At 40.8% G+C, this 969,829-nt stretch overlaps 375 non-coding genes across 375 annotated transcripts; all 375 read right to left on the bottom strand.

Moving 5' to 3' along the window:
• Positions 1 to 10,322: 10,322 nt before the first annotated feature.
• On the bottom strand, positions 10,323 to 10,404 carry TRNAS-CGA (transfer RNA serine (anticodon CGA)). The gene has a single exon. It is a non-coding gene; the product is annotated as a tRNA-Ser (tRNA).
• Positions 10,405 to 14,349: 3,945 nt separating this feature from the next.
• On the bottom strand, positions 14,350 to 14,431 carry TRNAS-CGA (transfer RNA serine (anticodon CGA)). Its single transcript has one exon. It is a non-coding gene; the product is annotated as a tRNA-Ser (tRNA).
• A 2,588-nt stretch (positions 14,432 to 17,019) lies between these two features.
• Positions 17,020 to 17,091, bottom strand: TRNAH-GUG (transfer RNA histidin (anticodon GUG)). Its single transcript has one exon. It is a non-coding gene; the product is annotated as a tRNA-His (tRNA).
• Positions 17,092 to 18,372: 1,281 nt separating this feature from the next.
• On the bottom strand, positions 18,373 to 18,454 carry TRNAS-CGA (transfer RNA serine (anticodon CGA)). Its single transcript has one exon. It is a non-coding gene; the product is annotated as a tRNA-Ser (tRNA).
• Positions 18,455 to 34,965: 16,511 nt separating this feature from the next.
• Positions 34,966 to 35,047, bottom strand: TRNAS-CGA (transfer RNA serine (anticodon CGA)). The gene has a single exon. It is a non-coding gene; the product is annotated as a tRNA-Ser (tRNA).
• Positions 35,048 to 38,987: 3,940 nt separating this feature from the next.
• Positions 38,988 to 39,069, bottom strand: TRNAS-CGA (transfer RNA serine (anticodon CGA)). The gene has a single exon. It is a non-coding gene; the product is annotated as a tRNA-Ser (tRNA).
• A 2,588-nt stretch (positions 39,070 to 41,657) lies between these two features.
• Positions 41,658 to 41,729, bottom strand: TRNAH-GUG (transfer RNA histidin (anticodon GUG)). Its single transcript has one exon. It is a non-coding gene; the product is annotated as a tRNA-His (tRNA).
• A 1,281-nt stretch (positions 41,730 to 43,010) lies between these two features.
• Positions 43,011 to 43,092, bottom strand: TRNAS-CGA (transfer RNA serine (anticodon CGA)). Its single transcript has one exon. It is a non-coding gene; the product is annotated as a tRNA-Ser (tRNA).
• Positions 43,093 to 46,990: 3,898 nt separating this feature from the next.
• TRNAS-CGA (transfer RNA serine (anticodon CGA)) lies at positions 46,991 to 47,072 on the bottom strand. The gene has a single exon. It is a non-coding gene; the product is annotated as a tRNA-Ser (tRNA).
• Positions 47,073 to 51,014: 3,942 nt separating this feature from the next.
• Positions 51,015 to 51,096, bottom strand: TRNAS-CGA (transfer RNA serine (anticodon CGA)). Its single transcript has one exon. It is a non-coding gene; the product is annotated as a tRNA-Ser (tRNA).
• Positions 51,097 to 55,039: 3,943 nt separating this feature from the next.
• On the bottom strand, positions 55,040 to 55,121 carry TRNAS-AGA (transfer RNA serine (anticodon AGA)). The gene has a single exon. It is a non-coding gene; the product is annotated as a tRNA-Ser (tRNA).
• A 2,587-nt stretch (positions 55,122 to 57,708) lies between these two features.
• Positions 57,709 to 57,780, bottom strand: TRNAH-GUG (transfer RNA histidin (anticodon GUG)). The gene has a single exon. It is a non-coding gene; the product is annotated as a tRNA-His (tRNA).
• Positions 57,781 to 59,061: 1,281 nt separating this feature from the next.
• TRNAS-AGA (transfer RNA serine (anticodon AGA)) lies at positions 59,062 to 59,143 on the bottom strand. Its single transcript has one exon. It is a non-coding gene; the product is annotated as a tRNA-Ser (tRNA).
• A 2,577-nt stretch (positions 59,144 to 61,720) lies between these two features.
• TRNAH-GUG (transfer RNA histidin (anticodon GUG)) lies at positions 61,721 to 61,792 on the bottom strand. The gene has a single exon. It is a non-coding gene; the product is annotated as a tRNA-His (tRNA).
• Positions 61,793 to 63,073: 1,281 nt separating this feature from the next.
• On the bottom strand, positions 63,074 to 63,155 carry TRNAS-AGA (transfer RNA serine (anticodon AGA)). Its single transcript has one exon. It is a non-coding gene; the product is annotated as a tRNA-Ser (tRNA).
• Positions 63,156 to 65,732: 2,577 nt separating this feature from the next.
• Positions 65,733 to 65,804, bottom strand: TRNAH-GUG (transfer RNA histidin (anticodon GUG)). The gene has a single exon. It is a non-coding gene; the product is annotated as a tRNA-His (tRNA).
• Positions 65,805 to 67,085: 1,281 nt separating this feature from the next.
• On the bottom strand, positions 67,086 to 67,167 carry TRNAS-AGA (transfer RNA serine (anticodon AGA)). The gene has a single exon. It is a non-coding gene; the product is annotated as a tRNA-Ser (tRNA).
• A 2,577-nt stretch (positions 67,168 to 69,744) lies between these two features.
• TRNAH-GUG (transfer RNA histidin (anticodon GUG)) lies at positions 69,745 to 69,816 on the bottom strand. Its single transcript has one exon. It is a non-coding gene; the product is annotated as a tRNA-His (tRNA).
• A 1,281-nt stretch (positions 69,817 to 71,097) lies between these two features.
• TRNAS-AGA (transfer RNA serine (anticodon AGA)) lies at positions 71,098 to 71,179 on the bottom strand. Its single transcript has one exon. It is a non-coding gene; the product is annotated as a tRNA-Ser (tRNA).
• Positions 71,180 to 73,756: 2,577 nt separating this feature from the next.
• Positions 73,757 to 73,828, bottom strand: TRNAH-GUG (transfer RNA histidin (anticodon GUG)). The gene has a single exon. It is a non-coding gene; the product is annotated as a tRNA-His (tRNA).
• A 1,281-nt stretch (positions 73,829 to 75,109) lies between these two features.
• TRNAS-AGA (transfer RNA serine (anticodon AGA)) lies at positions 75,110 to 75,191 on the bottom strand. The gene has a single exon. It is a non-coding gene; the product is annotated as a tRNA-Ser (tRNA).
• A 2,577-nt stretch (positions 75,192 to 77,768) lies between these two features.
• Positions 77,769 to 77,840, bottom strand: TRNAH-GUG (transfer RNA histidin (anticodon GUG)). The gene has a single exon. It is a non-coding gene; the product is annotated as a tRNA-His (tRNA).
• Positions 77,841 to 79,121: 1,281 nt separating this feature from the next.
• On the bottom strand, positions 79,122 to 79,203 carry TRNAS-AGA (transfer RNA serine (anticodon AGA)). Its single transcript has one exon. It is a non-coding gene; the product is annotated as a tRNA-Ser (tRNA).
• Positions 79,204 to 81,780: 2,577 nt separating this feature from the next.
• TRNAH-GUG (transfer RNA histidin (anticodon GUG)) lies at positions 81,781 to 81,852 on the bottom strand. Its single transcript has one exon. It is a non-coding gene; the product is annotated as a tRNA-His (tRNA).
• A 1,281-nt stretch (positions 81,853 to 83,133) lies between these two features.
• On the bottom strand, positions 83,134 to 83,215 carry TRNAS-AGA (transfer RNA serine (anticodon AGA)). The gene has a single exon. It is a non-coding gene; the product is annotated as a tRNA-Ser (tRNA).
• A 2,577-nt stretch (positions 83,216 to 85,792) lies between these two features.
• On the bottom strand, positions 85,793 to 85,864 carry TRNAH-GUG (transfer RNA histidin (anticodon GUG)). Its single transcript has one exon. It is a non-coding gene; the product is annotated as a tRNA-His (tRNA).
• Positions 85,865 to 87,145: 1,281 nt separating this feature from the next.
• TRNAS-AGA (transfer RNA serine (anticodon AGA)) lies at positions 87,146 to 87,227 on the bottom strand. The gene has a single exon. It is a non-coding gene; the product is annotated as a tRNA-Ser (tRNA).
• Positions 87,228 to 89,804: 2,577 nt separating this feature from the next.
• Positions 89,805 to 89,876, bottom strand: TRNAH-GUG (transfer RNA histidin (anticodon GUG)). The gene has a single exon. It is a non-coding gene; the product is annotated as a tRNA-His (tRNA).
• Positions 89,877 to 91,157: 1,281 nt separating this feature from the next.
• On the bottom strand, positions 91,158 to 91,239 carry TRNAS-AGA (transfer RNA serine (anticodon AGA)). The gene has a single exon. It is a non-coding gene; the product is annotated as a tRNA-Ser (tRNA).
• A 2,577-nt stretch (positions 91,240 to 93,816) lies between these two features.
• Positions 93,817 to 93,888, bottom strand: TRNAH-GUG (transfer RNA histidin (anticodon GUG)). The gene has a single exon. It is a non-coding gene; the product is annotated as a tRNA-His (tRNA).
• A 1,281-nt stretch (positions 93,889 to 95,169) lies between these two features.
• Positions 95,170 to 95,251, bottom strand: TRNAS-AGA (transfer RNA serine (anticodon AGA)). The gene has a single exon. It is a non-coding gene; the product is annotated as a tRNA-Ser (tRNA).
• Positions 95,252 to 97,828: 2,577 nt separating this feature from the next.
• On the bottom strand, positions 97,829 to 97,900 carry TRNAH-GUG (transfer RNA histidin (anticodon GUG)). The gene has a single exon. It is a non-coding gene; the product is annotated as a tRNA-His (tRNA).
• A 1,281-nt stretch (positions 97,901 to 99,181) lies between these two features.
• On the bottom strand, positions 99,182 to 99,263 carry TRNAS-AGA (transfer RNA serine (anticodon AGA)). Its single transcript has one exon. It is a non-coding gene; the product is annotated as a tRNA-Ser (tRNA).
• Positions 99,264 to 101,840: 2,577 nt separating this feature from the next.
• On the bottom strand, positions 101,841 to 101,912 carry TRNAH-GUG (transfer RNA histidin (anticodon GUG)). Its single transcript has one exon. It is a non-coding gene; the product is annotated as a tRNA-His (tRNA).
• A 1,280-nt stretch (positions 101,913 to 103,192) lies between these two features.
• TRNAS-AGA (transfer RNA serine (anticodon AGA)) lies at positions 103,193 to 103,274 on the bottom strand. Its single transcript has one exon. It is a non-coding gene; the product is annotated as a tRNA-Ser (tRNA).
• Positions 103,275 to 107,204: 3,930 nt separating this feature from the next.
• On the bottom strand, positions 107,205 to 107,286 carry TRNAS-AGA (transfer RNA serine (anticodon AGA)). The gene has a single exon. It is a non-coding gene; the product is annotated as a tRNA-Ser (tRNA).
• A 3,930-nt stretch (positions 107,287 to 111,216) lies between these two features.
• Positions 111,217 to 111,298, bottom strand: TRNAS-AGA (transfer RNA serine (anticodon AGA)). Its single transcript has one exon. It is a non-coding gene; the product is annotated as a tRNA-Ser (tRNA).
• A 2,577-nt stretch (positions 111,299 to 113,875) lies between these two features.
• Positions 113,876 to 113,947, bottom strand: TRNAH-GUG (transfer RNA histidin (anticodon GUG)). Its single transcript has one exon. It is a non-coding gene; the product is annotated as a tRNA-His (tRNA).
• Positions 113,948 to 115,228: 1,281 nt separating this feature from the next.
• On the bottom strand, positions 115,229 to 115,310 carry TRNAS-AGA (transfer RNA serine (anticodon AGA)). The gene has a single exon. It is a non-coding gene; the product is annotated as a tRNA-Ser (tRNA).
• A 2,577-nt stretch (positions 115,311 to 117,887) lies between these two features.
• TRNAH-GUG (transfer RNA histidin (anticodon GUG)) lies at positions 117,888 to 117,959 on the bottom strand. The gene has a single exon. It is a non-coding gene; the product is annotated as a tRNA-His (tRNA).
• Positions 117,960 to 119,240: 1,281 nt separating this feature from the next.
• Positions 119,241 to 119,322, bottom strand: TRNAS-AGA (transfer RNA serine (anticodon AGA)). Its single transcript has one exon. It is a non-coding gene; the product is annotated as a tRNA-Ser (tRNA).
• A 3,932-nt stretch (positions 119,323 to 123,254) lies between these two features.
• TRNAS-AGA (transfer RNA serine (anticodon AGA)) lies at positions 123,255 to 123,336 on the bottom strand. The gene has a single exon. It is a non-coding gene; the product is annotated as a tRNA-Ser (tRNA).
• A 3,939-nt stretch (positions 123,337 to 127,275) lies between these two features.
• Positions 127,276 to 127,357, bottom strand: TRNAS-AGA (transfer RNA serine (anticodon AGA)). The gene has a single exon. It is a non-coding gene; the product is annotated as a tRNA-Ser (tRNA).
• Positions 127,358 to 131,286: 3,929 nt separating this feature from the next.
• TRNAS-AGA (transfer RNA serine (anticodon AGA)) lies at positions 131,287 to 131,368 on the bottom strand. The gene has a single exon. It is a non-coding gene; the product is annotated as a tRNA-Ser (tRNA).
• A 3,932-nt stretch (positions 131,369 to 135,300) lies between these two features.
• Positions 135,301 to 135,382, bottom strand: TRNAS-AGA (transfer RNA serine (anticodon AGA)). The gene has a single exon. It is a non-coding gene; the product is annotated as a tRNA-Ser (tRNA).
• Positions 135,383 to 139,314: 3,932 nt separating this feature from the next.
• Positions 139,315 to 139,396, bottom strand: TRNAS-AGA (transfer RNA serine (anticodon AGA)). The gene has a single exon. It is a non-coding gene; the product is annotated as a tRNA-Ser (tRNA).
• Positions 139,397 to 145,088: 5,692 nt separating this feature from the next.
• Positions 145,089 to 145,170, bottom strand: TRNAS-AGA (transfer RNA serine (anticodon AGA)). The gene has a single exon. It is a non-coding gene; the product is annotated as a tRNA-Ser (tRNA).
• Positions 145,171 to 147,748: 2,578 nt separating this feature from the next.
• TRNAH-GUG (transfer RNA histidin (anticodon GUG)) lies at positions 147,749 to 147,820 on the bottom strand. The gene has a single exon. It is a non-coding gene; the product is annotated as a tRNA-His (tRNA).
• A 1,281-nt stretch (positions 147,821 to 149,101) lies between these two features.
• On the bottom strand, positions 149,102 to 149,183 carry TRNAS-AGA (transfer RNA serine (anticodon AGA)). The gene has a single exon. It is a non-coding gene; the product is annotated as a tRNA-Ser (tRNA).
• A 2,579-nt stretch (positions 149,184 to 151,762) lies between these two features.
• On the bottom strand, positions 151,763 to 151,834 carry TRNAH-GUG (transfer RNA histidin (anticodon GUG)). The gene has a single exon. It is a non-coding gene; the product is annotated as a tRNA-His (tRNA).
• A 1,279-nt stretch (positions 151,835 to 153,113) lies between these two features.
• TRNAS-AGA (transfer RNA serine (anticodon AGA)) lies at positions 153,114 to 153,195 on the bottom strand. Its single transcript has one exon. It is a non-coding gene; the product is annotated as a tRNA-Ser (tRNA).
• Positions 153,196 to 157,127: 3,932 nt separating this feature from the next.
• TRNAS-AGA (transfer RNA serine (anticodon AGA)) lies at positions 157,128 to 157,209 on the bottom strand. Its single transcript has one exon. It is a non-coding gene; the product is annotated as a tRNA-Ser (tRNA).
• A 2,577-nt stretch (positions 157,210 to 159,786) lies between these two features.
• Positions 159,787 to 159,858, bottom strand: TRNAH-GUG (transfer RNA histidin (anticodon GUG)). Its single transcript has one exon. It is a non-coding gene; the product is annotated as a tRNA-His (tRNA).
• A 1,281-nt stretch (positions 159,859 to 161,139) lies between these two features.
• TRNAS-AGA (transfer RNA serine (anticodon AGA)) lies at positions 161,140 to 161,221 on the bottom strand. Its single transcript has one exon. It is a non-coding gene; the product is annotated as a tRNA-Ser (tRNA).
• A 2,579-nt stretch (positions 161,222 to 163,800) lies between these two features.
• Positions 163,801 to 163,872, bottom strand: TRNAH-GUG (transfer RNA histidin (anticodon GUG)). The gene has a single exon. It is a non-coding gene; the product is annotated as a tRNA-His (tRNA).
• Positions 163,873 to 165,151: 1,279 nt separating this feature from the next.
• Positions 165,152 to 165,233, bottom strand: TRNAS-AGA (transfer RNA serine (anticodon AGA)). The gene has a single exon. It is a non-coding gene; the product is annotated as a tRNA-Ser (tRNA).
• Positions 165,234 to 169,179: 3,946 nt separating this feature from the next.
• On the bottom strand, positions 169,180 to 169,260 carry TRNAS-AGA (transfer RNA serine (anticodon AGA)). The gene has a single exon. It is a non-coding gene; the product is annotated as a tRNA-Ser (tRNA).
• Positions 169,261 to 171,847: 2,587 nt separating this feature from the next.
• TRNAH-GUG (transfer RNA histidin (anticodon GUG)) lies at positions 171,848 to 171,919 on the bottom strand. The gene has a single exon. It is a non-coding gene; the product is annotated as a tRNA-His (tRNA).
• Positions 171,920 to 173,200: 1,281 nt separating this feature from the next.
• Positions 173,201 to 173,282, bottom strand: TRNAS-AGA (transfer RNA serine (anticodon AGA)). The gene has a single exon. It is a non-coding gene; the product is annotated as a tRNA-Ser (tRNA).
• A 3,940-nt stretch (positions 173,283 to 177,222) lies between these two features.
• TRNAS-CGA (transfer RNA serine (anticodon CGA)) lies at positions 177,223 to 177,304 on the bottom strand. Its single transcript has one exon. It is a non-coding gene; the product is annotated as a tRNA-Ser (tRNA).
• A 2,587-nt stretch (positions 177,305 to 179,891) lies between these two features.
• On the bottom strand, positions 179,892 to 179,963 carry TRNAH-GUG (transfer RNA histidin (anticodon GUG)). Its single transcript has one exon. It is a non-coding gene; the product is annotated as a tRNA-His (tRNA).
• A 1,281-nt stretch (positions 179,964 to 181,244) lies between these two features.
• TRNAS-AGA (transfer RNA serine (anticodon AGA)) lies at positions 181,245 to 181,326 on the bottom strand. Its single transcript has one exon. It is a non-coding gene; the product is annotated as a tRNA-Ser (tRNA).
• Positions 181,327 to 185,266: 3,940 nt separating this feature from the next.
• Positions 185,267 to 185,348, bottom strand: TRNAS-AGA (transfer RNA serine (anticodon AGA)). Its single transcript has one exon. It is a non-coding gene; the product is annotated as a tRNA-Ser (tRNA).
• Positions 185,349 to 187,935: 2,587 nt separating this feature from the next.
• On the bottom strand, positions 187,936 to 188,007 carry TRNAH-GUG (transfer RNA histidin (anticodon GUG)). Its single transcript has one exon. It is a non-coding gene; the product is annotated as a tRNA-His (tRNA).
• A 1,281-nt stretch (positions 188,008 to 189,288) lies between these two features.
• Positions 189,289 to 189,370, bottom strand: TRNAS-AGA (transfer RNA serine (anticodon AGA)). The gene has a single exon. It is a non-coding gene; the product is annotated as a tRNA-Ser (tRNA).
• A 2,587-nt stretch (positions 189,371 to 191,957) lies between these two features.
• On the bottom strand, positions 191,958 to 192,029 carry TRNAH-GUG (transfer RNA histidin (anticodon GUG)). The gene has a single exon. It is a non-coding gene; the product is annotated as a tRNA-His (tRNA).
• Positions 192,030 to 193,310: 1,281 nt separating this feature from the next.
• Positions 193,311 to 193,392, bottom strand: TRNAS-AGA (transfer RNA serine (anticodon AGA)). Its single transcript has one exon. It is a non-coding gene; the product is annotated as a tRNA-Ser (tRNA).
• Positions 193,393 to 195,980: 2,588 nt separating this feature from the next.
• On the bottom strand, positions 195,981 to 196,052 carry TRNAH-GUG (transfer RNA histidin (anticodon GUG)). Its single transcript has one exon. It is a non-coding gene; the product is annotated as a tRNA-His (tRNA).
• A 1,281-nt stretch (positions 196,053 to 197,333) lies between these two features.
• On the bottom strand, positions 197,334 to 197,415 carry TRNAS-AGA (transfer RNA serine (anticodon AGA)). Its single transcript has one exon. It is a non-coding gene; the product is annotated as a tRNA-Ser (tRNA).
• Positions 197,416 to 201,356: 3,941 nt separating this feature from the next.
• On the bottom strand, positions 201,357 to 201,438 carry TRNAS-AGA (transfer RNA serine (anticodon AGA)). The gene has a single exon. It is a non-coding gene; the product is annotated as a tRNA-Ser (tRNA).
• Positions 201,439 to 204,025: 2,587 nt separating this feature from the next.
• TRNAH-GUG (transfer RNA histidin (anticodon GUG)) lies at positions 204,026 to 204,097 on the bottom strand. Its single transcript has one exon. It is a non-coding gene; the product is annotated as a tRNA-His (tRNA).
• A 1,281-nt stretch (positions 204,098 to 205,378) lies between these two features.
• TRNAS-AGA (transfer RNA serine (anticodon AGA)) lies at positions 205,379 to 205,460 on the bottom strand. The gene has a single exon. It is a non-coding gene; the product is annotated as a tRNA-Ser (tRNA).
• Positions 205,461 to 208,047: 2,587 nt separating this feature from the next.
• On the bottom strand, positions 208,048 to 208,119 carry TRNAH-GUG (transfer RNA histidin (anticodon GUG)). The gene has a single exon. It is a non-coding gene; the product is annotated as a tRNA-His (tRNA).
• A 1,281-nt stretch (positions 208,120 to 209,400) lies between these two features.
• TRNAS-AGA (transfer RNA serine (anticodon AGA)) lies at positions 209,401 to 209,482 on the bottom strand. The gene has a single exon. It is a non-coding gene; the product is annotated as a tRNA-Ser (tRNA).
• Positions 209,483 to 212,070: 2,588 nt separating this feature from the next.
• Positions 212,071 to 212,142, bottom strand: TRNAH-GUG (transfer RNA histidin (anticodon GUG)). Its single transcript has one exon. It is a non-coding gene; the product is annotated as a tRNA-His (tRNA).
• A 1,281-nt stretch (positions 212,143 to 213,423) lies between these two features.
• Positions 213,424 to 213,505, bottom strand: TRNAS-AGA (transfer RNA serine (anticodon AGA)). Its single transcript has one exon. It is a non-coding gene; the product is annotated as a tRNA-Ser (tRNA).
• A 2,588-nt stretch (positions 213,506 to 216,093) lies between these two features.
• On the bottom strand, positions 216,094 to 216,165 carry TRNAH-GUG (transfer RNA histidin (anticodon GUG)). Its single transcript has one exon. It is a non-coding gene; the product is annotated as a tRNA-His (tRNA).
• Positions 216,166 to 217,446: 1,281 nt separating this feature from the next.
• On the bottom strand, positions 217,447 to 217,528 carry TRNAS-AGA (transfer RNA serine (anticodon AGA)). Its single transcript has one exon. It is a non-coding gene; the product is annotated as a tRNA-Ser (tRNA).
• A 2,588-nt stretch (positions 217,529 to 220,116) lies between these two features.
• TRNAH-GUG (transfer RNA histidin (anticodon GUG)) lies at positions 220,117 to 220,188 on the bottom strand. Its single transcript has one exon. It is a non-coding gene; the product is annotated as a tRNA-His (tRNA).
• A 1,281-nt stretch (positions 220,189 to 221,469) lies between these two features.
• TRNAS-AGA (transfer RNA serine (anticodon AGA)) lies at positions 221,470 to 221,551 on the bottom strand. Its single transcript has one exon. It is a non-coding gene; the product is annotated as a tRNA-Ser (tRNA).
• Positions 221,552 to 224,139: 2,588 nt separating this feature from the next.
• TRNAH-GUG (transfer RNA histidin (anticodon GUG)) lies at positions 224,140 to 224,211 on the bottom strand. The gene has a single exon. It is a non-coding gene; the product is annotated as a tRNA-His (tRNA).
• Positions 224,212 to 225,492: 1,281 nt separating this feature from the next.
• Positions 225,493 to 225,574, bottom strand: TRNAS-AGA (transfer RNA serine (anticodon AGA)). The gene has a single exon. It is a non-coding gene; the product is annotated as a tRNA-Ser (tRNA).
• Positions 225,575 to 228,162: 2,588 nt separating this feature from the next.
• TRNAH-GUG (transfer RNA histidin (anticodon GUG)) lies at positions 228,163 to 228,234 on the bottom strand. The gene has a single exon. It is a non-coding gene; the product is annotated as a tRNA-His (tRNA).
• A 1,281-nt stretch (positions 228,235 to 229,515) lies between these two features.
• On the bottom strand, positions 229,516 to 229,597 carry TRNAS-AGA (transfer RNA serine (anticodon AGA)). The gene has a single exon. It is a non-coding gene; the product is annotated as a tRNA-Ser (tRNA).
• A 2,587-nt stretch (positions 229,598 to 232,184) lies between these two features.
• TRNAH-GUG (transfer RNA histidin (anticodon GUG)) lies at positions 232,185 to 232,256 on the bottom strand. The gene has a single exon. It is a non-coding gene; the product is annotated as a tRNA-His (tRNA).
• Positions 232,257 to 233,537: 1,281 nt separating this feature from the next.
• Positions 233,538 to 233,619, bottom strand: TRNAS-AGA (transfer RNA serine (anticodon AGA)). Its single transcript has one exon. It is a non-coding gene; the product is annotated as a tRNA-Ser (tRNA).
• A 3,939-nt stretch (positions 233,620 to 237,558) lies between these two features.
• Positions 237,559 to 237,640, bottom strand: TRNAS-AGA (transfer RNA serine (anticodon AGA)). The gene has a single exon. It is a non-coding gene; the product is annotated as a tRNA-Ser (tRNA).
• A 2,586-nt stretch (positions 237,641 to 240,226) lies between these two features.
• TRNAH-GUG (transfer RNA histidin (anticodon GUG)) lies at positions 240,227 to 240,298 on the bottom strand. Its single transcript has one exon. It is a non-coding gene; the product is annotated as a tRNA-His (tRNA).
• Positions 240,299 to 241,579: 1,281 nt separating this feature from the next.
• Positions 241,580 to 241,661, bottom strand: TRNAS-AGA (transfer RNA serine (anticodon AGA)). The gene has a single exon. It is a non-coding gene; the product is annotated as a tRNA-Ser (tRNA).
• A 2,588-nt stretch (positions 241,662 to 244,249) lies between these two features.
• On the bottom strand, positions 244,250 to 244,321 carry TRNAH-GUG (transfer RNA histidin (anticodon GUG)). Its single transcript has one exon. It is a non-coding gene; the product is annotated as a tRNA-His (tRNA).
• Positions 244,322 to 245,602: 1,281 nt separating this feature from the next.
• On the bottom strand, positions 245,603 to 245,684 carry TRNAS-AGA (transfer RNA serine (anticodon AGA)). The gene has a single exon. It is a non-coding gene; the product is annotated as a tRNA-Ser (tRNA).
• Positions 245,685 to 248,162: 2,478 nt separating this feature from the next.
• TRNAH-GUG (transfer RNA histidin (anticodon GUG)) lies at positions 248,163 to 248,234 on the bottom strand. The gene has a single exon. It is a non-coding gene; the product is annotated as a tRNA-His (tRNA).
• Positions 248,235 to 249,515: 1,281 nt separating this feature from the next.
• Positions 249,516 to 249,597, bottom strand: TRNAS-AGA (transfer RNA serine (anticodon AGA)). Its single transcript has one exon. It is a non-coding gene; the product is annotated as a tRNA-Ser (tRNA).
• A 3,941-nt stretch (positions 249,598 to 253,538) lies between these two features.
• Positions 253,539 to 253,620, bottom strand: TRNAS-AGA (transfer RNA serine (anticodon AGA)). The gene has a single exon. It is a non-coding gene; the product is annotated as a tRNA-Ser (tRNA).
• A 2,588-nt stretch (positions 253,621 to 256,208) lies between these two features.
• Positions 256,209 to 256,280, bottom strand: TRNAH-GUG (transfer RNA histidin (anticodon GUG)). The gene has a single exon. It is a non-coding gene; the product is annotated as a tRNA-His (tRNA).
• A 1,281-nt stretch (positions 256,281 to 257,561) lies between these two features.
• Positions 257,562 to 257,643, bottom strand: TRNAS-AGA (transfer RNA serine (anticodon AGA)). The gene has a single exon. It is a non-coding gene; the product is annotated as a tRNA-Ser (tRNA).
• A 3,941-nt stretch (positions 257,644 to 261,584) lies between these two features.
• Positions 261,585 to 261,666, bottom strand: TRNAS-AGA (transfer RNA serine (anticodon AGA)). The gene has a single exon. It is a non-coding gene; the product is annotated as a tRNA-Ser (tRNA).
• Positions 261,667 to 265,605: 3,939 nt separating this feature from the next.
• TRNAS-AGA (transfer RNA serine (anticodon AGA)) lies at positions 265,606 to 265,687 on the bottom strand. Its single transcript has one exon. It is a non-coding gene; the product is annotated as a tRNA-Ser (tRNA).
• Positions 265,688 to 268,273: 2,586 nt separating this feature from the next.
• On the bottom strand, positions 268,274 to 268,345 carry TRNAH-GUG (transfer RNA histidin (anticodon GUG)). The gene has a single exon. It is a non-coding gene; the product is annotated as a tRNA-His (tRNA).
• Positions 268,346 to 269,626: 1,281 nt separating this feature from the next.
• TRNAS-AGA (transfer RNA serine (anticodon AGA)) lies at positions 269,627 to 269,708 on the bottom strand. Its single transcript has one exon. It is a non-coding gene; the product is annotated as a tRNA-Ser (tRNA).
• Positions 269,709 to 272,295: 2,587 nt separating this feature from the next.
• On the bottom strand, positions 272,296 to 272,367 carry TRNAH-GUG (transfer RNA histidin (anticodon GUG)). Its single transcript has one exon. It is a non-coding gene; the product is annotated as a tRNA-His (tRNA).
• Positions 272,368 to 273,648: 1,281 nt separating this feature from the next.
• On the bottom strand, positions 273,649 to 273,730 carry TRNAS-AGA (transfer RNA serine (anticodon AGA)). Its single transcript has one exon. It is a non-coding gene; the product is annotated as a tRNA-Ser (tRNA).
• A 2,588-nt stretch (positions 273,731 to 276,318) lies between these two features.
• On the bottom strand, positions 276,319 to 276,390 carry TRNAH-GUG (transfer RNA histidin (anticodon GUG)). Its single transcript has one exon. It is a non-coding gene; the product is annotated as a tRNA-His (tRNA).
• Positions 276,391 to 277,671: 1,281 nt separating this feature from the next.
• On the bottom strand, positions 277,672 to 277,753 carry TRNAS-AGA (transfer RNA serine (anticodon AGA)). Its single transcript has one exon. It is a non-coding gene; the product is annotated as a tRNA-Ser (tRNA).
• Positions 277,754 to 280,341: 2,588 nt separating this feature from the next.
• TRNAH-GUG (transfer RNA histidin (anticodon GUG)) lies at positions 280,342 to 280,413 on the bottom strand. Its single transcript has one exon. It is a non-coding gene; the product is annotated as a tRNA-His (tRNA).
• A 1,281-nt stretch (positions 280,414 to 281,694) lies between these two features.
• Positions 281,695 to 281,776, bottom strand: TRNAS-AGA (transfer RNA serine (anticodon AGA)). Its single transcript has one exon. It is a non-coding gene; the product is annotated as a tRNA-Ser (tRNA).
• Positions 281,777 to 284,363: 2,587 nt separating this feature from the next.
• On the bottom strand, positions 284,364 to 284,435 carry TRNAH-GUG (transfer RNA histidin (anticodon GUG)). The gene has a single exon. It is a non-coding gene; the product is annotated as a tRNA-His (tRNA).
• Positions 284,436 to 285,716: 1,281 nt separating this feature from the next.
• TRNAS-AGA (transfer RNA serine (anticodon AGA)) lies at positions 285,717 to 285,798 on the bottom strand. The gene has a single exon. It is a non-coding gene; the product is annotated as a tRNA-Ser (tRNA).
• Positions 285,799 to 288,385: 2,587 nt separating this feature from the next.
• On the bottom strand, positions 288,386 to 288,457 carry TRNAH-GUG (transfer RNA histidin (anticodon GUG)). Its single transcript has one exon. It is a non-coding gene; the product is annotated as a tRNA-His (tRNA).
• Positions 288,458 to 289,738: 1,281 nt separating this feature from the next.
• On the bottom strand, positions 289,739 to 289,820 carry TRNAS-AGA (transfer RNA serine (anticodon AGA)). The gene has a single exon. It is a non-coding gene; the product is annotated as a tRNA-Ser (tRNA).
• A 2,588-nt stretch (positions 289,821 to 292,408) lies between these two features.
• On the bottom strand, positions 292,409 to 292,480 carry TRNAH-GUG (transfer RNA histidin (anticodon GUG)). Its single transcript has one exon. It is a non-coding gene; the product is annotated as a tRNA-His (tRNA).
• Positions 292,481 to 293,761: 1,281 nt separating this feature from the next.
• TRNAS-AGA (transfer RNA serine (anticodon AGA)) lies at positions 293,762 to 293,843 on the bottom strand. Its single transcript has one exon. It is a non-coding gene; the product is annotated as a tRNA-Ser (tRNA).
• Positions 293,844 to 296,430: 2,587 nt separating this feature from the next.
• Positions 296,431 to 296,502, bottom strand: TRNAH-GUG (transfer RNA histidin (anticodon GUG)). Its single transcript has one exon. It is a non-coding gene; the product is annotated as a tRNA-His (tRNA).
• Positions 296,503 to 297,783: 1,281 nt separating this feature from the next.
• Positions 297,784 to 297,865, bottom strand: TRNAS-AGA (transfer RNA serine (anticodon AGA)). Its single transcript has one exon. It is a non-coding gene; the product is annotated as a tRNA-Ser (tRNA).
• Positions 297,866 to 300,453: 2,588 nt separating this feature from the next.
• Positions 300,454 to 300,525, bottom strand: TRNAH-GUG (transfer RNA histidin (anticodon GUG)). Its single transcript has one exon. It is a non-coding gene; the product is annotated as a tRNA-His (tRNA).
• A 1,281-nt stretch (positions 300,526 to 301,806) lies between these two features.
• TRNAS-AGA (transfer RNA serine (anticodon AGA)) lies at positions 301,807 to 301,888 on the bottom strand. Its single transcript has one exon. It is a non-coding gene; the product is annotated as a tRNA-Ser (tRNA).
• A 2,587-nt stretch (positions 301,889 to 304,475) lies between these two features.
• On the bottom strand, positions 304,476 to 304,547 carry TRNAH-GUG (transfer RNA histidin (anticodon GUG)). The gene has a single exon. It is a non-coding gene; the product is annotated as a tRNA-His (tRNA).
• A 1,281-nt stretch (positions 304,548 to 305,828) lies between these two features.
• Positions 305,829 to 305,910, bottom strand: TRNAS-AGA (transfer RNA serine (anticodon AGA)). The gene has a single exon. It is a non-coding gene; the product is annotated as a tRNA-Ser (tRNA).
• A 2,588-nt stretch (positions 305,911 to 308,498) lies between these two features.
• On the bottom strand, positions 308,499 to 308,570 carry TRNAH-GUG (transfer RNA histidin (anticodon GUG)). The gene has a single exon. It is a non-coding gene; the product is annotated as a tRNA-His (tRNA).
• A 1,284-nt stretch (positions 308,571 to 309,854) lies between these two features.
• Positions 309,855 to 309,936, bottom strand: TRNAS-AGA (transfer RNA serine (anticodon AGA)). Its single transcript has one exon. It is a non-coding gene; the product is annotated as a tRNA-Ser (tRNA).
• Positions 309,937 to 312,522: 2,586 nt separating this feature from the next.
• Positions 312,523 to 312,594, bottom strand: TRNAH-GUG (transfer RNA histidin (anticodon GUG)). Its single transcript has one exon. It is a non-coding gene; the product is annotated as a tRNA-His (tRNA).
• Positions 312,595 to 313,875: 1,281 nt separating this feature from the next.
• Positions 313,876 to 313,957, bottom strand: TRNAS-AGA (transfer RNA serine (anticodon AGA)). The gene has a single exon. It is a non-coding gene; the product is annotated as a tRNA-Ser (tRNA).
• Positions 313,958 to 316,545: 2,588 nt separating this feature from the next.
• Positions 316,546 to 316,617, bottom strand: TRNAH-GUG (transfer RNA histidin (anticodon GUG)). The gene has a single exon. It is a non-coding gene; the product is annotated as a tRNA-His (tRNA).
• A 1,281-nt stretch (positions 316,618 to 317,898) lies between these two features.
• On the bottom strand, positions 317,899 to 317,980 carry TRNAS-AGA (transfer RNA serine (anticodon AGA)). The gene has a single exon. It is a non-coding gene; the product is annotated as a tRNA-Ser (tRNA).
• Positions 317,981 to 320,567: 2,587 nt separating this feature from the next.
• Positions 320,568 to 320,639, bottom strand: TRNAH-GUG (transfer RNA histidin (anticodon GUG)). The gene has a single exon. It is a non-coding gene; the product is annotated as a tRNA-His (tRNA).
• A 1,281-nt stretch (positions 320,640 to 321,920) lies between these two features.
• TRNAS-AGA (transfer RNA serine (anticodon AGA)) lies at positions 321,921 to 322,002 on the bottom strand. The gene has a single exon. It is a non-coding gene; the product is annotated as a tRNA-Ser (tRNA).
• A 2,588-nt stretch (positions 322,003 to 324,590) lies between these two features.
• On the bottom strand, positions 324,591 to 324,662 carry TRNAH-GUG (transfer RNA histidin (anticodon GUG)). Its single transcript has one exon. It is a non-coding gene; the product is annotated as a tRNA-His (tRNA).
• A 1,281-nt stretch (positions 324,663 to 325,943) lies between these two features.
• On the bottom strand, positions 325,944 to 326,025 carry TRNAS-AGA (transfer RNA serine (anticodon AGA)). Its single transcript has one exon. It is a non-coding gene; the product is annotated as a tRNA-Ser (tRNA).
• A 2,587-nt stretch (positions 326,026 to 328,612) lies between these two features.
• TRNAH-GUG (transfer RNA histidin (anticodon GUG)) lies at positions 328,613 to 328,684 on the bottom strand. Its single transcript has one exon. It is a non-coding gene; the product is annotated as a tRNA-His (tRNA).
• A 1,281-nt stretch (positions 328,685 to 329,965) lies between these two features.
• TRNAS-AGA (transfer RNA serine (anticodon AGA)) lies at positions 329,966 to 330,047 on the bottom strand. The gene has a single exon. It is a non-coding gene; the product is annotated as a tRNA-Ser (tRNA).
• A 2,588-nt stretch (positions 330,048 to 332,635) lies between these two features.
• On the bottom strand, positions 332,636 to 332,707 carry TRNAH-GUG (transfer RNA histidin (anticodon GUG)). The gene has a single exon. It is a non-coding gene; the product is annotated as a tRNA-His (tRNA).
• Positions 332,708 to 333,991: 1,284 nt separating this feature from the next.
• On the bottom strand, positions 333,992 to 334,073 carry TRNAS-AGA (transfer RNA serine (anticodon AGA)). The gene has a single exon. It is a non-coding gene; the product is annotated as a tRNA-Ser (tRNA).
• Positions 334,074 to 336,659: 2,586 nt separating this feature from the next.
• Positions 336,660 to 336,731, bottom strand: TRNAH-GUG (transfer RNA histidin (anticodon GUG)). The gene has a single exon. It is a non-coding gene; the product is annotated as a tRNA-His (tRNA).
• A 1,281-nt stretch (positions 336,732 to 338,012) lies between these two features.
• On the bottom strand, positions 338,013 to 338,094 carry TRNAS-AGA (transfer RNA serine (anticodon AGA)). The gene has a single exon. It is a non-coding gene; the product is annotated as a tRNA-Ser (tRNA).
• A 2,588-nt stretch (positions 338,095 to 340,682) lies between these two features.
• Positions 340,683 to 340,754, bottom strand: TRNAH-GUG (transfer RNA histidin (anticodon GUG)). Its single transcript has one exon. It is a non-coding gene; the product is annotated as a tRNA-His (tRNA).
• A 1,281-nt stretch (positions 340,755 to 342,035) lies between these two features.
• On the bottom strand, positions 342,036 to 342,117 carry TRNAS-AGA (transfer RNA serine (anticodon AGA)). The gene has a single exon. It is a non-coding gene; the product is annotated as a tRNA-Ser (tRNA).
• A 2,587-nt stretch (positions 342,118 to 344,704) lies between these two features.
• On the bottom strand, positions 344,705 to 344,776 carry TRNAH-GUG (transfer RNA histidin (anticodon GUG)). The gene has a single exon. It is a non-coding gene; the product is annotated as a tRNA-His (tRNA).
• Positions 344,777 to 346,057: 1,281 nt separating this feature from the next.
• On the bottom strand, positions 346,058 to 346,139 carry TRNAS-AGA (transfer RNA serine (anticodon AGA)). The gene has a single exon. It is a non-coding gene; the product is annotated as a tRNA-Ser (tRNA).
• Positions 346,140 to 348,727: 2,588 nt separating this feature from the next.
• Positions 348,728 to 348,799, bottom strand: TRNAH-GUG (transfer RNA histidin (anticodon GUG)). The gene has a single exon. It is a non-coding gene; the product is annotated as a tRNA-His (tRNA).
• Positions 348,800 to 350,080: 1,281 nt separating this feature from the next.
• TRNAS-AGA (transfer RNA serine (anticodon AGA)) lies at positions 350,081 to 350,162 on the bottom strand. The gene has a single exon. It is a non-coding gene; the product is annotated as a tRNA-Ser (tRNA).
• A 2,587-nt stretch (positions 350,163 to 352,749) lies between these two features.
• Positions 352,750 to 352,821, bottom strand: TRNAH-GUG (transfer RNA histidin (anticodon GUG)). The gene has a single exon. It is a non-coding gene; the product is annotated as a tRNA-His (tRNA).
• Positions 352,822 to 354,102: 1,281 nt separating this feature from the next.
• On the bottom strand, positions 354,103 to 354,184 carry TRNAS-AGA (transfer RNA serine (anticodon AGA)). The gene has a single exon. It is a non-coding gene; the product is annotated as a tRNA-Ser (tRNA).
• Positions 354,185 to 356,772: 2,588 nt separating this feature from the next.
• TRNAH-GUG (transfer RNA histidin (anticodon GUG)) lies at positions 356,773 to 356,844 on the bottom strand. The gene has a single exon. It is a non-coding gene; the product is annotated as a tRNA-His (tRNA).
• A 1,284-nt stretch (positions 356,845 to 358,128) lies between these two features.
• On the bottom strand, positions 358,129 to 358,210 carry TRNAS-AGA (transfer RNA serine (anticodon AGA)). Its single transcript has one exon. It is a non-coding gene; the product is annotated as a tRNA-Ser (tRNA).
• A 2,586-nt stretch (positions 358,211 to 360,796) lies between these two features.
• On the bottom strand, positions 360,797 to 360,868 carry TRNAH-GUG (transfer RNA histidin (anticodon GUG)). Its single transcript has one exon. It is a non-coding gene; the product is annotated as a tRNA-His (tRNA).
• A 1,281-nt stretch (positions 360,869 to 362,149) lies between these two features.
• TRNAS-AGA (transfer RNA serine (anticodon AGA)) lies at positions 362,150 to 362,231 on the bottom strand. Its single transcript has one exon. It is a non-coding gene; the product is annotated as a tRNA-Ser (tRNA).
• Positions 362,232 to 364,820: 2,589 nt separating this feature from the next.
• TRNAH-GUG (transfer RNA histidin (anticodon GUG)) lies at positions 364,821 to 364,892 on the bottom strand. The gene has a single exon. It is a non-coding gene; the product is annotated as a tRNA-His (tRNA).
• A 1,281-nt stretch (positions 364,893 to 366,173) lies between these two features.
• Positions 366,174 to 366,255, bottom strand: TRNAS-AGA (transfer RNA serine (anticodon AGA)). The gene has a single exon. It is a non-coding gene; the product is annotated as a tRNA-Ser (tRNA).
• A 2,587-nt stretch (positions 366,256 to 368,842) lies between these two features.
• TRNAH-GUG (transfer RNA histidin (anticodon GUG)) lies at positions 368,843 to 368,914 on the bottom strand. Its single transcript has one exon. It is a non-coding gene; the product is annotated as a tRNA-His (tRNA).
• A 1,281-nt stretch (positions 368,915 to 370,195) lies between these two features.
• Positions 370,196 to 370,277, bottom strand: TRNAS-AGA (transfer RNA serine (anticodon AGA)). The gene has a single exon. It is a non-coding gene; the product is annotated as a tRNA-Ser (tRNA).
• Positions 370,278 to 372,865: 2,588 nt separating this feature from the next.
• Positions 372,866 to 372,937, bottom strand: TRNAH-GUG (transfer RNA histidin (anticodon GUG)). Its single transcript has one exon. It is a non-coding gene; the product is annotated as a tRNA-His (tRNA).
• A 1,284-nt stretch (positions 372,938 to 374,221) lies between these two features.
• Positions 374,222 to 374,303, bottom strand: TRNAS-AGA (transfer RNA serine (anticodon AGA)). Its single transcript has one exon. It is a non-coding gene; the product is annotated as a tRNA-Ser (tRNA).
• Positions 374,304 to 376,889: 2,586 nt separating this feature from the next.
• Positions 376,890 to 376,961, bottom strand: TRNAH-GUG (transfer RNA histidin (anticodon GUG)). The gene has a single exon. It is a non-coding gene; the product is annotated as a tRNA-His (tRNA).
• Positions 376,962 to 378,242: 1,281 nt separating this feature from the next.
• TRNAS-AGA (transfer RNA serine (anticodon AGA)) lies at positions 378,243 to 378,324 on the bottom strand. Its single transcript has one exon. It is a non-coding gene; the product is annotated as a tRNA-Ser (tRNA).
• A 2,589-nt stretch (positions 378,325 to 380,913) lies between these two features.
• On the bottom strand, positions 380,914 to 380,985 carry TRNAH-GUG (transfer RNA histidin (anticodon GUG)). Its single transcript has one exon. It is a non-coding gene; the product is annotated as a tRNA-His (tRNA).
• A 1,281-nt stretch (positions 380,986 to 382,266) lies between these two features.
• TRNAS-AGA (transfer RNA serine (anticodon AGA)) lies at positions 382,267 to 382,348 on the bottom strand. The gene has a single exon. It is a non-coding gene; the product is annotated as a tRNA-Ser (tRNA).
• Positions 382,349 to 384,935: 2,587 nt separating this feature from the next.
• Positions 384,936 to 385,007, bottom strand: TRNAH-GUG (transfer RNA histidin (anticodon GUG)). Its single transcript has one exon. It is a non-coding gene; the product is annotated as a tRNA-His (tRNA).
• Positions 385,008 to 386,288: 1,281 nt separating this feature from the next.
• TRNAS-AGA (transfer RNA serine (anticodon AGA)) lies at positions 386,289 to 386,370 on the bottom strand. Its single transcript has one exon. It is a non-coding gene; the product is annotated as a tRNA-Ser (tRNA).
• Positions 386,371 to 388,958: 2,588 nt separating this feature from the next.
• Positions 388,959 to 389,030, bottom strand: TRNAH-GUG (transfer RNA histidin (anticodon GUG)). The gene has a single exon. It is a non-coding gene; the product is annotated as a tRNA-His (tRNA).
• A 1,281-nt stretch (positions 389,031 to 390,311) lies between these two features.
• Positions 390,312 to 390,393, bottom strand: TRNAS-AGA (transfer RNA serine (anticodon AGA)). The gene has a single exon. It is a non-coding gene; the product is annotated as a tRNA-Ser (tRNA).
• A 2,587-nt stretch (positions 390,394 to 392,980) lies between these two features.
• On the bottom strand, positions 392,981 to 393,052 carry TRNAH-GUG (transfer RNA histidin (anticodon GUG)). The gene has a single exon. It is a non-coding gene; the product is annotated as a tRNA-His (tRNA).
• Positions 393,053 to 394,333: 1,281 nt separating this feature from the next.
• TRNAS-AGA (transfer RNA serine (anticodon AGA)) lies at positions 394,334 to 394,415 on the bottom strand. The gene has a single exon. It is a non-coding gene; the product is annotated as a tRNA-Ser (tRNA).
• Positions 394,416 to 398,138: 3,723 nt separating this feature from the next.
• TRNAH-GUG (transfer RNA histidin (anticodon GUG)) lies at positions 398,139 to 398,210 on the bottom strand. Its single transcript has one exon. It is a non-coding gene; the product is annotated as a tRNA-His (tRNA).
• Positions 398,211 to 399,491: 1,281 nt separating this feature from the next.
• Positions 399,492 to 399,573, bottom strand: TRNAS-AGA (transfer RNA serine (anticodon AGA)). Its single transcript has one exon. It is a non-coding gene; the product is annotated as a tRNA-Ser (tRNA).
• Positions 399,574 to 402,160: 2,587 nt separating this feature from the next.
• TRNAH-GUG (transfer RNA histidin (anticodon GUG)) lies at positions 402,161 to 402,232 on the bottom strand. The gene has a single exon. It is a non-coding gene; the product is annotated as a tRNA-His (tRNA).
• Positions 402,233 to 403,513: 1,281 nt separating this feature from the next.
• TRNAS-AGA (transfer RNA serine (anticodon AGA)) lies at positions 403,514 to 403,595 on the bottom strand. The gene has a single exon. It is a non-coding gene; the product is annotated as a tRNA-Ser (tRNA).
• Positions 403,596 to 406,182: 2,587 nt separating this feature from the next.
• Positions 406,183 to 406,254, bottom strand: TRNAH-GUG (transfer RNA histidin (anticodon GUG)). The gene has a single exon. It is a non-coding gene; the product is annotated as a tRNA-His (tRNA).
• A 1,281-nt stretch (positions 406,255 to 407,535) lies between these two features.
• Positions 407,536 to 407,617, bottom strand: TRNAS-AGA (transfer RNA serine (anticodon AGA)). The gene has a single exon. It is a non-coding gene; the product is annotated as a tRNA-Ser (tRNA).
• Positions 407,618 to 410,198: 2,581 nt separating this feature from the next.
• On the bottom strand, positions 410,199 to 410,270 carry TRNAH-GUG (transfer RNA histidin (anticodon GUG)). Its single transcript has one exon. It is a non-coding gene; the product is annotated as a tRNA-His (tRNA).
• A 1,280-nt stretch (positions 410,271 to 411,550) lies between these two features.
• TRNAS-AGA (transfer RNA serine (anticodon AGA)) lies at positions 411,551 to 411,632 on the bottom strand. The gene has a single exon. It is a non-coding gene; the product is annotated as a tRNA-Ser (tRNA).
• Positions 411,633 to 415,572: 3,940 nt separating this feature from the next.
• On the bottom strand, positions 415,573 to 415,654 carry TRNAS-AGA (transfer RNA serine (anticodon AGA)). Its single transcript has one exon. It is a non-coding gene; the product is annotated as a tRNA-Ser (tRNA).
• Positions 415,655 to 419,377: 3,723 nt separating this feature from the next.
• TRNAH-GUG (transfer RNA histidin (anticodon GUG)) lies at positions 419,378 to 419,449 on the bottom strand. The gene has a single exon. It is a non-coding gene; the product is annotated as a tRNA-His (tRNA).
• A 1,281-nt stretch (positions 419,450 to 420,730) lies between these two features.
• Positions 420,731 to 420,812, bottom strand: TRNAS-AGA (transfer RNA serine (anticodon AGA)). The gene has a single exon. It is a non-coding gene; the product is annotated as a tRNA-Ser (tRNA).
• Positions 420,813 to 424,752: 3,940 nt separating this feature from the next.
• TRNAS-AGA (transfer RNA serine (anticodon AGA)) lies at positions 424,753 to 424,834 on the bottom strand. The gene has a single exon. It is a non-coding gene; the product is annotated as a tRNA-Ser (tRNA).
• Positions 424,835 to 428,774: 3,940 nt separating this feature from the next.
• On the bottom strand, positions 428,775 to 428,856 carry TRNAS-AGA (transfer RNA serine (anticodon AGA)). The gene has a single exon. It is a non-coding gene; the product is annotated as a tRNA-Ser (tRNA).
• Positions 428,857 to 431,443: 2,587 nt separating this feature from the next.
• TRNAH-GUG (transfer RNA histidin (anticodon GUG)) lies at positions 431,444 to 431,515 on the bottom strand. Its single transcript has one exon. It is a non-coding gene; the product is annotated as a tRNA-His (tRNA).
• A 1,281-nt stretch (positions 431,516 to 432,796) lies between these two features.
• Positions 432,797 to 432,878, bottom strand: TRNAS-AGA (transfer RNA serine (anticodon AGA)). The gene has a single exon. It is a non-coding gene; the product is annotated as a tRNA-Ser (tRNA).
• A 2,587-nt stretch (positions 432,879 to 435,465) lies between these two features.
• On the bottom strand, positions 435,466 to 435,537 carry TRNAH-GUG (transfer RNA histidin (anticodon GUG)). Its single transcript has one exon. It is a non-coding gene; the product is annotated as a tRNA-His (tRNA).
• A 1,281-nt stretch (positions 435,538 to 436,818) lies between these two features.
• Positions 436,819 to 436,900, bottom strand: TRNAS-AGA (transfer RNA serine (anticodon AGA)). Its single transcript has one exon. It is a non-coding gene; the product is annotated as a tRNA-Ser (tRNA).
• Positions 436,901 to 439,481: 2,581 nt separating this feature from the next.
• TRNAH-GUG (transfer RNA histidin (anticodon GUG)) lies at positions 439,482 to 439,553 on the bottom strand. Its single transcript has one exon. It is a non-coding gene; the product is annotated as a tRNA-His (tRNA).
• Positions 439,554 to 440,834: 1,281 nt separating this feature from the next.
• On the bottom strand, positions 440,835 to 440,916 carry TRNAS-AGA (transfer RNA serine (anticodon AGA)). The gene has a single exon. It is a non-coding gene; the product is annotated as a tRNA-Ser (tRNA).
• A 2,587-nt stretch (positions 440,917 to 443,503) lies between these two features.
• TRNAH-GUG (transfer RNA histidin (anticodon GUG)) lies at positions 443,504 to 443,575 on the bottom strand. Its single transcript has one exon. It is a non-coding gene; the product is annotated as a tRNA-His (tRNA).
• Positions 443,576 to 444,856: 1,281 nt separating this feature from the next.
• Positions 444,857 to 444,938, bottom strand: TRNAS-AGA (transfer RNA serine (anticodon AGA)). The gene has a single exon. It is a non-coding gene; the product is annotated as a tRNA-Ser (tRNA).
• A 2,587-nt stretch (positions 444,939 to 447,525) lies between these two features.
• TRNAH-GUG (transfer RNA histidin (anticodon GUG)) lies at positions 447,526 to 447,597 on the bottom strand. The gene has a single exon. It is a non-coding gene; the product is annotated as a tRNA-His (tRNA).
• Positions 447,598 to 448,878: 1,281 nt separating this feature from the next.
• Positions 448,879 to 448,960, bottom strand: TRNAS-AGA (transfer RNA serine (anticodon AGA)). Its single transcript has one exon. It is a non-coding gene; the product is annotated as a tRNA-Ser (tRNA).
• Positions 448,961 to 451,548: 2,588 nt separating this feature from the next.
• On the bottom strand, positions 451,549 to 451,620 carry TRNAH-GUG (transfer RNA histidin (anticodon GUG)). The gene has a single exon. It is a non-coding gene; the product is annotated as a tRNA-His (tRNA).
• Positions 451,621 to 452,901: 1,281 nt separating this feature from the next.
• TRNAS-AGA (transfer RNA serine (anticodon AGA)) lies at positions 452,902 to 452,983 on the bottom strand. Its single transcript has one exon. It is a non-coding gene; the product is annotated as a tRNA-Ser (tRNA).
• Positions 452,984 to 455,571: 2,588 nt separating this feature from the next.
• On the bottom strand, positions 455,572 to 455,643 carry TRNAH-GUG (transfer RNA histidin (anticodon GUG)). Its single transcript has one exon. It is a non-coding gene; the product is annotated as a tRNA-His (tRNA).
• A 1,281-nt stretch (positions 455,644 to 456,924) lies between these two features.
• On the bottom strand, positions 456,925 to 457,006 carry TRNAS-AGA (transfer RNA serine (anticodon AGA)). Its single transcript has one exon. It is a non-coding gene; the product is annotated as a tRNA-Ser (tRNA).
• A 3,940-nt stretch (positions 457,007 to 460,946) lies between these two features.
• On the bottom strand, positions 460,947 to 461,028 carry TRNAS-AGA (transfer RNA serine (anticodon AGA)). Its single transcript has one exon. It is a non-coding gene; the product is annotated as a tRNA-Ser (tRNA).
• Positions 461,029 to 463,616: 2,588 nt separating this feature from the next.
• Positions 463,617 to 463,688, bottom strand: TRNAH-GUG (transfer RNA histidin (anticodon GUG)). Its single transcript has one exon. It is a non-coding gene; the product is annotated as a tRNA-His (tRNA).
• A 1,281-nt stretch (positions 463,689 to 464,969) lies between these two features.
• On the bottom strand, positions 464,970 to 465,051 carry TRNAS-AGA (transfer RNA serine (anticodon AGA)). The gene has a single exon. It is a non-coding gene; the product is annotated as a tRNA-Ser (tRNA).
• Positions 465,052 to 467,638: 2,587 nt separating this feature from the next.
• On the bottom strand, positions 467,639 to 467,710 carry TRNAH-GUG (transfer RNA histidin (anticodon GUG)). Its single transcript has one exon. It is a non-coding gene; the product is annotated as a tRNA-His (tRNA).
• A 1,281-nt stretch (positions 467,711 to 468,991) lies between these two features.
• Positions 468,992 to 469,073, bottom strand: TRNAS-AGA (transfer RNA serine (anticodon AGA)). The gene has a single exon. It is a non-coding gene; the product is annotated as a tRNA-Ser (tRNA).
• Positions 469,074 to 473,013: 3,940 nt separating this feature from the next.
• Positions 473,014 to 473,095, bottom strand: TRNAS-AGA (transfer RNA serine (anticodon AGA)). The gene has a single exon. It is a non-coding gene; the product is annotated as a tRNA-Ser (tRNA).
• A 2,588-nt stretch (positions 473,096 to 475,683) lies between these two features.
• Positions 475,684 to 475,755, bottom strand: TRNAH-GUG (transfer RNA histidin (anticodon GUG)). The gene has a single exon. It is a non-coding gene; the product is annotated as a tRNA-His (tRNA).
• A 1,281-nt stretch (positions 475,756 to 477,036) lies between these two features.
• TRNAS-AGA (transfer RNA serine (anticodon AGA)) lies at positions 477,037 to 477,118 on the bottom strand. Its single transcript has one exon. It is a non-coding gene; the product is annotated as a tRNA-Ser (tRNA).
• A 3,940-nt stretch (positions 477,119 to 481,058) lies between these two features.
• TRNAS-AGA (transfer RNA serine (anticodon AGA)) lies at positions 481,059 to 481,140 on the bottom strand. Its single transcript has one exon. It is a non-coding gene; the product is annotated as a tRNA-Ser (tRNA).
• Positions 481,141 to 483,728: 2,588 nt separating this feature from the next.
• Positions 483,729 to 483,800, bottom strand: TRNAH-GUG (transfer RNA histidin (anticodon GUG)). The gene has a single exon. It is a non-coding gene; the product is annotated as a tRNA-His (tRNA).
• Positions 483,801 to 485,081: 1,281 nt separating this feature from the next.
• TRNAS-AGA (transfer RNA serine (anticodon AGA)) lies at positions 485,082 to 485,163 on the bottom strand. Its single transcript has one exon. It is a non-coding gene; the product is annotated as a tRNA-Ser (tRNA).
• Positions 485,164 to 489,103: 3,940 nt separating this feature from the next.
• Positions 489,104 to 489,185, bottom strand: TRNAS-AGA (transfer RNA serine (anticodon AGA)). Its single transcript has one exon. It is a non-coding gene; the product is annotated as a tRNA-Ser (tRNA).
• A 3,940-nt stretch (positions 489,186 to 493,125) lies between these two features.
• Positions 493,126 to 493,207, bottom strand: TRNAS-AGA (transfer RNA serine (anticodon AGA)). The gene has a single exon. It is a non-coding gene; the product is annotated as a tRNA-Ser (tRNA).
• Positions 493,208 to 497,146: 3,939 nt separating this feature from the next.
• TRNAS-AGA (transfer RNA serine (anticodon AGA)) lies at positions 497,147 to 497,228 on the bottom strand. The gene has a single exon. It is a non-coding gene; the product is annotated as a tRNA-Ser (tRNA).
• A 2,587-nt stretch (positions 497,229 to 499,815) lies between these two features.
• TRNAH-GUG (transfer RNA histidin (anticodon GUG)) lies at positions 499,816 to 499,887 on the bottom strand. Its single transcript has one exon. It is a non-coding gene; the product is annotated as a tRNA-His (tRNA).
• A 1,281-nt stretch (positions 499,888 to 501,168) lies between these two features.
• On the bottom strand, positions 501,169 to 501,250 carry TRNAS-AGA (transfer RNA serine (anticodon AGA)). Its single transcript has one exon. It is a non-coding gene; the product is annotated as a tRNA-Ser (tRNA).
• Positions 501,251 to 503,838: 2,588 nt separating this feature from the next.
• TRNAH-GUG (transfer RNA histidin (anticodon GUG)) lies at positions 503,839 to 503,910 on the bottom strand. The gene has a single exon. It is a non-coding gene; the product is annotated as a tRNA-His (tRNA).
• Positions 503,911 to 505,191: 1,281 nt separating this feature from the next.
• On the bottom strand, positions 505,192 to 505,273 carry TRNAS-AGA (transfer RNA serine (anticodon AGA)). The gene has a single exon. It is a non-coding gene; the product is annotated as a tRNA-Ser (tRNA).
• Positions 505,274 to 507,858: 2,585 nt separating this feature from the next.
• Positions 507,859 to 507,930, bottom strand: TRNAH-GUG (transfer RNA histidin (anticodon GUG)). The gene has a single exon. It is a non-coding gene; the product is annotated as a tRNA-His (tRNA).
• A 1,281-nt stretch (positions 507,931 to 509,211) lies between these two features.
• TRNAS-AGA (transfer RNA serine (anticodon AGA)) lies at positions 509,212 to 509,293 on the bottom strand. Its single transcript has one exon. It is a non-coding gene; the product is annotated as a tRNA-Ser (tRNA).
• A 3,940-nt stretch (positions 509,294 to 513,233) lies between these two features.
• Positions 513,234 to 513,315, bottom strand: TRNAS-AGA (transfer RNA serine (anticodon AGA)). Its single transcript has one exon. It is a non-coding gene; the product is annotated as a tRNA-Ser (tRNA).
• Positions 513,316 to 517,249: 3,934 nt separating this feature from the next.
• On the bottom strand, positions 517,250 to 517,331 carry TRNAS-AGA (transfer RNA serine (anticodon AGA)). Its single transcript has one exon. It is a non-coding gene; the product is annotated as a tRNA-Ser (tRNA).
• A 2,588-nt stretch (positions 517,332 to 519,919) lies between these two features.
• TRNAH-GUG (transfer RNA histidin (anticodon GUG)) lies at positions 519,920 to 519,991 on the bottom strand. Its single transcript has one exon. It is a non-coding gene; the product is annotated as a tRNA-His (tRNA).
• A 1,280-nt stretch (positions 519,992 to 521,271) lies between these two features.
• On the bottom strand, positions 521,272 to 521,353 carry TRNAS-AGA (transfer RNA serine (anticodon AGA)). The gene has a single exon. It is a non-coding gene; the product is annotated as a tRNA-Ser (tRNA).
• Positions 521,354 to 525,294: 3,941 nt separating this feature from the next.
• TRNAS-AGA (transfer RNA serine (anticodon AGA)) lies at positions 525,295 to 525,376 on the bottom strand. Its single transcript has one exon. It is a non-coding gene; the product is annotated as a tRNA-Ser (tRNA).
• Positions 525,377 to 529,317: 3,941 nt separating this feature from the next.
• On the bottom strand, positions 529,318 to 529,399 carry TRNAS-AGA (transfer RNA serine (anticodon AGA)). The gene has a single exon. It is a non-coding gene; the product is annotated as a tRNA-Ser (tRNA).
• A 2,593-nt stretch (positions 529,400 to 531,992) lies between these two features.
• Positions 531,993 to 532,064, bottom strand: TRNAH-GUG (transfer RNA histidin (anticodon GUG)). Its single transcript has one exon. It is a non-coding gene; the product is annotated as a tRNA-His (tRNA).
• Positions 532,065 to 533,344: 1,280 nt separating this feature from the next.
• TRNAS-AGA (transfer RNA serine (anticodon AGA)) lies at positions 533,345 to 533,426 on the bottom strand. Its single transcript has one exon. It is a non-coding gene; the product is annotated as a tRNA-Ser (tRNA).
• A 3,942-nt stretch (positions 533,427 to 537,368) lies between these two features.
• TRNAS-AGA (transfer RNA serine (anticodon AGA)) lies at positions 537,369 to 537,450 on the bottom strand. Its single transcript has one exon. It is a non-coding gene; the product is annotated as a tRNA-Ser (tRNA).
• A 2,593-nt stretch (positions 537,451 to 540,043) lies between these two features.
• On the bottom strand, positions 540,044 to 540,115 carry TRNAH-GUG (transfer RNA histidin (anticodon GUG)). The gene has a single exon. It is a non-coding gene; the product is annotated as a tRNA-His (tRNA).
• Positions 540,116 to 541,395: 1,280 nt separating this feature from the next.
• TRNAS-AGA (transfer RNA serine (anticodon AGA)) lies at positions 541,396 to 541,477 on the bottom strand. Its single transcript has one exon. It is a non-coding gene; the product is annotated as a tRNA-Ser (tRNA).
• A 3,942-nt stretch (positions 541,478 to 545,419) lies between these two features.
• On the bottom strand, positions 545,420 to 545,501 carry TRNAS-AGA (transfer RNA serine (anticodon AGA)). The gene has a single exon. It is a non-coding gene; the product is annotated as a tRNA-Ser (tRNA).
• A 2,588-nt stretch (positions 545,502 to 548,089) lies between these two features.
• On the bottom strand, positions 548,090 to 548,161 carry TRNAH-GUG (transfer RNA histidin (anticodon GUG)). The gene has a single exon. It is a non-coding gene; the product is annotated as a tRNA-His (tRNA).
• Positions 548,162 to 549,442: 1,281 nt separating this feature from the next.
• TRNAS-AGA (transfer RNA serine (anticodon AGA)) lies at positions 549,443 to 549,524 on the bottom strand. Its single transcript has one exon. It is a non-coding gene; the product is annotated as a tRNA-Ser (tRNA).
• A 2,588-nt stretch (positions 549,525 to 552,112) lies between these two features.
• On the bottom strand, positions 552,113 to 552,184 carry TRNAH-GUG (transfer RNA histidin (anticodon GUG)). The gene has a single exon. It is a non-coding gene; the product is annotated as a tRNA-His (tRNA).
• A 1,281-nt stretch (positions 552,185 to 553,465) lies between these two features.
• On the bottom strand, positions 553,466 to 553,547 carry TRNAS-AGA (transfer RNA serine (anticodon AGA)). Its single transcript has one exon. It is a non-coding gene; the product is annotated as a tRNA-Ser (tRNA).
• A 2,588-nt stretch (positions 553,548 to 556,135) lies between these two features.
• Positions 556,136 to 556,207, bottom strand: TRNAH-GUG (transfer RNA histidin (anticodon GUG)). The gene has a single exon. It is a non-coding gene; the product is annotated as a tRNA-His (tRNA).
• A 1,281-nt stretch (positions 556,208 to 557,488) lies between these two features.
• Positions 557,489 to 557,570, bottom strand: TRNAS-AGA (transfer RNA serine (anticodon AGA)). Its single transcript has one exon. It is a non-coding gene; the product is annotated as a tRNA-Ser (tRNA).
• A 2,587-nt stretch (positions 557,571 to 560,157) lies between these two features.
• On the bottom strand, positions 560,158 to 560,229 carry TRNAH-GUG (transfer RNA histidin (anticodon GUG)). Its single transcript has one exon. It is a non-coding gene; the product is annotated as a tRNA-His (tRNA).
• Positions 560,230 to 561,510: 1,281 nt separating this feature from the next.
• TRNAS-AGA (transfer RNA serine (anticodon AGA)) lies at positions 561,511 to 561,592 on the bottom strand. The gene has a single exon. It is a non-coding gene; the product is annotated as a tRNA-Ser (tRNA).
• Positions 561,593 to 564,178: 2,586 nt separating this feature from the next.
• TRNAH-GUG (transfer RNA histidin (anticodon GUG)) lies at positions 564,179 to 564,250 on the bottom strand. The gene has a single exon. It is a non-coding gene; the product is annotated as a tRNA-His (tRNA).
• Positions 564,251 to 565,531: 1,281 nt separating this feature from the next.
• TRNAS-AGA (transfer RNA serine (anticodon AGA)) lies at positions 565,532 to 565,613 on the bottom strand. The gene has a single exon. It is a non-coding gene; the product is annotated as a tRNA-Ser (tRNA).
• A 3,940-nt stretch (positions 565,614 to 569,553) lies between these two features.
• TRNAS-AGA (transfer RNA serine (anticodon AGA)) lies at positions 569,554 to 569,635 on the bottom strand. The gene has a single exon. It is a non-coding gene; the product is annotated as a tRNA-Ser (tRNA).
• Positions 569,636 to 572,223: 2,588 nt separating this feature from the next.
• TRNAH-GUG (transfer RNA histidin (anticodon GUG)) lies at positions 572,224 to 572,295 on the bottom strand. The gene has a single exon. It is a non-coding gene; the product is annotated as a tRNA-His (tRNA).
• A 1,281-nt stretch (positions 572,296 to 573,576) lies between these two features.
• Positions 573,577 to 573,658, bottom strand: TRNAS-AGA (transfer RNA serine (anticodon AGA)). The gene has a single exon. It is a non-coding gene; the product is annotated as a tRNA-Ser (tRNA).
• A 2,587-nt stretch (positions 573,659 to 576,245) lies between these two features.
• Positions 576,246 to 576,317, bottom strand: TRNAH-GUG (transfer RNA histidin (anticodon GUG)). The gene has a single exon. It is a non-coding gene; the product is annotated as a tRNA-His (tRNA).
• A 1,281-nt stretch (positions 576,318 to 577,598) lies between these two features.
• TRNAS-AGA (transfer RNA serine (anticodon AGA)) lies at positions 577,599 to 577,680 on the bottom strand. Its single transcript has one exon. It is a non-coding gene; the product is annotated as a tRNA-Ser (tRNA).
• A 3,939-nt stretch (positions 577,681 to 581,619) lies between these two features.
• Positions 581,620 to 581,701, bottom strand: TRNAS-AGA (transfer RNA serine (anticodon AGA)). Its single transcript has one exon. It is a non-coding gene; the product is annotated as a tRNA-Ser (tRNA).
• Positions 581,702 to 585,640: 3,939 nt separating this feature from the next.
• Positions 585,641 to 585,722, bottom strand: TRNAS-AGA (transfer RNA serine (anticodon AGA)). The gene has a single exon. It is a non-coding gene; the product is annotated as a tRNA-Ser (tRNA).
• Positions 585,723 to 589,662: 3,940 nt separating this feature from the next.
• Positions 589,663 to 589,744, bottom strand: TRNAS-AGA (transfer RNA serine (anticodon AGA)). Its single transcript has one exon. It is a non-coding gene; the product is annotated as a tRNA-Ser (tRNA).
• Positions 589,745 to 593,684: 3,940 nt separating this feature from the next.
• Positions 593,685 to 593,766, bottom strand: TRNAS-AGA (transfer RNA serine (anticodon AGA)). The gene has a single exon. It is a non-coding gene; the product is annotated as a tRNA-Ser (tRNA).
• A 2,587-nt stretch (positions 593,767 to 596,353) lies between these two features.
• TRNAH-GUG (transfer RNA histidin (anticodon GUG)) lies at positions 596,354 to 596,425 on the bottom strand. Its single transcript has one exon. It is a non-coding gene; the product is annotated as a tRNA-His (tRNA).
• Positions 596,426 to 597,706: 1,281 nt separating this feature from the next.
• Positions 597,707 to 597,788, bottom strand: TRNAS-AGA (transfer RNA serine (anticodon AGA)). The gene has a single exon. It is a non-coding gene; the product is annotated as a tRNA-Ser (tRNA).
• Positions 597,789 to 600,376: 2,588 nt separating this feature from the next.
• On the bottom strand, positions 600,377 to 600,448 carry TRNAH-GUG (transfer RNA histidin (anticodon GUG)). Its single transcript has one exon. It is a non-coding gene; the product is annotated as a tRNA-His (tRNA).
• Positions 600,449 to 601,729: 1,281 nt separating this feature from the next.
• On the bottom strand, positions 601,730 to 601,811 carry TRNAS-AGA (transfer RNA serine (anticodon AGA)). Its single transcript has one exon. It is a non-coding gene; the product is annotated as a tRNA-Ser (tRNA).
• Positions 601,812 to 605,752: 3,941 nt separating this feature from the next.
• TRNAS-AGA (transfer RNA serine (anticodon AGA)) lies at positions 605,753 to 605,834 on the bottom strand. Its single transcript has one exon. It is a non-coding gene; the product is annotated as a tRNA-Ser (tRNA).
• Positions 605,835 to 608,422: 2,588 nt separating this feature from the next.
• Positions 608,423 to 608,494, bottom strand: TRNAH-GUG (transfer RNA histidin (anticodon GUG)). The gene has a single exon. It is a non-coding gene; the product is annotated as a tRNA-His (tRNA).
• A 1,281-nt stretch (positions 608,495 to 609,775) lies between these two features.
• Positions 609,776 to 609,857, bottom strand: TRNAS-AGA (transfer RNA serine (anticodon AGA)). Its single transcript has one exon. It is a non-coding gene; the product is annotated as a tRNA-Ser (tRNA).
• A 2,588-nt stretch (positions 609,858 to 612,445) lies between these two features.
• Positions 612,446 to 612,517, bottom strand: TRNAH-GUG (transfer RNA histidin (anticodon GUG)). Its single transcript has one exon. It is a non-coding gene; the product is annotated as a tRNA-His (tRNA).
• A 1,281-nt stretch (positions 612,518 to 613,798) lies between these two features.
• On the bottom strand, positions 613,799 to 613,880 carry TRNAS-AGA (transfer RNA serine (anticodon AGA)). Its single transcript has one exon. It is a non-coding gene; the product is annotated as a tRNA-Ser (tRNA).
• A 2,587-nt stretch (positions 613,881 to 616,467) lies between these two features.
• TRNAH-GUG (transfer RNA histidin (anticodon GUG)) lies at positions 616,468 to 616,539 on the bottom strand. Its single transcript has one exon. It is a non-coding gene; the product is annotated as a tRNA-His (tRNA).
• A 1,281-nt stretch (positions 616,540 to 617,820) lies between these two features.
• On the bottom strand, positions 617,821 to 617,902 carry TRNAS-AGA (transfer RNA serine (anticodon AGA)). Its single transcript has one exon. It is a non-coding gene; the product is annotated as a tRNA-Ser (tRNA).
• A 2,587-nt stretch (positions 617,903 to 620,489) lies between these two features.
• On the bottom strand, positions 620,490 to 620,561 carry TRNAH-GUG (transfer RNA histidin (anticodon GUG)). Its single transcript has one exon. It is a non-coding gene; the product is annotated as a tRNA-His (tRNA).
• A 1,281-nt stretch (positions 620,562 to 621,842) lies between these two features.
• Positions 621,843 to 621,924, bottom strand: TRNAS-AGA (transfer RNA serine (anticodon AGA)). Its single transcript has one exon. It is a non-coding gene; the product is annotated as a tRNA-Ser (tRNA).
• A 3,938-nt stretch (positions 621,925 to 625,862) lies between these two features.
• On the bottom strand, positions 625,863 to 625,944 carry TRNAS-AGA (transfer RNA serine (anticodon AGA)). Its single transcript has one exon. It is a non-coding gene; the product is annotated as a tRNA-Ser (tRNA).
• A 2,587-nt stretch (positions 625,945 to 628,531) lies between these two features.
• On the bottom strand, positions 628,532 to 628,603 carry TRNAH-GUG (transfer RNA histidin (anticodon GUG)). The gene has a single exon. It is a non-coding gene; the product is annotated as a tRNA-His (tRNA).
• A 1,281-nt stretch (positions 628,604 to 629,884) lies between these two features.
• On the bottom strand, positions 629,885 to 629,966 carry TRNAS-AGA (transfer RNA serine (anticodon AGA)). The gene has a single exon. It is a non-coding gene; the product is annotated as a tRNA-Ser (tRNA).
• Positions 629,967 to 632,553: 2,587 nt separating this feature from the next.
• TRNAH-GUG (transfer RNA histidin (anticodon GUG)) lies at positions 632,554 to 632,625 on the bottom strand. The gene has a single exon. It is a non-coding gene; the product is annotated as a tRNA-His (tRNA).
• A 1,281-nt stretch (positions 632,626 to 633,906) lies between these two features.
• Positions 633,907 to 633,988, bottom strand: TRNAS-AGA (transfer RNA serine (anticodon AGA)). Its single transcript has one exon. It is a non-coding gene; the product is annotated as a tRNA-Ser (tRNA).
• A 2,587-nt stretch (positions 633,989 to 636,575) lies between these two features.
• Positions 636,576 to 636,647, bottom strand: TRNAH-GUG (transfer RNA histidin (anticodon GUG)). The gene has a single exon. It is a non-coding gene; the product is annotated as a tRNA-His (tRNA).
• Positions 636,648 to 637,928: 1,281 nt separating this feature from the next.
• Positions 637,929 to 638,010, bottom strand: TRNAS-AGA (transfer RNA serine (anticodon AGA)). Its single transcript has one exon. It is a non-coding gene; the product is annotated as a tRNA-Ser (tRNA).
• Positions 638,011 to 640,597: 2,587 nt separating this feature from the next.
• On the bottom strand, positions 640,598 to 640,669 carry TRNAH-GUG (transfer RNA histidin (anticodon GUG)). The gene has a single exon. It is a non-coding gene; the product is annotated as a tRNA-His (tRNA).
• A 1,281-nt stretch (positions 640,670 to 641,950) lies between these two features.
• On the bottom strand, positions 641,951 to 642,032 carry TRNAS-AGA (transfer RNA serine (anticodon AGA)). Its single transcript has one exon. It is a non-coding gene; the product is annotated as a tRNA-Ser (tRNA).
• Positions 642,033 to 645,973: 3,941 nt separating this feature from the next.
• On the bottom strand, positions 645,974 to 646,055 carry TRNAS-AGA (transfer RNA serine (anticodon AGA)). Its single transcript has one exon. It is a non-coding gene; the product is annotated as a tRNA-Ser (tRNA).
• Positions 646,056 to 648,642: 2,587 nt separating this feature from the next.
• Positions 648,643 to 648,714, bottom strand: TRNAH-GUG (transfer RNA histidin (anticodon GUG)). Its single transcript has one exon. It is a non-coding gene; the product is annotated as a tRNA-His (tRNA).
• A 1,281-nt stretch (positions 648,715 to 649,995) lies between these two features.
• On the bottom strand, positions 649,996 to 650,077 carry TRNAS-AGA (transfer RNA serine (anticodon AGA)). The gene has a single exon. It is a non-coding gene; the product is annotated as a tRNA-Ser (tRNA).
• A 3,941-nt stretch (positions 650,078 to 654,018) lies between these two features.
• On the bottom strand, positions 654,019 to 654,100 carry TRNAS-AGA (transfer RNA serine (anticodon AGA)). Its single transcript has one exon. It is a non-coding gene; the product is annotated as a tRNA-Ser (tRNA).
• A 3,940-nt stretch (positions 654,101 to 658,040) lies between these two features.
• On the bottom strand, positions 658,041 to 658,122 carry TRNAS-AGA (transfer RNA serine (anticodon AGA)). Its single transcript has one exon. It is a non-coding gene; the product is annotated as a tRNA-Ser (tRNA).
• Positions 658,123 to 660,709: 2,587 nt separating this feature from the next.
• TRNAH-GUG (transfer RNA histidin (anticodon GUG)) lies at positions 660,710 to 660,781 on the bottom strand. The gene has a single exon. It is a non-coding gene; the product is annotated as a tRNA-His (tRNA).
• A 1,281-nt stretch (positions 660,782 to 662,062) lies between these two features.
• Positions 662,063 to 662,144, bottom strand: TRNAS-AGA (transfer RNA serine (anticodon AGA)). Its single transcript has one exon. It is a non-coding gene; the product is annotated as a tRNA-Ser (tRNA).
• A 2,586-nt stretch (positions 662,145 to 664,730) lies between these two features.
• On the bottom strand, positions 664,731 to 664,802 carry TRNAH-GUG (transfer RNA histidin (anticodon GUG)). The gene has a single exon. It is a non-coding gene; the product is annotated as a tRNA-His (tRNA).
• Positions 664,803 to 666,083: 1,281 nt separating this feature from the next.
• TRNAS-AGA (transfer RNA serine (anticodon AGA)) lies at positions 666,084 to 666,165 on the bottom strand. Its single transcript has one exon. It is a non-coding gene; the product is annotated as a tRNA-Ser (tRNA).
• Positions 666,166 to 668,750: 2,585 nt separating this feature from the next.
• TRNAH-GUG (transfer RNA histidin (anticodon GUG)) lies at positions 668,751 to 668,822 on the bottom strand. The gene has a single exon. It is a non-coding gene; the product is annotated as a tRNA-His (tRNA).
• Positions 668,823 to 670,102: 1,280 nt separating this feature from the next.
• TRNAS-AGA (transfer RNA serine (anticodon AGA)) lies at positions 670,103 to 670,184 on the bottom strand. The gene has a single exon. It is a non-coding gene; the product is annotated as a tRNA-Ser (tRNA).
• A 2,588-nt stretch (positions 670,185 to 672,772) lies between these two features.
• Positions 672,773 to 672,844, bottom strand: TRNAH-GUG (transfer RNA histidin (anticodon GUG)). Its single transcript has one exon. It is a non-coding gene; the product is annotated as a tRNA-His (tRNA).
• A 1,281-nt stretch (positions 672,845 to 674,125) lies between these two features.
• On the bottom strand, positions 674,126 to 674,207 carry TRNAS-AGA (transfer RNA serine (anticodon AGA)). Its single transcript has one exon. It is a non-coding gene; the product is annotated as a tRNA-Ser (tRNA).
• A 2,588-nt stretch (positions 674,208 to 676,795) lies between these two features.
• On the bottom strand, positions 676,796 to 676,867 carry TRNAH-GUG (transfer RNA histidin (anticodon GUG)). Its single transcript has one exon. It is a non-coding gene; the product is annotated as a tRNA-His (tRNA).
• Positions 676,868 to 678,148: 1,281 nt separating this feature from the next.
• On the bottom strand, positions 678,149 to 678,231 carry TRNAS-AGA (transfer RNA serine (anticodon AGA)). Its single transcript has one exon. It is a non-coding gene; the product is annotated as a tRNA-Ser (tRNA).
• Positions 678,232 to 687,556: 9,325 nt separating this feature from the next.
• Positions 687,557 to 687,628, bottom strand: TRNAH-GUG (transfer RNA histidin (anticodon GUG)). The gene has a single exon. It is a non-coding gene; the product is annotated as a tRNA-His (tRNA).
• Positions 687,629 to 688,909: 1,281 nt separating this feature from the next.
• Positions 688,910 to 688,991, bottom strand: TRNAS-AGA (transfer RNA serine (anticodon AGA)). The gene has a single exon. It is a non-coding gene; the product is annotated as a tRNA-Ser (tRNA).
• A 2,587-nt stretch (positions 688,992 to 691,578) lies between these two features.
• TRNAH-GUG (transfer RNA histidin (anticodon GUG)) lies at positions 691,579 to 691,650 on the bottom strand. Its single transcript has one exon. It is a non-coding gene; the product is annotated as a tRNA-His (tRNA).
• A 1,281-nt stretch (positions 691,651 to 692,931) lies between these two features.
• TRNAS-AGA (transfer RNA serine (anticodon AGA)) lies at positions 692,932 to 693,014 on the bottom strand. Its single transcript has one exon. It is a non-coding gene; the product is annotated as a tRNA-Ser (tRNA).
• A 9,326-nt stretch (positions 693,015 to 702,340) lies between these two features.
• Positions 702,341 to 702,412, bottom strand: TRNAH-GUG (transfer RNA histidin (anticodon GUG)). The gene has a single exon. It is a non-coding gene; the product is annotated as a tRNA-His (tRNA).
• A 1,281-nt stretch (positions 702,413 to 703,693) lies between these two features.
• Positions 703,694 to 703,775, bottom strand: TRNAS-AGA (transfer RNA serine (anticodon AGA)). The gene has a single exon. It is a non-coding gene; the product is annotated as a tRNA-Ser (tRNA).
• A 2,587-nt stretch (positions 703,776 to 706,362) lies between these two features.
• TRNAH-GUG (transfer RNA histidin (anticodon GUG)) lies at positions 706,363 to 706,434 on the bottom strand. Its single transcript has one exon. It is a non-coding gene; the product is annotated as a tRNA-His (tRNA).
• Positions 706,435 to 707,715: 1,281 nt separating this feature from the next.
• On the bottom strand, positions 707,716 to 707,797 carry TRNAS-AGA (transfer RNA serine (anticodon AGA)). Its single transcript has one exon. It is a non-coding gene; the product is annotated as a tRNA-Ser (tRNA).
• A 2,587-nt stretch (positions 707,798 to 710,384) lies between these two features.
• TRNAH-GUG (transfer RNA histidin (anticodon GUG)) lies at positions 710,385 to 710,456 on the bottom strand. Its single transcript has one exon. It is a non-coding gene; the product is annotated as a tRNA-His (tRNA).
• Positions 710,457 to 711,737: 1,281 nt separating this feature from the next.
• TRNAS-AGA (transfer RNA serine (anticodon AGA)) lies at positions 711,738 to 711,819 on the bottom strand. Its single transcript has one exon. It is a non-coding gene; the product is annotated as a tRNA-Ser (tRNA).
• A 2,587-nt stretch (positions 711,820 to 714,406) lies between these two features.
• On the bottom strand, positions 714,407 to 714,478 carry TRNAH-GUG (transfer RNA histidin (anticodon GUG)). Its single transcript has one exon. It is a non-coding gene; the product is annotated as a tRNA-His (tRNA).
• Positions 714,479 to 715,759: 1,281 nt separating this feature from the next.
• TRNAS-AGA (transfer RNA serine (anticodon AGA)) lies at positions 715,760 to 715,841 on the bottom strand. The gene has a single exon. It is a non-coding gene; the product is annotated as a tRNA-Ser (tRNA).
• Positions 715,842 to 719,775: 3,934 nt separating this feature from the next.
• On the bottom strand, positions 719,776 to 719,857 carry TRNAS-AGA (transfer RNA serine (anticodon AGA)). The gene has a single exon. It is a non-coding gene; the product is annotated as a tRNA-Ser (tRNA).
• A 3,934-nt stretch (positions 719,858 to 723,791) lies between these two features.
• On the bottom strand, positions 723,792 to 723,873 carry TRNAS-AGA (transfer RNA serine (anticodon AGA)). The gene has a single exon. It is a non-coding gene; the product is annotated as a tRNA-Ser (tRNA).
• Positions 723,874 to 727,807: 3,934 nt separating this feature from the next.
• TRNAS-AGA (transfer RNA serine (anticodon AGA)) lies at positions 727,808 to 727,889 on the bottom strand. Its single transcript has one exon. It is a non-coding gene; the product is annotated as a tRNA-Ser (tRNA).
• Positions 727,890 to 730,476: 2,587 nt separating this feature from the next.
• On the bottom strand, positions 730,477 to 730,548 carry TRNAH-GUG (transfer RNA histidin (anticodon GUG)). Its single transcript has one exon. It is a non-coding gene; the product is annotated as a tRNA-His (tRNA).
• Positions 730,549 to 731,828: 1,280 nt separating this feature from the next.
• Positions 731,829 to 731,910, bottom strand: TRNAS-AGA (transfer RNA serine (anticodon AGA)). Its single transcript has one exon. It is a non-coding gene; the product is annotated as a tRNA-Ser (tRNA).
• Positions 731,911 to 734,497: 2,587 nt separating this feature from the next.
• Positions 734,498 to 734,569, bottom strand: TRNAH-GUG (transfer RNA histidin (anticodon GUG)). The gene has a single exon. It is a non-coding gene; the product is annotated as a tRNA-His (tRNA).
• A 1,281-nt stretch (positions 734,570 to 735,850) lies between these two features.
• TRNAS-AGA (transfer RNA serine (anticodon AGA)) lies at positions 735,851 to 735,932 on the bottom strand. The gene has a single exon. It is a non-coding gene; the product is annotated as a tRNA-Ser (tRNA).
• Positions 735,933 to 738,520: 2,588 nt separating this feature from the next.
• Positions 738,521 to 738,592, bottom strand: TRNAH-GUG (transfer RNA histidin (anticodon GUG)). Its single transcript has one exon. It is a non-coding gene; the product is annotated as a tRNA-His (tRNA).
• A 1,281-nt stretch (positions 738,593 to 739,873) lies between these two features.
• On the bottom strand, positions 739,874 to 739,955 carry TRNAS-AGA (transfer RNA serine (anticodon AGA)). Its single transcript has one exon. It is a non-coding gene; the product is annotated as a tRNA-Ser (tRNA).
• Positions 739,956 to 742,543: 2,588 nt separating this feature from the next.
• TRNAH-GUG (transfer RNA histidin (anticodon GUG)) lies at positions 742,544 to 742,615 on the bottom strand. The gene has a single exon. It is a non-coding gene; the product is annotated as a tRNA-His (tRNA).
• A 1,281-nt stretch (positions 742,616 to 743,896) lies between these two features.
• On the bottom strand, positions 743,897 to 743,978 carry TRNAS-AGA (transfer RNA serine (anticodon AGA)). Its single transcript has one exon. It is a non-coding gene; the product is annotated as a tRNA-Ser (tRNA).
• Positions 743,979 to 746,566: 2,588 nt separating this feature from the next.
• Positions 746,567 to 746,638, bottom strand: TRNAH-GUG (transfer RNA histidin (anticodon GUG)). Its single transcript has one exon. It is a non-coding gene; the product is annotated as a tRNA-His (tRNA).
• Positions 746,639 to 747,919: 1,281 nt separating this feature from the next.
• TRNAS-AGA (transfer RNA serine (anticodon AGA)) lies at positions 747,920 to 748,001 on the bottom strand. Its single transcript has one exon. It is a non-coding gene; the product is annotated as a tRNA-Ser (tRNA).
• A 2,588-nt stretch (positions 748,002 to 750,589) lies between these two features.
• On the bottom strand, positions 750,590 to 750,661 carry TRNAH-GUG (transfer RNA histidin (anticodon GUG)). Its single transcript has one exon. It is a non-coding gene; the product is annotated as a tRNA-His (tRNA).
• A 1,271-nt stretch (positions 750,662 to 751,932) lies between these two features.
• On the bottom strand, positions 751,933 to 752,014 carry TRNAS-AGA (transfer RNA serine (anticodon AGA)). The gene has a single exon. It is a non-coding gene; the product is annotated as a tRNA-Ser (tRNA).
• A 3,937-nt stretch (positions 752,015 to 755,951) lies between these two features.
• On the bottom strand, positions 755,952 to 756,033 carry TRNAS-AGA (transfer RNA serine (anticodon AGA)). Its single transcript has one exon. It is a non-coding gene; the product is annotated as a tRNA-Ser (tRNA).
• Positions 756,034 to 759,974: 3,941 nt separating this feature from the next.
• TRNAS-AGA (transfer RNA serine (anticodon AGA)) lies at positions 759,975 to 760,056 on the bottom strand. The gene has a single exon. It is a non-coding gene; the product is annotated as a tRNA-Ser (tRNA).
• Positions 760,057 to 763,997: 3,941 nt separating this feature from the next.
• Positions 763,998 to 764,079, bottom strand: TRNAS-AGA (transfer RNA serine (anticodon AGA)). Its single transcript has one exon. It is a non-coding gene; the product is annotated as a tRNA-Ser (tRNA).
• Positions 764,080 to 768,020: 3,941 nt separating this feature from the next.
• On the bottom strand, positions 768,021 to 768,102 carry TRNAS-AGA (transfer RNA serine (anticodon AGA)). Its single transcript has one exon. It is a non-coding gene; the product is annotated as a tRNA-Ser (tRNA).
• Positions 768,103 to 783,349: 15,247 nt separating this feature from the next.
• TRNAS-AGA (transfer RNA serine (anticodon AGA)) lies at positions 783,350 to 783,431 on the bottom strand. The gene has a single exon. It is a non-coding gene; the product is annotated as a tRNA-Ser (tRNA).
• A 2,588-nt stretch (positions 783,432 to 786,019) lies between these two features.
• TRNAH-GUG (transfer RNA histidin (anticodon GUG)) lies at positions 786,020 to 786,091 on the bottom strand. The gene has a single exon. It is a non-coding gene; the product is annotated as a tRNA-His (tRNA).
• A 1,281-nt stretch (positions 786,092 to 787,372) lies between these two features.
• On the bottom strand, positions 787,373 to 787,454 carry TRNAS-AGA (transfer RNA serine (anticodon AGA)). The gene has a single exon. It is a non-coding gene; the product is annotated as a tRNA-Ser (tRNA).
• A 3,941-nt stretch (positions 787,455 to 791,395) lies between these two features.
• On the bottom strand, positions 791,396 to 791,477 carry TRNAS-AGA (transfer RNA serine (anticodon AGA)). Its single transcript has one exon. It is a non-coding gene; the product is annotated as a tRNA-Ser (tRNA).
• A 2,588-nt stretch (positions 791,478 to 794,065) lies between these two features.
• TRNAH-GUG (transfer RNA histidin (anticodon GUG)) lies at positions 794,066 to 794,137 on the bottom strand. The gene has a single exon. It is a non-coding gene; the product is annotated as a tRNA-His (tRNA).
• A 1,281-nt stretch (positions 794,138 to 795,418) lies between these two features.
• Positions 795,419 to 795,500, bottom strand: TRNAS-AGA (transfer RNA serine (anticodon AGA)). Its single transcript has one exon. It is a non-coding gene; the product is annotated as a tRNA-Ser (tRNA).
• Positions 795,501 to 798,088: 2,588 nt separating this feature from the next.
• TRNAH-GUG (transfer RNA histidin (anticodon GUG)) lies at positions 798,089 to 798,160 on the bottom strand. The gene has a single exon. It is a non-coding gene; the product is annotated as a tRNA-His (tRNA).
• Positions 798,161 to 799,441: 1,281 nt separating this feature from the next.
• On the bottom strand, positions 799,442 to 799,523 carry TRNAS-AGA (transfer RNA serine (anticodon AGA)). Its single transcript has one exon. It is a non-coding gene; the product is annotated as a tRNA-Ser (tRNA).
• A 2,588-nt stretch (positions 799,524 to 802,111) lies between these two features.
• Positions 802,112 to 802,183, bottom strand: TRNAH-GUG (transfer RNA histidin (anticodon GUG)). The gene has a single exon. It is a non-coding gene; the product is annotated as a tRNA-His (tRNA).
• A 1,281-nt stretch (positions 802,184 to 803,464) lies between these two features.
• Positions 803,465 to 803,546, bottom strand: TRNAS-AGA (transfer RNA serine (anticodon AGA)). The gene has a single exon. It is a non-coding gene; the product is annotated as a tRNA-Ser (tRNA).
• A 3,941-nt stretch (positions 803,547 to 807,487) lies between these two features.
• On the bottom strand, positions 807,488 to 807,569 carry TRNAS-AGA (transfer RNA serine (anticodon AGA)). Its single transcript has one exon. It is a non-coding gene; the product is annotated as a tRNA-Ser (tRNA).
• A 2,588-nt stretch (positions 807,570 to 810,157) lies between these two features.
• Positions 810,158 to 810,229, bottom strand: TRNAH-GUG (transfer RNA histidin (anticodon GUG)). The gene has a single exon. It is a non-coding gene; the product is annotated as a tRNA-His (tRNA).
• Positions 810,230 to 811,510: 1,281 nt separating this feature from the next.
• TRNAS-AGA (transfer RNA serine (anticodon AGA)) lies at positions 811,511 to 811,592 on the bottom strand. The gene has a single exon. It is a non-coding gene; the product is annotated as a tRNA-Ser (tRNA).
• Positions 811,593 to 814,180: 2,588 nt separating this feature from the next.
• Positions 814,181 to 814,252, bottom strand: TRNAH-GUG (transfer RNA histidin (anticodon GUG)). The gene has a single exon. It is a non-coding gene; the product is annotated as a tRNA-His (tRNA).
• Positions 814,253 to 815,533: 1,281 nt separating this feature from the next.
• TRNAS-AGA (transfer RNA serine (anticodon AGA)) lies at positions 815,534 to 815,615 on the bottom strand. Its single transcript has one exon. It is a non-coding gene; the product is annotated as a tRNA-Ser (tRNA).
• Positions 815,616 to 818,203: 2,588 nt separating this feature from the next.
• Positions 818,204 to 818,275, bottom strand: TRNAH-GUG (transfer RNA histidin (anticodon GUG)). Its single transcript has one exon. It is a non-coding gene; the product is annotated as a tRNA-His (tRNA).
• A 1,281-nt stretch (positions 818,276 to 819,556) lies between these two features.
• TRNAS-AGA (transfer RNA serine (anticodon AGA)) lies at positions 819,557 to 819,638 on the bottom strand. The gene has a single exon. It is a non-coding gene; the product is annotated as a tRNA-Ser (tRNA).
• A 3,929-nt stretch (positions 819,639 to 823,567) lies between these two features.
• TRNAS-AGA (transfer RNA serine (anticodon AGA)) lies at positions 823,568 to 823,649 on the bottom strand. Its single transcript has one exon. It is a non-coding gene; the product is annotated as a tRNA-Ser (tRNA).
• Positions 823,650 to 827,590: 3,941 nt separating this feature from the next.
• On the bottom strand, positions 827,591 to 827,672 carry TRNAS-AGA (transfer RNA serine (anticodon AGA)). The gene has a single exon. It is a non-coding gene; the product is annotated as a tRNA-Ser (tRNA).
• Positions 827,673 to 830,260: 2,588 nt separating this feature from the next.
• TRNAH-GUG (transfer RNA histidin (anticodon GUG)) lies at positions 830,261 to 830,332 on the bottom strand. Its single transcript has one exon. It is a non-coding gene; the product is annotated as a tRNA-His (tRNA).
• A 1,281-nt stretch (positions 830,333 to 831,613) lies between these two features.
• Positions 831,614 to 831,695, bottom strand: TRNAS-AGA (transfer RNA serine (anticodon AGA)). Its single transcript has one exon. It is a non-coding gene; the product is annotated as a tRNA-Ser (tRNA).
• Positions 831,696 to 835,636: 3,941 nt separating this feature from the next.
• On the bottom strand, positions 835,637 to 835,718 carry TRNAS-AGA (transfer RNA serine (anticodon AGA)). The gene has a single exon. It is a non-coding gene; the product is annotated as a tRNA-Ser (tRNA).
• Positions 835,719 to 838,306: 2,588 nt separating this feature from the next.
• Positions 838,307 to 838,378, bottom strand: TRNAH-GUG (transfer RNA histidin (anticodon GUG)). Its single transcript has one exon. It is a non-coding gene; the product is annotated as a tRNA-His (tRNA).
• Positions 838,379 to 839,659: 1,281 nt separating this feature from the next.
• On the bottom strand, positions 839,660 to 839,741 carry TRNAS-AGA (transfer RNA serine (anticodon AGA)). The gene has a single exon. It is a non-coding gene; the product is annotated as a tRNA-Ser (tRNA).
• A 3,929-nt stretch (positions 839,742 to 843,670) lies between these two features.
• TRNAS-AGA (transfer RNA serine (anticodon AGA)) lies at positions 843,671 to 843,752 on the bottom strand. The gene has a single exon. It is a non-coding gene; the product is annotated as a tRNA-Ser (tRNA).
• Positions 843,753 to 847,693: 3,941 nt separating this feature from the next.
• Positions 847,694 to 847,775, bottom strand: TRNAS-AGA (transfer RNA serine (anticodon AGA)). The gene has a single exon. It is a non-coding gene; the product is annotated as a tRNA-Ser (tRNA).
• A 2,588-nt stretch (positions 847,776 to 850,363) lies between these two features.
• TRNAH-GUG (transfer RNA histidin (anticodon GUG)) lies at positions 850,364 to 850,435 on the bottom strand. The gene has a single exon. It is a non-coding gene; the product is annotated as a tRNA-His (tRNA).
• Positions 850,436 to 851,716: 1,281 nt separating this feature from the next.
• Positions 851,717 to 851,798, bottom strand: TRNAS-AGA (transfer RNA serine (anticodon AGA)). The gene has a single exon. It is a non-coding gene; the product is annotated as a tRNA-Ser (tRNA).
• A 3,941-nt stretch (positions 851,799 to 855,739) lies between these two features.
• Positions 855,740 to 855,821, bottom strand: TRNAS-AGA (transfer RNA serine (anticodon AGA)). The gene has a single exon. It is a non-coding gene; the product is annotated as a tRNA-Ser (tRNA).
• A 3,929-nt stretch (positions 855,822 to 859,750) lies between these two features.
• TRNAS-AGA (transfer RNA serine (anticodon AGA)) lies at positions 859,751 to 859,832 on the bottom strand. The gene has a single exon. It is a non-coding gene; the product is annotated as a tRNA-Ser (tRNA).
• A 2,588-nt stretch (positions 859,833 to 862,420) lies between these two features.
• Positions 862,421 to 862,492, bottom strand: TRNAH-GUG (transfer RNA histidin (anticodon GUG)). The gene has a single exon. It is a non-coding gene; the product is annotated as a tRNA-His (tRNA).
• Positions 862,493 to 863,773: 1,281 nt separating this feature from the next.
• Positions 863,774 to 863,855, bottom strand: TRNAS-AGA (transfer RNA serine (anticodon AGA)). Its single transcript has one exon. It is a non-coding gene; the product is annotated as a tRNA-Ser (tRNA).
• Positions 863,856 to 866,443: 2,588 nt separating this feature from the next.
• TRNAH-GUG (transfer RNA histidin (anticodon GUG)) lies at positions 866,444 to 866,515 on the bottom strand. Its single transcript has one exon. It is a non-coding gene; the product is annotated as a tRNA-His (tRNA).
• A 1,281-nt stretch (positions 866,516 to 867,796) lies between these two features.
• Positions 867,797 to 867,878, bottom strand: TRNAS-AGA (transfer RNA serine (anticodon AGA)). The gene has a single exon. It is a non-coding gene; the product is annotated as a tRNA-Ser (tRNA).
• A 2,588-nt stretch (positions 867,879 to 870,466) lies between these two features.
• On the bottom strand, positions 870,467 to 870,538 carry TRNAH-GUG (transfer RNA histidin (anticodon GUG)). Its single transcript has one exon. It is a non-coding gene; the product is annotated as a tRNA-His (tRNA).
• A 1,280-nt stretch (positions 870,539 to 871,818) lies between these two features.
• TRNAS-AGA (transfer RNA serine (anticodon AGA)) lies at positions 871,819 to 871,900 on the bottom strand. Its single transcript has one exon. It is a non-coding gene; the product is annotated as a tRNA-Ser (tRNA).
• A 2,588-nt stretch (positions 871,901 to 874,488) lies between these two features.
• Positions 874,489 to 874,560, bottom strand: TRNAH-GUG (transfer RNA histidin (anticodon GUG)). The gene has a single exon. It is a non-coding gene; the product is annotated as a tRNA-His (tRNA).
• Positions 874,561 to 875,841: 1,281 nt separating this feature from the next.
• Positions 875,842 to 875,923, bottom strand: TRNAS-AGA (transfer RNA serine (anticodon AGA)). Its single transcript has one exon. It is a non-coding gene; the product is annotated as a tRNA-Ser (tRNA).
• A 2,588-nt stretch (positions 875,924 to 878,511) lies between these two features.
• Positions 878,512 to 878,583, bottom strand: TRNAH-GUG (transfer RNA histidin (anticodon GUG)). The gene has a single exon. It is a non-coding gene; the product is annotated as a tRNA-His (tRNA).
• A 1,281-nt stretch (positions 878,584 to 879,864) lies between these two features.
• TRNAS-AGA (transfer RNA serine (anticodon AGA)) lies at positions 879,865 to 879,946 on the bottom strand. The gene has a single exon. It is a non-coding gene; the product is annotated as a tRNA-Ser (tRNA).
• A 2,588-nt stretch (positions 879,947 to 882,534) lies between these two features.
• On the bottom strand, positions 882,535 to 882,606 carry TRNAH-GUG (transfer RNA histidin (anticodon GUG)). Its single transcript has one exon. It is a non-coding gene; the product is annotated as a tRNA-His (tRNA).
• A 1,280-nt stretch (positions 882,607 to 883,886) lies between these two features.
• On the bottom strand, positions 883,887 to 883,968 carry TRNAS-AGA (transfer RNA serine (anticodon AGA)). Its single transcript has one exon. It is a non-coding gene; the product is annotated as a tRNA-Ser (tRNA).
• A 3,941-nt stretch (positions 883,969 to 887,909) lies between these two features.
• Positions 887,910 to 887,991, bottom strand: TRNAS-AGA (transfer RNA serine (anticodon AGA)). Its single transcript has one exon. It is a non-coding gene; the product is annotated as a tRNA-Ser (tRNA).
• A 3,941-nt stretch (positions 887,992 to 891,932) lies between these two features.
• Positions 891,933 to 892,014, bottom strand: TRNAS-AGA (transfer RNA serine (anticodon AGA)). Its single transcript has one exon. It is a non-coding gene; the product is annotated as a tRNA-Ser (tRNA).
• Positions 892,015 to 895,955: 3,941 nt separating this feature from the next.
• TRNAS-AGA (transfer RNA serine (anticodon AGA)) lies at positions 895,956 to 896,037 on the bottom strand. The gene has a single exon. It is a non-coding gene; the product is annotated as a tRNA-Ser (tRNA).
• Positions 896,038 to 898,625: 2,588 nt separating this feature from the next.
• TRNAH-GUG (transfer RNA histidin (anticodon GUG)) lies at positions 898,626 to 898,697 on the bottom strand. Its single transcript has one exon. It is a non-coding gene; the product is annotated as a tRNA-His (tRNA).
• Positions 898,698 to 899,978: 1,281 nt separating this feature from the next.
• TRNAS-AGA (transfer RNA serine (anticodon AGA)) lies at positions 899,979 to 900,060 on the bottom strand. The gene has a single exon. It is a non-coding gene; the product is annotated as a tRNA-Ser (tRNA).
• Positions 900,061 to 904,001: 3,941 nt separating this feature from the next.
• TRNAS-AGA (transfer RNA serine (anticodon AGA)) lies at positions 904,002 to 904,083 on the bottom strand. Its single transcript has one exon. It is a non-coding gene; the product is annotated as a tRNA-Ser (tRNA).
• A 3,941-nt stretch (positions 904,084 to 908,024) lies between these two features.
• TRNAS-AGA (transfer RNA serine (anticodon AGA)) lies at positions 908,025 to 908,106 on the bottom strand. The gene has a single exon. It is a non-coding gene; the product is annotated as a tRNA-Ser (tRNA).
• A 3,942-nt stretch (positions 908,107 to 912,048) lies between these two features.
• On the bottom strand, positions 912,049 to 912,130 carry TRNAS-AGA (transfer RNA serine (anticodon AGA)). The gene has a single exon. It is a non-coding gene; the product is annotated as a tRNA-Ser (tRNA).
• Positions 912,131 to 914,718: 2,588 nt separating this feature from the next.
• Positions 914,719 to 914,790, bottom strand: TRNAH-GUG (transfer RNA histidin (anticodon GUG)). The gene has a single exon. It is a non-coding gene; the product is annotated as a tRNA-His (tRNA).
• Positions 914,791 to 916,071: 1,281 nt separating this feature from the next.
• On the bottom strand, positions 916,072 to 916,153 carry TRNAS-AGA (transfer RNA serine (anticodon AGA)). Its single transcript has one exon. It is a non-coding gene; the product is annotated as a tRNA-Ser (tRNA).
• A 3,940-nt stretch (positions 916,154 to 920,093) lies between these two features.
• Positions 920,094 to 920,175, bottom strand: TRNAS-AGA (transfer RNA serine (anticodon AGA)). The gene has a single exon. It is a non-coding gene; the product is annotated as a tRNA-Ser (tRNA).
• Positions 920,176 to 924,103: 3,928 nt separating this feature from the next.
• On the bottom strand, positions 924,104 to 924,185 carry TRNAS-AGA (transfer RNA serine (anticodon AGA)). The gene has a single exon. It is a non-coding gene; the product is annotated as a tRNA-Ser (tRNA).
• A 2,588-nt stretch (positions 924,186 to 926,773) lies between these two features.
• TRNAH-GUG (transfer RNA histidin (anticodon GUG)) lies at positions 926,774 to 926,845 on the bottom strand. Its single transcript has one exon. It is a non-coding gene; the product is annotated as a tRNA-His (tRNA).
• A 1,281-nt stretch (positions 926,846 to 928,126) lies between these two features.
• On the bottom strand, positions 928,127 to 928,208 carry TRNAS-AGA (transfer RNA serine (anticodon AGA)). Its single transcript has one exon. It is a non-coding gene; the product is annotated as a tRNA-Ser (tRNA).
• Positions 928,209 to 930,796: 2,588 nt separating this feature from the next.
• Positions 930,797 to 930,868, bottom strand: TRNAH-GUG (transfer RNA histidin (anticodon GUG)). Its single transcript has one exon. It is a non-coding gene; the product is annotated as a tRNA-His (tRNA).
• A 1,280-nt stretch (positions 930,869 to 932,148) lies between these two features.
• TRNAS-AGA (transfer RNA serine (anticodon AGA)) lies at positions 932,149 to 932,230 on the bottom strand. The gene has a single exon. It is a non-coding gene; the product is annotated as a tRNA-Ser (tRNA).
• Positions 932,231 to 940,805: 8,575 nt separating this feature from the next.
• Positions 940,806 to 940,877, bottom strand: TRNAH-GUG (transfer RNA histidin (anticodon GUG)). Its single transcript has one exon. It is a non-coding gene; the product is annotated as a tRNA-His (tRNA).
• Positions 940,878 to 942,157: 1,280 nt separating this feature from the next.
• Positions 942,158 to 942,239, bottom strand: TRNAS-AGA (transfer RNA serine (anticodon AGA)). The gene has a single exon. It is a non-coding gene; the product is annotated as a tRNA-Ser (tRNA).
• A 3,935-nt stretch (positions 942,240 to 946,174) lies between these two features.
• On the bottom strand, positions 946,175 to 946,256 carry TRNAS-AGA (transfer RNA serine (anticodon AGA)). Its single transcript has one exon. It is a non-coding gene; the product is annotated as a tRNA-Ser (tRNA).
• Positions 946,257 to 950,197: 3,941 nt separating this feature from the next.
• On the bottom strand, positions 950,198 to 950,279 carry TRNAS-AGA (transfer RNA serine (anticodon AGA)). The gene has a single exon. It is a non-coding gene; the product is annotated as a tRNA-Ser (tRNA).
• A 3,941-nt stretch (positions 950,280 to 954,220) lies between these two features.
• TRNAS-AGA (transfer RNA serine (anticodon AGA)) lies at positions 954,221 to 954,302 on the bottom strand. Its single transcript has one exon. It is a non-coding gene; the product is annotated as a tRNA-Ser (tRNA).
• A 2,588-nt stretch (positions 954,303 to 956,890) lies between these two features.
• On the bottom strand, positions 956,891 to 956,962 carry TRNAH-GUG (transfer RNA histidin (anticodon GUG)). The gene has a single exon. It is a non-coding gene; the product is annotated as a tRNA-His (tRNA).
• Positions 956,963 to 958,243: 1,281 nt separating this feature from the next.
• Positions 958,244 to 958,325, bottom strand: TRNAS-AGA (transfer RNA serine (anticodon AGA)). The gene has a single exon. It is a non-coding gene; the product is annotated as a tRNA-Ser (tRNA).
• A 2,585-nt stretch (positions 958,326 to 960,910) lies between these two features.
• Positions 960,911 to 960,982, bottom strand: TRNAH-GUG (transfer RNA histidin (anticodon GUG)). Its single transcript has one exon. It is a non-coding gene; the product is annotated as a tRNA-His (tRNA).
• A 1,281-nt stretch (positions 960,983 to 962,263) lies between these two features.
• On the bottom strand, positions 962,264 to 962,345 carry TRNAS-AGA (transfer RNA serine (anticodon AGA)). Its single transcript has one exon. It is a non-coding gene; the product is annotated as a tRNA-Ser (tRNA).
• Between the last annotated feature and the right edge of the window lie 7,484 nt (positions 962,346 to 969,829).

Genomic DNA, 969,829 nt, shown 5'->3' with positions numbered 1-969,829 from the left:
CTAACTCCTTAGGCAGCTGTATCGCCTCAAGCAATTTTCCAATCAGTTCAGCATTCTTTATCGGAGTTCCACCCGATGTCAAGAAACCTCTTTGTAGCCACAGTTGGCCAAAGTCATGCACCACTCCAAATCCATACTGACTATCAGTCAATATTGTTGTTCTCAAATCCTTCCCAATCTCACAAGCTTTTGTCAATGCCACTAATTCAGCAACTTGCGCAGATTTCACTCCTTTCAATGGTGATGCTTCCATGACCTCTGAAACTTTGCACACTGCATATGCTGCACATAGCACACCATTATCATTTCTCAGGCATGATCCATCCACAAACAACACATGATCATTCTCAGGTAAGGGAATATCCCTGATATCTGGTCTCGGTTTCGTACAGTACTCAAGCACATCTAAGCAATCATGATCATCTTCCATCTTTATACCCACATTCTCAATATCCGGCAAGAGTGTCGCTGGATTCACATTCATACATCTCTCAAGAGTCACATTTGATGCTCCCAGAATCACTTTTTCATACTTAGTCAACCGACTATGTGACATATGCTGAGTTCTGCTTCTTGTCAAAAGAATTGCCACATTGTGAGGTACGAATACCCTTACAGGATACCCCATTATGATTCCCTCACTCTGTTCCAGGCTTCTGCATGTTGCAGCCACAGATTTTAGACAACCTGGTAAACCCACAGCTACAGGGTCGAGTGTCAATGAGAAGTACGCAATAGGCCTTCTCAATTGCCCATGTTTCTGGATTAACACTGAAAGTGCACATCCATTTCTCTCACTGCAGTACAGTTCAAACTCTTTTTCATAATCTGGCATACCCAGAGCTGGAGCTTCACACATTTTACTTTTTAGCTCTTCAAATGCTGCCAATTGTTCTGCATCCAGATCCAATGGATCTGTCATTTCACTTTTTGTCAATTTAATCAATGGCTTTGCTATCAGGGAAAAATTAATTATCCACTGACGACAATATCCCACCATACCCAGGAACATTCTCACTTCTCTCTGGGTTTTTGGAGCTTTCATTTCTCTGATTATTTTGATCCTGTCAGTAGTCACTTTTCTCAGACCTTTCTCAATATTATGTCCAAGATAATGCACCTCTTTCTTGCAAAATTGCAATTTGGCTGGAGATACCTTTAACCCTCCATCCGCCAGATGATTCAGTAAAGCTATGGTATCCACTTCACAAGCCTCACGTGTCTTTGATGACACAAGTAGGTCATCAATATATTGTACTAGTACTGAGCTTTCAGGCATGACTAGACTTTCCAACGATCTCTTCAATAACTGATTGAATATCGAAGGACTCTCCGTATATCCCTGTGGGATACGACACCATGCTAAAATACGCTGGCCAAACCTAAATGCAAAAATCGGCTGGCTGTCATGATGCAATGGAATTGAAAAGAATGCATGACACAAATCAATCACTGTATACCACTCAGCATCATGTGGAATTTGATACAGAATCACTGATGGATTTGGCACAATGGGACAACATGCCACCACAATCTGATTAACTTTTCTCAGGTCTTGCACGATCCTGAACTTACCATTGGGCTTTTTCAGTCCCATTATCGGTGAATTACACGGACTACTCAGTAGTTCTCTTAAAACTCCTTGCTGAATCATTTTCTCAATTATAGGAGTTATCCCTTCAATTATTTCTGGTGTCATTTTGTACTGAGGAATGTTAGGATATGTAATTCCCTCTTTCACTGCAATTTTCACTGGATCTACATTATTCATCAATCCCACATCCTCTCCTGTAAAATCCCAAACTGCTCTTTTCACTGTGTCTCTCAGCACTTGAGGCAAATCCTCCGGATTGAACACTGGAAATGCACCAATTAACTCACTTTCTCTATTTTCTAGAGTCATTCGGTAGAAAACATCATCATCTGGTGTCTCAAAAGCTATTCCATCTGGTGTACAGAAAATTGTACAGTTCATTTTACACAGCAAGTCCCTACCTAACAGGTTCACTGGACTCGTGTCACAGACAATGAATCTGTGCATGTCTGAAAATTTCCCTATCTGTACTCTTACTGGTTCAGTAAGACGTGTTCTGATTTGTGTATTGGCTACACCAACTACTTGGATTGCTTCATCCGAGAGAGGAAGATTTCTAACATCTGCTGACCTGACAGTTGATCTTGTCGCACCTGTGTCTACCAAAAAAGTAACACTCTCCTCATTTATTTTCCCATCCACAAATGGTCCTGCCTGGTCTATTTCTAGAGTTGCACCAAGTATGCACTCTTCTTCCTCTCCTCGGCACCGTCAATAATCACCCTCAGACTCACTCCCTTCACTCTTTAACAAGTACTGTTGTACCTTGTTAGTACGTCTTGGTTTATTTACCTGCTCATCATTGAAGAATCCCGAGTCCTGACTGTACTTTTGTACCCCTCTATTCTGCGGTAATGGCGGTTTTGGCTCTTGACTCTGCTGCTGTCTCACAACTTTCTGCTGTTGTTGCTGCTGGTTATTCCCTTCATTCTGCACCTGTTGATTTAAGGATTTACCCTCATTTAATGGTGGATTAGGACATTCAGATCTCCAATGTCCCAGTTGGCCACAGTTGTGACACGGGAACTTCTTTTTGGCTTCCTCAAGACTTCCCCTTCCTTTTCCTGCAAATCTCGGTCTATTCCCTGTATTATTTCCTGTATTATTTGCCTGTTCCACCAACTGTGCTTCCTGTCTTTCTGCAACTTTCACTTGTGCCCACATTGCTTTCTCTTTCAGCTTTCTTTGTTTTGCTTCAATTTCATCACTGAAATATTTTGCATGTCTCAGAATCTCATCTACTTTCTTACTCTGCCAGTCCACTGTGTGTTCACGAATTCTCTCACCAATTTCAGGTCTAAGACCATATACAAATCGGTATACAAAATGACTCAAATCCTTGTCACCCAGGTGTTCATCTCCACTGAATTGTTTAAAAGCCAGTATCAGCCTTTCGTAAAAAGCATGAACTGATTATTTTGCTTCCTGTTGTGTTCGATCTATTTTAACCCAGTCTGTCTCTTTTGGAGGAACTTTACTCTTCAGGTATACCATCACCTGATCGTACTTCCTCATCACTTCTGGATCTGGTGCCCCTGTTCTTGGATCTCTTGGATATTCCTCAGTAGGCCAACTCACAACTATTTTACACTCAGTCCATAAGTCTGCTGGAACAATTATATCAAACAGACTATTCAGGTCAACCCACAGCACTTTTGACAATTTCACAAACCTGTCTACCTGCCTATACCACTCGACGGGCTTTTCTCTCAATCGAGGGAAATCATTCGTAAATGATAAAATATCCTGTCTGGTCCATGGAACATGTACATATCCTCCTCCAGGTATTTCTCTCATGGGAAACTGCTCCACTGGTTTCTCTTTTTCTCTCACTGGAAATGCTGAGTAAGTTGTTCTATCTTCAGATTCCTCTCTCTTCTTATACCACCTATCCTTCCACTTTTCTACATCACCCCATCTTCGCAATAATGCCACCATTTCTTTAATCTGTCCTGTTCTACCAGAAGTATTCAAATTTTCTATATCTTTCTCTGTGAAATCCATCCTATACGTTTTCTGCAAAGCCTTTACTCTATCAATGTCAACTCCTTGCTCATTTGCTATCGCTCTCAGTCTATCATGTGTATTTCTTGCTCTCCATGTTATGCTCTTGCACATAAACATTAATTCACCATCATGATGACTTTTCAGGATTTCTGTTGGAACTGTTCCTGTCACAAGCTCTTCTAATTCTATACGTAATTTAACCACATCAATAACTTGTGAATCTTTATCTTTTTTCTGAAGAACCTTCATCCAATCATTTAAATCGTCAACTGTTATTTCTGCAGTTTTTCTCACTGGAACCACTTTTTTCTGCGGTTCTAAAATTGGCATCCCTGAACAACTAGGTTCACTAACATCCAATAATTCACTACATGTGTCATGTCTGGTTTGTCTCAAGTCACTACATGTGTCATGTCTGGTTTGTTTCAGATCACTTCTCCCTGTTCTTTTATCTGAATCTCCTGAAGGACCAGCTGAATTTGTCAAATCATTTGCAATATATGGAACTACCAGTCCATTCTCACCTGTCCTCTGTTTATCAAACACAGGAATTACCGGACCTATAGTTACAGGTACCGTAACAGCTTCCAGATTCATCGTTAACTCTCTAATTTTCTCAGTCAGTTCTGTTGTCGTCTTTGCTAATTGTCTGGCATTTTCCTCACTACCTCTATTCTCTCTCTCTCTGAAAGAACTACTACCCCTTGATTCAGGTGTCATTTTTTCTTTCTCAACAGTATCTCTTATCGGAGAAACAACTGGTGTACTCTCATCCGGTTCTGATCTATATGGAGGTGGTCTTTTGTAAATCATGTCATTCAAGACCTCATCTTCATACTCTCCATATCTTCTCCTATCTGACTCAGAAACCCTTTCTTCTGAAGGAGCAGAAGCTTCAACTGTTCTCATTGGATATAATCCCTCTGACATACTAACATCTCGCCATCTTTTCATTCGATCATGATGTGTCTCACGATCATGTCTCCTCCCAAACATGTACCTGTAATACCCTCCAGATCTTTGCTTTTCTCGGTCATGAACTTCCTCTTCCCATTCCACTAAAGCCTCGAACTGTGTAGGTCTCGGCTTCGGGTCTAAGCATAACATCTTTTCCCGTAAATTTCTCAACACGGCCAAATTAAATGAACCATGTTCTGGAAATGCTAGAACACCATCTTCTTTAGTATACCTGACCCAATTCTGTAACCATATACAGGTATGTAATCCATATTTCGCAGCCATGAAGGATGCAGGTGTTTTCGCTGGAGGTAGCAACTCACCCTCTCTTGTTTTAACCTCTTTATCCTTACTAAACCACTTCTTAACCTTTCCAAAGAATGTCTTTTTCTTTTTCTCTTCTTGGTAATACATTTTAGCAAGCGCTTATCAAACTCTCTATTCTTCCGTATTATAGATATACAATACGAATTTTCATCCAATAGCAGCGCGACTCACACTAACGCACCAATCCTAGCGCGAACCCTATTCTGAGTCACTATCCAATCAGTGCGCGAACTTTCTGACGTCAGCAGCCGCTGCAGTCTCTGTCTCCTGTCTCTGTCACTCGTCTACCCCTCCTTTACAAAAACTCTCAGTAGACTTCGTGTGTCAAAATCTCTACAAAATCTATTAGTTACAACATAAAAACATCTCCATTGTCTGCTTCGCTAACCACAGAATAGTAAAAGAGAGTCTATTTCTTAAGAGTCAACAAACTTACATACATCTCATAACTGTTTCCTCTAGGACGTATCCAAAAGAGTCTTACAATCAATAAATGTATATGCATTCACGCACATTCATACGAGAAAAAATATAGTACATACACACAGAATCCTGCTTCTCGAGAACAGCACAATCTGTCTCTGTACAGAATTATAACTCACAACAACTAAGCAGCTTACCTCTGCTCAGTTCCGCAAACAAGCTCAGAGAATACCTATTACTCCTCCCGCAATAAGCTTTAACGGCAATCCTTACGGATCCCTGGGACTTAAGACCAGAGTTTCACAGATAACCTTCACTACGATACACACTCCTTATATACCAGAAATATTTTCTAATAGTAACATACAATAATGTCACTGATTCCGAACCCAGACAATGTGAACGCGCAACTTCAATTGTCACACGTAATTCCTTACAATCCCGTCTTTCCCGAGAGCAGCATATACACCTTCCTCTGCCCTACTACGGAACTGCTTCCAGCTTCCAAATTCCAGAAGCACTACATATAACTCAACATTACGACTCCAACATATAGTATTAGTACATATACCAACAACATCAAAATAAGTCAATAATCAATAAGCTAATTTACAAGCAATCTTATCTTATCAGATCAAGACAACCATCTATAACCATCCTCTGCTACCAGAGAAATTGATACAGATCAGGGTATCAAAAATATGCCCACTACCACGGATAGAGTAATCTTACAGTTACACGCACATACATTCTTCATACACTAGGGCCCATTTCACTAACATACGCTCAAATACTCTACCAGCAATAAACCTGTGGGAAGAAAACTCCTAAACCACCCTGCATCTATATCTAAGCGATAGGACCTGATTATAGTGGTTGTCCTTAAACATACTATAAACAATCTATAAAACAATAATCAAAAATATACTCAATAATTGACAAGGAAAGAAATATTCAACACCATGTTTAAAAGTTATATTGCTTTATCTAAAATTAGTCAAAATAAATCAGAATAAATCATTTCTCATAGTTACCTATTCTAACTAAGTGTCAGAACGGGTCAGGACCAGTCTCTTGGCAAAGTCTCTCAGGACAGTCCTCAGCATCAGTCCTCAGCAACGCAAGTTCACGCAGCGAAGGTAAAATGGCAAGTGGAAAAAAAGTGGGGAAAGAGTGGGGAGAGCCCTCCCTAAGCTAACAGTTTTTATAATGAAAAATACAATGGAAACTCACATAAAATTGACAAGTAAAACTGTATCACTGAGCAGAACGAGAAGGAAGAGATGTAACATTGCAACATCTGAAAATCTCCGCTCAGGAAAAGTCACAGAACGTAACCACGGAACAGGAACCAAGAAACAGAAACTATTAAAGTATCTAACTCATTCCGCTTCCCTCGGCAGCCGAGCTACAGCTCATTGTTTGTTTCAGAAGCTCCTTTGTTCACCAAGGACAAATCATTTCTTTTGGAGATCCTCCAAACTGCTGATATCCTCATGGAAATTTTCATTCAAGGACTACGGTCAGTTGTCTTCAACCGATTTCCAGCAGGGGTCTCCCTTGCCACATCACAGATTTCGCCACGGCTCAGCCAGGCTTCAAAATATTCTCAGCCATTTCATAAAGGCCTCCATAGGCCACAATAGACCATCTTTAATTAAAGAGACAAAATAAAGGTTACTACAGCATAATGATTAAACAGTGTTAACCCCACTAATACCCTTATGTGTATGCATTTATCTAGCTTTGCGACATAAAAAGCATTAATTCAGACAGCGTTTTGTGCTCAAAATAAATAGCACACAGCAACATTTAAACATGAAAACTTGCACGTTATTGTAAATACAGAAACAGCAAACATAAGCTAACCCTCGTATAACTTTCTCTCGTGTTAGGACAAACAGGTTAATTAGTAAAACACACTTGCACAAGACAAATAATTAATTGTTAATTATTAATAAATTAATAAAACCCATAGACAAGCCAGAGCTTCAAAAGCCCCAGAATTTTCTAAAAGAAAACTCTGCTCCAGCAAGCTCAATGGGAATTTTAAGTTATATGCAATTAATTACTTTCAGGATTACTTTTCTAAATCCAGGACTGGATCCTAGATTCAGTCCTGGGACAGTTCTTGGAAACAAGTGAGTAAATTCGTTTTAGTTACTGTTGTGATTTTTAAGCAATATTTTGCTATTTTAAAAGTTGACACTTCGAAACTTTTGCTGATCAAATTACCAATGTTATCCTATGGAAGGAAATTCACTTAGCAGGTAAGTGGGGTTATGGTTACTTTTTCTAGGTCAGTGTTGGATCCTAGATCCAGCACTACTGTACCACCTGTAAGCAGTTGAGAAACTGCGTTTAAGTTATACAGGCGATTTTTAAGGAATATTTACATGTTTGCAAAATCGACACTTAGAAGAAATTTCACAGAAAAACAGTCAATGGTTTCCTATGGAAGAAAATTCAAGTTACGGGTAAAGTACGTTCTTGTTACTTTTGTAATCCAGTGCTGGGCTCCTGGGCTCAGTACTGGGACATCTATCTAAAACAGGTAAACAATTACGTTTTCACAGTTGGTACGATTTTTAAAGAATATTTGTAAGTTTCAAAAATCGACACTTAGAAAATTTTCAGCAAAAAGCAGGCAATGATATCCCATGTAAGGAAATTCGAGTTACTGGTAAGTACGGTTAAAATTACTTTTCAGGGTCAGTACTGAGCTCCAAGATGCAGCACTGAGGTCTCTCCTGATAACAGGTGAGTAAATCAGAATTCGTTGTTCGGCTGATTTTAGATAAATATTTTAAAGTTCCAAAACTCCACACCACTTAGAAGAATTTCCAAGTGAAACAACGAAATTTTAGCCTATGGAAGAAAAGTGAGTTATCGGCTTTTAGGTAAGTACTCGACTGGCAGAGTTATGGTTCTGGGCATAGACTCAGGGGTCTCCCAGGGGAGTCCCAGCCTACTTGCCAAGCCTTAAACTCCCCTTTTATTACATATAATTTACACCTAAGGCAGGCCCTAGGTAGTCCTAGGTACATGATGCTATGTAAGTAAAAAATAAGATATGTACTTTGGTGGTTCGCGTGTCCTGTAAGTACCAAACAGTCTATTTCATTTTTCACTACTGTGAGGTCTACCCCTCTCATAGGTTAGCTCTGTGTATTCCCCTATACTTTTTATTTGGTAATTCCATATCGGAGAGGAGTAGCTTTATTTATTTATTGAAAATCCTACTTACTGGTGAGGTTGGATTTAACTTTACTATTTTAGAAATGCCACTTTTAGAGAGTGAACATTTCTCTGCACTTACTGCTCTATTTGCCTGAAACCTGGCCCCAATACACGTCTGGATTGGGCTGGGTGACAGCAAAATTTGTGCCTTCCCTCTAGAGAGCCACAACACAGGTCACTCAACTGCACCTGGGGGGTGAGCTCCGCTCCCCCTCCACCCCCAATAGGTTCAAGAACGATAATTTATGTAAGTAAATACATTATAGCTACAGCTTATAATCATGCGAGTTTAAATCATTTGTTGTTAGCTGGTTTAAATATTTGAAAGGATCTGTTTTTAATAGACATTTTACAAAAACCACTGGCACATTTGCTAATTCTGTAAAATTAACACCCAACTGCCGTGACATTGCCAACCACAATGCTGTGACTCGGATTCAAACCGAGGTTGCTGCGGCCACAACGCAGAGTACTAACCACTATACGATCACGGCGAGCTACTTGGGCTCAACGACATACAGTGACATGGAGAATTTATAATTCGGAACACTCAGGGCTATTCCTGTGATAGGCTGGATGTATTCATTGCTTCCTCATTCCTCATTCAGAGGCTGCGTCTCCTCAGTGGTTGATAGGCTGAAACCGTTTCCTGGCCGCCTGCTTGTGAAATGCCAGGAGTCAAAGTTCACACATTACACTTGCGGACCTGTGATGGGACACCAATGCAGAGAAACCCACCTGGCACAGACCTTCTATTCTGTCTATTAGACCTGCATCTTCCCTGCACCTTTCAAGCCATTTGTATGTGAAGCGAGAAAGAGTTAGAGAGTGATCCATCTACACTTTTATAGGGAGGATGTCGCCGTGAGCTCCTCCCAGCTAATCACACGAACAGCAGAAAAGCAAGATAAATACACAGTTGAGGGGTGGGCTGCATGGTTATGTTTTTGAGTAAATATTGAAACTGACCTCAGTGGCTCATTAGCAGAGCTGCGGCTAATGACTGGTGCCAAATCATGATGAAGCAAGCACCATGGCTCGTAGGGTACCCACAACACGCTTTTCTTAGCTCACTGAATTAAAGTATAAACTTCCGCCGTGTGTGAGTGGAAAAGGCTTGTTAATATGGTTCCTTTTCCAATTCAAGTCTGACAACAAGAGGCAGGAACCACGTGGCTTCGGAAGCTCAGGAAAGTAGCCACCAACCACAGAGAAAGAGAGAACTGGCAGTATGAGAGGTGGAGAAAACAGAAGCGGGAGCAAGGAGCTCAATGAGATTGATGGCGTTTAAATAGAGCGCGTAAAGGAACAGTTACACAGCTAAGAAATGGGAAAGACAGACTAGGGAAAAAAACACAGAAAGAGCCTGTAGATGAAATTCTCTTCCTGGGACAGCAGGTTAAGAGAAATTACACATGGGGAGGTTAAGCATGTAACACGGGGGAGAATAAAAAAGAAAATGCTGTTTTATGAAGTGTGTTTGCCAATCCAGACAGCACTTTTGTTCTATTTCTCTCTTTGCGTCTTTTATTGGTAAAGTAACTTTCAAGTGCATGCGCAGGTATGAATGAGAGAGCAACGGTATAATAATTTGAAGCGTTTACACCAGTGCTAAAGTAGGAATGAGGTGTAGCAAAGACATGAAAGAGGTAGCGATAACAAATATGTGGAGAGGCAATAGTGACACAAAAATAAGCCACCTATTTATAAAACTGAAATGGAAGAAATACTAAAGGTTAACTTCTGAAATTGTAGCCGATAATAAAAAGATTCACGTTGTTGGCAGGATTCGAACCTGCGCGGGGATACCCCAATGGATTTCGAGTCCATCGCCTTAACCACTCGGGCACAACAACTTGCTGTAAGCTGCCTACAAATATTTTGTTTGAAAGTTTTGAAGTTTTCCCACATCAAAGTACTGATATTCTGCAATGCGCTTTTTAAAAACAATGTTTTTTTCATCATGCACGTTCTGTCCTAAAAACAAAAATTGCATGAGTATATCTCTGGATCTCTAAAAGGATACGCTTGCATTCAAACTCCCTTGTGGCACTCAAGTTTTTTGGACCCTGTTGCACTCTGTTTTTGCGCTGCTTTTAGTCTACGACCCATATTACAGAAGTCAACCATCCCTGAGTATTTGGGACTCCTTTGTAAGTGCCTTATCTTTAATCCTTGAAAAGCTCTATAATAAAGGGGTCTGTCAAAGATTGCTTGAATGGAAGATAAAAGAAGGCCCACTTGTCTCACCAAATGCAGTAGAGAAACCTGATGTTTTACTCATGTTATCCTTAGTTCAGTTTTTGGTAGACCTGGCATCCTTAAGGTGGCCTACCAGCAACCTTTTTGCTTTTCACCTCACGTTTTGCTGTATCTTTATGTTGGCCTTAGGACTCTAATCACTTTATCACTACTGTGAGAAAGTGGCTCTGTATATACTGTTCCCAACCAAATAGGTACAGTGTGCACAGAGTCCCCAGTCCCCAGAGGTTTGGCAGAGGCTAAAGTTAGATATAACCTTACTCTCTAAAGTGGTAGCTTGCCGAGCAGTAAGGCAGTATCAGAGTACAGTGTAAAACATTTGTTGTACACACTCAGTCAGCAAATGGTCTCACACACTCAAGAACTGAACTCTAGGCCATTGGTTTGCATACAAAAGATATTGTTGTTTTATTTTAGAACCAACAATAGGTATCAAAATATACTTTCTCAGAATGAGATGCTTTAGTTAAATACTTTGGAATAGGCAATTGACTTTTGCAGGTCATAGTTACAGTTTATTGCAATAGGCAACACAATTTGAATCACAATAATACATTGAGCTCAATGGGAATTTTAAGTTATATGCAATTAATTACTTTCAGGATTACTTTTCTAAATCCAGGACTGGATCCTAGATTCAGTCCTGGGACAGTTCTTGGAAACAAGTGAGTAAATTCGTTTTAGTTACTGTTGTGATTTTTAAGCAATATTTTGCTATTTTAAAAGTTGACACTTTGAAACTTTTGCTGATCAAATTACCAATGTTATCCTACGGAAGGAAATTCACTTAGCAGGTAAGTGGGGTTATGGTTACTTTTTCTAGGTCAGTGTTGGATCCTAGATCCAGCACTACTGTACCACCTGTAAGCAGTTGAGAAACTGCGTTTAAGTTATACAGGTTATTTTTAAGGAATATTTACATGTTTGCAAAATCGACACTTAGAAGAAATTTCACAGAAAAACAGTCAATGGTTTCCTATGGAAGAAAATTCAAGTTACGGGTTAAGTACGTTCTCGTTACTTTTGTAATCCAGTGCTGGGCTCCTAGGCTCAGTACTGGGACATCTATCTAAAACAGGTAAACAATTACGTTTTCACAGTTGGTACGATTTTTAAAGAATATTTGTAAGTTCCAAAAATCGACACTTAGAAAATTTTCAGCAAAAAGCAGGCAATGATATCCCATGTAAGGAAATTCGAGTTACTGGTAAGTACGGTTAAAATTACTTTTCAGGGTCAGTACTGAGCTCCAAGATGCAGCACTGAGGTCTCTCCTGATAACAGGTGAGTAAATCAGAATTCGTTGTTCGGCTGATTTTAGATGAATATTTTAAAGTTCCAAAACTCCACACCACTTAGAAGAATTTCCAAGTGAAACAACGAAATTTTAGCCTATGGAAGAAAAGTGAGTTATCGGCTTTTAGGTAAGTACTCGACTGGCAGAGTTATGGTTCTGGGCATAGACTCAGGGGTCTCCCAGGGGAGTCCCAGCCTACTTGCCAAGCCTTAAACTCCCCTTTTGTTACATATAATTTACACCTAAGGTAGGCCCTAGGTAGTCCTAGGTGCATGATGCTATGTAAGTAAAAAATAAGATATGTACTTTGGTGGTTCGCGTGTCCTGTAAGTACCAAACAGTCTATTTCATTTTTCACTACTGTGAGGTCTACCCCTCTCATAGGTTAGCTCTGTGTATTCCCCTATACTTTTTATTTGGTAATTCCATATCGGAGAGGAGTAGCTTTATTTATTTATTGAAAATCCTACTTACTGGTGAGGTTGGATTTAACTTTACTATTTTAGAAATGCCACTTTTAGAGAGTGAACATTTCTCTGCACTTACTGCTCTATTTGCCTGAAACCTGGCCCCAATACACGTCTGGATTGGGCTGGGTGACAGCAAAATTTGTGCCTTCCCTCTAGAGAGCCACAACACAGGTCACTCAACTGCACCTGGGGGGTGAGCTCCGCTCCCCCTCCACCCCCAATAGGTTCAAGAACGATAATTTATGTAAGTAAATACATTATAGCTACAGCTTATAATCATGCGAGTTTAAATCATTTGTTGTTAGATGGTTTAAATATTTGAAAGGATCTGTTTTTAATAGACATTTTACAAAAACCACTGGTACATTTGCTAATTCTGTAAAATTAACACCCAACTGCCGTGACATTGCCAACCACAATGCCGTGACACGGATTCGAACCGAGGTTGCTGCGGCCACAACGCAGAGTACTAACCACTATACGATCACGGCGAGCTACTTGGGCTCAACAACATACAGTGACATGGAGAATTTATAATTCGGAACACTCAGGGCTGTTCCTGTGATAGGCTGGATGTATTCATTGCTTCCTCATTCCTCATTCAGAGGCTGCGTCTCCTCAGTGGTAGATAGGCTGAAACCGTTTCCTGGCCGCCTGCTTGTGAAATGCCAGGAGTCAAAGATCACACATTACACTTACGGACCTGTGATGGGACACCAATGCAGAGAAACCCACCTGGCACAGACCTTCTATTCTGTCTATTAGACCTGCATCTTCCCTGCACCTTTCAAGCCATTTGTATGTGAAGCAAGAAAGAGTTAGAGAGTGATCCATCTACACTTTTATAGGGAGGATGTCGCCGTGAGCTCCTCCCAGCTAATCACACGAACAGCAGAAAAGCAAGATAAATACACAGTTGAGGGGTGGGCTGCATGGTTATATTTTTGAGTAAATATTGAAACTGACCTCAGTGGCTCATTAGCAGAGCTGCGGCTAATGACTGGTGCCAAATCATGATGAAGCAAGCACCATGGCTCGTAGGGGACCCACAACACGCTTTTCTTAGCTCACTGAATTAAAGTATAAACTTCCGCCGTGTGTGAGTGGTAAAGGCTTGTTAATATGGTTCCTTTTCCAATTCAAGTCTGACAACAAGAGGCAGGAACCACGTGGCTTCGGAAGCTCAGGAAAGTAGCCACCAACCACAGAGAAAGAGAGAACTGGCAGTATGAGAGGTGGAGAAAACAGAAGCGGGAGCAAGGAGCTCAAATGAGATTGATGGCGTTTAAATAGAGCGCGTAAAGGAACAGTTACACAGCTAAGAAATGGGAAAGACAGACTAGGGAAAAAAACACAGAAAGGGCCTGTAGATGAAATTCTCTTCCTGGGACAGCAGGTTAAGAGAAATTACACATGGGGAGGTTAAGCATGTGACACGGGGGAGAATAAAAAAGAAAATGCAGTTTTATGAAGTGTGTTTGCCAATCCAGCCAGCACTTTTGTTCTATTTCTCTCTTTGCGTCTTTTATTGGTAAAGTAACTTTCAAGTGCATGGGCAGGTATGAATGAGAGAGCAACGGTATAATAATTTGAAGCGTTTACACCAGTGCTAAAGTAGGAATGAGGTGTAGCAAAGACATGAAAGAGGTAGCGATAACAAATATGTGGAGAGGCAATAGTGACACAAAAATAAGCCACCTAGTTATAAAACTGAAATGGAAGAAATACTAAAGGTTAACTTCTGAAATTGTAGCCGATAATAAAAAGATCCTCGTTGTTGGCAGGATTCGAACCTGCGCGGGGATACCGCAATGGATTTCGAGTCCATCGCCTTAACCACTCGGCCACAACAACTTGCTGTAAGCTGCCTACAAATATTTTGTTTGAAAGTTTTGATGTTTTCCCACATCAAAGTACTGATATTCTGCAATGCGCTTTTTAAAAACAATGTTTTTTTCATCATGCACGTTCTGTCCTAAAAACAAAAATTGCATGAGTATATGTCTGGATCTTTAAAAGGATACGCTTGCATTCAAACTCCCTTGTGGCACTCAAGTTTTTTGGACCCTGTTGCACTCTGTTTTTGCGCTGCTTTTAGTCTACGACCCATATTACAGAAGTCAACCATCTCTGAGTATTTGGGACTCCTTTGTAAGTGCCTTATCTTTAATCCTTGAAAAGCTCTATAATAAAGGGGTCTGTCAAAGATTGCTTGAATGGAAGATAAAAGAAGGCCCACTTGTCTCACCAAATGCAGTAGAGAAACCTGATGTTTTACTCATGTTATCCTTAGTTCAGTTTTTGGTAGACCTGGCATCCTTAAGGTGGCCTACCAGCAACCTTTTTGCTTTTCACCTCAAGTTTTGCTGTATCTTTATGTTGGCCTTAGGACTCTAATCACTTTATCACTACTGTGAGAAAGTGGCACTGTATATACTGTTCCCAAATAGGTACAGTGTGCACAGAGTCCCCAGTCCCCAGAGGTTTGGCAGAGGCTAAAGTTAGATATAACCTTACTCTCTAAAGTGGTAGCTTGCCGAGCAGTAAGGCAGTATCAGAGTACAGTGTAAAACATTTGTTGTACACACTCAGTCAGCAAATGGTCTCACACACTCAAGAACTGAACTCTAGGCCATTGGTTTGCATACAAAATATATTGTTGTTTTATTTTAGAACCAACAATAGGTATCAAAATATACTTTCTCAGAATGAGATGCTTTAGTTAAATACTTTGCAATAGGCAATTGACTTTTGCAGGTCATAGTTACAGTTTATTGCAATAGGCAACACAATTTGAATCACAATAATACATTGAGCTCAATGGGAATTTTAAGTTATATGCAATTAATTACTTTCAGGATTACTTTTCTAAATCCAGGACTGGATCCTAGATTCAGTCCTGGGACAGTTCTTGGAAACAAGTGAGTAAATTCGTTTTAGTTACTGTTGTGATTTTTAAGCAATATTTTGCTATTTTAAAAGTTGACACTTCGAAACTTTTGCTGATCAAATTACCAATGTTATCCTATGGAAGGAAATTCACTTAGCAGGTAAGTGGGGTTATGGTTCCTTTTTCTAGGTCAGTGTTGGATCCTAGATCCAGCACTACTGTACCACCTGTAAGCAGGTGAGAAACTGCGTTTAAGTTATACAGGCGATTTTTAAGGAATATTTACATGTTTGCAAAATCGACACTTAGAAGAAATTTCACAGAAAAACAGTCAATGGTTTCCTATGGAAGAAAATTCAAGTTACGGGTAAAGTACATTCTCGTTACTTTTGTAATCCAGTGCTGGGCTCCTAGGCTCAGTACTGGGACATCTATCTAAAACAGGTAAACAATTACGTTTTCACAGTTGGTACGATTTTTAAAGAATATTTGTAAGTTTCAAAAATCGACACTTAGAAAATTTTCAGCAAAAAGCAGGCAATGATATCCCATGGAAGGAAATTCGAGTTGCTGGTAAGTACGGTTAAAATTACTTTTCAGGGTCAGTACTGAGCTCCAAGATGCAGCACTGAGGTCTCTCCTGATAACAGTTGAGTAAATCAGAATTCGTTGTTCGGCTGATTTTAGATGAATATTTTAAAGTTCCAAAACTCCACACCACTTAGAAGAATTTCCAAGTGAAACCACTCAATGTTAGCCTATGGAAGAAAAGTGAGTTATCGGCTTTTAGGTAAGTACTCGACTGGCAGAGTTATGGTTCTGGGCATAGACTCAGGGGTCTCCCAGGGGAGTCCCAGCCTACTTGCCAAGCCTTAAACTCCCCTTTTATTACATATAATTTACACCTAAGGTAGGCCCTAGGTAGTCCTAGGTGCATGATGCTATGTAAGTAAAAAATAAGATATGTACTTTGGTGGTTCGCGTGTCCTGTAAGTACCAAACAGTCTATTTCATTTTTCACTACTGTGAGGTCTACCCCTCTCATAGGTTAGCTCTGTGTATTCCCCTATACTTTTTATTTGTTAATTCCATATCGGAGAGGAGTAGCTTTATTTATTTATTGAAAATCCTACTTACTGGTGAGGTTGGATTTAACTTTACTATTTTAGAAATGCCACTTTTAGAGAGTGAACATTTCTCTGCACTTACTGCTCTATTTGCCTGAAACCTGGCCCCAATACACGTCTGGATTGGGCTGGGTGACAGCAAAATTTGTGCCTTCCCTCTAGAGAGCCACAACACAGGTCACTCAACTGCACCTGGGGGGTGAGCTCCGCTCCCCCTCCACCCCCAATAGGTTCAAGAACGATAATTTATGTAAGTAAATACATTATAGCTACAGCTTATAATCATGCGAGTTTAAATCATTTGTTGTTAGATGGTTTAAATATTTGAAAGGATCTGTTTTTAATAGACATTTTACAAAAACCACTGGCACATTTGCTAATTCTGTAAAATTAACACCCAACTGCCGTGACATTGCCAACCACAATGCCGTGACTCGGATTCGAACCGAGGTTGCTGCGGCCACAACGCAGAGTACTAACCACTATACGATCACGGCGAGCTACTTGGGCTCAACGACATACAGTGACATGGAGAATTTATAATTCGGAACACTCAGGGCTGTTCCTGTGATAGGCTGGATGTATTCATTGCTTCCTCATTCCTCATTCAGAGGCTGCGTCTCCTCAGTGGTTGATAGGCTGAAACCGTTTCCTGGCCGCCTGCTTGTGAAATGCCAGGAGTCAAAGTTCACATATTACACTTGCGGACCTGTGATGGGACACCAATGCAGAGAAACCCACCTGGCACAGACCTTCTATTCTGTCTATTAGACCTGCATCTTCCCTGCACCTTTCAAGCCTTTTGTATGTGAAGCAAGAAAGAGTTAGAGAGTGATCCATCTACACTTTTATAGGGAGGATGTCGCCGTGAGCTCCTCCCAGCTAATCACACGAACAGCAGAAAAGCAAGATAAATACACAGTTGAGGGGTGGGCTGCATGGTTATATTTTTGAGTAAATATTGAAACTGACCTCAGTGGCTCATTAGCAGAGCTGCGGCTAATGACTGGTGCCAAATCATGATGAAGCAAGCACCATGGCTCGTAGGGGACCCACAACACGCTTTTCTTAGCTCACTGAATTAAAGTATAAACTTCTGCCGTGTGTGAGTGGTAAAGGCTTGTTAATATGGTTCCTTTTCCAATTCAAGTCTGACAACAAGAGGCAGGAACCACGTGGCTTCGGAAGCTCAGGAAAGTAGCCACCAACCACAGAGAAAGAGAGAACTGGCAGTATGAGAGGTGGAGAAAACAGAAGCGGGAGCAAGGAGCCCAAATGAGATTGATGGCGTTTAAATAGAGCGCGTAAAGGAACAGTTACCCAGCTAAGAAATGGGAAAGACAGACTAGGGAAAAAAACACAGAAAGGGCCTGTAGATGAAATTCTCTTCCTGGGACAGCAGGTTAAGAGAAATTACACATGGGGAGGTTAAGCATGTGACACGGGGGAGAATAAAAAAGAAAATGCAGTTTTATGAAGTGTGTTTGCCAATCCAGCCAGCACTTTTGTTCTATTTCTCTCTTTGCGTCTTTTATTGGTAAAGTAACTTTCAAGTGCATGCGCAGGTATGAATGAGAGAGCAACGGTATAATAATTTGAAGCGTTTACACCAGTGCTAAAGTAGGAATGAGGTGTAGCAAAGACATGAAAGAGGTAGCGATAACAAATATGTGGAGAGGCAATAGTGACACAAAAATAAGCCACCTAGTTATAAAACTGAAATGGAAGAAATACTAAAGGTTAACTTATGAAATTGTAGCCGATAATAAAAAGATCCTCGTTGTTGGCAGGATTCGAACCTCCGCGGGAATACCCCAATGGATTTCGAGTCCATTGCCTTAACCACTCGGCCACAACAACTTGCTGTAAGCTGCCTACAAATATTTTGTTTGAAAGTTTTGATGTTTTCCCACATCAAAGTACTGATATTCTGCAATGCGCTTTTTAAAAACAATGTTTTTTTCATCATGCACGTTCTGTCCTAAAAACAAAAATTGCATGAGTATATCTCTGGATCTGTAAAAGGATACGCTTGCATTCAAACTCTCTTGTGGCACTCAAGTTTTTTGGACCCTGTTGCACTCTGTTTTTGCGCTGCTTTTAGTCTACGACCCATATTACAGAAGTCAACCATCTCTGAGTATTTGGGACTCCTTTGTAAGTGCCTTATCTTTAATCCTTGAAAAGCTCTATAATAAAGGGGTCTGTCAAAGATTGCTTGAATGGAAGATAAAAGAAGGCCCACTTGTCTCACCAAATGCAGTAGAGAAACCTGATGTTTTACTCATGTTATCCTTAGTTCAGTTTTTGTTAGACCTGGCATCCTTAAGGTGGCCTACCAGCAACCTTTTTGCTTTTCACCTCAAGTTTTGCTGTATCTTTATGTTGGCCTTAGGACTCTAATCACTTTATCACTACTGTGAGAAAGTGGCTCTGTATATACTGTTCCCAAATAGGTACAGTGTGCAGTAAAGTTAGATATAACCTTACTCTCTAAAGTGGTAGCTTGCCGAGCAGTAAGGCAGTATCAGAGTACAGTGTAAAACATTTGTTGTACACACTCAGTCAGCAAATGGTCTCACACACTCAAGAACTGAACTCTAGGCCATTGGTTTGCATACAAAAGATATTGTTGTTTTATTTTAGAACCAACAATAGGTATCAAAATATACTTTCTCAGAATGAGATGCTTTAGTTAAATACTTTGCAATAGGCAATTGACTTTTGCAGGTCATAGTTACAGTTTATTGCAATAGGCAACACAATTTGAATCACAATAATACATTGAGCTTGATACAGATCAGGGTATCAAAAATATGCCCACTACCACGGATAGAGTAATCTTACAGTTACACGCACATACATTCTTCATACACTAGGGCCCATTTCACTAACATACGCTCAAATACTCTACCAGCAATAAACCTGTGGGAAGAAAACTCCTAAACCACCCTGCATCTATATCTAAGCGATAGGACCTGATTATAGTGGTTGTCCTTAAACATACTATAAACAATCTATAAAACAATAATCAAAAATATACTCAATAATTGACAAGGAAAGAAATATTCAACACCATGTTTAAAAGTTATATTGCTTTATCTAAAATTAGTCAAAATAAATCAGAATAAATCATTTCTCATAGTTACCTATTCTAACTAAGTGTCAGAACGGGTCAGGACCAGTCTCTTGGCAAAGTCTCTCAGGACAGTCCTCAGCATCAGTCCTCAGCAACGCAAGTTCACGCAGCGAAGGTAAAATGGCAAGTGGAAAAAAAGTGGGGAAAGAGTGGGGAGAGCCCTCCCTAAGCTAACAGTTTTTATAATGAAAAATACAATGGAAACTCACATAAAATTGACAAGTAAAACTGTATCACTGAGCAGAACGAGAAGGAAGAGATGTAACATTGCAACATCTGAAAATCTCCGCTCAGGAAAAGTCACAGAACGTAACCACGGAACAGGAACCAAGAAACAGAAACTATTAAAGTATCTAACTCATTCCGCTTCCCTCGGCAGCCGAGCTACAGCTCATTGTTTGTTTCAGAAGCTCCTTTGTCCACCAAGGACAAATCATTTCTTTTGGAGATCCTCCAAACTGCTGATATCCTCATGGAAATTTTCATTCAAGGACTACGGTCAGTTGTCTTCAACCGATTTCCAGCAGGGGTCTCCCTTGCCACATCACAGATTGCGCCACGGCTCAGCCAGGCTTCAAAATATTCTCAGCCATTTCATAAAGGCCTCCATAGGCCACAATAGACCATCTTTAATTAAAGAGACAAAATAAAGGTTACTACAGCATAATGATTAAACAGTGTTAACTCCACTAATACCCTTATGTGTATGCATTTATCTAGCTTTGCGACATAAAAAGCATTAATTCAGACAGCGTTTTGTGCTCAAAATAAATAGCACACAGCAACATTTAAACATGAAAACTTGCACGTTATTGTAAATACAGAAACAGCAAACATAAGCTAACCCTCGTATAACTTTCTCTCGTGTTAGGACAAACAGGTTCATTAGTAAAACACACTTGCACAAGACAAATAATTAATTGTTAATTATTAATAAATTAATAAAACGCATAGACAAGCCAGAGCTTCAAAAGCCCCAGAATTTTCTAAAAGAAAACTCTGCTCCAGCAATCCCCCCTTTGGTGATTTTATCACCAAATAAACCCAAAAAAAAATTAGTGAAAATTTAGTCCCATTTTAGGAGAAATCAGAAATGTCTTTTCCCCTTACACAAAATTACACACCAGTCACTCTTTCATCATCTCTCTTTGTTTCTAAATAAACACTCTCCCTCAATTCTTCTAATTCAATCTCTTCTGGTTCTCTTTTCGAATTTTTCGAATTCTTGTTTTTCTTTTCATTTTTCAATTTCTCTTTCCCTCTCCTGTTTTTACAACACACACACACTAACCTTAATATCAGTAAAGCAACAATTATACAAGACAACGGAAACAATATTCTACCTATAATAGTACTACCTATTTTTGTAATAAAATCCTTAACAGCTATCATCTTATTAGCTAATTTAGTCCATAAACTCCCAGTTTCAAGTGGTACTAATTCTTCATGCAAATCAGTAATATTTTTGATATAGACCTTCAGGTCTTTACTTTCATCAGGAATGTAAGTGCAACAATGTTGAACTTTCAAAATTCCACAAACTCCACCCTCCTTGGCCAAAAGAATAAGACCAAGTTTCTCTCTTAAAACGTGTTAATAAGTTAATATCTTCTACATCTTTTATTTTATCTGTATGAAAAATTTTAGGAAAAACCAAACCCACATAACACGTGCCATACCAATGGTCAGGCAACTTGTAATAAGCCTTGTTCCCACACACATAGTACACTCCTGGAAAAATTGTATCTTCTCCACCTTTGAAACCCCAACCAGTCGCAACGAAGTATGTATCATGGCACTCACTAGTCCCCACAAAATATGTATCATATTGGGATTTCCTTCTGGTAATGCATAGTTTACCCTTCTGCGGTGCATCTAGAGCCAAAGTTGGACTAGCCCCATTTTTCAACTCTTTTCCCATCTCAATGTCCCAAATTGTCTCACCCACTTCATATTTCCCTGCTTTCTCATGCATGTTCACTCTCCTTTCCTCTACCATATCCAGGAAAGCTTTCTCCTCTTCTTTCAGACTGCAAGTTAAATTATTCTTAAAAATGTAATCTAATGTTAGTCCTTTTTCTTCAATAAAAATCTCACCAAAAGTGTTAGCTTCTTTAGCTGGATTCAGCTCTTTATTCATTGGCAAGTGCCCAAAAATACTATCTCTGTTAGACATCTTATAATCTATTTTCCCTAACAAATAAAAAACACTACTTAAAATACTACAAGAAATACCATATGTAGCTGGTAAATGGTGATAAGTAACACCCTCTGAAACGGATGCAGGTAACTGCATGCAGACATAGCAATCCCTCACTTCCATTGTCTTCACATATTCATATAACAGTTTAGAAAAAACATTACTAGAAAAATTATTAATTGACCTATCTTTGTGTATGTAACTACTACTTCTAATTGGAACTACTTTTTGTGAATTCTTCTCTATATTAGTCATATTTTCTGTGTCCATTCCAAACTCAATCTTAAAAGTAACTAATAAAACTAAAACACCCCATAGAAGCATTAATAATCCAGTACAACAGCAGCACATCTTGCACCACCTTTTAAAGAAGGCACATCTATTTTGATTATTCTCTATGTTAGCCATTCTGCTTTAACCTCTACTACTCCACTACTGAAATTAGAACTTTTCAAATCTTCAACGTTTGTTCCAAACTCTTCAGCTCTTCAAATGATTTTTCTGTTCACTCAGTCCAAGTGAATCTTTCTTTTACTCAGTTTGGATACTCATCATTTTTCACTCCAATTTCTTCAACATCAAATTGTATCAGATCTCCAACACTCAAATCCTCAGTATCTGACTCTTCTCTAATGTCAGTCAAGAGTACTTTCAGGATTTCACCAGTATCTTCCTCAACCACTTTTCTCAAGACCACTTCCGGATTATCTTGAGTCACTGTTTCTTCTTTTCCTTCTTCAGACAGTGTCACATAAGACCATTCCGGTGATCTGTACTTTTGGTTGGGTCTTTTAACTCTTTTTATTTCTACTGGTTCTTTTGATCTCTTTGATTCTTCTTCTTCAGCTCTCGAAGTTTGACTTCATACTTCATTCACTTGTTCAGCTTTTGATGAATTTGCTCTTATTATTCTGTATTTCACCCTTTTAACTTGGTTGTTAGGCCAACGTTCTCCTTTCACAACCTTTTTCGGTTTCACTTTTTCAACACTCCTTTCTCCAATCGAAGTTCTCTTTTTCAGAACTCGACCCTCTGTTTGTTCATTTTCATCATCCGATTCTGTTTCAATTGCCTCTTGCTTTCGTTTCTTAGCAGTTTTCTTTTCTTCCACAGATTCTTTCACCACTATTTGAGACTTCCCTACTTCTGTCCCTCCTCGGGTCTCCGACACGCAATCTTCTTGCTGTCTACTTGTCCCTTCACCTAGCTCCTCATCAATGTTCCCTACACCTCCTCGCGGGTGTTCCGCAATCTGTCCCTCTCTATCTTTTTCTGACCCTGTTTCTTCAAGAATAATCTCAAGTGGTTCTTCAATCTCCTCCTCTTCTGATTCAGGAGTAGTCTCTGTGTGTTTTCTCTTTTCTTTTCTTTTTCCTCCACTGCTACTCGAAACTTCAGGCTCTTTAACAGAATCTGATTTTTCCTCTGATACTCGCAGTGAATCTCTTGAAGCTCTCTCTGCTTCTTTTCTCACTGATTCCGTATCTTCAGGATCTTCACCATCACTGGAATCTGACTCTTCATAATACTCTTCACCAGTTCCCTCTCTCGGGCTTGGAATTCTCAGAGTATGACTTGCATGTACCCAGTGTCTCACTCCAGCACACTTTACTGCAGTCGTTGTAGTCAGAATAACTTGTCTCGGCCTTCCCCACCTTGGAATCAAGCAATTTCTTCTTCTGTGCACCTTAATCCTCACCCAGTCACCTGGACTTAGATCATGAGCTTGCTTCTTCTCAAGTGTGGTAGCTTCTTCTCCAACCTGGTGAAACACAGAATGAACTGCGTCAGCCAGGCCTTTACAATAATCCAAAATCATGTCATCAGTTATTGTCACCAATTTATTCACAGGCACGAATGCATGGCGCATTGCATGTCCCATAATTATTTCATGCGGACTCAAACCTGTAGTTCTATCTGGAGTAGATCTCATAGTCATTAAGACTAGAGGCAAAACGTCTGGCCATTTCATGCCAGTGGCTAAACACATCTTTCCGATTCTGTTTTTGATTGTGCCATTGATCTGCTCAACCACACCAGAAGCCTCTGGTCGGTATGCACAATGTAGCTTCTGCTGTATTTTTAATGCTTCACAAATCAAACCAATGAGTTCATTTTGGAAGTGTCTACCTCTGTCAGACTCAACTGTAACTGGAAACCCGAACCTAGGAATCAATTCTCTCAACAGTAATTTTGCCACTGTCAATCCATCATTTCTTCTAGTCGGGTAAGCTTCCACCCACCTTGAAAACAAACAGACTACCACTAGAACATACCTCAGTCTGTTCACTTGGGGCATTTCAATGAAATCAATTTGCATTCTTGTGAAAGGACCTCCTTCTCTGCCAATTGTCCCTAGACTCACCACTGTCTTTTTCCCAGTGTTAAATTGCTGACAAATCAAACACCTTTGACAGATGCTCTCTGCAATTGTCCTAAACTTTGCATTGTACCAGGTTTGTTTAACCCATCCTGCCTTAACCCAATCTTGTTTCTCTTCTTCTCCTGCCTCATCTTGTAACTGTTTCACTTCATCCCACGTTTCTAGGACATTAGTAAACATCACAGAAAGAAAAGACATTTCCTTCTCTCTTTCCCTGTTAATCGACTGATTCGTCTTGGCGCAATACTGCGCCACATCGTTGGCATATCGATTTCCAACCGTGATAAAATCCTCCCCTGAACCATGTGCTTCACATTTTACAACTGCTAACTCCTTAGGCAGCTGTATCGCCTCAAGCAATTTTCCAATCAGTTCAGCATTCTTTATCGGAGTTCCACCCGATGTCAAGAAACCTCTTTGTAGCCACAGTTGGCCAAAGTCATGCACCACTCCAAATCCATACTGACTATCAGTCAATATTGTTGTTCTCAAATCCTTCCCAATCTCACAAGCTTTTGTCAATGCCACTAATTCAGCAACTTGCGCAGATTTCACTCCTTTCAATGGTGATGCTTCCATGACCTCTGAAACTTTGCACACTGCATATGCTGCACATAGCACACCATTATCATTTCTCAGGCATGATCCATCCACAAACAACACATGATCATTCTCAGGTAAGGGAATATCCCTGATATCTGGTCTCGGTTTCGTACAGTACTCAAGCACATCTAAGCAATCATGATCATCTTCCATCTTTATACCCACATTCTCAATATCCGGCAAGAGTGTCGCTGGATTCACATTCATACATCTCTCAAGAGTCACATTTGATGCTCCCAGAATCACTTTTTCATACTTAGTCAACCGACTATGTGACATATGCTGAGTTCTGCTTCTTGTCAAAAGAATTGCCACATTGTGAGGTACGAATACCCTTACAGGATACCCCATTATGATTCCCTCACTCTGTTCCAGGCTTCTGCATGTTGCAGCCACAGATTTTAGACAACCTGGTAAACCCACAGCTACAGGGTCGAGTGTCGATGAGAAGTACGCAATAGGCCTTCTCAATTGCCCATGTTTCTGGATTAACACTGAAAGTGCACATCCATTTCTCTCACTGCAGTACAGTTCAAACTCTTTTTCATAATCTGGCATACCCAGAGCTGGAGCTTCACACATTTTACTTTTTAGCTCTTCAAATGCTGCCAATTGTTCTGCATCCAGATCCAATGGATCTGTCATTTCACTTTTTGTCAATTTAATCAATGGCTTTGCTATCAGGGAAAAATTAATTATCCACTGACGACAATATCCCACCATACCCAGGAACATTCTCACTTCTCTCTGGGTTTTTGGAGCTTTCATTTCTCTGATTATTTTGATCCTGTCAGTAGTCACTTTTCTCAGACCTTTCTCAATATTATGTCCAAGATAATGCACCTCTTTCTTGCAAAATTGCAATTTGGCTGGAGATACCTTTAACCCTCCATCCGCCAGATGATTCAGTAAAGCTATGGTATCCACTTCACAAGCCTCACGTGTCTTTGATGACACAAGTAGGTCATCAATATATTGTACTAGTACTGAGCTTTCAGGCATGACTAGACTTTCCAACGATCTCTTCAATAACTGATTGAATATCGAAGGACTCTCCGTATATCCCTGTGGGATACGACACCATGCTAAAATACGCTGGCCAAACCTAAATGCAAAAATCGGCTGGCTGTCATGATGCAATGGAATTGAAAAGAATGCATGACACAAATCAATCACTGTATACCACTCAGCATCATGTGGAATTTGATACAGAATCACTGATGGATTTGGCACAATGGGACAACATGCCACCACAATCTGATTAACTTTTCTCAGGTCTTGCACGATCCTGAACTTACCATTGGGCTTTTTCAGTCCCATTATCGGTGAATTACACGGACTACTCAGTAGTTCTCTTAAAACTCCTTGCTGAATCATTTTCTCAATTATAGGAGTTATCCCTTCAATTATTTCTGGTGTCATTTTGTACTGAGGAATGTTAGGATATGTAATTCCCTCTTTCACTGCAATTTTCACTGGATCTACATTATTCATCAATCCCACATCCTCTCCTCTAAAATCCCAAACTGCTCTTTTCACTGTGTCTCTCAGCACTTGAGGCAAATCCTCCGGATTGAACACTGGAAATGCACCAATTAACTCACTTTCTCTATTTTCTAGAGTCATTCGGTAGAAAACATCATCATCTGGTGTCTCAAAAGCTATTCCATCTGGTGTACAGAAAATTGTACAGTTCATTTTACACAGCAAGTCCCTACCTAACAGGTTCACTGGACTCGTGTCACAGACAATGAATCTGTGCATGTCTGAAAATTTCCCTATCTGTACTCTTACTGGTTCAGTAAGACGTGTTCTGATTTGTGTATTGGCTACACCAACTACTTGGATTGCTTCATCCGAGAGAGGAAGATTTCTAACATCTGCTGACCTGACAGTTGATCTTGTCGCACCTGTGTCTACCAAAAAAGTAACACTCTCCTCATTTATTTTCCCATCCACAAATGGTCCTGCCTGGTCTATTTCTAGAGTTGCACCAAGTATGCACTCTTCTTCCTCTCCTCGGCACCGTCAATAATCACCCTCAGACTCACTCCCTTCACTCTTTAACAAGTACTGTTGTACCTTGTTAGTACGTCTTGGTTTATTTACCTGCTCATCATTGAAGAATCCCGAGTCCTGACTGTACTTTTGTACCCCTCTATTCTGCGGTAATGGCGGTTTTGGCTCTTGACTCTGCTGCTGTCTCACAACTTTCTGCTGTTGTTGCTGCTGGTTATTCCCTTCATTCTGCACCTGTTGATTTAAGGATTTACCCTCATTTAATGGTGGATTAGGACATTCAGATCTCCAATGTTCCAGTTGGCCACAGTTGTGACACGGGAACTTCTTTTTGGCTTCCTCAAGACTTCCCCTTCCTTTTCCTGCAAATCTCGGTCTATTCCCTGTATTATTTCCTGTATTATTTGCCTGTTCCACCAACTGTGCTTCCTGTCTTTCTGCAACTTTCACTTGTGCCCACATTGCTTTCTCTTTCAGCTTTCTTTGTTTTGCTTCAATTTCATCACTGAAATATTTTGCATGTCTCAGAATCTCATCTACTTTCTTACTCTGCCAGTCCACTGTGTGTTCACGAATTCTCTCACCAATTTCAGGTCTAAGACCATATACAAATCGGTATACAAAATGACTCAAATCCTTGTCACCCAGGTGTTCATCTCCACTGAATTGTTTAAAAGCCAGTATCAGCCTTTCGTAAAAAGCATGAACTGATTATTTTGCTTCCTGTTGTGTTCGATCTATTTTAACCCAGTCTGTCTCTTTTGGAGGAACTTTACTCTTCAGGTATACCATCACCTGATCGTACTTCCTCATCACTTCTGGATCTGGTGCCCCTGTTCTTGGATCTCTTGGATATTCCTCAGTAGGCCAACTCACAACTATTTTACACTCAGTCCATAAGTCTGCTGGAACAATTATATCAAACAGACTATTCAGGTCAACCCACAGCACTTTTGACAATTTCACAAACCTGTCTACCTGCCTATACCACTCGACGGGCTTTTCTCTCAATCGAGGGAAATCATTCGTAAATGATAAAATATCCTGTCTGGTCCATGGAACATGTACATATCCTCCTCCAGGTATTTCTCTCATGGGAAACTGCTCCACTGGTTTCTCTTTTTCTCTCACTGGAAATGCTGAGTAAGTTGTTCTATCTTCAGATTCCTCTCTCTTCTTATACCACCTATCCTTCCACTTTTCTACATCACCCCATCTTCGCAATAATGCCACCATTTCTTTAATCTGTCCTGTTCTACCAGAAGTATTCAAATTTTCTATATCTTTCTCTGTGAAATCCATCCTATACGTTTTCTGCAAAGCCTTTACTCTATCAATGTCAACTCCTTGCTCATTTGCTATCGCTCTCAGTCTATCATGTGTATTTCTTGCTCTCCATGTTATGCTCTTGCACATAAACATTAATTCACCATCATGATGACTTTTCAGGATTTCTGTTGGAACTGTTCCTGTCACAAGCTCTTCTAATTCTATACGTAATTTAACCACATCAATAACTTGTGAATCTTTATCTTTTTTCTGAAGAACCTTCATCCAATCATTTAAATCGTCAACTGTTATTTCTGCAGTTTTTCTCACTGGAACCACTTTTTTCTGCGGTTCTAAAATTGGCATCCCTGAACAACTAGGTTCACTAACATCCAATAATTCACTACATGTGTCATGTCTGGTTTGTCTCAAGTCACTACATGTGTCATGTCTGGTTTGTTTCAGATCACTTCTCCCTGTTCTTTTATCTGAATCTCCTGAAGGACCAGCTGAATTTGTCAAATCATTTGCAATATATGGAACTACCAGTCCATTCTCACCTGTCCTCTGTTTATCAAACACAGGAATTACCGGACCTATAGTTACAGGTACCGTAACAGCTTCCAGATTCATCGTTAACTCTCTAATTTTCTCAGTCAGTTCTGTTGTCGTCTTTGCTAATTGTCTGGCATTTTCCTCACTACCTCTATTCTCTCTCTCTCTGAAAGAACTACTACCCCTTGATTCAGGTGTCATTTTTTCTTTCTCAACAGTATCTCTTATCGGAGAAACAACTGGTGTACTCTCATCCGGTTCTGATCTATATGGAGGTGGTCTTTTGTAAATCATGTCATTCAAGACCTCATCTTCATACTCTCCATATCTTCTCCTATCTGACTCAGAAACCCTTTCTTCTGAAGGAGCAGAAGCTTCAACTGTTCTCATTGGATATAATCCCTCTGACATACTAACATCTCGCCATCTTTTCATTCGATCATGATGTGTCTCACGATCATGTCTCCTCCCAAACATGTACCTGTAATACCCTCCAGATCTTTGCTTTTCTCGGTCATGAACTTCCTCTTCCCATTCCACTAAAGCCTCGAACTGTGTAGGTCTCGGCTTCGGGTCTAAGCATAACATCTTTTCCCGTAAATTTCTCAACACGGCCAAATTAAATGAACCATGTTCTGGAAATGCTAGAACACCATCTTCTTTAGTATACCTGACCCAATTCTGTAACCATATACAGGTATGTAATCCATATTTCGCAGCCATGAAGGATGCAGGTGTTTTCGCTGGAGGTAGCAACTCACCCTCTCTTGTTTTAACCTCTTTATCCTTACTAAACCACTTCTTAACCTTTCCAAAGAATGTCTTTTTCTTTTTCTCTTCTTGGTAATACATTTTAGCAAGCGCTTATCAAACTCTCTATTCTTCCGTATTATAGATATACAATACGAATTTTCATCCAATAGCAGCGCGACTCACACTAACGCACCAATCCTAGCGCGAACCCTATTCTGAGTCACTATCCAATCAGTGCGCGAACTTTCTGACGTCAGCAGCCGCTGCAGTCTCTGTCTCCTGTCTCTGTCACTCGTCTACCCCTCCTTTACAAAAACTCTCAGTAGACTTCGTGTGTCAAAATCTCTACAAAATCTATTAGTTACAACATAAAAACATCTCCATTGTCTGCTTCGCTAACCACAGAATAGTAAAAGAGAGTCTATTTCTTAAGAGTCAACAAACTTACATACATCTCATAACTGTTTCCTCTAGGACGTATCCAAAAGAGTCTTACAATCAATAAATGTATATGCATTCACGCACATTCATACGAGAAAAAATATAGTACATACACACAGAATCCTGCTTCTCGAGAACAGCACAATCTGTCTCTGTACAGAATTATAACTCACAACAACTAAGCAGCTTACCTCTGCTCAGTTCCGCAAACAAGCTCAGAGAATACCTATTACTCCTCCCGCAATAAGCTTTAACGGCAATCCTTACGGATCCCTGGGACTTAAGACCAGAGTTTCACAGATAACCTTCACTACGATACACACTCCTTATATACCAGAAATATTTTCTAATAGTAACATACAATAATGTCACTGATTCCGAACCCAGACAATGTGAACGCGCAACTTCAATTGTCACACGTAATTCCTTACAATCCCGTCTTTCCCGAGAGCAGCATATACACCTTCCTCTGCCCTACTACGGAACTGCTTCCAGCTTCCAAATTCCAGAAGCACTACATATAACTCAACATTACGACTCCAACATATAGTATTAGTACATATACCAACAACATCAAAATAAGTCAATAATCAATAAGCTAATTTACAAGCAATCTTATCTTATCAGATCAAGACAACCATCTATAACCATCCTCTGCTACCAGAGAAATTGATACAGATCAGGGTATCAAAAATATGCCCACTACCACGGATAGAGTAATCTTACAGTTACACGCACATACATTCTTCATACACTAGGGCCCATTTCACTAACATACGCTCAAATACTCTACCAGCAATAAACCTGTGGGAAGAAAACTCCTAAACCACCCTGCATCTATATCTAAGCGATAGGACCTGATTATAGTGGTTGTCCTTAAACATACTATAAACAATCTATAAAACAATAATCAAAAATATACTCAATAATTGACAAGGAAAGAAATATTCAACACCATGTTTAAAAGTTATATTGCTTTATCTAAAATTAGTCAAAATAAATCAGAATAAATCATTTCTCATAGTTACCTATTCTAACTAAGTGTCAGAACGGGTCAGGACCAGTCTCTTGGCAAAGTCTCTCAGGACAGTCCTCAGCATCAGTCCTCAGCAACGCAAGTTCACGCAGCGAAGGTAAAAGGGCAAGTGGAAAAAAAGTGGGGAAAGAGTGGGGAGAGCCCTCCCTAAGCTAACAGTTTTTATAATGAAAAATACAATGGAAACTCACATAAAATTGACAAGTAAAACTGTATCACTGAGCAGAACGAGAAGGAAGAGATGTAACATTGCAACATCTGAAAATCTCCGCTCAGGAAAAGTCACAGAACGTAACCACGGAACAGGAACCAAGAAACAGAAACTATTAAAGTATCTAACTCATTCCGCTTCCCTCGGCAGCCGAGCTACAGCTCATTGTTTGTTTCAGAAGCTCCTTTGTTCACCAAGGACAAATCATTTCTTTTGGAGATCCTCCAAACTGCTGATATCCTCATGGAAATTTTCATTCAAGGACTACGGTCAGTTGTCTTCAACCGATTTCCAGCAGGGGTCTCCCTTGCCACATCACAGATTTCGCCACGGCTCAGCCAGGCTTCAAAATATTCTCAGCCATTTCATAAAGGCCTCCATAGGCCACAATAGACCATCTTTAATTAAAGAGACAAAATAAAGGTTACTACAGCATAATGATTAAACAGTGTTAACCCCACTAATACCCTTATGTGTATGCATTTATCTAGCTTTGCGACATAAAAAGCATTAATTCAGACAGCGTTTTGTGCTCAAAATAAATAGCACACAGCAACATTTAAACATGAAAACTTGCACGTTATTGTAAATACAGAAACAGCAAACATAAGCTAACCCTCGTATAACTTTCTCTCGTGTTAGGACAAACAGGTTAATTAGTAAAACACACTTGCACAAGACAAATAATTAATTGTTAATTATTTATAAATTAATAAAACCCATAGACAAGCCAGAGCTTCAAAAGCCCCAGAATTTTCTAAAAGAAAACTCTGCTCCAGCAAGCTCAATGGGAATTTTAAGTTATATGCAATTAATTACTTTCAGGATTACTTTTCTAAATCCAGGACTGGATCCTAGATTCAGTCCTGGGACAGTTCTTGGAAACAAGTGAGTAAATTCGTTTTAGTTACTGTTGTGATTTTTAAGCAATATTTTGCTATTTTAAAAGTTGACACTTCGAAACTTTTGCTGATCAAATTACCAATGTTATCCTATGGAAGGAAATTCACTTAGCAGGTAAGTGGGGTTATGGTTACTTTTTCTAGGTCAGTGTTGAATCCTAGATCCAGCACTACTGTACCACCTGTAAGCAGTTGAGAAACTGCGTTTAAGTTATACAGGCGATTTTTAAGGAATATTTACATGTTTGCAAAATCGACACTTAGAAGAAATTTCACAGAAAAACAGTCAATGGTTTCCTATGGAAGAAAATTCAAGTTACGGGTAAAGTACGTTCTTGTTACTTTTGTAATCCAGTGCTGGGCTCCTGGGCTCAGTACTGGGACATCTATCTAAAACAGGTAAACAATTACGTTTTCACAGTTGGTACGATTTTTAAAGAATATTTGTAAGTTTCAAAAATCGACACTTAGAAAATTTTCAGCAAAAAGCAGGCAATGATATCCCATGTAAGGAAATTCGAGTTACTGGTAAGTACGGTTAAAATTACTTTTCAGGGTCAGTACTGAGCTCCAAGATGCAGCACTGAGGTCTCTCCTGATAACAGGTGAGTAAATCAGAATTCGTTGTTCGGCTGATTTTAGATAAATATTTTAAAGTTCCAAAACTCCACACCACTTAGAAGAATTTCCAAGTGAAACAACGAAATTTTAGCCTATGGAAGAAAAGTGAGTTATCGGCTTTTAGGTAAGTACTCGACTGGCAGAGTTATGGTTCTGGGCATAGACTCAGGGGTCTCCCAGGGGAGTCCCAGCCTACTTGCCAAGCCTTAAACTCCCCTTTTATTACATATAATTTACACCTAAGGTAGGCCCTAGGTAGTCCTAGGTACATGATGCTATGTAAGTAAAAAATAAGATATGTACTTTGGTGGTTCGCGTGTCCTGTAAGTACCAAACAGTCTATTTCATTTTTCACTACTGTGAGGTCTACCCCTCTCATAGGTTAGCTCTGTGTATTCCCCTATACTTTTTATTTGGTAATTCCATATCGGAGAGGAGTAGCTTTATTTATTTATTGAAAATCCTACTTACTGGTGAGGTTGGATTTAACTTTACTATTTTAGAAATGCCACTTTTAGAGAGTGAACATTTCTCTGCACTTACTGCTCTATTTGCCTGAAACCTGGCCCCAATACACGTCTGGATTGGGCTGGGTGACAGCAAAATTTGTGCCTTCCCTCTAGAGAGCCACAACACAGGTCACTCAACTGCACCTGGGGGGTGAGCTCCGCTCCCCCTCCACCCCCAATAGGTTCAAGAACGATAATTTATGTAAGTAAATACATTATAGCTACAGCTTATAATCATGCGAGTTTAAATCATTTGTTGTTAGCTGGTTTAAATATTTGAAAGGATCTGTTTTTAATAGACATTTTACAAAAACCACTGGCACATTTGCTAATTCTGTAAAATTAACACCCAACTGCCGTGACATTGCCAACCACAATGCTGTGACTCGGATTCAAACCGAGGTTGCTGCGGCCACAACGCAGAGTACTAACCACTATACGATCACGGCGAGCTACTTGGGCTCAACGACATACAGTGACATGGAGAATTTATAATTCGGAACACTCAGGGCTATTCCTGTGATAGGCTGGATGTATTCATTGCTTCCTCATTCCTCATTCAGAGGCTGCGTCTCCTCAGTGGTTGATAGGCTGAAACCGTTTCCTGGCCGCCTGCTTGTGAAATGCCAGGAGTCAAAGTTCACACATTACACTTGCGGACCTGTGATGGGACACCAATGCAGAGAAACCCACCTGGCACAGACCTTCTATTCTGTCTATTAGACCTGCATCTTCCCTGCACCTTTCAAGCCATTTGTATGTGAAGCGAGAAAGAGTTAGAGAGTGATCCATCTACACTTTTATAGGGAGGATGTCGCCGTGAGCTCCTCCCAGCTAATCACACGAACAGCAGAAAAGCAAGATAAATACACAGTTGAGGGGTGGGCTGCATGGTTATGTTTTTGAGTAAATATTGAAACTGACCTCAGTGGCTCATTAGCAGAGCTGCGGCTAATGACTGGTGCCAAATCATGATGAAGCAAGCACCATGGCTCGTAGGGGACCCACAACACGCTTTTCTTAGCTCACTGAATTAAAGTATAAACTTCCGCCGTGTGTGAGTGGAAAAGGCTTGTTAATATGGTTCCTTTTCCAATTCAAGTCTGACAACAAGAGGCAGGAACCACGTGGCTTCGGAAGCTCAGGAAAGTAGCCACCAACCACAGAGAAAGAGAGAACTGGCAGTATGAGAGGTGGAGAAAACAGAAGCGGGAGCAAGGAGCTCAAATGAGATTGATGGCGTTTAAATAGAGCGCGTAAAGGAACAGTTACACAGCTAAGAAATGGGAAAGACAGACTAGGGAAAAAAACACAGAAAGAGCCTGTAGATGAAATTCTCTTCCTGGGACAGCAGGTTAAGAGAAATTACACATGGGGAGGTTAAGCATGTAACACGGGGGAGAATAAAAAAGAAAATGCAGTTTTATGAAGTGTGTTTGCCAATCCAGACAGCACTTTTGTTCTATTTCTCTCTTTGCGTCTTTTATTGGTAAAGTAACTTTCAAGTGCATGCGCAGGTATGAATGAGAGAGCAACGGTATAATAATTTGAAGCGTTTACACCAGTGCTAAAGTAGGAATGAGGTGTAGCAAAGACATGAAAGAGGTAGCGATAACAAATATGTGGAGAGGCAATAGTGACACAAAAATAAGCCACCTATTTATAAAACTGAAATGGAAGAAATACTAAAGGTTAACTTCTGAAATTGTAGCCGATAATAAAAAGATTCACGTTGTTGGCAGGATTCGAACCTGCGCGGGGATACCCCAATGGATTTCGAGTCCATCGCCTTAACCACTCGGCCACAACAACTTGCTGTAAGCTGCCTACAAATATTTTGTTTGAAAGTTTTGAAGTTTTCCCACATCAAAGTACTGATATTCTGCAATGCGCTTTTTAAAAACAATGTTTTTTTCATCATGCACGTTCTGTCCTAAAAACAAAAATTGCATGAGTATATCTCTGGATCTTTAAAAGGATACGCTTGCATTCAAACTCCCTTGTGGCACTCAAGTTTTTTGGACCCTGTTGCACTCTGTTTTTGCGCTGCTTTTAGTCTACGACCCATATTACAGAAGTCAACCATCTCTGAGTATTTGGGACTCCTTTGTAAGTGCCTTATCTTTAATCCTTGAAAAGCTCTATAATAAAGGGGTCTGTCAAAGATTGCTTGAATGGAAGATAAAAGAAGGCCCACTTGTCTCACCAAATGCAGTAGAGAAACCTGATGTTTTACTCATGTTATCCTTAGTTCAGTTTTTGGTAGACCTGGCATCCTTAAGGTGGCCTACCAGCAACCTTTTTGCTTTTCACCTCACGTTTTGCTGTATCTTTATGTTGGCCTTAGGACTCTAATCACTTTATCACTACTGTGAGAAAGTGGCTCTGTATATACTGTTCCCAAATAGGTACAGTGTGCACAGAGTCCCCAGTCCCCAGAGGTTTGGCAGAGGCTAAAGTTATATATAACCTTACTCTCTAAAGTGGTAGCTTGCCGAGCAGTAAGGCAGTATCAGAGTACAGTGTAAAACATTTGTTGTACACACTCAGTCAGCAAATGGTCTCACACACTCAAGAACTGAACTCTAGGCCATTGGTTTGCATACAAAAGATATTGTTGTTTTATTTTAGAACCAACAACAGGTATCAAAATATACTTTCTCAGAATGAGATGCTTTAGTTAAATACTTTGCAATAGGCAATTGACTTTTGCAGGTCATAGTTACAGTTTATTGCAATAGGCAACACAATTTGAATCACAATAATACATTGAGCTCAATGGGAATTTTAAGTTATATGCAATTAATTACTTTCAGGATTACTTTTCTAAATCCAGGACTGGATCCTAGATTCAGTCCTGGGACAGTTCTTGGAAACAAGTGAGTACATTCGTTTTAGTTACTGTTGTGATTTTTAAGCAATATTTTGCTATTTTAAAAGTTGACACTTCGAAACTTTTGCTGATCAAATTACCAATGTTATCCTATGGAAGGAAATTCACTTAGCAGGTAAGTGGGGTTATGGTTACTTTTTCTAGGTCAGTGTTGGATCCTAGATCCAGCACTACTGTACCACCTGTAAGCAGTTGCGAAACTACGTTTAAGTTATACAGGCGATTTTTAAGGAATATTTACATGTTTGCAAAATCGACACTTAGAAGAAATTTCACAGAAAAACAGTCAATGGTTTCCTATGGAAGAAAATTCAAGTTACGGGTAAAGTACGTTCTCGTTACTTTTGTAATCCAGTGCTGGGCTCCTAGGCTCAGTACTGGGACATCTATCTAAAACAGGTAAACAATTACGTTTTCACAGTTGGTACGATTTTTAAAGAATATTTGTAAGTTTCAAAAATCGACACTTAGAAAATTTTCAGCAAAAAGCAGGCAATGATATCCCATGGAAGGAAATTCGAGTTACTGGTAAGTACGGTTAAAATTACTTTTCAGGGTCAGTACTGAGCTCCAAGATGCAGCACTGAGGTCTCTCCTGATAACAGGTGAGTAAATCAGAATTCGTTGTTCGGCTGATTTTAGATGAATATTTTAAAGTTCCAAAACTCCACACCACTTAGAAGAATTTCCAAGTGAAACAACGAAATTTTAGCCTATGGAAGAAAAGTGAGTTATCAGCTTTTAGGTAAGTACTCGACTGGCAGAGTTATGGTTCTGGGCATAGACTCAGGGGTCTCCCAGGGGAGTCCCAGCCTACTTGCCAAGCCTTAAACTCCCCTTTTGTTACATATAATTTACACCTAAGGTAGGCCCTAGGTAGTCCTAGGTGCATGATGCTATGTAAGTAAAAAATAAGATATGTACTTTGGTGGTTCGCGTGTCCTGTAAGTACCAAACAGTCTATTTCATTTTTCACTACTGTGAGGTCTACCCCTCTCATAGGTTAGCTCTGTGTATTCCCCTATACTTTTTATTTGGTAATTCCATATCGGAGAGGAGTAGCTTTATTTATTTATTGAAAATCCTACTTACTGGTGAGGTTGGATTTAACTTTACTATTTTAGAAATGACACTTTTAGAGAGTGAACATTTCTCTGCACTTACTGCTCTATTTGCCTGAAACCTGGCCCCAATACACGTCTGGATTGGGCTGGGTGACAGCAAAATTTGTGCCTTCCCTCTAGAGAGCCACAACACAGGTCACTCAACTGCACCTGGGGGGTGAGCTCCGCTCCCCCTCCACCCCCAATAGGTTCAAGAACGATAATTTATGTAAGTAAATACATTATAGCTACAGCTTATAATCATGCGAGTTTAAATCATTTGTTGTTAGATGGTTTAAATATTTGAAAGGATCTGTTTTTAATAGACATTTTACAAAAACCACTGGTACATTTGCTAATTCTGTAAAATTAACACCCAACTGCCGTGACATTGCCAACCACAATGCCGTGACACGGATTCGAACCGAGGTTGCTGCGGCCACAACGCAGAGTACTAACCACTATACGATCACAACTAGCTACTTGGGCTCAACGACATACAGTGACATGGAGAATTTATAATTCGGAACACTCAGGGCTGTTCCTGTGATAGGCTGGATGTATTCATTGCTTCCTCATTCCTCATTCAGAGGCTGCGTCTCCTCAGTGGTAGATAGGCTGAAACCGTTTCCTGGCCGCCTGCTTGTGAAATGCCAGGAGTCAAAGATCACACATTACACTTACGGACCTGTGATGGGACACCAATGCAGAGAAACCCACCTGGCACAGACCTTCTATTCTGTCTATTAGACCTGCATCTTCCCTGCACCTTTCAAGCCATTTGTATGTGAAGCAAGAAAGAGTTAGACAGTGATCCATCTACACTTTTATAGGGAGGATGTCGCCGTGAGCTCCTCCCAGCTAATCACACGAACAGCAGAAAAGCAAGATAAATACACAGTTGAGGGGTGGGCTGCATGGTTATATTTTTGAGTAAATATTGAAACTGACCTCAGTGGCTCATTAGCAGAGCTGCGGCTAATGACTGGTGCCAAATCATGATGAAGCAAGCACCATGGCTCGTAGGGGACCCACAACACGCGTTTCTTAGCTCACTGAATTAAAGTATAAACTTCCGCCGTGTGTGAGTGGTAAAGGCTTGTTAATATGGTTCCTTTTCCAATTCAAGTCTGACAACAAGAGGCAGGAACCACGTGGCTTCGGAAGCTCAGGAAAGTAGCCACCAACCACAGAGAAAGAGAGAACTGGCAGTATGAGAGGTGGAGAAAACAGAAGCGGGAGCAAGGAGCTCAAATGAGATTCATGGCGTTTAAATAGAGCGCGTAAAGGAACAGTTACACAGCTAAGAAATGGGAAAGACAGACTAGGGAAAAAACACAGAAAGGGCCTGTAGATGAAATTCTCTTCCTGGGACAGCAGGTTAAGAGAAATTACACATGGGGAGGTTAAGCATGTGACACGGGGGAGAATAAAAAAGAAAATGCAGTTTTATGAAGTGTGTTTGCCAATCCAGCCAGCACTTTTGTTCTATTTCTCTCTTTGCGTCTTTTATTGGTAAAGTAACTTTCAAGTGCATGGGCAGGTATGAATGAGAGAGCAACGGTATAATAATTTGAAGCGTTTACACCAGTGCTAAAGTAGGAATGAGGTGTAGCAAAGACATGAAAGAGGTAGCGATAACAAATATGTGGAGAGGCAATAGTGACACAAAAATAAGCCACCTAGTTATAAAACTGAAATGGAAGAAATACTAAAGGTTAACTTCTGAAATTGTAGCCGATAATAAAAAGATCCTCGTTGTTGGCAGGATTCGAACCTGCGCAGGGATACCCCAATGGATTTCGAGTCCATCGCCTTAACCACTCGGCCACAACAACTTGCTGTAAGCTGCCTACAAATATTTTGTTTGAAAGTTTTGATGTTTTCCCACATCAAAGTACTGATATTCTGCAATGCGCTTTTTAAAAACAATGTTTTTTTCATCATGCACGTTCTGTCCTAAAAACAAAAATTGCATGAGTACATCTCTGGATATGTAAAAGGATACGCTTGCATTCAAACTCCCTTGTGGCACTCAAGTTTTTTGGACCCTGTTGCACTCTGTTTTTGCGCTGCTTTTAGTCTACGACCCATATTACAGAAGTCAACCATCTCTGAGTATTTGGGACTCCTTTGTAAGTGCCTTATCTTTAATCCTTGAAAAGCTCTATAATAAAGGGGTCTGTCAAAGATTGCTTGAATGGAAGATAAAAGAAGGCCCACTTGTCTCACCAAATGCAGTAGAGAAACCTGATGTTTTACTCATGTTATCCTTAGTTCAGTTTTTGGTAGACCTGGCATCCTTAAGGTGGCCTACCAGCAACCTTTTTGCTTTTCACCTCACGTTTTGCTGTATCTTTATGTTGGCCTTAGGACTCTAATCACTTTATCACTACTGTGAGAAAGTGGCTCTGTATATACTGTTCCCAAATAGGTACAGTGTGCACAGAGTCCCCAGTCCCCAGAGGTTTGGCAGAGGCTAAAGTTATATATAACCTTACTCTCTAAAGTGGTAGCTTGCCGAGCAGTAAGGCAGTATCAGAGTACAGTGTAAAACATTTGTTGTACACACTCAGTCAGCAAATGGTCTCACACACTCAAGAACTGAACTCTAGGCCATTGGTTTGCATACAAAAGATATTGTTGTTTTATTTTAGAACCAACAACAGGTATCAAAATATACTTTCTCAGAATGAGATGCTTTAGTTAAATACTTTGCAATAGGCAATTGACTTTTGTAGGTCATAGTTACAGTTTATTGCAATAGGCAACACAATTTGAATCACAATAATACATTGAGCTCAATGGGAATTTTAAGTTATATGCAATTAATTACTTTCAGGATTACTTTTCTAAATCCAGGACTGGATCCTAGATTCAGTCCTGGGACAGTTCTTGGAAACAAGTGAGTACATTCGTTTTAGTTACTGTTGTGATTTTTAAGCAATATTTTGCTATTTTAAAAGTTGACACTTCGAAACTTTTGCTGATCAAATTACCAATGTTATCCTATCGAAGGAAATTCACTTAGCAGGTAAGTGGGGTTATGGTTACTTTTTCTAGGTCAGTGTTGGATCCTAGATCCAGCACTACTGTACCACCTGTAAGCAGTTGCGAAACTATGTTTAAGTTATACAGGCGATTTTTAAGGAATATTTACATGTTTGCAAAATCGACACTTAGAAGAAATTTCACAGAAAAACAGTCAATGGTTTCCTATGGAAGAAAATTCAAGTTACGGGTAAAGTACGTTCTCGTTACTTTTGTAATCCAGTGCTGGGCTCCTAGGCTCAGTACTGGGACATCTATCTAAAACAGGTAAACAATTACGTTTTCACAGTTGGTACGATTTTTAAAGAATATTTGTAAGTTTCAAAAATCGACACTTAGAAAATTTTCAGCAAAAAGCAGGCAATGATATCCCATGGAAGGAAATTCGAGTTACTGGTAAGTACGGTTAAAATTACTTTTCAGGGTCAGTACTGAGCTCCAAGATGCAGCACTGAGGTCTCTCCTGATAACAGGTGAGTAAATCAGAATTCGTTGTTCGGCTGATTTTAGATGAATATTTTAAAGTTCCAAAACTCCACACCACTTAGAAGAATTTCCAAGTGAAACAACGAAATTTTAGCCTATGGAAGAAAAGTGAGTTATCGGCTTTTAGGTAAGTACTCGACTGGCAGAGTTATGGTTCTGGGCATAGACTCAGGGGTCTCCCAGGGGAGTCCCAGCCTACTTGCCAAGCCTTAAACTCCCCTTTTATTACATATAATTTACACCTAAGGTAGGCCCTAGGTAGTCCTAGGTGCATGATGCTATGTAAGTAAAAAATAAGATATGTACTTTGGTGGTTCGCGTGTCCTGTAAGTACCAAACAGTCTATTTCATTTTTCACTACTGTGAGGTCTAACCCTCTCATAGGTTAGCTCTGTGTATTCCCCTATACTTTTTATTTGGTAATTCCATATCGGAGAGGAGTAGCTTTATTTATTTATTGAAAATCCTACTTACTGGTGAGGTTGGATTTAACTTTACTATTTTAGAAATGCCACTTTTAGAGAGTGAACATTTCTCTGCACTTACTGCTCTATTTGCCTGAAACCTGGCCCCAATACACGTCTGGATTGGGCTGGGTGACAGCAAAATTTGTGCCTTCCCTCTAGAGAGCCACAACACAGGTCACTCAACTGCACCTGGGGGGTGAGCTCCGCTCCCCCTCCACCCCCAATAGGTTCAAGAACGATAATTTATGTAAGTAAATACATTATAGCTACAGCTTATAATCATGCGAGTTTAAATCATTTGTTGTTAGATGGTTTAAATATTTGAAAGGATCTGTTTTTAATAGACATTTTACAAAAACCACTGGTACATTTGCTAATTCTGTAAACTTAACACCCAACTGCCGTGACATTGCCAACCACAATGCCGTGACTCGGATTCGAACCGAGGTTGCTGCGGCCACAACGCAGAGTACTAACCACTATACGATCACGGCGAGCTACTTGGGCTCAATGACATACAGTGACACGGAGAATTTATAATTCGGAACACTCAGGGCTGTTCCTGTGATAGGCTGGATGTATTCATTGCTTCCTCATTCCTCATTCAGAGGCTGCGTCTCCTCAGTGGTAGATAGGCTGAAACAGTTTCCTGGCCGCCTGCTTGTGAAATGCCAGGAGTCAAAGATCACACATTACACTTACGGACCTGTGATGGGACACCAATGCAGAGAAACCCACCTGGCACAGACCTTCTATTCTGTCTATTAGACCTGCATCTTCCCTGCACCTTTCAAGCCATTTGTATGTGAAGCAAGAAAGAGTTAGAGAGTGATCCATCTACACTTTTATAGGGAGGATGTTGCAGTGAGCTCCTCCCAGCTAATCACACGAACAGCAGAAAAGCAAGATAAATACACAGTTGAGGGGTGGGCTGCATGGTTATATTTTTGAGTAAATATTGAAACTGACCTCAGTGGCTCATTAGCAGAGCTGCGGCTAATGACTGGTGCCAAATCATGATGAAGCAAGCACCATGGCTCGTAGGGGACCCACAACACGCTTTTCTTAGCTCACTGAATTAAAGTATAAACTTCCGCCGTGTGTGAGTGGTAAAGGCTTGTTAATATGGTTCCTTTTCCAATTCAAGTCTGACAACAAGAGGCAGGAACCACGTGGCTTCGGAAGCTCAGGAAAGTAGCCACCAACCACAGAGAAAGAGAGAACTGGCAGTATGAGAGGTGGAGAAAACAGAAGCGGGAGCAAGGAGCTCAAATGAGATTGATGGCGTTTAAATAGAGCGCGTAAAGGAACAGTTACACAGCTAAGAAATGGGAAAGACAGACTAGGGAAAAAAACACAGAAAGAGCCTGTAGATGAAATTCTCTTCCTGGGACAGCAGGTTAAGAGAAATTACACATGGGGAGGTTAAGCATGTAATACGGGGGAGAATAAAAAAGAAAATGCAGTTTTATGAAGTGTGTTTGCCAATCCAGCCAGCACTTTTGTTCTATTTCTCTCTTTGCGTCTTTTATTGGTAAAGTAACTTTCAAGTGCATGCGCAGGTATGAATGAGAGAGCAACGGTATAATAATTTGAAGCGTTTACACCAGTGCTAAAGTAGGAATGAGGTGTAGCAAAGACATGAAAGAGGTAGCGATAACAAATATGTGGAGAGGCAATAGTGACACAAAAATAAGCCACCTATTTATAAAACTGAAATGGAAGAAATACTAAAGGTTAACTTCTGAAATTGTAGCCGATAATAAAAAGATTCTCGTTGTTGGCAGGATTCGAACCTGCGCGGGGATACCCCAATGGATTTCGAGTCCATCGCCTTAACCACTCGGCCACAACAACTTGCTGTAAGCTGCCTACAAATATTTTGTTTGAAAGTTTTGAAGTTTTCCCACATCAAAGTACTGATATTCTGCAATGCGCTTTTTAAAAACAATGTTTTTTTCATCATGCACGTTCTGTCCTAAAAACAAAAATTGCATGAGTATATCTCTGGATCTGTAAAAGGATACGCTTGCATTCAAACTCCCTTGTGGCACTCAAGTTTTTTGGACCCTGTTGCACTCTGTTTTTGCGCTGCTTTTAGTCTACGACCCATATTACAGAAGTCAACCATCTCTGAGTATTTGGGACTCCTTTGTAAGTGCCTTATCTTTAATCCTTGAAAAGCTCTATAATAAAGGGGTCTGTCAAAGATTGCTTGAATGGAAGATAAAAGAAGGCCCACTTGTCTCACCAAATGCAATAGAGAAACCTGATGTTTTACTCATGTTATCCTTAGTTCAGTTTTTGGTAGACCTGGCATCCTTAAGGTGGCCTACCAGCAACCTTTTTGCTTTTCACCTCACGTTTTGCTGTATCTTTATGTTGGCCTTAGGACTCTAATCACTTTATCACTACTGTGAGAAAGTGGCTCTGTATATACTGTTCCCAAATAGGTACAGTGTGCACAGAGTCCCCAGTCCCCAGAGGTTTGGCAGAGGCTAAAGTTAGATATAACCTTACTCTCTAAAGTGGTAGCTTGCCGAGCAGTAAGGCAGTATCAGAGTACAGTGTAAAACATTTGTTGTACACACTCAGTCAGCAAATGGTCTCACACACTCAAGAACTGAACTCTAGGCCATTGGTTTGCATACAAAAGATATTGTTGTTTTATTTTAGAACCAACAATAGGTATCAAAATATACTTTCTCAGAATGAGATGCTTTAGTTAAATACTTTGCAATAGGCAACACAATTTGAATCACAATAATACATTGAGCTCAATGGGAATTTTAAGTTATATGCAATTAATTACTTTCAGGATTACTTTTCTAAACCCAGGACTGGATCCTAGATTCAGTCCTGAGACAGTTCTTGGAAACAAGTGAGTAAATTCGTTTTAGTTACTGTTGTGATTTTTAAGCAATATTTTGCTATTTTACAAGTTGACACTTAGAAACTTTTGCTGATCAAATTACCAATGTTATCCTATGGAAGGAAATTCACTTAGCAGGTAAGTGGGGTTATGGTTCCTTTTTCTAGGTCAGTTTTGGATCCTAGATCCAGCACTACTGTACCACCTGTAAGCAGTTGAGAAACTGCGTTTAAGTTATACAGGCGATTTTTAAGGAATATTTACATGTTTGCAAAATCGACACTTAGAAGAAATTTCACAGAAAAACAGTCAATGGTTTCCTATGGAAGAAAATTCAAGTTACGGGTAAAGTACGTTCTCGTTACTTTTGTAATCCAGTGCTGGGCTCCTAGGCTCAGTACTGGGACATCTATCTAAAACAGGTAAACAATTACGTTTTCACAGTTGGTACGATTTTTAAAGAATATTTGTAAGTTTCAAAAATCGACACTTAGAAAATTTTCAGCAAAAAGCAGGCAATGATATCCCATAGAAGGAAATTCGAGTTACTGGTAAGTACGGTTAAAATTACTTTTCAGGGTCAGTACTGAGCTCCAAGATGCAGCACTGAGGTCTCTCCTGATAACAGGTGAGTAAATCAGAATTCGTTGTTCGGCTGATTTTAGATGAATATTTTAAAGTTCCAAAACTCCACACCACTTAGAAGAATTTCCAAGTGAAACAACGAAATTTTAGCCTATGGAAGAAAAGTGAGTTATCGGCTTTTAGGTAAGTACTCGACTGGCAGAGTTATGGTTCTGGGCATAGACTCAGGGGTCTCCCAGGGGAGTCCCAGCCTACTTGCCAAGCCTTAAACTCCCCTTTTATTACATATAATTTACACCTAAGGTAGGCCCTAGGTAGTCCTAGGTGCATGATGCTATGTAAGTAAAAAATAAGATATGTACTTTGGTGGTTCGCGTGTCCTGTAAGTACCAAACAGTCTATTTCATTTTTCACTACTGTGAGGTCTACCCCTCTCATAGGTTAGCTCTGTGTATTCCCCTATACTTTTTATTTGGTAATTCCATATCGGAGAGGAGTAGCTTTATTTATTTATTGAAAATCCTACTTACTGGTGAGGTTGGATTTAACTTTACTATTTTAGAAATGCCACTTTTAGAGAGTGAACATTTCTCTGCACTTACTGCTCTATTTGCCTGAAACCTGGCCCCAATACACGTCTGGATTGGGCTGGGTGACAGCAAAATTTGTGCCTTCCCTCTAGAGAGCCACAACACAGGTCACTCAACTGCACCTGGGGGGTGAGCTCCGCTCCCCCTCCACCCCCAATAGGTTCAAGAACGATAATTTATGTAAGTAAATACATTATAGCTACAGCTTATAATCATGCGAGTTTAAATCATTTGTTGTTAGATGGTTTAAATATTTGAAAGGATCTGTTTTTAATAGACATTTTACAAAAACCACTGGTACATTTGCTAATTCTGTAAAATTAACACCCAACTGCCGTGACATTGCCAACCACAATGCCGTGACACGGATTCGAACCGAGGTTGCTGCGGCCACAACGCAGAGTACTAACCACTATACGATCACAACGAGCTACTTGGGCTCAACGACATACAGTGACATGGAGAATTTATAATTCGGAACACTCAGGGCTGTTCCTGTGATAGGCTGGATGTATTCATTGCTTCCTCATTCCTCATTCAGAGGCTGCGTCTCCTCAGTGGTAGATAGGCTGAAACCGTTTCCTGGCCGCCTGCTTGTGAAATGCCAGGAGTCAAAGATCACACATTACACTTACGGACCTGTGATGGGACACCAATGCAGAGAAACCCACCTGGCACAGACCTTCTATTCTGTCTATTAGACCTGCATCTTCCCTGCACCTTTCAAGCCATTTGTATGTGAAGCAAGAAAGAGTTAGAGAGTGATCCATCTACACTTTTATAGGGAGGATGTCGCCGTGAGCTCCTCCCAGCTAATCACACGAACAGCAGAAAAGCAAGATAAATACACAGTTGAGGGGTGGGCTGCATGGTTATATTTTTGAGTAAATATTGAAACTGACCTCAGTGGCTCATTAGCAGAGCTGCGGCTAATGACTGGTGCCAAATCATGATGAAGCAAGCACCATGGCTCGTAGGGGACCCACAACACGCGTTTCTTAGCTCACTGAATTAAAGTATAAACTTCCGCCGTGTGTGAGTGGTAAAGGCTTGTTAATATGGTTCCTTTTCCAATTCAAGTCTGACAACAAGAGGCAGGAACCACGTGGCTTCGGAAGCTCAGGAAAGTAGCCACCAACCACAGAGAAAGAGAGAACTGGCAGTATGAGAGGTGGAGAAAACAGAAGCGGGAGCAAGGAGCTCAAATGAGATTCATGGCGTTTAAATAGAGCGCGTAAAGGAACAGTTACACAGCTAAGAAATGGGAAAGACAGACTAGGGAAAAAAACACAGAAAGGGCCTGTAGATGAAATTCTCTTCCTGGGACAGCAGGTTAAGAGAAATTACACATGGGGAGGTTAAGCATGTGACACGGGGGAGAATAAAAAAGAAAATGCAGTTTTATGAAGTGTGTTTGCCAATCCAGCCAGCACTTTTGTTCTATTTCTCTCTTTGCGTCTTTTATTGGTAAAGTAACTTTCAAGTGCATGGGCAGGTATGAATGAGAGAGCAACGGTATAATAATTTGAAGCGTTTACACCAGTGCTAAAGTAGGAATGAGGTGTAGCAAAGACATGAAAGAGGTAGCGATAACAAATATGTGGAGAGGCAATAGTGACACAAAAATAAGCCACCTAGTTATAAAACTGAAATGGAAGAAATACTAAAGGTTAACTTCTGAAATTGTAGCCGATAATAAAAAGATCCTCGTTGTTGGCAGGATTCGAACCTGCGCAGGGATACCCCAATGGATTTCGAGTCCATCGCCTTAACCACTCGGCCACAACAACTTGCTGTAAGCTGCCTACAAATATTTTGTTTGAAAGTTTTGATGTTTTCCCACATCAAAGTACTGATATTCTGCAATGCGCTTTTTAAAAACAATGTTTTTTTCATCATGCACGTTCTGTCCTAAAAACAAAAATTGCATGAGTATATCTCTGGATCTTTAAAAGGATACGCTTGCATTCAAACTCCCTTGTGGCACTCAAGTTTTTTGGACCCTGTTGCACTCTGTTTTTGCGCTGCTTTTAGTCTACGACCCATATTACAGAAGTCAACCATCTCTGAGTATTTGGGACTCCTTTGTAAGTGCCTTATCTTTAATCCTTGAAAAGCTCTATAATAAAGGGGTCTGTCAAAGATTGCTTGAATGGAAGATAAAAGAAGGCCCACTTGTCTCACCAAATGCAGTAGAGAAACCTGATGTTTTACTCATGTTATCCTTAGTTCAGTTTTTGGTAGACCTGGCATCCTTAAGGTGGCCTACCAGCAACCTTTTTGCTTTTCACCTCACGTTTTGCTGTATCTTTATGTTGGCCTTAGGACTCTAATCACTTTATCACTACTGTGAGAAAGTGGCTCTGTATATACTGTTCCCAAATAGGTACAGTGTGCACAGAGTCCCCAGTCCCCAGAGGTTTGGCAGAGGCTAAAGTTATATATAACCTTACTCTCTAAAGTGGTAGCTTGCCGAGCAGTAAGGCAGTATCAGAGTACAGTGTAAAACATTTGTTGTACACACTCAGTCAGCAAATGGTCTCACACACTCAAGAACTGAACTCTAGGCCATTGGTTTGCATACAAAAGATATTGTTGTTTTATTTTAGAACCAACAACAGGTATCAAAATATACTTTCTCAGAATGAGATGCTTTAGTTAAATACTTTGCAATAGGCAATTGACTTTTGCAGGTCATAGTTACAGTTTATTGCAATAGGCAACACAATTTGAATCACAATAATACATTGAGCTCAATGGGAATTTTAAGTTATATGCAATTAATTACTTTCAGGATTACTTTTCTAAATCCAGGACTGGATCCTAGATTCAGTCCTGGGACAGTTCTTGGAAACAAGTGAGTACATTCGTTTTAGTTACTGTTGTGATTTTTAAGCAATATTTTGCTATTTTAAAAGTTGACACTTCGAAACTTTTGCTGATCAAATTACCAATGTTATCCTATGGAAGGAAATTCACTTAGCAGGTAAGTGGGGTTATGGTTACTTTTTCTAGGTCAGTGTTGGATCCTAGATCCAGCACTACTGTACCACCTGTAAGCAGTTGCGAAACTACGTTTAAGTTATACAGGCGATTTTTAAGGAATATTTACATGTTTGCAAAATCGACACTTAGAAGAAATTTCACAGAAAAACAGTCAATGGTTTCCTATGGAAGAAAATTCAAGTTACGGGTAAAGTACGTTCTCGTTACTTTTGTAATCCAGTGCTGGGCTCCTAGGCTCAGTACTGGGACATCTATCTAAAACAGGTAAACAATTACGTTTTCACAGTTGGTACGATTTTTAAAGAATATTTGTAAGTTTCAAAAATCGACACTTAGAAAATTTTCAGCAAAAAGCAGGCAATGATATCCCATGGAAGGAAATTCGAGTTACTGGTAAGTACGGTTAAAATTACTTTTCAGGGTCAGTACTGAGCTCCAAGATGCAGCACTGAGGTCTCTCCTGATAACAGGTGAGTAAATCAGAATTCGTTGTTCGGCTGATTTTAGATGAATATTTTAAAGTTCCAAAACTCCACACCACTTAGAAGAATTTCCAAGTGAAACAACGAAATTTTAGCCTATGGAAGAAAAGTGAGTTATCGGCTTTTAGGTAAGTACTCGACTGGCAGAGTTATGGTTCTGGGCATAGACTCAGGGGTCTCCCAGGGGAGTCCCAGCCTACTTGCCAAGCCTTAAACTCCCCTTTTGTTACATATAATTTACACCTAAGGTAGGCCCTAGGTAGTCCTAGGTGCATGATGCTATGTAAGTAAAAAATAAGATATGTACTTTGGTGGTTCGCGTGTCCTGTAAGTACCAAACAGTCTATTTCATTTTTCACTACTGTGAGGTCTACCCCTCTCATAGGTTAGCTCTGTGTATTCCCCTATACTTTTTATTTGGTAATTCCATATCGGAGAGGAGTAGCTTTATTTATTTATTGAAAATCCTACTTACTGGTGAGGTTGGATTTAACTTTACTATTTTAGAAATGCCACTTTTAGAGAGTGAACATTTCTCTGCACTTACTGCTCTATTTGCCTGAAACCTGGCCCCAATACACGTCTGGATTGGGCTGGGTGACAGCAAAATTTGTGCCTTCCCTCTAGAGAGCCACAACACAGGTCACTCAACTGCACCTGGGGGGTGAGCTCCGCTCCCCCTCCACCCCCAATAGGTTCAAGAACGATAATTTATGTAAGTAAATACATTATAGCTACAGCTTATAATCATGCGAGTTTAAATCATTTGTTGTTAGATGGTTTAAATATTTGAAAGGATCTGTTTTTAATAGACATTTTACAAAAACCACTGGTACATTTGCTAATTCTGTAAAATTAACACCCAACTGCCGTGACATTGCCAACCACAATGCCGTGACACGGATTCGAACCGAGGTTGCTGCGGCCACAACGCAGAGTACTAACCACTATACGATCACAACGAGCTACTTGGGCTCAACGACATACAGTGACATGGAGAATTTATAATTCGGAACACTCAGGGCTGTTCCTGTGATAGGCTGGATGTATTCATTGCTTCCTCATTCCTCATTCAGAGGCTGCGTCTCCTCAGTGGTAGATAGGCTGAAACCGTTTCCTGGCCGCCTGCTTGTGAAATGCCAGGAGTCAAAGATCACACATTACACTTACGGACCTGTGATGGGACACCAATGCAGAGAAACCCACCTGGCACAGACCTTCTATTCTGTCTATTAGACCTGCATCTTCCCTGCACCTTTCAAGCCATTTGTATGTGAAGCAAGAAAGAGTTAGAGAGTGATCCATCTACACTTTTATAGGGAGGATGTCGCCGTGAGCTCCTCCCAGCTAATCACACGAACAGCAGAAAAGCAAGATAAATACACAGTTGAGGGGTGGGCTGCATGGTTATATTTTTGAGTAAATATTGAAACTGACCTCAGTGGCTCATTAGCAGAGCTGCGGCTAATGACTGGTGCCAAATCATGATGAAGCAAGCACCATGGCTCGTAGGGGACCCACAACACGCGTTTCTTAGCTCACTGAATTAAAGTATAAACTTCCGCCGTGTGTGAGTGGTAAAGGCTTGTTAATATGGTTCCTTTTCCAATTCAAGTCTGACAACAAGAGGCAGGAACCACGTGGCTTCGGAAGCTCAGGAAAGTAGCCACCAACCACAGAGAAAGAGAGAACTGGCAGTATGAGAGGTGGAGAAAACAGAAGCGGGAGCAAGGAGCTCAAATGAGATTGATGGCGTTTAAATAGAGCGCGTAAAGGAACAGTTACACAGCTAAGAAATGGGAAAGACAGACTAGGGAAAAAAACACAGAAAGAGCCTGTAGATGAAATTCTCTTCCTGGGACAGCAGGTTAAGAGAAATTACACATGGGGAGGTTAAGCATGTAACACGGGGGAGAATAAAAAAGAAAATGCAGTTTTATGAAGTGTGTTTGCCAATCCAGCCAGCACTTTTGTTCTATTTCTCTCTTTGCGTCTTTTATTGGTAAAGTAACTTTCAAGTGCATGCGCAGGTATGAATGAGAGAGCAACGGTATAATAATTTGAAGCGTTTACACCAGTGCTAAAGTAGGAATGAGGTGTAGCAAAGACATGAAAGAGGTAGCGATAACAAATATGTGGAGAGGCAATAGTGACACAAAAATAAGCCACCTATTTATAAAACTGAAATTGGAAGAAATACTAAAGGTTAACTTCTGAAATTGTAGCCGATAATAAAAAGATTCTCGTTGTTGGCAGGATTCGAACCTGCGCGGGGATACCCCAATGGATTTCGAGTCCATCGCCTTAACCACTCGGCCCCAACAACTTGCTGTAAGCTGCCTACAAATATTTTGTTTGAAAGTTTTGAAGTTTTCCCACATCAAAGTACTGATATTCTGCAATGCGCTTTTTAAAAACAATGTTTTTTTCATCATGCACGTTCTGTCCTAAAAACAAAAATTGCATGAGTATATCTCTGGATCTGTAAAAGGATACGCTTGCATTCAAACTCCCTTGTGGCACTCAAGTTTTTTGGACCCTGTTGCACTCTGTTTTTGCGCTGCTTTTAGTCTACGACCCATATTACAGAAGTCAACCATCTCTGAGTATTTGGGACTCCTTTGTAAGTGCCTTATCTTTAATCCTTGAAAAGCTCTATAATAAAGGGGTCTGTCAAAGATTGCTTGAATGGAAGATAAAAGAAGGCCCACTTGTCTCACCAAATGCAATAGAGAAACCTGATGTTTTACTCATGTTATCCTTAGTTCAGTTTTTGGTAGACCTGGCATCCTTAAGGTGGCCTACCAGCAACCTTTTTGCTTTTCACCTCACGTTTTGCTGTATCTTTATGTTGGCCTTAGGACTCTAATCACTTTATCACTACTGTGAGAAAGTGGCTCTGTATATACTGTTCCCAAATAGGTACAGTGTGCACAGAGTCCCCAGTCCCCAGAGGTTTGGCAGAGGCTAAAGTTAGATATAACCTTACTCTCTAAAGTGGTAGCTTGCCGAGCAGTAAGGCAGTATCAGAGTACAGTGTAAAACATTTGTTGTACACACTCAGTCAGCAAATGGTCTCACACACTCAAGAACTGAACTCTAGGCCATTGGTTTGCATACAAAAGATATTGTTGTTTTATTTTAGAACCAACAATAGGTATCAAAATATACTTTCTCAGAATGAGATGCTTTAGTTAAATACTTTGCAATAGGCAATTGACTTTTGCAGGTCATAGTTACAGTTTATTGCAATAGGCAACACAATTTGAATCACAATAATACATTGAGCTCAATGGGAATTTTAAGTTATATGCAATTAATTACTTTCAGGATTACTTTTCTAAACCCAGGACTGGATCCTAGATTCAGTCCTGGGACAGTTCTTGGAAACAAGTGAGTAAATTCGTTTTAGTTACTGTTGTGATTTTTAAGCAATATTTTGCTATTTTACAAGTTGACACTTAGAAACTTTTGCTGATCAAATTACCAATGTTATCCTATGGAAGGAAATTCACTTAGCAGGTAAGTGGGGTTATGGTTCCTTTTTCTAGGTCAGTTTTGGATCCTAGATCCAGCACTACTGTACCACCTGTAAGCAGTTGAGAAACTGCGTTTAAGTTATACAGGCGATTTTTAAGGAATATTTACATGTTTGCAAAATCGACACTTAGAAGAAATTTCACAGAAAAACAGTCAATGGTTTCCTATGGAAGAAAATTCAAGTTACGGGTAAAGTACGTTCTCGTTACTTTTGTAATCCAGTGCTGGGCTCCTAGGCTCAGTACTGGGACATCTATCTAAAACAGGTAAACAATTACGTTTTCACAGTTGGTACGATTTTTAAAGAATATTTGTAAGTTTCATAAATCGACACTTAGAACATTTTCAGCAAAAAGCAGGCAATGATATCCCATGGAAGGAAATTCGAGTTACTGGTAAGTACGGTTAAAATTACTTTTCAGGGTCAGTACTGAGCTCCAAGATGCAGCATTGAGGTCTCTCCTGATAACAGGTGAGTAAATCAGAATTCGTTGTTCGGCTGATTTTAGATGAATATTTTAAAGTTCCAAAACTCCACACCACTTAGAAGAATTTCCAAGTGAAACAACGAAATTTTAGCCTATGGAAGAAAAGTGAGTTATCGGCTTTTAGGTAAGTACTCGACTGGCAGAGTTATGGTTCTGGGCATAGACTCAGGGGTCTCCCAGGGGAGTCCCAGCCTACTTGCCAAGCCTTAAACTCCCCTTTTATTACATATAATTTACACCTAAGGTAGGCCCTAGGTAGTCCTAGGTGCATGATGCTATGTAAGTAAAAAATAAGATATGTACTTTGGTGGTTCGCGTGTCCTGTAAGTACCAAACAGTCTATTTCATTTTTCACTACTGTGAGGTCTACCCCTCTCATAGGTTAGCTCTGTGTATTCCCCTATACTTTTTATTTGGTAATTCCATATCGGAGAGGAGTAGCTTTATTTATTTATTGAAAATCCTACTTACTGGTGAGGTTGGATTTAACTTTACTATTTTAGAAATGCCACTTTTAGAGAGTGAACATTTCTCTGCACTTACTGCTCTATTTGCCTGAAACCTGGCCCCAATACACGTCTGGATTGGGCTGGGTGACAGCAGAATTTGTGCCTTCCCTCTAGAGAGCCACAACACAGGTCACTCAACTGCACCTGGGGGGTGAGCTCCGCTCCCCCTCCACCCCCAATAGGTTCAAGAACGATAATTTATGTAAGTAAATACATTATAGCTACATCTTATAATCATGCGAGTTTAAATCATTTGTTGTTAGATGGTTTAAATATTTGAAAGGATCTGTTTTTAATAGACATTTTACAAAAACCACTGGTACATTTGCTAATTCTGTAAAATTAACACCCAACTGCCGTGACACTGCCAACCACAATGCCGTGACTCGGATTCAAACCGAGGTTGCTGCGGCCACAACGCAGAGTACTAACCACTATACGATCACGGCGAGCTACTTGGGCTCAACGACATACAGTGACATGGAGAATTTATAATTCGGAACACTCAGGGCTGTTCCTGTGATAGGCTGGATGTATTCATTGCTTCCTCATTCCTCATTCAGAGGCTGCGTCTCCTCAGTGGTTGATAGGCTGAAACCGTTTCCTGGCCGCCTGCTTGTGAAATGCCAGGAGTCAAAGATCACACATTACACTTGCGGACCTGTGATGGGACACCAATGCAGAGAAACCCACCTGGCACAGACCTTCTATTCTGTCTATTAGACCTGCATCTTCCCTGCACCTTTCAAGCCATTTGTATGTGAAGCAAGAAAGAGTTAGAGAGTGATCCATCTACACTTTTATAGGGAGGATGTCGCCGTGAGCTCCTCCCAGCTAATCACACGAACAGCAGAAAAGCATGATAAATACACAGTTGAGGGGTGGGCTGCATGGTTATGTTTTTGAGTAAATATTGAAACTGACCTCAGTGGCTCATTAGCAGAGCTGCGGCTAATGACTGGTGCCAAATCATGATGAAGCAAGCACCATGGCTCGTAGGGGACCCACAACACGCTTTTCTTAGCTCACTGAATTAAAGTATAAACTTCCGCCGTGTGTGAGTGGTAAAGGCTTGTTAATATGGTTCCTTTTCCAATTCAAGTCTGACAACAAGAGGCAGGAACCACGTGGCTTCGGAAGCTCAGGAAAGTAGCCACCAACCACAGAGAAAGAGAGAACTGGCAGTATGAGAGGTGGAGAAAACAGAAGCGGGAGCAAGGAGCTCAAATGAGATTCATGGCGTTTAAATAGAGCGCGTAAAGGAACAGTTACACAGCTAAGAAATGGGAAAGACAGACTAGGCAAAAAAAACACAGAAAGAGCCTGAAGATGAAATTCTCTTCCTGGGACAGCAGGTTAAGAGAAATTACACATGGGGAGGTTAAGCATGTAACACGGGGGAGAATAAAAAAGAAAATGCAGTTTTATGAAGTGTGTTTGCCAATCCAGCCAGCACTTTTGTTCTATTTCTCTCTTTGCGTCTTTTATTGGTAAAGTAACTTTCAAGTGCATGCGCAGGTATGAATGAGAGAGCAACGGTATAATAATTTGAAGCGTTTACACCAGTGCTAAAGTAGGAATGAGGTGTAGCAAAGACATGAAAGAGGTAGCGATAACAAATATGTGGAGAGGCAATAGTGACACAAAAATAAGCCACCTATTTATAAAACTGAAATGGAAGAAATACTAAAGGTTAACTTCTGAAATTGTAGCCGATAATAAAAAAGATTCTCGTTGTTGGCAGGATTCGAACCTGCGCGGGGATACCCCAATGGATTTCTAGTCCATCGCCTTAACCACTCGGCCACAACAACTTGCTGTAAACTGCCTACAAAAATTTTGTTTGAAAGTTTTGAAGTTTTCCCACATCAAAGTACTGATATTCTGCAATGCGCTTTTTAAAAACAATGTTTTTTTCATCATGCACGTTCTGTCCTAAAAACAAAAATTGCATGAGTATATCTCTGGATCTTTAAAAGGATACGCTTGCATTCAAACTCTCTTGTGGCACTCAAGTTTTTTGGACCCTGTTGCACTCTGTTTTTGCGCTGCTTTTAGTCTACGACCCATATTACAGAAGTCAACCATCTCTGAGTATTTGGGACTCCTTTGTAAGTGCCTTATCTTTAATCCTTGAAAAGCTCTATAATAAAGGGGTCTGTCAAAGATTGCTTGAATGGAAGATAAAAGAAGGCCCACTTGTCTCACCAAATGCAGTAGAGAAACCTGATGTTTTACTCATGTTATCCTTAGTTCAGTTTTTGTTAGACCTGGCATCCTTAAGGTGGCCTACCAGCAACCTTTTTGCTTTTCACCTCACGTTTTGCTGTATCTTTATGTTGGCCTTAGGACTCTAATCACTTTATCACTACTGTGAGAAAGTGGCTCTGTATATACTGTTCCCAAATAGGTACAGTGTGCACAGAGTCCCCAGTCCCCAGAGGTTTGGCAGAGGCTAAAGTTAGATATAACCTTACTCTCTAAAGTGGTAGCTTGCCGAGCAGTAAGGCAGTATCAGAGTACAGTGTAAAACATTTGTTGTACACACTCAGTCAGCAAATGGTCTCACACACTCAAGAACTGAACTCTAGGCCATTGGTTTGCATACAACAGATATTGTTGTTTTATTTTAGAACCAACAATAGGTATCAAAATATACTTTCTTAGAATGAGATGCTTTAGTTAAATACTTTGCAATAGGCAATTGACTTTTGCAGGTCATAGTTACAGTTTATTGCAATAGGCAACACAATTTGAATCACAATAATACATTGAGCTCAATGGGAATTTTAAGTTATATGCAATTAATTACTTTCAGGATTACTTTTCTAAATCCAGGACTGGATCCTAGATTCAGTCCTGGGACAGTTCTTGGAAACAAGTGAGTAAATTCGTTTTAGTTACTGTTGTGATTTTTAAGCAATATTTTGCTATTTTAAAAGTTGACACTTCGAAACTTTTGCTGATCAAATTACCAATGTTATCCTATGGAAGGAAATTCACTTAGCAGGTAAGTGGGGTTATGGTTACTTTTTCTAGGTCAGTGTTGGATCCTAGATCCAGCACTACTGTACCACCTGTAAGCAGTTGAGAAACTGCGTTTAAGTTATACAGGCGATTTTTAAGGAATATTTACATGTTTGCAAAATCGACACTTAGAAGAAATTTCACAGAAAAACAGTCAATGGTTTCCTATGGAAGAAAATTCAAGTTACGGGTAAAGTACGTTCTCGTTACTTTTGTAATCCAATGCTGGGCTCCTAGGCTCAGTACTGGGACATCTATCTAAAACAGGTAAACAATTACGTTTTCACAGTTGGTACGATTTTTACAGAATATTTGTAAGTTTCAAAAATCGACACATAGAAAATTTTCAGCAAAAAGCAGGCAATGATATCCCATGGAAGGAAATTCGAGTTACTGGTAAGTATGGTTAAAATTACTTTTCAGGGTCAGTACTGAGCTCCAAGATTCAGCACTGAGGTCTCTCCTGATAACAGGTGAGTAAATCAGAATTCGTTGTTCGGCTGATTTTAGATGAATATTTTAAAGTTCCAAAACTCCACACCACTTAGAAGAATTTCCAAGTGAAACCACTCAATGTTAGCCTATGGAAGAAAAGTGAGTTATCGGCTTTTAGGTAAGTACTCGACTGGCAGAGTTATGGTTCTGGGCATAGACTCAGGGGTCTCCCAGGGGAGTCCCAGCCTACTTGCCAAGCCTTAAACTCCCCTTTTATTACATATAATTTACACCTAAGGTAGGCCCTAGGTAGTCCTAGGTGCATGATGCTATGTAAGTAAAAAATAAGATATGTACTTTGGTGGTTCGCGTGTCCTGTAAGTACCAAACAGTCTATTTCATTTTTCACTACTGTGAGGTCTACCCCTCTCATAGGTTAGCTCTGTGTATTCCCCTATACTTTTTATTTGGTAATTCCATATCGGAGAGGAGTAGCTTTATTTATTTATTGAAAATCCTACTTACTGGTGAGGTTGGATTTAACTTTACTATTTTAGAAATGCCACTTTTAGAGAGTGAACATTTCTCTGCACTTACTGCTCTATTTGCCTGAAACCTGGCCCAATACACGTCTGGATTGGGCTGGGTGACAGCAAAATTTGTGCCTTCCCTCTAGAGAGCCACAACACAGGTCACTCAACTGCACCTGGGGGGTGAGCTCTGCTCCCCCTCCACCCCCAATAGGTTCAAGAACGATAATTTATGTAAGTAAATACATTATAGCTACAGCTTATAATCATGCGAGTTTAAATCATTTGTTGTTAGATGGTTTAAATATTTGAAAGGATCTGTTTTTAATAGACATTTTACAAAAACCACTGGTACATTTGCTAATTCTGTAAAATTAACACCCAACTGCCGTGACATTGCCAACCACAATGCCGTGACTCGGATTCGAACCGAGGTTGCTGCAGCCACAACGCAGAGTACTAACCACTATACGATCACGGCGAGCTACTTGGGCTCAACGACATACAGTGACATGGAGAATTTATAATTCGGAACACTCAGGGCTGTTCCTGTGATAGGCTGGATGTATTCATTGCTTCCTCATTCCTCATTCAGAGGCTGCGTCTCCTCAGTGGTTGATAGGCTGAAACCGTTTCCTGGCCGCCTGCTTGTGAAATGCCAGGAGTCAAAGATCACACATTACACTTGCGGACCTGTGATGGGACACCAATGCAGAGAAACCCACCTGGCACAGACCTTCTATTCTGTCTATTAGACCTGCATCTTCCCTGCACCTTTCAAGCCATTTGTATGTGAAGCAAGAAAGAGTTAGAGAGTGATCCATCTACACTTTTATAGGGAGGATGTCGCCGTGAGCTCCTCCCAGCTAATCACACGAACAGCAGAAAAGCAAGATAAATACACAGTTGAGGGGTGGGCTGCATGGTTATGTTTTTGAGTAAATATTGAAACTGACCTCAGTGGCTCATTAGCAGAGCTGCGGCTAATGACTGGTGCCAAATCATGATGAAGCAAGCACCATGGCTCGTAGGGGACCCACAACACGCTTTTCTTAGCTCACTGAATTAAAGTATAAACTTCCGCCGTGTGTGAGTGGTAAAGGCTTGTTAATATGGTTCCTTTTCCAATTCAAGTCTGACAACAAGAGGCAGGAACCACGTGGCTTCGGAAGCTCAGGAAAGTAGCCACCAACCACAGAGAAAGAGAGAACTGGCAGTATGAGAGGTGGAGAAAACAGAAGCGGGAGCAAGGAGCTCAAATGAGATTGATGGCGTTTAAATAGAGTGCGTAAAGGAACAGTTACACAGCTAAGAAATGGGAAAGACAGACTAGGGAAAAAAACACAGAAAGAGCCTGTAGATGAAATTCTCTTCCTGAGACAGCAGGTTAAGAGAAATTACACATGGGGAGGTTAAGCATGTAACACGGGGGAGAATAAAAAAGAAAATGCAGTTTTATGAAGTGTGTTTGCCAATCCAGCCAGCACTTTTGTTCTATTTCTCTCTTTGCGTCTTTTATTGGTAAAGTAACTTTCAAGTGCATGCGCAGGTATGAATGAGAGAGCAACGGTATGATAATTTGAAGCGTTTACACCAGTGCTAAAGTAGGAATGAGGTGTAGCAAATACATGAAAGAGGTAGCGATAACAAATATGTGGAGAGGCAATAGTGACACAAAAATAAGCCACCTATTTATAAAACTGAAATGGAAGAAATACTAAAGGTTAACTTCTGAAATTGTAGCCGATAATAAAATGATTCTCGTTGTTGGCAGGATTCGAACCTGCGCGGGGATACCCCAATGGATTTCTAGTCCATCGCCTTAACCACTCGGCCACAACAACTTGCTGTTAGGTGCCTACAAATATTTTGTTTGAAAGTTTTGAAGTTTTCCCACATCAAAGTACTGATATTCTGCAATGCGCTTTTTAAAAACAATGTTTTTTTCATCATGCACGTTCTGTCCTAAAAACAAAAATTGCATGAGTATATCTCTGGATCTGTAAAAGGATACGCTTGCATTCAAACTCTCTTGTGGCACTCAAGTTTTTTGGACCTCTGTTTTTGCGCTGCTTTTAGTCTACGACCCATATTACAGAAGTCAACCATCTCTGAGTATTTGGGACTCCTTTGTAAGTGCCTTATCTTTAATCCTTGAAAAGCTCTATAATAAAGGGGTCTGTCAAAGATTGCTTGAATGGAAGATAAAAGAAGGCCCACTTGTCTCACCAAATGCAGTAGAGAAACCTGATGTTTTACTCATGTTATCCTTAGTTCAGTTTTTGTTAGACCTGGCATCCTTAAGGTGGCCTACCAGCAACCTTTTTGCTTTTCACCTCACGTTTTGCTGTATCTTTATGTTGGCCTTAGGACTCTAATCACTTTATCACTACTGTGAGAAAGTGGCTCTGTATATACTGTTCCCAAATAGGTACAGTGTGCACAGAGTCCCCAGTCCCCAGAGGTTTGGCAGAGGCTAAAGTTAGATATAACCTTACTCTCTAAAGTGGTAGCTTGCCGAGCAGTAAGGCAGTATCAGAGTACAGTGTAAAACATTTGTTGTACACACTCAGTCAGCAAATGGTCTCACACACTCAAGAACTGAACTCTAGGCCATTGGTTTGCATACAAAAGATATTGTTGTTTTATTTTAGAACCAACAATAGGTATCAAAATATACTTTCTCAGAATGAGATGCTTTAGTTAAATACTTTGCAATAGGCAATTGACTTTTGCAGGTCATAGTTACAGTTTATTGCAATAGGCAACACAATTTGAATCACAATAATACATTGAGCTCAATGGGAATTTGAAGTTATATGCAATTAATTACTTTCAGGATTACTTTTCTAAATCCAGGACTGGATCCTAGATTCAGTCCTGGGACAGTTCTTGGAAACAAGTGAGTAAATTCGTTTTAGTTACTGTTGTGATTTTTAAGCAATATTTTGCTATTTTAAAAGTTGACACTTAGAAACTTTTGCTGATCAAATTACCAATGTTATCCTATGGAAGGAAATTCACTTAGCAGGTAAGTGGGGTTATGGTTACTTTTTCTAGGTCAGTGTTGGATCCTAGATCCAGCACTACTGTACCACCTGTAAGCAGTTGAGAAACTGCGTTTAAGTTATACAGGCGATTTTTAAGGAATATTTACATGTTTGCAAAATCGACACAGAAGAAATTTCACAGAAAAACAGTCAATGGTTTCCTATGGAAGAAAATTCAAGTTACGGGTAAAGTACGTTCTCGTTACTTTTGTAATCCAGTGATGGGCTCCTAGGCTCAGTACTGGGACATCTATCTAAAACAGGTAAACAATTACGTTTTCACAGTTGGTACGATTTTTAAAGAATATTTGTAAGTTTCAAAAATCGACACTTAGAAAATGTTCAGCAAAAAGCAGGCAATGATATCCCATGGAAGGAAATTCGAGTTACTGGTAAGTACGGTTAAAATTACTTTTCAGGGTCAGTACTGAGCTCCAAGATGCAGCACTGAGGTCTCTCCTGATAACAGGTGAGTAAATCAGAATTCGTTGTTCGGCTGATTTTAGATTAATATTTTAAAGTTCCAAAACTCCACACCACTTAGAAGAATTTCCAAGTGAAACAACTCAATGTTAGCCTATGGAAGAAAAGTGAGTTATCGGCTTTTAGGTAAGTACTCGACTGTCAGAGTTATGGTTCTGGGCATAGACTCAGGGGTCTCCCAGGGGAGTCCCAGCCTACTTGCCAAGCCTTAAACTCCCCTTTTATTACATATAATTTACACCTAAGGTAGGCCCTAGGTAGTCCTAGGTGCATGATGCTATGTAAGTAAAAAATAAGATATGTACTTTGGTAGTTCGCGTGTCCTGTAAGTACCAAACAGTCTATTTCATTTTTCACTACTGTGAGGTCTACCCCTCTCATAGGTTAGCTCTGTGTATTCCCCTATACTTTTTATTTGGTAATTCCATATCGGAGAGGAGTAGCTTTATTTATTTATTGAAAATCCTACTTACTGGTGAGGTTGGATTTAACTTTACTATTTTAGAAATGCCACTTTTAGAGAGTGAACATTTCTCTGCACTTACTGCTCTATTTGCCTGAAACCTGGCCCCAATACACGTCTGGATTGGGCTGGGTGACAGCAAAATGTGTGCCTTCCCTCTAGAGAGCCACAACACAGGTCACTCAACTGCACCTGGGGGGTGAGCTCCGCTCCCCCTCCACCCCCAATAGGTTCAAGAACGATAATTTATGTAAGTAAATACATTATAGCTACAGCTTATAATCATGCGAGTTTAAATCATTTGTTGTTAGATGGTTTAAATATTTGAAAGGATCTGTTTTTAATAGACATTTTACAAAAACCACTGGTACATTTGCTAATTCTGTAAAATTAACACCCAACTGCCGTGACATTGCCAACCACAATGCCGTGACTCGGATTCGAACCGAGGTTGCTGCAGCCACAACGCAGAGTACTAACCACTATACGATCACGGCGAGCTACTTGGGCTCAACGACATACACTGACATGGAGAATTTATAATTCGGAACACTCAGGGCTGTTCCTGTGATAGGCTGGATGTATTCATTGCTTCCTCATTCCTCATTCAGAGGCTGCGTCTCCTCAGTGGTTGATAGGCTGAAACCGTTTCCTGGCCGCCTGCTTGTGAAATGCCAGGAGTCAAAGATCACACATTACACTTGCGGACCTGTGATGGGACACCAATGCAGAGAAACCCACCTGGCACAGACCTTCTATTCTGTCTATTAGACCTGCATCTTCCCTGCACCTTTCAAGCCATTTGTATGTGAAGCAAGAAAGAGTTAGAGAGTGATCCATCTACACTTTTATAGGGAGGATGTCGCCGTGAGCTCCTCCCAGCTAATCACACGAACAGCAGAAAAGCAAGATAAATACACAGTTGAGGGGTGGGCTGCATGGTTATGTTTTTGAGTAAATATTGAAACTGACCTCAGTGGCTCATTAGCAGAGCTGCGGCTAATGACTGGTGCCAAATCATGATGAAGCAAGCACCATGGCTCGTAGGGGACCCACAACACGCTTTTCTTAGCTCACTGAATTAAAGTATAAACTTCCGCCGTGTGTGAGTGGTAAAGGCTTGTTAATATGGTTCCTTTTCCAATTCAAGTCTGACAACAAGAGGCAGGAACCACGTGGCTTCGGAAGCTCAGGAAAGTAGCCACCAACCACAGAGAAAGAGAGAACTGGCAGTATGAGAGGTGGAGAAAACAGAAGCGGGAGCAAGGAGCTCAAATGAGATTGATGGCGTTTAAATAGAGTGCGTAAAGGAACAGTTACACAGCTAAGAAATGGGAAAGACAGACTAGGGAAAAAAACACAGAAAGAGCCTGTAGATGAAATTCTCTTCCTGAGACAGCAGGTTAAGAGAAATTACACATGGGGAGGTTAAGCATGTAACACGGGGGAGAATAAAAAAGAAAATGCAGTTTTATGAAGTGTGTTTGCCAATCCAGCCAGCACTTTTGTTCTATTTCTCTCTTTGCGTCTTTTATTGGTAAAGTAACTTTCAAGTGCATGCGCAGGTATGAATGAGAGAGCAACGGTATGATAATTTGAAGCGTTTACACCAGTGCTAAAGTAGGAATGAGGTGTAGCAAATACATGAAAGAGGTAGCGATAACAAATATGTGGAGAGGCAATAGTGACACAAAAATAAGCCACCTATTTATAAAACTGAAATGGAAGAAATACTAAAGGTTAACTTCTGAAATTGTAGCCGATAATAAAAAGATTCTCGTTGTTGGCAGGATTCGAACCTGCGCGGGGATACCCCAATGGATTTCTAGTCCATCGCCTTAACCACTCGGCCACAACAACTTGCTGTTAGGTGCCTACAAATATTTTGTTTGAAAGTTTTGAAGTTTTCCCACATCAAAGTACTGATATTCTGCAATGCGCTTTTTAAAAACAATGTTTTTTTCATCATGCACGTTCTGTCCTAAAAACAAAAATTGCATGAGTATATCTCTGGATCTGTAAAAGGATACGCTTGCATTCAAACTCTCTTGTGGCACTCAAGTTTTTTGGACCTCTGTTTTTGCGCTGCTTTTAGTCTACGACCCATATTACAGAAGTCAACCATCTCTGAGTATTTGGGACTCCTTTGTAAGTGCCTTATCTTTAATCCTTGAAAAGCTCTATAATAAAGGGGTCTGTCAAAGATTGCTTGAATGGAAGATAAAAGAAGGCCCACTTGTCTCACCAAATGCAGTAGAGAAACCTGATGTTTTACTCATGTTATCCTTAGTTCAGTTTTTGTTAGACCTGGCATCCTTAAGGTGGCCTACCAGCAACCTTTTTGCTTTTCACCTCACGTTTTGCTGTATCTTTATGTTGGCCTTAGGACTCTAATCACTTTATCACTACTGTGAGAAAGTGGCTCTGTATATACTGTTCCCAAATAGGTACAGTGTGCACAGAGTCCCCAGTCCCCAGAGGTTTGGCAGAGGCTAAAGTTAGATATAACCTTACTCTCTAAAGTGGTAGCTTGCCGAGCAGTAAGGCAGTATCAGAGTACAGTGTAAAACATTTGTTGTACACACTCAGTCAGCAAATGGTCTCACACACTCAAGAACTGAACTCTAGGCCATTGGTTTGCATACAAAAGATATTGTTGTTTTATTTTAGAACCAACAATAGGTATCAAAATATACTTTCTCAGAATGAGATGCTTTAGTTAAATACTTTGCAATAGGCAATTGACTTTTGCAGGTCATAGTTACAGTTTATTGCAATAGGCAACACAATTTGAATCACAATAATACATTGAGCTCAATGGGAATTTGAAGTTATATGCAATTAATTACTTTCAGGATTACTTTTCTAAATCCAGGACTGGATCCTAGATTCAGTCCTGGGACAGTTCTTGGAAACAAGTGAGTAAATTCGTTTTAGTTACTGTTGTGATTTTTAAGCAATATTTTGCTATTTTAAAAGTTGACACTTAGAAACTTTTGCTGATCAAATTACCAATGTTATCCTATGGAAGGAAATTCACTTAGCAGGTAAGTGGGGTTATGGTTACTTTTTCTAGGTCAGTGTTGGATCCTAGATCCAGCACTACTGTACCACCTGTAAGCAGTTGAGAAACTGCGTTTAAGTTATACAGGCGATTTGTAAGGAATATTTACATGTTTGCAAAATCGACACAGAAGAAATTTCACAGAAAAACAGTCAATGGTTTCCTATGGAAGAAAATTCAAGTTACGGGTAAAGTACGTTCTCGTTACTTTTGTAATCCAGTGATGGGCTCCTAGGCTCAGTACTGGGACATCTATCTAAAACAGGTAAACAATTACGTTTTCACAGTTGGTACGATTTTTAAAGAATATTTGTAAGTTTCAAAAATCGACACTTAGAAAATGTTCAGCAAAAAGCAGGCAATGATATCCCATGGAAGGAAATTCGAGTTACTGGTAAGTACGGTTAAAATTACTTTTCAGGGTCAGTACTGAGCTCCAAGATGCAGCACTGAGGTCTCTCCTGATAACAGGTGAGTAAATCAGAATTCGTTGTTCGGCTGATTTTAGATGAATATTTTAAAGTTCCAAAACTCCACACCACTTAGAAGAATTTCCAAGTGAAACAACTCAATGTTAGCCTATGGAAGAAAAGTGAGTTATCGGCTTTTAGGTAAGCACTCGACTGGCAGAGTTATGGTTCTGGGCATAGACTCAGGGGTCTCCCAGGGGAGTCCCAGCCTACTTGCCAAGCCTTAAACTCCCCTTTTATTACATATAATTTACACCTAAGGTAGGCCCTAGGTAGTCCCAGGTGCATGATGCTATGTAAGTAAAAAATAAGATATGTACTTTGGTGGTTCGCGTGTCCTGTAAGTACCAAACAGTCTATTTCATTTTTCACTACTGTGAGGTCTACCCCTCTCATAGGTTAGCTCTGTGTATTCCCCTATACTTTTTATTTGGTAATTCCATATCGGAGAGGAGTAGCTTTATTTATTTATTGAAAATCCTACTTACTGGTGAGGTTGGATTTAACTTTACTATTTTAGAAATGCCACTTTTAGAGAGTGAACATTTCTCTGCACTTACTGCTCTATTTGCCTGAAACCTGGCCCCAATACACGTCTGGATTGGGCTGGGTGACAGCAAAATTTGTGCCTTCCCTCTAGAGAGCCACAACACAGGTCACTCAACTGCACCTGGGGGGTGAGCTCCGCTCCCCCTCCACCCCCAATAGGTTCAAGAACGATAATTTATGTAAGTAAATACATTATAGCTACAGCTTATAATCATGCGAGTTTAAATCATTTGTTGTTAGATGGTTTAAATATTTGAAAGGATCTGTTTTTAATAGACATTTTACAAAAACCACTGGTACATTTGCTAATTCTGTAAAATTAACACCCAACTGCCGTGACATTGCCAACCACAATGCCGTGACTCGGATTCGAACCGAGGTTGCTGCGGCCACAACGCAGAGTACTAACCACTATACGATCACGGCGAGCTACTTGGGCTCAACGACATACACTGACATGGAGAATTTATAATTCGGAACACTCAGGGCTGTTCCTGTGATAGGCTGGATGTATTCATTGCTTCCTCATTCCTCATTCAGAGGCTGCGTCTCCTCAGTGGTTGATAGGCTGAAACCGTTTCCTGGCCGCCTGCTTGTGAAATGCCAGGAGTCAAAGATCACACATTACACTTGCGGACCTGTGATGGGACACCAATGCAGAGAAACCCACCTGGCACAGACCTTCTATTCTGTCTATTAGACCTGCATCTTCCCTGCACCTTTCAAGCCATTTGTATGTGAAGCAAGAAAGAGTTAGAGAGTGATCCATCTACACTTTTATAGGGAGGATGTCGCCGTGAGCTCCTCCCAGCTAATCACACGAACAGCAGAAAAGCAAGATAAATACACAGTTGAGGGGTGGGCTGCATGGTTATGTTTTTGAGTAAATATTGAAATTGACCTCAGTGGCTCATTAGCAGAGCTGCGGCTAATGACTGGTGCCAAATCATGATGAAGCAAGCACCATGGCTCGTAGGGGACCCACAACACGCTTTTCTTAGCTCACTGAATTAAAGTATAAACTTCCGCCGTGTGTGAGTGGTAAAGGCTTGTTAATATGGTTCCTTTTCCAATTCAAGTCTGACAACAAGAGGCAGGAACCACGTGGCTTCGGAAGCTCAGGAAAGTAGCCACCAACCACAGAGAAAGAGAGAACTGGCAGTATGAGAGGTGGAGAAAACAGAAGCGGGAGCAAGGAGCTCAAATGAGATTGATGGCGTTTAAATAGAGCGCGTAAAGGAACAGTTACACAGCTAAGAAATGGGAAAGACAGACTAGGGAAAAAAACACAGAAAGAGCCTGTAGATGAAATTCTCTTCCTGGGACAGCAGGTTAAGAGAAATTACACATGGGGAGGTTAAGCATGTAACACGGGGGAGAATAAAAAAGAAAATGCAGTTTTATGAAGTGTGTTTGCCAATCCAGCCAGCACTTTTGTTCTATTTCTCTCTTTGCGTCTTTTATTGGTAAAGTAACTTTCAAGTGCATGCGCAGGTATGAATGAGAGAGCAACGGTATGATAATTTGAAGCGTTTACACCAGTGCTAAAGTAGGAATGAGGTGTAGCAAAGACATGAAAGAGGTAGCGATAACAAATATGTGGAGAGGCAATAGTGACACAAAAATAAGCCACCTATTTATAAAACTGAAATAGAAGAAATACTAAAGGTTAACTTCTGAAATTGTAGCCGATAATAAAAAGATTCTCGTTGTTGGCAGGATTCGAACCTGCGCAGGGATACCCCAATGGATTTCTAGTCCATCGCCTTAACCACTCGGCCACAACAACTTGCTGTTAGGTGCCTACAAATATTTTGTTTGAAAGTTTTGAAGTTTTCCCACATCAAAGTACTGATATTCTGCAATGCGCTTTTTAAAAACAATGTTTTTTTCATCATGCACGTTCTGTCCTAAAAACAAAAATTGCATGAGTATATCTCTGGATCTGTAAAAGGATACGCTTGCATTCAAACTCTCTTGTGGCACTCAAGTTTTTTGGACCTCTGTTTTTGCGCTGCTTTTAGTCTACGACCCATATTACAGAAGTCAACCATCTCTGAGTATTTGGGACTCCTTTGTAAGTGCCTTATCTTTAATCCTTGAAAAGCTCTATAATAAAGGGGTCTGTCAAAGATTGCTTGAATGGAAGATAAAAGAAGGCCCACTTGTCTCACCAAATGCAGTAGAGAAACCTGATGTTTTACTCATGTTATCCTTAGTTCAGTTTTTGTTAGACCTGGCATCCTTAAGGTGGCATACCAGCAACCTTTTTGCTTTTCACCTCACGTTTTGCTGTATCTTTATGTTGGCCTTAGGACTCTAATCACTTTATCACTACTGTGAGAAAGTGGCTCTGTATATACTGTTCCCAAATAGGTACAGTGTGCACAGAGTCCCCAGTCCCCAGAGGTTTGGCAGAGGCTAAAGTTAGATATAACCTTACTCTCTAAAGTGGTAGCTTGCCGAGCAGTAAGGCAGTATCAGAGTACAGTGTAAAACATTTGTTGTACACACTCAGTCAGCAAATGGTCTCACACACTCAAGAACTGAACTCTAGGCCATTGGTTTGCATACAAAAGATATTGTTGTTTTATTTTAGAACCAACAATAGGTATCAAAATATACTTTCTCAGAATGAGATGCTTTAGTTAAATACTTTGCAATAGGCAATTGACTTTTGCAGGTCATAGTTACAGTTTATTGCAATAGGCAACACAATTTGAATCACAATAATACATTGAGCTCAATGGGAATTTTAAGTTATATGCAATTAATTACTTTCAGGATTACTTTTCTAAATCCAGGACTGGATCCTAGATTCAGTCCTGGGACAGTTCTTGGAAACAAGTGAGTAAATTCGTTTTAGTTACTGTTGTGATTTTTAAGCAATATTTTGCTATTTTAAAAGTTGACACTTCGAAACTTTTGCTGATCAAATTACCAATGTTATCCTATGGAAGGAAATTCACTTAGCAGGTAAGTGGGGTTATGGTTACTTTTTCTAGGTCAGTGTTGGATCCTAGATCCAGCACTACTGTACCACCTGTAAGCAGTTGAGAAACTGCGTTTAAGTTATACAGGCGATTTTTAAGGAATATTTACATGTTTGCAAAATCGACACAGAAGAAATTTCACAGAAAAACAGTCAATGGTTTCCTATGGAAGAAAATTCAAGTTACGGGTAAAGTACGTTCTCGTTACTTTTGTAATCCAGTGCTGGGCTCCTAGGCTCAGTACTGGGACATCTATCTAAAACAGGTAAACAATTACGTTTTCACAGTTGGTACGATTTTTAAAGAATATTTGTAAGTTTCAAAAATCGACACTTAGAAAATTTTCAGCAAAAAGCAGGCAATGATATCCCATGGAAGGAAATTCGAGTTACTGGTAAGTACGGTTAAAATTACTTTTCAGGGTCAGTACTGAGCTCCAAGATGCAGCACTGAGGTCTCTCCTGATAACAGGTGAGTAAATCAGAATTCGTTGTTCGGCTGATTTTAGATTAATATTTTAAAGTTCCAAAACTCCACACCACTTAGAAGAATTTCCAAGTGAAACAACTCAATGTTAGCCTATGGAAGAAAAGTGAGTTATCGGCTTTTAGGTAAGTACTCGACTGGCAGAGTTATGGTTCTGGGCATAGACTCAGGGGTCTCCCAGGGGAGTCCCAGCCTACTTGCCAAGCCTTAAACTCCCCTTTTATTACATATAATTTACACCTAAGGTAGGCCCTAGGTAGTCCTAGGTGCATGATGCTATGTAAGTAAAAAATAAGATATGTACTTTGGTGGTTCGCGTGTCCTGTAAGTACCAAACAGTCTATTTCATTTTTCACTACTGTGACGTCTACCCCTCTCATAGGTTAGCTCTGTGTATTCCCCTATACTTTTTATTTGGTAATTCCATATCGGAGAGGAGTAGCTTTATTTATTTATTGAAAATCCTACTTACTGGTGAGGTTGGATTTAACTTTACTATTTTAGAAATGCCACTTTTAGAGAGTGAACATTTCTCTGCACTTACTGCTCTATTTGCCTGAAACCTGGCCCCAATACACGTCTGGATTGGGCTGGGTGACAGCAAAATTTGTGCCTTCCCTCTAGAGAGCCACAACACAGGTCACTCAACTGCACCTGGGGGGTGAGCTCCGCTCCCCCTCCACCCCCAATAGGTTCAAGAACGATAATTTATGTAAGTAAATACATTATAGCTACAGCTTATAATCATGCGAGTTTAAATCATTTGTTGTTAGATGGTTTAAATATTTGAAAGGATCTGTTTTTAATAGACATTTTACAAAAACCACTGGTACATTTGCTAATTCTGTAAAATTAACACCCAACTGCCGTGACATTGCCAACCACAATGCCGTGACTCGGATTCGAACCGAGGTTGCTGCGGCCACAACGCAGAGTACTAACCACTATACGATCACGGCGAGCTACTTGGGCTCAACGACATACACTGACATGGAGAATTTATAATTCGGAACACTCAGGGCTGTTCCTGTGATAGGCTGGATGTATTCATTGCTTCCTCATTCCTCATTCAGAGGCTGCGTCTCCTCAGTGGTTGATAGGCTGAAACCGTTTCCTGGCCGCCTGCTTGTGAAATGCCAGGAGTCAAAGATCACACATTACACTTGCGGACCTGTGATGGGACACCAATGCAGAGAAACCCACCTGGCACAGACCTTCTATTCTGTCTATTAGACCTGCATCTTCCCTGCACCTTTCAAGCCATTTGTATGTGAAGCAAGAAAGAGTTAGAGAGTGATCCATCTACACTTTTATAGGGAGGATGTCGCCGTGAGCTCCTCCCAGCTAATCACACGAACAGCAGAAAAGCAAGATAAATACACAGTTGAGGGGTGGGCTGCATGGTTATGTTTTTGAGTAAATATTGAAACTGACCTCAGTGGCTCATTAGCAGAGCTGCGGCTAATGACTGGTGCCAAATCATGATGAAGCAAGCACCATGGCTCGTAGGGGACCCACAACACGCTTTTCTTAGCTCACTGAATTAAAGTATAAACTTCCGCCGTGTGTGAGTGGTAAAGGCTTGTTAATATGGTTCCTTTTCCAATTCAAGTCTGACAACAAGAGGCAGGAACCACGTGGCTTCGGAAGCTCAGGAAAGTAGCCACCAACCACAGAGAAAGAGAGAACTGGCAGTATGAGAGGTGGAGAAAACAGAAGCGGGAGCAAGGAGCTCAAATGAGATTGATGGCGTTTAAATAGAGCGCGTAAAGGAACAGTTACACAGCTAAGAAATGGGAAAGACAGACTAGGGAAAAAAACACAGAAAGAGCCTGTAGATGAAATTCTCTTCCTGAGACAGCAGGTTAAGAGAAATTACACATGGGGAGGTTAAGCATGTAACACGGGGGAGAATAAAAAAGAAAATGCAGTTTTATGAAGTGTGTTTGCCAATCCAGCCAGCACTTTTGTTCTATTTCTCTCTTTGCGTCTTTTATTGGTAAAGTAACTTTCAAGTGCATGCGCAGGTATGAATGAGAGAGCAACGGTATGATAATTTGAAGCGTTTACACCAGTGCTAAAGTAGGAATGAGGTGTAGCAAAGACATGAAAGAGGTAGCGATAACAAATATGTGGAGAGGCAATAGTGACACAAAAATAAGCCACCTATTTATAAAACTGAAATGGAAGAAATACTAAAGGTTAACTTCTGAAATTGTAGCCGATAATACATAGATTCTCGTTGTTGGCAGGATTCGAACCTGCGCGGGGATACCCCAATGGATTTCTAGTCCATCGCCTTAACCACTCGGCCACAACAACTTGCTGTTAGGTGCCTACAAATATTTTGTTTGAAAGTTTTGAAGTTTTCCCACATCAAAGTACTGATATTCTGCAATGCGCTTTTTAAAAACAATGTTTTTTTCATCATGCACGTTCTGTCCTAAAAACAAAAATTGCATGAGTATATCTCTGGATCTGTAAAAGGATACGCTTGCATTCAAACTCTCTTGTGGCACTCAAGTTTTTTGGACCTCTGTTTTTGCGCTGCTTTTAGTCTACGACCCATATTACAGAAGTCAACCATCTCTGAGTATTTGGGACTCCTTTGTAAGTGCCTTATCTTTAATCCTTGAAAAGCTCTATAATAAAGGGGTCTGTCAAAGATTGCTTGAATGGAAGATAAAAGAAGGCCCACTTGTCTCACCAAATGCAGTAGAGAAACCTGATGTTTTACTCATGTTATCCTTAGTTCAGTTTTTGTTAGACCTGGCATCCTTAAGGTGGCCTACCAGCAACCTTTTTGCTTTTCACCTCACGTGTTGCTGTATCTTTATGTTGGCCTTAGGACTCTAATCACTTTATCACTACTGTGAGAAAGTGGCTCTGTATATACTGTTCCCAAATAGGTACAGTGTGCACAGAGTCCCCAGTCCCCAGAGGTTTGGCAGAGGCTAAAGTTAGATATAACCTTACTCTCTAAAGTGGTAGCTTGCCGAGCAGTAAGGCAGTATCAGAGTACAGTGTAAAACATTTGTTGTACACACTCAGTCAGCAAATGGTCTCACACACTCAAGAACTGAACTCTAGGCCATTGGTTTGCATACAAAAGATATTGTTGTTTTATTTTAGAACCAACAATAGGTATCAAAATATACTTTCTCAGAATGAGATGCTTTAGTTAAATACTTTGCAATAGGCAATTGACTTTTGCAGGTCATAGTTACAGTTTATTGCAATAGGCAACACAATTTGAATCACAATAATACATTGAGCTCAATGGGAATTTGAAGTTATATGCAATTAATTACTTTCAGGATTACTTTTCTAAATCCAGGACTGGATCCTAGATTCAGTCCTGGGACAGTTCTTGGAAACAAGTGAGTAAATTCGTTTTAGTTACTGTTGTGATTTTTAAGCAATATTTTGCTATTTTAAAAGTTGACACTTAGAAACTTTTGCTGATCAAATTACCAATGTTATCCTATGGAAGGAAATTCACTTAGCAGGTAAGTGGGGTTATGGTTACTTTTTCTAGGTCAGTGTTGGATCCTAGATCCAGCACTACTGTACCACCTGTAAGCAGTTGAGAAACTGCGTTTAAGTTATACAGGCGATTTTTAAGGAATATTTACATGTTTGCAAAATCGACACAGAAGAAATTTCACAGAAAAACAGTCAATGGTTTCCTATGGAAGAAAATTCAAGTTACGGGTAAAGTACGTTCTCGTTACTTTTGTAATCCAGTGCTGGGCTCCTAGGCTCAGTACTGGGACATCTATCTAAAACAGGTAAACAATTACGTTTTCACAGTTGGTACGATTTTTAAAGAATATTTGTAAGTTTCAAAAATCGACACTTAGAAAATTTTCAGCAAAAAGCAGGCAATGATATCCCATGGAAGGAAATTCGAGTTACTGGTAAGTACGGTTAAAATTACTTTTCAGGGTCAGTACTGAGCTCCAAGATGCAGCACTGAGGTCTCTCCTGATAACAGGTGAGTAAATCAGAATTCGTTGTTCGGCTGATTTTAGATGAATATTTTAAAGTTCCAAAACTCCACACCACTTAGAAGAATTTCCAAGTGAAACAACTCAATGTTAGCCTATGGAAGAAAAGTGAGTTATCGGCTTTTAGGTAAGCACTCGACTGGCAGAGTTATGGTTCTGGGCATAGACTCAGGGGTCTCCCAGGAGAGTCCCAGCCTACTTGCCAAGCCTTAAACTCCCCTTTTATTACATATAATTTACACCTAAGGTAGGCCCTAGGTAGTCCTAGGTGCATGATGCTATGTAAGTAAAAAATAAGATATGTACTTTGGTGGTTCGCGTGTCCTGTAAGTACCAAACAGTCTATTTCATTTTTCACTACTGTGAGGTCTACCCCTCTCATAGGTTAGCTCTGTGTATTCCCCTATACTTTTTATTTGGTAATTCCATATCGGAGAGGAGTAGCTTTATTTATTTATTGAAAATCCTACTTACTGGTGAGGTTGGATTTAACTTTACTATTTTAGAAATGCCACTTTTAGAGAGTGAACATTTCTCTGCACTTACTGCTCTATTTGCCTGAAACCTGGCCCCAATACACGTCTGGATTGGGCTGGGTGACAGCAAAATTTGTGCCTTCCCTCTAGAGAGCCACAACACAGGTCACTCAACTGCACCTGGGGGGTGAGCTCCGCTCCCCCTCCACCCCCAATAGGTTCAAGAACGATAATTTATGTAAGTAAATACATTATAGCTACAGCTTATAATCATGCGAGTTTAAATCATTTGTTGTTAGATGGTTTAAATATTTGAAAGGATCTGTTTTTAATAGACATTTTACAAAAACCACTGGTACATTTGCTAATTCTGTAAAATTAACACCCAACTGCCGTGACATTGCCAACCACAATGCCGTGACTCGGATTCGAACCGAGGTTGCTGCGGCCACAACGCAGAGTACTAACCACTATACGATCACGGCGAGCTACTTGGGCTCAACGACATACACTGACATGGAGAATTTATAATTCGGAACACTCAGGGCTGTTCCTGTGATAGGCTGGATGTATTCATTGCTTCCTCATTCCTCATTCAGAGGCTGCGTCTCCTCAGTGGTTGATAGGCTGAAACCGTTTCCTGGCCGCCTGCTTGTGAAATGCCAGGAGTCAAAGATCACACATTACACTTGCGGACCTGTGATGGGACACCAATGCAGAGAAACCCACCTGGCACAGACCTTCTATTCTGTCTATTAGACCTGCATCTTCCCTGCACCTTTCAAGCCATTTGTATGTGAAGCAAGAAAGAGTTAGAGAGTGATCCATCTACACTTTTATAGGGAGGATGTCGCCGTGAGCTCCTCCCAGCTAATCACACGAACAGCAGAAAAGCAAGATAAATACACAGTTGAGGGGTGGGCTGCATGGTTATGTTTTTGAGTAAATATTGAAACTGACCTCAGTGGCTCATTAGCAGAGCTGCGGCTAATGACTGGTGCCAAATCATGATGAAGCAAGCACCATGGCTCGTAGGGGACCCACAACACGCTTTTCTTAGCTCACTGAATTAAAGTATAAACTTCCGCCGTGTGTGAGTGGTAAAGGCTTGTTAATATGGTTCCTTTTCCAATTCAAGTCTGACAACAAGAGGCAGGAACCACGTGGCTTCGGAAGCTCAGGAAAGTAGCCACCAACCACAGAGAAAGAGAGAACTGGCAGTATGAGAGGTGGAGAAAACAGAAGCGGGAGCAAGGAGCTCAAATGAGATTGATGGCGTTTAAATAGAGCGCGTAAAGGAACAGTTACACAGCTAAGAAATGGGAAAGACAGACTAGGGAAAAAAACACAGAAAGAGCCTGTAGATGAAATTCTCTTCCTGGGACAGCAGGTTAAGAGAAATTACACATGGGGAGGTTAAGCATGTAACACGGGGGAGAATAAAAAAGAAAATGCAGTTTTATGAAGTGTGTTTGCCAATCCAGCCAGCACTTTTGTTCTATTTCTCTCTTTGCGTCTTTTATTGGTAAAGTAACTTTCAAGTGCATGCGCAGGTATGAATGAGAGAGCAACGGTATGATAATTTGAAGCGTTTACACCAGTGCTAAAGTAGGAATGAGGTGTAGCAAAGACATGAAAGAGGTAGCGATAACAAATATGTGGAGAGGCAATAGTGACACAAAAATAAGCCACCTATTTATAAAACTGAAATGGAAGAAATACTAAAGGTTAACTTCTGAAATTGTAGCCGATAATAAAAAGATTCTCGTTGTTGGCAGGATTCGAACCTGCGCGGGGATACCCCAATGGATTTCTAGTCCATCGCCTTAACCACTCGGCCACAACAACTTGCTGTTAGGTGCCTACAAATATTTTGTTTGAAAGTTTTGAAGTTTTCCCACATCAAAGTACTGATATTCTGCAATGCGCTTTTTAAAAACAATGTTTTTTTCATCATGCACGTTCTGTCCTAAAAACAAAAATTGCATGAGTATATCTCTGGATCTGTAAAAGGATACGCTTGCATTCAAACTCTCTTGTGGCACTCAAGTTTTTTGGACCTCTGTTTTTGCGCTGCTTTTAGTCTACGACCCATATTACAGAAGTCAACCATCTCTGAGTATTTGGGACTCCTTTGTAAGTGCCTTATCTTTAATCCTTGAAAAGCTCTATAATAAAGGGGTCTGTCAAAGATTGCTTGAATGGAAGATAAAAGAAGGCCCACTTGTCTCACCAAATGCAGTAGAGAAACCTGATGTTTTACTCATGTTATCCTTAGTTCAGTTTTTGTTAGACCTGGCATCCTTAAGGTGGCATACCAGCAACCTTTTTGCTTTTCACCTCACGTTTTGCTGTATCTTTATGTTGGCCTTAGGACTCTAATCACTTTATCACTACTGTGAGAAAGTGGCTCTGTATATACTGTTCCCAAATAGGTACAGTGTGCACAGAGTCCCCAGTCCCCAGAGGTTTGGCAGAGGCTAAAGTTAGATATAACCTTACTCTCTAAAGTGGTAGCTTGCCGAGCAGTAAGGCAGTATCAGAGTACAGTGTAAAACATTTGTTGTACACACTCAGTCAGCAAATGGTCTCACACACTCAAGAACTGAACTCTAGGCCATTGGTTTGCATACAAAAGATATTGTTGTTTTATTTTAGAACCAACAATAGGTATCAAAATATACTTTCTCAGAATGAGATGCTTTAGTTAAATACTTTGCAATAGGCAATTGACTTTTGCAGGTCATAGTTACAGTTTATTGCAATAGGCAACACAATTTGAATCACAATAATACATTGAGCTCAATGGGAATTTTAAGTTATATGCAATTAATTACTTTCAGGATTACTTTTCTAAATCCAGGACTGGATCCTAGATTCAGTCCTGGGACAGTTCTTGGAAACAAGTGAGTAAATTCGTTTTAGTTACTGTTGTGATTTTTAAGCAATATTTTGCTATTTTAAAAGTTGACACTTCGAAACTTTTGCTGATCAAATTACCAATGTTATCCTATGGAAGGAAATTCACTTAGCAGGTAAGTGGGGTTATGGTTACTTTTTCTAGGTCAGTGTTGGATCCTAGATCCAGCACTACTGTACCACCTGTAAGCAGTTGAGAAACTGCGTTTAAGTTATACAGGCGATTTTTAAGGAATATTTACATGTTTGCAAAATCGACACAGAAGAAATTTCACAGAAAAACAGTCAATGGTTTCCTATGGAAGAAAATTCAAGTTACGGGTAAAGTACGTTCTCGTTACTTTTGTAATCCAGTGCTGGGCTCCTAGGCTCAGTACTGGGACATCTATCTAAAACAGGTAAACAATTACGTTTTCACAGTTGGTACGATTTTTAAAGAATATTTGTAAGTTTCAAAAATCGACACTTAGAAAATTTTCAGCAAAAAGCAGGCAATGATATCCCATGGAAGGAAATTCGAGTTACTGGTAAGTACGGTTAAAATTACTTTTCAGGGTCAGTACTGAGCTCCAAGATGCAGCACTGAGGTCTCTCCTGATAACAGGTGAGTAAATCAGAATTCGTTGTTCGGCTGATTTTAGATTAATATTTTAAAGTTCCAAAACTCCACACCACTTAGAAGAATTTCCAAGTGAAACAACTCAATGTTAGCCTATGGAAGAAAAGTGAGTTATCGGCTTTTAGGTAAGTACTCGACTGGCAGAGTTATGGTTCTGGGCATAGACTCAGGGGTCTCCCAGGGAAGTCCCAGCCTACTTGCCAAGCCTTAAACTCCCCTTTTATTACATATAATTTACACCTAAGGTAGGCCCTAGGTAGTCCTAGGTGCATGATGCTATGTAAGTAAAAAATAAGATATGTACTTTGGTGGTTCGCGTGTCCTGTAAGTACCAAACAGTCTATTTCATTTTTCACTACTGTGACGTCTACCCCTCTCATAGGTTAGCTCTGTGTATTCCCCTATACTTTTTATTTGGTAATTCCATATCGGAGAGGAGTAGCTTTATTTATTTATTGAAAATCCTACTTACTGGTGAGGTTGGATTTAACTTTACTATTTTAGAAATGCCACTTTTAGAGAGTGAACATTTCTCTGCACTTACTGCTCTATTTGCCTGAAACCTGGCCCCAATACACGTCTGGATTGGGCTGGGTGACAGCAAAATTTGTGCCTTCCCTCTAGAGAGCCACAACACAGGTCACTCAACTGCACCTGGGGGGTGAGCTCCGCTCCCCCTCCACCCCCAATAGGTTCAAGAACGATAATTTATGTAAGTAAATACATTATAGCTACAGCTTATAATCATGCGAGTTTAAATCATTTGTTGTTAGATGGTTTAAATATTTGAAAGGATCTGTTTTTAATAGACATTTTACAAAAACCACTGGTACATTTGCTAATTCTGTAAAATTAACACCCAACTGCCGTGACATTGCCAACCACAATGCCGTGACTCGGATTCGAACCGAGGTTGCTGCGGCCACAACGCAGAGTACTAACCACTATACGATCACGGCGAGCTACTTGGGCTCAACGACATACACTGACATGGAGAATTTATAATTCGGAACACTCAGGGCTGTTCCTGTGATAGGCTGGATGTATTCATTGCTTCCTCATTCCTCATTCAGAGGCTGCGTCTCCTCAGTGGTTGATAGGCTGAAACCGTTTCCTGGCCGCCTGCTTGTGAAATGCCAGGAGTCAAAGATCACACATTACACTTGCGGACCTGTGATGGGACACCAATGCAGAGAAACCCACCTGGCACAGACCTTCTATTCTGTCTATTAGACCTGCATCTTCCCTGCACCTTTCAAGCCATTTGTATGTGAAGCAAGAAAGAGTTAGAGAGTGATCCATCTACACTTTTATAGGGAGGATGTCGCCGTGAGCTCCTCCCAGCTAATCACACGAACAGCAGAAAAGCAAGATAAATACACAGTTGAGGGGTGGGCTGCATGGTTATGTTTTTGAGTAAATATTGAAACTGACCTCAGTGGCTCATTAGCAGAGCTGCGGCTAATGACTGGTGCCAAATCATGATGAAGCAAGCACCATGGCTCGTAGGGGACCCACAACACGCTTTTCTTAGCTCACTGAATTAAAGTATAAACTTCCGCCGTGTGTGAGTGGTAAAGGCTTGTTAATATGGTTCCTTTTCCAATTCAAGTCTGACAACAAGAGGCAGGAACCACGTGGCTTCGGAAGCTCAGGAAAGTAGCCACCAACCACAGAGAAAGAGAGAACTGGCAGTATGAGAGGTGGAGAAAACAGAAGCGGGAGCAAGGAGCTCAAATGAGATTGATGGCGTTTAAATAGAGCGCGTAAAGGAACAGTTACACAGCTAAGAAATGGGAAAGACAGACTAGGGAAAAAAACACAGAAAGAGCCTGTAGATGAAATTCTCTTCCTGAGACAGCAGGTTAAGAGAAATTACACATGGGGAGGTTAAGCATGTAACACGGGGGAGAATAAAAAAGAAAATGCAGTTTTATGAAGTGTGTTTGCCAATCCAGCCAGCACTTTTGTTCTATTTCTCTCTTTGCGTCTTTTATTGGTAAAGTAACTTTCAAGTGCATGCGCAGGTATGAATGAGAGAGCAACGGTATGATAATTTGAAGCGTTTACACCAGTGCTAAAGTAGGAATGAGGTGTAGCAAAGACATGAAAGAGGTAGCGATAACAAATATGTGGAGAGGCAATAGTGACACAAAAATAAGCCACCTATTTATAAAACTGAAATGGAAGAAATACTAAAGGTTAACTTCTGAAATTGTAGCCGATAATAAAAAGATTCTCGTTGTTGGCAGGATTCGAACCTGCGCGGGGATACCCCAATGGATTTCTAGTCCATCGCCTTAACCACTCGGCCACAACAACTTGCTGTTAGGTGCCTACAAATATTTTGTTTGAAAGTTTTGAAGTTTTCCCACATCAAAGTACTGATATTCTGCAATGCGCTTTTTAAAAACAATGTTTTTTTCATCATGCACGTTCTGTCCTAAAAACAAAAATTGCATGAGTATATCTCTGGATCTGTAAAAGGATACGCTTGCATTCAAACTCTCTTGTGGCACTCAAGTTTTTTGGACCTCTGTTTTTGCGCTGCTTTTAGTCTACGACCCATATTACAGAAGTCAACCATCTCTGAGTATTTGGGACTCCTTTGTAAGTGCCTTATCTTTAATCCTTGAAAAGCTCTATAATAAAGGGGTCTGTCAAAGATTGCTTGAATGGAAGATAAAAGAAGGCCCACTTGTCTCACCAAATGCAGTAGAGAAACCTGATGTTTTACTCATGTTATCCTTAGTTCAGTTTTTGTTAGACCTGGCATCCTTAAGGTGGCCTACCAGCAACCTTTTTGCTTTTCACCTCACGTGTTGCTGTATCTTTATGTTGGCCTTAGGACTCTAATCACTTTATCACTACTGTGAGAAAGTGGCTCTGTATATACTGTTCCCAAATAGGTACAGTGTGCACAGAGTCCCCAGTCCCCAGAGGTTTGGCAGAGGCTAAAGTTAGATATAACCTTACTCTCTAAAGTGGTAGCTTGCCGAGCAGTAAGGCAGTATCAGAGTACAGTGTAAAACATTTGTTGTACACACTCAGTCAGCAAATGGTCTCACACACTCAAGAACTGAACTCTAGGCCATTGGTTTGCATACAAAAGATATTGTTGTTTTATTTTAGAACCAACAATAGGTATCAAAATATACTTTCTCAGAATGAGATGCTTTAGTTAAATACTTTGCAATAGGCAATTGACTTTTGCAGGTCATAGTTACAGTTTATTGCAATAGGCAACACAATTTGAATCACAATAATACATTGAGCTCAATGGGAATTTGAAGTTATATGCAATTAATTACTTTCAGGATTACTTTTCTAAATCCAGGACTGGATCCTAGATTCAGTCCTGGGACAGTTCTTGGAAACAAGTGAGTAAATTCGTTTTAGTTACTGTTGTGATTTTTAAGCAATATTTTGCTATTTTAAAAGTTGACACTTAGAAACTTTTGCTGATCAAATTACCAATGTTATCCTATGGAAGGAAATTCACTTAGCAGGTAAGTGGGGTTATGGTTACTTTTTCTAGGTCAGTGTTGGATCCTAGATCCAGCACTACTGTACCACCTGTAAGCAGTTGAGAAACTGCGTTTAAGTTATACAGGCGATTTTTAAGGAATATTTACATGTTTGCAAAATCGACACAGAAGAAATTTCACAGAAAAACAGTCAATGGTTTCCTATGGAAGAAAATTCAAGTTACGGGTAAAGTACGTTCTCGTTACTTTTGTAATCCAGTGATGGGCTCCTAGGCTCAGTACTGGGACATCTATCTAAAACAGGTAAACAATTACGTTTTCACAGTTGGTACGATTTTTAAAGAATATTTGTAAGTTTCAAAAATCGACACTTAGAAAATGTTCAGCAAAAAGCAGGCAATGATATCCCATGGAAGGAAATTCGAGTTACTGGTAAGTACGGTTAAAATTACTTTTCAGGGTCAGTACTGAGCTCCAAGATGCAGCACTGAGGTCTCTCCTGATAACAGGTGAGTAAATCAGAATTCGTTGTTCGGCTGATTTTAGATTAATATTTTAAAGTTCCAAAACTCCACACCACTTAGAAGAATTTCCAAGTGAAACAACTCAATGTTAGCCTATGGAAGAAAAGTGAGTTATCGGCTTTTAGGTAAGTACTCGACTGTCAGAGTTATGGTTCTGGGCATAGACTCAGGGGTCTCCCAGGGGAGTCCCAGCCTACTTGCCAAGCCTTAAACTCCCCTTTTATTACATATAATTTACACCTAAGGTAGGCCCTAGGTAGTCCTAGGTGCATGATGCTATGTAAGTAAAAAATAAGATATGTACTTTGGTAGTTCGCGTGTCCTGTAAGTACCAAACAGTCTATTTCATTTTTCACTACTGTGAGGTCTACCCCTCTCATAGGTTAGCTCTGTGTATTCCCCTATACTTTTTATTTGGTAATTCCATATCGGAGAGGAGTAGCTTTATTTATTTATTGAAAATCCTACTTACTGGTGAGGTTGGATTTAACTTTACTATTTTAGAAATGCCACTTTTAGAGAGTGAACATTTCTCTGCACTTACTGCTCTATTTGCCTGAAACCTGGCCCCAATACACGTCTGGATTGGGCTGGGTGACAGCAAAATGTGTGCCTTCCCTCTAGAGAGCCACAACACAGGTCACTCAACTGCACCTGGGGGGTGAGCTCCGCTCCCCCTCCACCCCCAATAGGTTCAAGAACGATAATTTATGTAAGTAAATACATTATAGCTACAGCTTATAATCATGCGAGTTTAAATCATTTGTTGTTAGATGGTTTAAATATTTGAAAGGATCTGTTTTTAATAGACATTTTACAAAAACCACTGGTACATTTGCTAATTCTGTAAAATTAACACCCAACTGCCGTGACATTGCCAACCACAATGCCGTGACTCGGATTCGAACCGAGGTTGCTGCAGCCACAACGCAGAGTACTAACCACTATACGATCACGGCGAGCTACTTGGGCTCAACGACATACACTGACATGGAGAATTTATAATTCGGAACACTCAGGGCTGTTCCTGTGATAGGCTGGATGTATTCATTGCTTCCTCATTCCTCATTCAGAGGCTGCGTCTCCTCAGTGGTTGATAGGCTGAAACCGTTTCCTGGCCGCCTGCTTGTGAAATGCCAGGAGTCAAAGATCACACATTACACTTGCGGACCTGTGATGGGACACCAATGCAGAGAAACCCACCTGGCACAGACCTTCTATTCTGTCTATTAGACCTGCATCTTCCCTGCACCTTTCAAGCCATTTGTATGTGAAGCAAGAAAGAGTTAGAGAGTGATCCATCTACACTTTTATAGGGAGGATGTCGCCGTGAGCTCCTCCCAGCTAATCACACGAACAGCAGAAAAGCAAGATAAATACACAGTTGAGGGGTGGGCTGCATGGTTATGTTTTTGAGTAAATATTGAAACTGACCTCAGTGGCTCATTAGCAGAGCTGCGGCTAATGACTGGTGCCAAATCATGATGAAGCAAGCACCATGGCTCGTAGGGGACCCACAACACGCTTTTCTTAGCTCACTGAATTAAAGTATAAACTTCCGCCGTGTGTGAGTGGTAAAGGCTTGTTAATATGGTTCCTTTTCCAATTCAAGTCTGACAACAAGAGGCAGGAACCACGTGGCTTCGGAAGCTCAGGAAAGTAGCCACCAACCACAGAGAAAGAGAGAACTGGCAGTATGAGAGGTGGAGAAAACAGAAGCGGGAGCAAGGAGCTCAAATGAGATTGATGGCGTTTAAATAGAGTGCGTAAAGGAACAGTTACACAGCTAAGAAATGGGAAAGACAGACTAGGGAAAAAAACACAGAAAGAGCCTGTAGATGAAATTCTCTTCCTGAGACAGCAGGTTAAGAGAAATTACACATGGGGAGGTTAAGCATGTAACACGGGGGAGAATAAAAAAGAAAATGCAGTTTTATGAAGTGTGTTTGCCAATCCAGCCAGCACTTTTGTTCTATTTCTCTCTTTGCGTCTTTTATTGGTAAAGTAACTTTCAAGTGCATGCGCAGGTATGAATGAGAGAGCAACGGTATGATAATTTGAAGCGTTTACACCAGTGCTAAAGTAGGAATGAGGTGTAGCAAATACATGAAAGAGGTAGCGATAACAAATATGTGGAGAGGCAATAGTGACACAAAAATAAGCCACCTATTTATAAAACTGAAATGGAAGAAATACTAAAGGTTAACTTCTGAAATTGTAGCCGATAATAAAAAGATTCTCGTTGTTGGCAGGATTCGAACCTGCGCGGGGATACCCCAATGGATTTCTAGTCCATCGCCTTAACCACTCGGCCACAACAACTTGCTGTTAGGTGCCTACAAATATTTTGTTTGAAAGTTTTGAAGTTTTCCCACATCAAAGTACTGATATTCTGCAATGCGCTTTTTAAAAACAATGTTTTTTTCATCATGCACGTTCTGTCCTAAAAACAAAAATTGCATGAGTATATCTCTGGATCTGTAAAAGGATACGCTTGCATTCAAACTCTCTTGTGGCACTCAAGTTTTTTGGACCTCTGTTTTTGCGCTGCTTTTAGTCTACGACCCATATTACAGAAGTCAACCATCTCTGAGTATTTGGGACTCCTTTGTAAGTGCCTTATCTTTAATCCTTGAAAAGCTCTATAATAAAGGGGTCTGTCAAAGATTGCTTGAATGGAAGATAAAAGAAGGCCCACTTGTCTCACCAAATGCAGTAGAGAAACCTGATGTTTTACTCATGTTATCCTTAGTTCAGTTTTTGTTAGACCTGGCATCCTTAAGGTGGCCTACCAGCAACCTTTTTGCTTTTCACCTCACGTTTTGCTGTATCTTTATGTTGGCCTTAGGACTCTAATCACTTTATCACTACTGTGAGAAAGTGGCTCTGTATATACTGTTCCCAAATAGGTACAGTGTGCACAGAGTCCCCAGTCCCCAGAGGTTTGGCAGAGGCTAAAGTTAGATATAACCTTACTCTCTAAAGTGGTAGCTTGCCGAGCAGTAAGGCAGTATCAGAGTACAGTGTAAAACATTTGTTGTACACACTCAGTCAGCAAATGGTCTCACACACTCAAGAACTGAACTCTAGGCCATTGGTTTGCATACAAAAGATATTGTTGTTTTATTTTAGAACCAACAATAGGTATCAAAATATACTTTCTCAGAATGAGATGCTTTAGTTAAATACTTTGCAATAGGCAATTGACTTTTGCAGGTCATAGTTACAGTTTATTGCAATAGGCAACACAATTTGAATCACAATAATACATTGAGCTCAATGGGAATTTGAAGTTATATGCAATTAATTACTTTCAGGATTACTTTTCTAAATCCAGGACTGGATCCTAGATTCAGTCCTGGGACAGTTCTTGGAAACAAGTGAGTAAATTCGTTTTAGTTACTGTTGTGATTTTTAAGCAATATTTTGCTATTTTAAAAGTTGACACTTAGAAACTTTTGCTGATCAAATTACCAATGTTATCCTATGGAAGGAAATTCACTTAGCAGGTAAGTGGGGTTATGGTTACTTTTTCTAGGTCAGTGTTGGATCCTAGATCCAGCACTACTGTACCACCTGTAAGCAGTTGAGAAACTGCGTTTAAGTTATACAGGCGATTTGTAAGGAATATTTACATGTTTGCAAAATCGACACAGAAGAAATTTCACAGAAAAACAGTCAATGGTTTCCTATGGAAGAAAATTCAAGTTACGGGTAAAGTACGTTCTCGTTACTTTTGTAATCCAGTGATGGGCTCCTAGGCTCAGTACTGGGACATCTATCTAAAACAGGTAAACAATTACGTTTTCACAGTTGGTACGATTTTTAAAGAATATTTGTAAGTTTCAAAAATCGACACTTAGAAAATGTTCAGCAAAAAGCAGGCAATGATATCCCATGGAAGGAAATTCGAGTTACTGGTAAGTACGGTTAAAATTACTTTTCAGGGTCAGTACTGAGCTCCAAGATGCAGCACTGAGGTCTCTCCTGATAACAGGTGAGTAAATCAGAATTCGTTGTTCGGCTGATTTTAGATGAATATTTTAAAGTTCCAAAACTCCACACCACTTAGAAGAATTTCCAAGTGAAACAACTCAATGTTAGCCTATGGAAGAAAAGTGAGTTATCGGCTTTTAGGTAAGCACTCGACTGGCAGAGTTATGGTTCTGGGCATAGACTCAGGGGTCTCCCAGGGGAGTCCCAGCCTACTTGCCAAGCCTTAAACTCCCCTTTTATTACATATAATTTACACCTAAGGTAGGCCCTAGGTAGTCCCAGGTGCATGATGCTATGTAAGTAAAAAATAAGATATGTACTTTGGTGGTTCGCGTGTCCTGTAAGTACCAAACAGTCTATTTCATTTTTCACTACTGTGAGGTCTACCCCTCTCATAGGTTAGCTCTGTGTATTCCCCTATACTTTTTATTTGGTAATTCCATATCGGAGAGGAGTAGCTTTATTTATTTATTGAAAATCCTACTTACTGGTGAGGTTGGATTTAACTTTACTATTTTAGAAATGCCACTTTTAGAGAGTGAACATTTCTCTGCACTTACTGCTCTATTTGCCTGAAACCTGGCCCCAATACACGTCTGGATTGGGCTGGGTGACAGCAAAATTTGTGCCTTCCCTCTAGAGAGCCACAACACAGGTCACTCAACTGCACCTGGGGGGTGAGCTCCGCTCCCCCTCCACCCCCAATAGGTTCAAGAACGATAATTTATGTAAGTAAATACATTATAGCTACAGCTTATAATCATGCGAGTTTAAATCATTTGTTGTTAGATGGTTTAAATATTTGAAAGGATCTGTTTTTAATAGACATTTTACAAAAACCACTGGTACATTTGCTAATTCTGTAAAATTAACACCCAACTGCCGTGACATTGCCAACCACAATGCCGTGACTCGGATTCGAACCGAGGTTGCTGCGGCCACAACGCAGAGTACTAACCACTATACGATCACGGCGAGCTACTTGGGCTCAACGACATACACTGACATGGAGAATTTATAATTCGGAACACTCAGGGCTGTTCCTGTGATAGGCTGGATGTATTCATTGCTTCCTCATTCCTCATTCAGAGGCTGCGTCTCCTCAGTGGTTGATAGGCTGAAACCGTTTCCTGGCCGCCTGCTTGTGAAATGCCAGGAGTCAAAGATCACACATTACACTTGCGGACCTGTGATGGGACACCAATGCAGAGAAACCCACCTGGCACAGACCTTCTATTCTGTCTATTAGACCTGCATCTTCCCTGCACCTTTCAAGCCATTTGTATGTGAAGCAAGAAAGAGTTAGAGAGTGATCCATCTACACTTTTATAGGGAGGATGTCGCCGTGAGCTCCTCCCAGCTAATCACACGAACAGCAGAAAAGCAAGATAAATACACAGTTGAGGGGTGGGCTGCATGGTTATGTTTTTGAGTAAATATTGAAACTGACCTCAGTGGCTCATTAGCAGAGCTGCGGCTAATGACTGGTGCCAAATCATGATGAAGCAAGCACCATGGCTCGTAGGGGACCCACAACACGCTTTTCTTAGCTCACTGAATTAAAGTATAAACTTCCGCCGTGTGTGAGTGGTAAAGGCTTGTTAATATGGTTCCTTTTCCAATTCAAGTCTGACAACAAGAGGCAGGAACCACGTGGCTTCGGAAGCTCAGGAAAGTAGCCACCAACCACAGAGAAAGAGAGAACTGGCAGTATGAGAGGTGGAGAAAACAGAAGCGGGAGCAAGGAGCTCAAATGAGATTGATGGCGTTTAAATAGAGCGCGTAAAGGAACAGTTACACAGCTAAGAAATGGGAAAGACAGACTAGGGAAAAAAACACAGAAAGAGCCTGTAGATTAAATTCTCTTCCTGGGACAGCAGGTTAAGAGAAATTACACATGGGGAGGTTAAGCATGTAACACGGGGGAGAATAAAAAAGAAAATGCAGTTTTATGAAGTGTGTTTGCCAATCCAGCCAGCACTTTTGTTCTATTTCTCTCTTTGCGTCTTTTATTGGTAAAGTAACTTTCAAGTGCATGCGCAGGTATGAATGAGAGAGCAACGGTATGATAATTTGAAGCGTTTACACCAGTGCTAAAGTAGGAATGAGGTGTAGCAAAGACATGAAAGAGGTAGCGATAACAAATATGTGGAGAGGCAATAGTGACACAAAAATAAGCCACCTATTTATAAAACTGAAATAGAAGAAATACTAAAGGTTAACTTCTGAAATTGTAGCCGATAATAAAAAGATTCTCGTTGTTGGCAGGATTCGAACCTGCGCAGGGATACCCCAATGGATTTCTAGTCCATCGCCTTAACCACTCGGCCACAACAACTTGCTGTTAGGTGCCTACAAATATTTTGTTTGAAAGTTTTGAAGTTTTCCCACATCAAAGTACTGATATTCTGCAATGCGCTTTTTAAAAACAATGTTTTTTTCATCATGCACGTTCTGTCCTAAAAACAAAAATTGCATGAGTATATCTCTGGATCTGTAAAAGGATACGCTTGCATTCAAACTCTCTTGTGGCACTCAAGTTTTTTGGACCTCTGTTTTTGCGCTGCTTTTAGTCTACGACCCATATTACAGAAGTCAACCATCTCTGAGTATTTGGGACTCCTTTGTAAGTGCCTTATCTTTAATCCTTGAAAAGCTCTATAATAAAGGGGTCTGTCAAAGATTGCTTGAATGGAAGATAAAAGAAGGCCCACTTGTCTCACCAAATGCAGTAGAGAAACCTGATGTTTTACTCATGTTATCCTTAGTTCAGTTTTTGTTAGACCTGGCATCCTTAAGGTGGCATACCAGCAACCTTTTTGCTTTTCACCTCACGTTTTGCTGTATCTTTATGTTGGCCTTAGGACTCTAATCACTTTATCACTACTGTGAGAAAGTGGCTCTGTATATACTGTTCCCAAATAGGTACAGTGTGCACAGAGTCCCCAGTCCCCAGAGGTTTGGCAGAGGCTAAAGTTAGATATAACCTTACTCTCTAAAGTGGTAGCTTGCCGAGCAGTAAGGCAGTATCAGAGTACAGTGTAAAACATTTGTTGTACACACTCAGTCAGCAAATGGTCTCACACACTCAAGAACTGAACTCTAGGCCATTGGTTTGCATACAAAAGATATTGTTGTTTTATTTTAGAACCAACAATAGGTATCAAAATATACTTTCTCAGAATGAGATGCTTTAGTTAAATACTTTGCAATAGGCAATTGACTTTTGCAGGTCATAGTTACAGTTTATTGCAATAGGCAACACAATTTGAATCACAATAATACATTGAGCTCAATGGGAATTTTAAGTTATATGCAATTAATTACTTTCAGGATTACTTTTCTAAATCCAGGACTGGATCCTAGATTCAGTCCTGGGACAGTTCTTGGAAACAAGTGAGTAAATTCGTTTTAGTTACTGTTGTGATTTTTAAGCAATATTTTGCTATTTTAAAAGTTGACACTTCGAAACTTTTGCTGATCAAATTACCAATGTTATCCTATGGAAGGAAATTCACTTAGCAGGTAAGTGGGGTTATGGTTACTTTTTCTAGGTCAGTGTTGGATCCTAGATCCAGCACTACTGTACCACCTGTAAGCAGTTGAGAAACTGCGTTTAAGTTATACAGGCGATTTTTAAGGAATATTTACATGTTTGCAAAATCGACACAGAAGAAATTTCACAGAAAAACAGTCAATGGTTTCCTATGGAAGAAAATTCAAGTTACGGGTAAAGTACGTTCTCGTTACTTTTGTAATCCAGTGCTGGGCTCCTAGGCTCAGTACTGGGACATCTATCTAAAACAGGTAAACAATTACGTTTTCACAGTTGGTACGATTTTTAAAGAATATTTGTAAGTTTCAAAAATCGACACTTAGAAAATTTTCAGCAAAAAGCAGGCAATGATATCCCATGGAAGGAAATTCGAGTTACTGGTAAGTACGGTTAAAATTACTTTTCAGGGTCAGTACTGAGCTCCAAGATGCAGCACTGAGGTCTCTCCTGATAACAGGTGAGTAAATCAGAATTCGTTGTTCGGCTGATTTTAGATTAATATTTTAAAGTTCCAAAACTCCACACCACTTAGAAGAATTTCCAAGTGAAACAACTCAATGTTAGCCTATGGAAGAAAAGTGAGTTATCGGCTTTTAGGTAAGTACTCGACTGGCAGAGTTATGGTTCTGGGCATAGACTCAGGGGTCTCCCAGGGGAGTCCCAGCCTACTTGCCAAGCCTTAAACTCCCCTTTTATTACATATAATTTACACCTAAGGTAGGCCCTAGGTAGTCCTAGGTGCATGATGCTATGTAAGTAAAAAATAAGATATGTACTTTGGTGGTTCGCGTGTCCTGTAAGTACCAAACAGTCTATTTCATTTTTCACTACTGTGACGTCTACCCCTCTCATAGGTTAGCTCTGTGTATTCCCCTATACTTTTTATTTGGTAATTCCATATCGGAGAGGAGTAGCTTTATTTATTTATTGAAAATCCTACTTACTGGTGAGGTTGGATTTAACTTTACTATTTTAGAAATGCCACTTTTAGAGAGTGAACATTTCTCTGCACTTACTGCTCTATTTGCCTGAAACCTGGCCCCAATACACGTCTGGATTGGGCTGGGTGACAGCAAAATTTGTGCCTTCCCTCTAGAGAGCCACAACACAGGTCACTCAACTGCACCTGGGGGGTGAGCTCCGCTCCCCCTCCACCCCCAATAGGTTCAAGAACGATAATTTATGTAAGTAAATACATTATAGCTACAGCTTATAATCATGCGAGTTTAAATCATTTGTTGTTAGATGGTTTAAATATTTGAAAGGATCTGTTTTTAATAGACATTTTACAAAAACCACTGGTACATTTGCTAATTCTGTAAAATTAACACCCAACTGCCGTGACATTGCCAACCACAATGCCGTGACTCGGATTCGAACCGAGGTTGCTGCGGCCACAACGCAGAGTACTAACCACTATACGATCACGGCGAGCTACTTGGGCTCAACGACATACACTGACATGGAGAATTTATAATTCGGAACACTCAGGGCTGTTCCTGTGATAGGCTGGATGTATTCATTGCTTCCTCATTCCTCATTCAGAGGCTGCGTCTCCTCAGTGGTTGATAGGCTGAAACCGTTTCCTGGCCGCCTGCTTGTGAAATGCCAGGAGTCAAAGATCACACATTACACTTGCGGACCTGTGATGGGACACCAATGCAGAGAAACCCACCTGGCACAGACCTTCTATTCTGTCTATTAGACCTGCATCTTCCCTGCACCTTTCAAGCCATTTGTATGTGAAGCAAGAAAGAGTTAGAGAGTGATCCATCTACACTTTTATAGGGAGGATGTCGCCGTGAGCTCCTCCCAGCTAATCACACGAACAGCAGAAAAGCAAGATAAATACACAGTTGAGGGGTGGGCTGCATGGTTATGTTTTTGAGTAAATATTGAAACTGACCTCAGTGGCTCATTAGCAGAGCTGCGGCTAATGACTGGTGCCAAATCATGATGAAGCAAGCACCATGGCTCGTAGGGGACCCACAACACGCTTTTCTTAGCTCACTGAATTAAAGTATAAACTTCCGCCGTGTGTGAGTGGTAAAGGCTTGTTAATATGGTTCCTTTTCCAATTCAAGTCTGACAACAAGAGGCAGGAACCACGTGGCTTCGGAAGCTCAGGAAAGTAGCCACCAACCACAGAGAAAGAGAGAACTGGCAGTATGAGAGGTGGAGAAAACAGAAGCGGGAGCAAGGAGCTCAAATGAGATTGATGGCGTTTAAATAGAGCGCGTAAAGGAACAGTTACACAGCTAAGAAATGGGAAAGACAGACTAGGGAAAAAAACACAGAAAGAGCCTGTAGATGAAATTCTCTTCCTGAGACAGCAGGTTAAGAGAAATTACACATGGGGAGGTTAAGCATGTAACACGGGGGAGAATAAAAAAGAAAATGCAGTTTTATGAAGTGTGTTTGCCAATCCAGCCAGCACTTTTGTTCTATTTCTCTCTTTGCGTCTTTTATTGGTAAAGTAACTTTCAAGTGCATGCGCAGGTATGAATGAGAGAGCAACGGTATGATAATTTGAAGCGTTTACACCAGTGCTAAAGTAGGAATGAGGTGTAGCAAAGACATGAAAGAGGTAGCGATAACAAATATGTGGAGAGGCAATAGTGACACAAAAATAAGCCACCTATTTATAAAACTGAAATGGAAGAAATACTAAAGGTTAACTTCTGAAATTGTAGCCGATAATAAAAAGATTCTCGTTGTTGGCAGGATTCGAACCTGCGCGGGGATACCCCAATGGATTTCTAGTCCATCGCCTTAACCACTCGGCCACAACAACTTGCTGTTAGGTGCCTACAAATATTTTGTTTGAAAGTTTTGAAGTTTTCCCACATCAAAGTACTGATATTCTGCAATGCGCTTTTTAAAAACAATGTTTTTTTCATCATGCACGTTCTGTCCTAAAAACAAAAATTGCATGAGTATATCTCTGGATCTGTAAAAGGATACGCTTGCATTCAAACTCTCTTGTGGCACTCAAGTTTTTTGGACCTCTGTTTTTGCGCTGCTTTTAGTCTACGACCCATATTACAGAAGTCAACCATCTCTGAGTATTTGGGACTCCTTTGTAAGTGCCTTATCTTTAATCCTTGAAAAGCTCTATAATAAAGGGGTCTGTCAAAGATTGCTTGAATGGAAGATAAAAGAAGGCCCACTTGTCTCACCAAATGCAGTAGAGAAACCTGATGTTTTACTCATGTTATCCTTAGTTCAGTTTTTGTTAGACCTGGCATCCTTAAGGTGGCCTACCAGCAACCTTTTTGCTTTTCACCTCACGTGTTGCTGTATCTTTATGTTGGCCTTAGGACTCTAATCACTTTATCACTACTGTGAGAAAGTGGCTCTGTATATACTGTTCCCAAATAGGTACAGTGTGCACAGAGTCCCCAGTCCCCAGAGGTTTGGCAGAGGCTAAAGTTAGATATAACCTTACTCTCTAAAGTGGTAGCTTGCCGAGCAGTAAGGCAGTATCAGAGTACAGTGTAAAACATTTGTTGTACACACTCAGTCAGCAAATGGTCTCACACACTCAAGAACTGAACTCTAGGCCATTGGTTTGCATACAAAAGATATTGTTGTTTTATTTTAGAACCAACAATAGGTATCAAAATATACTTTCTCAGAATGAGATGCTTTAGTTAAATACTTTGCAATAGGCAATTGACTTTTGCAGGTCATAGTTACAGTTTATTGCAATAGGCAACACAATTTGAATCACAATAATACATTGAGCTCAATGGGAATTTGAAGTTATATGCAATTAATTACTTTCAGGATTACTTTTCTAAATCCAGGACTGGATCCTAGATTCAGTCCTGGGACAGTTCTTGGAAACAAGTGAGTAAATTCGTTTTAGTTACTGTTGTGATTTTTAAGCAATATTTTGCTATTTTAAAAGTTGACACTTAGAAACTTTTGCTGATCAAATTACCAATGTTATCCTATGGAAGGAAATTCACTTAGCAGGTAAGTGGGGTTATGGTTACTTTTTCTAGGTCAGTGTTGGATCCTAGATCCAGCACTACTGTACCACCTATAAGCAGTTGAGAAACTGCGTTTAAGTTATACAGGCGATTTTTAAGGAATATTTACATGTTTGCAAAATCGACACAGAAGAAATTTCACAGAAAAACAGTCAATGGTTTCCTATGGAAGAAAATTCAAGTTACGGGTAAAGTACGTTCTCGTTACTTTTGTAATCCAGTGCTGGGCTCCTAGGCTCAGTACTGGGACATCTATCTAAAACAGGTAAACAATTACGTTTTCACAGTTGGTACGATTTTTAAAGAATATTTGTAAGTTTCAAAAATCGACACTTAGAAAATTTTCAGCAAAAAGCAGGCAATGATATCCCATGGAAGGAAATTCGAGTTACTGGTAAGTACGGTTAAAATTACTTTTCAGGGTCAGTACTGAGCTCCAAGATGCAGCACTGAGGTCTCTCCTGATAACAGGTGAGTAAATCAGAATTCGTTGTTCGGCTGATTTTAGATGAATATTTTAAAGTTCCAAAACTCCACACCACTTAGAAGAATTTCCAAGTGAAACAACTCAATGTTAGCCTATGGAAGAAAAGTGAGTTATCGGCTTTTAGGTAAGCACTCGACTGGCAGAGTTATGGTTCTGGGCATAGACTCAGGGGTCTCCCAGGAGAGTCCCAGCCTACTTGCCAAGCCTTAAACTCCCCTTTTATTACATATAATTTACACCTAAGGTAGGCCCTAGGTAGTCCCAGGTGCATGATGCTATGTAAGTAAAAAATAAGATATGTACTTTGGTGGTTCGCGTGTCCTGTAAGTACCAAACAGTCTATTTCATTTTTCACTACTGTGAGGTCTACCCCTCTCATAGGTTAGCTCTGTGTATTCCCCTATACTTTTTATTTGGTAATTCCATATCGGAGAGGAGTAGCTTTATTTATTTATTGAAAATCCTACTTACTGGTGAGGTTGGATTTAACTTTACTATTTTAGAAATGCCACTTTTAGAGAGTGAACATTTCTCTGCACTTACTGCTCTATTTGCCTGAAACCTGGCCCCAATACACGTCTGGATTGGGCTGGGTGACAGCAAAATTTGTGCCTTCCCTCTAGAGAGCCACAACACAGGTCACTCAACTGCACCTGGGGGGTGAGCTCCGCTCCCCCTCCACCCCCAATAGGTTCAAGAACGATAATTTATGTAAGTAAATACATTATAGCTACAGCTTATAATCATGCGAGTTTAAATCATTTGTTGTTAGATGGTTTAAATATTTGAAAGGATCTGTTTTTAATAGACATTTTACAAAAACCACTGGTACATTTGCTAATTCTGTAAAATTAACACCCAACTGCCGTGACATTGCCAACCACAATGCCGTGACTCGGATTCGAACCGAGGTTGCTGCGGCCACAACGCAGAGTACTAACCACTATACGATCACGGCGAGCTACTTGGGCTCAACGACATACACTGACATGGAGAATTTATAATTCGGAACACTCAGGGCTGTTCCTGTGATAGGCTGGATGTATTCATTGCTTCCTCATTCCTCATTCAGAGGCTGCGTCTCCTCAGTGGTTGATAGGCTGAAACCGTTTCCTGGCCGCCTGCTTGTGAAATGCCAGGAGTCAAAGATCACACATTACACTTGCGGACCTGTGATGGGACACCAATGCAGAGAAACCCACCTGGCACAGACCTTCTATTCTGTCTATTAGACCTGCATCTTCCCTGCACCTTTCAAGCCATTTGTATGTGAAGCAAGAAAGAGTTAGAGAGTGATCCATCTACACTTTTATAGGGAGGATGTCGCCGTGAGCTCCTCCCAGCTAATCACACGAACAGCAGAAAAGCAAGATAAATACACAGTTGAGGGGTGGGCTGCATGGTTATGTTTTTGAGTAAATATTGAAACTGACCTCAGTGGCTCATTAGCAGAGCTGCGGCTAATGACTGGTGCCAAATCATGATGAAGCAAGCACCATGGCTCGTAGGGGACCCACAACACGCTTTTCTTAGCTCACTGAATTAAAGTATAAACTTCCGCCGTGTGTGAGTGGTAAAGGCTTGTTAATATGGTTCCTTTTCCAATTCAAGTCTGACAACAAGAGGCAGGAACCACGTGGCTTCGGAAGCTCAGGAAAGTAGCCACCAACCACAGAGAAAGAGAGAACTGGCAGTATGAGAGGTGGAGAAAACAGAAGCGGGAGCAAGGAGCTCAAATGAGATTGATGGCGTTTAAATAGAGCGCGTAAAGGAACAGTTACACAGCTAAGAAATGGGAAAGACAGACTAGGGAAAAAAACACAGAAAGAGCCTGTAGATGAAATTCTCTTCCTGGGACAGCAGGTTAAGAGAAATTACACATGGGGAGGTTAAGCATGTAACACGGGGGAGAATAAAAAAGAAAATGCAGTTTTATGAAGTGTGTTTGCCAATCCAGCCAGCACTTTTGTTCTATTTCTCTCTTTGCGTCTTTTATTGGTAAAGTAACTTTCAAGTGCATGCGCAGGTATGAATGAGAGAGCAACGGTATGATAATTTGAAGCGTTTACACCAGTGCTAAAGTAGGAATGAGGTGTAGCAAAGACATGAAAGAGGTAGCGATAACAAATATGTGGAGAGGCAATAGTGACACAAAAATAAGCCACCTATTTATAAAACTGAAATAGAAGAAATACTAAAGGTTAACTTCTGAAATTGTAGCCGATAATAAAAAGATTCTCGTTGTTGGCAGGATTCGAACCTGCGCAGGGATACCCCAATGGATTTCTAGTCCATCGCCTTAACCACTCGGCCACAACAACTTGCTGTTAGGTGCCTACAAATATTTTGTTTGAAAGTTTTGAAGTTTTCCCACATCAAAGTACTGATATTCTGCAATGCGCTTTTTAAAAACAATGTTTTTTTCATCATGCACGTTCTGTCCTAAAAACAAAAATTGCATGAGTATATCTCTGGATCTGTAAAAGGATACGCTTGCATTCAAACTCTCTTGTGGCACTCAAGTTTTTTGGACCTCTGTTTTTGCGCTGCTTTTAGTCTACGACCCATATTACAGAAGTCAACCATCTCTGAGTATTTGGGACTCCTTTGTAAGTGCCTTATCTTTAATCCTTGAAAAGCTCTATAATAAAGGGGTCTGTCAAAGATTGCTTGAATGGAAGATAAAAGAAGGCCCACTTGTCTCACCAAATGCAGTAGAGAAACCTGATGTTTTACTCATGTTATCCTTAGTTCAGTTTTTGTTAGACCTGGCATCCTTAAGGTGGCATACCAGCAACCTTTTTGCTTTTCACCTCACGTTTTGCTGTATCTTTATGTTGGCCTTAGGACTCTAATCACTTTATCACTACTGTGAGAAAGTGGCTCTGTATATACTGTTCCCAAATAGGTACAGTGTGCACAGAGTCCCCAGTCCCCAGAGGTTTGGCAGAGGCTAAAGTTAGATATAACCTTACTCTCTAAAGTGGTAGCTTGCCGAGCAGTAAGGCAGTATCAGAGTACAGTGTAAAACATTTGTTGTACACACTCAGTCAGCAAATGGTCTCACACACTCAAGAACTGAACTCTAGGCCATTGGTTTGCATACAAAAGATATTGTTGTTTTATTTTAGAACCAACAATAGGTATCAAAATATACTTTCTCAGAATGAGATGCTTTAGTTAAATACTTTGCAATAGGCAATTGACTTTTGCAGGTCATAGTTACAGTTTATTGCAATAGGCAACACAATTTGAATCACAATAATACATTGAGCTCAATGGGAATTTTAAGTTATATGCAATTAATTACTTTCAGGATTACTTTTCTAAATCCAGGACTGGATCCTAGATTCAGTCCTGGGACAGTTCTTGGAAACAAGTGAGTAAATTCGTTTTAGTTACTGTTGTGATTTTTAAGCAATATTTTGCTATTTTAAAAGTTGACACTTCGAAACTTTTGCTGATCAAATTACCAATGTTATCCTATGGAAGGAAATTCACTTAGCAGGTAAGTGGGGTTATGGTTACTTTTTCTAGGTCAGTGTTGGATCCTAGATCCAGCACTACTGTACCACCTGTAAGCAGTTGAGAAACTGCGTTTAAGTTATACAGGCGATTTTTAAGGAATATTTACATGTTTGCAAAATCGACACAGAAGAAATTTCACAGAAAAACAGTCAATGGTTTCCTATGGAAGAAAATTCAAGTTACGGGTAAAGTACGTTCTCGTTACTTTTGTAATCCAGTGCTGGGCTCCTAGGCTCAGTACTGGGACATCTATCTAAAACAGGTAAACAATTACGTTTTCACAGTTGGTACGATTTTTAAAGAATATTTGTAAGTTTCAAAAATCGACACTTAGAAAATTTTCAGCAAAAAGCAGGCAATGATATCCCATGGAAGGAAATTCGAGTTACTGGTAAGTACGGTTAAAATTACTTTTCAGGGTCAGTACTGAGCTCCAAGATGCAGCACTGAGGTCTCTCCTGATAACAGGTGAGTAAATCAGAATTCGTTGTTCGGCTGATTTTAGATTAATATTTTAAAGTTCCAAAACTCCACACCACTTAGAAGAATTTCCAAGTGAAACAACTCAATGTTAGCCTATGGAAGAAAAGTGAGTTATCGGCTTTTAGGTAAGTACTCGACTGGCAGAGTTATGGTTCTGGGCATAGACTCAGGGGTCTCCCAGGGAAGTCCCAGCCTACTTGCCAAGCCTTAAACTCCCCTTTTATTACATATAATTTACACCTAAGGTAGGCCCTAGGTAGTCCTAGGTGCATGATGCTATGTAAGTAAAAAATAAGATATGTACTTTGGTGGTTCGCGTGTCCTGTAAGTACCAAACAGTCTATTTCATTTTTCACTACTGTGACGTCTACCCCTCTCATAGGTTAGCTCTGTGTATTCCCCTATACTTTTTATTTGGTAATTCCATATCGGAGAGGAGTAGCTTTATTTATTTATTGAAAATCCTACTTACTGGTGAGGTTGGATTTAACTTTACTATTTTAGAAATGCCACTTTTAGAGAGTGAACATTTCTCTGCACTTACTGCTCTATTTGCCTGAAACCTGGCCCCAATACACGTCTGGATTGGGCTGGGTGACAGCAAAATTTGTGCCTTCCCTCTAGAGAGCCACAACACAGGTCACTCAACTGCACCTGGGGGGTGAGCTCCGCTCCCCCTCCACCCCCAATAGGTTCAAGAACGATAATTTATGTAAGTAAATACATTATAGCTACAGCTTATAATCATGCGAGTTTAAATCATTTGTTGTTAGATGGTTTAAATATTTGAAAGGATCTGTTTTTAATAGACATTTTACAAAAACCACTGGTACATTTGCTAATTCTGTAAAATTAACACCCAACTGCCGTGACATTGCCAACCACAATGCCGTGACTCGGATTCGAACCGAGGTTGCTGCGGCCACAACGCAGAGTACTAACCACTATACGATCACGGCGAGCTACTTGGGCTCAACGACATACACTGACATGGAGAATTTATAATTCGGAACACTCAGGGCTGTTCCTGTGATAGGCTGGATGTATTCATTGCTTCCTCATTCCTCATTCAGAGGCTGCGTCTCCTCAGTGGTTGATAGGCTGAAACCGTTTCCTGGCCGCCTGCTTGTGAAATGCCAGGAGTCAAAGATCACACATTACACTTGCGGACCTGTGATGGGACACCAATGCAGAGAAACCCACCTGGCACAGACCTTCTATTCTGTCTATTAGACCTGCATCTTCCCTGCACCTTTCAAGCCATTTGTATGTGAAGCAAGAAAGAGTTAGAGAGTGATCCATCTACACTTTTATAGGGAGGATGTCGCCGTGAGCTCCTCCCAGCTAATCACACGAACAGCAGAAAAGCAAGATAAATACACAGTTGAGGGGTGGGCTGCATGGTTATGTTTTTGAGTAAATATTGAAACTGACCTCAGTGGCTCATTAGCAGAGCTGCGGCTAATGACTGGTGCCAAATCATGATGAAGCAAGCACCATGGCTCGTAGGGGACCCACAACACGCTTTTCTTAGCTCACTGAATTAAAGTATAAACTTCCGCCGTGTGTGAGTGGTAAAGGCTTGTTAATATGGTTCCTTTTCCAATTCAAGTCTGACAACAAGAGGCAGGAACCACGTGGCTTCGGAAGCTCAGGAAAGTAGCCACCAACCACAGAGAAAGAGAGAACTGGCAGTATGAGAGGTGGAGAAAACAGAAGCGGGAGCAAGGAGCTCAAATGAGATTGATGGCGTTTAAATAGAGCGCGTAAAGGAACAGTTACACAGCTAAGAAATGGGAAAGACAGACTAGGGAAAAAAACACAGAAAGAGCCTGTAGATGAAATTCTCTTCCTGAGACAGCAGGTTAAGAGAAATTACACATGGGGAGGTTAAGCATGTAACACGGGGGAGAATAAAAAAGAAAATGCAGTTTTATGAAGTGTGTTTGCCAATCCAGCCAGCACTTTTGTTCTATTTCTCTCTTTGCGTCTTTTATTGGTAAAGTAACTTTCAAGTGCATGCGCAGGTATGAATGAGAGAGCAACGGTATGATAATTTGAAGCGTTTACACCAGTGCTAAAGTAGGAATGAGGTGTAGCAAAGACATGAAAGAGGTAGCGATAACAAATATGTGGAGAGGCAATAGTGACACAAAAATAAGCCACCTATTTATAAAACTGAAATGGAAGAAATACTAAAGGTTAACTTCTGAAATTGTAGCCGATAATAAAAAGATTCTCGTTGTTGGCAGGATTCGAACCTGCGCGGGGATACCCCAATGGATTTCTAGTCCATCGCCTTAACCACTCGGCCACAACAACTTGCTGTTAGGTGCCTACAAATATTTTGTTTGAAAGTTTTGAAGTTTTCCCACATCAAAGTACTGATATTCTGCAATGCGCTTTTTAAAAACAATGTTTTTTTCATCATGCACGTTCTGTCCTAAAAACAAAAATTGCATGAGTATATCTCTGGATCTGTAAAAGGATACGCTTGCATTCAAACTCTCTTGTGGCACTCAAGTTTTTTGGACCTCTGTTTTTGCGCTGCTTTTAGTCTACGACCCATATTACAGAAGTCAACCATCTCTGAGTATTTGGGACTCCTTTGTAAGTGCCTTATCTTTAATCCTTGAAAAGCTCTATAATAAAGGGGTCTGTCAAAGATTGCTTGAATGGAAGATAAAAGAAGGCCCACTTGTCTCACCAAATGCAGTAGAGAAACCTGATGTTTTACTCATGTTATCCTTAGTTCAGTTTTTGTTAGACCTGGCATCCTTAAGGTGGCCTACCAGCAACCTTTTTGCTTTTCACCTCACGTGTTGCTGTATCTTTATGTTGGCCTTAGGACTCTAATCACTTTATCACTACTGTGAGAAAGTGGCTCTGTATATACTGTTCCCAAATAGGTACAGTGTGCACAGAGTCCCCAGTCCCCAGAGGTTTGGCAGAGGCTAAAGTTAGATATAACCTTACTCTCTAAAGTGGTAGCTTGCCGAGCAGTAAGGCAGTATCAGAGTACAGTGTAAAACATTTGTTGTACACACTCAGTCAGCAAATGGTCTCACACACTCAAGAACTGAACTCTAGGCCATTGGTTTGCATACAAAAGATATTGTTGTTTTATTTTAGAACCAACAATAGGTATCAAAATATACTTTCTCAGAATGAGATGCTTTAGTTAAATACTTTGCAATAGGCAATTGACTTTTGCAGGTCATAGTTACAGTTTATTGCAATAGGCAACACAATTTGAATCACAATAATACATTGAGCTCAATGGGAATTTGAAGTTATATGCAATTAATTACTTTCAGGATTACTTTTCTAAATCCAGGACTGGATCCTAGATTCAGTCCTGGGACAGTTCTTGGAAACAAGTGAGTAAATTCGTTTTAGTTACTGTTGTGATTTTTAAGCAATATTTTGCTATTTTAAAAGTTGACACTTAGAAACTTTTGCTGATCAAATTACCAATGTTATCCTATGGAAGGAAATTCACTTAGCAGGTAAGTGGGGTTATGGTTACTTTTTCTAGGTCAGTGTTGGATCCTAGATCCAGCACTACTGTACCACCTATAAGCAGTTGAGAAACTGCGTTTAAGTTATACAGGCGATTTTTAAGGAATATTTACATGTTTGCAAAATCGACACAGAAGAAATTTCACAGAAAAACAGTCAATGGTTTCCTATGGAAGAAAATTCAAGTTACGGGTAAAGTACGTTCTCGTTACTTTTGTAATCCAGTGCTGGGCTCCTAGGCTCAGTACTGGGACATCTATCTAAAACAGGTAAACAATTACGTTTTCACAGTTGGTACGATTTTTAAAGAATATTTGTAAGTTTCAAAAATCGACACTTAGAAAATTTTCAGCAAAAAGCAGGCAATGATATCCCATGGAAGGAAATTCGAGTTACTGGTAAGTACGGTTAAAATTACTTTTCAGGGTCAGTACTGAGCTCCAAGATGCAGCACTGAGGTCTCTCCTGATAACAGGTGAGTAAATCAGAATTCGTTGTTCGGCTGATTTTAGATTAATATTTTAAAGTTCCAAAACTCCACACCACTTAGAAGAATTTCCAAGTGAAACAACTCAATGTTAGCCTATGGAAGAAAAGTGAGTTATCGGCTTTTAGGTAAGTACTCGACTGGCAGAGTTATGGTTCTGGGCATAGACTCAGGGGTCTCCCAGGGGAGTCCCAGCCTACTTGCCAAGCCTTAAACTCCCCTTTTATTCCATATAATTTACACCTAAGGTAGGCCCTAGGTAGTCCTAGGTGCATGATGCTATGTAAGTAAAAAATAAGATATGTACTTTGGTGGTTCGCGTGTCCTGTAAGTACAAAACAGTCTATTTCATTTTTCACTACTGTGAGGTCTACCCCTCTCATAGGTTAGCTCTGTGTATTCCCCTATACTTTTTATTTGGTAATTCCATATCGGAGAGGAGTAGCTTTATTTATTTATTGAAAATCCTACTTACTGGTGAGGTTGGATTTAACTTTACTATTTTAGAAATGCCACTTTTAGAGAGTGAACATTTCTCTGCACTTACTGCTCTATTTGCCTGAAACCTGGCCCCAATACACGTCTGGATTGGGCTGGGTGACAGCAAAATGTGTGCCTTCCCTCTAGAGAGCCACAACACAGGTCACTCAACTGCACCTGGGGGGTGAGCTCCGCTCCCCCTCCACCCCCAATAGGTTCAAGAACGATAATTTATGTAAGTAAATACATTATAGCTACAGCTTATAATCATGCGAGTTTAAATCATTTGTTGTTAGATGGTTTAAATATTTGAAAGGATCTGTTTTTAATAGACATTTTACAAAAACCACTGGTACATTTGCTAATTCTGTAAAATTAACACCCAACTGCCGTGACATTGCCAACCACAATGCCGTGACTCGGATTCGAACCGAGGTTGCTGCAGCCACAACGCAGAGTACTAACCACTATACGATCACGGCGAGCTACTTGGGCTCAACAACATACACTGACATGGAGAATTTATAATTCGGAACACTCAGGGCTGTTCCTGTGATAGGCTGGATGTATTCATTGCTTCCTCATTCCTCATTCAGAGGCTGCGTCTCCTCAGTGGTTGATAGGCTGAAACCGTTTCCTGGCCGCCTGCTTGTGAAATGCCAGGAGTCAAAGATCACACATTACACTTGCGGACCTGTGATGGGACACCAATGCAGAGAAACCCACCTGGCACAGACCTTCTATTCTGTCTATTAGACCTGCATCTTCCCTGCACCTTTCAAGCCATTTGTATGTGAAGCAAGAAAGAGTTAGAGAGTGATCCATCTACACTTTTATAGGGAGGATGTCGCCGTGAGCTCCTCCCAGCTAATCACACGAACAGCAGAAAAGCAAGATAAATACACAGTTGAGGGGTGGGCTGCATGGTTATGTTTTTGAGTAAATATTGAAACTGACCTCAGTGGCTCATTAGCAGAGCTGCGGCTAATGACTGGTGCCAAATCATGATGAAGCAAGCACCATGGCTCGTAGGGGACCCACAACACGCTTTTCTTAGCTCACTGAATTAAAGTATAAACTTCCGCCGTGTGTGAGTGTAAAGGCTTGTTAATATGGTTCCTTTTCCAATTCAAGTCTGACAACAAGAGGCAGGAACCACGTGGCTTTGGAAGCTCAGGAAAGTAGCCACCAACCACAGAGAAAGAGAGAACTGGCAGTATGAGAGGTGGAGAAAACAGAAGCGGGAGCAAGGAGCTCAAATGAGATTGATGGCGTTTAAATAGAGCGCGTAAAGGAACAGTTACACAGCTAAGAAATGGGAAAGACAGACTAGGGAAAAAAACACAGAAAGAGCCTGTAGATGAAATTCTCTTCCTGAGACAGCAGGTTAAGAGAAATTACACATGGGGAGGTTAAGCATGTAACACGGGGGAGAATAAAAAAGAAAATGCAGTTTTATGAAGTGTGTTTGCCAATCCAGCCAGCACTTTTGTTCTATTTCTCTCTTTGCGTCTTTTATTGGTAAAGTAACTTTCAAGTGCATGCGCAGGTATGAATGAGAGAGCAACGGTATGATAATTTGAAGCGTTTACACCAGTGCTAAAGTAGGAATGAGGTGTAGCAAATACATAAAAGAGGTAGCGATAACAAATATGTGGAGAGGCAATAGTGACACAAAAATAAGCCACCTATTTATAAAACTGAAATGGAAGAAATACTAAAGGTTAACTTCTGAAATTGTAGCCGATAATAAAAAGATTCTCGTTGTTGGCAGGATTCGAACCTGCGCGGGGATACCCCAATGGATTTCTAGTCCATCGCCTTAACCACTCGGCCACAACAACTTGCTGTTAGGTGCCTACAAATATTTTGTTTGAAAGTTTTGAAGTTTTCCCACATCAAAGTACTGATATTCTGCAATGCGCTTTTTAAAAACAATGTTTTTTTCATCATGCACGTTCTGTCCTAAAAACAAAAATTGCATGAGTATATCTCTGGATCTGTAAAAGGATACGCTTGCATTCAAACTCTCTTGTGGCACTCAAGTTTTTTGGACCTCTGTTTTTGCGCTGCTTTTAGTCTACGACCCATATTACAGAAGTCAACCATCTCTGAGTATTTGGGACTCCTTTGTAAGTGCCTTATCTTTAATCCTTGAAAAGCTCTATAATAAAGGGGTCTGTCAAAGATTGCTTGAATGGAAGATAAAAGAAGGCCCACTTGTCTCACCAAATGCAGTAGAGAAACCTGATGTTTTACTCATGTTATCCTTAGTTCAGTTTTTGTTAGACCTGGCATCCTTAAGGTGGCCTACCAGCAACCTTTTTGCTTTTCACCTCACGTTTTGCTGTATCTTTATGTTGGCCTTAGGACTCTAATCACTTTATCACTACTGTGAGAAAGTGGCTCTGTATATACTGTTCCCAAATAGGTACAGTGTGCACAGAGTCCCCAGTCCCCAGAGGTTTGGCAGAGGCTAAAGTTAGATATAACCTTACTCTCTAAAGTGGTAGCTTGCCGAGCAGTAAGGCAGTATCAGAGTACAGTGTAAAACATTTGTTGTACACACTCAGTCAGCAAATGGTCTCACACACTCAAGAACTGAACTCTAGGCCATTGGTTTGCATACAAAAGATATTGTTGTTTTATTTTAGAACCAACAATAGGTATCAAAATATACTTTCTCAGAATGAGATGCTTTAGTTAAATACTTTGCAATAGGCAATTGACTTTTGCAGGTCATAGTTACAGTTTATTGCAATAGGCAACACAATTTGAATCACAATAATACATTGAGCTCAATGGGAATTTGAAGTTATATGCAATTAATTACTTTCAGGATTACTTTTCTAAATCCAGGACTGGATCCTAGATTCAGTCCTGGGACAGTTCTTGGAAACAAGTGAGTAAATTCGTTTTAGTTACTGTTGTGATTTTTAAGCAATATTTTGCTATTTTAAAAGTTGACACTTAGAAACTTTTGCTGATCAAATTACCAATGTTATCCTATGGAAGGAAATTCACTTAGCAGGTAAGTGGGGTTATGGTTACTTTTTCTAGGTCAGTGTTGGATCCTAGATCCAGCACTACTGTACCACCTATAAGCAGTTGAGAAACTGCGTTTAAGTTATACAGGCGATTTTTAAGGAATATTTACATGTTTGCAAAATCGACACAGAAGAAATTTCACAGAAAAACAGTCAATGGTTTCCTATGGAAGAAAATTCAAGTTACGGGTAAAGTACGTTCTCGTTACTTTTGTAATCCAGTGCTGGGCTCCTAGGCTCAGTACTGGGACATCTATCTAAAACAGGTAAACAATTACGTTTTCACAGTTGGTACGATTTTTAAAGAATATTTGTAAGTTTCAAAAATCGACACTTAAAAAATTTTCAGCAAAAAGCAGGCAATGATATCCCATGGAAGGAAATTCGAGTTACTGGTAAGTACGGTTAAAATTACTTTTCAGGGTCAGTACTGAGCTCCAAGATGCAGCACTGAGGTCTCTCCTGATAACAGGTGAGTAAATCAGAATTCGTTGTTCGGCTGATTTTAGATGAATATTTTAAAGTTCCAAAACTCCACACCACTTAGAAGAATTTCCAAGTGAAACAACTCAATGTTAGCCTATGGAAGAAAAGTGAGTTATCGGCTTTTAGGTAAGTACTCGACTGGCAGAGTTATGGTTCTGGGCATAGACTCAGGGGTCTCCCAGGGGAGTCCCAGCCTACTTGCCAAGCCTTAAACTCCCCTTTTATTACATATAATTTACACCTAAGGTAGGCCCTAGGTAGTCCCAGGTGCATGATGCTATGTAAGTAAAAAATAAGATATGTACTTTGGTGGTTCGCGTGTCCTGTAAGTACCAAACAGTCTATTTCATTTTTCACTACTGTGAGGTCTACCCCTCTCATAGGTTAGCTCTGTGTATTCCCCTATACTTTTTATTTGGTAATTCCATATCGGAGAGGAGTAGCTTTATTTATTTATTGAAAATCCTACTTACTGGTGAGGTTGGATTTAACTTTACTATTTTAGAAATGCCACTTTTAGAGAGTGAACATTTCTCTGCACTTACTGCTCTATTTGCCTGAAACCTGGCCCCAATACACGTCTGGATTGGGCTGGGTGACAGCAAAATTTGTGCCTTCCCTCTAGAGAGCCACAACACAGGTCACTCAACTGCACCTGGGGGGTGAGCTCCGCTCCCCCTCCACCCCCAATAGGTTCAAGAACGATAATTTATGTAAGTAAATACATTATAGCTACAGCTTATAATCATGCAAGTTTAAATCATTTGTTGTTAGATGGTTTAAATATTTGAAAGGATCTGTTTTTAATAGACATTTTACAAAAACCACTGGTACATTTGCTAATTCTGTAAAATTAACACCCAACTGCCGTGACATTGCCAACCACAATGCCGTGACTCGGATTCGAACCGAGGTTGCTGCGGCCACAACGCAGAGTACTAACCACTATACGATCACGGAGAGCTACTTGGGCTCAAAGACATACACTGACATGGAGAATTTATAATTCGGAACACTCAGGGCTGTTCCTGTGATAGGCTGGATGTATTCATTGCTTCCTCATTCCTCATTCAGAGGCTGCGTCTCCTCAGTGGTTGATAGGCTGAAACCGTTTCCTGGCCGCCTGCTTGTGAAATGCCAGGAGTCAAAGATCACACATTACACTTGCGGACCTGTGATGGGACACCAATGCAGAGAAACCCACCTGGCACAGACCTTCTATTCTGTCTATTAGACCTGCATCTTCCCTGCACCTTTCAAGCCATTTGTATGTGAAGCAAGAAAGAGTTAGAGAGTGATCCATCTACACTTTTATAGGGAGGATGTCGCCGTGAGCTCCTCCCAGCTAATCACACGAACAGCAGAAAAGCAAGATAAATACACAGTTGAGGGGTGGGCTGCATGGTTATGTTTTTGAGTAAATATTGAAACTGACCTCAGTGGCTCATTAGCAGAGCTGCGGCTAATGACTGGTGCCAAATCATGATGAAGCAAGCACCATGGCTCGTAGGGGACCCACAACACGCTTTTCTTAGCTCACTGAATTAAAGTATAAACTTCCGCCGTGTGTGGGTGGTAAAGGCTTGTTAATATGGTTCCTTTTCCAATTCAAGTCTGACAACAAGAGACAGGAACCACGTGGCTTCGGAAGCTCAGGAAAGTAGCCACCAACCACAGAGAAAGAGAGAACTGGCAGTATGAGAGGTGGAGAAAACAGAAGCGGGAGCAAGGAGCTCAAATGAGATTGATGGCGTTTAAATAGAGCGCGTAAAGGAACAGTTACACAGCTAAGAAATGGGAAAGACAGACTAGGGAAAAAAACACAGAAAGAGCCTGTAGATGAAATTCTCTTCCTGAGACAGCAGGTTAAGAGAAATTACACATGGGGAGGTTAAGCATGTAACACGGGGGAGAATAAAAAAGAAAATGCAGTTTTATGAAGTGTGTTTGCCAATCCAGCCAGCACTTTTGTTCTATTTCTCTCTTTGCGTCTTTTATTGGTAAAGTAACTTTCAAGTGCATGCGCAGGTATGAATGAGAGAGCAACGGTATGATAATTTGAAGCATTTACACCAGTGCTAAAGTAGGAATGAGGTGTAGCAAAGACATGAAAGAGGTAGCGATAACAAATATGTGGAGAGGCAATAGTGACACAAAAATAAGCCACCTATTTATAAAACTGAAATGGAAGAAATACTAAAGGTTAACTTCTGAAATTGTAGCCGATAATAAAAAGATTGTCGTTGTTGGCAGGATTCGAACCTGCGCGGGGATACCCCAATGGATTTCTAGTCCATCGCCTTAACCACTCGGCCACAACAACTTGCTGTTAGGTGCCTACAAATATTTTGTTTGAAAGTTTTGAAGTTTTCCCACATCAAAGTACTGATATTCTGCAATGCGCTTTTTAAAAACAATGTTTTTTTCATCATGCACGTTCTGTCCTAAAAACAAAAATTGCATGAGTATATCTCTGGATCTGTAAAAGGATACGCTTGCATTCAAACTCTCTTGAGGCACTCAAGTTTTTTGGACCTCTGTTTTTGCGCTGCTTTTAGTCTACGACCCATATTACAGAAGTCAACCATCTCTGAGTATTTGGGACTCCTTTGTAAGTGCCTTATCTTTAATCCTTGAAAAGCTCTATAATAAAGGGGTCTGTCAAAGATTGCTTGAATGGAAGATAAAAGAAGGCCCACTTGTCTCACCAAATGCAGTAGAGAAACCTGATGTTTTACTCATGTTATCCTTAGTTCAGTTTTTGTTAGACCTGGCATCCTTAAGGTGGCCTACCAGCAACCTTTTTGCTTTTCACCTCACGTTTTGCTGTATCTTTATGTTGGCCTTAGGACTCTAATCACTTTATCACTACTGTGAGAAAGTGGCTCTATATATACTGTTCCCAAATAGGTACAGTGTGCACAGAGTCCCCAGTCCCCAGAGGTTTGGCAGAGGCTAAAGTTAGATATAACCTTACTCTCTAAAGTGGTAGCTTGCCGAGCAGTAAGGCAGTATCAGAGTACAGTGTAAAACATTTGTTGTACACACTCAGTCAGCAAATGGTCTCACACACTCAAGAACTGAAATCTAGGCCATTGGTTTGCATACAAAAGAAATTGTTGTTTTATTTTAGAACCAACAATAGGTATCAAAATATACTTTCTCAGAATGAGATGCTTTAGTTAAATACTTTGCAATAGGCAATTGACTTTTGCAGGTCATAGTTACAGTTTATTGCAATAGGCAACACAATTTGAATCACAATAATACATTGAGCTCAATGGGAATTTGAAGTTATATGCAATTAATTACTTTCAGGATTACTTTTCTAAATCCAGGACTGGATCCTAGATTCAGTCCTGGGACAGTTCTTGGAAACAAATGAGTACATTTGTTTTAGTTACTGTTGTGCTTTTTAAGCAATATTTTGCTATTTTAAAAGTTGACACTTAGAAACTTTTGCTGATCAAATCACCAATGTTATCCTATGGAAGGAAATTCACTTAGCAGGTAAGTGGGGTTATGGTTACTTTTTCTAGGTCAGTGTTGGATCCTAGATCCAGCACTACTGTACCACCTGTAAGCAGTTGAGAAACTGCGTTTAAGTTATACAGGCGATTTTTAAGGAATATTTACATGTTTGCAAAATCGACACAGAAGAAATTTCACAGAAAAACAGTCAATGGTTTCCTATGGAAGAAAATTCATGTTACGGGTAAAGTACGTTCTCGTTACTTTTGTAATCCAGTGCTGGGCTCCTAGGCTCAGTACTGGGACATCTATCTAAAACAGGTAAACAATTACGTTTTCACAGTTGGTACGATTTTTAAAGAATATTTGTAAGTTTCAAAAATCGACACTTAGAAAATTTTCAGCAAAAAGCAGGCAATGATATCCCATGGAAGGAAATTCGAGTTACTGGTAAGTATGGTTAAAATTTCTTTTCAGGGTCAGTACTGAGCTCCAGGATGCAGCACTGAGGTCTCTCCTGATAACAGGTGAGTAAATCAGAATTCGTTGTTCGGCTGATTTTAGATGAATATTTTAAAGTTCCAAAACTCCACACCACTTAGAAGAATTTCCAAGTGAAACAACTCAATGTTAGCCTATGGAAGAAAAGTGAGTTATCGGCTTTTAGGTAAGTACTCGACTGGCAGAGTTATGGTTCTGGGCATAGACTCAGGGGTCTCCCAGGGGAGTCCCAGCCTACTTGCCAAGCCTTAAACTCCCCTTTTATTACATATAATTTACACCTAAGGTAGGCCCTAGGTAGTCCTAGGTGCATGATGCTATGTAAGTAAAAAATAAGATATGTACTTTGGTGGTTCGCGTGTCCTGTAAGTACCAAACAGTCTATTTCATTTTTCACTACTGTGAGGTCTACCCCTCTCATAGGTTAGCTCTGTGTATTCCCCTATACTTTTTATTTGGTAATTCCATATCGGAGAGGAGTAGCTTTATTTATTTATTGAAAATCCTACTTACTGGTGAGGTTGGATTTAACTTTACTATTTTAGAAATGCCACTTTTAGAGAGTGAACATTTCTCTGCACTTACTGCTCTATTTGCCTGAAACCTGGCCCCAATACACGTCTGGATTGGGCTGGGTGACAGCAAAATTTGTGCCTTCCCTCTAGAGAGCCACAACACAGGTCACTCAACTGCACCTGGGGGGTGAGCTCCGCTCCCCCTCCACCCCCAATAGGTTCAAGAACGATAATTTATGTAAGTAAATACATTATAGCTACAGCTTATAATCATGCGAGTTTAAATCATTTGTTGTTAGATGGTTTAAATATTTGAAAGGATCTGTTTTTAATAGACATTTTACAAAAACCACTGGTACATTTGCTAATTCTGTAAAATTAACACCCAACTGCCGTGACATTGCCTACCACAATGCCGTGACTCGGATTCGAACCGAGGTTGCTGCGGCCACAACGCAGAGTCCTAACCACTATACGATCACAGCGAGCTACTTGGGCTCAACGACATACACTGACATGGAGAATTTATAATTCGGAACACTCAGGGCTGTTCCTGTGATAGGCTGGATGTATTCATTGCTTCCTCATTCCTCATTCAGAGGCTGCGTCTCCTCAGTGGTTGATAGGCTGAAACCGTTTCCTGGCCGCCTGCTTGTGAAATGCCAGGAGTCAAAGATCACACATTACACTTGCGGACCTGTGATGGGACACCAATGCAGTGAAACCCACCTGGCACAGACCTTCTATTCTGTCTATTAGACCTGCATCTTCCCTGCACCTTTCAAGCCATTTGTATGTGAAGCAAGAAAGAGTTAGAGAGTGATCCATCTACACTTTTATAGGGAGGATGTCGCCGTGAGCTCCTCCCAGCTAATCACACGAACAGCAGAAAAGCAAGATAAATACACAGTTGAGGGGTGGGCTGCATGGTTATGTTTTTGAGTAAATATTGAAACTGACCTCAGTGGCTCATTAGCAGAGCTGCGGCTAATGACTGGTGCCAAATCATGATGAAGCAAGCACCATGGCTCGTAGGGGACCCACAACACGCTTTTCTTAGCTCACTGAATTAAAGTATAAACTTCCGCCGTGTGTGAGTGGTAAAGGCTTGTTAATATGGTTCCTTTTCCAATTCAAGTCTGACAACAAGAGGCAGGAACCACGTGGCTTCGGAAGCTCAGGAAAGTAGCCACCAACCACAGAGAAAGAGAGAACTGGCAGTATGAGAGGTGGAGAAAACAGAAGCGGGAGCAAGGAGCTCAAATGAGATTGATGGCGTTTAAATAGAGCGCGTAAAGGAACAGTTACACAGCTAAGAAATGGGAAAGACAGACTAGGGAAAAAAACACAGAAAGAGCCTGTAGATGAAATTCTCTTCCTGAGACAGCAGGTTAAGAGAAATTACACATGGGGAGGTTAAGCATGTAACACGGGGGAGAATAAAAAAGAAAATGCAGTTTTATGAAGTGTGTTTGCCAATCCAGCCAGCACTTTTGTTCTATTTCTCTCTTTGCGTCTTTTATTGGTAAAGTAACTTTCAAGTGCATGCGCAGGTATGAATGAGAGAGCAACGGTATGATAATTTGAAGCGTTTACACCAGTGCTAAAGTAGGAATGAGGTGTAGCAAAGACATGAAAGAGGTAGCGATAACAAATATGTGGAGAGGCAATAGTGACACAAAAATAAGCCACCTATTTATAAAACTGAAATGGAAGAAATACTAAAGGTTAACTTCTGAAATTGTAGCCGATAATAAAAAGATTCTCGTTGTTGGCAGGATTCGAACCTGCGCGGGGATACCCCAATGGATTTCTAGTCCATCGCCTTAACCACTCGGCCACAACAACTTGCTGTTAGGTGCCTACAAATATTTTGTTTGAAAGTTTTGAAGTTTTCCCACATCAAAGTACTGATATTCTGCAATGCGCTTTTTAAAAACAATGTTTTTTTCATCATGCACGTTCTGTCCTAAAAACAAAAATTGCATGAGTATATCTCTGGATCTGTAAAAGGATACGCTTGCATTCAAACTCTCTTGTGGCACTCAAGTTTTTTGGACCTCTGTTTTTGCGCTGCTTTTAGTCTACGACCCATATTACAGAAGTCAACCATCTCTGAGTATTTGGGACTCCTTTGTAAGTGCCTTATCTTTAATCCTTGAAAAGCTCTATAATAAAGGGGTCTGTCAAAGATTGCTTGAATGGAAGATAAAAGAAGGCCCACTTGTCTCACCAAATGCAGTAGAGAAACCTGATGTTTTACTCATGTTATCCTTAGTTCAGTTTTTGTTAGACCTGGCATCCTTAAGGTGGCCTACCAGCAACCTTTTTGCTTTTCACCTCACGTTTTGCTGTATCTTTATGTTGGCCTTAGGACTCTAATCACTTTATCACTACTGTGAGAAAGTGGCTCTGTATATACTGTTCCCAAATAGGTACAGTGTGCACAGAGTCCCCAGTCCCCAGAGGTTTGGCAGACGCTAAAGTTAGATATAACCTTACTCTCTAAAGTGGTAGCTTGCCGAGCAGTAAGGCAGTATCAGAGTACAGTGTAAAACATTTATTGTACACACTCAGTCAGCAAATGGTCTCACACACTAAAGAACTGAACTCTAGGCCATTGGTTTGCATACAAAAGATATTGTTGTTTTATTTTAGAACCAACAATAGGTATCAAAATATACTTTCTCAGAATGAGATGCTTTAGTTAAATACTTTGCAATAGGCAATTGACTTTTGCAGGTCATAGTTACAGTTTATTGCAATAGGCAACACAATTTGAATCACAATAATACATTGAGCTCAATGGGAATTTGAAGTTATATGCAATTAATTACTTTCAGGATTACTTTTCTAAATCCAGGACTGGATCCTAGATTTAGTCCTGGGACAGTTCTTGGAAACAAGTGAGTAAATTCGTTTTAGATACTGTTGTGATTTTTAAGCAATATTTTGCTATTTTAAAAGTTGACACTTAGAAACTTTTGCTGATCAAATTACCAATGTTATCCTATGGAAGGAAATTCACTTAGCAGGTAAGTGGGGTTATGGTTACTTTTTCTAGGTCAGTGTTGGATCCTAGATCCAGCACTACTGTACCACCTGTAAGCAGTTGAGAAACTGCGTTTAAGTTATACAGGCGATTTTTACGGAATATTTACATGTTTGCAAAATCGACACAGAAGAAATTTCACAGAAAAACAGTCAATGGTTTCCTATGGAAGAAAATTCAAGTTACGGGTAAAGTACGTTCTCGTTACTTTTGTAATCCAGTGCTGGGCTCCTAGGCTCAGTACTGGGACATCTATCTAAAACAGGTAAACAATTACGTTTTCACAGTTGGTACGATTTTTAAAGAATATTTGTAAGTTTCAAAAATCGACACTTAGAAAATTTTCAGCAAAAAGCAGGCAATGATATCCCATGGAAGGAAATTCGAGTTACTGGTAAGTACGGTTAAAATTACTTTTCAGGGTCAGTACTGAGCTCCAGGATGCAGCACTGAGGTCTCTCCTGATAACAGGTGAGTAAATCAGAATTCGTTGTTCGGCTGATTTTAGATGAATATTTTAAAGTTCCAAAACTCCACACCACTTAGAAGAATTTCCAAGTGAAACAACTCAATGTTAGCCTATGGAAGAAAAGTGAGTTATCGGCTTTTAGGTAAGTACTCGACTGGCAGAGTTATGGTTCTGGGCATAGACTCAGGGGTCTCCCAGGGGAGTCCCAGCCTACTTGCCAAGCCTTAAACTCCCCTTTTATTACATATAATTTACACCTAAGGTAGGCCCTAGGTAGTCCTAGGTGCATGATGCTATGTAAGTAAAAAATAAGATATGTACTTTGGTGGTTCGCGTGTCCTGTAAGTACCAAACAGTCTATTTCATTTTTCACTACTGTGAGGTCTACCCCTCTCATAGGTTAGCTCTGTGTATTCCCCTATACTTTTTATTTGGTAATTCCATATCGGAGAGGAGTAGCTTTATTTATTTATTGAAAATCCTACTTACTGGTGAGGTTGGATTTAACTTTACTATTTTAGAAATGCCACTTTTAGAGAGTGAACATTTCTCTGCACTTACTGCTCTATTTGCCTGAAACCTGGCCCCAATACACGTCTGGATTGGGCTGGGTGACAGCAAAATTTGTGCCTTCCCTCTAGAGAGCCACAACACAGGTCACTCAACTGCACCTGGGGGGTGAGCTCCGCTCCCCCTCCACCCCCAATAGGTTCAAGAACGATAATTTATGTAAGTAAATACATTATAGCTACAGCTTATAATCATGCGAGTTTAAATCATTTGTTGTTAGATGGTTTAAATATTTGAAAGGATCTGTTTTTAATAGACATTTTACAAAAACCACTGGTACATTTGCTAATTCTGTAAAATTAACACCCAACTGCTGTGACATTGCCAACCACAATGCCGTGACTCGGATTCGAACCGAGGTTGCTGCGGCCACAACGCAGAGTCCTAACCACTATACGATCACGGCGAGCTACTTGGGCTCAACGACATACACTGACATGGAGAATTTATAATTCGGAACACTCAGGGCTGTTCCTGTGATAGGCTGGATGTATTCATTGCTTCCTCATTCCTCATTCAGAGGCTGCGTCTCCTCAGTGGTTGATAGGCTGAAACCGTTTCCTGGCCGCCTGCTTGTGAAATGCCAGGAGTCAAAGATCACACATTACACTTGCGGACCTGTGATGGGACACCAATGCAGTGAAACCCACCTGGCACAGGCCTTCTATTCTGTCTATTAGACCTGCATCTTCCCTGCACCTTTCAAGCCATTTGTATGTGAAGCAAGAAAGAGTTAGAGAGTGATCCATCTACACTTTTATAGGGAGGATGTCGCCGTGAGCTCCTCCCAGCTAATCACACGAACAGCAGAAAAGCAAGATAAATACACAGTTGAGGGGTGGGCTGCATGGTTATGTTTTTGAGTAAATATTGAAACTGACCTCAGTGGCTCATTAGCAGAGCTGCGGCTAATGACTGGTGCCAAATCATGATGAAGCAAGCACCATGGCTCGTAGGGGACCCACAACACGCTTTTCTTAGCTCACTGAATTAAAGTATAAACTTCCGCCGTGTGTGAGTGGTAAAGGCTTGTTAATATGGTTCCTTTTCCAATTCAAGTCTGACAACAAGAGGCAGGAACCACGTGGCTTCGGAAGCTCAGGAAAGTAGCCACCAACCACAGAGAAAGAGAGAACTGGCAGTATGAGAGGTGGAGAAAACAGAAGCGGGAGCAAGGAGCTCAAATGAGATTGATGGCGTTTAAATAGAGCGCGTAAAGGAACAGTTACACAGCTAAGAAATGGGAAAGACAGACTAGGGAAAAAAACACAGAAAGAGCCTGTAGATGAAATTCTCTTCCTGAGACAGCAGGTTAAGAGAAATTACACATGGGGAGGTTAAGCATGTAACACGGGGGAGAATAAAAAAGAAAATGCAGTTTTATGAAGTGTGTTTGCCAATCCAGCCAGCACTTTTGTTCTATTTCTCTCTTTGCGTCTTTTATTGGTAAAGTAACTTTCAAGTGCATGCGCAGGTATGAATGAGAGAGCAACGGTATAATAATTTGAAGCGTTTACACCAGTGCTAAAGTAGGAATGAGGTGTAGCAAAGACATGAAAGAGGTAGCGATAACAAATATGTGGAGAGGCAATAGTGACACAAAAATAAGCCACCTATTTATAAAACTGAAATGGAAGAAATACTAAAGGTTAACTTCTGAAATTGTAGCCGATAATAAAAAGATACTCGTTGTTGGCAGGATTCGAACCTGCGCGGGGGTACCCAAATGGATTTCTAGTCCATCGCCTTAACCACTCGGCCACAACAACTTGCTGTTAGGTGCCTACAAATATTTTGTTTGAAAGTTTTGAAGTTTTCCCACATCAAAGTACTGATATTCTGCAATGCGCTTTTTAAAAACAAAGTTTTTTTCATCATGCACGTTCTGTCCTAAAAACAAAAATTGCATGAGTATATCTCTGGATCTGTAAAAGGATACGCTTGCATTCAAACTCTCTTGTGGCACTCAAGTTTTTTGGACCTCTGTTTTTGCGCTGCTTTTAGTCTACGACCCATATTACAGAAGTCAACCATCTCTGAGTATTTGGGACTCCTTTGTAAGTGCCTTATCTTTAATCCTTGAAAAGCTCTATAATAAAGGGGTCTGTCAAAGATTGCTTGAATGGAAGATAAAAGAAGGCCCACTTGTCTCACCAAATGCAGTAGAGAAACCTGATGTTTTACTCATGTTATCCTTAGTTCAGTTTTTGTTAGACCTGGCATCCTTAAGGTGGCCTACCAGCAACCTTTTTGCTTTTCACCTCACGTTTTGCTGTATCTTTATGTTGGCCTTAGGACTCTAATCACTTTATCACTACTGTGAGAAAGTGGCTCTGTATATACTGTTCCCAAATAGGTACAGTGTGCACAGAGTCCCCAGTCCCCAGAGGTTTGGCAGAGGCTAAAGTTAGATATAACCTTACTCTCTAAAGTGGTAGCTTGCCGAGCAGTAAGGCAGTATCAGAGTACAGTGTAAAACATTTGTTGTACACACTCAGTCAGCAAATGGTCTCACACACTCAAGAACTGAACTCTAGGCCATTGGTTTGCATACAAAAGATATTGTTGTTTTATTTTAGAACCAACAATAGGTATCAAAATATACTTTCTCAGAATGAGATGCTTGAGTTAAATACTTTGCAATAGGCAATTGACTTTTGCAGGTCATAGTTACAGTTTATTGCAATAGGCAACACAATTTGAATCACAATAATACATTGAGCTCAATGGGAATTTGAAGTTATATGCAATTAATTACTTTCAGGATTACTTTTCTAAATCCAGGACTGGATCCTAGATTTAGTCCTGGGACAGTTCTTGGAAACAAGTGAGTAAATTCGTTTTAGTTACTGTTGTGATTTTTAAGCAATATTTTGCTATTTTAAAAGTTGACACTTAGAAACTTTTGCTGATCAAATTACCAATGTTATCCTATGGAAGGAAATTCACTTAGCAGGTAAGTGGGGTTATGGTTACTTTTTCTAGGTCAGTGTTGGATCCTAGATCCAGCACTACTGTACCACCTGTAAGCAGTTGAGAAACTGCGTTTAAGTTATACAGGCGATTTTTAAGGAATATTTACATGTTTGCAAAATCGACACAGAAGAAATTTCACAGAAAAACAGTCAATGGTTTCCTATGGAAGAAAATTCAAGTTACGGGTAAAGTACGTTCTCGTTACTTTTGTAATCCAGTGCTGGGCTCCTAGGCTCAGTACTGGGACATCTATCTAAAACAGGTAAACAATTACGTTTTCACAGTTGGTACGATTTTTAAAGAATATTTGTAAATTTCAAAAATCGACACTTAGAAAATTTTCAGCAAAAAGCAGGCAATGATATCCCATGGAAGGAAATTCGAGTTACTGGTAAGTACGGTTAAAATTACTTTTCAGGGTCAGTACTGAGCTCCAAGATGCAGCACTGAGGTCTCTCCTGATAACAGGTGAGTAAATCAGAATTCGTTGTTCGGCTGATTTTAGATGAATATTTTAAAGTTCCAAAACTCCACACCACTTAGAAGAATTTCCAAGTGAAACAACTCAATGTTAGCCTATGGAAGAAAAGTGAGTTATCGGCTTTTAGGTAAGTACTCGACTGGCAGAGTTATGGTTCTGGGCATAGACTCAGGGGTCTCCCAGGGGAGTCCCAGCCTACTTGCCAAGCCTTAAACTCCCCTTTTATTACATATAATTTACACCTAAGGTAGGCCCTAGGTAGTCCTAGGTGCATGATGCTATGTAAGTAAAAAATAAGATATGTAATTTGGTGGTTCGCGTGTCCTGTAAGTACCAAACAGTCTATTTCATTTTTCACTACTGTGAGGTCTACCCCTCTCATAGGTTAGCTCTGTGTATTCCCCTATACTTTTTATTTGGTAATTCCATATCGGAGAGGAGTAGCTTTATTTATTTATTGAAAATCCTACTTACTGGTGAGGTTGGATTTAACTTTACTATTTTAGAAATGCCACTTTTAGAGAGTGAACATTTCTCTGCACTTACTGCTCTATTTGCCTGAAACCTGGCCCCAATACACGTCTGTATTGAGCTGGGTGACAGCAAAATTTGTGCCTTCCCTCTAGAGAGCCACAACACAGGTCACTCAACTGCACCTGGGGGGTGAGCTCCGCTCCCCCTCCACCCCCAATAGGTTCAAGAACGATAATTTATGTAAGTAAATACATTATAGCTACAGCTTATAATCATGCGAGTTTAAATCATTTGTTGTTAGATGGTTTAAATATTTGAAAGGATCTGTTTTTAATAGACATTTTACAAAAACCACTGGTACATTTGCTAATTCTGTAAAATTAACACCCAACTGCCGTGACATTGCCAACCACAATGCCGTGACTCGGATTCGAACCGAGGTTGCTGCGGCCACAACGCAGAGTCCTAACCACTATACGATCACGGCGAGCTACTTGGGCTCAACGACATACACTGACATGGAGAATTTATAATTCGGAACACTCAGGGCTGTTCCTGTGATAGGCTGGATGTATTCATTGCTTCCTCATTCCTCATTCAGAGGCTGCGTCTCCTCAGTGGTTGATAGGCTGAAACCGTTTCCTGGCCGCCTGCTTGTGAAATGCCAGGAGTCAAAGATCACACATTACACTTGCGGACCTGTGATGGGACACCAATGCAGAGAAACCCACCTGGCACAGACCTTCTATTCTGTCTATTAGACCTGCATCTTCCCTGCACCTTTCAAGCCATTTGTATGTGAAGCAAGAAAGAGTTAGAGAGTGATCCATCTACACTTTTATAGGGAGGATGTCGCCGTGAGCTCCTCCCAGCTAATCACACGAACAGCAGAAAAGCAAGATAAATACACAGTTGAGGGGTGGGCTGCATGGTTATGTTTTTGAGTAAATATTGAAACTGACCTCAGTGGCTCATTAGCAGAGCTGCGGCTAATGACTGGTGCCAAATCATGATGAAGCAAGCACCATGGCTCGTAGGGGACCCACAACACGCTTTTCTTAGCTCACTGAATTAAAGTATAAACTTCCGCCGTGTGTGAGTGGAAAAGGCTTGTTAATATGGTTCCTTTTCCAATTCAAGTCTGACAACAAGAGGCAGGAACCACGTGGCTTCGGAAGCGTAGGAAAGTAGCCACCAACCACAGAGAAAGAGAGAACTGGCAGTATGAGAGGTGGAGAAAACAGAAGCGGGAGCAAGGAGCTCAAATGAGATTGATGGCGTTTAAATAGAGCGCGTAAAGGAACAGTTACACAGCTAAGAAATGGGAAAGACAGACTAGGGAAAAAAACACAGAAAGAGCCTGTAGATGAAATTCTCTTCCTGAGACAGCAGGTTAAGAGAAATTACACATGGGGAGGTTAAGCATGTAACACGGGGGAGAATAAAAAAGAAAATGTAGTTTTATGAAGTGTGTTTGCCAATCCAGCCAGCACTTTTGTTCTATTTCTCTCTTTGCGTCTTTTATTGGTAAAGTAACTTTCAAGTGCATGCGCAGGTATGAATGAGAGAGCAACGGTATAATAATTTGAAGCGTTTACACCAGTGCTAAAGTAGGAATGAGGTGTAGCAAAGACATGAAAGAGGTAGCGATAACAAATATGTGGAGAGGCAATAGTGACACAAAAATAAGCCACCTATTTAAAAAACTGAAATGGAAGAAATACTAAAGGTTAACTTCTGAAATTGTAGCCGATAATAAAAAGATTCTCGTTGTTGGCAGGATTCGAACCTGCGCGGGGATACCCCAATGGATTTCTAGTCCATCGCCTTAACCACTCGGCCACAACAACTTGCTGTTAGCTGCCTACAAATATTTTGTTTGAAAGTTTTGAAGTTTTCCCACATCAAAGTACTGATATTCTGCAATGCGCTTTTTAAAAACAATGTTTTTTTCATCATGCACGTTCTGTCCTAAAAACAAAAATTGCATGAGCATATCTCTGGATCTGTAAAAGGATACGCTTGCATTCAAACTCTCTTGTGGCACTCAAGTTTTTTGGACCTCTGTTTTTGCGCTGCTTTTAGTCTACGACCCATATTACAGAAGTCAACCATCTCTGAGTATTTGGGACTCCTTTGTAAGTGCCTTATCTTTAATCCTTGAAAAGCTCTATAATAAAGGGGTCTGTCAAAGATTGCTTGAATGGAAGATAAAAGAAGGCCCACTTGTCTCACCAAATGCAGTAGAGAAACCGGATGTTTTACTCATGTTATCCTTAGTTCAGTTTTTGTTAGACCTGGCATCCTTAAGGTGGCCTACCAGCAACCTTTTTGCTTTTCACCTCACGTTTTGCTGTATCTTTATGTTGGCCTTAGGACTCTAATCACTTTATCACTACTGTGAGAAAGTGGCTCTGTATATACTGTTCCCAAATAGGTACAGTGTGCACAGAGTCCCCAGTCCCCAGAGGTTTGGCAGAGGCTAAAGTTAGATATAACCTTACTCTCTAAAGTGGTAGCTTGCCGAGCAGTAAGGCAGTATCAGAGTACAGTGTAAAACATTTGTTGTACACACTCAGTCAGCAAATGGTCTCACACACTCAAGAACTGAACTCTAGGCCATTGGTTTGCATACAAAAGATATTGTTGTTTTATTTTAGAACCAACAATAGGTATCAAAATATACTTTCTCAGAATGAGATGCTTTAGTTAAATACTTTGCAATAGGCAATTGACTTTTGCAGGTCATAATTACAGTTTATTGCAATAGGCAACACAATTTGAATCACAATAATACATTGAGCTCAATGGGAATTTGAAGTTATATGCAATTAATTACTTTCAGGATTACTTTTCTAAATCCAGGACTGGATCCTAGATTCAGTCCTGGGACAGTTCTTGGAAACAAGTGAGTAAATTCGTTTTAGTTACTGTTGTGATTTTTAAGCAATATTTTGCTATTTTAAAAGTTGACACTTAGAAACTTTTGCTGATCAAATTACCAATGTTATCCTATGGAAGGAAAATCACTTAGCAGGTAAGTGGGGTTATGGTTACTTTTTCTAGGTCAGTGTTGGATCCTAGATCCAGCACTACTGTACCACCTGTAAGCAGTTGAGAAACTGCGTTTAAGTTATACATGCGATTTTTAAGGAATATTTACATGTTTGCAAAATCGACACTTAGAAGAAATTTCACAGAAAAACAGTCAATGGTTTCCTATGGAAGAAAATTCAAGTTACGGGTAAAGTACGTTCTCGTTACTTTTGTAATCCAGTGCTGGGCTCCTAGGCTCAGTACTGGGACATCTATCTAAAACAGGTAAACAATTACGTTTTCACAGTTGGTACGATTTTTAAAGAATATTTGTAAGTTTCAAAAATCGACACTTAGAAAATTTTCAGCAAAAAGCAGGCAATGATATCCCATGGAAGGAAATTCGAGTTACTGGTAAGTACGGTTAAAATTACTTTTCAGGGTCAGTACTGAGCTCCAAGATGCAGCACTGAGGTCTCTCCTGATAACAGGTGAGTAAATCAGAATTCGTTGTTCGGCTGATTTTAGATGAATATTTTAAAGTTCCAAAACTCCACACCACTTAGAAGAATTTCCAAGTGAAACAACTCAATGTTAGCCTATGGAAGAAAAGTGAGTTATCGGCTTTTAGGTAAGTACTCGACTGGCAGAGTTATGGTTCTGGGCATAGACTCAGGGGTCTCCCAGGGGAGTCCCAGCCTACTTGCCAAGCCTTAAACTCCCCTTTTATTACATATAATTTACACCTAAGGTAGGCCCTAGGTAGTCCTAGGTGCATGATGCTATGTAAGTAAAAAATAAGATATGTACTTTGGTGGTTCGCGTGTCCTGTAAGTACCAAACAGTCTATTTCATTTTTCACTACTGTGAGGTCTACCCCTCTCATAGGTTAGCTCTGTGTATTCCCCTATACTTTTTATTTGGTAATTCCATATCGGAGAGGAGTAGCTTTATTTATTTATTGAAAATCCTACTTACTGGTGAGGTTGGATTTAACTTTACTATTTTAGAAATGCCACTTTTAGAGAGTGAACATTTCTCTGCACTTACTGCTCTATTTGCCTGAAACCTAGCCCCAATACACGTCTGGATTGGGCTGGGTGACAGCAAAATTTGTGCCTTCCCTCTAGAGAGCCACAACACAGGTCACTCAACTGCACCTGGGGGGTGAGCTCCGCTCCCCCTCCACCCCCAATAGGTTCAAGAACGATAATTTATGTAAGTAAATACATTATAGCTACAGCTTATAATCATGCGAGTTTAAATCATTTGTTGTTAGATGGTTTAAATAATTGAAAGGATCTGTTTTTAATAGACATTTTACAAAAACCACTGGTACATTTGCTAATTCTGTAAAATTAACACCCAACTGCCGTGACATTGCCAACTACAATGCCGTGACTCGGCTTCGAACCGAGGTTGCTGCGGCCACAACGCAGAGTACTAACCACTATACGATCACGGCGAGCTACATGGGCTCAACAACATACAGTGACATGGAGAATTTATAATTCGGAACACTCAGGGCTGTTCCTGTGATAGGCTGGATGTATTCATTGCTTCCTCATTCCTCATTCAGAGGCTGCGTCTCCTCAGTGGTTGATAGGCTGAAACCGTTTCCTGGCCGCCTGCTTGTGAAATGCCAGGAGTCAAAGATCACACATTACACTTGCGGACCTGTGATGGGACACCAATGCAGAGAAACCCACCTGGCACAGACCTTCTATTCTGTCTATTAGACCTGCATCTTCCCTGCACCTTTCAAGCCATTTGTATGTGAAGCAAGAAAGAGTTAGAGAGTGATCCATCTACACTTTTATAGGGAGGATGTCGCCGTGAGCTCCTCCCAGCTAATCACACGAACAGCAGAAAAGCAAGATAAATACACAGTTGAGGGGTGGGCTGCATGGTTATGTTTTTGAGTAAATATTGAAACTGACCTCAGTGGCTCATTAGCAGAGCTGCGGCTAATGACTGGTGCCAAATCATGATGAAGCAAGCACCATGGCTCGTAGGGGACCCACAACACGCTTTTCTTAGCTCACTGAATTAAAGTATAAACTTCCGCCGTGTGTGAGTGGTAAAGGCTTGTTAATATGGTTCCTTTTCCAATTCAAGTCTGACAACAAGAGGCAGGAACCACGTGGCTTCGGAAGCTCAGGAAAGTAGCCACCAACCACAGAGAAAGAGAGAACTGGCAGTATGAGAGGTGGAGAAAACAGAAGCGGGAGCAAGGAGCTCAAATGAGATTGATGGCGTTTAAATAGAGCGCGTAAAGGAACAGTTACACAGCTAAGAAATGGGAAAGACAGACTAGGGAAAAAAACACAGAAAGAGCCTGTAGATGAAATTCTCTTCCTGAGACAGCAGGTTAAGAGAAATTACACATGGGGAGGTTAAGCATGTAACACGGGGGAGAATAAAAAAGAAAATGCAGTTTTATGAAGTGTGTTTGCCAATCCAGCCAGCACTTTTGTTCTATTTCTCTCTTTGCTTCTTTTATTGGTAAAGTAACTTTCAAGTGCATGCGCAGGTATGAATGAGAGAGCAACGGTATGATAATTTGAAGCGTTTACACCAGTGCTAAAGTAGGAATGAGGTGTAGCAAAGACATGAAAGAGGTAGCGATAACAAATATGTGGAGAGGCAATAGTGACACAAAAATAAGCCACCTATTTATAAAACTGAAATGGAAGAAATACTAAAGGTTAACTTCTGAAATTGTAGCCTATAATAAAAAGATTCTCGTTGTTGGCAGGATTCGAACCTGCGCGGGGATACCCCAATGGATTTCTAGTCCATCGCCTTAACCACTCGGCCACAACAACTTGCTGTTAGCTGCCTACAAATATTTTGTTTGAAAGTTTTGAAGTTTTCCCACATCAAAGTACTGATATTCTGCAATGCGCTTTTTAAAAACAATGTTTTTTTCATCATGCACGTTCTGTCCTAAAAACAAAAATTGCATGAGTATATCTCTGGATCTGTAAAAGGATACGCTTGCATTCAAACTCTCTTGTGGCACTCAAGTTTTTTGGACCCTGTTGCACTCTGTTTTTGCGCTGCTTTTAGTCTACGACCCATATTACAGAAGTCAACCATCTCTGAGTATTTGGGACTCCTTTGTAAGTGCCTTATCTTTAATCCTTGAAAAGCTCTATAATAAAGGGGTCTGTCAAAGATTGCTTGAATGGAAGATAAAAGAAGGCCCACTTGTCTCACCAAATGCAGTAGAGAAACCTGATGTTTTACTCATGTTATCCTTAGTTCAGTTTTTGTTAGACCTGGCATCCTTAAGGTGGCCTACCAGCAACCTTTTTGCTTTTCACCTCACGTTTTGCTGTATCTTTATGTTGGCCTTAGGACTCTAATCACTTTATCACTACTGTGAGAAAGTGGCTCTGTATATACTGTTCCCAAATAGGTACAGTGTGCACAGAGTCCCCAGTCCCCAGAGGTTTGGCAGAGGCTAAAGTTAGATATAACCTTACTCTCTAAAGTGGTAGCTTGCCGAGCAGTAAGGCAGTATCAGAGTACAGTGTAAAACATTTGTTGTACACACTCAGTCAGCAAATGGTCTCACACACTCAAGAACTGAACTCTAGGCCATTGGTTTGCATACAAAAGATATTGTTGTTTTATTTTAGAACCAACAATAAGTATCAAAATATACTTTCTCAGAATGAGATGCTTTAGTTAAATACTTTGCAATAGGCAATTGACTTTTGCAGGTCATAGTTACAGTTTATTGCAATAGGCAACACAATTTGAATCACAATAATACATTGAGCTCAATGGGAATTTGAAGTTATATGCAATTAATTACTTTCAGGATTACTTTTCTAAATCCAGGACTGGATCCTAGATTCAGTCCTGGGACAGTTCTTGGAAACAAGTGAGTAAATTCGTTTTAGTTACTGTTGTGATTTTTAAGCAATATTTTGCTATTTTAAAAGTTGACACTTAGAAACTTTTGCTGATCAAATTACCAATGTTATCCTATGGAAGGAAATTCACTTAGCAGGTAAGTGGGGTTATGGTTACTTTTTCTAGGTCAGTGTTGGATCCTAGATCCAGCACTACTGTACCACCTGTAAGCAGTTGAGAAACTGCGTTTAAGTTATACAGGCGATTTTTAAGGAATATTTACATGTTTGCAAAATCGACACAGAAGAAATTTCACAGAAAAACAGTCAATGGTTTCCTATGGAAGAAAATTCAAGTTACGGGTAAAGTACGTTCTCGTTACTTTTGTAATCCAGTGCTGGGCTCCTAGGCTCAGTACTGGGACATCTATCTAAAACAGGTAAACAATTACGTTTTCACAGTTGGTACGATTTTTAAAGAATATTTGTAAGTTTCAAAAATCGACACTTAGAAAATTTTCAGCAAAAAGCAGGCAATGATATCCCATGGAAGGAAATTCGAGTTACTGGTAAGTACGGTTAAAATTACTTTTCAGGGTCAGTACTGAGCTCCAAGATGCAGCACTGAGGTCTCTCCTGATAACAGGTGAGTAAATCAGAATTCGTTGTTCGGCTGATTTTAGATGAATATTTTAAAGTTCCAAAACTCCACACCACTTAGAAGAATTTCCAAGTGAAACAACTCAATGTTAGCCTATGGAAGAAAAGTGAGTTATCGGCTTTTAGGTAAGTACTCGACTGGCAGAGTTATGGTTCTGGGCATAGACTCAGGGGTCTCCCAGGGGAGTCCCAGCCTACTTGCCAAGCCTTAAACTCCCCTTTTATTACATATAATTTACACCTAAGGTAGGCCCTAGGTAGTCCTAGGTGCATGATGCTATGTAAGTAAAAAATAAGATATGTACTTTGGTGGTTCGCGTGTCCTGTAAGTACCAAACAGTCTATTTCATTTTTCACTACTGTGAGGTCTACCCCTCTCATAGGTTAGCTCTGTGTATTCCCCTATACTTTTTATTTGGTAATTCCATATCGGAGAGGAGTAGCTTTATTTATTTATTGAAAATCCTACTTACTGGTGAGGTTGGATTTAACTTTACTATTTTAGAAATGCCACTTTTAGAGAGTGAACATTTCTCTGCACTTACTGCTCTATTTGCCTGAAACCTGGCCCCAATACACGTCTGGATTGGGCTGGGTGACAGCAAAATTTGTGCCTTCCCTCTAGAGAGCCACAACACAGGTCACTCAACTGCACCTGGGGGGTGAGCTCCGCTCCCCCTCCACCCCCAATAGGTTCAAGAACGATAATTTATGTAAGTAAATACATTATAGCTACAGCTTATAATCATGCGAGTTTAAATCATTTGTTGTTAGATGGTTTAAATATTTGAAAGGATCTGTTTTTAATAGACATTTTACAAAAACCACTGGTACATTTGCTAATTCTGTAAAATTAACACCCAACTGCTGTGACATTGCCAACCACAATGCCGTGACTCGGCTTCGAACCGAGGTTGCTGCGGCCACAACGCAGAGTACTAACCACTATACGATCACGGCGAGCTACTTGGGCTCAACGACATACAGTGACATGGAGAATTTATAATTCGGAACACTCAGGGCTGTTCCTGTGATAGGCTGGATGTATTCATTGCTTCCTCATTCCTCATTCAGAGGCTGCGTCTCCTCAGTGGTTGATAGGCTGAAACCGTTTCCTGGCCGCCTGCTTGTGAAATGCCAGGAGTCAAAGATCACACATTACACTTGCGGACCTGTGATGGGACACCAATGCAGAGAAACCCACCTGGCACAGACCTTCTATTCTGTCTATTAGACCTGCATCTTCCCTGCACCTTTCAAGCCATTTGTATGTGAAGCAAGAAAGAGTTAGAGAGTGATCCATCTACACTTTTATAGGGAGGATGTCGCCGTGAGCTCCTCCCAGCTAATCACACGAACAGCAGAAAAGCAAGATAAATACACAGTTGAGGGGTGGGCTGCATGGTTATGTTTTTGAGTAAATATTGAAACTGACCTCAGTGGCTCATTAGCAGAGCTGCGGCTAATGACTGGTGCCAAATCATGATGAAGCAAGCACCATGGCTCGTAGGGGACCCACAACACGCTTTTCTTAGCTCACTGAATTAAAGTATAAACTTCCGCCGTGTGTGAGTGGTAAAGGCTTGTTAATATGGTTCCTTTTCCAATTCAAGTCTGACAACAAGAGGCAGGAACCACGTGGCTTCGGAAGCTCAGGAAAGTAGCCACCAACCACAGAGAAAGAGAGAACTGGCAGTATGAGAGGTGGAGAAAACAGAAGCGGGAGCAAGGAGCTCAAATGAGATTGATGGCGTTTAAATAGAGCGCATAAAGGAACAGTTACACAGCTAAGAAATGGGAAAGACAGACTAGGGAAAAAAACACAGAAAGAGCCTGTAGATTAAATTCTCTTCCTGAGACAGCAGGTTAAGAGAAATTACACATGGGGAGGTTAAGCATGTAACACGGGGGAGAATAAAAAAGAAAATGCAGTTTTATGAAGTGTGTTTGCCAATCCAGCCAGCACTTTTGTTCTATTTCTCTCTTTGCGTCTTTTATTGGTAAAGTAACTTTCAAGTGCATGCGCAGGTATGAATGAGAGAGCAACGGTATGATAATTTGAAGCGTTTACACCAGTGCTAAAGTAGGAATGAGGTGTAGCAAAGACATGAAAGAGGTAGCGATAACAAATATGTGGAGAGGCAATAGTGACACAAAAATAAGCCACCTATTTATAAAACTGAAATGGAAGAAATACTAAAGGTTAACTTCTGAAATTGTAGCCGATAATAAAAAGATTCTCGTTGTTGGCAGGATTCGAACCTGCGCGGGGATACCCCAATGGATTTCTAGTCCATCGCCTTAACCACTCGGCCACAACAACTTGCTGTTAGCGGCCTACAAATATTTTGTTTGAAAGTTTTGAAGTTTTCCCACATCAAAGTACTGATATTCTGCAATGCGCTTTTTAAAAACAATGTTTTTTTCATCATGCACGTTCTGTCCTAAAAACAAAAATTGCATGAGTATATCTCTGGATCTGTAAAAGGATACGCTTGCATTCAAACTCTCTTGTGGCACTCAAGTTTTTTGGACCTCTGTTTTTGCGCTGCTTTTAGTCTACGACCCATATTACAGAAGTCAACCATCTCTGAGTATTTGGGACTCCTTTGTAAGTGCCTTATCTTTAATCCTTGAAAAGCTCTATAATAAAGGGGTCTGTCAAAGATTGCTTGAATGGAAGATAAAAGAAGGCCCACTTGTCTCACCAAATGCAGTAGAGAAACCTGATGTTTTACTCATGTTATCCTTAGTTCAGTTTTTGTTAGACCTGGCATCCTTAAGGTGGCCTACCAGCAACCTTTTTGCTTTCACCTCACGTTTTGCTGTATCTTTATGTTGGCCTTAGGACTCTAATTACTTTATCACTACTGTGAGAAAGTGGCTCTGTATATACTGTTCCCAAATAGGTACAGTGTGCACAGAGTCCCCAGTCCCCAGAGGTTTGGCAGAGGCTAAAGTTAGATATAACCTTACTCTCTAAAGTGGTAGCTTGCCGAGCAGTAAGGCAGTATCAGAGTACAGTGTAAAACATTTGTTGTACACACTCAGTCAGCAAATGGTCTCACACACTCAAGAACTGAACTCTAGGCCATTGGTTTGCATACAAAAGATATTGTTGTTTTATTTTAGAACCAACAATAGGTATCAAAATATACTTTCTCAGAATGAGATGCTTTAGTTAAATACTTTGCAATAGGCAATTGACTTTTGCAGGTCATAGTTACAGTTTATTGCAATAGGCAACACAATTTGAATCACAATAATACATTGAGCTCAATGGGAATTTGAAGTTATATGCAATTAATTACTTTCAGGATTACTTTTCTAAATCCAGGACTGGATCCTAGATTCAGTCCTGGGACAGTTCTTGGAAACAAGTGAGTAAATTCGTTTTAGTTACTGTTGTGATTTTTAAGCAATATTTTGCTATTTTAAAAGTTGACACTTAGAAACTTTTGCTGATCAAATTACCAATGTTATCCTATGGAAGGAAATTCACTTAGCAGGTAAGTGGGGTTATGGTTACTTTTTCTAGGTCAGTGTTGGATCCTAGATCCAGCACTACTGTACCACCTGTAAGCAGTTGAGAAACTGCGTTTAAGTTATACAGGCGATTTTTAAGGAATATTTACATGTTTGCAAAATCGACACAGAAGAAATTTCACAGAAAAACAGTCAATGGTTTCCTATGGAAGAAAATTCAAGTTACGGGTAAAGTACGTTCTCGTTACTTTTGTAATCCAGTGCTGGGCTCCTAGGCTCAGTACTGGGACATCTATCTAAAACAGGTAAACAATTACGTTTTCACAGTTGGTACGATTTTTAAAGAATATTTGTAAGTTTCAAAAATCGACACTTAGAAAATTTTCAGCAAAAAGCAGGCAATGATATCCCATGGAAGGAAATTCGAGTTACTGGTAAGTACGGTTAAAATTACTTTTCAGGGTCAGTACTGAGCTCCAAGATGCAGCACTGAGGTCTCTCCTGATAACAGGTGAGTAAATCAGAATTCGTTGTTCGGCTGATTTTAGATGAATATTTTAAAGTTCCAAAACTCCACACCACTTGGAAGAATTTCCAAGTGAAACAACTCAATGTTAGCCTATGGAAGAAAAGTGAGTTATCGGCTTTTAGGTAAGTACTCGACTGGCAGAGTTATGGTTCTGGGCATAGACTCAGGGGTCTCCCAGGGGAGTCCCAGCCTACTTGCCAAGCCTTAAACTCCCCTTTTATTACATATAATTTACACCTAAGGTAGGCCCTAGGTAGTCCTAGGTGCATGATGCTATGTAAGTAAAAAATAAGATATGTACTTTGGTGGTTCGCGTGTCCTGTAAGTACTAAACAGTCTATTTCATTTTTCACTACTGTGAGGTCTACCCCTCTCATAGGTTAGCTCTGTGTATTCCCCTATACTTTTTATTTGGTAATTCCATATCGGAGAGGAGTAGCTTTATTTATTTATTGAAAATCCTACTTACTGGTGAGGTTGGATTTAACTTTACTATTTTAGAAATGCCACTTTTAGAGAGTGAACATTTCTCTGCACTTACTGCTCTATTTGCCTGAAACCTGGCCCCAATACACGTCTGGATTGGGCTGGGTGACAGCAAAATTTGTGCCTTCCCTCTAGAGAGCCACAACACAGGTCACTCAACTGCACCTGGGGGGTGAGCTCCGCTCCCCCTCCACCCCCAATAGGTTCAAGAACGATAATTTATGTAAGTAAATACATTATAGCTACAGCTTATAATCATGCGAGTTTAAATCATTTGTTGTTAGATGGTTTAAATATTTGAAAGGATCTGTTTTTAATAGACATTTTACAAAAACCACTGGTACATTTGCTAATTCTGTAAAATTAACACCCAACTGCCGTGACATTGCCAACCACAATGCCGTGACTCGGATTCGAACCGAGGTTGCTGCGGCCACAACGCAGAGTACTAACCACTATACGATCGCGGCGAGCTACTTGGGCTCAACAACATACACTGACATGGAGAATTTATAATTCGGAACACTCAGGGCTGTTCCTGTGATAGGCTGGATGTATTCATTGCTTCCTCATTCCTCATTCAGAGGCTGCGTCTCCTCAGTGGTTGATAGGCTGAAACCGTTTCCTGGCCGCCTGCTTGTGAAATGCCAGGAGTCAAAGATCACACATTACACTTGCGGACCTGTGATGGGACACCAATGCAGAGAAACCCACCTGGCACAGACCTTCTATTCTGTCTATTAGACCTGCATCTTCCCTGCACCTTTCAAGCCATTTGTATGTGAAGCAAGAAAGAGTTAGAGAGTGATCCATCTACACTTTTATAGGGAGGATGTCGCCGTGAGCTCCTCCCAGCTAATCACACGAACAGCAGAAAAGCAAGATAAATACACAGTTGAGGGGTGGGCTGCATGGTTATGTTTTTGAGTAAATATTGAAACTGACCTCAGTGGCTCATTAGCAGAGCTGCGGCTAATGACTGGTGCCAAATCATGATGAAGCAAGCTCCATGGCTCGTAGGGGACCCACAACACGCTTTTCTTAGCTCACTGAATTAAAGTATAAACTTCCGCTGTGTGTGAGTGGTAAAGGCTTGTTAATATGGTTCCTTTTCCAATTCAAGTCTGACAACAAGAGGCAGGAACCACGTGGCTTCGGAAGCTCAGGAAAGTAGCCACCAACCACAGAGAAAGAGAGAACTGGCAGTATGAGAGGTGGAGAAAACAGAAGCGGGAGCAAGGATCTCAAATGAGATTGATGGCGTTTAAATAGAGCGCGTAAAGGAACAGTTACACAGCTAAGAAATGGGAAAGACAGACTAGGGAAAAAAACACAGAAAGAGCCTGTAGATGAAATTCTCTTCCTGAGACAGCAGGTTAAGAGAAATTACACATGGGGAGGTTAAGCATGTAACACGGGGGAGAATAAAAAAGAAAATGCAGTTTTATGAAGTGTGTTTGCCAATCCAGCCAGCACTTTTGTTCTATTTCTCTCTTTGCGTCTTTTATTGGTAAAGTAACTTTCAAGTGCATGCGCAGGTATGAATGAGAGAGCAACGGTATAATAATTTGAAGCGTTTACACCAGTGCTAAAGTAGGAATGAGGTGTAGCAAAGACATGAAAGAGGTAGCGATAACAAATATGTGGAGAGGCAATAGTGACACAAAAATAAGCCACCTATTTATAAAACTGAAATGGAAGAAATACTAAAGGTTAACTTCTGAAATTGTAGCCGATAATAAAAAGATTCTCGTTGTTGGCAGGATTCGAACCTGCGCGGGGATACCCCAATGGATTTCTAGTCCATCGCCTTAACCACTCGGCCACAACAACTTGCTGTTAGCTGCCTACAAATATTTCTTTTGAAAGTTTTGAAGTTTTCCCACATCAAAGTACTGATATTCTGCAATGCGCTTTTTAAAAACAATGTTTTTTTCATCATGCACGTTCTGTCCTAAAAACAAAAATTGCATGAGTATATCTCTGGATCTGTAAAAGAATACGCTTGCATTCAAACTCTCTTGTGGCACTCAAGTTTTTTGGACCTCTGTTTTTGCGCTGCTTTTAGTCTACGACCCATATTACAGAAGTCAACCATCTCTGAGTATTTGGGACTCCTTTGTAAGTGCCTTATCTTTAATCCTTGAAAAGCTCTATAATAAAGGGGTCTGTCAAAGATTGCTTGAATGGAAGATAAAAGAAGGCCCACTTGTCTCACCAAATGCAGTAGAGAAACCTGATGTTTTACTCATGTTATCCTTAGTTCAGTTTTTGTTAGACCTGGCATCCTTAAGGTGGCCTACCAGCAACCTTTTTGCTTTTCACCTCACGTTTTGCTGTATCTTTATGTTGGCCTTAGGACTCTAATCACGTTATCACTACTGTGAGACAGTGGCTCTGTATATACTGTTCCCAAATAGGTACAGTGTGCACAGAGTCCCCAGTCCCCAGAGGTTTGGCAGAGGCTAAAGTTAGATATAACCTTACTCTCTAAAGTGGTAGCTTGCCGAGCAGTAAGGCAGTATCAGAGTGCAGTGTAAAACATTTGGTGTACACACTCAGTCAGCAAATGGTCTCACACACTCAAGAACTGAACTCTAGGCCATTGGTTTGCATACAAAAGATATTGTTGTTTTATTTTAGAACCAACAATAGGTATCAAAATATACTTTCTCAGAATGAGATGCTTTAGTTAAATACTTTGCAATAGGCAATTGACTTTTGCAGGTAATAGTTACAGTTTATTGCAATAGGCAACACAATTTGAATCACAATAATACATTGAGCTCAATGGGAATTTTAAGTTATATGCAATTAATTACTTTCAGGATTACTTTTCTAAATCCAGGACTGGATCCTAGATTCAGTCCTGGGACAGTTCTTGGAAACAAGTGAGTAAATTCGTTTTAGTTACTGTTGTGATTTTTAAGCAATATTTTGCTATTTTACAAGTTGACACTTAGAAACTTTTGCTGATCAAATTACCAATGTTATCCTATGGAAGGAAATTCACTTAGCAGGTAAGTGGGGTTATGGTTACTTTTTCTAGGTCAGTGTTGGATCCTAGATCCAGCACTACTGTACCACCTGTAAGCAGTTGAGAAACTGCGTTTAAGTTATACAGGCGATTTTTAAGGAATATTTACATGTTTGCAAAATCGACACTTAGAAGAAATTTCACAGAAAAACAGTCAATGGTTTCCCATGGAAGAAAATTCAAGTTACGGGTAAAGTACGTTCTCGTTACTTTTGTAATCCAGTGCTGGGCTCCTAGGCTCAGTACTGGGACATCTATCTAAAACAGGTAAACAATTACGTTTTCACAGTTGGTACGATTTTTAAAGAATATTTGTAAGTTTCAAAAATCGACACTTAGAAAATTTTCAGCAAAAAGCAGGCAATGATATCCCATGGAAGGAAATTCGAGTTAATGGTAAGTGGGGTTAAAATTACTTTTCAGGGTCAGTACTGAGCTCCAAGATGCAGCACTGAGGTCTCTCCTGATAACAGGTGAGTAAATCAGAATTCGTTGTTCGGCTGATTTTAGATGAATATTTTAAAGTTCCAAAACTCCACACCACTTAGAAGAATTTCCAAGTGAAACAACTCAATGTTAGCCTATGGAAGAAAAGTGAGTTATCGGCTTTTAGGTAAGTACTCGACTGGCAGAGTTATGGTTCTGGGCATAGACTCAGGGGTCTCCCAGGGGAGTCCCAGCCTACTTGCCAAGCCTTAAACTCCCCTTTTATTACATATAATTTACACCTAAGGTAGGCCCTAGGTAGTCCTTGGTGCATGATGCTATGTAAGTAAAAAATAAGATATGTACTTTGGTGGTTCGCGTGTCCTGTAAGTACCAAACAGTCTATTTCATTTTTCACTACTGTGAGGTCTACCCCTCTCATAGGTTAGCTCTGTGTATTCCCCTATACTTTTTATTTGGTAATTCCATATCGGAGAGGAGTAGCTTTATTTATTTATTGAAAATCCTACTTACTGGTGAGGTTGGATTTAACTTTACTATTTTAGAAATGCCACTTTTAGAGAGTGAACATTTCTCTGCACTTACTGCTCTATTTGCCTGAAACCTGGCCCCAATACACGTCTGGATTGGGCTGGGTGACAGCAAAATTTGTGCCTTCCCTCTAGAGAGCCACAACACAGGTCACTCAACTGCACCTGGGGGGTGAGCTCCGCTCCCCCTCCACCCCCAATAGGTTCAAGAACGATAATTTATGTAAGTAAATACATTATAGCTACAGCTTATAATCATGCGAGTTTAAATCATTTGTTGTTAGATGGTTTAAATATTTGAAAGGATCTGTTTTTAATAGACATTTTACAAAAACCACTGGTACATTTGCTAATTCTGTAAAATTAACACCCAACTGCCGTGACATTGCCAACCACAATGCCGTGACTCGGCTTCGAACCGAGGTTGCTGCGGCCACAACGCAGAGTACTAACCACTATACGATCACGGCGAGCTACTTGGGCTCAACGACATACAGTGACATGGAGAATTTATAATTCGGAACACTCAGGGCTGTTCCTGTGATAGGCTGGATGTATTCATTGCTTCCTCATTCCTCATTCAGAGGCTGCGTCTCCTCAGTGGTTGATAGGCTGAAACCGTTTCCTGGCCGCCTGCTTGTGAAATGCCAGGAGTCAAAGATCACACATTACACTTGCGGACCTGTGATGGGACATCAATGCAGAGAAACCCACCTGGCACAGACCTTCTATTCTGTCTATTAGACCTGCATCTTCCCTGCACCTTTCAAGCCATTTGTATGTGAAGCAAGAAAGAGTTAGAGAGTGATCCATCTACACTTTTATAGGGAGGATGTCGCCGTGAGCTCCTCCCAGCTAATCACACGAACAGCAGAAAAGCAAGATAAATACACAGTTGAGGGGTGGGCTGCATGGTTATGTTTTTGAGTAAATATTGAAACTGACCTCAGTGGCTCATTAGCAGAGCTGCGGCTAATGACTGGTGCCAAATCATGATGAAGCAAGCACCATGGCTCGTAGGGGACCCACAACACGCTTTTCTTAGCTCACTGAATTAAAGTATAAACTTCCGCCGTGTGTGAGTGGTAAAGGCTTGTTAATATGGTTCCTTTTCCAATTCAAGTCTGACAACAAGAGGCAGGAACCACGTGGCTTCGGAAGCTCAGGAAAGTAGCCACCAACCACAGAGAAAGAGAGAACTGGCAGTATGAGAGGTGGAGAAAACAGAAGCGGGAGCAAGGAGCTCAAATGAGATTGATGGCGTTTAAATAGAGCGCGTAAAGGAACAGTTACACAGCTAAGAAATGGGAAAGACAGACTAGGGAAAAAAACACAGAAAGAGCCTGTAGATGAAATTCTCTTCCTGAGACAGCAGGTTAAGAGAAATTACACATGGGGAGGTTAAGCATGTAACACGGGGGAGAATAAAAAAGAAAATGCAGTTTTATGAAGTGTGTTTGCCAATCCAGCCAGCACTTTTGTTCTATTTCTCTCTTTGCGTCTTTTATTGGTAAAGTAACTTTCAAGTGCATGCGCAGGTATGAATGAGAGAGCAACGGTATAATAATTTGAAGCGTTTACACCAGTGCTAAAGTAGGAATGAGGTGTAGCAAAGACATGAAAGAGGTAGCGATAACAAATATGTGGAGAGGCAATAGTGACACAAAAATAAGCCACCTATTTATAAAACTGAAATGGAAGAAATACTAAAGGTTAACTTCTGAAATTGTAGCCGATAATAAAAAGATTCTCGTTGTTGGCAGGATTCGAACCTGCGCGGGGATACCCCAATGGATTTCTAGTCCATCGCCTTAACCACTCGGCCACAACAACTTGCTGTTAGCTGCCTACAAATATTTCTTTTGAAAGTTTTGAAGTTTTCCCACATCAAAGTACTGATATTCTGCAATGCGCTTTTTAAAAACAATGTTTTTTTCATCATGCACGTTCTGTCCTAAAAACAAAAATTGCATGAGTATATCTCTGGATCTGTAAAAGGATACGCTTGCATTCAAACTCTCTTGTGGCACTCAAGTTTTTTGGACCTCTGTTTTTGCGCTGCTTTTAGTCTACGACCCATATTACAGAAGTCAACCATCTCTGAGTATTTGGGACTCCTTTGTAAGTGCCTTATCTTTAATCCTTGAAAAGCTCTATAATAAAGGGGTCTGTCAAAGATTGCTTGAATGGAAGATAAAAGAAGGCCCACTTGTCTCACCAAATGCAGTAGAGAAACCTGATGTTTTACTCATGTTATCCTTAGTTCAGTTTTTGTTAGACCTGGCATCCTTAAGGTGGCCTACCAGCAACCTTTTTGCTTTTCACCTCACGTTTTGCTGTATCTTTATGTTGGCCTTAGGACTCTAATCACGTTATCACTACTGTGAGACAGTGGCTCTGTATATACTGTTCCCAAATAGGTACAGTGTGCACAGAGTCCCCAGTCCCCAGAGGTTTGGCAGAGGCTAAAGTTAGATATAACCTTACTCTCTAAAGTGGTAGCTTGCCGAGCAGTAAGGCAGTATCAGAGTGCAGTGTAAAACATTTGTTGTACACACTCAGTCAGCAAATGGTCTCACACACTCAAGAACTGAACTCTAGGCCATTGGTTTGCATACAAAAGATATTGTTGTTTTATTTTAGAACCAACAATAGGTATCAAAATATACTTTCTCAGAATGAGATGCTTTAGTTAAATACTTTGCAATAGGCAATTGACTTTTGCAGGTAATAGTTACAGTTTATTGCAATAGGCAACACAATTTGAATCACAATAATACATTGAGCTCAATGGGAATTTTAAGTTATATGCAATTAATTACTTTCAGGATTACTTTTCTAAATCCAGGACTGGATCCTAGATTCAGTCCTGGGACAGTTCTTGGAAACAAGTGAGTAAATTTGTTTTAGTTACTGTTGTGATTTTTAAGCAATATTTTGCTATTTTAAAAGTTGACACTTAGAAACTTTTGCTGATCAAATTACCAATGTTATCCTATGGAAGGAAATTCACTTAGCAGGTAAGTGGGGTTATGGTTACTTTTTCTAGGTCAGTGTTGGATCCTAGATCCAGCACTACTGTACCACCTGTAAGCAGTTGAGAAACTGCGTTTAAGTTATACAGGCGATTTTTAAGGAATATTTACATGTTTGCAAAATCGACACTTAGAAGAAATTTCACAGAAAAACAGTCAATGGTTTCCCATGGAAGAAAATTCAAGTTACGGGTAAAGTACGTTCTCGTTACTTTTGTAATCCAGTGCTGGGCTCCTAGGCTCAGTACTGGGACATCTATCTAAAACAGGTAAACAATTACGTTTTCACAGTTGGTACGATTTTTAAAGAATATTTGTAAGTTTCAAAAATCGACACTTAGAAAATTTTCAGCAAAAAGCAGGCAATGATATCCCATGGAAGGAAATTCGAGTTAATGGTAAGTGGGGTTAAAATTACTTTTCAGGGTCAGTACTGAGCTCCAAGATGCAGCACTGAGGTCTCTCCTGATAACAGGTGAGTAAATCAGAATTCGTTGTTCGGCTGATTTTAGATGAATATTTTAAAGTTCCAAAACTCCACACCACTTAGAAGAATTTCCAAGTGAAACAACTCAATGTTAGCCTATGGAAGAAAAGTGAGTTATCGGCTTTTAGGTAAGTACTCGACTGGCAGAGTTATGGTTCTGGGCATAGACTCAGGGGTCTCCCAGGGGAGTCCCAGCCTACTTGCCAAGCCTTAAACTCCCCTTTTATTACATATAATTTACACCTAAGGTAGGCCCTAGGTAGTCCTAGGTGCATGATGCTATGTAAGTAAAAAATAAGATATGTACTTTGGTGGTTCGCGTGTCCTGTAAGTACCAAACAGTCTATTTCATTTTTCACTACTGTGAGGTCTACCCCTCTCATAGGTTAGCTCTGTGTATTCCCCTATACTTTTTATTTGGTAATTCCATATCGGAGAGGAGTAGCTTTATTTATTTATTGAAAATCCTACTTACTGGTGAGGTTGGATTTAACTTTACTATTTTAGAAATGCCACTTTTAGAGAGTGAACATTTCTCTGCACTTACTGCTCTATTTGCCTGAAACCTGGCCCCAATACACGTCTGGATTGGGCTGGGTGACAGCAAAATTTGTGCCTTCCCTCTAGAGAGCCACAACACAGGTCACTCAACTGCACCTGGGGGGTGAGCTCCGCTCCCCCTCCACCCCCAATAGGTTCAAGAACGATAATTTATGTAAGTAAATACATTATAGCTACAGCTTATAATCATGCGAGTTTAAATCATTTGTTGTTAGATGGTTTAAATATTTGAAAGGATCTGTTTTTAATAGACATTTTACAAAAACCACTGGTACATTTGCTAATTCTGTAAAATTAACACCCAACTGCCGTGACATTGCCAACCACAATGCCGTGACTCGGCTTCGAACCGAGGTTGCTGCGGCCACAACGCAGAGTACTAACCACTATACGATCACGGCGAGCTACTTGGGCTCAACGACATACAGTGACATGGAGAATTTATAATTCGGAACACTCAGGGCTGTTCCTGTGATAGGCTGGATGTATTCATTGCTTCCTCATTCCTCATTCAGAGGCTGCGTCTCCTCAGTGGTTGATAGGCTGAAACCGTTTCCTGGCCGCCTGCTTGTGAAATGCCAGGAGTCAAAGATCACACATTACACTTGCGGACCTGTGATGGGACACCAATGCAGAGAAACCCACCTGGCACAGACCTTCTATTCTGTCTATTAGACCTGCATCTTCCCTGCACCTTTCAAGCCATTTGTATGTGAAGCAAGAAAGAGTTAGAGAGTGATCCATCTACACTTTTATAGGGAGGATGTCGCCGTGAGCTCCTCCCAGCTAATCACACGAACAGCAGAAAAGCAAGATAAATACACAGTTGAGGGGTGGGCTGCATGGTTATGTTTTTGAGTAAATATTGAAACTGACCTCAGTGGCTCATTAGCAGAGCTGCGGCTAATGACTGGTGCCAAATCATGATGAAGCAAGCACCATGGCTCGTAGGGGACCCACAACACGCTTTTCTTAGCTCACTGAATTAAAGTATAAACTTCCGCCGTGTGTGAGTGGTAAAGGCTTGTTAATATGGTTCCTTTTCCAATTCAAGTCTGACAACAAGAGGCAGGAACCACGTGGCTTCGGAAGCTCAGGAAAGTAGCCACCAACCACAGAGAAAGAGAGAACTGGCAGTATGAGAGGTGGAGAAAACAGAAGCGGGAGCAAGGAGCTCAAATGAGATTGATGGCGTTTAAATAGAGCGCGTAAAGGAACAGTTACACAGCTAAGAAATGGGAAAGACAGACTAGGGAAAAAAACACAGAAAGAGCCTGTAGATGAAATTCTCTTCCTGAGACAGCAGGTTAAGAGAAATTACACATGGGGAGGTTAAGCATGTAACACGGGGGAGAATAAAAAAGAAAATGCAGTTTTATGAAGTGTGTTTGCCAATCCAGCCAGCACTTTTGTTCTATTTCTCTCTTTGCGTCTTTTATTGGTGAAGTAACTTTCAAGTGCATGCGCAGGTATGAATGAGAGAGCAACGGTATAATAATTTGAAGCGTTTACACCAGTGCTAAAGTAGGAATGAGGTGTAGCAAAGACATGAAAGAGGTAGCGATAACAAATATGTGGAGAGGCAATAGTGACACAAAAATAAGCCACCTATTTATAAAACTGAAATGGAAGAAATACTAAAGGTTAACTTCTGAAATTGTAGCCGATAATAAAAAGATTCTCGTTGTTGGCAGGATTCGAACCTGCGCGGGGATACCCCAATGGATTTCTAGTCCATCGCCTTAACCACTCGGCCACAACAACTTGCTGTTAGCTGCCTACAAATATTTCTTTTGAAAGTTTTGAAGTTTTCCCACATCAAAGTACTGATATTCTGCAATGCGCTTTTTAAAAACAATGTTTTTTTCATCATGCACGTTCTGTCCTAAAAACAAAAATTGCATGAGTATATCTCTGGATCTGTAAAAGAATACGCTTGCATTCAAACTCTCTTGTGGCACTCAAGTTTTTTGGACCTCTGTTTTTGCGCTGCTTTTAGTCTACGACCCATATTACAGAAGTCAACCATCTCTGAGTATTTGGGACTCCTTTGTAAGTGCCTTATCTTTAATCCTTGAAAAGCTCTATAATAAAGGGGTCTGTCAAAGATTGCTTGAATGGAAGATAAAAGAAGGCCCACTTGTCTCACCAAATGCAGTAGAGAAACCTGATGTTTTACTCATGTTATCCTTAGTTCAGTTTTTGTTAGACCTGGCATCCTTAAGGTGGCCTACCAGCAACCTTTTTGCTTTTCACCTCACGTTTTGCTGTATCTTTATGTTGGCCTTAGGACTCTAATCACGTTATCACTACTGTGAGACAGTGGCTCTGTATATACTGTTCCCAAATAGGTACAGTGTGCACAGAGTCCCCAGTCCCCAGAGGTTTGGCAGAGGCTAAAGTTAGATATAACCTTACTCTCTAAAGTGGTAGCTTGCCGAGCAGTAAGGCAGTATCAGAGTGCAGTGTAAAACATTTGTTGTACACACTCAGTCAGCAAATGGTCTCACACACTCAAGAACTGAACTCTAGGCCATTGGTTTGCATACAAAAGATATTGTTGTTTTATTTTAGAACCAACAATAGGTATCAAAATATACTTTCTCAGAATGAGATGCTTTAGTTAAATACTTTGCAATAGGCAATTGACTTTTGCAGGTAATAGTTACAGTTTATTGCAATAGGCAACACAATTTGAATCACAATAATACATTGAGCTCAATGGGAATTTTAAGTTATATGCAATTAATTACTTTCAGGATTACTTTTCTAAATCCAGGACTGGATCCTAGATTCAGTCCTGGGACAGTTCTTGGAAACAAGTGAGTAAATTTGTTTTAGTTACTGTTGTGATTTTTAAGCAATATTTTGCTATTTTAAAAGTTGACACTTAGAAACTTTTGCTGATCAAATTACCAATGTTATCCTATGGAAGGAAATTCACTTAGCAGGTAAGTGGGGTTATGGTTACTTTTTCTAGGTCAGTGTTGGATCCTAGATCCAGCACTACTGTACCACCTGTAAGCAGTTGAGAAACTGCGTTTAAGTTATACAGGCGATTTTTAAGGAATATTTACATGTTTGCAAAATCGACACTTAGAAGAAATTTCACAGAAAAACAGTCAATGGTTTCCCATGGAAGAAAATTCAAGTTACGGGTAAAGTACGTTCTCGTTACTTTTGTAATCCAGTGCTGGGCTCCTAGGCTCAGTACTGGGACATCTATCTAAAACAGGTAAACAATTACGTTTTCACAGTTGGTACGATTTTTAAAGAATATTTGTAAGTTTCAAAAATCGACACTTAGAAAATTTTCAGCAAAAAGCAGGCAATGATATCCCATGGAAGGAAATTCGAGTTAATGGTAAGTGGGGTTAAAATTACTTTTCAGGGTCAGTACTGAGCTCCAAGATGCAGCACTGAGGTCTCTCCTGATAACAGGTGAGTAAATCAGAATTCGTTGTTCGGCTGATTTTAGATGAATATTTTAAAGTTCCAAAACTCCACACCACTTAGAAGAATTTCCAAGTGAAACAACTCAATGTTAGCCTATGGAAGAAAAGTGAGTTATCGGCTTTTAGGTAAGTACTCGACTGGCAGAGTTATGGTTCTGGGCATAGACTCAGGGGTCTCCCAGGGGAGTCCCAGCCTACTTGCCAAGCCTTAAACTCCCCTTTTATTACATATAATTTACACCTAAGGTAGGCCCTAGGTAGTCCTAGGTGCATGATGCTATGTAAGTAAAAAATAAGATATGTACTTTGGTGGTTCGCGTGTCCTGTAAGTACCAAACAGTCTATTTCATTTTTCACTACTGTGAGGTCTACCCCTCTCATAGGTTAGCTCTGTGTATTCCCCTATACTTTTTATTTGGTAATTCCATATCGGAGAGGAGTAGCTTTATTTATTTATTGAAAATCCTACTTACTGGTGAGGTTGGATTTAACTTTACTATTTTAGAAATGCCACTTTTAGAGAGTGAACATTTCTCTGCACTTACTGCTCTATTTGCCTGAAACCTGGCCCCAATACACGTCTGGATTGGGCTGGGTGACAGCAAAATTTGTGCCTTCCCTCTAGAGAGCCACAACACAGGTCACTCAACTGCACCTGGGGGGTGAGCTCCGCTCCCCCTCCACCCCCAATAGGTTCAAGAACGATAATTTATGTAAGTAAATACATTATAGCTACAGCTTATAATCATGCGAGTTTAAATCATTTGTTGTTAGATGGTTTAAATATTTGAAAGGATCTGTTTTTAATAGACATTTTACAACAACCACTGGTACATTTGCTAATTCTGTAAAATTAACACCCAACTGCCGTGACATTGCCAACCACAATGCCGTGACTCGGCTTCGAACCGAGGTTGCTGCGGCCACAACGCAGAGAACTAACCACTATACGATCACGGCGAGCTACTTGGGCTCAACGACATACAGTGACATGGAGAATTTATAATTCGGAACACTCAGGGCTGTTCCTGTGATAGGCTGGATGTATTTATTTTATTTTATTTGAGGTATTTGTAGAGCGCAGCATTCATCCCAAGGGATATCAAGGCGCTTAATGAGAAAGGGCTGCTGAGGTTTGGACCGGGGGTTTATTATTTGGGGAAGAGATGAGTTTTGAGTTTTTGCCTGAATACAAGGAGGTTCGTGGTGTGTCTCAGATCCGCCGGTAGTTCATTCCAGCGTTTGGCCGCCAAATGCGAGAAGGCTCGTCCTCCTGTTCTTGTTTTGTAGATACGCCTGGGTTTTGCTAGGGCTGAATTAGTGGATCTTAAGTTTCGGTTTGGAATGTAAAATTCAATTTTCCCTTGCAGGATAGTAGGGCCTGTTTTATGGAGGGTTTTGTGCGCATGACAGAGTAGTTTGAATGTGGCGCGCTGGCGCATCGGCAGCCAGTGGAGTTGTTTTAAGCATGCCGATGCTGAGTCCCTTTTGCCTTTGTTACATACCAGCTTGGCAGCCTGGTTTTGCAGGACCTGGAGGCGAGAGAACAACTGCTCGTTCATTCCTTCGAATAGAGCATTGCCGTAATCCAGGCGGCTAACTAGGAGGGCCTGTGTGATTGTGCGACGACAGTCCAGTGGGATCCATTTGAAGATCTTGGCGAGGAGTTTCAGGATTGCAAATCCCTTACCCCAAAGTGTGCGTACGTGGTCCTTCATGGATAGTGCGTCATCCATCATGACACCCAGATTCCTGGCGTGTTGTTTCGGGGCGGGGGCTGTCCCTAGAGCCGGTGGCCACCAAGAATCATTCCATGATAGTTTAGCTCCTCCGAACAGTAGAATTTCGGATTTTCCGGCGTTGAGCTTAAGACAGTGATTACGCATCCAGTCGGCCATTTCGGAGAGGCAACTGTGGAGTTTATTTTTAGTTGTTTCTAATTTCTCCGATCTTTCATCCAAGGTCACCATCAGCTGCGTGTCGTCGGCATATGAGCAAATGCCGATGCCCCACTTTCTCCCGATGTCGGCCAGAGATGATACATAGGCATTGAAGAGAGTGGGGCTTAGGGAAGCCCCTTGTGGGACTCCGCAACTGATGGGGCGGGGTTCAGAATGGAATTGGCCCATGTGCACTGCCTGGGTGCGGTTGCACAGGAAGGATTCGATCCATTGCAACGCTGTGCCTTGTATACCTTTGCACCGGAGGATTTTCAGTAGGCATTTGTGTGAAACAGTGTCGAACGCTGCCGACAGGTCTAACAGTATCAGAGCCACCGAACCCCCTTGGTCAGTGATGCATCTGACGCTGTCCGACACTGCCAGCAGCGTGGCCTCGGTGCTATTGTTGGATCTGAAGCCGGTTTGGGTAGGGTCCAGAAGCAAGTTGTCCTCAAGATATTTGGATAACTGTGAGTTAACCATCTTCTCCAATGCTTTGGAGAGGTAGGGGAGTTGTGAAATTGGCCTATAGTTCTCTGGGTTGAGAATATCGGCTCCAGCTTTTTTCAGGAGGGGGGTTACAGATGCGTGTTTCCAGCAGTCTGGAAAAGACGCAGAGGTGAGGGATTGATTAAAAAGTTTGGTGATGATTGGGCATAAGGTTGGTGCAATTTCCGAGAATACAAAGTGTGGACAGGGGTCTGTGGGGGAGCCAGATTTTATTGCTCTAAGGACTGTTAGTACTTCCTTTTCAGAGAGCGGTTGGAAGTTGGATAAGCGAGGGGAGTTACCCAGGTCTGTGCGATCATTATCATTGTCGGATGTAGGTGGTCTTGCGTCAGAATTATCATGAGGAGGGACGGTTTGGTCATTGCTTCCTCATTCCTCATTCAGAGGCTGCGTCTCCTCAGTGGTTGATAGGCTGAAACCGTTTCCTGGCCGCCTGCTTGTGAAATGCCAGGAGTCAAAGATCACACATTACACTTGCGGACCTGTGATGGGACACCAATGCAGAGAAACCCACCTGGCACAGACCTTCTATTCTGTCTATTAGACCTGCATCTTCCCTGCACCTTTCAAGCCATTTGTATGTGAAGCAAGAAAGAGTTAGAGAGTGATCCATCTACACTTTTATAGGGAGGATGTCGCCGTGAGCTCCTCCCAGCTAATCACACGAACAGCAGAAAAGCAAGATAAATACACAGTTGAGGGGTGGGCTGCATGGTTATGTTTTTGAGTAAATATTGAAACTGACCTCAGTGGCTCATTAGCAGAGCTGCGGCTAATGACTGGTGCCAAATCATGATGAAGCAAGCACCATGGCTCGTAGGGGACCCACAACACGCTTTTCTTAGCTCACTGAATTAAAGTATAAACTTCCGCCGTGTGTGAGTGGTAAAGGCTTGTTAATATGGTTCCTTTTCCAATTCAAGTCTGACAACAAGAGGCAGGAACCACGTGGCTTCGGAAGCTCAGGAAAGTAGCCACCAACCACAGAGAAAGAGAGAACTGGCAGTATGAGAGGTGGAGAAAACAGAAGCGGGAGCAAGGAGCTCAAATGAGATTGATGGCGTTTAAATAGAGCGCGTAAAGGAACAGTTACACAGCTAAGAAATGGGAAAGACAGACTAGGGAAAAAAACACAGAAAGAGCCTGTAGATGAAATTCTCTTCCTGAGACAGCAGGTTAAGAGAAATTACACATGGGGAGGTTAAGCATGTAACACGGGGGAGAATAAAAAAGAAAATGCAGTTTTATGAAGTGTGTTTGCCAATCCAGCCAGCACTTTTGTTCTATTTCTCTCTTTGCGTCTTTTATTGGTAAAGTAACTTTCAAGTGCATGCGCAGGTATGAATGAGAGAGCAACGGTATGATAATTTGAAGCGTTTACACCAGTGCTAAAGTAGGAATGAGGTGTAGCAAAGACATGAAAGAGGTAGCGATAACAAATATGTGGAGAGGCAATAGTGACACAAAAATAAGCCACCTATTTATAAAACTGAAATGGAAGAAATACTAAAGGTTAACTTCTGAAATTGTAGCCGATAATAAAAAGATTCTCGTTGTTGGCAGGATTCGAACCTGCGCGGGGATACCCCAATGGATTTCTAGTCCATCGCCTTAACCACTCGGCCACAACAACTTGCTGTTAGCTGCCTACAAATATTTTGTTTGAAAGTTTTGAAGTTTTCCCACATCAAAGTACTGATATTCTGCAATGCGCTTTTTAAAAACAATGTTTTTTTCATCATGCACGTTCTGTCCTAAAAACAAAAATTGCATGAGTATATCTCTGGATCTGTAAAAGGATACGCTTGCATTCAAACTCTCTTGTGGCACTCAAGTTTTTTGGACCTCTGTTTTTGCGCTGCTTTTAGTCTACGACCCATATTACAGAAGTCAACCATCTCTGAGTATTTGGGACTCCTTTGTAAGTGCCTTATCTTTAATCCTTGAAAAGCTCTATAATAAAGGGGTCTGTCAAAGATTGCTTGAATGGAAGATAAAAGAAGGCCCACTTGTCTCACCAAATGCAGTAGAGAAACCTGATGTTTTACTCATGTTATCCTTAGTTCAGTTTTTGTTAGACCTGGCATCCTTAAGGTGGCCTACCAGCAACCTTTTTGCTTTTCACCTCACGTTTTGCTGTATCTTTATGTTGGCCTTAGGACTCTAATCACTTTATCACTACTGTGAGAAAGTGGCTCTGTATATACTGTTCCCAAATAGGTACAGTGTGCACAGAGTCCCCAGTCCCCAGAGGTTTGGCAGAGGCTAAAGTTAGATATAACCTTACTCTCTAAAGTGGTAGCTTGCCGAGCAGTAAGGCAGTATCAGAGTACAGTGTAAAACATTTGTTGTACACACTCAGTCAGCAAATGGTCTCACACACTCAAGAACTGAACTCTAGGCCATTGGTTTGCATACAAAAGATATTGTTGTTTTATTTTAGAACCAACAATAGGTATCAAAATATACTTTCTCAGAATGAGATGCTTTAGTTAAATACTTTGCAATAGGCAATTGACTTTTGCAGGTCATAGTTACAGTTTATTGCAATAGGCAACACAATTTGAATCACAATAATACATTGAGCTCAATGGGAATTTGAAGTTATATGCAATTAATTACTTTCAGGATTACTTTTCTAAATCCAGGACTGGATCCTAGATTCAGTCCTGGGACAGTTCTTGGAAACAAGTGAGTAAATTCGTTTTAGTTACTGTTGTGATTTTTAAGCAATATTTTGCTATTTTAAAAGTTGACACTTAGAAACTTTTGCTGATCAAATTACCAATGTTATCCTATGGAAGGAAATTCACTTAGCAGGTAAGTGGGGTTATGGTTACTTTTTCTAGGTCAGTGTTGGATCCTAGATCCAGCACTACTGTACCACCTGTAAGCAGTTGAGAAACTGCGTTTAAGTTATACAGGCGATTTTTAAGGAATATTTACATGTTTGCAAAATCGACACAGAAGAAATTTCACAGAAAAACAGTCAATGGTTTCCTATGGAAGAAAATTCAAGTTACGGGTAAAGTACGTTCTCGTTACTTTTGTAATCCAGTGCTGGGCTCCTAGGCTCAGTACTGGGACATCTATCTAAAACAGGTAAACAATTACGTTTTCACAGTTGGTACGATTTTTAAAGAATATTTGTAAGTTTCAAAAATCGACACTTAGAAAATTTTCAGCAAAAAGCAGGCAATGATATCCCATGGAAGGAAATTCGAGTTACTGGTAAGTACGGTTAAAATTACTTTTCAGGGTCAGTACTGAGCTCCAAGATGCAGCACTGAGGTCTCTCCTGATAACAGGTGAGTAAATCAGAATTCGTTGTTCGGCTGATTTTAGATGAATATTTTAAAGTTCCAAAACTCCACACCACTTAGAAGAATTTCCAAGTGAAACAACTCAATGTTAGCCTATGGAAGAAAAGTGAGTTATCGGCTTTTAGGTAAGTACTCGACTGGCAGAGTTATGGTTCTGGGCATAGACTCAGGGGTCTCCCAGGGGAGTCCCAGCCTACTTGCCAAGCCTTAAACTCCCCTTTTATTACATATAATTTACACCTAAGGTAGGCCCTAGGTAGTCCTAGGTGCATGATGCTATGTAAGTAAAAAATAAGATATGTACTTTGGTGGTTCGCGTGTCCTGTAAGTACCAAACAGTCTATTTCATTTTTCACTACTGTGAGGTCTACCCCTCTCATAGGTTAGCTCTGTGTATTCCCCTATACTTTTTATTTGGTAATTCCATATCGGAGAGGAGTAGCTTTATTTATTTATTGAAAATCCTACTTACTGGTGAGGTTGGATTTAACTTTACTATTTTAGAAATGCCACTTTTAGAGAGTGAACATTTCTCTGCACTTACTGCTCTATTTGCCTGAAACCTGGCCCCAATACACGTCTGGATTGGGCTGGGTGACAGCAAAATTTGTGCCTTCCCTCTAGAGAGCCACAACACAGGTCACTCAACTGCACCTGGGGGGTGAGCTCCGCTCCCCCTCCACCCCCAATAGGTTCAAGAACGATAATTTATGTAAGTAAATACATTATAGCTACAGCTTATAATCATGCGAGTTTAAATCATTTGTTGTTAGATGGTTTAAATATTTGAAAGGATCTGTTTTTAATAGACATTTTACAAAAACCACTCTATACATTTGCTAATTCTGTAAAATTAACACCCAACTGCCGTGACATTGCCAACCACAATGCCGTGACTCGGATTCGAACCGAGGTTGCTGCGGCCACAACGCAGAGTACTAACCACTATACGATCACGGCGAGCTACTTGGGCTCAACAACATACACTGACATGGAGAATTTATAATTTGGAACACTCAGGGCTGTTCCTGTGATAGGCTGGATGTATTCATTGCTTCCTCATTCCTCATTCAGAGGCTGCGTCTCCTCAGTGGTTGATAGGCTGAAACCGTTTCCTGGCCGCCTGCTTGTGAAATGCCAGGAGTCAAAGATCACACATTACACTTGCGGACCTGTGATGGGACACCAATGCAGAGAAACCCACCTGGCACAGACCTTCTATTCTGTCTATTAGACCTGCATCTTCCCTGCACCTTTCAAGCCATTTGTATGTGAAGCAAGAAAGAGTTAGAGAGTGACCCATCTACACTTTTATAGGGAGGATGTCGCCGTGAGCTCCTCCCAGCTAATCACACGAACAGCAGAAAAGCAAGATAAATACACAGTTGAGGGGTGGGCTGCATGGTTATGTTTTTGAGTAAATATTGAAACTGACCTCAGTGGCTCATTAGCAGAGCTGCGGCTAATGACTGGTGCCAAATCATGATGAAGCAAGCTCCATGGCTCGTAGGGGACCCACAACACGCTTTTCTTAGCTCACTGAATTAAAGTATAAACTTCCGCCGTGTGTGAGTGGTAAAGGCTTGTTAATATGGTTCCTTTTCCAATTCAAGTCTGACAACAAGAGGCAGGAACCACGTGGCTTCGGAAGCTCAGGAAAGTAGCCACCAACCACAGAGAAAGAGAGAACTGGCAGTATGAGAGGTGAAGAAAACAGAAGCGGGAGCAAGGATCTCAAATGAGATTGATGGCGTTTAAATAGAGCGCGTAAAGGAACAGGTACACAGCTAAGAAATGGGAAAGACAGACTAGGGAAAAAAACACAGAAAGAGCCTGTAGATGAAATTCTCTTCCTGAGACAGCAGGTTAAGAGAAATTACACATGGGGAGGTTAAGCATGTAACACGGGGGAGAATAAAAAAGAAAATGCAGTTTTATGAAGTGTGTTTGCCAATCCAGCCAGCACTTTTGTTCTATTTCTCTCTTTGCGTCTTTTATTGGTAAAGTAACTTTCAAGTGCATGCGCAGGTATGAATGAGAGAGCAACGGTATAATAATTTGAAGCGTTTACACCAGTGCTAAAGTAGGAATGAGGTGTAGCAAAGACATGAAAGAGGTAGCGATAACAAATATGTGGAGAGGCAATAGTGACACAAAAATAAGCCACCTATTTATAAAACTGAAATGGAAGAAATACTAAAGGTTAACTTCTGAAATTGTAGCCGATAATAAAAAGATTCTCGTTGTTGGCAGGATTCGAAACTGCGCGGGGATACCCCAATGGATTTCTAGTCCATCGCCTTAACCACTCGGCCACAACAACTTGCTGTTAGCTGCCTACAAATATTTCTTTTGAAAGTTTTGAAGTTTTCCCACATCAAAGTACTGATATTCTGCAATGCGCTTTTTAAAAACAATGTTTTTTTCATCATGCACGTTCTGTCCTAAAAACAAAAATTGCATGAGTATATCTCTGGATCTGTAAAAGGATACGCTTGCATTCAAACTCTCTTGTGGCACTCAAGTTTTTTGGACCTCTGTTTTTGCGCTGCTTTTAGTCTACGACCCATATTACAGAAGTCAACCATCTCTGAGTATTTGGAACTCCTTTGTAAGTGCCTTATCTTTAATCCTTGAAAAGCTCTATAATAAAGGGGTCTGTCAAAGATTGCTTGAATGGAAGATAAAAGAAGGCCCACTTGTCTCACCAAATGCAGTAGAGAAACCTGATGTTTTACTCATGTTATCCTTAGTTCAGTTTTTGTTAGACCTGGCATCCTTAAGGTGGCCTACCAGCAACCTTTTTGCTTTTCACCTCACGTTTTGCTGTATCTTTATGTTGGCCTTAGGACTCTAATCACGTTATCACTACTGTGAGACAGTGGCTCTGTATATACTGTTCCCAAATAGGTACAGTGTGCACAGAGTCCCCAGTCCCCAGAGGTTTGGCAGAGGCTAAAGTTAGATATAACCTTACTCTCTAAAGTGGTAGCTTGCCGAGCAGTAAGGCAGTATCAGAGTGCAGTGTAAAACATTTGTTGTACACACTCAGTCAGCAAATGGTCTCACACACTCAAGAACTGAACTCTAGGCCATTGGTTTGCATACAAAAGATATTGTTGTTTTATTTTAGAACCAACAATAGGTATCAAAATATACTTTCTCAGAATGAGATGCTTTAGTTAAATACTTTGCAATAGGCAATTGACTTTTGCAGGTAATAGTTACAGTTTATTGCAATAGGCAACACAATTTGAATCACAATAATACATTGAGCTCAATGGGAATTTTAAGTTATATGCAATTAATTACTTTCAGGATTACTTTTCTAAATCCAGGACTGGATCCTAGATTCAGTCCTGGGACAGTTCTTGGAAACAAGTGAGTAAATTTGTTTTAGTTACTGTTGTGATTTTTAAGCAATATTTTGCTATTTTAAAAGTTGACACTTAGAAACTTTTGCTGATCAAATTACCAATGTTATCCTATGGAAGGAAATTCACTTAGCAGGTAAGTGGGGTTATGGTTACTTTTTCTAGGTCAGTGTTGGATCCTAGATCCAGCACTACTGTACCACCTGTAAGCAGTTGAGAAACTGCGTTTAAGTTATACAGGCGATTTTTAAGGAATATTTACATGTTTGCAAAATCGACACTTAGAAGAAATTTCACAGAAAAACAGTCAATGGTTTCCCATGGAAGAAAATTCAAGTTACGGGTAAAGTACGTTCTCGTTACTTTTGTAATCCAGTGCTGGGCTCCTAGGCTCAGTACTGGGACATCTATCTAAAACAGGTAAACAATTACGTTTTCACAGTTGGTACGATTTTTAAAGAATATTTGTAAGTTTCAAAAATCGACACTTAGAAAATTTTCAGCAAAAAGCAGGCAATGATATCCCATGGAAGGAAATTCGAGTTAATGGTAAGTGGGGTTAAAATTACTTTTCAGGGTCAGTACTGAGCTCCAAGATGCAGCACTGAGGTCTCTCCTGATAACAGGTGAGTAAATCAGAATTCGTTGTTCGGCTGATTTTAGATGAATATTTTAAAGTTCCAAAACTCCACACCACTTAGAAGAATTTCCAAGTGAAACAACTCAATGTTAGCCTATGGAAGAAAAGTGAGTTATCGGCTTTTAGGTAAGTACTCGACTGGCAGAGTTATGGTTCTGGGCATAGACTCAGGGGTCTCCCAGGGGAGTCCCAGCCTACTTGCCAAGCCTTAAACTCCCCTTTTATTACATATAATTTACACCTAAGGTAGGCCCTAGGTAGTCCTAGGTGCATGATGCTATGTAAGTAAAAAATAAGATATGTACTTTGGTGGTTCGCGTGTCCTGTAAGTACCAAACAGTCTATTTCATTTTTCACTACTGTGAGGTCTACCCCTCTCATAGGTTAGCTCTGTGTATTCCCCTATACTTTTTATTTGGTAATTCCATATCGGAGAGGAGTAGCTTTATTTATTTATTGAAAATCCTACTTACTGGTGAGGTTGGATTTAACTTTACTATTTTAGAAATGCCACTTTTAGAGAGTGAACATTTCTCTGCACTTACTGCTCTATTTGCCTGAAACCTGGCCCCAATACACGTCTGGATTGGGCTGGGTGACAGCAAAATTTGTGCCTTCCCTCTAGAGAGCCACAACACAGGTCACTCAACTGCACCTGGGGGGTGAGCTCCGCTCCCCCTCCACCCCCAATAGGTTCAAGAACGATAATTTATGTAAGTAAATACATTATAGCTACAGCTTATAATCATGCGAGTTTAAATCATTTGTTGTTAGATGGTTTAAATATTTAAAAGGATCTGTTTTTAATAGACATTTTACAAAAACCACTGGTACATTTGCTAATTCTGTAAAATTAACACCCAACTGCCGTGACATTGCCAACCACAATGCCGTGACTCGGATTCGAACCGAGGTTGCTGCGGCCACAACGCAGAGTACTAACCACTATACGATCACGGCGAGCTACTTGGGCTCAACGACATACAGTGACATGGAGAATTTATAATTCGGAACACTCAGGGCTGTTCCTGTGATAGGCTGGATGTATTCATTGCTTCCTCATTCCTCATTCAGAGGCTGCGTCTCCTCAGTGGTTGATAGGCTGAAACCGTTTCCTGGCCACCTGCTTGTGAAATGCCAGGAGTCAAAGATCACACATTACACTTGCGGACCTGTGATGGGACACCAATGCAGAGAAACCCACCTGGCACAGACCTTCTATTCTGTCTATTAGACCTGCATCTTCCCTGCACCTTTCAAGCCATTTGTATGTGAAGCAAGAAAGAGTTAGAGAGTGATCCATCTACACTTTTATAGGGAGGATGTCGCCGTGAGCTCCTCCCAGCTAATCACACGAACAGCAGAAAAGCAAGATAATACACGGTTGAGGGGAGGGCTGCATGGGTATGTTTTTGAGTAAATATTGAAACTGACCTCAGTGGCTCATTAGCAGAGCTGCGGCTAATGACTGGTGCCAAATCATGATGAAGCAAGCACCATGGCTCGTAGGGGACCCACAACACGCTTTTCTTAGCTCACTGAATTAAAGTATAAACTTCCGCCGTGTGTGAGTGGTAAAGGCTTGTTAATATGGTTCCTTTTCCAATTCAAGTCTGACAACAAGAGGCAGGAACCACGTGGCTTCGGAAGCTCAGGAAAGTAGCCACCAATCACAGAGAGAGAGAGAACTGGCAGTATGAGAGGTGGAGAAAACAGAAGCAGGAGCAAGGAGCTCAAATGAGATTGATGGCGTTTAAATAGAGCGCGTAAAGGAACAGTTACACAGCTAAGAAATGGGAAAGACAGACTAGGGAAAAAAACACAGAAAGAGCCTGTAGATGAATTCTCTTCCTGAGACAGCAGGTTAAGAGAAATTACACATGGGGAGGTTAAGCATGTAACACGGGGGAGAATAAAAAAGAAAATGCAGTTTTATGAAGTGTGTTTGCCAATCCAGCCAGCACTTTTGTTCTATTTCTCTCTTTGCGTCTTTTATTGGTAAAGTAACTTTCAAGTGCATGCGCAGGTATGAATGAGAGAGCAACGGTATAATAATTTGAAGCGTTTACACCAGTGCTAAAGTAGGAATGAGGTGTAGCAAAGACATGAAAGAGGTAGCGATAACAAATATGTGGAGAGGCAATAGTGACACAAAAATAAGCCACCTATTTATAAAACTGAAATGGAAGAAATACTAAAGGTTAACTTCTGAAATTGTAGCCGATAATAAAAAGATTCTCGTTGTTGGCAGGATTCGAACCTGCGCGGGGATACCCCAATGGATTTCTAGTCCATCGCCTTAACCACTCGGCCACAACAACTTGCTGTTAGCTGCCTACAAATATTTCTTTTGAAAGTTTTGAAGTTTTCCCACATCAAAGTACTGATATTCTGCAATGCGCTTTTTAAAAACAATGTTTTTTTCATCATGCACGTTCTGTCCTAAAAACAAAAATTGCATGAGTATATCTCTGGATCTGTAAAAGAATACGCTTGCATTCAAACTCTCTTGTGGCACTCAAGTTTTTTGGACCTCTGTTTTTGCGCTGCTTTTAGTCTACGACCCATATTACAGAAGTCAACCATCTCTGAGTATTTGGGACTCCTTTGTAAGTGCCTTATCTTTAATCCTTGAAAAGCTCTATAATAAAGGGGTCTGTCAAAGATTGCTTGAATGGAAGATAAAAGAAGGCCCACTTGTCTCACCAAATGCAGTAGAGAAACCTGATGTTTTACTCATGTTATCCTTAGTTCAGTTTTTGTTAGACCTGGCATCCTTAAGGTGGCCTACCAGCAACCTTTTTGCTTTTCACCTCACGTTTTGCTGTATCTTTATGTTGGCCTTAGGACTCTAATCACGTTATCACTACTGTGAGACAGTGGCTCTGTATATACTGTTCCCAAATAGGTACAGTGTGCACAGAGTCCCCAGTCCCCAGAGGTTTGGCAGAGGCTAAAGTTAGATATAACCTTACTCTCTAAAGTGGTAGCTTGCCGAGCAGTAAGGCAGTATCAGAGTGCAGTGTAAAACATTTGTTGTACACACTCAGTCAGCAAATGGTCTCACACACTCAAGAACTGAACTCTAGGCCATTGGTTTGCATACAAAAGATATTGTTGTTTTATTTTAGAACCAACAATAGGTATCAAAATATACTTTCTCAGAATGAGATGCTTTAGTTAAATACTTTGCAATAGGCAATTGACTTTTGCAGGTAATAGTTACAGTTTATTGCAATAGGCAACACAATTTGAATCACAATAATACATTGAGCTCAACGGGAATTTGAAGTTATATGCAATTAATTACTTTCAGGATTACTTTTCTAAATCCAGGACTGGATCCTAGATTCAGTCCTGGGACAGTTCTTGGAAACAAGTGAGTAAATTTGTTTTAGTTACTGTTGTGATTTTTAAGCAATATTTAGCTATTTTAAAAGTTGACACTTAGAAACTTTTGCTGATCAAATTACCAATGTTATCCTATGGAAGGAAATTCACTTAGCAGGTAAGTGGGGTTATGGTTACTTTTTCTAGGTCAGTGTTGGATCCTAGATCCAGCACTACTGTACCACCTGTAAGCAGTTGAGAAACTGCGTTTAAGTTATACAGGCGATTTTTAAGGAATATTTACATGTTTGCAAAATCGACACTTAGAAGAAATTTCACAGAAAAACAGTCAATGGTTTCCCATGGAAGAAAATTCAAGTTACGGGTAAAGTACGTTCTCGTTACTTTTGTAATCCAGTGCTGGGCTCCTAGGCTCAGTACTGGGACATCTATCTAAAACAGGTAAACAATTACGTTTTCACAGTTGGTACGATTTTTAAAGAATATTTGTAAGTTTCAAAAATCGACACTTAGAAAATTTTCAGCAAAAAGCAGGCAATGATATCCCATGGAAGGAAATTCGAGTTAATGGTAAGTGGGGTTAAAATTACTTTTCAGGGTCAGTACTGAGCTCCAAGATGCAGCACTGAGGTCTCTCCTGATAACAGGTGAGTAAATCAGAATTCGTTGTTCGGCTGATTTTAGATGAATATTTTAAAGTTCCAAAACTCCACACCACTTAGAAGAATTTCCAAGTGAAACAACTCAATGTTAGCCTATGGAAGAAAAGTGAGTTATCGGCTTTTAGGTAAGTACTCGACTGGCAGAGTTATGGTTCTGGGCATAGACTCAGGGGTCTCCCAGGGGAGTCCCAGCCTACTTGCCAAGCCTTAAACTCCCCTTTTATTACATATAATTTACACCTAAGGTAGGCCCTAGGTAGTCCTAGGTGCATGATGCTATGTAAGTAAAAAATAAGATATGTACTTTGGTGGTTCGCGTGTCCTGTAAGTACCAAACAGTCTATTTCATTTTTCACTACTGTGAGGTCTACCCCTCTCATAGGTTAGCTCTGTGTATTCCCCTATACTTTTTATTTGGTAATTCCATATCGGAGAGGAGTAGCTTTATTTATTTATTGAAAATCCTACTTACTGGTGAGGTTGGATTTAACTTTACTATTTTAGAAATGCCACTTTTAGAGAGTGAACATTTCTCTGCACTTACTGCTCTATTTGCCTGAAACCTGGCCCCAATACACGTCTGGATTGGGCTGGGTGACAGCAAAATTTGTGCCTTCCCTCTAGAGAGCCACAACACAGGTCACTCAACTGCACCTGGGGGGTGAGCTCCGCTCCCCCTCCACCCCCAATAGGTTCAAGAACGATAATTTATGTAAGTAAATACATTATAGCTACAGCTTATAATCATGCGAGTTTAAATCATTTGTTGTTAGATGGTTTAAATATTTGAAAGGATCTGTTTTTAATAGACATTTTACAAAAACCACTGGTACATTTGCTAATTCTGTAAAATTAACACCCAACTGCCGTGACATTGCCAACCACAATGCCGTGGCTCGGCTTCGAACCGAGGTTGCTGCAGCCACAACGCAGAGTACTAACTACTATACGATCACGGCGAGCTACTTGGGCTCAACGACATACAGTGACATGGAGAATTTATAATTCGGAACACTCAGGGCTGTTCCTGTGATAGACTGGATGTATTCATTGCTTCCTCATTCCTCATTCAGAGGCTGCGTCTCCTCAGTGGTTGATAGGCTGAAACCGTTTCCTGGCCGCCTGCTTGTGAAATGCCAGGAGTCAAAGATCACACATTACACTTGCGGACCTGTGATGGGACACCAATGCAGAGAAACCCACCTGGCACAGACCTTCTATTCTGTCTATTAGACCTGCATCTTCCCTGCACCTTTCAAGCCATTTGTATGTGAAGCAAGAAAGAGTTAGAGAGTGATCCATCTACACTTTTATAGGGAGGATGTCGCCGTGAGCTCCTCCCAGCTAATCACACGAACAGCAGAAAAGCAAGATAAATACACAGTTGAGGGGTGGGCTGCATGGTTATGTTTTTGAGTAAATATTGAAACTGACCTCAGTGGCTCATTAGCAGAGCTGCGGCTAATGACTGGTGCCAAATCATGATGAAGCAAGCACCATGGCTCGTAGGGGACCCACAACACGCTTTTCTTAGCTCACTGAATTAAAGTATAAACTTCCGCCGTGTGTGAGTGGTAAAGGCTTGTTAATATGGTTCCTTTTCCAATTCAAGTCTGACAACAAGAGGCAGGAACCACGTGGCTTCGGAAGCTCAGGAAAGTAGCCACCAACCACAGAGAAAGAGAGAACTGGCAGTATGAGAGGTGGAGAAAACAGAAGCGGGAGCAAGGAGCTCAAATGAGATTGATGGCGTTTAAATAGAGCGCGTAAAGGAACAGTTACACAGCTAAGAAATGGGAAAGACAGACTAGGGAAAAAAACACAGAAAGAGCCTGTAGATGAAATTCTCTTCCTGAGACAGCAGGTTAAGAGAAATTACACATGGGGAGGTTAAGCATGTAACACGGGGGAGAATAAAAAAGAAAATGCAGTTTTATGAAGTGTGTTTGCCAATCCAGCCAGCACTTTTGTTCTATTTCTCTCTTTGCGTCTTTTATTGGTAAAGTAACTTTCAAGTGCATGCGCAGGTATGAATGAGAGAGCAACGGTATGATAATTTGAAGCGTTTACACCAGTGCTAAAGTAGGAATGAGGTGTAGCAAAGACATGAAAGAGGTAGCGATAACAAATATGTGGAGAGGCAATAGTGACACAAAAATAAGCCACCTATTTATAAAACTGAAATGGAAGAAATACTAAAGGTTAACTTCTGAAATTGTAGCCGATAATAAAAAGATTCTCGTTGTTGGCAGGATTCGAACCTGCGCGGGGATACCCCAATGGATTTCTAGTCCATCGCCTTAACCACTCGGCCACAACAACTTGCTGTTAGCTGCCTACAAATATTTTGTTTGAAAGTTTTGAAGTTTTCCCACATCAAAGTACTGATATTCTGCAATGCGCTTTTTAAAAACAATGTTTTTTTCATCATGCACGTTCTGTCCTAAAAACAAAAATTGCATGAGTATATCTCTGGATCTGTAAAAGGATACGCTTGCATTCAAACTCTCTTGTGGCACTCAAGTTTTTTGGACCTCTGTTTTTGCGCTGCTTTTAGTCTACGACCCATATTACAGAAGTCAACCATCTCTGAGTATTTGGGACTCCTTTGTAAGTGCCTTATCTTTAATCCTTGAAAAGCTCTATAATAAAGGGGTCTGTCAAAGATTGCTTGAATGGAAGATAAAAGAAGGCCCACTTGTCTCACCAAATGCAGTAGAGAAACCTGATGTTTCACTCATGTTATCCTTAGTTCAGTTTTTGTTAGACCTGGCATCCTTAATGTGGCCTACCAGCAACCTTTTTGCTTTTCACCTCACGTTTTGCTGTATCTTTATGTTGGCCTTAGGACTCTAATCACTTTATCACTACTGTGAGAAAGTGGCTCTGTATATACTGTTCCCAAATAGGTACAGTGTGCACAGAGTCCCCAGTCCCCAGAGGTTTGGCAGAGGCTAAAGTTAGATATAACCTTACTCTCTAAAGTGGTAGCTTGCCGAGCAGTAAGGCAGTATCAGAGTACAGTGTAAAACATTTGTTGTACACACTCAGTCAGCAAATGGTCTCACACACTCAAGAACTGAACTCTAGGCCATTGGTTTGCATACAAAAGATATTGTTGTTTTATTTTAGAACCAACAATAGGTATCAAAATATACTTTCTCAGAATGAGATGCTTTAGTTAAATACTTTGCAATAGGCAATTGACTTTTGCAGGTCATAGTTACAGTTTATTGCAATAGGCAACACAATTTGAATCACAATAATACATTGAGCTCAATGGGAATTTGAAGTTATATGCAATTAATTACTTTCAGGATTACTTTTCTAAATCCAGGACTGGATCCTAGATTCAGTCCTGGGACAGTTCTTGGAAACAAGTGAGTAAATTCGTTTTAGTTACTGTTGTGATTTTTAAGCAATATTTTGCTATTTTAAAAGTTGACACTTAGAAACTTTTGCTGATCAAATTACCAATGTTATCCTATGGAAGGAAATTCACTTAGCAGGTAAGTGGGGTTATGGTTACTTTTTCTAGGTCAGTGTTGGATCCTAGATCCAGCACTACTGTACCACCTGTAAGCAGTTGAGAAACTGCGTTTAAGTTATACAGGCGATTTTTAAGGAATATTTACATGTTTGCAAAATCGACACAGAAGAAATTTCACAGAAAAACAGTCAATGGTTTCCTATGGAAGAAAATTCAAGTTACGGGTAAAGTACGTTCTCGTTACTTTTGTAATCCAGTGCTGGGCTCCTAGGCTCAGTACTGGGACATCTATCTAAAACAGGTAAACAATTACGTTTTCACAGTTGGTACGATTTTTAAAGAATATTTGTAAGTTTCAAAAATCGACACTTAGAAAATTTTCAGCAAAAAGCAGGCAATGATATCCCATGGAAGGAAATTCGAGTTACTGGTAAGTACGGTTAAAATTACTTTTCAGGGTCAGTACTGAGCTCCAAGATGCAGCACTGAGGTCTCTCCTGATAACAGGTGAGTAAATCAGAATTCGTTGTTCGGCTGATTTTAGATGAATATTTTAAAGTTCCAAAACTCCACACCACTTAGAAGAATTTCCAAGTGAAACAACTCAATGTTAGCCTATGGAAGAAAAGTGAGTTATCGGCTTTTAGGTAAGTACTCGACTGGCAGAGTTATGGTTCTGGGCATAGACTCAGGGGTCTCCCAGGGGAGTCCCAGCCTACTTGCCAAGCCTTAAACTCCCCTTTTATTACATATAATTTACACCTAAGGTAGGCCCTAGGTAGTCCTAGGTGCATGATGCTATGTAAGTAAAAAATAAGATATGTACTTTGGTGGTTCGCGTGTCCTGTAAGTACCAAACAGTCTATTTCATTTTTCACTACTGTGAGGTCTACCCCTCTCATAGGTTAGCTCTGTGTATTCCCCTATACTTTTTATTTGGTAATTCCATATCGGAGAGGAGTAGCTTTATTTATTTATTGAAAATCCTACTTACTGGTGAGGTTGGATTTAACTTTACTATTTTAGAAATGCCACTTTTAGAGAGTGAACATTTCTCTGCACTTACTGCTCTATTTGCCTGAAACCTGGCCCCAATACACGTCTGGATTGGGCTGGGTGACAGCAAAATTTGTGCCTTCCCTCTAGAGAGCCACAACACAGGTCACTCAACTGCACCTGGGGGGTGAGCTCCGCTCCCCCTCCACCCCCAATAGGTTCAAGAACGATAATTTATGTAAGTAAATACATTATAGCTACAGCTTATAATCATGCGAGTTTAAATCATTTGTTGTTAGATGGTTTAAATATTTGAAAGGATCTGTTTTTAATAGACATTTTACAAAAACCACTGGTACATTTGCTAATTCTGTAAAATTAACACCCAACTGCCGTGACATTGCCAACCACAATGCCGTGACTCGGATTCGAACCGAGGTTGCTGCGGCCACAACGCAGAGTACTAACCACTATACGATCACGGCGAGCTACTTGGGCTCAACAACATACACTGACATGGAGAATTTATAATTTGGAACACTCAGGGCTGTTCCTGTGATAGGCTGGATGTATTCATTGCTTCCTCATTCCTCATTCAGAGGCTGCGTCTCCTCAGTGGTTGATAGGCTGAAACCGTTTCCTGGCCGCCTGCTTGTGAAATGCCAGGAGTCAAAGATCACACATTACACTTGCGGACCTGTGATGGGACACCAATGCAGAGAAACCCACCTGGCACAGACCTTCTATTCTGTCTATTAGACCTGCATCTTCCCTGCACCTTTCAAGCCATTTGTATGTGAAGCAAGAAAGAGTTAGAGAGTGATCCATCTACACTTTTATAGGGAGGATGTCGCCGTGAGCTCCTCCCAGCTAATCACACGAACAGCAGAAAAGCAAGATAAATACACAGTTGAGGGGTGGGCTGCATGGTTATGTTTTTGAGTAAATATTGAAACTGACCTCAGTGGCTCATTAGCAGAGCTGCGGCTAATGACTGGTGCCAAATCATGATGAAGCAAGCTCCATGGCTCGTAGGGGACCCACAACACGCTTTTCTTAGCTCACTGAATTAAAGTATAAACTTCCGCCGTGTGTGAGTGGTAAAGGCTTGTTAATATGGTTCCTTTTCCAATTCAAGTCTGACAACAAGAGGCAGGAACCACGTGGCTTCGGAAGCTCAGGAAAGTAGCCACCAACCACAGAGAAAGAGAGAACTGGCAGTATGAGAGGTGGAGAAAACAGAAGCGGGAGCAAGGATCTCAAATGAGATTGATGGCGTTTAAATAGAGCGCGTAAAGGAACAGGTACACAGCTAAGAAATGGGAAAGACAGACTAGGGAAAAAAACACAGAAAGAGCCTGTAGATGAAATTCTCTTCCTGAGACAGCAGGTTAAGAGAAATTACACATGGGGAGGTTAAGCATGTAACACGGGGGAGAATAAAAAAGAAAATGCAGTTTTATGAAGTGTGTTTGCCAATCCAGCCAGCACTTTTGTTCTATTTCTCTCTTTGCGTCTTTTATTGGTAAAGTAACTTTCAAGTGCATGCGCAGGTATGAATGAGAGAGCAACGGTATAATAATTTGAAGCGTTTACACCAGTGCTAAAGTAGGAATGAGGTGTAGCAAAGACATGAAAGAGGTAGCGATAACAAATATGTGGAGAGGCAATAGTGACACAAAAATAAGCCACCTATTTATAAAACTGAAATGGAAGAAATACTAAAGGTTAACTTCTGAAATTGTAGCCGATAATAAAAAGATTCTCGTTGTTGGCAGGATTCGAAACTGCGCGGGGATACCCCAATGGATTTCTAGTCCATCGCCTTAACCACTCGGCCACAACAACTTGCTGTTAGCTGCCTACAAATATTTCTTTTGAAAGTTTTGAAGTTTTCCCACATCAAAGTACTGATATTCTGCAATGCGCTTTTTAAAAACAATGTTTTTTTCATCATGCACGTTCTGTCCTAAAAACAAAAATTGCATGAGTATATCTCTGGATCTGTAAAAGGATACGCTTGCATTCAAACTCTCTTGTGGCACTCAAGTTTTTTGGACCTCTGTTTTTGCGCTGCTTTTAGTCTACGACCCATATTACAGAAGTCAACCATCTCTGAGTATTTGGGACTCCTTTGTAAGTGCCTTATCTTTAATCCTTGAAAAGCTCTATAATAAAGGGGTCTGTCAAAGATTGCTTGAATGGAAGATAAAAGAAGGCCCACTTGTCTCACCAAATGCAGTAGAGAAACCTGATGTTTTACTCATGTTATCCTTAGTTCAGTTTTTGTTAGACCTGGCATCCTTAAGGTGGCCTACCAGCAACCTTTTTGCTTTTCACCTCACGTTTTGCTGTATCTTTATGTTGGCCTTAGGACTCTAATCACGTTATCACTACTGTGAGACAGTGGCTCTGTATATACTGTTCCCAAATAGGTACAGTGTGCACAGAGTCCCCAGTCCCCAGAGGTTTGGCAGAGGCTAAAGTTAGATATAACCTTACTCTCTAAAGTGGTAGCTTGCCGAGCAGTAAGGCAGTATCAGAGTGCAGTGTAAAACATTTGTTGTACACACTCAGTCAGCAAATGGTCTCACACACTCAAGAACTGAACTCTAGGCCATTGGTTTGCATACAAAAGATATTGTTGTTTTATTTTAGAACCAACAATAGGTATCAAAATATACTTTCTCAGAATGAGATGCTTTAGTTAAATACTTTGCAATAGGCAATTGACTTTTGCAGGTAATAGTTACAGTTTATTGCAATAGGCAACACAATTTGAATCACAATAATACATTGAGCTCAATGGGAATTTTAAGTTATATGCAATTAATTACTTTCAGGATTACTTTTCTAAATCCAGGACTGGATCCTAGATTCAGTCCTGGGACAGTTCTTGGAAACAAGTGAGTAAATTTGTTTTAGTTACTGTTGTGATTTTTAAGCAATATTTTGCTATTTTAAAAGTTGACACTTAGAAACTTTTGCTGATCAAATTACCAATGTTATCCTATGGAAGGAAATTCACTTAGCAGGTAAGTGGGGTTATGGTTACTTTTTCTAGGTCAGTGTTGGATCCTAGATCCAGCACTACTGTACCACCTGTAAGCAGTTGAGAAACTGCGTTTAAGTTATACAGGCGATTTTTAAGGAATATTTACATGTTTGCAAAATCGACACTTAGAAGAAATTTCACAGAAAAACAGTCAATGGTTTCCCATGGAAGAAAATTCAAGTTACGGGTAAAGTACGTTCTCGTTACTTTTGTAATCCAGTGCTGGGCTCCTAGGCTCAGTACTGGGACATCTATCTAAAACAGGTAAACAATTACGTTTTCACAGTTGGTACGATTTTTAAAGAATATTTGTAAGTTTCAAAAATCGACACTTAGAAAATTTTCAGCAAAAAGCAGGCAATGATATCCCATGGAAGGAAATTCGAGTTAATGGTAAGTGGGGTTAAAATTACTTTTCAGGGTCAGTACTGAGCTCCAAGATGCAGCACTGAGGTCTCTCCTGATAACAGGTGAGTAAATCAGAATTCGTTGTTCGGCTGATTTTAGATGAATATTTTAAAGTTCCAAAACTCCACACCACTTAGAAGAATTTCCAAGTGAAACAACTCAATGTTAGCCTATGGAAGAAAAGTGAGTTATCGGCTTTTAGGTAAGTACTCGACTGGCAGAGTTATGGTTCTGGGCATAGACTCAGGGGTCTCCCAGGGGAGTCCCAGCCTACTTGCCAAGCCTTAAACTCCCCTTTTATTACATATAATTTACACCTAAGGTAGGCCCTAGGTAGTCCTAGGTGCATGATGCTATGTAAGTAAAAAATAAGATATGTACTTTGGTGGTTCGCGTGTCCTGTAAGTACCAAACAGTCTATTTCATTTTTCACTACTGTGAGGTCTACCCCTCTCATAGGTTAGCTCTGTGTATTCCCCTATACTTTTTATTTGGTAATTCCATATCGGAGAGGAGTAGCTTTATTTATTTATTGAAAATCCTACTTACTGGTGAGGTTGGATTTAACTTTACTATTTTAGAAATGCCACTTTTAGAGAGTGAACATTTCTCTGCACTTACTGCTCTATTTGCCTGAAACCTGGCCCCAATACACGTCTGGATTGGGCTGGGTGACAGCAAAATTTGTGCCTTCCCTCTAGAGAGCCACAACACAGGTCACTCAACTGCACCTGGGGGGTGAGCTCCGCTCCCCCTCCACCCCCAATAGGTTCAAGAACGATAATTTATGTAAGTAAATACATTATAGCTACAGCTTATAATCATGCGAGTTTAAATCATTTGTTGTTAGATGGTTTAAATATTTAAAAGGATCTGTTTTTAATAGACATTTTACAAAAACCACTGGTACATTTGCTAATTCTGTAAAATTAACACCCAACTGCCGTGACATTGCCAACCACAATGCCGTGACTCGGATTCGAACCGAGGTTGCTGCGGCCACAACGCAGAGTACTAACCACTATACGATCACGGCGAGCTACTTGGGCTCAATGACATACAGTGACATGGAGAATTTATAATTCGGAACACTCAGGGCTGTTCCTGTGATAGGCTGGATGTATTCATTGCTTCCTCATTCCTCATTCAGAGGCTGCGTCTCCTCAGTGGTTGATAGGCTGAAACCGTTTCCTGGCCACCTGCTTGTGAAATGCCAGGAGTCAAAGATCACACATTACACTTGCGGACCTGTGATGGGACACCAATGCAGAGAAACCCACCTGGCACAGACCTTCTATTCTGTCTATTAGACCTGCATCTTCCCTGCACCTTTCAAGCCATTTGTATGTGAAGCAAGAAAGAGTTAGAGAGTGATCCATCTACACTTTTATAGGGAGGATGTCGCCGTGAGCTCCTCCCAGCTAATCACACGAACAGCAGAAAAGCAAGATAATACACGGTTGAGGGGAGGGCTGCATGGGTATGTTTTTGAGTAAATATTGAAACTGACCTCAGTGGCTCATTAGCAGAGCTGCGGCTAATGACTGGTGCCAAATCATGATGAAGCAAGCACCATGGCTCGTAGGGGACCCACAACACGCTTTTCTTAGCTCACTGAATTAAAGTATAAACTTCCGCCGTGTGTGAGTGGTAAAGGCTTGTTAATATGGTTCCTTTTCCAATTCAAGTCTGACAACAAGAGGCAGGAACCACGTGGCTTCGGAAGCTCAGGAAAGTAGCCACCAATCACAGAGAGAGAGAGAACTGGCAGTATGAGAGGTGGAGAAAACAGAAGCAGGAGCAAGGAGCTCAAATGAGATTGATGGCGTTTAAATAGAGCGCGTAAAGGAACAGTTACACAGCTAAGAAATGGGAAAGACAGACTAGGGAAAAAAACACAGAAAGAGCCTGTAGATGAATTCTCTTCCTGGGACAGCAGGTTAAGAGAAATTACACATGGGGAGGTTAAGCATGTAACACGGGGGAGAATAAAAAAGAAAATGCAGTTTTATGAAGTGTGTTTGCCAATCCAGCCAGCACTTTTGTTCTATTTCTCTCTTTGCGTCTTTTATTGGTAAAGTAACTTTCAAGTGCATGCGCAGGTATGAATGAGAGAGCAACGGTATAATAATTTGAAGCGTTTACACCAGTGCTAAAGTAGGAATGAGGTGTAGCAAAGACATGAAAGAGGTAGCGATAACAAATATGTGGAGAGGCAATAGTGACACAAAAATAAGCCACCTATTTATAAAACTGAAATGGAAGAAATACTAAAGGTTAACTTCTGAAATTGTAGCCGATAATAAAAAGATTCTCGTTGTTGGCAGGATTCGAACCTGCGCGGGGATACCCCAATGGATTTCTAGTCCATCGCCTTAACCACTCGGCCACAACAACTTGCTGTTAGCTGCCTACAAATATTTTGTTTGAAAGTTTTGAAGTTTTCCCACATCAAAGTACTGATATTCTGCAATGCGCTTTTTAAAAACAATGTTTTTTTCATCATGCACGTTCTGTCCTAAAAACAAAAATTGCATGAGTATATCTCTGGATCTGTAAAAGGATACGCTTGCATTCAAACTCTCTTGTGGCACTCAAGTTTTTTGGACCCTGTTGCACTCTGTTTTTGCGCTGCTTTTAGTCTACGACCCATATTACAGAAGTCAACCATCTCTGAGTATTTGGGACTCCTTTGTAAGTGCCTTATCTTTAATCCTTGAAAAGCTCTATAATAAAGGGGTCTGTCAAAGATTGCTTGAATGGAAGATAAAAGAAGGCCCACTTGTCTCACCAAATGCAGTAGAGAAACCTGATGTTTTACTCATGTTATCCTTAGTTCAGTTTTTGTTAGACCTGGCATCCTTAAGGTGGCCTACCAGCAACCTTTTTGCTTTTCACCTCACGTTTTGCTGTATCTTTATGTTGGCCTTAGGACTCTAATCACGTTATCACTACTGTGAGAAAGTGGCTCTGTATATACTGTTCCCAAATAGGTACAGTGTGCACAGAGTCCCCAGTCCCCAGAGGTTTGGCAGAGGCTAAAGTTAGATATAACCTTACTCTCTAAAGTGGTAGCTTGCCGAGCAGTAAGGCAGTATCAGAGTGCAGTGTAAAACATTTGTTGTACACACTCAGTCAGCAAATGGTCTCACACACTCAAGAACTGAACTCTAGGCCATTGGTTTGCATACAAAAGATATTGTTGTTTTATTTTAGAGCCAACAATAGGTATCAAAATATACTTTCTCAGAATGAGATGCTTTAGTTAAATACTTTGCAATAGGCAATTGACTTTTGCAGGTAAGAGTTACAGTTTATTGCAATAGGCAACACAATTTGAATCACAATAATACATTGAGCTCAATAGGAATTTTAAGTTATATGCAATTAATTACTTTCAGGATTACTTTTCTAAATCCAGGACTGGATCCTAGATTCAGTCCTGGGACAGTTCTTGGAAACAAGTGAGTAAATTTGTTTTAGTTACTGTTGTGATTTTTAAGCAATATTTTGCTATTCTAAAAGTTGACACTTAGAAACTTTTGCTGATCAAATTACCAATGTTATCCTATGGAAGGAAATTCACTTAGCAGGTAAGTGGGGTTATGGTTACTTTTTCTAGGTCAGTGTTGGATCCTAGATCCAGCACTACTGTACCACCTGTAAGCAGTTGAGAAACTGCGTTTAAGTTAAGTTATACAGGCGATTTTTAAGGAATATTTACATGTTTGCAAAATCGACACTTAGAAGAAATTTCACAGAAAAACAGTCAATGGTTTCCTATGGAAGAAAATTCAAGTTACGGGTAAAGTACGTTCTCGTTACTTTTGTAATCCAGTGCTGGGCTCCTAGGCTCAGTACTGGGACATCTATCTAAAACAGGTAAACAATTACGTTTTCACAGTTGGTACGATTTTTAAAGAATATTTGTAAGTTTCAAAAATCGACACTTAGAAAATTTTCAGCAAAAAGCAGGCAATGATATCCCATGGAAGGAAATTCGAGTTACTGGTAAGTACGGTTAAAATTACTTTTCAGGGTCAGTACCGAGCTCCAAGATGCAGCACTGAGGTCTCTCCTGATAACAGGTGAGTAAATCAGAATTCGTTGTTCGGCTGATTTTAGATGAATATTTTAAAGTTCCAAAACTCCACACCACTTAGAAGAATTTCCAAGTGAAACCACTGAATGTTAGCCTATGGAAGAAAAGTGAGTTATCGGCTTTTAGGTAAGTACTCGACTGGCAGAGTTATGGTTCTGGGCTTAGACTCAGGGGTCTCCCAGGTGAGTCCCAGCCTCCTTGCCAAGCCTTAAACTCCCCTTTTATTACATATAATTTATACCTAAGGTAGGCCCTAGGTAGTCCTAGGTGCATGATGCTATGTAAGTAAAAAATAAGATATGTACTTTGGTGGTTCGCGTGTCCTGTAAGTACCAAACAGTCTATTTCATTTTTCACTACTGTGAGGTCTACCCCTCTCATAGGTTAGCTCTGTGTATTCCCCTATACTTTTTATTTGGTAATTCCATATCGGAGAGGAGTAGCTTTATTTATTTATTGAAAATCCTACTTACTGGTGAGGTTGAATTTAACTTTACTATTTTAGAAATGCCACTTTTAGAGAGTGAACATTTCTCTGCACTTACTGCTCTATTTGCCTGAAACCTGGCCCCAATACACGTCTGGATTGGGCTGGGTGACAGCAAAATGTGTGCCTTCCCTCTAGAGAGCCACAACACAGGTCACTCAACTGCACCTGGGGGGTGAGCTCCGCTCCCCCTCCACCCCCAATAGGTTCAAGACCGATAATTTATGTAAGTAAATACATTATAGCTACAGCTTATAATCATGCGAGTTTAAATCATTTGTTGTTAGATGGTTTAAATATTTGAAAGGATCTGTTTTTAATAGACATTTTACAAAAACCACTGGTACATTTGCTAATTCTGTAAAATTAACACCCAACTGCCGTGACATTGCTAACCACAGTGCCGTGACTCGGATTCGAACCGAGGTTGCTACGGCCACAACGCAGAGTACTAACCACAATACGATCACGGCGAGCTACTTGGGCTCAACGACATACAGTGACATGGAGAATTTATAATTCGGAACACTCAGGGCTGTTCCTGTGATAGGCTGGATGTATTCATTGCTTCCTCATTCCTCATTCAAAGGCTGCGTCTCCTCAGTGGTTGATAGTCTGAAACCGTTTCCTAGCCGCCTGCTTGTGAAATGCCAGGAGTCAAAGATCACACATTACACTTGCGGACCTGTGATGGAACAACAATGCAGAGAAACCCACCTGGCACAGACCTTCTATTCTGTCTATTAGACCTGCATCTTCCCTGCACCTTTCAAGCCATTTGTATGTGAAGCAAGAAAGAGTTAGAGAGTGATCCATCTACACTTTTATAGGGAGGATGTCGCCGTGAGCTCCTCCCAGCTAAGAACACGAACAGCAGAAAAGCAAGATAAATACACAGTTGAGGGGTGGGCTGCATGGTTATGTTTTTGAGTAAATATTGAAACTGACCTCAGTGGCTCATTAGCAGAGCTGCGGCTAATGACTGGTGCCAAATCATGATGAAGCAAGCACCATGGCTCGTAGGGGACCCACAACACGCTTTTCTTAGCTCACTGAATTAAAGTATAAACTTCCGCCGTGTGTGAGTGGTAAAGGCTTGTTAATATGGTTCCTTTTCCAATTCAAGTCTGACAACAAGAGGCAGGAACCACGTGGCTTCGGAAGCTCAGGAAAGTAGCCACCAACCACAGAGAAAGAGAGAACTGGCAGTATGAGAGGTAGAGAAAACAGAAGCGGGAGCAAGGAGCTCAAATGAGATTGATGGCGTTTAAATAGAGCGCGTAAAGGAACAGTTACACAGCTAAGAAATGGGAAAGACAGACTAGGGAAAAAAACACAGAAAGAGCCTTTAGATTAAATTCTCTTCCTGGGACAGCAGGTTAAGAGAAATTACACATGGGGAGGTTAAGCATGTAACAAGGGGGAGAATAAAAAAGAAAATGCAGTTTTATGAAGTGTGTTTGCCAATCCAGCCAGCACTTTTGTTCTATTTCTCTCTTTGCGTCTTTTATTGGTAAAGTAACTTTCAAGTGTATGCGCAGGTATGAATGAGAGAGCAACGGTATAATAATTTGAAGCGTTTACACCAGTGCTAAAGTAGGAATGAGGTGTAGCAAAGACATGAAAGAGGTAGCGATAACAAATATGTGGAGAGGCAATAGTGACACAAAAATAAGCTACCTATTTATAAAACTGAAATGGAAGAAATACTAAAGGTTAACTTCTGAAATTGTAGCCGATAATAAAAAGATTCTCGTTGTTGGCAGGATTCGAACCTGCGCGGGGATACCCAATGGATTTCTAGTCCATCGCCTTAACCACTCGGCCACAACAACTTGCTGTAAGCTGCCTACAAATATTTTGTTTGAAAGTTTTGAAGTTTTCCCACATCAAAGTACTGATATTCTGCAATGCGCTTTTTAAAAACAATGTTTTTTTCATCATGCACGTTCTGTCCTAAAAACAAAAATTGGATGAGTATATCTCTGGATCTGTAAAAGGATACGCTTGCATTCAAACTCTCTTGTGGCACTCAATTTTTTGGACCCTGTTGCACTCTGTTTTTGCGCTGCTTTTAGTCTACGACCCATATTACAGAAGTCAACCATCTCTGAGTATTTGGGACTCCTTTGTAAGTGCCTTATCTTTAATCCTTGAAAAGCTCTATAATAAAGGGGTCTGTCAAAGATTGCTTGAATGGAAGATAAAAGAAGGCCCACTTGTCTCACCAAATGCAGTAGAGAAACCTGATGTTTTACTCATGTTATCCTTAGTTCAGTTTTTGTTAGACCTGGCATCCTTAAGGTGGCCTACCAGCAACCTTTTTGCTTTTCACCTCACGTTTTGCTGTATCTTTATGTTGGCCTTAGGACTCTAATCAATTTATCACTACTGTGAGAAAGTGGCTCTGTATATACTGTTCCCAAATAGGTACAGTGTGCACAGAGTCCCCAGTCCCCAGAGGTTTGGCAGAGGCTAAAGTTAGATATAACCTTACTCTCTAAAGTGGTAGCTTGCCGAGCAGTAAGGCAGTATCAGAGTACAGTGTAAAACATTTGTTGTACACACTCAGTCAGCAAATGGTCTCACACACTCAAGAACTGAACTCTAGGCCATTGGATTGCATACAAAAGATATTGTTGTTTTATTTTAGAACCAACAATAGGTATCAAAATATACTTTCTCAGAATGAGATGCTTTAGTTAAATACTTTGCAATAGGCAATTGACTTTTGCAGGTCATAGTTACAGTTTATTGCAATAGGCAACACAATTTGAATCACAATAATACATTGAGCTCAATGGGAATTTTAAGTTATATGCAATTAATTACTTTCAGGATTACTTTTCTAAATCCAGGACTGGATCCTAGATTCAGTCCTGGGACAGTTCTTGGAAACAAGTGAGTAAATTCGTTTTAGTTACTGTTGTGATTTTTAAGCAATATTTTGCTATTTTAAAAGTTGACACTTAGAAACTTTTGCTGATCAAATTACCAATGTTATCCTATGGAAGGAAATTCACTTAGCAGGTAAGTGGGGTTATGGTTACTTTTTCTAGGTCAGTGTTGGATCCTAGATCCAGCACTACTGTACCACCTGTAAGCAGTTGAGAAACTGTGTTTAAGTTATACAGGCGATTTTTAAGGAATATTTACATGTTTGCAAAATCGACACTTAGAAGAAATTTCACAGAAAAACAGTCAATGGTTTCCTATGGAAGAAAATTCAAGTTACGGGTAAAGTACGTTCTCGTTACTTTTGTAATCCAGTGCTGGGCTCCTAGGCTCAGTACTGGGACATCTATCTAAAACAGGTAAACAATTACGTTTTCACAGTTGGTACGATTTTTAAAGAATATTTGTAAGTTACAAAAATCGACACTTAGAAAATTTTCAGCAAAAAGCAGGCAATGATATCCCATGGAAGGAAATTCGAGTTACTGGTAAGTACGGTTAAAATTACTTTTCAGGGTCAGTACCGAGCTCCAAGATGCAGCACTGAGGTCTCTCCTGATAACAGGTGAGTAAATCAGAATTCGTTGTTCGGCTGATTTTAGATGAATATTTTAAAGTTCCAAAACTCCACACCACTTAGAAGAATTTCCAAGTGAAACCACTGAATGTTAGCCTATGGAAGAAAAGTGAGTTATCGGCTTTTAGGTAAGTACTCGACTGGCAGAGTTATGGTTCTGGGCTTAGACTCAGGGGTCTCCCAGGCGAGTCCCAGCCTACTTGCCAAGCCTTAAACTCCCCTTTTATTACATATAATTTATTCCTAAGGTAGGCCCTAGGTAGTCCTAGGTGCATGATGCTATGTTAGTAAAAAATAAGATATGTACTTTGGTGGTTCGCGTGTCCTGTAAGTACCAAACAGTCTATTTCATTTTTCACTACTGTGAGGTCTACCCCTCTCATAGGTTAGCTCTGTGTATTCCCCTATACTTTTTATTTGGTAATTCCATATCGGAGAGGAGTAGCTTTATTTATTTATTGAAAATCCTACTTACTGGTGAGGTTGAATTTAACTTTACTATTTTAGAAATGCCACTTTTAGAGAGTGAACATTTCTCTGCACTTACTGCTCTATTTGCCTGAAACCTGGCCCCAATACACGTCTGGATTGGGCTGGGTGACAGCAAAATGTGTGCCTTCTCTCTAGAGAGCCACAACACAGGTCACGCAACTGCACCTGGGGGGTGAGCTCCGGTCCCCCTCCACCCCCAATAGGTTCAAGACCGATAATTTATGTAAGTAAATACATTATAGCTACAGCTTATAATCATGCGAGTTTAAATCATTTGTTGTTAGATGGTTTAAATATTTGAAAGGATCTGTTTTTAATAGACATTTTACTAAAACCACTGGTACATTTGCTAATTCTGTAAAATTAACACCCAACTGCCGTGACATTGCCAACCACAATGCCGTGACTCGGATTCGAACCGAGGTTGCTGCAGCCACAACGCAGAGTACTAACCACTATACGATCACGGCGAGCTACTTGGGCTCAACGACATACAGTGACATGGAGAATTTATAATTCGGAACACTCAGGGCTGTTCCTGTGATAGGCTGGATGTATTCATTGCTTCCTCATTCCTCATTCAGAGGCTGCGTCTCCTCAGTGGTTGATAGGCTGAAACCGTTTCCTGGCCGCCTGCTTGTGAAATGCCAGGAGTCAAAGATCACACATTACACTTGCGGACCTGTGATGGAACAACAATGCAGAGAAACCCACCTGGCACAGACCTTCTATTCTGTCTATTAGACCTGCATCTTCCCTGCACCTTTCAAGCCATTTGTATGTGAAGCAAGAAAGAGTTAGAGAGTGATCCATCTACACTTTTATAGGGAGGATGTCGCCGTGAGCTCCTCCCAGCTAATCACACGAACAGCAGAAAAGCAAGATAAATACACAGTTGAGGGGTGGGCTGCATGGTTATGTTTTTGAGTAAATATTGAAACTGACCTCAGTGGCTCATTAGCAGAGCTGCGGCTAATGACTGGTGCCAAATCATGATGAAGCAAGCACCATGGCTCGTAGGGGACCCACAACACGCTTTTCTTAGCTCACTGAATTAAAGTATAAACTTCCGCCGTGTGTGAGTGGTAAAGGCTTGTTAATATGGTTCCTTTTCCAATTCAAGTCTGACAACAAGAGGCAGGAACCACGTGGCTTCGGAAGCTCAGGAAAGTAGCCACCAACCACAGAGAAAGAGAGAACTGGCAGTATGAGAGGTGGAGAAAACAGAAGCGGGAGCAAGGAGCTCAAATGAGATTGATGGCATTTAAATAGAGCTCGTAAAGGAACAGTTACACAGCTAAGAAATGGGAAAGACAGACTAGAGAAAAAAACACAGAAAGAGCCTTTAGATGAAATTCTCTTCCTGGGACAGCAGGTTAAGAGAAATTACACATGGGGAGGTTAAGCATGTAACAAGGGGGAGAATAAAAAAGAAAATGCAGTTTTATGAAGTGTGTTTGCCAATCCAGCCAGCACTTTTGTTCTATTTCTCTCTTTGCGTCTTTTATTGGTAAAGTAACTTTCAAGTGTATGCGCAGGTATGAATGAGAGAGCAACGGTATAATAATTTGAAGCGTTTACACCAGTGCTAAAGTAGGAATGAGGTGTAGCAAAGACATGAAAGAGGTAGCGATAACAAATATGTGGAGAGGCAATAGTGACACAAAAATAAGCCACCTATTTATAAAACTGAAATGGAAGAAATACTAAAGGTTAACTTCTGAAATTGTAGCCGATAATAAAAAGATTCTCGTTGTTGGCAGGATTCGAACCTGCGCAGGGATACCCCAATGGATTTCTAGTCCATCGCCTTAACCACTCGGCCACAACAACTTGCTGTAAGCTGCCTACAAATATTTTGTTTGAAAGTTTTGAAGTTTTCCCACATCAAAGTACTGATATTCTGCAATGCGCTTTTTAAAAACAATGTTTTTTTCATCATGCACGTTCTGTCCTAAAAACAAAAATTGGATGAGTATATCTCTGGATCTGTAAAAGGATACGCTTGCATTCAAACTCTCTTGTGGCACTCAATTTTTTGGACCCTGTTGCACTCTGTTTTTGCGCTGCTTTTAGTCTACGACCCATATTACAGAAGTCAACCATCTCTGAGTATTTGGGACTCCTTTGTAAGTGCCTTATCTTTAATCCTTGAAAAGCTCTATAATAAAGGGGTCTGTCAAAGATTGCTTGAATGGAAGATAAAAGAAGGCCCACTTGTCTCACCAAATGCAGTAGAGAAACCTGATGTTTTACTCATGTTATCCTTAGTTCAGTTTTTGTTAGACCTGGCATCCTTAAGGTGGCCTACCAGCAACCTTTTTGCTTTTCACCTCACGTTTTGCTGTATCTTTATGTTGGCCTTAGGACTCTAATCACTTTATCACTACTGTGAGAAAGTGGCTCTGTATATACTGTTCCCAAATAGGTACAGTGTGCACAGAGTCCCCAGTCCCCAGAGGTTTGGCAGAGGCTAAAGTTAGATATAACCTTACTCTCTAAAGTGGTAGCTTGCCGAGCAGTAAGGCAGTATCAGAGTACAGTGTAAAACATTTGTTGTACACACTCAGTCAGCAAATGGTCTCACACACTCAAGAACTGAACTCTAGGCCATTGGATTGCATACAAAAGATATTGTTGTTTTATTTTAGAACCAACAATAGGTATCAAAATATACTTTCTCAGAATGAGATGCTTTAGTTAAATACTTTGCAATAGGCAATTGACTTTTGCAGGTCATAGTTACAGTTTATTGCAATAGGCAACACAATTTGAATCACAATAATACATTGAGCTCAATGGGAATTTTAAGTTATATGCAATTAATTACTTTCAGGATTACTTTTCTAAATCCAGGACTGGATCCTAGATTCAGTCCTGGGACAGTTCTTGGAAACAAGTGAGTAAATTCGTTTTAGTTACTGTTGTGATTTTTAAGCAATATTTTGCTATTTTAAAAGTTGACACTTAGAAACTTTTGCTGATCAAATTACCAATGTTATCCTATGGAAGGAAATTCACTTAGCAGGTAAGTGGGGTTATGGTTACTTTTTCTAGGTCAGTGTTGGATCCTAGATCCAGCACTACTGTACCACCTGTAAGCAGTTGAGAAACTGTGTTTAAGTTATACAGGCGATTTTTAAGGAATATTTACATGTTTGCAAAATCGACACTTAGAAGAAATTTCACAGAAAAACAGTCAATGGTTTCCTATGGAAGAAAATTCAAGTTACGGGTAAAGTACGTTCTCGTTACTTTTGTAATCCAGTGCTGGGCTCCTAGGCTCAGTACTGGGACATCTATCTAAAACAGGTAAACAATTACGTTTTCACAGTTGGTACGATTTTTAAAGAATATTTGTAAGTTTCAAAAATCGACACTTAGAAAATTTTCAGCAAAAAGCAGGCAATGATATCCCATGGAAGGAAATTCGAGTTACTGGTAAGTACGGTTAAAATTACTTTTCAGGGTCAGTACCGAGCTCCAAGATGCAGCACTGAGGTCTCTCCTGATAACAGGTGAGTAAATCAGAATTCGTTGTTCGGCTGATTTGAGATGAATATTTTAAAGTTCCAAAACTCCACACCACTTAGAAGAATTTCCAAGTGAAACAACTCAATGTTAGCCTATGGAAGAAAAGTGAGTTATCGGCTTTTAGGTAAGTACTCGACTGGCAGAGTTATGGTTCTGGGCTTAGACTCAGGGGTCTCCCAGGTGAGTCCCAGCCTACTTGCCAAGCCTTAAACTCCCCTTTTATTACATATAATTTATACCTAAGGTAGGCCCTAGGTAGTCCTCGGTGCATGATGCTATGTAAGTAAAAAATAAGATATGTACTTTGGTGGTTCGCGTGTCCTGTAAGTACCAAACAGTCTATTTCATTTTTCACTACTGTGAGGTCTACCCCTCTCATAGGTTAGCTCTGTGTATTCCCCTATACTTTTTATTTGGTAATTCCATATCGGAGAGGAGTAGCTTTATTTATTTATTGAAAATCCTACTTACTGGTGAGGTTGAATTTAACTTTACTATTTTAGAAATGCCACTTTTAGAGAGTGAACATTTCTCTGCACTTACTGCTCTATTTGCCTGAAACCTGGCCCCAATACGCGTCTGGATTGGGCTGGGTGACAGCAAAATGTGTGCCTTCCCTCTAGAGAGCCACAACACAGGTCACTCAACTGCACCTGGGGGGTGAGCTCCGCTCCCCCTCCACCCCCAATAGGTTCAAGACCGATAATTTATGTAAGTAAATACATTATAGCTACAGTTTATAATCATGCGAGTTTAAATCATTTGTTGTTAGATGGTTTAAATATTTGAAAGGATCTGTTTTTAATAGACATTTTACAAAAACCACTGGTACATTTGCTAATTCTGTAAAATTAACACCCAACTGCCGTGACATTGCCAACCACAATGCCGTGACTCGGATTGGAACCGAGGTTGCTGCGGCCACAACGCAGAGTACTAACCACTATACGATCACTGCGAGCTACTTGGGCTCAACGACATACAGTGACATGGAGAATTTATAATTCGGAACACTCAGGGCTGTTCCTGTGATAGGCTGGATGTATTCATTGCTTCCTCATTCCTCATTCAGAGGCTGCGTCTCCTCAGTGGTTGATAGGCTGAAACCGTTTCCTGGCCGCCTGCTTGTGAAATGCCAGGAGTCAAAGATCACACATTACACTTGCGGACCTGTGATGGAACAACAATGCAGAGAAACCCACCTGGCACAGACCTTCTATTCTGTCTATTAGACCTGCATCTTCCCTGCACCTTTCAAGCCATTTGTATGTGAAGCAAGAAAGAGTTAGAGAGTGATCCATCTACACTTTTATAGGGAGGATGTCGCCGTGAGCTCCTCCCAGCTAATCACACGAACAGCAGAAAAGCAAGATAAATACACAGTTGAGGGGAGGGCTGCATGGTTATGTTTTTGAGTAAATATTGAAACTGACCTCAGTGGCTCATTAGCAGAGCTGCGGCTAATGCCTGGTGCCAAATCATGATGAAGCAAGCACCATGGCTCGTAGGGGACCCACAACACGCTTTTCTTAGCTCACTGAATTAAAGTATAAACTTCCGCCGTGTGTGAATGGTAAAGGCTTGTTAATATGGTTCCTTTTCCAATTCAAGTCTGACAACAAGAGGCAGGAACCACGTGGCTTCGGAAGCTCAGGAAAGTAGCCACCAACCACAGAGAAAGAGAGAACTGGCAGTATGAGAGGTGGAGAAAACAGAAGCGGGAGCAAGGAGCTCAAATGAGATTGATGGCGTTTAAATAGAGCGCGTAAAGGAACAGTTACACAGCTAAGAAATGGGAAAGACAGACTAGGGAAAAAAACACAGAAAGAGCCTTTAGATGAACTTCTCTTCCTGGGACAGCAGGTTAAGAGAAATTACACATGGGGAGGTTAAGCATGTAACAAGGGGGAGAATAAAAAAGAAAATGCAGTTTTATGAAGTGTGTTTGCCAATCCAGCCAGCACTTTTGTTCTATTTCACTCTTTGCGTCTTTTATTGGTAAAGTAACTTTCAAGTGTATGCTTAGGTATGAATGAGAGAGCAACGGTATAATAATTTGAAGCGTTTACACCAGTGCTAAAGTAGGAATGAGGTGTAGCAAAGACATGAAAGAGGTAGCGATAACAAATATGTGGAGAGGCAATAGTGACACAAAAATAAGCCACCTATTTATAAAACTGAAATGGAAGAAATACTAAAGGTTAACTTCTGAAATTGTAGCCGATAATAAAAAGATTCTCGTTGTTGGCAGGATTCGAACCTGCGCGGGGATACCCCAATGGATTTCGAGTCCATCGCCTTAACCACTCGGCCACAACAACTTGCTGTAAGCTGCCTACAAATATTTTGTTTGAAAGTTTTGAAGTTTTCCCACATCAAAGTACTGATATTCTGCAATGCGCTTTTTAAAAACAATGTTTTTTTCATCATGCACGTTCTGTCCTAAAAACAAAAATTGGATGAGTATATCTCTGGATCTGTAAAAGGATACGCTTGCATTCAAACTCTCTTGTGGCACTCAATTTTTTGGACCCTGTTGCACTCTGTTTTTGCGCTGCTTTTAGTCTACGACCGATATTACAGAAGTCAACCATCTCTGAGTATTTGGGACTCCTTTGTAAGTGCCTTATCTTTAATCCTTGAAAAGCTCTATAATAAAGGGGTCTGTCAAAGATTGCTTGAATGGAAGATAAAAGAAGGCCCACTTGTCTCACCAAATGCAGTAGAGAAACCTGATGTTTTACTCATGTTATCCTTAGTTCAGTTTTTGTTAGACCTGGCATCCTTAAGGTGGCCTACCAGCAACCTTTTTGCTTTTCACCTCACGTTTTGCTGTATCTTTATGTTGGCCTTAGGACTCTAATCACTTTATCACTACTGTGAGAAAGTGGCTCTGTATATACTGTTCCCAAATAGGTACAGTGTGCACAGAGTCCCCAGTCCCCAGAGGTTTGGCAGAGGCTAAAGTTAGATATAACCTTACTCTCTAAAGTGGTAGCTTGCCGAGCAGTAAGGCAGTATCAGAGTACAGTGTAAAACATTTGTTGTACACACTCAGTCAGCAAATGGTCTCACACACTCAAGAACTGAACTCTAGGCCATTGGTTTGCATACAAAAGATATTGTTGTTTTATTTTAGAACCAACAATAGGTATCAAAATATACTTTCTCAGAATGAGATGCTTTAGTTAAATACTTTGCAATAGGCAATTGACTTTTGCAGGTCATAGTTACAGTTTATTGCAATAGGCAACACAATTTGAATCACAATAATACATTGAGATCAATGGGAATTGTAAGTTATATGCAATTAATTACTTTCAGGATTACTTTTCTAAATCCAGGACTGGATCCTAGTTTCAGTCCTGGGACAATTCTTGGAAACAAGTGAGTAAATTCGTTTTAGTTACTGTTGTGATTTTTAAGCAATATTTTGCTATTTTAAAAGTTGACACTTAGAAACTTTTGCTGATCAAATTACCAATGTTATCCTATGGAAGGAAATTCACTTAGCAGGTAAGTGGGGTTATGGTTACTTTTTCTAGGTCAGTGTTGGATCCTAGATCCAGCACTACTGTACCACCTGTAAGCAGTTGAGAAACTGTGTTTAAGTTATACAGGCGATTTTTAAGGAATATTTACATGTTTGCAAAATCGACACTTAGAAGAAATTTCACAGAAAAACAGTCAATGGTTTCCTATGGAAGAAAATTCAAGTTACGGGTAAAGTACGTTCTCGTTACTTTTGTAATCCAGTGCTGGGCTCCTAGGCTCAGTACTGGGACATCTATCTAAAACAGGTAAACAATTACGTTTTCACAGTTGGTACGATTTTTAAAGAATATTTGTAAGTTTCAAAAATCGACACTTAGAAAATTTTCAGCAAAAAGCAGGCAATGATATCCCATGGAAGGAAATTCGAGTTACTGGTAAGTACGGTTAAAATTACTTTTCAGGGTCAGTACCGAGCTCCAAGATGCAGCACTGAGGTCTCTCCTGATAACAGGTGAGTAAATCAGAATTCGTTGTTCGGCTGATTTTAGATGAATATTTTAAAGTTCCAAAACTCCACACCACTTAGAAGAATTTCCAAGTGAAACCACTGAATGTTAGCCTATGGAAGAAAAGTGAGTTATCGGCTTTTAGGTAAGTACTCGACTGGCAGAGTTATGGTTCTGGGCTTAGACTCAGGGGTCTCCCAGGCGAGTCCCAGCCTACTTGCCAAGCCTTAAACTCCCCTTTTATTACATATAATTTATTCCTAAGGTAGGCCCTAGGTAGTCCTAGGTGCATGATGCTATGTAAGTAAAAAATAAGATATGTACTTTGGTGGTTCGCGTGTCCTGTAAGTACCAAACAGTCTATTTCATTTTTCACTACTGTGAGGTCTACCCCTCTCATAGGTTAGCTCTGTGTATTCCCCTATACTTTTTATTTGGTAATTCCATATCGGAGAGGAGTAGCTTTATTTATTTATTGAAAATCCTACTTACTGGTGAGGTTGAATTTAACTTTACTATTTTAGAAATGCCACTTTTAGAGAGTGAACATTTCTCTGCACTTACTGCTCTATTTGCCTGAAACCTGGCCCCAATACACGTCTGGATTGGGCTGGGTGACAGCAAAATGTGTGCCTTCTCTCTAGAGAGCCACAACACAGGTCACGCAACTGCACCTGGGGGGTGAGCTCCGGTCCCTCTCCACCCCCAATAGGTTCAAGACCGATAATTTATGTAAGTAAATACATTATAGCTACAGCTTATAATCATGCGAGTTTAAATCATTTGTTGTTAGATGGTTTAAATATTTGAAAGGATCTGTTTTTAATAGACATTTTACTAAAACCACTGGTACATTTGCTAATTCTGTAAAATTAACACCCAACTGCCGTGACATTGCCAACCACAATGCCGTGACTCGGATTCGAACCGAGGTTGCTGCAGCCACAACGCAGAGTACTAACCACTATACGATCACGGCGAGCTACTTGGGCTCAACGACATACAGTGACATGGAGAATTTATAATTCGGAACACTCAGGGCTGTTCCTGTGATAGGCTGGATGTATTCATTGCTTCCTCATTCCTCATTCAGAGGCTGCGTCTCCTCAGTGGTTGATAGGCTGAAACCGTTTCCTGGCCGCCTGCTTGTGAAATGCCAGGAGTCAAAGATCACACATTACACTTGCGGACCTGTGATGGAACAACAATGCAGAGAAACCCACCTGGCACAGACCTTCTATTCTGTCTATTAGACCTGCATCTTCCCTGCACCTTTCAAGCCATTTGTATGTGAAGCAAGAAAGAGTTAGAGAGTGATCCATCTACACTTTTATAGGGAGGATGTCGCCGTGAGCTCCTCCCAGCTAATCACACGAACAGCAGAAAAGCAAGATAAATACACAGTTGAGGGGTGGGCTGCATGGTTATGTTTTTGAGTAAATATTGAAACTGACCTCAGTGGCTCATTAGCAGAGCTGCGGCTAATGACTGGTGCCAAATCATGATGAAGCAAGCACCATGGCTCGTAGGGGACCCACAACACGCTTTTCTTAGCTCACTGAATTAAAGTATAAACTTCCGCCGTGTGTGAGTGGTAAAGGCTTGTTAATATGGTTCCTTTTCCAATTCAAGTCTGACAACAAGAGGCAGGAACCACGTGGCTTCGGAAGCTCAGGAAAGTAGCCACCAACCACAGAGAAAGAGAGAACTGGCAGTATGAGAGGTGGAGAAAACAGAAGCGGGAGCAAGGAGCTCAAATGAGATTGATGGCATTTAAATAGAGCTCGTAAAGGAACAGTTACACAGCTAAGAAATGGGAAAGACAGACTAGAGAAAAAAACACAGAAAGAGCCTTTAGATGAAATTCTCTTCCTGGGACAGCAGGTTAAGAGAAATTACACATGGGGAGGTTAAGCATGTAACAAGGGGGAGAATAAAAAAGAAAATGCAGTTTTATGAAGTGTGTTTGCCAATCCAGCCAGCACTTTTGTTCTATTTCTCTCTTTGCGTCTTTTATTGGTAAAGTAACTTTCAAGTGTATGCGCAGGTATGAATGAGAGAGCAACGGTATAATAATTTGAAGCGTTTACACCAGTGCTAAAGTAGGAATGAGGTGTAGCAAAGACATGAAAGAGGTAGCGATAACAAATATGTGGAGAGGCAATAGTGACACAAAAATAAGCCACCTATTTATAAAACTGAAATGGAAGAAATACTAAAGGTTAACTTCTGAAATTGTAGCCGATAATAAAAAGATTCTCGTTGTTGGCAGGATTCGAACCTGCGCGGGGATACCCCAATGGATTTCTAGTCCATCGCCTTAACCACTCGGCCACAACAACTTGCTGTAAACTGCCTACAAATATTTTGTTTGAAAGTTTTAAAGTTTTCCCACATCAAAGTACTGATATTCTGCAATGCGCTTTTTAAAAACAATGTTTTTTTCATCATGCACGTTCTGTCCTAAAAACAAAAATTGGATGAGTATATCTCTGGATCTGTAAAAGGATACGCTTGCATTCAAACTCTCTTGTGGCACTCAATTTTTTGGACCCTGTTGCACTCTGTTTTTGCGCTGCTTTTAGTCTACGACCCATATTACAGAAGTCAACCATCTCTGAGTATTTGGGACTCCTTTGTAAGTGCCTTATCTTTAATCCTTGAAAAGCTCTATAATAAAGGGGTCTGTCAAAGATTGCTTGAATGGAAGATAAAAGAAGGCCCACTTGTCTCACCAAATGCAGTAGAGAAACCTGATGTTTTACTCATGTTATCCTTAGTTCAGTTTTTGTTAGACCTGGCATCCTTAAGGTGGCTTACCAGCAACCTTTTTGCTTTTCACCTCACGTTTTGCTGTATCTTTATGTTGGCCTTAGGACTCTAATCACGTTATCACTACTGTGAGAAAGTGGCTCTGTATATACTGTTCCCAAATAGGTACAGTGTGCACAGAGTCCCCAGTCCCCAGAGGTTTGGCAGAGGCTAAAGTTAGATATAACCTTACTCTCTAAAGTGGTAGCTTGCCGAGCAGTAAGGCAGTATCAGAGTGCAGTGTAAAACATTTGTTGTACACACTCAGTCAGCAAATGGTCTCACACACTCAAGAACTGAACTCTAGGCCATTGGTTTGCATACAAAAGATATTGTTGTTTTATTTTAGAACCAACAATAGGTATCAAAATATACTTTCTCAGAATGAGATGCTTTAGTTAAATACTTTGCAATAGGCAATTGACTTTTGCAGGTAATAGTTACAGTTTATTGCAATAGGCAACACAATTTGAATCACAATAATACATTGAGCTCAATGGGAATTTTAAGTTATATGCAATTAATTACTTTCAGGATTACTTTTCTAAATCCAGGACTGGATCCTAGATTCAGTCCTGGGACAGTTCTTGGAAACAAGTGAGTAAATTCGTTTTAGTTACTGTTGTGATTTTTAAGCAATATTTTGCTATTTTAAAAGTTGACACTTAGAAACTTTTGCTGATCAAATTACCAATGTTATCCTATGGAAGGAAATTCACTTAGCAGGTAAGTGGGGTTATGGTTACTTTTTCTAGGTCAGTGTTGGATCCTAGATCCAGCACTACTGTACCACCTGTAAGCAGTTGAGAAACTGCGTTTAAGTTATACAGGCGATTTTTAAGGAATATTTACATGTTTGCAAAATCGACACTTAGAAGAAATTTCACAGAAAAACAGTCAATGGTTTCCTATGGAAGAAAATTCAAGTTACGGGTAAAGTACGTTCTCGTTACTTTTGTAATCCAGTGCTGGGCTCCTAGGCTCAGTACTGGGACATCTATCTAAAACAGGTAAACAATTACGTTTTCACAGTTGGTACGATTTTTAAAGAATATTTGTAAGTTTCAAAAATCGACACTTAGAAAATTTTCAGCAAAAAGCAGGCAATGATATCCCATGGAAGGAAATTCGAGTTACTGGTAAGTACGGTTAAAATTACTTTTCAGGGTCAGTACCGAGCTCCAAGATGCAGCACTGAGGTCTCTCCTGATAACAGGTGAGTAAATCAGAATTCGTTGTTCGGCTGATTTTAGATGAATATTTTAAAGTTCCAAAACTCCACACCACTTAGAAGAATTTCCAAGTGAAACCACTGAATGTTAGCCTATGGAAGAAAAGTGAGTTATCGGCTTTTAGGTAAGTACTCGACTGGCAGAGTTATGGTTCTGGGCTTAGACTCAGGGGTCTCCCAGGCGAGTCCCAGCCTACTTGCCAAGCCTTAAACTCCCCTTTTATTACATATAATTTATTCCTAAGGTAGGCCCTAGGTAGTCCTAGGTGCATGATGCTATGTAAGTAAAAAATAAGATATGTACTTTGGTGGTTCGCGTGTCCTGTAAGTACCAAACAGTCTATTTCATTTTTCACTACTGTGAGGTCTACCCCTCTCATAGGTTAGCTCTGTGTATTCCCCTATACTTTTTATTTGGTAATTCCATATCGGAGAGGAGTAGCTTTATTTATTTATTGAAAATCCTACTTACTGGTGAGGTTGAATTTAACTTTACTATTTTAGAAATGCCACTTTTAGAGAGTGAACATTTCTCTGCACTTACTGCTCTATTTGCCTGAAACCTGGCCCCAATACACGTCTGGATTGGGCTGGGTGACAGCAAAATGTGTGCCTTCCCTCTAGAGAGCCACAACACAGGTCACGCAACTGCACCTGGGGGGTGAGCTCCGGTCCCCCTCCACCCCCAATAGGTTCAAGACCGATAATTTATGTAAGTAAATACATTATAGCTACAGCTTATAATCATGCGAGTTTAAATCATTTGTTGTTAGATGGTTTAAATATTTGAAAGGATCTGTTTTTAATAGACATTTTACTAAAACCACTGGTACATCTGCTAATTCTGTAAAATTAACACCCAACTGCCGTGACATTGCCAACCACAATGCCATGACTCGGATTCAAACCGAGGTTGCTGCAGCCACAACGCAGAGTACTAACCACTATACGATCACGGCGAGCTACTTGGGCTCAACGACATACAGTGACATGGAGAATTTATAATTCGGAACACTCAGGGCTGTTCCTGTGATAGGCTGGATGTATTCATTGCTTCCTCATTCCTCATTCAGAGGCTGCGTCTCCTCAGTGGTTGATAGGCTGAAACCGTTTCCTGGCCGCCTGCTTGTGAAATGCCAGGAGTCAAAGATCACACATTACACTTGCGGACCTGTGATGGAACAACAATGCAGAGAAACCCACCTGGCACAGACCTTCTATTCTGTCTATTAGACCTGCATCTTCCCTGCACCTTTCAAGCCATTTGTATGTGAAGCAAGAAAGAGTTAGAGAGTGATCCATCTACACTTTTATAGGGAGGATGTCGCCGTGAGCTCCTCCCAGATAATCACACGAACAGCAGAAAAGCAAGATAAATACACAGTTGAGGGGTGGGCTGCATGGTTATGTTTTTGAGTAAATATTGAAACTGACCTCAGTGGCTCATTAGCAGAGCTGCGGCTAATGACTGGTGCCAAATCATGATGAAGCAAGCACCATGGCTCGTAGGGGACCCACAACACGCTTTTCTTAGCTCACTGAATTAAAGTATAAACTTCCGCCGTGTGTGAGTGGTAAAGGCTTGTTAATATGGTTCCTTTTCCAATTCAAGTCTGACAACAAGAGGCAGGAACCACGTGGCTTCGGAAGCTCAGGAAAGTAGCCACCAACCACAGAGAAAGAGAGAACTGGCAGTATGAGAGGTGGAGAAAACAGAAGCGGGAGCAAGGAGCTCAAATGAGATTGATGGCATTTAAATAGAGCGCGTAAAGGAACAGTTACACAGCTAAGAAATGGGAAAGACAGACTAGGGAAAAAAACACAGAAAGAGCCTTTAGATGAAATTCTCTTCCTGGGACAGCAGGTTAAGAGAAATTACACATGGGGAGGTTAAGCATGTAACAAGGGGGAGAATAAAAAAGAAAATGCAGTTTTATGAAGTGTGTTTGCCAATCCAGCCAGCACTTTTGTTCTATTTCTCTCTTTGCGTCTTTTATTGGTAAAGTAACTTTCAAGTGTATGCGCAGGTATGAATGAGAGAGCAACGGTATAATAATTTGAAGCGTTTACACCAGTGCTAAAGTAGGAATGAGGTGTAGCAAAGACATGAAAGAGGTAGCGATAACAAATATGTGGAGAGGAAATAGTGACACAAAAATAAGCCACCTATTTATAAAACTGAAATGGAAGAAATACTAAAGGTTAACTTCTGAAATTGTAGCCGATAATAAAAAGATTCTCGTTGTTGGCAGGATTCGGACCTGCGCTGGGATACCCCAATGGATTTCTAGTCCATCGCCTTAACCACTCGGCCACAACAACTTGCTGTAAGCAGCCTACAAATATTTTGTTTGAAAGTTTTGAAGTTTTCCCACATCAAAGTACTGATATTCTGCAATGCGCTTTTTAAAAACAATGTTTTTTTCATCATGCACGTTCTGTCCTAAAAACAAAAATTGGATGAGTATATCTCTGGATCTGTAAAAGGATACGCTTGCATTCAAACTCTCTTGTGGCACTCAATTTTTTGGACCCTGTTGCACTCTGTTTTTGCGCTGCTTTTAGTCTACGACCCATATTACAGAAGTCAACCATCTCTGAGTATTTGGGACTCCTTTGTAAGTGCCTTATCTTTAATCCTTGAAAAGCTCTATAATAAAGGGGTCTGTCAAAGATTGCTTGAATGGAAGAGAAAAGAAGGCCCACTTGTCTCACCAAATGCAGTAGAGAAACCTGATGTTTTACTCATGTTATCCTTAGTTCAGTTTTTGTTAGACCTGGCATCCTTAAGGTGGCTTACCAGCAACCTTTTTGCTTTTCACCTCACGTTTTGCTGTATCTTTATGTTGGCCTTAGGACTCTAATCACGTTATCACTACTGTGAGAAAGTGGCTCTGTATATACTGTTCCCAAATAGGTACAGTGTGCACAGAGTCCCCAGTCCCCAGAGGTTTGGCAGAGGCTAAAGTTAGATATAACCTTACTCTCTAAAGTGGTAGCTTGCCGAGCAGTAAGGCAGTATCAGAGTGCAGTGTAAAACATTTGTTGTACACACTCAGTCAGCAAATGGTCTCACACACTCAAGAACTGAACTCTAGGCCATTGGTTTGCATACAAAAGATATTGTTGTTTTATTTTAGAACCAACAATAGGTATCAAAATATACTTTCTCAGAATGAGATGCTTTAGTTAAATACTTTGCAATAGGCAATTGACTTTTGCAGGTAATAGTTACAGTTTATTGCAATAGGCAACACAATTTGAATCACAATAATACATTGAGCTCAATGGGAATTTTAAGTTATATGCAATTAATTACTTTCAGGATTACTTTTCTAAATCCAGGACTGGATCCTAGATTCAGTCCTGGGACAGTTCTTGGAAACAAGTGAGTAAATTCGTTTTAGTTACTGTTGTGATTTTTAAGCAATATTTTGCTATTTTAAAAGTTGACACTTAGAAACTTTTGCTGATCAAATTACCAATGTTATCCTATGGAAGGAAATTCACTTAGCAGGTAAGTGGGGTTATGGTTACTTTTTCTAGGTCAGTGTTGGATCCTAGATCCAGCACTACTGTACCACCTGTAAGCAGTTGAGAAACTGCGTTTAAGTTATACAGGCGATTTTTAAGGAATATTTACATGTTTGCAAAATCGACACTTAGAAGAAATTTCACAGAAAAACAGTCAATGGTTTCCTATGGAAGAAAATTCAAGTTACGGGTAAAGTACGTTCTCGTTACTTTTGTAATCCAGTGCTGGGCTCCTAGGCTCAGTACTGGGACATCTATCTAAAACAGGTAAACAATTACGTTTTCACAGTTGGTACGATTTTTAAAGAATATTTGTAAGTTTCAAAAATCGACACTTAGAAAATTTTCAGCAAAAAGCAGGCAATGATATCCCATGGAAGGAAATTCGAGTTACTGGTAAGTACGGTTAAAATTACTTTTCAGGGTCAGTACCGAGCTCCAAGATGCAGCACTGAGGTCTCTCCTGATAACAGGTGAGTAAATCAGAATTCGTTGTTCGGCTGATTTTAGATGAATATTTTAAAGTTCCAAATCTCCACACCACTTAGAAGAATTTCCAAGTGAAACCACTGAATGTTAGCCTATGGAAGAAAAGTGAGTTATCGGCTTTTAGGTAAGTACTCGACTGGCAGAGTTATGGTTCTGGGCTTAGACTCAGGGGTCTCCCAGGCGAGTCCCAGCCTACTTGCCAAGCCTTAAACTCCCCTTTTATTACATATAATTTATTCCTAAGGTAGGCCCTAGGTAGTCCTAGGTGCATGATGCTATGTAAGTAAAAAATAAGATATGTACTTTGGTGGTTCGCGTGTCCTGTAAGTACCAAACAGTCTATTTCATTTTTCACTACTGTGAGGTCTACCCCTCTCATAGGTTAGCTCTGTGTATTCCCCTATACTTTTTATTTGGTAATTCCATATCGGAGAGGAGTAGCTTTATTTATTTATTGAAAATCCTACTTACTGGTGAGGTTGAATTTAACTTTACTATTTTAGAAATGCCACTTTTAGAGAGTGAACATTTCTCTGCACTTACTGCTCTATTTGCCTGAAACCTGGCCCCAATACACGTCTGGATTGGGCTGGGTGACAGCAAAATGTGTGCCTTCCCTCTAGAGAGCCACAACACAGGTCACGCAACTGCACCTGGGGGGTGAGCTCCGGTCCCCCTCCACCCCCAATAGGTTCAAGACCGATAATTTATGTAAGTAAATACATTATAGCTACAGCTTATAATCATGCGAGTTTAAATCATTTGTTGTTAGATGGTTTAAATATTTGAAAGGATCTGTTTTTAATAGACATTTTACTAAAACCACTGGTACATTTGCTAATTCTGTAAAATTAACACCCAACTGCCGTGACATTGCCAACCACAATGCCGTGACTCGGATTCGAACCGAGGTTGCTGCAGCCACAACGCAGAGTACTAACCACTATACGATCACGGCGAGCTACTTGGGCTCAACGACATACAGTGACATGGAGAATTTATAATTCGGAACACTCAGGGCTGTTCCTGTGATAGGCTGGATGTATTCATTGCTTCCTCATTCCTCATTCAGAGGCTGCGTCTCCTCAGTGGTTGATAGGCTGAAACCGTTTCCTGGCCGCCTGCTTGTGAAATGCCAGGAGTCAAAGATCACACATTACACTTGCGGACCTGTGATGGAACAACAATGCAGAGAAACCCACCTGGCACAGACCTTCTATTCTGTCTATTAGACCTGCATCTTCCCTGCACCTTTCAAGCCATTTGTATGTGAAGCAAGAAAGAGTTAGAGAGTGATCCATCTACACTTTTATAGGGAGGATGTAGCCGTGAGCTCCTCCCAGCTAATCACACGAGCAGCAGAAAAGCAAGATAAATACACAGTTGAGGGGTGGGCTGCATGGTTATGTTTTTGAGTAAATATTGAAACTGACCTCAGTGGCTCATTAGCAGAGCTGCGGCTAATGACTGGTGCCAAATCATGATGAAGCAAGCACCATGGCTCGTAGGGGACCCACAACACGCTTTTCTTAGCTCACTGAATTAAAGTATAAACTTCCGCCGTGTGTGAGTGGTAAAGGCTTGTTAATATGGTTCCTTTTCCAATTCAAGTCTGACAACAAGAGGCAGGAACCACGTGGCTTCGGAAGCTCAGGAAAGTAGCCACCAACCACAGAGAAAGAGAGAACTGGCAGTATGAGAGGTGGAGAAAACAGAAGCGGGAGCAAGGAGCTCAAATGAGATTGATGGCATTTAAATAGAGCGCGTAAAGGAACAGTTACACAGCTAAGAAATGGGAAAGACAGACTAGGGAAAAAAACACAGAAAGAGCCTTTAGATGAAATTCTCTTCCTGGGACAGCAGGTTAAGAGAAATTACACATGGGGAGGTTAAGCATGTAACAAGGGGGAGAATAAAAAAGAAAATGCAGTTTTATGAAGTGTGTTTGCCAATCCAGCCAGCACTTTTGTTCTATTTCTCTCTTTGCGTCTTTTATTGGTAAAGTAACTTTCAAGTGTATGCGCAGGTATGAATGAGAGAGCAACGGTATAATAATTTGAAGCGTTTACACCAGTGCTAAAGTAGGAATGAGGTGTAGCAAAGACATGAAAGAGGTAGCGATAACAAATATGTGGAGAGGCAATAGTGACACAAAAATAAGCCACCTATTTATAAAACTGAAATGGAAGAAATACTAAAGGTTAACTTCTGAAATTGTAGCCGATAATAAAAAGATTCTCGTTGTTGGCAGGATTCGAACCTGCGCTGGGATACCCCAATGGATTTCTAGTCCATCGCCTTAACCACTCGGCCACAACAACTTGCTGTAAGCAGCCTACAAATATTTTGTTTGAAAGTTTTGAAGTTTTCCCACATCAAAGTACTGATATTCTGCAATGCGCTTTTTAAAAACAATGTTTTTTTCATCATGCACGTTCTGTCCTAAAAACAAAAATTGGATGAGTATATCTCTGGATCTGTAAAAGGATACGCTTGCATTCAAACTCTCTTGTGGCACTCAATTTTTTGGACCCTGTTGCACTCTGTTTTTGCGCTGCTTTTAGTCTACGACCCATATTACAGAAGTCAACCATCTCTGAGTATTTGGGACTCCTTTGTAAGTGCCTTATCTTTAATCCTTGAAAAGCTCTATAATAAAGGGGTCTGTCAAAGATTGCTTGAATGGAAGATAAAAGAAGGCCCACTTGTCTCACCAAATGCAGTAGAGAAACCTGATGTTTTACTCATGTTATCCTTAGTTCAGTTTTTGTTAGACCTGGCATCCTTAAGGTGGCCTACCAGCAACCTTTTTGCTTTTCACCTCACGTTTTGCTGTATCTTTATGTTGGCCTTAGGACTCTAATCACTTTATCACTACTGTGAGAAAGTGGCTCTGTATATACTGTTCCCAAATAGGTACAGTGTGCACAGAGTCCCCAGTCCCCAGAGGTTTGGCAGAGGCTAAAGTTAGATATAACCTTACTCTCTAAAGTGGTAGCTTGCCGAGCAGTAAGGCAGTATCAGAGTGCAGTGTAAAACATTTGTTGTACACACTCAGTCAGCAAATGGTCTCACACACTCAAGAACTGAACTCTAGGCCATTGGTTTGCATACAAAAGATATTGTTGTTTTATTTTAGAACCAACAATAGATATCAAAATATACTTTCTCAGAATGAGATGCTTTAGTTAAATACTTTGCAATAGGCAATTGGCTTTTGCAGGTCATAGTTACAGTTTATTGCAATAGGCAACACAATTTGAATAACAATAATACATTGAGCTCAATGGGAATTTTAAGTTATATGCAATTAATTACTTTCAGGATTACTTTTCTAAATCCAGGTCTGGATCCTAGATTCAGTCCTGGGACAGTTCTTGGAAACAAGTGAGTAAATTCGTTTTAGTTACTGTTGTGATTTTTAAGCAATATTTTGCTATTTTAAAAGTTGACACTTAGAAACTTTTGCTGATCAAATTACCAATGTTATCCTATGGAAGGAAATTCACTTAGCAGGTAAGTGGGGTTATGGTTACTTTTTCTAGGTCAGTGTTGGATCCTAGATCCAGCACTACTGTACCACCTGTAAGCAGTTGAGAAACTGTGTTTAAGTTATACAGGCGATTTTTAAGGAATATTTACATGTTTGCAAAATCGACACTTAGAAGAAATTTCACAGAAAAACAGTCAATGGTTTCCTATGGAAGAAAATTCAAGTTACGGGTAAAGTACGTTCTCGTTACTTTTGTAATCCAGTGCTGGGCTCCTAGGCTCAGTACTGGGACATCTATCTAAAACAGGTAAACAATTACGTTTTCACATTTGGTACGATTTTTAAAGAATATTTGTAAGTTTCAAAAATCGACACTTAGAAAATTTTCAGCAAAAAGCAGGCAATGATATCCCATGGAAGGAAATTCGAGTTACTGGTAAGTACGATTAAAATTACTTTTCAGGGTCAGTACCGAGCTCCAAGATGCAGCACTGAGGTCTCTCCTGATAACAGGTGAGTAAATCAGAATTCGTTGTTCGGCTGATTTTAGATGAATATTTTAAAGTTCCAAAACTCCACACCACTTAGAAGAATTTCCAAGTGAAACCACTGAATGTTAGCCTATGGAAGAAAAGTGAGTTATCGGCTTTTAGGTAAGTACTCGACTGGCAGAGTTATGGTTCTGGGCTTAGACTCAGGGGTCTCCCAGGTGAGTCCCAGCCTACTTGCCAAGCCTTAAACTCCCCTTTTATTACATATAATTTATACCTAAGGTAGGCCCTAGGTAGTCCTAGGTGCATGATGCTATGTAAGTAAAAAATAAGATATGTACTTTGGTGGTTCGCGTGTCCTGTAAGTACCAAACAGTCTATTTCATTTTTCACTACTGTGAGGTCTACCCCTCTCATAGGTTAGCTCTGTGTATTCCCCTATACTTTTTATTTGGTAATTCCATATCGGAGAGGAGTAGCTTTATTTATTTATTGAAAATCCTACTTACTGGTGAGGTTGAATTTAACTTTACTATTTTAGAAATGCCACTTTTAGAGAGTGAACATTTCTCTGCACTTACTGCTCTATTTGCCTGAAACCTGGCCCCAATACACGTCTGGATTGGGCTGGGTGACAGCAAAATGTGTGCCTTCCCTCTAGAGAGCCACAACACAGGTCACTCAACTGCACCTGGGGGGTGAGCTCCGCTCCCCCTCCACCCCCAATAGGTTCAAGAACGATAATTTATGTAAGTAAATACATTATAGCTACAGCTTATAATCATGCGAGTTTAAATCATTTGTTGTTAGATGGTTTAAATATTTGAAAGGATCTGTTTTTAATAGACATTTTACAAAAACCACTGGTACATTTGCTAATTCTGTAAAATTAACACCCAACTGCCGTGACATTGCCAACCACAATGCCGTGACTCGGATTCGAACCGAGGTTGCTGCGGCCACAACGCAGAGTACTAACCACTATACGATCACGGCGAGCTACTTGGGATCAACGACATACAGTGACATGGAGAATTTATAATTCGGAACACTCAGGGCTGTTCCTGTGATAGGCTGGATGTATTCATTGCTTCCTCATTCTTCATTCAGAGGCTGCGTCTCCTCAGTGGTTGATAGGCTGAAACCGTTTCCTGGCCGCCTGCTTGTGAAATGCCAGGAGTCAAAGATCACACATTACACTTGCGGACCTGTGATGGAACAACAATGCAGAGAAACCCACCTGGCACAGACCTTCTATTCTGTCTATTAGACCTGCATCTTCCCTGCACCTTTCAAGCCATTTGTATGTGAAGCAAGAAAGAGTTAGAGAGTGATCCATCTATTCTTTTATAGGGAGGATGTCGCCGTGAGCTCCTCCCAGCTAATCACACGAACAGCAGAAAAGCAAGATAAATACACAGTTGAGGGGTGGGCTGCATGGTTATGTTTTTGAGTAAATATTGAAACTGACCTCAGTGGCTCATTAGCAGAGCTGCGGCTAATGACTGGTGCCAAATCATGATGAAGCAAGCACCATGGCTCGTAGGGGACCCACAACACGCTTTTCTTAGTTCACTGAATTAAAGTATAAACTTCCGCCGTGTGTGAATGGTAAAGGCTTGTTAATATGGTTCCTTTTCCAATTCAAGTCTGACAACAAGAGGCAGGAACCACGTGGCTTCGGAAGCTCAGGAAAGTAGCCACCAACCACAGAGAAAGAGAGAACTGGCAGTATGAGAGGTGGAGAAAACAGAAGCGGGAGCAAGGAGCTCAAATGAGATTGATGGCGTTTAAATAGAGCGCGTAAAGGAACAGTTACACAGCTAAGAAATGGGAAAGACAGACTAGGGAAAAAAACACAGAAAGAGCCTTTAGATGAAATTCTCTTCCTGGGACAGCAGGTTAAGAGAAATTACACATGGGGAGGTTAAGCATGTAACAAGGGGGAGAATAAAAAAGAAAATGCAGTTTTATGAAGTGTGTTTGCCAATCCAGCCAGCACTTTTGTTCTATTTCTCTCTTTGCGTCTTTTATTGGTAAAGTAACTTTCAAGTGTATGCGCAGGTATGAATGAGAGAGCAACGGTATAATAATTTGAAGCGTTTACACCAGTGCTAAAGTAGGAATGAGGTGTAGCAAAGACATGAAAGAGGTAGCGATAACAAATATGTGGAGAGGCAATAGTGACACAAAAATAAGCCACCTATTTATAAAACTGAAATGGAAGAAATACTAAAGGTTAACTTCTGAAATTGTAGCCGATAATAAAAAGATTCTCGTTCTTGGCAGGATTCGAACCTGCGCGGGGATACCCCAATGGATTTCTAGTCCATCACCTTAACCACTCGGCCACAACAACTTGCTGTAAACTGCCTACAAATATTTTGTTTGAAAGTTTTGAAGTTTTCCCACATCAAAGTACTGATATTCTGCAATGCGCTTTTTAAAAACAATGTTTTTTTCATCATGCACGTTCTGTCCTAAAAACAAAAATTGGATGAGTATATCTCTGGATCTGTAAAAGGATACGCTTACATTCAAACTCTCTTGTGGCACTCAAGTTTTTTGGACCCTGTTGCACTCTGTTTTTGCGCTGCTTTTAGTCTACGACCCATATTACAGAAGTCAACCATCTCTGAGTATTTGGGACTCCTTTGTAAGTGCCTTATCTTTAATCCTTGAAAAGCTCTATAATAAAGGGGTCTGTCAAAGATTGCTTGAATGGAAGATAAAAGAAGGCCCACTTGTCTCACCAAATGCAGTAGAGAAACCTGATGTTTTACTCATGTTATCCTTAGTTCAGTTTTTGTTAGACCTGGCATCCTTAAGGTGGCTTACCAGCAACCTTTTTGCTTTTCACCTCACGTTTTGCTGTATCTTTATGTTGGCCTTAGGACTCTAATCACGTTATCACTACTGTGAGAAAGTGGCTCTGTATATACTGTTCCCAAATAGGTACAGTGTGCACAGAGTCCCCAGTCCCCAGAGGTTTGGCAGAGGCTAAAGTTAGATATAACCTTACTCTCTAAAGTGGTAGCTTGCCGAGCAGTAAGGCAGTATCAGAGTGCAGTGTAAAACATTTGTTGTACACACTCAGTCAGCAAATGGTCTCACACACTCAAGAACTGAACTCTAGGCCATTGGTTTGCATACAAAAGATATTGTTGTTTTATTTTAGAACCAACAATAGGTATCAAAATATACTTTCTCAGAATGAGATGCTTTAGTTAAATACTTTGCAATAGGCAATTGACTTTTGCAGGTAATAGTTACAGTTTATTGCAATAGGCAACACAATTTGAATCACAATAATACATTGAGCTCAATGGGAATTTTAAGTTATATGCAATTAATTACTTTCAGGATTACTTTTCTAAATCCAGGACTGGATCCTAGATTCAGTCCTGGGACAGTTCTTGGAAACAAGTGAGTAAATTTGTTTTAGTTACTGTTGTGATTTTTAAGCAATATTTTGCTATTTTAAAAGTTGACACTTAGAAACTTTTGCTGATCAAATTACCAATGTTATCCTATGGAAGGAAATTCACTTAGCAGGTAAGTGGGGTTATGGTTACTTTTTCTAGGTCAGTGTTGGATCCTAGATCCAGCACTACTGTACCACCTGTAAGCAGTTGAGAAACTGCGTTTAAGTTATACAGGCGATTTTTAAGGAATATTTACATGTTTGCAAAATCGACACTTAGAAGAAATTTCACAGAAAAACAGTCAATGGTTTCCTATGGAAGAAAATTCAAGTTACGGGTAAAGTACGTTCTCGTTACTTTTGTAATCCAGTGCTGGGCTCCTAGGCTCAGTACTGGGACATCTATCTAAAACAGGTAAACAATTACGTTTTCACAGTTGGTACGATTTTTAAAGAATATTTGTAAGTTTCAAAAATCGACACTTAGAAAATTTTCAGCAAAAAGCAGGCAATGATATCCCATGGAAGGAAATTCGAGTTACTGGTAAGTACGGTTAAAATTACTTTTCAGGGTCAGTACCGAGCTCCAAGATGCAGCACTGAGGTCTCTCCTGATAACAGGTGAGTAAATCAGAATTCGTTGTTCGGCTGATTTTAGATGAATATTTTAAAGTTCCAAAACTCCACACCACTTAGAAGAATTTCCAAGTGAAACCACTGAATGTTAGCCTATGGAAGAAAAGTGAGTTATCGGCTTTTAGGTAAGTACTCGACTGGCAGAGTTATGGTTCTGGGCTTAGACTCAGGGGTCTCCCAGGTGAGTCCCAGCCTACTTGCCAAGCCTTAAACTCCCCTTTTATTACATATAATTTATACCTAAGGTAGGCCCTAGGTAGTCCTAGGTGCATGATGCTATGTAAGTAAAAAATAAGATATGTACTTTGGTGGTTCGCGTGTCCTGTAAGTACCAAACAGTCTATTTCATTTTTCACTACTGTGAGGTCTACCCCTCTCATAGGTTAGCTCTGTGTATTCCCCTATACTTTTTATTTGGTAATTCCATATCGGAGAGGAGTAGCTTTATTTATTTATTGAAAATCCTACTTACTGGTGAGGTTGGATTTAACTTTACTATTTTAGAAATGCCACTTTTAGAGAGTGAACATTTCTCTGCACTTACTGCTCTATTTGCCTGAAACCTGGCCCCAATACACGTCTGGATTGGGCTGGGTGACAGCAAAATGTGTGCCTTCCCTCTAGAGAGCCACAACACAGGTCACTCAACTGCACCTGGGGGGTGAGCTCCGCTCCCCCTCCACCCCCAATAGGTTCAAGACCGATAATTTATGTAAGTAAATACATTATAGCTACAGCTTATAATCATGCGAGTTTAAATCATTTGTTGTTAGATGGTTTAAATATTTGAAAGGATCTGTTTTTAATAGACATTTTACAAAAACCACTGGTACATTTGCTAATTCTGTAAAATTAACACCCAACTGCCGTGACATTGCCAACCACAATGCCGTGACTCGGATTCGAACCGAGGTTGCTGCGGCCACAACGCAGAGTACTAACCACTATACGATCACGGCGAGCTACTTGGGCTCAACGACATACAGTGACATGGAGAATTTATAATTCGGAACACTCAGGGCTGTTCCTGTGATAGGCTGGATGTATTCATTGCTTCCTCATTCCTCATTCAGAGGCTGCGTCTCCTCAGTGGTTGATAGGCTGAAACCGTTTCCTGGCCGCCTGCTTGTGAAATGCCAGGAGTCAAAGATCACACATTACACTTGCGGACCTGTGATGGAACAACAATGCAGAGAAACCCACCTGGCACAGACCTTCTATTCTGTCTATTAGACCTGCATCTTCCCTGCACCTTTCAAGCCATTTGTATGTGAAGCAAGAAAGAGTTAGAGAGTGATCCATCTATTCTTTTATAGGGAGGATGTCGCCGTGAGCTCCTCCCAGCTAATCACACGAACAGCAGAAAAGCAAGATAAATACACAGTTGAGGGGTGGGCTGCATGGTTATGTTTTTGAGTAAATATTGAAACTGACCTCAGTGGCTCATTAGCAGAGCTGCGGCTAATGACTGGTGCCAAATCATGATGAAGCAAGCACCATGGCTCGTAGGGGACCCACAACACGCTTTTCTTAGTTCACTGAATTAAAGTATAAACTTCCGCCGTGTGTGAATGGTAAAGGCTTGTTAATATGGTTCCTTTTCCAATTCAAGTCTGACAACAAGAGGCAGGAACCACGTGGCTTCGGAAGCTCAGGAAAGTAGCCACCAACCACAGAGAAAGAGAGAACTGGCAGTATGAGAGGTGGAGAAAACAGAAGCGGGAGCAAGGAGCTCAAATGAGATTGATGGCGTTTAAATAGAGCGCGTAAAGGAACAGTTACACAGCTAAGAAATGGGAAAGACAGACTAGGGAAAAAAACACAGAAAGAGCCTTTAGATGAAATTCTCTTCCTGGGACAGCAGGTTAAGAGAAATTACACATGGGGAGGTTAAGCATGTAACAAGGGGGAGAATAAAAAAGAAAATGCAGTTTTATGAAGTGTGTTTGCCAATCCAGCCAGCACTTTTGTTCTATTTCTCTCTTTGCGTCTTTTATTGGTAAAGTAACTTTCAAGTGTATGCGCAGGTATGAATGAGAGAGCAACGGTATAATAATTTGAAGCGTTTACACCAGTGCTAAAGTAGGAATGAGGTGTAGCAAAGACATGAAAGAGGTAGCGATAACAAATATGTGGAGAGGCAATAGTGACACAAAAATAAGCCACCTATTTATAAAACTGAAATGGAAGAAATACTAAAGGTTAACTTCTGAAATTGTAGCCGATAATAAAAAGATTCTCGTTGTTGGCAGGATTCGAACCTGCGCGGGGATACCCCAATGGATTTCTAGTCCATCGCCTTAACCACTCGGCCACAACAACTTGCTGTAAACTGCCTACAAATATTTTGTTTGAAAGTTTTGAAGTTTTCCCACATCAAAGTACTGATATTCTGCAATGCGCTTTTTAAAAACAATGTTTTTTTCATCATGCACGTTCTGTCCTAAAAACAAAAATTGGATAAGTATATCTCTGGATCTGTAAAAGGATACGCTTGCATTCAAACTCTCTTGTGGCACTCAAGTTTTTTGGACCCTGTTGCACTCTGTTTTTGCGCTGCTTTTAGTCTATGACCCATATTACAGAAGTCAACCATCTCTGAGTATTTGGGACTCCTTTGTAAGTGCCTTATCTTTAATCCTTGAAAAGCTCTATAATAAAGGGGTCTGTCAAAGATTGCTTGAATGGAAGATAAAAGAAGGCCCACTTGTCTCACCAAATGCAGTAGAGAAACCTGATGTTTTACTCATGTTATCCTTAGTTCAGTTTTTGTTAGACCTGGCATCCTTAAGGTGGCTTACCAGCAACCTTTTTGCTTTTCACCTCACGTTTTGCTGTATCTTTATGTTGGCCTTAGGACTCTAATGACGTTATCACTACTGTGAGAAAGTGGCTCTGTATATACTGTTCCCAAATAGGTACAGTGTGCACAGAGTCCCCAGTCCCCAGAGGTTTGGCAGAGGCTAAAGTTAGATATAACCTTACTCTCTAAAGTGGTAGCTTGCCGAGCAGTAAGGCAGTATCAGAGTGCAGTGTAAAACATTTGTTGTACACACTCAGTCAGCAAATGGTCTCACACACTCAAGAACTGAACTCTAGGCCATTGGTTTGCATACAAAAGATATTGTTGTTTTATTTTAGAACCAACAATAGGTATCAAAATATACTTTCTCAGAATGAGATGCTTTAGTTAAATACTTTGCAATAGGCAATTGACTTTTGCAGGTAATAGTTACAGTTTATTGCAATAGGCAACACAATTTGAATCACAATAATACATTGAGCTCAATGGGAATTTTAAGTTATATGCAATTAATTACTTTCAGGATTACTTTTCTAAATCCAGGACTGGATCCTAGATTCAGTCCTGGGACAGTTCTTGGAAACAAGTGAGTAAATTTGTTTTAGTTACTGTTGTGATTTTTAAGCAATATTTTGCTATTTTAAAAGTTGACACTTAGAAACTTTTGCTGATCAAATTACCAATGTTATCCTATGGAAGGAAATTCACTTAGCAGGTAAGTGGGGTTATGGTTACTTTTTCTAGGTCAGTGTTGGATCCTAGATCCAGCACTACTGTACCACCTGTAAGCAGTTGAGAAACTGCGTTTAAGTTATACAGGCGATTTTTAAGGAATATTTACATGTTTGCAAAATCGACACTTAGAAGAAATTTCACAGAAAAACAGTCAATGGTTTCCTATGGAAGAAAATTCAAGTTACGGGTAAAGTACGTTCTCGTTACTTTTGTAATCCAGTGCTGGGCTCCTAGGCTCAGTACTGGGACATCTATCTAAAACAGGTAAACAATTACGTTTTCACAGTTGGTACGATTTTTAAAGAATATTTGTAAGTTTCAAAAATCGACACTTAGAAAATTTTCAGCAAAAAGCAGGCAATGATATCCCATGGAAGGAAATTCGAGTTACTGGTAAGTACGGTTAAAATTACTTTTCAGGGTCAGTACCGAGCTCCAAGATGCAGCACTGAGGTCTCTCCTGATAACAGGTGAGTAAATCAGAATTCGTTGTTCGGCTGATTTTAGATGAATATTTTAAAGTTCCAAAACTCCACACCACTTAGAAGAATTTCCAAGTGAAACCACTGAATGTTAGCCTATGGAAGAAAAGTGAGTTATCGGCTTTTAGGTAAGTACTCGACTGGCAGAGTTATGGTTCTGGGCTTAGACTCAGGGGTCTCCCAGGCGAGTCCCAGCCTACTTGCCAAGCCTTAAACTCCCCTTTTATTACATATAATTTATTCCTAAGGTAGGCCCTAGGTAGTCCTAGGTGCATGATGCTATGTAAGTAAAAAATAAGATATGTACTTTGGTGGTTCGCGTGTCCTGTAAGTACCAAACAGTCTATTTCATTTTTCACTACTGTGAGGTCTACCCCTCTCATAGGTTAGCTCTGTGTATTCCCCTATACTTTTTATTTGGTAATTCCATATCGGAGAGGAGTAGCTTTATTTATTTATTGAAAATCCTACTTACTGGTGAGGTTGAATTTAACTTTACTATTTTAGAAATGCCACTTTTAGAGAGTGAACATTTCTCTGCACTTACTGCTCTATTTGCCTGAAACCTGGCCCCAATACACGTCTGGATTGGGCTGGGTGACAGCAAAATGTGTGCCTTCCCTCTAGAGAGCCACAACACAGGTCACGCAACTGCACCTGGGGGGTGAGCTCCGGTCCCCCTCCACCCCCAATAGGTTCAAGACCGATAATTTATGTAAGTAAATACATTATAGCTACAGCTTATAATCATGCGAGTTTAAATCATTTGTTGTTAGATGGTTTAAATATTTGAAAGGATCTGTTTTTAATAGACATTTTACTAAAACCACTGGTACATCTGCTAATTCTGTAAAATTAACACCCAACTGCCGTGACATTGCCAACCACAATGCCATGACTCGGATTCGAACCGAGGTTGCTGCAGCCACAACGCAGAGTACTAACCACTATACGATCACGGCGAGCTACTTGGGCTCAACGACATACAGTGACATGGAGAATTTATAATTCGGAACACTCAGGGCTGTTCCTGTGATAGGCTGGATGTATTCATTGCTTCCTCATTCCTCATTCAGAGGCTGCGTCTCCTCAGTGGTTGATAGGCTGAAACCGTTTCCTGGCCGCCTGCTTGTGAAATGCCAGGAGTCAAAGATCACACATTACACTTGCGGACCTGTGATGGAACAACAATGCAGAGAAACCCACCTGGCACAGACCTTCTATTCTGTCTATTAGACCTGCATCTTCCCTGCACCTTTCAAGCCATTTGTATGTGAAGCAAGAAAGAGTTAGAGAGTGATCCATCTACACTTTTATAGGGAGGATGTCGCCGTGAGCTCCTCCCAGATAATCACACGAACAGCAGAAAAGCAAGATAAATACACAGTTGAGGGGTGGGCTGCATGGTTATGTTTTTGAGTAAATATTGAAACTGACCTCAGTGGCTCATTAGCAGAGCTGCGGCTAATGACTGGTGCCAAATCATGATGAAGCAAGCACCATGGCTCGTAGGGGACCCACAACACGCTTTTCTTAGCTCACTGAATTAAAGTATAAACTTCCGCCGTGTGTGAGTGGTAAAGGCTTGTTAATATGGTTCCTTTTCCAATTCAAGTCTGACAACAAGAGGCAGGAACCACGTGGCTTCGGAAGCTCAGGAAAGTAGCCACCAACCACAGAGAAAGAGAGAACTGGCAGTATGAGAGGTGGAGAAAACAGAAGCGGGAGCAAGGAGCTCAAATGAGATTGATGGCATTTAAATAGAGCGCGTAAAGGAACAGTTACACAGCTAAGAAATGGGAAAGACAGACTAGGGAAAAAAACACAGAAAGAGCCTTTAGATGAAATTCTCTTCCTGGGACAGCAGGTTAAGAGAAATTACACATGGGGAGGTTAAGCATGTAACAAGGGGGAGAATAAAAAAGAAAATGCAGTTTTATGAAGTGTGTTTGCCAATCCAGCCAGCACTTTTGTTCTATTTCTCTCTTTGCGTCTTTTATTGGTAAAGTAACTTTCAAGTGTATGCGCAGGTATGAATGAGAGAGCAACGGTATAATAATTTGAAGCGTTTACACCAGTGCTAAAGTAGGAATGAGGTGTAGCAAAGACATGAAAGAGGTAGCGATAACAAATATGTGGAGAGGAAATAGTGACACAAAAATAAGCCACCTATTTATAAAACTGAAATGGAAGAAATACTAAAGGTTAACTTCTGAAATTGTAGCCGATAATAAAAAGATTCTCGTTGTTGGCAGGATTCGGACCTGCGCTGGGATACCCCAATGGATTTCTAGTCCATCGCCTTAACCACTCGGCCACAACAACTTGCTGTAAGCAGCCTACAAATATTTTGTTTGAAAGTTTTGAAGTTTTCCCACATCAAAGTACTGATATTCTGCAATGCGCTTTTTAAAAACAATGTTTTTTTCATCATGCACGTTCTGTCCTAAAAACAAAAATTGGATGAGTATATCTCTGGATCTGTAAAAGGATACGCTTGCATTCAAACTCTCTTGTGGCACTCAATTTTTTGGACCCTGTTGCACTCTGTTTTTGCGCTGCTTTTAGTCTACGACCCATATTACAGAAGTCAACCATCTCTGAGTATTTGGGACTCCTTTGTAAGTGCCTTATCTTTAATCCTTGAAAAGCTCTATAATAAAGGGGTCTGTCAAAGATTGCTTGAATGGAAGAGAAAAGAAGGCCCACTTGTCTCACCAAATGCAGTAGAGAAACCTGATGTTTTACTCATGTTATCCTTAGTTCAGTTTTTGTTAGACCTGGCATCCTTAAGGTGGCTTACCAGCAACCTTTTTGCTTTTCACCTCACGTTTTGCTGTATCTTTATGTTGGCCTTAGGACTCTAATCACGTTATCACTACTGTGAGAAAGTGGCTCTGTATATACTGTTCCCAAATAGGTACAGTGTGCACAGAGTCCCCAGTCCCCAGAGGTTTGGCAGAGGCTAAAGTTAGATATAACCTTACTCTCTAAAGTGGTAGCTTGCCGAGCAGTAAGGCAGTATCAGAGTACAGTGTAAAACATTTGTTGTACACACTCAGTCAGCAAATGGTCTCACACACTCAAGAACTGAACTCTAGGCCATTGGTTTGCATACAAAAGATATTGTTGTTTTATTTTAGAACCAACAATAGGTATCAAAATATACTTTCTCAGAATGAGATGCTTTAGTTAAATACTTTGCAATAGGCAATTGACTTTTGCAGGTCATAGTTACAGTTTATTGCAATAGGCAACACAATTTGAATAACAATAATACATTGAGCTCAATGGGAATTTTAAGTTATATGCAATTAATTACTTTCAGGATTACTTTTCTAAATCCAGGTCTGGATCCTAGATTCAGTCCTGGGACAGTTCTTGGAAACAAGTGAGTAAATTCGTTTTAGTTACTGTTGTGATTTTTAAGCAATATTTTGCTATTTTAAAAGTTGACACTTAGAAACTTTTGCTGATCAAATTACCAATGTTATCCTATGGAAGGAAATTCACTTAGCAGGTAAGTGGGGTTATGGTTACTTTTTCTAGGTCAGTGTTGGATCCTAGATCCAGCACTACTGTACCACCTGTAAGCAGTTGAGAAACTGTGTTTAAGTTATACAGGCGATTTTTAAGGAATATTTACATGTTTGCAAAATCGACACTTAGAAGAAATTTCACAGAAAAACAGTCAATGGTTTCCTATGGAAGAAAATTCAAGTTACGGGTAAAGTACGTTCTCGTTACTTTTGTAATCCAGTGCTGGGCTCCTAGGCTCAGTACTGGGACATCTATCTAAAACAGGTAAACAATTACGTTTTCACAGTTGGTACGATTTTTAAAGAATATTTGTAAGTTTCAAAAATCGACACTTAGAAAATTTTCAGCAAAAAGCAGGCAATGATATCCCATGGAAGGAAATTCGAGTTACTGGTAAGTACGGTTAAAATTACTTTTCAGGGTCAGTACCGAGCTCCAAGATGCAGCACTGAGGTCTCTCCTGATAACAGGTGAGTAAATCAGAATTCGTTGTTCGGCTGATTTTAGATGAATATTTTAAAGTTCCAAATCTCCACACCACTTAGAAGAATTTCCAAGTGAAACCACTGAATGTTAGCCTATGGAAGAAAAGTGAGTTATCGGCTTTTAGGTAAGTACTCGACTGGCAGAGTTATGGTTCTGGGCTTAGACTCAGGGGTCTCCCAGGCGAGTCCCAGCCTACTTGCCAAGCCTTAAACTCCCCTTTTATTACATATAATTTATTCCTAAGGTAGGCCCTAGGTAGTCCTAGGTGCATGATGCTATGTAAGTAAAAAATAAGATATGTACTTTGGTGGTTCGCGTGTCCTGTAAGTACCAAACAGTCTATTTCATTTTTCACTACTGTGAGGTCTACCCCTCTCATAGGTTAGCTCTGTGTATTCCCCTATACTTTTTATTTGGTAATTCCATATCGGAGAGGAGTAGCTTTATTTATTTATTGAAAATCCTACTTACTGGTGAGGTTGAATTTAACTTTACTATTTTAGAAATGCCACTTTTAGAGAGTGAACATTTCTCTGCACTTACTGCTCTATTTGCCTGAAACCTGGCCCCAATACACGTCTGGATTGGGCTGGGTGACAGCAAAATGTGTGCCTTCCCTCTAGAGAGCCACAACACAGGTCACGCAACTGCACCTGGGGGGTGAGCTCCGGTCCCCCTCCACCCCCAATAGGTTCAAGACCGATAATTTATGTAAGTAAATACATTATAGCTACAGCTTATAATCATGCGAGTTTAAATCATTTGTTGTTAGATGGTTTAAATATTTGAAAGGATCTGTTTTTAATAGACATTTTACTAAAACCACTGGTACATTTGCTAATTCTGTAAAATTAACACCCAACTGCCGTGACATTGCCAACCACAATGCCGTGACTCGGATTCGAACCGAGGTTGCTGCAGCCACAACGCAGAGTACTAACCACTATACGATCACGGCGAGCTACTTGGGCTCAACGACATACAGTGACATGGAGAATTTATAATTCGGAACACTCAGGGCTGTTCCTGTGATAGGCTGGATGTATTCATTGCTTCCTCATTCCTCATTCAGAGGCTGCGTCTCCTCAGTGGTTGATAGGCTGAAACCGTTTCCTGGCCGCCTGCTTGTGAAATGCCAGGAGTCAAAGATCACACATTACACTTGCGGACCTGTGATGGAACAACAATGCAGAGAAACCCACCTGGCACAGACCTTCTATTCTGTCTATTAGACCTGCATCTTCCCTGCACCTTTCAAGCCATTTGTATGTGAAGCAAGAAAGAGTTAGAGAGTGATCCATCTACACTTTTATAGGGAGGATGTAGCCGTGAGCTCCTCCCAGCTAATCACACGAGCAGCAGAAAAGCAAGATAAATACACAGTTGAGGGGTGGGCTGCATGGTTATGTTTTTGAGTAAATATTGAAACTGACCTCAGTGGCTCATTAGCAGAGCTGCGGCTAATGACTGGTGCCAAATCATGATGAAGCAAGCACCATGGCTCGTAGGGGACCCACAACACGCTTTTCTTAGCTCACTGAATTAAAGTATAAACTTCCGCCGTGTGTGAGTGGTAAAGGCTTGTTAATATGGTTCCTTTTCCAATTCAAGTCTGACAACAAGAGGCAGGAACCACGTGGCTTCGGAAGCTCAGGAAAGTAGCCACCAACCACAGAGAAAGAGAGAACTGGCAGTATGAGAGGTGGAGAAAACAGAAGCGGGAGCAAGGAGCTCAAATGAGATTGATGGCATTTAAATAGAGCGCGTAAAGGAACAGTTACACAGCTAAGAAATGGGAAAGACAGACTAGGGAAAAAAACACAGAAAGAGCCTTTAGATGAAATTCTCTTCCTGGGACAGCAGGTTAAGAGAAATTACACATGGGGAGGTTAAGCATGTAACAAGGGGGAGAATAAAAAAGAAAATGCAGTTTTATGAAGTGTGTTTGCCAATCCAGCCAGCACTTTTGTTCTATTTCTCTCTTTGCGTCTTTTATTGGTAAAGTAACTTTCAAGTGTATGCGCAGGTATGAATGAGAGAGCAACGGTATAATAATTTGAAGCGTTTACACCAGTGCTAAAGTAGGAATGAGGTGTAGCAAAGACATGAAAGAGGTAGCGATAACAAATATGTGGAGAGGCAATAGTGACACAAAAATAAGCCACCTATTTATAAAACTGAAATGGAAGAAATACTAAAGGTTAACTTCTGAAATTGTAGCCGATAATAAAAAGATTCTCGTTGTTGGCAGGATTCGAACCTGCGCTGGGATACCCCAATGGATTTCTAGTCCATCGCCTTAACCACTCGGCCACAACAACTTGCTGTAAGCAGCCTACAAATATTTTGTTTGAAAGTTTTGAAGTTTTCCCACATCAAAGTACTGATATTCTGCAATGCGCTTTTTAAAAACAATGTTTTTTTCATCATGCACGTTCTGTCCTAAAAACAAAAATTGGATGAGTATATCTCTGGATCTGTAAAAGGATACGCTTGCATTCAAACTCTCTTGTGGCACTCAATTTTTTGGACCCTGTTGCACTCTGTTTTTGCGCTGCTTTTAGTCTACGACCCATATTACAGAAGTCAACCATCTCTGAGTATTTGGGACTCCTTTGTAAGTGCCTTATCTTTAATCCTTGAAAAGCTCTATAATAAAGGGGTCTGTCAAAGATTGCTTGAATGGAAGATAAAAGAAGGCCCACTTGTCTCACCAAATGCAGTAGAGAAACCTGATGTTTTACTCATGTTATCCTTAGTTCAGTTTTTGTTAGACCTGGCATCCTTAAGGTGGCCTACCAGCAACCTTTTTGCTTTTCACCTCACGTTTTGCTGTATCTTTATGTTGGCCTTAGGACTCTAATCACTTTATCACTACTGTGAGAAAGTGGCTCTGTATATACTGTTCCCAAATAGGTACAGTGTGCACAGAGTCCCCAGTCCCCAGAGGTTTGGCAGAGGCTAAAGTTAGATATAACCTTACTCTCTAAAGTGGTAGCTTGCCGAGCAGTAAGGCAGTATCAGAGTGCAGTGTAAAACATTTGTTGTACACACTCAGTCAGCAAATGGTCTCACACACTCAAGAACTGAACTCTAGGCCATTGGTTTGCATACAAAAGATATTGTTGTTTTATTTTAGAACCAACAATAGATATCAAAATATACTTTCTCAGAATGAGATGCTTTAGTTAAATACTTTGCAATAGGCAATTGGCTTTTGCAGGTCATAGTTACAGTTTATTGCAATAGGCAACACAATTTGAATAACAATAATACATTGAGCTCAATGGGAATTTTAAGTTATATGCAATTAATTACTTTCAGGATTACTTTTCTAAATCCAGGTCTGGATCCTAGATTCAGTCCTGGGACAGTTCTTGGAAACAAGTGAGTAAATTCGTTTTAGTTACTGTTGTGATTTTTAAGCAATATTTTGCTATTTTAAAAGTTGACACTTAGAAACTTTTGCTGATCAAATTACCAATGTTATCCTATGGAAGGAAATTCACTTAGCAGGTAAGTGGGGTTATGGTTACTTTTTCTAGGTCAGTGTTGGATCCTAGATCCAGCACTACTGTACCACCTGTAAGCAGTTGAGAAACTGTGTTTAAGTTATACAGGCGATTTTTAAGGAATATTTACATGTTTGCAAAATCGACACTTAGAAGAAATTTCACAGAAAAACAGTCAATGGTTTCCTATGGAAGAAAATTCAAGTTACGGGTAAAGTACGTTCTCGTTACTTTTGTAATCCAGTGCTGGGCTCCTAGGCTCAGTACTGGGACATCTATCTAAAACAGGTAAACAATTACGTTTTCACATTTGGTACGATTTTTAAAGAATATTTGTAAGTTTCAAAAATCGACACTTAGAAAATTTTCAGCAAAAAGCAGGCAATGATATCCCATGGAAGGAAATTCGAGTTACTGGTAAGTACGATTAAAATTACTTTTCAGGGTCAGTACCGAGCTCCAAGATGCAGCACTGAGGTCTCTCCTGATAACAGGTGAGTAAATCAGAATTCGTTGTTCGGCTGATTTTAGATGAATATTTTAAAGTTCCAAAACTCCACACCACTTAGAAGAATTTCCAAGTGAAACCACTGAATGTTAGCCTATGGAAGAAAAGTGAGTTATCGGCTTTTAGGTAAGTACTCGACTGGCAGAGTTATGGTTCTGGGCTTAGACTCAGGGGTCTCCCAGGTGAGTCCCAGCCTACTTGCCAAGCCTTAAACTCCCCTTTTATTACATATAATTTATACCTAAGGTAGGCCCTAGGTAGTCCTAGGTGCATGATGCTATGTAAGTAAAAAATAAGATATGTACTTTGGTGGTTCGCGTGTCCTGTAAGTACCAAACAGTCTATTTCATTTTTCACTACTGTGAGGTCTACCCCTCTCATAGGTTAGCTCTGTGTATTCCCCTATACTTTTTATTTGGTAATTCCATATCGGAGAGGAGTAGCTTTATTTATTTATTGAAAATCCTACTTACTGGTGAGGTTGAATTTAACTTTACTATTTTAGAAATGCCACTTTTAGAGAGTGAACATTTCTCTGCACTTACTGCTCTATTTGCCTGAAACCTGGCCCCAATACACGTCTGGATTGGGCTGGGTGACAGCAAAATGTGTGCCTTCCCTCTAGAGAGCCACAACACAGGTCACTCAACTGCACCTGGGGGGTGAGCTCCGCTCCCCCTCCACCCCCAATAGGTTCAAGAACGATAATTTATGTAAGTAAATACATTATAGCTACAGCTTATAATCATGCGAGTTTAAATCATTTGTTGTTAGATGGTTTAAATATTTGAAAGGATCTGTTTTTAATAGACATTTTACAAAAACCACTGGTACATTTGCTAATTCTGTAAAATTAACACCCAACTGCCGTGACATTGCCAACCACAATGCCGTGACTCGGATTCGAACCGAGGTTGCTGCGGCCACAACGCAGAGTACTAACCACTATACGATCACGGCGAGCTACTTGGGCTCAACGACATACAGTGACATGGAGAATTTATAATTCGGAACACTCAGGGCTGTTCCTGTGATAGGCTGGATGTATTCATTGCTTCCTCATTCTTCATTCAGAGGCTGCGTCTCCTCAGTGGTTGATAGGCTGAAACCGTTTCCTGGCCGCCTGCTTGTGAAATGCCAGGAGTCAAAGATCACACATTACACTTGCGGACCTGTGATGGAACAACAATGCAGAGAAACCCACCTGGCACAGACCTTCTATTCTGTCTATTAGACCTGCATCTTCCCTGCACCTTTCAAGCCATTTGTATGTGAAGCAAGAAAGAGTTAGAGAGTGATCCATCTATTCTTTTATAGGGAGGATGTCGCCGTGAGCTCCTCCCAGCTAATCACACGAACAGCAGAAAAGCAAGATAAATACACAGTTGAGGGGTGGGCTGCATGGTTATGTTTTTGAGTAAATATTGAAACTGACCTCAGTGGCTCATTAGCAGAGCTGCGGCTAATGACTGGTGCCAAATCATGATGAAGCAAGCACCATGGCTCGTAGGGGACCCACAACACGCTTTTCTTAGTTCACTGAATTAAAGTATAAACTTCCGCCGTGTGTGAATGGTAAAGGCTTGTTAATATGGTTCCTTTTCCAATTCAAGTCTGACAACAAGAGGCAGGAACCACGTGGCTTCGGAAGCTCAGGAAAGTAGCCACCAACCACAGAGAAAGAGAGAACTGGCAGTATGAGAGGTGGAGAAAACAGAAGCGGGAGCAAGGAGCTCAAATGAGATTGATGGCGTTTAAATAGAGCGCGTAAAGGAACAGTTACACAGCTAAGAAATGGGAAAGACAGACTAGGGAAAAAAACACAGAAAGAGCCTTTAGATGAAATTCTCTTCCTGGGACAGCAGGTTAAGAGAAATTACACATGGGGAGGTTAAGCATGTAACAAGGGGGAGAATAAAAAAGAAAATGCAGTTTTATGAAGTGTGTTTGCCAATCCAGCCAGCACTTTTGTTCTATTTCTCTCTTTGCGTCTTTTATTGGTAAAGTAACTTTCAAGTGTATGCGCAGGTATGAATGAGAGAGCAACGGTATAATAATTTGAAGCGTTTACACCAGTGCTAAAGTAGGAATGAGGTGTAGCAAAGACATGAAAGAGGTAGCGATAACAAATATGTGGAGAGGCAATAGTGACACAAAAATAAGCCACCTATTTATAAAACTGAAATGGAAGAAATACTAAAGGTTAACTTCTGAAATTGTAGCCGATAATAAAAAGATTCTCGTTCTTGGCAGGATTCGAACCTGCGCGGGGATACCCCAATGGATTTCTAGTCCATCACCTTAACCACTCGGCCACAACAACTTGCTGTAAACTGCCTACAAATATTTTGTTTGAAAGTTTTGAAGTTTTCCCACATCAAAGTACTGATATTCTGCAATGCGCTTTTTAAAAACAATGTTTTTTTCATCATGCACGTTCTGTCCTAAAAACAAAAATTGGATGAGTATATCTCTGGATCTGTAAAAGGATACGCTTACATTCAAACTCTCTTGTGGCACTCAAGTTTTTTGGACCCTGTTGCACTCTGTTTTTGCGCTGCTTTTAGTCTACGACCCATATTACAGAAGTCAACCATCTCTGAGTATTTGGGACTCCTTTGTAAGTGCCTTATCTTTAATCCTTGAAAAGCTCTATAATAAAGGGGTCTGTCAAAGATTGCTTGAATGGAAGATAAAAGAAGGCCCACTTGTCTCACCAAATGCAGTAGAGAAACCTGATGTTTTACTCATGTTATCCTTAGTTCAGTTTTTGTTAGACCTGGCATCCTTAAGGTGGCTTACCAGCAACCTTTTTGCTTTTCACCTCACGTTTTGCTGTATCTTTATGTTGGCCTTAGGACTCTAATCACGTTATCACTACTGTGAGAAAGTGGCTCTGTATATACTGTTCCCAAATAGGTACAGTGTGCACAGAGTCCCCAGTCCCCAGAGGTTTGGCAGAGGCTAAAGTTAGATATAACCTTACTCTCTAAAGTGGTAGCTTGCCGAGCAGTAAGGCAGTATCAGAGTGCAGTGTAAAACATTTGTTGTACACACTCAGTCAGCAAATGGTCTCACACACTCAAGAACTGAACTCTAGGCCATTGGTTTGCATACAAAAGATATTGTTGTTTTATTTTAGAACCAACAATAGGTATCAAAATATACTTTCTCAGAATGAGATGCTTTAGTTAAATACTTTGCAATAGGCAATTGACTTTTGCAGGTAATAGTTACAGTTTATTGCAATAGGCAACACAATTTGAATCACAATAATACATTGAGCTCAATGGGAATTTTAAGTTATATGCAATTAATTACTTTCAGGATTACTTTTCTAAATCCAGGACTGGATCCTAGATTCAGTCCTGGGACAGTTCTTGGAAACAAGTGAGTAAATTTGTTTTAGTTACTGTTGTGATTTTTAAGCAATATTTTGCTATTTTAAAAGTTGACACTTAGAAACTTTTGCTGATCAAATTACCAATGTTATCCTATGGAAGGAAATTCACTTAGCAGGTAAGTGGGGTTATGGTTACTTTTTCTAGGTCAGTGTTGGATCCTAGATCCAGCACTACTGTACCACCTGTAAGCAGTTGAGAAACTGCGTTTAAGTTATACAGGCGATTTTTAAGGAATATTTACATGTTTGCAAAATCGACACTTAGAAGAAATTTCACAGAAAAACAGTCAATGGTTTCCTATGGAAGAAAATTCAAGTTACGGGTAAAGTACGTTCTCGTTACTTTTGTAATCCAGTGCTGGGCTCCTAGGCTCAGTACTGGGACATCTATCTAAAACAGGTAAACAATTACGTTTTCACAGTTGGTACGATTTTTAAAGAATATTTGTAAGTTTCAAAAATCGACACTTAGAAAATTTTCAGCAAAAAGCAGGCAATGATATCCCATGGAAGGAAATTCGAGTTACTGGTAAGTACGGTTAAAATTACTTTTCAGGGTCAGTACCGAGCTCCAAGATGCAGCACTGAGGTCTCTCCTGATAACAGGTGAGTAAATCAGAATTCGTTGTTCGGCTGATTTTAGATGAATATTTTAAAGTTCCAAAACTCCACACCACTTAGAAGAATTTCCAAGTGAAACCACTGAATGTTAGCCTATGGAAGAAAAGTGAGTTATCGGCTTTTAGGTAAGTACTCGACTGGCAGAGTTATGGTTCTGGGCTTAGACTCAGGGGTCTCCCAGGTGAGTCCCAGCCTACTTGCCAAGCCTTAAACTCCCCTTTTATTACATATAATTTATACCTAAGGTAGGCCCTAGGTAGTCCTAGGTGCATGATGCTATGTAAGTAAAAAATAAGATATGTACTTTGGTGGTTCGCGTGTCCTGTAAGTACCAAACAGTCTATTTCATTTTTCACTACTGTGAGGTCTACCCCTCTCATAGGTTAGCTCTGTGTATTCCCCTATACTTTTTATTTGGTAATTCCATATCGGAGAGGAGTAGCTTTATTTATTTATTGAAAATCCTACTTACTGGTGAGGTTGGATTTAACTTTACTATTTTAGAAATGCCACTTTTAGAGAGTGAACATTTCTCTGCACTTACTGCTCTATTTGCCTGAAACCTGGCCCCAATACACGTCTGGATTGGGCTGGGTGACAGCAAAATGTGTGCCTTCCCTCTAGAGAGCCACAACACAGGTCACTCAACTGCACCTGGGGGGTGAGCTCCGCTCCCCCTCCACCCCCAATAGGTTCAAGACCGATAATTTATGTAAGTAAATACATTATAGCTACAGCTTATAATCATGCGAGTTTAAATCATTTGTTGTTAGATGGTTTAAATATTTGAAAGGATCTGTTTTTAATAGACATTTTACAAAAACCACTGGTACATTTGCTAATTCTGTAAAATTAACACCCAACTGCCGTGACATTGCCAACCACAATGCCGTGACTCGGATTCGAACCGAGGTTGCTGCGGCCACAACGCAGAGTACTAACCACTATACGATCACGGCGAGCTACTTGGGCTCAACGACATACAGTGACATGGAGAATTTATAATTCGGAACACTCAGGGCTGTTCCTGTGATAGGCTGGATGTATTCATTGCTTCCTCATTCCTCATTCAGAGGCTGCGTCTCCTCAGTGGTTGATAGGCTGAAACCGTTTCCTGGCCGCCTGCTTGTGAAATGCCAGGAGTCAAAGATCACACATTACACTTGCGGACCTGTGATGGAACAACAATGCAGAGAAACCCACCTGGCACAGACCTTCTATTCTGTCTATTAGACCTGCATCTTCCCTGCACCTTTCAAGCCATTTGTATGTGAAGCAAGAAAGAGTTAGAGAGTGATCCATCTATTCTTTTATAGGGAGGATGTCGCCGTGAGCTCCTCCCAGCTAATCACACGAACAGCAGAAAAGCAAGATAAATACACAGTTGAGGGGTGGGCTGCATGGTTATGTTTTTGAGTAAATATTGAAACTGACCTCAGTGGCTCATTAGCAGAGCTGCGGCTAATGACTGGTGCCAAATCATGATGAAGCAAGCACCATGGCTCGTAGGGGACCCACAACACGCTTTTCTTAGTTCACTGAATTAAAGTATAAACTTCCGCCGTGTGTGAATGGTAAAGGCTTGTTAATATGGTTCCTTTTCCAATTCAAGTCTGACAACAAGAGGCAGGAACCACGTGGCTTCGGAAGCTCAGGAAAGTAGCCACCAACCACAGAGAAAGAGAGAACTGGCAGTATGAGAGGTGGAGAAAACAGAAGCGGGAGCAAGGAGCTCAAATGAGATTGATGGCGTTTAAATAGAGCGCGTAAAGGAACAGTTACACAGCTAAGAAATGGGAAAGACAGACTAGGGAAAAAAACACAGAAAGAGCCTTTAGATGAAATTCTCTTCCTGGGACAGCAGGTTAAGAGAAATTACACATGGGGAGGTTAAGCATGTAACAAGGGGGAGAATAAAAAAGAAAATGCAGTTTTATGAAGTGTGTTTGCCAATCCAGCCAGCACTTTTGTTCTATTTCTCTCTTTGCGTCTTTTATTGGTAAAGTAACTTTCAAGTGTATGCGCAGGTATGAATGAGAGAGCAACGGTATAATAATTTGAAGCGTTTACACCAGTGCTAAAGTAGGAATGAGGTGTAGCAAAGACATGAAAGAGGTAGCGATAACAAATATGTGGAGAGGCAATAGTGACACAAAAATAAGCCACCTATTTATAAAACTGAAATGGAAGAAATACTAAAGGTTAACTTCTGAAATTGTAGCCGATAATAAAAAGATTCTCGTTGTTGGCAGGATTCGAACCTGCGCGGGGATACCCCAATGGATTTCTAGTCCATCGCCTTAACCACTCGGCCACAACAACTTGCTGTAAACTGCCTACAAATATTTTGTTTGAAAGTTTTGAAGTTTTCCCACATCAAAGTACTGATATTCTGCAATGCGCTTTTTAAAAACAATGTTTTTTTCATCATGCACGTTCTGTCCTAAAAACAAAAATTGGATAAGTATATCTCTGGATCTGTAAAAGGATACGCTTGCATTCAAACTCTCTTGTGGCACTCAAGTTTTTTGGACCCTGTTGCACTCTGTTTTTGCGCTGCTTTTAGTCTATGACCCATATTACAGAAGTCAACCATCTCTGAGTATTTGGGACTCCTTTGTAAGTGCCTTATCTTTAATCCTTGAAAAGCTCTATAATAAAGGGGTCTGTCAAAGATTGCTTGAATGGAAGATAAAAGAAGGCCCACTTGTCTCACCAAATGCAGTAGAGAAACCTGATGTTTTACTCATGTTATCCTTAGTTCAGTTTTTGTTAGACCTGGCATCCTTAAGGTGGCTTACCAGCAACCTTTTTGCTTTTCACCTCACGTTTTGCTGTATCTTTATGTTGGCCTTAGGACTCTAATGACGTTATCACTACTGTGAGAAAGTGGCTCTGTATATACTGTTCCCAAATAGGTACAGTGTGCACAGAGTCCCCAGTCCCCAGAGGTTTGGCAGAGGCTAAAGTTAGATATAACCTTACTCTCTAAAGTGGTAGCTTGCCGAGCAGTAAGGCAGTATCAGAGTGCAGTGTAAAACATTTGTTGTACACACTCAGTCAGCAAATGGTCTCACACACTCAAGAACTGAACTCTAGGCCATTGGTTTGCATACAAAAGATATTGTTGTTTTATTTTAGAACCAACAATAGGTATCAAAATATACTTTCTCAGAATGAGATGCTTTAGTTAAATACTTTGCAATAGGCAATTGACTTTTGCAGGTAATAGTTACAGTTTATTGCAATAGGCAACACAATTTGAATCACAATAATACATTGAGCTCAATGGGAATTTTAAGTTATATGCAATTAATTACTTTCAGGATTACTTTTCTAAATCCAGGACTGGATCCTAGATTCAGTCCTGGGACAGTTCTTGGAAACAAGTGAGTAAATTTGTTTTAGTTACTGTTGTGATTTTTAAGCAATATTTTGCTATTTTAAAAGTTGACACTTAGAAACTTTTGCTGATCAAATTACCAATGTTATCCTATGGAAGGAAATTCACTTAGCAGGTAAGTGGGGTTATGGTTACTTTTTCTAGGTCAGTGTTGGATCCTAGATCCAGCACTACTGTACCACCTGTAAGCAGTTGAGAAACTGCGTTTAAGTTATACAGGCGATTTTTAAGGAATATTTACATGTTTGCAAAATCGACACTTAGAAGAAATTTCACAGAAAAACAGTCAATGGTTTCCTATGGAAGAAAATTCAAGTTACGGGTAAAGTACGTTCTCGTTACTTTTGTAATCCAGTGCTGGGCTCCTAGGCTCAGTACTGGGACATCTATCTAAAACAGGTAAACAATTACGTTTTCACAGTTGGTACGATTTTTAAAGAATATTTGTAAGTTTCAAAAATCGACACTTAGAAAATTTTCAGCAAAAAGCAGGCAATGATATCCCATGGAAGGAAATTCGAGTTACTGGTAAGTACGGTTAAAATTACTTTTCAGGGTCAGTACCGAGCTCCAAGATGCAGCACTGAGGTCTCTCCTGATAACAGGTGAGTAAATCAGAATTCGTTGTTCGGCTGATTTTAGATGAATATTTTAAAGTTCCAAAACTCCACACCACTTAGAAGAATTTCCAAGTGAAACCACTGAATGTTAGCCTATGGAAGAAAAGTGAGTTATCGGCTTTTAGGTAAGTACTCGACTGGCAGAGTTATGGTTCTGGGCTTAGACTCAGGGGTCTCCCAGGTGAGTCCCAGCCTACTTGCCAAGCCTTAAACTCCCCTTTTATTACATAGAATTTATACCTAAGGTAGGCCCTAGGTAGTCCTAGGTGCATGATGCTATGTAAGTAAAAAATAAGATATGTACTTTGGTGGTTCGCGTGTCCTGTAAGTACCAAACAGTCTATTTCATTTTTCACTACTGTGAGGTCTACCCCTCTCATAGGTTAGCTCTGTGTATTCCCCTATACTTTTTATTTGGTAATTCCATATCGGAGAGGAGTAGCTTTATTTATTTATTGAAAATCCTACTTACTGGTGAGGTTGGATTTAACTTTACTATTTTAGAAATGCCACTTTTAGAGAGTGAACATTTCTCTGCACTTACTGCTCTATTTGCCTGAAACCTGGCCCCAATACACGTCTGGATTGGGCTGGGTGACAGCAAAATGTGTGCCTTCCCTCTAGAGAGCCACAACACAGGTCACTCAACTGCACCTGGGGGGTGAGCTCCGCTCCCCCTCCACCCCCAATAGGTTCAAGACCGATAATTTATGTAAGTAAATACATTATAGCTACAGCTTATAATCATGCGAGTTTAAATCATTTGTTGTTAGATGGTTTAAATATTTGAAAGGATCTGTTTTTAATAGACATTTTACAAAAACCACTGGTACATTTGCTAATTCTGTAAAATTAACACCCAACTGCCGTGACATTGCCAACCACAATGCCGTGACTCGGATTCGAACCGAGGTTGCTGCGGCCACAACGCAGAGTACTAACCACTATACGATCACGGCGAGCTACTTGGGCTCAACGACATACAGTGACATGGAGAATTTATAATTCGGAACACTCAGGGCTGTTCCTGTGATAGGCTGGATGTATTCATTGCTTCCTCATTCCTCATTCAGAGGCTGCGTCTCCTCAGTGGTTGATAGGCTGAAACCGTTTCCTGGCCGCCTGCTTGTGAAATGCCAGGAGTCAAAGATCACACATTACACTTGCGGACCTGTGATGGAACAACAATGCAGAGAAACCCACCTGGCACAGACCTTCTATTCTGTCTATTAGACCTGCATCTTCCCTGCACCTTTCAAGCCATTTGTATGTGAAGCAAGAAATAGTTAGAGAGTGATCCATCTATTCTTTTATAGGGAGGATGTCGCCGTGAGCTCCTCCCAGCTAATCACACGAACAGCAGAAAAGCAAGATAAATACACAGTTGAGGGGTGGGCTGCATGGTTATGTTTTTGAGTAAATATTGAAACTGACCTCAGTGGCTCATTAGCAGAGCTGCGGCTAATGACTGGTGCCAAATCATGATGAAGCAAGCACCATGGCTCGTAGGGGACCCACAACACGCTTTTCTTAGTTCACTGAATTAAAGTATAAACTTCCGCCGTGTGTGAATGGTAAAGGCTTGTTAATATGGTTCCTTTTCCAATTCAAGTCTGACAACAAGAGGCAGGAACCACGTGGCTTCGGAAGCTCAGGAAAGTAGCCACCAACCACAGAGAAAGAGAGAACTGGCAGTATGAGAGGTGGAGAAAACAGAAGCGGGAGCAAGGAGCTCAAATGAGATTGATGGCGTTTAAATAGAGCGCGTAAAGGAACAGTTACACAGCTAAGAAATGGGAAAGACAGACTAGGGAAAAAAACACAGAAAGAGCCTTTAGATGAAATTCTCTTCCTGGGACAGCAGGTTAAGAGAAATTACACATGGGGAGGTTAAGCATGTAACAAGGGGGAGAATAAAAAAGAAAATGCAGTTTTATGAAGTGTGTTTGCCAATCCAGCCAGCACTTTTGTTCTATTTCTCTCTTTGCGTCTTTTATTGGTAAAGTAACTTTCAAGTGTATGCGCAGGTATGAATGAGAGAGCAACGGTATAATAATTTGAAGCGTTTACACCAGTGCTAAAGTAGGAATGAGGTGTAGCAAAGACATGAAAGAGGTAGCGATAACAAATATGTGGAGAGGCAATAGTGACACAAAAATAAGCCACCTATTTATAAAACTGAAATGGAAGAAATACTAAAGGTTAACTTCTGAAATTGTAGCCGATAATAAAAAGATTCTCGTTGTTGGCAGGATTCGAACCTGCGCGGGGATACCCCAATGGATTTCTAGTCCATCGCCTTAACCACTCGGCCACAACAACTTGCTGTAAACTGCCTACAAATATTTTGTTTGAAAGTTTTGAAGTTTTCCCACATCAAAGTACTGATATTCTGCAATGCGCTTTTTAAAAACAATGTTTTTTTCATCATGCACGTTCTGTCCTAAAAACAAAAATTGGATAAGTATATCTCTGGATCTGTAAAAGGATACGCTTGCATTCAAACTCTCTTGTGGCACTCAAGTTTTTTGGACCCTGTTGCACTCTGTTTTTGCGCTGCTTTTAGTCTATGACCCATATTACAGAAGTCAACCATCTCTGAGTATTTGGGACTCCTTTGTAAGTGCCTTATCTTTAATCCTTGAAAAGCTCTATAATAAAGGGGTCTGTCAAAGATTGCTTGAATGGAAGATAAAAGAAGGCCCACTTGTCTCACCAAATGCAGTAGAGAAACCTGATGTTTTACTCATGTTATCCTTAGTTCAGTTTTTGTTAGACCTGGCATCCTTAAGGTGGCTTACCAGCAACCTTTTTGCTTTTCACCTCACGTTTTGCTGTATCTTTATGTTGGCCTTAGGACTCTAATCACGTTATCACTACTGTGAGAAAGTGGCTCTGTATATACTGTTCCCAAATAGGTACAGTGTGCACAGAGTCCCCAGTCCCCAGAGGTTTGGCAGAGGCTAAAGTTAGATATAACCTTACTCTCTAAAGTGGTAGCTTGCCGAGCAGTAAGGCAGTATCAGAGTGCAGTGTAAAACATTTGTTGTACACACTCAGTCAGCAAATGGTCTCACACACTCAAGAACTGAACTCTAGGCCATTGGTTTGCATACAAAAGATATTGTTGTTTTATTTTAGAACCAACAATAGGTATCAAAATATACTTTCTCAGAATGAGATGCTTTAGTTAAATACTTTGCAATAGGCAATTGACTTTTGCAGGTAATAGTTACAGTTTATTGCAATAGGCAACACAATTTGAATCACAATAATACATTGAGCTCAATGGGAATTTTAAGTTATATGCAATTAATTACTTTCAGGATTACTTTTCTAAATCCAGGACTGGATCCTAGATTCAGTCCTGGGACAGTTCTTGGAAACAAGTGAGTAAATTTGTTTTAGTTACTGTTGTGATTTTTAAGCAATATTTTGCTATTTTAAAAGTTGACACTTAGAAACTTTTGCTGATCAAATTACCAATGTTATCCTATGGAAGGAAATTCACTTAGCAGGTAAGTGGGGTTATGGTTACTTTTTCTAGGTCAGTGTTGGATCCTAGATCCAGCACTACTGTACCACCTGTAAGCAGTTGAGAAACTGCGTTTAAGTTATACAGGCGATTTTTAAGGAATATTTACATGTTTGCAAAATCGACACTTAGAAGAAATTTCACAGAAAAACAGTCAATGGTTTCCTATGGAAGAAAATTCAAGTTACGGGTAAAATACGTTCTCGTTACTTTTGTAATCCAGTGCTGGGCTCCTAGGCTCAGTACTGGGACATCTATCTAAAACAGGTAAACAATTACGTTTTCACAGTTGGTACGATTTTTAAAGAATATTTGTAAGTTTCAAAAATCGACACTTAGAAAATTTTCAGCAAAAAGCAGGCAATGATATCCCATGGAAGGAAATTCGAGTTACTGGTAAGTACGGTTAAAATTACTTTTCAGGGTCAGTACCGAGCTCCAAGATGCAGCACTGAGGTCTCTCCTGATAACAGGTGAGTAAATCAGAATTCGTTGTTCGGCTGATTTTAGATGAATATTTTAAAGTTCCAAAACTCCACACCACTTAGAAGAATTTCCAAGTGAAACCACTGAATGTTAGCCTATGGAAGAAAAGTGAGTTATCGGCTTTTAGGTAAGTACTCGACTGGCAGAGTTATGGTTCTGGGCTTAGACTCAGGGGTCTCCCAGGTGAGTCCCAGCCTACTTGCCAAGCCTTAAACTCCCCTTTTATTACATAGAATTTATACCTAAGGTAGGCCCTAGGTAGTCCTAGGTGCATGATGCTATGTAAGTAAAAAATAAGATATGTACTTTGGTGGTTCGCGTGTCCTGTAAGTACCAAACAGTCTATTTCATTTTTCACTACTGTGAGGTCTACCCCTCTCATAGGTTAGCTCTGTGTATTCCCCTATACTTTTTATTTGGTAATTCCATATCGGAGAGGAGTAGCTTTATTTATTTATTGAAAATCCTACTTACTGGTGAGGTTGGATTTAACTTTACTATTTTAGAAATGCCACTTTTAGAGAGTGAACATTTCTCTGCACTTACTGCTCTATTTGCCTGAAACCTGGCCCCAATACACGTCTGGATTGGGCTGGGTGACAGCAAAATGTGTGCCTTCCCTCTAGAGAGCCACAACACAGGTCACTCAACTGCACCTGGGGGGTGAGCTCCGCTCCCCCTCCACCCCCAATAGGTTCAAGACCGATAATTTATGTAAGTAAATACATTATAGCTACAGCTTATAATCATGCGAGTTTAAATCATTTGTTGTTAGATGGTTTAAATATTTGAAAGGATCTGTTTTTAATAGACATTTTACAAAAACCACTGGTACATTTGCTAATTCTGTAAAATTAACACCCAACTGCCGTGACATTGCCAACCACAATGCCGAGACTCGGATTCGAACCGAGGTTGCTGCGGCCACAACGCAGAGTACTAACCACTATACGATCACGGCGAGCTACTTGGGCTCAACGACATACAGTGACATGGAGAATTTATAATTCGGAACACTCAGGGCTGTTCCTGTGATAGGCTGGATGTATTCATTGCTTCCTCATTCCTCATTCAGAGGCTGCGTCTCCTCAGTGGTTGATAGGCTGAAACCGTTTCCTGGCCGCCTGCTTGTGAAATGCCAGGAGTCAAAGATCACACATTACACTTGCGGACCTGTGATGGAACAACAATGCAGAGAAACCCACCTGGCACAGACCTTCTATTCTGTCTATTAGACCTGCATCTTCCCTGCACCTTTCAAGCCATTTGTATGTGAAGCAAGAAAGAGTTAGAGAGTGATCCATCTATTCTTTTATAGGGAGGATGTCGCCGTGAGCTCCTCCCAGCTAATCACACGAACAGCAGAAAAGCAAGATAAATACACAGTTGAGGGGTGGGCTGCATGGTTATGTTTTTGAGTAAATATTGAAACTGACCTCAGTGGCTCATTAGCAGAGCTGCGGCTAATGACTGGTGCCAAATCATGATGAAGCAAGCACCATGGCTCGTAGGGGACCCACAACACGCTTTTCTTAGCTCACTGAATTAAAGTATAAACTTCCGCCGTGTGTGAATGGTAAAGGCTTGTTAATATGGTTCCTTTTCCAATTCAAGTCTGACAACAAGAGGCAGGAACCACGTGGCTTCGGAAGCTCAGGAAAGTAGCCACCAACCACAGAGAAAGAGAGAACTGGCAGTATGAGAGGTGGAGAAAACAGAAGCGGGAGCAAGGAGCTCAAATGAGATTGATGGCGTTTAAATAGAGCGCGTAAAGGAACAGTTACACAGCTAAGAAATGGGAAAGACAGACTAGGGAAAAAAACACAGAAAGAGCCTTTAGATGAAATTCTCTTCCTGGGACAGCAGGTTAAGAGAAATTACACATGGGGAGGTTAAGCATGTAACAAGGGGGAGAATAAAAAAGAAAATGCAGTTTTATGAAGTGTGTTTGCCAATCCAGCCAGCACTTTTGTTCTATTTCTCTCTTTGCGTCTTTTATTGGTAAAGTAACTTCCAAGTGTATGCGCAGGTATGAATGAGAGAGCAACGGTATAATAATTTGAAGCGTTTACACCCGTGCTAAAGTAGGAATGAGGTGTAGCAAAGACATGAAAGAGGTAGCGATAACAAATTTGTGGAGAGGCAATAGTGACACAAAAATAAGCCACCTATTTATAAAACTGAAATGGAAGAAATACTAAAGGTTAACTTCTGAAATTGTAGCCGATAATAAAAAGATTCTCGTTGTTGGCAGGATTCGAACCTGCGCGGGGATACCCCAATGGATTTCTAGTCCATCGCCTTAACCACTCGGCCACAACAACTTGCTGTAAACTGCCTACAAATATTTTGTTTGAAAGTTTTGAAGTTTTCCCACATCAAAGTACTGATATTCTGCAATGCGCTTTTTAAAAACAATGTTTTTTTCATCATGCACGTTCTGTCCTAAAAACAAAAATTGGATGAGTATATCTCTGGATCTGTAAAAGGATACGCTTGCATTCAAACTCTCTTGTGGCACTCAAGTTTTTTGGACCCTGTTGCACTCTGTTTTTGCGCTGCTTTTAGTCTACGACCCATATTACAGAAGTCAACCATCTCTGAGTATTTGGGACTCCTTTGTAAGTGCCTTATCTTTAATCCTTGAAAAGCTCTATAATAAAGGGGTCTGTCAAAGATTGCTTGAATGGAAGATAAAAGAAGGCCCACTTGTCTCACCAAATGCAGTAGAGAAACCTGATGTTTTACTCATGTTATCCTTAGTTCAGTTTTTGTTAGACCTGGCATCCTTAAGGTGGCTTACCAGCAACCTTTTTGCTTTTCACCTCACGTTTTGCTGTATCTTTATGTTGGCCTTAGGACTCTAATCACGTTATCACTACTGTGAGAAAGTGGCTCTGTATATACTGTTCCCAAATAGGTACAGTGTGCACAGAGTCCCCAGTCCCCAGAGGTTTGGCAGAGGCTAAAGTTAGATATAACCTTACTCTCTAAAGTGGTAGCTTGCCGAGCAGTAAGGCAGTATCAGAGTGCAGTGTAAAACATTTGTTGTACACACTCAGTCAGCAAATGGTCTCACACACTCAAGAACTGAACTCTAGGCCATTGGTTTGCATACAAAAGATATTGTTGTTTTATTTTAGAACCAACAATAGGTATCAAAATATACTTTCTCAGAATGAGATGCTTTAGTTAAATACTTTGCAATAGGCAATTGACTTTTGCAGGTAATAGTTACAGTTTATTGCAATAGGCAACACAATTTGAATCACAATAATACATTGAGCTCAATGGGAATTTTAAGTTATATGCAATTAATTACTTTCAGGATTACTTTTCTAAATCCAGGACTGGATCCTAGATTCAGTCCTGGGACAGTTCTTGGAAACAAGTGAGTAAATTTGTTTTAGTTACTGTTGTGATTTTTAAGCAATATTTTGCTATTTTAAAAGTTGACACTTAGAAACTTTTGCTGATCAAATTACCAATGTTATCCTATGGAAGGAAATTCACTTAGCAGGTAAGTGGGGTTATGGTTACTTTTTCTAGGTCAGTGTTGGATCCTAGATCCAGCACTACTGTACCACCTGTAAGCAGTTGAGAAACTGCGTTTAAGTTATACAGGCGATTTTTAAGGAATATTTACATGTTTGCAAAATCGACACTTAGAAGAAATTTCACAGAAAAACAGTCAATGGTTTCCTATGGAAGAAAATTCAAGTTACGGGTAAAGTACGTTCTCGTTACTTTTGTAATCCAGTGCTGGGCTCCTAGGCTCAGTACTGGGACATCTATCTAAAACAGGTAAACAATTACGTTTTCACAGTTGGTACGATTTTTAAAGAATATTTGTAAGTTTCAAAAATCGACACTTAGAAAATTTTCAGCAAAAAGCAGGCAAAGATATCCCATGGAAGGAAATTCGAGTTACTGGTAAGTACGGTTAAAATTACTTTTCAGGGTCAGTACCGAGCTCCAAGATGCAGCACTGAGGTCTCTCCTGATAACAGGTGAGTAAATCAGAATTCGTTGTTCGGCTGATTTTAGATGAATATTTTAAAGTTCCAAAACTCCACACCACTTAGAAGAATTTCCAAGTGAAACCACTGAATGTTAGCCTATGGAAGAAAAGTGAGTTATCGGCTTTTAGGTAAGTACTCGACTGGCAGAGTTATAGTTCTGGGCTTAGACTCAGGGGTCTCCCAGGTGAGTCCCAGCCTACTTGCCAAGCCTTAAACTCCCCTTTTATTACATAGAATTTATACCTAAGGTAGGCCCTAGGTAGTCCTAGGTGCATGATGCTATGTAAGTAAAAAATAAGATATGTACTTTGGTGGTTCGCGTGTCCTGTAAGTACCAAACAGTCTATTTCATTTTTCACTACTGTGAGGTCTACCCCTCTCATAGGTTAGCTCTGTGTATTCCCCTATACTTTTTATTTGGTAATTCCATATCGGAGAGGAGTAGCTTTATTTATTTATTGAAAATCCTACTTACTGGTGAGGTTGGATTTAACTTTACTATTTCAGAAATGCCACTTTTAGAGAGTGAACATTTCTCTGCACTTACTGCTCTATTTGCCTGAAACCTGGCCCCAATACACGTCTGGATTGGGCTGGGTGACAGCAAAATGTGTGCCTTCCCTCTAGAGAGCCACAACACAGGTCACTCAACTGCACCTGGGGGGTGAGCTCCGCTCCCCCTCCACCCCCAATAGGTTCAAGACCGATAATTTATGTAAGTAAATACATTATAGCTACAGCTTATAATCATGCGAGTTTAAATCATTTGTTGTTAGATGGTTTAAATATTTGAAAGGATCTGTTTTTAATAGACATTTTACAAAAACCACTGGTACATTTGCTAATTCTGTAAAATTAACACCCAACTGCCGTGACATTGCCAACCACAATGCCGTGACTCGGATTCGAACCGAGGTTGCTGCGGCCACAACGCAGAGTACTTACCACTATACGATCACAGCGAGCTACTTGGGCTCAACGACATACAGTGACATGGAGAATTTATAATTCGGAACACTCAGGGCTGTTCCTGTGATAGGCTGGATGTATTCATTGCTTCCTCATTCCTCATTCAGAGGCTGTGTCTCCTCAGTGGTTGATAGGCTGAAACCGTTTCCTGGCCGCCTGCTTGTGAAATGCCAGGAGTCAAAGATCACACATTACACTTGCGGACCTGTGATGGAACAACAATGCAGAGAAACCCACCTGGCACAGACCTTCTATTCTGTCTATTAGACCTGCATCTTCCCTGCACCTTTCAAGCCATTTGTATGTGAAGCAAGAAAGAGTTAGAGAGTGATCCATCTATTCTTTTATAGGGAGGATGTCGCCGTGAGCTCCTCCCAGCTAATCACACGAACAGCAGAAAAGCAAGATAAATACACAGTTGAGGGGTGGGCTGCATGGTTATGTTTTTGAGTAAATATTGAAACTGACCTCAGTGGCTCATTAGCAGAGCTGCGGCTAATGACTGGTGCCAAATCATGATGAAGCAAGCACCATGGCTCGTAGGGGACCCACAACACGCTTTTCTTAGCTCACTGAATTAAAGTATAAACTTCCGCCGTGTGTGAATGGTAAAGGCTTGTTAATATGGTTCCTTTTCCAATTCAAGTCTGACAACAAGAGGCAGGAACCACGTGGCTTCGGAAGCTCAGGAAAGTAGCCACCAACCACAGAGAAAGAGAGAACTGGCAGTATGAGAGGTGGAGAAAACAGAAGCGGGAGCAAGGAGCTCAAATGAGATTGATGGCATTTAAATAGAGCGCGTAAAGGAACAGTTACACAGCTAAGAAATGGGAAAGACAGACTAGGGAAAAAAACACAGAAAGAGCCTTTAGATGAAATTCTCTTCCTGGGACAGCAGGTTAAGAGAAATTACACATGGGGAGGTTAAGCATGTAACAAGGGGGAGAATAAAAAAGAAAATGCAGTTTTATGAAGTGTGTTTGCCAATCCAGCCAGCACTTTTGTTCTATTTCTCTCTTTGCGTCTTTTATTGGTAAAGTAACTTTCAAGTGTATGCGCAGGTATGAATGAGAGAGCAACGGTATAATAATTTGAAGCGTTTACACCCGTGCTAAAGTAGGAATGAGGTGTAGCAAAGACATGAAAGAGGTAGCGATAACAAATATGTGGAGAGGCAATAGTGACACAAAAATAAGCCACCTATTTATAAAACTGAAATGGAAGAAATACTAAAGGTTAACTTCTGAAATTGTAGCCGATAATAAAAAGATTCTCGTTGTTGACAGGATTCGAACCTGCGCAGGGATACCCCAATGGATTTCTAGTCCATCGCCTTAACCACTCAGCCACAACAACTTGCTGTAAACTGCCTACACTTATTTTGTTTGAAAGTTTTGAAGTTTTCCCACATCAAAGTACTGATATTCTGCAATGCGCTTTTTAAAAACAATGTTTTTTTCATCATGCACGTTCTGTCCTAAAAACAAAAATTGGATGAGTATATCTCTGGATCTGTAAAAGGATACGCTTGCATTCAAACTCTCTTGTGGCACTCAAGTTTTTTGGACCCTGTTGCACTCTGTTTTTGCGCTGCTTTTAGTCTACGACCCATATTACAGAAGTCAACCATCTCTGAGTATTTGGGACTCCTTTGTAAGTGCCTTATCTTTAATCCTTGAAAAGCTCTATAATAAAGGGGTCTGTCAAAGATTGCTTGAATGGAAGATAAAAGAAGGCCCACTTGTCTCACCAAATGCAGTAGAGAAACCTGATGTTTTACTCATGTTATCCTTAGTTCAGTTTTTGTTAGACCTGGCATCCTTAAGGTGGCTTACCAGCAACCTTTTTGCTTTTCACCTCACGTTTTGCTGTATCTTTATGTTGGCCTTAGGACTCTAATCACGTTATCACTACTGTGAGAAAGTGGCTCTGTATATACTGTTCCCAAATAGGTACAGTGTGCACAGAGTCCCCAGTCCCCAGAGGTTTGGCAGAGGCTAAAGTTAGATATAACCTTACTCTCTAAAGTGGTAGCTTGCCGAGCAGTAAGGCAGTATCAGAGTGCAGTGTAAAACATTTGTTGTACACACTCAGTCAGCAAATGGTCTCACACACTCAAGAACTGAACTCTAGGCCATTGGTTTGCATACAAAAGATATTGTTGTTTTATTTTAGAACCAACAATAGGTATCAAAATATACTTTCTCAGAATGAGATGCTTTAGTTAAATACTTTGCAATAGGCAATTGACTTTTGCAGGTAATAGTTACAGTTTATTGCAATAGGCAACACAATTTGAATCACAATAATACATTGAGCTCAATGGGAATTTTAAGTTATATGCAATTAATTACTTTCAGGATTACTTTTCTAAATCCAGGACTGGATCCTAGATTCAGTCCTGGGACAGTTCTTGGAAACAAGTGAGTAAATTTGTTTTAGTTACTGTTGTGATTTTTAAGCAATATTTTGCTATTTTAAAAGTTGACACTTAGAAACTTTTGCTGATCAAATTACCAATGTTATCCTATGGAAGGAAATTCACTTAGCAGGTAAGTGGGGTTATGGTTACTTTTTCTAGGTCAGTGTTGGATCCTAGATCCAGCACTACTGTACCACCTGTAAGCAGTTGAGAAACTGTGTTTAAGTTATACAGGCGATTTTTAAGGAATATTTACATGTTTGCAAAATCGACACTTAGAAGAAATTTCACAGAAAAACAGTCAATGGTTTCCTATGGAAGAAAATTCAAGTTACGGGTAAAGTACGTTCTCGTTACTTTTGTAATCCAGTGCTGGGCTCCTAGGCTCAGTACTGGGACATCTATCTAAAACAGGTAAACAATTACGTTTTCACAGTTGGTACGATTTTTAAAGAATATTTGTAAGTTTCAAAAATCGACACTTAGAAAATTTTCAGCAAAAAGCAGGCAATGATATCCCATGGAAGGAAATTCGAGTTACTGGTAAGTACGGTTAAAATTACTTTTCAGGGTCAGTACCGAGCTCCAAGATGCAGCACTGAGGTCTCTCCTGATAACAGGTGAGTAAATCAGAATTCGTTGTTCGGCTGATTTGAGATGAATATTTTAAAGTTCCAAAACTCCACACCACTTAGAAGAATTTCCAAGTGAAATCACTGAATGTTAGCCTATGGAAGAAAAGTGAGTTATCGGCTTTTAGGTAAGTACTCGACTGGCAGAGTTATGGTTCTGGGCTTAGACTCAGGGGTCTCCCAGGTGAGTCCCAGCCTACTTGCCAAGCCTTAAACTCCCCTTTTATTACATATAATTTATACCTAAGGTAGGCCCTAGGTAGTCCTCGGTGCATGATGCTATGTAAGTAAAAAATAAGATATGTACTTTGGTGGTTCGCGTGTCCTGTAAGTACCAAACAGTCTATTTCATTTTTCACTACTGTGAGGTCTACCCCTCTCATAGGTTAGCTCTGTGTATTCCCCTATACTTTTTATTTGGTAATTCCATATCGGAGCGGAGTAGCTTTATTTATTTATTGAAAATCCTACTTACTGGTGAGGTTGAATTTATTTTTACTATTTTAGAAATGCCACTTTTAGAGAGTGAACATTTCTCTGCACTTACTGCTCTATTTGCCTGAAACCTGGCCCCAATACGCGTCTGGATTGGGCTGGGTGACAGCAAAATGTGTGCCTTCCCTCTAGAGAGCCACAACACAGGTCACTCAACTGCACCTGGGGGGTGAGCTCCGCTCCCCCTCCACCCCCAATAGGTTCAAGACCGATAATTTATGTAAGTAAATACATTATAGCTACAGTTTATAATCATGCGAGTTTAAATCATTTGTTGTTAGATGGTTTAAATATTTGAAAGGATCTGTTTTTAATAGACATTTTACAAAAACCACTGGTACATTTGCTAATTCTGTAAAATTAACACCCAACTGCCGTGACATTGCCAACCACAATGCCGTGACTCGGATTCGAACCGAGGTTGCTGCGGCCACAACGCAGAGTACTAACCACTATACGATCACGGCGAGCTACTTGGGCTCAACGAGATACAGTGACATGGAGAATTTATAATTCGGAACACTCAGGGCTGTTCCTGTGATAGGCTGGATGTATTCATTGCTTCCTCATTCCTCATTCAGAGGCTGCGTCTCCTCAGTGGTTGATAGGCTGAAACCGTTTCCTGGCCGCCTGCTTGTGAAATGCCAGGAGTCAAAGATCACACATTACACTTGCGGACCTGTGATGGAACAACAATGCAGAGAAACCCACCTGGCACAGACCTTCTATTCTGTCTATTAGACCTGCATCTTCCCTGCACCTTTCAAGCCATTTGTATGTGAAGCAAGAAAGAGTTAGAGAGTGATCCATCTACACTTTTATAGGGAGGATGTCGCCGTGAGCTCCTCCCAGCTAATCACACGAACAGCAGAAAAGCAAGATAAATACACAGTTGAGGGGTGGGCTGCATGGTTATGTTTTTGAGTAAATATTGAAACTGACCTCAGTGGCTCATTAGCAGAGCTGCGGCTAATGCCTGGTGCCAAATCATGATGAAGCAAGCACCATGGCTCGTAGGGGACCCACAACACGCTTTTCTTAGCTCACTGAATTAAAGTATAAACTTCCGCCGTGTGTGAATGGTAAAGGCTTGTTAATATGGTTCCTTTTCCAATTCAAGTCTGACAACAAGAGGCAGGAACCACGTGGCTTCGGAAGCTCAGGAAAGTAGCCACCAACCACAGAGAAAGAGAGAACTGGCAGTATGAGAGGTGGAGAAAACAGAAGCGGGAGCAAGGAGCTCAAATGAGATTGATGGCGTTTAAATAGAGCGCGTAAAGGAACAGTTACACAGCTAAGAAATGGGAAAGACAGACTAGGGAAAAAAACACAGAAAGAGCCTTTAGATGAAATTCTCTTCCTGGGACAGCAGGTTAAGAGAAATTACACATGGGGAGGTTAAGCATGTAACAAGGGGGAGAATAAAAAAGAAAATGCAGTTTTATGAAGTGTGTTTGCCAATCCAGCCAGCACTTTTGTTCTATTTCTCTCTTTGCGTCTTTTATTGGTAAAGTAACTTTCAAGTGTATGCTTAGGTATGAATGAGAGAGCAACGGTATAATAATTTGAAGCGTTTACACCAGTGATAAAGTAGGAATGAGGTGTAGCAAAGACATGAAAGAGGTAGCGATAACAAATATGTGGAGAGGCAATAGTGACACAAAAATAAGCCACCTATTTATAAAACTGAAATGGAAGAAATACTAAAGGTTAACTTCTGAAATTGTAGCCGATAATAAAAAGATTCTCGTTGTTGGCAGGATTCGAACCTGCGCGGGGATACCCCAATGGATTTCTAGTCCATCGCCTTAACCACTCGGCCACAACAACTTGCTGTAAGCTGCCTACAAATATTTTGTTTGAAAGTTTTGAAGTTTTCCCACATCAAAGTACTGATATTCTGCAATGCGCTTTTTAAAAACAATGTTTTTTTCATCATGCACGTTCTGTCCTAAAAACAAAAATTGGATGAGTATATCTCTGGATCTGTAAAAGGATACGCTTGCATTCAAACTCTCTTGTGGCACTCAATTTTTTGGACCCTGTTGCACTCTGTTTTTGCGCTGCTTTTAGTCTACGACCGATATTACAGAAGTCAACCATCTCTGAGTATTTGGGACTCCTTTGTAAGTGCCTTATCTTTAATCCTTGAAAAGCTCTATAATAAAGGGGTCTGTCAAAGATTGCTTGAATGGAAGATAAAAGAAGGCCCACTTGTCTCACCAAATGCAGTAGAGAAACCTGATGTTTTACTCATGTTATCCTTAGTTCAGTTTTTGTTAGACCTGGCATCCTTAAGGTGGCCTACCAGCAACCTTTTTGCTTTTCACCTCACGTTTTGCTGTATCTTTATGTTGGCCTTAGGACTCTAATCACTTTATCACTACTGTGAGAAAGTGGCTCTGTATATACTGTTCCCAAATAGGTACAGTGTGCACAGAGTCCCCAGTCCCCAGAGGTTTGGCAGAGGCTAAAGTTAGATATAACCTTACTCTCTAAAGTGGTAGCTTGCCGAGCAGTAAGGCAGTATCAGAGTACAGTGTAAAACATTTGTTGTACACACTCAGTCAGCAAATGGTCTCACACACTCAAGAACTGAACTCTAGGCCATTGGTTTGCATACAAAAGATATTGTTGTTTTATTTTAGAACCAACAATAGGTATCAAAATATACTTTCTCAGAATGAGATGCTTTAGTTAAATACTTTGCAATAGGCAATTGACTTTTGCAGGTCATAGTTACAGTTTATTGCAATAGGCAACACAATTTGAATCACAATAATACATTGAGATCAATGGGAATTTTAAGTTATATGCAATTAATTACTTTCAGGATTACTTTTCTAAATCCAGGACTGGATCCTAGTTTCAGTCCTGGGACAGTTCTTGGAAACAAGTGAGTAAATTCGTTTTAGTTACTGTTGTGATTTTTAAGCAATATTTTGCTATTTTAAAAGTTGACACGTAGAAACTTTTGCTGATCAAATTACCAATGTTATCCTATGGAAGGAAATTCACTTAGCAGGTAAGTGGGGTTATGGTTACTTTTTCTAGGTCAGTGTTGGATCCTAGATCCAGCACTACTGTACCACCTGTAAGCAGTTGAGAAACTGTGTTTAAGTTATACAGGCGATTTTTAAGGAATATTTACATGTTTGCAAAATCGACACTTAGAAGAAATTTCACAGAAAAACAGTCAATGGTTTCCTATGGAAGAAAATTCAAGTTACGGGTAAAGTACGTTCTCGTTACTTTTGTAATCCAGTGCTGGGCTCCTAGGCTCAGTACTGGGACATCTATCTAAAACAGGTAAACAATTACGTTTTCACAGTTGGTACGATTTTTAAAGAATATTTGTAAGTTTCAAAAATCGACACTTAGAAAATTTTCAGCAAAAAGCAGGCAATGATATCCCATGGAAGGAAATTCGAGTTACTGGTAAGTACGGTTAAAATTACTTTTCAGGGTCAGTACCGAGCTCCAAGATGCAGCACTGAGGTCTCTCCTGATAACAGGTGAGTAAATCAGAATTTGTTGTTCGGCTGATTTTAGATGAATATTTTAAAGTTCCAAAACTCCACACCACTTAGAAGAATTTCCAAGTGAAACCACTGAATGTTAGCCTATGGAAGAAAAGTGAGTTATCGGCTTTTAGGTAAGTACTCGACTGGCAGAGTTATGGTTCTGGGCTTAGACTCAGGGGTCTCCCAGGCGAGTCCCAGCCTACTTGCCAAGCCTTAAACTCCCCTTTTATTACATATAATTTATTCCTAAGGTAGGCCCTAGGTAGTCCTAGGTGCATGATGCTATGTAAGTAAAAAATAAGATATGTACTTTGGTGGTTCGCGTGTCCTGTAAGTACCAAACAGTCTATTTCATTTTTCACTACTGTGAGGTCTACCCCTCTCATAGGTTAGCTCTGTGTATTCCCCTATACTTTTTATTTGGTAATTCCATATCGGAGAGGAGTAGCTTTATTTATTTATTGAAAATCCTACTTACTGGTGAGGTTGAATTTAACTTTACTATTTTAGAAATGCCACTTTTAGAGAGTGAACATTTCTCTGCACTTACTGCTCTATTTGCCTGAAACCTGGCCCCAATACACGTCTGGATTGGGCTGGGTGACAGCAAAATGTGTGCCTTCCCTCTAGAGAGCCACAACACCGGTCACGCAACTGCACCTGGGGTGTGAGCTCCGGTCCCCCTCCACCCCCAATAGGTTCAAGACCGATAATTTATGTAAGTAAATACATTATAGCTACAGCTTATAATCATGCGAGTTTAAATCATTTGTTGTTAGATGGTTTAAATATTTGAAAGGATCTGTTTTTAATAGACATTTTACTAAAACCACTGGTACATTTGCTAATTCTGTAAAATTAACACCCAACTGCCGTGACATTGCCCACCACAATGCCGTGACTCGGATTCGAACCGAGGTTGCTGCAGCCACAACGCAGAGTACTAACCACTATACGATCACGGCGAGCTACTTGGGCTCAACAACATACAGTGACATGGAGAATTTATAATTCGGAACACTCAGGGCTGTTCCTGTGATAGGCTGGATGTATTCATTGCTTCCTCATTCCTCATTCAGAGGCTGCGTCTCCTCAGTGGTTGATAGGCTGAAACCGTTTCCTGGCCGCCTGCTTGTGAAATGCCAGGAGTCAAAGATCACACATTACACTTGCGGACCTGTGATGGAACAACAATGCAGAGAAACCCACCTGGCACAGACCTTCTATTCTGTCTATTAGACCTGCATCTTCCCTGCACCTTTCAAGCCATTTGTATGTGAAGCAAGAAAGAGTTAGAGAGTGATCCATCTACACTTTTATAGGGAGGATGTCGCCGTGAGCTCCTCCCAGCTAATCACACGAACAGCAGAAAAGCAAGATAAATACACAGTTGAGGGGTGGGCTGCATGGTTATGTTTTTGAGTAAATATTGAAACTGACCTCAGTGGCTCATTAGCAGAGCTGCGGCTAATGACTGGTGCCAAATCATGATGAAGCAAGCACCATGGCTCGTAGGGGACCCACAACACGCTTTTCTTAGCTCACTGAATTAAAGTATAAACTTCCGCCGTGTGTGAGTGGTAAAGGCTTGTTAATATGGTTCCTTTTCCAATTCAAGTCTGACAACAAGAGGCAGGAACCACGTGGCTTCGGAAGCTCAGGAAAGTAGCCACCAACCACAGAGAAAGAGAGAACTGGCAGTATGAGAGGTGGAGAAAACAGAAGCGGGAGCAAGGAGCTCAAATGAGATTGATGGCATTTAAATAGAGCGCGTAAAGGAACAGTTACACAGCTAAGAAATGGAAAAGACAGACTAGGGAAAAAAACACAGAAAGGGCCTTTAGATGAAATTCTCTTCCTGGGACAGCAGGTTAAGAGAAATTACACATGGGGAGGTTAAGCATGTAACATGGGGGAGAATAAAAAAGAAAATGCAGTTTTATGAAGTGTGTTTGCCAATCCAGCCAGCACTTTTGTTCTATTTCTCTCTTTGCGTCTTTTATTGGTAAAGTAACTTTCAAGTGTATGCGCAGGTATGAATGAGAGAGCAACGGTATAATAATTTGAAGCGTTTACACCAGTGCTAAAGTAGGAATGAGGTGTAGCAAAGACATGAAAGAGGTAGCGATAACAAATATGTGGAGAGGCAATAGTGACACAAAAATAAGCCACCTATTTATAAAACTGAAATGGAAGAAATACTAAAGGTTAACTTCTGAAATTGTAGCCGATAATAAAAAGATTCTCGTTGTTGGCAGGATTCGAACCTGCGCGGGGATACCCCAATGGATTTCTAGTCCATCGCCTTAACCACTCGGCCACAACAACTTGCTGTAAGCAGCCTACAAATATTTTGTTTGAAAGTTTTGAAGTTTTCCCACATCAAAGTACTGATATTCTGCAATGCGCTTTTTAAAAACAATGTTTTTTTCATCATGCACGTTCTGTCCTAAAAACAAAAATTGGATGAGTATATCTCTGGATCTGTAAAAGGATACACTTGCATTCAAACTCTCTTGTGGCACTCAATTTTTTGGACCCTGTTGCACTCTGTTTTTGCGCTGCTTTTAGTCTACGACCCATATTACAGAAGTCAACCATCTCTGAGTATTTGGGACTCCTTGTAAGTGCCTTATCTTTAATCCTTGAAAAGCTCTATAATAAAGGGGTCTGTCAAAGATTGCTTGAATGGAAGATAAAAGAAGGCCCACTTGTCTCACCAAATGCAGTAGAGAAACCTGATGTTTTACTCATGTTATCCTTAGTTCAGTTTTTGTTAGACCTGGCATCCTTAAGGTGGCCTACCAGCAACCTTTTTGCTTTTCACCTCACGTTTTGCTGTATCTTTATGTTGGCCTTAGGACTCTAATCACTTTATCACTACTGTGAGAAAGTGGCTCTGTATATACTGTTCCCAAATAGGTACAGTGTGCACAGAGTCCCCAGTCCCCAGAGGTTTGGCAGAGGCTAAAGTTAGATATAACCTTACTCTCTAAAGTGGTAGCTTGCCGAGCAGTAAGGCAGTATCAGAGTACAGTGTAAAACATTTGTTGTACACACTCAGTCAGCAAATGGTCTCACACACTCAAGAACTGAACTCTAGGCCATTGGTTTGCATACAAAAGATATTGTTGTTTTATTTTAGAACCAACAATAGGTATCAAAATATACTTTCTCAGAATGAGATGCTTTAGTTAAATACTTTGCAATAGGCAATTGACTTTTGCAGGTCATAGTTACAGTTTATTGCAATAGGCAACACAATTTGAATCACAATAATACATTGAGATCAATGGGAATTTTAAGTTATATGCAATTAATTACTTTCAGGATTACTTTTCTAAATCCAGGACTGGATCCTAGTTTCAGTCCTGGGACAGTTCTTGGAAACAAGTGAGTAAATTCGTTTTAGTTACTGTTGTGATTTTTAAGCAATATTTTGCTATTTTAAAAGTTGACACGTAGAAACTTTTGCTGATCAAATTACCAATGTTATCCTATGGAAGGAAATTCACTTAGCAGGTAAGTGGGGTTATGGTTACTTTTTCTAGGTCAGTGTTGGATCCTAGATCCAGCACTACTGTACCACCTGTAAGCAGTTGAGAAACTGTGTTTAAGTTATACAGGCGATTTTTAAGGAATATTTACATGTTTGCAAAATCGACACTTAGAAGAAATTTCACAGAAAAACAGTCAATGGTTTCCTATGGAAGAAAATTCAAGTTACGGGTAAAGTACGTTCTCGTTACTTTTGTAATCCAGTGCTGGGCTCCTAGGCTCAGTACTGGGACATCTATCTAAAACAGGTAAACAATTACGTTTTCACAGTTGGTACGATTTTTAAAGAATATTTGTAAGTTTCAAAAATCGACACTTAGAAAATTTTCAGCAAAAAGCAGGCAATGATATCCCATGGAAGGAAATTCGAGTTACTGGTAAGTACGGTTAAAATTACTTTTCAGGGTCAGTACCGAGCTCCAAGATGCAGCACTGAGGTCTCTCCTGATAACAGGTGAGTAAATCAGAATTCGTTGTTCGGCTGATTTTAGATGAATATTTTAAAGTTCCAAAACTCCACACCACTTAGAAGAATTTCCAAGTGAAACCACTGAATGTTAGCCTATGGAAGAAAAGTGAGTTATCGGCTTTTAGGTAAGTACTCGACTGGCAGAGTTATGGTTCTGGGCTTAGACTCAGGGGTCTCCCAGGCGAGTCCCAGCCTACTTGCCAAGCCTTAAACTCCCCTTTTATTACATATAATTTATTCCTAAGGTAGGCCCTAGGTAGTCCTAGGTGCATGATGCTATGTAAGTAAAAAATAAGATATGTACTTTGGTGGTTCGCGTGTCCTGTAAGTACCAAACAGTCTATTTCATTTTTCACTACTGTGAGGTCTACCCCTCTCATAGGTTAGCTCTGTGTATTCCCCTATACTTTTTATTTGGTAATTCCATATCGGAGAGGAGTAGCTTTATTTATTTATTGAAAATCCTACTTACTGGTGAGGTTGAATTTAACTTTACTATTTTAGAAATGCCACTTTTAGAGAGTGAACATTTCTCTGCACTTACTGCTCTATTTGCCTGAAACCTGGCCCCAATACACGTCTGGATTGGGCTGGGTGACAGCAAAATGTGTGCCTTCCCTCTAGAGAGCCACAACACAGGTCACGCAACTGCACCTGGGGTGTGAGCTCCGGTCCCCCTCCACCCCCAATAGGTTCAAGACCGATAATTTATGTAAGTAAATACATTATAGCTACAGCTTATAATCATGCGAGTTTAAATCATTTGTTGTTAGATGGTTTAAATATTTGAAAGGATCTGTTTTTAATAGACATTTTACTAAAACCACTGGTACATTTGCTAATTCTGTAAAATTAACACCCAACTGCCGTGACATTGCCAACCACAATGCCGTGACTCGGATTCGAACCGAGGTTGCTGCAGCCACAACACAGAGTACTAACCACTATACGATCACGGCGAGCTACTTGGGCTCAACAACATACAGTGACATGGAGAATTTATAATTCGGAACACTCAGGGCTGTTCCTGTGATAGGCTGGATGTATTCATTGCTTCCTCATTCCTCATTCAGAGGCTGCGTCTCCTTAGTGGTTGATAGGCTGAAACCGTTTCCTGGCCGCCTGCTTGTGAAATGCCAGGAGTCAAAGATCACACATTACACTTGCGGACCTGTGATGGAACAACAATGCAGAGAAACGCACCTGGCACAGACCTTCTATTCTGTCTATTAGACCTGCATCTTCCCTGCACCTTTCAAGCCATTTGTATGTGAAGCAAGAAAGAGTTAGAGAGTGATCCATCTACACTTTTATAGGGAGGATGTCGCCGTGAGCTCCTCCCAGCTAATCACACGAACAGCAGAAAAGCAAGATAAATACACAGTTGAGGGGTGGGCTGCATGGTTATGTTTTTGAGTAAATATTGAAACTGACCTCAGTGGCTCATTAGCAGAGCTGCGGCTAATGACTGGTGCCAAATCATGATGAAGCAAGCACCATGGCTCGTAGGGGACCCACAACACGCTTTTCTTAGCTCACTGAATTAAAGTATAAACTTCCGCCGTGTGTGAGTGGTAAAGGCTTGTTAATATGGTTCCTTTTCCAATTCAAGTCTGACAACAAGAGGCAGGAACCACGTGGCTTCGGAAGCTCAGGAAAGTAGCCACCAACCACAGAGAAAGAGAGAACTGGCAGTATGAGAGGTGGAGAAAACAGAAGCGGGAGCAAGGAGCTCAAATGAGATTGATGGCATTTAAATAGAGCGCGTAAAGGAACAGTTACACAGCTAAGAAATGGGAAAGACAGACTAGGGAAAAAAACACAGAAAGGGCCTTTAGATGAAATTCTCTTCCTGGGACAGCAGGTTAAGAGAAATTACACATGGGGAGGTTAAGCATGTAACAAGGGGGAGAATAAAAAAGAAAATGCAGTTTTATGAAGTGTGTTTGCCAATCCAGCCAGCACTTTTGTTCTATTTCTCTCTTTGCGTCTTTTATTGGTAAAGTAACTTTCAAGTGTATGCGCAGGTATGAATGAGAGAGCAACGGTATAATAATTTGAAGCGTTTACACCAGTGCTAAAGTAGGAATGAGGTGTAGCAAAGACATGAAAGAGGTAGCGATAACAAATATGTGGAGAGGCAATAGTGACACAAAAATAAGCCACCTATTTATAAAACTGAAATGGAAGAAATACTAAAGGTTAACTTCTGAAATTGTAGCCGATAATAAAAAGATTCTCGTTGTTGGTAGGATTCGAACCTGCGCGGGGATACCCCAATGGATTTCTAGTCCATCGCCTTAACCACTCGGCCACAACAACTTGCTGTAAGCAGCCTACAAATATTTTGTTTGAAAGTTTTGAAGTTTTCCCACATCAAAGTACTGATATTCTGCAATGCGCTTTTTAAAAACAATGTTTTTTTCATCATGCACGTTCTGTCCTAAAAACAAAAATTGGATGAGTATATCTCTGGATCTGTAAAAGGATACGCTTGCATTCAAACTCTCTTGTGGCACTCAATTTTTTGGACCCTGTTGCACTCTGTTTTTGCGCTGCTTTTAGTCTACGACCCATATTACAGAAGTCAACCATCTCTGAGTATTTGGGACTCCTTTGTAAGTGCCTTATCTTTAATCCTTGAAAAGCTCTATAATAAAGGGGTCTGTCAAAGATTGCTTGAATGGAAGATAAAAGAAGGCCCACTTGTCTCACCAAATGCAGTAGAGAAACCTGATGTTTTACTCATGTTATCCTTAGTTCAGTTTTTGTTAGACCTGGCATCCTTAAGGTGGCCTACCAGCAACCTTTTTGCTTTTCACCTCACGTTTTGCTGTATCTTTATGTTGGCCTTAGGACTCTAATCACTTTATCACTACTGTGAGAAAGTGGCTCTGTATATACTGTTCCCAAATAGGTACAGTGTGCACAGAGTCCCCAGTCCCCAGAGGTTTGGCAGAGGCTAAAGTTAGATATAACCTTACTCTCTAAAGTGGTAGCTTGCCGAGCAGTAAGGCAGTATCAGAGTACAGTGTAAAACATTTGTTGTACACACTCAGTCAGCAAATGGTCTCACACACTCAAGAACTGAACTCTAGGCCATTGGTTTGCATACAAAAGATATTGTTGTTTTATTTTAGAACCAACAATAGGTATCAAAATCTACTTTCTCAGAATGAGATGCTTTAGTTAAATACTTTGCAATAGGCAATTGACTTTTGCAGGTCATAGTTACAGTTTATTGCAATAGGCAACACAATTTGAATAACAATAATACATTGAGCTCAATGGGAATTTTAAGTTATATGCAATTAATTACTTTCAGGATTACTTTTCTAAATCCAGGTCTGGATCCTAGATTCAGTCCTGGGACAGTTCTTGGAAACAAGTGAGTAAATTCGTTTTAGTTACTGTTGTGATTTTTAAGCAATATTTTGCTATTTTAAAAGTTGACACTTAGAAACTTTTGCTGATCAAATTACCAATGTTATCCTATGGAAGGAAATTCACTTAGCAGGTAAGTGGGGTTATGGTTACTTTTTCTAGGTCAGTGTTGGATCCTAGATCCAGCACTACTGTACCACCTGTAAGCAGTTGAGAAACTGTGTTTAAGTTATACAGGCGATTTTTAAGGAATATTTACATGTTTGCAAAATCGACACTTAGAAGAAATTTCACAGAAAAACAGTCAATGGTTTCCTATGGAAGAAAATTCAAGTTACGGGTAAAGTACGTTCTCGTTACTTTTGTAATCCAGTGCTGGGCTCCTAGGCTCAGTACTGGGACATCTATCTAAAACAGGTAAACAATTACGTTTTCACATTTGGTACGATTTTTAAAGAATATTTGTAAGTTTCAAAAATCGACACTTAGAAAATTTTCAGCAAAAAGCAGGCAATGATATCCCATGGAAGGAAATTCGAGTTACTGGTAAGTACGGTTAAAATTACTTTTCAGGGTCAGTACCGAGCTCCAAGATGCAGCACTGAGGTCTCTCCTGATAACAGGTGAGTAAATCAGAATTCGTTGTTCGGCTGATTTTAGATGAATATTTTAAAGTTCCAAAACTCCACACCACTTAGAAGAATTTCCAAGTGAAACCACTGAATGTTAGCCTATGGAAGAAAAGTGAGTTATCGGCTTTTAGGTAAGTACTCGACTGGCAGAGTTATGGTTCTGGGCTTAGACTCAGGGGTCTCCCAGGTGAGTCCCAGCCTACTTGCCAAGCCTTAAACTCCCCTTTTATTACATAGAATTTATACCTAAGGTAGGCCCTAGGTAGTCCTAGGTGCATGATGCTATGTAAGTAAAAAATAAGATATGTACTTTGGTGGTTCGCGTGTCCTGTAAGTACCAAACAGTCTATTTCATTTTTCACTACTGTGAGGTCTACCCCTCTCATAGGTTAGCTCTGTGTATTCCCCTATACTTTTTATTTGGTAATTCCATATCGGAGAGGAGTAGCTTTATTTATTTATTGAAAATCCTACTTACTGGTGAGGTTGGATTTAACTTTACTATTTTAGAAATGCCACTTTTAGAGAGTGAACATTTCTCTGCACTTACTGCTCTATTTGCCTGAAACCTGGCCCCAATACACGTCTGGATTGGGCTGGGTGACAGCAAAATGTGTGCCTTCCCTCTAGAGAGCCACAACACAGGTCACTCAACTGCACCTGGGGGTGAGCTCCGCTCCCCCTCCACCCCCAATAGGTTCAAGACCGATAATTTATGTAAGTAAATACATTATAGCTACAGCTTATAATCATGCGAGTTTAAATCATTTGTTGTTAGATGGTTTAAATATTTGAAAGGATCTGTTTTTAATAGACATTTTACAAAAACCACTGGTACATTTGCTAATTCTGTAAAATTAACACCCAACTGCCGTGACATTGCCAACCACAATGCCGTGACTCGGATTCGAACCGAGGTTGCTGCGGCCACAACGCAGAGTACTAACCACTATACGATCACGGCGAGCTACTTGGGCTCAACGACATACAGTGACATGGAGAATTTATAATTCGGAACACTCAGGGCTGTTCCTGTGATAGGCTGGATGTATTCATTGCTTCCTCATTCCTCATTCAGAGGCTGCGTCTCCTCAGTGGTTGATAGGCTGAAACCGTTTCCTGGCCGCCTGCTTGTGAAATGCCAGGAGTCAAAGATCACACATTACACTTGCGGACCTGTGATGGAACAACAATGCAGAGAAACCCACCTGGCACAGACCTTCTATTCTGTCTATTAGACCTGCATCTTCCCTGCACCTTTCAAGCCATTTGTATGTGAAGCAAGAAAGAGTTAGAGAGTGATCCATCTATTCTTTTATAGGGAGGATGTCGCCGTGAGCTCCTCCCAGCTAATCACACGAACAGCAGAAAAGCAAGATAAATACACAGTTGAGGGGTGGGCTGCATGGTTATGTTTTTGAGTAAATATTGAAACTGACCTCAGTGGCTCATTAGCAGAGCTGCGGCTAATGACTGGTGCCAAATCATGATGAAGCAAGCACCATGGCTCGTAGGGGACCCACAACACGCTTTTCTTAGTTCACTGAATTAAAGTATAAACTTCCGCCGTGTGTGAATGGTAAAGGCTTGTTAATATGGTTCCTTTTCCAATTCAAGTCTGACAACAAGAGGCAGGAACCACGTGGCTTCGGAAGCTCAGGAAAGTAGCCACCAACCACAGAGAAAGAGAGAACTGGCAGTATGAGAGGTGGAGAAAACAGAAGCGGGAGCAAGGAGCTCAAATGAGATTGATGGCGTTTAAATAGAGCGCGTAAAGGAACAGTTACACAGCTAAGAAATGGGAAAGACAGACTAGGGAAAAAAACACAGAAAGAGCCTTTAGATGAAATTCTCTTCCTGGGACAGCAGGTTAAGAGAAATTACACATGGGGAGGTTAAGCATGTAACAAGGGGGAGAATAAAAAAGAAAATGCAGTTTTATGAAGTGTGTTTGCCAATCCAGCCAGCACTTTTGTTCTATTTCTCTCTTTGCGTCTTTTATTGGTAAAGTAACTTTCAAGTGTATGCGCAGGTATGAATGAGAGAGCAACGGTATAATAATTTGAAGCGTTTACACCAGTGCTAAAGTAGGAATGAGGTGTAGCAAAGACATGAAAGAGGTAGCGATAACAAATATGTGGAGAGGCAATAGTGACACAAAAATAAGCCACCTATTTATAAAACTGAAATGGAAGAAATACTAAAGGTTAACTTCTGAAATTGTAGCCGATAATAAAAAGATTCTCGTTGTTGGCAGGATTCGAACCTGCGCAGGGATACCCCAATGGATTTCTAGTCCATCGCCTTAACCACTCGGCCACAACAACTTGCTGTAAACTGCCTACAAATATTTTGTTTGAAAGTTTTGAAGTTTTCCCACATCAAAGTACTGATATTCTGCAATGCGCTTTTTAAAAACAATGTTTTTTTCATCATGCACGTTCTGTCCTAAAAACAAAAATTGGATGAGTATATCTCTGGATCTGTAAAAGGATACGCTTGCATTCAAACTCTCTTGTGGCACTCAAGTTTTTTGGACCCTGTTGCACTCTGTTTTTGCGCTGCTTTTAGTCTACGACCCATATTACAGAAGTCAACCATCTCTGAGTATTTGGGACTCCTTTGTAAGTGCCTTATCTTTAATCCTTGAAAAGCTCTATAATAAAGGGGTCTGTCAAAGATTGCTTGAATGGAAGATAAAAGAAGGCCCACTTGTCTCACCAAATGCAGTAGAGAAACCTGATGTTTTACTCATGTTATCCTTAGTTCAGTTTTTGTTAGACCTGGCATCCTTAAGGTGGCTTACCAGCAACCTTTTTGCTTTTCACCTCACGTTTTGCTGTATCTTTATGTTGGCCTTAGGACTCTAATCACGTTATCACTACTGTGAGAAAGTGGCTCTGTATATACTGTTCCCAAATAGGTACAGTGTGCACAGAGTCCCCAGTCCCCAGAGGTTTGGCAGAGGCTAAAGTTAGATATAACCTTACTCTCTAAAGTGGTAGCTTGCCGAGCAGTAAGGCAGTATCAGAGTGCAGTGTAAAACATTTGTTGTACACACTCAGTCAGCAAATGGTCTCACACACTCAAGAACTGAACTCTAGGCCATTGGTTTGCATACAAAAGATATTGTTGTTTTATTTTAGAACCAACAATAGGTATCAAAATATACTTTCTCAGAATGAGATGCTTTAGTTAAATACTTTGCAATAGGCAATTGACTTTTGCAGGTAATAGTTACAGTTTATTGCAATAGGCAACACAATTTGAATCACAATAATACATTGAGCTCAATGGGAATTTTAAGTTATATGCAATTAATTACTTTCAGGATTACTTTTCTAAATCCAGGACTGGATCCTAGATTCAGTCCTGGGACAGTTCTTGGAAACAAGTGAGTAAATTTGTTTTAGTTACTGTTGTGATTTTTAAGCAATATTTTGCTATTTTAAAAGTTGACACTTAGAAACTTTTGCTGATCAAATTACCAATGTTATCCTATGGAAGGAAATTCACTTAGCAGGTAAGTGGGGTTATGGTTACTTTTTCTAGGTCAGTGTTGGATCCTAGATCCAGCACTACTGTACCACCTGTAAGCAGTTGAGAAACTGCGTTTAAGTTATACAGGCGATTTTTAAGGAATATTTACATGTTTGCAAAATCGACACTTAGAAGAAATTTCACAGAAAAACAGTCAATGGTTTCCTATGGAAGAAAATTCAAGTTACGGGTAAAGTACGTTCTCGTTACTTTTGTAATCCAGTGCTGGGCTCCTAGGCTCAGTACTGGGACATCTATCTAAAACAGGTAAACAATTACGTTTTCACAGTTGGTACGATTTTTAAAGAATATTTGTAAGTTTCAAAAATCGACACTTAGAAAATTTTCAGCAAAAAGCAGGCAATGATATCCCATGGAAGGAAATTCGAGTTACTGGTAAGTACGGTTAAAATTACTTTTCAGGGTCAGTACCGAGCTCCAAGATGCAGCACTGAGGTCTCTCCTGATAACAGGTGAGTAAATCAGAATTCATTGTTCGGCTGATTTTAGATGAATATTTTAAAGTTCCAAAACTACACACCACTTAGAAGAATTTCCAAGTGAAACCACTGAATGTTAGCCTATGGAAGAAAAGTGAGTTATCGGCTTTTAGGTAAGTACTCGACTGGCAGAGTTATGGTTCTGGGCTTAGACTCAGGGGTCTCCCAGGTGAGTCCCAGCCTACTTGCCAAGCCTTAAACTCCCCTTTTATTACATATAATTTATACCTAAGGTAGGCCCTAGGTAGTCCTAGGTGCATGATGCTATGTAAGTAAAAAATAAGATATGTACTTTGGTGGTTCGCGTGTCCTGTAAGTACCAAACAGTCTATTTCATTTTTCACTACTGTGAGGTCTACCCCTCTCATAGGTTAGCTCTGTGTATTCCCCTATACTTTTTATTTGGTAATTCCATATCGGAGAGGAGTAGCTTTATTTATTTATTGAAAATCCTACTTACTGGTGAGGTTGAATTTAACTTTACTATTTTAGAAATGCCACTTTTAGAGAGTGAACATTTCTCTGCACTTACTGCTCTATTTGCCTGAAACCTGGCCCCAATACACGTCTGGATTGGGCTGGGTGACAGCAAAATGTGTGCCTTCCCTCTAGAGAGCCACAACACAGGTCACTCAACTGCACCTGGGGGGTGAGCTCCGCTCCCCCTCCACCCCCAATAGGTTCAAGAACGATAATTTATGTAAGTAAATACATTATAGCTACAGCTTATAATCATGCGAGTTTAAATCATTTGTTGTTAGATGGTTTAAATATTTGAAAGGATCTGTTTTTAATAGACATTTTACAAAAACCACTGGTACATTTGCTAATTCTGTAAAATTAACACCCAACTGCCGTGACATTGCCAACCACAATGCCGTGACTCGGATTCGAACCGAGGTTGCTGCGGCCACAACGCAGAGTACTAACCACTATACGATCACGGCGAGCTACTTGGGCTCAACGACATACAGTGACATGGAGAATTTATAATTCGGAACACTCAGGGCTGTTCCTGTGATAGGCTGGATGTATTCATTGCTTCCTCATTCCTCATTCAGAGGCTGCGTCTCCTCAGTGGTTGATAGGCTGAAACCGTTTCCTGGCCGCCTGCTTGTGAAATGCCAGGAGTCAAAGATCACACATTACACTTGCGGACCTGTGATGGAACAACAATGCAGAGAAACCCACCTGGCACAGACCTTCTATTCTGTCTATTAGACCTGCATCTTCCCTGCACCTTTCAAGCCATTTGTATGTGAAGCAAGAAATAGTTAGAGAGTGATCCATCTATTCTTTTATAGGGAGGATGTCGCCGTGAGCTCCTCCCAGCTAATCACACGAACAGCAGAAAAGCAAGATAAATACACAGTTGAGGGGTGGGCTGCATGGTTATGTTTTTGAGTAAATATTGAAACTGACCTCAGTGGCTCATTAGCAGAGCTGCGGCTAATGACTGGTGCCAAATCATGATGAAGCAAGCACCATGGCTCGTAGGGGACCCACAACACGCTTTTCTTAGTTCACTGAATTAAAGTATAAACTTCCGCCGTGTGTGAATGGTAAAGGCTTGTTAATATGGTTCCTTTTCCAATTCAAGTCTGACAACAAGAGGCAGGAACCACGTGGCTTCGGAAGCTCAGGAAAGTAGCCACCAACCACAGAGAAAGAGAGAACTGGCAGTATGAGAGGTGGAGAAAACAGAAGCGGGAGCAAGGAGCTCAAATGAGATTGATGGCGTTTAAATAGAGCGCGTAAAGGAACAGTTACACAGCTAAGAAATGGGAAAGACAGACTAGGGAAAAAAACACAGAAAGAGCCTTTAGATGAAATTCTCTTCCTGGGACAGCAGGTTAAGAGAAATTACACATGGGGAGGTTAAGCATGTAACAAGGGGGAGAATAAAAAAGAAAATGCAGTTTTATGAAGTGTGTTTGCCAATCCAGCCAGCACTTTTGTTCTATTTCTCTCTTTGCGTCTTTTATTGGTAAAGTAACTTTCAAGTGTATGCGCAGGTATGAATGAGAGAGCAACGGTATAATAATTTGAAGCGTTTACACCAGTGCTAAAGTAGGAATGAGGTGTAGCAAAGACATGAAAGAGGTAGCGATAACAAATATGTGGAGAGGCAATAGTGACACAAAAATAAGCCACCTATTTATAAAACTGAAATGGAAGAAATACTAAAGGTTAACTTCTGAAATTGTAGCCGATAATAAAAAGATTCTCGTTGTTGGCAGGATTCGAACCTGCGCGGGGATACCCCAATGGATTTCTAGTCCATCGCCTTAACCACTCGGCCACAACAACTTGCTGTAAACTGCCTACAAATATTTTGTTTGAAAGTTTTGAAGTTTTCCCACATCAAAGTACTGATATTCTGCAATGCGCTTTTTAAAAACAATGTTTTTTTCATCATGCACGTTCTGTCCTAAAAACAAAAATTGGATAAGTATATCTCTGGATCTGTAAAAGGATACGCTTGCATTCAAACTCTCTTGTGGCACTCAAGTTTTTTGGACCCTGTTGCACTCTGTTTTTGCGCTGCTTTTAGTCTATGACCCATATTACAGAAGTCAACCATCTCTGAGTATTTGGGACTCCTTTGTAAGTGCCTTATCTTTAATCCTTGAAAAGCTCTATAATAAAGGGGTCTGTCAAAGATTGCTTGAATGGAAGATAAAAGAAGGCCCACTTGTCTCACCAAATGCAGTAGAGAAACCTGATGTTTTACTCATGTTATCCTTAGTTCAGTTTTTGTTAGACCTGGCATCCTTAAGGTGGCTTACCAGCAACCTTTTTGCTTTTCACCTCACGTTTTGCTGTATCTTTATGTTGGCCTTAGGACTCTAATCACGTTATCACTACTGTGAGAAAGTGGCTCTGTATATACTGTTCCCAAATAGGTACAGTGTGCACAGAGTCCCCAGTCCCCAGAGGTTTGGCAGAGGCTAAAGTTAGATATAACCTTACTCTCTAAAGTGGTAGCTTGCCGAGCAGTAAGGCAGTATCAGAGTGCAGTGTAAAACATTTGTTGTACACACTCAGTCAGCAAATGGTCTCACACACTCAAGAACTGAACTCTAGGCCATTGGTTTGCATACAAAAGATATTGTTGTTTTATTTTAGAACCAACAATAGGTATCAAAATATACTTTCTCAGAATGAGATGCTTTAGTTAAATACTTTGCAATAGGCAATTGACTTTTGCAGGTAATAGTTACAGTTTATTGCAATAGGCAACACAATTTGAATCACAATAATACATTGAGCTCAATGGGAATTTTAAGTTATATGCAATTAATTACTTTCAGGATTACTTTTCTAAATCCAGGACTGGATCCTAGATTCAGTCCTGGGACAGTTCTTGGAAACAAGTGAGTAAATTTGTTTTAGTTACTGTTGTGATTTTTAAGCAATATTTTGCTATTTTAAAAGTTGACACTTAGAAACTTTTGCTGATCAAATTACCAATGTTATCCTATGGAAGGAAATTCACTTAGCAGGTAAGTGGGGTTATGGTTACTTTTTCTAGGTCAGTGTTGGATCCTAGATCCAGCACTACTGTACCACCTGTAAGCAGTTGAGAAACTGCGTTTAAGTTATACAGGCGATTTTTAAGGAATATTTACATGTTTGCAAAATCGACACTTAGAAGAAATTTCACAGAAAAACAGTCAATGGTTTCCTATGGAAGAAAATTCAAGTTACGGGTAAAGTACGTTCTCGTTACTTTTGTAATCCAGTGCTGGGCTCCTAGGCTCAGTACTGGGACATCTATCTAAAACAGGTAAACAATTACGTTTTCACAGTTGGTACGATTTTTAAAGAATATTTGTAAGTTTCAAAAATCGACACTTAGAAAATTTTCAGCAAAAAGCAGGCAATGATATCCCATGGAAGGAAATTCGAGTTACTGGTAAGTACGGTTAAAATTACTTTTCAGGGTCAGTACCGAGCTCCAAGATGCAGCACTGAGGTCTCTCCTGATAACAGGTGAGTAAATCAGAATTCGTTGTTCGGCTGATTTTAGATGAATATTTTAAAGTTCCAAAACTCCACACCACTTAGAAGAATTTCCAAGTGAAACCACTGAATGTTAGCCTATGGAAGAAAAGTGAGTTATCGGCTTTTAGGTAAGTACTCGACTGGCAGAGTTATGGTTCTGGGCTTAGACTCAGGGGTCTCCCAGGTGAGTCCCAGCCTACTTGCCAAGCCTTAAACTCCCCTTTTATTACATAGAATTTATACCTAAGGTAGGCCCTAGGTAGTCCTAGGTGCATGATGCTATGTAAGTAAAAAATAAGATATGTACTTTGGTGGTTCGCGTGTCCTGTAAGTACCAAACAGTCTTTATTGAAAATCCTACTTACTGGTGAGTTTGGATTTAACTTTACTATTTTAGAAATGCCACTTTTAGAGAGTGAACATTTCTCTGCACTTACTGCTCTATTTGCCTGAAACCTGGCCCCAATACACGTCTGGATTGGGCTGGGTGACAGCAAAATGTGTGCCTTCCCTCTAGAGAGCCACAACACAGGTCACTCAACTGCACCTGGGGGGTGAGCTCCGCTCCCCCTCCACCCCCAATAGGTTCAAGACCGATAATTTATGTAAGTAAATACATTATAGCTACAGCTTATAATCATGCGAGTTTAAATCATTTGTTGTTAGATGGTTTAAATATTTGAAAGGATCTGTTTTTAATAGACATTTTACAAAAACCACTGGTACATTTGCTAATTCTGTAAAATTAACACCCAACTGCCGTGACATTGCCAACCACAATGCCGTGACTCGGATTCGAACCGAGGTTGCTGCGGCCACAACGCAGAGTACTAACCACTATACGATCACGGCGAGCTACTTGGGCTCAACGACATACAGTGACATGGAGAATTTATAATTCGGAACACTCAGGGCTGTTCCTGTGATAGGCTGGATGTATTCATTGCTTCCTCATTCCTCATTCAGAGGCTGCGTCTCCTCAGTGGTTGATAGGCTGAAACCGTTTCCTGGCCGCCTGCTTGTGAAATGCCAGGAGTCAAAGATCACACATTACACTTGCGGACCTGTGATGGAACAACAATGCAGAGAAACCCACCTGGCACAGACCTTCTATTCTGTCTATTAGACCTGCATCTTCCCTGCACCTTTCAAGCCATTTGTATGTGAAGCAAGAAATAGTTAGAGAGTGATCCATCTATTCTTTTATAGGGAGGATGTCGCCGTGAGCTCCTCCCAGCTAATCACACGAACAGCAGAAAAGCAAGATAAATACACAGTTGAGGGGTGGGCTGCATGGTTATGTTTTTGAGTAAATATTGAAACTGACCTCAGTGGCTCATTAGCAGAGCTGCGGCTAATGACTGGTGCCAAATCATGATGAAGCAAGCACCATGGCTCGTAGGGGACCCACAACACGCTTTTCTTAGTTCACTGAATTAAAGTATAAACTTCCGCCGTGTGTGAATGGTAAAGGCTTGTTAATATGGTTCCTTTTCCAATTCAAGTCTGACAACAAGAGGCAGGAACCACGTGGCTTCGGAAGCTCAGGAAAGTAGCCACCAACCACAGAGAAAGAGAGAACTGGCAGTATGAGAGGTGGAGAAAACAGAAGCGGGAGCAAGGAGCTCAAATGAGATTGATGGCGTTTAAATAGAGCGCGTAAAGGAACAGTTACACAGCTAAGAAATGGGAAAGACAGACTAGGGAAAAAAACACAGAAAGAGCCTTTAGATGAAATTCTCTTCCTGGGACAGCAGGTTAAGAGAAATTACACATGGGGAGGTTAAGCATGTAACAAGGGGGAGAATAAAAAAGAAAATGCAGTTTTATGAAGTGTGTTTGCCAATCCAGCCAGCACTTTTGTTCTATTTCTCTCTTTGCGTCTTTTATTGGTAAAGTAACTTTCAAGTGTATGCGCAGGTATGAATGAGAGAGCAACGGTATAATAATTTGAAGCGTTTACACCAGTGCTAAAGTAGGAATGAGGTGTAGCAAAGACATGAAAGAGGTAGCGATAACAAATATGTGGAGAGGCAATAGTGACACAAAAATAAGCCACCTATTTATAAAACTGAAATGGAAGAAATACTAAAGGTTAACTTCTGAAATTGTAGCCGATAATAAAAAGATTCTCGTTGTTGGCAGGATTCGAACCTGCGCGGGGATACCCCAATGGATTTCTAGTCCATCGCCTTAACCACTCGGCCACAACAACTTGCTGTAAACTGCCTACAAATATTTTGTTTGAAAGTTTTGAAGTTTTCCCACATCAAAGTACTGATATTCTGCAATGCGCTTTTTAAAAACAATGTTTTTTTCATCATGCACGTTCTGTCCTAAAAACAAAAATTGGATAAGTATATCTCTGGATCTGTAAAAGGATACGCTTGCATTCAAACTCTCTTGTGGCACTCAAGTTTTTTGGACCCTGTTGCACTCTGTTTTTGCGCTGCTTTTAGTCTATGACCCATATTACAGAAGTCAACCATCTCTGAGTATTTGGGACTCCTTTGTAAGTGCCTTATCTTTAATCCTTGAAAAGCTCTATAATAAAGGGGTCTGTCAAAGATTGCTTGAATGGAAGATAAAAGAAGGCCCACTTGTCTCACCAAATGCAGTAGAGAAACCTGATGTTTTACTCATGTTATCCTTAGTTCAGTTTTTGTTAGACCTGGCATCCTTAAGGTGGCTTACCAGCAACCTTTTTGCTTTTCACCTCACGTTTTGCTGTATCTTTATGTTGGCCTTAGGACTCTAATCACGTTATCACTACTGTGAGAAAGTGGCTCTGTATATACTGTTCCCAAATAGGTACAGTGTGCACAGAGTCCCCAGTCCCCAGAGGTTTGGCAGAGGCTAAAGTTAGATATAACCTTACTCTCTAAAGTGGTAGCTTGCCGAGCAGTAAGGCAGTATCAGAGTGCAGTGTAAAACATTTGTTGTACACACTCAGTCAGCAAATGGTCTCACACACTCAAGAACTGAACTCTAGGCCATTGGTTTGCATACAAAAGATATTGTTGTTTTATTTTAGAACCAACAATAGGTATCAAAATATACTTTCTCAGAATGAGATGCTTTAGTTAAATACTTTGCAATAGGCAATTGACTTTTGCAGGTAATAGTTACAGTTTATTGCAATAGGCAACACAATTTGAATCACAATAATACATTGAGCTCAATGGGAATTTTAAGTTATATGCAATTAATTACTTTCAGGATTACTTTTCTAAATCCAGGACTGGATCCTAGATTCAGTCCTGGGACAGTTCTTGGAAACAAGTGAGTAAATTTGTTTTAGTTACTGTTGTGATTTTTAAGCAATATTTTGCTATTTTAAAAGTTGACACTTAGAAACTTTTGCTGATCAAATTACCAATGTTATCCTATGGAAGGAAATTCACTTAGCAGGTAAGTGGGGTTATGGTTACTTTTTCTAGGTCAGTGTTGGATCCTAGATCCAGCACTACTGTACCACCTGTAAGCAGTTGAGAAACTGCGTTTAAGTTATACAGGCGATTTTTAAGGAATATTTACATGTTTGCAAAATCGACACTTAGAAGAAATTTCACAGAAAAACAGTCAATGGTTTCCTATGGAAGAAAATTCAAGTTACGGGTAAAGTACGTTCTCGTTACTTTTGTAATCCAGTGCTGGGCTCCTAGGCTCAGTACTGGGACATCTATCTAAAACAGGTAAACAATTACGTTTTCACAGTTGGTACGATTTTTAAAGAATATTTGTAAGTTTCAAAAATCGACACTTAGAAAATTTTCAGCAAAAAGCAGGCAATGATATCCCATGGAAGGAAATTCGAGTTACTGGTAAGTACGGTTAAAATTACTTTTCAGGGTCAGTACCGAGCTCCAAGATGCAGCACTGAGGTCTCTCCTGATAACAGGTGAGTAAATCAGAATTCGTTGTTCGGCTGATTTTAGATGAATATTTTAAAGTTCCAAAACTCCACACCACTTAGAAGAATTTCCAAGTGAAACCACTGAATGTTAGCCTATGGAAGAAAAGTGAGTTATCGGCTTTTAGGTAAGTACTCGACTGGCAGAGTTATGGTTCTGGGCTTAGACTCAGGGGTCTCCCAGGTGAGTCCCAGCCTACTTGCCAAGCCTTAAACTCCCCTTTTATTACATAGAATTTATACCTAAGGTAGGCCCTAGGTAGTCCTAGGTGCATGATGCTATGTATGTAAAAAATAAGATATGTACTTTGGTGGTTCGCGTGTCCTGTAAGTACCAAACAGTCTATTTCATTTTTCACTACTGTGAGGTCTACCCCTCTCATAGGTTAGCTCTGTGTATTCCCCTATACTTTTTATTTGGTAATTCCATATCGGAGAGGAGTAGCTTTATTTATTTATTGAAAATCCTACTTACTGGTGAGGTTGGATTTAACTTTACTATTTTAGAAATGCCACTTTTAGAGAGTGAACATTTCTCTGCACTTACTGCTCTATTTGCCTGAAACCTGGCCCCAATACACGTCTGGATTGGGCTGGGTGACAGCAAAATGTGTGCCTTCCCTCTAGAGAGCCACAACACAGGTCACTCAACTGCACCTGGGGGGTGAGCTCCGCTCCCCCTCCACCCCCAATAGGTTCAAGACCGATAATTTATGTAAGTAAATACATTATAGCTACAGCTTATAATCATGCGAGTTTAAATCATTTGTTGTTAGATGGTTTAAATATTTGAAAGGATCTGTTTTTAATAGACATTTTACAAAAACCACTGGTACATTTGCTAATTCTGTAAAATTAACACCCAACTGCCGTGACATTGCCAACCACAATGCCGAGACTCGGATTCGAACCGAGGTTGCTGCGGCCACAATGCAGAGTACTAACCACTATACGATCACGGCGAGCTACTTGGGCTCAACGACATACAGTGACATGGAGAATTTATAATTCGGAACACTCAGGGCTGTTCCTGTGATAGGCTGGATGTATTCATTGCTTCCTCATTCCTCATTCAGAGGCTGCGTCTCCTCAGTGGTTGATAGGCTGAAACCGTTTCCTGGCCGCCTGCTTGTGAAATGCCAGGAGTCAAAGATCACACATTACACTTGCGGACCTGTGATGGAACAACAATGCAGAGAAACCCACCTGGCACAGACCTTCTATTCTGTCTATTAGACCTGCATCTTCCCTGCACCTTTCAAGCCATTTGTATGTGAAGCAAGAAAGAGTTAGAGAGTGATCCATCTATTCTTTTATAGGGAGGATGTCGCCGTGAGCTCCTCCCAGCTAATCACACGAACAGCAGAAAAGCAAGATAAATACACAGTTGAGGGGTGGGCTGCATGGTTATGTTTTTGAGTAAATATTGAAACTGACCTCAGTGGCTCATTAGCAGAGCTGCGGCTAATGACTGGTGCCAAATCATGATGAAGCAAGCACCATGGCTCGTAGGGGACCCACAACACGCTTTTCTTAGCTCACTGAATTAAAGTATAAACTTCCGCCGTGTGTGAATGGTAAAGGCTTGTTAATATGGTTCCTTTTCCAATTCAAGTCTGACAACAAGAGGCAGGAACCACGTGGCTTCGGAAGCTCAGGAAAGTAGCCACCAACCACAGAGAAAGAGAGAACTGGCAGTATGAGAGGTGGAGAAAACAGAAGCGGGAGCAAGGAGCTCAAATGAGATTGATGGCGTTTAAATAGAGCGCGTAAAGGAACAGTTACACAGCTAAGAAATGGGAAAGACAGACTAGGGAAAAAAACACAGAAAGAGCCTTTAGATGAAATTCTCTTCCTGGGACAGCAGGTTAAGAGAAATTACACATGGGGAGGTTAAGCATGTAACAAGGGGGAGAATAAAAAAGAAAATGCAGTTTTATGAAGTGTGTTTGCCAATCCAGCCAGCACTTTTGTTCTATTTCTCTCTTTGCGTCTTTTATTGGTAAAGTAACTTCCAAGTGTATGCGCAGGTATGAATGAGAGAGCAACGGTATAATAATTTGAAGCGTTTACACCCGTGCTAAAGTAGGAATGAGGTGTAGCAAAGACATGAAAGAGGTAGCGATAACAAATTTGTGGAGAGGCAATAGTGACACAAAAATAAGCCACCTATTTATAAAACTGAAATGGAAGAAATACTAAAGGTTAACTTCTGAAATTGTAGCCGATAATAAAAAGATTCTCGTTGTTGGCAGGATTCGAACCTGCGCGGGGATACCCCAATGGATTTCTAGTCCATCGCCTTAACCACTCGGCCACAACAACTTGCTGTAAACTGCCTACAAATATTTTGTTTGAAAGTTTTGAAGTTTTCCCACATCAAAGTACTGATATTCTGCAATGCGCTTTTTAAAAACAATGTTTTTTTCATCATGCACGTTCTGTCCTAAAAACAAAAATTGGATGAGTATATCTCTGGATCTGTAAAAGGATACGCTTGCATTCAAACTCTCTTGTGGCACTCAAGTTTTTTGGACCCTGTTGCACTCTGTTTTTGCGCTGCTTTTAGTCTACGACCCATATTACAGAAGTCAACCATCTCTGAGTATTTGGGACTCCTTTGTAAGTGCCTTATCTTTAATCCTTGAAAAGCTCTATAATAAAGGGGTCTGTCAAAGATTGCTTGAATGGAAGATAAAAGAAGGCCCACTTGTCTCACCAAATGCAGTAGAGAAACCTGATGTTTTACTCATGTTATCCTTAGTTCAGTTTTTGTTAGACCTGGCATCCTTAAGGTGGCTTACCAGCAACCTTTTTGCTTTTCACCTCACGTTTTGCTGTATCTTTATGTTGGCCTTAGGACTCTAATCACGTTATCACTACTGTGAGAAAGTGGCTCTGTATATACTGTTCCCAAATAGGTACAGTGTGCACAGAGTCCCCAGTCCCCAGAGGTTTGGCAGAGGCTAAAGTTAGATATAACCTTACTCTCTAAAGTGGTAGCTTGCCGAGCAGTAAGGCAGTATCAGAGTGCAGTGTAAAACATTTGTTGTACACACTCAGTCAGCAAATGGTCTCACACACTCAAGAACTGAACTCTAGGCCATTGGTTTGCATACAAAAGATATTGTTGTTTTATTTTAGAACCAACAATAGGTATCAAAATATACTTTCTCAGAATGAGATGCTTTAGTTAAATACTTTGCAATAGGCAATTGACTTTTGCAGGTAATAGTTACAGTTTATTGCAATAGGCAACACAATTTGAATCACAATAATACATTGAGCTCAATGGGAATTTTAAGTTATATGCAATTAATTACTTTCAGGATTACTTTTCTAAATCCAGGACTGGATCCTAGATTCAGTCCTGGGACAGTTCTTGGAAACAAGTGAGTAAATTTGTTTTAGTTACTGTTGTGATTTTTAAGCAATATTTTGCTATTTTAAAAGTTGACACTTAGAAACTTTTGCTGATCAAATTACCAATGTTATCCTATGGAAGGAAATTCACTTAGCAGGTAAGTGGGGTTATGGTTACTTTTTCTAGGTCAGTGTTGGATCCTAGATCCAGCACTACTGTACCACCTGTAAGCAGTTGAGAAACTGCGTTTAAGTTATACAGGCGATTTTTAAGGAATATTTACATGTTTGCAAAATCGACACTTAGAAGAAATTTCACAGAAAAACAGTCAATGGTTTCCTATGGAAGAAAATTCAAGTTACGGGTAAAGTACGTTCTCGTTACTTTTGTAATCCAGTGCTGGGCTCCTAGGCTCAGTACTGGGACATCTATCTAAAACAGGTAAACAATTACGTTTTCACAGTTGGTACGATTTTTAAAGAATATTTGTAAGTTTCAAAAATCGACACTTAGAAAATTTTCAGCAAAAAGCAGGCAAAGATATCCCATGGAAGGAAATTCGAGTTACTGGTAAGTACGGTTAAAATTACTTTTCAGGGTCAGTACCGAGCTCCAAGATGCAGCACTGAGGTCTCTCCTGATAACAGGTGAGTAAATCAGAATTCGTTGTTCGGCTGATTTTAGATGAATATTTTAAAGTTCCAAAACTCCACACCACTTAGAAGAATTTCCAAGTGAAACCACTGAATGTTAGCCTATGGAAGAAAAGTGAGTTATCGGCTTTTAGGTAAGTACTCGACTGGCAGAGTTATGGTTCTGGGCTTAGACTCAGGGGTCTCCCAGGTGAGTCCCAGCCTACTTGCCAAGCCTTAAACTCCCCTTTTATTACATAGAATTTATACCTAAGGTAGGCCCTAGGTAGTCCTAGGTGCATGATGCTATGTAAGTAAAAAATAAGATATGTACTTTGGTGGTTCGCGTGTCCTGTAAGTACCAAACAGTCTATTTCATTTTTCACTACTGTGAGGTCTACCCCTCTCATAGGTTAGCTCTGTGTATTCCCCTATACTTTTTATTTGGTAATTCCATATCGGAGAGGAGTAGCTTTATTTATTTATTGAAAATCCTACTTACTGGTGAGGTTGGATTTAACTTTACTATTTCAGAAATGCCACTTTTAGAGAGTGAACATTTCTCTGCACTTACTGCTCTATTTGCCTGAAACCTGGCCCCAATACACGTCTGGATTGGGCTGGGTGACAGCAAAATGTGTGCCTTCCCTCTAGAGAGCCACAACACAGGTCACTCAACTGCACCTGGGGGGTGAGCTCCGCTCCCCCTCCACCCCCAATAGGTTCAAGACCGATAATTTATGTAAGTAAATACATTATAGCTACAGCTTATAATCATGCGAGTTTAAATCATTTGTTGTTAGATGGTTTAAATATTTGAAAGGATCTGTTTTTAATAGACATTTTACAAAAACCACTGGTACATTTGCTAATTCTGTAAAATTAACACCCAACTGCCGTGACATTGCCAACCACAATGCCGTGACTCGGATTCGAACCGAGGTTGCTGCGGCCACAACGCAGAGTACTAACCACTATACGATCACAGCGAGCTACTTGGGCTCAACGACATACAGTGACATGGAGAATTTATAATTCGGAACACTCAGGGCTGTTCCTGTGATAGGCTGGATGTATTCATTGCTTCCTCATTCCTCATTCAGAGGCTGCGTCTCCTCAGTGGTTGATAGGCTGAAACCGTTTCCTGGCCGCCTGCTTGTGAAATGCCAGGAGTCAAAGATCACACATTACACTTGCGGACCTGTGATGGAACAACAATGCAGAGAAACCCACCTGGCACAGACCTTCTATTCTGTCTATTAGACCTGCATCTTCCCTGCACCTTTCAAGCCATTTGTATGTGAAGCAAGAAAGAGTTAGAGAGTGATCCATCTATTCTTTTATAGGGAGGATGTCGCCGTGAGCTCCTCCCAGCTAATCACACGAACAGCAGAAAAGCAAGATAAATACACAGTTGAGGGGTGGGCTGCATGGTTATGTTTTTGAGTAAATATTGAAACTGACCTCAGTGGCTCATTAGCAGAGCTGCGGCTAATGACTGGTGCCAAATCATGATGAAGCAAGCACCATGGCTCGTAGGGGACCCACAACACGCTTTTATTAGCTCACTGAATTAAAGTATAAACTTCCGCCGTGTGTGAATGGTAAAGGCTTGTTAATATGGTTCCTTTTCCAATTCAAGTCTGACAACAAGAGGCAGGAACCACGTGGCTTCGGAAGCTCAGGAAAGTAGCCACCAACCACAGAGAAAGAGAGAACTGGCAGTATGAGAGGTGGAGAAAACAGAAGCGGGAGCAAGGAGCTCAAATGAGATTGATGGCATTTAAATAGAGCGCGTAAAGGAACAGTTACACAGCTAAGAAATGGGAAAGACAGACTAGGGAAAAAAACACAGAAAGAGCCTTTAGATGAAATTCTCTTCCTGGGACAGCAGGTTAAGAGAAATTACACATGGGGAGGTTAAGCATGTAACAAGGGGGAGAATAAAAAAGAAAATGCAGTTTTATGAAGTGTGTTTGCCAATCCAGCCAGCACTTTTGTTCTATTTCTCTCTTTGCGTCTTTTATTGGTAAAGTAACTTTCAAGTGTATGCGCAGGTATGAATGAGAGAGCAACGGTATAATAATTTGAAGCGTTTACACCCGTGCTAAAGTAGGAATGAGGTGTAGCAAAGACATGAAAGAGGTAGCGATAACAAATATGTGGAGAGGCAATAGTGACACAAAAATAAGCCACCTATTTATAAAACTGAAATGGAAGAAATACTAAAGGTTAACTTCTGAAATTGTAGCCGATAATAAAAAGATTCTCGTTGTTGGCAGGATTCGAACCTGCGCAGGGATACCCCAATGGATTTCTAGTCCATCGCCTTAACCACTCAGCCACAACAACTTGCTGTAAACTGCCTACACTTATTTTGTTTGAAAGTTTTGAAGTTTTCCCACATCAAAGTACTGATATTCTGCAATGCGCTTTTTAAAAACAATGTTTTTTTCATCATGCACGTTCTGTCCTAAAAACAAAAATTGGATGAGTATATCTCTGGATCTGTAAAAGGATACGCTTGCATTCAAACTCTCTTGTGGCACTCAAGTTTTTTGGACCCTGTTGCACTCTGTTTTTGCGCTGCTTTTAGTCTACGACCCATATTACAGAAGTCAACCATCTCTGAGTATTTGGGACTCCTTTGTAAGTGCCTTATCTTTAATCCTTGAAAAGCTCTATAATAAAGGGGTCTGTCAAAGATTGCTTGAATGGAAGATAAAAGAAGGCCCACTTGTCTCACCAAATGCAGTAGAGAAACCTGATGTTTTACTCATGTTATCCTTAGTTCAGTTTTTGTTAGACCTGGCATCCTTAAGGTGGCTTACCAGCAACCTTTTTGCTTTTCACCTCACGTTTTGCTGTATCTTTATGTTGGCCTTAGGACTCTAATCACGTTATCACTACTGTGAGAAAGTGGCTCTGTATATACTGTTCCCAAATAGGTACAGTGTGCACAGAGTCCCCAGTCCCCAGAGGTTTGGCAGAGGCTAAAGTTAGATATAACCTTACTCTCTAAAGTGGTAGCTTGCCGAGCAGTAAGGCAGTATCAGAGTGCAGTGTAAAACATTTGTTGTACACACTCAGTCAGCAAATGGTCTCACACACTCAAGAACTGAACTCTAGGCCATTGGTTTGCATACAAAAGATATTGTTGTTTTATTTTAGAACCAACAATAGGTATCAAAATATACTTTCTCAGAATGAGATGCTTTAGTTAAATACTTTGCAATAGGCAATTGACTTTTGCAGGTCATAGTTACAGTTTATTGCAATAGGCAACACAATTTGAATCACAATAATACATTGAGATCAATGGGAATTTTAAGTTATATGCAATTAATTACTTTCAGGATTACTTTTCTAAATCCAGGACTGGATCCTAGTTTCAGTCCTGGGACAGTTCTTGGAAACAAGTGAGTAAATTCGTTTTAGTTACTGTTGTGATTTTTAAGCAATATTTTGCTATTTTAAAAGTTGACACGTAGAAACTTTTGCTGATCAAATTACCAATGTTATCCTATGGAAGGAAATTCACTTAGCAGGTAAGTGGGGTTATGGTTACTTTTTCTAGGTCAGTGTTGGATCCTAGATCCAGCACTACTGTACCACCTGTAAGCAGTTGAGAAACTGTGTTTAAGTTATACAGGCGATTTTTAAGGAATATTTACATGTTTGCAAAATCGACACTTAGAAGAAATTTCACAGAAAAACAGTCAATGGTTTCCTATGGAAGAAAATTCAAGTTACGGGTAAAGTACGTTCTCGTTACTTTTGTAATCCAGTGCTGGGCTCCTAGGCTCAGTACTGGGACATCTATCTAAAACAGGTAAACAATTACGTTTTCACAGTTGGTACGATTTTTAAAGAATATTTGTAAGTTTCAAAAATCGACACTTAGAAAATTTTCAGCAAAAAGCAGGCAATGATATCCCATGGAAGGAAATTCGAGTTACTGGTAAGTACGGTTAAAATTACTTTTCAGGGTCAGTACCGAGCTCCAAGATGCAGCACTGAGGTCTCTCCTGATAACAGGTGAGTAAATCAGAATTTGTTGTTCGGCTGATTTTAGATGAATATTTTAAAGTTCCAAAACTCCACACCACTTAGAAGAATTTCCAAGTGAAACCACTGAATGTTAGCCTATGGAAGAAAAGTGAGTTATCGGCTTTTAGGTAAGTACTCGACTGGCAGAGTTATGGTTCTGGGCTTAGACTCAGGGGTCTCCCAGGCGAGTCCCAGCCTACTTGCCAAGCCTTAAACTCCCCTTTTATTACATATAATTTATTCCTAAGGTAGGCCCTAGGTAGTCCTAGGTGCATGATGCTATGTAAGTAAAAAATAAGATATGTACTTTGGTGGTTCGCGTGTCCTGTAAGTACCAAACAGTCTATTTCATTTTTCACTACTGTGAGGTCTACCCCTCTCATAGGTTAGCTCTGTGTATTCCCCTATACTTTTTATTTGGTAATTCCATATCGGAGAGGAGTAGCTTTATTTATTTATTGAAAATCCTACTTACTGGTGAGGTTGAATTTAACTTTACTATTTTAGAAATGCCACTTTTAGAGAGTGAACATTTCTCTGCACTTACTGCTCTATTTGCCTGAAACCTGGCCCCAATACACGTCTGGATTGGGCTGGGTGACAGCAAAATGTGTGCCTTCCCTCTAGAGAGCCACAACACCGGTCACGCAACTGCACCTGGGGTGTGAGCTCCGGTCCCCCTCCACCCCCAATAGGTTCAAGACCGATAATTTATGTAAGTAAATACATTATAGCTACAGCTTATAATCATGCGAGTTTAAATCATTTGTTGTTAGATGGTTTAAATATTTGAAAGGATCTGTTTTTAATAGACATTTTACTAAAACCACTGGTACATTTGCTAATTCTGTAAAATTAACACCCAACTGCCGTGACATTGCCCACCACAATGCCGTGACTCGGATTCGAACCGAGGTTGCTGCAGCCACAACGCAGAGTACTAACCACTATACAATCACGGCGAGCTACTTGGGCTCAACAACATACAGTGACATGGAGAATTTATAATTCGGAACACTCAGGGCTGTTCCTGTGATAGGCTGGATGTATTCATTGCTTCCTCATTCCTCATTCAGAGGCTGCGTCTCCTCAGTGGTTGATAGGCTGAAACCGTTTCCTGGCCGCCTGCTTGTGAAATGCCAGGAGTCAAAGATCACACATTACACTTGCGGACCTGTGATGGAACAACAATGCAGAGAAACCCACCTGGCACAGACCTTCTATTCTGTCTATTAGACCTGCATCTTCCCTGCACCTTTCAAGCCATTTGTATGTGAAGCAAGAAAGAGTTAGAGAGTGATCCATCTACACTTTTATAGGGAGGATGTCGCCGTGAGCTCCTCCCAGCTAATCACACGAACAGCAGAAAAGCAAGATAAATACACAGTTGAGGGGTGGGCTGCATGGTTATGTTTTTGAGTAAATATTGAAACTGACCTCAGTGGCTCATTAGCAGAGCTGCGGCTAATGACTGGTGCCAAATCATGATGAAGCAAGCACCATGGCTCGTAGGGGACCCACAACACGCTTTTCTTAGCTCACTGAATTAAAGTATAAACTTCCGCCGTGTGTGAGTGGTAAAGGCTTGTTAATATGGTTCCTTTTCCAATTCAAGTCTGACAACAAGAGGCAGGAACCACGTGGCTTCGGAAGCTCAGGAAAGTAGCCACCAACCACAGAGAAAGAGAGAACTGGCAGTATGAGAGGTGGAGAAAACAGAAGCGGGAGCAAGGAGCTCAAATGAGATTGATGGCATTTAAATAGAGCGCGTAAAGGAACAGTTACACAGCTAAGAAATGGGAAAGACAGACTAGGGAAAAAAACACAGAAAGGGCCTTTAGATGAAATTCTCTTCCTGGGACAGCAGGTTAAGAGAAATTACACATGGGGAGGTTAAGCATGTAACAAGGGGGAGAATAAAAAAGAAAATGCAGTTTTATGAAGTGTGTTTGCCAATCCAGCCAGCACTTTTGTTCTATTTCTCTCTTTGCGTCTTTTATTGGTAAAGTAACTTTCAAGTGTATGCGCAGGTATGAATGAGAGAGCAACGGTATAATAATTTGAAGCGTTTACACCAGTGCTAAAGTAGGAATGAGGTGTAGCAAAGACATGAAAGAGGTAGCGATAACAAATATGTGGAGAGGCAATAGTGACACAAAAATAAGCCACCTATTTATAAAACTGAAATGGAAGAAATACTAAAGGTTAACTTCTGAAATTGTAGCCGATAATAAAAAGATTCTCGTTGTTGGCAGGATTCGAACCTGCGCGGGGATACCCCAATGGATTTCTAGTCCATCGCCTTAACCACTCGGCCACAACAACTTGCTGTAAGCAGCCTACAAATATTTTGTTTGAAAGTTTTGAAGTTTTCCCACATCAAAGTACTGATATTCTGCAATGCGCTTTTTAAAAACAATGTTTTTTTCATCATGCACGTTCTGTCCTAAAAACAAAAATTGGATGAGTATATCTCTGGATCTGTAAAAGGATACGCTTGCATTCAAACTCTCTTGTGGCACTCAATTTTTTGGACCCTGTTGCACTCTGTTTTTGCGCTGCTTTTAGTCTACGACCCATATTACAGAAGTCAACCATCTCTGAGTATTTGGGACTCCTTGTAAGTGCCTTATCTTTAATCCTTGAAAAGCTCTATAATAAAGGGGTCTGTCAAAGATTGCTTGAATGGAAGATAAAAGAAGGCCCACTTGTCTCACCAAATGCAGTAGAGAAACCTGATGTTTTACTCATGTTATCCTTAGTTCAGTTTTTGTTAGACCTGGCATCCTTAAGGTGGCCTACCAGCAACCTTTTTGCTTTTCACCTCACGTTTTTCTGTATCTTTATGTTGGCCTTAGGACTCTAATCACTTTATCACTACTGTGAGAAAGTGGCTCTGTATATACTGTTCCCAAATAGGTACAGTGTGCACAGAGTCCCCAGTCCCCAGAGGTTTGGCAGAGGCTAAAGTTAGATATAACCTTACTCTCTAAAGTGGTAGCTTGCCGAGCAGTAAGGCAGTATCAGAGTACAGTGTAAAACATTTGTTGTACACACTCAGTCAGCAAATGGTCTCACACACTCAAGAACTGAACTCTAGGCCATTGGTTTGCATACAAAAGATATTGTTGTTTTATTTTAGAACCAACAATAGGTATCAAAATATACTTTCTCAGAATGAGATGCTTTAGTTAAATACTTTGCAATAGGCAATTGACTTTTGCAGGTCATAGTTACAGTTTATTGCAATAGGCAACACAATTTGAATCACAATAATACATTGAGATCAATGGGAATTTTAAGTTATATGCAATTAATTACTTTCAGGATTACTTTTCTAAATCCAGGACTGGATCCTAGTTTCAGTCCTGGGACAGTTCTTGGAAACAAGTGAGTAAATTCGTTTTAGTTACTGTTGTGATTTTTAAGCAATATTTTGCTATTTTAAAAGTTGACACGTAGAAACTTTTGCTGATCAAATTACCAATGTTATCCTATGGAAGGAAATTCACTTAGCAGGTAAGTGGGGTTATGGTTACTTTTTCTAGGTCAGTGTTGGATCCTAGATCCAGCACTACTGTACCACCTGTAAGCAGTTGAGAAACTGTGTTTAAGTTATACAGGCGATTTTTAAGGAATATTTACATGTTTGCAAAATCGACACTTAGAAGAAATTTCACAGAAAAACAGTCAATGGTTTCCTATGGAAGAAAATTCAAGTTACGGGTAAAGTACGTTCTCGTTACTTTTGTAATCCAGTGCTGGGCTCCTAGGCTCAGTACTGGGACATCTATCTAAAACAGGTAAACAATTACGTTTTCACAGTTGGTACGATTTTTAAAGAATATTTGTAAGTTTCAAAAATCGACACTTAGAAAATTTTCAGCAAAAAGCAGGCAATGATATCCCATGGAAGGAAATTCGAGTTACTGGTAAGTACGGTTAAAATTACTTTTCAGGGTCAGTACCGAGCTCCAAGATGCAGCACTGAGGTCTCTCCTGATAACAGGTGAGTAAATCAGAATTCGTTGTTCGGCTGATTTTAGATGAATATTTTAAAGTTCCAAAACTCCACACCACTTAGAAGAATTTCCAAGTGAAACCACTGAATGTTAGCCTATGGAAGAAAAGTGAGTTATCGGCTTTTAGGTAAGTACTCGACTGGCAGAGTTATGGTTCTGGGCTTAGACTCAGGGGTCTCCCAGGCGAGTCCCAGCCTACTTGCCAAGCCTTAAACTCCCCTTTTATTACATATAATGTATTCCTAAGGTAGGCCCTAGGTAGTCCTAGGTGCATGATGCTATGTAAGTAAAAAATAAGATATGTACTTTGGTGGTTCGCGTGTCCTGTAAGTACCAAACAGTCTATTTCATTTTTCACTACTGTGAGGTCTACCCCTCTCATAGGTTAGCTCTGTGTATTCCCCTATACTTTTTATTTGGTAATTCCATATCGGAGAGGAGTAGCTTTATTTATTTATTGAAAATCCTACTTACTGGTGAGGTTGAATTTAACTTTACTATTTTAGAAATGCCACTTTTAGAGAGTGAACATTTCTCTGCACTTACTGCTCTATTTGCCTGAAACCTGGCCCCAATACACGTCTGGATTGGGCTGGGTGACAGCAAAATGTGTGCCTTCCCTCTAGAGAGCCACAACACAGGTCACGCAACTGCACCTGGGGTGTGAGCTCCGGTCCCCCTCCACCCCCAATAGGTTCAAGACCGATAATTTATGTAAGTAAATACATTATAGCTACAGCTTATAATCATGCGAGTTTAAATCATTTGTTGTTAGATGGTTTAAATATTTGAAAGGATCTGTTTTTAATAGACATTTTACTAAAACCACTGGTACATTTGCTAATTCTGTAAAATTAACACCCAACTGCCGTGACATTGCCAACCACAATGCCGTGACTCGGATTCGAACCGAGGTTGCTGCAGCCACAACACAGAGTACTAACCACTATACGATCACGGCGAGCTACTTGGGCTCAACAACATACAGTGACATGGAGAATTTATAATTCGGAACACTCAGGGCTGTTCCTGTGATAGGCTGGATGTATTCATTGCTTCCTCATTCCTCATTCAGAGGCTGCGTCTCCTCAGTGGTTGATAGGCTGAAACCGTTTCCTGGCCGCCTGCTTGTGAAATGCCAGGAGTCAAAGATCACACATTACACTTGCGGACCTGTGATGGAACAACAATGCAGAGAAACGCACCTGGCACAGACCTTCTATTCTGTCTATTAGACCTGCATCTTCCCTGCACCTTTCAAGCCATTTGTATGTGAAGCAAGAAAGAGTTAGAGAGTGATCCATCTACACTTTTATAGGGAGGATGTCGCCGTGAGCTCCTCCCAGCTAATCACACGAACAGCAGAAAAGCAAGATAAATACACAGTTGAGGGGTGGGCTGCATGGTTATGTTTTTGAGTAAATATTGAAACTGACCTCAGTGGCTCATTAGCAGAGCTGCGGCTAATGACTGGTGCCAAATCATGATGAAGCAAGCACCATGGCTCGTAGGGGACCCACAACACGCTTTTCTTAGCTCACTGAATTAAAGTATAAACTTCCGCCGTGTGTGAGTGGTAAAGGCTTGTTAATATGGTTCCTTTTCCAATTCAAGTCTGACAACAAGAGGCAGGAACCACGTGGCTTCGGAAGCTCAGGAAAGTAGCCACCAACCACAGAGAAAGAGAGAACTGGCAGTATGAGAGGTGGAGAAAACAGAAGCGGGAGCAAGGAGCTCAAATGAGATTGATGGCATTTAAATAGAGCGCGTAAAGGAACAGTTACACAGCTAAGAAATGGGAAAGACAGACTAGGGAAAAAAACACAGAAAGGGCCTTTAGATGAAATTCTCTTCCTGGGACAGCAGGTTAAGAGAAATTACACATGGGGAGGTTAAGCATGTAACAAGGGGGAGAATAAAAAAGAAAATGCAGTTTTATGAAGTGTGTTTGCCAATCCAGCCAGCACTTTTGTTCTATTTCTCTCTTTGCGTCTTTTATTGGTAAAGTAACTTTCAAGTGTATGCGCAGGTATAAATGAGAGAGCAACGGTATAATAATTTGAAGCGTTTACACCAGTGCTAAAGTAGGAATGAGGTGTAGCAAAGACATGAAAGAGGTAGCGATAACAAATATGTGGAGAGGCAATAGTGACACAAAAATAAGCCACCTATTTATAAAACTGAAATGGAAGAAATACTAAAGGTTAACTTCTGAAATTGTAGCCGATAATAAAAAGATTCTCGTTGTTGGCAGGATTCGAACCTGCGCGGGGATACCCCAATGGATTTCTAGTCCATCGCCTTAACCACTCGGCCACAACAACTTGCTGTAAGCAGCCTACAAATATTTTGTTTGAAAGTTTTGAAGTTTTCCCACATCAAAGTACTGATATTCTGCAATGCGCTTTTTAAAAACAATGTTTTTTTCATCATGCACGTTCTGTCCTAAAAACAAAAATTGGATGAGTATATCTCTGGATCTGTAAAAGGATACGCTTGCATTCAAACTCTCTTGTGGCACTCAATTTTTTGGACCCTGTTGCACTCTGTTTTTGCGCTGCTTTTAGTCTACAACCCATATTACAGAAGTCAACCATCTCTGAGTATTTGGGACTCCTTGTAAGTGCCTTATCTTTAATCCTTGAAAAGCTCTATAATAAAGGGGTCTGTCAAAGATTGCTTGAATGGAAGATAAAAGAAGGCCCACTTGTCTCACCAAATGCAGTAGAGAAACCTGATGTTTTACTCATGTTATCCTTAGTTCAGTTTTTGTTAGACCTGGCATCCTTAAGGTGGCCTACCAGCAACCTTTTTGCTTTTCCCCTCACGTTTTGCTGTATCTTTATGTTGGCCTTAGGACTCTAATCACTTTATCACTACTGTGAGAAAGTGGCTCTGTATATACTGTTCCCAAATAGGTACAGTGTGCACAGAGTCCCCAGTCCCCAGAGGTTTGGCAGAGGCTAAAGTTAGATATAACCTTACTCTCTAAAGTGGTAGCTTGCCGAGCAGTAAGGCAGTATCAGAGTACAGTGTAAAACATTTGTTGTACACACTCAGTCAGCAAATGGTCTCACACACTCAAGAACTGAACTCTAGGCCATTGGTTTGCATACAAAAGATATTGTTGTTTTATTTTAGAACCAACAATAGGTATCAAAATATACTTTCTCAGAATGAGATGCTTTAGTTAAATACTTTGCAATAGGCAATTGACTTTTGCAGGTCATAGTTACAGTTTATTGCAATAGGCAACACAATTTGAATAACAATAATACATTGAGCTCAATGGGAATTTTAAGTGATATGCAATTAATTACTTTCAGGATTACTTTTCTAAATCCAGGTCTGGATCCTAGATTCAGTCCTGGGACAGTTCTTGGAAACAAGTGAGTAAATTCGTTTTAGTTACTGTTGTGATTTTTAAGCAATATTTTGCTATTTTAAAAGTTGACACTTAGAAACTTTTGCTGATCAAATTACCAATGTTATCCTATGGAAGGAAATTCACTTAGCAGGTAAGTGGGGTTATGGTTACTTTTTCTAGGTCAGTGTTGGATCCTAGATCCAGCACTACTGTACCACCTGTAAGCAGTTGAGAAACTGTGTTTAAGTTATACAGGCGATTTTTAAGGAATATTTACATGTTTGCAAAATCGACACTTAGAAGAAATTTCACAGAAAAACAGTCAATGGTTTCCTATGGAAGAAAATTCAAGTTACGGGTAAAGTACGTTCTCGTTACTTTTGTAATCCAGTGCTGGGCTCCTAGGCTCAGTACTGGGACATCTATCTAAAACAGTTAAACAATTACGTTTTCACAGTTGGTACGATTTTTAAAGAATATTTGTAAGTTTCAAAAATCGACACTTAGAAAATTTTCAGCAAAAAGCAGGCAATGATATCCCATGGAAGGAAATTCGAGTTACTGGTAAGTACGGTTAAAATTACTTTTCAGGGTCAGTACCGAGCTCCAAGATGCAGCACTGAGGTCTCTCCTGATAACAGGTGAGTAAATCAGAATTCGTTGTTCGGCTGATTTTAGATGAATATTTTAAAGTTCCAAAACTCCACACCACTTAGAAGAATTTCCAAGTGAAACCACTGAATGTTAGCCTATGGAAGAAAAGTGAGTTATCGGCTTTTAGGTAAGTACTCGACTGGCAGAGTTATGGTTCTGGGCTTAGACTCAGGGGTCTCCCAGGTGAGTCCCAGCCTACTTGCCAAGCCTTAAACTCCCCTTTTATTACATATAATTTATACCTAAGGTAGGCCCTAGGTAGTCCTAGGTGCATGATGCTATGTAAGTAAAAAATAAGATATGTACTTTGGTGGTTCGCGTGTCCTGTAAGTACCAAACAGTCTATTTCATTTTTCACTACTGTGAGGTCTACCCCTCTCATAGGTTAGCTCTGTGTATTCCCCTATACTTTTTATTTGGTAATTCCATATCGGAGAGGAGTAGCTTTATTTATTTATTGAAAATCCTACTTACTGGTGAGGTTGAATTTAACTTTACTATTTTAGAAATGCCACTTTTAGAGAGTGAACATTTCTCTGCACTTACTGCTCTATTTGCCTGAAACCTGGCCCCAATACACGTCTGGATTGGGCTGGGTGACAGCAAAATGTGTGCCTTCCCTCTAGAGAGCCACAACACAGGTCACTCAACTGCACCTGGGGGGTGAGCTCCGCTCCCCCTCCACCCCCAATAGGTTCAAGAACGATAATTTATGTAAGTAAATACATTATAGCTACAGCTTATAATCATGCGAGTTTAAATCATTTGTTGTTAGATGGTTTAAATATTTGAAAGGATCTGTTTTTAATAGACATTTTACTAAAACCACTGGTACATTTGCTAATTCTGTAAAATTAACACCCAACTGCCGTGACATTGCCAACCACAATGCCGTGACTCGGATTCGAACCGAGGTTGCTGCAGCCACAACGCAGAGTACTAACCACTATACGATCACGGCGAGCTACTTGGGCTCAACGACATACAGTGACATGGAGAATTTATAATTCGGAACACTCAGGGCTGTTCCTGTGATAGGCTGGATGTATTCATTGCTTCCTCATTCCTCATTCAGAGGCTGCGTCTCCTCAGTGGTTGATAGGCTGAAACCGTTTCCTGGCTGCCTGCTTGTGAAATGCCAGGAGTCAAAGATCATACATTACACTTGCGGACCTGTGATGGAACAACAATGCAGAGAAACCCACCTGGCACAGACCTTCTATTCTGTCTATTAGACCTGCATCTTCCCTGCACCTTTCAAGCCATTTGTATGTGAAGCAAGAAAGAGTTAGAGAGTGATCCATCTACACTTTTATAGGGAGGATGTCGCCGTGAGCTCCTCCCAGCTAATCACACGAACAGCAGAAAAGCAAGATAAATACACAGTTGAGGGGTGGGCTGCATGGTTATGTTTTTGAGTAAATACTGAAACTGACCTCAGTGGCTCATTAGCAGAGCTGCGGCTAATGACTGGTGCCAAATCATGATGAAGCAAGCACCATGGCTCGTAGGGGACCCACAACACGCTTTTCTTAGCTCACTGAATTAAAGTATAAACTTCCGCCGTGTGTGAGTGGTAAAGGCTTGTTAATATGGTTCCTTTTCCAATTCAAGTCTGACAACAAGAGGCAGGAACCACGTGGCTTCGGAAGCTCAGGAAAGTAGCCACCAACCACAGAGAAAGAGAGAACTGGCAGTATGAGAGGTGGAGAAAACAGAAGCGGGAGCAAGGAGCTCAAATGAGATTGATGGCATTTAAATAGAGCGCGTAAAGGAACTGTTACACAGCTAAGAAATGGGAAAGACAGACTAGGGAAAAAAACACAGAAAGAGCCTTTAGATGAAATTCTCTTCCTGGGACAGCAGGTTAAGAGAAATTACACATGGGGAGGTTAAGCATGTAACAAGGGGGAGAATAAAAAAGAAAATGCAGTTTTATGAAGTGTGTTTGCCAATCCAGCCAGCACTTTTGTTCTATTTCTCTCTTTGCGTCTTTTATTGGTAAAGTAACTTTCAAGTGTATGCGCAGGTATGAATGAGAGAGCAACGGTATAATAATTTGAAGCGTTTACACCAGTGCTAAAGTAGGAATGAGGTGTAGCAAAGACATGAAAGAGGTAGCGATAACAAATATGTGGAGAGGCAATAGTGACACAAAAATAAGCCACCTATTTATAAAACTGAAATGGAAGAAATACTAAAGGTTAACTTCTGAAATTGTAGCCGATAATAAAAAGATTCTCGTTGTTGGTAGGATTCGAACCTGCGCGGGGATACCCCAATGGATTTCTAGTCCATCGCCTTAACCACTCGGCCACAACAACTTGCTGTAAGCAGCCTACAAATATTTTGTTTGAAAGTTTTGAAGTTTTCCCACATCAAAGTACTGATATTCTGCAATGCGCTTTTTAAAAACAATGTTTTTTTCATCATGCACGTTCTGTCCTAAAAACAAAAATTGGATGAGTATATCTCTGGATCTGTAAAAGGATACGCTTGCATTCAAACTCTCTTGTGGCACTCAATTTTTTGGACCCTGTTGCACTCTGTTTTTGCGCTGCTTTTAGTCTACGACCCATATTACAGAAGTCAACCATCTCTGAGTATTTGGGACTCCTTTGTAAGTGCCTTATCTTTAATCCTTGAAAAGCTCTATAATAAAGGGGTCTGTCAAAGATTGCTTGAATGGAAGATAAAAGAAGGCCCACTTGTCTCACCAAATGCAGTAGAGAAACCTGATGTTTTACTCATGTTATCCTTAGTTCAGTTTTTGTTAGACCTGGCATCCTTAAGGTGGCCTACCAGCAACCTTTTTGCTTTTCACCTCACGTTTTGCTGTATCTTTATGTTGGCCTTAGGACTCTAATCACTTTATCACTACTGTGAGAAAGTGGCTCTGTATATACTGTTCCCAAATAGGTACAGTGTGCACAGAGTCCCCAGTCCCCAGAGGTTTGGCAGAGGCTAAAGTTAGATATAACCTTACTCTCTAAAGTGGTAGCTTGCCGAGCAGTAAGGCAGTATCAGAGTACAGTGTAAAACATTTGTTGTACACACTCAGTCAGCAAATGGTCTCACACACTCAAGAACTGAACTCTAGGCCATTGGTTTGCATACAAAAGATATTGTTGTTTTATTTTAGAACCAACAATAGGTATCAAAATATACTTTCTCAGAATGAGATGCTTTAGTTAAATACTTTGCAATAGGCAATTGACTTTTGCAGGTCATAGTTACAGTTTATTGCAATAGGCAACACAATTTGAATAACAATAATACATTGAGCTCAATGGGAATTTTAAGTTATATGCAATTAATTACTTTCAGGATTACTTTTCTAAATCCAGGTCTGGATCCTAGATTCAGTCCTGGGACAGTTCTTGGAAACAAGTGAGTAAATTCGTTTTAGTTACTGTTGTGATTTTTAAGCAATATTTTGCTATTTTAAAAGTTGACACTTAGAAACTTTTGCTGATCAAATTACCAATGTTATCCTATGGAAGGAAATTCACTTAGCAGGTAAGTGGGGTTATGGTTACTTTTTCTAGGTCAGTGTTGGATCCTAGATCCAGCACTACTGTACCACCTGTAAGCAGTTGAGAAACTGTGTTTAAGTTATACAGGCGATTTTTAAGGAATATTTACATGTTTGCAAAATCGACACTTAGAAGAAATTTCACAGAAAAACAGTCAATGGTTTCCTATGGAAGAAAATTCAAGTTACGGGTAAAGTACGTTCTCGTTACTTTTGTAATCCAGTGCTGGGCTCCTAGGCTCAGTACTGGGACATCTATCTAAAACAGGTAAACAATTACGTTTTCACAGTTGGTACGATTTTTAAAGAATATTTGTAAGTTTCAAAAATCGACACTTAGAAAATTTTCAGCAAAAAGCAGGCAATGATATCCCATGGAAGGAAATTCGAGTTACTGGTAAGTACGGTTAAAATTACTTTTCAGGGTCAGTACCGAGCTCCAAGATGCAGCACTGAGGTCTCTCCTGATAACAGGTGAGTAAATCAGAATTCGTTGTTCGGCTGATTTTAGATGAATATTTTAAAGTTCCAAAACTCCACACCACTTAGAAGAATTTCCAAGTGAAACCACTGAATGTTAGCCTATGGAAGAAAAGTGAGTTATCGGCTTTTAGGTAAGTACTCGACTGGCAGAGTTATGGTTCTGGGCTTAGACTCAGGGGTCTCCCAGGTGAGTCCCAGCCTACTTGCCAAGCCTTAAACTCCCCTTTTATTACATATAATTTATACCTAAGGTAGGCCCTAGGTAGTCCTAGGTGCATGATGCTATGTAAGTAAAAAATAAGATATGTACTTTGGTGGTTCGCGTGTCCTGTAAGTACCAAACAGTCTATTTCATTTTTCACTACTGTGAGGTCTACCCCTCTCATAGGTTAGCTCTGTGTATTCCCCTATACTTTTTATTTGGTAATTCCATATCGGAGAGGAGTAGCTTTATTTATTTATTGAAAATCCTACTTACTGGTGAGGTTGAATTTAACTTTACTATTTTAGAAATGCCACTTTTAGAGAGTGAACATTTCTCTGCACTTACTGCTCTATTTGCCTGAAACCTGGCCCCAATACACGTCTGGATTGGGCTGGGTGACAGCAAAATGTGTGCCTTCCCTCTAGAGAGCCACAACACAGGTCACTCAACTGCACCTGGGGGGTGAGCTCCGCTCCCCCTCCACCCCCAATAGGTTCAAGAACGATAATTTATGTAAGTAAATACATTATAGCTACAGCTTATAATCATGCGAGTTTAAATCATTTGTTGTTAGATGGTTTAAATATTTGAAAGGATCTGTTTTTAATAGACATTTTACAAAAACCACTGGTACATTTGCTAATTCTGTAAAATTAACACCCAACTGCCGTGACATTGCCAACCACAATGCCGTGACTCGGATTCGAACCGAGGTTGCTGCGGCCACAACGCAGAGTACTAACCACTATACGATCACGGCGAGCTACTTGGGCTCAACGACATACAGTGACATGGAGAATTTATAATTCGGAACACTCAGGGCTGTTCCTGTGATAGGCTGGATGTATTCATTGCTTCCTCATTCCTCATTCAGAGGCTGCGTCTCCTCAGTGGTTGATAGGCTGAAACCGTTTCCTGGCCGCCTGCTTGTGAAATGCCAGGAGTCAAAGATCACACATTACACTTGCGGACCTGTGATGGAACAACAATGCAGAGAAACCCACCTGGCACAGACCTTCTATTCTGTCTATTAGACCTGCATCTTCCCTGCACCTTTCAAGCCATTTGTATGTGAAGCAAGAAAGAGTTAGAGAGTGATCCATCTACACTTTTATAGGGAGGATGTCGCCGTGAGCTCCTCCCAGCTAATCACACGAACAGCAGAAAAGCAAGATAAATACACAGTTGAGGGGTGGGCTGCATGGTTATGTTTTTGAGTAAATATTGAAACTGACCTCAGTGGCTCATTAGCAGAGCTGCGGCTAATGACTGGTGCCAAATCATGATGAAGCAAGCACCATGGCTCATAGGGGACCCACAACACGCTTTTCTTAGCTCACTGAATTAAAGTATAAACCTCCGCCGTGTGTGAGTGGTAAAGGCTTGTTAATATGGTTCCTTTTCCAATTCAAGTCTGACAACAAGAGGCAGGAACCACCTGGCTTCGGAAGCTCAGGAAAGTAGCCACCAACCACAGAGAAAGAGAGAACTGGCAGTATGAGAGGTGGAGAAAACAGAAGCGGGAGCAAGGAGCTCAAATGAGATTGATGGCATTTAAATAGAGCGCGTAAAGGAACAGTTACACAGCTAAGAAATGGGAAAGACAGACTAGGGAAAAAAACACAGAAAGAGCCTTTAGATGAAATTCTCTTCCTGGGACAGCAGGTTAAGAGAAATTACACATGGGGAGGTTAAGCATGTAACAAGGGGGAGAATAAAAAAGAAAATGCAGTTTTATGAAGTGTGTTTGCCAATCCAGCCAGCACTTTTGTTCTATTTCTCTCTTTGCGTCTTTTATTGGTAAAGTAACTTTCAAGTGTATGCGCAGGTATGAATGAGAGAGCAACGGTATAATAATTTGAAGCGTTTACACCAGTGCTAAAGTAGGAATGAGGTGTAGCAAAGACATGAAAGAGGTAGCGATAACAAATATGTGGAGAGGCAATAGTGACACAAAAATAAGCCACTTATTTATAAAACTGAAATGGAAGAAATACTAAAGGTTAACTTCTGAAATTGTAGCCGATAATAAAAAGATTCTCGTTGTTGGCAGGATTCGAACCTGCGCGGGGATACCCCAATGGATTTCTAGTCCATCGCCTTGACCACTCGGCCACAACAACTTGCTGTAAACTGCCTACAAATATTTTGTTTGAAAGTTTTGAAGTTTTCCCACATCAAAGTACTGATATTCTGCAATGCGCTTTTTAAAAACAATGTTTTTTTCATCATGCACGTTCTGTCCTAAAAACAAAAATTGGATGAGTATATCTCTGGATCTGTAAAAGGATACGCTTGCATTCAAACTCTCTTGTGGCACTCAAGTTTTTTGGACCCTGTTGCACTCTGTTTTTGCGCTGCTTTTAGTCTACGACCCATATTACAGAAGTCAACCATCTCTGAGTATTTGGGACTCCTTTGTAAGTGCCTTATCTTTAATCCTTGAAAAGCTCTATAATAAAGGGGTCTGTCAAAGATTGCTTGAATGGAAGATAAAAGAAGGCCCACTTGTCTCACCAAATGCAGTAGAGAAACCTGATGTTTTACTCATGTTATCCTTAGTTCAGTTTTTGTTAGACCTGGCATCCTTAAGGTGGCTTACCAGCAACCTTTTTGCTTTTCACCTCACGTTTTGCTGTATCTTTATGTTGGCCTTAGGACTCTAATCACGTTATCACTACTGTGAGAAAGTGGCTCTGTATATACTGTTCCCAAATAGGTACAGTGTGCACAGAATCCCCAGTCCCCAGAGGTTTGGCAGAGACTAAAGTTAGATATAACCCTACTCTCTAAAGTGGTAGCTTGCCGAGCAGTAAGGCAGTATCAGAGTGCAGTGTAAAACATTTGTTGTACACACTCAGTCAGCAAATGGTCTCACACACTCAAGAACTGAACTCTAGGCCATTGGTTTGCATACAAAAGATATTGTTGTTTTATTTTAGAACCAACATTAGGTATCAAAATATACTTTCTCAGAATGAGATGCTTTAGTTAAATACTTTGCAATAGTCAATTGACTTTTGCAGGTAATAGTTACAGTTTATTGCAATAGGCAACACAATTTGAATCACAATAATACATTGAGCTCAATGGGAATTTTAAGTTATATGCAATTAATTACTTTCAGGATTACTTTTCTAAATCCAGGACTGGATCCTAGATTCAGTCCTGGGACAGTTCTTGGAAACAAGTGAGTAAATTTGTTTTAGTTACTGTTGTGATTTTTAAGCAATATTTTGCTATTTTAAAAGTTGACACTTAGAAACTTTTGCTGATCAAATTACCAATGTTATCCTATGGAAGGAAATTCACTTAGCAGGTAAGTGGGGTTATGGTTACTTTTTCTAGGTCAGTGTTGGATCCTAGATCCAGCACTACTGTACCACCTGTAAGCAGTTGAGAAACTGCGTTTAAGTTATACAGGCGATTTTTAAGGAATATTTACATGTTTGCAAAATCGACACTTAGAAGAAATTTCACAGAAAAACAGTCAATGGTTTCCTATGGAAGAAAATTCAAGTTACGGGTAAAGTACGTTCTCGTTACTTTTGTAATCCAGTGCTGGGCTCCTAGGCTCAGTACTGGGACATCTATCTAAAACAGGTAAACAATTACGTTTTCACAGTTGGTACGATTTTTAAAGAATATTTGTAAGTTTCAAAAATCGACACTTAGAAAATTTTCAGCAAAAAGCAGGCAATGATATCCCATGGAAGGAAATTCGAGTTACTGGTAAGTACGGTTAAAATTACTTTTCAGGGTCAGTACCGAGCTCCAAGATGCAGCACTGAGGTCTCTCCTGATAACAGGTGAGTAAATCAGAATTCGTTGTTCGGCTGATTTTAGATGAATATTTTAAAGTTCCAAAACTCCACACCACTTAGAAGAATTTCCAAGTGAAACCACTCAATGTTAGCCTATGGAAGAAAAGTGAGTTATCGGCTTTTAGGTAAGTACTCGACTGGCAGAGTTATGGTTCTGGGCATAGACTCAGGGATCTCCCAGGGGAGTCCCAGCCTACATGCCAAGCCTTAAACTCCCCTTTTATTACATATAATTTACACCTAAGATAGGCCCTAGGTAGTCCTAGGTGCATGATGCTATGTAAGTAAAAAATAAGATATGTACTTTGGTGGTTCGCGTGTCCTGTAAGTACCAAACAGTCTATTTCATTTTTCACTACTGTGAGGTCTACCCCTCTCATAGGTTAGCTCTGTGTATTCCCCTATACTTTTTATTTGGTAATTCCATATCGGAGAGGAGTAGCTTTATTTATTTATTGAAAATCCTACTTACTGGTGAGGTTGGATTTAACTTTACTATTTTAGAAATGCCACTTTTAGAGAGTGAACATTTCTCTGCACTTACTGCTCTATTTGCCTGAAACCTGGCCCCAATACACGTCTGGATTGGGCTGGGTGACAGCAAAATTTGTGCCTTCCCTCTAGAGAGCCACAACACAGGTCACTCAACTGCACCTGGGGGGTGAGCTCCGCTCCCCCTCCACCCCCAATAGGTTCAAGAACGATAATTTATGTAAGTAAATACATTATAGCTACAGCTTATAATCATGCGAGTTTAAATCATTTGTTGTTAGATGGTTTAAATATTTGAAAGGATCTGTTTTTAATAGACATTTTACAAAAACCACTGGTACATTTGCTAATTCTGTAAAATTAACACCCAACTGCCGTGACATTGCCAACCACAATGCCGTGACTCGGATTCGAACCGAGGTTGCTGCGGCCACAACGCAGAGTACTAACCACTATACGATCACGGCGAGCTACTTGGGCTCAACGACATACAGTGACATGGAGAATTTATAATTCGGAACACTCAGGGCTGTTCCTGTGATAGGCTGGATGTATTCATTGCTTCCTCATTCCTCATTCAGAGGCTGCGTCTCCTCAGTGGTTGATAGGCTGAAACCGTTTCCTGGCCGCTTGCTTGTGAAATGCCAGGAGTCAAAGATCACACATTACACTTGCGGACCTGTGATGGAACAACAATGCAGAGAAACCCACCTGGCACAGACCTTCTATTCTGTCTATTAGACCTGCATCTTCCCTGCACCTTTCAAGCCATTTGTATGTGAAGCAAGAAAGAGTTAGAGAGTGATCCATCTATTCTTTTATAGGGAGGATGTCGCCGTGAGCTCCTCCCAGCTAATCACACGAACAGCAGAAAAGCAAGATAAATACACAGTTGAGGGGTGGGCTGCATGGTTATGTTTTTGAGTAAATATTGAAACTGACCTCAGTGGCTCATTAGCAGAGCTGCGGCTAATGACTGGTGCCAAATCATGATGAAGCAAGCACCATGGCTCGTAGGGGACCCACAACACGCTTTTCTTAGCTCACTGAATTAAAGTATAAACTTCCGCCGTGTGTGAATGGTAAAGGCTTGTTAATATGGTTCCTTTTCCAATTCAAGTCTGACAACAAGAGGCAGGAACCACGTGGCTTCGGAAGCTCAGGAAAGTAGCCACCAACCACAGAGAAAGAGAGAACTGGCAGTATGAGAGGTGGAGAAAACAGAAGCGGGAGCAAGGAGCTCAAATGAGATTGATGGCGTTTAAATAGAGCGCGTAAAGGAACAGTTACACAGCTAAGAAATGGGAAAGACAGACTAGGGAAAAAAACACAGAAAGAGCCTTTAGATGAAATTCTCTTCCTGGGACAGCAGGTTAAGAGAAATTACACATGGGGAGGTTAAGCATGTAACAAGGGGGAGAATAAAAAAGAAAATGCAGTTTTATGAAGTGTGTTTGCCAATCCAGCCAGCACTTTTGTTCTATTTCTCTCTTTGCGTCTTTTATTGGTAAAGTAACTTTCAAGTGTATGCGCAGGTATGAATGAGAGAGCAACGGTATAATAATTTGAAGCGTTTACACCCGTGCTAAAGTAGGAATGAGGTGTAGCAAAGACATGAAAGAGGTAGCGATAACAAATATGTGGAGAGGCAATAGTGACACAAAAATAAGCCACCTATTTATAAAACTGAAATGGAAGAAATACTAAAGGTTAACTTCTGAAATTGTAGCCGATAATAAAAAGATTCTCGTTGTTGGCAGGATTCGAACCTGCGCGGGGATACCCCAATGGATTTCTAGTCCATCGCCTTGACCACTCGGCCACAACAACTTGCTGTAAACTGCCTACAAATATTTTGTTTGAAAGTTTTGAAGTTTTCCCACATCAAAGTACTGATATTCTGCAATGCGCTTTTTAAAAACAATGTTTTTTTCATCATGCACGTTCTGTCCTAAAAACAAAAATTGGATGAGTATATCTCTGGATCTGTAAAAGGATACGCTTGCATTCAAACTCTCTTGTGGCACTCAAGTTTTTTGGACCCTGTTGCACTCTGTTTTTGCGCTGCTTTTAGTCTACGACCCATATTACAGAAGTCAACCATCTCTGAGTATTTGGGACTCCTTTGTAAGTGCCTTATCTTTAATCCTTGAAAAGCTCTATAATAAAGGGGTCTGTCAAAGATTGCTTGAATGGAAGATAAAAGAAGGCCCACTTGTCTCACCAAATGCAGTAGAGAAACCTGATGTTTTACTCATGTTATCCTTAGTTCAGTTTTTGTTAGACCTGGCATCCTTAAGGTGGCTTACCAGCAACCTTTTTGCTTTTCACCTCACGTTTTGCTGTATCTTTATGTTGGCCTTAGGACTCTAATCACGTTATCACTACTGTGAGAAAGTGGCTCTGTATATACTGTTCCCAAATAGGTACAGTGTGCACAGAGTCCCCAGTCCCCAGAGGTTTGGCAGAGACTAAAGTTAGATATAACCCTACTCTCTAAAGTGGTAGCTTGCCGAGCAGTAAGGCAGTATCAGAGTGCAGTGTAAAACATTTGTTGTACACACTCAGTCAGCAAATGGTCTCACACACTCAAGAACTGAACTCTAGGCCATTGGTTTGCATACAAAAGATATTGTTGTTTTATTTTAGAACCAACATTAGGTATCAAAATATACTTTCTCAGAATGAGATGCTTTAGTTAAATACTTTGCAATAGTCAATTGACTTTTGCAGGTAATAGTTACAGTTTATTGCAATAGGCAACACAATTTGAATCACAATAATACATTGAGCTCAATGGGAATTTTAAGTTATATGCAATTAATTACTTTCAGGATTACTTTTCTAAATCCAGGACTGGATCCTAGATTCAGTCCTGGGACAGTTCTTGGAAACAAGTGAGTAAATTTGTTTTAGTTACTGTTGTGATTTTTAAGCAATATTTTGCTATTTTAAAAGTTGACACTTAGAAACTTTTGCTGATCAAATTACCAATGTTATCCTATGGAAGGAAATTCACTTAGCAGGTAAGTGGGGTTATGGTTACTTTTTCTAGGTCAGTGTTGGATCCTAGATCCAGCACTACTGTACCACCTGTAAGCAGTTGAGAAACTGCGTTTAAGTTATACAGGCGATTTTTAAGGAATATTTACATGTTTGCAAAATCGACACTTAGAAGAAATTTCACAGAAAAACAGTCAATGGTTTCCTATGGAAGAAAATTCAAGTTACGGGTAAAGTACGTTCTCGTTACTTTTGTAATCCAGTGCTGGGCTCCTAGGCTCAGTACTGGGACATCTATCTAAAACAGGTAAACAATTACGTTTTCACAGTTGGTACGATTTTTAAAGAATATTTGTAAGTTTCAAAAATCGACACTTAGAAAATTTTCAGCAAAAAGCAGGCAATGATATCCCATGGAAGGAAATTCGAGTTACTGGTAAGTACGGTTAAAATTACTTTTCAGGGTCAGTACCGAGCTCCAAGATGCAGCACTGAGGTCTCTCCTGATAACAGGTGAGTAAATCAGAATTCGTTGTTCGGCTGATTTTAGATGAATATTTTAAAGTTCCAAAACTCCACACCACTTAGAAGAATTTCCAAGTGAAACCACTCAATGTTAGCCTATGGAAGAAAAGTGAGTTATCGGCTTTTAGGTAAGTACTCGACTGGCAGAGTTATGGTTCTGGGCATAGACTCAGGGGTCTCCCAGGGGAGTCCCAGCCTACATGCCAAGCCTTAAACTCCCCTTTTATTACATATAATTTACACCTAAGATAGGCCCTAGGTAGTCCTAGGTGCATGATGCTATGTAAGTAAAAAATAAGATATGTACTTTGGTGGTTCGCGTGTCCTGTAAGTACCAAACAGTCTATTTCATTTTTCACTACTGTGAGGTCTACCCCTCTCATAGGTTAGCTCTGTGTATTCCCCTATACTTTTTATTTGGTAATTCCATATCGGAGAGGAGTAGCTTTATTTATTTATTGAAAATCCTACTTACTGGTGAGGTTGGATTTAACTTTACTATTTTAGAAATGCCACTTTTAGAGAGTGAACATTTCTCTGCACTTACTGCTCTATTTGCCTGAAACCTGGCCCCAATACACGTCTGGATTGGGCTGGGTGACAGCAAAATTTGTGCCTTCCCTCTAGAGAGCCACAACACAGGTCACTCAACTGCACCTGGGGGGTGAGCTCCGCTCCCCCTCCACCCCCAATAGGTTCAAGAACGATAATTTATGTAAGTAAATACATTATAGCTACAGCTTATAATCATGCGAGTTTAAATCATTTGTTGTTAGATGGTTTAAATATTTGAAAGGATCTGTTTTTAATAGACATTTTACAAAAACCACTGGTACATTTGCTAATTCTGTAAAATTAACACCCAACTGCCGTGACATTGCCAACCACAATGCCGTGACTCGGATTCGAACCGAGGTTGCTGCGGCCACAACGCAGAGTACTAACCACTATACGATCACGGCGAGCTACTTGGGCTCAACGACATACAGTGACATGGAGAATTTATAATTCGGAACACTCAGGGCTGTTCCTGTGATAGGCTGGATGTATTCATTGCTTCCTCATTCCTCATTCAGAGGCTGCGTCTCCTCAGTGGTTGATAGGCTGAAACCGTTTCCTGGCCGCTTGCTTGTGAAATGCCAGGAGTCAAAGATCACACATTACACTTGCGGACCTGTGATGGAACAACAATGCAGAGAAACCCACCTGGCACAGACCTTCTATTCTGTCTATTAGACCTGCATCTTCCCTGCACCTTTCAAGCCATTTGTATGTGAAGCAAGAAAGAGTTAGAGAGTGATCCATCTATTCTTTTATAGGGAGGATGTCGCCGTGAGCTCCTCCCAGCTAATCACACGAACAGCAGAAAAGCAAGATAAATACACAGTTGAGGGGTGGGCTGCATGGTTATGTTTTTGAGTAAATATTGAAACTGACCTCAGTGGCTCATTAGCAGAGCTGCGGCTAATGACTGGTGCCAAATCATGATGAAGCAAGCACCATGGCTCGTAGGGGACCCACAACACGCTTTTCTTAGCTCACTGAATTAAAGTATAAACTTCCGCCGTGTGTGAATGGTAAAGGCTTGTTAATATGGTTCCTTTTCCAATTCAAGTCTGACAACAAGAGGCAGGAACCACGTGGCTTCGGAAGCTCAGGAAAGTAGCCACCAACCACAGAGAAAGAGAGAACTGGCAGTATGAGAGGTGGAGAAAACAGAAGCGGGAGCAAGGAGCTCAAATGAGATTGATGACGTTTAAATAGAGCGCGTAAAGGAACAGTTACACAGCTAAGAAATGGGAAAGACAGACTAGGGAAAAAAACACAGAAAGAGCCTTTAGATGAAATTCTCTTCCTGGGACAGCAGGTTAAGAGAAATTACACATGGGGAGGTTAAGCATGTAACAAGGGGGAGAATAAAAAAGAAAATGCAGTTTTATGAAGTGTGTTTGCCAATCCAGCCAGCACTTTTGTTCTATTTCTCTCTTTGCGTCTTTTATTGGTAAAGTAACTTTCAAGTGTATGCGCAGGTATGAATGAGAGAGCAACGGTATAATAATTTGAAGCGTTTACACCCGTGCTAAAGTAGGAATGAGGTGTAGCAAAGACATGAAAGAGGTAGCGATAACAAATATGTGGAGAGGCAATAGTGACACAAAAATAAGCCACCTATTTATAAAACTGAAATGGAAGAAATACTAAAGGTTAACTTCTGAAATTGTAGCCGATAATAAAAAGATTCTCGTTGTTGGCAGGATTCGAACCTGCGCGGGGATACCCCAATGGATTTCTAGTCCATCGCCTTAACCACTCGGCCACAACAACTTGCTGTAAACTGCCTACAAATATTTTGTTTGAAAGTTTTGAAGTTTTCCCACATCAAAGTACTGATATTCTGCAATGCGCTTTTTAAAAACAATGTTTTTTTCATCATGCACGTTCTGTCCTAAAAACAAAAATTGGATGAGTATATCTCTGGATCTGTAAAAGGATACGCTTGCATTCAAACTCTCTTGTGGCACTCAAGTTTTTTGGACCCTGTTGCACTCTGTTTTTGCGCTGCTTTTAGTCTACGACCCATATTACAGAAGTCAACCATCTCTGAGTATTTGGGACTCCTTTGTAAGTGCCTTATCTTTAATCCTTGAAAAGCTCTATAATAAAGGGGTCTGTCAAAGATTGCTTGAATGGAAGATAAAAGAAGGCCCACTTGTCTCACCAAATGCAGTAGAGAAACCTGATGTTTTACTCATGTTATCCTTAGTTCAGTTTTTGTTAGACCTGGCATCCTTAAGGTGGCTTACCAGCAACCTTTTTGCTTTTCACCTCACGTTTTGCTGTATCTTTATGTTGGCCTTAGGACTCTAATCACGTTATCACTACTGTGAGAAAGTGGCTCTGTATATACTGTTCCCAAATAGGTACAGTGTGCACAGAGTCCCCAGTCCCCAGAGGTTTGGCAGAGGCTAAAGTTAGATATAACCTTACTCTCTAAAGTGGTAGCTTGCCGAGCAGTAAGGCAGTATCAGAGTGCAGTGTAAAACATTTGTTGTACACACTCAGTCAGCAAATGGTCTCACACACTCAAGAACTGAACTCTAGGCCATTGGTTTGCATACAAAAGATATTGTTGTTTTATTTTAGAACCAACAATAGGTATCAAAATATACTTTCTCAGAATGAGATGCTTTAGTTAAATACTTTGCAATAGGCAATTGACTTTTGCAGGTAATAGTTACAGTTTATTGCAATAGGCAACACAATTTGAATCACAATAATACATTGAGCTCAATGGGAATTTTAAGTTATATGCAATTAATTACTTTCAGGATTACTTTTCTAAATCCAGGACTGGATCCTAGATTCAGTCCTGGGACAGTTCTTGGAAACAAGTGAGTAAATTTGTTTTAGTTACTGTTGTGATTTTTAAGCAATATTTTGCTATTTTAAAAGTTGACACTTAGAAACTTTTGCTGATCAAATTACCAATGTTATCCTATGGAAGGAAATTCACTTAGCAGGTAAGTGGGGTATGGTTACTTTTTCTAGGTCAGTGTTGGATCCTAGATCCAGCACTACTGTACCACCTGTAAGCAGTTGAGAAACTGTGTTTAAGTTATACAGGCGATTTTTAAGGAATATTTACATGTTTGCAAAATCGACACTTAGAAGAAATTTCACAGAAAAACAGTCAATGGTTTCCTATGGAAGAAAATTCAAGTTACGGGTAAAGTACGTTCTCGTTACTTTTGTAATCCAGTGCTGGGCTCCTAGGCTCAGTACTGGGACATCTATCTAAAACAGGTAAACAATTACGTTTTCACAGTTGGTACGATTTTTAAAGAATATTTGTAAGTTTCAAAAATCGACACTTAGAAAATTTTCAGCAAAAAGCAGGCAATGATATCCCATGGAAGGAAATTCGAGTTACTGGTAAGTACGGTTAAAATTACTTTTCAGGGTCAGTACCGAGCTCCAAGATGCAGCACTGAGGTCTCTCCTGATAACAGGTGAGTAAATCAGAATTCGTTGTTCGGCTGATTTGAGATGAATATTTTAAAGTTCCAAAACTCCACACCACTTAGAAGAATTTCCAAGTGAAATCACTGAATGTTAGCCTATGGAAGAAAAGTGAGTTATCGGCTTTTAGGTAAGTACTCGACTGGCAGAGTTATGGTTCTGGGCTTAGACTCAGGGGTCTCCCAGGTGAGTCCCAGCCTACTTGCCAAGCCTTAAACTCCCCTTTTATTACATATAATTTATACCTAAGGTAGGCCCTAGGTAGTCCTCGGTGCATGATGCTATGTAAGTAAAAAATAAGATATGTACTTTGGTGGTTCGCGTGTCCTGTAAGTACCAAACAGTCTATTTCATTTTTCACTACTGTGAGGTCTACCCCTCTCATAGGTTAGCTCTGTGTATTCCCCTATACTTTTTATTTGGTAATTCCATATCGGAGAGGAGTAGCTTTATTTATTTATTGAAAATCCTACTTACTGGTGAGGTTGAATTTAACTTTACTATTTTAGAAATGCCACTTTTAGAGAGTGAACATTTCTCTGCACTTACTGCTCTATTTGCCTGAAACCTGGCCCCAATACGCGTCTGGATTGGGCTGGGTGACAGCAAAATGTGTGCCTTCCGTCTAGAGAGCCACAACACAGGTCACTCAACTGCACCTGGGGGGTGAGCTCCGCTCCCCCTCCACCCCCAATAGGTTCAAGACCGATAATTTATGTAAGTAAATACATTATAGCTACAGTTTATAATCATGCGAGTTTAAATCATTTGTTGTTAGATGGTTTAAATATTTGAAAGGATCTGTTTTTAATAGACATTTTACAAAAACCACTGGTACATTTGCTAATTCTGTGAAATTAACACCCAACTGCCGTGACATTGCCAACCACAATGCCGTGACTCGGATTCGAACCGAGGTTGCTGCGGCCACAACGCAGAGTACTAACCACTATACGATCACGGCGAGCTACTTGGGCTCAACGACATACAGTGACATGGAGAATTTATAATTCGGAACACTCAGGGCTGTTCCTGTGATAGGCTGGATGTATTCATTGCTTCCTCATTCCTCATTCAGAGGCTGCGTCTCCTCAGTGGTTGATAGGCTGAAACCGTTTCCTGGCCGCCTGCTTGTGAAATGCCAGGAGTCAAAGATCACACATTACACTTGCGGACCTGTGATGGAACAACAATGCAGAGAAACCCACCTGGCACAGACCTTCTATTCTGTCTATTAGACCTGCATCTTCCCTGCACCTTTCAAGCCATTTGTATGTGAAGCAAGAAAGAGTTAGAGAGTGATCCATCTACACTTTTATAGGGAGGATGTCGCCGTGAGCTCCTCCCAGCTAATCACACGAACAGCAGAAAAGCAAGATAAATACACAGTTGAGGGGTGGGCTGCATGGTTATGTTTTTGAGTAAATATTGAAACTGACCTCAGTGGCTCATTAGCAGAGCTGCGGCTAATGACTGGTGCCAAATCATGATGAAGCAAGCACCATGGCTCATAGGGGACCCACAACACGCTTTTCTTAGCTCACTGAATTAAAGTATAAACCTCCGCCGTGTGTGAGTGGTAAAGGCTTGTTAATATGGTTCCTTTTCCAATTCAAGTCTGACAACAAGAGGCAGGAACCACGTGGCTTCGGAAGCTCAGGAAAGTAGCCACCAACCACAGAGAAAGAGAGAACTGGCAGTATGAGAGGTGGAGAAAACAGAAGCGGGAGCAAGGAGCTCAAATGAGATTGATGGCATTTAAATAGAGCGCGTAAAGGAACAGTTACACAGCTAAGAAATGGGAAAGACAGACTAGGGAAAAAAACACAGAAAGAGCCTTTAGATGAAATTCTCTTCCTGGGACAGCAGGTTAAGAGAAATTACACATGGGGAGGTTAAGCATGTAACAAGGGGGAGAATAAAAAAGAAAATGCAGTTTTATGAAGTGTGTTTGCCAATCCAGCCAGCACTTTTGTTCTATTTCTCTCTTTGCGTCTTTTATTGGTAAAGTAACTTTCAAGTGTATGCGCAGGTATGAATGAGAGAGCAACGGTATAATAATTTGAAGCGTTTACACCAGTGCTAAAGTAGGAATGAGGTGTAGCAAAGACATGAAAGAGGTAGCGATAACAAATATGTGGAGAGGCAATAGTGACACAAAAATAAGCCACCTATTTATAAAACTGAAATGGAAGAAATACTAAAGGTTAACTTCTGAAATTGTAGCCGATAATAAAAAGATTCTCGTTGTTGGTAGGATTCGAACCTGCGCGGGGATACCCCAATGGATTTCTAGTCCATCGCCTTAACCACTCGGCCACAACAACTTGCTGTAAACAGCCTACAAATATTTTGTTTGAAAGTTTTGAAGTTTTCCCACATCAAAGTACTGATATTCTGCAATGCGCTTTTTAAAAACAATGTTTTTTTCATCATGCACGTTCTGTCCTAAAAACAAAAATTGGATGAGTATATCTCTGGATCTGTAAAAGGATACGCTTGCATTCAAACTCTCTTGTGGCACTCAATTTTTTGGACCCTGTTGCACTCTGTTTTTGCGCTGCTTTTAGTCTACGACCCATATTACAGAAGTCAACCATCTCTGAGTATTTGGGACTCCTTTGTAAGTGCCTTATCTTTAATCCTTGAAAAGCTCTATAATAAAGGGGTCTGTCAAAGATTGCTTGAATGGAAGATAAAAGAAGGCCCACTTGTCTCACCAAATGCAGTAGAGAAACCTGATGTTTTACTCATGTTATCCTTAGTTCAGTTTTTGTTAGACCTGGCATCCTTAAGGTGGCCTACCAGCAACCTTTTTGCTTTTCACCTCACGTTTTGCTGTATCTTTATGTTGGCCTTAGGACTCTAATCACTTTATCACTACTGTGAGAAAGTGGCTCTGTATATACTGTTCCCAAATAGGTACAGTGTGCACAGAGTCCCCAGTCCCCAGAGGTTTGGCAGAGGCTAAAGTTAGATATAACCTTACTCTCTAAAGTGGTAGCTTGCCGAGCAGTAAGGCAGTATCAGAGTACAGTGTAAAACATTTGTTGTACACACTCAGTCAGCAAATGGTCTCACACACTCAAGAACTGAACTCTAGGCCATTGGTTTGCATACAAAAGATATTGTTGTTTTATTTTAGAACCAACAATAGGTATCAAAATATACTTTCTCAGAATGAGATGCTTTAGTTAAATACTTTGCAATAGGCAATTGACTTTTGCAGGTCATAGTTACAGTTTATTGCAATAGGCAACACAATTTGAATAACAATAATACATTGAGCTCAATGGGAATTTTAAGTTATATGCAATTAATTACTTTCAGGATTACTTTTCTAAATCCAGGTCTGGATCCTAGATTCAGTCCTGGGACAGTTCTTGGAAACAAGTGAGTAAATTCGTTTTAGTTACTGTTGTGATTTTTAAGCAATATTTTGCTATTTTAAAAGTTGACACTTAGAAACTTTTGCTGATCAAATTACCAATGTTATCCTATGGAAGGAAATTCACTTAGCAGGTAAGTGGGGTTATGGTTACTTTTTCTAGGTCAGTGTTGGATCCTAGATCCAGCACTACTGTACCACCTGTAAGCAGTTGAGAAACTGTGTTTAAGTTATACAGGCGATTTTTAAGGAATATTTACATGTTTGCAAAATCGACACTTAGAAGAAATTTCACAGAAAAACAGTCAATGGTTTCCTATGGAAGAAAATTCAAGTTACGGGTAAAGTACGTTCTCGTTACTTTTGTAATCCAGTGCTGGGCTCCTAGGCTCAGTACTGGGACATCTATCTAAAACAGGTAAACAATTACGTTTTCACAGTTGGTACGATTTTTAAAGAATATTTGTAAGTTTCAAAAATCGACACTTAGAAAATTTTCAGCAAAAAGCAGGCAATGATATCCCATGGAAGGAAATTCGAGTTACTGGTAAGTACGGTTAAAATTACTTTTCAGGGTCAGTACCGAGCTCCAAGATGCAGCACTGAGGTCTCTCCTGATAACAGGTGAGTAAATCAGAATTCGTTGTTCGGCTGATTTTAGATGAATATTTTAAAGTTCCAAAACTCCACACCACTTAGAAGAATTTCCAAGTGAAACCACTGAATGTTAGCCTATGGAAGAAAAGTGAGTTATCGGCTTTTAGGTAAGTACTCGACTGGCAGAGTTATGGTTCTGGGCTTAGACTCAGGGGTCTCCCAGGTGAGTCCCAGCCTACTTGCCAAGCCTTAAACTCCCCTTTTATTACATATAATTTATACCTAAGGTAGGCCCTAGGTAGTCCTAGGTGCATGATGCTATGTAAGTAAAAAATAAGATATGTACTTTGGTGGTTCGCGTGTCCTGTAAGTACCAAACAGTCTATTTCATTTTTCACTACTGTGAGGTCTACCCCTCTCATAGGTTAGCTCTGTGTATTCCCCTATACTTTTTATTTGGTAATTCCATATCGGAGAGGAGTAGCTTTATTTATTTATTGAAAATCCTACTTACTGGTGAGGTTGAATTTAACTTTACTATTTTAGAAATGCCACTTTTAGAGAGTGAACATTTCTCTGCACTTACTGCTCTATTTGCCTGAAACCTGGCCCCAATACACGTCTGGATTGGGCTGGGTGACAGCAAAATGTGTGCCTTCCCTCTAGAGAGCCACAACACAGGTCACTCAACTGCACCTGGGGGGTGAGCTCCGCTCCCCCTCCACCCCCAATAGGTTCAAGAACGATAATTTATGTAAGTAAATACATTATAGCTACAGCTTATAATCATGCGAGTTTAAATCATTTGTTGTTAGATGGTTTAAATATTTGAAAGGATCTGTTTTTAATAGACATTTTACAAAAACCACTGTTACATTTGCTAATTCTGTAAAATTAACACCCAACTGCCGTGACATTGCCAACCACAATGCCGTGACTCGGATTCGAACCGAGGTTGCTGCGGCCACAACGCAGAGTACTAACCACTATACGATCACGGCGAGCTACTTGGGCTCAACGACATACAGTGACATGGAGAATTTATAATTCGGAACACTCAGGGCTGTTCCTGTGATAGGCTGGATGTATTCATTGCTTCCTCATTCCTCATTCAGAGGCTGCGTCTCCTCAGTGGTTGATAGGCTGAAACCGTTTCCTGGCCGCCTGCTTGTGAAATGCCAGGAGTCAAAGATCACACATTACACTTGCGGACCTGTGATGGGACACCAATGCAGAGAAACCCACCTGGCACAGACCTTCTATTCTGTCTATTAGACCTGCATCTTCCCTGCACCTTTCAAGCCATTTGTATGTGAAGCAAGAAAGAGTTAGAGAGTGATCCATCTACACTTTTATAGGGAGGATGTCGCCGTGAGCTCCTCCCAGCTAATCACACGAACAGCAGAAAAGCAAGATAAATACACAGTTGAGGGGTGGGCTGCATGGTTATGTTTTTGAGTAAATATTGAAACTGACCTCAGTGGCTCATTAGCAGAGCTGCGGCTAATGACTGGTGCCAAATCATGATGAAGCAAGCACCATGGCTCGTAGGGGACCCACAACACGCTTTTCTTAGCTCACTGAATTAAAGTATAAACTTCCGCCGTGTGTGAGTGGTAAAGGCTTGTTAATATGGTTCCTTTTCCAATTCAAGTCTGACAACAAGAGGCAGGAACCACGTGGCTTCGGAAGCTCAGGAAAGTAGCCACCAACCACAGAGAAAGAGAGAACTGGCAGTATGAGAGGTGGAGAAAACAGAAGCGGGAGCAAGGAGCTCAAATGAGATTGATGGCATTTAAATAGAGCGCGTAAAGGAACAGTTACACAGCTAAGAAATGGGAAAGACAGACTAGGGAAAAAAACACAGAAAGAGCCTTTAGATGAAATTCTCTTCCTGGGACAGCAGGTTAAGAGAAATTACACATGGGGAGGTTAAGCATGTAACAAGGGGGAGAATAAAAAAGAAAATGCAGTTTTATGAAGTGTGTTTGCCAATCCAGCCAGCACTTTTGTTCTATTTCTCTCTTTGCGTCTTTTATTGGTAAAGTAACTTTCAAGTGTATGCGCAGGTATGAATGAGAGAGCAACGGTATAATAATTTGAAGCGTTTACACCAGTGCTAAAGTAGGAATGAGGTGTAGCAAAGACATGAAAGAGGTAGCGATAACAAATATGTGGAGAGGCAATAGTGACACAAAAATAAGCCACCTATTTATAAAACTGAAATGGAAGAAATACTAAAGGTTAACTTCTGAAATTGTAGCCGATAATAAAAAGATACTCGTTGTTGGCAGGATTCGAACCTGCGCGGGGATACCCCAATGGATTTCTAGTCCATCGCCTTGACCACTCGGCCACAACAACTTGCTGTAAACTGCCTACAAATATTTTGTTTGAAAGTTTTGAAGTTTTCCCACATCAAAGTACTGATATTCTGCAATGCGCTTTTTAAAAACAATGTTTTTTTCATCATGCACGTTCTGTCCTAAAAACAAAAATTGGATGAGTATATCTCTGGATCTGTAAAAGGATACGCTTGCATTCAAACTCTCTTGTGGCACTCAAGTTTTTTGGACCCTGTTGCACTCTGTTTTTGCGCTGCTTTTAGTCTACGACCCATATTACAGAAGTCAACCATCTCTGAGTATATGGGACTCCTTTGTAAGTGCCTTATCTTTAATCCTTGAAAAGCTCTATAATAAAGGGGTCTGTCAAAGATTGCTTGAATGGAAGATAAAAGAAGGCCCACTTGTCTCACCAAATGCAGTAGAGAAACCTGATGTTTTACTCATGTTATCCTTAGTTCAGTTTTTGTTAGACCTGGCATCCTTAAGGTGGCTTACCAGCAACCTTTTTGCTTTTCACCTCACGTTTTGCTGTATCTTTATGTTGGCCTTAGGACTCTAATCACGTTATCACTACTGTGAGAAAGTGGCTCTGTATATACTGTTCCCAAATAGGTACAGTGTGCACAGAGTCCCCAGTCCCCAGAGGTTTGGCAGAGGCTAAAGTTAGATATAACCCTACTCTCTAAAGTGGTAGCTTGCCGAGCAGTAAGGCAGTATCAGAGTGCAGTGTAAAACATTTGTTGTACACACTCAGTCAGCAAATGGTCTCACACACTCAAGAACTGAACTCTAGGCCATTGGTTTGCATACAAAAGATATTGTTGTTTTATTTTAGAACCAACATTAGGTATCAAAATATACTTTCTCAGAATGAGATGCTTTAGTTAAATACTTTGCAATAGTCAATTGACTTTTGCAGGTAATAGTTACAGTTTATTGCAATAGGCAACACAATTTGAATCACAATAATACATTGAGCTCAATGGGAATTTTAAGTTATATGCAATTAATTACTTTCAGGATTACTTTTCTAAATCCAGGACTGGATCCTAGATTCAGTCCTGGGACAGTTCTTGGAAACAAGTGAGTAAATTTGTTTTAGTTACTGTTGTGATTTTTAAGCAATATTTTGCTATTTTAAAAGTTGACACTTAGAAACTTTTGCTGATCAAATTACCAATGTTATCCTATGGAAGGAAATTCACTTAGCAGGTAAGTGGGGTTATGGTTACTTTTTCTAGGTCAGTGTTGGATCCTAGATCCAGCACTACTGTACCACCTGTAAGCAGTTGAGAAACTGCGTTTAAGTTATACAGGCGATTTTTAAGGAATATTTACATGTTTGCAAAATCGACACTTAGAAGAAATTTCACAGAAAAACAGTCAATGGTTTCCTATGGAAGAAAATTCAAGTTACGGGTAAAGTACGTTCTCGTTACTTTTGTAATCCAGTGCTGGGCTCCTAGGCTCAGTACTGGGACATCTATCTAAAACAGGTAAACAATTACGTTTTCACAGTTGGTACGATTTTTAAAGAATATTTGTAAGTTTCAAAAATCGACACTTAGAAAATTTTCAGCAAAAAGCAGGCAATGATATCCCATGGAAGGAAATTCGAGTTACTGGTAAGTACGGTTAAAATTACTTTTCAGGGTCAGTACCGAGCTCCAAGATGCAGCACTGAGGTCTCTCCTGATAACAGGTGAGTAAATCAGAATTCGTTGTTCGGCTGATTTTAGATGAATATTTTAAAGTTCCAAAACTCCACACCACTTAGAAGAATTTCCAAGTGAAACCACTCAATGTTAGCCTATGGAAGAAAAGTGAGTTATCGGCTTTTAGGTAAGTACTCGACTGGCAGAGTTATGGTTCTGGGCATAGACTCAGGGGTCTCCCAGGGGAGTCCCAGCCTACATGCCAAGCCTTAAACTCCCCTTTTATTACATATAATTTACACCTAAGATAGGCCCTAGGTAGTCCTAGGTGCATGATGCTATGTAAGTAAAAAATAAGATATGTACTTTGGTGGTTCGCGTGTCCTGTAAGTACCAAACAGTCTATTTCATTTTTCACTACTGTGAGGTCTACCCCTCTCATAGGTTAGCTCTGTGTATTCCCCTATACTTTTTATTTGGTAATTCCATATCGGAGAGGAGTAGCTTTATTTATTTATTGAAAATCCTACTTACTGGTGAGGTTGGATTTAACTTTACTATTTTAGAAATGCCACTTTTAGAGAGTGAACATTTCTCTGCACTTACTGCTCTATTTGCCTGAAACGTGGCCCCAATACACGTCTGGATTGGGCTGGGTGACAGCAAAATTTGTGCCTTCCCTCTAGAGAGCCACAACACAGGTCACTCAACTGCACCTGGGGGGTGAGCTCCGCTCCCCCTCCACCCCCAATAGGTTCAAGAACGATAATTTATGTAAGTAAATACATTATAGCTACAGCTTATAATCATGCGAGTTTAAATCATTTGTTGTTAGATGGTTTAAATATTTGAAAGGATCTGTTTTTAATAGACATTTTACAAAAACCACTGGTACATTTGCTTATTCTGTAAAATTAACACCCAACTGCCGTGACATTGCCAGCCACAATGCCGTGACTCGGATTCGAACCGAGGTTGCTGCGGCCACAACGCAGAGTACTAACCACTATACGATCACGGCGAGCTACTTGGGCTCAACGACATACAGTGACATGGAGAATTTATAATTCGGAACACTCAGGGCTGTTCCTGTGATAGGCTGGATGTATTCATTGCTTCCTCATTCCTCATTCAGAGGCTGCGTCTCCTCAGTGGTTGATAGGCTGAAACCGTTTCCTGGCCGCTTGCTTGTGAAATGCCAGGAGTCAAAGATCACACATTACACTTGCGGACCTGTGATGGAACAACAATGCAGAGAAACCCACCTGGCACAGACCTTCTATTCTGTCTATTAGACCTGCATCTTCCCTGCACCTTTCAAGCCATTTGTATGTGAAGCAAGAAAGAGTTAGAGAGTGATCCATCTATTCTTTTATAGGGAGGATGTCGCCGTGAGCTCCTCCCAGCTAATCACACGAACAGCAGAAAAGCAAGATAAATACACAGTTGAGGGGTGGGCTGCATGGTTATGTTTTTGAGTAAATATTGAAACTGACCTCAGTGGCTCATTAGCAGAGCTGCGGCTAATGACTGGTGCCAAATCATGATGAAGCAAGCACCATGGCTCGTAGGGGACCCACAACACGCTTTTCTTAGCTCACTGAATTAAAGTATAAACTTCCGCCGTGTGTGAATGGTAAAGGCTTGTTAATATGGTTCCTTTTCCAATTCAAGTCTGACAACAAGAGGCAGGAACCACGTGGCTTCGGAAGCTCAGGAAAGTAGCCACCAACCACAGAGAAAGAGAGAACTGGCAGTATGAGAGGTGGAGAAAACAGAAGCGGGAGCAAGGAGCTCAAATGAGATTGATGGCGTTTAAATAGCGCGCGTAAAGGAACAGTTACACAGCTAAGAAATGGGAAAGACAGACTAGGGAAAAAAACACAGAAAGAGCCTTTAGATGAAATTCTCTTCCTGGGACAGCAGGTTAAGAGAAATTACACATGGGGAGGTTAAGCATGTAACAAGGGGGAGAATAAAAAAGAAAATGCAGTTTTATGAAGTGTGTTTGCCAATCCAGCCAGCACTTTTGTTCTATTTCTCTCTTTGCGTCTTTTATTGGTAAAGTAACTTTCAAGTGTATGCGCAGGTATGAATGAGAGAGCAACGGTATAATAATTTGAAGCGTTTACACCCGTGCTAAAGTAGGAATGAGGTGTAGCAAAGACATGAAAGAGGTAGCGATAACAAATATGTGGAGAGGCAATAGTGACACAAAAATAAGCCACCTATTTATAAAACTGAAATGGAAGAAATACTAAAGGTTAACTTCTGAAATTGTAGCCGATAATAAAAAGATTCTCGTTGTTGGCAGGATTCGAACCTGCGCGGGGATACCCCAATGGATTTCTAGTCCATCGCCTTAACCACTCGGCCACAACAACTTGCTGTAAACTGCCTACAAATATTTTGTTTGAAAGTTTTGAAGTTTTCCCACATCAAAGTACTGATATTCTGCAATGCGCTTTTTAAAAACAATGTTTTTTTCATCATGCACGTTCTGTCCTAAAAACAAAAATTGGATGAGTATATCTCTGGATCTGTAAAAGGATACGCTTGCATTCAAACTCTCTTGTGGCACTCAAGTTTTTTGGACCCTGTTGCACTCTGTTTTTGCGCTGCTTTTAGTCTACGACCCATATTACAGAAGTCAACCATCTCTGAGTATTTGGGACTCCTTTGTAAGTGCCTTATCTTTAATCCTTGAAAAGCTCTATAATAAAGGGGTCTGTCAAAGATTGCTTGAATGGAAGATAAAAGAAGGCCCACTTGTCTCACCAAATGCAGTAGAGAAACCTGATGTTTTACTCATGTTATCCTTAGTTCAGTTTTTGTTAGACCTGGCATCCTTAAGGTGGCTTACCAGCAACCTTTTTGCTTTTCACCTCACGTTTTGCTGTATCTTTATGTTGGCCTTAGGACTCTAATCACGTTATCACTACTGTGAGAAAGTGGCTCTGTATATACTGTTCCCAAATAGGTACAGTGTGCACAGAGTCCCCAGTCCCCAGAGGTTTGGCAGAGGCTAAAGTTAGATATAACCTTACTCTCTAAAGTGGTAGCTTGCCGAGCAGTAAGGCAGTATCAGAGTGCAGTGTAAAACATTTGTTGTACACACTCAGTCAGCAAATGGTCTCACACACTCAAGAACTGAACTCTAGGCCATTGGTTTGCATACAAAAGATATTGTTGTTTTATTTTAGAACCAACAATAGGTATCAAAATATACTTTCTCAGAATGAGATGCTTTAGTTAAATACTTTGCAATAGGCAATTGACTTTTGCAGGTAATAGTTACAGTTTATTGCAATAGGCAACACAATTTGAATCACAATAATACATTGAGCTCAATGGGAATTTTAAGTTATATGCAATTAATTACTTTCAGGATTACTTTTCTAAATCCAGGACTGGATCCTAGATTCAGTCCTGGGACAGTTCTTGGAAACAAGTGAGTACATTTGTTTTAGTTACTGTTGTGATTTTTAAGCAATATTTTGCTATTTTAAAAGTTGACACTTAGAAACTTTTGCTGATCAAATTACCAATGTTATCCTATGGAAGGAAATTCACTTAGCAGGTAAGTGGGGTATGGTTACTTTTTCTAGGTCAGTGTTGGATCCTAGATCCAGCACTACTGTACCACCTGTAAGCAGTTGAGAAACTGTGTTTAAGTTATACAGGCGATTTTTAAGGAATATTTACATGTTTGCAAAATCGACACTTAGAAGAAATTTCACAGAAAAACAGTCAATGGTTTCCTATGGAAGAAAATTCAAGTTACGGGTAAAGTACGTTCTCGTTACTTTTGTAATCCAGTGCTGGGCTCCTAGGCTCAGTACTGGGACATCTATCTAAAACAGGTAAACAATTACGTTTTCACAGTTGGTACGATTTTTAAAGAATATTTGTAAGTTTCAAAAATCGACACTTAGAAAATTTTCAGCAAAAAGCAGGCAATGATATCCCATGGAAGGAAATTCGAGTTACTGGTAAGTACGGTTAAAATTACTTTTCAGGGTCAGTACCGAGCTCCAAGATGCAGCACTGAGGTCTCTCCTGATAACAGGTGAGTAAATCAGAATTCGTTGTTCGGCTGATTTGAGATGAATATTTTAAAGTTCCAAAACTCCACACCACTTAGAAGAATTTCCAAGTGAAATCACTGAATGTTAGCCTATGGAAGAAAAGTGAGTTATCGGCTTTTAGGTAAGTACTCGACTGGCAGAGTTATGGTTCTGGGCTTAGACTCAGGGGTCTCCCAGGTGAGTCCCAGCCTACTTGCCAAGCCTTAAACTCCCCTTTTATTACATATAATTTATACCTAAGGTAGGCCCTAGGTAGTCCTCGGTGCATGATGCTATGTAAGTAAAAAATAAGATATGTACTTTGGTGGTTCGCGTGTCCTGTAAGTACCAAACAGTCTATTTCATTTTTCACTACTGTGAGGTCTACCCCTCTCATAGGTTAGCTCTGTGTATTCCCCTATACTTTTTATTTGGTAATTCCATATCGGAGAGGAGTAGCTTTATTTATTTATTGAAAATCCTACTTACTGGTGAGGTTGAATTTAACTTTACTATTTTAGAAATGCCACTTTTAGAGAGTGAACATTTCTCTGCACTTACTGCTCTATTTGCCTGAAACCTGGCCCCAATACGCGTCTGGATTGGGCTGGGTGACAGCAAAATGTGTGCCTTCCGTCTAGAGAGCCACAACACAGGTCACTCAACTGCACCTGGGGGGTGAGCTCCGCTCCCCCTCCACCCCCAATAGGTTCAAGACCGATAATTTATGTAAGTAAATACATTATAGCTACAGTTTATAATCATGCGAGTTTAAATCATTTGTTGTTAGATGGTTTAAATATTTGAAAGGATCTGTTTTTAATAGACATTTTACAAAAACCACTGGTACATTTGCTAATTCTGTGAAATTAACACCCAACTGCCGTGACATTGCCAACCACAATGCCGTGACTCGGATTCGAACCGAGGTTGCTGCGGCCACAACGCAGAGTACTAACCACTATACGATCACGGCGAGCTACTTGGGCTCAACGACATACAGTGACATGGAGAATTTATAATTCGGAACACTCAGGGCTGTTCCTGTGATAGGCTGGATGTATTCATTGCTTCCTCATTCCTCATTCAGAGGCTGCGTCTCCTCAGTGGTTGATAGGCTGAAACCGTTTCCTGGCCGCCTGCTTGTGAAATGCCAGGAGTCAAAGATCACACATTACACTTGCGGACCTGTGATGGAACAACAATGCAGAGAAACCCACCTGGCACAGACCTTCTATTCTGTCTATTAGACCTGCATCTTCCCTGCACCTTTCAAGCCATTTGTATGTGAAGCAAGAAAGAGTTAGAGAGTGATCCATCTACACTTTTATAGGGAGGATGTCGCCGTGAGCTCCTCCCAGCTAATCACACGAACAGCAGAAAAGCAAGATAAATACACAGTTGAGGGGTGGGCTGCATGGTTATGTTTTTGAGTAAATATTGAAACTGACCTCAGTGGCTCATTAGCAGAGCTGCGGCTAATGACTGGTGCCAAATCATGATGAAGCAAGCACCATGGCTCATAGGGGACCCACAACACGCTTTTCTTAGCTCACTGAATTAAAGTATAAACCTCCGCCGTGTGTGAGTGGTAAAGGCTTGTTAATATGGTTCCTTTTCCAATTCAAGTCTGACAACAAGAGGCAGGAACCACCTGGCTTCGGAAGCTCAGGAAAGTAGCCACCAACCACAGAGAAAGAGAGAACTGGCAGTATGAGAGGTGGAGAAAACAGAAGCGGGAGCAAGGAGCTCAAATGAGATTGATGGCGTTTAAATAGAGCGCGTAAAGGAACAGTTACACAGCTAAGAAATGGGAAAGACAGACTAGGGAAAAAAACACAGAAGGAGCCTTTAGATGAAATTCTCTTCCTGGGACAGCAGGTTAAGAGAAATTACACATGGGGAGGTTAAGCATGTAACAAGGGGGAGAATAAAAAAGAAAATGCAGTTTTATGAAGTGTGTTTGCCAATCCAGCCAGCACTTTTGTTCTATTTCTCTCTTTGCGTCTTTTATTGGTAAAGTAACTTTCAAGTGTATGCGCAGGTATGAATGAGAGAGCAACGGTATAATAATTTGAAGCGTTTACACCAGTGCTAAAGTAGGAATGAGGTGTAGCAAAGACATGAAAGAGGTAGCGATAACAAATATGTGGAGAGGCAATAGTGACACAAAAATAAGCCACCTATTTATAAAACTGAAATGGAAGAAATACTAAAGGTTAACTTCTGAGATTGTAGCCGATAATAAAAAGATTCTCGTTGTTGGCAGGATTCGCACCTGCGCGGGGATACCCCAATGGATTTCTAGTCCATCGCCTTAACCACTCGGCCACAACAACTTGCTGTAAACTGCCTACAAATATTTTGTTTGAAAGTTTTGAAGTTTTCCCACATCAAAGTACTGATATTCTGCAATGCGCTTTTTAAAAACAATGTTTTTTTCATCATGCACGTTCTGTCCTTAAAACAAAAATTGGATGAGTATATCTCTGGATCTGTAAAAGGATACGCTTGCATTCAAACTCTCTTGTGGCACTCAAGTTTTTTGGACCCTGTTGCACTCTGTTTTTGCGCTGCTTTTAGTCTACGACCCATATTACAGAAGTCAACCATCTCTGAGTATTTGGGACTCCTTTGTAAGTGCCTTATCTTTAATCCTTGAAAAGCTCTATAATAAAGGGGTCTGTCAAAGATTGCTTGAATGGAAGATAAAAGAAGGCCCACTTGTCTCACCAAATGCAGTAGAGAAACCTGATGTTTTACTCATGTTATCCTTAGTTCAGTTTTTGTTAGACCTGGCATCCTTAAGGTGGCTTACCAGCAACCTTTTTGCTTTTCACCTCACGTTTTGCTGTATCTTTATGTTGGCCTTAGGACTCTAATCACGTTATCACTACTGTGAGAAAGTGGCTCTGTATATACTGTTCCAAAAAAGGTACAGTGTGCACAGAGTCCCCAGTCCCCAGAGGTTTGGCAGAGGCTAAAGTTAGATATAACCTTACTCTCTAAAGTGGTAGCTTGCCGAGCAGTAAGGCAGTATCAGAGTGCAGTGTAAAACATTTGTTGTACACACTCAGTCAGCAAATGGTCTCACACACTCAAGAACTGAACTCTAGGCCATTGGTTTGCATACAAAAGATATTGTTGTTTTATTTTAGAACCAACATTAGGTATCAAAATATACTTTCTCAGAATGAGATGCTTTAGTTAAATACTTTGCAATAGTCAATTGACTTTTGCAGGTAATAGTTACAGTTTATTGCAATAGGCAACACAATTTGAATCACAATAATACATTGAGCTCAATGGGAATTTTAAGTTATATGCAATTAATTACTTTCAGGATTACTTTTCTAAATCCAGGACTGGATCCTAGATTCAGTCCTGGGACAGTTCTTGGAAACAAGTGAGTAAATTTGTTTTAGTTACTGTTGTGATTTTTAAGCAATATTTTGCTATTTTAAAAGTTGACACTTAGAAACTTTTGCTGATCAAATTACCAATGTTATCCTATGGAAGGAAATTCACTTAGCAGGTAAGTGGGGTTATGGTTACTTTTTCTAGGTCAGTGTTGGATCCTAGATCCAGCACTACTGTACCACCTGTAAGCAGTTGAGAAACTGCGTTTAAGTTATACAGGCGATTTTTAAGGAATATTTACATGTTTGCAAAATCGACACTTAGAAGAAATTTCACAGAAAAACAGTCAATGGTTTCCTATGGAAGAAAATTCAAGTTACGGGTAAAGTACGTTCTCGTTACTTTTGTAATCCAGTGCTGGGCTCCTAGGCTCAGTACTGGGACATCTATCTAAAACAGGTAAACAATTACGTTTTCACAGTTGGTACGATTTTTAAAGAATATTTGTAAGTTTCAAAAATCGACACTTAGAAAATTTTCAGCAAAAAGCAGGCAATGATATCCCATGGAAGGAAATTCGAGTTACTGGTAAGTACGGTTAAAATTACTTTTCAGGGTCAGTACCGAGCTCCAAGATGCAGCACTGAGGTCTCTCCTGATAACAGGTGAGTAAATCAGAATTCGTTGTTCGGCTGATTTTAGATGAATATTTTAAAGTTCCAAAACTCCACACCACTTAGAAGAATTTCCAAGTGAAACCACTCAATGTTAGCCTATGGAAGAAAAGTGAGTTATCGGCTTTTAGGTAAGTACTCGACTGGCAGAGTTATGGTTCTGGGCATAGACTCAGGGGTCTCCCAGGGGAGTCCCAGCCTACATGCCAAGCCTTAAACTCCCCTTTTATTACATATAATTTACACCTAAGATAGGCCCTAGGTAGTCCTAGGTGCATGATGCTATGTAAGTAAAAAATAAGATATGTACTTTGGTGGTTCGCGTGTCCTGTAAGTACCAAACAGTCTATTTCATTTTTCACTACTGTGAGGTCTACCCCTCTCATAGGTTAGCTCTGTGTATTCCCCTATACTTTTTATTTGGTAATTCCATATCGGAGAGGAGTAGCTTTATTTATTTATTGAAAATCCTACTTACTGGTGAGGTTGGATTTAACTTTACTATTTTAGAAATGCCACTTTTAGAGAGTGAACATTTCTCTGCACTTACTGCTCTATTTGCCTGAAACCTGGCCCCAATACACGTCTGGATTGGGCTGGGTGACAGCAAAATTTGTGCCTTCCCTCTAGAGAGCCACAACACAGGTCACTCAACTGCACCTGGGGGGTGAGCTCCGCTCCCCCTCCACCCCCAATAGGTTCAAGAACGATAATTTATGTAAGTAAATACATTATAGCTACAGCTTATAATCATGCGAGTTTAAATCATTTGTTGTTAGATGGTTTAAATATTTGAAAGGATCTGTTTTTAATAGACATTTTACAAAAACCACTGGTACATTTGCTAATTCTGTAAAATTAACACCCAACTGCCGTGACATTGCCAACCACAATGCCGTGACTCGGATTCGAACCGAGGTTGCTGCGGCCACAACGCAGAGTACTAACCACTATACGATCACGGCGAGCTACTTGGGCTCAACGACATACAGTGACATGGAGAATTTATAATTCGGAACACTCAGGGCTGTTCCTGTGATAGGCTGGATGTATTCATTGCTTCCTCATTCCTCATTCAGAGGCTGCGTCTCCTCAGTGGTTGATAGGCTGAAACCGTTTCCTGGCCGCTTGCTTGTGAAATGCCAGGAGTCAAAGATCACACATTACACTTGCGGACCTGTGATGGAACAACAATGCAGAGAAACCCACCTGGCACAGACCTTCTATTCTGTCTATTAGACCTGCATCTTCCCTGCACCTTTCAAGCCATTTGTATGTGAAGCAAGAAAGAGTTAGAGAGTGATCCATCTATTCTTTTATAGGGAGGATGTCGCCGTGAGCTCCTCCCAGCTAATCACACGAACAGCAGAAAAGCAAGATAAATACACAGTTGAGGGGTGGGCTGCATGGTTATGTTTTTGAGTAAATATTGAAACTGACCTCAGTGGCTCATTAGCAGAGCTGCGGCTAATGACTGGTGCCAAATCATGATGAAGCAAGCACCATGGCTCGTAGGGGACCCACAACACGCTTTTCTTAGCTCACTGAATTAAAGTATAAACTTCCGCCGTGTGTGAATGGTAAAGGCTTGTTAATATGGTTCCTTTTCCAATTCAAGTCTGACAACAAGAGGCAGGAACCACGTGGCTTCGGAAGCTCAGGAAAGTAGCCACCAACCACAGAGAAAGAGAGAACTGGCAGTATGAGAGGTGGAGAAAACAGAAGCGGGAGCAAGGAGCTCAAATGAGATTGATGGCGTTTAAATAGAGCGCGTAAAGGAACAGTTACACAGCTAAGAAATGGGAAAGACAGACTAGGGAAAAAAACACAGAAAGAGCCTTTAGATGAAATTCTCTTCCTGGGACAGCAGGTTAAGAGAAATTACACATGGGGAGGTTAAGCATGTAACAAGGGGGAGAATAAAAAAGAAAATGCAGTTTTATGAAGTGTGTTTGCCAATCCAGCCAGCACTTTTGTTCTATTTCTCTCTTTGCGTCTTTTATTGGTAAAGTAACTTTCAAGTGTATGCGCAGGTATGAATGAGAGAGCAACGGTATAATAATTTGAAGCGTTTACACCCGTGCTAAAGTAGGAATGAGGTGTAGCAAAGACATGAAAGAGGTAGCGATAACAAATATGTGGAGAGGCAATAGTGACACAAAAATAAGCCACCTATTTATAAAACTGAAATGGAAGAAATACTAAAGGTTAACTTCTGAAATTGTAGCCGATAATAAAAAGATTCTCGTTGTTGGCAGGATTCGAACCTGCGCGGGGATACCCCAATGGATTTCTAGTCCATCGCCTTAACCACTCGGCCACAACAACTTGCTGTAAACTGCCTACAAATATTTTGTTTGAAAGTTTTGAAGTTTTCCCACATCAAAGTACTGATATTCTGCAATGCGCTTTTTAAAAACAATGTTTTTTTCATCATGCACGTTCTGTCCTAAAAACAAAAATTGGATGAGTATATCTCTGGATCTGTAAAAGGATACGCTTGCATTCAAACTCTCTTGTGGCACTCAAGTTTTTTGGACCCTGTTGCACTCTGTTTTTGCGCTGCTTTTAGTCTACGACCCATATTACAGAAGTCAACCATCTCTGAGTATTTGGGACTCCTTTGTAAGTGCCTTATCTTTAATCCTTGAAAAGCTCTATAATAAAGGGGTCTGTCAAAGATTGCTTGAATGGAAGATAAAAGAAGGCCCACTTGTCTCACCAAATGCAGTAGAGAAACCTGATGTTTTACTCATGTTATCCTTAGTTCAGTTTTTGTTAGACCTGGCATCCTTAAGGTGGCTTACCAGCAACCTTTTTGCTTTTCACCTCACGTTTTGCTGTATCTTTATGTTGGCCTTAGGACTCTAATCACGTTATCACTACTGTGAGAAAGTGGCTCTGTATATACTGTTCCCAAATAGGTACAGTGTGCACAGAGTCCCCAGTCCCCAGAGGTTTGGCAGAGGCTAAAGTTAGATATAACCTTACTCTCTAAAGTGGTAGCTTGCCGAGCAGTAAGGCAGTATCAGAGTGCAGTGTAAAACATTTGTTGTACACACTCAGTCAGCAAATGGTCTCACACACTCAAGAACTGAACTCTAGGCCATTGGTTTGCATACAAAAGATATTGTTGTTTTATTTTAGAACCAACAGTAGGTATCAAAATATACTTTCTCAGAATGAGATGCTTTAGTTAAATACTTTGCAATAGGCAATTGACTTTTGCAGGTAATAGTTACAGTTTATTGCAATAGGCAACACAATTTGAATCACAATAATACATTGAGCTCAATGGGAATTTTAAGTTATATGCAATTAATTACTTTCAGGATTACTTTTCTAAATCCAGGACTGGATCCTAGATTCAGTCCTGGGACAGTTCTTGGAAACAAGTGAGTAAATTTGTTTTAGTTACTGTTGTGATTTTTAAGCAATATTTTGCTATTTTAAAAGTTGACACTTAGAAACTTTTGCTGATCAAATTACCAATGTTATCCTATGGAAGGAAATTCACTTAGCAGGTAAGTGGGGTATGGTTACTTTTTCTAGGTCAGTGTTGGATCCTAGATCCAGCACTACTGTACCACCTGTAAGCAGTTGAGAAACTGTGTTTAAGTTATACAGGCGATTTTTAAGGAATATTTACATGTTTGCAAAATCGACACTTAGAAGAAATTTCACAGAAAAACAGTCAATGGTTTCCTATGGAAGAAAATTCAAGTTACGGGTAAAGTACGTTCTCGTTACTTTTGTAATCCAGTGCTGGGCTCCTAGGCTCAGTACTGGGACATCTATCTAAAACAGGTAAACAATTACGTTTTCACAGTTGGTACGATTTTTAAAGAATATTTGTAAGTTTCAAAAATCGACACTTAGAAAATTTTCAGCAAAAAGCAGGCAATGATATCCCATGGAAGGAAATTCGAGTTACTGGTAAGTACGGTTAAAATTACTTTTCAGGGTCAGTACCGAGCTCCAAGATGCAGCACTGAGGTCTCTCCTGATAACAGGTGAGTAAATCAGAATTCGTTGTTCGGCTGATTTGAGATGAATATTTTAAAGTTCCAAAACTCCACACCACTTAGAAGAATTTCCAAGTGAAATCACTGAATGTTAGCCTATGGAAGAAAAGTGAGTTATCGGCTTTTAGGTAAGTACTCGACTGGCAGAGTTATGGTTCTGGGCTTAGACTCAGGGGTCTCCCAGGTGAGTCCCAGCCTACTTGCCAAGCCTTAAACTCCCCTTTTATTACATATAATTTATACCTAAGGTAGGCCCTAGGTAGTCCTCGGTGCATGATGCTATGTAAGTAAAAAATAAGATATGTACTTTGGTGGTTCGCGTGTCCTGTAAGTACCAAACAGTCTATTTCATTTTTCACTACTGTGAGGTCTACCCCTCTCATAGGTTAGCTCTGTGTATTCCCCTATACTTTTTATTTGGTAATTCCATATCGGAGAGGAGTAGCTTTATTTATTTATTGAAAATCCTACTTACTGGTGAGGTTGAATTTAACTTTACTATTTTAGAAATGCCACTTTTAGAGAGTGAACATTTCTCTGCACTTACTGCTCTATTTGCCTGAAACCTGGCCCCAATACGCGTCTGGATTGGGCTGGGTGACAGCAAAATGTGTGCCTTCCGTCTAGAGAGCCACAACACAGGTCACTCAACTGCACCTGGGGGGTGAGCTCCGCTCCCCCTCCACCCCCAATAGGTTCAAGACCGATAATTTATGTAAGTAAATACATTATAGCTACAGTTTATAATCATGCGAGTTTAAATCATTTGTTGTTAGATGGTTTAAATATTTGAAAGGATCTGTTTTTAATAGACATTTTACAAAAACCACTGGTACATTTGCTAATTCTGTGAAATTAACACCCAACTGCCGTGACATTGCCAACCACAATGCCGTGACTCGGATTCGAACCGAGGTTGCTGCGGCCACAACGCAGAGTACTAACCACTATACGATCACGGCGAGCTACTTGGGCTCAACGACATACAGTGACATGGAGAATTTATAATTCGGAACACTCAGGGCTGTTCCTGTGATAGGCTGGATGTATTCATTGCTTCCTCATTCCTCATTCAGAGGCTGCGTCTCCTCAGTGGTTGATAGGCTGAAACCGTTTCCTGGCCGCCTGCTTGTGAAATGCCAGGAGTCAAAGATCACACATTACACTTGCGGACCTGTGATGGAACAACAATGCAGAGAAACCCACCTGGCACAGACCTTCTATTCTGTCTATTAGACCTGCATCTTCCCTGCACCTTTCAAGCCATTTGTATGTGAAGCAAGAAAGAGTTAGAGAGTGATCCATCTACACTTTTATAGGGAGGATGTCGCTGTGAGCTCCTCCCAGCTAATCACACGAACAGCAGAAAAGCAAGATAAATACACAGTTGAGGGGTGGGCTGCATGGTTATGTTTTTGAGTAAATATTGAAACTGACCTCAGTGGCTCATTAGCAGAGCTGCGGCTAATGACTGGTGCCAAATCATGATGAAGCAAGCACCATGGCTCATAGGGGACCCACAACACGCTTTTCTTAGCTCACTGAATTAAAGTATAAACCTCCGCCGTGTGTGAGTGGTAAAGGCTTGTTAATATGGTTCCTTTTCCAATTCAAGTCTGACAACAAGAGGCAGGAACCACCTGGCTTCGGAAGCTCAGGAAAGTAGCCACCAACCACAGAGAAAGAGAGAACTGGCAGTATGAGAGGTGGAGAAAACAGAAGCGGGAGCAAGGAGCTCAAATGAGATTGATGGCGTTTAAATAGAGCGCGTAAAGGAACAGTTACACAGCTAAGAAATGGGAAAGACAGACTAGGGAAAAAAACACAGAAGGAGCCTTTAGATGAAATTCTCTTCCTGGGACAGCAGGTTAAGAGAAATTACACATGGGGAGGTTAAGCATGTAACAAGGGGGAGAATAAAAAAGAAAATGCAGTTTTATGAAGTGTGTTTGCCAATCCAGCCAGCACTTTTGTTCTATTTCTCTCTTTGCGTCTTTTATTGGTAAAGTAACTTTCAAGTGTATGCGCAGGTATGAATGAGAGAGCAACGGTATAATAATTTGAAGCGTTTACACCAGTGCTAAAGTAGGAATGAGGTGTAGCAAAGACATGAAAGAGGTAGCGATAACAAATATGTGGAGAGGCAATAGTGACACAAAAATAAGCCACCTATTTATAAAACTGAAATGGAAGAAATACTAAAGGTTAACTTCTGAGATTGTAGCCGATAATAAAAAGATTCTCGTTGTTGGCAGGATTCGCACCTGCGCGGGGATACCCCAATAGATTTCTAGTCCATCGCCTTAACCACTCGGCCACAACAACTTGCTGTAAACTGCCTACAAATATTTTGTTTGAAAGTTTTGAAGTTTTCCCACATCAAAGTACTGATATTCTGCAATGCGCTTTTTAAAAACAATGTTTTTTTCATCATGCACGTTCTGTCCTTAAAACAAAAATTGGATGAGTATATCTCTGGATCTGTAAAAGGATACGCTTGCATTCAAACTCTCTTGTGGCACTCAAGTTTTTTGGACCCTGTTGCACTCTGTTTTTGCGCTGCTTTTAGTCTACGACCCATATTACAGAAGTCAACCATCTCTGAGTATTTGGGACTCCTTTGTAAGTGCCTTATCTTTAATCCTTGAAAAGCTCTATAATAAAGGGGTCTGTCAAAGATTGCTTGAATGGAAGATAAAAGAAGGCCCACTTGTCTCACCAAATGCAGTAGAGAAACCTGATGTTTTACTCATGTTATCCTTAGTTCAGTTTTTGTTAGACCTGGCATCCTTAAGGTGGCTTACCAGCAACCTTTTTGCTTTTCACCTCACGTTTTGCTGTATCTTTATGTTGGCCTTAGGACTCTAATCACGTTATCACTACTGTGAGAAAGTGGCTCTGTATATACTGTTCCAAAAAAGGTACAGTGTGCACAGAGTCCCCAGTCCCCAGAGGTTTGGCAGAGGCTAAAGTTAGATATAACCTTACTCTCTAAAGTGGTAGCTTGCCGAGCAGTAAGGCAGTATCAGAGTGCAGTGTAAAACATTTGTTGTACACACTCAGTCAGCAAATGGTCTCACACACTCAAGAACTGAACTCTAGGCCATTGGTTTGCATACAAAAGATATTGTTGTTTTATTTTAGAACCAACATTAGGTATCAAAATATACTTTCTCAGAATGAGATGCTTTAGTTAAATACTTTGCAATAGGCAATTGACTTTTGCAGGTAATAGTTACAGTTTATTGCAATAGGCAACACAATTTGAATCACAATAATACATTGAGCTCAATGGGAATTTTAAGTTATATGCAATTAATTACTTTCAGGATTACTTTTCTAAATCCAGGACTGGATCCTAGATTCAGTCCTGGGACAGTTCTTGGAAACAAGTGAGTAAATTTGTTTTAGTTACTGTTGTGATTTTTAAGCAATATTTTGCTATTTTAAAAGTTGACACTTAGAAACTTTTGCTGATCAAATTACCAATGTTATCCTATGGAAGGAAATTCACTTAGCAGGTAAGTGGGGTTATGGTTACTTTTTCTAGGTCAGTGTTGGATCCTAGATCCAGCACTACTGTACCACCTGTAAGCAGTTGAGAAACTGCGTTTAAGTTATACAGGCGATTTTTAAGGAATATTTACATGTTTGCAAAATCGACACTTAGAAGAAATTTCACAGAAAAACAGTCAATGGTTTCCTATGGAAGAAAATTCAAGTTACAGGTAAAGTACGTTCTCGTTACTTTTGTAATCCAGTGCTGGGCTCCTAGGCTCAGTACTGGGACATCTATCTAAAACAGGTAAACAATTACGTTTTCACAGTTGGTACGATTTTTAAAGAATATTTGTAAGTTTCAAAAATCGACACTTAGAAAATTTTCAGCAAAAAGCAGGCAATGATATCCCATGGAAGGAAATTCGAGTTACTGGTAAGTACGGTTAAAATTACTTTTCAGGGTCAGTACCGAGCTCCAAGATGCAGCACTGAGGTCTCTCCTGATAACAGGTGAGTAAATCAGAATTCGTTGTTCGGCTGATTTTAGATGAATATTTTAAAGTTCCAAAACTCCACACCACTTAGAAGAATTTCCAAGTGAAACCACTCAATGTTAGCCTATGGAAGAAAAGTGAGTTATCGGCTTTTAGGTAAGTACTCGACTGGCAGAGTTATGGTTCTGGGCATAGACTCAGGGGTCTCCCAGGGGAGTCCCAGCCTACATGCCAAGCCTTAAACTCCCCTTTTATTACATATAATTTACACCTAAGATAGGCCCTAGGTAGTCCTAGGTGCATGATGCTATGTAAGTAAAAAATAAGATATGTACTTTGGTGGTTCGCGTGTCATGTAAGTACCAAACAGTCTATTTCATTTTTCACTACTGTGAGGTCTACCCCTCTCATAGGTTAGCTCTGTGTATTCCCCTATACTTTTTATTTGGTAATTCCATATCGGAGAGGAGTAGCTTTATTTATTTATTGAAAATCCTACTTACTGGTGAGGTTGGATTTAACTTTACTATTTTAGAAATGCCACTTTTAGAGAGTGAACATTTCTCTGCACTTACTGCTCTATTTGCCTGAAACCTGGCCCCAATACACGTCTGGATTGGGCTGGGTGACAGCAAAATGTGTGCCTTCCCTCTAGAGAGCCACAACACAGGTCACGCAACTGCACCTGGGGGGTGAGCTCCGGTCCCCCTCCACCCCCAATAGGTTCAAGACCGATAATTTATATAAGTAAATACATTATAGCTACAGCTTATAATCATGCGAGTTTAAATCATTTGTTGTTAGATGGTTTAAATATTTGAAAGGATCTGTTTTTAATAGACATTTTACTAAAACCACTGGTACATTTGCTAATTCTGTTAATTTAACACCCAACTGCCGTGACATTGCCAACCACAATGCCGTGACTCGGATTCGAACCGAGGTTGCTGCAGCCACAACGCAGAGTACTAACCACTATACGATCACGGCGAGCTACTTGGGCTCAACGACATACAGTGACATGGAGAATTTATAATTCGGAACACTCAGGGCTGTTCCTGTGATAGGCTGGATGTATTCATTGCTTCCTCATTCCTCATTCAGAGGCTGCGTCTCCTCAGTGGTTGATAGGCTGAAACCGTTTCCTGGCCGCCTGCTTGTGAAATGCCAGGAGTCAAAGATCACACATTACACTTGCGGACCTGTGATGGAACAACAATGCAGAGAAACCCACCTGGCACAGACCTTCTATTCTGTCTATTAGACCTGCATCTTCCCTGCACCTTTCAAGCCATTTGTATGTGAAGCAAGAAAGAGTTAGAGAGTGATCCATCTACACTTTTATAGGGAGGATGTCGCCGTGAGCTCCTCCCAGCTAATCACACGAACAGCAGAAAAGCAAGATAAATACACAGTTGAGGGGTGGGCTGCATGGTTATGTTTTTGAGTAAATATTGAAACTGACCTCAGTGGCTCATTAGCAGAGCTGCGGCTAATGACTGGTGCCAAATCATGATGAAGCAAGCACCATGGCTCGTAGGGGACCCACAACACGCTTTTCTTAGCTCACTGAATTAAAGTATAAACTTCCGCCGTGTGTGAGTGGTAAAGGCTTGTTAATATGGTTCCTTTTCCAATTCAAGTCTGACAACAAGAGGCAGGAACCACGTGGCTTCGGAAGCTCAGGAAAGTAGCCACCAACCACAGAGAAAGAGAGAACTGGCAGTATGAGAGGTGGAGAAAACAGAAGCGGGAGCAAGGAGCTCAAATGAGATTGATGGCATTTAAATAGAGCGCGTAAAGGAACAGTTACACAGCTAAGAAATGGGAAAGACAGACTAGGGAAAAAAAAAACAGAGAAAGAGCCTTTAGATGAAATTCTCTTCCTGGGACAGCAGGTTAAGAGAAATTACACATGGGGAGGTTAAGCATGTAACAAGGGGGAGAATAAAAAAGAAAATGCAGTTTTATGAAGTGTGTTTGCCAATCCAGCCAGCACTTTTGTTCTATTTCTCTCTTTGCGTCTTTTATTGGTAAAGTAACTTTCAAGTGTATGCGCAGGTATGAATGAGAGAGCAACGGTATAATAATTTGAAGCGTTTACACCAGTGCTAAAGTAGGAATGAGGTGTAGCAAAGACATGAAAGAGGTAGCGATAACAAATATGTGGAGAGGCAATAGTGACACAAAAATAAGCCACCTATTTATAAAACTGAAATGGAAGAAATACTAAAGGTTAACTTCTGAAATTGTAGCCGATAATAAAAAGATTCTCGTTGTTGGCAGGATTCGAACTTGCGCGGGGATACCCCAATGGATTTCTAGTCCATCGCCTTAACCACTCGGCCACAACAACTTGCTGTAAGCAGCCTACAAATATTTTGTTTGAAAGTTTTGAAGTTTTCCCACATCAAAGTACTGATATTCTGCAATGCGCTTTTTAAAAACAATGTTTTTTTCATCATGCACGTTCTGTCCTAAAAACAAAAATTGGATGAGTATATCTCTGGATCTGTAAAAGGATACGCTTGCATTCAAACTCTCTTGTGGCACTCAATTTTTTGGACCCTGTTGCACTCTGTTTTTGCGCTGCTTTTAGTCTACGACCCATATTACAGAAGTCAACCATCTCTGAGTATTTGGGACTCCTTGTAAGTGCCTTATCTTTAATCCTTGAAAAGCTCTATAATAAAGGGGTCTGTCAAAGATTGCTTGAATGGAAGATAAAAGAAGGCCCACTTGTCTCACCAAATGCAGTAGAGAAACCTGATGTTTTACTCATGTTATCCTTAGTTCAGTTTTTGTTAGACCTGGCATCCTTAAGGTGGCCTACCAGCAACCTTTTTGCTTTTCACCTCACGTTTTGCTGTATCTTTATGTTGGCCTTAGGACTCTAATCACTTTATCACTACTGTGAGAAAGTGGCTCTGTATATACTGTTCCCAAATAGGTACAGTGTGCACAGAGTCCCCAGTCCCCAGAGGTTTGGCAGAGGCTAAAGTTAGATATAACCTTACTCTCTAAAGTGGTAGCTTGCCGAGCAGTAAGGCAGTATCAGAGTACAGTGTAAAACATTTGTTGTACACACTCAGTCAGCAAATGGTCTCACACACTCAAGAACTGAACTCTAGGCCATTGGTTTGCATACAAAAGATATTGTTGTTTTATTTTAGAACCAACAATAGGTATCAAAATATACTTTCTCAGAATGAGATGCTTTAGTTAAATACTTTGCAATAGGCAATTGACTTTTGCAGGTCATAGTTACAGTTTATTGCAATAGGCAACACAATTTGAATAACAATAATACATTGAGCTCAATGGGAATTTTAAGTTATATGCAATTAATTACTTTCAGGATTACTTTTCTAAATCCAGGTCTGGATCCTAGATTCAGTCCTGGGACAGTTCTTGGAAACAAGTGAGTAAATTCGTTTTAGTTACTGTTGTGATTTTTAAGCAATATTTTGCTATTTTAAAAGTTGACACTTAGAAACTTTTGCTGATCAAATTACCAATGTTATCCTATGGAAGGAAATTCACTTAGCAGGTAAGTGGGGTTATGGTTACTTTTTCTAGGTCAGTGTTGGATCCTAGATCCAGCACTACTGTACCACCTGTAAGCAGTTGAGAAACTGTGTTTAAGTTATACAGGCGATTTTTAAGGAATATTTACATGTTTGCAAAATCGACACTTAGAAGAAATTTCACAGAAAAACAGTCAATGGTTTCCTATGGAAGAAAATTCAAGTTACGGGTAAAGTACGTTCTCGTTACTTTTGTAATCCAGTGCTGGGCTCCTAGGCTCAGTACTGGGACATCTATCTAAAACAGGTAAACAATTACGTTTTCACAGTTGGTACGATTTTTAAAGAATATTTGTAAGTTTCAAAAATCGACACTTAGAAAATTTTCAGCAAAAAGCAGGCAATGATATCCCATGGAAGGAAATTCGAGTTACTGGTAAGTACGGTTAAAATTACTTTTCAGGGTCAGTACCGAGCTCCAAGATGCAGCACTGAGGTCTCTCCTGATAACAGGTGAGTAAATCAGAATTCGTTGTTCGGCTGATTTTAGATGAATATTTTAAAGTTCCAAAACTCCACACCACTTAGAAGAATTTCCAAGTGAAACCACTGAATGTTAGCCTATGGAAGAAAAGTGAGTTATCGGCTTTTAGGTAAGTACTCGACTGGCAGAGTTATGGTTCTGGGCTTAGACTCAGGGGTCTCCCAGGTGAGTCCCAGCCTACTTGCCAAGCCTTAAACTCCCCTTTTATTACATATAATTTATACCTAAGGTAGGCCCTAGGTAGTCCTAGGTGCATGATGCTATGTAAGTAAAAAATAAGATATGTACTTTGGTGGTTCGCGTGTCCTGTAAGTACCAAACAGTCTATTTCATTTTTCACTACTGTGAGGTCTACCCCTCTCATAGGTTAGCTCTGTGTATTCCCCTATACTTTTTATTTGGTAATTCCATATCGGAGAGGAGTAGCTTTATTTATTTATTGAAAATCCTACTTACTGGTGAGGTTGAATTTAACTTTACTATTTTAGAAATGCCACTTTTAGAGAGTGAACATTTCTCTGCACTTACTGCTCTATTTGCCTGAAACCTGGCCCCAATACACGTCTGGATTGGGCTGGGTGACAGCAAAATGTGTGCCTTCCCTCTAGAGAGCCACAACACAGGTCACTCAACTGCACCTGGGGGGTGAGCTCCGCTCCCCCTCCACCCCCAATAGGTTCAAGAACGATAATTTATGTAAGTAAATACATTATAGCTACAGCTTATAATCATGCGAGTTTAAATCATTTGTTGTTAGATGGTTTAAATATTTGAAAGGATCTGTTTTTAATAGACATTTTACAAAAACCACTGGTACATTTGCTAATTCTGTAAAATTAACACCCAACTGCCGTGACATTGCCAACCACAATGCCGTGACTCGGATTCGAACCGAGGTTGCTGCGGCCACAACGCAGAGTACTAACCACTATACGATCACGGCGAGCTACTTGGGCTCAACGACATACAGTGACATGGAGAATTTATAATTCGGAACACTCAGGGCTGTTCCTGTGATAGGCTGGATGTATTCATTGCTTCCTCATTCCTCATTCAGAGGCTGCGTCTCCTCAGTGGTTGATAGGCTGAAACCGTTTCCTGGCCGCCTGCTTGTGAAATGCCAGGAGTCAAAGATCACACATTACACTTGCGGACCTGTGATGGGACACCAATGCAGAGAAACCCACCTGGCACAGACCTTCTATTCTGTCTATTAGACCTGCATCTTCCCTGCACCTTTCAAGCCATTTGTATGTGAAGCAAGAAAGAGTTAGAGAGTGATCCATCTACACTTTTATAGGGAGGATGTCGCCGTGAGCTCCTCCCAGCTAATCACACGAACAGCAGAAAAGCAAGATAAATACACAGTTGAGGGGTGGGCTGCATGGTTATGTTTTTGAGTAAATATTGAAACTGACCTCAGTGGCTCATTAGCAGAGCTGCGGCTAATGACTGGTGCCAAATCATGATGAAGCAAGCACCATGGCTCGTAGGGGACCCACAACACGCTTTTCTTAGCTCACTGAATTAAAGTATAAACTTCCGCCGTGTGTGAGTGGTAAAGGCTTGTTAATATGGTTCCTTTTCCAATTCAAGTCTGACAACAAGAGGCAGGAACCACGTGGCTTCGGAAGCTCAGGAAAGTAGCCACCAACCACAGAGAAAGAGAGAACTGGCAGTATGAGAGGTGGAGAAAACAGAAGCGGGAGCAAGGAGCTCAAATGAGATTGATGGCATTTAAATAGAGCGCGTAAAGGAACAGTTACACAGCTAAGAAATGGGAAAGACAGACTAGGGAAAAAAACACAGAAAGAGCCTTTAGATGAAATTCTCTTCCTGGGACAGCAGGTTAAGAGAAATTACACATGGGGAGGTTAAGCATGTAACAAGGGGGAGAATAAAAAAGAAAATGCAGTTTTATGAAGTGTGTTTGCCAATCCAGCCAGCACTTTTGTTCTATTTCTCTCTTTGCGTCTTTTATTGGTAAAGTAACTTTCAAGTGTATGCGCAGGTATGAATGAGAGAGCAACGGTATAATAATTTGAAGCGTTTACACCAGTGCTAAAGTAGGAATGAGGTGTAGCAAAGACATGAAAGAGGTAGCGATAACAAATATGTGGAGAGGCAATAGTGACACAAAAATAAGCCACCTATTTATAAAACTGAAATGGAAGAAATACTAAAGGTTAACTTCTGAAATTGTAGCCGATAATAAAAAGATACTCGTTGTTGGCAGGATTCGAACCTGCGCGGGGATACCCCAATGGATTTCTAGTCCATCGCCTTGACCACTCGGCCACAACAACTTGCTGTAAACTGCCTACAAATATTTTGTTTGAAAGTTTTGAAGTTTTCCCACATCAAAGTACTGATATTCTGCAATGCGCTTTTTAAAAACAATGTTTTTTTCATCATGCACGTTCTGTCCTAAAAACAAAAATTGGATGAGTATATCTCTGGATCTGTAAAAGGATACGCTTGCATTCAAACTCTCTTGTGGCACTCAAGTTTTTTGGACCCTGTTGCACTCTGTTTTTGCGCTGCTTTTAGTCTACGACCCATATTACAGAAGTCAACCATCTCTGAGTATATGGGACTCCTTTGTAAGTGCCTTATCTTTAATCCTTGAAAAGCTCTATAATAAAGGGGTCTGTCAAAGATTGCTTGAATGGAAGATAAAAGAAGGCCCACTTGTCTCACCAAATGCAGTAGAGAAACCTGATGTTTTACTCATGTTATCCTTAGTTCAGTTTTTGTTAGACCTGGCATCCTTAAGGTGGCTTACCAGCAACCTTTTTGCTTTTCACCTCACGTTTTGCTGTATCTTTATGTTGGCCTTAGGACTCTAATCACGTTATCACTACTGTGAGAAAGTGGCTCTGTATATACTGTTCCCAAATAGGTACAGTGTGCACAGAGTCCCCAGTCCCCAGAGGTTTGGCAGAGGCTAAAGTTAGATATAACCCTACTCTCTAAAGTGGTAGCTTGCCGAGCAGTAAGGCAGTATCAGAGTGCAGTGTAAAACATTTGTTGTACACACTCAGTCAGCAAATGGTCTCACACACTCAAGAACTGAACTCTAGGCCATTGGTTTGCATACAAAAGATATTGTTGTTTTATTTTAGAACCAACATTAGGTATCAAAATATACTTTCTCAGAATGAGATGCTTTAGTTAAATACTTTGCAATAGTCAATTGACTTTTTCAGGTAATAGTTACAGTTTATTGCAATAGGCAACACAATTTGAATCACAATAATACATTGAGCTCAATGGGAATTTTAAGTTATATGCAATTAATTACTTTCAGGATTACTTTTCTAAATCCAGGACTGGATCCTAGATTCAGTCCTGGGACAGTTCTTGGAAACAAGTGAGTAAATTTGTTTTAGTTACTGTTGTGATTTTTAAGCAATATTTTGCTATTTTAAAAGTTGACACTTAGAAACTTTTGCTGATCAAATTACCAATGTTATCCTATGGAAGGAAATTCACTTAGCAGGTAAGTGGGGTTATGGTTACTTTTTCTAGGTCAGTGTTGGATCCTAGATCCAGCACTACTGTACCACCTGTAAGCAGTTGAGAAACTGCGTTTAAGTTATACAGGCGATTTTTAAGGAATATTTACATGTTTGCAAAATCGACACTTAGAAGAAATTTCACAGAAAAACAGTCAATGGTTTCCTATGGAAGAAAATTCAAGTTACGGGTAAAGTACGTTCTCGTTACTTTTGTAATCCAGTGCTGGGCTCCTAGGCTCAGTACTGGGACATCTATCTAAAACAGGTAAACAATTACGTTTTCACAGTTGGTACGATTTTTAAAGAATATTTGTAAGTTTCAAAAATCGACACTTAGAAAATTTTCAGCAAAAAGCAGGCAATGATATCCCATGGAAGGAAATTCGAGTTACTGGTAAGTACGGTTAAAATTACTTTTCAGGGTCAGTACCGAGCTCCAAGATGCAGCACTGAGGTCTCTCCTGATAACAGGTGAGTAAATCAGAATTCGTTGTTCGGCTGATTTTAGATGAATATTTTAAAGTTCCAAAACTCCACACCACTTAGAAGAATTTCCAAGTGAAACCACTCAATGTTAGCCTATGGAAGAAAAGTGAGTTATCGGCTTTTAGGTAAGTACTCGACTGGCAGAGTTATGGTTCTGGGCATAGACTCAGGGGTCTCCCAGGGGAGTCCCAGCCTACATGCCAAGCCTTAAACTCCCCTTTTATTACATATAATTTACACCTAAGATAGGCCCTAGGTAGTCCTAGGTGCATGATGCTATGTAAGTAAAAAATAAGATATGTACTTTGGTGGTTCGCGTGTCCTGTAAGTACCAAACAGTCTATTTCATTTTTCACTACTGTGAGGTCTACCCCTCTCATAGGTTAGCTCTGTGTATTCCCCTATACTTTTTATTTGGTAATTCCATATCGGAGAGGAGTAGCTTTATTTATTTATTGAAAATCCTACTTACTGGTGAGGTTGGATTTAACTTTACTATTTTAGAAATGCCACTTTTAGAGAGTGAACATTTCTCTGCACTTACTGCTCTATTTGCCTGAAACGTGGCCCCAATACACGTCTGGATTGGGCTGGGTGACAGCAAAATTTGTGCCTTCCCTCTAGAGAGCCACAACACAGGTCACTCAACTGCACCTGGGGGGTGAGCTCCGCTCCCCCTCCACCCCCAATAGGTTCAAGAACGATAATTTATGTAAGTAAATACATTATAGCTACAGCTTATAATCATGCGAGTTTAAATCATTTGTTGTTAGATGGTTTAAATATTTGAAAGGATCTGTTTTTAATAGACATTTTACAAAAACCACTGGTACATTTGCTTATTCTGTAAAATTAACACCCAACTGCCGTGACATTGCCAGCCACAATGCCGTGACTCGGATTCGAACCGAGGTTGCTGCGGCCACAACGCAGAGTACTAACCACTATACGATCACGGCGAGCTACTTGGGCTCAACGACATACAGTGACATGGAGAATTTATAATTCGGAACACTCAGGGCTGTTCCTGTGATAGGCTGGATGTATTCATTGCTTCCTCATTCCTCATTCAGAGGCTGCGTCTCCTCAGTGGTTGATAGGCTGAAACCGTTTCCTGGCCGCTTGCTTGTGAAATGCCAGGAGTCAAAGATCACACATTACACTTGCGGACCTGTGATGGAACAACAATGCAGAGAAACCCACCTGGCACAGACCTTCTATTCTGTCTATTAGACCTGCATCTTCCCTGCACCTTTCAAGCCATTTGTATGTGAAGCAAGAAAGAGTTAGAGAGTGATCCATCTATTCTTTTATAGGGAGGATGTCGCCGTGAGCTCCTCCCAGCTAATCACACGAACAGCAGAAAAGCAAGATAAATACACAGTTGAGGGGTGGGCTGCATGGTTATGTTTTTGAGTAAATATTGAAACTGACCTCAGTGGCTCATTAGCAGAGCTGCGGCTAATGACTGGTGCCAAATCATGATGAAGCAAGCACCATGGCTCGTAGGGGACCCACAACACGCTTTTCTTAGCTCACTGAATTAAAGTATAAACTTCCGCCGTGTGTGAATGGTAAAGGCTTGTTAATATGGTTCCTTTTCCAATTCAAGTCTGACAACAAGAGGCAGGAACCACGTGGCTTCGGAAGCTCAGGAAAGTAGCCACCAACCACAGAGAAAGAGAGAACTGGCAGTATGAGAGGTGGAGAAAACAGAAGCGGGAGCAAGGAGCTCAAATGAGATTGATGGCGTTTAAATAGAGCGCGTAAAGGAACAGTTACACAGCTAAGAAATGGGAAAGACAGACTAGGGAAAAAAACACAGAAAGAGCCTTTAGATGAAATTCTCTTCCTGGGACAGCAGGTTAAGAGAAATTACACATGGGGAGGTTAAGCATGTAACAAGGGGGAGAATAAAAAAGAAAATGCAGTTTTATGAAGTGTGTTTGCCAATCCAGCCAGCACTTTTGTTCTATTTCTCTCTTTGCGTCTTTTATTGGTAAAGTAACTTTCAAGTGTATGCGCAGGTATGAATGAGAGAGCAACGGTATAATAATTTGAAGCGTTTACACCCGTGCTAAAGTAGGAATGAGGTGTAGCAAAGACATGAAAGAGGTAGCGATAACAAATATGTGGAGAGGCAATAGTGACACAAAAATAAGCCACCTATTTATAAAACTGAAATGGAAGAAATACTAAAGGTTAACTTCTGAAATTGTAGCCGATAATAAAAAGATTCTCGTTGTTGGCAGGATTCGAACCTGCGCGGGGATACCCCAATGGATTTCTAGTCCATCGCCTTAACCACTCGGCCACAACAACTTGCTGTAAACTGCCTACAAATATTTTGTTTGAAAGTTTTGAAGTTTTCCCACATCAAAGTACTGATATTCTGCAATGCGCTTTTTAAAAACAATGTTTTTTTCATCATGCACGTTCTGTCCTAAAAACAAAAATTGGATGAGTATATCTCTGGATCTGTAAAAGGATACGCTTGCATTCAAACTCTCTTGTGGCACTCAAGTTTTTTGGACCCTGTTGCACTCTGTTTTTGCGCTGCTTTTAGTCTACGACCCATATTACAGAAGTCAACCATCTCTGAGTATTTGGGACTCCTTTGTAAGTGCCTTATCTTTAATCCTTGAAAAGCTCTATAATAAAGGGGTCTGTCAAAGATTGCTTGAATGGAAGATAAAAGAAGGCCCACTTGTCTCACCAAATGCAGTAGAGAAACCTGATGTTTTACTCATGTTATCCTTAGTTCAGTTTTTGTTAGACCTGGCATCCTTAAGGTGGCTTACCAGCAACCTTTTTGCTTTTCACCTCACGTTTTGCTGTATCTTTATGTTGGCCTTAGGACTCTAATCACGTTATCACTACTGTGAGAAAGTGGCTCTGTATATACTGTTCCCAAATAGGTACAGTGTGCACAGAGTCCCCAGTCCCCAGAGGTTTGGCAGAGGCTAAAGTTAGATATAACCTTACTCTCTAAAGTGGTAGCTTGCCGAGCAGTAAGGCAGTATCAGAGTGCAGTGTAAAACATTTGTTGTACACACTCAGTCAGCAAATGGTCTCACACACTCAAGAACTGAACTCTAGGCCATTGGTTTGCATACAAAAGATATTGTTGTTTTATTTTAGAACCAACAATAGGTATCAAAATATACTTTCTCAGAATGAGATGCTTTAGTTAAATACTTTGCAATAGGCAATTGACTTTTGCAGGTAATAGTTACAGTTTATTGCAATAGGCAACACAATTTGAATCACAATAATACATTGAGCTCAATGGGAATTTTAAGTTATATGCAATTAATTACTTTCAGGATTACTTTTCTAAATCCAGGACTGGATCCTAGATTCAGTCCTGGGACAGTTCTTGGAAACAAGTGAGTACATTTGTTTTAGTTACTGTTGTGATTTTTAAGCAATATTTTGCTATTTTAAAAGTTGACACTTAGAAACTTTTGCTGATCAAATTACCAATGTTATCCTATGGAAGGAAATTCACTTAGCAGGTAAGTGGGGTATGGTTACTTTTTCTAGGTCAGTGTTGGATCCTAGATCCAGCACTACTGTACCACCTGTAAGCAGTTGAGAAACTGTGTTTAAGTTATACAGGCGATTTTTAAGGAATATTTACATGTTTGCAAAATCGACACTTAGAAGAAATTTCACAGAAAAACAGTCAATGGTTTCCTATGGAAGAAAATTCAAGTTACGGGTAAAGTACGTTCTCGTTACTTTTGTAATCCAGTGCTGGGCTCCTAGGCTCAGTACTGGGACATCTATCTAAAACAGGTAAACAATTACGTTTTCACAGTTGGTACGATTTTTAAAGAATATTTGTAAGTTTCAAAAATCGACACTTAGAAAATTTTCAGCAAAAAGCAGGCAATGATATCCCATGGAAGGAAATTCGAGTTACTGGTAAGTACGGTTAAAATTACTTTTCAGGGTCAGTACCGAGCTCCAAGATGCAGCACTGAGGTCTCTCCTGATAACAGGTGAGTAAATCAGAATTCGTTGTTCGGCTGATTTGAGATGAATATTTTAAAGTTCCAAAACTCCACACCACTTAGAAGAATTTCCAAGTGAAATCACTGAATGTTAGCCTATGGAAGAAAAGTGAGTTATCGGCTTTTAGGTAAGTACTCGACTGGCAGAGTTATGGTTCTGGGCTTAGACTCAGGGGTCTCCCAGGTGAGTCCCAGCCTACTTGCCAAGCCTTAAACTCCCCTTTTATTACATATAATTTATACCTAAGGTAGGCCCTAGGTAGTCCTCGGTGCATGATGCTATGTAAGTAAAAAATAAGATATGTACTTTGGTGGTTCGCGTGTCCTGTAAGTACCAAACAGTCTATTTCATTTTTCACTACTGTGAGGTCTACCCCTCTCATAGGTTAGCTCTGTGTATTCCCCTATACTTTTTATTTGGTAATTCCATATCGGAGAGGAGTAGCTTTATTTATTTATTGAAAATCCTACTTACTGGTGAGGTTGAATTTAACTTTACTATTTTAGAAATGCCACTTTTAGAGAGTGAACATTTCTCTGCACTTACTGCTCTATTTGCCTGAAACCTGGCCCCAATACGCGTCTGGATTGGGCTGGGTGACAGCAAAATGTGTGCCTTCCGTCTAGAGAGCCACAACACAGGTCACTCAACTGCACCTGGGGGGTGAGCTCCGCTCCCCCTCCACCCCCAATAGGTTCAAGACCGATAATTTATGTAAGTAAATACATTATAGCTACAGTTTATAATCATGCGAGTTTAAATCATTTGTTGTTAGATGGTTTAAATATTTGAAAGGATCTGTTTTTAATAGACATTTTACAAAAACCACTGGTACATTTGCTAATTCTGTGAAATTAACACCCAACTGCCGTGACATTGCCAACCACAATGCCGTGACTCGGATTCGAACCGAGGTTGCTGCGGCCACAACGCAGAGTACTAACCACTATACGATCACGGCGAGCTACTTGGGCTCAACGACATACAGTGACATGGAGAATTTATAATTCGGAACACTCAGGGCTGTTCCTGTGATAGGCTGGATGTATTCATTGCTTCCTCATTCCTCATTCAGAGGCTGCGTCTCCTCAGTGGTTGATAGGCTGAAACCGTTTCCTGGCCGCCTGCTTGTGAAATGCCAGGAGTCAAAGATCACACATTACACTTGCGGACCTGTGATGGAACAACAATGCAGAGAAACCCACCTGGCACAGACCTTCTATTCTGTCTATTAGACCTGCATCTTCCCTGCACCTTTCAAGCCATTTGTATGTGAAGCAAGAAAGAGTTAGAGAGTGATCCATCTACACTTTTATAGGGAGGATGTCGCCGTGAGCTCCTCCCAGCTAATCACACGAACAGCAGAAAAGCAAGATAAATACACAGTTGAGGGGTGGGCTGCATGGTTATGTTTTTGAGTAAATATTGAAACTGACCTCAGTGGCTCATTAGCAGAGCTGCGGCTAATGACTGGTGCCAAATCATGATGAAGCAAGCACCATGGCTCATAGGGGACCCACAACACGCTTTTCTTAGCTCACTGAATTAAAGTATAAACCTCCGCCGTGTGTGAGTGGTAAAGGCTTGTTAATATGGTTCCTTTTCCAATTCAAGTCTGACAACAAGAGGCAGGAACCACCTGGCTTCGGAAGCTCAGGAAAGTAGCCACCAACCACAGAGAAAGAGAGAACTGGCAGTATGAGAGGTGGAGAAAACAGAAGCGGGAGCAAGGAGCTCAAATGAGATTGATGGCGTTTAAATAGAGCGCGTAAAGGAACAGTTACACAGCTAAGAAATGGGAAAGACAGACTAGGGAAAAAAACACAGAAGGAGCCTTTAGATGAAATTCTCTTCCTGGGACAGCAGGTTAAGAGAAATTACACATGGGGAGGTTAAGCATGTAACAAGGGGGAGAATAAAAAAGAAAATGCAGTTTTATGAAGTGTGTTTGCCAATCCAGCCAGCACTTTTGTTCTATTTCTCTCTTTGCGTCTTTTATTGGTAAAGTAACTTTCAAGTGTATGCGCAGGTATGAATGAGAGAGCAACGGTATAATAATTTGAAGCGTTTACACCAGTGCTAAAGTAGGAATGAGGTGTAGCAAAGACATGAAAGAGGTAGCGATAACAAATATGTGGAGAGGCAATAGTGACACAAAAATAAGCCACCTATTTATAAAACTGAAATGGAAGAAATACTAAAGGTTAACTTCTGAGATTGTAGCCGATAATAAAAAGATTCTCGTTGTTGGCAGGATTCGCACCTGCGCGGGGATACCCCAATGGATTTCTAGTCCATCGCCTTAACCACTCGGCCACAACAACTTGCTGTAAACTGCCTACAAATATTTTGTTTGAAAGTTTTGAAGTTTTCCCACATCAAAGTACTGATATTCTGCAATGCGCTTTTTAAAAACAATGTTTTTTTCATCATGCACGTTCTGTCCTTAAAACAAAAATTGGATGAGTATATCTCTGGATCTGTAAAAGGATACGCTTGCATTCAAACTCTCTTGTGGCACTCAAGTTTTTTGGACCCTGTTGCACTCTGTTTTTGCGCTGCTTTTAGTCTACGACCCATATTACAGAAGTCAACCATCTCTGAGTATTTGGGACTCCTTTGTAAGTGCCTTATCTTTAATCCTTGAAAAGCTCTATAATAAAGGGGTCTGTCAAAGATTGCTTGAATGGAAGATAAAAGAAGGCCCACTTGTCTCACCAAATGCAGTAGAGAAACCTGATGTTTTACTCATGTTATCCTTAGTTCAGTTTTTGTTAGACCTGGCATCCTTAAGGTGGCTTACCAGCAACCTTTTTGCTTTTCACCTCACGTTTTGCTGTATCTTTATGTTGGCCTTAGGACTCTAATCACGTTATCACTACTGTGAGAAAGTGGCTCTGTATATACTGTTCCAAAAAAGGTACAGTGTGCACAGAGTCCCCAGTCCCCAGAGGTTTGGCAGAGGCTAAAGTTAGATATAACCTTACTCTCTAAAGTGGTAGCTTGCCGAGCAGTAAGGCAGTATCAGAGTGCAGTGTAAAACATTTGTTGTACACACTCAGTCAGCAAATGGTCTCACACACTCAAGAACTGAACTCTAGGCCATTGGTTTGCATACAAAAGATATTGTTGTTTTATTTTAGAACCAACATTAGGTATCAAAATATACTTTCTCAGAATGAGATGCTTTAGTTAAATACTTTGCAATAGTCAATTGACTTTTGCAGGTAATAGTTACAGTTTATTGCAATAGGCAACACAATTTGAATCACAATAATACATTGAGCTCAATGGGAATTTTAAGTTATATGCAATTAATTACTTTCAGGATTACTTTTCTAAATCCAGGACTGGATCCTAGATTCAGTCCTGGGACAGTTCTTGGAAACAAGTGAGTAAATTTGTTTTAGTTACTGTTGTGATTTTTAAGCAATATTTTGCTATTTTAAAAGTTGACACTTAGAAACTTTTGCTGATCAAATTACCAATGTTATCCTATGGAAGGAAATTCACTTAGCAGGTAAGTGGGGTTATGGTTACTTTTTCTAGGTCAGTGTTGGATCCTAGATCCAGCACTACTGTACCACCTGTAAGCAGTTGAGAAACTGCGTTTAAGTTATACAGGCGATTTTTAAGGAATATTTACATGTTTGCAAAATCGACACTTAGAAGAAATTTCACAGAAAAACAGTCAATGGTTTCCTATGGAAGAAAATTCAAGTTACGGGTAAAGTACGTTCTCGTTACTTTTGTAATCCAGTGCTGGGCTCCTAGGCTCAGTACTGGGACATCTATCTAAAACAGGTAAACAATTACGTTTTCACAGTTGGTACGATTTTTAAAGAATATTTGTAAGTTTCAAAAATCGACACTTAGAAAATTTTCAGCAAAAAGCAGGCAATGATATCCCATGGAAGGAAATTCGAGTTACTGGTAAGTACGGTTAAAATTACTTTTCAGGGTCAGTACCGAGCTCCAAGATGCAGCACTGAGGTCTCTCCTGATAACAGGTGAGTAAATCAGAATTCGTTGTTCGGCTGATTTTAGATGAATATTTTAAAGTTCCAAAACTCCACACCACTTAGAAGAATTTCCAAGTGAAACCACTCAATGTTAGCCTATGGAAGAAAAGTGAGTTATCGGCTTTTAGGTAAGTACTCGACTGGCAGAGTTATGGTTCTGGGCATAGACTCAGGGGTCTCCCAGGGGAGTCCCAGCCTACATGCCAAGCCTTAAACTCCCCTTTTATTACATATAATTTACACCTAAGATAGGCCCTAGGTAGTCCTAGGTGCATGATGCTATGTAAGTAAAAAATAAGATATGTACTTTGGTGGTTCGCGTGTCCTGTAAGTACCAAACAGTCTATTTCATTTTTCACTACTGTGAGGTCTACCCCTCTCATAGGTTAGCTCTGTGTATTCCCCTATACTTTTTATTTGGTAATTCCATATCGGAGAGGAGTAGCTTTATTTATTTATTGAAAATCCTACTTACTGGTGAGGTTGGATTTAACTTTACTATTTTAGAAATGCCACTTTTAGAGAGTGAACATTTCTCTGCACTTACTGCTCTATTTGCCTGAAACCTGGCCCCAATACACGTCTGGATTGGGCTGGGTGACAGCAAAATTTGTGCCTTCCCTCTAGAGAGCCACAACACAGGTCACTCAACTGCACCTGGGGGGTGAGCTCCGCTCCCCCTCCACCCCCAATAGGTTCAAGAACGATAATTTATGTAAGTAAATACATTATAGCTACAGCTTATAATCATGCGAGTTTAAATCATTTGTTGTTAGATGGTTTAAATATTTGAAAGGATCTGTTTTTAATAGACATTTTACAAAAACCACTGGTACATTTGCTAATTCTGTAAAATTAACACCCAACTGCCGTGACATTGCCAACCACAATGCCGTGACTCGGATTCGAACCGAGGTTGCTGCGGCCACAACGCAGAGTACTAACCACTATACGATCACGGCGAGCTACTTGGGCTCAACGACATACAGTGACATGGAGAATTTATAATTCGGAACACTCAGGGCTGTTCCTGTGATAGGCTGGATGTATTCATTGCTTCCTCATTCCTCATTCAGAGGCTGCGTCTCCTCAGTGGTTGATAGGCTGAAACCGTTTCCTGGCCGCTTGCTTGTGAAATGCCAGGAGTCAAAGATCACACATTACACTTGCGGACCTGTGATGGAACAACAATGCAGAGAAACCCACCTGGCACAGACCTTCTATTCTGTCTATTAGACCTGCATCTTCCCTGCACCTTTCAAGCCATTTGTATGTGAAGCAAGAAAGAGTTAGAGAGTGATCCATCTATTCTTTTATAGGGAGGATGTCGCCGTGAGCTCCTCCCAGCTAATCACACGAACAGCAGAAAAGCAAGATAAATACACAGTTGAGGGGTGGGCTGCATGGTTATGTTTTTGAGTAAATATTGAAACTGACCTCAGTGGCTCATTAGCAGAGCTGCGGCTAATGACTGGTGCCAAATCATGATGAAGCAAGCACCATGGCTCGTAGGGGACCCACAACACGCTTTTCTTAGCTCACTGAATTAAAGTATAAACTTCCGCCGTGTGTGAATGGTAAAGGCTTGTTAATATGGTTCCTTTTCCAATTCAAGTCTGACAACAAGAGGCAGGAACCACGTGGCTTCGGAAGCTCAGGAAAGTAGCCACCAACCACAGAGAAAGAGAGAACTGGCAGTATGAGAGGTGGAGAAAACAGAAGCGGGAGCAAGGAGCTCAAATGAGATTGATGGCGTTTAAATAGAGCGCGTAAAGGAACAGTTACACAGCTAAGAAATGGGAAAGACAGACTAGGGAAAAAAACACAGAAAGAGCCTTTAGATGAAATTCTCTTCCTGGGACAGCAGGTTAAGAGAAATTACACATGGGGAGGTTAAGCATGTAACAAGGGGGAGAATAAAAAAGAAAATGCAGTTTTATGAAGTGTGTTTGCCAATCCAGCCAGCACTTTTGTTCTATTTCTCTCTTTGCGTCTTTTATTGGTAAAGTAACTTTCAAGTGTATGCGCAGGTATGAATGAGAGAGCAACGGTATAATAATTTGAAGCGTTTACACCCGTGCTAAAGTAGGAATGAGGTGTAGCAAAGACATGAAAGAGGTAGCGATAACAAATATGTGGAGAGGCAATAGTGACACAAAAATAAGCCACCTATTTATAAAACTGAAATGGAAGAAATACTAAAGGTTAACTTCTGAAATTGTAGCCGATAATAAAAAGATTCTCGTTGTTGGCAGGATTCGAACCTGCGCGGGGATACCCCAATGGATTTCTAGTCCATCGCCTTAACCACTCGGCCACAACAACTTGCTGTAAACTGCCTACAAATATTTTGTTTGAAAGTTTTGAAGTTTTCCCACATCAAAGTACTGATATTCTGCAATGCGCTTTTTAAAAACAATGTTTTTTTCATCATGCACGTTCTGTCCTAAAAACAAAAATTGGATGAGTATATCTCTGGATCTGTAAAAGGATACGCTTGCATTCAAACTCTCTTGTGGCACTCAAGTTTTTTGGACCCTGTTGCACTCTGTTTTTGCGCTGCTTTTAGTCTACGACCCATATTACAGAAGTCAACCATCTCTGAGTATTTGGGACTCCTTTGTAAGTGCCTTATCTTTAATCCTTGAAAAGCTCTATAATAAAGGGGTCTGTCAAAGATTGCTTGAATGGAAGATAAAAGAAGGCCCACTTGTCTCACCAAATGCAGTAGAGAAACCTGATGTTTTACTCATGTTATCCTTAGTTCAGTTTTTGTTAGACCTGGCATCCTTAAGGTGGCTTACCAGCAACCTTTTTGCTTTTCACCTCACGTTTTGCTGTATCTTTATGTTGGCCTTAGGACTCTAATCACGTTATCACTACTGTGAGAAAGTGGCTCTGTATATACTGTTCCCAAATAGGTACAGTGTGCACAGAGTCCCCAGTCCCCAGAGGTTTGGCAGAGGCTAAAGTTAGATATAACCTTACTCTCTAAAGTGGTAGCTTGCCGAGCAGTAAGGCAGTATCAGAGTGCAGTGTAAAACATTTGTTGTACACACTCAGTCAGCAAATGGTCTCACACACTCAAGAACTGAACTCTAGGCCATTGGTTTGCATACAAAAGATATTGTTGTTTTATTTTAGAACCAACAATAGGTATCAAAATATACTTTCTCAGAATGAGATGCTTTAGTTAAATACTTTGCAATAGGCAATTGACTTTTGCAGGTAATAGTTACAGTTTATTGCAATAGGCAACACAATTTGAATCACAATAATACATTGAGCTCAATGGGAATTTTAAGTTATATGCAATTAATTACTTTCAGGATTACTTTTCTAAATCCAGGACTGGATCCTAGATTCAGTCCTGGGACAGTTCTTGGAAACAAGTGAGTAAATTTGTTTTAGTTACTGTTGTGATTTTTAAGCAATATTTTGCTATTTTAAAAGTTGACACTTAGAAACTTTTGCTGATCAAATTACCAATGTTATCCTATGGAAGGAAATTCACTTAGCAGGTAAGTGGGGTATGGTTACTTTTTCTAGGTCAGTGTTGGATCCTAGATCCAGCACTACTGTACCACCTGTAAGCAGTTGAGAAACTGTGTTTAAGTTATACAGGCGATTTTTAAGGAATATTTACATGTTTGCAAAATCGACACTTAGAAGAAATTTCACAGAAAAACAGTCAATGGTTTCCTATGGAAGAAAATTCAAGTTACGGGTAAAGTACGTTCTCGTTACTTTTGTAATCCAGTGCTGGGCTCCTAGGCTCAGTACTGGGACATCTATCTAAAACAGGTAAACAATTACGTTTTCACAGTTGGTACGATTTTTAAAGAATATTTGTAAGTTTCAAAAATCGACACTTAGAAAATTTTCAGCAAAAAGCAGGCAATGATATCCCATGGAAGGAAATTCGAGTTACTGGTAAGTACGGTTAAAATTACTTTTCAGGGTCAGTACCGAGCTCCAAGATGCAGCACTGAGGTCTCTCCTGATAACAGGTGAGTAAATCAGAATTCGTTGTTCGGCTGATTTGAGATGAATATTTTAAAGTTCCAAAACTCCACACCACTTAGAAGAATTTCCAAGTGAAATCACTGAATGTTAGCCTATGGAAGAAAAGTGAGTTATCGGCTTTTAGGTAAGTACTCGACTGGCAGAGTTATGGTTCTGGGCTTAGACTCAGGGGTCTCCCAGGTGAGTCCCAGCCTACTTGCCAAGCCTTAAACTCCCCTTTTATTACATATAATTTATACCTAAGGTAGGCCCTAGGTAGTCCTCGGTGCATGATGCTATGTAAGTAAAAAATAAGATATGTACTTTGGTGGTTCGCGTGTCCTGTAAGTACCAAACAGTCTATTTCATTTTTCACTACTGTGAGGTCTACCCCTCTCATAGGTTAGCTCTGTGTATTCCCCTATACTTTTTATTTGGTAATTCCATATCGGAGAGGAGTAGCTTTATTTATTTATTGAAAATCCTACTTACTGGTGAGGTTGAATTTAACTTTACTATTTTAGAAATGCCACTTTTAGAGAGTGAACATTTCTCTGCACTTACTGCTCTATTTGCCTGAAACCTGGCCCCAATACGCGTCTGGATTGGGCTGGGTGACAGCAAAATGTGTGCCTTCCGTCTAGAGAGCCACAACACAGGTCACTCAACTGCACCTGGGGGGTGAGCTCCGCTCCCCCTCCACCCCCAATAGGTTCAAGACCGATAATTTATGTAAGTAAATACATTATAGCTACAGTTTATAATCATGCGAGTTTAAATCATTTGTTGTTAGATGGTTTAAATATTTGAAAGGATCTGTTTTTAATAGACATTTTACAAAAACCACTGGTACATTTGCTAATTCTGTGAAATTAACACCCAACTGCCGTGACATTGCCAACCACAATGCCGTGACTCGGATTCGAACCGAGGTTGCTGCGGCCACAACGCAGAGTACTAACCACTATACGATCACGGCGAGCTACTTGGGCTCAACGACATACAGTGACATGGAGAATTTATAATTCGGAACACTCAGGGCTGTTCCTGTGATAGGCTGGATGTATTCATTGCTTCCTCATTCCTCATTCAGAGGCTGCGTCTCCTCAGTGGTTGATAGGCTGAAACCGTTTCCTGGCCGCCTGCTTGTGAAATGCCAGGAGTCAAAGATCACACATTACACTTGCGGACCTGTGATGGAACAACAATGCAGAGAAACCCACCTGGCACAGACCTTCTATTCTGTCTATTAGACCTGCATCTTCCCTGCACCTTTCAAGCCATTTGTATGTGAAGCAAGAAAGAGTTAGAGAGTGATCCATCTACACTTTTATAGGGAGGATGTCGCTGTGAGCTCCTCCCAGCTAATCACACGAACAGCAGAAAAGCAAGATAAATACACAGTTGAGGGGTGGGCTGCATGGTTATGTTTTTGAGTAAATATTGAAACTGACCTCAGTGGCTCATTAGCAGAGCTGCGGCTAATGACTGGTGCCAAATCATGATGAAGCAAGCACCATGGCTCATAGGGGACCCACAACACGCTTTTCTTAGCTCACTGAATTAAAGTATAAACCTCCGCCGTGTGTGAGTGGTAAAGGCTTGTTAATATGGTTCCTTTTCCAATTCAAGTCTGACAACAAGAGGCAGGAACCACCTGGCTTCGGAAGCTCAGGAAAGTAGCCACCAACCACAGAGAAAGAGAGAACTGGCAGTATGAGAGGTGGAGAAAACAGAAGCGGGAGCAAGGAGCTCAAATGAGATTGATGGCGTTTAAATAGAGCGCGTAAAGGAACAGTTACACAGCTAAGAAATGGGAAAGACAGACTAGGGAAAAAAACACAGAAGGAGCCTTTAGATGAAATTCTCTTCCTGGGACAGCAGGTTAAGAGAAATTACACATGGGGAGGTTAAGCATGTAACAAGGGGGAGAATAAAAAAGAAAATGCAGTTTTATGAAGTGTGTTTGCCAATCCAGCCAGCACTTTTGTTCTATTTCTCTCTTTGCGTCTTTTATTGGTAAAGTAACTTTCAAGTGTATGCGCAGGTATGAATGAGAGAGCAACGGTATAATAATTTGAAGCGTTTACACCAGTGCTAAAGTAGGAATGAGGTGTAGCAAAGACATGAAAGAGGTAGCGATAACAAATATGTGGAGAGGCAATAGTGACACAAAAATAAGCCACCTATTTATAAAACTGAAATGGAAGAAATACTAAAGGTTAACTTCTGAGATTGTAGCCGATAATAAAAAGATTCTCGTTGTTGGCAGGATTCGCACCTGCGCGGGGATACCCCAATAGATTTCTAGTCCATCGCCTTAACCACTCGGCCACAACAACTTGCTGTAAACTGCCTACAAATATTTTGTTTGAAAGTTTTGAAGTTTTCCCACATCAAAGTACTGATATTCTGCAATGCGCTTTTTAAAAACAATGTTTTTTTCATCATGCACGTTCTGTCCTTAAAACAAAAATTGGATGAGTATATCTCTGGATCTGTAAAAGGATACGCTTGCATTCAAACTCTCTTGTGGCACTCAAGTTTTTTGGACCCTGTTGCACTCTGTTTTTGCGCTGCTTTTAGTCTACGACCCATATTACAGAAGTCAACCATCTCTGAGTATTTGGGACTCCTTTGTAAGTGCCTTATCTTTAATCCTTGAAAAGCTCTATAATAAAGGGGTCTGTCAAAGATTGCTTGAATGGAAGATAAAAGAAGGCCCACTTGTCTCACCAAATGCAGTAGAGAAACCTGATGTTTTACTCATGTTATCCTTAGTTCAGTTTTTGTTAGACCTGGCATCCTTAAGGTGGCTTACCAGCAACCTTTTTGCTTTTCACCTCACGTTTTGCTGTATCTTTATGTTGGCCTTAGGACTCTAATCACGTTATCACTACTGTGAGAAAGTGGCTCTGTATATACTGTTCCAAAAAAGGTACAGTGTGCACAGAGTCCCCAGTCCCCAGAGGTTTGGCAGAGGCTAAAGTTAGATATAACCTTACTCTCTAAAGTGGTAGCTTGCCGAGCAGTAAGGCAGTATCAGAGTGCAGTGTAAAACATTTGTTGTACACACTCAGTCAGCAAATGGTCTCACACACTCAAGAACTGAACTCTAGGCCATTGGTTTGCATACAAAAGATATTGTTGTTTTATTTTAGAACCAACATTAGGTATCAAAATATACTTTCTCAGAATGAGATGCTTTAGTTAAATACTTTGCAATAGGCAATTGACTTTTGCAGGTAATAGTTACAGTTTATTGCAATAGGCAACACAATTTGAATCACAATAATACATTGAGCTCAATGGGAATTTTAAGTTATATGCAATTAATTACTTTCAGGATTACTTTTCTAAATCCAGGACTGGATCCTAGATTCAGTCCTGGGACAGTTCTTGGAAACAAGTGAGTAAATTTGTTTTAGTTACTGTTGTGATTTTTAAGCAATATTTTGCTATTTTAAAAGTTGACACTTAGAAACTTTTGCTGATCAAATTACCAATGTTATCCTATGGAAGGAAATTCACTTAGCAGGTAAGTGGGGTTATGGTTACTTTTTCTAGGTCAGTGTTGGATCCTAGATCCAGCACTACTGTACCACCTGTAAGCAGTTGAGAAACTGCGTTTAAGTTATACAGGCGATTTTTAAGGAATATTTACATGTTTGCAAAATCGACACTTAGAAGAAATTTCACAGAAAAACAGTCAATGGTTTCCTATGGAAGAAAATTCAAGTTACAGGTAAAGTACGTTCTCGTTACTTTTGTAATCCAGTGCTGGGCTCCTAGGCTCAGTACTGGGACATCTATCTAAAACAGGTAAACAATTACGTTTTCACAGTTGGTACGATTTTTAAAGAATATTTGTAAGTTTCAAAAATCGACACTTAGAAAATTTTCAGCAAAAAGCAGGCAATGATATCCCATGGAAGGAAATTCGAGTTACTGGTAAGTACGGTTAAAATTACTTTTCAGGGTCAGTACCGAGCTCCAAGATGCAGCACTGAGGTCTCTCCTGATAACAGGTGAGTAAATCAGAATTCGTTGTTCGGCTGATTTTAGATGAATATTTTAAAGTTCCAAAACTCCACACCACTTAGAAGAATTTCCAAGTGAAACCACTCAATGTTAGCCTATGGAAGAAAAGTGAGTTATCGGCTTTTAGGTAAGTACTCGACTGGCAGAGTTATGGTTCTGGGCATAGACTCAGGGGTCTCCCAGGGGAGTCCCAGCCTACATGCCAAGCCTTAAACTCCCCTTTTATTACATATAATTTACACCTAAGATAGGCCCTAGGTAGTCCTAGGTGCATGATGCTATGTAAGTAAAAAATAAGATATGTACTTTGGTGGTTCGCGTGTCATGTAAGTACCAAACAGTCTATTTCATTTTTCACTACTGTGAGGTCTACCCCTCTCATAGGTTAGCTCTGTGTATTCCCCTATACTTTTTATTTGGTAATTCCATATCGGAGAGGAGTAGCTTTATTTATTTATTGAAAATCCTACTTACTGGTGAGGTTGGATTTAACTTTACTATTTTAGAAATGCCACTTTTAGAGAGTGAACATTTCTCTGCACTTACTGCTCTATTTGCCTGAAACCTGGCCCCAATACACGTCTGGATTGGGCTGGGTGACAGCAAAATGTGTGCCTTCCCTCTAGAGAGCCACAACACAGGTCACGCAACTGCACCTGGGGGGTGAGCTCCGGTCCCCCTCCACCCCCAATAGGTTCAAGACCGATAATTTATATAAGTAAATACATTATAGCTACAGCTTATAATCATGCGAGTTTAAATCATTTGTTGTTAGATGGTTTAAATATTTGAAAGGATCTGTTTTTAATAGACATTTTACTAAAACCACTGGTACATTTGCTAATTCTGTTAATTTAACACCCAACTGCCGTGACATTGCCAACCACAATGCCGTGACTCGGATTCGAACCGAGGTTGCTGCAGCCACAACGCAGAGTACTAACCACTATACGATCACGGCGAGCTACTTGGGCTCAACGACATACAGTGACATGGAGAATTTATAATTCGGAACACTCAGGGCTGTTCCTGTGATAGGCTGGATGTATTCATTGCTTCCTCATTCCTCATTCAGAGGCTGCGTCTCCTCAGTGGTTGATAGGCTGAAACCGTTTCCTGGCCGCCTGCTTGTGAAATGCCAGGAGTCAAAGATCACACATTACACTTGCGGACCTGTGATGGAACAACAATGCAGAGAAACCCACCTGGCACAGACCTTCTATTCTGTCTATTAGACCTGCATCTTCCCTGCACCTTTCAAGCCATTTGTATGTGAAGCAAGAAAGAGTTAGAGAGTGATCCATCTACACTTTTATAGGGAGGATGTCGCCGTGAGCTCCTCCCAGCTAATCACACGAACAGCAGAAAAGCAAGATAAATACACAGTTGAGGGGTGGGCTGCATGGTTATGTTTTTGAGTAAATATTGAAACTGACCTCAGTGGCTCATTAGCAGAGCTGCGGCTAATGACTGGTGCCAAATCATGATGAAGCAAGCACCATGGCTCGTAGGGGACCCACAACACGCTTTTCTTAGCTCACTGAATTAAAGTATAAACTTCCGCCGTGTGTGAGTGGTAAAGGCTTGTTAATATGGTTCCTTTTCCAATTCAAGTCTGACAACAAGAGGCAGGAACCACGTGGCTTCGGAAGCTCAGGAAAGTAGCCACCAACCACAGAGAAAGAGAGAACTGGCAGTATGAGAGGTGGAGAAAACAGAAGCGGGAGCAAGGAGCTCAAATGAGATTGATGGCATTTAAATAGAGCGCGTAAAGGAACAGTTACACAGCTAAGAAATGGGAAAGACAGACTAGGGAAAAAAAAAACAGAGAAAGAGCCTTTAGATGAAATTCTCTTCCTGGGACAGCAGGTTAAGAGAAATTACACATGGGGAGGTTAAGCATGTAACAAGGGGGAGAATAAAAAAGAAAATGCAGTTTTATGAAGTGTGTTTGCCAATCCAGCCAGCACTTTTGTTCTATTTCTCTCTTTGCGTCTTTTATTGGTAAAGTAACTTTCAAGTGTATGCGCAGGTATGAATGAGAGAGCAACGGTATAATAATTTGAAGCGTTTACACCAGTGCTAAAGTAGGAATGAGGTGTAGCAAAGACATGAAAGAGGTAGCGATAACAAATATGTGGAGAGGCAATAGTGACACAAAAATAAGCCACCTATTTATAAAACTGAAATGGAAGAAATACTAAAGGTTAACTTCTGAAATTGTAGCCGATAATAAAAAGATTCTCGTTGTTGGCAGGATTCGAACTTGCGCGGGGATACCCCAATGGATTTCTAGTCCATCGCCTTAACCACTCGGCCACAACAACTTGCTGTAAGCAGCCTACAAATATTTTGTTTGAAAGTTTTGAAGTTTTCCCACATCAAAGTACTGATATTCTGCAATGCGCTTTTTAAAAACAATGTTTTTTTCATCATGCACGTTCTGTCCTAAAAACAAAAATTGGATGAGTATATCTCTGGATCTGTAAAAGGATACGCTTGCATTCAAACTCTCTTGTGGCACTCAATTTTTTGGACCCTGTTGCACTCTGTTTTTGCGCTGCTTTTAGTCTACGACCCATATTACAGAAGTCAACCATCTCTGAGTATTTGGGACTCCTTGTAAGTGCCTTATCTTTAATCCTTGAAAAGCTCTATAATAAAGGGGTCTGTCAAAGATTGCTTGAATGGAAGATAAAAGAAGGCCCACTTGTCTCACCAAATGCAGTAGAGAAACCTGATGTTTTACTCATGTTATCCTTAGTTCAGTTTTTGTTAGACCTGGCATCCTTAAGGTGGCCTACCAGCAACCTTTTTGCTTTTCACCTCACGTTTTGCTGTATCTTTATGTTGGCCTTAGGACTCTAATCACTTTATCACTACTGTGAGAAAGTGGCTCTGTATATACTGTTCCCAAATAGGTACAGTGTGCACAGAGTCCCCAGTCCCCAGAGGTTTGGCAGAGGCTAAAGTTAGATATAACCTTACTCTCTAAAGTGGTAGCTTGCCGAGCAGTAAGGCAGTATCAGAGTACAGTGTAAAACATTTGTTGTACACACTCAGTCAGCAAATGGTCTCACACACTCAAGAACTGAACTCTAGGCCATTGGTTTGCATACAAAAGATATTGTTGTTTTATTTTAGAACCAACAATAGGTATCAAAATATACTTTCTCAGAATGAGATGCTTTAGTTAAATACTTTGCAATAGGCAATTGACTTTTGCAGGTCATAGTTACAGTTTATTGCAATAGGCAACACAATTTGAATAACAATAATACATTGAGCTCAATGGGAATTTTAAGTTATATGCAATTAATTACTTTCAGGATTACTTTTCTAAATCCAGGTCTGGATCCTAGATTCAGTCCTGGGACAGTTCTTGGAAACAAGTGAGTAAATTCGTTTTAGTTACTGTTGTGATTTTTAAGCAATATTTTGCTATTTTAAAAGTTGACACTTAGAAACTTTTGCTGATCAAATTACCAATGTTATCCTATGGAAGGAAATTCACTTAGCAGGTAAGTGGGGTTATGGTTACTTTTTCTAGGTCAGTGTTGGATCCTAGATCCAGCACTACTGTACCACCTGTAAGCAGTTGAGAAACTGTGTTTAAGTTATACAGGCGATTTTTAAGGAATATTTACATGTTTGCAAAATCGACACTTAGAAGAAATTTCACAGAAAAACAGTCAATGGTTTCCTATGGAAGAAAATTCAAGTTACGGGTAAAGTACGTTCTCGTTACTTTTGTAATCCAGTGCTGGGCTCCTAGGCTCAGTACTGGGACATCTATCTAAAACAGGTAAACAATTACGTTTTCACAGTTGGTACGATTTTTAAAGAATATTTGTAAGTTTCAAAAATCGACACTTAGAAAATTTTCAGCAAAAAGCAGGCAATGATATCCCATGGAAGGAAATTCGAGTTACTGGTAAGTACGGTTAAAATTACTTTTCAGGGTCAGTACCGAGCTCCAAGATGCAGCACTGAGGTCTCTCCTGATAACAGGTGAGTAAATCAGAATTCGTTGTTCGGCTGATTTTAGATGAATATTTTAAAGTTCCAAAACTCCACACCACTTAGAAGAATTTCCAAGTGAAACCACTGAATGTTAGCCTATGGAAGAAAAGTGAGTTATCGGCTTTTAGGTAAGTACTCGACTGGCAGAGTTATGGTTCTGGGCTTAGACTCAGGGGTCTCCCAGGTGAGTCCCAGCCTACTTGCCAAGCCTTAAACTCCCCTTTTATTACATATAATTTATACCTAAGGTAGGCCCTAGGTAGTCCTAGGTGCATGATGCTATGTAAGTAAAAAATAAGATATGTACTTTGGTGGTTCGCGTGTCCTGTAAGTACCAAACAGTCTATTTCATTTTTCACTACTGTGAGGTCTACCCCTCTCATAGGTTAGCTCTGTGTATTCCCCTATACTTTTTATTTGGTAATTCCATATCGGAGAGGAGTAGCTTTATTTATTTATTGAAAATCCTACTTACTGGTGAGGTTGAATTTAACTTTACTATTTTAGAAATGCCACTTTTAGAGAGTGAACATTTCTCTGCACTTACTGCTCTATTTGCCTGAAACCTGGCCCCAATACACGTCTGGATTGGGCTGGGTGACAGCAAAATGTGTGCCTTCCCTCTAGAGAGCCACAACACAGGTCACTCAACTGCACCTGGGGGGTGAGCTCCGCTCCCCCTCCACCCCCAATAGGTTCAAGAACGATAATTTATGTAAGTAAATACATTATAGCTACAGCTTATAATCATGCGAGTTTAAATCATTTGTTGTTAGATGGTTTAAATATTTGAAAGGATCTGTTTTTAATAGACATTTTACAAAAACCACTGGTACATTTGCTAATTCTGTAAAATTAACACCCAACTGCCGTGACATTGCCAACCACAATGCCGTGACTCGGATTCGAACCGAGGTTGCTGCGGCCACAACGCAGAGTACTAACCACTATACGATCACGGCGAGCTACTTGGGCTCAACGACATACAGTGACATGGAGAATTTATAATTCGGAACACTCAGGGCTGTTCCTGTGATAGGCTGGATGTATTCATTGCTTCCTCATTCCTCATTCAGAGGCTGCGTCTCCTCAGTGGTTGATAGGCTGAAACCGTTTCCTGGCCGCCTGCTTGTGAAATGCCAGGAGTCAAAGATCACACATTACACTTGCGGACCTGTGATGGGACACCAATGCAGAGAAACCCACCTGGCACAGACCTTCTATTCTGTCTATTAGACCTGCATCTTCCCTGCACCTTTCAAGCCATTTGTATGTGAAGCAAGAAAGAGTTAGAGAGTGATCCATCTACACTTTTATAGGGAGGATGTCGCCGTGAGCTCCTCCCAGCTAATCACACGAACAGCAGAAAAGCAAGATAAATACACAGTTGAGGGGTGGGCTGCATGGTTATGTTTTTGAGTAAATATTGAAACTGACCTCAGTGGCTCATTAGCAGAGCTGCGGCTAATGACTGGTGCCAAATCATGATGAAGCAAGCACCATGGCTCGTAGGGGACCCACAACACGCTTTTCTTAGCTCACTGAATTAAAGTATAAACTTCCGCCGTGTGTGAGTGGTAAAGGCTTGTTAATATGGTTCCTTTTCCAATTCAAGTCTGACAACAAGAGGCAGGAACCACGTGGCTTCGGAAGCTCAGGAAAGTAGCCACCAACCACAGAGAAAGAGAGAACTGGCAGTATGAGAGGTGGAGAAAACAGAAGCGGGAGCAAGGAGCTCAAATGAGATTGATGGCATTTAAATAGAGCGCGTAAAGGAACAGTTACACAGCTAAGAAATGGGAAAGACAGACTAGGGAAAAAAACACAGAAAGAGCCTTTAGATGAAATTCTCTTCCTGGGACAGCAGGTTAAGAGAAATTACACATGGGGAGGTTAAGCATGTAACAAGGGGGAGAATAAAAAAGAAAATGCAGTTTTATGAAGTGTGTTTGCCAATCCAGCCAGCACTTTTGTTCTATTTCTCTCTTTGCGTCTTTTATTGGTAAAGTAACTTTCAAGTGTATGCGCAGGTATGAATGAGAGAGCAACGGTATAATAATTTGAAGCGTTTACACCAGTGCTAAAGTAGGAATGAGGTGTAGCAAAGACATGAAAGAGGTAGCGATAACAAATATGTGGAGAGGCAATAGTGACACAAAAATAAGCCACCTATTTATAAAACTGAAATGGAAGAAATACTAAAGGTTAACTTCTGAAATTGTAGCCGATAATAAAAAGATACTCGTTGTTGGCAGGATTCGAACCTGCGCGGGGATACCCCAATGGATTTCTAGTCCATCGCCTTGACCACTCGGCCACAACAACTTGCTGTAAACTGCCTACAAATATTTTGTTTGAAAGTTTTGAAGTTTTCCCACATCAAAGTACTGATATTCTGCAATGCGCTTTTTAAAAACAATGTTTTTTTCATCATGCACGTTCTGTCCTAAAAACAAAAATTGGATGAGTATATCTCTGGATCTGTAAAAGGATACGCTTGCATTCAAACTCTCTTGTGGCACTCAAGTTTTTTGGACCCTGTTGCACTCTGTTTTTGCGCTGCTTTTAGTCTACGACCCATATTACAGAAGTCAACCATCTCTGAGTATATGGGACTCCTTTGTAAGTGCCTTATCTTTAATCCTTGAAAAGCTCTATAATAAAGGGGTCTGTCAAAGATTGCTTGAATGGAAGATAAAAGAAGGCCCACTTGTCTCACCAAATGCAGTAGAGAAACCTGATGTTTTACTCATGTTATCCTTAGTTCAGTTTTTGTTAGACCTGGCATCCTTAAGGTGGCTTACCAGCAACCTTTTTGCTTTTCACCTCACGTTTTGCTGTATCTTTATGTTGGCCTTAGGACTCTAATCACGTTATCACTACTGTGAGAAAGTGGCTCTGTATATACTGTTCCCAAATAGGTACAGTGTGCACAGAGTCCCCAGTCCCCAGAGGTTTGGCAGAGGCTAAAGTTAGATATAACCCTACTCTCTAAAGTGGTAGCTTGCCGAGCAGTAAGGCAGTATCAGAGTGCAGTGTAAAACATTTGTTGTACACACTCAGTCAGCAAATGGTCTCACACACTCAAGAACTGAACTCTAGGCCATTGGTTTGCATACAAAAGATATTGTTGTTTTATTTTAGAACCAACATTAGGTATCAAAATATACTTTCTCAGAATGAGATGCTTTAGTTAAATACTTTGCAATAGTCAATTGACTTTTGCAGGTAATAGTTACAGTTTATTGCAATAGGCAACACAATTTGAATCACAATAATACATTGAGCTCAATGGGAATTTTAAGTTATATGCAATTAATTACTTTCAGGATTACTTTTCTAAATCCAGGACTGGATCCTAGATTCAGTCCTGGGACAGTTCTTGGAAACAAGTGAGTAAATTTGTTTTAGTTACTGTTGTGATTTTTAAGCAATATTTTGCTATTTTAAAAGTTGACACTTAGAAACTTTTGCTGATCAAATTACCAATGTTATCCTATGGAAGGAAATTCACTTAGCAGGTAAGTGGGGTTATGGTTACTTTTTCTAGGTCAGTGTTGGATCCTAGATCCAGCACTACTGTACCACCTGTAAGCAGTTGAGAAACTGCGTTTAAGTTATACAGGCGATTTTTAAGGAATATTTACATGTTTGCAAAATCGACACTTAGAAGAAATTTCACAGAAAAACAGTCAATGGTTTCCTATGGAAGAAAATTCAAGTTACGGGTAAAGTACGTTCTCGTTACTTTTGTAATCCAGTGCTGGGCTCCTAGGCTCAGTACTGGGACATCTATCTAAAACAGGTAAACAATTACGTTTTCACAGTTGGTACGATTTTTAAAGAATATTTGTAAGTTTCAAAAATCGACACTTAGAAAATTTTCAGCAAAAAGCAGGCAATGATATCCCATGGAAGGAAATTCGAGTTACTGGTAAGTACGGTTAAAATTACTTTTCAGGGTCAGTACCGAGCTCCAAGATGCAGCACTGAGGTCTCTCCTGATAACAGGTGAGTAAATCAGAATTCGTTGTTCGGCTGATTTTAGATGAATATTTTAAAGTTCCAAAACTCCACACCACTTAGAAGAATTTCCAAGTGAAACCACTCAATGTTAGCCTATGGAAGAAAAGTGAGTTATCGGCTTTTAGGTAAGTACTCGACTGGCAGAGTTATGGTTCTGGGCATAGACTCAGGGGTCTCCCAGGGGAGTCCCAGCCTACATGCCAAGCCTTAAACTCCCCTTTTATTACATATAATTTACACCTAAGATAGGCCCTAGGTAGTCCTAGGTGCATGATGCTATGTAAGTAAAAAATAAGATATGTACTTTGGTGGTTCGCGTGTCCTGTAAGTACCAAACAGTCTATTTCATTTTTCACTACTGTGAGGTCTACCCCTCTCATAGGTTAGCTCTGTGTATTCCCCTATACTTTTTATTTGGTAATTCCATATCGGAGAGGAGTAGCTTTATTTATTTATTGAAAATCCTACTTACTGGTGAGGTTGGATTTAACTTTACTATTTTAGAAATGCCACTTTTAGAGAGTGAACATTTCTCTGCACTTACTGCTCTATTTGCCTGAAACGTGGCCCCAATACACGTCTGGATTGGGCTGGGTGACAGCAAAATTTGTGCCTTCCCTCTAGAGAGCCACAACACAGGTCACTCAACTGCACCTGGGGGGTGAGCTCCGCTCCCCCTCCACCCCCAATAGGTTCAAGAACGATAATTTATGTAAGTAAATACATTATAGCTACAGCTTATAATCATGCGAGTTTAAATCATTTGTTGTTAGATGGTTTAAATATTTGAAAGGATCTGTTTTTAATAGACATTTTACAAAAACCACTGGTACATTTGCTTATTCTGTAAAATTAACACCCAACTGCCGTGACATTGCCAGCCACAATGCCGTGACTCGGATTCGAACCGAGGTTGCTGCGGCCACAACGCAGAGTACTAACCACTATACGATCACGGCGAGCTACTTGGGCTCAACGACATACAGTGACATGGAGAATTTATAATTCGGAACACTCAGGGCTGTTCCTGTGATAGGCTGGATGTATTCATTGCTTCCTCATTCCTCATTCAGAGGCTGCGTCTCCTCAGTGGTTGATAGGCTGAAACCGTTTCCTGGCCGCTTGCTTGTGAAATGCCAGGAGTCAAAGATCACACATTACACTTGCGGACCTGTGATGGAACAACAATGCAGAGAAACCCACCTGGCACAGACCTTCTATTCTGTCTATTAGACCTGCATCTTCCCTGCACCTTTCAAGCCATTTGTATGTGAAGCAAGAAAGAGTTAGAGAGTGATCCATCTATTCTTTTATAGGGAGGATGTCGCCGTGAGCTCCTCCCAGCTAATCACACGAACAGCAGAAAAGCAAGATAAATACACAGTTGAGGGGTGGGCTGCATGGTTATGTTTTTGAGTAAATATTGAAACTGACCTCAGTGGCTCATTAGCAGAGCTGCGGCTAATGACTGGTGCCAAATCATGATGAAGCAAGCACCATGGCTCGTAGGGGACCCACAACACGCTTTTCTTAGCTCACTGAATTAAAGTATAAACTTCCGCCGTGTGTGAATGGTAAAGGCTTGTTAATATGGTTCCTTTTCCAATTCAAGTCTGACAACAAGAGGCAGGAACCACGTGGCTTCGGAAGCTCAGGAAAGTAGCCACCAACCACAGAGAAAGAGAGAACTGGCAGTATGAGAGGTGGAGAAAACAGAAGCGGGAGCAAGGAGCTCAAATGAGATTGATGGCGTTTAAATAGAGCGCGTAAAGGAACAGTTACACAGCTAAGAAATGGGAAAGACAGACTAGGGAAAAAAACACAGAAAGAGCCTTTAGATGAAATTCTCTTCCTGGGACAGCAGGTTAAGAGAAATTACACATGGGGAGGTTAAGCATGTAACAAGGGGGAGAATAAAAAAGAAAATGCAGTTTTATGAAGTGTGTTTGCCAATCCAGCCAGCACTTTTGTTCTATTTCTCTCTTTGCGTCTTTTATTGGTAAAGTAACTTTCAAGTGTATGCGCAGGTATGAATGAGAGAGCAACGGTATAATAATTTGAAGCGTTTACACCCGTGCTAAAGTAGGAATGAGGTGTAGCAAAGACATGAAAGAGGTAGCGATAACAAATATGTGGAGAGGCAATAGTGACACAAAAATAAGCCACCTATTTATAAAACTGAAATGGAAGAAATACTAAAGGTTAACTTCTGAAATTGTAGCCGATAATAAAAAGATTCTCGTTGTTGGCAGGATTCGAACCTGCGCGGGGATACCCCAATGGATTTCTAGTCCATCGCCTTAACCACTCGGCCACAACAACTTGCTGTAAACTGCCTACAAATATTTTGTTTGAAAGTTTTGAAGTTTTCCCACATCAAAGTACTGATATTCTGCAATGCGCTTTTTAAAAACAATGTTTTTTTCATCATGCACGTTCTGTCCTAAAAACAAAAATTGGATGAGTATATCTCTGGATCTGTAAAAGGATACGCTTGCATTCAAACTCTCTTGTGGCACTCAAGTTTTTTGGACCCTGTTGCACTCTGTTTTTGCGCTGCTTTTAGTCTACGACCCATATTACAGAAGTCAACCATCTCTGAGTATTTGGGACTCCTTTGTAAGTGCCTTATCTTTAATCCTTGAAAAGCTCTATAATAAAGGGGTCTGTCAAAGATTGCTTGAATGGAAGATAAAAGAAGGCCCACTTGTCTCACCAAATGCAGTAGAGAAACCTGATGTTTTACTCATGTTATCCTTAGTTCAGTTTTTGTTAGACCTGGCATCCTTAAGGTGGCTTACCAGCAACCTTTTTGCTTTTCACCTCACGTTTTGCTGTATCTTTATGTTGGCCTTAGGACTCTAATCACGTTATCACTACTGTGAGAAAGTGGCTCTGTATATACTGTTCCCAAATAGGTACAGTGTGCACAGAGTCCCCAGTCCCCAGAGGTTTGGCAGAGGCTAAAGTTAGATATAACCTTACTCTCTAAAGTGGTAGCTTGCCGAGCAGTAAGGCAGTATCAGAGTGCAGTGTAAAACATTTGTTGTACACACTCAGTCAGCAAATGGTCTCACACACTCAAGAACTGAACTCTAGGCCATTGGTTTGCATACAAAAGATATTGTTGTTTTATTTTAGAACCAACAATAGGTATCAAAATATACTTTCTCAGAATGAGATGCTTTAGTTAAATACTTTGCAATAGGCAATTGACTTTTGCAGGTAATAGTTACAGTTTATTGCAATAGGCAACACAATTTGAATCACAATAATACATTGAGCTCAATGGGAATTTTAAGTTATATGCAATTAATTACTTTCAGGATTACTTTTCTAAATCCAGGACTGGATCCTAGATTCAGTCCTGGGACAGTTCTTGGAAACAAGTGAGTACATTTGTTTTAGTTACTGTTGTGATTTTTAAGCAATATTTTGCTATTTTAAAAGTTGACACTTAGAAACTTTTGCTGATCAAATTACCAATGTTATCCTATGGAAGGAAATTCACTTAGCAGGTAAGTGGGGTATGGTTACTTTTTCTAGGTCAGTGTTGGATCCTAGATCCAGCACTACTGTACCACCTGTAAGCAGTTGAGAAACTGTGTTTAAGTTATACAGGCGATTTTTAAGGAATATTTACATGTTTGCAAAATCGACACTTAGAAGAAATTTCACAGAAAAACAGTCAATGGTTTCCTATGGAAGAAAATTCAAGTTACGGGTAAAGTACGTTCTCGTTACTTTTGTAATCCAGTGCTGGGCTCCTAGGCTCAGTACTGGGACATCTATCTAAAACAGGTAAACAATTACGTTTTCACAGTTGGTACGATTTTTAAAGAATATTTGTAAGTTTCAAAAATCGACACTTAGAAAATTTTCAGCAAAAAGCAGGCAATGATATCCCATGGAAGGAAATTCGAGTTACTGGTAAGTACGGTTAAAATTACTTTTCAGGGTCAGTACCGAGCTCCAAGATGCAGCACTGAGGTCTCTCCTGATAACAGGTGAGTAAATCAGAATTCGTTGTTCGGCTGATTTGAGATGAATATTTTAAAGTTCCAAAACTCCACACCACTTAGAAGAATTTCCAAGTGAAATCACTGAATGTTAGCCTATGGAAGAAAAGTGAGTTATCGGCTTTTAGGTAAGTACTCGACTGGCAGAGTTATGGTTCTGGGCTTAGACTCAGGGGTCTCCCAGGTGAGTCCCAGCCTACTTGCCAAGCCTTAAACTCCCCTTTTATTACATATAATTTATACCTAAGGTAGGCCCTAGGTAGTCCTCGGTGCATGATGCTATGTAAGTAAAAAATAAGATATGTACTTTGGTGGTTCGCGTGTCCTGTAAGTACCAAACAGTCTATTTCATTTTTCACTACTGTGAGGTCTACCCCTCTCATAGGTTAGCTCTGTGTATTCCCCTATACTTTTTATTTGGTAATTCCATATCGGAGAGGAGTAGCTTTATTTATTTATTGAAAATCCTACTTACTGGTGAGGTTGAATTTAACTTTACTATTTTAGAAATGCCACTTTTAGAGAGTGAACATTTCTCTGCACTTACTGCTCTATTTGCCTGAAACCTGGCCCCAATACGCGTCTGGATTGGGCTGGGTGACAGCAAAATGTGTGCCTTCCGTCTAGAGAGCCACAACACAGGTCACTCAACTGCACCTGGGGGGTGAGCTCCGCTCCCCCTCCACCCCCAATAGGTTCAAGACCGATAATTTATGTAAGTAAATACATTATAGCTACAGTTTATAATCATGCGAGTTTAAATCATTTGTTGTTAGATGGTTTAAATATTTGAAAGGATCTGTTTTTAATAGACATTTTACAAAAACCACTGGTACATTTGCTAATTCTGTGAAATTAACACCCAACTGCCGTGACATTGCCAACCACAATGCCGTGACTCGGATTCGAACCGAGGTTGCTGCGGCCACAACGCAGAGTACTAACCACTATACGATCACGGCGAGCTACTTGGGCTCAACGACATACAGTGACATGGAGAATTTATAATTCGGAACACTCAGGGCTGTTCCTGTGATAGGCTGGATGTATTCATTGCTTCCTCATTCCTCATTCAGAGGCTGCGTCTCCTCAGTGGTTGATAGGCTGAAACCGTTTCCTGGCCGCCTGCTTGTGAAATGCCAGGAGTCAAAGATCACACATTACACTTGCGGACCTGTGATGGAACAACAATGCAGAGAAACCCACCTGGCACAGACCTTCTATTCTGTCTATTAGACCTGCATCTTCCCTGCACCTTTCAAGCCATTTGTATGTGAAGCAAGAAAGAGTTAGAGAGTGATCCATCTACACTTTTATAGGGAGGATGTCGCCGTGAGCTCCTCCCAGCTAATCACACGAACAGCAGAAAAGCAAGATAAATACACAGTTGAGGGGTGGGCTGCATGGTTATGTTTTTGAGTAAATATTGAAACTGACCTCAGTGGCTCATTAGCAGAGCTGCGGCTAATGACTGGTGCCAAATCATGATGAAGCAAGCACCATGGCTCATAGGGGACCCACAACACGCTTTTCTTAGCTCACTGAATTAAAGTATAAACCTCCGCCGTGTGTGAGTGGTAAAGGCTTGTTAATATGGTTCCTTTTCCAATTCAAGTCTGACAACAAGAGGCAGGAACCACCTGGCTTCGGAAGCTCAGGAAAGTAGCCACCAACCACAGAGAAAGAGAGAACTGGCAGTATGAGAGGTGGAGAAAACAGAAGCGGGAGCAAGGAGCTCAAATGAGATTGATGGCGTTTAAATAGAGCGCGTAAAGGAACAGTTACACAGCTAAGAAATGGGAAAGACAGACTAGGGAAAAAAACACAGAAGGAGCCTTTAGATGAAATTCTCTTCCTGGGACAGCAGGTTAAGAGAAATTACACATGGGGAGGTTAAGCATGTAACAAGGGGGAGAATAAAAAAGAAAATGCAGTTTTATGAAGTGTGTTTGCCAATCCAGCCAGCACTTTTGTTCTATTTCTCTCTTTGCGTCTTTTATTGGTAAAGTAACTTTCAAGTGTATGCGCAGGTATGAATGAGAGAGCAACGGTATAATAATTTGAAGCGTTTACACCAGTGCTAAAGTAGGAATGAGGTGTAGCAAAGACATGAAAGAGGTAGCGATAACAAATATGTGGAGAGGCAATAGTGACACAAAAATAAGCCACCTATTTATAAAACTGAAATGGAAGAAATACTAAAGGTTAACTTCTGAGATTGTAGCCGATAATAAAAAGATTCTCGTTGTTGGCAGGATTCGCACCTGCGCGGGGATACCCCAATGGATTTCTAGTCCATCGCCTTAACCACTCGGCCACAACAACTTGCTGTAAACTGCCTACAAATATTTTGTTTGAAAGTTTTGAAGTTTTCCCACATCAAAGTACTGATATTCTGCAATGCGCTTTTTAAAAACAATGTTTTTTTCATCATGCACGTTCTGTCCTTAAAACAAAAATTGGATGAGTATATCTCTGGATCTGTAAAAGGATACGCTTGCATTCAAACTCTCTTGTGGCACTCAAGTTTTTTGGACCCTGTTGCACTCTGTTTTTGCGCTGCTTTTAGTCTACGACCCATATTACAGAAGTCAACCATCTCTGAGTATTTGGGACTCCTTTGTAAGTGCCTTATCTTTAATCCTTGAAAAGCTCTATAATAAAGGGGTCTGTCAAAGATTGCTTGAATGGAAGATAAAAGAAGGCCCACTTGTCTCACCAAATGCAGTAGAGAAACCTGATGTTTTACTCATGTTATCCTTAGTTCAGTTTTTGTTAGACCTGGCATCCTTAAGGTGGCTTACCAGCAACCTTTTTGCTTTTCACCTCACGTTTTGCTGTATCTTTATGTTGGCCTTAGGACTCTAATCACGTTATCACTACTGTGAGAAAGTGGCTCTGTATATACTGTTCCAAAAAAGGTACAGTGTGCACAGAGTCCCCAGTCCCCAGAGGTTTGGCAGAGGCTAAAGTTAGATATAACCTTACTCTCTAAAGTGGTAGCTTGCCGAGCAGTAAGGCAGTATCAGAGTGCAGTGTAAAACATTTGTTGTACACACTCAGTCAGCAAATGGTCTCACACACTCAAGAACTGAACTCTAGGCCATTGGTTTGCATACAAAAGATATTGTTGTTTTATTTTAGAACCAACATTAGGTATCAAAATATACTTTCTCAGAATGAGATGCTTTAGTTAAATACTTTGCAATAGTCAATTGACTTTTGCAGGTAATAGTTACAGTTTATTGCAATAGGCAACACAATTTGAATCACAATAATACATTGAGCTCAATGGGAATTTTAAGTTATATGCAATTAATTACTTTCAGGATTACTTTTCTAAATCCAGGACTGGATCCTAGATTCAGTCCTGGGACAGTTCTTGGAAACAAGTGAGTAAATTTGTTTTAGTTACTGTTGTGATTTTTAAGCAATATTTTGCTATTTTAAAAGTTGACACTTAGAAACTTTTGCTGATCAAATTACCAATGTTATCCTATGGAAGGAAATTCACTTAGCAGGTAAGTGGGGTTATGGTTACTTTTTCTAGGTCAGTGTTGGATCCTAGATCCAGCACTACTGTACCACCTGTAAGCAGTTGAGAAACTGCGTTTAAGTTATACAGGCGATTTTTAAGGAATATTTACATGTTTGCAAAATCGACACTTAGAAGAAATTTCACAGAAAAACAGTCAATGGTTTCCTATGGAAGAAAATTCAAGTTACGGGTAAAGTACGTTCTCGTTACTTTTGTAATCCAGTGCTGGGCTCCTAGGCTCAGTACTGGGACATCTATCTAAAACAGGTAAACAATTACGTTTTCACAGTTGGTACGATTTTTAAAGAATATTTGTAAGTTTCAAAAATCGACACTTAGAAAATTTTCAGCAAAAAGCAGGCAATGATATCCCATGGAAGGAAATTCGAGTTACTGGTAAGTACGGTTAAAATTACTTTTCAGGGTCAGTACCGAGCTCCAAGATGCAGCACTGAGGTCTCTCCTGATAACAGGTGAGTAAATCAGAATTCGTTGTTCGGCTGATTTTAGATGAATATTTTAAAGTTCCAAAACTCCACACCACTTAGAAGAATTTCCAAGTGAAACCACTCAATGTTAGCCTATGGAAGAAAAGTGAGTTATCGGCTTTTAGGTAAGTACTCGACTGGCAGAGTTATGGTTCTGGGCATAGACTCAGGGGTCTCCCAGGGGAGTCCCAGCCTACATGCCAAGCCTTAAACTCCCCTTTTATTACATATAATTTACACCTAAGATAGGCCCTAGGTAGTCCTAGGTGCATGATGCTATGTAAGTAAAAAATAAGATATGTACTTTGGTGGTTCGCGTGTCCTGTAAGTACCAAACAGTCTATTTCATTTTTCACTACTGTGAGGTCTACCCCTCTCATAGGTTAGCTCTGTGTATTCCCCTATACTTTTTATTTGGTAATTCCATATCGGAGAGGAGTAGCTTTATTTATTTATTGAAAATCCTACTTACTGGTGAGGTTGGATTTAACTTTACTATTTTAGAAATGCCACTTTTAGAGAGTGAACATTTCTCTGCACTTACTGCTCTATTTGCCTGAAACCTGGCCCCAATACACGTCTGGATTGGGCTGGGTGACAGCAAAATTTGTGCCTTCCCTCTAGAGAGCCACAACACAGGTCACTCAACTGCACCTGGGGGGTGAGCTCCGCTCCCCCTCCACCCCCAATAGGTTCAAGAACGATAATTTATGTAAGTAAATACATTATAGCTACAGCTTATAATCATGCGAGTTTAAATCATTTGTTGTTAGATGGTTTAAATATTTGAAAGGATCTGTTTTTAATAGACATTTTACAAAAACCACTGGTACATTTGCTAATTCTGTAAAATTAACACCCAACTGCCGTGACATTGCCAACCACAATGCCGTGACTCGGATTCGAACCGAGGTTGCTGCGGCCACAACGCAGAGTACTAACCACTATACGATCACGGCGAGCTACTTGGGCTCAACGACATACAGTGACATGGAGAATTTATAATTCGGAACACTCAGGGCTGTTCCTGTGATAGGCTGGATGTATTCATTGCTTCCTCATTCCTCATTCAGAGGCTGCGTCTCCTCAGTGGTTGATAGGCTGAAACCGTTTCCTGGCCGCTTGCTTGTGAAATGCCAGGAGTCAAAGATCACACATTACACTTGCGGACCTGTGATGGAACAACAATGCAGAGAAACCCACCTGGCACAGACCTTCTATTCTGTCTATTAGACCTGCATCTTCCCTGCACCTTTCAAGCCATTTGTATGTGAAGCAAGAAAGAGTTAGAGAGTGATCCATCTATTCTTTTATAGGGAGGATGTCGCCGTGAGCTCCTCCCAGCTAATCACACGAACAGCAGAAAAGCAAGATAAATACACAGTTGAGGGGTGGGCTGCATGGTTATGTTTTTGAGTAAATATTGAAACTGACCTCAGTGGCTCATTAGCAGAGCTGCGGCTAATGACTGGTGCCAAATCATGATGAAGCAAGCACCATGGCTCGTAGGGGACCCACAACACGCTTTTCTTAGCTCACTGAATTAAAGTATAAACTTCCGCCGTGTGTGAATGGTAAAGGCTTGTTAATATGGTTCCTTTTCCAATTCAAGTCTGACAACAAGAGGCAGGAACCACGTGGCTTCGGAAGCTCAGGAAAGTAGCCACCAACCACAGAGAAAGAGAGAACTGGCAGTATGAGAGGTGGAGAAAACAGAAGCGGGAGCAAGGAGCTCAAATGAGATTGATGGCGTTTAAATAGAGCGCGTAAAGGAACAGTTACACAGCTAAGAAATGGGAAAGACAGACTAGGGAAAAAAACACAGAAAGAGCCTTTAGATGAAATTCTCTTCCTGGGACAGCAGGTTAAGAGAAATTACACATGGGGAGGTTAAGCATGTAACAAGGGGGAGAATAAAAAAGAAAATGCAGTTTTATGAAGTGTGTTTGCCAATCCAGCCAGCACTTTTGTTCTATTTCTCTCTTTGCGTCTTTTATTGGTAAAGTAACTTTCAAGTGTATGCGCAGGTATGAATGAGAGAGCAACGGTATAATAATTTGAAGCGTTTACACCCGTGCTAAAGTAGGAATGAGGTGTAGCAAAGACATGAAAGAGGTAGCGATAACAAATATGTGGAGAGGCAATAGTGACACAAAAATAAGCCACCTATTTATAAAACTGAAATGGAAGAAATACTAAAGGTTAACTTCTGAAATTGTAGCCGATAATAAAAAGATTCTCGTTGTTGGCAGGATTCGAACCTGCGCGGGGATACCCCAATGGATTTCTAGTCCATCGCCTTAACCACTCGGCCACAACAACTTGCTGTAAACTGCCTACAAATATTTTGTTTGAAAGTTTTGAAGTTTTCCCACATCAAAGTACTGATATTCTGCAATGCGCTTTTTAAAAACAATGTTTTTTTCATCATGCACGTTCTGTCCTAAAAACAAAAATTGGATGAGTATATCTCTGGATCTGTAAAAGGATACGCTTGCATTCAAACTCTCTTGTGGCACTCAAGTTTTTTGGACCCTGTTGCACTCTGTTTTTGCGCTGCTTTTAGTCTACGACCCATATTACAGAAGTCAACCATCTCTGAGTATTTGGGACTCCTTTGTAAGTGCCTTATCTTTAATCCTTGAAAAGCTCTATAATAAAGGGGTCTGTCAAAGATTGCTTGAATGGAAGATAAAAGAAGGCCCACTTGTCTCACCAAATGCAGTAGAGAAACCTGATGTTTTACTCATGTTATCCTTAGTTCAGTTTTTGTTAGACCTGGCATCCTTAAGGTGGCTTACCAGCAACCTTTTTGCTTTTCACCTCACGTTTTGCTGTATCTTTATGTTGGCCTTAGGACTCTAATCACGTTATCACTACTGTGAGAAAGTGGCTCTGTATATACTGTTCCCAAATAGGTACAGTGTGCACAGAGTCCCCAGTCCCCAGAGGTTTGGCAGAGGCTAAAGTTAGATATAACCTTACTCTCTAAAGTGGTAGCTTGCCGAGCAGTAAGGCAGTATCAGAGTGCAGTGTAAAACATTTGTTGTACACACTCAGTCAGCAAATGGTCTCACACACTCAAGAACTGAACTCTAGGCCATTGGTTTGCATACAAAAGATATTGTTGTTTTATTTTAGAACCAACAATAGGTATCAAAATATACTTTCTCAGAATGAGATGCTTTAGTTAAATACTTTGCAATAGGCAATTGACTTTTGCAGGTAATAGTTACAGTTTATTGCAATAGGCAACACAATTTGAATCACAATAATACATTGAGCTCAATGGGAATTTTAAGTTATATGCAATTAATTACTTTCAGGATTACTTTTCTAAATCCAGGACTGGATCCTAGATTCAGTCCTGGGACAGTTCTTGGAAACAAGTGAGTAAATTTGTTTTAGTTACTGTTGTGATTTTTAAGCAATATTTTGCTATTTTAAAAGTTGACACTTAGAAACTTTTGCTGATCAAATTACCAATGTTATCCTATGGAAGGAAATTCACTTAGCAGGTAAGTGGGGTATGGTTACTTTTTCTAGGTCAGTGTTGGATCCTAGATCCAGCACTACTGTACCACCTGTAAGCAGTTGAGAAACTGTGTTTAAGTTATACAGGCGATTTTTAAGGAATATTTACATGTTTGCAAAATCGACACTTAGAAGAAATTTCACAGAAAAACAGTCAATGGTTTCCTATGGAAGAAAATTCAAGTTACGGGTAAAGTACGTTCTCGTTACTTTTGTAATCCAGTGCTGGGCTCCTAGGCTCAGTACTGGGACATCTATCTAAAACAGGTAAACAATTACGTTTTCACAGTTGGTACGATTTTTAAAGAATATTTGTAAGTTTCAAAAATCGACACTTAGAAAATTTTCAGCAAAAAGCAGGCAATGATATCCCATGGAAGGAAATTCGAGTTACTGGTAAGTACGGTTAAAATTACTTTTCAGGGTCAGTACCGAGCTCCAAGATGCAGCACTGAGGTCTCTCCTGATAACAGGTGAGTAAATCAGAATTCGTTGTTCGGCTGATTTGAGATGAATATTTTAAAGTTCCAAAACTCCACACCACTTAGAAGAATTTCCAAGTGAAATCACTGAATGTTAGCCTATGGAAGAAAAGTGAGTTATCGGCTTTTAGGTAAGTACTCGACTGGCAGAGTTATGGTTCTGGGCTTAGACTCAGGGGTCTCCCAGGTGAGTCCCAGCCTACTTGCCAAGCCTTAAACTCCCCTTTTATTACATATAATTTATACCTAAGGTAGGCCCTAGGTAGTCCTCGGTGCATGATGCTATGTAAGTAAAAAATAAGATATGTACTTTGGTGGTTCGCGTGTCCTGTAAGTACCAAACAGTCTATTTCATTTTTCACTACTGTGAGGTCTACCCCTCTCATAGGTTAGCTCTGTGTATTCCCCTATACTTTTTATTTGGTAATTCCATATCGGAGAGGAGTAGCTTTATTTATTTATTGAAAATCCTACTTACTGGTGAGGTTGAATTTAACTTTACTATTTTAGAAATGCCACTTTTAGAGAGTGAACATTTCTCTGCACTTACTGCTCTATTTGCCTGAAACCTGGCCCCAATACGCGTCTGGATTGGGCTGGGTGACAGCAAAATGTGTGCCTTCCGTCTAGAGAGCCACAACACAGGTCACTCAACTGCACCTGGGGGGTGAGCTCCGCTCCCCCTCCACCCCCAATAGGTTCAAGACCGATAATTTATGTAAGTAAATACATTATAGCTACAGTTTATAATCATGCGAGTTTAAATCATTTGTTGTTAGATGGTTTAAATATTTGAAAGGATCTGTTTTTAATAGACATTTTACAAAAACCACTGGTACATTTGCTAATTCTGTGAAATTAACACCCAACTGCCGTGACATTGCCAACCACAATGCCGTGACTCGGATTCGAACCGAGGTTGCTGCGGCCACAACGCAGAGTACTAACCACTATACGATCACGGCGAGCTACTTGGGCTCAACGACATACAGTGACATGGAGAATTTATAATTCGGAACACTCAGGGCTGTTCCTGTGATAGGCTGGATGTATTCATTGCTTCCTCATTCCTCATTCAGAGGCTGCGTCTCCTCAGTGGTTGATAGGCTGAAACCGTTTCCTGGCCGCCTGCTTGTGAAATGCCAGGAGTCAAAGATCACACATTACACTTGCGGACCTGTGATGGAACAACAATGCAGAGAAACCCACCTGGCACAGACCTTCTATTCTGTCTATTAGACCTGCATCTTCCCTGCACCTTTCAAGCCATTTGTATGTGAAGCAAGAAAGAGTTAGAGAGTGATCCATCTACACTTTTATAGGGAGGATGTCGCTGTGAGCTCCTCCCAGCTAATCACACGAACAGCAGAAAAGCAAGATAAATACACAGTTGAGGGGTGGGCTGCATGGTTATGTTTTTGAGTAAATATTGAAACTGACCTCAGTGGCTCATTAGCAGAGCTGCGGCTAATGACTGGTGCCAAATCATGATGAAGCAAGCACCATGGCTCATAGGGGACCCACAACACGCTTTTCTTAGCTCACTGAATTAAAGTATAAACCTCCGCCGTGTGTGAGTGGTAAAGGCTTGTTAATATGGTTCCTTTTCCAATTCAAGTCTGACAACAAGAGGCAGGAACCACCTGGCTTCGGAAGCTCAGGAAAGTAGCCACCAACCACAGAGAAAGAGAGAACTGGCAGTATGAGAGGTGGAGAAAACAGAAGCGGGAGCAAGGAGCTCAAATGAGATTGATGGCGTTTAAATAGAGCGCGTAAAGGAACAGTTACACAGCTAAGAAATGGGAAAGACAGACTAGGGAAAAAAACACAGAAGGAGCCTTTAGATGAAATTCTCTTCCTGGGACAGCAGGTTAAGAGAAATTACACATGGGGAGGTTAAGCATGTAACAAGGGGGAGAATAAAAAAGAAAATGCAGTTTTATGAAGTGTGTTTGCCAATCCAGCCAGCACTTTTGTTCTATTTCTCTCTTTGCGTCTTTTATTGGTAAAGTAACTTTCAAGTGTATGCGCAGGTATGAATGAGAGAGCAACGGTATAATAATTTGAAGCGTTTACACCAGTGCTAAAGTAGGAATGAGGTGTAGCAAAGACATGAAAGAGGTAGCGATAACAAATATGTGGAGAGGCAATAGTGACACAAAAATAAGCCACCTATTTATAAAACTGAAATGGAAGAAATACTAAAGGTTAACTTCTGAGATTGTAGCCGATAATAAAAAGATTCTCGTTGTTGGCAGGATTCGCACCTGCGCGGGGATACCCCAATAGATTTCTAGTCCATCGCCTTAACCACTCGGCCACAACAACTTGCTGTAAACTGCCTACAAATATTTTGTTTGAAAGTTTTGAAGTTTTCCCACATCAAAGTACTGATATTCTGCAATGCGCTTTTTAAAAACAATGTTTTTTTCATCATGCACGTTCTGTCCTTAAAACAAAAATTGGATGAGTATATCTCTGGATCTGTAAAAGGATACGCTTGCATTCAAACTCTCTTGTGGCACTCAAGTTTTTTGGACCCTGTTGCACTCTGTTTTTGCGCTGCTTTTAGTCTACGACCCATATTACAGAAGTCAACCATCTCTGAGTATTTGGGACTCCTTTGTAAGTGCCTTATCTTTAATCCTTGAAAAGCTCTATAATAAAGGGGTCTGTCAAAGATTGCTTGAATGGAAGATAAAAGAAGGCCCACTTGTCTCACCAAATGCAGTAGAGAAACCTGATGTTTTACTCATGTTATCCTTAGTTCAGTTTTTGTTAGACCTGGCATCCTTAAGGTGGCTTACCAGCAACCTTTTTGCTTTTCACCTCACGTTTTGCTGTATCTTTATGTTGGCCTTAGGACTCTAATCACGTTATCACTACTGTGAGAAAGTGGCTCTGTATATACTGTTCCAAAAAAGGTACAGTGTGCACAGAGTCCCCAGTCCCCAGAGGTTTGGCAGAGGCTAAAGTTAGATATAACCTTACTCTCTAAAGTGGTAGCTTGCCGAGCAGTAAGGCAGTATCAGAGTGCAGTGTAAAACATTTGTTGTACACACTCAGTCAGCAAATGGTCTCACACACTCAAGAACTGAACTCTAGGCCATTGGTTTGCATACAAAAGATATTGTTGTTTTATTTTAGAACCAACATTAGGTATCAAAATATACTTTCTCAGAATGAGATGCTTTAGTTAAATACTTTGCAATAGGCAATTGACTTTTGCAGGTAATAGTTACAGTTTATTGCAATAGGCAACACAATTTGAATCACAATAATACATTGAGCTCAATGGGAATTTTAAGTTATATGCAATTAATTACTTTCAGGATTACTTTTCTAAATCCAGGACTGGATCCTAGATTCAGTCCTGGGACAGTTCTTGGAAACAAGTGAGTAAATTTGTTTTAGTTACTGTTGTGATTTTTAAGCAATATTTTGCTATTTTAAAAGTTGACACTTAGAAACTTTTGCTGATCAAATTACCAATGTTATCCTATGGAAGGAAATTCACTTAGCAGGTAAGTGGGGTTATGGTTACTTTTTCTAGGTCAGTGTTGGATCCTAGATCCAGCACTACTGTACCACCTGTAAGCAGTTGAGAAACTGCGTTTAAGTTATACAGGCGATTTTTAAGGAATATTTACATGTTTGCAAAATCGACACTTAGAAGAAATTTCACAGAAAAACAGTCAATGGTTTCCTATGGAAGAAAATTCAAGTTACAGGTAAAGTACGTTCTCGTTACTTTTGTAATCCAGTGCTGGGCTCCTAGGCTCAGTACTGGGACATCTATCTAAAACAGGTAAACAATTACGTTTTCACAGTTGGTACGATTTTTAAAGAATATTTGTAAGTTTCAAAAATCGACACTTAGAAAATTTTCAGCAAAAAGCAGGCAATGATATCCCATGGAAGGAAATTCGAGTTACTGGTAAGTACGGTTAAAATTACTTTTCAGGGTCAGTACCGAGCTCCAAGATGCAGCACTGAGGTCTCTCCTGATAACAGGTGAGTAAATCAGAATTCGTTGTTCGGCTGATTTTAGATGAATATTTTAAAGTTCCAAAACTCCACACCACTTAGAAGAATTTCCAAGTGAAACCACTCAATGTTAGCCTATGGAAGAAAAGTGAGTTATCGGCTTTTAGGTAAGTACTCGACTGGCAGAGTTATGGTTCTGGGCATAGACTCAGGGGTCTCCCAGGGGAGTCCCAGCCTACATGCCAAGCCTTAAACTCCCCTTTTATTACATATAATTTACACCTAAGATAGGCCCTAGGTAGTCCTAGGTGCATGATGCTATGTAAGTAAAAAATAAGATATGTACTTTGGTGGTTCGCGTGTCATGTAAGTACCAAACAGTCTATTTCATTTTTCACTACTGTGAGGTCTACCCCTCTCATAGGTTAGCTCTGTGTATTCCCCTATACTTTTTATTTGGTAATTCCATATCGGAGAGGAGTAGCTTTATTTATTTATTGAAAATCCTACTTACTGGTGAGGTTGGATTTAACTTTACTATTTTAGAAATGCCACTTTTAGAGAGTGAACATTTCTCTGCACTTACTGCTCTATTTGCCTGAAACCTGGCCCCAATACACGTCTGGATTGGGCTGGGTGACAGCAAAATGTGTGCCTTCCCTCTAGAGAGCCACAACACAGGTCACGCAACTGCACCTGGGGGGTGAGCTCCGGTCCCCCTCCACCCCCAATAGGTTCAAGACCGATAATTTATATAAGTAAATACATTATAGCTACAGCTTATAATCATGCGAGTTTAAATCATTTGTTGTTAGATGGTTTAAATATTTGAAAGGATCTGTTTTTAATAGACATTTTACTAAAACCACTGGTACATTTGCTAATTCTGTTAATTTAACACCCAACTGCCGTGACATTGCCAACCACAATGCCGTGACTCGGATTCGAACCGAGGTTGCTGCAGCCACAACGCAGAGTACTAACCACTATACGATCACGGCGAGCTACTTGGGCTCAACGACATACAGTGACATGGAGAATTTATAATTCGGAACACTCAGGGCTGTTCCTGTGATAGGCTGGATGTATTCATTGCTTCCTCATTCCTCATTCAGAGGCTGCGTCTCCTCAGTGGTTGATAGGCTGAAACCGTTTCCTGGCCGCCTGCTTGTGAAATGCCAGGAGTCAAAGATCACACATTACACTTGCGGACCTGTGATGGAACAACAATGCAGAGAAACCCACCTGGCACAGACCTTCTATTCTGTCTATTAGACCTGCATCTTCCCTGCACCTTTCAAGCCATTTGTATGTGAAGCAAGAAAGAGTTAGAGAGTGATCCATCTACACTTTTATAGGGAGGATGTCGCCGTGAGCTCCTCCCAGCTAATCACACGAACAGCAGAAAAGCAAGATAAATACACAGTTGAGGGGTGGGCTGCATGGTTATGTTTTTGAGTAAATATTGAAACTGACCTCAGTGGCTCATTAGCAGAGCTGCGGCTAATGACTGGTGCCAAATCATGATGAAGCAAGCACCATGGCTCGTAGGGGACCCACAACACGCTTTTCTTAGCTCACTGAATTAAAGTATAAACTTCCGCCGTGTGTGAGTGGTAAAGGCTTGTTAATATGGTTCCTTTTCCAATTCAAGTCTGACAACAAGAGGCAGGAACCACGTGGCTTCGGAAGCTCAGGAAAGTAGCCACCAACCACAGAGAAAGAGAGAACTGGCAGTATGAGAGGTGGAGAAAACAGAAGCGGGAGCAAGGAGCTCAAATGAGATTGATGGCATTTAAATAGAGCGCGTAAAGGAACAGTTACACAGCTAAGAAATGGGAAAGACAGACTAGGGAAAAAAAAAACAGAGAAAGAGCCTTTAGATGAAATTCTCTTCCTGGGACAGCAGGTTAAGAGAAATTACACATGGGGAGGTTAAGCATGTAACAAGGGGGAGAATAAAAAAGAAAATGCAGTTTTATGAAGTGTGTTTGCCAATCCAGCCAGCACTTTTGTTCTATTTCTCTCTTTGCGTCTTTTATTGGTAAAGTAACTTTCAAGTGTATGCGCAGGTATGAATGAGAGAGCAACGGTATAATAATTTGAAGCGTTTACACCAGTGCTAAAGTAGGAATGAGGTGTAGCAAAGACATGAAAGAGGTAGCGATAACAAATATGTGGAGAGGCAATAGTGACACAAAAATAAGCCACCTATTTATAAAACTGAAATGGAAGAAATACTAAAGGTTAACTTCTGAAATTGTAGCCGATAATAAAAAGATTCTCGTTGTTGGCAGGATTCGAACTTGCGCGGGGATACCCCAATGGATTTCTAGTCCATCGCCTTAACCACTCGGCCACAACAACTTGCTGTAAGCAGCCTACAAATATTTTGTTTGAAAGTTTTGAAGTTTTCCCACATCAAAGTACTGATATTCTGCAATGCGCTTTTTAAAAACAATGTTTTTTTCATCATGCACGTTCTGTCCTAAAAACAAAAATTGGATGAGTATATCTCTGGATCTGTAAAAGGATACGCTTGCATTCAAACTCTCTTGTGGCACTCAATTTTTTGGACCCTGTTGCACTCTGTTTTTGCGCTGCTTTTAGTCTACGACCCATATTACAGAAGTCAACCATCTCTGAGTATTTGGGACTCCTTGTAAGTGCCTTATCTTTAATCCTTGAAAAGCTCTATAATAAAGGGGTCTGTCAAAGATTGCTTGAATGGAAGATAAAAGAAGGCCCACTTGTCTCACCAAATGCAGTAGAGAAACCTGATGTTTTACTCATGTTATCCTTAGTTCAGTTTTTGTTAGACCTGGCATCCTTAAGGTGGCCTACCAGCAACCTTTTTGCTTTTCACCTCACGTTTTGCTGTATCTTTATGTTGGCCTTAGGACTCTAATCACTTTATCACTACTGTGAGAAAGTGGCTCTGTATATACTGTTCCCAAATAGGTACAGTGTGCACAGAGTCCCCAGTCCCCAGAGGTTTGGCAGAGGCTAAAGTTAGATATAACCTTACTCTCTAAAGTGGTAGCTTGCCGAGCAGTAAGGCAGTATCAGAGTACAGTGTAAAACATTTGTTGTACACACTCAGTCAGCAAATGGTCTCACACACTCAAGAACTGAACTCTAGGCCATTGGTTTGCATACAAAAGATATTGTTGTTTTATTTTAGAACCAACAATAGGTATCAAAATATACTTTCTCAGAATGAGATGCTTTAGTTAAATACTTTGCAATAGGCAATTGACTTTTGCAGGTCATAGTTACAGTTTATTGCAATAGGCAACACAATTTGAATAACAATAATACATTGAGCTCAATGGGAATTTTAAGTTATATGCAATTAATTACTTTCAGGATTACTTTTCTAAATCCAGGTCTGGATCCTAGATTCAGTCCTGGGACAGTTCTTGGAAACAAGTGAGTAAATTCGTTTTAGTTACTGTTGTGATTTTTAAGCAATATTTTGCTATTTTAAAAGTTGACACTTAGAAACTTTTGCTGATCAAATTACCAATGTTATCCTATGGAAGGAAATTCACTTAGCAGGTAAGTGGGGTTATGGTTACTTTTTCTAGGTCAGTGTTGGATCCTAGATCCAGCACTACTGTACCACCTGTAAGCAGTTGAGAAACTGTGTTTAAGTTATACAGGCGATTTTTAAGGAATATTTACATGTTTGCAAAATCGACACTTAGAAGAAATTTCACAGAAAAACAGTCAATGGTTTCCTATGGAAGAAAATTCAAGTTACGGGTAAAGTACGTTCTCGTTACTTTTGTAATCCAGTGCTGGGCTCCTAGGCTCAGTACTGGGACATCTATCTAAAACAGGTAAACAATTACGTTTTCACAGTTGGTACGATTTTTAAAGAATATTTGTAAGTTTCAAAAATCGACACTTAGAAAATTTTCAGCAAAAAGCAGGCAATGATATCCCATGGAAGGAAATTCGAGTTACTGGTAAGTACGGTTAAAATTACTTTTCAGGGTCAGTACCGAGCTCCAAGATGCAGCACTGAGGTCTCTCCTGATAACAGGTGAGTAAATCAGAATTCGTTGTTCGGCTGATTTTAGATGAATATTTTAAAGTTCCAAAACTCCACACCACTTAGAAGAATTTCCAAGTGAAACCACTGAATGTTAGCCTATGGAAGAAAAGTGAGTTATCGGCTTTTAGGTAAGTACTCGACTGGCAGAGTTATGGTTCTGGGCTTAGACTCAGGGGTCTCCCAGGTGAGTCCCAGCCTACTTGCCAAGCCTTAAACTCCGCTTTTATTACATATAATTTATACCTAAGGTAGGCCCTAGGTAGTCCTAGGTGCATGATGCTATGTAAGTAAAAAATAAGATATGTACTTTGGTGGTTCGCGTGTCCTGTAAGTACCAAACAGTCTATTTCATTTTTCACTACTGTGAGGTCTACCCCTCTCATAGGTTAGCTCTGTGTATTCCCCTATACTTTTTATTTGGTAATTCCATATCGGAGAGGAGTAGCTTTATTTATTTATTGAAAATCCTACTTACTGGTGAGGTTGAATTTAACTTTACTATTTTAGAAATGCCACTTTTAGAGAGTGAACATTTCTCTGCACTTACTGCTCTATTTGCCTGAAACCTGGCCCCAATACACGTCTGGATTGGGCTGGGTGACAGCAAAATGTGTGCCTTCCCTCTAGAGAGCCACAACACAGGTCACTCAACTGCACCTGGGGGGTGAGCTCCGCTCCCCCTCCACCCCCAATAGGTTCAAGAACGATAATTTATGTAAGTAAATACATTATAGCTACAGCTTATAATCATGCGAGTTTAAATCATTTGTTGTTAGATGGTTTAAATATTTGAAAGGATCTGTTTTTAATAGACATTTTACAAAAACCACTGGTACATTTGCTAATTCTGTAAAATTAACACCCAACTGCCGTGACATTGCCAACCACAATGCCGTGACTCGGATTCGAACCGAGGTTGCTGCGGCCACAACGCAGAGTACTAACCACTATACGATCACGGCGAGCTACTTGGGCTCAATGACATACAGTGACATGGAGAATTTATAATTCGGAACACTCAGGGCTGTTCCTGTGATAGGCTGGATGTATTCATTGCTTCCTCATTCCTCATTCAGAGGCTGCGTCTCCTCAGTGGTTGATAGGCTGAAACCGTTTCCTGGCCGCCTGCTTGTGAAATGCCAGGAGTCAAAGATCACACATTACACTTGCGGACCTGTGATGGAACAACAATGCAGAGAAACCCACCTGGCACAGACCTTCTATTCTGTCTATTAGACCTGCATCTTCCCTGCACCTTTCAAGCCATTTGTATGTGAAGCAAGAAAGAGTTAGAGAGTGATCCATCTACACTTTTATAGGGAGGATGTCGCCGTGAGCTCCTCCCAGCTAATCACACGAACAGCAGAAAAGCAAGATAAATACACAGTTGAGGGGTGGGCTGCATGGTTATGTTTTTGAGTAAATATTGAAACTGACCTCAGTGGCTCATTAGCAGAGCTGCGGCTAATGACTGGTGCCAAATCATGATGAAGCAAGCACCATGGCTCATAGGGGACCCACAACACGCTTTTCTTAGCTCACTGAATTAAAGTATAAACCTCCGCCGTGTGTGAGTGGTAAAGGCTTGTTATTATGGTTCCTTTTCCAATTCAAGTCTGACAACAAGAGGCAGGAACCACCTGGCTTCGGAAGCTCAGGAAAGTAGCCACCAACCACAGAGAAAGAGAGAACTGGCAGTATGAGAGGTGGAGAAAACAGAAGCGGGAGCAAGGAGCTCAAATGAGATTGATGGCGTTTAAATAGAGCGCGTAAAGGAACAGTTACACAGCTAAGAAATGGGAAAGACAGACTAGGGAAAAAAACACAGAAAGAGCCTTTAGATGAAATTCTCTTCCTGGGACAGCAGGTTAAGAGAAATTACACATGGGGAGGTTAAGCATGTAACAAGGGGGAGAATAAAAAAGAAAATGCAGTTTTATGAAGTGTGTTTGCCAATCCAGCCAGCACTGTTGTTCTATTTCTCTCTTTGCGTCTTTTATTGGTAAAGTAACTTTCAAGTGTATGCGCAGGTATGAATGAGAGAGCAACGGTATAATAATTTGAAGCGTTTACACCAGTGCTAAAGTAGGAATGAGGTGTAGCAAAGACATGAAAGAGGTAGCGATAACAAATATGTGGAGAGGCAATAGTGACACAAAAATAAGCCACCTATTTATAAAACTGAAATGGAAGAAATACTAAAGGTTAACTTCTGAAATTGTAGCCGATAATAAAAAGATTCTCGTTGTTGGCAGGATTCGAACCTGCGCGGGGATACCCCAATGGATTTCTAGTCCATCGCCTTAACCACTCGGCCACAACAACTTGCTGTAAACTGCCTACAAATATTTTGTTTGAAAGTTTTGAAGTTTTCCCACATCAAAGTACTGATATTCTGCAATGCGCTTTTTAAAAACAATGTTTTTTTCATCATGCACGTTCTGTCCTAAAAACAAAAATTGGATGAGTATATCTCTGGATCTGTAAAAGGATACGCTTGCATTCAAACTCTCTTGTGGCACTCAAGTTTTTTGGACCCTGTTGCACTCTGTTTTTGCGCTGCTTTTAGTCTACGACCCATATTACAGAAGTCAACCATCTCTGAGTATTTGGGACTCCTTTGTAAGTGCCTTATCTTTAATCCTTGAAAAGCTCTATAATAAAGGGGTCTGTCAAAGATTGCTTGAATGGAAGATAAAAGAAGGCCCACTTGTCTCACCAAATGCAGTAGAGAAACCTGATGTTTTACTCATGTTATCCTTAGTTCAGTTTTTGTTAGACCTGGCATCCTTAAGGTGGCTTACCAGCAACCTTTTTGCTTTTCACCTCACGTTTTGCTGTATCTTTATGTTGGCCTTAGGACTCTAATCACGTTATCACTACTGTGAGAAAGTGGCTCTGTATATACTGTTCCCAAATAGGTACAGTGTGCACAGAGTCCCCAGTCCCCAGAGGTTTGGCAGAGGCTAAAGTTAGATATAACCTTACTCTCTAAAGTGGTAGCTTGCCGAGCAGTAAGGCAGTATCAGAGTGCAGTGTAAAACATTTGTTGTACACACTCAGTCAGCAAATGGTCTCACACACTCAAGAACTGAACTCTAGGCCATTGGTTTGCATACAAAAGATATTGTTGTTTTATTTTAGAACCAACATTAGGTATCAAAATATACTTTCTCAGAATGAGATGCTTTAGTTAAATACGTTGCAATAGGCAATTGACTTTTGCAGGTAATAGTTACAGTTTATTGCAATAGGCAACACAATTTGAATCACAATAATACATTGAGCTCAATGGGAATTTTAAGTTATATGCAATTAATTACTTTCAGGATTACTTTTCTAAATCCAGGACTGGATCCTAGATTCAGTCCTGGGACAGTTCTTGGAAACAAGTGAGTAAATTTGTTTTAGTTACTGTTGTGATTTTTAAGCAATATTTTGCTATTTTAAAAGTTGACACTTAGAAACTTTTGCTGATCAAATTACCAATGTTATCCTATGGAAGGAAATTCACTTAGCAGGTAAGTGGGGTTATGGTTACTTTTTCTAGGTCAGTGTTGGATCCTAGATCCAGCACTACTGTACCACCTGTAAGCAGTTGAGAAACTGCGTTTAAGTTATACAGGCGATTTTTAAGGAATATTTACATGTTTGCAAAATCGACACTTAAAAAGAAATTTCACAGAAAAACAGTCAATGGTTTCCTATGGAAGAAAATTCAAGTTACGGGTAAAGTACGTTCTCGTTACTTTTGTAATCCAGTGCTGGGCTCCTAGGCTCAGTACTGGGACATCTATCTAAAACAGGTAAACAATTACGTTTTCACAGTTGGTACGATTTTTAAAGAATATTTGTAAGTTTCAAAAATCGACACTTAGAAAATTTTCAGCAAAAAGCAGGCAATGATATCCCATGGAAGGAAATTCGAGTTACTGGTAAGTACGGTTAAAATTACTTTTCAGGGTCAGTACCGAGCTCCAAGATGCAGCACTGAGGTCTCTCCTGATAACAGGTGAGTAAATCAGAATTCGTTGTTCGGCTGATTTTAGATGAATATTTTAAAGTTCCAAAACTCCACACCACTTAGAAGAATTTCCAAGTGAAACCACTCAATGTTAGCCTATGGAAGAAAAGTGAGTTATCGGCTTTTAGGTAAGTACTCGACTGGCAGAGTTATGGTTCTGGGCATAGACTCAGGGGTCTCCCAGGGGAGTCCCAGCCTACATGCCAAGCCTTAAACTCCCCTTTTATTACATATAATTTACACCTAAGATAGGCCCTAGGTAGTCCTAGGTGCATGATGCTATGTAAGTAAAAAATAAGATATGTACTTTGGTGGTTCGCGTGTCCTGTAAGTACCAAACAGTCTATTTCATTTTTCACTACTGTGAGGTCTACCCCTCTCATAGGTTAGCTCTGTGTATTCCCCTATACTTTTTATTTGGTAATTCCATATCGGAGAGGAGTAGCTTTATTTATTTATTGAAAATCCTACTTACTGGTGAGGTTGGATTTAACTTTACTATTTTAGAAATGCCACTTTTAGAGAGTGAACATTTCTCTGCACTTACTGCTCTATTTGCCTGAAACCTGGCCCCAATACACGTCTGGATTGGGCTGGGTGACAGCAAAATGTGTGCCTTCCCTCTAGAGAGCCACAACACAGGTCACGCAACTGCACCTGGGGGGTGAGCTCCGGTCCCCCTCCACCCCCAATAGGTTCAAGACCGATAATTTATGTAAGTAAATACATTATAGCTACAGCTTATAATCATGCGAGTTTAAATCATTTGTTGTTAGATGGTTTAAATATTTGAAAGGATCTGTTTTTAATAGACATTTTACTAAAACCACTGGTACATTTGCTAATTCTGTAAAATTAACACCCAACTGCCGTGACATTGCCAACCACAATGCCGTGACTCGGATTCGAACCGAGGTTGCTGCAGCCACAACGCAGAGTACTAACCACTATACGATCACGGCGAGCTACTTGGGCTCAACGACATACAGTGACATGGAGAATTTATAATTCGGAACACTCAGGGCTGTTCCTGTGATAGGCTGGATGTATTCATTGCTTCCTCATTCCTCATTCAGAGGCTGCGTCTCCTCAGTGGTTGATAGGCTGAAACCGTTTCCTGGCTGCCTGCTTGTGAAATGCCAGGAGTCAAAGATCACACATTACACTTGCGGACCTGTGATGGAACAACAATGCAGAGAAACCCACCTGGCACAGACCTTCTATTCTGTCTATTAGACCTGCATCTTCCCTGCACCTTTCAAGCCATTTGTATGTGAAGCAAGAAAGAGTTAGAGAGTGATCCATCTACACTTTTATAGGGAGGATGTCGCCGTGAGCTCCTCCCAGCTAATCACACGAACAGCAGAAAAGCAAGATAAATACACAGTTGAGGGGTGGGCTGCATGGTTATGTTTTTGAGTAAATATTGAAACTGACCTCAGTGGCTCATTAGCAGAGCTGCGGCTAATGACTGGTGCCAAATCATGATGAAGCAAGCACCATGGCTCGTAGGGGACCCACAACACGCTTTTCTTAGCTCACTGAATTAAAGTATAAACTTCCGCCGTGTGTGAGTGGTAAAGGCTTGTTAATATGGTTCCTTTTCCAATTCAAGTCTGACAACAAGAGGCAGGAACCACGTGGCTTCGGAAGCTCAGGAAAGTAGCCACCAACCACAGAGAAAGAGAGAACTGGCAGTATGAGAGGTGGAGAAAACAGAAGCGGGAGCAAGGAGCTCAAATGAGATTGATGGCATTTAAATAGAGCGCGTAAAGGAACAGTTACACAGCTAAGAAATGGGAAAGACAGACTAGGGAAAAAAACACAGAAAGAGCCTTTAGATGAAATTCTCTTCCTGGGACAGCAGGTTAAGAGAAATTACACATGGGGAGGTTAAGCATGTAACAAGGGGGAGAATAAAAAAGAAAATGCAGTTTTATGAAGTGTGTTTGCCAATCCAGCCAGCACTTTTGTTCTATTTCTCTCTTTGCGTCTTTTATTGGTAAAGTAACTTTCAAGTGTATGCGCAGGTATGAATGAGAGAGCAACGGTATAATAATTTGAAGCGTTTACACCAGTGCTAAAGTAGGAATGAGGTGTAGCAAAGACATGAAAGACGTAGCGATAACAAATATGTGGAGAGGCAATAGTGACACAAAAATAAGCCACCTATTTATAAAACTGAAATGGAAGAAATACTAAAGGTTAACTTCTGAAATTGTAGCCGATAATAAAAAGATTCTCGTTGTTGGTAGGATTCGAACTTGCGCGGGGATACCCCAATGGATTTCTAGTCCATCGCCTTAACCACTCGGCCACAACAACTTGCTGTAAGCAGCCTACAAATATTTTGTTTGAAAGTTTTGAAGTTTTCCCACATCAAAGTACTGATATTCTGCAATGCGCTTTTTAAAAACAATGTTTTTTTCATCATGCACGTTCTGTCCTAAAAACAAAAATTGGATGAGTATATCTCTGGATCTGTAAAAGGATACGCTTGCATTCAAACTCTCTTGTGGCACTCAATTTTTTGGACCCTGTTGCACTCTGTTTTTGCGCTGCTTTTAGTCTACGACCCATATTACAGAAGTCAACCATCTCTGAGTATTTGGGACTCCTTTGTAAGTGCCTTATCTTTAATCCTTGAAAAGCTCTATAATAAAGGGGTCTGTCAAAGATTGCTTGAATGGAAGATAAAAGAAGGCCCACTTGTCTCACCAAATGCAGTAGAGAAACCTGATGTTTTACTCATGTTATCCTTAGTTCAGTTTTTGTTAGACCTGGCATCCTTAAGGTGGCCTACCAGCAACCTTTTTGCTTTTCACCTCACGTTTTGCTGTATCTTTATGTTGGCCTTAGGACTCTAATCACTTTATCACTACTGTGAGAAAGTGGCTCTGTATATACTGTTCCCAAATAGGTACAGTGTGCACAGAGTCCCCAGTCCCCAGAGGTTTGGCAGAGGCTAAAGTTAGATATAACCTTACTCTCTAAAGTGGTAGCTTGCCGAGCAGTAAGGCAGTATCAGAGTACAGTGTAAAACATTTGTTGTACACACTCAGTCAGCAAATGGTCTCACACACTCAAGAACTGAACTCTAGGCCATTGGTTTGCATACAAAAGATATTGTTGTTTTATTTTAGAACCAACAATAGGTATCAAAATATACTTTCTCAGAATGAGATGCTTTAGTTAAATACTTTGCAATAGGCAATTGACTTTTGCAGGTCATAGTTACAGTTTATTGCAATAGGCAACACAATTTGAATAACAATAATACATTGAGCTCAATGGGAATTTTAAGTTATATGCAATTAATTACTTTCAGGATTACTTTTCTAAATCCAGGTCTGGATCCTAGATTCAGTCCTGGGACAGTTCTTGGAAACAAGTGAGTAAATTCGTTTTAGTTACTGTTGTGATTTTTAAGCAATATTTTGCTATTTTAAAAGTTGACACTTAGAAACTTTTGCTGATCAAATTACCAATGTTATCCTATGGAAGGAAATTCACTTAGCAGGTAAGTGGGGTTATGGTTACTTTTTCTAGGTCAGTGTTGGATCCTAGATCCAGCACTACTGTACCACCTGTAAGCAGTTGAGAAACTGTGTTTAAGTTATACAGGCGATTTTTAAGGAATATTTACATGTTTGCAAAATCGACACTTAGAAGAAATTTCACAGAAAAACAGTCAATGGTTTCCTATGGAAGAAAATTCAAGTTACGGGTAAAGTACGTTCTCGTTACTTTTGTAATCCAGTGCTGGGCTCCTAGGCTCAGTACTGGGACATCTATCTAAAACAGGTAAACAATTACGTTTTCACAGTTGGTACGATTTTTAAAGAATATTTGTAAGTTTCAAAAATCGACACTTAGAAAATTTTCAGCAAAAAGCAGGCAATGATATCCCATGGAAGGAAATTCGAGTTACTGGTAAGTACGGTTAAAATTACTTTTCAGGGTCAGTACCGAGCTCCAAGATGCAGCACTGAGGTCTCTCCTGATAACAGGTGAGTAAATCAGAATTCGTTGTTCGGCTGATTTGAGATGAATATTTTAAAGTTCCAAAACTCCACACCACTTAGAAGAATTTCCAAGTGAAATCACTGAATGTTAGCCTATGGAAGAAAAGTGAGTTATCGGCTTTTAGGTAAGTACTCGACTGGCAGAGTTATGGTTCTGGGCTTAGACTCAGGGGTCTCCCAGGTGAGTCCCAGCCTACTTGCCAAGCCTTAAACTCCCCTTTTATTACATATAATTTATACCTAAGGTAGGCCCTAGGTAGTCCTCGGTGCATGATGCTATGTAAGTAAAAAATAAGATATGTACTTTGGTGGTTCGCGTGTCCTGTAAGTACCAAACAGTCTATTTCATTTTTCACTACTGTGAGGTCTACCCCTCTCATAGGTTAGCTCTGTGTATTCCCCTATACTTTTTATTTGGTAATTCCATATCGGAGAGGAGTAGCTTTATTTATTTATTGAAAATCCTACTTACTGGTGAGGTTGAATTTAACTTTACTATTTTAGAAATGCCACTTTTAGAGAGTGAACATTTCTCTGCACTTACTGCTCTATTTGCCTGAAACCTGGCCCCAATACGCGTCTGGATTGGGCTGGGTGACAGCAAAATGTGTGCCTTCCGTCTAGAGAGCCACAACACAGGTCACTCAACTGCACCTGGGGGGTGAGCTCCGCTCCCCCTCCACCCCCAATAGGTTCAAGACCGATAATTTATGTAAGTAAATACATTATAGCTACAGTTTATAATCATGCGAGTTTAAATCATTTGTTGTTAGATGGTTTAAATATTTGAAAGGATCTGTTTTTAATAGACATTTTACAAAAACCACTGGTACATTTGCTAATTCTGTGAAATTAACACCCAACTGCCGTGACATTGCCAACCACAATGCCGTGACTCGGATTCGAACCGAGGTTGCTGCGGCCACAACGCAGAGTACTAACCACTATACGATCACGGCGAGCTACTTGGGCTCAATGACATACAGTGACATGGAGAATTTATAATTCGGAACACTCAGGGCTGTTCCTGTGATAGGCTGGATGTATTCATTGCTTCCTCATTCCTCATTCAGAGGCTGCGTCTCCTCAGTGGTTGATAGGCTGAAACCGTTTCCTGGCCGCCTGCTTGTGAAATGCCAGGAGTCAAAGATCACACATTACACTTGCGGACCTGTGATGGAACAACAATGCAGAGAAACCCACCTGGCACAGACCTTCTATTCTGTCTATTAGACCTGCATCTTCCCTGCACCTTTCAAGCCATTTGTATGTGAAGCAAGAAAGAGTTAGAGAGTGATCCATCTACACTTTTATAGGGAGGATGTTGCCGTGAGCTCCTCCCAGCTAATCACACGAACAGCAGAAAAGCAAGATAAATACACAGTTGAGGGGTGGGCTGCATGGTTATGTTTTTGAGTAAATATTGAAACTGACCTCAGTGGCTCATTAGCAGAGCTGCGGCTAATGACTGGTGCCAAATCATGATGAAGCAAGCACCATGGCTCATAGGGGACCCACAACACGCTTTTCTTAGCTCACTGAATTAAAGTATAAACCTCCGCCGTGTGTGAGTGGTAAAGGCTTGTTAATATGGTTCCTTTTCCAATTCAAGTCTGACAACAAGAGGCAGGAACCACCTGGCTTCGGAAGCTCAGGAAAGTAGCCACCAACCACAGAGAAAGAGAGAACTGGCAGTATGAGAGGTGGAGAAAACAGAAGCGGGAGCAAGGAGCTCAAATGAGATTGATGGCGTTTAAATAGAGCGCGTAAAGGAACAGTTACACAGCTAAGAAATGGGAAAGACAGACTAGGGAAAAAAACACAGAAGGAGCCTTTAGATGAAATTCTCTTCCTGGGACAGCAGGTTAAGAGAAATTACACATGGGGAGGTTAAGCATGTAACAAGGGGGAGAATAAAAAAGAAAATGCAGTTTTATGAAGTGTGTTTGCCAATCCAGCCAGCACTTTTGTTCTATTTCTCTCTTTGCGTCTTTTATTGGTAAAGTAACTTTCAAGTGTATGCGCAGGTATGAATGAGAGAGCAACGGTATAATAATTTGAAGCGTTTACACCAGTGCTAAAGTAGGAATGAGGTGTAGCAAAGACATGAAAGAGGTAGCGATAACAAATATGTGGAGAGGCAATAGTGACACAAAAATAAGCCACCTATTTATAAAACTGAAATGGAAGAAATACTAAAGGTTAACTTCTGAAATTGTAGCCGATAATAAAAAGATTCTCGTTGTTGGCAGGATTCGCACCTGCGCGGGGATACCCCAATGGATTTCTAGTCCATCGCCTTAACCACTCGGCCACAACAACTTGCTGTAAACTGCCTACAAATATTTTGTTTGAAAGTTTTGAAGTTTTCCCACATCAAAGTACTGATATTCTGCAATGCGCTTTTTAAAAACAATGTTTTTTTCATCATGCACGTTCTGTCCTAAAAACAAAAATTGGATGAGTATATCTCTGGATCTGTAAAAGGATACGCTTGCATTCAAACTCTCTTGTGGCACTCAAGTTTTTTGGACCCTGTTGCACTCTGTTTTTGCGCTGCTTTTAGTCTACGACCCATATTACAGAAGTCAACCATCTCTGAGTATTTGGGACTCCTTTGTAAGTGCCTTATCTTTAATCCTTGAAAAGCTCTATAATAAAGGGGTCTGTCAAAGATTGCTTGAATGGAAGATAAAAGAAGGCCCACTTGTCTCACCAAATGCAGTAGAGAAACCTGATGTTTTACTCATGTTATCCTTAGTTCAGTTTTTGTTAGACCTGGCATCCTTAAGGTGGCTTACCAGCAACCTTTTTGCTTTTCACCTCACGTTTTGCTGTATCTTTATGTTGGCCTTAGGACTCTAATCACGTTATCACTACTGTGAGAAAGTGGCTCTGTATATACTGTTCCCAAATAGGTACAGTGTGCACAGAGTCCCCAGTCCCCAGAGGTTTGGCAGAGGCTAAAGTTAGATATAACCTTACTCTCTAAAGTGGTAGCTTGCCGAGCAGTAAGGCAGTATCAGAGTGCAGTGTAAAACATTTGTTGTACACACTCAGTCAGCAAATGGTCTCACACACTCAAGAACTGAACTCTAGGCCATTGGTTTGCATACAAAAGATATTGTTGTTTTATTTTAGAACCAACATTAGGTATCAAAATATACTTTCTCAGAATGAGATGCTTTAGTTAAATACTTTGCAATAGGCAATTGACTTTTGCAGGTAATAGTTACAGTTTATTGCAATAGGCAACACAATTTGAATCACAATAATACATTGAGCTCAATGGGAATTTTAAGTTATATGCAATTAATTACTTTCAGGATTACTTTTCTAAATCCAGGACTGGATCCTAGATTCAGTCCTGGGACAGTTCTTGGAAACAAGTGAGTAAATTTGTTTTAGTTACTGTTGTGATTTTTAAGCAATATTTTGCTATTTTAAAAGTTGACACTTAGAAACTTTTGCTGATCAAATTACCAATGTTATCCTATGGAAGGAAATTCACTTAGCAGGTAAGTGGGGTTATGGTTACTTTTTCTAGGTCAGTGTTGGATCCTAGATCCAGCACTACTGTACCACCTGTAAGCAGTTGAGAAACTGCGTTTAAGTTATACAGGCGATTTTTAAGGAATATTTACATGTTTGCAAAATCGACACTTAGAAGAAATTTCACAGAAAAACAGTCAATGGTTTCCTATGGAAGAAAATTCAAGTTACGGGTAAAGTACGTTCACGTTACTTTTGTAATCCAGTGCTGGGCTCCTAGGCTCAGTACTGGGACATCTATCTAAAACAGGTAAACAATTACGTTTTCACAGTTGGTACGATTTTTAAAGAATATTTGTAAGTTTCAAAAATCGACACTTAGAAAATTTTCAGCAAAAAGCAGGCAATGATATCCCATGGAAGGAAATTCGAGTTACTGGTAAGTACGGTTAAAATTACTTTTCAGGGTCAGTACCGAGCTCCAAGATGCAGCACTGAGGTCTCTCCTGATAACAGGTGAGTAAATCAGAATTCGTTGTTCGGCTGATTTTAGATGAATATTTTAAAGTTCCAAAACTCCACACCACTTAGAAGAATTTCCAAGTGAAACCACTCAATGTTAGCCTATGGAAGAAAAGTGAGTTATCGGCTTTTAGGTAAGTACTCGACTGGCAGAGTTATGGTTCTGGGCATAGACTCAGGGGTCTCCCAGGGGAGTCCCAGCCTACATGCCAAGCCTTAAACTCCCCTTTTATTACATATAATTTACACCTAAGATAGGCCCTAGGTAGTCCTAGGTGCATGATGCTATGTAAGTAAAAAATAAGATATGTACTTTGGTGGTTCGCGTGTCATGTAAGTACCAAACAGTCTATTTCATTTTTCACTACTGTGAGGTCTACCCCTCTCATAGGTTAGCTCTGTGTATTCCCCTATACTTTTTATTTGGTAATTCCATATCGGAGAGGAGTAGCTTTATTTATTTATTGAAAATCCTACTTACTGGTGAGGTTGGATTTAACTTTACTATTTTAGAAATGCCACTTTTAGAGAGTGAACATTTCTCTGCACTTACTGCTCTATTTGCCTGAAACCTGGCCCCAATACACGTCTGGATTGGGCTGGGTGACAGCAAAATGTGTGCCTTCCCTCTAGAGAGCCACAACACAGGTCACGCAACTGCACCTGGGGGGTGAGCTCCGGTCCCCCTCCACCCCCAATAGGTTCAAGACCGATAATTTATATAAGTAAATACATTATAGCTACAGCTTATAATCATGCGAGTTTAAATCATTTGTTGTTAGATGGTTTAAATATTTGAAAGGATCTGTTTTTAATAGACATTTTACTAAAACCACTGGTACATTTGCTAATTCTGTTAATTTAACACCCAACTGCCGTGACATTGCCAACCACAATGCCGTGACTCGGATTCGAACCGAGGTTGCTGCAGCCACAACGCAGAGTACTAACCACTATACGATCACGGCGAGCTACTTGGGCTCAACGACATACAGTGACATGGAGAATTTATAATTCGGAACACTCAGGGCTGTTCCTGTGATAGGCTGGATGTATTCATTGCTTCCTCATTCCTCATTCAGAGGCTGCGTCTCCTCAGTGGTTGATAGGCTGAAACCGTTTCCTGGCCGCCTGCTTGTGAAATGCCAGGAGTCAAAGATCACACATTACACTTGCGGACCTGTGATGGAACAACAATGCAGAGAAACCCACCTGGCACAGACCTTCTATTCTGTCTATTAGACCTGCATCTTCCCTGCACCTTTCAAGCCATTTGTATGTGAAGCAAGAAAGAGTTAGAGAGTGATCCATCTACACTTTTATAGGGAGGATGTCGCCGTGAGCTCCTCCCAGCTAATCACACGAACAGCAGAAAAGCAAGATAAATACACAGTTGAGGGGTGGGCTGCATGGTTATGTTTTTGAGTAAATATTGAAACTGACCTCAGTGGCTCATTAGCAGAGCTGCGGCTAATGACTGGTGCCAAATCATGATGAAGCAAGCACCATGGCTCGTAGGGGACCCACAACACGCTTTTCTTAGCTCACTGAATTAAAGTATAAACTTCCGCCGTGTGTGAGTGGTAAAGGCTTGTTAATATGGTTCCTTTTCCAATTCAAGTCTGACAACAAGAGGCAGGAACCACGTGGCTTCGGAAGCTCAGGAAAGTAGCCACCAACCACAGAGAAAGAGAGAACTGGCAGTATGAGAGGTGGAGAAAACAGAAGCGGGAGCAAGGAGCTCAAATGAGATTGATGGCATTTAAATAGAGCGCGTAAAGGAACAGTTACACAGCTAAGAAATGGGAAAGACAGACTAGGGAAAAAAAAAACAGAGAAAGAGCCTTTAGATGAAATTCTCTTCCTGGGACAGCAGGTTAAGAGAAATTACACATGGGGAGGTTAAGCATGTAACAAGGGGGAGAATAAAAAAGAAAATGCAGTTTTATGAAGTGTGTTTGCCAATCCAGCCAGCACTTTTGTTCTATTTCTCTCTTTGCGTCTTTTATTGGTAAAGTAACTTTCAAGTGTATGCGCAGGTATGAATGAGAGAGCAACGGTATAATAATTTGAAGCGTTTACACCAGTGCTAAAGTAGGAATGAGGTGTAGCAAAGACATGAAAGAGGTAGCGATAACAAATATGTGGAGAGGCAATAGTGACACAAAAATAAGCCACCTATTTATAAAACTGAAATGGAAGAAATACTAAAGGTTAACTTCTGAAATTGTAGCCGATAATAAAAAGATTCTCGTTGTTGGCAGGATTCGAACTTGCGCGGGGATACCCCAATGGATTTCTAGTCCATCGCCTTAACCACTCGGCCACAACAACTTGCTGTAAGCAGCCTACAAATATTTTGTTTGAAAGTTTTGAAGTTTTCCCACATCAAAGTACTGATATTCTGCAATGCGCTTTTTAAAAACAATGTTTTTTTCATCATGCACGTTCTGTCCTAAAAACAAAAATTGGATGAGTATATCTCTGGATCTGTAAAAGGATACGCTTGCATTCAAACTCTCTTGTGGCACTCAATTTTTTGGACCCTGTTGCACTCTGTTTTTGCGCTGCTTTTAGTCTACGACCCATATTACAGAAGTCAACCATCTCTGAGTATTTGGGACTCCTTGTAAGTGCCTTATCTTTAATCCTTGAAAAGCTCTATAATAAAGGGGTCTGTCAAAGATTGCTTGAATGGAAGATAAAAGAAGGCCCACTTGTCTCACCAAATGCAGTAGAGAAACCTGATGTTTTACTCATGTTATCCTTAGTTCAGTTTTTGTTAGACCTGGCATCCTTAAGGTGGCCTACCAGCAACCTTTTTGCTTTTCACCTCACGTTTTGCTGTATCTTTATGTTGGCCTTAGGACTCTAATCACTTTATCACTACTGTGAGAAAGTGGCTCTGTATATACTGTTCCCAAATAGGTACAGTGTGCACAGAGTCCCCAGTCCCCAGAGGTTTGGCAGAGGCTAAAGTTAGATATAACCTTACTCTCTAAAGTGGTAGCTTGCCGAGCAGTAAGGCAGTATCAGAGTACAGTGTAAAACATTTGTTGTACACACTCAGTCAGCAAATGGTCTCACACACTCAAGAACTGAACTCTAGGCCATTGGTTTGCATACAAAAGATATTGTTGTTTTATTTTAGAACCAACAATAGGTATCAAAATATACTTTCTCAGAATGAGATGCTTTAGTTAAATACTTTGCAATAGGCAATTGACTTTTGCAGGTCATAGTTACAGTTTATTGCAATAGGCAACACAATTTGAATAACAATAATACATTGAGCTCAATGGGAATTTTAAGTTATATGCAATTAATTACTTTCAGGATTACTTTTCTAAATCCAGGTCTGGATCCTAGATTCAGTCCTGGGACAGTTCTTGGAAACAAGTGAGTAAATTCGTTTTAGTTACTGTTGTGATTTTTAAGCAATATTTTGCTATTTTAAAAGTTGACACTTAGAAACTTTTGCTGATCAAATTACCAATGTTATCCTATGGAAGGAAATTCACTTAGCAGGTAAGTGGGGTTATGGTTACTTTTTCTAGGTCAGTGTTGGATCCTAGATCCAGCACTACTGTACCACCTGTAAGCAGTTGAGAAACTGTGTTTAAGTTATACAGGCGATTTTTAAGGAATATTTACATGTTTGCAAAATCGACACTTAGAAGAAATTTCACAGAAAAACAGTCAATGGTTTCCTATGGAAGAAAATTCAAGTTACGGGTAAAGTACGTTCTCGTTACTTTTGTAATCCAGTGCTGGGCTCCTAGGCTCAGTACTGGGACATCTATCTAAAACAGGTAAACAATTACGTTTTCACAGTTGGTACGATTTTTAAAGAATATTTGTAAGTTTCAAAAATCGACACTTAGAAAATTTTCAGCAAAAAGCAGGCAATGATATCCCATGGAAGGAAATTCGAGTTACTGGTAAGTACGGTTAAAATTACTTTTCAGGGTCAGTACCGAGCTCCAAGATGCAGCACTGAGGTCTCTCCTGATAACAGGTGAGTAAATCAGAATTCGTTGTTCGGCTGATTTTAGATGAATATTTTAAAGTTCCAAAACTCCACACCACTTAGAAGAATTTCCAAGTGAAACCACTGAATGTTAGCCTATGGAAGAAAAGTGAGTTATCGGCTTTTAGGTAAGTACTCGACTGGCAGAGTTATGGTTCTGGGCTTAGACTCAGGGGTCTCCCAGGTGAGTCCCAGCCTACTTGCCAAGCCTTAAACTCCGCTTTTATTACATATAATTTATACCTAAGGTAGGCCCTAGGTAGTCCTAGGTGCATGATGCTATGTAAGTAAAAAATAAGATATGTACTTTGGTGGTTCGCGTGTCCTGTAAGTACCAAACAGTCTATTTCATTTTTCACTACTGTGAGGTCTACCCCTCTCATAGGTTAGCTCTGTGTATTCCCCTATACTTTTTATTTGGTAATTCCATATCGGAGAGGAGTAGCTTTATTTATTTATTGAAAATCCTACTTACTGGTGAGGTTGAATTTAACTTTACTATTTTAGAAATGCCACTTTTAGAGAGTGAACATTTCTCTGCACTTACTGCTCTATTTGCCTGAAACCTGGCCCCAATACACGTCTGGATTGGGCTGGGTGACAGCAAAATGTGTGCCTTCCCTCTAGAGAGCCACAACACAGGTCACTCAACTGCACCTGGGGGGTGAGCTCCGCTCCCCCTCCACCCCCAATAGGTTCAAGAACGATAATTTATGTAAGTAAATACATTATAGCTACAGCTTATAATCATGCGAGTTTAAATCATTTGTTGTTAGATGGTTTAAATATTTGAAAGGATCTGTTTTTAATAGACATTTTACAAAAACCACTGGTACATTTGCTAATTCTGTAAAATTAACACCCAACTGCCGTGACATTGCCAACCACAATGCCGTGACTCGGATTCGAACCGAGGTTGCTGCGGCCACAACGCAGAGTACTAACCACTATACGATCACGGCGAGCTACTTGGGCTCAATGACATACAGTGACATGGAGAATTTATAATTCGGAACACTCAGGGCTGTTCCTGTGATAGGCTGGATGTATTCATTGCTTCCTCATTCCTCATTCAGAGGCTGCGTCTCCTCAGTGGTTGATAGGCTGAAACCGTTTCCTGGCCGCCTGCTTGTGAAATGCCAGGAGTCAAAGATCACACATTACACTTGCGGACCTGTGATGGAACAACAATGCAGAGAAACCCACCTGGCACAGACCTTCTATTCTGTCTATTAGACCTGCATCTTCCCTGCACCTTTCAAGCCATTTGTATGTGAAGCAAGAAAGAGTTAGAGAGTGATCCATCTACACTTTTATAGGGAGGATGTCGCCGTGAGCTCCTCCCAGCTAATCACACGAACAGCAGAAAAGCAAGATAAATACACAGTTGAGGGGTGGGCTGCATGGTTATGTTTTTGAGTAAATATTGAAACTGACCTCAGTGGCTCATTAGCAGAGCTGCGGCTAATGACTGGTGCCAAATCATGATGAAGCAAGCACCATGGCTCATAGGGGACCCACAACACGCTTTTCTTAGCTCACTGAATTAAAGTATAAACCTCCGCCGTGTGTGAGTGGTAAAGGCTTGTTATTATGGTTCCTTTTCCAATTCAAGTCTGACAACAAGAGGCAGGAACCACCTGGCTTCGGAAGCTCAGGAAAGTAGCCACCAACCACAGAGAAAGAGAGAACTGGCAGTATGAGAGGTGGAGAAAACAGAAGCGGGAGCAAGGAGCTCAAATGAGATTGATGGCGTTTAAATAGAGCGCGTAAAGGAACAGTTACACAGCTAAGAAATGGGAAAGACAGACTAGGGAAAAAAACACAGAAAGAGCCTTTAGATGAAATTCTCTTCCTGGGACAGCAGGTTAAGAGAAATTACACATGGGGAGGTTAAGCATGTAACAAGGGGGAGAATAAAAAAGAAAATGCAGTTTTATGAAGTGTGTTTGCCAATCCAGCCAGCACTGTTGTTCTATTTCTCTCTTTGCGTCTTTTATTGGTAAAGTAACTTTCAAGTGTATGCGCAGGTATGAATGAGAGAGCAACGGTATAATAATTTGAAGCGTTTACACCAGTGCTAAAGTAGGAATGAGGTGTAGCAAAGACATGAAAGAGGTAGCGATAACAAATATGTGGAGAGGCAATAGTGACACAAAAATAAGCCACCTATTTATAAAACTGAAATGGAAGAAATACTAAAGGTTAACTTCTGAAATTGTAGCCGATAATAAAAAGATTCTCGTTGTTGGCAGGATTCGAACCTGCGCGGGGATACCCCAATGGATTTCTAGTCCATCGCCTTAACCACTCGGCCACAACAACTTGCTGTAAACTGCCTACAAATATTTTGTTTGAAAGTTTTGAAGTTTTCCCACATCAAAGTACTGATATTCTGCAATGCGCTTTTTAAAAACAATGTTTTTTTCATCATGCACGTTCTGTCCTAAAAACAAAAATTGGATGAGTATATCTCTGGATCTGTAAAAGGATACGCTTGCATTCAAACTCTCTTGTGGCACTCAAGTTTTTTGGACCCTGTTGCACTCTGTTTTTGCGCTGCTTTTAGTCTACGACCCATATTACAGAAGTCAACCATCTCTGAGTATTTGGGACTCCTTTGTAAGTGCCTTATCTTTAATCCTTGAAAAGCTCTATAATAAAGGGGTCTGTCAAAGATTGCTTGAATGGAAGATAAAAGAAGGCCCACTTGTCTCACCAAATGCAGTAGAGAAACCTGATGTTTTACTCATGTTATCCTTAGTTCAGTTTTTGTTAGACCTGGCATCCTTAAGGTGGCTTACCAGCAACCTTTTTGCTTTTCACCTCACGTTTTGCTGTATCTTTATGTTGGCCTTAGGACTCTAATCACGTTATCACTACTGTGAGAAAGTGGCTCTGTATATACTGTTCCCAAATAGGTACAGTGTGCACAGAGTCCCCAGTCCCCAGAGGTTTGGCAGAGGCTAAAGTTAGATATAACCTTACTCTCTAAAGTGGTAGCTTGCCGAGCAGTAAGGCAGTATCAGAGTGCAGTGTAAAACATTTGTTGTACACACTCAGTCAGCAAATGGTCTCACACACTCAAGAACTGAACTCTAGGCCATTGGTTTGCATACAAAAGATATTGTTGTTTTATTTTAGAACCAACATTAGGTATCAAAATATACTTTCTCAGAATGAGATGCTTTAGTTAAATACGTTGCAATAGGCAATTGACTTTTGCAGGTAATAGTTACAGTTTATTGCAATAGGCAACACAATTTGAATCACAATAATACATTGAGCTCAATGGGAATTTTAAGTTATATGCAATTAATTACTTTCAGGATTACTTTTCTAAATCCAGGACTGGATCCTAGATTCAGTCCTGGGACAGTTCTTGGAAACAAGTGAGTAAATTTGTTTTAGTTACTGTTGTGATTTTTAAGCAATATTTTGCTATTTTAAAAGTTGACACTTAGAAACTTTTGCTGATCAAATTACCAATGTTATCCTATGGAAGGAAATTCACTTAGCAGGTAAGTGGGGTTATGGTTACTTTTTCTAGGTCAGTGTTGGATCCTAGATCCAGCACTACTGTACCACCTGTAAGCAGTTGAGAAACTGCGTTTAAGTTATACAGGCGATTTTTAAGGAATATTTACATGTTTGCAAAATCGACACTTAAAAAGAAATTTCACAGAAAAACAGTCAATGGTTTCCTATGGAAGAAAATTCAAGTTACGGGTAAAGTACGTTCTCGTTACTTTTGTAATCCAGTGCTGGGCTCCTAGGCTCAGTACTGGGACATCTATCTAAAACAGGTAAACAATTACGTTTTCACAGTTGGTACGATTTTTAAAGAATATTTGTAAGTTTCAAAAATCGACACTTAGAAAATTTTCAGCAAAAAGCAGGCAATGATATCCCATGGAAGGAAATTCGAGTTACTGGTAAGTACGGTTAAAATTACTTTTCAGGGTCAGTACCGAGCTCCAAGATGCAGCACTGAGGTCTCTCCTGATAACAGGTGAGTAAATCAGAATTCGTTGTTCGGCTGATTTTAGATGAATATTTTAAAGTTCCAAAACTCCACACCACTTAGAAGAATTTCCAAGTGAAACCACTCAATGTTAGCCTATGGAAGAAAAGTGAGTTATCGGCTTTTAGGTAAGTACTCGACTGGCAGAGTTATGGTTCTGGGCATAGACTCAGGGGTCTCCCAGGGGAGTCCCAGCCTACATGCCAAGCCTTAAACTCCCCTTTTATTACATATAATTTACACCTAAGATAGGCCCTAGGTAGTCCTAGGTGCATGATGCTATGTAAGTAAAAAATAAGATATGTACTTTGGTGGTTCGCGTGTCCTGTAAGTACCAAACAGTCTATTTCATTTTTCACTACTGTGAGGTCTACCCCTCTCATAGGTTAGCTCTGTGTATTCCCCTATACTTTTTATTTGGTAATTCCATATCGGAGAGGAGTAGCTTTATTTATTTATTGAAAATCCTACTTACTGGTGAGGTTGGATTTAACTTTACTATTTTAGAAATGCCACTTTTAGAGAGTGAACATTTCTCTGCACTTACTGCTCTATTTGCCTGAAACCTGGCCCCAATACACGTCTGGATTGGGCTGGGTGACAGCAAAATGTGTGCCTTCCCTCTAGAGAGCCACAACACAGGTCACGCAACTGCACCTGGGGGGTGAGCTCCGGTCCCCCTCCACCCCCAATAGGTTCAAGACCGATAATTTATGTAAGTAAATACATTATAGCTACAGCTTATAATCATGCGAGTTTAAATCATTTGTTGTTAGATGGTTTAAATATTTGAAAGGATCTGTTTTTAATAGACATTTTACTAAAACCACTGGTACATTTGCTAATTCTGTAAAATTAACACCCAACTGCCGTGACATTGCCAACCACAATGCCGTGACTCGGATTCGAACCGAGGTTGCTGCAGCCACAACGCAGAGTACTAACCACTATACGATCACGGCGAGCTACTTGGGCTCAACGACATACAGTGACATGGAGAATTTATAATTCGGAACACTCAGGGCTGTTCCTGTGATAGGCTGGATGTATTCATTGCTTCCTCATTCCTCATTCAGAGGCTGCGTCTCCTCAGTGGTTGATAGGCTGAAACCGTTTCCTGGCTGCCTGCTTGTGAAATGCCAGGAGTCAAAGATCACACATTACACTTGCGGACCTGTGATGGAACAACAATGCAGAGAAACCCACCTGGCACAGACCTTCTATTCTGTCTATTAGACCTGCATCTTCCCTGCACCTTTCAAGCCATTTGTATGTGAAGCAAGAAAGAGTTAGAGAGTGATCCATCTACACTTTTATAGGGAGGATGTCGCCGTGAGCTCCTCCCAGCTAATCACACGAACAGCAGAAAAGCAAGATAAATACACAGTTGAGGGGTGGGCTGCATGGTTATGTTTTTGAGTAAATATTGAAACTGACCTCAGTGGCTCATTAGCAGAGCTGCGGCTAATGACTGGTGCCAAATCATGATGAAGCAAGCACCATGGCTCGTAGGGGACCCACAACACGCTTTTCTTAGCTCACTGAATTAAAGTATAAACTTCCGCCGTGTGTGAGTGGTAAAGGCTTGTTAATATGGTTCCTTTTCCAATTCAAGTCTGACAACAAGAGGCAGGAACCACGTGGCTTCGGAAGCTCAGGAAAGTAGCCACCAACCACAGAGAAAGAGAGAACTGGCAGTATGAGAGGTGGAGAAAACAGAAGCGGGAGCAAGGAGCTCAAATGAGATTGATGGCATTTAAATAGAGCGCGTAAAGGAACAGTTACACAGCTAAGAAATGGGAAAGACAGACTAGGGAAAAAAACACAGAAAGAGCCTTTAGATGAAATTCTCTTCCTGGGACAGCAGGTTAAGAGAAATTACACATGGGGAGGTTAAGCATGTAACAAGGGGGAGAATAAAAAAGAAAATGCAGTTTTATGAAGTGTGTTTGCCAATCCAGCCAGCACTTTTGTTCTATTTCTCTCTTTGCGTCTTTTATTGGTAAAGTAACTTTCAAGTGTATGCGCAGGTATGAATGAGAGAGCAACGGTATAATAATTTGAAGCGTTTACACCAGTGCTAAAGTAGGAATGAGGTGTAGCAAAGACATGAAAGACGTAGCGATAACAAATATGTGGAGAGGCAATAGTGACACAAAAATAAGCCACCTATTTATAAAACTGAAATGGAAGAAATACTAAAGGTTAACTTCTGAAATTGTAGCCGATAATAAAAAGATTCTCGTTGTTGGTAGGATTCGAACTTGCGCGGGGATACCCCAATGGATTTCTAGTCCATCGCCTTAACCACTCGGCCACAACAACTTGCTGTAAGCAGCCTACAAATATTTTGTTTGAAAGTTTTGAAGTTTTCCCACATCAAAGTACTGATATTCTGCAATGCGCTTTTTAAAAACAATGTTTTTTTCATCATGCACGTTCTGTCCTAAAAACAAAAATTGGATGAGTATATCTCTGGATCTGTAAAAGGATACGCTTGCATTCAAACTCTCTTGTGGCACTCAATTTTTTGGACCCTGTTGCACTCTGTTTTTGCGCTGCTTTTAGTCTACGACCCATATTACAGAAGTCAACCATCTCTGAGTATTTGGGACTCCTTTGTAAGTGCCTTATCTTTAATCCTTGAAAAGCTCTATAATAAAGGGGTCTGTCAAAGATTGCTTGAATGGAAGATAAAAGAAGGCCCACTTGTCTCACCAAATGCAGTAGAGAAACCTGATGTTTTACTCATGTTATCCTTAGTTCAGTTTTTGTTAGACCTGGCATCCTTAAGGTGGCCTACCAGCAACCTTTTTGCTTTTCACCTCACGTTTTGCTGTATCTTTATGTTGGCCTTAGGACTCTAATCACTTTATCACTACTGTGAGAAAGTGGCTCTGTATATACTGTTCCCAAATAGGTACAGTGTGCACAGAGTCCCCAGTCCCCAGAGGTTTGGCAGAGGCTAAAGTTAGATATAACCTTACTCTCTAAAGTGGTAGCTTGCCGAGCAGTAAGGCAGTATCAGAGTACAGTGTAAAACATTTGTTGTACACACTCAGTCAGCAAATGGTCTCACACACTCAAGAACTGAACTCTAGGCCATTGGTTTGCATACAAAAGATATTGTTGTTTTATTTTAGAACCAACAATAGGTATCAAAATATACTTTCTCAGAATGAGATGCTTTAGTTAAATACTTTGCAATAGGCAATTGACTTTTGCAGGTCATAGTTACAGTTTATTGCAATAGGCAACACAATTTGAATAACAATAATACATTGAGCTCAATGGGAATTTTAAGTTATATGCAATTAATTACTTTCAGGATTACTTTTCTAAATCCAGGTCTGGATCCTAGATTCAGTCCTGGGACAGTTCTTGGAAACAAGTGAGTAAATTCGTTTTAGTTACTGTTGTGATTTTTAAGCAATATTTTGCTATTTTAAAAGTTGACACTTAGAAACTTTTGCTGATCAAATTACCAATGTTATCCTATGGAAGGAAATTCACTTAGCAGGTAAGTGGGGTTATGGTTACTTTTTCTAGGTCAGTGTTGGATCCTAGATCCAGCACTACTGTACCACCTGTAAGCAGTTGAGAAACTGTGTTTAAGTTATACAGGCGATTTTTAAGGAATATTTACATGTTTGCAAAATCGACACTTAGAAGAAATTTCACAGAAAAACAGTCAATGGTTTCCTATGGAAGAAAATTCAAGTTACGGGTAAAGTACGTTCTCGTTACTTTTGTAATCCAGTGCTGGGCTCCTAGGCTCAGTACTGGGACATCTATCTAAAACAGGTAAACAATTACGTTTTCACAGTTGGTACGATTTTTAAAGAATATTTGTAAGTTTCAAAAATCGACACTTAGAAAATTTTCAGCAAAAAGCAGGCAATGATATCCCATGGAAGGAAATTCGAGTTACTGGTAAGTACGGTTAAAATTACTTTTCAGGGTCAGTACCGAGCTCCAAGATGCAGCACTGAGGTCTCTCCTGATAACAGGTGAGTAAATCAGAATTCGTTGTTCGGCTGATTTGAGATGAATATTTTAAAGTTCCAAAACTCCACACCACTTAGAAGAATTTCCAAGTGAAATCACTGAATGTTAGCCTATGGAAGAAAAGTGAGTTATCGGCTTTTAGGTAAGTACTCGACTGGCAGAGTTATGGTTCTGGGCTTAGACTCAGGGGTCTCCCAGGTGAGTCCCAGCCTACTTGCCAAGCCTTAAACTCCCCTTTTATTACATATAATTTATACCTAAGGTAGGCCCTAGGTAGTCCTCGGTGCATGATGCTATGTAAGTAAAAAATAAGATATGTACTTTGGTGGTTCGCGTGTCCTGTAAGTACCAAACAGTCTATTTCATTTTTCACTACTGTGAGGTCTACCCCTCTCATAGGTTAGCTCTGTGTATTCCCCTATACTTTTTATTTGGTAATTCCATATCGGAGAGGAGTAGCTTTATTTATTTATTGAAAATCCTACTTACTGGTGAGGTTGAATTTAACTTTACTATTTTAGAAATGCCACTTTTAGAGAGTGAACATTTCTCTGCACTTACTGCTCTATTTGCCTGAAACCTGGCCCCAATACGCGTCTGGATTGGGCTGGGTGACAGCAAAATGTGTGCCTTCCGTCTAGAGAGCCACAACACAGGTCACTCAACTGCACCTGGGGGGTGAGCTCCGCTCCCCCTCCACCCCCAATAGGTTCAAGACCGATAATTTATGTAAGTAAATACATTATAGCTACAGTTTATAATCATGCGAGTTTAAATCATTTGTTGTTAGATGGTTTAAATATTTGAAAGGATCTGTTTTTAATAGACATTTTACAAAAACCACTGGTACATTTGCTAATTCTGTGAAATTAACACCCAACTGCCGTGACATTGCCAACCACAATGCCGTGACTCGGATTCGAACCGAGGTTGCTGCGGCCACAACGCAGAGTACTAACCACTATACGATCACGGCGAGCTACTTGGGCTCAATGACATACAGTGACATGGAGAATTTATAATTCGGAACACTCAGGGCTGTTCCTGTGATAGGCTGGATGTATTCATTGCTTCCTCATTCCTCATTCAGAGGCTGCGTCTCCTCAGTGGTTGATAGGCTGAAACCGTTTCCTGGCCGCCTGCTTGTGAAATGCCAGGAGTCAAAGATCACACATTACACTTGCGGACCTGTGATGGAACAACAATGCAGAGAAACCCACCTGGCACAGACCTTCTATTCTGTCTATTAGACCTGCATCTTCCCTGCACCTTTCAAGCCATTTGTATGTGAAGCAAGAAAGAGTTAGAGAGTGATCCATCTACACTTTTATAGGGAGGATGTTGCCGTGAGCTCCTCCCAGCTAATCACACGAACAGCAGAAAAGCAAGATAAATACACAGTTGAGGGGTGGGCTGCATGGTTATGTTTTTGAGTAAATATTGAAACTGACCTCAGTGGCTCATTAGCAGAGCTGCGGCTAATGACTGGTGCCAAATCATGATGAAGCAAGCACCATGGCTCATAGGGGACCCACAACACGCTTTTCTTAGCTCACTGAATTAAAGTATAAACCTCCGCCGTGTGTGAGTGGTAAAGGCTTGTTAATATGGTTCCTTTTCCAATTCAAGTCTGACAACAAGAGGCAGGAACCACCTGGCTTCGGAAGCTCAGGAAAGTAGCCACCAACCACAGAGAAAGAGAGAACTGGCAGTATGAGAGGTGGAGAAAACAGAAGCGGGAGCAAGGAGCTCAAATGAGATTGATGGCGTTTAAATAGAGCGCGTAAAGGAACAGTTACACAGCTAAGAAATGGGAAAGACAGACTAGGGAAAAAAACACAGAAGGAGCCTTTAGATGAAATTCTCTTCCTGGGACAGCAGGTTAAGAGAAATTACACATGGGGAGGTTAAGCATGTAACAAGGGGGAGAATAAAAAAGAAAATGCAGTTTTATGAAGTGTGTTTGCCAATCCAGCCAGCACTTTTGTTCTATTTCTCTCTTTGCGTCTTTTATTGGTAAAGTAACTTTCAAGTGTATGCGCAGGTATGAATGAGAGAGCAACGGTATAATAATTTGAAGCGTTTACACCAGTGCTAAAGTAGGAATGAGGTGTAGCAAAGACATGAAAGAGGTAGCGATAACAAATATGTGGAGAGGCAATAGTGACACAAAAATAAGCCACCTATTTATAAAACTGAAATGGAAGAAATACTAAAGGTTAACTTCTGAAATTGTAGCCGATAATAAAAAGATTCTCGTTGTTGGCAGGATTCGCACCTGCGCGGGGATACCCCAATGGATTTCTAGTCCATCGCCTTAACCACTCGGCCACAACAACTTGCTGTAAACTGCCTACAAATATTTTGTTTGAAAGTTTTGAAGTTTTCCCACATCAAAGTACTGATATTCTGCAATGCGCTTTTTAAAAACAATGTTTTTTTCATCATGCACGTTCTGTCCTAAAAACAAAAATTGGATGAGTATATCTCTGGATCTGTAAAAGGATACGCTTGCATTCAAACTCTCTTGTGGCACTCAAGTTTTTTGGACCCTGTTGCACTCTGTTTTTGCGCTGCTTTTAGTCTACGACCCATATTACAGAAGTCAACCATCTCTGAGTATTTGGGACTCCTTTGTAAGTGCCTTATCTTTAATCCTTGAAAAGCTCTATAATAAAGGGGTCTGTCAAAGATTGCTTGAATGGAAGATAAAAGAAGGCCCACTTGTCTCACCAAATGCAGTAGAGAAACCTGATGTTTTACTCATGTTATCCTTAGTTCAGTTTTTGTTAGACCTGGCATCCTTAAGGTGGCTTACCAGCAACCTTTTTGCTTTTCACCTCACGTTTTGCTGTATCTTTATGTTGGCCTTAGGACTCTAATCACGTTATCACTACTGTGAGAAAGTGGCTCTGTATATACTGTTCCCAAATAGGTACAGTGTGCACAGAGTCCCCAGTCCCCAGAGGTTTGGCAGAGGCTAAAGTTAGATATAACCTTACTCTCTAAAGTGGTAGCTTGCCGAGCAGTAAGGCAGTATCAGAGTGCAGTGTAAAACATTTGTTGTACACACTCAGTCAGCAAATGGTCTCACACACTCAAGAACTGAACTCTAGGCCATTGGTTTGCATACAAAAGATATTGTTGTTTTATTTTAGAACCAACATTAGGTATCAAAATATACTTTCTCAGAATGAGATGCTTTAGTTAAATACTTTGCAATAGGCAATTGACTTTTGCAGGTAATAGTTACAGTTTATTGCAATAGGCAACACAATTTGAATCACAATAATACATTGAGCTCAATGGGAATTTTAAGTTATATGCAATTAATTACTTTCAGGATTACTTTTCTAAATCCAGGACTGGATCCTAGATTCAGTCCTGGGACAGTTCTTGGAAACAAGTGAGTAAATTTGTTTTAGTTACTGTTGTGATTTTTAAGCAATATTTTGCTATTTTAAAAGTTGACACTTAGAAACTTTTGCTGATCAAATTACCAATGTTATCCTATGGAAGGAAATTCACTTAGCAGGTAAGTGGGGTTATGGTTACTTTTTCTAGGTCAGTGTTGGATCCTAGATCCAGCACTACTGTACCACCTGTAAGCAGTTGAGAAACTGCGTTTAAGTTATACAGGCGATTTTTAAGGAATATTTACATGTTTGCAAAATCGACACTTAGAAGAAATTTCACAGAAAAACAGTCAATGGTTTCCTATGGAAGAAAATTCAAGTTACGGGTAAAGTACGTTCACGTTACTTTTGTAATCCAGTGCTGGGCTCCTAGGCTCAGTACTGGGACATCTATCTAAAACAGGTAAACAATTACGTTTTCACAGTTGGTACGATTTTTAAAGAATATTTGTAAGTTTCAAAAATCGACACTTAGAAAATTTTCAGCAAAAAGCAGGCAATGATATCCCATGGAAGGAAATTCGAGTTACTGGTAAGTACGGTTAAAATTACTTTTCAGGGTCAGTACCGAGCTCCAAGATGCAGCACTGAGGTCTCTCCTGATAACAGGTGAGTAAATCAGAATTCGTTGTTCGGCTGATTTTAGATGAATATTTTAAAGTTCCAAAACTCCACACCACTTAGAAGAATTTCCAAGTGAAACCACTCAATGTTAGCCTATGGAAGAAAAGTGAGTTATCGGCTTTTAGGTAAGTACTCGACTGGCAGAGTTATGGTTCTGGGCATAGACTCAGGGGTCTCCCAGGGGAGTCCCAGCCTACATGCCAAGCCTTAAACTCCCCTTTTATTACATATAATTTACACCTAAGATAGGCCCTAGGTAGTCCTAGGTGCATGATGCTATGTAAGTAAAAAATAAGATATGTACTTTGGTGGTTTGCGTGTCCTGTAAGTACCAAACAGTCTATTTCATTTTTCACTACTGTGAGGTCTACCCCTCTCATAGGTTAGCTCTGTGTATTCCCCTATACTTTTTATTTGGTAATTCCATATCGGAGAGGAGTAGCTTTATTTATTTATTGAAAATCCTACTTACTGGTGAGGTTGGATTTAACTTTACTATTTTAGAAATGCCACTTTTAGAGAGTGAACATTTCTCTGCACTTACTGCTCTATTTGCCTGAAACCTGGCCCCAATACACGTCTGGATTGGGCTGGGTGACAGCAAAATGTGTGCCTTCCCTCTAGAGAGCCACAACACAGGTCACGCAACTGCACCTGGGGGGTGAGCTCCGGTCCCCCTCCACCCCCAATAGGTTCAAGACCGATAATTTATGTAAGTAAATACATTATAGCTACAGCTTATAATCATGCGAGTTTAAATCATTTGTTGTTAGATGGTTTAAATATTTGAAAGGATCTGTTTTTAATAGACATTTTACTAAAACCACTGGTACATTTGCTAATTCTGTAAAATTAACACCCAACTGCCGTGACATTGCCAACCACAATGCCGTGACTCGGATTCGAACCGAGGTTGCTGCAGCCACAACGCAGAGTACTAACCACTATACGATCACGGCGAGCTACTTGGGCTCAACGACATACAGTGACATGGAGAATTTATAATTCGGAACACTCAGGGCTGTTCCTGTGATAGGCTGGATGTATTCATTGCTTCCTCATTCCTCATTCAGAGGCTGCGTCTCCTCAGTGGTTGATAGGCTGAAACCGTTTCCTGGCCGCCTGCTTGTGAAATGCCAGGAGTCAAAGATCACACATTACACTTGCGGACCTGTGATGGAACAACAATGCAGAGAAACCCACCTGGCACAGACCTTCTATTCTGTCTATTAGACCTGCATCTTCCCTGCACCTTTCAAGCCATTTGTATGCGAAGCAAGAAAGAGTTAGAGAGTGATCCATCTACACTTTTATAGGGAGGATGTCGCCGTGAGCTCCTCCCAGCTAATCACACGAACAGCAGAAAAGCAAGATAAATACACAGTTGAGGGGTGGGCTGCATGGTTATGTTTTTGAGTAAATATTGAAACTGACCTCAGTGGCTCATTAGCAGAGCTGCGGCTAATGACTGGTGCCAAATCATGATGAAGCAAGCACCATGGCTCGTAGGGGACCCACAACACGCTTTTCTTAGCTCACTGAATTAAAGTATAAACTTCCGCCGTGTGTGAGTGGTAAAGGCTTGTTAATATGGTTCCTTTTCCAATTCAAGTCTGACAACAAGAGGCAGGAACCACGTGGCTTCGGAAGCTCAGGAAAGTAGCCACCAACCACAGAGAAAGAGAGAACTGGCAGTATGAGAGGTGGAGAAAACAGAAGCGGGAGCAAGGAGCTCAAATGAGATTGATGGCATTTAAATAGAGCGCGTAAAGGAACAGTTACACAGCTAAGAAATGGGAAAGACAGACTAGGGAAAAAAACACAGAAAGAGCCTTTAGATGAAATTCTCTTCCTGGGACAGCAGGTTAAGAGAAATTACACATGGGGAGGTTAAGCATGTAACAAGGGGGAGAATAAAAAAGAAAATGCAGTTTTATGAAGTGTGTTTGCCAATCCAGCCAGCACTTTTGTTCTATTTCTCTCTTTGCGTCTTTTATTGGTAAAGTAACTTTCAAGTGTATGCGCAGGTATGAATGAGAGAGCAACGGTATAATAATTTGAAGCGTTTACACCAGTGCTAAAGTAGGAATGAGGTGTAGCAAAGACATGAAAGAGGTAGCGATAACAAATATGTGGAGAGGCAATAGTGACACAAAAATAAGCCACCTATTTATAAAACTGAAATGGAAGAAATACTAAAGGTTAACTTCTGAAATTGTAGCCGATAATAAAAAGATTCTCGTTGTTGGCAGGATTCGAACCTGCGCGGGGATACCCCAATGGATTTCTAGTCCATCGCCTTAACCACTCGGCCACAACAACTTGCTGTAAGCAGCCTACAAATATTTTGTTTGAAAGTTTTGAAGTTTTCCCACATCAAAGTACTGATATTCTGCAATGCGCTTTTTAAAAACAATGTTTTTTTCATCATGCACGTTCTGTCCTAAAAACAAAAATTGGATGAGTATATCTCTGGATCTGTAAAAGGATACGCTTGCATTCAAACTCTCTTGTGGCACTCAATTTTTTGGACCCTGTTGCACTCTGTTTTTGCGCTGCTTTTAGTCTACGACCCATATTACAGAAGTCAACCATCTCTGAGTATTTGGGACTCCTTTGTAAGTGCCTTATCTTTAATCCTTGAAAAGCTCTATAATAAAGGGGTCTGTCAAAGATTGCTTGAATGGAAGATAAAAGAAGGCCCACTTGTCTCACCAAATGCAGTAGAGAAACCTGATGTTTTACTCATGTTATCCTTAGTTCAGTTTTTGTTAGACCTGGCATCCTTAAGGTGGCCTACCAGCAACCTTTTTGCTTTTCACCTCACGTTTTGCTGTATCTTTATGTTGGCCTTAGGACTCTAATCACTTTATCACTACTGTGAGAAAGTGGCTCTGTATATACTGTTCCCAAATAGGTACAGTGTGCACAGAGTCCCCAGTCCCCAGAGGTTTGGCAGAGGCTAAAGTTAGATATAACCTTACTCTCTAAAGTGGTAGCTTGCCGAGCAGTAAGGCAGTATCAGAGTACAGTGTAAAACATTTGTTGTACACACTCAGTCAGCAAATGGTCTCACACACTCAAGAACTGAACTCTAGGCCATTGGTTTGCATACAAAAGATATTGTTGTTTTATTTTAGAACCAACAATAGGTATCAAAATATACTTTCTCAGAATGAGATGCTTTAGTTAAATACTTTGCAATAGGCAATTGACTTTTGCAGGTCATAGTTACAGTTTATTGCAATAGGCAACACAATTTGAATAACAATAATACATTGAGCTCAATGGGAATTTTAAGTTATATGCAATTAATTACTTTCAGGATTACTTTTCTAAATCCAGGTCTGGATCCTAGATTCAGTCCTGGGACAGTTCTTGGAAACAAGTGAGTAAATTCGTTTTAGTTACTGTTGTGATTTTTAAGCAATATTTTGCTATTTTAAAAGTTGACACTTAGAAACTTTTGCTGATCAAATTACCAATGTTATCCTATGGAAGGAAATTCACTTAGCAGGTAAGTGGGGTTATGGTTACTTTTTCTAGGTCAGTGTTGGATCCTAGATCCAGCACTACTGTACCACCTGTAAGCAGTTGAGAAACTGTGTTTAAGTTATACAGGCGATTTTTAAGGAATATTTACATGTTTGCAAAATCGACACTTAGAAGAAATTTCACAGAAAAACAGTCAATGGTTTCCTATGGAAGAAAATTCAAGTTACGGGTAAAGTACGTTCTCGTTACTTTTGTAATCCAGTGCTGGGCTCCTAGGCTCAGTACTGGGACATCTATCTAAAACAGGTAAACAATTACGTTTTCACAGTTGGTACGATTTTTAAAGAATATTTGTAAGTTTCAAAAATCGACACTTAGAAAATTTTCAGCAAAAAGCAGGCAATGATATCCCATGGAAGGAAATTCGAGTTACTGGTAAGTACGGTTAAAATTACTTTTCAGGGTCAGTACCGAGCTCCAAGATGCAGCACTGAGGTCTCTCCTGATAACAGGTGAGTAAATCAGAATTCGTTGTTCGGCTGATTTTAGATGAATATTTTAAAGTTCCAAAACTCCACACCACTTAGAAGAATTTCCAAGTGAAACCACTGAATGTTAGCCTATGGAAGAAAAGTGAGTTATCGGCTTTTAGGTAAGTACTCGACTGGCAGAGTTATGGTTCTGGGCTTAGACTCAGGGGTCTCCCAGGTGAGTCCCAGCCTACTTGCCAAGCCTTAAACTCCCCTTTTATTACATAGAATTTATACCTAAGGTAGGCCCTAGGTAGTCCTAGGTGCATGATGCTATGTAAGTAAAAAATAAGATATGTACTTTGGTGGTTCGCGTGTCCTGTAAGTACCAAACAGTCTATTTCATTTTTCACTACTGTGAGGTCTACCCCTCTCATAGGTTAGCTCTGTGTATTCCCCTATACTTTTTATTTGGTAATTCCATATCGGAGAGGAGTAGCTTTATTTATTTATTGAAAATCCTACTTACTGGTGAGGTTGAATTTAACTTTACTATTTTAGAAATGCCACTTTTAGAGAGTGAACATTTCTCTGCACTTACTGCTCTATTTGCCTGAAACCTGGCCCCAATACACGTCTGGATTGGGCTGGGTGACAGCAAAATGTGTGCCTTCCCTCTAGAGAGCCACAACACAGGTCACTCAACTGCACCTGGGGGGTGAGCTCCGCTCCCCCTCCACCCCCAATAGGTTCAAGAACGATAATTTATGTAAGTAAATACATTATAGCTACAGCTTATAATCATGCGAGTTTAAATCATTTGTTGTTAGATGGTTTAAATATTTGAAAGGATCTGTTTTTAATAGACATTTTACAAAAACCACTGGTACATTTGCTAATTCTGTAAAATTAACACCCAACTGCCGTGACATTGCCAACCACAATGCCGTGACTCGGATTCGAACCGAGGTTGCTGCGGCCACAACGCAGAGTACTAACCACTATACGATCACGGCGAGCTACTTGGGCTCAACGACATACAGTGACATGGAGAATTTATAATTCGGAACACTCAGGGCTGTTCCTGTGATAGGCTGGATGTATTCATTGCTTCCTCATTCCTCATTCAGAGGCTGCGTCTCCTCAGTGGTTGATAGGCTGAAACCGTTTCCTGGCCGCCTGCTTGTGAAATGCCAGGAGTCAAAGATCACACATTACACTTGCGGACCTGTGATGGAACAACAATGCAGAGAAACCCACCTGGCACAGACCTTCTATTCAGTCTATTAGACCTGCATCTTCCCTGCACCTTTCAAGCCATTTGTATGTGAAGCAAGAAAGAGTTAGAGAGTGATCCATCTACACTTTTATAGGGAGGATGTCGCCGTGAGCTCCTCCCAGCTAATCACACGAACAGCAGAAAAGCAAGATAAATACACAGTTGAGGGGTGGGCTGCATGGTTATGTTTTTGAGTAAATATTGAAACTGACCTCAGTGGCTCATTAGCAGAGCTGCGGCTAATGACTGGTGCCAAATCATGATGAAGCACGCACCATGGCTCGTAGGGGACCCACAACACGCTTTTCTTAGCTCACTGAATTAAAGTATAAACTTCCGCCGTGTGTGAATGGTAAAGGCTTGTTAATATGGTTCCTTTTCCAATTCAAGTCTGACAACAAGAGGCAGGAACCACGTGGCTTCGGAAGCTCAGGAAAGTAGCCACCAACCACAGAGAAAGAGAGAACTGGCAGTATGAGAGGTGGAGAAAACAGAAGCGGGAGCAAGGAGCTCAAATGAGATTGATGGCGTTTAAATAGAGCGCGTAAAGGAACAGTTACACAGCTAAGAAATGGGAAAGACAGACTAGGGAAAAAAACACAGAAAGAGCCTTTAGATGAAATTCTCTGCCTGGGACAGCAGGTTAAGAGAAATTACACATGGGGAGGTTAAGCATGTAACAAGGGGGAGAATAAAAAAGAAAATGCAGTTTTATGAAGTGTGTTTGCCAATCCAGCCAGCACTTTTGTTCTATTTCTCTCTTTGCGTCTTTTATTGGTAAAGTAACTTTCAAGTGTATGCGCAGGTATGAATGAGAGAGCAACGGTATAATAATTTGAAGCGTTTACACCCGTGCTAAAGTAGGAATGAGGTGTAGCAAAGACATGAAAGAGGTAGCGATAACAAATATGTGGAGAGGCAATAGTGACACAAAAATAAGCCACCTATTTATAAAACTGAAATGGAAGAAATACTAAAGGTTAACTTCTGAAATTGTAGCCGATAATAAAAAGATTCTCGTTGTTGGCAGGATTCGAACCTGCGCGGGGATACCCCAATGGATTTCTAGTCCATCGCCTTAACCACTCGGCCACAACAACTTGCTGTAAACTGCCTACAAATATTTTGTTTGAAAGTTTTGAAGTTTTCCCACATCAAAGTACTGATATTCTGCAATGCGCTTTTTAAAAACAATGTTTTTTTCATCATGCACGTTCTGTCCTAAAAACAAAAATTGGATGAGTATATCTCTGGATCTGTAAAAGGATACGCTTGCATTCAAACTCTCTTGTGGCACTCAAGTTTTTTGGACCCTGTTGCACTCTGTTTTTGCGCTGCTTTTAGTCTACGACCCATATTACAGAAGTCAACCATCTCTGAGTATTTGGGACTCCTTTGTAAGTGCCTTATCTTTAATCCTTGAAAAGCTCTATAATAAAGGGGTCTGTCAAAGATTGCCTGAATGGAAGATAAAAGAAGGCCCACTTGTCTCACCAAATGCAGTAGAGAAACCTGATGTTTTACTCATGTTATCCTTAGTTCAGTTTTTGTTAGACCTGGCATCCTTAAGGTGGCTTACCAGCAACCTTTTTGCTTTTCACCTCACGTTTTGCTGTATCTTTATGTTGGCCTTAGGACTCTAATCACGTTATCACTACTGTGAGAAAGTGGCTCTGTATATACTGTTCCCAAATAGGTACAGTGTGCACAGAGTCCCCAGTCCCCAGAGGTTTGGCAGAGGCTAAAGTTAGATATAACCTTACTCTCTAAAGTGGTAGCTTGCCGAGCAGTAAGGCAGTATCAGAGTGCAGTGTAAAACATTTGTTGTACACACTCAGTCAGCAAATGGTCTCACACACTCAAGAACTGAACTCTAGGCCATTGGTTTGCATACAAAAGATATTGTTGTTTTATTTTAGAACCAACAATAGGTATCAAAATATACTTTCTCAGAATGAGATGCTTTAGTTAAATACTTTGCAATAGGCAATTGACTTTTGCAGGTAATAGTTACAGTTTATTGCAATAGGCAACACAATTTGAATCACAATAATACATTGAGCTCAATGGGAATTTTAAGTTATATGCAATTAATTACTTTCAGGATTACTTTTCTAAATCCAGGACTGGATCCTAGATTCAGTCCTGGGACAGTTCTTGGAAACAAGTGAGTAAATTTGTTTTAGTTACTGTTGTGATTTTTAAGCAATATTTTGCTATTTTAAAAGTTGACACTTAGAAACTTTTGCTGATCAAATTACCAATGTTATCCTATGGAAGGAAATTCACTTAGCAGGTAAGTGGGGTTATGGTTACTTTTTCTAGGTCAGTGTTGGATCCTAGATCCGTGAATGGTGATAAGGGTACATAAAAATGAGACAGTTGTATATCAAAGGGGAGACATGATTATACATCCAGTTATTACTCCACTATACAGTATATCAAACACTTTTTCAAAGATATATAACCAATTATCTAGAAAGAAGTGTGACAGTCGACGTTTCGGTCTTCATACGTGAGTTTGTGAGACCATCTTCAGGACAAGAAGTTTAAAAGTTGACCCCTCGTAATGTTTGATTTGATTATGAGCTACATGCCGCGATTCAATTGAGATGACTGCTGTGCTCACGCCAGTAATTTCCGTGGGATTTAAGTAAAACGCCCCCCAATTGTGGCAACAATTCCCAGTGCTCGATTCACGCAGCAAGCGAATACAGCGCCATTCACATTCGGCTTGATTGTATCTGAACCAACAGTAAGACCACTACTAGTTTTTAAATACACGAATGCCGTTCTCTGCCGGTGAAACCACACAGTACCGCTAAAACTTTGACAGTTTTGCTTTTCAAATATCCTCAAATCTAAAAGCGCCCACCGAGAGGTTATAATTTAAATCTCGATACAAAGAAAGGAAGATATCCGCGAATTTCATAATCAAATCAAACATTACGAGGGGTCAACTTTTAAACTTCTTGTCCTGAAGATGGTCTCACAAACTCACGTATGAAGACCGAAACGTCGACTGTCACACTTCTTTCTAGATAATTGGTTATATATCTTTGAAAAAGTGTTTGATATACTGTATAGTGGAGTAATAACTGGATGTATAATCATGTCTCCCCTTTGATATACAACTGTCTCATTTTTATGTACCCTTATCACCATTCACTGATATAAATGAATTTTGTTCCTCACACACCTTTTGTCCATTTTTTCATTTCTCTGTATTCTGATTGTATAACTGTTTTGAAATTAATGTAAATAGAGATCCTTATACATATGACTATTGCATGGTGTATAACCTTTTGGAATCTAAAAGATAAGATCGATCTCAGTTATAGGTATATATTTATCCTATAAACAAGTTACACAATTAAGTTTTCAACAAACCCCTTGAAGGCACTTCCTACCCATACATATTATCTGCCCAAGCCCTCAAGGGTATATTGGGTTATCCACTACACAGATTGGATCCTAGATCCAGCACTACTGTACCACCTGTAAGCAGTTGAGAAACTGCGTTTAAGTTATACAGGCGATTTTTAAGGAATATTTACATGTTTGCAAAATCGACACTTAGAAGAAATTTCACAGAAAAACAGTCAATGGTTTCCTATGGAAGAAAATTCAAGTTACGGGTAAAGTACGTTCTCGTTACTTTTGTAATCCAGTGCTGGGCTCCTAGGCTCAGTACTGGGACATCTATCTAAAACAGGTAAACAATTACGTTTTCACAGTTGGTACGATTTTTAAAGAATATTTGTAAGTTTCAAAAATCGACACTTAGAAAATTTTCAGCAAAAAGCAGGCAATGATATCCCATGGAAGGAAATTCGAGTTACTGGTAAGTACGGTTAAAATTACTTTTCAGGGTCAGTACCGAGCTCCAAGATGCAGCACTGAGGTCTCTCCTGATAACAGGTGAGTAAATCAGAATTCGTTGTTCGGCTGATTTGAGATGAATATTTTAAAGTTCCAAAACTCCACACCACTTAGAAGAATTTCCAAGTGAAATCACTGAATGTTAGCCTATGGAAGAAAAGTGAGTTCTCGGCTTTTAGGTAAGTACTCGACTGGCAGAGTTATGGTTCTGGGCTTAGTCTCAGGGGTCTCCCAGGTGAGTCCCAGCCTACTTGCCAAGCCTTAAACTCCCCTTTTATTACATATAATTTATACCTAAGGTAGGCCCTAGGTAGTCCTCGGTGCATGATGCTATGTAAGTAAAAAATAAGATATGTACTTTGGTGGTTCGCGTGTCCTGTAAGTACCAAACAGTCTATTTCATTTTTCACTACTGTGAGGTCTACCCCTCTCATAGGTTAGCTCTGTGTATTCCCCTATACTTTTTATTTGGTAATTCCATATCGGAGAGGAGTAGCTTTATTTATTTATTGAAAATCCTACTTACTGGTGAGGTTGAATTTAACTTTACTATTTTAGAAATGCCACTTTTAGAGAGTGAACATTTCTCTGCACTTACTGCTCTATTTGCCTGAAACCTGGCCCCAATACGCGTCTGGATTGGGCTGGGTGACAGCAAAATGTGTGCCTTCCCTCTAGAGAGCCACAACACAGGTCACTCAACTGCACCTGGGGGGTGAGCTCCGCTCCCCCTCCACCCCCAATAGGTTCAAGAACGATAATTTATGTAAGTAAATACATTATAGCTACAGTTTATAATCATGCGAGTTTAAATCATTTGTTGTTAGATGGTTTAAATATTTGAAAGGATCTGTTTTTAATAGACATTTTACAAAAACCACTGGTACATTTGCTAATTCTGTAAAATTAACACCCAACTGCCGTGACATTGCCAACCACAATGCCGTGACTCGGATTCGAACCGAGGTTGCTGCGGCCACAACGCAGAGTACTAACCACTATACGATCACGGCGAGCTACTTGGGTTCAACGACATACAGTGACATGGAGAATTTATAATTCGGAACACTCAGGGCTGTTCCTGTGATAGGCTGGATGTATTCATTGCTTCCTCATTCCTCATTCAGAGGCTGCGTCTCCTCAGTGGTTGATAGGCTGAAACCGTTTCCTGGCCGCCTGCTTGTGAAATGCCAGGAGTCAAAGATCACACATTACACTTGCGGACCTGTGATGGAACAACAATGCAGAGAAACCCACCTGGCACAGACCTTCTATTCTGTCTATTAGACCTGCATCTTCCCTGCACCTTTCAAGCCATTTGTATGTGAAGCAAGAAAGAGTTAGAGAGTGATCCATCTACACTTTTATAGGGAGGATGTCGCCGTGAGCTCCTCCCAGCTAATCACACGAACAGCAGAAAAGCAAGATAAATACACAGTTGAGGGGTGGGCTGCATGGTTATGTTTTTGAGTAAATATTGAAACTGACCTCAGTGGCTCATTAGCAGAGCTGCGGCTAATGCCTGGTGCCAAATCATGATGAAGCAAGCACCATGGCTCGTAGGGGACCCACAACACGCTTTTCTTAGCTCACTGAATTAAAGTATAAACTTCCGCCGTGTGTGAATGGTAAAGGCTTGTTAATATGGTTCCTTATCCAATTCAAGTCTGACAACAAGAGGCAGGAACCACGTGGCTTCGGAAGCTCAGGAAAGTAGCCACCAACCACAGAGAAAGAGAGAACTGGCAGTATGAGAGGTGGAGAAAACAGAAGCGGGAGCAAGGAGCTCAAATGAGATTGATGGCGTTTAAATAGAGCGCGTAAAGGAACAGTTACACAGCTAAGAAATGGGAAAGACAGACTAGGGAAAAAAACACAGAAAGAGCCTTTAGATGAAATTCTCTTCCTGGGACAGCAGGTTAAGAGAAATTACACATGGGGAGGTTAAGCATGTAACAAGGGGGAGAATAAAAAAGAAAATGCAGTTTTATGAAGTGTGTTTGCCAATCCAGCCAGCACTTTTGTTCTATTTCTCTCTTTGCGTCTTTTATTGGTAAAGTAACTTTCAAGTGTATGCTTAGGTATGAATGAGAGAGCAACGGTATAATAATTTGAAGCGTTTACACCAGTGCTAAAGTAGGAATGAGGTGTAGCAAAGACATGAAAGAGGTAGCGATAACAAATATGTGGAGAGGCAATAGTGACACAAAAATAAGCCACCTATTTATAAAACTGAAATGGAAGAAATACTAAAGGTTAACTTCTGAAATTGTAGCCGATAATAAAAAGATTCTCGTTGTTGGCAGGATTCGAACCTGCGCGGGGATACCCCAATGGATTTCTAGTCCATCGCCTTAACCACTCGGCCACAACAACTTGCTGTAAGCTGCCTACAAATATTTTGTTTGAAAGTTTTGAAGTTTTCCCACATCAAAGTACTGATATTCTGCAATGCGCTTTTTAAAAACAATGTTTTTTTCATCATGCACGTTCTGTCCTAAAAACAAAAATTGGATGAGTATATCTCTGGATCTGTAAAAGGATACGCTTGCATTCAAACTCTCTTGTGGCACTCAATTTTTTGGACCCTGTTGCACTCTGTTTTTGCGCTGCTTTTAGTCTACGACCGATATTACAGAAGTCAACCATCTCTGAGTATTTGGGACTCCTTTGTAAGTGCCTTATCTTTAATCCTTGAAAAGCTCTATAATAAAGGGGTCTGTCAAAGATTGCTTGAATGGAAGATAAAAGAAGGCCCACTTGTCTCACCAAATGCAGTAGAGAAACCTGATGTTTTACTCATGTTATCCTTAGTTCAGTTTTTGTTAGACCTGGCATCCTTAAGGTGGCTTACCAGCAACCTTTTTGCTTTTCACCTCACGTTTTGCTGTATCTTTATGTTGGCCTTAGGACTCTAATCACGTTATCACTACTGTGAGAAAGTGGCTCTGTATATACTGTTCCCAAATAGGTACAGTGTGCACAGAGTCCCCAGTCCCCAGAGGTTTGGCAGAGGCTAAAGTTAGATATAACCTTACTCTCTAAAGTGGTAGCTTGCCGAGCAGTAAGGCAGTATCAGAGTGCAGTGTAAAACATTTGTTGTACACACTCAGTCAGCAAATGGTCTCACACACTCAAGAACTGAACTCTAGGCCATTGGTTTGCATACAAAAGATATTGTTGTTTTATTTTAGAACCAACAATAGGTATCAAAATATACTTTCCCAGAATGAGATGCTTTAGTTAAATACTTTGCAATAGGCAATTGACTTTTGCAGGTAATAGTTACAGTTTATTGCAATAGGCAACACAATTTGAATCACAATAATACATTGAGCTCAATGGGAATTTTAAGTTATATGCAATTAATTACTTTCAGGATTACTTTTCTAAATCCAGGACTGGATCCTAGATTCAGTCCTGGGACAGTTCTTGGAAACAAGTGAGTAAATTTGTTTTAGTTACTGTTGTGATTTTTAAGCAATATTTTGCTATTTTAAAAGTTGACACTTAGAAACTTTTGCTGATCAAATTACCAATGTTATCCTATGGAAGGAAATTCACTTAGCAGGTAAGTGGGGTTATGGTTACTTTTTCTAGGTCAGTGTTGGATCCTAGATCCAGCACTACTGTACCACCTGTAAGCAGTTGAGAAACTGTGTTTAAGTTATACAGGCGATTTTTAAGGAATATTTACATGTTTGCAAAATCGACACTTAGAAGAAATTTCACAGAAAAACAGTCAATGGTTTCCTATGGAAGAAAATTCAAGTTACGGGTAAAGTACGTTCTCGTTACTTTTGTAATCCAGTGCTGGGCTCCTAGGCTCAGTACTGGGACATCTATCTAAAACAGGTAAACAATTACGTTTTCACAGTTGGTACGATTTTTAAAGAATATTTGTAAGTTTCAAAAATCGACACTTAGAAAATTTTCAGCAAAAAGCAGGCAATGATATCCCATGGAAGGAAATTCGAGTTACTGGTAAGTACGGTTAAAATTACTTTTCAGGGTCAGTACCGAGCTCCAAGATGCAGCACTGAGGTCTCTCCTGATAACAGGTGAGTAAATCAGAATTCGTTGTTCGGCTGATTTGAGATGAATATTTTAAAGTTCCAAAACTCCACACCACTTAGAAGAATTTCCAAGTGAAATCACTGAATGTTAGCCTATGGAAGAAAAGTGAGTTATCGGCTTTTAGGTAAGTACTCGACTGGCAGAGTTATGGTTCTGGGCTTAGACTCAGGGGTCTCCCAGGTGAGTCCCAGCCTACTTGCCAAGCCTTAAACTCCCCTTTTATTACATATAATTTATACCTAAGGTAGGCCCTAGGTAGTCCTCGGTGCATGATGCTATGTAAGTAAAAAATAAGATATGTACTTTGGTGGTTCGCGTGTCCTGTAAGTACCAAACAGTCTATTTCATTTTTCACTACTGTGAGGTCTACCCCTCTCATAGGTTAGCTCTGTGTATTCCCCTATACTTTTTATTTGGTAATTCCATATCGGAGAGGAGTAGCTTTATTTATTTATTGAAAATCCTACTTACTGGTGAGGTTGAATTTAACTTTACTATTTTAGAAATGCCACTTTTAGAGAGTGAACATTTCTCTGCACTTACTGCTCTATTTGCCTGAAACCTGGCCCCAATACGCGTCTGGATTGGGCTGGGTGACAGCAAAATGTGTCCCTTCCCTCTAGAGAGCCACAACACAGGTCACTCAACTGCACCTGGGGGGTGAGCTCCGCTCCCCCTCCACCCCCAATAGGTTCAAGAACGATAATTTATGTAAGTAAATACATTATAGCTACAGTTTATAATCATGCGAGTTTAAATCATTTGTTGTTAGATGGTTTAAATATTTGAAAGGATCTGTTTTTAATAGACATTTTACAAAAACCACTGGTACATTTGCTAATTCTGTAAAATTAACACCCAACTGCCGTGACATTGCCAACCACAATGCCGTGACTCGGATTCGAACCGAGGTTGCTGCGGCCACAACGCAGAGTACTAACCACTATACGATCACGGCGAGCTACTTGGGCTCAACGACATACAGTGACATGGAGAATTTATAATTCGGAACACTCAGGGCTGTTCCTGTGATAGGCTGGATGTATTCATTGCTTCCTCATTCCTCATTCAGAGGCTGCGTCTCCTCAGTGGTTGATAGGCTGAAACCGTTTCCTGGCCGCCTGCTTGTGAAATGCCAGGAGTCAAAGATCACACATTACACTTGCGGACCTGTGATGGAACAACAATGCAGAGAAACCCACCTGGCACAGACCTTCTATTCTGTCTATTAGACCTGCATCTTCCCTGCACCTTTCAAGCCATTTGTATGTGAAGCAAGAAAGAGTTAGAGAGTGATCCATCTACACTTTTATAGGGAGGATGTCGCCGTGAGCTCCTCCCAGCTAATCACACGAACAGCAGAAAAGCAAGATAAATACACAGTTGAGGGGTGGGCTGCATGGTTATGTTTTTGAGTAAATATTGAAACTGACCTCAGTGGCTCATTAGCAGAGCTGCGGCTAATGCCTGGTGCCAAATCATGATGAAGCAAGCACCATGGCTCGTAGGGGACCCACAACACGCTTTTCTTAGCTCACTGAATTAAAGTATAAACTTCCGCCGTGTGTGAATGGTAAAGGCTTGTTAATATGGTTCCTTTTCCAATTCAAGTCTGACAACAAGAGGCAGGAACCACGTGGCTTCGGAAGCTCAGGAAAGTAGCCACCAACCACAGAGAAAGAGAGAACTGGCAGTATGAGAGGTGGAGAAAACAGAAGCGGGAGCAAGGAGCTCAAATGAGATTGATGGCGTTTAAATAGAGCGCGTAAAGGAACAGTTACACAGCTAAGAAATGGGAAAGACAGACTAGGGAAAAAAACACAGAAAGAGCCTTTAGATGAAATTCTCTTCCTGGGACAGCAGGTTAAGAGAAATTACACATGGGGAGGTTAAGAATGTAACAAGGGGGAGAATAAAAAAGAAAATGCAGTTTTATGAAGTGTGTTTGCCAATCCAGCCAGCACTTTTGTTCTATTTCTCTCTTTGCGTCTTTTATTGGTAAAGTAACTTTCAAGTGTATGCTTAGGTATGAATGAGAGAGCAACAGTATAATAATTTGAAGCGTTTACACCAGTGCTAAAGTAGGAATGAGGTGTAGCAAAGACATGAAAGAGGTAGCGATAACAAATATGTGGAGAGGCAATAGTGACACAAAAATAAGCCACCTATTTATAAAACTGAAATGGAAGAAATACTAAAGGTTAACTTCTGAAATTGTAGCCGATAATAAAAAGATTCTCGTTGTTGGCAGGATTCGAACCTGCGCGGGGATACCCCAATGGATTTCTAGTCCATCGCCTTAACCACTCGGCCACAACAACTTGCTGTAAGCTGCCTACAAATATTTTGTTTGAAAGTTTTGAAGTTTTCCCACATCAAAGTACTGATATTCTGCAATGCGCTTTTTAAAAACAATGTTTTTTTCATCATGCACGTTCTGTCCTAAAAACAAAAATTGGATGAGTATATCTCTGGATCTGTAAAAGGATACGCTTGCATTCAAACTCTCTTGTGGCACTCAATTTTTTGGACCCTGTTGCACTCTGTTTTTGCGCTGCTTTTAGTCTACGACCCATATTACAGAAGTCAACCATCTCTGAGTATTTGGGACTCCTTTGTAAGTGCCTTATCTTTAATCCTTGAAAAGCTCTATAATAAAGGGGTCTGTCAAAGATTGCTTGAATGGAAGATAAAAGAAGGCCCACTTGTCTCACCAAATGCAGTAGAGAAACCTGATGTTTTACTCATGTTATCCTTAGTTCAGTTTTTGTTAGACCTGGCATCCTTAAGGTGGCTTACCAGCAACCTTTTTGCTTTTCACCTCACGTTTTGCTGTATCTTTATGTTGGCCTTAGGACTCTAATCACTTTATCACTACTGTGAGAAAGTGGCTCTGTATATACTGTTCCCAAATAGGTACAGTGTGCACAGAGTCCCCAGTCCCCAGAGGTTTGGCAGAGGCTAAAGTTAGATATAACCTTACTCTCTAAAGTGGTAGCTTGCCGAGCAGTAAGGCAGTATCAGAGTGCAGTGTAAAACATTTGTTGTACACACTCAGTCAGCAAATGGTCTCACACACTCAAGAACTGAACTCTAGGCCATTGGTTTGCATACAAAAGATATTGTTGTTTTATTTTAGAACCAACAATAGGTATCAAAATATACTTTCTCAGAATGAGATGCTTTAGTTAAATACTTTGCAATAGGCAATTGACTTTTGCAGGTAATAGTTACAGTTTATTGCAATAGGCAACACAATTTGAATCACAATAATACATTGAGCTCAATGGGAATTTTAAGTTATATGCAATTAATTACTTTCAGGATTACTTTTCTAAATCCAGGACTGGATCCTAGATTCAGTCCTGGGACAGTTCTTGGAAACAAGTGAGTAAATTTGTTTTAGTTACTGTTGTGATTTTTAAGCAATATTTTGCTATTTTAAAAGTTGACACTTAGAAACTTTTGCTGATCAAATTACCAATGTTATCCTATGGAAGGAAATTCACTTAGCAGGTAAGTGGGGTTATGGTTACTTTTTCTAGGTCAGTGTTGGATCCTAGATCCAGCACTACTGTACCACCTGTAAGCAGTTGAGAAACTGCGTTTAAGTTATACAGGCGATTTTTAAGGAATATTTACATGTTTGCAAAATCGACACTTAGAAGAAATTTCACAGAAAAACAGTCAATGGTTTCCTATGGAAGAAAATTCAAGTTACGGGTAAAGTACGTTCTCGTTACTTTTGTAATCCAGTGCTGGGCTCCTAGGCTCAGTACTGGGACATCTATCTAAAACAGGTAAACAATTACGTTTTCACAGTTGGTACGATTTTTAAAGAATATTTGTAAGTTTCAAAAATCGACACTTAGAAAATTTTCAGCAAAAAGCAGGCAATGATATCCCATGGAAGGAAATTCGAGTTACTGGTAAGTACGGTTAAAATTACTTTTCAGGGTCAGTACCGAGCTCCAAGATGCAGCACTGAGGTCTCTCCTGATAACAGGTGAGTAAATCAGAATTCGTTGTTCGGCTGATTTGAGATGAATATTTTAAAGTTCCAAAACTCCACACCACTTAGAAGAATTTCCAAGTGAAATCACTGAATGTTAGCCTATGGAAGAAAAGTGAGTTATCGGCTTTTAGGTAAGTACTCGACTGGCAGAGTTATGGTTCTGGGCTTAGACTCAGGGGTCTCCCAGGTGAGTCCCAGCCTACTTGCCAAGCCTTAAACTCCCCTTTTATTACATATAATTTATACCTAAGGTAGGCCCTAGGTAGTCCTCGGTGCATGAGGCTATGTAAGTAAAAAATAAGATATGTACTTTGGTGGTTCGCGTGTCCTGTAAGTACCAAACAGTCTATTTCATTTTTCACTACTGTGAGGTCTACCCCTCTCATAGGTTAGCTCTGTGTATTCCCCTATACTTTTTATTTGGTAATTCCATATCGGAGAGGAGTAGCTTTATTTATTTATTGAAAATCCTACTTACTGGTGAGGTTGAATTTAACTTTACTATTTTAGAAATGCCACTTTTAGAGAGTGAACATTTCTCTGCACTTACTGCTCTATTTGCCTGAAACCTGGCCCCAATACGCGTCTGGATTGGGCTGGGTGACAGCAAAATGTGTGCCTTCCCTCTAGAGAGCCACAACACAGGTCACTCAACTGCACCTGGGGGGTGAGCTCCGCTCCCCCTCCACCCCCAATAGGTTCAAGAACGATAATTTATGTAAGTAAATACATTATAGCTACAGTTTATAATCATGCGAGTTTAAATCATTTGTTGTTAGATGGTTTAAATATTTGAAAGGATCTGTTTTTAATAGACATTTTACAAAAACCACTGGTACATTTGCTAATTCTGTAAAATTAACACCCAACTGCCGTGACATTGCCAACCACAATGCCGTGACTCGGATTCGAACCGAGGTTGCTGCGGCCACAACGCAGAGTACTAACCACTATACGATCACGGCGAGCTACTTGGGTTCAACGACATACAGTGACATGGAGAATTTATAATTCGGAACACTCAGGGCTGTTCCTGTGATAGGCTGGATGTATTCATTGCTTCCTCATTCCTCATTCAGAGGCTGCGTCTCCTCAGTGGTTGATAGGCTGAAACCGTTTCCTGGCCGCCTGCTTGTGAAATGCCAGGAGTCAAAGATCACACATTACACTTGCGGACCTGTGATGGAACAACAATGCAGAGAAACCCACCTGGCACAGACCTTCTATTCTGTCTATTAGACCTGCATCTTCCCTGCACCTTTCAAGCCATTTGTATGTGAAGCAAGAAAGAGTTAGAGAGTGATCCATCTACACTTTTATAGGGAGGATGTCGCCGTGAGCTCCTCCCAGCTAATCACACGAACAGCAGAAAAGCAAGATAAATACACAGTTGAGGGGTGGGCTGCATGGTTATGTTTTTGAGTAAATATTGAAACTGACCTCAGTGGCTCATTAGCAGAGCTGCGGCTAATGCCTGGTGCCAAATCATGATGAAGCAAGCACCATGGCTCGTAGGGGACCCACAACACGCTTTTCTTAGCTCACTGAATTAAAGTATAAACTTCCGCCGTGTGTGAATGGTAAAGGCTTGTTAATATGGTTCCTTTTCCAATTCAAGTCTGACAACAAGAGGCAGGAACCACGTGGCTTCGGAAGCTCAGGAAAGTAGCCACCAACCACAGAGAAAGAGAGAACTGGCAGTATGAGAGGTGGAGAAAACAGAAGCGGGAGCAAGGAGCTCAAATGAGATTGATGGCGTTTAAATAGAGCGCGTAAAGGAACAGTTACACAGCTAAGAAATGGGAAAGACAGACTAGGGAAAAAAACACAGAAAGAGCCTTTAGATGAAATTCTCTTCCTGGGACAGCAGGTTAAGAGAAATTACACATGGGGAGGTTAAGCATGTAACAAGGGGGAGAATAAAAAAGAAAATGCAGTTTTATGAAGTGCGTTTGCCAATCCAGCCAGCACTTTTGTTCTATTTCTCTCTTTGCGTCTTTTATTGGTAAAGTAACTTTCAAGTGTATGCTTAGGTATGAATGAGAGAGCAACGGTATAATAATTTGAAGCGTTTACACCAGTGCTAAAGTAGGAATGAGGTGTAGCAAAGACATGAAAGAGGTAGCGATAACAAATATGTGGAGAGGCAATAGTGACACAAAAATAAGCCACCTATTTATAAAACTGAAATGGAAGAAATACTAAAGGTTAACTTCTGAAATTGTAGCCGATAATAAAAAGATTCTCGTTGTTGGCAGGATTCGAACCTGCGCGGGGATACCCCAATGGATTTCTAGTCCATCGCCTTAACCACTCGGCCACAACAACTTGGTGTAAGCTGCCTACAAATATTTTGTTTGAAAGTTTTGAAGTTTTCCCACATCAAAGTACTGATATTCTGCAATGCGCTTTTTAAAAACAATGTTTTTTTCATCATGCACGTTCTGTCCTAAAAACAAAAATTGGATGAGTATATCTCTGGATCTGTAAAAGGATACGCTTGCATTCAAACTCTCTTGTGGCACTCAATTTTTTGGACCCTGTTGCACTCTGTTTTTGCGCTGCTTTTAGTCTACGACCGATATTACAGAAGTCAACCATCTCTGAGTATTTGGGACTCCTTTGTAAGTGCCTTATCATTAATCCTTGAAAAGCTCTATAATAAAGGGGTCTGTCAAAGATTGCTTGAATGGAAGATAAAAGAAGGCCCACTTGTCTCACCAAATGCAGTAGAGAAACCTGATGTTTTACTCATGTTATCCTTAGTTCAGTTTTTGTTAGACCTGGCAAGGTGGCTTACCAGCAACCTTTTTGCTTTTCACCTCACGTTTTGCTGTATCTTTATGTTGGCCTTAGGACTCTAATCACGTTATCACTACTGTGAGAAAGTGGCTCTGTATATACTGTTCCCAAATAGGTACAGTGTGCACAGAGTCCCCAGTCCCCAGAGGTTTGGCAGAGGCTAAAGTTAGATATAACCTTACTCTCTAAAGTGGTAGCTTGCCGAGCAGTAAGGCAGTATCAGAGTGCAGTGTAAAACATTTGTTGTACACACTCAGTCAGCAAATGGTCTCACACACTCAAGAACTGAACTCTAGGCCATTGGTTTGCATACAAAAGATATTGTTGTTTTATTTTAGAACCAACAATAGGTATCAAAATATACTTTCCCAGAATGAGATGCTTTAGTTAAATACTTTGCAATAGGCAATTGACTTTTGCAGGTAATAGTTACAGTTTATTGCAATAGGCAACACAATTTGAATCACAATAATACATTGAGCTCAATGGGAATTTTAAGTTATATGCAATTAATTACTTTCAGGATTACTTTTCTAAATCCAGGACTGGATCCTAGATTCAGTCCTGGGACAGTTCTTGGAAACAAGTGAGTAAATTTGTTTTAGTTACTGTTGTGATTTTTAAGCAATATTTTGCTATTTTAAAAGTTGACACTTAGAAACTTTTGCTGATCAAATTACCAATGTTATCCTATGGAAGGAAATTCACTTAGCAGGTAAGTGGGGTTATGGTTACTTTTTCTAGGTCAGTGTTGGATCCTAGATCCAGCACTACTGTACCACCTGTAAGCAGTTGAGAAACTGTGTTTAAGTTATACAGGCGATTTTTAAGGAATATTTACATGTTTGCAAAATCGACACTTAGAAGAAATTTCACAGAAAAACAGTCAATGGTTTCCTATGGAAGAAAATTCAAGTTACGGGTAAATTACGTTCTCGTTACTTTTGTAATCCAGTGCTGGGCTCCTAGGCTCAGTACTGGGACATCTATCTAAAACAGGTAAACAATTACGTTTTCACAGTTGGTACGATTTTTAAAGAATATTTGTAAGTTTCAAAAATCGACACTTAGAAAATTTTCAGCAAAAAGCAGGCAATGATATCCCATGGAAGGAAATTCGAGTTACTGGTAAGTACGGTTAAAATTACTTTTCAGGGTCAGTACCGAGCTCCAAGATGCAGCACTGAGGTCTCTCCTGATAACAGGTGAGTAAATCAGAATTCGTTGTTCGGCTGATTTGAGATGAATATTTTAAAGTTCCAAAACTCCACACCACTTAGAAGAATTTCCAAGTGAAATCACTGAATGTTAGCCTATGGAAGAAAAGTGAGTTATCGGCTTTTAGGTAAGTACTCGACTGGCAGAGTTATGGTTCTGGGCTTAGACTCAGGGGTCTCCCAGGTGAGTCCCAGCCTACTTGCCAAGCCTTAAACTCCCCTTTTATTACATATAATTTATACCTAAGGTAGGCCCTAGGTAGTCCTCGGTGCATGATGCTATGTAAGTAAAAAATAAGATATGTACTTTGGTGGTTCGCGTGTCCTGTAAGTACCAAACAGTCTATTTCATTTTTCACTACTGTGAGGTCTACCCCTCTCATAGGTTAGCTCTGTGTATTCCCCTATACTTTTTATTTGGTAATTCCATATCGGAGAGGAGTAGCTTTATTTATTTATTGAAAATCCTACTTACTGGTGAGGTTGAATTTAACTTTACTATTTTAGAAATGCCACTTTTAGAGAGTGAACATTTCTCTGCACTTACTGCTCTATTTGCCTGAAACCTGGCCCCAATACGCGTCTGGATTGGGCTGGGTGACAGCAAAATGTGTGCCTTCCCTCTAGAGAGCCACAACACAGGTCACTCAACTGCACCTGGGGGGTGAGCTCCGCTCCCCCTCCACCCCCAATAGGTTCAAGAACGATAATTTATGTAAGTAAATACATTATAGCTACAGTTTATAATCATGCGAGTTTAAATCATTTGTTGTTAGATGGTTTAAATATTTGAAAGGATCTGTTTTTAATAGACATTTTACAAAAACCACTGGTACATTTGCTAATTCTGTAAAATTAACACCCAACTGCCGTGACATTGCCAACCACAATGCCGTGACTCGGATTCGAACCGAGGTTGCTGCGGCCACAACGCAGAGTACTAACCACTATACGATCACGGCGAGCTACTTGGGCTCAACGACATACAGTGACATGGAGAATTTATAATTCGGAACACTCAGGGCTGTTCCTGTGATAGGCTGGATGTATTCATTGCTTCCTCATTCCTCATTCAGAGGCTGCGTCTCCTCAGTGGTTGATAGGCTGAAACCGTTTCCTGGCCGCCTGCTTGTGAAATGCCAGGAGTCAAAGATCACACATTACACTTGCGGACCTGTGATGGAACAACAATGCAGAGAAACCCACCTGGCACAGACCTTCTATTCTGTCTATTAGACCTGCATCTTCCCTGCACCTTTCAAGCCATTTGTATGTGAAGCAAGAAAGAGTTAGAGAGTGATCCATCTACACTTTTATAGGGAGGATGTCGCCGTGAGCTCCTCCCAGCTAATCACACGAACAGCAGAAAAGCAAGATAAATACACAGTTGAGGGGTGGGCTGCATGGTTATGTTTTTGAGTAAATATTGAAACTGACCTCAGTGGCTCATTAGCAGAGCTGCGGCTAATGCCTGGTGCCAAATCATGATGAAGCAAGCACCATGGCTCGTAGGGGACCCACAACACGCTTTTCTTAGCTCACTGAATTAAAGTATAAACTTCCGCCGTGTGTGAATGGTAAAGGCTTGTTAATATGGTTCCTTTTCCAATTCAAGTCTGACTACAAGAGGCAGGAACCACGTGGCTTCGGAAGCTCAGGAAAGTAGCCACCAACCACAGAGAAAGAGAGAACTGGCAGTATGAGAGGTGGAGAAAACAGAAGCGGGAGCAAGGAGCTCAAATGAGATTGATGGCGTTTAAATAGAGCGCGTAAAGGAACAGTTACACAGCTAAGAAATGGGAAAGACAGACTAGGGAAAAAAACACAGAAAGAGCCTTTAGATGAAATTCTCTTCCTGGGACAGCAGGTTAAGAGAAATTACACATGGGGAGGTTAAGCATGTAACAAGGGGGAGAATAAAAAAGAAAATGCAGTTTTATGAAGTGTGTTTGCCAATCCAGCCAGCACTTTTGTTCTATTTCTCTCTTTGCGTCTTTTATTGGTAAAGTAACTTTCAAGTGTATGCTTAGGTATGAATGAGAGAGCAACAGTATAATAATTTGAAGCGTTTACACCAGTGCTAAAGTAGGAATGAGGTGTAGCAAAGACATGAAAGAGGTAGCGATAACAAATATGTGGAGAGGCAATAGTGACACAAAAATAAGCCACCTATTTATAAAACTGAAATGGAAGAAATACTAAAGGTTAACTTCTGAAATTGTAGCCGATAATAAAAGATTCTCGTTGTTGGCAGGATTCGAACCTGCGCGGGGATACCCCAATGGATTTCTAGTCCATCGCCTTAACCACTCGGCCACAACAACTTGCTGTAAGCTGCCTACAAATATTTTGTTTGAAAGTTTTGAAGTTTTCCCACATCAAAGTACTGATATTCTGCAATGCGCTTTTTAAAAACAATGTTTTTTTCATCATGCACGTTCTGTCCTAAAAACAAAAATTGGATGAGTATATCTCTGGATCTGTAAAAGGATACGCTTGCATTCAAACTCTCTTGTGGCACTCAATTTTTTGGACCCTGTTGCACTCTGTTTTTGCGCTGCTTTTAGTCTACGACCGATATTACAGAAGTCAACCATCTCTGAGTATTTGGGACTCCTTTGTAAGTGCCTTATCTTTAATCCTTGAAAAGCTCTATAATAAAGGGGTCTGTCAAAGATTGCTTGAATGGAAGATAAAAGAAGGCCCACTTGTCTCACCAAATGCAGTATAGAAACCTGATGTTTTACTCATGTTATCCTTAGTTCAGTTTTTGTTAGACCTGGCATCCTTAAGGTGGCCTACCAGCAACCTTTTTGCTTTTCACCTCACGTTTTGCTGTATCTTTATGTTGGCCTTAGGACTCTAATCACTTTATCACTACTGTGAGAAAGTGGCTCTGTATATACTGTTCCCAAATAGGTACAGTGTGCACAGAGTCCCCAGTCCCCAGAGGTTTGGCAGAGGCTAAAGTTAGATATAACCTTACTCTCTAAAGTGGTAGCTTGCCGAGCAGTAAGGCAGTATCAGAGTACAGTGTAAAACATTTGTTGTACACACTCAGTCAGCAAATGGTCTCACACACTCAAGAACTGAACTCTAGGCCATTGGTTTGCATACAAAAGATATTGTTGTTTTATTTTAGAACCAACAATAGGTATCAAAATATACTTTCTCAGAATGAGATGCTTTAGTTAAATACTTTGCAATAGGCAATTGACTTTTGCAGGTCATAGTTACAGTTTATTGCAATAGGCAACACAATTTGAATAACAATAATACATTGAGCTCAATGGGAATTTTAAGTTATATGCAATTAATTACTTTCAGGATTACTTTTCTAAATCCAGGTCTGGATCCTAGATTCAGTCCTGGGACAGTTCTTGGAAACAAGTGAGTAAATTCGTTTTAGTTACTGTTGTGATTTTTAAGCAATATTTTGCTATTTTAAAAGTTGACACTTAGAAACTTTTGCTGATCAAATTACCAATGTTATCCTATGGAAGGAAATTCACTTAGCAGGTAAGTGGGGTTATGGTTACTTTTTCTAGGTCAGTGTTGGATCCTAGATCCAGCACTACTGTACCACCTGTAAGCAGTTGAGAAACTGTGTTTAAGTTATACAGGCGATTTTTAAGGAATATTTACATGTTTGCAAAATCGACACTTAGAAGAAATTTCACAGAAAAACAGTCAATGGTTTCCTATGGAAGAAAATTCAAGTTACGGGTAAAGTACGTTCTCGTTACTTTTGTAATCCAGTGCTGGGCTCCTAGGCTCAGTACTGGGACATCTATCTAAAACAGGTAAACAATTACGTTTTCACAGTTGGTACGATTTTTAAAGAATATTTGTAAGTTTCAAAAATCGACACTTAGAAAATTTTCAGCAAAAAGCAGGCAATGATATCCCGTGGAAGGAAATTCGAGTTACTGGTAAGTACGGTTAAAATTACTTTTCAGGGTCAGTACCGAGCTCCAAGATGCAGCACTGAGGTCTCTCCTGATAACAGGTGAGTAAATCAGAATTCGTTGTTCGGCTGATTTTAGATGAATATTTTAAAGTTCCAAAACTCCACACCACTTAGAAGAATTTCAAAGTGAAACCACTGAATGTTAGCCTATGGAAGAAAAGTGAGTTATCGGCTTTTAGGTAAGTACTCGACTGGCAGAGTTATGGTTCTGGGCTTAGACTCAGGGGTCTCCCAGGTGAGTCCCAGCCTACTTGCCAAGCCTTAAACTCCCCTTTTATTACATAGAATTTATACCTAAGGTAGGCCCTAGGTAGTCCTAGGTGCATGATGCTATGTAAGTAAAAAATAAGATATGTACTTTGGTGGTTCGCGTGTCCTGTAAGTACCAAACAGTCTATTTCATTTTTCACTACTGTGAGGTCTACCCCTCTCATAGGTTAGCTCTGTGTATTCCCCTATACTTTTTATTTGGTAATTCCATATCGGAGAGGAGTAGCTTTATTTATTTATTGAAAATCCTACTTACTGGTGAGGTTGAATTTAACTTTACTATTTTAGAAATGCCACTTTTAGAGAGTGAACATTTCTCTCCACTTACTGCTCTATTTGCCTGAAACCTGGCCCCAATACACGTCTGGATTGGGCTGGGTGACAGCAAAATGTGTGCCTTCCCTCTAGAGAGCCACAACACAGGTCACTCAACTGCACCTGGGGGGTGAGCTCCGCTCCCCCTCCACCCCCAATAGGTTCAAGAACGATAATTTATGTAAGTAAATACATTATAGCTACAGCTTATAATCATGCGAGTTTAAATCATTTGTTGTTAGATGGTTTAAATATTTGAAAGGATCTGTTTTTAATAGACATTTTACAAAAACCACTGGTACATTTGCTAATTCTGTAAAATTAACACCCAACTGCCGTGACATTGCCAACCACAATGCCGTGACTCAGATTCGAACCGAGGTTGCTGCGGCCACAACGCAGAGTACTAACCACTATACGATCACGGCGAGCTACTTGGGCTCAACGACATACAGTGACATGGAGAATTTATAATTCGGAACACTCAGGGCTGTTCCTGTGATAGGCTGGATGTATTCATTGCTTCCTCATTCCTCATTCAGAGGCTGCGTCTCCTCAGTGGTTGATAGGCTGAAACCGTTTCCTGGCCGCCTGCTTGTGAAATGCCAGGAGTCAAAGATCACACATTACACTTGCGGACCTGTGATGGAACAACAATGCAGAGAAACCCACCTGGCACAGACCTTCTATTCAGTCTATTAGACCTGCATCTTCCCTGCACCTTTCAAGCCATTTGTATGTGAAGCAAGAAAGAGTTAGAGAGTGATCCATCTACACTTTTATAGGGAGGATGTCGCCGTGAGCTCCTCCCAGCTAATCACACGAACAGCAGAAAAGCAAGATAAATACACAGTTGAGGGGTGGGCTGCATGGTTATGTTTTTGAGTAAATATTGAAACTGACCTCAGTGGCTCATTAGCAGAGCTGCGGCTAATGACTGGTGCCAAATCATGATGAAGCACGCACCATGGCTCGTAGGGGACCCACAACACGCTTTTCTTAGCTCACTGAATTAAAGTATAAACTTCCGCCGTGTGTGAATGGTAAAGACTTGTTAATATGGTTCCTTTTCCAATTCAAGGCTGACAACAAGAGGCAGGAACCACGTGGCTTCGGAAGCTCAGGAAAGTAGCCACCAACCACAGAGAAAGAGAGAACTGGCAGTATGAGAGGTGGAGAAAACAGAAGCGGGAGCAAGGAGCTCAAATGAGATTGATGGCGTTTAAATAGAGCGCGTAAAGGAACAGTTACACAGCTAAGAAATGGGAAAGACAGACTAGGGAAAAAAACACAGAAAGAGCCTTTAGATGAAATTCTCTGCCTGGGACAGCAGGTTAAGAGAAATTACACATGGGGAGGTTAAGCATGTAACAAGGGGGAGAATAAAAAAGAAAATGCAGTTTTATGAAGTGTGTTTGCCAATCCAGCCAGCACTTTTGTTCTATTTCTCTCTTTGCGTCTTTTATTGGTAAAGTAACTTTCAAGTGTATGCGCAGGTATGAATGAGAGAGCAACGGTATAATAATTTGAAGCGTTTACACCCGTGCTAAAGTAGGAATGAGGTGTAGCAAAGACATGAAAGAGGTAGCGATAACAAATATGTGGAGAGGCAATAGTGACACAAAAATAAGCCACCTATTTATAAAACTGAAATGGAAGAAATACTAAAGGTTAACTTCTGAAATTGTAGCCGATAATAAAAAGATTCTCGTTGTTGGCAGGATTCGAACCTGCGCGGGGATACCCCAATGGATTTCTAGTCCATCGCCTTAACCACTCGGCCACAACAACTTGCTGTAAACTGCCTACAAATATTTTGTTTGAAAGTTTTGAAGTTTTCCCACATCAAAGTACTGATATTCTGCAATGCGCTTTTTAAAAACAATGTTTTTTTCATCATGCACGTTCTGTCCTAAAAACAAAAATTGGATGAGTATATCTCTGGATCTGTAAAAGGATACGCTTGCATTCAAACTCTCTTGTGGCACTCAAGTTTTTTGGACCCTGTTGCACTCTGTTTTTGCGCTGCTTTTAGTCTACGACCCATATTACAGAAGTCAACCATCTCTGAGTATTTGGGACTCCTTTGTAAGTGCCTTATCTTTAATCCTTGAAAAGCTCTATAATAAAGGGGTCTGTCAAAGATTGCCTGAATGGAAGATAAAAGAAGGCCCACTTGTCTCACCAAATGCAGTAGAGAAACCTGATGTTTTACTCATGTTATCCTTAGTTCAGTTTTTGTTAGACCTGGCATCCTTAAGGTGGCTTACCAGCAACCTTTTTGCTTTTCACCTCACGTTTTGCTGTATCTTTATGTTGGCCTTAGGACTCTAATCACGTTATCACTACTGTGAGAAAGTGGCTCTGTATATACTGTTCCCAAATAGGTACAGTGTGCACAGAGTCCCCAGTCCCCAGAGGTTTGGCAGAGGCTAAAGTTAGATATAACCTTACTCTCTAAAGTGGTAGCTTGCCGAGCAGTAAGGCAGTATCAGAGTGCAGTGTAAAACATTTGTTGTACACACTCAGTCAGCAAATGGTCTCACACACTCAAGAACTGAACTCTAGGCCATTGGTTTGCATACAAAAGATATTGTTGTTTTATTTTAGAACCAACAATAGGTATCAAAATATACTTTCTCAGAATGAGATGCTTTAGTTAAATACTTTGCAATAGGCAATTGACTTTTGCAGGTAATAGTTACAGTTTATTGCAATAGGCAACACAATTTGAATCACAATAATACATTGAGCTCAATGGGAATTTTAAGTTATATGCAATTAATTACTTTCAGGATTACTTTTCTAAATCCAGGACTGGATCCTAGATTCAGTCCTGGGACAGTTCTTGGAAACAAGTGAGTAAATTTGTTTTAGTTACTGTTGTGATTTTTAAGCAATATTTTGCTATTTTAAAAGTTGACACTTAGAAACTTTTGCTGATCAAATTACCAATGTTATCCTATGGAAGGAAATTCACTTAGCAGGTAAGTGGGGTTATGGTTACTTTTTCTAGGTCAGTGTTGGATCCTAGATCCGTGAATGGTGATAAGGGTACATAAAAATGAGACAGTTGTATATCAAAGGGGAGACATGATTATACATCCAGTTATTACTCCACTATACAGTATATCAAACACTTTTTCAAAGATATATAACCAATTATCTAGAAAGAAGTGTGACAGTCGACGTTTCGGTCTTCATACGTGAGTTTGTGAGACCATCTTCAGGACAAGAAGTTTAAAAGTTGACCCCTCGTAATGTTTGATTTGATTATGAGCTACATGCCGCGATTCAATTGAGATGACTGCTGTGCTCACGCCAGTAATTTCCGTGGGATTTAAGTAAAACGCCCCCCAATTGTGGCAACAATTCCCAGTGCTCGATTCACGCAGCAAGCGAATACAGCGCCATTCACATTCGGCTTGATTGTATCTGAACCAACAGTAAGACCACTACTAGTTTTTAAATACACGAATGCCGTTCTCTGCCGGTGAAACCACACAGTACCGCTAAAACTTTGACAGTTTTGCTTTTCAAATATCCTCAAATCTAAAAGCGCCCACCGAGAGGTTATAATTTAAATCTCGATACAAAGAAAGGAAGATATCCGCGAATTTCATAATCAAATCAAACATTACGAGGGGTCAACTTTTAAACTTCTTGTCCTGAAGATGGTCTCACAAACTCACGTATGAAGACCGAAACGTCGACTGTCACACTTCTTTCTAGATAATTGGTTATATATCTTTGAAAAAGTGTTTGATATACTGTATAGTGGAGTAATAACTGGATGTATAATCATGTCTCCCCTTTGATATACAACTGTCTCATTTTTATGTACCCTTATCACCATTCACTGATATAAATGAATTTTGTTCCTCACACACCTTTTGTCCATTTTTTCATTTCTCTGTATTCTGATTGTATAACTGTTTTGAAATTAATGTAAATAGAGATCCTTATACATATGACTATTGCATGGTGTATAACCTTTTGGAATCTAAAAGATAAGATCGATCTCAGTTATAGGTATATATTTATCCTATAAACAAGTTACACAATTAAGTTTTCAACAAACCCCTTGAAGGCACTTCCTACCCATACATATTATCTGCCCAAGCCCTCAAGGGTATATTGGGTTATCCACTACACAGATTGGATCCTAGATCCAGCACTACTGTACCACCTGTAAGCAGTTGAGAAACTGCGTTTAAGTTATACAGGCGATTTTTAAGGAATATTTACATGTTTGCAAAATCGACACTTAGAAGAAATTTCACAGAAAAACAGTCAATGGTTTCCTATGGAAGAAAATTCAAGTTACGGGTAAAGTACGTTCTCGTTACTTTTGTAATCCAGTGCTGGGCTCCTAGGCTCAGTACTGGGACATCTATCTAAAACAGGTAAACAATTACGTTTTCACAGTTGGTACGATTTTTAAAGAATATTTGTAAGTTTCAAAAATCGACACTTAGAAAATTTTCAGCAAAAAGCAGGCAATGATATCCCATGGAAGGAAATTCGAGTTACTGGTAAGTACGGTTAAAATTACTTTTCAGGGTCAGTACCGAGCTCCAAGATGCAGCACTGAGGTCTCTCCTGATAACAGGTGAGTAAATCAGAATTCGTTGTTCGGCTGATTTGAGATGAATATTTTAAAGTTCCAAAACTCCACACCACTTAGAAGAATTTCCAAGTGAAATCACTGAATGTTAGCCTATGGAAGAAAAGTGAGTTATCGGCTTTTAGGTAAGTACTCGACTGGCAGAGTTATGGTTCTGGGCTTAGACTCAAGGGTCTCCCAGGTGAGTCCCAGCCTACTTGCCAAGCCTTAAACTCCCCTTTTATTACATATAATTTATACCTAAGGTAGGCCCTAGGTAGTCCTCGGTGCATGATGCTATGTAAGTAAAAAATAAGATATGTACTTTGGTGGTTCGCGTGTCCTGTAAGTACCAAACAGTCTATTTCATTTTTCACTACTGTGAGGTCTACCCCTCTCATAGGTTAGCTCTGTGTATTCCCCTATACTTTTTATTTGGTAATTCCATATCGGAGAGGAGTAGCTTTATTTATTTATTGAAAATCCTACTTACTGGTGAGGTTGAATTTAACTTTACTATTTTAGAAATGCCACTTTTAGAGAGTGAACATTTCTCTGCACTTACTGCTCTATTTGCCTGAAACCTGGCCCCAATACGCGTCTGGATTGGGCTGGGTGACAGCAAAATGTGTGCCTTCCCTCTAGAGAGCCACAACACAGGTCACTCAACTGCACCTGGGGGGTGAGCTCCGCTCCCCCTCCACCCCCAATAGGTTCAAGAACGATAATTTATGTAAGTAAATACATTATAGCTACAGTTTATAATCATGCGAGTTTAAATCATTTGTTGTTAGATGGTTTAAATATTTGAAAGGATCTGTTTTTAATAGACATTTTACAAAAACCACTGGTACATTTGCTAATTCTGTAAAATTAACACCCAACTGCCGTGACATTGCCAACCACAATGCCGTGACTCGGATTCGAACCGAGGTTGCTGCGGCCACAACGCAGAGTACTAACCACTATACGATCACGGCGAGCTACTTGGGTTCAACGACATACAGTGACATGGAGAATTTATAATTCGGAACACTCAGGGCTGTTCCTGTGATAGGCTGGATGTATTCATTGCTTCCTCATTCCTCATTCAGAGGCTGCGTCTCCTCAGTGGTTGATAGGCTGAAACCGTTTCCTGGCCGCCTGCTTGTGAAATGCCAGGAGTCAAAGATCACACATTACACTTGCGGACCTGTGATGGAACAACAATGCAGAGAAACCCACCTGGCACAGACCTTCTATTCTGTCTATTAGACCTGCATCTTCCCTGCACCTTTCAAGCCATTTGTATGTGAAGCAAGAAAGAGTTAGAGAGTGATCCATCTACACTTTTATAGGGAGGATGTCGCCGTGAGCTCCTCCCAGCTAATCACACGAACAGCAGAAAAGCAAGATAAATACACAGTTGAGGGGTGGGCTGCATGGTTATGTTTTTGAGTAAATATTGAAACTGACCTCAGTGGCTCATTAGCAGAGCTGCGGCTAATGCCTGGTGCCAAATCATGATGAAGCAAGCACCATGGCTCGTAGGGGACCCACAACACGCTTTTCTTAGCTCACTGAATTAAAGTATAAACTTCCGCCGTGTGTGAATGGTAAAGGCTTGTTAATATGGTTCCTTATCCAATTCAAGTCTGACAACAAGAGGCAGGAACCACGTGGCTTCGGAAGCTCAGGAAAGTAGCCACCAACCACAGAGAAAGAGAGAACTGGCAGTATGAGAGGTGGAGAAAACAGAAGCGGGAGCAAGGAGCTCAAATGAGATTGATGGCGTTTAAATAGAGCGCGTAAAGGAACAGTTACACAGCTAAGAAATGGGAAAGACAGACTAGGGAAAAAAACACAGAAAGAGCCTTTAGATGAAATTCTCTTCCTGGGACAGCAGGTTAAGAGAAATTACACATGGGGAGGTTAAGCATGTAACAAGGGGGAGAATAAAAAAGAAAATGCAGTTTTATGAAGTGTGTTTGCCAATCCAGCCAGCACTTTTGTTCTATTTCTCTCTTTGCGTCTTTTATTGGTAAAGTAACTTTCAAGTGTATGCTTAGGTATGAATGAGAGAGCAACGGTATAATAATTTGAAGCGTTTACACCAGTGCTAAAGTAGGAATGAGGTGTAGCAAAGACATGAAAGAGGTAGCGATAACAAATATGTGGAGAGGCAATAGTGACACAAAAATAAGCCACCTATTTATAAAACTGAAATGGAAGAAATACTAAAGGTTAACTTCTGAAATTGTAGCCGATAATAAAAAGATTCTCGTTGTTGGCAGGATTCGAACCTGCGCGGGGATACCCCAATGGATTTCTAGTCCATCGCCTTAACCACTCGGCCACAACAACTTGCTGTAAGCTGCCTACAAATATTTTGTTTGAAAGTTTTGAAGTTTTCCCACATCAAAGTACTGATATTCTGCAATGCGCTTTTTAAAAACAATGTTTTTTTCATCATGCACGTTCTGTCCTAAAAACAAAAATTGGATGAGTATATCTCTGGATCTGTAAAAGGATACGCTTGCATTCAAACTCTCTTGTGGCACTCAATTTTTTGGACCCTGTTGCACTCTGTTTTTGCGCTGCTTTTAGTCTACGACCGATATTACAGAAGTCAACCATCTCTGAGTATTTGGGACTCCTTTGTAAGTGCCTTATCTTTAATCCTTGAAAAGCTCTATAATAAAGGGGTCTGTCAAAGATTGCCTGAATGGAAGATAAAAGAAGGCCCACTTGTCTCACCAAATGCAGTAGAGAAACCTGATGTTTTACTCATGTTATCCTTAGTTCAGTTTTTGTTAGACCTGGCATCCTTAAGGTGGCTTACCAGCAACCTTTTTGCTTTTCACCTCACGTTTTGCTGTATCTTTATGTTGGCCTTAGGACTCTAATCACGTTATCACTACTGTGAGAAAGTGGCTCTGTATATACTGTTCCCAAATAGGTACAGTGTGCACAGAGTCCCCAGTCCCCAGAGGTTTGGCAGAGGCTAAAGTTAGATATAACCTTACTCTCTAAAGTGGTAGCTTGCCGAGCAGTAAGGCAGTATCAGAGTGCAGTGTAAAACATTTGTTGTACACACTCAGTCAGCAAATGGTCTCACACACTCAAGAACTGAACTCTAGGCCATTGGTTTGCATACAAAAGATATTGTTGTTTTATTTTAGAACCAACAATAGGTATCAAAATATACTTTCCCAGAATGAGATGCTTTAGTTAAATACTTTGCAATAGGCAATTGACTTTTGCAGGTAATAGTTACAGTTTATTGCAATAGGCAACACAATTTGAATCACAATAATACATTGAGCTCAATGGGAATTTTAAGTTATATGCAATTAATTACTTTCAGGATTACTTTTCTAAATCCAGGACTGGATCCTAGATTCAGTCCTGGGACAGTTCTTGGAAACAAGTGAGTAAATTTGTTTTAGTTACTGTTGTGATTTTTAAGCAATATTTTGCTATTTTAAAAGTTGACACTTAGAAACTTTTGCTGATCAAATTACCAATGTTATCCTATGGAAGGAAATTCACTTAGCAGGTAAGTGGGGTTATGGTTACTTTTTCTAGGTCAGTGTTGGATCCTAGATCCAGCACTACTGTACCACCTGTAAGCAGTTGAGAAACTGTGTTTAAGTTATACAGGCGATTTTTAAGGAATATTTACATGTTTGCAAAATCGACACTTAGAAGAAATTTCACAGAAAAACAGTCAATGGTTTCCTATGGAAGAAAATTCAAGTTACGGGTAAAGTACGTTCTCGTTACTTTTGTAATCCAGTGCTGGGCTCCTAGGCTCAGTACTGGGACATCTATCTAAAACAGGTAAACAATTACGTTTTCACAGTTGGTACGATTTTTAAAGAATATTTGTAAGTTTCAAAAATCGACACTTAGAAAATTTTCAGCAAAAAGCAGGCAATGATATCCCATGGAAGGAAATTCGAGTTACTGGTAAGTACGGTTAAAATTACTTTTCAGGGTCAGTACCGAGCTCCAAGATGCAGCACTGAGATCTCTCCTGATAACAGGTGAGTAAATCAGAATTCGTTGTTCGGCTGATTTGAGATGAATATTTTAAAGTTCCAAAACTCCACACCACTTAGAAGAATTTCCAAGTGAAATCACTGAATGTTAGCCTATGGAAGAAAAGTGAGTTATCGGCTTTTAGGTAAGTACTCGACTGGCAGAGTTATGGTTCTGGGCTTAGACTCAGGGGTCTCCCAGGTGAGTCCCAGCCTACTTGCCAAGCCTTAAACTCCCCTTTTATTACATATAATTTATACCTAAGGTAGGCCCTAGGTAGTCCTCGGTGCATGATGCTATGTAAGTAAAAAATAAGATATGTACTTTGGTGGTTCGCGTGTCCTGTAAGTACCAAACAGTCTATTTCATTTTTCACTACTGTGAGGTCTACCCCTCTCATAGGTTAGCTCTGTGTATTCCCCTATACTTTTTATTTGGTAATTCCATATCGGAGAGGAGTAGCTTTATTTATTTATTGAAAATCCTACTTACTGGTGAGGTTGAATTTAACTTTACTATTTTAGAAATGCCACTTTTAGAGAGTGAACATTTCTCTGCACTTACTGCTCTATTTGCCTGAAACCTGGCCCCAATACGCGTCTGGATTGGGCTGGGTGACAGCAAAATGTGTGCCTTCCCTCTAGAGAGCCACAACACAGGTCACTCAACTGCACCTGGGGGGTGAGCTCCGCTCCCCCTCCACCCCCAATAGGTTCAAGAACGATAATTTATGTAAGTAAATACATTATAGCTACAGTTTATAATCATGCGAGTTTAAATCATTTGTTGTTAGATGGTTTAAATATTTGAAAGGATCTGTTTTTAATAGACATTTTACAAAAACCACTGGTACATTTGCTAATTCTGTAAAATTAACACCCAACTGCCGTGACATTGCCAACCACAATGCCGTGACACGGATTCGAACCGAGGTTGCTGCGGCCACAACGCAGAGTACTGACCACTATACGATCACGGCGAGCTACTTGGGCTCAACGACATACAGTGACATGGAGAATTTATAATTCGGAACACTCAGGGCTGTTCCTGTGATAGGCTGGATGTATTCATTGCTTCCTCATTCCTCATTCAGAGGCTGCGTCTCCTCAGTGGTTGATAGGCTGAAACCGTTTCCTGGCCGCCTGCTTGTGAAATGCCAGGAGTCAAAGATCACACATTACACTTGCGGACCTGTGATGGAACAACAATGCAGAGAAACCCACCTGGCACAGACCTTCTATTCTGTCTATTAGACCTGCATCTTCCCTGCACCTTTCAAGCCATTTGTATGTGAAGCAAGAAAGAGTTAGAGAGTGATCCATCTACACTTTTATAGGGAGGATGTCGCCGTGAGCTCCTCCCAGCTAATCACACGAACAGCAGAAAAGCAAGATAAATACACAGTTGAGGGGTGGGCTGCATGGTTATGTTTTTGAGTAAATATTGAAACTGACCTCAGTGGCTCATTAGCAGAGCTGCGGCTAATGCCTGGTGCCAAATCATGATGAAGCAAGCACCATGGCTCGTAGGGGACCCACAACACGCTTTTCTTAGCTCACTGAATTAAAGTATAAACTTCCGCCGTGTGTGAATGGTAAAGGCTTGTTAATATGGTTCCTTTTCCAATTCAAGTCTGACAACAAGAGGCAGGAACCACGTGGCTTCGGAAGCTCAGGAAAGTAGCCACCAACCACAGAGAAAGAGAGAACTGGCAGTATGAGAGGTGGAGAAAACAGAAGCGGGAGCAAGGAGCTCAAATGAGATTGATGGCGTTTAAATAGAGCGCGTAAAGGAACAGTTACACAGCTAAGAAATGGGAAAGACAGACTAGGGAAAAAAACACAGAAAGAGCCTTTAGATGAAATTCTCTTCCTGGGACAGCAGGTTAAGAGAAATTACACATGGGGAGGTTAAGCATGTAACAAGGGGGAGAATAAAAAAGAAAATGCAGTTTTATGAAGTGTGTTTGCCAATCCAGCCAGCACTTTTGTTCTATTTCTCTCTTTGCGTCTTTTATTGGTAAAGTAACTTTCAAGTGTATGCTTAGGTATGAATGAGAGAGCAACAGTATAATAATTTGAAGCGTTTACACCAGTGCTAAAGTAGGAATGAGGTGTAGCAAAGACATGAAAGAGGTAGCGATAACAAATATGTGGAGAGGCAATAGTGACACAAAAATAAGCCACCTATTTATAAAACTGAAATGGAAGAAATACTAAAGGTTAACTTCTGAAATTGTAGCCGATAATAAAAAGATTCTCGTTGTTGGCAGGATTCGAACCTGCGCGGGGATACCCCAATGGATTTCTAGTCCATCGCCTTAACCACTCGGCCACAACAACTTGCTGTAAGCTGCCTACAAATATTTTGTTTGAAAGTTTTGAAGTTTTCCCACATCAAAGTACTGATATTCTGCAATGCGCTTTTTAAAAACAATGTTTTTTTCATCATGCACGTTCTGTCCTAAAAACAAAAATTGGATGAGTATATCTCTGGATCTGTAAAAGGATACGCTTGCATTCAAACTCTCTTGTGGCACTCAATTTTTTGGACCCTGTTGCACTCTGTTTTTGCGCTGCTTTTAGTCTACGACCCATATTACAGAAGTCAACCATCTCTGAGTATTTGGGACTCCTTTGTAAGTGCCTTATCTTTAATCCTTGAAAAGCTCTATAATAAAGGGGTCTGTCAAAGATTGCTTGAATGGAAGATAAAAGAAGGCCCACTTGTCTCACCAAATGCAGTAGAGAAACCTGATGTTTTACTCATGTTATCCTTAGTTCAGTTTTTGTTAGACCTGGCATCCTTAAGGTGGCTTACCAGCAACCTTTTTGCTTTTCACCTCACGTTTTGCTGTATCTTTATGTTGGCCTTAGGACTCTAATCACTTTATCACTACTGTGAGAAAGTGGCTCTGTATATACTGTTCCCAAATAGGTACAGTGTGCACAGAGTCCCCAGTCCCCAGAGGTTTGGCAGAGGCTAAAGTTAGATATAACCTTACTCTCTAAAGTGGTAGCTTGCCGAGCAGTAAGGCAGTATCAGAATGCAGTGTAAAACATTTGTTGTACACACTCAGTCAGCAAATGGTCTCACACACTCAAGAACTGAACTCTAGGCCATTGGTTTGCATACAAAAGATATTGTTGTTTTATTTTAGAACCAACAATAGGTATCAAAATATACTTTCTCAGAATGAGATGCTTTAGTTAAATACTTTGCAATAGGCAATTGACTTTTGCAGGTAATAGTTACAGTTTATTGCAATAGGCAACACAATTTGAATCACAATAATACATTGAGCTCAATGGGAATTTTAAGTTATATGCAATTAATTACTTTCAGGATTACTTTTCTAAATCCAGGACTGGATCCTAGATTCAGTCCTGGGACAGTTCTTGGAAACAAGTGAGTAAATTTGTTTTAGTTACTGTTGTGATTTTTAAGCAATATTTTGCTATTTTAAAAGTTGACACTTAGAAACTTTTGCTGATCAAATTACCAATGTTATCCTATGGAAGGAAATTCACTTAGCAGGTAAGTGGGGTTATGGTTACTTTTTCTAGGTCAGTGTTGGATCCTAGATCCAGCACTACTGTACCACCTGTAAGCAGTTGAGAAACTGCGTTTAAGTTATACAGGCGATTTTTAAGGAATATTTACATGTTTGCAAAATCGACACTTAGAAGAAATTTCACAGAAAAACAGTCAATGGTTTCCTATGGAAGAAAATTCAAGTTACGGGTAAAGTACGTTCTCGTTACTTTTGTAATCCAGTGCTGGGCTCCTAGGCTCAGTACTGGGACATCTATCTAAAACAGGTAAACAATTACGTTTTCACAGTTGGTACGATTTTTAAAGAATATTTGTAAGTTTCAAAAATCGACACTTAGAAAATTTTCAGCAAAAAGCAGGCAATGATATCCCATGGAAGGAAATTCGAGTTACTGGTAAGTACGGTTAAAATTACTTTTCAGGGTCAGTACCGAGCTCCAAGATGCAGCACTGAGGTCTCTCCTGATAACAGGTGAGTAAATCAGAATTCGTTGTTCGGCTGATTTGAGATGAATATTTTAAAGTTCCAAAACTCCACACCACTTAGAAGAATTTCCAAGTGAAATCACTGAATGTTAGCCTATGGAAGAAAAGTGAGTTATCGGCTTTTAGGTAAGTACTCGACTGGCAGAGTTATGGTTCTGGGCTTAGACTCAGGGGTCTCCCAGGTGAGTCCCAGCCTACTTGCCAAGCCTTAAACTCCCCTTTTATTACATATAATTTATACCTAAGGTAGGCCCTAGGTAGTCCTCGGTGCATGATGCTATGTAAGTAAAAAATAAGATATGTACTTTGGTGGTTCGCGTGTCCTGTAAGTACCAAACAGTCTATTTCATTTTTCACTACTGTGAGGTCTACCCCTCTCATAGGTTAGCTCTGTGTATTCCCCTATACTTTTTATTTGGTAATTCCATATCGGAGAGGAGTAGCTTTATTTATTTATTGAAAATCCTACTTACTGGTGAGGTTGAATTTAACTTTACTATTTTAGAAATGCCACTTTTAGAGAGTGAACATTTCTCTGCACTTACTGCTCTATTTGCCTGAAACCTGGCCCCAATACGCGTCTGGATTGGGCTGGGTGACAGCAAAATGTGTGCCTTCCCTCTAGAGAGCCACAACACAGGTCACTCAACTGCACCTGGGGGGTGAGCTCCGCTCCCCCTCCACCCCCAATAGGTTCAAGAACGATAATTTATGTAAGTAAATACATTATAGCTACAGTTTATAATCATGCGAGTTTAAATCATTTGTTGTTAGATGGTTTAAATATTTGAAAGGATCTGTTTTTAATAGACATTTTACAAAAACCACTGGTACATTTGCTAATTCTGTAAAATTAACACCCAACTGCCGTGACATTGCCAACCACAATGCCGTGACACGGATTCGAACCGAGGTTGCTGCGGCCACAACGCAGAGTACTGACCACTATACGATCACGGCGAGCTACTTGGGCTCAATAACATACAGTGACATGGAGAATTTATAATTCGGAACACTCAGGGCTGTTCCTGTGATAGGCTGGATGTATTCATTGCTTCCTCATTCCTCATTCAGAGGCTGCGTCTCCTCAGTGGTTGATAGGCTGAAACCGTTTCCTGGCCGCCTGCTTGTGAAATGCCAGGAGTCAAAGATCACACATTACACTTGCGGACCTGTGATGGAACAACAATGCAGAGAAACCCACCTGGCACAGACCTTCTATTCTGTCTATTAGACCTGCATCTTCCCTGCACCTTTCAAGCCATTTGTATGTGAAGCAAGAAAGAGTTAGAGAGTGATCCATCTACACTTTTATAGGGAGGATGTCGCCGTGAGCTCCTCCCAGCTAATCACACGAACAGCAGAAAAGCAAGATAAATACACAGTTGAGGGGTGGGCTGCATGGTTATGTTTTTGAGTAAATATTGAAACTGACCTCAGTGGCTCATTAGCAGAGCTGCGGCTAATGCCTGGTGCCAAATCATGATGAAGCAAGCACCATGGCTCGTAGGGGACCCACAACACGCTTTTCTTAGCTCACTGAATTAAAGTATAAACTTCCGCCGTGTGTGAATGGTAAAGGCTTGTTAATATGGTTCCTTTTCCAATTCAAGTCTGACAACAAGAGGCAGGAACCACGTGGCTTCGGAAGCTCAGGAAAGTAGCCACCAACCACAGAGAAAGAGAGAACTGGCAGTATGAGAGGTGGAGAAAACAGAAGCGGGAGCAAGGAGCTCAAATGAGATTGATGGCGTTTAAATAGAGCGCGTAAAGGAACAGTTACACAGCTAAGAAATGGGAAAGACAGACTAGGGAAAAAAACACAGAAAGAGCCTTTAGATGAAATTCTCTTCCTGGGACAGCAGGTTAAGAGAAATTACACATGGGGAGGTTAAGCATGTAACAAGGGGGAGAATAAAAAAGAAAATGCAGTTTTATGAAGTGTGTTTGCCAATCCAGCCAGCACTTTTGTTCTATTTCTCTCTTTGCGTCTTTTATTGGTAAAGTAACTTTCAAGTGTATGCTTAGGTATGAATGAGAGAGCAACAGTATAATAATTTGAAGCGTTTACACCAGTGCTAAAGTAGGAATGAGGTGTAGCAAAGACATGAAAGAGGTAGCGATAACAAATATGTGGAGAGGCAATAGTGACACAAAAATAAGCCACCTATTTATAAAACTGAAATGGAAGAAATACTAAAGGTTAACTTCTGAAATTGTAGCCGATAATAAAAAGATTCTCGTTGTTGGCAGGATTCGAACCTGCGCGGGGATACCCCAATGGATTTCTAGTCCATCGCCTTAACCACTCGGCCACAACAACTTGCTGTAAGCTGCCTACAAATATTTTGTTTGAAAGTTTTGAAGTTTTCCCACATCAAAGTACTGATATTCTGCAATGCGCTTTTTAAAAACAATGTTTTTTTCATCATGCACGTTCTGTCCTAAAAACAAAAATTGGATGAGTATATCTCTGGATCTGTAAAAGGATACGCTTGCATTCAAACTCTCTTGTGGCACTCAATTTTTTGGACCCTGTTGCACTCTGTTTTTGCGCTGCTTTTAGTCTACGACCCATATTACAGAAGTCAACCATCTCTGAGTATTTGGGACTCCTTTGTAAGTGCCTTATCTTTAATCCTTGAAAAGCTCTATAATAAAGGGGTCTGTCAAAGATTGCTTGAATGGAAGATAAAAGAAGGCCCACTTGTCTCACCAAATGCAGTAGAGAAACCTGATGTTTTACTCATGTTATCCTTAGTTCAGTTTTTGTTAGACCTGGCATCCTTAAGGTGGCTTACCAGCAACCTTTTTGCTTTTCACCTCACGTTTTGCTGTATCTTTATGTTGGCCTTAGGACTCTAATCACTTTATCACTACTGTGAGAAAGTGGCTCTGTATATACTGTTCCCAAATAGGTACAGTGTGCACAGAGTCCCCAGTCCCCAGAGGTTTGGCAGAGGCTAAAGTTAGATATAACCTTACTCTCTAAAGTGGTAGCTTGCCGAGCAGTAAGGCAGTATCAGAATGCAGTGTAAAACATTTGTTGTACACACTCAGTCAGCAAATGGTCTCACACACTCAAGAACTGAACTCTAGGCCATTGGTTTGCATACAAAAGATATTGTTGTTTTATTTTAGAACCAACAATAGGTATCAAAATATACTTTCTCAGAATGAGATGCTTTAGTTAAATACTTTGCAATAGGCAATTGACTTTTGCAGGTAATAGTTACAGTTTATTGCAATAGGCAACACAATTTGAATCACAATAATACATTGAGCTCAATGGGAATTTTAAGTTATATGCAATTAATTACTTTCAGGATTACTTTTCTAAATCCAGGACTGGATCCTAGATTCAGTCCTGGGACAGTTCTTGGAAACAAGTGAGTAAATTTGTTTTAGTTACTGTTGTGATTTTTAAGCAATATTTTGCTATTTTAAAAGTTGACACTTAGAAACTTTTGCTGATCAAATTACCAATGTTATCCTATGGAAGGAAATTCACTTAGCAGGTAAGTGGGGTTATGGTTACTTTTTCTAGGTCAGTGTTGGATCCTAGATCCAGCACTACTGTACCACCTGTAAGCAGTTGAGAAACTGCGTTTAAGTTATACAGGCGATTTTTAAGGAATATTTACATGTTTGCAAAATCGACACTTAGAAGAAATTTCACAGAAAAACAGTCAATGGTTTCCTATGGAAGAAAATTCAAGTTACGGGTAAAGTACGTTCTCGTTACTTTTGTAATCCAGTGCTGGGCTCCTAGGCTCAGTACTGGGACATCTATCTAAAACAGGTAAACAATTACGTTTTCACAGTTGGTACGATTTTTAAAGAATATTTGTAAGTTTCAAAAATCGACACTTAGAAAATTTTCAGCAAAAAGCAGGCAATGATATCCCATGGAAGGAAATTCGAGTTACTGGTAAGTACGGTTAAAATTACTTTTCAGGGTCAGTACCGAGCTCCAAGATGCAGCACTGAGGTCTCTCCTGATAACAGGTGAGTAAATCAGAATTCGTTGTTCGGCTGATTTGAGATGAATATTTTAAAGTTCCAAAACTCCACACCACTTAGAAGAATTTCCAAGTGAAATCACTGAATGTTAGCCTATGGAAGAAAAGTGAGTTATCGGCTTTTAGGTAAGTACTCGACTGGCAGAGTTATGGTTCTGGGCTTAGACTCAGGGGTCTCCCAGGTGAGTCCCAGCCTACTTGCCAAGCCTTAAACTCCCCTTTTATTACATATAATTTATACCTAAGGTAGGCCCTAGGTAGTCCTCGGTGCATGAGGCTATGTAAGTAAAAAATAAGATATGTACTTTGGTGGTTCGCGTGTCCTGTAAGTACCAAACAGTCTATTTCATTTTTCACTACTGTGAGGTCTACCCCTCTCATAGGTTAGCTCTGTGTATTCCCCTATACTTTTTATTTGGTAATTCCATATCGGAGAGGAGTAGCTTTATTTATTTATTGAAAATCCTACTTACTGGTGAGGTTGAATTTAACTTTACTATTTTAGAAATGCCACTTTTAGAGAGTGAACATTTCTCTGCACTTACTGCTCTATTTGCCTGAAACCTGGCCCCAATACGCGTCTGGATTGGGCTGGGTGACAGCAAAATGTGTGCCTTCCCTCTAGAGAGCCACAACACAGGTCACTCAACTGCACCTGGGGGGTGAGCTCCGCTCCCCCTCCACCCCCAATAGGTTCAAGAACGATAATTTATGTAAGTAAATACATTATAGCTACAGTTTATAATCATGCGAGTTTAAATCATTTGTTGTTAGATGGTTTAAATATTTGAAAGGATCTGTTTTTAATAGACATTTTACAAAAACCACTGGTACATTTGCTAATTCTGTAAAATTAACACCCAACTGCCGTGACATTGCCAACCACAATGCCGTGACTCGGATTCGAACCGAGGTTGCTGCGGCCACAACGCAGAGTACTAACCACTATACGATCACGGCGAGCTACTTGGGTTCAACGACATACAGTGACATGGAGAATTTATAATTCGGAACACTCAGGGCTGTTCCTGTGATAGGCTGGATGTATTCATTGCTTCCTCATTCCTCATTCAGAGGCTGCGTCTCCTCAGTGGTTGATAGGCTGAAACCGTTTCCTGGCCGCCTGCTTGTGAAATGCCAGGAGTCAAAGATCACACATTACACTTGCGGACCTGTGATGGAACAACAATGCAGAGAAACCCACCTGGCACAGACCTTCTATTCTGTCTATTAGACCTGCATCTTCCCTGCACCTTTCAAGCCATTTGTATGTGAAGCAAGAAAGAGTTAGAGAGTGATCCATCTACACTTTTATAGGGAGGATGTCGCCGTGAGCTCCTCCCAGCTAATCACACGAACAGCAGAAAAGCAAGATAAATACACAGTTGAGGGGTGGGCTGCATGGTTATGTTTTTGAGTAAATATTGAAACTGACCTCAGTGGCTCATTAGCAGAGCTGCGGCTAATGCCTGGTGCCAAATCATGATGAAGCAAGCACCATGGCTCGTAGGGGACCCACAACACGCTTTTCTTAGCTCACTGAATTAAAGTATAAACTTCCGCCGTGTGTGAATGGTAAAGGCTTGTTAATATGGTTCCTTTTCCAATTCAAGTCTGACAACAAGAGGCAGGAACCACGTGGCTTCGGAAGCTCAGGAAAGTAGCCACCAACCACAGAGAAAGAGAGAACTGGCAGTATGAGAGGTGGAGAAAACAGAAGCGGGAGCAAGGAGCTCAAATGAGATTGATGGCGTTTAAATAGAGCGCGTAAAGGAACAGTTACACAGCTAAGAAATGGGAAAGACAGACTAGGGAAAAAAACACAGAAAGAGCCTTTAGATGAAATTCTCTTCCTGGGACAGCAGGTTAAGAGAAATTACACATGGGGAGGTTAAGCATGTAACAAGGGGGAGAATAAAAAAGAAAATGCAGTTTTATGAAGTGTGTTTGCCAATCCAGCCAGCACTTTTGTTCTATTTCTCTCTTTGCGTCTTTTATTGGTAAAGTAACTTTCAAGTGTATGCGCAGGTATGAATGAGAGAGCAACGGTATAATAATTTGAAGCGTTTACACTCGTGCTAAAGTAGGAATGAGGTGTAGCAAAGACATGAAAGAGGTAGCGATAACAAATATGTGGAGAGGCAATAGTGACACAAAAATAAGCCACCTATTTATAAAACTGAAATGGAAGAAATACTAAAGGTTAACTTCTGAAATTGTAGCCGATAATAAAAAGATTCTCGTTGTTGGCAGGATTCGAACCTGCGCGGGGATACCCCAATGGATTTCTAGTCCATCGCCTTAACCACTCGGCCACAACAACTTGCTGTAAGCTGCCTACAAATATTTTGTTTGAAAGTTTTGAAGTTTTCCCACATCAAAGTACTGATATTCTGCAATGCGCTTTTTAAAAACAATGTTTTTTTCATCATGCACGTTCTGTCCTAAAAACAAAAATTGGATGAGTATATCTCTGGATCTGTAAAAGGATACGCTTGCATTCAAACTCTCTTGTGGCACTCAATTTTTTGGACCCTGTTGCACTCTGTTTTTGCGCTGCTTTTAGTCTACGACCCATATTACAGAAGTCAACCATCTCTGAGTATTTGGGACTCCTTTGTAAGTGCCTTATCTTTAATCCTTGAAAAGCTCTATAATAAAGGGGTCTGTCAAAGATTGCTTGAATGGAAGATAAAAGAAGGCCCACTTGTCTCACCAAATGCAGTAGAGAAACCTGATGTTTTACTCATGTTATCCTTAGTTCAGTTTTTGTTAGACCTGGCATCCTTAAGGTGGCTTACCAGCAACCTTTTTGCTTTTCACCTCACGTTTTGCTGTATCTTTATGTTGGCCTTAGGACTCTAATCACTTTATCACTACTGTGAGAAAGTGGCTCTGTATATACTGTTCCCAAATAGGTACAGTGTGCACAGAGTCCCCAGTCCCCAGAGGTTTGGCAGAGGCTAAAGTTAGATATAACCTTACTCTCTAAAGTGGTAGCTTGCCGAGCAGTAAGGCAGTATCAGAATGCAGTGTAAAACATTTGTTGTACACACTCAGTCAGCAAATGGTCTCACACACTCAAGAACTGAACTCTAGGCCATTGGTTTGCATACAAAAGATATTGTTGTTTTATTTTAGAACCAACAATAGGTATCAAAATATACTTTCTCAGAATGAGATGCTTTAGTTAAATACTTTGCAATAGGCAATTGACTTTTGCAGGTAATAGTTACAGTTTATTGCAATAGGCAACACAATTTGAATCACAATAATACATTGAGCTCAATGGGAATTTTAAGTTATATGCAATTAATTACTTTCAGGATTACTTTTCTAAATCCAGGACTGGATCCTAGATTCAGTCCTGGGACAGTTCTTGGAAACAAGTGAGTAAATTTGTTTTAGTTACTGTTGTGATTTTTAAGCAATATTTTGCTATTTTAAAAGTTGACACTTAGAAACTTTTGCTGATCAAATTACCAATGTTATCCTATGGAAGGAAATTCACTTAGCAGGTAAGTGGGGTTATGGTTACTTTTTCTAGGTCAGTGTTGGATCCTAGATCCAGCACTACTGTACCACCTGTAAGCAGTTGAGAAACTGCGTTTAAGTTATACAGGCGATTTTTAAGGAATATTTACATGTTTGCAAAATCGACACTTAGAAGAAATTTCACAGAAAAACAGTCAATGGTTTCCTATGGAAGAAAATTCAAGTTACGGGTAAAGTACGTTCTCGTTACTTTTGTAATCCAGTGCTGGGCTCCTAGGCTCAGTACTGGGACATCTATCTAAAACAGGTAAACAATTACGTTTTCACAGTTGGTACGATTTTTAAAGAATATTTGTAAGTTTCAAAAATCGACACTTAGAAAATTTTCAGCAAAAAGCAGGCAATGATATCCCATGGAAGGAAATTCGAGTTACTGGTAAGTACGGTTAAAATTACTTTTCAGGGTCAGTACCGAGCTCCAAGATGCAGCACTGAGGTCTCTCCTGATAACAGGTGAGTAAATCAGAATTCGTTGTTCGGCTGATTTGAGATGAATATTTTAAAGTTCCAAAACTCCACACCACTTAGAAGAATTTCCAAGTGAAATCACTGAATGTTAGCCTATGGAAGAAAAGTGAGTTATCGGCTTTTAGGTAAGTACTCGACTGGCAGAGTTATGGTTCTGGGCTTAGACTCAGGGGTCTCCCAGGTGAGTCCCAGCCTACTTGCCAAGCCTTAAACTCCCCTTTTATTACATATAATTTATACCTAAGGTAGGCCCTAGGTAGTCCTCGGTGCATGAGGCTATGTAAGTAAAAAATAAGATATGTACTTTGGTGGTTCGCGTGTCCTGTAAGTACCAAACAGTCTATTTCATTTTTCACTACTGTGAGGTCTACCCCTCTCATAGGTTAGCTCTGTGTATTCCCCTATACTTTTTATTTGGTAATTCCATATCGGAGAGGAGTAGCTTTATTTATTTATTGAAAATCCTACTTACTGGTGAGGTTGAATTTAACTTTACTATTTTAGAAATGCCACTTTTAGAGAGTGAACATTTCTCTGCACTTACTGCTCTATTTGCCTGGAACCTGGCCCCAATACGCGTCTGGATTGGGCTGGGTGACAGCAAAATGTGTGCCTTCCCTCTAGAGAGCCACAACACAGGTCACTCAACTGCACCTGGGGGGTGAGCTCCGCTCCCCCTCCACCCCCAATAGGTTCAAGAACGATAATTTATGTAAGTAAATACATTATAGCTACAGTTTATAATCATGCGAGTTTAAATCATTTGTTGTTAGATGGTTTAAATATTTGAAAGGATCTGTTTTTAATAGACATTTTACAAAAACCACTGGTACATTTGCTAATTCTGTAAAATTAACACCCAACTGCCGTGACATTGCCAACCACAATGCCGTGACTCGGATTCGAACCGAGGTTGCTGCGGCCACAACGCAGAGTACTAACCACTATACGATCACGGCGAGCTACTTGGGTTCAACGACATACAGTGACATGGAGAATTTATAATTCGGAACACTCAGGGCTGTTCCTGTGATAGGCTGGATGTATTCATTGCTTCCTCATTCCTCATTCAGAGGCTGCGTCTCCTCAGTGGTTGATAGGCTGAAACCGTTTCCTGGCCGCCTGCTTGTGAAATGCCAGGAGTCAAAGATCACACATTACACTTGCGGACCTGTGATGGAACAACAATGCAGAGAAACCCACCTGGCACAGACCTTCTATTCTGTCTATTAGACCTGCATCTTCCCTGCACCTTTCAAGCCATTTGTATGTGAAGCAAGAAAGAGTTAGAGAGTGATCCATCTACACTTTTATAGGGAGGATGTCGCCGTGAGCTCCTCCCAGCTAATCACACGAACAGCAGAAAAGCAAGATAAATACACAGTTGAGGGGTGGGCTGCATGGTTATGTTTTTGAGTAAATATTGAAACTGACCTCAGTGGCTCATTAGCAGAGCTGCGGCTAATGCCTGGTGCCAAATCATGATGAAGCAAGCACCATGGCTCGTAGGGGACCCACAACACGCTTTTCTTAGCTCACTGAATTAAAGTATAAACTTCCGCCGTGTGTGAATGGTAAAGGCTTGTTAATATGGTTCCTTTTCCAATTCAAGTCTGACAACAAGAGGCAGGAACCACGTGGCTTCGGAAGCTCAGGAAAGTAGCCGCCAACCACAGAGAAAGAGAGAACTGGCAGTATGAGAGGTGGAGAAAACAGAAGCGGGAGCAAGGAGCTCAAATGAGATTGATGGCGTTTAAATAGAGCGCGTAAAGGAACAGTTACACAGCTAAGAAATGGGAAAGACAGACTAGGGAAAAAAACACAGAAAGAGCCTTTAGATGAAATTCTCTTCCTGGGACAGCAGGTTAAGAGAAATTACACATGGGGAGGTTAAGCATGTAACAAGGGGGAGAATAAAAAAGAAAATGCAGTTTTATGAAGTGCGTTTGCCAATCCAGCCAGCACTTTTGTTCTATTTCTCTCTTTGCGTCTTTTATTGGTAAAGTAACTTTCAAGTGTATGCTTAGGTATGAATGAGAGAGCAACGGTATAATAATTTGAAGCGTTTACACCAGTGCTAAAGTAGGAATGAGGTGTAGCAAAGACATGAAAGAGGTAGCGATAACAAATATGTGGAGAGGCAATAGTGACACAAAAATAAGCCACCTATTTATAAAACTGAAATGGAAGAAATACTAAAGGTTAACTTCTGAAATTGTAGCCGATAATAAAAAGATTCTCGTTGTTGGCAGGATTCGAACCTGCGCGGGGATACCCCAATGGATTTCTAGTCCATCGCCTTAACCACTCGGCCACAACAACTTGGTGTAAGCTGCCTACAAATATTTTGTTTGAAAGTTTTGAAGTTTTCCCACATCAAAGTACTGATATTCTGCAATGCGCTTTTTAAAAACAATGTTTTTTTCATCATGCACGTTCTGTCCTAAAAACAAAAATTGGATGAGTATATCTCTGGATCTGTAAAAGGATACGCTTGCATTCAAACTCTCTTGTGGCACTCAATTTTTTGGACCCTGTTGCACTCTGTTTTTGCGCTGCTTTTAGTCTACGACCGATATTACAGAAGTCAACCATCTCTGAGTATTTGGGACTCCTTTGTAAGTGCCTTATCATTAATCCTTGAAAAGCTCTATAATAAAGGGGTCTGTCAAAGATTGCTTGAATGGAAGATAAAAGAAGGCCCACTTGTCTCACCAAATGCAGTAGAGAAACCTGATGTTTTACTCATGTTATCCTTAGTTCAGTTTTTGTTAGACCTGGCAAGGTGGCTTACCAGCAACCTTTTTGCTTTTCACCTCACGTTTTGCTGTATCTTTATGTTGGCCTTAGGACTCTAATCACGTTATCACTACTGTGAGAAAGTGGCTCTGTATATACTGTTCCCAAATAGGTACAGTGTGCACAGAGTCCCCAGTCCCCAGAGGTTTGGCAGAGGCTAAAGTTAGATATAACCTTACTCTCTAAAGTGGTAGCTTGCCGAGCAGTAAGGCAGTATCAGAGTGCAGTGTAAAACATTTGTTGTACACACTCAGTCAGCAAATGGTCTCACACACTCAAGAACTGAACTCTAGGCCATTGGTTTGCATACAAAAGATATTGTTGTTTTATTTTAGAACCAACAATAGGTATCAAAATATACTTTCCCAGAATGAGATGCTTTAGTTAAATACTTTGCAATAGGCAATTGACTTTTGCAGGTAATAGTTACAGTTTATTGCAATAGGCAACACAATTTGAATCACAATAATACATTGAGCTCAATGGGAATTTTAAGTTATATGCAATTAATTACTTTCAGGATTACTTTTCTAAATCCAGGACTGGATCCTAGATTCAGTCCTGGGACAGTTCTTGGAAACAAGTGAGTAAATTTGTTTTAGTTACTGTTGTGATTTTTAAGCAATATTTTGCTATTTTAAAAGTTGACACTTAGAAACTTTTGCTGATCAAATTACCAATGTTATCCTATGGAAGGAAATTCACTTAGCAGGTAAGTGGGGTTATGGTTACTTTTTCTAGGTCAGTGTTGGATCCTAGATCCAGCACTACTGTACCACCTGTAAGCAGTTGAGAAACTGTGTTTAAGTTATACAGGCGATTTTTAAGGAATATTTACATGTTTGCAAAATCGACACTTAGAAGAAATTTCACAGAAAAACAGTCAATGGTTTCCTATGGAAGAAAATTCAAGTTACGGGTAAATTACGTTCTCGTTACTTTTGTAATCCAGTGCTGGGCTCCTAGGCTCAGTACTGGGACATCTATCTAAAACAGGTAAACAATTACGTTTTCACAGTTGGTACGATTTTTAAAGAATATTTGTAAGTTTCAAAAATCGACACTTAGAAAATTTTCAGCAAAAAGCAGGCAATGATATCCCATGGAAGGAAATTCGAGTTACTGGTAAGTACGGTTAAAATTACTTTTCAGGGTCAGTACCGAGCTCCAAGATGCAGCACTGAGGTCTCTCCTGATAACAGGTGAGTAAATCAGAATTCGTTGTTCGGCTGATTTGAGATGAATATTTTAAAGTTCCAAAACTCCACACCACTTAGAAGAATTTCCAAGTGAAATCACTGAATGTTAGCCTATGGAAGAAAAGTGAGTTATCGGCTTTTAGGTAAGTACTCGACTGGCAGAGTTATGGTTCTGGGCTTAGACTCAGGGGTCTCCCAGGTGAGTCCCAGCCTACTTGCCAAGCCTTAAACTCCCCTTTTATTACATATAATTTATACCTAAGGTAGGCCCTAGGTAGTCCTCGGTGCATGATGCTATGTAAGTAAAAAATAAGATATGTACTTTGGTGGTTCGCGTGTCCTGTAAGTACCAAACAGTCTATTTCATTTTTCACTACTGTGAGGTCTACCCCTCTCATAGGTTAGCTCTGTGTATTCCCCTATACTTTTTATTTGGTAATTCCATATCGGAGAGGAGTAGCTTTATTTATTTATTGAAAATCCTACTTACTGGTGAGGTTGAATTTAACTTTACTATTTTAGAAATGCCACTTTTAGAGAGTGAACATTTCTCTGCACTTACTGCTCTATTTGCCTGAAACCTGGCCCCAATACGCGTCTGGATTGGGCTGGGTGACAGCAAAATGTGTGCCTTCCCTCTAGAGAGCCACAACACAGGTCACTCAACTGCACCTGGGGGGTGAGCTCCGCTCCCCCTCCACCCCCAATAGGTTCAAGAACGATAATTTATGTAAGTAAATACATTATAGCTACAGTTTATAATCATGCGAGTTTAAATCATTTGTTGTTAGATGGTTTAAATATTTGAAAGGATCTGTTTTTAATAGACATTTTACAAAAACCACTGGTACATTTGCTAATTCTGTAAAATTAACACCCAACTGCCGTGACATTGCCAACCACAATGCCGTGACTCGGATTCGAACCGAGGTTGCTGCGGCCACAACGCAGAGTACTAACCACTATACGATCACGGCGAGCTACTTGGGCTCAACGACATACAGTGACATGGAGAATTTATAATTCGGAACACTCAGGGCTGTTCCTGTGATAGGCTGGATGTATTCATTGCTTCCTCATTCCTCATTCAGAGGCTGCGTCTCCTCAGTGGTTGATAGGCTGAAACCGTTTCCTGGCCGCCTGCTTGTGAAATGCCAGGAGTCAAAGATCACACATTACACTTGCGGACCTGTGATGGAACAACAATGCAGAGAAACCCACCTGGCACAGACCTTCTATTCTGTCTATTAGACCTGCATCTTCCCTGCACCTTTCAAGCCATTTGTATGTGAAGCAAGAAAGAGTTAGAGAGTGATCCATCTACACTTTTATAGGGAGGATGTCGCCGTGAGCTCCTCCCAGCTAATCACACGAACAGCAGAAAAGCAAGATAAATACACAGTTGAGGGGTGGGCTGCATGGTTATGTTTTTGAGTAAATATTGAAACTGACCTCAGTGGCTCATTAGCAGAGCTGCGGCTAATGCCTGGTGCCAAATCATGATGAAGCAAGCACCATGGCTCGTAGGGGACCCACAACACGCTTTTCTTAGCTCACTGAATTAAAGTATAAACTTCCGCCGTGTGTGAATGGTAAAGGCTTGTTAATATGGTTCCTTTTCCAATTCAAGTCTGACAACAAGAGGCAGGAACCACGTGGCTTCGGAAGCTCAGGAAAGTAGCCACCAACCACAGAGAAAGAGAGAACTGGCAGTATGAGAGGTGGAGAAAACAGAAGCGGGAGCAAGGAGCTCAAATGAGATTGATGGCGTTTAAATAGAGCGCGTAAAGGAACAGTTACACAGCTAAGAAATGGGAAAGACAGACTAGGGAAAAAAACACAGAAAGAGCCTTTAGATGAAATTCTCTTCCTGGGACAGCAGGTTAAGAGAAATTACACATGGGGAGGTTAAGCATGTAACAAGGGGGAGAATAAAAAAGAAAATGCAGTTTTATGAAGTGTGTTTGCCAATCCAGCCAGCACTTTTGTTCTATTTCTCTCTTTGCGTCTTTTATTGGTAAAGTAACTTTCAAGTGTATGCTTAGGTATGAATGAGAGAGCAACAGTATAATAATTTGAAGCGTTTACACCAGTGCTAAAGTAGGAATGAGGTGTAGCAAAGACATGAAAGAGGTAGCGATAACAAATATGTGGAGAGGCAATAGTGACACAAAAATAAGCCACCTATTTATAAAACTGAAATGGAAGAAATACTAAAGGTTAACTTCTGAAATTGTAGCCGATAATAAAAAGATTCTCGTTGTTGGCAGGATTCGAACCTGCGCGGGGATACCCCAATGGATTTCTAGTCCATCGCCTTAACCACTCGGCCACAACAACTTGCTGTAAGCTGCCTACAAATATTTTGTTTGAAAGTTTTGAAGTTTTCCCACATCAAAGTACTGATATTCTGCAATGCGCTTTTTAAAAACAATGTTTTTTTCATCATGCACGTTCTGTCCTAAAAACAAAAATTGGATGAGTATATCTCTGGATCTGTAAAAGGATACGCTTGCATTCAAACTCTCTTGTGGCACTCAATTTTTTGGACCCTGTTGCACTCTGTTTTTGCGCTGCTTTTAGTCTACGACCGATATTACAGAAGTCAACCATCTCTGAGTATTTGGGACTCCTTTGTAAGTGCCTTATCTTTAATCCTTGAAAAGCTCTATAATAAAGGGGTCTGTCAAAGATTGCTTGAATGGAAGATAAAAGAAGGCCCACTTGTCTCACCAAATGCAGTATAGAAACCTGATGTTTTACTCATGTTATCCTTAGTTCAGTTTTTGTTAGACCTGGCATCCTTAAGGTGGCCTACCAGCAACCTTTTTGCTTTTCACCTCACGTTTTGCTGTATCTTTATGTTGGCCTTAGGACTCTAATCACTTTATCACTACTGTGAGAAAGTGGCTCTGTATATACTGTTCCCAAATAGGTACAGTGTGCACAGAGTCCCCAGTCCCCAGAGGTTTGGCAGAGGCTAAAGTTAGATATAACCTTACTCTCTAAAGTGGTAGCTTGCCGAGCAGTAAGGCAGTATCAGAGTACAGTGTAAAACATTTGTTGTACACACTCAGTCAGCAAATGGTCTCACACACTCAAGAACTGAACTCTAGGCCATTGGTTTGCATACAAAAGATATTGTTGTTTTATTTTAGAACCAACAATAGGTATCAAAATATACTTTCTCAGAATGAGATGCTTTAGTTAAATACTTTGCAATAGGCAATTGACTTTTGCAGGTCATAGTTACAGTTTATTGCAATAGGCAACACAATTTGAATCACAATAATACATTGAGATCAATGGGAATTTTAAGTTATATGCAATTAATTACTTTCAGGATTACTTTTCTAAATCCAGGACTGGATCCTAGTTTCAGTCCTGGGACAGTTCTTGGAAACAAGTGAGTAAATTCGTTTTAGTTACTGTTGTGATTTTTAAGCAATATTTTGCTATTTTAAAAGTTGACACTTAGAAACTTTTGCTGATCAAATTACCAATGTTATCCTATGGAAGGAAATTCACTTAGCAGGTAAGTGGGGTTATGGTTACTTTTTCTAGGTCAGTGTTGGATCCTAGATCCAGCACTACTGTACCACCTGTAAGCAGTTGAGAAACTGTGTTTAAGTTATACAGGCGATTTTTAAGGAATATTTACATGTTTGCAAAATCGACACTTAGAAGAAATTTCACAGAAAAACAGTCAATGGTTTCCTATGGAAGAAAATTCAAGTTACGGGTAAAGTACGTTCTCGTTACTTTTGTAATCCAGTGCTGGGCTCCTAGGCTCAGTACTGGGACATCTATCTAAAACAGGTAAACAATTACGTTTTCACAGTTGGTACGATTTTTAAAGAATATTTGTAAGTTTCAAAAATCGACACTTAGAAAATTTTCAGCAAAAAGCAGGCAATGATATCCCATGGAAGGAAATTCGAGTTACTGGTAAGTACGGTTAAAATTACTTTTCAGGGTCAGTACCGAGCTCCAAGATGCAGCACTGAGGTCTCTCCTGATAACAGGTGAGTAAATCAGAATTCGTTGTTCGGCTGATTTTAGATGAATATTTTAAAGTTCCAAAACTCCACACCACTTAGAAGAATTTCCAAGTGAAACCACTGAATGTTAGCCTATGGAAGAAAAGTGAGTTATCGGCTTTTAGGTAAGTACTCGACTGGCAGAGTTATGGTTCTGGGCTTAGACTCAGGGGTCTCCCAGGCGAGTCCCAGCCTACTTGCCAAGCCTTAAACTCCCCTTTTATTACATATAATTTATTCCTAAGGTAGGCCCTAGGTAGTCCTAGGTGCATGATGCTATGTAAGTAAAAAATAAGATATGTACTTTGGTGGTTCGCGTGTCCTGTAAGTACCAAACAGTCTATTTCATTTTTCACTACTGTGAGGTCTACCCCTCTCATAGGTTAGCTCTGTGTATTCCCCTATACTTTTTATTTGGTAATTCCATATCGGAGAGGAGTACCTTTATTTATTTATTGAAAATCCTACTTACTGGTGAGGTTGAATTTAACTTTACTATTTTAGAAATGCCACTTTTAGAGAGTGAACATTTCTCTGCACTTACTGCTCTATTTGCCTGAAACCTGGCCCCAATACACGTCTGGATTGGGCTGGGTGACAGCAAAATGTGTGCCTTCCCTCTAGAGAGCCACAACACAGGTCACGCAACTGCACCTGGGGGGTGAGCTCCGGTCCCCCTCCACCCCCAATAGGTTCAAGACCGATAATTTATGTAAGTAAATACATTATAGCTACAGCTTATAATCATGCGAGTTTAAATCATTTGTTGTTAGATGGTTTAAATATTTGAAAGGATCTGTTTTTAATAGACATTTTACTAAAACCACTGGTACATTTGCTAATTCTGTAAAATTAACACCCAACTGCTGTGACATTGCCAACCACAATGCCGTGACTCGGATTCGAACCGAGGTTGCTGCAGCCACAACGCAGAGTACTAACCACTATACGATCACGGCGAGCTACTTGGGCTCAACTACATACAGTGACATGGAGAATTTATAATTCGGAACACTCAGGGCTGTTCCTGTGATAGGCTGGATGTATTCATTGCTTCCTCATTCCTCATTCAGAGGCTGCGTCTCCTCAGTGGTTGATAGGCTGAAACCGTTTCCTGGCCGCCTGCTTGTGAAATGCCAGGAGTCAAAGATCACACATTACACTTGCGGACCTGTGATGGAACAACAATGCAGAGAAACCCACCTGGCACAGACCTTCTATTCTGTCTATTAGACCTGCATCTTCCCTGCACCTTTCAAGCCATTTGTATGTGAAGCAAGAAAGAGTTAGAGAGTGATCCATCTACACTTTTATAGGGAGGATGTCGCCGTGAGCTCCTCCCAGCTAATCACACGAACAGCAGAAAAGCAAGATAAATACACAGTTGAGGGGTGGGCTGCATGGTTATGTTTTTGAGTAAATATTGAAACTGACCTCAGTGGCTCATTAGCAGAGCTGCGGCTAATGACTGGTGCCAAATCATGATGAAGCAAGCACCATGGCTCGTAGGGGACCCACAACACGCTTTTCTTAGCTCACTGAATTAAAGTATAAACTTCCGCCGTGTGTGAGTGGTAAAGGCTTGTTAATATGGTTCCTTTTCCAATTCAACTCTGACAACAAGAGGCAGGAACCACGTGGCTTCGGAAGCTCAGGAAAGTAGCCACCAACCACAGAGAAAGAGAGAACTGGCAGTATGAGAGGTGGAGAAAACAGAAGCGGGAGCAAGGAGCTCAAATGAGATTGATGGCATTTAAATAGAGCGCGTAAAGGAACAGTTACACAGCTAAGAAATGGGAAAGACAGACTAGGGAAAAAAACACAGAAAGAGCCTTTAGATGAAATTCTCTTCCTGGGACAGCAGGTTAAGAGAAATTACACATGGGGAGGTTAAGCATGTAACAAGGGGGAGAATAAAAAAGAAAATGCAGTTTTATGAAGTGTGTTTGCCAATCCAGCCACCACTTTTGTTCTATTTCTCTCTTTGCGTCTTTTATTGGTAAAGTAACTTTCAAGTGTATGCGCAGGTATGAATGAGAGAGCAACGGTATAATAATTTGAAGCGTTTACACCAGTGCTAAAGTAGGAATGAGGTGTAGCAAAGACATGAAAGAGGTAGCGATAACAAATATGTGGAGAGGCAATAGTGACACAAAAATAAGCCACCTATTTATAAAACTGAAATGGAAGAAATACTAAAGGTTAACTTCTGAAATTGTAGCCGATAACAAAAAGATTCTCGTTGTTGGCAGGATTCGAACCTGCGCGGGGATACCCCAATGGATTTCTAGTCCATCGCCTTAACCACTCGGCCACAACAACTTGCTGTAAGCAGCCTACAAATATTTTGTTTGAAAGTTTTGAAGTTTTCCCACATCAAAGTACTGATATTCTGCAATGCGCTTTTTAAAAACAATGTTTTTTTCATCATGCACGTTCTGTCCTAAAAACAAAAATTGGATGAGTATATCTCTGGATCTGTAAAAGGATACGCTTGCATTCAAACTCTCTTGTGGCACTCAATTTTTTGGACCCTGTTGCACTCTGTTTTTGCGCTGCTTTTAGTCTACGACCCATATTACAGAAGTCAACCATCTCTGAGTATTTGGGACTCCTTTGTAAGTGCCTTATCTTTAATCCTTGAAAAGCTCTATAATAAAGGGGTCTGTCAAAGATTGCTTGAATGGAAGATAAAAGAAGGCCCACTTGTCTCACCAAATGCAGTAGAGAAACCTGATGTTTTACTCATGTTATCCTTAGTTCAGTTTTTGTTAGACCTGGCATCCTTAAGGTGACCTACCAGCAACCTTTTTGCTTTTCACCTCACGTTTTGCTGTATCTTTATGTTGGCCTTAGGACTCTAATCACTTTATCACTACTGTGAGAAAGTGGCTCTGTATATACTGTTCCCAAATAGGTACAGTGTGCACAGAGTCCCCAGTCCCCAGAGGTTTGGCAGAGGCTAAAGTTAGATATAACCTTACTCTCTAAAGTGGTAGCTTGCCGAGCAGTAAGGCAGTATCAGAGTACAGTGTAAAACATTTGTTGTACACACTCAGTCAGCAAATGGTCTCACACACTCAAGAACTGAACTCTAGGCCATTGGTTTGCATACAAAAGATATTGTTGTTTTATTTTAGAACCAACAATAGGTATCAAAATATACTTTCTCAGAATGAGATGCTTTAGTTAAATACTTTGCAATAGGCAATTGACTTTTGCAGGTCATAGTTACAGTTTATTGCAATAGGCAACACAATTTGAATAACAATAATACATTGAGCTCAATGGGAATTTTAAGTTATATGCAATTAATTACTTTCAGGATTACTTTTCTAAATCCAGGTCTGGATCCTAGATTCAGTCCTGGGACAGTTCTTGGAAACAAGTGAGTAAATTCGTTTTAGTTACTGTTGTGATTTTTAAGCAATATTTTGCTATTTTAAAAGTTGACACTTAGAAACTTTTGCTGATCAAATTACCAATGTTATCCTATGGAAGGAAATTCACTTAGCAGGTAAGTGGGGTTATGGTTACTTTTTCTAGGTCAGTGTTGGATCCTAGATCCAGCACTACTGTACCACCTGTAAGCAGTTGAGAAACTGTGTTAAAGTTATACAGGCGATTTTTAAGGAATATTTACATGTTTGCAAAATCGACACTTAGAAGAAATTTCACAGAAAAACAGTCAATGGTTTCCTATGGAAGAAAATTCAAGTTACGGGTAAAGTACGTTCTCGTTACTTTTGTAATCCAGTGCTGGGCTCCTAGGCTCAGTACTGGGACATCTATCTAAAACAGGTAAACAATTACGTTTTCACAGTTGGTACGATTTTTAAAGAATATTTGTAAGTTTCAAAAATCGACACTTAGAAAATTTTCAGCAAAAAGCAGGCAATGATATCCCATGGAAGGAAATTCGAGTTACTGGGAAGTACGGTTAAAATTACTTTTCAGGGTCAGTACCGAGCTCCAAGATGCAGCACTGAGGTCTCTCCTGATAACAGGTGAGTAAATCAGAATTCGTTGTTCGGCTGATTTTAGATGAATATTTTAAAGTTCCAAAACTCCACACCACTTAGAAGAATTTCCAAGTGAAACCACTGAATGTTAGCCTATGGAAGAAAAGTGAGTTATCGGCTTTTAGGTAAGTACTCGACTGGCAGAGTTATGGTTCTGGGCTTAGACTCAGGGGTCTCCCAGGTGAGTCCCAGCCTACTTGCCAAGCCTTAAACTCCCCTTTTATTACATATAATTTATACCTAAGGTAGGCCCTAGGTAGTCCTAGGTGCATGATGCTATGTAAGTAAAAAATAAGATATGTACTTTGGTGGTTCGCGTGTCCTGTAAGTACCAAACAGTCTATTTCATTTTTCACTACTGTGAGGTCTACCCCTCTCATAGGTTAGCTCTGTGTATTCCCCTATACTTTTTATTTGGTAATTCCATATCGGAGAGGAGTAGCTTTATTTATTTATTGAAAATCCTACTTACTGGTGAGGTTGAATTTAACTTTACTATTTTAGAAATGCCACTATTAGAGAGTGAACATTTCTCTGCACTTACTGCTCTATTTGCCTGAAACCTGGCCCCAATACACGTCTGGATTGGGCTGGGTGACAGCAAAATGTGTGCCTTCCCTCTAGAGAGCCACAACACAGGTCACTCAACTGCACCTGGGGGGTGAGCTCCGCTCCCCCTCCACCCCCAATAGGTTCAAGAACGATAATTTATGTAAGTAAATACATTATAGCTACAGCTTATAATCATGCGAGTTTAAATCATTTGTTGTTAGATGGTTTAAATATTTGAAAGGATCTGTTTTTAATAGACATTTTACAAAAACCACTGGTACATTTGCTAATTCTGTAAAATTAACACCCAACTGCCGTGACATTGCCAACCACAATGCCGTGACTCGGATTCGAACCGAGGTTGCTGCGGCCACAACGCAGAGTACTAACCACTATACGATCACGGCGAGCTACTTGGGCTCAATGACATACAGTGACATGGAGAATTTATAATTCGGAACACTCAGGGCTGTTCCTGTGATAGGCTGGATGTATTCATTGCTTCCTCATTCCTCATTCAGAGGCTGCGTCTCCTCAGTGGTTGATAGGCTGAAACCGTTTCCTGGCCGCCTGCTTGTGAAATGCCAGGAGTCAAAGATCACACATTACACTTGCGGACCTGTGATGGAACAACAATGCAGAGAAACCCACCTGGCACAGACCTTCTATTCTGTCTATTAGACCTGCATCTTCCCTGCACCTTTCAAGCCATTTGTATGTGAAGCAAGAAAGAGTTAGAGAGTGATCCATCTACACTTTTATAGGGAGGATGTCGCCGTGAGCTCCTCCCAGCTAATCACACGAACAGCAGAAAAGCAAGATAAATACACAGTTGAGGGGTGGGCTGCATGGTTATGTTTTTGAGTAAATATTGAAACTGACCTCAGTGGCTCATTAGCAGAGCTGCGGCTAATGACTGGTGCCAAATCATGATGAAGCAAGCACCATGGCTCATAGGGGACCCACAACACGCTTTTCTTAGCTCACTGAATTAAAGTATAAACCTCCGCCGTGTGTGAGTGGTAAAGGCTTGTTAATATGGTTCCTTTTCCAATTCAAGTCTGACAACAAGAGGCAGGAACCACCTGGCTTCGGAAGCTCAGGAAAGTAGCCACCAACCACAGAGAAAGAGAGAACTGGCAGTATGAGAGGTGGAGAAAACAGAAGCGGGAGCAAGGAGCTCAAATGAGATTGATGGCGTTTAAATAGAGCGCGTAAAGGAACAGTTACACAGCTAAGAAATGGGAAAGACAGACTAGGGAAAAAAACACAGAAAGAGCCTTTAGATGAAATTCTCTTCCTGGGACAGCAGGTTAAGAGAAATTACACATGGGGAGGTTAAGCATGTAACAAGGGGGAGAATAAAAAAGAAAATGCAGTTTTATGAAGTGTGTTTGCCAATCCAGCCAGCACTTTTGTTCTATTTCTCTCTTTGCGTCTTTTATTGGTAAAGTAACTTTCAAGTGTATGCGCAGGTATGAATGAGAGAGCAACGGTATAATAATTTGAAGCGTTTACACCAGTGCTAAAGTAGGAATGAGGTGTAGCAAAGACATGAAAGAGGTAGCGATAACAAATATGTGGAGAGGCAATAGTGACACAAAAATAAGCCACCTATTTATAAAACTGAAATGGAAGAAATACTAAAGGTTAACTTCTGAAATTGTAGCCGATAATAAAAAGATTCTCGTTGTTGGCAGGATTCGAACCTGCGCGGGGATACCCCAATGGATTTCTAGTCCATCGCCTTAACCACTCGGCCACAACAACTTGCTGTAAACTGCCTACAAATATTTTGTTTGAAAGTTTTGAAGTTTTCCCACATCAAAGTACTGATATTCTGCAATGCGCTTTTTAAAAACAATGTTTTTTTCATCATGCACGTTCTGTCCTAAAAACAAAAATTGGATGAGTATATCTCTGGATCTGTAAAAGGATACGCTTGCATTCAAAACTCTCTTGTGGCACTCAATTTTTTGGACCCTGTTGCACTCTGTTTTTGCGCTGCTTTTAGTCTACGACCCATATTACAGAAGTCAACCATCTCTGAGTATTTGGGACTCCTTTGTAAGTGCCTTATCTTTAATCCTTGAAAAGCTCTATAATAAAGGGGTCTGTCAAAGATTGCTTGAATGGAAGATAAAAGAAGGCCCACTTGTCTCACCAAATGCAGTAGAGAAACCTGATGTTTTACTCATGTTATCCTTAGTTCAGTTTTTGTTAGACCTGGCATCCTTAAGGTGACCTACCAGCAACCTTTTTGCTTTTCACCTCACGTTTTGCTGTATCTTTATGTTGGCCTTAGGACTCTAATCACTTTATCACTACTGTGAGAAAGTGGCTCTGTATATACTGTTCCCAAATAGGTACAGTGTGCACAGAGTCCCCAGTCCCCAGAGGTTTGGCAGAGGCTAAAGTTAGATATAACCTTACTCTCTAAAGTGGTAGCTTGCCGAGCAGTAAGGCAGTATCAGAGTACAGTGTAAAACATTTGTTGTACACACTCAGTCAGCAAATGGTCTCACACACTCAAGAACTGAACTCTAGGCCATTGGTTTGCATACAAAAGATATTGTTGTTTTATTTTAGAACCAACAATAGGTATCAAAATATACTTTCTCAGAATGAGATGCTTTAGTTAAATACTTTGCAATAGGCAATTGACTTTTGCAGGTCATAGTTACAGTTTATTGCAATAGGCAACACAATTTGAATAACAATAATACATTGAGCTCAATGGGAATTTTAAGTTATATGCAATTAATTACTTTCAGGATTACTTTTCTAAATCCAGGTCTGGATCCTAGATTCAGTCCTGGGACAGTTCTTGGAAACAAGTGAGTAAATTCGTTTTAGTTACTGTTGTGATTTTTAAGCAATATTTTGCTATTTTAAAAGTTGACACTTAGAAACTTTTGCTGATCAAATTACCAATGTTATCCTATGGAAGGAAATTCACTTAGGAGGTAAGTGGGGTTATGGTTACTTTTTCTAGGTCAGTGTTGGATCCTAGATCCAGCACTACTGTACCACCTGTAAGCAGTTGAGAAACTGTGTTAAAGTTATACAGGCGATTTTTAAGGAATATTTACATGTTTGCAAAATCGACACTTAGAAGAAATTTCACAGAAAAACAGTCAATGGTTTCCTATGGAAGAAAATTCAAGTTACGGGTAAAGTACGTTCTCGTTACTTTTGTAATCCAGTGCTGGGCTCCTAGGCTCAGTACTGGGACATCTATCTAAAACAGGTAAACAATTACGTTTTCACAGTTGGTACGATTTTTAAAGAATATTTGTAAGTTTCAAAAATCGACACTTAGAAAATTTTCAGCAAAAAGCAGGCAATGATATCCCATGGAAGGAAATTCGAGTTACTGGTAAGTACGGTTAAAATTACTTTTCAGGGTCAGTACCGAGCTCCAAGATGCAGCACTGAGGTCTCTCCTGATAACAGGTGAGTAAATCAGAATTCGTTGTTCGGCTGATTTTAGATGAATATTTTAAAGTTCCAAAACTCCACACCACTTAGAAGAATTTCCAAGTGAAACCACTGAATGTTAGCCTATGGAAGAAAAGTGAGTTATCGGCTTTTAGGTAAGTACTCGACTGGCAGAGTTATGGTTCTGGGCTTAGACTCAGGGGTCTCCCAGGTGAGTCCCAGCCTACTTGCCAAGCCTTAAACTCCCCTTTTATTACATATAATTTATACCTAAGGTAGGCCCTAGGTAGTCCTAGGTGCATGATGCTATGTAAGTAAAAAATAAGATATGTACTTTGGTGGTTCGCGTGTCCTGTAAGTACCAAACAGTCTATTTCATTTTTCACTACTGTGAGGTCTACCCCTCTCATAGGTTAGCTCTGTGTATTCCCCTATACTTTTTATTTGGTAATTCCATATCGGAGAGGAGTAGCTTTATTTATTTATTGAAAATCCTACTTACTGGTGAGGTTGAATTTAACTTTACTATTTTAGAAATGCCACTTTTAGAGAGTGAACATTTCTCTGCACTTACTGCTCTATTTGCCTGAAACCTGGCCCCAATACACGTCTGGATTGGGCTGGGTGACAGCAAAATGTGTGCCTTCCCTCTAGAGAGCCACAACACAGGTCACTCAACTGCACCTGGGGGATGAGCTCCGCTCCCCCTCCACCCCCAATAGGTTCAAGAACGATAATTTATGTAAGTAAATACATTATAGCTACAGCTTATAATCATGCGAGTTTAAATCATTTGTTGTTAGATGGTTTAAATATTTGAAAGGATCTGTTTTTAATAGACATTTTACAAAAACCACTGGTACATTTGCTAATTCTGTAAAATTAACACCCAACTGCCGTGACATTGCCAACCACAATGCCGTGACTCGGATTCGAACCGAGGTTGCTGCGGCCACAACGCAGAGTACTAACCACTATACGATCACGGCGAGCTACTTGGGCTCAATGACATACAGTGACATGGAGAATTTATAATTCGGAACACTCAGGGCTGTTCCTGTGATAGGCTGGATGTATTCATTGCTTCCTCATTCCTCATTCAGAGGCTGCGTCTCCTCAGTGGTTGATAGGCTGAAACCGTTTCCTGGCCGCCTGCTTGTGAAATGCCAGGAGTCAAAGATCACACATTACACTTGCGGACCTGTGATGGAACAACAATGCAGAGAAACCCACCTGGCACAGACCTTCTATTCTGTCTATTAGACCTGCATCTTCCCTGCACCTTTCAAGCCATTTGTATGTGAAGCAAGAAAGAGTTAGAGAGTGATCCATCTACACTTTTATAGGGAGGATGTCGCCGTGAGCTCCTCCCAGCTAATCACACGAACAGCAGAAAAGCAAGATAAATACACAGTTGAGGGGTGGGCTGCATGGTTATGTTTTTGAGTAAATATTGAAACTGACCTCAGTGGCTCATTAGCAGAGCTGCGGCTAATGACTGGTGCCAAATCATGATGAAGCAAGCACCATGGCTCATAGGGGACCCACAACACGCTTTTCTTAGCTCACTGAATTAAAGTATAAACCTCCGCCGTGTGTGAGTGGTAAAGGCTTGTTAATATGGTTCCTTTTCCAATTCAAGTCTGACAACAAGAGGCAGGAACCACCTGGCTTCGGAAGCTCAGGAAAGTAGCCACCAACCACAGAGAAAGAGAGAACTGGCAGTATGAGAGGTGGAGAAAACAGAAGCGGGAGCAAGGAGCTCAAATGAGATTGATGGCGTTTAAATAGAGCGCGTAAAGGAACAGTTACACAGCTAAGAAATGGGAAAGACAGACTAGGGAAAAAAACACAGAAAGAGCCTTTAGATGAAATTCTCTTCCTGGGACAGCAGGTTAAGAGAAATTACACATGGGGAGGTTAAGCATGTAACAAGGGGGAGAATAAAAAAGAAAATGCAGTTTTATGAAGTGTGTTTGCCAATCCAGCCAGCACTTTTGTTCTATTTCTCTCTTTGCGTCTTTTATTGGTAAAGTAACTTTCAAGTGTATGCGCAGGTATGAATGAGAGAGCAACGGTATAATAATTTGAAGCGTTTACACCAGTGCTAAAGTAGGAATGAGGTGTAGCAAAGACATGAAAGAGGTAGCGATAACAAATATGTGGAGAGGCAATAGTGACACAAAAATAAGCCACCTATTTATAAAACTGAAATGGAAGAAATACTAAAGGTTAACTTCTGAAATTGTAGCCGATAATAAAAAGATTCTCGTTGTTGGCAGGATTCGAACCTGCGCGGGGATACCCCAATGGATTTCTAGTCCATCGCCTTAACCACTCGGCCACAACAACTTGCTGTAAACTGCCTACAAATATTTTGTTTGAAAGTTTTGAAGTTTTCCCACATCAAAGTACTGATATTCTGCAATGCGCTTTTTAAAAACAATGTTTTTTTCATCATGCACGTTCTGTCCTAAAAACAAAAATTGGATGAGTATATCTCTGGATCTGTAAAAGGATACGCTTGCATTCAAAACTCTCTTGTGGCACTCAATTTTTTGGACCCTGTTGCACTCTGTTTTTGCGCTGCTTTTAGTCTACGACCCATATTACAGAAGTCAACCATCTCTGAGTATTTGGGACTCCTTTGTAAGTGCCTTATCTTTAATCCTTGAAAAGCTCTATAATAAAGGGGTCTGTCAAAGATTGCTTGAATGGAAGATAAAAGAAGGCCCACTTGTCTCACCAAATGCAGTAGAGAAACCTGATGTTTTACTCATGTTATCCTTAGTTCAGTTTTTGTTAGACCTGGCATCCTTAAGGTGGCTTACCAGCAACCTTTTTGCTTTTCACCTCACGTTTTGCTGTATCTTTATGTTGGCCTTAGGACTCTAATCACGTTATCACTACTGTGAGAAAGTGGCTCTGTATATACTGTTCCCAAATAGGTACAGTGTGCACAGAGTCCCCAGTCCCCAGAGGTTTGGCAGAGGCTAAAGTTAGATATAACCTTACTCTCTAAAGTGGTAGCTTGCCGAGCAGTAAGGCAGTATCAGAGTGCAGTGTAAAACATTTGTTGTACACACTCAGTCAGCAAATGGTCTCACACACTCAAGAACTGAACTCTAGGCCATTGGTTTGCATACAAAAGATATTGTTGTTTTATTTTAGAACCAACATTAGGTATCAAAATATACTTTCTCAGAATGAGATGCTTTAGTTAAATACTTTGCAATAGGCAATTGACTTTTGCAGGTAATAGTTACAGTTTATTGCAATAGGCAACACAATTTGAATCACAATAATACATTGAGCTCAATGGGAATTTTAAGTTATATGCAATTAATTACTTTCAGGATTACTTTTCTAAATCCAGGACTGGATCCTAGATTCAGTCCTGGGACAGTTCTAGGAAACAAGTGAGTAAATTTGTTTTAGTTACTGTTGTGATTTTTAAGCAATATTTTGCTATTTTAAAAGTTGACACTTAGAAACTTTTGCTGATCAAATTACCAATGTTATCCTATGGAAGGAAATTCACTTAGCAGGTAAGTGGGGTTATGGTTACTTTTTCTAGGTCAGTGTTGGATCCTAGATCCAGCACTACTGTACCACCTGTAAGCAGTTGAGAAACTGCGTTTAAGTTATACAGGCGATTTTTAAGGAATATTTACATGTTTGCAAAATCGACACTTAGAAGAAATTTCACAGAAAAACAGTCAATGGTTTCCTATGGAAGAAAATTCAAGTTACGGGTAAAGTACGTTCTCGTTACTTTTGTAATCCAGTGCTGGGCTCCTAGGCTCAGTACTGGGACATCTATCTAAAACAGGTAAACAATTACGTTTTCACAGTTGGTACGATTTTTAAAGAATATTTGTAAGTTTCAAAAATCGACACTTAGAAAATTTTCAGCAAAAAGCAGGCAATGATATCCCATGGAAGGAAATTCGAGTTACTGGTAAGTACGGTTAAAATTACTTTTCAGGGTCAGTACCGAGCTCCAAGATGCAGCACTGAGGTCTCTCCTGATAACAGGTGAGTAAATCAGAATTCGTTGTTCGGCTGATTTTAGATGAATATTTTAAAGTTCCAAAACTCCACACCACTTAGAAGAATTTCCAAGTGAAACCACTGAATGTTAGCCTATGGAAGAAAAGTGAGTTATCGGCTTTTAGGTAAGTACTCGACTGGCAGAGTTATGGTTCTGGGCTTAGACTCAGGGGTCTCCCAGGTGAGTCCCAGCCTACTTGCCAAGCCTTAAACTCCCCTTTTATTACATAGAATTTATACCTAAGGTAGGCCTTAGGTAGTCCTAGGTGCATGATGCTATGTAAGTAAAAAATAAGATATGTACTTTGGTGGTTCGCGTGTCCTGTAAGTACCAAACAGTCTATTTCATTTTTCACTACTGTGAGGTCTACCCCTCTCATAGGTTAGCTCTGTGTATTCCCCTATACTTTTTATTTGGTAATTCCATATCGGAGAGGAGTAGCTTTATTTATTTATTGAAAATCCTACTTACTGGTGAGGTTGGATTTAACTTTACTATTTTAGAAATGCCACTTTTAGAGAGTGAACATTTCTCTGCACTTACTGCTCTATTTGCCTGAAACCTGGCCCCAATACACGTCTGGATTGGGCTGGGTGACAGCAAAATGTGTGCCTTCCCTCTAGAGAGCCACAACACAGGTCACTCAACTGCACCTGGGGGGGGAGCTCCGCTCCCCCTCCACCCCCAATAGGTTCAAGACCGATAATTTATGTAAGTAAATACATTATAGCTACAGCTTATAATCATGCGAGTTTAAATCATTTGTTGTTAGATGGTTTAAATATTTGAAAGGATCTGTTTTTAATAGACATTTTACAAAAACCACTGGTACATTTGCTAATTCTGTAAAATTAACACCCAACTGCCGTGACATTGCCAACCACAATGCCGTGACTCGGATTCGAACCGAGGTTGCTGCGGCCACAACGCAGAGTACTAACCACTATACGATCACGGCGAGCTACTTGGGCTCAACGACATACAGTGACATGGAGAATTTATAATTCGGAACACTCAGGGCTGTTCCTGTGATAGGCTGGATGTATTCATTGCTTCCTCATTCCTCATTCAGAGGCTGCGTCTCCTCAGTGGTTGATAGGCTGAAACCGTTTCCTGGCCGCCTGCTTGTGAAATGCCAGGAGTCAAAGATCACACATTACACTTGCGGACCTGTGATGGAACAACAATGCAGAGAAACCCACCTGGCACAGACCTTCTATTCTGTCTATTAGACCTGCATCTTCCCTGCACCTTTCAAGCCATTTGTATGTGAAGCAAGAAAGAGTTAGAGAGTGATCCATCTATTCTTTTATAGGGAGGATGTCGCCGTGAGCTCCTCCCAGCTAATCACACGAACAGCAGAAAAGCAAGATAAATACACAGTTGAGGGGTGGGCTGCATGGTTATGTTTTTGAGTAAATATTGAAACTGACCTCAGTGGCTCATTAGCAGAGCTGCGGCTAATGCCTGGTGCCAAATCATGATGAAGCAAGCACCATGGCTCGTAGGGGACCCACAACACGCTTTTCTTAGCTCACTGAATTAAAGTATAAACTTCCGCCGTGTGTGAATGGTAAAGGCTTGTTAATATGGTTCCTTTTCCAATTCAAGTCTGACAACAAGAGGCAGGAACCACGTGGCTTCGGAAGCTCAGGAAAGTAGCCACCAACCACAGAGAAAGAGAGAACTGGCAGTATGAGAGGTGGAGAAAACAGAAGCGGGAGCAAGGAGCTCAAATGAGATTGATGGCGTTTAAATAGAGCGCGTAAAGGAACAGTTACACAGCTAAGAAATGGGAAAGACAGACTAGGGGAAAAAACACAGAAAGAGCCTTTAGATGAAATTCTCTTCCTGGGACAGCAGGTTAAGAGAAATTACACATGGGGAGGTTAAGCATGTAACAAGGGGGAGAATAAAAAAGAAAATGCAGTTTTATGAAGTGTGTTTGCCAATCCAGCCAGCACTTTTGTTCTATTTCTCTCTTTGCGTCTTTTATTGGTAAAGTAACTTTCAAGTGTATGCGCAGGTATGAATGAGAGAGCAACGGTATAATAATTTGAAGCGTTTACACCCGTGCTAAAGTAGGAATGAGGTGTAGCAAAGACATGAAAGAGGTAGCGATAACAAATATGTGGAGAGGCAATAGTGACACAAAAATAAGCCACCTATTTATAAAACTGAAATGGAAGAAATACTAAAGGTTAACTTCTGAAATTGTAGCCGATAATAAAAAGATTCTCGTTGTTGGCAGGATTCGAACCTGCGCGGGGATACCCCAATGGATTTCTAGTCCATCGCCTTAACCACTCGGCCACAACAACTTGCTGTAATCTGCCTACAAATATTTTGTTTGAAAGTTTTGAAGTTTTCCCACATCAAAGTACTGATATTCTGCAATGCGCTTTTTAAAAACAATGTTTTTTTCATCATGCACGTTCTGTCCTAAAAACAAAAATTGGATGAGTATATCTCTGGATCTGTAAAAGGATACGCTTGCATTCAAACTCTCTTGTGGCACTCAATTGTTTGGACCCTGTTGCACTCTGTTTTTGCGCTGCTTTTAGTCTACGACCGATATTACAGAAGTCAACCATCTCTGAGTATTTGGGACTCCTTTGTAAGTGCCTTATCTTTAATCCTTGAAAAGCTCTATAATAAAGGGGTCTGTCAAAGATTGCTTGAATGGAAGATAAAAGAAGGCCCACTTGTCTCACCAAATGCAGTATAGAAACCTGATGTTTTACTCATGTTATCCTTAGTTCAGTTTTTGTTAGACCTGGCATCCTTAAGGTGGCCTACCAGCAACCTTTTTGCTTTTCACCTCACGTTTTGCTGTATCTTTATGTTGGCCTTAGGACTCTAATCACTTTATCACTACTGTGAGAAAGTGGCTCTGTATATACTGTTCCCAAATAGGTACAGTGTGCACAGAGTCCCCAGTCCCCAGAGGTTTGGCAGAGGCTAAAGTTAGATATAACCTTACTCTCTAAAGTGGTAGCTTGCCGAGCAGTAAGGCAGTATCAGAGTACAGTGTAAAACATTTGTTGTACACACTCAGTCAGCAAATGGTCTCACACACTCAAGAACTGAACTCTAGGCCATTGGTTTGCATACAAAAGATATTGTTGTTTTATTTTAGAACCAACAATAGGTATCAAAATATACTTTCTCAGAATGAGATGCTTTAGTTAAATACTTTGCAATAGGCAATTGACTTTTGCAGGTCATAGTTACAGTTTATTGCAATAGGCAACACAATTTGAATCACAATAATACATTGAGATCAATGGGAATTTTAAGTTATATGCAATTAATTACTTTCAGGATTACTTTTCTAAATCCAGGACTGGATCCTAGTTTCAGTCCTGGGACAGTTCTTGGAAACAAGTGAGTAAATTCGTTTTAGTTACTGTTGTGATTTTTAAGCAATATTTTGCTATTTTAAAAGTTGACACTTAGAAACTTTTGCTGATCAAATTACCAATGTTATCCTATGGAAGGAAATTCACTTAGCAGGTAAGTGGGGTTATGGTTACTTTTTCTAGGTCAGTGTTGGATCCTAGATCCAGCACTACTGTACCACCTGTAAGCAGTTGAGAAACTGTGTTTAAGTTATACAGGCGATTTTTAAGGAATATTTACATGTTTGCAAAATCGACACTTAGAAGAAATTTCACAGAAAAACAGTCAATGGTTTCCTATGGAAGAAAATTCAAGTTACGGGTAAAGTACGTTCTCGTTACTTTTGTAATCCAGTGCTGGGCTCCTAGGCTCAGTACTGGGACATCTATCTAAAACAGGTAAACAATTACGTTTTCACAGTTGGTACGATTTTTAAAGAATATTTGTAAGTTTCAAAAATCGACACTTAGAAAATTTTCAGCAAAAAGCAGGCAATGATATCCCATGGAAGGAAATTCGAGTTACTGGTAAGTACGGTTAAAATTACTTTTCAGGGTCAGTACCGAGCTCCAAGATGCAGCACTGAGGTCTCTCCTGATAACAGGTGAGTAAATCAGAATTCGTTGTTCGGCTGATTTTAGATGAATATTTTAAAGTTCCAAAACTCCACACCACTTAGAAGAATTTCCAAGTGAAACCACTGAATGTTAGCCTATGGAAGAAAAGTGAGTTATCAGCTTTTAGGTAAGTACTCGACTGGCAGAGTTATGGTTCTGGGCTTAGACTCAGGGGTCTCCCAGGCGAGTCCCAGCCTACTTGCCAAGCCTTAAACTCCCCTTTTATTACATATAATTTATTCCTAAGGTAGGCCCTAGGTAGTCCTAGGTGCATGATGCTATGTAAGTAAAAAATAAGATATGTACTTTGGTGGTTCGCGTGTCCTGTAAGTACCAAACAGTCTATTTCATTTTTCACTACAGTGAGGTCTACCCCTCTCATAGGTTAGCTCTGTGTATTCCCCTATACTTTTTATTTGGTAATTCCATATCGGAGAGGAGTAGCTTTATTTATTTATTGAAAATCCTACTTACTGGTGAGGTTGAATTTAACTTTACTATTTTAGAAATGCCACTTTTAGAGAGTGAACATTTCTCTGCACTTACTGCTCTATTTGCCTGAAACCTGGCCCCAATACACGTCTGGATTGGGCTGGGTGACAGCAAAATGTGTGCCTTCCCTCTAGAGAGCCACAACACAGGTCACGCAACTGCACCTGGGGTGGTGAGCTCCGGTCCCCTCCACCCCCAATAGGTTCAAGACCGATAATTTATGTAAGTAAATACATTATAGCTACAGCTTATAATCATGCGAATTTAAATCATTTGTTGTTAGATGGTTTAAATATTTGAAAGGATCTGTTTTTAATAGACATTTTACTAAAACCACTGGTACATTTGCTAATTCTGTAAAATTAACACCCAACTGCTGTGACATTGCCAACCACAATGCCGTGACTCGGATTCGAACCGAGGTTGCTGCAGCCACAACACAGAGTACTAACCACTATACGATCACGGCGAGCTACTTGGGCTCAACGACATACAGTGACATGGAGAATTTATAATTCGGAACACTCAGGGCTGTTCCTGTGATAGGCTGGATGTATTCATTGCTTCCTCATTCCTCATTCAGAGGCTGCGTCTCCTCAGTGGTTGATAGGCTGAAACCGTTTCCTGGCCGCCTGCTTGTGAAATGCCAGGAGTCAAAGATCACACATTACACTTGCGGACCTGTGATGGAACAACAATGCAGAGAAACCCACCTGGCACAGACCTTCTATTCTGTCTATTAGACCTGCATCTTCCCTGCACCTTTCAAGCCATTTGTATGTGAAGCAAGAAAGAGTTAGAGAGTGATCCATCTACACTTTTATAGGGAGGATGTCGCCGTGAGCTCCTCCCAGCTAATCACACGAACAGCAGAAAAGCAAGATAAATACACAGTTGAGGGGTGGGCTGCATGGTTATGTTTTTGAGTAAATATTGAAACTGACCTCAGTGGCTCATTAGCAGAGCTGCGGCTAATGACTGGTGCCAAATCATGATGAAGCAAGCACCATGGCTCGTAGGGGACCCACAACACGCTTTTCTTAGCTCACTGAATTAAAGTATAAACTTCCGCCGTGTGTGAGTGGTAAAGGCTTGTTAATATGGTTCCTTTTCCAATTCAAGTCTGACAACAAGAGGCAGGAACCACGTGGCTTCGGAAGCTCAGGAAAGTAGCCACCAACCACAGAGAAAGAGAGAACTGGCAGTATGAGAGGTGGAGAAAACAGAAGCGGGAGCAAGGAGCTCAAATGAGATTGATGGCATTTAAATAGAGCGCGTAAAGGAACAGTTACACAGCTAAGAAATGGGAAAGACAGACTAGGGAAAAAAACACAGAAAGAGCCTTTAGATGAAATTCTCTTCCTGGGACAGCAGGTTAAGAGAAATTACACATGGGGAGGTTAAGCATGTAACAAGGGGGAGAATAAAAAAGAAAATGCAGTTTTATGAAGTGTGTTTGCCAATCCAGCCACCACTTTTGTTCTATTTCTCTCTTTGCGTCTTTTATTGGTAAAGTAACTTTCAAGTGTATGCGCAGGTATGAATGAGAGAGCAACGGTATAATAATTTGAAGCGTTTACACCAGTGCTAAAGTAGGAATGAGGTGTAGCAAAGACATGAAAGAGGTAGCGATAACAAATATGTGGAGAGGCAATAGTGACACAAAAATAAGCCACCTATTTATAAAACTGAAATGGAAGAAATACTAAAGGTTAACTTCTGAAATTGTAGCCGATAATAAAAAGATTCTCGTTGTTGGCAGGATTCGAATCTGCGCGGGGATACCCCAATGGATTTCTAGTCCATCGCCTTAACCACTCGGCCACAACAACTTGCTGTAAGCAGCCTACAAATATTTTGTTTGAAAGTTTTGAAGTTTTCCCACATCAAAGTACTGATATTCTGCAATGCGCTTTTTAAAAACAATGTTTTTTTCATCATGCACGTTCTGTCCTAAAAACAAAAATTGGATGAGTATATCTCTGGATCTGTAAAAGGATACGCTTGCATTCAAACTCTCTTGTGGCACTCAATTTTTTGGACCCTGTTGCACTCTGTTTTTGCGCTGCTTTTAGTCTACGACCCATATTACAGAAGTCAACCATCTCTGAGTATTTGGGACTCCTTTGTAAGTGCCTTATCTTTAATCCTTGAAAACCTCTATAATAAAGGGGTCTGTCAAAGATTGCTTGAATGGAAGATAAAAGAAGGCCCACTTGTCTCACCAAATGCAGTAGAGAAACCTGATGTTTTACTCATGTTATCCTTAGTTCAGTTTTTGTTAGACCTGGCATCCTTAAGGTGACCTATCAGCAACCTTTTTGCTTTTCACCTCACGTTTTGCTGTATCTTTATGTTGGCCTTAGGACTCTAATCACTTTATCACTACTGTGAGAAAGTGGCTCTGTATATACTGTTCCCAAATAGGTACAGTGTGCACAGAGTCCCCAGTCCCCAGAGGTTTGGCAGAGGCTAAAGTTAGATATAACCTTACTCTCTAAAGTGGTAGCTTGCCGAGCAGTAAGGCAGTATCAGAGTGCAGTGTAAAACATTTGTTGTACACACTCAGTCAGCAAATGGTCTCACACACTCAAGAACTGAACTCTAGGCCATTGGTTTGCATACAAAAGATATTGTTGTTTTATTTTAGAACCAACATTAGGTATCAAAATATACTTTCTCAGAATGAGATGCTTTAGTTAAATACTTTGCAATAGGCAATTGACTTTTGCAGGTAATAGTTACAGTTTATTGCAATAGGCAACACAATTTGAATCACAATAATACATTGAGCTCAATGGGAATTTTAAGTTATATGCAATTAATTACTTTCAGGATTACTTTTCTAAATCCAGGACTGGATCCTAGATTCAGTCCTGGGACAGTTCTAGGAAACAAGTGAGTAAATTTGTTTTAGTTACTGTTGTGATTTTTAAGCAATATTTTGCTATTTTAAAAGTTGACACTTAGAAACTTTTGCTGATCAAATTACCAATGTTATCCTATGGAAGGAAATTCACTTAGCAGGTAAGTGGGGTTATGGTTACTTTTTCTAGGTCAGTGTTGGATCCTAGATCCAGCACTACTGTACCACCTGTAAGCAGTTGAGAAACTGCGTTTAAGTTATACAGGCGATTTTTAAGGAATATTTACATGTTTGCAAAATCGACACTTAGAAGAAATTTCACAGAAAAACAGTCAATGGTTTCCTATGGAAGAAAATTCAAGTTACGGGTAAAGTACGTTCTCGTTACTTTTGTAATCCAGTGCTGGGCTCCTAGGCTCAGTACTGGGACATCTATCTAAAACAGGTAAACAATTACGTTTTCACAGTTGGTACGATTTTTAAAGAATATTTGTAAGTTTCAAAAATCGACACTTAGAAAATTTTCAGCAAAAAGCAGGCAATGATATCCCATGGAAGGAAATTCGAGTTACTGGTAAGTACGGTTAAAATTACTTTTCAGGGTCAGTACCGAGCTCCAAGATGCAGCACTGAGGTCTCTCCTGATAACAGGTGAGTAAATCAGAATTCGTTGTTCGGCTGATTTTAGATGAATATTTTAAAGTTCCAAAACTCCACACCACTTAGAAGAATTTCCAAGTGAAACCACTGAATGTTAGCCTATGGAAGAAAAGTGAGTTATCGGCTTTTAGGTAAGTACTCGACTGGCAGAGTTATGGTTCTGGGCTTAGACTCAGGGGTCTCCCAGGTGAGTCCCAGCCTACTTGCCAAGCCTTAAACTCCCCTTTTATTACATAGAATTTATACCTAAGGTAGGCCCTAGGTAGTCCTAGGTGCATGATGCTATGTAAGTAAAAAATAAGATATGTACTTTGGTGGTTCGCGTGTCCTGTAAGTACCAAACAGTCTATTTCATTTTTCACTACTGTGAGGTCTACCCCTCTCATAGGTTAGCTCTGTGTATTCCCCTATACTTTTTATTTGGTAATTCCATATCGGAGAGGAGTAGCTTTATTTATTTATTGAAAATCCTACTTACTGGTGAGGTTGGATTTAACTTTACTATTTTAGAAATGCCACTTTTAGAGAGTGAACATTTCTCTGCACTTACTGCTCTATTTGCCTGAAACCTGGCCCCAATACACGTCTGGATTGGGCTGGGTGACAGCAAAATGTGTGCCTTCCCTCTAGAGAGCCACAACACAGGTCACTCAACTGCACCTGGGGTGGTGAGCTCCGGTCCCCCTCCACCCCCAATAGGTTCAAGACCGATAATTTATGTAAGTAAATACATTATAGCTACAGCTTATAATCATGCGAGTTTAAATCATTTGTTGTTAGATGGTTTAAATATTTGAAAGGATCTGTTTTTAATAGACATTTTACTAAAACCACTGGTACATTTGCTAATTCTGTAAAATTAACACCCAACTGCCGTGACATTGCCAACCACAATGCCGTGACTCGGATTCGAACCGAGGTTGCTGCAGCCACAACGCAGAGTACTAACCACTATACGATCACGGCGAGCTACTTGGGCTCAACGACATACAGTGACATGGAGAATTTATAATTCGGAACACTCAGGGCTGTTCCTGTGATAGGCTGGATGTATTCATTGCTTCCTCATTCCTCATTCAGAGGCTGCGTCTCCTCAGTGGTTGATAGGCTGAAACCGTTTCCTGGCCGCCTGCTTGTGAAATGCCAGGAGTCAAAGATCACACATTACACTTGCGGACCTGTGATGGAACAACAATGCAGAGAAACCCACCTGGCACAGACCTTCTATTCTGTCTATTAGACCTGCATCTTCCCTGCACCTTTCAAGCCATTTGTATGTGAAGCAAGAAAGAGTTAGAGAGTGATCCATCTACACTTTTATAGGGAGGATGTCGCCGTGAGCTCCTCCCAGCTAATCACACGAACAGCAGAAAAGCAAGATAAATACACAGTTGAGGGGTGGGCTGCATGGTTATGTTTTTGAGTAAATATTGAAACTGACCTCAGTGGCTCATTAGCAGAGCTGCGGCTAATGACTGGTGCCAAATCATGATGAAGCAAGCACCATGGCTCGTAGGGGACCCACAACACGCTTTTCTTAGCTCACTGAATTAAAGTATAAACTTCCGCCGTGTGTGAGTGGTAAAGGCTTGTTAATATGGTTCCTTTTCCAATTCAAGTCTGACAACAAGAGGCAGGAACCACGTGGCTTCGGAAGCTCAGGAAAGTAGCCACCAACCACAGAGAAAGAGAGAACTGGCAGTATGAGAGGTGGAGAAAACAGAAGCGGGAGCAAGGAGCTCAAATGAGATTGATGGCATTTAAATAGAGCGCGTAAAGGAACAGTTACACAGCTAAGAAATGGGAAAGACAGACTAGGGAAAAAAACACAGAAAGAGCCTTTAGATGAAATTCTCTTCCTGGGACAGCAGGTTAAGAGAAATTACACATGGGGAGGTTAAGCATGTAACAAGGGGGAGAATAAAAAAGAAAATGCAGTTTTATGAAGTGTGTTTGCCAATCCAGCCACCACTTTTGTTCTATTTCTCTCTTTGCGTCTTTTATTGGTAAAGTAACTTTCAAGTGTATGCGCAGGTATGAATGAGAGAGCAACGGTATAATAATTTGAAGCGTTTACACCAGTGCTAAAGTAGGAATGAGGTGTAGCAAAGACATGAAAGAGGTAGCGATAACAAATATGTGGAGAGGCAATAGTGACACAAAAATAAGCCACCTATTTATAAAACTGAAATGGAAGAAATACTAAAGGTTAACTTCTGAAATTGTAGCCGATAATAAAAAGATTCTCGTTGTTGGCAGGATTCGAACCTGCGCGGGGATACCCCAATGGATTTCTAGTCCATCGCCTTAACCACTCGGCCACAACAACTTGCTGTAAGCAGCCTACAAATATTTTGTTTGAAAGTTTTGAAGTTTTCCCACATCAAAGTACTGATATTCTGCAATGCGCTTTTTAAAAACAATGTTTTTTTCATCATGCACGTTCTGTCCTAAAAACAAAAATTGGATGAGTATATCTCTGGATCTGTAAAAGGATACGCTTGCATTCAAACTCTCTTGTGGCACTCAATTTTTTGGACCCTGTTGCACTCTGTTTTTGCGCTGCTTTTAGTCTACGACCCATATTACAGAAGTCAACCATCTCTGAGTATTTGGGACTCCTTTGTAAGTGCCTTATCTTTAATCCTTGAAAAGCTCTATAATAAAGGGGTCTGTCAAAGATTGCTTGAATGGAAGATAAAAGAAGGCCCACTTGTCTCACCAAATGCAGTAGAGAAACCTGATGTTTTACTCATGTTATCCTTAGTTCAGTTTTTGTTAGACCTGGCATCCTTAAGGTGGCCTACCAGCAACCTTTTTGCTTTTCACCTCACGTTTTGCTGTATCTTTATGTTGGCCTTAGGACTCTAATCACTTTATCACTACTGTGAGAAAGTGGCTCTGTATATACTGTTCCCAAATAGGTACAGTGTGCACAGAGTCCCCAGTCCCCAGAGGTTTGGCAGAGGCTAAAGTTAGATATAACCTTACTCTCTAAAGTGGTAGCTTGCCGAGCAGTAAGGCAGTATCAGAGTACAGTGTAAAACATTTGTTGTACACACTCAGTCAGCAAATGGTCTCACACACTCAAGAACTGAACTCTAGGCCATTGGTTTGCATACAAAAGATATTGTTGTTTTATTTTAGAACCAACAATAGGTATCAAAATATACTTTCTCAGAATGAGATGCTTTAGTTAAATACTTTGCAATAGGCAATTGACTTTTGCAGGTCATAGTTACAGTTTATTGCAATAGGCAACACAATTTGAATAACAATAATACATTGAGCTCAATGGGAATTTTAAGTTATATGCAATTAATTACTTTCAGGATTACTTTTCTAAATCCAGGTCTGGATCCTAGATTCAGTCCTGGGACAGTTCTTGGAAACAAGTGAGTAAATTCGTTTTAGTTACTGTTGTGATTTTTAAGCAATATTTTGCTATTTTAAAAGTTGACACTTAGAAACTTTTGCTGATCAAATTACCAATGTTATCCTATGGAAGGAAATTCACTTAGCAGGTAAGTGGGGTTATGGTTACTTTTTCTAGGTCAGTGTTGGATCCTAGATCCAGCACTACTGTACCACCTGTAAGCAGTTGAGAAACTGTGTTTAAGTTATACAGGCGATTTTTAAGGAATATTTACATGTTTGCAAAATCGACACTTAGAAGAAATTTCACAGAAAAACAGTCAATGGTTTCCTATGGAAGAAAATTCAAGTTACGGGTAAAGTACGTTCTCGTTACTTTTGTAATCCAGTGCTGGGCTCCTAGGCTCAGTACTGGGACATCTATCTAAAACAGGTAAACAATTACGTTTTCACAGTTGGTACGATTTTTAAAGAATATTTGTAAGTTTCAAAAATCGACACTTAGAAAATTTTCAGCAAAAAGCAGGCAATGATATCCCATGGAAGGAAATTCGAGTTACTGGTAAGTACGGTTAAAATTACTTTTCAGGGTCAGTACCGAGCTCCAAGATGCAGCACTGAGGTCTCTCCTGATAACAGGTGAGTAAATCAGAATTCGTTGTTCGGCTGATTTTAGATGAATATTTTAAAGTTCCAAAACTCCACACCACTTAGAAGAATTTCCAAGTGAAACCACTGAATGTTAGCCTATGGAAGAAAAGTGAGTTATCGGCTTTTAGGTAAGTACTCGACTGGCAGAGTTATGGTTCTGGGCTTAGACTCAGGGGTCTCCCAGGTGAGTCCCAGCCTACTTGCCAAGCCTTAAACTCCGCTTTTATTACATATAATTTATACCTAAGGTAGGCCCTAGGTAGTCCTAGGTGCATGATGCTATGTAAGTAAAAAATAAGATATGTACTTTGGTGGTTCGCGTGTCCTGTAAGTACCAAACAGTCTATTTCATTTTTCACTACTGTGAGGTCTACCCCTCTCATAGGTTAGCTCTGTGTATTCCCCTATACTTTTTATTTGGTAATTCCATATCGGAGAGGAGTAGCTTTATTTATTTATTGAAAATCCTACTTACTGGTGAGGTTGAATTTAACTTTACTATTTTAGAAATGCCACTTTTAGAGAGTGAACATTTCTCTGCACTTACTGCTCTATTTGCCTGAAACCTGGCCCCAATACACGTCTGGATTGGGCTGGGTGACAGCAAAATGTGTGCCTTCCCTCTAGAGAGCCACAACACAGGTCACTCAACTGCACCTGGGGGGTGAGCTCCGCTCCCCCTCCACCCCCAATAGGTTCAAGAACGATAATTTATGTAAGTAAATACATTATAGCTACAGCTTATAATCATGCGAGTTTAAATCATTTGTTGTTAGATGGTTTAAATATTTGAAAGGATCTGTTTTTAATAGACATTTTACAAAAACCACTGGTACATTTGCTAATTCTGTAAAATTAACACCCAACTGCCGTGACATTGCCAACCACAATGCCGTGACTCGGATTCGAACCGAGGTTGCTGCGGCCACAACGCAGAGTACTAACCACTATACGATCACGGCGAGCTACTTGGGCTCAATGACATACAGTGACATGGAGAATTTATAATTCGGAACACTCAGGGCTGTTCCTGTGATAGGCTGGATGTATTCATTGCTTCCTCATTCCTCATTCAGAGGCTGCGTCTCCTCAGTGGTTGATAGGCTGAAACCGTTTCCTGGCCGCCTGCTTGTGAAATGCCAGGAGTCAAAGATCACACATTACACTTGCGGACCTGTGATGGAACAACAATGCAGAGAAACCCACCTGGCACAGACCTTCTATTCTGTCTATTAGACCTGCATCTTCCCTGCACCTTTCAAGCCATTTGTATGAGAAGCAAGAAAGAGTTAGAGAGTGATCCATCTACACTTTTATAGGGAGGATGTCGCCGTGAGCTCCTCCCAGCTAATCACACGAACAGCAGAAAAGCAAGATAAATACACAGTTGAGGGGTGGGCTGCATGGTTATGTTTTTGAGTAAATATTGAAACTGACCTCAGTGGCTCATTAGCAGAGCTGCGGCTAATGACTGGTGCCAAATCATGATGAAGCAAGCACCATGGCTCATAGGGGACCCACAACACGCTTTTCTTAGCTCACTGAATTAAAGTATAAACCTCCGCCGTGTGTGAGTGGTAAAGGCTTGTTAATATGGTTCCTTTTCCAATTCAAGTCTGACAACAAGAGGCAGGAACCACCTGGCTTCGGAAGCTCAGGAAAGTAGCCACCAACCACAGAGAAAGAGAGAACTGGCAGTATGAGAGGTGGAGAAAACAGAAGCGGTAGCAAGGAGCTCAAATGAGATTGATGGCGTTTAAATAGAGCGCGTAAAGGAACAGTTACACAGCTAAGAAATGGGAAAGACAGACTAGGGAAAAAAACACAGAAAGAGCCTTTAGATGAAATTCTCTTCCTGGGACAGCAGGTTAAGAGAAATTACACATGGGGAGGTTAAGCATGTAACAAGGGGGAGAATAAAAAAGAAAATGCAGTTTTATGAAGTGTGTTTGCCAATCCAGCCAGCACTTTTGTTCTATTTCTCTCTTTGCGTCTTTTATTGGTAAAGTAACTTTCAAGTGTATGCGCAGGTATGAATGAGAGAGCAACGGTATAATAATTTGAAGCGTTTACACCAGTGCTAAAGTAGGAATGAGGTGTAGCAAAGACATGAAAGAGGTAGCGATAACAAATATGTGGAGAGGCAATAGTGACACAAAAATAAGCCACCTATTTATAAAACTGAAATGGAAGAAATACTAAAGGTTAACTTCTGAAATTGTAGCCGATAATAAGAAGATTCTCGTTGTTGGCAGGATTCGAACCTGCGCGGGGATACCCCAATGGATTTCTAGTCCATCGCCTTAACCACTCGGCCACAACAACTTGCTTTAAACTGCCTACAAATATTTTGTTTGAAAGTTTTGAAGTTTTCCCACATCAAAGTACTGATATTCTGCAATGCGCTTTTTAAAAACAATGTTTTTTTCATCATGCACGTTCTGTCCTAAAAACAAAAATTGGATGAGTATATCTCTGGATCTGTAAAAGGATACGCTTGCATTCAAACTCTCTTGTGGCACTCAATTTTTTGGACCCTGTTGCACTCTGTTTTTGCGCTGCTTTTAGTCTACGACCCATATTACAGAAGTCAACCATCTCTGAGTATTTGGGACTCCTTTGTAAGTGCCTTATCTTTAATCCTTGAAAAGCTCTATAATAAAGGGGTCTGTCAAAGATTGCTTGAATGGAAGATAAAAGAAGGCCCACTTGTCTCACCAAATGCAGTAGAGAAACCTGATGTTTTACTCATGTTATCCTTAGTTCAGTTTTTGTTAGACCTGGCATCCTTAAGGTGGCTTACCAGCAACCTTTTTGCTTTTCACCTCACGTTTTGCTGTATCTTTATGTTGGCCTTAGGACTCTAATCACGTTATCACTACTGTGAGAAAGTGGCTCTGTATATACTGTTCCCAAATAGGTACAGTGTGCACAGAGTCCCCAGTCCCCAGAGGTTTGGCAGAGGCTAAAGTTAGATATAACCTTACTCTCTAAAGTGGTAGCTTGCCGAGCAGTAAGGCAGTATCAGAGTGCAGTGTAAAACATTTGTTGTACACACTCAGTCAGCAAATGGTCTCACACACTCAAGAACTGAACTCTAGGCCATTGGTTTGCATACAAAAGATATTGTTGTTTTATTTTAGAACCAACATTAGGTATCAAAATATACTTTCTCAGAATGAGATGCTTTAGTTAAATACTTTGCAATAGGCAATTGACTTTTGCAGGTAATAGTTACAGTTTATTGCAATAGGCAACACAATTTGAATCACAATAATACATTGAGCTCAATGGGAATTTTAAGTTATATGCAATTAATTACTTTCAGGATTACTTTTCTAAATCCAGGACTGGATCCTAGATTCAGTCCTGGGACAGTTCTAGGAAACAAGTGAGTAAATTTGTTTTAGTTACTGTTGTGATTTTTAAGCAATATTTTGCTATTTTAAAAGTTGACACTTAGAAACTTTTGCTGATCAAATTACCAATGTTATCCTATGGAAGGAAATTCACTTAGCAGGTAAGTGGGGTTATGGTTACTTTTTCTAGGTCAGTGTTGGATCCTAGATCCAGCACTACTGTACCACCTGTAAGCAGTTGAGAAACTGCGTTTAAGTTATACAGGCGATTTTTAAGGAATATTTACATGTTTGCAAAATCGACACTTAGAAGAAATTTCACAGAAAAACAGTCAATGGTTTCCTATGGAAGAAAATTCAAGTTACGGGTAAAGTACGTTCTCGTTACTTTTGTAATCCAGTGCTGGGCTCCTAGGCTCAGTACTGGGACATCTATCTAAAACAGGTAAACAATTACGTTTTCACAGTTGGTACGATTTTTAAAGAATATTTGTAAGTTTCAAAAATCGACACTTAGAAAATTTTCAGCAAAAAGCAGGCAATGATATCCCATGGAAGGAAATTCGAGTTACTGGTAAGTACGGTTAAAATTACTTTTCAGGGTCAGTACCGAGCTCCAAGATGCAGCACTGAGGTCTCTCCTGATAACAGGTGAGTAAATCAGAATTCGTTGTTCGGCTGATTTTAGATGAATATTTTAAAGTTCCAAAACTCCACACCACTTAGAAGAATTTCCAAGTGAAACCACTGAATGTTAGCCTATGGAAGAAAAGTGAGTTATCGGCTTTTAGGTAAGTACTCGACTGGCAGAGTTATGGTTCTGGGCTTAGACTCAGGGGTCTCCCAGGTGAGTCCCAGCCTACTTGCCAAGCCTTAAACTCCCCTTTTATTACATAGAATTTATACCTAAGGTAGGCCCTAGGTAGTCCTAGGTGCATGATGCTATGTAAGTAAAAAATAAGATATGTACTTTGGTGGTTCGCGTGTCCTGTAAGTACCAAACAGTCTATTTCATTTTTCACTACTGTGAGGTCTACCCCTCTCATAGGTTAGCTCTGTGTATTCCCCTATACTTTTTATTTGGTAATTCCATATCGGAGAGGAGTAGCTTTATTTATTTATTGAAAATCCTACTTACTGGTGAGGTTGGATTTAACTTTACTATTTTAGAAATGCCACTTTTAGAGAGTGAACATTTCTCTGCACTTACTGCTCTATTTGCCTGAAACCTGGCCCCAATACACGTCTGGATTGGGCTGGGTGACAGCAAAATGTGTGCCTTCCCTCTAGAGAGCCACAACACAGGTCACTCAACTGCACCTGGGGGGTGAGCTCCGCTCCCCCTCCACCCCCAATAGGTTCAAGACCGATAATTTATGTAAGTAAATACATTATAGCTACAGCTTATAATCATGCGAGTTTAAATCATTTGTTGTTAGATGGTTTAAATATTTGAAAGGATCTGTTTTTAATAGACATTTTACAAAAACCACTGGTACATTTGCTAATTCTGTAAAATTAACACCCAACTGCCGTGACATTGCCAACCACAATGCCGTGACTCGGATTCGAACCGAGGTTGCTGTGGCCACAACGCAGAGTACTAACCACTATACGATCACGGCGAGCTACTTGGGCTCAACGACATACAGTGACATGGAGAATTTATAATTCGGAACACTCAGGGCTGTTCCTGTGATAGGCTGGATGTATTCATTGCTTCCTCATTCCTCATTCAGAGGCTGCGTCTCCTCAGTGGTTGATAGGCTGAAACCGTTTCCTGGCCGCCTGCTTGTGAAATGCCAGGAGTCAAAGATCACACATTACACTTGCGGACCTGTGATGGAACAACAATGCAGAGAAACCCACCTGGCACAGACCTTCTATTCTGTCTATTAGACCTGCATCTTCCCTGCACCTTTCAAGCCATTTGTATGTGAAGCAAGAAAGAGTTAGAGAGTGATCCATCTATTCTTTTATAGGGAGGATGTCGCCGTGAGCTCCTCCCAGCTAATCACACGAACAGCAGAAAAGCAAGATAAATACACAGTTGAGGGGTGGGCTGCATGGTTATGTTTTTGAGTAAATATTGAAACTGACCTCAGTGGCTCATTAGCAGAGCTGCGGCTAATGACTGGTGCCAAATCATGATGAAGCAAGCACCATGGCTCGTAGGGGACCCACAACACGCTTTTCTTAGCTCACTGAATTAAAGTATAAACTTCCGCCGTGTGTGAATGGTAAAGGCTTGTTAATATGGTTCCTTTTCCACTTCAAGTCTGACAACAAGAGGCAGGAACCACGTGGCTTCGGAAGCTCAGGAAAGTAGCCACCAACCACAGAGAAAGAGAGAACTGGCAGTATGAGAGGTGGAGAAAACAGAAGCGGGAGCAAGGAGCTCAAATGAGATTGATGGCGTTTAAATAGAGCGCGTAAAGGAACAGTTACACAGCTAAGAAATGGGAAAGACAGACTAGGGAAAAAAACACAGAAAGAGCCTTTAGATGAAATTCTCTTCCTGGGACAGCAGGTTAAGAGAAATTACACATGGGGAGGTTAAGCATGTAACAAGGGGGAGAATAAAAAAGAAAATGCAGTTTTATGAAGTGTGTTTGCCAATCCAGCCAGCACTTTTGTTCTATTTCTCTCTTTGCGTCTTTTATTGGTAAAGTAACTTTCAAGTGTATGCGCAGGTATGAATGAGAGAGCAACGGTATAATAATTTGAAGCGTTTACACCCGTGCTAAAGTAGGAATGAGGTGTAGCAAAGACATGAAAGAGGTAGCGATAACAAATATGTGGAGAGGCAATAGTGACACAAAAATAAGCCACCTATTTATAAAACTGAAATGGAAGAAATACTAAAGGTTAACTTCTGAAATTGTAGCCGATAATAAAAAGATTCTCGTTGTTGGCAGGATTCGAACCTGCGCGGGGATACCCCAATGGATTTCTAGTCCATCGCCTTAACCACTCGGCCACAACAACTTGCTGTAAACTGCCTACAAATATTTTGTTTGAAAGTTTTGAAGTTTTCCCACATCAAAGTACTGATATTCTGCAATGCGCTTTTTAAAAACAATGTTTTTTTCATCATGCACGTTCTGTCCTAAAAACAAAAATTGGATGAGTATATCTCTGGATCTGTAAAAGGATACGCTTGCATTCAAACTCTCTTGTGGCACTCAAGTTTTTTGGACCCTGTTGCACTCTGTTTTTGCGCTGCTTTTAGTCTACGACCCATATTACAGAAGTCAACCATCTCTGAGTATTTGGGACTCCTTTGTAAGTGCCTTATCTTTAATCCTTGAAAAGCTCTATAATAAAGGGGTCTGTCAAAGATTGCTTGAATGGAAGATAAAAGAAGGCCCACTTGTCTCACCAAATGCAGTAGAGAAACCTGATGTTTTACTCATGTTATCCTTAGTTCAGTTTTTGTTAGACCTGGCATCCTTAAGGTGGCTTACCAGCAACCTTTTTGCTTTTCACCTCACGTTTTGCTGTATCTTTATGTTGGCCTTAGGACTCTAATCACGTTATCACTACTGTGAGAAAGTGGCTCTGTATATACTGTTCCCAAATAGGTACAGTGTGCACAGAGTCCCCAGTCCCCAGAGGTTTGGCAGAGGCTAAAGTTAGATATAACCTTACTCTCTAAAGTGGTAGCTTGCCGAGCAGTAAGGCAGTATCAGAGTGCAGTGTAAAACATTTGTTGTACACACTCAGTCAGCAAATGGTCTCACACACTCAAGAACGGAACTCTAGGCCATTGGTTTGCATACAAAAGATATTGTTGTTTTATTTTAGAACCAACAATAGGTATCAAAATATACTTTCTCAGAATGAGATGCTTTAGTTAAATACTTTGCAATAGGCAATTGACTTTTGCAGGTAATAGTTACAGTTTATTGCAATAGGCAACACAATTTGAATCACAATAATACATTGAGCTCAATGGGAATTTTAAGTTATATGCAATTAATTACTTTCAGGATTACTTTTCTAAATCCAGGACTGGATCCTAGATTCAGTCCTGGGACAGTTCTTGGAAACAAGTGAGTAAATTTGTTTTAGTTACTGTTGTGATTTTTAAGCAATATTTTGCTATTTTAAAAGTTGACACTTAGAAACTTTTGCTGATCAAATTACCAATGTTATCCTATGGAAGGAAATTCACTTAGCAGGTAAGTGGGGTTATGGTTACTTTTTCTAGGTCAGTGTTGGATCCTAGATCCAGCACTACTGTACCACCTGTAAGCAGTTGAGAAACTGCGTTTAAGTTATACAGGCGATTTTTAAGGAATATTTACATGTTTGTAAAATCGACACTTAGAAGAAATTTCACAGAAAAACAGTCAATGGTTTCCTATGGAAGAAAATTCAAGTTACGGGTAAAGTACGTTCTCGTTACTTTTGTAATCCAGTGCTGGGCTCCTAGGCTCAGTACTGGGACATCTATCTAAAACAGGTAAACAATTACGTTTTCACAGTTGGTACGATTTTTAAAGAATATTTGTAAGTTTCAAAAATCGACACTTAGAAAATTTTCAGCAAAAAGCAGGCAATGATATCCCATGGAAGGAAATTCGAGTTACTGGTAAGTACGGTTAAAATTACTTTTCAGGGTCAGTACCGAGCTCCAAGATGCAGCACTGAGGTCTCTCCTGATAACAGGTGAGTAAATCAGAATTCGTTGTTCGGCTGATTTTAGATGAATATTTTAAAGTTCCAAAACTCCACACCACTTAGAAGAATTTCCAAGTGAAACCACTGAATGTTAGCCTATGGAAGAAAAGTGAGTTATCGGCTTTTAGGTAAGTACTCGACTGGCAGAGTTATGGTTCTGGGCTTAGACTCAGGGGTCTCCCAGGTGAGTCCCAGCCTACTTGCCAAGCCTTAAACTCCCCTTTTATTACATAGAATTTATACCTAAGGTAGGCCCTAGGTAGTCCTAGGTGCATGATGCTATGTAAGTAAAAAATAAGATATGTACTTTGGTGGTTCGCGTGTCCTGTAAGTACCAAACAGTCTATTTCATTTTTCACTACTGTGAGGTCTACCCCTCTCATAGGTTAGCTCTGTGTATTCCCCTATACTTTTTATTTGGTAATTCCATATCGGAGAGGAGTAGCTTTATTTATTTATTGAAAATCCTACTTACTGGCGAGGTTGGATTTAACTTTACTATTTTAGAAATGCCACTTTTAGAGAGTGAACATTTCTCTGCACTTACTGCTCTATTTGCCTGAAACCTGGCCCCAATACACGTCTGGATTGGGCTGGGTGACAGCAAAATGTGTGCCTTCCCTCTAGAGAGCCACAACACTGGTCACTCAACTGCACCTGGGGGGTGAGCTCCGCTCCCCCTCCACCCCCAATAGGTTCAAGACCGATAATTCATGTAAGTAAATACATTATAGCTACAGCTTATAATCATGCGAGTTTAAATCATTTGTTGTTAGATGGTTTAAATATTTGAAAGGATCTGTTTTTAATAGACATTTTACAAAAACCACTGGTACATTTGCTAATTCTGTAAAATTAACACCCAACTGCCGTGACATTGCCAACCACAATGCCGTGACTCGGATTCGAACCGAGGTTGCTGCGGCCACAACGCAGAGTACTAACCACTATACGATCACGGCAAGCTACTTGGGCTCAACGACATACAGTGACATGGAGAATTTATAATTCGGAACACTCAGGGCTGTTCCTGTGATAGGCTGGATGTATTCATTGCTTCCTCATTCCTCATTCAGAGGCTGCGTCTCCTCAGTGGTTGATAGGCTGAAACCGTTTCCTGGCCGCCTGCTTGTGAAATGCCAGGAGTCAAAGATCACACATTACACTTGCGGACCTGTGATGGAACAACAATGCAGAGAAACCCACCTGGCACAGACCTTCTATTCTGTCTATTAGACCTGCATCTTCCCTGCACCTTTCAAGCCATTTGTATGTGAAGCAAGAAAGAGTTAGAGAGTGATCCATCTATTCTTTTATAGGGAGGATGTCGCCGTGAGCTCCTCCCAGCTAATCACACGAACAGCAGAAAAGCAAGATAAATACACAGTTGAGGGGTGGGCTGCATGGTTATGTTTTTGAGTAAATATTGAAACTGACCTCAGTGGCTCATTAGCAGAGCTGCGGCTAATGACTGGTGCCAAATCATGATGAAGCAAGCACCATGGCTCGTAGGGGACCCACAACACGCTTTTCTTAGCTCACTGAATTAAAGTATAAACTTCCGCCGTGTGTGAGTGGTAAAGGCTTGTTAATATGGTTCCTTTTCCAATTCAAGTCTGACAACAAGAGGCAGGAACCACGTGGCTTCGGAAGCTCAGGAAAGTAGCCACCAACCACAGAGAAAGAGAGAACTGGCAGAATGAGAGGTGGAGAAAACAGAAGCGGGAGCAAGGAGCTCAAATGAGATTGATGGCGTTTAAATAGAGCGCGTAAAGGAACAGTTACACAGCTAAGAAATGGGAAAGACAGACTAGGGAAAAAAACACAGAAAGAGCCTGTAGATGAAATTCTCTTCCTGGGACAGCAGGTTAAGAGAAATTACACATGGGGAGGTTAAGCATGTAACACGGGGGAGAATAAAAAAGAAAATGCAGTTTTATGAAGTGTGTTTGCCAATCCAGCCAGCACTTTTGTTCTATTTCTCTCTTTGCGTCTTTTATTGGTAAAGTAACTTTCAAGTGCATGCGCAGGTATGAATGAGAGAGCAACGGTATAATAATTTGAAGCGTTTACACCAGTGCTAAAGTAGGAATGAGGTGTAGCAAAGACATGAAAGAGGTAGCGATAACAAATATGTGGAGATGCAATAGTGACACAAAAATAAGCCACCTATTTATAAAACTGAAATGGAAGAAATACTAAAGGTTAACTTCTGAAATTGTAGCCGATAATAAAAAGATTCTCGTTGTTGGCAGGATTCGAACCTGCGCGGGGATACCCCAATGGATTTCTAGTCCATCGCCTTAACCACTCAGCCACAACAACTTGCTGTAAGCTGCCTACAAATATTTTGTTTGAAAGTTTTGAAGTTTTCCCACATCAAAGTACTGATATTCTGCAATGCGCTTTTTAAAAACAATGTTTTTTTCATCATGCACGTTCTGTCCTAAAAACAAAAATTGCATGAGTATATCTCTGGATCTGTAAAAGGATACGCTTGCATTCAAACTCTCTTGTGGCACTCAAGTTTTTTGGACCCTGTTGCACTCTGTTTTTGCGCTGCTTTTAGTCTACGACCCATATTACAGAAGTCAACCATCTCTGAGTATTTGGGACTCCTTTGTAAGTGCCTTATCTTTAATCCTTGAAAAGCTCTATAATAAAGGGGTCTGTCAAAGATTGCTTGAATGGAAGATAAAAGAAGGCCCACTTGTCTCACCAAATGCAGTAGAGAAACCTGATGTTTTACTCATGTTATCCTTAGTTCAGTTTTTGTTAGACCTGGCATCCTTAAGGTGGCCTACCAGCAACCTTTTTGCTTTTCACCTCACGTTTTGCTGTATCTTTATGTTGGCCTTAGGACTCTAATCACTTTATCACTACTGTGAGAAAGTGGCTCTGTATATACTGTTCCCAAATAGGTACAGTGTGCACAGAGTCCCCAGTCCCCAGAGGTTTGGCAGAGGCTAAAGTTAGATATAACCTTACTCTCTAAAGTGGTAGCTTGCCGAGCAGTAAGGCAGTATCAGAGTACAGTGTAAAACATTTGTTGTACACACTCAGTCAGCAAATGGTCTCACACACTCAAGAACTGAACTCTAGGCCATTGGTTTGCATACAAAAGATATTGTTGTTTTATTTTAGAACCAACAATAGGTATCAAAATATACTTTCTCAGAATGAGATGCTTTAGTTAAATACTTTGCAATAGGCAATTGACTTTTGCAGGTCATAGTTACAGTTTATTGCAATAGGCAACACAATTTGAATAACAATAATACATTGAGCTCAATGGGAATTTTAAGTTATATGCAATTAATTACTTTCAGGATTACTTTTCTAAATCCAGGACTGGATCCTAGATTCAGTCCTGGGACAGTTCTTGGAAACAAGTGAGTAAATTTGTTTTAGTTACTGTTGTGATTTTTAAGCAATATTTTGCTATTTTAAAAGTTGACACTTAGAAACTTTTGCTGATCAAATTACCAATGTTATCCTATGGAAGGAAATTCACTTAGCAGGTAAGTGGGGTTATGGTTACTTTTTCTAGGTCAGTGTTGGATCCTAGATCCAGCACTACTGTACCACCTGTAAGCAGTTGAGAAACTGTGTTTAAGTTATACAGGCGATTTTTAAGGAATATTTACATGTTTGCAAAATCGACACTTAGAAGAAATTTCACAGAAAAACAGTCAATGGTTTCCTATGGAAGAAAATTCAAGTTACGGGTAAAGTACGTTCTCGTTACTTTTGTAATCCAGTGCTGGGCTCCTAGGCTCAGTACTGGGACATCTATCTAAAACAGGTAAACAATTACGTTTTCACAGTTGGTACGATTTTTAAAGAATATTTGTAAGTTTCAAAAATCGACACTTAGAAAATTTTCAGCAAAAAGCAGGCAATGATATCCCATGGAAGGAAATTCGAGTTACTGGTAAGTACGGTTAAAATTACTTTTCAGGGTCAGTACCGAGCTCCAAGATGCAGCACTGAGGTCTCTCCTGATAACAGGTGAGTAAATCAGAATTCGTTGTTCGGCTGATTTTAGATGAATATTTTAAAGTTCCAAAACTCCACACCACTTAGAAGAATTTCCAAGTGAAACCACTGAATGTTAGCCTATGGAAGAAAAGTGAGTTATCGGCTTTTAGGTAAGTACTCGACTGGCAGAGTTATGGTTCTGGGCTTAGACTCAGGGGTCTCCCCGGTGAGTCCCAGCCTACTTGCCAAGCCTTAAACTCCCCTTTTATTACATAGAATTTATACCTAAGGTAGGCCCTAGGTAGTCCTAGGTGCATGATGCTATGTAAGTAAAAAATAAGATATGTACTTTGGTGGTTCGCGTGTCCTGTAAGTACCAAACAGTCTATTTCATTTTTCACTACTGTGAGGTCTACCCCTCTCATAGGTTAGCTCTGTGTATTCCCCTATACTTTTTATTTGGTAATTCCATATCGGAGAGGAGTAGCTTTATTTATTTATTGAAAATCCTACTTACTGGTGAGGTTGGATTTAACTTTACTATTTTAGAAATGCCACTTTTAGAGAGTGAACATTTCTCTGCACTTACTGCTCTATTTGCCTGAAACCTGGCCCCAATACACGTCTGGATTGGGCTGGGTCACAGCAAAATGTGTGCCTTCCCTCTAGAGAGCCACAACACAGGTCACTCAACTGCACCTGGGGGTGAGCTCCGCTCCCCCTCCACCCCCAATAGGTTCAAGACCGATAATTTATGTAAGTAAATACATTATAGCTACAGCTTATAATCATGCGAGTTTAAATCATTTGTTGTTAGATGGTTTAAATATTTGAAAGGATCTGTTTTTAATAGACATTTTACAAAAACCACTGGTACATTTGCTAATTCTGTAAAATTAGCACCCAACTGCCGTGACATTGCCAACCACAATGCCGTGACTCGGATTCGAACCGAGGTTGCTGCGGCCACAACGCAGAGTACTAACCACTATACGATTATGGCGAGCTACTTGGGCTCAACAACATACAGTGACATAGAGAATTTATAATTCGGAACACTCAGGGCTGTTCCTGTGATAGGCTGGATGTATTCATTGCTTCCTCATTCCTCATTCAGAGGCTGCGTCTCCTCAGTGGTTGATAGGCTGAAACCGTTTCCTGGCCGCCTGCTTGTGAAATGCCAGGAGTCAAAGATCACACATTACACTTGCGGACCTGTGATGGAACAACAATGCAGAGAAACCCACCTGGCACAGACCTTCTATTCTGTCTATTAGACCTGCATCTTCCCTGCACCTTTCAAGCCATTTGTATGTGAAGCAAGAAAGAGTTAGAGAGTGATCCATCTATTCTTTTATAGGGAGGATGTCGCCGTGAGCTCCTCCCAGCTAATCACACGAACAGCAGAAAAGCAAGATAAATACACAGTTGAGGGGTGGGCTGCATGGTTATGTTTTTGAGTAAATATTGAAACTGACCTCAGTGGCTCATTAGCAGAGCTGCGGCTAATGACTGGTGCCAAATCATGATGAAGCAAGCACCATGGCTCGTAGGGGACCCACAACACGCTTTTCTTAGCTCACTGAATTAAAGTATAAACTTCCGCCGTGTGTGAATGGTAAAGGCTTGTTAATATGGTTCCTTTTCCAATTCAAGTCTGACAACAAGAGGCAGGAACCACGTGGCTTCGGAAGCTCAGGAAAGTAGCCACCAACCACAGAGAAAGAGAGAACTGGCAGTATGAGAGGTGGAGAAAACAGAAGCGGGAGCAAGGAGCTCAAATGAGATTGATGGCGTTTAAATAGAGCGCGTAAAGGAACAGTTACACAGCTAAGAAATGGGAAAGACAGACTAGGGAAAAAAACACAGAAAGAGCCTTTAGATGAAATTCTCTTCCTGGGACAGCAGGTTAAGAGAAATTACACATGGGGAGGTTAAGCATGTAACAAGGGGGAGAATAAAAAAGAAAATGCAGTTTTATGAAGTGTGTTTGCCAATCCAGCCAGCACTTTTGTTCTATTTCTCTCTTTGCGTCTTTTATTGGTAAAGTAACTTTCAAGTGTATGCGCAGGTATGAATGAGAGAGCAACGGTATAATAATTTGAAGCGTTTACACTCGTGCTAAAGTAGGAATGAGGTGTAGCAAAGACATGAAAGAGGTAGCGATAACAAATATGTGGAGAGGCAATAGTGACACAAAAATAAGCCACCTATTTATAAAACTGAAATGGAAGAAATACTAAAGGTTAACTTCTGAAATTGTAGCCGATAATAAAAAGATTCTCGTTGTTGGCAGGATTCGAACCTGCGCGGGGATACCCCAATGGATTTCTAGTCCATCGCCTTAACCACTCGGCCACAACAACTTGCTGTAAACTGCCTACAAATATTTTGTTTGAAAGTTTTGAAGTTTTCCCACATCAAAGTACTGATATTCTGCAATGCGCTTTTTAAAAACAATGTTTTTTTCATCATGCACGTTCTGTCCTAAAAACAAAAATTGGATGAGTATATCTCTGGATCTGTAAAAGGATACGCTTGCATTCAAACTCTCTTGTGGCACTCAAGTTTTTTGGACCCTGTTGCACTCTGTTTTTGCGCTGCTTTTAGTCTACGACCCATATTACAGAAGTCAACCATCTCTGAGTATTTGGGACTCCTTTGTAAGTGCCTTATCTTTAATACTTGAAAAGCTCTATAATAAAGGGGTCTGTCAAAGATTGCTTGAATGGAAGATAAAAGAAGGCCCACTTGTCTCACCAAATGCAGTAGAGAAACCTGATGTTTTACTCATGTTATCCTTAGTTCAGTTTTTGTTAGACCTGGCATCCTTAAGGTGGCTTACCAGCAACCTTTTTGCTTTTCACCTCACGTTTTGCTGTATCTTTATGTTGGCCTTAGGACTCTAATCACGTTATCACTACTGTGAGAAAGTGGCTCTGTATATACTGTTCCCAAATAAGTACAGTGTGCACAGAGTCCCCAGTCCCCAGAGGTTTGGCAGAGGCTAAACTTAGATATAACCTTACTCTCTAAAGTGGTAGCTTGCCGAGCAGTAAGGCAGTATCAGAGTGCAGTGTAAAACATTTGTTGTACACACTCAGTCAGCAAATGGTCTCACACACTCAAGAACTGAACTCTAGGCCATTGGTTTGCATACAAAATATATTGTTGTTTTATTTTAGAACCAACAATAGGTATCAAAATATACTTTCTCAGAATGAGATGCTTTAGTTAAATACTTTGCAATAGGCAATTGACTTTTGCAGGTAATAGTTACAGTTTATTGCAATAGGCAACACAATTTGAATCACAATAATACATTGAGCTCAATGGGAATTTTAAGTTATATGCAATTAATTACTTTCAGGATTACTTTTCTAAATCCAGGACTGGATCCTAGATTCAGTCCTGGGACAGTTCTTGGAAACAAGTGAGTAAATTTGTTTTAGTTACTGTTGTGATTTTTAAGCAATATTTTGCTATTTTAAAAGTTGACACTTAGAAACTTTTGCTGATCAAATTACCAATGTTATCCTATGGAAGGAAATTCACTTAGCAGGTAAGTGGGGTTATGGTTACTTTTTCTAGGTCAGTGTTGGATCCTAGATCCAGCACTACTGTACCACCTGTAAGCAGTTGAGAAACTGCGTTTAAGTTATACAGGCGATTTTTAAGGAATATTTACATGTTTGCAAAATCGACACTTAGAAGAAATTTCACAGAAAAACAGTCAATGGTTTCCTATGGAAGAAAATTCAAGTTACGGGTAAAGTACGTTCTCGTTACTTTTGTAATCCAGTGCTGGGCTCCTAGGCTCAGTACTGGGACATCTATCTAAAACAGGTAAACAATTACGTTTTCACAGTTGGTACGATTTTTAAAGAATATTTGTAAGTTTCAAAAATAGACACTTAGAAAATTTTCAGCAAAAAGCAGGCAATGATATCCCATGGAAGGAAATTCGAGTTACTGGTAAGTACGGTTAAAATTACTTTTCAGGGTCAGTACCGAGCTCCAAGATGCAGCACTGAGGTCTCTCCTGATAACAGGTGAGTAAATCAGAATTCGTTGTTCGGCTGATTTTAGATGAATATTTTAAAGTTCCAAAACTCCACACCACTTAGAAGAATTTCCAAGTGAAACCACTGAATGTTAGCCTATGGAAGAAAAGTGAGTTATCGGCTTTTAGGTAAGTACTCGACTGGCAGAGTTATGGTTCTGGGCTTAGACTCAGGGGTCTCCCAGGTGAGTCCCAGCCTACTTGCCAAGCCTTAAACTCCCCTTTTATTACATAGAATTTATACCTAAGGTAGGCCCTAGGTAGTCCTAGGTGCATGATGCTATGTAAGTAAAAAATAAGATATGTACTTTGGTGGTTCGTGTGTCCTGTAAGTACCAAACAGTCTATTTCATTTTTCACTACTGTGAGGTCTACCCCTCTCATAGGTTAGCTCTGTGTATTCCCCTATACTTTTTATTTGGTAATTCCATATCGGAGAGGAGTAGCTTTATTTATTTATTGAAAATCCTACTTACTGGTGAGGTTGGATTTAACTTTACTATTTTAGAAATGCCACTTTTAGAGAGTGAACATTTCTCTGCACTTACTGCTCTATTTGCCTGAAACCTGGCCCCAATACACGTCTGGATTGGGCTGGGTGACAGCAAAATGTGTGCCTTCCCTCTAGAGAGCCACAACACTGGTCACTCAACTGCACCTGGGGGGTGAGCTCCGCTCCCCCTCCACCCCCAATAGGTTCAAGACCGATAATTCATGTAAGTAAATACATTATAGCTACAGCTTATAATCATGCGAGTTTAAATCATTTGTTGTTAGATGGTTTAAATATTTGAAAGGATCTGTTTTTAATAGACATTTTACAAAAACCACTGGTACATTTGCTAATTCTGTAAAATTAACACCCAACTGCCGTGACATTGCCAACCACAATGCCGTGACTCGGATTCGAACCGAGGTTGCTGCGGCCACAACGCAGAGTACTAACCACTATACGATCACGGCAAGCTACTTGGGCTCAACGACATACAGTGACATGGAGAATTTATAATTCGGAACACTCAGGGCTGTTCCTGTGATAGGCTGGATGTATTCATTGCTTCCTCATTCCTCATTCAGAGGCTGCGTCTCCTCAGTGGTTGATAGGCTGAAACCGTTTCCTGGCCGCCTGCTTGTGAAATGCCAGGAGTCAAAGATCACACATTACACTTGCGGACCTGTGATGGAACAACAATGCAGAGAAACCCACCTGGCACAGACCTTCTATTCTGTCTATTAGACCTGCATCTTCCCTGCACCTTTCAAGCCATTTGTATGTGAAGCAAGAAAGAGTTAGAGAGTGATCTATCTATTCTTTTATAGGGAGGATGTCGCCGTGAGCTCCTCCCAGCTAATCACACGAACAGCAGAAAAGCAAGATAAATACACAGTTGAGGGGTGGGCTGCATGGTTATGTTTTTGAGTAAATATTGAAACTGACCTCAGTGGCTCATTAGCAGAGCTGCGGCTAATGACTGGTGCCAAATCATGATGAAGCAAGCACCATGGCTCGTAGGGGACCCACAACACGCTTTTCTTAGCTCACTGAATTAAAGTATAAACTTCCGCCGTGTGTGAGTGGTAAAGGCTTGTTAATATGGTTCCTTTTCCAATTCAAGTCTGACAACAAGAGGCAGGAACCACGTGGCTTCGGAAGCTCAGGAAAGTAGCCACCAACCACAGAGAAAGAGAGAACTGGCAGAATGAGAGGTGGAGAAAACAGAAGCGGGAGCAAGGAGCTCAAATGAGATTGATGGCGTTTAAATAGAGCGCGTAAAGGAACAGTTACACAGCTAAGAAATGGGAAAGACAGACTAGGGAAAAAAACACAGAAAGAGCCTGTAGATGAAATTCTCTTCCTGGGACAGCAGGTTAAGAGAAATTACACATGGGGAGGTTAAGCATGTAACACGGGGGAGAATAAAAAAGAAAATGCAGTTTTATGAAGTGTGTTTGCCAATCCAGCCAGCACTTTTGTTCTATTTCTCTCTTTGCGTCTTTTATTGGTAAAGTAACTTTCAAGTGCATGCGCAGGTATGAATGAGAGAGCAACGGTATAATAATTTGAAGCGTTTACACCAGTGCTAAAGTAGGAATGAGGTGTAGCAAAGACATGAAAGAGGTAGCGATAACAAATATGTGGAGAGGCAATAGTGACACAAAAATAAGCCACCTATTTATAAAACTGAAATGGAAGAAATACTAAAGGTTAACTTCTGAAATTGTAGCCGATAATAAAAAGATTCTCGTTGTTGGCAGGATTCGAACCTGCGCGGGGATACCCCAATGGATTTCTAGTCCATCGCCTTAACCACTCAGCCACAACAACTTGCTGTAAGCTGCCTACAAATATTTTGTTTGAAAGATTTGAAGTTTTCCCACATCAAAGTACTGATATTCTGCAATGCGCTTTTTAAAAACAATGTTTTTTTCATCATGCACGTTCTGTCCTAAAAACAAAAATTGCATGAGTATATCTCTGGATCTGTAAAAGGATACGCTTGCATTCAAACTCTCTTGTGGCACTCAAGTTTTTTGGACCCTGTTGCACTCTGTTTTTGCGCTGCTTTTAGTCTACGACCCATATTACAGAAGTCAACCATCTCTGAGTATTTGGGACTCCTTTGTAAGTGCCTTATCTTTAATCCTTGAAAAGCTCTATAATAAAGGGGTCTGTCAAAGATTGCTTGAATGGAAGATAAAAGAAGGCCCACTTGTCTCACCAAATGCAGTAGAGAAACCTGATGTTTTACTCATGTTATCCTTAGTTCAGTTTTTGTTAGACCTGGCATCCTTAAGGTGGCCTACCAGCAACCTTTTTGCTTTTCACCTCACGTTTTGCTGTATCTTTATGTTGGCCTTAGGACTCTAATCACTTTATCACTACTGTGAGAAAGTGGCTCTGTATATACTGTTCCCAAATAGGTACAGTGTGCACAGAGTCCCCAGTCCCCAGAGGTTTGGCAGAGGCTAAAGTTAGATATAACCTTACTCTCTAAAGTGGTAGCTTGCCGAGCAGTAAGGCAGTATCAGAGTACAGTGTAAAACATTTGTTGTACACACTCAGTCAGCAAATGGTCTCACACACTCAAGAACTGAACTCTAGGCCATTGGTTTGCATACAAAAGATATTGTTGTTTTATTTTAGAACCAACAATAGGTATCAAAATATACTTTCTCAGAATGAGATGCTTTAGTTAAATACTTTGCAATAGGCAATTGACTTTTGCAGGTCATAGTTACAGTTTATTGCAATAGGCAACACAATTTGAATAACAATAATACATTGAGCTCAATGGGAATTTTAAGTTATATGCAATTAATTACTTTCAGGATTACTTTTCCAAATCCAGGTCTGGATCCTAGATTCAGTCCTGGGACAGTTCTTGGAAACAAGTGAGTAAATTCGTTTTAGTTACTGTTGTGATTTTTAAGCAATATTTTGCTATTTTAAAAGTTGACACTTAGAAACTTTTGCTGATCAAATTACCAATGTTATCCTATGGAAGGAAATTCACTTAGCAGGTAAGTGGGGTTATGGTTACTTTTTCTAGGTCAGTGTTGGATCCTAGATCCAGCACTACTGTACCACCTGTAAGCAGTTGAGAAACTGTGTTTAAGTTATACAGGCGATTTTTAAGGAATATTTACATGTTTGCAAAATCGACACTTAGAAGAAATTTCACAGAAAAACAGTCAATGGTTTCCTATGGAAGAAAATTCAAGTTACGGGTAAAGTACGTTCTCGTTACTTTTGTAATCCAGTGCTGGGCTCCTAGGCTCAGTACTGGGACATCTATCTAAAACAGGTAAACAATTACGTTTTCACAGTTGGTACGATTTTTAAAGAATATTTGTAAGTTTCAAAAATCGACACTTAGAAAATTTTCAGCAAAAAGCAGGCAATGATATCCCATGGAAGGAAATTCGAGTTACTGGTAAGTACGGTTAAAATTACTTTTCAGGGTCAGTACCGAGCTCCAAGATGCAGCACTGAGGTCTCTCCTGATAACAGGTGAGTAAATCAGAATTCGTTGTTCGGCTGATTTTAGATGAATATTTTAAAGTTCCAAAACTCCACACCACTTAGAAGAATTTCCAAGTGAAACCACTGAATGTTAGCCTATGGAAGAAAAGTGAGTTATCGGCTTTTAGGTAAGTACTCGACTGGCAGAGTTATGGTTCTGGGCTTAGACTCAGGGGTCTCCCCGGTGAGTCCCAGCCTACTGGCCAAGCCTTAAACTCCCCTTTTATTACATAGAATTTATACCTAAGGTAGGCCCTAGGTAGTCCTAGGTGCATGATGCTATGTAAGTAAAAAATAAGATATGTACTTTGGTGGTTCGCGTGTCCTGTAAGTACCAAACAGTCTATTTCATTTTTCACTACTGTGAGGTCTACCCCTCTCATAGGTTAGCTCTGTGTATTCCCCTATACTTTTTATTTGGTAATTCCATATCGGAGAGGAGTAGCTTTATTTATTTATTGAAAATCCTACTTACTGGTGAGGTTGGATTTAACTTTACTATTTTAGAAATGCCACTTTTAGAGAGTGAACATTTCTCTGCACTTACTGCTCTATTTGCCTGAAACCTGGCCCCAATACACGTCTGGATTGGGCTGGGTGACAGCAAAATGTGTGCCTTCCCTCTAGAGAGCCACAACACAGGTCACTCAACTGCACCTGGGGGTGAGCTCCGCTCCCCCTCCACCCCCAATAGGTTCAAGACCGATAATTTATGTAAGTAAATACATTATAGCTACAGCTTATAATCATGCGAGTTTAAATCATTTGTTGTTAGATGGTTTAAATATTTGAAAGGATCTGTTTTTAATAGACATTTTACAAAAACCACTGGTACATTTGCTAATTCTGTAAAATTAGCACCCAACTGCCGTGACATTGCCAACCACAATGCCGTGACTCGGATTCGAACCGAGGTTGCTGCGGCCACAACGCAGAGTACTAACCACTATACGATTATGGCGAGCTACTTGGGCTCAACAACATACAGTGACATAGAGAATTTATAATTCGGAACACTCAGGGCTGTTCCTGTGATAGGCTGGATGTATTCATTGCTTCCTCATTCCTCATTCAGAGGCTGCGTCTCCTCAGTGGTTGATAGGCTGAAACCGTTTCCTGGCCGCCTGCTTGTGAAATGCCAGGAGTCAAAGATCACACATTACACTTGCGGACCTGTGATGGAACAACAATGCAGAGAAACCCACCTGGCACAGACCTTCTATTCTGTCTATTAGACCTGCATCTTCCCTGCACCTTTCAAGCCATTTGTATGTGAAGCAAGAAAGAGTTAGAGAGTGATCCATCTATTCTTTTATAGGGAGGATGTCGCCGTGAGCTCCTCCCAGCTAATCACACGAACAGCAGAAAAGCAAGATAAATACACAGTTGAGGGGTGGGCTGCATGGTTATGTTTTTGAGTAAATATTGAAACTGACCTCAGTGGCTCATTAGCAGAGCTGCGGCTAATGACTGGTGCCAAATCATGATGAAGCAAGCACCATGGCTCGTAGGGGACCCACAACACGCTTTTCTTAGCTCACTGAATTAAAGTATAAACTTCCGCCGTGTGTGAATGGTAAAGGCTTGTTAATATGGTTCCTTTTCCAATTCAAGTCTGACAACAAGAGGCAGGAACCACGTGGCTTCGGAAGCTCAGGAAAGTAGCCACCAACCACAGAGAAAGAGAGAACTGGCAGTATGAGAGGTGGAGAAAACAGAAGCGGGAGCAAGGAGCTCAAATGAGATTGATGGCGTTTAAATAGAGCGCGTAAAGGAACAGTTACACAGCTAAGAAATGGGAAAGACAGACTAGGGAAAAAAACACAGAAAGAGCCTTTAGATGAAATTCTCTTCCTGGGACAGCAGGTTAAGAGAAATTACACATGGGGAGGTTAAGCATGTAACAAGGGGGAGAATAAAAAAGAAAATGCAGTTTTATGAAGTGTGTTTGCCAATCCAGCCAGCACTTTTGTTCTATTTCTCTCTTTGCGTCTTTTATTGGTAAAGTAACTTTCAAGTGTATGCGCAGGTATGAATGAGAGAGCAACGGTATAATAATTTGAAGCGTTTACACTCGTGCTAAAGTAGGAATGAGGTGTAGCAAAGACATGAAAGAGGTAGCGATAACAAATATGTGGAGAGGCAATAGTGACACAAAAATAAGCCACCTATTTATAAAACTGAAATGGAAGAAATACTAAAGGTTAACTTCTGAAATTGTAGCCGATAATAAAAAGATTCTCGTTGTTGGCAGGATTCGAACCTGCGCGGGGATACCCCAATGGATTTCTAGTCCATCGCCTTAACCACTCGGCCACAACAACTTGCTGTAAACTGCCTACAAATATTTTGTTTGAAAGTTTTGAAGTTTTCCCACATCAAAGTACTGATATTCTGCAATGCGCTTTTTAAAAACAATGTTTTTTTCATCATGCACGTTCTGTCCTAAAAACAAAAATTGGATGAGTATATCTCTGGATCTGTAAAAGGATACGCTTGCATTCAAACTCTCTTGTGGCACTCAAGTTTTTTGGACCCTGTTGCACTCTGTTTTTGCGCTGCTTTTAGTCTACGACCCATATTACAGAAGTCAACCATCTCTGAGTATTTGGGACTCCTTTGTAAGTGCCTTATCTTTAATACTTGAAAAGCTCTATAATAAAGGGGTCTGTCAAAGATTGCTTGAATGGAAGATAAAAGAAGGCCCACTTGTCTCACCAAATGCAGTAGAGAAACCTGATGTTTTACTCATGTTATCCTTAGTTCAGTTTTTGTTAGACCTGGCATCCTTAAGGTGGCCTACCAGCAACCTTTTTGCTTTTCACCTCACGTTTTGCTGTATCTTTATGTTGGCCTTAGGACTCTAATCACGTTATCACTTCTGTGAGAAAGTGGCCCTGTATATACTGTTCCCAAATAGGTACAGTGTGCACAGAGTCCCCAGTCCCCAGAGGTTTGGCAGAGGCTAAAGTTAGATATAACCTTACTCTCTAAAGTGGTAGCTTGCCGAGCAGTAAGGCAGTATCAGAGTGCAGTGTAAAACATTTGTTGTACACACTCAGTCAGCAAATGGTCTCACACACTCAAGAACTGAACTCTAGGCCATTGGTTTGCATACAAAAGATATTGTTGTTTTATTTTAGAACCAACAATAGGTATCAAAATATACTTTCTCAGAATGAGATGCTTTAGTTAAATACTTTGCAATAGGCAATTGACTTTTGCAGGTAATAGTTACAGTTTATTGCAATAGGCAACACAATTTGAATCACAATAATACATTGAGCTCAATGGGAATTTTAAGTTATATGCAATTAATTACTTTCAGGATTACTTTTCTAAATCCAGGACTGGATCCTAGATTCAGTCCTGGGACAGTTCTTGGAAACAAGTGAGTAAATTTGTTTTAGTTACTGTTGTGATTTTTAAGCAATATTTTGCTATTTTAAAAGTTGACACTGAGAAACTTTTGCTGATCAAATTACCAATGTTATCCTATGGAAGGAAATTCACTTAGCAGGTAAGTGGGGTTATGGTTACTTTTTCTAGGTCAGTGTTGGATCCTAGATCCAGCACTACTGTACCACCTGTAAGCAGTTGAGAAACTGCGTTTAAGTTATACAGGCGATTTTTAAGGAATATTTACATGTTTGCAAAATCGACACTTAGAAGAAATTTCACAGAAAAACAGTCAATGGTTTCCTATGGAAGAAAATTCAAGTTACGGGTAAAGTACGTTCTCGTTACTTTTGTAATCCAGTGCTGGGCTCCTAGGCTCAGTACTGGGACATCTATCTAAAACAGGTAAACAATTACGTTTTCACAGTTGGTACGATTTTTAAAGAATATTTGTAAGTTTCAAAAATCGACACTTAGAAAATTTTCAGCAAAAAGCAGGCAATGATATCCCATGGAAGGAAATTCGAGTTACTGGTAAGTACGGTTAAAATTACTTTTCAGGGTCAGTACCGAGCTCCAAGATGCAGCACTGAGGTCTCTCCTGATAACAGGTGAGTAAATCAGAATTCGTTGTTCGGCTGATTTTAGATGAATATTTTAAAGTTCCAAAACTCCACACCACTTAGAAGAATTTCCAAGTGAAACCACTGAATGTTAGCCTATGGAAGAAAAGTGAGTTATCGGCTTTTAGGTAAGTACTCGACTGGCAGAGTTATGGTTCTGGGCTTAGACTCAGGGGTCTCCCAGGTGAGTCCCAGCCTACTTGCCAAGCCTTAAACTCCCCTTTTATTACATAGAATTTATACCTAAGGTAGGCCCTAGGTAGTCCTAGGTGCATGATGCTATGTAAGTAAAAAATAAGATATGTACTTTGGTGGTTCGCGTGTCCTGTAAGTACCAAACAGTCTATTTCATTTTTCACTACTGTGAGGTCTACCCCTCTCATAGGTTAGCTCTGTGTATTCCCCTATACTTTTTATTTGGTAATTCCATATCGGAGAGGAGTAGCTTTATTTATTTATTGAAAATCCTACTTACTGGTGAGGTTGGATTTAACTTTACTATTTTAGAAATGCCACTTTTAGAGAGTGAACATTTCTCTGCACTTACTGCTCTATTTGCCTGAAACCTGGCCCCAATACACGTCTGGATTGGGCTGGGTGACAGCAAAATGTGTGCCTTCCCTCTAGAAAGCCACAACACAGGTCACTCAACTGCACCTGGGGGGTGAGCTCCGCTCCCCCTCCACCCCAATAGGTTCAAGACCGATAATTTATGTAAGTAAATACATTATAGCTACAGCTTATAATCATGCGAGTTTAAATCATTTGTTGTTAGATGGTTTAAAAATTTGAAAGGATCTGTTTTTAATAGACATTTTACAAAAACCACTGGTACATTTGCTAATTCTGTAAAATTAACACCCAACTGCCGTGACATTGCTAACCACAGTGCCGTGACTCGGACTCGAACCGAGGTTGCTACGGCCACAACGCAGAGTACTAACCACTATACGATCACGGCGAGCTACTTGGGCTCAACAACATACAGTGACATGGAGAATTTATAATTCGGAACACTCAGGGCTGTTCCTGTGATAGGCTGGATGTATTCATTGCTTCCTCATTCCTCATTCAGAGGCTGCGTCTCCTCAGTGGTTGATAGGCTGAAACCGTTTCCTGGCCGCCTGCTTGTGAAATGCCAGGAGTCAAAGATCACACATTACACTTGCGGACCTGTGATGGGACGCCAATGCAGAGAAACCCACCTGGCACAGACCTTCTATTCTGTCTATTAGACCTGCATCTTCCCTGCACCTTTCAAGCCATTTGTATGTGAAGCAAGAAAGAGTTAGAGAGTGATCCATCTACACTTTTATAGGGAGGATGTCGCCGTGAGCTCCTCCCAGCTAATCACACGAACAGCAGAAAAGCAAGATAAATACACAGTTGAGGGGTGGGCTGCATGGTTATGTTTTTGAGTAAATATTGAAACTGACCTCAGTGGCTCATTAGCAGAGCTGCGGCTAATGACTGGTGCCAAATCATGATGAAGCAAGCACCATGGCTCGTAGGGGACCCACAACACGCTTTTCTTAGCTCACTGAATTAAAGTATAAACTTCCGCCGTGTGTGAGTGGTAAAGGCTTGTTAATATGGTTCCTTTTCCAATTCAAGTCTGACAACAAGAGGCAGGAACCACGTGGCTTCGGAAGCTCAGGAAAGTAGCCACCAACCACAGAGAAAGAGAGAACTGGCAGAATGAGAGGTGGAGAAAACAGAAGCGGGAGCAAGGAGCTCAAATGAGATTGATGGCGTTTAAATAGAGCGTGTAAAGGAACAGTTACACAGCTAAGAAATGGGAAAGACAGACTAGGGAAAAAAACACAGAAAGAGCCTGTAGATGAAATTCTCTTCCTGGGACAGCAGGTTAAGAGAAATGACACATGGGGAGGTTAAGCATGTAACACGGGGGAGAATAAAAAAGAAAATGCAGTTTTATGAAGTGTGTTTGCCAATCCAGCCAGCACTTTTGTTCTATTTCTCTCTTTGCGTCTTTTATTGGTAAAGTAACTTTCAAGTGCATGCGCAGGTATGAATGAGAGAGCAACGGTATAATAATTTGAAGCGTTTACACCAGTGCTAAAGTAGGAATGAGGTGTAGCAAAGACATGAAAGAGGTAGCGATAACAAATATGTGGAGAGGCAATAGTGACACAAAAATAAGCCACCTATTTATAAAACTGAAATGGAAGAAATACTAAAGGTTAACTTCTGAAATTGTAGCCGATAATAAAAAGATTCTCGTTGTTGGCAGGATTCGAACCTGCGCGGGGATACCCCAATGGATTTCTAGTCCATCGCCTTAACCACTCAGCCACAACAACTTGCTGTAAGCTGCCTACAAATATTTTGTTTGAAAGTTTTGAAGTTTTCCCACATCAAAGTACTGATATTCTGCAATGCGCTTTTTAAAAACAATGTTTTTTTCATCATGCACGTTCTGTCCTAAAAACAAAAATTGCATGAGTATATCTCTGGATCTGTAAAAGGATACGCTTGCATTCAAACTCTCTTGTGGCACTCAAGTTTTTTGGACCCTGTTGCACTCTGTTTTTGCGCTGCTTTTAGTCTACGACCCATATTACAGAAGTCAACCATCTCTGAGTATTTGGGACTCCTTTGTAAGTGCCTTATCTTTAATCCTTGAAAAGCTCTATAATAAAGGGGTCTGTCAAAGATTGCTTGAATGGAAGATAAAAGAAGGCCCACTTGTCTCACCAAATGCAGTAGAGAAACCTGATGTTTTACTCATGTTATCCTTAGTTCAGTTTTTGTTAGACCTGGCATCCTTAAGGTGGCCTACCAGCAACCTTTTTGCTTTTCACCTCACGTTTTGCTGTATCTTTATGTTGGCCTTAGGACTCTAATCACGTTATCACTACTGTGAGAAAGTGGCTCTGTATATACTGTTCCCAAATAGGTACAGTGTGCACAGAGTCCCCAGTCCCCAGAGGTTTGGCAGAGGCTAAAGTTAGATGTAACCTTACTCTCTAAAGTGGTAGCTTGCCGAGCAGTAAGGCAGTATCAGAGTGCAGTGTAAAACATTTGTTGTACACACTCAGTCAGCAAATGGTCTCACACACTCAAGAACTGAACTCTAGGCCTTGGTTTGCATACAAAAGATATTGTTGTTTTATTTTAGAACCAACAATAGGTATCAAAATATACTTTCTCAGAATGAGATGCTTTAGTTAAATACTTTGCAATAGGCAATTGACTTTTGCAGGTAATAGTTACAGTTTATTGCAATAGGCAACACAATTTGAATCACAATAATACATTGAGCTCAATGGGAATTTTAAGTTATATGCAATTAATTACTTTCAGGATTACTTTTCTAAATCCAGGACTGGATCCTAGATTCAGTCCTGGGACAGTTCTTGGAAACAAGTGAGTAAATTCGTTTTAGTTACTGTTGTGATTTTTAAGCAATATTTTGCTATTTTAAAAGTTGACACTTAGAAACTTTTGCTGATCAAATTACCAATGTTATCCTATGGAAGGAAATTCACTTAGCAGGTAAGTGGGGTTATGGTTACTTTTTCTAGGTCAGTGTTGGATCCTAGATCCAGCACTACTGTACCACCTGTAAGCAGTTGAGAAACTGCGTTTAAGTTATACAGGCGATTTTTAAGGAATATTTACATGTTTGCAAAATCGACACTTAGAAGAAATTTCACAGAAAAACAGTCAATGGTTTCCTATGGAAGAAAATTCAAGTTACGGGTAAAGTACGTTCTCGTTACTTTTGTAATCCAGTGCTGGGCTCCTAGGCTCAGTACTGGGACATCTATCTAAAACAGGTAAACAATTACGTTTTCACAGTTGGTACGATTTTTAAAGAATATTTGTAAGTTTCAAAAATCGACACTTAGAACATTTTCAGCAAAAAGCAGGCAATGATATCCCATGGAAGGAAATTCGAGTTACTGGTAAGTACGGTTAAAATTACTTTTCAGGGTCAGTACCGAGCTCCAAGATGCAGCACTGAGGTCTCTCCTGATAACAGGTGAGTAAATCAGAATTCGTTGTTCGGCTGATTTTAGATGAATATTTTAAAGTTCCAAAACTCCACACCACTTAGAAGAATTTCCAAGTGAAACCACTGAATGTTAGCCTATGGAAGAAAAGTGAGTTATCGGCTTTTAGGTAAGTACTCGACTGGCAGAGTTATGGTTCTGGGCTTAGACTCAGGGGTCTCCCAGGTGAGTCCCAGCCTACTTGCCAAGCCTTAAACTCCCCTTTTATTACATAGAATTTATACCTAAGGTAGGCCCTAGCTAGTCCTAGGTGCATGATGCTATGTAAGTAAAAAATAAGATATGTACTTTGGTGGTTCGCGTGTCCTGTAAGTACCAAACAGTCTATTTCATTTTTCACTACTGTGAGGTCTACCCCTCTCATAGGTTAGCTCTGTGTATTCCCCTATACTTTTTATTTGGTAATTCCATATCGGAGAGGAGTAGCTTTATTTATTTATTGAAAATCCTACTTACTGGTGAGGTTGGATTTAACTTTACTATTTTAGAAATGCCACTTTTAGAGAGTGAACATTTCTCTGCACTTACTGCTCTATTTGCCTGAAACCTGGCCCCAATACACGTCTGGATTGGGCTGGGTGACAGCAAAATGTGTGCCTTCCCTCTAGAAAGCCACAACACAGGTCACTCAACTGCACCTGGGGGGTGAGCTCCGCTCCCCCTCCACCCCAATAGGTTCAAGACCGATAATTTATGTAAGTAAATACATTATAGCTACAGCTTATAATCATGCGAGTTTAAATCATTTGTTGTTAGATGGTTTAAAAATTTGAAAGGATCTGTTTTTAATAGACATTTTACAAAAACCACTGGTACATTTGCTAATTCTGTAAAATTAACACCCAACTGCCGTGACATTGCTAACCACAGTGCCGTGACTCGGACTCGAACCGAGGTTGCTACGGCCACAACGCAGAGTACTAACCACTATACGATCACGGCGAGCTACTTGGGCTCAACAACATACAGTGACATGGAGAATTTATAATTCGGAACACTCAGGGCTGTTCCTGTGATAGGCTGGATGTATTCATTGCTTCCTCATTCCTCATTCAGAGGCTGCGTCTCCTCAGTGGTTGATAGGCTGAAACCGTTTCCTGGCCGCCTGCTTGTGAAATGCCAGGAGTCAAAGATCACACATTACACTTGCGGACCTGTGATGGGACGCCAATGCAGAGAAACCCACCTGGCACAGACCTTCTATTCTGTCTATTAGACCTGCATCTTCCCTGCACCTTTCAAGCCATTTGTATGTGAAGCAAGAAAGAGTTAGAGAGTGATCCATCTACACTTTTATAGGGAGGATGTCGCCGTGAGCTCCTCCCAGCTAATCACACGAACAGCAGAAAAGCAAGATAAATACACAGTTGAGGGGTGGGCTGCATGGTTATGTTTTTGAGTAAATATTGAAACTGACCTCAGTGGCTCATTAGCAGAGCTGCGGCTAATGACTGGTGCCAAATCATGATGAAGCAAGCACCATGGCTCGTAGGGGACCCACAACACGCTTTTCTTAGCTCACTGAATTAAAGTATAAACTTCCGCCGTGTGTGAGTGGTAAAGGCTTGTTAATATGGTTCCTTTTCCAATTCAAGTCTGACAACAAGAGGCAGGAACCACGTGGCTTCGGAAGCTCAGGAAAGTAGCCACCAACCACAGAGAAAGAGAGAACTGGCAGAATGAGAGGTGGAGAAAACAGAAGCGGGAGCAAGGAGCTCAAATGAGATTGATGGCGTTTAAATAGAGCGTGTAAAGGAACAGTTACACAGCTAAGAAATGGGAAAGACAGACTAGGGAAAAAAACACAGAAAGAGCCTGTAGATGAAATTCTCTTCCTGGGACAGCAGGTTAAGAGAAATGACACATGGGGAGGTTAAGCATGTAACACGGGGGAGAATAAAAAAGAAAATGCAGTTTTATGAAGTGTGTTTGCCAATCCAGCCAGCACTTTTGTTCTATTTCTCTCTTTGCGTCTTTTATTGGTAAAGTAACTTTCAAGTGCATGCGCAGGTATGAATGAGAGAGCAACGGTATAATAATTTGAAGCGTTTACACCAGTGCTAAAGTAGGAATGAGGTGTAGCAAAGACATGAAAGAGGTAGCGATAACAAATATGTGGAGAGGCAATAGTGACACAAAAATAAGCCACCTATTTATAAAACTGAAATGGAAGAAATACTAAAGGTTAACTTCTGAAATTGTAGCCGATAATAAAAAGATTCTCGTTGTTGGCAGGATTCGAACCTGCGCGGGGATACCCCAATGGATTTCTAGTCCATCGCCTTAACCACTCAGCCACAACAACTTGCTGTAAGCTGCCTACAAATATTTTGTTTGAAAGTTTTGAAGTTTTCCCACATCAAAGTACTGATATTCTGCAATGCGCTTTTTAAAAACAATGTTTTTTTCATCATGCACGTTCTGTCCTAAAAACAAAAATTGCATGAGTATATCTCTGGATCTGTAAAAGGATACGCTTGCATTCAAACTCTCTTGTGGCACTCAAGTTTTTTGGACCCTGTTGCACTCTGTTTTTGCGCTGCTTTTAGTCTACGACCCATATTACAGAAGTCAACCATCTCTGAGTATTTGGGACTCCTTTGTAAGTGCCTTATCTTTAATCCTTGAAAAGCTCTATAATAAAGGGGTCTGTCAAAGATTGCTTGAATGGAAGATAAAAGAAGGCCCACTTGTCTCACCAAATGCAGTAGAGAAACCTGATGTTTTACTCATGTTATCCTTAGTTCAGTTTTTGTTAGACCTGGCATCCTTAAGGTGGCCTACCAGCAACCTTTTTGCTTTTCACCTCACGTTTTGCTGTATCTTTATGTTGGCCTTAGGACTCTAATCACGTTATCACTACTGTGAGAAAGTGGCTCTGTATATACTGTTCCCAAATAGGTACAGTGTGCACAGAGTCCCCAGTCCCCAGAGGTTTGGCAGAGGCTAAAGTTAGATGTAACCTTACTCTCTAAAGTGGTAGCTTGCCGAGCAGTAAGGCAGTATCAGAGTGCAGTGTAAAACATTTGTTGTACACACTCAGTCAGCAAATGGTCTCACACACTCAAGAACTGAACTCTAGGCCTTGGTTTGCATACAAAAGATATTGTTGTTTTATTTTAGAACCAACAATAGGTATCAAAATATACTTTCTCAGAATGAGATGCTTTAGTTAAATACTTTGCAATAGGCAATTGACTTTTGCAGGTAATAGTTACAGTTTATTGCAATAGGCAACACAATTTGAATCACAATAATACATTGAGCTCAATGGGAATTTTAAGTTATATGCAATTAATTACTTTCAGGATTACTTTTCTAAATCCAGGACTGGATCCTAGATTCAGTCCTGGGACAGTTCTTGGAAACAAGTGAGTAAATTCGTTTTAGTTACTGTTGTGATTTTTAAGCAATATTTTGCTATTTTAAAAGTTGACACTTAGAAACTTTTGCTGATCAAATTACCAATGTTATCCTATGGAAGGAAATTCACTTAGCAGGTAAGTGGGGTTATGGTTACTTTTTCTAGGTCAGTGTTGGATCCTAGATCCAGCACTACTGTACCACCTGTAAGCAGTTGAGAAACTGCGTTTAAGTTATACAGGCGATTTTTAAGGAATATTTACATGTTTGCAAAATCGACACTTAGAAGAAATTTCACAGAAAAACAGTCAATGGTTTCCTATGGAAGAAAATTCAAGTTACGGGTAAAGTACGTTCTCGTTACTTTTGTAATCCAGTGCTGGGCTCCTAGGCTCAGTACTGGGACATCTATCTAAAACAGGTAAACAATTACGTTTTCACAGTTGGTACGATTTTTAAAGAATATTTGTAATTTTCAAAAATCGACACTTAGAAAATTTTCAGCAAAAAGCAGGCAATGATATCCCATGGAAGGAAATTCGAGTTACTGGTAAGTACGGTTAAAATTACTTTTCAGGGTCAATACCGAGCTCCAAGATGCAGCACTGAGGTCTCTCCTGATAACAGGTGAGTAAATCTGAATTCGTTGTTCGGCTGATTTTAGATGAATATTTTAAAGTTCCAAAACTCCACACCACTTAGAAGAATTTCCAAGTGAAACCACTGAATGTTAGCCTATGGAAGAAAAGTGAGTTATCGGCTTTTAGGTAAGTACTCGACTGGCAGAGTTATGGTTCTGGGCTTAGACTCAGGGGTCTCCCAGGTGAGTCCCAGCCTACTTGCCAAGCCTTAAACTCCCCTTTTATTACATATAATTTATACCTAAGGTAGGCCCTAGGTAGTCCTAGGTGCATGATGCTATGTAAGTAAAAAATAAGATATGTACTTTGGTGGTTCGCGTGTCCTGTAAGTACCAAACAGTCTATTTCATTTTTCACTACTGTGAGGTCTACCCCTCTCATAGGTTAGCTCTGTGTATTCCCCTATACTTTTTATTTGGTAATTCCATATCGGAGAGGAGTAGCTTTATTTATTTATTGAAAATCCTACTTACTGGTGAGGTTGGATTTAACTTTACTATTTTAGAAATGCCATTTTTAGAGAGTGAACATTTCTCTGCACTTACTGCTCTATTTGCCTGAAACCTGGCCCCAATACACGTCTGGATTGGGCTGGGTGACAGCAAAATGTGTGCCTTCCCTCTAGAGAGCCACAACACAGGTCACTCAACTGCACCTGGGGGGTGAGCTCCGCTCCCCCTCCACCCCCAATAGGTTCAAGACCGATAATTTATGTAAGTAAATACATTATAGCTACAGCTTATAATCATGCGAGTTTAAATCATTTGTTGTTAGATGGTTTAAATATTTGAAAGGATCTGTTTTTAATAGACATTTTCCAAAAACCACTGGTACATTTGCTAATTCTGTAAAATTAACACCCAACTGCCGTGACATTGCCAACCACAATGCCGTGACTCGGATTCGAACCGAGGTTGCTGCGGCCACAACGCAGAGTACTAACCACTATACGATCACGGCGAGCTACTTGGGCTCAACGACATAGAGTGACATGGAGAATTTATAATTCGGAACACTCAGGGCTGTTCCTGTGATAGGCTGGATGTATTCATTGCTTCCTCATTCCTCATTCAGAGGCTGCGTCTCCTCAGTGGTTGATAGGCTGAAACCGTTTCCTGGCCGCCTGCTTGTGAAATGCCAGGAGTCAAAGATCACACATTACACTTGCGGACCTGTGATGGGACACCAATGCAGAGAAACCCACCTGGCACAGACCTTCTATTCTGTCTATTAGACCTGCATCTTCCCTGCACCTTTCAAGCCATTTGTATGTGAAGCAAGAAAGAGTTAGAGAGTAATCCATCTACACTTTTATAGGGAGGATGTCGCCGTGAGCTCCTCCCAGCTAATCACACGAACAGCAGAAAAGCAAGATAAATACACAGTTGAGGGGTGGGCTGCATGGTTATGTTTTTGAGTAAATATTGAAACTGACCTCAGTGGCTCATTAGCAGAGCTGCGGCTAATGACTGGTGCCAAATCATGATGAAGCAAGCACCATGGCTCGTAGGGGACCCACAACACGCTTTTCTTAGCTCACTGAATTAAAGTATAAACTTCCGCCGTGTGTGAGTGGTAAAGGCTTGTTAATATGGTTCCTTTTCCAATTCAAGTCTGACAACAAGAGGCAGGAACCACGTGGCTTCGGAAGCTCAGGAAAGTAGCCACCAACCACAGAGAAAGAGAGAACTGGCAGTATGAGAGGTGGAGAAAACAGAAGCGGGAGCAAGGAGCTCAAATGAGATTGATGGCGTTTAAATAGAGCGCGTAAAGGAACAGTTACACAGCTAAGAAATGGGAAAGACAGACTAGGGAAAAAAACACAGAAAGAGCCTGTAGATGAAATTCTCTTCCTGGGACAGCAGGTTAAGAGAAATTACACATGGGGAGGTTAAGCATGTAACACGGGGGAGAATAAAAAAGAAAATGCAGTTTTATGAAGTGTGTTTGCCAATCCAGCCAGCACTTTTGTTCTATTTCTCTCTTTGCATCTTTTATTGGTAAAGTAACTTTCAAGTGCATGCGCAGGTATGAATGAGAGAGCAACGGTATAATAATTTGAAGCGTTTACACCAGTGCTAAAGTAGGAATGAGGTGTAGCAAAGACATAAAAGAGGTAGCAATAACAAATATGTGGAGAGGCAATAGTGACACAAAAATAAGCCACCTATTTATAAAACTGAAATGGAAGAAATACTAAATGTTAACTTCTGAAATTGTAGCCGATAATAAAAAGATTCTCGTTGTTGGCAGGATTCGAACCTGCGCGGGGATACCCCAATGCATTTCTAGTCCATCGCCTTAACCACTCGGCCACAACAACTTGCTGTAAGCTGCCTACAAATATTTTGTTCGAAAGTTTTGAAGTTTTCCCACATCAAAGTACTGATATTCTGCAATGCGCTTTTTAAAAACAATGTTTTTTTCATCATGCACGTTCTGTCCTAAAAATAAAAATTGCATGAGTATATCTCTGGATCTGTAAAAGGATACGCTTGCATTCAAACTCTCTTGTGGCACTCAAGTTTTTTGGACCCTGTTGCACTCTGTTTTTGTGCTGCTTTTAGTCTACGACCCATATTACAGAAGTCAACCATCTCTGAGTATTTGGGACTCCTTTGTAAGTGCCTTATCTTTAATCCTTGAAAAGCTCTATAATAAAGGGGTCTGTCAAAGATTGCTTGAATGGAAGATAAAAGAAGGCCCACTTGTCTCACCAAATGCAGTAGAGAAACCTGATGTTTTACTCATGTTATCCTTAGTTCAGTTTTTGTTAGACCTGGCATCCTTAAGGTGGCCTACCAGCAACCTTTTTGCTTTTCACCTCACGTTTTGCTGTATCTTTATGTTGGCCTTAGGACTCTAATCACTTTATCACTACTGTGAGACAGTGGCTCTGTATATACTGTTCCCAAATAGGTACAGTGTGCACAGAGTCCCCAGTCCCCAGAGGTTTGGCAGAGGCTAAAGTTAGATATAACCTTACTCTCTAAAGTGGTAGCTTGCCGAACAGTAAGGCAGTATCAGAGTACAGTGTAAAACATTTGTTGTACACACTCAGTCAGCAAATGGTCTCACACACTCAAGAACTGAACTCTAGGCCATTGGTTTGCATAAAAAAGATGTTGTTGTTTTATTTTAGAACCAACAATAGGTGTCAAAATATACTTTCTCAGAATGAGATGCTTTAGTTAAATACTTTGCAATAGGCAATTGACTTTTGCAGGTCATAGTTACAGTTTATTGCAATAGGCAACACAATTTGAATCACAATAATACATTGAGCTCAATGGGAATTTTAAGTTATATGCAATTAATTACTTTCAGGATTACTTTTCTAAATCCATGACTGGATCCTAGATTCAGTCCTGGGACAGTTCTTGGAAACAAGTGAGTAAATTCGTTTTAGTTACTGTTGTGATTTTTAAGCAATATTTTGCTATTTTAAAAGTTGACACTTCGAAACTTTTGCTGATCAAATTACCAATGTTATCCTATGGAAGGAAATTCACTTAGCAGGTAAGTGGGGTTATGGTTACGTTTTCTAGGTCAGTGTTGGATCCTAGATCCAGCACTACTGTACCACCTGTAAGCAGTTGAGAAACTGCGTTTAAGTTATACAGGCGATTTTTAAGGAATATTTACATGTTTGCAAAATCGACACTTAGAAGAAATTTCACAGAAAAACAGTCAATGGTTTCCTATGGAAGAAAATTCAAGTTACGGGTAAAGTACGTTCTCGTTACTTTTGTAATCCAGTGCTGGGCTCCTAGGCTCAGTACTGGGACATCTATCTAAAACAGGTAAACAATTACGTTTTCACAGTTGGTACGATTTTTAAAGAATATTTGTAAGTTTCAAAAATCGACACTTAGAAAATTTTCAGCAAAAAGCAGGCAATGATATCCCATGGAAGGAAATTCGAGTTACTGGTAAGTACGGTTAAAATTACTTTTCAGGGTCAGTACCGAGCTCCAAGATGCAGCACTGAGGTCTCTCCTGATAACAGGTGAGTAAATCAGAATTCGTTGTTCGGCTGATTTTAGATGAATATTTTAAAGTTCCAAAACTCCACACCACTTAGAAGAATTTCCAAGTGAAACCACTCAATGTTAGCCTATGGAAGAAAAGTGAGTTATCGGCTTTTAGGTAAGTACTCGACTGGCAGAGTTATGTTTCTGGGCATAGACTCAGGGGTCTCCCAGGGGAGTCCCAGCCTACTTGCCAAGCCTTAAACTCCCCTTTTATTACATATAATTTACACCTAAGGTAGGCCCTAGGTAGTCCTAGGTGCATGATGCTATGTAAGTAAAAAATAAGATATGTACTTTGGTGGTTCGCGTGTCCTGTAAGTACCAAACAGTCTATTTCATTTTTCACTACTGTGAGGTCTACCCCTCTCATAGGTTAGCTCTGTGTATTCCCCTATACTTTTTATTTGGTAATTCCATATCGGAGAGGAGTAGCTTTATTTATTTATTGAAAATCCTACTTACTGGTGAGGTTGGATTTAACTTTACTATTTTAGAAATGCCACTTTTAGAGAGTGAACATGTCTCTGCACTTACTGCTCTATTTGCCTGAAACCTGGCCCCAATACACGTCTGGATTGGGCTGGGTGACAGCAAAATGTGTGCCTTCCCTCTAGAGAGCCACAACACAGGTCACTCAACTGCACCTGGGGGGTGAGCTCCGCTCCCCCTCCACCCCCAATAGGTTCAAGAACGATAATTTATGTAAGTAAATACATTATAGCTACAGCTTATAATCATGCAAGTTTAAATCATTTGTTGTTAGATGGTTTAAATATTTGAAAGGATCTGTTTTTAATAGACATTTTACAAAAACCACTGGTACATTTGCTAATTCTGTAAAATTAACACCCAACTGCCGTGACATTGCCAACCACAATGCCGTGACTCGGATTCGAACCGAGGTTGCTGCGGCCACAACGCAGAGTACTAACCACTATACGATCACGGCGAGCTACTTGTGCTCCACAACATACAGTGACATGGAGAATTTATAATTCGGAACACTCAGGGCTGTTCCTGTGATAGGCTGGATGTATTCATTGCTTCCTCATTCCTCATTCAGAGGCTGCGTCTCCTCAGTGGTTGATAGGCTGAAACCGTTTCCTGGCCGCCTGCTTGTGAAATGCCAGGAGTCAAAGATCACACATTACACTTGCGGACCTGTGATGGGACACCAATGCAGAGAAACCCACCTGGCACAGACCTTCTATTCTGTCTATTAGACCTGCATCTTCCCTGCACCTTTCAAGCCATTTGTATGTGAAGCAAGAAAGAGTTAGAGAGTGATCCATCTACACTTTTATAGGGAGGATGTCGCCGTGAGCTCCTCCCAGCTAATCACACGAACAGCAGAAAAGCAAGATAAATACACAGTTGAGGGGTGGGCTGCACGGTTATGTTTTTGAGTAAACATTGAAACTGACCTCAGTGGCTCATTAGCAGAGCTGCGGCTAATGACTGGTGCCAAATCATGATGAAGCAAGCACCATGGCTCGTAGGGGACCCACAACACGCTTTTCTTAGCTCACTGAATTAAAGTATAAACTTCCGCCGTGTGTGAGTGGTAAAGGCTTGTTAATATGGTTCCTTTTCCAATTCAAGTCTGACAACAAGAGGCAGGAACCACGTGGCTTCGGAAGCTCAGGAAAGTAGCCACCAACCACAGAGAAAGAGAGAACTGGCAGTATGAGAGGTGGAGAAAACAGAAGCGGGAGCAAGGAGCTCAAATGAGATTGATGGCGTTTAAATAGAGCGTGTAAAGGAACAGTTACACAGCTAAGAAATGGGAAAGACAGACTAGGGAAAAAAACACAGAAATAGCCTGTAGATGAAATTCTCTTCCTGGGACAGCAGGTTAAGAGAAATTACACATGGGGAGGTTAAGCATGTAACACGGGGGAGAATAAAAAAGAAAATGCAGTTTTATGAAGTGTGTTTGCCAATCCAGCCAGCACTTTTGTTCTATTTCTCTCTTTGCGTCTTTTATTGGTAAAGTAACTTTCAAGTGCATGCGCAGGTATGAATGAGAGAGCAACGGTATAATAATTTGAAGCGTTTACACCAGTGCTAAAGTAGGAATGAGGTGTAGCAAAGACATGAAAGAGGTAGCGATAACAAATATGTGGAGAGGCAATAGTGACACAAAAATAAGCCACCTATTTATAAAACTGAAATGGAAGAAATACTAAAGGTTAACTTCTGAAATTGTAGCCGATAATAAAAAGATTCTCGTTGTTGGCAGGATTCGAACCTGCGCGGGGATACCCCAATGGATTTCTAGTCCATCGCCTTAACCACTCGGCCACAACAACTTGCTGTAAGCTGCCTACAAATATTTTGTTTGAAAGTTTTGAAGTTTTCCCACATCAAAGTACTGATATTCTGCAATGAGCTTTTTAAAAACAATGTTTTTTTCATCATGCACGTTCTGTCCTAAAAATAAAAATTGCATGAGTATATCTCTGGATCTGTAAAAGGATACGCTTGCATTCAAACTCTCTTGTGGCACTCAAGTTTTTTGGACCCTGTTGCACTCTGTTTTTGCGCTGCTTTTAGTCTACGACCCATATTACAGAAGTCAACCATCTCTGAGTATTTGGGACTCCTTTGTAAGTGCCTTATCTTTAATCCTTGAAAAGCTCTATAATAAAGGGGTCTGTCAAAGATTGCTTGAATGGAAGATAAAAGAAGGCCCACTTGTCTCACCAAATGCAGTAGAGAAACCTGATGTTTTACTCATGTTATCCTTAGTTCAGTTTTTGTTAGACCTGGCATCCTTAAGGTGGCCTACCAGCAACCTTTTTGCTTTTCACCTCACGTTTTGCTGTATCTTTATGTTGGCCTTAGGACTCTAATCACTTTATCACTACTGTGAGAAAATGGCTCTGTATATACTGTTCCCAAATAGGTACAGTGTGCACAGAGTCCCCAGTCCCCAGAGGTTTGGCAGAGGCTAAAGTTAGATATAACCTTACTCTCTAAAGTGGTAGCTTGCCGAGCAGTAAGGCAGTATCAGAGTACAGTGTAAAACATTTGTTGTACACACTCAGTCAGCAAATGGTCTCACACACTCAAGAACTGAACTCTAGGCCATTGGTTTGCATAAAAAAGATATTGTTGTTTTATTTTAGAACCAACAATAGGTATCAAAATATACTTTCTCAGAATGAGATGCTTTAGTTAAATACTTTGCAATAGGCAATTGACTTTTGCAGGTCATAGTTACAGTTTATTGCAATAGGCAACACAATTTGAATCACAATAATACATTGAGCTCAATGGGAATTTTAAGTTATATCCAATTAATTACTTTCAGGATTACTTTTCTAAATCCAGGACTGGATCCTAGATTCAGTCCTGGGACAGTTCTTGGAAACAAGTGAGTAAATTCGTTTTAGTTACTGTTGTGATTTTTAAGCAATATTTTGCTATTTTAAAAGTTGACACTTAGAAACTTTTGCTGATCAAATTACCAATGTTATCCTATGGAAGGAAATTCACTTAGCAGGTAAGTGGGGTTATGGTCACTTTTTCTAGGTCAGTGTTGGATCCTAGATCCAGCACTACTGTACCACCTGTAAGCAGTTGAGAAACTATGTTTAAGTTATACAGGCGATTTTTAAGGAATATTTACATGTTTGCAAAATCGACACTTAGAAGAAATTTCACAGAAAAACAGTCAATGGTTTCCTATGGAAGAAAATTCAAGTTACGGGTAAAGTACGTTCTCGTTACTTTTGTAATCCAGTGCTGGGCTCCTAGGCTCAGTACTGGGACATCTATCTAAAACAGGTAAACAATTACGTTTTCACAGTTGGTACGATTTTTAAAGAATATTTGTAAGTTTCAAAAATCGACACTTAGAAAATTTTCAGCAAAAAGCAGGCAATGATATCCCATGGAAGGAAATTCGAGTTACTGGTAAGTACGGTTAAAATTACTTTTCAGGGTCAGTACCGAGCTCCAAGATGCAGCACTGAGGTCTCTCCTGATAACAGGTGAGTAAATCAGAATTCGTTGTTCGGCTGATTTTAGATGAATATTTTAAAGTTCCAAAACTCCACACCACTTAGAAGAATTTCCAAGTGAAACCACTCAATGTTAGCCTATGGAAGAAAAGTGAGTTATCGGCTTTTAGGTAAGTACTCGATTGGCAGAGTTATGGTTCTGGGCATAGACTCAGGGGTCTCCCAGGGGAGTCCCAGCCTACTTGCCAAGCCTTAAACTCCCCTTTTATTACATATAATTTACACCTAAGGTAGGCCCTAGGTAGTCCTAGGTGCATGATGCTATGTAAGTAAAAAATAAGATATGTACTTTGGTGGTTCGCGTGTCCTGTAAGTACCAAACAGTCTATTTCATTTTTCACTACTGTGAGGTCTACCCCTCTCATAGGTTAGCTCTGTGTATTCCCCTATACTTTTTATTTGGTAATTCCATATCGGAGAGGTGTAGCTTTATTTATTTATTGAAAATCCTACTTACTGGTGAGGTTGGATTTAACTTTACTATTTTAGAAATGCCACTTTTAGAGAGTGAACATTTCTCTGCACTTACTGCTCTATTTGCCTGAAACCTGGCCCCAATACACGTCTGGATTGGGCTGGGTGACAGCAAAATGTGTGCCTTCCCTCTAGAGAGCCACAACACAGGTCACTCAACTGCACCTGGGGGGTGAGCTCCGCTCCCCCTCCACCCCCAATAGGTTCAAGACCGATAATTTATGTAAGTAAATACATTATAGCTACAGCTTATAATCATGCGAGTTTAAATCATTTGTTGTTAGATGGTTTAAATATTTGAAAGGATCTGTTAATAGACATTTTACAAAAACCACTGGTACATTTGCTAATTCTGTAAAATTAACACCCAACTGCCGTGACATTGCCAACCACAATGCCGTGACTCGGATTCGAACCGAGGTTGCTGCGGCCACAACGCAGAGTACTAACCACTATACGATCACGGCGAGCTACTTGGGCTCAACGACATACAGTGACATGGAGAATTTATAATTCGGAACACTCAGGGCTGTTCCTGTGATAGGCTGGATGTATTCATTGCTTCCTCATTCGTCATTCAGAGGCTGCCTCTCCTCAGTGGTTGATAGGCTGAAACCGTTTCCTGGCCGCCTGCTTGTGAAATGCCAGGAGTCAAAGATCACACATTACACTTGCGGACCTGTGATGGGACACCAATGCAGAGAAACCCACCTGGCACAGACCTTCTATTCTGTCTATTAGACCTGCATCTTCCCTGCACCTTTCAAGCCATTTGTATGTGAAGCAAGAAAGAGTTAGAGAGTGATCCATCTACACTTTTATAGGGAGGATGTCGCCGTGAGCTCCTCCCAGCTAATCACACGAACAGCAGAAAAGCAAGATAAATACACAGTTGAGGGGTGGGCTGCATGGTTATGTTTTTGAGTAAATATTGAAACTGACCTCAGTGGCTCATTAGCAGAGCTGCGGCTAATGACTGGTGCCAAATCATGATGAAGCAAGCACCATGGCTCATAGGGGACCCACAACACACTTTTCTTAGCTCACTGAATTAAAGTATAAACCTCCGCCGTGTGTGAGTGGTAAAGGCTTGTTAATATGGTTCCTTTTCCAATTCAAGTCTGACAACAAGAGACAGGAACCACCTGGCTTCGGAAGCTCAGGAAAGTAGCCACCAACCACAGAGAAAGAGAGAACTGGCAGTATGAGAGGTGGAGAAAACAGAAGTGGGAGCAAGGAGCTCAAATGAGATTGATGGCGTTTAAATAGAGCGCGTAAAGGAACAGTTACACAGCTAAGAAATGGGAAAGACAGACTAGGGAAAAAAACACAGAAAGAGCCTGTAGATGAAATTCTCTTCCTGGGACAGCAGGTTAAGAGAAATTACACATGGGGAGGTTAAGCATGTAACACGGGGGAGAATAAAAAAGAAAATGCAGTTTTATGAAGTGTGTTTGCCAATCCAGCCAGCACTTTTGTTCTATTTCTCTCTTTGCGTCTTTTATTGGTAAAGTAACTTTCAAGTGCATGCGCAGGTATGAATGAGAGAGCAACGGTATAATAATTTGAAGCGTTTACACCAGTGCTAAAGTAGGAATGAGGTGTAGCAAAGACATGAAAGAGGTAGCGATAACAAATATGTGGAGAGGCAATAGTGACACAAAAATAAGCCACCTATTTATAAAACTGAAATGGAAGAAATACTAAAGGTTAACTTCTGAAATTGTAGCCGATAATAAAAAGATTCTCGTTGTTGGCAGGATTCGAACCTGCGCGGGGATACCCCAATGGATTTCTAGTCCATCACCTTAACCACTCGGCCACAACAACTTGCTGTAAGCTGCCTACAAATATTTTGTTTGAAAGTTTTGAAGTTTTCCCACATCAAAGTACTGATATTCTGCAATGCGCTTTTTAAAAACAATTTTTTTTTCATCATGCACGTTCTGTCCTAAAAATAAAAATTGCATTAGTATATCTCTGGATCTGTAAAAGGATACGCTTGCATTCAAACTCTCTTGTGGCACTCAAGTTTTTTGGACCCTGTTGCACTCTGTTTTTGCGCTGCTTTTAGTCTACGACCCATATTACAGAAGTCAACCATCTCTGAGTATTTGGGACTCCTTTGTAAGTGCCTTATCTTTAATCCTTGAAAAGCTCTATAATAAAGGGGTCTGTCAAAGATTGCTTGAATGGAAGATAAAAGAAGGCCCACTTATCTCACCAAATGCAGTAGAGAAACCTGATGTTTTACTCATGTTATCCTTAGTTCAGTTTTTGTTAGACCTGGCATCCTTAAGGTGGCCTACCAGCAACCTTTTTGCTTTTCACCTCACGTTTTGCTGTATCTTTATGTTGGCCTTAGGACTCTAATCACTTTATCACTACTGTGAGACAGTGGCTCTGTATATACTGTTCCCAAATAGGTACAGTGTGCACAGAGTCCCCAGTCCCCAGAGGTTTGGCAGAGGCTAAAGTTAGATATAACCTTACTCTCTAAAGTGGTAGCTTGCCGAGCAGTAAGGCAGTATCAGAGTACAGTGTAAAACATTTGTTGTACACACTCAGTCAGCAAATGGTCTCACACACTCAAGAACTGAACTCTAGGCCATTGGTTTGCATAAAAAAGATATTGTTGTTTTATTTTAGAACCAACAATAGGTATCAAAATATACTTTCTCAGAATGAGATGCTTTAGTTAAATACTTTGCAATAGGCAATTGACTTTTGCAGGTCATAGTTACAGTTTATTGCAATAGGCAACACAATTTGAATCACAATAATACATTGAGCTCAATGGGAATTTTAAGTTATATGCAATTAATTACTTTCAGGATTACTTTTCTAAATCCAGGACTGGATCCTAGATTCAGTCCTGGGACAGTTCTTGGAAACAAGTGAGTAAATTCGTTTTAGTTACTGTTGTGATTTTTAAGCAATATTTTGCTATTTTAAAAGTTGACACTTAGAAACTTTTGCTGATCAAATTACCAATGTTATCCTATGGAAGGAAATTCACTTAGCAGGTAAGTGGGGTTATGGTTACTTTTTCTAGGTCAGTGTTGGATCCTAGATCCAGCACTACTGTACCACCTGTAAGCAGTTGAGAAACTGCGTTTAAGTTATACAGGCGATTTTTAAGGAATATTTACATGTTTGCAAAATCGATACTTAGAAGAAATTTCACAGAAAAACAGTCAATGGTTTCCTATGGAAGAAAATTCAAGTTACGGGTAAAGTACGTTCTCGTTACTTTTGTAATCCAGTGCTGGGCTCCTAGGCTCAGTACTGGGACATCTATCTAAAACAGGTAAACAATTACGTTTTCACAGTTGGTACGATTTTTAAAGAATATTTGTAAGTTTCAAAAATCGACACTTAGAAAATTTTCAGCAAAAGCAGGCAATGATATCCCATGGTAGGAAATTCGAGTTACTGGTAAGTACGGTTAAAATTACTTTTCAGGGTCAGTACTGAGCTCCAAGATGCAGCACTGAGGTCTCTCCTGATAACAGGTGAGTAAATCAGAATTCGTTGTTCGGCTGATTTTAGATGAATATTTTAAAGTTCCAAAACTCCACACCACTTAGAAGAATTTCCAAGTGAAACCACTCAATGTTAGCTTATGGAAGAAAAGTGAGTTATCGGCTTTTAGGTAAGTACTCGACTGGCAGAGTTATGGTTCTGGGCATAGACTCAGGGGTCTCCCAGGGGAGTCCCAGCCTACTTGCCAAGCCTTAAACTCCCCTTATATTACATATATTTTACACCTAAGGTAGGCCCTAGGTAGTCCTAGGTGCATGATGCTATGTAAGTAAAGAATAAGATATGTACTTTGGTGGTTCGCGTGTCCTGTAAGTACCAAACAGTCTATTTCATTTTTCACTACTGTGAGGTCTACCCCTCTCATAGGTTAGCTCTGTGTATTCCCCTATACTTTTTATTTGGTAATTCCATATCGGAGAGGAGTAGCTTTATTTATTTATTGAAAATCCTACTTACTGGTGAGTTTGGATTTAACTTTACTATTTTAGAAATGCCACTTTTAGAGAGTGAACATTTCTCTGCACTTACTGCTCTATTTGCCTGAAACCTGGCCCCAATACACGTCTGGATTGGGCTGGGTGACAGCAAAATTTGTGCCTTCCCTCTAGAGAGCCACAACACAGGTCACTCAACTGCACCTGGGGGGTGAGCTCCGCTCCCCCTCCACCCCCAAGAGGTTCAAGAACGATAATTTATGTAAGTAAATACATTATAGCTACAGCTTATAATCATGCGAGTTTAAATCATTTGTTGTTAGATGGTTTAAATATTTGAAAGGATCTGTTTTTAATAGACATTTTACAAAAACCACTGGTACATTTGCTAATTCTGTAAAATTAACACCCAACTGCCGTGACATTCCCAACCACAATGCCGTGACTCGGATACGAACCGAGGTTGCTGCGGCCACAAGGCAGAGTACTAACCACTATACGATCACGGCGAGCTACTTGGGCTCAACGACATACAGTGACATGGAGAATTTATAATTCGGAACACTCAGGGCTGTTCCTGTGATAGGCTGGATGTATTCATTGCTTCCTCATTCCTCATTCAGAGGCTGCGTCTCCTCAGTGGTTGATAGGCTGAAACCGTTTCCTGGCCGCCTGCTTGTGAAATGCCAGGAGTCAAAGATCACACATTACACTTGCGGACCTGTGATGGGACACCAATGCAGAGAAACCCACCTAGCACAGGCCTTCTATTCTGTCTATTAGACCTGCATCTTCCCTGCACCTTTCAAGCCATTTGTATGTGAAGCAAGAAAGAGTTAGAGAGTGATCCATCTACACTTTTATAGGGAGGATGTCGCCGTAAGCTCCTCCCAGCTAATCACACGAACAGCAGAAAAGCAAGATAAATACACAGTTGAGGGGTGGGCTGCATGGTTATGTTTTTGAGTAAATATTGAAACTGACCTCAGTGGCTCATTAGCAGAGCTGCGGCTAATGACTGGTGCCAAATCATGATGAAGCAAGCACCATGGCTCGTAGGGGACCCACAACACGCTTTTCTTAGCTCACTGAATTAAAGTATAAACTTCCACCGTGTGTGAGTGGTAAAGGCTTGTTAATATGGTTCCTTTTCCAATTCAAGTCTGACAACAAGAGGCAGGAACCACGTGGCTTCGGAAGCTCAGGAAAGTAGCCACCAACCACAGAGAAAGAGAGAACTGGCAGTATGAGAGGTGGAGAAAACAGAAGCGGGAGCTAGGAGCTCAAATGAGATTGATGGCGTTTAAATAGAGCGCGTAAAGGAACAGTTACACAGCTAAGAAATGGGAAACACAGACTAGGGAAAAAAACACAGAAAGAGCCTGTAGATGAAATTCTCTTCCTGGGACAGCAGGTTAAGAGAAATTGCACATGGGGAGGTTAAGCATGTAACACGGGGGAGAATAAAAAAGAAAATGCAGTTTTATGAAGTGTGTTTGCCAATCCAGCCAGCACTTTTGTTCTATTTCTCTCTTTGCGTCTTTTATTGGTAAAGTAACTTTCAAGTGCATGCGCAGGTATGAATGAGAGAGCAACGGTATAATAATTTGAAGCGTTTACACCAGTGCTAAAGTAGGAATGAGGTGTAGCAAAGACATGAAAGAGGTAGCGATAACAAATATGTGGAGAGGCAATAGTGACACAAAAATAAGCCACCTATTTATAAAACTGAAATGGAAGAAATACTAAAGGTTAACTTCTGAAATTGTAGCCGATAATAAAAAGATTCTCGTTGTTGGCAGGATTCGAACCTGCGCGGGGATACCCCAATGGATTTCTAGTCCATCGCCTTAACCACTCGGCCACAACAACTTGCTGGAAGCTGCCTACAAATATTTTGTTTGAAAATTTTGAAGTTTTCCCACATCAAAGTACTGATATTCTGCAATGAGCTTTTTAAAAACAATGTTTTTTTCATCATGCACGTTCTGTCCTAAAAATAAAAATTGCATGAGTATATCTCTGGATCTGTAAAAGGATACGCTTGCATTCAAACTCTCTTGTGGCACTCAAGTTTTTTGGACCCTGTTGCACTCTGTTTTTGCGCTGCTTTTAGTCTACGACCCATATTACAGAAGTCAACCATCTCTGAGTATTTGGGACTCCTTTGTAAGTGCCTTATCTTTAATCCTTGAAAAGCTCTATAATAAAGGGGTCTGTCAAAGATTGCTTGAATGGAAGATAAAAGAAGGCCCACTTGTCTCACCAAATGCAGTAGAGAAACCTGATGTTTTACTCATGTTATCCTTAGTTCAGTTTTTGTTAGACCTGGCATCCTTAAGGTGGCCTACCAGCAACCTTTTTGCTTTTCACCTCACGTTTAGCTGTATCTTTATGTTGGCCTTAGGACTCTAATCACTCTATCACTACTGTGAGAAAGTGGCTCTGTATATACTGTTCCCAAATAGGTACAGTGTGCACAGAGTCCCCAGTCCCCAGAGGTTTGGCAGAGGCTAAAGTTAGATATAACCTTACTCTCTAAAGTGGTAGCTTGCCGAGCAGTAAGGCAGTATCAGAGTACAGTGTAAAACATTTGTTGTACACACTCAGTCAGCAAATGGTCTCACACACTCAAGAACTGAACTCTAGGCCATTGGTTTGCATAAAAAAGATATTGTTGTTTTATTTTAGAACCAACAATAGGTATCAAAATATACTTTCTCAGAATGAGATGCTTTAGTTAAATACTTTGCAATAGGCAATTGACTTTTGCAGGTCATAGTTACAGTTTATTGCAATAGGCAACACAATTTGAATCACAATAATACATTGAGCTCAATGGGAATTTTAAGTTATATGCAATTAATTACTTTCAGGATTACTTTTCTAAATCCAGGACTGGATCCTAGATTCAGTCCTGGGACAGTTCTTGGAAACAAGTGAGTAAATTCGTTTTAGTTACTGTTGTGATTTTTAAGCAATATTTTGCTATTTTAAAAGTTGACACTTCGAAACTTTTGCTGATCAAATTACCAATGTTATCCTATGGAAGGAAATTCACTTAGCAGGTAAGTGGGGTTATGGTTACTTTTTCTAGGTCAGTGTTGGATCCTAGATCCAGCACTACTGTACCACCTGTAAGCAGTTGAGAAACTGCGTTTAAGTTATACAGGCGATTTTTAAGGAATATTTACATGTTTGCAAAATCGACACTTAGAAGAAATTTCACAGAAAAACAGTCAATGGTTTCCTATGGAAGAAAATTCAAGTTACGGGTAAAGTACGTTCTCGTTACTTTTGTAATCCAGTGCTGGGCTCCTATGCTCAGTACTGGGACATCTATCTAAAACAGGTAAACAATTACGTTTTCACAGTTGGTACGATTTTTAAAGAATATTTGTAAGTTTCAAAAATCGACACTTAGAAAATTTTCAGCACAAAGCAGGCAATGATATCCCATGGAAGGAAATTCGAGTTACTGGTAAGTACGGTTAAATTTACTTTTCAGGGTCAGTACTGAGCTCCAAGATGCAGCACTGAGGTCTCTCCTGATAACAGGTGAGTAAATCAGAATTCGTTGTTCGGCTGATTTTAGATGAATATTTTAAAGTTCCAAAACTCCATACCACTTAGAAGAATTTCCAAGTGAAACCACTCAATGTTAGCCTATGGAAAAAAAGTGAGCTATCGGCTGGCAGAGTTATGGTTCTGGTTATGGTTCTGGGCATAGACTCAGGGGTCTCCCAGGGGAGTCCCAGCCTACTTGCCAAGCCATAAACTCCCCTTTTATTACATATAATTTACACCTAAGGTAGGCCCTAGGTAGTCCTAGGTGCATGATGCTATGTTAGTAAAAAATAAGATATGTACTTTGGTGGTTCGCGTGTCCTGTAAGTACCAAACAGTCTATTTCATGTTTCACTACTGTCAGGTCTACCCCTCTCATAGGTTAGCTCTGGGTATTCCCCTATACTTTTTATTTGGTAATTCCATATCGGAGAGGAGTAGCTTTATTTATTTATTGAAAATCCTACTTACTGGTGAGGTTGGATTTAACTTTACTATTTTAGAAATGCCACTTTTAGAGAGTGAACATTTCTCTGCACTTACTGCTCTATTTGCCTGAAACCTGGCCCCAATACACGTCTGGATTGGGCTGGGTGACAGCAAAATTTGTGCCTTCCCTCTAGAGAGCCACAACACAGGTCACTCAACTGCACCTGGGGGGTGAGCTCCGCTCCCCCTCCACCCCCAATAGGTTCAAGAACGATAACTTATGTAAGTAAATACATTATAGCTGCAGCTTATAATCATGCGAGTTTAAATCATTTGTTGTTAGATGGTTTAAATATTTGAAAGGATCTGTTTTTAATAGACATTTTACAAAAACCACTGGTACATTTGCTAATTCTGTAAAGTTAACACCCAACTGCCATGACATTGCCAACCACAATGCCGTGACTCGGATTCTAACCGAGGTTGCTGCGGCCACAACGCAGAGTACTAACCACTATACGATCACGGCGAGCTACTTGGGCTCAACGACATACAGTGACATGGAGAATTTATAATTCGGAACACTCAGGGCTGTTCCTGTGATAGGCTGGATGTATTCATTGCTTCCTCATTCCTCATTCAGAGGCTGCGTCTCCTCAGTGGTTGATAGGCTGAAACCGTTTCCTGGCCGCCTGCTTGTGAAATGCCAGGAGTCAAAGATCACACATTACACTTGCGGACCTGTGATGGGACACCAATGCAGAGAAACCCACCTGGCACAGACCTTCTATTCTGTCTATTAGACCTGCATCTTCCCTGCACCTTTCAAGCCATTTGTATGTGAAGCAAGAAAGAGTTAGAGAGTGATCCATCTACACTTTTATAGGGAGGATGTCGCCGTGAGCTCCTCCCAGCTAATCACACGAACAGCAGAAAAGCAAGATAAATACACAGTTGAGGGGTGGGCTGCATGGTTATGTTTTTGAGTAAATATTGAAACTGACCTCAGTGGCTCATTAGCAGAGCTGCGGCTAATGACTGGTGCCAAATCATGATGAAGCAAGCACCATGGCTCGTAGGGGACCCACAACACGCTTTTCTTAGCTCACTGAATTAAAGTATAAACTTCCGCCGTGTGTGAGTGGTAAAGGCTTGTTAATATAGTTCCTTTTCCAATTCAAGTCTGACAACAAGAGGCAGGAACCACGTGGCTTCGGAAGCTCAGGAAAGTAGCCACCAACCACAGAGAAAGAGAGAACTGGCAGTATGAGAGGTGGAGAAAACAGAAGCGGGAGCAAGGAGCTCAAATGAGATTGATGGCATTTAAATAGAGCGCGTAAAGGAACAGTTACACAGCTAAGAAATGGGAAAGACAGACTAGGGAAAAAAACACAGAAAGAGCCTGTAGATGAAATTCTCTTCCTGGGACAGCAGGTTAAGAGAAATTACACATGGGGAGGTTAAGCATGTAACAAGGGGGAGAATAAAAAAGAAAATGCAGTTTTATGAAGTGTGTTTGCCAATCCAGCCAGCACTTTTGTTCTATTTCTCTCTTTGCGTCTTTTATTGGTAAAGTAACTTTCAAGTGTATGCGCAGGTATGAATGAGAGAGCAACGGTATAATAATTTGAAGCGTTTACACCAGTGCTAAAGTAGGAATGAGGTATAGCAAAGACATGAAAGAGGTAGCGATAACAAATATGTAGAGAGGCAATAGTGACACAAAAATAAGCCACCTGTTTATAAAACTGAAATGGAAGAAATACTAAAGGTTAACTTCTGAAATTGTAGCCGATAATAAAAAGATTCTCGTTGTTGGCAGGATTCGAACCTGCGCGGGGATACCCCAATGGATTTCTAGTCCATCGCCTTAACCACTCGGCCACAACAACTTGCTGTAAGCTGCCTACAAATATTTTGTTTGAAAGTTTTGAATTTTTCCCACATCAAAGTACTGATATTCTGCAATGAGCTTTTTAAAAACAATGTTTTTTTCATCATGCACGTTCTGTCCTAAAAATAAAAATTGCATGAGTATATCTCTGGATCTGTAAAAGGATACGCTTGCATTCAAACTCTCTTGTGGCACTCAAGTTTTTTGGACCCTGTTGCACTCTGTTTTTGCGCTGCTTTTAGTCTACGACCCATATTACAGAAGTCAACCATCTCTGAGTATTTGGGACTCCTTTGTAAGTGCCTTATCTTTAATCCTTGAAAAGCTCTATAATAAAGGGGTCTGTCAAAGATTGCTTGAATGGAAGATAAAAGAAGGCCCACTTGTCTCACCAAATGCAGTAGAGAAACCTGATGTTTTACTCATGTTATCCTTAGTTCAGTTTTTGTTAGACCTGGCATCCTTAAGGTGGCCTACCAGCAACCTTTTTGCTTTTCACCTCACGTTTAGCTGTATCTTTATGTTGGCCTTAGGACTCTAATCACTCTATCACTACTGTGAGAAAGTGGCTCTGTATATACTGTTCCCAAATAGGTACAGTGTGCACAGAGTCCCCAGTCCCCAGAGGTTTGGCAGAGGCTAAAGTTAGATATAACCTTACTCTCTAAAGTGGTAGCTTGCCGAGCAGTAAGGCAGTATCAGAGTACAGTGTAAAACATTTGTTGTACACACTCAGTCAGCAAATGGTCTCACACACTCAAGAACTGAACTCTAGGCCATTGGTTTGCATAAAAAAGATATTGTTGTTTTATTTTAGAACCAACAATAGGTATCAAAATATACTTTCTCAGAATGAGATGCTTTAGTTAAATACTTTGCAATAGGCAATTGACTTTTGCAGGTCATAGTTACAGTTTATTGCAATAGGCAACACAATTTGAATCACAATAATACATTGAGCTCAATGGGAATTTTAAGTTATATGCAATTAATTACTTTCAGGATTACTTTTCTAAATCCAGGACTGGATCCTAGATTCAGTCCTGGGACAGTTCTTGGAAACAAGTGAGTAAATTCGTTTTAGTTACTGTTGTGATTTTTAAGCAATATTTTGCTATTTTAAAAGTTGACACTCTGAAACTTTTGCTGATCAAATTACCAATGTTATCCTATGGAAGGAAATTCACTTAGCAGGTAAGTGGGGTTATGGTTACTTTTTCTAGGTCAGTGTTGGATCCTAGATCCAGCACTACTGTACCACCTGTAAGCAGTTGAGAAACTGCGTTTCAGTTATACAGGCGATTTTTAAGGAATATTTACATGTTTGCAAAATCGACACTTAGAAGAAATTTCACAGAAAAACAGTCAATGGTTTCCTATGGAAGAAAATTCAAGTTACGTGTAAAGTACGTTCTCGTTACTTTTGTAATCCAGTGCTGGGCTCCTAGGCTCAGTACTGGGACATCTATCTAAAACAGGTAAACAATTACGTTTTCACAGTTGGTACGATTTTTAAAGAATATTTGTAAGTTTCAAAAATCGACACTTAGAACATTTTCAGCAAAAAGCAGGCAATGATATCCCATGGAAGGAAATTCGAGTTACTGGTAAGTACGGTTAAAATTACTTTTCAGGGTCAGTACTGAGCTCCAAGATGCAGCACTGAGGTCTCTCCTGATAACAGGTGAGTAAATCAGAATTCGTTGTTCGGCTGATTTTAGATGAATATTTTAAAGTTCCAAAACTCCACACCACTTAGAAGAATTTCCAAGTGAAACCACTCAATGTTAGCTTATGGAAGAAAAGTGAGTTATCGGCTTTTAGGTAAGTACTCGACTGGCAGAGTTATGGTTCTGGGCATAGACTCAGGGGTCTCCCAGGGGAGTCCCAGCCTACTTGCCAAGCCTTAAACTCCCCTTATATTACATATAATTTACACCTAAGGTAGGCCCTAGGTAGTCCTAGGTGCATGATGCTATGTAAGTAAAAAATAAGATATGTACTTTGGTGGTTCGCGTGTCCTGTAAGTACCAAACAGTCTATTTCATTTTTCACTACTGTGAGGTCTACCCCTCTCATAGGTTAGCTCTGTGTATTCCCCTATACTTTTAATTTGGTAATTCCATATCGGAGAGGAGTAGCTTTATTTATTTATTGAAAATCCTACTTACTGGTGAGGTTGGATTTAACTTTACTATTTTAGAAATGCCACTTTTAGAGAGTGAACATGTCTCTGCACTTACTGCTCTATTTGCCTGAAACCTGGCCCCAATACACGTCTGGATTGGGCTGGGTGACAGCAAAATGTGTGCCTTCCCTCTAGAGAGCCACAACACAGGTCACTCAACTGCACCTGGGGGGTGAGTACCGCTCCCCCTCCACCCCCAATAGGTTCAAGAACGATAATTTATGTAAGTAAATACATTATAGCTACAGCTTATAATCATGCAAGTTTAAATCATTTGTTGTTAGATGGTTTAAATATTTGAAAGGATCTGTTTTTAATAGACATTTTACAAACACCACTGGTACATTTGCTAATTCTGTAAAATTAACACCCAACTGCCGTGACATTGCCAACCACAATGCCGAGACTCGGATTCGAACCGAGGTTGCTGCGGCCACAACGCAGAGTACTAACCACTATACGATCACGGCGAGCTACTTGGGCTCGACGACATACAATGACATGGAGAATTTATAATTCGGAACACTCAGGGCTGTTCCTGTGATAGGCTGGATGTATTCATTGCTTCCTCATTCCTCATTCAGAGGCTGCGTCTCCTCAGTGGTTGATAGGCTGAAACCGTTTCCTGGCTGCCTGCTTGTGAAATGCCAGGAGTCAAAGATCACACATTACACTTGCGGACCTGTGATGGGACACCAATGCAGAGAAACCCACCTTGCACAGGCCTTCTATTCTGTCTATTAGACCTGCATCTTCCCTGCACCTTTCAAGCCATTTGTATGTGAAGCAAGAAAGAGTTAGAGAGTGATCCATCTACACTTTTATAGGGAGGATGTCGCCGTGAGCTCCTCCCAGCTAATCACACGAACAGCAGAAAAGCAAGATAAATACACAGTTGAGGGGTGGGCTGCATGGTTATGTTTTTGAGTAAATATTGAAACTGACCTCAGTGGCTCATTAGCAGAGCTGCGGCTAATGACTGGTGCCAAATCATGATGAAGCAAGCACCATGGCTCGTAGGGGACCCACAACACGCTTTTCTTAGCTCACTGAATTAAAGTATAAACTTCCGCCGTGTGTGAGTGGTAAAGGCTTGTTAATATGGTTCCTTTTCCAATTCAAGTCTGACAACAAGAGGCAGGAACCACGTGGCTTCGGAAGCTCAGGAAAGTAGCCACCAACCACAGAGAAAGAGAGAACTGGCAGTATGAGAGGTGGAGAAAACAGAAGCGGGAGCAAGGAGCTCAAATGAGATTGATGGCGTTTAAATAGAGCGCGTAAAGGAACAGTTACACAGCTAAGAAATGGGAAAGACAGACTAGGGAAAAAAACACAGAAAGAGCCTGTAGATGAAATTCTCTTCTGGGACAGCAGGTTAAGAGAAATTACACATGGGGAGGTTAAGCATGTAACACGGGGGAGAATAAAAAAGAAAATGCAGTTTTATGAAGTGTGTTTGCCAATCCAGCCAGCACTTTTGTTCTATTTCTCTCTTTGCGTCTTTTATTGGTAAAGTAACTTTCAAGTGCATGCGCAGGTATGAATGAGAGAGCAACCGTATAATAATTTGAAGCGTTTACACCAGTGCTAAAGTAGGAATGAGGTGTAGCAAAGACATGAAAGAGGTAGCGATAACAAATATGTGGAGAGGCAATAGTGACACAAAAATAAGCCACCTATTTATAAAACTGAAATGGAAGAAATACTAAAGGTTAACTTCTGAAATTGTAGCCGATAATAAAAAGATTCTCGTTGTTGGCAGGATTCGAACCTGCGCGGGGATACCCCAATGGATTTCTAGTCCATCGCCTTAACCACTCGGCCACAACAACTTGCTGTAGGCTGCCTACAAATATTTTGTTTGAAAGTTTTGAAGTTTTCCCACATCAAAGTACTGATATTCTGCAATGCGCTTTTTAAAAACAATGTTTTTTTCATCATGCACGTTCTGTCCTAAAAACAAAAATTGCATGAGTATATCTCTGGATCTGTAAAAGGATACGCTTGCATTCAAACTCTCTTGTGGCACTCAAGTTTTTTGGACCCTGTTGCACTCTGTTTTTGCGCTGCTTTTAGTCTACGACCCATATTACAGAAGTCAACCATCTCTGAGTATTTGGGACTCCTTTGTAAGTGCCTTATCTTTAATCCTTGAAAAGCTCTATAATAAAGGGGTCTGTCAAAGATTGCTTGAATGGAAGATAAAAGAAGGCCCACTTGTCTCACCAAATGCAGTAGAGAAACCTGATGTTTTACTCATGTTATCCTTAGTTCAGTTTTTGTTAGACCTGGCATCCTTAAGGTGGCCTACCAGCAACCTTTTTGCTTTTCACCTCACGTTTTGCTGTATCTTTATGTTGGCCTTAGGACTATAATCACTTTATCACTACTGTGAGAAAGTGGCTCTGTATATACTGTTCCCAAATAGGTACAGTGTGCACAGAGTCCCCAGTCCCCAGAGGTTTGGCAGAGGCTAAAGTTAGATATAACCTTACTCTCTAAAGTGGTAGCTTGCCGAGCAGTAAGGCAGTTTTAGAGTACAGTGTAAAACATTTGTTGTACACACTCAGTCAGCAAATGGTCTCACACACTCAAGAACTGAACTCTAGGCCATTGGTTTGCATACAAAAGATATTGTTGTTTTATTTTAGAACCAACAATAGGTATCAAAATATACTTTCTCAGAATGAGATGCTTTAGTTAAATACTTTGCAATAGGCAATTGACTTTTGCAGGTCATAGTTACAGTTTATTGCAATAGGCAACACAATTTGAATCACAATAATACATTGAGCTCAATGGGAATTTTAAGTTATATGCAATTAATTACTTTCAGGATTACTTTTCTAAATCCAGGACTGGATCCTAGATTCAGTCCTGGGACAGTTCTTGGAAACAAGTGAGTAAATTCGTTTTAGTTACTGTTGTGATTTTTAAGCAATATTTTGCTATTTTAAAAGTTGACACTTAGAAACTTTTGCTGATCAAATTACCAATGTTATCCTATGGAAGGAAATTCACTTAGCAGGTAAGTGGGGTTATGGTTACTTTTTCTAGGTCAGTGTTGGATCCTAGATCCAGCACTACTGTACCACCTGTAAGCAGTTGAGAAACTGCGTTTAAGTTATACAGGCGATTTTTAAGGAATATTTACATGTTTGCAAAATCGACACTTAGAAGAAATTTCACAGAAAAACAGTCAATGGTTTCCTATGGAAGAAAATTCAAGTTACGGGTAAAGTACGTTCTCGTTACTTTTGTAATCCAGTGCTGGGCTCCTAGGCTCAGTACTGGGACATCTATCTAAAACAGGTAAACAATTACGTTTTCACAGTTGGTACGATTTTTAAAGAATATTTGTAAGTTTCAAAAATCGACACTTAGAAAATTTTCAGCAAAAAGCAGGCAATGATATCCCATGGAAGGAAATTCGAGTTACTGGTAAGTACGGTTAAAATTACTTTTCAGGGTCAGTACCGAGCTCCAAGATGCAGCACTGAGGTCTCTCCTGATAACAGGTGAGTAAATCAGAATTCGTTGTTCGGCTGATTTTAGATGAATATTTTAAAGTTCCAAAACTCCACACCACTTAGAAGAATTTCCAAGTGAAACCACTCAATGTTAGCCTATGGAAGAAAGGTGAGTTATCGGCTTTTAGGTAAGTACTCGACTGGCAGAGTTATGGTTCTGGGCATAGACTCAGGGGTCTCCCAGGGGAGTCCCAGCCTACTTGCCAAGCCTTAAACTCCCCTTTTATTACATATAATTTACACCTAAGGTAGGCCCTAGGTAGTCCTAGGTGCATGATGCTATGTAAGTAAAAAATAAGATATGTACTTTGGTGGTTCGCGTGTCCTGTAAGTACCAAACAGTCTATTTCATTTTTCACTACTGTGAGGTCTACCCCTCTCATAGGTTAGATCTGGGTATTCCCCTATACTTTTAATTTGGTAATTCCATATCGGAGAGGAGTAGCTTTATTTATTTATTGAAAATCCTACTTACTGGTGAGGTTGGATTTAACTTTACTATTTTAGAAATGCCACTTTTAGAGAGTGAACATTTCTCTGCACTTACTGCTCTATTTGCCTGAAACCTGGCCCCAATACACGTCTGGATTGGGCTGGGTGACAGCAAAATTTGTGCCTTCCCTCTGGAGAGCCACAACACAGGTCACTCAACTGCACCTGGGGGGTGAGCTCCGCTCCCCCTCCACCCCCAATAGGTTCAAGAACGATAATTTATGTAAGTAAATACATTATAGCTACAGCTTATAATCATGCGAGTTTAAATCATTTGTTGTTAGATGGTTTAAATATTTGAAAGGATCTGTTTTTAATAGACATTTTACAAAAACCACTGGTACATTTGCTAATTCTGTAAAATTAACACCCAACTGCCGTGACATTGCCAACCACAATACCGTGACTCGGATTCGAACCGAGGTTGCTGCGGCCACAACCCAGAGTACTGACCACTATACGATCACGGCGAGCTACTTGGGCTCAACGACATACAGTGACATGGAGAATTTATAATTCGGAACACTCAGGGCTGTTCCTGTGATAGGCTGGATGTATTCATTGCTTCCTCATTCCTCATTCAGAGGCTGCGTCTCCTCAGTGGTTGATAGGCTGAAACCGTTTCCTGGCCGCCTGCTTGTGAAATGCCAGGAGTCAAAGATCACACATTACACTTGCGGACCTGTGATGGGACACCAATGCAGAGAAACCCACCTGGCACAGACCTTCTATTCTGTCTATTAGACCTGCATCTTCCCTGCACCTTTCAAGCCATTTGTATGTGAAGCAAGAAAGAGTTAGAGAGTGATCCATCTACACTTTTATAGGGAGGATGTCGCCGTGAGCTCCTCCCAGCTAATCACACGAACAGCAGAAAAACAAGATAAATACACAGTTGAGGGGTGGGCTGCATGGTTATGTTTTTGAGTAAATATTGAAACTGACCTCAGTGGCTCATTAGCAGAGCTGCGGCTAATGACTGGTGCCAAATCATGATGAAGCAAGCACCATGGCTCGTAGGGGACCCACAACACGCTTTTCTTAGCTCACTGAATTAAAGTATAAACTTCCGCCGTGTGTGAGTGGTAAAGGCTTGTTAATATGGTTCCTTTTCCAATTCAAGTCTGACAACAAGAGGCAGGAACCACGTGGCTTCGGAAGCTCAGGAAAGTAGCCACCAACCACAGAGAAAGAGAGAACTGGCAGTATGAGAGGTGGAGAAAACAGAAGCGGGAGCAAGGAGCTCAAATGAGATTGATGGCGTTTAAATAGAGCGCGTAAAGGAACAGTTACACAGCTAAGAAATGGGAAAGACAGACTAGGGAAAAAAACACAGAAAGAGCCTGTAGATGAAATTCTCTTCCTGGGACAGCAGGTTAAGAGAAATTACACATGGGGAGGTTAAGCATGTAACACAGGGGAGAATACAAAAGAAAATGCAGTTTTATGAAGTGTGTTTGCCAATCCAGCCAGCACTTTTGTTCTATTTCTCTCTTTGCGTCTTTTATTGGTAAAGTAACTTTCAAGTGCATGCGCAGGTATGAATGAGAGAGCAACCGTATAATAATTTGAAGCGTTTACACCAGTGCTAAAGTAGGAATGAGGTGTAGCAAAGACATGAAAGAGGTAGCGATAACAAATATGTGGAGAGGCAATAGTGACACAAAAATAAGCCACCTATTTATAAAACTGAAATGGAAGAAATACTAAAGGTTAACTTCTGAAATTGTAGCCGATAATAAAAAGATTCTCGTTGTTGGCAGGATTCGAACCTGCGCGGGGATACCCCAATGGATTTCTAGTCCATCGCCTTAACCACTCGGCCACAACAACTTGCTGTAGGCTGCCTACAAATATTTTGTTTGAAAGTTTTGAAGTTTTCCCACATCAAAGTACTGATATTCTGCAATGCGCTTTTTAAAAACAATGTTTTTTTCATCATGCACGTTCTGTCCTAAAAACAAAAATTGCATGAGTATATCTCTGGATCTGTAAAAGGATACGCTTGCATTCAAACTCTCTTGTGGCACTCAAGTTTTTTGGACCCTGTTGCACTCTGTTTTTGCGCTGCTTTTAGTCTACGACCCATATTACAGAAGTCAACCATCTCTGAGTATTTGGGACTCCTTTGTAAGTGCCTTATCTTTAATCCTTGAAAAGCTCTATAATAAAGGGGTCTGTCAAAGATTGCTTGAATGGAAGATAAAAGAAGGCCCACTTGTCTCACCAAATGCAGTAGAGAAACCTGATGTTTTACTCATGTTATCCTTAGTTCAGTTTTTGTTAGACCTGGCATCCTTAAGGTGGCCTACCAGCAACCTTTTTGCTTTTCACCTCACGTTTTGCTGTATCTTTATGTTGGCCTTAGGACTCTAATCACTTTATCACTACTGTGAGAAAGTGGCTCTGTATATACTGTTCCCAAATAGGTACAGTGTGCACAGAGTCCCCAGTCCCCAGAGGTTTGGCAGAGGCTAAAGTTAGATATAACCTTACTCTCTAAAGTGGTAGCTTGCCGAGCAGTAAGGCAGTATCAGAGTACAGTGTAAAACATTTGTTGTACACACTCAGTCAGCAAATGGTCTCACACACTCAAGAACTGAACTCTAGGCCATTGGTTTGCATACAAAAGATATTGTTGTTTTATTTTAGAACCAACAATAGGTATCAAAATATACTTTCTCAGAATGAGATGCTTTAGTTAAATACTTTGCAATAGGCAATTGACTTTTGCAGGTCATAGTTACAGTTTATTGCAATAGGCAACACAATTTGAATCACAATAATACATTGAGCTCAATGGGAATTTTAAGTTATATGCAATTAATTACTTTCAGGATTACTTTTCTAAATCCAGGACTGGATCCTAGATTCAGTCCTGGGACAGTTCTTGGAAACAAGTGAGTAAATTCGTTTTAGTTACTGTTGTGATTTTTAAGCAATATTTTGCTATTTTAAAAGTTGACACTTAGAAACTTTTGCTGATCAAATTACCAATGTTATCCTATGGAAGGAAATTCACTTAGCAGGTAAGTGGGGTTATGGTTACTTTTTCTAGGTCAGTGTTGGATCCTAGATCCAGCACTACTGTACCACCTGTAAGCAGTTGAGAAACTGCGTTTAAGTTATACAGGCGATTTTTAAGGAATATTTACATGTTTGCAAAATCGACACTTAGAAGAAATTTCACAGAAAAACAGTCAATGGTTTCCTATGGAAGAAAATTCAAGTTACGGGTAAAGTACGTTCTCGTTACTTTTGTAATCCAGTGCTGGGCTCCTAGGCTCAGTACTGGGACATCTATCTAAAACAGGTAAACAATTACGTTTTCACAGTTGGTACGATTTTTAAAGAATATTTGTAAGTTTCAAAAATCGACACTTAGAAAATTTTCAGCAAAAAGCAGGCAATGATATCCCATGGAAGGAAATTCGAGTTACTGGTAAGTACGGTTAAAATTACTTTTCAGGGTCAGTACCGAGCTCCAAGATGCAGCACTGAGGTCTCTCCTGATAACAGGTGAGTAAATCAGAATTCGTTGTTCGGCTGATTTTAGATGAATATTTTAAAGTTCCAAAACTCCACACCACTTAGAAGAATTTCCAAGTGAAACCACTCAATGTTAGCCTATGGAAGAAAGGTGAGTTATCGGCTTTTAGGTAAGTACTCGACTGGCAGAGTTATGGTTCTGGGCATAGACTCAGGGGTCTCCCAGGGGAGTCCCAGCCTACTTGCCAAGCCTTAAACTCCCCTTTTATTACATATAATTTACACCTAAGGTAGGCCCTAGGTAGTCCTAGGTGCATGATGCTATGTAAGTAAAAAATAAGATATGTACTTTGGTGGTTCGCGTGTCCTGTAAGTACCAAACAGTCTATTTCATTTTTCACTACTGTGAGGTCTACCCCTCTCATAGGTTAGATCTGGGTATTCCCCTATACTTTTAATTTGGTAATTCCATATCGGAGAGGAGTAGCTTTATTTATTTATTGAAAATCCTACTTACTGGTGAGGTTGGATTTAACTTTACTATTTTAGAAATGCCACTTTTAGAGAGTGAACATTTCTCTGCACTTACTGCTCTATTTGCCTGAAACCTGGCCCCAATACACGTCTGGATTGGGCTGGGTGACAGCAAAATTTGTGCCTTCCCTCTGGAGAGCCACAACACAGGTCACTCAACTGCACCTGGGGGGTGAGCTCCGCTCCCCCTCCACCCCCAATAGGTTCAAGAACGATAATTTATGTAAGTAAATACATTATAGCTACAGCTTATAATCATGCGAGTTTAAATCATTTGTTGTTAGATGGTTTAAATATTTGAAAGGATCTGTTTTTAATAGACATTTTACAAAAACCACTGGTACATTTGCTAATTCTGTAAAATTAACACCCAACTGCCGTGACATTGCCAACCACAATACCGTGACTCGGATTCGAACCGAGGTTGCTGCGGCCACAACCCAGAGTACTGACCACTATACGATCACGGCGAGCTACTTGGGCTCAACGACATACAGTGACATGGAGAATTTATAATTCGGAACACTCAGGGCTGTTCCTGTGATAGGCTGGATGTATTCATTGCTTCCTCATTCCTCATTCAGAGGCTGCGTCTCCTCAGTGGTTGATAGGCTGAAACCGTTTCCTGGCCGCCTGCTTGTGAAATGCCAGGAGTCAAAGATCACACATTACACTTGCGGACCTGTGATGGGACACCAATGCAGAGAAACCCACCTGGCACAGACCTTCTATTCTGTCTATTAGACCTGCATCTTCCCTGCACCTTTCAAGCCATTTGTATGTGAAGCAAGAAAGAGTTAGAGAGTGATCCATCTACACTTTTATAGGGAGGATGTCGCCGTGAGCTCCTCCCAGCTAATCACACGAACAGCAGAAAAACAAGATAAATACACAGTTGAGGGGTGGGCTGCATGGTTATGTTTTTGAGTAAATATTGAAACTGACCTCAGTGGCTCATTAGCAGAGCTGCGGCTAATGACTGGTGCCAAATCATGATGAAGCAAGCACCATGGCTCGTAGGGGACCCACAACACGCTTTTCTTAGCTCACTGAATTAAAGTATAAACTTCCGCCGTGTGTGAGTGGTAAAGGCTTGTTAATATGGTTCCTTTTCCAATTCAAGTCTGACAACAAGAGGCAGGAACCACGTGGCTTCGGAAGCTCAGGAAAGTAGCCACCAACCACAGAGAAAGAGAGAACTGGCAGTATGAGAGGTGGAGAAAACAGAAGCGGGAGCAAGGAGCTCAAATGAGATTGATGGCGTTTAAATAGAGCGCGTAAAGGAACAGTTACACAGCTAAGAAATGGGAAAGACAGACTAGGGAAAAAAACACAGAAAGAGCCTGTAGATGAAATTCTCTTCCTGGGACAGCAGGTTAAGAGAAATTACACATGGGGAGGTTAAGCATGTAACACAGGGGAGAATACAAAAGAAAATGCAGTTTTATGAAGTGTGTTTGCCAATCCAGCCAGCACTTTTGTTCTATTTCTCTCTTTGCGTCTTTTATTGGTAAAGTAACTTTCAAGTGCATGCGCAGGTATGAATGAGAGAGCAACCGTATAATAATTTGAAGCGTTTACACCAGTGCTAAAGTAGGAATGAGGTGTAGCAAAGACATGAAAGAGGTAGCGATAACAAATATGTGGAGAGGCAATAGTGACACAAAAATAAGCCACCTATTTATAAAACTGAAATGGAAGAAATACTAAAGGTTAACTTCTGAAATTGTAGCCGATAATAAAAAGATTCTCGTTGTTGGCAGGATTCGAACCTGCGCGGGGATACCCCAATGGATTTCTAGTCCATCGCCTTAACCACTCGGCCACAACAACTTGCTGTAGGCTGCCTACAAATATTTTGTTTGAAAGTTTTGAAGTTTTCCCACCTCAAAGTACTGATATTCTGCAATGCGCTTTTTAAAAACAATGTTTTTTTCATCATGCACGTTCTGTCCTAAAAACAAAAATTGCATGAGTATATCTCTGGATCTGTAAAAGGATACGCTTGCATTCAAACTCTCTTGTGGCACTCAAGTTTTTTGGACCCTGTTGCACTCTGTTTTTGCGCTGCTTTTAGTCTACGACCCATATTACAGAAGTCAACCATCTCTGAGTATTTGGGACTCCTTTGTAAGTGCCTTATCTTTAATCCTTGAAAAGCTCTATAATAAAGGGGTCTGTCAAAGATTGCTTGAATGGAAGATAAAAGAAGGCCCACTTGTCTCACCAAATGCAGTAGAGAAACCTGATGTTTTACTCATGTTATCCTTAGTTCAGTTTTTGTTAGACCTGGCATCCTTAAGGTGGCCTACCAGCAACCTTTTTGCTTTTCACCTCACGTTTTGCTGTATCTTTATGTTGGCCTTAGGACTCTAATCACTTTATCACTACTGTGAGAAAGTGGCTCTGTATATACTGTTCCCAAATAGGTACAGTGTGCACAGAGTCCCCAGTCCCCAGAGGTTTGGCAGAGGCTAAAGTTAGATATAACCTTACTCTCTAAAGTGGTAGCTTGCCGAGCAGTAAGGCAGTATCAGAGTACAGTGTAAAACATTTGTTGTACACACTCAGTCAGCAAATGGTCTCACACACTCAAGAACTGAACTCTAGGCCATTGGTTTGCATACAAAAGATATTGTTGTTTTATTTTAGAACCAACAATAGGTATCAAAATATACTTTCTCAGAATGAGATGCTTTAGTTAAATACTTTGCAATAGGCAATTGACTTTTGCAGGTCATAGTTACAGTTTATTGCAATAGGCAACACAATTTGAATCACAATAATACATTGAGCTCAATGGGAATTTTAAGTTATATGCAATTAATTACTTTCAGGATTACTTTTCTAAATCCAGGACTGGATCCTAGATTCAGTCCTGGGACAGTTCTTGGAAACAAGTGAGTAAATTCGTTTTAGTTACTGTTGTGATTTTTAAGCAATATTTTGCTATTTTAAAAGTTGACACTTAGAAACTTTTGCTGATCAAATTACCAATGTTATCCTATGGAAGGAAATTCACTTAGCAGGTAAGTGGGGTTATGGTTACTTTTTCTAGGTCAGTGTTGGATCCTAGATCCAGCACTACTGTACCACCTGTAAGCAGTTGAGAAACTGCGTTTAAGTTATACAGGCGATTTTTAAGGAATATTTACATGTGTTCAAAATCGACACTTAGAAGAAATTTCACAGAAAAACAGTCAATTGTTTCCTATGGAAGAAAATTCAAGTTACGGGTAAAGTACGTTCTCGTTACTTTTGTAATCCAGTGCTGGGCTCCTAGGCTCAGTACTGGGACATCTATCTAAAACAGGTAAACAATTACGTTTTCACAGTTGGTACGATTTTTAAAGAATATTTGTAAGTTTCAAAAATCGACACTTAGAAAATTTTCAGCAAAAAGCAGGCAATGATATCCCATGGAAGGAAATTCGAGTTACTGGTAAGTACAGTTAAAATTACTTTTCAGGGTCAGTACTGAGCTCCAAGATGCAGCACTGAGGTCTCTCCTGATAACAGGTGAGTAAATCACAATTCGTTGTTCGGCTGATTTTAGATGAATATTTTAAAGTTCCAAAACTCCACACCACTTAGAAGAATTTCCAAGTGAAACCACTCAATGTTAGCCTATGGAAGAAAAGTGAGTTATCGGCTTTTAGGTAAGTACTCGACTGGCAGAGTTGTGGTTCTGGGCATAGACTCAGGGGTCTCCCAGGGGAGTCCCAGCCTACTTGCCAAGCCTTAAACTCCCCTTTTATTACATATAATTTACACCTAAGGTAGGCCCTAGGTAGTCCTAGGTGCATGATGCTATGTAAGTAAAAAATAAGATATGTACTTTGGTGGTTCGCGTGTCCTGTGAGTACCAAACAGTCTATTTCATTTTTCACTACTGTGAGGTCTACCCCTCTCATAGGTTAGCTCTGTGTATTCCCCTATACTTTTTATTTGGTAATTCCATATCGGAGAGGAGTAGCTTTATTTATTTATTGAAAATCCTACTTACTGGTGAGGTTGGATTTAACTTTACTATTTTAGAAATGCCACTTTTAGAGAGTGAACATATCTCTGCACTTACTGCTCTATTTGCCTGAAACCTGGCCCCAATACACGTCTGGATTGGGCTGGGTGACAGCAAAATTTGTGCCTTCCCTCTACAGAGCCACAACACAGGTCACTCAACTGCACCTGGGGGTGAGCTCCGCTCCCCCTCCACCCCCACCCCCAATAGGTTCAAGAACGATAATTTATGTAAGTAAATACATTATAGCTACAGCTTATAATCATGCAAGTTTAAATCATTTGTTGTTAGATGGTTTAAATATTTGAAAGGATCTGTTTTTAATAGACATTTTACAAAAACCACTGGTACATTTGCTAATTCTGTAAAATTAACACCCAACTGCCGTGACATTGCCAACCACAATGCCGTGACTCGGATTCGAACCGAGGTTGCTGCGGCCACAACGCAGAGTACTAACCACTATACGATCACGGCGAGCTACTTGGGCTCAACGACATACAATGACATGGAGAATTTATAATTCGGAACACTCAGGGCTGTTCCTGTGATAGGCTGGATGTATTCATTGCTTCCTCATTCCTCATTCAGAGGCTGCGTCTCCTCAGTGGTTGATAGGCTGAAACCGTTTCCTGGCCGCCTGCTTGTGAAATGCCAGGAGTCAAAGATCACACATTACACTTGCGGACCTGTGATGGGACACCAATGCAGAGAAACCCACCTGGCACAGGCCTTCTATTCTGTCTATTAGACCTGCATCTTCCCTGCACCTTTCAAGCCATTTGTATGTGAAGCAAGAAAGAGTTAGAGAGTGATCCATCTACACTTTTATAGGGAGGATGTCGCCGTGAGCTCCTCCCAGCTAATCACACGAACAGCAGAAAAGCAAGATAAATACACAGTTGAGGGGTGGGCTGCATGGTTATGTTTTTGAGTAAATATTGAAACTGACCTCAGTGGCTCATTAGCAGAGCTGCGGCTAATGACTGGTGCCAAATCATGATGAAGCAAGCACCATGGCTCGTAGGGGACCCACAACACGCTTTTCTTAGCTCACTGAATTAAAGTATAAACTTCCGCCGTGTGTGAGTGGTAAAGGCTTGTTAATATGGTTCCTTTTCCAATTCAAGTCTGACAACAAGAGGCAGGAACCACGTGGCTTCGGAAGCTCAGGAAAGTAGCCACCAACCACAGAGAAAGAGAGAACTGGCAGTATGAGAGGTGGAGAAAACAGAAGCGGGAGCAAGGAGCTCAAATGAGATTGATGGCGTTTAAATAGAGCGCGTAAAGGAACAGTTACACAGCTAAGAAATGGGAAAGACAGACTAGGGAAAAAAACACAGAAAGAGCCTGTAGATGAAATTCTCTTCCTGGGACAGCAGGTTAAGAGAAATTACACATGGGGAGGTTAAGCATGTAACACGGGGGAGAATAAAAAAGAAAATGCAGTTTTATGAAGTGTGTTTGCCAATCCAGCCAGCACTTTTGTTCTATTTCTCTCTTTGCGTCTTTTATTGGTAAAGTAACTTTCAAGTGCATGCGCAGGTATGAATGAGAGAGCAACCGTATAATAATTTGAAGCGTTTACACCAGTGCTAAAGTAGGAATGAGGTGTAGCAAAGACATGAAAGAGGTAGCGATAACAAATATGTGGAGAGGCAATAGTGACACAAAAATAAGCCACCTATTTAAAAACTGAAATGGAAGAAATACTAAAGGTTAACTTCTGAAATTGTAGCCGATAATAAAAAGATTCTCGTTGTTGGCAGGATTTGAACCTGCGCGGGGATACCCCAATGGATTTCTAGTCCATCGCCTTAACCACTCGGCCACAACAACTTGCTGTAAGCGGCCTACAAATATTTTGTTTGAAAGTTTTGAAGTGTTCCCACATCAAAGTACTGATATTCTGCAATGCGCTTTTTAAAAACAATGTTTTTTTTCATCATGCACGTTCTGTCCTAAAAACAAAAATTGCATGAGTATATCTCTGGATCTGTAAAAGGATACGCTTGCATTCAAACTCTCTTGTGGCACTCAAGTTTTTTAGACCCTGTTGCACTCTGTTTTTGCGCTGCTTTTAGTCTACGACCCATATTACAGAAGTCAACCATCTCTGAGTATTTGGGACTCCTTTGTAAGTGCCTTATCTTTAATCCTTGAAAAGCTCTATAATAAAGGGGTCTGTCAAAGATTGCTTGAATGGAAGATAAAAGAAGGCCCACTTGTCTCACCAAATGCAGTAGAAAAACCTGATGTTTTACTCATGTTATCCTTAGTTCAGTTTTTGTTAGACCTGGCATCCTTAAGGTGGCCTACCAGCAACCTTTTTGCTTTTCACCTCACGTTTTGCTGTATCTTTATGTTGGCCTTAGGACTCTAATCACTTTATCACTACTGTGAGAAAGTGGCTCTGTATATACTGTTCCCAAATAGGTACAGTGTGCACAGAGTCCCCAGTCCCCAGAGGTTTGGCAGAGGCTAAAGTTAGATATAACCTTACTCTCTAAAGTGGTAGCTTGCCGAGCAGTAAGGCAGTATCAGAGTACAGTGTAAAACATTTGTTGTACACACTCAGTCAGCAAATGGTCTCACACACTCAAGAACTGAACTCTAGGCCATTGGTTTGCATACAAAAGATATTGTTGTTTTATTTTAGAACCAACAATAGGTATCAAAATATACTTTCTCAGAATGAGATGCTTTAGTTAAATACTTTGCAATAGGCAATTGACTTTTGCAGGTAATAGTTACAGTTTATTGCAATAGGCAACACAATTTGAATCACAATAATACATTGAGCTCAATGGGAATTTTAAGTTATATGCAATTAATTACTTTCAGGATTACTTTTCTAAATCCAGGACTGGATCCTAGATTCAGTCCTGGGACAGTTCTTGGAAACAAGTGAGTAAATTCGTTTTAGATACTGTTGTGATTTTTAAGCAATATTTTGCTATTTTAAAAGTTGACACTTAGAAACTTTTGCTGATCAAATTACCAATGTTATCCTATGGAAGGAAATTCACTTAGCAGGTAAGTGGGGTTATGGTTACTTTTTCTAGGTCAGTGTTGGATCCTAGATCCAGCACTACTGTACCACCTGTAAGCAGTTGAGAAACTGCGTTTAAGTTATACAGGCGATTTTTAAGGAATATTTACATGTTTGCAAAATCGACACTTAGAAGAAATTTCACAGAAAAACAGTCAATGGTTTCCTATGGAAGAAAATTCAAGTTACGGGTAAAGTACGTTCTCGTTACTTTTGTAATCCAGTGCTGGGCTCCTAGGCTCAGTACTGGGACATCTATCTAAAACAGGTAAACAATTACGTTTTCACAGTTGGTACGATTTTTAAAGAATATTTGTAAGTTTCAAAAATCGACACTTAGAAAATTTTCAGCAAAAAGCAGGCAATGATATCCCATGGAAGGAAATTCGAGTTACTGGTAAGTACGGTTAAAATTACTTTTCAGGGTCAGTACCGAGCTCCAAGATGCAGCACTGAGGTCTCTCCTGATAACAGGTGAGTAAATCAGAATTCGTTGTTCGGCTGATTTTAGATGAATATTTTAAAGTTCCAAAACTCCACACCACTTAGAAGAATTTCCAAGTGAAACCACTCAATGTTAGCCTATGGAAGAAAAGTGAGTTATCGGCTTTTAGGTAAGTACTCGACTGGCAGAGTTATGGTTCTGGGCATAGACTCAGGGGTCTCCCAGGGGAGTCCCAGCCTACTTGCCAAGCCTTAAACTCCCCTTTTATTACATATAATTTACACCTAAGGTAGGCCCTAGGTAGTCCTAGGTGCATGATGCTATGTAAGTAAAAAATAAGATATGTACTTTGGTGGTTCGCGTGTCCTGTAAGTACCAAACAGTCTATTTCATTTTTCACTACTGTGAGGTCTACCCCTCTCATAGGTTAGATCTGGGTATTCCCCTATACTTTTAATTTGGTAATTCCATATCGGAGAGGAGTAGCTTTATTTATTTATTGAAAATCCTACTTACTGGTGAGGTTGGATTTAACTTTACTATTTTAGAAATGCCACTTTTAGAGAGTGAACATTTCTCTGCACTTACTGCTCTATTTGCCTGAAACCTGGCCCCAATACACGTCTGGATTGGGCTGGGTGACAGCAAAATTTGTGCCTTCCCTCTGGAGAGCCACAACACAGGTCACTCAACTGCACCTGGGGGGTGAGCTCCGCTCCCCCTCCACCCCCAATAGGTTCAAGAACGATAATTTATGTAAGTAAATACATTATAGCTACAGCTTATAATCATGCGAGTTTAAATCATTTGTTGTTAGATGGTTTAAATATTTGAAAGGATCTGTTTTTAATAGACATTTTACAAAAACCACTGGTACATTTGCTAATTCTGTAAAATTAACACCCAACTGCCGTGACATTGCCAACCACAATACCGTGACTCGGATTCGAACCGAGGTTGCTGCGGCCACAACCCAGAGTACTGACCACTATACGATCACGGCGAGCTACTTGGGCTCAACGACATACAGTGACATGGAGAATTTATAATTCGGAACACTCAGGGCTGTTCCTGTGATAGGCTGGATGTATTCATTGCTTCCTCATTCCTCATTCAGAGGCTGCGTCTCCTCAGTGGTTGATAGGCTGAAACCGTTTCCTGGCCGCCTGTTTGTGAAATGCCAGGAGTCAAAGATCACACATTACACTTGCGGACCTGTGATGGGACACCAATGCAGAGAAACCCACCTGGCACAGACCTTCTATTCTGTCTATTAGACCTGCATCTTCCCTGCACCTTTCAAGCCATTTGTATATGAAGCAAGAAAGAGTTAGAGAGTGATCCATCTACACTTTTATAGGGAGGATGTCGCCGTGAGCTCCTCCCAGCTAATCACACGAACAGCAGAAAAGCAAGATAAATACACAGTTGAGGGGTGGGCTGCATGGTTATGTTTTTGAGTAAATATTGAAACTGACCTCAGTGGCTCATTAGCAGAGCTGCGGCTAATGACTGGTGCCAAATCATGATGAAGCAAGCACCATGGCTCGTAGGGGACCCACAACACGCTTTTCTTAGCTCACTGAATTAAAGTATAAACTTCCGCCGTGTGTGAGTGGTAAAGGCTTGTTAATATGGTTCCTTTTCCAATTCAAGTCTGACAACAAGAGGCAGGAACCACGTGGCTTCGGAAGCTCAGGAAAGTAGCCACCAACCACAGAGAAAGAGAGAACTGGCAGTATGAGAGGTGGAGAAAACAGAAGCGGGAGCAAGGAGCTCAAATGAGATTGATGGCGTTTAAATAGAGCGCGTAAAGGAACAGTTACACAGCTAAGAAATGGGAAAGACAGACTAGGGAAAAAAACACAGAAAGAGCCTGTAGATGAAATTCTCTTCCTGGGACAGCAGGTTAAGAGAAATTACACATGGGGAGGTTAAGCATGTAACACAGGGGAGAATAAAAAAGAAAATGCAGTTTTATGAAGTGTGTTTGCCAATCCAGCCAGCACTTTTGTTCTATTTCTCTCTTTGCGTCTTTTATTGGTAAAGTAACTTTCAAGTGCATGCGCAGGTATGAATGAGAGAGCAACCGTATAATAATTTGAAGCGTTTACACCAGTGCTAAAGTAGGAATGAGGTGTAGCAAAGACATGAAAGAGGTAGCGATAACAAATATGTGGAGAGGCAATAGTGACACAAAAATAAGCCACCTATTTATAAAACTGAAATGGAAGAAATACTAAAGGTTAACTTCTGAAATTGTAGCCGATAATAAAAAGATTCTCGTTGTTGGCAGGATTCGAACCTGCGCGGGGATACCCCAATGGATTTCTAGTCCATCGCCTTAACCACTCGGCCACAACAACTTGCTGTAGGCTGCCTACAAATATTTTGTTTGAAAGTTTTGAAGTTTTCCCACATCAAAGTACTGATATTCTGCAATGCGCTTTTTAAAAACAATGTTTTTTTCATCATGCACGTTCTGTCCTAAAAACAAAAATTGCATGAGTATATCTCTGGATCTGTAAAAGGATACGCTTGCATTCAAACTCTCTTGTGGCACTCAAGTTTTTTGGACCCTGTTGCACTCTGTTTTTGCGCTGCTTTTAGTCTACGACCCATATTACAGAAGTCAACCATCTCTGAGTATTTGGGACTCCTTTGTAAGTGCCTTATCTTTAATCCTTGAAAAGCTCTATAATAAAGGGGTCTGTCAAAGATTGCTTGAATGGAAGATAAAAGAAGGCCCACTTGTCTCACCAAATGCAGTAGAGAAACCTGATGTTTTACTCATGTTATCCTTAGTTCAGTTTTTGTTAGACCTGGCATCCTTAAGGTGGCCTACCAGCAACCTTTTTGCTTTTCACCTCACGTTTTGCTGTATCTTTATGTTGGCCTTAGGACTCTAATCACTTTATCACTACTGTGAGAAAGTGGCTCTGTATATACTGTTCCCAAATAGGTACAGTGTGCACAGAGTCCCCAGTCCCCAGAGGTTTGGCAGAGGCTAAAGTTAGATATAACCTTACTCTCTAAAGTGGTAGCTTGCCGAGCAGTAAGGCAGTATCAGAGTACAGTGTAAAACATTTGTTGTACACACTCAGTCAGCAAATGGTCTCACACACTCAAGAACTGAACTCTAGGCCATTGGTTTGCATACAAAAGATATTGTTGTTTTATTTTAGAACCAACAATAGGTATCAAAATATACTTTCTCAGAATGAGATGCTTTAGTTAAATACTTTGCAATAGGCAATTGACTTTTGCAGGTCATAGTTACAGTTTATTGCAATAGGCAACACAATTTGAATCACAATAATACATTGAGCTCAATGGGAATTTTAAGTTATATGCAATTAATTACTTTCAGGATTACTTTTCTAAATCCAGGACTGGATCCTAGATTCAGTCCTGGGACAGTTCTTGGAAACAAGTGAGTAAATTCGTTTTAGTTACTGTTGTGATTTTTAAGCAATATTTTGCTATTTTAAAAGTTGACACTTAGAAACTTTTGCTGATCAAATTACCAATGTTATCCTATGGAAGGAAATTCACTTAGCAGGTAAGTGGGGTTATGGTTACTTTTTCTAGGTCAGTGTTGGATCCTAGATCCAGCACTACTGTACCACCTGTAAGCAGTTGAGAAACTGCGTTTAAGTTATACAGGCGATTTTTAAGGAATATTTACATGTGTTCAAAATCGACACTTAGAAGAAATTTCACAGAAAAACAGTCAATTGTTTCCTATGGAAGAAAATTCAAGTTACGGGTAAAGTACGTTCTCGTTACTTTTGTAATCCAGTGCTGGGCTCCTAGGCTCAGTACTGGGACATCTATCTAAAACAGGTAAACAATTACGTTTTCACAGTTGGTACGATTTTTAAAGAATATTTGTAAGTTTCAAAAATCGACACTTAGAAAATTTTCAGCAAAAAGCAGGCAATGATATCCCATGGAAGGAAATTCGAGTTACTGGTAAGTACAGTTAAAATTACTTTTCAGGGTCAGTACTGAGCTCCAAGATGCAGCACTGAGGTCTCTCCTGATAACAGGTGAGTAAATCACAATTCGTTGTTCGGCTGATTTTAGATGAATATTTTAAAGTTCCAAAACTCCACACCACTTAGAAGAATTTCCAAGTGAAACCACTCAATGTTAGCCTATGGAAGAAAAGTGAGTTATCGGCTTTTAGGTAAGTACTCGACTGGCAGAGTTGTGGTTCTGGGCATAGACTCAGGGGTCTCCCAGGGGAGTCCCAGCCTACTTGCCAAGCCTTAAACTCCCCTTTTATTACATATAATTTACACCTAAGGTAGGCCCTAGGTAGTCCTAGGTGCATGATGCTATGTAAGTAAAAAATAAGATATGTACTTTGGTGGTTCGCGTGTCCTGTGAGTACCAAACAGTCTATTTCATTTTTCACTACTGTGAGGTCTACCCCTCTCATAGGTTAGCTCTGTGTATTCCCCTATACTTTTTATTTGGTAATTCCATATCGGAGAGGAGTAGCTTTATTTATTTATTGAAAATCCTACTTACTGGTGAGGTTGGATTTAACTTTACTATTTTAGAAATGCCACTTTTAGAGAGTGAACATATCTCTGCACTTACTGCTCTATTTGCCTGAAACCTGGCCCCAATACACGTCTGGATTGGGCTGGGTGACAGCAAAATTTGTGCCTTCCCTCTACAGAGCCACAACACAGGTCACTCAACTGCACCTGGGGGTGAGCTCCGCTCCCCCTCCACCCCCACCCCCAATAGGTTCAAGAACGATAATTTATGTAAGTAAATACATTATAGCTACAGCTTATAATCATGCAAGTTTAAATCATTTGTTGTTAGATGGTTTAAATATTTGAAAGGATCTGTTTTTAATAGACATTTTACAAAAACCACTGGTACATTTGCTAATTCTGTAAAATTAACACCCAACTGCCGTGACATTGCCAACCACAATGCCGTGACTCGGATTCGAACCGAGGTTGCTGCGGCCACAACGCAGAGTACTAACCACTATACGATCACGGCGAGCTACTTGGGCTCAACGACATACAATGACATGGAGAATTTATAATTCGGAACACTCAGGGCTGTTCCTGTGATAGGCTGGATGTATTCATTGCTTCCTCATTCCTCATTCAGAGGCTGCGTCTCCTCAGTGGTTGATAGGCTGAAACCGTTTCCTGGCCGCCTGCTTGTGAAATGCCAGGAGTCAAAGATCACACATTACACTTGCGGACCTGTGATGGGACACCAATGCAGAGAAACCCACCTGGCACAGGCCTTCTATTCTGTCTATTAGACCTGCATCTTCCCTGCACCTTTCAAGCCATTTGTATGTGAAGCAAGAAAGAGTTAGAGAGTGATCCATCTACACTTTTATAGGGAGGATGTCGCCGTGAGCTCCTCCCAGCTAATCACACGAACAGCAGAAAAGCAAGATAAATACACAGTTGAGGGGTGGGCTGCATGGTTATGTTTTTGAGTAAATATTGAAACTGACCTCAGTGGCTCATTAGCAGAGCTGCGGCTAATGACTGGTGCCAAATCATGATGAAGCAAGCACCATGGCTCGTAGGGGACCCACAACACGCTTTTCTTAGCTCACTGAATTAAAGTATAAACTTCCGCCGTGTGTGAGTGGTAAAGGCTTGTTAATATGGTTCCTTTTCCAATTCAAGTCTGACAACAAGAGGCAGGAACCACGTGGCTTCGGAAGCTCAGGAAAGTAGCCACCAACCACAGAGAAAGAGAGAACTGGCAGTATGAGAGGTGGAGAAAACAGAAGCGGGAGCAAGGAGCTCAAATGAGATTGATGGCGTTTAAATAGAGCGCGTAAAGGAACAGTTACACAGCTAAGAAATGGGAAAGACAGACTAGGGAAAAAAACACAGAAAGAGCCTGTAGATGAAATTCTCTTCCTGGGACAGCAGGTTAAGAGAAATTACACATGGGGAGGTTAAGCATGTAACACGGGGGAGAATAAAAAAGAAAATGCAGTTTTATGAAGTGTGTTTGCCAATCCAGCCAGCACTTTTGTTCTATTTCTCTCTTTGCGTCTTTTATTGGTAAAGTAACTTTCAAGTGCATGCGCAGGTATGAATGAGAGAGCAACGGTATAATAATTTGAAGCGTTTACACCAGTGCTAAAGTAGGAATGAGGTGTAGCAAAGACATGAAAGAGGTAGCGATAACAAATATGTGGAGAGGCAATAGTGACACAAAAATAAGCCACCTATTTAAAAACTGAAATGGAAGAAATACTAAAGGTTAACTTCTGAAATTGTAGCCGATAATAAAAAGATTCTCGTTGTTGGCAGGATTTGAACCTGCGCGGGGATACCCCAATGGATTTCTAGTCCATCGCCTTAACCACTCGGCCACAACAACTTGCTGTAAGCGGCCTACAAATATTTTGTTTGAAAGTTTTGAAGTGTTCCCACATCAAAGTACTGATATTCTGCAATGCGCTTTTTAAAAACAATGTTTTTTTTCATCATGCACGTTCTGTCCTAAAAACAAAAATTGCATGAGTATATCTCTGGATCTGTAAAAGGATACGCTTGCATTCAAACTCTCTTGTGGCACTCAAGTTTTTTAGACCCTGTTGCACTCTGTTTTTGCGCTGCTTTTAGTCTACGACCCATATTACAGAAGTCAACCATCTCTGAGTATTTGGGACTCCTTTGTAAGTGCCTTATCTTTAATCCTTGAAAAGCTCTATAATAAAGGGGTCTGTCAAAGATTGCTTGAATGGAAGATAAAAGAAGGCCCACTTGTCTCACCAAATGCAGTAGAAAAACCTGATGTTTTACTCATGTTATCCTTAGTTCAGTTTTTGTTAGACCTGGCATCCTTAAGGTGGCCTACCAGCAACCTTTTCGCTTTTCACCTCACGTTTTGCTGTATCTTTATGTTGGCCTTAGGACTCTAATCACTTTATCACTACTGTGAGAAAGTGGCTCTGTATATACTGTTCCCAAATAGGTACAGTGTGCACAGAGTCCCCAGTCCCCAGAGGTTTGGCAGAGGCTAAAGTTAGATATAACCTTACTCTCTAAAGTGGTAGCTTGCCGAGCAGTAAGGCAGTATCAGAGTACAGTGTAAAACATTTGTTGTACACACTCAGTCAGCAAATGGTCTCACACACTCAAGAACTGAACTCTAGGCCATTGGTTTGCATACAAAAGATATTGTTGTTTTATTTTAGAACCAACAATAGGTATCAAAATATACTTTCTCAGAATGAGATGCTTTAGTTAAATACTTTGCAATAGGCAATTGACTTTTGCAGGTCATAGTTACAGTTTATTGCAATAGGCAACACAATTTGAATCACAATAATACATTGAGCTCAATGGGAATTTTAAGTTATATGCAATTAATTACTTTCAGGATTACTTTTCTAAATCCAGGACTGGATCCTAGATTCAGTCCTGGGACAGTTCTTGGAAACAAGTGAGTAAATTCGTTTTAGTTACTGTTGTGATTTTTAAGCAATATTTTGCTATTTTAAAAGTTGACACTTAGAAACTTTTGCTGATCAAATTACCAATGTTATCCTATGGAAGGAAATTCACTTAGCAGGTAAGTGGCGTTATGGTTACTTTTTCTAGGTCAGTGTTGGATCCTAGATCCAGCACTACTGTACCACCTGTAAGCAGTTGAGAAACTGCGTTTAAGTTATACAGGCGATTTTTAAGGAATATTTACATGTTTGCAAAATCGACACTTAGAAGAAATTTCACAGAAAAACAGTCAATGGTTTCCTATGGAAGAAAATTCAAGTTACGGGTAAAGTACGTTCTCGTTACTTTTGTAATCCAGTGCTGGGCTCCTAGGCTCAGTACTGGGACATCTATCTAAAACAGGTAAACAATTACGTTTTCACAGTTGGTACGATTTTTAAAGAATATTTGTAAGTTTCAAAAATCGACACTTAGAAAATTTTCAGCAAAAAGCAGGCAATGATATCCCATGGAAGGAAATTCGAGTTACTGGTAAGTACGGTTAAAATTACTTTTCAGGGTCAGTACCGAGCTCCAAGATGCAGCACTGAGGTCTCTCCTGATAACAGGTGAGTAAATCAGAATTCGTTGTTCGGCTGATTTTAGATGAATATTTTAAAGTTCCAAAACTCCACACCACTTAGAAGAATTTCCAAGTGAAACCACTCAATGTTAGCCTATGGAAGAAAAGTGAGTTATCGGCTTTTAGGTAAGTACTCGACTGGCAGAGTTATGGTTCTGGGCATAGACTCAGGGGTCTCCCAGGGGAGTCCCAGCCTACTTGCCAAGCCTTAAACTCCCCTTTTATTACATATAATTTACACCTAAGGTAGGCCCTAGGTAGTCCTAGGTGCATGATGCTATGTAAGTAAAAAATAAGATATGTACTTTGGTGGTTCGCGTGTCCTGTAAGTACCAAACAGTCTATTTCATTTTTCACTACTGTGAGGTCTACCCCTCTCATAGGTTAGATCTGGGTATTCCCCTATACTTTTAATTTGGTAATTCCATATCGGAGAGGAGTAGCTTTATTTATTTATTGAAAATCCTACTTACTGGTGAGGTTGGATTTAACTTTACTATTTTAGAAATGCCACTTTTAGAGAGTGAACATTTCTCTGCACTTACTGCTCTATTTGCCTGAAACCTGGCCCCAATACACGTCTGGATTGGGCTGGGTGACAGCAAAATTTGTGCCTTCCCTCTGGAGAGCCACAACACAGGTCACTCAACTGCACCTGGGGGGTGAGCTCCGCTCCCCCTCCACCCCCAATAGGTTCAAGAACGATAATTTATGTAAGTAAATACATTATAGCTACAGCTTATAATCATGCGAGTTTAAATCATTTGTTGTTAGATGGTTTAAATATTTGAAAGGATCTGTTTTTAATAGACATTTTACAAAAACCACTGGTACATTTGCTAATTCTGTAAAATTAACACCCAACTGCCGTGACATTGCCAACCACAATACTGTGACTCGGATTCGAACCGAGGTTGCTGCGGCCACAACCCAGAGTACTGACCACTATACGATCACGGCGAGCTACTTGGGCTCAACGACATACAGTGACATGGAGAATTTATAATTCGGAACACTCAGGGCTGTTCCTGTGATAGGCTGGATGTATTCATTGCTTCCTCATTCCTCATTCAGAGGCTGCGTCTCCTCAGTGGTTGATAGGCTGAAACCGTTTCCTGGCCGCCTGCTTGTGAAATGCCAGGAGTCAAAGATCACACATTACACTTGCGGACCTGTGATGGGACACCAATGCAGAGAAACCCACCTGGCACAGACCTTCTATTCTGTCTATTAGACCTGCATCTTCCCTGCACCTTTCAAGCCATTTGTATGTGAAGCAAGAAAGAGTTAGAGAGTGATCCATCTACACTTTTATAGGGAGGATGTCGCCGTGAGCTCCTCCCAGCTAATCACACGAACAGCAGAAAAGCAAGATAAATACACAGTTGAGGGGTGGGCTGCATGGTTATGTTTTTGAGTAAATATTGAAACTGACCTCAGTGGCTCATTAGCAGAGCTGCGGCTAATGACTGGTGCCAAATCATGATGAAGCAAGCACCATGGCTCGTAGGGGACCCACAACACGCTTTTCTTAGCTCACTGAATTAAAGTATAAACTTCCGCCGTGTGTGAGTGGTAAAGGCTTGTTAATATGGTTCCTTTTCCAATTCAAGTCTGACAACAAGAGGCAGGAACCACGTGGCTTCGGAAGCTCAGGAAAGTAGCCACCAACCACAGAGAAAGAGAGAACTGGCAGTATGAGAGGTGGAGAAAACAGAATCGGGAGCAAGGAGCTCAAATGAGATTGATGGCGTTTAAATAGAGCGCGTAAAGGAACAGTTACACAGCTAAGAAATGGGAAAGACAGACTAGGGAAAAAAACACAGAAAGAGCCTGTAGATGAAATTCTCTTCCTGGGACAGCAGGTTAAGAGAAATTACACATGGGGAGGTTAAGCATGTAACACGGGGGAGAATAAAAAAGAAAATGCAGTTTTATGAAGTGTGTTTGCCAATCCAGCCAGCACTTTTGTTCTATTTCTCTCTTTGCGTCTTTTATTGGTAAAGTAACTTTCAAGTGCATGCGCAGGTATGAATGAGAGAGCAACCGTATAATAATTTGAAGCGTTTACACCAGTGCTAAAGTAGGAATGAGGTGTAGCAAAGACATGAAAGAGGTAGCGATAACAAATATGTGGAGAGGCAATAGTGACACAAAAATAAGCCACCTATTTATAAAACTGAAATGGAAGAAATACTAAAGGTTAACTTCTGAAATTGTAGCCGATAATAAAAAGATTCTCGTTGTTGGTAGGATTCGAACCTGCGCGGGGATACCCCAATGGATTTCTAGTCCATCGCCTTAACCACTCGGCCACAACAACTTGCTGTAAGCGGCCTACAAATATTTTGTTTGAAAGTTTTGAAGTGTTCCCACATCAAAGTACTGATATTCTGCAATGCGCTTTTTAAAAACAATGTTTTTTTCATCATGCACGTTCTGTCCTAAAAATAAAAATTGCATGAGTATATCTCTGGATCTGTAAAAGGATACGCTTGCATTCAAACTCTCTTGTGGCACTCAAGTTTTTTAGACCCTGTTGCACTCTGTTTTTGCGCTGCTTTTAGTCTACGACCCATATTACAGAAGTCAACCATCTCTGAGTATTTGGGACTCCTTTGTAAGTGCCTTATATTTAATCCTTGAAAAGCTCTATAATAAAGGGGTCTGTCAAAGATTGCTTGAATGGAAGATAAAAGAAGGCCCACTTGTCTCACCAAATGCAGTAGAAAAACCTGATGTTTTACTCATGTTATCCTTAGTTCAGTTTTTGTTAGACCTGGCATCCTTAAGGTGGCCTACCAGCAACCTTTTTGCTTTTCACCTCACGTTTTGCTGTATCTTTATGTTGGCCTTAGGACTCTAATCACTTTATCACTACTGTGAGAAAGTGGCTCTGTATATACTGTTCCCAAATAGGTACAGTGTGCACAGAGTCCCCAGTCCCCAGAGGTTTGGCAGAGGCTAAAGTTAGATATAACCTTACTCTCTAAAGTGGTAGCTTGCCGAGCAGTAAGGCAGTATCAGAGTACAGTGTAAAACATTTGTTGTACACACTCAGTCAGCAAATGGTCTCACACACTCAAGAACTGAACTCTAGGCCATTGGTTTGCATACAAAAGATATTGTTGTTTTATTTTAGAACCAACAATAGGTATCAAAATATACTTTCTCAGAATGAGATGCTTTAGTTAAATACTTTGCAATAGGCAATTGACTTTTGCAGGTCATAGTTACAGTTTATTGCAATAGGCAACACAATTTGAATCACAATAATACATTGAGCTCAATGGGAATTTTAAGTTATATGCAATTAATTACTTTCAGGATTACTTTTCTAAATCCAGGACTGGATCCTAGATTCAGTCCTGGGACAGTTCTTGGAAACAAGTGAGTAAATTCGTTTTAGTTACTGTTGTGATTTTTAAGCAATATTTTGCTATTTTAAAAGTTGACACTTAGAAACTTTTGCTGATCAAATTACCAATGTTATCCTATGGAAGGAAATTCACTTAGCAGGTAAGTGGGGTTATGGTTACTTTTTCTAGGTCAGTGTTGGATCCTAGATCCAGCACTACTGTACCACCTGTAAGCAGTTGAGAAACTGCGTTTAAGTTATACAGGCGATTTTTAAGGAATATTTACATGTTTGCAAAATCGACACTTAGAAGAAATTTCACAGAAAAACAGTCAATGGTTTCCTATGGAAGAAAATTCAAGTTACGGGTAAAGTACGTTCTCGTTACTTTTGTAATCCAGTGCTGGGCTCCTAGGCTCAGTACTGGGACATCTATCTAAAACAGGTAAACAATTACGTTTTCACAGTTGGTACGATTTTTAAAGAATATTTGTAAGTTTCAAAAATCGACACTTAGAAAATTTTCAGCAAAAAGCAGGCAATGATATCCCATGGAAGGAAATTCGAGTTACTGGTAAGTACGGTTAAAATTACTTTTCAGGGTCAGTACCGAGCTCCAAGATGCAGCACTGAGGTCTCTCCTGATAACAGGTGAGTAAATCAGAATTCGTTGTTCGGCTGATTTTAGATTAATATTTTAAAGTTCCAAAACTCCACACCACTTAGAAGAATTTCCAAGTGAAACCACTCAATGTTAGCCTATGGAAGAAAAGTGAGTTATCGGCTTTTAGGTAAGTACTCGACTGGCAGAGTTATGGTTCTGGGCATAGACTCAGGGGTCTCCCAGGGGAGTCCCAGCCTACTTGCCAAGCCTTAAACTCCCCTTTTATTACATATAATTTACACCTAAGGTAGGCCCTAGGTAGTCCTAGGTGCATGATGCTATGTAAGTAAAAAATAAGATATGTACTTTGGTGGTTCGCGTGTCCTGTAAGTACCAAACAGTCTATTTCATTTTTCACTACTGTGAGGTGTACCCCTCTCATAGGTTAGCTCTGGGTATTCCCCTATACTTTTAATTTGGTAATTCCATATCGGAGAGGAGTAGCTTTATTTATTTATTGAAAATCCTACTTACTGGTGAGGTTGGATTTAACTTTACTATTTTAGAAATGCCACTTTTAGAGAGTGAACATTTCTCTGCACTTACTGCTCTATTTGCCTGAAACCTGGCCCCAATACACGTCTGGATTGGGCTGGGTGACAGCAAAATTTGTGCCTTCCCTCTAGAGAGCCACAACACAGGTCACTCAACTGCACCTGGGGGGTGAGCTCCGCTCCCCCTCCACCCCCAATAGGTTCAAGAACGATAATTTATGTAAGTAAATACATTATAGCTACAGCTTATAATAATGCGAGTTTAAATCATTTGTTGTTAGATGGTTTAAATATTTGAAAGGATCTGTTTTTAATAGACATTTTACAAAAACCACTGGTACATTTGCTAATTCTGTAAAATGAACACCCAACTGCCGTGACATTGCCAACCACAATGCCGTGACTCGGATTCGAACCGAGGTTGCTGCGGCCACAACGCAGAGTACTGACCACTATACGATCACGGCGAGCTACTTGGGCTCAACAACATACAGTGACATGGAGAATTTATAATTCGGAACACTCAGGGCTGTTCCTGTGATAGGCTGGATGTATTCATTGCTTCCTCATTCCTCATTCAGAGGCTGCGTCTCCTCAGTGGTTGATAGGCTGAAACCGTTTCCTGGCCGCCTGCTTGTGAAATGCCAGGAGTCAAAGATCACACATTACACTTGCGGACCTGTGATGGGACACCAATGCAGAGAAACCCACCTGGCACAGACCTTCTATTCTGTCTATTAGACCTGCATCTTCCCTGCACCTTTCAAGCCATTTGTATGTGAAGCAAGAAAGAGTTAGAGAGTGATCCATCTACACTTTTATAGGGAGGATGTCGCCGTGAGCTCCTCCCAGCTAATCACACGAACAGCAGAAAAGCAAGATAAATACACAGTTGAGGGGTGGGCTGCATGGTTATGTTTTTGAGTAAATATTGAAACTGACCTCAGTGGCTCATTAGCAGAGCTGCGGCTAATGACTGGTGCCAAATCATGATGAAGCAAGCACCATGGCTCGTAGGGGACCCACAACACGCTTTTCTTAGCTCACTGAATTAAAGTATAAACTTCCGCCGTGTGTGAGTGGTAAAGGCTTGTTAATATGGTTCCTTTTCCAATTCAAGTCTGACAACAAGAGGCAGGAACCACGTGGCTTCGGAAGCTCAGGAAAGTAGCCACCAACCACAGAGAAAGAGAGAACTGGCAGTATGAGAGGTGGAGAAAACAGAAGCGGGAGCAAGGAGCTCAAATGAGATTGATGGCGTTTAAATAGAGCGCGTAAAGGAACAGTTACACAGCTAAGAAATGGGAAAGACAGACTAGGGAAAAAAACACAGAAAGAGCCTGTAGATGAAATTCTCTTCCTGGGACAGCAGGTTAAGAGAAATTACACATGGGGAGGTTAAGCATGTAACACGGGGGAGAATAAAAAAGAAAATGCAGTTTTATGAAGTGTGTTTGCCAATCCAGCCAGCACTTTTGTTCTATTTCTCTCTTTGCGTCTTTTATTGGTAAAGTAACTTTCAAGTGCATGCGCAGGTATGAATGAGAGAGCAACCGTATAATAATTTGAAGCGTTTACACCAGTGCTAAAGTAGGAATGAGGTGTAGCAAAGACATGAAAGAGGTAGCGATAACAAATATGTGGAGAGGCAATAGTGACACAAAAATAAGCCACCTATTTATAAAACTGAAATGGAAGAAATACTAAAGGTTAACTTCTGAAATTGTAGCCGATAATAAAAAGATTCTCGTTGTTGGTAGGATTCGAACCTGCGCGGGGATACCCCAATGGATTTCTAGTCCATCGCCTTAACCACTCGGCCACAACAACTTGCTGTAAGCGGCCTACAAATATTTTGTTTGAAAGTTTTGAAGTGTTCCCACATCAAAGTACTGATATTCTGCAATGCGCTTTTTAAAAACAATGTTTTTTTCATCATGCACGTTCTGTCCTAAAAATAAAAATTGCATGAGTATATCTCTGGATCTGTAAAAGGATACGCTTGCATTCAAACTCTCTTGTGGCACTCAAGTTTTTTAGACCCTGTTGCACTCTGTTTTTGCGCTGCTTTTAGTCTACGACCCATATTACAGAAGTCAACCATCTCTGAGTATTTGGGACTCCTTTGTAAGTGCCTTATATTTAATCCTTGAAAAGCTCTATAATAAAGGGGTCTGTCAAAGATTGCTTGAATGGAAGATAAAAGAAGGCCCACTTGTCTCACCAAATGCAGTAGAAAAACCTGATGTTTTACTCATGTTATCCTTAGTTCAGTTTTTGTTAGACCTGGCATCCTTAAGGTGGCCTACCAGCAACCTTTTTGCTTTTCACCTCACGTTTTGCTGTATCTTTATGTTGGCCTTAGGACTCTAATCACTTTATCACTACTGTGAGAAAGTGGCTCTGTATATACTGTTCCCAAATAGGTACAGTGTGCACAGAGTCCCCAGTCCCCAGAGGTTTGGCAGAGGCTAAAGTTAGATATAACCTTACTCTCTAAAGTGGTAGCTTGCCGAGCAGTAAGGCAGTATCAGAGTACAGTGTAAAACATTTGTTGTACACACTCAGTCAGCAAATGGTCTCACACACTCAAGAACTGAACTCTAGGCCATTGGTTTGCATACAAAAGATATTGTTGTTTTATTTTAGAACCAACAATAGGTATCAAAATATACTTTCTCAGAATGAGATGCTTTAGTTAAATACTTTGCAATAGGCAATTGACTTTTGCAGGTCATAGTTACAGTTTATTGCAATAGGCAACACAATTTGAATCACAATAATACATTGAGCTCAATGGGAATTTTAAGTTATATGCAATTAATTACTTTCAGGATTACTTTTCTAAATCCAGGACTGGATCCTAGATTCAGTCCTGGGACAGTTCTTGGAAACAAGTGAGTAAATTCGTTTTAGTTACTGTTGTGATTTTTAAGCAATATTTTGCTATTTTAAAAGTTGACACTTAGAAACTTTTGCTGATCAAATTACCAATGTTATCCTATGGAAGGAAATTCACTTAGCAGGTAAGTGGGGTTATGGTTACTTTTTCTAGGTCAGTGTTGGATCCTAGATCCAGCACTACTGTACCACCTGTAAGCAGTTGAGAAACTGCGTTTAAGTTATACAGGCGATTTTTAAGGAATATTTACATGTTTGCAAAATCGACACTTAGAAGAAATTTCACAGAAAAACAGTCAATGGTTTCCTATGGAAGAAAATTCAAGTTACGGGTAAAGTACGTTCTCGTTACTTTTGTAATCCAGTGCTGGGCTCCTAGGCTCAGTACTGGGACATCTATCTAAAACAGGTAAACAATTACGTTTTCACAGTTGGTACGATTTTTAAAGAATATTTGTAAGTTTCAAAAATCGACACTTAGAAAATTTTCAGCAAAAAGCAGGCAATGATATCCCATGGAAGGAAATTCGAGTTACTGGTAAGTACGGTTAAAATTACTTTTCAGGGTCAGTACCGAGCTCCAAGATGCAGCACTGAGGTCTCTCCTGATAACAGGTGAGTAAATCAGAATTCGTTGTTCGGCTGATTTTAGATTAATATTTTAAAGTTCCAAAACTCCACACCACTTAGAAGAATTTCCAAGTGAAACCACTCAATGTTAGCCTATGGAAGAAAAGTGAGTTATCGGCTTTTAGGTAAGTACTCGACTGGCAGAGTTATGGTTCTGGGCATAGACTCAGGGGTCTCCCAGGGGAGTCCCAGCCTACTTGCCAAGCCTTAAACTCCCCTTTTATTACATATAATTTACACCTAAGGTAGGCCCTAGGTAGTCCTAGGTGCATGATGCTATGTAAGTAAAAAATAAGATATGTACTTTGGTGGTTCGCGTGTCCTGTAAGTACCAAACAGTCTATTTCATTTTTCACTACTGTGAGGTGTACCCCTCTCATAGGTTAGCTCTGGGTATTCCCCTATACTTTTAATTTGGTAATTCCATATCGGAGAGGAGTAGCTTTATTTATTTATTGAAAATCCTACTTACTGGTGAGGTTGGATTTAACTTTACTATTTTAGAAATGCCACTTTTAGAGAGTGAACATTTCTCTGCACTTACTGCTCTATTTGCCTGAAACCTGGCCCCAATACACGTCTGGATTGGGCTGGGTGACAGCAAAATTTGTGCCTTCCCTCTAGAGAGCCACAACACAGGTCACTCAACTGCACCTGGGGGGTGAGCTCCGCTCCCCCTCCACCCCCAATAGGTTCAAGAACGATAATTTATGTAAGTAAATACATTATAGCTACAGCTTATAATAATGCGAGTTTAAATCATTTGTTGTTAGATGGTTTAAATATTTGAAAGGATCTGTTTTTAATAGACATTTTACAAAAACCACTGGTACATTTGCTAATTCTGTAAAATGAACACCCAACTGCCGTGACATTGCCAACCACAATGCCGTGACTCGGATTCGAACCGAGGTTGCTGCGGCCACAACGCAGAGTACTGACCACTATACGATCACGGCGAGCTACTTGGGCTCAACAACATACAGTGACATGGAGAATTTATAATTCGGAACACTCAGGGCTGTTCCTGTGATAGGCTGGATGTATTCATTGCTTCCTCATTCCTCATTCAGAGGCTGCGTCTCCTCAGTGGTTGATAGGCTGAAACCGTTTCCTGGCCGCCTGCTTGTGAAATGCCAGGAGTCAAAGATCACACATTACACTTGCGGACCTGTGATGGGACACCAATGCAGAGAAACCCACCTGGCACAGACCTTCTATTCTGTCTATTAGACCTGCATCTTCCCTGCACCTTTCAAGCCATTTGTATGTGAAGCAAGAAAGAGTTAGAGAGTGATCCATCTACACTTTTATAGGGAGGATGTCGCCGTGAGCTCCTCCCAGCTAATCACACGAACAGCAGAAAAGCAAGATAAATACACAGTTGAGGGGTGGGCTGCATGGTTATGTTTTTGAGTAAATATTGAAACTGACCTCAGTGGCTCATTAGCAGAGCTGCGGCTAATGACTGGTGCCAAATCATGATGAAGCAAGCACCATGGCTCGTAGGGGACCCACAACACGCTTTTCTTAGCTCACTGAATTAAAGTATAAACTTCCGCCGTGTGTGAGTGGTAAAGGCTTGTTAATATGGTTCCTTTTCCAATTCAAGTCTGACAACAAGAGGCAGGAACCACGTGGCTTCGGAAGCTCAGGAAAGTAGCCACCAACCACAGAGAAAGAGAGAACTGGCAGTATGAGAGGTGGAGAAAACAGAAGCGGGAGCAAGGAGCTCAAATGAGATTGATGGCGTTTAAATAGAGCGCGTAAAGGAACAGTTACACAGCTAAGAAATGGGAAAGACAGACTAGGGAAAAAAACACAGAAAGAGCCTGTAGATGAAATTCTCTTCCTGGGACAGCAGGTTAAGAGAAATTACACATGGGGAGGTTAAGCATGTAACACGGGGGAGAATAAAAAAGAAAATGCAGTTTTATGAAGTGTGTTTGCCAATCCAGCCAGCACTTTTGTTCTATTTCTCTCTTTGCGTCTTTTATTGGTAAAGTAACTTTCAAGTGCATGCGCAGGTATGAATAAGAGAGCAACCGTATAATAATTTGAAGCGTTTACACCAGTGCTAAAGTAGGAATGAGGTGTAGCAAAGACATGAAAGAGGTAGCGATAACAAATATGTGGAGAGGCAATAGTGACACAAAAATAAGCCACCTATTTATAAAACTGAAATGGAAGAAATACTAAAGGTTAACTTCTGAAATTGTAGCCGATAATAAAAAGATTCTCGTTGTTGGCAGGATTCGATCCTGCGCGGGGATACCCTAATGGATTTCTAGTCCATCACCTTAACCACTCAGCCACAACAACTTGCTGTAGGCTGCCTACAAATATTTTGTTTGAAAGTTTTGAAGTTTTCCCACATCAAAGTACTGATATTCTGCAATGCGCTTTTTAAAAACAATGTTTTTTTCATCATGCACGTTCTGTCCTAAAAACAAAAATTGCATGAGTATATCTCTGGATCTGTAAAAGGATACGCTTGCATTCAAACTCTCTTGTGGCACTCAAGTTTTTTGGACCCTGTTGCACTCTGTTTTTGCGCTGCTTTTAGTCTACGACCCATATTACAGAAGTCAACCATCTCTGAGTATTTGGGACTCCTTTGTAAGTGCCTTATCTTTAATCCTTGAAAAGCTCTATAATAAAGGGGTCTGTCAAAGATTGCTTGAATGGAAGATAAAAGAAGGCCCACTTGTCTCACCAAATGCAGTAGAGAAACCTGATGTTTTACTCATGTTATCCTTAGTTCAGTTTTTGTTAGACCTGGCATCCTTAAGGTGGCCTACCAGCAACCTTTTTGCTTTTCACCTCACGTTTTGCTGTATCTTTATGTTGGCCTTAGGACTCTAATCACTTTATCACTACTGTGAGAAAGTGGCTCTGTATATACTGTTCCCAAATAGGTACAGTGTGCACAGAGTCCCCAGTCCCCAGAGGTTTGGCAGAGGCTAAAGTTAGATATAACCTTACTCTCTAAAGTGGTAGCTTGCCGAGCAGTAAGGCAGTATCAGAGTACAGTGTAAAACATTTGTTGTACACACTCAGTCAGCAAATGGTCTCACACACTCAAGAACTGAACTCTAGGCCATTGGTTTGCATACAAAAGATATTGTTGTTTTATTTTAGAACCAACAATAGGTATCAAAATATACTTTCTCAGAATGAGATGCTTTAGTTAAATACTTTGCAATAGGCAATTGACTTTTGCAGGTCATAGTTACAGTTTATTGCAATAGGCAACACAATTTGAATCACAATAATACATTGAGCTCAATGGGAATTTTAAGTTATATGCAATTAATTACTTTCAGGATTACTTTTCTAAATCCAGGACTGGATCCTAGATTCAGTCCTGGGACAGTTCTTGGAAACAAGTGAGTAAATTCGTTTTAGTTACTGTTGTGATTTTTAAGCAATATTTTGCTATTTTAAAAGTTGACACTTAGAAACTTTTGCCGATCAAATTACCAATGTTATCCTATGGAAGGAAATTCACTTAGCAGGTAAGTGGGGTTATGGTTACGTTTTCTAGGTCAGTGTTGGATCCTAGATCCAGCACTACTGTACCACCTGTAAGCAGTTGAGAAACTGCGTTTAAGTTATACAGGCGATTTTTAAGGAATATTTACATGTTTGCAAAATCGACACTTAGAAGAAATTTCACAGAAAAACAGTCAATGGTTTCCTATGGAAGAAAATTCAAGTTACGGGTAAAGTACGTTCTCGTTACTTTTGTAATCCAGTGCTGGGCTCCTAGGCTCAGTACTGGGACATCTATCTAAAACAGGTAAACAATTACGTTTTCACAGTTGGTACGATTTTTAAAGAATATTTGTAAGTTTCAAAAATCGACACTTAGAAAATTTTCAGCAAAAAGCAGGCAATGATATCCCATGGAAGGAAATTCGAGTTACTGGTAAGTACGGTTAAAATTACTTTTCAGGGTCAGTACCGAGCTCCAAGATGCAGCACTGAGGTCTCTCCTGATAACAGGTGAGTAAATCAGAATTCGTTGTTCGGCTGATTTTAGATGAATATTTTAAAGTTCCAAAACTCCACACCACTTAGAAGAATTTCCAAGTGAAACCACTCAATGTTAGCCTATGGAAGAAAAGTGAGTTATCGGCTTTTAGGTAAGTACTCGACTGGCAGAGTTATGGTTCTGGGCATAGACTCAGGGGTCTCCCAGGGGAGTCCCAGCCTTCTTGCCAAGCCTTAAACTCCCCTTTTATTACATATAATTTACACCTAAGATAGGCCCTAGGTAGTCCTAGGTGCATGATGCTATGTAAGTAAAAAATAAGATATGTACTTTGGTGGTTCGCGTGTCCTGTAAGTACCAAACAGTCTATTTCATTTTTCACTACTGTGAGGTCTACCCCTCTCATAGGTTAGCTCTGTGTATTCCCCTATACTTTTAATTTGGTAATTCCATATCGGAGAGGAGTAGCTTTATTTATTTATTGAAAATCCTACTTACTGGTGAGGTTGGATTTAACTTTACTATTTTAGAAATGCCACTTTTAGAGAGTGAACATTTCTCTGCACTTACTGCTCTATTTGCCTGAAACCTGGCCCCAATACACGTCTGGATTGGGCTGGGTGACAGCAAAATTTGTGCCTTCCCTCTAGAGAGCCACAACACAGGTCACTCAACTGCACCTGGGGGGTGAGCTCCGCTCCCCCTCCACCCCCAATAGGTTCAAGAACGATAATTTATGTAAGTAAATACATTATAGCTACAGCTTATAATCATGCGAGTTTAAATCATTTGTTGTTAGATGGTTTAAATATTTGAAAGGATCTGTTTTTAATAGACATTTTACAAAAACCACTGGTACATTTGCTAATTCTGTAAAATTAACACCCAACTGCCGTGACATTGCCAACCACAATGCCGTGACTCGGATTCGAACCGAGGTTGCTGCGGCCACAACGCAGAGTACTAACCACTATACGATCACGGCGAGCTACTTGGGCTCAACGACATATAGTGACATGGAGAATTTATAATTCGGAACACTCAGGGCTGTTCCTGTGATAGGCTGGATGTATTCATTGCTTCCTCATTCCTCATTCAGAGGCTGCGTCTCCTCAGTGGTTGATAGGCTGAAACCGTTTCCTGGCCGCCTGCTTGTGAAATGCCAGGAGTCAAAGATCACACATTACACTTGCGGACCTGTGATGGGACACCAATGCAGAGAAACCCACCTGGCACAGACCTTCTATTCTGTCTATTAGACCTGCATCTTCCCTGCACCTTTCAAGCCATTTGTATGTGAAGCAAGAAAGAGTTAGAGAGTGATCCATCTACACTTTTATAGGGAGGATGTCGCCGTGAGCTCCTCCCAGCTAATCACACGAACAGCAGAAAAGCAAGATAAATACACAGTTGAGGGGTGGGCTGCATGGTTATGTTTTTGAGTAAATATTGAAACTGACCTCAGTGGCTCATTAGCAGAGCTGCGGCTAATGACTGGTGCCAAATCATGATGAAGCAAGCACCATGGCTCGTAGGGGACCCACAACACGCTTTTCTTAGCTCACTGAATTAAAGTATAAACTTCCGCCGTGTGTGAGTGGTAAAGGCTTGTTAATATGGTTCCTTTTCCAATTCAAGTCTGACAACAAGAGGCAGGAACCACGTGGCTTCGGAAGCTCAGGAAAGTAGCCACCAACCACAGAGAAAGAGAGAACTATCAGTATGAGAGGTGGAGAAAACAGAAGCGGGAGCAAGGAGCTCAAATGAGATTGATGGCGTTTAAATAGAGCGCGTAAAGGAACAGTTACACAGCTAAGAAATGGGAAAGACAGACTAGGGAAAAAAACACAGAAAGAGCCTGTAGATGAAATTCTCTTCCTGGGACAGCAGGTTAAGAGAAATTACACATGGGGAGGTTAAGCATGTAAAACGGGGGAGAATAAAAAAGAAAATGCAGTTTTATGAAGTGTGTTTGCCAATCCAGCCAGCACTTTTGTTCTATTTCTCTCTTTGCGTCTTTTATTGGTAAAGTAACTTTCAAGTGCATGCGCAGGTATGAATGAGAGAGCAACCGTATAATAATTTGAAGCGTTTACACCAGTGCTAAAGTAGGAATGAGGTGTAGCAAAGACATGAAAGAGGTAGCGATAACAAATATGTGGAGAGGCAATAGTGACACAAAAATAAGCCACCTATTTATAAAACTGAAATGGAAGAAATACTAAAGGTTAACTTCTGAAATTGTAGCCGATAATAAAAAGATTCTCGTTGTTGGCAGGATTCGATCCTGCGCGGGGATACCCCAATGGATTTCTAGTCCATCACCTTAACCACTAAGCCACAACAACTTGCTGTAGGATGCCTACAAATATTTTGTTTGAAAGTTTTGAAGTTTTCCCACATCAAAGTACTGATATTCTGCAATGCGCTTTTTAAAAACAATGTTTTTTTCATCATGCACGTTCTGTCCTAAAAACAAAAATTGCATGAGTATATCTCTGGATCTGTAAAAGGATACGCTTGCATTCAAACTCTCTTGTGGCACTCAAGTTTTTTGGACCCTGTTGCACTCTGTTTTTGCGCTGCTTTTAGTCTACGACCCATATTACAGAAGTCAACCATCTCTGAGTATTTGGGACTCCTTTGTAAGTGCCTTATCTTTAATCCTTGAAAAGCTCTATAATAAAGGGGTCTGTCAAAGATTGCTTGAATGGAAGATAAAAGAAGGCCCACTTGTCTCACCAAATGCAGTAGAGAAACCTGATGTTTTACTCATGTTATCCTTAGTTCAGTTTTTGTTAGACCTGGCATCCTTAAGGTGGCCTACCAGCAACCTTTTTGCTTTTCACGTCACGTTTTGCTGTATCTTTATGTTGGCCTTAGGACTCTAATCACTTTATCACTACTGTGAGAAAGTGGCTCTGTATATACTGTTCCCAAATAGGTACAGTGTGCACAGAGTCCCCAGTCCCCAGAGGTTTGGCAGAGGCTAAAGTTAGATATAACCTTACTCTCTAAAGTGGTAGCTTGCCGAGCAGTAAGGCAGTATCAGAGTACAGTGTAAAACATTTGTTGTACACACTCAGTCAGCAAATGGTCTCACACACTCAAGAACTGAACTCTAGGCCATTGGTTTGCATACAAAAGATATTGTTGTTTTATTTTAGAACCAACAATAGGTATCAAAATATACTTTCTCAGAATGAGATGCTTTAGTTAAATACTTTGCAATAGGCAATTGACTTTTGCAGGTCATAGTTACAGTTTATTGCAATAGGCAACACAATTTGAATCACAATAATACATTGAGCTCAATGGGAATTTTAAGTTATATGCAATTAATTACTTTCAGGATTACTTTTCTAAATCCAGGACTGGATCCTAGATTCAGTCCTGGGACAGTTCTTGGAAACAAGTGAGTAAATTCGTTTTAATTACTGTTGTGATTTTTAAGCAATATTTTGCTATTTTAAAAGTTGACACTTAGAAACTTTTGCTGATCAAATTACCAATGTTATCCTATGGAAGGAAATTCACTTAGCAGGTAAGTGGGGTTATGGTTACGTTTTCGAGGTCAGTGTTGGATCCTAGATCCAGCACTACTGTACCACCTGTAAGCAGTTGAGAAACTGCGTTTAAGTTATACAGGCGATTTTTAAGGAATATTTACATGTTTGCAAAATCGACACTTAGAAGAAATTTCACAGAAAAACAGTCAATGGTTTCCTATGGAAGAAAATTCAAGTTACGGGTAAAGTACGTTCTCGTTACTTTTGTAATCCAGTGCTGGGCTCCTAGGCTCAGTACTGGGACATCTATCTAAAACAGGTAAACAATTACGTTTTCACAGTTGGTACGATTTTTAAAGAATATTTGTAAGTTTCAAAAATCGACACTTAGAAAATTTTCAGCAAAAAGCAGGCAATGATATCCCATGGAAGGAAATTCGAGTTACTGGTAAGTACGGTTAAAATTACTTTTCAGGGTCAGTACCGAGCTCCAAGATGCAGCACTGAGGTCTCTCCTGATAACAGGTGAGTAAATCAGAATTCGTTGTTCGGCTGATTTTAGATGAATATTTTAAAGTTCCAAAACTCCACACCACTTAGAAGAATTTCCAAGTGAAACCACTCAATGTTAGCCTGTGGAAGAAAAGTGAGTTATCGGCTTTTAGGTAAGTACTCGACTGGCAGAGTTATGGTTCTGGGCATAGACTCAGGGGTCTCCCAGGGGAGTCCCAGCCTACTTGCCAAGCCTTAAACTCCCCTTTTATTACATATAATTTACACCTAAGGTAGGCCCTAGGTAGTCCTAGGTGCATGATGCTATGTAAGTAAAAAATAAGATATGTACTTTGGTGGTTCGCGTGTCCTGTAAGTACCAAACAGTCTATTTCATTTTTCACTACTGTGAGGTCTACCCCTCTCATAGGTTAGCTCTGTGTATTCCCCTATACTTTTTATTTGGTAATTCCATATCGGAGAGGAGTAGCTTTATTTATTTATTGAAAATCCTACTTACTGGTGAGGTTGGATTTAACTTTACTATTTTAGAAATGCCACTTTTAGAGAGTGAACATGTCTTTGCACTTACTGCTCTATTTGCCTGAAACCTGGCCCCAATACACGTCTGGATTGGGCTGGGTGACAGCAAAATTTGTGCCTTCCCTCTAGAGAGCCACAACATAGGTCACTCAACTGCACCTGGGGGTGAGCTCCGCTCCCCCTCCACCCCCAATAGGTTCAAGAACGATAATTTATGTAAGTAAATACATTATAGCTACAGCTTATAATCATGCAAGTTTAAATCATTTGTTGTTAGATGGTTTAAATATTTGAAAGGATCTGTTTTTAATAGACATTTTACAAAAACCACTGGTACATTTGCTAATTCTGTAAAATTAACACCCAACTGCCGTGACATTGCCAACCACAATGCCGTGACTCGGATTCGAACCGAGGTTGCTGCGGCCACAACGCAGAGTACTAACCACTATACGATCACGGCGAGCTACTTGGGCTCAACGACATACAATGACATGGAGAATTTATAATTCGGAACACTCAGGGCTGTTCCTGTGATAGGCTGGATGTATTCATTGCTTCCTCATTCCTCATTCAGAGGCTGCGTCTCCTCAGTGGTTGATAGGCTGAAACCGTTTCCTGGCCGCCTGCTTGTGAAATGCCAGGAGTCAAAGATCACACATTACACTTGCGGACCTGTGATGGGACACCAATGCAGAGAAACCCACCTGGCACAGGCCTTCTATTCTGTCTATTAGACCTGCATCTTCCCTGCACCTTTCAAGCCATTTGTATGTGAAGCAAGAAAGAGTTAGAGAGTGATCCATCTACACTTTTATAGGGAGGATGTCGCCGTGAGCTCCTCCCAGCTAATCACACGAACAGCAGAAAAGCAAGATAAATACACAGTTGAGGGGTGGGCTGCATGGTTATGTTTTTGAGTAAATATTGAAACTGACCTCAGTGGCTCATTAGCAGAGCTGCGGCTAATGACTGGTGCCAAATCATGATGAAGCAAGCACCATGGCTCGTAGGGGACCCACAACACGCTTTTCTTAGCTCACTGAATTAAAGTATAAACTTCCGCCGTGTGTGAGTGGTAAAGGCTTGTTAATATGGTTCCTTTTCCAATTCAAGTCTGACAACAAGAGGCAGGAACCACGTGGCTTCGGAAGCTCAGGAAAGTAGCCACCAACCACAGAGAAAGAGAGAACTGGCAGTATGAGAGGTGGAGAAAACAGAAGCGGGAGCAAGGAGCTCAAATGAGATTGATGGCGTTTAAATAGAGCGCGTAAAGGAACAGTTACACAGCTAAGAAATGGGAAAGACAGACTAGGGAAAAAAACACAGAAAGAGCCTGTAGATGAAATTCTCTTCCTGGGACAGCAGGTTAAGAGAAATTACACATGGGGAGGTTAAGCATGTAACACGGGGGAGAATAAAAAAGAAAATGCAGTTTTATGAAGTGTGTTTGCCAATCCAGCAGGCACTTTTGTTCTATTTCTCTCTTTGCGTCTGTTATTGGTAAAGTAACTTTCAAGTGCATGCGCAGGTATGAATGAGAGAGCAACCGTATAATAATTTGAAGCGTTTACACCAGTGCTAAAGTAGGAATGAGGTGTAGCAAAGACATGAAAGAGGTAGCGATAACAAATATGTGGAGAGGCAATAGTGACACAAAAATAAGCCACCTATTTATAAAACTGAAATGGAAGAAATACTAAAGGTTAACTTCTGAAATTGTAGCCGATAATAAAAAGAATCTTGTTGTTGGCAGGATTCGAACCTGCGCGGGGATACCCCAATGGATTTCTAGTCCATCGCCTTAACCACTCGGCCACAACAACTTGCTGTAAGCTGCCTACAAATATTTTGTTTGAAAGTTTTGAAGTTTTCCCACATCAAAGTACTGATATTCTGCAATGCGCTTTTTAAAAACAATGTTTTTTTCATCATGCACGTTCTGTCCTAAAAATAAAAATTGCATGAGTATATCTCTGGATCTGTAAAAGGATACGCTTGCATTCAAACTCTCTTGTGGCACTCAAGTTTTTGGACCCTGTTGCACTCTGTTTTTGCGCTGCTTTTAGTCTACGACCCATATTACAGAAGTCAACCATCTCTGAATATTTGGGACTCCTTTGTAAGTGCCTTATCTTTAATCCTTGAAAAGCTCTATAATAAAGGGGTCTGTCAAAGATTGCTTGAATGGAAGATAAAAGAAGGCCCACTTGTCTCACCAAATGCAGTAGAGAAACCTGATGTTTTACTCATGTTATCCTTAGTTCAGTTTTTGTTAGACCTGGCATCCTTAAGGTGGCCTACCAGCAACCTTTTTGCTTTTCACCTCACGTTTTGCTGTATCTTTATGTTGGCCTTAGGACTCTAATCACTTTATCACTACTGTGAGAAAGTGGCTCTGTATATACTGTTCCCAAATAGGTACAGTGTGCACAGAGTCCCCAGTCCCCAGAGGTTTGGCAGAGGCTAAAGTTAGATATAACCTTACTCTCTAAAGTGGTAGCTTGCCGAGCAGTAAGGCAGTATCAGAGTACAGTGTAAAACATTTGTTGTACACACTCAGTCAGCAAATGGTCTCACACACTCAAGAACTGAACTCTAGGCCATTGGTTTGCATACAAAAGATATTGTTGTTTTATTTTAGAACCAACAATAGGTATCAAAATATACTTTCTCAGAATGAGATGCTTTAGTTAAATACTTTGCAATAGGCAATTGACTTTTGCAGGTCATAGTTACAGTTTATTGCAATAGGCAACACAATTTGAATCACAATAATACATTGAGCTCAATGGGAATTTTAAGTTATATGCAATTAATTACTTTCAGGATTACTTTTCTAAATCCAGGACTGGATCCTAGATTCAGTCCTGGGACAGTTCTTGGAAACAAGTGAGTAAATTCGTTTTAGTTACTGTTGTGATTTTTAAGCAATATTTTGCTATTTTAAAAGTTGACACTTAGAAACTTTTGCTGATCAAATTACCAATGTTATCCTATGGAAGGAAATTCACTTAGCAGGTAAGTGGGGTTATGGTTACTTTTTCTAGGTCAGTGTTGGATCCTAGATCCAGCACTACTGTACCACCTGTAAGCAGTTGAGAAACTGCGTTTAAGTTATACAGGCGATTTTTAAGGAATATTTACATGTTTGCAAAATCGACACTTAGAAGAAATTTCACAGAAAAACAGTCAATGGTTTCCTATGGAAGAAAATTCAAGTTACGGGTAAAGTACGTTCTCGTTACTTTTGTAATCCAGTGCTGGGCTCCTAGGCTCAGTACTGGGACATCTATCTAAAACAGGTAAACAATTACGTTTTCACAGTTGGTACGATTTTTAAAGAATATTTGTAAGTTTCAAAAATCGACACTTAGAAAATTTTCAGCAAAAAGCAGGCAATGATATCCCATGGAAGGAAATTCGAGTTACTGGTAAGTACGGTTAAAATTACTTTTCAGGGTCAGTACTGAGCTCCAAGATGCAGCACTGAGGTCTCTCCTGATAACAGGTGAGTAAATCAGAATTCGTTGTTCGGCTGATTTTAGATGAATATTTTAAAGTTCCAAAACTCCACACCACTTAGAAGAATTTCCAAGTGAAACCACTCAATGTTAGCCTATGGAAGAAAAGTGAGTTATCGGCTTTTAGGTAAGTACTCGACTGGCAGAGTTATGGTTCTGGGCATAGACTCAGGGGTCTCCCAGGGGAGTCCCAGCCTACTTGCCAAGCCTTAAACTCCCCTTTTATTACATATAATTTACACCTAAGGTAGGCCCTAGGTAGTCCTAGGTGCATGATGCTATGTAAGTAAAAAATAAGATATGTACTTTGGTGGTTCGCGTGTCCTGTAAGTACCAAACAGTCTATTTCATTTTTCACTACTGTGAGGTCTACCCCTCTCATAGGTTAGCTCTGTGTATTCCCCTATACTTTTTATTTGGTAATTCCATATCGGAGAGGAGTAGCTTTATTTATTTATTGAAAATCCTACTTACTGGTGAGGTTGGATTTAACTTTACTATTTTAGAAATGCCACTTTTAGAGAGTGAACATGTCTTTGCACTTACTGCTCTATTTGCCTGAAACCTGGCCCCAATACACGTCTGGATTGGGCTGGGTGACAGCAAAATTTGTGCCTTCCCTCTAGAGAGCCACAACATAGGTCACTCAACTGCACCTGGGGGTGAGCTCCGCTCCCCCTCCACCCCCAATAGGTTCAAGAACGATAATTTATGTAAGTAAATACATTATAGCTACAGCTTATAATCATGCAAGTTTAAATCATTTGTTGTTAGATGGTTTAAATATTTGAAAGGATCTGTTTTTAATAGACATTTTACAAAAACCACTGGTACATTTGCTAATTCTGTAAAATTAACACCCAACTGCCGTGACATTGCCAACCACAATGCCGTGACTCGGATTCGAACCGAGGTTGCTGCGGCCACAACGCAGAGTACTAACCACTATACGATCACGGCGAGCTACTTGGGCTCAACGACATACAATGACATGGAGAATTTATAATTCGGAACACTCAGGGCTGTTCCTGTGATAGGCTGGATGTATTCATTGCTTCCTCATTCCTCATTCAGAGGCTGCGTCTCCTCAGTGGTTGATAGGCTGAAACCGTTTCCTGGCCGCCTGCTTGTGAAATGCCAGGAGTCAAAGATCACACATTACACTTGCGGACCTGTGATGGGACACCAATGCAGAGAAACCCACCTGGCACAGGCCTTCTATTCTGTCTATTAGACCTGCATCTTCCCTGCACCTTTCAAGCCATTTGTATGTGAAGCAAGAAAGAGTTAGAGAGTGATCCATCTACACTTTTATAGGGAGGATGTCGCCGTGAGCTCCTCCCAGCTAATCACACGAACAGCAGAAAAGCAAGATAAATACACAGTTGAGGGGTGGGCTGCATGGTTATGTTTTTGAGTAAATATTGAAACTGACCTCAGTGGCTCATTAGCAGAGCTGCGGCTAATGACTGGTGCCAAATCATGATGAAGCAAGCACCATGGCTCGTAGGGGACCCACAACACGCTTTTCTTAGCTCACTGAATTAAAGTATAAACTTCCGCCGTGTGTGAGTGGTAAAGGCTTGTTAATATGGTTCCTTTTCCAATTCAAGTCTGACAACAAGAGGCAGGAACCACGTGGCTTCGGAAGCTCAGGAAAGTAGCCACCAACCACAGAGAAAGAGAGAACTGGCAGTATGAGAGGTGGAGAAAACAGAAGCGGGAGCAAGGAGCTCAAATGAGATTGATGGCGTTTAAATAGAGCGCGTAAAGGAACAGTTACACAGCTAAGAAATGGGAAAGACAGACTAGGGAAAAAAACACAGAAAGAGCCTGTAGATGAAATTCTCTTCCTGGGACAGCAGGTTAAGAGAAATTACACATGGGGAGGTTAAGCATGTAACACGGGGGAGAATAAAAAAGAAAATGCAGTTTTATGAAGTGTGTTTGCCAATCCAGCCAGCACTTTTGTTCTATTTCTCTCTTTGCGTCTTTTATTGGTAAAGTAACTTTCAAGTGCATGCGCAGGTATGAATGAGAGAGCAACCGTATAATAATTTGAAGCGTTTACACCAGTGCTAAAGTAGGAATGAGGTGTAGCAAAGACATGAAAGAGGTAGCGATAACAAATATGTGGAGAGGCAATAGTGACACAAAAATAAGCCACCTATTTATAAAACTGAAATGGAAGAAATACTAAAGGTTAACTTCTGAAATTGTAGCCGATAATAAAAAGATTCTCGTTGTTGGCAGGATTCGAACCTGCGCGGGGATACCCCAATGGATTTCTAGTCCATCGCCTTAACCACTCGGCCACAACAACTTGCTGTAAGCGGCCTACAAATATTTTGTTTGAAAGTTTTGAAGTGTTCCCACATCAAAGTACTGATATTCTGCAATGCGCTTTTTAAAAACAATGTTTTTTTCATCATGCACGGTCTGTCCTAAAAACAAAAATTGCATGAGTATATCTCTGGATCTGTAAAAGGATACGCTTGCATTCAAACTCTCTTGTGGCACTCAAGTTTTTGGGACCCTGTTGCACTCTGTTTTTGCGCTGCTTTTAGTCTACGACCCATATTACAGAAGTCAACCATCTCTGAATATTTGGGACTCCTTTGTAAGTGCCTTATCTTTAATCCTTGAAAAGCTCTATAATAAAGGGGTCTGTCAAAGATTGCTTGAATGGAAGATAAAAGAAGGCCCACTTGTCTCACCAAATGCAGTAGAGAAACCTGATGTTTTACTCATGTTATCCTTAGTTCAGTTTTTGTTAGACCTGGCATCCTTAAGGTGGCCTACCAGCAACCTTTTTGCTTTTCACCTCACGTTTTGCTGTATCTTTATGTTGGCCTTAGGACTCTAATCACTTTATCACTACTGTGAGAAAGTGGCTCTGTATATACTGTTCCCAAATAGGTACAGTGTGCACAGAGTCCCCAGTCCCCAGAGGTTTGGCAGAGGCTAAAGTTAGATATAACCTTACTCTCTAAAGTGGTAGCTTGCCGAGCAGTAAGGCAGTATCAGAGTACAGTGTAAAACATTTGTTGTACACACTCAGTCAGCAAATGGTCTCACACACTCAAGAACTGAACTCTAGGCCATTGGTTTGCATACAAAAGATATTGTTGTTTTATTTTAGAACCAACAATAGGTATCAAAATATACTTTCTCAGAATGAGATGCTTTAGTTAAATACTTTGCAATAGGCAATTGACTTTTGCAAGTCATAGTTACAGTTTATTGCAATAGGCAACACAATTTGAATCACAATAATACATTGAGCTCAATGGGAATTTTAAGTTATATGCAATTAATTACTTTCAGGATTACTTTTCTAAATCCAGGACTGGATCCTAGATTCAGTCCTGGGACAGTTCTTGGAAACAAGTGAGTAAATTCGTTTTAGTTACTGTTGTGATTTTTAAGCAATATTTTGCTATTTTAAAAGTTGACACTTAGAAACTTTTGCTGATCAAATTACCAATGTTATCCTATGGAAGGAAATTCACTTAGCAGGTAAGTGGGGTTATGGTTACTTTTTCTAGGTCAGTGTTGGATCCTAGATCCAGCACTACTGTACCACCTGTAAGCAGTTGAGAAACTGCGTTTAAGTTATACAGGCGATTTTTAAGGAATATTTACATGTTTGCAAAATCGACACTTAGAAGAAATTTCACAGAAAAACAGTCAATGGTTTCCTATGGAAGAAAATTCAAGTTACGGGTAAAGTACGTTCTCGTTACTTTTGTAATCCAGTGCTGGGCTCCTAGGCTCAGTACTGGGACATCTATCTAAAACAGGTAAACAATTACGTTTTCACAGTTGGTACGATTTTTAAAGAATATTTGTAAGTTTCAAAAATCGACACTTAGAAAATTTTCAGCAAAAAGCAGGCAATGATATCCCATGGAAGGAAATTCGAGTTACTGGTAAGTACGGTTAAAATTACTTTTCAGGGTCAGTACTGAGCTCCAAGATGCAGCACTGAGGTCTCTCCTGATAACAGGTGAGTAAATCAGAATTCGTTGTTCGGCTGATTTTAGATGAATATTTTAAAGTTCCAAAACTCCACACCACTTAGAAGAATTTCCAAGTGAAACCACTCAATGTTAGCCTATGGAAGAAAAGTGAGTTATCGGCTTTTAGGTAAGTACTCGACTGGCAGAGTTATGGTTCTGGGCATAGACTCAGGGGTCTCCCAGGGGAGTCCCAGCCTACTTGCCAAGCCTTAAACTCCCCTTTTATTACATATAATTTACACCTAAGGTAGGCCCTAGGTAGTCCTAGGTGCATGATGCTATGTAAGTAAAAAATAAGATATGTACTTTGGTGGTTCGCGTGTCCTGTAAGTACCAAACAGTCTATTTCATTTTTCACTACTGTGAGGTCTACCCCTCTCATAGGTTAGCTCTGTGTATTCCCCTATACTTTTTATTTGGTAATTCCATATCGGAGAGGAGTAGCTTTATTTATTTATTGAAAATCCTACTTACTGGTGAGGTTGGATTTAACTTTACTATTTTAGAAATGCCACTTTTAGAGAGTGAACATGTCTCTGCACTTACTGCTCTATTTGCCTGAAACCTGGCCCCAATACACGTCTGGATTGGGCTGGGTGACAGCAAAATTTGTGCCTTCCCTCTAGAGAGCCACAACACAGGTCACTCAACTGCACCTGGGGGTGAGCTCCGCTCCCCCTCCACCCCCAATAGGTTCAAGAACGATAATTTATGTAAGTAAATACATTATAGCTACAGCTTATAATCATGCAAGTTTAAATCATTTGTTGTTAGATGGTTTAAATATTTGAAAGGATCTGTTTTTAATAGACATTTTACAAAAACCACTGGTACATTTGCTAATTCTGTAAAATTAACACCCAACTGCCGTGACATTACCAACCACAATGCCGTGACTCGGATTCTAACCGAGGTTGCTGCGGCCACAACGCAGAGTACTAACCACTATACGATCACGGCGAGCTACTTGGGCTCAACGACATACAATGACATGGAGAATTTATAATTCGGAACACTCAGGGCTGTTCCTGTGATAGGCTGGATGTATTCATTGCTTCCTCATTCCTCATTCAGAGGCTGCGTCTCCTCAGTGGTTGATAGGCTGAAACCGTTTCCTGGCCGCCTGCTTGTGAAATGCCAGGAGTCAAAGATCACACATTACACTTGCGGACCTGTGATGGGACACCAATGCAGAGAAACCCACCTGGCACAGGCCTTCTATTCTGTCTATTAGACCTGCATCTTCCCTGCACCTTTCAAGCCATTTGTATGTGAAGCAAGAAAGAGTTAGAGAGTGATCCATCTACACTTTTATAGGGAGGATGTCGCCGTGAGCTCCTCCCAGCTAATCACACGAACAGCAGAAAAGCAAGATAAATACACAGTTGAGGGGTGGGCTGCATGGTTATGTTTTTGAGTAAATATTGAAACTGACCTCAGTGGCTCATTAGCAGAGCTGCGGCTAATGACTGGTGCCAAATCATGATGAAGCAAGCACCATGGCTCGTAGGGGACCCACAACACGCTTTTCTTAGCTCACTGAATTAAAGTATAAACTTCCGCCGTGTGTGAGTGGTAAAGGCTTGTTAATATGGTTCCTTTTCCAATTCAAGTCTGACAACAAGAGGCAGGAACCACGTGGCTTCGGAAGCTCAGGAAAGTAGCCACCAACCACAGAGAAAGAGAGAACTGGCAGTATGAGAGGTGGAGAAAACAGAAGCGGGAGCAAGGAGCTCAAATGAGATTGATGGCGTTTAAATAGAGCGCGTAAAGGAACAGTTACACAGCTAAGAAATGGGAAAGACAGACTAGGGAAAAAAACACAGAAAGAGCCTGTAGATGAAATTCTCTTCCTGGGACAGCAGGTTAAGAGAAATTACACATGGGGAGGTTAAGCATGTAACACGGGGGAGAATAAAAAAGAAAATGCAGTTTTATGAAGTGTGTTTGCCAATCCAGCCAGCACTTTTGTTCTATTTCTCTCTTTGCGTCTTTTATTGGTAAAGTAACTTTCAAGTGCATGCGCAGGTATGAATGAGAGAGCAACCGTATAATAATTTGAAGCGTTTACACCAGTGCTAAAGTAGGAATGAGGTGTAGCAAAGACATGAAAGAGGTAGCGATAACAAATATGTGGAGAGGCAATAGTGACACAAAAATAAGCCACCTATTTATAAAACTGAAATGGAAGAAATACTAAAGGTTAACTTCTGAAATTGTAGCCGATAATAAAAAGATTCTCGTTGTTGGCAGGATTCGAACCTGCGCGGGGATACCCCAATGGATTTCTAGTCCATCGCCTTAACCACTCGGCCACAACAACTTGCTGTAAGCGGCCTACAAATATTTTGTTTGAAAGTTTTGAAGTGTTCCCACATCAAAGTACTGATATTCTGCAATGCGCTTTTTAAAAACAATGTTTTTTTCATCATGCACGGTCTGTCCTAAAAACAAAAATTGCATGAGTATATCTCTGGATCTGTAAAAGGATACGCTTGCATTCAAACTCTCTTGTGGCACTCAAGTTTTTGGGACCCTGTTGCACTCTGTTTTTGCGCTGCTTTTAGTCTACGACCCATATTACAGAAGTCAACCATCTCTGAATATTTGGGACTCCTTTGTAAGTGCCTTATCTTTAATCCTTGAAAAGCTCTATAATAAAGGGGTCTGTCAAAGATTGCTTGAATGGAAGATAAAAGAAGGCCCACTTGTCTCACCAAATGCAGTAGAGAAACCTGATGTTTTACTCATGTTATCCTTAGTTCAGTTTTTGTTAGACCTGGCATCCTTAAGGTGGCCTACCAGCAACCTTTTTGCTTTTCACCTCACGTTTTGCTGTATCTTTATGTTGGCCTTAGGACTCTAATCACTTTATCACTACTGTGAGAAAGTGGCTCTGTATATACTGTTCCCAAATAGGTACAGTGTGCACAGAGTCCCCAGTCCCCAGAGGTTTGGCAGAGGCTAAAGTTAGATATAACCTTACTCTCTAAAGTGGTAGCTTGCCGAGCAGTAAGGCAGTATCAGAGTACAGTGTAAAACATTTGTTGTACACACTCAGTCAGCAAATGGTCTCACACACTCAAGAACTGAACTCTAGGCCATTGGTTTGCATACAAAAGATATTGTTGTTTTATTTTAGAACCAACAATAGGTATCAAAATATACTTTCTCAGAATGAGATGCTTTAGTTAAATACTTTGCAATAGGCAATTGACTTTTGCAGGTCATAGTTACAGTTTATTGCAATAGGCAACACAATTTGAATCACAATAATACATTGAGCTCAATGGGAATTTTAAGTTATATGCAATTAATTACTTTCAGGATTACTTTTCTAAATCCAGGACTGGATCCTAGATTCAGTCCTGGGACAGTTCTTGGAAACAAGTGAGTAAATTCGTTTTAGTTACTGTTGTGATTTTTAAGCAATATTTTGCTATTTTAAAAGTTGACACTTAGAAACTTTTGCTGATCAAATTACCAATGTTATCCTATGGAAGGAAATTCACTTAGCAGGTAAGTGGGGTTATGGTTACTTTTTCTAGGTCAGTGTTGGATCCTAGATCCAGCACTACTGTACCACCTGTAAGCAGTTGAGAAACTGCGTTTAAGTTATACAGGCGATTTTTAAGGAATATTTACATGTTTGCAAAATCGACACTTAGAAGAAATTTCACAGAAAAACAGTCAATGGTTTCCTATGGAAGAAAATTCAAGTTACGGGTAAAGTACGTTCTCGTTACTTTTGTAATCCAGTGCTGGGCTCCTAGGCTCAGTACTGGGACATCTATCTAAAACAGGTAAACAATTACGTTTTCACAGTTGGTACGATTTTTAAAGAATATTTGTAAGTTTCAAAAATCGACACTTAGAAAATTTTCAGCAAAAAGCAGGCAATGATATCCCATGGAAGGAAATTCGAGTTACTGGTAAGTACGGTTAAAATTACTTTTCAGGGTCAGTACCGAGCTCCAAGATGCAGCACTGAGGTCTCTCCTGATAACAGGTGAGTAAATCAGAATTCGTTGTTCGGCTGATTTTAGATGAATATTTTAAAGTTCCAAAACTCCACACCACTTAGAAGAATTTCCAAGTGAAACCACTCAATGTTAGCCTATGGAAGAAAAGTGAGTTATCGGCTTTTAGGTAAGTACTCGACTGGCAGAGTTATGGTTCTGGGCATAGACTCAGGGGTCTCCCAGGGGAGTCCCAGCCTTCTTGCCAAGCCTTAAACTCCCCTTTTATTACATATAATTTACACCTAAGATAGGCCCTAGGTAGTCCTAGGTGCATGATGCTATGTAAGTAAAAAATAAGATATGTACTTTGGTGGTTCGCGTGTCCTGTAAGTACCAAACAGTCTATTTCATTTTTCACTACTGTGAGGTCTACCCCTCTCATAGGTTAGCTCTGTGTATTCCCCTATACTTTTAATTTGGTAATTCCATATCGGAGAGGAGTAGCTTTATTTATTTATTGAAAATCCTACTTACTGGTGAGGTTGGATTTAACTTTACTATTTTAGAAATGCCACTTTTAGAGAGTGAACATTTCTCTGCACTTACTGCTCTATTTGCCTGAAACCTGGCCCCAATACACGTCTGGATTGGGCTGGGTGACAGCAAAATTTGTGCCTTCCCTCTAGAGAGCCACAACACAGGTCACTCAACTGCACCTGGGGGGTGAGCTCCGCTCCCCCTCCACCCCCAATAGGTTCAAGAACGATAATTTATGTAAGTAAATACATTATAGCTACAGCTTATAATCATGCGAGTTTAAATCATTTGTTGTTAGATGGTTTAAATATTTGAAAGGATCTGTTTTTAATAGACATTTTACAAAAACCACTGGTACATTTGCTAATTCTGTAAAATTAACACCCAACTGCCGTGACATTGCCAACCACAATGCCGTGACTCGGATTCGAACCGAGGTTGCTGCGGCCACAACGCAGAGTACTAACCACTATACGATCACGGCGAGCTACTTGGGCTCAACGACATACAGTGACATGGAGAATTTATAATTCGGAACACTCAGGGCTGTTCCTGTGATAGGCTGGATGTATTCATTGCTTCCTCATTCCTCATTCAGAGGCTGCGTCTCCTCAGTGGTTGATAGGCTGAAACCGTTTCCTGGCCGCCTGCTTGTGAAATGCCAGGAGTCAAAGATCACACATTACACTTGCGGACCTGTGATGGGACACCAATGCAGAGAAACCCACCTGGCACAGACCTTCTATTCTGTCTATTAGACCTGCATCTTCCCTGCACCTTTCAAGCCATTTGTATGTGAAGCAAGAAAGAGTTAGAGAGTGATCCATCTACACTTTTATAGGGAGGATGTCGCCGTGAGCTCCTCCCAGCTAATCACACGAACAGCAGAAAAGCAAGATAAATACACAGTTGAGGGGTGGGCTGCATGGTTATGTTTTTGAGTAAATATTGAAACTGACCTCAGTGGCTCATTAGCAGAGCTGCGGCTAATGACTGGTGCCAAATCATGATGAAGCAAGCACCATGGCTCGTAGGGGACCCACAACACGCTTTTCTTAGCTCACTGAATTAAAGTATAAACTTCCGCCGTGTGTGAGTGGTAAAGGCTTGTTAATATGGTTCCTTTTCCAATTCAAGTCTGACAACAAGAGGCAGGAACCACGTGGCTTCGGAAGCTCAGGAAAGTAGCCACCAACCACAGAGAAAGAGAGAACTATCAGTATGAGAGGTGGAGAAAACAGAAGCGGGAGCAAGGAGCTCAAATGAGATTGATGGCGTTTAAATAGAGCGCGTAAAGGAACAGTTACACAGCTAAGAAATGGGAAAGACAGACTAGGGAAAAAAACACAGAAAGAGCCTGTAGATGAAATTCTCTTCCTGGGACAGCAGGTTAAGAGAAATTACACATGGGGAGGTTAAGCATGTAAAACGGGGGAGAATAAAAAAGAAAATGCAGTTTTATGAAGTGTGTTTGCCAATCCAGCCAGCACTTTTGTTCTATTTCTCTCTTTGCGTCTTTTATTGGTAAAGTAACTTTCAAGTGCATGCGCAGGTATGAATGAGAGAGCAACCGTATAATAATTTGAAGCGTTTACACCAGTGCTAAAGTAGGAATGAGGTGTAGCAAAGACATGAAAGAGGTAGCGATAACAAATATGTGGAGAGGCAATAGTGACACAAAAATAAGCCACCTATTTATAAAACTGAAATGGAAGAAATACTAAAGGTTAACTTCTGAAATTGTAGCCGATAATAAAAAGATTCTCGTTGTTGGCAGGATTCGATCCTGCGCGGGGATACCCCAATGGATTTCTAGTCCATCACCTTAACCACTAAGCCACAACAACTTGCTGTAGGATGCCTACAAATATTTTGTTTGAAAGTTTTGAAGTTTTCCCACATCAAAGTACTGATATTCTGCAATGCGCTTTTTAAAAACAATGTTTTTTTCATCATGCACGTTCTGTCCTAAAAACAAAAATTGCATGAGTATATCTCTGGATCTGTAAAAGGATACGCTTGCATTCAAACTCTCTTGTGGCACTCAAGTTTTTTGGACCCTGTTGCACTCTGTTTTTGCGCTGCTTTTAGTCTACGACCCATATTACAGAAGTCAACCATCTCTGAGTATTTGGGACTCCTTTGTAAGTGCCTTATCTTTAATCCTTGAAAAGCTCTATAATAAAGGGGTCTGTCAAAGATTGCTTGAATGGAAGATAAAAGAAGGCCCACTTGTCTCACCAAATGCAGTAGAGAAACCTGATGTTTTACTCATGTTATCCTTAGTTCAGTTTTTGTTAGACCTGGCATCCTTAAGGTGGCCTACCAGCAACCTTTTTGCTTTTCACGTCACGTTTTGCTGTATCTTTATGTTGGCCTTAGGACTCTAATCACTTTATCACTACTGTGAGAAAGTGGCTCTGTATATACTGTTCCCAAATAGGTACAGTGTGCACAGAGTCCCCAGTCCCCAGAGGTTTGGCAGAGGCTAAAGTTAGATATAACCTTACTCTCTAAAGTGGTAGCTTGCCGAGCAGTAAGGCAGTATCAGAGTACAGTGTAAAACATTTGTTGTACACACTCAGTCAGCAAATGGTCTCACACACTCAAGAACTGAACTCTAGGCCATTGGTTTGCATACAAAAGATATTGTTGTTTTATTTTAGAACCAACAATAGGTATCAAAATATACTTTCTCAGAATGAGATGCTTTAGTTAAATACTTTGCAATAGGCAATTGACTTTTGCAGGTCATAGTTACAGTTTATTGCAATAGGCAACACAATTTGAATCACAATAATACATTGAGCTCAATGGGAATTTTAAGTTATATGCAATTAATTACTTTCAGGATTACTTTTCTAAATCCAGGACTGGATCCTAGATTCAGTCCTGGGACAGTTCTTGGAAACAAGTGAGTAAATTCGTTTTAATTACTGTTGTGATTTTTAAGCAATATTTTGCTATTTTAAAAGTTGACACTTAGAAACTTTTGCTGATCAAATTACCAATGTTATCCTATGGAAGGAAATTCACTTAGCAGGTAAGTGGGGTTATGGTTACGTTTTCGAGGTCAGTGTTGGATCCTAGATCCAGCACTACTGTACCACCTGTAAGCAGTTGAGAAACTGCGTTTAAGTTATACAGGCGATTTTTAAGGAATATTTACATGTTTGCAAAATCGACACTTAGAAGAAATTTCACAGAAAAACAGTCAATGGTTTCCTATGGAAGAAAATTCAAGTTACGGGTAAAGTACGTTCTCGTTACTTTTGTAATCCAGTGCTGGGCTCCTAGGCTCAGTACTGGGACATCTATCTAAAACAGGTAAACAATTACGTTTTCACAGTTGGTACGATTTTTAAAGAATATTTGTAAGTTTCAAAAATCGACACTTAGAAAATTTTCAGCAAAAAGCAGGCAATGATATCCCATGGAAGGAAATTCGAGTTACTGGTAAGTACGGTTAAAATTACTTTTCAGGGTCAGTACCGAGCTCCAAGATGCAGCACTGAGGTCTCTCCTGATAACAGGTGAGTAAATCAGAATTCGTTGTTCGGCTGATTTTAGATGAATATTTTAAAGTTCCAAAACTCCACACCACTTAGAAGAATTTCCAAGTGAAACCACTCAATGTTAGCCTGTGGAAGAAAAGTGAGTTATCGGCTTTTAGGTAAGTACTCGACTGGCAGAGTTATGGTTCTGGGCATAGACTCAGGGGTCTCCCAGGGGAGTCCCAGCCTACTTGCCAAGCCTTAAACTCCCCTTTTATTACATATAATTTACACCTAAGGTAGGCCCTAGGTAGTCCTAGGTGCATGATGCTATGTAAGTAAAAAATAAGATATGTACTTTGGTGGTTCGCGTGTCCTGTAAGTACCAAACAGTCTATTTCATTTTTCACTACTGTGAGGTCTACCCCTCTCATAGGTTAGCTCTGTGTATTCCCCTATACTTTTTATTTGGTAATTCCATATCGGAGAGGAGTAGCTTTATTTATTTATTGAAAATCCCACTTACTGGTGAGGTTGGATTTAACTTTACTATTTTAGAAATGCCACTTTTAGAGAGTGAACATGTCTTTGCACTTACTGCTCTATTTGCCTGAAACCTGGCCCCAATACACGTCTGGATTGGGCTGGGTGACAGCAAAATTTGTGCCTTCCCTCTAGAGAGCCACAACATAGGTCACTCAACTGCACCTGGGGGTGAGCTCCGCTCCCCCTCCACCCCCAATAGGTTCAAGAACGATAATTTATGTAAGTAAATACATTATAGCTACAGCTTATAATCATGCAAGTTTAAATCATTTGTTGTTAGATGGTTTAAATATTTGAAAGGATCTGTTTTTAATAGACATTTTACAAAAACCACTGGTACATTTGCTAATTCTGTAAAATTAACACCCAACTGCCGTGACATTGCCAACCACAATGCCGTGACTCGGATTCGAACCGAGGTTGCTGCGGCCACAACGCAGAGTACTAACCACTATACGATCACGGCGAGCTACTTGGGCTCAACGACATACAATGACATGGAGAATTTATAATTCGGAACACTCAGGGCTGTTCCTGTGATAGGCTGGATGTATTCATTGCTTCCTCATTCCTCATTCAGAGGCTGCGTCTCCTCAGTGGTTGATAGGCTGAAACCGTTTCCTGGCCGCCTGCTTGTGAAATGCCAGGAGTCAAAGATCACACATTACACTTGCGGACCTGTGATGGGACACCAATGCAGAGAAACCCACCTGGCACAGGCCTTCTATTCTGTCTATTAGACCTGCATCTTCCCTGCACCTTTCAAGCCATTTGTATGTGAAGCAAGAAAGAGTTAGAGAGTGATCCATCTACACTTTTATAGGGAGGATGTCGCCGTGAGCTCCTCCCAGCTAATCACACGAACAGCAGAAAAGCAAGATAAATACACAGTTGAGGGGTGGGCTGCATGGTTATGTTTTTGAGTAAATATTGAAACTGACCTCAGTGGCTCATTAGCAGAGCTGCGGCTAATGACTGGTGCCAAATCATGATGAAGCAAGCACCATGGCTCGTAGGGGACCCACAACACGCTTTTCTTAGCTCACTGAATTAAAGTATAAACTTCCGCCGTGTGTGAGTGGTAAAGGCTTGTTAATATGGTTCCTTTTCCAATTCAAGTCTGACAACAAGAGGCAGGAACCACGTGGCTTCGGAAGCTCAGGAAAGTAGCCACCAACCACAGAGAAAGAGAGAACTGGCAGTATGAGAGGTGGAGAAAACAGAAGCGGGAGCAAGGAGCTCAAATGAGATTGATGGCGTTTAAATAGAGCGCGTAAAGGAACAGTTACACAGCTAAGAAATGGGAAAGACAGACTAGGGAAAAAAACACAGAAAGAGCCTGTAGATGAAATTCTCTTCCTGGGACAGCAGGTTAAGAGAAATTACACATGGGGAGGTTAAGCATGTAACACGGGGGAGAATAAAAAAGAAAATGCAGTTTTATGAAGTGTGTTTGCCAATCCAGCAGGCACTTTTGTTCTATTTCTCTCTTTGCGTCTGTTATTGGTAAAGTAACTTTCAAGTGCATGCGCAGGTATGAATGAGAGAGCAACCGTATAATAATTTGAAGCGTTTACACCAGTGCTAAAGTAGGAATGAGGTGTAGCAAAGACATGAAAGAGGTAGCGATAACAAATATGTGGAGAGGCAATAGTGACACAAAAATAAGCCACCTATTTATAAAACTGAAATGGAAGAAATACTAAAGGTTAACTTCTGAAATTGTAGCCGATAATAAAAAGAATCTTGTTGTTGGCAGGATTCGAACCTGCGCGGGGATACCCCAATGGATTTCTAGTCCATCGCCTTAACCACTCGGCCACAACAACTTGCTGTAAGCTGCCTACAAATATTTTGTTTGAAAGTTTTGAAGTTTTCCCACATCAAAGTACTGATATTCTGCAATGCGCTTTTTAAAAACAATGTTTTTTTCATCATGCACGTTCTGTCCTAAAAATAAAAATTGCATGAGTATATCTCTGGATCTGTAAAAGGATACGCTTGCATTCAAACTCTCTTGTGGCACTCAAGTTTTTGGACCCTGTTGCACTCTGTTTTTGCGCTGCTTTTAGTCTACGACCCATATTACAGAAGTCAACCATCTCTGAATATTTGGGACTCCTTTGTAAGTGCCTTATCTTTAATCCTTGAAAAGCTCTATAATAAAGGGGTCTGTCAAAGATTGCTTGAATGGAAGATAAAAGAAGGCCCACTTGTCTCACCAAATGCAGTAGAGAAACCTGATGTTTTACTCATGTTATCCTTAGTTCAGTTTTTGTTAGACCTGGCATCCTTAAGGTGGCCTACCAGCAACCTTTTTGCTTTTCACCTCACGTTTTGCTGTATCTTTATGTTGGCCTTAGGACTCTAATCACTTTATCACTACTGTGAGAAAGTGGCTCTGTATATACTGTTCCCAAATAGGTACAGTGTGCACAGAGTCCCCAGTCCCCAGAGGTTTGGCAGAGGCTAAAGTTAGATATAACCTTACTCTCTAAAGTGGTAGCTTGCCGAGCAGTAAGGCAGTATCAGAGTACAGTGTAAAACATTTGTTGTACACACTCAGTCAGCAAATGGTCTCACACACTCAAGAACTGAACTCTAGGCCATTGGTTTGCATACAAAAGATATTGTTGTTTTATTTTAGAACCAACAATAGGTATCAAAATATACTTTCTCAGAATGAGATGCTTTAGTTAAATACTTTGCAATAGGCAATTGACTTTTGCAGGTCATAGTTACAGTTTATTGCAATAGGCAACACAATTTGAATCACAATAATACATTGAGCTCAATGGGAATTTTAAGTTATATGCAATTAATTACTTTCAGGATTACTTTTCTAAATCCAGGACTGGATCCTAGATTCAGTCCTGGGACAGTTCTTGGAAACAAGTGAGTAAATTCGTTTTAGTTACTGTTGTGATTTTTAAGCAATATTTTGCTATTTTAAAAGTTGACACTTAGAAACTTTTGCTGATCAAATTACCAATGTTATCCTATGGAAGGAAATTCACTTAGCAGGTAAGTGGGGTTATGGTTACTTTTTCTAGGTCAGTGTTGGATCCTAGATCCAGCACTACTGTACCACCTGTAAGCAGTTGAGAAACTGCGTTTAAGTTATACAGGCGATTTTTAAGGAATATTTACATGTTTGCAAAATCGACACTTAGAAGAAATTTCACAGAAAAACAGTCAATGGTTTCCTATGGAAGAAAATTCAAGTTACGGGTAAAGTACGTTCTCGTTACTTTTGTAATCCAGTGCTGGGCTCCTAGGCTCAGTACTGGGACATCTATCTAAAACAGGTAAACAATTACGTTTTCACAGTTGGTACGATTTTTAAAGAATATTTGTAAGTTTCAAAAATCGACACTTAGAAAATTTTCAGCAAAAAGCAGGCAATGATATCCCATGGAAGGAAATTCGAGTTACTGGTAAGTACGGTTAAAATTACTTTTCAGGGTCAGTACTGAGCTCCAAGATGCAGCACTGAGGTCTCTCCTGATAACAGGTGAGTAAATCAGAATTCGTTGTTCGGCTGATTTTAGATGAATATTTTAAAGTTCCAAAACTCCACACCACTTAGAAGAATTTCCAAGTGAAACCACTCAATGTTAGCCTATGGAAGAAAAGTGAGTTATCGGCTTTTAGGTAAGTACTCGACTGGCAGAGTTATGGTTCTGGGCATAGACTCAGGGGTCTCCCAGGGGAGTCCCAGCCTACTTGCCAAGCCTTAAACTCCCCTTTTATTACATATAATTTACACCTAAGGTAGGCCCTAGGTAGTCCTAGGTGCATGATGCTATGTAAGTAAAAAATAAGATATGTACTTTGGTGGTTCGCGTGTCCTGTAAGTACCAAACAGTCTATTTCATTTTTCACTACTGTGAGGTCTACCCCTCTCATAGGTTAGCTCTGTGTATTCCCCTATACTTTTTATTTGGTAATTCCATATCGGAGAGGAGTAGCTTTATTTATTTATTGAAAATCCTACTTACTGGTGAGGTTGGATTTAACTTTACTATTTTAGAAATGCCACTTTTAGAGAGTGAACATGTCTTTGCACTTACTGCTCTATTTGCCTGAAACCTGGCCCCAATACACGTCTGGATTGGGCTGGGTGACAGCAAAATTTGTGCCTTCCCTCTAGAGAGCCACAACATAGGTCACTCAACTGCACCTGGGGGTGAGCTCCGCTCCCCCTCCACCCCCAATAGGTTCAAGAACGATAATTTATGTAAGTAAATACATTATAGCTACAGCTTATAATCATGCAAGTTTAAATCATTTGTTGTTAGATGGTTTAAATATTTGAAAGGATCTGTTTTTAATAGACATTTTACAAAAACCACTGGTACATTTGCTAATTCTGTAAAATTAACACCCAACTGCCGTGACATTGCCAACCACAATGCCGTGACTCGGATTCGAACCGAGGTTGCTGCGGCCACAATGCAGAGTACTAACCACTATACGATCACGGCGAGCTACTTGGGCTCAACGACATACAATGACATGGAGAATTTATAATTCGGAACACTCAGGGATGTTCCTGTGATAGGCTGGATGTATTCATTGCTTCCTCATTCCTCATTCAGAGGCTGCGTCTCCTCAGTGGTTGATAGGCTGAAACCGTTTCCTGGCCGCCTGCTTGTGAAATGCCAGGAGTCAAAGATCACACATTACACTTGCGGACCTGTGATGGGACACCAATGCAGAGAAACCCACCTGGCACAGGCCTTCTATTCTGTCTATTAGACCTGCATCTTCCCTGCACCTTTCAAGCCATTTGTATGTGAAGCAAGAAAGAGTTAGAGAGTGATCCATCTACACTTTTATAGGGAGGATGTCGCCGTGAGCTCCTCCCAGCTAATCACACGAACAGCAGAAAAGCAAGATAAATACACAGTTGAGGGGTGGGCTGCATGGTTATGTTTTTGAGTAAATATTGAAACTGACCTCAGTGGCTCATTAGCAGAGCTGCGGCTAATGACTGGTGCCAAATCATGATGAAGCAAGCACCATGGCTCGTAGGGGACCCACAACACGCTTTTCTTAGCTCACTGAATTAAAGTATAAACTTCCGCCGTGTGTGAGTGGTAAAGGCTTGTTAATATGGTTCCTTTTCCAATTCAAGTCTGACAACAAGAGGCAGGAACCACGTGGCTTCGGAAGCTCAGGAAAGTAGCCACCAACCACAGAGAAAGAGAGAACTGGCAGTATGAGAGGTGGAGAAAACAGAAGCGGGAGCAAGGAGCTCAAATGAGATTGATGGCGTTTAAATAGAGCGCGTAAAGGAACAGTTACACAGCTAAGAAATGGGAAAGACAGACTAGGGAAAAAAACACAGAAAGAGCCTGTAGATGAAATTCTCTTCCTGGGACAGCAGGTTAAGAGAAATTACACATGGGGAGGTTAAGCATGTAACACGGGGGAGAATAAAAAAGAAAATGCAGTTTTATGAAGTGTGTTTGCCAATCCAGCAGGCACTTTTGTTCTATTTCTCTCTTTGCGTCTGTTATTGGTAAAGTAACTTTCAAGTGCATGCGCAGGTATGAATGAGAGAGCAACCGTATAATAATTTGAAGCGTTTACACCAGTGCTAAAGTAGGAATGAGGTGTAGCAAAGACATGAAAGAGGTAGTGATAACAAATATGTGGAGAGGCAATAGTGACACAAAAATAAGCCACCTATTTATAAAACTGAAATGGAAGAAATACTAAAGGTTAACTTCTGAAATTGTAGCCGATAATAAAAAGAATCTTGTTGTTGGCAGGATTCGAACCTGCGCGGGGATACCCCAATGGATTTCTAGTCCATCGCCTTAACCACTCGGCCACAACAACTTGCTGTAAGCTGCCTACAAATATTTTGTTTGAAAGTTTTGAAGTTTTCCCACATCAAAGTACTGATATTCTGCAATGCGCTTTTTAAAAACAATGTTTTTTTCATCATGCACGTTCTGTCCTAAAAATAAAAATTGCATGAGTATATCTCTGGATCTGTAAAAGGATACGCTTGCATTCAAACTCTCTTGTGGCACTCAAGTTTTTGGACCCTGTTGCACTCTGTTTTTGCGCTGCTTTTAGTCTACGACCCATATTACAGAAGTCAACCATCTCTGAATATTTGGGACTCCTTTGTAAGTGCCTTATCTTTAATCCTTGAAAAGCTCTATAATAAAGGGGTCTGTCAAAGATTGCTTGAATGGAAGATAAAAGAAGGCCCACTTGTCTCACCAAATGCAGTAGAGAAACCTGATGTTTTACTCATGTTATCCTTAGTTCAGTTTTTGTTAGACCTGGCATCCTTAAGGTGGCCTACCAGCAACCTTTTTGCTTTTCACCTCACGTTTTGCTGTATCTTTATGTTGGCCTTAGGACTCTAATCACTTTATCACTACTGTGAGAAAGTGGCTCTGTATATACTGTTCCCAAATAGGTACAGTGTGCACAGAGTCCCCAGTCCCCAGAGGTTTGGCAGAGGCTAAAGTTAGATATAACCTTACTCTCTAAAGTGGTAGCTTGCCGAGCAGTAAGGCAGTATCAGAGTACAGTGTAAAACATTTGTTGTACACACTCAGTCAGCAAATGGTCTCACACACTCAAGAACTGAACTCTAGGCCATTGGTTTGCATACAAAAGATATTGTTGTTTTATTTTAGAACCAACAATAGGTATCAAAATATACTTTCTCAGAATGAGATGCTTTAGTTAAATACTTTGCAATAGGCAATTGACTTTTGCAGGTCATAGTTACAGTTTATTGCAATAGGCAACACAATTTGAATCACAATAATACATTGAGCTCAATGGGAATTTTAAGTTATATGCAATTAATTACTTTCAGGATTACTTTTCTAAATCCAGGACTGGATCCTAGATTCAGTCCTGGGACAGTTCTTGGAAACAAGTGAGTAAATTCGTTTTAGTTACTGTTGTGATTTTTAAGCAATATTTTGCTATTTTAAAAGTTGACACTTAGAAACTTTTGCTGATCAAATTACCAATGTTATCCTATGGAAGGAAATTCACTTAGCAGGTAAGTGGGGTTATGGTTACTTTTTCTAGGTCAGTGTTGGATCCTAGATCCAGCACTACTGTACCACCTGTAAGCAGTTGAGAAACTGCGTTTAAGTTATACAGGCGATTTTTAAGGAATATTTACATGTTTGCAAAATCGACACTTAGAAGAAATTTCACAGAAAAACAGTCAATGGTTTCCTATGGAAGAAAATTCAAGTTACGGGTAAAGTACGTTCTCGTTACTTTTGTAATCCAGTGCTGGGCTCCTAGGCTCAGTACTGGGACATCTATCTAAAACAGGTAAACAATTACGTTTTCACAGTTGGTACGATTTTTAAAGAATATTTGTAAGTTTCAAAAATCGACACTTAGAAAATTTTCAGCAAAAAGCAGGCAATGATATCCCATGGAAGGAAATTCGAGTTACTGGTAAGTACGGTTAAAATTACTTTTCAGGGTCAGTACTGAGCTCCAAGATGCAGCACTGAGGTCTCTCCTGATAACAGGTGAGTAAATCAGAATTCGTTGTTCGGCTGATTTTAGATGAATATTTTAAAGTTCCAAAACTCCACACCACTTAGAAGAATTTCCAAGTGAAACCACTCAATGTTAGCCTATGGAAGAAAAGTGAGTTATCGGCTTTTAGGTAAGTACTCGACTGGCAGAGTTATGGTTCTGGGCATAGACTCAGGGGTCTCCCAGGGGAGTCCCAGCCTACTTGCCAAGCCTTAAACTCCCCTTTTATTACATATAATTTACACCTAAGGTAGGCCCTAGGTAGTCCTAGGTGCATGATGCTATGTAAGTAAAAAATAAGATATGTACTTTGGTGGTTCGCGTGTCCTGTAAGTACCAAACAGTCTATTTCATTTTTCACTACTGTGAGGTCTACCCCTCTCATAGGTTAGCTCTGTGTATTCCCCTATACTTTTTATTTGGTAATTCCATATCGGAGAGGAGTAGCTTTATTTATTTATTGAAAATCCTACTTACTGGTGAGGTTGGATTTAACTTTACTATTTTAGAAATGCCACTTTTAGAGAGTGAACATGTCTCTGCACTTACTGCTCTATTTGCCTGAAACCTGGCCCCAATACACGTCTGGATTGGGCTGGGTGACAGCAAAATTTGTGCCTTCCCTCTAGAGAGCCACAACACAGGTCACTCAACTGCACCTGGGGGTGAGCTCCGCTCCCCCTCCACCCCCAATAGGTTCAAGAACGATAATTTATGTAAGTAAATACATTATAGCTACAGCTTATAATCATGCAAGTTTAAATCATTTGTTGTTAGATGGTTTAAATATTTGAAAGGATCTGTTTTTAATAGACATTTTACAAAAACCACTGGTACATTTGCTAATTCTGTAAAATTAACACCCAACTGCCGTGACATTACCAACCACAATGCCGTGACTCGGATTCTAACCGAGGTTGCTGCGGCCACAACGCAGAGTACTAACCACTATACGATCACGGCGAGCTACTTGGGCTCAACGACATACAATGACATGGAGAATTTATAATTCGGAACACTCAGGGCTGTTCCTGTGATAGGCTGGATGTATTCATTGCTTCCTCATTCCTCATTCAGAGGCTGCGTCTCCTCAGTGGTTGATAGGCTGAAACCGTTTCCTGGCCGCCTGCTTGTGAAATGCCAGAAGTCAAAGAGCACACATTACACTTGCGGACCTGTGATGGGACACCAATGCAGAGAAACCCACCTGGCACAGGCCTTCTATTCTGTCTATTAGACCTGCATCTTCCCTGCACCTTTCAAGCCATTTGTATGTGAAGCAAGAAAGAGTTAGAGAGTGATCCATCTACACTTTTATAGGGAGGATGTCGCCGTGAGCTCCTCCCAGCTAATCACACGAACAGCAGAAAAGCAAGATAAATACACAGTTGAGGGGTGGGCTGCATGGTTATGTTTTTGAGTAAATATTGAAACTGACCTCAGTGGCTCATTAGCAGAGCTGCGGCTAATGACTGGTGCCAAATCATGATGAAGCAAGCACCATGGCTCGTAGGGGACCCACAACACGCTTTTCTTAGCTCACTGAATTAAAGTATAAACTTCCGCCGTGTGTGAGTGGTAAAGGCTTGTTAATATGGTTCCTTTTCCAATTCAAGTCTGACAACAAGAGGCAGGAACCACGTGGCTTCGGAAGCTCAGGAAAGTAGCCACCAACCACAGAGAAAGAGAGAACTGGCAGTATGAGAGGTGGAGAAAACAGAAGCGGGAGCAAGGAGCTCAAATGAGATTGATGGCGTTTAAATAGAGCGCGTAAAGGAACAGTTACACAGCTAAGAAATGGGAAAGACAGACTAGGGAAAAAAACACAGAAAGAGCCTGTAGATGAAATTCTCTTCCTGGGACAGCAGGTTAAGAGAAATTACACATGGGGAGGTTAAGCATGTAACACGGGGGAGAATAAAAAAGAAAATGCAGTTTTATGAAGTGTGTTTGCCAATCCAGCCAGCACTTTTGTTCTATTTCTCTCTTTGCGTCTTTTATTGGTAAAGTAACTTTCAAGTGCATGCGCAGGTATGAATGAGAGAGCAACCGTATAATAATTTGAAGCGTTTACACCAGTGCTAAAGTAGGAATGAGGTGTAGCAAAGACATGAAAGAGGTAGCGATAACAAATATGTGGAGAGGCAATAGTGACACAAAAATAAGCCACCTATTTATAAAACTGAAATGGAAGAAATACTAAAGGTTAACTTCTGAAATTGTAGCCGATAATAAAAAGATTCTCGTTGTTGGCAGGATTCGAACCTGCGCGGGGATACCCCAATGGATTTCTAGTCCATCGCCTTAACCACTCGGCCACAACAACTTGCTGTAAGCGGCCTACAAATATTTTGTTTGAAAGTTTTGAAGTGTTCCCACATCAAAGTACTGATATTCTGCAATGCGCTTTTTAAAAACAATGTTTTTTTCATCATGCACGGTCTGTCCTAAAAACAAAAATTGCATGAGTATATCTCTGGATCTGTAAAAGGATACGCTTGCATTCAAACTCTCTTGTGGCACTCAAGTTTTTGGGACCCTGTTGCACTCTGTTTTTGCGCTGCTTTTAGTCTACGACCCATATTACAGAAGTCAACCATCTCTGAATATTTGGGACTCCTTTGTAAGTGCCTTATCTTTAATCCTTGAAAAGCTCTATAATAAAGGGGTCTGTCAAAGATTGCTTGAATGGAAGATAAAAGAAGGCCCACTTGTCTCACCAAATGCAGTAGAGAAACCTGATGTTTTACTCATGTTATCCTTAGTTCAGTTTTTGTTAGACCTGGCATCCTTAAGGTGGCCTACCAGCAACCTTTTTGCTTTTCACCTCACGTTTTGCTGTATCTTTATGTTGGCCTTAGGACTCTAATCACTTTATCACTACTGTGAGAAAGTGGCTCTGTATATACTGTTCCCAAATAGGTACAGTGTGCACAGAGTCCCCAGTCCCCAGAGGTTTGGCAGAGGCTAAAGTTAGATATAACCTTACTCTCTAAAGTGGTAGCTTGCCGAGCAGTAAGGCAGTATCAGAGTACAGTGTAAAACATTTGTTGTACACACTCAGTCAGCAAATGGTCTCACACACTCAAGAACTGAACTCTAGGCCATTGGTTTGCATACAAAAGATATTGTTGTTTTATTTTAGAACCAACAATAGGTATCAAAATATACTTTCTCAGAATGAGATGCTTTAGTTAAATACTTTGCAATAGGCAATTGACTTTTGCAAGTCATAGTTACAGTTTATTGCAATAGGCAACACAATTTGAATCACAATAATACATTGAGCTCAATGGGAATTTTAAGTTATATGCAATTAATTACTTTCAGGATTACTTTTCTAAATCCAGGACTGGATCCTAGATTCAGTCCTGGGACAGTTCTTGGAAACAAGTGAGTAAATTCGTTTTAGTTACTGTTGTGATTTTTAAGCAATATTTTGCTATTTTAAAAGTTGACACTTAGAAACTTTTGCTGATCAAATTACCAATGTTATCCTATGGAAGGAAATTCACTTAGCAGGTAAGTGGGGTTATGGTTACTTTTTCTAGGTCAGTGTTGGATCCTAGATCCAGCACTACTGTACCACCTGTAAGCAGTTGAGAAACTGCGTTTAAGTTATACAGGCGATTTTTAAGGAATATTTACATGTTTGCAAAATCGACACTTAGAAGAAATTTCACAGAAAAACAGTCAATGGTTTCCTATGGAAGAAAATTCAAGTTACGGGTAAAGTACGTTCTCGTTACTTTTGTAATCCAGTGCTGGGCTCCTAGGCTCAGTACTGGGACATCTATCTAAAACAGGTAAACAATTACGTTTTCACAGTTGGTACGATTTTTAAAGAATATTTGTAAGTTTCAAAAATCGACACTTAGAAAATTTTCAGCAAAAAGCAGGCAATGATATCCCATGGAAGGAAATTCGAGTTACTGGTAAGTACGGTTAAAATTACTTTTCAGGGTCAGTACTGAGCTCCAAGATGCAGCACTGAGGTCTCTCCTGATAACAGGTGAGTAAATCAGAATTCGTTGTTCGGCTGATTTTAGATGAATATTTTAAAGTTCCAAAACTCCACACCACTTAGAAGAATTTCCAAGTGAAACCACTCAATGTTAGCCTATGGAAGAAAAGTGAGTTATCGGCTTTTAGGTAAGTACTCGACTGGCAGAGTTATGGTTCTGGGCATAGACTCAGGGGTCTCCCAGGGGAGTCCCAGCCTACTTGCCAAGCCTTAAACTCCCCTTTTATTACATATAATTTACACCTAAGGTAGGCCCTAGGTAGTCCTAGGTGCATGATGCTATGTAAGTAAAAAATAAGATATGTACTTTGGTGGTTCGCGTGTCCTGTAAGTACCAAACAGTCTATTTCATTTTTCACTACTGTGAGGTCTACCCCTCTCATAGGTTAGCTCTGTGTATTCCCCTATACTTTTTATTTGGTAATTCCATATCGGAGAGGAGTAGCTTTATTTATTTATTGAAAATCCTACTTACTGGTGAGGTTGGATTTAACTTTACTATTTTAGAAATGCCACTTTTAGAGAGTGAACATGTCTCTGCACTTACTGCTCTATTTGCCTGAAACCTGGCCCCAATACACGTCTGGATTGGGCTGGGTGACAGCAAAATTTGTGCCTTCCCTCTAGAGAGCCACAACACAGGTCACTCAACTGCACCTGGGGGTGAGCTCCGCTCCCCCTCCACCCCCAATAGGTTCAAGAACGATAATTTATGTAAGTAAATACATTATAGCTACAGCTTATAATCATGCAAGTTTAAATCATTTGTTGTTAGATGGTTTAAATATTTGAAAGGATCTGTTTTTAATAGACATTTTACAAAAACCACTGGTACATTTGCTAATTCTGTAAAATTAACACCCAACTGCCGTGACATTACCAACCACAATGCCGTGACTCGGATTCTAACCGAGGTTGCTGCGGCCACAACGCAGAGTACTAACCACTATACGATCACGGCGAGCTACTTGGGCTCAACGACATACAATGACATGGAGAATTTATAATTCGGAACACTCAGGGCTGTTCCTGTGATAGGCTGGATGTATTCATTGCTTCCTCATTCCTCATTCAGAGGCTGCGTCTCCTCAGTGGTTGATAGGCTGAAACCGTTTCCTGGCCGCCTGCTTGTGAAATGCCAGGAGTCAAAGATCACACATTACACTTGCGGACCTGTGATGGGACACCAATGCAGAGAAACCCACCTGGCACAGGCCTTCTATTCTGTCTATTAGACCTGCATCTTCCCTGCACCTTTCAAGCCATTTGTATGTGAAGCAAGAAAGAGTTAGAGAGTGATCCATCTACACTTTTATAGGGAGGATGTCGCCGTGAGCTCCTCCCAGCTAATCACACGAACAGCAGAAAAGCAAGATAAATACACAGTTGAGGGGTGGGCTGCATGGTTATGTTTTTGAGTAAATATTGAAACTGACCTCAGTGGCTCATTAGCAGAGCTGCGGCTAATGACTGGTGCCAAATCATGATGAAGCAAGCACCATGGCTCGTAGGGGACCCACAACACGCTTTTCTTAGCTCACTGAATTAAAGTATAAACTTCCGCCGTGTGTGAGTGGTAAAGGCTTGTTAATATGGTTCCTTTTCCAATTCAAGTCTGACAACAAGAGGCAGGAACCACGTGGCTTCGGAAGCTCAGGAAAGTAGCCACCAACCACAGAGAAAGAGAGAACTGGCAGTATGAGAGGTGGAGAAAACAGAAGCGGGAGCAAGGAGCTCAAATGAGATTGATGGCGTTTAAATAGAGCGCGTAAAGGAACAGTTACACAGCTAAGAAATGGGAAAGACAGACTAGGGAAAAAAACACAGAAAGAGCCTGTAGATGAAATTCTCTTCCTGGGACAGCAGGTTAAGAGAAATTACACATGGGGAGGTTAAGCATGTAACACGGGGGAGAATAAAAAAGAAAATGCAGTTTTATGAAGTGTGTTTGCCAATCCAGCCAGCACTTTTGTTCTATTTCTCTCTTTGCGTCTTTTATTGGTAAAGTAACTTTCAAGTGCATGCGCAGGTATGAATGAGAGAGCAACCGTATAATAATTTGAAGCGTTTACACCAGTGCTAAAGTAGGAATGAGGTGTAGCAAAGACATGAAAGAGGTAGCGATAACAAATATGTGGAGAGGCAATAGTGACACAAAAATAAGCCACCTATTTATAAAACTGAAATGGAAGAAATACTAAAGGTTAACTTCTGAAATTGTAGCCGATAATAAAAAGATTCTCGTTGTTGGCAGGATTCGAACCTGCGCGGGGATACCCCAATGGATTTCTAGTCCATCGCCTTAACCACTCGGCCACAACAACTTGCTGTAAGCGGCCTACAAATATTTTGTTTGAAAGTTTTGAAGTGTTCCCACATCAAAGTACTGATATTCTGCAATGCGCTTTTTAAAAACAATGTTTTTTTCATCATGCACGGTCTGTCCTAAAAACAAAAATTGCATGAGTATATCTCTGGATCTGTAAAAGGATACGCTTGCATTCAAACTCTCTTGTGGCACTCAAGTTTTTGGGACCCTGTTGCACTCTGTTTTTGCGCTGCTTTTAGTCTACGACCCATATTACAGAAGTCAACCATCTCTGAATATTTGGGACTCCTTTGTAAGTGCCTTATCTTTAATCCTTGAAAAGCTCTATAATAAAGGGGTCTGTCAAAGATTGCTTGAATGGAAGATAAAAGAAGGCCCACTTGTCTCACCAAATGCAGTAGAGAAACCTGATGTTTTACTCATGTTATCCTTAGTTCAGTTTTTGTTAGACCTGGCATCCTTAAGGTGGCCTACCAGCAACCTTTTTGCTTTTCACCTCACGTTTTGCTGTATCTTTATGTTGGCCTTAGGACTCTAATCACTTTATCACTACTGTGAGAAAGTGGCTCTGTATATACTGTTCCCAAATAGGTACAGTGTGCACAGAGTCCCCAGTCCCCAGAGGTTTGGCAGAGGCTAAAGTTAGATATAACCTTACTCTCTAAAGTGGTAGCTTGCCGAGCAGTAAGGCAGTATCAGAGTACAGTGTAAAACATTTGTTGTACACACTCAGTCAGCAAATGGTCTCACACACTCAAGAACTGAACTCTAGGCCATTGGTTTGCATACAAAAGATATTGTTGTTTTATTTTAGAACCAACAATAGGTATCAAAATATACTTTCTCAGAATGAGATGCTTTAGTTAAATACTTTGCAATAGGCAATTGACTTTTGCAGGTCATAGTTACAGTTTATTGCAATAGGCAACACAATTTGAATCACAATAATACATTGAGCTCAATGGGAATTTTAAGTTATATGCAATTAATTACTTTCAGGATTACTTTTCTAAATCCAGGACTGGATCCTAGATTCAGTCCTGGGACAGTTCTTGGAAACAAGTGAGTAAATTCGTTTTAGTTACTGTTGTGATTTTTAAGCAATATTTTGCTATTTTAAAAGTTGACACTTAGAAACTTTTGCTGATCAAATTACCAATGTTATCCTATGGAAGGAAATTCACTTAGCAGGTAAGTGGGGTTATGGTTACTTTTTCTAGGTCAGTGTTGGATCCTAGATCCAGCACTACTGTACCACCTGTAAGCAGTTGAGAAACTGCGTTTAAGTTATACAGGCGATTTTTAAGGAATATTTACATGTTTGCAAAATCGACACTTAGAAGAAATTTCACAGAAAAACAGTCAATGGTTTCCTATGGAAGAAAATTCAAGTTACGGGTAAAGTACGTTCTCGTTACTTTTGTAATCCAGTGCTGGGCTCCTAGGCTCAGTACTGGGACATCTATCTAAAACAGGTAAACAATTACGTTTTCACAGTTGGTACGATTTTTAAAGAATATTTGTAAGTTTCAAAAATCGACACTTAGAAAATTTTCAGCAAATAGCAGGCAATGATATCCCATGGAAGGAAATTCGAGTTACTGGTAAGTACGGTTAAAATTACTTTTCAGGGTCAGTACCGAGCTCCAAGATGCAGCACTGAGGTCTCTCCTGATAACAGGTGAGTAAATCAGAATTCGTTGTTCGGCTGATTTTAGATGAATATTTTAAAGTTCCAAAACTCCACACCACTTAGAAGAATTTCCAAGTGAAACCACTCAATGTTAGCCTATGGAAGAAAAGTGAGTTATCGGCTTTTAGGTAAGTACTCGACTGGCAGAGTTATGGTTCTGGGCATAGACTCAGGGGTCTCCCAGGGGAGTCCCAGCCTACTTGCCAAGCCTTAAACTCCCCTTTTATTACATATAATTTACACCTAAGGTAGGCCCTAGGTAGTCCTAGGTGCATGATGCTATGTAAGTAAAAAATAAGATATGTACTTTGGTGGTTCGCGTGTCCTGTAAGTACCAAACAGTCTATTTCATTTTTCACTACTGTGAGGTCTACCCCTCTCATAGGTTAGCTCTGGGTATTCCCCTATACTTTTAATTTGGTAATTCCATATCGGAGAGGAGTAGCTTTATTTATTTATTGAAAATCCTACTTACTGGTGAGGTTGGATTTAACTTTACTATTTTAGAAATGCCACTTTTAGAGAGTGAACATGTCTCTGCACTTACTGCTCTATTTGCCTGAAACCTGGCCCCAATACACGTCTGGATTGGGCTGGGTGACAGCAAAATTTGTGCCTTCCCTCTAGAGAGCCACAACACAGGTCACTCAACTGCACCTGGGGGTGAGCTCCGCTCCCCCTCCACCCCCAATAGGTTCAAGAACGATAATTTATGTAAGTAAATACATTATAGCTACAGCTTATAATCATGCAAGTTTAAATCATTTGTTGTTAGATGGTTTAAATATTTGAAAGGATCTGTTTTTAATAGACATTTTACAAAAACCACTGGTACATTTGCTAATTCTGTAAAATTAACACCCAACTGCCGTGACATTACCAACCACAATGCCGTGACTCGGATTCTAACCGAGGTTGCTGCGGCCACAACGCAGAGTACTAACCACTATACGATCACGGCGAGCTACTTGGGCTCAACGACATACAATGACATGGAGAATTTATAATTCGGAACACTCAGGGCTGTTCCTGTGATAGGCTGGATGTATTCATTGCTTCCTCATTCCTCATTCAGAGGCTGCGTCTCCTCAGTGGTTGATAGGCTGAAACCGTTTCCTGGCCGCCTGCTTGTGAAATGCCAGGAGTCAAAGATCACACATTACACTTGCGGACCTGTGATGGGACACCAATGCAGAGAAACCCACCTGGCACAGGCCTTCTATTCTGTCTATTAGACCTGCATCTTCCCTGCACCTTTCAAGCCATTTGTATGTGAAGCAAGAAAGAGTTAGAGAGTGATCCATCTACACTTTTATAGGGAGGATGTCGCCGTGAGCTCCTCCCAGCTAATCACACGAACAGCAGAAAAGCAAGGTAAATACACAGTTGAGGGGTGGGCTGCATGGTTATGTTTTTGAGTAAATATTGAAACTGACCTCAGTGGCTCATTAGCAGAGCTGCGGCTAATGACTGGTGCCAAATCATGATGAAGCAAGCACCATGGCTCGTAGGGGACCCACAACACGCTTTTCTTAGCTCACTGAATTAAAGTATAAACTTCCGCCGTGTGTGAGTGGTAAAGGCTTGTTAATATGGTTCCTTTTCCAATTCAAGTCTGACAACAAGAGGCAGGAACCACGTGGCTTCGGAAGCTCAGGAAAGTAGCCACCAACCACAGAGAAAGAGAGAACTGGCAGTATGAGAGGTGGAGAAAACAGAAGCGGGAGCAAGGAGCTCAAATGAGATTGATGGCGTTTAAATAGAGCGCGTAAAGGAACAGTTACACAGCTAAGAAATGGGAAAGACAGACTAGGGAAAAAAACACAGAAAGAGCCTGTAGATGAAATTCTCTTCCTGGGACAGCAGGTTAAGAGAAATTACACATGGGGAGGTTAAGCATGTAACACGGGGGAGAATAAAAAAGAAAATGCAGTTTTATGAAGTGTGTTTGCCAATCCAGCCAGCACTTTTGTTCTATTTCTCTCTTTGCGTCTTTTATTGGTAAAGTAACTTTCAAGTGCATGCGCAGGTATGAATGAGAGAGCAACCGTATAATAATTTGAAGCGTTTACACCAGTGCTAAAGTAGGAATGAGGTGTAGCAAAGACATGAAAGAGGTAGCGATAACAAATATGTGGAGAGGCAATAGTGACACAAAAATAAGCCACCTATTTATAAAACTGAAATGGAAGAAATACTAAAGGTTAACTTCTGAAATTGTAGCCGATAATAAAAAGATTCTCGTTGTTGGCAGGATTCGAACCTGCGCGGGGATACCCCAATGGATTTCTAGTCCATCGCCTTAACCACTCGGCCACAACAACTTGCTGTAAGCGGCCTACAAATATTTTGTTTGAAAGTTTTGAAGTGTTCCCACATCAAAGTACTGATATTCTGCAATGCGCTTTTTAAAAACAATGTTTTCTTCATCATGCACGGTCTGTCCTAAAAACAAAAATTGCATGAGTATATCTCTGGATCTGTAAAAAGATACGCTTGCATTCAAACTCTCTTGTGGCACTCAAGTTTTTGGGACCCTGTTGCACTCTGTTTTTGCGCTGCTTTTAGTCTACGACCCATATTACAGAAGTCAACCATCTCTGAATATTTGGGACTCCTTTGTAAGTGCCTTATCTTTAATCCTTGAAAAGCTCTATAATAAAGGGGTCTGTCAAAGATTGCTTGAATGGAAGATAAAAGAAGGCCCACTTGTCTCACCAAATGCAGTAGAGAAACCTGATGTTTTACTCATGTTATCCTTAGTTCAGTTTTTGTTAGACCTGGCATCCTTAAGGTGGCCTACCAGCAACCTTTTTGCTTTTCACCTCACGTTTTGCTGTATCTTTATGTTGGCCTTAGGACTCTAATCACTTTATCACTACTGTGAGAAAGTGGCTCTGTATATACTGTTCCCAAATAGGTACAGTGTGCACAGAGTCCCCAGTCCCCAGAGGTTTGGCAGAGGCTAAAGTTAGATATAACCTTACTCTCTAAAGTGGTAGCTTGCCGAGCAGTAAGGCAGTATCAGAGTACAGTGTAAAACATTTGTTGTACACACTCAGTCAGCAAATGGTCTCACACACTCAAGAACTGAACTCTAGGCCATTGGTTTGCATACAAAAGATATTGTTGTTTTATTTTAGAACCAACAATAGGTATCAAAATATACTTTCTCAGAATGAGATGCTTTAGTTAAATACTTTGCAATAGGCAATTGACTTTTGCAGGTCATAGTTACAGTTTATTGCAATAGGCAACACAATTTGAATCACAATAATACATTGAGCTCAATGGGAATTTTAAGTTATATGCAATTAATTACTTTCAGGATTACTTTTCTAAATCCAGGACTGGATCCTAGATTCAGTCCTGGGACAGTTCTTGGAAACAAGTGAGTAAATTCGTTTTAGTTACTGTTGTGATTTTTAAGCAATATTTTGCTATTTTAAAAGTTGACACTTAGAAACTTTTGCTGATCAAATTACCAATGTTATCCTATGGAAGGAAATTCACTTAGCAGGTAAGTGGGGTTATGGTTACTTTTTCTAGGTCAGTGTTGGATCCTAGATCCAGCACTACTGTACCACCTGTAAGCAGTTGAGAAACTGCGTTTAAGTTATACAGGCGATTTTTAAGGAATATTTACATGTTTGCAAAATCGACACTTAGAAGAAATTTCACAGAAAAACAGTCAATGGTTTCCTATGGAAGAAAATTCAAGTTACGGGTAAAGTACGTTCTCGTTACTTTTGTAATCCAGTGCTGGGCTCCTAGGCTCAGTACTGGGACATCTATCTAAAACAGGTAAACAATTACGTTTTCACAGTTGGTACGATTTTTAAAGAATATTTGTAAGTTTCAAAAATCGACACTTAGAAAATTTTCAGCAAAAAGCAGGCAATGATATCCCATGGAAGGAAATTCGAGTTACTGGTAAGTACGGTTAAAATTACTTTTCAGGGTCAGTACTGAGCTCCAAGATGCAGCACTGAGGTCTCTCCTGATAACAGGTGAGTAAATCAGAATTCGTTGTTCGGCTGATTTTAGATGAATATTTTAAAGTTCCAAAACTCCACACCACTTAGAAGAATTTCCAAGTGAAACCACTCAATGTTAGCCTATGGAAGAAAAGTGAGTTATCGGCTTTTAGGTAAGTACTCGACTGGCAGAGTTATGGTTCTGGGCATAGACTCAGGGGTCTCCCAGGGGAGTCCCAGCCTACTTGCCAAGCCTTAAACTCCCCTTTTATTACATATAATTTACACCTAAGGTAGGCCCTAGGTAGTCCTAGGTGCATGATGCTATGTAAGTAAAAAATAAGATATGTACTTTGGTGGTTCGCGTGTCCTGTAAGTACCAAACAGTCTATTTCATTTTTCACTACTGTGAGGTCTACCCCTCTCATAGGTTAGCTCTGTGTATTCCCCTATACTTTTTATTTGGTAATTCCATATCGGAGAGGAGTAGCTTTATTTATTTATTGAAAATCCTACTTACTGGTGAGGTTGGATTTAACTTTACTATTTTAGAAATGCCACTTTTAGAGAGTGAACATGTCTCTGCACTTACTGCTCTATTTGCCTGAAACCTGGCCCCAATACACGTCTGGATTGGGCTGGGTGACAGCAAAATTTGTGCCTTCCCTCTAGAGAGCCACAACACAGGTCACTCAACTGCACCTGGGGGTGAGCTCCGCTCCCCCTCCACCCCCAATAGGTTCAAGAACGATAATTTATGTAAGTAAATACATTATAGCTACAGCTTATAATCATGCAAGTTTAAATCATTTGTTGTTAGATGGTTTAAATATTTGAAAGGATCTGTTTTTAATAGACATTTTACAAAAACCACTGGTACATTTGCTAATTCTGTAAAATTAACACCCAACTGCCGTGACATTGCCAACCACAATGCCGTGACTCGGATTCGAACCGAGGTTGCTGCGGCCACAACGCAGAGTACTAACCACTATACGATCACGGCGAGCTACTTGGGCTCAACGACATACAATGACATGGAGAATTTATAATTCGGAACACTCAGGGCTGTTCCTGTGATAGGCTGGATGTATTCATTGCTTCCTCATTCCTCATTCAGAGGCTGCGTCTCCTCAGTGGTTGATAGGCTGAAACCGTTTCCTGGCCGCCTGCTTGTGAAATGCCAGGAGTCAAAGATCACACATTACACTTGCGGACCTGTGATGGGACACCAATGCAGAGAAACCCACCTGGCACAGGCCTTCTATTCTGTCTATTAGACCTGCATCTTCCCTGCACCTTTCAAGCCATTTGTATGTGAAGCAAGAAAGAGTTAGAGAGTGATCCATCTACACTTTTATAGGGAGGATGTCGCCGTGAGCTCCTCCCAGCTAATCACACGAACAGCAGAAAAGCAATATAAATACACAGTTGAGGGGTGGGCTGCATGGTTATGTTTTTGAGTAAATATTGAAACTGACCTCAGTGGCTCATTAGCAGAGCTGCGGCTAATGACTGGTGCCAAATCATGATGAAGCAAGCACCATGGCTCGTAGGGGACCCACAACACGCTTTTCTTAGCTCACTGAATTAAAGTATAAACTTCCGCCGTGTGTGAGTGGTAAAGGCTTGTTAATATGGTTCCTTTTCCAATTCAAGTCTGACAACAAGAGGCAGGAACCACGTGGCTTCGGAAGCTCAGGAAAGTAGCCACCAACCACAGAGAAAGAGAGAACTGGCAGTATGAGAGGTGGAGAAAACAGAAGCGGGAGCAAGGAGCTCAAATGAGATTGATGGCGTTTAAATAGAGCGCGTAAAGGAACAGTTACACAGCTAAGAAATGGGAAAGACAGACTAGGGAAAAAAACACAGAAAGAGCCTGTAGATGAAATTCTCTTCCTGGGACAGCAGGTTAAGAGAAATTACACATGGGGAGGTTAAGCATGTAACACGGGGGAGAATAAAAAAGAAAATGCAGTTTTATGAAGTGTGTTTGCCAATCCAGCCAGCACTTTTGTTCTATTTCTCTCTTTGCGTCTTTTATTGGTAAAGTAACTTTCAAGTGCATGCGCAGGTATGAATGAGAGAGCAACCGTATAATAATTTGAAGCGTTTACACCAGTGCTAAAGTAGGAATGAGGTGTAGCAAAGACATGAAAGAGGTAGCGATAACAAATATGTGGAGAGGCAATAGTGACACAAAAATAAGCCACCTATTTATAAAACTGAAATGGAAGAAATACTAAAGGTTAACTTCTGAAATTGTAGCCGATAATAAAAAGATTCTCGTTGTTGGCAGGATTCGAACCTGCGCGGGGATACCCCAATGGATTTCTAGTCCATCGCCTTAACCACTCGGCCACAACAACTTGCTGTAAGCGGCCTACAAATATTTTGTTTGAAAGTTTTGAAGTGTTCCCACATCAAAGTACTGATATTCTGCAATGCGCTTTTTAAAAACAATGTTTTTTTCATCATGCACGTTCTGTCCTAAAAACAAAAATTGCATGAGTATATCTCTGGATCTGTAAAAGGATACGCTTGCATTCAAACTCTCTTGTGGCACTCAAGTTTTTTGGACCCTGTTGCACTCTGTTTTTGCGCTGCTTTTAGTCTACGACCCATATTACAGAAGTCAACCATCTCTGAGTATTTGGGACTCCTTTGTAAGTGCCTTATCTTTAATCCTTGAAAAGCTCTATAATAAAGGGGTCTGTCAAAGATTGCTTGAATGGAAGATAAAAGAAGGCCCACTTGTCTCACCAAATGCAGTAGAGAAACCTGATGTTTTACTCATGTTATCCTTAGTTCAGTTTTTGTTAGACCTGGCATCCTTAAGGTGGCCTACCAGCAACCTTTTTGCTTTTCACCTCACGTTTTGCTGTATCTTTATGTTGGCCTTAGGACTCTAATCACTTTATCACTACTGTGAGAAAGTGGCTCTGTATATACTGTTCCCAAATAGGTACAGTGTGCACAGAGTCCCCAGTCCCCAGAGGTTTGGCAGAGGCTAAAGTTAGATATAACCTTACTCTCTAAAGTGGTAGCTTGCCGAGCAGTAAGGCAGTATCAGAGTACAGTGTAAAACATTTGTTGTACACACTCAGTCAGCAAATGGTCTCACACACTCAAGAACTGAACTCTAGGCCATTGGTTTGCATACAAAAGATATTGTTGTTTTATTTTAGAACCAACAATAGGTATCAAAATATACTTTCTCAGAATGAGATGCTTTAGTTAAATACTTTGCAATAGGCAATTGACTTTTGCAGGTCATAGTTACAGTTTATTGCAATAGGCAACACAATTTGAATCACAATAATACATTGAGCTCAATGGGAATTTTAAGTTATATGCAATTAATTACTTTCAGGATTACTTTTCTAAATCCAGGACTGGATCCTAGGTTCAGTCCTGGGACAGTTCTTGGAAACAAGTGAGTAAATTCGTTTTAGTTACTGTTGTGATTTTTAAGCAATATTTTGCTATTTTAAAAGTTGACACTTAGAAACTTTTGCTGATCAAATTACCAATGTTATCCTATGGAAGGAAATTCACTTAGCAGGTAAGTGGGGTTATGGTTACTTTTTCTAGGTCAGTGTTGGATCCTAGATCCAGCACTACTGTACCACCTGTAAGCAGTTGAGAAACTGCGTTTAAGTTATACAGGCGATTTTTAAGGAATATTTACATGTTTTCAAAATCGACACTTCGAAGAAATTTCACAGAAAAACAGTCAATGGTTTCCTATGGAAGAAAATTCAAGTTACGGGTAAAGTACGTTCTCGTTACTTTTGTAATCCAGTGCTGGGCTCCTAGGCTCAGTACTGGGACATCTATCTAAAACAGGTAAACAATTACGTTTTCACAGTTGGTACGATTTTTAAAGAATATTTGTAAGTTTCAAAAATCGACACTTAGAAAATTTTCAGCAAAAAGCAGGCAATGATATCCCATGGAAGGAAATTGGAGTTACTGGTAAGTACGGTTAAAATTACTTTTCAGGGTCAGTACTGAGCTCCAAGATGCAGCACTGAGGTCTCTCCTGATAACAGGTGAGTAAATCAGAATTCGTTGTTCGGCTGATTTTAGATGAATATTTTAAAGTTCCAAAACTCCACACCACTTAGAAGAATTTCCAAGTGAAACCACTCAATGTTAGCCTATGGAAGAAAAGTGAGTTATCGGCTTTTAGGTAAGTACTCGACTGGCAGAGTTATGGTTCTGGGCATAGACTCAGGGGTCTCCCAGGGGAGTCCCAGCCTACTTGCCAAGCCTTAAACTCCCCTTTTATTACATATAATTTACACCTAAGGTAGGCCCTAGGTAGTCCTAGGTGCATGATGCTATGTAAGTAAAAAATAAGATATGTACTTTGGTGGTTCGTGTGTCCTGTAAGTACCAAACAGTCTATTTCATTTTTCACTACTGTGAGGTCTACCCCTCTCATAGGTTAGCTCTGTGTATTCCCCTATACTTTTTATTTGGTAATTCCATATCGGAGAGGAGTAGCTTTATTTATTTATTGAAAATCCTACTTACTGGTGAGGTTGGATTTAACTTTACTATTTTAGAAATGCCACTTTTAGAGAGTGAACATGTCTCTGCACTTACTGCTCTATTTGCCTGAAACCTGGCCCCAATACACGTCTGGATTGGGCTGGGTGACAGCAAAATGTGTGCCTTCCCTCTAGAGAGCCACAACACAGGTCACTCAACTGCACCTGGGGGGTGAGCACCGCTCCCCCTCCACCCCCAATAGGTTCAAGAACGATAATTTATGTAAGTAAATACATTATAGCTACAGCTTATAATCATGCAAGTTTAAATCATTTGTTGTTAGATGGTTTAAATATTTGAAAGGATCTGTTTTTAATAGACATTTTACAAAAACCACTGGTACATTTGCTAATTCTGTAAAATTAACACCCAACTGCCGTGACATTGCCAACCACAATGCCGTGACTCGGATTCGAACCGAGGTTGCTGCGGCCACAACGCAGAGTACTAACCACTATACGATCACGGCGAGCTACTTGGGCTCGACGACATACAATGACATGGAGAATTTATAATTCGGAACACTCAGGGCTGTTCCTGTGATAGGCTGTATGTATTCATTGCTTCCTCATTCCTCATTCAGAGGCTGCGTCTCCTCAGTGGTTGATAGGCTGAAACCGTTTCCTGGCCGCCTGCTTGTGAAATGCCAGGAGTCAAAGATCACACATTACACTTGCGGACCTGTGATGGGACACCAATGCAGAGAAACCCACCTGGCACAGGCCTTCTATTCTGTCTATTAGACCTGCATCTTCCCTGCACCTTTCAAGCCATTTGTATGTGAAGCAAGAAAGAGTTAGAGAGTGATCCATCTACACTTTTATAGGGAGGATGTCGCCGTGAGCTCCTCCCAGCTAATCACACGAACAGCAGAAAAGCAAGATAAATACACAGTTGAGGGGTGGGCTGCATGGTTATGTTTTTGAGTAAATATTGAAACTGACCTCAGTGGCTCATTAGCAGAGCTGCGGCTAATGACTGGTGCCAAATCATGATGAAGCAAGCACCATGGCTCGTAGGGGACCCACAACACGCTTTTCTTAGCTCACTGAATTAAAGTATAAACTTCCGCCGTGTGTGAGTGGTAAAGGCTTGTTAATATGGTTCCTTTTCCAATTCAAGTCTGACAACAAGAGGCAGGAACCACGTGGCTTCGGAAGCTCAGGATAGTAGCCACCAACCACAGAGAAAGAGAGAACTGGCAGTATGAGAGGTGGAGAAAACAGAAGCGGGAGCAAGGAGCTCAAATGAGATTGATGGCGTTTAAATAGAGCGCGTAAAGGAACAGTTACACAGCTAAGAAATGGGAAAGACAGACTAGGGAAAAAAACACAGAAAGAGCCTGTAGATGAAATTCTCTTCCTGGGACAGCAGGTTAAGAGAAATTACACATGGGGAGGTTAAGCATGTAACACGGGGGAGAATAAAAAAGAAAATGCAGTTTTATGAAGTGTGTTTGCCAATCCAGCCAGCACTTTTGTTCTATTTCTCTCTTTGCGTCTTTTATTGGTAAAGTAACTTTCAAGTGCATGCGCAGGTATGAATAAGAGAGCAACCGTATAATAATTTGAAGCGTTTACACCAGTGCTAAAGTAGGAATGAGGTGTAGCAAAGACATGAAAGAGGTAGCGATAACAAATATGTGGAGAGGCAATAGTGACACAAAAATAAGCCACCTATTTATAAAACTGAAATGGAAGAAATACTAAAGGTTAACTTCTGAAATTGTAGCCGATAATAAAAAGATTCTCGTTGTTGGCAGGATTCGATCCTGCGCGGGGATACCCTAATGGATTTCTAGTCCATCACCTTAACCACTCAGCCACAACAACTTGCTGTAGGCTGCCTACAAATATTTTGTTTGAAAGTTTTGAAGTTTTCCCACATCAAAGTACTGATATTCTGCAATGCGCTTTTTAAAAACAATGTTTTTTTCATCATGCACGTTCTGTCCTAAAAACAAAAATTGCATGAGTATATCTCTGGATCTGTAAAAGGATACGCTTGCATTCAAACTCTCTTGTGGCACTCAAGTTTTTTGGACCCTGTTGCACTCTGTTTTTGCGCTGCTTTTAGTCTACGACCCATATTACAGAAGTCAACCATCTCTGAGTATTTGGGACTCCTTTGTAAGTGCCTTATCTTTAATCCTTGAAAAGCTCTATAATAAAGGGGTCTGTCAAAGATTGCTTGAATGGAAGATAAAAGAAGGCCCACTTGTCTCACCAAATGCAGTAGAGAAACCTGATGTTTTACTCATGTTATCCTTAGTTCAGTTTTTGTTAGACCTGGCATCCTTAAGGTGGCCTACCAGCAACCTTTTTGCTTTTCACCTCACGTTTTGCTGTATCTTTATGTTGGCCTTAGGACTCTAATCACTTTATCACTACTGTGAGAAAGTGGCTCTGTATATACTGTTCCCAAATAGGTACAGTGTGCACAGAGTCCCCAGTCCCCAGAGGTTTGGCAGAGGCTAAAGTTAGATATAACCTTACTCTCTAAAGTGGTAGCTTGCCGAGCAGTAAGGCAGTATCAGAGTACAGTGTAAAACATTTGTTGTACACACTCAGTCAGCAAATGGTCTCACACACTCAAGAACTGAACTCTAGGCCATTGGTTTGCATACAAAAGATATTGTTGTTTTATTTTAGAACCAACAATAGGTATCAAAATATACTTTCTCAGAATGAGATGCTTTAGTTAAATACTTTGCAATAGGCAATTGACTTTTGCAGGTCATAGTTACAGTTTATTGCAATAGGCAACACAATTTGAATCACAATAATACATTGAGCTCAATGGGAATTTTAAGTTATATGCAATTAATTACTTTCAGGATTACTTTTCTAAATCCAGGACTGGATCCTAGATTCAGTCCTGGGACAGTTCTTGGAAACAAGTGAGTAAATTCGTTTTAGTTACTGTTGTGATTTTTAAGCAATATTTTGCTATTTTAAAAGTTGACACTTAGAAACTTTTGCTGATCAAATTACCAATGTTATCCTATGGAAGGAAATTCACTTAGCAGGTAAGTGGGGTTATGGTTACGTTTTCTAGGTCAGTGTTGGATCCTAGATCCAGCACTACTGTACCACCTGTAAGCAGTTGAGAAACTGCGTTTAAGTTATACAGGCGATTTTTAAGGAATATTTACATGTTTGCAAAATCGACACTTAGAAGAAATTTCACAGAAAAACAGTCAATGGTTTCCTATGGAAGAAAATTCAAGTTACGGGTAAAGTACGTTCTCGTTACTTTTGTAATCCAGTGCTGGGCTCCTAGGCTCAGTACTGGGACATCTATCTAAAACAGGTAAACAATTACGTTTTCACAGTTGGTACGATTTTTAAAGAATATTTGTAAGTTTCAAAAATCGACACTTAGAAAATTTTCAGCAAAAAGCAGGCAATGATATCCCATGGAAGGAAATTCGAGTTACTGGTAAGTACGGTTAAAATTACTTTTCAGGGTCAGTACCGAGCTCCAAGATGCAGCACTGAGGTCTCTCCTGATAACAGGTGAGTAAATCAGAATTCGTTGTTCGGCTGATTTTAGATGAATATTTTAAAGTTCCAAAACTCCACACCACTTAGAAGAATTTCCAAGTGAAACCACTCAATGTTAGCCTATGGAAGAAAAGTGAGTTATCGGCTTTTAGGTAAGTACTCGACTGGCAGAGTTATGGTTCTGGGCATAGACTCAGGGGTCTCCCAGGGGAGTCCCAGCCTACTTGCCAAGCCTTAAACTCCCCTTTTATTACATATAATTTACACCTAAGATAGGCCCTAGGTAGTCCTAGGTGCATGATGCTATGTAAGTAAAAAATAAGATATGTACTTTGGTGGTTCGCGTGTCCTGTAAGTACCAAACAGTCTATTTCATTTTTCACTACTGTGAGGTCTACCCCTCTCATAGGTTAGCTCTGTGTATTCCCCTATACTTTTAATTTGGTAATTCCATATCGGAGAGGAGTAGCTTTATTTATTTATTGAAAATCCTACTTACTGGTGAGGTTGGATTTAACTTTACTATTTTAGAAATGCCACTTTTAGAGAGTGAACATTTCTCTGCACTTACTGCTCTATTTGCCTGAAACCTGGCCCCAATACACGTCTGGATTGGGCTGGGTGACAGCAAAATTTGTGCCTTCCCTCTAGAGAGCCACAACACAGGTCACTCAACTGCACCTGGGGGGTGAGCTCCGCTCCCCCTCCACTCCCAATAGGTTCAAGAACGATAATTTATGTAAGTAAATACATTATAGCTACAGCTTATAATCATGCGAGTTTAAATCATTTGTTGTTAGATGGTTTAAATATTTGAAAGGATCTGTTTTTAATAGACATTTTACAAAAACCACTGGTACATTTGCTAATTCTGTAAAATTAACACCCAACTGCCGTGACATTGCCAACCACAATGCCGTGACTCGGATTCGAACCGAGGTTGCTGCGGCCACAACGCAGAGTACTAACCACTAAACGATCACGGCGAGCTACTTGGGCTCAACGACATACAGTGACATGGAGAATTTATAATTCGGAACACTCAGGGCTGTTCCTGTGATATGCTGGATGTATTCATTGCTTCCTCATTCCTCATTCAGAGGCTGCGTCTCCTCAGTGGTTGATAGGCTGAAACCGTTTCCTGGCCGCCTGCTTGTGAAATGCCAGGAGTCAAAGATCACACATTACACTTGCGGACCTGTGATGGGACACCAATGCAGAGAAACCCACCTGGCACAGACCTTCTATTCTGTCTATTAGACCTGCATCTTCCCTGCACCTTTCAAGCCATTTGTATGTGAAGCAAGAAAGAGTTAGAGAGTGATCCATCTACACTTTTATAGGGAGGATGTCGCCGTGAGCTCCTCCCAGCTAATCACACGAACAGCAGAAAAGCAAGATAAATACACAGTTGAGGGGTGGGCTGCATGGTTATGTTTTTGAGTAAATATTGAAACTGACCTCAGTGGCTCATTAGCAGAGCTGCGGCTAATGACTGGTGCCAAATCATGATGAAGCAAGCACCATGGCTCGTAGGGGACCCACAACACGCTTTTCTTAGCTCACTGAATTAAAGTATAAACTTCCGCCGTGTGTGAGTGGTAAAGGCTTGTTAATATGGTTCCTTTTCCAATTCAAGTCTGACAACAAGAGGCAGGAACCACGTGGCTTCGGAAGCTCAGGAAAGTAGCCACCAACCACAGAGAAAGAGAGAACTATCAGTATGAGAGGTGGAGAAAACAGAAGCGGGAGCAAGGAGCTCAAATGAGATTGATGGCGTTTAAATAGAGCGCGTAAAGGAACAGTTACACAGCTAAGAAATGGGAAAGACAGACTAGGGAAAAAAACACAGAAAGAGCCTGTAGATGAAATTCTCTTCCTGGGACAGCAGGTTAAGAGAAATTACACATGGGGAGGTTAAGCATGTAACACGGGGGAGAATAAAAAAGAAAATGCAGTTTTATGAAGTGTGTTTGCCAATCCAGCCAGCACTTTTGTTCTATTTCTCTCTTTGCGTCTTTTATTGGTAAAGTAACTTTCAAGTGCATGCGCAGGTATGAATGAGAGAGCAACCGTATAATAATTTGAAGCGTTTACACCAGTGCTAAAGTAGGAATGAGGTGTAGCAAAGACATGAAAGAGGTAGCGATAACAAATATGTGGAGAGGCAATAGTGACACAAAAATAAGCCACCTATTTATAAAACTGAAATGGAAGAAATACTAAAGGTTAACTTCTGAAATTGTAGCCGATAATAAAAAGATTCTCGTTGTTGGCAGGATTCGATCCTGCGCGGGGATACCCCAATGGATTTCTAGTCCATCACCTTAACCACTCAGCCACAACAACTTGCTGTAGGCTGCCTACAAATATTTTGTTTGAAAGTTTTGAAGTTTTCCCACATCAAAGTACTGATATTCTGCAATGCGCTTTTTAAAAACAATGTTTTTTTCATCATGCACGTTCTGTCCTAAAAACAAAAATTGCATGAGTATATCTCTGGATCTGTAAAAGGATACGCTTGCATTCAAACTCTCTTGTGGCACTCAAGTTTTTTGGACCCTGTTGCACTCTGTTTTTGCGCTGCTTTTAGTCTACGACCCATATTACAGAAGTCAACCATCTCTGAGTATTTGGGACTCCTTTGTAAGTGCCTTATCTTTAATCCTTGAAAAGCTCTATAATAAAGGGGTCTGTCAAAGATTGCTTGAATGGAAGATAAAAGAAGGCCCACTTGTCTCACCAAATGCAGTAGAGAAACCTGATGTTTTACTCATGTTATCCTTAGTTCAGTTTTTGTTAGACCTGGCATCCTTAAGGTGGCCTACCAGCAACCTTTTTGCTTTTCACCTCACGTTTTGCTGTATCTTTATGTTGGCCTTAGGACTCTAATCACTTTATCACTACTGTGAGAAAGTGGCTCTGTATATACTGTTCCCAAATAGGTACAGTGTGCACAGAGTCCCCAGTCCCCAGAGGTTTGGCAGAGGCTAAAGTTAGATATAACCTTACTCTCTAAAGTGGTAGCTTGCCGAGCAGTAAGGCAGTATCAGAGTACAGTGTAAAACATTTGTTGTACACACTCAGTCAGCAAATGGTCTCACACACTCAAGAACTGAACTCTAGGCCATTGGTTTGCATACAAAAGATATTGTTGTTTTATTTTAGAACCAACAATAGGTATCAAAATATACTTTCTCAGAATGAGATGCTTTAGTTAAATACTTTGCAATAGGCAATTGACTTTTGCAGGTCATAGTTACAGTTTATTGCAATAGGCAACACAATTTGAATCACAATAATACATTGAGCTCAATGGGAATTTTAAGTTATATGCAATTAATTACTTTCAGGATTACTTTTCTAAATCCAGGACTGGATCCTAGATTCAGTCCTGGGACAGTTCTTGGAAACAAGTGAGTAAATTCGTTTTAGTTACTGTTGTGATTTTTAAGCAATATTTTGCTATTTTAAAAGTTGACACTTAGAAACTTTTGCTGATCAAATTACCAATGTTATCCTATGGAAGGAAATTCACTTAGCAGGTAAGTGGGGTTATGGTTACGTTTTCTAGGTCAGTGTTGGATCCTAGATCCAGCACTACTGTACCACCTGTAAGCAGTTGAGAAACTGCGTTTAAGTTATACAGGCGATTTTTAAGGAATATTTACATGTTTGCAAAATCGACACTTAGAAGAAATTTCACAGAAAAACAGTCAATGGTTTCCTATGGAAGAAAATTCAAGTTACGGGTAAAGTACGTTCTCGTTACTTTTGTAATCCAGTGCTGGGCTCCTAGGCTCAGTACTGGGACATCTATCTAAAACAGGTAAACAATTACGTTTTCACAGTTGGTACGATTTTTAAAGAATATTTGTAAGTTTCAAAAATCGACACTTAGAAAATTTTCAGCAAATAGCAGGCAATGATATCCCATGGAAGGAAATTCGAGTTACTGGTAAGTACGGTTAAAATTACTTTTCAGGGTCAGTACCGAGCTCCAAGATGCAGCACTGAGGTCTCTCCTGATAACAGGTGAGTAAATCAGAATTCGTTGTTCGGCTGATTTTAGATGAATATTTTAAAGTTCCAAAACTCCACACCACTTAGAAGAATTTCCAAGTGAAACCACTCAATGTTAGCCTATGGAAGAAAAGTGAGTTATCGGCTTTTAGGTAAGTACTCGACTGGCAGAGTTATGGTTCTGGGCATAGACTCAGGGGTCTCCCAGGGGAGTCCCAGCCTACTTGCCAAGCCTTAAACTCCCCTTTTATTACATATAATTTACACCTAAGGTAGGCCCTAGGTAGTCCTAGGTGCATGATGCTATGTAAGTAAAAAATAAGATATGTACTTTGGTGGTTCGCGTGTCCTGTAAGTACCAAACAGTCTATTTCATTTTTCACTACTGTGAGGTCTACCCCTCTCATAGGTTAGCTCTGGGTATTCCCCTATACTTTTAATTTGGTAATTCCATATCGGAGAGGAGTAGCTTTATTTATTTATTGAAAATCCTACTTACTGGTGAGGTTGGATTTAACTTTACTATTTTAGAAATGCCACTTTTAGAGAGTGAACATGTCTCTGCACTTACTGCTCTATTTGCCTGAAACCTGGCCCCAATACACGTCTGGATTGGGCTGGGTGACAGCAAAATTTGTGCCTTCCCTCTAGAGAGCCACAACCAAGGTCACTCAACTGCACCTGGGGGGTGAGCTCCGCTCCCCCTCCACCCCCAATAGGTTCAAGAACGATAATTTATGTAAGTAAATACATTATAGCTACAGCTTATAATCATGCGAGTTTAAATCATTTGTTGTTAGATGGTTTAAATATTTGAAAGGATCTGTTTTTAATAGACATTTTACAAAAACCACTGGTACATTTGCTAATTCTGTAAAATTAACACCCAACTGCCGTGACATTGCCAACCACAATGCCGTGACTCGGATTCGAACCGAGGTTGCTGCGGCCACAACGCAGAGCACTGACCACTATACGATCACGGCGAGCTACTTGGGCTCAACGACATACAGTGACATAGAGAATTTATAATTCAGAACACTCAGGGCTGTTCCTGTGATAGGCTGGATGTATCCATTGCTTCCTCATTCCTCATTCAGAGGCTGCGTCTCCTCAGTGGTTGATAGGCTAAAACCGTTTCCTGGCCGCCTGCTTGTGAAATGCCAGGAGTCAAAGATCACACATTACACTTGCGGACCTGTGATGGGACACCAATGCAGAGAAACCCACCTGGCACAGACCTTCTATTCTGTCTATTAGACCTGCATCTTCCCTGCACCTTTCAAGCCATTTGTATGTGAAGCAAGAAAGAGTTAGAGAGTGATCCATCTACACTTTTATAGGGAGGATGTCGCCGTGAGCTCCTCCCAGCTAATCACACGAACAGCAGAAAAGCAAGATAAATACACAGTTGAGGGGTGGGCTGCATGGTTATGTTTTTGAGTAAATATTGAAACTGACCTCAGTGGCTCATTCGCAGAGCTGCGGCTAATGACTGGTGCCAAATCATGATGAAGCAAGCACCATGGCTCGTAGGGGACCCACAACACGCTTTTCTTAGCTCACTGAATTAAAGTATAAACTTCCGCCGTGTGTGAGTGGTAAAGGCTTGTTAATATGGTTCCTTTTCCAATTCAAGTCTGACAACAAGAGGCAGGAACCACGTGGCTTCGGAAGCTCAGGAAAGTAGCCACCAACCACAGAGAAAGAGAGAACTGGCAGTATGAGAGGTGGAGAAAACAGAAGCGGGAGCAAGGAGCTCAAATGAGATTGATGGCGTTTAAATAGAGCGCGTAAAGGAACAGTTACACAGCTAAGAAATGGGAAAGACAGACTAGGGAAAAAAACACAGAAAGAGCCTGTAGATGAAATTCTCTTCCTGGGACAGCAGGTTAAGAGAAATTACACATGGGGAGGTTAAGCATGTAACACGGGGGAGAATAAAAAAGAAAATGCAGTTTTATGAAGTGTGTTTGCCAATCCAGCCAGCACTTTTGTTCTATTTCTCTCTTTGCGTCTTTTATTGGTAAAGTAACTTTCAAGTGCATGCGCAGGTATGAATGAGAGAGCAACCGTATAATAATTTGAAGCGTTTACACCAGTGCTAAAGTAGGAATGAGGTGTTGCAAAGACATGAAAGAGGTAGCGATAACAAATATGTGGAGAGGCAATAGTGACACAAAAATAAGCCACCTATTTATAAAACTGAAATGGAAGAAATACTAAAGGTTAACTTCTGAAATTGTAGCCGATAATAAAAAGATTCTCGTTGTTGGCAGGATTCGAACCTGCACGGGGATACCCCAATGGATTTCTAGTCCATCGCCTTAACCACTCGGCCACAACAACTTGCTGTAAGCTGCCTACAAATATTTTGTTTGAAAGTTTTGAAGTTTTCCCACATCAAAGTACTGATATTCTGCAATGCGCTTTTTAAAAACAATGTTTTTTTCATCATGCACGTTCTGTCCTAAAAATAAAAATTGCATGAGTATATCTCTGGATCTGTAAAAGGATACGCTTGCATTCAAACTCTCTTGTGGCACTCAAGTTTTTTGGACCCTGTTGCACTCTGTTTTTGTGCTGCTTTTAGTCTACGACCCATATTACAGAAGTCAACCATCTCTGATTATTTGGGACTCCTTTGTAAGTGCCTTATCTGTAATCCTTGAAAAGCTCTATAATAAAGGGGTCTGTCAAAGATTGCTTGAATGGAAGATAAAAGAAGGCCCACTTGTCTCACCAAATGCAGTAGAGAAACCTGATGTTTTACTCATGTTATCCTTAGTTCAGTTTTTGTTAGACCTGGCATCCTTAAGGTGGCCTACCAGCAACCTTTTTGCTTTTCACCTCACGTTTTGCTGTATCTTTATGTTGGCCTTAGGACTCTAATCACTTTATCACTACTGTGAGAAAGTGGCTCTGTATATACTGTTCCCAAATAGGTACAGTGTGCACAGAGTCCCCAGTCCCCAGAGGTTTGGCAGAGGCTAAAGTTAGATATAACCTTACTCTCTAAAGTGGTAGCTTGCCGAGCAGTAAGGCAGTATCAGAGTACAGTGTAAAACATTTGTTGTACACACTCAGTCAGCAAATGGTCTCACACACTCAAGAACTGAACTCTAGGCCATTGGTTTGCATACAAAAGATATTGTTGTTTTATTTTAGAACCAACAATAGGTATCAAAATATACTTTCTCAGAATGAGATGCTTTAGTTAAATACTTTGCAATAGGCAATTGACTTTTGCAGGTCATAGTTACAGTTTATTGCAATAGGCAACACAATTTGAATCACAATAATACATTGAGCTCAATGGGAATTTTAAGTTATATGCAATTAATTACTTTCAGGATTACTTTTCTAAATCCAGGACTGGATCCTAGATTCAGTCCTGGGACAGTTCTTGGAAACAAGTGAGTAAATTCGTTTTAGTTACTGTTGTGATTTTTAAGCAATATTTTGCTATTTTAAAAGTTGACACTTAGAAACTTTTGCTGATCAAATTACCAATGTTATCCTATGGAAGGAAATTCACTTAGCAGGTAAGTGGGGTTATGGTTACTTTTTCTAGGTCAGTGTTGGATCCTAGATCCAGCACTACTGTACCACCTGTAAGCAGTTGAGAAACTGCGTTTAAGTTATACAGGCGATTTTTAAGGAATATTTACATGTTTGCAAAATCGACACTTAGAAGAAATTTCACAGAAAAACAGTCAATGGTTTCCTATGGAAGAAAATTCAAGTTACGGGTAAAGTACGTTCTCGTTACTTTTGTAATCCAGTGCTGGGCTCCTAGGCTCAGTACTGGGACATCTATCTAAAACAGGTAAACAATTACGTTTTCACAGTTGGTACGATTTTTAAAGAATATTTGTAAGTTTAAAAAATCGACACTTAGAAAATTTTCAGCAAAAAGCAGGCAATGATATCCCATGGAAGGAAATTCGAGTTACTGGTAAGTACGGTTAAAATTACTTTTCAGGGTCAGTACCGAGCTCCAAGATGCAGCACTGAGGTCTCTCCTGATAACAGGTGAGTAAATCAGAATTCGTTGTTCGGCTGATTTTAGATGAATATTTTAAAGTTCCAAAACTCCACACCACTTAGAAGAATTTCCAAGTGAAACCACTCAATGTTAGCCTATGGAAGAAAAGTGAGTTATCGGCTTTTAGGTAAGTACTCGACTGGCAGAGTTATGGTTCTGGGCATAGACTCAGGGGTCTCCCAGGGGAGTCCCAGCCTACTTGCCAAGCCTTAAACTCCCCTTTTATTACATATAATTTACACCTAAGGTAGGCCCTAGGTAGTCCTAGGTGCATGATGCTATGTAAGTAAAAAATAAGATATGTACTTTGGTGGTTCGCGTGTCCTGTAAGTACCAAACAGTCTATTTCATTTTTCACTACTGTGAGGTCTACCCCTCTCATAGGTTAGCTCTGGGTATTCCCCTATACTTTTAATTTGGTAATTCCATATCGGAGAGGAGTAGCTTTATTTATTTATTGAAAATCCTACTTACTGGTGAGGTTGGATTTAACTTTACTATTTTAGAAATGCCACTTTTAGAGAGTGAACATGTCTCTGCACTTACTGCTCTATTTGCCTGAAACCTGGCCCCAATACACGTCTGGATTGGGCTGGGTGACAGCAAAATTTGTGCCTTCCCTCTAGAGAGCCACAACACAGGTCACTCAACTGCACCTGGGGGGTGAGCTCCGCTCCCCCTCCACCCCCAATAGGTTCAAGAACGATAATTTATGTAAGTAAATACATTATAGCTACAGCTTATAATCATGCGAGTTTAAATCATTTGTTGTTAGATGGTTTAAATATTTGAAAGGATCTGTTTTTAATAGACATTTTACAAAAACCACTGGTACATTTGCTAATTCTGTAAAATTAACACCCAACTGCCGTGACATTGCCAACCACAATGCCGTGACTCGGATTCGAACCGAGGTTGCTGCGGCCACAACGCAGAGTACTGACCACTATACGATCACGGCGAGCTACTTGGGCTCAACGACATACAGTGACATGGAGAATTTATAATTCAGAACACTCAGGGCTGTTCCTGTGATAGGCTGGATGTATCCATTGCTTCCTCATTCCTCATTCAGAGGCTGCGTCTCCTCAGTGGTTGATAGGCTAAAACCGTTTCCTGGCCGCCTGCTTGTGAAATGCCAGGAGTCAAAGATCACACATTACACTTGCGGACCTGTGATGGGACACCAATGCAGAGAAACCCACCTGGCACAGACCTTCTATTCTGTCTATTAGACCTGCATCTTCCCTGCACCTTTCAAGCCATTTGTATGTGAAGCAAGAAAGAGTTAGAGAGTGATCCATCTACACTTTTATAGGGAGGATGTCGCCGTGAGCTCCTCCCAGCTAATCACACGAACAGCAGAAAAGCAAGATAAATACACAGTTGAGGGGTGGGCTGCATGGTTATGTTTTTGAGTAAATATTGAAACTGACCTCAGTGGCTCATTAGCAGAGCTGCGGCTAATGACTGGTGCCAAATCATGATGAAGCAAGCACCATGGCTCGTAGGGGACCCACAACACGCTTTTCTTAGCTCACTGAATTAAAGTATAAACTTCCGCCGTGTGTGAGTGGTAAAGGCTTGTTAATATGGTTCCTTTTCCAATTCAAGTCTGACAACAAGAGGCAGGAACCACGTGGCTTCGGAAGCTCAGGAAAGTAGCCACCAACCACAGAGAAAGAGAGAACTGGCAGTATGAGAGGTGGAGAAAACAGAAGCGGGAGCAAGGAGCTCAAATGAGATTGATGGCGTTTAAATAGAGCGCGTAAAGGAACAGTTACACAGCTAAGAAATGGGAAAGACAGACTAGGGAAAAAAACACAGAAAGAGCCTGTAGATGAAATTCTCTTCCTGGGACAGCAGGTTAAGAGAAATTACACATGGGGAGGTTAAGCATGTAACACGGGGGAGAATAAAAAAGAAAATGCAGTTTTATTAAGTGTGTTTGCCAATCCAGCCAGCACTTTTGTTCTATTTCTCTCTTTGCGTCTTTTATTGGTAAAGTAACTTTCAAGTGCATGCGCAGGTATGAATGAGAGAGCAACCGTATAATAATTTGAAGCATTTACACCAGTGCTAAAGTAGGAATGAGGTGTAGCAAAGACATGAAAGAGGTAGCGATAACAAATATGTGGAGAGGCAATAGTGACACAAAAATAAGCCACCTATTTATAAAACTGAAATGGAAGAAATACTAAAGGTTAACTTCTGAAATTGTAGCCGATAATAAAAAGTTTCTCGTTGTTGGCAGGATTCGAACCTGCGCGGGGATACCCCAATGGATTTCTAGTCCATCGCCTTAACCACTCGGCCACAACAACTTGCTGTAGGCTGCCTACAAATATTTTGTTTGAAAGTTTTGAAGTTTTCCCACATCAAAGTACTGATATTCTGCAATGCGCTTTTTAAAAACAATGTTTTTTTCATCATGCACGTTCTGTCCTAAAAACAAAAATTGCATGAGTATATCTCTGGATCTGTAAAAGGATACGCTTGCATTCAAACTCTCTTGTGGCACTCAAGTTTTTTGGACCCTGTTGCACTCTGTTTTTGCGCTGCTTTTAGTCTACGACCCATATTACAGAAGTCAACCATCTCTGAGTATTTGGGACTCCTTTGTAAGTGCCTTATCTTTAATCCTTGAAAAGCTCTATAATAAAGGGGTCTGTCAAAGATTGCTTGAATGGAAGATAAAAGAAGGCCCACTTGTCTCACCAAATGCAGTAGAGAAACCTGATGTTTTACTCATGTTATCCTTAGTTCAGTTTTTGTTAGACCTGGCATCCTTAAGGTGGCCTACCAGCAACCTTTTTGCTTTTCACCTCACGTTTTGCTGTATCTTTATGTTGGCCTTAGGACTCTAATCACTTTATCACTACTGTGAGAAAGTGGCTCTGTATATACTGTTCCCAAATAGGTACAGTGTGCACAGAGTCCCCAGTCCCCAGAGGTTTGGCAGAGGCTAAAGTTAGATATAACCTTACTCTCTAAAGTGGTAGCTTGCCGAGCAGTAAGGCAGTATCAGAGTACAGTGTAAAACATTTGTTGTACACACTCAGTCAGCAAATGGTCTCACACACTCAAGAACTGAACTCTAGGCCATTGGTTTGCATACAAAAGATATTGTTGTTTTATTTTAGAACCAACAATAGGTATCAAAATATACTTTCTCAGAATGAGATGCTTTAGTTAAATACTTTGCAATAGGCAATTGACTTTTGCAGGTCATAGTTACAGTTTATTGCAATAGGCAACACAATTTGAATCACAATAATACATTGAGCTCAATGGGAATTTTAAGTTATATGCAATTAATTACTTTCAGGATTACTTTTCTAAATCCAGGACTGGATCCTAGATTCAGTCCTGGGACAGTTCTTGGAAACAAGTGAGTAAATTCGTTTTAGTTACTGTTGTGATTTTTAAGCAATATTTTGCTATTTTAAAAGTTGACACTTAGAAACTTTTGCTGATCAAATTACCAATGTTATCCTATGGAAGGAAATTCACTTAGCAGGTAAGTGGGGTTATGGTTACGTTTTCTAGGTCAGTGTTGGATCCTAGATCCAGCACTACTGTACCACCTGTAAGCAGTTGAGAAACTGCGTTTAAGTTATACAGGCGATTTTTAAGGAATATTTACATGTTTGCAAAATCGACACTTAGAAGAAATTTCACAGAAAAACAGTCAATGGTTTCCTATGGAAGAAAATTCAAGTTACGGGTAAAGTACGTTCTCGTTACTTTTGTAATCCAGTGCTGGGCTCCTAGGCTCAGTACTGGGACATCTATCTAAAACAGGTAAACAATTACGTTTTCACAGTTGGTACGATTTTTAAAGAATATTTGTAAGTTTCAAAAATCGACACTTAGAAAATTTTCAGCAAAAAGCAGGCAATGATATCCCATGGAAGGAAATTCGAGTTACTGGTAAGTACGGTTAAAATTACTTTTCAGGGTCAGTACCGAGCTCCAAGATGCAGCACTGAGGTCTCTCCTGATAACAGGTGAGTAAATCAGAATTCGTTGTTCGGCTGATTTTAGATGAATATTTTAAAGTTCCAAAACTCCACACCACTTAGAAGAATTTCCAAGTGAAACCACTCAATGTTAGCCTGTGGAAGAAAAGTGAGTTATCGGCTTTTAGGTAAGTACTCGACTGGCAGAGTTATGGTTCTGGGCATAGACTCAGGGGTCTCCCAGGGGAGTCCCAGCCTACTTGCCAAGCCTTAAACTCCCCTTTTATTACATATAATTTACACCTAAGGTAGGCCCTAGGTAGTCCTAGGTGCATGATGCTATGTAAGTAAAAAATAAGATATGTACTTTGGTGGTTCGCGTGTCCTGTAAGTACCAAACAGTCTATTTCATTTTTCACTACTGTGAGGTCTACCCCTCTCATAGGTTAGCTCTGTGTATTCCCCTATACTTTTTATTTGGTAATTCCATATCGGAGAGGAGTAGCTTTATTTATTTATTGAAAATCCTACTTACTGGTGAGGTTGGATTTAACTTTACTATTTTAGAAATGCCACTTTTAGAGAGTGAACATGTCTTTGCACTTACTGCTCTATTTGCCTGAAACCTGGCCCCAATACACGTCTGGATTGGGCTGGGTGACAGCAAAATTTGTGCCTTCCCTCTAGAGAGCCACAACATAGGTCACTCAACTGCACCTGGGGGTGAGCTCCGCTCCCCCTCCACCCCCAATAGGTTCAAGAACGATAATTTATGTAAGTAAATACATTATAGCTACAGCTTATAATCATGCAAGTTTAAATCATTTGTTGTTAGATGGTTTAAATATTTGAAAGGATCTGTTTTTAATAGACATTTTACAAAAACCACTGGTACATTTGCTAATTCTGTAAAATTAACACCCAACTGCCGTGACATTGCCAACCACAATGCCGTGACTCAGATTCGAACCGAGGTTGCTGCGGCCACAACGCAGAGTACTAACCACTATACTATCACGGCGAGCTACTTGGGCTCAACGACATACAATGACATGGAGAATTTATAATTCGGAACACTCAGGGCTGTTCCTGTGATAGGCTGGATGTATTCATTGCTTCCTCATTCCTCATTCAGAGGCTGCGTCTCCTCAGTGGTTGATAGGCTGAAACCGTTTCCTGGCCGCCTGCTTGTGAAATGCCAGGAGTCAAAGATCACACATTACACTTGCGGACCTGTGATGGGACACCAATGCAGAGAAACCCACCTGGCACAGGCCTTCTATTCTGTCTATTAGACCTGCATCTTCCCTGCACCTTTCAAGCCATTTGTATGTGAAGCAAGAAAGAGTTAGAGAGTGATCCATCTACACTTTTATAGGGAGGATGTCGCCGTGAGCTCCTCCCAGCTAATCACACGAACAGCAGAAAAGCAAGATAAATACACAGTTGAGGGGTGGGCTGCATGGTTATGTTTTTGAGTAAATATTGAAACTGACCTCAGTGGCTCATTAGCAGAGCTGCGGCTAATGACTGGTGCCAAATCATGATGAAGCAAGCACCATGGCTCGTAGGGGACCCACAACACGCTTTTCTTAGCTCACTGAATTAAAGTATAAACTTCCGCCGTGTGTGAGTGGTAAAGGCTTGTTAATATGGTTCCTTTTCCAATTCAAGTCTGACAACAAGAGGCAGGAACCACGTGGCTTCGGAAGCTCAGGAAAGTAGCCACCAACCACAGAGAAAGAGAGAACTGGCAGTATGAGAGGTGGAGAAAACAGAAGCAGGAGCAAGGAGCTCAAATGAGATTGATGGCGTTTAAATAGAGCGCGTAAAGGAACAGTTACACAGCTAAGAAATGGGAAAGACAGACTAGGGAAAAAAACACAGAAAGAGCCTGTAGATGAAATTCTCTTCCTGGGACAGCAGGTTAAGAGAAATTACACATGGGGAGGTTAAGCATGTAACACGGGGGAGAATAAAAAAGAAAATGCAGTTTTATGAAGTGTGTTTGCCAATCCAGCCAGCACTTTTGTTCTATTTCTCTCTTTGCGTCTTTTATTGGTAAAGTAACTTTCAAGTGCATGCGCAGGTATGAATGAGAGAGCAACCGTATAATAATTTGAAGCGTTTACACCAGTGCTAAAGTAGGAATGAGGTGTAGCAAAGACATGAAAGAGGTAGCGATAACAAATATGTGGAGAGGCAATAGTGACACAAAAATAAGCCACCTATTTATAAAACTGAAATGGAAGAAATACTAAAGGTTAACTTCTGAAATTGTAGCCGATAATAAAAAGTTTCTCGTTGTTGGCAGGATTCGAACCTGCGCGGGGATACCCCAATGGATTTCTAGTCCATCGCCTTAACCACTCGGCCACAACAACTTGCTGTAGGCTGCCTACAAATATTTTGTTTGAAAGTTTTGAAGTTTTCCCACATCAAAGTACTGATATTCTGCAATGCGCTTTTTAAAAACAATGTTTTTTTCATCATGCACGTTCTGTCCTAAAAACAAAAATTGCATGAGTATATCTCTGGATCTGTAAAAGGATACGCTTGCATTCAAACTCTCTTGTGGCACTCAAGTTTTTTGGACCCTGTTGCACTCTGTTTTTGCGCTGCTTTTAGTCTACGACCCATATTACAGAAGTCAACCATCTCTGAGTATTTGGGACTCCTTTGTAAGTGCCTTATCTTTAATCCTTGAAAAGCTCTATAATAAAGGGGTCTGTCAAAGATTGCTTGAATGGAAGATAAAAGAAGGCCCACTTGTCTCACCAAATGCAGTAGAGAAACCTGATGTTTTACTCATGTTATCCTTAGTTCAGTTTTTGTTAGACCTGGCATCCTTAAGGTGGCCTACCAGCAACCTTTTTGCTTTTCACCTCACGTTTTGCTGTATCTTTATGTTGGCCTTAGGACTCTAATCACTTTATCACTACTGTGAGAAAGTGGCTCTGTATATACTGTTCCCAAATAGGTACAGTGTGCACAGAGTCCCCAGTCCCCAGAGGTTTGGCAGAGGCTAAAGTTAGATATAACCTTACTCTCTAAAGTGGTAGCTTGCCGAGCAGTAAGGCAGTATCAGAGTACAGTGTAAAACATTTGTTGTACACACTCAGTCAGCAAATGGTCTCACACACTCAAGAACTGAACTCTAGGCCATTGGTTTGCATACAAAAGATATTGTTGTTTTATTTTAGAACCAACAATAGGTATCAAAATATACTTTCTCAGAATGAGATGCTTTAGTTAAATACTTTGCAATAGGCAATTGACTTTTGCAGGTCATAGTTACAGTTTATTGCAATAGGCAACACAATTTGAATCACAATAATACATTGAGCTCAATGGGAATTTTAAGTTATATGCAATTAATTACTTTCAGGATTACTTTTCTAAATCCAGGACTGGATCCTAGATTCAGTCCTGGGACAGTTCTTGGAAACAAGTGAGTAAATTCGTTTTAGTTACTGTTGTGATTTTTAAGCAATATTTTGCTATTTTAAAAGTTGACACTTAGAAACTTTTGCTGATCAAATTACCAATGTTATCCTATGGAAGGAAATTCACTTAGCAGGTAAGTGGGGTTATGGTTACGTTTTCTAGGTCAGTGTTGGATCCTAGATCCAGCACTACTGTACCACCTGTAAGCAGTTGAGAAACTGCGTTTAAGTTATACAGGCGATTTTTAAGGAATATTTACATGTTTGCAAAATCGACACTTAGAAGAAATTTCACAGAAAAACAGTCAATGGTTTCCTATGGAAGAAAATTCAAGTTACGGGTAAAGTACGTTCTCGTTACTTTTGTAATCCAGTGCTGGGCTCCTAGGCTCAGTACTGGGACATCTATCTAAAACAGGTAAACAATTACGTTTTCACAGTTGGTACGATTTTTAAAGAATATTTGTAAGTTTCAAAAATCGACACTTAGAAAATTTTCAGCAAAAAGCAGGCAATGATATCCCATGGAAGGAAATTCGAGTTACTGGTAAGTACGGTTAAAATTACTTTTCAGGGTCAGTACCGAGCTCCAAGATGCAGCACTGAGGTCTCTCCTGATAACAGGTGAGTAAATCAGAATTCGTTGTTCGGCTGATTTTAGATGAATATTTTAAAGTTCCAAAACTCCACACCACTTAGAAGAATTTCCAAGTGAAACCACTCAATGTTAGCCTGTGGAAGAAAAGTGAGTTATCGGCTTTTAGGTAAGTACTCGACTGGCAGAGTTATGGTTCTGGGCATAGACTCAGGGGTCTCCCAGGGGAGTCCCAGCCTACTTGCCAAGCCTTAAACTCCCCTTTTATTACATATAATTTACACCTAAGGTAGGCCCTAGGTAGTCCTAGGTGCATGATGCTATGTAAGTAAAAAATAAGATATGTACTTTGGTGGTTCGCGTGTCCTGTAAGTACCAAACAGTCTATTTCATTTTTCACTACTGTGAGGTCTACCCCTCTCATAGGTTAGCTCTGTGTATTCCCCTATACTTTTTATTTGGTAATTCCATATCGGAGAGGAGTAGCTTTATTTATTTATTGAAAATCCTACTTACTGGTGAGGTTGGATTTAACTTTACTATTTTAGAAATGCCACTTTTAGAGAGTGAACATGTCTTTGCACTTACTGCTCTATTTGCCTGAAACCTGGCCCCAATACACGTCTGGATTGGGCTGGGTGACAGCAAAATTTGTGCCTTCCCTCTAGAGAGCCACAACATAGGTCACTCAACTGCACCTGGGGGTGAGCTCCGCTCCCCCTCCACCCCCAATAGGTTCAAGAACGATAATTTATGTAAGTAAATACATTATAGCTACAGCTTATAATCATGCAAGTTTAAATCATTTGTTGTTAGATGGTTTAAATATTTGAAAGGATCTGTTTTTAATAGACATTTTACAAAAACCACTGGTACATTTGCTAATTCTGTAAAATTAACACCCAACTGCCGTGACATTGCCAACCACAATGCCGTGACTCAGATTCGAACCGAGGTTGCTGCGGCCACAACGCAGAGTACTAACCACTATACTATCACGGCGAGCTACTTGGGCTCAACGACATACAATGACATGGAGAATTTATAATTCGGAACACTCAGGGCTGTTCCTGTGATAGGCTGGATGTATTCATTGCTTCCTCATTCCTCATTCAGAGGCTGCGTCTCCTCAGTGGTTGATAGGCTGAAACCGTTTCCTGGCCGCCTGCTTGTGAAATGCCAGGAGTCAAAGATCACACATTACACTTGCGGACCTGTGATGGGACACCAATGCAGAGAAACCCACCTGGCACAGGCCTTCTATTCTGTCTATTAGACCTGCATCTTCCCTGCACCTTTCAAGCCATTTGTATGTGAAGCAAGAAAGAGTTAGAGAGTGATCCATCTACACTTTTATAGGGAGGATGTCGCCGTGAGCTCCTCCCAGCTAATCACACGAACAGCAGAAAAGCAAGATAAATACACAGTTGAGGGGTGGGCTGCATGGTTATGTTTTTGAGTAAATATTGAAACTGACCTCAGTGGCTCATTAGCAGAGCTGCGGCTAATGACTGGTGCCAAATCATGATGAAGCAAGCACCATGGCTCGTAGGGGACCCACAACACGCTTTTCTTAGCTCACTGAATTAAAGTATAAACTTCCGCCGTGTGTGAGTGGTAAAGGCTTGTTAATATGGTTCCTTTTCCAATTCAAGTCTGACAACAAGAGGCAGGAACCACGTGGCTTCGGAAGCTCAGGAAAGTAGCCACCAACCACAGAGAAAGAGAGAACTGGCAGTATGAGAGGTGGAGAAAACAGAAGCGGGAGCAAGGAGCTCAAATGAGATTGATGGCGTTTAAATAGAGCGCGTAAAGGAACAGTTACACAGCTAAGAAATGGGAAAGACAGACTAGGGAAAAAAACACAGAAAGAGCCTGTAGATGAAATTCTCTTCCTGGGACAGCAGGTTAAGAGAAATTACACATGGGGAGGTTAAGCATGTAACACGGGGGAGAATAAAAAAGAAAATGCAGTTTTATGAAGTGTGTTTGCCAATCCAGCAGGCACTTTTGTTCTATTTCTCTCTTTGCGTCTGTTATTGGTAAAGTAACTTTCAAGTGCATGCGCAGGTATGAATGAGAGAGCAACCGTATAATAATTTGAAGCGTTTACACCAGTGCTAAAGTAGGAATGAGGTGTAGCAAAGACATGAAAGAGGTAGCGATAACAAATATGTGGAGAGGCAATAGTGACACAAAAATAAGCCACCTATTTATAAAACTGAAATGGAAGAAATACTAAAGGTTAACTTCTGAAATTGTAGCCGATAATAAAAAGAATCTTGTTGTTGGCAGGATTCGAACCTGCGCGGGGATACCCCAATGGATTTCTAGTCCATCGCCTTAACCACTCGGCCACAACAACTTGCTGTAAGCTGCCTACAAATATTTTGTTTGAAAGTTTTGAAGTTTTCCCACATCAAAGTACTGATATTCTGCAATGCGCTTTTTAAAAACAATGTTTTTTTCATCATGCACGTTCTGTCCTAAAAATAAAAATTGCATGAGTATATCTCTGGATCTGTAAAAGGATACGCTTGCATTCAAACTCTCTTGTGGCACTCAAGTTTTTGGACCCTGTTGCACTCTGTTTTTGCGCTGCTTTTAGTCTACGACCCATATTACAGAAGTCAACCATCTCTGAATATTTGGGACTCCTTTGTAAGTGCCTTATCTTTAATCCTTGAAAAGCTCTATAATAAAGGGGTCTGTCAAAGATTGCTTGAATGGAAGATAAAAGAAGGCCCACTTGTCTCACCAAATGCAGTAGAGAAACCTGATGTTTTACTCATGTTATCCTTAGTTCAGTTTTTGTTAGACCTGGCATCCTTAAGGTGGCCTACCAGCAACCTTTTTGCTTTTCACCTCACGTTTTGCTGTATCTTTATGTTGGCCTTAGGACTCTAATCACTTTATCACTACTGTGAGAAAGTGGCTCTGTATATACTGTTCCCAAATAGGTACAGTGTGCACAGAGTCCCCAGTCCCCAGAGGTTTGGCAGAGGCTAAAGTTAGATATAACCTTACTCTCTAAAGTGGTAGCTTGCCGAGCAGTAAGGCAGTATCAGAGTACAGTGTAAAACATTTGTTGTACACACTCAGTCAGCAAATGGTCTCACACACTCAAGAACTGAACTCTAGGCCATTGGTTTGCATACAAAAGATATTGTTGTTTTATTTTAGAACCAACAATAGGTATCAAAATATACTTTCTCAGAATGAGATGCTTTAGTTAAATACTTTGCAATAGGCAATTGACTTTTGCAGGTCATAGTTACAGTTTATTGCAATAGGCAACACAATTTGAATCACAATAATACATTGAGCTCAAGGGAATTTTAAGTTATATGCAATTAATTACTTTCAGGATTACTTTTCTAAATCCAGGACTGGATCCTAGATTCAGTCCTGGGACAGTTCTTGGAAACAAGTGAGTAAATTCGTTTTAGTTACTGTTGTGATTTTTAAGCAATATTTTGCTATTTTAAAAGTTGACACTTAGAAACTTTTGCTGATCAAATTACCAATGTTATCCTATGGAAGGAAATTCACTTAGCAGGTAAGTGGGGTTATGGTTACTTTTTCTAGGTCAGTGTTGGATCCTAGATCCAGCACTACTGTACCACCTGTAAGCAGTTGAGAAACTGCGTTTAAGTTATACAGGCGATTTTTAAGGAATATTTACATGTTTGCAAAATCGACACTTAGAAGAAATTTCACAGAAAAACAGTCAATGGTTTCCTATGGAAGAAAATTCAAGTTACGGGTAAAGTACGTTCTCGTTACTTTTGTAATCCAGTGCTGGGCTCCTAGGCTCAGTACTGGGACATCTATCTAAAACAGGTAAACAATTACGTTTTCACAGTTGGTACGATTTTTAAAGAATATTTGTAAGTTTCAAAAATCGACACTTAGAAAATTTTCAGCAAAAAGCAGGCAATGATATCCCATGGAAGGAAATTCGAGTTACTGGTAAGTACGGTTAAAATTACTTTTCAGGGTCAGTACTGAGCTCCAAGATGCAGCACTGAGGTCTCTCCTGATAACAGGTGAGTAAATCAGAATTCGTTGTTCGGCTGATTTTAGATGAATATTTTAAAGTTCCAAAACTCCACACCACTTAGAAGAATTTCCAAGTGAAACCACTCAATGTTAGCCTATGGAAGAAAAGTGAGTTATCGGCTTTTAGGTAAGTACTCGACTGGCAGAGTTATGGTTCTGGGCATAGACTCAGGGGTCTCCCAGGGGAGTCCCAGCCTACTTGCCAAGCCTTAAACTCCCCTTTTATTACATATAATTTACACCTAAGGTAGGCCCTAGGTAGTCCTAGGTGCATGATGCTATGTAAGTAAAAAATAAGATATGTACTTTGGTGGTTCGCGTGTCCTGTAAGTACCAAACAGTCTATTTCATTTTTCACTACTGTGAGGTCTACCCCTCTCATAGGTTAGCTCTGTGTATTCCCCTATACTTTTTATTTGGTAATTCCATATCGGAGAGGAGTAGCTTTATTTATTTATTGAAAATCCTACTTACTGGTGAGGTTGGATTTAACTTTACTATTTTAGAAATGCCACTTTTAGAGAGTGAACATGTCTCTGCACTTACTGCTCTATTTGCCTGAAACCTGGCCCCAATACACGTCTGGATTGGGCTGGGTGACAGCAAAATTTGTGCCTTCCCTCTAGAGAGCCACAACACAGGTCACTCAACTGCACCTGGGGGTGAGCTCCGCTCCCCCTCCACCCCCAATAGGTTCAAGAACGATAATTTATGTAAGTAAATACATTATAGCTACAGCTTATAATCATGCAAGTTTAAATCATTTGTTGTTAGATGGTTTAAATATTTGAAAGGATCTGTTTTTAATAGACATTTTACAAAAACCACTGGTACATTTGCTAATTCTGTAAAATTAACACCCAACTGCCGTGACATTACCAACCACAATGCCGTGACTCGGATTCTAACCGAGGTTGCTGCGGCCACAACGCAGAGTACTAACCACTATACGATCACGGCGAGCTACTTGGGCTCAACGACATACAATGACATGGAGAATTTATAATTCGGAACACTCAGGGCTGTTCCTGTGATAGGCTGGATGTATTCATTGCTTCCTCATTCCTCATTCAGAGGCTGCGTCTCCTCAGTGGTTGATAGGCTGAAACCGTTTCCTGGCCGCCTGCTTGTGAAATGCCAGGAGTCAAAGATCACACATTACACTTGCGGACCTGTGATGGGACACCAATGCAGAGAAACCCACCTGGCACAGGCCTTCTATTCTGTCTATTAGACCTGCATCTTCCCTGCACCTTTCAAGCCATTTGTATGTGAAGCAAGAAAGAGTTAGAGAGTGATCCATCTACACTTTTATAGGGAGGATGTCGCCGTGAGCTCCTCCCAGCTAATCACACGAACAGCAGAAAAGCAAGATAAATACACAGTTGAGGGGTGGGCTGCATGGTTATGTTTTTGAGTAAATATTGAAACTGACCTCAGTGGCTCATTAGCAGAGCTGCGGCTAATGACTGGTGCCAAATCATGATGAAGCAAGCACCATGGCTCGTAGGGGACCCACAACACGCTTTTCTTAGCTCACTGAATTAAAGTATAAACTTCCGCCGTGTGTGAGTGGTAAAGGCTTGTTAATATGGTTCCTTTTCCAATTCAAGTCTGACAACAAGAGGCAGGAACCACGTGGCTTCGGAAGCTCAGGAAAGTAGCCACCAACCACAGAGAAAGAGAGAACTGGCAGTATGAGAGGTGGAGAAAACAGAAGCGGGAGCAAGGAGCTCAAATGAGATTGATGGCGTTTAAATAGAGCGCGTAAAGGAACAGTTACACAGCTAAGAAATGGGAAAGACAGACTAGGGAAAAAAACACAGAAAGAGCCTGTAGATGAAATTCTCTTCCTGGGACAGCAGGTTAAGAGAAATTACACATGGGGAGGTTAAGCATGTAACACGGGGGAGAATAAAAAAGAAAATGCAGTTTTATGAAGTGTGTTTGCCAATCCAGCCAGCACTTTTGTTCTATTTCTCTCTTTGCGTCTTTTATTGGTAAAGTAACTTTCAAGTGCATGCGCAGGTATGAATGAGAGAGCAACGGTATAATAATTTGAAGCGTTTACACCAGTGCTAAAGTAGGAATGAGGTGTAGCAAAGACATGAAAGAGGTAGCGATAACAAATATGTGGAGAGGCAATAGTGACACAAAAATAAGCCACCTATTTATAAAACTGAAATGGAAGAAATACTAAAGGTTAACTTCTGAAATTGTAGCCGATAATAAAAAGATTCTCGTTGTTGGCAGGATTCGAACCTGCGCGGGGATACCCCAATGGATTTCTAGTCCATCGCCTTAACCACTCGGCCACAACAACTTGCTGTAAGCGGCCTCCAAATATTTTGTTTGAAAGTTTTGAAGTGTTCCCACATCAAAGTACTGATATTCTGCAATGCGCTTTTTAAAAACAATGTTTTTTTCATCATGCACGGTCTGTCCTAAAAACAAAAATTGCATGAGTATATCTCTGGATCTGTAAAAGGATACGCTTGCATTCAAACTCTCTTGTGGCACTCAAGTTTTTGGGACCCTGTTGCACTCTGTTTTTGCGCTGCTTTTAGTCTACGACCCATATTACAGAAGTCAACCATCTCTGAATATTTGGGACTCCTTTGTAAGTGCCTTATCTTTAATCCTTGAAAAGCTCTATAATAAAGGGGTCTGTCAAAGATTGCTTGAATGGAAGATAAAAGAAGGCCCACTTGTCTCACCAAATGCAGTAGAGAAACCTGATGTTTTACTCATGTTATCCTTAGTTCAGTTTTTGTTAGACCTGGCATCCTTAAGGTGGCCTACCAGCAACCTTTTTGCTTTTCACCTCACGTTTTGCTGTATCTTTATGTTGGCCTTAGGACTCTAATCACTTTATCACTACTGTGAGAAAGTGGCTCTGTATATACTGTTCCCAAATAGGTACAGTGTGCACAGAGTCCCCAGTCCCCAGAGGTTTGGCAGAGGCTAAAGTTAGATATAACCTTACTCTCTAAAGTGGTAGCTTGCCGAGCAGTAAGGCAGTATCAGAGTACAGTGTAAAACATTTGTTGTACACACTCAGTCAGCAAATGGTCTCACACACTCAAGAACTGAACTCTAGGCCATTGGTTTGCATACAAAAGATATTGTTGTTTTATTTTAGAACCAACAATAGGTATCAAAATATACTTTCTCAGAATGAGATGCTTTAGTTAAATACTTTGCAATAGGCAATTGACTTTTGCAGGTCATAGTTACAGTTTATTGCAATAGGCAACACAATTTGAATCACAATAATACATTGAGCTCAATGGGAATTTTAAGTTATATGCAATTAATTACTTTCAGGATTACTTTTCTAAATCCAGGACTGGATCCTAGATTCAGTCCTGGGACAGTTCTTGGAAACAAGTGAGTAAATTCGTTTTAGTTACTGTTGTGATTTTTAAGCAATATTTTGCTATTTTAAAAGTTGACACTTAGAAACTTTTGCTGATCAAATTACCAATGTTATCCTATGGAAGGAAATTCACTTAGCAGGTAAGTGGGGTTATGGTTACTTTTTCTAGGTCAGTGTTGGATCCTAGATCCAGCACTACTGTACCACCTGTAAGCAGTTGAGAAACTGCGTTTAAGTTATACAGGCGATTTTTAAGGAATATTTACATGTTTGCAAAATCGACACTTAGAAGAAATTTCACAGAAAAACAGTCAATGGTTTCCTATGGAAGAAAATTCAAGTTACGGGTAAAGTACGTTCTCGTTACTTTTGTAATCCAGTGCTGGGCTCCTAGGCTCAGTACTGGGACATCTATCTAAAACAGGTAAACAATTACGTTTTCACAGTTGGTACGATTTTTAAAGAATATTTGTAAGTTTCAAAAATCGACACTTAGAAAATTTTCAGCAAAAAGCAGGCAATGATATCCCATGGAAGGAAATTCGAGTTACTGGTAAGTACGGTTAAAATTACTTTTCAGGGTCAGTACTGAGCTCCAAGATGCAGCACTGAGGTCTCTCCTGATAACAGGTGAGTAAATCAGAATTCGTTGTTCGGCTGATTTTAGATGAATATTTTAAAGTTCCAAAACTCCACACCACTTAGAAGAATTTCCAAGTGAAACCACTCAATGTTAGCCTATGGAAGAAAAGTGAGTTATCGGCTTTTAGGTAAGTACTCGACTGGCAGAGTTATGGTTCTGGGCATAGACTCAGGGGTCTCCCAGGGGAGTCCCAGCCTACTTGCCAAGCCTTAAACTCCCCTTTTATTACATATAATTTACACCTAAGGTAGGCCCTAGGTAGTCCTAGGTGCATGATGCTATGTAAGTAAAAAATAAGATATGTACTTTGGTGGTTCGCGTGTCCTGTAAGTACCAAACAGTCTATTTCATTTTTCACTACTGTGAGGTCTACCCCTCTCATAGGTTAGCTCTGTGTATTCCCCTATACTTTTTATTTGGTAATTCCATATCGGAGAGGAGTAGCTTTATTTATTTATTGAAAATCCTACTTACTGGTGAGGTTGGATTTAACTTTACTATTTTAGAAATGCCACTTTTAGAGAGTGAACATGTCTCTGCACTTACTGCTCTATTTGCCTGAAACCTGGCCCCAATACACGTCTGGATTGGGCTGGGTGACAGCAAAATTTGTGCCTTCCCTCTAGAGAGCCACAACACAGGTCACTCAACTGCACCTGGGGGTGAGCTCCGCTCCCCCTCCACCCCCAATAGGTTCAAGAACGATAATTTATGTAAGTAAATACATTATAGCTACAGCTTATAATCATGCAAGTTTAAATCATTTGTTGTTAGATGGTTTAAATATTTGAAAGGATCTGTTTTTAATAGACATTTTACAAAAACCACTGGTACATTTGCTAATTCTGTAAAATTAACACCCAACTGCCGTGACATTGCCAACCACAATGCCGTGACTCGGATTCGAACCGAGGTTGCTGCGGCCACAACGCAGAGTACTAACCACTATACGATCACGGCGAGCTACTTGGGCTCAACGACATACAATGACATGGAGAATTTATAATTCGGAACACTCAGGGCTGTTCCTGTGATAGGCTGTATGTACTCATTGCTTCCTCATTCCTCATTCAGAGGCTGCGTCTCCTCAGTGGTTGATAGGCTGAAACCGTTTCCTGGCCGCCTGCTTGTGAAATGCCAGGAGTCAAAGATCACACATTACACTTGCGGACCTGTGATGGGACACCAATGCAGAGAAACCCACCTGGCACAGGCCTTCTATTCTGTCTATTAGACCTGCATCTTCCCTGCACCTTTCAAGCCATTTGTATGTGAAGCAAGAAAGAGTTAGAGAGTGATCCATCTACACTTTTATAGGGAGGATGTCGCCGTGAGCTCCTCCCAGCTAATCACACGAACAGCAGAAAAGCAAGATAAATACACAGTTGAGGGGTGGGCTGCATGGTTATGTTTTTGAGTAAATATTGAAACTGACCTCAGTGGCTCATTAGCAGAGCTGCGGCTAATGACTGGTGCCAAATCATGATGAAGCAAGCACCATGGCTCGTAGGGGACCCACAACACGCTTTTCTTAGCTCACTGAATTAAAGTATAAACTTCCGCCGTGTGTGAGTGGTAAAGGCTTGTTAATATGGTTCCTTTTCCAATTCAAGTCTGACAACAAGAGGCAGGAACCACGTGGCTTCGGAAGCTCAGGAAAGTAGCCACCAACCACAGAGAAAGAGAGAACTGGCAGTATGAGAGGTGGAGAAAACAGAATCGGGACCAAGGAGCTCAAATGAGATTGATGGCGTTTAAATAGAGCGCGTAAAGGAACAGTTACACAGCTAAGAAATGGGAAAGACAGACTAGGGAAAAAAACACAGAAAGAGCCTGTAGATGAAATTCTCTTCCTGGGACAGCAGGTTAAGAGAAATTACACATGGGGAGGTTAAGCATGTAACACGGGGGAGAATAAAAAAGAAAATGCAGTTTTATGAAGTGTGTTTGCCAATCCAGCCAGCACTTTTGTTCTATTTCTCTCTTTGCGTCTTTTATTGGTAAAGTAACTTTCAAGTGCATGCGCAGGTATGAATGAGAGAGCAACCGTATAATAATTTGAAGCGTTTACACCAGTGCTAAAGTAGGAATGAGGTGTAGCAAAGACATGAAAGAGGTAGCGATAACAAATATGTGGAGAGGCAATAGTGACACAAAAATAAGCCACCTATTTATAAAACTGAAATGGAAGAAATACTAAAGGTTAACTTCTGAAATTGTAGCCGATAATAAAAAGATTCTCGTTGTTGGCAGGATTCGAACCTGCGCGGGGATACCCCAATGGATTTCTAGTCCATCGCCTTAACCACTCGGCCACAACAACTTGCTGTAAGCTGCCTACAAATATTTTGTTTGAAAGTTTTGAAGTTTTCCCACATCAAAGTACTGATATTCTGCAATGCGCTTTTTAAAAACAATGTTTTTTTCATCATGCACGTTCTGTCCTAAAAACAAAAATTGCATGAGTATATCTCTGGATCTGTAAAAGGATACGCTTGCATTCAAACTCTCTTGTGGCACTCAAGTTTTTTGGACCCTGTTGCACTCTGTTTTTGCGCTGCTTTTAGTCTACGACCCATATTACAGAAGTCAACCATCTCTGAGTATTTGGGACTCCTTTGTAAGTGCCTTATCTTTAATCCTTGAAAAGCTCTATAATAAAGGGGTCTGTCAAAGATTGCTTGAATGGAAGATAAAAGAAGGCCCACTTGTCTCACCAAATGCAGTAGAGAAACCTGATGTTTTACTCATGTTATCCTTAGTTCAGTTTTTGTTAGACCTGGCATCCTTAAGGTGGCCTACCAGCAACCTTTTTGCTTTTCACCTCACGTTTTGCTGTATCTTTATGTTGGCCTTAGGACTCTAATCACTTTATCACTACTGTGAGAAAGTGGCTCTGTATATACTGTTCCCAAATAGGTACAGTGTGCACAGAGTCCCCAGTCCCCAGAGGTTTGGCAGAGGCTAAAGTTAGATATAACCTTACTCTCTAAAGTGGTAGCTTGCCGAGCAGTAAGGCAGTATCAGAGTACAGTGTAAAACATTTGTTGTACACACTCAGTCAGCAAATGGTCTCACACACTCAAGAACTGAACTCTAGGCCATTGGTTTGCATACAAAAGATATTGTTGTTTTATTTTAGAACCAACAATAGGTATCAAAATATACTTTCTCAGAATGAGATGCTTTAGTTAAATACTTTGCAATAGGCAATTGACTTTTGCAGGTCATAGTTACAGTTTATTGCAATAGGCAACACAATTTGAATCACAATAATACATTGAGCTCAATGGGAATTTTAAGTTATATGCAATTAATTACTTTCAGGATTACTTTTCTAAATCCAGGACTGGATCCTAGGTTCAGTCCTGGGACAGTTCTTGGAAACAAGTGAGTAAATTCGTTTTAGTTACTGTTGTGATTTTTAAGCAATATTTTGCTATTTTAAAAGTTGACACTTAGAAACTTTTGCTGATCAAATTACCAATGTTATCCTATGGAAGGAAATTCACTTAGCAGGTAAGTGGGGTTATGGTTACTTTTTCTAGGTCAGTGTTGGATCCTAGATCCAGCACTACTGTACCACCTGTAAGCAGTTGAGAAACTGCGTTTAAGTTATACAGGCGATTTTTAAGGAATATTTACATGTTTTCAAAATCGACACTTCGAAGAAATTTCACAGAAAAACAGTCAATGGTTTCCTATGGAAGAAAATTCAAGTTACGGGTAAAGTACGTTCTCGTTACTTTTGTAATCCAGTGCTGGGCTCCTAGGCTCAGTACTGGGACATCTATCTAAAACAGGTAAACAATTACGTTTTCACAGTTGGTACGATTTTTAAAGAATATTTGTAAGTTTCAAAAATCGACACTTAGAAAATTTTCAGCAAAAAGCAGGCAATGATATCCCATGGAAGGAAATTGGAGTTACTGGTAAGTACGGTTAAAATTACTTTTCAGGGTCAGTACTGAGCTCCAAGATGCAGCACTGAGGTCTCTCCTGATAACAGGTGAGTAAATCAGAATTCGTTGTTCGGCTGATTTTAGATGAATATTTTAAAGTTCCAAAACTCCACACCACTTAGAAGAATTTCCAAGTGAAACCACTCAATGTTAGCCTATGGAAGAAAAGTGAGTTATCGGCTTTTAGGTAAGTACTCGACTGGCAGAGTTATGGTTCTGGGCATAGACTCAGGGGTCTCCCAGGGGAGTCCCAGCCTACTTGCCAAGCCTTAAACTCCCCTTTTATTACATATAATTTACACCTAAGGTAGGCCCTAGGTAGTCCTAGGTGCATGATGCTATGTAAGTAAAAAATAAGATATGTACTTTGGTGGTTCGCGTGTCCTGTAAGTACCAAACAGTCTATTTCATTTTTCACTACTGTGAGGTCTACCCCTCTCATAGGTTAGCTCTGTGTATTCCCTATACTTTTTATTTGGTAATTCCATATCGGAGAGGAGTAGCTTTATTTATTTATTGAAAATCCTACTTACTGGTGAGGTTGGATTTAACTTTACTATTTTAGAAATGCCACTTTTAGAGAGTGAACATGTCTCTGCACTTACTGCTCTATTTGCCTGAAACCTGGCCCCAATACACGTCTGGATTGGGCTGGGTGACAGCAAAATGTGTGCCTTCCCTCTAGAGAGCCACAACACAGGTCACTCAACTGCACCTGGGGGGTGAGCACCGCTCCCCCTCCACCCCCAATAGGTTCAAGAACGATAATTTATGTAAGTAAATACATTATAGCTACAGCTTATAATCATGCAAGTTTAAATCATTTGTTGTTAGATGGTTTAAATATTTGAAAGGATCTGTTTTTAATAGACATTTTACAAAAACCACTGGTACATTTGCTAATTCTGTAAAATTAACACCCAACTGCCGTGACATTGCCAACCACAATGCCGTGACTCGGATTCGAACCGAGGTTGCTGCGGCCACAACGCAGAGTACTAACCACTATACGATCACGGCGAGCTACTTGGGCTCGACGACATACAATGACATGGAGAATTTATAATTCGGAACACTCAGGGCTGTTCCTGTGATAGGCTGTATGTATTCATTGCTTCCTCATTCCTCATTCAGAGGCTGCGTCTCCTCAGTGGTTGATAGGCTGAAACCGTTTCCTGGCCGCCTGCTTGTGAAATGCCAGGAGTCAAAGATCACACATTACACTTGCGGACCTGTGATGGGACACCAATGCAGAGAAACCCACCTGGCACAGGCCTTCTATTCTGTCTATTAGACCTGCATCTTCCCTGCACCTTTCAAGCCATTTGTATGTGAAGCAAGAAAGAGTTAGAGAGTGATCCATCTACACTTTTATAGGGAGGATGTCGCCGTGAGCTCCTCCCAGCTAATCACACGAACAGCAGAAAAGCAAGATAAATACACAGTTGAGGGGTGGGCTGCATGGTTATGTTTTTGAGTAAATATTGAAACTGACCTCAGTGGCTCATTAGCAGAGCTGCGGCTAATGACTGGTGCCAAATCATGATGAAGCAAGCACCATGGCTCGTAGGGGACCCACAACACGCTTTTCTTAGCTCACTGAATTAAAGTATAAACTTCCGCCGTGTGTGAGTGGTAAAGGCTTGTTAATATGGTTCCTTTTCCAATTCAAGTCTGACAACAAGAGGCAGGAACCACGTGGCTTCGGAAGCTCAGGAAAGTAGCCACCAACCACAGAGAAAGAGAGAACTGGCAGTATGAGAGGTGGAGAAAACAGAATCGGGAGCAAGGAGCTCAAATGAGATTGATGGCGTTTAAATAGAGCGCGTAAAGGAACAGTTACACAGCTAAGAAATGGGAAAGACAGACTAGGGAAAAAAACACAGAAAGAGCCTGTAGATGAAATTCTCTTCCTGGGACAGCAGGTTAAGAGAAATTACACATGGGGAGGTTAAGCATGTAACACGGGGGAGAATAAAAAAGAAAATGCAGTTTTATGAAGTGTGTTTGCCAATCCAGCCAGCACTTTTGTTCTATTTCTCTCTTTGCGTCTTTTATTGGTAAAGTAACTTTCAAGTGCATGCGCAGGTATGAATGAGAGAGCAACCGTATAATAATTTGAAGCGTTTACACCAGTGCTAAAGTAGGAATGAGGTGTAGCAAAGACATGAAAGAGGTAGCGATAACAAATATGTGGAGAGGCAATAGTGACACAAAAATAAGCCACCTATTTATAAAACTGAAATGGAAGAAATACTAAAGGTTAACTTCTGAAATTGTAGCCGATAATAAAAAGATTCTCGTTGTTGGCAGGATTCGAACCTGCGCGGGGATACCCCAATGGATTTCTAGTCCATCGCCTTAACCACTCGGCCACAACAACTTGCTGTAAGCTGCCTACAAATATTTTGTTTGAAAGTTTTGAAGTTTTCCCACATCAAAGTACTGATATTCTGCAATGCGCTTTTTAAAAACAATGTTTTTTTCATCATGCACGTTCTGTCCTAAAAACAAAAATTGCATGAGTATATCTCTGGATCTGTAAAAGGATACGCTTGCATTCAAACTCTCTTGTGGCACTCAAGTTTTTTGGACCCTGTTGCACTCTGTTTTTGCGCTGCTTTTAGTCTACGACCCATATTACAGAAGTCAACCATCTCTGAGTATTTGGGACTCCTTTGTAAGTGCCTTATCTTTAATCCTTGAAAAGCTCTATAATAAAGGGGTCTGTCAAAGATTGCTTGAATGGAAGATAAAAGAAGGCCCACTTGTCTCACCAAATGCAGTAGAGAAACCTGATGTTTTACTCATGTTATCCTTAGTTCAGTTTTTGTTAGACCTGGCATCCTTAAGGTGGCCTACCAGCAACCTTTTTGCTTTTCACCTCACGTTTTGCTGTATCTTTATGTTGGCCTTAGGACTCTAATCACTTTATCACTACTGTGAGAAAGTGGCTCTGTATATACTGTTCCCAAATAGGTACAGTGTGCACAGAGTCCCCAGTCCCCAGAGGTTTGGCAGAGGCTAAAGTTAGATATAACCTTACTCTCTAAAGTGGTAGCTTGCCGAGCAGTAAGGCAGTATCAGAGTACAGTGTAAAACATTTGTTGTACACACTCAGTCAGCAAATGGTCTCACACACTCAAGAACTGAACTCTAGGCCATTGGTTTGCATACAAAAGATATTGTTGTTTTATTTTAGAACCAACAATAGGTATCAAAATATACTTTCTCAGAATGAGATGCTTTAGTTAAATACTTTGCAATAGGCAATTGACTTTTGCAGGTCATAGTTACAGTTTATTGCAATAGGCAACACAATTTGAATCACAATAATACATTGAGCTCAATGGGAATTTTAAGTTATATGCAATTAATTACTTTCAGGATTACTTTTCTAAATCCAGGACTGGATCCTAGATTCAGTCCTGGGACAGTTCTTGGAAACAAGTGAGTAAATTCGTTTTAGTTACTGTTGTGATTTTTAAGCAATATTTTGCTATTTTAAAAGTTGACACTTAGAAACTTTTGCTGATCAAATTACCAATGTTATCCTATGGAAGGAAATTCACTTAGCAGGTAAGTGGGGTTATGGTTACTTTTTCTAGGTCAGTGTTGGATCCTAGATCCAGCACTACTGTACCACCTGTAAGCAGTTGAGAAACTGCGTTTAAGTTATACAGGCGATTTTTAAGGAATATTTACATGTTTTCAAAATCGACACTTCGAAGAAATTTCACAGAAAAACAGTCAATGGTTTCCTATGGAAGAAAATTCAAGTTACGGGTAAAGTACGTTCTCGTTACTTTTGTAATCCAGTGCTGGGCTCCTAGGCTCAGTACTGGGACATCTATCTAAAACAGGTAAACAATTACGTTTTCACAGTTGGTACGATTTTTAAAGAATATTTGTAAGTTTCAAAAATCGACACTTAGAAAATTTTCAGCAAAAAGCAGGCAATGATATCCCATGGAAGGAAATTGGAGTTACTGGTAAGTACGGTTAAAATTACTTTTCAGGGTCAGTACTGAGCTCCAAGATGCAGCACTGAGGTCTCTCCTGATAACAGGTGAGTAAATCAGAATTCGTTGTTCGGCTGATTTTAGATGAATATTTTAAAGTTCCAAAACTCCACACCACTTAGAAGAATTTCCAAGTGAAACCACTCAATGTTAGCCTATGGAAGAAAAGTGAGTTATCGGCTTTTAGGTAAGTACTCGACTGGCAGAGTTATGGTTCTGGGCATAGACTCAGGGGTCTCCCAGGGGAGTCCCAGCCTACTTGCCAAGCCTTAAACTCCCCTTTTATTACATATAATTTACACCTAAGGTAGGCCCTAGGTAGTCCTAGGTGCATGATGCTATGTAAGTAAAAAATAAGATATGTACTTTGGTGGTTCGCGTGTCCTGTAAGTACCAAACAGTCTATTTCATTTTTCACTACTGTGAGGTCTACCCCTCTCATAGGTTAGCTCTGTGTATTCCCTATACTTTTTATTTGGTAATTCCATATCGGAGAGGAGTAGCTTTATTTATTTATTGAAAATCCTACTTACTGGTGAGGTTGGATTTAACTTTACTATTTTAGAAATGCCACTTTTAGAGAGTGAACATGTCTCTGCACTTACTGCTCTATTTGCCTGAAACCTGGCCCCAATACACGTCTGGATTGGGCTGGGTGACAGCAAAATGTGTGCCTTCCCTCTAGAGAGCCACAACACAGGTCACTCAACTGCACCTGGGGGGTGAGCACCGCTCCCCCTCCACCCCCAATAGGTTCAAGAACGATAATTTATGTAAGTAAATACATTATAGCTACAGCTTATAATCATGCAAGTTTAAATCATTTGTTGTTAGATGGTTTAAATATTTGAAAGGATCTGTTTTTAATAGACATTTTACAAAAACCACTGGTACATTTGCTAATTCTGTAAAATTAACACCCAACTGCCGTGACATTGCCAACCACAATGCCGTGACTCGGATTCGAACCGAGGTTGCTGCGGCCACAACGCAGAGTACTAACCACTATACGATCACGGCGAGCTACTTGGGCTCGACGACATACAATGACATGGAGAATTTATAATTCGGAACACTCAGGGCTGTTCCTGTGATAGGCTGTATGTATTCATTGCTTCCTCATTCCTCATTCAGAGGCTGCGTCTCCTCAGTGGTTGATAGGCTGAAACCGTTTCCTGGCCGCCTGCTTGTGAAATGCCAGGAGTCAAAGATCACACATTACACTTGCGGACCTGTGATGGGACACCAATGCAGAGAAACCCACCTGGCACAGGCCTTCTATTCTGTCTATTAGACCTGCATCTTCCCTGCACCTTTCAAGCCATTTGTATGTGAAGCAAGAAAGAGTTAGAGAGTGATCCATCTACACTTTTATAGGGAGGATGTCGCCGTGAGCTCCTCCCAGCTAATCACACGAACAGCAGAAAAGCAAGATAAATACACAGTTGAGGGGTGGGCTGCATGGTTATGTTTTTGAGTAAATATTGAAACTGACCTCAGTGGCTCATTAGCAGAGCTGCGGCTAATGACTGGTGCCAAATCATGATGAAGCAAGCACCATGGCTCGTAGGGGACCCACAACACGCTTTTCTTAGCTCACTGAATTAAAGTTTAAACTTCCGCCGTGTGTGAGTGGTAAAGGCTTGTTAATATGGTTCCTTTTCCAATTCAAGTCTGACAACAAGAGGCAGGAACCACGTGGCTTCGGAAGCTCAGGAAAGTAGCCACCAACCACAGAGAAAGAGAGAACTGGCAGTATGAGAGGTGGAGAAAACAGAATCGGGAGCAAGGAGCTCAAATGAGATTGATGGCGTTTAAATAGAGCGCGTAAAGGAACAGTTACACAGCTAAGAAATGGGAAAGACAGACTAGGGAAAAAAACACAGAAAGAGCCTGTAGATGAAATTCTCTTCCTGGGACAGCAGGTTAAGAGAAATTACACATGGGGAGGTTAAGCATGTAACACGGGGGAGAATAAAAAAGAAAATGCAGTTTTATGAAGTGTGTTTGCCAATCCAGCCAGCACTTTTGTTCTATTTCTCTCTTTGCGTCTTTTATTGGTAAAGTAACTTTCAAGTGCATGCGCAGGTATGAATGAGAGAGCAACCGTATAATAATTTGAAGCGTTTACACCAGTGCTAAAGTAGGAATGAGGTGTAGCAAAGACATGAAAGAGGTAGCGATAACAAATATGTGGAGAGGCAATAGTGACACAAAAATAAGCCACCTATTTATAAAACTGAAATGGAAGAAATACTAAAGGTTAACTTCTGAAATTGTAGCCGATAATAAAAAGATTCTCGTTGTTGGCAGGATTCGAACCTGCGCGGGGATACCCCAATGGATTTCTAGTCCATCGCCTTAACCACTCGGCCACAACAACTTGCTGTAAGCTGCCTACAAATATTTTGTTTGAAAGTTTTGAAGTTTTCCCACATCAAAGTACTGATATTCTGCAATGCGCTTTTTAAAAACAATGTTTTTTTCATCATGCACGTTCTGTCCTAAAAACAAAAATTGCATGAGTATATCTCTGGATCTGTAAAAGGATACGCTTGCATTCAAACTCTCTTGTGGCACTCAAGTTTTTTGGACCCTGTTGCACTCTGTTTTTGCGCTGCTTTTAGTCTACGACCCATATTACAGAAGTCAACCATCTCTGAGTATTTGGGACTCCTTTGTAAGTGCCTTATCTTTAATCCTTGAAAAGCTCTATAATAAAGGGGTCTGTCAAAGATTGCTTGAATGGAAGATAAAAGAAGGCCCACTTGTCTCACCAAATGCAGTAGAGAAACCTGATGTTTTACTCATGTTATCCTTAGTTCAGTTTTTGTTAGACCTGGCATCCTTAAGGTGGCCTACCAGCAACCTTTTTGCTTTTCACCTCACGTTTTGCTGTATCTTTATGTTGGCCTTAGGACTCTAATCACTTTATCACTACTGTGAGAAAGTGGCTCTGTATATACTGTTCCCAAATAGGTACAGTGTGCACAGAGTCCCCAGTCCCCAGAGGTTTGGCAGAGGCTAAAGTTAGATATAACCTTACTCTCTAAAGTGGTAGCTTGCCGAGCAGTAAGGCAGTATCAGAGTACAGTGTAAAACATTTGTTGTACACACTCAGTCAGCAAATGGTCTCACACACTCAAGAACTGAACTCTAGGCCATTGGTTTGCATACAAAAGATATTGTTGTTTTATTTTAGAACCAACAATAGGTATCAAAATATACTTTCTCAGAATGAGATGCTTTAGTTAAATACTTTGCAATAGGCAATTGACTTTTGCAGGTCATAGTTACAGTTTATTGCAATAGGCAACACAATTTGAATCACAATAATACATTGAGCTCAATGGGAATTTTAAGTTATATGCAATTAATTACTTTCAGGATTACTTTTCTAAATCCAGGACTGGATCCTAGGTTCAGTCCTGGGACAGTTCTTGGAAACAAGTGAGTAAATTCGTTTTAGTTACTGTTGTGATTTTTAAGCAATATTTTGCTATTTTAAAAGTTGACACTTAGAAACTTTTGCTGATCAAATTACCAATGTTATCCTATGGAAGGAAATTCACTTAGCAGGTAAGTGGGGTTATGGTTACTTTTTCTAGGTCAGTGTTGGATCCTAGATCCAGCACTACTGTACCACCTGTAAGCAGTTGAGAAACTGCGTTTAAGTTATACAGGCGATTTTTAAGGAATATTTACATGTTTTCAAAATCGACACTTCGAAGAAATTTCACAGAAAAACAGTCAATGGTTTCCTATGGAAGAAAATTCAAGTTACGGGTAAAGTACGTTCTCGTTACTTTTGTAATCCAGTGCTGGGCTCCTAGGCTCAGTACTGGGACATCTATCTAAAACAGGTAAACAATTACGTTTTCACAGTTGGTACGATTTTTAAAGAATATTTGTAAGTTTCAAAAATCGACACTTAGAAAATTTTCAGCAAAAAGCAGGCAATGATATCCCATGGAAGGAAATTGGAGTTACTGGTAAGTACGGTTAAAATTACTTTTCAGGGTCAGTACTGAGCTCCAAGATGCAGCACTGAGGTCTCTCCTGATAACAGGTGAGTAAATCAGAATTCGTTGTTCGGCTGATTTTAGATGAATATTTTAAAGTTCCAAAACTCCACACCACTTAGAAGAATTTCCAAGTGAAACCACTCAATGTTAGCCTATGGAAGAAAAGTGAGTTATCGGCTTTTAGGTAAGTACTCGACTGGCAGAGTTATGGTTCTGGGCATAGACTCAGGGGTCTCCCAGGGGAGTCCCAGCCTACTTGCCAAGCCTTAAACTCCCCTTTTATTACATATAATTTACACCTAAGGTAGGCCCTAGGTAGTCCTAGGTGCATGATGCTATGTAAGTAAAAAATAAGATATGTACTTTGGTGGTTCGCGTGTCCTGTAAGTACCAAACAGTCTATTTCATTTTTCACTACTGTGAGGTCTACCCCTCTCATAGGTTAGCTCTGTGTATTCCCTATACTTTTTATTTGGTAATTCCATATCGGAGAGGAGTAGCTTTATTTATTTATTGAAAATCCTACTTACTGGTGAGGTTGGATTTAACTTTACTATTTTAGAAATGCCACTTTTAGAGAGTGAACATGTCTCTGCACTTACTGCTCTATTTGCCTGAAACCTGGCCCCAATACACGTCTGGATTGGGCTGGGTGACAGCAAAATGTGTGCCTTCCCTCTAGAGAGCCACAACACAGGTCACTCAACTGCACCTGGGGGGTGAGCACCGCTCCCCCTCCACCCCCAATAGGTTCAAGAACGATAATTTATGTAAGTAAATACATTATAGCTACAGCTTATAATCATGCAAGTTTAAATCATTTGTTGTTAGATGGTTTAAATATTTGAAAGGATCTGTTTTTAATAGACATTTTACAAAAACCACTGGTACATTTGCTAATTCTGTAAAATTAACACCCAACTGCCGTGACATTGCCAACCACAATGCCGTGACTCGGATTCGAACCGAGGTTGCTGCGGCCACAACGCAGAGTACTAACCACTATACGATCACGGCGAGCTACTTGGGCTCGACGACATACAATGACATGGAGAATTTATAATTCGGAACACTCAGGGCTGTTCCTGTGATAGGCTGTATGTATTCATTGCTTCCTCATTCCTCATTCAGAGGCTGCGTCTCCTCAGTGGTTGATAGGCTGAAACCGTTTCCTGGCCGCCTGCTTGTGAAATGCCAGGAGTCAAAGATCACACATTACACTTGCGGACCTGTGATGGGACACCAATGCAGAGAAACCCACCTGGCACAGGCCTTCTATTCTGTCTATTAGACCTGCATCTTCCCTGCACCTTTCAAGCCATTTGTATGTGAAGCAAGAAAGAGTTAGAGAGTGATCCATCTACACTTTTATAGGGAGGATGTCGCCGTGAGCTCCTCCCAGCTAATCACACGAACAGCAGAAAAGCAAGATAAATACACAGTTGAGGGGTGGGCTGCATGGTTATGTTTTTGAGTAAATATTGAAACTGACCTCAGTGGCTCATTAGCAGAGCTGCGGCTAATGACTGGTGCCAAATCATGATGAAGCAAGCACCATGGCTCGTAGGGGACCCACAACACGCTTTTCTTAGCTCACTGAATTAAAGTATAAACTTCCGCCGTGTGTGAGTGGTAAAGGCTTGTTAATATGGTTCCTTTTCCAATTCAAGTCTGACAACAAGAGGCAGGAACCACGTGGCTTCGGAAGCTCAGGAAAGTAGCCACCAACCACAGAGAAAGAGAGAACTGGCAGTATGAGAGGTGGAGAAAACAGAATCGGGAGCAAGGAGCTCAAATGAGATTGATGGCGTTTAAATAGAGCGCGTAAAGGAACAGTTACACAGCTAAGAAATGGGAAAGACAGACTAGGGAAAAAAACACAGAAAGAGCCTGTAGATGAAATTCTCTTCCTGGGACAGCAGGTTAAGAGAAATTACACATGGGGAGGTTAAGCATGTAACACGGGGGAGAATAAAAAAGAAAATGCAGTTTTATGAAGTGTGTTTGCCAATCCAGCCAGCACTTTTGTTCTATTTCTCTCTTTGCGTCTTTTATTGGTAAAGTAACTTTCAAGTGCATGCGCAGGTATGAATGAGAGAGCAACCGTATAATAATTTGAAGCGTTTACACCAGTGCTAAAGTAGGAATGAGGTGTAGCAAAGACATGAAAGAGGTAGCGATAACAAATATGTGGAGAGGCAATAGTGACACAAAAATAAGCCACCTATTTATAAAACTGAAATGGAAGAAATACTAAAGGTTAACTTCTGAAATTGTAGCCGATAATAAAAAGATTCTCGTTGTTGGCAGGATTCGAACCTGCGCGGGGATACCCCAATGGATTTCTAGTCCATCGCCTTAACCACTCGGCCACAACAACTTGCTGTAAGCTGCCTACAAATATTTTGTTTGAAAGTTTTGAAGTTTTCCCACATCAAAGTACTGATATTCTGCAATGCGCTTTTTAAAAACAATGTTTTTTTCATCATGCACGTTCTGTCCTAAAAACAAAAATTGCATGAGTATATCTCTGGATCTGTAAAAGGATACGCTTGCATTCAAACTCTCTTGTGGCACTCAAGTTTTTTGGACCCTGTTGCACTCTGTTTTTGCGCTGCTTTTAGTCTACGACCCATATTACAGAAGTCAACCATCTCTGAGTATTTGGGACTCCTTTGTAAGTGCCTTATCTTTAATCCTTGAAAAGCTCTATAATAAAGGGGTCTGTCAAAGATTGCTTGAATGGAAGATAAAAGAAGGCCCACTTGTCTCACCAAATGCAGTAGAGAAACCTGATGTTTTACTCATGTTATCCTTAGTTCAGTTTTTGTTAGACCTGGCATCCTTAAGGTGGCCTACCAGCAACCTTTTTGCTTTTCACCTCACGTTTTGCTGTATCTTTATGTTGGCCTTAGGACTCTAATCACTTTATCACTACTGTGAGAAAGTGGCTCTGTATATACTGTTCCCAAATAGGTACAGTGTGCACAGAGTCCCCAGTCCCCAGAGGTTTGGCAGAGGCTAAAGTTAGATATAACCTTACTCTCTAAAGTGGTAGCTTGCCGAGCAGTAAGGCAGTATCAGAGTACAGTGTAAAACATTTGTTGTACACACTCAGTCAGCAAATGGTCTCACACACTCAAGAACTGAACTCTAGGCCATTGGTTTGCATACAAAAGATATTGTTGTTTTATTTTAGAACCAACAATAGGTATCAAAATATACTTTCTCAGAATGAGATGCTTTAGTTAAATACTTTGCAATAGGCAATTGACTTTTGCAGGTCATAGTTACAGTTTATTGCAATAGGCAACACAATTTGAATCACAATAATACATTGAGCTCAATGGGAATTTTAAGTTATATGCAATTAATTACTTTCAGGATTACTTTTCTAAATCCAGGACTGGATCCTAGATTCAGTCCTGGGACAGTTCTTGGAAACAAGTGAGTAAATTCGTTTTAGTTACTGTTGTGATTTTTAAGCAATATTTTGCTATTTTAAAAGTTGACACTTCGAAACTTTTGCTGATCAAATTACCAATGTTATCCTATGGAAGGAAATTCACTTAGCAGGTAAGTGGGGTTATGGTTACGTTTTCTAGGTCAGTGTTGGATCCTAGATCCAGCACTACTGTACCACCTGTAAGCAGTTGAGAAACTGCGTTTAAGTTATACAGGCGATTTTTAAGGAATATTTACATGTTTGCAAAATCGACACTTAGAAGAAATTTCACAGAAAAACAGTCAATGGTTTCCTATGGAAGAAAATTCAAGTTACGGGTAAAGTACGTTCTCGTTACTTTTGTAATCCAGTGCTGGGCTCCTAGGCTCAGTACTGGGACATCTATCTAAAACAGGTAAACAATTACGTTTTCACAGTTGGTACGATTTTTAAAGAATATTTGTAAGTTTCAAAAATCGACACTTAGAAAATTTTCAGCAAAAAGCAGGCAATGATATCCCATGGAAGGAAATTCGAGTTACTGGTAAGTACGGTTAAAATTACTTTTCAGGGTCAGTACCGAGCTCCAAGATGCAGCACTGAGGTCTCTCCTGATAACAGGTGAGTAAATCAGAATTCGTTGTTCGGCTGATTTTAGATGAATATTTTAAAGTTCCAAAACTCCACACCACTTAGAAGAATTTCCAAGTGAAACCACTCAATGTTAGCCTATGGAAGAAAAGTGAGTTATCGGCTTTTAGGTAAGTACTCGACTGGCAGAGTTATGGTTCTGGGCATAGACTCAGGGGTCTCCCAGGGGAGTCCCAGCCTACTTGCCAAGCCTTAAACTCCCCTTTTATTACATATAATTTACACCTAAGGTAGGCCCTAGGTAGTCCTAGGTCCTTGATGCTATGTAAGTAAAAAATAAGATATGTACTTTGGTGGTTCACGTGTCCTGTAAGTACCAAACAGTCTATTTCATTTTTCACTACTGTGAGGTCTACCCCTCTCATAGGTTAGCTCTGTGTATTCCCCTATACTTTTTATTTGGTAATTCCATATCGGAGAGGAGTAGCTTTATTTATTTATTGAAAATCCTACTTACTGGTGAGGTTGGATTTAACTTTACTATTTTAGAAATGCCACTTTTAGAGAGTGAACATGTCTCTGCACTTACTGCTCTATTTGCCTGAAACCTGGCCCCAATACACATCTGGATTGGGCTGGGTGACAGCAAAATTTGTGCCTTCCCTCTAGAGAGCCACAACACAGGTCACTCAACTGCACCTGGGGGGTGAGCTCCGCTCCCCCTCCACCCCCAATAGGTTCAAGAACGATAATTTATGTAAGTAAATACATTATAGCTACAGCTTATAATCATGCAAGTTTAAATCATTTGTTGTTAGATGGTTTAAATATTTGAAAGGATCTGTTTTTAATAGACATTTTACAAAAACCACTGGTACATTTGCTAATTCTGTAAAATTAACACCCAACTGCCGTGACATTGCCAACCACAATGCCGTGACTCGGATTCGAACCGAGGTTGCTGCGGCCACAAAGCAGAGTACTAACCACTATACGATCACGGCGAGCTACTTGGGCTCAACGACATACAATGACATGGAGAATTTATAATTCGGAACACTCAGGGCTGTTCCTGTGATAGGCTGGATGTATTCATTGCTTCCTCATTCCTCATTCAGAGGCTGCGTCTCCTCAGTGGTTGATAGGCTGAAACCGTTTCCTGGCCGCCTGCTTGTGAAATGCCAGGAGTCAAAGATCACACATTACACTTGCGGACCTGTGATGGGACACCAATGCAGAGAAACCCACCTGGCACAGGCCTTCTATTCTGTCTATTAGACCTGCATCTTCCCTGCACCTTTCAAGCCATTTGTATGTGAAGCAAGAAAGAGTTAGAGAGTGATCCATCTACACTTTTATAGGGAGGATGTCGCCGTGAGCTCCTCCCAGCTAATCACACGAACAGCAGAAAAGCAAGATAAATACACAGTTGAGGGGTGGGCTGCATGGTTATGTTTTTGAGTAAATATTGAAACTGACCTCAGTGGCTCATTAGCAGAGCTGCGGCTAATGACTGGTGCCAAATCATGATGAAGCAAGCACCATGGCTCGTAGGGGACCCACAACACGCTTTTCTTAGCTCACTGAATTAAAGTATAAACTTCCGCCGTGTGTGAGTGGTAAAGGCTTGTTAATATGGTTCCTTTTCCAATTCAAGTCTGACAACAAGAGGCAGGAACCACGTGGCTTCGGAAGCTCAGGAAAGTAGCCACCAACCACAGAGAAAGAGAGAACTGGCAGTATGAGAGGTGGAGAAAACAGAAGCGGGAGCAAGGAGCTCAAATGAGATTGATGGCGTTTAAATAGAGCGCGTAAAGGAACAGTTACACAGCTAAGAAATGGGAAAGACAGACTAGGGAAAAAAACACAGAAAGAGCCTGTAGATGAAATTCTCTTCCTGGGACAGCAGGTTAAGAGAAATTACACATGGGGAGGTTAAGCATGTAACACGGGGGAGAATAAAAAAGAAAATGCAGTTTTATGAAGTGTGTTTGCCAATCCAGCCAGCACTTTTGTTCTATTTCTCTCTTTGCGTCTTTTATTGGTAAAGTAACTTTCAAGTGCATGCGCAGGTATGAATGAGAGAGCAACCGTGTAATAATTTGAAGCGTTTACACCAGTGCTAAAGTAGGAATGAGGTGTAGCAAAGACATGAAAGAGGTAGCGATAACAAATATGTGGAGAGGCAATAGTGACACAAAAATAAGCCACCTATTTATAAAACTGAAATGGAAGAAATACTAAAGGTTAACTTCTGAAATTGTAGCCGATAATAAAAAGATTCTCGTTGTTGGCAGGATTCGAACCTGCGCGGGGATACCCCAATGGATTTCTAGTCCGTCGCCTTAACCACTCGGCCACAACAACTTGCTGTAAGCTGCCTACAAATATTTTATTTGAAAGTTTTGAAGTTTTCCCACATCAAAGTACTGATATTCTGCAATGCGCTTTTTAAAAACAATGTTTTTTTCATCATGCACATTCTGTCCTAAAAATAAAACTTACATGATTATATCTCTGGATCTGTAATAGGATACGCTTGCATTCAAACTCTCTTGCGGCACTCAAGTTTTTGGACCCTGTTGCACTCTGTTTTTGCGCTGCTTTTAGTCTACGACCCATATTACAGAAGTCAACCATCTCTGAGTATTTGGGACTCCTTTGTAAGTGCCTTATCTGTAATCCTTGAAAAGCTCTATAATAAAGGGGTCTGTCAAAGATTGCTTGAATGGAAGATAAAAGAAGGCCCACTTGTCTCACCAAATGCAGTAGAGAAACCTGATGTTTTACTCATGTTATCCTTAGTTCAGTTTTTGTTAGACCTGGCATCCTTAAGGTGGCCTACCAGCAACCTTTTTGCTTTTCACCTCACGTTTTGCTGTATCTTTATGTTGGCCTTAGGACTCTAATCACTTTATCACTACTGTGAGAAAGTGGCTCTGTATATACTGTTCCCAAATAGGTACAGTGTGCACAGAGTCCCCAGTCCCCAGAGGTTTGGCAGAGGCTAAAGTTAGATATAACCTTACTCTCTAAAGTGGTAGCTTGCCGAGCAGTAAGGCAGTATCAGAGTACAGTGTAAAACATTTGTTGTACACACTCAGTCAGCAAATGGTCTCACACACTCAAGAACTGAACTCTAGGCCATTGGTTTGCATACAAAAGATATTGTTGTTTTATTTTAGAACCAACAATAGGTATCAAAATATACTTTCTCAGAATGAGATGCTTTAGTTAAATACTTTGCAATAGTCAATTGACTTTTGCAGGTCATAGTTACAGTTTATTGCAATAGGCAACACAATTTGAATCACAATAATACATTGAGCTCAATGGGAATTTTAAGTTATATGCAATTAATTACTTTCAGGATTACTTTTCTAAATCCAGGACTGGATCCTAGATTCAGTCCTGGGACAGTTCTTGGAAACAAGTGAGTAAATTCGTTTTAGTTACTGTTGTGATTTTTAAGCAATATTTTGCTATTTTAAAAGTTGACACTTAGAAACTTTTGCTGATCAAATTACCAATGTTATCCTATGGAAGGAAATTCACTTAGCAGGTAAGTGGGGTTATGGTTACTTTTTCTAGGTCAGTGTTGGATCCTAGATCCAGCACTACTGTACCACCTGTAAGCAGTTGAGAAACTGCGTTTAAGTTATACAGGCGATTTTTAAGGAATATTTACATGTTTGCAAAATCGACACTTAGAAGAAATTTCACAGAAAAACAGTCAATGGTTTCCTATGGAAGAAAATTCAAGTTACGGGTAAAGTACGTTCTCGTTACTTTTGTAATCCAGTGCTGGGCTCCTAGGCTCAGTACTGGGACATCTATCTAAAACAGGTAAACAATTACGTTTTCACAGTTGGTACGATTTTTAAAGAATATTTGTAAGTTTCAAAAATCGACACTTAGAAAATTTTCAGCAAAAAGCAGGCAATGATATCCCATGGAAGGAAATTCGAGTTACTGGTAAGTACGGTTAAAATTACTTTTCAGGGTCAGTACTGAGCTCCAAGATGCAGCACTGAGGTCTCTCCTGATAACAGGTGAGTAAATCAGAATTCGTTGTTCGGCTGATTTTAGATGAATATTTTAAAGTTCCAAAACTCCACACCACTTAGAAGAATTTCCAAGTGAAACCACTCAATGTTAGCCTATGGAAGAAAAGTGAGTTATCGGCTTTTAGGTAAGTACTCGACTGGCAGAGTTATGGTTCTGGGCATAGACTCAGGGGTCTCCCAGGGGAGTCCCAGCCTACTTGCCAAGCCTTAACCTCCCCTTTTATTACATATAATTTACACCTAAGGTAGGCCCTAGGTAGTCCTAGGTGCATGATGCTATGTAAGTAAAAAATAAGATATGTACTTTGGTGGTTCGCGTGTCCTGTAAGTACCAAACAGTCTATTTCATTTTTCACTACTGTGAGGTCTACCCCTCTCATAGGTTAGCTCTGTGTATTCCCCTATACTTTTTATTTGGTAATTCCATATCAGAGAGGAGTAGCTTTATTTATTTATTGAAAATCCTACTTACTGGTGAGGTTGGATTTAACTTTACTATTTTAGAAATGCCACTTTTAGAGAGTGAACATGTCTCTGCACTTACTGCTCTATTTGCCTGAAACCTGGCCCCAATACACGTCTGATTTGGGCTGGGTGACAGCAAAATTTGTGCCTTCCCTCTAGAGAGCCACAACACAGGTCACTCAACTGCACCTGGGGGGTGAGCTCCGCTCCCCCTCCACCCCCAATAGGTTCAGGAACGATAATTTATGTAAGTAAATACATTATAGCTACAGCTTATAATCATGCAAGTTTAAATCATTTGTTGTTAGATGGTTTAAATATTTGAAAGGATCTGTTTTTAATAGACATTTTACAAAAACCACTGGTACATTTGCTAATTCTGTAAAATTAACACCCAACTGCCGTGACATTGCCAACCACAATGCCGTGACTCGGATTCGAACCGAGGTTGCTGCGGCCACAACGCAGAGTACTAACCACTATACGATCACGGCGAGCTACTTGGGCTCAACGACATACAATGACATGGAGAATTTATAATTCGGAACACTCAGGGCTGTTCCTGTGATAGGCTGGATGTATTCATTGCTTCCTCATTCCTCATTCAGAGGCTGCGTCTCCTCAGTGGTTGATAGGCTGAAACCGTTTCCTGGCCGCCTGCTTGTGAAATGCCAGGAGTCAAAGATCACACATTACACTTGCGGACCTGTGATGGGACACCAATGCAGAGAAACCCACCTGGCACAGGCCTTCTATTCTGTCTATTAGACCTGCATCTTCCCTGCACCTTTCAAGCCATTTGTATGTGAAGCAAGAAAGAGTTAGAGAGTGATCCATCTACACTTTTATAGGGAGGATGTCGCCGTGAGCTCCTCCCAGCTAATCACACGAACAGCAGAAAAGCAAGATAAATACACAGTTGAGGGGTGGGCTGCATGGTTATGTTTTTGAGTAAATATTGAAACTGACCTCAGTGGCTCATTAGCAGAGCTGCGGCTAATGACTGGTGCCAAATCATGATGAAGCAAGCACCATGGCTCGTAGGGGACCCACAACACGCTTTTCTTAGCTCACTGAATTAAAGTATAAACTTCCGCCGTGTGTGAGTGGTAAAGGCTTGTTAATATGGTTCCTTTTCCAATTCAAGTCTGACAACAAGAGGCAGGAACCACGTGGCTTCGGAAGCTCAGGAAAGTAGCCACCAACCACAGAGAAAGAGAGAACTGGCAGTATGAGAGGTGGAGAAAACAGAAGCGGGAGCAAGGAGCTCAAATGAGATTGATGGCGTTTAAATAGAGAGCGTAAAGGAACAGTTACACAGCTAAGAAATGGGAAAGACAGACTAGGGAAAAAAACACAGAAAGAGCCTGTAGATGAAATTCTCTTCCTGGGACAGCAGGTTAAGAGAAATTACACATGGGGAGGTTAAGCATGTAACACGGGGGAGAATAAAAAAGAAAATGCAGTTTTATGAAGTGTGTTTGCCAATCCAGCCAGCACTTTTGTTCTATTTCTCTCTTTGCGTCTTTTATTGGTAAAGTAACTTTCAAGTGCATGCGCAGGTATGAATGAGAGAGCAACCGTATAATAATTTGAAGCGTTTACACCAGTGCTAAAGTAGGAATGAGGTGTAGCAAAGACATGAAAGAGGTAGCGATAACAAATATGTGGAGAGGCAATAGTGACACAAAAATAAGCCACCTATTTATAAAACTGAAATGGAAGAAATACTAAAGGTTAACTTCTGAAATTGTAGCCGATAATAAAAAGATTCTCGTTGTTGGCAGGATTCGAACCTGCGCGGGGATACCCCAATGGATTTCTAGTCCATCGCCTTAACCACTCGGCCACAACAACTTGCTGTAAGCTGCCTACAAATATTTTGTTTGAAAGTTTTGAAGTTTTCCCACATCAAAGTACTGATATTCTGCAATGCGCTTTTTAAAAACAATGTTTTTTTCATCATGCACGTTCTGTCCTAAAAACAAAAATTGCATGAGTATATCTCTGGATCTGTAAAAGGATACGCTTGCATTCAAACTCTCTTGTGGCACTCAAGTTTTTTGGACCCTGTTGCACTCTGTTTTTGCGCTGCTTTTAGTCTACGACCCATATTACAGAAGTCAACCATCTCTGAGTATTTGGGACTCCTTTGTAAGTGCCTTATCTTTAATCCTTGAAAAGCTCTATAATAAAGGGGTCTGTCAAAGATTGCTTGAATGGAAGATAAAAGAAGGCCCACTTGTCTCACCAAATGCAGTAGAGAAACCTGATGTTTTACTCATGTTATCCTTAGTTCAGTTTTTGTTAGACCTGGCATCCTTAAGGTGGCCTACCAGCAACCTTTTTGCTTTTCACCTCACGTTTTGCTGTATCTTTATGTTGGCCTTAGGACTCTAATCACTTTATCACTACTGTGAGAAAGTGGCTCTGTATATACTGTTCCCAAATAGGTACAGTGTGCACAGAGTCCCCAGTCCCCAGAGGTTTGGCAGAGGCTAAAGTTAGATATAACCTTACTCTCTAAAGTGGTAGCTTGCCGAGCAGTAAGGCAGTATCAGAGTACAGTGTAAAACATTTGTTGTACACACTCAGTCAGCAAATGGTCTCACACACTCAAGAACTGAACTCTAGGCCATTGGTTTGCATACAAAAGATATTGTTGTTTTATTTTAGAACCAACAATAGGTATCAAAATATACTTTCTCAGAATGAGATGCTTTAGTTAAATACTTTGCAATAGGCAATTGACTTTTGCAGGTCATAGTTACAGTTTATTGCAATAGGCAACACAATTTGAATCACAATAATACATTGAGCTCAATGGGAATTTTAAGTTATATGCAATTAATTACTTTCAGGATTACTTTTCTAAATCCAGGACTGGATCCTAGATTCAGTCCTGGGACAGTTCTTGGAAACAAGTGAGTAAATTCGTTTTAGTTACTGTTGTGATTTTTAAGCAATATTTTGCTATTTTAAAAGTTGACACTTCGAAACTTTTGCTGATCAAATTACCAATGTTATCCTATGGAAGGAAATTCACTTAGCAGGTAAGTGGGGTTATGGTTACGTTTTCTAGGTCAGTGTTGGATCCTAGATCCAGCACTACTGTACCACCTGTAAGCAGTTGAGAAACTGCGTTTAAGTTATACAGGCGATTTTTAAGGAATATTTACATGTTTTCAAAATCGACACTTAGAAGAAATTTCACAGAAAAACAGTCAATGGTTTCCTATGGAAGAAAATTCAAGTTACGGGTAAAGTACGTTCTCGTTACTTTTGTAATCCAGTGCTGGGCTCCTAGGCTCAGTACTGGGACATCTATCTAAAACAGGTAAACAATTACATTTTCACAGTTGGTACGATTTTTAAAGAATATTTGTAAGTTTCAAAAATCGACACTTAGAAAATTTTCAGCAAAAAGCAGGCAATGATATCCCATGGAAGGAAATTCGAGTTACTGGTAAGTACGGTTAAAATTACTTTTCAGGGTCAGTACTGAGCTCCAAGATGCAGCACTGAGGTCTCTCCTGATAACAGGTGAGTAAATCAGAATTCGTTGTTCGGCTGATTTTAGATGAATATTTTAAAGTTCCAAAACTCCACACCACTTAGAAGAATTTCCAAGTGAAACCACTCAATGTTAGCCTATGGAAGAAAAGTGAGTTATCGGCTTTTAGGTAAGTACTCGACTGGCAGAGTTATGGTTCTGGGCATAGACTCAGGGGTCTCCCAGGGGAGTCCCAGCCTACTTGCCAAGCCTTAAACTCCCCTTTTATTACATATAATTTACACCTAAGGTAGGCCCTAGGTAGTCCTAGGTGCATGATGCTATGTAAGTAAAAAATAAGATATGTACTTTGGTGGTTCGCGTGTCCTGTAAGTACCAAACAGTCTATTTCATTTTTCACTACTGTGAGGTCTACCCCTCTCATAGGTTAGCTCTGTGTATTCCCCTATACTTTTTATTTGGTAATTCCATATCGGAGAGGAGTAGCTTTATTTATTTATTGAAAATCCTACTTACTGGTGAGGTTGGATTTAACTTTACTATTTTAGAAATGCCACTTTTAGAGAGTGAACATGTCTCTGCACTTACTGCTCTATTTGCCTGAAACCTGGCCCCAATACACATCTGGATTGGGCTGGGTGACAGCAAAATGTGTGCCTTCCCTCTAGAGAGCCACAACACAGGTCACTCAACTGCACCTGGGGGGTGAGCTCCGCTCCCCCTCCACCCCCAATAGGTTCAAGAATGATAATTTATGTAAGTAAATACATTATAGCTACAGCTTATAATCATGCAAGTTTAAATCATTTGTTGTTAGATGGTTTAAATATTTGAAAGGATCTGTTTTTAATAGACATTTTACAAAAACCACTGGTACATTTGCTAATTCTGTAAAATTAACACCCAACTGCCGTGACATTGCCAACCACAATGCCGTGACTCGGATTCGAACCGAGGTTGCTGCGGCCACAACGCGGAGTACTAACCACTATACGATCACGGCGAGCTACTTGTGCTCAACGACATACAATGACATAGAGAATTTATAATTCGGAACACTCAGGGCTGTTCCTGTGATAGGCTGGATGTATTCATTGCTTCCTCATTCCTCATTCAGAGGCTGCGTCTCCTCAGTGGTTGATAGGCTGAAACCGTTTCCTGGCCGCCTGCTTGTGAAATGCCAGGAGTCAAAGATCACACATTACACTTGCGGACCTGTGATGGGACACCAATGCAGAGAAACCCACCTGGCACAGGCCTTCTATTCTGTCTATTAGACCTGCATCTTCCCTGCACCTTTCAAGCCATTTGTATGTGAAGCAAGAAAGAGTTAGAGAGTGATCCATCTACACTTTTATAGGGAGGATGTCGCCGTGAGCTCCTCCCAGCTAATCACACGAACAGCAGAAAAGCAAGATAAATACACAGTTGAGGGGTGGGCTGCATGGTTATGTTTTTGAGTAAATATTGAAACTGACCTCAGTGGCTCATTAGCAGAGCTGCGGCTAATGACTGGTGCCAAATCATGATGAAGCAAGCACCATGGCTCGTAGGGGACCCACAACACGCTTTTCTTAGCTCACTGAATTAAAGTATAAACTTCCGCCGTGTGTGAGTGGTAAAGGCTTGTTAATATGGTTCCTTTTCCAATTCAAGTCTGACAACAAGAGGCAGGAACCACGTGGCTTCGGAAGCTCAGGAAAGTAGCCACCAACCACAGAGAAAGAGAGAACTGGCAGTATGAGAGGTGGAGAAAACAGAAGCGGGAGCAAGGAGCTCAAATGAGATTGATGGCGTTTAAATAGAGCGCGTAAAGGAACAGTTACACAGCTAAGAAATGGGAAAGACAGACTAGGGAAAAAAACACAGAAAGAGCCTGTAGATGAAATTCTCTTCCTGGGACAGCAGGTTAAGAGAAATTACACATGGGGAGGTTAAGCATGTAACACGGGGGAGAATAAAAAAGAAAATGCAGTTTTATGAAGTGTGTTTGCCAATCCAGCCAGCACTTTTGTTCTATTTCTCTCTTTGCGTCTTTTATTGGTAAAGTAACTTTCAAGTGCATGCGCAGGTATGAATGAGAGAGCAACCGTATAATAATTTGAAGCGTTTACACCAGTGCTAAAGTAGGAATGAGGTGTAGCAAAGACATGAAAGAGGTAGCGATAACAAATATGTGGAGAGGCAATAGTGACACAAAAATAAGCCACCTATTTATAAAACTGAAATGGAAGAAATACTAAAGGTTAACTTCTGAAATTGTAGCCGATAATAAAAAGATTCTCGTTGTTGGCAGGATTCGAACCTGCGCGGGGATACCCCAATGGATTTCTAGTCCATCGCCTTAACCACTCGGCCACAACAACTTGCTGTAAGCTGCCTACAAATATTTTGTTTGAAAGTTTTGAAGTTTTCCCACATCAAAGTACTGATATTCTGCAATGCGCTTTTTAAAAACAATGTTTTTTTCATCATGCACGTTCTGTCCTAAAAATAAAAATTGCATGATTATATCTCTGGATCTGTAAAAGGATACGCTTGCATTCAAACTCTCTTGTGGCACTCAAGTTTTTGGACCCTGTTGCACTCTGTTTTTGCGCTGCTTTTAGTCTACGACCCATATTACAGAAGTCAACCATCTCTGAGTATTTGGGACTCCTTTGTAAGTGCCTTATCTGTAATCCTTGAAAAGCTCTATAATAAAGGGGTCTGTGAAAGATTGCTTGAATGGAAGATAAAAGAAGGCCCACTTGTCTCACCAAATGCAGTAGAGAAACCTGATGTTTTACTCATGTTATCCTTAGTTCAGTTTTTGTTAGACCTGGCATCCTTAAGGTGGCCTACCAGCAACCTTTTTGCTTTTCACCTCACGTTTTGCTGTATCTTTATGTTGGCCTTAGGACTCTAATCACTTTATCACTACTGTGAGAAAGTGGCTCTGTATATACTGTTCCCAAATAGGTACAGTGTGCACAGAGTCCCCAGTCCCCAGAGGTTTGGCAGAGGCTAAAGTTAGATATAACCTTACTCTCTAAAGTGGTAGCTTGCCGAGCAGTAAGGCAGTATCAGAGTACAGTGTAAAACATTTGTTGTACACACTCAGTCAGCAAATGGTCTCACACACTCAAGAACTGAACTCTAGGCCATTGGTTTGCATACAAAAGATATTGTTGTTTTATTTTAGAACCAACAATAGGTATCAAAATATACTTTCTCAGAATGAGATGCTTTAGTTAAATACTTTGCAATAGTCAATTGACTTTTGCAGGTCATAGTTACAGTTTATTGCAATAGGCAACACAATTTGAATCACAATAATACATTGAGCTCAATGGGAATTTTAAGTTATATGCAATTAATTACTTTCAGGATTACTTTTCTAAATCCAGGACTGGATCCTAGATTCAGTCCTGGGACAGTTCTTGGAAACAAGTGAGTAAATTCGTTTTAGTTACTGTTGTGATTTTTAAGCAATATTTTGCTATTTTAAAAGTTGACACTTCGAAACTTTTGCTGATCAAATTACCAATGTTATCCTATGGAAGGAAATTCACTTAGCAGGTAAGTGGGGTTATGGTTACGTTTTCTAGGTCAGTGTTGGATCCTAGATCCAGCACTACTGTACCACCTGTAAGCAGTTGAGAAACTGCGTTTAAGTTATACAGGCGATTTTTAAGGAATATTTACATGTTTTCAAAATCGACACTTAGAAGAAATTTCACAGAAAAACAGTCAATGGTTTCCTATGGAAGAAAATTCAAGTTACGGGTAAAGTACGTTCTCGTTACTTTTGTAATCCAGTGCTGGGCTCCTAGGCTCAGTACTGGGACATCTATCTAAAACAGGTAAACAATTACATTTTCACAGTTGGTACGATTTTTAAAGAATATTTGTAAGTTTCAAAAATCGACACTTAGAAAATTTTCAGCAAAAAGCAGGCAATGATATCCCATGGAAGGAAATTCGAGTTACTGGTAAGTACGGTTAAAATTACTTTTCAGGGTCAGTACTGAGCTCCAAGATGCAGCACTGAGGTCTCTCCTGATAACAGGTGAGTAAATCAGAATTCGTTGTTCGGCTGATTTTAGATGAATATTTTAAAGTTCCAAAACTCCACACCACTTAGAAGAATTTCCAAGTGAAACCACTCAATGTTAGCCTATGGAAGAAAAGTGAGTTATCGGCTTTTAGGTAAGTACTCGACTGGCAGAGTTATGGTTCTGGGCATAGACTCAGGGGTCTCCCAGGGGAGTCCCAGCCTACTTGCCAAGCCTTAAACTCCCCTTTTATTACATATAATTTACACCTAAGGTAGGCCCTAGGTAGTCCTAGGTGCATGATGCTATGTAAGTAAAAAATAAGATATGTACTTTGGTGGTTCGCGTGTCCTGTAAGTACCAAACAGTCTATTTCATTTTTCACTACTGTGAGGTCTACCCCTCTCATAGGTTAGCTCTGTGTATTCCCCTATACTTTTTATTTGGTAATTCCATATCGGAGAGGAGTAGCTTTATTTATTTATTGAAAATCCTACTTACTGGTGAGGTTGGATTTAACTTTACTATTTTAGAAATGCCACTTTTAGAGAGTGAACATGTCTCTGCACTTACTGCTCTATTTGCCTGAAACCTGGCCCCAATACACATCTGGATTGGGCTGGGTGACAGCAAAATGTGTGCCTTCCCTCTAGAGAGCCACAACACAGGTCACTCAACTGCACCTGGGGGGTGAGCTCCGCTCCCCCTCCACCCCCAATAGGTTCAAGAACGATAATTTATGTAAGTAAATACATTATAGCTACAGCTTATAATCATGCAAGTTTAAATCATTTGTTGTTAGATGGTTTAAATATTTGAAAGGATCTGTTTTTAATAGACATTTTACAAAAACCACTGGTACATTTGCTAATTCTGTAAAATTAACACCCAACTGCCGTGACATTGCCAACCACAATGCCGTGACTCGGATTCGAACCGAGGTTGCTGCGGCCACAACGCGGAGTACTAACCACTATACGATCACGGCGAGCTACTTGTGCTCAACGACATACAATGACATAGAGAATTTATAATTCGGAACACTCAGGGCTGTTCCTGTGATAGGCTGGATGTATTCATTGCTTCCTCATTCCTCATTCAGAGGCTGCGTGTCCTCAGTGGTTGATAGGCTGAAACCGTTTCCTGGCCGCCTGCTTGTGAAATGCCAGGAGTCAAAGATCACACATTACACTTGCGGACCTGTGATGGGACACCAATGCAGAGAAACCCACCTGGCACAGGCCTTCTATTCTGTCTATTAGACCTGCATCTTCCCTGCACCTTTCAAGCCATTTGTATGTGAAGCAAGAAAGAGTTAGAGAGTGATCCATCTACACTTTTATAGGGAGGATGTCGCCGTGAGCTCCTCCCAGCTAATCACACGAACAGCAGAAAAGCAAGATAAATACACAGTTGAGGGGTGGGCTGCATGGTTATGTTTTTGAGTAAATATTGAAACTGACCTCAGTGGCTCATTAGCAGAGCTGCGGCTAATGACTGGTGCCAAATCATGATGAAGCAAGCACCATGGCTCGTAGGGGACCCACAACACGCTTTTCTTAGCTCACTGAATTAAAGTATAAACTTCCGCCGTGTGTGAGTGGTAAAGGCTTGTTAATATGGTTCCTTTTCCAATTCAAGTCTGACAACAAGAGGCAGGAACCACGTGGCTTCGGAAGCTCAGGAAAGTAGCCACCAACCACAGAGAAAGAGAGAACTGGCAGTATGAGAGGTGGAGAAAACAGAAGCGGGAGCAAGGAGCTCAAATGAGATTGATGGCGTTTAAATAGAGCGCGTAAAGGAACAGTTACACAGCTAAGAAATGGGAAAGACAGACTAGGGAAAAAAACACAGAAAGAGCCTGTAGATGAAATTCTCTTCCTGGGACAGCAGGTTAAGAGAAATTACACATGGGGAGGTTAAGCATGTAACACGGGGGAGAATAAAAAAGAAAATGCAGTTTTATGAAGTGTGTTTGCCAATCCAGCCAGCACTTTTGTTCTATTTCTCTCTTTGCGTCTTTTATTGGTAAAGTAACTTTCAAGTGCATGCGCAGGTATGAATGAGAGAGCAACCGTATAATAATTTGAAGCGTTTACACCAGTGCTAAAGTAGGAATGAGGTGTAGCAAAGACATGAAAGAGGTAGCGATAACAAATATGTGGAGAGGCAATAGTGACACAAAAATAAGCCACCTATTTATAAAACTGAAATGGAAGAAATACTAAAGGTTAACTTCTGAAATTGTAGCCGATAATAAAAAGATTCTCGTTGTTGGCAGGATTCGAACCTGCGCGGGGATACCCCAATGGATTTCTAGTCCATCGCCTTAACCACTCGGCCACAACAACTTGCTGTAAGCTGCCTACAAATATTTTGTTTGAAAGTTTTGAAGTTTTCCCACATCAAAGTACTGATATTCTGCAATGCGCTTTTTAAAAACAATGTTTTTTTCATCATGCACGTTCTGTCCTAAAAATAAAAATTGCATGATTATATCTCTGGATCTGTAAAACGATACGCTTGCATTCAAACTCTCTTGTGGCACTCTAGTTTTTGGACCCTGTTGCACTCTGTTTTTGCGCTGCTTTTAGTCTACGACCCATATTACAGAAGTCAACCATCTCTGAGTATTTGGGACTCCTTTGTAAGTGCCTTATCTGTAATCCTTGAAAAGCTCTATAATAAAGGGGTCTGTCAAAGATTGCTTGAATGGAAGATAAAAGAAGGCCCACTTGTCTCACCAAATGCAGTAGAGAAACCTGATGTTTTACTCATGTTATCCTTAGTTCAGTTTTTGTTAGACCTGGCATCCTTAAGGTGGCCTACCAGCAACCTTTTTGCTTTTCACCTCACGTTTTGCTGTATCTTTATGTTGGCCTTAGGACTCTAATCACTTTATCACTACTGTGAGAAAGTGGCTCTGTATATACTGTTCCCAAATAGGTACAGTGTGCACAGAGTCCCCAGTCCCCAGAGGTTTGGCAGAGGCTAAAGTTAGATATAACCTTACTCTCTAAAGTGGTAGCTTGCCGAGCAGTAAGGCAGTATCAGAGTACAGTGTAAAACATTTGTTGTACACACTCAGTCAGCAAATGGTCTCACACACTCAAGAACTGAACTCTAGGCCATTGGTTTGCATACAAAAGATATTGTTGTTTTATTTTAGAACCAACAATAGGTATCAAAATATACTTTCTCAGAATGAGATGCTTTAGTTAAATACTTTGCAATAGTCAATTGACTTTTGCAGGTCATAGTTACAGTTTATTGCAATAGGCAACACAATTTGAATCACAATAATACATTGAGCTCAATGGGAATTTTAAGTTATATGCAATTAATTACTTTCAGGATTACTTTTCTAAATCCAGGACTGGATCCTAGATTCAGTCCTGGGACAGTTCTTGGAAACAAGTGAGTAAATTCGTTTTAGTTACTGTTGTGATTTTTAAGCAATATTTTGCTATTTTAAAAGTTGACACTTAGAAACTTTTGCTGATCAAATTACCAATGTTATCCTATGGAAGGAAATTCACTTAGCAGGTAAGTGGGGTTATGGTTACTTTTTCTAGGTCAGTGTTGGATCCTAGATCCAGCACTACTGTACCACCTGTAAGCAGTTGAGAAACTGCGTTTAAGTTATACAGGCGATTTTTAAGGAATATTTACATGTTTGCAAAATCGACACTTAGAAGAAATTTCACAGAAAAACAGTCAATGGTTTCCTATGGAAGAAAATTCAAGTTACGGGTAAAGTACGTTCTCGTTACTTTTGTAATCCAGTGCTGGGCTCCTAGGCTCAGTACTGGGACATCTATCTAAAACAGGTAAACAATTACGTTTTCACAGTTGGTACGATTTTGAAAGAATATTTGTAAATTTCAAAAATCGACACTTAGAAAATTTTCAGCAAAAAGCAGGCAATGATATCCCATGGAAGGAAATTCGAGTTACTGGTAAGTACGGTTAAAATTACTTTTCAGGGTCAGTACTGAGCTCCAAGATGCAGCACTGAGGTCTCTCCTGATAACAGGTGAGTAAATCAGAATTCGTTGTTCGGCTGATTTTAGATGAATATTTTAAAGTTCCAAAACTCCACACCACTTAGAAGAATTTCCAAGTGAAACCACTCAATGTTAGCCTATGGAAGAAAAGTGAGTTATCGGCTTTTAGGTAAGTACTCGACTGGCAGAGTTATGGTTCTGGGCATAGACTCAGGGGTCTCCCAGGGGAGTCCCAGCCTACTTGCCAAGCCTTAACCTCCCCTTTTATTACATATAATTTACACCTAAGGTAGGCCCTAGGTAGTCCTAGGTGCATGATGCTATGTAAGTAAAAAATAAGATATGTACTTTGGTGGTTCGCGTGTCCTGTAAGTACCAAACAGTCTATTTCATTTTTCACTACTGTGAGGTCTACCCCTCTCATAGGTTAGCTCTGTGTATTCCCCTATACTTTTTATTTGGTAATTCCATATCGGAGAGGAGTAGCTTTATTTATTTATTGAAAATCCTACTTACTGGTGAGGTTGGATTTAACTTTACTATTTTAGAAATGCCACTTTTAGAGAGTGAACATGTCTCTGCACTTACTGCTCTATTTGCCTGAAACCTGGCCCCAATACACGTCTGGATTGGGCTGGGTGACAGCAAAATTTGTGCCTTCCCTCTAGAGAGCCACAACACAGGTCACTCAACTGCACCTGGGGGGTGAGCTCCGCTCCCCCTCCACCCCCAATAGGTTCAAGAACGATAATTTATGTAAGTAAATACATTATAGCTACAGCTTATAATCATGCAAGTTTAAATCATTTGTTGTTAGATGGTTTAAATATTTGAAAGGATCTGTTTTTAATAGACATTTTACAAAAACCAATGGTACATTTGCTAATTCTGTAAAATTAACACCCAACTGCCGTGACATTGCCAACCACAATGCCGTGACTCGGATTCGAACCGAGGTTGCTGCGGCCACAACGCAGAGTACTAACCACTATACGATCACGGCGAGCTACTTGGGCTCAACGACATACAATGACATGGAGAATTTATAATTCGGAACACTCAGGGCTGTTCCTGTGATAGGCTGGATGTATTCATTGCTTCCTCATTCCTCATTCAGAGGCTGCGTCTCCTCAGTGGTTGATAGGCTGAAACCGTTTCCTGGCCGCCTGCTTGTGAAATGCCAGGAGTCAAAGATCACACATTACACTTGCGGACCTGTGATGGGACACCAATGCAGAGAAACCCACCTGGCACAGGCCTTCTATTCTGTCTATTAGACCTGCATCTTCCCTGCACCTTTCAAGCCATTTGTATGTGAAGCAAGAAAGAGTTAGAGAGTGATCCATCTACACTTTTATAGGGAGGATGTCGCCGTGAGCTCCTCCCAGCTAATCACACGAACAGCAGAAAAGCAAGATAAATACACAGTTGAGGGGTGGGCTGCATGGTTATGTTTTTGAGTAAATATTGAAACTGACCTCAGTGGCTCATTAGCAGAGCTGCGGCTAATGACTGGTGCCAAATCATGATGAAGCAAGCACCATGGCTCGTAGGGGACCCACAACACGCTTTTCTTAGCTCACTGAATTAAAGTATAAACTTCCGCCGTGTGTGAGTGGTAAAGGCTTGTTAATATGGTTCCTTTTCCAATTCAAGTCTGACAACAAGAGGCAGGAACCACGTGGCTTCGGAAGCTCAGGAAAGTAGCCACCAACCACAGAGAAAGAGAGAACTGGCAGTATGAGAGGTGGAGAAAACAGAAGCGGGAGCAAGGAGCTCAAATGAGATTGATGGCGTTTAAATAGAGAGCGTAAAGGAACAGTTACACAGCTAAGAAATGGGAAAGACAGACTAGGGAAAAAAACACAGAAAGAGCCTGTAGATGAAATTCTCTTCCTGGGACAGCAGGTTAAGAGAAATTACACATGGGGAGGTTAAGCATGTAACACGGGGGAGAATAAAAAAGAAAATGCAGTTTTATGAAGTGTGTTTGCCAATCCAGCCAGCACTTTTGTTCTATTTCTCTCTTTGCGTCTTTTATTGGTAAAGTAACTTTCAAGTGCATGCGCAGGTATGAATGAGAGAGCAACCGTATAATAATTTGAAGCGTTTACACCAGTGCTAAAGTAGGAATGAGGTGTAGCAAAGACATGAAAGAGGTAGCGATAACAAATATGTGGAGAGGCAATAGTGACACAAAAATAAGCCACCTATTTATAAAACTGAAATGGAAGAAATACTAAAGGTTAACTTCTGAAATTGTAGCCGATAATAAAAAGATTCTCGTTGTTGGCAGGATTCGAACCTGCACGGGGATACCCCAATGGATATCTAGTTCATCGCCTTAACCACTCGGCCACAACAACTTGCTGTAAGCTGCCTACAAATATTTTGTTTGAAAGTTTTGAAGTTTTCCCACATCAAAGTACTGATATTCTGCAATGCGCTTTTTAAAAACAATGATTTTTTCATCATGCACGTTCTGTCCTAAAAATAAAAATTGCATAAGTATATCTCTGGATCTGTAAAAGGATACGCTTGCATTCAAACTCTCTTGTGGCACTCAAGTTTTTTGGACCCTCTTGCACTCTGTTTTTGTGCTGCTTTTAGTCTACGACCCATATTACAGAAGTCAACCATCTCTGATTATTTGGGACTCCTTTGTAAGTGCCTTATCTGTAATCCTTGAAAAGCTCTATAATAAAGGGGTCTGTCAAAGATTGCTTGAATGGAAGATAAAAGAAGGCCCACTTGTCTCACCAAATGCAGTAGAGAAACCTGATGTTTTACTCATGTTATCCTTAGTTCAGTTTTTGTTAGACCTGGCATCCTTAAGGTGGCCTACCAGCAACCTTTTTGCTTTTCACCTCACGTTTTGCTGTATCTTTATGTTGGCCGTAGGACTCTAATCACTTTATCACTACTGTGAGAAAGTGGCTCTGTATATACTGTTCCCAAATAGGTACAGTGTGCACAGAGTCCCCAGTCCCCAGAGGTTTGGCAGAGGCTAAAGTTAGATATAACCTTACTCTCTAAAGTGGTAGCTTGCCGAGCAGTAAGGCAGTATCAGAGTACAGTGTAAAACATTTGTTGTACACACTCAGTCAGCAAATGGTCTCACACACTCAAGAACTGAACTCTAGGCCATTGGTTTGCATACAAAATATATTGTTGTTTTATTTTAGAACCAACAATAGGTATCAAAATATACTTTCTCAGAATGAGATGCTTTAGTTAAATACTTTGCAATAGGCAATTGACTTTTGCAGGTCATAGTTACAGTTTATTGCAATAGGCAACACAATTTGAATCACAATAATACATTGAGCTCAATGGGAATTTTAAGTTATATGCAATTAATTACTTTCAGGATTACTTTTCTAAATCCAGGACTGGATCCTAGATTCAGTCCTGGGACAGTTCTTGGAAACAAGTGAGTACATTTGTTTTAGTTACTGTTGTGATTTTTAAGCAATATTTTGCTATTTTAAAAGTTGACACTTCGAAACTTTTGCTGATCAAATTACCAATGTTATCCTATGGAAGGAATTTCACTTAGCAGGTAAGTGGGGTTATGGTTACTTTTTCTAGGTCAGTGTTGGATCCTAGATCCAGCACTACTGTACCACCTGTAAGCAGTTGAGAAACTGCGTTTAAGTTATACAGGCGATTTTTAAGGAATATTTACATGTTTGCAAAATCGACACAGAAGAAATTTCACAGAAAAACAGTCAATGGTTTCCTATGGAAGAAAATTCAAGTTACGGGTAAAGTACGTTCTCGTTACTTTTGTAATCCAGTGCTGGGCTCCGAGGCTCAGTACTGGGACATCTATCTAAAACAGGTAAACAATTACGTTTTCACAGTTGGTACGATTTTTAAAGAATATTTGTAAGTTTCAAAAATCGACACTTAGAAAATTTTCAGCAAAAAGCAGGCAATGATATCCCATGGAAGGAAATTCGAGTTACTGGTAAGTACGGTTAAAATTACTTTTCAGGGTCAGTACCGAGCTCCAAGATGCAGCACTGAGGTCTCTCCTGATAACAGGTGAGTAAATCAGAATTCGTTGTTCGGCTGATTTTAGATGAATATTTTAAAGTTCCAAAACTCCACACCACTTAGAAGAATTTCCAAGTGAAACCACTCAATGTTAGCCTATGGAAGAAAAGTGAGTTATCGGCTTTTAGGTAAGTACTCGACTGGCAGAGTTATGTTTCTGGGCATAGACTCAGGGGTCTCCCAGGGGAGTCCCAGCATACTTGCCAAGCCTTAAACTCCCCTTTTATTACATATAATTTACACCTAAGGTAGGCCCTAGGTAGTCCTAGGTGCATGATGCTATGTAAGTAAAAAATAAGATATGTACTTTGGTGGTTCGCGTGTCCTGTAAGTACCAAACAGTCTATTTCATTTTTCACTACTGTGAGGTCTACCCCTCTCATAGGTTAGCTCTGTGTATTCCCCTATACTTTTTATTTGGTAATTCCATATCGGAGAGGAGTAGCTTTATTTATTTATTGAAAATCCTACTTACTGGTGAGGTTGGATTTAACTTTACTATTTAAGAAATGCCACTTTTAGAGAGTGAACATGTCTCTGCACTTACTGCTCTATTTGCCTGAAACCTGGCCCCAATACACGTTTGGATTGGGCTGGGTGACAGCAAAATTTGTGCCTTCCCTCTAGAGAGCCACAACACAGGTCACTCAACTGCACCTGGGGGGTGAGCTCCGCTCCCCCTCCACCCCCAATAGGTTCAAGAACGATAATTTATGTAAGTAAATACATTATAGCTACAGCTTATAATCATGCAAGTTTAAATCATTTGTTGTTAGATGGTTTAAATATTTGAAAGGATCTGTTTTTAATAGACATTTTACAAAAACCACTGGTACATTTGCTAATTCTGTAAAATTAACACCCAACTGCCGTGACATTGCCAACCACAATGCCGTGACTCGGATTCGAACCGAGGTTGCTGCGGCCACAACGCAGAGTACTAACCACTATACGATCACGGCGAGCTACTTGGGCTCGACGACATACAATGACATGGAGAATTTATAATTCGGAACACTCAGGGCTGTTCCTGTGATAGGCTGGATGTATTCATTGCTTCCTCATTCCTCATTCAGAGGCTGCGTCTCCTCAGTGGTTGATAGGCTGAAACCGTTTCCTGGCCGCCTGCTTGTGAAATGCCAGGAGTCAAAGATCACACATTACACTTCCGGACCTGTGATGGGACACCAATGCAGAGAAACCCACCTGGCACAGGCCTTTTATTCTGACTATTAGACCTGCATCTTCCCTGCACCTTTCAAGCCATTTGTATGTGAAGCAAGAAAGAGTTAGAGAGTGATCCATCTACACTTTTATAGGGAGGATGTCGCCGTGAGCTCCTCCCAGCTAATCACACGAACAGCAGAAAAGCAAGATAAATACACAGTTGAGGGGTGGGCTGCATGGTTATGTTTTTGAGTAAATATTGAAACTGACCTCAGTGGCTCATTAGCAGAGCTGCGGCTAATGACTGGTGCCAAATCATGATGAAGCAAGCACCATGGCTCGTAGGGGACCCACAACACGCTTTTCTTAGCTCACTGAATTAAAGTATAAACTTCCGCCGTGTGTGAGTGGTAAAGGCTTGTTAATATGGTTCCTTTTCCAATTCAAGTCTGACAACAAGAGGCAGGAACCACGTGGCTTTGGAAGCTCAGGAAAGTAGCCACCAACCACAGAGAAAGAGAGAACTGGCAGTATGAGAGGTGGAGAAAACAGAAGCGGGAGCAAGGAGCTCAAATGAGATTGATGGCGTTTAAATAGAGCGCGTAAAGGAACAGTTACACAGCTAAGAAATGGGAAAGACAGACTAGGGAAAAAAACACAGAAAGAGCCTGTAGATGAAATTCTCTTCCTGGGACAGCAGGTTAAGAGAAATTACACATGGGGAGGTTAAGCATGTAACACGGGGGAGAATAAAAAAGAAAATGCAGTTTTATGAAGTGTGTTTGCCAATCCAGCCAGCACTTTTGTTCTATTTCTCTCTTTGCGTCTTTTATTGGTAAAGTAACTTTCAAGTGCATGCGCAGGTATGAATGAGAGAGCAACCGTATAATAATTTGAAGCGTTTACACCAGTGCTAAAGTAGGAATGAGGTGTAGCAAAGACATGAAAGAGGTAGCGATAACAAATATGTGGAGAGGCAATAGTGACACAAAAATAAGCCACCTATTTATAAAACTGAAATGGAAGAAATACTAAAGGTTAACTTCTGAAATTGTAGCCGATAATAAAAAGATTCTCGTTGTTGGCAGGATTCGAACCTGCGCGGGGATACCCCAATGGATTTCTAGTCCATCGCCTTAACCACTCGGCCACAACAACTTGCTGTAAGCTGCCTACAAATATTTTGTTTGAAAGTTTTGAAGTTTTCCCACATCAAAGTACTGATATTCTGCAATGCGCTTTTTAAAAACAATGTTTTTTTCATCATGCACGTTCTGTCCTAAAAATAAAAATTGCATGAGTATATCTCTGGATCTGTAAAAGGATACGCTTGCATTCAAACTCTCTTGTGGCACTCAAGTTTTTTGGACCCTCTTGCACTCTGTTTTTGTGCTGCTTTTAGTCTACGACCCATATTACAGAAGTCAACCATCTCTGATTATTTGGGACTCCTTTGTAAGTGCCTTATCTGTAATCCTTGAAAAGCTCTATAATAAAGGGGTCTGTCAAAGATTGCTTGAATGGAAGATAAAAGAAGGCCCACTTGTCTCACCAAATGCAGTAGAGAAACCTGATGTTTTACTCATGTTATCCTTAGTTCAGTTTTTGTTAGACCTGGCATCCTTAAGGTGGCCTACCAGCAACCTTTTTGCTTTTCACCTCACGTTTTGCTGTATCTTTATGTTGGCCGTAGGACTCTAATCACTTTATCACTACTGTGAGAAAGTGGCTCTGTATATACTGTTCCCAAATAGGTACAGTGTGCACAGAGTCCCCAGTCCCCAGAGGTTTGGCAGAGGCTAAAGTTAGACATAACCTTACTCTCTAAAGTGGTAGCTTGCCGAGCAGTAAGGCAGTATCAGAGTACAGTGTAAAACATTTGTTGTACACACTCAGTCAGCAAATGGTCTCACACACTCAAGAACTGAACTCTAGGCCATTGGTTTGCATACAAAAGAAATTGTTGTTTTATTTTAGAACCAACAATAGGTATCAAAATATACTTTCTCAGAATGAGATGCTTTAGTTAAATACTTTGCAATAGGCAATTGACTTTTGCAGGTCATAGTTACAGTTTATTGCAATAGGCAACACAATTTGAATCACAATAATACATTGAGCTCAATGGGAATTTTAAGTTATATGCAATTAATTACTTTCAGGATTACTTTTCTAAATCCAGGACTGGATCCTAGATTCAGTCCTGGGACAGTTCTTGGAAACAAGTGAGTAAATTCGTTTTAGTTACTGTTGTGATTTTTAAGCAATATTTTGCTATTTTAAAAGTTGACACTTAGAAACTTTTGCTGATCAAATTACCAATGTTATCCTATGGAAGGAAATTCACTTAGCAGGTAAGTGGGGTTATGGTTACTTTTTCTAGGTCAGTGTTGGATCCTAGATCCAGCACTACTGTACCACCTGTAAGCAGTTGAGAAACTGCGTTTAAGTTATACAGGCGATTTTTAAGGAATATTTACATGTTTGCAAAATCGACACAGAAGAAATTTCACAGAAAAACAGTCAATGGTTTCCTATGGAAGAAAATTCAAGTTACGGGTAAAGTACGTTCTCGTTACTTTTGTAATCCAGTGCTGGGCTCCGAGGCTCAGTACTGGGACATCTATCTAAAACAGGTAAACAATTACGTTTTCACAGTTGGTACGATTTTTAAAGAATATTTGTAAGTTTCAAAAATCGACACTTAGAAAATTTTCAGCAAAAAGCAGGCAAAGATATCCCATGGAAGGAAATTCGAGTTACTGGTAAGTACGGTTAAAATTACTTTTCAGGGTCAGTACTGAGCTCCAAGATGCAGCACTGAGGTCTCTCCTGATAACAGGTGAGTAAATCAGAATTCGTTGTTCGGCTGATTTTAGATGAATATTTTAAAGTTCCAAAACTCCACACCACTTAGAAGAATTTCCAAGTGAAACCACTCAATGTTAGCCTATGGAAGAAAAGTGAGTTATCGGCTTTTAGGTAAGTACTCGACTGGCAGAGTTATGGTTCTGGGCATAGACTCAGGGGTCTCCCAGGGGAGTCCCAGCCTACTTGCCAAGCCTTAAACTCCCCTTTTATTACATATAATTTACACCTAAGGTAGGCCCTAGGTAGTCCTAGGTGCATGATGCTATGTAAGTAAAAAATAAGATATGTACTTTGGTGGTTCGCGTGTCCTGTAAGTACCAAACAGTCTATTTCATTTTTCACTACTGTGAGGTCTACCCCTCTCATAGGTTAGCTCTGTGTATTCCCCTATACTTTTTATTTGGTAATTCCATATCGGAGAGGAGTAGCTTTATTTATTTATTGAAAATCCTACTTACTGGTGAGGTTGGATTTAACTTTACTATTTTAGAAATGCCACTTTTAGAGAGTGAACATGTCTCTGCACTTACTGCTCTATTTGCCTGAAACCTGGCCCCAATACACGTCTGGATTGGGCTGGGTGACAGCAAAATTTGTGCCTTCCCTCTAGAGAGCCACAACACAGGTCACTCAACTGCACCTGGGGGTGAGCTCCGCTCCCCCTCCACCCCCAATAGGTTCAAGAACGATAATTTATGTAAGTAAATACATTATAGCTACAGCTTATAATCATGCAAGTTTAAATCATTTGTTGTTAGATGGTTTAAATATTTGAAAGGATCTGTTTTTAATAGACATTTTACAAAAACCACTGGTACATTTGCTAATTCTGTAAAATTAACACCCAACTGCCGTGACATTGCCAACCACAATGCCGTGACTCGGATTCGAACCGAGGTTGCTGCGGCCACAACGCAGAGTACTAACCACTATACGATCACGGCGAGCTACTTGGGCTCAACGACATACAATGACATGGAGAATTTATAATTCGGAACACTCAGGGCTGTTCCTGTGATAGGCTGGATGTATTCATTGCTTCCTCATTCCTCATTCAGAGGCTGCGTCTCCTCAGTGGTTGATAGGCTGAAACCGTTTCCTGGCCGCCTGCTTGTGAAATGCCAGGAGTCAAAGATCACACATTACACTTGCGGACCTGTGATGGGACACCAATGCAGAGAAACCCACCTGGCACAGGCCTTCTATTCTGTCTATTAGACCTGCATCTTCCCTGCACCTTTCAAGCCATTTGTATGTGAAGCAAGAAAGAGTTAGAGAGTGATCCATCTACACTTTTATAGGGAGGATGTCGCCGTGAGCTCCTCCCAGCTAATCACACGAACAGCAGAAAAGCAAGATAAATACACAGTTGAGGGGTGGGCTGCATGGTTATGATTTTGAGTAAATATTGAAACTGACCTCAGTGGCTCATTAGCAGAGCTGCGGCTAATGACTGGTGCCAAATCATGATGAAGCAAGCACCATGGCTCGTAGGGGACCCACAACACGCTTTTCTTAGCTCACTGAATTAAAGTATAAACTTCCGCCGTGTGTGAGTGGTAAAGGCTTGTTAATATGGTTACTTTACAATTCAAGTCTGACAACAAGAGGCAGGAACCACGTGGCTTCGGAAGCTCAGGAAAGTAGCCACCAACCACAGAGAAAGAGAGAACTGGCAGTATGAGAGGTGGAGAAAACAGAAGCGGGAGCAAGGAGCTCAAATGAGATTGATGGCGTTTAAATAGAGCGCGTAAAGGAACAGTTACACAGCTAAGAAATGGGAAAGACAGACTAGGGAAAAAAACACAGAAAGAGCCTGTAGATGAAATTCTCTTCCTGGGACAGCAGGTTAAGAGAAATTACACATGGGGAGGTTAAGCATGTAACACGGGGGAGAATAAAAAAGAAAATGCAGTTTTATGAAGTGTGTTTGCCAATCCAGCCAGCACTTTTGTTCTATTTCTCTCTTTGCGTCTTTTATTGGTAAAGTAACTTTCAAGTGCATGCGCAGGTATGAATGAGAGAGCAACCGTATAATAATTTGAAGCGTTTACACCAGTGCTAAAGTAGGAATGAGGTGTAGCAAAGACATGAAAGAGGTAGCGATAACAAATATGTGGAGAGGCAATAGTGACACAAAAATAAGCCACCTATTTATAAAACTGAAATGGAAGAAATACTAAAGGTTAACTTCTGAAATTGTAGCCGATAATAAAAAGATTCTCGTTGTTGGCAGGATTCGAACCTGCGCAGGGATACCCCAATGGATTTCTAGTCCATCGCCTTAACCACTCGGCCACAACAACTTGCTGTAAGCAGCCTACAAATATTTTGTTTGAAAGTTTTGAAGTGTTCCCACATCAAAGTACTGATATTCTGCAATGCGCTTTTTAAAAACAATGTTTTTTTCATCATGCACGTTCTGTCCTAAAAACAAAAATTGCATGAGTATATCTCTGGATCTGTAAAAGGATACGCTTGCATTCAAACTCTCTTGTGGCACTCAAGTTTTTTGGACCCTGTTGCACTCTGTTTTTGCGCTGCTTTTAGTCTACGACCCATATTACAGAAGTCAACCATCTCTGAGTATTTGGGACTCCTTTGTAAGTGCCTTATCTTTAATCCTTGAAAAGCTCTATAATAAAGGGGTCTGTCAAAGATTGCTTGAATGGAAGATAAAAGAAGGCCCACTTGTCTCACCAAATGCAGTAGAGAAACCTGATGTTTTACTCATGTTATCCTTAGTTCAGTTTTTGTTAGACCTGGCATCCTTAAGGTGGCCTACCAGCAACCTTTTTGCTTTTCACCTCACGTTTTGCTGTATCTTTATGTTGGCCTTAGGACTCTAATCACTTTATCACTACTGTGAGAAAGTGGCTCTGTATATACTGTTCCCAAATAGGTACAGTGTGCACAGAGTCCCCAGTCCCCAGAGGTTTGGCAGAGGCTAAAGTTAGATATAACCTTACTCTCTAAAGTGGTAGCTTGCCGAGCAGTAAGGCAGTATCAGAGTACAGTGTAAAACATTTGTTGTACACACTCAGTCAGCAAATGGTCTCACACACTCAAGAACTGAACTCTAGGCCATTGGTTTGCATACAAAAGATATTGTTGTTTTATTTTAGAACCAACAATAGGTATCAAAATATACTTTCTCAGAATGAGATGCTTTAGTTAAATACTTTGCAATAGGCAATTGACTTTTGCAGGTCATAGTTACAGTTTATTGCAATAGGCAACACAATTTGAATCACAATAATACATTGAGCTCAACGGGAATTTTAAGTTATATGCAATTAATTACTTTCAGGATTACTTTTCTAAATCCAGGACTGGATCCTAGATTCAGTCCTGGGACAGTTCTTGGAAACAAGTGAGTAAATTCGTTTTAGTTACTGTTGTGATTTTTAAGCAATATTTTGCTATTTTAAAAGTTGACACTTAGAAACTTTTGCTGATCAAATTACCAATGTTATCCTATGGAAGGAAATTCACTTAGCAGGTAAGTGGGGTTATGGTTACGTTTTCTAGGTCAGTGTTGGATCCTAGATCCAGCACTACTGTACCACCTGTAAGCAGTTGAGAAACTGCGTTTAAGTTATACAGGCGATTTTTAAGGAATATTTACATGTTTGCAAAATCGACACTTAGAAGAAATTTCACAGAAAAACAGTCAATGGTTTCCTATGGAAGAAAATTCAAGTTACGGGTAAAGTACGTTCTCGTTACTTTTGTAATCCAGTGCTGGGCTCCTAGGCTCAGTACTGGGACATCTATCTAAAACAGGTAAACAATTACGTTTTCACAGTTGGTACGATTTTTAAAGAATATTTGTAAGTTTAAAAAATCGACACTTAGAAAATTTTCAGCAAAAAGCAGGCAATGATATCCCATGGAAGGAAATTCGAGTTACTGGTAAGTACGGTTAAAATTACTTTTCAGGGTCAGTACCGAGCTCCAAGATGCAGCACTGAGGTCTCTCCTGATAACAGGTGAGTAAATCAGAATTCGTTGTTCGGCTGATTTTAGATGAATATTTTAAAGTTCCAAAACTCCACACCACTTAGAAGAATTTCCAAGTGAAACCACTCAATGTTAGCCTATGGAAGAAAAGTGAGTTATCGGCTTTTAGGTAAGTACTCGACTGGCAGAGTTATGGTTCTGGGCATAGACTCAGGGGTCTCCCAGGGGAGTCCCAGCCTACTTGCCAAGCCTTAAACTCCCCTTTTATTACATATAATTTACACCTAAGGTAGGCCCTAGGTAGTCCTAGGTGCATGATGCTATGGAAGTAAAAAATAAGATATGTACTTTGGTGGTTCGCGTGTCCTGTAAGTACCAAACAGTCTATTTCATTTTTCACTACTGTGAGGTCTACCCCTCTCATAGGTTAGCTCTGTGTATTCCCCTATACTTTTAATTTGGTAATTCCATATCGGAGAGGAGTAGCTTTATTTATTTATTGAAAATCCTACTTACTGGTGAGGTTGGATTTAACTTTACTATTTTAGAAATGCCACTTTTAGAGAGTGAACATGTCTCTGCACTTACTGCTCTATTTGCCTGAAACCTGGCCCCAATACACGTCTGGATTGGGCTGGGTGACAGCAAAATGTGTGCCTTCCCTCTAGAGAGCCACAACACAGGTCACTCAACTGCACCTGGGGGGTGAGCACCGCTCCCCCTCCACCCCCAATAGGTTCAAGAACGATAATTTATGTAAGTAAATACATTATAGCTACAGCTTATAATCATGCAAGTTTAAATCATTTGTTGTTAGATGGTTTAAATATTTGAAAGGATCTGTTTTTAATAGACATTTTACAAAAACCACTGGTACATTTGCTAATTCTGTAAAATTAACACCCAACTGCCGTGACATTGCCAACCACAATGCCGTGACTCGGATTCGAACCGAGGTTGCTGCGGCCACAACGCAGAGTACTAACCACTATACGATCACGGCGAGCTACTTGGGCTCGACGACATACAATGACATGGAGAATTTATAATTCGGAACACTCAGGGCTGTTCCTGTGATAGGCTGGATGTATTCATTGCTTCCTCATTCCTCATTCAGAGGCTGCGTCTCCTCAGTGGTTGATAGGCTGAAACCGTTTCCTGGCCGCCTGCTTGTGAAATGCCAGGAGTCAAAGATCACACATTACACTTGCGGACCTGTGATGGGACACCAATGCAGAGAAACCCACCTGGCACAGGCCTTTTATTCTGACTATTAGACCTGCATCTTCCCTGCACCTTTCAAGCCATTTGTATGTGAAGCAAGAAAGAGTTAGAGAGTGATCCATCTACACTTTTATAGGGAGGATGTCGCCGTGAGCTCCTCCCAGCTAATCACACGAACAGCAGAAAAGCAAGATAAATACACAGTTGAGGGGTGGGCTGCATGGTTATGTTTTTGAGTAAATATTGAAACTGACCTCAGTGGCTCATTAGCAGAGCTGCGGCTAATGACTGGTGCCAAATCATGATGAAGCAAGCACCATGGCTCGTAGGGGACCCACAACACGCTTTTCTTAGCTCACTGAATTAAAGTATAAACTTCCGCCGTGTGTGAGTGGTAAAGGCTTGTTAATATGGTTCCTTTTCCAATTCAAGTCTGACAACAAGAGGCAGGAACCACGTGGCTTTGGAAGCTCAGGAAAGTAGCCACCAACCACAGAGAAAGAGAGAACTGGCAGTATGAGAGGTGGAGAAAACAGAAGCGGGAGCAAGGAGCTCAAATGAGATTGATGGCGTTTAAATAGAGCGCGTAAAGGAACAGTTACACAGCTAAGAAATGGGAAAGACAGACTAGGGAAAAAAACACAGAAAGAGCCTGTAGATGAAATTCTCTTCCTGGGACAGCAGGTTAAGAGAAATTACACATGGGGAGGTTAAGCATGTAACACGGGGGAGAATAAAAAAGAAAATGCAGTTTTATGAAGTGTGTTTGCCAATCCAGCCAGCACTTTTGTTCTATTTCTCTCTTTGCGTCTTTTATTGGTAAAGTAACTTTCAAGTGCATGCGCAGGTATGAATGAGAGAGCAACCGTATAATAATTTGAAGCGTTTACACCAGTGCTAAAGTAGGAATGAGGTGTAGCAAAGACATGAAAGAGGTAGCGATAACAAATATGTGGAGAGGCAATAGTGACACAAAAATAAGCCACCTATTTATAAAACTGAAATGGAAGAAATACTAAAGGTTAACTTCTGAAATTGTAGCCGATAATAAAAAGATTCTCGTTGTTGGCAGGATTCGAACCTGCGCGGGGATACCCCAATGGATTTCTAGTCCATCGCCTTAACCACTCGGCCACAACAACTTGCTGTAAGCTGCCTACAAATATTTTGTTTGAAAGTTTTGAAGTTTTCCCACATCAAAGTACTGATATTCTGCAATGCGCTTTTTAAAAACAATGTTTTTTTCATCATGCACGTTCTGTCCTAAAAATAAAAATTGCATGAGTATATCTCTGGATCTGTAAAAGGATACGCTTGCATTCAAACTCTCTTGTGGCACTCAAGTTTTTTGGACCCTCTTGCACTCTGTTTTTGTGCTGCTTTTAGTCTACGACCCATATTACAGAAGTCAACCATCTCTGATTATTTGGGACTCCTTTGTAAGTGCCTTATCTGTAATCCTTGAAAAGCTCTATAATAAAGGGGTCTGTCAAAGATTGCTTGAATGGAAGATAAAAGAAGGCCCACTTGTCTCACCAAATGCAGTAGAGAAACCTGATGTTTTACTCATGTTATCCTTAGTTCAGTTTTTGTTAGACCTGGCATCCTTAAGGTGGCCTACCAGCAACCTTTTTGCTTTTCACCTCACGTTTTGCTGTATCTTTATGTTGGCCGTAGGACTCTAATCACTTTATCACTACTGTGAGAAAGTGGCTCTGTATATACTGTTCCCAAATAGGTACAGTGTGCACAGAGTCCCCAGTCCCCAGAGGTTTGGCAGAGGCTAAAGTTAGATATAACCTTACTCTCTAAAGTGGTAGCTTGCCGAGCAGTAAGGCAGTATCAGAGTACAGTGTAAAACATTTGTTGTACACACTCAGTCAGCAAATGGTCTCACACACTCAAGAACTGAACTCTAGGCCATTGGTTTGCATACAAAAGAAATTGTTGTTTTATTTTAGAACCAACAATAGGTATCAAAATATACTTTCTCAGAATGAGATGCTTTAGTTAAATACTTTGCAATAGGCAATTGACTTTTGCAGGTCATAGTTACAGTTTATTGCAATAGGCAACACAATTTGAATCACAATAATACATTGAGCTCAATGGGAATTTTAAGTTATATGCAATTAATTACTTTCAGGATTACTTTTCTAAATCCAGGACTGGATCCTAGATTCAGTCCTGGGACAGTTCTTGGAAACAAGTGAGTAAATTCGTTTTAGTTACTGTTGTGATTTTTAAGCAATATTTTGCTATTTTAAAAGTTGACACTTCGAAACTTTTGCTGATCAAATTACCAATGTTATCCTATGGAAGGAAATTCACTTAGCAGGTAAGTGGGGTTATGGTTACGTTTTCTAGGTCAGTGTTGGATCCTAGATCCAGCACTACTGTACCACCTGTAAGCAGTTGAGAAACTGCGTTTAAGTTATACAGGCGATTCTTAAGGAATATTTACATGTTTGCAAAATCGACACTTAGAAGAAATTTCACAGAAAAACAGTCAATGGTTTCCTATGGAAGAAAATTCAAGTTACGGGTAAAGTACGTTCTCGTTACTTTTGTAATCCAGTGCTGGGCTCCTAGGCTCAGTACTGGGACATCTATCTAAAACAGGTAAACAATTACGTTTTCACAGTTGGTACGATTTTTAAAGAATATTTGTAAGTTTCAAAAATCGACACTTAGAAAATTTTCAGCAAAAAGCAGGCAATGATATCCCATGGAAGGAAATTCGAGTTACTGGTAAGTACGGTTAAAATTACTTTTCAGGGTCAGTACCGAGCTCCAAGATGCAGCACTGAGGTCTCTCCTGATAACAGGTGAGTAAATCAGAATTCGTTGTTCGGCTGATTTTAGATGAATATTTTAAAGTTCCAAAACTCCACACCACTTAGAAGAATTTCCAAGTGAAACCACTCAATGTTAGCCTATGGAAGAAAAGTGAGTTATCGGCTTTTAGGTAAGTACTCGACTGGCAGAGTTATGTTTCTGGGCATAGACTCAGGGGTCTCCCAGGGGAGTCCCAGCCTACTTGCCAAGCCTTAAACTCCCCTTTTATTACATATAATTTACACCTAAGGTAGGCCCTAGGTAGTCCTAGGTGCATGATGCTATGTAAGTAAAAAATAAGATATGTACTTTGGTGGTTCGCGTGTCCTGTAAGTACCAAACAGTCTATTTCATTTTTCACTACTGTGAGGTCTACCCCTCTCATAGGTTAGCTCTGTGTATTCCCCTATACTTTTTATTTGGTAATTCCATATCGGAGAGGAGTAGCTTTATTTATTTATTGAAAATCCTACTTACTGGTGAGGTTGGATTTAACTTTACTATTTTAGAAATGCCACTTTTAGAGAGTGAACATGTCTCTGCACTTACTGCTCTATTTGCCTGAAACCTGGCCCCAATACACGTCTGGATTGGGCTGGGTGACAGCAAAATGTGTGCCTTCCCTCTAGAGAGCCACAACACAGGTCACTCAACTGCACCTGGGGGGTGAGCTCCGCTCCCCCTCCACCCCCAATAGGTTCAAGAACGATAATTTATGTAAGTAAATACATTATAGCTACAGCTTATAATCATGCAAGTTTAAATCATTTGTTGTTAGATGGTTTAAATATTTGAAAGGATCTGTTTTTAATAGACATTTTACAAAAACCACTGGTACATTTGCTAATTCTGTAAAATTAACACCCAACTGCCGTGACATTGCCAACCACAATGCCGTGACTCGGATTCGAACCGAGGTTGCTGCGGCCACAACGCAGAGTACTAACCACTATACGATCACGGCGAGCTACTTGGGCTCAACGACATACAATGACATGGAGAATTTATAATTCGGAACACTCAGGGCTGTTCCTGTGATAGGCTGGATGTATTCATTGCTTCCTCATTCCTCATTCAGAGGCTGCGTCTCCTCAGTGGTTGATAGGCTGAAACCGTTTCCTGGCCGCCTGCTTGTGAAATGCCAGGAGTCAAAGATCACAAATTACACTTGCGGACCTGTGATGGGACACCAATGCAGAGAAACCCACCTGGCACAGGCCTTCTATTCTGTCTATTAGACCTGCATCTTCCCTGCACCTTTCAAGCCATTTGTATGTGAAGCAAGAAAGAGTTAGAGAGTGATCCATCTACACTTTTATAGGGAGGATGTCGCCGTGAGCTCCTCCCAGCTAATCACACGAACAGCAGAAAAGCCAGATAAATACACAGTTGAGGGGTGGGCTGCATGGTTATGTTTTTGAGTAAATATTGAAACTGACCTCAGTGGCTCATTAGCAGAGCTGCGGCTAATGACTGGTGCCAAATCATGATGAAGCAAGCACCATGGCTCGTAGGGGACCCACAACACGCTTTTCTTAGCTCACTGAATTAAAGTATAAACTTCCGCCGTGTGTGAGTGGTAAAGGCTTGTTAATATGGTTCCTTTTCCAATTCAAGTCTGACAACAAGAGGCAGGAACCACGTGGCTTCGGAAGCTCAGGAAAGTAGCCACCAACCACAGAGAAAGAGAGAACTGGCAGTATGAGAGGTGGAGAAAACAGAAGCGGGAGCAAGGAGCTCAAATGAGATTGATGGCGTTTAAATAGAGCGCGTAAAGGAACAGTTACACAGCTAAGAAATGGGAAAGACAGACTAGGGAAAAAAACACAGAAAGAGCCTGTAGATGAAATTCTCTTCCTGGGACAGCAGGTTAAGAGAAATTACACATGGGGAGGTTAAGCATGTAACACAGGGGAGAATAAAAAAGAAAATGCAGTTTTATGAAGTGTGTTTGCCAATCCAGCCAGCACTTTTGTTCAATTTCTCTCTTTGCGTCTTTTATTGGTAAAGTAACTTTCAAGTGCATGCGCAGGTATGAATGAGAGAGCAAGCGTATAATAATTTGAAGCGTTTACACCAGTGCTAAAGTAGGAATGAGGTGTAGCAAAGACATGAAAGAGGTAGCGATAACAAATATGTGGAGAGGCAATAGTGACACAAAAATAAGCCACCTATTTATAAAACTGAAATGGAAGAAATACTAAAGGTTAACTTCTGAAATTGTAGCCGATAATAAAAAGATTCTCGTTGTTGGCAGGATTCGAACCTGCGCGGGGATACCCCCAATGGATTTCTAGTCCATCGCCTTAACCACTCGGCCACAACAACTTGCTGTAAGCTGCCTACAAATATTTTGTTTGAAAGTTTTGAAGTTTTCCCACATCAAAGTACTGATATTCTGCAATGCGCTTTTTAAAAACAATGTTTTTTTCATCATGCACGTTCTGTCCTAAAAATAAAAATTGCATGAGTATATCTCTGGATCTGTAAAAGGATACGCTTGCATTCAAACTCTCTTGTGGCACTCAAGTTTTTGGACCCTGTTGCACTCTGTTTTTGCGCTGCTTTTAGTCTACGACCCATATTACAGAAGTCAACCATCTCTGAGTATTTGGGACTCCTTTGTAAGTGCCTTATCTGTAATCCTTGAAAAGCTCTATAATAAAGGGGTCTGTCAAAGATTGCTTGAATGGAAGATAAAAGAAGGCCCACTTGTCTCACCAAATGCAGTAGAGAAACCTGATGTTTTACTCATGTTATCCTTAGTTCAGTTTTTGTTAGACCTGGCATCCTTAAGGTGGCCTACCAGCAACCTTTTTGCTTTTCACCTCACGTTTTGCTGTATCTTTATGTTGGCCTTAGGACTCTAATCACTCTATGACTACTGTGAGAAAGTGGCTCTGTATATACTGTTCCCAAATAGGTACAGTGTGCACAGAGTCCCCAGTCCCCAGAGGTTTGGCAGAGGCTAAAGTTAGATATAACCTTACTCTCTAAAGTGGTAGCTTGCCGAGCAGTAAGGCAGTATCAGAGTACAGTGTAAAACATTTGTTGTACACACTCAGTCAGCAAATGGTCTCACACACTCAAGAACTGAACTCTAGGCCATTGGTTTGCATACAAAAGATATTGTTGTTTTATTTTAGAACCAACAATAGGTATCAAAATATACTTTCTCAGAATGAGATGGTTTAGTTAAATACTTTGCAATAGGCAATTGACTTTTGCAGGTCATAGTTACAGTTTATTGCAATAGGCAACACAATTTGAATCACAATAATACATTGAGCTCAATGGGAATTTTAAGTTATATGCAATTAATTACTTTCAGGATTACTTTTCTAAATCCAGGACTGGATCCTAGATTCAGTCCTGGGACAGTTCTTGGAAACAAGTGAGTAAATTCGTTTTAGTTACTGTTGTGATTTTTAAGCAATATTTTGCTATTTTAAAAGTTGACACTTCGAAACTTTTGCTGATCAAATTACCAATGTTATCCTATGGAAGGAAATTCACTTAGCAGGTAAGTGGGGTTATGGTTACGTTTTCTAGGTCAGTGTTGGATCCTAGATCCAGCACTACTGTACCACCTGTAAGCAGTTGAGAAACTGCGTTTAAGTTATACAGGCGATTTTTAAGGAATATTTACATGTTTGCAAAATCGACACTTAGAAGAAATTTCACAGAAAAACAGTCAATGGTTTCCTATGGAAGAAAATTCAAGTTACGGGTAAAGTACGTTCTCGTTACTTTTGTAATCCAGTGCTGGGCTCCTAGGCTCAGTACTGGGACATCTATCTAAAACAGGTAAACAATTACGTTTTCACAGTTGGTACGATTTTTAAAGAATATTTGTAAGTTTCAAAAATCGACACTTAGAAAATTTTCAGCAAAAAGCAGGCAATGATATCCCATGGAAGGAAATTCGAGTTACTGGTAAGTACGGTTAAAATTACTTTTCAGGGTCAGTACCGAGCTCCAAGATGCAGCACTGAGGTCTCTCCTGATAACAGGTGAGTAAATCAGAATTCGTTGTTCGGCTGATTTTAGATGAATATTTTAAAGTTCTAAAAATCTACTCCACTTAGAAGAATTTCCAAGTGAAACCACTCAATGTTAGCCTATGGAAGAAAAGTGAGTTATCGGCTTTTAGGTAAGTACTCGACTGGCAGAGTTATGTTTCTGGGCATAGACTCAGGGGTCTCCCAGGGGAGTCCCAGCCTACTTGCCAAGCCTTAAACTCCCCTTTTATTACATATAATTTACACCTAAGGTAGGCCCTAGGTAGTCCTAGGTGCATGATGCTATGTAAGTAAAAAATAAGATATGTACTTTGGTGGTTCGCGTGTCCTGTAAGTACCAAACAGTCTATTTCATTTTTCACTACTGTGAGGTCTACCCCTCTCATAGGTTAGCTCTGTGTATTCCCCTATACTTTTTATTTGGTAATTCCATATCGGAGAGGAGTAGCTTTATTTATTTATTGAAAATCCTACTTACTGGTGAGGTTGGATTTAACTTTACTATTTTAGAAATGCCACTTTTAGAGAGTGATTATGTCTCTGCACTTACTGCTCTATTTGCCTGAAACCTGGCCCCAATACACGTCTGGATTGGGCTGGGTGACAGCAAAATTTGTGCCTTCCCTCTAGAGAGCCACAACACAGGTCACTCAACTGCACCTGGGGGGTGAGCTCCGCTCCCCCTCCACCCCCAATAGGTTCAAGAACGATAATTTATGTAAGTAAATACATTATAGCTACAGCTTATAATCATGCAAGTTTAAATCATTTGTTGTTAGATGGTTTAAATATTTGAAAGGATCTGTTTTTAATAGACATTTTACAAAAACCACTGGTACATTTGCTAATTCTGTAAAATTAACACCCAACTGCCGTGACATTGCCAACCACAATGCCGTGACTCGGATTCGAACCGAGGTTGCTGCGGCCACAACGCAGAGTACTAACCAATCCAATCCAAAATTTCTTTATTTCGGCCGATTAGGCCATAAAAGATAGAATCACACAATAAATTTAAAACAGTCACTAAAAATGCGAGCATGATAAAAGCAGTAAAATCAATGTACAAATGTTACGGACATCTAAACAATGGAATTCATTAAACAACACAGTTCTTATTTATATTAGACCTTATGTGCCACATAGCCGTTAAAAATTTTGCAACTGCAAACACTATGTGCGGATCAGTGTTCGTTTTCAGTATTCTGTACACCTGCTGATGACTCCTAATGCCCAGATTTCTGCATAGCGGGACTAGCCAGTATCTTCTAGGTCTGTTGTAAGCTGGGCAAAAGAACAAAATGTCGGTTTCTTCCTCATCATGGTTGCAGCAGCCTGGACAAATTTTATCATTCTTTACTGACCAGTTGTGGGTAAAGATTTTAATAGGGAGAGTCCCTAACCTCCATTGTATGAACAATTTTCTGGATAGGATGGGAAAAATAATGTCCATAAATCCCTCAAACTGATACTGGTCCTTGACAGTCAAAAATCGATCAGTCAGGGACCCTTTGTTAGATGCCGAGACCAGGGAGGCATAGCGTTGCTCCCTATATATACCCACAAGGCGTTTGCGGGAGACCCCGAGGCAGCCTTGCTCGGGCGCATCCCATAATTCGGGGAGTCCCAGCCTATAGAGTTCTTTCTTTATCGAGGCTAGCCAGGTAATTTTGTCGCAGGAATTCAGATTCATAACATGTACAAGCTCTTGCCTATAGTGTAGAAGCTCAACAGTGGACCAGAGCCTATGCCAGAACCTTAGTGGCATAAGTTCCAGGTCCTCTTTTATAGAGGGTAAACCCATATCCATTCTTAGGGGAAGAAGGGGTGTGCCTCGGGGGAGGGCCAGGAGACGCCTTAAAAAATTGTTTTCTGCATTAATGATTCCTGTGCCCGCCATGTATCCCCAGAGTTCTCCACCGTACGATGCGGCTGCTTTGGCTTGTGACTTGTACATTACAACTGCCGGGCTAATTGGTTTGTAGGTGGAGGAATTTGCTACCTTCAGAATTCCCCCGGACAGTTGTGCAAGTTTCATATGACTGATTGCTACGTGAGGTTCCCATGATAGGTTCTCATGCAGCGTTACCCCTAGGTACTGAAAGGTTTTTACTCTCTCCAGTGTAACTGAACTCAGGGATGGGTTTGGTCTAGTATTGGCTGAAGGGTTAAATATCATAAATTTGGTCTTCCCTGTGTTTATTTCCAGGCCGTGTTGGCTACAGAAAAGGCCAAAACCATCTAAAATCCGTTGAATCCCCATCGGGGATTTGGACAGCAGGAGGGTATCGTCCGCGAACATAATGGCCGGTACCCTCCTGCCGGCCAGAGACGGGGCGTCATTATCATGGACCTTGTCAAGATATGCAATTACATTGTTAACATAGAGGCAGAACAGGGTCGGGGCAAGGACACAACCCTGTCTGACCCCTCTATGAACTGGGAATTTAGATGTCAGCGCACCCGACCTTCCATACCTGACCTGTGCAAAGTTGTTTTCATGGAGCCTAATAATGGCGTTTAGTAGATGGGGTGGAACTCCCAGCCCCGTTAATGTCTCCCATAGTTTCTTCCTGGGGACCAGGTCAAAAGCTGACTTCAGGTCCACGAACACCATGTACAGCCTTCCCCTCTCAATGATCACTGTTTTCCAATATAGGAGTACGAGGCGGAAGATCTGATCCATGGTGGACGTGTTTTTCCGGAAGCCGGCTTGTAAGGGGCTGAGAATTTTATTTTCCTCCATCCACTCCATAAGATGGTTTAGGAGTAGGCGCGAGTAAATTTTCTGGGGGACATCTATGAGGCTTATTGGCCTGTAGTTGACTGGGAGCAGGGGCGAACCCTTTTTGAAAATGGGCACTATCTCAGCCCCCAGCCAAGTACAGGGAATCTCCATCCCACCCAGAATAGCGTTAAAGAGTGTAAGGAGATAAGGACCCCATATGTCTGCGTATGAGCGAAAAAGATCGCCAGGCAACCTGTCAAGACCAGGGGCCTTCCCCCTCGAAAGGGTTAGAATAACATTGACCACCTCGGAGAGAGTAAATTCCAGGGCTGGTACTGGGGCAGGAGCAACAGTAGAGATCATGTCCCTCCCACCATCAATTTGAGGTGGTTCCTGGTATAATTGGGCAAAATGGGCCTCCCAGACGGATGCTGCAATATTTGGCTCAATTGCAGCTTTGGGGTCCGGCATACCAGTATTCACCAGGGACCAAAATTTCCTCAGATCTTTTGCTTCCAGTGCTGATGTTAAATCCTGCCATTTATTCCAATCCCATTCGGCTCGTGCCACTGCCAAAGTTTTCTTGTAGATTCGTCTAAGCTCAGCAAGTTTGCTCTTATCCGATCCTTTTTTAACACACTTCAGGAGTTCGGACTTAGCCCTTTTACAAGATGTATTATACCAGGTTGGAGTTCGAGTTGTATTTTTCCTTGGGGGTAACACTGGGTAAAAGACCTCACCTAAAAGGGCCACCAATTCCTCGTGTATGTGGGCTAATTTCTTATTGAATTCCAAGTTTCTTGGCTGTGAAATTAGGTTGTCCGTTTCTATTAGCTTCGGGAGTGCTAGCCGAAAAATCTTGCTCAGGGACTCTTCGGAGCTCGCCAGTTTCCCCCATTTGATCCTACGTCTATTGGAACTAATTATCAAGTTCCCGGGATCTTTGTTGGGCTTAGCGGCGAGTGATCGATCAGCACCTTTAGGGTGCGCCATATACATCACAAGTGCATTATGATCACTGTCCGTTCTTGGTATTATTCTAAAATCCTGAACCATGGGCCAGAGACTAATATCTACAAAGATGTAATCTAACCTGGATTCTTGGTTCACCCTGTTAAAAGTACATGCGGAGGGAGTATCTGAGGTACTGCGGCCATTACATGCCCTTAGGGAAAAATTTAGCGTTAAGGACAGGATTTGTACTACTAGGGGCGACCAGATTTTGACATATGGCGATTGACAACGCGGTACGCCCCAGAGGTCGTCTTCCGCAACGAGGGCTCCTTCCTTAAGGCCTTCTAAGGGCTCAAAATGGCAATTCAGGTCGCCTCCCAAGACTATCTTAAAGTCATTAGGGAGGGTGACCAAAAAGCAAGTAAGATCGTCAAGTGTGGGAGATTCCATGGCCAGCTTGGTGGGACGGGAGTATACATTGATTATTGCTAAACTCGAAGCGTTAGGCCACCTGAGTAGAACACACTGGATGTCCTGCGAACGCGTCGGTAAGCTCTCCGCATTACACCCAATGTGACTAGCCACCCAGATCGCCAACCCTCCGGAGGGCCTCCCTCTGCCTGACCAAATCGCGTTTATTTCAAACACAGCATACCCCACTCTGGATAGTGGTTCCCTTGCCCATGTCTCTTGAAAGAGGCAAATGTCGCTGGTAGCTATCAGCGACTCCCAGTCGCTCGTGTCAAGTTTATTGACAATGCCAGCGACATTCCAAGAAAGAACCTTTAAGGGGATGTCAAGCGGGTCAGGGACACTTCCAGCACTTTCGAGCGGGGCAGCATCCAATGGTGCAGCCGTAGGACTGGGCAGGAATGTTTCCTCAGTAGATAATTCCATCGGGTCTGCTTTATGATGCGATGGGACTGACAATTTTAGCTTGTTGTTAGTGCCACCCAGGACAATTTTAATTTTAGATGATTCAGTTTCTTGACCGTGGGGGTTAATAGATGTCAAGTTCACCCATTGGGGGGCACCATATTCTTGAGTGGCGATATCTATTTCGCATGCGCCATGCCCCTGACCCTTAGAGAGTCAATCTATCTGTTCAAGACAGCTGTATCTACTGGGATGGAAAAGGTTACCAAAGTTTGTGCATGAAGCATTACGGGTGGGCCTGACTCTACGGCCATCAGCGGCCGGTCCAACCCGGGTCCAACCATTGTCAATGTTCAAAATTGGCTTAAAAGTATTAGGATAAAAATATGACAGGTGGACCACTTCAATAGATGTAGACCCTTTGTTCCCGGTCCAATTGCAAATATAGGACACAATTTTGGGGTTCCTGAAATTTACAATTATACAGTCACCAACACATTTCTTATCGGTGTGGCCGATCCAAGGGACTCTTCTAGCCATGAGAATTTCTCCCCTAGTATTAGGTGGTAATGGCCTGTGAGTGTTAAGCCAACTAGTGACCTTGTTGTGTAAAGAATCATATGGTTCCACCACGGTTCCCTCAAACGGGGGTACTCCCTTCAGGACAACAGAATAGGCAGCAGCCTCGGGAGGCAGATTTACCACTTTGCGCCGATCTTGTAGACTGTCTTGCCTATCTGTAGGGTTCCTTGCGTCATTTGATGATTTTACCTGATTAGAACCAGAGCCCGTACCAGATGAGTTCAGCCTACTGGTGGATCCTGTGACGGGTTGGTGGTTGCGGGGTAGTGCAGAGGCGGGTTTTGGGAAAGGAGCCGGCTGCACATTTTCCAATGAGGTGGCTGTCAGGGGTACAGGGGACGAGATGATGGAATTTGAAGGTAAGTTAGATAAATTGGGAGCCCCTATGGAGTGCCCACCTACTGCGTGCATACCTGCTCTTTGGTCTGATACTAAACCTAGTAATCCCCTACGCAAATCTATTAGGCAGATTTCAATGTTGGCCAGACGGTCTTCTAGGGGATTAAGCAGTTCCCTCAGTAGAGTGCGTAATTCAGAGAACATACTATCATACATCCCGGCAGCGTTTTGTTGGCTAGGAGGATTTTTTTCCGGGGTATGTTGGTGGATGGCTTCGTGTATACGGGATGAGACCGGCCCTTTGCTAACTATGTCCTGTTTAGTTCCCCTAGCTCTAGGGTTGACTTTAGTAGCTTTAGGATTACCCCCCCTAGTTTTGTGGGCCCTTTTATCCATTTTCGGGATTGCTCCCTCCTTCTCCCGCTGTGTGGGCTGAGTCTGGGCCTTGGTATTGCTTATAGTCTGCTCAATGACAGCTACCTCAGCAATGGTGTGTACTAAGGGGCCCTTACAGTTTGGGAGAGGTAGGATGCTAAGCTCTGCATGCTCGGAATTTTCACAATCAATAAAGGAGGTGATGGAGCAGTTAGTTTCAGATAGGTCTGGAAGAGCATGCAGCCCAACTTCACCCCCTGCCGGAAGTGTTGTAAGATTTGGTGGCTTGGCGGGGGTGGGAACGTGCGCGATGGGTCCCAGGGAGGATCTCCTCACCCAGTCTATTTCTTGGGAGATACGTCTTTCAAGAATGGAGATCTCATCCACGAGAAGGGACCCAGCTTTAGCAAAGTACGTATCCAAAGTACCTGTTGGCCTTCCCGTCGCCATGGCACTCTTGCTCCTAGTTTCTCTCGTGGTCATAATGTCACCGGCAGCGCCTGGTGTGTGATGGATTGCGGACAGGCTGGGGTGCCCCGCGCCCTCCCTCGTCCGTCCTCGAACGGCCTCAAACGGCCCGCTCTTTGCCCGGTCTTCGCTCCGGGCGCGTTCCGCTGGCGCGTTCGGGGAGTAGGCTTATACTGGGGGGAGGGGTCAATAAAGGGGCGGGACCGGGAAGAGACACCAGGTTGTCAGAGGGCACCCTGGTCCTCGCAGTCCCGGTCTCTCGAGTTCCGCAGCGGCCTCTCCGCAGGCAGCGCGACTTCCCCTCCGGTCCAGCAACAGGATAAAGACCAACTCCAAAGTATTCCTCCGTCCGTGGCAAAGTTCAGCGAGCGGCACCCGCGAAGCGGGGGCCGCGAGGATTGATGTAGGCAATAGGGGCGGGACCAGGAAGAGACACCAGGTGTGCCGAGTAAGGTTGTCAGAGGGCACCCTGGTCCTCGCAGTCCCGGTCTCTCGAGTTCCGCAGCGGCCTCTCCGCAGGCAGCGCGACTTCCCCTCCGGTCCAGCAACAGGATAAAGACCAACTCCAAAGTATTCCTCCGTCCGTGGCAAAGTTCAGCGAGCGGCACCCGCGAAGCGGGGGCCGCGAGGATTGATGTAGGCAATAGGGGCGGGACCGGGAAGAGACACCAGGTGTGCCGAGTAAGGTTGTCAGAGGGCACCCTGGTCCTCGCAGTCCCGGTCTCTCGAGTTCCGCAGCGGCCTCTCCGCAGGCAGCGCGACTTCCCCTCCGGTCCAGCAACAGGATAAAGACCAACTCCAAAGTATTCCTCCGTCCGTGGCAAAGTTCAGCGAGCGGCTCCCGCGAAGCGGGGGCCGCGAGGATTGATGTAGGCAATAGGGGCGGGACCGGGAAGAGACACCAGGTGTGCCGAGTAAGGTTGTCAGAGGGCACCCTGGTCCTCGCAGTCCCGGTCTCTCGAGTTCCGCAGCGGCCTCTCCGCAGGCAGCGCGACTTCCCCTCCGGTCCAGCAACAGGATAAAGACCAACTCCAAAGTATTCCTCCGTCCGTGGCAAAGTTCAGCGAGCGGCTCCCGCGAAGCGGGGGCCGCGAGGATTGATGTAGGCAATAGGGGCAGGACCGGGAAGAGACACCAGGTGTGCCGAGTAAGGTTACAGCTTATAATCATGCAAGTTTAAATCATTTGTTGTTAGATGGTTTAAATATTTGAAAGGATCTGTTTTTAATAGACATTTTACAAAAACCACTGGTACATTTGCTAATTCTGTAAAATTAACACCCAACTGCCGTGACATTGCCAACCACAATGCCGTGACTCGGATTCGAACCGAGGTTGCTGCGGCCACGACGCAGAGTACTAACCACTATACGATCACGGCGAGCTACTTGGGCTCAACGACATACAATGACATGGAGAATTTATAATTCGGAACACTCAGGGCTGTTCCTGTGATAGGCTGGATGTATTCATTGCTTCCTCATTCCTCATTCAGAGGCTGCGTCTCCTCAGTGGTTGATAGGCTGAAACCGTTTCCTGGCCGCCTGCTTGTGAAATGCCAGGAGTCAAAGATCACACATTACACTTGCGGACCTGTGATGGGACACCAATGCAGAGAAACCCACCTGGCACAGACCTTCTATGCTGTCTATTAGACCTGCATCTTCCCTGCACCTTTCAAGCCATTTGTATGTGAAGCAAGAAAGAGTTAGAGAGTGATCCATCTACACTTTTATAGGGAGGATGTCGCCGTGAGCTCCTCCCAGCTAATCACACGAACAGCAGAAAAGCAAGATAAATACACAGTTGAGGGGTGGGCTGCATGGTTATGTTTTTGAGTAAATATTGAAACTGACCTCAGTGGCTCATTAGCAGAGCTGCGGCTAATGACTGGTGCCAAATCATGATGAAGCAAGCACCATGGCTCGTAGGGGACCCACAACACGCTTTTCTTAGCTCACTGAATTAAAGTATAAACTTCCGCCGTGTGTGAGTGGTAAAGGCTTGTTAATATGGTTCCTTTTCCAATTCAAGTCTGACAACAAGAGGCAGGAACCACGTGGCTTCGGAAGCTCAGGAAAGTAGCCACCAACCACAGAGAAAGAGAGAACTGGCAGTATGAGAGGTGGAGAAAACAGAAGCGGGAGCAAGGAGCTCAAATGAGATTGATGGCGTTTAAATAGAGCGCGTAAAGGAACAGTTACACAGCTAAGAAATGGGAAAGACAGACTAGGGAAAAAAACACAGAAAGAGCCTGTAGATGAAATTCTCTTCCTGGGACAGCAGGTTAAGAGAAATTACACATGGGGAGGTTAAGCATGTAACACGGGGGAGAATAAAAAAGAAAATGCAGTTTTATGAAGTGTGTTTGCCAATCCAGCCAGCACTTTTGTTCAATTTCTCTCTTTGCGTCTTTTATTGGTAAAGTAACTTTCAAGTGCATGCGCAGGTATGAATGAGAGAGCAACCGTATAATAATTTGAAGCGTTTACACCAGTGCTAAAGTAGGAATGAGGTGTAGCAAAGACATGAAAGAGGTAGCGATAACAAATATGTGGAGAGGCAATAGTGACACAAAAATAAGCCACCTATTTATAAAACTGAAATGGAAGAAATACTAAAGGTTAACTTCTGAAATTGTAGCCGATAATAAAAAGATTCTCGTTGTTGGCAGGATTCGAACCTGCGCAGGGATACCCCAATGGATTTCTAGTCCATCGCCTTAACCACTCGGCCACAACAACTTGCTGTAAGCTGCCTACAAATATTTTGTTTGAAAGTTTTGAAGTTTTCCCACATCAAAGTACTGATATTCTGCAATGCGCTTTTTAAAAACAATGTTTTTTTCATCATGCACGTTCTGTCCTAAAAATAAAAATTGCATGAGTATATCTCTGGATCTGTAAAAGGATACGCTTGCATTCAAACTCTCTTGTGGCACTCAAGTTTTTGGACCCTGTTGCACTCTGTTTTTGCGCTGCTTTTAGTCTACGACCCATATTACAGAAGTCAACCATCTCTGAGTATTTGGGACTCCTTTGTAAGTGCCTTATCTGTAATCCTTGAAAAGCTCTATAATAAAGGGGTCTGTCAACGATTGCTTGAATGGAAGATAAAAGAAGGCCCACTTGTCTCACCAAATGCAGTAGAGAAACCTGATGTTTTACTCATGTTATCCTTAGTTCAGTTTTTGTTAGACCTGGCATCCTTAAGGTGGCCTACCAGCAACCTTTTTGCTTTTCACCTCACGTTTTGCTGTATCTTTATGTTGGCCTTAGGACTCTAATCACTTTATCACTACTGTGAGAAAGTGGCTCTGTATATACTGTTCCCAAATAGGTACAGTGTGCACAGAGTCCCCAGTCCCCAGAGGTTTGGCAGAGGCTAAAGTTAGATATAACCTTACTCTCTAAAGTGGTAGCTTGCCGAGCAGTAAGGCAGTATCAGAGTACAGTGTAAAACATTTGTTGTACACACTCAGTCAGCAAATGGTCTCACACACTCAAGAACTGAACTCTAGGCCATTGGTTTGCATACAAAATATATTGTTGTTTTATTTTAGAACCAACAATAGGTATCAAAATATACTTTCTCAGAATGAGATGCTTTAGTTAAATACTTTGCAATAGGCAATTGACTTTTGCAGGTCATAGTTACAGTTTATTGCAATAGGCAACACAATTTGAATCACAATAATACATTGAGCTCAATGGGAATTTTAAGTTATATGCAATTAATTACTTTCAGGATTACTTTTCTAAATCCAGGACTGGATCCTAGATTCAGTCCTGGGACAGTTCTTGGAAACAAGTGAGTAAATTCGTTTTAGTTACTGTTGTGATTTTTAAGCAATATTTTGCTATTTTAAAAGTTGACACTTAGAAACTTTTGCTGATCAAATTACCAATGTTATCCTATGGAAGGAAATTCACTTAGCAGGTAAGTGGGGTTATGGTTACTTTTTCTAGGTCAGTGTTGGATCCTAGATCCAGCACTACTGTACCACCTGTAAGCAGTTGAGAAACTGCGTTTAAGTTATACAGGCGATTTTTAAGGAATATTTACATGTTTGCAAAATCGACACTTAGAAGAAATTTCACAGAAAAACAGTCAATGGTTTCCTATGGAAGAAAATTCAAGTTACGGGTAAAGTACGTTCTCGTTACTTTTGTAATCCAGTGCTGGGCTCCTAGGCTCAGTACTGGGACATCTATCTAAAACAGGTAAACAATTACGTTTTCACAGTTGGTACGATTTTTAAAGAATATTTGTAAGTTTCAAAAATCGACACTTAGAAAATTTTCAGCAAAAAGCAGGCAATGATATCCCATGGAAGGAAATTCGAGTTACTGGTAAGTACGGTTAAAATTACTTTTCAGGGTCAGTACTGAGCTCCAAGATGCAGCACTGAGGTCTCTCCTGATAACAGGTGAGTAAATCAGAATTCGTTGTTCGGCTGATTTTAGATGAATATTTTAATGTTCCAAAACTCCACACCACTTAGAAGAATTTCCAAGTGAAACCACTCAATGTTAGCCTATGGAAGAAAAGTGAGTTATCGGCTTTTAGGTAAGTACTCGACTGGCAGAGTTATGGTTCTGGGCATAGACTCAGGGGTCTCCCAGGGGAGTCCCAGCCTACTTGCCAAGCCTTAAACTCCCCTTTTATTACATATAATTTACACCTAAGGTAGGCCCTAGGTAGTCCTAGGTGCATGATGCTATGTAAGTAAAAAATAAGATATGTACTTTGGTGGTTCGCGTGTCCTGTAAGTACCAAACAGTCTATTTCATTTTTCACTACTGTGAGGTCTACCCCTCTCATAGGTTAGCTCTGTGTATTCCCCTATACTTTTTATTTGGTAATTCCATATCGGAGAGGAGTAGCTTTATTTATTTATTGAAAATCCTACTTACTGGTGAGGTTGGATTTAACTTTACTATTTTAGAAATGCCACTTTTAGAGAGTGAACATGTCTCTGCACTTACTGCTCTATTTGCCTGAAACCTGGCCCCAATACACATCTGGATTGGGCTGGGTGACAGCAAAATTTGTGCCTTCCCTCTAGAGAGCCACAACACAGGTCACTCAACTGCACCTGGGGGTTGAGCTCCGCTCCCCCTCCACCCCCAATAGGTTCAAGAACGATAATTTATGTAAGTAAATACATTATAGCTACAGCTTATAATCATGCAAGTTTAAATCATTTGTTGTTAGATGGTTTAAATATTTGAAAGGATCTGTTTTTAATAGACATTTTACAAAAACCACTGGTACATTTGCTAATTCTGTAAAATTAACACCCAACTGCCGTGACATTGCCAACCACAATGCCGTGACTCGGATTCGAACCGAGGTTGCTGCGGCCACAACGCAGAGTACTAACCACTATACGATCACGGCGAGCTACTTGGGCTCAACGACATACAATGACATGGAGAATTTATAATTCGGAACACTCAGGGCTGTTCCTGTGATAGGCTGGATGTATTCATTGCTTCCTCATTCCTCATTCAGAGGCTGCGTCTCCTCAGTGGTTGATAGGCTGAAACCGTTTCCTGGCCGCCTGCTTGTGAAATGCCAGGAGTCAAAGATCACACATTATACTTGCGGACCTGTGATGGGACACCAATGCAGAGAAACCCACCTGGCACAGGCCTTCTATTCTGTCTATTAGACCTGCATCTTCCCTGCACCTTTCAAGCCATTTGTATGTGAAGCAAGAAAGAGTTAGAGAGTGATCCATCTACACTTTTATAGGGAGGATGTCGCCGTGAGCTCCTCCCAGCTAATCACACGAACAGCAGAAAAGCAAGATAAATACACAGTTGAGGGGTGGGCTGCATGGTTATGTTTTTGAGTAAATATTGAAACTGACCTCAGTGGCTCATTAGCAGAGCTGCGGCTAATGACTGGTGCCAAATCATGATGAAGCAAGCACCATGGCTCGTAGGGGACCCACAACACGCTTTTCTTAGATCACTGAATTAAAGTATAAACTTCCGCCGTGTGTGAGTGGTAAAGGCTTGTTAATATGGTTCCTTTTCCAATTCAAGTCTGACAACAAGAGGCAGGAACCACGTGGCTTCGGAAGCTCAGGAAAGTAGCCACCAACCACAGAGAAAGAGAGAACTGGCAGTATGAGAGGTGGAGAAAACAGAAGCATGAGCAAGGAGCTCAAATGAGATTGATGGCGTTTAAATAGAGCGCGTAAAGGAACAGTTACACAGCTAAGAAATGGGAAAGACAGACTAGGGAAAAAAACACAGAAAGAGCCTGTAGATGAAATTCTCTTCCTGGGACAGCAGGTTAAGAGAAATTACACATGGGGAGGTTAAGCATGTAACACGGGGGAGAATAAAAAAGAAAATGCAGTTTTATGAAGTGTGTTTGCCAATCCAGCCAGCACTTTTGTTCAATTTCTCTCTTTGCGTCTTTTATTGGTAAAGTAACTTTCAAGTGCATGCGCAGGTATGAATGAGAGAGCAACCGTATAATAATTTGAAGCGTTTACACCAGTGCTAAAGTAGGAATGAGGTGTAGCAAAGACATGAAAGAGGTAGCGATAACAAATATGTGGAGAGGCAATAGTGACACAAAAATAAGCCACCTATTTATAAAACTGAAATGGAAGAAATACTAAAGGTTAACTTCTGAAATTGTAGCCGATAATAAAAAGATTCTCGTTGTTGGCAGGATTCGAACCTGCGCGGGGATACCCCCAATGGATTTCTAGTCCATCGCCTTAACCACTCGGCCACAACAACTTGCTGTAAGCTGCCTACAAATATTTTGTTTGAAAGTTTTGAAGTTTTCCCACATCAAAGTACTGATATTCTGCAATGCGCTTTTTAAAAACAATGTTTTTTTCATCATGCACGTTCTGTCCTAAAAATAAAAATTGCATGAGTATATCTCTGGATCTGTAAAAGGATACGCTTGCATTCAAACTCTCTTGTGGCACTCAAGTTTTTGGACCCTGTTGCACTCTGTTTTTGCGCTGCTTTTAGTCTACGACCCATATTACAGAAGTCAACCATCTCTGAGTATTTGGGACTCCTTTGTAAGTGCCTTATCTGTAATCCTTGAAAAGCTCTATAATAAAGGGGTCTGTCAAAGATTGCTTGAATGGAAGATAAAAGAAGGCCCACTTGTCTCACCAAATGCAGTAGAGAAACCTGATGTTTTACTCATGTTATCCTTAGTTCAGTTTTTGTTAGACCTGGCATCCTTAAGGTGGCCTACCAGCAACCTTTTTGCTTTTCACCTCACGTTTTGCTGTATCTTTATGTTGGCCTTAGGACTCTAATCACTCTATGACTACTGTGAGAAAGTGGCTCTGTATATACTGTTCCCAAATAGGTACAGTGTGCACAGAGTCCCCAGTCCCCAGAGGTTTGGCAGAGGCTAAAGTTAGATATAACCTTACTCTCTAAAGTGGTAGCTTGCCGAGCAGTAAGGCAGTATCAGAGTACAGTGTAAAACATTTGTTGTACACACTCAGTCAGCAAATGGTCTCACACACTCAAGAACTGAACTCTAGGCCATTGGTTTGCATACAAAAGATATTGTTGTTTTATTTTAGAACCAACAATAGGTATCAAAATATACTTTCTCAGAATGAGATGGTTTAGTTAAATACTTTGCAATAGGCAATTGACTTTTGCAGGTCATAGTTACAGTTTATTGCAATAGGCAACACAATTTGAATCACAATAATACATTGAGCTCAATGGGAATTTTAAGTTATATGCAATTAATTACTTTCAGGATTACTTTTCTAAATCCAGGACTGGATCCTAGATTCAGTCCTGGGACAGTTCTTGGAAACAAGTGAGTAAATTCGTTTTAGTTACTGTTGTGATTTTTAAGCAATATTTTGCTATTTTAAAAGTTGACACTTCGAAACTTTTGCTGATCAAATTACCAATGTTATCCTATGGAAGGAAATTCACTTAGCAGGTAAGTGGGGTTATGGTTACGTTTTCTAGGTCAGTGTTGGATCCTAGATCCAGCACTACTGTACCACCTGTAAGCAGTTGAGAAACTGCGTTTAAGTTATACAGGCGATTTTTAAGGAATATTTACATGTTTGCAAAATCGACACTTAGAAGAAATTTCACAGAAAAACAGTCAATGGTTTCCTATGGAAGAAAATTCAAGTTACGGGTAAAGTACGTTCTCGTTACTTTTGTAATCCAGTGCTGGGCTCCTAGGCTCAGTACTGGGACATCTATCTAAAACAGGTAAACAATTACGTTTTCACAGTTGGTACGATTTTTAAAGAATATTTGTAAGTTTCAAAAATCGACACTTAGAAAATTTTCAGCAAAAAGCAGGCAATGATATCCCATGGAAGGAAATTCGAGTTACTGGTAAGTACGGTTAAAATTACTTTTCAGGGTCAGTACCGAGCTCCAAGATGCAGCACTGAGGTCTCTCCTGATAACAGGTGAGTAAATCAGAATTCGTTGTTCGGCTGATTTTAGATGAATATTTTAAAGTTCTAAAAATCTACACCACTTAGAAGAATTTCCAAGTGAAACCACTCAATGTTAGCCTATGGAAGAAAAGTGAGTTATCGGCTTTTAGGTAAGTACTCGACTGGCAGAGTTATGTTTCTGGGCATAGACTCAGGGGTCTCCCAGGGGAGTCCCAGCCTACTTGCCAAGCCTTAAACTCCCCTTTTATTACATATAATTTACACCTAAGGTAGGCCCTAGGTAGTCCTAGGTGCATGATGCTATGTAAGTAAAAAATAAGATATGTACTTTGGTGGTTCGCGTGTCCTGTAAGTACCAAACAGTCTATTTCATTTTTCACTACTGTGAGGTCTACCCCTCTCATAGGTTAGCTCTGTGTATTCCCCTATACTTTTTATTTGGTAATTCCATATCGGAGAGGAGTAGCTTTATTTATTTATTGAAAATCCTACTTACTGGTGAGGTTGGATTTAACTTTACTATTTTAGAAATGCCACTTTTAGAGAGTGATTATGTCTCTGCACTTACTGCTCTATTTGCCTGAAACCTGGCCCCAATACACGTCTGGATTGGGCTGGGTGACAGCAAAATTTGTGCCTTCCCTCTAGAGAGCCACAACACAGGTCACTCAACTGCACCTGGGGGGTGAGCTCCGCTCCCCCTCCACCCCCAATAGGTTCAAGAACGATAATTTATGTAAGTAAATACATTATAGCTACAGCTTATAATCATGCAAGTTTAAATCATTTGTTGTTAGATGGTTTAAATATTTGAAAGGATCTGTTTTTAATAGACATTTTACAAAAACCACTGGTACATTTGCTAATTCTGTAAAATTAACACCCAACTGCCGTGACATTGCCAACCACAATGCCGTGACTCGGATTCGAACCGAGGTTGCTGCGGCCACAACGCAGAGTACTAACCAATCCAATCCAAAATTTCTTTATTTCGGCCGATTAGGCCATAAAAGATAGAATCACACAATAAATTTAAAACAGTCACTAAAAATGCGAGCATGATAAAAGCAGTAAAATCAATGTACAAATGTTACGGACATCTAAACAATGGAATTCATTAAACAACACAGTTCTTATTTATATTAGACCTTATGTGCCACATAGCCGTTAAAAATTTTGCAACTGCAAACACTATGTGCGGATCAGTGTTCGTTTTCAGTATTCTGTACACCTGCTGATGACTCCTAATGCCCAGATTTCTGCATAGCGGGACTAGCCAGTATCTTCTAGGTCTGTTGTAAGCTGGGCAAAAGAACAAAATGTGGGTTTCTTCCTCATCATGGTTGCAGCAGCCTGGACAAATTTTATCATTCTTTACTGACCAGTTGTGGGTAAAGATTTTAATAGGGAGAGTCCCTAACCTCCATTGTATGAACAATTTTCTGGATAGGATGGGAAAAATAATGTCCATAAATCCCTCAAACTGATACTGGTCCTTGACAGTCAAAAATCGATCAGTCAGGGACCCTTTGTTAGATGCCGAGACCAGGGAGGCATAGCGTTGCTCCCTATATATACCCACAAGGCGTTTGCGGGAGACCCCGAGGCAGCCTTGCTCGGGCGCATCCCATAATTCGGGGAGTCCCAGCCTATAGAGTTCTTTCTTTATCGAGGCTAGCCAGGTAATTTTGTCGCAGGAATTCAGATTCATAACATGTACAAGCTCTTGCCTATAGTGTAGAAGCTCAACAGTGGACCAGAGCCTATGCCAGAACCTTAGTGGCATAAGTTCCAGGTCCTCTTTTATAGAGGGTAAACCCATATCCATTCTTAGGGGAAGAAGGGGTGTGCCTCGGGGGAGGGCCAGGAGACGCCTTAAAAAATTGTTTTCTGCATTAATGATTCCTGTGCCCGCCATGTATCCCCAGAGTTCTCCACCGTACGATGCGGCTGCTTTGGCTTGTGACTTGTACATTACAACTGCCGGGCTAATTGGTTTGTAGGTGGAGGAATTTGCTACCTTCAGAATTCCCCCGGACAGTTGTGCAAGTTTCATATGACTGATTGCTACGTGAGGTTCCCATGATAGGTTCTCATGCAGCGTTACCCCTAGGTACTGAAAGGTTTTTACTCTCTCCAGTGTAACTGAACTCAGGGATGGGTTTGGTCTAGTATTGGCTGAAGGGTTAAATATCATAAATTTGGTCTTCCCTGTGTTTATTTCCAGGCCGTGTTGGCTACAGAAAAGGCCAAAACCATCTAAAATCCGTTGAATCCCCATCGGGGATTTGGACAGCAGGAGGGTATCGTCCGCGAACATAATGGCCGGTACCCTCCTGCCGGCCAGAGACGGGGCGTCATTATCATGGACCTTGTCAAGATATGCAATTACATTGTTAACATAGAGGCAGAACAGGGTCGGGGCAAGGACACAACCCTGTCTGACCCCTCTATGAACTGGGAATTTAGATGTCAGCGCACCCGACCTTCCATACCTGACCTGTGCAAAGTTGTTTTCATGGAGCCTAATAATGGCGTTTAGTAGATGGGGTGGAACTCCCAGCCCCGTTAATGTCTCCCATAGTTTCTTCCTGGGGACCAGGTCAAAAGCTGACTTCAGGTCCACGAACACCATGTACAGCCTTCCCCTCTCAATGATCACTGTTTTCCAATATAGGAGTACGAGGCGGAAGATCTGATCCATGGTGGACGTGTTTTTCCGGAAGCCGGCTTGTAAGGGGCTGAGAATTTTATTTTCCTCCATCCACTCCATAAGATGGTTTAGGAGTAGGCGCGAGTAAATTTTCTGGGGGACATCTATGAGGCTTATTGGCCTGTAGTTGACTGGGAGCAGGGGCGAACCCTTTTTGAAAATGGGCACTATCTCAGCCCCCAGCCAAGTACAGGGAATCTCCATCCCACCCAGAATAGCGTTAAAGAGTGTAAGGAGATAAGGACCCCATATGTCTGCGTATGAGCGAAAAAGATCGCCAGGCAACCTGTCAAGACCAGGGGCCTTCCCCCTCGAAAGGGTTAGAATAACATTGACCACCTCGGAGAGAGTAAATTCCAGGGCTGGTACTGGGGCAGGAGCAACAGTAGAGATCATGTCCCTCCCACCATCAATTTGAGGTGGTTCCTGGTATAATTGGGCAAAATGGGCCTCCCAGACGGATGCTGCAATATTTGGCTCAATTGCAGCTTTGGGGTCCGGCATACCAGTATTCACCAGGGACCAAAATTTCCTCAGATCTTTTGCTTCCAGTGCTGATGTTAAATCCTGCCATTTATTCCAATCCCATTCGGCTCGTGCCACTGCCAAAGTTTTCTTGTAGATTCGTCTAAGCTCAGCAAGTTTGCTCTTATCCGATCCTTTTTTAACACACTTCAGGAGTTCGGACTTAGCCCTTTTACAAGATGTATTATACCAGGTTGGAGTTCGAGTTGTATTTTTCCTTGGGGGTAACACTGGGTAAAAGACCTCACCTAAAAGGGCCACCAATTCCTCGTGTATGTGGGCTAATTTCTTATTGAATTCCAAGTTTCTTGGCTGTGAAATTAGGTTGTCCGTTTCTATTAGCTTCGGGAGTGCTAGCCGAAAAATCTTGCTCAGGGACTCTTCGGAGCTCGCCAGTTTCCCCCATTTGATCCTACGTCTATTGGAACTAATTATCAAGTTCCCGGGATCTTTGTTGGGCTTAGCGGCGAGTGATCGATCAGCACCTTTAGGGTGCGCCATATACATCACAAGTGCATTATGATCACTGTCCGTTCTTGGTATTATTCTAAAATCCTGAACCATGGGCCAGAGACTAATATCTACAAAGATGTAATCTAACCTGGATTCTTGGTTCACCCTGTTAAAAGTACATGCGGAGGGAGTATCTGAGGTACTGCGGCCATTACATGCCCTTAGGGAAAAATTTAGCGTTAAGGACAGGATTTGTACTACTAGGGGCGACCAGATTTTGACATATGGCGATTGACAACGCGGTACGCCCCAGAGGTCGTCTTCCGCAACGAGGGCTCCTTCCTTAAGGCCTTCTAAGGGCTCAAAATGGCAATTCAGGTCGCCTCCCAAGACTATCTTAAAGTCATTAGGGAGGGTGACCAAAAAGCAAGTAAGATCGTCAAGTGTGGGAGATTCCATGGCCAGCTTGGTGGGACGGGAGTATACATTGATTATTGCTAAACTCGAAGCGTTAGGCCACCTGAGTAGAACACACTGGATGTCCTGCGAACGCGTCGGTAAGCTCTCCGCATTACACCCAATGTGACTAGCCACCCAGATCGCCAACCCTCCGGAGGGCCTCCCTCTGCCTGACCAAATCGCGTTTATTTCAAACACAGCATACCCCACTCTGGATAGTGGTTCCCTTGCCCATGTCTCTTGAAAGAGGCAAATGTCGCTGGTAGCTATCAGCGACTCCCAGTCGCTCGTGTCAAGTTTATTGACAATGCCAGCGACATTCCAAGAAAGAACCTTTAAGGGGATGTCAAGCGGGTCAGGGACACTTCCAGCACTTTCGAGCGGGGCAGCATCCAATGGTGCAGCCGTAGGACTGGGCAGGAATGTTTCCTCAGTAGATAATTCCATCGGGTCTGCTTTATGATGCGATGGGACTGACAATTTTAGCTTGTTGTTAGTGCCACCCAGGACAATTTTAATTTTAGATGATTCAGTTTCTTGACCGTGGGGGTTAATAGATGTCAAGTTCACCCATTGGGGGGCACCATATTCTTGAGTGGCGATATCTATTTCGCATGCGCCATGCCCCTGACCCTTAGAGAGTCAATCTATCTGTTCAAGACAGCTGTATCTACTGGGATGGAAAAGGTTACCAAAGTTTGTGCATGAAGCATTACGGGTGGGCCTGACTCTACGGCCATCAGCGGCCGGTCCAACCCGGGTCCAACCATTGTCAATGTTCAAAATTGGCTTAAAAGTATTAGGATAAAAATATGACAGGTGGACCACTTCAATAGATGTAGACCCTTTGTTCCCGGTCCAATTGCAAATATAGGACACAATTTTGGGGTTCCTGAAATTTACAATTATACAGTCACCAACACATTTCTTATCGGTGTGGCCGATCCAAGGGACTCTTCTAGCCATGAGAATTTCTCCCCTAGTATTAGGTGGTAATGGCCTGTGAGTGTTAAGCCAACTAGTGACCTTGTTGTGTAAAGAATCATATGGTTCCACCACGGTTCCCTCAAACGGGGGTACTCCCTTCAGGACAACAGAATAGGCAGCAGCCTCGGGAGGCAGATTTACCACTTTGCGCCGATCTTGTAGACTGTCTTGCCTATCTGTAGGGTTCCTTGCGTCATTTGATGATTTTACCTGATTAGAACCAGAGCCCGTACCAGATGAGTTCAGCCTACTGGTGGATCCTGTGACGGGTTGGTGGTTGCGGGGTAGTGCAGAGGCGGGTTTTGGGAAAGGAGCCGGCTGCACATTTTCCAATGAGGTGGCTGTCAGGGGTACAGGGGACGAGATGATGGAATTTGAAGGTAAGTTAGATAAATTGGGAGCCCCTATGGAGTGCCCACCTACTGCGTGCATACCTGCTCTTTGGTCTGATACTAAACCTAGTAATCCCCTACGCAAATCTATTAGGCAGATTTCAATGTTGGCCAGACGGTCTTCTAGGGGATTAAGCAGTTCCCTCAGTAGAGTGCGTAATTCAGAGAACATACTATCATACATCCCGGCAGCGTTTTGTTGGCTAGGAGGATTTTTTTCCGGGGTATGTTGGTGGATGGCTTCGTGTATACGGGATGAGACCGGCCCTTTGCTAACTATGTCCTGTTTAGTTCCCCTAGCTCTAGGGTTGACTTTAGTAGCTTTAGGATTACCCCCCCTAGTTTTGTGGGCCCTTTTATCCATTTTCGGGATTGCTCCCTCCTTCTCCCGCTGTGTGGGCTGAGTCTGGGCCTTGGTATTGCTTATAGTCTGCTCAATGACAGCTACCTCAGCAATGGTGTGTACTAAGGGGCCCTTACAGTTTGGGAGAGGTAGGATGCTAAGCTCTGCATGCTCGGAATTTTCACAATCAATAAAGGAGGTGATGGAGCAGTTAGTTTCAGATAGGTCTGGAAGAGCATGCAGCCCAACTTCACCCCCTGCCGGAAGTGTTGTAAGATTTGGTGGCTTGGCGGGGGTGGGAACGTGCGCGATGGGTCCCAGGGAGGATCTCCTCACCCAGTCTATTTCTTGGGAGATACGTCTTTCAAGAATGGAGATCTCATCCACGAGAAGGGACCCAGCTTTAGCAAAGTACGTATCCAAAGTACCTGTTGGCCTTCCCGTCGCCATGGCACTCTTGCTCCTAGTTTCTCTCGTGGTCATAATGTCACCGGCAGCGCCTGGTGTGTGATGGATTGCGGACAGGCTGGGGTGCCCCGCGCCCTCCCTCGTCCGTCCTCGAACGGCCTCAAACGGCCCGCTCTTTGCCCGGTCTTCGCTCCGGGCGCGTTCCGCTGGCGCGTTCGGGGAGTAGGCTTATACTGGGGGGAGGGGTCAATAAAGGGGCGGGACCGGGAAGAGACACCAGGTTGTCAGAGGGCACCCTGGTCCTCGCAGTCCCGGTCTCTCGAGTTCCGCAGCGGCCTCTCCGCAGGCAGCGCGACTTCCCCTCCGGTCCAGCAACAGGATAAAGACCAACTCCAAAGTATTCCTCCGTCCGTGGCAAAGTTCAGCGAGCGGCACCCGCGAAGCGGGGGCCGCGAGGATTGATGTAGGCAATAGGGGCGGGACCAGGAAGAGACACCAGGTGTGCCGAGTAAGGTTGTCAGAGGGCACCCTGGTCCTCGCAGTCCCGGTCTCTCGAGTTCCGCAGCGGCCTCTCCGCAGGCAGCGCGACTTCCCCTCCGGTCCAGCAACAGGATAAAGACCAACTCCAAAGTATTCCTCCGTCCGTGGCAAAGTTCAGCGAGCGGCACCCGCGAAGCGGGGGCCGCGAGGATTGATGTAGGCAATAGGGGCGGGACCGGGAAGAGACACCAGGTGTGCCGAGTAAGGTTGTCAGAGGGCACCCTGGTCCTCGCAGTCCCGGTCTCTCGAGTTCCGCAGCGGCCTCTCCGCAGGCAGCGCGACTTCCCCTCCGGTCCAGCAACAGGATAAAGACCAACTCCAAAGTATTCCTCCGTCCGTGGCAAAGTTCAGCGAGCGGCTCCCGCGAAGCGGGGGCCGCGAGGATTGATGTAGGCAATAGGGGCGGGACCGGGAAGAGACACCAGGTGTGCCGAGTAAGGTTGTCAGAGGGCACCCTGGTCCTCGCAGTCCCGGTCATCTCGAGTTCCGCAGCGGCCTCTCCGCAGGCAGCGCGACTTCCCCTCCGGTCCAGCAACAGGATAAAGACCAACTCCAAAGTATTCCTCCGTCCGTGGCAAAGTTCAGCGAGCGGCTCCCGCGAAGCGGGGGCCGCGAGGATTGATGTAGGCAATAGGGGCAGGACCGGGAAGAGACACCAGGTGTGCCGAGTAAGGTTACAGCTTATAATCATGCAAGTTTAAATCATTTGTTGTTAGATGGTTTAAATATTTGAAAGGATCTGTTTTTAATAGACATTTTACAAAAACCACTGGTACATTTGCTAATTCTGTAAAATTAACACCCAACTGCCGTGACATTGCCAACCACAATGCCGTGACTCGGATTCGAACCGAGGTTGCTGCGGCCACGACGCAGAGTACTAACCACTATACGATCACGGCGAGCTACTTGGGCTCAACGACATACAATGACATGGAGAATTTATAATTCGGAACACTCAGGGCTGTTCCTGTGATAGGCTGGATGTATTCATTGCTTCCTCATTCCTCATTCAGAGGCTGCGTCTCCTCAGTGGTTGATAGGCTGAAACCGTTTCCTGGCCGCCTGCTTGTGAAATGCCAGGAGTCAAAGATCACACATTACACTTGCGGACCTGTGATGGGACACCAATGCAGAGAAACCCACCTGGCACAGACCTTCTATGCTGTCTATTAGACCTGCATCTTCCCTGCACCTTTCAAGCCATTTGTATGTGAAGCAAGAAAGAGTTAGAGAGTGATCCATCTACACTTTTATAGGGAGGATGTCGCCGTGAGCTCCTCCCAGCTAATCACACGAACAGCAGAAAAGCAAGATAAATACACAGTTGAGGGGTGGGCTGCATGGTTATGTTTTTGAGTAAATATTGAAACTGACCTCAGTGGCTCATTAGCAGAGCTGCGGCTAATGACTGGTGCCAAATCATGATGAAGCAAGCACCATGGCTCGTAGGGGACCCACAACACGCTTTTCTTAGCTCACTGAATTAAAGTATAAACTTCCGCCGTGTGTGAGTGGTAAAGGCTTGTTAATATGGTTCCTTTTCCAATTCAAGTCTGACAACAAGAGGCAGGAACCACGTGGCTTCGGAAGCTCAGGAAAGTAGCCACCAACCACAGAGAAAGAGAGAACTGGCAGTATGAGAGGTGGAGAAAACAGAAGCGGGAGCAAGGAGCTCAAATGAGATTGATGGCGTTTAAATAGAGCGCGTAAAGGAACAGTTACACAGCTAAGAAATGGGAAAGACAGACTAGGGAAAAAAACACAGAAAGAGCCTGTAGATGAAATTCTCTTCCTGGGACAGCAGGTTAAGAGAAATTACACATGGGGAGGTTAAGCATGTAACACGGGGGAGAATAAAAAAGAAAATGCAGTTTTATGAAGTGTGTTTGCCAATCCAGCCAGCACTTTTGTTCAATTTCTCTCTTTGCGTCTTTTATTGGTAAAGTAACTTTCAAGTGCATGCGCAGGTATGAATGAGAGAGCAACCGTATAATAATTTGAAGCGTTTACACCAGTGCTAAAGTAGGAATGAGGTGTAGCAAAGACATGAAAGAGGTAGCGATAACAAATATGTGGAGAGGCAATAGTGACACAAAAATAAGCCACCTATTTATAAAACTGAAATGGAAGAAATACTAAAGGTTAACTTCTGAAATTGTAGCCGATAATAAAAAGATTCTCGTTGTTGGCAGGATTCGAACCTGCGCAGGGATACCCCAATGGATTTCTAGTCCATCGCCTTAACCACTCGGCCACAACAACTTGCTGTAAGCTGCCTACAAATATTTTGTTTGAAAGTTTTGAAGTTTTCCCACATCAAAGTACTGATATTCTGCAATGCGCTTTTTAAAAACAATGTTTTTTTCATCATGCACGTTCTGTCCTAAAAATAAAAATTGCATGAGTATATCTCTGGATCTGTAAAAGGATACGCTTGCATTCAAACTCTCTTGTGGCACTCAAGTTTTTGGACCCTGTTGCACTCTGTTTTTGCGCTGCTTTTAGTCTACGACCCATATTACAGAAGTCAACCATCTCTGAGTATTTGGGACTCCTTTGTAAGTGCCTTATCTGTAATCCTTGAAAAGCTCTATAATAAAGGGGTCTGTCAACGATTGCTTGAATGGAAGATAAAAGAAGGCCCACTTGTCTCACCAAATGCAGTAGAGAAACCTGATGTTTTACTCATGTTATCCTTAGTTCAGTTTTTGTTAGACCTGGCATCCTTAAGGTGGCCTACCAGCAACCTTTTTGCTTTTCACCTCACGTTTTGCTGTATCTTTATGTTGGCCTTAGGACTCTAATCACTTTATCACTACTGTGAGAAAGTGGCTCTGTATATACTGTTCCCAAATAGGTACAGTGTGCACAGAGTCCCCAGTCCCCAGAGGTTTGGCAGAGGCTAAAGTTAGATATAACCTTACTCTCTAAAGTGGTAGCTTGCCGAGCAGTAAGGCAGTATCAGAGTACAGTGTAAAACATTTGTTGTACACACTCAGTCAGCAAATGGTCTCACACACTCAAGAACTGAACTCTAGGCCATTGGTTTGCATACAAAATATATTGTTGTTTTATTTTAGAACCAACAATAGGTATCAAAATATACTTTCTCAGAATGAGATGCTTTAGTTAAATACTTTGCAATAGGCAATTGACTTTTGCAGGTCATAGTTACAGTTTATTGCAATAGGCAACACAATTTGAATCACAATAATACATTGAGCTCAATGGGAATTTTAAGTTATATGCAATTAATTACTTTCAGGATTACTTTTCTAAATCCAGGACTGGATCCTAGATTCAGTCCTGGGACAGTTCTTGGAAACAAGTGAGTAAATTCGTTTTAGTTACTGTTGTGATTTTTAAGCAATATTTTGCTATTTTAAAAGTTGACACTTAGAAACTTTTGCTGATCAAATTACCAATGTTATCCTATGGAAGGAAATTCACTTAGCAGGTAAGTGGGGTTATGGTTACTTTTTCTAGGTCAGTGTTGGATCCTAGATCCAGCACTACTGTACCACCTGTAAGCAGTTGAGAAACTGCGTTTAAGTTATACAGGCGATTTTTAAGGAATATTTACATGTTTGCAAAATCGACACTTAGAAGAAATTTCACAGAAAAACAGTCAATGGTTTCCTATGGAAGAAAATTCAAGTTACGGGTAAAGTACGTTCTCGTTACTTTTGTAATCCAGTGCTGGGCTCCTAGGCTCAGTACTGGGACATCTATCTAAAACAGGTAAACAATTACGTTTTCACAGTTGGTACGATTTTTAAAGAATATTTGTAAGTTTCAAAAATCGACACTTAGAAAATTTTCAGCAAAAAGCAGGCAATGATATCCCATGGAAGGAAATTCGAGTTACTGGTAAGTACGGTTAAAATTACTTTTCAGGGTCAGTACTGAGCTCCAAGATGCAGCACTGAGGTCTCTCCTGATAACAGGTGAGTAAATCAGAATTCGTTGTTCGGCTGATTTTAGATGAATATTTTAATGTTCCAAAACTCCACACCACTTAGAAGAATTTCCAAGTGAAACCACTCAATGTTAGCCTATGGAAGAAAAGTGAGTTATCGGCTTTTAGGTAAGTACTCGACTGGCAGAGTTATGGTTCTGGGCATAGACTCAGGGGTCTCCCAGGGGAGTCCCAGCCTACTTGCCAAGCCTTAAACTCCCCTTTTATTACATATAATTTACACCTAAGGTAGGCCCTAGGTAGTCCTAGGTGCATGATGCTATGTAAGTAAAAAATAAGATATGTACTTTGGTGGTTCGCGTGTCCTGTAAGTACCAAACAGTCTATTTCATTTTTCACTACTGTGAGGTCTACCCCTCTCATAGGTTAGCTCTGTGTATTCCCCTATACTTTTTATTTGGTAATTCCATATCGGAGAGGAGTAGCTTTATTTATTTATTGAAAATCCTACTTACTGGTGAGGTTGGATTTAACTTTACTATTTTAGAAATGCCACTTTTAGAGAGTGAACATGTCTCTGCACTTACTGCTCTATTTGCCTGAAACCTGGCCCCAATACACATCTGGATTGGGCTGGGTGACAGCAAAATTTGTGCCTTCCCTCTAGAGAGCCACAACACAGGTCACTCAACTGCACCTGGGGGTTGAGCTCCGCTCCCCCTCCACCCCCAATAGGTTCAAGAACGATAATTTATGTAAGTAAATACATTATAGCTACAGCTTATAATCATGCAAGTTTAAATCATTTGTTGTTAGATGGTTTAAATATTTGAAAGGATCTGTTTTTAATAGACATTTTACAAAAACCACTGGTACATTTGCTAATTCTGTAAAATTAACACCCAACTGCCGTGACATTGCCAACCACAATGCCGTGACTCGGATTCGAACCGAGGTTGCTGCGGCCACAACGCAGAGTACTAACCACTATACGATCACGGCGAGCTACTTGGGCTCAACGACATACAATGACATGGAGAATTTATAATTCGGAACACTCAGGGCTGTTCCTGTGATAGGCTGGATGTATTCATTGCTTCCTCATTCCTCATTCAGAGGCTGCGTCTCCTCAGTGGTTGATAGGCTGAAACCGTTTCCTGGCCGCCTGCTTGTGAAATGCCAGGAGTCAAAGATCACACATTATACTTGCGGACCTGTGATGGGACACCAATGCAGAGAAACCCACCTGGCACAGGCCTTCTATTCTGTCTATTAGACCTGCATCTTCCCTGCACCTTTCAAGCCATTTGTATGTGAAGCAAGAAAGAGTTAGAGAGTGATCCATCTACACTTTTATAGGGAGGATGTCGCCGTGAGCTCCTCCCAGCTAATCACACGAACAGCAGAAAAGCAAGATAAATACACAGTTGAGGGGTGGGCTGCATGGTTATGTTTTTGAGTAAATATTGAAACTGACCTCAGTGGCTCATTAGCAGAGCTGCGGCTAATGACTGGTGCCAAATCATGATGAAGCAAGCACCATGGCTCGTAGGGGACCCACAACACGCTTTTCTTAGATCACTGAATTAAAGTATAAACTTCCGCCGTGTGTGAGTGGTAAAGGCTTGTTAATATGGTTCCTTTTCCAATTCAAGTCTGACAACAAGAGGCAGGAACCACGTGGCTTCGGAAGCTCAGGAAAGTAGCCACCAACCACAGAGAAAGAGAGAACTGGCAGTATGAGAGGTGGAGAAAACAGAAGCATGAGCAAGGAGCTCAAATGAGATTGATGGCGTTTAAATAGAGCGCGTAAAGGAACAGTTACACAGCTAAGAAATGGGAAAGACAGACTAGGGAAAAAAACACAGAAAGAGCCTGTAGATGAAATTCTCTTCCTGGGACAGCAGGTTAAGAGAAATTACACATGGGGAGGTTAAGCATGTAACACGGGGGAGAATAAAAAAGAAAATGCAGTTTTATGAAGTGTGTTTGCCAATCCAGCCAGCACTTTTGTTCAATTTCTCTCTTTGCGTCTTTTATTGGTAAAGTAACTTTCAAGTGCATGCGCAGGTATGAATGAGAGAGCAACCGTATAATAATTTGAAGCGTTTACACCAGTGCTAAAGTAGGAATGAGGTGTAGCAAAGACATGAAAGAGGTAGCGATAACAAATATGTGGAGAGGCAATAGTGACACAAAAATAAGCCACCTATTTATAAAACTGAAATGGAAGAAATACTAAAGGTTAACTTCTGAAATTGTAGCCGATAATAAAAAGATTCTCGTTGTTGGCAGGATTCGAACCTGCGCGGGGATACCCCAATGGATTTCTAGTCCATCGCCTTAACCACTCGGCCACAACAACTTGCTGTAAGCTGCCTACAAATATTTTGTTTGAAAGTTTTGAAGTTTTCCCACATCAAAGTACTGATATTCTGCAATGCGCTTTTTAAAAACAATGTTTTTTTCATCATGCACGTTCTGTCCTAAAAATAAAAATTGCATGAGTATATCTCTGGATCTGTAAAAGGATACGCTTGCATTCAAACTCTCTTGTGGCACTCAAGTTTTTGGACCCTGTTGCACTCTGTTTTTGCGCTGCTTTTAGTCTACGACCCATATTACAGAAGTCAACCATCTCTGAGTATTTGGGACTCCTTTGTAAGTGCCTTATCTGTAATCCTTGAAAAGCTCTATAATAAAGGGGTCTGTCAAAGATTGCTTGAATGGAAGATAAAAGAAGGCCCACTTGTCTCACCAAATGCAGTAGAGAAACCTGATGTTTTACTCATGTTATCCTTAGTTCAGTTTTTGTTAGACCTGGCATCCTTAAGGTGGCCTACCAGCAACCTTTTTGCTTTTCACCTCACGTTTTGCTGTATCTTTATGTTGGCCTTAGGACTCTAATCACTTTATCACTACTGTGAGAAAGTGGCTCTGTATATACTGTTCCCAAATAGGTACAGTGTGCACAGAGTTCCCAGTCCCCAGAGGTTTGGCAGAGGCTAAAGTTAGATATAACCTTACTCTCTAAAGTGGTAGCTTGCCGAGCAGTAAGGCAGTATCAGAGTACAGTGTAAAACATTTGTTGTACACACTCAGTCAGCAAATGGTCTCCTACACTCAAGAACTGAACTCTAGGCCATTGGTTTGCATACAAAAGATATTGTTGTTTTATTTTAGAACCAACAATAGGTATCAAAATATACTTTCTCAGAATGAGATGCTTTAGTTAAATACTTTGCAATAGGCAATTGACTTTTGCAGGTCATAGTTACAGTTTATTGCAATAGGCAACACAATTTGAATCACAATAATACATTGAGCTCAATGGGAATTTTAAGTTATATGCAATTAATTACTTTCAGGATTACTTTTCTAAATCCAGGACTGGATCCTAGATTCAGTCCTGGGACAGTTCTTGGAAACAAGTGAGTAAATTCGTTTTAGTTACTGTTGTGATTTTTAAGCAATATTTTGCTATTTTAAAAGTTGACACTTAGAAACTTTTGCTGATCAAATTACCAATGTTATCCTATGGAAGGAAATTCACTTAGCAGGTAAGTGGGGTTATGGTTACTTTTTCTAGGTCAGTGTTGGATCCTAGATCCAGCACTACTGTACCACCTGTAAGCAGTTGAGAAACTGCGTTTAAGTTATACAGGCGATTTTTAAGGAATATTTACATGTTTGCAAAATCGACACTTAGAAGAAATTTCACAGAAAAACAGTCAATGGTTTCCTATGGAAGAAAATTCAAGTTACGGGTAAAGTACGTTCTCGTTACTTTTGTAATCCAGTGCTGGGCTCCTAGGCTCAGTACTGGGACATCTATCTAAAACAGGTAAACAATTACGTTTTCACAGTTGGTACGATTTTTAAAGAATATTTGTAAGTTTCAAAAATCGACACTTAGAAAATTTTCAGCAAAAAGCAGGCAATGATATCCCATGGAAGGAAATTCGAGTTACTGGTAAGTACGGTTAAAATTACTTTTCAGGGTCAGTACTGAGCTCCAAGATGCAGCACTGAGGTCTCTCCTGATAACAGGTGAGTAAATCAGAATTCGTTGTTCGGCTGATTTTAGATGAATATTTTAAAGTTCCAAAACTCCACACCACTTAGAAGAATTTCCAAGTGAAACCACTCAATGTTAGCCTATGGAAGAAAAGTGAGTTATCGGCTTTTAGGTAAGTACTCGACTGGCAGAGTTATGTTTCTGGGCATAGACTCAGGGGTCTCCCAGGGGAGTCCCAGCCTACTTGCCAAGCCTTAAACTCCCCTTTTATTACATATAATTTACACCTAAGGTAGGCCCTAGGTAGTCCTAGGTGCATGATGCTATGTAAGTAAAAAATAAGATATGTACTTTGGTGGTTCGCGTGTCCTGTAAGTACCAAACAGTCTATTTCATTTTTCACTACTGTGAGGTCTACCCCTCTCATAGGTTAGCTCTGTGTATTCCCCTATACTTTTTATTTGGTAATTCCATATCGGAGAGGAGTAGCTTTATTTATTTATTGAAAATCCTACTTACTGGTGAGGTTGGATTTAACTTTACTATTTTAGAAATGCCACTTTTAGAGAGTGATTATGTCTCTGCACTTACTGCTCTATTTGCCTGAAACCTGGCCCCAATACACGTCTGGATTGGGCTGGGTGACAGCAAAATGTGTGCCTTCCCTCTAGAGAGCCACAACACAGGTCACTCAACTGCACCTGGGGGGTGAGCTCCGCACCCCCTCCACCCCCAATAGGTTCAAGAACGATAATTTATGTAAGTAAATACATTATAGCTACAGCTTATAATCATGCAAGTTTAAATCATTTGTTGTTAGATGGTTTAAATATTTGAAAGGATCTGTTTTTAATAGACATTTTACAAAAACCACTGGTACATTTGCTAATTCTGTAAAATTAACACCCAACTGCCGTGACATTGCCAACCACAATGCCGTGACTCGGATTCGAACCGAGGTTGCTGCGGCCACAACGCAGAGTACTAACCACTATACGATCACGGCGAGCTACTTGGGCTCAACGACATACAATGACATGGAGAATTTATAATTCGGAACACTCAGGGCTGTTCCTGTGATAGGCTGGATGTATTCATTGCTTCCTCATTCCTCATTCAGAGGCTGCGTCTCCTCAGTGGTTGATAGGCTGAAACCGTTTCCTGGCCGCCTGCTTGTGAAATGCCAGGAGTCAAAGATCACACATTACACTTGCGGACCTGTGATGGGACACCAATGCAGAGAAACCCACCTGGCACAGGCCTTCTATTCTGTCTATTAGACCTGCATCTTCCCTGCACCTTTCAAGCCATTTGTATGTGAAGCAAGAAAGAGTTAGAGAGTGATCCATCTACACTTTTATAGGGAGGATGTCGCCGTGAGCTCCTCCCAGCTAATCACACGAACAGCAGAAAAGCAAGATAAATACACAGTTGAGGGGTGGGCTGCATGGTTATGTTTTTGAGTAAATATTGAAACTGACCTCAGTGGCTCATTAGCAGAGCTGCGGCTAATGACTGGTGCCAAATCATGATGAAGCAAGCACCATGGCTCGTAGGGGACCCACAACACGCTTTTCTTAGCTCACTGAATTAAAGTATAAACTTCCGCCGTGTGTGAGTGGTAAAGGCTTGTTAATATGGTTCCTTTTCCAATTCAAGTCTGACAACAAGAGGCAGGAACCACGTGGCTTCGGAAGCTCAGGAAAGTAGCCACCAACCACAGAGAAAGAGAGAACTGGCAGTATGAGAGGTGGAGAAAACAGAAGCGGGAGCAAGGAGCTCAAATGAGATTGATGGCGTTTAAATAGAGCGCGTAAAGGAACAGTTACACAGCTAAGAAATGGGAAAGACAGACTAGGGAAAAAAACACAGAAAGAGCCTGTAGATGAAATTCTCTTCCTGGGACAGCAGGTTAAGAGAAATTACACATGGGGAGGTTAAGCATGTAACACGGGGGAGAATAAAAAAGAAAATGCAGTTTTATGAAGTGTGTTTGACAATCCAGCCAGCACTTTTGTTCAATTTCTCTCTTTGCGTCTTTTATTGGTAAAGTAACTTTCAAGTGCATGCGCAGGTATGAATGAGAGAGCAACCGTATAATAATTTGAAGCGTTTACACCAGTGCTAAAGTAGGAATGAGGTGTAGCAAAGACATGAAAGAGGTAGCGATAACAAATATGTGGAGAGGCAATAGTGACACAAAAATAAGCCACCTATTTATAAAACTGAAATGGAAGAAATACTAAAGGTTAACTTCTGAAATTGTAGCCGATAATAAAAAGATTCTCGTTGTTGCCAGGATTCAAACCTGCGCGGGGATACCCCAATGGATTTCTAGTCCATCGCCTTAACCACTCGGCCACAACAACTTGCTGTAAGCTGCCTACAAATATTTTGTTTGAAAGTTTTGAAGTTTTCCCACATCAAAGTACTGATATTCTGCAATGCGCTTTTTAAAAACAATGTTTTTTTCATCATGCACGTTCTGTCCTAAAAATAAAAATTGCATGAGTATATCTCTGGATCTGTAAAAGGATACGCTTGCATTCAAACTCTCTTGTGGCACTCAAGTTTTTGGACCCTGTTGCACTCTGTTTTTGCGCTGCTTTTAGTCTACGACCCATATTACAGAAGTCAACCATCTCTGAGTATTTGGGACTCCTTTGTAAGTGCCTTATCTGTAATCCTTGAAAAGCTCTATAATAAAGGGGTCTGTCAAAGATTGCTTGAATGGAAGATAAAAGAAGGCCCACTTGTCTCACCAAATGCAGTAGAGAAACCTGATGTTTTACTCATGTTATCCTTAGTTCAGTTTTTGTTAGACCTGGCATCCTTAAGGTGGCCTACCAGCAACCTTTTTGCTTTTCACCTCACGTTTTGCTGTATCTTTATGTTGGCCTTAGGACTCTAATCACTTTATCACTACTGTGAGAAAGTGGCTCTGTATATACTGTTCCCAAATAGGTACAGTGTGCACAGAGTTCCCAGTCCCCAGAGGTTTGGCAGAGGCTAAAGTTAGATATAACCTTACTCTCTAAAGTGGTAGCTTGCCGAGCAGTAAGGCAGTATCAGAGTACAGTGTAAAACATTTGTTGTACACACTCAGTCAGCAAATGGTCTCACACACTCAAGAACTGAACTCTAGGCCATTGGTTTGCATACAAAAGATATTGTTGTTTTATTTTAGAACCAACAATAGGTATCAAAATATACTTTCTCAGAATGAGATGCTTTAGTTAAATACTTTGCAATAGGCAATTGACTTTTGCAGGTCATAGTTACAGTTTATTGCAATAGGCAACACAATTTGAATCACAATAATACATTGAGCTCAATGGGAATTTTAAGTTATATGCAATTAATTACTTTCAGGATTACTTTTCTAAATCCAGGACTGGATCCTAGATTCAGTCCTGGGACAGTTCTTGGAAACAAGTGAGTAAATTCGTTTTAGTTACTGTTGTGATTTTTAAGCAATATTTTGCTATTTTAAAAGTTGACACTTAGAAACTTTTGCTGATCAAATTACCAATGTTATCCTATGGAAGGAAATTCACTTAGCAGGTAAGTGGGGTTATGGTTACTTTTTCTAGGTCAGTGTTGGATCCTAGATCCAGCACTACTGTACCACCTGTAAGCAGTTGAGAAACTGCGTTTAAGTTATACAGGCGATTTTTAAGGAATATTTACATGTTTGCAAAATCGACACTTAGAAGAAATTTCACAGAAAAACAGTCAATGGTTTCCTATGGAAGAAAATTCAAGTTACGGGTAAAGTACGTTCTCGTTACTTTTGTAATCCAGTGCTGGGCTCCTAGGCTCAGTACTGGGACATCTATCTAAAACAGGTAAACAATTACGTTTTCACAGTTGGTACGATTTTTAAAGAATATTTGTAAGTTTCAAAAATCGACACTTAGAAAATTTTCAGCAAAAAGCAGGCAATGATATCCCATGGAAGGAAATTCGAGTTACTGGTAAGTACGGTTAAAATTACTTTTCAGGGTCAGTACTGAGCTCCAAGATGCAGCACTGAGGTCTCTCCTGATAACAGGTGAGTAAATCAGAATTCGTTGTTCGGCTGATTTTAGATGAATATTTTAAAGTTCCAAAACTCCACACCACTTAGAAGAATTTCCAAGTGAAACCACTCAATGTTAGCCTATGGAAGAAAAGTGAGTTATCGGCTTTTAGGTAAGTACTCGACTGGCAGAGTTATGTTTCTGGGCATAGACTCAGGGGTCTCCCAGGGGAGTCCCAGCCTACTTGCCAAGCCTTAAACTCCCCTTTTATTACATATAATTTACACCTAAGGTAGGCCCTAGGTAGTCCTAGGTGCATGATGCTATGTAAGTAAAAAATAAGATATGTACTTTGGTGGTTCGCGTGTCCTGTAAGTACCAAACAGTCTATTTCATTTTTCACTACTGTGAGGTCTACCCCTCTCATAGGTTAGCTCTGTGTATTCCCCTATACTTTTTATTTGGCAATTCCATATCGGAGAGGAGTAGCTTTATTTATTTATTGAAAATCCTACTTACTGGTGAGGTTGGATTTAACTTTACTATTTTAGAAATGCCACTTTTAGAGAGTGATTATGTCTCTGCACTTACTGCTCTATTTGCCTGAAACCTGGCCCCAATACACGTCTGGATTGGGCTGGGTGACAGCAAAATTTGTGCCTTCCCTCTAGAGAGCCACAACACAGGTCACTCAACTGCACCTGGGGGGTGAGCTCCGCACCCCCTCCACCCCCAATAGGTTCAAGAACGATAATTTATGTAAGTAAATACATTATAGCTACAGCTTATAATCATGCAAGTTTAAATCATTTGTTGTTAGATGGTTTAAATATTTGAAAGGATCTGTTTTTAATAGACATTTTACAAAAACCACTGGTACATTTGCTAATTCTGTAAAATTAACACCCAACTGCCGTGACATTACCAACCACAATGCCGTGACTCGGATTCGAACCGAGGTTGCTGCGGCCACAACGCAGAGTACTAACCACTATACGATCACGGCGAGCTACTTGGGCTCAACGACATACAATGACATGGAGAATTTATAATTCGGAACACTCAGGGCTGTTCCTGTGATAGGCTGGATGTATTCATTGCTTCCTCATTCCTCATTCAGAGGCTGCGTCTCCTCAGTGGTTGATAGGCTGAAACCGTTTCCTGGCCGCCTGCTTGTGAAATGCCAGGAGTCAAAGATCACACATTACACTTGCGGACCTGTGATGGGACACCAATGCAGAGAAACCCACCTGGCACAGGCCTTCTATTCTGTCTATTAGACCTGCATCTTCCCTGCACCTTTCAAGCCATTTGTATGTGAAGCAAGAAAGAGTTAGAGAGTGATCCATCTACACTTTTATAGGGAGGATGTCGCCGTGAGCTCCTCCCAGCTAATCACACGAACAGCAGAAAAGCAAGATAAATACACAGTTGAGGGGTGGGCTGCATGGTTATGTTTTTGAGTAAATATTGAAACTGACCTCAGTGGCTCATTAGCAGAGCTGCGGCTAATGACTGGTGCCAAATCATGATGAAGCAAGCACCATGGCTCGTAGGGGACCCACAACACGCTTTTCTTAGCTCACTGAATTAAAGTATAAACTTCCGCCGTGTGTGAGTGGTAAAGGCTTGTTAATATGGTTCCTTTTCCAATTCAAGTCTGACAACAAGAGGCAGGAACCACGTGGCTTCGGAAGCTCAGGAAAGTAGCCACCAACCACAGAGAAAGAGAGAACTGGCAGTATGAGAGGTGGAGAAAACAGAAGCGGGAGCAAGGAGCTCAAATGAGATTGATGGCGTTTAAATAGAGCGCGTAAAGGAACAGTTACACAGCTAAGAAATGGGAAAGACAGACTAGGGAAAAAAACACAGAAAGAGCCTGTAGATGAAATTCTCTTCCTGGGACAGCAGGTTAAGAGAAATTACACATGGGGAGGTTAAGCATGTAACACGGGGGAGAATAAAAAAGAAAATGCAGTTTTATGAAGTGTGTTTGACAATCCAGCCAGCACTTTTGTTCAATTTCTCTCTTTGCGTCTTTTATTGGTAAAGTAACTTTCAAGTGCATGCGCAGGTATGAATGAGAGAGCAACCGTATAATAATTTGAAGCGTTTACACCAGTGCTAAAGTAGGAATGAGGTGTAGCAAAGACATGAAAGAGGTAGCGATAACAAATATGTGGAGAGGCAATAGTGACACAAAAATAAGCCACCTATTTATAAAACTGAAATGGAAGAAATACTAAAGGTTAACTTCTGAAATTGTAGCCGATAATAAAAAGATTCTCGTTGTTGCCAGGATTCGAACCTGCGCGGGGATACCCCAATGGATTTCTAGTCCATCGCCTTAACCACTCGGCCACAACAACTTGCTGTAAGCTGCCTACAAATATTTTGTTTGAAAGTTTTGAAGTTTTCCCACATCAAAGTACTGATATTCTGCAATGCGCTTTTTAAAAACAATGTTTTTTTCATCATGCACGTTCTGTCCTAAAAATAAAAATTGCATGAGTATATCTCTGGATCTGTAAAAGGATACGCTTGCATTCAAACTCTCTTGTGGCACTCAAGTTTTTGGACCCTGTTGCACTCTGTTTTTGCGCTGCTTTTAGTCTACGACCCATATTACGGAAGTCAACCATCTCTGAGTATTTGGGACTCCTTTGTAAGTGCCTTATCTGTAATCCTTGAAAAGCTCTATAATAAAGGGGTCTGTCAACGATTGCTTGAATGGAAGATAAAAGAAGGCCCACTTGTCTCACCAAATGCAGTAGAGAAACCTGATGTTTTACTCATGTTATCCTTAGTTCAGTTTTTGTTAGACCTGGCATCCTTAAGGTGGCCTACCAGCAACCTTTTTGCTTTTCACCTCACGTTTTGCTGTATCTTTATGTTGGCCTTAGGACTCTAATCACTTTATCACTACTGTGAGAAAGTGGCTCTGTATATACTGTTCCCAAATAGGTACAGTGTGCACAGAGTCCCCAGTCCCCAGAGGTTTGGCAGAGGCTAAAGTTAGATATAACCTTACTCTCTAAAGTGGTAGCTTGCCGAGCAGTAAGGCAGTATCAGAGTACAGTGTAAAACATTTGTTGTACACACTCAGTCAGCAAATGGTCTCACACACTCAAGAACTGAACTCTAGGCCATTGGTTTGCATACAAAATATATTGTTGTTTTATTTTAGAACCAACAATAGGTATCAAAATATACTTTCTCAGAATGAGATGCTTTAGTTAAATACTTTGCAATAGGCAATTGACTTTTGCAGGTCATAGTTACAGTTTATTGCAATAGGCAACACAATTTGAATCACAATAATACATTGAGCTCAATGGGAATTTTAAGTTATATGCAATTAATTACTTTCAGGATTACTTTTCTAAATCCAGGACTGGATCCTAGATTCAGTCCTGGGACAGTTCTTGGAAACAAGTGAGTAAATTCGTTTTAGTTACTGTTGTGATTTTTAAGCAATATTTTGCTATTTTAAAAGTTGACACTTAGAAACTTTTGCTGATCAAATTACCAATGTTATCCTATGGAAGGAAATTCACTTAGCAGGTAAGTGGGGTTATGGTTACTTTTTCTAGGTCAGTGTTGGATCCTAGATCCAGCACTACTGTACCACCTGTAAGCAGTTGAGAAACTGCGTTTAAGTTATACAGGCGATTTTTAAGGAATATTTACATGTTTGCAAAATCGACACTTAGAAGAAATTTCACAGAAAAACAGTCAATGGTTTCCTATGGAAGAAAATTCAAGTTACGGGTAAAGTACGTTCTCGTTACTTTTGTAATCCAGTGCTGGGCTCCTAGGCTCAGTACTGGGACATCTATCTAAAACAGGTAAACAATTACGTTTTCACAGTTGGTACGATTTTGAAAGAATATTTGTAAATTTCAAAAATCGACACTTAGAAAATTTTCAGCAAAAAGCAGGCAATTATATCCCATGGAAGGAAATTCGAGTTACTGGTAAGTACGGTTAAAATTACTTTTCAGGGTCAGTACTGAGCTCCAAGATGCAGCACTGAGGTCTCTCCTGATAACAGGTGAGTAAATCAGAATTCGTTGTTCGGCTGATTTTAGATGAATATTTTAAAGTTCCAAAACTCCACACCACTTAGAAGAATTTCCAAGTGAAACCACTCAATGTTAGCCTATGGAAGAAAAGTGAGTTATCGGCTTTTAGGTAAGTACTCGACTGGCAGAGTTATGGTTCTGGGCATAGACTCAGGGGTCTCCCAGGGGAGTCCCAGCCTACTTGCCAAGCCTTAAACTCCCCTTTTATTACATATAATTTACACCTAAGGTAGGCCCTAGGTAGTCCTAGGTGCATGATGCTATGTAAGTAAAAAATAAGATATGTACTTTGGTGGTTCGCGTGTCCTGTAAGTACCAAACGGTCTATTTCATTTTTCACTATTGTGAGGTCTACCCCTCTCATAGGTTAGCTCTGTGTATTCCCCTATACTTTTTATTTGGTAATTCCATATCGGAGAGGAGTAGCTTTATTTATTTATTGAAAATCCTACTTACTGGTGAGGTTGGATTTAACTTTACTATTTTAGAAATGCCACTTTTAGAGAGTGAACATGTCTCTGCACTTACTGCTCTATTTGCCTGAAACCTGGCCCCAATACACATCTGGATTGGGCTGGGTGACAGCAAAATTTGTGCCTTCCCTCTAGAGAGCCACAACACAGGTCACTCAACTGCACCTGGGGGGTGAGCTCCGCTCCCCCTCCACCCCCAATAGGTTCAAGAACGATAATTTATGTAAGTAAATACATTATAGCTACAGCTTATAATCATGCAAGTTTAAATCATTTGTTGTTAGATGGTTTAAATATTTGAAAGGATCTGTTTTTAATGAACATTTTACAAAAACCACTGGTACATTTGCTAATTCTGTAAAATTAACACCCAACTGCCGTGACATTGCCAACCACAATGCCGTGACTCGGACCGAAGTTGCTGCGGCCACAACGCAGAGTACTAACCACTATACGATCACGGCGAGCTACTTGGGCTCAACGACATACAATGACATGGAGAATTTATAATTCGGAACACTCAGGGCTGTTCCTGTGATAGGCTGGATGTATTCATTGCTTCCTCATTCCTCATTCAGAGGCTGCGTCTCCTCAGTGGTTGATAGGCTGAAACCGTTTCCTGGCCGCCTGCTTGTGAAATGCCAGGAGTCAAAGATCACACATTACACTTGCGGACCTGTGATGGGACACCAATGCAGAGAAACCCACCTGGCACAGGCCTTCTATTCTGTCTATTAGACCTGCATCTTCCCTGCACCTTTCAAGCCATTTGTATGTGAAGCAAGAAAGAGTTAGAGAGTGATCCATCTACACTTTTATAGGGAGGATGTCGCCGTGAGCTCCTCCCAGCTAATCACACGAACAGCAGAAAAGCAAGATAAATACACAGTTGAGGGGTGGGCTGCATGGTTATGTTTTTGAGTAAATATTGAAACTGACCTCAGTGGCTCATTAGCAGAGCTGCGGCTAATGACTGGTGCCAAATCATGATGAAGCAAGCACCATGGCTCGTAGGGGACCCACAACACGCTTTTCTTAGCTCACTGAATTAAAGTATAAACTTCCGCCGTGTGTGAGTGGTAAAGGCTTGTTAATATGGTTCCTTTTCCAATTCAAGTCTGACAACAAGAGGCAGGAACCACGTGGCTTCGGAAGCTCAGGAAAGTAGCCACCAACCACAGAGAAAGAGAGAACTGGCAGTATGAGAGGTGGAGAAAACAGAAGCGGGAGCAAGGAGCTCAAATGAGATTGATGGCGTTTAAATAGAGCGCGTAAAGGAACAGTTACACAGCTAAGAAATGGGAAAGACAGACTAGGGAAAAAAACACAGAAAGAGCCTGTAGATGAAATTCTCTTCCTGGGACAGCAGGTTAAGAGAAATTACACATGGGGAGGTTAAGCATGTAACACGGGGGAGAATAAAAAAGAAAATGCAGTTTTATGAAGTGTGTTTGACAATCCAGCCAGCACTTTTGTTCAATTTCTCTCTTTGCGTCTTTTATTGGTAAAGTAACTTTCAAGTGCATGCGCAGGTATGAATGAGAGAGCAACCGTATAATAATTTGAAGCGTTTACACCAGTGCTAAAGTAGGAATGAGGTGTAGCAAAGACATGAAAGAGGTAGCGATAACAAATATGTGGAGAGGCAATAGTGACACAAAAATAAGCCACCTATTTATAAAACTGAAATGGAAGAAATACTAAAGGTTAACTTCTGAAATTGTAGCCGATAATAAAAAGATTCTCGTTGTTGCCAGGATTCGAACCTGCGCGGGGATACCCCAATGGATTTCTAGTCCATCGCCTTAACCACTCGGCCACAACAACTTGCTGTAAGCTGCCTACAAATATTTTGTTTGAAAGTTTTGAAGTTTTCCCACATCAAAGTACTGATATTCTGCAATGCGCTTTTTAAAAACAATGTTTTTTTCATCATGCACGTTCTGTCCTAAAAATAAAAATTGCATGAGTATATCTCTGGATCTGTAAAAGGATACGCTTGCATTCAAACTCTCTTGTGGCACTCAAGTTTTTGGACCCTGTTGCACTCTGTTTTTGCGCTGCTTTTAGTCTACGACCCATATTACGGAAGTCAACCATCTCTGAGTATTTGGGACTCCTTTGTAAGTGCCTTATCTGTAATCCTTGAAAAGCTCTATAATAAAGGGGTCTGTCAACGATTGCTTGAATGGAAGATAAAAGAAGGCCCACTTGTCTCACCAAATGCAGTAGAGAAACCTGATGTTTTACTCATGTTATCCTTAGTTCAGTTTTTGTTAGACCTGGCATCCTTAAGGTGGCCTACCAGCAACCTTTTTGCTTTTCACCTCACGTTTTGCTGTATCTTTATGTTGGCCTTAGGACTCTAATCACTTTATCACTACTGTGAGAAAGTGGCTCTGTATATACTGTTCCCAAATAGGTACAGTGTGCACAGAGTCCCCAGTCCCCAGAGGTTTGGCAGAGGCTAAAGTTAGATATAACCTTACTCTCTAAAGTGGTAGCTTGCCGAGCAGTAAGGCAGTATCAGAGTACAGTGTAAAACATTTGTTGTACACACTCAGTCAGCAAATGGTCTCACACACTCAAGAACTGAACTCTAGGCCATTGGTTTGCATACAAAATATATTGTTGTTTTATTTTAGAACCAACAATAGGTATCAAAATATACTTTCTCAGAATGAGATGCTTTAGTTAAATACTTTGCAATAGGCAATTGACTTTTGCAGGTCATAGTTACAGTTTATTGCAATAGGCAACACAATTTGAATCACAATAATACATTGAGCTCAATGGGAATTTTAAGTTATATGCAATTAATTACTTTCAGGATTACTTTTCTAAATCCAGGACTGGATCCTAGATTCAGTCCTGGGACAGTTCTTGGAAACAAGTGAGTAAATTCGTTTTAGTTACTGTTGTGATTTTTAAGCAATATTTTGCTATTTTAAAAGTTGACACTTAGAAACTTTTGCTGATCAAATTACCAATGTTATCCTATGGAAGGAAATTCACTTAGCAGGTAAGTGGGGTTATGGTTACTTTTTCTAGGTCAGTGTTGGATCCTAGATCCAGCACTACTGTACCACCTGTAAGCAGTTGAGAAACTGCGTTTAAGTTATACAGGCGATTTTTAAGGAATATTTACATGTTTGCAAAATCGACACTTAGAAGAAATTTCACAGAAAAACAGTCAATGGTTTCCTATGGAAGAAAATTCAAGTTACGGGTAAAGTACGTTCTCGTTACTTTTGTAATCCAGTGCTGGGCTCCTAGGCTCAGTACTGGGACATCTATCTAAAACAGGTAAACAATTACGTTTTCACAGTTGGTACGATTTTGAAAGAATATTTGTAAATTTCAAAAATCGACACTTAGAAAATTTTCAGCAAAAAGCAGGCAATTATATCCCATGGAAGGAAATTCGAGTTACTGGTAAGTACGGTTAAAATTACTTTTCAGGGTCAGTACTGAGCTCCAAGATGCAGCACTGAGGTCTCTCCTGATAACAGGTGAGTAAATCAGAATTCGTTGTTCGGCTGATTTTAGATGAATATTTTAAAGTTCCAAAACTCCACACCACTTAGAAGAATTTCCAAGTGAAACCACTCAATGTTAGCCTATGGAAGAAAAGTGAGTTATCGGCTTTTAGGTAAGTACTCGACTGGCAGAGTTATGGTTCTGGGCATAGACTCAGGGGTCTCCCAGGGGAGTCCCAGCCTACTTGCCAAGCCTTAAACTCCCCTTTTATTACATATAATTTACACCTAAGGTAGGCCCTAGGTAGTCCTAGGTGCATGATGCTATGTAAGTAAAAAATAAGATATGTACTTTGGTGGTTCGCGTGTCCTGTAAGTACCAAACGGTCTATTTCATTTTTCACTATTGTGAGGTCTACCCCTCTCATAGGTTAGCTCTGTGTATTCCCCTATACTTTTTATTTGGTAATTCCATATCGGAGAGGAGTAGCTTTATTTATTTATTGAAAATCCTACTTACTGGTGAGGTTGGATTTAACTTTACTATTTTAGAAATGCCACTTTTAGAGAGTGAACATGTCTCTGCACTTACTGCTCTATTTGCCTGAAACCTGGCCCCAATACACATCTGGATTGGGCTGGGTGACAGCAAAATTTGTGCCTTCCCTCTAGAGAGCCACAACACAGGTCACTCAACTGCACCTGGGGGGTGAGCTCCGCTCCCCCTCCACCCCCAATAGGTTCAAGAACGATAATTTATGTAAGTAAATACATTATAGCTACAGCTTATAATCATGCAAGTTTAAATCATTTGTTGTTAGATGGTTTAAATATTTGAAAGGATCTGTTTTTAATGAACATTTTACAAAAACCACTGGTACATTTGCTAATTCTGTAAAATTAACACCCAACTGCCGTGACATTGCCAACCACAATGCCGTGACTCGGACCGAAGTTGCTGCGGCCACAACGCAGAGTACTAACCACTATACGATCACGGCGAGCTACTTGGGCTCAACGACATACAATGACATGGAGAATTTATAATTCGGAACACTCAGGGCTGTTCCTGTGATAGGCTGGATGTATTCATTGCTTCCTCATTCCTCATTCAGAGGCTGCGTCTCCTCAGTGGTTGATAGGCTGAAACCGTTTCCTGGCCGCCTGCTTGTGAAATGCCAGGAGTCAAAGATCACACATTACACTTGCGGACCTGTGATGGGACACCAATGCAGAGAAACCCACCTGGCACAGGCCTTCTATTCTGTCTATTAGACCTGCATCTTCCCTGCACCTTTCAAGCCATTTGTATGTGAAGCAAGAAAGAGTTAGAGAGTGATCCATCTACACTTTTATAGGGAGGATGTCGCCGTGAGCTCCTCCCAGCTAATCACACGAACAGCAGAAAAGCAAGATAAATACACAGTTGAGGGGTGGGCTGCATGGTTATGTTTTTGAGTAAATATTGAAACTGACCTCAGTGGCTCATTAGCAGAGCTGCGGCTAATGACTGGTGCCAAATCATGATGAAGCAAGCACCATGGCTCGTAGGGGACCCACAACACGCTTTTCTTAGCTCACTGAATTAAAGTATAAACTTCCGCCGTGTGTGAGTGGTAAAGGCTTGTTAATATGGTTCCTTTTCCAATTCAAGTCTGACAACAAGAGGCAGGAACCACGTGGCTTCGGAAGCTCAGGAAAGTAGCCACCAACCACAGAGAAAGAGAGAACTGGCAGTATGAGAGGTGGAGAAAACAGAAGCGGGAGCAAGGAGCTCAAATGAGATTGATGGCGTTTAAATAGAGCGCGTAAAGGAACAGTTACACAGCTAAGAAATGGGAAAGACAGACTAGGGAAAAAAACACAGAAAGAGCCTGTAGATGAAATTCTCTTCCTGGGACAGCAGGTTAAGAGAAATTACACATGGGGAGGTTAAGCATGTAACACGGGGGAGAATAAAAAAGAAAATGCAGTTTTATGAAGTGTGTTTGACAATCCAGCCAGCACTTTTGTTCAATTTCTCTCTTTGCGTCTTTTATTGGTAAAGTAACTTTCAAGTGCATGCGCAGGTATGAATGAGAGAGCAACCGTATAATAATTTGAAGCGTTTACACCAGTGCTAAAGTAGGAATGAGGTGTAGCAAAGACATGAAAGAGGTAGCGATAACAAATATGTGGAGAGGCAATAGTGACACAAAAATAAGCCACCTATTTATAAAACTGAAATGGAAGAAATACTAAAGGTTAACTTCTGAAATTGTAGCCGATAATAAAAAGATTCTCGTTGTTGGCAGGATTCGAACCTGCGCGGGGATACCCCAATGGATTTCTAGTCCATCGCCTTAACCACTCGGCCACAACAACTTGCTGTAAGCTGCCTACAAATATTTTGTTTGAAAGTTTTGAAGTTTTCCCACATCAAAGTACTGATATTCTGCAATGCGCTTTTTAAAAACAATGTTTTTTTCATCATGCACGTTCTGTCCTAAAAATAAAAATTGCATGAGTATATCTCTGGATCTGTAAAAGGATACGCTTGCATTCAAACTCTCTTGTGGCACTCAAGTTTTTGGACCCTGTTGCACTCTGTTTTTGCGCTGCTTTTAGTCTACGACCCATATTACGGAAGTCAACCATCTCTGAGTATTTGGGACTCCTTTGTAAGTGCCTTATCTGTAATCCTTGAAAAGCTCTATAATAAAGGGGTCTGTCAACGATTGCTTGAATGGAAGATAAAAGAAGGCCCACTTGTCTCACCAAATGCAGTAGAGAAACCTGATGTTTTACTCATGTTATCCTTAGTTCAGTTTTTGTTAGACCTGGCATCCTTAAGGTGGCCTACCAGCAAACTTTTTGCTTTTCACCTCACGTTTTGCTGTATCTTTATGTTGGCCTTAGGACTCTAATCACTTTATCACTACTGTGAGAAAGTGGCTCTGTATATACTGTTCCCAAATAGGTACAGTGTGCACAGAGTCCCCAGTCCCCAGAGGTTTGGCAGAGGCTAAAGTTAGATATAACCTTACTCTCTAAAGTGGTAGCTTGCCGAGCAGTAAGGCAGTATCAGAGTACAGTGTAAAACATTTGTTGTACACACTCAGTCAGCAAATGGTCTCACACACTCAAGAACTGAACTCTAGGCCATTGGTTTGCATACAAAATATATTGTTGTTTTATTTTAGAACCAACAATAGGTATCAAAATATACTTTCTCAGAATGAGATGCTTTAGTTAAATACTTTGCAATAGGCAATTGACTTTTGCAGGTCATAGTTACAGTTTATTGCAATAGGCAACACAATTTGAATCACAATAATACATTGAGCTCAATGGGAATTTTAAGTTATATGCAATTAATTACTTTCAGGATTACTTTTCTAAATCCAGGACTGGATCCTAGATTCAGTCCTGGGACAGTTCTTGGAAACAAGTGAGTAAATTCGTTTTAGTTACTGTTGTGATTTTTAAGCAATATTTTGCTATTTTAAAAGTTGACACTTAGAAACTTTTGCTGATCAAATTACCAATGTTATCCTATGGAAGGAAATTCACTTAGCAGGTAAGTGGGGTTATGGTTACTTTTTCTAGGTCAGTGTTGGATCCTAGATCCAGCACTACTGTACCACCTGTAAGCAGTTGAGAAACTGCGTTTAAGTTATACAGGCGATTTTTAAGGAATATTTACATGTTTGCAAAATCGACACTTAGAAGAAATTTCACAGAAAAACAGTCAATGGTTTCCTATGGAAGAAAATTCAAGTTACGGGTAAAGTACGTTCTCGTTACTTTTGTAATCCAGTGCTGGGCTCCTAGGCTCAGTACTGGGACATCTATCTAAAACAGGTAAACAATTACGTTTTCACAGTTGGTACGATTTTGAAAGAATATTTGTAAATTTCAAAAATCGACACTTAGAAAATTTTCAGCAAAAAGCAGGCAATGATATCCCATGGAAGGAAATTCGAGTTACTGGTAAGTACGGTTAAAATTACTTTTCAGGGTCAGTACTGAGCTCCAAGATGCAGCACTGAGGTCTCTCCTGATAACAGGTGAGTAAATCAGAATTCGTTGTTCGGCTGATTTTAGATGAATATTTTAAAGTTCCAAAACTCCACACCACTTAGAAGAATTTCCAAGTGAAACCACTCAATGTTAGCCTATGGAAGAAAAGTGAGTTATCGGCTTTTAGGTAAGTACTCGACTGGCAGAGTTATGGTTCTGGGCATAGACTCAGGGGTCTCCCAGGGGAGTCCCAGCCTACTTGCCAAGCCTTAAACTCCCCTTTTATTACATATAATTTACACCTAAGGTAGGCCCTAGGTAGTCCTAGGTGCATGATGCTATGTAAGTAAAAAATAAGATATGTACTTTGGTGGTTCGCGTGTCCTGTAAGTACCAAACGGTCTATTTCATTTTTCACTATTGTGAGGTCTACCCCTCTCATAGGTTAGCTCTGTGTATTCCCCTATACTTTTTATTTGGTAATTCCATATCGGAGAGGAGTAGCTTTATTTATTTATTGAAAATCCTACTTACTGGTGAGGTTGGATTTAACTTTACTATTTTAGAAATGCCACTTTTAGAGAGTGAACATGTCTCTGCACTTACTGCTCTATTTGCCTGAAACCTGGCCCCAATACACATCTGGATTGGGCTGGGTGACAGCAAAATTTGTGCCTTCCCTCTAGAGAGCCACAACACAGGTCACTCAACTGCACCTGGGGGGTGAGCTCCGCTCCCCCTCCACCCCCAATAGGTTCAAGAACGATAATTTATGTAAGTAAATACATTATAGCTACAGCTTATAATCATGCAAGTTTAAATCATTTGTTGTTAGATGGTTTAAATATTTGAAAGGATCTGTTTTTAATGAACATTTTACAAAAACCACTGGTACATTTGCTAATTCTGTAAAATTAACACCCAACTGCCGTGACATTGCCAACCACAATGCCGTGACTCGGACCGAAGTTGCTGCGGCCACAACGCAGAGTACTAACCACTATACGATCACGGCGAGCTACTTGGGCTCAACGACATACAATGACATGGAGAATTTATAATTCGGAACACTCAGGGCTGTTCCTGTGATAGGCTGGATGTATTCATTGCTTCCTCATTCCTCATTCAGAGGCTGCGTCTCCTCAGTGGTTGATAGGCTGAAACCGTTTCCTGGCCGCCTGCTTGTGAAATGCCAGGAGTCAAAGATCACACATTACACTTGCGGACCTGTGATGGGACACCAATGCAGAGAAACCCACCTGGCACAGGCCTTCTATTCTGTCTATTAGACCTGCATCTTCCCTGCACCTTTCAAGCCATTTGTATGTGAAGCAAGAAAGAGTTAGAGAGTGATCCATCTACACTTTTATAGGGAGGATGTCGCCGTGAGCTCCTCCCAGCTAATCACACAAACAGCAGAAAAGCAAGATAAATACACAGTTGAGGGGTGGGCTGCATGGTTATGTTTTTGAGTAAATATTGAAACTGACCTCAGTGGCTCATTAGCAGAGCTGCGGCTAATGACTGGTGCCAAATCATGATGAAGCAAGCACCATGGCTCGTAGGGGACCCACAACACGCTTTTCTTAGCTCACTGAATTAAAGTATAAACTTCCGCCGTGTGTGAGTGGTAAAGGCTTGTTAATATGGTTCCTTTTCCAATTCAAGTCTGACAACAAGAGGCAGGAACCACGTGGCTTCGGAAGCTCAGGAAAGTAGCCACCAACCACAGAGAAAGAGAGAACTGGCAGTATGAGAGGTGGAGAAAACAGAAGCATGAGCAAGGAGCTCAAATGAGATTGATGGCGTTTAAATAGAGCGCGTAAAGGAACAGTTACACAGCTAAGAAATGGGAAAGACAGACTAGGGAAAAAAACACAGAAAGAGCCTGTAGATGAAATTCTCTTCCTGGGACAGCAGGTTAAGAGAAATTACACATGGGGAGGTTAAGCATGTAACACGGGGGAGAATAAAAAAGAAAATGCAGTTTTATGAAGTGTGTTTGCCAATCCAGCCAGCACTTTTGTTCTATTTCTCTCTTTGCGTCTTTTATTGGTAAAGTAACTTTCAAGTGCATGCGCAGGTATGAATGAGAGAGCAACCGTATAATAATTTGAAGCGTTTACACCAGTGCTAAAGTAGGAATGAGGTGTAGCAAAGACATGAAAGAGGTAGCGATAACAAATATGTGGAGAGGCAATAGTGACACAAAAATAAGCCACCTATTTATAAAACTGAAATGGAAGAAATACTAAAGGTTAACTTCTGAAATTGTAGCCGATAATAAAAAGATTCTCGTTGTTGGCAGGATTCGAACCTGGGCGGGGATACCCCAATGGATTTCTAGTCCATCGCCTTAACCACTCGGCCACAACAACTTGCTGTAAGCTGCCTACAAATATTTTGTTTGAAAGTTTTGAAGTTTTCCCACATCAAAGTACTGATATTCTGCAATGCGCTTTTTAAAAACAATGTTTTTTTCATCATGCACGTTCTGTCCTAAAAATAAAAATTGCATGAGTATATCTCTGGATCTGTAAAAGGATACGCTTGCATTCAAACTCTCTTGTGGCACTCAAGTTTTTGGACCCTGTTGCACTCTGTTTTTGCGCTGCTTTTAGTCTACGACCCATATTACAGAAGTCAACCATCTCTGAGTATTTGGGACTCCTTTGTAAGTGCCTTATCTGTAATCCTTGAAAAGCTCTATAATAAAGGGGTCTGTCAAAGATTGCTTGAATGGAAGATAAAAGAAGGCCCACTTGTCTCACCAAATGCAGTAGAGAAACCTGATGTTTTACTCATGTTATCCTTAGTTCAGTTTTTGTTAGACCTGGCATCCTTAAGGTGGCCTACCAGCAACCTTTTTGCTTTTCACCTCACGTTTTGCTGTATCTTTATGTTGGCCTTAGGACTCTAATCACTTTATCACTACTGTGAGAAAGTGGCTCTGTATATACTGTTCCCAAATAGGTACAGTGTGCACAGAGTCCCCAGTCCCCAGAGGTTTGGCAGAGGCTAAAGTTAGATATAACCTTACTCTCTAAAGTGGTAGCTTGCCGAGCAGTAAGGCAGTATCAGAGTACAGTGTAAAACATTTGTTGTACACACTCAGTCAGCAAATGGTCTCACACACTCAAGAACTGAACTCTAGGCCATTGGTTTGCATACAAAAGATATTGTTGTTTTATTTTAGAACCAACAATAGGTATCAAAATATACTTTCTCAGAATGAGATGCTTTAGTTAAATACTTTGCAATAGGCAATTGACTTTTGCAGGTCATAGTTACAGTTTATTGCAATAGGCAACACAATTTGAATCACAATAATACATTGAGCTCAATGGGAATTTTAAGTTATATGCAATTAATTACTTTCAGGATTACTTTTCTAAATCCAGGACTGGATCCTAGATTCAGTCCTGGGACAGTTCTTGGAAACAAGTGAGTAAATTCGTTTTAGTTACTGTTGTGATTTTTAAGCAATATTTTGCTATTTTAAAAGTTGACACTTAGAAACTTTTGCTGATCAAATTACCAATGTTATCCTATGGAAGGAAATTCACTTAGCAGGTAAGTGGGGTTATGGTTACTTTTTCTAGGTCAGTGTTGGATCCTAGATCCAGCACTACTGTACCACCTGTAAGCAGTTGAGAAACTGCGTTTAAGTTATACAGGCGATTTTTAAGGAATATTTACATGTTTGCAAAATCGACACTTAGAAGAAATTTCACAGAAAAACAGTCAATGGTTTCCTATGGAAGAAAATTCAAGTTACGGGTAAAGTACGTTCTCGTTACTTTTGTAATCCAGTGCTGGGCTCCTAGGCTCAGTACTGGGACATCTATCTAAAACAGGTAAACAATTACGTTTTCACAGTTGGTACGATTTTTAAAGAATATTTGTAAGTTTCAAAAATCGACACTTAGAAAATTTTCAGCAAAAAGCAGGCAATGATATCCCATGGAAGGAAATTCGAGTTACTGGTAAGTACGGTTAAAATTACTTTTCAGGGTCAGTACTGAGCTCCAAGATGCAGCACTGAGGTCTCTCCTGATAACAGGTGAGTAAATCAGAATTCGTTGTTCGGCTGATTTTAGATGAATATTTTAAAGTTCCAAAACTCCACACCACTTAGAAGAATTTCCAAGTGAAACCACTCAATGTTAGCCTATGGAAGAAAAGTGAGTTATCGGCTTTTAGGTAAGTACTCGACTGGCAGAGTTATGGTTCTGGGCATAGACTCAGGGGTCTCCCAGGGGAGTCCCAGCCTACTTGCCAAGCCTTAAACTCCCCTTTTATTACATATAATTTACACCTAAGGTAGGCCCTAGGTAGTCCTAGGTGCATGATGCTATGTAAGTAAAAAATAAGATATGTACTTTGGTGGTTCGCGTGTCCTGTAAGTACCAAACAGTCTATTTCATTTTTCACTACTGTGAGGTCTACCCCTCTCATAGGTTAGCTCTGTGTATTCCCCCATACTTTTTATTTGGTAATTCCATATCGGAGAGGAGTAGCTTTATTTATTTATTGAAAATCCTACTTACTGGTGAGGTTGGATTTAACTTTACTATTTTAGAAATGCCACTTTTAGAGAGTGAACATGTCTCTGCACTTACTGCTCTATTTGCCTGAAACCTGGCCCCAATACACATCTGGATTGGGCTGGGTGACAGCAAAATTTGTGCCTTCCCTCTAGAGAGCCACAACACAGGTCACTCAACTGCACCTGGGGGGTGAGCTCCGCTCCCCCTCCACCCCCAATAGGTTCAAGAACGATAATTTATGTAAGTAAATACATTATAGCTACAGCTTATAATCATGCAAGTTTAAATCATTTGTTGTTAGATGGTTTAAATATTTGAAAGGATCTGTTTTTAATAGACATTTTACAAAAACCACTGGTACATTTGCTAATTCTGTAAAATTAACACCCAACTGCCGTGACATTGCCAACCACAATGCCGTGACTCGGATTCGAACCGAGGTTGCTGCGGCCACAACGCAGAGTACTAACCACTATACGATCACGGCAAGCTACTTGGGCTCAACGACATACAATGACATGGAGAATTTATAATTCGGAACACTCAGGGCTGTTCCTGTGATAGGCTGGATGTATTCATTGCTTCCTCATTCCTCATTCAGAGGCTGCGTCTCCTCAGTGGTTGATAGGCTGAAACCGTTTCCTGGCCGCCTGCTTGTGAAATGCCAGGAGTCAAAGATCACACATTACACTTGCGGACCTGTGATGGGACACCAATGCAGAGAAACCCACCTGGCACAGGCCTTCTATTCTGTCTATTAGACCTGCATCTTCCCTGCACCTTTCAAGCCATTTGTATGTGAAGCAAGAAAGAGTTAGAGAGTGATCCATCTACACTTTTATAGGGAGGATGTCGCCGTGAGCTCCTCCCAGCTAATCACACGAACAGCAGAAAAGCAAGATAAATACACAGTTGAGGGGTGGGCTGCATGGTTATGTTTTTGAGTAAATATTGAAACTGACCTCAGTGGCTCATTAGCAGAGCTGCGGCTAATGACTGGTGCCAAATCATGATGAAGCAAGCACCATGGCTCGTAGGGGACCCACAACACGCTTTTCTTAGCTCACTGAATTAAAGTATAAACTTCCGCCGTGTGTGAGTGGTAAAGGCTTGTTAATATGGTTCCTTTTCCAATTCAAGTCTGACAACAAGAGGCAGGAACCACGTGGCTTCGGAAGCTCAGGAAAGTAGCCACCAACCACAGAGAAAGAGAGAACTGGCAGTATGAGAGGTGGAGAAAACAGAAGCGGGAGCAAGGAGCTCAAATGAGATTGATGGCGTTTAAATAGAGCGCGTAAAGGAACAGTTACACAGCTAAGAAATGGGAAAGACAGACTAGGGAAAAAACACAGAAAGAGCCTGTAGATGAAATTCTCTTCCTGGGACAGCAGGTTAAGAGAAATTACACATGGGGAGGTTAAGCATGTAACACGGGGGAGAATAAAAAAGAAAATGCAGTTTTATGAAGTGTGTTTGCCAATCCAGCCAGCACTTTTGTTCAATTTCTCTCTTTGCGTCTTTTATTGGTAAAGTAACTTTCAAGTGCATGCGCAGGTATGAATGAGAGAGCAACCGTATAATAATTTGAAGCGTTTACACCAGTGCTAAAGTAGGAATGAGGTGTAGAAAAGACATGAAAGAGGTAGCGATAACAAATATGTGGAGAGGCAATAGTGACACAAAAATAAGCCACCTATTTATAAAACTGAAATGGAAGAAATACTAAAGGTTAACTTCTGAAATTGTAGCCGATAATAAAAAGATTCTCGTTGTTGGCAGGATTCGAACCTGCACGGGGATACCCCAATGGATTTCTAGTCCATCGCCTTAACCACTCGGCCACAACAACTTGCTGTAAGCTGCCTACAAATATTTTGTTTGAAAGTTTTGAAGTTTTCCCACATCAAAGTACTGATATTCTGCAATGCGCTTTTTAAAAACAATGTTTTTTTCATCATGCACGTTCTGTCCTAAAAATAAAAATTGCATGAGTATATCTCTGGATCTGTAAAAGGATACGCTTGCATTCAAACTCTCTTGTGGCACTCAAGTTTTTGGACCCTGTTGCACTCTGTTTTTGCGCTGCTTTTAGTCTACGACCCATATTACAGAAGTCAACCATCTCTGAGTATTTGGGACTCCTTTGTAAGTGCCTTATCTGTAATCCTTGAAAAGCTCTATAATAAAGGGGTCTGTCAAAGATTGCTTGAATGGAAGATAAAAGAAGGCCCACTTGTCTCACCAAATGCAGTAGAGAAACCTGATGTTTTACTCATGTTATCCTTAGTTCAGTTTTTGTTAGACCTGGCATCCTTAAGGTGGCCTACCAGCAACCTTTTTGCTTTTCACCTCACGTTTTGCTGTATCTTTATGTTGGCCTTAGGACTCTAATCACTTTATCACTACTGTGAGAAAGTGGCTCTGTATATACTGTTCCCAAATAGGTACAGTGTGCACAGAGTCCCCAGTCCCCAGAGGTTTGGCAGAGGCTAAAGTTAGATATAACCTTACTCTCTAAAGTGGTAGCTTGCCGAGCAGTAAGGCAGTATCAGAGTACAGTGTAAAACATTTGTTGTACACACTCAGTCAGCAAATGGTCTCACACACTCAAGAACTGAACTCTAGGCCATTGGTTTGCATACAAAAGATATTGTTGTTTTATTTTAGAACCAACAATAGGTATCAAAATATACTTTCTCAGAATGAGATGCTTTAGTTAAATACTTTGCAATAGGCAATTGACTTTTGCAGGTCATAGTTACAGTTTATTGCAATAGGCAACACAATTTGAATCACAATAATACATTGAGCTCAATGGGAATTTTAAGTTATATGCAATTAATTACTTTCAGGATTACTTTTCTAAATCCAGGACTGGATCCTAGATTCAGTCCTGGGACAGTTCTTGGAAACAAGTGAGTAAATTCGTTTTAGTTACTGTTGTGATTTTTAAGCAATATTTTGCTATTTTAAAAGTTGACACTTAGAAACTTTTGCTGATCAAATTACCAATGTTATCCTATGGAAGGAAATTCACTTAGCAGGTAAGTGGGGTTATGGTTACTTTTTCTAGGTCAGTGTTGGATCCTAGATCCAGCACTACTGTACCACCTGTAAGCAGTTGAGAAACTGCGTTTAAGTTATACAGGCGATTTTTAAGGAATATTTACATGTTTGCAAAATCGACACTTAGAAGAAATTTCACAGAAAAACAGTCAATGGTTTCCTATGGAAGAAAATTCAAGTTACGGGTAAAGTACGTTCTCGTTACTTTTGTAATCCAGTGCTGGGCTCCTAGGCTCAGTACTGGGACATCTATCTAAAACAGGTAAACAATTACGTTTTCACAGTTGGTACGATTTTTAAAGAATATTTGTAAGTTTCAAAAATCGACACTTAGAAAATTTTCAGCAAAAAGCAGGCAATGATATCCCATGGAAGGAAATTCGAGTTACTGGTAAGTACGGTTAAAATTACTTTTCAGGGTCAGTACTGAGCTCCAAGATGCAGCACTGAGGTCTCTCCTGATAACAGGTGAGTAAATCAGAATTCGTTGTTCGGCTGATTTTAGATGAATATTTTAAAGTTCCAAAACTCCACACCACTTAGAAGAATTTCCAAGTGAAACCACTCAATGTTAGCCTATGGAAGAAAAGTGAGTTATCGGCTTTTAGGTAAGTACTCGACTGGCAGAGTTATGGTTCTGGGCATAGACTCAGGGGTCTCCCAGGGGAGTCCCAGCCTACTTGCCAAGCCTTAAACTCCCCTTTTATTACATATAATTTACACCTAAGGTAGGCCCTAGGTAGTCCTAGGTGCATTATGCTATGTAAGTAAAAAATAAGATATGTACTTTGGTGGTTCGCGTGTCCTGTAAGTACCAAACAGTCTATTTCATTTTTCACTACTGTGAGGTCTACCCCTCTCATAGGTTAGCTCTGTGTATTCCCCTATACTTTTTATTTGGTAATTCCATATCGGAGAGGAGTAGCTTTATTTATTTATTGAAAATCCTACTTACTGGTGAGGTTGGATTTAACTTTACTATTTTAGAAATGCCACTTTTAGAGAGTGAACATGTCTCTGCACTTACTGCTCTATTTGCCTGAAACCTGGCCCCAATACACATCTGGATTGGGCTGGGTGACAGCAAAATTTGTGCCTTCCCTCTAGAGAGCCACAACACAGGTCACTCAACTGCACCTGGGGGGTGAGCTCCGCTCCCCCTCCACCCCCAATAGGTTCAAGAACGATAATTTATGTAAGTAAATACATTATAGCTACAGCTTATAATCATGCAAGTTTAAATCATTTGTTGTTAGATGGTTTAAATATTTGAAAGGATCTGTTTTTAATAGACATTTTACAAAAACCACTGGTACATTTGCTAATTCTGTAAAATTAACACCCAACTGCCGTGACATTGCCAACCACAATGCCGTGACTCGGATTCGAACCGAGGTTGCTGCGGCCACAACGCAGAGTACTAACCACTATACGATCACGGCGAGCTACTTGGGCTCAACGACATACAATGACATGGAGAATTTATAATTCGGAACACTCAGGGCTGTTCCTGTGATAGGCTGGATGTATTCATTGCTTCCTCATTCCTCATTCAGAGGCTGCGTCTCCTCAGTGGTTGATAGGCTGAAACCGTTTCCTGGCCGCCTGCTTGTGAAATGCCAGGAGTCAAAGATCACACATTACACTTGCGGACCTGTGATGGGACACCAATGCAGAGAAACCCACCTGGCACAGGCCTTCTATTCTGTCTATTAGACCTGCATCTTCCCTGCACCTTTCAAGCCATTTGTATGTGAAGCAAGAAAGAGTTAGAGAGTGATCCATCTACACTTTTATAGGGAGGATGTCGCCGTGAGCTCCTCCCAGCTAATCACACGAACAGCAGAAAAGCAAGATAAATACACAGTTGAGGGGTGGGCTGCATGGTTATGTTTTTGAGTAAATATTGAAACTGACCTCAGTGGCTCATTAGCAGAGCTGCGGCTAATGACTGGTGCCAAATCATGATGAAGCAAGCACCATGGCTCGTAGGGGACCCACAACACGCTTTTCTTAGCTCACTGAATTAAAGTATAAACTTCCGCCGTGTGTGAGTGGTAAAGGCTTGTTAATATGGTTCCTTTTCCAATTCAAGTCTGACAACAAGAGGCAGGAACCACGTGGCTTCGGAAGCTCAGGAAAGTAGCATCCAACCACAGAGAAAGAGAGAACTGGCAGTATGAGAGGTGGAGAAAACAGAAGCTGGAGCAAGGAGCTCAAATGAGATTGATGGCGTTTAAATAGAGAGCGTAAAGGAACAGTTACACAGCTAAGAAATGGGAAAGACAGACTAGGGAAAAAAACACAGAAAGAGCCTGTAGATGAAATTCTCTTCCTGGGACAGCAGGTTAAGAGAAATTACACATGGGGAGGTTAAGCATGTAACACGGGGGAGAATAAAAAAGAAAATGCAGTTTTATGAAGTGTGTTTGGCAATCCAGCCAGCACTTTTGTTCTATTTCTCTCTTTGCGTCTTTTATTGGTAAAGTAACTTTCAAGTGCATGCGCAGGTATGAATGAGAGAGCAACCGTATAATAATTTGAAGCGTTTACACCAGTGCTAAAGTAGGAATGAGGTGTAGCAAAGACATGAAAGAGGTAGCAATAACAAATATGTGGAGAGGCAATAGTGACACAAAAATAAGCCACCTATTGATAAAACTGAAATGGAAGAAATACTAAAGGTTAACTTCTGAAATTGTAGCCGATAATAAAAAGATTCTCGTTGTTGGCAGGATTCGAACCTGCACAGGGATACCCCAATGGATTTCTAGTCCATCGCCTTAACCACTCGGCCACAACAACTTGCTGTAAGCTGCCTACAAATATTTTGTTTGAAAGTTTTGAAGTTTTCCCACATCAAAGTACTGATATTCTGCAATGCGCTTTTTAAAAACAATGTTTTTTTCATCATGCACGTTCTGTCCTAAAAATAAAAATTGCATGAGTATATCTCTGGATCTGTAAAAGGATACGCTTGCATTCAAACTCTCTTGTGGCACTCAAGTTTTTTGGACCCTGTTGCACTCTGTTTTTGTGCTGCTTTTAGTCTACGACCCATATTACAGAAGTCAACCATCTCTGATTATTTGGGACTCCTTTGTAAGTGCCTTATCTGTAATCCTTGAAAAGCTCTATAATAAAGGGGTCTGTCAAAGATTGCTTGAATGGAAGATAAAAGAAGGCCCACTTGTCTCACCAAATGCAGTAGAGAAACCTGATGTTTTACTCATGTTATCCTTAGTTCAGTTTTTGTTAGACCTGGCATCCTTAAGGTGGCCTACCAGCAACCTTTTTGCTTTTCACCTCACGTTTTGCTGTATCTTTATGTTGGCCGTAGGACTCTAATCACTTTATCACTACTGTGAGAAAGTGGCTCTGTATATACTGTTCCCAAATAGGTACAGTGTGCACAGAGTCCCCAGTCCCCAGAGGTTTGGCAGAGGCTAAAGTTAGATATAACCTTACTCTCTAAAGTGGTAGCTTGCCGAGCAGTAAGGCAGTATCAGAGTACAGTGTAAAACATTTGTTGTACACACTCAGTCAGCAAATGGTCTCACACACTCAAGAACTGAACTCTAGGCCATTGGTTTGCATACAAAAGATATTGTTGTTTTATTTTAGAACCAACAATAGGTATCAAAATATACTTTCTCAGAATGAGATGCTTTAGTTAAATACTTTGCAATAGGCAATTGACTTTTGCAGGTCATAGTTACAGTTTATTGCAATAGGCAACACAATTTGAATCACAATAATACATTGAGCTCAATGGGAATTTTAAGTTATATGCAATTAATTACTTTCAGGATTACTTTTCTAAATCCAGGACTGGATCCTAGATTCAGTCCTGGGACAGTTCTTGGAAACAAGTGAGTAAATTCGTTTTAGTTACTGTTGTGATTTTTAAGCAATATTTTGCTATTTTAAAAGTTGACACTTAGAAACTTTTGCTGATCAAATTACCAATGTTATCCTATGGAAGGAAATTCACTTAGCAGGTAAGTGGGGTTATGGTTACGTTTTCTAGGTCAGTGTTGGATCCTAGATCCAGCACTACTGTACCACCTGTAAGCAGTTGAGAAACTGCGTTTAAGTTATACCGGCGATTTTTAAGGAATATTTACATGTTTGCAAAATCGACACTTAGAAGAAATTTCACAGAAAAACAGTCAATGGTTTCCTATGGAAGAAAATTCAAGTTACGGGTAAAGTACGTTCTCGTTACTTTTGTAATCCAGTGCTGGGCTCCTAGGCTCAGTACTGGGACATCTATCTAAAACAGGTAAACAATTACGTTTTCACAGTTGGTACGATTTTTAAAGAATATTTGTAAGTTTCAAAAATCGACACTTAGAAAATTTTCAGCAAAAAGCAGGCAATGATATCCCATGGAAGGAAATTCGAGTTACTGGTAAGTACGGTTAAAATTACTTTTCAGGGTCAGTACCGAGCTCCAAGATGCAGCACTGAGGTCTCTCCTGATAACAGGTGAGTAAATCAGAATTCGTTGTTCGGCTGATTTTAGATGAATATTTTAAAGTTCCAAAACTCCACACCACTTAGAAGAATTTCCAAGTGAAACCACTCAATGTTAGCCTATGGAAGAAAAGTGAGTTATCGGCTTTTAGGTAAGTACTCGACTGGCAGAGTTATGGTTCTGGGCATAGACTCAGGGGTCTCCCAGGGGAGTCCCAGCCTACTTGCCAAGCCTTAAACTCCCCTTTTATTACATATAATTTACACCTAAGGTAGGCCCTAGGTAGTCCTAGGTGCATGATGCTATGTAAGTAAAAAATAAGATATGTACTTTGGTGGTTCGCGTGTCCTGTAAGTACCAAATAGTCTATTTCATTTTTCACTACTGTGAGGTCTACCCCTCTCATAGGTTGGCTCTGTGTATTCCCCTATACTTTTTATTTGGTAATTCCATATCGGAGAGGAGTAGCTTTATTTATTTATTGAAAATCCTACTTACTGGTGAGGTTGGATTTAACTTTACTATTTTAGAAATGCCACTTTTAGAGAGTGAACATGTCTCTGCACTTACTGCTCTATTTGCCTGAAACCTGGCCCCAATACACGTCTGGATTGGGCTGGGTGACAGCAAAATTTGTGCCTTCCCTCTAGAGAGCCACAACACAGGTCACTCAACTGCACCTGGGGGGTGAGCTCCGCTCCCCCTCCACCCCCAATAGGTTCAAGAACGATAATTTATGTAAGTAAATACATTATAGCTACAGCTTATAATCATGCAAGTTTAAATCATTTGTTGTTAGATGGTTTAAATATTTGAAAGGATCTGTTTTTAATAGACATTTTACAAAAACCACTGGTACATTTGCTAATTCTGTAAAATTAACACCCAACTGCCGTGACATTGCCAACCACAATGCCGTGACTCGGATTCGAACCGAGGTTGCTGCGGCCACAACGCAGAGTACTAACCACTATACGATCACGGCAAGCTACTTGGGCTCAACGACATACAATGACATGGAGAATTTATAATTCGGAACACTCAGGGCTGTTCCTGTGATAGGCTGGATGTATTCATTGCTTCCTCATTCCTCATTCAGAGGCTGCGTCTCCTCAGTGGTTGATAGGCTGAAACCGTTTCCTGGCCGCCTGCTTGTGAAATGCCAGGAGTCAAAGATCACACATTACACTTGCGGACCTGTGATGGGACACCAATGCAGAGAAACCCACCTGGCACAGGCCTTCTATTCTGTCTATTAGACCTGCATCTTCCCTGCACCTTTCAAGCCATTTGTATGTGAAGCAAGAAAGAGTTAGAGAGTGATCCATCTACACTTTTATAGGGAGGATGTCGCCGTGAGCTCCTCCCAGCTAATCACACGAACAGCAGAAAAGCAAGATAAATACACAGTTGAGGGGTGGGCTGCATGGTTATGTTTTTGAGTAAATATTGAAACTGACCTCAGTGGCTCATTAGTAGAGCTGCGGCTAATGACTGGTGCCAAATCATGATGAAGCAAGCACCATGGCTCGTAGGGGACCCACAACACGCTTTTCTTAGCTCACTGAATTAAAGTATAAACTTCCGCCGTGTGTGAGTGGTAAAGGCTTGTTAATATGGTTCCTTTTCCAATTCAAGTCTGACAACAAGAGGCAGGAACCACGTGGCTTCGGAAGCTCAGGAAAGTAGCCACCAACCACAGAGAAAGAGAGAACTGGCAGTATGAGAGGTGGAGAAAACAGAAGCGGGAGCAAGGAGCTCAAATGAGATTGATGGCGTTTAAATAGAGCGCGTAAAGGAACAGTTACACAGCTAAGAAATGGGAAAGACAGACTAGGGAAAAAAACACAGAAAGAGCCTGTAGATGAAATTCTCTTCCTGGGACAGCAGGTTAAGAGAAATTACACATGGGGAGGTTAAGCATGTAACACGGGGGAGAATAAAAAAGAAAATGCAGTTTTATGAAGTGTGTTTGCCAATCCAGCCAGCACTTTTGTTCTATTTCTCTCTTTGCGTCTTTTATTGGTAAAGTAACTTTCAAGTGCATGCGCAGGTATGAATGAGAGAGCAACCGTATAATAATTTGAAGCGTTTACACCAGTGCTAAAGTAGGAATGAGGTGTAGCAAAGACATGAAAGAGGTAGCGATAACAAATATGTGGAGAGGCAATAGTGACACAAAAATAAGCCACCTATTTATAAAACTGAAATGGAAGAAATACTAAAGGTTAACTTCTGAAATTGTAGCCGATAATAAAAAGATTCTCGTTGTTGGCAGGATTCGAACCTGCGCGGGGATACCCCAATGGATTTCTAGTCCATCGCCTTAACCACTCGGCCACAACAACTTGCTGTAAGCTGACTACAAATATTTTGTTTGAAAGTTTTGAAGTTTTCCCACATCAAAGTACTGATATTCTGCAATGCGCTTTTTAAAAACAATGTTTTTTTTCATCATGCACGTTCTGTCCTAAAAATAAAAATTGCATGAGTATATCTCTGGATCTGTAAAAGGATACGCTTGCATTCAAACTCTCTTGTGGCACTCAAGTTTTTGGACCCTGTTGCACTCTGTTTTTGCGCTGCTTTTAGTCTACGACCCATATTACAGAAGTCAACCATCTCTGAGTATTTGGGACTCCTTTGTAAGTGCCTTATCTGTAATCCTTGAAAAGCTCTATAATAAAGGGGTCTGTCAAAGATTGCTTGAATGGAAGATAAAAGAAGGCCCACTTGTCTCACCAAATGCAGTAGAGAAACCTGATGTTTTACTCATGTTATCCTTAGTTCAGTTTTTGTTAGACCTGGCATCCTTAAGGTGGCCTACCAGCAACCTTTTTGCTTTTCACCTCACGTTTTGCTGTATCTTTATGTTGGCCTTAGGACTCTAATCACTTTATCACTACTGTGAGAAAGTGGCTCTGTATATACTGTTCCCAAATAGGTACAGTGTGCACAGAGTCCCCAGTCCCCAGAGGTTTGGCAGAGGCTAAAGTTAGATATAACCTTACTCTCTAAAGTGGTAGCTTGCCGAGCAGTAAGGCAGTATCAGAGTACAGTGTAAAACATTTGTTGTACACACTCAGTCAGCAAATGGTCTCACACACTCAAGAACTGAACTCTAGGCCATTGGTTTGCATACAAAAGATATTGTTGTTTTATTTTAGAACCAACAATAGGTATCAAAATATACTTTCTCAGAATGAGATGCTTTAGTTAAATACTTTGCAATAGGCAATTGACTTTTGCAGGTCATAGTTACAGTTTATTGCAATAGGCAACACAATTTGAATCACAATAATACATTGAGCTCAATGGGAATTTTAAGTTATATGCAATTAATTACTTTCAGGATTACTTTTCTAAATCCAGGACTGGATCCTAGATTCAGTCCTGGGACAGTTCTTGGAAACAAGTGAGTAAATTCGTTTTAGTTACTGTTGTGATTTTTAAGCAATATTTTGCTATTTTAAAAGTTGACACTTAGAAACTTTTGCTGATCAAATTACCAATGTTATCCTATGGAAGGAAATTCACTTAGCAGGTAAGTGGGGTTATGGTTACGTTTTCTAGGTCAGTGTTGGATCCTAGATCCAGCACTACTGTACCACCTGTAAGCAGTTGAGAAACTGCGTTTAAGTTATACAGGCGATTTTTAAGGAATATTTACATGTTTGCAAAATCGACACTTAGAAGAAATTTCACAGAAAAACAGTCAATGGTTTCCTATGGAAGAAAATTCAAGTTACGGGTAAAGTACGTTCTCGTTACTTTTGTAATCCAGTGCTGGGCTCCTAGGCTCAGTACTGGGACATCTATCTAAAACAGGTAAACAATTACGTTTTCACAGTTGGTACGATTTTTAAAGAATATTTGTAAGTTTCAAAAATCGACACTTAGAAAATTTTCAGCAAAAAGCAGGCAATGATATCCCATGGAAGGAAATTCGAGTTACTGGTAAGTACGGTTAAAATTACTTTTCAGGGTCAGTACTGAGCTCCAAGATGCAGCACTGAGGTCTCTCCTGATAACAGGTGAGTAAATCAGAATTCGTTGTTCGGCTGATTTTAGATGAATATTTTAAAGTTCCAAAACTCCACACCACTTAGAAGAATTTCCAAGTGAAACCACTCAATGTTAGCCTATGGAAGAAAAGTGAGTTATCGGCTTTTAGGTAAGTACTCGACTGGCAGAGTTATGGTTCTGGGCATAGACTCAGGGGTCTCCCAGGGGAGTCCCAGCCTACTTGCCAAGCCTTAAACTCCCCTTTTATTACATATAATTTACACCTAAGGTAGGCCCTAGGTAGTCCTAGGTGCATTATGCTATGTAAGTAAAAAATAAGATATGTACTTTGGTGGTTCGCGTGTCCTGTAAGTACCAAACAGTCTATTTCATTTTTCACTACTGTGAGGTCTACCCCTCTCATAGGTTAGCTCTGTGTATTCCCCTATACTTTTTATTTGGTAATTCCATATCGGAGAGGAGTAGCTTTATTTATTTATTGAAAATCCTACTTACTGGTGAGGTTGGATTTAACTTTACTATTTTAGAAATGCCACTTTTAGAGAGTGAACATGTCTCTGCACTTACTGCTCTATTTGCCTGAAACCTGGCCCCAATACACATCTGGATTGGGCTGGGTGACAGCAAAATTTGTGCCTTCCCTCTAGAGAGCCACAACACAGGTCACTCAACTGCACCTGGGGGGTGAGCTCCGCTCCCCCTCCACCCCCAATAGGTTCAAGAACGATAATTTATGTAAGTAAATACATTATAGCTACAGCTTATAATCATGCAAGTTTAAATCATTTGTTGTTAGATGGTTTAAATATTTGAAAGGATCTGTTTTTAATAGACATTTTACAAAAACCACTGGTACATTTGCTAATTCTGTAAAATTAACACCCAACTGCCGTGACATTGCCAACCACAATGCCGTGACTCGGATTCGAACCGAGGTTGCTGCGGCCACAACGCAGAGTACTAACCACTATACGATCACGGCGAGCTACTTGGGCTCAACGACATACAATGACATGGAGAATTTATAATTCGGAACACTCAGGGCTGTTCCTGTGATAGGCTGGATGTATTCATTGCTTCCTCATTCCTCATTCAGAGGCTGCGTCTCCTCAGTGGTTGATAGGCTGAAACCGTTTCCTGGCCGCCTGCTTGTGAAATGCCAGGAGTCAAAGATCACACATTACACTTGCGGACCTGTGATGGGACACCAATGCAGAGAAACCCACCTGGCACAGGCCTTCTATTCTGTCTATTAGACCTGCATCTTCCCTGCACCTTTCAAGCCATTTGTATGTGAAGCAAGAAAGAGTTAGAGAGTGATCCATCTACACTTTTATAGGGAGGATGTCGCCGTGAGCTCCTCCCAGCTAATCACACGAACAGCAGAAAAGCAAGATAAATACACAGTTGAGGGGTGGGCTGCATGGTTATGTTTTTGAGTAAATATTGAAACTGACCTCAGTGGCTCATTAGCAGAGCTGCGGCTAATGACTGGTGCCAAATCATGATGAAGCAAGCACCATGGCTCGTAGGGGACCCACAACACGCTTTTCTTAGCTCACTGAATTAAAGTATAAACTTCCGCCGTGTGTGAGTGGTAAAGGCTTGTTAATATGGTTCCTTTTCCAATTCAAGTCTGACAACAAGAGGCAGGAACCACGTGGCTTCGGAAGCTCAGGAAAGTAGCATCCAACCACAGAGAAAGAGAGAACTGGCAGTATGAGAGGTGGAGAAAACAGAAGCTGGAGCAAGGAGCTCAAATGAGATTGATGGCGTTTAAATAGAGAGCGTAAAGGAACAGTTACACAGCTAAGAAATGGGAAAGACAGACTAGGGAAAAAAACACAGAAAGAGCCTGTAGATGAAATTCTCTTCCTGGGACAGCAGGTTAAGAGAAATTACACATGGGGAGGTTAAGCATGTAACACGGGGGAGAATAAAAAAGAAAATGCAGTTTTATGAAGTGTGTTTGGCAATCCAGCCAGCACTTTTGTTCTATTTCTCTCTTTGCGTCTTTTATTGGTAAAGTAACTTTCAAGTGCATGCGCAGGTATGAATGAGAGAGCAACCGTATAATAATTTGAAGCGTTTACACCAGTGCTAAAGTAGGAATGAGGTGTAGCAAAGACATGAAAGAGGTAGCAATAACAAATATGTGGAGAGGCAATAGTGACACAAAAATAAGCCACCTATTGATAAAACTGAAATGGAAGAAATACTAAAGGTTAACTTCTGAAATTGTAGCCGATAATAAAAAGATTCTCGTTGTTGGCAGGATTCGAACCTGCACAGGGATACCCCAATGGATTTCTAGTCCATCGCCTTAACCACTCGGCCACAACAACTTGCTGTAAGCTGCCTACAAATATTTTGTTTGAAAGTTTTGAAGTTTTCCCACATCAAAGTACTGATATTCTGCAATGCGCTTTTTAAAAACAATGTTTTTTTCATCATGCACGTTCTGTCCTAAAAATAAAAATTGCATGAGTATATCTCTGGATCTGTAAAAGGATACGCTTGCATTCAAACTCTCTTGTGGCACTCAAGTTTTTTGGACCCTGTTGCACTCTGTTTTTGTGCTGCTTTTAGTCTACGACCCATATTACAGAAGTCAACCATCTCTGATTATTTGGGACTCCTTTGTAAGTGCCTTATCTGTAATCCTTGAAAAGCTCTATAATAAAGGGGTCTGTCAAAGATTGCTTGAATGGAAGATAAAAGAAGGCCCACTTGTCTCACCAAATGCAGTAGAGAAACCTGATGTTTTACTCATGTTATCCTTAGTTCAGTTTTTGTTAGACCTGGCATCCTTAAGGTGGCCTACCAGCAACCTTTTTGCTTTTCACCTCACGTTTTGCTGTATCTTTATGTTGGCCGTAGGACTCTAATCACTTTATCACTACTGTGAGAAAGTGGCTCTGTATATACTGTTCCCAAATAGGTACAGTGTGCACAGAGTCCCCAGTCCCCAGAGGTTTGGCAGAGGCTAAAGTTAGATATAACCTTACTCTCTAAAGTGGTAGCTTGCCGAGCAGTAAGGCAGTATCAGAGTACAGTGTAAAACATTTGTTGTACACACTCAGTCAGCAAATGGTCTCACACACTCAAGAACTGAACTCTAGGCCATTGGTTTGCATACAAAAGATATTGTTGTTTTATTTTAGAACCAACAATAGGTATCAAAATATACTTTCTCAGAATGAGATGCTTTAGTTAAATACTTTGCAATAGGCAATTGACTTTTGCAGGTCATAGTTACAGTTTATTGCAATAGGCAACACAATTTGAATCACAATAATACATTGAGCTCAATGGGAATTTTAAGTTATATGCAATTAATTACTTTCAGGATTACTTTTCTAAATCCAGGACTGGATCCTAGATTCAGTCCTGGGACAGTTCTTGGAAACAAGTGAGTAAATTCGTTTTAGTTACTGTTGTGATTTTTAAGCAATATTTTGCTATTTTAAAAGTTGACACTTAGAAACTTTTGCTGATCAAATTACCAATGTTATCCTATGGAAGGAAATTCACTTAGCAGGTAAGTGGGGTTATGGTTACGTTTTCTAGGTCAGTGTTGGATCCTAGATCCAGCACTACTGTACCACCTGTAAGCAGTTGAGAAACTGCGTTTAAGTTATACCGGCGATTTTTAAGGAATATTTACATGTTTGCAAAATCGACACTTAGAAGAAATTTCACAGAAAAACAGTCAATGGTTTCCTATGGAAGAAAATTCAAGTTACGGGTAAAGTACGTTCTCGTTACTTTTGTAATCCAGTGCTGGGCTCCTAGGCTCAGTACTGGGACATCTATCTAAAACAGGTAAACAATTACGTTTTCACAGTTGGTACGATTTTTAAAGAATATTTGTAAGTTTCAAAAATCGACACTTAGAAAATTTTCAGCAAAAAGCAGGCAATGATATCCCATGGAAGGAAATTCGAGTTACTGGTAAGTACGGTTAAAATTACTTTTCAGGGTCAGTACCGAGCTCCAAGATGCAGCACTGAGGTCTCTCCTGATAACAGGTGAGTAAATCAGAATTCGTTGTTCGGCTGATTTTAGATGAATATTTTAAAGTTCCAAAACTCCACACCACTTAGAAGAATTTCCAAGTGAAACCACTCAATGTTAGCCTATGGAAGAAAAGTGAGTTATCGGCTTTTAGGTAAGTACTCGACTGGCAGAGTTATGGTTCTGGGCATAGACTCAGGGGTCTCCCAGGGGAGTCCCAGCCTACTTGCCAAGCCTTAAACTCCCCTTTTATTACATATAATTTACACCTAAGGTAGGCCCTAGGTAGTCCTAGGTGCATGATGCTATGTAAGTAAAAAATAAGATATGTACTTTGGTGGTTCGCGTGTCCTGTAAGTACCAAATAGTCTATTTCATTTTTCACTACTGTGAGGTCTACCCCTCTCATAGGTTGGCTCTGTGTATTCCCCTATACTTTTTATTTGGTAATTCCATATCGGAGAGGAGTAGCTTTATTTATTTATTGAAAATCCTACTTACTGGTGAGGTTGGATTTAACTTTACTATTTTAGAAATGCCACTTTTAGAGAGTGAACATGTCTCTGCACTTACTGCTCTATTTGCCTGAAACCTGGCCCCAATACACGTCTGGATTGGGCTGGGTGACAGCAAAATTTGTGCCTTCCCTCTAGAGAGCCACAACACAGGTCACTCAACTGCACCTGGGGGGTGAGCTCCGCTCCCCCTCCACCCCCAATAGGTTCAAGAACGATAATTTATGTAAGTAAATACATTATAGCTACAGCTTATAATCATGCAAGTTTAAATCATTTGTTGTTAGATGGTTTAAATATTTGAAAGGATCTGTTTTTAATAGACATTTTACAAAAACCACTGGTACATTTGCTAATTCTGTAAAATTAACACCCAACTGCCGTGACATTGCCAACCACAATGCCGTGACTCGGATTCGAACCGAGGTTGCTGCGGCCACAACGCAGAGTACTAACCACTATACGATCACGGCAAGCTACTTGGGCTCAACGACATACAATGACATGGAGAATTTATAATTCGGAACACTCAGGGCTGTTCCTGTGATAGGCTGGATGTATTCATTGCTTCCTCATTCCTCATTCAGAGGCTGCGTCTCCTCAGTGGTTGATAGGCTGAAACCGTTTCCTGGCCGCCTGCTTGTGAAATGCCAGGAGTCAAAGATCACACATTACACTTGCGGACCTGTGATGGGACACCAATGCAGAGAAACCCACCTGGCACAGGCCTTCTATTCTGTCTATTAGACCTGCATCTTCCCTGCACCTTTCAAGCCATTTGTATGTGAAGCAAGAAAGAGTTAGAGAGTGATCCATCTACACTTTTATAGGGAGGATGTCGCCGTGAGCTCCTCCCAGCTAATCACACGAACAGCAGAAAAGCAAGATAAATACACAGTTGAGGGGTGGGCTGCATGGTTATGTTTTTGAGTAAATATTGAAACTGACCTCAGTGGCTCATTAGTAGAGCTGCGGCTAATGACTGGTGCCAAATCATGATGAAGCAAGCACCATGGCTCGTAGGGGACCCACAACACGCTTTTCTTAGCTCACTGAATTAAAGTATAAACTTCCGCCGTGTGTGAGTGGTAAAGGCTTGTTAATATGGTTCCTTTTCCAATTCAAGTCTGACAACAAGAGGCAGGAACCACGTGGCTTCGGAAGCTCAGGAAAGTAGCCACCAACCACAGAGAAAGAGAGAACTGGCAGTATGAGAGGTGGAGAAAACAGAAGCGGGAGCAAGGAGCTCAAATGAGATTGATGGCGTTTAAATAGAGCGCGTAAAGGAACAGTTACACAGCTAAGAAATGGGAAAGACAGACTAGGGAAAAAAACACAGAAAGAGCCTGTAGATGAAATTCTCTTCCTGGGACAGCAGGTTAAGAGAAATTACACATGGGGAGGTTAAGCATGTAACACGGGGGAGAATAAAAAAGAAAATGCAGTTTTATGAAGTGTGTTTGCCAATCCAGCCAGCACTTTTGTTCTATTTCTCTCTTTGCGTCTTTTATTGGTAAAGTAACTTTCAAGTGCATGCGCAGGTATGAATGAGAGAGCAACCGTATAATAATTTGAAGCGTTTACACCAGTGCTAAAGTAGGAATGAGGTGTAGCAAAGACATGAAAGAGGTAGCGATAACAAATATGTGGAGAGGCAATAGTGACACAAAAATAAGCCACCTATTTATAAAACTGAAATGGAAGAAATACTAAAGGTTAACTTCTGAAATTGTAGCCGATAATAAAAAGATTCTCGTTGTTGGCAGGATTCGAACCTGCGCGGGGATACCCCAATGGATTTCTAGTCCATCGCCTTAACCACTCGGCCACAACAACTTGCTGTAAGCTGACTACAAATATTTTGTTTGAAAGTTTTGAAGTTTTCCCACATCAAAGTACTGATATTCTGCAATGCGCTTTTTAAAAACAATGTTTTTTTTCATCATGCACGTTCTGTCCTAAAAATAAAAATTGCATGAGTATATCTCTGGATCTGTAAAAGGATACGCTTGCATTCAAACTCTCTTGTGGCACTCAAGTTTTTGGACCCTGTTGCACTCTGTTTTTGCGCTGCTTTTAGTCTACGACCCATATTACAGAAGTCAACCATCTCTGAGTATTTGGGACTCCTTTGTAAGTGCCTTATCTGTAATCCTTGAAAAGCTCTATAATAAAGGGGTCTGTCAAAGATTGCTTGAATGGAAGATAAAAGAAGGCCCACTTGTCTCACCAAATGCAGTAGAGAAACCTGATGTTTTACTCATGTTATCCTTAGTTCAGTTTTTGTTAGACCTGGCATCCTTAAGGTGGCCTACCAGCAACCTTTTTGCTTTTCACCTCACGTTTTGCTGTATCTTTATGTTGGCCTTAGGACTCTAATCACTTTATCACTACTGTGAGAAAGTGGCTCTGTATATACTGTTCCCAAATAGGTACAGTGTGCACAGAGTCCCCAGTCCCCAGAGGTTTGGCAGAGGCTAAAGTTAGATATAACCTTACTCTCTAAAGTGGTAGCTTGCCGAGCAGTAAGGCAGTATCAGAGTACAGTGTAAAACATTTGTTGTACACACTCAGTCAGCAAATGGTCTCACACACTCAAGAACTGAACTCTAGGCCATTGGTTTGCATACAAAAGATATTGTTGTTTTATTTTAGAACCAACAATAGGTATCAAAATATACTTTCTCAGAATGAGATGCTTTAGTTAAATACTTTGCAATAGGCAATTGACTTTTGCAGGTCATAGTTACAGTTTATTGCAATAGGCAACACAATTTGAATCACAATAATACATTGAGCTCAATGGGAATTTTAAGTTATATGCAATTAATTACTTTCAGGATTACTTTTCTAAATCCAGGACTGGATCCTAGATTCAGTCCTGGGACAGTTCTTGGAAACAAGTGAGTAAATTCGTTTTAGTTACTGTTGTGATTTTTAAGCAATATTTTGCTATTTTAAAAGTTGACACTTAGAAACTTTTGCTGATCAAATTACCAATGTTATCCTATGGAAGGAAATTCACTTAGCAGGTAAGTGGGGTTATGGTTACGTTTTCTAGGTCAGTGTTGGATCCTAGATCCAGCACTACTGTACCACCTGTAAGCAGTTGAGAAACTGCGTTTAAGTTATACAGGCGATTTTTAAGGAATATTTACATGTTTGCAAAATCGACACTTAGAAGAAATTTCACAGAAAAACAGTCAATGGTTTCCTATGGAAGAAAATTCAAGTTACGGGTAAAGTACGTTCTCGTTACTTTTGTAATCCAGTGCTGGGCTCCTAGGCTCAGTACAGGGACATCTATCTAAAACAGGTAAACAATTACGTTTTCACAGTTGGTACGATTTTTAAAGAATATTTGTAAGTTTCAAAAATCGACACTTAGAAAATTTTCAGCAAAAAGCAGGCAATGATATCCCATGGAAGGAAATTCGAGTTACTGGTAAGTACGGTTAAAATTACTTTTCAGGGTCAGTACTGAGCTCCAAGATGCAGCACTGAGGTCTCTCCTGATAACAGGTGAGTAAATCAGAATTCGTTGTTCGGCTGATTTTAGATGAATATTTTAAAGTTCCAAAACTCCACACCACTTAGAAGAATTTCCAAGTGAAACCACTCAATGTTAGCCTATGGAAGAAAAGTGAGTTATCGGCTTTTAGGTAAGTACTCGACTGGCAGAGTTATGGTTCTGGGCATAGACTCAGGGGTCTCCCAGGGGAGTCCCAGCCTACTTGCCAAGCCTTAAACTCCCCTTTTATTACATATAATTTACACCTAAGGTAGGCCCTAGGTAGTCCTAGGTGCATGATGCTATGTAAGTAAAAAATAAGATATGTACTTTGGTGGTTCGCGTGTCCTGTAAGTACCAAACAGTCTATTTCATTTTTCACTACTGTGAGGTCTACCCCTCTCATAGGTTAGCTCTGTGTATTCCCCTATACTTTTTATTTGGTAATTCCATATCGGAGAGGAGTAGCTTTATTTATTTATTGAAAATCCTACTTACTGGTGAGGTTGGATTTAACTTTACTATTTTAGAAATGCCACTTTTAGAGAGTGAACATGTCTCTGCACTTACTGCTCTATTTGCCTGAAACCTGGCCCCAATACACGTCTGGATTGGGCTGGGTGACAGCAAAATTTGTGCCTTCCCTCTAGAGAGCCACAACACAGGTCACTCAACTGCACCTGGGGGGTGAGCTCCGCTCCCCCTCCACCCCCAATATGTTCAAGAACGATAATTTATGTAAGTAAATACATTATAGCTACAGCTTATAATCATGCAAGTTTAAATCATTTGTTGTTAGATGGTTTAAATATTTGAAAGGATCTGTTTTTAATAGACATTTTACAAAAACCACTGGTACATTTGCTAATTCTGTAAAATTAACACCCAACTGCCGTGACATTGCCAACCACAATGCCGTGACTCGGATTCGAACCAAGGTTGCTGCGGCCACAACGCAGAGTACTAACCACTATACGATCACGGCGAGCTACTTGGGCTCAATGAGATACAATGACATGGAGAATTTATAATTCGGAACACTCAGGGCTGTTCCTGTGATAGGCTGGATGTATTCATTGCTTCCTCATTCCTCATTCAGAGGCTGCGTCTCCTCAGTGGTTGATAGGCTGAAACCGTTTCCTGGCCGCCTGCTTGTGAAATGCCAGGAGTCAAAGATCACAGATTACACTTGCGGACCTGTGATGGGACACCAATGCAGAGAAACCCACCTGGCACAGGCCTTCTATTCTATTAGACCTGCATCTTCCCTGCACCTTTCAAGCCATTTGTATGTGAAGCAAGAAAGAGTTAGAGAGTGATCCATCTACACTTTTATAGGGAGGATGTCGCCGTGAGCTCCTCCCAGCTAATCACACGAACAGCAGAAAAGCAAGATAAATACACAGTTGAGGGGTGGGCTGCATGGTTATGTTTTTGAGTAAATATTGAAACTGACCTCAGTGGCTCATTAGCAGAGCTAATGACTGGTGCCAAATCATGATGAAGCAAGCACCATGGCTCGTAGGGGACCCACAACACGCTTTTCTTAGCTCACTGAATTAAAGTATAAACTTCCGCCGTGTGTGAGTGGTAAAGGCTTGTTAATATGGTTCCTTTTCCAATTCAAGTCTGACAACAAGAGGCAGGAACCACGTGGCTTCGGAAGCTCAGGAAAGTAGCCACCAACCACAGAGAAAGAGAGAACTGGCAGTATGAGAGGTGGAGAAAACAGAAGCGGGAGCAAGGAGCTCAAATGAGATTGATGGCGTTTAAATAGAGCGCGTAAAGGAACAGTTACACAGCTAAGAAATGGGAAAGACAGACTAGGGAAAAAAACACAGAAAGAGCCTGTAGATGAAATTCTCTTCCTGGGACAGCAGGTTAAGAGAAATTACACATGGGGAGGTTAAGCATGTAACAGGGGGGAGAATAAAAAAGAAAATGCAGTTTTATGAAGTGTGTTTGCCAATCCAGCCAGCTCTTTTGTTCTATTTCTCTCTTTGCGTCTTTTATTGGTAAAGTAACTTTCAAGTGCATGCGCAGGTATGAATGAGAGAGCAACCGTATAATAATTTGAAGCGTTTACACCAGTGCTAAAGTAGGAATGAGGTGTAGCAAAGACATGAAAGAGGTAGCGATAACAAATATGTGGAGAGGCAATAGTGACACAAAAATAAGCCACCTATTTATAAAACTGAAATGGAAGAAATACTAAAGGTTAACTTCTGAAATTGTAGCCGATAATAAAAAGATTCTCGTTGTTGCCAGGATTCGAACCTGCGCGGGGATACCCCAATGGATTTCTAGTCCATCGCCTTAACCACTCGGCCACAACAACTTGCTGTAAGCTGCCTACAAATATTTTGTTTGAAAGTTTTGAAGTTTTCCCACATCAAAGTACTGATATTCTGCAATGCGCTTTTTAAAAACAATGTTTTTTTCATCATGCACGTTCTGTCCTAAAAATAAAAATTGCATGAGTATATCTCTGGATCTGTAAAAGGATACGCTTGCATTCAAACTCTCTTGTGGCACTCAAGTTTTTTGGACCCTGTTGCACTCTGTTTTTGTGCTGCATTTAGTCTACGACCCATATTACAGAAGTCAACCATCTCTGATTATTTGGGACTCCTTTGTAAGTGCCTTATCTGTAATCCTTGAAAAGCTCTATAATAAAGGGGTCTGTCAAAGATTGCTTGAATGGAAGATAAAAGAAGGCCCACTTGTCTCACCAAATGCAGTAGAGAAACCTGATGTTTTACTCATGTTATCCTTAGTTCAGTTTTTGTTAGACCTGGCATCCTTAAGGTGGCCTACCAGCAACCTTTTTGCTTTTCATCTCACGTTTTGCTGTATCTTTATGTTGGCCGTAGGACTCTAATCACTTTATCACTACTGTGAGAAAGTGGCTCTGTATATACTGTTCCCAAATAGGTACAGTGTGCACAGAGTCCCCAGTCCCCAGAGGTTTGGCAGAGGCTAAAGTTAGATATAACCTTACTCTCTAAAGTGGTAGCTTGCCGAGCAGTAAGGCAGTATCAGAGTACAGTGTAAAACATTTGTTGTACACACTCAGTCAGCAAATGGTCTCACACACTCAAGAACTGAACTCTAGGCCATTGGTTTGCATACAAAAGATATTGTTGTTTTATTTTAGAACCAACAATAGGTATCAAAATATACTTTCTCAGAATGAGATGCTTTAGTTAAATACTTTGCAATAGGCAATTGACTTTTGCAGGTCATAGTTACAGTTTATTGCAATAGGCAACACAATTTGAATCACAATAATACATTGAGCTCAATGGGAATTTTAAGTTATATGCAATTAATTACTTTCAGGATTACTTTTCTAAATCCAGGACTGGATCCTAGATTCAGTCCTGGGACAGTTCTTGGAAACAAGTGAGTAAATTCGTTTTAGTTACTGTTGTGATTTTTAAGCAATATTTTGCTATTTTAAAAGTTGACACTTCGAAACTTTTGCTGATCAAATTACCAATGTTATCCTATGGAAGGAAATTCACTTAGCAGGTAAGTGGGGTTATGGTTATGTTTTCTAGGTCAGTGTTGGATCCTAGATCCAGTACTACTGTACCACCTGTAAGCAGTTGAGAAACTGCGTTTAAGTTATACAGGCGATTTTTAAGGAATATTTACATGTTTGCAAAATCGACACTTAGAAGAAATTTCACAGAAAAACAGTTAATGGTTTCCTATGGAAGAAAATTCAAGTTACGGGTAAAGTACGTTCTCGTTACTTTTGTAATCCAGTGCTGGGCTCCTAGGCTCAGTACTGGGACATCTATCTAAAACAGGTAAACAATTACGTTTTCACAGTTGGTACGATTTTTAAAGAATATTTGTAAGTTTCAAAAATCGACACTTAGAAAATTTTCAGCAAAAAGCAGGCAATGATATCCCATGGAAGGAAATTCGAGTTACTGGTAAGTACGGTTAAAATTACTTTTCAGGGTCAGTACCGAGCTCCAAGATGCAGCACTGAGGTCTCTCCTGATAACAGGTGAGTAAATCAGAATTCGTTGTTCGGCTGATTTTAGATGAATATTTTAAAGTTCCAAAACTCCACACCACTTAGAAGAATTTCCAAGTGAAACCACTCAATGTTAGCCTATGGAAGAAAAGTGAGTTATTGGCTTTTAGGTAAGTACTCGACTGGCAGAGTTATGGTTCTGGGCAGAGACTCAGGGGTCTCCCAGGGGAGTCCCAGCCTACTTGCCAAGCCTTAAACTCCCATTTTATTACATATAATTTACACCTAAGGTAGGCCCTAGGTAGTCCCAGGTGCATGATGCTATGTAAGTAAAAAATAAGATATGTACTTTGGTGGTTCGCGTGTCCTGTAAGTACCAGTCTATTTCATTTTTCACTACTGTGAGGTCTACCCCTCTCATAGGTTAGCTCTGTGTATTCCCCTATACTTTTAATTTGGTAATTCCATATCGGAGAGGAGTAGCTTTATTTATTTATTGAAAATCCTACTTACTGGTGAGGTTGGATTTAACTTTACTATTTTAGAAATGCCACTTTTAGAGAGTGAACATTTCTCTGCACTTACTGCTCTATTTGCCTGAAACCTGGCCCCAATACACGTCTGGATTGGGCTGGGTGACAGCAAAATTTGTGCCTTCCCTCTAGAGAGCCACAACACAGGTCACTCAACTGCACCTGGGGGGTGAGCTCCGCTCCCCCTCCACCCCCAATAGGTTCAAGAACGATAATTTATGTAAGTAAATACATTATAGCTACAGCTTATAGTCATGCGAGTTTAAATCATTTGTTGTTAGATGGTTTAAATATTTGAAAGGATCTGTTTTTAATAGACATTTTACAAAAACCACTGGTACATTTGCTAATTCTGTAAAATTAACACCCAACTGCCGTGACATTGCCAACCACAATGCCGTGTCTCAGATTCGAACTGAGGTTGCTGCGGCCACAACGCAGAGTACTAACCACTATACGATCACGGCGAGCTACTTGGGCTCAACGATATACAGTGACATGGAGAATTTATAATTCGGAACACTCGGGGCTGTTCCTGTGATAGGCTGGATGTATTCATTGCTTCCTCATTCCTCATTCAGAGGCTGCGTCTCCTCAGTGGTTGATAGGCTGAAACCGTTTCCTGGCCGCCTGCTTGTGAAATGCCAGGAGTCAAAGATCACACATTACACTTGCGGACCTGTGATGGGACACCAATGCAGAGAAACCCACCTGGCACAGACCTTCTATTCTGTCTATTAGACCTGCATCTTCCCTGCACCTTTCAAGCCATTTGTATGTGAAGCAAGAAAGAGTTAGAGAGTGATCAATCTACACTTCTATAGGGAGGATGTCGCCGTGAGCTCCTCCCAGCTAATCACACGAACAGCAGAAAAGCAAGATAAATACACAGTTGAGGGGTGGGCTGCATGGTTATGTTTTTGAGTAAATATTGAAACTGACCTCAGTGGCTCATTAGCAGAGCTGCGGCTAATGACTGGTGCCAAATCATGATGAAGCAAGCACCATGGCTCGTAGGGGACCCACAACACGCTTTTCTTAGCTCACTGAATTAAAGTATAAACTTCCGCCGTGTGTGAGTGGTAAAGGCTTGTTAATATGGTTCCTTTTCCAATTCAAGTCTGACAACAAGAGGCAGGAACCACGTGGCTTCGGAAGCTCAGGAAAGTAGCCACCAACCACAGAGAAAGAGAGAACTGGCAGTATGAGAGGTGGAGAAAACAGAAGCGGGAGCAAGGAGCTCAAATGAGATTGATGGCGTTTAAATAGAGCGCGTAAAGGAACAGTTACACAGCTAAGAAATGGGAAAGACAGACTAGGGAAAAAACCACAGAAAGAGCCTGTAGATGAAATTCTCTTCCTGGGACAGCAGGTTAAGAGAAATTACACATGGCGAGGTTAAGCATGTAACACGGGGGAGAATAAAAAAGAAAATGCAGTTTTATGAAGTGTGTTTGCCAATCCAGCCAGCACTTTTGTTCTATTTCTCTCTTTGCGTCTTTTATTGGTAAAGTAACTTTCAAGTGCATGCGCAGGTATGAATGAGAGAGCAACCGTATAATAATTTGAAGCGTTTACACCAGTGCTAAAGTAGGAATGAGGTGTAGCAAAGACATGAAAGAGGTAGCGATAACAAATATGTGGAGAGGCAATAGTGACACAAAAATAAGCCACCTATTTATAAAACTGAAATGGAAGAAATACTAAAGGTTAACTTCTGAAATTGTAGCCGATAATAAAAAGATTCTCGTTGTTGGTAGGATTCGAACCTGCGCGGGGATACCCCAATGGATTTCTAGTCCATCGCCTTAAACACTCGGCCACAACAACTTGCTGTAAGCTGCCTACAAATATTTTGTTTGAAAGTTTTGAAGTTTTCCCACATCAAAGTACTGATATTCTGCAATGCGCTTTTTAAAAACAATGTTTTTTTCATCATGCACGTTCTGTCCTAAAAATAAAAATTGCATGAGTATATCTCTGGATCTGTAAAAGGATACGCTTGCATTCAAACTCTCTTGTGGCACTCAAGTTTTTTGGACCCTGTTGCACTCTGTTTTTGTGCTGCTTTTAGTCTACGACCCATATTACAGAAGTCAACCATCTCTGATTATTTGGGACTCCTTTGTAAGTGCCTTATCTGTAATCCTTGAAAAGCTCTATAATAAAGGGGTCTGTCAAAGATTGCTTGAATGGAAGATAAAAGAAGGCCCACTTGTCTCTCCAAATGCAGTAGAGAAACCTGATGTTTTACTCATGTTATCCTTAGTTCAGTTTTTGTTAGACCTGGCATCCTTAAGGTGGCCTACCAGCAACCTTTTTGCTTTTCACCTCACGTTTTGCTGTATCTTTATGTTGGCCGTAGGACTCTAATCACTTTATCACTACTGTGAGAAAGTGGCTCTGTATATACTGTTCCCAAATAGGTACAGTGTGCACAGAGTCCCCAGTCCCCAGAGGTTTGGCAGAGGCTAAAGTTAGATATAACCTTACTCTCTAAAGTGGTAGCTTGCCGAGCAGTAAGGCAGTATCAGAGTACAGTGTAAAACATTTGTTGTACACACTCAGTCAGCAAATGGTCTCACACACTCAAGAACTGAACTCTAGGCCATTGGTTTGCATACAAAAGATATTGTTGTTTTATTTTAGAACCAACAATAGGTATCAAAATATACTTTCTCAGAATGAGATGCTTTAGTTAAATACTTTGCAATAGGCAATTGACTTTTGCAGGTCATAGTTACAGTTTATTGCAATAGGCAACACAATTTGAATCACAATAATACATTGAGCTCAATGGGAATTTTAAGTTATATGCAATTAATTACTTTCAGGATTACTTTTCTAAATCCAGGACTGGATCCTAGATTCAGTCCTGGGACAGTTCTTGGAAACAAGTGAGTAAATTCGTTTTAGTTACTGTTGTGATTTTTAAGCAATATTTTGCTATTTTAAAAGTTGACACTTCGAAACTTTTGCTGATCAAATTACCAATGTTATCCTATGGAAGGAAATTCACTTAGCAGGTAAGTGGGGTTATGGTTATGTTTTCTAGGTCAGTGTTGGATCCTAGATCCAGTACTACTGTACCACCTGTAAGCAGTTGAGAAACTGCGTTTAAGTTATACAGGCGATTTTTAAGGAATATTTACATGTTTGCAAAATCGACACTTAGAAGAAATTTCACAGAAAAACAGTTAATGGTTTCCTATGGAAGAAAATTCAAGTTACGGGTAAAGTACGTTCTCGTTACTTTTGTAATCCAGTGCTGGGCTCCTAGGCTCAGTACTGGGACATCTATCTAAAACAGGTAAACAATTACGTTTTCACAGTTGGTACGATTTTTAAAGAATATTTGTAAGTTTCAAAAATCGACACTTAGAAAATTTTCAGCAAAAAGCAGGCAATGATATCCCATGGAAGGAAATTCGAGTTACTGGTAAGTACGGTTAAAATTACTTTTCAGGGTCAGTACCGAGCTCCAAGATGCAGCACTGAGGTCTCTCCTGATAACAGGTGAGTAAATCAGAATTCGTTGTTCGGCTGATTTTAGATGAATATTTTAAAGTTCCAAAACTCCACACCACTTAGAAGAATTTCCAAGTGAAACCACTCAATGTTAGCCTATGGAAGAAAAGTGAGTTATTGGCTTTTAGGTAAGTACTCGACTGGCAGAGTTATGGTTCTGGGCAGAGACTCAGGGGTCTCCCAGGGGAGTCCCAGCCTACTTGCCAAGCCTTAAACTCCCATTTTATTACATATAATTTACACCTAAGGTAGGCCCTAGGTAGTCCCAGGTGCATGATGCTATGTAAGTAAAAAATAAGATATGTACTTTGGTGGTTCGCGTGTCCTGTAAGTACCAAACAGTCTATTTCATTTTTCACTACTGTGAGGTCTACCCCTCTCATAGGTTAGCTCTGTGTATTCCCCTATACTTTTAATTTGGTAATTCCATATCGGAGAGGAGTAGCTTTATTTATTTATTGAAAATCCTACTTACTGGTGAGGTTGGATTTAACTTTACTATTTTAGAAATGCCACTTTTAGAGAGTGAACATTTCTCTGCACTTACTGCTCTATTTGCCTGAAACCTGGCCCCAATACACGTCTGGATTGGGCTGGGTGACAGCAAAATTTGTGCCTTCCCTCTAGAGAGCCACAACACAGGTCACTCAACTGCACCTGGGGGGTGAGCTCCGCTCCCCCTCCACCCCCAATAGGTTCAAGAACGATAATTTATGTAAGTAAATACATTATAGCTACAGCTTATAGTCATGCGAGTTTAAATCATTTGTTGTTAGATGGTTTAAATATTTGAAAGGATCTGTTTTTAATAGACATTTTACAAAAACCACTGGTACATTTGCTAATTCTGTAAAATTAACACCCAACTGCCGTGACATTGCCAACCACAGTGCCGTGTCTCAGATTCGAACTGAGGTTGCTGCGGCCACAACGCAGAGTACTAACCACTATACGATCATGGCGAGCTACTTGGGCTCAACGATATACAGTGACATGGAGAATTTATAATTCGGAACACTCGGGGCTGTTCCTGTGATAGGCTGGATGTATTCATTGCTTCCTCATTCCTCATTCAGAGGCTGCGTCTCCTCAGTGGTTGATAGGCTGAAACCGTTTCCTGGCCGCCTGCTTGTGAAATGCCAGGAGTCAAAGATCACACATTACACTTGCGGACCTGTGATGGGACACCAATGCAGAGAAACCCACCTGGCACAGACCTTCTATTCTGTCTATTAGACCTGCATCTTCCCTGCACCTTTCAAGCCATTTGTATGTGAAGCAAGAAAGAGTTAGAGAGTGATCAATCTACACTTCTATAGGGAGGATGTCGCCGTGAGCTCCTCCCAGCTAATCACACGAACAGCAGAAAAGCAAGATAAATACACAGTTGAGGGGTGGGCTGCATGGTTATGTTTTTGAGTAAATATTGAAACTGACCTCAGTGGCTCATTAGCAGAGCTGCGGCTAATGACTGGTGCCAAATCATGATGAAGCAAGCACCATGGCTCGTAGGGGACCCACAACACGCTTTTCTTAGCTCACTGAATTAAAGTATAAACTTCCGCCGTGTGTGAGTGGTAAAGGCTTGTTAATATGGTTCCTTTTCCAATTCAAGTCTGACAACAAGAGGCAGGAACCACGTGGCTTCGGAAGCTCAGGAAAGTAGCCACCAACCACAGAGAAAGAGAGAACTGGCAGTATGAGAGGTGGAGAAAACAGAAGCGGGAGCAAGGAGCTCAAATGAGATTGATGGCGTTTAAATAGAGCGCGTAAAGGAACAGTTACACAGCTAAGAAATGGGAAAGACAGACTAGGGAAAAAACCACAGAAAGAGCCTGTAGATGAAATTCTCTTCCTGGGACAGCAGGTTAAGAGAAATTACACATGGCGAGGTTAAGCATGTAACACGGGGGAGAATAAAAAAGAAAATGCAGTTTTATGAAGTGTGTTTGCCAATCCAGCCAGCACTTTTGTTCTATTTCTCTCTTTGCGTCTTTTATTGGTAAAGTAACTTTCAAGTGCATGCGCAGGTATGAATGAGAGAGCAACCGTATAATAATTTGAAGCGTTTACACCAGTGCTAAAGTAGGAATGAGGTGTAGCAAAGACATGAAAGAGGTAGCGATAACAAATATGTGGAGAGGCAATAGTGACACAAAAATAAGCCACCTATTTATAAAACTGAAATGGAAGAAATACTAAAGGTTAACTTCTGAAATTGTAGCCGATAATAAAAAGATTCTCGTTGTTGGTAGGATTCGAACCTGCGCGGGGATACCCCAATGGATTTCTAGTCCATCGCCTTAAACACTCGGCCACAACAACTTGCTGTAAGCTGCCTACAAATATTTTGTTTGAAAGTTTTGAAGTTTTCCCACATCAAAGTACTGATATTCTGCAATGCGCTTTTTAAAAACAATGTTTTTTTCATCATGCACGTTCTGTCCTAAAAATAAAAATTGCATGAGTATATCTCTGGATCTGTAAAAGGATACGCTTGCATTCAAACTCTCTTGTGGCACTCAAGTTTTTTGGACCCTGTTGCACTCTGTTTTTGTGCTGCTTTTAGTCTACGACCCATATTACAGAAGTCAACCATCTCTGATTATTTGGGACTCCTTTGTAAGTGCCTTATCTGTAATCCTTGAAAAGCTCTATAATAAAGGGGTCTGTCAAAGATTGCTTGAATGGAAGATAAAAGAAGGCCCACTTGTCTCACCAAATGCAGTAGAGAAACCTGATGTTTTACTCATGTTATCCTTAGTTCAGTTTTTGTTAGACCTGGCATCCTTAAGGTGGCCTACCAGCAACCTTTTTGCTTTTCACCTCACGTTTTGCTGTATCTTTATGTTGGCCGTAGGACTCTAATCACTTTATCACTACTGTGAGAAAGTGGCTCTGTATATACTGTTCCCAAATAGGTACAGTGTGCACAGAGTCCCCAGTCCCCAGAGGTTTGGCAGAGGCTAAAGTTAGATATAACCTTACTCTCTAAAGTGGTAGCTTGCCGAGCAGTAAGGCAGTATCAGAGTACAGTGTAAAACATTTGTTGTACACACTCAGTCAGCAAATGGTCTCACACACTCAAGAACTGAACTCTAGGCCATTGGTTTGCATACAAAAGATATTGTTGTTTTATTTTAGAACCAACAATAGGTATCAAAATATACTTTCTCAGAATGAGATGCTTTAGTTAAATACTTTGCAATAGGCAATTGACTTTTGCAGGTCATAGTTACAGTTTATTGCAATAGGCAACACAATTTGAATCACAATAATACATTGAGCTCAATGGGAATTTTAAGTTATATGCAATTAATTACTTTCAGGATTACTTTTCTAAATCCAGGACTGGATCCTAGATTCAGTCCTGGGACAGTTCTTGGAAACAAGTGAGTAAATTCGTTTTAGTTACTGTTGTGATTTTTAAGCAATATTTTGCTATTTTAAAAGTTGACACTTAGAAACTTTTGCTGATCAAATTACCAATGTTATCCTATGGAAGGAAATTCACTTAGCAGGTAAGTGGGGTTATGGTTACGTTTTCTAGGTCAGTGTTGGATCCTAGATCCAGCACTACTGTACCACCTGTAAGCAGTTGAGAAACTGCGTTTAAGTTATACAGGCGATTTTTAAGGAATATTTACATGTTTGCAAAATCGACACTTAGAAGAAATTTCACAGAAAAACAGTCAATGGTTTCCTATGGAAGAAAATTCAAGTTACGGGTAAAGTACGTTCTCGTTACTTTTGTAATCCAGTGCTGGGCTCCTAGGCTCAGTACTGGGACATCTATCTAAAACAGGTAAACAATTACGTTTTCACAGTTGGTACGATTTTTAAAGAATATTTGTAAGTTTCAAAAATCGACACTTAGAAAATTTTCAGCAAAAAGCAGGCAATAATATCCCATGGAAGGAAATTCGAGTTACTGGTAAGTACGGTTACAATTACTTTTCAGGGTCAGTACCGAGCTCCAAGATGCAGCACTGAGGTCTCTCCTGATAACAGGTGAGTAAATCAGAATTCGTTGTTCGGCTGATTTTAGATGAATATTTTAAAGTTCCAAAACTCCACACCACTTAGAAGAATTTCCAAGTGAAACCACTCAATGTTAGCCTATGGAAGAAAAGTGAGTTATCGGCTTTTAGGTAAGTACTCGACTGGCAGAGTTATGGTTCTGGGCATAGACTCAGGGGTCTCCCAGGGGAGTCCCAGCCTACTTGCCAAGCCTTAAACTCCCCTTTTATTACATATAATTTACACCTAAGGTAGGCCCTAGGTAGTCCTAGGTGCATGATGCTATGGAAGTAAAAAATAAGATATGTACTTTGGTGGTTCGCGTGTCCTGTAAGTACCAAACAGTCTATTTCATTTTTCACTACTGTGAGGTCTACCCCTCTCATAGGTTAGCTCTGTGTATTCCCCTATACTTTTAATTTGGTAATTCCATATCGGAGAGGAGTAGCTTTATTTATTTATTGAAAATCCTACTTACTGGTGAGGTTGGATTTAACTTTACTATTTTAGAAATGCCACTTTTAGAGAGTGAACATTTCTCTGCACTTACTGCTCTATTTGCCTGAAACCTGGCCCCAATACACGTCTGGATTGGGCTGGGTGACAGCAAAATTTGTGCCTTCCCTCTAGAGAGCCACAACACAGGTCACTCAACTGCACCTGGGGGGTGAGCTCCGCTCCCCCTCCACCCCCAATAGGTTCAAGAACGATAATTTATGTAAGTAAATACATTATAGCTACAGCTTATAATCATGCGAGTTTAAATCATTTGTTGTTAGATGGTTTAAATATTTGAAAGGATCTGTTTTTAATAGACATTTTACAAAAACCACTGGTACATTTGCTAATTCTGTAAAATTAACACCCAACTGCCGTGACATTGCCAACCACAATGCCGTGACTCGGATTCGAATCGAGGTTGCTGCGGCCACAACGCAGAGTACTAACCACTATACGATCACGGCGAGCTACTTGGGCTCAACGACATACAGTGACATGGAGAATTTATAATTCGGAACACTCAGGGCTGTTCCTGTGATAGGCTGGATGTATTCATTGCTTCCTCATTCCTCATTCAGAGGCTGCGTCTCCTCAGTGGTTGATAGGCTGAAACCGTTTCCTGGCCGCCTGCTTGTGAAATGCCAGGAGTCAAAGATCACACATTACACTTGCGGACCTGTGATGGGACACCAATGCAGAGAAACCCACCTGGCACAGACCTTCTATTCTGTCTATTAGACCTGCATCTTCCCTGCACCTTTCAAGCCATTTGTATGTGAAGCAAGAAAGAGTTAGAGAGTGATCCATCTACACTTTTATAGGGAGGATGTCGCCGTGAGCTCCTCCCAGCTAATCACACGAACAGCAGAAAAGCAAGATAAATACACAGTTGAGGGGTGGGCTGCATGGTTATGTTTTTGAGTAAATATTGAAACTGACCTCAGTGGCTCATTAGCAGAGCTGCGGCTAATGACTGGTGCCAAATCATGATGAAGCAAGCACCATGGCTCGTAGGGGACCCACAACACGCTTTTCTTAGCTCACTGAATTAAAGTATAAACTTCCGCCGTGTGTGAGTGGTAAAGGCTTGTTAATATGGTTCCTTTTCCAATTCAAGTCTGACAACAAGAGGCAGGAACCACGTGGCTTCGGAAGCTCAGGAAAGTAGCCACCAACCACAGAGAAAGAGAGAACTGGCAGTATGAGAGGTGGAGAAAACAGAAGCGGGAGCAAGGAGCTCAAATGAGATTGATGGCGTTTAAATAGAGCGCGTAAAGGAACAGTTACACAGCTAAGAAATGGGAAAGACAGACTAGGGAAAAAAACACAGAAAGAGCCTGTAGATGAAATTCTCTTCCTGGGACAGCAGGTTAAGAGAAATTACACATGGGGAGGTTAAGCATGTAACACGGGGGAGAATAAAAAAGAAAATGCAGTTTTATGAAGTGTGTTTGCCAATCCAGCCAGCACTTTTGTTCTATTTCTCTCTTTGCGTCTTTTATTGGTAAAGTAACTTTCAAGTGCATGCGCAGGTATGAATGAGAGAGCAACCGTATAATAATTTGAAGCGTTTACACCAGTGCTAAAGTAGGAATGAGGTGTAGCAAAGACATGAAAGAGGTAGCGATAACAAATATGTGGAGAGGCAATAGTGACACAAAAATAAGCCACCTATTTATAAAACTGAAATGGAAGAAATACTAAAGGTTAACTTCTGAAATTGTAGCCGATAATAAAAAGATTCTCGTTGTTGGCAGGATTCGAACCTGCGCGGGGATACCCCAATGGATTTCTAGTCCATCGCCTTAACCACTCGGCCACAACAACTTGCTGTAAGCTGCCTACAAATATTTTGTTTGAAAGTTTTGAAGTTTTCCCACATCAAAGTACTGATATTCTGCAATGCGCTTTTTAAAAACAATGTTTTTTTCATCATGCACGTTCTGTCCTAAAAATAAAAATTGCATGAGTATATCTCTGGATCTGTAAAAGGATACGCTTGCATTCAAACTCTCTTGTGGCACTCAAGTTTTTTGGACCCTGTTGCACTCTGTTTTTGTGCTGCTTTTAGTCTACGACCCATATTACAGAAGTCAACCATCTCTGATTATTTGGGACTCCTTTGTAAGTGCCTTATCTGTAATCCTTGAAAAGCTCTATAATAAAGGGGTCTGTCAAAGATTGCTTGAATGGAAGATAAAAGAAGGCCCACTTGTCTCACCAAATGCAGTAGAGAAACCTGATGTTTTACTCATGTTATCCTTAGTTCAGTTTTTGTTAGACCTGGCATCCTTAAGGTGGCCTACCAGCAACCTTTTTGCTTTTCACCTCACGTTTTGCTGTATCTTTATGTTGGCCGTAGGACTCTAATCACTTTATCACTACTGTGAGAAAGTGGCTCTGTATATACTGTTCCCAAATAGGTACAGTGTGCACAGAGTCCCCAGTCCCCAGAGGTTTGGCAGAGGCTAAAGTTAGATATAACCTTACTCTCTAAAGTGGTAGCTTGCCGAGCAGTAAGGCAGTATCAGAGTACAGTGTAAAACATTTGTTGTACACACTCAGTCAGCAAATGGTCTCACACACTCAAGAACTGAACTCTAGGCCATTGGTTTGCATACAAAAGATATTGTTGTTTTATTTTAGAACCAACAATAGGTATCAAAATATACTTTCTCAGAATGAGATGCTTTAGTTAAATACTTTGCAATAGGCAATTGACTTTTGCAGGTCATAGTTACAGTTTATTGCAATAGGCAACACAATTTGAATCACAATAATACATTGAGCTCAATGGGAATTTTAAGTTATATGCAATTAATTACTTTCAGGATTACTTTTCTAAATCCAGGACTGGATCCTAGATTCAGTCCTGGGACAGTTCTTGGAAACAAGTGAGTAAATTCGTTTTAGTTACTGTTGTGATTTTTAAGCAATATTTTGCTATTTTAAAAGTTGACACTTCGAAACTTTTGCTGATCAAATTACCAATGTTATCCTATGGAAGGAAATTCACTTAGCAGGTAAGTGGGGTTATGGTTATGTTTTCTAGGTCAGTGTTGGATCCTAGATCCAGCACTACTGTACCACCTGTAAGCAGTTGAGAAACTGCGTTTAAGTTATACAGGCGATTTTTAAGGAATATTTACATGTTTGCAAAATCGACACTTAGAAGAAATTTCACAGAAAAACAGTCAATGGTTTCCTATGGAAGAAAATTCAAGTTACGGGTAAAGTACGTTCTCGTTACTTTTGTAATCCAGTGCTGGGCTCCTAGGCTCAGTACTGGGACATCTATCTAAAACAGGTAAACAATTACGTTTTCACAGTTGGTACGATTTTTAAAGAATATTTGTAAGTTTCAAAAATCGACACTTAGAAAATTTTCAGCAAAAAGCAGGCAATGATATCCCATGGAAGGAAATTCGAGTTACTGGTAAGTACGGTTACAATTACTTTTCAGGGTCAGTACCGAGCTCCAAGATGCAGCACTGAGGTCTCTCCTGATAACAGGTGAGTAAATCAGAATTCGTTGTTCGGCTGATTTTAGATGAATATTTTAAAGTTCCAAAACTCCACACCACTTAGAAGAATTTCCAAGTGAAACCACTCAATGTTAGCCTATGGAAGAAAAGTGAGTTATCGGCTTTTAGGTAAGTACTCGACTGGCAGAGTTATGGTTCTGGGCATAGACTCAGGGGTCTCCCAGGGGAGTCCCAGCCTACTTGCCAAGCCTTAAACTCCCCTTTTATTACATATAATTTACACCTAAGGTAGGCCCTAGGTAGTCCTAGGTGCATGATGCTATGGAAGTAAAAAATAAGATATGTACTTTGGTGGTTCGCGTGTCCTGTAAGTACCAAACAGTCTATTTCATTTTTCACTACTGTGAGGTCTACCCCTCTCATAGGTTAGCTCTGTGTATTCCCCTATACTTTTAATTTGGTAATTCCATATCGGAGAGGAGTAGCTTTATTTATTTATTGAAAATCCTACTTACTGGTGAGGTTGGATTTAACTTTACTATTTTAGAAATGCCACTTTTAGAGAGTGAACATTTCTCTGCACTTACTGCTCTATTTGCCTGAAACCTGGCCCCAATACACGTCTGGATTGGGCTGGGTGACAGCAAAATTTGTGCCTTCCCTCTAGAGAGCCACAACACAGGTCACTCAACTGCACCTGGGGGGTGAGCTCCGCTCCCCCTCCACCCCCAATAGGTTCAAGAACGATAATTTATGTAAGTAAATACATTATAGCTACAGCTTATAATCATGCGAGTTTAAATCATTTGTTGTTAGATGGTTTAAATATTTGAAAGGATCTGTTTTTAATAGACATTTTACAAAAACCACTGGTACATTTGCTAATTCTGTAAAATTAACACCCAACTGCCGTGACATTGCCAACCACAATGCCGTGACTCGGATTCGAATCGAGGTTGCTGCGGCCACAACGCAGAGTACTAACCACTATACGATCACGGCGAGCTACTTGGGCTCAACGACATACAGTGACATGGAGAATTTATAATTCGGAACACTCAGGGCTGTTCCTGTGATAGGCTGGATGTATTCATTGCTTCCTCATTCCTCATTCAGAGGCTGCGTCTCCTCAGTGGTTGATAGGCTGAAACCGTTTCCTGGCCGCCTGCTTGTGAAATGCCAGGAGTCAAAGATCACACATTACACTTGCGGACCTGTGATGGGACACCAATGCAGAGAAACCCACCTGGCACAGACCTTCTATTCTGTCTATTAGACCTGCATCTTCCCTGCACCTTTCAAGCCATTTGTATGTGAAGCAAGAAAGAGTTAGAGAGTGATCCATCTACACTTTTATAGGGAGGATGTCGCCGTGAGCTCCTCCCAGCTAATCACACGAACAGCAGAAAAGCAAGATAAATACACAGTTGAGGGGTGGGCTGCATGGTTATGTTTTTGAGTAAATATTGAAACTGACCTCAGTGGCTCATTAGCAGAGCTGCGGCTAATGACTGGTGCCAAATCATGATGAAGCAAGCACCATGGCTCGTAGGGGACCCACAACACGCTTTTCTTAGCTCACTGAATTAAAGTATAAACTTCCGCCGTGTGTGAGTGGTAAAGGCTTGTTAATATGGTTCCTTTTCCAATTCAAGTCTGACAACAAGAGGCAGGAACCACGTGGCTTCGGAAGCTCAGGAAAGTAGCCACCAACCACAGAGAAAGAGAGAACTGGCAGTATGAGAGGTGGAGAAAACAGAAGCGGGAGCAAGGAGCTCAAATGAGATTGATGGCGTTTAAATAGAGCGCGTAAAGGAACAGTTACACAGCTAAGAAATGGGAAAGACAGACTAGGGAAAAAAACACAGAAAGAGCCTGTAGATGAAATTCTCTTCCTGGGACAGCAGGTTAAGAGAAATTACACATGGGGAGGTTAAGCATGTAACACGGGGGAGAATAAAAAAGAAAATGCAGTTTTATGAAGTGTGTTTGCCAATCCAGCCAGCACTTTTGTTCTATTTCTCTCTTTGCGTCTTTTATTGGTAAAGTAACTTTCAAGTGCATGCGCAGGTATGAATGAGAGAGCAACCGTATAATAATTTGAAGCGTTTACACCAGTGCTAAAGTAGGAATGAGGTGTAGCAAAGACATGAAAGAGGTAGCGATAACAAATATGTGGAGAGGCAATAGTGACACAAAAATAAGCCACCTATTTATAAAACTGAAATGGAAGAAATACTAAAGGTTAACTTCTGAAATTGTAGCCGATAATAAAAAGATTCTCGTTGTTGGCAGGATTCGAACCTGCGCGGGGATACCCCAATGGATTTCTAGTCCATCGCCTTAACCACTCGGCCACAACAACTTGCTGTAAGCTGCCTACAAATATTTTGTTTGAAAGTTTTGAAGTTTTCCCACATCAAAGTACTGATATTCTGCAATGCGCTTTTTAAAAACAATGTTTTTTTCATCATGCACGTTCTGTCCTAAAAATAAAAATTGCATGAGTATATCTCTGGATCTGTAAAAGGATACGCTTGCATTCAAACTCTCTTGTGGCACTCAAGTTTTTTGGACCCTGTTGCACTCTGTTTTTGTGCTGCTTTTAGTCTACGACCCATATTACAGAAGTCAACCATCTCTGATTATTTGGGACTCCTTTGTAAGTGCCTTATCTGTAATCCTTGAAAAGCTCTATAATAAAGGGGTCTGTCAAAGATTGCTTGAATGGAAGATAAAAGAAGGCCCACTTGTCTCACCAAATGCAGTAGAGAAACCTGATGTTTTACTCATGTTATCCTTAGTTCAGTTTTTGTTAGACCTGGCATCCTTAAGGTGGCCTACCAGCAACCTTTTTGCTTTTCACCTCACGTTTTGCTGTATCTTTATGTTGGCCGTAGGACTCTAATCACTTTATCACTACTGTGAGAAAGTGGCTCTGTATATACTGTTCCCAAATAGGTACAGTGTGCACAGAGTCCCCAGTCCCCAGAGGTTTGGCAGAGGCTAAAGTTAGATATAACCTTACTCTCTAAAGTGGTAGCTTGCCGAGCAGTAAGGCAGTATCAGAGTACAGTGTAAAACATTTGTTGTACACACTCAGTCAGCAAATGGTCTCACACACTCAAGAACTGAACTCTAGGCCATTGGTTTGCATACAAAAGATATTGTTGTTTTATTTTAGAACCAACAATAGGTATCAAAATATACTTTCTCAGAATGAGATGCTTTAGTTAAATACTTTGCAATAGGCAATTGACTTTTGCAGGTCATAGTTACAGTTTATTGCAATAGGCAACACAATTTGAATCACAATAATACATTGAGCTCAATGGGAATTTTAAGTTATATGCAATTAATTACTTTCAGGATTACTTTTCTAAATCCAGGACTGGATCCTAGATTCAGTCCTGGGACAGTTCTTGGAAACAAGTGAGTAAATTCGTTTTAGTTACTGTTGTGATTTTTAAGCAATATTTTGCTATTTTAAAAGTTGACACTTCGAAACTTTTGCTGATCAAATTACCAATGTTATCCTATGGAAGGAAATTCACTTAGCAGGTAAGTGGGGTTATGGTTATGTTTTCTAGGTCAGTGTTGGATCCTAGATCCAGCACTACTGTACCACCTGTAAGCAGTTGAGAAACTGCGTTTAAGTTATACAGGCGATTTTTAAGGAATATTTACATGTTTGCAAAATCGACACTTAGAAGAAATTTCACAGAAAAACAGTCAATGGTTTCCTATGGAAGAAAATTCAAGTTACGGGTAAAGTACGTTCTCGTTACTTTTGTAATCCAGTGCTGGGCTCCTAGGCTCAGTACTGGGACATCTATCTAAAACAGGTAAACAATTACGTTTTCACAGTTGGTACGATTTTTAAAGAATATTTGTAAGTTTCAAAAATCGACACTTAGAAAATTTTCAGCAAAAAGCAGGCAATGATATCCCATGGAAGGAAATTCGAGTTACTGGTAAGTACGGTTAAAATTACTTTTCAGGGTCAGTACCGAGCTCCAAGATGCAGCACTGAGGTCTCTCCTGATAACAGGTGAGTAAATCAGATTTCGTTGTTCGGCTGATTTTAGATGAATATTTTAAAGTTCCAAAACTCCACACCACTTAGAAGAATTTCCAAGTGAAACCACTCAATGTTAGCCTATGGAAGAAAAGTGAGTTATCGGCTTTTAGGTAAGTACTCGACTGGCAGAGTTATGGTTCTGGGCATAGACTCAGGGGTCTCCCAGGGGAGTCCCAGCCTACTTGCCAAGCCTTAAACTCCCCTTTTATTACATATAATTTACACCTAAGGTAGGCCCTAGGTAGTCCTAGGTGCATGATGCTATGTAAGTAAAAAATAAGATATGTACTTTGGTGGTTCGCGTGTCCTGTAAGTACCAAACAGTCTATTTCATTTTTCACTACTGTGAGGTCTACCACTCTCATAGGTTAGCTCTGTGTATTCCCCTATACTTTTAATTTGGTAATTCCATATCGGAGAGGAGTAGCTTTATTTATTTATTGAAAATCCTACTTACTGGTGAGGTTGGATTTAACTTTACTATTTTAGAAATGCCACTTTTAGAGAGTGAACATTTCTCTGCACTTACTGCTCTATTTGCCTGAAACCTGGCTCCAATACACGTCTGGATTGGGCTGGGTGACAGCAAAATTTGTGCCTTCCCTCTAGAGAGCCACAACACAGGTCACTCAACTGCACCTGGGGGGTGAGCTCCGCTCCCCCTCCACCCCCAATAGGTTCAAGAACGATAATTTATGTAAGTAAATACATTATAGCTACAGCTTATAATCATGCGAGTTTAAATCATTTGTTGTTAGATGGTTTAAATATTTGAAAGGATCTGTTTTTAATAGACATTTTACAAAAACCACTGGTACATTTGCTAATTCTGTAAAATTAACACCCAACTGCCGTGACATTGCCAAGACTCGGATTCGAACCGAGGTTGCTGCAGCCACAACGCAGAGTACTAACCACTATACGATCACGGCGAGCTACTTGGGCTCAACGACATACAGTGACATGGAGAATTTATAATTCGGAACACTCAGGGCTGTTCCTGTGATAGGCTGGATGTATTCATTGCTTCCTCATTCCTCATTCAGAGGCTGCGTCTCCTCAGTGGTTGATAGGCTGAAACCGTTTCCTGGCCGCCTGCTTGTGAAATGCCAGGAGTCAAAGATCACACATTACACTTGCGGACCTGTGATGGGACACCAATGCAGAGAAACCCACCTGGCACAGACCTTCTATTCTGTCTATTAGACCTGCATCTTCCCTGCACCTTTCAAGCCATTTGTATGTGAAGCAAGAAAGAGTTAGAGAGTGATCCATCTACACTTTTATAGGGAGGATGTCGCCGTGAGCTCCTCCCAGCTAATCACACGAACAGCATAAAAGCAAGATAAATACACAGTTGAGGGGTGGGCTGCATGGTTATGTTTTTGAGTAAATATTGAAACTGACCTCAGTGGCTCATTAGCAGAGCTGCGGCTAATGACTGGTGCCAAATCATGATGAAGCAAGCACCTGTGGTAAATATTTCTCCTTTACCGGGACTGAATTTGATACAGGAACATAATAAAATAGCTCAGTAAAATGAGAGGCAGAATCCGTGGTATTAGAGGTTCGGAATGGGCTTTATTCCATTAATGCGATTATAATCGGTTGCTCCCAATGTTCCGTCACCACGAAGGTTCAGGAAGTGAAGCACACACATTATTGACATGAAATGGCTTTTATAATACATACATTACAATGAAGCGAATATAGTAGGCGTAACAATTGATAAGGAAAATGACGAATTGTCTACGTAACCGAAAAATGGGTGTAATAAGGAGTAAAAAGGAACATAATTGGTTATGAGATCATATATAGGTGGATCTATAAGATAATATTTGGCATAGATGCGCGCGCAGCAGCATGACGTGTGATTGACGTGTAACTGGGGGGTGAAGGGGACTTGACATTTAGCTCTACATGTGGAGACAAGAAGTCTGGGGGGTCAAGTCAACCTAATCCCAAATCATATCTAACATCCTATGTTTAAAGAACTATGTTATCCATAAAAGAAGGACTCTCGAACAGAATCTATTCTATACTGACTGTGTGTGCGTGTACAAGCGTCTAAATGTCTACACTAAATGCGAGGGCAGGAATCTTCCATAGTAACAGGGCTATGAATTACTTGTATTAAGACGGAGAAGCCGGGCCCTTTGCTGGGTAGCTGGAAGAATGTTTACTTAAACTACTAGGCAGGAATGCATCGGCTGAGGGGGAAGCAGATAATTCGAAGGTGAAATACAGTTCTTGGCAGAGAATAGGCTGATGTCAGGCTTCGTGAGCCGCGCAGAGAATGAGACAAAGTTCATGGTCACAGATGCAGGCTCAGACTGGAGTTTTCAGAGGCAGAAGGCAAGAGGAGTTTTGATGACAGAATCAGGGCCTACTTGCCTGGACTGTAAAATGACATAAGTGAACCATATAAAACCGGTGGCCTTTTGTACTTAGGAATGGAATATCCGGCCTATTCATGGCGGATCTGACAGAGGACATGTTGACTGTGGACGCACATGTATTTGCGTCTTCATAACTGGAACTGGAGGGAACATACATGTACTTGTGACATGCATATAGAACCGTTGGGGTCCAAGATAGGGGACATAACTGACCAGAAAAATCCATATTTCCACATTCCCTCCTTGTCCCCTACTTGCCCGTTAAGAGATATCAATCTTCATTAATCCATTGATCTGTTCATATAGCATCATTTGTTCTTCTTTCTTCTTCCGGAATCTTGAATGAAATCTTGATGGTGGAATACACGATGTGGCACACAGACCACAAATCGCTGGTCCACATTGTAGACATAGACAGCAACTGAATAGTATGAGAAGGCCAATACCTAGGAAGGATAGAACTCTCCATCCCCAGGCTGATATCACACTCCAAAACCAACTGGACCAAGTCCAGGTGCCTGGATTCTGGTGTATCTGGCTTACAATCTTGTGAAGGCGAGTTATAGCTTTATATACAGATGGCGAATTTTCTGGTATGAATACGCAGCAGCTGGATCCGATGACCCTACAAGCTCCGCCTCTATCAGCCAGGATGACGTCAAGGACAAGACGATTTTGAAGCACAACAATCCGCATAGCAGACTGCTCTTCTGTTAAATTGCCTAAGGCGGAAATAGTTTCATTCACTACTGCTTCAAGGGTTCTAGTTAATCTACGTATCAGCTTACTATTGGTAACTGTACCTATATAGGGAAAGATGCCTTTATTGAAATCTACATACTTGTCCCATGCCGTCTCAGTATAATCGACAATTAGGAGATCTCTCCGCTCTCTATTGTGTACTAAATGAATATTTCTATAATAATCAGGAGGAGCTAGGAAAACAGGTGGCAAAAGGAATGCGATATAGCAGGTACCATCCCAATCTAGAGGTAGACGCATATATGCAGTCTGACCACATATAAAGTAGGAGTGGCGATAAGCTCTGAATGAAGATTTGCCTTGATCACTGAATTCTACTGTAGTAGTGCATCTACTATGGCCCATATGTATGGAACCAACCTTTCTTACACACAATTCACCTTTTGCTGGGAATACTGACATGGTGGGTAAGACTAGCTCAACTTCGGATACGACATTTAGAATCATGAGATTAGGTGTAAAATTACCTAATCCGTACACTTCATTTTCTAGATCAGTTCCTGTTCTTTTGGGGCGACCGTCCTTGTCAGGGTAGCAGACTTTGAGTAAAACTAGGTTCAGGTTTCCCCATATCCAATGATCTTGGTAAACTGCTGTGTCTGAGTCTATGGAATTAATTAAACTGAACCATGCTCCACAGGAGCCATTGTGTGTAAATGGGTGTGGAAAGAATGGCAGGACTCCTTCATAATTCTGATAGGGAGGAAGTCGGCCACACACCCAACAATTAGTTGCATTACTAGTCTGATGGGAATGGTGTAACATACTAATGAAAGTGTTATTGCGCAGCGCAAGTCTGTAGGACAATTCATGCGGGGGTAAGTCACTAAAGGAATGTTCTGCAATAACATTGTGGACATTTCTGGCAATAGGGTAATAGATGTGCAACAACATACTGGTAATAATTATTAAAAGACTTAAGGAAAACAAAATTAATAATGTCCCTATACAATGGCTACGCAGTGATTTACAATACGCCTGTCGTTTCATCATTTTTCGCGACTGTTCATGATTCAGGTCTAGAGGATACATGTCAGAGACAGATTCAACCGCTTCACCTAGGAGAGGACTTAAACAATCAAACCGTCTGACGTCTTCGGCCTTAACTTAACTTTGTAAAGTTCGCTTTCAGTTTTTTCCACCAAAGGAAGTTTTGAATCAGTCTGTGAAGGAGTGCAGGGCACAATGTCTATATCCGAGCATTGTCCATGAAATCTTTTGATATGGCTTGAATGAATCCATCCCTTGCGGCCCTCGATCTTCACGGCTGTTCTTGTGGTCAGCAGAACCAACTTGGGTGTCTTCCACCTGGGCTCCAGCTGAGTCTTTCGGTCGAAATTTTTCACAAACACAAAATCCCCCGGAACTATGTCATGGGGTTTCACCTCAGTGTGGTCGGGAAATGCTGCAGCAACCTGTGAACGACAAGATTGTAGTGCAGACATCAAGGAAGCCAAGTAATCTGTCAGCATATTACAGTCAATATCAGTTATTTTGCGTGGTATAGGCGTCCCCCACATATTTGGTGGTCTACCGAAGATCACCTCATACGGGGATAGCCCTGTTCTAGAGTGTGCTACCATTCTCATGTAAAAAAGTGCAACTGGTAATGCTACTATCCAGTCGACACCTTTTTCTCGGCATATTTTGGACAATCTGATTTTCAGAATCTGGTTATGTCTTTCTACGAGACCTGCTGCCTCGGGGTGTCGGACACAGTGGAATTTCCACTGATATCCTAGCAGAAGTGAAACATGTTTCATTAATTCGGATGAGAACGGCTGGCCGTTATCTGAGTAGACAACACGTGGTAAACCGTAGCGTGGGAAGAATTCTCGAACTAACTGTTTGGCAGTAGTCGGGGCAGTGTAATCTGAAACCGGGTACGCCTCTGTCCAACGGGACAGAGCGCAGACAACTACGAGAACATATTTGAATCCTCGACATCGTTCCATCTGGATATAATCCATCTGGAGGACTTCAAAAGGGTGATCAGGAGGATGAAATCCACCCTGTTCTACGGGAACACTTTTTCCTGGGTTGAACTGGCAACAGATCATACAGGTACGGACCTTTTGTTTGGCTGCTGCTCGTAAATGTTTATTAAACCAAATGTGTTGAATGCTGTCTAGCATAGCTTTTTCTCCTAGATGTGCCGGACTATGTATAGTGTTAATTATAACTTGGACCATTGAATCAGGAAGGAACCATACAGACTTTTCCTTCATCATCCATCCTTGGTCCGTTTGGATCCCTCCTAATTCAGTCCATTTCTTTATTTCGTCTGGTGTAGCATGTGTCTGTATGTCAATTACGTCAAGAGTAGGATCTTTAACTGTCATACAATGCGTCGGCATCGGGACTATTGTCTTTGTCATGTCGGATGTTTGAGTTTGAGCAGTCTGTTTAGCTGTTCTGTCGGCTAAATCATTGCCTTGAGAAATGATATCAGTAACTTTCGTATGAGCTTTACATTTCATAATTGATATTGCAGTAGGTAGATGTATTGCATCTAATAAGGCATGAATGAGGGGTCCGTGCTGAATGTGGGCACCATGGGAAGTTAAATAACCTCTCTCTCGCCACAGCACGCCGAAGTCATGTACGACTCCGAATGCATAACGTGAATCAGTGTATATGTTGACTTTCTTACTTGTGGCTTGAATACAGGCTTGTGTCAGAGCGATGAGCTCTGCGGCTTGAGCTGACAAAGTATTTATACGATTGGCTTCAATGACTTCAGTATCTGTTGTGACTGCATAAGCGGCCACTAATTCTCCTGTACTTGTTCTCATGCATGAACCATCTACATAAAATGTCAAGTCTGGATCTGGCAATGGAACATCGGTCAAGTCTTGTCTGGGTTTTGTCGTTACAGTAATAACTTCAATACAGTCATGGGCTAGTGGGTCTGTTCCGGTTACTGGCAAAAGTGTGGCAGGATTCAATGTGTTACAGCGTCTTATTTCTATATGTGGCTGAAACAATGTAAGTTCATACCCTGTAAGTCGTGCTATGGTCAAGTGTTGTGTTTGTGTTCTATTTACAAGAACCTCTACTGCGTGTGGTACTTGAACTGTCAATGGATGTCCTAACACTATGGCATCGCTTTGTCTGATTGCTAAAGCTGTCGCTGCCACTGATTTCAGGCATGCAGGCAAAGCCTGAGCTACGGGATCTAATGTACTAGAAAAATAAGCACATGGTTTGTGTGCTCCTGCTTGATCCTGTGTGAGTACTGACAAAGCAGTACCTTCGCGTTCTGTAACAAAGAGTGTAAACTGTTTTCTGTAACATGGTGTTGCTAAAACAGGTGCTTGACATAAAGTTTTCTTTAGGCTTTCAAAAGCTTGTGTATGTTCCTGAGTCCAAGGGAGAACAGTCGATGTGGCTGCCTCCTGTGTTGTCAACTGAATGAGTGGTTTTGCTAGAAATGCATATTGCGGAATCCACTGTCTACAGTATGAAGTGAGGCCTATGAAAGCCCGCACCTCCTTTTGTGTCTTGGGTATTGGCATGTTAGCTATTAACTGAATGCGGTCTGGTGTAAGCTGCCTTCCCTCCTTGGACAGCGAGTGTCCAAGATAAATAACTCGCTGGACACAGAATTGCAGCTTAGAAGGGGACACCTTGTGCCCTTTTTCGGCTAGAAATTGTAAAACTGTCAGTGATGCTTTTTCACATTCAGGTTCGCTTCGGGCGGTGATCAGCAGATCATCGACGTATTGAAGCAGAGCAGTGTTAACTGGCATGTGTATACTGTCAAGTTCTCGTTTCAGTGCTTGGCTATAGATGCTGGGGCTTTCTGTAAATCCTTGAGGTGCGCGTGAGAATTTAAAGCTACGTCCATTTAAACTAAATCCGAATAAATATTGGCTTTCCGGATCTATTGGGACGCTGAAAAAGGCATTCTTGAGATCGATTACAGTAAAGAATGTTGCTTCGGAATCAATAGCTGTCAGTAATGACGAGATATCGGGAACCACAGGAAATTGTGGCACAATGCATTTGTTTAATTCGCGCAGATCAATAACCAATCGATATACTGGCGGGGCCTTAGGATCTGTTCGTTTAAGAATCGGAATTATCGGGGAATTACATACATTGGAGTCAGTTTCTACAACCACTCCTTGGGCAATGAGTTCGTCAATGATTTGCAGTAAAGCCATTACAGCATCTGGGGGTAACTTGTATTGTCGCATTCGTGGTAGCACCACTCCTGCCTTTAATGTGACTCGATATGGTGTAATATTCATGCATCCAACATCAGTAGGGCCTTGTGCCCATAGACGTGTAGGTAAAATCTGTAATCGGGGATCCATGTCTCTAGACACATAGTGACCTTTAAAATCACGTAAAAACAATCTTACTCCTTCCGGAGAACAACATATTATAGCTCCTAGAGCTTTTAACGTTTTTATTCCTAATAAATTTTCTGGACATGATTTAGTAAGCAATAAATCTGTAGTTCGGGTCAAAGGTCCTATCGTAAGTGGCAGAGGTTGTGACACTTCATTAACAATAGGTTTTCCTGAAAAACCAAGGGAAATATTCTGTGAGCCTGAGAGGGGTGCCCCTGGAACTTCACTACGTTTTATGGTCGTTCGACTTGCCCCTGTATCGAGTAGAAATTTTCTATCTTGGCCTAATAATTCACTATGTACATAAGGTCCTTCTTGGTCTACTGGGATTTCAATAAGGGGTAAGTCAACTTCCCTCTCTAGGCTTGTTCATGCGTAACGCTGATACTCGGGATATTCATACTGTGCGGTCTGATACATTTGTCGTGTTGTTGTTTGTGTGGCAGCAACAGGCAATGGGGGTGCAGCTGGCACAAACTGTATTGGCTGTTGTGCGGCTGGCATGGCCTGGGCATGCTGCATAGCTCCTTGTTCATTCTGATCTTGTCTGAGTGGCCGTGATCTTTCTTGTGTTTTACCTATGGCGATATTATGTTTTAAAACTGGACAATCGTGTACGTAATGGCCTGGCTTTTTACAATAATTGCATGTCCCTTTTACAGGTCCTGCTGAATCGGAATGTGTCATACCCCTTTTATGCCCTTCAGCTGGAACTGTCTGGGAAACTAACATTTTCATTTTCGTGTCTTTCATGCGTCTGTGTTCATGTTCTTGTTCCTCTCTAATTCTATTGTGATGGTACTGTAACATTTGTAACATTTGTGATGGAGTGTTACCTTGCCAGGTACTCTCGAATTTTAATACTCTATTCTTTACTGGGGGCAGAGCATTTTCTACTAATTTTGTTACAAACAGATGTGGGTATGATTCGCTACTTGCTTTTATGCCACTATTTATACCAAAACATTTTTCAAATCGGGCATAGTAATCACTAGTGTCTTCATCTTGCTTCTGTTTACAGGCTGAAATTGTACCCCAATCTTCCTTTTTCGTAGTTAATAAACGCGGCAGTACCTGTACTAGTAATCCTGGTAATGCCTTAGTTTTGTCCCCAAGCCCTGCTCCTGCAGTTCGGGCCTTTTCTTCAGCTTCTAACACTGACCATTCTATCTTTTGGTCTCCTACCTCCCACTCTTTTTCCTTGAGTTTTTCATAAATGCCAGCAGGCATCAATACCTTTAATATTGTCATAATGTCGGGGTAGGTATACTCTCCCATGAGTAACATGTCTTTAATTTCTCGGTGAAAACCCGCTGGGTCTTTGTCATGACTGTGTACCACTTTCTTCATTTGTAACAATTCTATTTTCGATATGGGCGTATATACAAATACGCGTTTAAACTGATTGTCCTCACCCTTTATTGGGTGCACTTCTCGTAAGGGATTCTGTCTATCTATGTGATACGTAGTTCTTTCCTTGACGGACAATGGAACATGTTCTGAACATACAAAAAGAATATACTGCTTTCTTGATTCTAGAATTTCTTTAATTAATTCAGTACCTGGACCTCTCCATTTATTCATAAGTAATTCAGTCAGTATGTCAGGCAAGGGACCAGGGTCCGAATGCTGACTCCGATATAGTATAATGAGTTGTTGAATCATATAAATCCCAGCTAACCTTTGTTCATCTGGGGTAAGATTCAAAAATGTGCGTACTACTGTATCATCACTATATTTTCCGGGACTGTCCACCCAATGGACAGCTGCCCTGGCTAAATCTTGTTCATCCATAGAATCGAGGAAATGATAACCCCTTCGTTCTCGGAGTAGTTTGTTGGCGGTTTGGAACGAATGCTCGTTAGACCTTATATTAATTATAGGTATTTGAAAATTCCTGTTATTATCTGGACATATCGGATGTATTGAGTCAGTATGATATCTAGTCTGATTCCTATTACAAGATCTTCCTCTACCTACATAGGCTATGGTGTCCGACTGTCCTGTGGGCAGTCCTGACCCTTCTTCCTCGTTTTGTTCGAACTCGTCTACCTCTAATCGCTCTTCGTGTAGGCGTTCTATTTCTTTACGGATCTTTCGGCACATGGCTATTATACAATTTTGTTTATCATGTCTCCCTTCTGATATATTCTGGCTCCATCTTGTAAGAATTTTCATTGCTTCCGGGTCTACCCCCGGTCGGTCTTGATTTCTGATCACACAGTTTATGAGGAAACGTAACAGTTCCCCCTGTATCTCTACTTTCTGGTATTCCATAGCTCTGTAAATACATTCTGGATCTCGCCCTGTTTGGACAAAATGATATATATTATCTAGATGCGCAGTCATTCCTGGTAACTTCGCTAAATACACTGCGGCTCGTCTGATACGCAATGATGCTAGGGTCATTTCGTCCTCCTTTCCAGGCACCGGGTCATATCTACAATCTATAAGAAGTTCCTTAAGCGCACGGGCACTAAGGAGTTTGGGTGTACGTGAATGTCCTGACTCTTGAAATGTAAGTTTATTTATTCTGGGTGGCGTAGAGAAAATATTGGTAGCACCTCCCGTGGCCCCATCTGGGGCGTCGGGTGTAAAAGGATTCGTCGAACGTGACACAGCAACTACAGGTGTGGACACAGCCATAGAAGTAGCTGTAGGAGCGGATACAGAAACAGATGTGCTTGCCGGAACTTGTGACTCGATTTGTTGCTGTAGGGATACGGGCACTGGATCTTGGCGTTGAACCTCCCTGGTATGCGGTCTATGTGGGGCGGAATTAGCATACTTCGGGAGCTGCGTCATCTAAATATGAGGAAAGAAAAACATCTTCTGCGGTTCTAGGATGCCCCTTAGGATGTACCTTTATTGGGAACAATGGGGTTGGCAAGTCTTTTGGTGTTTCTGGAGTAGCCTTAGGTAATCCTTCGGCCAGAAGGGGATACATACCATTCATAAGGGCATTTCTTTGTCTGTCTACTTGTTCTGATTTCACTCGGATACCTTCCTCAATTAATAGATTCTCTCGGACTTTATTGGAATTCTCTTTACTCTTCTCTTCCTGTCTACGTGCTTTTTCTGTTCGTCTATGTGATTCTTTACGCCATAATTCAACGGCGTCTTTCTGTGACTGTCTGACTTTCCTTTTCCATAACTCTTCCTCGACTTTCATGATGCACTCTGCATCCCAGGTCCCCGCTGTGGGCCACCTCTGACTTTCTGGTAATCCCTTGGTATAGTCTACCCATAAATCAAGGAATAATATAGCGTCTAAGCCATGTTTGTGATACATAAAGTGCCCTGGAGTGTCCCTAGGAGGAATAGGGACGGCTTCTTCGAGAACCCCTTTTCTGGTAGTGATCTGTCTTAATTTCGAAAAGAGCGGCATATTGAGAACTGACCTTATACTTGATTTTGACCTGATACTTGAATTTGAACAGACTTAATACAATAAACACGATAATGAACAGTCATTCATACCACGATATACAGAACATACTTAAACACTTTAAACATTAAACATTAAACCTTTAACTGAAACAACAATGATGATCGTCTGCATAACTAATCACCAAGCTTAATTCTCGACAATAACTAGACAATAACTAGACACTTCGGAATACTTCGGAATACTTGATATACTGCTAAACAGTACAGATACACTGCTAAAACAGTGCAGACCGGATTTGTGTACCCAAACCCGTCTTGACCGGCACAACCTATGTGCACGTCAGAAATGCCTCCCCAGCAATGGTACTCACCGGGTAGCTTCGGAAACGGAAGGCCTCAGTAACTTGAACTTGAACCGGACTGGACTCGACTCGACTCGACTCGTCGGACACTGGGCTTGACTTCGGACTGGTGGGTCTCTGTATACCTCGGATCTTGCTCTCTCAGCTAGGCTCTGGTCGGGATACTTCGCACTTCTCACCGCCTCGTCTGGGTGTTGATCGCAGTCTCAGTCGCCCCCGCTTGACCGGAGGGAGATACAGGAAATCCTGCTGGTACGCGTTATTGTCCGTCCAGCTGTGGCAGGAGACCGGGCCTGCAACGCACCGCCGGCGCGTGAGATGAGAAAGTGTCCCTGTTCGGGCGCCATCATGTGGTAAATATTTCTCCTTTACCGGGACTGAATTTGATACAGGAACATAATAAAATAGCTCAGTAAAATGAGAGGCAGAATCCGTGGTATTAGAGGTTCGGAATGGGCTTTATTCCATTAATGCGATTATAATCGGTTGCTCCCAATGTTCCGTCACCACGAAGGTTCAGGAAGTGAAGCACACACATTATTGACATGAAATGGCTTTTATAATACATACATTACAATGAAGCGAATATAGTAGGCGTAACAATTGATAAGGAAAATGACGAATTGTCTACGTAACCGAAAAATGGGTGTAATAAGGAGTAAAAAGGAACATAATTGGTTATGAGATCATATATAGGTGGATCTATAAGATAATATTTGGCATAGATGCGCGCACAGCAGCATGACGTGTGATTGACGTGTAACTGGGGGGTGAAGGGGACTTGACATTTAGCTCTACATGTGGAGACAAGAAGTCTGGGGGTCAAGTCAACCTAATCCCAAATCATATCTAACATCCTATGTTTAAAGAACTATGTTATCCATAAAAGAAGGACTCTCGAACAGAATCTATTCTATACTGACTGTGTGTGCGTGTACAAGCGTCTAAATGTCTACACTAAATGCGAGGGCAGGAATCTTCCATAGTAACAGGGCTATGAATTACTTGTATTAAGACGGAGAAGCCGGGCCCTTTGCTGGGTAGCTGGAAGAATGTTTACTTAAACTACTAGGCAGGAATGCATCGGCTGAGGGGGAAGCAGATAATTCGAAGGTGAAATACAGTTCTTGGCAGAGAATAGGCTGATGTCAGGCTTCGTGAGCCGCGCAGAGAATGAGACAAAGTTCATGGTCACAGATGCAGGCTCAGACTGGAGTTTTCAGAGGCAGAAGGCAAGAGGAGTTTTGATGACAGAATCAGGGCCTACTTGCCTGGACTGTAAAATGACATAAGTGAACCATATAAAACCGGTGGCCTTTTGTACTTAGGAATGGAATATCCGGCCTATTCATGGCGGATCTGACAGAGGACATGTTGACTGTGGACGCACATGTATTTGCGTCTTCATAACTGGAACTGGAGGGAACATACATGTACTTGTGACATGCATATAGAACCGTTGGGGTCCAAGATAGGGGACATAACTGACCAGAAAAATCCATATTTCCACACATCATGGCTCGTAGGGGACCCACAACACGCTTTTCTTAGCTCACTGAATTAAAGTATAAACTTCCGCCGTGTGTGAGTGGTAAAGGCTTGTTAATATGGTTCCTTTTCCAATTCAAGTCTGACAACAAGAGGCAGGAACCACGTGGCTTCGGAAGCTCAGGAAAGTAGCCACCAACCACAGAGAAAGAGAGAACTGGCAGTATGAGAGGTGGAGAAAACAGAAGCGGGAGCAAGGAGCTCTAATGAGATTGATGGCGTTTAAATAGAGAGCGTAAAGGAACAGTTACACAGCTAAGAAATGGGAAAGACAGACTAGGGAAAAAAACACAGAAAGAGCCTGTAGATGAAATTCTCTTCCTGGGACAGCAGGTTAAGAGAAATTACACATGGGGAGGTTAAGCATGTAACACGGGGGAGAATAAAAAAGAAAATGCAGTTTTATGAAGTGTGTTTGCCAATCCAGCCAGCACTTTTGTTCTATTTCTCTCTTTGCGTCTTTTATTGGTAAAGTAACTTTCAAGGGCATGCGCAGGTATGAATGAGAGAGCAACAGTATAATAATTTGAAGCGTTTACACCAGTGCTAAATTAGGAATGAGGTGTAGCAAAGACATGAAAGAGGTAGCGATAACAAATATGTGGAGAGGCAATAGTGACACAAAAATAAGCCACCTATTTATAAAACTGAAATGGAAGAAATACTAAAGGTTAACTTCTGAAATTGTAGCCGATAATAAAAAGATTCTCATTGTTGGCAGGATTCGAACCTGCGCGGGGATACCCCAATGGATTTCTAGTCCATCGCCTTAACCACTCGGCCACAACAACTTGCTGTAGGCTGCCTACAAATATTTTGTTTGAAAGTTTTGAAGTTTTCCCACATCAAAGTACTGATATTCTGCAATGCGCTTTTTAAAAACAATGTTTTTTTCATCATGCACGTTCTGTCCTAAAAATAAAAATTGCATGAGTATATCTCTGGATCTGTAAAAGGATACGCTTGCATTCAAACTCTCTTGTGGCACTCAAGTTTTTTGGACCCTGTTGCACTCTGTTTTTGTGCTGCTTTTAGTCTACGACCCATATTACAGAAGTCAACCATCTCTGATTATTTGGGACTCCTTTGTAAGTGCCTTATCTGTAATCCTTGAAAAGCTCTATAATAAAGGGGTCTGTCAAAGATTGCTTGTATGGAAGATAAAAGAAGGCCCACTTGTCTCACCAAATGCAGTAGAGAAACCTGATGTTTTACTCATGTTATCCTTAGTTCAGTTTTTGTTAGACCTGGCATCCTTAAGGTGGCCTACCAGCAACCTTTTTGCTTTTCACCTCACGTTTTGCTGTATCTTTATGTTGGCCGTAGGACTCTAATCACTTTATCACTACTGTGAGAAAGTGGCTCTGTATATACTGTTCCCAAATAGGTACAGTGTGCACAGAGTCCCCAGTCCCCAGAGGTTTGGCAGAGGCTTAAGTTAGATATAACCTTACTCTCTAAAGTGGTAGCTTGCAGAGCAGTAAGGCAGTATCAGAGTACAGTGTAAAACATTTGTTGTACACACTCAGTCAGCAAATGGTCTCACACACTCAAGAACTGAACTCTAGGCCATTGGTTTGCATACAAAAGATATTGTTGTTTTATTTTAGAACCAACAATAGGTATCAAAATATACTTTCTCAGAATGAGATGCTTTAGTTAAATACTTTGCAATAGGCAATTGACTTTTGCAGGTCATAGTTACAGTTTATTGCAATAGGCAACACAATTTGAATCACAATAATACATTGAGCTCAATGGGAATTTTAAGTTATATGCAATTAATTACTTTCAGGATTACTTTTCTAAATCCAGGACTGGATCCTAGATTCAGTCCTGGGACAGTTCTTGGAAACAAGTGAGTAAATTCGTTTTAGTTACTGTTGTGATTTTTAAGCAATATTTTGCTATTTTAAAAGTTGACACTTCGAAACTTTTGCTGATCAAATTACCAATGTTATCCTATGGAAGGAAATTCACTTAGCAGGTAAGTGGGGTTATGGTTACTTTTTCTAGGTCAGTGTTGGATCCTAGATCCAGCACTACTGTACCACCTGTAAGCAGTTGAGAAACTGCGTTTAAGTTATACAGGCGATTTTTAAGGAATATTTACATGTTTGCAAAATCGACACTTAGAAGAAATTTCACAGAAAAACAGTCAATGGTTTCCTATGGAAGAAAATTCAAGTTACGGGTAAAGTACGTTCTCGTTACTTTTGTAATCCAGTGCTGGGCTCCTAGGCTCAGTACTGGGACATCTATCTAAAACAGGTAAACAATTACGTTTTCACAGTTGGTACGATTTTTAAAGAATATTTGTAAGTTTCAAAAATCGACACTTAGAAAATTTTCAGCAAAAAGCAGGCAATGATATCCCATGGAAGGAAATTCGAGTTACTGGTAAGTACGGTTAAAATTACTTTTCAGGGTCAGTACCGAGCTCCAAGATGCAGCACTGAGGTCTCTCCTGATAACAGGTGAGTAAATCAGAATTCGTTGTTCGGCTGATTTTAGATGAATATTTTAAAGTTCCAAAACTCCACACCACTTAGAAGAATTTCCAAGTGAAACCACTCAATGTTAGCCTATGGAAGAAAAGTGAGTTATCGGCTTTTAGGTAAGTACTCGACTGGCAGAGTTATGGTTCTGGGCATAGACTCAGGGGTCTCCCAGGGGAGTCCCAGCCTACTTGCCAAGCCTTAAACTCCCCTTTTATTACATATAATTTACACCTAAGGTAGGCCCTAGGTAGTCCTAGGTGCATGATGCTATGTAAGTAAAAAATAAGATATGTACTTTGGTGGTTCGCGTGTCCTGTAAGTACCAAACAGTCTATTTCATTTTTCACTACTGTGAGGTCTACCCCTCTCATAGGTTAGCTCTGTGTATTCCCCTATACTTTTAATTTGGTAATTCCATATCGGAGAGGAGTAGCTTTATTTATTTATTGAAAATCCTACTTACTGGTGAGGTTGGATTTAACTTTACTATTTTAGAAATGCCACTTTTAGAGAGTGAACATTTCTCTGCACTTACTGCTCTATTTGCCTGAAACCTGGCCCCAATACACGTCTGGATTGGGCTGGGTGACAGCAAAATTTGTGCCTTCCCTCTAGAGAGCCACAACACAGGTCACTCAACTGCACCTGGGGGGTGAGCTCCGCTCCCCCTCCACCCCCAATAGGTTCAAGAACGATAATTTATGTAAGTAAATACATTATAGCTACAGCTTATAATCATGCGAGTTTAAATCATTTGTTGTTAGATGGTTTAAATATTTGAAAGGATCTGTTTTTAATAGACATTTTACAAAAACCACTGGTACATTTGCTAATTCTGTAAAATTAACACCCAACTGCCGTGACATTGCCAACCACAATGCCGTGACTCGGATTCGAACCGAGGTTGCTGCGGCCACAACGCAGAGTACTAACCACTATACGATCACAGCGAGCTACTTGGGCTCAACGACATACAGTGACATGGAGAATTTATAATTCGGAACACTCAGGGCTGTTCCTGTGATAGGCTGGATGTATTCATTGCTTCCTCATTCCTCATTCAGAGGCTGCGTCTCCTCAGTGGTTGATAGGCTGAAACCGTTTCCTGGCCGCCTGCTTGTGAAATGCCAGGAGTCAAAGATCACACATTACACTTGCGGACCTGTGATGGGACACCAATGCAGAGAAACCCACCTGGCACAGACCTTCTATTCTGTCTATTAGACCTGCATCTTCCCTGCACCTTTCAAGCCATTTGTATGTGAAGCAAGAAAGAGTTAGAGAGTGATCCATCTACACTTTTATAGGGAGGATGTCGCCGTGAGCTCCTCCCAGCTAATCACACGAACAGCAGAAAAGCAAGATAAATACACAGTTGAGGGGTGGGCTGCATGGTTATGTTTTTGAGTAAATATTGAAACTGACCTCAGTGGCTCATTAGCAGAGCTGCGGCTAATGACTGGTGCCAAATCATGATGAAGCAAGCACCATGGCTCGTAGGGGACCCACAACACGCTTTTCTTAGCTCACTGAATTAAAGTATAAACTTCCGCCGTGTGTGAGTGGTAAAGGCTTGTTAATATGGTTCCTTTTCCAATTCAAGTCTGACAACAAGAGGCAGGAACCACGTGGCTTCGGAAGCTCAGGAAAGTAGCCACCAACCACAGAGAAAGAGAGAACTGGCAGTATGAGAGGTGGAGAAAACAGAAGCGGGAGCAAGGAGCTCAAATGAGATTGATGGCGTTTAAATAGAGCGCGTAAAGGAACAGTTACACAGCTAAGAAATGGGAAAGACAGACTAGGGAAAAAAACACAAAAAGAGCCTGTAGATGAAATTCTCTTCCTGGGACAGCAGGTTAAGAGAAATTACACATGGGGAGGTTAAGCATGTAACACGGGGGAGAATAAAAAAGAAAATGCAGTTTTATGAAGTGTGTTTGCCAATCCAGCCAGCACTTTTGTTCTATTTCTCTCTTTGCGTCTTTTATTGGTAAAGTAACTTTCAAGTGCATGCGCAGGTATGAATGAGAGAGCAACCGTATAATAATTTGAAGCGTTTACACCAGTGCTAAAGTAGGAATGAGGTGTAGCAAAGACATGAAAGAGGTAGCGATAACAAATATGTGGAGAGGCAATAGTGACACAAAAATAAGCCACCTATTTATAAAACTGAAATGGAAGAAATACTAAAGGTTAACTTCTGAAATTGTAGCCGATAATAAAAAGATTCTCGTTGTTGGCAGGATTCGAACCTGCGCGGGGATACCCCAATGGATTTCTAGTCCATCGCCTTAACCACTCGGCCACAACAACTTGCTGTAGGCTGCCTACAAATATTTTGTTTGAAAGTTTTGAAGTTTTCCCACATCAAAGTACTGATATTCTGCAATGCGCTTTTTAAAAACAATGTTTTTTTCATCATGCACGTTCTGTCCTAAAAACAAAAATTGCATGAGTATATCTCTGGATCTGTAAAAGGATACGCTTGCATTCAAACTCTCTTGTGGCACTCAAGTTTTTTGGACCCTGTTGCACTCTGTTTTTGCGCTGCTTTTAGTCTACGACCCATATTACAGAAGTCAACCATCTCTGAGTATTTGGGACTCCTTTGTAAGTGCCTTATCTTTAATCCTTGAAAAGCTCTATAATAAAGGGGTCTGTCAAAGATTGCTTGAATGGAAGATAAAAGAAGGCCCACTTGTCTCACCAAATGCAGTAGAGAAACCTGATGTTTTACTCATGTTATCCTTAGTTCAGTTTTTGTTAGACCTGGCATCCTTAAGGTGGCCTACCAGCAACCTTTTTGCTTTTCACCTCACGTTTTGCTGTATCTTTATGTTGGCCTTAGGACTCTAATCACTTTATCACTACTGTGAGAAAGTGGCTCTGTATATACTGTTCCCAAATAGGTACAGTGTGCACAGAGTCCCCAGTCCCCAGAGGTTTGGCAGAGGCTAAAGTTAGATATAACCTTACTCTCTAAAGTGGTAGCTTGCCGAGCAGTAAGGCAGTATCAGAGTACAGTGTAAAACATTTGTTGTACACACTCAGTCAGCAAATGGTCTCACACACTCAAGAACTGAACTCTAGGCCATTGGTTTGCATACAAAATATATTGTTGTTTTATTTTAGAACCAACAATAGGTATCAAAATATACTTTCTCAGAATGAGATGCTTTAGTTAAATACTTTGCAATAGGCAATTGACTTTTGCAGGTCATAGTTACAGTTTATTGCAATAGGCAACACAATTTGAATCACAATAATACATTGAGCTCAATGGGAATTTTAAGTTATATGCAATTAATTACTTTCAGGATTACTTTTCTAAATCCAGGACTGGATCCTAGATTCAGTCCTGGGACAGTTCTTGGAAACAAGTGAGTAAATTCGTTTTAGTTACTGTTGTGATTTTTAAGCAATATTTTGCTATTTTAAAAGTTGACACTTCGAAACTTTTGCTGATCAAATTACCAATGTTATCCTATGGAAGGAAATTCACTTAGCAGGTAAGTGGGGTTATGGTTACTTTTTCTAGGTCAGTGTTGGATCCTAGATCCAGCACTACTGTACCACCTGTAAGCAGTTGAGAAACTGCGTTTAAGTTATACAGGCGATTTTTAAGGAATATTTACATGTTTGCAAAATCGACACTTAGAAGAAATTTCACAGAAAAACAGTCAATGGTTTCCTATGGAAGAAAATTCAAGTTACGGGTAAAGTACGTTCTCGTTACTTTTGTAATCCAGTGCTGGGCTCCTAGGCTCAGTACTGGGACATCTATCTAAAACAGGTAAACAATTACGTTTTCACAGTTGGTACGATTTTTAAAGAATATTTGTAAGTTTCAAAAATCGACACTTAGAACATTTTCAGCAAAAAGCAGGCAATGATATCCCATGGAAGGAAATTCGAGTTACTGGTAAGTACGGTTAAAATTACTTTTCAGGGTCAGTACTGAGCTCCAAGATGCAGCACTGAGGTCTCTCCTGATAACAGGTGAGTAAATCAGAATTCGTTGTTCGGCTGATTTTAGATGAATATTTTAAAGTTCCAAAACTCCACACCACTTAGAAGAATTTCCAAGTGAAACCACTCAATGTTAGCCTATGGAAGAAAAGTGAGTTATCGGCTTTTAGGTAAGTACTCGACTGGCAGAGTTATGGTTCTGGGCATAGACTCAGGGGTCTCCCAGGGGAGTCCCAGCCTACTTGCCAAGCCTTAAACTCCCCTTTTATTACATATAATTTACACCTAAGGTAGGCCCTAGGTAGTCCTAGGTGCATGATGCTATGTAAGTAAAACATAAGATATGTACTTTGGTGGTTCGCGTGTCCTGTAAGTACCAAACAGTCTATTTCATTTTTCACTACTGTGAGGTCTACCCCTCTCATAGGTTAGCTCTGTGTATTCCCCTATACTTTTTATTTGGTAATTCCATATCGGAGAGGAGTAGCTTTATTTATTTATTGAAAATCCTACTTACTGGTGAGGTTGGATTTAACTTTACTATTTTAGAAATGCCACTTTTAGAGAGTGAACATTTCTCTGCACTTACTGCTCTATTTGCCTGAAACCTGGCCCCAATACACGTCTGGATTGGGCTGGGTGACAGCAAAATTTGTGCCTTCCCTCTAGAGAGCCACAACACAGGTCACTCAACTGCACCTGGGGGGTGAGCTCCGCTCCCCCTCCACCCCCAATAGGTTCAAGAACGATAATTTATGTAAGTAAATACATTAAAGCTACAGCTTATAATCATGCGAGTTTAAATCATTTGTTGTTAGATGGTTTAAATATTTGAAAGGATCTGTTTTTAATAGACATTTTACAAAAACCACTGGTACATTTGCTAATTCTGTAAAATTAACACCCAACTGCCGTGACATTGCCAACCACAATGCCGTGACTCGGATTCAAACCGAGGTTGCTGCGGCCACAACGCAGAGTACTAACCACTATACGATCACGGCGAGCTACTTGGGCTCAACGACATACAGTGACATGGAGAATTTATAATTCGGAACACTCAGGGCTGTTCCTGTGATAGGCTGGATGTATTCATTGCTTCCTCATTCCTCATTCAGAGGCTGCGTCTCCTCAGTGGTTGATAGGCTGAAACCGTTTCCTGGCCGCCTGCTTGTGAAATGCCAGGAGTCAAAGATCACACATTACACTTGCGGACCTGTGATGGGACACCAATGCAGAGAAACCCACCTGGCACAGACCTTCTATTCTGTCTATTAGACCTGCATCTTCCCTGCACCTTTCAAGCCATTTGTATGTGAAGCAAGAAAGAGTTAGAGAGTGATCCATCTACACTTTTATAGGGAGGATGTCGCCGTGAGCTCCTCCCAGCTAATCACACGAACAGCAGAAAAGCAAGATAAATACACAGTTGAGGGGTGGGCTGCATGGTTATGTTTTTGAGTAAATATTGAAACTGACCTCAGTGGCTCATTAGCAGAGCTGCGGCTAATGACTGGTGCCAAATCATGATGAAGCAAGCACCATGGCTCGTAGGGGACCCACAACACGCTTTTCTTAGCTCACTGAATTAAAGTATAAACTTCCGCCGTGTGTGAGTGGTAAAGGCTTGTTAATATGGTTCCTTTTCCAATTCAAGTCTGACAACAAGAGGCAGGAACCACGTGGCTTCGGAAGCTCAGGAAAGTAGCCACCAACCACAGAGAAAGAGAGAACTGGCAGTATGAGAGGTGGAGAAAACAGAAGCGGGAGCAAGGAGCTCAAATGAGATTGATGGCGTTTAAATAGAGCGCGTAAAGGAACAGTTACACAGCTAAGAAATGGGAAAGACAGACTAGGGAAAAAAACACAGAAAGAGCCTGTAGATGAAATTCTCTTCCTGGGACAGCAGGTTAAGAGAAATTACACATGGGGAGGTTAAGCATGTAACACGGGGGAGAATAAAAAAGAAAATGCAGTTTTATGAAGTGTGTTTGCCAATCCAGCCAGCACTTTTGTTCTATTTCTCTCTTTGCGTCTTTTATTGGTAACGTAACTTTCAAGTGCATGCGCAGGTATGAATGAGAGAGCAACCGTATAATAATTTGAAGCGTTTACACCAGTGCTAAAGTAGGAATGAGGTGTAGCAAAGACATGAAAGAGGTAGCGATAACAAATATGTGGAGAGGCAATAGTGACACAAAAATAAGCCACCTATTTATAAAACTGAAATGGAAGAAATACTAAAGGTTAACTTCTGAAATTGTAGCCGATAATAAAAAGATTCTCGTTGTTGGCAGGATTCAAACCTGCGCGGGGATACCCCAATGGATTTCTAGTCCATCGCCTTAACCACTCGGCCACAACAACTTGCTGTAGGCTGCCTACAAATATTTTGTTTGAAAGTTTTGAAGTTTTCCCACATCAAAGTACTGATATTCTGCAATGCGCTTTTTAAAAACAATGTTTTTTTCATCATGCACGTTCTGTCCTAAAAACAAAAATTGCATGAGTATATCTCTGGATCTGTAAAAGGATACGCTTGCATTCAAACTCTCTTGTGGCACTCAAGTTTTTTGGACCCTGTTGCACTCTGTTTTTGCGCTGCTTTTAGTCTACGACCCATATTACAGAAGTCAACCATCTCTGAGTATTTGGGACTCCTTTGTAAGTGCCTTATCTTTAATCCTTGAAAAGCTCTATAATAAAGGGGTCTGTCAAAGATTGCTTGAATGGAAGATAAAAGAAGGCCCACTTGTCTCACCAAATGCAGTAGAGAAACCTGATGTTTTACTCATGTTATCCTTAGTTCAGTTTTTGTTCGACCTAGCATCCTTAAGGTGGCCTACCAGCAACCTTTTTGCTTTTCACCTCACGTTTTGCTGTATCTTTATGTTGGCCTTAGGACTCTAATCACTTTATCACTACTGTGAGAAAGTGGCTCTGTATATACTGTTCCCAAATAGGTACAGTGTGCACAGAGTCCCCAGTCCCCAGAGGTTTGGCAGAGGCTAAAGTTAGATATAACCTTACTCTCTAAAGTGGTAGCTTGCCGAGCAGTAAGGCAGTATCAGAGTACAGTGTAAAACATTTGTTGTACACACTCAGTCAGCAAATGGTCTCACACACTCAAGAACTGAACTCTAGGCCATTGGTTTGCATACAAAAGATATTGTTGTTTTATTTTAGAACCAACAATAGGTATAAAAATATACTTTCTCAGAATGAGATGCTTTAGTTAAATACTTTGCAATAGGCAATTGACTTTTGCAGGTCATAGTTACAGTTTATTGCAATAGGCAACACAATTTGAATCACAATAATACATTGAGCTCAATGGGAATTTTAAGTTATATGCAATTAATTACTTTCAGGATTACTTTTCTAAATCCAGGACTGGATCCTAGATTCAGTCCTGGGACAGTTCTTGGAAACAAGTGAGTAAATTCGTTTTAGTTACTGTTGTGATTTTTAAGCAATATTTTGCTATTTTAAAAGTTGACACTTCGAAACTTTTGCTGATCAAATTACCAATGTTATCCTATGGAAGGAAATTCACTTAGCAGGTAAGTGGGGTTATGGTTACTTTTTCTAGGTCAGTGTTGGATCCTAGATCCAGCACTACTGTACCACCTGTAAGCAGTTGAGAAACTGCGTTTAAGTTATACAGGCGATTTTTAAGGAATATTTACATGTTTGCAAAATCGACACTTAGAAGAAATTTCACAGAAAAACAGTCAATGGTTTCCTATGGAAGAAAATTCAAGTTACGGGTAAAGTACGTTCTCGTTACTTTTGTAATCCAGTGCTGGGCTCCTAGGCTCAGTACTGGGACATCTATCTAAAACAGGTAAACAATTACGTTTTCACGGTTGGTACGATTTTTAAAGAATATTTGTAAGTTTCAAAAATCGACACTTAGAAAATTTTCAGCAAAAAGCAGGCAATGATATCCCATGGAAGGAAATTCGAGTTACTGGTAAGTACGGTTAAAATTACTTTTCAGGGTCAGTACCGAGCTCCAAGATGCAGCACTGAGGTCTCTCCTGATAACAGGTGAGTAAATCAGAATTCGTTGTTCGGCTGATTTTAGATGAATATTTTAAAGTTCCAAAACTCCACACCACTTAGAAGAATTTCCAAGTGAAACCACTCAATGTTAGCCTATGGAAGAAAAGTGAGTTATCGGCTTTTAGGTAAGTACTCGACTGGCAGAGTTATGGTTCTGGGCATAGACTCAGGGGTCTCCCAGGGGAGTCCCAGCCTACTTGCCAAGCCTTAAACTCCCCTTTTATTACATATCATTTACACCTAAGGTAGGCCCTAGGTAGTCCTAGGTGCATGATGCTATGTAAGTAAAAAATAAGATATGTACTTTGGTGGTTCGCGTGTCCTGTAAGTACCAAACAGTCTATTTCATTTTTCACTACTGTGAGGTCTACCCCTCTCATAGGTTAGCTCTGTGTATTCCCCTATACTTTTAATTTGGTAATTCCATATCGGAGAGGAGTAGCTTTATTTATTTATTGAAAATCCTACTTACTGGTGAGGTTGGATTTAACTTTACTATTTTAGAAATGCCACTTTTAGAGAGTGAACATTTCTCTGCACTTACTGCTCTATTTGCCTGAAACCTGGCCCCAATACACGTCTGGATTGGGCTGGGTGACAGCAAAATTTGTGCCTTCCCTCTAGAGAGCCACAACACAGGTCACTCAACTGCACCTGGGGGGTGAGCTCCGCTCCCCCTCCACCCCCAATAGGTTCAAGAACGATAATTTATGTAAGTAAATACATTATAGCTACAGCTTATAATCATGCGAGTTTAAATCATTTGTTGTTAGATGGTTTAAATATTTGAAAGGATCTGTTTTTAATAGACATTTTACAAAAACCACTGGTACATTTGCTAATTCTGTAAAATTAACACCCAACTGCCGTGACATTGCCAACCACAATGCCGTGACTCGGATTCGAACCGAGGTTGCTGCGGCCACAACGCAGAGTACTAACCACTATACGATCACGGCGAGCTACTTGGGCTCAACGACATACAGTGACATGGAGAATTTATAATTCGGAACACTCAGGGCTGTTCCTGTGATAGGCTGGATGTATTCATTGCTTCCTCATTCCTCATTCAGAGGCTGCGTCTCCTCAGTGGTTGATAGGCTGAAACCGTTTCCTGGCCGCCTGCTTGTGAAATGCCAGGAGTCAAAGATCACACATTACACTTGCGGACCTGTGATGGGACACCAATGCAGAGAAACCCACCTGGCACAGACCTTCTATGCTGTCTATTAGACCTGCATCTTCCCTGCACCTTTCAAGCCATTTGTATGTGAAGCAAGAAAGAGTTAGAGAGTGATCCATCTACACTTTTATAGGGAGGATGTCGCCGTGAGCTCCTCCCAGCTAATCACACGAACAGCAGAAAAGCAAGATAAATACACAGTTGAGGGGTGGGCTGCATGGTTATGTTTTTGAGTAAATATTGAAACTGACCTCAGTGGCTCATTAGCAGAGCTGCGGCTAATGACTGGTGCCAAATCATGATGAAGCAAGCACCATGGCTCGTAGGGGACCCACAACACGCTTTTCTTAGCTCACTGAATTAAAGTATAAACTTCCGCCGTGTGTGAGTGGTAAAGGCTTGTTAATATGGTTCCTTTTCCAATTCAAGTCTGACAACAAGAGGCAGGAACCACGTGGCTTCGGAAGCTCAGGAAAGTAGCCACCAACCACAGAGAAAGAGAGAACTGGCAGTATGAGAGGTGGAGAAAACAGAAGCGGGAGCAAGGAGCTCAAATGAGATTGATGGCGTTTCAATAGAGCGCGTAAAGGAACAGTTACACAGCTAAGAAATGGGAAAGACAGACTAGGGAAAAAAACACAGAAAGAGCCTGTAGATGAAATTCTCTTCCTGGGACAGCAGGTTAAGAGAAATTACACATGGGGAGGTTAAGCATGTAACACGGGGGAGAATAAAAAAGAAAATGCAGTTTTATGAAGTGTGTTTGCCAATCCAGCCAGCACTTTTGTTCTATTTCTCTCTTTGCGTCTTTTATTGGTAAAGTAACTTTCAAGTGCATGCGCAGGTATGAATGAGAGAGCAACCGTGTAATAATTTGAAGCGTTTACACCAGTGCTAAAGTAGGAATGAGGTGTAGCAAAGACATGAAAGAGGTAGCGATAACAAATATGTGGAGAGGCAATAGTGACACAAAAATAAGCCACCTATTTATAAAACTGAAATGGAAGAAATACTAAAGGTTAACTTCTGAAATTGTAGCCGATAATAAAAAGATTCTCGTTGTTGGCAGGATTCGAACCTGCGCGGGGATACCCCAATGGATTTCTAGTCCATCGCCTTAACCACTCGGCCACAACAACTTGCTGTAGGCTGCCTACAAATATTTTGTTTGAAAGTTTTGAAGTTTTCCCACATCAAAGTACTGATATTCTGCAATGCGCTTTTTAAAAACAATGTTTTTTTCATCATGCACGTTCTGTCCTAAAAACAAAAATTGCATGAGTATATCTCTGGATCTGTAAAAGGATACGCTTGCATTCAAACTCTCTTGTGGCACTCAAGTTTTTTGGACCCTGTTGCACTCTGTTTTTGCGCTGCTTTTAGTCTACGACCCATATTACAGAAGTCAACCATCTCTGAGTATTTGGGACTCCTTTGTAAGTGCCTTATCTTTAATCCTTGAAAAGCTCTATAATAAAGGGGTCTGTCAAAGATTGCTTGAATGGAAGATAAAAGAAGGCCCACTTGTCTCACCAAATGCAGTAGAGAAACCTGATGTTTTACTCATGTTATCCTTAGTTCAGTTTTTGTTCGACCTAGCATCCTTAAGGTGGCCTACCAGCAACCTTTTTGCTTTTCACCTCACGTTTTGCTGTATCTTTATGTTGGCCTTAGGACTCTAATCACTTTATCACTACTGTGAGAAAGTGGCTCTGTATATACTGTTCCCAAATAGGTACAGTGTGCACAGAGTCCCCAGTCCCCAGAGGTTTGGCAGAGGCTAAAGTTAGATATAACCTTACTCTCTAAAGTGGTAGCTTGCCGAGCAGTAAGGCAGTATCAGAGTACAGTGTAAAACATTTGTTGTACACACTCAGTCAGCAAATGGTCTCACACACTCAAGAACTGAACTCTAGGCCATTGGTTTGCATACAAAAGATATTGTTGTTTTATTTTAGAACCAACAATAGGTATCAAAATATACTTTCTCAGAATGAGATGCTTTAGTTAAATACTTTGCAATAGGCAATTGACTTTTGCAGGTCATAGTTACAGTTTATTGCAATAGGCAACACAATTTGAATCACAATAATACATTGAGCTCAATGGGAATTTTAAGTTATATGCAATTAATTACTTTCAGGATTACTTTTCTAAATCCAGGACTGGATCCTAGATTCAGTCCTGGGACAGTTCTTGGAAACAAGTGAGTAAATTCGTTTTAGTTACTGTTGTGATTTTTAAGCAATATTTTGCTATTTTAAAAGTTGACACTTCGAAACTTTTGCTGATCAAATTACCAATGTTATCCTATGGAAGGAAATTCACTTAGCAGGTAAGTGGGGTTATGGTTACGTTTTCTAGGTCAGTGTTGGATCCTAGATCCAGCACTACTGTACCACCTGTAAGCAGTTGAGAAACTGCGTTTAAGTTATACAGGCGATTTTTAAGGAATATTTACATGTTTGCAAAATCGACACTTAGAAGAAATTTCACAGAAAAACAGTCAATGGTTTCCTATGGAAGAAAATTCAAGTTACGGGTAAAGTACGTTCTCGTTACTTTTGTAATCCAGTGCTGGGCTCCTAGGCTCAGTACTGGGACATCTATCTAAAACAGGTAAACAATTACGTTTTCACAGTTGGTACGATTTTGAAAGAATATTTGTAAGTTTCAAAAATCGACACTTAGAAAATTTTCAGCAAAAAGCAGGCAATGATATCCCATGGAAGGAAATTCGAGTTACTGGTAAGTATGGTTAAAATTACTTTTCAGGGTCAGTACCGAGCTCCAAGATGCAGCACTGAGGTCTATCCTGATAACAGGTGAGTAAATCAGAATTCGTTGTTCGGCTGATTTTAGATGAATATTTTAAAGTTCCAAAACTCCACACCACTTAGAAGAATTTCCAAGTGAAACCACTCAATGTTAGCCTATGGAAGAAAAGTGAGTTATCGGCTTTTAGGTAAGTACTCGACTGGCAGAGTTATGGTTCTGGGCATAGACTCAGGGGTCTCCCAGGGGAGTCCCAGCCTACTTGCCAAGCCTTAAACTCCCCTTTTATTACATATAATTTACACCTAAGGTAGGCCCTAGGTAGTCCTAGGTGCATGATGCTATGTAAGTAAAAAATAAGATATGTACTTTGGTGGTTCGCGTGTCCTGTAAGTACCAAACAGTCTATTTCATTTTTCACTACTGTGAGGTCTACCCCTCTCATAGGTTAGCTCTGTGTATTCCCCTATACTTTTAATTTGGTAATTCCATATCGGAGAGGAGTAGCTTTATTTATTTATTGAAAATCCTACTTACTGGTGAGGTTGGATTTAACTTTACTATTTTAGAAATGCCACTTTTAGAGAGTGAACATGTCTCTGCACTTACTGCTCTATTTGCCTGAAACCTGGCCCCAATACACGTCTGGATTGGGCTGGGTGACAGCAAAATTTGTGCCTTCCCTCTAGAGAGCCACAACACAGGTCACTCAACTGCACCTGGGGGGTGAGCTCCGCTCCCCCTCCACCCCCAATAGGTTCAAGAACGATAATTTATGTAAGTAAATACATTATAGCTACAGCTTATAATCATGCAAGTTTAAATCATTTGTTGTTAGATGGTTTAAATATTTGAAAGGATCTGTTTTTAATAGACATTTTACAAAAACCACTGGTACATTTGCTAATTCTGTAAAATGAACACCCAACTGCCGTGACATTGCCAACCACAATGCCGTGACTCGGATTCGAACCGAGGTTGCTGCGGCCACAACGCAGAGTACTAACCACTATACGATCACGGCGAGCTACTTGGGCTCAACGACATACAATGACATGGAGAATTTATAATTCGGAACACTCAGGGCTGTTCCTGTGATAGGCTGGATGTATTCATTGCTTCCTCATTCCTCATTCAGAGGCTGCGTCTCCTCAGTGGTTGATAGGCTGAAACCGTGTCCTGGCCGCCTGCTTGTGAAATGCCAGGAGTCAAAGATCACACATTACACTTGCGGACCTGTGATGGGACACCAATGCAGAGAAACCCACCTGGCACAGACCTTCTATTCTGTCTATTAGACCTGCATCTTCCCTGCACCTTTCAAGCCATTTGTATGTGAAGCAAGAAAGAGTTAGAGAGTGATCCATCTACACTTTTATAGGGAGGATGTCGCCGTGAGCTCCTCCCAGCTAATCACACGAACAGCAGAAAAGCAAGATAAATACACAGTTGAGGGGTGGGCTGCATGGTTATGTTTTTGAGTAAATATTGAAACTGACCTCAGTGGCTCATTAGCAGAGCTGCGGCTAATGACTGGTGCCAAATCATGATGAAGCAAGCACCATGGCTCGTAGGGGACCCACAACACGCTTTTCTTAGCTCACTGAATTAAAGTATAAACTTCCGCCGTGTGTGAGTGGTAAAGGCTTGTTAATATGGTTCCTTTTCCAATTCAAGTCTGACAACAAGAGGCAGGAACCACGTGGCTTCGGAAGCTCAGGAAAGTAGCCACCAACCACAGAGAAAGAGAGAACTGGCAGTATGAGAGGTGGAGAAAACAGAAGCGGGAGCAAGGAGCTCAAATGAGATTGATGGCGTTTAAATAGAGCGCGTAAAGGAACAGTTACACAGCTAAGAAATGGGAAAGACAGACTAGGGAAAAAAACACAGAAAGAGCCTGTAGATGAAATTCTCTTCCTGGGACAGCAGGTTAAGAGAAATTACACATGGGGAGGTTAAGCATGTAACACGGGGGAGAATAAAAAAGAAAATGCAGTTTTATGAAGTGTGTTTGCCAATCCAGCCAGCACTTTTGTTCTATTTCTCTCTTTGCGTCTTTTATTGGTAAAGTAACTTTCAAGTGCATGCGCAGGTATGAATGAGAGAGCAACCGTATAATAATTTGAAGCGTTTACACCAGTGCTAAAGTAGGAATGAGGTGTAGCAAAGACATGAAAGAGGTAGCGATAACAAATATGTGGAGAGGCAATAGTGACACAAAAATAAGCCACCTATTTATAAAACTGAAATGGAAGAAATACTAAAGGTTAACTTCTGAAATTGTAGCCGATAATAAAAAGATTCTCGTTGTTGGCAGGATTCGAACCTGCGCGGGGATACCCCAATGGATTTCTAGTCCATCGCCTTAACCACTCGGCCACAACAACTTGCTGTAAGCTGCCTACAAATATTTTGTTTGAAAGTTTTGAAGTTTTCCCACATCAAAGTACTGATATTCTGCAATGCGCTTTTTAAAAACAATGTTTTTTTCATCATGCACGTTCTGTCCTAAAAATAAAAATTGCATGAGTATATCTCTGGATCTGTAAAAGGATACGCTTGCATTCAAACTCTCTTGTGGCACTCAAGTTTTTTGGACCCTGTTGCACTCTGTTTTTGTGCTGCTTTTAGTCTACGACCCATATTACAGAAGTCAACCATCTCTGATTATTTGGGACTCCTTTGTAAGTGCCTTATCTGTAATCCTTGAAAAGCTCTATAATAAAGGGGTCTGTCAAAGATTGCTTGAATGGAAGATAAAAGAAGGCCCACTTGTCTCACCAAATGCAGTAGAGAAACCTGATGTTTTACTCATGTTATCCTTAGTTCAGTTTTTGTTAGACCTGGCATCCTTAAGGTGGCCTACCAGCAACCTTTTTGCTTTTCACCTCACGTTTTGCTGTATCTTTATGTTGGCCGTAGGACTCTAATCACTTTATCACTACTGTGAGAAAGTGGCTCTGTATATACTGTTCCCAAATAGGTACAGTGTGCACAGAGTCCCCAGTCCCCAGAGGTTTGGCAGAGGCTAAAGTTAGATATAACCTTACTCTCTAAAGTGGTAGCTTGCCGAGCAGTAAGGCAGTATCAGAGTACAGTGTAAAACATTTGTTGTACACACTCAGTCAGCAAATGGTCTCGCACACTCAAGAACTGAACTCTAGGCCATTGGTTTGCATACAAAAGATATTGTTGTTTTATTTTAGAACCAACAATAGGTATCAAAATATACTTTCTCAGAATGAGATGCTTTAGTTAAATACTTTGCAATAGGCAATTGACTTTTGCAGGTCATAGTTACAGTTTATTGCAATAGGCAACACAATTTGAATCACAATAATACATTGAGCTCAATGGGAATTTTAAGTTATATGCAATTAATTACTTTAAGGATTACTTTTCTAAATCCAGGACTGGATCCTAGATTCAGTCCTGGGACAGTTCTTGGAAACAAGTGAGTAAATTCGTTTTAGTTACTGTTGTGATTTTTAAGCAATATTTTGCTATTTTAAAAGTTGACACTTCGAAACTTTTGCTGATCAAATTACCAATGTTATCCTATGGAAGGAAATTCACTTAGCAGGTAAGTGGGGTTATGGTTACGTTTTCTAGGTCAGTGTTGGATCCTAGATCCAGCACTACTGTACCACCTGTAAGCAGTTGAGAAACTGCGTTTAAGTTATACAGGCGATTTTTAAGGAATATTTACATGTTTGCAAAATCGACACTTAGAAGAAATTTCACAGAAAAACAGTCAATGGTTTCCTATGGAAGAAAATTCAAGTTACGGGTAAAGTACGTTCTCGTTACTTTTGTAATCCAGTGCTGGGCTCCTAGGCTCAGTACTGGGACATCTATCTAAAACAGGTAAACAATTACGTTTTCACAGTTGGTACGATTTTTAAAGAATATTTGTAAGTTTCAAAAATCGACACTTAGAAAATTTTCAGCAAAAAGCAGGCAATGATATCCCATGGAAGGAAATTTGAGTTACTGGTAAGTACGGTTAAAATTACTTTTCAGGGTCAGTACCGAGCTCCAAGATGCAGCACTGAGGTCTATCCCGATAACAGGTGAGTAAATCAGAATTCGTTGTTCGGCTGATTTTAGATGAATATTTTAAAGTTCCAAAACTCCACACCACTTAGAAGAATTTCCAAGTGAAACCACTCAATGTTAGCCTATGGAAGAAAAGTGAGTTATCGGCTTTTAGGTAAGTACTCGACTGGCAGAGTTATGGTTCTGGGCATAGACTCAGGGGTCTCCCAGGGGAGTCCCAGCCTACTTGCCAAGCCTTAAACTCCCCTTTTATTACATATAATTTACACCTAAGGTAGGCCCTAGGTAGTCCTAGGTGCATGATGCTATGTAAGTAAAAAATAAGATATGTACTTTGGTGGTTCGCGTGTCCTGTAAGTACCAAACAGTCTATTTCATTTTTCACTACTGTGAGGTCTACCCCTCTCATAGGTTAGCTCTGTGTATTCCCCTATACTTTTAATTTGGTAATTCCATATCGGAGAGGAGTAGCTTTATTTATTTATTGAAAATCCTACTTACTGGTGAGGTTGGATTTAACTTTACTATTTTAGAAATGCCACTTTTAGAGAGTGAACATGTCTCTGCACTTACTGCTCTATTTGCCTGAAACCTGGCCCCAATACACGTCTGGATTGGGCTGGGTGACAGCAAAATTTGTGCCTTCCCTCTAGAGAGCCACAACACAGGTCACTCAACTGCACCTGGGGGGTGAGCTCCGCTCCCCCTCCACCCCCAATAGGTTCAAGAACGATAATTTATGTAAGTAAATACATTATAGCTACAGCTTATAATCATGCGAGTTTAAATCATTTGTTGTTAGATGGTTTAAATATTTGAAAGGATCTGTTTTTAATAGACATTTTACAAAAACCACTGGTACATTTGCTAATTCTGTAAAATTAACACCCAACTGCCGTGAAATTGCCAACCACAATGCCGTGACTCGGATTCGAACCGAGGTTGCTGCGGCCACAACGCAGAGTACTAACCACTATACGATCACGGCGAGCTACTTGGGCTCAACAACATACAGTGACATGGAGAATTTATAATTCGGAACACTCAGGGCTGTTCCTGTGATAGGCTGGATGTATTCATTGCTTCCTCATTCCTCATTCAGAGGCTGCGTCTCCTCAGTGGTTGATAGGCTGAAACCGTTTCCTGGCCGCCTGCTTGTGAAATGCCAGGAGTCAAAGATCACACATTACACTTGCGGACCTGTGATGGGACACCAATGCAGAGAAACCCACCTGGCACAGACCTTCTATTCTGTCTATTAGACCTGCATCTTCCCTGCACCTTTCAAGCCATTTGTATGTAAAGCAAGAAAGAGTTAGAGAGTGATCCATCTACACTTTTATAGGGAGGATGTCGCCGTGAGCTCCTCCCAGCTAATCACACGAACAGCAGAAAAGCAAGATAAATACACAGTTGAGGGGTGGGCTGCATGGTTATGTTTTTGAGTAAATATTGAAACTGACCTCAGTGGCTCATTAGCAGAGCTGCGGCTAATGACTGGTGCCAAATCATGATGAAGCAAGCACCATGGCTCGTAGGGGACCCACAACACGCTTTTCTTAGCTCACTGAATTAAAGTATAAACTTCCGCCGTGTGTGAGTGGTAAAGGCTTGTTAATATGGTTCCTTTTCCAATTCAAGTCTGACAACAAGAGGCAGGAACCACGTGGCTTCGGAAGCTCAGGAAAGTAGCCACCAACCACAGAGAAAGAGAGAACTGGCAGTATGAGAGGTGGAGAAAACAGAAGCGGGAGCAAGGAGCTCAAATGAGATTGATGGCGTTTAAATAGAGCGCGTAAAGGAACAGTTACACAGCTAAGAAATGGGAAAGACAGACTAGGGAAAAAAGCACAGAAAGAGCCTGTAGATGAAATTCTCTTCCTGGGACAGCAGGTTAAGAGAAATTACACATGGGGAGGTTAAGCATGTAACACGGGGGAGAATAAAAAAGAAAATGCAGTTTTATGAAGTGTGTTTGCCAATCCAGCCAGCACTTTTGTTCTATTTCTCTCTTTGCGTCTTTTATTGGTAAAGTAACTTTCAAGTGCATGCGCAGGTATGAATGAGAGAGCAACCGTATAATAATTTGAAGCGTTTACACCAGTGCTAAAGTAGGAATGAGGTGTAGCAAAGACATGAAAGAGGTAGCGATAACAAATATGTGGAGAGGCAATAGTGACACAAAAATAAGCCACCTATTTATAAAACTGAAATGGAAGAAATACTAAAGGTTAACTTCTGAAATTGTAGCCGATAATAAAAAGATTCTCGTTGTTGGCAGGATTCGAACCTGCGCGGGGATACCCCAATGGATTTCTAGTCCATCGCCTTAACCACTCGGCCACAACAACTTGCTGTAAGCTGCCTACAAATATTTTGTTTGAAAGTTTTGAAGTTTTCCCACATCAAAGTACTGATATTCTGCAATGCGCTTTTTAAAAACAATGTTTTTTTCATCATGCACGTTCTGTCCTAAAAATAAAAATTGCATGAGTATATCTCTGGATCTGTAAAAGGATACGCTTGCATTCAAACTCTCTTGTGGCACTCAAGTTTTTTGGACCCTGTTGCACTCTGTTTTTGTGCTGCTTTTAGTCTACGACCCATATTACAGAAGTCAACCATCTCTGATTATTTGGGACTCCTTTGTAAGTGCCTTATCTGTAATCCTTGAAAAGCTCTATAATAAAGGGGTCTGTCAAAGATTGCTTGAATGGAAGATAAAAGAAGGCCCACTTGTCTCACCAAATGCAGTAGAGAAACCTGATGTTTTACTCATGTTATCCTTAGTTCAGTTTTTGTTAGACCTGGCATCCTTAAGGTGGCCTACCAGCAACCTTTTTGCTTTTCACCTCACGTTTTGCTGTATCTTTATGTTGGCCGTAGGACTCTAATCACTTTATCACTACTGTGAGAAAGTGGCTCTGTATATACTGTTCCCAAATAGGTACAGTGTGCACAGAGTCCCCAGTCCCCAGAGGTTTGGCAGAGGCTAAAGTTAGATATAACCTTACTCTCTAAAGTGGTAGCTTGCCGAGCAGTAAGGCAGTATCAGAGTACAGTGTAAAACATTTGTTGTAAACACTCAGTCAGCAAATGGTCTCACACACTCAAGAACTGAACTCTAGGCCATTGGTTTGCATACAAAAGATATTGTTGTTTTATTTTAGAACCAACAATAGGTATCAAAATATACTTTCTCAGAATGAGATGCTTTAGTTAAATACTTTGCAATAGGCAATTGACTTTTGCAGGTCATAGTTACAGTTTATTGCAATAGGCAACACAATTTGAATCACAATAATACATTGAGCTCAATGGGAATTTTAAGTTATATGCAATTAATTACTTTCAGGATTACTTTTCTAAATCCAGGACTGGATCCTAGATTCAGTCCTGGGACAGTTCTTGGAAACAAGTGAGTAAATTCGTTTTAGTTACTGTTGTGATTTTTAAGCAATATTTTGCTATTTTAAAAGTTGACACTTCGAAACTTTTGCTGATCAAATTACCAATGTTATCCTATGGAAGGAAATTCACTTAGCAGGTAAGTGGGGTTATGGTTACGTTTTCTAGGTCAGTGTTGGATCCTAGATCCAGCACTACTGTACCACCTGTAAGCAGTTGAGAAACTGCGTTTAAGTTATACAGGCGATTTTTAAGGAATATTTACATGTTTGCAAAATCGACACTTAGAAGAAATTTCACAGAAAAACAGTCAATGGTTTCCTATGGAAGAAAATTCAAGTTACGGGTAAAGTACGTTCTCGTTACTTTTGTAATCCAGTGCTGGGCTCCTAGGCTCAGTACTGGGACATCTATCTAAAACAGGTAAACAATTACGTTTTCACAGTTGGTACGATTTTGAAAGAATATTTGTAAGTTTCAAAAATCGACACTTAGAAAATTTTCAGCAAAAAGCAGGCAATGATATCCCATGGAAGGAAATTCGAGTTACTGGTAAGTACGGTTAAAATTACTTTTCAGGGTCAGTACCGAGCTCCAAGATGCAGCACTGAGGTCTATCCTGATAACAGGTGAGTAAATCAGAATTCGTTGTTCGGCTGATTTTAGATGAATATTTTAAAGTTCCAAAACTCCACACCACTTAGAAGAATTTCCAAGTGAAACCACTCAATGTTAGCCTATGGAAGAAAAGTGAGTTATCGGCTTTTAGGTAAGTACTCGACTGGCAGAGTTATGGTTCTGGGCATAGACTCAGGGGTCTCCCAGGGGAGTCCCAGCCTACTTGCCAAGCCTTAAACTCCCCTTTTATTACATATAATTTACACCTAAGGTAGGCCCTAGGTAGTCCTAGGTGCATGATGCTATGTAAGTAAAAAATAAGATATGTACTTTGGTGGTTCGCGTGTCCTGTAAGTACCAAACAGTCTATTTCATTTTTCACTACTGTGAGGTCTACCCCTCTCATAGGTTAGCTCTGTGTATTCCCCTATACTTTTAATTTGGTAATTCCATATCGGAGAGGAGTAGCTTTATTTATTTATTGAAAATCCTACTTACTGGTGAGGTTGGATTTAACTTTACTATTTTAGAAATGCCACTTTTAGAGAGTGAACATGTCTCTGCACTTACTGCTCTATTTGCCTGAAACCTGGCCCCAATACACGTCTGGATTGGGCTGGGTGACAGCAAAATTTGTGCCTTCCCTCTAGAGAGCCACAACACAGGTCACTCAACTGCACCTGGGGGGTGAGCTCCACTCCCCCTCCACCCCCAATAGGTTCAAGAACGATAATTTATGTAAGTAAATACATTATAGCTACAGCTTATAATCATGCAAGTTTAAATCATTTGTTGTTAGATGGTTTAAATATTTGAAAGGATCTGTTTTTAATAGACATTTTACAAAAACCACTGGTACATTTGCTAATTCTGTAAAATTAACACCCAACTGCCGTGACATTGCCAACCACAATTCCGTGACTAGGATTCGAACCGAGGTTGCTGCGGCCACAACGCAGAGTACTAACCACTATACGATCACGGCGAGCTACTTGGGCTCAACGACATACAATGACATGGAGAATTTATAATTCGGAACACTCAGGGCTGTTCCTGTGATAGGCTGGATGTATTCATTGCTTCCTCATTCCTCATTCAGAGGCTGCGTCTCCTCAGTGGTTGATAGGCTGAAACCGTTTCCTGGCCGCCTGCTTGTGAAATGCCAGGAGTCAAAGATCACACATTACACTTGCGGACCTGTGATGGGACACCAATGCAGAGAAACCCACCTGGCACAGGCCTTCTATTCTGTCTATTAGACCTGCATCTTCCCTGCACCTTTCAAGCCATTTGTATGTGAAGCAAGAAAGAGTTAGAGAGTGATCCATCTACACTTTTATAGGGAGGATGTCGCCGTGAGCTCCTCCCAGCTAATCACACGAACAGCAGAAAAGCAAGATAAATACACAGTTGAGGGGGGGGCTGCATGGTTATGTTTTTGAGTAAATATTGAAACTGACCTCAGTGGCTCATTAGCAGAGCTGCGGCTAATGACTGGTGCCAAATCATGATGAAGCAAGCACCATGGCTCGTAGGGGACCCACAACACGCTTTTCTTAGCTCACTGAATTAAAGTATAAACTTCCGCCGTGTGTGAGTGGTAAAGGCTTGTTAATATGGTTCCTTTTCCAATTCAAGTCTGACAACAAGAGGCAGGAACCACGTGGCTTCGGAAGCTAAGGAAAGGAGCCACCAACCACAGAGAAAGAGAGAACTGGCAGTATGAGAGGTGGAGAAAACAGAAGCGGGAGCAAGGAGCTCAAATGAGATTGATGGCGTTTAAATAGAGCGCGTAAAGGAACAGTTACACAGCTAAGAAATGGGAAAGACAGACTAGGGAAAAAAACACAGAAAGAGCCTGTAGATGAAATTCTCTTCCTGGGACAGCAGGTTAAGAGAAATTACACATGGGGAGGTTAAGCATGTAACACGGGGGAGAATAAAAAAGAAAATGCAGTTTTATGAAGTGTGTTTGCCAATCCAGCCAGCACTTTTGTTCTATTTCTCTCTTTGCGTCTTTTATTGGTAAAGTAACTTTCAAGTGCATGCGCAGGTATGAATGAGAGAGCAACCGTATAATAATTTGAAGCGTTTACACCAGTGCTAAAGTAGGAATGAGGTGTAGCAAAGACATGAAAGAGGTAGCGATAACAAATATGTGGAGAGGCAATAGTGACACAAAAATAAGCCACCTATTTATAAAACTGAAATGGAAGAAATACTAAAGGTTAACTTCTGAAATTGTAGCCGATAATAAAAAGATTCTCGTTGTTGGCAGGATTCGAACCTGCGCGGGGATACCCCAATGGATTTCTAGTCCATCGCCTTAACCACTCGGCCACAACAACTTGCTGTAAGCTGCCTACAAATATTTTGTTTGAAAGTTTTGAAGTTTTCCCACATCAAAGTACTGATATTCTGCAATGCGCTTTTTAAAAACAATGTTTTTTTCATCATGCACGTTCTGTCCTAAAAATAAAAATTGCATGAGTATATCTCTGGATCTGTAAAAGGATACGCTTGCATTCAAACTCTCTTGTGGCACTCACGTTTTTTGGACCCTGTTGCACTCTGTTTTTGTGCTGCTTTTAGTCTACGACCCATATTGCAGAAGTCAACCATCTCTGATTATTTGGGACTCCTTTGTAAGTGCCTTATCTGTAATCCTTGAAAAGCTCTATAATAAAGGGGTCTGTCAAAGATTGCTTGAATGGAAGATAAAAGAAGGCCCACTTGTCTCACCAAATGCAGTAGAGAAACCTGATGTTTTACTCATGTTATCCTTAGTTCAGTTTTTGTTAGACCTGGCATCCTTAAGGTGGCCTACCAGCAACCTTTTTGCTTTTCACCTCACGTTTTGCTGTATCTTTATGTTGGCCGTAGGACTCTAATCACTTTATCACTACTGTGAGAAAGTGGCTCTGTATATACTGTTCCCAAATAGGTACAGTGTGCACAGAGTCCCCAGTCCCCAGAGGTTTGGCAGAGGCTAAAGTTAGATATAACCTTACTCTCTAAAGTGGTAGCTTGCCGAGCAGTAAGGCAGTATCAGAGTACAGTGTAAAACATTTGTTGTACACACTCAGTCAGCAAATGGTCTCACACACTCAAGAACTAAACTCTAGGCCATTGGTTTGCATACAAAAGATATTGTTGTTTTATTTTAGAACCAACAATAGGTATCAAAATATACTTTCTCAGAATGAGATGCTTTAGTTAAATACTTTGCAATAGGCAATTGACTTTTGCAGGTCATAGTTACAGTTTATTGCAATAGGCAACACAATTTGAATCACAATAATACATTGAGCTCAATGGGAATTTTAAGTTATATGCAATTAATTACTTTCAGGATTACTTTTCTAAATCCAGGACTGGATCCTAGATTCAGTCCTGGGACAGTTCTTGGAAACAAGTGAGTAAATTCGTTTTAGTTACTGTTGTGATTTTTAAGCAATATTTTGCTATTTTAAAAGTTGACACTTCGAAACTTTTGCTGATCAAATTACCAATGTTATCCTATGGAAGGAAATTCACTTAGCAGGTAAGTGGGGTTATGGTTACGTTTTCTAGGTCAGTGTTGGATCCTAGATCCAGCACTACTGTACCACCTGTAAGCAGTTGAGAAACTGCGTTTAAGTTATACAGGCGATTTTTAAGGAATATTTACATGTTTGCAAAATCGACACTTAGAAGAAATTTCACAGAAAAACAGTCAATGGTTTCCTATGGAAGAAAATTCAAGTTACGGGTAAAGTACGTTCTCGTTACTTTTGTAATCCAGTGCTGGGCTCCTAGGCTCAGTACTGGGACATCTATCTAAAACAGGTAAACAATTACGTTTTCACAGTTGGTACGATTTTTAAAGAATATTTGTAAGTTTCAAAAATCGACACTTAGAAAATTTTCAGCAAAAAGCAGGCAATGATATCCCATGGAAGGAAATTCGAGTTACTGGTAAGTACGGTTAAAATTACTTTTCAGGGTCAGTACCGAGCTCCAAGATGCAGCACTGAGGTCTATCCTGATAACAGGTGAGTAAATCAGAATTCGTTGTTCGGCTGATTTTAGATGAATATTTTAAAGTTCCAAAACTCCACACCACTTAGAAGAATTTCCAAGTGAAACCACTCAATGTTAGCCTATGGAAGAAAAGTGAGTTATCGGCTTTTAGGTAAGTACTCGACTGGCAGAGTTATGGTTCTGGGCATAGACTCAGGGGTCTCCCAGGGGAGTCCCAGCCTACTTGCCAAGCCTTAAACTCCCCTTTTATTACATATAATTTTCACCTAAGGTAGGCCCTAGGTAGTCCTAGGTGCATGATGCTATGTAAGTAAAAAATAAGATATGTACTTTGGTGGTTCGCGTGTCCTGTAAGTACCAAACAGTCTATTTCATTTTTCACTACTGTGAGGTCTACCCCTCTCATAGGTTAGCTCTGTGTATTCCCCTATACTTTTAATTTGGCAATTCCATATCGGAGAGGAGTAGCTTTATTTATTTATTGAAAATCCTACTTACTGGTGAGGTTGGATTTAACTGTACTATTTTAGAAATGCCACTTTTAGAGAGTGAACATGTCTCTGCACTTACTGCTCTATTTGCCTGAAACCTGGCCCCAATACACGTCTGGATTGGGCTGGGTGACAGCAAAATTTGTGCCTTCCCTCTAGAGAGCCACAACACAGGTCACTCAACTGCACCTGGGGGGTGAGCTCCGCTCCCCCTCCACCCCCAATAGGTTCAAGAACGATAATTTATGTAAGTAAATACATTATAGCTACAGCTTATAATCATGCAAGTTTAAATCATTTGTTGTTAGATGGTTTAAATATTTGAAAGGATCTGTTTTTAATAGACATTTTACAAAAACCACTGGTACATTTGCTAATTCTGTAAAATTAACACCCAACTGCCGTGACATTGCCAACCACAATGCCGTGACTCGGATTCGAACCGAGGTTGCTGCGGCCACAACGCAGAGTACTAACCACTATACGATCACGGCGAGCTACTTGGGCTCAACGACATACAATGACATGGAGAATTTATAATTCGGAACACTCAGGGCTGTTCCTGTGATAGGCTGGATGTATTCATTGCTTCCTCATTCCTCATTCAGAGGCTGCGTCTCCTCAGTGGTTGATAGGCTGAAACCGTTTCCTGGCCGCCTGCTTGTGAAATGCCAGGAGTCAAAGATCACACAATACACTTGCGGACCTGTGATGGGACACCAATGCAGAGAAACCCACCTGGCACAGACCTTCTATTCTGTCTATTAGACCTGCATCTTCCCTGCACCTTTCAAGCCATTTGTATGTGAAGCAAGAAAGAGTTAGAGAGTGATCCATCTACACTTTTATAGGGAGGATGTCGCCGTGAGCTCCTCCCAGCTAATCACACGAACAGCAGAAAAGCAAGATAAATACACAGTTGAGGGGTGGGCTGCATGGTTATGTTTTTGAGTAAATATTGAAACTGACCTCAGTGGCTCATTAGCAGAGCTGCGGCTAATGACTGGTGCCAAATCATGATGAAGCAAGCACCATGGCTCGTAGGGGACCCACAACACGCTTTTCTTAGCTCACTGAATTAAAGTATAAACTTCCGCCGTGTGTGAGTGGTAAAGGCTTGTTAATATGGTTCCTTTTCCAATTCAAGTCTGACAACAAGAGGCAGGAACCACGTGGCTTCGGAAGCTCAGGAAAGTAGCCACCAACCACAGAGAAAGAGAGAACTGGCAGTATGAGAGGTGGAGAAAACAGAAGCGGGAGCAAGGAGCTCAAATGAGATTGATGGCGTTTAAATAGAGCGCGTAAAGGAACAGTTACACAGCTAAGAAATGGGAAAGACAGACTAGGGAAAAAAACACAGAAAGAGCCTGTAGATGAAATTCTCTTCCTGGGACAGCAGGTTAAGAGAAATTACACATGGGGAGGTTAAGCATGTAACACGGGGGAGAATAAAAAAGAAAATGCAGTTTTATGAAGTGTGTTTGCCAATCCAGCCAGCACTTTTGTTCTATTTCTCTCTTTGCGTCTTTTATTGGTAAAATAACTTTCAAGTGCATGCGCAGGTATGAATGAGAGAGCAACCGTATAATAATTTGAAGCGTTTACACCAGTGCTAAAGTAGGAATGAGGTGTAGCAAAGACATGAAAGAGGTAGCGATAACAAATATGTGGAGAGGCAATAGTGACACAAAAATAAGCCACCTATTTATAAAACTGAAATGGAAGAAATACTAAAGGTTAACTTCTGAAATTGTAGCCGATAATAAAAAGATTCTCGTTGTTGGCAGGATTCGAACCTGCGCGGGGATATCCCAATGGATTTCTAGTCCATCGCCTTAACCACTCGGCCACAACAACTTGCTGTAAGATGCCTACAAATATTTTGTTTGAAAGTTTTGAAGTTTTCCCACATCAAAGTACTGATATTCTGCAATGCGCTTTTTAAAAACAATGTTTTTTTCATCATGCACGTTCTGTCCTAAAAATAAAAATTGCATGAGTATATCTCTGGATCTGTAAAAGGATACGCTTGCATTCAAACTCTCTTGTGGCACTCAAGTTTTTTGGACCCTGTTGCACTCTGTTTTTGTGCTGCTTTTAGTCTACGACCCATATTGCAGAAGTCAACCATCTCTGATTATTTGGGACTCCTTTGTAAGTGCCTTATCTGTAATCCTTGAAAAGCTCTATAATAAAGGGGTCTGTCAAAGATTGCTTGAATGGAAGATAAAAGAAGGCCCACTTGTCTCACCAAATGCAGTAGAGAAACCTGATGTTTTACTCATGTTATCCTTAGTTCAGTTTTTGTTAGACCTGGCATCCTTAAGGTGGCCTACCAGCAACCTTTTTGCTTTTCACCTCACGTTTTGCTGTATCTTTATGTTGGCCGTAGGACTCTAATCACTTTATCACTACTGTGAGAAAGTGGCTCTGTATATACTGTTCCCAAATAGGTACAGTGTGCACAGAGTCCCCAGTCCCCAGAGGTTTGGCAGAGGCTAAAGTTAGATATAACCTTACTCTCTAAAGTGGTAGCTTGCCGAGCAGTAAGGCAGTATCAGAGTACAGTGTAAAACATTTGTTGTACACACTCAGTCAGCAAATGGTCTCACACACTCAAGAACTAAACTCTAGGCCATTGGTTTGCATACAAAAGATATTGTTGTTTTATTTTAGAACCAACAATAGGTATCAAAATATACTTTCTCAGAATGAGATGCTTTAGTTAAATACTTTGCAATAGGCAATTGACTTTTGCAGGTCATAGTTACAGTTTATTGCAATAGGCAACACAATTTGAATCACAATAATACATTGAGCTCAATGGGAATTTTAAGTTATATGCAATTAATTACTTTCAGGATTACTTTTCTAAATCCAGGACTGGATCCTAGATTCAGTCCTGGGACAGTTCTTGGAAACAAGTGAGTAAATTCGTTTTAGTTACTGTTGTGATTTTTGAGCAATATTTTGCTATTTTAAAAGTTGACACTTCGAAACTTTTGCTGATCAAATTACCAATGTTATCCTATGGAAGGAAATTCACTTAGCAGGTAAGTGGGGTTATGGTTACGTTTTCTAGGTCAGTGTTGGATCCTAGATCCAGCACTACTGTACCACCTGTAAGCAGTTGAGAAACTGCGTTTAAGTTATACAGGCGATTTTTAAGGAATATTTACATGTTTGCAAAATCGACACTTAGAAGAAATTTCACAGAAAAACAGTCAATGGTTTCCTATGGAAGAAAATTCAAGTTACGGGTAAAGTACGTTCTCGTTACTTTTGTAATCCAGTGCTGGGCTCCTAGGCTCAGTACTGGGACATCTATCTAAAACAGGTAAACAATTACGTTTTCACAGTTGGTACGATTTTTAAAGAATATTTGTAAGTTTCAAAAATCGACACTTAGAAAATTTTCAGCAAAAAGCAGGCAATGATATCCCATGGAAGGAAATTCGAGTTACTGGTAAGTACGGTTAAAATTACTTTTCAGGGTCAGTACCGAGCTCCAAGATGCAGCACTGAGGTCTATCCTGATAACAGGTGAGTAAATCAGAATTCGTTGTTCGGCTGATTTTAGATGAATATTTTAAAGTTCCAAAACTCCACACCACTTAGAAGAATTTCCAAGTGAAACCACTCAATGTTAGCCTATGGAAGAAAAGTGAGTTATCGGCTTTTAGGTAAGTACTCAACTGGCAGAGTTATGGTTCTGGGCATAGACTCAGGGGTCTCCCAGGGGAGTCCCAGCCTACTTGCCAAGCCTTAAACTCCCCTTTTATTACATATAATTTTCACCTAAGGTAGGCCCTAGGTAGTCCTAGGTGCATGATGCTATGTAAGTAAAAAATAAGATATGTACTTTGGTGGTTCGCGTGTCCTGTAAGTACCAAACAGTCTATTTCATTTTTCACTACTGTGAGGTCTACCCCTCTCATAGGTTAGCTCTGTGTATTCCCCTATACTTTTAATTTGGCAATTCCATATCGGAGAGGAGTAGCTTTATTTATTTATTGAAAATCCTACTTACTGGTGAGGTTGGATTTAACTGTACTATTTTAGAAATGCCACTTTTAGAGAGTGAACATGTCTCTGCACTTACTGCTCTATTTGCCTGAAACCTGGCCCCAATACACGTCTGGATTGGGCTGGGTGACAGCAAAATTTGTGCCTTCCCTCTAGAGAGCCACAACACAGGTCACTCAACTGCACCTGGGGGGTGAGCTCCGCTCCCCCTCCACCCCCAATAGGTTCAAGAACGATAATTTATGTAAGTAAATACATTATAGCTACAGCTTATAATCATGCAAGTTTAAATCATTTGTTGTTAGATGGTTTAAATATTTGAAAGGATCTGTTTTTAATAGACATTTTACAAAAACCACTGGTACATTTGCTAATTCTGTAAAATTAACACCCAACTGCCGTGACATTGCCAACCACAATGCCGTGACTCGGATTCGAACCGAGGTTGCTGCGGCCACAACGCAGAGTACTAACCACTATACGATCACGGCGAGCTACTTGGGCTCAACGACATACAATGACATGGAGAATTTATAATTCGGAACACTCAGGGCTGTTCCTGTGATAGGCTGGATGTATTCATTGCTTCCTCATTCCTCATTCAGAGGCTGCGTCTCCTCAGTGGTTGATAGGCTGAAACCGTTTCCTGGCCGCCTGCTTGTGAAATGCCAGGAGTCAAAGATCACACAATACACTTGCGGACCTGTGATGGGACACCAATGCAGAGAAACCCACCTGGCACAGACCTTCTATTCTGTCTATTAGACCTGCATCTTCCCTGCACCTTTCAAGCCATTTGTATGTGAAGCAAGAAAGAGTTAGAGAGTGATCCATCTACACTTTTATAGGGAGGATGTCGCCGTGAGCTCCTCCCAGCTAATCACACGAACAGCAGAAAAGCAAGATAAATACACAGTTGAGGGGTGGGCTGCATGGTTATGTTTTTGAGTAAATATTGAAACTGACCTCAGTGGCTCATTAGCAGAGCTGCGGCTAATGACTGGTGCCAAATCATGATGAAGCAAGCACCATGGCTCGTAGGGGACCCACAACACGCTTTTCTTAGCTCACTGAATTAAAGTATAAACTTCCGCCGTGTGTGAGTGGTAAAGGCTTGTTAATATGGTTCCTTTTCCAATTCAAGTCTGACAACAAGAGGCAGGAACCACGTGGCTTCGGAAGCTCAGGAAAGTAGCCACCAACCACAGAGAAAGAGAGAACTGGCAGTATGAGAGGTGGAGAAAACAGAAGCGGGAGCAAGGAGCTCAAATGAGATTGATGGCGTTTAAATAGAGCGCGTAAAGGAACAGTTACACAGCTAAGAAATGGGAAAGACAGACTAGGGAAAAAAACACAGAAAGAGCCTGTAGATGAAATTCTCTTCCTGGGACAGCAGGTTAAGAGAAATTACACATGGGGAGGTTAAGCATGTAACACGGGGGAGAATAAAAAAGAAAATGCAGTTTTATGAAGTGTGTTTGCTAATCCAGCCAGCAATTTTGTTCTATTTCTCTCTTTGCGTCTTTTATTGGTAAAGTAACTTTCAAGTGCATGCGCAGGTATGAATGAGAGAGCAACCGTATAACAATTTGAAGCGTTTACACCAGTGCTAAAGTAGGAATGAGGTGTAGCAAAGACATGAAAGAGGTAGCGATAACAAATATGTGGAGAGGCAATAGTGACACAAAAATAAGCCACCTATTTATAAAACTGAAATGGAAGAAATACTAAAGGTTAACTTCCGAAATTGTAGCCGATAATAAAAAGATTCTCGTTGTTGGCAGGATTCGAACCTGCGCGGGGATACCCCAATGGATTTCTAGTCCATCGCCTTAACCACTCGGCCACAACAACTTGCTGTAAGCTGCCTACAAATATTTTGTTTGAAAGTTTTGAAGTTTTCCCACATCAAAGTACTGATATTCTGCAATGCGCTTTTTAAAAACAATGTTTTTTTCATCATGCACGTTCTGTCCTAAAAATAAAAATTGCATGAGTATATCTCTGGATCTGTAAAAGGATACGCTTGCATTCAAACTCTCTTGTGGCACTCAAGTTTTTTGGACCCTGTTGCACTCTGTTTTTGTGCTGCTTTTAGTCTACGACCCATATTACAGAAGTCAACCATCTCTGATTATTTGGGACTCCTTTGTAAGTGCCTTATCTGTAATCCTTGAAAAGCTCTATAATAAAGGGGTCTGTCAAAGATTGCTTGAATGGAAGATAAAAGAAGGCCCACTTGTCTCACCAAATGCAGTAGAGAAACCTGATGTTTTACTCATGTTATCCTTAGTTCAGTTTTTGTTAGACCTGGCATCCTTAAGGTGGCCTACCAGCAACCTTTTTGCTTTTCACCTCACGTTTTGCTGTATCTTTATGTTGGCCGTAGGACTCTAATCACTTTATCACTACTGTGAGAAAGTGGCTCTGTATATACTGTTCCCAAATAGGTACAGTGTGCACAGAGTCCCCAGTCCCCAGAGGTTTGGCAGAGGCTAAAGTTAGATATAACCTTACTCTCTAAAGTGGTAGCTTGCCGAGCAGTAAGGCAGTATCAGAGTACAGTGTAAAACATTTGTTGTACACACTCAGTCAGCAAATGGTCTCACACACTCAAGAACTGAACTCTAGGCCATTGGTTTGCATACAAAAGATATTGTTGTTTTATTTTAGAACCAACAATAGGTATCAAAATATACTTTCTCAGAATGAGATGCTTTAGTTAAATACTTTGCAATAGGCAATTGACTTTTGCAGGTCATAGTTACAGTTTATTGCAATAGGCAACACAATTTGAATCACAATAATACATTGAGCTCAATGGGAATTTTAAGTTATATGCAATTAATTACTTTCAGGATTACTTTTCTAAATCCAGGACTGGATCCTAGATTCAGTCCTGGGACAGTTCTTGGAAACAAGTGAGTAAATTCGTTTTAGTTACTGTTGTGATTTTTAAGCAATATTTTGCTATTTTAAAAGTTGACACTTCGAAACTTTTGCTGATCAAATTACCAATGTTATCCTATGGAAGGAAATTCACTTAGCAGGTAAGTGGGGTTATGGTTACGTTTTCTAGGTCAGTGTTGGATCCTAGATCCAGCACTACTGTACCACCTGTAAGCAGTTGAGAAACTGCGTTTAAGTTATACAGGCGATTTTTAAGGAATATTTACATGTTTGCAAAATCGACACTTAGAAGAAATTTCACAGAAAAACAGTCAATGGTTTCCTATGGAAGAAAATTCAAGTTACGGGTAAAGTACGTTCTCGTTACTTTTGTAATCCAGTGCTGGGCTCCTAGGCTCAGTACTGGGACATCTATCTAAAACAGGTAAACAATTACGTTTTCACAGTTGGTACGATTTTTAAAGAATATTTGTAAGTTTCAAAAATCGACACTTAGAAAATTTTCAGCAAAAAGCAGGCAATGATATCCCATGGAAGGAAATTCGAGTTACTGGTAAGTACGGTTAAAATTACTTTTCAGGGTCAGTACCGAGCTCCAAGATGCAGCACTGAGGTCTCTCCTGATAACAGGTGAGTAAATCAGAATTCGTTGTTCGGCTGATTTTAGATGAATATTTTAAAGTTCCAAAACTCCACACCACTTAGAAGAATTTCCAAGTGAAACCACTCAATGTTAGCCTATGGAAGAAAAGTGAGTTATCGGCTTTTAGGTAAGTACTCGACTGGCAGAGTTATGGTTCTGGGCATAGACTCAGGGGTGTCCCAGGGGAGTCCCAGCCTACTTGCCAAGCCTTAAACTCCCCTTTTATTACATATCATTTACACCTAAGGTAGGCCCTAGGTAGTCCTAGGTGCATGATGCTATGTAAGTAAAAAATAAGATATGTACTTTGGTGGTTCGCGTGTCCTGTAAGTACCAAACAGTCTATTTCATTTTTCACTACTGTGAGGTCTACCCCTCTCATAGGTTAGCTCTGTGTATTCCCCTATACATTTAATTTGGTAATTCCATATCGGAGAGGAGTAGCTTTATTTATTTATTGAAAATCCTACTTACTGGTGAGGTTGGATTTAACTTTACTATTTTAGAAATGCCACTTTTAGAGAGTGAACATTTCTCTGCACTTACTGCTCTATTTGCCTGAAACCTGGCCCCAATACACGTCTGGATTGGGCTGGGTGACAGCAAAATTTGTGCCTTCCCTCTAGAGAGCCACAACACAGGTCACTCAACTGCACCTGGGGGGTGAGCTCCGCTCCCCCTCCACCCACAATAGGTTCAAGAACGATAATTTATGTAAGTAAATACATTATAGCTACAGCTTATAATCATGCGAGTTTAAATCATTTGTTGTTAGATGGTTTAAATATTTGAAAGGATCTGTTTTTAATAGACATTTTACAAAAACCACTGGTACATTTGCTAATTCTGTAAAATTAACACCCAACTGCCGTGAAATTGCCAACCACAATGCCGTGACTCGGATTCGAACCGAGGTTGCTGCGGCCACAACGCAGAGTACTAACCACTATACGATCACGGCGAGCTACTTGGGCTCAACGACATACAGTGACATGGAGAATTTATAATTCGGAACACTCAGGGCTGTTCCTGTGATAGGCTGGATGTATTCATTGCTTCCTCATTCCTCATTCAGAGGCTGCGTCTCCTCAGTGGTTGATAGGCTGAAACCGTTTCCTGGCCGCCTGCTTGTGAAATGCCAGGAGTCAAAGATCACACATTACACTTGCGGACCTGTGATGGGACACCAATGCAGAGAAACCCACCTGGCACAGACCTTCTATTCTGTCTATTAGACCTGCATCTTCCCTGCACCTTTCAAGCCATTTGTATGTAAAGCAAGAAAGAGTTAGAGAGTGATCCATCTACACTTTTATAGGGAGGATGTCGCCGTGAGCTCCTCCCAGCTAATCACACGAACAGCAGAAAAGCAAGATAAATACACAGTTGAGGGGTGGGCTGCATGGTTATGTTTTTGAGTAAATATTGAAACTGACCTCAGTGGCTCATTAGCAGAGCTGCGGCTAATGACTGGTGCCAAATCATGATGAAGCAAGCACCATGGCTCGTAGGGGACCCACAACACGCTTTTCTTAGCTCACTGAATTAAAGTATAAACTTCCGCCGTGTGTGAGTGGTAAAGGCTTGTTAATATGGTTCCTTTTCCAATTCAAGTCTGACAACAAGAGGCAGGAACCACGTGGCTTCGGAAGCTCAGGAAAGTAGCCACCAACCACAGAGAAAGAGAGAACTGGCAGTATGAGAGGTGGAGAAAACAGAAGCGGGAGCAAGGAGCTCAAATGAGATTGATGGCGTTTAAATAGAGCGCGTAAAGGAACAGTTACACAGCTAAGAAATGGGAAAGACAGACTAGGGAAAAAAACACAGAAAGAGCCTGTAGATGAAATTCTCTTCCTGGGACAGCAGGTTAAGAGAAATTACACATGGGGAGGTTAAGCATGTAACACGGGGGAGAATAAAAAAGAAAATGCAGTTTTATGAAGTGTGTTTGCCAATCCAGCCAGCACTTTTGTTCTATTTCTCTCTTTGCGTCTTTTATTGGTAAAGTAACTTTCAAGTGCATGCGCAGGTATGAATGAGAGAGCAACCGTATAATAATTTGAAGTGTTTACACCAGTGCTAAAGTAGGAATGAGGTGTAGCAAAGACATGAAAGAGGTAGCGATAACAAATATGTGGAGAGGCAATAGTGACACAAAAATAAGCCACCTATTTATAAAACTGAAATGGAAGAAATACTAAAGGTTAACTTCTGAAATTGTAGCCGATAATAAAAAGATTCTTGTTGTTGGCAGGATTCGAACCTGCGCGGGGATACCCCAATGGATTTCTAGCCCATCGCCTTAACCACTCGGCCACAACAACTTGCTGTAGGCTGCCTACAAATATTTTGTTTGAAAGTTTTGAAGTTTTCCCACATCAAAGTACTGATATTCTGCAATGCGCTTTTTAAAAACAATGTTTTTTTCATCATGCACGTTCTGTCCTAAAAACAAAAATTGCATGAGTATATCTCTGGATCTGTAAAAGGATACGCTTGCATTCAAACTCTCTTGTGGCACTCAAGTTTTTTGGACCCTATTGCACTCTGTTTTTGCGCTGCTTTTAGTCTACGACCCATATTACAGAAGTCAACCATCTCTGAGTATTTGGGACTCCTTTGTAAGTGCCTTATCTTTAATCCTTGAAAAGCTCTATAATAAAGGGGTCTGTCAAAGATTGCTTGAATGGAAGATAAAAGAAGGCCCACTTGTCTCACCAAATGCAGTAGAGAAACCTGATGTTTTACTCATGTTATCCTTAGTTCAGTTTTTGTTAGACCTGGCATCCTTAAGGTGGCCTACCAGCAACCTTTTTGCTTTTCACCTCACGTTTTGCTGTATCTTTATGTTGGCCTTAGGACTCTAATCACTTTATCACTACTGTGAGAAAGTGGCTCTGTATATACTGTTTCCAAATAGGTACAGTGTGCACAGAGTCCCCAGTCCCCAGAGGTTTGGCAGAGGCTAAAGTTAGATATAACCTTACTCTCTAAAGTGGTAGCTTGCCGAGCAGTAAGGCAGTATCAGAGTACAGTGTAAAACATTTGTTGTACACACTCAGTCAGCAAATGGTCTCACACACTCAAGAACTGAACTCTAGGCCATTGGTTTGCATACAAAAGATATTGTTGTTTTATTTTAGAACCAACAATAGGTATCAAAATATACTTTCTCAGAATGAGATGCTTTAGTTAAATACTTTGCAATAGGCAATTGACTTTTGCAGGTCATAGTTACAGTTTATTGCAATAGGCCACACAATTTGAATCACAATAATACATTGAGCTCAATGGGAATTTTAAGTTATATGCAATTAATTACTTTCAGGATTACTTTTCTAAATCCAGGACTGGATCCTAGATTCAGTCCTGGGACAGTTCTTGGAAACAAGTGAGTAAATTCGTTTTAGTTACTGTTGTGATTTTTAAGCAATATTTTGCTATTTTAAAAGTTGACACTTCGAAACTTTTGCTGATCAAATTACCAATGTTATCCTATGGAAGGAAATTCACTTAGCAGGTAAGTGGGGTTATGGTTACGTTTTCTAGGTCAGTGTTGGATCCTAGATCCAGCACTACTGTACCACCTGTAAGCAGTTGAGAAACTGCGTTTAAGTTATACAGGCGATTTTTAAGGAATATTTACATGTTTGCAAAATCGACACTTAGAAGAAATTTCACAGAAAAACAGTCAATGGTTTCCTATGGAAGAAAATTCAAGTTACGGGTAAAGTACGTTCTCGTTACTTTTGTAATCCAGTGCTGGGCTCCTAGGCTCAGTACTGGGACATCTATCTAAAACAGGTAAACAATTACGTTTTCACAGTTGGTACGATTTTTAAAGAATATTTGTAAGTTTCAAAAATCGACACTTAGAAAATTTTCAGCAAAAAGCAGGCAATGATATCCCATGGAAGGAAATTCGAGTTACTGGTAAGTACGGTTAAAATTACTTTTCAGGGTCAGTACCGAGCTCCAAGATGCAGCACTGAGGTCTCTCCTGATAACAGGTGAGTAAATCAGAATTCGTTGTTCGGCTGATTTTAGATGAATATTTTAAAGTTCCAAAACTCCACACCACTTAGAAGAATTTCCAAGTGAAACCACTCAATGTTAGCCTATGGAAGAAAAGTGAGTTATCGGCTTTTAGGTAAGTACTCGACTGGCAGAGTTATGGTTCTGGGCATAGACTCAGGGGTCTCCCAGGGGAGTCCCAGCCTACTTGCCAAGCCTTAAACTCCCCTTTTATTACATATAATTTACACCTAAGGTAGGCCCTAGGTAGTCCTAGGTGCATGATGCTATGTAAGTAAAAAATAAGATATGTACTTTGGTGGTTCGCGTGTCCTGTAAGTACCAAACAGTCTATTTCATTTTTCACTACTGTGAGGTCTACCCCTCTCATAGGTTAGCTCTGTGTATTCCCCTATACTTTTAATTTGGTAATTCCATATCGGAGAGGAGTAGCTTTATTTATTTATTGAAAATCCTACTTACTGGTGAGGTTGGATTTAACTTTACTATTTTAGAAATGCCACTTTTAGAGAGTGAACATTTCTCTGCACTTACTGCTCTATTTGCCTGAAACCTGGCCCCAATACACGTCTGGATTGGGCTGGGTGACAGCAAAATTTGTGCCTTCCCTCTAGAGAGCCACAACACAGGTCACTCAACTGCACCTGGGGGGTGAGCTCCGCTCCCCCTCCACCCCCAATAGGTTCAAGAACGATAATTTATGTAAGTAAATACATTATAGCTACAGCTTATAATCATGCGAGTTTAAATCATTTGTTGTTAGATGGTTTAAATATTTGAAAGGATCTGTTTTTAATAGACATTTTACAAAAACCACTGGTACATTTGCTAATTCTGTAAAATTAACACCCAACTGCCGTGACATTGCCGTGACACGGATTCGAACCGAGGTTGCTGCGGCCACAACGCAGAGTACTAACCACTATACGATCACGGCGAGCTACTTGGGCTCAACGACATACAGTGACATGGAGAATTTATAATTCGGAACACTCAGGGCTGTTCCTGTGATAGGCTGGATGTATTCATTGCTTCCTCATTCCTCATTCAGAGGCTGCGTCTCCTCAGTGGTTGATAGGCTGAAACCGTTTCCTGGCCGCCTGCTTGTGAAATGCCAGGAGTCAAAGATCACACATTACACTTGCGGACCTGTGATGGGACACCAATGCAGAGAAACCCACCTGGCACAGACCTTCTATTCTGTCTATTAGACCTGCATCTTCCCTGCACCTTTCAAGCCATTTGTATGTAAAGCAAGAAAGAGTTAGAGAGTGATCCATCTACACTTTTATAGGGAGGATGTCGCCGTGAGCTCCTCCCAGCTAATCACACGAACAGCAGAAAAGCAAGATAAATACACAGTTGAGGGGTGGGCTGCATGGTTATGTTTTTGAGTAAATATTGAAACTGACCTCAGTGGCTCATTAGCAGAGCTGCGGCTAATGACTGGTGCCAAATCATGATGAAGCAAGCACCATGGCTCGTAGGGGACCCACAACACGCTTTTCTTAGCTCACTGAATTAAAGTATAAACTTCCGCCGTGTGTGAGTGGTAAAGGCTTGTTAATATGGTTCCTTTTCCAATTCAAGTCTGACAACAAGAGGCAGGAACCACGTGGCTTCGGAAGCTCAGGAAAGTAGCCACCAACCACAGAGAAAGAGAGAACTGGCAGTATGAGAGGTGGAGAAAACAGAAGCGGGAGCAAGGAGCTCAAATGAGATTGATGGCGTTTAAATAGAGCGCGTAAAGGAACAGTTACACAGCTAAGAAATGGGAAAGACAGACTAGGGAAAAAAACACAGAAAGAGCCTGTAGATGAAATTCTCTTCCTGGGACAGCAGGTTAAGAGAAATTACACATGGGGAGGTTAAGCATGTAACACGGGGGAGAATAAAAAAGAAAATGCAGTTTTATGAAGTGTGTTTGCCAATCCAGCCAGCACTTTTGTTCTATTTCTCTCTTTGCGTCTTTTATTGGTAAAGTAACTTTCAAGTGCATGCGCAGGTATGAATGAGAGAGCAACCGTATAACAATTTGAAGCGTTTACACCAGTGCTAAAGTAGGAATGAGGTGTAGCAAAGACATGAAAGAGGTAGCGATAACAAATATGTGGAGAGGCAATAGTGACACAAAAATAAGCCACCTATTTATAAAACTGAAATGGAAGAAATACTAAAGGTTAACTTCTGAAATTGTAGCCGATAATAAAAAGATTGTCGTTGTTGGCAGGATTCGAACCTGCGCGGGGATACCCCAATGGATTTCTAGTCCATCGCCTTAACCACTCGGCCACAACAACTTGCTGTAAGCTGCCTACAAATATTTTGTTTGAAAGTTTTGAAGTTTTCCCACATCAAAGTACTGATATTCTGCAATGCGCTTTTTAAAAACAATGTTTTTTTCATCATGCACGTTCTGTCCTAAAAATAAAAATTGCATGAGTATATCTCTGGATCTGTAAAAGGATACGCTTGCATTCAAACTCTCTTGTGGCACTCAAGTTTTTTGGACCCTGTTGCACTCTGTTTTTGTGCTGCTTTTAGTCTACGGCCCATATTACAGAAGTCAACCATCTCTGATTATTTGGGACTCCTTTGTAAGTGCCTTATCTTTAATCCTTGAAAAGCTCTATAATAAAGGGGTCTGTCAAAGATTGCTTGAATGGAAGATAAAAGAAGGCCCACTTGTCTCACCAAATGCAGTAGAGAAACCTGATGTTTTACTCATGTTATCCTTAGTTCAGTTTTTGTTAGACCTGGCATCCTTAAGGTGGCCTACCAGCAACCTTTTTGCTTTTCACCTCACGTTTTGCTGTATCTTTATGTTGGCCGTAGGACTCTAATCACTTTATCACTACTGTGAGAAAGTGGCTCTGTATATACTGTTCCCAAATAGGTACAGTGTGCACAGAGTCCCCAGTCCCCAGAGGTTTGGCAGAGGCTAAAGTTAGATATAACCTTACTCTCTAAAGTGGTAGCTTGCCGAGCAGTAAGGCAGTATCAGAGTACAGTGTAAAACATTTGTTGTACACACTCAGTCAGCAAATGGTCTCACACACTCAAGAACTGAACTCTAGGCCATTGGTTTGCATACAAAAGATATTGTTGTTTTATTTTAGAACCAACAATAGGTATCAAAATATACTTTCTCAGAATGAGATGCTTTAGTTAAATACTTTGCAATAGGCAATTGACTTTTGCAGGTCATAGTTACAGTTTATTGCAATAGGCAACACAATTTGAATCACAATAATACATTGAGCTCAATGGGAATTTTAAGTTATATGCAATTAATTACTTTCAGGATTACTTTTCTAAATCCAGGACTGGATCCTAGATTCAGTCCTGGGACAGTTCTTGGAAACAAGTGAGTAAATTCGTTTTAGTTACTGTTGTGATTTTTAAGCAATATTTTGCTATTTTAAAAGTTGACACTTAGAAACTTTTGCTGATCAAATTACCAATGTTATCCTATGGAAGGAAATTCACTTAGCAGGTAAGTGGGGTTATGGTTACTTTTTCTAGGTCAGTGTTGGATCCTAGATCCAGCACTACTGTACCACCTGTAAGCAGTTGAGAAACTGCGTTTAAGTTATACAGGCGATTTTTAAGGAATATTTACATGTTTGCAAAATCGACACTTAGAAGAAATTTCACAGAAAAACAGTCAATGGTTTCCTATGGAAGAAAATTCAAGTTACGGGTAAAGTACGTTCTCGTTACTTTTGTAATCCAGTGCTGGGCTCCTAGGCTCAGTACTGGGACATCTATCTAAAACAGGTAAACAATTACGTTTTCACAGTTGGTACGATTTTGAAAGAATATTTGTAAGTTTCAAAAATCGACACTTAGAAAATTTTCAGCAAAAAGCAGGCAATGATATCCCATGGAAGGAAATTCGCGTTACTGGTAAGTACGGTTAAAATTACTTTTCAGGGTCAGTACCGAGCTCCAAGATGCAGCACTGAGGTCTATCCTGATAACAGGTGAGTAAATCAGAATTCGTTGTTCGGCTGATTTTAGATGAATATTTTAAAGTTCCAAAACTCCACACCACTTAGAAGAATTTCCAAGTGAAACCACTCAATGTTAGCCTATGGAAGAAAAGTGAGTTATCGGCTTTTAGGTAAGTACTCGACTGGCAGAGTTATGGTTCTGGGCATAGACTCAGGGGTCTCCCAGGGGAGTCCCAGCCTACTTGCCAAGCCTTAAACTCCCCTTTTATTACATATAATTTACACCTAAGGTAGGCCCTAGGTAGTCCTAGGTGCATGATGCTATGTAAGTAAAAAATAAGATATGTACTTCGGTGGTTCGCGTGTCCTGTAAGTACCAAACAGTCTATTTCATTTTTCACTACTGTGAGGTCTACCCCTCTCATAGGTTAGCTCTGTGTATTCCCCTATACTTTTAATTTGGTAATTCCATATCGGAGAGGAGTAGCTTTATTTATTTATTGAAAATCCTACTTACTGGTGAGGTTGGATTTAACTTTACTATTTTAGAAATGCCACTTTTAGAGAGTGAACATTTCTCTGCACTTACTGCTCTATTTGCCTGAAACCTGGCCCCAATACACGTCTGGATTGGGCTGGGTGACAGCAAAATTTGTGCCTTCCCTCTAGAGAGCCACAACACAGGTCACTCAACTGCACCTGGGGGGTGAGCTCCGCTCCCCCTCCACCCCCAATAGGTTCAAGAACGATAATTTATGTAAGTAAATACATTATAGCTACAGCTTATAATCATGCAAGTTTAAATAATTTGTTGTTAGATGGTTTAAATATTTGAAAGGATCTGTTTTTAATAGACATTTTACAAAAACCACTGGTACATTTGCTAATTCTGTAAAATTAACACCCAACTGCCGTGACATTGCCAACCACAATGCCGTGACTCGGATTCGAACCGAGGTTGCTGCGGCCACAACGCAGAGTACTAACCACTATATGATCACGGCGAGCTACTTGGGCTCAACGACATACAATGACATGGAGAATTTATAATTCGGAACACTCAGGGATGTTCCTGTGATAGGCTGGATGTATTCATTGCTTCCTCATTCCTCATTCAGAGGCTGCGTCTCCTCAGTGGTTGATAGGCTGAAACCGTTTCCTGGCCGCCTGCTTGTGAAATGCCAGGAGTCAAAGATCACACATTACACTTGCGGACCTGTGATGGGACACCAATGCAGAGAAACCCACCTGGCACAGGCCTTCTATTCTGTCTATTAGACCTGCATCTTCCCTGCACCTTTCAAGCCATTTGTATGTGAAGCAAGAAAGAGTTAGAGAGTGATCCATCTACACTTTTATAGGGAGGATGTCGCCGTGAGCTCCTCCCAGCTAATCACACGAACAGCAGAAAAGCAAGATAAATACACAGTTGAGGGGGGGGCTGCATGGTTATGTTTTTGAGTAAATATTGAAACTGACCTCAGTGGCTCATTAGCAGAGCTGCGGCTAATGACTGGTGCCAAATCATGATGAAGCAAGCACCATGGCTCGTAGGGGACCCACAACACGCTTTTCTTAGCTCACTGAATTAAAGTATAAACTTCCGCCGTGTGTGAGTGGTAAAGGCTTGTTAATATGGTTCCTTTTCCAATTCAAGTCTGACAACAAGAGGCAGGAACCACGTGGCTTCGGAAGCTAAGGAAAGGAGCCACCAACCACAGAGAAAGAGAGAACTGGCAGTATGAGAGGTGGAGAAAACAGAAGCGGGAGCAAGGAGCTCAAATGAGATTGATGGCGTTTAAATAGAGCGCGTAAAGGAACAGTTACACAGCTAAGAAATGGGAAAGACAGACTAGGGAAAAAAACACAGAAAGAGCCTGTAGATGAAATTCTCTTCCTGGGACAGCAGGTTAAGAGAAATTACACATGGGGAGGTTAAGCATGTAACACGGGGGAGAATAAAAAAGAAAATGCAGTTTTATGAAGTGTGTTTGCCAATCCAGCCAGCACTTTTGTTCTATTTCTCTCTTTGCGTCTTTTATTGGTAAAGTAACTTTCAAGTGCATGCGCAGGTATGAATGAGAGAGCAACCGTATAACAATTTGAAGCGTTTACACCAGTGCTAAAGTAGGAATGAGGTGTAGCAAAGACATGAAAGAGGTAGCGATAACAAATATGTGGAGAGGCAATAGTGACACAAAAATAAGCCACCTATTTATAAAACTGAAATGGAAGAAATACTAAAGGTTAACTTCCGAAATTGTAGCCGATAATAAAAAGATTCTCGTTGTTGGCAGGATTCGAACCTGCGCGGGGATACCCCAATGGATTTCTAGTCCATCGCCTTAACCACTCGGCCACAACAACTTGCTGTAAGCTGCCTACAAATATTTTGTTTGAAAGTTTTGAAGTTTTCCCACATCAAAGTACTGATATTCTGCAATGCGCTTTTTAAAAACAATGTTTTTTTCATCATGCACGTTCTGTCCTAAAAATAAAAATTGCATGAGTATATCTCTGGATCTGTAAAAGGATACGCTTGCATTCAAACTCTCTTGTGGCACTCAAGTTTTTTGGACCCTGTTGCACTCTGTTTTTGTGCTGCTTTTAGTCTACGACCCATATTACAGAAGTCAACCATCTCTGATTATTTGGGACTCCTTTGTAAGTGCCTTATCTGTAATCCTTGAAAAGCTCTATAATAAAGGGGTCTGTCAAAGATTGCTTGAATGGAAGATAAAAGAAGGCCCACTTGTCTCACCAAATGCAGTAGAGAAACCTGATGTTTTACTCATGTTATCCTTAGTTCAGTTTTTGTTAGACCTGGCATCCTTAAGGTGGCCTACCAGCAACCTTTTTGCTTTTCACCTCACGTTTTGCTGTATCTTTATGTTGGCCGTAGGACTCTAATCACTTTATCACTACTGTGAGAAAGTGGCTCTGTATATACTGTTCCCAAATAGGTACAGTGTGCACAGAGTCCCCAGTCCCCAGAGGTTTGGCAGAGGCTAAAGTTAGATATAACCTTACTCTCTAAAGTGGTAGCTTGCCGAGCAGTAAGGCAGTATCAGAGTACAGTGTAAAACATTTGTTGTACACACTCAGTCAGCAAATGGTCTCACACACTCAAGAACTGAACTCTAGGCCATTGGTTTGCATACAAAAGATATTGTTGTTTTATTTTAGAACCAACAATAGGTATCAAAATATACTTTCTCAGAATGAGATGCTTTAGTTAAATACTTTGCAATAGGCAATTGACTTTTGCAGGTCATAGTTACAGTTTATTGCAATAGGCAACACAATTTGAATCACAATAATACATTGAGCTCAATGGGAATTTTAAGTTATATGCAATTAATTACTTTCAGGATTACTTTTCTAAATCCAGGACTGGATCCTAGATTCAGTCCTGGGACAGTTCTTGGAAACAAGTGAGTAAATTCGTTTTAGTTACTGTTGTGATTTTTAAGCAATATTTTGCTATTTTAAAAGTTGACACTTCGAAACTTTTGCTGATCAAATTACCAATGTTATCCTATGGAAGGAAATTCACTTAGCAGGTAAGTGGGGTTATGGTTACGTTTTCTAGGTCAGTGTTGGATCCTAGATCCAGCACTACTGTACCACCTGTAAGCAGTTGAGAAACTGCGTTTAAGTTATACAGGCGATTTTTAAGGAATATTTACATGTTTGCAAAATCGACACTTAGAAGAAATTTCACAGAAAAACAGTCAATGGTTTCCTATGGAAGAAAATTCAAGTTACGGGTAAAGTACGTTCTCGTTACTTTTGTAATCCAGTGCTGGGCTCCTAGGCTCAGTACTGGGACATCTATCTAAAACAGGTAAACAATTACGTTTTCACAGTTGGTACGATTTTTAAAGAATATTTGTAAGTTTCAAAAATCGACACTTAGAAAATTTTCAGCAAAAAGCAGGCAATGATATCCCATGGAAGGAAATTCGAGTTACTGGTAAGTACGGTTAAAATTACTTTTCAGGGTCAGTACCGAGCTCCAAGATGCAGCACTGAGGTCTATCCTGATAACAGGTGAGTAAATCAGAATTCGTTGTTCGGCTGATTTTAGATGAATATTTTAAAGTTCCAAAACTCCACACCACTTAGAAGAATTTCCAAGTGAAACCACTCAATGTTAGCCTATGGAAGAAAAGTGAGTTATCGGCTTTTAGGTAAGTACTCGACTGGCAGAGTTATGGTTCTGGGCATAGACTCAGGGGTCTCCCAGGGGAGTCCCAGCCTACTTGCCAAGCCTTAAACTCCCCTTTTATTACATATAATTTTCACCTAAGGTAGGCCCTAGGTAGTCCTAGGTGCATGATGCTATGTAAGTAAAAAATAAGATATGTACTTTGGTGGTTCGCGTGTCCTGTAAGTACCAAACAGTCTATTTCATTTTTCACTACTGTGAGGTCTACCCCTCTCATAGGTTAGCTCTGTGTATTCCCCTATACTTTTAATTTGGCAATTCCATATCGGAGAGGAGTAGCTTTATTTATTTATTGAAAATCCTACTTACTGGTGAGGTTGGATTTAACTGTACTATTTTAGAAATGCCACTTTTAGAGAGTGAACATGTCTCTGCACTTACTGCTCTATTTGCCTGAAACCTGGCCCCAATACACGTCTGGATTGGGCTGGGTGACAGCAAAATTTGTGCCTTCCCTCTAGAGAGCCACAACACAGGTCACTCAACTGCACCTGGGGGGTGAGCTCCGCTCCCCCTCCACCCCCAATAGGTTCAAGAACGATAATTTATGTAAGTAAATACATTATAGCTACAGCTTATAATCATGCAAGTTTAAATCATTTGTTGTTAGATGGTTTAAATATTTGAAAGGATCTGTTTTTAATAGACATTTTACAAAAACCACTGGTACATTTGCTAATTCTGTAAAATTAACACCCAACTGCCGTGACATTGCCAACCACAATGCCGTGACTCGGATTCGAACCGAGGTTGCTGCGGCCACAACGCAGAGTACTAACCACTATACGATCACGGCGAGCTACTTGGGCTCAACGACATACAATGACATGGAGAATTTATAATTCGGAACACTCAGGGCTGTTCCTGTGATAGGCTGGATGTATTCATTGCTTCCTCATTCGTCATTCAGAGGCTGCGTCTCCTCAGTGGTTGATAGGCTGAAACCGTTTCCTGGCCGCCTGCTTGTGAAATGCCAGGAGTCAAAGATCACACAATACACTTGCGGACCTGTGATGGGACACCAATGCAGAGAAACCCACCTGGCACAGACCTTCTATTCTGTCTATTAGACCTGCATCTTCCCTGCACCTTTCAAGCCATTTGTATGTGAAGCAAGAAAGAGTTAGAGAGTGATCCATCTACACTTTTATAGGGAGGATGTCGCCGTGAGCTCCTCCCAGCTAATCACACGAACAGCAGAAAAGCAAGATAAATACACAGTTGAGGGGTGGGCTGCATGGTTATGTTTTTGAGTAAATATTGAAACTGACCTCAGTGGCTCATTAGCAGAGCTGCGGCTAATGACTGGTGCCAAATCATGATGAAGCAAGCACCATGGCTCGTAGGGGACCCACAACACGCTTTTCTTAGCTCACTGAATTAAAGTATAAACTTCCGCCGTGTGTGAGTGGTAAAGGCTTGTTAATATGGTTCCTTTTCCAATTCAAGTCTGACAACAAGAGGCAGGAACCACGTGGCTTCGGAAGCTCAGGAAAGTAGCCACCAACCACAGAGAAAGAGAGAACTGGCAGTATGAGAGGTGGAGAAAACAGAAGCGGGAGCAAGGAGCTCAAATGAGATTGATGGCGTTTAAATAGAGCGCGTAAAGGAACAGTTACACAGCTAAGAAATGGGAAAGACAGACTAGGGAAAAAAACACAGAAAGAGCCTGTAGATGAAATTCTCTTCCTGGGACAGCAGGTTAAGAGAAATTACACATGGGGAGGTTAAGCATGTAACACGGGGGAGAATAAAAAAGAAAATGCAGTTTTATGAAGTGTGTTTGCCAATCCAGCCAGCACTTTTGTTCTATTTCTCTCTTTGCGTCTTTTATTGGTAAAATAACTTTCAAGTGCATGCGCAGGTATGAATGAGAGAGCAACCGTATAATAATTTGAAGCGTTTACACCAGTGCTAAAGTAGGAATGAGGTGTAGCAAAGACATGAAAGAGGTAGCGATAACAAATATGTGGAGAGGCAATAGTGACACAAAAATAAGCCACCTATTTATAAAACTGAAATGGAAGAAATACTAAAGGTTAACTTCTGAAATTGTAGCCGATAATAAAAAGATTCTCGTTGTTGGCAGGATTCGAACCTGCGCGGGGATATCCCAATGGATTTCTAGTCCATCGCCTTAACCACTCGGCCACAACAACTTGCTGTAAGATGCCTACAAATATTTTGTTTGAAAGTTTTGAAGTTTTCCCACATCAAAGTACTGATATTCTGCAATGCGCTTTTTAAAAACAATGTTTTTTTCATCATGCACGTTCTGTCCTAAAAATAAAAATTGCATGAGTATATCTCTGTATCTGTAAAAGGATACGCTTGCATTCAAACTCTCTTGTGGCACTCAAGTTTTTTGGACCCTGTTGCACTCTGTTTTTGTGCTGCTTTTAGTCTACGACCCATATTGCAGAAGTCAACCATCTCTGATTATTTGGGACTCCTTTGTAAGTGCCTTATCTGTAATCCTTGAAAAGCTCTATAATAAAGGGGTCTGTCAAAGATTGCTTGAATGGAAGATAAAAGAAGGCCCACTTGTCTCACCAAATGCAGTAGAGAAACCTGATGTTTTACTCATGTTATCCTTAGTTCAGTTTTTGTTAGACCTGGCATCCTTAAGGTGGCCTACCAGCAACCTTTTTGCTTTTCACCTCACGTTTTGCTGTATCTTTATGTTGGCCGTAGGACTCTAATCACTTTATCACTACTGTGAGAAAGTGGCTCTGTATATACTGTTCCCAAATAGGTACAGTGTGCACAGAGTCCCCAGTCCCCAGAGGTTTGGCAGAGGCTAAAGTTAGATATAACCTTACTCTCTAAAGTGGTAGCTTGCCGAGCAGTAAGGCAGTATCAGAGTACAGTGTAAAACATTTGTTGTACACACTCAGTCAGCAAATGGTCTCACACACTCAAGAACTAAACTCTAGGCCATTGGTTTGCATTCAAAAGATATTGTTGTTTTATTTTAGAACCAACAATAGGTATCAAAATATACTTTCTCAGAATGAGATGCTTTAGTTAAATACTTTGCAATAGGCAATTGACTTTTGCAGGTCATAGTTACAGTTTATTGCAATAGGCAACACAATTTGAATCACAATAATACATTGAGCTCAATGGGAATTTTAAGTTATATGCAATTAATTACTTTCAGGATTACTTTTCTAAATCCAGGACTGGATCCTAGATTCAGTCCTGGGACAGTTCTTGGAAACAAGTGAGTAAATTCGTTTTAGTTACTGTTGTGATTTTTGAGCAATATTTTGCTATTTTAAAAGTTGACACTTCGAAACTTTTGCTGATCAAATTACCAATGTTATCCTATGGAAGGAAATTCACTTAGCAGGTAAGTGGGGTTATGGTTACGTTTTCTAGGTCAGTGTTGGATCCTAGATCCAGCACTACTGTACCACCTGTAAGCAGTTGAGAAACTGCGTTTAAGTTATACAGGCGATTTTTAAGGAATATTTACATGTTTGCAAAATCGACACTTAGAAGAAATTTCACAGAAAAACAGTCAATGGTTTCCTATGGAAGAAAATTCAAGTTACGGGTAAAGTACGTTCTCGTTACTTTTGTAATCCAGTGCTGGGCTCCTAGGCTCAGTACTGGGACATCTATCTAAAACAGGTAAACAATTACGTTTTCACAGTTGGTACGATTTTTAAAGAATATTTGTAAGTTTCAAAAATCGACACTTAGAAAATTTTCAGCAAAAAGCAGGCAATGATATCCCATGGAAGGAAATTCGAGTTACTGGTAAGTACGGTTAAAATTACTTTTCAGGGTCAGTACCGAGCTCCAAGATGCAGCACTGAGGTCTATCCTGATAACAGGTGAGTAAATCAGAATTCGTTGTTCGGCTGATTTTAGATGAATATTTTAAAGTTCCAAAACTCCACACCACTTAGAAGAATTTCCAAGTGAAACCACTCAATGTTAGCCTATGGAAGAAAAGTGAGTTATCGGCTTTTAGGTAAGTACTCGACTGGCAGAGTTATGGTTCTGGGCATAGACTCAGGGGTCTCCCAGGGGAGTCCCAGCCTACTTGCCAAGCCTTAAACTCCCCTTTTATTACATATAATTTTCACCTAAGGTAGGCCCTAGGTAGTCCTAGGTGCATGATGCTATGTAAGTAAAAAATAAGATATGTACTTTGGTGGTTCGCGTGTCCTGTAAGTACCAAACAGTCTATTTCATTTTTCACTACTGTGAGGTCTACCCCTCTCATAGGTTAGCTCTGTGTATTCCCCTATACTTTTAATTTGGCAATTCCATATCGGAGAGGAGTAGCTTTATTTATTTATTGAAAATCCTACTTACTGGTGAGGTTGGATTTAACTGTACTATTTTAGAAATGCCACTTTTAGAGAGTGAACATGTCTCTGCACTTACTGCTCTATTTGCCTGAAACCTGGCCCCAATACACGTCTGGATTGGGCTGGGTGACAGCAAAATTTGTGCCTTCCCTCTAGAGAGCCACAACACAGGTCACTCAACTGCACCTGGGGGGTGAGCTCCGCTCCCCCTCCACCCCCAATAGGTTCAAGAACGATAATTTATGTAAGTAAATACATTATAGCTACAGCTTATAATCATGCAAGTTTAAATCATTTGTTGTTAGATGGTTTAAATATTTGAAAGGATCTGTTTTTAATAGACATTTTACAAAAACCACTGGTACATTTGCTAATTCTGTAAAATTAACACCCAACTGCCGTGACATTGCCAACCACAATGCCGTGACTCGGATTCGAACCGAGGTTGCTGCGGCCACAACGCAGAGTACTAACCACTATACGATCACTGCGAGCTACTTGGGCTCAACGACATACAATGACATGGAGAATTTATAATTCGGAACACTCAGGGCTGTTCCTGTGATAGGCTGGATGTATTCATTGCTTCCTCATTCCTCATTCAGAGGCTGCGTCTCCTCAGTGGTTGATAGGCTGAAACCGTTTCCTGGCCGCCTGCTTGTGAAATGCCAGGAGTCAAAGATCACACAATACACTTGCGGACCTGTGATGGGACACCAATGCAGAGAAACCCACCTGGCACAGACCTTCTATTCTGTCTATTAGACCTGCATCTTCCCTGCACCTTTCAAGCCATTTGTATGTGAAGCAAGAAAGAGTTAGAGAGTGATCCATCTACACTTTTATAGGGAGGATGTCGCCGTGAGCTCCTCCCAGCTAATCACACGAACAGCAGAAAAGCAAGATAAATACACAGTTGAGGGGTGGGCTGCATGGTTATGTTTTTGAGTAAATATTGAAACTGACCTCAGTGGCTCATTAGCAGAGCTGCGGCTAATGACTGGTGCCAAATCATGATGAAGCAAGCACCATGGCTCGTAGGGGACCCACAACACGCTTTTCTTAGCTCACTGAATTAAAGTATAAACTTCCGCCGTGTGTGAGTGGTAAAGGCTTGTTAATATGGTTCCTTTTCCAATTCAAGTCTGACAACAAGAGGCAGGAACCACGTGGCTTCGGAAGCTCAGGAAAGTAGCCACCAACCACAGAGAAAGAGAGAACTGGCAGTATGAGAGGTGGAGAAAACAGAAGCGGGAGCAAGGAGCTCAAATGAGATTGATGGCGTTTAAATAGAGCGCGTAAAGGAACAGTTACACAGCTAAGAAATGGGAAAGACAGACTAGGGAAAAAAACACAGAAAGAGCCTGTAGATGAAATTCTCTTCCTGGGACAGCAGGTTAAGAGAAATTACACATGGGGAGGTTAAGCATGTAACACGGGGGAGAATAAAAAAGAAAATGCAGTTTTATGAAGTGTGTTTGCTAATCCAGCCAGCAATTTTGTTCTATTTCTCTCTTTGCGTCTTTTATTGGTAAAGTAACTTTCAAGTGCATGCGCAGGTATGAATGAGAGAGCAACCGTATAACAATTTGAAGCGTTTACACCAGTGCTAAAGTAGGAATGAGGTGTAGCAAAGACATGAAAGAGGTAGCGATAACAAATATGTGGAGAGGCAATAGTGACACAAAAATAAGCCACCTATTTATAAAACTGAAATGGAAGAAATACTAAAGGTTAACTTCCGAAATTGTAGCCGATAATAAAAAGATTCTCGTTGTTGGCAGGATTCGAACCTGCGCGGGGATTCCCCAATGGATTTCTAGTCCATCGCCTTAACCACTCGGCCACAACAACTTGCTGTAAGCTGCTTACAAATATTTTGTTTGAAAGTTTTGAAGTTTTCCCACATCAAAGTACTGATATTCTGCAATGCGCTTTTTAAAAACAATGTTTTTTTCATCATGCACGTTCTGTCCTAAAAATAAAAATTGCATGAGTATATCTCTGGATCTGTAAAAGGATACGCTTGCATTCAAACTCTCTTGTGGCACTCAAGTTTTTTGGACCCTGTTGCACTCTGTTTTTGTGCTGCTTTTAGTCTACGACCCATATTACAGAAGTCAACCATCTCTGATTATTTGGGACTCCTTTGTAAGTGCCTTATCTGTAATCCTTGAAAAGCTCTATAATAAAGGGGTCTGTCAAAGATTGCTTGAATGGAAGATAAAAGAAGGCCCACTTGTCTCACCAAATGCAGTAGAGAAACCTGATGTTTTACTCATGTTATCCTTAGTTCAGTTTTTGTTAGACCTGGCATCCTTAAGGTGGCCTACCAGCAACCTTTTTGCTTTTCACCTCACGTTTTGCTGTATCTTTATGTTGGCCGTAGGACTCTAATCACTTTATCACTACTGTGAGAAAGTGGCTCTGTATATACTGTTCCCAAATAGGTACAGTGTGCACAGAGTCCCCAGTCCCCAGAGGTTTGGCAGAGGCTAAAGTTAGATATAACCTTACTCTCTAAAGTGGTAGCTTGCCGAGCAGTAAGGCAGTATCAGAGTACAGTGTAAAACATTTGTTGTACACACTCAGTCAGCAAATGGTCTCACACACTCAAGAACTGAACTCTAGGCCATTGGTTTGCATACAAAAGATATTGTTGTTTTATTTTAGAACCAACAATAGGTATCAAAATATACTTTCTCAGAATGAGATGCTTTAGTTAAATACTTTGCAATAGGCAATTGACTTTTGCAGGTCATAGTTACAGTTTATTGCAATAGGCAACACAATTTGAATCACAATAATACATTGAGCTCAATGGGAATTTTAAGTTATATGCAATTAATTACTTTCAGGATTACTTTTCTAAATCCAGGACTGGATCCTAGATTCAGTCCTGGGACAGTTCTTGGAAACAAGTGAGTAAATTCGTTTTAGTTACTGTTGTGATTTTTAAGCAATATTTTGCTATTTTAAAAGTTGACACTTCGAAACTTTTGCTGATCAAATTACCAATGTTATCCTATGGAAGGAAATTCACTTAGCAGGTAAGTGGGGTTATGGTTACGTTTTCTAGGTCAGTGTTGGATCCTAGATCCAGCACTACTGTACCACCTGTAAGCAGTTGAGAAACTGCGTTTAAGTTATACAGGCGATTTTTAAGGAATATTTACATGTTTGCAAAATCGACACTTAGAAGAAATTTCACAGAAAAACAGTCAATGGTTTCCTATGGAAGAAAATTCAAGTTACGGGTAAAGTACGTTCTCGTTACTTTTGTAATCCAGTGCTGGGCTCCTAGGCTCAGTACTGGGACATCTATCTAAAACAGGTAAACAATTACGTTTTCACAGTTGGTACGATTTTTAAAGAATATTTGTAAGTTTCAAAAATCGACACTTAGAAAATTTTCAGCAAAAAGCAGGCAATGATATCCCATGGAAGGAAATTCGAGTTACTGGTAAGTACGGTTAAAATTACTTTTCAGGGTCAGTACCGAGCTCCAAGATGCAGCACTGAGGTCTCTCCTGATAACAGGTGAGTAAATCAGAATTCGTTGTTCGGCTGATTTTAGATGAATATTTTAAAGTTCCAAAACTCCACACCACTTAGAAGAATTTCCAAGTGAAACCACTCAATGTTAGCCTATGGAAGAAAAGTGAGTTATCGGCTTTTAGGTAAGTACTCGACTGGCAGAGTTATGGTTCTGGGCATAGACTCAGGGGTGTCCCAGGGGAGTCCCAGCCTACTTGCCAAGCCTTAAACTCCCCTTTTATTACATATCATTTACACCTAAGGTAGGCCCTAGGTAGTCCTAGGTGCATGATGCTATGTAAGTAAAAAATAAGATATGTACTTTGGTGGTTCGCGTGTCCTGTAAGTACCAAACAGTCTATTTCATTTTTCACTACTGTGAGGTCTACCCCTCTCATAGGTTAGCTCTGTGTATTCCCCTATACATTTAATTTGGTAATTCCATATCGGAGAGGAGTAGCTTTATTTATTTATTGAAAATCCTACTTACTGGTGAGGTTGGATTTAACTTTACTATTTTAGAAATGCCACTTTTAGAGAGTGAACATTTCTCTGCACTTACTGCTCTATTTGCCTGAAACCTGGCCCCAATACACGTCTGGATTGGGCTGGGTGACAGCAAAATTTGTGCCTTCCCTCTAGAGAGCCACAACACAGGTCACTCAACTGCACCTGGGGGGTGAGCTCCGCTCCCCCTCCACCCACAATAGGTTCAAGAACGATAATTTATGTAAGTAAATACATTATAGCTACAGCTTATAATCATGCGAGTTTAAATCATTTGTTGTTAGATGGTTTAAATATTTGAAAGGATCTGTTTTTAATAGACATTTTACAAAAACCACTGGTACATTTGCTAATTCTGTAAAATTAACACCCAACTGCCGTGAAATTGCCAACCACAATGCCGTGACTCGGATTCGAACCGAGGTTGCTGCGGCCACAACGCAGAGTACTAACCACTATACGATCACGGCGAGCTACTTGGGCTCAACGACATACAGTGACATGGAGAATTTATAATTCGGAACACTCAGGGCTGTTCCTGTGATAGGCTGGATGTATTCATTGCTTCCTCATTCCTCATTCAGAGGCTGCGTCTCCTCAGTGGTTGATAGGCTGAAACCGTTTCCTGGCCGCCTGCTTGTGAAATGCCAGGAGTCAAAGATCACACATTACACTTGCGGACCTGTGATGGGACACCAATGCAGAGAAACCCACCTGGCACAGACCTTCTATTCTGTCTATTAGACCTGCATCTTCCCTGCACCTTTCAAGCCATTTGTATGTAAAGCAAGAAAGAGTTAGAGAGTGATCCATCTACACTTTTATAGGGAGGATGTCGCCGTGAGCTCCTCCCAGCTAATCACACGAACAGCAGAAAAGCAAGATAAATACACAGTTGAGGGGTGGGCTGCATGGTTATGTTTTTGAGTAAATATTGAAACTGACCTCAGTGGCTCATTAGCAGAGCTGCGGCTAATGACTGGTGCCAAATCATGATGAAGCAAGCACCATGGCTCGTAGGGGACCCACAACACGCTTTTCTTAGCTCACTGAATTAAAGTATAAACTTCCGCCGTGTGTGAGTGGTAAAGGCTTGTTAATATGGTTCCTTTTCCAATTCAAGTCTGACAACAAGAGGCAGGAACCACGTGGCTTCGGAAGCTCAGGAAAGTAGCCACCAACCACAGAGAAAGAGAGAACTGGCAGTATGAGAGGTGGAGAAAACAGAAGCGGGAGCAAGGAGCTCAAATGAGATTGATGGCGTTTAAATAGAGCGCGTAAAGGAACAGTTACACAGCTAAGAAATGGGAAAGACAGACTAGGGAAAAAAACACAGAAAGAGCCTGTAGATGAAATTCTCTTCCTGGGACAGCAGGTTAAGAGAAATTACACATGGGGAGGTTAAGCATGTAACACGGGGGAGAATAAAAAAGAAAATGCAGTTTTATGAAGTGTGTTTGCCAATCCAGCCAGCACTTTTGTTCTATTTCTCTCTTTGCGTCTTTTATTGGTAAAGTAACTTTCAAGTGCATGCGCAGGTATGAATGAGAGAGCAACCGTATAATAATTTGAAGTGTTTACACCAGTGCTAAAGTATGAATGAGGTGTAGCAAAGACATGAAAGAGGTAGCGATAACAAATATGTGGAGAGGCAATAGTGACACAAAAATAAGCCACCTATTTATAAAACTGAAATGGAAGAAATACTAAAGGTTAACTTCTGAAATTGTAGCCGATAATAAAAAGATTCTTGTTGTTGGCAGGATTCGAACCTGCGCGGGGATACCCCAATGGATTTCTAGCCCATCGCCTTAACCACTCGGCCACAACAACTTGCTGTAGGCTGCCTACAAATATTTTGTTTGAAAGTTTTGAAGTTTTCCCACATCAAAGTACTGATATTCTGCAATGCGCTTTTTAAAAACAATGTTTTTTTCATCATGCACGTTCTGTCCTAAAAACAAAAATTGCATGAGTATATCTCTGGATCTGTAAAAGGATACGCTTGCATTCAAACTCTCTTGTGGCACTCAAGTTTTTTGGACCCTATTGCACTCTGTTTTTGCGCTGCTTTTAGTCTACGACCCATATTACAGAAGTCAACCATCTCTGAGTATTTGGGACTCCTTTGTAAGTGCCTTATCTTTAATCCTTGAAAAGCTCTATAATAAAGGGGTCTGTCAAAGATTGCTTGAATGGAAGATAAAAGAAGGCCCACTTGTCTCACCAAATGCAGTAGAGAAACCTGATGTTTTACTCATGTTATCCTTAGTTCAGTTTTTGTTAGACCTGGCATCCTTATGGTGGCCTACCAGCAACCTTTTTGCTTTTCACCTCACGTTTTGCTGTATCTTTATGTTGGCCTTAGGACTCTAATCACTTTATCACTACTGTGAGAAAGTGGCTCTGTATATACTGTTTCCAAATAGGTACAGTGTGCACAGAGTCCCCAGTCCCCAGAGGTTTGGCAGAGGCTAAAGTTAGATATAACCTTACTCTCTAAAGTGGTAGCTTGCCGAGCAGTAAGGCAGTATCAGAGTACAGTGTAAAACATTTGTTGTACACACTCAGTCAGCAAATGGTCTCACACACTCAAGAACTGAACTCTAGGCCATTGGTTTGCATACAAAAGATATTGTTGTTTTATTTTAGAACCAACAATAGGTATCAAAATATACTTTCTCAGAATGAGATGCTTTAGTTAAATACTTTGCAATAGGCAATTGACTTTTGCAGGTCATAGTTACAGTTTATTGCAATAGGCCACACAATTTGAATCACAATAATACATTGAGCTCAATGGGAATTTTAAGTTATATGCAATTAATTACTTTCAGGATTACTTTTCTAAATCCAGGACTGGATCCTAGATTCAGTCCTGGGACAGTTCTTGGAAACAAGTGAGTAAATTCGTTTTAGTTACTGTTGTGATTTTTAAGCAATATTTTGCTATTTTAAAAGTTGACACTTCGAAACTTTTGCTGATCAAATTACCAATGTTATCCTATGGAAGGAAATTCACTTAGCAGGTAAGTGGGGTTATGGTTACGTTTTCTAGGTCAGTGTTGGATCCTAGATCCAGCACTACTGTACCACCTGTAAGCAGTTGAGAAACTGCGTTTAAGTTATACAGGCGATTTTTAAGGAATATTTACATGTTTGCAAAATCGACACTTAGAAGAAATTTCACAGAAAAACAGTCAATGGTTTCCTATGGAAGAAAATTCAAGTTACGGGTAAAGTACGTTCTCGTTACTTTTGTAATCCAGTGCTGGGCTCCTAGGCTCAGTACTGGGACATCTATCTAAAACAGGTAAACAATTACGTTTTCACAGTTGGTACGATTTTTAAAGAATATTTGTAAGTTTCAAAAATCGACACTTAGAAAATTTTCAGCAAAAAGCAGGCAATGATATCCCATGGAAGGAAATTCGAGTTACTGGTAAGTACGGTTAAAATTACTTTTCAGGGTCAGTACCGAGCTCCAAGATGCAGCACTGAGGTCTCTCCTGATAACAGGTGAGTAAATCAGAATTCGTTGTTCGGCTGATTTTAGATGAATATTTTAAAGTTCCAAAACTCCACACCACTTAGAAGAATTTCCAAGTGAAACCACTCAATGTTAGCCTATGGAAGAAAAGTGAGTTATCGGCTTTTAGGTAAGTACTCGACTGGCAGAGTTATGGTTCTGGGCATAGACTCAGGGGTCTCCCAGGGGAGTCCCAGCCTACTTGCCAAGCCTTAAACTCCCCTTTTATTACATATAATTTACACCTAAGGTAGGCCCTAGGTAGTCCTAGGTGCATGATGCTATGTAAGTAAAAAATAAGATATGTACTTTGGTGGTTCGCGTGTCCTGTAAGTACCAAACAGTCTATTTCATTTTTCACTACTGTGAGGTCTACCCCTCTCATAGGTTAGCTCTGTGTATTCCCCTATACTTTTAATTTGGTAATTCCATATCGGAGAGGAGTAGCTTTATTTATTTATTGAAAATCCTACTTACTGGTGAGGTTGGATTTAACTTTACTATTTTAGAAATGCCACTTTTAGAGAGTGAACATTTCTCTGCACTTACTGCTCTATTTGCCTGAAACCTGGCCCCAATACACGTCTGGATTGGGCTGGGTGACAGCAAAATTTGTGCCTTCCCTCTAGAGAGCCACAACACAGGTCACTCAACTGCACCTGGGGGGTGAGCTCCGCTCCCCCTCCACCCCCAATAGGTTCAAGAACGATAATTTATGTAAGTAAATACATTATAGCTACAGCTTATAATCATGCGAGTTTAAATCATTTGTTGTTAGATGGTTTAAATATTTGAAAGGATCTGTTTTTAATAGACATTTTACAAAAACCACTGGTACATTTGCTAATTCTGTAAAATTAACACCCAACTGCCGTGACATTGCCGTGACACGGATTCGAACCGAGGTTGCTGCGGCCACAACGCAGAGTACTAACCACTATACGATCACGGCGAGCTACTTGGGCTCAACGACATACAGTGACATGGAGAATTTATAATTCGGAACACTCAGGGCTGTTCCTGTGATAGGCTGGATGTATTCATTGCTTCCTCATTCCTCATTCAGAGGCTGCGTCTCCTCAGTGGTTGATAGGCTGAAACCGTTTCCTGGCCGCCTGCTTGTGAAATGCCAGGAGTCAAAGATCACACATTACACTTGCGGACCTGTGATGGGACACCAATGCAGAGAAACCCACCTGGCACAGACCTTCTATTCTGTCTATTAGACCTGCATCTTCCCTGCACCTTTCAAGCCATTTGTATGTAAAGCAAGAAAGAGTTAGAGAGTGATCCATCTACACTTTTATAGGGAGGATGTCGCCGTGAGCTCCTCCCAGCTAATCACACGAACAGCAGAAAAGCAAGATAAATACACAGTTGAGGGGTGGGCTGCATGGTTATGTTTTTGAGTAAATATTGAAACTGACCTCAGTGGCTCATTAGCAGAGCTGCGGCTAATGACTGGTGCCAAATCATGATGAAGCAAGCACCATGGCTCGTAGGGGACCCACAACACGCTTTTCTTAGCTCACTGAATTAAAGTATAAACTTCCGCCGTGTGTGAGTGGTAAAGGCTTGTTAATATGGTTCCTTTTCCAATTCAAGTCTGACAACAAGAGGCAGGAACCACGTGGCTTCGGAAGCTCAGGAAAGTAGCCACCAACCACAGAGAAAGAGAGAACTGGCAGTATGAGAGGTGGAGAAAACAGAAGCGGGAGCAAGGAGCTCAAATGAGATTGATGGCGTTTAAATAGAGCGCGTAAAGGAACAGTTACACAGCTAAGAAATGGGAAAGACAGACTAGGGAAAAAAACACAGAAAGAGCCTGTAGATGAAATTCTCTTCCTGGGACAGCAGGTTAAGAGAAATTACACATGGGGAGGTTAAGCATGTAACACGGGGGAGAATAAAAAAGAAAATGCAGTTTTATGAAGTGTGTTTGCCAATCCAGCCAGCACTTTTGTTCTATTTCTCTCTTTGCGTCTTTTATTGGTAAAGTAACTTTCAAGTGCATGCGCAGGTATGAATGAGAGAGCAACCGTATAACAATTTGAAGCGTTTACACCAGTGCTAAAGTAGGAATGAGGTGTAGCAAAGACATGAAAGAGGTAGCGATAACAAATATGTGGAGAGGCAATAGTGACACAAAAATAAGCCACCTATTTATAAAACTGAAATGGAAGAAATACTAAAGGTTAACTTCTGAAATTGTAGCCGATAATAAAAAGATTGTCGTTGTTGGCAGGATTCGAACCTGCGCGGGGATACCCCAATGGATTTCTAGTCCATCGCCTTAACCACTCGGCCACAACAACTTGCTGTAAGCTGCCTACAAATATTTTGTTTGAAAGTTTTGAAGTTTTCCCACATCAAAGTACTGATATTCTGCAATGCGCTTTTTAAAAACAATGTTTTTTTCATCATGCACGTTCTGTCCTAAAAATAAAAATTGCATGAGTATATCTCTGGATCTGTAAAAGGATACGCTTGCATTCAAACTCTCTTGTGGCACTCAAGTTTTTTGGACCCTGTTGCACTCTGTTTTTGTGCTGCTTTTAGTCTACGACCCATATTACAGAAGTCAACCATCTCTGATTATTTGGGACTCCTTTGTAAGTGCCTTATCTTTAATCCTTGAAAAGCTCTATAATAAAGGGGTCTGTCAAAGATTGCTTGAATGGAAGATAAAAGAAGGCCCACTTGTCTCACCAAATGCAGTAGAGAAACCTGATGTTTTACTCATGTTATCCTTAGTTCAGTTTTTGTTAGACCTGGCATCCTTAAGGTGGCCTACCAGCAACCTTTTTGCTTTTCACCTCACGTTTTGCTGTATCTTTATGTTGGCCGTAGGACTCTAATCACTTTATCACTACTGTGAGAAAGTGGCTCTGTATATACTGTTCCCAAATAGGTACAGTGTGCACAGAGTCCCCAGTCCCCAGAGGTTTGGCAGAGGCTAAAGTTAGATATAACCTTACTCTCTAAAGTGGTAGCTTGCCGAGCAGTAAGGCAGTATCAGAGTACAGTGTAAAACATTTGTTGTACACACTCAGTCAGCAAATGGTCTCACACACTCAAGAACTGAACTCTAGGCCATTGGTTTGCATACAAAAGATATTGTTGTTTTATTTTAGAACCAACAATAGGTATCAAAATATACTTTCTCAGAATGAGATGCTTTAGTTAAATACTTTGCAATAGGCAATTGACTTTTGCAGGTCATAGTTACAGTTTATTGCAATAGGCAACACAATTTGAATCACAATAATACATTGAGCTCAATGGGAATTTTAAGTTATATGCAATTAATTACTTTCAGGATTACTTTTCTAAATCCAGGACTGGATCCTAGATTCAGTCCTGGGACAGTTCTTGGAAACAAGTGAGTAAATTCGTTTTAGTTACTGTTGTGATTTTTAAGCAATATTTTGCTATTTTAAAAGTTGACACTTAGAAACTTTTGCTGATCAAATTACCAATGTTATCCTATGGAAGGAAATTCACTTAGCAGGTAAGTGGGGTTATGGTTACTTTTTCTAGGTCAGTGTTGGATCCTAGATCCAGCACTACTGTACCACCTGTAAGCAGTTGAGAAACTGTGTTTAAGTTATACAGGCGATTTTTAAGGAATATTTACATGTTTGCAAAATCGACACTTAGAAGAAATTTCACAGAAAAACAGTCAATGGTTTCCTATGGAAGAAAATTCAAGTTACGGGTAAAGTACGTTCTCGTTACTTTTGTAATCCAGTGCTGGGCTCCTAGGCTCAGTACTGGGACATCTATCTAAAACAGGTAAACAATTACGTTTTCACAGTTGGTACGATTTTGAAAGAATATTTGTAAGTTTCAAAAATCGACACTTAGAAAATTTTCAGCAAAAAGCAGGCAATGATATCCCATGGAAGGAAATTCGAGTTACTGGTAAGTACGGTTAAAATTACTTTTCAGGGTCAGTACCGAGCTCCAAGATGCAGCACTGAGGTCTATCCTGATAACAGGTGAGTAAATCAGAATTCGTTGTTCGGCTGATTTTAGATGAATATTTTAAAGTTCCAAAACTCCACACCACTTAGAAGAATTTCCAAGTGAAACCACTCAATGTTAGCCTATGGAAGAAAAGTGAGTTATCGGCTTTTAGGTAAGTACTCGACTGGCAGAGTTATGGTTCTGGGCATAGACTCAGGGGTCTCCCAGGGGAGTCCCAGCCTACTTGCCAAGCCTTAAACTCCCCTTTTATTACATATAATTTACACCTAAGGTAGGCCCTAGGTAGTCCTAGGTGCATGATGCTATGTAAGTAAAAAATAAGATATGTACTTCGGTGGTTCGCGTGTCCTGTAAGTACCAAACAGTCTATTTCATTTTTCACTACTGTGAGGTCTACCCCTCTCATAGGTTAGCTCTGTGTATTCCCCTATACTTTTAATTTGGTAATTCCATATCGGAGAGGAGTAGCTTTATTTATTTATTGAAAATCCTACTTACTGGTGAGGTTGGATTTAACTTTACTATTTTAGAAATGCCACTTTTAGAGAGTGAACATTTCTCTGCACTTACTGCTCTATTTGCCTGAAACCTGGCCCCAATACACGTCTGGATTGGGCTGGGTGACAGCAAAATTTGTGCCTTCCCTCTAGAGAGCCACAACACAGGTCACTCAACTGCACCTGGGGGGTGAGCTCCGCTCCCCCTCCACCCCCAATAGGTTCAAGAACGATAATTTATGTAAGTAAATACATTATAGCTACAGCTTATAATCATGCAAGTTTAAATAATTTGTTGTTAGATGGTTTAAATATTTGAAAGGATCTGTTTTTAATAGACATTTTACAAAAACCACTGGTACATTTGCTAATTCTGTAAAATTAACACCCAACTGCCGTGACATTGCCTACCACAATGCCGTGACTCGGATTCGAACCGAGGTTGCTGCGGCCACAACGCAGAGTACTAACCACTATATGATCACGGCGAGCTACTTGGGCTCAACGACATACAATGACATGGAGAATTTATAATTCGGAACACTCAGGGATGTTCCTGTGATAGGCTGGATGTATTCATTGCTTCCTCATTCCTCATTCAGAGGCTGCGTCTCCTCAGTGGTTGATAGGCTGAAACCGTTTCCTGGCCGCCTGCTTGTGAAATGCCAGGAGTCAAAGATCACACATTACACTTGCGGACCTGTGATGGGACACCAATGCAGAGAAACCCACCTGGCACAGGCCTTCTATTCTGTCTATTAGACCTGCATCTTCCCTGCACCTTTCAAGCCATTTGTATGTGAAGCAAGAAAGAGTTAGAGAGTGATCCATCTACACTTTTATAGGGAGGATGTCGCCGTGAGCTCCTCCCAGCTAATCACACGAACAGCAGAAAAGCAAGATAAATACACAGTTGAGGGGGGGGCTGCATGGTTATGTTTTTGAGTAAATATTGAAACTGACCTCAGTGGCTCATTAGCAGAGCTGCGGCTAATGACTGGTGCCAAATCATGATGAAGCAAGCACCATGGCTCGTAGGGGACCCACAACACGCTTTTCTTAGCTCACTGAATTAAAGTATAAACTTCCGCCGTGTGTGAGTGGTAAAGGCTTGTTAATATGGTTCCTTTTCCAATTCAAGTCTGACAACAAGAGGCAGGAACCACGTGGCTTCGGAAGCTAAGGAAAGGAGCCACCAACCACAGAGAAAGAGAGAACTGGCAGTATGAGAGGTGGAGAAAACAGAAGCGGGAGCAAGGAGCTCAAATGAGATTGATGGCGTTTAAATAGAGCGCGTAAAGGAACAGTTACACAGCTAAGAAATGGGAAAGACAGACTAGGGAAAAAAACACAGAAAGAGCCTGTAGATGAAATTCTCTTCCTGGGACAGCAGGTTAAGAGAAATTACACATGGGGAGGTTAAGCATGTAACACGGGGGAGAATAAAAAAGAAAATGCAGTTTTATGAAGTGTGTTTGCCAATCCAGCCAGCACTTTTGTTCTATTTCTCTCTTTGCGTCTTTTATTGGTAAAGTAACTTTCAAGTGCATGCGCAGGTATGAATGAGAGAGCAACCGTATAATAATTTGAAGCGTTTACACCAGTGCTAAAGTAGGAATGAGGTGTAGCAAAGACATGAAAGAGGTAGCGATAACAAATATGTGGAGAGGCAATAGTGACACAAAAATAAGCCACCTATTTATAAAACTGAAATGGAAGAAATACTAAAGGTTAACTTCTGAAATTGTAGCCGATAATAAAAAGATTCTCGTTGTTGGCAGGATTCGAACCTGCGCGGGGATACCCCAATGGATTTCTAGTCCATCGCCTTAACCACTCGGCCACAACAACTTGCTGTAAGCTGCCTACAAATATTTTGTTTGAAAGTTTTGAAGTTTTCCCACATCAAAGTACTGATATTCTGCAATGCGCTTTTTAAAAACAATGTTTTTTTCATCATGCACGTTCTGTCCTAAAAATAAAAATTGCATGAGTATATCTCTGGATCTGTAAAAGGATACGCTTGCATTCAAACTCTCTTGTGGCACTCAAGTTTTTTGGACCCTGTTGCACTCTGTTTTTGTGCTGCTTTTAGTCTACGACCCATATTGCAGAAGTCAACCATCTCTGATTATTTGGGACTCCTTTGTAAGTGCCTTATCTGTAATCCTTGAAAAGCTCTATAATAAAGGGGTCTGTCAAAGATTGCTTGAATGGAAGATAAAAGAAGGCCCACTTGTCTCACCAAATGCAGTAGAGAAACCTGATGTTTTACTCATGTTATCCTTAGTTCAGTTTTTGTTAGACCTGGCATCCTTAAGGTGGCCTACCAGCAACCTTTTTGCTTTTCACCTCACGTTTTGCTGTATCTTTATGTTGGCCGTAGGACTCTAATCACTTTAACACTACTGTGAGAAAGTGGCTCTGTATATACTGTTCCCAAATAGGTACAGTGTGCACAGAGTCCCCAGTCCCCAGAGGTTTGGCAGAGGCTAAAGTTAGATATAACCTTACTCTCTAAAGTGGTAGCTTGCCGAGCAGTAAGGCAGTATCAGAGTACAGTGTAAAACATTTGTTGTACACACTCAGTCAGCAAATGGTCTCACACACTCAAGAACTAAACTCTAGGCCATTGGTTTGCATACAAAAGATATTGTTGTTTTATTTTAGAACCAACAATAGGTATCAAAATATACTTTCTCAGAATGAGATGCTTTAGTTAAATACTTTGCAATAGGCAATTGACTTTTGCAGGTCATAGTTACAGTTTATTGCAATAGGCAACACAATTTGAATCACAATAATACATTGAGCTCAATGGGAATTTTAAGTTATATGCAATTAATTACTTTCAGGATTACTTTTCTAAATCCAGGACTGGATCCTAGATTCAGTCCTGGGACAGTTCTTGGAAACAAGTGAGTAAATTCGTTTTAGTTACTGTTGTGATTTTTAAGCAATATTTTGCTATTTTAAAAGTTGACACTTCGAAACTTTTGCTGATCAAATTACCAATGTTATCCTATGGAAGGAAATTCACTTAGCAGGTAAGTGCGGTTATGGTTACGTTTTCTAGGTCAGTGTTGGATCCTAGATCCAGCACTACTGTACCACCTGTAAGCAGTTGAGAAACTGCGTTTAAGTTATACAGGCGATTTTTAAGGAATATTTACATGTTTGCAAAATCGACACTTAGAAGAAATTTCACAGAAAAACAGTCAATGGTTTCCTATGGAAGAAAATTCAAGTTACGGGTAAAGTACGTTCTCGTTACTTTTGTAATCCAGTGCTGGGCTCCTAGGCTCAGTACTGGGACATCTATCTAAAACAGGTAAACAATTACGTTTTCACAGTTGGTACGATTTTTAAAGAATATTTGTAAGTTTCAAAAATCGACACTTAGAAAATTTTCAGCAAAAAGCAGGCAATGATATCCCATGGAAGGAAATTCGAGTTACTGGTAAGTACGGTTAAAATTACTTTTCAGGGTCAGTACCGAGCTCCAAGATGCAGCACTGAGGTCTATCCTGATAACAGGTGAGTAAATCAGAATTCGTTGTTCGGCTGATTTTAGATGAATATTTTAAAGTTCCAAAACTCCACACCACTTAGAAGAATTTCCAAGTGAAACCACTCAATGTTAGCCTATGGAAGAAAAGTGAGTTATCGGCTTTTAGGTAAGTACTCGACTGGCAGAGTTATGGTTCTGGGCATAGACTCAGGGGTCTCCCAGGGGAGTCCCAGCCTACTTGCCAAGCCTTAAACTCCCCTTTTATTACATATAATTTTCACCTAAGGTAGGCCCTAGGTAGTCCTAGGTGCATGATGCTATGTAAGTAAAAAATAAGATATGTACTTTGGTGGTTCGCGTGTCCTGTAAGTACCAAACAGTCTATTTCATTTTTCACTACTGTGAGGTCTACCCCTCTCATAGGTTAGCTCTGTGTATTCCCCTATACTTTTAATTTGGCAATTCCATATCGGAGAGGAGTAGCTTTATTTATTTATTGAAAATCCTACTTACTGGTGAGGTTGGATTTAACTGTACTATTTTAGAAATGCCACTTTTAGAGAGTGAACATGTCTCTGCACTTACTGCTCTATTTGCCTGAAACCTGGCCCCAATACACGTCTGGATTGGGCTGGGTGACAGCAAAATTTGTGCCTTCCCTCTAGAGAGCCACAACACAGGTCACTCAACTGCACCTGGGGGGTGAGCTCCGCTCCCCCTCCACCCCCAATAGGTTCAAGAACGATAATTTATGTAAGTAAATACATTATAGCTACAGCTTATAATCATGCAAGTTTAAATCATTTGTTGTTAGATGGTTTAAATATTTGAAAGGATCTGTTTTTAATAGACATTTTACAAAAACCACTGGTACATTTGCTAATTCTGTAAAATTAACACCCAACTGCCGTGACATTGCCAACCACAATGCCGTGACTCGGATTCGAACCGAGGTTGCTGCGGCCACAACGCAGAGTACTAACCACTATACGATCACGGCGAGCTACTTGGGCTCAACGACATACAATGACATGGAGAATTTATAATTCGGAACACTCAGGGCTGTTCCTGTGATAGGCTGGATGTATTCATTGCTTCCTCATTCCTCATTCAGAGGCTGCGTCTCCTCAGTGGTTGATAGGCTGAAACCGTTTCCTGGCCGCCTGCTTGTGAAATGCCAGGAGTCAAAGATCACACAATACACTTGCGGACCTGTGATGGGACACCAATGCAGAGAAACCCACCTGGCACAGACCTTCTATTCTGTCTATTAGACCTGCATCTTCCCTGCACCTTTCAAGCCATTTGTATGTGAAGCAAGAAAGAGTTAGAGAGTGATCCATCTACACTTTTATAGGGAGGATGTCGCCGTGAGCTCCTCCCAGCTAATCACACGAACAGCAGAAAAGCAAGATAAATACACAGTTGAGGGGTGGGCTGCATGGTTATGTTTTTGAGTAAATATTGAAACTGACCTCAGTGGCTCATTAGCAGAGCTGCGGCTAATGACTGGTGCCAAATCATGATGAAGCAAGCACCATGGCTCGTAGGGGACCCACAACACGCTTTTCTTAGCTCACTGAATTAAAGTATAAACTTCCGCCGTGTGTGAGTGGTAAAGGCTTGTTTATATGGTTCCTTTTCCAATTCAAGTCTGACAACAAGAGGCAGGAACCACGTGGCTTCGGAAGCTCAGGAAAGTAGCCACCAACCACAGAGAAAGAGAGAACTGGCAGTATGAGAGGTGGAGAAAACAGAAGCGGGAGCAAGGAGCTCAAATGAGATTGATGGCGTTTAAATAGAGCGCGTAAAGGAACAGTTACACAGCTAAGAAATGGGAAAGACAGACTAGGGAAAAAAACACAGAAAGAGCCTGTAGATGAAATTCTCTTCCTGGGACAGCAGGTTAAGAGAAATTACACATGGGGAGGTTAAGCATGTAACACGGGGGAGAATAAAAAAGAAAATGCAGTTTTATGAAGTGTGTTTGCCAATCCAGCCAGCAATTTTGTTCTATTTCTCTCTTTGCGTCTTTTATTGGTAAAGTAACTTTCAAGTGCATGCGCAGGTATGAATGAGAGAGCAACCGTATAACAATTTGAAGCGTTTACACCAGTGCTAAAGTAGGAATGAGGTGTAGCAAAGACATGAAAGAGGTAGCGATAACAAATATGTGGAGAGGCAATAGTGACACAAAAATAAGCCACCTATTTATAAAACTGAAATGGAAGAAATACTAAAGGTTAACTTCCGAAATTGTAGCCGATAATAAAAAGATTCTCGTTGTTGGCAGGATTCGAACCTGCGCGGGGATACCCCAATGGATTTCTAGTCCATCGCCTTAACCACTCGGCCACAACAACTTGCTGTAAGCTGCCTACAAATATTTTGTTTGAAAGTTTTGAAGTTTTCCCACATCAAAGTACTGATATTCTGCAATGCGCTTTTTAAAAACAATGTTTTTTTCATCATGCACGTTCTGTCCTAAAAATAAAAATTGCATGAGTATATCTCTGGATCTGTAAAAGGATACGCTTGCATTCAAACTCTCTTGTGGCACTCAAGTTTTTTGGACCCTGTTGCACTCTGTTTTTGTGCTGCTTTTAGTCTACGACCCATATTACAGAAGTCAACCATCTCTGATTATTTGGGACTCCTTTGTAAGTGCCTTATCTGTAATCCTTGAAAAGCTCTATAATAAAGGGGTCTGTCAAAGATTGCTTGAATGGAAGATAAAAGAAGGCCCACTTGTCTCACCAAATGCAGTAGAGAAACCTGATGTTTTACTCATGTTATCCTTAGTTCAGTTTTTGTTAGACCTGGCATCCTTAAGGTGGCCTACCAGCAACCTTTTTGCTTTTCACCTCACGTTTTGCTGTATCTTTATGTTGGCCGTAGGACTCTAATCACTTTATCACTACTGTGAGAAAGTGGCTCTGTATATACTGTTCCCAAATAGGTACAGTGTGCACAGAGTCCCCAGTCCCCAGAGGTTTGGCAGAGGCTAAAGTTAGATATAACCTTACTCTCTAAAGTGGTAGCTTGCCGAGCAGTAAGGCAGTATCAGAGTACAGTGTAAAACATTTGTTGTACACACTCAGTCAGCAAATGGTCTCACACACTCAAGAACTGAACTCTAGGCCATTGGTTTGCATACAAAAGATATTGTTGTTTTATTTTAGAACCAACAATAGGTATCAAAATATACTTTCTCAGAATGAGATGCTTTAGTTAAATACTTTGCAATAGGCAATTGACTTTTGCAGGTCATAGTTACAGTTTATTGCAATAGGCCACACAATTTGAATCACAATAATACATTGAGCTCAATGGGAATTTTAAGTTATATGCAATTAATTACTTTCAGGATTACTTTTCTAAATCCAGGACTGGATCCTAGATTCAGTCCTGGGACAGTTCTTGGAAACAAGTGAGTAAATTCGTTTTAGTTACTGTTGTGATTTTTAAGCAATATTTTGCTATTTTAAAAGTTGACACTTCGAAACTTTTGCTGATCAAATTACCAATGTTATCCTATGGAAGGAAATTCACTTAGCAGGAAAGTGGGGTTATGGTTACGTTTTCTAGGTCAGTGTTGGATCCTAGATCCAGCACTACTGTACCACCTGTAAGCAGTTGAGAAACTGCGTTTAAGTTATACAGGCGATTTTTAAGGAATATTTACATGTTTGCAAAATCGACACTTAGAAGAAATTTCACAGAAAAACAGTCAATGGTTTCCTATGGAAGAAAATTCAAGTTACGGGTAAAGTACGTTCTCGTTACTTTTGTAATCCAGTGCTGGGCTCCTAGGCTCAGTACTGGGACATCTATCTAAAACAGGTAAACAATTACGTTTTCACAGTTGGTACGATTTTTAAAGAATATTTGTAAGTTTCAAAAATCGACACTTAGAAAATTTTCAGCAAAAAGCAGGCAATGATATCCCATGGAAGGAAATTCGAGTTACTGGTAAGTACGGTTAAAATTACTTTTCAGGGTCAGTACCGAGCTCCAAGATGCAGCACTGAGGTCTCTCCTGATAACAGGTGAGTAAATCAGAATTCGTTGTTCGGCTGATTTTAGATGAATATTTTAAAGTTCCAAAACTCCACACCACTTAGAAGAATTTCCAAGTGAAACCACTCAATGTTAGCCTATGGAAGAAAAGTGAGTTATCGGCTTTTAGGTAAGTACTCGACTGGCAGAGTTATGGTTCTGGGCATAGACTCAGGGGTCTCCCAGGGGAGTCCCAGCCTACTTGCCAAGCCTTAAACTCCCCTTTTATTACATATAATTTACACCTAAGGTAGGCCCTAGGTAGTCCTAGGTGCATGATGCTATGTAAGTAAAAAATAAGATATGTACTTTGGTGGTTCGCGTGTCCTGTAAGTACCAAACAGTCTATTTCATTTTTCACTACTGTGAGGTCTACCCCTCTCATAGGTTAGCTCTGTGTATTCCCCTATACTTTTAATTTGGTAATTCCATATCGGAGAGGAGTAGCTTTATTTATTTATTGAAAATCCTACTTACTGGTGAGGTTGGATTTAACTTTACTATTTTAGAAATGCCACTTTTAGAGAGTGAACATTTCTCTGCACTTACTGCTCTATTTGCCTGAAACCTGGCCCCAATACACGTCTGGATTGGGCTGGGTGACAGCAAAATTTGTGCCTTCCCTCTAGAGAGCCACAACACAGGTCACTCAACTTCACCTGGGGGGTGAGCTCCGCTCCCCCTCCACCCCCAATAGGTTCAAGAACGATAATTTATGTAAGTAAATACATTATAGCTACAGCTTATAATCATGCGAGTTTAAATCATTTGTTGTTAGATGGTTTAAATATTTGAAAGGATCTGTTTTTAATAGACATTTTACAAAAACCACTGGTACATTTGCTAATTCTGTAAAATTAACACCCAACTGCCGTGACATTGCCAACCACAATGCCGTGACTCGGATTCAAACCGAGGTTGCTGCGGCCACAACGCAGAGTACTAACCACTATACGATCACGGCGAGCTACTTGGGCTCAACGACATACAGTGACATGGAGAATTTATAATTCGGAACACTCAGGGCTGTTCCTGTGATAGGCTGGATGTATTCATTGCTTCCTCATTCCTCATTCAGAGGCTGCGTCTCCTCAGTGGTTGATAGGCTGAAACCGTTTCCTGGCCGCCTGCTTGTGAAATGCCAGGAGTCAAAGATCACACATTACACTTGCGGACCTGTGATGGGACACCAATGCAGAGAAACCCACCTGGCACAGACCTTCTATTCTGTCTATTAGACCTGCATCTTCCCTGCACCTTTCAAGCCATTTGTATGTGAAGCAAGAAAGAGTTAGAGAGTGATCCATCTACACTTTTATAGGGAGGATGTCGCCGTGAGCTCCTCCCAGCTAATCACACGAACAGCAGAAAAGCAAGATAAATACACAGTTGAGGGGTGGGCTGCATGGTTATGTTTTTGAGTAAATATTGAAACTGACCTCAGTGGCTCATTAGCAGAGCTGCGGCTAATGACTGGTGCCAAATCATGATGAAGCAAGCACCATGGCTCGTAGGGGACCCACAACACGCTTTTCTTAGCTCACTGAATTAAAGTATAAACTTCCGCCGTGTGTGAGTGGTCAAGGCTTGTTAATATGGTTCCTTTTCCAATTCAAGTCTGACAACAAGAGGCAGGAACCACGTGGCTTCGGAAGCTCAGGAAAGTAGCCACCAACCACAGAGAAAGAGAGAACTGGCAGTATGAGAGGTGGAGAAAACAGAAGCGGGAGCAAGGAGCTCAAATGAGATTGATGGCGTTTAAATAGAGCGCGTAAAGGAACAGTTACACAGCTAAGAAATGGGAAAGACAGACTAGGGAAAAAAACACAGAAAGAGCCTGTAGATGAAATTCTCTTCCTGGGACAGCAGGTTAAGAGAAATTACACATGGGGAGGTTAAGCATGTAACACGGGGGAGAATAAAAAAGAAAATGCAGTTTTATGAAGTTTGTTTGCCAATCCAGCCAGCACTTTTGTTCTATTTCTCTCTTTGCGTCTTTTATTGGTAAAGTAACTTTCAAGTGCATGCGCAGGTATGAATGAGAGAGCAACCGTATAATAATTTGAAGCGTTTACACCAGTGCTAAAGTAGGAATGAGGTGTAGCAAAGACATGAAAGAGGTAGCGATAACAAATATGTGGAGAGGCAATAGTGACACAAAAATCAGCCACCTATTTATAAAACTGAAATGGAAGAAATACTAAAGGTTAACTTCTGAAATTGTAGCCGATAATAAAAAGATTCTTGTTGTGGACAGGATTCGAACCTGCGCGGGGATACCCCAATGGATTTCTAGTCCATCACCTTAACCACTGGGCCACAACAACTTGCTGTAGGCTGCCTACAAATATTTTGTTTGAAAGTTTTGAAGTTTTCCCACATCAAAGTACTGATATTCTGCAATGCGCTTTTTAAAAACAATGATTTTTTCATCATGCACGTTCTGTCCTAAAAACAAAAATTGCATGAGTATATCTCTGGATCTGTAAAAGGATACGCTTGCATTCAAACTCTCTTGTGGCACTCAAGTTTTTTGGACCCTGTTGCACTCTGTTTTTGCGCTGCTTTTAGTCTACGACCCATATTACAGAAGTCAACCATCTCTGAGTATTTGGGACTCCTTTGTAAGTGCCTTATCTTTAATCCTTGAAAAGCTCTATAATAAAGGGGTCTGTCAAAGATTGCTTGAATGGAAGATAAAAGAAGGCCCACTTGTCTCACCAAATGCAGTAGAGAAACCTGATGTTTTACTCATGTTATCCTTAGTTCAGTTTTTGTTAGACCTGGCATCCTTAAGGTGGCCTACCAGCAACCTTTTTGCTTTTCACCTCACGTTTTGCTGTATCTTTATGTTGGCCTTAGGACTCTAATCACTTTATCACTACTGTGAGAAAGTGGCTCTGTATATACTGTTCCCAAATAGGTACAGTGTGCACAGAGTCCCCAGTCCCCAGAGGTTTGGCAGAGGCTAAAGTTAGATATAACCTTACTCTCTAAAGTGGTAGCTTGCCGAGCAGTAACGCAGTATCAGAGTACAGTGTAAAACATTTGTTGTACACACTCAGTCAGCAAATGGTCTCACACACTCAAGAACTGAACTCTAGGCCATTGGTTTGCATACAAAAGATATTGTTGTTTTATTTTAGAACCAACAATAGGTATCAAAATATACTTTCTCAGAATGAGATGCTTTAGTTAAATACTTTGCAATAGGCAATTGACTTTTGCAGGTCATAGTTACAGTTTATTGCAATAGGCAACACAATTTGAATCACAATAATACATTGAGCTCAATGGGAATTTTAAGTTATATGCAATTAATTACTTTCAGGATTACTTTTCTAAATCCAGGACTGGATCCTAGATTCAGTCCTGGGACAGTTCTTGGAAACAAGTGAGTAAATTCGTTTTAGTTACTGTTGTGATTTTTAAGCAATATTTTGCTATTTTAAAAGTTGACACTTCGAAACTTTTGCTGATCAAATTACCAATGTTATCCTATGGAAGGAAATTCACTTAGCAGGTAAGTGGGGTTATGGTTACGTTTTCTAGGTCAGTGTTGGATCCTAGATCCAGCACTACTGTACCACCTGTAAGCAGTTGAGAAACTGCGTTTAAGTTATACAGGCGATTTTTAAGGAATATTTACATGTTTGCAAAATCGACACTTAGAAGAAATTTCACAGAAAAACAGTCAATGGTTTCCTATGGAAGAAAATTCAAGTTACGGGTAAAGTACGTTCTCGTTACTTTTGTAATCCAGTGCTGGGCTCCTAGGCTCAGTACTGGGACATCTATCTAAAACAGGTAAACAATTACGTTGTCACAGTTGGTACGATTTTTAAAGAATATTTGTAAGTTTCAAAAATCGACACTTAGAAAATTTTCAGCAAAAAGCAGGCAATGATATCCCATGGAAGGAAATTCGAGTTACTGGTAAGTACGGTTAAAATTACTTTTCAGGGTCAGTACCGAGCTCCAAGATGCAGCACTGAGGTCTCTCCTGATAACAGGTGAGTAAATCAGAATTCGTTGTTCGGCTGATTTTAGATGAATATTTTAAAGTTCCAAAACTCCACACCACTTAGAAGAATTTCCAAGTGAAACCACTCAATGTTAGCCTATGGAAGAAAAGTGAGTTATCGGCTTTTAGGTAAGTACTCGACTGGCAGAGTTATGGTTCTGGGCATAGACTCAGGGGTCTCCCAGGGGAGTCCCAGCCTACTTGCCAAGCCTTAAACTCCCCTTTTATTACATATAATTTACACCTAAGGTAGGCCCTAGGTAGTCCTAGGTGCATGATGCTATGTAAGTAAAAAATAAGATATGTACTTTGGTGGTTCGCGTGTCCTGTAAGTACCAAACAGTCTATTTCATTTTTCACTACTGTGAGGTCTACCCCTCTCATAGGTTAGCTCTGTGTATTCCCCTATACTTTTAATTTGGTAATTCCATATCGGAGAGGAGTAGCTTTATTTATTTATTGAAAATCCTACTTACTGGTGAGGTTGGATTTAACTTTACTATTTTAGAAATGCCACTTTTAGAGAGTGAACATTTCTCTGCACTTACTGCTCTATTTGCCTGAAACCTGGCCCCAATACACGTCTGGATTGGGCTGGGTGACAGCAAAATTTGTGCCTTCCCTCTAGAGAGCCACAACACAGGTCACTCAACTGCACCTGGGGGGTGAGCTCCGCTCCCCCTCCACCCCCAATAGGTTCAAGAACGATAATTTATGTAAGTAAATACATTATAGCTACAGCTTATAATCATGCGAGTTTAAATCATTTGTTGTTAGATGGTTTAAATATTTGAAAGGATCTGTTTTTAATAGACATTTTACAAAAACCACTGGTACATTTGCTAATTCTGTAAAATTAACACCCAACTGCCGTGACATTGCCGCGACACGGATTCGAACCGAGGTTGCTGCGGCCACAACGCAGAGTACTAACCACTATACGATCACGGCGAGCTACTTGGGCTCAACGACATACAGTGACATGGAGAATTTATAATTCGGAACACTCAGGGCTGTTCCTGTGATAGGCTGGATGTATTCATTGCTTCCTCATTCCTCATTCAGAGGCTGCGTCTCCTCAGTGGTTGATAGGCTGAAACCGTTTCCTGGCCGCCTGCTTGTGAAATGCCAGGAGTCAAAGATCACACATTACACTTGCGGACCTGTGATGGGACACCAATGCAGAGAAACCCACCTGGCACAGACCTTCTATTCTGTCTATTAGACCTGCATCTTCCCTGCACCTTTCAAGCCATTTGTATGTGAAGCAAGAAAGAGTTAGAGAGTGATCCATCTACACTTTTATAGGGAGGATGTCGCCGTGAGCTCCTCCCAGCTAATCACACGAACAGCAGAAAAGCAAGATAAATACACAGTTGAGGGGTGGGCTGCATGGTTATGTTTTTGAGTAAATATTGAAACTGACCTCAGTGGCTCATTAGCAGAGCTGCGGCTAATGACTGGTGCCAAATCATGATGAAGCAAGCACCATGGCTCGTAGGGGACCCACAACACGCTTTTCTTAGCTCACTGAATTAAAGTATAAACTTCCGCCGTGTGTGAGTGGTAAAGGCTTGTTAATATGGTTCCTTTTCCAATTCAAGTCTGACAACAAGAGGCAGGAACCACGTGGCTTCGGAAGCTCAGGAAAGTAGCCACCAACCACAGAGAAAGAGAGAACTGGCAGTATGAGAGGTGGAGAAAACAGAAGCGGGAGCAAGGAGCTCAAATGAGATTGATGGCGTTTAAATAGAGCGCGTAAAGGAACAGTTACACAGCTAAGAAATGGGAAAGACAGACTAGGGAAAAAAACACAGAAAGAGCCTGTAGATGAAATTCTCTTCCTGGGACAGCAGGTTAAGAGAAATTACACATGGGGAGGTTAAGCATGTAACACGGGGGAGAATAAAAAAGAAAATGCAGTTTTATGAAGTGTGTTTGCCAATCAAGCCAGCACTTTTGTTCTATTTCTCTCTTTGCGTCTTTTATTGGTAAAGTAACTTTCAAGTGCATGCGCAGGTATGAATGAGAGAGCAACCGTATAATAATTTGAAGCGTTTACACCAGTGCTAAAGTAGGAAGGAGGTGTAGCAAAGACATGAAAGAGGTAGCGATAACAAATATGTGGAGAGGCAATAGTGACACAAAAATAAGCCACCTATTTATAAAACTGAAATGGAAGAAATACTAAAGGTTAACTTCTGAAATTGTAGCCGATAATAAAAAGATTCTCGTTGTTGGCAGGATTCGAACCTGCGCGGAGATACCCCAATGGATTTCTAGTCCATCGCCTTAACCACTCGGCCACAACAACTTGCTGTAGGCTGCCTACAAATATTTTGTTTGAAAGTTTTGAAGTTTTCCCACATCAAAGTACTGATATTCAGCAATGCGCTTTTTAAAAACAATGTTTTTTTCATCATGCACGTTCTGTCCTAAAAACAAAAATTGCATGAGTATATCTCTGGATCTGTAAAAGGATACGCTTGCATTCAAACTCTCTTGTGGCACTCAAGTTTTTTGGACCCTGTTGCACTCTGTTTTTGCGCTGCTTTTAGTCTACGACCCATATTACAGAAGTCAACCATCTCTGAGTATTTGGGACTCCTTTGTAAGTGCCTTATCTTTAATCCTTGAAAAGCTCTACAATAAAGGGGTCTGTCAAAGATTGCTTGAATGGAAGATAAAAGAAGGCCCACTTGTCTCACCAAATGCAGTAGAGAAACCTGATGTTTTACTCATGTTATCCTTAGTTCAGTTTTTGTTAGACCTGGCATCCTTAAGGTGGCCTACCAGCAACCTTTTTGCTTTTCACCTCACGTTTTGCTGTATCTTTATGTTGGCCTTAGGACTCTAATCACTTTATCACTACTGTGAGAAAGTGGCTCTGTATATACTGTTCCCAAATAGGTACAGTGTGCACAGAGTCCCCAGTCCCCAGAGGTTTGGCAGAGGCTAAAGTTAGATATAACCTTACTCTCTAAAGTGGTAGCTTGCCGAGCAGTAAGGCAGTATCAGAGTACAGTGTAAAACATTTGTTGTACACACTCAGTCAGCAAATGGTCTCACACACTCAAGAACTGAACTCTAGGCCATTGGTTTGCATACAAAAGATATTGTTGTTTTATTTTAGAACCAACAATAGGTATCAAAATATACTTTCTCAGAATGAGATGCTTTAGTTAAATACTTTGCAATAGGCAATTGACTTTTGCAGGTCATAGTTACAGTTTATTGCAATAGGCAACACAATTTGAATCACAATAATACATTGAGCTCAATGGGAATTTTAAGTTATATGCAATTAATTACTTTCAGGATTACTTTTCTAAATCCAGGACTGGATCCTAGATTCAGTCCTGGGACAGTTCTTGGAAACAAGTGAGTAAATTCGTTTTAGTTACTGTTGTGATTTTTAAGCAATATTTTGCTATTTTAAAAGTTGACACTTCGAAACTTTTGCTGATCAAATTACCAATGTTATCCTATGGAAGGAAATTCACTTAGCAGGTAAGTGGGGTTATGGTTACGTTTTCTAGGTCAGTGTTGGATCCTAGATCCAGCACTACTGTACCACCTGTAAGCAGTTGAGAAACTGCGTTTAAGTTATACAGGCGATTTTTAAGGAATATTTACATGTTTGCAAAATCGACACTTAGAAGAAATTTCACAGAAAAACAGTCAATGGTTTCCTATGGAAGAAAATTCAAGTTACGGGTAAAGTACGTTCTCGTTACTTTTGTAATCCAGTGCTGGGCTCCTAGGCTCAGTACTGGGACATCTATCTAAAACAGGTAAACAATTACGTTTTCACAGTTGGTACGATTTTTAAAGAATATTTGTAAGTTTCAAAAATCGACACTTAGAAAATTTTCAGCAAAAAGCAGGCAATGATATCCCATGGAAGGAAATTCGAGTTACTGGTAAGTACGGTTAAAATTACTTTTCAGGGTCAGTACCGAGCTCCAAGATGCAGCACTGAGGTCTCTCCTGATAACAGGTGAGTAAATCAGAATTCGTTGTTCGGCTGATTTTAGATGAATATTTTAAAGTTCCAAAACTCCACACCACTTAGAAGAATTTCCAAGTGAAACCACTCAATGTTAGCCTATGGAAGAAAAGTGAGTTATCGGCTTTTAGGTAAGTACTCGACTGGCAGAGTTATGGTTCTGGGCATAGACTCAGGGGTCTCCCAGGGGAGTCCCAGCCTACTTGCCAAGCCTTAAACTCCCCTTTTATTACATATAATTTACAACTAAGGTAGGCCCTAGGTAGTCCTAGGTGCATGATGCTATGTAAGTAAAAAATAAGATATGTACTTTGGTGGTTCGCGTGTCCTGTAAGTACCAAACAGTCTATTTCATTTTTCACTACTGTGAGGTCTACCCCTCTCATAGGTTAGCTCTGTGTATTCCCCTGTACTTTTAATTTGGTAATTCCATATCGGAGAGGAGTAGCTTTATTTATTTATTGAAAATCCTACTTACTGGTGAGGTTGGATTTAACTTTACTATTTTAGAAATGCCACTTTTAGAGAGTGAACATTTCTCTGCACTTACTGCTCTATTTGCCTGAAACCTGGCCCCAATACACGTCTGGATTGGGCTGGGTGACAGCAAAATTTGTGCCTTCCCTCTAGAGAGCCACAACACAGGTCACTCAACTGCACCTGGGGGGTGAGCTCCGCTCCCCCTCCACCCACAATAGGTTCAAGAACGATAATTTATGTAAGTAAATACATTATAGCTACAGCTTATAATCATGCGAGTTTAAATCATTTGTTGTTAGATGGTTTAAATATTTGAAAGGATCTGTTTTTAATAGACATTTTACAAAAACCACTGGTACATTTGCTAATTCTGTAAAATTAACACCCAACTGCCGTGACATTGCCAACCACAATGCCGTGACTCGGATTCGAACCGAGGTTGCTGCGGCCACAACGCAGAGTACTAACCACTATACGATCACGGCGAGCTACTTGGGCTCGACGACATACAGTGACATGGAGAATTTATAATTCGGAACACTCAGGGCTGTTCCTGTGATAGGCTGGATGTATTCATTGCTTCCTCATTCCTCATTCAGAGGCTGCGTCTCCTCAGTGGTTGATAGGCTGAAACCGTTTCCTGGCCGCCTGCTTGTGAAATGCCAGGAGTCAAAGATCACACATTACACTTGCGGACCTGTGATGGGACACCAATGCAGAGAAACCCACCTGGCACAGACCTTCTATTCTGTCTATTAGACCTGCATCTTCCCTGCACCTTTCAAGCCATTTGTATGTGAAGCAAGAAAGAGTTAGAGAGTGATCCATCTACACTTTTATAGGGAGGATGTCGCCGTGAGCTCCTCCCAGCTAATCACACGAACAGCAGAAAAGCAAGATAAATACACAGTTGAGGGGTGGGCTGCATGGTTATGTTTTTGAGTAAATATTGAAACTGACCTCAGTGGCTCATTAGCAGAGCTGCGGCTAATGACTGGTGCCAAATCATGATGAAGCAAGCACCATGGCTCGTAGGGGACCCACAACACGCTTTTCTTAGCTCACTGAATTAAAGTATAAACTTCCGCCGTGTGTGAGTGGTAAAGGCTTGTTAATATGGTTCCTTTTCCAATTCTAGTCTGACAACAAGAGGCAGGAACCACGTGGCTTAGGAAGCTCAGGAAAGTAGCCAACAACCACAGAGAAAGAGAGAACTGGCAGTATGAGAGGTGGAGAAAACAGAAGCGGGAGCAAGGAGCTCAAATGAGATTGATGGCGTTTAAATAGAGCGCGTAAAGGAACAGTTACACAGCTAAGAAATGGGAAACACAGACTAGGGAAAAAAACACAGAAAGAGCCTGTAGATGAAATTCTCTTCCTGGGACAGCAGGTTAAGAGAAATTACACATGGGGAGGTTAAGCATGTAACACGGGGGAGAATAAAAAAGAAAATGCAGTTTTATGAAGTGTGTTTGCCAATCCAGCCAGCACTTTTGTTCTATTTCTCTCTTTGCGTCTTTTATTGGTAAAGTAACTTTCAAGTGCAAGCGCAGGTATGAATGAGAGAGCAACCGTATAATAATTTGAAGCGTTTACACCAGTGCTAAAGTAGGAATGAGGTGTAGCAAAGACATGAAAGAGGTAGTGATAACAAATATGTGGAGAGGCAATAGTGACACAAAAATAAGCCACCTATTTTTAAAACTGAAATGGAAGAAATACTAAAGGTTAACTTTTGAAATTGTAGCCGATAATAAAAAGATTCTCGTTGTTGGCAGGATTCGAACCTGCGCGGGGATACCCCAATGGATTTCTAGTCCATTGCCTTAACCACTCGGCCACAACAACTTGCTGTAGGCTGCCTACAAATATTTTGTTTGAAAGTTTTGAAGTTTTCCCACATCAAAGTACTGATATTCTGCAATGCGCTTTTTAAAAACAATGTTTTTTTCATCATGCACGTTCTGTCCTAAAAACAAAAATTGCATGAGTATATCTCTGGATCTGTAAAAGGATACGCTTGCATTCAAACTCTCTTGTGGCACTCAAGTTTTTTGGACCCTGTTGCACTCTGTTTTTGCGCTGCTTTTAGTCTACGACCCATATTACAGAAGTCAACCATCTCTGAGTATTTGGGACTCCTTTGTAAGTGCCTTATCTTTAATCCTTGAAAAGCTCTATAATAAAGGGGTCTGTCAAAGATTGCTTGAATGGAAGATAAAAGAAGGCCCACTTGTCTCACCAAATGCAGTAGAGAAACCTGATGTTTTACTCATGTTATCCTTAGTTCAGTTTTTGTTAGACCTGGCATCCTTAAGGTGGCCTACCAGCAACCTTTTTGCTTTTCACCTCACGTTTTGCTGTATCTTTATGTTGGCCTTAGGACTCTAATCACTTTATCACTACTGTGAGAAAGTGGCTCTGTATATACTGTTCCCAAATAGGTACAGTGTGCACAGAGTCCCCAGTCCCCAGAGGTTTGGCAGAGGCTAAAGTTAGATATAACCTTACTCTCTAAAGTGGTAGCTTGCCGAGCAGTAAGGCAGTATCAGAGTACAGTGTAAAACATTTGTTGTACACACTCAGTCAGCAAATGGTCTCACACACTCAAGAACTGAACTCTAGGCCATTGGTTTGCATACAAAAGATATTGTTGTTTTATTTTAGAACCAACAATAGGTATCAAAATATACTTTCTCAGAATGAGATGCTTTAGTTAAATACTTTGCAATAGGCAATTGACTTTTGCAGGTCATAGTTACAGTTTATTGCAATAGGCAACACAATTTGAATCACAATAATACATTGAGCTCAATGGGAATTTTAAGTTATATGCAATTAATTACTTTCAGGATTACTTTTCTAAATCCAGGACTGGATCCTAGATTCAGTCCTGGGACAGTTCTTGGAAACAAGTGAGTAAATTCGTTTTAGTTACTGTTGTGATTTTTAAGCAATATTTTGCTATTTTAAAAGTTGACACTTCGAAACTTTTGCTGATCAAATTACCAATGTTATCCTATGGAAGGAAATTCACTTAGCAGGTAAGTGGGGTTATGGTTACGTTTTCTAGGTCAGTGTTGGATCCTAGATCCAGCACTACTGTACCACCTGTAAGCAGTTGAGAAACTGCGTTTAAGTTATACAGGCGATTTTTAAGGAATATTTACATGTTTGCAAAATCGACACTTAGAAGAAATTTCACAGAAAAACAGTCAATGGTTTCCTATGGAAGAAAATTCAAGTTACGGGTAAAGTACGTTCTCGTTACTTTTGTAATCCAGTGCTGGGCTCCTAGGCTCAGTACTGGGACATCTATCTAAAACAGGTAAACAATTACGTTTTCACAGTTGGTACGATTTTTAAAGAATATTTGTAAGTTTCAAAAATCGACACTTAGAAAATTTTCAGCAAAAAGCAGGCAATGATATCCCATGGAAGGAAATTCGAGTTACTGGTAAGTACGGTTAAAATTACTTTTCAGGGTCAGTACCGAGCTCCAAGATGCAGCACTGAGGTCTCTCCTGATAACAGGTGAGTAAATCAGAATTCGCTGTTCGGCTGATTTTAGATGAATATTTTAAAGTTCCAAAACTCCACACCACTTAGAAGAATTTCCAAGTGAAACCACTCAATGTTAGCCTATGGAAGAAAAGTGAGTTATCGGCTTTTAGGTAAGTACTCGACTGGCAGAGTTATGGTTCTGGGCATAGACTCAGGGGTCTCCCAGGGGAGTCCCAGCCTACTTGCCAAGCCTTAAACTCCCCTTTTATTACATATAATTTACCCCTAAGGTGGGCCCTAGGTAGTCCTAGGTGCATGATGCTATGTAAGTAAAAAATAAGATATGTACTTTGGTGGTTCGCGTGTCCTGTAAGTACCAAACAGTCTATTTCATTTTTCACTACTGTGAGGTCTACCCCTCTCATAGGTTAGCTCTGTGTATTCCCCTATACTTTTAATTTGGTAATTCCATATCGGAGAGGAGTAGCTTTATTTATTTATTGAAAATCCTACTTACTGGTGAGGTTGGATTTAACTTTACTATTTTAGAAATGCCACTTTTAGAGAGTGAACATTTCTCTGCACTTACTGCTCTATTTGCCTGAAACCTGGCCCCAATACACGTCTGGATTGGGCTGGGTGACAGCAAAATTTGTGCCTTCCCTCTAGAGAGCCACAACACAGGTCACTCAACTGCACCTGGGGGGTGAGCTCCGCTCCCCCTCCACCCACAATAGGTTCAAGAACGATAATTTATGTAAGTAAATACATTATAGCTACAGCTTATAATCATGCGAGTTTAAATCATTTGTTGTTAGATGGTTTAAATATTTGAAAGGATCTGTTTTTAATAGACATTTTACAAAAACCACTGGTACATTTGCTAATTCTGTAAAATTAACACCCAACTGCCGTGACATTGCCAACCACAATGCCGTGACTCGGATTCGAACCGAGGTTGCTGCGGCCACAACGCAGAGTACTAACCACTATACAATCACGGCGAGCTACTTGGGCTCGACGACATACAGTGACATGGAGAATTTATAATTCGGAACACTCAGGGCTGTTCCTGTGATAGGCTGGATGTATTCATTGCTTCCTCATTCCTCATTCAGAGGCTGCGTCTCCTCAGTGGTTGATAGGCTGAAACCGTTTCCTGGCCGCCTGCTTGTGAAATGCCAGGAGTCAAAGATCACACATTACACTTGCGGACCTCTGATGGGACACCAATGCAGAGAAACCCACCTGGCACAGACCTTCTATTCTGTCTATTAGACCTGCATCTTCCCTGCACCTTTCAAGCCATTTGTATGTGAAGCAAGAAAGAGTTAGAGAGTGATCCATCTACACTTTTATAGGGAGGATGTTGCCGTGAGCTCCTCCCAGCTAATCACACGAACAGCAGAAAAGCAAGATAAATACACAGTTGAGGGGTGGGCTGCATGGTTATGTTTTTGAGTAAATATTGAAACTGACCTCAGTGGCTCATTAGCAGAGCTGCGGCTAATGACTGGTGCCAAATCATGATGAAGCAAGCACCATGGCTCGTAGGGGACCCACAACACGCTTTTCTTAGCTCACTGAATTAAAGTATAAACTTCCGCCGTGTGTGAGTGGTAAAGGCTTGTTAATATGGTTCCTTTTCCAATTCAAGTCTGACAACAAGAGGCAGGAACCACGTGGCTTCGGAAGCTCAGGAAAGTAGCCACCAACCACAGAGAAAGAGAGAACTGGCAGTATGAGAGGTGGAGAAAACAGAAGCGGGAGCAAGGAGCTCAAATGAGATTGATGGCGTTTAAATAGAGCGCGTAAAGGAACAGTTACACAGCTAAGAAATGGGAAAGACAGACTAGGGAAAAAAACACAGAAAGAGCCTGTAGATGAAATTCTCTTCCTGGGACAGCAGGTTAAGAGAAATTACACATGGGGAGGTTAAGCATGTAACACGGGGGAGAATAAAAAAGAAAATGCAGTTTTATGAAGTGTGTTTGCCAATCCAGCCAGCACTTTTGTTCTATTTCTCTCTTTGCGTCTTTTATTGGTAAAGTAACTTTCAAGTGCATGCGCAGGTATGAATGAGAGAGCAACCGTATAATAATTTGAAGCGTTTACACCAGTGCTAAAGTAGGAATGAGGTGTAGCAAAGACATGAAAGAGGTAGCGATAACAAATATGTGGAGAGGCAATAGTGACACAAAAATAAGCCACCTATTTATAAAACTGAAATGGAAGAAATACTAAAGGTTAACTTCTGAAATTGTAGCCGATAATAAAAAGGTTCTCGTTGTTGGCATGATTCGAATCTGCGCGGGGATACCCCAATGGATTTCTAGTCCATCGCCTTAACCACTCGGCCACAACAACTTGCTGTAGGCTGCCTACAAATATTTTGTTTGAAAGTTTTGAAGTTTTCCCACATCAAAGTACTGATATTCTGCAATGCGCTTTTTAAAAACAATGTTTTTTTCATCATGCACGTTCTGTCCTAAAAACAAAAATTGCATGAGTATATCTCTGGATCTGTAAAAGGATACGCTTGCATTCCAACTCTCTTGTGGCACTCAAGTTTTTTGGACCCTGTTGCACTCTGTTTTTGCGCTGCTTTTAGTCTACGACCCATATTACAGAAGTCAACCATCTCTGAGTATTTGGGACTCCTTTGTAAGTGCCTTATCTTTAATCCTTGAAAAGCTCTATAATAAAGGGGTCTGTCAAAGATTGCTTGAATGGAAGATAAAAGAAGGCCCACTTGTCTCACCAAATGCAGTAGAGAAACCTGATGTTTTACTCATGTTATCCTTAGTTCAGTTTTTGTTAGACCTGGCATCCTTAAGGTGGCCTACCAGCAACCTTTTTGCTTTTCACCTCACGTTTTGCTGTATCTTTATGTTGGCCTTAGGACTCTAATCACTTTATCACTACTGTGAGAAAGTGGCTCTGTATATACTGTTCCCAAATAGGTACAGTGTGCACAGAGTCCCCAGTCCCCAGAGGTTTGGCAGAGGCTAAAGTTAGATATAACCTTACTCTCTAAAGTGGTAGCTTGCCGAGCAGTAAGGCAGTATCAGAGTACAGTGTAAAACATTTGTTGTACACACTCAGTCAGCAAATGGTCTCACACACTCAAGAACTGAACTCTAGGCCATTGGTTTGCATGCAAAAGATATTGTTGTTTTATTTTAGAACCAACAATAGGTATCAAAATATACTTTCTCAGAATGAGATGCTTTAGTTAAATACTTTGCAATAGGCAATTGACTTTTGCAGGTCATAGTTACAGTTTATTGCAATAGGCAACACAATTTGAATCACAATAATACATTGAGCTCAATGGGAATTTTAAGTTATATGCAATTAATTACTTTCAGGATTTCTTTTCTAAATCCAGGACTGGATCCTAGATTCAGTCCTGGGACAGTTCTTGGAAAAAAGTGAGTAAATTCGTTTTAGTTACTGTTGTGATTTTTAAGCAATATTTTGCTATTTTAAAAGTTGACACTTCGAAACTTTTGCTGATCAAATTACCAATGTTATCCTATGGAAGGAAATTCACTTAGCAGGTAAGTGGGGTTATGGTTACGTTTTCTAGGTCAGTGTTGGATCCTAGATCCAGCACTACTGTACCACCTGTAAGCAGTTGAGAAACTGCGTTTAAGTTATACAGGCGATTTTTAAGGAATATTTACATGTTTGCAAAATCGACACTTAGAAGAAATTTCACAGAAAAACAGTCAATGGTTTCCTATGGAAGAAAATTCAAGTTACGGGTAAAGTACGTTCTCGTTACTTTTGTAATCCAGTGCTGGGCTCCTAGGCTCAGTACTGGGACATCTATCTAAAACAGGTAAACAATTACGTTTTCACAGTTGGTACGATTTTTAAAGAATATTTGTAAGTTTCAAAAATCGACACTTAGAAAATTTTCAGCAAAAAGCAGGCAATGATAACCCATGGAAGGAAATTCGAGTTACTGGTAAGTACGGTTAAAATTACTTTTCAGGGTCAGTACCGAGCTCCAAGATGCAGCACTGAGGTCTCTCCTGATAACAGGTGAGTAAATCAGAATTCGTTATTCGGCTGATTATAGATGAATATTTTAAAGTTCCAAAACTCCACACCACTTAGAAGAATTTCCAAGTGAAACCACTCAATGTTAGCCTATGGAAGAAAAGTGAGTTATCGGCTTTTAGGTAAGTACTCGACTGGCAGAGTTATGGTTCTGGGCATAGACTCAGGGGTCTCCCAGGGGAGTCCCAGCCTACTTGCCAAGCCTTAAACTCCCCTTTTAATACATATAATTTACACCTAAGATAGGCCCTAGGTAGTCCTAGGTGCATGATGCTATGTAAGTAAAAAATAAGATATGTACTTTGGTGGTTCGCGTGTCCTGTAAGTACCAAACAGTCTATTTCATTTTTCACTACTGTGAGGTCTACCCCTCTCATAGGTTAGCTCTGTGTATTCCCCTATACTTTTAATTTGGTAATTCCATATCGGAGAGGAGTAGCTTTATTTATTTATTGAAAATCCTACTTACTGGTGAGGTTGGATTTAACTTTACTATTTTAGAAATGCCACTTTTAGAGAGTGAACATTTCTCTGCACTTACTGCTCTATTTGCCTGAAACCTGGCCCCAATACACGTCTGGATTGGGCTGGGTGACAGCAAAATTTGTGCCTTCCCTCTAGAGAGCCACAACACAGGTCACTCAACTGCACCTGGGGGGTGAGCTCCGCTCCCCCTCCATCCCCAATAGGTTCAAGAACGATAATTTATGTAAGTAAATACATTATAGCTACAGCTTATAATCATGCAAGTTTAAATCATTTGTTGTTAGATGGTTTAAATATTTGAAAGGATCTGTTTTTAATAGACATTTTACAAAAACCACTGGTACATTTGCTAATTCTGTAAAATTAACACCCAACTGCCGTGACATTGCCAACCACAATGCCGTGACTCGGATTCGAACCGAGGTTGCTGCGGCCACAACGCAGAGTACTAACCACTATACTATCACGGCGAGCTACTTGGGCTCAACGACATACAGTGACATGGAGAATTTATAATTCGGAACGCTCAGGGCTGTTCCTGTGATAGGCTGGATGTATTCATTGCTTCCTCATTCCTCATTTAGAGGCTGCGTCTCCTCAGTGGTTGATAGGCTGAAACCGTTTCCTGGCCGCCTGCTTGTGAAATGCCAGGAGTCAAAGATCACACATTACACTGGCGGACCTGTGATGGGACACCAATGCAGAGAAACCCACCTGGCACAGACCTTCTATTCTGTCTATTAGACCTGCATCTTCCCTGCACCTTTCAAGCCATTTGTATGTGAAGCAAGAAAGAGTTAGAGAGTGATCCATCTACACTTTTATAGGGAGGATGTCGCCGTGAGCTCCTCCCAGCTATCACACGAACAGCAGAAAAGCAAGATAAATACACAGTTGAGGGGTGGGCTGCATGGTTATGTTTTTGAGTAAATATTGAAACTGACCTCAGTGGCTCATTAGCAGAGCTGCGGCTAATGACTGGTGCCAAATCATGATGAAGCAAGCACCATGGCTCGTAGGGGACCCACAACACGCTTTTCTTAGCTCACTGAATTAAAGTATAAACTTCCGCCGTGTGTGAGTGGTAAAGGCTTGTTAATATGGTTCCTTTTCCAATTCAAGTCTGACAACAAGAGGCAGGAACCACGTGGCTTCGGAAGCTCAGGAAAGTAGCCACCAACCACAGAGAAAGAGAGAACTGGCAGTATGAGAGGTGGAGAAAACAGAAGCGGGAGCAAGGAGCTCAAATGAGATTGATGGCGTTTAAATAGAGCGCGTAAAGGAACAGTTACACAGCTAAGAAATGGGAAAGACAGACTAGGGAAAAAAACACAGAAAGAGCCTGTAGATGAAATTCTCTTCCTGGGACAGCAGGTTAAGAGAAATTACACATGGAGAGGTTAAGCATGTAACACGGGGGAGAATAAAAAAGAAAATGCAGTTTTATGAAGTGTGTTTGCCAATCCAGCCAGCACTTTTGTTCTATTTCTCTCTTTGCGTCTTTTATTGGTAAAGTAACTTTCAAGTGCATGCGCAGGTATGAATGAGAGAGCAACCGTATAATAATTTGAAGCGTTTACACCAGTGCTAAAGTAGGAATGAGGTGTAGCAAAGACATGAAAGAGGTAGCGATAACAAATATGTGGAGAGGCAATAGTGACACAAAAATAAGCCACCTATTTATAAAACTGAAATGGAAGAAATACTAAAGGTTAACTTCTGAAATTGTAGCCGATAATAAAAAGATTCTTGTTGTTGGCAGGATTCGAACCTGCGCGGGGATACCCCAATGGATTTCTAGTCCATCGCCTTAACCACTCGGCCACAACAACTTGCTGTAGGCTGCCTACAAATATTTTGTTTGAAAGTTTTGAAGTTTTCCCACATCAAAGTACTGATATTCTGCAATGCGCTTTTTGAAAACAATGTTTTTTTCATCATGCACGTTCTGTCCTAAAAACAAAAATTGCATGAGTATATCTCTGGATCTGTAAAAGGATACGCTTGAATTCAAACTCTCTTGTGGCACTCAAGTTTTTTGGACCCTGTTGCACTCTGTTTTTGCGCTGCTTTTAGTCTACGACCCATATTACAGAAGTCAACCATCTCTGAGTATTTGGGACTCCTTTGTAAGTGCCTTATCTTTAATCCTTGAAAAGCTCTATAATAAAGGGGTCTGTCAAAGATTGCTTGAATGGAAGATAAAAGAAGGCCCACTTGTCTCACCAAATGCAGTAGAGAAACCTGATGTTTTACTCATGTTATCCTTAGTTCAGTTTTTGTTAGACCTGGCATCCTTAAGGTGGCCTACCAGCAACCTTTTTGCTTTTCACCTCACGTTTTGCTGTATCTTTATGTTGGCCGTAGGACTCTAATCACTTTATCACTACTGTGAGAAAGTGGCTCTGTATATACTGTTCCCAAATAGGTACAGTGTGCACAGAGTCCCCAGTCCCCAGAGGTTTGGCAGAGGCTAAAGTTAGATATAACCTTACTCTCTAAAGTGGTAGCTTGCCGAGCAGTAAGGCAGTATCAGAGTACAGTGTAAAACATTTGTTGTACACACTCAGTCAGCAAATGGTCTCGCACACTCAAGAACTGAACTCTAGGCCATTGGTTTGCATACAAAAGATATTGTTGTTTTATTTTAGAACCAACAATAGGTATCAAAATATACTTTCTCAGAATGAGATGCTTTAGTTAAATACTTTGCAATAGGCAATTGACTTTTGCAGGTCATAGTTACAGTTTATTGCAATAGGCAACACAATTTGAATCACAATAATATATTGAGCTCAATGGGAATTTTAAGTTATATGCAATTAATTACTTTCAGGATTACTTTTCTAAATCCAGGACTGGATCCTAGATTCAGTCCTGGGACAGTTCTTGGAAACAAGTGAGTAAATTCGTTTTAGTTACTGTTGTGATTTTTAAGCAATATTTTGCTATTTTAAAAGTTGACACTTAGAAACTTTTGCTGATCAAATTACCAATGTTATCCTATGGAAGGAAATTCACTTAGCAGGTAAGTGGGGTTATGGTTACGTTTTCTAGGTCAGTGTTGGATCCTAGATCCAGCACTACTGTACCACCTGTAAGCAGTTGAGAAACTGCGTTTAAGTTATACAGGCCATTTTTAAGGAATATTTACATGTTTGCAAAATCGACACTTAGAAGAAATTTCACAGAAAAACAGTCAATGGTTTCCTATGGAAGAAAATTCAAGTTACGGGTAAAGTACGTTCTCGTTACTTTTGTAATCCAGTGCTGGGCTCCTAGGCTCAGTACTGGGACATCTATCTAAAACAGGTAAACAATTACGTTTTCACAGTTGGTACGATTTTTAAACAATATTTGTAAGTTTCAAAAATCGACACTTAGAAAATTTTCAGCAAAAAGCAGGCAATGATATCCCATGGAAGGAAATTCGAGTTACTGGTAAGTACGGTTAAAATTACTTTTCAGGGTCAGTACCGAGCTCCAAGATGCAGCACTGAGGTCTCTCCTGATAACAGGTGAGTAAATCAGAATTCGTTGTTCGGCTGATTTTAGATGAATATTTTAAAGTTCCAAAACTCCACACCACTTAGAAGAATTTCCAAGTGAAACCACTCAATGTTAGCCTATGGAAGAAAAGTGAGTTATCGGCTTTTAGGTAAGTACTCGACTGGCAGAGTTATGGTTCTGGGCATAGACTCAGGGGTCTCCCAGGGGAGTCCCAGCCTACTTGCCAAGCCTTAAACTCCCCTTTTATTACATATAATTTACAACTAAGGTAGGCCCTAGGTAGTCCTAGGTGCATGATGCTATGTAAGTAAAAAATAAGATATGTACTTTGGTGGTTCGCGTGTCCTGTAAGTACCAAACAGTCTATTTCATTTTTCACTACTGTGAGGTCTACCCCTCTCATAGGTTAGCTCTGTGTATTCCCCTGTACTTTTAATTTGGTAATTCCATATCGGAGAGGAGTAGCTTTATTTATTTATTGAAAATCCTACTTACTGGTGAGGTTGGATTTAACTTTACTATTTTAGAAATGCCACTTTTAGAGAGTGAACATTTCTCTGCACTTACTGCTCTATTTGCCTGAAACCTGGCCCCAATACACGTCTGGATTGGGCTGGGTGACAGCAAAATTTGTGCCTTCCCTCTAGAGAGCCACAACACAGGTCACTCAACTGCACCTGGGGGGTGAGCTCCGCTCCCCCTCCACCCACAATAGGTTCAAGAACGATAATTTATGTAAGTAAATACATTATAGCTACAGCTTATAATCATGCGAGTTTAAATCATTTGTTGTTAGATGGTTTAAATATTTGAAAGGATCTGTTTTTAATAGACATTTTACAAAAACCACTGGTACATTTGCTAATTCTGTAAAATTAACACCCAACTGCCGTGACATTGCCAACCACAATGCCGTGACTCGGATTCGAACCGAGGTTGCTGCGGCCACAACGCAGAGTACTAACCACTATACGATCACGGCGAGCTACTTGGGCTCGACGACATACAGTGACATGGAGAATTTATAATTCGGAACACTCAGGGCTGTTCCTGTGATAGGCTGGATGTATTCATTGCTTCCTCATTCCTCATTCAGAGGCTGCGTCTCCTCAGTGGTTGATAGGCTGAAACCGTTTCCTGGCCGCCTGCTTGTGAAATGCCAGGAGTCAAAGATCACACATTACACTTGCGGACCTGTGATGGGACACCAATGCAGAGAAACCCACCTGGCACAGACCTTCTATTCTGTCTATTAGACCTGCATCTTCCCTGCACCTTTCAAGCCATTTGTATGTGAAGCAAGAAAGAGTTAGAGAGTGATCCATCTACACTTTTATAGGGAGGATGTCGCCGTGAGCTCCTCCCAGCTAATCACACGAACAGCAGAAAAGCAAGATAAATACACAGTTGAGGGGTGGGCTGCATGGTTATGTTTTTGAGTAAATATTGAAACTGACCTCAGTGGCTCATTAGCAGAGCTGCGGCTAATGACTGGTGCCAAATCATGATGAAGCAAGCACCATGGCTCGTAGGGGACCCACAACACGCTTTTCTTAGCTCACTGAATTAAAGTATAAACTTCCGCCGTGTGTGAGTGGTAAAGGCTTGTTAATATGGTTCCTTTTCCAATTCTAGTCTGACAACAAGAGGCAGGAACCACGTGGCTTAGGAAGCTCAGGAAAGTAGCCAACAACCACAGAGAAAGAGAGAACTGGCAGTATGAGAGGTGGAGAAAACAGAAGCGGGAGCAAGGAGCTCAAATGAGATTGATGGCGTTTAAATAGAGCGCGTAAAGGAACAGTTACACAGCTAAGAAATGGGAAACACAGACTAGGGAAAAAAACACAGAAAGAGCCTGTAGATGAAATTCTCTTCCTGGGACAGCAGGTTAAGAGAAATTACACATGGGGAGGTTAAGCATGTAACACGGGGGAGAATAAAAAAGAAAATGCAGTTTTATGAAGTGTGTTTGCCAATCCAGCCAGCACTTTTGTTCTATTTCTCTCTTTGCGTCTTTTATTGGTAAAGTAACTTTCAAGTGCAAGCGCAGGTATGAATGAGAGAGCAACCGTATAATAATTTGAAGCGTTTACACCAGTGCTAAAGTAGGAATGAGGTGTAGCAAAGACATGAAAGAGGTAGTGATAACAAATATGTGGAGAGGCAATAGTGACACAAAAATAAGCCACCTATTTTTAAAACTGAAATGGAAGAAATACTAAAGGTTAACTTTTGAAATTGTAGCCGATAATAAAAAGATTCTCGTTGTTGGCAGGATTCGAACCTGCGCGGGGATACCCCAATGGATTTCTAGTCCATTGCCTTAACCACTCGGCCACAACAACTTGCTGTAGGCTGCCTACAAATATTTTGTTTGAAAGTTTTGAAGTTTTCCCACATCAAAGTACTGATATTCTGCAATGCGCTTTTTAAAAACAATGTTTTTTTCATCATGCACGTTCTGTCCTAAAAACAAAAATTGCATGAGTATATCTCTGGATCTGTAAAAGGATACGCTTGCATTCAAACTCTCTTGTGGCACTCAAGTTTTTTGGACCCTGTTGCACTCTGTTTTTGCGCTGCTTTTAGTCTACGACCCATATTACAGAAGTCAACCATCTCTGAGTATTTGGGACTCCTTTGTAAGTGCCTTATCTTTAATCCTTGAAAAGCTCTATAATAAAGGGGTCTGTCAAAGATTGCTTGAATGGAAGATAAAAGAAGGCCCACTTGTCTCACCAAATGCAGTAGAGAAACCTGATGTTTTACTCATGTTATCCTTAGTTCAGTTTTTGTTAGACCTGGCATCCTTAAGGTGGCCTACCAGCAACCTTTTTGCTTTTCACCTCACGTTTTGCTGTATCTTTATGTTGGCCTTAGGACTCTAATCACTTTATCACTACTGTGAGAAAGTGGCTCTGTATATACTGTTCCCAAATAGGTACAGTGTGCACAGAGTCCCCAGTCCCCAGAGGTTTGGCAGAGGCTAAAGTTAGATATAACCTTACTCTCTAAAGTGGTAGCTTGCCGAGCAGTAAGGCAGTATCAGAGTACAGTGTAAAACATTTGTTGTACACACTCAGTCAGCAAATGGTCTCACACACTCAAGAACTGAACTCTAGGCCATTGGTTTGCATACAAAAGATATTGTTGTTTTATTTTAGAACCAACAATAGGTATCAAAATATACTTTCTCAGAATGAGATGCTTTAGTTAAATACTTTGCAATAGGCAATTGACTTTTGCAGGTCATAGTTACAGTTTATTGCAATAGGCAACACAATTTGAATCACAATAATACATTGAGCTCAATGGGAATTTTAAGTTATATGCAATTAATTACTTTCAGGATTACTTTTCTAAATCCAGGACTGGATCCTAGATTCAGTCCTGGGACAGTTCTTGGAAACAAGTGAGTAAATTCGTTTTAGTTACTGTTGTGATTTTTAAGCAATATTTTGCTATTTTAAAAGTTGACACTTCGAAACTTTTGCTGATCAAATTACCAATGTTATCCTATGGAAGGAAATTCACTTAGCAGGTAAGTGGGGTTATGGTTACGTTTTCTAGGTCAGTGTTGGATCCTAGATCCAGCACTACTGTACCACCTGTAAGCAGTTGAGAAACTGCGTTTAAGTTATACAGGCGATTTTTAAGGAATATTTACATGTTTGCAAAATCGACACTTAGAAGAAATTTCACAGAAAAACAGTCAATGGTTTCCTATGGAAGAAAATTCAAGTTACGGGTAAAGTACGTTCTCGTTACTTTTGTAATCCAGTGCTGGGCTCCTAGGCTCAGTACTGGGACATCTATCTAAAACAGGTAAACAATTACGTTTTCACAGTTGGTACGATTTTTAAAGAATATTTGTAAGTTTCAAAAATCGACACTTAGAAAATTTTCAGCAAAAAGCAGGCAATGATATCCCATGGAAGGAAATTCGAGTTACTGGTAAGTACGGTTAAAATTACTTTTCAGGGTCAGTACCGAGCTCCAAGATGCAGCACTGAGGTCTCTCCTGATAACAGGTGAGTAAATCAGAATTCGCTGTTCGGCTGATTTTAGATGAATATTTTAAAGTTCCAAAACTCCACACCACTTAGAAGAATTTCCAAGTGAAACCACTCAATGTTAGCCTATGGAAGAAAAGTGAGTTATCGGCTTTTAGGTAAGTACTCGACTGGCAGAGTTATGGTTCTGGGCATAGACTCAGGGGTCTCCCAGGGGAGTCCCAGCCTACTTGCCAAGCCTTAAACTCCCCTTTTATTACATATAATTTACCCCTAAGGTGGGCCCTAGGTAGTCCTAGGTGCATGATGCTATGTAAGTAAAAAATAAGATATGTACTTTGGTGGTTCGCGTGTCCTGTAAGTACCAAACAGTCTATTTCATTTTTCACTACTGTGAGGTCTACCCCTCTCATAGGTTAGCTCTGTGTATTCCCCTATACTTTTAATTTGGTAATTCCATATCGGAGAGGAGTAGCTTTATTTATTTATTGAAAATCCTACTTACTGGTGAGGTTGGATTTAACTTTACTATTTTAGAAATGCCACTTTTAGAGAGTGAACATTTCTCTGCACTTACTGCTCTATTTGCCTGAAACCTGGCCCCAATACACGTCTGGATTGGGCTGGGTGACAGCAAAATTTGTGCCTTCCCTCTAGAGAGCCACAACACAGGTCACTCAACTGCACCTGGGGGGTGAGCTCCGCTCCCCCTCCACCCACAATAGGTTCAAGAACGATAATTTATGTAAGTAAATACATTATAGCTACAGCTTATAATCATGCGAGTTTAAATCATTTGTTGTTAGATGGTTTAAATATTTGAAAGGATCTGTTTTTAATAGACATTTTACAAAAACCACTGGTACATTTGCTAATTCTGTAAAATTAACACCCAACTGCCGTGACATTGCCAACCACAATGCCGTGACTCGGATTCGAACCGAGGTTGCTGCGGCCACAACGCAGAGTACTAACCACTATACAATCACGGCGAGCTACTTGGGCTCGACGACATACAGTGACATGGAGAATTTATAATTCGGAACACTCAGGGCTGTTCCTGTGATAGGCTGGATGTATTCATTGCTTCCTCATTCCTCATTCAGAGGCTGCGTCTCCTCAGTGGTTGATAGGCTGAAACCGTTTCCTGGCCGCCTGCTTGTGAAATGCCAGGAGTCAAAGATCACACATTACACTTGCGGACCTCTGATGGGACACCAATGCAGAGAAACCCACCTGGCACAGACCTTCTATTCTGTCTATTAGACCTGCATCTTCCCTGCACCTTTCAAGCCATTTGTATGTGAAGCAAGAAAGAGTTAGAGAGTGATCCATCTACACTTTTATAGGGAGGATGTTGCCGTGAGCTCCTCCCAGCTAATCACACGAACAGCAGAAAAGCAAGATAAATACACAGTTGAGGGGTGGGCTGCATGGTTATGTTTTTGAGTAAATATTGAAACTGACCTCAGTGGCTCATTAGCAGAGCTGCGGCTAATGACTGGTGCCAAATCATGATGAAGCAAGCACCATGGCTCGTAGGGGACCCACAACACGCTTTTCTTAGCTCACTGAATTAAAGTATAAACTTCCGCCGTGTGTGAGTGGTAAAGGCTTGTTAATATGGTTCCTTTTCCAATTCAAGTCTGACAACAAGAGGCAGGAACCACGTGGCTTCGGAAGCTCAGGAAAGTAGCCACCAACCACAGAGAAAGAGAGAACTGGCAGTATGAGAGGTGGAGAAAACAGAAGCGGGAGCAAGGAGCTCAAATGAGATTGATGGCGTTTAAATAGAGCGCGTAAAGGAACAGTTACACAGCTAAGAAATGGGAAAGACAGACTAGGGAAAAAAACACAGAAAGAGCCTGTAGATGAAATTCTCTTCCTGGGACAGCAGGTTAAGAGAAATTACACATGGGGAGGTTAAGCATGTAACACGGGGGAGAATAAAAAAGAAAATGCAGTTTTATGAAGTGTGTTTGCCAATCCAGCCAGCACTTTTGTTCTATTTCTCTCTTTGCGTCTTTTATTGGTAAAGTAACTTTCAAGTGCATGCGCAGGTATGAATGAGAGAGCAACCGTATAATAATTTGAAGCGTTTACACCAGTGCTAAAGTAGGAATGAGGTGTAGCAAAGACATGAAAGAGGTAGCGATAACAAATATGTGGAGAGGCAATAGTGACACAAAAATAAGCCACCTATTTATAAAACTGAAATGGAAGAAATACTAAAGGTTAACTTCTGAAATTGTAGCCGATAATAAAAAGGTTCTCGTTGTTGGCATGATTCGAATCTGCGCGGGGATACCCCAATGGATTTCTAGTCCATCGCCTTAACCACTCGGCCACAACAACTTGCTGTAGGCTGCCTACAAATATTTTGTTTGAAAGTTTTGAAGTTTTCCCACATCAAAGTACTGATATTCTGCAATGCGCTTTTTAAAAACAATGTTTTTTTCATCATGCACGTTCTGTCCTAAAAACAAAAATTGCATGAGTATATCTCTGGATCTGTAAAAGGATACGCTTGCATTCCAACTCTCTTGTGGCACTCAAGTTTTTTGGACCCTGTTGCACTCTGTTTTTGCGCTGCTTTTAGTCTACGACCCATATTACAGAAGTCAACCATCTCTGAGTATTTGGGACTCCTTTGTAAGTGCCTTATCTTTAATCCTTGAAAAGCTCTATAATAAAGGGGTCTGTCAAAGATTGCTTGAATGGAAGATAAAAGAAGGCCCACTTGTCTCACCAAATGCAGTAGAGAAACCTGATGTTTTACTCATGTTATCCTTAGTTCAGTTTTTGTTAGACCTGGCATCCTTAAGGTGGCCTACCAGCAACCTTTTTGCTTTTCACCTCACGTTTTGCTGTATCTTTATGTTGGCCTTAGGACTCTAATCACTTTATCACTACTGTGAGAAAGTGGCTCTGTATATACTGTTCCCAAATAGGTACAGTGTGCACAGAGTCCCCAGTCCCCAGAGGTTTGGCAGAGGCTAAAGTTAGATATAACCTTACTCTCTAAAGTGGTAGCTTGCCGAGCAGTAAGGCAGTATCAGAGTACAGTGTAAAACATTTGTTGTACACACTCAGTCAGCAAATGGTCTCACACACTCAAGAACTGAACTCTAGGCCATTGGTTTGCATGCAAAAGATATTGTTGTTTTATTTTAGAACCAACAATAGGTATCAAAATATACTTTCTCAGAATGAGATGCTTTAGTTAAATACTTTGCAATAGGCAATTGACTTTTGCAGGTCATAGTTACAGTTTATTGCAATAGGCAACACAATTTGAATCACAATAATACATTGAGCTCAATGGGAATTTTAAGTTATATGCAATTAATTACTTTCAGGATTTCTTTTCTAAATCCAGGACTGGATCCTAGATTCAGTCCTGGGACAGTTCTTGGAAAAAAGTGAGTAAATTCGTTTTAGTTACTGTTGTGATTTTTAAGCAATATTTTGCTATTTTAAAAGTTGACACTTCGAAACTTTTGCTGATCAAATTACCAATGTTATCCTATGGAAGGAAATTCACTTAGCAGGTAAGTGGGGTTATGGTTACGTTTTCTAGGTCAGTGTTGGATCCTAGATCCAGCACTACTGTACCACCTGTAAGCAGTTGAGAAACTGCGTTTAAGTTATACAGGCGATTTTTAAGGAATATTTACATGTTTGCAAAATCGACACTTAGAAGAAATTTCACAGAAAAACAGTCAATGGTTTCCTATGGAAGAAAATTCAAGTTACGGGTAAAGTACGTTCTCGTTACTTTTGTAATCCAGTGCTGGGCTCCTAGGCTCAGTACTGGGACATCTATCTAAAACAGGTAAACAATTACGTTTTCACAGTTGGTACGATTTTTAAAGAATATTTGTAAGTTTCAAAAATCGACACTTAGAAAATTTTCAGCAAAAAGCAGGCAATGATAACCCATGGAAGGAAATTCGAGTTACTGGTAAGTACGGTTAAAATTACTTTTCAGGGTCAGTACCGAGCTCCAAGATGCAGCACTGAGGTCTCTCCTGATAACAGGTGAGTAAATCAGAATTCGTTATTCGGCTGATTATAGATGAATATTTTAAAGTTCCAAAACTCCACACCACTTAGAAGAATTTCCAAGTGAAACCACTCAATGTTAGCCTATGGAAGAAAAGTGAGTTATCGGCTTTTAGGTAAGTACTCGACTGGCAGAGTTATGGTTCTGGGCATAGACTCAGGGGTCTCCCAGGGGAGTCCCAGCCTACTTGCCAAGCCTTAAACTCCCCTTTTAATACATATAATTTACACCTAAGATAGGCCCTAGGTAGTCCTAGGTGCATGATGCTATGTAAGTAAAAAATAAGATATGTACTTTGGTGGTTCGCGTGTCCTGTAAGTACCAAACAGTCTATTTCATTTTTCACTACTGTGAGGTCTACCCCTCTCATAGGTTAGCTCTGTGTATTCCCCTATACTTTTAATTTGGTAATTCCATATCGGAGAGGAGTAGCTTTATTTATTTATTGAAAATCCTACTTACTGGTGAGGTTGGATTTAACTTTACTATTTTAGAAATGCCACTTTTAGAGAGTGAACATTTCTCTGCACTTACTGCTCTATTTGCCTGAAACCTGGCCCCAATACACGTCTGGATTGGGCTGGGTGACAGCAAAATTTGTGCCTTCCCTCTAGAGAGCCACAACACAGGTCACTCAACTGCACCTGGGGGGTGAGCTCCGCTCCCCCTCCATCCCCAATAGGTTCAAGAACGATAATTTATGTAAGTAAATACATTATAGCTACAGCTTATAATCATGCAAGTTTAAATCATTTGTTGTTAGATGGTTTAAATATTTGAAAGGATCTGTTTTTAATAGACATTTTACAAAAACCACTGGTACATTTGCTAATTCTGTAAAATTAACACCCAACTGCCGTGACATTGCCAACCACAATGCCGTGACTCGGATTCGAACCGAGGTTGCTGCGGCCACAACGCAGAGTACTAACCACTATACTATCACGGCGAGCTACTTGGGCTCAACGACATACAGTGACATGGAGAATTTATAATTCGGAACGCTCAGGGCTGTTCCTGTGATAGGCTGGATGTATTCATTGCTTCCTCATTCCTCATTTAGAGGCTGCGTCTCCTCAGTGGTTGATAGGCTGAAACCGTTTCCTGGCCGCCTGCTTGTGAAATGCCAGGAGTCAAAGATCACACATTACACTGGCGGACCTGTGATGGGACACCAATGCAGAGAAACCCACCTGGCACAGACCTTCTATTCTGTCTATTAGACCTGCATCTTCCCTGCACCTTTCAAGCCATTTGTATGTGAAGCAAGAAAGAGTTAGAGAGTGATCCATCTACACTTTTATAGGGAGGATGTCGCCGTGAGCTCCTCCCAGCTATCACACGAACAGCAGAAAAGCAAGATAAATACACAGTTGAGGGGTGGGCTGCATGGTTATGTTTTTGAGTAAATATTGAAACTGACCTCAGTGGCTCATTAGCAGAGCTGCGGCTAATGACTGGTGCCAAATCATGATGAAGCAAGCACCATGGCTCGTAGGGGACCCACAACACGCTTTTCTTAGCTCACTGAATTAAAGTATAAACTTCCGCCGTGTGTGAGTGGTAAAGGCTTGTTAATATGGTTCCTTTTCCAATTCAAGTCTGACAACAAGAGGCAGGAACCACGTGGCTTCGGAAGCTCAGGAAAGTAGCCACCAACCACAGAGAAAGAGAGAACTGGCAGTATGAGAGGTGGAGAAAACAGAAGCGGGAGCAAGGAGCTCAAATGAGATTGATGGCGTTTAAATAGAGCGCGTAAAGGAACAGTTACACAGCTAAGAAATGGGAAAGACAGACTAGGGAAAAAAACACAGAAAGAGCCTGTAGATGAAATTCTCTTCCTGGGACAGCAGGTTAAGAGAAATTACACATGGAGAGGTTAAGCATGTAACACGGGGGAGAATAAAAAAGAAAATGCAGTTTTATGAAGTGTGTTTGCCAATCCAGCCAGCACTTTTGTTCTATTTCTCTCTTTGCGTCTTTTATTGGTAAAGTAACTTTCAAGTGCATGCGCAGGTATGAATGAGAGAGCAACCGTATAATAATTTGAAGCGTTTACACCAGTGCTAAAGTAGGAATGAGGTGTAGCAAAGACATGAAAGAGGTAGCGATAACAAATATGTGGAGAGGCAATAGTGACACAAAAATAAGCCACCTATTTATAAAACTGAAATGGAAGAAATACTAAAGGTTAACTTCTGAAATTGTAGCCGATAATAAAAAGATTCTTGTTGTTGGCAGGATTCGAACCTGCGCGGGGATACCCCAATGGATTTCTAGTCCATCGCCTTAACCACTCGGCCACAACAACTTGCTGTAGGCTGCCTACAAATATTTTGTTTGAAAGTTTTGAAGTTTTCCCACATCAAAGTACTGATATTCTGCAATGCGCTTTTTGAAAACAATGTTTTTTTCATCATGCACGTTCTGTCCTAAAAACAAAAATTGCATGAGTATATCTCTGGATCTGTAAAAGGATACGCTTGCATTCAAACTCTCTTGTGGCACTCAAGTTTTTTGGACCCTGTTGCACTCTGTTTTTGCGCTGCTTTTAGTCTACGACCCATATTACAGAAGTCAACCATCTCTGAGTATTTGGGACTCCTTTGTAAGTGCCTTATCTTTAATCCTTGAAAAGCTCTATAATAAAGGGGTCTGTCAAAGATTGCTTGAATGGAAGATAAAAGAAGGCCCACTTGTCTCACCAAATGCAGTAGAGAAACCTGATGTTTTACTCATGTTATCCTTAGTTCAGTTTTTGTTAGACCTGGCATCCTTAAGGTGGCCTACCAGCAACCTTTTTGCTTTTCACCTCACGTTTTGCTGTATCTTTATGTTGGCCGTAGGACTCTAATCACTTTATCACTACTGTGAGAAAGTGGCTCTGTATATACTGTTCCCAAATAGGTACAGTGTGCACAGAGTCCCCAGTCCCCAGAGGTTTGGCAGAGGCTAAAGTTAGATATAACCTTACTCTCTAAAGTGGTAGCTTGCCGAGCAGTAAGGCAGTATCAGAGTACAGTGTAAAACATTTGTTGTACACACTCAGTCAGCAAATGGTCTCGCACACTCAAGAACTGAACTCTAGGCCATTGGTTTGCATACAAAAGATATTGTTGTTTTATTTTAGAACCAACAATAGGTATCAAAATATACTTTCTCAGAATGAGATGCTTTAGTTAAATACTTTGCAATAGGCAATTGACTTTTGCAGGTCATAGTTACAGTTTATTGCAATAGGCAACACAATTTGAATCACAATAATATATTGAGCTCAATGGGAATTTTAAGTTATATGCAATTAATTACTTTCAGGATTACTTTTCTAAATCCAGGACTGGATCCTAGATTCAGTCCTGGGACAGTTCTTGGAAACAAGTGAGTAAATTCGTTTTAGTTACTGTTGTGATTTTTAAGCAATATTTTGCTATTTTAAAAGTTGACACTTAGAAACTTTTGCTGATCAAATTACCAATGTTATCCTATGGAAGGAAATTCACTTAGCAGGTAAGTGGGGTTATGGTTACGTTTTCTAGGTCAGTGTTGGATCCTAGATCCAGCACTACTGTACCACCTGTAAGCAGTTGAGAAACTGCGTTTAAGTTATACAGGCCATTTTTAAGGAATATTTACATGTTTGCAAAATCGACACTTAGAAGAAATTTCACAGAAAAACAGTCAATGGTTTCCTATGGAAGAAAATTCAAGTTACGGGTAAAGTACGTTCTCGTTACTTTTGTAATCCAGTGCTGGGCTCCTAGGCTCAGTACTGGGACATCTATCTAAAACAGGTAAACAATTACGTTTTCACAGTTGGTACGATTTTTAAAGAATATTTGTAAGTTTCAAAAATCGACACTTAGAAAATTTTCAGCAAAAAGCAGGCAATGATATCCCATGGAAGGAAATTCGAGTTACTGGTAAGTACGGTTAAAATTACTTTTCAGGGTCAGTACCGAGCTCCAAGATGCAGCACTGAGGTCTCTCCTGATAACAGGTGAGTAAATCAGAATTCGTTGTTCGGCTGATTTTAGATGAATATTTTAAAGTTCCAAAACTCCACACCACTTAGAAGAATTTCCAAGTGAAACCACTCAATGTTAGCCTATGGAAGAAAAGTGAGTTATCGGCTTTTAGGTAAGTACTCGACTGGCAGAGTTATGGTTCTGGGCATAGACTCAGGGGTGTCCCAGGGGAGTCCCAGCCTACTTGCCAAGCCTTAAACTCCCCTTTTATTACATCTAATTTACACCTAAGGTAGGCCCTAGGTAGTCCTAGGTGCATGATGCTATGTAAGTAAAAAATAAGATATGTACTTTGGTGGTTCGCGTGTCCTGTAAGTACCAAACAGTCTATTTCATTTTTCACTACTGTGAGGTCTACCCCTCTCATAGGTTAGCTCTGTGTATTCCCCTATACTTTTAATTTGGTAATTCCATATCGGAGAGGAGTAGCTTTATTTATTTATTGAAAATCCTACTTACTGGTGAGGTTGGATTTAACTTTACTATTTTAGAAATGCCACTTTTAGAGAGTGAACATGTCTCTGCACTTACTGCTCTATTTGCCTGAAACCTGGCCCCAATACACGTCTGGATTGGGCTGGGTGACAGCAAAATTTGTGCCTTCCCTCTAGAGAGCCACAACACAGGTCACTCAACTGCACCTGGGGGGTGAGCTCCGCTCCCCCTCCACCCCCAATAGGTTCAAGAACGATAATTTATGTAAGTAAATACATTATAGCTACAGCTTATAATCATGCAAGTTTAAATCATTTGTTGTTAGATGGTTTAAATATTTGAAAGGATCTGTTTTTAATAGACATTTTACAAAAACCACTGGTACATTTGCTAATTCTGTAAAATTAACACCCAACTGCCGTGACATTGCCAACCACAATGCCGTGACTAGGATTCGAACCGAGGTTGCTGCGGCCACAACGCAGAGTACTAACCACTATACGATCACGGCGAGCTACTTGGGCTCAACGACATACAATGACATGGAGAATTTATAATTCGGAACACTCAGGGCTGTTCCTGTGATAGGCTGGATGTATTCATTGCTTCCTCATTCCTCATTCAGAGGCTGCATCTCCTCAGTGGTTGATAGGCTGAAACCGTGTCCTGGCCGCCTGCTTGTGAAATGCCAGGAGTCAAAGATCACACATTACACTTGCGGACCTGTGATGGGACACCAATGCAGAGAAACCCACCTGGCACAGGCCTTCTATTCTGTCTATTAGACCTGCATCTTCCCTGCACCTTTCAAGCCATTTGTATGTGAAGCAAGAAAGAGTTAGAGAGTGATCCATCTACACTTTTATAGGGAGGATGTCGCCGTGAGCTCCTCCCAGCTAATCACACGAACAGCAGAAAAGCAAGATAAATACACTGTTGAGGGGTGGGCTGCATGGTTATGTTTTTGAGTAAATATTGAAACTGACCTCAGTGGCTCATTAGCAGAGCTGCGGCTAATGACTGGTGCCAAATCATGATGAAGCAAGCACCATGGCTCGTAGGGGACCCACAACACGCTTTTCTTAGCTCACTGAATTAAAGTATAAACTTCCGCCGTGTGTGAGTGGTAAAGGCTTGTTAATATGGTTCCTTTTCCAATTCAAGTCTGACAACAAGAGGTAGGAACCACGTGGCTTCGGAAGCTCAGGAAAGTAGCCACCAACCACAGAGAAAGAGAGAACTGGCAGTATGAGAGGTGGAGAAAACAGAAGCGGGAGCAAGGAGCTCAAATGAGATTGATGGCGTTTAAATAGAGCGCGTAAAGGAACAGTTACACAGCTAAGAAATGGGAAAGACAGACTAGGGAAAAAAACACAGAAAGAGCCTGTAGATGAAATTCTCTTCCTGGGACAGCAGGTTAAGAGAAATTACACATGGGGAGGTTAAGCATGTAACACGGGGGAGAATAAAAAAGAAAATGCAGTTTTATGAAGTGTGTTTGCCAATCCAGCCAGCACTTTTGTTCTATTTCTCTCTTTGCGTCTTTTATTGGTAAAGTAACTTTCAAGTGCATGCGCAGGTATGAATGAGAGAGCAACCGTATAATAATTTGAAGTGTTTACACCAGTGCTAAAGTAGGAATGAGGTGTAGCAAAGACATGAAAGAGGTAGCGATAACAAATATGTGGAGAGGCAATAGTGACACAAAAATAAGCCACCTATTTATAAAACTGAAATGGAAGAAATACTAAAGGTTAACTTCTGAAATTGTAGCCGATAATAAAAAGATTCTCGTTGTTGCCAGGATTCGAACCTGCGCGGGGATACCCCAATGGATTTCTAGTCCATCGCCTTAACCACTCGGCCACAACAACTTGCTGTAAGCTGCCTACAAATATTTTGTTTGAAAGTTTTGAAGTTTTCCCACATCAAAGTACTGATATTCTGCAATGCGCTTTTTAAAAACAATGTTTTTTTCATCATGCACGTTCTGTCCTAAAAATAAAAATTGCATGAGTATATCTCTGGATCTGTAAAAGGATACGCTTGCATTCAAACTCTCTTGTGGCACTCAAGTTTTTTGGACCCTGTTGCACTCTGTTTTTGTGCTGCTTTTAGTCTACGACCCATATTACAGAAGTCAACCATCTCTGATTATTTGGGACTCCTCTGTAAGTGCCTTATCTGTAATCCTTGAAAAGCTCTATAATAAAGGGGTCTGTCAAAGATTGCTTGAATGGAAGATAAAAGAAGGCCCACTTGTCTCACCAAATGCAGTAGAGAAACCTGATGTTTTACTCATGTTATCCTTAGTTCAGTTTTTGTTAGACCTGGCATCCTTAAGGTGGCCTACCAGCAACCTTTTTGCTTTTCACCTCACGTTTTGCTGTATCTTTATGTTGGCCGTAGGACTCTAATCACTTTATCACTACTGTGAGAAAGTGGCTCTGTATATACTGTTCCCAAATAGGTACAGTGTGCACAGAGTCCCCAGTCCCCAGAGGTTTGGCAGAGGCTAAAGTTAGATATAACCTTACTCTCTAAAGTGGTAGCTTGCCGAGCAGTAAGGCAGTATCAGAGTACAGTGTAAAACATTTGTTGTACACACTCAGTCAGCAAATGGTCTCGCACACTCAAGAACTGAACTCTAGGCCATTGGTTTGCATACAAAAGATATTGTTGTTTTATTTTAGAACCAACAATAGGTATCACAATATACTTTCTCAGAATGAGATGCTTTAGTTAAATACTTTGCAATAGGCAATTGACTTTTGCAGGTCATAGTTACAGTTTATTGCAATAGGCAACACAATTTGAATCACAATAATACATTGAGCTCAATGGGAATTTTAAGTTATATGCAATTAATTACTTTCAGGATTACTTTTCTAAATCCAGGACTGGATCCTAGATTCAGTCCTGGGACAGTTCTTGGAAACAAGTGAGTAAATTCGTTTTAGTTACTGTTGTGATTTTTAAGCAATATTTTGCTATTTTAAAAGTTGACACTTCGAAACTTTTGCTGATCAAATTACCAATGTTATCCTATGGAAGGAAATTCACTTAGCAGGTAAGTGGGGTTATGGTTACGTTTTCTAGGTCAGTGTTGGATCCTAGATCCAGCACTACTGTACCACCTGTAAGCAGTTGAGAAACTGCGTTTAAGTTATACAGGCGATTTTTAAGGAATATTTACATGTTTGCAAAATCGACACTTAGAAGAAATTTCACAGAAAAACAGTCAATGGTTTCCTATGGAAGAAAATTCAAGTTACGGGTAAAGTACGTTCTCGTTACTTTTGTAATCCAGTGCTGGGCTCCTAGGCTCAGTACTGGGACATCTATCTAAAACAGGTAAACAATTACGTTTTCACAGTTGGTACGATTTTGAAAGAATATTTGTAAGTTTCAAAAATCGACACTTAGAAAATTTTCAGCAAAAAGCAGGCAATGATATCCCATGGAAGGAAATTCGAGTTACTGGTAAGTACGGTTAAAATTACTTTTCAGGGTCAGTACCGAGCTCCAAGATGCAGCACTGAGGTCTATCCTGATAACAGGTGAGTAAATCAGAATTCGTTGTTCGGCTGATTTTAGATGAATATTTTAAAGTTCCAAAACTCCACACAACTTAGAAGAATTTCCAAGTGAAACCACTCAATGTTAGCCTATGGAAGAAAAGTGAGTTATCGGCTTTTAGGTAAGTACTCGACTGGCAGAGTTATGGTTCTGGGCATAGACTCAGGGGTCTCCCAGGGGAGTCCCAGCCTACTTGCCAAGCCTTAAACTCCCCTTTTATTACATATAATTTACACCTAAGGTAGGCCCTAGGTAGTCCTAGTTGCATGATGCTATGTAAGTAAAAAATAAGATATGTACTTTGGTGGTTCGCGTGTCCTGTAAGTACCAAACAGTCTATTTCATTTTTCACTACTGTGAGGTCTACCCCTCTCATAGGTTAGCTCTGTGTATTCCCCTATACTTTTAATTTGGTAATTCCATATCGGAGAGGAGTAGCTTTATTTATTTATTGAAAATCCTACTTACTGGTGAGGTTGGATTTAACTTTACTATTTTAGAAATGCCACTTTTAGAGAGTGAACATGTCTCTGCACTTACTGCTCTATTTGCCTGAAACCTGGCCCCAATACACGTCTGGATTGGGCTGGGTGACAGCAAAATTTGTGCCTTCCCTCTAGAGAGCCACAACACAGGTCACTCAACTGCACCTGGGGGGTGAGCTCCGCTCCCCCTCCACCCCCAATAGGTTCAAGAACGATAATTTATGTAAGTAAATACATTATAGCTACAGCTTATAATCATGCAAGTTTAAATCATTTGTTGTTAGATGGTTTAAATATTTGAAAGGATCTGTTTTTAATAGACATTTTACAAAAACCACTGGTACATTTGCTAATTCTGTAAAATTAACACCCAACTGCCGTGACATTGCCAACCACAATGCCGTGACTAGGATTGGAACCGAGGTTGCTGCGGCCACAACGCAGAGTACTAACCACTATACGATCACGGCGAGCTACTTGGGCTCAACGACATACAATGACATGGAGAATTTATAATTCGGAACACTCAGGGCTGTTCCTGTGATAGGCTGGATGTATTCATTGCTTCCTCATTCCTCATTCAGAGGCTGCATCTCCTCAGTGGTTGATAGGCTGAAACCGTGTCCTGGCCGCCTGCTTGTGAAATGCCAGGAGTCAAAGATCACACATTACACTTGCGGACCTGTGATGGGACACCAATGCAGAGAAACCCACCTGGCACAGGCCTTCTATTCTGTCTATTAGACCTGCATCTTCCCTGCACCTTTCAAGCCATTTGTATGTGAAGCAAGAAAGAGTTAGAGAGTGATCCATCTACACTTTTATAGGGAGGATGTCGCCGTGAGCTCCTCCCAGCTAATCACACGAACAGCAGAAAAGCAAGATAAATACACTGTTGAGGGGTGGGCTGCATGGTTATGTTTTTGAGTAAATATTGAAACTGACCTCAGTGGCTCATTAGCAGAGCTGCGGCTAATGACTGGTGCCAAATCATGATGAAGCAAGCACCATGGCTCGTAGGGGACCCACAACACGCTTTTCTTAGCTCACTGAATTAAAGTATAAACTTCCGCCGTGTGTGAGTGGTAAAGGCTTGTTAATATGGTTCCTTTTCCAATTCAAGTCTGACAACAAGAGGTAGGAACCACGTGGCTTCGGAAGCTCAGGAAAGTAGCCACCAACCACAGAGAAAGAGAGAACTGGCAGTATGAGAGGTGGAGAAAACAGAAGCGGGAGCAAGGAGCTCAAATGAGATTGATGGCGTTTAAATAGAGCGCGTAAAGGAACAGTTACACAGCTAAGAAATGGGAAAGACAGACTAGGGAAAAAAACACAGAAAGAGCCTGTAGATGAAATTCTCTTCCTGGGACAGCAGGTTAAGAGAAATTACACATGGGGAGGTTAAGCATGTAACACGGGGGAGAATAAAAAAGAAAATGCAGTTTTATGAAGTGTGTTTGCCAATCCAGCCAGCACTTTTGTTCTATTTCTCTCTTTGCGTCTTTTATTGGTAAAGTAACTTTCAAGTGCATGCGCAGGTATGAATGAGAGAGCAACCGTATAACAATTTGAAGCGTTTACACCAGTGCTAAAGTAGGAATGAGGTGTAGCAAAGACATGAAAGAGGTAGCGATAACAAATATGTGGAGAGGCAATAGTGACACAAAAATAAGCCACCTATTTATAAAACTGAAATGGAAGAAATACTAAAGGTTAACTTCTGAAATTGTAGCCGATAATAAAAAGATTGTCGTTGTTGGCAGGATTCGAACCTGCGCGGGGATACCCCAATGGATTTCTAGTCCATTGCCTTAACCACTCGGCCACAACAACTTGCTGTAAGCTGCCTACAAATATTTTGTTTGAAAGTTTTGAAGTTTTCCCACATCAAAGTACTGATATTCTGCAATGCGCTTTTTAAAAACAATGTTTTTTTCATCATGCACGTTCTGTCCTAAAAATAAAAATTGCATGAGTATATCTCTGGATCTGTAAAAGGATACGCTTGCATTCAAACTCTCTTGTGGCACTCAAGTTTTTTGGACCCTGTTGCACTCTGTTTTTGTGCTGCTTTTAGTCTACGACCCATATTACAGAAGTCAACCATCTCTGATTATTTGGGACTCCTTTGTAAGTGCCTTATCTTTAATCCTTGAAAAGCTCTATAATAAAGGGGTCTGTCAAAGATTGCTTGAATGGAAGATAAAAGAAGGCCCACTTGTCTCACCAAATGCAGTAGAGAAACCTGATGTTTTACTCATGTTATCCTTAGTTCAGTTTTTGTTAGACCTGGCATCCTTAAGGTGGCCTACCAGCAACCTTTTTGCTTTTCACCTCACGTTTTGCTGTATCTTTATGTTGGCCGTAGGACTCTAATCACTTTATCACTACTGTGAGAAAGTGGCTCTGTATATACTGTTCCCAAATAGGTACAGTGTGCACAGAGTCCCCAGTCCCCAGAGGTTTGGCAGAGGCTAAAGTTAGATATAACCTTACTCTCTAAAGTGGTAGCTTGCCGAGCAGTAAGGCAGTATCAGAGTACAGTGTAAAACATTTGTTGTACACACTCAGTCAGCAAATGGTCTCACACACTCAAGAACTGAACTCTAGGCCATTGGTTTGCATACAAAAGATATTGTTGTTTTATTTTAGAACCAACAATAGGTATCAAAATATACTTTCTCAGAATGAGATGCTTTAGTTAAATACTTTGCAATAGGCAATTGACTTTTGCAGGTCATAGTTACAGTTTATTGCAATAGGCAACACAATTTGAATCACAATAATACATTGAGCTCAATGGGAATTTTAAGTTATATGCAATTAATTACTTTCAGGATTACTTTTCTAAATCCAGGACTGGATCCTAGATTCAGTCCTGGGACAGTTCTTGGAAACAAGTGAGTAAATTCGTTTTAGTTACTGTTGTGATTTTTAAGCAATATTTTGCTATTTTAAAAGTTGACACTTAGAAACTTTTGCTGATCAAATTACCAATGTTATCCTATGGAAGGAAATTCACTTAGCAGGTAAGTGGGGTTATGGTTACTTTTTCTAGGTCAGTGTTGGATCCTAGATCCAGCACTACTGTACCACCTGTAAGCAGTTGAGAAACTGCGTTTAAGTTATACAGGCGATTTTTAAGGAATATTTACATGTTTGCAAAATCGACACTTAGAAGAAATTTCACAGAAAAACAGTCAATGGTTTCCTATGGAAGAAAATTCAAGTTACGGGTAAAGTACGTTCTCGTTACTTTTGTAATCCAGTGCTGGGCTCCTAGGCTCAGTACTGGGACATCTATCTAAAACAGGTAAACAATTACGTTTTCACAGTTGGTACGATTTTTAAAGAATATTTGTAAGTTTCAAAAATCGACACTTAGAAAATTTTCAGCAAAAAGCAGGCAATGATATCCCATGGAAGGAAATTTGAGTTACTGGTAAGTACGGTTAAAATTACTTTTCAGGGTCAGTACTGAGCTCCAAGATGCAGCACTGAGGTCTCTCCTGATAACAGGTGAGTAAATCAGAATTCGTTGTTCGGCTGATTTTAGATGAATATTTTAAAGTTCCAAAACTCCACACCACTTAGAAGAATTTCCAAGTGAAACCACTCAATGTTAGCCTATGGAAGAAAAGTGAGTTATCGGCTTTTAGGTAAGTACTCGACTGGCAGAGTTATGGTTCTGGGCATAGACTCAGGGGTCTCCCAGGGGAGTCCCAGCCTACTTGCCAAGCCTTAAACTCCCTTTTTATTACATATAATTTACACCTAAGGTAGGCCCTAGGTAGTCCTAGGTGCATGATGCTATGTAAGTAAAAAATAAGATATGTACTTTGGTGGTTCGCGTGTCCTGTAAGTACCAAACAGTCTATTTCATTTTTCACTACTGTGAGGTCTACCCCTCTCATAGGTTAGCTCTGTGTATTCCCCTATACTTTTTATTTGGTAATTCCATATCGGAGAGGAGTAGCTTTATTTATTTATTGAAAATCCTACTTACTGGTGAGGTTGGATTTAACTTTACTATTTTAGAAATGCCACTTTTAGAGAGTGAACATGTCTCTGCACTTACTGCTCTATTTGCCTGAAACCTGGCCCCAATACACGTCTGGATTGGGCTGGGTGACAGCAAAATTTGTGCCTTCCCTCTAGAGAGCCACAACACAGGTCACTCAACTGCACCTGGGGGGTGAGCTCCGCTCCCCCTCCACCCCCAATAGGTTCAAGAACGATAATTTATGTAAGTAAATACATTATAGCTACAGCTTATAATCATGCAAGTTTAAATCAGTTGTTGTTAGATGGTTTAAATATTTGAAAGGATCTGTTTTTAATAGACATTTTACAAAAACCACTGGTACATTTGCTAATTCTGTAAAATTAACACCCAACTGCCGTGACAATGCCAACCACAATGCCGTGACTCGGATTCGAACCGAGGTTGCTGCGGCCACAAAGCAGAGTACTAACCACTATACGATCACGGCGAGCTACTTGGGCTCAACGACATACAATGACATGGAGAATTTATAATTCGGAACACTCAGGGCTGTTCCTGTGATAGGCTGGATGTATTCATTGCTTCCTCATTCCTCATTCAGAGGCTGCGTCTCCTCAGTGGTTGATAGGCTGAAACCGTTTCCTGGCCGCCTGCTTGTGAAATGCCAGGAGTCAAAGATCACACATTACACTTGCGGACCTGTGATGGGACACCAATGCAGAGAAACCCACCTGGCACAGGCCTTCTATTCTGTCTATTAGACCTGCATCTTCCCTGCACCTTTCAAGCCATTTGTATGTGAAGCAAGAAAGAGTTAGAGAGTGATCCATCTACACTTTTATAGGGAGGATGTCGCCGTGAGCTCCTCCCAGCTAATCACACGAACAGCAGAAAAGCAAGATAAATACACAGTTGAGGGGTGGGCTGCATGGTTATGTTTTTGAGTAAATATTGAAACTGACCTCAGTGGCTCATTAGCAGAGCTGCGGCTAATGACTGGTGCCAAATCATGATGAAGCAAGCACCATGGCTCGTAGGGGACCCACAACACGCTTTTCTTAGCTCACTGAATTAAAGTATAAACTTCCGCCGTGTGTGAGTGGTAAAGGCTTGTTAATATGGTTCCTTTTCCAATTCAAGTCTGACAACAAGAGGCAGGAACCACGTGGCTTCGGAAGCTCAGGAAAGTAGCCACCAACCACAGAGAAAGAGAGAACTGGCAGTATGAGAGGTGGAGAAAACAGAAGCGGGAGCAAGGAGCTCAAATGAGATTGATGGCGTTTAAATAGAGCGCGTAAAGGAACAGTTACACAGCTAAGAAATGGGAAAGACAGACTAGGGAAAAAAACACAGAAAGAGCCTGTAGATGAAATTCTCTTCCTGGGACAGCAGGTTAAGAGAAATTACACATGGGGAGGTTAAGCATGTAACACGGGGGAGAATAAAAAAGAAAATGCAGTTTTATGAAGTGTGTTTGCCAATCCAGCCAGCACTTTTGTTCTATTTCTCTCTTTGCGTCTTTTATTGGTAAAGTAACTTTCAAGTGCATGCGCAGGTATGAATGAGAGAGCAACCGTATAATAATTTGAAGCGTTTACACCAGTGCTAAAGTAGGAATGAGGTGTAGCAAAGACATGAAAGAGGTAGCGATAACAAATATGTGGAGAGGCAATAGTGACACAAAAATAAGCCACCTATTTATAAAACTGAAATGGAAGAAATACTAAAGGTTAACTTCTGAAATTGTAGCCGGTAATAAAAAGATTCTCGTTGTTGGCAGGATTCGAACCTGCGCGGGGATACCCCAATGGATTTCTAGTCCATCGCCTTAACCACTCGGCCACAACAACTTGCTGTAAGCTGCCTACAAATATTTTGTTTGAAAGTTTTGAAGTTTTCCCACATCAAAGTACTGATATTCTGCAATGCGCTTTTTAAAAACAATGTTTTTTTCATCATGCACGTTCTGTCCTAAAAATAAAAATTGCATGAGTATATCTCTGGATCTGTAAAAGGATACGCTTGCATTCAAACTCTCTTGTGGCACTCAAGTTTTTTGGACCCTGTTGCTCTCTGTTTTTGTGCTGCTTTTAGTCTACGACCCATATTACAGAAGTCAACCATCTCTGATTATTTGGGACTCCTTTGTAAGTGCCTTATCTGTAATCCTTGAAAAGCTCTATAATAAAGGGGTCTGTCAAAGATTGCTTGAATGGAAGATAAAAGAAGGCCCACTTGTCTCACCAAATGCAGTAGAGAAACCTGATGTTTTACTCATGTTATCCTTAGTTCAGTTTTTGTTAGACCTGGCATCCTTAAGGTGGCCTACCAGCAACCTTTTTGCTTTTCACCTCACGTTTTGCTGTATCTTTATGTTGGCCGTAGGACTCTAATCACTTTATCACTACTGTGAGAAAGTGGCTCTGTATATACTGTTCCCAAATAGGTACAGTGTGCACAGAGTCCCCAGTCCCCAGAGGTTTGGCAGAGGCTAAAGTTAGATATAACCTTACTCTCTAAAGTGGTAGCTTGCCGAGCAGTAAGGCAGTATCAGAGTACAGTGTAAAACATTTGTTGTACACACTCAGTCAGCAAATGGTCTCGCACACTCAAGAACTGAACTCTAGGCCATTGGTTTGCATACAAAAGATATTGTTGTTTTATTTTAGAACCAACAATAGGTATCAAAATATACTTTCTCAGAATGAGATGCTTTAGTTAAATACTTTGCAATAGGCAATTGACTTTTGCAGGTCATAGTTACAGTTTATTGCAATAGGCAACACAATTTGAATCACAATAATACATTGAGCTCAATGGGAATTTTAAGTTATATGCAATTAATTACTTTCAGGATTAGTTTTCTAAATCCAGGACTGGATCCTAGATTCAGTCCTGGGACAGTTCTTGGAAACAAGTGAGTAAATTCGTTTTAGTTACTGTTGTGATTTTTAAGCAATATTTTGCTATTTTAAAAGTTGACACTTCGAAACTTTTGCTGATCAAATTACCAATGTTATCCTATGGAAGGAAATTCACTTAGCAGGTAAGTGGGGTTATGGTTACGTTTTCTAGGTCAGTGTTGGATCCTAGATCCAGCACTACTGTACCACCTGTAAGCAGTTGAGAAACTGCGTTTAAGTTATACAGGCGATTTTTAAGGAATATTTACATGTTTGCAAAATCGACACTTAGAAGAAATTTCACAGAAAAACAGTCAATGGTTTCCTATGGAAGAAAATTCAAGTTACGGGTAAAGTACGTTCTCGTTACTTTTGTAATCCAGTGCTGGGCTCCTAGGCTCAGTACTGGGACATCTATCTAAAACAGGTAAACAATTACGTTTTCACAGTTGGTACGATTTTTAAAGAATATTTGTAAGTTTCAAAAATCGACACTTAGAAAATTTTCAGCAAAAAGCAGGCAATGATATCCCATGGAAGGAAATTCGAGTTACTGGTAAGTACGGTCAAAATTACTTTTCAGGGTCAGTACCGAGCTCCAAGATGCAGCACTGAGGTCTATCCTGATAACAGGTGAGTAAATCAGAATTCGTTGTTCGGCTGATTTTAGATGAATATTTTAAAGTTCCAAAACTCCACACCACTTAGAAGAATTTCCAAGTGAAACCACTCAATGTTAGCCTATGGAACAAAAGTGAGTTATCGGCTTTTAGGTAAGTACTCGACTGGCAGAGTTATGGTTCTGGGCATAGACTCAGGGGTCTCCCAGGGGAGTCCCAGCCTACTTGCCAAGCCTTAAACTCCCCTTTTATTACATATAATTTACACCTAAGGTAGGCCCTAGGTAGTCCTAGGTGCATGATGCTATGTAAGTAAAAAATAAGATATGTACTTTGGTGGTTCGCGTGTCCTGTAAGTACCAAACAGTCTATTTCATTTTTCACTACTGTGAGGTCTACCCCTCTCATAGGTTAGCTCTGTGTATTCCCCTATACTTTTAATTTGGTAATTCCATATCGGAGAGGAGTAGCTTTATTTATTTATTGAAAATCCTACTTACTGGTGAGGTTGGATTTAACTTTACTATTTTAGAAATGCCACTTTTAGAGAGTGAACATTTCTCTGCACTTACTGCTCTATTTGCCTGAAACCTGGCCCCAATACACGTCTGGATTGGGCTGGGTGACAGCAAAATTTGTGCCTTCCCTCTAGAGAGCCACAACACAGGTCACTCAACTGCACCTGGGGGGTGAGCTCCGCTCCCCCTCCACCCCCAATAGGTTCAAGAACGATAATTTATGTAAGTAAATACATTATAGCTACAGCTTATAATCATGCAAGTTTAAATCATTTGTTGTTAGATGGTTTAAATATTTGAAAGGATCTGTTTTTAATAGACATTTTACAAAAACCACTGGTACATTTGCTAATTCTGTAAAATTAACACCCAACTGCCGTGACATTGCCAACCACAATGCCGTGACTCGGATTCGAACCGAGGTTGCTGCGGCCACAACGCAGAGTACTAACCACTATACGATCACGGCGAGCTACTTGGGCTCAACGACATACAATGACATGGAGAATTTATAATTCGGAACACTCAGGGATGTTCCTGTGATAGGCTGGATGTATTCATTGCTTCCTCATTCCTCATTCAGAGGCTGCGTCTCCTCAGTGGTTGATAGGCTGAAACCGTTTCCTGGCCGCCTGCTTGTGAAATGCCAGGAGTCAAAGATCACACATTACACTTGCGGACCTGTGATGGGACACCAATGCAGAGAAACCCACCTGGCACAGGCCTTCTATTCTGTCTATTAGACCTGCATCTTCCCTGCACCTTTCAAGCCATTTGTATGTGAAGCAAGAAAGAGTTAGAGAGTGATCCATCTACACTTTTATAGGGAGGATGTCGCCGTGAGCTCCTCCCAGCTAATCACACGAACAGCAGAAAAGCAAGATAAATACACAGTTGAGGGGTGGGCTGCATGGTTATGTTTTTGAGTAAATATTGAAACTGACCTCAGTGGCTCATTAGCAGAGCTGCGGCTAATGACTGGTGCCAAATCATGATGAAGCAAGCACCATGGCTCGTAGGGGACCCACAACACGCTTTTCTTAGCTCACTGAATTAAAGTATAAACTTCCGCCGTGTGTGAGTGGTAAAGGCTTGTTAATATGGTTCCTTTTCCAATTCAAGTCTGACAACAAGAGGCAGGAACCACGTGGCTTCGGAAGCTCAGGAAAGTAGCCACCAACCACAGAGAAAGAGAGAACTGGCAGTATGAGAGGTGGAGAAAACAGAAGCGGGAGCAAGGAGCTCAAATGAGATTGATGGCGTTTAAATAGAGCGCGTAAAGGAACAGTTACACAGCTAAGAAATGGGAAAGACAGACTAGGGAAAAAAACACAGAAAGAGCCTGTAGATGAAATTCTCTTCCTGGGACAGCAGGTTAAGAGAAATTACACATGGGGAGGTTAAGCATGTAACACGGGGGAGAATAAAAAAGAAAATGCAGTTTTATGAAGTGTGTTTGCCAATCCAGCCAGCAATTTTGTTCTATTTCTCTCTTTGCGTCTTTTATTGGTAAAGTAACTTTCAAGTGCATGCGCAGGTATGAATGAGAGAGCAACCGTATAACAATTTGAAGCGTTTACACCAGTGCTAAAGTAGGAATGAGGTGTAGCAAAGACATGAAAGAGGTAGCGATAACAAATATGTGGAGAGGCAATAGTGACACAAAAATAAGCCACCTATTTATAAAACTGAAATGGAAGAAATACTAAAGGTTAACTTCCGAAATTGTAGCCGATAATAAAAAGATTCTCGTTGTTGGCAGGATTCGAACCTGCGCGGGGATACCCCAATGGATTTCTAGTCCATCGCCTTAACCACTCGGCCACAACAACTTGCTGTAAGCTGCCTACAAATATTTTGTTTAAAAGTTTTGAAGTTTTCCCACATCAAAGTACTGATATTCTGCAATGCGCTTTTTAAAAACAATGTTTTTTTCATCATGCACGTTCTGTCCTAAAAATAAAAATTGCATGAGTATATCTCTGGATCTGTAAAAGGATACGCTTGCATTCAAACTCTTTTGTGGCACTCAAGTTTTTTGGACCCTGTTGCACTCTGTTTTTGTGCTGCTTTTAGTCTACGACCCATATTACAGAAGTCAACCATCTCTGATTATTTGGGACTCCTTTGTAAGTGCCTTATCTGTAATCCTTGAAAAGCTCTATAATAAAGGGGTCTGTCAAAGATTGCTTGAATGGAAGATAAAAGAAGGCCCACTTGTCTCACCAAATGCAGTAGAGAAACCTGATGTTTTACTCATGTTATCCTTAGTTCAGTTTTTGTTAGACCTGGCATCCTTAAGGTGGCCTACCAGCAACCTTTTTGCTTTTCACCTCACGTTTTGCTGTATCTTTATGTTGGCCGTAGGACTCTAATCACTTTATCACTACTGTGAGAAAGTGGCTCTGTATATACTGTTCCCAAATAGGTACAGTGTGCACAGAGTCCCCAGTCCCCAGAGGTTTGGCAGAGGCTAAAGTTAGATATAACCTTACTCTCTAAAGTGGTAGCTTGCCGAGCAGTAAGGCAGTATCAGAGTACAGTGTAAAACATTTGTTGTACACACTCAGTCAGCAAATGGTCTCACACACTCAAGAACTGAACTCTAGGCCATTGGTTTGCATACAAAAGATATTGTTGTTTTATTTTAGAACCAACAATAGGTATCAAAATATACTTTCTCAGAATGAGATGCTTTAGTTAAATACTTTGCAATAGGCAATTGACTTTTGCAGGTCATAGTTACAGTTTATTGCAATAGGCAACACAATTTGAATCACAATAATACATTGAGCTCAATGGGAATTTTAAGTTATATGCAATTAATTACTTTCAGGATTACTTTTCTAAATCCAGGACTGGATCCTAGATTCAGTCCTGGGACAGTTCTTGGAAACAAGTGAGTAAATTCGTTTTAGTTACTGTTGTGATTTTTAAGCAATATTTTGCTATTTTAAAAGTTGACACTTAGAAACTTTTGCTGATCAAATTACCAATGTTATCCTATGGAAGGAAATTCACTTAGCAGGTAAGTGGGGTTATGGTTACGTTTTCTAGGTCAGTGTTGGATCCTAGATCCAGCACTACTGTACCACCTGTAAGCAGTTGAGAAACTGCGTTTAAGTTATACAGGCCATTTTTAAGGAATATTTACATGTTTGCAAAATCGACACTTAGAAGAAATTTCACAGAAAAACAGTCAATGGTTTCCTATGGAAGAAAATTCAAGTTACGGGTAAAGTACGTTCTCGTTACTTTTGTAATCCAGTGCTGGGCTCCTAGGCTCAGTACTGGGACATCTATCTAAAACAGGTAAACAATTACGTTTTCACAGTTGGTACGATTTTTAAAGAATATTTGTAAGTTTCAAAAATCGACACTTAGAAAATTTTCAGCAAAAAGCAGGCAATGATATCCCATGGAAGGAAATTCGAGTTACTGGTAAGTACGGTTAAAATTACTTTTCAGGGTCAGTACCGAGCTCCAAGATGCAGCACTGAGGTCTCTCCTGATAACAGGTGAGTAAATCAGAATTCGTTGTTCGGCTGATTTTAGATGAATATTTTAAAGTTCCAAAACTCCACACCACTTAGAAGAATTTCCAAGTGAAACCACTCAATGTTAGCCTATGGAAGAAAAGTGAGTTATCGGCTTTTAGGTAAGTACTCGACTGGCAGAGTTATGGTTCTGGGCATAGACTCAGGGGTGTCCCAGGGGAGTCCCAGCCTACTTGCCAAGCCTTAAACTCCCCTTTTATTACATCTAATTTACACCTAAGGTAGGCCCTAGGTAGTCCTAGGTGCATGATGCTATGTAAGTAAAAAATAAGATATGTACTTTGGTGGTTCGCGTGTCCTGTAAGTACCAAACAGTCTATTTCATTTTTCACTACTGTGAGGTCTACCCCTCTCATAGGTTAGCTCTGTGTATTCCCCTATACATTTAATTTGGTAATTCCATATCGGAGAGGAGTAGCTTTATTTATTTATTGAAAATCCTACTTACTGGTGAGGTTGGATTTAACTTTACTATTTTACAAATGCCACTTTTAGAGAGTGAACATTTCTCTGCACTTACTGCTCTATTTGCCTGAAACCTGGCCCCAATACACGTCTGGATTGGGCTGGGTGACAGCAAAATTTGTGCCTTCCCTCTAGAGAGCCACAACACAGGTCACTCAACTGCACCTGGGGGGTGAGCTCCGCTCCCCCTCCACCCACAATAGGTTCAAGAACGATAATTTATGTAAGTAAATACATTATACCTACAGCTTATAATCATGCGAGTTTAAATCATTTGTTGTTAGATGGTTTAAATATTTGAAAGGATCTGTTTTTAATAGACATTTTACAAAAACCACTGGTACATTTGCTAATTCTGTAAAATTAACACCCAACTGCCGTGAAATTGCCAACCACAATGCCGTGACTCGGATTCGAACCGAGGTTGCTGCGGCCACAACGCAGAGTACTAACCACTAAACGATCACGGCGAGCTACTTGGGCTCGACGACATACAGTGACATGGAGAATTTATAATTCGGAACACTCAGGGCTGTTCCTGTGATAGGCTGGATGTATTCATTGCTTCCTCATTCCTCATTCAGAGGCTGCGTCTCCTCAGTGGTTGATAGGCTGAAACCGTTTCCTGGCCGCCTGCTTGTGAAATGCCAGGAGTCAAAGATCACACATTACACTTGCGGACCTGTGATGGGGCACCAATGCAGAGAAACCCACCTGGCACAGACCTTCTATTCTGTCTATTAGACCTGCATCTTCCCTGCACCTTTCAAGCCATTTGTATGTAAAGCAAGAAAGAGTTAGAGAGTGATCCATCTACACTTTTATAGGGAGGATGTCGCCGTGAGCTCCTCCCAGCTAATCACACGAACAGCAGAAAAGCAAGATAAATACACAGTTGAGGGGTGGGCTGCATGGTTATGTTTTTGAGTAAATATTGAAACTGACCTCAGTGGCTCATTAGCAGAGCTGCGGCTAATGACTGGTGCCAAATCATGATGAAGCAAGCACCATGGCTCGTAGGGGACCCACAACACGCTTTTCTTAGCTCACTGAATTAAAGTATAAACTTCCGCCGTGTGTGAGTGGTAAAGGCTTGTTAATATGGTTCCTTTTCCAATTCAAGTCTGACAACAAGAGGCAGGAACCACGTGGCTTCGGAAGCTCAGGAAAGTAGCCACCAACCACAGAGAAAGAGAGAACTGGCAGTATGAGAGGTGGAGAAAACAGAAGCGGGAGCAAGGAGCTCAAATGAGATTGATGGCGTTTAAATAGAGCGCGTAAAGGAACAGTTACACAGCTAAGAAATGGGAAAGACAGACTAGGGAAAAAAACACAGAAAGAGCCTGTAGATGAAATTCTCTTCCTGGGACAGCAGGTTAAGAGAAATTACACATGGGGAGGTTAAGCATGTAACACGGGGGAGAATAAAAAAGAAAATGCAGTTTTATGAAGTTTGTTTGCCAATCCAGCCAGCACTTTTGTTCTATTTCTCTCTTTGCGTCTTTTATTGGTAAAGTAACTTTCAAGTGCATGCGCAGGTATGAATGAGAGAGCAACCGTATAATAATTTGAAGCGTTTACACCAGTGCTAAAGTAGGAATGAGGTGTAGCAAAGACATGAAAGAGGTAGCGATAACAAATATGTGGAGAGGCAATAGTGACACAAAAATAAGCCACCTATTTATAAAACTGAAATGGAAGAAATACTAAAGGTTAACTTCTGAAATTGTAGCCGATAATAAAAAGATTCTTGTTGTGGACAGGATTCGAACCTGCGCGGGGATACCCCAATGGATTTCTAGTCCATCACCTTAACCACTCGGCCACAACAACTTGCTGTAGGCTGCCTACAAATATTTTGTTTGAAAGTTTTGAAGTTTTCCCACATCAAAGTACTGATATTCTGCAATGCGCTTTTTAAAAACAATGATTTTTTCATCATGCACGTTCTGTCCTAAAAACAAAAATTGCATGAGTATATCTCTGGATCTGTAAAAGGATACGCTTGCATTCAAACTCTCTTGTGGCACTCAAGTTTTTTGGACCCTGTTGCACTCTGTTTTTGCGCTGCTTTTAGTCTACGACCCATATTACAGAAGTCAACCATCTCTGAGTATTTGGGACTCCTTTGTAAGTGCCTTATCTTTAATCCTTGAAAAGCTCTATAATAAAGGGGTCTGTCAAAGATTGCTTGAATGGAAGATAAAAGAAGGCCCACTTGTCTCACCAAATGCAGTAGAGAAACCTGATGTTTTACTCATGTTATCCTTAGTTCAGTTTTTGTTAGACCTGGCATCCTTAAGGTGGCCTACCAGCAACCTTTTTGCTTTTCACCTCACGTTTTGCTGTATCTTTATGTTGGCCTTAGGACTCTAATCACTTTATCACTACTGTGAGAAAGTGGCTCTGTATATACTGTTCCCAAATAGGTACAGTGTGCACAGAGTCCCCAGTCCCCAGAGGTTTGGCAGAGGCTAAAGTTAGATATAACCTTACTCTCTAAAGTGGTAGCTTGCCGAGCAGTAACGCAGTATCAGAGTACAGTGTAAAACATTTGTTGTACACACTCAGTCAGCAAATGGTCTCACACACTCAAGAACTGAACTCTAGGCCATTGGTTTGCATACAAAAGATATTGTTGTTTTATTTTAGAACCAACAATAGGTATCAAAATATACTTTCTCAGAATGAGATGCTTTAGTTAAATACTTTGCAATAGGCAATTGACTTTTGCAGGTCATAGTTACAGTTTATTGCAATAGGCAACGCAATTTGAATCACAATAATACATTGAGCTCAATGGGAATTTTAAGTTATATGCAATTAATTACTTTCAGGATTACTTTTCTAAATCCAGGACTGGATCCTAGATTCAGTCCTGGGACAGTTCTTGGAAACAAGTGAGTAAATTCGTTTTAGTTACTGTTGTGATTTTTAAGCAATATTTTGCTATTTTAAAAGTTGACACTTCGAAACTTTTGCTGATCAAATTACCAATGTTATCCTATGGAAGGAAATTCACTTAGCAGGTAAGTGGGGTTATGGTTACGTTTTCTAGGTCAGTGTTGGATCCTAGATCCAGCACTACTGTACCACCTGTAAGCAGTTGAGAAACTGCGTTTAAGTTATACAGGCGATTTTTAAGGAATATTTACATGTTTGCAAAATCGACACTTAGAAGAAATTTCACAGAAAAACAGTCAATGGTTTCCTATGGAAGAAAATTCAAGTTACGGGTAAAGTACGTTCTCGTTACTTTTGTAATCCAGTGCTGGGCTCCTAGGCTCAGTACTGGGACATCTATCTAAAACAGGTAAACAATTACGTTTTCACAGTTGGTACGATTTTTAAAGAATATTTGTAAGTTTCAAAAATCGACACTTAGAAAATTTTCAGCAAAAAGCAGGCAATGATATCCCATGGAAGGAAATTCGAGTTACTGGTAAGTACGGTTAAAATTACTTTTCAGGGTCAGTACCGAGCTCCAAGATGCAGCACTGAGGTCTCTCCTGATAACAGGTGAGTAAATCAGAATTCGTTGTTCGGCTGATTTTAGATGAATATTTTAAAGTTCCAAAACTCCACACAACTTAGAAGAATTTCCAAGTGAAACCACTCAATGTTAGCCTATGGAAGAAAAGTGAGTTATCGGCTTTTAGGTAAGTACTCGACTGGCAGAGTTATGGTTCTGGGCATAGACTCAGGGGTCTCCCAGGGGAGTCCCAGCCTACTTGCCAAGCCTTAAACTCCCCTTTTATTACATATAATTTACACCTAAGGTAGGCCCTAGGTAGTCCTAGTTGCATGATGCTATGTAAGTAAAAAATAAGATATGTACTTTGGTGGTTCGCGTGTCCTGTAAGTACCAAACAGTCTATTTCATTTTTCACTACTGTGAGGTCTACCCCTCTCATAGGTTAGCTCTGTGTATTCCCCTATACTTTTAATTTGGTAATTCCATATCGGAGAGGAGTAGCTTTATTTATTTATTGAAAATCCTACTTACTGGTGAGGTTGGATTTAACTTTACTATTTTAGAAATGCCACTTTTAGAGAGTGAACATGTCTCTGCACTTACTGCTCTATTTGCCTGAAACCTGGCCCCAATACACGTCTGGATTGGGCTGGGTGACAGCAAAATTTGTGCCTTCCCTCTAGAGAGCCACAACACAGGTCACTCAACTGCACCTGGGGGGTGAGCTCCGCTCCCCCTCCACCCCCAATAGGTTCAAGAACGATAATTTATGTAAGTAAATACATTATAGCTACAGCTTATAATCATGCAAGTTTAAATCATTTGTTGTTAGATGGTTTAAATATTTGAAAGGATCTGTTTTTAATAGACATTTTACAAAAACCACTGGTACATTTGCTAATTCTGTAAAATTAACACCCAACTGCCGTGACATTGCCAACCACAATGCCGTGACTAGGATTGGAACCGAGGTTGCTGCGGCCACAACGCAGAGTACTAACCACTATACGATCACGGCGAGCTACTTGGGCTCAACGACATACAATGACATGGAGAATTTATAATTCGGAACACTCAGGGCTGTTCCTGTGATAGGCTGGATGTATTCATTGCTTCCTCATTCCTCATTCAGAGGCTGCATCTCCTCAGTGGTTGATAGGCTGAAACCGTGTCCTGGCCGCCTGCTTGTGAAATGCCAGGAGTCAAAGATCACACATTACACTTGCGGACCTGTGATGGGACACCAATGCAGAGAAACCCACCTGGCACAGGCCTTCTATTCTGTCTATTAGACCTGCATCTTCCCTGCACCTTTCAAGCCATTTGTATGTGAAGCAAGAAAGAGTTAGAGAGTGATCCATCTACACTTTTATAGGGAGGATGTCGCCGTGAGCTCCTCCCAGCTAATCACACGAACAGCAGAAAAGCAAGATAAATACACTGTTGAGGGGTGGGCTGCATGGTTATGTTTTTGAGTAAATATTGAAACTGACCTCAGTGGCTCATTAGCAGAGCTGCGGCTAATGACTGGTGCCAAATCATGATGAAGCAAGCACCATGGCTCGTAGGGGACCCACAACACGCTTTTCTTAGCTCACTGAATTAAAGTATAAACTTCCGCCGTGTGTGAGTGGTAAAGGCTTGTTAATATGGTTCCTTTTCCAATTCAAGTCTGACAACAAGAGGTAGGAACCACGTGGCTTCGGAAGCTCAGGAAAGTAGCCACCAACCACAGAGAAAGAGAGAACTGGCAGTATGAGAGGTGGAGAAAACAGAAGCGGGAGCAAGGAGCTCAAATGAGATTGATGGCGTTTAAATAGAGCGCGTAAAGGAACAGTTACACAGCTAAGAAATGGGAAAGACAGACTAGGGAAAAAAACACAGAAAGAGCCTGTAGATGAAATTCTCTTCCTGGGACAGCAGGTTAAGAGAAATTACACATGGGGAGGTTAAGCATGTAACACGGGGGAGAATAAAAAAGAAAATGCAGTTTTATGAAGTGTGTTTGCCAATCCAGCCAGCACTTTTGTTCTATTTCTCTCTTTGCGTCTTTTATTGGTAAAGTAACTTTCAAGTGCATGCGCAGGTATGAATGAGAGAGCAACCGTATAACAATTTGAAGCGTTTACACCAGTGCTAAAGTAGGAATGAGGTGTAGCAAAGACATGAAAGAGGTAGCGATAACAAATATGTGGAGAGGCAATAGTGACACAAAAATAAGCCACCTATTTATAAAACTGAAATGGAAGAAATACTAAAGGTTAACTTCTGAAATTGTAGCCGATAATAAAAAGATTGTCGTTGTTGGCAGGATTCGAACCTGCGCGGGGATACCCCAATGGATTTCTAGTCCATTGCCTTAACCACTCGGCCACAACAACTTGCTGTAAGCTGCCTACAAATATTTTGTTTGAAAGTTTTGAAGTTTTCCCACATCAAAGTACTGATATTCTGCAATGCGCTTTTTAAAAACAATGTTTTTTTCATCATGCACGTTCTGTCCTAAAAATAAAAATTGCATGAGTATATCTCTGGATCTGTAAAAGGATACGCTTGCATTCAAACTCTCTTGTGGCACTCAAGTTTTTTGGACCCTGTTGCACTCTGTTTTTGTGCTGCTTTTAGTCTACGACCCATATTACAGAAGTCAACCATCTCTGATTATTTGGGACTCCTTTGTAAGTGCCTTATCTTTAATCCTTGAAAAGCTCTATAATAAAGGGGTCTGTCAAAGATTGCTTGAATGGAAGATAAAAGAAGGCCCACTTGTCTCACCAAATGCAGTAGAGAAACCTGATGTTTTACTCATGTTATCCTTAGTTCAGTTTTTGTTAGACCTGGCATCCTTAAGGTGGCCTACCAGCAACCTTTTTGCTTTTCACCTCACGTTTTGCTGTATCTTTATGTTGGCCGTAGGACTCTAATCACTTTATCACTACTGTGAGAAAGTGGCTCTGTATATACTGTTCCCAAATAGGTACAGTGTGCACAGAGTCCCCAGTCCCCAGAGGTTTGGCAGAGGCTAAAGTTAGATATAACCTTACTCTCTAAAGTGGTAGCTTGCCGAGCAGTAAGGCAGTATCAGAGTACAGTGTAAAACATTTGTTGTACACACTCAGTCAGCAAATGGTCTCACACACTCAAGAACTGAACTCTAGGCCATTGGTTTGCATACAAAAGATATTGTTGTTTTATTTTAGAACCAACAATAGGTATCAAAATATACTTTCTCAGAATGAGATGCTTTAGTTAAATACTTTGCAATAGGCAATTGACTTTTGCAGGTCATAGTTACAGTTTATTGCAATAGGCAACACAATTTGAATCACAATAATACATTGAGCTCAATGGGAATTTTAAGTTATATGCAATTAATTACTTTCAGGATTACTTTTCTAAATCCAGGACTGGATCCTAGATTCAGTCCTGGGACAGTTCTTGGAAACAAGTGAGTAAATTCGTTTTAGTTACTGTTGTGATTTTTAAGCAATATTTTGCTATTTTAAAAGTTGACACTTAGAAACTTTTGCTGATCAAATTACCAATGTTATCCTATGGAAGGAAATTCACTTAGCAGGTAAGTGGGGTTATGGTTACTTTTTCTAGGTCAGTGTTGGATCCTAGATCCAGCACTACTGTACCACCTGTAAGCAGTTGAGAAACTGCGTTTAAGTTATACAGGCGATTTTTAAGGAATATTTACATGTTTGCAAAATCGACACTTAGAAGAAATTTCACAGAAAAACAGTCAATGGTTTCCTATGGAAGAAAATTCAAGTTACGGGTAAAGTACGTTCTCGTTACTTTTGTAATCCAGTGCTGGGCTCCTAGGCTCAGTACTGGGACATCTATCTAAAACAGGTAAACAATTACGTTTTCACAGTTGGTACGATTTTTAAAGAATATTTGTAAGTTTCAAAAATCGACACTTAGAAAATTTTCAGCAAAAAGCAGGCAATGATATCCCATGGAAGGAAATTTGAGTTACTGGTAAGTACGGTTAAAATTACTTTTCAGGGTCAGTACTGAGCTCCAAGATGCAGCACTGAGGTCTCTCCTGATAACAGGTGAGTAAATCAGAATTCGTTGTTCGGCTGATTTTAGATGAATATTTTAAAGTTCCAAAACTCCACACCACTTAGAAGAATTTCCAAGTGAAACCACTCAATGTTAGCCTATGGAAGAAAAGTGAGTTATCGGCTTTTAGGTAAGTACTCGACTGGCAGAGTTATGGTTCTGGGCATAGACTCAGGGGTCTCCCAGGGGAGTCCCAGCCTACTTGCCAAGCCTTAAACTCCCTTTTTATTACATATAATTTACACCTAAGGTAGGCCCTAGGTAGTCCTAGGTGCATGATGCTATGTAAGTAAAAAAATAAGATATGTACTTTGGTGGTTCGCGTGTCCTGTAAGTACCAAACAGTCTATTTCATTTTTCACTACTGTGAGGTCTACCCCTCTCATAGGTTAGCTCTGTGTATTCCCCTATACTTTTTATTTGGTAATTCCATATCGGAGAGGAGTAGCTTTATTTATTTATTGAAAATCCTACTTACTGGTGAGGTTGGATTTAACTTTACTATTTTAGAAATGCCACTTTTAGAGAGTGAACATGTCTCTGCACTTACTGCTCTATTTGCCTGAAACCTGGCCCCAATACACGTCTGGATTGGGCTGGGTGACAGCAAAATTTGTGCCTTCCCTCTAGAGAGCCACAACACAGGTCACTCAACTGCACCTGGGGGGTGAGCTCCGCTCCCCCTCCACCCCCAATAGGTTCAAGAACGATAATTTATGTAAGTAAATACATTATAGCTACAGCTTATAATCATGCAAGTTTAAATCAGTTGTTGTTAGATGGTTTAAATATTTGAAAGGATCTGTTTTTAATAGACATTTTACAAAAACCACTGGTACATTTGCTAATTCTGTAAAATTAACACCCAACTGCCGTGACAATGCCAACCACAATGCCGTGACTCGGATTCGAACCGAGGTTGCTGCGGCCACAAAGCAGAGTACTAACCACTATACGATCACGGCGAGCTACTTGGGCTCAACGACATACAATGACATGGAGAATTTATAATTCGGAACACTCAGGGCTGTTCCTGTGATAGGCTGGATGTATTCATTGCTTCCTCATTCCTCATTCAGAGGCTGCGTCTCCTCAGTGGTTGATAGGCTGAAACCGTTTCCTGGCCGCCTGCTTGTGAAATGCCAGGAGTCAAAGATCACACATTACACTTGCGGACCTGTGATGGGACACCAATGCAGAGAAACCCACCTGGCACAGGCCTTCTATTCTGTCTATTAGACCTGCATCTTCCCTGCACCTTTCAAGCCATTTGTATGTGAAGCAAGAAAGAGTTAGAGAGTGATCCATCTACACTTTTATAGGGAGGATGTCGCCGTGAGCTCCTCCCAGCTAATCACACGAACAGCAGAAAAGCAAGATAAATACACAGTTGAGGGGTGGGCTGCATGGTTATGTTTTTGAGTAAATATTGAAACTGACCTCAGTGGCTCATTAGCAGAGCTGCGGCTAATGACTGGTGCCAAATCATGATGAAGCAAGCACCATGGCTCGTAGGGGACCCACAACACGCTTTTCTTAGCTCACTGAATTAAAGTATAAACTTCCGCCGTGTGTGAGTGGTAAAGGCTTGTTAATATGGTTCCTTTTCCAATTCAAGTCTGACAACAAGAGGCAGGAACCACGTGGCTTCGGAAGCTCAGGAAAGTAGCCACCAACCACAGAGAAAGAGAGAACTGGCAGTATGAGAGGTGGAGAAAACAGAAGCGGGAGCAAGGAGCTCAAATGAGATTGATGGCGTTTAAATAGAGCGCGTAAAGGAACAGTTACACAGCTAAGAAATGGGAAAGACAGACTAGGGAAAAAAACACAGAAAGAGCCTGTAGATGAAATTCTCTTCCTGGGACAGCAGGTTAAGAGAAATTACACATGGGGAGGTTAAGCATGTAACACGGGGGAGAATAAAAAAGAAAATGCAGTTTTATGAAGTGTGTTTGCCAATCCAGCCAGCACTTTTGTTCTATTTCTCTCTTTGCGTCTTTTATTGGTAAAGTAACTTTCAAGTGCATGCGCAGGTATGAATGAGAGAGCAACCGTATAATAATTTGAAGCGTTTACACCAGTGCTAAAGTAGGAATGAGGTGTAGCAAAGACATGAAAGAGGTAGCGATAACAAATATGTGGAGAGGCAATAGTGACACAAAAATAAGCCACCTATTTATAAAACTGAAATGGAAGAAATACTAAAGGTTAACTTCTGAAATTGTAGCCGGTAATAAAAAGATTCTCGTTGTTGGCAGGATTCGAACCTGCGCGGGGATACCCCAATGGATTTCTAGTCCATCGCCTTAACCACTCGGCCACAACAACTTGCTGTAAGCTGCCTACAAATATTTTGTTTGAAAGTTTTGAAGTTTTCCCACATCAAAGTACTGATATTCTGCAATGCGCTTTTTAAAAACAATGTTTTTTTCATCATGCACGTTCTGTCCTAAAAATAAAAATTGCATGAGTATATCTCTGGATCTGTAAAAGGATACGCTTGCATTCAAACTCTCTTGTGGCACTCAAGTTTTTTGGACCCTGTTGCTCTCTGTTTTTGTGCTGCTTTTAGTCTACGACCCATATTACAGAAGTCAACCATCTCTGATTATTTGGGACTCCTTTGTAAGTGCCTTATCTGTAATCCTTGAAAAGCTCTATAATAAAGGGGTCTGTCAAAGATTGCTTGAATGGAAGATAAAAGAAGGCCCACTTGTCTCACCAAATGCAGTAGAGAAACCTGATGTTTTACTCATGTTATCCTTAGTTCAGTTTTTGTTAGACCTGGCATCCTTAAGGTGGCCTACCAGCAACCTTTTTGCTTTTCACCTCACGTTTTGCTGTATCTTTATGTTGGCCGTAGGACTCTAATCACTTTATCACTACTGTGAGAAAGTGGCTCTGTATATACTGTTCCCAAATAGGTACAGTGTGCACAGAGTCCCCAGTCCCCAGAGGTTTGGCAGAGGCTAAAGTTAGATATAACCTTACTCTCTAAAGTGGTAGCTTGCCGAGCAGTAAGGCAGTATCAGAGTACAGTGTAAAACATTTGTTGTACACACTCAGTCAGCAAATGGTCTCGCACACTCAAGAACTGAACTCTAGGCCATTGGTTTGCATACAAAAGATATTGTTGTTTTATTTTAGAACCAACAATAGGTATCAAAATATACTTTCTCAGAATGAGATGCTTTAGTTAAATACTTTGCAATAGGCAATTGACTTTTGCAGGTCATAGTTACAGTTTATTGCAATAGGCAACACAATTTGAATCACAATAATACATTGAGCTCAATGGGAATTTTAAGTTATATGCAATTAATTACTTTCAGGATTAGTTTTCTAAATCCAGGACTGGATCCTAGATTCAGTCCTGGGACAGTTCTTGGAAACAAGTGAGTAAATTCGTTTTAGTTACTGTTGTGATTTTTAAGCAATATTTTGCTATTTTAAAAGTTGACACTTCGAAACTTTTGCTGATCAAATTACCAATGTTATCCTATGGAAGGAAATTCACTTAGCAGGTAAGTGGGGTTATGGTTACGTTTTCTAGGTCAGTGTTGGATCCTAGATCCAGCACTACTGTACCACCTGTAAGCAGTTGAGAAACTGCGTTTAAGTTATACAGGCGATTTTTAAGGAATATTTACATGTTTGCAAAATCGACACTTAGAAGAAATTTCACAGAAAAACAGTCAATGGTTTCCTATGGAAGAAAATTCAAGTTACGGGTAAAGTACGTTCTCGTTACTTTTGTAATCCAGTGCTGGGCTCCTAGGCTCAGTACTGGGACATCTATCTAAAACAGGTAAACAATTACGTTTTCACAGTTGGTACGATTTTTAAAGAATATTTGTAAGTTTCAAAAATCGACACTTAGAAAATTTTCAGCAAAAAGCAGGCAATGATATCCCATGGAAGGAAATTCGAGTTACTGGTAAGTACGGTCAAAATTACTTTTCAGGGTCAGTACCGAGCTCCAAGATGCAGCACTGAGGTCTATCCTGATAACAGGTGAGTAAATCAGAATTCGTTGTTCGGCTGATTTTAGATGAATATTTTAAAGTTCCAAAACTCCACACCACTTAGAAGAATTTCCAAGTGAAACCACTCAATGTTAGCCTATGGAACAAAAGTGAGTTATCGGCTTTTAGGTAAGTACTCGACTGGCAGAGTTATGGTTCTGGGCATAGACTCAGGGGTCTCCCAGGGGAGTCCCAGCCTACTTGCCAAGCCTTAAACTCCCCTTTTATTACATATAATTTACACCTAAGGTAGGCCCTAGGTAGTCCTAGGTGCATGATGCTATGTAAGTAAAAAATAAGATATGTACTTTGGTGGTTCGCGTGTCCTGTAAGTACCAAACAGTCTATTTCATTTTTCACTACTGTGAGGTCTACCCCTCTCATAGGTTAGCTCTGTGTATTCCCCTATACTTTTAATTTGGTAATTCCATATCGGAGAGGAGTAGCTTTATTTATTTATTGAAAATCCTACTTACTGGTGAGGTTGGATTTAACTTTACTATTTTAGAAATGCCACTTTTAGAGAGTGAACATTTCTCTGCACTTACTGCTCTATTTGCCTGAAACCTGGCCCCAATACACGTCTGGATTGGGCTGGGTGACAGCAAAATTTGTGCCTTCCCTCTAGAGAGCCACAACACAGGTCACTCAACTGCACCTGGGGGGTGAGCTCCGCTCCCCCTCCACCCCCAATAGGTTCAAGAACGATAATTTATGTAAGTAAATACATTATAGCTACAGCTTATAATCATGCAAGTTTAAATCATTTGTTGTTAGATGGTTTAAATATTTGAAAGGATCTGTTTTTAATAGACATTTTACAAAAACCACTGGTACATTTGCTAATTCTGTAAAATTAACACCCAACTGCCGTGACATTGCCAACCACAATGCCGTGACTCGGATTCGAACCGAGGTTGCTGCGGCCACAACGCAGAGTACTAACCACTATACGATCACGGCGAGCTACTTGGGCTCAACGACATACAATGACATGGAGAATTTATAATTCGGAACACTCAGGGATGTTCCTGTGATAGGCTGGATGTATTCATTGCTTCCTCATTCCTCATTCAGAGGCTGCGTCTCCTCAGTGGTTGATAGGCTGAAACCGTTTCCTGGCCGCCTGCTTGTGAAATGCCAGGAGTCAAAGATCACACATTACACTTGCGGACCTGTGATGGGACACCAATGCAGAGAAACCCACCTGGCACAGGCCTTCTATTCTGTCTATTAGACCTGCATCTTCCCTGCACCTTTCAAGCCATTTGTATGTGAAGCAAGAAAGAGTTAGAGAGTGATCCATCTACACTTTTATAGGGAGGATGTCGCCGTGAGCTCCTCCCAGCTAATCACACGAACAGCAGAAAAGCAAGATAAATACACAGTTGAGGGGTGGGCTGCATGGTTATGTTTTTGAGTAAATATTGAAACTGACCTCAGTGGCTCATTAGCAGAGCTGCGGCTAATGACTGGTGCCAAATCATGATGAAGCAAGCACCATGGCTCGTAGGGGACCCACAACACGCTTTTCTTAGCTCACTGAATTAAAGTATAAACTTCCGCCCTGTGTGAGTGGTAAAGGCTTGTTAATATGGTTCCTTTTCCAATTCAAGTCTGACAACAAGAGGCAGGAACCACGTGGCTTCGGAAGCTCAGGAAAGTAGCCACCAACCACAGAGAAAGAGAGAACTGGCAGTATGAGAGGTGGAGAAAACAGAAGCGGGAGCAAGGAGCTCAAATGAGATTGATGGCGTTTAAATAGAGCGCGTAAAGGAACAGTTACACAGCTAAGAAATGGGAAAGACAGACTAGGGAAAAAAACACAGAAAGAGCCTGTAGATGAAATTCTCTTCCTGGGACAGCAGGTTAAGAGAAATTACACATGGGGAGGTTAAGCATGTAACACGGGGGAGAATAAAAAAGAAAATGCAGTTTTATGAAGTGTGTTTGCCAATCCAGCCAGCAATTTTGTTCTATTTCTCTCTTTGCGTCTTTTATTGGTAAAGTAACTTTCAAGTGCATGCGCAGGTATGAATGAGAGAGCAACCGTATAACAATTTGAAGCGTTTACACCAGTGCTAAAGTAGGAATGAGGTGTAGCAAAGACATGAAAGAGGTAGCGATAACAAATATGTGGAGAGGCAATAGTGACACAAAAATAAGCCACCTATTTATAAAACTGAAATGGAAGAAATACTAAAGGTTAACTTCCGAAATTGTAGCCGATAATAAAAAGATTCTCGTTGTTGGCAGGATTCGAACCTGCGCGGGGATACCCCAATGGATTTCTAGTCCATCGCCTTAACCACTCGGCCACAACAACTTGCTGTAAGCTGCCTACAAATATTTTGTTTAAAAGTTTTGAAGTTTTCCCACATCAAAGTACTGATATTCTGCAATGCGCTTTTTAAAAACAATGTTTTTTTCATCATGCACGTTCTGTCCTAAAAATAAAAATTGCATGAGTATATCTCTGGATCTGTAAAAGGATACGCTTGCATTCAAACTCTCTTGTGGCACTCAAGTTTTTTGGACCCTGTTGCACTCTGTTTTTGTGCTGCTTTTAGTCTACGACCCATATTACAGAAGTCAACCATCTCTGATTATTTGGGACTCCTTTGTAAGTGCCTTATCTGTAATCCTTGAAAAGCTCTATAATAAAGGGGTCTGTCAAAGATTGCTTGAATGGAAGATAAAAGAAGGCCCACTTGTCTCACCAAATGCAGTAGAGAAACCTGATGTTTTACTCATGTTATCCTTAGTTCAGTTTTTGTTAGACCTGGCATCCTTAAGGTGGCCTACCAGCAACCTTTTTGCTTTTCACCTCACGTTTTGCTGTATCTTTATGTTGGCCGTAGGACTCTAATCACTTTATCACTACTGTGAGAAAGTGGCTCTGTATATACTGTTCCCAAATAGGTACAGTGTGCACAGAGTCCCCAGTCCCCAGAGGTTTGGCAGAGGCTAAAGTTAGATATAACCTTACTCTCTAAAGTGGTAGCTTGCCGAGCAGTAAGGCAGTATCAGAGTACAGTGTAAAACATTTGTTGTACACACTCAGTCAGCAAATGGTCTCACACACTCAAGAACTGAACTCTAGGCCATTGGTTTGCATACAAAAGATATTGTTGTTTTATTTTAGAACCAACAATAGGTATCAAAATATACTTTCTCAGAATGAGATGCTTTAGTTAAATACTTTGCAATAGGCAATTGACTTTTGCAGGTCATAGTTACAGTTTATTGCAATAGGCAACACAATTTGAATCACAATAATACATTGAGCTCAATGGGAATTTTAAGTTATATGCAATTAATTACTTTCAGGATTACTTTTCTAAATCCAGGACTGGATCCTAGATTCAGTCCTGGGACAGTTCTTGGAAACAAGTGAGTAAATTCGTTTTAGTTACTGTTGTGATTTTTAAGCAATATTTTGCTATTTTAAAAGTTGACACTTAGAAACTTTTGCTGATCAAATTACCAATGTTATCCTATGGAAGGAAATTCACTTAGCAGGTAAGTGGGGTTATGGTTACGTTTTCTAGGTCAGTGTTGGATCCTAGATCCAGCACTACTGTACCACCTGTAAGCAGTTGAGAAACTGCGTTTAAGTTATACAGGCCATTTTTAAGGAATATTTACATGTTTGCAAAATCGACACTTAGAAGAAATTTCACAGAAAAACAGTCAATGGTTTCCTATGGAAGAAAATTCAAGTTACGGGTAAAGTACGTTCTCGTTACTTTTGTAATCCAGTGCTGGGCTCCTAGGCTCAGTACTGGGACATCTATCTAAAACAGGTAAACAATTACGTTTTCACAGTTGGTACGATTTTTAAAGAATATTTGTAAGTTTCAAAAATCGACACTTAGAAAATTTTCAGCAAAAAGCAGGCAATGATATCCCATGGAAGGAAATTCGAGTTACTGGTAAGTACGGTTAAAATTACTTTTCAGGGTCAGTACCGAGCTCCAAGATGCAGCACTGAGGTCTCTCCTGATAACAGGTGAGTAAATCAGAATTCGTTGTTCGGCTGATTTTAGATGAATATTTTAAAGTTCCAAAACTCCACACCACTTAGAAGAATTTCCAAGTGAAACCACTCAATGTTAGCCTATGGAAGAAAAGTGAGTTATCGGCTTTTAGGTAAGTACTCGACTGCAGAGTTATGGTTCTGGGCATAGACTCAGGGGTGTCCCAGGGGAGTCCCAGCCTACTTGCCAAGCCTTAAACTCCCTTTTATTACATCTAATTTACACCTAAGGTAGGCCCTAGGTAGTTCCTAGGTGCATGATGCTATGTAAGTAAAAAATAAGATATGTACTTTGGTGGTTCGCGTGTCCTGTAAGTACCAAACAGTCTATTTCATTTTTCACTACTGTGAGGTCTACCCCTCTCATAGGTTAGCTCTGTGTATTCCCCTATACATTTAATTTGGTAATTCCATATCGGAGAGGAGTAGCTTTATTTATTTATTGAAAATCCTACTTACTGGTGAGGTTGGATTTAACTTTACTATTTTACAAATGCCACTTTTAGAGAGTGAACATTTCTCTGCACTTACTGCTCTATTTGCCTGAAACCTGGCCCCAATACACGTCTGGATTGGGCTGGGTGACAGCAAAATTTGTGCCTTCCCTCTAGAGAGCCACAACACAGGTCACTCAACTGCACCTGGGGGGTGAGCTCCGCTCCCCCTCCACCCACAATAGGTTCAAGAACGATAATTTATGTAAGTAAATACATTATACCTACAGCTTATAATCATGCGAGTTTAAATCATTTGTTGTTAGATGGTTTAAATATTTGAAAGGATCTGTTTTTAATAGACATTTTACAAAAACCACTGGTACATTTGCTAATTCTGTAAAATTAACACCCAACTGCCGTGAAATTGCCAACCACAATGCCGTGACTCGGATTCGAACCGAGGTTGCTGCGGCCACAACGCAGAGTACTAACCACTAAACGATCACGGCGAGCTACTTGGGCTCGACGACATACAGTGACATGGAGAATTTATAATTCGGAACACTCAGGGCTGTTCCTGTGATAGGCTGGATGTATTCATTGCTTCCTCATTCCTCATTCAGAGGCTGCGTCTCCTCAGTGGTTGATAGGCTGAAACCGTTTCCTGGCCGCCTGCTTGTGAAATGCCAGGAGTCAAAGATCACACATTACACTTGCGGACCTGTGATGGGGCACCAATGCAGAGAAACCCACCTGGCACAGACCTTCTATTCTGTCTATTAGACCTGCATCTTCCCTGCACCTTTCAAGCCATTTGTATGTAAAGCAAGAAAGAGTTAGAGAGTGATCCATCTACACTTTTATAGGGAGGATGTCGCCGTGAGCTCCTCCCAGCTAATCACACGAACAGCAGAAAAGCAAGATAAATACACAGTTGAGGGGTGGGCTGCATGGTTATGTTTTTGAGTAAATATTGAAACTGACCTCAGTGGCTCATTAGCAGAGCTGCGGCTAATGACTGGTGCCAAATCATGATGAAGCAAGCACCATGGCTCGTAGGGGACCCACAACACGCTTTTCTTAGCTCACTGAATTAAAGTATAAACTTCCGCCGTGTGTGAGTGGTAAAGGCTTGTTAATATGGTTCCTTTTCCAATTCAAGTCTGACAACAAGAGGCAGGAACCACGTGGCTTCGGAAGCTCAGGAAAGTAGCCACCAACCACAGAGAAAGAGAGAACTGGCAGTATGAGAGGTGGAGAAAACAGAAGCGGGAGCAAGGAGCTCAAATGAGATTGATGGCGTTTAAATAGAGCGCGTAAAGGAACAGTTACACAGCTAAGAAATGGGAAAGACAGACTAGGGAAAAAAACACAGAAAGAGCCTGTAGATGAAATTCTCTTCCTGGGACAGCAGGTTAAGAGAAATTACACATGGGGAGGTTAAGCATGTAACACGGGGGAGAATAAAAAAGAAAATGCAGTTTTATGAAGTTTGTTTGCCAATCCAGCCAGCACTTTTGTTCTATTTCTCTCTTTGCGTCTTTTATTGGTAAAGTAACTTTCAAGTGCATGCGCAGGTATGAATGAGAGAGCAACCGTATAATAATTTGAAGCGTTTACACCAGTGCTAAAGTAGGAATGAGGTGTAGCAAAGACATGAAAGAGGTAGCGATAACAAATATGTGGAGAGGCAATAGTGACACAAAAATAAGCCACCTATTTATAAAACTGAAATGGAAGAAATACTAAAGGTTAACTTCTGAAATTGTAGCCGATAATAAAAAGATTCTTGTTGTGGACAGGATTCGAACCTGCGCGGGGATACCCCAATGGATTTCTAGTCCATCACCTTAACCACTCGGCCACAACAACTTGCTGTAGGCTGCCTACAAATATTTTGTTTGAAAGTTTTGAAGTTTTCCCACATCAAAGTACTGATATTCTGCAATGCGCTTTTTAAAAACAATGATTTTTTCATCATGCACGTTCTGTCCTAAAAACAAAAATTGCATGAGTATATCTCTGGATCTGTAAAAGGATACGCTTGCATTCAAACTCTCTTGTGGCACTCAAGTTTTTTGGACCCTGTTGCACTCTGTTTTTGCGCTGCTTTTAGTCTACGACCCATATTACAGAAGTCAACCATCTCTGAGTATTTGGGACTCCTTTGTAAGTGCCTTATCTTTAATCCTTGAAAAGCTCTATAATAAAGGGGTCTGTCAAAGATTGCTTGAATGGAAGATAAAAGAAGGCCCACTTGTCTCACCAAATGCAGTAGAGAAACCTGATGTTTTACTCATGTTATCCTTAGTTCAGTTTTTGTTAGACCTGGCATCCTTAAGGTGGCCTACCAGCAACCTTTTTGCTTTTCACCTCACGTTTTGCTGTATCTTTATGTTGGCCTTAGGACTCTAATCACTTTATCACTACTGTGAGAAAGTGGCTCTGTATATACTGTTCCCAAATAGGTACAGTGTGCACAGAGTCCCCAGTCCCCAGAGGTTTGGCAGAGGCTAAAGTTAGATATAACCTTACTCTCTAAAGTGGTAGCTTGCCGAGCAGTAACGCAGTATCAGAGTACAGTGTAAAACATTTGTTGTACACACTCAGTCAGCAAATGGTCTCACACACTCAAGAACTGAACTCTAGGCCATTGGTTTGCATACAAAAGATATTGTTGTTTTATTTTAGAACCAACAATAGGTATCAAAATATACTTTCTCAGAATGAGATGCTTTAGTTAAATACTTTGCAATAGGCAATTGACTTTTGCAGGTCATAGTTACAGTTTATTGCAATAGGCAACGCAATTTGAATCACAATAATACATTGAGCTCAATGGGAATTTTAAGTTATATGCAATTAATTACTTTCAGGATTACTTTTCTAAATCCAGGACTGGATCCTAGATTCAGTCCTGGGACAGTTCTTGGAAACAAGTGAGTAAATTCGTTTTAGTTACTGTTGTGATTTTTAAGCAATATTTTGCTATTTTAAAAGTTGACACTTCGAAACTTTTGCTGATCAAATTACCAATGTTATCCTATGGAAGGAAATTCACTTAGCAGGTAAGTGGGGTTATGGTTACGTTTTCTAGGTCAGTGTTGGATCCTAGATCCAGCACTACTGTACCACCTGTAAGCAGTTGAGAAACTGCGTTTAAGTTATACAGGCGATTTTTAAGGAATATTTACATGTTTGCAAAATCGACACTTAGAAGAAATTTCACAGAAAAACAGTCAATGGTTTCCTATGGAAGAAAATTCAAGTTACGGGTAAAGTACGTTCTCGTTACTTTTGTAATCCAGTGCTGGGCTCCTAGGCTCAGTACTGGGACATCTATCTAAAACAGGTAAACAATTACGTTTTCACAGTTGGTACGATTTTTAAAGAATATTTGTAAGTTTCAAAAATCGACACTTAGAAAATTTTCAGCAAAAAGCAGGCAATGATATCCCATGGAAGGAAATTCGAGTTACTGGTAAGTACGGTTAAAATTACTTTTCAGGGTCAGTACCGAGCTCCAAGATGCAGCACTGAGGTCTCTCCTGATAACAGGTGAGTAAATCAGAATTCGTTGTTCGGCTGATTTTAGATGAATATTTTAAAGTTCCAAAACTCCACACCACTTAGAAGAATTTCCAAGTGAAACCACTCAATGTTAGCCTATGGAAGAAAAGTGAGTTATCGGCTTTTAGGTAAGTACTCGACTGGCAGAGTTATGGTTCTGGGCATAGACTCAGGGGTCTCCCAGGGGAGTCCCAGCCTACTTGCCAAGCCTTAAACTCCCCTTTTATTACATATAATTTACACCTAAGGTAGGCCCTAGGTAGTCCTAGGTGCATGATGCTATGTAAGTAAAAAATAAGATATGTACTTTGGTGGTTCGCGTGTCCTGTAAGTACCAAACAGTCTATTTCATTTTTCACTACTGTGAGGTCTACCCCTCTCATAGGTTAGCTCTGTGTATTCCCCTATACTTTTAATTTGGTAATTCCATATCGGAGAGGAGTAGCTTTATTTATTTATTGAAAATCCTACTTACTGGTGAGGTTGGATTTAACTTTACTATTTTAGAAATGCCACTTTTAGAGAGTGAACATTTCTCTGCACTTACTGCTCTATTTGCCTGAAACCTGGCCCCAATACACGTCTGGATTGGGCTGGGTGACAGCAAAATGTGTGCCTTCCCTCTAGAGAGCCACAACACAGGTCACTCAACTGCACCTGGGGGGTGAGCTCCGCTCCCCCTCCACCCCCAATAGGTTCAAGAACGATAATTTATGTAAGTAAATACATTATAGCTACAGCTTATAATCATGCGAGTTTAAATCATTTGTTGTTAGATGGTTTAAATATTTGAAAGGATCTGTTTTTAATAGACATTTTACAAAAACCACTGGTACATTTGCTAATTCTGTAAAATTAACACCCAACTGCCGTGACATTGCCGTGACACGGATTCGAACCGAGGTTGCTGCGGCCACAACGCAGAGTACTAACCACTATACGATCACGGCGAGCTACTTGGGCTAAACGACATACAGTGACATGGAGAATTTATAATTCGGAACACTCAGGGCTGTTCCTGTGATAGGCTGGATGTATTCATTGCTTCCTCATTCCTCATTCAGAGGCTGCGTCTCCTCAGTGGTTGATAGGCTGAAACCGTTTCCTGGCCGCCTGCTTGTGAAATGCCAGGAGTCAAAGATCACACATTACACTTGCGGACCTGTGATGGGACACCAATGCAGAGAAACCCACCTGGCACAGACCTTCTATTCTGTCTATTAGACCTGCATCTTCCCTGCACCTTTCAAGCCCTTTGTATGTGAAGCAAGAAAGAGTTAGAGAGTGATCCATCTACACTTTTATAGGGAGGATGTCGCCGTGAGCTCCTCCCAGCTAATCACACGAACAGCAGAAAAGCAAGATAAATACACAGTTGAGGGGTGGGCTGCATGGTTATGTTTTTGAGTAAATATTGAAACTGACCTCAGTGGCTCATTAGCAGAGCTGCGGCTAATGACTGGTGCCAAATCATGATGAAGCAAGCACCATGGCTCGTAGGGGACCCACAACACGCTTTTCTTAGCTCACTGAATTAAAGTATAAACTTCCGCCGTGTGTGAGTGGTAAAGGCTTGTTAATATGGTTCCTTTTCCAATTCAAGTCTGACAACAAGAGGCAGGAACCACGTGGCTTCGGAAGCTCAGGAAAGTAGCCACCAACCACAGAGAAAGAGAGAACTGGCAGTATGAGAGGTGGAGAAAACAGAAGCGGGAGCAAGGAGCTCAAATGAGATTGATGGCGTTTAAATAGAGCGCGTAAAGGAACAGTTACACAGCTAAGAAATGGGAAAGACATACTAGGGAAAAAACACAGAAAGAGCCTGTAGATGAAATTCTCTTCCTGGGACAGCAGGTTAAGAGAAATTACACATGGGGAGGTTAAGCATGTAACACGGGGGAGAATAAAAAAGAAAATGCAGTTTTATGAAGTTTGTTTGCCAATCCAGCCAGCACTTTTGTTCTATTTCTCTCTTTGCGTCTTTTATTGGTAAAGTAACTTTCAAGTGCATGCGCAGGTATGAATGAGAGAGCAACCGTATAATAATTTGAAGCGTTTACACCAGTGCTAAAGTAGGAATGAGGTGTAGCAAAGACATGAAAGAGGTAGCGATAACAAATATGTGGAGAGGCAATAGTGACACAAAAATAAGCCACCTATTTATAAAACTGAAATGGAAGAAATACTAAAGGTTAACTTCTGAAATTGTAGCCGATAATAAAAAGATTCTTGTTGTGGACAGGATTCGAACCTGCGCGGGGATACCCCAATGGATTTCTAGTCCATCACCTTAACCACTCGGCCACAACAACTTGCTGTAGGCTGCCTACAAATATTTTGTTTGAAAGTTTTGAAGTTTTCCCACATCAAAGTACTGATATTCTGCAATGCGCTTTTTAAAAACAATGATTTTTTCATCATGCACGTTCTGTCCTAAAAACAAAAATTGCATGAGTATATCTCTGGATCTGTAAAAGGATACGCTTGCATTCAAACTCTCTTGTGGCACTCAAGTTTTTTGGACCCTGTTGCACTCTGTTTTTGCGCTGCTTTTAGTCTACGACCCATATTACAGAAGTCAACCATCTCTGAGTATTTGGGACTCCTTTGTAAGTGCCTTATCTTTAATCCTTGAAAAGCTCTATAATAAAGGGGTCTGTCAAAGATTGCTTGAATGGAAGATAAAAGAAGGCCCACTTGTCTCACCAAATGCAGTAGAGAAACCTGATGTTTTACTCATGTTATCCTTAGTTCAGTTTTTGTTAGACCTGGCATCCTTAAGGTGGCCTACCAGCAACCTTTTTGCTTTTCACCTCACGTTTTGCTGTATCTTTATGTTGGCCTTAGGACTCTAATCACTTTATCACTACTGTGAGAAAGTGGCTCTGTATATACTGTTCCCAAATAGGTACAGTGTGCACAGAGTCCCCAGTCCCCAGAGGTTTGGCAGAGGCTAAAGTTAGATATAACCTTACTCTCTAAAGTGGTAGCTTGCCGAGCAGTAACGCAGTATCAGAGTACAGTGTAAAACATTTGTTGTACACACTCAGTCAGCAAATGGTCTCCCACACTCAAGAACTGAACTCTAGGCCATTGGTTTGCATACAAAAGATATTGTTGTTTTATTTTAGAACCAACAATAGGTATCAAAATATACTTTCTCAGAATGAGATGCTTTAGTTAAATACTTTGCAATAGGCAATTGACTTTTGCAGGTCATAGTTACAGTTTATTGCAATAGGCAACACAATTTGAATCACAATAATACATTGAGCTCAATGGGAATTTTAAGTTATATGCAATTAATTACTTTCAGGATTACTTTTCTAAATCCAGGACTGGATCCTAGATTCAGTCCTGGGACAGTTCTTGGAAACAAGTGAGTAAATTCGTTTTAGTTACTGTTGTGATTTTTAAGCAATATTTTGCTATTTTAAAAGTTGACACTTCGAAACTTTTGCTGATCAAATTACCAATGTTATCCTATGGAAGGAAATTCACTTAGCAGGTAAGTGGGGTTATGGTTACGTTTTCTAGGTCAGTGTTGGATCCTAGATCCAGCACTACTGTACCACCTGTAAGCAGTTGAGAAACTGCGTTTAAGTTATACAGGCGATTTTTAAGGAATATTTACATGTTTGCAAAATCGACACTTAGAAGAAATTTCACAGAAAAACAGTCAATGGTTTCCTATGGAAGAAAATTCAAGTTACGGGTAAAGTACGTTCTCGTTACTTTTGTAATCCAGTGCTGGGCTCCTAGGCTCAGTACTGGGACATCTATCTAAAACAGGTAAACAATTACGTTTTCACAGTTGGTACGATTTTTAAAGAATATTTGTAAGTTTCAAAAATCGACACTTAGAAAATTTTCAGCAAAAAGCAGGCAATGATATCCCATGGAAGGAAATTCGAGTTACTGGTAAGTACGGTTAAAATTACTTTTCAGGGTCAGTACCGAGCTCCAAGATGCAGCACTGAGGTCTCTCCTGATAACAGGTGAGTAAATCAGAATTCGTTGTTCGGCTGATTTTAGATGAATATTTTAAAGTTCCAAAACTCCACACCACTTAGAAGAATTTCCAAGTGAAACCACTCAATGTTAGCCTATGGAAGAAAAGTGAGTTATCGGCTTTTAGGTAAGTACTCGACTGGCAGAGTTATGGTTCTGGGCATAGACTCAGGGGTCTCCCAGGGGAGTCCCAGCCTACTTGCCAAGCCTTAAACTCCCCTTTTATTACATATAATTTACACCTAAGGTAGGCCCTAGGTAGTCCTAGGTGCATGATGCTATGTAAGTAAAAAATAAGATATGTACTTTGGTGGTTCGCGTGTCCTGTAAGTACCAAACAGTCTATTTCATTTTTCACTACTGTGAGGTCTACCCCTCTCATAGGTTAGCTCTGTGTATTCCCCTATACTTTTAATTTGGTAATTCCATATCGGAGAGGAGTAGCTTTATTTATTTATTGAAAATCCTACTTACTGGTGAGGTTGGATTTAACTTTACTATTTTAGAAATGCCACTTTTAGAGAGTGAACATTTCTCTGCACTTACTGCTCTATTTGCCTGAAACCTGGCCCCAATACACGTCTGGATTGGGCTGGGTGACAGCAAAATTTGTGCCTTCCCTCTAGAGAGCCACAACACAGGTCACTCAACTGCACCTGGGGGGTGAGCTCCGCTCCCCCTCCACCCCCAAAAGGTTCAAGAACGATAATTTATGTAAGTAAATACATTATAGCTACAGCTTATAATCATGCGAGTTTAAATCATTTGTTGTTAGATGGTTTAAATATTTGAAAGGATCTGTTTTTAATAGACATTTTACAAAAACCACTGGTACATTTGCTAATTCTGTAAAATTAACACCCAACTGCCGTGACATTGCCAACCACAATGCCGTGACTCGGATTCGAACCGAGGTTGCTGCGGCCACAACGCAGAGTACTAACCACTATACGATCACGGCGAGCTACTTGGGCTCGACGACAAACAGTGACATGGAGAATTTATAATTCGGAACACTCAGGGCTGTTCCTGTGATAGGCTGGATGTATTCATTGCTTCCTCATTCCTCATTCAGAGGCTGCGTCTCCTCAGTGGTTGATAGGCTGAAACCGTTTCCTGGCCGCCTGCTTGTGAAATGCCAGGAGTCAAAGATCACACATTACACTTGCGGACCTGTGATGGGACACCAATGCAGAGAAACCCACCTGGCACAGACCTTCTATTCTGTCTATTAGACCTGCATCTTCCCTGCACCTTTCAAGCCATTTGTATGTGAAGCAAGAAAGAGTTAGAGAGTGATCCATCTACACTTTTATAGGGAGGATGTCGCCGTGAGCTCCTCCCAGCTAATCACACGAACAGCAGAAAAGCAAGATAAATACACAGTTGAGGGGTGAGCTGCATGGTTATGTTTTTGAGTAAATATTGAAACTGACCTCAGTGGCTCATTAGCAGAGCTGCGGCTAATGACTGGTGCCAAATCATGATGAAGCAAGCACCATGGCTCGTAGGGGACCCACAACACGCTTTTCTTAGCTCACTGAATTAAAGTATAAACTTCCGCCGTGTGTGAGTGGTAAAGGCTTGTTAATATGGTTCCTTTTCCAATTCAAGTCTGACAACAAGAGGCAGGAACCACGTGGCTTAGGAAGCTCAGGAAAGTAGCCAACAACCACAGAGAAAGAGAGAACTGGCAGTATGAGAGGTGGAGAAAACAGAAGCGGGAGCAAGGAGCTCAAATGAGATTGATGGCGTTTAAATAGAGCGCGTAAAGGAACAGTTACACAGCTAAGAAATGGGAAAGACAGACTAGGGAAAAAAACACAGAAAGAGCCTGTAGATGAAATTCTCTTCCTGGGACAGCAGGTTAAGAGAAATTACACATGGGGAGGTTAAGCATGTAACACGGGGGAGAATTAAAAAGAAAATGCAGTTTTATGAAGTGTGTTTGCCAATCCAGCCAGCACTTTTGTTCTATTTCTCTCTTTGCGTCTTTTATTGGTAAAGTAACTTTCAAGTGCATGCGCAGGTATGAATGAGAGAGCAACCGTATAATAATTTGAAGCGTTTACACCAGTGCTAAAGTAGGAATGAGGTGTAGCAAAGACATGAAAGAGGTAGTGATAACAAATATGTGGAGAGGCAATAGTGACACAAAAATAAGCCACCTATTTTTAAAACTGAAATGGAAGAAATACTAAAGGTTAACTTCTGAAATTGTAGCCGATAATAAAAAGATTCTCGTTGTTGGCAGGATTCGAACCTGCGCGGGGATACCCCAATGGATTTCTAGTCCATCGCCTTAACCACTCGGCCACAACAACTTGCTGTAGGCTGCCTACAAATATTTTGTTTGAAAGTTTTGAAGTTTTCCCACATCAAAGTACTGATATTCTGCAATGCGCTTTTTAAAAACAATGTTTTTTTCATCATGCACGTTCTGTCCTAAAAACAAAAATTGCATGAGTATATCTCTGGATCTGTAAAAGGATACGCTTGCATTCAAACTCTCTTGTGGCACTCAAGTTTTTTGGACCCTGTTGCACTCTGTTTTTGCGCTGCTTTTAGTCTACGACCCATATTACAGAAGTCAACCATCTCTGAGTATTTGGGACTCCTTTGTAAGTGCCTTATCTTTAATCCTTGAAAAGCTCTATAATAAAGGGGTCTGTCAAAGATTGCTTGAATGGAAGATAAAAGAAGGCCCACTTGTCTCACCAAATGCAGTAGAGAAACCTGATGTTTTACTCATGTTATCCTTAGTTCAGTTTTTGTTAGACCTGGCATCCTTAAGGTGGCCTACCAGCAACCTTTTTGCTTTTCACCTCACGTTTTGCTGTATCTTTATGTTGGCCTTAGGACTCTAATCACTTTATCACTACTGTGAGAAAGTGGCTCTGTATATACTGTTCCCAAAGAGGTACAGTGTGCACAGAGTCCCCAGTCCCCAGAGGTTTGGCAGAGGCTAAAGTTAGATATAACCTTACTCTCTAAAGTGGTAGCTTGCCGAGCAGTAAGGCAGTATCAGAGTACAGTGTAAAACATTTGTTGTACACACTCAGTCAGCAAATGGTCTCACACACTCAAGAACTGAACTCTAGGCCATTGGTTTGCATACAAAAGATATTGTTGTTTTATTTTAGAACCAACAATAGGTATCAAAATATACTTTCTCAGAATGAGATGCTTTAGTTAAATACTTTGCAATAGGCAATTGACTTTTGCAGGTCATAGTTACAGTTTATTGCAATAGGCAACACAATTTGAATCACAATAATACATTGAGCTCAATGGGAATTTTAAGTTATATGCAATTAATTACTTTCAGGATTACTTTTCTAAATCCAGGACTGGATCCTAGATTCAGTCCTGGGACAGTTCTTGGAAACAAGTGAGTAAATTCGTTTTAGTTACTGTTGTGATTTTTAAGCAATATTTTGCTATTTTAAAAGTTGACACTTCGAAACTTTTGCTGATCAAATTACCAATGTTATCCTATGGAAGGAAATTCACTTAGCAGGTAAGTGGGGTTATGGTTACGTTTTCTAGGTCAGTGTTGGATCCTAGATCCAGCACTACTGTACCACCTGTAAGCAGTTGAGAAACTGCGTTTAAGTTATACAGGCGATTTTTAAGGAATATTTACATGTTTGCAAAATCGACACTTAGAAGAAATTTCACAGAAAAACAGTCAATGGTTTCCTATGGAAGAAAATTCAAGTTACGGGTAAAGTACGTTCTCGTTACTTTTGTAATCCAGTGCTGGGCTCCTAGGCTCAGTACTGGGACATCTATCTAAAACAGGTAAACAATTACGTTTTCACAGTTGGTACGATTTTTAAAGAATATTTGTAAGTTTCAAAAATCGACACTTAGAAAATTTTCAGCAAAAAGCAGGCAATGATATCCCATGGAAGGAAATTCGAGTTACTGGTAAGTACGGTTAAAATTACTTTTCAGGGTCAGTACCGAGCTCCAAGATGCAGCACTGAGGTCTCTCCTGATAACAGGTGAGTAAATCAGAATTCGTTATTCGGCTGATTTTAGATGAATATTTTAAAGTTCCAAAACTCCACACCACTTAGAAGAATTTCCAAGTGAAACCACTCAATGTTAGCCTATGGAAGAAAAGTGAGTTATCGGCTTTTAGGTAAGTACTCGACTGGCAGAGTTATGGTTCTGGGCATAGACTCAGGGGTCTCCCAGGGGAGTCCCAGCCTACTTGCCAAGCCTTAAACTCCCCTTTTATTACATATAATTTACACCTAAGATAGGCCCTAGGTAGTCCTAGGTGCATGATGCTATGTAAGTAAAAAATAAGATATGTACTTTGGTGGTTTGCGTGTCCTGTAAGTACCAAACAGTCTATTTCATTTTTCACTACTGTGAGGTCTACCCCTCTCATAGGTTAGCTCTGTGTATTCCCCTATACTTTTAATTTGGTAATTCCATATCGGAGAGGAGTAGCTTTATTTATTTATTGAAAATCCTACTTACTGGTGAGGTTGGATTTAACTTTACTATTTTAGAAATGCCACTTTTAGAGAGTGAACATTTCTCTGCACTTACTGTTCTATTTGCCTGAAACCTGGCCCCAATACACGTCTGGATTGGGCTGGGTGACAGCAAAATTTGTGCCTTCCCTCTAGAGAGCCACAACACAGGTCACTCAACTGCACCTGGGGGGTGAGCTCCGCTCCCCCTCCACCCCCAATAGGTTCAAGAACGATAATTTATGTAAGTAAATACATTATAGCTACAGCTTATAATCATGCAAGTTTAAATCATTTGTTGTTAGATGGTTTAAATATTTGAAAGGATCTGTTTTTAATAGACATTTTACAAAAACCACTGGTACATTTGCTAATTCTGTAAAATTAACACCCAACTGCCGTGACATTGCCAACCACAATGCCGTGACTCGGATTCGAACCGAGGTTGCTGCGGCCACAACGCAGAGTACTAACCACTATACGATCACGGCGAGCTACTTGGGCTCAACGACATACAGTGACATGGAGAATTTATAATTCGGAACACTCAGGGCTGTTCCTGTGATAGGCTGGATGTATTCATTGCTTCCTCATTCCTCATTCAGAGGCTGCGTCTCCTCAGTGGTTGATAGGCTGAAACCGTTTCCTGGCCGCCTGCTTGTGAAATGCCAGGAGTCAAAGATCACACATTACACTGGCGGACCTGTGATGGGACACCAATGCAGAGAAACCCACCTGGCACAGACCTTCTATTCTGTCTATTAGACCTGCATCTTCCCTGCACCTTTCAAGCCATTTGTATGTGAAGCAAGAAAGAGTTAGAGAGTGATCCATCTACACTTTTATAGGGAGGATGTCGCCGTGAGCTCCTCGCAGCTATCACACGAACAGCAGAAAAGCAAGATAAATACACAGTTGAGGGGTGGGCTGCATGGTTATGTTTTTGAGTAAATATTGAAACTGACCTCAGTGGCTCATTAGCAGAGCTGCGGCTAATGACTGGTGCCAAATCATGATGAAGCAAGCACCATGGCTCGTAGGGGACCCACAACACGCTTTTCTTAGCTCACTGAATTAAAGTATAAACTTCCGCCGTGTGTGAGTGGTAAAGGCTTGTTAATATGGTTCCTTTTCCAATTCAAGTCTGACAACAAGAGGCAGGAACCACGTGGCTTCGGAAGCTCAGGAAAGTAGCCACCAACCACAGAGAAAGAGAGAACTGGCAGTATGAGAGGTGGAGAAAACAGAAGCGGGAGCAAGGAGCTCAAATGAGATTGATGGCGTTTAAATAGAGCGCGTAAAGGAACAGTTACACAGCTAAGAAATGGGAAAGACAGACTAGGGAAAAAAACCCAGAAAGAGCCTGTAGATGAAATTCTCTTCCTGGGACAGCAGGTTAAGAGAAATTACACATGGGGAGGTTAAGCATGTAACACGGGGGAGAATAAAAAAGAAAATGCAGTTTTATGAAGTGTGTTTGCCAATCAAGCCAGCACTTTTGTTCTATTTCTCTCTTTGCGTCTTTTATTGGTAAAGTAACTTTCAAGTGCATGCGCAGGTATGAATGAGAGAGCAACGGTATAATAATTTGAAGCGTTTACACCAGTGCTAAAGTAGGAATGAGGTGTAGCAAAGACATGAAAGAGGTAGCGATAACAAATATGTGGAGAGGCAATAGTGACACAAAAATAAGCCACCTATTTATAAAACTGAAATGGAAGAAATACTAAAGGTTAACTTCTGAAATTGTAGCCGATAATAAAAAGATTCTTGTTGTTGGCAGGATTCGAACCTGCGCGGGGATACCCCAATGGATTTCTAGTCCATCGCCTTAACCACTCGGCCACAACAACTTGCTGTAGGCTGCCTACAAATATTTTGTTTGAAAGTTTTGAAGTTTTCCCACATCAAAGTACTGATATTCTGCAATGCGCTTTTTAAAAACAATGTTTTTTTCATCATGCACGTTCTGTCCTAAAAACAAAAATTGCATGAGTATATCTCTGGATCTGTAAAAGGATACGCTTGCATTCAAACTCTCTTGTGGCACTCAAGTTTTTTGGACCCTGTTGCACTCTGTTTTTGCGCTGCTTTTAGTCTACGACCCATATTACAGAAGTCAACCATCTCTGAGTATTTGGGACTCCTTTGTAAGTGCCTTATCTTTAATCCTTGAAAAGCTCTATAATAAAGGGGTCTGTCAAAGATTGCTTGAATGGAAGATAAAAGAAGGCCCACTTGTCTCACCAAATGCAGTAGAGAAACCTGATGTTTTACTCATGTTATCCTTAGTTCAGTTTTTGTTAGACCTGGCATCCTTAAGGTGGCCTACCAGCAACCTTTTTGCTTTTCACCTCACGTTTTGCTGTATCTTTATGTTGGCCTTAGGACTCTAATCACTTTATCACTACTGTGAGAAAGTGGCTCTGTATATACTGTTCCCAAATAGGTACAGTGTGCACAGAGTCCCCAGTCCCCAGAGGTTTGGCAGAGGCTAAAGTTAGATATAACCTTACTCTCTAAAGTGGTAGCTTGCCGAGCAGTAAGGCAGTATCAGAGTACAGTGTAAAACATTTGTTGTACACACTCAGTCAGCAAATGGTCTCACACACTCAAGAACTGAACTCTAGGCCATTGGTTTGCATACAAAAGATATTGTTGTTTTATTTTAGAACCAACAATAGGTATCAAAATATACTTTCTCAGAATGAGATGCTTTAGTTAAATACTTTGCAATAGGCAATTGACTTTTGCAGGTCATAGTTACAGTTTATTGCAATAGGCAACACAATTTGAATCACAATAATACATTGAGCTCAATGGGAATTTTAAGTTATATGCAATTAATTACTTTCAGGATTACTTTTCTAAATCCAGGACTGGATCCTAGATTCAGTCCTGGGACAGTTCTTGGAAACAAGTGAGTAAATTCGTTTTAGTTACTGTTGTGATTTTTAAGCAATATTTTGCTATTTTAAAAGTTGACACTTCGAAACTTTTGCTGATCAAATTACCAATGTTATCCTATGGAAGGAAATTCACTTAGCAGGTAAGTGGGGTTATGGTTACGTTTTCTAGGTCAGTGTTGGATCCTAGATCCAGCACTACTGTACCAACTGTAAGCAGTTGAGAAACTGCGTTTAAGTTATACAGGCGATTTTTAAGGAATATTTACATGTTTGCAAAATCGACACTTAGAAGAAATTTCACAGAAAAACAGTCAATGGTTTCCTATGGAAGAAAATTCAAGTTACGGGTAAAGTACGTTCTCGTTACTTTTGTAATCCAGTGCTGGGCTCCTAGGCTCAGTACTGGGACATCTATCTAAAACAGGTAAACAATTACGTTTTCACAGTTGGTACGATTTTTTTTTTTTTTTTTTTTTTTTTTTTTTGAAACCGTTTATTACATGTTAAAAAAGGTTACAGGTATGGGCCTACAACCATCCGGCCGGCCGGCCGCTAGAGTGGCAGAAGCATATGACATACCTACAGTAAGAGTCTCTTGGCGGTGCAGATCGGTAAATCAGGAGATATCAATAGCGCAGGCCACAGAACCCCAAGCCCACAATACGGTTTCCTTTTTTTTCAAAACAGAACAACACAAAAAAACCACACCCGCAAGGCAATCCGCAATCCAAAGTGACGGCACATGCTCCTTAAGTGGGGGATCCCAACCAGCAGCCAAACTCTGAAGAGGGGGATGGGAATAGATCAGGGACAGGGGAACCACATGCCCGCGGCTGGGGGAGGGGGTCGGCTAGGGGGACGGAGCTGGTGAGGCGGCCGGTGGCAGTGGCGGCTCACAAATACCCCCGCGGTAGGCGTTCCAGGGGCCCCAGATTTTCACCCACGCCCCAGGCTTACCCCTCGCCACATACACTACCTTTTCACGAAACATACACCAATCCATATGTTCTTTCCAGGCCAACACCGCCGGGGGCCTCTGGGATCCCCACAATTGAGCAATGTCACGCTTAGCTATCATGTATCCCAGAGTCACCCACCGCTTCTGCGGGACCGAATAGTCATTTGGTTCCCACACATTCAGCAAGCATCTCCTCGCTTCAGGCAACAGCGCGACACGCGTAACCACACGCAGGACCTCATGCACACCACGCCAGAATCGCTCCACCTTTGGGCACTCCCACAGAATATGCATGAAAGTTGCCAAAGCACCACAGCCACGCTTACACAATCCGTCACCAGCAAAGCCCATACGTAGAAGCCTTGGCCCCGTCACGTAAACCCGGTGGAGGATCTTAAGCTGGACGAAGCGAAGGCGAGCCGGGATGGCCACCTCCTTCGGAGAGGCCACCGCGGAGATCCAGTCCTCGTCGTCCAGTTCCAACCCGTCGGCAACCCAGGCCTCGCGGAGACTAGTCAGCAGGCACGATCTGTCGTTGATCAGCTTTTTATATATAAGGGAGATCGTGCTGTCTGGGACATGGCCATCCAGCACTCGGTCCTCCAGGGGGGAAGACTCCGGAATGGACGCGACATCCGGGAAGACGGAGCCCAGCGCATGGCGGACTTGTAAGTACCGAAAGTACTCACTGCCTTGCAGCTGAAACTCCGTCTGCAGCGTCTCAAAAGTTTTGAATCCCCCCCTCGTCCAGAGATCTCCCACTGTGCTGATTCCGATCGTGTCCCACTTCTCGAAGCCCTTCGATGTCCACAGGGAGCCCAACCTCTCAGACGCATATAGCGGTGTCGCCCGGGTCAAACGGTCCTTCCACCCCATCGCTGCATTAGCCGCGTGCCAGACACGCACCATGACACGCGTCGGTCCCGTCAGACGGGAGTCGGGCGCGCCAGAGTAGAGCGCTCGATTGTAGTCGCCACCGGGCAGGAGCATCTTGTCCATTTCAAATGCCGGGTTCAAGGCGGGCCCGTAAAGGCCATGATTAATTGCAGCTAGCTGGGAGGCCCAGTAATACCGTTTAATATCCGGGAGGGCAACCCCCCCATCGTACCACGGGAGCGTCAATTTAGCCAGAGCAATACGCGGCCTCCCGTCCCAGAACAGGCGCCGCTGAATGCTCTCCACCTCACGGAAGTAGCGCGCGCGGAACCAAGTCCATAGTATTCTGAAGCGCATACAGAAAGCGCGGCAAGGACATCATCTTAAACAAGGCCGCTCGGCCAAGCGGCGAAAGCGGAAGACGCCGCCAGCGCGCAACGTCCTCCCGCAAGCGCTGGAGGGGGGGCAGCAAGTTCCGCTCGTAGCGGACCTCCGGGTCTAGAGTAATATATATACCCAGGTACCGGAACCCCTGGGAGGCAATCTGGATCGGGCAGTCCCGTGGTAGGGCCGGAGCCTCCCCGGAGAGCACATACACGCAGGATTTCGCCCAGTTGATGACAAGGCCTGAGTTACGACCGAAGGAGCGCAAAACATCAACCAGGACAATCAGCGAGTTACGCGGGGAGGCGAGATACAAAAGGATATCATCGGCGTAGAGGGACACGCGGTCCTCATGCTCGGGGGTCCAGCGGAGACCACGGATGGAGGGGTGCCACCGCAGCCACTCCGCCAAGGGCTCCAAGGCCAATGCAAACAGGAGCGGTGACAAGGGGCAACCCTGACGCGTGCCCCGCCCCAGCGCGAAGGGGGCCGAGACTCGCCCATTCACCACCACCTGCGCCAATGGGCCCGAATACAACAATTTGACCCAGCTAATGAATCCCGGTCCAAATCCAAATTTCGCCAGCATCGCCCAGATGTATGGCCATTCAAGCGTGTCAAACGCCATGGTGGCGTCTAAGGACGCCAAGATGGCCGGCTCCCGCACAAACGGGACACGCGCGAGCACCCCATGCAAGCGTCGCAGATTAAGAGCCGTGTTGCGATGGGGTATAAAGCCAGATTGGTCTTGGTGGACCAAATCGCCCACCACGCCAACCAGCCGGTTGGCCAGTACTTTGGCGAGGATTTTGGGCTCCGCGTTCAAGAGCGAGATAGGCCTATAGGATGTAACCCGCTCACGGGGTCTCCCCTCCTTGTGGATCACCACGATTGTGGCCAGACGCTGGTCCGGCGGGAGGGAACCCTGCGAGTGGGCCACCAGGAACATGGCGCGCAGGTGGGGCGCCAGTACATCCGGTCGTAGCTTGTAGAGCTCGATGGGGATACCATTGGGGCCCATGGCCTTGCCGGATGCGACCGAGCGAATAGCCAGGGCAATTTCGTCCGAGGTGGGAGGAGCGTCCAGCAAATCCCTGTCCTCCACCGTAAGGGAGGGCAGCGCGATGTCCCGAAGCAGGGCATGGGAATCTTCCTCCGAGCAGGGAGAAACCGGGGAGTACACCTCGCGGAAGTAATCCGCGAAGCAGGAGACAATGGCTTCCGGCTCGGTAACAGGCACACCATCCATCCCCTCAAGCAAAGGAACCACACGACTCGCTCTCTCCCTCTTGTCCAACCACGCAATCAATTTACCAGCCTTATCACCCACATCATACAGTCGCCCCTGTTGCTCTCTACTGAGGCCCCTGGCTGCCTCCGTGACGAGGGCCCTATAGGCCGCCTGCTTGAGGTGCAGAACATGCAACTTGGCGTCGATTACCCCGCTCCCCAGGTCACCCTCTAATTCCGCAATTTCGGCCTCCACCCGGGTTACCTCCTCCCGCTCGCGCCTCCGGGCCTGGGAGATAAAGGAGAGGGCCTCCCCTCTGAGAACTACCTTAAAAGCCTCCCACAGGGAGATGGCCGAAGGAACAGACCCCACATTCTCATCAAAGTATCGCTGTAAGGATTTGATCAAGTCAGCACGAATAGTGGGGTCACGCAAGTACCAAGCATTGATTGGAGCCACCCTGCCCCCCCCCCTAGGGAAGACATCGAAATGTAACAGTACTGGGGAGTGATCTGAAATGCCCCGCGCCAGATGGCACACCTCTCCCACCCTCCCAGCATAGGCCGCCGGGACAAGGATGTAATCAAGCCGCGAGAGGCTACCATGGGCACCCGAGTGGAAGGTGTATTGCCGCTGCGCAGGATGCTTTAGTCGCCAGCAATCCACCAGGCCCAGAGTATCTAAAAGGCCGGACAGCCAGGCCTGTGCCCGGGGGAGGTCCCTAGGGGGATGGCGATCCAGAGACCCAGAAACTACCGCATTAAAGTCCCCCCCAACCACCAGCAGGCCACCCGGGAGGTCCAGGAGGAGGCGCCCCAAATCCGCAAATGTAGTAGATTGTAACCCAGGCGGGACGTACACTGATATAAAAACAAACACTCTACCCTCCATTCTACCCACCAGAACAGTGTAGCGTCCCCTCTCATCATGGCGCACCTCATCAATCTCCAACGGGAGCGAGTTCTTAATCATGATACCCACCCCCCGCGAGCCCGAGGTGAAGCCCGAGTGGGCCACCAAACGATAGCCTCGCCGATTCCTATAAGGTGTGTCTCCTGCAGGAAGATAACATCTGGTGAGATACGTTTCAGGTACTGCAGGACCACACCACGCTTAATCCTGTCCCCCAGACCGTTAACATTCCATGACAACACAGTCAAATCCCTACCCCCCATCATACGTAGAAGCAATCAGTCGTCCCCCACAGAGCATCTCGAGAGCAACAATACAGTAAAGGGCTTGCCTTGCGGTGCAACCAAACGACACACACCCCCCACCCCCCCATCCCAACAGAACTCCCCCCTCCCTGCACCCCTGCATGAGCCCAGACAGCCCCCCCAAAGTGCAGTGTGCCTGTCGCCCCATAGATGAAAAACTAACTAGTCCCCCAGAGGAGGAGGGAAGCCCCCAACAGACCCCACACGACCTCCATCGGAGGGGAACATAAACGATCAGTAAATGGTAAAGGAATGTTGTCCAGAGCAAGGCCTATTCTTCACCCCTCAGTTCTGATCCGGCGGGCCCTCCCCGCCAACCGCACCCCCCCCACCCCCTCGGCCCCGATCTCCAGGCAGAGTGTCCAACCAGTCCCCAGCCGCCTCGGGTCGGTCAAAAAAGTGCGTGCGCCCATCCACCTCCACCCTTAGCTTAGCTGGAAAAAGCATTGAGTACTTAAGATTCAGGTCCCGTAGGCGACGTTTAACTCCGATAAAACTCAATCTCAGTTTTTGGACCGCCGGAGTAAAGTCTGGGTAGAAATGCACATCCATGTTATCAAGCTTGACCGGTCCCTGTTGCCTGGAGGTCTGCAGGATAGCGTCTCTGTCCCGAAAATTAAAAATCCGGGCAATGAGAGGCCGCGGCGGGGCACCGGCCTTAGGTCTGCCCCCAGGGACCCGGTGAGCACGTTCCACCGCAAAAAGCTTACTCAGCCCCCGGGGCTGAAGATGGGTAAGGATCAATTCTTCCACAAAAAGATCTGCCGCCTCCGCCTCTCGTCCCTCCGGCACTCCCACAATGCGAACGTTATTCCTCCGGGCCCGACCCTCGGAATCCTCCAGTCGCCGGTCCATCAGGGCGCTCACCTGGCCAAGCCGGCGCACCTCCTTTTGGAGGGCCACCACGTCCGTCGTGAGGCTCGTCGTGGTGTGGGCCAGGGAATCGACCCGGTCGTTGGTTTTGGACAAGTCAGCCCTCACGAGGCTAACATCCACCAGGACCGAGTCTATCTTTTGCGCTAAGGTGTCGAAGCGCTGGTCCACCGAGGCCTTCATCTCTGCGATGGCGCCCATGACGTCCCGGAGGGTCAGATCCACCGGTTGAGCAGATGCCTCCGTCGGGCCCGCCGGGGATGTGCGCGATGTCTCCGGAGATCCCTTCTGGAGGGTGTAGCGGTCCATACTGTTGGATTGAGGCGCCGGGCCGCGGCGGGTCGTCTTCACCTTCGCCCGGTCGCCATCTTGTTTGGTGGACATGCCTGCTCTCCCACCGTCGTGCCAATCTCCTCGAAAGGGCCGGTAAACCAGTTCACGGGTTCCGGGGGGGGGAGGGCGACCACTGGGCCGCAGGACGACTCACGGCCGGCGGGTCAGCCGGACACCTGGACAAGGCCACACCAGCGCACCCCGCTCCGCAACCCTACCTCGCTTGAGGGCAAGGAGAGCGCAAAAGCGAAAGTGAAAGCACGGGATACGCGAGTCGCCCAGCCCTGCCCGCCGCTGTTGTTCGCTTTGTCCCCGGATCGCCCCACTACTCCAATCCGGGGGGCCAGCGCGGAGAAGGCCGCAACCTTCAATCGGTGCTCCCACCGGTGTCCGGGGTCCGATTCGAAAAGGAAAAACGGATGGCGCCTCAGCTCGGGTTCACCGATGCAGTCCCCTCAACAAGGACAGGATATAGCCAGGATTAATTCAGGAGGTCGTGGTGGTCCTCGGGAGCCTCGCACCTACGCGGCCATCTTGGTTGCGCGCTAGGCTCCTCCCCAGTTGGTACGATTTTTAAAGAATATTTGTAAGTTTCAAAAATCGACACTTAGAAAATTTTCAGCAAAAAGCAGGCAATGATATCCCATGGAAGGAAATTCGAGTTACTGGTAAGTACGGTTAAAATTACTTTTCAGGGTCAGTACCGAGCTCCAAGATGCAGCACTGAGGTCTCTCCTGATGACAGGTGAGTAAATCAGAATTCGTTATTCGGCTGATTTTAGATGAATATTTTAAAGTTCCAAAACTCCACACCGCTTAGAAGAATTTCCAAGTGAAACCACTCAATGTTAGCCTATGGAAGAAAAGTGAGTTATCGGCTTTTAGGTAAGTACTCGACTGGCAGAGTTATGGTTCTGGGCATAGACTCAGGGGTCTCCCAGGGGAGTCCCAGCCTACTTGCCAAGCCTTAAACTCCCCTTTTATTACATATAATTTACACCTAAGATAGGCCCTAGGTAGTCCTAGGTGCATGATGCTATGTAAGTAAAAAATAAGATATGTACTTTGGTGGTTCGCGTGTCCTGTAAGTACCAAACAGTCTATTTCATTTTTCACTACTGTGAGGTCTACCCCTCTCATAGGTTAGCTCTGTGTATTCCCCTATACTTTTAATTTGGTAATTCCATATCGGAGAGGAGTAGCTTTATTTATTTATTGAAAATCCTACTTACTGGTGAGGTTGGATTTAACTTTACTATTTTAGAAATGCCACTTTTAGAGAGTGAACATTTCTCTGCACTTACTGCTCTATTTGCCTGAAACCTGGCCCCAATACACGTCTGGATTGGGCTGGGTGACAGCAAAATTTGTGCCTTCCCTCTAGAGAGCCACAACACAGGTCACTCAACTGCACCTGGGGGGTGAGCTCCGCTCCCCCTCCACCCCCAATAGGTTCAAGAACGATAATTTATGTAAGTAAATACATTATAGCTACAGCTTATAATCATGCAAGTTTAAATCATTTGTTGTTAGATGGTTTAAATATTTGAAAGGATCTGTTTTTAATAGACATTTTACAAAAACCACTGGTACATTTGCTAATTCTGTAAAATTAACACCCAACTGCCGTGACATTGCCAACCACAATGCCGTGACTCGGATTCGAACCGAGGTTGCTGCGGCCACAACGCAGAGTACTAACCACTATACGATCACGGCGAGCTACTTGGGCTCAACGACATACAGTGACATGGAGAATTTATAATTCGGAACACTCAGGGCTGTTCCTGTGATAGGCTGGATGTATTCATTGCTTCCTCATTCCTCATTCAGAGGCTGCGTCTCCTCAGTGGTTGATAGGCTGAAACCGTTTCCTGGCCGCCTGCTTGTGAAATGCCAGGAGTCAAAGATCACACATTACACTGGCGGACCTGTGATGGGACACCAATGCAGAGAAACCCACCTGGCACAGACCTTCTATTCTGTCTATTAGACCTGCATCTTTCCTGCACCTTTCAAGCCATTTGTATGTGAAGCAAGAAAGAGTTAGAGAGTGATCCATCTACACTTTTATAGGGAGGATGTCGCCGTGAGCTCCTCCCAGCTATCACACGAACAGCAGAAAAGCAAGATAAATACACAGTTGAGGGGTGGGCTGCATGGTTATGTTTTTGAGTAAATATTGAAACTGACCTCAGTGGCTCATTAGCAGAGGTGCGGCTAATGACTGGTGCCAAATCATGATGAAGCAAGCACCATGGCTCGTAGGGGACCCACAACACGCTTTTCTTAGCTCACTGAATTAAAGTATAAACTTCCGCCGTGTGTGAGTGGTAAAGGCTTGTTAATATGGTTCCTTTTCCAATTCAAGTCTGACAACAAGAGGCAGGAACCACGTGGCTTCGGAAGCTCAGGAAAGTAGCCACCAACCACAGAGAAAGAGAGAACTGGCAGTATGAGAGGTGGAGAAAACAGAAGCGGGAGCAAGGAGCTCAAATGAGATTGATGGCGTTTAAATAGAGCGCGTAAAGGAACAGTTACACAGCTAAGAAATGGGAAAGACAGACTAGGGAAAAAAACACAGAAAGAGCCTGTAGATGAAATTCTCTTCCTGGGACAGCAGGTTAAGAGAAATTACACATGGGGAGGTTAAGCATGTAACACGGGGGAGAATAAAAAAGAAAATGCAGTTTTATGAAGTGTGTTTGCCAATCAAGCCAGCACTTTTGTTCTATTTCTCTCTTTGCGTCTTTTATTGGTAAAGTAACTTTCAAGTGCATGCGCAGGTATGAATGAGAGAGCAACCGTATAATAATTTGAAGCGTTTACACCAGTGCTAAAGTAGGAATGAGGTGTAGCAAAGACATGAAAGAGGTAGCGATAACAAATATGTGGAGAGGCAATAGTGACACAAAAATAAGCCACCTATTTATAAAACTGAAATGGAAGAAATACTAAAGGTTAACTTCTGAAATTGTTGCCGATAATAAAAAGATTCTTGTTGTTGGCAGGATTCGAACCTGCGCGGGGATACCCCAATGGATTTCTAGTCCATCGCCTTAACCACTCGGCCACAACAACTTGCTGTAGGCTGCCTACAAATATTTTGTTTGAAAGTTTTGAAGTTTTCCCACATCAAAGTACTGATATTCTGCAATGCGCTTTTTAAAAACAATGTTTTTTTCATCATGCACGTTCTGTCCTAAAAACAAAAATTGCATGAGTATATCTCTGGATCTGTAAAAGGATACGCTTGCATTCAAACTCTCTTGTGGCACTCAAGTTTTTTGGACCCTGTTGCACTCTGTTTTTGCGCTGCTTTTAGTCTACGACCCATATTACAGAAGTCAACCATCTCTGAGTATTTGGGACTCCTTTGTAAGTGCCTTATCTTTAATCCTTGAAAAGCTCTATAATAAAGGGGTCTGTCAAAGATTGCTTGAATGGAAGATAAAAGAAGGCCCACTTGTCTCACCAAATGCAGTAGAGAAACCTGATGTTTTACTCATGTTATCCTTAGTTCAGTTTTTGTTAGACCTGGCATCCTTAAGGTGGCCTACCAGCAACCTTTTTGCTTTTCACCTCACGTTTTGCTGTATCTTTATGTTGGCCTTCGGACTCTAATCACTTTATCACTACTGTGAGAAAGTGGCTCTGTATATACTGTTCCCAAATAGGTACAGTGTGCACAGAGTCCCCAGTCCCCAGAGGTTTGGCAGAGGCTAAAGTTAGATATAACCTTACTCTCTAAAGTGGTAGCTTGCCGAGCAGTAAGGCAGTATCAGAGTACAGTGTAAAACATTTGTTGTACACACTCAGTCAGCAAATGGTCTCACACACTCAAGAACTGAACTCTAGGCCATTGGTTTGCATACAAAAGATATTGTTGTTTTATTTTAGAACCAACAATAGGTATCAAAATATACTTTCTCAGAATGAGATGCTTTAGTTAAATACTTTGCAATAGGCAATTGACTTTTGCAGGTCATAGTTACAGTTTATTGCAATAGGCAACACAATTTGAATCACAATAATACATTGAGCTCAATGGGAATTTTAAGTTATATGCAATTAATTACTTTCAGGATTACTTTTCTAAATCCAGGACTGGATCCTAGATTCAGTCCTGGGACAGTTCTTGGAAACAAGTGAGTAAATTCGTTTTAGTTACTGTTGTGATTTTTAAGCAATATTTTGCTATTTTAAAAGTTGACACTTCGAAACTTTTGCTGATCAAATTACCAATGTTATCCTATGGAAGGAAATTCACTTAGCAGGTAAGTGGGGTTATGAATACGTTTTCTAGGTCAGTGTTGGATCCTAGATCCAGCACTACTGTACCACCTGTAAGCAGTTGAGAAACTGCGTTTAAGTTATACAGGCGATTTTTAAGGAATATTTACATGTTTGCAAAATCGACACTTAGAAGAAATTTCACAGAAAAACAGTCAATGGTTTCCTATGGAAGAAAATTCAAGTTACGGGTAAAGTACGTTCTCGTTACTTTTGTAATCCAGTGCTGGGCTCCTAGGCTCAGTACTGGGACATCTATCTAAAACAGGTAAACAATTACGTTTTCACAGTTGGTACGATTTTTAAAGAATATTTGTAAGTTTCAAAAATCGACACTTAGAAAATTTTCAGCAAAAAGCAGGCAATGATATCCCATGGAAGGAAATTCGAGTTACTGGTAAGTACGGTTAAAATTACTTTTCAGGGTCAGTACCGAGCTCCAAGATGCAGCACTGAGGTCTCTCCTGATAACAGGTGAGTAAATCAGAATTCGTTGTTCGGCTGATTTTAGATGAATATTTTAAAGTTCCAAAACTCCACACCACTTAGAAGAATTTCCAAGTGAAACCACTCAATGTTAGCCTATGGAAGAAAAGTGAGTTATCGGCTTTTAGGTAAGTACTCGACTGGCAGAGTTATGGTTCTGGGCATAGACTCAGGGGTCTCCCAGGGGAGTCCCAGCCTACTTGCCAAGCCTTAAACTCCCCTTTTATTACATATAATTTACCCCTAAGGTAGGCCCTAGGTAGTCCTAGGTGCATGATGCTATGTAAGTAAAAAATAAGATATGTACTTTGGTGGTTCGCGTGTCCTGTAAGTACCAAACAGTCTATTTCATTTTTCACTACTGTGAGGTCTACCCCTCTCATAGGTTAGCTCTGTGTATTCCCCTATACTTTTAATTTGGTAATTCCATATCGGAGAGGAGTAGCTTTATTTATTTATTGAAAATCCTACTTACTGGTGAGGTTGGATTTAACTTTACTATTTTAGAAATGCCACTTTTAGAGAGTGAACATTTCTCTGCACTTACTGCTCTATTTGCCTGAAACCTGGCCCCAATACACGTCTGGATTGGGCTGGGTGACAGCAAAATTTGTGCCTTCCCTCTAGAGAGCCACAACACAGGTCACTCAACTGCACCTGGGGGGTGAGCTCCGCTCCCCCTCCACCTCCAATAGGTTCAAGAACGATAATTTATGTAAGTAAATACATTATAGCTACAGCTTATAATCATGCGAGTTTAAATCATTTGTTGTTAGATGGTTTAAATATTTGAAAGGATCTGTTTTTAATAGACATTTTACAAAATCCACTGGTACATTTGCTAATTCTGTAAAATTAACACCCAACTGCCGTGACATTGCCAACCACAATGCCGTGACTCGGACCGAGGTTGCTGCGGCCACAACGCAGAGTACTAACCACTATACGATCACGGCGAGCTACTTGGGCTCAACGACATACAGTGACATGGAGAATTTATAATTCGGAACACTCAGGGCTGTTCCTGTGATAGGCTGGATGTATTCATTGCTTCCTCATTCCTCATTCAGAGGCTGCGTCTCCTCAGTGGTTGATAGGCTGAAACCGTTTCCTGGCCGCCTGCTTGTGAAATGCCAGGAGTCAAAGATCACACATTACACTTGCGGACCTGTGATGGGACACCAATGCAGAGAAACCCACCTGGCACAGACCTTCTATTCTGTCTATTAGACCTGCATCTTCCCTGCACCTTTCAAGCCATTTGTATGTGAAGCAAGGAAGAGTTAGAGAGTGATCCATCTACACTTTTATAGGGAGGATGTCGCCGTGAGCTCCTCCCAGCTAATCACACGAACAGCAGAAAAGCAAGATAAATACACAGTTGAGGGGTGGGCTGCATGGTTATGTTTTTGAGTAAATATTGAAACTGACCTCAGTGGCTCATTAGCAGAGCTGCGGCTAATGACTGGTGCCAAATCATGATGAAGCAAGCACCATGGCTCGTAGGGGACCCACAACACGCTTTTCTTAGCTCACTGAATTAAAGTATAAACTTCCGCCGTGTGTGAGTGGTAAAGGCTTGTTAATATGGTTCCTTTTCCAATTCAAGTCTGACAACAAGAGGCAGGAACCACGTGGCTTCGGAAGCTCAGGAAAGTAGCCACCAACCACAGAGAAAGAGAGAACTGGCAGTATGAGAGGTGGAGAAAACAGAAGCGGGAGCAAGGAGCTCAAATGAGATTGATGGCGTTTAAATAGAGCGCGTAAAGGAACAGTTACACAGCTAAGAAATGGGAAAGACAGACTAGGGAAAAAAACACAGAAAGAGCCTGTAGATGAAATTCTCTTCCTGGGACAGCAGGTTAAGAGAAATTACACATGGGGAGGTTAAGCATGTAACACGGGGGAGAATAAAAAAGAAAATGCAGTTTTATGAAGTGTGTTTGCCAATCCAGCCAGCACTTTTGTTCTATTTCTCTCTTTGCGTCTTTTATTGGTAAAGTAACTTTCAAGTGCATGCGCAGGTATGAATGAGAGAGCAACCGTATAATAATTTGAAGCGTTTACACCAGTGCTAAAGTAGGAATGAGGTGTAGCAAAGACATGAAAGAGGTAGCGATAACAAATATGTGGAGAGGCAATAGTGACACAAAAATAAGCCACCTATTTATAAAACTGAAATGGAAGAAATACTAAAGGTTAACTTCTGAAATTGTAGCCGATAATAAAAAGATTCTCGTTGTTGGCAGGATTCGAATCTGCGCGGGGATACCCCAATGGATTTCTAGTCCATCGCCTTAACCACTCGGCCACAACAACTTGCTGTAGGCTGCCTACAAATATTTTGTTTGAAAGTTTTGAAGTTTTCCCACATCAAAGTACTGATATTCTGCAATGCGCTTTTTAAAAACAATGTTTTTTTCATCATGCACGTTCTGTCCTAAAAACAAAAATTGCATGAGTATATCTCTGGATCTGTAAAAGGATACGCTTGCATTCAAACTCTCTTGTGGCACTCAAGTTTTTTGGACCCTGTTGCACTCTGTTTTTGCGCTGCTTTTAGTCTACGACCCATATTACAGAAGTCAACCATCTCTGAGTATTTGGGACTCCTTTGTAAGTGCCTTATCTTTAATCCTTGAAAAGCTCTATAATAAAGGGGTCTGTCAAAGATTGCTTGAATGGAAGATAAAAGAAGGCCCACTTGTCTCACCAAATGCAGTAGAGAAACCTGATGTTTTACTCATGTTATCCTTAGTTCAGTTTTTGTTAGACCTGGCATCCTTAAGGTGGCCTACCAGCAACCTTTTTGCTTTTCACCTCACGTTTTGCTGTATCTTTATGTTGGCCTTAGGACTCTAATCACTTTATCACTACTGTGAGAAAGTGGCTCTGTATATACTGTTCCCAAATAGGTACAGTGTGCACAGAGTCCCCAGTCCCCAGAGGTTTGGCAGAGGCTAAAGTTAGATATAACCTTACTCTCTAAAGTGGTAGCTTGCCGAGCAGTAAGGCAGTATCAGAGTACAGTGTAAAACATTTGTTGTACACACTCAGTCAGCAAATGGTCTCACACACTCAAGAACTGAACTCTAGGCCATTGGTTTGCATACAAAAGATATTGTTGTTTTATTTTAGAACCAACAATAGGTATCAAAATATACTTTCTCAGAATGAGATGCTTTAGTTAAATACTTTGCAATAGGCAATTGACTTTTGCAGGTCATAGTTACAGTTTATTGCAATAGGCAACACAATTTGAATCACAATAATACATTGAGCTCAATGGGAATTTTAAGTTATATGCAATTAATTACTTTCAGGATTACTTTTCTAAATCCAGGACTGGATCCTAGATTCAGTCCTGGGACAGTTCTTGGAAACAAGTGAGTAAATTCGTTTTAGTTACTGTTGTGATTTTTAAGCAATATTTTGCTATTTTAAAAGTTGACACTTCGAAACTTTTGCTGATCAAATTACCAATGTTATCCTATGGAAGGAAATTCACTTAGCAGGTAAGTGGGGTTATGGTTACGTTTTCTAGGTCAGTGTTGGATCCTAGATCCAGCACTACTGTACCACCTGTAAGCAGTTGAGAAACTGCGTTTAAGTTATACAGGCGATTTTTAAGGAATATTTACATGTTTGCAAAATCGACACTTAGAAGAAATTTCACAGAAAAACAGTCAATGGTTTCCTATGGAAGAAAATTCAAGTTACGGGTAAAGTACGTTCTCGTTACTTTTGTAATCCAGTGCTGGGCTCCTAGGCTCAGTACTGGGACATCTATCTAAAACAGGTAAACAATTACGTTTTCACAGTTGGTACGATTTTTAAAGAATATTTGTAAGTTTCAAAAATCGACACTTAGAAAATTTTCAGCAAAAAGCAGGCAATGATATCCCATGGAAGGAAATTCGAGTTACTGGTAAGTACGGTTAAAATTACTTTTCAGGGTCAGTACCGAGCTCCAAGATGCAGCACTGAGGTCTCTCCTGATAACAGGTGAGTAAATCAGAATTCGTTGTTCGGCTGATTTTAGATGAATATTTTAAAGTTCCAAAACTCCACACCACTTAGAAGAATTTCCAAGTGAAACCACTCAATGTTAGCCTATGGAAGAAAAGTGAGTTATCGGCTTTTAGGTAAGTACTCGACTGGCAGAGTTATGGTTCTGGGCATAGACTCAGGGGTCTCCCAGGGGAGTCCCAGCCTACTTGCCAAGCCTTAAACTCCCCTTTTATTACATATAATTTACACCTAAGGTAGGCCCTAGGTAGTCCTAGGTGCATGATGCTATGTAAGTAAAAAATAAGATATGTACTTTGGTGGTTCGCGTGTCCTGTAAGTACCAAACAGTCTATTTCATTTTTCACTACTGTGAGGTCTACCCCTCTCATAGGTTAGCTCTGTGTATTCCCCTATACTTTTAATTTGGTAATTCCATATCGGAGAGGAGTAGCTTTATTTATTTATTGAAAATCCTACTTACTGGTGAGGTTGGATTTAACTTTACTATTTTAGAAATGCCACTTTTAGAGAGTGAACATTTCTCTGCACTTACTGCTCTATTTGCCTGAAACCTGGCCCCAATACACGTCTGGATTGGGCTGGGTGACAGCAAAATTTGTGCCTTCCCTCTAGAGAGCCACAACACAGGTCACTCAACTGCACCTGGGGGGTGAGCTCCGCTCCCCCTCCACCCCCAATAGGTTCAAGAACGATAATTTATGTAAGTAAATACATTATAGCTACAGCTTATAATCATGCAAGTTTAAATCATTTGTTGTTAGATGGTTTAAATATTTGAAAGGATCTGTTTTTAATAGACATTTTACAAAAACCACTGGTACATTTGCTAATTCTGTAAAATTAACACCCAACTGCCGTGACATTGCCAACCACAAAGCCGTGACTCGGATTCGAACCGAGGTTGCTGCAGCCACAACGCAGAGTACTAACCACTATATGATCACAGCGAGCTACTTGGGCTCAACGACATACAGTGACATGGAGAATTTATAATTCGGAACACTCAGGGCTGTTCCTGTGATAGGCTGGATGTATTCATTGCTTCCTCATTCCTCATTCAGAGGCTGCGTCTCCTCAGTGGTTGATAGGCTGAAACCGTTTCCTGGCCGCCTGCTTGTGAAATGCCAGGAGTCAAAGATCACACATTACACTTGCGGACCTGTGATGGGACACCAATGCAGAGAAACCCACCTGGCACAGACCTTCTATTCTGTCTATTAGACCTGCATCTTCCCTGCACCTTTCAAGCCATTTGTATGTGAAGCAAGAAAGAGTTAGAGAGTGATCCATCTACACTTTTATAGGGAGGATGTCGCCGTGAGCTCCTCCCAGCTAATCACACGAACAGCATAAAAGCAAGATAAATACACAGTTGAGGGGTGGGCTGCATGGTTATGTTTTTGAGTAAATATTGAAACTGACCTCAGTGGCTCATTAGCAGAGCTGCGGCTAATGACTGGTGCCAAATCATGATGAAGCAAGCACCATGGCTCGTAGGGGACCCACAACACGCTTTTCTTAGCTCACTGAATTAAAGTATAAACTTCCGCCGTGTGTGAGTGGTAAAGGCTTGTTAATATGGTTCCTTTTCCAATTCAAGTCTGACAACAAGAGGCAGGAACCACGTGGCTTCGGAAGCTCAGGAAAGTAGCCACCAACCACAGAGAAAGAGAGAACTGGCAGTATGAGAGGTGGAGAAAACAGAAGCGGGAGCAAGGAGCTCAAATGAGATTGATGGCGTTTAAATAGAGAGCGTAAAGGAACAGTTACACAGCTAAGAAATGGGAAAGACAGACTAGGGAAAAAAACACAGAAAGAGCCTGTAGATGAAATTCTCTTCCTAGGACAGCAGGTTAAGAGAAATTACACATGGGGAGGTTAAGCATGTAACACGGGGGAGAATAAAAAAGAAAATGCAGTTTTATGAAGTGTGTTTGCCAATCCAGCCAGCACTTTTGTTCTATTTCTCTCTTTGCGTCTTTTATTGGTAAAGTAACTTTCAAGTGCATGCGCAGGTATGAATGAGAGAGCAACCGTATAATAATTTGAAGCGTTTACACCAGTGCTAAAGTAGGAATGAGGTGTAGCAAAGACATGAAAGAGGTAGCGATAACAAATATGTGGAGAGGCAATAGTGACACAAAAATAAGCCACCTATTTATAAAACTGAAATGGAAGAAATACTAAAGGTTAACTTCTGAAATTGTAGCCGATAATAAAAAGATTCTCGTTGTTGGCAGGATTCGAACCTGCGCGGGGATACCCCTATGGATTTCTAGTCCATCGCCTTAACCACTCGGCCACAACAACTTGCTGTAGGCTGCCTACAAATATTTTGTTTGAAAGTTTTGAAGTTTTCCCACATCAAAGTACTGATATTCTGCAATGCGCTTTTTAAAAACAATGTTTTTTTCATCATGCACGTTCTGTCCTAAAAACAAAAATTGCATGAGTATATCTCTGGATCTGTAAAAGGATACGCTTGCATTCAAACTCTCTTGTGGCACTCAAGTTTTTTGGACCCTGTTGCACTCTGTTTTTGCGCTGCTTTTAGTCTACGACCCATATTACAGAAGTCAACCATCTCTGAGTATTTGGGACTCCTTTGTAAGTGCCTTATCTTTAATCCTTGAAAAGCTCTATAATAAAGGGGTCTGTCAAAGATTGCTTGAATGGAAGATAAAAGAAGGCCCACTTGTCTCACCAAATGCAGTAGAGAAACCTGATGTTTTACTCATGTTATCCTTAGTTCAGTTTTTGTTAGACCTGGCATCCTTAAGGTGGCCTACCAGCAACCTTTTTGCTTTTCACCTCACGTTTTGCTGTATCTTTATGTTGGCCTTAGGACTCTAATCACTTTATCACTACTGTGAGAAAGTGGCTCTGTATATACTGTTCCCAAATAGGTACAGTGTGCACAGAGTCCCCAGTCCCCAGAGGTTTGGCAGAGGCTAAAGTTAGATATAACCTTACTCTCTAAAGTGGTAGCTTGCCGAGCAGTAAGGCAGTATCAGAGTACAGTGTAAAACATTTGTTGTACACACTCAGTCAGCAAATGGTCTCACACACTCAAGAACTGAACTCTAGGCCATTGGTTTGCATACAAAAGATATTGTTGTTTTATTTTAGAACCAACAATAGGTATCAAAATATACTTTCTCAGAATGAGATGCTTTAGTTAAATACTTTGCAATAGGCAATTGACTTTTGCAGGTCATAGTTACAGTTTATTGCAATAGGCAACACAATTTGAATCACAATAATACATTGAGCTCAATGGGAATTTTAAGTTATATGCAATTAATTACTTTCAGGATTACTTTTCTAAATCCAGGACTGGATCCTAGATTCAGTCCTGGGACAGTTCTTGGAAACAAGTGAGTAAATTCGTTTTAGTTACTGTTGTGATTTTTAAGCAATATTTTGCTATTTTAAAAGTTGACACTTCGAAACTTTTGCTGATCAAATTACCAATGTTATCCTATGGAAGGAAATTCACTTAGCAGGTAAGTGGGGTTATGGTTACGTTTTCTAGGTCAGTGTTGGATCCTAGATCCAGCACTACTGTACCACCTGTAAGCAGTTGAGAAACTGCGTTTAAGTTATACAGGCGATTTTTAAGGAATATTTACATGTTTGCAAAATCGACACTTTGAAGAAATTTCACAGAAAAACAGTCAATGGTTTCCTATGGAAGAAAATTCAAGTTACGGGTAAAGTACGTTCTCGTTACTTTTGTAATCCAGTGCTGGGCTCCTAGGCTCAGTACTGGGACATCTATCTAAAACAGGTAAACAATTACGTTTTCACAGTTGGTACGATTTTTAAAGAATATTTGTAAGTTTCAAAAATCGACACTTAGAAAATTTTCAGCAAAAAGCAGACAATGATATCCCATGGAAGGAAATTCGAGTTACTGGTAAGTACGGTTAAAATTACTTTTCAGGGTCAGTACCGAGCTCCAAGATGCAGCACTGAGGTCTCTCCTGATAACAGGTGAGTAAATCAGAATTCGTTGTTCGGCTGATTTTAGATGAATATTTTAAAGTTCCAAAACTCCACACCACTTAGAAGAATTTCCAAGTGAAACCACTCAATGTTAGCCTATGGAAGAAAAGTGAGTTATCGGCTTTTAGGTAAGTACTCGACTGGCAGAGTTATGGTTCTGGGCATAGACTCAGGGGTCTCCCAGGGGAGTCCCAGCCTACTTGCCAAGCCTTAAACTCCCCTTTTATTACATATAATTTACACCTAAGGTAGGCCCTAGGTAGTCCTAGGTGCATGATGCTATGTAAGTAAAAAATAAGATATGTACTTTGGTGGTTCGCGTGTCCTGTAAGTACCAAACAGTCTATTTCATTTTTCACTACTGTGAGGTCTACCCCTCTCATAGGTTAGCTCTGTGTATTCCCCTATACTTTTAATTTGGTAATTCCATATCGGAGAGGAGTAGCTTTATTTATTTATTGAAAATCCTACTTACTGGTGAGGTTGGATTTAACTTTACTATTTTAGAAATGCCACTTTTAGAGAGTGAACATTTCTCTGCACTTACTGCTCTATTTGCCTGAAACCTGGCCCCAATACACGTCTGGATTGGGCTGGGTGACAGCAAAATTTGTGCCTTCCCTCTAGAGAGCCACAACACAGGTCACTCAACTGCACCTGGGGGGTGAGCTCCGCTCCCCCTCCACCCCCAATAGGTTCAAGAACGATAATTTATGTAAGTAAATACATTATAGCTACAGCTTATAATCATGCAAGTTTAAATCATTTGTTGTTAGATGGTTTAAATATTTGAAAGGATCTGTTTTTAATAGACATTTTACAAAAACCACTGGTACATTTGCTAATTCTGTAAAATTAACACCCAACTGCCGTGACATTGCCAACCACAATGCCGTGACTCGAATTCGAACCGAGGTTGCTGCAGCCACAACGCAGAGTACTAACCACTATACGATCACGGCGAGCTACTTGGGCTCAACGACATACAGTGACATGGAGAATTTATAATTCGGAACACTCAGGGCTGTTCCTGTGATAGGCTGGATGTATTCATTGCTTCCTCATTCCTCATTCAGAGGCTGCGTCTCCTCAGTGGTTGATAGGCTGAAACCGTTTCCTGGCCGCCTGCTTGTGAAATGCCAGGAGTCAAAGATCACACATTACACTTGCGGACCTGTGATGGGACACCAATGCAGAGAAACCCACCTGGCACAGACCTTCTATTCTGTCTATTAGACCTGCATCTTCCCTGCACCTTTCAAGCCATTTGTATGTGAAGCAAGAAAGAGTTAGAGAGTGATCCATCTACACTTTTATAGGGAGGATGTCGCCGTGAGCTCCTCCCAGCTAATCACACGAACAGCATAAAAGCAAGATAAATACACAGTTGAGGGGTGGGCTGCATGGTTATGTTTTTGAGTAAATATTGAAACTGACCTCAGTGGCTCATTAGCAGAGCTGCGGCTAATGACTGGTGCCAAATCATGATGAAGCAAGCACCATGGCTCGTAGGGGACCCACAACACGCTTTTCTTAGCTCACTGAATTAAAGTATAAACTTCCGCCGTGTGTGAGTGGTAAAGGCTTGTTAATATGGTTCCTTTTCCAATTCAAGTCTGACAACAAGAGGCAGGAACCACGTGGCTTCGGAAGCTCAGGAAAGTAGCCACCAACCACAGAGAAAGAGAGAACTGGCAGTATGAGAGGTGGAGAAAACAGAAGCGGGAGCAAGGAGCTCAAATGAGATTGATGGCGTTTAAATAGAGAGCGTAAAGGAACAGTTACACAGCTAAGAAATGGGAAAGACAGACTAGGGAAAAAAACACAGAAAGAGCCTGTAGATGAAATTCTCTTCCTGGGACAGCAGGTTAAGAGAAATTACACATGGGGAGGTTAAGCATGTAACACGGGGGAGAATAAAAAAGAAAATGCAGTTTTATGAAGTGTGTTTGCCAATCCAGCCAGCACTTTTGTTCTATTTCTCTCTTTGCGTCTTTTATTGGTAAAGTAACTTTCAAGGGCATGCGCAGGTATGAATGAGAGAGCAACCGTATAATAATTTGAAGCGTTTACACCAGTGCTAAAGTAGGAATGAGGTGTAGCAAAGACATGAAAGAGGTAGCGATAACAAATATGTGGAGAGGCAATAGTGACACAAAAATAAGCCACCTATTTATAAAACTGAAATGGAAGAAATACTAAAGGTTAACTTCTGAAATTGTAGCCGATAATAAAAAGATTCTCATTGTTGGCAGGATTCGAACCTGCGCGGGAATACCCCAATGGATTTCTAGTCCATCGCCTTAACCACTCGGCCACAACAACTTGCTGTAGGCTGCCTACAAATATTTTGTTTGAAAGTTTTGAAGTTTTCCCACATCAAAGTACTGATATTCTGCAATGCGCTTTTTAAAAACAATGTTTTTTTCATCATGCACGTTCTGTCCTAAAAATAAAAATTGCATGAGTATATCTCTGGATCTGTAAAAGGATACGCTTGCATTCAAACTCTCTTGTGGCACTCAAGTTTTTTGGACCCTGTTGCACTCTGTTTTTGTGCTGCTTTTAGTCTACGACCCATATTACAGAAGTCAACCATCTCTGATTATTTGGGACTCCTTTGTAAGTGCCTTATCTGTAATCCTTGAAAAGCTCTATAATAAAGGGGTCTGTCAAAGATTGCTTGTATGGAAGATAAAAGAAGGCCCACTTGTCTCACCAAATGCAGTAGAGAAACCTGATGTTTTACTCATGTTATCCTTAGTTCAGTTTTTGTTAGACCTGGCATCCTTAAGGTGGCCTACCAGCAACCTTTTTGCTTTTCACCTCACGTTTTGCTGTATCTTTATGTTGGCCGTAGGACTCTAATCACTTTATCACTACTGTGAGAAAGTGGCTCTGTATATACTGTTCCCAAATAGGTACAGTGTGCACAGAGTCCCCAGTCCCCAGAGGTTTGGCAGAGGCTAAAGTTAGATATAACCTTACTCTCTAAAGTGGTAGCTTGCCGAGCAGTAAGGCAGTATCAGAGTACAGTGTAAAACATTTGTTGTACACACTCAGTCAGCAAATGGTCTCACACACTCAAGAACTGAACTCTATGCCATTGGTTTGCATACAAAAGATATTGTTGTTTTATTTTAGAACCAACAATAGGTATCAAAATATACTTTCTCAGAATGAGATGCTTTAGTTAAATACTTTGCAATAGGCAATTGACTTTTGCAGGTCATAGTTACAGTTTATTGCAATAGGCAACACAATTTGAATCACAATAATACATTGAGCTCAATGGGAATTTTAAGTTATATGCAATTAATTACTTTCAGGATTACTTTTCTAAATCCAGGACTGGATCCTAGATTCAGTCCTGGGACAGTTCTTGGAAACAAGTGAGTAAATTCGTTTTAGTTACTGTTGTGATTTTTAAGCAATATTTTGCTATTTTAAAAGTTGACACTTCGAAACTTTTGCTGATCAAATTACCAATGTTATCCTATGGAAGGAAATTCACTTAGCAGGTAAGTGGGGTTATGGTTACATTTTCTAGGTCAGTGTTGGATCCTAGATCCAGCACTACTGTACCACCTGTAAGCAGTTAAGAAACTGCGTTTAAGTTATACAGGCGATTTTTAAGGAATATTTACATGTTTGCAAAATCGACACTTTGAAGAAATTTCACAGAAAAACAGTCAATGGTTTCCTATGGAAGAAAATTCAAGTTACGGGTAAAGTACGTTCTCGTTACTTTTGTAATCCAGTGCTGGGCTCCTAGGCTCAGTACTGGGACATCTATCTAAAACAGGTAAACAATTACGTTTTCACAGTTGGTACGATTTTTAAAGAATATTTGTAAGTTTCAAAAATCGACACTTAGAAAATTTTCAGCAAAAAGCAGACAATGATATCCCATGGAAGGAAATTCGAGTTACTGGTAAGTACGGTTAAAATTACTTTTCAGGGTCAGTACCGAGCTCCAAGATGCAGCACTGAGGTCTCTCCTGATAACAGGTGAGTAAATCAGAATTCGTTGTTCGGCTGATTTTAGATGAATATTTTAAAGTTCCAAAACTCCACACCACTTAGAAGAATTTCCAAGTGAAACCACTCAATGTTAGCCTATGGAAGAAAAGTGAGTTATCGGCTTTTAGGTAAGTACTCGACTGGCAGAGTTATGGTTCTGGGCATAGACTCAGGGGTCTCCCAGGGGAGTCCCAGCCTACTTGCCAAGCCTTAAACTCCCCTTTTATTACATATAATTTACACCTAAGGTAGGCCCTAGGTAGTCCTAGGTGCATGATGCTATGTAAGTAAAAAATAAGATATGTACTTTGGTGGTTCGCGTGTCCTGTAAGTACCAAACAGTCTATTTCATTTTTCACTACTGTGAGGTCTACCCCTCTCATAGGTTAGCTCTGTGTATTCCCCTATACTTTTTATTTGGTAATTCCATATCGGAGAGGAGTAGCTTTATTTATTTATTGAAAATCCTACTTACTGGTGAGGTTGGATTTAACTTTACTATTTTAGAAATGCCACTTTTAGAGAGTGAACATTTCTCTGCACTTACTGCTCTATTTGCCTGAAACCTGGCCCCAATACACGTCTGGATTGGGCTGGGTGACAGCAAAATTTGTGCCTTCCCTCTAGAGAGCCACAACACAGGTCACTCAACTGCACCTGGGGGGTGAGCTCCGCTCCCCCTCCACCCCCAATAGGTTCAAGAACGATAATTTATGTAAGTAAATACATTATAGCTACAGCTTATAATCATGCGAGTTTAAATCATTTGTTGTTAGATGGTTTAAATATTTGAAAGGATCTGTTTTTAATAGACATTTTACAAAAACCACTGGTACATTTGCTAATTCTGTAAAATTAACACCCAACTGCCGTGACATTGCCAACCACAATGCCGTGACTCGGATTCGAACCGAGGTTGCTGCGGCCACAACGCAGAGTACTAACCACTATACGATCACGGCGAGCTACTTGGGCTCAACGACATACAGTGACATGGAGAATTTATAATTCGGAACACTCAGGGCTGTTCCTGTGATAGGCTGGATGTATTCATTGCTTCCTCATTCCTCATTCAGAGGCTGCGTCTCCTCAGTGGTTGATAGGCTGAAACCGTTTCCTGGCCGCCTGCTTGTGAAATGCCAGGAGTCAAAGATCACACATTACACTTGCGGACCTGTGATGGGACACCAATGCAGAGAAACCCACCTGGCACAGACCTTCTATTCTGTCTATTAGACCTGCATCTTCCCTGCACCTTTCAAGCCATTTGTATGTGAAGCAAGAAAGAGTTAGAGAGTGATCCATCTACACTTTTATAGGGAGGATGTCGCCGTGAGCTCCTCCCAGCTAATCACACGAACAGCAGAAAAGCAAGATAAATACACAGTTGAGGGGTGGGCTGCATGGTTATGTTTTTGAGTAAATATTGAAACTGACCTCAGTGGCTCATTAGCAGAGCTGCGGCTAATGACTGGTGCCAAATCATGATGAAGCAAGCACCATGGCTCGTAGGGGACCCACAACACGCTTTTCTTAGCTCACTGAATTAAAGTATAAACTTCCGCCGTGTGTGAGTGGTAAAGGCTTGTTAATATGGTTCCTTTTCCAATTCAAGTCTGACAACAAGAGGCAGGAACCACGTGGCTTCGGAAGCTCAGGAGAGTAGCCACCAACCACAGAGAAAGAGAGAACTGGCAGTATGAGAGGTGGAGAAAACAGAAGCGGGAGCAAGGAGCTCAAATGAGATTGATGGCGTTTAAATAGAGCGCGTAAAGGAACAGTTACACAGCTAAGAAATGGGAAAGACAGACTAGGGAAAAAAACACAGAAAGAGCCTGTAGATGAAATTCTCTTCCTGGGACAGCAGGTTAAGAGAAATTACACATGGGGAGGTTAAGCATGTAACACGGGGGAGAATAAAAAAGAAAATGCAGTTTTATGAAGGGTGTTTGCCAATCCAGCCAGCACTTTTGTTCTATTTCTCTCTTTGCGTCTTTTATTGGTAAAGTAACTTTCAAGTGCATGCGCAGGTATGAATGAGAGAGCAACCGTATAACAATTTGAAGCGTTTACACCAGTGCTAAAGTAGGAATGAGGTGTAGCAAAGACATGAAAGAGGTAGCGATAACAAATATGTGGAGAGGCAATAGTGACACAAAAATAAGCCACCTATTTATAAAACTGAAATGGAAGAAATACTAAAGGTTAACTTCTGAAATTGTAGCCGATAATAAAAAGATTCTCGTTGTTGGCAGGATTCGAACCTGCGCGGGCATACTCCAATGGATTTCTAGTCCATCGCCTTAACCACTCGGCCACAACAACTTGCTGTAGGCTGCCTACAAATATGTTTGAAAGTTTTGAAGTTTTCCCACATCAAAGTACTGATATTCTGCAATGCGCTTTTTAAAAACAATGTTTTTTTCATCATGCACGTTCTGTCCTAAAAATAAAAATTGCATGAGTATATCTCTGGATCTGTAAAAGGATACGCTTGCATTCAAACTCTCTTGTGGCACTCAAGTTTTTTGGACCCTGTTGCACTCTGTTTTTGTGCTGCTTTTAGTCTACGACCCATATTACAGAAGTCAACCATCTCTGATTATTTGGGACTCCTTTGTAAGTGCCGTATCTGTAATCCTTGAAAAGCTCTATAATAAAGGGGTCTGTCAAAGATTGCTTGTATGGAAGATAAAAGAAGGCCCACTTGTCTCACCAAATGCAGTAGAGAAACCTGATGTTTTACTCATGTTATCCTTAGTTCAGTTTTTGTTAGACCTGGCATCCTTAAGGTGGCCTACCAGCAACCTTTTTGCTTTTCACCTCACGTTTTGCTGTATCTTTATGTTGGCCGTAGGACTCTAATCACTTTATCACTACTGTGAGAAAGTGGCTCTGTATATACTGTTCCCAAATAGGTACAGTGTGCACAGAGTCCCCAGTCCCCAGAGGTTTGGCAGAGGCTAAAGTTAGATATAACCTTACTCTCTAAAGTGGTAGCTTGCCGAGCAGTAAGGCAGTATCAGAGTACAGTGTAAAACATTTGTTGTACACACTCAGTCAGCAAATGGTCGCACACACTCAAGAACTGAACTCTAGGCCATTGGTTTGCATACAAAAGATATTGTTGTTTTATTTTAGAACCAACAATAGGTATCAAAATATACTTTCTCAGAATGAGATGCTTTAGTTAAATACTTTGCAATAGGCAATTGACTTTTGCAGGTCATAGTTACAGTTTATTGCAATAGGCAACACAATTTGAATCACAATAATACATTGAGCTCAATGGGAATTTTAAGTTATATGCAATTAATTACTTTCAGGATTACTTTTCTAAATCCAGGACTGGATCCTAGATTCAGTCCTGGGACAGTTCTTGGAAACAAGTGAGTAAATTCGTTTTAGTTACTGTTGTGATTTTTAAGCAATATTTTGCTATTTTAAAAGTTGACACTTCGAAACTTTTGCTGATCAAATTACCAATGTTATCCTATGGAAGGAAATTCACTTAGCAGGTAAGTGGGGTTATGGTTACGTTTTCTAGGTCAGTGTTGGATCCTAGATCCAGCACTACTGTACCACCTGTAAGCAGTTGAGAAACTGTGTTTAAGTTATACAGGCGATTTTTAAGGAATATTTACATGTTTGCAAAATCGACACTTAGAAGAAATTTCACAGAAAAACAGTCAATGGTTTCCTATGGAAGAAAATTCAAGTTACGGGTAAAGTACGTTCTCGTTACTTTTGTAATCCAGTGCTGGGCTCCTAGGCTCAGTACTGGGACATCTATCTAAAACAGGTAAACAATTACGTTTTCACAGTTGGTACGATTTTTAAAGAATATTTGTAAGTTTCAAAAATCGACACTTAGAAAATTTTCAGCAAAAAGCAGGCAATGATATCCCATGGAAGGAAATTCGAGTTACTGGTAAGTACGGTTAAAATTACTTTTCAGGGTCAGTACCGAGCTCCAAGATGCAGCACTGAGGTCTCTCCTGATAACAGGTGAGTAAATCAGAATTCGTTGTTCGGCTGATTTTAGATGAATATTTTAAAGTTCCAAAACTCCACACCACTTAGAAGAATTTCCAAGTGAAACCACTCAATGTTAGCCTATGGAAGAAAAGTGAGTTATCGACTTTTAGGTAAGTACTCGACTGGCAGAGTTATGGTTCTGGGCATAGACTCAGGGGTCTCCCAGGGGAGTCCCAGCCTACTTGCCAAGCCTTAAACTCCCCTTTTATTACATATAATTTACACCTAAGATAGGCCCTAGGTAGTCCTAGGTGCATGATGCTATGTAAGTAAAAAATAAGATATGTACTTTGGTGGTTCGCGTGTCCTGTAAGTACCAAACAGTCTATTTCATTTTTCACTACTGTGAGGTCTACCCCTCTCATAGGTTAGCTCTGTGTATTCCCCTATACTTTTAATTTGGTAATTCCATATCGGAGAGGAGTAGCTTTATTTATTTATTGAAAATCCTACTTACTGGTGAGGTTGGATTTAACTTTACTATTTTAGAAATGCCACTTTTAGAGAGTGAACATTTCTCTGCACTTACTGCTCTATTTGCCTGAAACCTGGCCCCAATACACGTCTGGATTGGGCTGGGTGACAGCAAAATTTGTGCCTTCCCTCTAGAGAGCCACAACACAGGTCACTCAACTGCACCTGGGGGGTGAGCTCCGCTCCCCCTCCACCCCCAATAGGTTCAAGAACGATAATTTATGTAAGTAAATACATTATAGCTACAGCTTATAATCATGCGAGTTTAAATCATTTGTTGTTAGATGGTTTAAATATTTGAAAGGATCTGTTTTTAATAGACATTTTACAAAAACCACTGGTACATTTGCTAATTCTGTAAAATTAACACCCAACTGCCATGACATTGCCAACCACAATGCCGTGACTCGGATTCGAACCGAGGTTGCTGCGGCCACAACGCAGAGTACTAACCACTATACGATCACGGCGAGCTACTTGGGCTCAACGACATACAGTGACATGGAGAATTTATAATTCGGAACACTCAGGGCTGTTCCTGTGATAGGCTGGATGTATTCATTGCTTCCTCATTCCTCATTCAGAGGCTGCGTCTCCTCAGTGGTTGATAGGCTGAAACCGTTTCCTGGCCGCCTGCTTGTGAAATGCCAGGAGTCAAAGATCACACATTACACTTGCGGACCTGTGATGGGACACCAATGCAGAGAAACCCACCTGGCACAGACCTTCTATTCTGTCTATTAGACCTGCATCTTCCCTGCACCTTTCAAGCCATTTGTATGTGAAGCAAGAAAGAGTTAGAGAGTGATCCATCTACACTTTTATAGGGAGGATGTCGCCGTGAGCTCCTCCCAGCTAATCACACGAACAGCAGAAAAGCAAGATAAATACACAGTTGAGGGGTGGGCTGCATGGTTATGTTTTTGAGTAAATATTGAAACTGACCTCAGTGGCTCATTAGCAGAGCTGCGGCTAATGACTGGTGCCAAATCATGATGAAGCAAGCACCATGGCTCGTAGGGGACCCACAACACGCTTTTCTTAGCTCACTGAATTAAAGTATAAACTTCCGCCGTGTGTGAGTGGTAAAGGCTTGTTAATATGGTTCCTTTTCCAATTCAAGTCTGACAACAAGAGGCAGGAACCACGTGGCTTCGGAAGCTCAGGAGAGTAGCCACCAACCACAGAGAAAGAGAGAACTGGCAGTATGAGAGGTGGAGAAAACAGAAGCGGGAGCAAGGAGCTCAAATGAGATTGATGGCGTTTAAATAGAGCGCGTAAAGGAACAGTTACACAGCTAAGAAATGGGAAAGACAGACTAGGGAAAAAAACACAGAAAGAGCCTGTAGATGAAATTCTCTTCCTGGGACAGCAGGTTAAGAGAAATTACACATGGGGAGGTTAAGCATGTAACACGGGGGAGAATAAAAAAGAAAATGCAGTTTTATGAAGTGTGTTTGCCAATCCAGCCAGCACTTTTGTTCTATTTCTCTCTTTGTGTCTTTTATTGGTAAAGTAACTTTCAAGTGCATGCGCAGGTATGAATGAGAGAGCAACCGTATAACAATTTGAAGCGTTTACACCAGTGCTAAAGTAGGAATGAGGTGTAGCAAAGACATGAAAGAGGTAGCGATAACAAATATGTGGAGAGGCAATAGTGACACAAAAATAAGCCACCTATTTATAAAACTGAAATGGAAGAAATACTAAAGGTTAACTTCTGAAATTGTAGCCGATAATAAAAAGATTCTCGTTGTTGGCAGGATTCGAACCTGCGCGGGCATACTCCAATGGATTTCTAGTCCATCGCCTTAACCACTCGGCCACAACAACTTGCTGTAGGCTGCCTACAAATATGTTTGAAAGTTTTGAAGTTTTCCCACATCAAAGTACTGATATTCTGCAATGCGCTTTTTAAAAACAATGTTTTTTTCATCATGCACGTTCTGTCCTAAAAACAAAAATTGCATGAGTATATCTCTGGATCTGTAAAAGGATACGCTTGCATTCAAACTCTCTTGTGGCACTCAAGTTTTTTGGACCCTGTTGCACTCTGTTTTTGCGCTGCTTTTAGTCTACGACCCATATTACAGAAGTCAACCATCTCTGAGTATTTGGGACTCCTTTGTAAGTGCCTTATCTTTAATCCTTGAAAAGCTCTATAATAAAGGGGTCTGTCAAAGATTGCTTGAATGGAAGATAAAAGAAGGCCCACTTGTCTCACCAAATGCAGTAGAGAAACCTGATGTTTTACTCATGTTATCCTTAGTTCAGTTTTTGTTAGACCTGGCATCCTTAAGGTGGCCTACCAGCAACCTTTTTGCTTTTCACCTCACGTTTTGCTGTATCTTTATGTTGGCCTTAGGACTCTAATCACTTTATCACTACTGTTAGACCTGGCACCATTGGCGTGGGTCACCCTTCCATTTTTGTCTGTGCCTCAATGTGTTTTTGTGTTGATGTTAGCTGCTCAGGGCACTGTGCCACTGCCATCCAGTGCCACAGTGCAAGTGCTCCCTATGGTAAAATGTATTATGTGAATTGACTTCCACGTTTGGTTTATTTGGTTTACTATCAGTCCCTAGTAGAGTGCACCAGGGGTGCCAAGGGCTCGTATATCCAAATGCTGCTAGTGGGCTTGCAGCACTGGTTGTGCCACCCACCGAAGCCGCGGGGTAAAATGTGTCTAGGGTCTGCCACTGCAGACCCTGCGCGCGGTCTGGTACCATCGAGCTGACTGAGCAAGTGTCCCCACTTACCAGTCCCTAAACCTTCCCTTAACTACATGATAGTCACCCCTCTGGTAGGCCTGAGCGCAGGGTGCATTGTAGGTATAAGGTAGGACATGCCCTGATGGTGTGGCATGTCTTAATAGTGAATTACAGCCCTTTTCGTTTTTCACTATTGAAGGCTACCTGCTCTCCATAGGCCAGAATGGGCTGCTGGGATCGCTACACGCTGTGACCCCAGTGGACTCAGGGAGCATGGTAGAAAGTCATGTTTAGTATGCCTGAACTCAGGATGATAAAATACGTCTTTTAGTAAAGGTTATTTTAATATCCTGGGTTTGCAAATGCTACTTTTAGAAAGTTAGCCTTTGCGTGCCTAACCATCTCAGTCTGCCTCTGCTGTGTGTGTGTGTTCTGCCTAGCAACAGTACCGGAGCAGGGCTGGGGGATTCCAGGAGACAGGTTGGCTGCCAGGTGGTGGGTAGAGAGATTACACCAGGATGGGTGGGAGGAGTGCACCCTGACTCTTGAATAGACCTGGGCTCTGCCACCACAAAGCCGGCGCCGCCCCCTGTGGAGCGGCTGATGTCTCTGCCCTGCTGCTGAAAGGAACAAGCCGAGTCACCACAACAGAGTGCTCCAAAACTGGACTGAGCCAGGCCCAGGCCCCCTGGCGCTAAAGAACAAAAGAATCCCTGTATAAAAGTAGGAGCCTGGCTCCTCAGAAATCAGATCCAGATTGAACCACGAAGGAACTCTGCCTGACTAGAAGGACCTGGAAGAAGCTGAAGGAGGAGTAACTTTCCCTGACCTGAGGGACTGGCCTGCAGTAGGTGCCTTGCTAAGGAAGGAGAGGAAAAAGACTGAAAGAGACTTTTGCACTTTGTTCTTCAACTATCTCCAAGGGCTTGGAAGAAGAGCTTGCCCCCTGAACTGAACCCCAGGACCAGTGGGTTCACCGTGTCTCTGCTCGTCTGAGAATTCGAGCCGTGTGCTTTCTCCCGCCGGAGTGCCCTGCGCACCTTCGCATCCCTCCTAGGGCCGTGACAACCAGAAGCCTGGCCGCCTCCACTCGCCGAGAGCCCCGCTCTACCTGAGTCGCTCTGGACCCATCGAGTCTGGCCGTCCCGCTTCCCTGTCACCTGCCTGCTACTGGAGCGCGCTTGGTGCCCTTTCGCCCTCCCGCCGGATTTCTAGTGGGGAAGTGAAATCCAGCCTCGGACGGCCGCCCGTACGTCGTAACGTATCCGGCCGCCCCGCTTCACCTCCCAGCCTGAGTCTGACCGTGCCGCCCTCCGCGTGACCTCCCGCACAGTCCGTGTCGGAGGCCCGGGGCCGCACCTGTCTACCGAGAGCCGCCCGCTGAATTCTTGATCCGGAAGACCCACGAGGTGCAGAACCTGCATCTCTCCTGAAGTCTCGTCCAAGCACATCGCACGTTCCCAGGTACAGTGAACTCTCTATCGGACTCGGGGTCCGCAACGTTCTGATTTCCCCGTATCACTGTTCCCTGGGTGCCCTGCGCATCGTCGTGACTGGACCGACTCACCCGAGCCCTGTGAAGCGCTCGTAATCGAATAAGTTACCAAAGACAAGAACAGTGCCTAATTATCATCTTGTGGCTTCCATTTCGTAACCGTTATTGATGGTCTTGTACATGCCTGCGTAACAAAGAAACTTTTATATAAAGCATCCGTATTTTTGATACAACTTACGCCTGGTGTCCGTTTGTGGGGGATCATTGTGGTTTACTGTGTGTGATCATAAATGCTTAACTGACTAGCGCCCTGAAGTTTAGCCCTGACTGCTCGCGCCACACTACCTATAGGGTGAGCAGGGGTTGTTCTGAAGGGGTAATTCCCTCGCCCTGAATAGAAGAAGGGACCGCTGCTTGTCGCAAGTACCTACCTGTGCCAACCCGAGGTTCCCCATTCTAACATTGGTGGCAGCGGTGGGATTTCGAATTTGCATTTATGATTTACATACAGTGAATTATTGATCACCACGCAGAGCAGACCTATAACGCAGCCACAGATTGATTGACAGTTGTTGCTAAAGAAGAATCTCCACCTTAAGAAACCATGCCTAGCTCAGTCAGTGGGAGCAGAGCGTCCTCCGTATTCTCTGGAGTTGATGACATCGATTGGGAGGAAGGCGCACTGCGGAAGTGCAACAATGATATCTTGAAAGGATATCTCTCCAAGTACCGAATTAAACAAAGCGGACTGACCACTAAGGATCAGTACGTAAAGGCGCTGAGAGCCTGGCACGAATCAAAGTTCCCAGAGAATGCCCGGGAGGTGATACCCCCAGAAGGTGTTTCCGAGCCTAGCGGAGGCCTGTCGCCAGAGGAGTTGGCCGACAGGAGTGCCGCCCGAGCACATGAGGTGGAGATGGCAAAACTGCAAATGGAGAGAGAAAGGCAGAAACTGGCCATGGAGCATGAGGTAAAAATGAGGGAGTTGGATCTCAAGGCCAGGAGTTTAGACAACTCACCCTCTGGTGGCAGCAATTTAACAGAGTCAAGGGTGCACATTCCTAAAGATGTAGTCAAAGAATATTATAAGCAGGATGATATTGGGCAGTGGTTTAGGGCCTATGAAGTAGCCATGTCCTCCCACCGGGTCCCTGAGAAGGATTGGGGAGCGGGGTTGTGGGGAAGGTTCCTGAGTGAGGGGCGGGACACACTGCTAGACCTCCCCTCTGATGTCCACACATCCTATCCACACATGAAGGAGGCTCTTATGACAAGGTATGGGTTGACTCCGGAATTGTACAGACAGAGATTTAGGGATTGCACCAAGAAACCTGGTACCACTTATGTAGAATATGTGACCTTTTTTTGCAGAGCGCTGGATGGTTGGGTGAAGGGTAGCAAGGTGGATGATTACCAAGGGCTGTTTGATTTAATCGCATGGGAGCACTTGTCGGATAATTGTTTTCCTGAGCTACGCCAACACCTGATCGATAGCAAGCTGTCCAACCCGAGGAAGCTTGCTGAGGAGGCGGACCGCTGGATCAGCACCAGGGTCCACAAGGGTCCCATGGGAGGCCCCGCCAAAGGTGTTCAGGGTCCCCAGCAGAAGAGTGGGGGGGACAAGGGTAAACAGAGGGAGTTCTACCAAGGGCCCCAACGTAATTCCCAAGGGAACCAAGGGAAAGGTTCTCAGCCACCCCCACCCCCGAAGCAGACCGGGGCCCCGACAGGTAACCCTGTTCAAAGAGGGCCCCTCAGATGTTACAAGTGTAACAACCTGGGGCACATTTCCGTGGATCCCAAGTGCCCCCTGTATGGTAAACCAGCACCCTCTGGTGCTCCACCCCCCAAGCAGGTGAATAGTGTAGCCTTGGGGAGGGAGATAGACGTCCAAGGGGCGGGGGATCCCGTACAGATGACCCTAGTCTCATTAGGAGACAGTGAGATGGTCGCTGAGGCCCAGCTGCCCCCCAATACTCAAAAGTATGGGCAGTGGGTGACCATAAATGGCAAGAAGGTGGGGGCTCTTAGAGATACTGGAGCCAGTGTGACTGCTGTCAAGCAACACCTGGTGTCTCAAGAGCAGGTTGTCCCGCACGCATTCTGCCGTGTTGTCAACGCTGACAACACAGAGAGTCAGTGTCCAATGGCTCAGGTTCCCTTTGAGTGGGGGGGGGTCTCTGGTACTCTGCAAGTGGCTGTGAGAGAGGCCATGCCTGTTGATTGTCTCCTAGGTAACGATTTGGAGAGCTCCCCTTGGGAAAAGGTGGAGAAGACAACTCACCTGCGGATGGTGGGCTTGCCTGATTGGGCGTGCGTGACCACCCGGTCGATGGCAGCCAGTAGGGGTGTTGAAGGAACCCTGGAGCCTGAGGGAGAGGCCCAGGGACCGGCCTTAGAGAGAGGGCAAGGGAGGCACGGGAATCCGGCTCCTGACGTTCCCACGGCCCAGGAGGAAGCAGACCTTGAAGGGGATGCCCTGGAGCCTACCGGGGAACAGATAGCCGAACTGGGGGACCTGCCTGAGCTGACCCATTGGCAGCAAGAAGGAGGCCCCACCAGGGAGGAATTCTGCAGGGAGCAGAAAGAGTGCCCCTCTCTAGAGGGTATGCGGCAGCAGGCTGCAGCCCAGGCCAAGGGTGATCAGTCCGGAACTCACTTGATCTACTGGGAGAACGACCTCCTATACTCCGAGCCTAAGGTTGCTGAACCTGGGTCAGCCCGTGCGCTGGTGGTACCCCAGAAGTTCAGAGCCTTCCTACTGGGGCTGGCTCACGACGTACCGTTAGCAGGACATTTGGGGCAGGACAAGACCTTTGAAAGGCTTGTCACCCACTTTTATTGGCCCCAAATGCGCAGGAGTTCTGACACTCACTGCCGGACATGCCAGACTTGCCAGGCAAGTGGCAAGAGTGGAAGGAAGCTGAGAGCTCCACTCCAACCTTTCCCTGTGGTCAGTACCCCATTCCAGCGGGTAGGGATTGACATTGTGGGGCCACTGGACCCCAAGACAGCCATGGGCAACAGGTTTATCCTGGTCTTGGTGGACCATGCCACCCGGTACCCTGAAGCCATCCCTCTGAGGACAGTGACGGCCCCCGTGGTGGGACGGGCACTGATGGGAATTTTCTCACGAGTAGGATTCCCTCTAGAGGTGGTGTCTGACAGGGGGACCAACTTCATATCGAAATATATGAAGTCCCTTTGGCAAGAGTGTGGTGTAACCTACAAGTTCACCACCCCTTACCACCCCCAAGGAAACGGGTTGGTTGAGCGCTTCAACCGAACCCTGAAGGGCATGATTATGGGTCTCGAGGAACCCATGAGGCGTAAGTGGGACGTCCTCTTACCATGCCTTCTCTTTGCGTACCGCGAGGTGCCACAAAAGTCTCTAGGGTTCAGTCCCTTTGAGCTTTTGTACGGCCACCCAGTACGAGGACCTCTTAGTCTGGTCAAGGAAGGCTGGGAGCAATCTCCCAGGAAACCTCCCCAGAATGTATACAGTTACATGCTGGCATTCCGGAACCAGACTAGGCGTTTCAGGCAACTTGCTGAGGCAAACCTGGAAGCCAGCCAGGAGGAAATGAAGCGGTGGTACGACCAGAATGCCACTCTGGTTGAGCTTCAACCTGGCCAAAAAGTGTGGGTCCTGGCCCCTGTGGAGCCTTGTGCACTCCAGGACAAGTGGACAGGACCCTTTGAGATTGTGGAGCGCAAGAGTTCTGTCACCTACTTGGTGGACTTGCGGTCTCCTAGGAACCCCTTAAGGGTCCTACATGTCAATCGACTGAAGCCCCACTTGGAGAGGTCCGAAGTGGGCATGCTCTTGGCCACCGATGACGGAATGGAAGAGGAGTCCGAGCCTCTTCCTGACCTCTTGGTCGCCTCAGAGCGCGACGGGTCAGTGGATGGAGTTAACCTCTCACCCACCCTGACCCCTGAGCAACAGGGTGACTGTCGCCAGCTGCTGGGGCAGTTCCCCGACCTGTTCTCCCTGGTTCCTGGTATCACAACTTGGTGCGTCCATGATGTGGATACGGGAGACAGCTTACCTGTGAAGCACAAGGCCTACCGGGTAACTGACAGGGTCAGGGCCTGCATCAAAGAGGAGGTCTCGAAGATGCTTGCTCTAGGGGTGGTTGAGTCCTCCAGCAGTCCTTGGGCCAGCCCAGTGGTCTTGGTCCCAAAGGCTGCAGCGCCGGGTGCCACGCCCGAACTCCGGTTCTGTGTGGACTACCGAGGACTCAACTCAGTCACGAAGACTGACGCGCACCCCATCCCCAGAGCTGATGAGCTCATCGATCGGTTAGGTGCTGCACGGTACCTCAGCACGTTTGACTTAACGTCTGGGTACTGGCAGATCGCCTTAACTGATGGGGCCAAAGAGAGGTCCGCCTTCTCTACGCCAGATGGGCATTACCAGTTCCGGGTGATGCCCTTTGGGATGAAGAATGCCCCTGCCACCTTCCAGAGGTTGGTCAACCAGGTGTTGGCTGGACTGACCGAGTTCAGCGCCGCCTACCTGGATGACATCGCAGTGTTCAGTGGCACATGGGAAGGACACCTGCAACATCTCTGGGAAGTGTTGATGGCGCTGCGCAAGGCAGGCCTCACGATCAAGGCAAGCAAGTGTCAGATCGGGCAGGGTTCAGTGGTGTACTTGGGACACCAAGTGGGGAGCGGCCAGGTGGCGCCCCTCCAACCCAAAGTTGAAACCATCCTGGCTTGGGAGCCCCCAAAGACCCAGACGGAGGTGAGGGCCTTTTTAGGACTCACCGGGTACTACAGGAGGTTTGTCAAGGGGTATGGCAGCATCGTTGCCCCCTTGACAGAGCTGACTTCGAAGAAGCAGCCCAGAAAAGTGATATGGACTGACACCTGTCAGAAAGCCTTCGACACCCTGAAAACTGCCATGTGCACGGCGCCCGTGCTCTTGGCTCCTGACTTCTCCAAAGAGTTCCTGGTGCAGACGGATGCATCAGAGCATGGTGTAGGGGCTGTTCTCTCACAGATCACTGAGGAGGGCTTTGACCAACCCGTAGCCTTTATTAGCAGGAGGCTACTTCCCCGGGAACAAAGGTGGAGTGCGATAGAACGAGAAGGATTTGCTG

This window comes from Triturus cristatus, chromosome 12 (genome assembly GCF_964204655.1).
Source record: "Triturus cristatus chromosome 12, aTriCri1.1, whole genome shotgun sequence".
NCBI classification, from domain to species: domain Eukaryota; kingdom Metazoa; phylum Chordata; class Amphibia; order Caudata; family Salamandridae; genus Triturus; species Triturus cristatus.
The sequence above is the reverse complement of the archived record's forward strand: the minus strand, read 5'-3'. Positions and strand labels throughout refer to the sequence as shown.